Source organism: Ceratotherium simum, chromosome 32 (genome assembly GCF_057802395.1).
Source record: "Ceratotherium simum simum isolate JZ-2026a chromosome 32, ASM5780239v1, whole genome shotgun sequence".
Classification (NCBI taxonomy): domain Eukaryota; kingdom Metazoa; phylum Chordata; class Mammalia; order Perissodactyla; family Rhinocerotidae; genus Ceratotherium; species Ceratotherium simum.
The window spans coordinates 1,745,064-2,876,324 of NC_141931.1; the positions used below are offsets into that span (position 1 = coordinate 1,745,064).

The 1,131,261-nt window shown below is 40.1% G+C and overlaps 2 protein-coding genes and 2 long non-coding RNA genes across 27 annotated transcripts; 3 read left to right on the plus strand and 1 right to left on the minus strand.

Moving 5' to 3' along the window:
* Nucleotides 1-15,202: 15,202 nt before the first annotated feature.
* On the minus strand, nt 15,203-19,267 carry LOC147912938 (uncharacterized). Of its 2 annotated transcripts, none has more exons than XR_015549307.1 (3): nt 18,658-19,267; nt 16,329-16,407; nt 15,203-15,941 (listed from the first exon to the last, which is right to left on the minus strand). It is a non-coding gene; the product is annotated as an uncharacterized LOC147912938 (long non-coding RNA). The 2 variants fall into 2 exon arrangements; XR_015549306.1 differs by having other exon boundaries at nt 16,329-16,471.
* Nucleotides 19,268-23,419: 4,152 nt separating this feature from the next.
* Nucleotides 23,420-119,578, plus strand: CUL2 (cullin 2). 3 transcript variants are annotated; one of them, XM_087420618.1, is made up of 21 exons: nt 23,420-23,574; nt 47,907-48,047; nt 56,525-56,627; nt 60,535-60,629; nt 70,885-70,990; nt 74,647-74,729; nt 88,950-89,046; nt 89,139-89,249; nt 92,444-92,606; nt 95,283-95,407; nt 97,189-97,296; nt 98,024-98,083; nt 99,329-99,457; nt 99,566-99,652; nt 100,625-100,777; nt 101,074-101,151; nt 106,872-106,938; nt 113,078-113,280; nt 115,059-115,160; nt 116,496-116,612; nt 116,706-119,578. In XM_087420618.1, the coding sequence occupies exons 2-21, from the start codon at nt 47,929-47,931 to the stop codon at nt 116,835-116,837; spliced, it is 2,238 nt and encodes a 745-aa protein (XP_087276744.1). In that variant the 5' UTR covers nt 23,420-23,574; nt 47,907-47,928; the 3' UTR covers nt 116,838-119,578. The 3 variants fall into 3 exon arrangements, with proteins under 3 accessions (XP_087276744.1, XP_004425290.1, XP_087276745.1); XM_004425233.2 differs by lacking the exon at nt 23,420-23,574 and adding an exon at nt 23,655-23,808; XM_087420619.1 differs by lacking the exon at nt 23,420-23,574 and adding an exon at nt 23,939-24,090.
* Nucleotides 119,579-206,299: 86,721 nt separating this feature from the next.
* Nucleotides 206,300-268,501, plus strand: LOC147912939 (uncharacterized). 3 transcript variants are annotated; one of them, XR_015549311.1, is made up of 6 exons: nt 206,300-206,499; nt 224,187-224,305; nt 261,873-261,969; nt 262,284-262,433; nt 263,013-263,132; nt 267,646-268,498. It is a non-coding gene; the product is annotated as an uncharacterized LOC147912939 (long non-coding RNA). The 3 variants fall into 3 exon arrangements; XR_015549310.1 differs by lacking the exons at nt 206,300-206,499; nt 224,187-224,305 and adding exons at nt 257,001-257,203; nt 264,816-264,960 and having other exon boundaries at nt 267,646-268,501; XR_015549309.1 differs by lacking the exons at nt 206,300-206,499; nt 224,187-224,305 and adding an exon at nt 257,003-257,203 and having other exon boundaries at nt 267,646-268,497.
* A 13,565-nt stretch (nt 268,502-282,066) lies between these two features.
* Nucleotides 282,067-905,215, plus strand: PARD3 (par-3 family cell polarity regulator). 19 transcript variants are annotated; one of them, XM_087420626.1, is made up of 26 exons: nt 282,459-282,541; nt 354,964-355,166; nt 386,262-386,363; nt 527,437-527,617; nt 567,903-568,081; nt 587,450-587,581; nt 630,070-630,161; nt 632,413-632,496; nt 644,699-644,824; nt 645,935-646,320; nt 650,270-650,409; nt 652,813-652,941; nt 655,234-655,272; nt 668,462-668,650; nt 669,954-670,124; nt 678,778-678,937; nt 685,827-686,016; nt 690,862-691,013; nt 692,069-692,113; nt 697,423-697,650; nt 712,292-712,523; nt 742,270-742,380; nt 757,120-757,362; nt 887,348-887,468; nt 896,934-897,061; nt 903,201-905,215. In XM_087420626.1, exons 2-26 carry the CDS (start codon nt 355,101-355,103, stop codon nt 903,595-903,597), a joined length of 4,023 nt encoding a protein of 1,340 aa, XP_087276752.1. In that variant the 5' UTR covers nt 282,459-282,541; nt 354,964-355,100; the 3' UTR covers nt 903,598-905,215. The 19 variants fall into 19 exon arrangements, with proteins under 19 accessions (XP_087276762.1, XP_087276760.1, XP_087276749.1 ...); XM_087420621.1 differs by lacking the exon at nt 354,964-355,166 and having other exon boundaries at nt 282,070-282,541; nt 690,862-691,010; XM_087420620.1 differs by lacking the exon at nt 354,964-355,166 and having other exon boundaries at nt 282,071-282,541.
* Nucleotides 905,216-1,131,261: the final 226,046 nt, after the last annotated feature.

A 1,131,261-nucleotide genomic window follows, 5' to 3' on the forward strand; every position in this document is an offset into this window, starting at 1 on the left:
AATAAATAAGGGGATTGCTTTAGTAATCAAAATCCTCCCAAAAAAGAAAATCCTAGGACCAGATGACTTCACTGTGAATTCTACCAAGTATTTAAAGAATTAATACCAATTCTTCTCAAACTCTTCCAAAAAATGGAAGGAAAGGAATGTTTCCAAACAATTTTATGAGACTAGCATCACCCTGATACCAAAGCTAGACAAGGACACTATAAGAAAAAATTACAGGACAATTTCCCTAATGAAGATGGATGCAAAAATCCTCAACAATATCAACAAACCAAATTCAACAGCACACTAAAAGGATTATAACCATAACCAAGTGGGATTTATTCTGGGGAGGTAAGGATGGTTCAACATATGAAAATCAATAATAAATGTGATACACCACCTTAGTAAAATGAAAGACAAAAACCATATGACCATCTCAATAGATGCAGAAAAAGCATTTGACAAAATTGAACATCCTTTCATGATTAAAAACTCTTAACAAATTGGGTATAGAAGGAACATACCTCAACATAATAAAGGCCATATGACAAGCCCGCAGCTAACATCATAGTCAACGGTGAAAGGTTGAAAGCTTTTCCTCTAAAACCAGGAACAAAGTGAGGGTGCCTACTCTCACCACTCCTTTTTAACATAGTATTGGAAGTTCCAGCCAGAGCATTTAGGCAAAAAAATGAAATAAAAGTCATCCAAATCATAAAGGAAGAAGTAAAACTGTCTCTATTAGCTGACAATATGATCTTGTATATATATAGAAAATCCTGAAGACTCCACCAAAAAACTGTTAGGACTAATAAATGAATTCAGTAAAGTTTCAGGATACAAAATCAACATACAAAAAACAGTTGCATTTCTATACGCTAACAATGAACTATCTGAAAAAGAAAAAAGAAACCATTTCTTTTACAGTAATATCAAAAATAATAAACTACTTAGGAATAATAAATTTAGCCAAGGAAGGAAAGATCTATATACTGTAAACTAAGACATTGATGAAAGAAATTGAAGACACATAAATGGAAAGATATCCCATGTTTATGGATCAGAAGAGTTAATAGTATTAAAATGTCCATACCACCCAAAGCCATCCATAGATTCAGTGAAATCTCTATCAAAATCCCAATGGTATTTTTAACAAAAATAGAAAAAACAATCCTAAAATACATGTGGAACTATAAAATACCCTGAATAGCCAAAGCATTCTTGAGAAAGAACAAAGCTGGAGGCATCACTCTTCCTGATTTCAAACCACATTACAAAGCTTCAGTAATCAAAACAGTGTGGTACTGGCATGAAAAACAGACACATAGACCAATGGAACAGAGTCAATATTTGATAAGGGAGCTAAGAATACTCAATGAGGAAAGGATAATCTCTTCAATAAGTGGTGTTGGGAAAACTGGATATCTACCTGCAAAAAAATGAAATTGGACCCCTATCTTACACCACTCAAAAATTAGCTTGAAATTGATTGAGGACTGACAAGAAATTTTCACATATTGAGGTATGTGGGGTAGCTATTCCAGTTTAAACTGATTCCACTTGAACTAAAGAAGCCTGACTTGTGGCCTTTCAAACATACATTGTACATCTGCTTTAACCGTTAAAGTAAAGAATGCATTATCTCGGGCCGGCCCCATGGCTTAGCAGTTAAGTGCATGCGCTCTGCTACTGGCGGCCCGGGTTCGGATCCTGGGCGCGCACCAACGCACCGCTTCTCTGGCCATGCTGAGGCAGCCTCCCACATACAGCAACTAGAAGGATGTGCAACTATGACATACAACTATCTACTGGGGCTTTGGGGAAAAAAAAAGGAGGAGGATTGGCAATAGATGTTAGTTCAGAGCCAGTCTTCCTCAGCAAAAACAGGAGGATTAGCACGGATGTTAGCTCAGGGCTGATCTTCCTCACAAAAAAAAAAAAAAAACAAGCATTATCTCAAAGTAAAAGAATGCACTCTTTGAAGTTAAGGATGCATACTTCTTTCTTACGACACCAGTGTTGGTACTTCATTGAAGATAAGTTTCCTTTCCTGGACATCAGGGTCATGTTGACCTGCTAATCTGTGGCTGATTATATCTTTGAAACTTTGATGACTACATATTCTGGGCCTGTATAATGTATGTTGTTTGTTCTAAAAAGGTATAAAACTGTACTGAAAATCATGCTTCTCTAGAAGCCTTTCTTCATTTGTGGAGACTGCCTCCCCAGTTATATTTCTCAGCTTGGCTCAAGGAAAACTCACCTTACCTCTCCTATCTAAAGAATGATTATTGATTATTTGCATCAACAGGACTTAAATGTAAGACTCCAAACCATAAAACTTCTAGAAGAAAACCTAAGTGGTAAGCTCCTGAGATCAGTCTTGGCAATGATTTTTTGGATATCACACCCAAAGGAAAATCAAAAAAAGGAAAAATAAATCAAGTGGGACTACATCAAACTAAAAAGCTTCTGCACAGCAAAAGAATCAACAGAATGAACAGACAACCTGTTGAATGAGAGAAAATATTTGCAAACCATTTATTTGATAAGAGGTTAATATTCAAAATATATAAAGAACTTCTACAACTCAGCAAAACAAACAATCTGATTAAAAAATGGGCAGAGGACTTGAATAGATATTTTTTTCCAAAGAAGACACACACATGGCCAATTAGTACATGAAAAGGTGCTCAACATCACTAATCATCAGGGAAATGCAAATCAAAACCACAATGAGATATCACCTCACACCAGTTAGAATGTCTATTATCAAAAAGAGAAGAGATAGCAAAGGTTAGCAAGGATATGGAGGGAAGGGAACCCTGGTGCACTGTTGATGAGAATGTAAATTGGTGCAGCCACTATAGAAAAGAGTATGGAGGTTCCTCAAAAAAATCAAAAGTAGAACTACCATATGATCCAGCAATCTCAGCTCTGGTTATATACCTGAAGGAAATGAAATCATTATCTCAAAGAGATATCTGTACCCCCGTGTTCTTTGCAGCATTATTCACAATACCCAAGACATGGAAATAACCTAAGTGTCTATCAACGATGAATGGATAAAGAAAATATGGTACAAATATACAATGGAATATTATTCATCCATGAGAAAGAAGGAAATCCTGCCATTTGTGACAACATGGATGGACCCTGAGGGCATTGTGCTAAGTGAAATAAGCTCAGATAGAGAAAGACAAATATTGTATGATCTCACTTATACGTGGAATTTGAAAACACTGAACTCATAGAAACATAGAGTAGATTGGTTCTTGCCAGGGGTAGAAGGGTGAGGGAAATGGGGAGATGTTGGTCAAAGGGTGCAACCTCGGGGCCAGCCCCGTGGCTTAGCTGTTAAGTGTGTGCGCTCCGCTGCTGGCGGCCCGGGTTCAGATCCCGGGTGCGCACCGACACACCGCTCCTCCGGCCATGCTGAGGCCGCATCCCACATACAGCAACTAGAAGGACGTGCAACTATGGCATACAACTATCTACTGGGGCTTTGGGGAAAAAAAAGGAGGAGGATTGGCAATAGATGTTAGCTCAGAGCCAGTCTTCCTCAGCAAAAAGAGGAGGATTAGCGTGGATGTTAGCTCAGGGCTGATCTTCCTCACTAAATAAATAAATAAATAAATAAATAAATAAATAAATAAATAAATAAATAAATAAATAAAAACAAAAGGTGCAAACTTTCTGGTATAAGGTGAATAAATTCTACAGATGTAGTGTGCAACATGGTGACTATACTTAACAATACTACATTGTATGCTTGAAAGTTGCTGTGAGAGTAGAGCTTTAATGTTCTCACCATAATAATAGCAAAAACAACAAAATAGTAATTATGTTAGGGGAAGAATGTGTTAACTAACCTTATTGTGGTAAACATTACACAATATATACGTGTACCAAATCATCACATTGTATACATTAAACTTACACGGTGTTATATATCAATTATATGTCAGTAAGTTTGGAAAAATAAATGAATAAATAAGTAAATAAATAAAATCCTCTCAAAAAAAAAGAACAATATACCAAAAGGATAGTTGTAAATCCCCACTCAAAAAAGTGGTTCTATTAGGATATGTTAACATGAAATCTTGTTTTTCATCTGATTTTATTTTGTTACTATTAGTGTTAGTTTTGCTGCTTTGTGCTTATTATAGATGAACAATATGAATTATTCTGTTAATTTTTGCTTTAAATGTCTAATTTAACATTTGAATAGTAATAGCATAGTTTATCAATAAAATGGCTGTAAAATGGTGGTTGGTGAGACCTCTAGGGAACAGATAAACAAGCCACAATGTCTCTTCAATGTAAATCAGACAATAAAGATATTGGTTGTAATTTACATAAGAAATGCTAATCCAACCTATCCTAATCAGGCCATATGAAACTGTATGGCAAAATGAAGTAAAAAATGGGTACGTTTGAAGGTTAAGGTACACCCAGAGGACACGTAAAACTTACACAAAATCCAAACTTATTCTAATTCCTAACTGAAAGTCAAGGACTTGGGATCCCTTGTTACCAAAGCAGGTGGATTTTGTCAACAAGAAAGGCTCAGTGTGTTACTGCAAAAGAGTCAAATCATCCTGGAAGTAGCGTCCTGGACCAACGTCCTAGTCCAGAGCCTCTGACTGGAACCCAACTCTACACAGTTCTGGATCTTAGATGGGGTGACCTGGGCAAGTCCAAGGTCATTTCTCTTCTCCTGAACTGAGAAAGTGACTTTGCAGCCCTGGGAAGAAGTAGGAATAAATGTAGGAAGGTAGAAAAAGGAAATTAAACCCATGGTATTAATACTTTCTTGTTTGGTTTAGGAATAAGTTTTGTGGTAATTGTATAACTTGTCTATGTTATTCTTGTATTTTAAAATGTTTGAGACTGACAGAATATAGTTTTAATATGAAATATGCAAGAGAATGTGGTTGTAAACAGTCTTGAAAGTTTAAAAGTGTCTGATCTAGTAAACTGGTACGTTTGTAACCTATGTAAGACATAGTTTGTAATACTGTGTGTCCTAAGGAAGATTTGTCGTTATTGCTGTAAGGTTGTCATTGCTTTGTTTAGAATGTGAAATGCTTGAACAATTTTGATATGTTGAATTTGTGATTGTGGTTTAAAAAGTTTAAGGGAAATTACTTAACAAAGCTTGCATATGTTTGGGAAAAATTTAGAGAAATTTAATCTGTCAAAATTATAAACTAATTGAGCATTAATAGCAAGAAGAAGTGAAGATGGGTGTTTTTAAAATTTTCACACAAAATGTACATCCAAACTAAGATTTGTAAATTGAGCTTAAAGGCTTATGACAAACTTGGCTTTTAATTCAAGTTTAATAAATTGAATATGAATTTAAACACAAATAACATGTTGTTCTTCTCCCTTTCCCTGGTTAATGCCTATTTAGTTTTCATGTTTCGGGTTACATACCTTTCCATAAGGAAGGCTTCTGTATCGGTTAGAAATGCATTTGGCTGGGAGTAAAATAAAACCAACAGTGGCTTAAATATGCAATGGGTTTATTGGTCTCACTAAATAACAAATGCAGGGATGGTATAGCGGCTCAAAGATATTTACAAGGACCCAGGACTCTTCTGTCTTTCTGCTATACCACCCTTAGAGTGTGGCTCTTGTCCTCATGGTCACTAGATGGCGGCTGCATCTAAAGGCATTGTACCCAAGTTCAGGCAGGAAGAGAAAGACAAGGGACAAAGGGCAAAGGACAAAGGCCTTCTTGTGAGACTTTGCCTCTTTTACTCAGGAAAGATCGTTTTCCCCTGGGACTTTTGCCTACTTCCTAATTGGCCAGAAACACGTCACACAGCCATTCTAGCTGCAAGGAAGTGTTTGCTCTATGGAGAGGGAGGCAAAGGAGAAGAGACTTGGGATGGTGCAGAATGAGCCAACATGTCTCATCTCTAAGACTGGGTTAGAGGCCCCTTTCATGTGCCCCATAGCACCCTGTAAATGAGGAGACCAACTAGAATACCTTGGAATGCTATAATCAATGTAGGTTTGAAATGTGTTAGTGGATAGGAAAATGCAGAGTGTATTCTGGCTGTTACATTTTACCAACCTATATGCTGACTATATACATTAATAAAAGTGAGTAGATTGTAAACTCCTTGAGAGCAATATACTGCATGCATGATGGTTGCCTGCATCTTTACTTGCTGAGCTTGCTACTCAAAGTGTGGTCCTGGATGAGAATCATCGACATCATGAGGAGCTTGTTAGAAACGCAGAATGTCAGGCCCCTCCCAGATCTATGAATCAAAATCTACAGTGTAATAAGATCTCTAGGTGACATGTGTGGACATTAACATTTGAAAAGTACTGCTTCAGAGCATCTTGCTGTGCCAGCTGGCCCTCTGGGCTTCCCAGTTACGTGAGCCAATAAATTTCTTTTGTGCTTAAACTTGTTTCTGCCATTTGCAGTTGAAAGAGTCCTGACCTATCCAGACAGTGACCATGTGTTATTAGGTGGTGTATTCTCTACAATGGCTCATACATTTTTGTTGAATTGAATTTGTAATGGGATCAATCATCCAATCATATGCATTTGGATCACCAAAACAAACACATCAAGAATAGTAAGTGGATTTCGACTCTCTCGCTAACCCTAGTCAGTTGTGGCTTCCTGGACACTCCCATTGTATTGAGAAGGACCCTAGATTAGCATTAGGTCTCAACAGGAAAGAGTGCACTCAGTGATGACTGCCAGTCACAAGCTGTGAGCATGTGGTGACACTGATGCCACCCTCCTATCTCAGAGGCAGATTCATGTTTCACAGTGTAGTTAGGGGTGGTGGTAATGGTCAAGTCAGCTTCAATATTGCTCCTCATTCACTGATTCAACAATGATTTATTAGGATTTACTATGTCTCAAGTACTGTACCAGGTGCAAGGATAAAGTGGTACAAGATATACATGGTCCCTGCCCAGTTAGAATTTATAGTCAAGAGCAAGAGACAGACATTAAATAAACAATCATGCAAATAATTACTTGACTACCCTTGTGATAAGGGTTATGAGGGAAAGTACAAAAAGTTACAAGGACATGAAACAGGAACCCAATCAAGTCTAAGGGGCAGGTTGGCTTCCCTGAATGAGAAGCTTTTCAGCTGAATCTTGGACAACGGGTAGGAGCTAGCTTGGAGAAGAGGCAGTATAAAATTGTTCTGGACAAAGGACGCTTGTAGAAAAACTCTGCATCATGAAGGAGCTCGGCATTTGAGGAAGTGCAAGAGGACTAATGTGGCTGGAGCATGGAGCATACACAAGATAGCAAGAGTGACCAAGGCTGGAAGAGCAGGCAGGAGCCAGAGCACAGCCTCCTTAGAACTGTTATCTAGGGATTATAAGCTCCTGAGGAAAAACGGGCTCATGCCAACAGGTTCACAGGAGCCCCATTTCCAATCAGGAAATCAATTTAATAATTGATTCCAAAGCTTACTTCCAAAATCAAGAACATTAGATTACTCAGTAAGAAAATGGAACTAGAGAAACAGACATATCTACCACAGAAATATGCATACTCGTGCAGCCCAGTAATTTCCCATCCATTCAGATCATTCATTCATGCAATTAACATTTATCGAGTCTCCAATTAGACATGTTTCAGCCTTCTTATATATTCCCTAGTGTTTTGCATATAGTAGTTGATCCATAGCTTTCAATCAAGTGTTGGCAGATGATTCCCCCACTGGTCTCTCACATTTCCATACATCTTACAGACAGAAGCACTGACTACTTTTGTTCCAGACTATTTTTTCAAGGATATCATATAGCAAACAGTCCATTCTAAAGCAGCTAATTATTAACGAGTTGAGATTCCTGAGTTGGGGGTTCCTCAGCTGTAACAAACCCACTGAGTGCTCAACTACCACCTGGGCTGCTCCATGGCACCCCTGTGACACTTGTGGGGGAGGACAGACAAGGGAAACCAGTGCGAACATGAAGCTCATGTTTTTGCTGTGTTGTAACTAACAAAAACCTTTGTCTCTAACCCAGGAATTTCGTGTCTTCTGCCAGTATCTATGAAACTGACAACTTGTCTGCTTGCAAGTAAAGTAAATTCTCAGTCCCTTCACAGTTCTTGACATATAGTAAGGGAGACCTATATGTGAATAGATAAGTTACAGTATGAGAGGGAAGGTGTTCATATAGAAGTATGAATATCAGTACCAGTTTGGCTTGATGGTAGTGGTAGGAGGTTTGGAGAATCGAGTCACGTAGGATGAATAGGACTTTCACTTGTAGAGAAGAGTAAAGATATTCTTGATAGAGGGACAATGTACACAAAGGCAAAGAGTCATTAAAGGACCCGATTTGTCTAGAAACAGTAAAAAGTTTAGTGTAGTAACAGAATAGACTGGGTGGGTAGCAGGAGATAATATTGGAAAGTATTAGCCCATTAAATAAGGGTATGTCCAAAACTATCAAATATAGCTGTAATTGCACTGTTTTCTGACCTTATTTTTGAAACCAAATTAACATTCTCAGAAGTAAACATGCATCTTTGAGCAGACTTGACTGTACTGGACTAGTTTCAAATTCAGGAAGTTTTCTAATAAAGGGGACTATTTAAATGTATAAATATGCTTTCTTATTTTAACCTTGTAAGACAAATTAAACAAATAAATAATGGACTTCTGGATCACAAATAATGGATTTTTGTTTGTAGGTCTCTTCTTAACACATAAAACTTATTGTTCATAATGTATATATACTTCTAATATATTTCAAAATACTTGAAAAATATTTATTCTAAGATCAAGTGCTGTAGCTTAAGTTGTTTTCTTTTCAAATATCAATTGTCACCTTTATGTTTTATATATTCTTTCCCAGCACAGACAGATAAAGACTATTCACAGAATTGTAAAATGTGGAAGCTGAAAGTAAACTTAGGACACTTCTAGTCTAGTATTCTTCTGCAAGCTGGACTTAAGTGTTCTACCACTAAAGGTGAAAAATAATTTTGTCTTAATTAATAAAAAGCATTAGGCTAGTAGACATAATATTTCAATTTTCCATTTTTCTTCCTCCAAGTTTCTACACAATTTGTGCTTTCTATTTTTTAAAAGAGGATTTATATAAGATAGCATCTGACTTACAATAAAATTATATATTAACTACTAAAATCGTAAAAATAATCATTTTATGGTATTCCTTTAGGAATGTCTTGACTTCCAGGTGCTGTTTCTCTTATGTGAGTTTAAGTTCTCCAACTCCTTACTTTCATAGATGAGGAACCTGAGACTCCCTTGAAGGTTATGAGACTTGTGCAGATGGAAGACTGGAAACTCTGTGTTCTGAATCTGTTTCCTGCTTTCCCAAATACCCCGAAGGCCTCTCCTATTTCCTCTTCCTCTTTCTTCTCAAGGTACCCACCCACAGATACAGGCATTGTCCTGTCTCCAGTTCTTTTCTAGGGTTGATTGGTCAGAAATGACTGGGAAGAGGGGAGAAAAACTTCAATGAGAAAGAACATGGGTGAGAACTCATGATGACGTGGAGTGAAAACAAAGTGATATAAAAGAATGGCACGAGAGCTTGTTGGGGGTGATGGAACTCTTCTGAGTCCTGATTGTGATGGTGGCTACACAGATCTATACATGTGTTAGAATCGATAGAACTGTACACTCTTCCCCCAATGAATTTTACTGTTTCATAATTTAAAATAAGAATAAATAAATACAGAAAACCAAGTGTAAAACAGTGCAAGGAGGTCATGCCTCCAGTCTTTCCTATCTTCCTAAACAGTGGTGAGGGAAATGTGGTGAGGATCTAAGCTACAAATGAGTAACTTGTTACAAATAGCATAGGTTAAAGGACCCACAAAATTGGCACGTATGCTGATTTCTGAGACTACATATTGTGAATGTTTCCCTTTGTTTTCTCTTTCTTTTTTTACTAGCAAGACATCTTTTTGGAAGCAAGAGGTTGGTAACTAATTTTTTTAGGTTAGTGTGATACATGACTGTTTTATAGCATGCTTTATTATATATGAAACAATTGTACAATTCTTAGTATATTATATCTTATTGGCTTTCCCACAGAGATCTGAGTAAACCATAAGGTAAAAGAATCTGTTACCACTAAATGGGGTCTTCTACTTGCCACAAAGACAAGCCAACAGTCAAGAGGCAAGGTAGTAGGAGAGACAGCGTTTTTTATTACAGCTTGCTAGCAAGGGGAAGATGGGGGACTAATGTCCAAAAGAACCATCTCAAAACTACAAACTCTGGGGCTGGCCGGTGGTGTAGTGGTTAAGTTCGCACACTCCACTTCAGTGGCCCGGGGTTTGTGGGTTCGGATCCTGGGTGTGGACCTACATCAAGCCATATTGTGGCAGCATCCCACATACAAATAGAGCAAGATTGGCACAGATGTTAGCTCAGGGACAATCTTCCTCACCAAAACAAACAAATAAGCAAAAACAGAAAAAAAAAAAAAACCCTACAAAATCTTGAAGCAGTTATCTAGGGCAAATGGGCTGAAAAAGTGGGGTCTTGGAATATGGACCATTTGGTATAGTAGATCTTGAGACTCCAGCTCATCTCTTTCTTCTGTCACTGATGACAGATACCAGCCCAGGGATCTTTCCGGAAGGTCGCTACCTTCCTGAGAACAAAGTTATCACCTTATCACAACAGGGAGGTTTATGTCTAAGCCAGGGCTATGAAAATAGCAGAGCATGCATATTCCTCAGAAGCAGGTATTTCCTTATCCAGGCTACGTGCAAACTAAAGTATTACTGAGGAGTAAAGGGGGTCTGTGAATCAGAGTCATTTACGGTTTCAACATGGCTCCCTTCTATAACATGGCTTCCCTTATGCTAACTTATGTTAACCCTTGGCTACAATTATCTCAGCTATTTTAGTTGGTGCTAACAGGTCTTCTTTTTTTGTCTTACTTGACTCAAGTATTCTATTTATTGGAAAAGGCATTGATACTCAGTTAAGCCTCTTAACCTTGCCGTACCTAAACATGTTGTTTTAGAAATCTGGTTGCATAGTCTTTTGTAGTTCCCGTTTCCAACACTGATGGTGAGCATACTTCAGCACTTAGGACTCACTTGGTCCAAGTTAATATTATTATTATTTTTTTCACTGATGACAATTTATTATAATCTGTTGGCAGCAGACAGACGGATGTTAATTAAACCAGAGCTACATCTACATAGAAGTGGGCAATGATATGCAGCCATTCCATGGGGAACTGTGTGCACTTCATCATCATCGTGATCATTGAGTGTCTCGATCCTCTGCTTGTGCCGCTCAATTTCTTTCTGCACTCAATATGCTTTATAGAATGAGTAATCTTATCTTCATGGTGTTTCTTCAAGGCTGCCAGTTGTTCTCTAGTCTGCGTTGGGAAGTGTCGTTTGTCTTCAGCCTGCTCTCTCTTTCCGAAGGCCCCTTCAGCCTCCAAGAACCAGCCTGCGTGGGAGTCGTGATCCTTTGACTGTTTGGAGCTGAAGCCTCAGGCCTGCATGGCCCTTGCGCCACACACGCAGAGCTGCATCTGCCCCAAGTTGATATTATTGATCGACCACCTTCCTGTGCCCAGAGCTGGTGTCTTTTAGCCCATTTACCCTTCCTCTAATTTAGCTTCCTTCTAGACTTGCCACATTTGCTTTTTTCTGTCCTTTTGTCCCTTTATCCTTGAATGGGGTGACCAACATTACTTATTTTTATTGTTACAAGTTCTCTCATTTTCTCTGTCACCACAGGTATCTAAGTGGATCATGATTCATGTTTTACTCTTAGTGACATTTTTAATATGATATAGCAGTTGAAAAAAGTCCTCTCTTCTTCTTTCATATATCACATATTATTTATTGCAATCATTTACTCAGATTCACTCTTTATTCCCAATTCTAAGAAATCACCTTCTAAATACACTATCTCAAATGATGAAAGTTATGGGCATTTCTTTAAAATAAGCCCTCTTTCAATACAGCTTTGATCTTGTTAAATTACCTGTCTGAATGTGACTGCAAAAAAATACAAAGGATTCATAGGTAATTTTCAAAAATTTAAATTAAATTAAATTTAAGTTAAAGAGAATACTTTTTCTTGTCTTTTTAAATAGCTTTCATCCAGAGCTGTTTAGGAGAGGCAAAGATGTAACCTGTTCACCTGGTTCCACCTTCCCATACAGAAAATCTTATGGCCTCCTAGCTTTTCTGATTAGAGACCTTGTACATTTTTTTCATTTAAGTAAGTGTACAGTTGGACGAGTTTTTTTAAATTGATGACTTTATTTTTTTGAATAGTTTTAGATTTACACAGAAATTGAGCAAATAGAGAGTTCCCATATTCCCTCTTCCTCCTGACCCCCAGTCTTCCCTATTAACATCTCACATTAATGTGGTACATTTGTTACAATGAGTGAATCTATTTTGATACATTGTTATTAACTAAAATTCATATGATTTAGATTTCCTTAGTTTTTTTTTTGCTGTTGAGGAAGATTAGCCCTGAGCTAACATCCATTGCCAATCCTCTTCTTCTTTTTTTTTTTTTGCCGAGGAAGACTGGCCATGGGCTAACATCCATGCCCATCTTCCTCTACTTTATATGGGACGCCACCACAGCTATGGCTTGACAATCAGTGCATCAGTCCACACCCGGGATCCAAACCTGGGAACCCAAGGCCACTGGGAACCCAAGGCCACTGAAGCGGAGTGCGCGAATTTAACTGCTATGCTGCTGAGCCGGCCCTGATTTCCTTAGTTTTTACCCAATGTTCTTTCTCTGTTTTAGCATCCTATCTAGGATACCACATTACATTCAGTAGTCATGTCTCCTCTTGGCTGTGACAGTTTCTCCTACTTATCTTGTTTTTTGATAACCTTGATAGTTTTGAGGAGTAGTGGTCGGATTTTTGTAAAATGCCCCTCTATTAGAATTTGATGTTTTTCTCATGATTAGACTGGAGTTATGGGGTTTGGGGAGAATGATCACAGATATAAAGAGCCATTCTCATCACAACACTTAACAGAAACATACTATCAACAATGAATTAGCATTGTTAATGTTGACCTGGATCACCTGGCTGAGGTGGTATTTGTCAGGTGTCTCCACTGTAAAGTTACTCTTTTTAAGTTCCCTTCCATATCGTACTCTTTGGAAGGAAGTTACTCTTGCCAGTTAATGGAGTGGGGAGTTATGCTCCCCTCCTTTAGGGTGAAGTATCTACCTAATTTATTTGGAATTCTCCTGCCTGAGGTTGTTTCTTCCCATTTATTACTTTATTCAATCACTTATTTATTTTAGTATGGACCCATGGATATTTATTTTGTACTTTGGGTTATAATCCATGTCGGGGGAGAGGGAGAATCCCCCTCCACACTTTCCCTTCTGGTTCTTCTGGCTGGCCAAATAATTAACAAGACAGGTCAGCAGGAGAAAATAATACCAAGTTTAATAACATGTATACATGGGAGAAACCAGGGAAACTGAGTTTCTCAACACAATCCAGAGATTCTCGTCTTAAATACCAGCTTCAGCTAAAGACAAAGGAGGATGTTGGGGGTGGGGGGAGTCAGTTAAGGGAGATTACCAGAAAAGCACAGTAAACAAGAGTAAAGGGCCGGCCCCATGGCTTAGTGGTTAAGTGTGGGTGCTCCGCTGCTGGCGGCCTGGGTTCGGATCCCGGGCGCGTACCCACTCACTGCTTCTCCGGCCATGCTGAGGCTATGTCCCACATACAGCAACTAGAAGGACGTGCAGCTATGACATACAACTATCTACTGGGGCTTTGGGGGAAAAAATAAATAAAATTATAATAAAAAAAAAAAAAAACAAGAGTAAGGTTATTATGCAGATTTAAGGCCTCACCTTCCACATTGATAAGTTTATAGAAATGAGGTCATCCCTCCTCTTCCCAATACAGAGAGGGAGATACCTTTACAAATGGAGATTTTCCCTTATAAATGTAAATGATTGTCTGGCAACTCCTTGCAGGGCCACCTAGAGAATGTGGCCAGAGAGACAGAATGTTTGATAAGATGGGCTTGTTGGTGCCTTTCCTATTGTAATATCTATTTTACATTATATTACAGCCATCAGATAGTAACTTCTTCCTGGAACAGATCTTCTATGTCAAATTCTTTAGGCAGTTAGTAGGGGAGGTCAAATGTCTGTTGGAGAAAACAATCAAGGTAAAGAGACATATTTGAGGGTGGCCAAATCTTGATCTCCCACAGTCCCGCCTTTGAAACTAAAAGTTTCACAGTCCTTTTGAAACTTATAGAAGTTTCACAGTCCAGAAGCTGAGTTGGTAGGCTGTTCCATCTTACTGAACACATTTCTTAGTCCTGATAATAGATCAGTCCAGTTTATTTTAGAAGGTGGTGATGCAGGCGGGCTTTTAAAGTTAGGCCTTATATATTGTGGAAGCAAGCAATCAGGTATTTAATAAGAAGCATTTCTATGGAAACAAAAGACAAGCAAGGTTAATTGTTGGAGCAAATTGTAAACCGGTTTCTGAGTTCAGAGGACAGCCAGTTAAGAAGATTTTTAGATCAGTGTCAAAGCATCTTTTGCAGTTTAAAATGTCTTGGATGATGTCATCAGGTAATCTCTCAAGTTTATATCAAGTCCGTTGGCTTCAGTTTGTAAGACTTCAGGACAAAGGGCAGGTTCAGTTCTCAGTGATTCCAAACGAAAATGATGGGAAAAAAATCAAACACATTAGTTTGGAGATCTGTAGCCAGATATTTTAGGAGACTAGAAGAATTCAGGATCCAGTCCAGTCAACAGATATAAAACAAAAACCTCAAAAGACAATTAACAAAACTAGGATCTAATATCTGCAAATGTATACTATAGTTTTTACTGAAATATAACTTTTCTCTCTAAAATCACCCTCATTTTTATTAAAGATAGCCAAATTAAGACTAACTGGTTTGCAAAATAAGTGGTTTCAACAAATTTGGCCCAATTATTTACATAAGTACAGCAAGAATAGCAATTGATCTATATAGGCTCTTTTATTTTTTTTATTTTTTTAAATTTTTTGTTTATTGCAGTAACATTGGTTTATAACATTGTATAAATTTCAGGTGTACATCATTATACTTCTATTTCTGCATAGATTACATCATGTTCACCACCCAAATACTAATTACAACCCATCACCACACACATGTGCCGAATTATCCCTTTCGCCCTCCTCCCTCCCCCCTTCCCCTCTGGTAACCACCAATCCAATCTCTGTCTCTATGTGTTTGTTTATTGTTGTTATTATCTACTACTTAATGAAGGAAATTATATGGTATTTGACCTTCTCCCTCTGACTTATTTCACTTCGCCTAATACCCTCAGTGTCTATCCATGTTGTCACAAATGGCTGGATTTCATCGTTTCCTCAAAAAATCAAGGATAGAACTACCATATGATCCAGCGATTCCACTGCTGGGTATTTATCCAAAGAACTTGAAAACACCAATGCGTAAAGATACATGCACCCCTGTGTTCATTGCAGCGTTATTCACAATAGCCAAGACTTGGAAGCAACCTAAGTGCCCATCAAGGGACGAATGGACATATAGGCTCTTTTAAATCTGCTTTGCTGGAACTTTTTATAAGGAATCTCACATTGAATTTCAAAGGCCTCTCGAGGCCAGGAAAGCCAAGCCAAGGACTTTGTCATCAGACTTCGCCTGCAATACCTACAGATTTGGGTGAATTCCTCTCTTCTTGAGGTTTCCCCAAAATATTTCGAGGTTCCTTGTACCTGCCAGATAAGTGACGTTCTTTACTTATCCTGGTAAGTGCTGCTTGGAACATAAGGTACCAGGCCAATATTTCCACATGGCTTTATTCCATAAAGTCGAATCTTCATTCCTCAAAAGCCATATGGTTATATCGCAAATATGATGTTCCAGTCACAGCCTTGGTAATATAACCAGTGTTTCCAATTGTGTCCTGTTACAAGGAGAACAGATTCTTATTGAACTTATGCAAATAAATATATTGCCATGAAATAAGAATATTTACTTACTAAGAGTTTTCAAATTCTGGAGGGATAAGGTAGAGAGAAAAAGATAAATATTTCAATTTTGCTTACAAAAATATCATTTACCAAATTGCCATAATTCATAGCTAGCTCAGAAGAAAAGAGAAAAAGTTTTCCTTAAATCTGAAAAAATAAAACATTAAAAATTCAGCAATACTTCAAAGGAAAAATCATGAAAATTATAATCATCCTTATCAGTTCATTCAGTCCTGTGTAATCAATTTTTGATCCCAATCTTTTTGTTAGCAGCTTCATGAATTCATCAGTCTCTCTATCAGAGTTGTGTAATTTCTTACCCAGTTCAGTTCTATGATCAGAAAGTTTGTCAGAAGCTGTGTTCTAGAGTAAGCGCCAGAGTCCTGTCCGTGGACTTCTCTGAAGATGAAACATATTTCGTAGAAGCATCAGAGCAAAGAAGTAGGTCTGTAAACAGCAAGACCTCAAAATGGCAATTGACAAAGAAATGTGGTTGATTTTGTGACATACAACACTTTAAATAATAATAACCAGAATTATGACTGATAACCAGGACGGATCAGAATTTTAGTAATGTTAGACAATTTCAAAACACCTCTATCAATAACATTCACCTACATAATACCACCTAAGAAGGTTTATCATAAACACATGATCAAGTGTGAAAACAATGTTCAATATGAAATAATCAAGGGCAGACAGAGTTAAAATAGTCAAAAAAAACCTTAAGAGAGAGAAACCTCAGTCCTTTTGAACATAGGAAATTATTTTAACAAAACATAGATTTTCTGTCTTTTAGGTAGACTTACTCAAAGGTAAAGGAAAACTTTTTATGGCCTCTTTACCAAGTTCAAGAAAATTATTCTTTTAAGAGAAAGAAGACCAAGTTTTAATTTTGCACCAGCTTACTTTTGACATTAAAACTTATTTACTTAATTGGATTTAGTTTTAATCTTAGCCAACTTGACCATGTATAAAACTCCTTTTCCAGAATTTTTCTTCCACAAACCTTCTGTAACTTTCATTTTACCTTCAGAATTTGTTTCATGCGTTTCTTTATTCTCTTCTAGTACTTTGGGACAAATTTATCTTTCTTAATCAACCAAACAAAATATTTTCATTCTTTGTACCTTCTTTATACATTACTTTCCTTGTACACAGACATATTTTTCTTAATTTTTAGTAGCTTTAATCACATATACTAATTAGAAATTTTAACCTTTAGAAACCTTAATTTTTAAGTAAAAACTAAGTAAGCAATTATAAACTTTCTTTTACATTAGTATCTTGTGGCTTGGAAAATTTATAAACGCTTCATAACTTCTAGAAACATGTTACTTTATAGCACAATCTTTTAATAAAACACAAGACATGTTTACTAATAGACCCAAAACACCTTTTAGTTTTTCTGTAATAAGCCAAAAGTAGATAAACCTATATTTAGCAATTAATGTCTAATATCTTATTTTATTTGGAAATGATCTAGATACTCAATGAATTTTTATCATAAAATTTAGCAAAACTCTAAAGTTTTAAGTCACCAAAAAGAGTTTGGAAGCTGTAACCACCATAACACATAATTATTGTTAAAAGTTTACCCAACATTTATCTTTTTCATATCTATTTAGTTACTTGTTCCCAATAATTATTTAGATCGCCTACAAGACTTCATAAGACATTAGATAAAATTAGCCATCATTTAAGTTATTATTTTTGTTAACTAGTTTTGTAATATAAATAACATGAGTTTTTCTACAAAATTTCATGTGAATTTCATCACCTCTTATACCTCTAAACATAGTTTTCATTAAGACTTTTATCAATAGGTCTTGGTCTTATAATTTTGGACAAGGGAAGCATTCCCAGTCAGACATTTTAAAACATACTCAGGCAAAGTTGATGTAACCTTTTTATATAAAATTAGCTCAAACATTCCAACCTTTGTAATCTTATCAACACTTACACTTTTACATGTTCTCAATTCAATTGTAACCTGAGTCAGGGTCTTAAGGCTAGTCAAATTTTTCCCTTCTTTTTCTGGCCTTTTCTTAGGTACCAATTAGACAATTATGTTAGAGCTCTCAAAACATTTCCCCCCCCCCCAATTTAGAAGTTTTTCCAATTTAAATGATCCATCATCTGGCCACATTGACAAGTGGGATCTTAACCTTAACAGCGACTCCTCCCAAGCTTTAACTATGGATGCAAGAGAGGTTCCCAAAAGAGAACCAGAGAATTCAATCCCCAAAATAAGAAAGCACAAGAGATGACAAAGCCCCCTTATAAAGCAAATGGGACCCCTTATGATAAACTTCCCTGAGAGCAGGCACAGCCGGACAAAGAGAGTTTCTCGGAACCCCAGTCTGTATGACTGGCCACCAAGGATGCACGCCGGTAAGTACATTTTCCGGTTGGTGGAGACCAGAAAGGTCACAAAGCCAAGCTCACCAGACATAGAACAAGACAAAAGCCCAGATGACAGGCTTATAGAAAGCACAACAAGAGAGACAGAGACAAAGACTATTTCTGGGAGGAAAAGGATCAATTATCCAGTGGGTACCCAACCAGGTCCAAGAGTTGCTGAGTCTGAGAAGCTAGCTTCACCAATATTTTCTCCTGTCAATCTAAATTTAGAAAGAGAAAACTCACCACTCTCACTTCCATTGGACCCCGCAGGCAGATATCCGGGAGATTGACATGGTAAGGACTCTCACCTCCTGCCAGCTCTTGTCAGGGTCCGAGATCTCCCCGCTGCAGTTGTCCAGGAGTGAGCTGTGTCCAGCCAGTGAAATTTTTGCCCCACGTTGGGTGCCAAAACTGTCGGGGGAGAGGGAGAATCCCCTTCCGCCCTTTCTCTTCTGGTTCTTCTGGCTGGCCAAATAATTAACAAGACAGGTCAGCAGGAGAAAATAATACCAAGTTTAATAACATGTATACATGGGAGAAACCAGGGAAACTGAGTTTCTCAACACAATCAAGAGATTCTCGCCTTAAATACCAGCTTCAGCTAAAGACAAAGGAGGATGTTGGGGGTGGGGGGAGTCAGTTAAGGGAGATTACCAGAAAAGCACAGTAAACAAGAGTAAGGTTATTATGCAGATTTAAGGCCTCACCTTCCACATTGATAAGTTTATAGAAATGAGGTCATCCCTCCTCTTCCCAATACAGAGAGGGAGATACCTTTACAAATGGAGATTTTCCCTTATAAATGTAAATGATTGTCTGGCAACTCCTTGCAGGGCCACCTAGAGAATGTGGCCAGAGACAGAATTTTTGATAAGATGGGCTCGTTGGTGCCTTTCCTATTGTAACATCTATTTTACATTATATTACCAGCATCAGATAGTAACTCCTTCCTGGAACAGGTCTTCTATGTTAAATTCTTTAGGCAGTTAGTGGGGGAGGTCAAATGTCCGTCAGAGAAAACAATCAAGGTAAAGAGACATATTTCAGGGTGGCCAACTCTTGATCTCCCATATCCTACTGCTTCACTTTCTTGCTCACATTTTTCTAGCTTTGGCTAGTGGGAGCTCTTTCAGTTACCTCCTGTAACCTTTGACATACCCTCACCAATGTGGATGTTTTTATTTTTGAGCACTTCTTTACTTTCTTACACTACAAGATTCTCCCGGCTCATCTTGTGTATTTCCTGCCCCAGCCCTACAGTCAGATATTTCTCCAAAGAGGAGTCCTGCATTTTTTTTTATAAGCACAACACAGCTCTTTGGTTAGCTACTCCAAACATGAAACCTGTTCTTCAATATCTCATTTGTTTTAGTTTACTAGAAGCAAAAGGTGGAAAAATATTTAATAAATGATATAACCAGGAAATGCAAATTTCTAGTAAAGATTTAAGAAAAGATGATTCAGATTTAGTATATAGAATATAAAAATGAGACAAATTATTTGAAATCATAAATATCGCAGCAAAATCAGGGCTCTGGATTTTATATCTATAAAGGAAGCTTATAAAGACAGCAAGTAGTTCTGGTTGGACTCCTCAAATAATTAGTACAGGGAGATTATGAAATGAACTTGGAAATTTTTGAAAGAAAAAATTATGTATACTCACAAATAGAGAATGAATAGAAGTGGATATACTTTGTTTACCAATTTATGTAATGACATTTTAAGATTTCTACTTAAAATATTTTTCATTAATTTTCCTCTTTAAAATACTAATTTATAAATTACTCTGCCTGACTAAAAATTATTTATGTTCTCATAAAGATCAAAATCAGGAAGATTTTGAAGTAGCTGGCTACAAAATAGCATATCTATAATATGACCTGATTTGTGTCAAAATATTTAATAATATTCATAGAAAATATCTTGAGGAGTATTTATCAAGCTACACATGGTTATTTATCTCTGTAATATTGGTAGTTTTTTGTTTTTTTTTTACAAAAAAGCATTTATTACTTTTGAAGTCAGAAAAAATATAAAGGAATTCAATAAACTTTACACAAAGCCAAAACACATTTTTAGAAATATATGTAATTTTTTCGAAAAAGTAAAACAAAGAAAAGATTCATGGATAAACTAGAGTTTGAAGTTTGGTTTGGAGGTAAAGACCAACCATTGCTTTAAAGTGGTGGCTTGAAGTGTTGGCCAGAAAGGAAACTTTTTTTTCTTGAAGGAAGTTGCAATCTCAATTTAATGTTAAGGGCTTGGATGCTATAACTTTTTTAGAAATGTCATTTCCCTATTATATAGGTTGAATAAGTTAGGAAGAGGTGAGAAGTCTCTGAATTTAGAAATAGTGGGGTGTTATGGCCATTCATGCTTGGCACCCTTTGTGCTAGTCCACATCTCCAGCTAGAGTTCAAAAGGAAAGTGGTGAGAGCGGATGCAGTTCATGAGTTAGAGCAGGGGTTCTCAAACTTTTGGTCTGTGGACCACTTTACACTCTTAAAAATTACTGAGGAACTCAAAGAACTTATGCTTGTGTGGGTTATATGTATCAATAGGTACCATATTAGAATTAAAAAGAGGATTTAAAAAGCCCTATTTATAAATTAAAAAATAATAAACCCAAACACATTTTAACATAAATTGCAAAGTTTTATGAAAAAAAAACATATCTTCTAAAATAAAAAAAATTTAGTGAGAAGAATGGCATTGCTTTGCATTTTTGCATATCTCTAATGTCTGGCTTAATAGAAGATAGCTAGGTTCTCCATAGTTGAAGTATGTGAAGAAAATAGGAGGCCTTAGTAGGAGAATTTAATGGTCTTTTTGGATAACTGGTGTGTATTCTTCTCTGATACTACAGAAAATTTGACAAGTGGTAGTTTCTTAAAGATTAGTTGCCGTGAGAAATCTGAAACCATATCAAGTCACCTGTGTACTCGGCTTTTTTTTGTGTGTACACACACACACCCCTATCTACCAATTGGTCTCTCTTGTATTTTGAATGGATCTTTTATCCATGTGTGATTTTATAACATCCTGCATTGGTCATTTGGAAAATACTGTTTTATTGTGTCATGTAGATCTTCCATATGTTCACATATCACATCATACAATATCAAAAAGTCATATTCATTAATAGCACTACAGTCTCATCAAAAAAGTCTTTAAGCTATCAAGCTTATGGTGGTGAACACAAGTTACTCAAATTTTCAAATTTCACTTGAAAGCTAAATTTTATCATTGACAACAAATACTCTCAGCTGTCTTGCTTGAAGTATTAAGCTCACTTCATTCATTTTGGAGAAATATTTGTCAATTACCAAGTCAGAGTAACACTAGTTTATCTGTTGTTCTTTCAAGGAAAAATGGTGTTCCATGACAAAAGCAGCTAGGTCAGCTTGCAACTCAGCTACACAAATGTTTTTCTTCAAGACAACCATCCTACTTTGGTATGGAGCCAAAGTGTGTACTTCCCATTTCTTCACACAGAATATTAGAAAGAGGTGTACTCATGGCTGAAATTTATAAAATTAATACTTTTTACTACTTCATCAAGGATATTCCTAAATCGATATTCTAAAAAACTGGTTTGGCAGTGTGGAGTGGAGTGTGTGGCAGCAAACAGTACTGTGATCCATTGACCACTGGGACAGTTTTGTGCAACCCTCTTGGTTCCCGCTAAGGCAACTTCAGGGGTGTTACTACTGCTTATCACCATAAGTGTAAATGTGATAAAAAAGATAAAAAACATGTTGTATCATTATGAAGATTGTTTTTAACCTTGGGACCCCTGAAAAGGTCTTGGAGATTTCCAGACATCTGAGGACCACACTTTGAGAATTAAAAAATGGAAAACATGGGGCTGGCCTGGTGCCATTTAAGTTTCAACGCTCTGCTTAGGTGGCCAGAGAATCTCGAGTTCAAGATCCCAGGCGCGGATCATCACACTGCTCATCCAGCCATACTGTGGCGGGGTCCCATATAAAGTAGAGGAAGATGGGCACGGATGTTAGTCCAGGGCCAATCTTCCTCAAGCAAAAAAAGGAGGATTGGCAACAGATGTTAGTTCAGGGACAAGCTACCTCACACACACACACAAAAGATGGAGAACATGTGAGAAAAAAGGTCATATAATGGAAACAAACCATTGAACTGAATTTAGTATATAATAACTTTATTAAAATAAAGTGTACAGACTTCAAGTGCCATGAGAAGGAGATAAGAGATTGCTTCTTAAATCTTAAAGAGTGGTGGGATTTATCACCTTAGGAGACAGGATTTAAGTGGGCCTTGAAGGATCAGTACAAATAGTCTGAAGAAAGGGTTGGAAGGGAAAGTCTTGCTCAGAACGTACAAATGAAGAACAAGACTTTGACCACTGAGATATGAAAGACAAGTAAGGAATAAAGCCAGGCTTTCGTTCTCTTGTGGTTCTGTGTAAATGAGGAGATGACGAGTAAATCTATATTTTCATCAACATGACCAAACTGTAAGGGAGGAAAACCCTTTCCAGGGATATGATAGTGCTGGTGGTGGGGAATAAGTGGTCAAGACTGTGAAGAGAAGTTCCTTTAACGAAAATACATTTATGTATCATTATTTGTCTATTGATTAAAAACCCACTAGAAAAGGAGTCTGTCAAAGGGAAAAGCAGTTTTGCTGATATATTTTTGATCATTTGAAAAGCCCATGGAAGCGTGTGGCAAGGAGACTGTGGTGTCTCAGAATATTCACGTAGCTCTGAAATAACTCACAGGAAAATACTTTTGTTGAAAACGCCTTTCTGACACTTTTCGTCAGCGAGTAGCCGCCAAACTTCGGGGGCCCTGACTACAGCCTGGCGCTTGCCTCGTTAACAATCAGCACCGCACGCAGCCCCTTTAGAGACTGCTCTCCGAGGCCTTTCGCCATGCTCTAAGCCGGGCTCCCTGCGCTTGCCGTACGCGGACCCTACCACTGCTAGCGGAGGGGGGTTTGGAAGTGGCGGAAGGGAGACCGGAGGGAGGGTGTCAGGGAAAGCCGGCCGCCCGGAGAACGGCCGTTTCACGGACCCCGTAACCAGCCCGTCCTTCTCCCCTCCCCCTCCCCACGCCCCGTCCCGTCCGGGAGCGGCGGCGGCCTTGACTTTGCGGCGTTCGCGCGCGGTGGCAGGTGAGCGTCGGGCGCGCGGGCTCGCGGGCTGGGCTCCCCCCGCGTCTCCGGGCCGGTGGCGGCGGCCGGCGGGGAGGCGGCCTCGGCGCACAGTAATGGCAGCGCTGTGAGCAGGGGACGCGAGCTGACAGCCGCCGCCGCCGCCCACCCTCCTCGCCGGGGCTTCGTCCTTCACGCCTTCGGGCTGCCTCCCCCTCCCCTTGTCCCCTGCCCCTTGTCCCGCTTCTGCAGCAGGTAACCCCGCTGAGGGTCGGGGAGCCGGGCTGCAGGCGCCGGGAAACTTCCCTTCCCGGTTCATGGGTGGCGAGGACGGGGCGGAGGAAAGGAGTTGGGGGCGAGGAGCGGGGAGGGGGAAGGATGCAGGGGGCGGCCAGCGAAGACCGTGTCCTGTGAGTGACCCCGGCTCCTTGGAGCGCTGACCCCTGAGCCCGGCCGCCCCCTGGACTGGATCCCGGGCCTCCCCAGCCCGGCCTTGGCCGCCCCTCCCTCGGCCCCATTTTCCTCCGAAGGAGGGAGGTGAGAGTGCGTGGACTCCTCTGCTTATTTACGGGCTCCCACGGATCCACAACTCTGTGTGTCTGGGGGTGGGGGTGGGGAGGAGGGCATCAATTTCTTACATCCTTACCACGAGTATTTTCACTTTTGTTTCCGCCGACAGGGACGATTGATAGCTTTGGGGAGCAGTATCCTAAGGGCATCCGTCTCAACACTTTAGGGTCTGTGAAATAAGAGCCTCAGACTCTCTTTAGAGCACTTAGTTACACACTGGGGAGTCTGGACCATCCCTACCACCCCACGAATGCGTGCATGTAAATAAAACATCTGTGAATTGCAGGCTGTTGTTATTGTTAAATCCTCTCTTTTCCCCCATGGATTACTATTACCAGTAAAAGGGCAGCACCTTGGAAGTTTAAGTTTTGAAGATAGTAAGATATAAACTACTGACATTCGCTGTAGGCTAACTTTGCAATATAAAAATCTTTGAAAGAGACCTGTGCCAGATCTACATTCATAGTAAAATATGGGAAATAATCACCTTGTTCTGATTGATTACTGACTACTTAATAGACATTTAAAAACACTTAAAAGCCTGTTCCCTTCCCTTTAAAATGTCACATTCTTTTCCAAGATAGACAAATGAGCAAAATTGGTTATACTTGGCCTGTTTTGCCCAAATACAGTGTTTGGAAGACTCTTCCAAAAGAGTCATAAATGAAATAACAGATGGACACAGCGTTTTGAGTTATCCTTTTTTTTTCAGATGCTGTTTATAAGTTGGGGGAACATTTCTACACTGTGGGTGCACATAGTGTGTGAAAAATGCCTTTTCTTTGTATTTGAATGTTCCCGTGCATCTGAAGTACTCTTGGTTCACTCTCCCCCCTCTCTGATGATTTTCGGTGTTTTATAAATGTGAAGATAGTTTATCCATGTCTTTTATCCTTACCCATCTGTCACTAAATTAAATGTTGTGGAGCTTCTTTAAAGTCAGTTTTGCCTTATCTATCAGTTAAGTATTTATCAAGCACCTGGTTTGTATGCCAAGCATTGTTGCAGGCATTTAGGGAGACAGCAGTAAACAAGACACACTGAAATTTCTTCCCCCCTGGAGCTTTGATTCTGGTGGGAGAGGGAGAGACAGACAATAAATAGGAAATAAAAATATTTTCAGAGAATCACAAGTGCTATGAAGGAAATAAAAGAGAGAGTTATGGTAGTGACTGGGAGAAGACTACTTCAGATGCTGTGGTCAGGAAAGACATGTCTGAGGTGACCTTTGACCTGATATCTGCGAAGGGAGAAGGATTTAGCGTTTGGAAGTCTGAGGGAAGAGTGTTCCTGTCTGAGAGAACAGCAAATGGAAATGCCCAGAGGCGATATCGAGCTTGGGTTCAGCAAATCGGAAGAAGTTCATTAAAGGGGCATCCTGGTGAGAGCTAAGTGGGGAGGTCATAGCCAGGGGCCAGGTCATGTGATGTCTTACTGTCCAAAGGAGTTTGGCTTTTATTCTTAAAGTACATTGAAAAGCTATTGGAATTTTTGTAAGGTTGGGAGTGATGTGGTCTGACTTAGAATCTGACTGTTGGGAAGATTGGATAAGAGGAGAAAAGAAAGACCAGTCACTACTCCTCTCAAAGCTGATTGAGTAGAGTAGTGACTGGAGTCAGTAAAAGAGATTTTGAGATATGTCTGGAGTTAAAGGTATTTACTGAACTTGTGGTTTGGCTGGGGGTGCAGTTGGTTGGGACGGGGTGACTCCTGGGGTTTTGGCTTCAACTGGAGGATGGTGATGCCATGTATTGAGATGGGGAAGACGTGAGGGAAGCAGGTTGTTAGGGGGATAGAACTGGATTGGATGTGTTAAGTAGGACCTATTAGATGTTCAGGTAGAGGTGAGAAGTAGGCATTAGATATACAGGTCTGGAGTTTAGTGGAGAGATTAAGGAGTCATTCATTCATTCAACAGTTATTTTTCAAGCACCAGCTATGGACCAGGCAGTGGGGATATAGCAGTGAAAAAATAGACAAAAATCTCTGCCTTCAGGAAACTTAGATTCTAGTGAGGAGAGAAAGATAGAGATGGAGAGTCATCAGCATTTATTTGTTGGTTTATTATAATTATATTTTGAATAAAAATTACATTCACATGATTCAAAATTTAAAGTGTGATGGGGGTATAGAATGAAAATCTCCCCTATTTCTTGTCCCCCGTCTCCCAGTTTTCGTTGGAGCCAAGCAATGTTAGAGGTTTCTTACGTATCCTTCCAAAGATATGTTTTGTGCACATATAAGCAAATATGTATATATTCTCTCCACTCTGCAAAAGTGGTAGCATACTTGACCTGCTTTGACACCTTGTATTTTTTGGAGTATTAAATAGTATTTAAAAGTTATGAAACATGATGAGACCACCTAAAGAAAGAATGTAGAAAGAAGAGGAGAAAGCTCTGGGGCTCCGCAGCCTTTTCTGACTTGGTCCTGCCCGCTTTGAGTTTGGGACCAACTCTACATGGGATGTAGAGTTGTTAGAGTTGTTACTTTTCCTGAGACTTTTTTCAGAAGTTTGCAGTGTTTCTTTTGTGTTCCACCTTTCTTATCTGCCTGTTCTCTTTATATACTGGAGAAATGTTTGACCGTGATTGAAAGCAGTGGTTTCATGTCTGTACTGTCAGTTGAATTCAGGCAAATTGACGACAGAATCAGCCCTTGAATCTTAATATTTTGAAGACTTTTGACTGGCTAGTGTTAAATCTTGGGAAAACAAGCAGAAATTTGGAATGTTATCATGAAATTTATAACAAGTTATTGATATCCGAGATGTATGACTGAATCCTCTCAGTAATCAGTTAATAATCAAAATATCTGTTCAGAGAGATCTGGCTTTTTGCCTGGGTTTGAATCTTAACGGTAGTGTTTCTATTACATTGCAGACATTAGCATAATCCTTGTTACTATCTTTTTTGTGTGTGTGAGGAAGATCAGCCCTGAGCTAACATCCATGCTAATCCTCCTCTTTTTGCTGAGGAAGACCAGCTCTGAGCTAACATCTATTGCCAATCCTCCTCCTGTTTTTCCCCAAATCCCCAGTAGATAGTTGTATGTCATAGTTGCACATCCTTCTAGTTGCTGTATGTGGGACGCTGCCTCAGCATGGCTGGAGAAGCGGTGTGTCGGTGCGCCCCCGGGATTGGAACCCAGGCCACCAGTATCAGAGCGTGCGCACTTAACCACTAAGCCACGGGGCCGGCCCCTCCTTGTTACTATCTTTCAGAATATCTAGATTCATTCTGTGTTATGCTTTGTATTTGGAAAGGCCTATTGGAGATACTAGAACAGTGCAGTTCCTTTGATTCTTAAAAGTTTTGGAACAATGAGCAGTGTTAAGGTCGTGATTTAGCATCTGCAACAACTGTTAGCACGCAGTTGAACCCCGGTGATTGAGTCACCTTGGAGGAGGGGAGATGAAATATTTTCTCTAAGTTGCTTTAAGCTTTATTACTTTGGAGAATTAAAAATCCAGACTCATATTGTGTTCTTTACCGAATTTATAATGGTTTTTATGTTGGTTGACATTTTGATTTTCAGTTTACTGTCTTTAGCCAGATACTTTCTATATGAATTGATCCACCTGTTTTTTTCTGAGATTGTTCTTGATTTAAGAACTGTTTAGTTCAGTTTGATTTTTGTGGTTATTTTTGTTATTGTTACCTCTCTTTTATTCTGTTTTGTCTGAGATTAAAGTAAGCAGCTAGTTTCTAGGTTGGGGAAATATAATCTTTGATAGAAGATATTTAAGGGTACTTTTTGAAGTATTAGACACTAATTTCTGTGTATAAGGCTACCATATGAAATATGTGTAGTGAGTGTGTTAAGCTTACTTAAACTCTGTAAATGTATAGGTGTTAAGGTCCTATTTGAAGATTTTTAGTTATCCAAAGGATTTTCATTTATACACTTGAACATTATAAATGATTTTACTGTTGTTATTTAATCATTGGATTATGACCTGATTGTATGTGTGTGAGAATTTTTCATCAATCAGGTTGACATTTTATTATTTTTATTTCTCTTGCCAGCTGTAAGCTTCTTGAAGGCAACATCTCTAGCACCTAGTAGAAGTCTGGAATATAGTAAATAAGTATCTATTAACTCAATGACTTAGGTCTTGTTCTAACGTAGGTTACTTTTCAAATAATAAAATGTTGGATTTACCCTTTGTAAATATTTCTTGAATTTCTCAACTTTGTTTTAATTCAGTTGAAGGAGAGAAAGTACAGGATACTTAAAAAAATTTTTTTTATTCATTTTGAAGTAATTTTAGACATGCAGAGAAGTTGCAAAAATGGTACAGAGAGCTCAGGTATACCCTTCACCCAGCTCTCCCTAATGTTAACAACTTATGTAACCAGAGCACGGGGATCAAAACCAGGAAATTAACATTGGAAAACTCTATTAACTAAGCTACAGACCTTATTTGAGTCTCACCAGTTTTTTCCACTAATGCCCTTTTTCTGTTTGAGGATTCAGTTCAGGATCAGACATTGCATTCAGTTGTTGTGTTTCCCTAGTCTCTTCTGATCTGTGACAATCTTTTCTAATCTTTCATGATCTTCACACTTGTGATGAGTGTGGTCAGTTATTTTGTAGATTGTCTCTCATTTTGGATTTTTCTGATGTTTTCTCACAATTAGATTGAGGTTATGCATTTTATGCAGAAATACTGCAGAAGTGATGCTGAGTCCTGCTCAGTGAGTATTGAGTCCTACTCAGTGTATCATATCACAGGGTACAGGATGTCAGTATATCCTAATTGAGATGGTGTTAACCCTCTGGTGGTTAAGGCCATGTCTGTCAAATTTCTGTGCTGCAAGTTACTGTTTTTCTCTTTGTAATACTGGATATCTTGGGGAGGTTCTTTGAAACTATGCAGATATCCTGTTCTCCTCAAACTTTTGCCCACTTATTTCAGCATTCTTTGGTAGATCTTGCCGGTAACAATTATTTATAGTGGTGTTTGCATGATGGTGATTTTATATTTTTCTCATATCCTTCTACATTTATTAATTGGAATTCTTCTATAAGGAGGAACTGTCCCTTCTCCTTATTTATTTAGTAATTTGTTTATTTCAACTTTGAGTCATAGATATCTGTCTTATTCTGTGGTTTATAATCTAATACTATCATTATTTATTTTGTTATTCAGATTGTTCCAGCTGTGGCCTTCAGATTGGCTCTTTGTCTTTTCAATGTGCCCCCATCCTCATTTCTTTAGGAAAGCTCTTCCTATTTTCTGGTACCATAAGATGTTCCAGGCTCATCGTGTATTTTCCCTGCTGCAGCCCTGGAATCAATCACTTCTCCAAGGAGCTCTGGTTCCTTCTATTGGAGACTGGTATTTAGAAACCAAGATCGGGATGCTGTGTGTGCTCATTGCTGCTGGGGTGTCATTGTTCCTAGGCCTTGTCAGTGGACAAAGCTAGAAATATATGTATGTATACTAATCCGTGCATACATAAACATCTGTATGTGTGTGCATGTGTATTAAAAACCATGAGTTTATACTGATAACTCCGATTTCAATCAAACACTATAGAGTTTATGCTAGTCATTCATCTTTAGTTATAACTGCTATTTTCTGACAGAAATAGAGCATACTTTTATAATAGTTATAATAATCATGTAAGTAGTATGAAGTTACCAAAATAATGAATAACGTGACAAGAAAAAGATCCCCAAGTAGTCCTGATCCTTAAGAAAAATTCTACGCTGTCTCTCAAAATATTTCTCTTTTGTTTGGTGAAAGTCTGTCTGAACCAAAAATAATGACATTTTGTCTTCATCATTCTAAATATTATTTTGATTAGTAAGCACCCAGTTAAAGTTTTTTAGAGAGCCCTTTGCACTGAGACTCAGATACTTTCCCTTGCATCTTGTCCGCGTAATCTGGGTATTAAGCACTAAGGATAGGGACAGTAGGGACGGTGCCTTTTTTTTTTTGTATTTTTTTAATTGTGGTAAAATATACATAACATAAAGTTTACCATTTTAACCATTTTTAAGTGTAGCATTCACTGGTTTTAATTTCACTCGCAATGTCATCACAACCACCACTACTATCTATTTCCAAAACTTTTTCATTACCACAAATAGAAACTGCAAGCATTAAGCAGTAACTCCTCATTCCCCCTCCTGCTAGCACCTAGTAACCTCTAATCTACTCTCTGTCCTTATGAATTTGCCTGTTGGAGGTACCGCATATAAGTAGGATTGTACAGTATTTGTCCTTTTGTGTCTGACTTATTTGACTTGACATATGTCTTCAAGGTTCATCTGTGTTATAGCATATATCTGAACTTTATTCCTTTTTATGACTGAATAATATTCCATTTATATATATACCACATTTTGCTTATCCATTCTTCTGTGGATGGGCACTTGAGTTGTTTCTACCTTTTGGCTATTTTGAATAATGCTGCAATGTACGTTGGAGACCAAGTATCTTGTCAAATCCCTACTTTCAGTTCCTTTGGGTATATACCTATGAGTGCAATTGTTGGACTCATGATAATTCTATATTTAGCTTTTTGAGGACCTGCTAAACTGTTTTCCATAGTGGCTGTACCATTTTACATTCCTGCCAGCAGTGCACAAGGGTTCCAATTTCTCCACGTCCTTGCCAACATTAGTTATTTTCCATTTTTTCTTTGTTTTTAGAATAGCCATCTTAACTCATTGTGTTTTGGATTTGTATTTCCCTGATGTGTGATGTTGAGCATCTTTTCATGTGCTTGTTGGCCATTTGTATATCTTCTTTGGAGAAATGTCTATTCAGGCCCTTTGCTCATTTTCAAATTTCAAATTGGGTTTTTTGCTGTTGTTGAGGTGTAGTTCTCTATATACTCTGGATATTAATCTTTTTTCAGATATATGATTTGCAAATATTTTTTCCCATGCTGTGGGTTGTCTCTTCACTCTGTTGGTTGTGTCCTTTGTTGCATGAAAGTTTTTAGTTTTGATGAAGACCAGTTTGTGTTTTCTTTTGTGCTTTTGGTGTCATATCCAAGAAATCATTGCTAAATTCAATGTCACAAAGCTTTTCACCTGTGTTTTCTTTTAAGAGTTTTGTAGTTTTAGCTCTTAAATATAGGTCTTTGATCCATTTTGAGTTAATTTTTGTGTATAATGCAAGTAAGGACAGTGTCTTTTCTGTGGATTATCGGTAGATGGCTTTATGTTGGCACTTATGGATAGATTGCTTCAAACTTTGACTAGCTTGGAAGTTAATTTTTAGAGGACTAAAACAAGAGCAGTTATAAAGATAATCGAGGATGAAGGAAATTATATGACATTATGATGAAAGGGATTGCATTTTTTCCTGTCTGAAACGGATAAACATTAAAATGAACTGCTTATGAGAAAAATGGAATGAAAGAAAGCCTTTTTAATAGGTAATATGGTAATAAAGTATGAGAAAGAGTGAAGGCATAAAGATATCAGCAGTAGTACAGTTTTGGTCTTCATTAGATTCAAAAGCATGGATGGAAAAGTAAAATTACAGAAAAGAGTAGAAGATAATATTACTTCATCTTAGCATTGTTCAGCACACTTGAAATATATTTACAAATATTGTCTTGTATACTATTTTTATGTTGTGCAGATGGAGAAAATGAAGAAGCAACTAGCCTAGGATCACATTGTCACTGATAGAGCCAATTTAGAGTATTAGTTTCTTGATTCACAATATTTTCATTTTTGAGACCAGTATTTTTTCTTTTTATTTTGTTTATGTTTTGACATCCAGCAGAACTTCCTCGGCCACCCTAAGACACTCAGGTTTTTGGGTGCAACTGCCTGCTTCTAGAGGGCTGCACTGTCATCCATCCGTTTCCTCTGGGCCAGCTCTAGTTTCTACAGTGGCGAATAACAGAGAGGCAGTAGAGGCAGTGGATGAGAGCTTCGATGAAGCCAGACAGATCCGGGTTCAAGTTCCAGGTTTTCTAGTTAATAGTTATGTGTATTTTACCCTAATTTTCTAAATGTCAGTCTCTTCATCTTTAAAATAGGGAGTATAATAGTAGCTTTCTTAGGATTATTCTGAGGAATTAATGAGGTAATGGATATAATGTGTTTAGCATTGTTTCTGGAATATATGTGGTTAATAAAGGCTTGCTCCTGTTATTGTTACTATTATTCGTCACAGTTCTGTAATTAGATGCTGTTGTGATGATGGTAGTGTCCCTCCCATGGGAAAGTGGGTGTCATTATGTCGCATTTACTTTTATAACTTGCTATGTTGGGTTGCCTTTATTCTTTACCTTACGGGATACTTAAGTGAAAGGATGGCATTGTAAGACATTGCGTTTTTCATACTGAAAGCTGTCTTTGGGATTTTAAACAGGAGGTGCTCAGCCAAGTTGATATGTATCTGCCATAGCTGTTTCATCTTTTTCTATTCTCCCATGTCTGTGTCTTCTGTAGCAGTGCCAGGACGTAGATGGAAATTAATATATTTTATAGAAGTTGGTGAATAGATTAATTTGTCTGGAGCAAAGGACCAGTTGAAAAATAGTGATAAAGTTGATAAGAATTGGAAGGTGAGGCGAGGACTCTGGATTTTACTATAGTCGATTAAAAAAACCACTAGAAGGGGCTGGCCCAATGGTGTAGTGGTTAAGTTTGTGTTGGCAGCTTGGAGTTCGAGGGTTCAGATCCCGGGCGTGGACCTACGCACCACTTATCAAGCCATGCTGTGGCAGGCATCCCACATATAAAGTAGAGGAGGATGGGCATGGATGTTAGTCCAGGGCCGGTCTTCCTCAGCAAAAAGAGGAGGTTTGGCAACAGATGTTAGCTAAGGGCTAATCTTCCTCACAAAAAACAAAACAAAACAAAAAAACCTGCTAGAAACCAGTTACAGTGTGATCTCCCTCCTCCATAAAATCGGTGTAACCCCATAACCAAAAGAAAGAAAAAAACACAGATAAAGCAAAGGAAATTATCACTGATCTTAGCATCTTAGCCTTATATTACTGAGAAGAGATTTAAATCCAAGGTTTTTAGATTATATGACTTAATTTAGCTCTCAAAAGAATAGGATAATAAATATTGCAAGTCATTGGGTAGTGCAAAGAGAGGATGATTAGAGTAACCTTTTTAAATATTTGGATAGAAGACCAAGCCTAGAAAAAAATGTGCTCTTAATGTTTTAATTATTTGTGAAGAGGCTGGTTGGTCACAGCTTTGTCTGGCATGCGTGCCAAAGGGGGCTTCCCCACCCATGAGAGCCTCAGACAAATTTAGGTTTTCTAGCTCATCCGAGGTGCATATATGAGAATAGTTGGTTTTTAAGGCTAGTTGGTGTCTTCAATTCCTTGCTTAGATTATTAAAAAAAGAAGAAAAGGGATTTGGTGGTTACCAGGGGGAAGGGGGTTGGGGGGTGGGTGCAAGGGGTGCAGGGATGCGTTTATATGGTGACTAGCAAGCAATAATGTACAACTAAAAGTTCACAATGTTATAAACTATTATGACATCAATAAAATAAAAAGAAGAAAAGGGAGAAAGCAAGTGAAAAAGACATTAAACTTCAGGCTGATAAGAGTGATGTAAAAACTTGAAGTACAGTCTGTATAGACTTGTGGGAGAATCTCAAGTTCATTGAGGAGAGGACGGTCTTTAACTCTGGTCAAGTGGGTTTATTTTGGAAGCAAATGCCTTCTATAACTTACTTATTGTAGTATAAGTACATTCCCTACTCCCCACTCTCCCCCGTCACTTTTTTTGAGACTTGAAGATTTTCTTCCTGTAGTATACATTTTGCCAACTGGGATTGATGACAGACCACTGTATTTCTCTTTGCTGGTGTTTTTCCCCAGCTTCCTCCTTTTTTTTTAGACATACTAGATGTACTAGAAATTCTTACATAAGAAAGTCATATGATGGAAGTGACATTTGTGGAGTATTTGGAGCTCTGTGGGTCAAATCTTAATGCAACAAAAAGCACTGTACCTCAAGCCTCCAAATAACAATGATATCTCTTGGCTATAGCTAAATGGCTCACCTAGTGATACAGAAGATGAAAGTGTCTAGATGCATTCTTGGAGCTTATTTTCATATAAAATCATGGTAGCATTTTTGTCAGTGTGCACCAGAGGCAGCTTTGGAAATGGAAAATATTGCAAAGTTAATAATGCCGTTTATTGAGTGTTAAGCATTTTCCTTATTTTGTATATTTAGAATATAATATGCTCTAAGCCCACTAAATGTCATTTTAAAAATTACAGTATATTGACTTATCTGAAGTTAATTTAGGCCGAGTATTATATTTTATTGGTAATTTTTGGAATGGCCAAATTTTTACTGCTGGTAATGATCGATACTGAAATAAAAACTTACCATCAGTAGTTTGTTTTGTTTTGTTTTGTTTTTTACTAAAAAGGGAATGACAATTTTAAATGTTTGGCCATTTACATTTTTGATAATTATACTTTTGGAAGGCAACTGAAATGTGGCACACCGAAACATTTATCAGTAGGTAAGCTGTAGTCACACTCATCAGTATGTTAAACATGGTTATACATTTTACTAAAATAGTTTATACTTCAAATAAAATATTTATCTAATTATGTACTAACTTCAGTTCTGTACTTCGTATGGAATGTTTTGAGATTCTGTAACTGCTTTACCTGCTGAAATGTAATTATCCAATCACTTTTTTATATGAAAAATGTCTAAGTGAAGAACAGTCTCACTGCAAATTAAAATCCATCTGATCTTGGCAAAGTTATACCTTTTTTATTTTTGCTATTACTTGTAACTTTGTTTTTTAAGACATTTTTTTGGGGTGAGAATTTTGTCAGGCCGTGTTAACACATCGTACTTTGGGGCAGTACCATGTTGTTTTGGAGCTCTCTCTCAACCTCGGAAACCTGAAACTCACTGGAAAGTTAAGATTCTCAGGAGAAAGGAAAGAAGGTTAGTGACAGGTCAGCTTTTAATTTTCTGAGGAGTGAAGTATGTGTAATAAGGAGAAAAACTTAAAAAGCAAAAGCGATTTTAGAACGTTTCTATTAGAAATCTAGATAGCTTATCAATTTGATTTTTCAAATTTTCCTCATTGCTTCTTTATTCTTATTTTTACCTTAGGTTACCTGGCTATGCTCTTAGAACTGGTAACTGATATATTTTTTTTTTTTAATTTTTTTCCCCCAAAGCCCCAGTAGATATATGTCATAGCTGCACATCCTTCTAGTTGCTGTATGTGGGACGCGGCCTCAGCATGGCCGGAGAAGCGGTGTGTCGGTGCGCGCCCGGGATCTGAACCCGGGCTGCCAGCAGCGGAGCGCGTGCACTTAACCGCTAAGCCACGGGGCCGGCCCTGGTAACTGATTTTAAAGTCTTTGTGGTCAGAATAATAGTCAAACATTTACTGAATTTAATGGGAAAGCTGTCAGAGTGATAAATTAAGAAAGCACAGAGTTTTTTTTCTTAAACAATAAAATATTTGATACTAATGATTGTAAGTTAAAGTCTTTGAGGAATTTTGAGCAGAGGGTATGATATAATCCGATTTTCATTTTGGAAAGCTTACATTGGCCACGGTATGTGGAATATACCCGGGGGCAAAAGAGGATACAGGCAGGTCATTTAGGAAGCTATGGCAGTAGTCAGGTAAAACATGATGGTTTGGATTAGGGTGATGTCAGTGAGAATGGGAAGAAGTGGATGGATTCAAGAAGTGGTTAGAAGCTAGAGTTGACAGGACTTATTGATTGATTGGATTGATTTGTAGAGGAGAGTGAGAGAGAAATCAAGAATGATTAGTAAAATTTCTAGCTTGAAGAGCTAGGTGGATGACAATGTATCATTTACTGAGATGTGGAATACTGGAAAAGGATGGACATGTTGGTTTGAGGGGTCAGGTTTATGGAGGTTTAACTTACACATAGTAAAGTTCACCCTAAAAAAGATTTACAGTTCTTTGAACTTTGACAAATTTATATGGTCATATAACCACCACCACCACCACAATCAAGATGTAGAATATTTTATCACCCAAGAGTTTCCTCTTGCTTCTTTGACAACCAGTGATCTGATGTATGTCCCTATATCTTTGCCTTTTCCAGAGTATCATATAAATTGAATCATACAGTATATAGCCTAATGAGTGTCTCTTCTTTCACTTAGCACAGTACTTTTGAGAATCATCTGTTGTTGGACATGTATCAGTCATTTGTTCCATTTTATTGCTGAATAGTACACCATTGTGTGAATGTACCACATTTTGTTTTTCCATTCACCAGTTGATGGACATTTGGGTTTCCAGTTTTTGGCAGTTATGAATAAAGGTGCTCTAAAAATTTGTGTTCAGGTCATTTCTCGTGTATAAATACCCAGAAATGGAATTGCTGAGTCACGTGGAAAGTGTATGTTTAATAAAAACTGCCTAAGTGGTTATTTCATTTTAAATTTCCACCTGCAGTAAATGAGAGTTTCAGTTGCTCCTTGTCCTCATCAGTACTTGATACTATCATATTTTTGCGCCATTTTAATAAGTATATAGTGGTATCTTGGGATTTTAATATGTATTTCCCTAATGACTAATGATGTGGAGCATATTTTTATGAGCTTATTTGCCATCAGTATTTCTGAACTGTCTGTTTGGGTCTTTAAGCCGTTTGTTAATTGAGTTGTATGTTTTCTTATTACTGAGCTTCGAGAGTTCTTTATATATTTTGGGTACCAATCCTTTATATGTGTGATGTATCTGTCCTATATCAGATATGTATTTTACAAATATTTTCTGCAGCTGCAGGTTGTCTTTACATTATCTTTTCTCTTTTTTTTAATTGAGATGTGGTTGACATATAACATTATATTAGTTTCAGGTGTACAACATAATGATTTGATATTTGTACAGTATATATTGCAAAATGATCACCACGATAAGTCTAGTTAACATCCATCACCATACTTAGAAAATTTTTTTCTCTTATGATGAGAACTTACAAGATTTAGTCTCTCTTAGCAACTTTCAAATACACAATCCAGTGTTATTAACTATAGTCATCATGCTGTACATTACATCCCCATAACTTACTTATTTTATAACTGGAAGTTTGTACCTTTTGACATCCTTCACCCATTTCGCAACCCCCGCCCCCACCTCCGGCAACCACTAATCTGTTCTTTGTATCTATCAGTTAGGTTTTTTGTTCCATACAAATTTTAGCATTGTATTTTCTATTTCTGTGGAAAATGCCATTGGAATTTTGATAGGGATTGCATTGAATCTGTAGATTGCTTTGGGTAGTATGGACATTTTAATGATATTAATTCTTCCAGTCTGTGAGCATGGACTGTCTTTCCTCTTATTTGTGTCTTCTTCAATTTTTTCATTAATGTTGTATAGTTTGCAGTGCTCAGGTTTTTGACCTCCTTGGTTAAATTTATTCCTAGATGTTATATGCTTTTCGATTCCAGTTGTAAATGGACTTGTTTTCTTAATTTCTTTTTCTGATAGTTTGTTATTAGTGTGTAGAAACGCAACAGATTTTTGTATATTGATTTTGTATCCCGCAACTTTATTGAATTCATTTATTAGTTGTAACAGTTTTTTGGTGGGGTCTTTACAGTTTCCTCTATATAATATCATGTCATCTGCAAATAGTGACAGTTTTATTTCTTCCTTTCCGATTTGGATGCCTTTTATTTCTTTTTTTTTTTTTTGGCCTAATTGCTCTGGCCAGGACTTCCAATACTATGTTGAGTAGAAGTGGTGAGAGAGGGTATCCTTGTCTTGTTCCTAATCTCAGAGGGAAAGCTTTTGACATTTCACCATTGAGTATGACATTAGCTGTGGGCTTTTCGTAAGTGGCCTTTATTATGTGAGGTACGTTTCCTCTATACTCACTTTGTTGAGAGTTTGGAAAAATGGATGTTGAATTTTGTCAAATGCTTTTTCTGCATCTGTCGAGATGATCATATGATTTTTATCCTTCATTTTGTTAATGTAGGGTATCCCCTTGATTGATTGGCAGATGTTGAACCCTGCATCCCTGGAATAAATCCCACTTGATCCTGGTGTATGATCCTTTTAATGTATTGTTGAATTCAGTTTGCTAATATTTTGCTGAAGATTGTTTTTGCATCTGTGTTCATCAGGATGTTGGCCATAATTTTCTTTTTTTGTGGCGTCCTTGTTTCATTTTGGTGTCAAGGTAATACTGGCCTTGTAAAATCAGTTTGGAAGTATTCCCTCCTCTTGTGTTCTTTGGAAGAGTTTGAGAAGGATTGGTGTTAATTGTTTTCTGAATGTTTGGCAAAATTCACTAGTGAAGCTGTCTGGTCCTGGACTTTTGTTTGTTGGGAGGTTTTTGATTACTGAATCAATCTCCTTACCAGTAATCGATCTGTTCAGATTTTCTGTTTCTTCATGATTCAGTCTTGATAGAGTGTATGTTTCTAGGAATTTGTCCATTTCTTCTAGGTTGCCAAATCTGTTGGTTCATAGTAGTCTCTGATGTTTTCTATTTCTGTGGTGTCAGTTGTAATGTCTCCTCTTTAATTTCTGATTTTATTTGAGTCCTCTCTCTTTTTTTCTTGGTAAGTCTAGCTAAAGGTTTGTCATTTTGTTTATCTTCCCAAAGAACCAGGTCTTAGTTTCATTGATCTTTTCTATGTTCTTTCTAGTCTTTATTTCTGCTCTGATCTTTGTTATTTCCTTCTTTCTACTAACTTTGGGCTTTGTTCTTTTTGTAGTTCCTTGAAGCATAATGTTAGGGTGTTTGTTTGAGATGCTTTTTTGTTTCTGATGTAGGCATTTATTGCTCTGAGCTTCCCTCTTAGAACTGCTTTTGCTGTATCCCATAACTTTTGATATGTTGCATTTCCATTTTCATTTGTCTCAAGGTATTTTTTTATTTCTCTTTGATTTCTGGTTTGACCATTAGTTGTTCAGTAACTTCTTTAATCTCCATATATTTGTGAATTTTCCAGTTTTCTTCTTGTAATTGATTTCTAGTTTCCTACCAGTGTGGTCGGAAAAGATGCGTGATATGATTTCATTTTTCTTAAATTTATTAAGACTTGTTTTGTGGCCTAACATGTGATCTGTCCTGGAGAATGTTCTTTGTGCACTTGAGAAGAATGTGTATTCTGTTGCTTTTGGATGGAGTGTTCTGTATATATCTGTTAACGTCCATCTGGTCTAATGTGTCATTTAAGGCCCGTGTTTCCTTATTGATTTTCTGTCTGGATGATCTATCCATTGATGTAAGTGGGATATTAAAGTCCCCTACTGGGCCGGCCCTGTGGCTTAACGGTTAAGTGCTCGTGCTCTGCTGCTGGCGGCCCGGGTTCGGATCCCTGGCGCACACTGACGCACTGCTTCTCCGGCCATGCTGAGGCCGCGTCCCACATACAGCAACTAGAAGGATGTGCAGCTATAACCTACAACTATCTACTGGGGCTTTGGGGGAAAAATAAATAAACAAAAAATAAAGTCCCCTAGTATTATTGTATTGCTGTCTATTTCTCCCTTTAGATCTGTTATATTTGCTTTATATATTTAGGTGCTCCTAAGTTGAGTGTCCAAATATTTACAAATGTGATATCCTCTTGTTTGATTGACCCTTTTATCATTATGTAATGCCCTTTTTTGTCTCTTATTACAATCTTTGTTTTAAAGCCTATTTTGTCTGATGCAAGTATTGCTAACCCAGCTTTCTTTTAGTTTCCATTTGCATAGAATATCTTTTTCTATCCTTTCACTTTGAGTCTGTGTGTCCTTACATCTGAAGTGAGTCTTTTATTGGTAGCATATAGATAGCTCTTGTTTTTTTATCCATTCAGCCACTCTGTGTCTTTTGATTGGAGAACTTAGTCCATTTACATTAAAAGTAATTATTGATGGGTATGTACTTATTGACATTTTGTTAGTTGTTTTCTGGCTGTTTGTAGTTCCTCTCTGTTCATTTCTTCTCTTGCTCTCTTCCTTTGTGGTTTGAAGACTTTCTTTAGTGGTATGCTTAGATTCCTTTCTCTTTATCTTTTGTGTATCTACTATAGGTTTTCCCTTTGTGGTTACCATGAAGCGTACATATTTTAAGCTGATAAGAACTTAAGTTTGAACGCATTCTAAAGCTCTACATTTTTACTCACCCCTCCATGTTTTATGTTTTTGATGTCACAATTTACATCTTTTTATCTTGTATATCCCCTAATTATTATATAGTTATTTTTACTACTTTTGTCTTTTAATCTTCACACTAGTGTTATAAGTGATTAATTCACTATTTTTACTGTATTTGTCATTTTCTTATTAATATTATTTGAAGACCAGAAGGTTTTAATTTTGATGAAGTCCAATTTTTTATCAGTTTTTTTCTTTTATGGTTCAGGCTTTTTGTGTGCTAGCTGGGAAATCTTTGCTTAGTTTTTAATGTAATCCTCCTAAATTATTCCCAAATTCTCCACCAGAGCTGCTTCTTCTTTTCACTAACTAAACATACTAAGCAATAGGAGGGTGAGGTAGGAGGGGTTTAGGCAAAATATGGCCCAGGGGCCAAATCCTTCCCTATCCTTGTTTTTTGTAAATAAAGTTTTATTGGAACACAATCATACCCATTCATTTACTTATCATCTGTGGCTGCTTTTGTGGTACAGTGGCAGAATTGAGTAGTTGTAACAGAGACTGAATAACTCTCAAAGCCTGAAATATTTACCATCCTGTCCTTTATAGGTAGTGTTTATTGACCCCTGAGACAACATATTAGTTCCTCCGCCAACCCCTATCCCCTTTTCTTGGAGATAACTCTCCTGGAGCCCTTTCTTCTGTGTATGTCTGCACAGGTTGTTTTTAAAATCTGCATAGATGTGGTTCTGAAAAATTCCTGTTCCTCTCTCCTGTGTTAGATCTGTCTGTTTCTGGGATCCCAAGTCTTTCTTGGTTTGTTCCATTCCCTCCTGATAGAGGACGTCTCCCAGTAGATTCTTGAGTGAAAAGGCTGCATGGGAAGTAAATTATTTGATACCACTCTTCATAGAGAATTCTAGGTGATCAGTCATTTTCCTTGAGAATTTTGAAGGCATTGCTTTATATTACCTTCCAGCTTCCAGCGTTGCTATTGATAAATCTGAAGACTTTCAATTTATAGTCTGTTGTGACCTGTTTTTCTTTTCTGGAAACTTGTTTTCTAGAATGTTTTCTTTATTCCTGGTATTTTGATATGTCAAAAAGAAGTGCCCTTTTGTTTATTTTTAAAATCAAATATTCTGGGTATTGAGTAGGTCCTTTTTATTTGGAAAACTTATGTTCTTCAATTCTGGGATTTTTTTTCTTTGATAATTACCTCTCATTCTAATTTTCTAGAATGCATATTGATTGAATGTTAGACCTCTTACATTAAAACTCTTCTTTTTCTTTTTTAAGCTTTCTGATTTTTTTTATGTGTGTTCCCCCCATATTTATGAAACTATTAATGATGATGATGAGGAGGATATTTTTTTATGCTTTTACTTTGGGAAATTGCAAACATATACCGAAAATGAATAGTACAATAAACCCTCATGTACTTGTCACTCATTCTGAACGGTTGTCAATTCAGAAGCAAGCTGTTTAATTTTATTTTTATTTTATTATTATTATTTTTTAATTAATTTATTTTTTTCCCCCAAAGCCCCAGTAGATAGTTGTATGTCATAGTTGCACAGCGTTCTAGTTGCTGTATGTGGGATGGGTCCTCAGCATGGCCAGCGAAGCCGAGCGTCGGTGCGCGCCCGGGATCTGAACCCGGGCCACCAGCAGCGGAGTGCGCGCACTTAACCGCTGAGCCACGGGGCCAGCCCCAAGCTGTTTAATTTTAAAGCAGATCTCAGCATTTCATTGCATCCATTAATATTTTGGAATGTGTCTCTAACAGGACTCTCATTTTTAAAACTCTCATTTTATAATTATTATTATAGAAATTATAAAAATTAATTCTTTTTTGTTGCTGAGAAAGAGTTGCCCTGAGCTAATGTCTGTTGCCAATATTCCTCTTTTTTTTTTGCTTGAGGAAGATTAGCCCTGAGCTAGCATCTGTGCCAGTCTTCCTCTATTTTGTATGTAGGACACCACCACAGCGTGGCTGACAAGTGGTGTAGGTCCACACCCGGGATCCAATCCCGTGAACCTGGGCCGCCGAAGCTGAGTGCACTGAACTTAACCACTACGCCACTGGGCTGACCCCCAAAATTGGTTCTTTAAGGTCATCACATAGCCCATAAGTGTTCAAATTTCTGAGGGTATCATAAATACTTTTAAAAAGAGCTTATATCTAGATCTAAATAAGCTCAATCACTCCGTGATAGATTAATGTGCCTTTTTAGTCTATTTTAGTTCAATTTCCCCTCCATTTATCTCTCTTCCTCTCTCTTTTTCTCCTCTCTCTCTCTTTCTCTCTTATGTGTGTGCATAGTTTATTGAAGAAATCTGATTATGCAGTAGTTTCCTACAGTCTGGACTTTGCTGGGTTGAAGATTGAGGTTTAGTACTGCTTGTATATATAGCGTGTATAACACAGAAGGCATTTAATAAATGGCGGTTAAAGATAATGATAATATGGCAATTTCCTTTGGTTATCAATAAGTATTTATAGCAATTGTAACTTATATTGTGTTATCAAAATCTTTAGAAGAAAACTTTGTTAATGTCAATGACAAAGACCTTACTAATCCATTTCAAAAAACCATTTAACTTAAAATTATTGATATTAAATTAGGCGATTTAATTTTGGAGAACTCATCACATATCATATCAAACATAGTAGAATGAATCCAGATACAGCCAAACAATGAAAAGCTATTAAGATTGAAGAAATCCTTATGTGTTAATATGGAATGCTTTCCCAAATACACTGTTAAGTGAATATACTGTTAAGTAAATAGTATAATAGCATTTATGTAAAACAGATGAAAAAAGACCATCTCTATAAGTCATTTATGTAAAAAAGGGGAATAACAAACCATATGTATGTGTAGACTACCCCTAGACACACATAATACATATTTCCTTTGGTGATGGGAGCTGGTGACTAGAGCATGGGAGTGAAAGGAAGACTGAGATTTCAGAGTTTGCAACCATGTAGATGCACCTGTTCTCTCCTCCTCTCCACATCAAATTGCTTTAAAAATTTTTTTTTTTTTTGGGTGGGGATGAAGATTAGCCCTGAGCTAACATCTGATGCCAATCCTCCTCTTTTTGCTGAGGAAGATTGGCCCTGGGCTAACATCCGTGCTCATCTTCCTCTACTTTATATGAGACACTGCCACAGCATGGCTTGACAAGTGGTGTATTGGTCTGTGCCCGGGATCTGAACCTGTGAACCCCGGGCCGCCGAAGCGGAGCGCATGAACATAACCGCTATGCCACCGGGCCAGCCTCGCATTAAAATTTTTGATATGATTATTTCACTTTTTAAATGTATAACAGCTTTGTTGACATACACTTCACATACCATTTGATGTGCCCATTTGAAGTGTACAAGTCAATGGTTTTTAGTACGTTCGCAGAATTGTGTAACCATCATGACAGTCAATTTTAGTATATTTTCATCACCTAATTAGCAGTCACTTCCCATTTTTCCCGAAGTCCCTTAGCCTTAGGAACCACTAAAATACTTTGTCTCCTCAGATTTGCCTATTCTGGATATTTCATATAAATGGAATCTTATAATATGTGGTCTTTTGTGACCAGTATCATTCACTTAGTATGTTTTCAAGATTCATTTATGTTGTAGCATCTGTCAGGACTTCATTCCCTTGTATTGTGGAATAATAATCCATTGTATGGATATACTACATTGTATTTATCCGCTTATTAGTTGGTAGACGGTTGAGTTACTTCTGCTTTTTGGCCTTTATGAAAAATGCTGCTGTGAACATTTGTGTACAAGTGTTTGTGTGGATGTGTTTTCTCTTGCATATATACCTGGGAGTGGAACTGCTGGGTCGTGGGGCATCTCTGTGTTTATATAAATCACTTTTGTATTTATTTAATTTACTATTATTGTCAATCATACATATTTCGTAATAGTGCTCTAAGTGAGAAAATCTAATCTACAAATCATTTTCAAATGTAATGAAAATTTTACAAATGTTATATTATTGACGTAATATTATCTGTAAATGTAATTGAATATGAATTTTTATTTTGTAATTTTTTTTTTTTTTTTGTATTTAGAGCCTATGATTTCTTTTTAGGGCCCATAACACTCATGGGCCTTAGGCACGGTACTTTTGTGCCTAAGTGTTAAAAACTCCAACATTGCAGGAATGGAACTCAGAAGAAAGCTAGAGGAGATTGTGGTAATGTGAGACTTGGACTTTGCAGGTACTCAGTGGGACATAATCTGACTGAATGGCAACAGAAGTGGTCCTGGTGGGATGTCAGGTGTCGGCCGCGATATGGTCCCTCGTAAGGCACAGGAATGAAGAACAAGACTCATGTGTTTTTATGAGTTGTCTCACAGCTGGGGAGGTGAAGAATAAGTGCAGTGGTCATGGTCCTGTTTCTTTCTTTGCCCTATTTTTTTCACATCCTTATGTAAATTCTCCATGAATAAATTATCATTTAAACAGTTTAAATAAAATGAAGGAGCTTAAGTTTTTTAGTTATATGAGCTTTCTATTGGGCAAGCAGAACTTAACAGACTATTTCAGCACACTTTGCGCTGTTGGTTTGTTAGTGGTTAGTGTGTTTCACTGGGCTGGTACTTCTCTTGCCTTGGCTTCCGTATTTTCCATCCATCTAAGAATGGATTATCACTGCACATGTACCCATTCTGCCATAAATCTGTTGGTCTCAGCAGAGAAGTCTGCGTCAGTCTGATTCTGTCAATACTTGAAGAAAGCTAAAAGGCAGTCTGTGTGACCATTAAAATAATTTATAAGCAGTGTGTGTAATGTGATCCCGTCTTTCTTTTTTTTTTTTTTCTTTGTTTTTTTTGTGAGGAAGATCAGCCCTGAGCTAACATCCACGCTAATCCTCCTCTTTTTTTGCTGAGGAAGATCGGCTCTGAGCTAACATCTATTGCCAATCCTCCTCCTTTTTTTTTCCCCCCAAAGCCCCAGTGGATAGTTGTATGTCATAGTTGCACATCCTTCTAGTTGCTGTATGTGGGACACGGCCTCAGCATGGCCAGAGAAGCGGTGCGTCGGTGCTCGCCCGGGATCCGAACCCGGGCCACCAGTAGCGGAGCGCGCGCACTTAACCGCTAAGCCACGGGGCCGGCCCCCCGTCTTTATAAGGGGAGGAAACTAATGTGAAGGGAACATTGCCAACTTTCTGGTATACAGTTACAAAATAGTCACTCCCCCCAAGAAACCCTCAGCTAATTCAGGGTGGTTAAATGCTCTGATAGCGGTTAAGTATGGAGTTCTCATGTAATACATAAGATAGGGTACCTTTCCTAGTGTAAGCGGGCCCAGGAAAGTTTCTTAAAAGCAGATGTACTGGATCAAGGCTGTAGTGTCAGTGAGAGTTAGGGGAACGGGAGGAAAGGGGAGGAGGGAAAAGGGAATTGCTGGTGCAGAAAACAGTAAGGGTTAAAGGCAGGTGTATGAGTCAGCCTGCTGTGTTCAGTGACCTCTAAGCAGAGAGAAGTTACTGGATTAAGATGTCAAGGAAGGGTGTCCTATGAGAAGAGGAAGCTGGAGGGTGCTTTAGCCTGAGGTCAAATCGTGGATGCTTGGTGTGCCACGTTGCCGATAAGCTAAACCGAATGCTGTCTGTAGTGGGACACATCATACAGCTTTAAGTACGAGAGTGACATGGTCAACTTTTTGGTTTAGGTGGGTTATTTTTGTCCTCGAGTACCAGATCTGAGATCTTAACCTTCTTGAAGGTCAAGAACTTTGTTTATTGACCACTGTATCCTTAGAGCCTAGAACAGTGCCTGGCAAATATTTATTCACTAACAATGTTAGTGAGGCAGTATAGTTGTATATAGCAATTGAGAACATGGGCTCCAGTACATGTCTGAATCCTCCTGATGCCACCATTAAATAGCTCTGTGATCTTAAGCAAGTTTCTTAATTACTCCATGACTCAGTTTTCTTCTCTACAAGTAGGACCTACCTAATCAGATTGTTGGGAAAATTAAAGGAGTTTATATAAAGCACTGACAGTTGTGCTTGGCTCATAGTGGTACTATGTAAATATTAACAGTTATTGTTATTTCTTTGATGAATGAAAGATTAATACAAACTAGAACTGCTAAGGGCCTAATCACACAGCATTTGTAGGGTCACATAGGAATGGATGGATTTCAGAAATACTCAGGAACACAGTTGGATAGGATGTGGTGAATAAGGGTGGGAAGGAGTTAAGGTTAATTCCTTGATTTGAAGCTAGAGCTTTAGGTTCCCCCCTGCCCCCAGTACACACACACACACACACTCACTCACTCACTCACTCACTCACTCACTCTCTCTGAAATTACTGCAGGTCCATTCTAGTTAGTGCAGGAAGTTTAAGGCCTAGAGGTGGAGTCTCTGGTATGTTGAGGAAAGAGTGTTGATTCAATGTGGCACACCCTCTTGGATTTTTGTTTGGCTTCTCTCTGATTCCTTTTCTTTCTCTTCCTTGAAGTCTGTTCCTTGGACTCCACTTGAATTCTTTTCTTCCAGGGCAGAAACGTAGGAAGGACCTAGGGCCACCTCCAGTTGGGCTGGGGGTGTGCAGCTGCCCTCCTTCCTTTGTCTCCTTTTCTCTTGACACATCTCCCCCTCCTCCCTGTTGTTTCCTCTCCCTTTTTTCCCACAGTGGGAGACAGAGAAAGGGTGTCTCCTCCTTGTTTGGCCTTCGCTACAGACTAGCTTGGTGCTTCACAGTCCCAGTAATGAGCAAAAGCTTTGGGGAGGATGTTAAAACACGTACCAGGAAAGTGTTCCCTTGTGCAATTAAATTTAACTTTAAAAGGTTTCTCTTAATTCTATTCTGGTGTGGTATTGAGAAGGATTTGGAATCTAGCTTGAACCAAGTTTCTGTAACTTTGGGACCCGTCTGTTCCAGAAACCAGCTAACTCCTAGAATACAACTTGTCTGCTAGGCAAAAGGAGTCCTTTGGCTCACTGCTACACTGGTTAGGTTCACCTGAGCCAGGAGTTCCACTTGGCTTCTCATTCGAGGAGTGGGACTGGATACCCTGAGAATCTGAGAAGGAGCCCTAAGCTCTCTGCTGCAACCTGATATTTCTTTGAATCTTTAATTTTCTTAATCTTAAAAGTTTATATGCGTTTTGCATTCTACTCTACAATTCATCTTTGTTTTAATATAAACGTAAATTTCCTCCATAATATTTTACCTAAACTGATGCTCCAGGAAGATAAACCCTTTCATTTTCTTGTGTCTTCTCATATTCCCTTGCATGCTACCTCATTCCCCAGTTTAAGAAGTGCAAACCACAAGGTTTTGGGGCCAAAACCTTTTCACTGAGTGTCTCGCATATTTTTCATGATGGTAATTGGCTTTTGGCCAACTGGGTCTCAGCTTCTTTCCCTCAACACATTAAATGAGGCTTCTAAATCTTTAGAATAACACCCTTGATTATGTATAATTTGTACTAAAAGCTTTCCATTTCCTAGAGTTTGTAATGAATGCAAATATCCTGTGGACGTCTTTGTCTGGGTAGTCATGAGAAGAGAGTAGCCAGTGTTTATTGTGTTCTTAACTATGTGCCAGGTTCTGTTGTCTCCCTTTTTGTCTATCATGCTATTCAATTATGTGGTGCCTTAAAAACAAATAACCGATCTTATAAAATTCACACTAACGTTTATTGTTTTTAATTAACAGATTTCAACACTAAACTTGCACAATGTCTTTGAAACCAAGAGTAGTAGATTTTGATGAAACATGGAACAAACTTTTAACGACAATCAAAGCTGTTGTCATGTTGGAATACGTCGAAAGAGCAACATGGAACGATCGCTTCTCGTATCCTTTTAGTGGCATTGATAAATGTTCTTGTACCTGGCAGTGATATTGTTTTGATAGCTGTATCAATGAACATTGATAAATGTTCTAAAATTGATAAACTTGTTGAAAAGTGAGAACAGGTTTAAGCTTATGTAAATGGACGGAACATCGCAGAGTGAGTATTTTCAAACATGTTATTTATATTTCCAAATTTGTCACCTGATTGTGGCAGTCAACAATCTTGGATTGCCTTTCACTCAACAAATACTTATTGAGCACTTAGTGTGTGTCAGGCCCTACTTTAGGCTTTGGGTATATAGTTGTGAACAAAACAAATGACTTTCCCTTCATTCTACTAAAGGAAACAGACAATAAACAGATATAAAAAAAATCTAATGCCAGTGCTTCTAATCACAGGGAGTGATAAATACCGTGGGTAAGGGCATGGAGAATGAAGAATGGAGTACGGAGGTATGCAGCTCTTGTAGCCAGGTGGTCAGGAAAGCCTCTCTGAGGATGGTGATATTTGAGCAGAGATGGGAACAAAGTGAGAGAGCAAGTCATACATACCTGGGGAAGAGCGTTCTAGGCAGAGAGTGAATGGCAAGTTCACTGACTGTAAACGGAAACATGTTTCTTAATTGGGTTGTCTACATTTGTGAATTAGGAGTTTTATGTGAAAATACACATCTGTGATTTCCCTAGGACAATCTGAAATCTGGTGTCCTGCATTCCTACAAGACAGCCATCTTTAAAAAAAAAAAATTTGTATATATATACACACACCCACACACACACACACACACACACATTATATTGTGTGTGTATATATGTAAAATGTATATGTATAATTATGTATATACTTTGTACATATATATAAAAAACACAGTGCAACCCCAGCGCCCAGGGTGTAAACTCTGGCACCAAGAAAAAAACCAAAGCATTAAAGTACTTTAGCTTTTTAGTATTTGGGAGGTTCTGGGGGTCTCTCGGAACCCTCAGCCACAGGTAGCTGGAGCAAAGTCCCACTGATTCTGCCCAGTGTCTGCCAGGGGCCAAGGCTGGGTGGCCATGGGGATAGCGTATACACACTGGAACGCCTATACTGGCAGACTCCTGAACCCCCTCGGTCTTTTACCATAGGAAACACCACACATATCATTTCCCAGGGTGAAGAAAGAGGATAGGGTTGAGGCCTGGGTCTCTGGGTCTAAATGGCATGCTCATTTAGTGCCTGGTGCCCCAGGGCCCTGAAGGAGGCCTTGAGGACAGGATGGACACTGTAGGAACCAGAGATTCTTTCCTCAAAAAGGGAAAGTGAGATGTGAAGGTATTATCCAGAATGTGTGTGGAGGTTCCGAGTTCTCTTGAACTCTGTGCTACCCTCTCTAGCAGTCTTCTGGGGCTGAAGGATGGCTTCCCTCATTATGTGGGGCATAGGTTCTTTAGAAAAGCTTGGATTTCATAAGACAGTGATTCAGCTTGTTCTTAGTGCCTAACTCAGCTGTTAACATTAAACTGAATGTTGATGCAAGAACAGTGAAGTTCTTTTAGACCAACAGGAGACCATTTAATTCCTTACAATTGCAGTTGTCAGTAAGAAACATTTGTTAGGCTACCTATGTTCTAGGCACTAAAGATACATAAAATGATGGTAACGTGTCTGGAAGGCTTCATGGTTTGCAAAGATCTCTTACATTTTTTATGTTATTTGGTACCTCAAACAAGCCTATCAGATCCAGATGGTAGGGCAAATCTAATTGTCTTTATGTAACAGATGAGGAAACTGATACTCAGAGGTAAAGGGACTTGCCCGGGGTCATGCAGGTAGTAATTGATGGAGCACAGACTTGAATACAAGATTTCTAACATCTCATTCCCTATACTTTCCAGTGTATCTAGAGGATAATTGACATGGATTCTGCCTTTGAAGAGCTTATTATTGAGTTAGTCTCTTAAATTTTTCTGTGGAACGTCATGGATTGTTTTTGGGTAGGAATCTTAACAAAAATTGAAAAAGTGTTCAAGGCTACTTGTGTGTTACTGAGGTTGGGCTAGGCAAGTACTTAGGTAGTTTTAAAGGCTATTTTAACTAAAATAATGAACAGAGAGAGAAGAGAAGGAGTTGGTCATAGAAGATTATAAGAAAAGGGAAAATGAGCATAAAGTAAAGAAAAGGAAAAGAATAATTAAATGTGTTCTTTATTATTGTGCAGAATATACAGTTAAATTGGTTGGTTTGTAAATGGTTTTGAAATAGCTGACCTCGCTAGAAAGTGCCCCTTTAGTCACTATTGTTTCTAAGATGTTTATTGTTTGATCCATCTAAGATGGTCCAGCTATTCTTGACCTGATCGTGAATTTTCTCCTCCTACCCTTAAAATAAAAAATATCTGCAAAAACAGTAAAGAATGGAATCTCTTTCTTTAAATTTTATTTTGGAAAATAAAGGGCTGTTTTACTAATTGTTCCAAAGTAAAATTCTCTCCTTTTCCCTCTTATTTTGCCCCCAAAATGTAAGGTTGACTTCTCACTCTCAGATATCTTAGGTAGAAATTTTAGAGGCCATAAAACTTTAGTATTTTGAAAATGGAAAAAGCCCCCTCCCCCAATTGTATACCACCGTATGTGTTAGTACTTGATCTTTTATAAGGCAGTTTTTGGGGTGTGTGAAATATAATATGTACAGGGAAAAGTCCCGAAGTTGTACACGTAGAGTTGAACAAATGATTACAAAGCAAACACCTGCACAGTCGCCTCACAGGTTAGAACTAGAACGCTGCCAGCGCCCCCCCACCACCACGTGTCCCTCTAGGTCCCTCCCTTGGAGATCACTACTATCCTGACTTTTATACCTGTTGTTTCCTTGTTTTTCTAAAATTAGTGTAACTGCTTATGTGTACAACCCTAAACAATACTGGTTAATTCTGTCTGTGTTTTGAACTTTATATAAATGGAATCATACAGTGAACATTCTTTTGTGTCATAATGTTTTCTTTCAACATATATGTGTGTGTGTGATTAATTTGTTACAAATGACCTAGTAAAATATGTATTATTAGCCCCATTTTATAGTTGAGAATATTGTGGCCCGAGAGGGGTAGGGTGACTTACTGATATTGTAGGATAGAATGCTGGGGTAAAAATGCCAGTCTTCCATGCTCTTGAAGTTGGCCTTAGGAAGCTCGATCTGCCAATTGAAGTGTTCAACATGTGTAAGTACGAACTTATTGAACCCTTGTCCACAAACATTTTTACTAAATATAAGCTCCATGAGGGCAGGGATTCTTGTCCTCTGCTATATTACCAGCACCAGGTACATATAGACACCTAGCAAATATCTGGTGAATGGATAGCTACTGTCAACTGAATGTCATTAAGCATCTGTACAGGTGAAACAAATAACCAAATTCGGCTGGCGGGGCTCTTAACATTCATCCTTCGTAAAGGTACTGGGTCCAGGTATGTATGCAAGGCATTCTGGTTGATAGGAAATGGAAATAGAAAACCTCAATGTTTTCTTTTGCTGCATAACAAGTACAAATTTAGTGGCTTAAAGAAACACCCTTTAATTATCTCAAAGTTCTGTTGGTCAGAAGTCTATGATGTGACTGGGTTTTGTGCTCAGGACCTCACACGGCTGAAATCAAGGGCTTGGCTGGCTACATTCTCTTCTACAGCTCAGGGTCCTCTTCTAAGCTCGTTCCTGTTAATTGGCAGAATTCAGTTCCTTGTAGTTATAGGACTGAGGTCTATTTCCTTGTTGACTGTCACCCAAGAGTTGCTCTCAGTGACTGGTGGTCACTCTCCAGTTTCTGCACGTGACTTCCCTCCATCTTCAAAGCCAGCAGCATGTCAAATCTTTCTGTGCTTTGACTCTCTCAGACTTCCCCTTCTGCAGCTAGCCACAGTGGGGCCGGGGCTAGTGGGGATCTGCTTTTAAAGGGCTCATGCGATTAGATTAGGCCCACCAGGAAAGCCTAGGATAATCTCCCTATTTTAGAGTCAACTGATTAGTAACCATAATTGCGTCTGCAAAGTCCCTTTTGCCATTAAAGTAAGCTGGGTGTGATATCTTAAGTTCACAGTCCCACGTATTAGGGTGGGAACTCTTGGGAGGCCATTTTTAGAATTCTGCCTAACCCTGTAATAATGATGCTTCATAACAAAAGTTTTATGACAGCTTTGTTGCAGTCTGTAGGGTGGTTCAGAATTCACCCTTTATGTATATCAAGTGCTTTCCTATGATAAGATAGAGACGAGGTGTAGATCTACATTTAGTTCGTTTGGAGTTCTTGGGTTGTTTTGATTTAGTTTTATTCATGGTTTTCTGCCTTTTAGTAGCTGTTAGGACAATTGCCAAACCCCAGCAGTGTAATATAGAAGCTCTCCTAATTAAGTACAAGTTAGATTCCAAATGCTTTTATATAAGTCCAAGGTAATTAAGCAAGGGGAGATTTAAGATTGCCTTCCCTGAATGTATTTCTTCCCAGCCTAGGAAAACCAGGCATACTGTTCTTCTCATTTCTAATATATATTCTATCAGGCATCTTTTTCAAACCTAAACCAATTTTTACTACATTGAAAAATGCTGAGGCAGGTCATCTCCGTCCTTGACGATCTTCACAAGCGTTAGAAGGGGAACTTCTTAGTAACTTTGGCATCTACACTTAGCACCCATCGTGCTTTCTTAGATTGTGCAGATTGGGAAAGGTTTTATCTATAGTCATCTCTGGCTAGTGTATCAGCAACAGTTTCACTCTATTCTAAATTAAATCAGGTTAATATTTGATGTTGATGCTGATTTTCTGCTGTACCTTTAAAAGTTTTTCCTTTAATCCTTTTTTATCCTTGCCTGCTAATTGATGATTTCATAGATTCATTTTTTACATGATGCATTTTCCTTCTTTCTCTTCGGAAATGTCAGTAAAAATCTTTATTTTTTATTGTCCATAAATTCTTTTTTGGTCATTGTCTTACCATTTTCAATTTTAAGATAATCTTTACTTTTATTCACATTGCAGAACTCATTGTTTTTGACCCACTACACAATAGAATTAATAGTGTTAAAACTCAAAATTAAGCCCGAGTATAGGAAGTGCCTTTTAATAGAGAAAATGAACTAAAATAAATAATTTTGCTGCTGGCCAACACTGTCTTTTGGTTGCAACAGAGTTCGGAGCTTTTGTTCTGGAACAATTTTGTTTCCAACTGCGAGAATTTTTAAGTGGAAAGTTCATAAGGAAAGGAATTTATATGTTCTGGCTCCCTTTAAAGAGTGACTTAAGGAAAAGATGACTTGGGGAAAGAGAGTATTTAAATGTAAATCTGACCTTCTCTAGTTATGTCCCATTTTTTGTCTTTTGAAGTGTCTTAAAAAATGCTCTTCTTGGGTGCTCTTCCTAAGGCCTGAACACTTCCAGGGTGGTTGGATATTTGGCTGGCTTAGAGAAAAAGAACATATTTAGGAATATCTTGTAGGCAGTTGAATGAAATAATACAGTGGTTAACTGAGACCCCAAACTATGATGAGTTAAAATATTAATTTAAAAAATTCATTAAGATGGACTCCGTTAAAAATAATACAAGTACATTCTCACTGAGGAAGACAATATATAAATGTTGTGTGTGGAATGAAATGGGAAAGCCTCCCTGTATTCCCTCTCTGGCACAGATCCTTGTTCCCTAAGTGAGAAGGTCAGCCCTGTGGTGTGAATCCTTCTAGCCAGTTTAGTTTACATATATGTGAAAGGGATATATTGAGATACTAATTTTGGTGATGTAAAACGTTTGGGCACATAATTAGCATATCATGCTGAATTTATGGTATTGAATCATTTAAATTTTTTGGTATCAACTAAGTTCTGTATTCTGGCTAGTGTATCAGCAGCAGGAATAATTATGTGGCTTAAAGGAAAAATAGGTGGAGCAAATATCATCATGTTGGATGAAAATTCTGGAAGCTGGTATTTGTAACTTAAAGATGTTAAATACATCACACCTTTGCTAAAAGGATTGTTGATCTAGATCCTGGCTCAATTTAGTCTTTTTTAAAAAAATAAAATTTAAATTTAAGTATAATGTACATACTGACTCATGAATGTACGGATGAATTTTCACGAAGTAAACATACCCATGTATCCAATAAATAGAACACTCCTAGCATCCCAGAAGCACCGTTTGTTCCCCCTCTCAGTCACTAAAGTTACCACTATCCTGACATCTAATACATAATACATTTAATTCTGACCTTTTTGATTTTACTAAGGTACGTTTGTGATGAGTAATTGCGATTGAATATAAATTTCTGTGGTAAAACAAAACAAAACTCTTAGAGATTTAAATTATATAGTGAACTAGGACTTTTTTTTTTTAAGGGAATTTATTGCTGAAACCTAGGTGGGCTCCAAGTGGGGTCTAGGAGCTCATATAATGCATTATTTTGAAGCACCGTTTTTCTCTATTGATGCCGTAAGGCTCCCTCTGCCTTCCACCAAACCAGTATCAATTCTCTATAGAATTTGTGTCTGGATAAATTTCTAAATTCTTTTTTCTTAAGTGGTATATATTCAGATATCTACCTTCTTTGTAATATAGGTTAATATTTTAATATATTATTGCTGATAAATAGTTCTTATATACTATTTTACTTAGATAATCTTCTAGTTTATAAAGGTTCTTTATCATACCTAAGTTGATTTAAAATAATTGTAACAGTTTGTTTCTTATTGTGTTTTTTTTCCTACAAAAAACCTGGCACAGTGATATTACACTATATGGATGATATTTTGGCTTCACTATGTTTGTTTTTTAAATATAAAGAAAATTTTTTTGTTTAATACAATAGTATATTGAAGAAATATATATGCATATATACATGAAGATATTTTATTAGTTACTAATTATAATTAAAACTAAATAACAAAAGGATTTAGAATGGACATGGGGAAGTCTGACCAAAGTCTACCAGACAGTGACCTCATGTGGAGAGGACCGCTCACTCTTTCCGGAGTGATGACATGAGGTCAGTAGGCAGAGCACGTGAGATTGAGTCCCTGTTCTCTTCCATCACCAGCTGTTTAATAAGTGCCTGTTAGATGCCAGGAACTGTGCCTGGGGGCTGGGAATATAGAGATGATTAAGAACAGGCTAGAGAGGATGACAAAGGTATAAATGATTTCTGTTGCATAAAAATAAGTTCTGTAGAAGAATATGTGAAATGTTATGGGGATACAGAGGAAGAAGAACCTGCATCCTAGTAGCTGTGATATTTTTTTTTTTTTTTTAAGATTTTATTTATTTATTTATTTTCCCCCCAAAGCCCCAGGAGATAGTCATAGCTGCACATCCTTCTAGTTGCACATCCTTCTAGTTGCTGTATGTGGGACACGGCCTCAGCATGGCCGGAGAAGCGGTGTGTCAGTGTGCGCCCGGGATCCGAACCCGGGCCACCAGCAGCCGAGTGCGCGCACTTAACCGCTAAGCCACGGGGCCGGCCCTGTGATATATTTTTAAGCACAGATTTTTATTTTGTAATATTTCCTGATCCTTATGTTAACTGTAGTTACTTGACTCCATCCCACATCATGAACCTTACTTTCAGTTTTTGCCTGCGTCTCTCATTAGGCTGGTCTCAGATTGCTTCACGTGGGCTTTCTCTTCTGCATTTGGTCACTGATGCATAGATTATGAAGCACTTTACCATACATGAGCTGATTTGGGTCTTACAAGGATTCTGTAGAGGTATCAGGAGAGCGTTTCTTATCCTTATCTTAGAGATGAGGAAATGGCAGTGCAGAGAGGTAAAGAGACTTCATCAACATCAGGGGCTTGTAAATGTCCAGTCTCAATTAGATCCCATTTCCTCCAACTCCTGATTAAGAACTCTCTGCTACGGCTTATCTACCACTTGTGATACCTAGCAAGGTGCAAAACTTATTTGATTAATTGATATTACTCTTCATACTCTAATTCTTCTGATAGAATGAATGCTGAAGGACAGTGGGTAGGTTGTAGAATATTCTGATGAATACTATGATGTGGGAAAATGTGTCAAATGAGTAATTTTTGTAACTTTTGTTTCTCAGAATTGCTTAGACATATCTGCCTCTTGTGATATTCCATAGTCCTTTGTTGATGTTATGCTTATGTCCATTCTTACATAAACCTTATGTTGTAGGTTTCAGGGTAACTTGATTTCCCAGAATCCCCCTCTGCATTGTAACCTCTCTGAGAGGAACCATTTTCCTTACAATGCCATCAAATAATTCTCAGTAAGTATTTGTTGAATGAATAAGTGAACGATTTGTATAGTGCTTTTTAAAGTGAGCATGGTAATATATTTTATCCTTTATTTTATATCTATATCTATATAATCCTAAACTGGTAAAAATGAAATAATGATTTTTCACTTTTTAATGCCCAACTTGAGTTGCATCTCATTTGCTTTAAAGTGATATCTCCAAAGAATATGAAAACCTTAACAGTTTAACTAGAGATATCTATGCTTTATGTGTGGCCTATCCTGAACCTCTTGGAGAAAGACTTTATACAGAAACTAAGATTTTTTTGGAAAATCACGTACGGCATTTGCACAAGGTAAGGAATGATATGTACGTGGTAGAAATGTGTTTGTCACTGCATAGTTATTTGACTAGTTCACTGTTTTCTAGTGCACAGCTTACATCAAGATAAGGTTATTTGTTTTGTTTCCTAATAGCATTTCTCTAAGTATATATATTTAAGAGCTATGAGTCAGGCACTGGTTGTTAGGTTCTTGAAGGGAAATCAGTTCAGCTCCTCAAGATTGTATAACTAATAAGTAAAAGAGCAGGATTTCAAATCAAGGTTGGTTCAACTTTAAAATGTGCTCCTATGTCCTCTGGATGGTGTTTACAGAACCAGGTTTTTTTCTTAACGATCGCTTCCCACTTCTTGGTATATCTTTATCTTCATTATTTTCAACCTTTTAGCTGCTTCTTCATATCCTATAGAAAGTCTTACAAAAACCTGAAATTAGAAAGGGAAATGATAAATTAAAAAGCATGATAGAAACAGTCTCTGTGACCAGTTGTTTTGGTTAGTATGCCATGTGTGTGAGGGCAACATTGCAGACTTGATCTGTGTATGAACAGTGAATGAATTTTGCAGTATTTGGCTATAGACAGCATTTCTACCTTATTTTGGACTGCTGGTCTTATCAGGAACTGGATGAGATCATTCATTGTCTGGGCTAGAAACTTGACTACCTTTTATTAGCTGTATGACCATGGGCAGGTCACTTAACCCACCTTATGGATAGATACTTTTTAAAATGGTAATAACCCGTAAGTAGATTTCAATTGGTCATGTGATGTTACCCCTAAAACATCTGAAGGAAATGCTCTACTTTTTATTGTACGTGGCAGATACATTTTAGTGTTCTAGTATGTGCATTTATCAGCTCATGGAAGCGGTTTGGGTAGCAAGTACTTTGAAGTGGTCTTAAAATGTTTAATTTAAGTTAGTTTTAAGGTTCAAGTTCTGCTCTGGTGAGCTAGTGAGCTTTGGTTATACCAAAATTGATACCTGTGTAAGGCATTTATAAATTTTGCCATTTTATATTTTAGCATAGCTTGTGTGACTGTGTGTGTGTGTGTGTGAGGAAAATCAGCCCTGAGCTAACATCCATGCCAATCCTCCTCTTTTTGCTGAGGAAGACCGGCTCTGAGCTAACGTCTATTGCCAATCCTCCTCCTTTTTTTCCCCAAAGCCCCAGTAGATAGTTGTATGTCGTAGTTGCACATCCTTCTAGTTGCTGTATGTGGGAAGCTGCCTCAGCATGGCCAGAGAAGCGGTGCGTCGGTGCATGCCTGGGATCCGAACCCAGGCTGCCAGTAGCGGAGTGCGTGTACGTAACCGCTAAGCCACGGGGCCGGCCCCTTGTGTGATTGTTTTTTGTAACGTTTTGTTTGGAAATAATTTTAGACCTATAGAAAAGTTGCAAAAATAATTCAGTGAGTTCTCATATACTTTTTACCTAGCTTCCTGCTGTTAACCTCTTGCATAGCAGTGGTACAGTAATTAAAACTAAGAAATTAACTGGTATAGTTGTGTGATTTAGAATGAAATTATGAACTAGTTTTATGAAAGTTTAGAATACTTATATAATTGTACATCATATATTGGCTCAGATCCAGTGACAAAAAAGAAGTTGGCTAATGTGTAGATGACAAAGTAACTTGTTAATCTAGCCAACAGAATTGAAGCAATTTCACTTGTGAGAAGAAAACTTGATTTGATTGGGGGGGATACTTATTAAATTACTGAGTATTGCTTACCATTATAGATAATTTAGAACATAGAGATAAGCAAAAAGAAGAAAATAAACATCACGCATAACATACCTCCGGAACTAACCGGTCTTAATATTTTTTATATATCTATATTTAAATATGTCTATTTTGGTATATATTAAAATATAGTAATTTGTTAGATATCTTATGAATATTTTTGCTTTGTGTAGACTTCTATTTTTTTATTAGAAAACGGAGTCATACCCTTTATAATCTGCTTTTTGCATTTAATAATATGTAAGTCTTTCTTTGTCATTAAATAGACTTTTGTAGTCTTGGCAGTGATTGTAACATTTTTCATTGTATGGAGATACTAGGATTTGTTTAGATATTCCCATATTGCTGGGTGTATAGATTATTTCCATTTTATGTAATTTGTTATTATAAACAATACTTCTGTGAACATCTTGTAGCTAAATTATTTTTGTATAACCGAGTTATTTTATAGGATAAATTCCTAGACATGACATGGAATTACTGAGTCATAGGTCATGAACATTTTTTACTGTTTTTGACGTATAGTAACAAATTGTTCTTGGATTTATATTCTGTCCACCCAGCAGCAGTGGTTCCTAAAGGTGCTCTTTTCCCCAGCATTATTAATACTAGTTGCTATTTTTAATTTATTTACTAATCTGATAGGCCAAAAAGTACTATTTATAGGTTATTTCTACTGTTCTGAGCCTTAATTATTAAAATTCTAAGTTTAAAAGCATAGCATTTCATCAGAGAATTAAGTTGATGACTCTTGAGGTCATGACTTGCTTAAGGTCATATGGACAGTTAATGGAAGAACGGAGATAAGAGAACCTAAGATTTCCTGAATATCAGTCCAGTGTATTTTTATTGTTAGACTAGATTTCCTTTAAAAATAACTTTTAAAAATTAGACCTCAGATTTCAGTTTGATTTTCATTTTATAAAAAATAATAGGTTTCTATTAAGTAGGTATAAAATAACTTATTTGGGGAATGTGGAAAAGGTGTCAATTTTCATAGTTTTACTCACAAAAGTGAATCATTTGGAGTGATGATATGTAACTAGCAGGCTGATCAGAAGTGATGGATTTGAGGAAACACAGATACATGGCAATAGAGTTTCGTTCTGTTTTTTTTTTTTTTTGTTTTTTTTTTAAAGATTTTATTTATTTTATTTTTTCCCCCCAAAGCCCCAGTAGATAGCTGTATGTCATAGCTGCACATCCTTCTAGTTGCTGTATGTGGGACTCGGCCTCAGGATGGATGGAGAAGTGGTGCCTCGATGGGCACCCGGGATCCGAACCCGGGCCACCAGCATTGCAGCGCGCACACTTAACCACCAAGCCACAGGGCCGGCCCTCGTTCTGTTTTTAACTGAGCCTAATATAGTATTCTAGCCCAAAGAGGGCATCAAACCGTTATATTTTGTCCTTTTGTCTTAGAGAATGAAACAATGTACTCTCTAATATGGATGCTTAACTTTAAAATCTAAGACACATTTTTTTCTAGTTGTTTCATTGTTACTACAGGTAGTTTGTAAATGTGATTTATTTATTTATTTTTAATAATTTTATTTATTTAAAGGATGGACACTGAAAATAAGAAAGCAAAATAGGGGCTGGCCTGGTGGCGCAAGCGGTTAAGTGCGCGCGCTCCGCTGCGGCGGCCCGGGGTTTGCTGGTTTGGATCCCGGGCGCGCACCGACGCACTGCCTTGGCAGGCCATGCTGTGGCGGCATCCCGTATAAAGTGGAGGAAGATGGGCACGGATGTTAGCCCAGGGCCGTCTTCCTCGGCAAAAAAAGAGGAGGATTGGCAGATGTTAGCACAGGGCTGATCTCCTCACAAAAAAAAAAAATAATAATAATTTTATTTATTTATTTTTCCCCCAAAGCCCCAGTAGATAGTTGTATGTCACAGTTGCACATCCTTCTAGTTGCTGTATGTGGGACGCGGCCTCAGCATGGCCAGAGAAGCGGTGTGTCGGTGCGCGCCCGGGATCCGAACCCAGGCCACCCGCAGCAGAGTGCGCGCACTTAACTGCTAAGCCACGGGGCCGGCCCTGTAAATGTAATTTATAATACTTGAATTATGTCAGTTATTTTTTTAGAACATTAATCTTTGATAAATTTCACAGGTTACAAATGAAAAAGATTAGTGCTTTCCAAGTAAAAGTGTTTTTCTTCTTCATATAGAGAGTTCTGGAGTCTGAAGAGCAAGTGCTTGTCATGTATCATAGGTACTGGGAGGAGTATAGCAAGGGAGCAGACTATATGGACTGCTTATACAGGTAAGTATGCTTTCACACTCCTGACACTAACAGACTGTATGGACTGCTTGTGCAGGTATGTGTGCTTTCACACTCCTGACACTAACAGACTGCATGGACTGCTTGTACAGGTAAGTGTGCTTTCACACTCCTGACACTAACAGACTGCATAGACTGCTTGTACAGGTGCGTGTGCTTTCACACTCCTGACACTAACAGCATGGACTGCTTGTGCAGGTATGTGTGCTTTCACATTCCTGACACTAACAGGCTACATGGACTGCTTGTGCAGGTGCGTGTGCTTTCACACTCCTGGCACTAACAGACTACATGGACTGCTTGTACAGGTAAGTGTGCTTTCACACTCCTGACACTAACAGACTGCATTCACTGCTTGTACAGGTAAGTGTGCTTTCACACTCCTGACACTAACAGACTGCATACACTGCTTGTGCAGGTACATGTGCTTTCACACTCCTGACAGTCTGACAATACTGCCTGAGTTCATAATTGAAGGAAATTTTTAAAAAATTACCCATTACCCATTGAAATGCACAGAACTAAAGCATTTCCTGCTATATGGACTTTTCTCTGCTATGGGGGAAGGTCTGTAGTCTGGGTCATGTGGGTGTTTGTCTTGTGTGGAAAGTTATTCTGTGAAAACTATATTTAATGGCGTAGCTCTATTTTTTCATATTGTCTTGGACTATAGAGCACATGTTGAATCTCAACAGAGATCCAGAGTGGAACTTCAGTTTGGATGAAACTTAGCAGAGTAAATCTACTCCCATGTCCCCCTCCAGTATACTCGTATTTACTCTAGGATTCAGTATTTTGTGTTTCTTGGAAATAGTATTAGTCAAAGTACTGGACGGTTTTCCTCTGGAAGTTCTCCTACCCTCTCCTCTAGGCACATTGAATTACTTCCAGCATTGTAATGCCCCACAGTCTCTCACAGCTTCCTGCCTTTCCTCATGCTGTTCTATCTGTCTGGATTGCTTTTCTTTCTTTCTCTGAAAAACTAATTCTGACGTGTTTTTCCACATTCACCTCTCTGAACTTCCCTCTTCCCTCCCTACCCAGTCTCCTGCTGAGATCTTTTGTGTTAACTGCCACTCCTGCGTGTTCCCATGGCACTCTGGGCTGATCCTCTCTAACCTATCCATGAACACAATGGAAATAAGTACCTAGGTACATAAGGCAGACACCTGTGTATTGAAGAATAGTGGTTAAAGAAGGAATAGTGACATCAGCACCTGGGCCTTTCACCCTGGGACCTAGGGTGTCTGTTCTTGAAGGGGTTGTGGCCTGTGATGGATAATTTAGCCCTGTGCCTTGTGGCCAGGGCCACACATGGACCCTTGTCTCCTTTTCTCATTGGGGAGAATTGGGAGTGGAGCTGGGTCTCAGAGCATTGTCTGCACGGTTACACCGTGCGTTGCGGGAATACCGTGTTGGGGCCAAGGCTTGATTCTCTTATCGTATTTGTCCTTTGCTTCACTGGTTCATGATCCCTTAGGTTTTTATAACAGCGCTTGAGTTTACTCACTGTAGGTTGCCTATGTTAGAAACTGAAGCTTGCTTCTAAATGGCCAGTAGCTTTTATTTCTTCTTAGAAGAGCAATGTGTAATAAAACCAGAAACCAGCAATTGGTGACAAGCACAAGGTTTACCATAGCCTCGGCTTTTATAAAACAGTGTTTGGTATACACTAAACATCCTGACATTTGATGATTTTTTTCCCTCATCCACCAAAGTGGCATAGTCATAAATAGAACTTTAAGAATTCCCTAGCTAAACTGTGGGGGAGAGTTGGGGGAATTCGAAGGGTAAGAGTGCGAGTGTGTGCATGCCTCTGCATTGCTGAGGAGCTTGGGCCCCTGGGATATAGACGACAAGAGAGTGTTTAGACTATGTGCCATGCAGTGGGAGCCCTCTTAGCAGGAACATTTTACTAAGGTCTAAGTTGTTTTTCTATTCTTTCTTAGTTTTTTAGGACACAATTCTCTTGGTTCTCCTGCATCTGTTTACCAAAATCAATTAATTTGGTACTATTTCAATTAATACTATTAAATTAGAACATTAATGAGCTTTTATTGAATGTTGCAATATATGATATGTAAAACCATATGAGGTACTTGGTATCTCCATTTTTATAGCTGAGGAAACAAGGGTCAGAGAAATTAATTGACTTTGCTCAAGGCCACTCAGTTAAAAAATCACAAGAGCAGAATTTAAACCGAGATCAGTGTGATTAAACCCGTTTAATTTCTTCATTCTACCTTAGTCTCGTCCTAGACACACTGTTTTAGTCACTCACGTAGATTCCATTCTCATCCCTTTTCTTTTTTTTTTTTTTATAATTTTATTTATTTATTTATTTTTCCACCAAAGCCCCAGTAGATAGTTGTATGTCATAGCTGCACATCCTTCTAGTTGCTGTATATGGGACGCGGCCTCAGCATGGCCGGAGAAGCAGTGCGTTGGTGCGCGCCCGGGATCCGAACCCGGGCCACCAGCAGCGGAGCGCGTGCACTTAACCGCTAAGCCACGGGGCCGGCCCTTCATCCCTTTTCTTACACTACATATTCTTTCCAGGATGAGCTCAATTACCACTGGTTTTAGCTACAACCTGTATATTGATAATCACCAAAATATATGTCTATCCCAGGTGGTCTACAGAGTATATTTCAGAGGAGTATTTTTACCTAGCTGCCTATACCTCCAGGATGTTGCATCGGTACATTGTACTACTGTAGATGTTCAGAACTGAGCTCGTTATCTTTTATGCACACACTGTCCCAGGATTACTAATTAATGATAGTACGGTATACCCAGACGTACCTGCCAGAAGTCTCAGTTATCCATCACTTACGGTTATCCTCTCTACCTGACCCCTGATGGTTGAATCCTCCGAATATCTCTAAAATTCATTATTTCCTTTGCATTGCTGTTATAGTTCAAGCTTTTTATCATTTCTCACCTAAACTGTTACGACAAAGGCCCTGTAACCAGTCTCCCAGCCTTTGATTTCTAATTTATTCCATTTAGTAAACTTCTAATGTTATCTTTTCTAAAGTGCAAATTTGATCACTGTCTAAAATCATTTAGTAACTTTCCACTGTTTATAGCAAAAACTGAGAACTGATGGTTCATGGGATTCACTTACAGAGTATTTTGTTTGACCTCGGAGATGTTGGCATCATGTGACTGATCGTTATTTATTTAATTATATTGGTAGAAGAGGCGGTGAGATCCTTTTCAAAGAGGATCTAGTTGGCAGTAATTGGATGAAAACTGCATAATAGTCTTTACTTGTTGGGTAGTCAGGTTATCTAGGCTATCTCTTGTGTTGTTATCATAGTCTACAAAGAAATCTATGTGAAGAAATGTAAAGGAAAAAATCAGTTTGGTTTTAAAGATGTTTTTCAGTATTATTCTTATGAAGTAATTTCTAGCCTCTTCTTTACTCTGATTTATAAGATGGATATGCATTAGCTTAGGTGACGTAAGGATTTTGATTATAAAGAAAAATAATGACACTCCTGCCCTACCTTTCCTAGTACTACATATCTGTTTAGACCCTGCTGGCCCTTGAAGTGGAGTATTTAAGATATTAACTTGAGAACTAACAACTCTTGAAAATCCAGTAGGTATTAGCATGAGAACAAGTCTTTTAATGGAATTTTCCAAGATAGATTGAAATTCCTGATTTCTTATAGGCTTCAAAGTTACCTTAAGCTGAGAGTGACGTCGTCATCATGGAAAAAGAAGAGCAAGTGAAGCCCAAAGTCAGTAGAAGGAAGGAAATAATAAAAATCAGAGTGAAATACATGAAACAGAGACTTAAGATCAGTGAAACTAAGAGCTGATTCTTTGAAAAGATAAACAAAATTGACAAACTTTTACTAGACTCACTAAGAAAAAAGGGAGAAATCTCAAATAAAATCAGAAATGGAAGTGGAGAAATTATAACGAATACCACAGAAATACAAAGAATTATAAGAGACTACTATGCAAAGCTATACACCAACAAATTGGATGCCCTATAAGAAATGAGTAAATTCTTAGAATCATACAACCTTACACAACTGAATCAAGAAGAACTAGAGAATCTAATTAGATCGATCACTAGTAAGGAGATTGAAACAGTAATCAAAAACCTCCACAAAAAAACCAAAGTCTAGGACCAGAGGGGTTCTCTGGTGAATTCTACCAAACATTCAAAGACGATTTAACACCTGTCCTTCTCAAACTATTCCAAAAAACTGAAGAAGACGGAACACTTCCTAAGTCATTCTGTGAGGCCAGTATTACCCTGATACCAAAACCAGACAAGGACAACACAAAAAGAAAATTACAGGCCAGTATTGCTGATGAACATAGATGTAAAAATCCTCAACAAAATATTAACAAACGAAATACAACAATACATTAAAAGGATCATACACCACAGTCAAGTAGGATTTATTCCAGGGATGCAAGGATGGTTCAAAATGAAGAATAAAATTCATGCAGAAAAAGCATTTGACAAGATTCAACATCCATTTATGATAAAAACTCTCAATAAAATGAGTATAGAAGGAAAGTACCTCAATATAATAAAGGCCATATATGACAGATCCACAGTTAACATCATATTCAATGGTGAAAAACTGGAAGCTATCCCTCTGAGAACACAGGAACAAGACAAGGATGCCCAGTCCTGCCACTCTTATTCAACATAGTATTGAAAGTCCTAGCCAGAGCAATTAGGCAAGGAAAAGAAATAAAAGGCACCCAAATTGGAAAGGAAGAAGTAAAACTGTTAGTATTTGTGGATGACGTGATTCTATATATAGGAAACCCTAAAGAATCCACCAAAAAACTATTAGAAATAATAAATGGCTACATTAAAGTTGCAGGGTAGAAAATCAATATATAGAAATCACTTATGTTTCTATATACTAACAGTGAACTAGCAGAAAGAGAAATCAAGAAAACAATCCCATTTACATTCACAACAAAAAGAATAAAATGCCTAGGAATAAATTTAATGAAGCAAATGAAAGACCTGTACTCTGAAAACTATAAAACATTGTGTAGAGAAATTGAAGAAGACACAAAGAAATGGAAAGATATTCCATGCTCATGGATTGGAAGAATTAACACAGTTAGAATGCCTGTATTACCTGAAGCAATCTACAGATTCAGTGCAATCCCTATCAAAATCCCAATGACATTTTTCACAGGTATAGAACAAAGAATCCTAAAATTTGTGTGGAACCACAGAAGACCCCGAATAGGCAAAGCAATCCAGAGAAAAAAGAACAAAACTGGAGGTATCATACTCCTTACTTTCAAAGTTGAACTACAAAGCCATAATAATCAAAACAGCATGGTACTGGCAGAAAAACAGACACACATATCAATGGAACAGAGTTGAGAGCCCAGAAATGAACCCATACATCTGCGGACAGCTAATTTTCGACAAAGGAGCCAAGAACATACAATGGAGAAAGGAAAGTCTGTTCAATAAATTTCCCAGTCTGCTGGGAAAACTGGACAGCCACATGCAAAAGAGTGAAAGTAGACCATTATCTTACACCATACACAAAAATTAACTCAAAATGGATTAAGGACTTGAATGTAAGACCTGAAACCATAAATCTCCTAGAAGAAAACATAGGCAGTATGTTCTTTGACATCAGTGTTAGCTGTATTTTTTTTAATATTTCTCCTCAGGCAAGGGAAACAAAAGCAAAAATAAACAAATGGGACTAGATCAAACTTTTTAGTTTGCACGGCAAAGGAAATCATCAACAAAACAAAAAGACAACCTGCTGATTGGGAGAAGATATTTGCAAATCATACATCCGATAAAGGGTTAATTTCCACCATATATATACAGAACTCATGCAACTCAACAACAAAAAAACAAATGGCCTGATTAAAAAATGGGCAGAGGATCTGAAGAGACATTTTTCAAAGAAGATGCACAGCTGGCGAACAGGCACAGGAAAAGATGTTCAATATCACAAATTATTAGGGAAATGGAAATCAAACCCACAATGAGATATCGCCTCACACCCATCAGAATGGCTATAATTAAAAAGACAGGCAATAACAAGTGTTGGTGAGGATATGGAGAAAAGAGAACCCTTGTATACTGCTGGTGGCAATGTAAATTGGTGCAGCCACTATGGAAAACTATGGAGATTCCTCAAAAAATTAAGAATAGAACTACCATATGATCCAGCTATTCCACTTCTGGGTATTTATCCAAAGAAAACGAAAACACTAATTTGAGAAGATATATACATCCCTATGTTGATTGCAGCATTGTTTACAGTAGTCAAGACGTGGAATAACCTAAGTGCCCATCAACAGATGAATGCATAAAGAGGATGTAGTGTATATATACACAATTGAATGCTACTCAGCCATAAAAAAAGATGAAGTCTTGCCATTTGCGACAACATGGATGGACCTTGAAGGTATTATGCTAAGTGAAATAAGTCAGATGGAGAAAGACAGTACTCTATGATATCACTCATGTGTGGAGGATTAAAAAAAATAACGGCAGGGCCGGCCCCGTGGCTTAGTAGTTAAGTGCGTGCGCTCCGCTACTGGCGGCCCGGGTTCGGATCCCGGGCGCGCACCGACGCACCGCTTCTCCAGCCATGCTGAGGCCGCGTCCCACATACAGCAACTAGAAGGATATGCAACTATGACATACAACTATCTACTGGGGCTTTGGGGGAAAAAATAAATAAATAAAATTATAAAAAAAAAAAAAAAATAACGGCAAACAAACATAGATACAGAGAACAGATTGGTGGTTCCCAGAGGGGGAGGAGGATGGGGAGAGGGCAAAAAGAGTGAAGGGGATCATTTGTGTGGTAACGTATGGCAACTAGATTTTTGGTGGTGAACACGATGTCGTGTATAAGGAAGTCGAATTATAGTGATGTACACCTGAAATCTATATAATATTATAATCCAATGTTACTTCAATAAAAAGAAAAATAAAAGCTACCTGAGGCTGTTATTTCTTGTCAAATACTATTATTAATTGTGTTACTACTAATACTCCGGAAAACCAAAGGATACTTGTTAACCACTTTGTTGACAAAATAAATTATAAGAACATGTACTACTGCATTTTACCTGAGCAGAACAATCAGGTATTGCCTGTGTGGTAGAGAATAAACTATTTTAAGAAGTTATTGGAAGCTATTTTCTTTTATGGTTTCCTAGAACATATGTCTTTATTTTAAAACAAATATGTGATTAATAAATTTGATTGTAAAATCCTACAGTGACTGAGAAATTAAGAATGGTATCCATATCAAAATGAAAAGTTGCACTGTTTACATTTTAATTTATATCTTTAAATTGTTTTAAAAGCTTGTTTATCAAGCTTAAACTATCAAGAGTAGAAATCTGGAAAGAGAAAGATATAGTTAATGTAAGTTCGTTTAAATTTTATTCCCTGAGGGAAAGAGAATTTATACCCTTGTCCTACTGGGTACAAATAAATAAAGCTCCACTAAAACAGTGTAGGGCCCAGGAATACACATACAGATCTTTGGAATGGATTAGTGAATCCAGACCTCTGCAGATTTAGCAGCTGCTTCTTCAGAGTGAACACACCACTATGCTAAGGAGTTTACGCTTACTATGTAGGTGTAAGGGAGCTAGTGTAGGATTCTGAATAGGGAAGTGACATCACGAAAGCAGAATTTTTAGATGAATTGGAGATGCGAGAAACGGGAAATAGAAACCAATCATGAGAGCGTTGCACATGATCCACGCAGAGGGAAAGTAAATTGTACTGGAAGTGAAAAGGGAAGTAATGGGAGGGAATGATGAATAGTTTAAGAAGACGTGAAGACCACCTGATTAAAGGAGGTAAAATGGAAGGATGAGACAAATGATTCTAGTGTTTTAGGTGGGATGACTGGGAGGGCCATAATACCACTGACCAAAAAAGGAACTGATTTGGAACAAAGGATCCATATAGAAAGACCCATAGAAATGGTAGAGATATGACATTTAAGTTCCCTTTACTCAGGGAGCAGATATCGTTGTTGAAATATTACATTTGTTTGTGTTTGTATATTCTACTAGACGTGTAAGCTCTGTGTGGGCAGAGACCACACTTTTGTTTTTCATTCTTCTGTCCCAGTGCTTTGCATGGTACCTGGCATAAAGTACACACTCCGTCAATGCTTGTCAAATGAGAGTGGGAGAACTCGTGAGTTTCTGTACCAGCTCTGCCACTTACTGGCAGATTGATGTTTGGCAAGTTCTTTCAGCTGTCTAAGCTCAATTTTCTTATATATCAAATGAGAATCATAATAGTACCACATCTGTCTACCTCATAGTATTCAGCCATATAAATGCTTAGGGCTGTGTCTGACACGTGATATGAGCTCAATAAATGTTAGTGATTACTAACAAGTGTTAGTTTATTTCCTGGCATTCGTGGCTTTTATGTTCTGCCCGCGGGCTGCTTTCCAAGTTTGTCTTCTAATATTAGCTTTTGCTATCCCTGCTGTCTGGAATGTTACCCATTTATTTATCCTTTATTCATCAAAGAAGTGTTTTTTGAGGATTTCATATTTGCCCACTACTGTTCTGGATGCTGTCTACAAGACAACGTCCTTGCTTTGTAGACCTTATATACCAGAGAGGAGATGACATACAAAACAAGTAAATAAAAGAATAGGATTATTTCACATAGTAGCAACTACTGGGAAGAAAATAAAACAGTTGTGTATTAGACAGTTCCTCACTGGAGGTGGGAAGTTAAGGTTAATTTGGATTGGGGTCAGATCTAGCCTGAGAGAGGTGTGCTTGAGCTGAGACCTTAATGACAGAGGCCAGAGATTAAAATATCTCCACAGTAAAATTTCAGGCGCTGTCCCTGATGTTCTATTTCAGGTGAAATAGATTCTATTCAGAGGCTATTCATTCTCTTTCTGGCTTTCACTTCTGTCTCTCCATTCTATTCCACTTTCTTCAGCTGGAAGGCACAGTTGGAAACCCAGCATGAAATGAGGGTTACAGTGAGAGTGGAAGGGTAGGGTAAATGGCATTTCAAAGGAAGACGATATGACTTTGTAACCTGTGGCCAGAGGAGACTGAATGTCAGATGGAGCACCAAGGGTGTAAGCCTTGGAGTCTGCAGGCTTGAAGTGGAGTGAAACTTGTGTAGATGGCTGTGGCTGTGCCACTTTGGAGCTAATTCCAGGAGTTATACTTTTCATCATCTCCTGGAATTGTTGATGGAGTTATGTGGTTGAAATTTTTGTTATTTTTGCTTTCAGTTTCAGTTGTCTGTAAATGTTAAGTTGACCTTTCATTTGATGCAGTGAACATTAGAAAGTGTGTGTTTTAATATAGAGATTTTGTGGTTGTTGACCAAATACTTGTGTTGTCAATAGCTATTTAACACATTGGCAGAGCCTTTCAAATGAGTAGTTTTAGGTAGTGAGCATTAAAGGCATTTTAGTGAAATCTGGAATGGTGAAAAGTGAGTACTTGAATATTACAGGCCCTTTTCTATACATTTTATTTAATTTTAGGACTCTAAATTTTAGGACATCTCAGTAACTCTTAGAGTTCATCACAGTTGTTAATCTTAGAATATGTTGAAATGTTTTCTTTACAAAGCTAGTTTCTTCTGGTAGACAGAGTGATCTGAAATCTGTCAGTTTTGCCCATACTTGTTACTCTCCGTAACATCTCTTCCCTTTTCTTACCTCCTGATTGTGATCTTTTTTTATTGTTGTTTAAAAATGAAAAGTTAACATCTTTTCCTGGTGGTAAAATATAAATTAGAGAACTGACTTGACTTGGATCTTTTAATCATTTTCTGTTTAATTCTTTGCAAAGTGAACGTATCTTTACTTACCAAGAAGAATCTGGGAATGAGCAAATCGGATTGTAGAAGGTCTGACGTTGGATAGGAGCTGTTAGGCTATGAGAGTATTGGGATTTTTAGAGCAAAATCCTTGAGGTTTTTGTCAAGTGACACTGGGGTAATAGGGGGTTTTCCTATTCTAGAGGTCTTAAATTGTCTCTTAGGGCCTTGCAGAGAGTTGGGCTGATAATTTTTATCTTTTTTTATTATATTTCTAATTTCTACATAATTAGTTTCTTTTGGATATAATACTGAACTATTCTGTAGTTGATTTAGAACCCTAAAATTATTGTTCTAAAGTTGCAAGTCATCTGTCTTCCTACTCATTTTGACATAGTGTCCAGTGATATCATGTTTGTTTTTCAGGTATCTCAATACCCAGTTTATTAAGAAGAATAAACTGACAGAAGCTGACCTTCAGTACGGCTATGGTGGTGTAGATATGAATGAACCACTTATGGAAATAGGAGAGGTAGGGCATTCTTTAAATGACTGGCAAACATAAGAATGTTTCTATGGGTTGAGGTAATTTGATTCACTGGCCTTTTTTTAAGGACACTGAGGTGACCATCTTAAAATTGTCAAGATTTAAAACCTCCTTAATGTTAGGTAAATAAAATACTGTAATAAAAATAAAATACTGTAATATTAATAATAATAATTCAGATAGGTGAGAAGAATAGGAAAGATGTGATGAGTATTATTTTAATAATTAAATTAATGATGGATGAATGAATGATAGAGGTTAATAGTTCTGCTATGTGAAAAAGCTCATAAAAAGTATTTAGAAAATGTTGAGACTCTAGTTAAAAAGTACAAAGGATATGGACTTAAAAGAGAGCCTAAAAGAGAGGAAATAGAAATTGATGGATATAACAAATTTATTTTAACTTTGAAACGTAAAGAAATTCAGAGTAAAACAATGAGGTGTGCAGGTCAAGTAATTCACTCAAATTCTTGAGGTATAGTGCAAATTTAAATGTGGAAAATTATATAATGCGTATAGTAATTGGGAAAGAAGTACTCTAATATAATGTTTGTTTATTCATGTAATACGTATTTACTGAGTAGCCAGACATTGGGGATACAATGGTGAAGAGAAAGAAGGTCCCCGTCCTCTTGGGGAAGCAGATGCCAAATAAGTAGAGAGATTAATGTTAAACTGTGATGAGTGTTAATGAAGGAAATAAACAGCTAAGATGCAGCATTAGTAGAAATTTAAATTGAATAATCCTTTTAGAAAGAAATTTGGTGGCGTCTTTCAGTAGACTTTAAAATGTTCAATGCCTGTTGACCAGCTAGTCCCATTTTTAGTAATCTGTACTGTGAAAATATCAAATATGGAAAAAACAGTTAAAGTGTTTAAAAATATTCCTTGCAATCATTGTTAGTAAAGGTGACTAATGGGCAAACAATCTAAATTTCCAATATCGAACAATAAAGATCATACATAGAAGAATATATACAGTATGATTTTGTTATAAAGTTAGGTAAATGGATAAATTAGTAGTAGGAAATAGTTCATAGAAACTTGAACAAAGGGGAAAATGGTTTATGAAAAAATTTGGGCACAACATTATACGTTTAATAGGAATAAAATGTAGGGGAAAAAGGATATAGAGAAACAGATTAGTGGGAAATACTGAAATCTTAACAGTAGTTACTTTAGTTAGTAGGATTATAAGTGAATATTTTACTTAAAAATCATCCCTTATCACCAACACCATCAAGTCCACTCTTCTTCCCAGAGGAAATCACTATAAACAATTTGGTTTATATCTTTCCTGAATTTTACCTGTGCATTTGCATATAAATATACATACACACATAATGATTTTGATTTTATTTTTTAAAAATTAATGGTATCATACCATACATTAAGTCCTATAGCTTGTATTTCTTGCCTTTTTTTTTTTGTTAACGTGTCTAGGAGACTTTTCACTTAAATTTATTTTTTGTGAGAGCTTTATATTCTGTACTAGGGATATAACTATCAAACTATTCCCCTTAGTTTTCAGTTTTTGTTGTTACAGACAATATTGCAGTGAACATCATTGTTTATTTGTTCATTTATTAAATGTATTTTGAATCCCTCTGTGTGCCAGGCACTGTTCTATATGCTAGGATACAGTAGTGAACAAGGTAGACAAAAATCTTACGCTCAGGGAGTGATATTTAGGTATATATTTCTTTGCACATGAGCAGAAATTTTTGTAAAGTGGGTACCTGGAAGTGGATTTTCTGGGTCAAAGTACATCCTGAATTTAATAGCCTTGCCAACTTGCCTTTCAAAAGGCTTTACCAGTTTGCCTCCACCACAGCTGTAAGGTCCCGTTTTCTTATGTGTTGCCTTTTTAACCCTTTTCATGCTATTTAAAAAGAAAAAAAAGAAGGCAAAACTTGAAGGATGTTCTTTGTGGGAAGGCAGATGCTTTTACTTATTTGAAATGGAGTTAACCAATGGATCAGAATAAAGTTACCCCGGAGAAACAGAATCAAGAGGCTAAAAACAGACTTATGCTTGTGTGGATGCAGTTAAGTTGGAAACAGGAGCAATCAATTTTTGATACTGGAATAATCTGTACTCTGTATAGGAAGAATATATTGGAGTTTCACGGCTTAACTGTGAATCGCAAAACTTGAAAACTTTTGGAAGACAGTATAGAATACACATATTCCTATGACCTTAGGATAGGGAAGGAGTTTTTAAAAGACACAAAAAATACAAATGATAAAGGAAAAGATTGATAAATTTGAGAACATTAAACATAATATATTTTTACTAAAAGATCACTATAAAGAAACTCTTAGTCAAGTCACAAACTATGACAAACTGCAATGTGTAAATCTGTTAAGGGATTAATTTCTACAATATATAAAGAATCCTAGGTTTCATTAAGAACAAGACAAACATTAATGGAAAAATGGACAAAAGAGATGGTCATTTCAAGGAAAAAAAGCTGAGATGCACAATAAACATATAAACAGATGCCAGCCTCATTCAAGAAAATGCCAGTGACAATCACAAGGAGATACCATTTTACGTCCAGTAGATTGGCAATGCTTGACTAAAGCCTGGCGGTACCAGTTGTTGTCAGGGATGTTGACTAATGGTAACTCTTGTCCATTGCTTGTATGAGTATAAATTAACCGTTGGGCTTTATTTAGTAAAGCTGCATGTGTGCCCAACCCTATAGCCCAGCATCTCCACTCATAGGTGTGTATCAGGGAATCTTGCTTATGTTCACCAGAAGATTTATACAAGAGTAGGCAGCATTTATCTTGGCAGCTAAAAACTGGAATCACAAACATGTCATCAGCAGTAGAAAGGAAAAATAAATCATGGTGTATTCATACAATAGGATACTATATAGCAATGTCAATGATTGAACTATAGCCATATCTTTCAGTTTGGATGGATTTCAATAACAAAGTTAAAATTTTAAAAATCATACATAGAGGAGGATGCAATGTGATTTTGTTATCAAGGTCAGAAATGGTCAGCTTCAAAAATATTGTATGGGGAATACTTACACATTTGGTAGAATTATAAGCAAGGGAATGATTTAGCACAAAATTCAGGATATAGAGATAACTTCTGAGGGGAAAGGAGAAGGACATTTGAGGCAATGGTAATGGTAAAGTTGTATTTCTCAGACTGGGTGGTGAATAGAGGGGTGTTTTGTTTTTTTATTCTTTAAGTTGACTTACCCTTTTATATTTGTATGAGAGATTTTGTAATTTAAAAAAGCAGCTGACGGCCAAATCACATTATTTTATTTAACATACCTCCCTTGTTTCTATTATAACCTTGGTGTCTGTAGCCCGTCCATAATACTGGGCATTTAGCAATCGATAAATTAAGGTTTTATAAAAATCAGTTATTTCTGTAAGATTTTTAATTAATGATAAAACCTTAATTCTGTTCTTTGTACAAGTCTGATATGATGGTCATTGTCATTTTAAATTAGAAATTTATTTTCCTTATGTCTATTCAGTTTTCATTTGAATTTTGAAATATTAATTATAAATACTTCTCTTGATGGGTATTTTTTTTTAAGTCTTCAACAAATGTTAAAAACAAATACTTAGTAATTCAGCCTGGACGATTTTTATTTTTCCTGGCAGCTAGCATTGGATATGTGGAGGAAATTGATGGTTGAACCACTTCAGACCATCCTTATCCGAATGCTCCTCCGAGAAATTAAAAAGTGAGTACTGACGTTCATCTTCTTGAGTCAATTCTAATTTGCTGTTTGAAATAGTTTAAAATAGTGTACAGTAGCATGGCTATTGACTGGACATAGGCCTTGTCTTACTGTAACGAGCCGCGTTTTCCATCTTAATGCCAACATTTTAAAATTGTTTTATAATCTTTTTTTTTGGCAGGTCTTTGATCTTTATTTATAGCCTAAATATGCTTAGTGAATAAATAAGTCCCTGAAGGAAGTGACTTGTTTTTCAGTTCTGAAACCTCTCGGTTTCAGGCAGTGTTGAGTTGTTTGAACATATTGTCTCAGTTTAAATCCTGATGAGGATAACCTATTCAAGAAAACAGATTCTTTGAATTAGTTGGTTACCTCTTAGCCCCAGTGTTAAATCCATAACTTGCCTATTATAGTAAGAAAATTTATGGGAAAAATAGCTTCCCACGCTACTCATGGACCACAGTGGTTGACTCTTTGCCTAAGAGCTGTGTAAATCGAGTTTGGGACAAAGAAAGTTTTCCTGTGGCGTCCAGAATAGAACATCCTTGGGTCAGCTCTGGCCTAAAAGATTCTTTTTTTTTTTTTTTTTTTTTTTTGGTGAGGAAGATCAGCCCTGAGCTAACATCCATGCTAATCCTCCTCTTTTTGCTGAGGAAGACCGGCTCTGAGCTGACATCTCTTGCCAATCCTCCTCCTTTTTTTCCCCAAAGCCCCAGTAGATAGTTGTATGTTATCGTTGCACATCCTTCTAGTTGCTGTATGTGGTACGAGGCCTCAGCATGGCCAGAGAAGCGGTGTGTCGGTGCGCACTCGGGATCCGCACCCGGCCTGCCAGCAGCGGAGCATGCGCACTCAACTGCTAAGCCATAGGGCCGGCCCCTAAAAGATTCTTACTAGACTTAAGCTTCGGGAAATCAGAAGTACTAAAAATCAGTCACACAGATGTTTGTGTAATAAATTTCAGGTTACTGAAACTGATATTGTAGGAATTATCTTGACTAGTGAATTGCAATGTGATAATGACCACTCCATCTGAATCTGCTTTCATTAAGATGACCCAAATATGGAGTTTTTTATGTGAGGGAAAAAAGTAAAGCATTGTTCTTACTATGGGACTCCTAGTAGGAAATGAGGGGTTAAAAAAAAAAAAAGCCACAAAAGAGGATAAGAGGATGTTTTAAAATTTAATGTTAATACCAAATAGAAAGTAGATGGTAGCAATTAGTAACTTGGTTTTAACAAATTGTCACTCACCCTTTTAATGATTCCATTGTTTCCAAAGACAGCAAGGTGGAGAGAAAAGGCAATAATGACACAGTAGGGTGGAACGATTCTTTTCCTTCCTCTTTTCTCTGCCAAACTATGATTAACTGAAAGAACACTCCCAACAAGATTTATAGGTTCTAATATAATTTCCTAAGAAATATTAACTTTTTTCTTGACTTGGAATTCGGCTATTTTATATTGTGTAGTGAAAATATTGTCACAACTTTCCAAGTATACTTTTATGAAATGTCTCTTTTAATACAATTTTGTCCCAACCTAGTAAATTTTTCTTGTGTCATTGTTAGCTTGTTAAAAATGAATTTGATGAAAAGTTAAAGAAAATCTAACTGTATAAGAAAAATAATACAACTATAGTACATTAATTCTGGAAAAGACAGACATCTGGTCAGAGATGTTAGGTCAGCTTGTCTTAGTGTTATAATCAGCTTCCATTAACTGTTGTGTGACATGCTTTACTAATATCCATTTATGTTCATGTCTATTCTGTTAGGTAGATATTATCCCAAATTTTACAGCTAAGGAAACTAAGGCTGAATAATAGTGATAAAAATTAAATATGGGAACTATGTGCCAAGCAGAGTTCTAAAAGCTTTACCTGCATTATCCCATTTAATCCACAGCCCGAGGAGGATGGTACTGTTTACCATTTTACAAACAGAGAAGTCATTGGTGGTGCTCTAACAAGGCTGGTATGACTCCAGCCTCCATCTTCTTTTTTTTTTTTTACAGGCTTTTTTTTTTTTTTGCTGGGAAAGATTTGCCCTCAGCTAATATCTGTTGCCAATCTCCCCCGCCCCCTTTTTTTTTTTTGCTTCCCAAAGCCCCAGTACATAGTTGTATATTCTAGTTGTCTTTCTAGTTCTTCTCTGTGAGCCGCTGCCAAAGCATGGCTACTGACAGATGGTGGTGTGGTTCTGCAACTGGGAACCGAACCCAGGCCGCCGAAGTGGTGAGAGCACCAAACTTTAACCGTTAGGCCATCAGGGCTGGCCCCCAGCGTCCATCTTGTTAATTCCAGGGATTCAAATCTGGGTTTTTCTAATTCTTAATCTGTTATGCCTATCTTTTTTATCCACAGAATATTTCTTCCACTCCTAGCTCCAATACTTTAGCTTGATGAATAGCTTGAGTATTCTAGTGTTTTCACATGTATTTCTTTATTTGATCTTAAGGAGGCAGGGCAAGTTTTATTTATAAGTAAGTAAATTAAACTTCAAGAAGGAGAAATGACTTATTGAACTTGATATAGCTGGGGAAAGAGACTCCATACCTTTAAAGCTCCAATTTGGGTCTTTCCACTGTGTTGCTTTAACGTCTATTTACCCATTGTCATTTCAGCTAATATGGCCAGATATAACTTCCATTACATGGATGAGTGACTGTGGTAGATACTCCCCATTTGTAATCTGGTCTGATCCTTAGAACAGCATATGATGGTGAATATTATTATAGGCTCATTTTACAAATGGGGAAAATGAGACTTGAGAGGGTAATGAAATTAATGTCATATAACTAGTACATGGCAGGATGAGAATTAGAACTTAGGTCATTTTGGTCCTTAAGTCTATAGTTTTACCCATATATTATGTGTTCTTAAAAATAGTTTGCTCAAGTTGTATCTCCCTGCCATTGCTGCTAACAGAGAAATGTTTTATTGTGCATACCTACAACTTTTTTGTGGAAAGAGCTCCACCAGACTTACAGAATAAAATCTTTTCAGATCTGGTAAAGTGTATTGCAGATTTCATTTCCTATCTACTTACTCACAATTCCCTTTCCCCATATTCATCCATGAGTTCCTAGATATTCTCTACAAGTGTCTAAAGAGTGTTACTATTTACTAGTGGTTTCTCAGATTTGGCCACTGAAAATCAAGCTGATGTGGGGAATGTTTAAAAGCATAATCTTTCTACAAAAATATTATAAAAGTAATATATGCTGATTTTAGAAAATTAAAAATGTACAGAAGGTTAAAAAGAAAAAAGTAAAAGACCTTTTACTTTTCCCCCAGTACCTTCAGTTTTGTTATTTAAAGGAAATCACTACTGAGGATTTTAAAGTATTTTCTAATAGAAATTCTCTGTGCATTTAAGATTGTATGTATGCACATATAATATGCAGGTACATACATTTATATCTGCATACATACATATATATAATATTACACACACATACATACGTACATACTTTGGGGAGCTTTTTGAAAGCACAGATATCTGAGTCCCCCCCATTGCCACTGAATTACATTCTAGGGAGAGTAGCAACTTAAATTTTTACAAAGCTCCCAGATGATGTTTATGCATCCAGTCCAGACCACCACTTATGAAGTACTGTTCTACACTGAATGATTTTCTCTCCACTTATTCTGTAAAGCTGTTATTGGAGTGTCTCCTTTTATCCTCTGGATTTCTTTATTACATAAGTATTAAGAATACTTAAAAGTATATTCTTCTTACAAGTTAGAACAGATCAGTGGTTGGTGTGAGACTATAAAGTGGTAGTATAAGGGAGTGCCTTTATGGTTATAGAACAGTTCTATGTCTTTAATGTGGTGGCAGTGCCATGAATCTAGACATGTGATAAAATTGCATAGAACTACACACACACAAACATACACAAACGATTATGTGTAAAACCTGGCAAAATCTGAGTGAGGTCTATAGATTGTACCAATGTCGATTTCCTGGTTTTAATATTATACCATAGTTATGTAAGATGTTACCATTGGCGAAAACCTGGTGAAGGGTACAGAGGACCACTCTATATTATTTTTGCAACTTCCTGTGAGTCTATAATTATTTCAAAACTAAAAAATATTTTTTGAAAGTTTAAACAGTGCATAAAATGTGCATATCCCTGTTTTCTTTCTTTTACCTAAGACTTCCTTTCCTCTCCTCATAAGTAACTACTGATAATAGTTTGGTTGTACCTTAATATTTGTTAAGTACAGTGGCTTTCATCATTTTTTGGGTAATGTTTTATATTTCTTTGGGAAGATGATGGAGCTGTGGAGCCTGCCCACATAAAAATACTTGGTAAAGTTTTTATTCATTCTGAAATTATAACTCAACAGCAAGACAGTCATGACTTAAGCATCCTCTTTCTGTTTGCATGTGAACATGATAAACAAAGGCAAGAATTAAGTGACAAATGGAAAAAACATTTGTGACTTCACAGCTCCGTTTTTTGAACTCTTCCTACTTTCCCCGCTGTTCTGACGTCATACAGATATCAAAGTTTCCTATAAATGTGGTTCCATTTCAAGGCTATTTTCTATTCCATTTGTTAGTTTGTCTGTCTTTATGCCACCACTTCACTGTGTTTATTAGTGTAGCTTAATAAGTCTTTATATCTGGTAAGACAAGTTTGCCCTCCATAAGCCAGAAGTGTTCTTGCTGTTCTTTGACCCTTTCCTCTTTCATATACGTGTTATAATCACCCTAGTTACCTTTAAAACATTTTTCTGTGGGATTGAAATTGAATTGAATCTGTAAGTTAGTTTGGAGAGAATCTACACCTTCACTGTATTAAATCTTCCTATGCACAAACATAGTATATCTATCTATTTATTATGCCTTCTTTAATATCTCCTAATAAGTTTTTATAAATTTATCTTTAAAGGTCCTGCATGCTTTTTGTTAGATTTATTTCGAGATAGTTGGTATTCTTTGATACTATTAAAAAAGTTTGTTCTGTATAATTGCCTGTTCTATTTGTTTTGTGCTAGTATATAGAAATACAACTGACTCTTGTATATAAATCTTATATTCAGCCACCTTGTAAAATTCTGTCATTTCTAATAATTTGTACGTATTTTTGTGTTTTCTATGTAAACTATCATAATCTGTAAATAATGATAGTTTTGTTTCCTCCTTTCCTGTGTGTGTGTGCATGCTAGGACCTCCAAAGCGATGTTGAAGAGAAGTGATGGATAGTGAGCATCTTTGTCTCATTCCTGACTTTAAAGGTTACATGTGTAACATTTCCTCGTTTAAGATGATGCTTCCTCTAGTTTTTTAATAGATACTCTTTATCAGAATAATGAAGTTAAGTTGAACTGGTGTTGAATTTTATAAAATGACTTTTCTATTTCTATTGCGTGATCATATGGTTTTTTTCTATTAATCTGTTAATGTGGTGAATTACATTTATGGATTTTCTAATATTAAACTGTCCTTGCATAACTGGGATAAAACCCAGTTGGTTGTTGTCTATTATAATTTTTCTGCATTGTTGCATTTGATTTGCTAATATTTTATTTAGAATTTTGCATCTATATCTGTGACTGGAATGGGCCTGTAGTTATTCTTTCTCATGATGTCTTTATTTGGGTTTGGTATCGGGCTCATCCTTGTAGGATGAATTAGGGTGTATTCCCTCTTTTTCTTTTTTTTTCTTTCCACCAAAGCCCCAGTAGATAGTTGTATGTCATAGTTGCACAGCCTTCTAGTTGCTGTATGTGGGATGCGGCCTCAGCATGGCCGGAGAAGCAGTGCGTCGGTGTGCGCCCGGGATCCGAACCCCGGGCCGCCAGCAGTGGAGCGCGCGCACTTAACCACTAAGCCACGGGGCCGGCCCTCCCTCTTTTTCTTTTAAATAGAAGAGTTTGCATAAAATTTGGATGATCAATTTCTGAGTGTTTAGTAAAACTCCCTTCAAAACCTTCTGGGTCTAGGGTTTCTTTTTAAGAAGACTTTTTTTTTAATCAGATTTTTAACACTGATGCAGTTTTTTCAATAGTCTTAAGACTAGTCAAACTTGTATTTCTTCTTGTCAGTTGTGAATTATCTTTTCTGTTGACAGTATTCTCCTTAAAAAACTTTTTAGTTGGAGTAATTTTAGATTTACAGAAGAGTTGCAAAGCTAATACAGAGAGTTCCTGTACACCCTTCACCCTGCTCCCCAATATTACTGTCTTACAACACAAACCAGTGTTTATGAACATTGGTACAATACTGTTAGCTAAACTACAGACTTTATTTGCATTTCCCCAGTTTTTTCGCTGATGTCCTCATTCTGTCCTAGGCTCCAGTCCAAGTCACCACATTGCATTTAGCTGTCGTGTCTCTGTGGTCTCCTTCACTCTGAGAATTTTTAGTTGTTCCTTGTCTCTCATGACTTTTTTAAAAGAGTAGTGGTCAGGAATTTTGTAGAATATCTCTCAATTTTAGTTTGTCTGGTGTTTTCTCATGATTAGACTGAGATAATGGATTTTGAGGAAGAATACCACGCAGTGATGTGCTCTTCTCCTCCTAGAATGTCAGGAGTAAATGATGTCAACGTGACTTCTTACTCATGATGTTAATGTTGATTACTTGGTTAATGTATTGTTTTCTTTTTAATCCCCATCTGGAATAATGTTTTCATTCATAATATTGCTTATTTGCATCTTTCTTTTCTTGATCACTTTTAGAGGCTTGTGTATTTTGTTGGATTTTTTTCGAAGAACCAACTTTGGTCTTAGTGGATCTTCCGTATCGTGTCTTTCTTTTCTCTTTCATTATTCTGCTCTTATTTATTTATTTATTTTCCTTCTGGGAGATGAATGTGTTTAGATTGCACTGGAATGGGTGCAGAATCCTTGGGTAGGAGGAGGCTTAAAAATCTTGAACCAAATTATTTTTTTGCTGTAATCTGACATATTCATTCATAGAGTTGAGATATGATTACACAGTAGGCGATTGAGACAGGGTTTCTAATGTGAGGCCATACATTTCTTTTACAGTGAATAGAATTTCTATTTAAAAATTGTTTTCTACATGGTAATCTCAATTAAAGGAAATAAATTAATAATTTACTTGACATATTGTAGAGCTGTATTAAAGCTCCATTAATAATTTTTAAAACATTTAAGAAAAACAATAAGAAACAGTAGTTGAATAACTGCCCATATTTCCTACTCCAAGTAGTGAAATTTATTTTTTAAAGAAAACAATTAGGAGTAAGAAGTAAAATACAGTTAAAATTGATTGAAAATTATAAGTTTTTCAAATATCAGAGTGGAGTAATTTGTTCCTCTGGGAATATCTTTACACACTTCTGTGATTTGGCTGCCAACTATTTTTCATTTGGTGCCAAAAGGACTTTGTCCCTATAGTAAATCTAAATGCGAGTGTTAACAGTACCTGTCTCATACTGCTGTGAAGATGAAGTGAGATGCTGTATATGAAGTATTTACTGCAGTGCTCGAAGCCTAAGTCATAGTGAGTGTTCAGTAACATTTGCTGTATCCAGGTGAAAACTTCCCGTGATAGCTCCCTGTAGGCCATCCAGCTTGTGTAGGTTTTCTTCCTTAAACAGATCCTCATGTGAAGCTGGCCAGCTCAACTGAACGCTTGCTAATGGATGCGATTGAGTGTGTCTGTTGTCGGGGGAAGAGGGAGAATCTCCCTCTGCCCTTTCCCTTAAGGTTCTTCTGGCTGGCCAAAATAATCAACAAAACAGGTTAGCAGGAGAAAATAATACCAAGTTTAATAACATGTATACATGGGAGAAAGCAGGGACACTGCGTTTCTCAACACAATAGCAGAAATTCTCATCTTAAATACCATGTTCAGCCAATGACAAAGGAGGATTTTGGGGGTGGGGGGAGTCAGTTACAGGAGATTACCACTAAAGCACAGTAAACAAGAGTAAAGTTATTGTGCAGCCCCAAGGCCTCACCTTCCACATTGATAAGTTACTAGAAATGAGCTCATCCCCCCTTTTCCCAATACAGAGAGGGAGATACCTTTACAAATGGAGATTTCCCTTATAAATGTAAATGATTGGCAACTCTTCGCAGGGTCATCCAGAGAATGTGGCCAGAGAGACAGAACTTCTGATAAGAGGGGCTTGTTGGTGCCTTTCCTATTGTAACATTTACCATACGTTATCTTTACAGCCATCATGATAGATCTGTTCCAGGAAGGAGCCACTATGTCAAATTCTTTAGGCAGTTAGTGGGGGAGGTCAAATGTCCTCAGAGAAAACAACCAAGGTAAAGAGATAGATTTCAGGGTGGCCAAATCTTGATCTCCCACACTGTCATTCTTCAAATCTGCAATATATTTGTCAGGTTGAAACTGCCTTTTTGTAGGATCAAGTTTTTTTTACCCTTGGAGGTTATGCTATTTTACTTTCCCAGGACTGATCGCAAACTCTTGACACAGTATTCATAAAATATTGAAAATATTCAGAAAAATGATCCTTAGCCTTCATGGTCCTTCTCATTCTTTCTTGATTCCTTAGGTCTTGATTCCTGACTTCCACCCCTTCTTAAATTTTAAGCAACCCTCTCTGAATCATTTGTATGAACAACAGATAGATTGGAAATCAGGAGATTCTAGTCCCCTTAACATGTTCTGTTGCCTGAGTAAATTACTTCATTGGATTCCTTCACTGTAAAGTAGGGAGGGTGGGGTCAGCTGACCTTTGGAGGCCCCTTTCAGCTCTACATTTCCATTTTCCAATATATGGTTTTATAGAAATATTCTGTGACAAGAGACTGGTAAATTGCCTAGAGCACTAGGAAAAGTAGATTGAAAAAGATGAAAGGAAGGGGAGAGAAGATTATACAGTGAGAAGACTTCAGAGTAGAGACTGATGACGTGCCAGCAATCCCTAATAGATAGACCCGGTTTTACTTCTGAGTATTTGAGTCTCACTTAGTGCCAGAATTGTTTAATGTACTTTGAGAGGTTATTCTTATCTTAGTGGCCAATAGCTGCTGAAAGAAAAGACAGGTATCTTTCCTAGTTCTTAAATGCATTTGCACTTAGAACACTGTTTGCCCTTAAATAGTCAGCATGTATGAGATACTGCTGCCTGACAGCTGTGCCGGCAGCTGTTTGCGTTTGATTAGCCCTGAGCTTCTTACGCACTTGTCCTTGACTAAAATGCTTGCTTCCCCCGCACAGGTGGTTATCTGGTACTAATAAGATAGCTCTTTTCCTACAATTTGGTTAGATAATCCCTACCTCAGTTAATTTCGTAATTAATCTTTTTTTTTTTACCAAGATAATGTACTTTCTCCCTCTTTCAGCTGTGTAGTCTTAGACTCATCAGAAGATGAATTAATTTGGTGGCTACCTTAGAGAAGACAGTACTTCCTAATATAACTTTGGTTGTGTGAAGGTGTATTTTATGCTATACCATCACCGACATCTCTAGTTGTATATAATCACACATAGAATTGTCCTTCATTTTCTTATTGTAAGAGAAATATGTAGATCATAAAGATTCCCCAATCCCCAGGTAATGTGTTAACCTTCCCCAGGTAATGTGTTAACCTTCTTTGAAGATTTCAGAAAATTGAGGGCCATCTTAACCTTTAAAGAAGTAAAGTTGTCTGTCAGGCTAATGAAGGATCTTTTTTGTGTGAAATCTAAATGTTCCACAAAGTGACGGATGTTGATTGCTGAAATGCTCAGTAAACTGTATTCAGGTTTTCATGGCTTTTAGAAAAAGTTGTAATTGGGTGCACCCGGGATATCTGCAGGAAAGACAAGAAGGTCTGAAAGGACGCAAACAGAAAAACAAGACAGCAGCGTGAGGTGATGTAAAGGGAGAAAGGGAGAGCTCTCGGCTTAAAGACCATGCGTCATCTGCTTTTCAGATACACACTGGGGCCAGGCTCCTTGTGCTGAATTGTGTTCTGTAAGGGTGGCTCTCTTGAGGTATATGTAGGGATCCCCACGTCTGGATTTTGCCAATTACATGCATGAGGCACATTTAAATATTCCTTTCTCGTCGTATTTCCTGCAAATTGGCCCTCCAGGGCCTTACTCAGACTCAGGTTGGTTCCCTCTGGCAAAACTAGCTGTTTTGTTCTTTCATAAGGTCTGATTTTTCACTCTTTTTTTGATGTAAGCAGCCACTGATGCTGAATACTGACATCTTTTAGTTTATTGACTTTTGTAAAGCTGTGTCACTTTAATTCTGTCATTTTGTTTTCATTTTTCATCTGAAATAATTTTACAAAGACATGCTTCCCCTCATCTGCTGTTTGGTTACCCAGTGGTAAAGTTCGTGTAGAAAAGGCAAAATAACTGCTTGTTTCTTTCCTTTTCTTTATCCACTTGTCAAGATAGGGAGTTGGTTTGCTGTCACCCTCAGAAAGTGACCAGTTATCTTTTTTTAATATATCATGATGAATTTATAGACTTAAATATATTTGATTTGTTTCTATTCACTGTCTTATTTTATTAAAATGTAAATTGCCTCTCTTTGGTTAGTTGGCTCCAGAGTCTTTTTGATATGATCCTAGTCATCCTTGATAGCTTTCTTGCTATCTAGGATGTCAGGATGTTCCAGACTTATCTTGTACATTTTCATCCCCAGACCTGGTAATCAGCTACTCAGTGAAAAACTTAGTTCTAAATGATACATAAATGCATTCTTGAAAAAGTTTGAACATTCCACATCTTTTCCTCCATCTTCCTCTTCACAGAGGTAATCCCTGTTATCATTCGGTTGACTCTTTTCCCTCCTATGAATTATGTCTGTGTACAGAAATAAATACAATACAGAATATTGTTTTGTTTTCTTTTTAATGTGATTTTTCAAACTTTTGAAAATCATAATGCTATTTATACTTATTAACTTTTTTTAATTCAGTTGTATATCTTGCTAATTTTTTTGTGTTCGTACATGGAGATCTACTTCATTCTTTTTAAACTGCTACGTAATATTTTGTAAGGCTCTACCTCATTGTGTTAAACTCTCCTCCCTGATGTATATTAGGTTGTTTCCACGGTGTTAGTTTTTCCACTAATACAGCTCTTGCTTCTGTTGTGCACAAGTGCAGATGCTTGTCGAGTCACAGAGCGTGTGCATTTATTGCCCGCTTGCCCTCTAAAGTGCCTGTTCTTCCGCAAGCAGAGTCTAAGAAGACCTGTTTCTCTACCACTCACCAATACTTGATATTATCAAATCTTGCCAATTGGAGGGCGACACGTCTCCTTGATTTCCCAGTGCCTTTCTCAGGTGGGAATGGGGGAGCCTAGGCGGTGCTCTGAGGTGAGTGCTGCTGTAGACTTCTGGGTATGAGGTCCCTCCTCCTGGGGCACCGCCTCCTCTCAGGACACACACTGCTTGTTGCCTGGCTTCAGACGCGCTTTGTTCTGACGACCTAGCTGGCTTTGTCCACTGCAGTGTGCCGTCCAGCTTTCAGTGTATGCCCCTTCTCACCTGTCTTCCTCCACTCTTTTCCCACGGTCTCCTTGTAGCAATTCTTTCTTTTGGGCGTTTTGGTCTGTAGTTTTGTTTTTCTACGCTATCTAGTCTTCTCTCCATCTTCTTTCAATTTCTACAAGACTAAGGGCTATTGCCAACATTGAAGTATTAGAAAGTATCTTTCCTATCATTTCTCAGACTTAGAGTGGGAGCAGGAGACTGTATTTAGTTTGCTGGAATGCTATTCTCATTTTAAACATAGGGGGTAAATGAAGGTTTCACTAGGAGATTAATTTGTACATTGTCACATATCAGTATCAGGATTTTTGAGAGTTCCAGCCTAACTTCTAATGACCATCACAAACGTGGTCTGCTACCTGAGTTAAATAGTTGGTTTTAAAAACCTTGATTTTAAAATCATAATCAGTGCTTTTTTTTTGTCTCTTAGCTTTATTCTCCTATGTAATATATTGAAAATGCTTCCATTTTGCTCCTCTCAGTACTTAAAATACTAGCTAATGTTTACTGGTTGTTTACTCATGTACCAGGCACTGTGCCACGTGCCTTCCTGGATTATGCTTAATCTTTACCACATCCTCATGAAGTGTAGGTACTTTTATTATCCCCACTTTACAGAAGAGGAAATCTCTGAGTACTAAGAAGTTAAGCATCTGCCCAGGGTGACAGCATATTAGTGCAGCCAGAACTGAAGCCCAGGCAGTCTGACGCCAAAATTCTGGTCTTAAGGGCTATGCTAAACTATTCCTATTAGTCCCTGTCATCCCAGCTGAGTGGTTTTATTGTCTTGGTAATTTCATTATGATTGTTGTAGGCATTTTCCACACAGTCCTGTTAAGAGCAAATAGTAAGCCATATTTCTAAAAATTCTACATATTCTTTTCCCAGGGCTCATCTCTTGGGACCACTGTTGTTAGATGAGAGCAGAGTTTAAGATGACCGGTTTAGTCGTTGCTTTTGTATATTACTAACGTAACATCATTTCACAGTTTATTTTCATTATCTGTCAGCCTAATAGAAATGCAGTATATTTATAATGATTTTGTGTAGTACTTTTTGTGCAGTTCTAAAAATATGTGGTGATCTTAAAGATTGAATAATTATGCTTAAGAGTTTTTGAGGTCAGATGTTATAGGGAGAACAACTTAGTTATTAAGCACTAGGAATATCAATATTTTCTCTAGGCAGAGCCTTACCTGATTCCAGCTTATCTGGGCCTTTTGGGATCACAAACAAGTGGCACGAGTGCTGAGAATAGCAGGAGTGGAGGTTTTCCTGGTGCTGAGTGGGGACAGTAGGATTTGGTCATGAAAAGAATTTTAGGTAACCTGATTTCCCAGATATTCAGATATTTCTCATTCTTGATTGATTTTCGTTTGCTCCTCGGAAAAATTAAAAGGAAAAAAAAAAGTGATGTGTTCCAAACAGATAGGTTAGATCATTATTTCGCCAGGTTGAGTGTGGGCTTAAGAGGGAAATAATGGAGGGTGAGCAGAGGAAATGAGCTCGCTGTGTGTGACGCTACATGAACTCATTGTTCTTATTAGTAATATCAAAATGTAGACTTTGTATCTAAGATTCTGTGCCTGAAGAACTGCTGTAGCCATGTTAATTCACGTGCAAAAAACTTTCCCCAGAAAATCCAGATAATTAAAGGAAGAATGAAAGAGGGTTAGAGGGATGCAGAGGCAGGGAGGAACGCTATTAATATAGAAACGTAATGGTCTCAATACTTTTCTTAAAGGTTAGAAAATCTGTATATCCTGCTGTAAAGAACAGGAGCTTTTACTAGGGAATGATGACAATGTATTTTCTGTGCTCTCTTTGTAAAATAATTATTAATTCAAAGAAATAACTATTTTAAAGTGAGGTGGAAATTGCCAGTAGAAAGGTAAACTTTTGACTGCATCCTGGTTTGATTCAAGCATTAGTCCTGGAGGCAGAAACTCCCAGCTTAGGGCCAGACTCTTTCACTGTGGCTTTAGGTGAACTATTTTTCTCTATTTCATTCTTGTATTTCATTAGAAAAGCTAATGTTCACCTACGTTTCTTATTGTGATAAAGACTTGCATCACAATAGTGCCTTTGACTAAGTAGGAACTTATCAAATGTCACATGAATAACTGAGATGATTTTAGATCCCTTTGCAACTGTAAAAGAATATAGAAATACTAAAACATATCTCACTAAATTTATAAATAAATACCTTTGTGCTTGAATGGAAAGCAACTCAGCGGCTCTAGCAATCTCTTAGAGAGAGAACAATAGCAATTAGTTATTTCAGTAAGTGATACATTATATAGAGTGTACCTTTGAGGAATGCATGCCATCAGATTACTATAGGCATACTTGTAATGGTTTGAAGACTGAATTCTCAGACCAAATCCGCTAATAATAGAGTTTGTGGCAAGTGAACTTAAGACATTCTTAACCACCAGTATTAAAGCCATGAATTGATAGCTCATATCTTCTCTAAAATTAAAGAAGTATCATTTTAGTAAGTATCAACATAGTATCTTTAATTTTACAATCAAAGCTTTTATTTATTGAAATGACATCTAATATGTACATTAACTATCATAAATATTAATTAAGCTGTGATATGTAAGAATTATTTTTAAGCATCATGCATGCATTGACCTTTAAAATGCTTTATAATTTGATTAGACCAATAGAATAAGCAGCCATATTTTGGTGTACATTGGTATATTTTCATAGATAATTTGTATTCTCAAGAATATTTTGTGTTATACCTTGTTTTAGTGATCGTGGCGGAGAAGACCCAAACCAGAAAGTAATCCACGGGGTTATTAACTCCTTTGTTCATGTTGAACAGTATAAGAAAAAATTCCCCTTAAAGGTAAAATCTTCCTTTAAAAACATAATCAGACCTTTAATTTCTTAAATTACTTGTTCTAATTTTTAAAATATGATTTTAATTGATTTATTTAGTTTTATCAAGAAATCTTTGAGTCTCCCTTTCTGACTGAAACAGGAGAGTATTACAAACAAGAAGCTTCAAATTTATTACAAGAATCAAACTGCTCACAGTATATGGAAAAGGTAAGAAAGAAAACAAATTATGTTAAATACATCATCTATTATATATCAGGCATGGTTTTATTTAACATTAGTTTTCTTAGTTAATATATGTTTTTGTTAGAGAAAGGTTCTGTTTGTTTGATCATTACTCTGAGTTATAGTTAATGTACACCGCCTGTTGATAAATCATTGTTCTTGCCATAGCATTTTCCGTGAGAAAAAGTGTTATTCCAATTTTCGCCATGGTTGATGCTTTTTGATAATTCCTGATTGTTTGATTTGCTTGTCTTTGAAATTAATATATGCAGTTGGCCCTTCATATCTGTGGATTACACAGCTGCAGATTTAACCAACCACAGGCCTACGATGGTTGCATCTGTATTGAATATGTACAGACTTTTTTTCATCATTATTCCCTAAACAATACAGTAAAACAACTTTTTACGTAGCATTTACATTGTATTAGGTATTATAGGTAATCTAGAGATGATTTAAAGTCTACAGGAGGATGTGTGTAGGTTATATGCAAATACTACGCCATTTATATAAGGGACTTGAGCATCTGTGGATTTTGGTATCCATGGGGGTCCTGGAACTAATCGCCAGCAGATACCGAAGAGTGACTGTATTCACATTCTTGGCAAGATAATAAACTGTATTTTGTGCTTAGTAGATACGTTTAGGGACTAGGATAAGTGTAGAAGCTATGTGTTTGGGTTTTTATCTTTCTTCCTTTACAATGGAAGGAAAAATATAATAATTCTAGTACTTACATCACTTTTCTGGTCTGTTTTTAGAAGGCTGAGAAAAACCTCTACAGGAAATTTTAATTTAATCAGTAAACCAACATACATTAATTGTCATATTTAAAATTCCATGTATATTTTCTCAGTAAAAGAATCATGATATTATAAATTCAGTCATCATACAAGATATACTAGAAATTTTAACCAGCTTTCTTCATCTGCAGTGTTGGATTTCAAGCATTTTATTATAAGATTATTTTTGTTAGTTTGTTTAGCCAAGAAAGATCAAATGTTGTAAGTGGAATAGCTGTAGTGTGAGGTCAAGAAATATCAGTACTTACTGATAGACCGTTATGGATTCCCCGCAGCCCAGGTCTAGAAGTCTGAGTTGTTTAATTTTCTTCCTGCTATAGTCCCTAATTAGCTCTGGGGCCTTGAGTTAGTCATCTAGGACATTTTTCTCTCTCTATTAAGTGCAAGTCACACTAAGTCAGTGATTCTTAGCTCTTAGCCTTTTTTGCATCTTAGATTCTTACTAAAGGTTCCAGATCCAATCCTGAAAAGTGCACAGAGAGTATCAGTGATACATACACTCCTCGTTGTATCTGGCCCTCAACAGAGGCCATTGGCAAAAATATTGTACGGTTCCACTTATGTGAAATATCTAGAATGCAATTCATAGAGACAGAAAGTAGATTAGAAGTTATTGGGAGGGGAGAATGGGGAGTTATTGCAAAATGGTTACAGAGTTTTTTGTTTGGTACGATGAAAATGTTTTGGAAATAGTTGCACAACATTGTGAACGTAATTAATGCCATTGAACTGTACACTTAAAAATGGCAAATTTTATGTTATATATATTTTACCACAATTTAAAAAACACTAATGTAATATATAAAAACCATTAAATTCTATACTTTAAATGGATAAATTATATGATATGTAAATTATATCTCAAATTGTTAAAAGGAGGGCCATTGGAAATTATGTTTGAAAAATAGTGTTTGTAAGAGTAGTTCATTTAATTAACAGACTAATTAATATGGCCTTCCTACTTTCCTTCCTGTACCTTTCCTCTAGTTTTGGCCTTTTCCCCCAGCTACAAGTGGTTTTATAGTTATTTGAAGCTCTGAATTGAGACACTCCAACTTTGTCTGCCTTTCTCTTGATATACACTCCAGCCTCCCATCCCCCCAGTTATCATTGTTTTATTTTGTTTTCCTTTTCTCGTCCTCCCTCACCTCCCTCAGACTCACATTCTAATTCCTGTTGCATTTGGTTAATCCATAAACAATTAAAGTCATTTATAGGATGCTATAAATGACTAATAGGCATAGTCCTTTTAAGGACTGTTTTTATTTTAAAAAACAAACTTATTGACCAAAATGATTCTCTTAGTTGGTGAAATATATGGTGAACACCTTTTAATCTAGATACTTTCTTGCCCACCTTTGGTTTCGATGACTTTGCCCTGAACTCCTGGCTCCACAAGGTAGCACAGTAGGAGAGAGAGGACTGTGAGTCTCTCCTCAGTCCTGAGCCTCATTTTCATCAAAAGATATCTGAGAGGTATCCAGGAATGGTATGTTATTTCCCCTCTCAACATCACCTTCCCTCCCAACATCACCTTCTTATGCCCAGGCAAACTCAGCAGTACTCCTCAAAGGCTTAGAGGTACATGGTTCCCTGGGGCCAGTTAAGTTCAGAAACTAGTTACATAGCTTCATGTTACAGCAAGTTTTCAAAGTCTAAACATTTGTGCGTGTATGTGCTGCGTTAGCATGATTTTCATTGCAAATGTAGTTTTGTTTTGAGGTAGAAATTAGCCAGTTTCTCTGGCCATTATTTTTATTAGCTGGCTTTTGTTAATGTTAACCAGTATATGGTTTGTAGCTCAGTGCTTTTTATATAGGATAAGCCATGATAAAGGTCTTGATAGACGTGTGTGACTCTGACTAAATATATTTTGACTTTCAAAAATTTTAATGAAATGTTTAATGAGGTAGTTAACTATCATGTACATCCTGTTTGCATTTATATTTTATAAGAAGAGGAACCGACATAAAATCATTAATCTGCTTGACCCAGTTGGTGTAAATTATTTTTTAGTTTGATAGTTAAATATTCATAAAGTGACCACCTGTTCTGGTTTTAATAATCTTTACCCACTTTTCCTGTTGCATCTTAGGTTGTCAATATAATAGGATGATCAGGGTCAATAAATGAAGACAAAATGCAGACCACTTAACTTTAGTTCTTGTTTATAATGTAGTGAAATGTAGGTGATAGCAAGTAGCTTAAAGAAAAATTTGAACTGCTTTGTGGAATGTGGGTTTAAATTGGTTATGTAATCCTTATTTGTTACCTGGCTATTTAATCGAGCTGTTAAAATTAGGCTACCTAAGTTACTTGCTGATATTATAGATTTTTTTCATAGTAGTTCATAACTGTAAGAATATATTTCTGAAGGTTCTAGGTAGATTAAAAGATGAAGAAATTCGATGTCGAAAATACTTGCACCCAAGTTCATATACTAAAGTGATTCATGAATGTCAGCAGCGAATGGTAGCAGACCACTTACAGTTCTTACATGCAGAGTGTCACAATATCATCCGACAAGAGAAGAAAAATGGTAAGTGATACAAAACAAAAATGTGAATAGAAACTAGATTATAAACCCACTTTTTAATCATCTTCAAGCTACCTTAATTTCAAGCATATTTTAGTAATAGTCTCTGAAATATTCGATATGCCTTTTTACAGATTATTAATAATCTATTTTGAACGACTTTTGGAAAAGTATATTTTCAAAGTGTATTCTACAGTCAAAAGAAAAACTGGGAAAATGTTTGCACATTTTTATATATCACAAGGGCTAGTTTCCTTAATACATTAAGAGTTTCTAATAAGGAGTAGGAAAAAAGGCAAAGAATATGAAGAGGAAATATAAATAGATTTTAAATATATGGAGATGCTCAATCTCATTCAAAATAGGAGAAATACAAAATAAAAATACAATGAAATGCTAGCAATAAGCAGTGAAAAAATGGAATTTTTTAGAAAAAGAGAAAATAGCATTAAGAATTTTCAAATAGTAGGGAATAAACGTAACAATATGTGCCAGACCTACACAGAAAATTAAACAGTGTTGAAAGCAACATTGATTTATAGATCTAGAGTAATGTACTCAAAACTGAAGTTTTTTTTTTTTTTACCTCTGCAAGTTATACTTTTGGACTAAGAACAGTCAAAACAATCTTGAAAACCATGATGGGAGGACTTTTGCAGGACAGCGTGACTTAAAACCATAGTAATTGAGACAATGGGCATTGGTGCAAGGATAGGCAAATAGACCAATGAAATAAAATAGAGAGCCTAGAAATAACCCATGCATACGTAGATACTTGAATTAAGATCAAGGTGGCACTGCAGAGCAGTGGGTGAAAGACAGTATTTTCAACACATAGTGCTGAGTTCATTGGATATTCATTTGGAAAAAAAGTGAAATTTGATATCTACCTCAGACACCATATACAAAATCTGTCAATTCATTGTAGGCTTTTAATCTAAATGCAAAACGGTAACACTTCTAGAAGGTAATACAGGAGAATAACTTCATGACCTTGAGGTAGGGAAAGATATTTTAAATAAGACAAAAAAGCACTAACCACAAAGGAAAGATTGCTCAAGTGGACTGCGTTAAAACTAAAACTTTGGATCATTAAAAGACCATTAAGACCATTGGATCATCAAAAGAGCATCAAAACATAGTCATAGGGTAATATATTTGCAGTGACTGAAAAAGGTTTATGTCCAAAATATAAAATGGCCAAGAAATCCGAGCAGCACTGCAGAGCAGAGGATGTCCAGGTGGTCAGGAAGCATCTACAAAGGCGCTCAACCTCATTGACATGGGAGAAGGAAAATGAGAGCCGCATCAAGATAATAGTGCTTACATGTTGATATAAAATTAAAAAGACTGAAAATACTAAGTGTTGGGAAGCATGTGGAGTAGTGGGAATCTGTGATACGCTGGGCTGAGAGTGTAAATTGATGCAACCGCTTTGAAAAAGTGACATTGACTGCTAAAGCTGAATATATGCTTATCTTATGATCTAGCCATTTCTCTCCCAGGTATATACCGCCCCCCCAGTGCATGCACATGCAAAAAGATATGTACAGGTTTGTTCATAGCAGCGTTATTTGTTAATAGCCCAAAACTGGAAACAACTCAAATGTCCAATAACTGTAGAATGAATAGAGCACAGTATATTCATACAATGAAATATTATAGAGGAGTGAAAATGAACAAATTAGAGCTACATACAACAACATAGATGAACCTTATAAACATGTTGAACAAAAGGAACCAAACATGAAAGAATTGTATGATTCCGTTTTTATAAACAGTTCAAAACAGGCAAAACTAATCTGTAGTTTAGTAGTCACAAGAGTGATTGCCTTTGCAGAACAAGAGGAGTAGTGATTGAGCAGAGGCATGAAGGGGCCTTCTGGGTGTACGTAACGTCTGTTTCTTAGCCTGGGTGGAGATTACGTGGGGGTGTGTGTGTTCACTTGTGATAATTCATTGTGATGGACACTTTGGGTTTGTACGCTTTTCTGTATGTGTGTTATACTTCAATAAAAAGTTTAAAATAAAAACCACTACTCTGAGACATCATTTTCATCTCTCAGTGGCAAAGATCAAAACGTTTGATAACACATTGTTGGCAAGGGAGCGCCTGCTGCTGAGAGCTCTGTTTAGAAGGATCTGTCTACAAGATTAAGCTTGGACACAGCAATCCCACTTCTAGGGATTTATACCACAATATTCTTGCCCATATACAGGATTATTAATTGTAACATTATAATATCAGAAGATTGGAAACAACCAGCTCCCATCAGTTGCTAAATAACTGTAATATAGCTGTATAATGATGTGCTGTGCAGTTGTAAACTGTGAGGAAACACTTTATGTACCGATATGAAAAGATCTCCACGTTAAAATGCTGTGTTCTGCAGTGGCAAATAATACATAAAGTACGCTGCACTATTTGTAAAAAGGGGGCAGAGGGAAGAATATGTGTATTTGCTTGAATGTGTGTGAAACATCTTTGGAAAGATTAAACAACCACAATGTGGCTTTCCCATGGGGAGGAGGACTGGGTGGTTGGAGATGGGTTTGGGGGACTTTCTTTACATACTCTTGTAATTCTGCCTTTTGAACCATATATTGCCTAGCATATTAAAAATAAATATGTTTTGAACTATTTGGAAATTTAATAATCAGATTTCTTTTTCCCTTCAGACATGGCAAATATGTATGTCTTACTCCGTGCTGTGTCCACTGGTTTACCTCATATGATTCAGGAGCTGCAAAGTCATATCCACGATGAGGGCCTTAGAGCAACCAGTAATCTTACTCAGGAAAATGTGAGTTGTATAAGAAACTGGAAAATTTTCCTCTTAATCAGATTATCATAGAGTTTTTCTTTTGACTTTACTGTTTTAAATGATGAAAGAAAAGTCCTACCATGCCAACAAATGAAATATCTTTTTTAAAATGTTTTAAAGATTTTATTTATTTATTTTTCCCCCAAAGCCCCAGTACATAGTTGTCTGTCATAGCTGCACATCCTTCTAGTTGCTGTATGTGGGACGCGGCCTCAGCATGGCCGGAGGAGCGGTGCCTCGGTGCGCACCCGGGATCCGAACCTGGGCCGCCGGCAGCGGAGAGCACGCACTTAACCGCTAAGCCACGGGGCCGGCCCTAAAATGTTTTAAACCTAGTGTTTATTGGATTCATTTTGGAATTATCAAATTATTAGAAAATCGTTGAATGAGATAGTCTTCTTCTTAGTCACACTGATGAGTTCATTTAGCAATTGTTAATTAACTTCTCACAGAAAAATATGTTCAGTGTTTCCAAATAATTGTGTTTCTATGTAACTGGCGTTAGTACTTAGTTGTAGTGGTAATGGTATCAATCAATGGTAATATAGACAACTTATAATTTGCTTTCTTTTTATGTGCTCTGAATTTGGTAGCCCAGGAAGCAGATTTAGATTAACACAATCTTCCCTAAATACATGCTTGCCACCCAAAATACCCAACCGTGACCCTCGTGTCCCTAGTACCCATCTCAAGAGTTCCCTGCCAATCAAATGACTAGTTACAACAACAGGTGTCTTTCCTGTCAAACTACGTTCTATCATCATGTCTTGTTGGACTGCCTTCTTTGTTATTACTAGTGATGGTTGACAAATAAGATGACAAGTAAGATAGACATGACATGAGGTATTAATTCTCTTTCCTAAGTAGAGCTATTTGCTCTTCATCTATAATGCAGTAATCTGTGTATAGACATCATTGTTCAGGAGCATTTATTAGATGCTAATTGCCTAATTATAGATTTATTTGTCTTTTGCAAATAAATGTTAGATTTTATGTCCTGCCACAGTAATGCATGTTTTCCATTTTCGTAAAACTATTAGTTTATATTATTTAGGTTTATTAGTCTGTATTATTTATTAGGTTTATTAGTTTGTTTTATTAGTTTTATAGATTCAGGGTGTTGAATGATGGGCATAGAGGCATAGAGTTCAGTGTCAAGGACTAGGAGATGGAGATATAAGAGAATGCATTTGTAGTACACTCAAATGATTTTAGCTGACTTATTTAAGTCTTAGGTACTAACTTCATAGTTAGCTCCATTAAGAATGAAAACTGACTTTTGCACTACCGGGTATTTCTTCCCTCTGAGATGTGGGGAATTATACTGCTTAGCTCCAGTAGTCTCTATTATCGTGAATACTGGCTTTTTAACTCCCTTCTCTCTCTCAGCCTTCAGTGGCTTTGAAGGCACTTTTTGTTTATATAATCCTCTGTGAAAGCGATAGGCCTGGTAGTTCCAGGACTGTGTCTCATTACCTTAAGATACGGTATTCCAATACCAGAGAGAGGTGTGTTTATAGTGGGTTCTTCTGGCAGAGGAGCTACAGTCCTACATTTCTGGTGTTGAATGACCAGCTAATTTCAACATCAAAGTTTCAGATTTTTAAGATCATCTTAGCTAAAAACGTTGTTGAGGGTGTGTGTGTGTGTAACATTAATTGCTTGGGGAAAGCTTTTAATTAAACAGCTCTTTAGTAAGCCTAATATTATCCTTGAACTTCTTAAAATGTGATGTTGTACTTTGTATTTCATATTTTTAGATGCCAACACTATTTGTGGAATCAGTTTTGGAAGTACATGGTAAATTTGTTCAGCTTATCAACACTGTTTTGAATGGTGATCAGCACTTTATGAGTGCATTGGATAAGGTAACTTTTTAATACACATATAATATCGATATATATAATTTTCTTTCTTTAATCTTTATCCTTTGGGCAGTTTCAGAATTAGGACTTCTAGTTATGTGATTTCTAATCTAGACGTGGAGATTTAATCTTAACTAATTTAAATGTGAAAGTCAAAAAAGACATAACTTTTAAATTAATAACTGAATGGTTAGATTGATTGCTTGAATTTTGTGGGAATTGAATTCTTCGTGAATATGCTATATAAGGGGAATTGTTAATAAGCTAGTATCTTCTGGAAAATACATGTGTAATTTTAATATTCTTTAGTACTGATTTTTCCTTGGAATATAATACTTAGGTTACTATATTGAATAATATTTGACAGAAAAAGAAATATTTTATTAACTTTGAAATTTTGATATACTGTAAAGGATATTTGCTTACATGCTTGTTGTAAGTTTTTTAAAAATGTATTTTATTTTATCTGTGTTCAAATATCAGTAATAAGTTATAAAGAGTATCTTTCAGTAGGAACAGGATATATAATTGTTATATAATTATCATGAGGGATATAGTTAGAGAAGTTTACCCTGTGTTAGTTATGAAAACAACATTAACAAGCTATCAACAAGATATTGTGTTTTGTGTGGAGTAGTAATATTTTGATGTGCAGATTATAGCATATATTGAACTAGCTGCACTTTTACCCTGTTACTGGTGGCTAATTACTGGCCTGTTTTTTATTTAGGCCCTTACATCAGTTGTAAATTACAGAGAACCCAAGTCAGTTTGCAAAGCACCTGAATTGGTAAGTTTGATGATTGCTTAAAAGTAATCTCATGAAAAATCAGTATTAGGAAATGAAAACTGAGGAGGATGTCAAGTTAATTTGTTTTTGTAGCACTTTTCAGAAAAATAGATGAAATTAAATTATTAAAAATAAAAATGAATGTTATGTGTAATCTAATATTTATTTAAGGAATGCAACAGGCCATATACCATAGCCTTTTCTTAAGAAATAACTGAAGAGAAAATACTCTGTTTTACAAAGTTTGGGTTTTAAAGTATGTCTGCTTTGAAATAATTTGTATTACTTCTCATAGAGATTTTGTTTTGTCTGAAATCTGAAGGACATTTGATGATAAATTTTTTCTTTTTTTTTTTTTTTTTGTGAGGAGATCAGCCCTGTGCTAGCATCTGCCAATCCTCCTCTTTTTTTGCTGAGGAAGACTGGCCCTGGGCTAACATCCGTGCCCATCTTCCTCCACTTTATATGGGACGCTGCCACAGCATGGCTTGCCAAGCGGTGCGTCGGTGCGCGCCCGGGATCTGAACCGGCGAACCCCAGGCTGCCGCAGCGGAGTGCGTGCACTTAACCACTTGCACCACCGGGCCGGCCCAATGATAAATTTTTGATAACCTTTAAAGAAAACTTGCTCACAAGGTTGTTGTACGATTTTAAAAGGTACTTATTGAGCGAGCCCTGATGGCCTAGTGGTTAAAGTTTGGCACTCACTGCTTGGGCGGGCTAGGTTTGCTTCCCGGTTGCGGAACCACACCACCTGTCTGTCAGTTGCCGTGCTATGGTGGCGGCTCAGATAGAAGAACTAGAACAACTTACAACTAGGATATACAACCATGCACTGGGGCTTTGGGGAGGGAAAAAAAAAGAGGAAGACTGGCAACAGAAGTTAGCTCAAAGCAAAGCTTTCCCTGCAAAAAAAACCCACAATACTTGTTTAATGCCAAAAAAATTACAGAACCTCTCAAAACTCACCTAGGTGTTCTTTTGAAGCTTATGTTACTTATATCAATGCTTTATTGGTCACTAAGTATTGATTAGATTTTGACATGTTTATAGTTTTTTTTAATTTATTTTATGACATATATTTTAAGTTCTTTAGTGCATGTTCATGATTTTTAAAACATAAGTTGAGGATGGCAAAGACCCTATCCATTGATCTTATTTTGTATTGTGGCCGCTTTGCCTCCTTTGAGGCATGATATGTACAGAAGGGCCTTTTATAAGATTTACTATCAATTTCTATTTGAGCTTGCTAAATACTGTGACAACTTACTAAAGAAATCAGCGAAGGGGATGACTGAGAATGAAGTAGAAGACAAGCTCACAAGCTTCATTACTGTTTTCAAGTATATCGATGATAAGGATGTTTTTCAAAAGGTAAGTTGTGAATAGAGAAGTTTTATTTATGTTTTCATCAGCTTTGATTTATTTTTGAACTTTAAATCATCAGAAAGGAAGTAATCTTAAAAAATTTTTTTAATATAGTTCTACGCAAGGATGCTGGCAAAACGTTTAATTCACGGGTTATCTATGTCTATGGATTCTGAAGAAGCTATGATCAATAAATTAAAGGTAATGTAAGCCTTTGGTCTGATAATGTCCTAGATGTTAAAAATCTTCGTTGCAGCATGTTAAGTGATAACAGGAAATAATTCATCAAGAGGTGATTGGTTAAATGTATAATGGTATATTCGTATGGTGGGATATGCAAAAGGACAAAATCTCTCTCTTTATGTTGATATAGAATCATCCTCAAGATAAACAGTGTTAACTTTACAAAAGACTTATATTACTTTAATGAATACACCTAAAATATTCCTTTGAGTACAAGTTTTGGAGTGCAGTTGAATTTCAGGTCATTTTTGCATCATTTTAGCTTACACACTGATCACGTAAGTAGCAGCTGATTCATATTTATCCTGAGTTATTCAATACTTGATAATTCTCCTGTATAGTAGACATTGACTGTAATATGTGGGCCTTTTTAAATATACCAAAAAATAACTTCTAGTTTTTAAAAGAAGTGTTAATACAAAGCTTTTTATATCCCACGATTAGAGATCCCAATTTTCTGACCTGGTGATGGCAGAGTTTTGAATAATTTCAAAGAAATAGATTTCTTCATTACTCAGTAGATGGTATTAAAAATATGCCTAAGTACCCTCCTTTTTAAATTGACTACTGACTCAAATGTTCCCAGTTATCTTTTGTGTGTATTTCATACTATCTGTAAACCTTATGAGATATCTTACAGATAGTAATGGAGCATTTTGTAGTGTTGAAGTAAGATATATGGATTTATAGATAAGTTTTTGTTTTAAAGGGATATTTATGGTTTCATAAATATGTGTTTTCATTCCCTTACTTAATCTGCATTTAGAAAAAAAGGAGTTTTTGAAAGATTTTGAATAGCTGCTTTGGGTTATGAATAATACAGGCCTTTGATGTAAGCATACAAATAGGACTTTTGACCATAGACCCAGTGATGGCAACACATCTTATTACTCAATATGGTTTTTAAAACTTTTTTTTTTTTTTTTACAGCAAGCCTGTGGTTATGAGTTTACCAGCAAGCTACATCGGATGTATACAGATATGAGTGTCAGTGCTGATCTCAACAATAAGTTCAACAATTTTATCAAAAATCAAGACACAGTGATAGATTTGGGAATTAGTTTTCAAATATATGTTCTACAGGTATGAATATGTGTTTTATTGTGGGCATTTACCAATCATTTCAAATACTCTGATATGAAGGATTGGTAAATGGATGCCTGATTACGTTTCTTTCAGTTAATGGATTATAAGCTTTCTAAAGTTACATGTTATATTGATTTGGAATGAAATGTGCCATGACAATAATGCTGATGGGTTTTATCAACATTTTGAGGAAGGAAAAAAAGGTGCTTTGGTTGCTTAAATCATTTTATGAATATTTACTTTCATGTTATATGTTTATTTAATTTTTTTTATTTTACTTTTTTCTTTTCTAGGCTGGTGCATGGCCTCTTACTCAGGCTCCTTCATCTACATTTGCGATTCCTCAGGAGTTGGAAAAAAGTGTACAGATGGTAAATTTGCAGGAAATATATTAAAAGACCTAGGGAATTTTAATAATTGTATTTGTTATATCACTTTAAATATTTTTCCAAAGTTTTAAAGTCTCATGTGATACAAAAATATATTCACATTCAACAATTTAAAATTAGAGTTAGTCTGGATGATTGGATAAAGAAGATGTGGTGTATATATACCATGGAATACTACTCAGCCATAAAAAAAGACAAAATCATCCCATTTGCAACAACATGGATGGACCTGGAGGGTATTATGTTAAGTGAAATAAGCCAGAAAGAGAAAGACAGGCAGTGCATGATTCACTCATATGTGGAAGATAAACCAACACACAAACAGATAGAACTGTCTGGTGGTTACCAGGGGCTGGGGGGGTGGGGGCTGGGCACAAGGGGTGGAGGGATGCACTTATATGGTGACTGACAAACAATAATGTACAACAAAAACTTCACAATACAAAAGGAACTCTCGGGGCCAGCCTGGTGGTGCAAGCGGTTGGGTGCACGCGCTCCGCTGCGGTGGCCCGGGGTTCGCCGGTTCGGATCCTGGGCACGCACCGACGCACCACTCGGCAGGCCATGCTGTGGCGTTGTCCCATATAAAATGGAGGAATATGGGCACGGATGTTAGCCCAGGGCCGGTCTTCCTCAGCAAAAAAAGAAGAGGATTGGCAGATGTTGGCACAAGGCTGATCTTCCTCTCAAAAAAAAAAAAAAAAGTCGTTAAAAAAAAAAATTATAGTTAGTCTGCCTTATAGGAAGAATGTAAATTATTGTAGTTCCTAATATTAAAACTAAAATGCCAAGAGTGTCATTCAGTCCTTTGTCAAAGCATGTCTTTTATTCTTAGTAAATCTTATTATCTGCTCTTAAGCATTAAGTTTTAAATTACAAAAATTTTGATATTAGAAGAGAGTTTAGAAGCCAATACTTAAAACAATCATTTTCTAAGTTTTCCTTTGAATTTTGAGCCATTTTTATACTTCGTTATCCTTTGTTGTAATATTTATTTTTATTTCTGGGCTGTAATTTAGGTAAAATGTATGGAATCTGAAATATTCTAGAAATAAATGGATTGAAGTTGGAAAATTCAAGTCAAAATTGCTTTAAAGTGTGACTGAATAGAAACCTTAGAGTGCTGACCAAAAAGCTTTTAAAGAGACTTGAGAGACTGCATCTATAACACCTTTATTAAGATGTAGTTCATAGGTCGTATGTCCTAGTCCGTTCAGGCTGCTATAACAAAATACTACATGGGTGGCTTATAAATGACAGATATTTCTCTCTCACAGTTCTGGAGGCTGGATGTCCGAGATCAGGGTGGTAGGATAGCCGAATGAGGGCCCTCCTCGGGTTATGGACTTCTCATATCCTCACATGGTGGAAGCGGCTAGGGAGCTCTGTAGGGTCTCTTTTATTGTAGTACTAATCCCATTCATGAGAGGGCTCTACTCTCATGATCTAAGCACCTTGCAAAGGTTCCACCTCCTAAACCATCATATTGGGCATTAGGATTTCAACAATAAATTTGGAGGGATACAAACATTCAAACCATGGCACTATACAGTGCACTTATTTAAAGTGTACGGTTTCAGTGATTATTAGTATATTCATAGAGTTGTGGAAACATCAACACAATTAATTTTAGAACATTTTTATTACCCCACAGTTACCCCAGAAGAAACCCCCTACCCATTAGTAGTCACTCATTTTCCCTGATCTCTCCCCACCGTCCCCTAGCCCTGGGCAATCTACTTTCTTTCTCTATAGACTTGCCTTTTCTGGACATCTCATATAGAGTCATAATCATTTGTAACTGACTTCACTCACTTAGCATAATGTCCAAGTTCATCCATGTTGTAGCATAAATCAGTAGTTTATTCATTTTTATTGCCAAATAATATTCCATTGTCTGGATATACCACATTTTATTTATCCATTCATCAGCTGATGGACTTTTGGCTTGTTTCCACTGTTTTGGTATATGAGTGTTGCTGCTGTGAACATTCATGTACAAGTTTTGAGTGGAGATATTTTCATTTCTCTTGAAACGGACCCTTTGATGTTCTAACTCAGCAAAAGAGGCTTACTTCTTAGTTGAATGCAAATTTGGGTAGCATTTTCTTCTAGAGAAACTTTCATTATCTTTTAGTAGTCCCTTATTTGGGCAGTGACTTGAGGTTGTGAACCAGTGAGTTATGCATAGATTTATGAAGTTTAAAATGAAAATGGTATTTCATTACACTGTTTCCTAGAGATGTCCACAGTGGGTAGTTGGAATCATTTTTTAAAGTAAGTATATTATTTTTATTTCCTTCAAAATAAGGATTATAAATAAAATAACAGTATAGGCTCTGGAATCATAATTCCTGGTTTCAGTTATCTGTTCTGCCATTTACTATGGTCTGTGACTTTGGGCAAATAACTTTCTCATTTTCTGTTAACTGATAATATTCTACCTCAAAGTGTTGATATGAGGATGAAATGAGATAATGTAAAGCACTAGTCTGGTATATAGTAAGCACTCAATAAATGGTAGCTAACAGTAGAGAAGTAATAGTTGTAGTAGTAGTGGAAATAGCAGAGTAGAGAAGTGTAAACAGCCAGGTGGATTTCAAGATACCAGGCATAAGGTGGACTTTCAGAATAGCAGTCTCATTTAAGACTTTTTGCATCTCCCTTGAAAAGGCATGGTAGCACAAAATATCTTAGAAACCATATGAAGAAGAACATTCATTTGGATGGGCAGAATATGAGCCCAGGTTATTATGGATTTTGCAAGAAGGATAGATGCAAGTTAGAAGCAGGGGATGGGGTAGCCAGGTAAAGCATTTTGATGTATTTGTGACCAGGCAAGAGAAAGAAAACTGACCTGTCACCTTTGACATTCTTAAAACTTGTTTCTTAAGAGCCTGCTTTTCCAATCGAAATTAAGGCGGAGAGTGAGTGTTGGCAGAAATAAAGTTTCCTTCTAACTTTATGTTGTTTTTCTCTCTCGCCTTAAAATAATTATTTTCCAATGATAGTTGTTTAACTCCTAAAACTTCAGTAATGTATGACCTTCATCAGGTTTCAGATTCCTCATTTACAAACAGGAAGCAGGTTTCTTTCTGACTATAAAAATGTGATTCCAAGAATGTAGTTCTCTCCATTTGAATTTTCTCCAGTTACCAGTAGAGGGAGTTTGTCCTTATATTTTTTCCTAGTAAATCCAAGTTTTCAATTACATAGGAGTGAAAATCCATCTGTGTACTTGATAGTTTACATTTTTCACATGTAAATTAATTCATCTTCCCTTGGTGATCATTTATATATTTTACATCTTAATCTTAAATATAACTTTATCAAAAATTACTTTCACTTTACACTTATGTATCTTAAAACTGGAAATTAAGCTTTAATTGAAAGTATTTTGCACATTAGACCAATAAATCTTAATTGTGTTTCTTTTGTACCTGGTCCACAAACCTGAAATATAAAAAAATATACTAAAGAACTATAAAACTAAAGAAATATAAAGTAAGGTATATTAATGCAGCTGTCTATTAGAAGTGAATAAACTCATTGAATATGAAATGTTAATTTCTAAGGCCCTTTGAGTTCTAATTACTGCCCTCAAATTGTAATTGAAAGATGCTGTCCTTTAGCCTATTATTTACTTTAAAATGAGAAGTTTAGTCAAAATACATTTCTTATAAACTTTGATGACACAATTATTTAATGATATAAATAAGCAAATTTTACAACTTTTGTCTTTTAATAACAGATAAATTTATATTCTTCCCATTTAGAACTGAGTCTTTTTGTTCTGGACTAGCTATAGATATGAGAATCTTTGTAATCAGATTTTAAATTTAAGGATGAAGTAATGTTTTCTTTTGGCATTGATATAATCATCAATAAAACTTTACTGATAGTACTAGTTGCTAGGACTATAAGGAGGTAAAATATGTGCCTTCCGGGCTTTGAATATATTGTCAGTTCTCCATATCTATGGCTTCCCCATCTGTAGATTCAACCAACTGCAGGTCAAAAGGCCTGTGATAATTGGGTCTATATTGAACATGTACAGTTTTTGTTTTCCTTCTCCTGATTTCCTTTAAAATACAGTATAACAGCTATTTACATAGCATTTGCATTGTATTAAGTACTATAAGTGATCTGGAGATGATTTAATGTATACGGGAGGATGTGCATAGGTTATATGTAAATACTATACCATTTTCTGTAAGGGACTTGAGCATGTGCAGATTTTAATATCCACGGGCAGGTCCTGGAACCAATATCCGCAGATACCAAGGGCTGACTGTACGTCCTAAAGCTAGTTTTGCACTTAAATAATTTATAAAGAGCATTTTAAAGTTTGGTTGTCTCAGTTTCAAAAATGTTTTATTTTGCTTTTGTCCACAAATTCATTATAAATGTTTCATAATTAAATTATGAGTGCTATAGTAATTGAATTTTACTGACATCCCTGGAGGTGATTAATTAGTCAAAGCATACTTCTGGGTCCTTTTATGACAAATTTTGATTTTCTCTTTGTCTGGATTAGAACCAGGCAGAAAATATTAAGTATTCCAGGTGCCAGTCATTTCCTGTTTATCGTGCAAAGGGGTTGGTGGATTTGCTCAGAGAGGACATTGCTGCAGCACTGGAGGGAAAACTTGGTCAACAAGTTCAGCTTCCCAGGACTAGGCAGACTTGGAAGAAACTGCTGAAAGAGTTCACTAATTCTCTTGGCTGGCAGCTGTGAACTTTTGTTGTAAGGAGTGGGCATAGTGCAGCTGATAGGTTAAACGTTGCTGATTGCTTTATTTTGAACTTCTTTTTGAAAGTACAGAAGGTGAAGTTTGATATACAAATAAAAGCTTTAGGTATAGTACATATGGCACATCAGGCTAAAAGTGTGTCCACAATTCTGAATTGTGACATGATGCATTTTGTTATTTTTCAGTTTTATAATGAAGTTGAGTTTTTACCTTTTTTATGTATTAGTATCATTTTCTCACTGTATATTATGTACTGACTCAAAAGAGCTCTGCATTTTTTGAACGAATGTCCTACAATTACACATTCAATCCAAGGAAGGAGTTTTTAAAATTTCAAAGCTACATTAATAGAATGTTAAATTTAATTTTTTACAATGTTATCAACAAAAGAAGCTACAAGACAATTACTCTGAAGCTTTGTTTGTATGAGTATTTGACTGCATGTGGAAGGTAAATTGTAGATGGCACTTTATAGGTAACTACAGAAATATTAATCAACCTGTCACTTCAGCAAGGCTATATGTTGGCAAATAGGAGATGAGAAATGAAGGTATGATTTGTATCTTCATATTGAAATCTATGTGTTGGTGTTTTGGGTCAGTAATTAGTGTTTATAAAATCCAAATTGATATCATTCAGAAATGATAATGAATCACTCACTATGTCATTTCTGAATTTATACAAAATGTCAAATTTGCAGGGTTGTGGCTCAGTGGAAAGAACCTTGGACGAGGTTGTAAGTGACAAGAGCTTGGCTACTGCTTTTGTGATCTTGGTCAGGGAGGCACAGGGGTGTATATTCTCATTTGTGAAAGGAGTAGGTACACCAGATGGGCTATAATGTCTTTTCTAACATGAACACTTTTTTACTTTCTAGTGTAGTAATAGCCAAGTAAGTTATGTTACAGTAGCTGAAAATAATTTGATTTTTTTCTTCCTTTTTTACAGTTTGAATTATTTTACAGCCAGCATTTCAGTGGAAGGAAACTTACATGGTTACATTATCTCTGTACAGGTAAAATGCATTCAATTATATCTAGTTTAGTGAAATTTACCTGATATGATTATGTTAATAATTTAGAAAGAGATTTCCTTATAGCCTAATTACAGTTTTTTTCTGGTGATAGTTTTTTAACCTTTTCTCCTCCATCTGCCTTTCTGGTTACCATTAAAGCAACTAATAATGAAGTTCGAGTGCAGCACTTTTTAGCAGTATTTTATAATTATGCTGCTTATATTACTACTGCTTTCAAGAAAATTTCTGAATTTTATAATGGTTTATTATATTTCTGTAACAAACCACTTTTTATAGACATTAGAAATTTTATTTAGAAATCTAGACTTGATGAGTCAGATACTCCTAAAAATTTTATTTTCTCTCAATAGGCCAGATGTCCTCAGAAATTTCATTAACTATTATAGCATCATAGGAGACCTAACCATTTGATTTTTATTTGTGCTACTATAGCGAACTCAATAGTAATTACTTTTTCTAGCATGTCCCAATTAATTTCCAATTTTAGAAGAGTTTAATCAGAATCTAATCATTTCATTTGCTTCTCTCTGCAACAGTGAGGTCCACTCATTTGATAGTAGGATTAATACCCGAACGATTGTAGACTGTGTGCCATTGCTCTGAGTTGCCTGAAGATGTTAGCCAAAGCAAACACTCAGATTTTCTCTACTTTTGCTAAAGCTATGCTTTGAAGAGTGCATTGAATCAACTTTCCCTTTGTATAAGAAAGAAAGGGTGTATGTTTATATCCCTTAGAAATGGTACAAGAAAATCTGATCAGTTGCCATAACCTTTATTAAGAAATTCTTTCTATTCACTCACCTAAGAGAAATTTCATCTAAGTAATTCTCTTAAGTGCCATTTATTTGACTAATTTATATTTGAATATATCTCATTATGTTAGTAATACATATTAGTACATAATAATTAGTATAGTAATATATATTTATACAAGTTTATCTTTATTGAACAAGTTGCACATTTTAATTTTTTCAGTATGTGAAATAAAGAGATGTTTATTGATATTCTTAATAAATGGTCACTTAGTAGTTGGCCTTTAGTTTTACATCTGTTGTGAATTTTTTCTGTTCTCATTTAGTTAATATAATTGATCTTAAGAAGAAAACATTGCTGGACCAGTGTTTTAGATAACAAAAAAACTATTGTATCTTAATGTACTTGAATTTAATTTACTTTTACTTCCCTATCTGTCTTGGCAAGTTTAAGCTCTCTTGCTTATTCTCATTATTTCAGCAATAATCGTCTTGTCTCCTAAAGTAATTTTAATGAAGGGCTCACTTTTTTGGTGTTCAGCAACTAGTTGTGTATAGGAAGAAAGAAAAACTGTGTATATAGTTTTTGCCATTGGAATTTGGCATGAAAACTGTTACCAATAACACCTAAAGAGGAAAGAGAACAACTTTCTTTTTCTGTTTTTGAACTATATTAAATTCCCAAGCTGGTCTATAATAACCAGATTTTTGGAATTTTTTTGTTTTGTCTTATTTTAGTGTTGTGCGTGTGTATCTTAATTAAAGCCAAATAGTTTCTTCCTTTGGAAAAGAGATATTAACCGTGTAAATTCATTTCCTATTTTGAATCACTTGTTTTGAAAATTCCTGTGATCTGTCTATGAAACCTTTGTGTAAAGTTTTATTTTGGTTTTGTTTCTCATTTATTCACTTAACAAAAGGTTCTCAAACACCGTTCATCTTTAAGATACTTGTTCTGGAGTCCCCACATCTGTCATGAGGCTCCAGTACTCCTTTAGAACATTGGCTCTGATCCTGGACTGATCACTTGGAGTTTTGTTTTGTTTTTTTGGTGAGATAGATGAGCACTGAGCTAATATCTGTTGCCAATCCTCCTCTTTTTCCTGAGGAAGGTTGGCCCTGAGCTAACAGCTGTGCCCATCTCCCTTTACTTTATATATGGGACGCCGCCACAGCACAGCTTAATAAGTGGTACATAGGTCTGCACCTGGGATCCGAACTTGTGAACCCTGGGCCACCACAGTGGAGCGTGCGCACTTAACCACTACGCCACTGGGCCAGCCCCTGGAGTTTTGTGTTTTGAGAACACTTAGCACTCGTACTTATACATATAATGAAAATTACTCTTTCCTAGTTCATTTCCACGTTCCCAGGTTTTTTTGGTATTGTAATCCAAGAGCCTTTACAAGTGGTTGGGGATGGGGTATAAAGTGGTATTGGGAGGAATTTAAAATCCGAAGACATAGGGATATTAGCCTACTAGCTGTGTAACCTTGAGCAAGTTACTTAACTTCTCTGAGCCTATTTCCTTATCTTTATCTTTGTAAAATTCATTTAGCAACTCAGAGAACATCTTCCGTGTTCCAAGTACTTTTCTATACCAAGAACAGATAAAATACAGAGCCTCAGCCCTCAAAAGCTCACATCTAGTAGGAGGACAGACAAGTAAATGATTATAGTACAGTGTTTTGAATGTTATAATAGAGAGGCAAGCCCGGGGTATATTAGGGTATCCCATAGATTGGTGGTAGCAAACAGCTACTGGTAAGGAAAGGCTTCTGAGTAAATAACATCTGCTTGTTTTTCAAGGATGAGTAGGACTTAGCCAAGATAGGCAAAGAAGAACGTTGAGAGTGTATTACTAACAGAAGTAAGAATTTTAAGAAGTAAGCAATCTGTAATATCAGATGTGACTGAGATACTGAATGAGAGAAAGATGAAAATTCCATTGGATTTATGATTAGGACATTAGATAGAATTATTCTGAGAAAACAACTTGATGAAAAGATACAAATACAGAACCTGGAAACTGTTACACTGCCTGGATATAGTAAGTTTTATTTGTGGCAGAACGAGAAATTGTAGGAATCCCAGGTCAGTTGCTGAGAGATAAGTTGATAAATGGTAAACTCAAGAGGGATACTTAATTGGATAATACATAGATATTTAGACAATGCACAGACAATACATGTGATTAGATCACGTTAGCAGTTAATGAACTGTAAATCATTATATGTGATTGATATTATTTGCCAGAATGAAATAATATCACACACCTTAAAAGGTAGTGATTCTATCACTGACTGAATTCTTCTCGTTATTGATTTCAAGTACTTCAGCAGCTTAAACTGTGAGGGGTTTTAATATTATCTAGTGTCCAGTCCATATTCAGATTTCCTGATTATCCCCAAAGCGACTTTAATGCCTATTTTTAATGCAATCAAAGGTCACTAATTGCACTTGGTATTATGTCTTCCCACTTCCTTTCTTCACCACTCCTCCCCCCCTTTAAGCCGTTTTGACATACTTTTTTTAAAAGACCAGGGCAGTTGTCTTGTAGAATATCCAGCGTTCTGGATTTGTCATATTTACTTGTGATGTATTTTATTTGTTTTCTATTCCCTGTACTTTCTGTAAAGTAGAAATCAGATCTGAAAGTTTGATTATATTTACATTAAATATTGTTGGCAAGAATACTTCTTCAGTGGTCCTGTGTCTTTCATATTGCATCACGTCAGAAGGCATGTAATGTCAGATTGTCCCACTGTTACAGACACTGCACTTGGTCACTTGGGTAAGGTGGTTCCACCAGATACCTCTATTGGAAAGATACTCTTTCCTTTTTTCAATTTGCAGGTGATCTGAGGGGTGATACTTAGGTCCCATAGGAATATCCTTTTCCAGGAACAACCTTACCTAATGGTTTTAGCATCCACTGATGCTTGTGGCTTGAATCAGTTATTTCATTACTGGTTGCAAATTGGTGATATTCTGTCGTTCATTCAACATTTAGTAGCTGACATTCTTCTGTAAAGAGGAGCTTTCTCTCAGGGAGCCGACAGGTAATGGGAGAGTAACTTGGATGCAACTCTTGTGCGAGTTCTCCCCACTCTTTATTTCCTGTAATGCCACTTGATTTATGGTTGGCTTATTTTTTAAATCATGTATGTATCAGAATGTTTTATTCTAGTGTGGAGTTTCGTAGAGTTTGTCAGCCTATTCTGCAGGTTAAATCACCTCTTTTGTCGTTTTACGTGGCAGTAATTAAATGAATCATGCAATTTGGAATTTCCTTCCCTGCCCCACATGTGCCTCTAACCTTTCTCCATTCATTTCAGCTGTGAGCTGACTGATAAGAGGATGGTGCTGACAAAAGTGGGAAGAGGTCCATGTACCCTTGATCCTGACAGTTTATTGAAAAGTAGCCAAAAAAAAAAAAAAAAGGCCTGATACAAAACTAACTAGTTTTCCTCTTTTTAAAAGGGTTGCAGAATGAATTTGATAATAAGTCAGTGATACTTTAACCCCTTACTTGCATTATCTACTAATGCTCCTTGGGTTCTGGTGGTAGTGAAAGACTGTTTTGTGTGGCAGAAGACTCATTCTGTTTCCAAACCCATGGCAGTATGTTACAGCATCAGTGACATGCTGGCTGATGGTCCTACTTAATCTTCTGGGTGCTTGATGCATTATTTTATAGTTGATTTTGGCATATGAGTAAGCAGTCATTGCATAAATAATATAATGCAATTTATGTGATGTTTTGCCTCACATCACATTTCCCAAACTTAAATGTTGAGATGCAAGTCCTCAAAGTACCCTTCAGACTAATTGTTATGTTAGTAGGACGCCCCTAATGATAATTTTTTACTTTGCATGAATTGGATATTCTAATTAATATATTAAGCCTCCTTTCATGAAAACTCAAAGATAAGGAATTTTTTCTCTAGGCGTTCCTATTAAGACAATTTTGAAAAATATTTCTTTTTTTTATAATTTTATTTATTTAATTTTCCCCCAAAGCCCCAGTAGATAGTTGTATGTCATAGCTGCACATTCTTCTAGTTGCTGTATGTGGGACACGGCCTCAGCATGGCCGGAGAAGCAGTGCGTCTGTGCGCGCCCGGGATCGGAACCCGGGCCGGCTGCATCGGAGCGCACGCACTTAACCGCTAAGCCACGGGGCCGGCCCTGAAAAATATTTCTGAATATCAGTTTTTTCTGAAATAAGTTGAGGCATAATGAAAGTTAGAATAGGCATGTGTGGTGTTGATAGTTGGAGAACTGACTTATATCCTTTAAAATCTTTATTACATAATGAATAAGTAAAAGAAGCACAAAATCTTGATCCGAGTTACTAATTACTACTAACGGGGAGAATGCAGCCTCTGGGGTAAGGTCATGTGAAACACAGCTTCCTTGAATTAAAATGAAGAGCTCTAAAACCAAATCTCATGCTGGTTTAGTTTATAATCCATTAACAGTCAAATAATGCAGACTGTGTGTGTGCGAGAGAGAGGGAGAGAGAAATGCAGTCACTAAACCACAACTCTGTGCTTCAGGAAACAGTTCTTTGACTTGCACTAACTTTTTTTTTTACATGTTACAGAGTGCATACATGTTTGTCATGCTGTTTGTTACAAGCTTTTCAGTGTGCTGTCTCCTGGGATGTTGCAAAACTATAGTATCCATAAACTTGCTGTCTTCTGTAGCTCTCAGGGTAATATAGAGTCTAGAACATTTTTATTCTGTCAGCTATTTCAACAAAATAATAGATCTGCCTGTTTGTCTCTCCTCCTATTTGTTTTTGCTCCTAGAAAATTACTGGGAAGAAGAATATTATTTTTGAGACAAAATAGCATTGTTAAATTTTGGCAGAAATTACAGTTTAGATGGAGCTGCAGGAGAAGCATCTTCTGTATGCTTATAGACCTCCCTGTGTGCTTGAACCTTCCCTGGGATACATCAGATATAGACAGCACATGAGGCAGTTGCTGGTAGCAGGCTGTCATTCTCTACCCTTTGGCTGGCTGTCCATTTCTCCTCCTACCCCCACCTTCTCTTGTTGTTTTTTTCTACCCAAGTCTTAGCCTTCCTATTAATATTTAAAGACATTGTTTATACCTACTGGCAAAGTTACGATAGCTCGACTGCAATTTATACTACATACTCAAAACTGATAACCTTCCCCCAAACCCTCACACAAACAAATGATTACATTGCTAACAGGAATGGCTTTACAACAATTTAATAAGTCCTTGGTTCACTCTTTCAGGAGAAGATATCTGAAATAAACAATTATTACGCAAGTAATTTTGAAATGTTTCTTTGATTACTTTATTATCACAATTTTGTTCTAATTGTAGGTGAAGTTAAGATGAACTATTTGGGCAAACCATATGTAGCCATGGTTACGACATACCAAATGGCAGTTCTTCTTGCCTTTAACAACAGTGAAGCTGTCAGCTATAAAGAGCTTCAGGACAGCACTCAGATGAATGAAAAGGAGCTGACGAAAACAATCAAATCATTACTTGATGTGAAAATGATAAACCATGATTCAGAAAAGGTATGGGGTAATATTTCAAGGAATTTAAGCATTATAAACATATAAAGCTTTTCCCTAGGATGTCTGCAGTTTTAAAAGTAAGGTTATAGTTGTTAATGCCCTTTGTACTCTGGGAAGCCCTTGAGTCTCTGCGTTACTGCAGACTCCTTAAGCTGTGAACTTGAGGAGTCGCAGATGGCTATGTAGGTTGGTGCCCATGTGCCCTTTCTAGTTTGGTTTTCTTTGTCCTGTACTGTGACAGTTTACTGAAAATTATAGATTCTGCCATCGAGAAGATTCTGGTTAACTGAGGTTTGAAAACTGCAGCCTATCATAGATCTTTCTGGTTTTTTGTTCATGTGTTTAGTTAATATTTAATTACATGGTTCTGTAATAGGAAATAGCCTATTGATGTCTCTTTGTACGCATGTTTTACGTGTATAACTCCATCCCAAAAGCTCCCATTCATGTCCCTTAATTTCACCATATATTTTTAATATCTGTCATGAGAGTAGCAAGCCAATACTAGGTTCCTTTTTTCCTTTATAACTTTTTTTTTCTAGTAACAAGGTTTTGTTGTTGTTGTAGTATATTTTGGATATTTAAATGGTTAAAAAAACAACAGATGTGGGTTAAATCTCCTGCTTCAAATTATTGAGCCTGTAAGAAAAAATTATTGTAAATGATATTTCATTTTTACTTTGGTTTATAGCCTACAGTTATTTCTCTCATCAATTCATTTTGCTACATCTCTAAGATTATGATGACATTTTGTAGCCTATAATTGAACAGCTCTAAATAGCATGTTATTCTGAAATTCAAATCAGGCTTTTCTTAATTTTGAGAAATGATTAATTTTTCTGACTTCAGAATCTTAACAAAATATTAAATTCTTAATATTAGTTGAGGTTTAATTAAGGCAATTAATTATGATTGAATTAAGCTTAATTAAATGCTTAAAAGTTACGAGTTTTTCTAAAACACGTTTTTGCTGCTCAGAAATGGACAAAATAAATATAGGTTGCTTGTTTGCACATTAAATTTTAATTATGAATCTGCCAGTTCCTTAGCAGAATTTCTTAGGTTATTACTGAGAATGAGTCCATCTGCCAAATGCTTCTTGTTCTGCTAATGGAGAAATTGCACTATACGATATGAGTGGCTTTCGTAAGCCCGAGAGAGAAGTTGTGATTCTAAAAACTGGCTTAACAACTTTTACTTGAGAAAAGGCCACTTGCTTCTGGCAGAGTGAATAAAATATGAACTGAGGGATAAACTCTGTCAGAATCATACCAGGGTCGCAGAGAAGTGATACTTGTGTGCCACTGGAAACAGCTTGCTTCCATAGTCAGGTTATTTTTAATTGATATTTTATTATTGCAGCATTTTAAGAAACATTTGGTTATTTGATTTTTGAAAATGGGCTGATGGAAAAATAATGAGCATTGGTATTTCATAAAAATTAAAATGTTAAATTCTGTTTAAGCCAATGAGCTTGACTCTTTTTGTCTTATCCAAAGGTAGTATATGTGATAGTTGGGCCAGAAAATAGCTCATTTCTAAATCTAAGCTGATTAAAATTCTAGCAAGTGTAAAATTAGAAAAGAATTGTTTTTACTTTTTTGGGGGGGTTTTGACAGAAGACAATTATTTTTCTCTTAAATAATATTTATAATGTAAAAGATGGTGAGAGTTTAGTCTTTTTTGTTTGGTCATTATTTAATTTCATGGCATATTATTTGCAGCAACTGTTATTTAATAATTTTATATAAATGTAAATGAATTATTTTTAATTGTAGGAAGACATTGATGCAGAATCTTCATTTTCATTAAATATGAACTTCAGCAGTAAAAGAACAAAATTTAAAATTACTACATCAATGCAGAAAGACACACCACAGGTAAGTGCTTTTTAATATCATTTCTTTTGGAAATATTTAAGCATTGGACTTTATAAGTGGTATCATTGAGATAATGCAAAACTTTGCACATCAAAATTATAATATGATATATCTTTTCTGGTTTATTCTTTGCATTTACTAACCTTACAAACAGAGTCTCTGCCAGTATTTTAGATTTTAAAAATAGTAGTGTAATGGATATCTAAGGAATAGGTGTTGTGGTTTAGTCATATTTGCTCTTAAACTGTATTAAAGTGTGTGGCTTTGCATTCTTTACAAAAATTCCTACCTTGAATAGTAATATAATCTCTTATAGTTTTCATTTGTAAAATAAGAGAAAGTTTCTTTCTCTTCAGCACATTTCTTTCAAAGATAAGTTCTTGAAAATGCTTCTCAATCTCTCGTGTGCAGGTGAACCACCTGGGGATCTTGTTAAAACTCAGTTTGTGGTCTAGTAGGTCTGCAGTGGGTCCAGACTACCAGATGAGCCAGTCTGTGTGGTGAACATCTGCTGTTTGTAACTCGGCAGTGATTATTCTGGTGTTCTGGGATAGGCTGTTCATATCACTTAAGTTTCCTGATTGCCTCCTACATGCCACCCTGTACTTGGGCTTGGGGCAGGATGTGAAGGTATATAAGATATCAGGTCCTCCTCAGGAACTTATTCCCCCATGGGGAGACAAACGTTAATTATTGCTGCTAAATTTGAACCCTAAAATTTAGGGATCCAATTTTCCTCTAGGCTAATGAATAACAGTTGTAATGTATGGGTTGTACTTTATCTTTTAAAAGTGGTTATGAGATCCCCGTGAATGTGGTGTTACCTGCTTCTATACCTTGCTGCCTCTGTGTTTCCTTGAGCTCCATGGAGACAGGGTCTTTCTGTCCCATCTTTCCTGGCTTCTCTGCTTGATCTAAATGGAACCCCTCACAGCTCTTACTCTTGAAGCCTGACCCGGTACACACTTGCAGCCAATTACTAAAGCATCTAAAAGTCTTGTGGTGTAGAGTCTGTACTCACTGATAGGACAGCGATCTTGAGTATTATTGCTCTGTGTCATTTAAGTTCTACTTTATTGCCTATTTACATTTGAGTACAGTTTATAATAGTGTTAATTTTTTTTAAAATAACCTTCCAACTTTAACCCAAGAAATTATGTATAACTCACTGTAGTTAACTGTTTTGGTAATGGTTATGTGATATTGGGCACTTTATAAGTGTATAATTTGATGCTCAGTATTGATTGGAAATTTATTTAAACTCACTGAAAAAATGATTTAAAAACAAGTTCAATGACTTAATGTCTCATTTGCTTTGTTTCTCTTGTAAAACAGGAAATGGAGCAGACTAGAAGTGCTGTAGATGAGGACCGGAAAATGTATCTCCAAGCTGCTATAGTTCGTATCATGAAAGCACGAAAAGTACTTCGGCATAATGCCCTCATTCAAGAGGTAAAAGGGGGATGAGTCCTCAGGACTTCCTAGGGTCGTGGGTATGATCAATTTATGAGTTAGGAGTTTGACATCCATGTCTCTCTTACACAGGTGATTAGCCAGTCAAGAGCTAGGTTTAATCCTAGTATCAGCATGATTAAGAAGTGTATTGAAGTTCTCATAGACAAACAGTACATTGAACGCAGCCAGGCGTCAGCAGATGAATACAGTTACGTGGCGTGATGTCGCTCTCCTCCGGTGTGAGTGTGAGAAGATCGTTGCCATCACCATTTGGTGTGCTCCTGTGGGAAAAAGCAGGCCTGTGCCTCCATAATTTGGTCATTTGGCAGCCCCTGTTTCTCTGCTGTTTACAACATCACCAGTGCCACGTCATGAGCGTCAGAGAAAATGCCTAGAGATATTTCAAGCTCATGTCATTATGACATTTCTTAAAACTTTATTAAAAGAATGAGTGAAGTATTGCTGAAATGTGGAAATTTGGTTGGGTACCATGCTTTTTCTCCCCTTCACGTTTGCAGTTGATGTGTTTTTTTTTTTAATATATCTTAAAGGACATAAAAAACTTAAGTATTGTAATATGACAGGTAACCTAATAATTGTATCTACATTAAAATGACAAACATGATATTGCTGCTTGTCAAATAAAAAAAAATAAAGAAATAGAATGCTTTTTTATGTGGATGAAGTGTCACACAGAATAATATGTCTAAATGTTCATGAGTCTTCAAAGCAGCTAATTCAGCTTTAGTTGCATTTTTATCAGAATAGTTTTAATTCACTTGTACTCCTACTTAAATCCTACATGAAAAATGTCTAGATTGTTGTTCTTGAATGCATAAAAAGGCATTCAGCATAAAGAGTGTTTTGTTTTTATGCATTAGAACTACATTGGATATGAGCGTTTTGAATACTGAGGACTTAATTCCATCAAGAGTTTCTGGTGATGTGCTACACCACAGAAACAAAGTATGAGGAGAGTATTTGTGACCTCAAGTCTGGCATAGAAAGAACTTTTCCTTCAAAAGTAAGACATTACTTGTGTTTTCATAATACGTTAATATAGAGTCATATCTCAGCTCTGTTGCATCCATTCTACCTTTCTCTAAGTTGTAGGAGATCTTGTGATTCCGATGTGTTCTTTCCGTACTCCTACCTACCTGTTACCCTTACACCTTCTAATATTGCAACACTAGATTCACTCTCCTGGGTCACAGGTGTGTTTAGCAATGCATAACCGAAATACCTTTTTTATCTGTATAGTGCATTACACCAGGTGCCACTTACATAGAGACATGAAATTCCATTATTTTATTTATTATATCTATCAACAGCAGTATTAGAATACTCTACTACCATTACCGTATTTGTCTGTCTGCCCCGCCCCCACCACCACCACTACCACCACCACAACACACACATGCACACAGTTTTTTTTAAGCTGGAATATTTTAAAACATCCCACATGGATCACTTCAGTTTGTGTCTTTAACAGATAAAACCTTTTAAAAAAAAACAAAAATACAACCACAATGACATTATTACACCTAACAAATAAACTGTAATTAGTATCATCTAATATCTGATTCATATTCAAATTTATCTTATTGCAAAAATGGCTTTCACAGTTGGTTTGTTCAATAGCACTTTTTCTAACTCACGTCTCTTCACTGTTGAAAAAAATCTACTGAGCTTATAATGACTTATATACTGTATTTCTCATTTTAATTTTCTTCCTAGAGAGGAAATAATGGCAAACCATATAATATTATACATTCACTGTCAAAACAAATCTTTGTTTTGACAACTTGTTGATAAAATTTTCCAAATTGATTCCTTTTTTCTTAAGTATTTATAAATGTTAAATTAAGTCTTATCCTGGTATCTAATTGTCAAGAAAATATATTATATTGAAAAATGACAAGTACTTGTGCTGAGGTCTACAGAAATGATTGACAGGAATTTTCTTCACCTCTTTTTCCCATCTTACATGAAAGGACATATATTAAACATACACTTGTGCGTGAGGAAGAGCGACCAGCCACAGTTAAGCCAGTCACCACCCCACCAGGGAGCGATGTTGGGGATGAATGTTAGCTCACACCTTCTGCTGAGGAGGAGGGAGAGAAGAGCTGCTGTCTTGTGAAGTTAGGTCAGGCAGTTGAAACCATTACTGCAGAAAACCCTGGCACACAGCCCCGCGCACTCAGCTGCCAGGCCCTGTTGTACAGCACCTCGTGCTTGTGGGCAGAAAGGGTCAGAGCTACAGAAGGAAAGAAGAGGAAGGAGAGGAGAGGGTTCTCTGTGCTTAGAAAACAAAAGCAATGTGAACAAAACTTTCACAAGTTTAAAAAGATTGTTATTGCTACTGAGATAGTTAACATGTGTGAGTCAGCGATGTATTTTACAGCCAGACAACACACAGCTCTTGTCAACACTCTTGTCAACCCCTTCCCTTTGAAACCAGATATTTTAATTGCTACTGTAGGTGCAGATTTATTCCAGGGTTTAGTCCAATATCTATGGCAGTTTGCTTTAATATAAACAAAAGAATAGACACTCTGGGGTTTGTGTTTTTCTTTATTTATAACTTACTGTCTTTATAAGATTTTATAACCTGTATATGCTACAATGCTATAAAATTTGTGTTCATTTTTTTTTTCACCCTTTATTGAGTGCAGACTGTGACAGGTACTTCCACATGTTATTTTGTTTGATCTTCATATAATCATGTTGAATAGACAATGTCCATCTCTTTTGTAGAGGAGGAAAGTAAATGCAGAGTGTTTTCCAGGGGTCATTGCCAGAAACTGCAGAACCTGAATTTAAATCCCAGTCAAAACTATGGATCTAATAAATACAGTCTATGTATATAGTAGTCTATAAGATAGATGGAAATAACTTCATTTTATACGTAAAGAATAGTTTTTCCTGACTTTTCAAAATAAAAATTTGTTTCTAGTTAACTTGTGATAATAAACACTTCATATTTTAGTTTCTTAAGATACTTATTTAAGATGTAAATATACATGGTTAAGCAACTTGGCTCACAGCTGATTTATGGCAAAGGGTACTTATGAATTTAATATTTTACATTCACATGTACAGCTATAGAATATTTATTTCAAGTGTGTATACTTAATGGAAACCTGTTTTCAGTTAAAATTTTTTGAGCCAAATAGTAGCAATGGATAATTTATTGAGCTCTTAATTTTTGGTTTCTAGGACAAATTCTTGATTGAGCAAGATCAAAGTAAGGATGTGAACTTTTAAAACACTAGTCCTAAGGGCAGTTGTAATGGGCCATGGCTAAATGAGTGGAGATTGACATGGAAAGGCTCGTGGGTTGAAGATTGGTATGTTTATGAAGCATATCTAAGGCTGAAGCAATCACATTAGGCAATCCTTGCCTGAGACATACAACCCCACGGGCTAGAATTCATTAAAGGTAGGATTCACTGATGGGGAGAAATAATTTTCATATGCAGTGACTCTACTACCCCAGGAAATTCTGAAGGTTTTTCTTTCCCCTGCCCTCCACCCATAGCTCAGGCAATTCACCTTATTTTTGTCCTCTAACGAAGATTTACTGCGTGCCAGGGTATGATGTGGGTACAATTGCTGCGATGATAAGCAAAAAAGATATGGTCTGTGCCCACGTGGAGCTTTTAGACTTGTAACAGTCAGTCGTAAGTAAGACATTTCAGATGAAAGAGCTTATGAAGGAAAATCCGGGTACTCAGGAGGCCAGCATAAGAGAAGTTAAAAGGGCAGAAAATGAAGACAGGAGAGCATATTCTAAACAGGAGTAACAGCAAAGGAGTAACAGCAAACTGAAGAAGCAGCAGCCAGAACCTAAGAATTGAAACACCTGCGTGGCTGAATTACATGAATTTTAAGCAGGGTTATATTTGCATGGAAAAAAAATTTGATGATTGTAATATTTTAATGTGGGTACGTGTGTATTTATTTTATGCTTTATACTGTACATGTTTATATGTTTTTTCTGTGGTGTTTGTGAAATATTTCATGATAATATTTGCAAAGTTTAGTGGAAAATGGATAACCTGCATTAGTGCAAAGAGTGGACTCCAGAGGGCTAATGATGGCTAGTGTGGATAGTTAGGAGACCTCGGCAGGAAGTGAGCAGTTCCGGTAGTGGCAGTGGCAATCTCCAGAGGGATGGAATAGATAAAATTGACGTGACTGGATAAGGGACGGGGTGAGTAAAGAAAGGGTTGAGTCAAAGATGACACATAGGTTTCTGGCCTTCACAACTGATGCCGTTCATTGAGTTGGGGACCCTGGAAGAGCACAGGGTGGGGAAGGAGGGTAATAGGCTTGGTCACAGACACCTCGCATTTGGTGCTTTTGAGATAACTCAGTGGAGCAGCCGTTGGTTAGACAGGTCTGCAGCTGCTGCATAGATGCGCCAATCCTGAATCCTGGAAACAAACCTAGAGAGGCTTTTTGATCCGTTCTTATTTCCCTGCCTTTTTAGCCCATGAATTAACAATGTCCAGGTTAGCTGTGACTAGAGAGTAACAAACATTTACTACCACATGAATAGATTACATGTATTTTAAATCTCAGAAACAAGAATGAAAAGGGATGAGAATATTGACTCATTTATACATGTTCTGTGATTTGGCTTCCTGTACTTCGGTGGGTGGTCTTTGTCACCCCACTCTGAGGCAAGGCCACATTTATAGAAGGAGGGTAATTGAGCCAAAAGCAAATCTGCCATATAATTATTTATGTTTGCAAATCTTTGGCAACTACAGGTCAAGCACTGCCCTTGGGGGAGAAGTATCTCGGTATTTTGCATTCTCCTGACAAGTTTAATGATACCATCTTTCAGCAAAAGGAAGGAACCTTTGGGAACCAACTTGTGGAAAAGAACTTGAATAAGGAAGGAAGGGTTTTGTCAATTTTTGTTCTTTATTATTGTTTTCCTTTTCTCCGTTGTTAGTAGCTTACTGTTTATAGCTACAGTAATTGAAGAATTGCAGCCTGTGTTGAAGTTCGCAGTCTGGGGAGGCGGTAAAGTTAGTGGGTTGCTACTTTTATCCTCTGTGGCCAGATGAATATTTTCCTTGGAAGAACTTTAGTGTTGCAGGAAAAGATGTACATTTTCTGTGATTTTTATTACCAGCCCTGGTTAGGTATTTAGCTCATGGAACTGCTCCTAGCATAGCACTCAGTCCTGTGCTGAGAGCTTCACTTCCTCAAAGAGGGTGGGTTTTACTCATCTCCTTGTCTTCTAGGGAAGAAAGGACAGGCGTGATAAGCAAAGACCTACTTTTGGCAGAAGTAAACTGGCTTAGCATAAAATGTACCTAACATTTGGCCCAAGGAGGTCACTGATGCAGCAGAAGTACTCTGACATTAAAGGAAAGTTGAATGCTGAATAGAAAAAACAAAAAAGCTGTTTTCACGTTTTAGTTTATATATTGCTAAAGTGATTAAATTTGAATCAGTGCTGTGCTATGAAGTAAATATCTGAGATGCCTTGTTTAGATTATATATTTTAAAATAACCATCTCTAAATGTTGGTAGCCAAGAAAGATGAGGACCTCCAGCCACTTGGTAAATGGAAAATTGGAAATATGTGAAATATGAGCTGTAAAAAGAAATCGGGAGGGTGCGTGCTCTCTCCACTTGTGAACTGGGTGCTTGACCTGGGCTGGGGCCACCCTCTCTGCTGCTCCATGAAGCAGGGAGGAGAGTACTCAGAGTAGAAGAGGTGTCTCAAGCCTGGCGCCCCACCGTCTCTGTTCTCCTCCACACTGGCATTGGCCCATGTCTAAACAGAGGGAGCCGGCTTGCATCCCTTAGGAAGCTGCACCTTTAGGAGGTCACCCTTAGCTCTAGAAAAGTCAGTTAGGCTCACTGCTGACCCAGTAACTTAAATTCAGTCTGATGATCTGAAGGCTCTTGAGAACAATTGGAAGTCCTTGAAGCAACCAATCTGGGATTCTCTGGGAAGCAGAGATAAAGGAAGGGAAGGACCAAACAGCTAGCTAATTCATTTTTATCCCTGCTAGACCATCAAACCCACCAGGGATGACTTGTTAAAGGGCAAGTATGTGGCCAACTGAGGAATCTCCTGGGACGTAATGCAACACAGTATTAGAGTGCTATGGTTTCTGAAAATCCACCTGAGATACAGTGAAGGGTGGCGTGAACTCAGAATTAGGGTAAGCTCTTTTCTGCCTTAAGTGTTTACTTTGTTAACGCTCTTTGTTTTGTAGTGGGCATGTGTGTTCATTTTTGTGAGAACCATCTAATACCTTGTATTTAGTTACATATTGATTGTAGTTTGCTCTTAGTTACTGCCCTGGGTTGGATAGTGTCCCCCCACAATTCATGTCCACCCAGAATCTGTGAATGTGACCTTATTTGGAAAGAGGAGTTTTGCAGATGTCATCAAGTTAAGATGGAGTCATACTGGGTTAGGGTGGGCCCTAATACAATGACGGGTGTCCTTACAAGAAAAAGGAAATTTGGACACAGACATATGGGAGAGCCGGCCGTGTGAAGACAGAGGCGGAGATGGGAGTGATGCAGCAACAAGCCAAGGAACGCCACGGATTCTGGGAACCAGCAGCCACTGGGAAGAGGCAAGGAAGGATCCTGCTCTAGAGCCTTCGGAGGGAGCGCAGCCCTGCCGACACCTTGGCTTTGGACTTCTGGCCTCCAGAACTGCGAGAGAATAAATTTTCTTGTTTTAAGCCACCAAGTTTATGGTATTTTGTTATGACAGTCCTACATAACTAATACAGTTCCTTTTATAAGTTTTTTAAATGGATGTGCTTAAAATTTTTTGTGAGCTTTTTATATTTTAAATATTTTGTACGTTACTTAGGATATTACACTTTGGTATGAAAAACACAAAATTTTCCAATCTTCCCTTAAAAAGAGATAGAGAATAGTTCCCAAAAAATCACCATTTACCAGATGAAGAATATATACAGGAACGAAAAGCCAAATGTCCACCCACAGGTATGATTGGTTAGCGTATTTGGAGAGGGAAGATTGTTCTTAAGGCTTGTACTAAGTCCAATGTGAAGCTATAAAGTGCACTGCTCCTGGGACAAAGTCTTTGCTTCTGCCTCTGCCTCATCTTACTGCAAATGCACACCACTGAGCCCATACATACCAGGAGAAAATGAGGGAGACTTGGAGCAAACCAAAGTCTGTGGTGAGAGCTATTCAAAAAGACGTTTGCTGACGGTATGCAGCATCTTGTCTGCATGTAAAGTGAGGTGCACACTATAAAGAAATCACAAAGAGGAAAAACTGGTTAGGTCCTAACATGCATCCATGGCCATGTTTACTAATTGCTGAAAAAAGCAGGCAGTTTTCCAGTAAGCAGTCTTATTTCTTGGTTCTTCCTCTTCTTCCCAATCTCTTTATGTAGGAGGGTCTTGGACTTTTTCTTTTTCATATCTACATCAACCATTTGGTGATCTCACTAAATGCAATGGCTTAAATGCCATCTACGTGCCAACAACATCCAAAATGATAACATCCAGTCCAGGCCTCTCTCCTACATTCCAGAGGTATATGTCCAATGGCCAACAGTCTCCACACCTGCATGGCTAATGGACATCTCTAACTTAGTGTGTCCCAACTGAACTCCTAATCTTCCTCCAGCAACCCCACACGTGTTCTACTTACAGTCTTGCCCATCTCAGTTGGCAACTCCTTCCTTCCAGTTTTCCAGGCCAAAAACCTTGGAGTTTTTCTTTGCTCATCTCTTTCTCTCACAGCGCACATGTTGGCTCTACTTTCAGAACATATTCAGAATCTGGCAGATGGGTAGCACTAGAGACAATGACGGTAGTCCAGCAGAACAGCAGATATGTATCAAGGAGTAGGCTGCAGATAAGCCTATCAGGGTGACCAGGCAAGGGATACTTAGCAGTTTGGACAAGTAGATGCTGCCATCAGGAAAAGGAGTCAGCAGATATCAGGGCCTGGCTACTGAGCCCGGAACGTGCAAGCCAAGGCCCAGGGTTTCCATAAAAGATCCAAGTACGAGAAGCAAGGCAAATCCCCCGGTAACCCAAGTGGAGTCTGAAAGTCTCAGAAACAGAAGGAGGTTAACTTTTCAGAAATGGACACCAGAGAACTAGCAGTGCTGGACTAAATGCCTCTTCTCCTGCCAAGGTTGAGTCTGGAGGCTGGAATGGGGCTACTCCCACAAGGGAGGTCAAGAGACCCCAGTTTGGAGAGACGGCGAGATACCGGGGTGGAAGACCAGCTGGCCTGACCACATTCTAACAAGACTGCCAAGGGAACCTGTTTCTGAAACACTCGATTCCAAACTAGAAGGAGGACAGACAGTAGAGTGTGTATAGTGAGGACCTGGAGAGGGTGGTTCCCAGGCCTTGTGTCTTGTGGGCCCCTGTAGGATCAATACATTAGAGTTGGCTTGGGCCTTGGGGTTAAACCTCTCACTGAAAGCTCCCCTTCCCCCCAGCCTAACAGACTGGTCTCTGCATGAGCTTTTCTGATACTTACATCACCCTCATCTCCTCAGGTGGCCTCTCCATCACCCCTGCTTTGTTGTCTCTTCCCCCAGCTTCTCTAGTCTTCCCCAACTCCACATGCTACATTTCGTTCACTCGGCCCCCATGCACTGCCAGACCCTTCCATGGCCAGCACACCATGGTCCTGGTGCATCCTGGGCCTGTGAAGTGACCTCGAACCAGAGCAGTCCTTATACTTCTCCCTACCTACCCAGCCCATTCCACTGGCCTACTCCCTCAGGCTGGGCTTCAACCAAGGATCTGCTCCCTTAGTTTCTGTGCAGTTACCCAGCTTCCCTTATGATTGGGGCCTCCAGAACTTAGGTGGTGATTAGGTACTGGTGCCATGCCTTCATCCTGTTGTGTCCTGCCCCCACACTCCCTGCCATTAGCTGTTATGGTCCTTTGAGGAAGGACCTTTGAAATGCTGCCCAGCATGCCTTGCTGCTGTGCCCTACCCACTGAGTAGGATTCCAGTGACTGCCTGAATCTTCCTAAGTTTACTCATTCTCTGACACTGGGCTTTGGGATACTAAGAAGCCCTTGCTGGAGTCCCACTCTAGCTGCACTAGTTGTTCCATTCCACCACTTCTCCACAAACCTCTTCGCCACCTGGCTTCTCTTATGCCTCATGCCCAAGACCACCTATTGGTTCTAGTTTAGTTCTCGAGCATTAGAGAATACAGGTAATCCCGTGCTGCATGGTAACTCTTCACAACTTCTTTCCTGCAAGTTCAGCATTCCTCAGCTAGGATGGTTTCCAAATCATTTTCCATAATGCTGCACACTAATGTCCTGCTGGAAAGTGCCGTTTGTTAGAACCAGACCAGTTGTTCAAGTGCTCACTGCTAAAGAGGCTCACGACTTGCCTCTACTGACTACAGGCAAAGGAGGAGGTTTTTTGAGTAAGGTTTGCTTTTGAATCCAGTCCCGAGTTATGTTTTTGGCTTAAATGAAATAGCTTTTCCTTTCACGTGAGCAGAAATACCCAAGGAGACACCTCAGTTCTCCAAGTTAGAGATAAATGTTCTAGGTGTTCCCTCTGTGGGCCAAGTAAAAGGGATCTCCAGAATCTCTAGAGGAATTGGATATGTGAGAGATGACAAATGCTACCTGCTTTATTCTAGAAGGAAGAGGACTGAGGGCATCTTCTTCCCTGATACTAGACTGAATTCGCTTGGGAACTGAAAATGTGCTCTCCAGAATGGAAGCAGGATTGCAGGCCTCTGTGTCACTGAATTGAAGCATTTGGAAAAATCTTAGACCAAAACCGCCTTCCAAACAATACCTTTACCTCACTGTCTAAAATTTCTCTATTCAAGACTCCGTTGGGTTTCAGGCATCAAAGCTCCTTGTTATTGTGCAAACTAGTTTTCTGGGAGGGCTCATGTTTGTGAATGCCTCTGCTTTTCCACCAGATGAACCAGCAAGCCAGCTTTCTGTCTGCCTGAAGGAGTCAGGACACAAATCTTGAGCTTTGCTTGGAAGGAGACAGTCTGAAGGGCTCTGGAAAGTGGGAAGATCAGCCCAGGAGACTGTAAAAAGGCAGGGACACTGGGATGAAGCAGGAATTTGGAAAACAATGTGTCCCACTGTGCCCTGCTGGAGATCTTTGTCTCCCTCTGCTGGTTTAAGTTCTGGCAAATAGAAGCATTCTTTGTCAGTAACTTACACATTCAAATATTGGGGTGAGTTTTTACTCTTTCGGGACATGAAGTTTTGTACCCCCAACTAGGGTGGCAGCATTTTGTCATGTTGTCATGGCAACTGGTGTGTGTGTGCGTGTGTGTGTGTGTGTGCGCGCGCGCGCGCATGCAGTCTACTAAAGCTGTGGATCCCAGCTTGTCAGTAAGGCTGCACTTCTGTCCCCAGCCCAGGGGTGAACCTCAGACATTCTGAAGGTGTTGAATAACTCTAGGAGCCTTAATAGCTACCTGAAGTGACCCTGAGTGGGTTACTTCATATCTCTCAATGAACAATAACTATATGGTTGTTGTGAGGGTTAAATGAGATAACTTATCTGAAATACATAGCACTAGGCCTGACAGACTATTTTAAGTGTGTGATAAATAATATTTGCCTGCCATAGATTCAGGCTCCCCAGGCACCAATAATAAATACTGCTCTAAATATTTCTCTCTTCTCTCTGCAGCCAAAGAATAAATCCTTTCATGGAAGCTGTCCTGGTTGCTTGTACCTAGATTACACCGAGGGGATGGTGGCAGGCTCTCTTTCCTAACCCGTTTCAACCAGCTCCCTTCTGGATCAGCAGCAGCTGGGGCTAGCAGGCGGGTGAAGCAGGGAGGCCCCTGCTGTGCCCAGGGGGCAGGCCCGGGACCATGTTCCCTTGGGCAGGATGGGAGTGGGGCCAGCAGTGGGGAGCCCCTAGCTGCCGGTCTGGAGAGAGCTGGGCTGGAGAAGATGCGTGCACTCACCTGTCCCCCAGGCGGTGGCCTCCTCGCCCTGAGTCTACAGAGGGCTAGTTTTGCAGCTGAGGAGAACAAGGACAGCAGAGCTTCCCCGGTTCCCTTTCAACCTGCCAGCTGCCAGAGCACCTGTCACCGCACAGCCAGTGGTGGATCTTTCACTACTCATGAGATTGTAAAAGTATCCCCTTAGTGGGTCTGGACCCCAAGAGTAAATAGAGCCATGAGTGAGCAAAGGAACATAATAGCCCACCTGAAGGGATCTGGCCTGTGGAAAAGCAAGAATCAGTGAAGAATTTGACCACTTGAACCAAAAAGTAATATGAAAGAAAATCGAAGAGACTCAATTACAGCATAAAAATCCTTTGTGGAAACAAGAAACGTGACTTTTGCATTTTAAATTTCAATTGATGCATTGAAACAGAGGATGGTTGAGATCCGAATTAGTGGCCCAAAAGATTCAGCGAAAAAAAAATCTCAAAACGTAGAACAAAATTACAAACAGATGGAAATACTGAGGAACAGGTAAAATACTAGAAAGTTAGATCCAGAAGACATTACATGTGAATAACAAAATTTCCAGAAAGATAAAAGTACTATGGTTTTGTTTTTGTTTTTACATCTAGTGATAGAGAAATAGTTATTGATGTATACTAGGTGTAGGACAGTAACCACTAGTGGAATGGAAAACTGCAGTAGAACTTGCCATCTCTGAGGTCAGCTGAGGAATGACAGAAGGACACACGTGTTCCTTGCCCCATCCTCACTCTCCACCCCCACATCCACACACTGGAAGTTCTCCATTTCCTTGGCCAAGGATACAGAAACTTAACAAATTGAAGAGACTACACACAACCAGAGAAGATGTGTATTTCAGTGCAGCTGGAATCCTGCTTGATCTGAGAGGCTTAATTCTAGGATGCTTCACAGCCTTTTATTTTTAGGACTTGCAATTCTCTTTGGAAGAATATATACAAACAACCCTAATACTTTCATTTCAGGAATGAATACAAACATAAGATCTGTTGGTTCTTGAGCCAAATTTCGAGCCATTAAGGCCTCGTCTTTGGATCCAGAGCAGGACTCAGAGTCACTGCCCAGGCATCCCCAAGTGGCCCCTCAGCATCCATCTTTCCAGCTGGAAAGCAACTTGCCTGCAGATCTCCCAGTTAACAGGAAGGAAAGGGGAGGTGAGACAGGAGAATGTGATCACATCAGCAAACTCGAGGAAAAAAAGAAGAGGAGACAACAATATCAAATACATAGTAAACAAAGTAGTACAAAAGGATTAAAATCAAGTCCTCTGTCACCTTTCTTACACTAAATGGGAATAGCCTGAATTCCCTATTATATTAAAAGACAGAATTCATAACCTGTATGTTGTTTATAAGAAGCACACTCAAAACAGACCAATAAAGATACAATGAAAATAAACAAATAGGCAAAGTGATCCAGGTAAATACAGGGGGGAAAAAAACAGAAGTGGCAATATTCACCTTAGACAAAGTAGTGTTTAAGGTTAAACATACAAAACAAACTAGAGGGGCCAGCCTGGTGGCATAGTGGTTAAGTTTGTGCACTCCACTTTGGCGGCCTGGGGTTCACAGGTTCAGATCCCAGGCCTGGACCTCCGGGCTGCTTGTCAAGCCATGCTGTGGCAGGCATCTCACATATAAAGTAGAGGAAGATGGGCATGGATGTTAGCTCAGGGCCAATCTTCCTCAGCAAAAAGAGGAGGATTGGCAACAGATGTTAGCTCAGGGCTAATCTTCCTCACCAAAAACAAAAAACCACAAAAAACAAACAAAGTAGAAAGAGGCCTTAAAATAAAGGCAAACTTTATGAAAAAGATATTACTGGTATAAATCTCTATCCATCAAACAACACAGCAGCTAAACATATAAAGCAAAAATGATTAGAAATGCAAAGAGAATGTAGTAAAAATGTGATTGTAGTTGGAGATTTAAGAAGTAAACTTCTTTTTGTGGAAATTTACAAACATGCACAGAAGAGGAAAGAATAGTGTAATCATTCCCATGTTTTCATCACCCAGCTTCAAAGATTATCAACATGGTGCCACTTATGATAGCAGTTTTAAAGTATGTCTCTCAGAATGATCACTCTATTAGATAAAAGGCAAGTAAAAAAAGAGATATTGAACAAGATAATCAATGAATATAGTTTAATAGATATGTAGTTTTCTATACAGAGAACTTTGCATTCAACAACTTGTGTGTGTGTGGGGGGGTGGCATTTTGGAGTGAGAGTATGCCTGTGGTTTAAAAATGATCAATTACAAAATGAAATTAAGAAAATTCCATTTATAATAGCATTAAAATAATAAAAACTAGGAATAAATTTAACTAAGGAAGTGAAAGATTTTTACTTTGAAAACTATGATACATTGTTGAAAGAAAGTAAAGAAGACCTAAATAAATGGAAAGGCATCCCACGTTCATGGATTGGAAGACAATATTTTTATGATGGCAATACTCCCCAAAGCAATCTGCAGATTCAATATAATCTCTATCAAACTTTTGACAGCTTTTTTTTTTTTTCAGAAATGGAAAAGCTGATCCTCAAATTCATATTGATCCAGAATAACCAACAGTTTTGAAAAAGAACAAAGTTGGAGGACTCATACTTCCTGATTTTAAACCTTCCTACAAAGCTACAGTAATTAAGACATTGTGGTCCTGGCATAAGACTAGACACATAGATCAATGGAATAGACTTGAGAATCCAGAAATAAACCCTTACATTTTATAGTCAGTTGTTTTGACAAGGGTGTCAAGATGGTTCAATAGGGAAATAATAGTCTTCTTAACAAATGGTGTTAGGACAACTGGATATCCGCATACAAAAGAATGAATTTGGATCCCTACCTCACTCCATTTACAAAATTAACTCAAAATGGATCAAAGACCTAAATGTAAGAACTAAAAGTATAAAAATCTCAGAAGAAAACATAGAGGTAAATCTTTATGACCTTGGATTAGGCAACAGTTTTTTAGATAGGACATCAAAAGCATAAGCAACCAAAGATAAAACAGATAAATTGGATTTCATAAAAATTTAAAACTTTTGTATGTCAAAGGACACAATCAAAAAAGTGAAGTGTTAACCCATAGAATGAGGGAACATATTTGCAAATCGTATATCTGATAAGGATCTACTATCCAGAATATGTAAAGAACTCTTAGAACTCAATAATAAAAGACTATTAGCCCAATTAAAAAATGGGCTATTTGAATAGACATTTCTCCAAGGAAGATATACAAATGGCCAATAAGTGCATGAAAAAGATGCTAAATATCATTAGTCATTAGGGAAATGCAAATCAAAACTACACTGAGATACCACTTCATACCCACTAGGATGGCTATAATAACAAGTGTTAGTGAAGATGTAGAGAAATGGGAACCCTTTGCTGGTGGGAATTTAAAATGGTACAACTGGTCTGAAAATTTGTCAGTTCCTCAAAAAATTTAAACATAGAATTACTATATGATCTAGCAATTCCCTCCTGGGTGTATACTCAAGGGAACTGAAAACTTACGTTCACACAAAAACTTGTATAAAAATATTCATAGCAGCATTATTCATAATAGCAAAAAAAAGAGCGACAACCAAAATATCCATCAACTGAAGAATGGATAAATAAAATGTAGTATAGCCATACAATGGAATATTATTCAGTCAGAAAACAGAATGAAACTCTGACATATGCTACATACAATATGAGATGAACCTTGAAAACATTATGCTAAGTGAAAGAAGCCAGTCACAAAAGATGACATAGGATATGATTATATTTATGTGAAATGTCCAGAATAGGCATTTCTATAGAGACAGAAAGTAGATAAGTGGTGCCCTGGGCTGGGGAGAGGGGAGGAATGTAGAGTGACCACTAATGGGAATGGAGTTTCTTTTTGGAGTAATAAAAATCTTCACTACCTGGGGGTGATAGTTGCACAAGATTGTGAATATACAGATCTTCCTAGACTTACCGTGGGGTTACATCCTGATACACTCATCTTAAGTTGAAAATATCCTAAGTTGAAAATGCATTTAATACACCTAACCTACCAAAAATCATTGCTTAGCCTAGTCTACCTTAAACATGCTCAGAACACTTATATTAGCCTACAGTTGGGCAAAATCATCTAACACAAAACCTATTTTATAATAAAGTGTTGCATATCTCATGGAATTTATTGAATACTGTACTGGAAGTGAAAGACAGAATGGTTATGTGGGGACAGAATGGTTGTCAGTGTATCAGTGGTTCTCCTCGTGATTGCGGGGCTGACTGGAACCTGCCCAGCATCATGAGAGGACCGGACCACACAGCAGTAGCCTGGGAAAAGATCACAAGTCAAAATTCGAAGTACGGTTTCTACTGAATGCAGATCACTTTCAAAAACCGTAAGTTGAACCATCATAAGTCAGGGATCGTCTATATTAAAAGCCACTTAATTATATACCTTAAAATGGTGAATTTTACGGTTTGTAAAATATATCTCAATAAAGAGTTAAATATATTAAGAAAAAGATCAATGACAGAGAAGCCCTTAATTTAACAAAGTAGAGATTTTACTGGCTATATTATCTAATCATAGCAACTCAATTAGATAGATAGATAATAAAAGTAGATAATACAAAGATGACCAAAATAATCTTTAAAACTTGAAAATTAAGAAACACTCTCCACCATGATGATCTAATAATACAAAGTGCCAATGAGGATATGGAGCTACTGGAACTCTCATACATTGCTGGTGGGAATGCAGAATGGTACAGACACTATGGAAAACTGTTTGGCAGTTTCTTATAAAGTTAAAAACACACTTACCATATGACCCAGCAGTTCCACTTCTGGGTGTTTACTTAAGTAAAATGAATACCTGCGTTCACACACAAACCTCTATGGGAATATTTCTAGCAGCTTTATTGATAAATGCCAAAACCTGGAAACAACCCAAATGTCCATCAACCACTGAATGGTTAAACAAACTGGTATATCCGGGGGCTGGCCCTGTGGCTTAGCGGTTAAGTGCACGTGCTCCGCTACTGGCGGCCAGGGTTCGGATCCCGGGCGCACACCGACTCACCGCTTCTCCGGCCATGCTGAGGCCATGTCCCACATACAGCGACTAGAAGAATGTGCAACTATGACATACAACTATCTACTGGGGCTTTGGGGGGAAAAAAAAGGAGGAGGATTGGCAATAGATGTTAGCTCAGAGCTGGTCTTCCTCAGCAAAAAGAGGAGGATTAGCACGGATGTTAGCTCAGGGCTGATCTTCCTCACAAAAATAAATAAATTAATTAATTAATTAAAAAAATAAAAAAATACACTTGTCAAAATTGATGCAAGAATAATAGAAATTAATAATTATTGTAGAAAAATTGGAGAGTTGATTGAAAATCTGCCAGTAACAGATGATTTCACAGTTGATTTCTATCTAATCTTTAAAGAACAGTTCATTCTAATGTTATTTAAACTGTTACAGGCCATAAAAAATAGTGTATTCATTCATTTATGAATCCTGCATAATTTATATCAAAGCCTGATAGACAAATAATAAAATTATAAATCTCCTTTATGAATATAGATGCAAAGACTTCTAAATAAAATCTTAGCAAATGGAATCAAGCAGCCTTTCAAAAAATGATAGGAATGCAAGATTAATTAAATATCAGGAAATCTATTGATATAATTCCATCACAAGCCAAAGAATAAAATCCTTATCTATAATCATGCCAATAGGTGCAGAAGAGTCGTATGATAATAATCAGTGCTTATTTTTTTTTAACTCTAAATAAAATAGGAATAGAGTGAAAGAAAACTATTTGAACATAATTATACCAGATTCATTAGAGCTAAAACAAAATATCTGTGTATATTATTAATAATATCTTACACTTTTATTGTTCTTTATTCTTTTCAAAACACTTCCAGGGCCAGGCCCAGTGGCTTAATGGTTAAGCTTGGCACCCCCTGCTTCGGTGGCCCAGGTTCAGTTCCTGGGCGCAGACCTATACCACTTGTCTGTTGGTGGCCATGCTGTGGTGGCGACCCACATACAAAATAGAGGAAGATTGGCAACAGATGTTGGCTCAGGGTGAATCTTCCTCAGCAAAAAAAAACAAAAAACAAAACAGAAATGTCGTCTCACTTTGTTCTCACAACTGTGTGAAGCCTGTGATAGAGAACAAACTTTAATTATGCTGGTCTTCATTTTTGTAAGAAGAGGACTTGGTCTAAGTGATCCCTCGGACTGGCAGTGATAAAGTCCCTCTTCCCGCTGAAGTTGTCAAACTCACGAGCAGCAGAGACACAGAAGCTTGGTGGCAGGTGCCTGCTCTGTTGTCTTTCCTGTACCCAGTAGAGAGACCAGTGCCTCGAATCCTCCATATTCCAGAGAAGTAAAGACTCGGGGGCTCTAACTGCTGAGCTGTATTGTTGTTACCATCTAGCTCCCTTTTGAGGGAAGAAAGTTAATAAAAACCATAATTTGTTTAGGGCTTATCCTTTTTTTGGATGAATTTTCATTTTTTTGTAATTTTAAACATGCAAAAATGTTGTAAGCGTGGAGCTGGCCTGGTGGTGTAGCTGTTAAGTGCACGTGCTCTGCCGTGGCGGCCCGGGGTTCGCAGGTTCGGATTCCGGGTGCGTATTGACGCACCGCTTGTCAGGCCATGCTGTGGCGGCGTCCCATATAAGGTGGAGACAGATGGGCACGGATGTTAGCCCAGGGCCAGTCTTCCTCAGCAAAAAGAGCAGGATTGGCATCAGATGTTAGCTCAGGGTTGATCTTCCTCACACACACACAAAAATGTTGTAAGCATAGTGCAAAGAGCCCTGTTATACCTCTCTCTCACATGCACCAATTGTTTACATTTTGCCTGGTTTGGTTTATTATTTACTCTATGTAAACATTTTTAGCCTTGAACTGATTAAGAATAAGTTGCTGATATTACAGCCCTATGCCCCTAAATATTTCAGTGTGTGTTTCCTAAAAACAAGGGCATTCTCTTATATAACCGTAGTAGAATAATCAGAAGCAGAAAGTTTAACATTTATACAATACTACTATCTAATAACAATCCATATTCAAATTTCATATCTTTCTCATCCAGAATCAAATCCTGGGTCAGGCAGTAGCATCTCTCTTTAGTCTAGTTTAACATGCAAACGTTCCTCGGTATTTCTGTGTCTCTCGTGACCTTACTGAAGAGTAGGACAGTCTGTAAACTGTCTCTGAGAAGGAGAAAAGGAGCCCTGACAGCCGGGCCCTGGCCGGCTGCTATCGGTTGGGCCCGGCGTTGCTCTGATCTGGCCTGGCCCTCACAGGAAGGTCTTGGTGTTCTCCGTTCACCCTCAACAATCTCGTAGAGCACCAATAGCACACAAGGCCACTCTGTGACCATGCTGGGTCATGACAAAAACAAGACCAATCCATAATCATGTCTGAACACAGACAAAACATGGCCATCGCCAAACCACAAACACCAAACACGCCCCCTGGCTAATACCAGTGACTGCTGCCTTACTGATTGCAGCTTCGGCCCGCCCTCTTCCTAGATAAGATCTATCAAGATGCCCAGTCATAACTTACCCCTGCTTCTTAGCAGTACCCAATCCAGAGCAAAGCCCCGCACCCTTAGACCCACCTCCAAACCACCCTATCAGGGCCCAAATCCTGTAAGTTCTTCCTCACACTCTGACTGAGACGCCCCCGTCTGCACTCTCCCTCCCTGCCACGAGGAATAAAGCCAGCTCATTCAACTACAGGTGTGCTCCTATGGGTCTTTGATGCAGGACGGTGACCCTCTCAACTGGGGCTTGTTGGATGTTTCCTCATGATTAGATTCAGGTGAAGGTGGTTTTGCCAGGCTTTTCCTCTATAGAGTTATTATTTTTCCCTTTGTAATTAAGAAGTAATTTGTGGGGATGTACTTTCAGTCTATGTCAAATACCCCGTTACCCATCAAACACATCCACCAGCGTTAGCATCTGTGGTCAGCCAAATAATGACTCCCCAAGATGTCCTAATCCCTGGAACCTGTGAATATGTTACCTCACATGACAAAAGGGACCTTTGGGATTAAGTTAATGATCTTGACTCAATCTAAGCCCTAGGGTCCTTGGAAGATATGGGCAGGTCAGAGTGAAAGGAGGTGTGACAACGGAAGCGGAGGTTGGAGGGATGTGAGGCCGAGAGCCAAGGAACACAGGGGCCTCTAGAAGCTGGAAAAAGCAAGGAAACATTGTCCCCTAGATCCTCCAGAAGGAATGCGGCCCTGCTGACCTGCTCTGGACCTCTGAACTCCAGAACTGTAAGAAATACATTTTGCGTTGTTTTAAGCCTCTAAATTTGTGGTAATTTATTACAACATCAATAGAAAACTATATAATACCCATTGATGATTCTTGCCCAAATCAGCTATTACTACAGTGATTGCAAATGGTGCTTTTCTAGCCCTATCATTCCTTCTACGTTTGAATTGGCACTCTACTGTGAGCAAAAGTTTCCCCTTCTCACCATTTACTTATTTATTTATTTATATAGGAATGGACTCATGGAGTTTTGTTTTGTTCCATGGATTATAACCATTATTTATTTTGATGCTCAAATTGTCCAGAATCGGGCCAGTGGGGAGATCCAGCTGGCTGCTGTGTCCTCTTGGCATGCCCACGATCAACAAGAAGATCCAGGCTGATCTGTGCTTTGCCGGCTCCAACCCTGAAATCAGCCATTTCTCCAAGCAGCCCTGGTTCCTTTCAGTGGAAATAGTGTTTAGAAATCAAGGCCTGGGAACTACTTAGGTGTCATGGCTTCTAGGCCTTGTTGACAGCTTACTCTTAATCACCACAGCAAAACTGAGAGGGTAGGCATTATTAAACCCACTTTAGACATGAAGAAGTTGAGATTCAGTAGAATTAAGTTAACTTGATCAAGTCACACAGGCAAAACCAAGATCAAAATTGAAGTCTGTTCGACTCTAAAGTTCTTTCCACTACATTTTGTCGCTTCCTTTGAAATAGAGTTAAGATTTCAAGTTCACCCGAAGCTTGGTTCAATAGCTTGTGATACTTTAGCTTTGCCAGCTTGGACCAAAACAATTCTGCCCTTGCTTGCTACAAGCATCTCTGTGTGCTGGCTCTCACCTTTGGAACTGCGTGGAAGTGATCAACTGACAGAGCACACATACGTTCTGGCATCAGCACGAGCAAGTGAACGCCACCAGGCCTTGATTCCTTGCAGGTAATGACGCTGGATGCAGGGTGGGAATTCAGACTCTGGCCTAATGCAGAGCACATCTGCTCAGTTTATTTGTTCCAGCAACAAGCTTTCACCATTGCCTGCAAATGATTAAAGATTTGGATTTAAGTAAAAGTGGAAGGCCTGACTTCTAAAGGGGACCGTGGTCTTAGGGCTGGTAACACCAGACAAGTTTGTGCAGTCAGTTTCCAATGGCAGTGAAACCAACCTTAAGGACAGCATTTGGTGTAGTCTGTGTTTTCAGGGATCCAAGAGTCTGAATAGCTGCCCTGGTGGTCTAGTGGCTAAGATTCAGTGCCACCGCCCAGGTTCACTTCCCAGTCAGGGAACCACACCATCCGTCTGTCGGCTGTCATGCGGTGGTGGCTGCATGTTACTGTGATGCTGAAAACTCTGCCACCAGGATTTCAAACACCAGCAGGGCCACCCATAGTGGACAGGTTTCAGCGGAGCTTCCAGACTAGGAAGAAGGACCTGGCCTTCACTTCTGAAAACACTGGTCATGAAAACCCTGTGAGTAGCAGCGGAGCATTGCTGGTACAGTGCTGGAAGGGGAGAGGACGGCACCAAAGATCAGGCAGGGTTCCGTCTGCTGTACATACGGCGCCAGGAGTGGCAATTGACTCAATGGCACTAACGACAACAAAAGAGCCGGAAAACAGCTCTTCTCACATCTTCTTTCCTTTAGACAGATGAGAAAACAAGGTGTGCCGCCAGGTAAGGTTCCTAGAGAGGCGGGGCACTGAGAACTACCCAGTGCACCCTCTGAGGAAGGGGAGGTTTCAAGGAAACCTTGAGTTCCACCGTGAGTTCCACCACGATGGGATAGTGTATGAGGTGGGCCCGAAGCAGGTGGCCCAGCATCAGTTCTAGCTGGTCGGAGGGTCTATTACTCTCACTCAGCCCTCCAGCCTTTGTTTGGAAATGCAGCTTATTAAAGAGGAGAGATGGTATGGGTCTCTTCTTCCCTGCTAGTCAGTGAACAGTGCACTATAACTACCAGGCTCCTGATAGATGGGAGCTGCTAGAATGTGTGGGGAAGAGCCATTCTTGTGGATGGCTGTGTGTGGGCAGAGCCATCACCACCCCAGACCTTCATCAGTCAAAGCACAATGACCTCTGACCCCTGTCACAGGGAAGACTTGTCACCACACCTCCCAGGTTAGGTCCCAGGAGTCAGGAACATTTCTTCCTCCCTTCTCATCTGTGGATCCTCTGGAGCCTTTACCTCTTTGGTTTTACTCCTTGTGGGAGCTACTGGAAGATAAACAAAGATAAACACAGGGAAAGGACCTTCAATGTTCCCTTCCCTTCAATGTTCACAACTTTGCTCAAAATGTGAGGCAAAATGAGGTGATTACAAATGATGTGTGAAGTATGATTTGTGGACGTTGCTTTCCTTTCATCCCTCCTCCCACATCACAGTGGTGTAGAGAAATAAATCTGGCTTTCTTTCATCCTTTCTTTTCTTTTTTTTTCTTTTATTTGAAGCAATCTCAAATTTACAGGAAAGCTGAATACAGTACAAAAAACTTTTTTGTTGTTGACCTGATGCCCCATTACCTCTAAATACTTTAGCATGTATTTCCTGCAAATGAGGACTTTTCCCTACACAACCACAATAAAACCCTCGAGATCAGGAAACTAACATTGTACTTTACTAGTGCCCAATCCTCAAACCCCATTTAAGAATGACCCATTGCTCCAATAATATCCTTCATAACAAAAGGATCCGGGTCAGGATCACATGGGACATTTAGTTGTCGTGTCTTCTTAGTCTCTTTCAATTTGAAATGGTTTCTTTGTCTTTCCTTGACTTTTAAGACCTCGACACTTTTGAAGATTATTAGGCCAGTTATTTTGTAGAATGATCTTCAGTCTGGGTTGTCTGCTGTTTCCTCATCACTTGATGCATGTTTGGTTGTTATGTATCTTTGGCAGAAGTACTGCACAAGGGATGCTGTGTCCTCCTCACGCATCCCATCAGGGGGCATACGACTGTGATCTGTCTCGTTACAGTGATGTTACCTTTGATCCACTATGTTAAGGTAGTGTTGTGGACTGAATGTTTGTGTTCCCCCAAATTTATGTGTTGAACGCTACCTCCCAATGTGATGGTGTTAGGAGGTGGGGCCTATGGGGGTGATTAGGACTGGTGAGGTCATGACGGTAGAGCCCTCATGAATGGGATTAGTGCCCTTATGAGAGTCATGAGAGAGCTTGCTCCTCGCCACTCTCTGCCCTGTGAAGGTACAATGAGAAGTCGGCAGCCCGCCACCCAGAAGCGGGTCCTCGTCACAATCTGACTGTGCTGGCACCTTGATCTCGGACTTCCAGTCCCTGTGTCCTTTTGACGGGCTCCCATCATTTTTCGGAGCACTTCCTCACTTTCTGGGACAACAAGATGTTCCAGGCTCATCTGTACTTTCTGAGCTCCAGCCCTGGAACCAGCCACTTACACAAGGACAAGATCTGACTTTTTTCCCCATCCTTGCACTGGGACTCAAATTCTCATGTTGACTTAGAGATTTCCAGTTATATTTTGAAAAGAACAAAGAGAAGGCCACAGTAAAGCTGAATGTGACATGCCCCAATAGAGTTACTGCAAGACAAGGGTGTGGAGAACGAGCTAAGTCAATAGATCCATCACTGATGCAGAATCACCCATGCGGGCACTGCCCTAACGTGTGGAATACACAACTGGCGGATCTAGGATGGACACTGATTCAATTTTAGAAAGTTAAGTTGACTTGGCGTGGCTTTTCAACAACCAGTTGAATACGTCTCCCTTAAATGTGGTCCAGGAAGTCTCATGGGCCCAAATCGTGGGTGAAGGGACCCTGCGGTGCGTGTGGTCATCCTTGGACCATCCTCCATTGAGAAATCTGCTGTAATCTGGCCCTGTGGACACAGGCCCTCGAGCGAGCAGTGCACAGCAGTGCTCCCGTGTCAGCGTGCTCTCAGGCATCAGGCCGCAGCATCCAGGCAGCACGCGAAGCTAGACTGGCTGGACTGTCTCCTGGGTCACACGTTGTGTCACAGAGGAGCACAGCCTCTGCTGGCAGGACCACTCCCTTCCCGAAGGCCTGGCCCAGGAAGCTCTCGCTCAAATTTCCCATCTTGAACAGATTTTTGTATTTTAATATTGCTGGGAGATGTTCTCAATTTTAGAAATTGGGGCTAGGGAATTCATTTTGACAAGGAAACCCTCCCCACAAGAGTTCAGAATGCCTCCCCAGGCACACGTGTTAGGAATGCCAGTTCCTCAGTCTTAATGGCTCCCATGTATTTCCTTTTCTCTGAAATGCCTGTTCATGCACTTTGCCTATTTTCTATGGGGTTGTGTTTTCTTACTTATTGGTTTTTAGGAGATCTTGATGTATATTTGGTAGGAATCTTGTGTCAGTCGTATATACTGCAAATACCTTCTTCCAGTTTGTGATTTGTCTTTTTCCTTTCTTTAAGGGTGTCTTTTTTTGTTTTTTAAATTGTGTCTTTTTTATTTTTACTTTTTATTATGGAAAATTTCAAACATGTAAAAGTTGAAAGTATAATGTAATGAACCCCAGGTACCCAGTTTTTAATAATACATTAGTTTTTAACAATTATCATGAGTATAAGGTATTTTTGAAGAAGGAAGTTATTAATTTTAGAGTAGTCAAGCTTATCAATATTTTGTTTTACCATTAGAGATTCTTAGGTCTGATTTATTTTTAAAATAAAGTTTTTATTTTGGAATAATTTTAGATTTACAGAAGAGTTTCAAGGACGGTAAGTACAGACTTCCTGTATACCTCCCACCGGTTTCTATTTTCCCTAATGATATCTTACATCACCACGGTACATTATTAAAACTAAGAAACCAACATCGGTACGTTACTATCAGCTACACTCCAGACTTCACGTGGATTTTGCCAGTTTTCCCATTAATGCCTTCCTGTTCCAGGATCTCAGGCAGGAAACCACAATGCATTTAGTTGTCATGTCTCCTTAGTCTCTGGTCTAAGACAGTTTCTCAGTTTTTTTTGTGTTTTTTTTAGTTTCTCAGTCTTTCTTTGCTTTCCATGCCCTGAAAGTTTTGAGTACTGGCCAAGTATTTTGTAGATTATGTCTTATTTTAAAATTATTCCTTACTCTGAGGTTAAAAGTCACCTATATTTTCTTCTAAAAGTTAACATTTTTTCTTTTGATATTCATGTTCTTAATCTAGTCAGGATTTATTTTTATGGTAGGGATCCATGTTGATTTTTTTCCGTACAGGTAATCAACTTTTATCATTAAACACTTTTTCCCCACAAGGATTTGCTTGTCCCCTTGGTCATATATTGATGTTCCTCATATCTGTAGTTCTGTTTCTGGGCTCTCTATTTCCTTCCCGTGGTCACTTTGTCGCTATGCCAATAACACAATGGTCTTAATTAGCTTTATCCTAGGTCTTCATGTCTGGCAGAACAAGTTTCTGCTCCTTAGTCTTCTTTTTCAGAAGACTCTTGGATATTCTTTGCTCTTCCTTATACGTTTTAGAATATACATTTCCTCTTCCTGATACATCTCTCGTGTTTCACAAAAACAAACACATAAACTCTGCTGTGAATTTTGATTGGAGTTGCATTAAATCTATAGATTATTATGTGAATTTTGAGACTTTTAGGTTAAACCTTCCTTCCCACAAACATACAATATCATTCTCTTTATTTGGGTCTTCTTTAAAGTTTTTCAATAAAGTTATACAATTTTCTATGTATAGGGCTGGCATATCTTTTATTAGATTTATTTCTAGGTTCATTAAAGTTTTTGTTACTATTAAATGTTGTCGTTTTAAAAATGAAATTTTCTAATTGGTTGTTGCTAGTGAATAAAATGCAACTGTCATTTATATGTTTATATCTATCACCTTGCCAAACTCTCTCTCCTTTTCATATCTAGTAATTTGTTTGTAAATTCCTTTCAGTTTTCTATGAAGATAATCATATCATCATAAAATATTATAATTTTATTTCCTCTCTTTCTGCCCTTATGATGTGAATTTCTTTTTCATGTCTTATTTTGCTGGCTGGGACATGTTAAATGGACATGGTGAAAGTGGGCATCTTAGTCTTCTTTCTAACTTTAAAGGTTACTATTCCTACTATTTTTTTAATCAAAGTTATACTTGCCTCATGAAATGAGTTGGGGAGTAATCTTTTTCCCTTATTCTCTAGAAAAGTCCTTATAAAATTAGAATGATCTATTCTTCAAATAGGTAGATTTCTCTGTAAAACTAGCTGGACTTGATGTTTTCTTTGTGAGGAAAGAGTCTATTTCTGACATCCATCTTACTGTTTAGCAAGCCACTAGTTTTAGGAATGAAAACCTATATGACATTCATTTTCCTAGTAAAAAGGTTCTTCTATTGATCAAGATATGTATATAGTGAAGCCTTTGTAGTAACTGACTCTGCTGTGTGACTTTAGGTTAAATGTTAGCTGACCACTCTTGAAGAGCAAGTTTCTGATTAAAGAAATTAACTTCTGGGCCAGCCCTGGTGGCCTAGTGGTTAAGTTTGGCACACTCCACTTCAGTGGTGTGGGTTCAGTTCCCAGGCATGGACCTATACCACTCATCTGTCTGTGGCAGCGGCTCACATACAAAAAGAGGAAGCTTGGCAGTGGATGTTAGCTCAGTGCAGTTATTGAATATCTCCTATGTGCAAGGCACTATGATAGCAAAAAAAAGAAAGAAAGAAATGAACTTTTGCTGAAGTGCATACTAAACAAACATGCACTCACGCACGCACACGCACACACTCTCTCTCACACACATATTATCCTTGCAGAAACACTTTAAAGAAAATTACAGCATTTTAAAGTAAATTAATTCTCTCTGTGTGGGTTTCAAAAAATCTATTTTGTGATCCCAGACCAACTGCTTTTTGACATGTCTAATCATTTGCTCCTGACTTGCTGAAACATGAATACCTGGAAAGAAAAGCTCTCAGTGAAGCGGAGATTAGCACTGTTAGGAAGAGGAAGAAAGACAGGAGTTTATAGCAAGCCTTAGGTCTTTTTTATGATTCAGTCCTTGGAGGATAGATTGAACTCTTGCTTCCAAAGATAAGATCAACTTTTTGGAGGAAATGTCAAAAATTTAAGAAATTAGAATAAAGTCTTTATTAATCATTCCTTCACTCATTTAGCAGTTATTGAATGTCTCCTATGTGCATGGCACTATGATAGACACCAAGAAGAATAAATATGGAACAGTTCTTGCCCTCAAGTAACTCACAGTCTAGAGAGGATTAAATAGATAGCTAAATACGCACAGGGTGTTACAGGTGGTGGAGGTGGGTGTTCAAAGATAGCTTCCTGGGGGAAATGATGCTCCAAACTATGAACTAAGCCTCTAGATGGTCCACAGTATATAATCAAGATTTGTTTTCAGGAAAGAGTAAATGATGACTCTTTTCTACAATGAGGTCTGAGCTGAACTACCTAATACCCCAATCCTCTTGCTGAAGCCAACCAAAAGGCTGGGCAATGTGTTTTTAAAAAGTTAAACTAAAAAGATAGTGAAGAGTTACAAGGATAAGATCTAAGATGAGACAGGAACCCAGAGAATTAAGTCCAGCATTTGGGACTGCTTTTGCCTATAGGATGTTTGCTGACCCAGAAGAGGTGGCTGTGTGGCTGTGCACCACTGTGACAACCTTCCAGGGCTAGGAGGACAAACGTCAGACTCAAGGGTCACCCAATGGGAGGACCTCATGTAACTCCCTGTGCTTAGAACTGGCGCCTTCAAGGCTGCACCTTGGGAGTAAAAGAAAGTCTGAAGTAACCATGACATCAACTACGGCCTGCTTTCAAGTCCTCTGGATTGTCCATAACATCTCAGTTGTTCCTCTGCTGAGGTAATACTGGATTGTTAGTGCACCTAAGACTCTAGCAGAAACTTAAGAAGAACATCTCTGGAGGAAAGTAACACCTTCCTTAGCCACAATTTATTTCTACAAATAATTGTAAAACTGTAGTTAATGATCAACATAAAATCAAATATAACCCACTACGTGAGGATTGAGGTAAATAAATGAGAATCAGCACAAACATCAGACACTAGGAATAGACTCACAGATACTCCAGAAGTTGCAATTACTAGACACAAACTGTAAAATAGCTATGCCTGTTATGTTCACGGAGATAAAAGCCAAACTTAAAAATTTCAGCAAGGAACTGTAACTACAAAAAGTGACATTGCATATTTGAAAAAGAATTTTATCTGTCTGGGTCCAAACAGCAGAGAGAAACCACATAGCAATTTAAACAAGGGACAGATTAATATAAAGAATTATTTATGGTAAAAAAGGGTTTGAGTAATGAGGGATTGGCTAGTAAGAAGTAAAGAGAACTCTAAACAACGTAGAAATAGCAGATAAAGGAGCAACCACTAAGGGCTGAGATATAGCACCCAAGGAAGAGTCCTCTCCCATCCCAGGCTGAGATTCTGACCTTGTTGAGAGGCCACGGCCAGCTGTGGCTCACTGGATGGCAGGAATCTCTGTTGCACTGGTAGAACTTGCTGTAAATACACCTCTGAAACTTGCCAGAGTCTGCCCTTTAGGATGCTGGGGAAGCTGTTCACAGGGAAGGGCCTCAGTTGGGATGCTCTACCACAAAAATGCCAGGACAGGGAGCACCGACTGCACTGTTGGAGCTGGGTGCTGGGGAAGCTGCATGCACTGCAGCAGCCTGGCGCTGGAAAAGCCACGTGCTCTGCAGGAGTCTGCTTAGCGAAGCACACTGGAACCAGGAAGCAAAACCCTTTCCCTGCAGGGTCTCTACATCACTCTCTACTGAGAAAGCTTCCGTGGCATGGGAAAAAATACTTAAAGGGACAAGATGCATTTTCACAGAGCAGTCTAAAAGGGTGAATTTGAAGCTGAGAGGCAATAAATTGATAGCCAGCACATGAAATGAGAGGAAATTTTATAATTGAAAAATAAAATAACCAAAGTTAAGAACTCAACAGATGAGTTTAACAGTAGATTAGACACAACTGAAGAGAGAATTAGGGAGCTGGAAGATAGATCAGAAGGACGAAATACACAGAGGCAAGGGTAAGAGACATTTATGATAGATTTGGAAGGTTCTAAATCTGCACTGTCCAATGTGGTAGCCACTAGCCACATAGACTATTTAAATTTAAGTGAATTACAATGAAATGAAATTTAAAAATTCATTTCCTCTATCACACTAGCCACATTTCAAATGCTCCATAGACATTTGAATACACAACACCAATATACAACACAAATATCCAGTAGTCCCAACACCAATAAATAACATTTCCATCATTGCAGCAGGTTCTATTAGTGCTAGACTAAATATTGGCTTAATTGGAGTCTCATAAATAAAGAGGAAAGTGGAGCAGAAGCAATATTTGAGGATGCTTGGTTGGATTATATCCAAAACGAACAAGAGACATCAAGCTACAGTTTTCAGGAGACCAACAAATTCCAAAGAGGGTAAATAAAAAAGAAATTCATACTCAGACCTAGAAAATCTTCAGGAAAGCCAAAGAATTAATGGTAAAGAGTTGAAAGCTTTTGCTTTGATGTCAGGACCAAGAGGAGGATGCCTGCTCTCATCACTTCTATGTGACACTTCTTGGCCACTGCAGTAAATCAAGAAAAGGGAACTAGAAGCATAAGAATTAGAAGGAAAGGGCAAAGTGTCATTGTTTGAAGACAATATTATATGTACTTAGAAAATTTACAGATAAATTATTAGAATTGATAAGTTGCTGAATACAACATCAGTATACAAAAATTTAGCTACAAATGGTTGCAAAATAAATTTTAAAAGGATACCATTTACAATGACATAAAAATGATAAACTACCTAAAAGCAAATCTTACAAAACATGTGTAAGATTTCTGTACAGAAATGTATAAAATATTGTCATGAGAAACTAAAAAGAGCTAAATAAATGGAGAGATATACTATGTTCATGAATTGGAAGACTCAGTATTATAAAGTTATCAGATCGCCCTAAATTGGTGTGTAGATTCAATGTGATCCCATCTCAACAGATATTTTTTGACAGCCCAATTTTAAAATTTATATGGAAATACAAAGAGCCAACAATGATTGAGACTCTCCCTTGAAGAAAGGCAAGATGGAAAGGTTTGCTGTTCCAAGTATCAAGACTTATTATAAAATTATACAACTTTTGTTTTTGTTTTTGTTGTATAATTGCTGTAAAATGTTCATAATGTTTTGTTGTATAATGTTTTGTTGTCTAATTATACAACATTAAGTCAATACTGTTTTAGAATAGAAAGCCCAGAAACAGACTCTGGAATACATGAACATTGACTTTGATGAAAGTGTCACTGCAAAGCAATGGGGAAAGAGGCACTTTTACGTGAATGGTCCCGCAACAACTGGTCATCCATAAGGAGAAAATGAAACTTGACTCTTACCTCACTCTGTGCATAAGAGTCAACCCCAGATAGGTTGTAGACCTAAATGTGAAAAGCAAAACGATAAAACTTTTAGAAGACAATATTGAAGAGTATCTTCATGACCTTGGCATTAACACTATATTTTTTAAAAGATTGATGCAAATTAAAAAGTTCTGTTCATGAAAAGACACCATGAGGAGAGTAGAAAAGGCCAGCCAGAGACTGGGAAAAGATCCGTGCAACCGGCCTGAGAAAGGGGCTTACATCCAGATGTTGAAAGAAGTGCTGCAAATCAATAGGAAAACGACAGACAACTCAATGGAAAAATTGACCAGAGATTGAGCTTGACAAAAGCAGAAATGCAGATAGTCAATAAGCATATGTAATTGTGCTCAACCTCATTAGCAGTTAGGGAAATGCAAACTAAAATCACAATGATATACCTCTACACACTCACTAGGATGGCTAAGATTTTAGAAACTATTCCAGGATGTGAAGCAACTGAAAATTGCAAGCATTACTGGTGGGAGCAAATCAGAACAATCACTTTGGAAAACTGAGGCCCTGTCTTCTAAAATTGAAAAAACGCATACCCTGCAACCCAGCAATTCTACTCCTAGATATATAACCCCCTCAATATGCTCATAGGAATTCAAAGAGATGTATCCAAACATGCAGAGTGGCATTGTTTGAAATAGCCCAAGACTGGAAAGAACCTAAATGTCCGCCAACAACAGAATGGTTGAGTGGCAGTATATTCATGTAAGAAATGCCATGACAACTGTACTCATTGAAAGCAATGATGATAAATTATAACTGTATGCAGCAACATGGAAACGGGCTCAAGTAACAACTGAAGTTAACAGAAGAGAGAAAAGTCAGACACAGAAGCCCTGAGCTGGAGGTGCCCTCAGTTCCCAGACCCCAAACCTGCAGTCCTATCTGCTTCCACATCCCCCACTCCTCTTTCTTGCAGTAAAGAGGATGTTCCCTTTCCACCTGTCCTGTGCTCTGGATCCCTTCTCACTTCTGAGTCTCCAACTCACCCTCTGGATGGGGGCCCCCTTCTTTCCCAGGGTTTCTTATCTCAGCAGCTATTTGCTTACCATTAGTCTCCCTGCTAACGTGTAAGCTCCTTCAGGGAGGCTACCTCACCTGTCTGGACCATCCCGCATGGCCAGGGCCTCAGAGGGCCCGGTCACATGGAAGAGGCTCAGTGACCACAGCTGTATGACTGATGCCTGGTCCCACCTCTGCGTTGACTAGCAATGTGACACTTAGCAACGATCTTACTCTTTTCTGAGTTCCCATCTCTTCACGTGTGAATGAGCTCTACTCCAGAATTCCATGATTCTCTGATCTCTGCGACTGGCCCCTGTGACATACTACCCAGAGTGCTAGGGAGTGGGTGAAAAGGGAAACATTCTCCCTACCCTCCTTCCTGCACGCTGTCTCTCAGAGGAGGTACTGAGAAGACCTGAAGGAGAAAGGCAAAGGAAAGTAAGCTAAATTTAACTGAGTGTCTACTATGTGCCAGGGTCTGTGATAGGCTTCCTGTATTTTTTCCCTTGTATTCAAAGAATAATTTAATTCTCAAAACAACACTTTGAAATGGTTATCTTTATCCCTTTTTTACAAGTGAGTGAACTGAGGTTTGGAAAATGTGAGTAATTTGCACAAGGTCACCAGAGAGTGTGGCAGACCTGAGAATTGAATGATGCAGGGTTCCTGCCCTTCCTTTCATCTTGTTGCCTCCCCAGGTCTGGTCAGAAGGTGTAGGACAAGTGGAAAGAGCATCAGCTGTGATATCAGCCTCTATCCTGAGTTTGAAACTGACTTCTACTTCCTGCAGGCTGTGAGGCCTTGAGCGGTTTACTTAACATCTCTGAGCGTCAGGTTCCTCACCTGTAAATCAGGCAAATGGGACAATACATCCCCGACCTGGTTGGTATTAACTTGACCTTGGGGAGGCGCGATTCAGGACTGCACTGGGGCAGGATTCACAGGGCTGGGAGTTCAGGGGTGTTTCGGCCTCTGCCCTGTCCTTTCTCCAAGTCTGAGAGGGGCCGGAATATTGGATGCCTCAGAGGTCCTTCCTTTATGAGGAAGGACCCCCCACCTGCACTGAAGCTACGGGGAGGATAAGAGAGTCCGGGGGTCTAAGACGCCACCACTTGACATGTGTGATGTGTTAGTTGCAGGACATTCCTACAGTGGACACTACAAAATCCCCCTCCTCTGACCCTGGGGGCCCATTTCTAGCTCCTCAAGTTCTACCTTAGGTGACACCTGTCTCTTGAGTCTTGTTCGGATGCCTTGGTTCGGAAGAGGCTGAAGATTTTCCAAGGTCTCTGTTACCTTGTCTCTATTCTTACTGCTTTTGAGCTGTAATCTCTTTTACAGACTGTTGCTGTCGCCTCTTACCAGTCTCTTCCCTCTAATCTCTTAATTCTTTCCTCTCAGCCCCTTCAGATCAGAATACTGCTCAGTCTTCAAAGCTCAGCCACAATGCCATCTTCCCTGATCTCTTCGATCCAAGTTAAAAACTCTTCACTGGAAATCCTGCGATGCCCTTTCTCCGCCATTATGACGGCATTTGTATCACAGTTCCGCAGGTTTCTCCATTTCCACGCAGTTGATGGTAAACTCCTCAAGGACATTGTCTGTCTCCTCCAAGGCCTGGCCCTCACTAAGTGCTTGTGTGAGTGAATAAATGAATGACTAAAGAATTGGTACTTCTTTCGATAGTTTCGATTCCTCTTCTCTACTATGGAGCAACTTTGAGCCACATTGAAATATCTCTTCCTGCTCTTCTTTTCTCTCAACTTTCCTACTAACCACTCTGCTCCTTTCCTCTCCTCTGCCTTCTCACAGCCCAATGCACCACACACAGAGTTAGGGGCTCCAGCCAGGGATGCGGTGGAGATGGCCAAGTAACATGCACGGGAGGTTCCCAAGTGCTCCAGCTGGTCTGTAGCTCCTCAGACCCCACACTGTGGAGTACCTGGAACCCATTTAGACTTCTTGTCTGGCCCACGTTTACTCTTTTTTTTTTTTTTTTAAAGATTTTATTTATTTTATTTTTCCCCCCAAAGCCCCAGTGGATAGTTGTGTGTCGTAGCTGCACATCCTTCTAGTTGCTGTATGTGGGACTCGGCCTCAGGATGAACGGAGAAGTGGTGCCTCGATGCGCACCCGGGATCCGAACCCGGGCCACCAGCATCGCAGCGCGCGCACTTAACCACCAAGCCACAGGGCCGGCCCCTGGACCACGTTTACTCTTAAGAAAGGGGCTCCCAATGCCTTCTCCTCCTGTATTTTAGGGAAGATCTTGTAGAACTTTCTTTTCTCCTATTTGGTCCTTTGCTTCTCCAATCAGAAGGTGCAATCTGGGGCGAACCAAGATATACCTTGGTCTCTGAGGCCCTGCACAAGGTGGCACCCAGCATACTGGGCCTCTGCTCAGGCCAGGAACGTCATCACGATGCTTCCTCACTGCAGTTCTCTTCTTCTCCCTCACCCTCCACCCCAATTTTGAAAGAGACCTGCTCAGCTAGAAAGAGTTGCCTTCAGGCTGAGTTATGGGAGCTCCCTGGCAGTGACGGCTCGCCTGTGGTCACTACAGGCTCCTACAAGTTGTAAAAGTTGACAGTAAGGGCTCAGGGACAGTCAGAGAAGGAAGCCTGGTTCTTATTTGCAGAAGGGGCTGGTAGGGGTATCTAATGACCACAGAGCATTTCATAAAACCATCTGGATTCTCCAATTTATGGTGTTGGGATCTGACTCCAAGCACCTCCAAAGACCTCGTCCCCTACTCCTGCTCTATTGAGTCTATCAGAATCTGTGAGTCTCTGCTTCTTGACGGAAGGAGGGAGGGAGCCTAAAACCAGGGCATCAACCTCTGTCCTGGGCCCAAGGTCATGGCCTTAACATTAACTATGCTCTTGCCAATCCTTCCTACCTTCAGGGTCTGCTCACGGGTTAGACTCTACTTACCCAACTGAACCCCGTACGCTTGCCTATTTCTCCTCTATTTCACAAAGCTTCTTGGTTTCCCCAGTGAATGCTCATTTCAATTCAACAAACATTTCTTGTGCTTCCGAGAGAGTTGCAGTCTCTGCCTTCAAGGAGCTTTTAACTTTGCAGTGAAAATAAGACACTTCTACAAAAAGTAAAATGTAGAATGTGTGAGTGTTTCAGCAGATGGAGAAACAAAGTTGCACTGGAACTGAGAGGAGATTAGTTCCAAATGAGTAGAATGAAGAAGGGAAGGGCAGGCAGGAAGGAGGTGGCATTGAGCTGGGCTTGAAGGATGGGACGTGAAGATAGGTGGAGGAGGACATTGGGCAAACGGAGGACATGCTTGGGGAATCACCAGCATTCTGCTATGGCTCAAGCACAAGTTAAGAGAGAAAGAGGGAAAGATAGTAAGATTACAAAGGAAGTTTGAAATGATGTCATTGAGCGTCTTCATGCCAAGCTCAGAAGCTTACACTTTTGTAGAAAAAGGGGAGCCAGAGAAGAATTTTGAGTCAAGAAATGCCCATGTCTCAATGTGGGAGCCATTCTTATCCCCAATCAGTCACCAAATCTACGTCCAAAACTTCTTCAGGATCCCTCCCAGTCTCTCCATCCATAAGATCACCCCCAGCCTTTGTCCACGCAGCCATCTTCTCTCGCTTGGATTTAGGAAGCAGTGCCCTAGCTGTTTTCCAATGTCCAGACTCCTCCCACCATGTGCACTCCTGGTGTGTTTCCTCCTCAGCAGCCAGACTTGGTCTTTGTCAAAGTGCAAATCCAATTGTATCAATTTCCTGCTTTGAGACTTTCAAGAGCTTCATGTTCCCCTCAGGATAAAGCCAAAATTCCTTTCATATTACACACCTGTTGCTTCCTGTCTCTTGCCATTCCTGCCGCCATACTAAGCAATCTCTAATTCTGCAGTCCCTTTCTCAACGGAATGCCCTCTCCACTCGTGGCCTGGCTTGACCCTACAGGGCGGTGGGTCAAGGTTCAGCTCAGGTATCGTTCTGCGGGAGAGCCGGCCCTGACTCCTACCGCATCCTCTGGCTCTTCTGCTCCCTAGGCCTCCTGTGGTTTTAGCACTTATCCCACAGTGTTGAGATGGTCTGTGGATTTATTTTCCCCTGCTTGCGATTTTACTATAGGATCTGTGTTCCGACAGAGCAGGTACTTGGGGCTCAAAAAAAAAGTCCTCAGAGGACGGATAAACGTGCACGTCCTCTCTTGACTACTGACTTCTCCTGGCCCGCACTGCCCCTGTGCCCTCTGGACAAATTATTTGCTCCTGTTTCTTCTTCTCTTCTTCTTTCCACTGCCTTTCTGTCCTTAATTCCATCCAGGACGGTGCCTGCGGTGCAGTAGGAAGAGGACACAAAGTTTACCAACAGCAGCTACGTAAAAAGCCTGGAGTGAAACACCCGACAGGTAACAGCAGTGGCCTCTGGGGAGGAGGACAAGAGTTGATATTTTATTCTTTTCATTTTTCTTTAATTTATTAAATTGACTATATTTTGTAATGAGGAAAATACTGTTTTTTCTTTTTAGAAAGACAGAGTACTAGATCAAGACTGAAAGAGCTTGGTTTCAGTCATAACAGCAGAATAGTGTGTATAGTAAACCATCAGCTGTCTGAGAAAAGAAAAGCAGAAAACCACATATTTATAAGATCTCTCTGGAAGGACATATAATATGTGGACAATGTCAGTCACCTCCCTGGAGGGGAGCTAGGAGACTGGGGCCTGGGGAGGCAGACTTTTCACCTAAGTAAGTTTTGGATTTTGAACTCTGTGATTGTGTTACCTAGCTAAAAAATAAAGTGTAGGGCCGGCCCCGTGGCTTAGCGGTTAAGTGTGCGTGCTCCGCTGCTGGCGGCCCAGGTTCGATCCTGGGTGGGTACTGACGCACTGCTTCTCCAGCCATGCTGAGGCTGCGTCCCACATATAGCAACTAGAAGGATGTGCAGCTATGACATACAACTATCTACTGGGGCTTTGGGGGAAAAAATAAATAAATAAAAATTGAAGAAACGGCACAAGTTAAGAGGTGCCACTGTCTTTATAAAAAAAATAAAAAATAAAAAAATAAAGTGTAATTTAAAAGAGCTGAGCTGGAATTTTAACCCACTGGATAATTTAGGAAACCTCACTTTCCCCGCTTGTAAAATGGAGAGAACAGTAGCGAATTCACAGGGGTGTTCCAAGAAGTGAATGGCATCGGAGTGAGGAGGACATAGGGAAACTGAGGTGCCACCCCAAGGTGAGGACTGAGCCTCTGGCCATCCAATCCCCCAGTCCTCCCTCCTTGTCCTCCAAATGAAGCTCAAGGCCAAGCCCTGTGTCTGCCAGCATGTCCCCCACTGGATTGCCTAACTTGGCTCCCTGCCTGTTGGAACACAGCTAATAGCATGCAGAAAAAGCCGCCCTTCGAGGATCTGGGCATCTCAAAGCAGCCAGACAGCCTTTTTGTCTCTTCAGGCTCTCAGCTTGCCAGCCAGCTCCACGCGCTGGAAATATTTTGGGTCAGCACTCCAGCTTTCAACCATAGCAGATTCACTTTGTTTCGTGACCACTTCCTTACAATGGCTGTGGGAGAAACTGCAGTGGGCCTGGTCCCAAACCCCATTCCTGGCATGGCGAGCCACAGTCAAGATGGTGGCTTTGGGTAGTGATGGTAAAAGAAGGCGAAATCTCCTGCAACTACGAGGATGTGGTCTGGAGAAAAGGACTGTTTGGGTTGAGTTTCTAAAGGGCAGGCATCACCACAATCTTCAAGCTGCTTGAGGCAGCACGAGGAGCTTACTTTAGCAGGTTTCTGCCTATGCCCATATTCCTGCTTCTCTCTGCAGCCCTTCGGATTTTGTCTCCTGTACATGGGCATTTATTGGTTGTTGATGAGGAGAGTGATGCTGAAGGAGGGACCTCCTTTGTTGCCTCGGAAATGGCTGCCAGCTTTGGCAAATAAAAATACAGGACACCCAATTAACTAAAAATCCCAGAGAAACAATGAATACTTTTTTAGTGTAAGGATGTCCTATGCAACACTTGGGTCACACCGACATTAAAAATTATTCACCGTTTTAGTCTAAGTATGTCCCATGTACTATTTGCATACTTATACTAAAAATTCTTCACTGTTGGTCTGAAATTGAGATTTCACTGGGTGGCCTGTATTTTGTCTGGCAACCCTGCCTGGGAAGGACACGGAGACGCCTCATTGACTCCACAGAGGAGACAAGAGGCCTGCTTCTCTTGCTCTCTGGCCTGGTCCTGGCTCTGTAAACCAGCGCTCCACCCCTGGGCCACAAGATCAGAACCCAAAAGGGGCAAGGCCCCAGCAGGCTTGCTTTGTCACGCGCTTTCTTCTGAGTACCATGCCTCACGCTGCCCGGCATCCCCTTCCAGAACAGTCTCCACGCTGCCGCTTCCCACCTCAGCCCCTGTGCTTCTGTAGGCTCTTGCTCTGCCTGGACCTCGTGACCGTCCCATCAGCTCCTCTGGGCTACCTCACTCTCTCTGCAGCAGCAGACCCTCATTTCCCCCCAGGCGTCTTCTGTGTCCACTCTGAGGAATAATTCACCTGATTCAGGGCGGCTGTGAGAGCCCGCTCTGGCTCTGGCCCCCTGGACTCAGGGTGTCACCAGGTTTGTCCTGTCCTTCTAAGACGGGTCTACGGCCGCCCTGGTGTCAGGATCCAGCTCAGAGAGGAATGTGTTAAAAGAGGCCGTCTTTCCATAAAGCCAGTCGCTCCCATTGCGACCCTGGCATCCGAAGGCAATAGTGAATTCTGAAGGCAGGAGTAGATGAGCAGCCACGCAGAGTTCCACCCAACACCATTGCTGGTGGACCCGATCCGTTTGGGGCAGGTGGTTGCTGGGGCACACTTCCTGCCGTTTCATTCTGGCCCAACAGGTGACTCTCCAGTAGGGTCTGGGCCAGAGTCCTCAGAGATAGTCATGTCGTCTGGTAAAATGGGGCTCAAAGTCACTTCTGAGTCACTTCCTGGTGCCGGATGCCCTGCTGGCTCCCTGAGGCCCATGCGCAATCAGCGGCTTTCTGCACAATTGTGAAGTCCACCTCTTGGTCACGTGGTTCTGCACTACCTTTTAATGAGAAGCCATGTGACTAGGGACATCTTACCAGCTGGTGGTCACCAACACGGTGTGGAAAGATGCCCCCTGTGGCTTAGTGACGTCTGACATTACGCTTCATGTCTGGTTTAAGCCAGAGGGCATTAAACACCAAAATCTGTGTTGGTTTGCTGTGGCTGCTGTAACAAAGTACCACAAATTTATCGTCTCACAGTTCTGGAGGCTGGAATCCAAAATCCAGGTGTCAACAGGGCCCTGCTCTCTCTGGAACCTGTGGGGAAGACTCTTTCCTTGCCTCTTCCTAGCTTCTGGTGGTTTGCTGGCCATCTTGGGTGTTCTTTGGCGTGTGGACGTGTCACTCCAGTCCTCCATCTGCACGGGGCCTTCTCCCGGTGACCTGTGGCCAGAGGCTGCCCATTTACACATACTTGAACAAAGGTGATTGGTTGCTAGTAAATAAAAATCAGAAAAGTTTACACAAAAACCTGGACTTCTGTAGGCCTTTGTAATTGTGACCACAGTTTCAGCTTTGCTAGAGAGCAGGTGACAGTCTTGTCACACACACGAGTGTGAATGAGTTTGTCATATCCTTTTCTGAGAATAAGCACAGAAATAGGGGGAGGAAACAGGCTCTGGGCACCTGAGGTGGGAGATGAGAGGGGCAAGGACAAGGGAGGGTGAGGACGGAGGGTGAGGGAAGGCCCTGAGACGGGCACTGAAGGCAGAGTGTGCCTTTGGCAGTTGGGGGCAGGGCAGTTCCACACGCAGAGCCGGACCTCAGAGTCTTCCCTGTGTGGCACCGGGCAGTTATCCCGATACTCACATCAGCGTCCTCACACCTCCCGGACCTCTGCACAACCATGGCTCCAACCTCTCAAAAACCTCCTCCTTCCCGGCAGTCTCCTTCAGTCACCAGAAAAGGATTTTCAAGGGATATTTTTGGAGACTTTCTTAACCCATACAAGTTTTGGCTAAAGAAGTGTTTGTTGCGATTCCTGGCTCTGCATACTTCTGTCTGGTTTCACACGGTTTCTGTGACTATCCTCACCCTGCAAGTTAATTAGAGTTCTAATTTTGAGTCATATTTCTCACATGCACAACTTTGTACCACTTAGAGCCTTTGCTGAGAAGAGTTCCACAAATCGCCGTCTTTGTTTTCCTGTTTCTGGAGCAGAGTGTACAGGACTTTGTTCCCGTCCTTGCTCTAAGGTAACGTCAAAGCTGAAATTCCACTCCGTAGTTTACCCAAAAGTTTGATTTTCCTAGTTAAGAACTATCACTTTTAAAATTTTTTCTTTTTACTTCCACTGCTGACACACAGCATTTTGCATTTTTAGGGGCATTTTCTACAAAGCTACTAGTCTTTTTTAAAAAAATTGAAGTATAGGGGCCGGCCCAGTGGCTTAGTGGTTAAGTGCTCGCGCTCCGCTACTGGCAGCCCGGGTTTGGATCCCGGATCCCGGGCGCGCACCGACGCACCACTTCTCCAGCCATGCTGAGGCCATGCCCCACATACAGCAACTAGCAGGATGTGCAACTATGACATGCAGCTATCTACTGGGGCTTTGGGGAGAAAAAGGGAGAAAAAAAAAAAAAGAGAGGAGGATTGGCAATAGATGTTAGCTCAGGGCCGGTCTTCCTCAGCAAAAAAAGAGGAGGATTGGCGTGGATGTTAGCTCAGGGCTGATCTTCTTCACACACACACACAAAAAATACCTGGCAACAAAAAGAAAAAAAAAATTGAAGTATAATTTATACACAAGCTAAAGGTTATAATCTCTTCGTGAGAGTCAGAATGATAAAAATACACTGTTTCACTTGTTGGGTGGGCAGCAAGGCAGGGTTCCTGGGAGTCCCGAAGTTCTGGGTTTATGATATTCGAGACACACTCGGATGACCCTGTGAGGTAGACATTACAGTCACCCGTGTGCTGGAGGTGGGACGGCCGGAGCTCAGAGCCCAAGGAAACTGCCCAGGGCCACTCAGCTGCTGAATGGCAGAGCAAGACTCGGAACTCAGGCTTCTCTCACAGCAGGGCTCAAGTCCCCACGACCTCGCCACACACCTCACCACTCGGGAGAGTCTGGGAGGAAACACAACTCTTTTGCGGGGAAGGTGGGGAGGGTGGGCGGGAGTTAAGGAGACACACTTTTTACTTTATTTGCTCGTATATTATTTGACTTTGATCCAGTGCTGGTTTATTTCCTTGGTAATTTTTAAGAAGCAATAAAATATTAAAATCAATCAATAAATCAATAAAAATAAATATTTGAAACCTAACAGAAAATAAGAGAAACGGAGACTCAGCAAAACTGCATTATTCCATGTTGTTGACTTCCATAATCTTGAGAGTAGTTGAAGCTGCCACTGTGAATCAACAGACGCTAAGAGTCTGCGGTATTGGCTTAGCCGCCATCATCTTGTTTGAACAAATTCAGTTCTAGATTTGTCTCCTGTGTATCACTGCTTCTTACCTTATGACTCTGTCTGGTGTATTACGTATAAAATACGCGTAGATGAGCGATGCCACGCCCCTTCAGGACTCTGCAACTGTGTCCTCGTTGCCCCTTTTGCCATCGGCTTCTTGGGCAAATTGCGTAAACATTCTCATCCCAGGAAAGCGTTGCTGGATCAGTTAGAACATTTGGAAACAAGAGCAATAAGTCCTTTTTTAGCTTAGAAAACTAAGCAACTGAAAAAACAATTAGAAATAAAAGGTTATATGAAAAGGGAAACATATAGTACATTGCTTAACTCCACAGTAAATATTTGCAGAGTTTAATGTAAAATGGACCATTAATGTATAAATACATTTGGAGAAAGAAAGAGGGAAAATAGGAGTGGATAGTTGTGTTAAGTTCACAAAATCCTGTGAAAACATTGGATCTAAAATTAATATGTAGCGGAAGCATCAGCTCACACGGCTCCCAGTGTTGCCACCGGGAGCCCGGCTTAGGGTGAGGCTGCTGTTGTTCGCTGTACACCCAGAATCCTTTTCTGTCAGGGTTCTTAGTGGAGACAACAGACTCCGCTGGCGTTTTTTCTTAAGAAGACAGGAGTTTATTAAGGAACAGCGATAGCTCCAAGAGTCATGGAGACGTCTGCAGAGGGAGACTCTAGGCTGTGTTTCCACAGTGGCTCCCAGAACTGGACTACAGACACGGCCACCGAGGAAGCCATGGCCTCCACCACGACCGGGGGCCGCCACCCGGACGCCCACCGCCCCGGCCGTCAGCAGCAGGCCCCGCACCTTGCCTCCTTCCCCGCGTGCTCAGTTCCAAGTCAAAGGTGGGGAAGGTCCAGGTGATGGGCCGGACCCTGCTCACACCTCCCTGGGGATCCTGGGAACCGGAAAGTTTAAACGCTCTGTTGGGAGGGCGGGTTTACATGGCGTGGAACTGTTGAAACGAATTTTATTTTTGAAGCGAAGTATACATATTACTGTGATGAAAAGAAAAAAAGAAAAAAGAAAAGTGCTTTGTGATCTTTAAACAGAGCCAACTTCTGGCATTGTCAGGTACTTTTGTTTAATAGGATGAGTTGGCATTTTCATGTGGGGTAGGCGGAAAATTATTTGCAGTTTGGTTTTTGTCTTACTCCCTCATTTTAAGGGGTGCAAAGTGATCATCTTGCTGGCCACAGTTCGTGAAGGGTAGGCGCTGAGCCCTGTCTTGCGCCTTGTTCCCCGGGCTCTTGTTACGAGCTCACACCCCTGATCTCCCCTACCCCAGGCCCCTGAAGATCCAGATCTGTATTGACATCTGAAGCTTGATTATCCTAAAAGCCGCATCTGAAGTCGCACTGTGTCCTCGGTCAGAGGGCTGACTGAGACCCCTGCCGGGGACGGGTGGCCGTGGAGGGAGGAAGGAGTCGCACACGCTAAGGTGCATATTTACAGCAGTTGGAGCTAAACAGAAATGCAGCCAGCCTCATCCTCAAGTTCCTGCCCGCACGGTGGTGTGAGGGCCTGTGATGAGCGAGCCCAGTGCAGGGGGCGGGACGGGTGCGGGAGGAAAGGCCCATCAGCACCGAGGGCTCTGAGACGGCCTCGCCCGGTGGTCTGTGACCTGTGACAACGGCCAGGGCAGCCTGCGGTCTCTGCACACGTCTGGCTTCCCTGCAGGCTGGATCGCAGGCCGTGGGGCACAGACGAGAGGCCAGGAGGACTGCTTCTAATGAAATCCACAGGGCAGGCGAGGGCTTCCAAGGCAACTTCACATTTAATTAAAGGGTTTTCCCCCAGTTTTATTGAGATATAATTGACATGAAACATTGTATTAGTTTTAGGTGTACAACATAATGATTTGATATATGTATTTATGCAAAATGATCACCACAACAAGTTTAGTCAACATCCACCACCTCACATAGTTACTCTTTTATTCACAAATTAAATCATTGGCAAGTTTGTCATTGATGTACATTGTGTTTTATCTGTGGAAAAGCACTTCTGGAAGCAGATGGCGCATTGGGGAAAACTGCTTCCATAGTGATAACATTGTTGCAAATTATAAACAACACTTTCTGAAGAAAGAGAAAGGCTGGGGCAGGAGACCAGGAGAGTGCCTCTTTACCTTGACTCCCGAGGACCCAGCACAGAGCGTGGCCAGCGACCCGGATACCAGATCTCGGGGCTCTGTCAGGCAGGCCTGGACTCACTGAACGCACACCGCCAGAGAGGCGCTGGAGAGACTCAGCTCCTGGCTCCACCATCTAGGGAATGAGGCTGGGGGCGCCTGTGGCCTCCCGCCTCCCACGGCTGCCCTGGAAAGTCAGATGGGATTGAGGAGAGCAAAAGCTCGAAGGAAGGAGGACTAACCAAGGAATGCCCAGGGTGACCCAAACTTGAAATCAAAGATTTTTTTCAAGAGAGAAAGACCTGAAAGCAGCTTACTGACGTGAGACCTGGGTATAATGGACATGCGCCTCGTCCGCGCTCCCGCACGCTGTTGATTACTCCCCGTGGCTGGGCTGTGGGTTCAGGCTTTTCCCTGGGGAGGTGGGCAATCACAGTTCTGAGGGTTAAAAAAATGCAGAAGCGTTGCACCCACAAGTGCCTCTAGGGGCTCAAAGGGAAAGAGAAGGCAGAGTCCTCCTTGTCAAGCTGACAATGGACTGGAAAAAAACACGTTCCCAGAGACCCTGACTAAAGGGGAGAATTATGTGTATCAAGTCTCCTGTGTCCTTCTCCCCTTTATTCCTCCCCACCCCTACCTTGCCCAGGGCCACAAAGCAAAAAACAACACAAGAGTGACAACGGTGGCTAGCTTACAGATTGAGAGTTGTGAAAAAAAATTTAAACTAGATTTTCCAGTCCACCTGGGTACCCAGCCCAGTTTGTGCTCCTTTCCAAGTGATTAAATCAAAGATTCCCAGCCCTGATTTTAGGACATCCCAGGTGTCTTTATCCCCAGGGCGATTGTGAAATTCTAAAATAAAACGATTTTAAGTCCCTGCACTTTAAAATAAGCTCACACCTTGTGCTCTCTAAAAGCACTCACTTTTAGAGGCGAAAGAGATTCTGAAATTCAGCAGACAGAACTCATCGGTCCAACTCCAACAGGCTGGCCACAGCAATCAAAATACCACTTCATATTTGGGTAACTCTTCATGGCTTCGAGAGTACTTTCTGATTACTGGGTTAGTGACTAAACGTGTAAATTAATACAAAAGGTGACTGTTCTGGCCTCGACATTGCTCTAGGGGTAGAAGTAGAGATTGCCCTTCCTTTGGAGTGAAGCTATCGCTGTGTAGTACCTCAGCAGTGAAACTTCAGTTTGTCAACAGCTGGTGGAGGCGATGTTTGGAAAGAGGCTGGTAGCATGGGCCTGGACCGCAGTAGCATTGTTTGGGCGAGGCAGCCAGGGCCCTGAGGGGCATGAGGTCACTGTCACAGAGAAGGAAGCTCCGGGCTGGCTTTCCCATTGGGCCAGCCCATCTGGAAGTTGAAGCCCTGGGGCAGCAGCGTGAGCAGCTGGCGAGGTCCAAAGGAAGAGGCCCCATTCTAGTACTTTCCCTGGCTGACATAAATCTGGACCATTACCATTCTTTGTTTTACAGTGGGCAAGGGAAGTCATCAAGCTTTATATAATTAATGTCTTTGTCAAGGACTGTGACTGCCAATTCTATCTTCTCTGTGGTCATTCGTCCTTAGGAATCTCCCCTCTGCAGTGTTCCCCGGGGTCCCAAGGAGGCCTGGGGGTGAGGACCCCTCTCTGGAGTCCCGGAGGAGACAGTGGGTGGGACTTGAGCTAGTGCATGGGACCAGAGGCTGGCTCAGCGAGGTCAGCTCTTCAGAGAAGCCACTCTAAGTCTTCTCTTCAAGGCGCACAGAGCGCTCCACACTCCTTGGACTCAGCACAGTGACTTCTAATGTTTTTCCAGATCAGGGCCCTGGGCCTCAGGCCATCAGGTGGGAAGGCAAAGGAACCGGCTCCCCTGGCCACCATCCCCAGAGCTGCTGACAACGCTGGTTAACATCCTGCTTTGGGGAGTGGTTTCCTGGAAGTGACAAGGCACTTGGGGATTGAGAGAGCAATTTACCTTTTCTAGGTTCTTCCATTGCAAGTGCTTCCAGCAGTCCAAATAAATTGCTAATCTAAAGTTCCTACAGGACTTTACAGTTTACAAAATGCTTGAGCAAGTATCAATTCATTCACTCCTGCAAACAACCCTGTGAGGCAATAATCTGCCACTGAGGACACCTGTGGTGTGGTGGCAAATACTGCAGTACCCTAGTGACTCCTTGTGGCAGGGAAGGGTGGGTATCCATTTCCCTATTTTGCCTCCCTTCCTATTGATGAGGAAATGTGGGGTCAAGTTAGTGATGGAGCTGACAAGCCACCAGGCCCAGAGTGAAATCTGGGTCTGTTTACCCCAAAGTCCACACCCCCACCAGCCTGGTGAGCTGCCTTTCCACATAGTAATTCCTAGAACTGAGCTGTGTTCAGAGAAACAAGGGTCTGCTCCTATGGGGGTTCCTGCATTCATAATAGGGGGATATTTATTTATTTGTTTATTTTTTTGTTGAGGAAGATTCTCCCTGAGCTAACATCTGTGTCAGTCTTCCTCTATTTGGTATGTGGGTTGCTGCCTCCATGGCCACTGATGAGTGGTGGATGTCCGGACCTGGGAACCGAACCCTGGGCCACCAAAGCAGAGTGCACCGAACTTAACCACTAGGCCATGGGGTTGGCCCCAGGTTGATATTTATTTTAGAGCAATACCATAGAAATTGGAGAATGGAGAGCAAACCTGGTTTTAAAGAAAATAAATACCAGACAAAAATTGAGAGATAATATTTGTAATGGAGACATACCTTGGAGAGGTTCAGGAAGACCTTCTGCTTAACCAAGCAAAGCTCCCTTCCAGCCTCTTGCCTCTGGCTCCGCCCTGCTCCACGCCGGCCCACCTTGCTCACTCCTACCCGAGGAGCTGAGGTGGGTGTTTTGCTTGTGGTTTTCATGCTCTGGGACAGGATGGTTCAGGGGCCTCTGGTGTGAGAGGAACAACTGACTGAGCAAATGGGCAGGGGCAGAGGAACTTCTGCTCTCAGACAACAGTCTGAGAAGACCAGCTAGAAAAGTTAGTGAAGGATATAATTAATGAGGACTTGGGTATTTGTCTCCAGAAATCTAGTCCAAAGGGCATATTGTGTGTTTAAAGAACGAATTCAAGTTGCAAACATAAAAATGCACATTATATCAATAGTTCATGTGACTACTGTCACATGTTCATGTGACATGTATGACGTTCACATGTACTATGTACACTTGTGCTGAATGCAATTTTCCAATCCATAGGTGAAAATAATTAGGCAGATTAATAATTTTGACAACATATCAGCATTGGCAAGCAACACATAAACCCATTTATGCTCCCAGAATTTGGCACAGCTTACTTGTATTTTTGGGAGCCACAGCTAAGGCTGCATAAGTTCATCAAGATTGACTCTAACAACTCATTGTTGTATTGTTGCCCAGGGCACAACATACACTGTAGAAAAATTACTATCATTCTGTGTTCACACTGGCAGACTCCAGGTTCTCCTTTGTTTTCTGCAGTTGTCGTAAAAAGCAAATGTCTACTTTCTTTTGGGAAATGGGATACATTTTAAAATCAGATTAAAAGACGCAGATAGTCATCACTGTTCACATGTGGCTTTAAACACTGGAGAAGTTTCTTAATGTAATGTTTTATTTCCTGCTCATTTGTTAGCTTCCATGACCAGGTTTGAGTGGAAGGGAATTTCTGGAAATCATTTCATCAAGTCATGCACCACATATTCTTAGTATACACTTTCAAGAGTCAGGAATGGTCTTTAGACTTCAATTTTTCTACTTGAGTCCTGGCAGTTTGCTACACGCATATGATGTTGGTTCATGCTGTACAGTCATGCACCGCATAACGACGTTTTGGTCAACGACTGACTGAATACAGGACAGTGGTCCTGTAGATTAGTCCCATATAGCCTAGGTGTGTAGTAGGTTGTACCATCTAGGTTTGTGTAAGTACACTCTGTGATGTTCACACAACAATGAAATCACCTAAGGACACATTTCTCAGAGCACATCCTCATCGTTAAGTGATGCATGACTGTATACTATCTTATGATAATTCAGACAAATTCAGGTTATAAGCATCTTTAGGAGGCTTGCATCCTTTTGTTATTAAAGAATATAGAGAATGCTACATGAATAATTTCTGACACTCTAGTTAACCTAAGTGGATGCCAACTCCGTACTTCCATTTGCTCAGGCCAAAACCCTTGGAATCATTCTTGACTTCTCTCTTTATCTCACAGTCCATGTCCAGATCCACCAGGAAGTGCTTCTGACCCAACCTTCGGAGTAGATCCAGAATCTTACCACCGCTCTCCATTTCCCCTGCCGTTCTGGAGTGAGGCACTGGATTTGTGCATTGTCCTCCTCTCTGGTCCGCCTGCCCCTGCCCTGGTCCTCTTTCAGTTTATTTTCCACACAGCAGCCAGAGTGTCCCTTGTAGAACATGAGTCAGACCACGCCACTGTCCTGTTCTGAGCCCTGCCAGGCCCCTCCTCACTCAGAGTAAGAGCAAGGTCCTGACAGTGTTCAGCCGGCCCCCACACTGGGCCTCCTTGCCTCTCTCCCCAAATGTTCTACACACTCCTCTCCACCACTCTGCCCCGGCCACAGTGACCTCTGCCGTCCTCAACTGTTCCGGGCACACACCTGCATCCAGGCCTTTGTTCTAGTGTTCCCTCAGCGTGGGACGCCCTTTTCCTGGATATCCATTTGGCTAGTTCCTCCAACTCCTTCAAGTGTTTGCCTAAATCTCACCTCTCAGTGAGTTCTGTTCTGAATAATCCCATTTAAGATGGCTCACCGCCCTGTCCACAAACCCTCTTCCCAGAACAGTGCCGGATCTCCCCTATCTGGCTTTCCTCCTTCTCTTTCCATAGCCCTCATCACCTTTAGCATATAGAATAGCAAATAGAATTTGCCTTATAATAGGCAATTATAATATTGCTGTTGTTTTCTCCCCTCGCTGGAACGTACGTTCCTTGAGGGCAGGGGTCTTTGTTCTGTTCACTGGTGCATCCCAAAACTCCAGAGCAGTCTCTGGGCTATAGTCGGTGCTTGGCAAATATTGGTTGCGGGCATCAATGTGATGCTTCAATCTACTTAACGGAGCAATATAACATGGCCGCACTGGTGTGGGCCTGCGGGGCTGTTGGCTCACCCCTCGCTGCACTGTGCTACGGCTCAGTCACACCTCTCCTAGGAAAGGACCAGGGCTCAGTCTCCCCGTAGCTGAGTCTGTTGTCTTTTACGCATTTATGGAGTTCCTCTTAGGTTTTTATTTTTCTTTTCCTTTTCAGAACCTTAAATTATCACCATCCCCAGCTTTTAAATCTTAAAAAACAATTTCAGTGTGATGGTAAATTAAACATTTTTCTAACCTGGGTAATTTATTCTGATGTATGTGCTTTTCCAGGTTTGCAGGCAGGGCCGGTCTCACGAGTAGACAGCCATGTAGTCTTGTGCAGTTCGAAGGGTCTGAGAAGGGCCAACTTACCCCCAAATATCTTCCTTCTGGTGGCATGGTCCACTGTGAGGTGAGCTGGGGGTGGAGGGATAGTTATTGAAGTTTGTGACAACTCCTAACTGGGAGAGGAACATCTCGATTGCTCACTTTGTTAGATAAAACTTAAATGGTGAGAAATAGTATGGAAATACTGTAAAGAATTAAAGTCAGAAGCATAAAAATGACAGTAGTAGCTCACTGACTACATGGCTGACGTTCACACATACTATGTACGATTGTACGTGATGCGGTCTTCCTGTAGATGCCCTTCAGAAGGGAACGTCAGTGTCCCACCAGGTCAGGAAGGCGGAAGAGTATGTCTGCCAAGGACCAAGAGGGCGGGAGGCAGCCAGGGTGGACCCAAAGGCTGGCCCCCCTGCCAAACTTCCCATGTTCCCTGAGCAGGGCTGACTCCGGCTCTCAGGTGATGCTTGGTCCAAGAGAATGAAAGCTTTAGAACAGCAATCACATACGAGAGAAATTGCAAAAGCTCTGTTCACGTTGTAAAAAATCACCTCGTGACAAAGATGAGGACAACAGTTTTTGCACGGAGGATTTTCCCCGGTCTTTCCGAACGATTCACTGGGAGTTAATGAATCATCTGACCACCAGTGTGGGATCAATGCCCGCCTTCAGCCTTCCTTCAGAGCCCTGATGGGGCTCACAGCTTTCCTACAGGGCACACGCAATCGACTCCTATACAAATGGAGAATGAACAGCTTTGGGCCTGGAAGCCTGCAGCTACTCAGACACGGAGCTCAGGAAGCTGTGGGTGAGGAAAGCATTTCCCCGAGCATTTGTGATCGTAGTGCACAGAGCATGACCTCCTGTTCTCCCCTCTGGAGCCAGGAAAGTACAGAGGCTGGGAGTGCACACAATGAAATGAAAGAGGGTAAACTGTTTGCATCTCTGTACATCTGTGGTTTCTACAGTGCAGACTCGGCCACAAGTAATAGAGTAATTCCTTCTCTAATAAAAGGAAAGATCCTCCCATTGCTTCTCCGTGCTTGCATTTAGGGTTCTGGTAGGTATCTCATTACCCACTGTCTCACCGGGGCGCACCCAGGCACAGCGTCTCCTCTGAAGTCACTGACCCGGCCGCCAGGCCATGGACCCAGCCCTCTGCTCGTCACAGGCCTCCTCTCACTTTCCTGCTCCCCATTGCCCTCCAAGTCAAAGGCTGGGTGATCTAGGGGTGCCGGGGTTGCATGTGCCAGAGCTGGGTGAGGGCTAGTGGCGGATGTCATTTGTCATAAGATCTGGAGCCTGGACTCGGAAGAGAGAGCCCTGGGCGGAGCCTGGGTAGGGCGGAGCCTGGACGGGGCAGGGTCACAGGTGGCACCCAGAAGGCTGGTGGCCTCAGGGCCTGCTCAAGTCTTGACCCTGCTAAGTACTGAGGGACAGATCTGGAGGGGCTTCCTTGCAGAGCGATTGCAGAAAGGACCATCTTCTCTAGCCATCTTGTGTCTGTCCTATTCCTTCTCTTGACACACAGGGATAAGCTAACTGGTTCAAACAAAAGAAGAAACGCACCCCATCAGTGGTTCCAAGCTTTTTTCCCTTAGCACGGTTCCTCACCAATAGCTTGGATGAGACAGACACAGACCTGTTAGGAATGAGCTGCTGTACAGGGGAAATAAGTTGCAACCTTCCACTAATCAAAATGCTTTTCATTGTTTAATGGTTTCAACAAATTGCAAAAGTAATACAAGCTTATTGTTAAAAAAAAAAATCAAAATAATGCCAAAGTATATGGAATAAAAAGTGATAACCCCTCTTTGTCTCCCTTGCTCTCCACTTCCACTTTCCACACTGTTTCTGGAGGTTTTCCTGTCCATGAAGTGTGAACACACACAGGACACATTAAACATACAGGTGGTATTTTTTTCTTATGTAGACAGGACTATATCTTACATACTCGAAACAAAAGCACTGTATCAGGAGAGTGTTCCTGGCAGTGTATTCGATCCATTTCATTCTTTTCAACAAGTGCATACAATTCCATAGTATGGATACAGCCATGAGAATATGTTTAGTGGCTGTTTAGTTTCCTGGGGCTGCCATAACAAATTGCCCCAAACTTGGTGGCTTAAAACAACAGAAATTTATTCTCTTTCAGGTCTGTCGGCTAGAAGTCCAAAATCAAGTTGTTGGCAGGGCCACGCTCTCTCTGGAGGCTCTAGGGGAGGATGCTTCTCTGCCTCCAGCTTCTGGTGGCTCCGGGAAATCCTCGGCCTTCCTTGGCTGGTAGCCGCCTCACGCCAGTATCTGCTCCATCTTCATATGGTCCTCTCGGTGTGTCTTCTCCTCTTCTCATAAGAACATCAGTCGTTGGATTTAGGGCCCCTCTTCTTAACTAATTTGATCCGCAAAGGCCATATTTCCAAATAAGTTCACATTCTGAGGTTCTGGGTGGACATGAAGTGTGGGGGACCACTATTGATGACTTCATTTTATCGCACGTTATCTGTGCCCCAGCCCCCATGCAGATGGAAGAGTCGTAACAGCCCACTCCTGAGGAAGCTTCCATTCATGCTGTCAACAAATACGTACGGAGCACCTCTCTGTGCTAGGCACCTAGATTGGTGAACGAGACTGTGTGGCCCCTGCCTCTCACTGTACAGTCACTCTGTGAGACAAGGGCTATGCCTGTCTCAGTCACCAGTGAATCCCCAGTACCTCGCACAGTGCCTGGCACTGTGTAAAGTAAGTGCTCAATAAATGAATGACTGAGTGGATAAATGAGAGATGCAGACAAACAAGCAGGTAGTAATAATACATAGCAATATGATGCTGTGTGGATAAATGAGAGATGCAGACAAACAAGCAGGTAGTAATAATACATAGCAATATGATGCTGTGTGGCGGGAAGTACAGGGCAGAGGGTGCTGTGGGGACAGCCAAAAGAGCAGCTGTAATACAGACTTCTGGAGGTTAAGGATGCTTTCTTGGAGAAAATAACTCCTAAATTGGGACCTTACTGGAGTTACTTAGGCAAAAGCTGTGGGCTGGGAGTGAATGGAATGTTCTAGGCAGAGTAAACAGTGCCACAGCCTCTGGAGGTGAAGCAGGTTGCGGAGAATTGGAAGCCAGAATGTCTCCTGAGCCGTCTCCAGGGGACACAGTGGTAAAGACAAGGCTGCTGGCCATCTAGAACACTGGTGTCTAATAGAACCTTCTTCAGTGACGGAATGTTCTAGATCTGATCTGAGTAGTAGCATGAGCTACTTGTGGCTAGTGAGTGCTTGAAATGAGCCTAACGTAACCAAGGAACTGAACTGCATTAAGTTTTTAATAATTTTAATTTAAATAGCCACACCTGCACGTAGCTAGCATATTAGACAATGCAGCTCTAGATCCCAATATCCTAGCTTAATCCAAAACTACAATTCCGTCCATCAGTTCAGCTTCTTCCTCTACTAAGTCTTTGCCATTTCTACAGTCAGGGAACCAAACGGGTCTGAGCTGCCGTGAGCTGGCCGGGAAAGAGGTGAGGGCTGAGATGAGGGATGAATGAACACTTGTTAAACGTCTGTGGTAATCTGGACACACATCATCACTTTTTGAAACATACATTGCTACTTTTAATTAAAAAAACTAAATACATGGGCCTGGCCCGGTGGCGTAGCGGTTAAGTTTGCGTGCTCCGCTTTGGTGGCCCGGGGTTCACAGGTGCGGATCTGAGCCACCGGCACGTGCACCCCATATCAAGCCATGCTGTGGCGGCATCCCATACAGAGGAAGATGGGGATGGATATTAGCCCAGGGACAGTCTTCCTCAGCAAAAACAGGAGGATTGGCAACAGATGTTAGCTCAGGACTAATCTTCCTCAAAAAAAAAAAAAAACCTAAATGTAAAAATGCACCAACAGTGGAGAGTTGCCTTTGGGAAGAGTCAACTGAGGATCAGAGGTCAGGAGGTCCGGTGGGAGGAGAGCCCCTTTTCACAAAATGCTTTTTATACTGTTTGATTTAATGTAAGCAAGCACTATCATTAAGTGACCAAAAACAATAGCTGTTAGCGGTAAACGGTGGCTACCAGAGACTGAGGGAAATTAGATTTCCCGCTGGCTATGGGAACCAGCCAAGCAAGGCCCAAAGTCACTGAGATTTACTTGCACGCATTTACTGTAAATGAGATTCAAAACGCTCACCATTTCCCAGAGACAGTGCTTCCTAGCTGCTGTCTGGAGATGTACAAGGAGGCTCTCTAGATTCCATTAAGAAGCAGGCAACCTAAAATGTACCCAATGCCAAATAAGCCATGAGTTGTGACATGTTTAAAATGCACCTGGGTGAGGGAAACTGAATCACAACTGTGAAGATGTGGTCACAGAGAAGGAGTCAGGACAAGAGTTTGCCCGGCGACTCCAGCCATGCGTCAGTGCGGTTGCTCCAGCAGGCTGACATGAGTCCTCCAGCCGGCAGGGACGGCCATCTGCACAATGGAGGCTGCTGTTTACCAGGTTGTCGACTGATAAGGGTAGCCTTTAAGAATATCGGATTTCCTCTGTTCTGTCTTTTCTTCAGTAAGTAACTTATCTTAATTTGCATTTCCAAGTGAGTTTTCCCACTGGGGAGAGAGTGTGATGACTGGTTAAAACAAGTATGGTCGTTATGCATATCTCCCACGGAAATGAACACTTGGCAATGCCCTTAGTCTCCAGTGAATTTGGATTTAGGGAGCCAGCGTCACATATGGAACCAACATGGGCTTGGAATGAGAGAAACCCAGCTTCTGTTCTCAGCTTCTTTACACATTAATGTGTGATCTTGACCTTGTTGCTTAGCCTCTGAGCTTCACCTCCCTCCTGTGTGAAATGAAAATGGCAAAACTTTGCAGGGCTTGGGTGAAAATTGGGAAAATATAAGCAAAGCACTTGAGATAATGTAATGTGATAGACATGATAAATGACTCTCTTTCTCTCTCTCTAAATCATATATATACATACAGACATAAAACCATATGTATATAAAACCATATATATATATATAACTATCTAAATTATATGTACATACATACATAAAACCATATATAGAGAACCATATTTATGACACAGAGTCCCCCTCAGTGAGCTGGATGTGCAGGCCCCCTGGCTCTGGCATGACCCCAGCCATATGCAGCCTCTGAGCCCTCAAGAACCAGTCTGCCAGCTCCCTGTCCGTTTTCTTGGGTTTGGGACATCAGATAAGGCTCTGAGGACAAGAGCCTGGACCTACCACTGGCTGGCTCAGGAGTGAGCAGGGGACATAACCAGCCGGGGCCTTGAGCGCTCATCTGTTAAATGGTGGAGAATTGAGCCAGATTAAACGTCCGTGTGGACTTAGACTGTACCCCGTTCCATGCAAGACTTGCGATAACTACTTGGACCAGAAGACTTCTAAACTTTTTATGCTCTAAGAATGAAAATGTGCTCTGTGCTGCACATGACAGAGTGTTTAAGAGTATACATGCTCATGCAGGCTTAGACTGCACCCGCCGCAGATTTGGGGAGGGTGGGGCATGACCGGGAAGAGCCGGGGATCTCCCGGTTTGCTTCTCCTTCTCGCCTCCTGCAACGCCCCCGCTTTCCTTTCCACTGCTTCTGGAGACGGGAGAATCCTGGGAGGGCCAGCCCGTCTCTTCCTTCTCCTTGGGCGTGTCCTCGATTGCCGGTTCTCAGTCTTCCGCGTGTGCCAGAATCACCCAGGGAGCTTTTTAGGGTTGAGATTCCGACCCTTCCCCCTTTCCATTCCGATGCGTCAGCCTGGGCGGGGCGCAGGGAGGGCATCAGGAACGCCCGCGGACTCTGAGCAGGGCCTGTCTGCCCGCCCGGCCCAGACGTCGTCCCTCCCCGCGCTCCGCGCGGCTCCCGCCGCGGTGCTGGTTCACGGCGCGATGGACCAGGATGGTGAACGAAAGCTGCTCCCCGGAGCGGGCGGAACGGCGTGGGAGGCCGCGCCGACGGGCGCTTCATGATTTGCCAGCTGGGACGTCTGAGGGAGGAAGAGAACAGCACTGCAGACCACCGAGAGCGAACGGCGCGCGCGGCGCGGGGACGCGCTCAGGCCCCGGACAGCGCGGCGACGGGGCACCGCCAGCAGGCCCCGTCTCCTCCCGGAATCCTGTTCTCCTGGGCGCCGACTCGACGCCCGCCGCTGTGCCCCGGCCTCGGGGGCGGCGCCGCAGCGGGTGCCCCCGCGGGGAGGACAGGGCTCCGCGAGGACGCACCGCCAGCCTGTGCTCGGGGGGTCGCGCGGCTGTGGGCGCCTCCGGAGGCGGTCGCGCGGTAAGCTCCTTTCCAGCTGTCTGCTGTACTGTTTCAAAATGCTTTTCCCTGAAGGAAAGACTGGCCCTTAAAAGAAAACATTTTCTGGCATTTAGTGAAATGTTTATTACTGGATATTTTGTATCAGAAGCAAGATATAAATGTTACTGGATCCTACGGGAAAAACTAAATTCAGTTTTAGTCATTCACACAACCCAGCCAAGAAAGTTCAATGGAAAGGGCTCCGATGGGTGTGATTTTGGCCTCTTTCCCAAAAAAGGATAGGCCACAAGCACATATCCTAATGGCCCACAGTCACAAAGGCACATTACACAATGTCGAGATAGTGTGGGGAGACGACAAGTGACTCTGACACGGGTGGAGGGGCTGGGAAAGAGCGGTGAGAAGCCAATAGCGCTCGGAGAGAGAAGGGTCTGAAACAAAGGCTGTTTCTTCTCCCTGAGTCAGTAAAGATCCAGACCATGAGCTTCAGAAACTACCTTCTCGGGCTGAGTCCCGGCTCCTTCTGGGCAAACTTAGACGATTACTTAAAGTCTGTGTTCTCAGCTTTTGCATCTGTAATCTAAGGACAATGGTGTCACCATTCTCATAGGGTTGTTCTGACGGTCAAACAGTTAACAGATGCAGAGCCTGGCAGATGGCGCTCCGCGGAGGTTAGCCCTGGTTCAGGAGGAGTGGCAGGGCGTCAGAGAAGAGTCATGGCCAGGACAGGGGCCTTAGTTGCAAAGCCGAGGTGTTGTAGGTGAAAGGATTGAAAAGCTTCTGTCTTTAAATCCAGACGGGAAGGTTTAATCGGTAATCCACTAGTGAGAGAATAAAAAATTTTAAGTTTTCATCATCATTCCTCCATCTCTTCGACATATAAATGCAATGGAAATGTTTTTCCCCAGAAAAGAATCCCTCTTTGGCCCACAAGCACGTTCGGTTACTGCACCATTTCTCTCCTCCATTCACAGCACGGCTCCATGGAAGGGTCACCGTATTCGCGATCTTCTCTGTGCTTCCTACCCTTCTCTCTTGAGCCTGCTCCAGCCAGACTTGACCCCACGAAGACTACCATTGTCCCCAGTGACCTTCATGGAGCTCCATCACACGCTCAGTTCTCAGTCCTCTCTTTCTTGACCTCTCTGTGGCTCTTGGCACGATCCATCACTTCCTCTTCATTACACAACTGTTTTCAGTGGGCTTTGGGGACACCAGACTCCCCAGGCTTTCCTCCTATGTCCTGGCTGCTCCGTTTGAGTCTCCTATGCTGTTCTTCCTCACCCCCAAACTCTGCCCATTGGGGTGCTCAGGGCTACTCTTGGTCTTCTTCACTTCTAGTGATCTCATCTAGTCTCCTGGCCACCAACAGGCAGATGTCTCCCAATTTTATATCTCCAGCCGAGACCTGCCCCCTTAATTCCAAACCTTATGAGCAACTGCCCAGTTGAACAGCATCTCAAGCCTCAAACTGTTGCTCTTTCCCCGAAAACTCACTACTCACACAACTTCTTTCAGTAAATGACAGCTCCATCCTTTCAGTTGCTGCTTTGGACTGAATTGTGCCACCCTCTCAAATTCATACATGAAGCTATGATCCCCCACGTGAGTACACTGGAGATAGGGCTTTAAAAAGGTGGTTGAGGTTACATGAGGTCATAAGGCTGGAGCCTTGATCGGACAGAACTGGTGTCCTCATGAAAGAAGAAGAGACACCAGAGAGCTCTCTCCACCACGTGAGGACACAGCGAGAAGGCAGCTGTCTGCAAGCCAGGAAGAGAGCTCTCACCAGATACCAACCCCACTGGCACCTTGATCTGGGACTTCCCATCCTTCAGAACTGTGAGAAATAAGTTTCTGATATTTACGCCACCCAGTTTATGGTATTTTGTTGTGGCCTAAGCAGACTAATACAGTCTCTCAGGCCCCAAAAACTTAGTATCATCCTTGATCCTTTCTTTCTTTCACGTCCTGCATTCAATCTGGCAGCAAACCCTATCAAGTCTATCTTCAGAATATATCCAGACTTTACCTTCTACTTATCACCAACACGATTCAGGCTGCTGGATGGTTGCAATAACCTCTTAGCTGATCTCCCTCCTTTGGATTGTACCACTCCCACTCCAACCTAGTCTCAAAACAGCAGCCAGAGCAATGCTTTTAACGCTAAAACAGATTGTGTCGCTTCTGTGCCAGAACACCTTCGACTGGCTTCTCATCTTGCTCAGAGAAAAGCCATCATCTTTAAAAATGGCCCACAAGCCCAATACAATGACTACGTTCCCCTCCCCCACCACAGTCCCACCTCCCCATCATCTTTCTGACTTCATTTCCCCTCACTCTTGTGATTCTGGGTTTCCAGGTGTTCCTCCCAAGGATTTGCACATGCCTGTGTCCTTCCAGGCCTGGGCTCAGCAGGGCCGTCCCTGATAACCCTATTTGGAGCTGCAGCCCCACACACACTCCCTATCCCTTTATTTTCTCCATAGCACTGTCACCATCTAACATTGTATATGGTTTGCTTCTTTATTGTCTATTTTCTGCCACTAGAATATGAGAATGCAGGTTCCAGGAGCGTGGGAATTGGGAGTATTAAGGGATATTTTTAAAGACAAATTAGTTGGGGCATTTAGTTCGTTTGGAAAAAACCCAGTCTTTTTAATTCCACCTGGTACCTGGAAAGGCTTCCTCAGGAACATGGGACGTTTCCATTCTTCTGGGGTTTAAATAGCCCTTGGAGAAACAATACGTGGGCTCCTAACAGTCTCAGTGGTCTCCTTGGGACCTACCTGGACGAGAAAAGGAAAATGACCTGGAAAAGCAGTGGTTTCGAAGTGGTCTCCGAGCCCTCGCGGGCCTGCTGAGAGCACTTTCCCAGGATGCCTGTCGCACCAGGCTGCAGGGCTCCTTCATCTTTCCCCCAACCCCTCTGACCCCCAGGAGGAAGCGTGACAGCTCGCGCTGCAGCCAAGAACTGTTACTGAAACACCATGTTCTGAGATCTCCTGCAGAGACCGCTGACCTTTTTTGCTTCAGAATCCCCCCTCCAGGAAAAGCCTTCTACAAAACAGATTTAAAGTTTTATAAAGTCACAAAAAAATATTCTTTCTGACAAAGAGGCAGAAAGAGCCAGGGGCTGCCTGATCTATGGTGAGAGGCTTCTCCACTCCTCCAGCCTGGGCCTGCCTGGACTTACTCGCTTCAGGGCGGGGATTAACCATTGCAGCTCCTTCCTCTGAGGCCAGAAAGTCCAATGTACTGGGGGTCATAAGCCACGCTGCCCCCTGTTCCCCATCGGAGCTGGTTGTGGAGAGGTAGTCTCTGAGCTCGGCTGCTGCCAGCCCTGGACTGAGGATGACCGACTCCAGTTCACCCCTTCAAACATGCTTCCTTCTTGGACGTCTGTGCCTCTTTCTTAAAACTTTCTGAAACAGGCTATTAAGTAACCAGTGACTTTAACCTTAAATGAAAAGGAGTAAGAGAAAAATATAATGGGTGTTTATCTAGCATCTATCTTCAAGAAGCAGGAAGCACTTCACATCCAGAGGAAGTCTTGAAATACAATCGTCAGACTCTGAAGGCCCAGATCACTTTCTATCCCTTGCTGTGGGACTCTGGGTGGATATAAATGATTTATTTCGTGTCTTATAATATATTACTTATATTTGTCACAATAGTACATGCATCTGGTTAAAAAAATTCCAGCAGCACAGAAGGACCTCATGAAAAGCAACAGGGCTTTATTCCACCTCCCTACGCCCTTCTCTCCACCTCGCCTCCCCTCTCAGCTTTTCTTAGGGTCCTGTTAATTCTACATAGTCATGGTTAACATCCACGTTCTCCTCTAGAAACACAATGGAATGTGCTGTGCTCTATCTGTAGATTTATACCAACGTTTAGAACAAATATACAGTGTTTGATATGTAAATGTCCAGGCCTGTTCCAATCCTCAGGTTCTGACTGTCGAGGGCTGTGTCCGTGTGCAATCACCAAACAAAACTCTGGCTCATGGCTTATCCGGTTATCTTCCAATCATCCTCTTTGGTTGGCAGGAGTTGTGTAGGCAGTGGCAGATCCCATCATGTAAAGACTCCTCATCCTGCACGTATCTACACGGCTGGAGACCAGGTCTGCGAGGCACGCACGGACATTGCGCAATTACCTGGAGGGAGTTACTGACTATGTCTTCCTTGCTGCCTTGCAATAAAAACCAGGGAGAAGGACTCCACAGCTCAACCACTTTCAGGTCTCCAGAAGGCCCGCTCTAGACTTCTGAGCGTGAGTTTGAGGACAAGAGAGCTGGTGGAGATGGGAAGGCAGGCTTCTGTGTAGTTGTCAGTGCCTGTTGACCTCATCCTGCATAAGCAGCAAAAATAAAATAAAAAATAAAATAAAATAAAAATGAAAAGATTTCCCAAAGCCTTTGATAGGAAAAATACTTTTTAAAAAGATGCAGAAATCCATCTCATCAAACAGTGGTTCTCGAGCGCCCACACTCAGGCCACAGCCCAGTGAACACCAACAATGCAGGAAGGTCCTTCAGGGTCAGACTGTGGACTCAGACTGGTGCAGATTCGATTCTCAGCTTTGCCCCTTATGAGCTGCTGGCTCTTGTCACCTTACTTAATCTCTGTAAGCCTATTTCCTAAGGTATAAAGGGTAGCTACTAGTATTTCTTGTGGGACATTGACCCTAACGTGCCCAGCATGCTGTGCCATGCAGAGAGATTAAGTAGATAGCTGTTCCTTCTCCTCCCCTACTCCCTCTTCTCCTATTCCAACTAGATTTTCATGTTCTTTACCCCAGTTGATCCTATTTCAGGCAAGACTGGGCCAACAGCTGCAGACTGACCTTGCCTTCAAATGCATTTTCTCAACTAGAGTTTTTGGAAAGAATTCCAGCTGTCTCTCCATTCCGCTTTTGCTGACTGGAATTTTTAAGTTTCAGGATATTTTACCTTTCCCAGGTGGGCTAAAAATAATATCATGCTTTTAAATTTCTTAACATGCAATACCACGAGCATTTAAAGATATGTGTCTTAATCTCCATCAGTGTAAGCCTAGTGAGTTGGAGGGAGATTGAGATGATAAAAATTCTGGTATTTTATGAGGATTTAATAAGATGGAGATCCCAGAATGTGTGTACGGGCTCCACAAGAGGAAGCATAATACCTGCATGTGCCTCATTTTAGTGTTAGGTTTAATTTCTTGGCCAAGTTTTAAAAGGTGTCATAAGTAAGAAAACCTTTTCATGATCCCTCTAGTTTCCCTTGAGTGTGCAGAAACAGAAATGATACCAGAGAAAACATAGCTATCTCAGCCATTAAAATTATTGTGTGTGTACACATGAATTTCCATTTAAAGCCTAGTGACAATAATTGAAATAGAGGAGCATGATGGATAGGTATCAATGTAGACAAAAGAACACTGAAATGTGCCCTCATCGCTAAGTAAGATGTGCACTCGGAATTAATGAGCAATGAAATTACTCTTTCACTTTTTAACTCACTTGATGTTTTAAAGATCCATTTCTACTTTTACAAACTCACTGAAATGCTAATAGAAAATTTTCCAGCATCTCCAAGCCTGTTTTTGTCATAACAATTAAATGAAAAATAATAGCCAGTTGCTCAGAGTTTGGACATCCAGGCACTGTGTTATTCTGGCCTTTTTGGTAAGTTTCTTTATGACAATAGTGTAAATCTCTTTTTTTCCTCAATAAACTTTTTCTTTAGAAAGTTTTAGATTTACAGAATTGTTGCAAGTGTAGTACATAGAGTTCTATATACTCATGCCTAATTTCCTCTATTATTAATATATTTTATTAGTATGGTATATTTTTCACAAATGATGGACTAATATTTAAACATTGTTATTAACTAAAGTCCACATTTCATTCAGATTCCCTTATTGTTATTTTTTTTATTTTTATTTATTTATTTATTTATTTATTTATTTATTTATTTATTTATTTATTTTTTAAACCCCAGCAGATAGTTGTATGTCATAGTTGCATATCCAAGATTCCCTTATTTTTAAACTAACATCTTTTTTCTGTTCCGGGATCCCATCAGATACCGTATTACATTAACTGTCCCATCTCCTTAGGCTCCTCTTGGCCGTGGCGGTTTCTCAGACATTCCTTGTTTTCTCGACCTTGACAGTTTTGAGGAGTATCGGTCTGGTATTCTGTAGAATGCCCCTCTGTTGGGATTTGTCTGATGTTTGTCTCATGATTAAATTGAGGTTGTGGGTTTTGGGGAGGGAAGTAAAATGCCATTCTCATCGCATCACGCCAAGTGCACACACTATCGACGTGAATTGTCACTGTTGATGTTAACTGTGGTCGTCTGGTGTGGGGTAGTGTTTATCAGGTTTCTCCACTATAAGTTATTCCTTTTTTTCCCCTTTCTATCCTTTTTTTATTTTTCTCAGAAGATAAACATCTCTCTCCTCACTAAACTCATCCACAGCACTGCCTTCCTACCCGTGGATATTTATTACCCTGAAGTTTTCTTATGAAGTCAAGAACATTGTCTCTGAAAATCTCTGAGGACGATCTTTTTAAAATACTGATGGCGTGTTTGTTAGCTTCTTCTGTCTAAGGTTTGGTGAGTAGTAGTGGTCATATTTTGGTAGGAACACAGTGGAAAAAAATTTCGCAACATAAATAAGCAGCAAGTATGGAAGGTATTCCTATGGCTCTTTAAAGTTATGATCATCATTATAATTTTCTCCCTATGCTGCAAATAAGTTCTCCCATTTTTAAAAGAAACAATTAATTTTCTGGGGTAATCAAAATAAGTTATTTAAATAGGCTTCTGCGTTCTCCTATGTTAAATATATCTTCTGGCTAATGGCTGCTGAAAACTTAGCATATTTCCTTTCTTATCTATGGTAACCAGACTATCTGGGTGGCCTAGCATTTTCACTCTTTATAGCCCAACAATTCCTGAGAGTGGAGCCAGATCAGACGGAAGAACCAACAGGAAGATGATTGGGAAGTGTCCCATGACTGCACCCTGTGTCCATTATGTTCATTTGTGGTTTAAGCAGAAAGGGATTTATGACAGGTTATTAGATGGCCTAAAGAAGCATTGGGAGGACAGAAGAAGCAGACTCTGCTGAGCTTCCAGCTCCCAAGGCCCCATTCCAGCAGTGGGTGCCAGGGACCCGTTGGTCCTGCCATATCAGGGAGCTCCCTGCAGAACTGGGAAGCCTCCCCTGGAGTGGCTGGCACCAGAATCACTCTGACTTGGCCACCATGCACACCGGCGACTTGGAAGGCTTGTGTCCTGCCTCTACCCTCATGCAATTCCATTCTAAATTCAAGTCTTGCATAAGTGCAGAACCTAAATCTCATCTAGAACCCTCACCGCCAGGGAGCTCATAAAGTGTCCTTTCCTGCTCTAGCTTCCAGTCAAGGAGGCACACTGGAATGAGGCTGGAATGCATGTAGACTCAGCAAATCCCCATTGCCTGTCACACCACACAGCCCTAATAACATGGGTCCTCTGATGGTAGGGCAACACGAGAACAAGATTTCCTAGGCCCAGGGATGGGAGGGAGCTGGCACATTCCAGAAGTCAAGCCCGGAAAACTCCTCTTGAGAAGTGGAAGGTTGAAGCTGGTAGGTAAAGTGAGTTACACAGTTGAGGCCTTGGGTCCAGTCACAAAGCGTAAGGCACTCAGGTGAGGATTGAGTGTCTGGGGCACCATGCAGGGGGAATCTAAATCAAGTGAAGCACAGACAATAAGTTTTCTTTTCCATGTTCCCTGTGATTAATTGGTAATGGCTTCTTGGAGCAATAAATTAAGAATTTCTAGGTTCAATGGAGAGGAAAGTTGCAATTTATTAGTAATATATGCTCTAGGCACAGGTAGGAGTGACTTGAATGTGAAGTATTTACTGTTTTTTTCATGGTGGCCCTAGGACATCAGTGACAGGAAGTGAGCCTCTGATCCTCAAGCTCCCTGCGTACATCCAAGAAGAGAGTGGGGGTGGACGAATGAACTGAGACTAGAGGTAGTTAAAGACGACTCATTCATAGCGAGAGAGCAAGACAGCAACGCAAGGTAGTTCCTGAGAGGAGGAAAGTGGTAGCCCTCAGAGGATGGCTGTACATTTTACCTTTACAAGGAATGCCATAAACGTAATACAAGATAATATGCAACCATTCATCTGACAGTTGGCAATTCAAGGCATTTTCTTTCTGGCAATGGGATAGCTGAACTGTTCATTTATTTAAGCAAATACAAAAAAGGGGAGGGTGGTAATTGACTTAAATAATGGAAATATCCATTCTGAGTTGATTCATAGTCTCAAATGACGTCAGCAAATGATGAAGCCATGTTGGCTTGTTCTCAAACCCCAGATGGCGGCAAGATGGCTCCACAGCTCTAGTCACACATTCTCCTGAACGATTTCAGGCTATGGTTCAATGAGTTCAGGATTCTGCACACACCAATCTTACTTTTCAGTTCAATTAAGCAAAAGAACAATACTGGTTATATATATTTTTAGACGTCTGCACAAAATGACTAAAGTAACCCAGAAGTGATTCTATAGAAATTAACTCTAAATAATTGTTAAGGACAATTAGTAGCTGAATATTCCAAACTGTTTTAGGATGCTTGAAAAGTTGTTCTCTAAAGTTGCTCAAACAACCCACTATCAACTTCATTTTTACTTCATATTTTCTCTTTTTTCTCTCAGTTCTCTTCATGTTTTCTGTCTTCCACTCCTATATTATATGACTGCAATTTACAAGAGAAATATACAATATCATTTTCAAAATACCATTTTCATTTCAAAATATATGATGCCATTTTCAAATCCATGCTTGGGACAAAAAAATTATACTATAGAAGTATATAAAGAAATACATAAGGAAGAACATAAAGAAAAACGTGAAACTTCCTCCTGATACTTATTCTGAGAGGTAACCATTGTTAATAGAAGTGTATTTAAAAAAAAATCTTGTCTACAATGAATAAAGCTTTATGTTCCTTCATATAGATATAGAATTTACATTTTATTTTCAAAGAAAAATTTCCTTAATCTGTTGTGTTAACCAAGAAGAACCCAGTAAGTAAGAGAATACTTTTTGAAAAACCAGATTTACTTTTATCTATCTTTCATCTACCTACCTATCTATCTATCTATCTATCTATCTATCTATCTATCTATCTATCTATCTGTCTGTCTATCCACACATACATGCAGATATATAGATATGTATAATAGAACCTTTAAAAGTGTCTAATTTAAACCTTTTCTATAAGGAGAGAAGCAATTATGAGATCATAGCGTATTATTACAACTGCTACGAACAATTATACCCAGTGCTCTTCATGCACAGGATCGCCATCACTCACGTCCCTAAGTAAGCACACGTCTGCTCAGGCTACTGAAGAAGTCTTTTTATATTTCTTGATGACGTTGTTATTGCTACTTTCTCTAATACCTCTCTCATAATGAAGTGTTTATTACTTAAACAAATGATAATTTAAATTGAACAAAAAATGAACTCTTGAATCACAGTTTAAAGAAGACGCCAGGGCATGGATGATGGTGTAATAAGTCATGATTAATGCATTGTTTAAGACAAGCCCCAAAGCATCGGGGAGGCCATTGGGAATGGATACCTACTATGGCTGTCACTTATAGCCTGGAGTCTGGTCTATTTTCTGTAAAATTCTGAGTGCATTTCCAAAGCCCTGAAAATGAAAAACAGCATCTAGCTAAATCTTTGAAAGTGCCTCTGTAGATCACAAATTTAATTAGAGTCCCCATGCAGCCCTGCCTGTACCTGGATGCTCCGGATGTGGAGTGCGTTCTCGCCCCATTGACAGGGACCTCCCCAGGGACTACCTCCACCCACAGGGCGCCCTGAGCTCCCTGCATTCACTCACATCCTTCCCAGACACATGCAGTTCACGGTCAGGCCTACGTAGGTGGGAGGAAGTAAGTGCTTCAATAGCAGAGCATTTTGGAAGTTTGAGGGCCAGTTTCTTAGTAATAGAAATTGGCCTCTTCAACCAAATATTTCAGTAAAACATTTGTTCCTACTTATATATATTGTTAAGAGAAGACTCCTCTACTCACTTAAATGTTTAATTTGTGGCTAATCCAGATAGTTGGAGTGAGCTGCCAGCCTCAGTAGCTGGTTTGCCTCCTCGCACATCCTAGGCAGCCGTGAAGGACTTTGTCTTCTTTTCCCGACAGTTGTTTACAGTCAGCTGGTCAGTTCTAACAAACAACAAATGGCCATCAGAAGCCTCAATCGTGCAATCACCTCTGTTTGCTCCGGGTCCACTTTTAGTATTGGCGTTAAAGAAAAGGCAGAATAAGAAATGGATATACAGTGCAAAGGGAAGGATCTAGTCATTTAGAAGTTAGTAAGTTGGAAATAAATTTAAATTTTTTCTTAAGGTTTCAAGAATATACTCTAGAATCTCTCGTTCTTTCCTAGAACAGATATTCCAACAGTTTCTTGTAAGATCCCATTTTCCACTTGACATTTATAAAAAATCAGGATTCTTGGGATCTACTTTTCCTAATAGGCTAAGCTGATTTTTTTTTAAACAAAGTAAAATGTTGCCAGCTTCCTTCTCTGTTTGTGGCAAATAATGCCATGTATTTTAGTTGAAAGTTGTGTCTCTAGGACTCAGGATTTCTGTAAAAGTATCTTACCGCTTTTGCAAATAAAGAAATTCAGCCCAATGGGTGTGCTTTCAATCAGAGCTCTGATGCCGAGGTTGGAGCTGAGCTTCAGCGCAGGGGGCACGATTGCCCCGGGAGAGGGGAGAGGCCTGGAGGCCCACCGCGGCGCTGACGTTCTCTGGGCACAGACGGTGACAGGCGCTGGCTGGGGAAACAGGAACGTATTCGAGAGACACACTGAAAATGGAACGACAGAGTTTCGCAGCTGACAGGCGGTGGGTGAGGGGAAGTAAAAGTCAAGTGTGAGGCGAAGGCCTTGGTGACCGGAGCACCTGTCGCAGCACTAAACCCCAGCACCGTGGCGCTTTGATCAGATGCCACTGCCCTCGCCAGGATGTCACACATCACATGATGACAGGGCTGGGGTTAGACCAGGCTCTCACAGATAAGCCAAGCCCTCATCCCAGGCTTGAGCGCATCCTTGAGAAGTCCCCCAGCATTGCGAACACTGTTCTCTCCCACCCTGTAGAGACACTCCCTCCAGCTTCCGCCCTCCTTCTCCTCCCCTTTGCACACAAACGTCTCCGGCGGCCGCTGCCTCTCTGTCCTCCTGCTGTATAGGCTTTTCCACACCAACCACACCCCAGACACGGCCCGGTGAGGTCACCAGGGACCGCCACATGGCTAAACGGAATGGACGATCTCCAGTCTCTTCTTGAATGACTCCTCTTGAAGTGTCCCCTCTTCGCTCCCTTCTCTCTCTCTCACCCTCCCCTCCGTTCCCAAGGCAGCAGTCTCTGTCTCTCTGCCCACTCCTTCTCCCCGTTTGTTGGCAGCTTCTTCTCAGAGCTCAACCCCAGGCTGACCTCTCTTCTCACTGCACCCCATCTCCCAGTTAATTTTACCTGTTTCCTCGGCTTCACCTGCCGTCAGCAGACTGTCAAGGCCCAAATATACGTCCCCAGACCTCTTCTTTGAGCTCCAGGCTCACACAACCAGCTGCCTCCTCCACATCTCTGTCTGGGTGTCTCGTGGACATTTCAAACTTAACATGTCCCGCATTCTGCTCCTCGTCTCTCCCCCTCACCCTGCAATCTGCTGCCTTCTAGTGTTCTCCATTTCTCATGACGTCAATGTACAAGTTGTTCTTAACGTTTCCCTCTCCTTTTACCCAGTTCATTAACAAGTCCTGCTAATTCTACTTCCAAAATCCATATTATACTAGTCTGCCATACTTTTTCCACCACCACCACTGGAGTCCAAGAAACCATTTCTTGCCTGGACTATTGCATTAGCATCTGGGCTCCCATCTGGTCTCTCCTCCCCACTGCACGCTGTCCACACTTTATAAAGCAACCAGAGAAACTACTTAGGAAGCAAATCAAATCATGCCACACTCCTTAAAACCTTGAAATGAAACACCAAACCCTTTGCCAGTGTCTCAAGGACCTAACCTCTTCTCTTCCTGTGTATCATCCTCTCCTTGAGCCACTTTCCCCATGTTAACCGTGCTCGAGCCACATCAGCCTCCTCCGGGTTCCTCAACTCACCAAGCTCTCCCTACTCTGGGGCCTTTGCACGTGCTATTCCCTATGGTCAGGCCTCTCTTCCCCACACTCTTTGCCTGGAGATCTGTCGTTCATCCTTCAAGTCTCATTTTAAATGTCAGAGAACTGTGACTAACAGTGAAACTCCCTTAATGGCTCCCAGACAGGGGACTGCCAGCCTCCGGTGTCCTAGGTAAACAGGCTCCATTCTTGCCCCAATACCTCAGGGCACTCCCCTCTCCGATCCCCATATAATCTCTCAGCATACCTTTTACTTTTCTTGGTAACTCTTATTACATTTTGCAATGATACATTTATTTATGTGATTTTTTGTTTAATGTCTGTTCCCCTCATTACTTTATATGCTTTGTACATGCTTCTGTTCACTGCTATATCCTAGCACATAATAGGGACTCAAAATTTTGCTGAATGAGTAAACGATTACTAACACGACTTCTGCTTCACTCCGAGGCTCTAGGATAAGCCCTTGTGTCTGGATAGGTGACACAGCACTCTAAGTCTGTTTTGTTAGAATAGCTGGACCAACGTGTGATGGGCCTCTATTTCAGAGACACACACCCCTGAAATTACAGTTCAAACTTACCTCCAAATGGTTGGTCTCTTGTCTCAATCGCCCTTTTTACTCCAGATAACTGCAAAATGGAGAGTACCCTCACCGGGTTATTATCAGCCACACGTTCAAACCAAGATTACCTATCTGTAAGACCTTTCTTGTCTTCTTTAGTTTTCTTTTTCTAGCTAAACTATTTCGTATAGTTCTCCAGTTTTCTGTAAAAAAAAAAAGTCCCATAAGAAGTGTTAAAAAAACCCAAAACTCCCGACAACAATAAAAGCTTACTTGTCTCATTATAACTGATTTGTGTGCTTCCTGACGACCAATCTTTTAAGGACGTCCTTGCCTTGTACTCCCCGGCCGTGGCACTGAGTGCTCCTGTGTGTAGGAATGTAACATCACGATTGCTGTACCAGCCTGGCTTTACAAAGTCTTACATCGTTTACTTAAATCAACACTCTCAAGGAAAATTGGACTAAAACTAAAGGGAAGAGATAGCGCCAGCTAAATGGGAAACTCAGAGCTGGAGAGGAAAGGCCAAAATCACTAACAGGGAGGACACCTGCCTTCTTGCAAGTAATGGGCCCATTTCACTGACGGTGAAAACTCTGTGTAAAGTCTGACTCTCTGGGAGAGTTTTTTCTCCCTCATTTTAAGGTGGTTGAGCAAAATGAGGACTTCAGGACCACAAATCAGGAAACCCACAATTTTATCCATTTCTATAGTGATTATTTTCTCCCCAGCAAGTTATCAGGGCCTTGGGCTTTGGCCTGGGCTGGGTCCCAGTAGCTGGTGCTGGCCTGAAGCTTCAGGGCAGGAACTGAAGAACAAAAGCTGTTTCTAGGAACAGGAAGAATAAGACAGCTAATAAGGACCTCAAAAAGGAATAAATGAATAAGGTCTGTGTGTTCAGGAGGTTGGCTGGGAGCAGAGGCCAGAGAAGGCCCTGAGGTGCTGGAGCAGGAGTGGAGCCTGTTCACCTGAGACCCCAAGGCAGGCAGCCCCCACCCTGGGAGCCGGGGAGGGAGCACCACTGTAGATCCTCACTGTCCTCACCTCTGCTGTTCTCTCAGCCTGTCTCAGGCTCCTCACTTCTGAAGAGGAGAGCAGATCTACTCTGATCTGCAGTGGGATGTTCTCACGATGGATGAGTCATTGTGCCCTGTTTCCACACATTTTTGAAAGGTGTATGAAAGTTCTAGTCTGTGTCCCTGGTACTAGAGCTGCAGCATGGGCCAAAGGAAGGAGGAGTCCAGGGACAGAGTTGGCCATGAACTTCACTGGACATTAGAATTCACCTTGCTGCTGCAGGCTGCTCAGAACTTAGATGACCACTGCGTGGGCAGGGTCTGTTTGGGCCAAGGTGGGAAAACGGCCAAACCCACTCTCTGTTCCCTGATGTATATGCAGCTGAAAAATGGCTGCGGTTAGTGGAGGCTGAACCAGCTTCGCACCATGTACATGTTAAAAATCCACATCTCAGAAATCCACAGGCCAGCGGAACTGATCTGTTGTTCAGCCTATTGATCAGAATTGTGAGAAGCAGAGCTACCACAACTTTCCCACAACGCATACATTTAAAAGAGGGAGGCTGCAAACCTACTGAACTTGGAAACTGCTCAAAGGATGTGTTTGGGTGAAATTACCATCCTTGCAGACCAGGCTGTCTAGCTGTCTACTTCCCACACAGTAATGGTTGATCAAGTATTTAGAAGGGGCAGCTTCATCTCTGTCTGGTCTGCTCTGAGGAGCTATTGGAACAGCAAATGCCTTTTTGGCTGGTTAGACTGTTCCAAATGAATCCCAGAAGAAAACTGAAAAGCAAGTACCCTCTCTTCCTTCTCCAGCCCCCTCTACCCCTCTGTCTAGCCTTCCAGCCTTCGTCAGAACAGATCTGCCCTGCTAGTCAACACTACTCAAGGAGGCAGCTGTACAGCTTTGAGAGCAGCCAAAGTCTACCTTCCCCTAATCCCTTACCCACACCCCATCAAGTGTGGGGAATTCTACCATTAAAGATCTTTCTCAGACATCAGCATCATGGCAGAGTAAGCTGTTCCCTTAGTCTCTTCCCTCTAAGATACAACCAAATGGACATTCATTACCCAACAGAGGATTCCCTACAAAGCACAATAGGACATCTGAGAGATCCAGGCAGCCATACATCTGAAGGTGGGGGTACTGGATCCCCGGGAAGCAGTGGGAGGAGGTGAGTGGATCCCCTTACCCTCCTCAGCAGCAGCAATCTAGGTCACGGGTCCTCATGCAGCACCTGGCGTGCAACTATAAGAGGAGGCAGGGGAGCAGGCAGGCCTGCTCATGAATGCTTTCACTTTTGGAGTGCAGCCCGGCCCAGGGGAATGCTCCACACTGAGTGGCATGGCTCAGCCACCCAGTGGGTGCCCCCACCAAGCGCAGCAGCCCAGGTGACCTGCCCGTGAGTGTAGAGTGGGCCCACATGTGCGAAAGAAAGCACTCCTCCCTGCTGCCTAGCACATCAGTTCGGCCATTCCCTGGCCAAGACAGCAGTTCCGCACCAGAGCACTTGCGTGTGTGTGTGATCTCCCAACCAGCTGCAGCCAGCGGGCAATGCAGATGACCCCTATCAGCACAACTTCCAGGAGGCATGGCAGGTTCAGAAAACAGCTCCTGCCCTGGAAGTGGCAGGTAGAATCTGTGACCTGATACTACCACTATGCACCAGCAAATGATCACTTCATCAAACACCATGAAGAACTTCAGTAACACTCCAGATCAGAGGAAAAATGACAAGTCTCCAGAAACCAATCCTGAACTCACAGGATTTTACAATCTAAATGACAGAGAATTCAAAATGGTTGTCATAAAGAAACTCAGTGAGTTACAAGAAAACTCTGAAAGACAGTTCAATGAACTCAGGAATAAAATTAATAAGCAGAAGGAATTCTTTATCAAAGACATTAAAACTCTAAAAAAAAAACCTTAACAGAAATTCTGGAGGTGAAGAACATAACTAGTAAGATAAATAATCTAGAAACTTTAAAAAACAGAGCTGACGTTATGGAGTTCAGAATTAGTAATTTAGATGGCAGGAATATAGAAATGCTCAGGTGGAGCAAGAGTGAGAAGTAAGACTTAAAAAAATGAAGAAACTTTTCAAGAAATATCTGACTCAATTAGGAAATGCAACATAAGGATTATAGATATTCTGAGGGATAAGAGTGGGAGAATGGAGCAGAAAGCTTGTTCAAAGAAATAATAGCTGAGAAGTTCCCAAACCTGGGGAAGGAACTGGACTTACAAGTATATGAAACCAATGGAACTCCTAATTACATCAATGCAAAAAGACCTTCTCTAAGGCAAATAATATTAAGACTGGCAAAAGTCAATGACAAAGAAAAAATATTAAGGGCAGCAAGGCAGAAGAGAATAACCTACAAAGGAACCCCTATCAGGCTTTCAGCTGATTTCTCAGCAGACATCTTACAGGCTAGGAGAGATTGGAATGATATATTAAAAATACTGAAAGACAAAAACTTTCAGCCGAGAATTCTCTATCCAGCAAAACTATCCTTCAGATACAATGGAGAAATAAAAGCTTTCCCTGATAAACAAAATCTGAGGGAGTTTATTGCCACTAGACCTCCCTTACAAGAAATCATCAAGGATGCCCTCATACCTGAAACAAAAAGGCAAAGGTTTACAAAGCCTTGAGCAAGGAGATAAATAGACAAAATCAGAAAATCGCAGTTCTCTATCAGAACAGGTTAGCAAACAATTATAACATAAAAGGTAAAGAGAAGGAAAGCATCAAAAATGACTATAAACACTTCATTTTAATCAAAAACTCACAACACAAAACAGAATAATTTATGACAACAATAACTTAGAAGGGGAAGAGGAAAGGAATGGAACCTGCTTAGGCTAATGGAGATAAGAGACTATCACAAAATGGACTATCTCATCTATGAGATCTTATATACAAACCTCATGGTAACCACTAAACAAAAAGTCAGAGCAGAGACACAAATCATAAATAAAAAGAAAACTGAGAAAACCATCACAGAAAACCACCAAACTGAAATGGTAGTCATAAATCAAAGGGAAGAAAAACAAGGGAAATATAGAACAACCAGAAAACAAGAGGTAAAATTGCAATATTAAGCCCTCATATATAAATAATCATTCTAAATGTAAATGGATTGAATTCTCCAATCAAGACACAGAGTGGCTGGATGGATTAAAAAACAAGACTGAACAATATGCTGCCTCCAGGAAACACATCTCATGTCTAAAGACAAACACAGGCTCAGAGTGAAGGGGTGGAAGATGATACTCCAAGCTAACAGCAAACTAAAGAAAGCAGGTGTTGCCATACTTATATTTGACAAAGCAGACTTCAAGATAAAAAAGGCAATGAGAGACAAAAAGGGGCAGTATATAATGACAAAAGGGTCAGTCTACCAAGAGGACATAACACTTATGAATATATATGCACTCAACACAGGAACACCAAAGTACATAAAGCAACTATTAACAGACTTAAAGGGAGAAATTAACAGCAACACAATAATAGTAGGGGACCTCAATACCCTTACTTACATCAATGGATAGATCATCCAGACAGAAAATCAACAAGAAATAGTGGATTTAAATGAAACACTTGAGCAGATAGACTTAAGAGATATATATAGAACACTCCATCCAAAAGCAGCAGAATACACATCCTTCTCAAGTGCACATGGAAAATTCTCAAAGGTAGACCACCTATTGAGAAACAAGGCAAGCCTCAATAAACTTGAGAAGATTGAAATCATATCAAGCATCTTTTCCAACCATGATGCTATGAAACTAGAAATCAACTACAAGAAATAAGCTGGGAAAGTCACACATATGTGGAGAGTAAACAATGTGCCACTGAACAACCATTGGATCATTGAAGAAATCAAAGGAGAAATAAAAAAATACCTGGAGACAAATGAAAATGAAAATACATCATACCAACTCTCACGGGATGCAGGAAAAGTGGTTCTAAGAGGGTAATTCATGAAATACAGGTCCACATCAACAAACAAGAAAAATCTCAAATAAGTAATCTTAAACTATACCTAACAGAACTAGGAAAAGAAGAACAAACAAAGCCCAAAGTCAGCAGAAGGGGGGAAATAATAAAAATTAGAGCACCAATAAATGAAATAGAGACCAAAAAACAGTAGAAAAGATCAATGAAACTAAGAGCTGGTTGTTTGAGAAGATAAACAAAATTCGCAAACCCTTACCAGACTAACTAAGAAAAAAAGAGAGAAGGCTCAAATAAATAAAATTATAAATGAAAGAGGAGAAATTACAACAGATACCATAGAAATACATAGGATTACAAAAGACTACTATGAAAAACTATATGCCGACAAATTGGATAAACTAGAAGAGACAGATAAATTCTTAGACTCATACAACCTCCCAAAACTGAATCAAGAAGAAATAGAGAATCTGAATAGACCAATCACAAGTAAAGAGATCGAAACAGTAATCAAAAACATCCCCCAAAACAAAAGTCCAAGACCAAATGGCTTCTCTGGAGAATTCTACCAAACATTCAAAGATTTAATACCTATCCTTCTCAAACAATTTCAAAGAATTGAAGAAGACAAAATGTTTCCTAACTCATTCTATGAAGCCAACATCACCCTGATACCAAAACCAGAAAAGGACAACAGAAAGAGGGAAAATTACAAGCCAATATTGCTGATGAACAAAGATGCAAATCCTCAACAAAATATTGGCAAACTGAATACAGCAATACGTTAAAAGGATGATACACCATGACCAAGTGGGATTTATACCAGGGATGCAGGGATGGTTCAACATCCGCAAATCAATCAATGTGATACACCACATTAACAAAATAAAGAATAAAAATCGCATGATCATCTCAAAAGACGTACAGAAAGCATTTGACAAGATGCAACATCCATTTATGATTTTAAAAACCTCTCAATAAAATGGGTATAGAAGGAAAATACCTCAACATAATAAAGGCCATATATGACAAACCCACAGCCAACATCATACTCAACGAAAGTAGACCATTATCTTACACCATACACAAAAATTAACTCAAAATGGATTAAAGACTTGAATGTAAGACCTGAAACCATAAAAATCCTAGAAGAAAATATAGGCAGCACCCTCTTTGACATTGGTCTTAGCAGCGTTTTTTTGAATACCATGTCTACCCAGGCAGGAGAAACAAAAGAAAAAATAAGCAAATGGGACTACATAAGACTAAAGAGCTTCTGCAGGGCAAAGGAAACCAGGAATAAAACAAAAAGACAACCCACCAACTGGGAGAAAATATTTGCAAATCATATATCCAACAAGGGGTTAATTTCCAAAATATGTAAAGAACTCATACAAATCAACAACAAAAAAAAACAAAGAACCCAATAAAAAAATGGGCAAAGGATACGAACATTTTTCCAAAGAAGATATACAGATGGCCAAAAGGCACATGAAAAGGTGTTCAACATCATTAATCATAGGGAAATGCAAACAAAACTACAATGAGATATCACTTTACATCTGTCAGAATCACTATAATTACCAAGACAAAAATAATAAATGTCAGAGAGGATGTGGAGAAAAGGGAACCCTCATATACTGCTGGTGGGAATGCAAACTGGTGCAGCCACTATGGAAAACAGTATGGAGATTTATCAAAAAATTAAAAATAGAAATACCATACAACCCAGATATCCCACTACTGGGTATTTATCCAAAGAACATGAAATCAACAATTCAAAGAGATTTATGCACCCCTATGTTCACTGCAGCATTATTCACTATAGCCAAGACGTGGAAGCAACCCAAGTGCCCCTCAACTCTTGAATTGATAAAGAAGATGTGGTATATATATATATACAATGCAATACTGCCGTAAAAAAAGACAAAATCATCCCATTTGCAACAACATGGATGGACCTTGAGGGTATTATGTTAAGCGAAATAAGCCAGACAGAAAAATATGGACACCATATGATTTCACTCATATGTGGAAGATAAATAAACACATGGATAAAGAGAACAGATTAGTGGTTACCAGGGGGGAAGGGGGTTGGGGGTGGGCGAAAGGGGTAAAGGGGCACATATATATGGTGACAGATAAAAATTAGACTATTGGTGGTGAGCAGGTTGTAGCATTTCTATACAGAAACTGATAAATAATAATGTACACCTGAAATTACACAATGTTATAAACCATTATGACCTCAATAAAATAACTGGGAACAAAAAAAAGATCTTTCTATGGGGTTTTTTAGTGACTTGTGGTTTAAGAGCAGGTGCCTTAAAAATACCCACATGTGGCCACAGGTGGGTAATATTAAACGCACAATTTTTGTTAGTCCAGATTCAGAGATCAATTCGCTAGCTGTCACCTGGAGAAGCAGGACCACCTACTTACCAATGGGGAATCGGGAAAGTGTAGGCATTTATGATCCCATGTGAAGTGCTCAAACAGGGAGACAAATAGAATGTTGGGAGAGAAGACACCCAGAAAGACCTCATGGTGGTGGTGCATCTCCCTAAGGATAATTTTCTTGCTTAATTTTGCCTAGGGCCTCTAAAATCTAAAACACAGGACTGACATATTCCTAGAACAGCCGTTGTTACTGTGTGTAATTCACTGTTTAAAAGATTCTATTGGTTCTATTTCAGTTTGAGTAGGATCCAGCTGCTCATCTGTTTGCTGTTAAAAGTGTCATCTCCATCCTAATATTCTTCAGCTTGAAGCAAATAAATTCTGGGTACTGAAGGCAGATAAACAGGGGTGGCTTATGTACAATTGCCTTGGCTCAAGTTCAAGGGCTTTATGACTCTTTGCCTAATAAAACCCATGGGCTGTTTTCAGCTACTGTAATAAGATGTTGGTTTTCCATTTAATCTCCTATAAAGAAATTTAGAAATTCAACATCTTTATTTCCTTCAGAATTTTTATATATAAAGTTTAACTATATGGTGCCTGCCATATTTTCAAAAACTGCTCATTGTCATTCTGCCTAGCTGTTGGATTCCCCCAAGTGTGGAAATAAATAGGGTCAATATTATTTGGCATTTGCACACCGGCAGGGTATATGCTCCTTGGGGTCAATACCAAGAAAAAAGACATGATTTCTCTTTTGGCCAATGGCACTTTCTTGAATGACAATAATGAACTTGATCTGCTGATCTGAAACCACATATGGAAAACAGACAGGGAAGAGTCTTGGCTTTGATACATGGTGCCCAAAAGACAATGATTGACTTAAAAACATTTTGGTATTCTTTCTTCAAAAATCATTTAAAAAGGAGTTTTGCAATGAAAGCGCCCTCTGCGGTGAGGCTCTTCCTGCGGAGGATCATGCTTCTGAGCCTGCCCAGCTCAGCATCTTTCTCTGGCAGCCCCCACCTGGGCTTGCGAGGTTTAGACAGGCCCTTCTGGGTAGCTCCTAGCAGGCTGGTCCTCACTCTCATCAGCGTGTGTGCTATGTTCAGTATGTTCAGCATCGTGTGCTGTGTCCCGATGGGAAAGGATACAAGCATTCTACACCAGCAGGGTGTATGCTCAGTGGGGGAGGAGGGGGGCACTCAAGTTCATGAACTTGAAGTTCAATTTGTTCATGGGACGATCATGATTGAGTGTCTGTTGACTGAGTGTCTATTTGTTGCGTGCCAGGCACTTTCTAAGCCCATGTTCCTGCCCTGCTGGAGCTTACATTTTAGGGAGAAGATAAACAACGAACAAGGAAAGTAAACAGAAAGAGATAAACACTATGGAAGGAAAAAGAGGCTTAGTGAAGGGGATAGGGAGTGCGGGGCATGTGTTGGGTAGTGTAGCAAGTTGAGTTGTTTAAACAGGCATAACCACTTGTCCAGCCTGGCTTCTGATGAACAGGCAAGCCCTTCCAGCCCTGGGCCACAGCACTATTCTTCCCTGCCTCTGGCCATCATAGGAGTGCCTGGGGATGCCAAGAGCATCATAAGATTAGTTCCATTTGGACTGTAGGGACATTGACATGAAGAGTGCAGGGGAGGGTACAGGGCAGGGTGATTTAGGACACAGGAGCCAGGAAGTCCAACGTCTCTGAACGGCAGAGAACCCAGCAACACCTGTGCCATAATTATGCATATTTTCTGTGGGACAGTCATCTCTGTGACTCTCAGAGAGAGACCCCATTGAAAGGCAAAATGGGTCAGTCTTAGACCTAATCCCCCCTACCACACTGCAGCACATGTGCGACCAGGGTGTGCTCGTGAATGTTTAGCAACCAGCTCTCTGAAAAAAACAATGTTTGTGTAAGTAAAGTAGTTCATTATAAACTTCACTGATATAAAGGATGTGTAGCACACAATTTACAAATAATAATGAAATATATAATTTTACCAATATTTACAATTTTTATGGTAAATTCCACATAGCCAATTAATTCTCACAGAATGGCTTCATTAATTTCTGTCAGACTCTTGTGTCCATAGGCAACCTAAGGTTACAACTAATGAACCCGTGTTTCCATCATGAATGCAGGTTGATATTTTCCTTTAAGTTAGTAAGATGAAAGTGAAAAAATGAAGATGTATGCTGGAACTTCGCTCATTCATTCATCAATGACATGAGCAACTTACTTACTGAAGTGGATAATCGTTTTTGTAAACTCAAAAAATATTTCCTCAGGCCAGCCCTGGGGGTGTAGTGGTTAAGTTCAGCATGCCCTGCTTTGGTGGCCTAGGTTCGGTTCCTGGGCTTGGGCCTACACCACTGAGTCTGTTAGCGGCCAAGGTGGGGCAGTGGCTCACATAAAAGGAAAAAAAGAGAAAGATTGGCAACGGATGTTAGCTCAAGGCGAATCTTCCTCAGGAAAAAAAAATCCTCAATTTTCTGTGCTTTTGACAATGTAACAGTTTTTTTCCTATTACTTTCTTAATTCTAGACAATCAAGAAAACAATATTCAAATGAAGCCCTGATTTGTGATATTTGCCAATTTCTGAGCTATAAATACTCCCACCATGGCTGATTTCAAGCTACCAAGTGACCTCATTGAACATGAAACTTGGAAGAGACGTACAGTAGAATATCATTATATACAATTTCTACCATATGAATACAAGAAATATAAGTAGCCTTGAGAGCATAGACAATAATAAAATGTAGTAAAGTAATTGGGAAGTGATGAATTTTGAGTATCTATTAGCTTTGTTTTTAATATAATTTATTTAATTGAATTTTTAAAATTGTAACATATATAAAATTTATCATCTTAACCATTTTTAAGTGTATAGGTCAGTAGTGTTAAGTATATTTACATTGTTGTGTAATCAATCTCCAGAACTTCTTCATCTTGCAAACTGAAACTCTACATCCATTAAACAGCACTCCCCATTCTCCCTCCTTCCAACTCCTGACAACCACCATTCTACCTTCTATCTCTATGAGTTTGACTACTCTAGATACCTCATATAAGTGGAATCATACAGTATTTGTCTTTTTGTGACTGGTTTATTTCACTTAGCATAGTGTCCTCAAGGTTCATCCATGATGTAGCATATGTCAGAGTTTTCTCTCTTTTTAAGGCTGAATAATATTCCATTGTATGTATATACCACATTTTGTTTATCCATTCACCCATGGATGGGCATTTGAGTTGCTTCCACCTTTTGACTATTGTGAATAATACTGCTGTGAACATGGGTGTAAAATATTTCTTCAAGATTCTGCATTCAATTCTTTTGGATATGTACTCAAAGTGGAATTGCTGGATCATATAGTGATTCTAATTTTTTGAGGAACTGTCGTACTGTTTTCCATAGTGGCCACACCATTTTACATTCCCACCAACATTTGCATAAGGGTTCCCACTTCTCCACATCCTCACCAACACTCATTATTTTCTGGGTTTTGGATAGTAGCCATCCTAATGGATGTGAGGTGAAACATCACTGTGATTTTAATTTACATTTCCCTAATCAGTGATGTTGAGCGTCTTTTCATGTGCTTATTGGCAATTTGTATACCTTCTTTGGTGGAAATGTCTAATCAATTTTTTTGCCCATTTTTGAATTGGGTTATTTAGTTTGTTGTTGTTGTTGCTGACTTGTAGGAGTTCTTTACATATTCTGGATATTAACCTCATGTCAGATATATGATTTTTCAAATACTTTCTCTCATTCCATAGATTGCCTTTTCACTCTCTGTTGATTGTAGTCTTTGATGCACAGAAGTTTTTAATTTTGGTGTAGCCTGATTTGTCTATTTTTACCTTTGTTGCCTATGCTTTTGGGGTCATATAGAAGAAATCATTGACACATCCATTGTCTCGAAGTGTTTCCCCTTATTTTTTCTTCATAGAGTTTTATAGTTTTAGGTCTTGAGTCAAGGTCTTTGATCTATTTTGAGTTAATTTTTGTATATGGTGTAAGGTAAGGGCCCAACTTTATTCTATTTCTTGTGGATGTCTGCTCTTCCCAATAGCATTTGTTGAAAAGACTGTCCTTATAAAAACACATTGGGCCATATGTGCAAGGTTTGTTTCTGGACTCTATTTTATTCCCTTGGTCTACATGTCTGTCTTTATGCTAGAACCACACTGTTTTAATTTCTATAGCTTTGTAAAAAGTTTGAAATCAGGATGTGAGACCTCCAACTTGGTTCTTCTTTTTGAAGATTGTTTTGGCTATTCGGGATTCCTTGAGTTTGAATTCTAGGATGGATTTTTCTATTTCTGCAAAAAATGTCATTGGGATTTTGATAAGGATTGCATTAAATCCATAGATTGCTTTGGGTGGTATTGACATCTTAACAATACTAAACTTTCCAAGCCATGAACAGAGCATGTCTTTCCATTCATTTGTGTCTTTTAAAATTTCTTTAAGCAGGGGCCGGCCCCGTGGCTTGGTGGTTAAGTGAGCGCGTTCCACTGCTGGCGACCCGGGTTCGGATCCCGGGCTCGCACCGACGTGCTGCTTCTCCGGCCATGCTGAGGCCGCGTCCCACATACAGCAACTAGAAGGATGTGCAGCTATGACACACAACTATCTACTGGGGCTTTGGGGGGAAAAAATAAATAAATAAAATCTTTAAAAAAAAAAAAAATAAATAAATAAATAAATAAAATTTCTTTAAGCAAAATTTTGTAGTTTTCCATGCACATGTGTTTCATCTCCTTAGGTAAATTTATTCCTAAGTATTTTATTCTTTTTGATGCTATTGGAAATGGAATTGCTTTCTTAATTTCTTTTTTGGGTTATTCATTGCTAGTGTATAGAAATGCAACTGATTTTTGTATTTTGGTTTTATATACTGCAACTTTGCTGAATTTATTTATTAGTTCTAACTGTGTGTGTATGTGTGTGTGTGGACTCTTTAGGATTTTCTATTTCTGAGATCATACTGTCTGTGAACAGAGATAATTTTACTTCTTCCTTTCCAATTTGGGTGCTTTTATTTCTTTTTCTTGCCTAATGGCTCTGGCTATGACTCCCATCACTGTGTTAAATAGAAGTGGTGAAAGTGGGCATCCATGTCTTGTTCCTGATCTTACTGGAAAAGCTTTCAGTCTTTCACCATTGAGTGTGATGTTTGCCTTGGTCTTTTCATAAATGGCCTTCATTATGTTAACATACTTTCCTTTTATTGAGTGTTTTTATCATAAAAGGGTGTTGAATTTTGTCAAAGCCTTGTTTTGCATCAATTTAGATAACCATATTTTTTTTCCCCTTCCATTCTGTTACTTTGGTGTATCATATAAATTGATTTTTGTATGTTCAAACATCCTTGCATTCCAGGGATAAATTCCACTTTGTTGTAGTGTATAATTCTTTTAATGTGTGGCTGAATTCCATTTGCTAGTTTTTTGTTGAAGATTTTTGCATCTATATTCATCAGGGATATTGGTCTCTAGTGTTTTATTTTTGTAGTGTGTATGACTTTCATATCAGGGTAATGCTGGCCTCAAGGAATTTGGAAATGTTCCTTTCTCTTCAATTTTTGGGAATTAATTGAAATTTATATAAACTAACTTTTAATAATGTCTGTATTTAGCAGTCAGCTTGCAAAATTCCTGAAAACTTAGCAATGGGCTCTCCTGAGCAGGGATGAACCAACTCCAGTGCACCCCTGGGCGTGATCATGCCTGAGGTGTCTTAAAGTGTTTGTTTTTATTTTTAACAAGATCTTGTATAGAAAAAGGAAAAGGGACCAATTTTAACTGAAAGGGCAAGAGAACTCTCTCTTATTTGCTGAGAAGAAATGCTTTTCCTAGTGAGCTCGTGTGCCCAAGAAAAGACGTGTACAGAAATGTTTATCACAACAAATATAAATATATTTATTTTTATAATGGTTAAAAAGTGAAAAGAACACAAATCTCCATCTGGAGTAGAATAGATAAGTAAATTGTGGTATATTTATACAATGGAATACTAATCCAGCCATGAAGATGAATGAACTTCAGCTGCATGCGAAACATGGATGAACCTTATACACATAATCTTGAGTGAAGAGAGTAAAACATACAAAAAAATACATACTTTTTGATTCCATTTGTATGAAGTTCAAGAATAGACAAATCCATGGAGTTAGAGTTAGGAGAGTGGTTACCTTTGGGGAGTTGTTGATTGGGAGAGGGCATGTGGGAATCTTCTGGCTTACCAGAAAAGCTCTATATCTTGATCTGGGTGGTGGTTACATGAGTGTTTATATTTGTAAAAATTTATTGATCTGTACATTTAAGATTTGTGTGCTTCACTGAAACAATGTTATACTTCAATAAAAAGCTAACAAAATGTCTCTTTCTTTTTTAATTATACTTTTATATTCCAAAGACTACAGTCTTATTCAAGAAGCTAAAAACCAGAGATCAAAGAGAAACATAACCATCTTCTAACCCTTCCTTTATCCTCTTTCCAGTGTTTACAATTTACTGTCTTCTTTCCACTCGTTCTTGATGCTCATGAAAACTGGAAACTTGATGCTCATGAAAACATGGTTCCACCTAACTCAACCTTCAGAAAAAGAGCCCAAATCCAGCTTCTTCTCACCATCTCCACTGACTTGACCATGGTGTGAGCATGATCATCTTTTGTTGAGATTATTTCAGTCACTTCCTATTATGACTGAAAAGTATCCTCCCAAAATGTATGTTGAAGCCCTAACCTCCAATGTGCCGGTATTTGGAGGGAGGGCCTTTAAAGAGAAGGTTAAATGAGATCATAAGCATTAGATCCTAATCCAGTATGGCTAGTGTCCTTATAAGAAGAGGAGAGGGACACAGAAGAAAGGCCATGTGAGGACACAGCAAGAAGGCGGCTATCTACAAGCCAATGAGAGAGGCCTCAGGAGAAACCAAACTTGCCAACACCTTGATCTTGGCCTTCTAGCCTATAGAACTGTGAGAAAATAAATTTTTGTTGTTTAAGCCCCCCAGTCTACGGTATTTTGTGATGGCAGCCCTAGCAAACTAATCCACCTCCCGCCTGATCTCCCTGCTTCTGCTGTTGCCCCCAGTAGTCTATTTGTAACACAGCAGCAGGGTGAGCCTGTTAAAACGTGGCCACAGCATGTCTCTCCTCTGCTTACAACCCTCTTGGTTTCTCAGGCAGCTCAAGCACTAGCCCACGTCCTCATGTTGGCTACAATCCGCTGTGATTTGGCCCTGCTCTCTATTTGGCCTCATCTCCTCTCTCTCCCCTTTTCTCACACAACTCTCACCTCCATGGCCTCTTTGTTCTTTCCCAAATGTGCCAAGCACGTTCTTGTCTTTGGAGCCTAGTGATTGTCCTTTTGCCCCAACCACTCTTCCTCCAGGTATCAGCACGACTCACTGCGTGTTTCTCCTTCTCCTTCAGGGCGCTCCTCAATGTAATCCTTTCCGTCAGGCATTCTGACCAAGCAACACAAAATAGCAAACTCTACCCTCAGTCAACCTCCTCTATTGCCTTATCCAAATTTATTTCTTTTCATGATTCTTATTACCTTCAGACATTCTACACATTTGCGTCTTTATTTTTTATTATCTGAATTTGTTCATTGAATGAACAAATGAATGAATGAATTTTCTTGATGTTCTTTCTACCTGTAAGTATCCTGCTGTGGTCTGATTGTATTCCACAGGATTTCTGATGCAATTCTAAGGAGACCATTCATGCAAAGCATTAGAAGTAAAGTCAGAAGATCAGGCCCCATGAGTTTCAGTGGGCTTTTATGAGACTGTGGGGGTCTCAGGACCTGAGAAGTAGCAAAAGATAACAGATCACGAAAACTGAGCCCTTGTTACTGCTTTCCTTATGTATAAGGCAAACAAGCACAAGCCAATTGACTACTGAGCTCCCGTCTTTGAGTAGAAAATAAACACATGTGAATTGCATATCATTAACAAAAAGTTGGTGCTCTGAATTGGGGTGCCAGCTGCCATTGGCCATAATTAAAATGGAGTGTTATGGAGTTATAATTCTGTTAAACACAAAACCATCTTGCAATGAGTGGGAACAAATGAAGAATGAATCTCATTAAATAAAGTACTTAGACTGCTCCATCAAGCTCCCTCAAATGCCACTTAATGTGAGCCTGGGAGACTTGGGTGGAAGTGCACCTCCTTTGATGTGTCACAGAGTGGCAGCTGCACAGAGCAAAACAAAGCTCTTACTCCATCATATTTTCAGTGCTGATGAGGGAGGATGCATGGAAGACACAGCTGTATTTCTGAGCAGTGGGCATTTAGCAACATCTAAGGGGACTTCTTTGCCTCTTAAATTCATTGGTATCTTGATAAGACTGATTATGCAATGATTAGTGGCTGGATCTAACTTCCTGGGAAAATGGAACGAGAAGAAAGGTGGGGCTCTCTCCTGGAGCAGCTGTGAAGTCCCCACAGGAGGTGGTAAAGCCCTAGAACAACTGATTGCACAAGAGGAGAGCAGCTGAGAATGGAGCCTCTGGAGGTCACTTTCCCAGATAGCCACCAAGCTGGCAGGCTCAGAAAGGCAGGGCTCCTCAGGCTGAGTTGCCAGGTGACAGCTGCAGTGCAGCCCCAGCAGACCCCCATGAGGTCATTTTCCAGGGCAGGAAGCTGGAAAAGTGTGGATGGTGGCCCTGATTCAGCTGTTTGGGTAATTCTGAGCATTTGGCATCACATCTGGTGTCAGTGATTCGGTTGCTGTTTTACATATTTTGTTTCACGTTGAGCATTAAGGGATGGAGCCAGTCCCCCACAGAGGCAGGAGAAAGAACTCACGCCTGAGCAAGTCCTTCAGTCACGAGGTTAATATGCTTCTGTGGCTCCCATAAAACCTCTGCTAATTAAAGGCTGGCTCAAGCCGGGGAATGCAGGAAGCATCCCTCCTCCAAGAATCAGTGTGTCCTTATGAACTCAGCTCCCCACTCAGTGGCAGCAGTCAGCTCCTCCTGGAGGTGACCCCACACCCTGACTGCCTTTCCATGAGGGCTACCAAGTACCAGGGCTTCTCAGCAGCGGTTGTCTGTCAGAACATTATGTTTTCAATGTCACTTGCCCATAATTAGTATTGGCTCTGTGAAAAGAGAAATTCTCTGATGCTCACCTCACGTCTACGTCATAGACCTGTGATCATTTCATACAAGTATTCAGCGAGATGAAGAGTCAATACACCTGAGGTTCCGTTATTATTACTGGACTACATCCGGGCAGGGGCACTGGCGGCAACGTCTGTTTGATCTCCAAGCAGTGGGTCTTAGGGCCAAGGGCGTGGGATTGGGACGTGGGTTTGTGTCCAGGCTCCGCCTCTTGCGAGGTGTGCGACTGTGGACGAGTCCCGCAGCTCAGTGTCCTCACCTGCAGATGGGACAACACCGGGCCGCAGATGGGTGTTGTGAGGGCCAGCGAGGTGGGCTACATGAACGCGCTTTGAGAGCTGTCCCCGCGGTACGGACGGCAGGCGTCCCTCTGTCCCGGAGGACTTGGGGCTCTCGGCCACGTGGGTGCCTGTCGGCGTGTCCCTGTCCTCCCTGGCACCCCGCTCCTCCCCGACACGCCCTTCTCTCCTGGCTGGTCTTCCTTCCCCTCCACACCCGCGCTCACGTTATCTTCGTCGCGCTTCTCCAGCCACCTTCCAGATCCTGCTCTCCCTGAGTTCCAGCTGCGATCCGTTCCTGCGGGCGAGGTCTCCTGATCTCCTCTGAATGTACCGTCTGTGCACGCGATTTAACAGCGGGCGTGACAGCGCGCCCCTGTCTAACTGCCCCTGCATGGTACAAGTCTCCCCGAGGAGGGTCTGAAGCCCCCGAGGGCAGAAACTATGCTGCATTTACGTGTCTTGACCCAGTAGCAAGATGAGGGGCTCAACAAAAAGTAGGAGCACCTATTTTTCCGATCACAAGATTGAAATGATGTTGTTGAAATTATATAACGGTTTTGCAGGGCTTCCTGTTATTCTTGCCCAGGTTGGAAATAAATCGACTACCTTTGATAAGGCGGTGGGACTGTCATTCCCCGGAGAAAGAAAGAGGAGAACCCCAGCGGGCCGGCGGCCGGATGCAGGGACTGTCTTCGTGGGGGCGTTTTCAGAGCGCCCCCGGAGCCGGGGCGTGGGCACAGCGAGCCAGCGAGCGCTCTCGTTTCCAGAAACAAGAGACTTCTTATGACTTTTCTTCCAATTCTAAAATACCTGTTACGCTTTCACAATGAGCCAAATACTATTTATAGGAGATCTAATAAGATGGTTCTTGCTCTCAGAGTCAGTTTTGAAAGCACAGTAATCATAGTTTTTTAGATAGTAAAGAAATTTGTTCTCCCCAGTTCCGAAGGGCTGAGCCCCGCCCACGCTGCAGTCCCCCAGCGGCGGCCCGCAGGGGCTGCCTGTGACAGAGCGGGAAGCCAACAGCGTTGGTCTCGCCACCAGCTCTCAGGCGTCCTTCTCGGGAGTTAGTGCCCCGCTGCTCATCACGAGCCCCACCCTGCGTCCTGAACCGGGCTTCTTTCTCTAGGGAGGACTCCACAGCCCTCTCTCTAGACCCCCGCGTGGGTCATAGTCTACATGATGCAGCTTTTCACTACTGGGATGAACCAGAGGAAAGGTGGGAAAAAATGGCCAAATAGCAGCAATCTCATACAGTTCACCCAATGGGTGTCAATTTGAAAGAAACAGAAAATTATTTTCATTAATAGCTTAAGGGAGCTTAGAAGGGATTAGGAACCCAGACTCAGGAGTTAGGCCTGGGTTCAAACCCCAGTGCAGCCTACCTGGCTGTCCACCGTGGGTTCATCATTTCCCCTCAGTTATCCAATGGAGATAATAATACCTATCTCAAAAGTTTGGTGTGATTAAGATTTGCAACATAAAAGGGTGCTCTTAACAACCGATAGGCATTTACTACTGGCCTGTCTTGATGATATGTTGATAATGGAGCAGATCTTAGGCAGTATGTCTTCCTTTGTCTGTTTGGAAGGCGGGCTGAATGCTAACTGAGGGCACACTGTGTGCCCAGCACTACTCTAAGTAGTCGACATGTATTGATGTGCATAACTCTCATAACAACGCTCGAAGGTAGATGCTATTATTATAATTCCCATTTTACAGATAAGGAAAATGGAAGCACAGAGAGGTGAGGTAACTTGCCCAGAGTCACATAGCTGGACATGGGCAGATATGGTAATCAAATCAAGGCAGTCTGCCTCCAGAGTCCACACACATGACCTCCCTGGACCTTGCTTCTCTCTGCTATCTATAATCTACTAGGATAAGCACTGGATTTCGAAAGACTGTCTTATTAAAAATGGGCAAAAGGCCCAAAAACATACCTCACCAAAGAAGATATACAGAAGCCAAATAAGCATATAAAAAGATGTTGATGACGTTCCCTAACAGCATCATGTGTTGTTAGGGAATTACAAATTAAAACAACAATGAAGTACTACTACACATCTATTAGAATGGCTAAAACCCAAAACACTGACAACACCAAATGCTGATGAGGATGTGGGACAGCACGAACTCTCATTGCTGGCAAGAATACAGAAGTGGTGCAGCCACTTTGGAAGACAGTTGGCAGTTTCTTACAAAATTAAACGTATTCTTACCATACAATCCAGCAATTGTGTTCCTTGATATTTATTCAAATGAAGTGAAATCTATATACACACAAAAACCTGTACATGATAGTTTATAGCAACTTTATTCATAATTGCCAAAACTTGGAAACAATCAAGATGTCCTTCAGTAGGTGAATGGATAGACTGTGGTATATCCAGACAATGGAATATTATTCAGCATTAAAAATAAATGTGTTATCAAGGCATGAAAAAACATGGAGGAAGCTTAAATGCACATTACTAAGTGGAAGAAGACGGTCTGAAAAGGCTACAGGCTCTGTGTTTCCAACTATGTGACATTCTGGAAAACGCAAAACTATGAAGACATAAAAAGATCAGTGGTTGCCAGGGGTTGAGGGGAGAGAGAGAGGGATGAATAGGTGGCTCACAGAGGATTTTTAGGGCAGTGAAACTACTCTGTATGATACTGCAATGGTGGATACCTGTCGTTATACATTTGTCAAACCCATAGACTGTAGAACACCAAGAGTGAACCCAAATGTGAACTATGGACTTTGGCTGATAATGAGGTGTTAGTGTAGGTTCATCGGGTGTAGCAAATGTCCCACTCTGCTGTGGGATGTAGATAGTGGGGGAGATGTAAATGGGATATCTCTGTGCTTTCCACTTAGTTTCACTGTGAACTTAAAACGGTTCTAAAAAATAGTCTATTAAAAAAAAAAAAAGGCTGTATTTGCAGGGCAAAGAAGACTTTGGGCTAACCCTCCCTTTCAGTCCCTCTAGGATCTAACTCCAGCACTCAGAAAGAAAATAAATCTATAACTTAGAGTTCACCGTACAAACATAACACCTTGCCAAAGCTATTTGCACATTAATAAGGGAGAGTTCCATGTTAACACCTGATATTGAAACATGGAGAGACGAGGAAGCTTCTAGATACTAGAGTGGCCAGAATAGCTTCCTGGTAATCTAGGCCCAGGTTTTTGGACCAAGGCGCGTGGTGTGTTAGATCCTTAACATATTTGTGAGCAAATGGTGTGTAGGCTCATGTCAGGCAACCACATGTGAGTCAGAGCACTTCAAAACAAGTCCAAGCTGTGAGTGAAATCAAGAAATTAGACAAGTGCAGAGACGTGAACACTGTGCCACTCAGAAGCACTCTTTAGACACATCTGACAGGGAGGTAATCAACTCAGACGCTGCACGCTGAAATATCCATTCTGTCCTTGTTTTCTTTTTTATATTACAGTATTGAAACTCAGAACATGTAAATCTGATCATCAAATTGATTTTGAATAACAGTTTCAGGGCCTAAACGGAACTGGGCCAAGCTTAAAAGAACTGAGATTTGAACAAAAACTGAAAATGCCACTTGTTCTATAGGTTAGGTGGTTTCCAGGTAGTTCCTCTCATGCCTGCAAATGCTACTTCTGTTCCACCTGGACTACACAAGAGAAGAACTGGAGAGAGGTTTATAAGGTGAAGTTTTTCAGTTCTGTCTTTAAGAATCTGAGAGCATGTTACATAATAAGGCTGCTGAGTAAAAGCTCTTTCGTCATCTGTGTAGGAATCCTGGTATTCAATTACAATAGAAGATAACTCACTTTATTATCTTCTGGGTTTCTATTTTCTTTAAAGGGTACTTATTCCAGATCCTTCTCCCCGTGTGAGGTGGTCAAACATTGATGTAGAAATAAACTCACCATCTAGAATCCACCTTTGCTTTTTGCTTAGAGCAGATAAAAAGAGCACCCTAAAAACTCTAAGATATTTTTTCTGGTTTTACAAGTGCTTTAGATCTAAATTACTTGGGGATCATCTTTTGCTTCCATTATTATCCACATTTTACTAGGCAGTTTTCCATGCTGCGTGTTTAGTATTCCCTAAGAACCAGTTATATCCTGTTTCTATGAATAACTAGTTTTTGGAATGGACAAGAATGTGTATAACCATCAACAAAACGAAAAGACAACCTAACAATTGGGAGAAGATATTTGCAAACCATACTTCTGATAAGGGCTTAATCTCCAAAATATATAAAGAACTCATGCATCTTACCAACAAAAAAACTACCAACCCAATTAAAAAATGGGCAAAAGACCTGAACAGACATTTCTCCAAAGAAGATATACAGATGGCCAACAGACACATGAAAAGATGTTCAAAATCATTAACTATCAGGGAAATGCAAATCAAAACTACAATGAGATATCACCTGACGCCCGTCAGAATGGCTATAATTAACAAGACAGGAAACAACATGTGTTGGAGAGGATGTGGAGAGAAGGGAACTCTCATACACTGCTGGTGGGAGTGCAAACTGGTGCAGCCACTATGGAAAACAGTATGGAGATTCCTCAAAAAATCAACGATAGAACTACCATATGATCCAGCCATCCCACTGCTGGGTATTTACCCAAAGAACTTGAAAACACCAATTTGTAAAGGTACATGCACCCCTGTGTTCATTGCAGCGTTATTCACAATAGCCAAGACTTGGAAGCAACCTAAGTGCCCATCAAGGGACGAATGGATAAAGAAGCTGTGGTATATGTACACAATGGAATACTACTCAGCCATAAGAAATGATGAAATCCAGCCATTTGTGACATCGTGGATGGACATTGAGGGTATAATGCAAAGTGAAATAAGTCAGAGGGAGAAGGTCAAATACCGTATGATTTCCTTCATTAAGTAGTAGATAATAACAACAATAAACAAACACATAGGGACAGAGATTGGATTGGTGGTTACCAGAGGGGAAGGGAGGAGGGAGGAGGGTGAAAGGGATAATTTGGTACATGTGTGTGGTGATGGGTTGTAATTAGTATTTTGGTGGTGAACATGATGTAATCTATGCAGAAATAGAAGTACAATGATGTACACCTGAAATTTTTACAATGTTATAAACCAATGTTACTGCAATAAACAAAAAATTAAAAAAAAAAAAAAAGAATGTGTATAAATAACTCATTATCTTTTGACTTCTTCACAAATTACTTACTGTCTGAGATTTGTCTCTTTCTGGATACAAAGAGTCATTTGCTTCTCAAAGAGTTCATGGCAGGCAGGGCAAGAAGACTCTATTAGGAGACTCTTCTTACATGTTCTCTAACAGGAAAAGTAAAACAGTTTCAGTCTGGCATAAAGAGGCAAGTAGACATCATTAGGGTGACTTTCCTGAAAATTTTAGTACTATTTCTCTAGATATTACATTATTTTCCCTATGACTCTACTTAAGAGAGTCTCAAGGAAACAGTTATCATTGAACTACTTGATCATACTCAAAATGATAAATAAAATTGAAGAGGCCAGGTAATATTTTCCATCTGCATTTCTTTATTATGCTAGAGTAACTTGGACCTATGGAAGCTAATTTGAAAATACATTAAGATGAAACTATGAGATAATAGTTTTTAATCAACGTAGAAAATGAGTTGTCCCTTTCACTCTTCCAAATCACCCCACAAGCCATTCCCTCACATATGAGGTCAGGTGGTCAGCCGTTGGGGATGAGGTTTGATTAAAGAGAAGCTGAAGGTCCAGATTTCCAGGCTGTGGTTAGCGATGACAATGCCTAAACCTGTCTCTCTGAGTTCAGTCTGAGGAGTTAACTAAATGTCAGCCAAATGGTCTCAGTTGGAAGTTGGAATGAACCCTTTGAAGTTGACCCATCAAGATAGTCTTCTCAACTGTCGCCTTTCCTAGAAGCTCATCGTGTGATGCCTCTTCGCCAGGGCTCACATACAGATGTTCTGTGGACCCTCCTGCTCTGAGGCACGGGGCAGAGCTCCGGCTGGAGGCAGGCCTGGACTGCGGGGCTCGTGGCTCCAGCGGTGAGAGCAGAGCTGGAGAGGCTGGGCAGCTGCCAGGCTGTCAGGGACAGGAGGGCCTCCCTGTTCTGCCCAGTGCAGAGGGAGAGTTCTCAACCCCCATTCTCCTGATTCCGAGGTACGGCTGTTCTGGATGCACTGTGCCTACTCACTCTCGTTCTCCTCTGAACGTTTTACCTTTCTGAGCACGTCTTCCTCACATTGCACTGTTGTGTGTTATTTTTGAATTAGGCTGTTGGCACTAAGTCAGCAAACACTGTTTTTTGTTTGATGGTGATGCTGTGGACGCCCCTTTCTGCTCAGTCATCTTATATCTCCAGAGATGGTAATTAGAGAGCATGTGTTGGGCACTTGGCAGATGCTTAGTAAACACAGATTGATTGATTGATTGATCCACTGACTAATTGGTTGATTGAGTGTTGGTCCCTGCTCTTTGCTTAGGTCACTGCAATGCATCCCTCTAGGAGGGGGTGGTGTGCAACGTGCATTTGAGGAATGAGCTCTGCTGCAGCTGGCTTAGTCTAGAAAACCTTTTTAACCAAGAGATCCAGCTCTGAGAGACTCACATTTGCACGATTAAATCCAGAGAGGCCTCCGAATGCTCAAAGTCTCGGGATTAAAAAGTCGTGGGGGGAAAGAGTGTATTTGTGGCAGGCCCAGGCTGCTCTGCAGTCTTCTGGGGCTCAGGGCCACGAGCAACCAAACAGAACCAAGTGGCAGAGGCCTGCTGGCCTCTGGCTGAATGAGCGCATATGGTCAATGTGTTTCCTTTGAGCTTCATAGTTTCCTACTACAAAGAAGCTAGCAAATGTTTACATTTGAACAGCACAGAGAAAATATAACTCAGTTGGTATTCTTGAAATTGCAATGTTTATCTTAGTCATTGGGTTTAACGTGAACATTGAGGATCTGAATTTCATTGTAAGTCAGAGATATTTTGAGCTGCCATTCTGCGCTTGGAGCTGACTCAGTCAAGGTATGGTTCTTGATTTTTGCATTTACTGTGCCTGGCAAAAATAATTACACAGAGAAATGTTCGTTATTATAAACTTTTCTTATCTAGTAAAAGACAATTTGATAAACTAATAGCTAAATTAAGCTTGCTCCTAATCAAGGTCGGTGGATTAATTTTAAAAGTTTTTGACAAATGACATTTTAGGAGTGTTCCACCAGGCTAATAAGTACTCTTAAAATAGAAATCATATGATAACCACACTCTAAGCCTGACAAGTAAAAATATGCAATGTGAAGTTCCACCCATTATCGACAAAACAAAAAATTATAACTTATATACATACATGTATATCTCCTTTTAGCTGCAATCCTATAATTTGTTGTATATGATCATAGAATAGGAAGAAATAAGGAAATGATTCAGGCTCTGATGAAATTTCAGCAATTAAAAAAAAGGTTAGAATTGTCTGTGGTATATTTAAATAGAGTTTAAAAGAAAATCCCCCTGCCCTGATATGTAATCAATGTAGATAGACACACTCTATTTTTCTCTGTTTTCAAGTGAATAAAATTTAGATGCACAGGACCTACCTCTTATAGCTGACCCCTTCTTTAGCTATAAAAATATGGTCTTTTTGCCAGGTTTTAAAATCCATGTCCCATATACCTGACAAACATGAATGCTCAATTGGCTGGTTTTCCGCATGTGATAATAAAATGATCTGCTCTCTGACCCCTCATTTTTATGATTGGCAGGAATGTGACTGTACTCTAACCAAAACGTCATCTGTTAGCAATTTGCAGTCTCTGAGTAACCCCGAGTTTTATAGGAGCTTCATCTGAAACTCTGAATCAGTTTTTAAAAAGTTAGCTAATGCACGCAGGGGTGGGGGCAGCCATCTCCCCACTGGGTCTGGGGAGGAGCCTGGTTAGAACTCTGAGCTCTGCCTCGCAGCATCTGTGTGGTGAGCTCAGGGTTTCTGGGCTTCCCCAGAGCGGGTGGTGGTAAGTGGTAGAACTCCCCATGTTGGGCCTGAGATTTGATGCTGAGAATTTGATCTCTTGCCTTGTCATCCTACTTTCCTTACTACTCTCTTACTGTCATAGAGGGCTATATTGCGACCTGACACAAGAGTGTTTCTAAAGTCATCAAACTGGAAAATACACACACGCACGGGCACACTGGAACTAAATGGAAAAGCCCAGCCCTTGGGCTGGCAGACATGGCTTGAAATCCATTCAGTTACTCACAGCTCTGTGACCTTAGGGAAGTTAGTTAACGTTCTCATTTCCTTATTTATAAAATGAACATAATAATGCCTACTTTGATGGAGATGACATGACATATATAATGTTCCTGGAACAGAAAAAAGTATTATTTTATAAGGCCAGGGTTCCCCTCTCACCCCTCATGGTGCTGCTATTTATCAGAAGAGCTATTTTAGGCCCTGGTGTTTGTACAAACCCATTCAGGGGATAGATTTGGAAATTAGGGCTGAGAGTTCTGGTTATTCTCTTTCCTGATGCTAAAAGAAAAACAAACACGCTTGTTTTAAGTTTTGCCAGTCAGGCAGTTTCCTCTCCACCTAAATCTCTGCCCGGGCTCACGGAGGAAAGAATTGCTCAGGGGCCAGCCCGGTGGCTTAGCGGTTAAGCGTGCATGCTCCGCTACTGGCGGCCCAGGTTCGGATCCCAGGCGCGCACCGTCGCACCTCTTGTCCAGCCATGCTGAGGCCGCGTCCCACATACAGCAGCTAGAAGGATGTGCAATATCACATACAACTATCTACTGGGGCTTTGAGGAAAAAAAGGGAGGAAAAAAAGGAGGAAGATTGGCGATAGATGTTAGCTCAGGGGCGGTCTCCCTCAGCAAAAAATAAAGAGAAGGATTGGCATGGATGTTAGCTCAGGGCTGATCTTCCTCACAAAAAAAAAAAAAAAAAAAAGAAGTACTCAGGCTGAGGCCAGGGCTCACCTCAGTGAGTTTGAGACAGTTGCTGGATTTCTCTGAGCTTCAGTTTGTTCATATATGAACTGAAGAGATTAACATCCAACTTGCAGGATCATTTCGACATGACAAATAATATAAGGAACATGAATGGTTGCTGCTATTTTTACCCTCATATGACTTCATGTTTCCAAGGACAGTCAGCAATGTCTCAGAGGATGCTACCCCAAAAAAGAAAGGACAAGCTAATTAATTATGTGAAACAGTGGTGACCTCAACATTGAGGCGAAATACCACTCAGCTGGGCACATCGTAGTTTTTCAGGAACAAGTATTTCCAAATCATTGCATGATCTACTTTTTTTTCGTGTACTCCCTGGAGGAACAGGAAATTTAAATTCTGGTCCACACTCTTCTTCCCCAGTCATCTGCATCCTCAAGAAATATAAACACTTTTTATTAGCAGATCATTATAGCAACAAAAAATATATTCCAAGGCCAAATACATATGGTTTTAGGATTATTTGTCTTTGCTGACTATAGTTTTACCTTTCTCTTTCCTATATGATAGGGAGTGAGCCCCCATCACCCACTCCCCAGGGGTAAACACTTCTGCCTGTCTAGCTCTTTTTTCTAGTATTTACCTTCATATTTCTCAACAGTGTACTTACTCCGCTATTTTTTAATTCATCAAGTTTAGACATTTTCTGTTGACTTCTGATTCTAATAGCTGAATATTTCACTATAATAGAGCACTCCTCCATCCCCTCCTCCAGTAGGTGTATCTTAAGAGAGAGTCATGGTAACAGCTCGTGCTGGCATTAGTAGGACCTTTTAAATGCTGTTCACTGCTGAGCCACATAGTGTGCTATAATTGTGTTTTCTTCCTTACACAACTTTTCCATTTTTCCTGGAATAATCACTTCTTTGCCTTTTTTAAATTCTTTTTTATACAGTTAACCTTAATTTCATCCACAAACTTCACCTAAGATGTTATAAACATTTCAGTATTGTTTTTGAAATCATCAAATAAACCAGTTAATCTATTAATTCCATTCATCCTGCCCTTCCCAGCCCAACCGCATAGGAAATTTCCCACCCAGAGCCCTCCGCTCTCCTATTCCAGTCTGTGCTGGCCCAGACAAAGCTGTCATCATAGAAATCACCCTTGCTGCTTACTGCTCTCTTATGCTGAATCCCATTTCATGGGTTGCATGTTATTTCTTTTTTATTTATTTGGAAGGAAATTGATTTGGAGGGAAAAATCCTTTATTCTTGAGAAAGGATGTATGGCAGGTAAATTTGAGTCCTTGCAAAACTCACGTTGGAGGCTTTTCTCAGATGCTATCCTGCTTCTTGCCTGCCCATTTGTGTTTAAGAGTGATGCGCTCAAAAAGTTCTTTGGAAGTTCTCTGTAGGGTGACGGAGCTTTTCAGCTCAGGACCTTCCCTGTTGGATGACTAGGTGGCTCTTTCATTGGAGATCCCCCCACATGTCAGCATGTTCAGTGTATTAGGAGAAGACTCCAGTATATTAGAAGAATCCGGTGTATCAGGAGAAGAATCGGTGTATTAGGAGAAGAATCTGTTGCTTGCCTTTCTAGAGGCCAGAGGGTGTACTGCTGGTATTCTGAAGCCAATTAGGAAAGACGGGATTCAATTTGAAGAATTTTATTTAATATTCCTGTGTTCAAACCCAAAGCTCACCCCGGCATTCTCTCTAATTATCTATTCCAAAGAATGGACTTCTGGTCTCTTGAGGTTTGGGTGGTGAGGATGGTGCATGGGCAGGAGACGGGGCAGGCATCTGACTTCTGGGGGTGGGAGAGTGAACTCCACTTCCCGCCTCCTTGTCCTCAGGTTCTGAGCCTTTCAGGGGTGCAGTGGAAAGACAATAAAGCTCTCTTTAGTATCCTCTCTGCAAATCAAACTATTAATCAAGTTTGCCTTCTTTCACTCTGCTAAATTAGCTACCACTCCTCCATTAGCTCTCAAAAATGTGCTCAAATCTGTCGTCCTCTAATGTCCCCTCTACCAAAATATATAAATCCTTGTGGTTCTATGTATTTTTTATTCTGAAGAGAAAAGAGATAAATATATGTGGCTGATTCATCCCATTTAACCAGAAGCCTTAGATCTGTTGATCTTGCTGAAGAAATTCCGCTAGCACTGGTGGCAGGAGGGAAAAGGCAGAGGATCCTCCACTTTGCGGTGGTGAGGTGTCTGCTCAGCACCCTGGTGAGCTGCAGAGCTCATCCTCCCAACCAAGGCAGGACAAAAGTTTGTTTCTGGAACTTCCTTTTCTCTCTTAGGCCTTATCCTATTCAATCGGCCATATTCACGGCTTTGGGCAAATATGATACAACAGAAAGGCAGAGAAAAGTCTTTAGCCTCACAGTTTCTTAATCTGGGGTGCATGGACTGCTTGCGGGGGGGGGTCTGTGGATAGAATTCAAAGAGTTCATGAAATTGGGTGGAGAAATATCACATCTTTATTTTCAATAGCCTCTAACTGAAAATTAATATTTTCTTCAATTATGAATGGTGCAACAAACCACAGTGGGAATGGCAATATCTATGACTTCATGGCCAATACAGATCACAGACGTTTTCATATCACATGACAGTGTTGTGGATATCTCTCATTATCATTTACGCTCACTGGAAATTGTACTCAGTAGACCTTTGCTAGATCTTATTATTTAATGGATTAAAAAAGAAGCATTATATAACAATTTAAATATTTTAATAAATATATTTCCATGTATTTGGCTTATTTTGTAATCTTTTTTTTTTATTGTAATATTATTTTATTCAATGATATTTATTTTATTATAATACTGTTATAATGCTATATAGCTAGCACTTGATATTCAAGAGACTTCATTGGTAGGTTTAAGAGTTTATTGCAACCAACTGTATTTTTTTTTTTTTTTAATTTTTTGTTTATTGCAGTAACATTGGTTTATAACATTGTAAAAATTTCAGGTGTACATCATTGTACTTCTATTTCTGCATAGATTACATCATGTTCACCACCAAAATACTAATTACAACCCATCACCACACACATGTACCCAATTATCCCTTTCACCCTCCTCCCTCCCCCCTTCCCCTCTGGTAACCACCAATCCAATCTCTGTCCCTATGTGTTTGTTTATTGTTGTTATTATCTACTACTTAATGAAGGAAATCATACGGTATTTGACCTTCTCCCTCTGACTTATTTCACTTTGCATTATACCCTCAATGTCCATCCACGATGTCACAAATGGCTGGATTTCATCATTTCTTATGGCTGAGTAGTATTCCATTGTGTATATATACCACAGCTTTTTTATCCATTCGTCCCTTGATGGGCACTTAGGTTGCTTCCAAGTCTTGGCTATCGTGAATGAGGCTGCAATGAACACAGGGGTGCATGTACCTTTGCAAATTGGTGTTTTCAAGTTCTTTGGATAAATACCCAACAGTGGAATAGCTGGATCATATGGTAGTTCTATCGTTGATTTTTTGAGGAATCTCCATACTGTTTTCCATAGTGGTTGCACCAGTTTGCACTCCCACCAGCAGTGTATGAGAGTTCCCTTCTCTCCACAACCTCTCCAACACATGTTGTTTCCTGTCTTGTTAATTATAGCCATTCTGACGGGCGTGAGGTGATATCTCATTGTAGTTTTGATTTGCATTTCCCTGATAGTTAGTGATTTTGAACATCTTTTCATGTGTCTGTTGGCCATCTGTATATCTTCTTTGGAGAAATGTCTGTTCAGGTCTTTTGCCCATTTTTTAATTGGGTTGGTAGTTTTTGTTGTTGAGATGCATGAGTTCTTTATATATTTTGGAGATTAAGCCCTTATCAGATGTATGGTTTGCAAATATCTTCTCCCAATTGTTAGGTTGTCTTTTCGTTTTGTTGATGGTTTCCTTTGCTGTGCAGAAGCTTTTTAGTTTGATGTAGTCCCATTTGTTTATTTGTCTATTGTTTCTCTTGCCCGGTCAGATGTGGTGTTTGAAAAGATGTTGCTAAGACTGATGTCGAAGAGCGTACTGCCTATGTTTTCTTCTAGAACTTTCAAAGTTTCAGGTCTTACATTCAAGTCTTTAATCCATTTGGAGTTAATTTTTGTGTATGGTGTAAGGTAAGAGTCTACTTTCATTTTTTTGCATATGTCTATCCAGTTTTCCCAACACCATTTGTTGAAGAGACTTTCTTTTCCCCATTGTATGTTCTTGGCTCCTTTGTCAAAGATTAGCTGTCCATAGATGTGTGGGTTTATTTCTGGGCTTTCGATTCTATTCCATTGATCTGTGTGTCTGTTTTTGTGCCAGTACCATGCTGTTTTGGTTACTATAGCTTTGTAGTATATTTTGAAATCAGGGAGTGTGATACCTCCAGCTTTGTTCTTTTTTCTCAGGATTCCTTTAGCTATTCGGGGTCTTTTGTTGTTCCATATAAATTTTAGGATTCTTTGTTCTATTTCTGTGAAAAATGTTGTTGGAACTTTGATAGGGATTGCATTGAATCTATAGATGGCTTTAGGAAGTATGGACATCTTAACTATGTTAATTCTTCCAATCCAAGAGCACGGAATATCTTTCCATTTCTTTGTGTCTTCTTCAATTTCTTTCAGAAATGTTTTATAGTTTTTGGTGTACAGATCTTTCACCTCTTTGGTTAAGTTTATTCCTAGGTATTTTATTCTTTTTGTTACAATTGTAAATGGGATTGTATTCTTAATTTCTCTTTCTGCTACTTCATTGTTAGTGTACAGAAATGCAACTGATTTTTGTATGTTGATTTTGTATCCTGCAACTTTACCATATTCGTTTATTCCTTCTAAAAGTTTTCTGGTGGATTCTTTAGGGTTTTCTATATATAAAATCATGTCATCTGCAAATAGTGACAGTTTCACTTCTTCCTTTCCAATTTGGATCCCTTTTATTTCTTTCTCTTGCCTGATTGCTCTGGCTAGGACTTCCAGTACTGTGTTAAATAGGAGTGGTGACAGTGGGCATCCTTATGCAATTTATTTTTGCACTTAAAAACATTGTTTGAGAAGAGGTCCATAGGCTTCACCAGACGCCCAAATTGTTTAAGGACCCTGCTTTGCAGTTTCAGATGCTTAGCATTTGAAGCGACTCAGAACATAGAAAGTGCATGATGATGCTAGAGGAATGGGGGCTCCAACCAGGAATTGTTTCGTTATAGAAATATAAAGAGTGTTACATTTTGTAAACATGGGAGTTGCAAACGCAATTCACATCCAATACAAGTGATTAATGACTTTGGTTCAAACTACACAGGCCTGAATCTGTCCAAAAAACAGGCGGGGAGGCCTACAAAGGTGTCTTCTTGATGAAGATTTGATTTGTTTTTTGTTTTGTTTTGTTTTGTTTTTTGCAGTGAACAAAACAAGTAAGAGCCCCAGATTGGCAGGCAGAAGACCTGGGTTCTGGTTCCAGGATAGGTGGCCTTGTGGAATCCTCCAACATCAATGGGAAGTTGGACTAGGTGACTTTCAAGGTCCCTTCTAGTTCTCTGGACCTGTGATATTTTAACAGTTTCCCTGTCTGGGTTTCAGAATCTTCCGAGAAATAGATAGATAATACTTAAATAAGCTACGAAAATACTGTGGACCTTGAAGTTCCTGGATTCTTACCAGGAAATGGGTTGGAGTTTTCTTCATTTTTTTCAGAGGGAATAATTCTTCATCTCCCCTGATATTGCCCCACAGGCTGTGTGCTATTTGGCCAATGAATAGCTATTGATTCATGGAGAAGCAAAATCTTCTGAGAAGATATTGATTTTATGTGTGTTAGTATGCTAGCTCCTGCAGGAGATGTAGCTCTGTGAGAGGAATAGAAGTTTAGCGAGGCGGGCGCCAGATTTCCGCATTACTGAACTGAAACATTTGCCTTCAATAGTCTGGACTGTTACCTATATAGGTACAGCAAGCATTTTTGCTTAGGAACTCACTCTTCCTTCCTCCCTCCCTCCCTCCCTCCCTCCCTTCCTTCGTTCCTTCTTTATGTATCAGTTTAGGATGTTTTGGGATACAAGTAACAGGGAACTTAACCATCTAAAATAGGGAATATATTACTCAACATAACAGGAGGTCTAGAGGAGGGCGGCTTTGGCGTTGGTTAATTCAGAGGCTCAACACTGTCATCAGGAGGTCCCCATTCTTTCCATCTTTCCACTTTTCCAGCCTCAGCGTGAACCCTGGCTACTTCACCTTGTGTTTATAAAACAGCGGCTGTGGGTCCAAGCCTCACATCCAGATATGGCAACACGGGTGGAAGAAAAATGATTGTTCCTTCACTAGTGACTGTTTTTTATAAACAAGAAAATGCTTTTTATAATTCCCTCCCCATCCCCCGAAGACTTCCCCTTATGTCACATGTGCCCAGAAATGGGCACAGGGACATCTCTAGATAAATCACTGCCAAGGGGAATGGAACCATTAGGATTGGCTTAAACCGATGAGGTTTACCCAGGACTCACAGGGGAGATGTGTGGACACTGTGACAAAATTAGGGCTCTCTTGGCAAAGAAGAAAGGGGGAGTGGTGGTGGCTAGCCAGGCAGCAGTGTGTGTTACACTGGGTGATGTTTCTCCAATTTGCTTTGGGAGCCTTTCTCCTCTTGTTAAGGTGGTATCAATGGACTTTAACTGCCCCATTTCCAGAGACAGTGTGAGCACCTCCCCCCTGTTATTTCACAAGTCTCACAAGGGACATGCTAAGGCCTCCAGCTCAATCCCGGGGATGTGAGATCTGCCTTGGAGGGCTCCCTCTGGCCCACCGGCCGTGCTGTGTTGTCTGTCTGACACCAGCTTCTTCCTCTTCAACATTACGCACCCTGACTGGGTTGAGGTCTGGAACTTTCTCTCCACTGCAGTGTCACAGGTCAGGCTCCCATGACCATGAGAGTGTGGAGCCCCAGCACTGGCTAAGGATGTTGAGACCCTTCATCAGCATGTCTCACGGGGCCAAGGTTTATCCTAAACCAAGTGGTCCACTATGTTTGTGAATTGGACTTAGGATGTGCCTGTGGAATGAAATCAATTTTAGTCATATTTGTTCTGATGACTTAAACTCAGGTGAACGCTTCTTTATGTTGGTGAGATGAAGACAAAAGGGCTGATGACACATATCAAAGTATAAAGCATAAATCAACTCTTCTGTTGTTTTAAAAAAGAATTTGCCTCCTACCACAGCCCTAGGTGTTCTGATCGGATTATAACAGCAGTTCATGCCTTGCCCAGGTTTTGAAAATTGATCCTGCATGATGCTCTCCTGTTTTTCTAATCTGCATGTCTTCCTTCTTCTACCCAAAGTGGCAGAGCTGCTATAATCTGCCGGCCTCACCCACGGGCAGGTGTGAGCTTGCCCTCTGCATGCTGGCTTTCCTTCCGTGTCCTTGCTGAAGTGAACGAGAGAGGACCTTCTCTGTGATCCTGGTGTAGCCGAGATCCAAGAAGAGGTTCCAGTCAGTTCTTTATAACACGAGGCTGAAAAATCTCCCAGTTCTTTGCTGTCTACCTTGTTTCTGTCTATAAACCTGAATTTTTTTTCACTGAAAATTCCCCATGAAACCATATCCTTCTCCCCTTCCTCTTCCTGCTCTTAACACAAGTAGCTCTTTGCCTGTGTGCTGCATGATTAGAGCCCACAGCCTGGTGAGAGAGAAGATGAACAGAATAACTCAAAACAAACCAACCAGCAAATCCAAACATCCTTTGGTGGTGAGTATTCGAACACTCACACCTGCCACACCCAAGCCTGGCAGAGGGCTGAGGCTCTAGGTGACGGCACTTCCCTGAAGCTGGATCCGACCCAGTTGGGAGCAAGTCCAGCCTGAAACAGGAGAACTGTTGAGGAGGCCTTTTCCAAAGGGGAGTGACGACGGGGTGTGACTGCTGGGTTCCGTTTCGAGCCCCTGGGATACACTCCATTCAGGTACAGGGCAGGGAGCGGGCTGTGGGGTAACTAGTAATTCTTGGCACCGAGACCTAGGCTCAAAAGCATGTACTAATCAATCAGGTACAGCTGAAAACAGGCAAAATCCCTGAAGTCCTGGGTAGGCAGGAGTGTACTGAGAACCTGGCAGTCATGATTTAGACGAGGTGCTACTGAGAATATGCTGATTTTACAACCACCCCCCACCAACCTGTGGTAGAAATACCAGAGACTACACTGATCCCTGGACCCAGTGCTAACAGGCTACGCCGTCTGCAAAAGCTGTAGAAAATCACTCATGCTGTCCAGAATGAGGACACCAGATGCTTGCCAGCCCCCCAAATGTCCTTCTTCTTAACAGGTCACAGTGCCTCAGATGCGTGAATCATTTATTTGAAATTAAAGTCAAGGAAATCCATGATTAAAACACAAATATGTTACCCCAAAGGACATTACAGGACACCGTAATTACCCATTACAGAAATTTAGTTTGTCTGAGTAGGCAGAGGAGGAGCCTGGTGAATGAGGGTCAGGAATCACCCAGTTTTGACAGAAGGTGCTGGAACTGTCCGGAACTATCTGATACCATCTGAAGAGAAGAGGCAGTGGGAGCAGTGAAGGAAAGGGCCTTGTGCTGCCTGGCAGGGAAAGAGTCTATGAGGAGAATGTGCTTCCTGAGAGTTTCATTAAGGGCCCAGTGTTGGGTCAGGCACTGGGAGAGGAACGTGGCCCTCAGGTGTGTCTAAACCCAATGCCCAGGGTCCACCTAAGGAAATGCTCCAGAATTGGAGTCTTGTGTCAGGTTGCATTTTCTAAACAGTGACCACAAAATCACCCTCAAATATTTTATATATTTAATTTTTTTGAAAAATTCTTATAATTTTTGCATTAAGAAATGAGCTCGATTTGTAATTTTCTTTGTTAGAGCATGTAATCTCAGGTTTCAAAATCAATGTTATATTTCATAAAATAATTCCAGAGTTTTCCTTCTCTTCTAAGCTTTGGAATAATTTAAGCAGAATTAAATACTACTTGCTTCTTAAAGATTTGGTAGAACATCCCTGTGAAACTAGTTGGGTATTTTTGAGGGAACTCTTAGACAACTTTCTCTCTTTCTTGTATGAAAATCAGTCTATTTTGATTTTCTTTCTCTTCTGGGGGTCAATTTTGCCAAATTATATTCTTCAAGAAAATTACATGTTTCATCTAAGTTTTCAAATATACTTTCACGGAGTTAAGTAAAGTAGTTCCTTATGATTATTTTAATTTAATACATTTTTGTGGTTGTTTTCTTACTGTTTCTTGTTTTGTATATTTGCATTTCTGCTTTTCTTCTTTATTAGGTTAGCCAGTATTATTTCAATTTTTTTGTTTTTCTCCCTAAAGATTGAGCTTATTTACTTAACTCTCTTTTTTTCTGTTTTCTGTTTTCTAACTCAATAAGTTATAAAGTTCTGCTTTCCCTTTTATTAATTCTTTCTTTCTATGTTCTTTCAGTTTATTGTGTTGTTCTTTTTCTAAGCTAGATACTTGATTCATTTGTTTTCCTTTTTTCTTTCTTATTTATTTAAACCTATGAATTTTCCTCTGAGTACTGCTTTAGCAGTATCTAATTGATTCTAATACATAGGAATTTTTATTATTTTTATTGTTGTTATTTTATAGGACTTCTACAATTTAGGTTTATATTATTTTTTATCCAAGAGTCGAGGGCTTTTTAAAAAATTAAAATTTGTTTAAGATAAATTTTTTAAATTTTCAGGTGGAAGGGAATTTTTTTTTTTTTTTTTTTGGTGAGAAAGATTAGCCCTGAGCTATCATCTGTTGCCAATCCTCCTTTTCGCTGAGGAAGATTGGCCCTGGACTAACATCTGTGCCCATCCTTCCTCTACTTTATGTGGGACACCGCCAGAGCATGGCTCAATAAGTGGTGCGTAGGTCCGCGCCTGGGATCCGAACCTGCGAACCCCGGGCCACCGAAGCAGAGCGCGCAAACTTAACCATTATGCCACTAGGCCAGCACCTGGAAGGGAATTTTTGTTGTCTGATTTTTAAAATTAATTTGTAGCTTTATTGCATAGTGATCAGAGAATGTTGCCTATGCTATTTCTACTTTTTGGAATTGAGGTTTTCTTTGTGGCCTAATAATGTGGTCAATTTTCCTGAATATTCCATTCTTGAATATTCTTGAAAATAAGAATACTCTCTATGAGAAGAGAGTTTGCTGCATATACTAATTAGAACTATTATATTTAACATATGTTATATGAGAAGAGAATTTGCTACATATGCTAATCAGAACTATCATATTTAACATATGTTATATGAGACTTATACATTATTGATTTATTTTATCCACTTGATTTGTTATAAACCATAGAGAAAGGAATGAAACTAGTGTGTTTCTGTTTATTTCTCCTTTTATCTCCTATAATTTCAAGTTTATGGGCACTATTGCTTTGTTATTTTGTGTGTAGCTATTTATTACTGTTATATCTTCACTGTGAATCACACCCCTCAGCATTATAAGGTGCTTTCATTGGTCTTGCTTAATCACTTTTTTGGCCTGAATTCAACTTACTCAAAAAACCATGACCCTTGCTTTCTTTTGGTGTATTTTTCCCTAATCTATATCTTCTCACCCTTTTATTTTCAATATTCTAATTGTTTTAGTTGTGTCCCATGTGTACAGAATTAGGTTTTGCTTTATAATTTAATCTGAAAATAGTTTTCTCTTACTTAGAGCACTAACCCCATTTGTATTGTTGATGTGACTAAAGTATGTTTAGTCTTAGTTCTGTTATGTTGTTTTATGTTATGATTTACTTCTAGAGTTTCTTTTTAAGTCAACATAATTCTGTTGTTTGTCTATTTGCCTTTGCTTTGTTTCTTACATGTAATCTTTCACATATTTAAGAAATGAGTATATCTTCTAGTAGATACCATTATAATGATAACTTTATGTAATTCCTTTAACCCTCTATTTATTTAGAGAGTATCTATTATTTCCCTACTAAAAGCAGTGGTAAAATTAGTATGTTTTCTCTTCCTCCCCATTCTACTACCACCTGATTTTGGACAATAATGTAATATTTATTACCAGTAATCTGTGTTCTTTTCATAGGTTTATAGTTTTATTACTTGAGTTGCCAGCTCTTATGTCAGTCAGTGTCTAGGAAAACAGAAACCTTGCTAAAAACTTTAAAAGAAAGTGACTTTAACTCAAGGAAATGGTTGGTAGAAATGCTAAGAAGCCCAACAGGACTCTGAAGAAACCCAGAGATTAGCAACAGCAAAGAGCTGCTACTTCCCCTAGGTGGATGGGAGGAGCTGTGTTACTGTGTTTGGGGACCAGAGTCACTTGGAGGTAACTGCCACCTAAGGGGAGGTTGTCTGGTGGGAGGTCGAGCCCCAGAGGAGATGGAGCTGCTGCTGGAGATGTTCCCCAATGCTTCTCTCCTCCCACCTTCCAGCCTTCCACCGTGCCTTCTCCTGGCTGACCCAGCCAAAAGCCGGCATGCACAGGAGCCTGAGAAACACAACTCACTGGGATCAACTCTCTTGTGATATTGACCTGCGTAGCCAAAGGGCGTGGACTGAATCTGAGAGCAAGCAGGCCAAGGGCCAGTGCAGCTTTAAGTGGTGTCCTCTGACTTACCGCTTACTATGGACGAAGTGACGTAGTCAGAGTGCTTATTCTACATACCACCTATTTCTCCACTTCCCTCTCAATTTGTGTTGGTGGTGTCATTTCTACATCATCAAGCTTATAACATTTGCAGTCTGCTCTATCACCTCACCACCCACAATTGTCTTAGTCTTAGTTCCACAGTTGCATATATTCAGTTCTCATGGACAGCCCGTCTGCCCTAGCTTCCCTGGTCATCTCTCACTTGGCTAACATTGCACCCTTCATTAAGGATGGCTCAAGGGAACTATATACCCTGGTGTTTTTCACATTCAAAACTGTGTCTCTAGCCTCACACTTTGAGGACGGGTTAGACTGTGTATAATGTTATTGTCCCTTTCTTTCCTTAAATGTTTTGTTGGTGATATTCTACTGTCTAATAGCTTGAAATATTGCTGTGGAAAAATCCACGGCCAGCCTGATTTGTGTTTCCCCCTTAGAAGTGTCTTGGGTTTTTTTTTTGCCAGGCTACCCATAGGAATCTTTCACTTCATTAAAAGTTCAATAACTTTTCTCTAGGATTCATCTAGCATGACTGTTCTGGATCAGTTCTCTGTGGCCCATTGTATGCCATTTCAATATAGAGATTCAAATCCTTTTTTATTCCAGGAAGGGTTTCTTTTGAGTTTTTCTCTAAATATTTATTCCTTCCTATTGTTTTTATTTTCTTTCTCAGGAATTACACCCTTGTGTCAGAATTCATAAAGAGTGGTGAAAGCAAGTTGCATGTCCAGAGTTTGGCTAAAGTTATATGTTCCTTATGGGCACAAGTAGACACTGCTAAAGGTACCTTGCTGAGAGCCATATCTTAAGGACCTTTTCCAAGAGTGGACCTGCCTGGGGTGGTGACTCCCACAAACAAGTCAATGTGGGGGTTACCACTAAATTTGAGAACTCAAAAGGGGAGGTCACAAGTGGTCAATAAAGGTTGCATTGCCAGCTCTAATCTGCACCAATACCAAGTTACGAGTGCAAGAGTCAAGAAAAGCTTTTGCCTTCTCAACTGACCCCAGTCTTGGAAGAGCCATGGCAGCATAGTGAATGGGAGAAGAAAACACAAAGTAGAGAAATAGGAAAGAAACATTTGCCCTCATCTTCAGGGCAGATTTCATAGATCAAATCAGGCCCAGGCTGTGGAGTAACAAAGAAAGCTTTTAATGGGATGGTATTAAATTTTTTTCTTTATGGATTTTTAAAGTGCTATTTACATACAAAAATACTCATGTTAAGTATACAGTTTTATGAATTTTGGTACTTATATACAATTTTGTAATTGTAACCATGATCAAAATATAGAATAATTCACTCCTCCTCAAAAAATTTCTTCTTCCTTTTCATGATGATCTCCTCTTCCCACCTGGCCCCAAGCAACCACTGATGTGCTGCTGTCACTATAGCTTTGCCTTTTCCATAAGTTCATGTAAATTGATCAGCCCCCACGCATCCATAAACATTTGTATTTGACTTCTTTTACTAAACAACATGTTTTCGAGATTCATCAAAGTTGTTGCATGTATTAAGGTTTCATTCCTTTTTATTACTGAGTAGTATTCTGTAATATAAAGATACACTATTTGTTTATCCATTCACCATTTGATGGACATTTGGTTTATTTCAGTTTGGGGCCATTACACATAACGCTACTCCAAATACTCATGTTCCCATCTTTGTACAGACATATATTTTCACCTCTCTGGGGTAAATACCTAGGAGTAGAATTGCTGGGTCTTACAAAAGTGTGTGCTTAGCTTTAAAAGATATTGCCTTACTGTTTTCCAAAGTGGTTCTACCATTTTGCATTTCTACCAGCAAAGTATGAGAGTTCCAGTTGCTCCACATCCTCACCAACACTTGGCATTGTAAGACTTGGTAACTTTAGTCACTGTAGTGGGTGTGTAGTTGTATTAGTTTCCTAGGGCTGCTATAACAAAGTACCACAATCTGAGTGGCTTTAAACAATAGAAATTTGTTCCCTTACACTTCTGGAGGCTAGAAATATGAAATCAACATGTTGGCAGGACCATGCTCTCTCTGAAACCTCTAGGAAAGGATCTTCCCTTGTCTCTTCCAGATTCTGGTAACCCCAGGACTTCTTTGGCTTGTGGTAGCGTAACTCCAATCTCTGCCTCCGTCTTCACACGGCCAACTTCCCTCTGTGTCTGTGTCTCTATGTCTCTTCTCCTCTTCCTATAAAGACACCAGTCATACTGGATTAAGGGTCCATCCTGCTCCAGTACAACCTTGCCTTAACTAATTACATCTGCAACAACTCTATTTCCAAATAAGGCCACATTCTGAGGTACTGGGGGTTAGGACTGCAATATGTTTTTGGGGGGAACACAGTTCAACCCATAACAGTTGTGATATTCCGTTGAGTTTTTAACTTTCATCTCTGTGATAACGGGTGATGTTCAGCATCTTTTCACGTGCTTATTCACTATTTGTATATCTTCTTTGATCATTTTTTAAAATTGAGTTGAAGAGTACTGTATACATATTATATACAAGCTCTTTGTTGGGTATACATTTTGCAAAAAAAACAATCCCAGTCTGTAGCCTTGTATTTTTATTTTCTTAACTGTGAAAAGCAAGATTTTAACCTTGAAGTCCTTTTTATCATTTTTTTCTTGTGTAGTTTGTACATTTTGTGTCCTGTTTAAGAAATCTGTGCCTACCTCAATGTTACAAAGATTTTCTTCCAGATATTTAATTGCTTATTTAGGATTTTTGTCAAGACTGAGTTAGGATTTAGTTTTAGTCTGAATTTCTCAACCTTGGCACTACTGACATTTTGGGCTGGATAATTCTTTGTTATGGAAACTGTCCTGTGCACTGTAGGATGTTTAGCTGCATCCCTGGCCCCTACGCACTAGACGCCAAGAGCAGCTCACCAGTTGTGACCATCAAAAACGCCTTCAGGCATTAAAACTATCTTTTGGGTGGGGGGGAATTGCCTCTCAGTTTGAAAACTCAGCTTGACTTAGGTCTGCAGTCCATTTCAAGTAAATTTTTGTGTACTGCATGAGATAAGCGTGGAGGACCCCCCCCCCCCAACTCCATGTAGATAGACAATTGTTTCAGAACCTTTTGTTGAAAATATTATCTGTTCCACATTGAATTACCTTGGCATCTCTGTCAAAGATCAAGTTGACCTGATCTGGTATGTAAGCAGTTTGGAAGTTGTCATTCCTGGGTGTCAACAAGAAAAAGGCCTGACAAACTGAAAATCAACAGCTCTTCTTAAATCCATCAGAAAACTGAAGTCACAAAGCGAACTGCTGCCCCCCAAATTGGAGACACAGACAGACAGAGGGATACAGAGAATCACATGCCACTGGAGCAGAAGCCCGGCAGCAGATGTCCAGTGTCCAGGTAGGAAAATTTAAAATGTAATTGAATTGCTGGAGCCCCAGTGAGGACAAGTTTGAGAGCTTCAAAACTCCAAGGCCCAGTCTTGGAGGGGACACTCTTACATGAATTTTATCTCCAGGAGCCCTACCAGGTTCTCACAGTGAAGATCAGAGATAAATCCCCTGGGACTTCCAGCAGAGGCAGAGTGTGTGTGTGTGTGGGGGGGTCCCATTTTGAGATATGCCCCAGAGCATTCTGTTCTTAACAAAGCTTTTCCTCAACGAAAACGATTTTGCCAGAGCCCAGCCAACCTGGGGGAAGGAACATACCCAACGCTAGCATCCCACATGGAGACCTGAGACCCCTCACAAAAATTAAATCAAAATGGTTCATAGACCTAAATGTAAAATGCCAAACTATAAAACTCCTACAAGATAACATAGGAGAAAACCTAGATTATCTTGGGTTTGGTCATGACTTTTTAGATACAACACCAAAAGAACAATATATAAAGAAAAACTGATAAGTTGGACCTCATTAAAATTAAAAATTTCTGCTTTGAGAAAGACTATTAAGAGAATAAAAAGTCAAGCCATACTCTGGGAGAAAATATTTGCAAAACACATATCTGATAAAGGAGCAATATCCAAAACACACAAACTCTTAAAATTCAACTATAAGAAAATACACATCCCAACTTAATAAGGGGCAAAAGATCTGAATAGACTCCTCACCAAAAAAGATATACAGATAGCAAATACGTGCATGAAAAGGTGCTCAACATCATAGGTCATTAGGGTATTGCAAACTAAAACAACAATGAGATGTTGTTCTACACGCCTACTAGAACGGCCAAAATCCAAAACACTGACAACACCAAATGCTGACAAGGATGTGGAACAACAGGAAGTCTCTTCATTGCTGACAAGAATGCAAAATGGTTCAGCCTCTTTGGAAGACAGTTTGGCAATTTCTTAAAGAACTAAGCATATACTTACCATATGATCCAGCAATAGTGTTCCTTGGGATTTACCCAAAGGAGTGAAAAACTTATGTCACACAAAAACCTGAACGTGGATGTTTATAGCTTCTTTATCCATAATTCTCAAAACTTGGAAGCAACCAAGATGTGAATGGATAATTAAACTGTGGTACATCCAGACAGTGGAATAGTATTCAGTGCTAAATAGAAATGAGCTATCAAGCCATGAAAAGCCAGGAAACCTTAAGGCCTATTATTAAGTGAAAGAAACAAATCTAAAAAGGCTACATACTGTGTGATTCCAGCTAAATGACATTCTGGAAAAGGCAAGACTAAGGAGACAGTAAAAAGATTGGTGATTGCCTGGGGGAAAGGAGGGAGGACTGAATAGGTGGAGCACAGGGAATTTTTAGGGCAATAAAACTATTCTGTATTATTATAAAATGTATATGTATCATACATTTGTCAAAACCCATAAAATGTAGAACATAAAAAGTGAACCCTAATATAACTATGGACTTTAGTTAATAATAATGTATCAGGGCCGGCCCCGTGGCTTAGCGGTTAAGTGCGCGCGCCCCACTGCTGGCAGCCCGAGGTTCGGATCCCGGGTGGGCACCGACGCACCGCTTCTCTGGCCACGATGAGGCCGCGTCCCACATACAGCAACTAGAAGGCTGTGTATCTATCTAGAAGATAGATACAACTATCTACTGGGGCTTTGGGGGAAAAAAAATAAAATAAAAATAAAAAAAAAAATAATAATGTATCAATACTAGTTCATCAATTGTAACAAATGTGTCGACTAATACAAGATGTAAATAACAGAGGAAACTGTGGTGGGGGGAGAGGGAGTTTGCAGGAACGCTGTGCTATACAATCAATTTTCTGTAAACCTAAAACTGCTCTAAAAAATGAAGTTTATCAATTATAAAAAACAAAAAATGATAAATTGACTATATATGTATGAGTTCATTTATCTGCATATCTGTCCTAACTGCAATACCACACAAGATATCACAAGATAGTGGTCTTGATTATTTAGCTCTATGGTAAGTCTTCAAATCAGATAGTGTTAGGTCAGAAACTGTGAATCTGAGATCTTACCCTACATTCAAAGTTTTATATTGATAGATAGATATGGTGATATATAGATAGATAAATAGATAACAGCAGAAGCACCAAGACTCTGAGTCAGAAATCACACCTTTGTTTACTCACAGCAGTAACAGGGGCCATTGTAACATTGTGGTGTCAGTCCCCCCATAGATGATGTGATGAGAGCCAGGTGTATCCTGCACACACAGTGGGACTGGACCACAGGAAAGGCCCCCCAAAATTATGAATTTCTGCACTTATATAGAAACGGGAATAGCCACCCCTCTTCTCCCCCTTAGAGGGAGAGAGAGCTTATCTTTTCCTTTTGGGAGGTGGGAAGGGAAGGTCCCTCTCAAGAATGTCAGCATCCAGTTTCAAAGGGGATAAGAAGCTTCATTACCCTTTGAGTAGGAGCAGATGGCTCTATCATGAGGGAGACAAATGGATCAGGTTTAACACCCACAGCATGTGAAGAGCAAATGTTTCTGTGGGATAAGAGCAGACATTCTCTATCTTTATAGCATGTCAATTTCTGTTGCTCAGGAGGCTGAGACAGTACAGGAACACAGAGAAATTGAGGAAGTATTGCCTTTAAACAGTGTAAATTCTCTAACTTTGTTCTTCTTTTTCAAAATTGCTTTGGCTGTTCTTATCCCGCATTTCCATATAAATTTTAAAATAATCTTATCAATTTCTTCAAAAAAGTATATTAAGATTCTAAATTTAATGGCATTTACTCTATAGATCAATTTAGGGAGAACTGATATTTCAACAATATTGAGTTTTCCAGTTTATGAATGTGGCATGTCTCTCCATTTACGTAGGTCTTCAGTAATTCCCCCTATTGTTTTGCAGTTTTCAATGTACGTCTTTCACATATTTCTTTAATTTTATTCTTAAGTAGTTTTTGATGTTATTTTATAGTTTCATTGATGTTATTTTATAGTTATAAATAGTAATATGATTGACTTTTGAAAATTGACTTTGTATCTTGCAACCTTGATAAATTCACTTATTAATCAAGTTGAAATTTTTTATATATTTTTTAGAGTTTTGTCTTTTTAATCTCTATGCCTTTCATTTCTTTTTTGTGCCATATTGCACTGTCTAGGATTTCTATACAATGGAGAAGTGGTGAAAATGAACATCCTTGCCTTGTTCCTGATCTTAGGTAGAAAGCATTAAGCTTTTCACTGTTGACTACAATATTAGCTGTAGGTTTGCCACAGATGCCCTTAATCAGGTTGAGGCAAATTTCTTTCTATTCCTAGTTTGCTAAGAGTTTTGATGTGTTGTTGTTGTTGTTATTATTATTATTATTATTATTTTGGTGAGGAAGGTTAGCTCTGAGCTAACATCCGTTGCCAATCCTCTTTTTGCTGAGGAAGGTTGGCCCTGGAGTAATGTCCATGCCTGTTTTCCTGTACTTTATATGTGGGATGCCTGCCACAGCATGGCTTGATAAGCAGTGTGTAGGTCCACACCTGGAATCTGAACCTGTGAACCCTGGGCTGCCAAAGTAGAGTGTGCGAACTTAACCACTACGCCACCAGGCCGGCCCCCTGATTTATTATTTTTTAAATCATTAGTTGGTGTTCAATTTAGTCAAATGCTTTTTCTGCATCTATTGAAATGATTATATGGTTTTATCCTCTGTTCTATTAAAATGATGGGTTATATTGATTAGTTTTTGGACATTAACCAAACTTGTAATCCCAGGATAAACTCCTCTTGGGCATAATGCATTATCCTTTTTATATATTGGTGGATTCAATTTGTGAATATTTTGTTAAGAAGATTTGTGTCTGTACTCATGAAGGATGTTAGTCTGTATTTTCTTTTCTTGTGATGTTTTTGTCTGATTTTGGAATCATAACTTTTGCATGTACTCCAGTACTTACCAGTATTTAACATTTCCAATGCTCTTCATTCTGTTTTGAGGATCAGAGTTTCATTTCATTTCTCTTCAGTCTAAAAAACTTCTTTTAGCATTACTTATTGTGTATGTCTGATGGTGATGGATTCTCTTGGTTTTATTTTATCTGAAAAGCCTTCATTCTTAAAGGATATTTTCACTGAGTATAGAATTGTGGGTTGACAATTTTGTCTTTCAGCACTTTAAAGATGTTCTTCCATTTTCTCCTGGCCTCCATGGTTTCTGTTGAGAAGTCAGTTGTGAATGGGCTAGTTGCCCTAAACATAATCTGTTGTTTTTCTCTTGCTGCTTTCAAAACACTCTTTATTTTTGGTTTCAACAGTTTGACTTGGATGTGACTCATGGGCATCTTTGTGTTTATTCTGTTTGGTGTTTTTTTTATCATCTTGTATTTGCAAAGTTCCATGTTTAATCAAATTTAGGAAAATTTTGGCCTTTATTTCTTCAAATATTTTTTTCTGCCTATTCTCTCTCTTCTTCTTCTGGTATTCCAATTACACAAATATTGGACTATTTGATATCATTTAATTGGTCCTTGAGTTTCTGTTCAAATTTTTAAAAAACTTGTTTTCTCTGTGTTTTTCATTTTGGATAATTTTTGTTGATCTTTCTTGCATTTCATTTAGTCTTTCCTCTGTTATGTCTATTCAATTTGGTCTTTGCCATGAAATTTTTATTTCATAAATTTTTGTTTTTGTTCGTGAATTTCCATTTAGTTTTTTAAAATTGTGTCTATATCTCTGATGAGCTTCTCTGTTTGTCTGCTGAGATTTTCATTTGTTAAAAGCATGTTTCTTTTACTTCATTGACAATAGCTACGATATTCACTTGAAAGTCCTGTCTGTGAGTTCTAACTTGAGTTTATGTTCGGACATGGCTTAATTGATTTTTTTTTCTCTTGAGAATGAGTTCTGTTTTCTTTATTCTTCATATGACAGGTAATTTTGGATTGATCCTAGACATTATGAATGTTATGTTGTGGACATTCTGGATTCTGTTATTTTTCTCCAATGAGTGTTTTTCCCTCTGTGTTAGCAGGAAAATTTCATGTGAAAACTCTATTTTCAGATGGGAGCTATGGTTTTAGTTTAGATCTTATTTCCTTAGCTGAGCTGTTTTAAGCCTGTTTCACATATGTGTGGTGCAGGGGTGTGTCAGAGATATGGGCAACAGAGTCTGAGCATCCCATCTCTACATTTCTCCCTTCTGGGATCCTCCCACTCTCTTTAGCATTCCTGGTTTCCTAGCTTTGCTTTTTTGGTTCACGGGCTTTATTTTTCTTGTTTCCCAGCCAGAAAACTTATGGGTCTTTCCACATTTGCCGCCACTGCTGCTGTGCATGCTACATGGACTGCACTTAGCCACCAGCAAAAAGCCCCACAGAGGTGGGAATTTACTTGTATGGCTCCCGATCTCTTGGGATCTTTCTCCAGCAGCTGTGCACTCCCCACCAGAGTCTGTAAGCTTCTGTTCACTCTCCAGCACTTTCAGTCATTGCTTTTTTATCATGTTCAGGTTTTATAGTTGGGAGGGAGGGAGTAGGGGATTTGTCTGGTGTGTTCTGGTCCATATACCCAGAAGCAGACTCTAGATTGCAGTTTTGATAACAGAATGGCCATGATTAGACTTTTAATACCCAAAAAAGAGACTTCCTGTTATTATCTGAAAGTGACTATGATATCTGTTTGACATTGTTTCCTTGGATAGGGAAAAATACTTCAAATAGAATGTGTTTGAAAGAAGGGCAGTGGTTTGATAAAAATGAAATGTCTCTGTGCTAATTCATTCAATACACTGGTTGCAAATGGAAGAAAAGGATTTAGTTATCTCCCACTCCACACATATATCACTTCCTACCCACCTTCCTCTTATCAGTAGGGTTAAATCACAATTTTTGGTTAAATTCATATTAATTGTTTATATTTTATGATCATGCATGACATTATTCATAACAGAGCCACTGGTTATGCTATGAATACATTTTCCTTCTTGTATTATTTTCCCCCTATAGATAATAATTAACTTGAATTTTGTTTGTTTGTACATTTGAGTTTTTGTTCACTTCTTTTTGCATTTATCTATCACTAATTCACCTTCTAACTTTCTTGATAGCACAATAAATCTCTCCACCCATTCAGAATCATTTAGTAATCTGTTAGTTTTATGTTTGTTTTTTTCCCCTTTGAGGACGTCTTCTGAAATCCTCCACCTTCAGCTCTTACTCTCTTCCAGCTGCTCTCTGTACAGTATCACCCTGTGACATCCCTTCTGCCTTCTCCTAGGAATTCCTTTCTCCCCGTCCTGTATTAGACTTCCTATTTCCTGAGTCCCATGTCTTCCTCTCTTTTGGTTTATTTCCTCGTTTAGGTGAATTGTATCCTCTAGGATATTCCTGAGAAGGAGTGCATAGGAGGTAAATTTTTTTGAGACTTCACATGTTGAAAAATGTCTTATTTTGCCTCACAAATGATTGACACATTGGCTGGGCAGATCCTTAACCATTTGAGTCTCTACTGTTTTTATTATGGAGTGATATTTACAATTAACAAAAAGAAACAAATGTATAAAGAAACAAAGTTATAGAAATAAGAAAGTTCTAACAGATTTCTCTATTCCACTCAAGCAGTGGACTTTATGTTTGCTTTTGTTGAGGTTGTGGATTGGGTGTGGTGTGACGATGCTGTGTTTGTCTGAAAGCACATTTTCCTTAGGGAAATCCCCTCTCTCACTTGTGGATCTGGTCAATCACTGTCTCCTTCTCCACCCGACACGGAGATAGGCCTGGGGCTCACGCAAGGCTAATCAAGTTTCTGCTCTGTGATTAATAATAGATCTGAGGAAAAAACACCCCTCTGTGCTGGCTGTCTTCTGTTTGCCTCTCCAAACACATTCTTGCCCTATGGTCACCTGGAGTCTCCCTTGTCTTTCAGCTTCCCACTGGACTGAACTAGTGGGGACACTGCCAGAAGATGAGTGAGAGGGAGAGTAGAGGCCAGGCTGCATGGGTTCACCAAGGCTCTCTACCAAATGCCACAGCTCCTGTCAGAAGCCCTCTCTACACAGCTCCCCACTCCAGTTCCCAATAGTTGGATCTTCCCCCTGCCTCCTCAGGCCTAGGCATCATAACAGCTCCTTGTTGTTCATAGCACCAAGGTACTGCACTAGCTCTTGCTCGTTTCCTTAAAACCTACCCTCACCACTGTAAATAGCCCCTGTATTAAATTATCCTCCCATTACCTAATTTTGAATCTGTTATTTGTTTCCTGCTGGGACTCTGGTAGATACATTCTCTTTCTCCTAAGAGGAGGTGAGGGTGGGTTTGTTAGCAGCCACCAGATAGGTGTGCAGAAACAGAGCCAAGAGGTAGAGATGAACCTGATAACATCCTTTGAGCATCTGGACTCAGATTGGTCTCTTGCTAGCTGTATCCCAGTCTTCCAGAAATATGAACTAATAAATTCTCATTTTTGATTAATCTAATTGGTACAGTGTCTATAGAATTTACAGGGAGCCTACTGGCTGCCTGAGAATCATCTAGTTCTCATCTTGACCACAGTATCGTGTGGCCAATAGCAAGTTACTTCATTTCTTGATTTCTTTATCTTTATAACAGCTAAATGTTCACCTGCCCCTACTAGTCTGTCGTGTAGTATATATTTTTTTAATTATTTATTTATTTATTTTTTTCCCCCAAAGCCCAAGTAGATAGTTGTATGTCATAGCTGCACATCCTTCTAGTTGCTGTATGTGGGACGCGGCCTCAGCATGGCCAGAGAAGCGGTGTGCTGGGGCGCGCCCAGGGTTCCGAACCCCGGGCCTCCCGCAGCGGAGCGCGAGCACTTAACCACTAAGCCACGGGGCCGGCCCTCGTGTAGTATATTTAATTAAGGTTTTCAAAGCACAATATAAATTCTTATTTTGTGCCCAAGATATTGGCAATGCAGTTCAAGCTTTAAAAAAATTATTGGAGGGGCCGGCCCCGTGGCTTAGCGGCTAAGTGCGCGCTCCGCTGCTGGCGGCCCGGGTTCAGATCCCGGGCGCTCACCGACGCACCACTTGTCCGGCCATGCTGAGGCTGCGTCCCACATACAGCAACTAGAAGGATGTGCAGCTATGACATACAACTATCTACTGGGGCTTTGGGGGAATAATAAATAAAATTTAAAAAAAAATTATTGGAAAGAGTATTTATCATATTCCCTGAAGAGATCTAAAATATGACATAGAAATTTCATACATGCCTCTCTGTGCTGGCAATTCTGAAGCTAGGAACAGAGGACTTATTTTTTAAAAAAAGGAAAATGCTCTTCATCTCTGTCTCTGGAAACACTGGGAAGCTGGTAGACCTTCTTTGCTGCACACCTGTGGCGGATGCTGCGATTTCCTTACTCAGCATCCATTTCACATTTCTCCCTTGCTAACAGAGCTCTATTTTTCTGGGGAAACCAACACGCTCAGCCCCAGGTTATGGGGCATCACAGATCTAACCTAATCATTACAATCAATGTTTCCTGCCACTCTAGTCTCCTTGGAAACTAGGGATGGCCAGATGCCCAGGTCTGGCCAATGGCACCTAAGTGAAAATCTGCAGGGCTGGTTTAGAGCAGGGTTTCTCAGCACTTTTGACATTTTGAACCAGATAATTCTTTGTTGTAGGGGCCGCCCTGTGCATTGTCGAATGTTTGGCAGCATCCCTGGCCCCTACCCACTAGATGCCAATAGCTCCCTCTTAGTTGTGACAATCGCTAATGTCTCCCAACGTTGTCAAACATCTCCTAGGTCATAAAATCACCTCCGGTTGAGAACTACTGTTTTAGAGGAAAGATGTTGCTTTGCAGATAAAAGGGAACCAACGTGCCTGATATCTCCTTCTCTCTCCTTCTTCTTGCTTTGAACAAGGGTGTGAGGATTGGTGCCATGACAGCCACCCTGTACCCAAGAGGAAAAGGCTAAGATCCCCTTGAAACTATTGCTGCTTAACAGCAATCACCTGTTATATGTTTATGTCACCATAGTGAGATTTTCTGAAATTTTAACAAAATACATTCCTAATTGTGCGTGTAATGACACACACACATGAAGAGAGACATGCTCCCTAAGGTTGCAGTATACAAGATCAAGAGGTAAAAATTCTATTATATTTCTATGTATTAGCGACAAACAATTAGAAACTGGAATGAAAAATACCATTTATAATAGCATGGAAAAATATTTAATACTTGAAAATATATCTGACAAAAGATGTGCCAGATGTGCACACGCAAAACAACGAAACATTGCTGAGAGAAAAGACTTCGACAAATGGAGCCATGGGCTGAGTCCAGAAAACCCAGCTCTGAGGAGATGCCAGTTCTCCTCAGAGTGATCTACAGGCGCAACGGAATCCCACAAAAGTCCCAGCAGCTGCTTTGTAAATATAATTGACAGGCTGGTCCTGAAATTGTATAAAAGTGTAAAAGAGAACATGCAAAACAATGTTAAAAAGAAGAGTAAGCTGGAGGGGTTATACTACCTCATTTCAGACTAACATAAAGCCATCAAAGCACTGTGGTGTGGGCAGAAGGCACATAAATCCACGCAACAAAGTCCAGAAACACAGCAACCCATATATGGTTAATTGATTTTTGACAAAGGTGCCAATCTAATTTAACGTGGAATGGGTTGTTTTTTCAACAAATGGTGCTAGAACAACTGGAAAGAACGAACCTCAACTCTTATCTCACACTGTACACAACAATTAACTTGAAATTCATCATAGACCTATATATAGAAGCTAACACTATCAAACTTCTAAACGAAAATCTCTGCTTAGTTGGGGTAGGCAAATTCCTTAGGCAGGTAAAAAGCACAAACCACAATAGAAAGGCATTGATAAATTGTACTTCATCAACATTAAAAACTTCTGTTCCTTGAAAGACATTATTAGAAAATCAAACAGCAATCCATAGAGAGGAGAAAATATTTCCAACTCACATATCTGACAAAGAACAAGGATCCAGAGTATATAAAGGAATCTTACAACTGAATAATGAGAAGGAATAAATGCCCCTAATTTTAAAATGGGCAAAAGATTTGAACTGACACTTCACAAAAAAGACATAGGAATGGTCAATAAGTATATGAAAAGATGTTCAATGTCATTAGTCATCAGAGAAACATGAATTAAACCACAATGAAATACCTCTCCACACCCACTAGAATGGTTACAATTAAAAGAACTGACCAAATCAAATGTGATGAGGATGTGGAGACACAGGAACTCTCATACCCTGCTGGTGGGGATATAAAATATGGTACAGCCACTTTGGAAAAGAGTTCAGCAATTTTGTATAAAGTTAAGAATATACTCACCATATGACCCAGCTATTCTAGTCCTAGGCATTTACCTGAGAAAAATAAAAACATATGACCATAGCGACTTTACATGAATAGTCCCAGCAGCTTTATCCTAATAGCCAAAAACTGGAAACAACTCCAATATCTACCAACTGGTAAAAGGATGCACAAATTGTAGTATATCCATACAATGGAATACTACTCAGCAACAGAATGTAAAAACTACTGATACACACAAAACATGGATTAATCTCAAATATATGCTATGCAAAAGCAGCAAGACGTAAAGAGTACGTACTATATGATGACATTTACAAGGAATGCTAGAAGAGACAAAACTGATCTGTAGTTGCTGTCTATATGTGGGGTGGGGGGGTGATTTTTGGCAAAGGGGCAGGAGGAAGATTTTTGGAGTAATGGAAATATTCTATATCTTGATTGTCATGGTGATGGACACACAGGTGTATAAATTTGTCCAAACTCATCTATTCGCACACTTTACATGGGTGCATTTCATTATAGTTAAAGTAAGAGAGATGATCAGGTCCGGTCTTCCTTCTGCTGTATGGTAAGCTTTAGGGAAAACTCTAGCCTGGAAGCAGTGGGGGCAGGGAAGGGTTGTGGTTTTCCAGCTCTGTAACTAGATGAGTATGTGTCTCATTAGGGGAAATGGTAGGAGGATGATCTGACTGCTGATCTAAGCCACATTTTCTCATTATCAGTCATAAAAGAGATACTTTCTAAAGCACGACATAACTTACTGATTTAAACATTTATTCATTTCTCTCCCCATGCCTCACCCCCTCCCCCAGGCTAGAATATAAGCTTTCGTCTCTTTTGTTCATTGTGCCCGGCACATAGTAGGTATCAGCGAGATATAATAGATGCCAATCTGTCATCTTCCCTGTCTTATTTCAATTGTTTCCAAAGTCAGAAGGGAAAGATGGGGTTGTTGTTTGTCTTCTAAAACTCCAATAGCCTGTCCTCCTACTGAAAATAATAACAACAATACACAATAATCAACCACGCAAATATTAACAATAGCACAATAATCAACTCCAGGTTGGCCAACATTTATCAGGTGTTTACTATGGACCAGGTTTACTATGCATGAAAATGCGTATAAAACACAGTATCTTTCAATCCTCATAATAACCTAATGAAGTGGGTACCATTTTTATTTGCATTTTGGAGTTGATAAAACCAAGGCATAGAGAAGTTAAGTAACTCACCCACTGCCATACAGTTAGTAGGCGGCAGAACTGGGTTTGAAATCCAAGGAATCTGATCCCAAAATGATGCCTTATCCACTACTGCTCCCATTCTTATCTGGCTCGAGTCCATTCTCCACACAACAGCCTGAGCAATTTTGTTTAGGGTGGATTTTATTAGCCCAGCTCTCTGCTGTAACTCCTTCAACAGATCCTCAAAACCCTTCGGGAAAAAAGAAACAACAAACCTTGATGTAGTTCATAGGGCCCTGCGTAACCTGGCCTCTGCCATCCTTTTCAATCTCATTGGGGCCATTTTCTCCTCATTTACTATTCTAGAGCCATAGTCACCTTATTTTGGCCCTACTCATCAGGTACATCAATGGTCACCTGCCTCAGGATCTTCGCACATGTCAATTTCACTACATGGAAGGCTCTCCCCTGTCTCCTACCCCTACCCCACACCATTAGTTCTTCAGGCTTTATTGAGATACCACATTTTTAGAGAGGCTTCTCTGACCCCCTCTCCTGCAAATCCAACCATGGCTCCCTATTATTGTCTCTCATTTAAATCTGTGTCCTATAGCCATAGCCCTCAGCACAATTGGAAATTATTTTCCTCTTTCTGTGGGAACTGGTGTGACCCGCTTCACCAGTTTGGGGTGAAGATTAAGTCACAATGCTTTATTCTTCAAGTCAGAACTGGCTCTGGTTTCCACTGGCCAAGTTTCCAGAAGCTTACTCCCTTCCTGGGATTGGAGGGCGGTTCTTCTCCCATCAAACTGTCCAGTAACTTCAAGGATTCACTCACCTCGGAGGGGCCAGTCCTGCTCCCAAACACCTCGACATGAATCAGCTGGGGCCTCTGGTTATCCAGGTGTTCCTTCTGGTTTTTATCTAGCTGTTATTGCTTCCTTGTTAAACACTGCCCCCGAGCACTGCGACGGGCTGCTGTCCCCGCACTTGGTCTACCTTTGTTAGCGCAGAGCTCACGCTGGGGGGCTCGCTGCGTCAGGTGGGCATGTCCAGGGCAGCTCCTGTCTTAGCCCAGGCTGGGCCAAGATTAGCTCCTAGACCCCAGCCTCCCGAAGCACTGCACCCTGCTCACCTGCTGGCACCATCCCTTTGTGACACTGAAGACAGGGTCCTGCTCAGATCCATCAGGACCCCTTCCTCCCACTTCAGTGTAGACAGTGTACACAACAGCTCCCCTCTGGGAACTCTGCCTGGGGGCACTCCTCCCCTTCCCTGTCTGTGCTGCTTCTCCGCCCCTTTCTTCTCTCCCCTGGGATGCCGCCTCAAGAAACCACTTACTGATGACTCCTCCCTCGTCTCAGGGTCTGCTTCTGGAGGGGACCTAAGACACCCCTCCCTCATTATGAGCCCCCTTCAGTACCTTGATATTCCCTCTGCCAGCAGATCTCTCAGGCCATCTGGATCTTACAGGTTCTAAAGCACTGCCCACATGGTCAAGGTCTCCCTCTCTCTGTCCCAGCAAGTTCCTTGGCCCCTATCCCAGTTAGCCCACCTCCCAGCTCCCTAGAGGAATTCGGAAGAGCAGCTTGGGTCAGGCACATACAGGCGACTGCCTTTTTATCTCCTGGCCCTAGACCAATGGCCACTTGCCCTCCCGTCACCGAGAAGGGCCACTCAAGTGACTCCAACACAAAGAAAATTTGCTCCTGAATAATTGAGGATTTTCCTAGACAGAAACTGTGAGAGATGTTAAAACAGAAGCTCATTTCAGAAGCTGGTGATACCGCACACGCATTTGGCTAGACTGTAGCGGCTAGAAGGTTCTCAGTGCTGAGTCTAACTCTGTCTTCATACAGTCTCTGCTGCCGTATTCTGCTCTGGTTCTTCTCTTTACAATATGCATTCTTTCCAGTGTTGCAGTTATTCCCTTCTGACCAGGCACGTGCTGTAATTTAGGCCTGGATTAGCTCCCCACTGCCCCCCTCAGAGCAGGCACAGATGGGGTACTTTCCAGGCTCCCGCAACCCCCCTTGGGTTGTGTCTGTGCTAGTCTCTTCCTCGGGAGGAACTTCTGAGAACCCTGTCTCTGCGAGGGAGCCCAAAGGGGCTCCCAGTCCCTGTGACCCGAGTCCTGCGTCTGTTCACCGGACACACCACCGCACCTCTGCTTCCTGTGGGCAGTCGGGAGAGGAGGCCTGAATCCCCACAGAGGTAGTGCAGTGTCGTGAGCGCTCAGCTCCGTACGAGAGACAGCAGATGCTGACGGGAGAGAGAAGGAGGGAGGGCAGGCTGCCGGGGGAGTCAGCCACTTCAGATTAGAGCCCTGTCTGCAAGAGCGTTGCTAAACTCCAGTTTCTACACGAGCAGGCCACGCACATTGGCATCAGCTTCTGGAGAGAACATGAAGAGCGTTTTGGTTTCATCCTCAAGTCAAAGCGCTTAGAGGCCTCTCCTGAACGGCCCTTCCCTCGGGGAGACGCACGACGCTGCCTAGCTTGATGCAGGTCTCTGCTTCCACACCGTCTTCCCTGAGGCCTTCTCAGACCGCCGGATCTGAAACAGCCTCCCGCAGCCTGCCTGCTCTACCCCGGATCACACTCTGGTTTTCTTCTTAGCGTTCAGCATCACCTGTTATCTGTTCTTGATTGTTTGTCTAATCTCCCCCCGCCCCCAAATCAAATACTCCAGGAGAGCAGGAAAGTGACCTGTTTTATTCTCTGCTATATCTACAGTGCCTAGAACAATAGGAGGTGCTCCACAAGTATTTGTGGAAAGAAGGAAGACGGGTGAATTTTACTGGGGGAGAGAATTCTGGTGTCGCCCAGTTAGAGCAAAGCGGGGTCTCTGAGTTCTGCCGCCTACTGGCTGAGTGACTCTGAACTCACTGCCCTCCTGTCAGTGGTGATAATAATAGTACCCGTGGGCCTCCAAAAGTTGTTGGGAGGATGGCATGGAGCTCTATGTAAATAGCTTAGCAAAGTGCCTGGAAGTGGGAGAACGTGCCCAATACATAGGAGCTATAATGATTGTGTTATCAGGGAGGGGGCGAAGTCACACCCAGAGCCCCGGAGCTCAAGGGAAAGGCGTCCTTCTAAGGGGGGTGGGGGTGGGTTCCTGGGGAGAGCACAGAGTGGGGAGGCAGGGGTCCAGGCTGGAGGCACAGGTGGATGGTTATGGTGGTTGCTGACCTGTCAAGTCTTTGCTCTGAAAATCAGTTTTTCACACCTCCAGACCTTGCCAAGTTTCTTTGAGGATCAAAAGAAATACTGCATACAAAGAAGTTCTCTTTAAACCATAAATTGCTGTATAAAGGCTCTTATTACGATTCCCAGTTTTGCCCCGGCTGTCTGTATAAACACTGGCCTGGCCTGGCCTTCCCAGCCGAGGCTGCCCTGTCCTCCAGGGACTGGCCAAGCGGGAACACTGCTGGTTTTCTGCATCTATTTCTGCTCCAAAAACTGTTTCCCCCAAATTTATTTTATATTATTTTAGCCTATTTTAATATGTGCCCCTAGAAGAACAAATTATTTTTATTATTCTACCTTATCATATTTTAATTCCTTTAGGAAATATTATTTGCTTTTGAAAAACGCATAGTTCTAATGTACATGTTATCCTCATCTTTGTTGATGTGATTCCTTTGTTCAGTTTATAAAAATATACATGACTTTGGCTCATTTTTCTCCTGTTGTCCTCTCCCTCTTCTAACCTCCACAGCATGATCACGATATGTTTTAGGAATATTTTTCCTTTACTCACTATTATTCGTGCATTCATTCGTTTATTCATTCAACAAATATTTATGGAGTACCCACTACGTACCAAACACTGTTGTATTGGGGTAATGCAGCAAACCATACAGATTTACAAATAAAGCAGGGGAGGGGGTTAAGGGATTCTGATTGTGGGGGTTTCAACACTAACCAGGGATGGCCTGCAAGGGCTCACTGAGAGGGTGACATTTTTGTAAAGACTTGAAGGAATTAGGGGACAGTTCTAGTATCTTGCAGAGTAATGTTCCAGGAGGGGGTAATGATAAGTACAAAGGTCCTGGGGAATGAGTTGAGTCTGAGAATGGGTGAGGGAGCAGAATGAGGAGGGGGAGTAATAAGAAATGGGGTCATGTGCCACGCGATGCAGGGCCTTGGGGCCACTGCTAAGACTCTGATGGGCATCGATGGATGCTTCTGGTGAGAGGGACAGCATGATTAGACGAACACTGTAACAGGGTTACCCTGGCTACTGTGTTGTGTTTTTCAGCCAGCGGGCACTGGAAGCTGGCTGTGTTCCTGCATATTTTTATATTGCCTTAGTGTGAAGGGGGCAAGCGTGCACTCGGGGAGATCCATCAGGGGCCCTGGCAACCACCCAGGTGAGAGGTACAGGTGCTCGGACCACAGACGTGGCAGCAGAAGTGGTGGGAAGTGGTTGAATTCTGGAAATATGTGAAGAATGGCTCTTTACCAGTGTTTAAAAATTGTTAGTGATCTGTACTGGAAATGTGTCTTCATTCCTATGATGTCAATTAGTTTAAATCATTTCTTTTCATGTCAAAGGACCTAGGAGACTCGTATTCCCTGTGGATCCTTTTCTCTGATGTCTCATCCCTAATTCCACCCCTCTATTTCCACTAAGTCACCTTCTCCTACCCTCATCCTCATTGGCACTCCTCCTGGAGTCCACAGACCCAAACCCTCTGTGATGCCGTCCCTTTCTGAAGGCCTAGCCAGCTCCTGCTTCCCAAGCCACGCTCCTCCTGCTGCCCTGCTCAGTCTCTGGCTCCCCACCTTCCGGATTTCATTAACATTACCCATGCATGTGCTTTGACTTGAAATGCAACAAAAGTACTCTTCATGTTCTCTCCAAAAGTTCAACTTGTCGTAGCCGGTCAAATTTGAAAATGGTATTTTTAAAAGTCATTGACCTAAGTATGTCATCTAAATTGTGCCATCTGGTACATTCAGTGGGGTTTATGTAGCACTGTGATGGAGAGTGGAGCTGGGAGCTGTGTAATGTTTCCCGTCCATGCTGCTGCCTCCCCTAACCACAGCCCTCAGGACCCCACCTGGTCTTTTGTTCTCAGTAGTTGAATATTCTCAGTGATTAGCCCAGCATTCGCTACTCTCGCACCAGGACTATTTCGCTGCTGTCTTTATGGTTCTTAATAACAGAAGTGCTTTCTTTTCCTTCCTAACAACAAACGCACAGCTCCGTCTCGTGTCTCTGTTTCCCATATTGCATGCATTATATGTTGTTGTGTTTTGTGTTCTTATTTTTTTAAATACTTAAAAACAAAATAAAGAGATCTACAGATGTAAATACATGGCTGTAAAACCATCCATTATCCTGCGTGTGGATAACAGTAATTCCACAAATTATTAAATTGATCATATGTCACTGAATTTTCTCAACTTTCTGATACCCCTCACATTTCACCTCAGCATGTTCCTTGAATGGAATCAGGACGTTTTGAAAATAGAGATTTAACACTCGTTTTCTGACCCTAACCAAACTAAGCCCACTTTCCCTTTCCCCAGAGAGTATAAAGTGACGTGGTCCAGCTGCCATAGAACCTCTATGGTTTTTAATAGTTTGGGATAGGAAAAAAACCACAAGAACCCTTTTTCCTTTTCAGTTTTGCTTTATACTCTTCATCTTCTTTTATTGTTATTTTTGCTCATGACAAACAAACAACATTACAGGAAAGACGGTCACCCACAAGCCCCCCATGTGGGATGGACTGTTGGAGGGGCTCCACGCTGACTGCCCCCCTCCAATTCGCTTTATTGCTTGATAACTTTTGTTGTTGTTGTTGAGGAAGATTATCCCTGAGCTAACACCCGTGCCCATCTTCCCCTATTTTGTATGTGGGTCGCCGTCACAGCATGGCTTGATGAGCAGTGTGTAGGTCCGTGCCTGGGATCAGGACCTGTGAACCCCAAACCCCAGGGGGCCAAAGCAGAGTGCTCGAACTTAACCACTACGCCACTGGGCCGGCCCAATAACTTTTGACTTTGGCCAAATCACATCAACTCTCTGAACCTCAATTTCTTCTTTCATAATCAAATATCATTCCTTCCTCTCACAAGGCTCCTGTAAGCCCCGGGGAACCAGCGCCCTGGCAGAGACAGAGAGGCCCCGTGCCCCAGTCCTGGAGCCCTTCTCCTGAATGCTGGGGTCTTTCCTGATGGCTGAGCCTGTGCCTACGCTACCCTCTCCAATAGAGTGTCTTCCTGTGTCGCTTTCAGTTGCCAAAGCCCTATTCAGGCTTCAAGAAATAGCACCATCTCCTTGTGAAGGCTCTGTGCAAACTACATGGAGAAATAGGGATAATTAACACCATGTTCATTCTTTTACTCTTTCCTGAATTATGTTATTTTTTTTACCATTATCAGTTTCAGTTTTCCAAAATTTATAAAAATGTTCAGTATTACTTGGTAAAGAGCTACTACTTGCTAATTATCGTTGAAATTTTTTCTATGAAATACCAAACTAACATCTGCCTTTTTGCTACCATGATCACATTGCAAACAAAATTTAACAGCCTGTGGAATAACTAAAGATATAAATGAAATAGTGTCTGTACATTGTCAAGTGTTGCAGCAAATTAAAAAATGGATCAAATTTAAGTGGCATTATAGGGTTTGGAAACTTGCCGTGTCTTAATTGCACCTTAGTTACTGTCATCCTAGGGAATTTTCTAGACAAAAAATCTCCTACTTTTCAAATTCCTCAATCCATGTCTTGTCATTAACTATCTTTATACACTTTATTGTCTGTAAATAAAAAATATGGTGAAGGAAAGCATTTGGGACAAGACATTTGCTTATACAGAAAATAACCACCTTTAAGCATTTAACTGGAAATGAGGATTAAACACACTTAGATAACAGTCTTAAACAGTAATGAAGATTTTTTTTAATGTCGTTATATCTTACTACAAACTCAGAATCCCCCTGTGGAGGACTTGTATTAAGCAGAAGAGCAAGACTAGACCTGATTTGGTGCTCTGCTCCCAGCACTGCCCTTTCTCTACTCCAGTCTCTTCAAAATTGTAGGTGCTTCTGAAGCACACAGTGTTTAGTTTTTTTTAAGGTCTACAAAATCAATGAATTCTTTGCTGTTCAGAATTTAACCTTTTGAAAGCAAGTGCCTCTATTAGGTTTTCCATAACTGTGGCTTTAACTGCGTGAGACTTTTGTTGTATTTTTGCTGACACGTTTTGAGTCGACTTTTATATATGAGCTGATCCCTGTTCTGTAAATTTTCCCAAGCGCCGTTTATGGAAGTTGAGGTTTTCACGGTGAAAGACTTCACGAGGTACAAGATCCCTACAGGATATTATATGTACTATATGGCTTTTGGACGGTACCTGCCGCTGTTTTATTGATGGTTCTTGACAGGTTAGATTTACTTCCGGATGTAGAGAATAGAGATGCAAAAATATACCACTCATTACATTTACAAGTATTTTTTTTCAAAGAAATTATTCATTTAGGTAACAATACATGAGCGGCCTTCTTATTAATGCCCAAACCACCCAGTTAAAGCAAGTGTTGAGAGAGAAAATGCTAATGAACTATTTACTACAGCATCCTGTCACTCACTTGTATCAAGCTCTTTCTTCCACCTACAGACTATCCCAGGCTATTTTTATGGTTTCTGAACCCATCTGTTCTAACCTGTACTTGCTACTGTTTAGAATACAGATGTTAATTACCTCTTTAACACTTCCCTGCTCCTTGCCATAACCCTCAAATGGCCCCAAGCAGCTATTAGTTTCTCAACACCCAAGCCTTTTCTCTGGTGTTTCACAGCAGCAAAACACAGGACTCTTCGCTCCCAGTCATCTTTGTTTGGAGGGACACCGATTTGCCGTACACCGAAGTACAGAAATGATGCTTCGTCCGTCCACCCTCAATTCCCAGCTAATGCAGAATTTCTCGCTCTGAGATGAATAAAATAATCTGAATTCTAAATACCTTAGACATCTCTTTAACAGGATGAGTTCAAACACGTCAGAGAGGTTCCTTCCCACCCCACATCTCTCTAGTTCATCGTTTGGAAATGACAGTTTACCTCCATGCTGCACAACCATGGCTGGGTCATTCCCATGATAGACGATCCAGCGGTGAAGTGTGACACTTCGTTATGGTTTGTGTTCAACTGTGGGTCCTAGTGTCTTTTTCTCTGATTATAAGTTCCCCACGGGGCCCTAAAATTGACTCCGAAATTGTTATTGGTTTGTCAACTGGTTTTTTCCTTGTGTCTTGTTTACAAGTCAGGAAATCGCTATTATAGTGAATGAAATGCAGCTTCCAAAGGGTCTGTGAGAGCAAATGGAAGTCCCATTTAGAATGAAAATATAACTTTAAGTGGTAGTCGAGAATGACTCAGTCCTACCGCTTGAAAATAACCCATTTTAACAGAAATAAGTGTTTGTAATTTAAGTTCTTGTAGGACTTTTTGCTAATTATAATTCCTTATTTTATTACTGAAAGCTGCAGAGGGAAGAGTGTCTTACAGTTGCAAAGAATGAACTTTTGTTCAACTGATAGGGTTCTTTAACTTTATTATTTTACTCTACTTACTGTCAGTTATTCACTATTAGTTACTATTAGCTGATAATTGAGCTAAAAAAGAAAATAAGTCAGAAAAGAGTGGAAAAAGAAGACAGCACAGAGCCAGGCAAGCCACTTGTAGATTCTCAGCAAATGTTTGCTGAATACATGAATGAAAAGGAGAAAAGGAACCCTGAAATTTAAAAAACAGAGTCACCATGGGCAGGATCTCGGAGCTTCTGGGACCAAATTCAATTAAAAACATTCACACCATCCCATTTTGAGCATGAGTATGGTTTGTCATAGGGAAAACGTGTGTTTCTTCTTTGACTAAAATTCTGGAGAATGAAAAGTTGGCAAAAAGATGAATGTCGAGAGAAGATGGATGAGATGAAGAGAAGGTGAAGGCCAAGAGAGGGAAAAACAGACCAAGGCCTAGGAAAAAGAAAGCTAACATAAAGTGTGCGAATTTGCCCACTTTTCTGTTTTTCTCCCTCCCTTTCCTTCTTTCTAGTATTTATACGCAGAGTTCCAAAGGGAGATTTAAGAGCAATTTGGAAATATGTTAAGTAAGACAACACCAGGTGGTAAATAGCAATTTAATTCCCCTTGCCAATAGAGCTAAAGACTTTGAATGCTTTTCATTTAGAAGAGCCGGTGGGAGGAAGCCTGGGGGGTGGGGGGGAGCCATTAAGTGTGTTGTGATGAAGGCCTCACATCGAGCTGTAGGGCTCTTACAAGAAATCTTTTAATACACGCATTAATTCTCCATTTCATCTCACCGCCTGCTAGAAAATGGTTGTACAGGCATTTAGGATGTTTTCTCCGGAACAAATATTTACACGAGGGTAGTGTGTTGACATTGTGTGGCTTTGGATTTCAGGGCGCAGGCTGATGCCTCTCGGGACATGTGAGTACAGAAGGCAAGGCCTGCCACACCCGGGAGAGGGTAGCTGGTTCAGAGGCAGCTCCAAGAGTCAAATTTACCCCTCAAACCAAGTCAACTGAGGTACTTTTTATTTTGAAAAGATGATCAGGGGTCCGCTTCTGAACTCTTTCATGCATTTATGTCCTATTTGGTTTTTATGCAATGGGAAAATTGGGTTTTCTGGAACCTTAAACACTATTGAGAGAGTGATAAATACATATCATTTAAGATAAACCAGAAGATCTAGATGTTGATATTGCTATGATTTCGGCTTCTGTACCTGTTAGCATCTTCAGCCCCTATCCGACTGCAGAGGCCGCTGAAGTTTCGTGTCTTCATTCTCTCCAGTGCGACCCTGCAGCCATGTTCTCTTAGGAGGACTCCCTCTGCAATGGACAGTGAGATGATGGGGAAGCCCAAATGACAGGTCTACTGGACTGAATCAGAAGGAATGTTTCCCCCTCTTTTTTTTTTTAAGGTTATGTACTCTTCTTTTTTGTGAAGGTTAGTAGGTGTGACTTAAAGAAGCAGGTAGAAAAGCTCCCCCCTCCTCCCCAAGTGAACAGAATAGAAAGAGAATCATGCGGATGCAATGAAGTGAATTTCATAAGATTTGGACACTGGGCACTCTGGTGTCCTGTCTGCCCACACCCTGTGTCATGAGGCAGGAAGTGGTCCGCTCAGAGTGGTCCTCAGACAAATCCAGAAACGCTACCTGGGCTTTCCCTCTCCTACTCCACCCTGTTGACAAATGGGGTTACAGGAGGACACCCCTCAGGTCTTAGGACACCTTGTGCCTGCACTCACTGCCTCCCTGTGTGGGGGGGTCATCCTTCTCAGATTGTAGGCTCCACAGCCTCTAGGTCTGAAGATCTCACACTATTTAGAATTTTCCTTTAAGAAAAAGCAATGCTGTGGTAGACAATATTAAGGCTGATTGTAAATGTAGTTCTCAAAAGGCTTTCCCTTTTGTTTTGGTATACGGTTAAGAGCTGGGGCACTAGGGGTCAGACTGGGATCAAATCCTGTGCCAATGGCTCAGTTTGCTCATCTATAAGTGGGGTTAATAATAGAACTTATGTCATATGTCATGATCATTGTGAGGGTTAAGTGAGTTAATGCATACAAAGCACTTATCACAATGCTTGTGTCCTGGTAAGCGTCAAATGCAATTAACATTAAAATATTATTATTAATAGGGTTCATATGCCATGAGGTTTAAAACCTCTTGCTTTACACCATCTTATTACGCTCTGTTGAGGAAGAACAGCTAGAAATTATTCTACATTTCCCCAGAGATTTGTTTTCAAGGCCTGAGTTTGTTTCGCTAAAACTCTAAAATAGCATGAACATTTGCATTTTATTGAGTTGGCCGAGAGGTCTGGATTCACATCATACAGCGACCTTCCAGGGCTCTGATGTAGCTGGCCCTCCTTGTTAGACCCTCAAGGACTTGGTCCCCACACACAAAGCCAAAGAGAGAATTAAGGAAACGTGCAGATAGTTCAGGTTACTAGTGTGAGATTTATCTAGGAAATTTTTTCAAATCCCTGGGAATTTGCCCTTTGGAAAAGCATTATTTTCTACTTTCCCAGAATACTAGGTCTTGGAACTATAACTTATCCATAAGGAAAAGAAAAACCAAAATTCCAGCTTTCATTCTTTCATCTATTCACCAAATATTTTTTGAGAACTTGCTGTATCATTTGCTAGGAGTTGGATGTCAAAAGATGAACAAGACATAATCAATTTTGAGGAACTTAAAGTTAGCTAGAGGAGAAGCTGTATGAACATCCAAATAAGGTGATGTGAGCTGTGAGCCAGATCTGGGGAGGCTGAAAAGGTTTCACCGAGCAGGTGATATCATTTACTGAAGGATGAATAAGAATCTGCCAAGATGAATAACAGGAGAGAAGGCCATTCCAGAATGTTGGCATAGTATGTGCAAAGCATCAAGAGTCAGCAAAGACCCTGGATTGTTGAGCAGATGGGTGAGGAGTTTGGGGTGACTAGAGCGTGGTATCCCCTCTCTCTCTGCTGGGTAGGTCCACCCCCACAAGCTACACTCCTCAGGGGTGAGTAGTGGGGAGAGCTGTGATCACTGGCAACTCTGGGGCTCAGACCCAGAGGCGGGCCACTAACTCATTTACCAGAGGGACCACCAAGGGTCAGGCCCCAGAAGCTTGTGAAATGACTCAGCTGAGTAAGGGGTGATGGTACAAACTCTGCACAGCCAGAGGGGCTGGGGAGCCAGAGGGGAGACGGAGATTCATTTAAAGGGCCCAGGACAGTGCAGATACCTGTAAACAAGGAGCCTGGGGGCCAAGAGGTTTAAGAATGGTGAAGTGCCTATTGTGTCTTCCCAAAGTGTTGAACTTTGCGTTTCGCTGCAGGCGAGGGCGAACTGGTGGACTGTCTTGACACCTTTGCAGTGAGGAGAATGTTGAGGAAGGAAAGGGGTTGAGACAGGAATTCATGTTTAGTGACGATGCTGTTGCAGTGCTTCCAGGGACCCCATAGAGGTCTGAAGGAAGACGATGGTAGTGGAGATGGAGAGGAGGGATAGACAGACTCTGGAGCAGTTTCAGGACTAGAAATGGCAGGATCTGGTGATGCTGGAAGGAGGTGAGGGAGGAGGAGTTTTGCTGAGGATGGTGCCTGAGGGAAATCTGGCTGGGGTTGTCCTCTTGGTAGCAGCATCTGGGGGTGGATGAGGGAACAGCTATGACAGCCACATTGAGAGCTGACTGCTCCTGGCACCGAGCTCCCCCCTGCACTGGGGTTAGTGCCATCAGTACTCATGTGACCCTGCGAGCAGGCACGATTACGCCACTTCAGAGAGGGACCGAGGCACAGAAGGGTGAAACAGCTGCCCGTGTTTACACAACTGTAAGTGGCTCAGCTGGATCTGAGACCCCGTCCACCTTGCTCTTCACCACTGTGCGTGTTTGCTGCCTTCTCAGAATATCGAGATATAATCCCAGTTTGAAGGTCTGAACCGGGCCAGGATTTGGGGCAGCAGCTTGGGTGGGTCCGCAGGGGCCTGTTTGCGTGAGTTACTGAGGAACCCCAGGCGAGTCACCCATTGGAGGGAAGACACCGCGTGAGAGAAAAGGGCCCAGACACGGGGCTCGTGAGCTCGTGATGTGAAGCCCAAGCTTCCCCAGGACCTTGGCCTGGAGCCCTGACTAGGGCAGGTGGTGCCAATGAGACGCCTGCCTCGCCTGTGTCTCTGTAAGACCCCCGCAGAGCAGGCGAGGGAGGGTTGAACGTGTGGGTGGTCTCAGGAGGACTGGAGGCCCAGGGCCCACAGTGGATTAGCAGGCTGTGTAGCCCTCATCAGCGTGTTTGGAGACTTAGGAGTCATCCAATATGGCTTCAGGAACAGACGGAGGAACATATCTCCTTTGTAGCAGCCAAGTGTGTTCAGTCCTCAAACAGACCTATGACACTCGTGGGCACTCTCTGAACCACAGGGAATAATCTACAAGAAGCTGCTTCTTACAACCCTGCAGGGGGACAGGCTCAGGGGCGTAGAGCTTTGCTCTTATAACCTATTTCCCCCTCAGGCGAGTGCATGTAGCACAGACTATGCAAGAAATAACAACGACAGCCAACACTTGTTGAGCGTTTACTCTGCCCCAGGTGTGGCTCTAAGTGCTTACGTATATTTATTTAACCCCCAAAATAGGACCAAGGGGTCAATGCTATTACTGTCCCCTCCTACACATAAGAGATTGGGACTAGAAGAAGTATCCCTAAATTCTGTCCTGAGTTAAAAGTTTATGAACCAAGGATCCTATAAGCTTGTTGAAATCACCACTCTTTTCTTATTGAATTGAAAAGCCTAATTTGAATACATCCTACGCAAATTCTAAGGCTACCTCGGAGATGGTCAACACGCTCTCCTTTTCTTCTTTAATTGGAAGTTTGTTTTCTCAGCTGACCGGATTTGTCTTGGGCACCCTGGAGGTGTGAAGTGACATCGCCATCTGATCAGCATCTAAAAACATCTTGGCTAATTTAAAAAATAAAGATCTTGATTGTGCTTTCTTAATTATACTTGACCATTTGAGAGTGCTGTGTGAAAACCCTGCGTAGACAGCCTGTTCTGCCATTTGTTTTTAAAACAAGCTTTTCAGTCTCTCAGGCTGAGAGGATTCTGTTTAAAGGGTGTACACTGTGAATCACAGTTTCAAGGGAAGACGACAAATACAAATCTCAGCCAAGCAATTTGTAAAACTGGATTGCTGACAGAAATCCAGGAAGCAGCTGAAAACTACCAAACACAAAAACATAGTCAAGTGCCTGGATTCCAAGCTGAAGTAACGAAGTGGAATGAGCCCCAGGATGAAACAGATGACACAAGGGAGAGAGCGTCGAAGCCGAGAGAGCACGGGTGATCTCAGTCCCGAGAACATTCTGGAGCCCAGGGTGTTGGGCTCTCCTGCATTTAGTACGCAAGCTGCCTTCTGCCACTCCTGTCGTGTGTCCAGTTCACTGTGGGAACAGGGAACTGAATGTTTCTTCAATTAGATTTAGATGCTTTATTATTGTCCTTAACTCAATCAATACAAATCTCTTTACATGACTGCTTTCATGTACTTCACGGTCTTTTTCTTAATAATAATAATAGCTAACACTCATTGAGCTTCCTGCCTTCAAACCGTATCCGAGGCTCTCAGTTCCTGCCAGGAGGGCAGGGATTGGGATCTGCTCTGTTCACAGGTGTGTCTACGGGACCTAGCATAGTGCCCAGCATGTGGTTGATGGCATTAGATGGCTGGTGATTGACTGAGTGGATGATCAAACACACACGTGCTTGGCACCTTTGCAAGCGATATTCTAGTGCTTTACTGATTCATTAATCTTCCTCACAATCCTATGAAGCAGGCGTTTATTATTATTCCTATTTTACAGATGAGCCAACTGAGTCCCAGAGAAGTTAATTAGCTTGTCGGAGGTCACGTGGTTATGAGTGTCGGAGGCAGAATCAAACCCAGGCTGTCTGACTCCAGAACCCACTTCGCCACACTGCTGGTCTTCAGGCTTCATACATTCACTTTCAGTGTTTCCTGCATTTAATTTCCTATAATGCTTTTCTAACAGGTGAAATTATTTTATACCGAAGCCTCTTTTACGCACAAAAGAAAATCTTTATTTTGCTCTTTTTAAAGCATACATTATTTGATATTCTTATTGCTTATGCCAAAGGGCCTTGAATCAGTTTAGAAGTAGAAAAAAATTAAGACTGGAGAATGGAAATATTACCTTAAGGAGAACCTTAAATTTATATTTTCTTTCTGGGCCGGCCCCGTGGCTTAGCGGTTAAGTGCGCGTGCTCCGCTGCTGGCGGCCCAGGTTCGGATCCCAGGCGCGCACCGACGCACCGCTTCTCTGGCCATGCTGAGGCCACATCCCACATACAGCAACTAGAAGGATGTACAGCTATGACATGCAACTATCTACTGGGGCTTTGGGGGAAAAATAAATAAATAAAAAATATAAATAAAATATATTTTCTTTTAAGAGACAATATAAGCTATTATGATTTTTTAAAAATAAAAATGTATTTATACTCAAGTTTTCTCTGTGGCACAGTATAAAAAATCATTTTTAAGTAATATGAGGCAAAATTACCCTGGTCATAAAATTATAAATCTAAGTTTTTTTTGTTTGTTTTTTTTATTGCAGTAACATTGGTTTATAACATTGCAAAAATTTCAGGTGTAAATCATTGTACTTCTATTTCTGCATGGACTACATCATGTTCACCACCAAAATACTAATTACAACCCATCACCACAAACATGTACCGAATTATCCCTTTCACCCTCCACCCTCCCCCCTTCCCCTCTGGTAACCACCAATCCACTCTCTGTCCCTATGTGTTTGTTTATTGTTGTTATTATCTACTACTTAATGAAGGAAATCATACGGTATTTGGCCTTCTCCCTCTGACTTATATCACTTTGCATTATACCCTCAATGTCCATCCATGTTGTCACAAATGGCTGGATTTCGTCGTTTCTTATGGCTGAGTAGTATTCCATTGTGTATATATACCACAGCTTCTTTATCCATTCGTCCCCTGATGGGCACTTAGGTTGCTTCCAAGTCTTGGCTATTGTGAATAAGGCTGCAATGAACACAGGGGTGCATGTACCTTTGCAAATTGGTGTTTTCAAGTTCTTTGGATAAATACCCAACAGTGGAATAGCTGGATCATATGGTAGTTCTATCGTTGATTTTTTGAGGAATCTCCATACTGTTTTCCATAGTGGCTGCACCAGTTTGCACTCCCACCAGCAGTGTATGAGAGTTCCCTTCTCTCCACATCCTCTCCAACACATGTTGTTTCCTGTCTTGTTAATTATAGCCATTCTGACAGGCGTGAGGTGATATCTCATTGTAGTTTTGATTTGCATTTCCCTGATAGTTAGTGATTTTGAACATCTTTTCATGTGTCTGTTGGCCATCTGTATATCTTCTTTGGAGAAATGTCTGTTCAGGTCTTTTGCCCATTTTTAATTGGGTTGGTAGTTTTGTTGTTGAGATGCATGAGTTCTTTATATATTTTGGAGATTAAGCCCTTATCAGATGTATGGTTTGCAAATATCTTCTCCCAATTGTTAGGTTGTCTTTTCGTTTTGTTGATGGTTTCCTTTGCTGTGCAGAAGCTTTTTAGTTTGATGTAGTCCCATTTGTTTATTTTTTCTATTGTTTCTCTTGCCCGGTCAGATGTGGTGTTTGAAAAGATGTTGCTAAGACTGATGTCGAAGAGCGTACTGCCTATGTTTTCTTCTAGAACTTTCACAGTTTCAGGTCTTACATTCAAGTCTTTAATCCATTTGGAGTTAATTTTTGTGTATGGTGTAAGGTAAGGATCTACTTTCATTTTTTTGCATATGGCTATCCAGTTTTCCCAACACCATTTGTTGAAGAGACTTTCTTTTCCCCATTGTATGTTCTTGGCTCCTTTGTCAAAGATTAGCTGTCCATAGATGTGTGGGTTTATTTCTGGGCTTTCGATTCTATTCCATTGATCTGTGTGTCTGTTTTTGTGCCAGTACCATGCTGTTTTGGTTACTATAGCTTTGTAGTATATTTTGATATCAGGGAGTGTGATACCTCCAGCTTTGTTCTTTTTTCTCAGGATTCCTTTAGCTATTCGGGGTCTTTTGTTGTTCCATATGAATTTTAGGATTCTTTGTTCTATTTCTGTGAAAAATGTTGTTGGAACTTTGATAGGGATTGCATTGAATCTATAGATGGCTTTAGGAAGTATGGACATCTTAACTATGTTAATTCTTCCAATCCAAGAGCATGGAATATCTTTCCATTTCTTTGTGTCTTCTTCAATTTCTTTCAGAAATGTTTTATAGTTTTCGGTGTACAGATCTTTCACCTCTTTGGTTAAATTTATTCCTAGGTATTTTATTCTTTTTGTTGCAATTGTAAATGGGATGGTATTCTTAATTTCTCTTTCTGCTACTTCGTTGTTAGTGTACAGAAATGCAACTGATTTTTGTATGTTGATTTTGTATCCTGCAACTTTACCATATTCGTTTATTCCTTCTAAAAGTTTTCTGGTGGATTCTTTAGGGTTTTCTATATATAAAATCATGTCATCTGCAAATAGTGACAGTTTCACTTCTTCCTTTCCAATTTGGATCCCTTTTATTTCTTTCTCTTGCCTGATTGCTCTGGCTAGGACTTCCAGTACTATGTTAAATAGGAGTGGTGACAGTGGGCATCCTTGTCTGGTTCCTGTTCTTAGAGGGATAGCTTTCAGTTTTTCACCATTGAGGATGATATTAGCTGTGGGTTTCTCATATATGGTCTTTATTATGTTGAGGTACTTTCCTTCTATACCCATTTTATTCAGAGTTTTTATCATAAATGGATGCTGGATCTTGTCAAATGCTTTCTCTGCATCTATTGAGATGATCATGTGATTTTTATTCTTCATTTTATTAATGTGGTGTATTACGTTGATTGATTTGCGAATGTTAAACCATCCCTGCATCCCTGGAATAAATCCCACTTGATCATGGTGTATAATCTTTTAATGTATTGTTGTATGCGATTTGCTAGTATTTTGTTGAGGATTTTCGCATCGATGTTCATCAGTGATATTGGCCTGTAATTTTCTTTTTGTGTTGTCCTTGTCTGGTTTTGGTATCAGGGTAATGTCAGCTTCGTAGAATGAGTTAGGAGCTTCCCCCTCCTCAATTTTTGGAAGAGTTTGAGAAGGATAGGTATTAAGTCTTCTTTGAATGTTTGGTAGAATTCACCAGGGAAGCCGTCTGGTCCTGGACTTTTATTTTTGGGGAGGTTTTTGATTACTGTTTCGATCTCCTTACTGGTGATTGGTCTATTCAAATTCTCCACTTCTTCTTGATCCAGTTTTGGAAGGTTGTATGATTCTAAGAATTTATCCATTTCTTCCAGATTGTCGAATTTGTTGGCATATAGTTTTTCATAGTATTCTCTTATAATCTTTTGTATTTCTGAGGTGTCTGTTGTAACCTCTCCTCTTTCATTTCTGATTTTACTTATTTGTGCCTTCTCTCTTTTTTTCTTGGTGAGTCTAGCTAAAGGTTTGTCTATTTTGTTGATCTTTTCAAAGAACCAGCTCTTGGTTTTATTAATTTTTCTATTGTTTTTTTGGTCTCTATTTCATTTATTTCTGCTCTGATTTTTATTATTTCCCTTCTTCTACTGATTTTGGGCTTTGTTTGTTCTTCTTTTTCCAGTTCCTTTAGGTGCATTTTTAGATTGTTTATTTGAGATTTTTCTTGTTTGTTGAGATAGGCCTGTATCGCTATAAACTTCCCTCTTAGAACCGCTTTTGCTGTATCCCATAAATTCTGGCATGTCGTATTTTCATTTTCGTTTGTCTCCAGGTATTTTTTGATTTCTTCTTTGATTTCTTCGTTAACCCAGTCGTTGTTCAGTAGCATTTTGTTTAATCTCCATGTATTTGTGGCTTTTCTGATTTTCTTCCTATAGTTGATTTCTAGTTTCATACCGTTGTGGTCAGAAAAGATGCTTGGTATTATTTCAATCTTCTTAAATTTATGGAGACTTGTTTTGTGGCCTAATATGTGATCAATCTTGGAGAATGTTCCATGTGCATTTGAAAAGAACGTGTATTCTTCGGTTTTTGGATGGAATGCTCTGTATATATCTACTAGGTCCATCTGTTCTAAGGTGTCCTTTAAGGCCAATGTTTCCTTATTGATCTTCTGTTTGGATGATCTATCCGTTGGTGTAAGTGGAGTGTTAAAGTCCCCTACTATTATTGTGTTACTGTCTATTTCTGTTTTTATGTCTGTTAATAATTGCTTTATATATTTAGGTGCACCTACACTGGGTGCGTAGATATTTGCAAGTGTTATATCCTCTTGTTGGATTGTTCCCTTGATCATTATGTAATGCCCTTCTTTGTCTCTTTTTACAGTTTTTGTTTTAAAGTCTATTTTGTCTGATATGAGTACTGCTACCCCAGCTTTCTTTTCATTGCCATTTGCATGGAGTATCTTTTTCCATCCCTTCACTTTCAGTTTGTGAGTGTCTTTAGGTCTGAAGTGTGTCTCTTGGATGCAGCATATATATGGGTCTTGTTTTTTTATCCAGTCAGCCACCCTATGCCTTTTAATTGGGGCATTTAGTCCATTGACGTTTAAAGTAGCTATTGATAAGTATGTACTTACTGCCATTTTTTAACTTTTTTATTTTTTTTCCTCAGTGTTTAAGTAGTCCTTCTCTGTTCCTTACTTCTTCTATACAGAATTGATGGTCACTTTAGTTTGACCTCTGTCTGAAAGCTGTACTCTTTAACTACCCTCCTCCCTCCTTTTATGTTTTTGATATCATATCTAACCTCTTTTTTCTGCATTTGTATCCATTACGTTCTAATTGTGGAAATAGATAATTTTTCCTATTTGTGGTCTTCTCTTTTCCCCTTAAATCAGTCCCTTTAACATTTCTTGTAACACTGGTTTCTTGGTGACAAACTCCTTTAATTTTTGCTTATCTGGGAAAATTTTGATCTCTCCTTCCATTTTGAACGATAACCTTGCCAGGTAGAGTATTCTTGGCTGTAAGTTTTTTCCTTTTAGCACTTTAAATATATCGTGCCATTCTCTTCTAGCCTGTAAGGTTTCTGCTGAGAAGTCAGCTGATAGCCTTATGGGGTTTCCTTTGTATGTAACTTGACATTCTCTTGCGGCTTTTAGGATTCTCTCTTTATCTTTAATTCTGGACATTTTGATTATGATGTGTCTTGGTGTGGGCCTCTTTGGGTTTATCTTGTTTGGGGCTCTCTGTGCCTCCTGTACCTGGATGTCTGTTTCCTTCCTTAGGTTAGGGAAGTTTTCATCTATTATTTCTTGAAATAGATTCTCTGCCCCTTGTCTCGCTCTTCTCCTTCCGGGACACCTATAACACGGATGTTAGTGCGCTTGATGTTGTCCCAGAGGTCCCTTAGACTGTCCTCACTCTTTTTAATTCTTTTCTCTTTTACCTGTTCACCTTGGGTAATTTCTTCTAGTCTTTCTTCCAGCTCACAGATCCGTTCTTCTGTATCCTCTACTCTGCTTTTGAGTCCCTCTAATGAGTTTTTCATTTCCAGTATTGTATTCTTCATTTCTGATTGGTGCTTTGTTATATCTTCCATTTCTTTGTTGACATTCTCACTGAGTTCATCTATTCTTCTCCCCAGATCAGTGAGCATCCTTAACACTCTTAGTTTGAACTCTCTGTCAGGTAGGTTGCTCATTTCTGTTTCACTTAGTTCCTTTTCTGGGGTTTTGTCCTGTTCCCTTACTTGGAATGTATTCTTTTGCCTCCTCATTTTGCCTCTTTCCCTGTGCTTGTGTCTACGTATTAGGTAGGTCAGCTACGTCTCCTGCTCTTGGATAGGTGACCTTATGTAAGTGATGCCTTAGGAGGCTTCCAGTGTGCTTCCCTCAGTTCTCAATGTTCCAGGGGTGGCCCCTATGTGGGCTACGTGTATCCTTCTATTGTGGCCTGTTAGCTCTCCCTATAGGCGCCCAGGGAGGCTGAGTTATGCTCCTGGCCAGGTGTTGTAATGCTCAGCTGCTTGTAGTTGTTGTGGGCCCTTCAGTCTCTTTATCAGGTGTGGGGAGCCCCAGCACAGTTGGCTGTAAGTTCTAATACCACATTTGTGTTGCAGTATTTCTTTTAAGTGAGTAGGCCCCCAGTGTGGCAGGTTGTTAGGCTCAGGGCCTTACAATTGCTGTAAACCTCTAGCCTTTAGGTCTCTTGTCAGCTCTCTGAGGATTGCAGCTGGGTGGGGCTGGCCTCAGGCACAGGAGCACCCAATTGTTTCAGGCTTTGGAAGGTGGGGCAAACCTCCTATGTGGGTCTTTGAGAAGCACAAGTCTTCTGCAGCTGACAAGCCCTGCCGCCCAGAGGTCCACACACACAGTCAACACAGTCCTGCCCCGTGTGAGCGCCCTGACCTCCCCAAGCGGACCCAGTCTCTCCACGGCGGGAGCCCCACACACTCCGCCACCACCCCACACTCTCCACCCGCTCCTTGTGCACACCCTGCCCCGCTCAAGTCAGCTCAGTTGCCAGGCTGCAGAAAATCCAGTCACCAATCTATGCAGGCCCACACGTTGCCTGAGGGCTTGTTGTTAGGTGGGGCCAGTCTCTAGGGTGGGCTGCCTGCCTTGGCTGAGCTGGATTAAATCGGTGCTCTAGCGGGTGGAGCAGACCCTGGGCTAGCAGGCCTCAGGGAGAACTCCAATGGCGTCTGTGTCAGCAAGCTCACACCAGGCCACAACAATGGCCGCCGCCAATGTCCCAGTCCCTGGAGAGGTCTCACCCCTCACCGAGATGCACTCAGGGCCTATTAGGTGAGTCTCTTGTCACCAAAGCAGTGTGCACTTTTCTTTCTGGTGATTTTAGGATGCTTTCTGGAACGGGTGAGTTTGTGCGTGGGCCCTTTAAGAGCCAGTTTTAGTTTCTTTGTGAACCGGGTTTTCTGGGGGTGCTCCCCAATGCTTTAGTAGCAGGCAAGGTCAGATATTATGCCACTGGTGTCAATTGTGCTGGGTCCACAAAATGCCCACAGCGGGGGCGCTCCCCGGCTCAGGGCCCCGCGCCTCCAGGGAGGCTGCGTACCTGTGCGCTGCTCCCGGCGACCGTGACGCTGGCGGCTTGTGAAGGCGGCGTTTTTCCTCTCCGGAAGGGAGTCTCTGCCTCTTCCACCCCAGTTAGGATTGTCCGTTGTTGCAGGAGATCCTCTCATCCAGTTTTCAGTTCTGTCTCAGGGGTAATTTTTCCACGAGTAGTTGTAAATTGGCTGTGTCCACGGGAGGAGGTGAGTTCAGAGTCTGCCTACGCCGCCATCTTGACTCCGCCTCCCTTAATTTTTATATAGTCTTACTAATTTCTCCAGGGCAATTTTATCTCTTTAATACAATCAGATATATGTAAATGATACTGTGTTTAGAGAAGTGCAGGCTTAACGGTAAAGAGAGAGATAAAAACATATTATTTAACTACAAATTGCAGCCTGTGCTGAGCTATGATTTTTTCAAGATACTCCTTATAAATTGGATACATTGAAATTGACTTGCTCAGGCAAAGCAATATCAAGGACAACTTCTGTTTTACCACTGTATTCTGTTGAGTTTGCCTAAGGAATTTTTTCAGTTTGATTTTGAACTCGTGAGTAATTGACAACATTGAAGCTTCCTATGTGATAAAGCTTCATCCTCCACCTTCTCTTCCTGTCATCTCCTAACCCCGGTGCCCTCCCGGTTGATGAGAATCATACTCTAGCTCTCACCATCCCCCCAAACTAGTTGTTCCTTCTGCATTGAGAAGAGGCTGGCAAGAGCAGGTAGTAAGACTTGGCTGAGTAAGTGGCCATCTTCTTTAGGTTTCTTGGGTCTTCTCCTACAATCCAGTGGCACTTGGAAGTGAGAGAGGATAAACTGAGCCCTTGATTAGTAATAATTTCTGTAAGTTACACCAATTCCTCACAAAAATCTCATAATTTTAGAGCTGTAGACTCTTAAGAGACCTTAATAATTATCTTGTACAACCTCTCAGGTAAATATGTACTTGCTAATTCATTACTGAATTATACTAGTAGAAAACCAGTTACAACTGCATTCTTAAGTTCTTTTCAAAATATTATTTTTCCCATTAGAAAATGTTTTATGATTAACATGAAAAAAATGGCTATGTAATTTGAGTTTATCTCAAAGTTAGCTGAGTTAGTGGAAACAATCCTTATGGAATTAGCGAAGCCTCTTTTCCTTTGGACAACCGCTCCATCTGACTAGGCTTCTCAGACCATGCAATTGTGAAATCTGCAATCTTACTTGAATGTGTGGAAAAGAATACCATGAAATTGTCATATCCCAAAGCCCATTACTATCCTACTAATTTAGATGGATCTCTCCCGGGAGAAAACAGTTCCTCTCCTACTTTAATTTTTCAAACAGTGATCATGAACCCTGGTTGAATATTTATGTCTAACTTCAAGAGAAGGCTCTTCAGCAGTTTTCTTTGTGCAGTTGTAGAAGATTCTTCCTTTGTAAATGTAGACACTTCGGGGAAAAAAATAAAAACAAACATATTTTCTTACCAGACAATTTTCATAAGTTTTGATTCTGTCAAGTTTTCTTGTTAAAATATTAGATTTTTATCTTTGATTCATTTACATTCCTTTGATTGGGTCTAAGGATATTTAAGTGCATATAGACCTCAAATTTTCTAATTCAGATCTCTACATCTTTAATTTTTAGGGGGAAAGACCATGTTCCTCTTCTGCATTGCCCCAATTAACTCAACAAATCATAGCCTGCTCTAAGGAACACTTTCAAATGTCTGCTAAGATCTCTTCCCTCCATGTCCCAGGGTCCTCCCAAGGGTGCCCCTTCTCCCAACAGCACACCTTCACTGACCTAAGATTTATCCCCTCCTCTTGGCCCCCATTGATCTTTCAACTTTTCTTGGGAGGGGAGGATTTTTGATCATTGAAAATTAAATACCTCCAAATATGTATAATCTCAATAGTGAAAACATCACAACACCATAATTCACAATTTTTAAGCTGAGTGAAGTGATTTGGTAAAGTTTTAAAAAGACCTGTGGGTAATGTGGTGATGATAATACATTTATTTTCCAAAACTCCAGGGAAAATGAATCTACACGGTTACATTTTATAGATATTGTACCTCGTAGCCACGTAGTATAGAGTGATGATGCCATCAATATCATTTATAAAAGCTAGTGATGGCGAAACTAAGAGCATGATTCCATTTCATACAGATTCATAATTCTATACAGCTTAAAACAAATTTAATTCACCAGGCTGTGTGTATTATTTGTCATGTAATTTAAGGTGTTGCTTCTTTCGTAGTCTTTCAGGTAGGGACAACATCCACAACCTTACATAGAATCTGGGTGGGGAACTATCCATGAGTCTTCCCTTTCTCTCATCCTTTAACCTAACAAAGCTGAAGGCTTTCTGATTATAATTCCAAATCTGTTTCATCTGTGTCCCTCATACGACGATTAGAAAGGAAAAAAAAAAATCTCTTCTTACTTATTGATGATGTGATTGTCTACATAGAAAACCCAAAAGAATTTAGAAATATTATGAAAATCAATAAGAGAGTTTCACTAGGTTGCTGAATACAAAATCAATGCACAAATGCCAATTGCATTTTTATACACCAGCAAAGATAGTTAGAAAATATAATTTTGAAAAAAGATACCATTTGCAGTAGCAGCAAAAGTATAAAGGAACAAGAGAGAAATCTTCCAGAACGAGCAAGCTTTTTATGAAAACATTTAAAAACTTTGTGGATTGGCATTAAAGAAGGGCTAAATAAATGGAAAGATGTACTGTGTTCATAGAAGGAAAGATTCAATATCAATTGTTCCTATATTGAACAATTCCTTTTAAATCAGGGTCCCAAAGTGTTTCCCCCATTCCTCCCTGCCTGGAACTTGACAAACTGATCTTAAAATGTATGAAGAAGAGCAAAGGGCAAAGAATGATCAAGAGACTCCTGAAGAAGTGTCTTGGTTTGTTATATCAAGACTTATTATAAAGCCATAATAAAGACCATTGGTAGTGTCACAGGGTTAGACAGACCAATGGAAAAGAATAGAAAACCCGGGAACAGACTAATACAAACATGGAAACTCTATTTATGACTGGGCAGGCATTGCAGATCAGTGAAAAACGATGGACAATTCAATAAGTGCTATTGAACCAACTGGCTATCCACACAGAAAAAAATCAAGTTGGATTGCTCCCTTGCACATTAAAAATCTATTCTAGATGAATTAAAGACTTGAAATCAAAAGGCAAAATGAAAAATTTAGAAGACAACTAGGAGAACATATTTATGAAATTACTGTAAGTATAGATTTTTTAAATAAGCTGCAAAAAGCACAAACTATAAAGGGAAATAATGATCAATTCAACTGTTGAGAATAAAAATGTTTGCTCATTTAAAGACAACTTAGGAGAGTGAAAAACCAAGCCACAAACTTTGAGAAGACATTTACAATACATATCATTGACAAATGATAAAAATACAAAATATATAAATTACTTAAATCAATAGGAAAAAGACAACCGGATAGAAAATAGAAAATGGGCAAAGGCATGAAAAAGTACTTCACAGAAAAGGAACATAAGTGGCCCATAAATATATGAAAAGGTGCACAATCTCATCTAGTAATCAAGGCAAGGATAATTAAAACCACCAATGAGATACTATTTCACACTCACCAAACAATTAAAATGTCTAACAATACTAAGAGAGAATGTGGGGAGGTGGAAATTTCCACTTTGGAAAATAGTTTGGCAGTGACTAGTGAAGTCAACATGTGTAGAACCTATGAGCTAGCTACTCTACTCGTAAGAAATATATCCTAGAGTATTTCTAGCACATGTGCACCAGGAGGTTTATACAAGAAATCCATAGCAGCCTTGTTCCTAACAGCAGAATACTGAAAACAACACAAATGGTTGTAACTAGTAGGGTGGACAGATGGTACTATAGTCATGCAATGGTCAGACGTATCACACAGCATGAACGTGCATCAACACACCTGAATCTCAATAATAGAATGTTCGTTGCAAAAAGCATGTCATATACTATACACTATGCAATTTCGCTTCTATAAAGTATAAAATAGGCAAAACTAAATATATTGCTTAGAGATGTGTACTTATTGGGTAAAACAAAGGATAAAGGGGGACATTTGATATGAAATTCAGGAAAGGGGAGTGGAAGCCATTGAGAAGGGGCTCACTTGCCAACAGGGAGTTTCTAAGGAACTGGAAGAGTCTGTTTCTTAGGGAGCAGTCACACAGATGGTTGTTGTTATTGTTCTTTAGACTGTGTATACCATTGCAGAACAGAGACAGAAGCACAGAGGGAAGAGTGAGAGAGAGAGAGGGAGACGGGCTTTCCACAGGCTTGGCTGCATTCTTGTGGTGTGACATTCTGGTATCTTTATAATAAAATTTCCTCCTTTGTTTCCTAGTGTTATGTGCTGAATTGTGTTCCCCCAAACGTCGTACGTTGAAGCCCGAATCTCCAGGACCTCAGAATGTGACTGCGGAGACAGCACCTTTAAAGAGGTAATTAAGTTGAATGGGGTCATTAGGGCGGGTCCTAGTCCAGGATGACTGGTGTCTTTACAAGAAGAGGTGGTTAGGACACAGACACACACAGAGAAGACGACGTGAAGACACGGGAAGAAGACGGCAACATGCCAACCAAGGAGAGAGGCCTCAGAAGAACCCAACCCTGCCCACACCTGGATCTCAGACTTCTGGCCCCGAGAAGAGTGAAAAAATAAATATCTATTGTTTAAGGCCCCAGCCTGTGGTACTCTGTTCAGTAGCTCTAGCAACCAATACAGCTAGTGTGCGTTGTTTGCTGTTCCTTGCAGGGTTCTGTTCCCACACTTGCTGTGCACTCTAGTTCTCGGGTGCTGACCGCTGCTCCTGCTGTCCCTCGGCCTGGCCTGGCACACTCCTCGCCCACCTGCCTCCCCAGCTTCTGCCAGCAGAGTAGGCCTCGTCGTTCCACCTCCCTCCAGGTATCCCTCTCTTGACTAGGGCTATGTCGCCCTGCCTGGGGCTTCAAAGTGCCCTGTGCCTGTTTCTAGTGTTACCAGGAGCACTTTTGATTGGAAGCTTCTGTTTTTGTGTCTCTCTGTTGCCCAGACTGTGAGCTCCTCGAGGGCAGGCAGAGGAACCTTCGTCTTTGCCTTCTCCATAGGTAAACACCTGGCACACAGTGGGTGCTCGGTGGCTGCTCGTTGGGTGCAGTGTAGAACAGTAGAGACCGTACACAGAGAAGGCTGTTCCGGGAAACAGCAACAAGGATCAACCAAAGCAGGAAACCCATGTTATTCACTTTTTGTCTGTTTATTTAACTTTGCTTTGAAATGTATAAATTCTGAGGAGAGGAGGGGGAGGGACATCGGATACTAAAATCACTTTGCACTTATTAGTGGATTTTCCCCTTAAAATGAAAAGTGAACATCGCTACCGATACCTGCATTCCACTTCCCAAAGGAAAGTACAGGATTAAAATCCTACAACTGATCATGCGTAAAGAGCATATCCTTACACAGATACTTGACAACTGACTGTTCGATGACATTTTTACTCAGCAAATACTTGTTGAACGTCTGCTTTGTGCTGGGCAGTGCGGAGAGTGAACGAGATGTTCCTGTGAGGCCTTCATTCTTGTGAGAGGAGACAACGAACAGGAAAATATCAGATGGTAAAAGGTGTGTGCAATGCAAATATTTAACACGGGTTATGGGATGGAGAGTGGTGGGGGTCCCTTTAGACTGGGCAGTCGGGGAAGCCCTGTCTGAGAGCCAGCATTTGAGCTGCGACCTGATGACAAGAAGCAGACATGGGAAAATCGTTGGGAAGAGCATTCCAGATGGAGGGAATAGAAAGTGCAGACGCCCAAGCAGGAACAGAGGAACAGAAGGGAGGCCAGTGCTGCTGGGGTGTAGTGGGTACTGGGGAGTAAATGTGGGCAGGCAGTGGACAGGGACCAGATCATATCATAGGATCGAATGACACTTTTATTCTAAGTGTGGTGGAAAGTCATTTAAGGGTTTTAAAAAGAGGAGCGGCATGATCTGATTCATTTTTTTAAAAAGATCATCTGGCTCTTGTGTGGAGAATAGATGGGGGTGGGGTGGGGAAGGCAAGAGTGAAAAGAGGGAGACCAACTAGGAGGCTGCAAGAGTCCACGCACCAGAAGGTAGTGCCCACAGAGGATCTGCTGAGAGCTGGGCAGGTTCAGGGTGAGCTTTGGGAGTGGAGTGTGTAAACAGTGAGGGCGAGGGGAAGGAGGACTCAGGGTGATTTTCAGGTTTATGGCTCGAGCAACTGGGTGGATGCTGGAGCCATTCACTGAGATTTGGAAGCCCGGGAGAGCAATGTTTTTGAGGTGAGGGTGGGGTGGGGTATCCAGAGTTCTTTTTAAGTTTCAGATGCCTTTTCTGCATCCGAGAGGCAGTGTCTTGTAAGCAAACAGAAACAGGAGTCTGGGAATCAGAGAAAAGGTGGGACCTGGGTGACTATGCCCATCCTTCTATCTACCCATCTATCAGTCTCTCTATCATAGTCAAGGTTATGGATGCTATTTAAGCCCATGGAAGTGGATGGGATTATCTAGGTAGACACGAGAGATGGAGAAGATACTGAGGCTGATCCTTGTGGTACTCCAAAATTTAGTGATTCTTCAGATTAGAGATGTCCAGCCAAGGTGACAGAAAAGGAGCAGCCAGAAAGGCAGGAGAAAGATCAAAATATATGATGTCATGGAAGCCAAGAGAAAAGATGCTTCAAGGGGAAGGAACAGTGTGAAGTGTTACTGAAGGGTCAAGTAAGAAAAGACCATTAGCTTTGGAAACAAGGAAGTTATGTGTGACCTTGACTAGGGGGATTTCAGTAGAATTGTGGAGACAGAAACATGATTTGAGAAGGTTTATGAGAAAATGGGAGGTGAGAGTAAGGATGGCAGCACCAAACAATTCCTCACAAAGTCTTGTTCCAAAGAGTAGCAGAGAAATGAGAGCACTTTCTGGAGGGAGGTGCAGGGACAAGGGATGGTGTTTAGGCTTTTGTTTTCTGTTCAAGATATGAGATTCTGGAACTAGTTTATATACTACTGGGAGTGATTTAATAGGGAAATATTGACGAAAAATTTGGGGACCAAAGTTCTTGAGACAAGAGGAGATAAAAAAACATAGAATTTGAGTTATTGTCAACAAGAGTGTTACTAAAAATTATTTTGAAAAAAATCAAAGTTATTCCCTAACTCTAGACTATAAAATAATATTAATAATAAGGATAATGACAATGGTGAGATACAGATATTTTTATTAACCACTTTCTACAAGTCATATACTCTGTTGCTTTATTTACTTTATCACTCTGACAACACCCAGATGAAAAATTTTTTAACTTTTACAAATGAGGAAGTGAAGGCTCATAGTTACATCTGCTGATGATGAACAGGCGGCAGATCTAGGATCCAAATCCAGACTGGTTGATGCCAACGTGCTTCGATTGCCCAGTGATGCTCAGGCTCAGGTTTGGCAAGCCCTCCTCCCCACGCCCCTCCACCCTGTGCTTCCCCCAAACCCCGCAGCCCTGGGCTCCTACCACAGAACACCGTGTATTATGATTGCCACGAAACTGGGAACCTGTCACACTGTTCTGTTTAGAAGTTGCTTCATTTTTTCCCGTCTGAAATTATTGTTTTTCTCTCTCATGACTAAAATGCTTACTGCTCCTAAAGCAAGTGGTCTTTTCACGTACCAGCCATTCCCTGAAAACAAAAAGTCCCATGGGAATAAAAATGATCTGTTCAGGACAAGTTCTAGCAAGCTATGTTTAAGGCTATTTATATTTTCTAAAGGCTCATTATTTGGAGTTCATAAATAAATGTGTATGTTTATATTGCAATCTGCTTGGGAACAAGAATTGTGTTTTTTACTACTTTATATTTCCTTTATAATTCTCTAAGAGCTTCATATGCAGAAAAGATGTTCAGTAGTGTTGCTGCTGCCTGGTTGATGGGAAGTGTTTGTGGAAGGCTCAGACTCTGACTGAGTGTCCTCTCATCTAGGTCATGAAGAGCTGCAGGGAATGAGAACTTTGTTGGGTTGGACCCTTGATTGAAAAAGCCTTCCTTCCATTTTTAACATCAATCTGGGGAATGATCAATTGCTAAATTTTGAAAATATGCTATGCCTTGTGCATGGATGTCATATAAGAGGCCATCATTATCTGAGCATAAAAGGCTACTTAAATGGAATCCACTTCCAATGGGGAACAAAATTTCGTACTAATTAAGTTTTTTAAATGTTTGATTGAGATTTATCTGGAAAAATGAAACTAGATAATGTGAAAAACTTAAAATTTTTCAAATTTATATTAAGAAGATTTAGGTTATATCGTATTATAATATGAATTAAGTCTTAGAATAAACCAAGAATGTATGAATTATATATTTGGGGAGGGAGTGAACTTTTCTGACACAACTGTATAATACAGCATCCTTTGCTTCATGGATGATTTTGTAGTCTGATCATAATTGTTTTTCCAAAAATATCCCCTAGCTTTATCAGTTTTCCCAAGGGCCCTTCTCCATCCTTCGGTGTTCAGGTCATCCTTGGCTGAAGCACCTGTCTTGCATCACCTTTGCAGATTCTCCCTTCAAGTTTTCACAATCTTGACACTGGCAGATCCTCCCTGGCCAACAGCTCTGCCTGTGCCAGGAGTAGTTCTCCAACATTGTTTCCAGGAAAACCCCCTAATTCATGAGATTGCAATTCCACTCTGTGCACATCTGCACCGGATGTTTACAACCTCAGACAATCCTGACTTATGACCCTGATGCGCTGCATGGCGATAGAGACGGGAACATGTAGCAGAAAGGGGTGTTACAACGGTCGTGCCTGGAGCTTCACTAATGGCCTATTACTATTATTATTTTGCTTCCCTGAGCTATGTAGTTTTGGAGCTAAGATAGAAACGTTTGCTCATCCCTATTTGAAGTAGTAGGGTGGAGAGAGAGGAGGAAAGAGAGGAAAGAGTTAGCGTGATTTAAAGTCTTTGCTCTTGCTTCCTTTCGACTTCACCCCATTCAGGTCTCGTGAGGTTCCATATTTCTCCAGAATAACATTTTCCCTCCTGCTTCAAGGCTAACCCCAATTGCTAACATTTCCTAATCACCTCCTCTTTCCCCCAACCGCAAGCATTGAGGAAAGAAAGGGAGACTGGAATAGCCTGGAGGATAAACATGCTTTTCTAAGAGGGATTTGGACCATTAAAAAATGATGGGATGGATTTAGGCTCTGAGAAAAGGTAGGAGGATTGCACCTTTAGGCCCCATCCAGTACTTTAAATTCTCAGAACACCCCATGGACCAGGGCGTAGCTCTGTGGAGCAGCAACTCTAATTACAGCCCTTCAGGGAATGCTGCCATGTTGCCTCCAGTCTCCCTCTCCACTACCTACTATCCACCACTCACCACCCAACGAACATCTGCAGCCCAGCCTGGCCCAGAGCTGCATCTCTATGGCTCTGCCAAGGCCAAAATCTAGGTTAAATGATGGATCTGTTCCAGGAGCATTGTCTCAAACCACAATGGAATTCCTTTACATCTACAGGTTATATGCTGTCTAGACTTTAATAATCTATGTTAATGAGGTGGATCTACTTGTACTGACATGAAACGATGTCCAAGATATGTTAAGTGAAAAAAATTTTGCAAAACTGTATCCATAATATGAAAAAATTTTGTTAAAATATTTATATTTACATATATATTAATTCATAAATGTTAAAATTGAAGTTTCAATGGAATTGTCAAAGTATGCTAGATATCAGATACCACTTGGTGTGTGACACAGACCACCCTGGAGAAATCTTCAAAGTAAATCCTGAAAACTGGTTCTGAGACCCTTGAATCCTCTGACCCATTTTGAGAATATAAGAAAGTAGAAATAGAGGGCTTCATGAGGAAATTTATTTGAAGAGTTCTGTTCCCGAGGGCCAGAAGCTGGGAAGTCCTAGTCCTTCATCTGAAGCCCCGAGAGGATGGGCTTCTACAGACAATTAGAGAGCTTGGTTTGTGTTCCTTGGAGTTGGGGGACCCTGTGGATTGGTGCCTGATTCATGCCTGAGAAAGCAAAAAAGGCATGCGGTAGGGCAGACAGAGCTGAGGGCTGTGTTTGAGAAGTAACTATGCTCTCTTCTATCCACCTGCAGACTGTTCTCGCAGATCCTGGGCCCAGAGGGACAGAGAGCCAGCCTGCAGCCACCTAAAGTCCATTTTAAGTCCAAAAGGAGTGCCAGGGAGGGCCAGCGGCCTCCATCAGTGAGAATGTGAGTGAGGAGTAAGTCCTCAGAGTCCTGAGGGCTGAAATGGGCTTTAGCCAGCTGAAGAAGAAGCATCATCCAGGCCTGAGGGCCTAGCAGGGGACCTCCAAGATGCCTCAGAAACACCTGGAGAGGAGGTGTTGGCTCTCAGCATTTGTCCGCCCAGTGAACAGCAATTCAGCCTTTCCTTTAACGAAGGCTGAATTGAGGAATAAAGTCTTGGACTGGATACCTAATTTCTGATTGAATACAGTATTTTGTGATTGCATGACCATCTAGTATCTAAAAACCGAGCAAGAAAATTGAGGAGGCTTCCAAGTTTTCAGCCAGTGGCAGAGGAAAATTTCCCTACTGAATAAACTTTAAAGGAGTAGAGGGAAACAAAACACAGGGGGGTTTCTATTACATTCCTTTATTGTGCTTTGGAAAGACTAGTTTCATAAATAAGGTAAGATGGCATGGCGGAAAGAGGATACACAAACTCTGGTTATCTCTGAGGGGTGGGAACATGGGAGTTCATTTTTCTCTTATCTATTTCCATTATGTTTGAATTATGTAAACAGAGCATGGTTACTTTTGTAATCAGAAAAGCCATGATGATAAATCTGCCCATCTAAAATATGAGGGGAAAAAATTCATTGCCCCCAATAAAATATTATTGGTGAGAAAGAGAGCAAGCCGAAAGACGAAATAGCAATCATCATCGTGCACATTTGTTGAATGCATTACATTTTACAAAACATTTTCACTTTAATGATCTCACTTGATTGTTCCAGCAACCCTGGAGTTATGCACTTGAATTCTTCACATTGTGCAGATGTAGAAAAAGCGTGTCATGATTGTTGATTACTTTGCTTGGCTGACAACAACGCTAGGGAAGAGAAGGCCCGACGTCTTCTGGCTGTCAAGTCCCATACTCTTCCTGTTTCACAACACCCCGTGCCTACTGAAAGGACACTTCCTTGCCGGGAAACAGTCTCCCACCTACTCCCAATGGACTGCACATACGGCCCTAGTGGACACGGTGTGATAAGGCCACATTAACACAGCCTGCATTGACAGTACTCTTCTGAACCATATTCCACCTTTCTCTCTAAACATTGGAATCTCTATGTGCTTAACACCTCACCTTTCCCCACCTTCAATCTGATGTTCTTGCTGAGTTCCATACCTGTCAATGACCCCATCATTTTTCCAATATCACAGTCTCAACTTCATTTTTCTTTGATTTCTCCTTCTCATTTTATTCCATACTTGGTCACTTTTAAGTCTTTTTGACTGTCTCCTAGAAGAACTCACAGATCTGTCCATAACCCATTTTCATGGGCTGGACCCTCCCCCTCTTGGTTCAGACACGTAATTTCCTAAGTGGCTTGCTGCCAATCATCCATTTTTTAAATTATCCTTTTCTGGAAGCTTCATCTGACCACAGAGGTTTCCATCCTTTGTGTTCGGATAACACACTGTGTTATAATGGCCTGTTTACATCACTCTCCAGCCCCTCCCTCCCAAGAAGAGGACATCCTTGAGGGCAGAGATTACATCTTCCCTTTTTGTCACCATGATTCAGCATAGTGCTTGGCAAAATACTGATTTCCCAATAAAAGTTGAATGAGTGAATGAATAAGTTTTCGCAAAAACCTCAAAGATCTACAAGGACATCTTAGGAGCACATGATCTCCAGTTGTGCAAAAGTGGGAAAAGAGATGCAGGATGTGAGGAGAGGGAGGGAAATCTCCGCGGAGGCTCCGGGACTCTGGGCTACGATCCAGTTATGCTGAGAGAGTGCAGGGAGAGCGAGGGAGCATGAAGATATTCGGGACTGGTGAGGTACAGACACCGTATGTAATGAGGAAAGGGGGAGATGAGCTGGCTTCCGGGCTACAGCCTAGACACCCCCCTCATTTCTGACTCTGGCAGCTTCAGGCCCGTGGGAAAGTTTCTGAAGGACTTGGAGAAAGCCCGGCTGCCCGGGCTCGTGCTGTGGCAAGTGAGGTGGGTGAGCAAGCTCCGGCGCCCCGCCGGGCTTTGGGAGCATCAGGGTGCCCGATACAGAGTGGGAGGGCGAGCTGCGGCAGCGTGGTGGAGACACCTTGGACCCCCCACCCCCAGCAGTGTCCGAGGCTGGGAGGGCAGCAGAGTGAGGCAGCAGATGGGGTGCAGCCCTGCGGGGCGGGGTACGCTCTCCACTCAGGGTGGGGGTGCTATCCTGAGTCCTTGTTGCGCGCAGAGGGGTGGGCGGTGCCTCCCGGAATCACTGCTTGGTACCATTTTGCCCGGATGGAGAGGCAGAGAGGCAATCCCAGCTGATCCGTCTCCTTTCCATACCAGACACTCTCACGACCCCACTCTTGTACTCCAAATCCTTCCAAGACTCCTCACCGACTGCTGAATAAAAGGGAAATTGAAGCATGAAAGGCCCACCATTATCGGGTCCCCCAAATACCTTCCCCCGTTCCCGCCAGCCACTCACTTCCAGGAATCCTCCACCTCCACAAGGCCTGTCTGGTCCTCACTGCCTCGCAGAAAGGCTCGTGTGGTCCTGCCTCCTGCTCTTGCTCAGTGGACGCCCTGCCTGAGTGACCTCAGAACCACCCTCAGCACCGGGGAAGAAAGGCACTGGTCTTGGCTCCACAGGGTTGCTGGGCTGAGCAGAGACCCCCGCAGCAAGGGGAGGTTGCGCACATATTCGTGCACATGCACGCATATACATGCACACGCACGTGCACACTCACACGCATCATAACAGCCTCTGGTGTGTCCAGAGCAAGGAGGTCTGCACTCCCCACTCCCCACAGCCGCTGCTCAGGTACATCCTGTGTTTATCTGGAAGCTTTCGAGACACTTCCCTTTGCAGTGTGTTCTCTTGACATTAATTTTAACTTGATTTCCATTACATGAAACTAGAGGGGGCATGTAATCTATTTTGGGTTAGTTCTCCAGTACTCTGGGTCCCACATCCCCTAGGAAGGACCCCAAGTTCAATCATTCATTACAACACTTACTCAGCACATGAATGAAGAACCTTTTCTGTTCTGGTCTTCAGAGGATGAAGGTGAGTGGGAAATTATAATACCCCGAAAGTCCCAAGTGTAATTGGGAGACAGAGCCTTTAACCAGTGGTTCTCAAACTCTAGTGTGCATCAGGGTCACTAGGAGGGCTTCTTAAAATACAGATGGCTGGATGCTGTTCTCAGGGCGTCTGATTTAGTTGGTCTGCGGCAGGGCCTCAACATCTGCATTTCTAACAAGTTTCTGGGGGATGCTGATCTTGCTGGTCCAGGGACCACACTTTAAGAACCACTGCTATAAACTAACACTCATAAGAGTATAGTTTGAGATACTAGAATATAAGCTGTGTAAGGGGAGGGATTTGTACTCATTTTGTTCATGGCTGTACCCCTAAGGCCTAGAATAGGGCCTGAACATAGTAGACACTCAACAAACATTAGTTGAGTGAATGATAGAATTGTAAACAAAATATAATGGGAGCCCATAAGTGGGAGAAGTGTTCTTGCTGAGGGATATTGACGACAGCTTCACAGAGGAGGTCATGCTAGAGAATGAGCAGGAATTTTTAATCAGAGAAGAGTGTTCTAGTCAGAGAACACAGCATGTGGCCTGGCGAGGGAGTGCAAGAACACTGGAGTATATTTGCCACCCAAATATCTCCCCCCGTTCTCCATTCTTCAAGGCCCCGGTCACTTCAGTTCTGACCCTTCAGCCCATGGTGACTTTTCCTCCTTTCATTTCTATGACAACAAAGTCAGTGCTTTGCAAACTTCACTGATGATAAGAATCACCCAGGATGCTGGTTAAAAACACGGATTTCAGGGCCCCACTGTACACCAACTGAATCAGAATCTCAAAGGGAAAGCCATGGGACTCTGTATATTAATAAGCATCCCAGGTGATTCTTAGCATCAGGCCACACTGCTTTAAGAGGAACATTAGAATTTCAAGGTATTTTGAAATATAATTCAAAGGCTTTATTGCATAACTTTTCTATTGTTACGTGACAAATTGCTGTAAACTTAGTGGCTTAAAAAAACACACACTTATTATCTCACAGTTTCTGTGGGTCAGGAGTCCAGGCACGGTTGAGCTGGGGCCTCTGCTCAGGCTCTCACAGGCTGCTGTCAAGGTGTCAGTAGGGCTGCGTTCTCATCTGCAGGTTTGATTAGGGAAGAAACTTTCCAAGCTCATTCTTCGTTGGCAGAATTCACTTCCTGTTGGCTATACGATGCACGGCCCCAGCTTCTTATCCGCTGTCAGCTAAAGTTGTCCTCAGGCTCTGAGGGCACTTACAGTTCCCTGGCATAGGGCCCTCTCCATAGGCCATTCACAACATGGCAGTTTGCCTCTTCAAGGTCAGCAGGAGAGTCTCTCTCTAGTGTGCTAGGATGGAGTCTTATATGATGTAATGTAATTACAGGAGTGTCATCCCATCATATTTGCCATATTCCATTAATTAAAAGCAAGTCGGAGGTTCTGCCCACAGGCAAGGGGAAGAGATCACACGACAGTGTAATTCACTGGGGGTTGCTCTAGGGCGTATCTGCCACATTAGGTAAGGAAATGGAAGCTCTGTATGATTGGCTTGTCAAGGTCCCAGGAGAATGAGAGGCAAGCAGCGAACAAGAAGTCATATTTCTTGCTGCCAGATAAATGTTCTTTCTACTCTACACTGCCTCTCATCTTCTAATCACCATACATTGCTTTAAACCGTGGTCAGCACACTTTTTCTGAAATAGCCACATCATAGTGAAAATTTCAGATATTGTGGGCCATGTGGTCTCTGCTGCAATTGCTCATCCCTGCTGATGGAGCACAAAAGCAGCCCTAGATAACATGAAATGAGCGAGCACGCCTGAGTTCCAATAAATCTTTATTTATGGACACTGAAATTTGAATTTCATGTAATTTTCACATATTACAAAGTATTCTTGTTTTGATTTTTTTCCCCAATCATTTAAAAATGTAAAAACCATTCTTAGGTCACAGGCCACACAAAAACAGATGGCGGGTCAGATTTGGCCTGTGGGCTTAATGGGCAGCAGGGCTTTCATGAGTACATGCCTTGTCTGTCAGGTGTCTCTGCCATGTATGCAGTTGGCATGTACTCTTTCTAAAATAATAACACCGTAGGGATCATGATGACATCTCCCTCACAAGGCTGCACTCTGAAATGAAGATGATGCCACAGATCCAACAGGTGAAAAACTTTTTCCCCCAAGTGACAAGTGTCTTGCTGGTCATTAACGATTGAGATTTATTTAACAAATCCATATTGAGCACCTGTTGTGGACTAAACACTATTGCAGATGCGAAGACATAGTGGTAAACAAAGTGGAAGAGGTCTCTGCTCCCTTGGAGCTTACACTCTTTTGGAAGAGACAGGCAACTAATTGATAAACAAGTAAGTATATAATGTGTCAGATGGTGATAAGTGCTGTGGAGAAAAATCAAGCAAGGAGGACAGAGAGGGAAAGCTCTGGTGATCGATGTTAGGTGGTCAGGAGATGCAAAAGTAACACTGGGCAGAGGACTGAGGGAGGTATGAGAAGAAGCCAAGCAGATACTGGGGGGAAAAGCATTCTAGCCGAGGGAACAGCAAGTGCAAAGGCCCTGAAGAGGAGCTTTCTCAGCCTGTTGAAGGTTCAGCAGGGACACCAGGGCTCCTGGGGCAGAATGAATAAGGGAGAATAGTAGAAAAGGATAGAGGGTGGAGGGAGGATCACGTAGACCCTTGTAAATTACTGTGAGGACTATGGTTTTGTCTTTGGATAAGATGGAGAGCATTGCACGGCTCTGAGCAGATAAATGATGACCCATTTGAGAGAAGGGCTGGAGAAGGCAGGGAGACCTGTTGTCGTTTTGTCAGCACAAAGATTTCTTGCTTCTGTGGGTTCTGGGTCCAGAGCTGGGAACCCACTGCTTCGTGCTCACCCAAGTAGACCTCCCCGGCTGAAACAAGCTTGTAGCCTCTGCTTAGACATTGAGCAGATGAAATTCTAAAGCACCAGAGCAAGCTTTTGAAACTGAACTCCTAGCTTAGCAGGGTAACTTGACAGAGAAGGGGAGGATGAGTCAGCCATCTGAAATCAGGTAGAGAGGGTCAGCAGGGCTGAACGAGCACCAGCCCAGCACACCTGAACTACGGCATGGAATGACGGGGCCCGGGCTTCAGGGGAACGCAGCCTCACCCACTCACCTCCTTCTGACAGGAGCAGTCTGGCTCTTGGGGAAGAGGACTTCCCTCCTTCAGTGGGGCAGGGGCGGGGGAGGTGGTAGGGCACTGGGAGGGTCTCAGGCAGGTAACCCAAGAAGGCCCACAGACCGGAAGGTGCTCTGAGAAGGTCCTGCATCGTTTGTTTAAATCCAACGCAGTGACTGCAGTTAAAGATTTCCCTTTACTCATCCTCATTGATTCAGAATTTGAGAATTTCAAGCATTTAATCTCGACAGGGTCCAGAAAAAGATCATTGTTCCAATTATCAACCTCAATGCGTTTTTTTCTTTTTCTTTTTACTGAATGAAACTGCTTAGCTACATTTGTTAAATGGTCTTTAAAAGTTGATTCATCCCCCTCTCCAGAAGCCCTTCTGAGCTGAGGTCTCTCTAAGCATTGGTGTGAGGCTCCATATGAATTCATTCCATCCTTTTCCTTCTAATCATCAAATGTTAAGTGTACTCTGTGCGAGGAGACTTTCACTTCTTAGAAATGCCTGAAATCATTCCCTTGATCTGCTATTTTTCCCGTCTCATTTTCATCTTCTCAAAGGTTCTAGGCTAGAAAAAAAAAAAGACTTTCAGTACTTTATGTTCCTGGTAGAACCATGCCCACCTTGGTGAGAAGGCAGAACAATCTTCTACCCGGCAGAGAATCCTCAGTCAGATTCTGCAATTCCACCAACAGCAGTAGTCTTACTACTTACACTTCTGGTTTCCCCAGCACCTTAGAAGGTCAGCACTCTAGGCCTCTCCAGAGAACTTGACCTTGAACTGTGCTCTCAGAGATTCAGCTGAAAGCACTCGAGCTGATAAAGCATCATGGGGGAACCACCTCTCCACACCACTGGATGCTCTGAATCCTGCCTTGAATCAAGCTGGACCACCAGGAAGTAGGAGGCTTAGACTGCTTTGCTTGACCCTCCTGCAGACTTGTCTTCAACAGAGTTGAGTTTTAACATCACCCCCAGCTGTGCCAGCCTCCACCCACTCCGTGCCCTTGGTGGGCTGAGCTTCATCAACAAGCTCACTTGTTCTTTGGCTGTGGAGCCTGGGAAGGAGAGAAGCATTTGATTGGGGACCTGGGCTCTGAGTGGTGGATCACACGAGGGTCAAAAGAATGGCAGGTGATTGTTTTCTGCAAGGAACCTAGGCCTTTTCTGGCCCTCTGAGGTTGAGTGACACTGTGAGTGTCTAGAAGGGGTGATCTCAGCCTGGACTCTAGCTTTTTCGAGACGGGCTCTCTCAGCAGGGCGGGGCTGACACGTCTTCCAGCAGGATCTGGGAACTGGAACAACAGAGCAAGATTGTGGTGAACACTTCAGTGACTGCAGCTGATGGACTGGTTGAGGGTGACCCTGTAATATTTTGAAGATGAAGACTTGGATTCATATGGTTGGGGCAAAAAAAGTAAATACTACCCCATCCTGTAATCCCACGCTGGTGAGTCAGGTGCCATCTGGAGTTCATTAGCCTCTGGGGGAAGACACAGTGTTGGATGCCAGGGGAAAGGGGATGGCCTGGGGAAGTTTGGCAGGGCCTCCTGTCCTGTGCAATTCACTCCTGTTTTGTTTGTTTGTTTTTGTGAGGAAGATCAGCCCTGAGCTAACATCTATTGCCAATCCTCCTCCTTTTTTTTTTATCCCCTTTTTCTCCCCAAAGCCCCAGTAGATAGTTATATGTCATAGTTGCACATCCTTCTAGTTGCTGTATGTGGGACTCCGCCTCAGCATGGCAGGACAAGCGGTGCGTTGTTGTGCGCCCAGGATCCAAACCCGGGCCGCCAGTAGCGGAGCGCGAGCACTTAACCACTAAGCCATGGGGCTGGCCCCCTTGACTCCTGTTTTGAACCACATCCCTCCCTGTACTTTTCCTGTCTGATGACTGCTTTCAGCAGGTTGAGGGATCATGAAGGCACCTCCTCTCTCTCATTCTTTTCCTGTCTTGTTTTTTTCCTTTTCTTTCATTGTCCATTACTCTCACCCACACAATTCATATGAGCTCATGCTTCATCAGAAAACCCACTGTTTCTAGACTTGTGTTTAATATTGCACAACAGGGAAGCTCTACCAGGCCTAAGTGCAGTTATTGCCCTCAACCTTTGCATTTTATCCTAAATGCAGCTACACCATTATACGTTTCATATCTACGTCAAGAAGCTGTCTTGTCTCCCATTCTCCATATTCATTCACTCATGCATTCACTCAGTCATCAAACACCTACTGAGTAACTAGCATGTGTCCGACCTTGTGAGAGCACTTCTGGGGAGATGCTGTGAACAATACAGTCTCTGCCCTTGAAGAGCTCACTCCATGTGGAGCAGGTTCCTCCACAGTGCATGTGGTCTCCAGCTGTCAGAATCCCCTCCTCCAGAGCTGTGCTGTCCAATACAGTAGCCTCTAGCCACACGTAGTCGCTGAGCTCTCACGAGGTTGGACACATGCTAGTTACTCAGTGTTCAATGAATGAGTGAATGAACATGGACAACTGGTTCAAATTGAAATGTGCTCTAAGTAAAATCTACACACAGGATCAGGAAGAATTAGTAGGAAAAATGAATGAAAAATATTCATTAATATTTTTAAAACATTGATTACATGTTGAAATTATAGTATTTAGGATATGTTGGGTTAAATAAAATATATTATTAAAATTAATTTCATCTGTGGCTACTAGAAGATTTAAAATTACAGATGTGGTTTGCTTTATATTTCCTTTGGATAGCTTTATTCCAGATGGACTGCTCCCACCTCTCTCCCAGAAGAGTGAACATTTCCTCTGGATTCCACCACTGTTCTTAATACGCAGCACCCTATCACACTCTTAGTGGCTGCCTGTTCACATCTGAAACCTTTACCAGTCTGGGCACCTCCTGAGAAACTTACACACCCAGCCTGCAGGACAGTGCTTGGTATAAAACAGGTGGACAATAATTCTTTGGTGAATACTGATCCAGTTCTCCTCTTAGACTGAATTTGTGTGAGGCTAGGCACACAAGACTGTTAACATGATCCCAAGTATAATATTTATGAGTAGGCACTCAATACATGTGTGAAATACCCCAAAGATAACTTCAATTTTCAAAGTATGACTGAATTTTAAAACTCCTGTAAATGTCTTCTTTATTCTTCATCATTAACTTGCTAAGGGTAAGAACTGGGTAATACAATACCATTCCTACACACGTGGGGTGTGTATTTATTTCAGGGTGTGCATGAATGCTGCTGGATAGAGTTGAAATTATAGTCCACGTGGTCACAACTGCCCATTTGCAGACAGGCACAAAACCCAGGTGGATCCTAATTGATTCTCAGAACTCTCTGGGGTTTTTCAAAACCAATGGAATCAATCAACTGTAAAACAGAAGCAGAAGTAAAATAAGGGTCATAATTTTTTACCTGAAATATGCAGAATTTAAGAAAGTAAACACATTGGAAAGTGTTTGTGTAACATCTGACTCTTGGCTTGAGTGATTTTGCTTCTCATTGGCACTGGGTTGCTTTATGCTCACCTCAGGCCAGAAGCAATCGGATCAAGCTGAACACTTTACAGACGTGAAGGTAGCCTGGTGTCTAACCATGCGACTTGATGGTTAGACGTTAGGTGATTATATTAGTCAAAGTAGATTCATTATTTGTGATGAAATTTTATGAATTTGACTCAAGTCACCAAAGTGTCTGGCATCTAAAATTTACACAGCATTAGTTTTTCATCAATTATTAATATAAAGGGAATCCCTATATCTAGAGAAACGAGGTAGATTTAAATAAAGCTTCAAGGCTTTACCTAGTTAGTTGAATAGACATTAATTATTGGTTCTATGGATCACATTTTTGAAAAATTGCCTAAACCCTTATTAACTATTGAATATTGGAAGGAGTTGATGTAAATAAAGTGGTACCCATATACCCTGATGCTGCCTCGTTTATGAAGGCAGGCCTCACTCCCCGGTATTGCCACACACACTAGCTGGCACTTAATATTTAATGTCTTGAGTTACAGTTATTGGAGTAGCTGTCTTATTCTAACCTCTATATTGTCTCTTTCTTACTCCCTTTTATAATTCTGTAATATTTAGCCAGTGCTTTCCACATGGAAGGTCTTCTGGAACTGTATGTGGAATCAAATTAAAGTGAATTGAGTACATGAGCCTTGGTCCATCACTGACTAGTTGTATCAACAGTCCCATCATTTCTCTGAGCCTTGGGTTCCTCCTAGCCCTGTTCTCCATGCCCACCCCCCCCACCCCGCCAGTGCCCCAGCATCATCATTCACTATCCTGTCCTGGACTTCCTTACCTCTCACCTGCAATATGGTTACTGGACTCCCATATGGCAGCATGGACTAAGTGGTTTTTTTAAAAAAAATTTTTTATTGATGTTTTAATGGTTTTTAACATTGTGAAATTTTGGGGTTGTGCATTTTTGTTTGTCCATCACCATACATATGACTCCCTTCACCCTTTGTGCCCACCCCCACTGCCCCTGGTAACCACAGTACAGTTTTCTCTGTCCATGTGTTGGTTTATATTCCACATATGAGTGAGATCATACAGTGTTTGTCTTTCTCTCTCTGGCTTATTTCACTTAACATAATATGTTCCAGGCCCATCCATGTTGTTGCAAATGGGACGATTTTATCTTTTTTTATGGCTGAGTAGTATTCCATTGTATATATATATACCACATCTTCTTGATCCAATCGTCAGTCGAGGGACACTTAGGTTGCTTCCACTTCTTGGCTATGGTGAATAATGCTGCAATGAACATAGGGGTTCATAAGCCTCTTTGGATTGTTGATTTCAGGTTCGTTGGATAGATTCCCAGTAATGGGATGGCTGGGTCATAGGGCATCTCTATTTTTAAGTCTTTGAGGAATCTCCATACCGTTTTCCATAGAGGCTGCACCAGTTTGCATTCCCACCAGCTGTGTACGAGGGTTCCTGTTTCTCCACATCCTCTCCAACACTTGTTGTTTTTTGTCTTGGTGATTATAGCCAGTCTAACGGGCATGAGGTGGTATCTTAGTGTTGTTTTGATTTGCATTTCCCTGATGATTAGTGATGTTGAACATCTTTTCATGTGCCTATTAGCCATCTGTATATCTTCTTTGGAGAACTGTCTGTTCATTTCCTCTGCCTATTTTTTGATCGGGTTGTTTGTTTTTTTTGTTGTTCAGTTGTGTGAGTTCTTTATATATTATGGAGATCAACCCCTTGTCAGATGTATGTTTTGCAAATATTCTCTCCCAGCTGGTGGGTTGTCTGTTCATCTTGATTCTGGTTTCATTTGTCTTATAGAAGCTCTTTAATCTGATAAAGTCCCACTTGTTTATTTTTTCTTTAGTTTCCCTAGTCTGGGTAGGCATGTCATCCGAAAAGATTCCTTTATAACCAATGTCAAATAGTGTGTTGCCTATATTTTCTTCTATGAGTTTTATAGTTTCAGGTCTCACCTTCAGGTCTTTGATCCATTTTGAGTTAATTTTTGTGAATGGCGATAGCAGATGGTCCACTTTCATTCTTTTGCATGTGGCTGTCCGGTTTTCCCAACATCATTTATTGAAGAGACTTTCCTTTCTCCATTGTATGTTCTTAGCACCTTTGTCGAAAATTAGCTGTCCGTATATGTGTGGTTTTATTTCTGGGCTTTCAATTCTGTTCCATTGATCTGTGTGTCTGTTTCTGTACCAGTACCATGCTGTTTTGATTACTATTGGTTTGTAGTATGTTTTGAAGTCAGGGATTGTGATGCCTCCTGCTTTGTTCTTTTTTCTTAGGATTTCTTTAGCTATTCGGAGTCTTTTGTTGCCCCATATAAATTTTAGTATTCTTTTTTCTATTTCTGTAAAGAATGTCATTGGGATTCTGATTGGGATTGCATTGAATCTGTAGATTGCTTTAGGTAATATAGACATTTTAACTATGTTTATTCTTCCAATCCACGTGCATGGGATATCTTTTCATTTCTTTATGTCATCATGGATTTCTTTCAATAATGTCTTATAGTTCTCATTGTATAGGTCCTTCACCTCCTTGGTAAGATTTATTCCTAGGTATTTTATTCTTTTTGATGCAATTGTAAATGGTATTATCTTTTTGAGCAGACTAAGTGTTTTAATACATTATTTTATTTAATCCTCATAATTTATGAGATGGAGAGCATCAGGCCCGCTTTTCAGCTGATCAAGCTGAGGCTGGAGAGAGACTGAGTGCCACGTCTAAGGCATGAGTAAATGGTAGGATTGGGATCTGAACTCAGACCTGTGTGATGTCTGACGTACTCCGGCTGTTCCTGAACTTGCCTTTCAATCAGAATTATTTTGAGAAAGGCTCACTCTAAACTAGTATACCCCTCGCTCCCCAATGCATCAAAACAAAAACAACATATGTAATTATCAGTAATTTTTGTGGATCCAAGTATTAATACAAGAGTGAAGAAGACCTCAGCAAGAGTTGTTGTCATAGCTGTCACAGAGTTTATTGGGTAGAAGTGTTGAACGTTGTGGTCAAATAGAAGAAGAGCATGATGAGCCTTTCCCATGAAGGTGTGGAAAGAAACCTGGAGTCTATTTCTGCGTCTGCCTCAAGCTTTCTCCTTGGCCTTGGGCAAGCGGCTTCAACACTGGGTCAGTCTCCGGGTAAGATGGGAATGCTGACACACTGCCTATTTACTGCACTGGTTTGCTAGGACAGGTGATCCAGTGTGTTGGTCAAGGGCTGTAGATGAGAGGAAGTACAATGTTTTATAAGACAAATTGCACTATATCTGGGGCAGTGTGGGGCAGGGGCAAGTGCAGAGATTCTGGAAAGCAGATGAATCTTATTGTCCTGCCTCCTTATTTCAAAATGGGAAGTGGAGTGGGATGGACGAATGGTCACCAGCTCTTCCTGCTCTAAACGCTGACGTTCTACTTGAGCTCCCGGGAGCTAACTGCTTTCAGATTCTAGAAACAACTAGCAAAAGTGAATTTACTGTCGTTTGGGACAGAGGTGGGCCAACGAATCTTTGCCATTCCATAAACACAATAACACACAGTTATTAAGGAATCACAGCTCATAGCTAAGACAGAGATGAGCTTCAGTTACTTTTCTTCACTTGGTGCACGGTCTTGTAAAACTTGTCTCACGTCCCGCATGCACTTAACTCATTATAGAGCTGCTTTCTTGTGCCGGGTTGAAGTGCCTCCGCGAAGCGCCGGCGTGTCGTGGGGATCCCCTTGCTTTCCCCCAAGGCATTCTGAGTATATTGTTCATAAGTTTGCGTTAGGATTGCTTATGTTGCAGAATTTTTAAGAAATAAAATTATCTGAATTGCTGATGTTTAAGTTCTACGTATTAAAGCGGGTGGGTCACCACGGGGTTAGAGGAAACTTCAAGGTAAACAGTGGCCTCAGGAGAAAGACTGGGTCGAGTCAAAGCTTCCCCGACGTCTCCCCAGAGCAGATGATTAATTTTTGCTTTGACCATAACAACCTCTGCCCAGCCTTGCAGCCTAGCGAGCGAGCCAGTGCAAAACCCTGCCAAGCTGCGGGCCGGGGGGAGGCGTCCGCGGCGCGTGGGCCCCAGCGGGAGAAACCTCGGCGGGCACACCCCGGCCCGACCCGTCCCATCCTCCTGGGGGGCCGTGGAGACGGCTCCTCCCCAAACGTCTCGGCGCGTTCAGTCTGCCGCGCCGAGAGTAAACTGCTTGCTCTAGAAGCGATTTCACCCGAACCCCTCCAGCCGGAGGAGGGGGATTAAAAGTGACAAAGAAAGAGGGGGGGCTCCGGAGAGAGCTCTGGGGGCATGGAGCGGGCGTCCCCGAGGAGGGGCGAGCGCAGCCCTGCAGCGCGCGGGGGCGCGTGAGGGGGGCTGGAGGGGGACGCGGTGCCGAGGCTCGGGGGCGGGGGGGCGAGGGGCGGCGCCCGCGGCAGGGCCGGCCGAGGCAGCAGGCGGAGGCGGGCCGTGCGGCGAGGGGTCCGCGCCCCGGGGAGGGAGGCGGCGGGGCCGGGGTGCGCCGCCGTGCGCTCCGCCCCGCGCGGGGAGCGGGCCGCGCCTCCCCCTGCCGCATGTGCGCGGTGTTGTGTGCCCGGCCTGCTCCTCCTCCTCCCTCCCCTCGCCGCCGTCCCCTCCCCCAGCGGCCCCGAGCGAGCGCGAGCGCCACACAGCCCCGGGCCGCCGCCGCCGAGCGCGCCGAGACGCCGAACAGGTGGCCGGAGGCTGCGGGCGCCGCGGCGGGGAGAGGCGAGGCGAGCCCCGGGCGAGGCGAGGGCGGCCGGGCCGGGCATGCGAGCCGAGCCGTCCCCCGGCGCCGCCGCCTGCCCGCGCCCCTAGCCACCCGCGCGCCCGTGCAGCGGCCCCGCCGCGCCCAGCGTCCAGCGCCCCGCGCCCCGGCCCGGGGCCGCTCCGGCCGCGCTCAGCGAGGGGCGCGGGCCGGCCCGCGGCGGCGGCGGCATGAAAGTGACCGTGTGCTTCGGCCGGACCCGGGTGGTCGTGCCGTGCGGGGACGGCCACATGAAAGTTTTCAGCCTCATCCAGCAGGCGGTGACCCGCTACCGGAAGGCCATCGCCAAGGTGAGGGGCCGGGGGCGCGGGGGTGGGGGCGGGAGAGAGGGGGGTGGACGGGGAGGAGGAGAGGAGGGAAGGCGCCGGGATCAATATGGCGCTTCCTGGAACGGGGAGGAGGGAGCCGGAGGGGAGGCGGGGAAAGGGAAAGTGCGGCGGCCCGGCCGGCCTCGCGGGCGCCCCCCGCCCCGGGCTGCGGGCGGTAAAGTTCTCCGCGCGGGCCGGGCCGGCGGGCGAGCGCGGGCGCAGCCCCCGGTGACGGCGCCGGCCCCCGCGGCGCCCTCCGGGCCGATCGCCGCCGCCTCTCCCTCGGGGCCGGGGACGCGGGGGCCGGCGCCGGCCACAGGCGCCCCCGGAGCCGCCTGGGGAGCAGAGCCGAGCCCCGCGCGCCGGGCGCGGGCGCAGCCTGGCCGGACGCCTCTCCCCGGGCTGCCCGCTGCCGGCAGTTGAAATCCAGCCCCAGGCCTCTCCCCGCTCCCAGGCCCCGCGGGCCAAGGCTGGGAGAGGGAACTTTTTTGGTGGAGAAGAGTTTAATTATTGCACACACGATGGAGAGCGGCTGCGTTTCTGCTCCTTGGTCTCCCTGCGTCCGGGCGGGGAGAGAGGCGAAGCGGGAGCCCTTTCTTGCCTGCCGGCCGCGGGCAGGGGCGGCCCTGCGCAGCGTGGGGGTGGTGGTGGGCGACAGTCAGCGGCCTGCGGTCGGGAAGGCGGCTCCGAGGGGTACCCCACTTCCCCTGGCTCGCGAGCCTCGGTTGCGCGCAGAATCGCGGTGATTAGGAGGCTCCGGTGCAGAGCTGCTTTACAAAGCACAGTCCTGCATTCACTCGCTGCGTTAAAAGTTGTCCTGCAGGGACCTTGGCGTTTACCTATCTGGGACTAGTTCCATATGGTGTCGGGGCCGCCGAGCCAGGGCCTGATCTCGGAGTTGAGTCGATTTCTCTTTTTCTCCGTGGAGTGATAACATTGTCTCCACTTAACTGCATTCCTCTACAATGTGTCAGAAGTGAAAAGGCATTTTGTTAAATTGTTTTCTCGGCTGTGTCTGTGTTTGACAACAGCCCACGCCTCCGAAGTTTCTCTCAAGCACCTGAGGATATTTCCTTTGCCGTAGAGTAATGTTTGGTGGAAAGCACATTCACTTGTTAAATTTCCTGTTTGTTCCCGAGAGTGGAGTGACCTGGCCCTGTGGGCTTTGGGGCAGTGGGTGAGGGGGACCTGGGCTTTGTCAGCCTAACTGCGTGTGTACATGGTGCTCAAGTGGCGTCCTCCAATTCTCTCTGAAATTAAGAAGAAAAACTTTTTTACCCTGTTTTCTTTTTAGTATATATTAGAAAAAATAGCATAAATTTGGCCTTTTAAAGATAATCATGGGGACGTTAAGGGACCTGACAAAATGATGGAAGATGTTGACTTTAACAGCTCTAAAATGTTCCTTACAGTTGGTTGAACTCGTATTGAAAAGCAAATAAAATGTGTGGAAATTGGGCACCTGTTTATCTTGCAACGCTGACAAGGGGAGGAAAAACCCCTCTAAACCCCTTAGCATTTTAAAGGATTGTTTATGAATGACAGTTTATGATCTAAGTGTAATCTTATGTTTATGATCTAAGTATAATTAGTAATCAGGTTGCACATGTACTCTGGAAACCAACAAAATAAGTTGTGAAAGGAAAGAGAAATACCATAATATATACTCTGCAGTGTGCCTAGGTTACTGAATAGGGAGAGGTGATGGACATTTTCTTTCATTTTACTAGTTTTATCCACTTAAAATTAGTCATATGTCATTAGGCACACAATGGGCATTGGTTAGATAGCCTGTTTGGGAGACACAAATGTGGTTGTTTGATTGATTGAGTCATTCATTCATTCTACAGAAATTCTTAAGCATTTACTATGTCCAAAGCTTTGTTTTGGGTGCTGGGCATCTGCGGGACCCACTGGCTGCTTTGTGGAAATTGGACTGTGAGAGTCTAGGACAGAAGGTTTCATGGTCTTCCAGTGAAGGAGGCCCGAGGTGTGGACTGGCGTGTTGTGGTGCAGTGAGAAGAGGATGCTTCTGGGATGTGGGGTAGATGGAGTTGAGAGTCCTCAGTGATAGATCTGGACCTTGTTTTTTATTTTTTTTATTTTTATTAAAGATTTATTTATTTTCCCCCCAAAGCCCCAGTAGATAGCTGTATGTCATAGCTGCACATTATTCCAGTTGCTGTATGTGGGACGCGGCCTCAGCATGGCCGGAGAAGCGGTGCGTCGGTGCGCGCCCGGGATCCGAACCCGGGCCGCCAGCAGCGGAGCGCGCGCACCCAACCGCTAAGCCACGGGGCTGGCCCTGGACCTTGTTTTTTAAATGTTAGTGGTGGTTGTTTCATAGTGACCTGGGAGCACAGTAAAGGGAGTACAGTTTTCTTAAGGGAGTCTGAGAAGGCACCTCAAAGAGAAGGGGCATAGGAGCTGAGTTTCGAAGGGTAAGTATGAGATTACCAGGGAGAAGGAAGGAAGGAATGGTGATTCTCAGAGGGTGATGGTAGCATTGGAGGTGGATATAAATGAGAGGGAGAAGTCAGAGATGATTCATGGGGTTCCCAAATTAATTAAATGCTTTTTAAGTTCAGCTCACAGTTCAGTGGGTGAATTTTAAGACAGGTGTTGTAGTATACAAAGTCCAATCATTGGATCACAAGACTATTGACTCTCAAATGATGCAAGAGCCTGAGTATCTTCTAGGTCCATTTGTATTTTTTCCTCTTAAATTGTTGGGTAATGGTTAAGATTAAACTTTAGTCTTTCTCTCCATTTCTCTCGATTTAAAATGATTATGAAGCAAACATATATTAACACTTGTTTTACCTTTTATTTTCTTATATCTTTCTTAACCCCTTATTGTTTAATAGAACAAGATAAATTTTGTATGAAAAATTGGGTAGCTGGGTAGCTGTGGAGTGGTGTTTAGGTTGCTAGGTGACATGTGGCATGACAAGCTCCCATCTGGTGGGGAAAAATGTGGGAAGATCATGTTTATGGCTTTGTATAAAAACCAACTAAGCCAAAAAATAAAGAAAGAAAGGAAAAAAGAAAGAAAAATCCCAGTCACTAAGGCTTTCTCTGCAGTAAGCATTTTGTGGTGTGGTGGGGCTGATTTTTTGACGTGATATTTGAGCTGCTTTCAGGTTAAACAAATCAATTTTTCTGGACAGTGGAGTGGTGTGACTTAATACCAGAAATGTCCTCAATAAGCAGATATTTAAAGGCTTCCACTTAGTCATAGTATTTTTTTTCCTCTAGTGAAAAAATGTTTTCCTGTTTAGCATCAGTGATGAGTGAAAATGTTGTGGCTCTTGGTCCCCATGCGCCCATCCTCATCCAGACCTTCTCTGAAGAGGGTGCTTTGCTGGACATGGATAACCATGTTGCCTGGACTTTTCCTGAGTGCTTAGAATCGGAACACCGACTGCTTGTACGTGTCTCAACTGCTCTTGCCTGCAGCCTGTCTCACCCGTGATTCCTGATGGACGCAGGGTGCAGAGCGCTAACTGCAATGACTTTTTAGTGTGGTGCCCTTGGTTTCTGAGGTTTTCTTGTTTTTTTTTTTTTTGCTGGCCACTCCTTAATTTTGAGTGAATCAAAGCTGGCCCTGAGGCTTCCTGTTTTTCCTGCTGTGCATCCAAACTCTGGTTAGAAGAAAGATAAGAAAATCTCCATGCTTGTTTTAAAAAAATGATTTTTTGAAGGGCTGCTGTGTACAAAATATCATGGTCTGTGGAGAAATATAAGATGAAATTCTTTTTTTTTTTTAAATTTTATTTATTTTTCCCCCATAGCCCCAGTAGATAGTTGTATGTCGTAGCTGCCCATCCTTCTAGTTGCTGTATGTGGGCCGCGGCCTCAGCATGGCCGGAGAGGCGGTGCGTCGGTGTGCGCCCGGGATCCGCGGCCGCCAGCAGCGGAGCGCGCGTACTTAACCGCTAAGCTATGGGGCCAGACCCTAAGACGAAATTCTTGCACTCAAGAAGAATATAACCTAGGAGACAGGACGAATATATAAAACTATAACAGTAGGTGGTAGCATTAATTGGCAACAGGGTGGTGGTAGAGACAGTAATTGCTCCTGGATTTTAGAGATGTGAGTGGTTATTATGGCATGGGGCGGGGGAGGGGGTGGGCGATCCCATTTAGTCACAAGGGTTTGTATTGGGCTTAGTGAGTGGGAAGGCTGGCCTTGATTTAGGGCAGTGCTCCCTAACTGGGTAGTGGAGTGACCTCAGAAAGCTGCTGCCGGGCCGAGGCGTTCCGGTTCTGTATGTGTGCAGTGGGGTCCAGGCGCGCGAATCTGGGCAGCGTCTGCTGCGCTCCTGAGACGTGGGAGGAGGGCGTCGTCGGAAGGGAAACTGTGAACTTGGGTATCCAGGACTAGTTTGGCTCTTGTGGAGCATTCACGTCAGATGGTGGGGCAGGATCAAGCTGAGGAGGACTGTGGATGCCAGGGCAGGACACAGGGACTTCAGCCAGTTTGATGGTACCGGCAGGACTGGGGAATTTGGGCAGGGTGGCAGTACGGACAAGTGATCCTCTGGGAAGATGTCTGGAGCAGCTGTTTGGATGGATCCGCCTTCCATCTAAAGAACTGCTGCTCACTGCTGAGTAATGGAAAGAGGAAGAACGGACTGAAGGAGAAAGTGAGGGAGGGGAGTTGCTGGAACCTCTTACCTCACTGCTTTTCCCGGTGGCTTTGGATTGGAGCTTTGAAGACCTAGGTTTTTTGTTTTTTACCATTTACCTTTCGGCAGACCAACCCTACAGAGCCTCATTTTCCCCGTCTCTGGAATGGGTGACTCCCTTGCAGGGTTAATGTGAGGACTGGACGGGATGACGACTGTGAGCTGCTCAGTGCTGGAATGGAATCACTAATAGATTTTACTCACCAAACAGTTTCACTCGCAGAGAAGCTTTCCCGACTCTCCTATTCCTGTCTGGGCTTTTCCTCGTAGCTGAAGAAGGCAGTGTGTAATTTAGTTAAAGAAGAGGTAAAAATGTTAACATTGGCCTAAGCGGCACCACAATGAGAAGAGCAAACTGCGTGCGTTCGTGTGTGCGGCAGGGAGAGTAAGAGCTGCCAGTATTGGCTTTTTTCTGGGTTGATTCTCTGGTTTTTGGGCCACTGCTTCTATCCCTCCAGCATGGAAACCTGCGAGTTATTTAATAGCACCTTGTTATTTAAAAAAAAAATAACTTGAGTTTATGGACATTAACTTTTGAAAATGTACTTTCGTTTTATGGGGGAGAGGACTGTTGATTACTAAAATCATATAAATCATGGCTTTTATGAAAAATCTTGTGAGTGTGTGAGATTTTTCTGTGAATAAATCTGTAGCTGCATGTTACACATTTAAAAGTTTATTGAAACTTTCAGGAAAATAGTTATATTGTTGCGGAGTTTGACAGTAGAGGCAAGCATAAAAATAGTGAAATGAAATAAATTTTATTTCATTAACATTTTCTATTTTCCCTCTTAAAAATGAAAAAGGGACAAAACGTGTTTGAAAGGCTGATCTTTCTAAAATACAAATCTCATTGTCCTCTCCTGCCGAAGTGCCCCTGCACCCGCATTCTCCAGAGGCGGCCGCCTCAGCCCAGCCTGTCCCTTGCAGGACCCCTCCTGCCTCCAGCTGCTCCCTCCCCAGACTCTCCCACCCCGCACTCCACCCACGTGGACTTGCGTGCGCGCTTAGCTGTCTTTGCTGTGGCATTTTCTGTTTCTTCTGCCTGGAATGCCTGCTCCTCCATGTCTGCTCATCTGTGGAGCCTCAGCCCAGACCAGCCATCCCTGGGAGGCTGGCCCTGCATCCCGTGGCTGTTGAGGTTCCCCCACGTCATGCTGCTCCTGGGGACTTCCTGCCGCTCCTGTACTGACCTGGGTGGCTGTGCTTTACTGTGGGTGCTTCAGTGTGTTTGTCTGCGGAACAGACTGTGCTCCTTCTCCCTCCAGGGGAAATGGTTGGAGGCCGTGGCCCGCCCGCAGTCTTACTTGTGTAGCCAATATCTGCCACATAGTAGTCTTCGAGGTTGAGAAAATTCAAAGTTGAGAATAAATACGTCACATGCATTCTTACACAAAAAGTACACTTTTACTTAGAAGATTATAACCAACACTTGCTTGTTTTGAGGACTTCAAGGTCTCTGTGTTTGGCATCTTGGCACAAAGAGATTGTAATTGAAACTAAGATTTAGTGTGATCTGGAGTCCCTGGAAGTTATTCTTTTGTGTCAGCTGTTTTCAGGAGTTCAGTCTGTTTTTCAGACCAAGCAGAGGATAGTCCTGGGGTATGCACTGGGCCTGGTTCCAGGCAGGTGGCCAGGGCATTGTGGGAATTTGGCCCGAAACACACCTGTGCTTGGTTTGGCGCCTCTAACTCTGTCATTTGGGATCCTTGGGAAAGTGCCAGGAGTAAACAGAAATGTTTAGGCTCTGAGATTCGCAGAGAGAGAGTCTGACTGCTGTGACGCGCTTCTTGGCTCATAGTGAACGTGGATGAACTGGTCATGGAGGTAACACTTGAAGTCCTGCTTGCACCACTAATCTGCAGACAGGTCCTCCCTCTGTCCTGGGGGGTCTTAACTCCCTGCAGAGCTGGATGCAGGTTGGTGATGACAAACACGAGATGGATGATCAGAGCCCTCTGCATGTTTTCACGGATGGAAAGAAATATGTAAAACTGGTTCAGGAAGATGCCTTCTACAGGTCATTTTTCACAGGGCAGGTGGCAGGTGAGGCCCACACGGTGTGCTTTCCTCCTGCACAGCCCCTCACGTAACAGTCCTAGCTGAGACCATGGTCAAGGGCAGTAGAGCAGGGGAAAATTTATACAATTTTACCTATTTTTGGTTTCTTTTCTGTTTTACATGGAAAATAGACAAATCTGTATGAAAAGAAATGCAGAGTTCTGTGAACATAGTAGAAAGGTAATTATTTTTGTCTTTTAGTCATTGTTTTATCCAATTTAAAATTTTTCCAATTGGAAGGATTATGTAAAACTGACTTTCCTTCACAGCTCTGTGTCTTCTTTTGTCTGGATTGCCACCTTTAGGTGGTTGATGCCATTAAATATTACCTTTGCTTGTTCTTTTTTCCTCCATCAATTGATATTGGAACTTAGAAATAAAATTTCAAGCTCCATATCCAAATGACTTGAAATGTCAATTATTTAATTTTTTTCTTAAAAATAGACTATAAAATATATAAACAAGAGAAATGAAAACACAGGTCTACACAAAAAACATGTACATGAGTGTTCATAGCACCATCATTCAATACCCCCAAAATGGAAACAACCCAAATGTCCATCAACTGGACAAAATGTGATATATCCATACATTAGACTGTTATTCAGCCATAAAAAGGGATGAACTATCAGTACATACTACAACCTGGGTGAACTTTGAAAACGTTATGCATTGTGGAGAAAGCCAGTCACAAAGGCCCACATATTGAATGATTCCATATATATGAAATGACCAGAATAGGCAAATCGATAGGTACCGAGAGTAGAGTGGTGGCTGCCTAGGGCTGAGGGTGGGAGGAATGGAGAGTGACTGTTAAGGGCTATGGGGTTTCTTTTTAGGGTGATGAAAATGTTCTAAATTTAGATAGTGGTGATGGTTGTATGACTCTGAATATACTAAAAATTATTGAATTGTATACTTTAACTGGGCGAATTTTATGGTGTATGATTATATCTCAATAAAGATGCTAAAAAAAATAGACTACATAAGCCACAATGAACAAAGCTCCATTTTTAGGTATTTTGTAGTTCTGAGAGTTCCATAAAACATGCATTTCTGTATCAGAGATGCTCAAAAACCTCAAAACTGGCTATTTTTAGGAGTTTTCCATACAACTTGTAAACCCCGCTTTCTTGGGCCTGCCCACTCGAGCCTGTTGCTCTTTGGCGAGCTCTTGACCGCTGAGCCTCCAAGTCCCCTGGTCTCTCCTTGTTATCCCGTCCCCCCTTAAAAGCTTCACCAGCTGTTCACCTGTTCTCCCTCAGCCAGCGACTCCTTCCTGCCCAGCTCACCAGCTGCCTTTGCTGAATGAAGGTTGATTAAGATGCCCCAAAGATGTCTGTAATGGAAGAGCCTTTCCAGCTTTTAGTCTTCAGTATTTTTGAGCTTTGACCAGTCTCACAAGCTCTCTGAGCCTCAGTTTCCCCATTGTCACCTTCCGTATTCAGACGTTCCAGGCTGAGCACCTGTCCCCTAAGCTACAGACACTCCCAGTCTGCGTGGTTGGTTATGGTGCTCATGGGACCATGCGGCAGGAGTGATGTGCAGTGGCTTTTCAGAGGAGCAGACAGAGTTCAGAATCCCTTACTCCACCCACACTCCCTGTGAGAATATTTTGCTTCCCTTACTTTGAAATGATGTGGCTTGCCCCCCAGCTCAAACACATGCTGTTAGAAGTCTGGGTATATTTTGCTTGGAGCGTCCTTCAGAATTCCTTACTGTCTCAAGATAAGTATCTTTTCAGATAAATTACATGCTCTGAAGTGACTTAGTAACACTATTTCCTTTGTGAAGTATAATTAAATCTATGATACTGCATGATACTAAATGTATAATATGTGTATACATGTACATACACATCTCTTCATTTATGGTGGTATAAAATGTAAGAGGTTTTAGAGATGACAGGTCAATATTATTTCTTCCACTTTTGATGTTCTTTAATATTCAGACATGGTAAGACTTAATTTTGGGAACTCAGATCTATTTTTTCTGGTGTCTGGTTTTTTCTTGTTATTTGTATCATATCCCTTTAGATTAGAAAACTAATCTGTATTACAGAGTTTATATTTCTGAAAAGGCCTCTTTGAGATATTCTACAATAACAATGTTTCCTTCTCTAACACTTCAGAAAACAACTCGCTATATATCTCAGAAACCTAAAATTGCTAGATGCTGAAAACATGTTGTGTTAACAGATTACAAACACGAAGAGGAGAGTGCCATTTTTGGGTAGGTGGTTGATATGAGAATGGGTTCTTTGTTCTATTTAAGTATACAATAAAAACTAAAATTTTTTTCATGTCTGTGTTTTAATTTTCTTTTCTAAATCCAATATTAAATGCAGAACTTTTGGGGCCGGCCCGGTGGCTTAGCGGTTAAGTGCGCGCGCTCCGCTACTGGCGGCCCGGGTTCGGATCCCGGGTGCACACCGACGCACCCCTTGTCCGGTCATGCTGAGGCAGCGTCCCACATACAGCAACTAGAAGGATGTGCAACTATGACGTACAACTATCTACTGGGGCTTTGGGGAGAAAAAGGGGAAAAAAGGAGGAGGATTGGCAATAGATGTCAGCTCAGGGCCGGTCTTCCTCAGCAAAAAGAGGAGGATTGGCATGGATGTTAGCTCAGGGCTGATCTTCCTCACAAAAAAAAAAAAAAAAAGTAAGCAGTTTTCCAGGGAATACACTTTCTTATCCCACAAAGGCATTTAAGATGTATAATTTGTAATTCTGAAACCCATGTGCAAAGTCCTCTATGAATAATAGTTAGCCAGGTTCCTGCCCAGCAGGGCTGTACTCTAAACTGAGATTCCTCTGGTTAGAGCCTGCAGCACCTGCAGAAGAGGGAGGTAAAGTGCACAGGATATTGGTTCCTGATGCACCACCGCACAGGATATGACTAATCACTGAATCCATTCAAGTTGAATTTAGGGTTTGGTACCTTTACCACTTTGTTAGAGATCTGGAAAAAACCTTTCAGACAAATCAAGAGGATCTGTAAGTGAAGTGCATCCTTTGGCTTGATAACCATTTAAACAACTACATCTGGAAGATGGTGGTATTTCAGCATTTGTACTGTCTGAAGAATATGAAATGAGTGTATTTTAAATTATGAAGGCACATACTATCAGGAATATTTTTTTCAAGGAAATCTGAAAAGCTAATAAAACATGAACTTTCTGTAGTGGGGTCAGTTTTATCATTCGTATTTTATGACCCACTTTGCAAAAACACAGATGTTTGCAAAAACACAGTTAGTTGAAGGTGGAAAGTTGGGGGTGGATGTTTTTTCTCCTGGGAGGCAGGCACAACGGAGTGACACACTCTGGACCAGGGTTCAGAAGAGCAGATTCCATCATTGGTGTGTCTGAGAGCAAGAAGGGTAACCTCCGCAAGCCCAGCATCCTTGGCTTCTAATACCAACTCCTGGGCTTGTTCTGGTTCGAAGAGAGAATGTAAAGCATTGCAGGAAGTAAAACGGAGTGGATGTTAGCTGTACTGTTCGTTTTTGCTGAGGATGGTTGCCAGTGATTAAGGCTCACTTGAATAAATTCTTCTAAATTGTTTCCTCTCATCCTCATTAGAACTGCACTCGATGTGGGAAATTGAATGTATAGTAAAACTGTTCTCCCTTAAAAAATCATGGGAACATTCTTCAGCAATTTAAGAAATAAAATCCCAGTGACATTGATTTAGATGCTCCAAAGATGTCCGTAATGTTAAGAGCTTTTCCAGTTTTTGGTTTTTGGCCTCCAGTGGTTTTGAACTTTGCAAGTCCCACAAGCTCTGTGAGCCTCAGTTTCCCATCTATAATTTGGGAATGCTATCTTTAGTTGGCAGTAATGAAGATTAGTGATTTAATTGTAGATAATGCCCCTGTCATATAATAGACTCAGTCAATATTAGATCTTTTTCTTTCTCTTCACGTTTTAAACATAGATTAAGCACAATTTTAATGGCTAATTCATGAAGTCAACTTGATTTTTATTTATGATACCAAGTGTCATTTTTCAAGATGATTTATTAAAGGGTCACTTTTTCCTTCTAAAAGTACTGTAGAAATTCCAGTATTAGTATTTACTAAGAAATCTTTTGGAAATAGAGGAAAAAGAATGTTCTGATCACCTGGTAGTTAAAGCTGATTCTTTTACAAATCAAGGAGAATTGTGTTTGTCCAACTATCTTAGCTGTGTGGCTTTTTTTTTTTACACTATTAGTCCTTGTTACTTTCTAAAATAATTGCAGCTGCCATACTGCTAGATCAAAGGAAATTATGTAAAATTTCTTTGCTGTATTTACAATTTTCAAAAAGACATTGGTTACACATTTTCCATTAAAAAAATCTTGGAAAGAATAAAACTAGAAACTGTAAATACTATTGATATTTATGAAATGCACAGATGTTTTAAAGACTGTTAGCATTTAGTAACTTGTAGTAGTTCTGAGAATACCCTGGAGCTCAAAGAGATAATCTGAGTTATAAAATAAAATGAGAAAGTTGACATTTTTGTGACCTCTCTAATCCTTTATTATATAGGCCTCTATATAGGCCTCTCTATAATTCACGTGCCCATAACACTTCTTTACTCTTCTCTGGATCCTAAGATAGTGATTTTGGGCAGCTAAATCTGCAATAAATGAACACAGGACATCTTTTGCTTAGGTAGGTAGTTGTAAGGGTTGACAGATGGATGCAAGTTTTAATACCTGAGTTCAGGTGAAGGCACCCGATGCTAGTCACCTGAAGACTTCACCCAAGAGTTGACCTATTGATCCTACTAAGTAGGGAGTGGTGCCTTGAAGGCCTGCTCAGGTTCTGGGCATGGCAGTGTTATTCCGTCAGACTTGCTGAGTTATCGACAACACACTGGCTTCATATTCAAGGGGATCACATCCTCCTATCTTTTCCACACCACAATATTGAAAGCTATTTTCCTCTCTTTGAGGACCTTAGACATCTTATTAATGACAATAGTGCCGCCTCCCTCTCTCCATATGTGTTTAGGGAAGTTGCTTATCTGGTTGTGCAATGTTCATGCGTTGACTTTGATCTCCTGCAGTATTTGTAAAAATGGTTTCCCATGAGTGCATTTGAAACCCAAAGCTTTTGTTTCATACAGGACATGAGAAAGAGATATAGCAGCACGGGAGACTGGAATTTATATATATCTCTTCCCTTCACAACTTCCTGTGTTTTTGTGCTTTGCTAATGAAAGTGATGAGTGGTGCTTTCAAAAACTTTCCAGAATACCCCAGCATTTTACTAAAGTGTGGAGAAATAACTCTGGGGGAGTTTTTTTTTTTTTTCTTCCCTCTAGCTTTATTGCGGTATAATGGACAAGTAAAATGGTAAGATATTTAAAGTGTACAGTGTGATGATTTGATATACGTATACATTGTGAAGAACTTCCTCCTATCAAGGTAATTAACAGATCCATCACCCCACATAGTTACCTTTTTTTTTTTAGTGAGAACATTTAAGTTCTACTTTCTTATCTGGGGGCATTTTAGACGCATCTTAGTCTGTTTTGATAGGTGGATGGGGTGGGATTTGAGTCTGAAGCATACGAGTTTGGGTCCTGAGTTGTCTTCCCACCTGTGAGGAGGGAAGCTACTTCCTTTACAGATTCAAGGGAGTGGGATTTTCAGCTCAGTCTTTGCTTTTGGCGCCATTGAGCTTTTTGGTCAGGATTGCTGATGGAAAGCTCTTACACAAGACGTGCTGTATCAGGGCCGTTATTTATCTGCCTATCAGGTTGGGGGGTTGTTGGGAAAATACCTTTAACCAGGATACCTCTCACGTTTTCTCAGTCCCAGTTCGTTGAGTCGTCTCAGAGAGGTAGGAGGAGAACCAGGAAGCAGTGGTATCGGAAAACAGTACTAGGAATACCATTGTTACCAAGAGTTAGCACTTATGGGGCATTTGGCGTATCAGGCAGAGTGCCAGGCTCAGAGCTTCGTGTGTTTGCGGTAATCCCACGGAGTGTGGTATTGAGGCAATCCCGAGTTTACAGAGAGGATGCTTGGGCTAAAGAGGTTAAGGAAGTTGCAGAAGGTTGCACATCTGATGCATGGCTTGGCCTCCATAGGCAGACCCGTCTGACTGCAGAGCCTGTGCCGTGAATCACTGCACCATCACAAATGATGTGGCCTTGCATCTTAAGATGTTGCTGTTCCATAAGGAAGAGTAAATAGTGCCTGTAGGAGAAGATGAGTTCTTTGCTGACTTGGGTTTGCTTGAATGGCTCTTGGATTTAGGGAAGAAGTGCACCTTTGGGATTACCAAATTGGTGAGGGTCAAGGAGGCTTGGCTGGCTGTCGAAGACCCTTGCTACTCTGGTGTGGTCTGTGGACCAGCAGCACTGGCATTGCTCCGAAGCTTGTTAGCAGTACAGAGTCATGGACCCCATCCCCGCCTCTGAGTCAGAATCTGCATTTTAACCAGCTCCCCAGATGGTACCAAAGCAACTGCTCTCAACCCTGGATGCAAGTAGGAATACCTGAAAGGTTTTTAACAAACTGATGCCCGGGCTCCACACAAACCTGGGGAATCAGATCTCTGGGTCGGGGTTGGGTACCAGTATTTTTTTGAAGCTCCTCAGGTGGTTCTCTGTGCAGCCTGGGAACTGCTAGAACCGCTGGTCTAGAACAACCTGCAGACCCTTTGGGGTTGTTGTGATATGTGATGTAACACATCATGCTGCTCAGCTTTGTAGCTGTGCATGGAAATTTCCAGAACACGAATTGGGAGGCTCAGCCAGGGTGCTCAAGGGCTGCTCACTTATGTGACAACGGTCCAGTCTGTACATTTTCATTTCTGACTTTCAAGTCGCTCAGTTCTCCTACCTGTTAATTTTGAGTTTTATTTGTGGGAAGAGTTGACAACACCTGTATTAGGTATTCCTTAGGTTTTAGCTGTTAATTCTTAATGATGTCTAGTCTGAGTTAATAATCACTCTACTAACAGAAATGAGTTAAAAGGTCCAGGAGGGGCAGTAAAAAGATGGTACGGAGGGATAAGAATGAGTGGGGGAAGGAGAGGTCAACTTGAGTGAAACAGTGAGTTATGGTGATGTCCTCTGGGTGCTTGTGATATAGAGAAACAGGACAACTAAGAGTTTTGGTTTGAGGTAAAACAAGGAAGAGGGCTTGTGAGCAGTGGACTCAGTGCTCCTCTTGTGCGAGTTTCTTTCCAAGCTTGTTTGTGGATATGCATCCATGTGTTGGGGGAACAGTCATGGAAGAGAACACACTTTCACAAGGCCAGTAGGGGATTCCTTTCACACACTTTAATACTCTCCTTCTTAGAATATTCCCATTGAACAGTTCCCACCCCTACTCCAGAGGGCCAAGGGCCTTGGCTGATGCTGGCAGCTTTGTGCTCTGACCTGAGGCCTCGGGAACCTGAATGTGGGTCAGAGGATTGGCCTGCCCGTGGATTAGTTTTATTGTCTTCGTCATGGCATCGTTATTTTTGTTCTTCCTGCCAACATGGGTCCTTATATCCTATGTTTTTATGCGTTTGTTACTAGATGTAGAGACAGGAGGACAGTTGACCAGCTGCCATTCTTCACACAGAATTTGCCAGCCTTCGTTTGGACAGCTCGCACCGTCAGGCCAGGCTCCCTGGCCACTCCTGGGGAGGCGGTTCTGGGTCCCCCCACGCTCCCGCAGTGCTGTGGCACTTAGCAAGCCCAGACCCCAGCGCGGGGCTCAGTGTTGGTGGTGTGACTGGCAAGCAGTGATTAAAACAGGGGATAATTTCCTCAGGGTGCTTTCAGAGCTGCAAAGTGCAGTTCTTGGTAATAATATTTAAAACTGTCTTCAAGTACGCTACAGCTATAAGAACTTACTAGTACTGGATTTTACAGACCTGTTAGAAATTACTTTAGTTGAAGGCATAATGTGTCTGATAGCAATGCCCATGTAAGAATTTTTTATCTGACTCAGCAGATTCAAATAGCACTTAATCGTAAGTTGATTAGTAAAAACGTTGTTTGAAATTAATATGTATTTCTGTGTTGCTGCATACCAAGCCACTCAAAACTTAACGGCTTAGACAACCACTCTTTATTATATCTCCTGATTTTGCGGGTCAGGAGTTTGGGCAGGGCTCAGCTGGTTGATGCTTCTGCTTCACGTGGGGCTACTTGGGGCTGTTCAGCTGCAGGTGACCTGGTCTTGAGGGCCCCAGATGGCTCCATTCATATATCTGCTGCTTGGTGGGGGTGACTAGAAGCTTGGGGTCACCTGGGGCTGTTGACTAGAGCACCTACACATCACGTCTGCAGCATGGAGGTCGCAGAGGAGCTGGACTTCTCACGCTGTGGCCTAGGGCTCCTAGAGAGAGTGTCCCAAGAGTCAGGAAGAGGAAGCTGTCACTCTCTTAAGAACTAGGCCTGGAAGCCAGCACAGCATCATTATCCCTGTCTTCTATGTGCCAAACCAGTCACTGAGCAGCCTAGATTCTGGGGGAGGAGACATCAACTCCACTTCTCACTGTGACGAGTGTCAAAGAACTGGTGGCCGTCTGTATTCTTCCATCGGGGAGTGTGCGTGTGTGTATTGCTTGTAACATTAAACATTTAGTCTTTATTGTTTTGTGTCATGTTTTAAAATTGTCCTTTTCTTGATCTGGGCACGGGTAACAAAATGTCTATCCTGAACTTTCGAAGCCGTCAAACCTAAGTAGTAGTTTGTGTTCATAATTGCTGAGTCAAAAGGTCTGACAGCTCTCCTAGGTAGACAGAGATGATGCTAATAACACCTTAGGTTTATGTGACATCTTCTTTAAGAGATTCAGAGTGGCTGTGCCACTCATGATTCCTTTATTGGAATGTCCTGTAAGGTAAATAAGCCGTAGTTCTCCCCAAGTTCATATACAGATGAGGAAATGAAGGAATTTCATGAGTCTACTAATGAGCAGTATTCAGAAGGCAGCTAATTTAGTGATCCACAGACTAATTAGAACTTGAGTATGAATTTTCTTTCTTAGATATGATTCTGGAAAAGAGTGGAGATCGACTTTTGTACATCTTGTAATATTTTAAATTATATACCATTTGCCAAAGAAGTGTCATGTTTAAAGAAGAGTAAGTTATTTTTCTAATGTGAATTTTTTGGGGGTGGAAGCTTATGGGTATTGCATCACAGGGATGTTTCACTTTAATGGATTAAATTCTACATGCTCAGCAAAGAGACAGATAGTGGAAAGCATAAAGGTAGTCACACAGCCGCCCCCTTAGTGAGTGTGTGGCATGGACTGAGGGTGACATTTGGAGTGAGAAACCCTTATCCCCTGTGTGGTATCCATTCCTGAATCCCCCCATTCTGGGAGCATCTCCTTGTGCTTATGGGTGATTAAATGGAGTTTTCAATGATAGTTTAACCATATGTTAAGTTTACTTTACCCCTGCTGTTTAGAGCTAGCCTTTGAGTAAGATGCAACTCCACTATAATCCTCCAAATGTGGTATTGCTTACATGTATTCAGTTTTGCTTAAAATGAGATTCTTTACGTATAATTGATAGATATCAAGCTTTGGGAATAAACAGCTCTCCAGCCACACTTCATTATGGGTATCGCCCGTTCATGAATATCTACCCCATGTGAAATGACCCACCCTGTACATTTCCAGCAGAGTTAACTTCCTAAGAACGGCTTTCATCACAACACTCTCTGGGGCGGAGAAGTCTATGGGTTTTGCATGCCTTCCAAGTCAAATTCAAATTGATCCACCTGGAAACAGATCCCAGGCTACCTTTTCTGTTTATCTCCCACCACCTCTCTTCACTCTGCCCCTTTCATGACAGAACTGACGCTCCTGTTTCCCCAAAGTTGTGCCGAGCCTCCCAGTTCCCTTCACTGCACACGTTGACATATTATCCCTGGCCTGGAATGCTCTTTCCCTTGTTTTCCCTCTCATCTCTGTTCTCCCATTCATTCCTCTGCACTGCTGCCAGAGCTATGCTTTTTTGCTCAGAGGCTTAAGAGGCTCCCTGTGCGCCCCCCCGCCCCCCACCCGCCGTGGCATTCAAGGCTCTGTGCCCGGCCCCGGGCTTCTCTCCGCCTTGGCACATGTGCCATTGCCTAGCCCACGACAGGCCTTCTCTGCCACAGCCCCAGGCACAGCCTAGAAGGTGCCTTCCTGACTCCCCACGCACAACCCAGGGAGGTTTAAAAACAGGTGTGTCGAGTTGGAGGGATATAAAGAGTCACTCTGCAAACATGTCCTTTTGAAAGGAAGTTACCCAAATAATTTCAACTGTGTTATTACATGTTTTATTACTTGTAAATAATTGAAAGTGGATGAACTTTTAAGAGACACTAAACTGATCCCATCAAGAAGGATCTCTTAAATGTCCCTTCTTCAGTGTGGTGCTCGTTCTGGCTGCCCATCTCCATGGAAAGCCCACTGCGTCTCCCGCCTTATGCTGCTGACAGCTGCAGCCTGACGCACCAGCTTGACTGTGCTCAGATGTCACCATCAAGATCACAGGTGGACGTGCAAGTTCCAGGTGGTGGATGACTTGTCCCGAAAGTGGATAAAAGAGGGTGAAATGTATCCTTTGTGGAAGAACAGGGTCCTTGGAGACTGCAGGCCAACTGTGACTAATGCTGGAGGTAATTAAGAACTGCTCCTCTGGCCATGTGGAGCCAAGAGTTTTTTTTTAATCTTCTGTGATTAACCCTGAATGAATATTAGGGTGTTTTTTTTGCATTAGCTGTACTATGAGGAGTGGAGTGTGTGGAACATTGATAATGGGAGAACAGGTGCGGCTATATTAATGAAGAAATTTTTGAATTGAGTGAGGACAGTGAACTGGCGGCCTGAACTGGGTATTTGAAATAGTCCTCTTTGCTTCCTTTCCTTCTAAGAGTCGGCAGGACCCCATGGACTCTGTTCGGTCATCACTGGTCTTCTCCCTCCCAGTGTTGGGCAAAGCAAGAGGCCCGGGTGTGTGAGTGCCAATGTGCCTTCCACGCACACTGAGCCAGCATCCCGGGAGTGTCTGGAAAGTTTGGGGAAAGTCAGATGAGGCTGTCAGAGCAGGGAGCCTAGGAAGAAGCACACATGGAGCCCAAGGATGGCATCTTGGAGTTTGCAGGCCCTCGAGTTAGACTAAGTAGCATCACCATTTTGGCTCTCTGAGAAGGTGCTCACTGCCTGGTGTGAGGCTGTGCTGACCGTCTCTTGCTTTCCCACCTCAGCACGTGTCCCTCATTCTTGTCTCTTCCCAACAAGGCTGAGGCCGTTCTGTTGAAGAACTTGGCCTTTAAATCAGAGCACAGCATTGGCGAAGACCACAGCTTCCTGAGGAAAAGTGCTGGCCAGGCATGGGCTGTGCGCCGATGCGCCGGCTGCAGCGAGCAGGGGCAGGGGGAACTGTCACTGCTCTGAGGGCTTCATGCCGGTGCTAGCAGCAGGCTCGGTGTCTCGGGAGCTTTGCAAGCCTTGGTTTGGCACTTTCCAGCAGCACAGTGGAGCATCAAAGGGCGCTCAGGTCGTGGAGACTCAGGCCGGCTGCTTCCGCCTGTGACTGTCAGGGTTACCCAAACCTAGCTTAGGGTGGTCTGAATTGCCTGGTGGCCTCTGGTTTAGCTGCCGCTTTGTGGTGACAGGTACAGATTTCTGGGCCTTTCACTCAGAGTGGCATAGAACATTATAAAATGATAATGTTTGTCTAGCCAGAGAATTTCTTATAATGTTCTTATAGGAAAAACTTGTATTTTGTGTTACCTAAGTGAATAGAGGAAGAAGCGTTTTAGAATGGTTAGCCTCTCACTTGTCTTTATTTCTCCCAGTGGAATTATTTTATATTTTATGATGCTCTCAAATTATCAGCCCAAGTGTGTGCATCTGTGTTGCGCCTGTGTGTGTCATCAGTGTGTGCGTGTCCATGGGTATGTGTCCCTGTGTACCACATCTGCATGTATGTGTGTCCATGGACGTGTGTGCACGTGGGAGGCTGCAATGGAAGGGATTGTTGTTACTGAACTGTTTGAGTTTCCCAGTGAAAGACTTGTGAAAGTCTTACAGTCATAGGCTGTTTTTAAATAATAAATGATCCTCTTTTATAATTCTGTGGGTTAAAGAAATGCAATCAGTTTTTGTATGGCTCAGTAAATCTCTAAAAAAATCCGTTTATATTGGGATACATTGCTGGAATATTTAGAAAAAATTTACCATAAAACTTTTCATTTTTTTCTATTAACTCAGCTATAACTTGGTTTTCCTGCTTCATTTCAAAGAGGATACTCACTCTTTTTCCCCTTTCCTGGTATTCCAGCTTCTCATTTACTTATAGCCACTGCATTGCATGAGTGCTGGTTCCTCAGCAGGGCTGGCTATGGGAGAAGTGAGTGTGGGTACTTAAATCAGGCACCGAAGAGCTTGCTAGCCTTCTCATGGAGAAGGGCAAACCTTCTAAGTTTCCATTCTCGGTCACTTGCAGCTCATCTCACGTGTGCTCTTGCCACTGAAACAATTTTGGCATCTTTTTCCCCTTGTTTGTGCAGCAGTGTCATTGCTGTGCGTGCCTCCTTGGGGATCTGAGTGACTGGCAAATTAGTGCCGGCAGAGGAAGTGGAGGACATGTGCAAGTGTGTTTTATGTAACAAATACACTCTATGATTTATTTTATTGGATTTGGTCCTTTGAAGGAGAATACCATGAGTAATCCTATTACAGCCTAGAAACTGCTTGCTCACACCAGATTACAGGCTGCAGAGTATATTGCTGTTGCTTTTGAAAGCACTTAAGTCTTTAATAAATGAGGCAATTTCCAGATTCATCAATAATTAACCAGAAATATGACAAGTTTTACCCCAACTCAAAGCTGCACAGTGTTTCAGACAGTCTGCTCTGGCAGATGAAATCTCTTTGTAGTTCATGATTCAGCATCTGGGAGCACAGGATTCTTCCATAGAAACTGTTTGAGCACAATGAATGTTTTCTTGAAAAATGTTAAACATTAATCGTTTACAATAAAATAAATACATACTTATTATAGGAAATTTGGAATGTACAGATGATTTTATAGAAGTTACCCATAATCTCGCTACCCAGAATAATCTAAAATTTGAGTATTTCTTTCAGTCTTTCTTTCTGTATTTTTGTATGTAAATACAGATGCTTTTTTAAATAGTTGAAATCATGATGCACATATAGTTATTCCTACTTATTTTACTTAATATATTTGCATTTTCCCATTTCTTTTAAAAATTGTCATAATTTTAAAGGCTGTATAGTATTTCATTGTATGGATATACACGTTTATTTATTTGCCTGTTATTGGAAATGTGTTTCTCTACTTTTCACCATTTAAAAATATTGTAATAATCTTAGTGCATAAAATTTGGTCCACAGTTTGGATTATTTATTTAATTTGGGTATATAATTACTGGGTGGGAAGTCATGAACATTTTTAAGGGTCTCAGTTTATGCATTTTGCTAATTTGCTTTCCAGAAAAGTTGCACCAGTGTACATCTGGCTGGCGTGGGAGGTCGCTTCCTGCCTCTCTGCCTTTTTTTCTGGAGAATATTATGTGGAGTGGAATTCGAAGGTTTTCTAGTGTCTGGATGATCTCCCATCTGTGCACATGGCCCACCATGTCTCACAGACCTTGCATGGGTCTGGCCTGTGGGCCTGTGTCAGGGCATGTGAGGTGCCCCTTGGCTCTGTGCTTTGGGTGCGGGATGCAGTTTTCCCAGCTTTTCCACTAGTCGGACTGGATTATGACTGTGATGTCTATCTTTTCTCCACTTTAAGACTTATCCATTTCATTTGCCTCTTAGGTCTTCAAGGATTCCTTCCATCTTTAATGAGATACAAAAATGCTTAATATCTGCAGCATTGTTCATCCAGCTGCTTAAAGGCTCTCAAACCATATTTAGACCAGTTGTAAAGTTCATCTCCTCTTAGCAGTGTCCTTGACAATTCCTGTTTGGCTACTCAGCCTTCTCACTGAGGTAGATAACTTCATCTGGTTATCTGATCAACACTTCGTCTTGCTAAGATTCTGCCATTTGGGGATCATTATTATTTTGTCTCCCTTTGCTTTTGAGTGTGTCGTGTTTCCCTCATTATATGTGAAGAATGTGTCCTTATTGACTATTGTGTTTGGATTAATCTGTACTTGTTTAGCACTGTTCATGTGAACTTAGTCTTATCTTTGTATTCTTGAGGTGCATAATAGATTTAGAGGGATTTTTGTTAAGTCTCCAAAGATTGAGAAAAGATGTAATGGACCTAGTAGTTTTTCAGTTGCTTGAGTCTGAGCTGGATGGGGTGCTAATTTTTAGACTAATTGTTTTAGGGATGTTTTTAAAAGCTTTGCACCTTGTATACCAGTTTTTGGTGTTTGATCTTCCTAAAATAATGATGCGTATTAGTTGCTTTTTCTTTGAAGTGTGCATGACGTTTTTGGACTTCTAAAAACAAATCTATATGTATATATTGGAAAAGAAATATACATAGGATCCTAAAACTCAGTTTTAAGTTTTTAAAATGTCTGAGGTAAACAGTGTATGTCAGAAATGGAGAGATTTTAAGTGGATCTCGAGAGCGTGTTGTTGAAATAGAAGCGTTAATTGGATCAGTGTGTGGGTCTCCTACGCTGTTCTGTGTCACACCCTGGCAGGCGCCCTCCGTTCCTCTCTAATCCCCAGATGTAACGAGACGCCTCTGGCTGTAGTTACTGCCAGTTGCCATTCATAAAATTGTTGGTCAGTCCCCCCTGGTGGCAGTGGTGTTTACAGTGCCCTTCAGAATGTCAGAGGACTTGTACTGTTCCCTAAGAACCTCCTTGCCATTTCCCTTATAAGGCCCATACTGCTGGAAAACCTATATTTTAACATGCAATGGGATGTTGTTGTTTATTTGGGCTCGTCTGGCATTGGATCTCTGCCATCACTTGGCCTCTTTTAGTCAGTGATTATGGGTCAGAGCTTTGGCCAGAACACAGAATGGTTGACAGAAAGAGTCATTTGGATTATCCTAAGCTTTCACAGGAGTGTGGATTTCAAAGTGCAAAATTACAGAAATAAGGAGAAAACTATTAAAACCATGGATTTAGATTTCTGGGGTTTCAAAAGCATAACTATGTGGTACTTGTGCAAATTTTTGGAGGTTGAGGTCATTTGAGATTTGGAAAACCATTCATTTTTGAAAGGATAAAATCATTCCTCATTTGTGTGTTTAAGTAAGAATGTAACCTAGCATCCTAGATAGCTTCGCTATGTGCACTGAAAGATTAATGGCATTCCTATGAAGCACTAGCAACTATTTTCCCCATAAGAGTCTTTAGAACTCTTTGTCTAGTATGGAACAGTTTAATATGCGTTCCTTTAAATTAATTTAAATAAATTCCAATATCCACTTTAGCCATTTCCAGCAGTTCTTAAGGCAATGAGGAAACTTAGTTGGCAATTAGATCTCTGCCACCAACTTTTCAAAGTTTCAGAGTTTTTTTTCTTTCTTTCTTTATTTATTTATTTTGGCTGAGGAAGACTTGCCCTGAGCTAACATCTGTTGCCGATCTTTGTCTATCTTGTATGTGGGTTGTCACCACAGCATGGCTGATGAGTGGTGTAGGCTTGTGCCCGGGATCCAAACCCACAAACCTGGGCTGCCAAAGCTGAGCATGCCTAACGTAACCACTATGCCCCGGGGCCGGCCCCTTCTTTAATTTTTATATCTTGCTATTTATATTGTATGACTGACACTACTATTAACTTTTTAGAATATTTACTTTAAATATTAGAATGATGGTTATAAAAACTGTAGCAGCTTCAAAAACAACTTAAAAGATGCACGTTTTATATATAGTATGCTTCCAAGTGCATTAAGTGATTTGGAAACATATTAAACCAACAATAGTATTTGTTTTAGAGTGAAGGAATATGGTGGTTTTTCCTTTTTTTCTTTCTAAAGTTTTTATAATGTGATTGGTTATATTTTTGTGATAAATTAAAACTCTGTAATCTCTTGCTTTTATTTTAAATGTGCTAGAGATGGGCCGGCCCCGTGGCTTAGCGGTTAAGTGCGTGCGCTCCGCTGCTGGCGGCCTGGGTTCGGATCCCGGGTGCGCACCGACGCACCGCTTCTCTGGCCATGCTGAGGCTGCGTCCCACATACAGCAACTAGAAGGATGTGCAGCTATGACGTACAACTATCTACTGGGGCTTTGGGGGAAAAAATAAATAAAATAAAATTATAAATGTGCTAGAGGACTTCTTATAGTCTTAAGTAATAACATACACTCTGAGGCAATTATTCCAAATAAAAATTGAAGTCCATCAGAAACATTTAAAAGTTCAGAGCCAGCCCTGATGGCCTAGTGGGTAGAGTTTGGTGCACTCTGCCTTGGCTGCCTGGTTTCTGTTCCTGAGCACGGAACCACGCCACTCATCTGTCAGCTGCCGTGCTGTGGCAGCGGCTCACATAGAAGAACTAGAAGGACCTACAACTAGAATATACAACTATGCACCTGGGGCTTTGGGGAGGAAAAGAAAATAGTTAATTTAAAAAAATAACTTAAAAAAATGAAAGCTCAAATAAATGTACTTTAGAGAGAATATTTAGAAATCAAAATTTCTAGGTGGGAATTAACATCATTCAATATGTTATACTCCCAAATTAATGATTTTACCTATTGTTCCTTGGATTAAAATAAATTCAACTTGATTCAACCAAATCTTAAGTTTTAGCATGCTGATGAAGGTGGTATTCTTACACATGTTTTAAACTAAATAAGATTTAAATGCTCACTTTAAGTCCTTCTTGGAATAAAGCTGGCATATAGGGGAAAAATAAATTAACCTTTGTAAATTGTTGGGTGACAGTAACAGCATTTTATGTCTAGGGGAAATAATTCCTAGTATTGCAAATCTTCTGAGAGCCAGAAGTGGAGTGGTCAGCTCTTAAAATGTGTTGATGTCATTGTGAGAATTGCAGTTATTTAGAAAGAATAGATGTAGAGCTAATCCTAGCATTTCTGGATTATGAAAGATGGAGAGTTCCTCAGTGAAGATTTGTCTATATGCCCCAGGGTTGGCTGAGCATGTCTGGCTCCCTCGGAGGTGTTGTGGTCCTCTCTCAAGGTTCCATAGGTAGCCTTTCTAAAGCTTTACTCCAGCACTCAGTGGAGGAGACTGGGTGCTGCCTCTGCTCTCCTAGAGCTTCTCAGAATCTTGAATGAGAACAGCTCTTCTCACAGTGCTTGATCAAAACGTGTTTGGGTTACACAGTGTCCTTCAATCAGGCCTCCAGAATTGGTTGGTGCCTTCTTTTGCTGGGATGCAGTTGGATTCCAGAAGATAGGGTGGTATTTGAAGGAAAATTACATGGTAACAGTTGAGTCAAGGTGCATTCCCTTACTCTGTTCTCTTTACACATTAAAAATATCTAAAATTTATAGCAACTGTGTCATAAATTCTCAGTAGGTGCCGGATTTAGGTATCACCTTTTAGAGTGCCCAAGCACTGTGAAGAGAAAGTTCCATTAATTATGCAGTTTTGTTTTTCTGAAAAGTTCACAAACATCTCCACTGCTCTCTTGTGATTGCACAGACCACACAGTTCGGTTCTGGATTATCTAGGACGTATAGCTCAGTGTTCTCATTGGCCCCGATGCTGCTTTTTTACCCCACAGAACTGTGAACTCTAGGTCAGGGGTGATCATTTTGTATCTTGTACACCATGTATAGTATCTGTAGTGCTGAGCACTGTACAATTGAAATGGTTAATTTCTGTTTTGCTCCCCTCCCCCAACTTTTCCTCCCAGAAGCCCTTACTTATTCAAGAACAGGTAATTGAAGTTAAATATCTTGTAGGAAAAGGCTTGGTATATTTGGAGATGCAGATCCAACTTGAACATTCTATTACAGCACCATACTAACCTTTTCCTAAAAACACCACCAGACTCTTGGTTTTATGTTTTCACGGGTTCATTTTCCTTCTGAATCCAGCATTAGCTGTGAAGGAATGCTGAAATTTGGTGGGCCTCTTTCTTCTGCTCTTTTTTCCAAATGTCAAAACCACCAGAAACCAATAAAAAAGGATGGGAAGTGACTGAAGAGCAGACAGGAAATACCAGTTCCCGAGCGAAGCGCCACAGCCCATCCGAGGACCACAGTCCCGGGCAGAGGGGCGAGTGAGGCCGCAGCTGCCTCCTGCAGGCTCTCTCCTACCCGACCAGCAGCAGCTGCAGCGTGCCGGCTCTCAGACGCGCTTGGCGTCATGCAGATTCCCTGATTTATGCTCGTGTGAGTCTCTGCACATGGGGTGCCGGCGGGCCGGGTTGGGGAGGGTGCCCCAAGTGCAGCGCTGTATTTGGATCCGGAGCTGGAACTGAGAAGCCTGGCCTGGGAGAGTGCTCTGCCCAGGTTCAAGAAGAGTACAAAGTAAACGGAAATACGTCCCTTCAAATGTAGGAAATCCCAAGTTGCTTTTATGTTTCCCCTCACAGCTGTGGGAAGTAAGACCTTGCAATTTAGCCTTACCATTGAGTTTCAGCTCCTTTTTATGTGTGGCATCGTGAATGTTGGTTTTCAGTATTTCCTTATTACCATGTATTGTATCTCGCATCTGCACCGATTATTGTTCTTTGTTAGTTTACAAGTCATGTTTTACCCACAGAAACAGAACAGAAAAATAACAGCAATTTTGAATTGCAGCTCTCCTCCTTTTTATTTTAAAAAATATAGCTTCTGTAAGAACTGTGGCAGGAGAAAAGAAGGGGCGTACTGTTGTCCCTGGGGATAAAATAGGCATGAGACCAAAGAAGACTGAATTTCTACTTAGCAATGATTTTATTAATGGATCCCAGTAGAGTTTTCACAACAGGGCAGGATTTCCTCCTATTGTGATTCTCGATGACCCCCAAGAAATAACTCCTCAGGACAGCGCTCATGTGACATCTTTCTGATTACAGGCTTGTAATAATTAGATGTTTATCCCCAGAAAAAATTGCCATAAAAATTTATTAATAGTGCAAGGGAAGTGCTTCTGCACCTCATTATGTAAATTGTTATTTTATGGTCTACATCGTTCCAAAAATGTTTTGAGAGGGCCATTGAGCTAAATCCTCAAGAGTTCTACCATGAACTGATATTTGAACTTACAGAGAATACTCGCGAAGCACCTAACAAATTGTACCTGCACCTCCATTGTTGAAAAGCATCCAGGTCTGGGGGAAGAAGTGGAAAACCAGTAAGGTATTTGGTGATTGGTTTTTGAGGTCAGGTTAGGTCAAGGGTAAAATAAATATTTTATAAAGTATGTATCAGCAACTTTAAAACCATTCATGTAAAAGATGGAGAATCAAAATAAACTTCACACTGTTTCCCTGGGTATTTCCAACAGGTGTAAGGCATCTTCTGTGGAAAGAAGATGATGGAGGGAAGAGAAGGAGGAGAGTGTGATGGGGAATGTTGATTTCACGTGTCACTCAATGGCATTAATGTCATTGTTCATTTCTGAGCATCTGGATCCTCAGCTAAAAGGGATCCAAAGAAGACAGGGACCCAAGAAAACCATTGAGGAATTTACCTGTGAAATGGGCACATCTTCCCAAAAATGCCAAGTGAGACAGCCATGTTGGATGTCTTCATGCATGAATCTCATCTGGATGGTATTTGCAGTTTTACATTATACATGATGAAATGTAAAGCAAATGAGTGTCTCCTAATGCTTGCACTGTCTACACCTCCCTTCACAGAAGTAGTGAATCCAGTGGGTTCCTTTTAGAAAATTCAGAAACTGGTGATATCTGCATAGTTGCCTTATGTTATTTGGATGGTGACTGTAACTCTATCCAGATTAATGCTGACTGATTAAATATACTGTGTATCCTTTAGGATGCTAGGTTTTCTAAGTCAGAATCTGACAATTTTATTTGTCAGTTAGCTGTTGTTTGGCTGTCCTTTGTGAACAAAAATGCTGGTTCCTTCACTTTAAGGAAACTTGATAGTTGACATGGAGATGCCTTTTTTTTTTTTTTGTGAGGAAGATCGGCCCTGAGCTAACATCTGCCAATCCTCTTGTTTTTTGCTGAGGAAGACTGGCCCTGAGCTAACATCCCTGCCCATCTTCCTCCACTTAATATGGGACTCCGCGACAGCATGGCTTGACAAGTGGTGTGTCGGTGTGCACCTGGGATCCGAACCGGCGAACCCTGGGTGGCCGCAGCGGAGCACGCGCACTTAACCGCTTGCGCCACCAGGCCAGCCCCTGAAATTTCTTTATGTTCCTGCAAGTACTTACAACTTTTCCTCTTGTAATACATTTTTTGAACAAAGGGTAGCTTTAACGGGCAGGCTTGTGTTCCATCTGCCCGTCCAGTCTTGGTCCTGTGGTCAGTCTTGGTCTAATGGCACATAAGGGTGAGGGTACTGCTGTATTTTGAGCAGCTTCTCTGTCACCTGACCTTGAACTCCTAGGTACTATGCTACTTCTGTGTGTATTGTACAAGTCTCCAGAATAAAGGGATTTTGGAGTTTAAAAAATTCCTTTCTTTTTCCTCAAAATACATTTCCTTTATCTGATTGGCACTTGTCTTCAAAGCAGTGATTTTCAATACATAATTGCTGACAAGTCTTAAACGTCAATGCAGATCCTCTCGGGTTCTTCCATTTCATATACTTTCATTTTTAAAAAACTAAAATTTTAAGGGTTACTGAAATTTGGTATCTGTAAATGAAAAATTAGTGTGAGATTTGAGTTCAGTATTCTAAAGTCTAGATGTCGCTTGGTGCTTGGCAAGGTTGCAAAACAATGACAGGTATGTACATGCATGTAGTTTTATTTCAGGTAGAATTTGAGAAGGACATTTTATCAGCGTAAGATCAGTGTGGTCTTGAGTTGGTCGTGGTTTTCAGTTGCTGCTTTTGTTTTGCTTTTAAATTATAAATCAGTTCATTTGGCTTCACCATTATCAATTTACAGTGGCATTGTTATCATGTGCGTTTGATTTATGCTAATTCAACTATAAATGTTTGCTTCAAAATAATTAGCAAAATATTGTTTTTCATGCAACGTTCCCTTAAATACAAGCCAGACCCATTTCTTCTGGTATTCAACCAAAGAAATAGCAATCTCTTCCAACATTACGGAAAAAATTGGCAGCACTGGGCTTTGTGAGACAAAATGCAGTACTCAAAACACCACATGTGCTGTACTGTGTGGTCTATTTAAGTAATTTTCAAGGATAATTTTGTCTTAACCTTAGCCTTGATTTAGAAGTCAGGCCTTGCATAAATGTTGACTCCATGCAGTTTGTTATGAATTCTTCGGCCAAATCTACAGGGTGTAGTGACGCACTTCATTATCAACAGTATTTTGGAGTTGTTATTTTCTGATAATGAGACTTTAAGCCAGGTATACTTTGCTATTCAAATATGAATCACCCATGATCCTGTTTGGAAATAGATGTATATTTTCACCCTCAATTTGTTTGTACAGTGAAAGTTCATTTTTGTTATTGAATTTGTTCTCTATTGAAAAGTAGTAATGGTTGAGAAATGTGGGCTGTGTTGAATCAGAGCCACTGGTTTAAAGTAAAGCACACTTTATTTCCCAGAGGTTGGAGTCCATGGGAGTAGTGAACTGATGTTTACTTCTGAACGTTCATCCAATTGATCAGTGATAGAATTAAGTTTCTATTCTTCTTCTTCTAATATAAAAGCTTCTAATTGAAAATGCAAGGCAATTATGGGGCACTTTGACTCCATCAAATTAATGAGAAGAACATTAAGAGCCCATGATTGCTTGGCCAGAGGACCCAAATGGGCAGTTCACAAAGGAGGGAATTAACTAGTAAAAAGCCATGGAAAAATGCTGAATAAACCTAGTATTCAAAGACTCACAGATTAAAATATTATCTTTTATCATATTAAATTGGCAAAACAAAAAATTCATAACATATCCAGTGCTGCAAAATCACAGCAACCTGGTGCACTTGGACATTGCTGGCAATGTTGTGCAAATGCATACGTCTCCTTTGGAAAGCAATTTGGCAAGATTATTAAGATCTACAAAAATGCTCTTACCCTTTCATTCAGACCTCTCGAATATTGTCCTCTGGGATATCGTTTATCCCTAAAAAATTGAAATTATGGGTGAGGATATTCAGCCAGCATTATTTAACTCTGAAATCAGAATAACTTCAAAGGTTCAACAGGAAAATCATTATGTAAGCCACAGTTTATCCATTAGAAGAAGTAATATGTAGCCATTAAAGGGATATAAAGATTATATAGCAAAGTGAAAAAAAGGTTACGCTAGGTTAAGTGAAAAAGGTACAAAATTAAACGTGCACTATAATTAGAACAATGCTGTAACTAGGGTAATGCCCAAATGTTATTTATTGAGAGGTGCAGTTTATAGATGTATTTTCTATTTTTCTTAATAATTAAAATCTTCACCAGGGTAAAGAGAAAATTAAAGAATTAGATAAGCTATGGTAGGATGAAAATGAGATGCTGGGATGGCTTTATTTGAATCCAAGAGAATGTGTCAGCGTCTTTTGATGTGTGGCTTGGTCCTGCCAGCAGTTCATTTGCTGTGTAAATGGATCTCGCTTCCCTAGGTGCCTTGGTATGACTGAGAAGTAATTTTGGTAGTTAAAAATTAACATGTTAAGGGCATATTTTAAAGCACAAATTCTATCTGCTGAATGTGCCTGTATTGGCAAAGGTATTTATTACAGCCTTGCTTGCTCTATTGAGAATACCAGCTGTAGAACCATGTAGGAATAGATTTTTTTTCTTAAGTATTTCAGAGTAAGTCTTTGAATCATCAAATATTTTGACTCTTATTCCTCATCTTAAGGCTTTGGATCATTTTTATTTACTTTGTTTGCAAAGGTACTGTCTTATCTTTGATATTGTCAGTTGATATCAACATGTAAAAACAGATTTGTAATTGACTTATTAATGACTCACGCTTTTAGGGAATTGTAAAGTATTTGCTGTGTTTTTCTATAGTACACATCTATCAAAGATATCCAGTCCTCACTAAATGGCTAAGATCATGCATTTTTGGATGAAAGTTGAAATTTGCGTGAATGCTTATTCATGAATTACAGGTGGATTTTAGCCAATAAAGAGGCATATCTACTCTATATATTAGTGACCTGCCAGTTATGTTTTTTATTTGTACATATTTTCCTTATTGTTCTAGAAGAAACTTAAAATTGCTTTAAAGAGAAAATGTTACTTTGATAAAAATATATGGAAACTTTCGATAGTTGTTTTTTTTTTCTTTAGTGAGGAACCAGTGTATGAGCCGTTAGCAGTGCATTTTCTGCATGTGTGTTTGTGTTTGGTGTGTGTATTTTAGAGCAAAGATTACTTGAGTCACTAGGCATAGTGGTCATTCAGTTTAGTGACTTTTTTTCATTTAAATTTACGTTTACTAAAGAACCTCATCATTGAATGAAATTTGCTCTTTGGGACATGAGGAAAAGAAGTGGAGGAGGAGCTCAGTGCTGCTTAGGGCAGATTTTTCCTGAGTCTCTTCAACTCTTCGTCTTTTGTTTAGCTTCCTTGGTTCCATGCTTACTGGAGTCTCTGCATGATAAATGAAAACAAAGGGAACTCCCATCTGTTGATTCAGCGAGTATTTGTCGAGCACTTAGTAGGAACCAGGCACTTTGCGAGGTGCTTAGAGGTGCGTGGTGTCCTGGCACTTGTGCATTTTAGAAAAAAGATTAATCTCTGCTTTTATAATTTTATTTATTTATTTTTTCCCCAAAGCCCCAGTAGATAGTTGTATGTCATAGCTGCACATCCTTCTAGTTGCTGTATGTGGGACGCGGCCTCAGCATGGCCGGAGAAGCCGTGCATCGCTGCGCGCCCGGGATGCGAACCCGGGCCGCCAGCAGCAGAGCGTGCGCACTTAACCGCTAAGCCACGGGGCCGGCCCTAATCTCTGCTTTTAGAATGTAATAATTGGCGTAAGACCTAAGTTTGAAAAGTTAGTGAGGGAGACACTACCTACAGTTGGTTCCTGGACCCACTTCCAACGTGTGTTGTGTGTGGAGGCTTCCCCACACCAACAAGCAATTCTTGACACCAGCAGGGTGTCCAAGAATTCAGCTCAGTTCTGACGCTGTCTACCTGGAGATAGAATCAGATTCCACAGGTGAAGGGCTCAGTCTGTCACAACCGCCCTCCACTTCAGATGCCAGTTGCAAGCCCAGGTGGTTACCTGTACTTCTGACCGACTGTCTATAAATCAGAGGTTCCCATGACCACCTCCTCCAGTTTGATTAATTTTCTAGAATGGCTCACAGAACTCAGGAAAACCCGTTTACTCACTAGATTACTGATTTATTACAAAGGATATTGAAGGATATGAATCAATAGCCAGATGAGGAGATGCATAGGGTGAGGTCCCGAGCAAAGGAGCTTCTGTCCTCATGGAGCTTGGGGCCTGGCATGGTGGCACGTGGATGCGTTCTAGTTCCCCAATGTGGAAGATCTCTGAGAAAAGGGCCTAAGAGTTACCCTTTTGGTTATTTATGGAGGCTTCCTTATGTAGTCATGATTGCCTAAGTCATTGGCTATTGGTGATTGATTCAACCTCAAGCCCCACCCTCCTCCCTCCCTGGAAATCAGGGGGTAGGACTGAAAGTTCTCCTCTAATCACAAGGTTGGTTCTCCTGGCAACCAGACCCCACCCTTGGGTGGGGTCCCAAAGTCACCTAACAAAACACCCATCTCACCTTTATGGCCCTGAAGTGTTTTTGGGAACTAAGGAGAAGAGACCAAATGTTATAACAAAAGATGCTCCCATTGCTCAGGAAATTGCAAGGGTTTTGGGAGCTGTGAGCCAGGAACTATGAATGAAGACCAAATATATCTGAGAAATATATTTTGGTCATCTGAATGACTGAATGTATATATTTCTTATAAATCATAATATGGCACTACCCTTATAAATATAACATTTGATATAACAAAATCTCAACGAGGGATCTTTTTCCCTTTCCTTCTTCCGGAAAAGAAACAGTTTACCAATCTTTACTTGAGTTGGGTGGGTTTTGGTACCAATTCAGAAGACATTCCTTTGTTTCTGGCTTAACCAGTCATTACTTACTCCCCAGTGTATTTGTGGATCCCTTACTGGGTTTGTCATTTTAAAAGGATTCAAAACATACTCGATACCTGATGGAACTTATGGCGGCTTTCCAACAATGCAAGAGAAAAAGGCGAAGTGAATGTCAGTGAACAGGAATTCTCTCAGGGTGTTTGAGATACAGAGAGCCCTGTAGCTTTGGCTCCATGGAAGAAGTGGGACTTGGCCTTGAAGATTAAAGCATTATTTAAGTAACATATTCCAGGTCAGGAGACAAGTCTGAGCAACTTGATGTCTGCAAGGGGTAGTGAACTACAGCAAGTAGACCAGTGGCACCGAGGGTGGTTATTGGCAGTCATGGAAGGTGAGGTAGGAAAGACAGTGTGGCAGATCTCACATGCAGACTTGGGAGTTTCTCCCTTGTTCTCTAAGAAGTGAAGATCCAGTGAAGTTTTGAATGGGTGAGATTCCTGACAATATTTTAGGAAGACTGTGCTGGCAGGGCCCTGCAGGATGGATTTCATTTGGAGAGGGAGTAGGCGGAAGACCTAGGGTGAGTACTGTTGTATTAGGCAGTGAAGCCACGAGCATCTAAACCTGAGTGAAGATGCCAGTGGGAAGCAAAAGGGCTAATGCAAGAGACATGGATGCTGCTTTGGATCCGAGGTGAGAGGAAGAAGGGCAAAGATGCCCTGTAGAGTTTAGGCTGAGAGATAGGGATAAAGAATCATTCAACAATAACTCAATTCCAGATCAGCAATCATTTTTGTAACCTTGTGTATCAGGGTTCTTATCTGTAAACTACAGAATTAACCTGCAAGTTCCCTTAAACTTGAAAGTGTTATGATCATCCACTTTTGTGTAATCGCATGTCTTATTTTCTGACAGCCCTGGCTTGAAGTCCGAGGATAATTTCAGGGCTCATAAATCCTTAATTTTTGGTGTGCACCTTTTCTCAATGGGGTATTATAGTAAGAATGTTGAGATTTTATCCCAGCCACCTGTGGGAGGCCTGGTTTTATGAGTTACTGTTTTTCCATTGATAGTTCATTTAAAGTTTTTTTTTTTTTTTTTTTTTTAAGGCCAGATTCTTCTAGAGCAGTGCTTCTGAAGCTTTAACAAGCTCACCAAGCACCCCGGGGATCTTGTGAAAATGCAGATTCTGATTCTTCAGGTCTGGGGTGGGGTCTGACAGTCTCCATTCAAAGAAGCTCCCAGTGATGCTAAGGGCACAGGACCTTTAATGATCAGGTGTAGTGAGGCTCTGCAGGAAGCACGCTTTTATTTCAGTTCCAGACTTTGAAAATTAATTTAGTTTTTGATGGTAGGAAGGAACTTGATTGCTTCAGGTTTTTACTGTTATTTTCATATTGCTGTGAAGGCAGATTTTGTTTGCGTTGTGCTTTCCATATTGCTGAAAAATCAAAAAGAATGCCGCCATCCCCTTTCTTGAGGTTGCAATGTAGAAATATTAATATTTAGAAAAATTTTTACCTATTAAAATAAACTCGACATTTGAATAGTGATACTTTCTAATGTTGAAGAAATCTACATTGATGAATAATAGCTGCAAAATACAGTGTGTTTCCAAATGACTTTTGGCAAGCTGCAATTCAGAGTCGACCCAAGAAAAATTAGGGTTTATTTTAATAGTTTCAGATAAAATGGCTTCCTTTTATTTTGAATCATGATAGTGCAGTGGAATAAAATATCCTAAACATTAATAAATAAGTAAATGATTTTAAAGTTTATATAAAATTTTAAACATCAGTATGTATCTGTCATATTGTGGTGCCAAAGGATTTGAAGCAAATTTATTTTAGCTGCTTAAGAAGGTAATCATGGTTAGAGAATGAAATTTTTCTCTCTTTGGGAGGTCGGCTCCTGATTATATCTCTTTTAGAGAAATATCTATAAATAGGTATTTTAAATAAAGGGAAATACAGAGAAATCAATTTTAAAAAGAGGTGAAGAAAGCATTAAATTAGTCCAATTTTCGGCATTTGTTTTCATTGAGTTACTCATGCCTTTTGGAAAAATTTACTCTGTTTATTGCTAACCCTTAAGGTACTTTATATTTTATGTGTTGGTAATCTACCTGAAAAATGCTGACCTTATTAAATGAATTGACTTCTGCTTTTTATTGTAGTAAGACTTCTTAAGGATGTGTATGTTGGAACTTGGACTATGTCCTTGATATGTGGCATTGTAGATCCATTTCTGAATATGAAATCAAGCATTCTGAAGTTCTGATAATATAATCACTTGGATTATCTTCCATTCATGTTTTTAATATAATTCAATCTCTCAGGGAACAACTTAATTTTTGCCAACTTGAGTATAATTTCCTTTGTTCAAACATCTATCATAGTTACATTTGTCCTGGCTGTTTTAAAGAGTTACTGGCTCAAGTTGTGTCATCCACCCTTAGCAGCAACAACAAAACTGTATGTGTCATGTGGATATCAGTTGTTGGATGTGGTGAAGGTATTCCTTGCATCCGGCTCTGTTCGCACCCACAGTTGCTGATGGACGAGACTGCCTGCCAGCTGGTTTAGCCACTGCTTCGATAGCAAATGTGGGAAATTTTGCCCCAACACAGCAAGTTGCAGAGATTAGCTGCCTTGAGAGGATGGGCTTCAAACCTGATAATATGCATTGTGCAAAATCTGTTTTTATCTTCTGACCCTGTTTATATCCAACCATAGTCACTCGGTTTATTTATTCAATTCAAATGGGCCTGGGTGTCTGTTTTGTGCAGGCATTATTATCTAAGGTGAGCTGAGGTTGGGCTGTAATATATGTCTTATATGTATTACATATATGTAATATATGTGGTGCTGGCTGAGGCATTATGGAGTTGGTGGAAAAGCAGAGACCCTTAGAGGCTTATGCATCCTTGCACTTTCCTGGTGGGGATGAGTCTAGGCAGTCCTGCCTTCCCGACTGAAGAACTTGGCATTCCCCTTTGAGAAAGGCATCCATGACTTCTTACTACTGCCCCAGGCTGATCTGAGGTTGTTGCCAGGTGTGACCGACCTTGGTTGGCTTATCCTGTGAGCTGTTAGGAAATAGTGACATTCTAATTTGCTGTATTTCTCTGAAGTTCTGTTAAACAACGTCTGAGCTCACCAGGTGGAAAAACTCCTTTGTTTCTACCTAAAAGGACAGGACGTTCATTTCTATCAGATTGGTTCTTTTAGATATACCAGCCTGGACATGTGTATGTCTTTGCCTAAGCACCTATTGCTTCATAAGACACATCACAAAATTGAAAAGAGGTGGTGAAAACTGTTCCTCGGCTGGCATCAAAACCAGACACCAAAGGAAAGCCCGCAAGTGTTTGTAAGTCCTGCATGGGTAGTACTGGCCGATGTTATTTTTCTTTCTCGGTTTTGTGTAAGTATTATTTGTTTTAAAAATTGTTTTGCACTCACAGCATGAGGACAGAAATACATGGTAATGATTGATAATGGTGCTAATAGTAGCAGCAAACATTACTTGCTCATGCCCTGTGTGTCTGACACAGTGTTACACCTGGGATCCCTTTAATCTCACAGGGATCCTGCCGGGTGGGTACGACAATTGCTGTTCTCAGGACGAGGCTGAGCCGTGTTGAGTCAAACAGCAGGGATGAGCCGGGCCGCTCTGTCTATCTGTGCCTGGTGACTGTGTGCTGAAGGGCCTCAGCACCCACGGTTCTTTTCCACACTTGCTTTCAAGGCCAGGACAGTTTAATCAAAGGAGAATAAGCTTTTAAAAGACATTATAAATTTACTTTTGTGTACTTTCCTGATGTGAGTCATGAGCTTGCTTGTTTTAAAATGACAAATTTTAATACCAGGTCTCCTTCCCTTCCTCCCTCCGTCCTGCCCCCTCCTTCCCTCTCTCCCAGAAGCACTTCACCTTCATTTTGGGACAACCTCATAGATTTTTGGGGTTTTGAGTTCCCAGAGGAGTATCTCAAAACCTCCCCAAACCCCAATGCTGTTAGACCTTGAAGATCATAGGGTCCAGGAATGGCAAATCCATGGCGTCAGGTTGCTACCCAGCTTTCCAGGTCTGTGGTGGATACATATTCTCTGCTTGGAGTCTCTATGTAACCTCAGTCATCGCAGGCAGTCACCTGCAGGAGATTGGAACCGAAACTTGAGATGCAGTTTATTCCCCTTCTCTAATTTACTTGCAAAGCAAAAATTCTAGATTAGGTTCCTGTGGTTGAGGTGGGAGGAGGGAGTCATCTGTCCAGAGTTACACACCTAGTAAGTAGCAGGTAAGTCTAGTGCTTTCCACTCTGGTAGGCACCTTGATCCTCTTAGAATGCAGCTCCAGTCGCATGATTCGCCTGCTCAAAAATGTCCGTGGCTCCCTTTGTCCCTACAGACTGTTCCTCCTGACTCTCAGGGCCTCTACAATGAAAAGTGGGATGAGAGAGATTTTATCAAATCAAGATAACCCGTTATATGCAAGGTGTTTAGTAGAGGATGATGGGGGTGAGTCGGATTTCAAAGCTCTGTCTTCAAGGAGTTTACGGGGTCACTAAGGGCTAGAGGTATAATATTAGTTCAGGAATACTTAGAATACCAGGCAAATAGAAGACTTCAAATCAGAGGTAGAAAGTGCTTTTGCAGTTCGAAAGCATGAGAGATGACCTTTGGTTGATGATAACCAGGAAAGACTGGAGGGAGATGGCACTGAGGAGATCTTACTAGAAGAACAGATATGTGGGCTTGTTGGCTGGGACAGCATGGGGAGCCACAGAGATGAGGGATGGCTCGTGTTTGACGTGCAGGAAATGTTTGGTTGGCTAATGTAGCTGCAGGTGGAAGAGAAGACTGGCAAATGACTGGCATCAAGTAATAGACGGTCTTGAATGTAGGAAGCTGATCCTTAATTTAGGAAGTAATTGGGAGCTATTGAAAGTTTTTGAACAGGGGAATTAAGTGATTGGGGCTGTATTTTAATAAGATAAAGCTGGCTTTGGTGGTAAGGGTGGATTAGAGCAGGGCCCCCCCCCGACACACACAGACACACACACACACACACACACACACACACACACACACACACACACACACACACACACACACACACACACACACACACACACACACACACACACACACACACACACACACACACACACACACACACACATATTCTGAGTTAATGTCACTTAGGAAAACAGCCTCAGAGACCCAGCAGCTGGAGGTTTTGGTAGAGAGTCACTTACGGCTCGCAACCAATTTCAGATGCAAATAGATGTCAATCTAGGAAGTGGAGGTGCTGGAGCAAGACAAGTGCTCTTTGAAAATAAATGGTAACAATTTCGACTGCTAAAGCTAGCATCTACCAAGTTAATTAGAAGGCACATTAAAGGAAATTATCGTTCTCATGAGTATGGAATGGTTATAGGGTGTGTGTGTGAGAGAGAACTTGGTAAAAGTGTATAACTGAAGAACACTGGATATGGTTTTATCCAAAGAAAAAATTGACACTAAAGATTTTTGTCTAATGTAATTCTTTAAAATTCTCGGTAATCAGTCTGTCGGGGTTAATGACTGTGCTGATGTTTAACCTATTTTGTAAAAAAAGACCTTTGAGTTATTTGGAGCATTTTGGTTGATTTTTCGTGATATGTAAAGTGCTGAAAGTATTGTTCTATTTTTAAAATGAGAGAACTGAGAAAAATTGAGGCCAGTTCATTTGTGTAATTATTTTAGAGTTGAAGTAATTTAATGGGGAAGAGATCAATTCTGTATTCTGTTATTGCTATTTTCCCCAGTTACTCTCCATAACTGTTTGGTTAAGAAGCCTTTTTTGACCTAACCTGCCCTCCTAGATGCCCCACTTCTTCCCTCTCTCTCTTTAGACACACAGTTACTCTTTTCTTCCTCATCCTCACTCACCCAGCCCTATATTCTTTAGTGATTCCATAGCATTTCCAGGGTGTTTATGCTATAACATGTTGTTATACTTATTTTTACCCATGTGTATCCCTGTCAGACCATGAACTCCTTGAGAGTGAAGCTCCTGTTCATCTTGTACTCCAGTGTGTATGTGCTCAATAGATGTCAAATAAATGGATGAACTACTAATATATATCTAAAGTAGAGTTGAGGTGGGCTTTTGGAAGTAAAATAAAAACTAGTCATGCATCGCATAATGATGTTTGGGTCAGTGACGGACAGCATATATGATAGTGGTCTCATAAGATTAGCACCATAGAGCCTAGGTGTGTAGTAGGCTGTACCATCTAGGTTTGTGTAAGTACACTCTATCATGTTCACACAACAACAAAATTGCCTGATGACGCATTTCTCAGAACATGTCCCTATCCTTAGGGATGCTTGACTGTATTGTAATTGCTGTAATATATGCAGCCAACCACCCTGTGAGGGAGGTAGATACTGTGGTCACACTCCCTCCCCCATTTTATAGAGTAGAAACATGAGGCTTAGAGGGGTGAACTAACTAGCCCACGCCTCTCAGAAAATGGCAGTGGACTATGGAAAGGGCTCTGATGAGCTGTTTGTTTTCATACCTGAATGCTTGTGAAACGCCTTCAGATAGATTATTTCAAAGCACTCATAGAGTATGCAGTGCGGTATGAAGCATTTGAGTGCATAATAAAGGTTGGTCATGTGCTGGACCTCAAGGGCTTTCATTGCAATGGTAGCAGAATATCAAATGCAGAACCCATAATAGTTACAAGAGTGTGTCCATGGTCGAGGCAAAGTCTACTTGAAAAGTAGTTGATGAAATTTTGGAGGGTGGGCAAAGTGGACCCAGTTCTTGTTCACCAGTTAAAGAAGGTTGGCTTGTACAGAATGGAGACTGTGAACGTGAGTATGGTGGGAGGGGGAGCAGATGAAGGCAAGGCTGACTACATGCCTCAGTGATGCTAAATTTGGTGTTCAGTTTTCAGAGACTTTCAGTTAAGCTCATCAGAGACAGTATTTTAAGTGAGAACTTGGTTGTAGGGGTGGTAAGTAAGTGGTGACAGATTTGGTCAGGGTGGTGCTCTGAGAGCTGTGGCTGTGGCTGTGTATGCAGCGTTATTGGAAGTCCACCAGCCTTGAGCATTCAAGCATACGGAAGTCCTGAGATTCGACAGTGCCCTCAGTACTTCTCAGAGAGCTGCAGAACACGACTCAGAGCAGAATGTGGGCCAGCTTGGTTATATGGAGAGTGAAGGTTTGTTGACAGTGATGTCAATTGGAGGTTGAGTTAGGGTGGGATGATGGAATTCATTCAGCTTTGGCAGGAGGCAGAAGTCAAGGGATTTATTGATGGAAGCTTTGGAAGGGGAGGTGGTGAGCACGCGTATTCTCAGGTATGTTGAGCAGTGAAGTGTGTGCACCCAGGTTGACAATGAACTAGAGTTCAGGGCTGGGAACTGGATATTTACCAGTTTATACTTAAGGGAATCACACCCATCAGAGCTCTGTCACCATGCCTGAGGTGGAAACACACCCTGATTATGCTCAGCAGGTGGTGGCTTGTGTGTAGGGCTTCAGCCAGGGCTGGGAGCCAGGGACCAAGCCATTTGCCTGGCTCCACCATCCAGTGTTCAGAGAATACAAGTGGGCTTGGGGCAAGTCAGGTTCCTTTCTCTTTTTCACTCCTTTGTGACGTGCTCAGAGTAACAGTTCTAGGGCTATATATGGAAAAGTTGGCCCTTAAGTCCAGTGGAGTGATGGAGCTGACAACATAGGAGATGAAGTTGATAAAGAGTTCCAAAGAAGAAAAATTTTGCATGTGTGTTTTTAAAAACAAATTCATGCTTGTCATAGAGAGATTGGAATCTCATCACAACATTTTTTATTTTCCCCTTTTTTTCTCTCATAGTCTTGTGAATTTGGGGGTCACACTAAGTGTGATCATTTTCTGCTTTAACAGACATTAGTGTTTTGTATTAATATTATTTCAGACATTCTTAATGGCTTACATATGTCTTTGTATGGATATAATGTTTATATAACTTTTCTTCTTAGATATTTAATTTGTTTTTGTAAATAACCTTTCACTGAACTTGTTTATATGTAAATACTTACCTAAATATTCAGTATTATCTTTAGATTCCAAAAGAGGAACTATCGGGTTGAAGGAACAAACTTCATATATATTGCCATGTTTCTTCTTAGAAAGGCTGTAATTTTATAGTCCCACCAGCATGCCAACATTGTCTGAAAGTACACGCTTCGTTCCACTGCCATCTATTTAATGATATAATTTTTAAAATTGTACTAAATTTGTTTAAAAAGTTGTAATTTAAAAAAAAGCCTCCCGTTGCCCTCTGCTTCCTGGAACTGTACTGAGGGCGGGTGTCCCATGCTGAACTCCTATCCAGCAGTGTTTTGGATTGCAACAGTGACAGGATTGGAACTGTTTGTCAGCCAAAACCCCGAAGAGAACTGATGCCACTTTTCAAGACGCCTCTTGTACTTGTATCAACAAGAAGTCAGTATTGAAGTTGCCTCTCGTTAGCTCAGTTAATGAGGTTGAATTAAAAAGACGTGGAGTTGGTTGAGGTTTCTCAGGCTGCACAGGTATTCTGGATCACTCTGTGAGGGCCTGCCCGTGTTCCTTATGCCTCCAGAGCTGTGTTTGTTCCTCGCTTCCCTGTGCCCTGAACACTCCTTTTCAAGGAACAAGGTGCAGGTGCGGCATCAACCAGCTGCTGTGCTGGCTGAGGTAACACTCCACGTGCCCCTCTCCATCTCATTATCCTCTTATTTTTTTCGGTGCACTTCTTACCAGCTGAAATTATCTTAAATCTTTGATTCTGTTTGTCCCTGTAGAATCCAAGCTCTAACAAGCCCTTGGTTTTTCTAGTTCACGCTAAATCCCCAGGATCTGGCCCATAATAGGTGCTGAATATATGTTCATTACATGAACTCCAGAGACTGTCTCTTGCCTGTGAAAACAGAGCAGACGCTCACTCCATCTTCAGTTTGCCTCAGGCTGCTTTCTCAGACCATCTTCGTGAAGCACTCCCTGGTTCCTGGTGTGCTCTGATGGGGGGCCCTCCTTTCCCTGGAATTCCCCCTTTCATACTGTGTTCCTGTCTGAGGAAATGTTGAGTCTTTAGGACCCAACTCAATTTTTTGCTTGTTTCCTCCACCAAATGTTTCCTAACATCCTAACTGGCCCTAGTGCTCGCTTTCCAAACCTCTGAAAGTCATTTTCATTACCTTAAAAATGCCTTGTAAGCGTGTGTGTAGTTGTCTCCTTGTCCCTTCAGCTCAGGGACCCTTAGCTCACCCACAGTTCCTGGCTCAACATTCTACACTTAGTCAGCTGAAGGGCCGCTGAATCTTTCATTCAAAGGTCTTCGTTTCCCCAACTCCTCTTTTTCCTCTGAAATTTTTCTAAGCATCTCGCATCTCACATCTAAAGTTGTATATTTTTGTCGTCGATTAAATACTTAGAATATTATAGCTGGTGGACTCTTGGCCAATATCGGGTCTCATTAGAACTTGCACCTGGACCTGGACTGTGGTTTTCTTTCCATTACCTTTTGCCCCAGAAGTTTTGAATCAGCTTTGGGGCTAGTAGCAAATGTAGATAATTGTTTCCTGATTAGGAATCAGATTTGACACTTCCTATTGAAATGTTTTGCTGTCTGGGATATGAAGCAGATGGTCGCTTATGGCAGAACAGATGTCTGTGTTGAATCAGAGCATTTTAATCTGCTCTTGTACCTTGAAGTGTTTCCCTTGGCAAATACCCGCTTCTGACCTGCGTGTTTCAGCTGTGGGTGATTTCCCCCTACTATGGAGCTACATAGATCCTTCCAAAGACGTTTGATAAAATAGGACTAATAAAACATAATTCAATATCGGGTACTCTGCATGCTTATTCCAATGCAAGTATGATGTCTTGACTGACTAGGTAAGCAGTGATTCATTAATAAATACACAGTTAACGTGAACTATTGATTATAACACTAAAAAAGAGTAATTTCAATTAAATATAGTTTGCTTGTTCAGGTTGTCTGTTGAGTGGTGGTAGGAGTGGTTAAAGCGTGGCCTGTAGGTGGGCTGCCTGGGTGTGACACTCACTCTTGTCCCTTCAGACCAGTGTCGCCTTTAGGCAGATGACTTACCGCTGCTGTGCTTCCGTGTCTGCATCTGTAAATGGGAGTCGGGGAGGCCGTGTAATCATAGTGCTTCCTTTTAGGACTGAGTGAGAGTTAGATGAGTTTATAGATGATCAGTGCTGAGAATGCTTCCTGGCTCGTAGTCACTGCAGAAGTAATGTCAGCTCTGTTGTTAAGATCATTAATGTCTCATCATCCTCCTCATCCTCTGAGAAACGAGTGCTCTCACTGCCCGCGTACCAAGTACAAAGGCTGGAAGAAGTGCCGGATCTTTACAGGAAGTGCCCTGCTGAGGCTGTGCACCGTCTGCCTGCTTTGGCTTTGTTTCTTCTCGTAAGGAGCTGGTCGGGCCAGCTGTTTCCTGTGGTGCATGTAATGTCTGTGGACTGCTTTAGTTTGAAAGTGTAGGTTTTTGGACATCTTGTTTAGGTCTGAGCCTTCATCCTCAAATGGTATATTCTTCTTTGAGGATAGAGACGTTGAATAAAGGTATTGGACAACCAGTGTGTTGAAGCTGAACTGTACGTTTTTTGGCAGATATGTATCTTTTCTCAATACCACGTACTATTGTTCGTATTATACCAAACACGGGGCCAGATGAGAAAGTCTAAAAATTGGCGAATATGTGTTTTTCACGCTGTGGGTGGTACTAGGAACTACTGGCCTAACTCCACCTTCCCAAACTTTCCAACCTGATTGGAAGGTGACGTGCATTATTGACAGTGCAGTCTATTTATGAAGATAATGTGTTTTAATCTGATAGTGCTTTGATTGAGTGCTATGTGCTGGGCTAATAAAAAACACAAGACAGCAAGGTGCTCATCTAGAAGTGTCCTGTCTCACAACAATGTGGTGCAGAGCCAGCGTCGAGAAGGAGACCCTGCCCCTACTCCCACTTGCCATCACTTTCTTTCCAGCAGCAGTTCCCACCGTTTACCTCTTCACATGCTGCCCTCAGCACACATCGAGCTGTTTTGTATGTGTGCAGTAACTTTTCTTTATGGAAATTTAAAAAGATATGTGAGTAGAGAGTAGAATAATGAACCCTCAGGTCCCCATCAGCCAGCTTCACCAGATGTCAACACGTGGCTGATACTGTTTTATCTAACTCCCCTCCCCACTTCCCCTGCCCCGGCTGGATTATTTCAAGGTAAATCCCAGAAAATATTTCATTTTTTTCTATAAATTCTTCTGTATGTATCACTCAAAGGCAAAGACTCTTACAAAGTTTTAATTTTAAGCTATATTTTCAACCACCATTTTTCGTTCATGGAGATTGCATTCCCTGGCTGAAGTAGATAGGCTGGCTGAAACATGGCAAGTGATTGTGTAATTAGGAGATCTTGTATTTTCAGAGCAACCCGTATTTAGATGATATTCTTTCAGAAGTTTCAAAGGAATTCTAGGTTGCTCATTCTCTTGAAAGTCTGGCAGACAGACCCCTATTGATAAAGAAATTTCTATTGGGTTTCTTGAGAATTATAAACCTGCGATAATATATGACCAATGCCTGGGGTAGCTCAGAGCTTCCCAAATAGATGGTGATGCCCCTCGGTCCTTAGGGAGGTGAGATACGAGTAGCCTCAGGGTGTTGTACAAATTCCATTTTCCTTACATGCAATGGAGTTAAATGGGTTGAGAAGCACAGCCTATTGGTGATGGCCACATGACTGAAAGTGAAAATCCAGCGGGAGTACCTCCTTGACATTTTTTTTAAATTTTTTTATTGATGTTTTAATGGTTTCTAACATTGTGAAATTTTTGGGTTGTACATTTTTGTTTGTCCATCACCATATATATGACTCCCTTCACCCCTTGTGCCCACCCCCCACCCCCACTGCCCCTGGTAACCACAGTCTGGTTTTCTCTGTCCATGTGTTGGTTTATATTCCACATATGAGTGAGATCATACAGTGTTTGTCTTTCTCTTTCTGGCTTATTTCACTTAACATAATACACTCCAGGCCCATCCATGTTGTTGCAAATGGGACGATTTTGTCTTTTTTTATGGCTGAGTAGTATTCCATTGTATATATATACCACATTTTCCTAATCCAATCGTCAGTCGAGGGACACTTAGGTTGCTTCCACTTCTTGGCTATGGTGAATAATGCTGCAATGAACATAGGGGTGCATAAGCCTCTTTGGATTGTTGATTTCAGGTTCGTTGGATAGATTCCCAGTAGTGGGATGGCTGGATCATAGGGCATCTCTATGTTTAATTCTTTGAGGAATCTCCATACCGTTTTCCATAGAGGCTGCACCAATTTGCATTCCCACCAGCTGTGTATGAGGGTTCCTGTTTCTCCACATCCTCTCCAACATTTTTTGTTTTTTGTCTTGGTGATTATAGCCATTCTAACGGGTGTGAGGTGGTATCTTAGTGTTGTTTTGATTTGCATTTCCCTGATGATTAGTGATGTTGAGCATCTTTTCATGTGCCTATTGGCCATCTGTATATCTTCCTTGGAGAAGTCTCCTTGACATTTTTTGATCTTATAAATACGTGGCTAGAAGGGAATGGAGTCAGTGGAATTTATTTAAATTTTGAAAAGAAAGTTCTACCTGAAAACTCCCCTAGAGTTTAGGAGTGGTTCTGCACAGTAAATATGATGGCAGAGAAGCAGACAATCTGGGTTCTGGCAAAAACATTGCATTGGGAGCCAGGTGCTGTGGGTTCTAGTACCCACGCCTCATCTCCTGAGTACCGCGGTGGTCTTGGGCTAGACACAGCTTTAGGTTTCCATTTCCTCATTTGTGGGAGATGGATTAGGAATGGGCTGTAAATGAGATGAAGATTGCTTTGGCGTTGGTGAACTACAGTGGATGGAGTGACAGACTTCCTTATCTTAAGGCTGATGAGTTCAGAGTGGTGGATCTCAACCCTGTGTGACTTAACATCTCTCTTTTTTCTTTTAACTTTGAGATAATTATAGATTCACAGGAAGCTGCACTCACAGTGGTGCCCTTGTATCCTTCATCCAGCCTTCCCCAGTGGTCACAGGAATGCGACGGCTGACTAATGAGGGTGTGTGGCATTGGCGGCTCAGTATCACAAACAGCATTGCTGCAGCCATAGGCTCTTCCAAAGTGGTGACCAGCTCTTAGAAAGTTCCCAGGAGTCGTCCCTCAATTTACATGGTAACTGTATTCCTGAAATATTGAACGCTGTTCAAACTGGGCAAAAATACTTTATGTTTATATGTAAAAGAGATTTAAGCTCAAGGCTTAGAAATTTATGAACAGTCACCTGAGTGTCTGGTGGGACCTTCAGAAATTGAAGACCATTTCTTCCTTCCAGGAGGCTGTCCACACATTGCAGGATGTCTGGCATTCCCTGACCTCTGCCACTGAATGCCAGCAGTGCCCCCCACCATTGTGACAACAAAATTTCCAAAATGCCTTCCAGGGGCAAACATTACTTCTCATGATGGAATCTGTCCTTTACTGTCCATGTAGGAGAGAAAATTCTCAATGTATGGAGTGTTGGTTTGAACCGGTATGATAATATTGATATTCTGATATGCAGTGTTTCTTATTCTTAAAAATATAATATACCCTTGGTGTATGTTGTTTTTTGCAGAGGAACAAATTGAGTGCTTTGAGTGGTAGCTGGCAGGTTTGCTACTTGCTAGAGGTGAGAGATCCAGAAGTCTTCCTTGTGGCTCGTCTTCTCTGTGAGTGCAGAGCCCTGCCAGTTTTGGCATGAACAGCTAGGCTTTCTTCATCATCAACAAAATCAATTTTCCCCTACCCGGTCTCTAATATCTCAAAGCTATTTTGTGGAACATAAGCGTTTTTTCCAACTATTTAACATCATAGAGATAGAAAATTTAAAAAAGTAAAATGTTTAGTAAAATAGGTTGCGAAGTGATCTAGGGTTTTGGGATCTGAATCTGTTATAGGGCTGAACTTGCAGGGTTGAAAGCAGAATTAGAGGTTTCTGTGTTCATGATTTTCTTTTTTAAAGATGAACTTGTTTCAATGTCATGAAAAGTGTGGGTGTAAACTAAGACATCAAAATAGCCATGTTAAGTGAAATTGAGTCCTTTTGTGGGTGTGTGTACACATACATGTATATGTTATGTGAATGAATTTCCTGGGTTCTCAAGCAGTGTGTATAAGCTACCTATATGTGTGGAAGCACTTTTTCACACCCCATCCTTGAGACAGCTTCCTCCTGAATTCTTTTCTCGTGACATACATAATTCTCTTGGTGCCAGCACTTGGTTCCTTTAGGACTCATTTTCTTAATTAGAAAGCAGGAGTCCTTTGTTTTTGGAGAAGAACAATGCTCGACAGCATCAAATACTACAAAGATATCATAGAAGGGAGACATTTGTCTTTGCATAACATTGATTCTCCGGGGAAATCTACTTATTTAAATGTCACTGGAGGAATGCTAGAATCATTTTATGTGAATTAGTAGAAGAAATGTGCCATTATTTGCCATGGGAAATCTCCTAGGGATTTTTCTGTTTTTTTTGTTGAGGTCATTATAGTTTATAACATTGTGAAATTTCAGTTGTACATTATTATTTGTCTCCTAGGGATTTATAATTTGGCTGTATTTCTAAAATGTTTGATAATTTTTTAGACTAGAAAAAGAATAAATCCAAGTTGTTTAGTTTTAAACCATCCTAGATACCAGAATGTGTGTGTAACCTTTTTTTTTATGTTTTAAAAATAATAAATCCAAATTGGGGTTCCTTTTGTTTTCAATAAGACTAGATTCTTGAATACATTTGTGCCTTTTTTTTTCAAGGTTGGTTGAACCTTATGCCCATATAATGTTATATCTTCTGTGACTGGCTCATATATGGAGATAAGTGTATTAATTATCTGTTTATCTAATTTATCTATTACAGTGTAAAATTATCCCCAAACTTAATGGCTTAAAAACCAAACACTTATTAACTTGCAGTTTTTTCAGGCCAGGACTTCAGGTGTGGCTTGGCTGGGTGTCTCTGGCTCATTCTCCTGGGGGCTTGCAGTCATCCAAAGGCTCACGTGGGGCTGGGGGATGTGCGTACAAGCTCACTCACTTGGCTGTTGGCAGGAGGCCTCGGTTCCTCACCACAATCAGAGAGAGAGCCAGTGAGCACCTAAAACAGGAGCCACATGTGTTTATTATAACCTCTTTTGGAAGTGACATCCCATCACTTCTGCTGTATTCTGTTCATTAGAAGTAGATGGGGGTGGGGATTACACAGGGGCGTGAAAACCAAGAGATGGAGATCATTGGGGCATTGTAGAGACTGCCTACCACATTAAGTTTACTTATATAATAGAGTTTGCTCAAGCTAGGGATTACAGGAAACGTGTTGAAACCTGTATACCTCATGGCAGTGTGAACGATTTTGAAGGGTAAAGTTATCTTTGCAAAAATGAATAAAGAATCTCACTCCAAGGAAAGTGAAGTATTTTTTAAATTCATAAACATTCTAAGCTGGTCTTTAACGTAGTGGGAAAGCATAAGGCTCAGTGGTATATGTAGAGCTTCTCACTATGTTACAACATTAAGCCATAAGACTCTTTTTTCTTTTATTTCATATGTGAAATTCAGTGATTTGTGATTGCCATTGTGGGTGAGCCTTTATTCAGTGATCCACTTTAATATTAGTTTTTCCTCAGCTTTGTTATGCTGGCCAAAATCCTTGTGGTTTAACTTGTTGCTTGCTCAGAAGAGTTTTGCCTTGGTGTTGAGTGAGGAGTGTTGAATTGGCCGCCCCTGAATCAACTCTCTGAATACTTTTTTTAAACTGATAATTTTTCTTTGCCCTCTTTTCACTTGCTTTAAATGGAAATGTTTGATTGCTAAGTGTATCATCCTTAAATGAATGTTTGAGGCAGAACATTCTAGTTTACTCTCCCCGTTTGCTGAGGTGCTAAGTAGATGACAATCACTTGTGGAAATAATCTGGATGGTTCTAACTAATGGTGTGATATTCTCCTTAAGCAGGGGCGCTTGTGAAGCAGTTCTGAAGAATACATTGTGTCTGGTAGACACTTAATATTTATTGATTAAATTTATACATAATTTTTCTTTAAAGGTGATGGGACCATTTAGGTCTTAAATTTAGAGATTTAGAAGTGTGACTAAAGTCCTTTGCCAAGCCTATGCTGTAGTACTTTTCTGTGTAGCAGTGTGTTTCTTCTTCTTCTTCTTCTTCTTTTTTTTTATTAAAAAAGATTAGCTAAGTCTTGAATATCCAATGCCCATTGAGTTATATTCTCAGTATAGAGTTTTGATTAGTGGAAGCAGTAGTAAGGCATTTTCTCTTCTTCATTTATTTTTGTTTTCATTTATCTTCAGTGCCTAGGATTCTGTAGTTTTTCTTATCTTTACTTTTTTCCCTTTCTGCTCTTCCTTGGCAGCACTGAGTATCAAAAATCACCCTTAGTTTATCCTTTGTTTGCATAACCTATTCTGTGTGACCCAACCTTCTATCATGACTCGATTTAGCTGTTTCAGTCACACCCATTACAGTTTGTACAATGGGGGATTTCCAGGACTGTTAAGCTTTCCTTGTCACCCATCACCAACTTAACTTAGGGAGCTTTGAGGTGTGCCCCTCCAGGGGGCGGGACTTGGGCTCTAGTTCTTGCATTTTAGGTAGGAGCTGTTTTTCGGGATTCTTTTCTTCTGTGAATGAGTAACAGTGAAATTAATCCCAGTTCAGAGCTCCCAGGATGAGAACATATCTACATATGACACCATCTGTAAGTTGAAGGTCCATAGCACTTGATTGCCCCAACCAGAAAGTGATTCATCATTAGGTGTAGCTCTGTAGTGAGCATGGCATGATAGAGGAAAAGGAAATTGCAGATGAAGCAGGGACTCTCTTACAGTTCCCTGGGGTCCCCAGTGCCCTTGATTGCGAAGCTGCCTCTCTTGTGATTCAGCGTGAGATGCGGTGCAGTGTGGTGGAGGGGGCTTCGGAATGATGCTGTGCACTTTGTAGCTGTATTACTTGGAAAAATCAGTTAATCTCTCTGAACCTGGGTTTCCTGACCTGTAAAGTGAGAATACCACTTTTCTTGAAGAGATCCGTGGAAGGTTCATGTGAATGTGTGAGGTAACATCTAGCACAGCGTCTGGTAATTGATGGGTACTCCGAGACAGTTGGCATGATTTTAAAACTGTTTCTTTATTCACTGACGTTTGCAGCGGAGCTTTTCAATGCTCAGCCCTGATTGCGTGAGGTTTTGTTAAAGTGGCCATGGAGATAATTGTAGCATTTTCTAGCATTTCATAGTTTAGGCAGATATTGGACAACAGAAAAACACTGTGTGCTTACAAGAGGGTCAGGAACGGATGCAGTTTAGGAGTAAAGACCAAAGGTGTGTTTGTAACTGAGTTGCCAGTAAGGAGGTTGGTTTAGGAATAAAATTTCATGCCTAAAAATTTCATGTCTAAAAAGATAGCTTTGTCTTAAAAGAGAGAATTGTAGAACGGCATAGTGAAGTATTGACAGTGAAGCTCTTCCAATGCAAGGGCAAAAAGTGGTATCATTTTTTGGGATTTTACAACAGTTGTCAGAAAAATGTGTCCCTTACAGGGTTAACTGGTGACCAGAATCTTGGGCGTGGTCTGAGTTTGTCCCAGTGGAATCCATGGTGGTTTTCAGGACATCCTGTTTTCTTGGAGATGATTTCAGAGTCTCAGGGAGTGGATAAGGAGGTAGGAAGATGAAGGGCAGGCTGTACCATGTTGGAGCTCACTGCGGTTGTGAATTTCGCTAACCAGATACTGTGTTAGATGAGAGGGCAAACTTTAATTTTTAAGTTATAACTAATAATTAGCTACCAAGTTCAGTCATGATCACTGTATTTGAATCTATCATGCAGATTTCCTGGAAATATATATTTTAGAAGTGAGAAAGTTTTAATGTAAATGGAAGCTCGAAGTAAAGAATTCAAAATGACATCACAGACGTCAAAAAGGGCTTTGAATAAAAAAAGCCCCTGTACATAGCAAAGGAGTCAAAGAGACATTTTCTTTCGCAAATATTCAAGAAATTGTCATTTATCTTGTATAGAAGCCTCCTTTTGGGAGAATGGCGGGACCTTTTTGTGACTTGAGTCTATAACAGGAAACTAAGATTCACACAGAAAGACAAGTAGAAGAATAAAGTTTCAAAAGGAGGAGGTCACAGGTGAGAATCTATTAGAAGTGTTCTTGTCTATCTTTTCAGCCTGACAGTTCTCCAGAAACTAGGAGCTTTGCACTGTGCACATTTTATTGGTTCAAAAGGACAGAAATTGTCTTTAAAAAGGTGAATTGGGTGGGGGAGGGGAATTGAGCAGTGCTGTCTACCTGTACACGGCTGTCCGTCTAGATTAGGACCCTGGTCCCTCAACTGGTTCTGCTAACATCTTACAGTGAGTTTGTTGCTCCCCTTTGAGTCCATGATGAGTGACCTTGATCATCTGTTTGATCCTGGGGGAGCTCTCAATCCCTGGGACTAGAGCAGGAGGAGCCAGTGAATACAGCTCTCACTGTTCTTTTTGAGGCAGCTTAACACAGCCTGTCTTGAGTCCTGAGATTAATGACTATTTGATCCAGCAGGTTTGTCACCATTTTTTCAGTTCTGTAATTGGTTGATCAGGACAGAAAGGGAAAGATCAAAAAAGCATGTTGTACATGTTTAGGGTGGGATGTTTTCTTTTTCCCATCCCCATCTCTGTTCTCACTTTAATGCCAATCCTTTGATTATCCACATCCTTGAGGAGAGACTGTTCTTGGGGATCATTTGATTAGAAAACTGCTAAGGAGCATCACAGAGGCTGACCACAGAGGCCAGTGTTGATTTTCTGTTATCACCAAAGATGCCGGTTGGGATCACAGCAGCGTGGAGCACCGACTCCCCACATACGACCTCCTGGGTTGCCGTTGGAGCCTGCGGCAGGGAGGAGTCCCTGTGGCAGGTGTGTCCTTGCGCCTGGACCTGGTGCTGGGCCCACCAGTTCTGGTTGAAGCTGTCAGTCCCTCCTTTGCCTCTGAAAACTTCTGTCTTTGGCCCACTGCACGTGTTTTAAGGACCTTGGAAAAATGATAACACCAGCTTGATCGAAACCCTTAATTAATTTGTTCATAAGCTTGAGGGATTTTCTGCATGTGGTCCTGTGTCTTTGCAGTCAGAGGTGTAGGTGTCTGCTAATAAGCCCAACCCATTTTCTCATCACTGTTGACATCTTTAGTGAAGTGTCTCTTCCTGCTGTTAGCTGCTCATTAATGCCATTTGTTAAGAGGTTATTTCTATGAGAATTATTTGTGATGAGATGTTTGTATGTGTGTAGTTTCAGTCAGGGGTTTGTTTGTAATCTAATACAGCCTGAAATGGGTTTCAGTTTAATCTGTGTAATTTGTTCAAAGAAGTTTAGAATTTATAGAAGCCTATACATTTATAGAATTTATAGATGGAAAAAGAAAATCTGCCTGATTTTGAAATCAGTGACTTTTAAGAAGTATATATATGATATGAAAAGGATGGATTCATTGCAGCAAAATATTCTTTATTGCTAATGAGGTATTTGTGTATGTCGTGTGTAGCATTATGGGTAGGTAGAAAATAGGTAAATATAAAATGTAGTCCTTGCTTTCAAGGAACTTGGCTTATTTTGGGAGGTAAGGAACAAGGTACAAGTTGTCATCTAAGGCAGGGGTTGTAGAAATAGCTTTTATGACTTGGAAGAGTTTTTTATTGGCACTGTGAACAGATGCTGATATATTTCTCTATAAGTCATTCAGCAAAATAAAAAACAATCCATGTGCTGTCTGACCTACGACAACTTTTTTTCCCCCACAATATCAGAAAAACCACTTACACTGTGTTATTCAGGGGAGCCACTTTTGAATGATTTCATTATAAGCATGATCATTTTTGTTTTGTTAACATGCTGTAAGCCTAACAAGCACTCCTCTTTTCAGATACTTCTAACGTATCCTAGACTAGAAATATCTGCTGCTGTTTCGTCTTGTTTTTCCTCCCTGTATTTCTCCCTGCTCCCATCCCTTCCCCCGCACACTTTGAGGTCCCTTTTGTGGCCCCCCTTTTCCACAGCACGCTCCCCTGTCTGTGGCTTGCCGCTTCTCTCCGGGCTGCATTTGCTGTCTAGAGAGGGTTTGAAGCAAATGTTCTCTTAGATTTTATTCATCAAACACTTGAACTCCCAGAGTTCACGTAACTCTCTGCCATGCCCTGTGGGGCTGGGCTGCTGGAGGATGTTCTCTGTCTCAGGGCCCTCGGGAACTAGACTGAGACACTAGTGTGGAGAACACAGAGGGGCACTGAGGAGGGAGGGGTGAATCATCTTGTTTTTAGTGAAGCTTTCCGCCAGGTAATTCAGCCCAGATCACATCGATTAGTAGAGGATTTTGTAGCCCGTCCGCGGAAATCCACGTATTTTAGAAGAATGCTTTAATCATGTTCAATAGAGCCTGCATTTTATGGTGTGAAATGACTGGTGTATGTACTTCCCTCAAGTGGGTTAGGATTTAAGGGAGAGGGGAGGAGAAGAAAACTACCAAATTAATGAGAATTTAAAAATTTTCTTTTAACCTTTCAATCTTGGTTTAAAACCTTGCTTCCAGTCCTCTGCTAAAAATTCATCGTGCCCTGACTGGTATCCTATTACAGCTCTTGTAAGTAGCTAAATATTTACTTTTTTCCCTGTTGGTATTTTGATAGGCAGCAGTCAAATATAAAATTGTATTACTTAACCAGAGTGTGAGTTACTTTCTGTAAGTGTTACCACCACTCCGTGTGGTAAGGTCTTAGAAATATTGGTCTGTGCCTTTGACATTTTAAATGACTACGTTCTAAGGCTTCATTTGTGATCTGGTCTTACATAGGAGGATTTCAAAGGTAAAATTCACCACTGTGCTCAGTCAGATGTGCACCCCGTGGGTTCATGTTTGGCACCAGTTCACTGTTCTTCGAGGTTTGCCTGGAGCTTGGCTGCCAGCCTTTCCAGGGGTGTCCTAGGTTCTTGGTGTGTTTTTCCGTTTGTCAGTCCAAGTGCCCTTGGGTCATGGCTAGTGTGTCATCCTTTTCCCCTCCTCAGTTCGGCGTGTGTGAAGAGGAGAGGCTTCATTTGTACACACAGCTCTTCCTTTGTACCCACATCCGAGCCAAGTCGGATTCTGTGAGGACTAGTCCTGAGATGTATCCTTGGTGACCAAGTGCGTCATGGGGGAGGTTTACCTGGGCTCTGCCTGTTTTCTTCCATTCTAAAACATTTCACGATGGAACATCTGGAAAAAAAGGTAGTGGTAGAAGAAGGAAGAATTTCCACTCTGACTTTGAGACCAATCGCTGTTGGTGTTTTGGTATAGGAAGGATAGGCTTGCTTGAAACAAAAGCTTTTGGCTGAGGTGTTCTCAGACAGCCCCTGGCTCTGCAAATGGAGAGTCACCACAAATCCAGGGGTGTCTTCTGGCAGTTATTGAATATCAGTCTTTTTAGCTTTAGTTGTGTGGCGGATAATAGCATCCCCATTCTGACTAAGGACAGGTGTCTGTTGTAAGCCATATAGTATGCATGATCTGGCACTTGGATTTTGTTTGAATATTCTGTAAAGAGATTCCATTGAATTGAGAGACAGTAAGTGTTTGCAAGTATGTACACTTGATGGTTACATAAAACACTCTAAGATGCTGTGACTGGTCTTGATGTCAGTCAGTTCTGACTTAGCTTCAGATATATCTATTTTTGCAAGACTTTATTAGCTTTTTCTATGGTTTCAGGAGCATTTAAATGACTTTTCTTAAAAGTTTATCACATAAATAATATAAAGGGCTGACTTACGTTAGTAATGCAGTGATCTGTGCTTGCTGCCAAGTTGAGAATGCTGTCTGCACAACATGCTGACTTGAACAAGTATTTTCAAGTGTCCTGTTAAGGTTGGAACTTGGGATAGAAAGGAGATGGCCCTCAGCATACACTTCTACCTGTGATTAGTGGATGAGTTGTTGTTCTCTCCTGATTCGCTTGTCCCCACTAGCATGTTATAGTTTACAGATACCCTAGAAGCTGGGTCTTTCTTGTCCCACAGAAAAATCTCCTACAAAAATAGTTATTCTCTAAGAAAATGTGACTAAAATTTAGTTTACTGGAAAAAGCATTAGATTAACAAATTAGGACAAGTACCTGTCTCAGATGTATAACCAGCTCTACCTCCCTGTCTTACAGGCATACATACAGTATTACGCAAATTGGAGGTGTTTTTTACATTTAATACTTATAACAACTCGGTGGAGGTATCCTCCTCATTTTGCAGATGAAGTTGCTGGTGGAAGATAAGCAGCTTCCCCAACATCATGTCAACAGTGCATGGAAGTGATGGGTTTTGACCCTTGTTTTGTCTGATGGCAATGCCTGTGCTTCTCCATGTGCCTGCCACCCCCAATTTACAGTACAAAAGAGTATAAATAAGAAAAGAGGGCCGGCCCCGTGGCTTAGTGGTTAAGTGCGTGCGCTCCGATGCTGGCGGCCCGGGTTCGGATCCCGGGCTCGCACCGACGCACCGCTTCTCCGGCCATGCTGAGGCCGCATCCCACATACAGAAACTAGAAGGATGTGCAACTATGACATACAACTATCTACTGGGGCTTTGGGGGGGGGGAGGGAAGAAAAAAAAAAAAGAAAAATGATTCTTATGTCACTACTGAGAATAATCTAAATTGACATAAGAAACTGTGTAAACATTTAGATGACTTAATCAATACATGAAGGCTTCCTGCCCCTCACTCCTCTCCTCCTGTTGTAAACATTTAGTTGTGTCTTCTGCATGCCTTCCAATGTTCCAGGCTTTTAGGTAGGGGGTGTGTGTGTGTGTGTGTTAGAGAGAGAGAGAGAGGATGTAATCATAATTCTGGTAGTACTACAAGTATGTCTGTAGCTTTCTAGAAATAGAATTGCTGGGCCATTTTTCTTTTCATAATCACTCCTTTCTGCTTTTGCTTGAAATGTCGAATCTTCCATAAATTAAGATGTTTGACTCTATTTCTGTATTCTATGTTTTATTCCGTTTATTTTTTTTTTCTCTTTTTCTCTCCTTTCAGTCCCAAACTGTTTTTAATTCTGATAGGGCACCTCCATGTTGCTTTTCGTTTTCATAATTTTTCTGAATTTTCTGTGTTTATTTTTCAAAATTATAACTTTAGACTCATTTTACCAAAGCTGACCCATTCCACAAAAACAAAACAAATGGAAATCCCATTAATCTTTTAAATGGGAATGCATTGTAATTATAAGTTATTGCAGGGGGGAATTGAGATCTTTAAAATAGTTAATTCTAACCAATAAAAAAAATTTATATCCAAGAATATATAGAACTTTTCTTTTAAGTCTTCTTTTTTGTCACTTTTTAGAGTTGTAAAGTTCTGAACATCATGTCAGTTCAGTACATTAAGTGTTTCCTAGGTACTTAACCCTTTTGGTTGCTACTGTCAACTTTTTCTCAGTATATTTTTAAACTGGTGATAGTTTATATATAGGAAAGCAATTATTTTAGTAAATTAATTTTTATAACCTTCATGAATTATCTTAGTTTTATAATAATTCAAGTTACTCTCTTGGGCTTTCCAGGTATGCAATTTTATCATATGGAAATAATGAGAATTTTTCCTCCTTTCTGTATTTATAGCAAATATTTACTTCTCTGTTTAGTTGCACTGGCTAGCAAGTCCAGAATCATGTTAAATAATCATGGTGTTAATAAGCATCCAGCTAACTATCTGCTAGACTATGTGGTAATGTTTTTGGTATAAGAGTATCACCGTAAAAACATGTGACTGTTATATTTATAATTTTGGAAACAGATAAAGAGAAACTAAATTGAAAACAGAAGTACTTGGGTGGAGGTAAGAGAATATGACTGGAGTTTGAGTAGTAAATAATGGGAAAATCCAATGGATGAAAACTAAAGTCAGTCCGGGTTGATGGGCTGCACTCTGCTGTGGTTCTTCAGTGTTCAATAACCAGTGGTACTTCAGGCCCAGTGTTAGATCTGACAGATGCTGTAAAGATAAGGAAGATAAACTCTTTTTATGAAGTGCCTGCGACATAGGGGGTTGTCTGTAAGTGTCTGTGAAAGGATAAACAAAGGGGAAATTCTTAGTGGTTAGTGCAGTAGAAGCCTGATGTTATCAGTGTGTCATAGAGGCACAAATTGTCAAGGATTTTAGAAGAAGGCGCCTTGACCCACCTTCACGGCTGCATTCCCTGCATTAGTGCCTGGCACAGGGCAGGTGCTCAGGTATATGTTAATGGGTGAAAGAAACCACTGCTCATTGTGGTTTTTGGCCAGTGTCATGGAGGAAGTGAGATAGTTTTTGCTGGTAGAGTGGATGGAGAAGGAGAGGCTGCTCCTTGAAGATGGAAGAGTTTGATACAAGTGAACTATCACAAACAGGGTTCAGGCAAGTCTGTTCTGTTTGAGGTGTGGGGTATTTGCAAGGGATCGAGGAGTGGGAGGGAGGGCACAGATGTGGCGGAGAACAGAGCTTCCTAACCTGTGCAGCGTGGAGAGGTGTTGGTGGCTGAGATGTGGATTGCGGCCTTTGTGTGGCTGGCTGGCTTAGGCACCTTGTCCCACAGTTTTTCATGATGTGCAAGACAGGAAAGAGAGATGGGACCCGTACATCTCTTCCTGTGCTCCCTCCCTGCCCTTCGATGGAATTTGGTTTAGGTCTCATTGGTTAGAGAGCTGTATTGCATGGCCACACCCAGCTACAAGGGGTCCTGGAACAGTGAGTATTAGATTTTAGCTTTTCCAGCCACCTTAGGTGAAGACAGCAATGGGCAAAGGGAATTAGGAATAGATGTTGAGGCGGCCAATTACAGTGTCTGCCACAGAACCATCTTATAAGCTGTTTTTGTAACTCGTGTTCTTTTCCCCACTATGTTGAGAACATGTTTCAACATCTTTCACATGTGGTTTTTCAGTCCTTGTTAGTCACGGAACCTTTGATTAAATGAACTCTTGTGAGGGAGCCCAGTGTCATGAACATATGATGAAAATAATTGCTTTGGGTTTAGAGAAGGTATTCAGAGGAGAAGAGCCGAGACCACTTGTTTGAACCCCAAACTCTTGACCATAGTACCACCTCTCTGGGACTCAGTTTGAGGTGGTTGGGCTAGGTATCATGGAGGCCCCTGAAGCTCAGTGAGAATCTTAGCAAAGAGTGGTTGGGACATGAACATTTTTACTTTCAGTTGAGCGGTCCAGAAGATGGCAGTAGAAATTACTACTAGGAAGATTCGACTTTGCATTCATAGCTCCTAATATTTTGCTTTTACTTTTTTAAAGGAGGAGAATAATATGTCTTTGAGCATTTAGAAGTGGCCTGCCTTATAAAAATACAAAACTCTGCAAGGTCTGGACTAGTGGTAGCCGGAAGAAGAATGTCCAGTTGGGAAAGGAGTTGGCATCTTAATCTTCCCAGGGACAGTGCCTCTCTCTGGAGTCTTCTCTGCTTTCTGCAGCCACGGCCACACCCAGTCGCTGGAGCTGCTTTAGAATCATGGCTCGGGGGTATTCTTAATCCCCTTTCTTGATTTTTAAGCTAAGGGGAAGAAAACAGCAAACTAGTCAGAGAATGTAAACAAGAGACAACATTGATTTCCAACTAAAAGATTTCCATTCTTATGGTATTTGCGAATGCAGGAGTGAGAACCACATTCTCTTTAGGTGAAGACGCTTGGGTTCCAGGGTAAGGAAGGTCTCAACAGCACAATTCGTAGGAGCAGAGACCAGGGCTTACCCTCTGCTTCCTGCAGTGGAGGGCTGGGTGATCACAGCGGGGGCCCTGAACTCAGGACTCCAGGTCTTCACAGCAGGAGTCCAAGTGTCCGCCTGGGCACAGCTAAGAGATTATTCTCCTGTCTAGAAGAGGGTGTGGTTCCCTTTAGTAAAAATGTCACAGAAATTTATTAATGTTTTGTAAGTTAACTTCACATTGCCTCATTAATAGAAGTAAATGAATTCCTGTTTCTCAGAGATTCTTGGAAACTTAACATAGAAAGGAAATTGGGTATTTAGATAGCTGTTCTTCTGAGTTTCTTTCATAAAGTTTCATCTTTTTAATAGTTGAATCAGTGAAGTTAGTTTGTATGTATTACACATGTTTGTAATTATTTTTCTCTAGTTTATATGAAGCTGGCTAAAATTATGGGTTACTTAGGGGTGTATTTCAATAGTTCTTAGAAACCGAAATTTGAGACGTTTGACTTCCATGGTTTTAAAAATAAATTTCGCTGTCAGTATTTTGAAAATAGTATTAAGAAATTATTTTAGGTAGTAGAGTGATTCCTAGAGGCTCCTGTGCTGTTTCCTTTGCACAGCACAAGGTCATTAAGTTCACCAGTGGCGGTTACGCATAAGGTTGTTTCATCCGTGCAGGGAGGAAGGAAGCCCACTCCAGTATTCCTTCTGTGTCAGAGGAAACTGTTAACGGAATTTTTTGTTTTACCATGAAGTTTATTAATTGGACACAGTGTGTTTTTAGAATCCTTAATCTTTTAGTGTTTCTAAAATGCTCACATAGCTCTGTGTGTCTCTCATTTCTGTGTGAATTTTTAGCACAGAGCTGCTTAGAGAAGTACCGTTAATGAACAGACTTTGGTAGGTTGTTATGGGGTGGACGCAGATGTTTATTGTCTAGTTATATCACAATCGAGGGGTTTGTATGCATTATTTGATTCAGTCCTCACATGGATTCTATGACGTAGGTGGCGTTATCCCCATTTAAATGGAAGACTAAATTGAAGCCTGGGGAGGTTAAGTAATTTGCACAATCTCTCCGAGCCTGTAGATGAGAGAGGCAGGATTGGAACCCAGAACGTCTGGCTGGAGTTCTTGGTTGGGATGGAGGAAGTCTGGTCTCAGGGCTCTGAGGTGACACTCACTTATTGGAGAGCGTATTTTGTAGAGGGGCCTATAGCAGTGGCGGGGAGAGGGGCCTGGGGTTTCTCCTTAGTCTTCAAATTCAAGATTCTATTACCTATCCCCCCAAATGAGATGCTGTGTGCTAAAGGTAACATTTATGGGAGCTTATTAGCGGAATTATAGACCACACATGATCACTCAGCCTGCACTATAAAAAACAACTTTAGGAAAGACTTTTGTGCTGGAACTTGCCAATCTTTGTGAGATGGAAATATCAATTGCTAACTCAAGTGATCTTTTAAAAAAATGAATAATGCATTTTATAGTTATTTCTTATGATAGTAAACAAAAAGGGAGAAGCTTTGGTACTTGAAGAAGAATGTATTGGTCACCTTATGGTCATATTGGCATAGAGAGAACATTTGTGGGTTTTCTGATAAATACCTAATGTTTGCAAACTGTTGGGCATATTTGCTAACATATTGCAAAACTGTAATCTGCTTTTCAAAACAATGTGAAGCTTTAGTTCTCTAGTTTTTGAACTAAAAGTATAATATGGAATGATCATTAAACATGACTTCTGGTATGTTAAATATTAGATATGTTTGAAAAAACTTAAATTTTAAAAAGTTGCATTATGAATTCCCAAGGCTTTTCCTTCTGGATCAGGACAAATAATTCTGTTGGAAACTCAGTTATATTAGAGTATTATTTTTTGTAGTGCTCTAGTTTTTATTTTTGAAGAGTAATAATCCTGAGAGGACAAATGAGGAGAGCTTTATACATAGAAAAATTTAAAGGTTAATAACCACCACACAATTACGTATTAAAATGTTTTTGAGATGGAGACGTAGAAGGCTCGTCCACAGTGCCGAGGCCCCTTGGCTGCACAGTTCATCTCAGGATTGGCAGGCGCCTGCAGCCCTGGGTGGGACTCAGGGGTCTTTCCGTTAACAGTTGATGGGCCCAGAGTGTGTATTCATTTCTGAAATTGACCTCTTTGAGTCTCGTTTTTCTCGTTTGTGCAGTGACAAGGTTGGTCTCGTGGTTATTGCTGTTAATTTTCTGGGATCAGGACAGAGACTGGGTGACTGGCTGTCCTTCTCACTTCTGCTTCCTCCAGCTGACTCTCCAGTACCTGGTGGTCCCTGGAGGTGGAGGGCTGAGGGAAGAGGTGGCCGTAAGTGAAGAGGCGAGCTCCACGGAGTGGCTGGGCCTCTAACAGGACGCCCCGAACTCCTGGGTCTGCACTGATTTCCTGAAGCCCACTGCCCCTCTGCTGCTCCCTGAGGAAGCAGTGTGGCCTGTGATTATGATGAACGTTTGGAGAGAAGTTTTCTAAACTCTCTTCTTATCAGATGGGACCCTCAAGTGATCCTCTTTTTATTTAAAATTTTGACATTTTGTTTATCATGTATTTTTGGCATTCACTTAGATTTTTCCAAATATTGCACTAAAATATTTATCATGACCGCTGAGATTTTGGCACCCTCTCAGATTTTGTCTCAGAGGCAGGTGTGTCTAGCTCAGCTCGGTCCTGGCTGATCATTGCCGCGTAAAGACTATAATTCTCTCTTTTGTCATAAGAAGTAGTTATCAAAGCCAAGTAATTTGGAGCTCTAAACAAGAGATTCCAATGATATGCTGGTAAACAGGTGCCTGTTTCTGCGACTTAGTCAGTAGCTGGGCGAGAGCAGTTGAGAAAGCTGACATCACACAGAGCTATGGGGCAGGCTGCGGGAGGGCCGCCAACCTCCTCCCTCAGGGGGAAAAGAAGCTGTTTAGTCTTTCAATCCTGGAAGATAAATATAAACAGGTAAATACTGGATTAACTTTAAAAAATTTTTATTACTTTTGAGATGGTAAAGGTAATATCCTGGCCATTGAGTTCCTCTTAATGGTGAATGTGGGATTTTAAACTGGGATTTCTCACGGTAAATATTTCAAGATTCACATGGGTAATGCACATCTTCCCCAACATGGGTAATATTAGGAGAAACAGAGCTGTCTGGCTTGTTGCCTGTTAACTGTAAAATTAAATGGTTGTGCTGTTTATTATTATTTCTGAGTGACACCGTGCAGAGCCCTTGGACCTGAGTGAGATGGATGCAGGAGTGATGCTCGCCTGGACTGTCTGAGCAGCCGAGTGCTGCTGCTGTCAGTCGTCTGGATGGGCCCGGGCCTGGCTGTTTGCTGCTGCTTGCACAGGCTCGGAGCGTCTGGGGATCTCTTCGACTAGCAGAGACATGCTTTTACTCTGAGCACTTGTACAGGCGGCGTGAGCGCAGAGGGTGTCTGTGCCAGGTGCCTGGCGCTGCTATATATGGCAGGGAGCCGGCAGCAGTGGGCTGGCCATGCCCGAGCTGGGGGCAGAGTAATCATGGGCTCGTCATGTGGCTTACGAGCGTGCTCTCAGACTGGCTCTGTTTTTCTCTTCTCTCCTCCCGCCTTGACATTGATTTGTGACAGCTGATATGCAGGTTGAATCTTCACATTAAATGGAACAAGTCACTTCAACTTCAGATTCTCATTTGCCAGTCTGTGGTGTCTGTAAAATCTGTCAAGGCTAGTTAGGGTGTCTGTGTGGCTTGGAGAAAGTAGATTTCAGATAGGGGAGAATTTGGCGACTTGCCTTTGTGGTTCTGCGCTCTGCTTTAATTGGCAGGAGATTTCAAGATCTGAAATTGAGCAGAGATTCCAGTCCATTTTGAAAGGCAGATGTGAGGTTTGGCCGTCTGTGTGGCAGGTGCTGATTAAGCTGGGGTCCTATTAGGGTAGATTTAGTCTACCTTCAGTCGGGTATTCATCAGCTCTGTCGAAGAAGCTGGTCTGCAGTTGTGCCACCACCCTCTCTTCCAGGATGACAAAGCGGCGTTGGGTCATGGGTTGAGCAGTGCAGACAGGAGGACTAAAGCAGTTGACCAGTTGTGTGTGTCGGTTCCTTAGAAACTGCCCCGCGGTGGGGGCAGCAGCAGACAGGCACTATGGTGGTGTGGGGTTCTGCCAGGCCTGTGGGCCTTTCTGTGCACATGTGGTCATGGAACCTGCAAGTTCCCAGAGGTTTTCTGGTTGGGAGAAAGATATAACGGAAAAATAATAATGAGAAAATCATTTGCGCGCGCTCCGCTGCTGGCGGCCCGGGTTCGGATCCCGGGCGCGCACCGACGCACCGCTTCTCTGGCCATGCTGAGGCCGCATCCCACATACAGCAACTAGAAGGATGTGCAGCTATGACTTACAACTATCTACTGGGGCTTCGGGGGAAAAAAATAAGTAAATAAAAAAAGTTAAAAAAAAAAAAAAAGAAAATCATGATAATAGGATTTAACTGCATTATCTGCTAAGTCTGATGCACTCTCTTCAGCCTTCAACATGTTTGAATTTATAACCCAATGAATTAGGTATTATCTTCATCTCATACAAGGAGAAATTTCATCTTGGCGCTGTGAGTAAGTGGCTGAGAGGGACTTGGAGCCCAAGACTGTAGGATGACTCCAGAACCTTTGCTTTCAGTGAAGAAACATATTAGGAACGTGCAGTCCACAGTTTCTGATGGTTGCAGCTTGTTATTCCCTGTTGCTGATGATAGATTCTTCACTAGGGACACGGGGAGGCCTGGCTGTATTGTTTCCTTTCTTCTTTCAAGAAATAGGTTTTTAAAAATAATACATATTTTAAAAAAATTGCAAGCAATACAAAAGTAAGGAAAGAATGCACTCTCTTCTTGCTGGTGTCGCTCCCTAGTGGTAACGCGTATTAGGAGCCAGCACAGTCCCGGTGCTCTGCCCTGCCCACACCGTGGGAGAGGGGTGTGGAGAGACTGTTCTGCATGGGTCTGGGGGAGGCGGTCCAGTGGATCATCTCTGGGCTTCTCTGTGGTTTTAGGTCAAAGTAGTGACCCTTGATCTTATGATACAGTTTTACTCCTAACCTACCAGGACATTATAAGGAGAAGGAGACTGACAAGAAGTAAAGAACTTGGCCTGTAAGATCTGTGAGGTGGAGACCGCCCATGGGGGCGATGCTGGTTAGAGGCAATCAAGCCAAGAACTGGGCATCAGGACTCTGGTGTGGCAGTAGATCCAGTTAAGCCCTTGGTCCCTCAGCCTGTGCCTCAGTGAAATGGGGCTGTCACATGCATTTTCACCCCTCCAAGGGGAAGTTCAGACAACAGAAGTAAAAACACCTTGAAAACTGAAAAGGCATTTCCTGTGCTGGGTGGTGTGACGGACGTGCTTTATTGTTACTAAGTATTGTCACTGAAACTGCTTGTTAGGGATTTGCCTTACTGTCATGCGTTTTAATAAATTTTGTAAACTTTTATATTTCTAAAGCTCTCAAAATCTTAAGCATTGACCTGTGAGTTTACAAACAAAAACCAGTCATTATTTTTGGGATTGAAGTGTTTTAGTCAACTTTCGTTAGCTTCCCTGTGTTGTATGTACTTCACTGACTTCCATGAAACTGTAAGAGATTTCTCAGTGAAATGCATAGCATGCTGATTTCACATATGAGAAGGGATAATCTGATCCTGGAACATTTCACCGCGGGGTAGTGAGGACCACGATGGCACTGACCAGTTTGAGAAGAGCTCCTGTGCTCACAGCTGGATGTTCTGTTTGGTCTCTGGTCCATCTGCAGACGGCTGTGCTCATGTGCACAGGGGCTGTCCCATCTCCTAGATTTGGAGGCACATCTGGGGCCATTCAAAACTATTAGAATTTTTGGTGTCCAAAAACGGACACAAATGGGAATTAGCTGTTCTCCCTTTTGTTCATCAGAGATTTTCTTTTAAAATAAAAATAAATATTTTCCCTATAGAAATACAGCAATAGACTTTTCCATAGGCAATAACCCTGTTTCTAGGTTTGATAACATGCTGTGTTTGGAGATGTAGTATTGAGTAGTTCATTAGCCTATTGGTCTGCCATCTGCAAAGAGGCCAATTTCGTTAAGCCATAATACTCATCTTTGGGAAAAAAAGTTTTGTGTAAATCAATTCTTTGCATGTATACTTCCATGCGTTTTGTTAAAAGTTGAACTCAAGAGTCAGCAATTTGAGACATCTACAATGTTACATGCCCACCAGATTGTCGATGTAGTGACGTTTTTACATAAACAGACTTACCAAGTTGAGTTTCATGTTTTAAAAGTTTTAAACCTCTGTAAATTATACTTGGTAGACTTAATTAATTTTCTTATTCTGTGAAGTCTAGATTTCAAAAGATATATGTCACTTTTTTTGTTGTTATTCAGAATAAAGATTCGGTCTTTGAATCACTAGGAGGAGGGGAGAGGGAACGTAATTTTTTCTTACAATATAAAAGAGGCTGGTGAGGGAGACATTTAGAAGCTTCAAAACAGATTGACATGAAAGTGGAGGAGACCTGGGGAGATGACAGGTAGAAGGAGTGGGAGGTGTGAGATGGGGGTGGGAGCCAAGAGAACAATTCGGCTCTGAACACCCTTTTTACGGTCCTGTCAGGAACTAATGATAAATCTCATATTTTGTTATAACTGGCAGAGGTGATTGACAAAGGAAGTTGTCTAGTGCCACTGCCACTAATTCAAAAGGCTGGTGACTTTGAGATCCTTGGGTCATGAAAGAAGCTGAATCCTAGTGGTATATTTGTTTATGGGGAGACCAGATCCGCTGATACATTTTTTATCCTTTGGCGTGCAGAACATCTGTGTCTCCCTGAATTAACTACAATCTCAGGATCTAGGAGAGCTCATAGAGTCATCTCCTGCCACTCAGCAGCTGAGAGCCTTTTCCAGTAGGATGCATCTGCCTCCAGCCCTGACTTGCATTGGTGGTAATCCTGGAAGAGGCTGTGACAGTGGGAACTCCTTCTCTTTCCTCCTGCAGTGGTTTCATATTTCTGTCCCTTCCCCTCTTGGGGTGGGGGCTTGGCTCTCACCAGCTGCCGTCTTTGTGTTTTCTCTCTCTTTAGCTGAAGTCATCTGACATCTTTCCTCCCTCCCATTGGCTTCTCTGTGAGCCTGTACGCTGTCAGTGTGAACCCCATACTTGTCAGTACCCCCACTGCTTCTATTGCTTACCATTTGTCCCTTCTGAAGTCTTGTTCCACTCTGCTTGTGGCTTATCATTTCCCAATTTCTCTGAAAGAAGATAGAGGCTATTTCCCACTAAGGGTCCTGAAAATAGTCTGTATTATTATACGTGCAGAGACCCTCTGTGTACAATAAGAGAATAATGCCTGGTAGACTTTCTATTCCCTGTTCTCATTTTATTAATCATCATAGTACTAGTAAAATCAGTAGTTTAAGATGCATTCCTAAGTTCAGGAAAAGCAGTCAGGATTCTCTGATCACTCTAGAACTTTCTGGAATACCACTGAGGTTAGCTGTGGAGATTGGTAACAGTGGAAGGTGATGCGTGTAGGGCAGTCTCTAGGGGTCGAGGCACAAGATGAGGGGTTGTCAAGATAGCTTGGGTTCTGGGACAGAACTTCTGAGGCCTTTCCTGGCTCTCCAACACAGTTCCTGTTCTGTCCCTTTGTCCCCTCTCTCCCAGCACCTGTGGGATTTTGGCATCTTGATTAATGTAAGGCCAGTGGACACTTATCTTACTGGATCCCTCAGCAGTACTGGAAATGGTTGATCATTTCCTCTTTTCTTGAACAGCCTTTGGTCGAGTATTCATTAACTGAATTTTTAAAATAAACTTTTTATGGGGCCGGCCTGGTGGCGCAAGTGGTTAAGTGCGCGCGCTCTGCTGCGGTGGCCCGGGGTTCACTGGTTCAGATCCTGGGCGCGCACGGATGCACTGCTTGGCGGGCCATGCTGTGATGGCGTCCCATATAAAGTGGAGGAAGATGGGCACGGATGTTAGCCCAGGGCCAGTCTTCCTCAGCAGAAAAAGAGGAAGATTGGCAGATGTTAGCACAGGGCTGGTCTCCTCACACACACAAAAAATAAACTTTTTATTTTGGAATAATTTTAGATTTCTAGAAAAGTTGCAGAGATAGCACAGAGTTCCCTTATCCCCCTCCTAGTCCCCTTGCTAACATCTTCTGTTACAATGGTGCATTTGTCAAATGAAGAAACCAACGATGGTATGTTACTTAACTAAACTCCAGACTTGATTCAGTTTTCACCAGTTTTTGCATTATTAACGTCCTCTTTCTGTTCCAGGATCCGGTCCAGGGTACCACATTACATTAGCTGTCCACTGTATTTTAGTAAAAACTGAGGTACATTTCAATGATTGGTAGTTTTGTTTGAGGGGATGGTAGGAGGGTAAGTTACCTTCTCTTGGCACTGTGGTTTTTCCTTCCATTTGTAAGTATTTCTGATGCATCAATCATAACCACTCACTGAACACCCACGTTTGTACTTGTTCTGGTTTTATGTTTTGTAGTACATACTGTGTTCTCTAAACACTTTATATTTACAAATAAAATTAGCAATACTTTGTATGAAGTGGCAATAGGCTTCCGTCCATTTTAATGAAGTTTTGAATACAGAGCAGTTTTGATGTGTCATGGAGCTGATTAAAAATGGGATTCTACTGATATGACCAGATGGATCCAGAACCAGCTTTTCTAGGACCAGTGGTACTTGTAAAAGCCTGATCATTCCCTCCAGCTATCTAATAAAAGTATTTTCCTTAAAATTATAGATGCATGTATCATGTGGGATAGTTATTCCAATGTGTCGGAAGGGGAAGGGAGGGGGAAGAGGAGGGTGTGTTTCTTAGTGGGTTAAAACTGGCATTAAAAAGAATAAAAAAGAAAATATTCAAGTACATTGCATGGGGTAGGACCCACAGCCTATAGGGCAAAGTTCAGAGTGTCGGCTTACTCAACAAGACGTGCACATCTGGTCTTGCCCTTCTCCTGGCCTTCGCCTAGGAGCATCCTGTGCTCCAGGTGCTGTGGCACCATCGCTCTTCTGAGAACCGTTCTGCTGTCCGTTCCAGGCCTCCCGGCCGTGGCACACAGCGTTCTTAGGGTCCTGTTTTCCTAGATGTGCATCAGGCTCCCTTGCTGTGGTTCTGCCTCCCCAAGTATAAGTTTGTTGAGGAAGGGGATATGACTTTCCCCCCTGTGGCCTCGGGGTAAGTGCTCCTCAGTGACGTTTGTGGCAGATGTCTTTCTCAGTCCCTGGTGGGACCAAGGTTGACTGCATGACTTTACCTATCCTTGAAGGTAGAATGTAGCCAAGTACCTTGAGGAGAGCTTTCTGCTTTTGACTCTTGTGAGTGCAGAAATTGGAAATCCTTGCCTGACCACATAATCACAGAATAAACTTTGGCTTCTGTTAAAAAGTGAAGAGCAAATTGTATGAGTGAGATACCTTTGACCTCATAACTGTTAGCTCACCCACCTAAATAAATACACTGTAGAATGAATTCTTGGGACCAGATCAACACCATGTACCCTGGCTTCTCTCTCTGTCTCTGGCCATTCATGTTCCTGTGACTGTATCTTGATCTTGATGTTCTCAGTTAGGCTTGTGGAGTCTCAACAGTAAAAGGGGAGGGAGACATGAGACTTACTGATTACCCTTCCGGAATGTCCAAAGTAACCTATTTCCAAAAATTCAAAATAATTCTTAAGCTTTTTTCTCTGTAGTTGTCACTTCTTAATGATTATAGACAATATTGCACAATTACTTATATAAGCAATCTATTTCTCTCTCATTTCTTTTCTTACTTTGCTAATGAGAAAAATCAACTCTAAGTTGAATTTAACCAAACACCTATTATAAATGCATGGGGGTGCATGGAAGGTGAACTTACCTTTCATAGGAAACCGTTTTTCTATTTCTTCTTTTATTCCACAAACATTCATAAAGCACATACTCTGTGCTCAGCCCCATTCTGGGTGTTGGGGCTGTGGCAGTGACTAGGGAACACAGGCCCCTGATCTCATGCTGTTGGCTTACAGTGCCGCTGTGGGGATGGTGGTGTCTGTCCCGAGATAGGGAAGTCCGGGGAGGAGCAGGTTTGGAGGGACCTGCGTTTGGCCACGTTGAGTTTCAGATACCAGCAGTATACTATTTGTTTTTGTAAAGGCCAAAATTCTGTACTCATTTATCATTACACCCTCCTAATTTGCTATTTTGTAAGTTTTACAATTCTGTTATTTTGTTGCAATTACAATGGTCGTCTGTTTTTGTTTCTTCAGTCATCATGTATACATTAATTAAAAGTGAATATTTTGTTTTGATCCTCTCCTCTTCATTCCATTGGTGAGGGAGGGCTTCCTGCCCTAGGGTTGTGGGAGTGACCAAACACACGACGCCTGACACCGGGCAGAGGAGCTCCGCAGCAGTTTATGACGTTATTACATATGCTGCTGGTATATACAGCCCGGCGAGGAGGGCACGCCGTGCCAGTCAGGCGTTCCACTCGGGAACAGAGAGAACAAGCAGGGGCTTGGGGGTGCAGGCTTTGTAGTATCTAGAGGATGGAGTGACCCCTGGTTCCCACAAGAGGACATGGTTGGCTTGTTTGAGTGATTCTTTGGGGTGGCAGGGAGCTGAAGTCTGCTCCTCAGGGGTAAGCAGGAACTGTGCCTGGTCCCCGTGATTAAGGGGGATATTTGTGTGGGGACCTTGTCTGAGGGATCAGAGTTGGGAGGGGACCTTGCAGTTAGGCCATTTGAGACCCTTCTGGTTTTCCAGATGTCGAGTCAGCACATAATATTGGGCCTTAATTTTAGGCCTTATACCACACATTTGAATTAAAACAGTGCTTTATAATTCCTAAATGCTGTAGAGAATGTTTCCTACGTTTTCGAAGGCAGTAAAATATTTGAGAAAATAAGAAATGCATGGATAATTACAATATCAGAAATTATGCACATATCATGGGAGTGATTTAAGCTCACTATGAGCAATGTGTGGTCCATCTAGCTTCTTGATGTGCCATGACTTGGTCAGGGGCCGGGGGGCTGACTGATGGTTTGCCAGCAGCTCTGTGTGACTGGATGGGAGGCCAGGGCCCAGGTGGCCTCTGGGGAGCAGCCCTCAGTGTGTATGGTTGGCTCGAGATCTCTGAGGGCTGCAGCCTATTTTGGTTTTCCCCATGGAGAGTGCATCCCTGCAGTGGAGGGGGCTCCATTACAGGCTCAAGGACTGACTTTCTGCATAAAGTTTTAACTCTTATTATGGTCTTGCTAAAAGGAAGAAAACATGCCTGAATAAAAAAAAATGCATCAAATGTTGAGCTCTGATTAGTGACATGCTTGCTGAAGTGACCGGGGGAAGTGTCCTGATGTCTGTACCTTACTGTGAAATGCATCACAAAGTCGGATGGAATACTGGGTGGCTAGAGGGATGGATGGATAGATAGATTTGTGATAAAGCAAACATGGCCCACTGTTAATTATAGAATCTAAGCAGTGGATACACAGGCGTCTGTGGTATCTTTCTTTCAGCTTTCTGTGTGTTTGAATAGTTTTGTAATATGATAGTGGGAGAAAAATGTTTCAAAGTAAATGAGGTGTGTTTCATTAGTGGATAAAACTAGCATTAAAAAAGAGAGTCAAAAATACTTGAGTGCACATGTAGGAAGACTGTTCAATAGAATTATTTTTTCGTTTGTGTGTCATACAGGGTTTTGATGTAAATTGAAAACACTGGCCTCAGGCATTTTCTTTGTAATAGAGTGTGGTAGTGGGCCGAGGCCCTGGAGAGCTGGAGCACATTCTGCAGCTCAGCCTCCAGGTAGCCAAGGGAAAGCTAGAATAAATAAAATTCAAAGCGTCTCACTTAACAATGAACTTTTGTTCAAGCGTTTAATATTGTTGAAGAATTTAGCATAAGAATTAGATCACACCGTCAGCACCCTCGATTTTTTTTCTTGTTCTCTTTTCAATTTTAGGCAAAAGAAAAGGAAACTTTTCCTGAATGGGTCAAAAATGAAGAATGTATTTATTCAGTTGCAAATATTGCATTTTCCTTTGAAAAAAGTATTTTTTTTAAGGGAAGAAAGGAAAAGAAGATGAAAGCAACTCTTGGATTATTTATTTTTTAGAATTTTCCTCCTCTCAAAATTACTCAATTTTGGGTATGATTTTAAAAGTTCTAATTGCTTGTGCAAAATATTTGGGGGAAAAACACACATGAAGGAAAAAAATCTAATTTTATCATTCCGAAAAGAGTGTATTAGACAAATGAGATGTATACCCTATATAAAATATTTCTTTAAAAAATTGGGATTATATTGCATATATTGCCTTGCTGAAATGATTACAGGCAAAGTGTACTGTGAAATGAATAAAAAAATAAGGTGGATTAATTGTTTCAATTTTTTTCTATTATAAAGGATGTGATGAGAATCATTCTGAATAAAAAATTGCATACATGTACTTTATTTTCTTAGGCAAAATCTTTGAAGCCTATTTGGTAATGTTAGATAGCATTTTGAGAGGCATTGCTGATGAAGTCAGGGATATGGAATGCTTGAAGTAGAAGCCAGATTTGGGGGCTGGCAAGTGCATTGGTTGAGTTGCAACAGATCATTTGAGGAGGAGGAGGAGTGGGAGATAGGGCAGAGCGTTTAGACTGTGGCTGGTTACATTGGGGTTGCAATGCCAGATTGACTCTGGATTTCAGGTCGCACCTCGTGGGAAGTCTTGTAATCATCACTGCATATCCCATATTATCTCATAGTATGGAGGTATCATAACTTATATAACTATTCCTCCATGATGAATATTTTTTCCAATATTCTGTTATAAACAACTACTGCTGCAGCATCTTTACAGATCTCTGTGTGTGGGAGTTTTTTCTATAGAATATAAATGAGTTACTTGGAGCAAAGGAAATGCACATCTTATGTTTTATTAGATATTGACAGATTGCACTAAAAAGATAATTTATGCTTCCCACCTCTTGTAATACTAAGTTATCTATCTATTTTGTCAATCTGGTAGTCAGAAATTGGTGTATCATTCTTTTAATTTCCCTTAGTACTGGTAAAGTCTCACTGTCTTACATGTTTATATCTTTTGTTCAGAATTTCCTGTTTATTCATTTCTCTTTTGGGTCATTTTTCTTATGAGCCCTTTATAATAGTAACTTTGTGATACATATTGAGAATATATTTTCTGTCTTTTCTCTGTCGTTTAACTTGTTTTTATGGTGTATATACCACACTGTAGAAATTTTTAACTTTATGGCTTTTGGGTTTTACGTCTGTAGTCTTGCTTAAGAAGGCCTTACTCCAAATTGCAAAAATATTCTATATTTTTAAATCAAATACTTGAAAAGTAATAAAACACAACATTTAGCATCTAATCTCGAATTAATCTGGAATTGATTTTGATCTCAATTCTTCCTGCATCACCCCTGCCTCCCAAGTGGAGAGCCGATTGTTTTCACACCGTATCTGCAGGTTTTGTTTTGTGTCTGTTTTGTTTTTAAAGTGCCCATATATGTCTTAGTCAGGGCGGACCTTCACTGATGGGAATTCGACTGATCTTTAAGTGCAGAAGCCTCTTAGCCAAGTGCTTTTGTGAAGGGCTTTGTTGACATAATGTCCTGTGTTTACTTTCTTTAGGTTAGATAATACTGATGCATTGCATTATGATAGAAGTTTTTTAAAGGAATTATTTTTTGAACCTGAGAAATAAATTGTAACTTTCTAAATCATAAATTAGAAGATTAGTAAATATTTTATTTTGCGGTTCACTCTTTATGACTTTTAAAAACACATGATTTGCTTACATGCTCTTGATACTTTTTTCCTGAATAACTGATGGTTTTGTAACTTATGGGGTTCATTTTGTCAATGGAAAATAAGTGGAAAACAGCTTTGATTTTACCCTTACAGAAGCACAGTTTACTCTCTTTGTGGACTGTAGTTAGCTTGGTATTAGGGATTTTGAGAAAGACAGTTTATATTACATTTGAATCTGCTTACCAGAACAGGTACCTTATGAAAACTGTTTGTGCCTGTCACTAGTTGTTTTTTTTTTAGCTGGATATTTTTTCTTATTAGCAACAACGTGGAAATATGTTTGCATTAAAATCTTAGACAGATAGTAGTAAAGAAAATGTTTTTTTCCTCCTTAAATTTTGTCTTAAAGAGGGCCGGCCCCGTGGCTTAGCGGTTAACCGGGCGCGCGCTGACGCACCACATCTCCGGCCATGCTGGGGCCGCGTCCCATGTACAGCAGCTGGAAGGATGTACAGCTATGACATACAACTATCTACTGGGGCTTTGGGGGGAAAAAATAAATAATTATTAAAAAAAAAATTTTGTCTTAAAGAGAAGAACCCTTTGAAGGGTGATTGTCATGGGGTTTTCGGTAGTAATAGCTGCTGGCAGTGATGCTGGGCAAGGTCAGCTTCCATATGCAATCCGGAAGTGACTGGCTAGTGATGGCTTGGTTAGTCATGATTTTGTGCGTGATTAATGGTGTTATCTTTGAACTTGGGTATAAAGTCTAAGTACGAGGGAAGCACATGTTTCATTGTAACGGTGAGACTTCTGTGTTTGCAGCTGATAGAGATGTGCTGTCCAGCACCTGTGTTTTTCTTGAGAAACTTCATGTTTTGTTGTTTGATCCCCGGGGACTTCTTTCTTGCAGTGTCACCTCATTTCCTCCAGAGGACGAGAGAGAGGGAGATCCAGTGAATGGGAGAAGTGGGAAGAGGCGCCAGACGATGGTCTTCGTAGAGGAGCTCCTCTTCGGAGTCCCTTGTCTGCCTGGTGCTGAAAGGCAGGATGGGTCTCCCTCGGGCACTTGTGCTGTTTGTGCGCACCCTCACCCTCCGCATGCCTCTTGTTGGTGTGAGTACTGCCTGGAGGAGGTGTGGGTTTGCAAGGGATGGTTGTCGGTTTATCTGAAGGCTCAGCTATTGTTTTGTTAAGGCAAATACAGGTATTATGGAGTAAGATGTAAATTTTATATGCATTTTAAAGACAAAATCAAGATACTCCAAAAGAAAAGACATTTTGTACTGGGAGAAGGGGAGATACAGGCTGTGAAGTTTACTTCAGACCTTCTATCATAGAGTGTCCACCACTTCACTGCTTTTACATATTCTTGAGAAGAAAAAGGTGAATTACATTGCAGGCTTGACTGTACTTTTATTAATGTTATTGCTGACTATTCTGTAGTTTAGTGTTTTCACAGCTTGCATATCTCTATGGTGGTAGGTGATGTAGTTTTCCTCTAATAGCTCTTTGGTGGGGGTCTTGCAGAATTAGGGACAGGGAAAAGACCCTGCTGTCTATTTTTCAAGGAAAGATTAATAGCTGTGATTAATTTTGCAAATAGCTGTTCTTTTTGATATTTAGTCTTGCAAAGTTCTTTCTCTTCCCTTTATTCTTAACCTGTCAATTCTGAGAAGCTGAGAAAAATGAGCCTTGGGATTATTTCCCATTATACTTGTCTTGTTGAATTTAGCAGGCTAACTTCTTTGCTCCTCTCTTGTAAATATTTGCAAATTTATTACAGTATTTACTTTCCCTATGGTTTAACTTAAAAATAAAGATTTTGGCAAAACGTGTCAAGCTGAAAAAAATATTGGACTAGTAGTTAGGAGATGGAAGTTTTTAGATCTGGCTATCCAGTTACTATTTGCTTTTGAGCCTTAACTTTTCTCAAAGGGTTGTTAGTGAGGACCTCCAAAGTCCTTGCATTCCCTTAAAGTTCAGTGATTTTAATGGAAAATAATTGTTTTATATTCCTTTATGGCCTAAAAAGTATTGTTTTGTGAAGAAGTTAATTGTATAGAACATACAGCTGTAAGTTTTTGTGTTGTTTTCAAACAAACTTGGAACCAATAATTCAGGTAATGTGATGCCTGCTTTGCCCCTACCCTAGCCAGCACTAGAGCAGTAACTTTTACAACTGTCAGTGTTGGCAGTTAGGGTACAGGACTAAGGTAGAAGATGAGTGTAGAAGAACAGCTCTCCAGATAAGAGCTGAGTGAAATTTATAGGGTGGCTGAGGATCTCATACCAGAATACATTTTCCTTGCATACAACTTAAAACTCAGACCTGCTCCATAGAAGAGTTCCTAAAAGAAGATGATCGGTCATAATTTTATATTTTGACCTTTTTCCAAATCAGAAGCCCATGATAAAGCAGAGAAAATAGTTTAAAGAAATAGCTCAAAGCATCTTCTCCAGATGTTTATAATGATAACTTGATTATTTACACATTCATGGAGATACAAAAATCTTTATAGTACAGAGACCCTGCCTTTGGAAATTTGTAGCTGTAAAATTCTTAAGTTTGGGGAACGAAGTTGTATAACTTACAGTAATAGAGCTGCGTAAGTGGATCAAATTATGGGCTGCTTCCCCCTCCCCTGTTGCTTTTGGCAGTAGGTCATTTCGCTTTAATGGGGAGATGTTAAAATAAGCATACCAATGAAAGTAAATGCTGCATTCATTATTTTGTTATTTATTTATTGAGCTAACACTGGTTTTTAACATTGTGTGTTTCAGGTGTATGACATTATAATTCAACTTCTGTATACAGTACAGCGTGCTCACCACCAAAATCTAGTTTCCATGTGTCACCATTCAGTTGACCCTCTTTACCCATTCCCCGCAACCCCACTCCCCCTCTGGTAACCACCAGTTTCTTCCCTACACCTGGGTGTGTGTTTTTGTTTTGTTTATTTATTTACTTAAATATTCCACATATGAGTGAAATCATAAGGTATTTGTTTTTCTCTGTCTGACTTATTTCACTTAGCTTAATACCCTCAAGATCCATTGATGTTGTCACAAATGGCAAGATTTCATCTTTTTTTTATGGCTGAGTAGCAAGATTTCATCTTTTTTTTTTATGGCTGAGTAGTTTTTGTTAGTGCCGTCAAGTCAATTTTGACTTCTAGTGCCCTTGTGGACAGCAGAGGGAACCCTGCTTGGTCTTTCTGCACCATCCTCTCACCTTCTGGTGCTGTATCAGACAATGCTCCCTACTATTCACAGGGTTTTCATAGCCAATTTTTCAGGAGTGGGTGGCCAGGTCCTTCTTCCTAGTCTGTCTCAGTCTGGAAGCTCCACTGAAACCTGTCCACATGGGTGACCCTGCTGGTATTAGAAACACTGGTGGCAGAGCTCTCAGCATCATAACAACACGCAGCCACCACAGTACGACACCCCACAGACAGGTGGTTCCCTGACTAGGACACGAGCCTGGACCTAGGTGGTGAGAGCACCAAATCTTAACCACTAGATCACCAGTTGAGTAGGATTCCATTGTATATATTTACAATGCTGCATTTATTAAACAATGATTTTGAGGACATGGTTGACTGTGTCTCATACAGCATTCTCTTTGAGAACCCACCGGAGAGATTTCTTCCTGGTAATGGATACAGTTGTGGTTCTCTTCTTCAGTGTATATGCTCAATGAAAGGGATTCCCTCCTTGCCTAGGCTGCTAGAATCCTCACAGCCAGTCTGCAGAGCTCGTGGAGTGCATTTTGAACATTGCCTTTGGCTTCATCTTATTTTTCTAAATTTAATTTCTCTACTCTTGATTTCGAATTATTATTAAAAAATTATTATTAAAAAATAATCCTACTGTATTATGCAGATCTGTAGTTGTATAGTACAATATAATGTTAGTGAAAAGTTTTCAATCTGCAAACTCATTAATTCTTTTAATTTCCAGACCCAGTTAAGTTAATTTATCTTTTAGAAAACAAAAAAAAGATTTTGGGTTTTGGGGAGGGAGAGGGAGAGGCTCTTGAGAGTCATGGCTGTAGACAGAATGCCATTGTATTCCTGACTGCTGCTTTTTATATATTGCTGGATATAATTTGCTAATATTTTGTTAAGGATTTTTGTGACTGTGTTCATGAAGGAGATTATATGTATATTTTAATGTCTTTGCCTGATTTTGGTATCAGGTTTATGCTGGCCTTTCAAAATGAGTTGAGAAGTGTTCCCTTCTAGTTCTTGAAAGAGTTTATGTAAAGCTGGCATTAATTCTTCCTTAAATGTTTATAGGAGAATTCAATAGTGAAGCCATCTGAGCTTGGAATTTTCTTTGTGGGAAAGTTTTAAATTATGAATCTATATTTAAAAACAGATATAGGGTTATTCAAATTTTTTCTGTCCTCCTGTATCAGTTTTGGTAATTTGTGTCTTTTAGGGGGTGATCATTTCATCCAGGTTGTCAAATTTATCAGCATAAAGTTGCTCATAATGTTGTATTATTATGCTTTTAATATCTGTCTGATTCATAATGATGTCCCGTTGTATTCCTGATATTATAATTTGTGATTCCTCTTTTTCCTTGATTAGTATAGCTAGGAATTTAAGAGTTTTATGAGTTTTCAAAGACCCAACTTTTGGTTTGGTTGATAGTCTATGTTTGTCCATTTTCCATTTCATCGATTTCTCACTTAGCTTTATTATTTCTTTTTTTCTGCCTACTTTGGTTTTATTTGCTTCTCTTTTTTTCCTCAAGCTTCTTAAGGCAGAAACTTAAATTGTTTTTTCTGTTCTAATATAAGCATTTAGAGCTATAAATTCCCCATCAGGCTTTAGCTGCAATCCACAAATTGTGGTATGTTGAGTTTTTATTATCATTCAGGTTAAAATATTTTTAATTTCTTTTGTGAGTTCTTTTACCCATGGGTTATTGAGAAGTATGTTCTTTAGTTCTCAAATATCCAAACATTTGGAGATTTTCCAAATATCTTTATTATTGAATTATAGTTTAATTCTGTGGCTCGGGAACATGCGCTGTATTATTTCAATGCTTTGAAATTTATTGAGACTTGTTTTGTGACTCAGCATATGGTTATCTGGATGAATGTTCCACGTGCATGGGAAATCCTTTTTGCTTCTTATTCTAGGCAGAAAAGGAAAGGCAAGTTGGATTGAGAACAAAATGGCATCTTTCTTCAGGCTGAGGTATGGGAGGGGTGCAGGCTGCTGTGGTCACAGTGACTTTGCCTGGTGTAATTTACGTGAGAGGGGGTGTGGGAGTCCCCTCCCGTGCATGATTGACTGCAAAGCTGTAATAATGAAACAGGAAGCAATTGTAGTCTGTAGAAGAAAGATTACTTAATTGGTTCCTTCCTCAAATTGCAAATTCACTCATATTCTTTTGGTAACTAAAAAAAAAAATGATGGAAATATGATTTGTCGTACTGAAATTCTATTTTTCAGCAATAGGTCTTTTATGTAATATGTAGACGTATTCTAAGGATGATAATTTTGTAGGTGGGTGAGCTCAGACTGTTTTTTTGTCAAATGACTATTTATTCAGTGTACATTTCCCTATTAAAATAAATACTAAAATTTGATGCCTTGAGCCCTTTCTCTCTTAGAATTTTGTAGCTGAAGTGAGGCAGGTAGAATAAAACACCCTGCGAGAATCAAGAGAAAGATTATCATCTCATTCTGTTATGGGACTGAGACCAGCAAGGGATTCTGTCAAATAAATACAAACATTTGGAGCATAAATTAAATTTGTTTTCTCAGATTATTGATCAAGCTGAATTTCACTAATCCCTAGACATTGGATTTTTAAAAAAGCGCTTTCCTTGTTTTGGACTGTGATAGGTTTAAAATCATGACAAATCACAACTGCCACCAAAAATTAACAATTACCTCAATACTAATAATACTAATATATTCTTCAGCACACATTAGGGTGAATAAAGGGCAAAAGAGGCGATTTGGTGAAAATTTGATTTCAACCAGTCATTGGTTTATTAATAAATTGAAAGTTTTGGAATATTTACTATATAACCTTGGTAACTTAAAATTTTTATTGTCTTTTGATGTAGTTCAGTGCATTTTCCAGGCAGAAGTTCTCCTTATCATCAGTCTGGATTCCCACATCTGTACATTTATTTGTCCACAAGGGCATGATTTTAAAAGATGAGCTAATAGATTAGAGCTGAGACAGGTGTCAGAAGTAGCTCATCTGGTGTTTCCGCATGTTACTTTTGATGCTCCATGAGTGATAACACCTACCTTAGGTCAGGATATAGCCCTGGGAAATTATTTTATTGAGCATTTTAAGAAATACACCAAAATTCTGTATGAATTGCTCTTTGGTTCTGATTCAGGCTATACAGCCTATTAAAATTCTCCAAAACACATATTGAAAAGCCCCTGATTTTGACAAAAGAGAGGCACGGGATGTTGGATGTTGTTTTTATTGGAAGGATCTTTCCTTATTTTCCCCATCCTTTTAAATCTAATCTCTCCCTGGGGATGGATCACAGATGAGTCCACAATAGGCAAGAGTGAAGCACAATGTCTACTTGGGCTGCTGTCAGATTACTTTCCGGCTCCTCTAGGAGGTTGTTGATTGCATAATGAAGTTAATTTGTTGTGTGTAACTTCCGTAGTGTATTTTTAAGTGGGAATTTTTTTGTGCACACAGATGTCAGATTGGCTTATTGTAGCCGACCCTTCTATATTAAAAGATGTTTAGCTTCCATTTTACATGTAGAATACTTCAAACTCTCGCAAGAGTTTTTTAATCAGTATTATATCTTCAAAGCAGTTGGCTACTTTCAGCATCTTAAGGATTTACATGAGGATAATTTGATAACGTTGCCTAATGTGAAAACCCAGGATATTACCTTAAATATATAACAAACTATTTTAGACATTAATGTACCTCCTGAAACTTTGGAATCTTTGATTGCTGCTTCTAGGTAATGAGAAAGAGAAGACAAGTATAGAAATGGTTGTGTTCTGTGGACAATAAAAACATTTTACTGTAGCCTGCAGTGATATCATCCGATTTGGGAGCACTTAAAAATAGGTAACAGTGTGACATGTTTGCTGTGAACTGCTTGGTATATTGGAACAAATGGAAGTGCATCATTTTAAAGTGGAGAGGCACCTTTAGGTGCATATTTTCCATTCTTTTATTATTCATCTTTTAGGTTATGTTTCAGGATTGAGGAGAATTTTGCTGCTTTTGTTTCTGAAGTGCCCTGTGTCATTACAGCCTGTGGAAATGTTTAAGATTGGGGACTAGCTGGTTACTAAGGTGACTATTTTTCTAATCTGTGAAAATGTTCATAAACCTTATTCAATGTCAAGGTCTTTTATAAATTTTATTTGCTATGTTTTAATGCACAGGTTTCCTGAAGGGTATTGTATGTATTTGAAGCACTATATAATTTTGTTAAGTGTTTGAGAGCTGAAGTTTGAGAGCTTTTTCTAAAAACTGTGTTTTATTAATTATGGTAAGTTCTTAAGTAGACGGAGGAGAATGGAGAATGAAGGGCTTTTGCTCTGCATGTTTCTCACCTACAGATCCATCATACACACTACTAGGCCTCAGAATGCCTAGAATTTAGTAAAATAGACTGAATAAACTTGGTCTTTGACCAGAATGCATTGCGAGGGTCTTGTGTTGTCTCAGCGCTAACATTGACATGTCAATATCAGATGTCAGGGGCCCACAGGCGGTGATGGTGAAGGAGGCCGGAGGGATTGGATGCAGTGGCATGTGCATGGGGTGGGGGTGAATACTTTTGTCATACGCAGTAGGGAAACCCGCTTTTAATTCTCAAACGAGAGTGTTTAACAACAGGCTGGAAGACTTTTGTTCTGGCAACAGTGTGTAGGATCAGGAATGGAGAAAGGAGAGACCAAGGAAAGAAAGAAAATCTAAAAGGCTTCGCAGTGCCCATAAATCATCATGTTTATAAACTTGGATAGTCTTTGATTAAAAAAACAAACACAGCAATCTCTCTTGTTGCTGTGTTCAGACTTGCTTCAGCCAAATGAATTCCGACCTCTTGACAAGATAGAGGGCGGTAGTTCCTCGTGCTTTCGGGCTCCAGCCGTCTGGAAGGACAGCCTGCTGGGTCCTGGGTGCTCACCCTGCCTGCAAGGGAGAGGGGGTTCCGACGGCAGTGCTTTCATATTGTCTGTCAGAGCCAGCCGAGCAAAGGAGACGACGCCACGGAGAACATCAGAACCTCAGAACCTGCGGCGTCCCGAGCCCGGGCCTCTGGGCGCGGCGAGCGCACACGCTGGCGCGCGCGGGAGCAGCAATGCTCAGATGTGGTTCTTGCTCTCCACTTCGTGGGAACCCACCCGTCTCGCCCGTTTCGTTGACTCCCTCGGTTCCCGTAGGCGTGTGAGCGTGGGAGTCGTGTGTGAAGTATTTAAACTTGACTTGGAATGCTGGGCTAGCCCACACTGTGGGAAGTGGGAATGGGTACTCTGGTTTTTCTGGGCTCAAAGGATAGTGAAGGATAATGTGAAGGGTGGTGGGGCCCTTAGATCTTGTGCTGCCCCTTCATTATTACAGATGGGGTAACGGCCAGAGCTTTTCATTGCCAGAGCTCACACAGCTAGTCATTGGCAGAGCAGGGCCTGGAGTTGGTTCCCAGTCCGCAGAAACTCGAGGAAAGCTGCCAGCCTCCGACGGCTCTGAGCGAGTGTGGTTGGAGAAGCCCCCCTTAGGTCTGTGCTCAGGGAGGAGAGGGTGAAGACGCGATGCTGGCCTTTCCTACACGCAGAAGAGAGAAAAGCTTTTGTTTTAGGAGACCACTAACTCCTAAGTATAAAAATAGTTACAACTGAGAGGTATAGGAAGCTTTAGGAAGTTATACTGCATCTGGCTCAGAGATGGTTGATTGTTGTTGATGGTTCAATTTCAGCAGAAATCCATGAGGCGCTAATTGATTACCTGTACTGACCCTTAAAGCTGGGAAGAACAGTGTAGGGAAATTCATGCTTAGAGACTGCATTTACCTGCTCCATGGCGAAGATCAGGGGATTTTCTTTTCTTTTTTTTTTTTAACACAGTGACTGTACTCACCCAAGATGGTAAAATCAGCCCACATTAAGCAACTAATGTTTTAGGTGTACTGGAGAATGTGCCTATTTACAAAGTAACTTGTTATTCACTATACTCCTGGTGGGAGGTGGTGGAGCTCCCCGTGCTGGTTGCATGTTAGCATCACCTTGGTTTCTAATCAATTGGTCTGGGTTGGGGTGGTGGGTAGCTAGTTAATACAGCACCTCAGGTGTCTCTGATGGAGTTGGGATTGAGAACAACTGATGTAGACTCTCCCTTTCGAGATAGACTGATAGTAGATATGTGCCCCTAAAAGGGTAGATTTTACACTGTGCCATACTAGTCCATATAGTTAAGGAAGGGACTGATTTTGAAAATCCTGGCTAATAATAATAGTAACCAGTACTTACTGAGCAGTGACGAAAATGCTTTGAGCCATTTTAACTGCTTTAAAGGTTTTGACTCATTTAATCCTTTTAACTTCTCTGTGAGTTGGGTACTCTTGTTACTCACGTTTCTCAGATGAGGACACCAAGGCAAAGAGAAGGTGAATAAGTTGCTCCAGCGAGGTCCAGAGCCTTCACTCTGAACTCTGGGCTCTATTGCTTGTGCTCAATGAGCTAATGCTTCCCTCCTATTTATGGCTAACAGAAGCCATGTAGCTTATGAAGCTGATTTTAGAAATGTTGGTGTGTCTACTGCTTGGGCATTTGCTGCACAGCACTTCTTTGTCCCTCGGATTACAGTGGTCAGTAGACTGACGTGCAGGAGTTCTCGTGGACACCTCCACTGCCCTTGGTGGCACGGCAAGGCTGACTTATCCCAGAGCTCTTCCTCAGCCCCACCTCCCACCCTTTGGTACTTTGTTTTAGGGATCGATAATACAGCATAGCAGTGAAGAGAAAAACAAAAATATCTCATGGTCTGGTCGGTTTTCTGATTTGTGGCCAATTTAACTAATATATATATTTTCACTGTAGTATTTCCTGTGATTCTATGTGCTATGTTTACTGTGATGATAAATTGTTTTCAATATTTTATTAAGAACAGAGCAGTTATATATAATTTAATGTTTTACTAACAACTTTAGCAATTTACCAATACATTTAGAAAAATTTTACTAGCAAATATAGAAATGTATGAGCTTGTGAATAAAACTAGTCATGTAAGATAACTGAAGTTAAATAAACAACAGTACTGTCTCCACCATTGCAAGAGAATGGGTGCTCATCCCAGCTTCTAAGAATGGGCAGGATTTGGAAGGCCTTTTTAATTGCATAGGGAAAGCCATCGATCATGATGCAGCTTCCAGCTGCACTGAACTGGGTTTCTTTTCCCTTAGAAAGTGTTTTATATAGAAAAGTATTTTAAGCAATATAGGATTAGTTTTGCAGCATCCTCAAACTGCCTGTTTATTTTCTTATGAACACATAAGTTTATTCTGGTTACTGATTAAACTGGCCCCATGCTGAATATGAAGTTTCAGTTAAGAATGCGTTTTTAGGGCCGGCCCTGTGGCTTGGTGGTTGGGTGCGCGCGCCGCAATGCTGGTGGCCCGGGTTCGGATCCCGGGTGCGCATCGGGGCGCCGCTTCTCCGTCCATCCTGGGGCCGGGTCCCGCATGCAGCAGCTGGAGGGATGTTCAGCTATGACATGCAACTGTCTGCTGGGGCTTTGGGGGGAATAAATAAAAAAATCTTTAAAAAAAAAAAAAAAAGAATGCGTTTTTAAGTTGATGGGGTGAAGAACTGTTTCTCTCTGCTGAGGATAGGAACCTCTGTGCTCGTAGAGTGCTCTCTGCTGGCAGCTTTGGGTTTTAATAGTGATCACAGAGCCATTGCCCCGTGAGTCTAGAAGTAGGAACTAGGAACTCTAGAGCCTGACTCCCGGCTGTGGCACCGCGCTGTCGTGTGGCCTGGAGTGTGAGACAGGCCGGAGGAGGAAGCTAGCGCTGTCCCTGGTCCCACATCCCTGTGGAGCTGCTGAGCCCAGGGGCCTTCAGTGCCCCTGCTGCATCACTGCGATCAGTACTTGAGTATATTTTAAAACACAGTGTGCTGGGATAGTGCAAAATTTATGAGGTGGCTGGGTGTTTTTCCCCAAGCAGGGAACTAGAGGTGAAAAATGGGAAGTTTAAAAGTTTTCTGATATAATAAAGCTGAGATTAATTACTATGATCTGATTGATACCTGGTACATTTTGGTTTTAAAAGAGTGTTTGAAATATACACTAATCTGAGCTGAAAGAAGCTTATCTGTGACAGACACTGACTTCAAAATTTAGGGAGTCAGTAAGGCACCATGCTCCTTTAAGGGGGAAGAGCTCCCCAGAAAGTCATAATAGGCATAATGTCTTTGCTGGAGTGTGTGCGTGCCTGTGTGCATGCGTGTGTGTGTGTGTTTCAGCTGTCGTTGATGACTCTTCCTCTTCAAGTCATTGGATACCTGTGAATCGAGGGCATCCTCTACCCCTTCAAGTCATTATATGTTTGGCAAATGGGAATATTAACACCCTGCTCTCAGCCATGCTCTGTACAGATGATTCTGTGTTTTGGAAGGGGGTTTTAAAAATGCTTTGTGATATCCCAAATGCAGAGGTAAACGATATGAAGGTAACAGTGTTTGAGATTGAGGCCTCACACAGCTTTTAGAGCTTGAGCAGGAAGACTTGTCTGGCAAGTGTGCACAGGAAGTGTGAGGCCCTCTGTGTCCCGTTGGGGGAGGGAGATGGAGTGACCACAGGCAGCACCACGTTGAGTGTGGAGTCTAAGTTAACTGCGTGCGTAACCCCGGGTCTGCGTAACCTTGGGCCTTCACAACCTGAGATTACGTAGCCAGGCTTGTTCTTCAGTCCTTACTAGTCTTAACACCTCCACGGATGTTTCCCGTGGAGTGGTTTACAGTGACCCGGTGCGAAAGCGTAGGGCCAGGTTACTATGAAAACTTAAAGCAGGTAAATTATGATTTGTTTTTTCTGTAGGGGATGTCCAGAGGAGAGTGCAAGAGTGCATGAGAGGATGGTGATGGGTCTTACTTATTACTAATTTAGAAAACAATAAAAACAGTAAACAATAAAGCAATACAATAAGAAATAAAGCAGTGTTTTTCTAGTGTTAGAGTTTATGTATTTGCAATTTAATATATGCTTAATTGAGGGTATTGGTATAACCCAAATATACATTTTTTTCATATAATGCAGATTAGCGGTGATACCTAATGCTTTATATCTTCCATCACATACTGAAGCAACCAACTTATTAGCTCTCTCACTTTCTTCTTTAATTTTGTCCTAATTGGTGAACGCTTGGACTCTGACAACTCTGGTAGACGCCTGCCCAGCAGTGTCTCTTTGTGACTTGAGATGTGGAACAGCGCTGCCTCGCTTCCCTGCTGACCCTGCAAGTAGTTGGGCACCCTGGGCACTTAGCCCTGTGGGCGTCGGGCACTGGCCCGGAGAGCTCCCCTCCTCACGGACTCCTCTTCTCGGTCCAGCTCACGGTGTTGTCGGGGTGCCCACCAGCTGTGATGGGGTTGGAGGAAAATTGACAGGTTCCTTCCCTGTCCTAGAGCTCACTGTCCCGGCAGATCCGGTGTGCTGTTTAAGCATTCCTGCAGGGTTAGCTTCCAGTATTTTTCTTCTTTTCACATGGTTTACTTTACACTCTATTCTTTCCACAGTTGTTTGGCTCTTTTCAAAGACAGCATGGAAATATAGGAAAGAAATTACTTACTTTGAAGATTAGAATTCCATTATTTTTGGAATGCAATCTCCTCAACTCCGGAATTGATTTCTTTTGGTTGCCATTGGTCTTTGCAAAGAGTGTGATGTTGCTTAAGATTTATGTATAACCAAGTTAATTTTGCTTCAGTATCATATTCCTTTAGGTAAGCTCTTTCAAGAGTACTCTGAATATTTGCTGTAGATTTAGAATAAACTAATCACCCTCTCAAGATATTTACATTGCCTTTCTGGTATTATGCAGCACGAGGTTTTATGAAATGCCCTCTAATTAGTCTGAAAAGTGTTTTCTTTTACTTCATAACATCGTGGCTTCTCATTAAATGAAAGTGACAATCTTTAAAGGCAAGTTATTTAAATTATGATGGATTTTGCCTTATTAAATAATTTGGAACATCTTTATGACTTTAGTGGTATATACTCATATATATCTGTTTTATTTTAGGTGAGTTGAGAAGAATTCTTGACAATACAAAATGGCATTATTTCCAAGGCAATTTTTTTCAAAAGTAAGAAAGAAAAACGAGTGTCAGTAATCCACCTTATATTTATTTACTTGAGGGAGAAATTGTTTCCTGACACACCTTGCACCACGAACTGAAATTTTGGTGCCAGTTTGGGTGTTTGTGGGTCCATCCAAAATAGAGACAAGTTTTTGCAGGAATGTCAGGTGACTGTGGGAGAGGCCCGTACGGGAATGAAATCAGAGGCTTTGCCTCACAACAATACTCACCTAAGCCATGTGGGCTTTGCCTCTCATTCAGCATCATCGATTTTCAGTAAGAATGGTCTCTACTATTATACTTCACGTAAGTGGATGTGCTAGTTTTATGCTAATTAAATCATATATGCTATATTCATTAGTCAGCCGTGATGTGAAAGCTGCAAGTCTTGAACTTGAAGTTAAATTCTTTGTCCACATCTCAAGTTGGGTTGAAATGTCTTAGTGGTGAGGAGAAGGCACGGGGCTTGTTGGAGATGCCTGGTTGGTGTGTGATGCTAAGCAGGTCCAACTACAGAGGTGGGTGTGGCTTCTCTCGGGCTCACAGGAACACGTCTGTGGCCTCAGCTGTCAGACGAGTTTTCTGCTTTCCGTGTCTGGTCTTGTGGGCCTGGTGTGGGTTTTAGTCTTTGATAAACAGGAGGAGCTGCTGTGACACTCTGAGGGGACATTGAAGGGGCTGTTAAATAAGTTTGACGAATGAGAGTTTTATCCAGAAAGGATTTAACTTAAAAAAAAGGAGGAATGGGGGAGAATGTAGCCCCAAGATAATCACATAATCCATAAATTTTAGAATTTTAAGAATGATTTGGGGTCTTTGAAATGCCTTTTTCTCTCCAAATCTCCAATTGTGGGTTCACGTTTGCTGCTTCTGCTGGTGACATATTACCTTGTTTTAATAGTTGTGTAGAACAAACGTGACACTTGAGATGACCATAAGGTTAGGGTTGAGCCCAGTGGTTTTCACACAGCTCTGAGTCCCTGCGGTGGCCCTGCCCTAGCGGGGACCTCGTGTGTGGCCAGTGCAGTTCGGCGTACCCCAGTATCACGGTACTGGGGGACCGAGGATGAATACAGTACAAGTGCTGCAGGTGTGTCTCCTGTCCGGGCTTCATTCCTGGTGTTCAAACACGCCATGTATGTTTTGGCCTCCTCACCTCTGTTCTAAGATTTCCCCTGGTGGAAATGAAATAATTCCTTCATGAAGTGTTCTTTGTCCTCAGTGTTTTCTGAATTTTTGTAATTCCTGTACCACTTGGTTGGCATTTAATTTTGATAATTGGGTATTGTTAGTGAACTTTCCACATACCTATGGCTTGACTCCCCAAATTGACTTTAAAATCTTAGAGGACTGGAGTGTTATCCTAGACTTGGCTGTAGCCCCTTTATTCCAAAACACAATTGCTTTCAGACTGAGTGTTAAGTTCTTAATTGACTGGTAGTATGTAACATGCTATCCTGTTATCTCTAGTTGTTTTTTAAAGTGTGTAATAAGTGTGGAAATGTTTTTAGTCTTTAGGAACCTCCATGTGGATGTTCTTCCATATCCTTGACTGTTCCTGCTGGCAGGAATCTTCCAATAATCTGGATGGGGTTGTGGCTTTTCTTCATGCAGCATGCTTGTCAGCTGTGAGTGGCAAAGAGATGGTTCTGACGCCATCACCAGACTCGTTTGGAAAGCTGTTCCAGGTGGATGGTATCTGTAGAGCTTAGAGCTCTGCTACTGCAAGGACACATGTTTATACACAGATGTTTAACAAAGAATGTTTAAGGAAGGTTAGGTAGTTTTAATTTTGTATTATGAGTTTTCAAGCTCAAATTATGGCGGTCGTGGGAATGGTAATCTTATTTCCACTTAGTAAAGGAAAGCTACCTGGAGTAGTGTAACATCATAGGCTGGTTGAGCAGTACATGAACCTCCGAGATCAACTACTCCCTTCATTTTTACACACAAGGCCTCGAGTTCCCACAAAGAGGAAATAACTTGTGCATGTCAGGCCACTTAGCCCGGGGAGTTATTGAATTGCCCTTTTTTGTGGCTACTGATAGACAGGATATGTGCCCACTAGATGGCTTTGCCATTACCGCCCTGGTTTCTCGTTGCGTCTGCTCTATCTGTGCATCTGTTCCAGCTTCACAGACTCACGTGGCTCCTGTTTTGTCCTCTCCCCACCCCGGTCTGATAAGTTTATAGTTACAAGTTTTATTGTTGTTTGAGGTAGTCCATGTCACACTTTAATTACTAGTTGTGTAATTATGTTTTGCATGAGTTCCCATAGAGCTAATTTGTTTCTTTGCTTCCACACATGATTTTTATCAGAAACTTTACTTTTAAGTATGCTACAGATAGAATAGGACAGACTAGTTGTATTTCTGCTTGCTGGGTTTTCTGTTATAGTGCTTAGATTGTGCTCCTTGATGATTTTTTTCTGAGATACCATGTACCATAATTTCTTAGAAGGAATAAATTGAAGGCACAGGTACCTAAATTTCAAATAGCTCATAAGGGAAAGCTTTATAAGAACAGAGAACTAAGCATGTATTTAAGAATTAAGAAATTATATGGCATTAACATATATAACCTCCTTTACGTATATTTCATAAGGTATCTTGGAGCCTCTATTTAAAAATTTCCCTGTTTAGAATGTATTTGAAATTGACCAGATGGACCCAGATAGAGTCTTGAGTCACATTAAGGATTTTCAGGAAAAATCTAAGTGTCAACAAATTTTGAAACAAATAGGTTAGTAAAGGAATACAAATTGATCTTTGGCTTGAGATAACCAGTAACATATATCAATGAATGTTTTGGGGTGTAGGGGCTGGGTTTAAGAGAGAGACCCCATTGTTTCGTATGCTAGACGAGAGATTCTAGGAGGGTAGCGACCATTTACTGCTGTAACCCTTGTACGTAGTGCAATGCCTACCGTATAGTAGATGCTCCATAAATATTTGAATGGATGATTAATGTCCATAGACTCCTTAGGGTAAAACATGTACATCTTCAAGACATTGTTGTAAGTGCTCTGGAGAGAAAGGGCGAAAGATAAAGTGGGATTGAAGACTGACATGGTGAAGAGATAGATGCTAGCCAAGCATTGAGATTTGAGTGAGATTTCCGCAAGTGAAGAGATGAGGATGGGTTTCCAGGAGGTGTGAACAAGCGATAACAAGTTTGAGTGCCAAGGAGATCCCATGGACTGACTAGCTCATATCTTGGCGTATGTGAATGTACGTATATGCCCTTTGTCTGTCTGTATTGCTCTCTTCCCTACTGAAAATCTTTCCTAAAAGCTGATGCATGTTCCTTGCCTGCAGAGATGTCCATACTAATAAGACTCAGGAGCACTGTCTGGTCTTTGGCAAACCTTTTGAAGATACCATCATAGACCCCTCCCTTGACTGATGGTAGGAGTATCCTGGGAGGGGAAGGGAGCCCCACCTCTGGCATCAGCAGTCCGGAGGAGACATTGGGAATTGGCCCCTCCACCCTCCCAAGTGGCTGTGTTCTGAGCCACATTCTAAGCACTGCTGTCTGGTGTCCACTGCCTCGGGGCCACACTTGTGTTGTGATGTTGTGGTGCTGTGGAACTCTCAGCCGGACCCCACGCAGTGCGAGGTGTGCTGGATTTGAGTACAGGGGCCACAGGATAACTGGATAACTGTTTTCCCAGGCTTTCAAGGAGGAAATCAGAGGTAGGTGCAAATTCTCTGTCAAAATCACTGTTTCCTCCTAGTCTCCTCTTCTGTATTAGGTTGAGGATATTTCTTCTGATTCAGTCCTGTTTAGTATTGCCAGGTGTAAAGAATTAGTCCTGTATTTTTTAAGTAATTAGAGATAATTGCTTTAAGAAAAACCGGGAAGTGGTTTTTGGATTAAGTAATATGAGGGGGGTGGGTGAAGAGCAGCTTTGGGGTCAAGGTTTTGTTGGTTTGTTTCAGAATTCTGAGCTATTTAGAGTTTATCATGTTTCAGTGAGGTTTTCTTTCCAGGTCAGGGAAATTCCTTTTGGCCTGAGTCAGCCTCTCTCATTTGCTAGTTGGAGAGTAAATATGCGAGGGTAGGTTCTTTTGTTAGGCTGGGTGAGTAACCTTAAGGATCTCTTAGGTTAGTTATTTCTTTTGTAAATACTAGAAAAACATTCAAAATTTTAGCTTTAAAAGATCTGACACAATATAGTAGTTACTGTCTGAACTGCATGTGCGCTGTGGCCTGCTGAGGCCGCAGGGTGGGCCTCCACACTGCGTTCTCTGAGTCCCTGTTGTAATGTTCATGGATTGTTTTTTCTACCGCTTTGAATCCAGCTCTGCCTGGTGCATGACTGGAATGAAACGCTTCTTAAATCTGTATATCTTTGATGGGTACCATGGGGTAAAGCATTGCTTCCTCATATTGAAGTTAGTTGGGTTAATACCGGTGGAAGTCAATACTGGTGGGTGACATATTTTCCTTATTCTTTTTTTCCATTCTAAGCAAAACAAAAACAAAAATAAAAGCAAAGGACTTTATCTTGATCAATTTTTCCCTCCCAAATTTGTCCCCCTGACAGACGTGTTTGATCCCCCTGCAAGAGACAATGCGTCAAAAAGGGCATAGCATGAGTTTAGAAGTCGAATATCTGAGTTGAAACTCCCTTTCCTCTTCAACGGTAATTACATGTGCGATGATCTCAGACAGCTTAAATTTCCTGTTCCTTAGTCCTCTCATCTACAAATGGAGCTGAAACCATTCACCTCCAATGATTGTTGTGAAAACAGTCACGTGTGAATGTGAGTGGCACACTAGGTGCTTAGTAATTGGTGCCTACCACCGGCCCCTTTGTGGAGTAAGAGTGAAGGAATGGGATGGATTAGGAGGAGGGCACAGCGCCAGGTGCCTACTTTCATGGTGCTCATGGTTGCAAAGCTTGTAAGTAGAGATTTTGAGTTCTGGAGCAGAATGTCCTGTAGGTCCATATTGTTTTTTAGGAACGAGGCTTGGCTATATTGCATTTATGCTCTACCTCTCATTCTCCCTTCCTTTAGTAAAACCTTCTGTTCCCTGACTACCGGCTTATGAGGTCACAGTGCTACCCACCCCCAAGCCCTTGCACGGTCTTACCTTCTCCAGGCCTAGAGTGGGGAGGACTTGGTTGGCCAAATTGAGCTTTTGTCTTGCCCTCCTTTTCCTGGGTTGTAGGCAGGTTTATCCAGGCTTAACCTCTCTTCTGCCTGGCTTATCCAGGCCAGTGATGCTGGGGACTCACCTCTGTGGGTGAGAATGGAGGTGTTTATACTGGAATTTGGGTTCCTTTTCATTGCATGCAGAATTATCTGGATATCTTCATTCCCCACCTCTAAGATGGTGTCTGGAATGTCAGCTAGAATAATCACATAGCGTTTCTTGCACCAGCTCTGGGAGTCAGGATGGAGGGTGGATGAGGGGTGTCGATTCTGACATGGCACGGCATGTCCATGGCGTTTCTTTTGGCAGTTAGGAGAGCCCAAGTCTGTGTTTGTTGATTATATTCTCTGAGAAACTCTTTTTTTTTTTTTTTAAAGATTTTATTTATTTATTTTTTCCCCCCAAAGCCCCAGTAGATAGTTGTATGTCATAGCTGCACATCCTTCTAGTTGCTGTATGTGGGACTCGGCCTCAGGATGGACGGAGAAGTGGTGCCTCAGTGCGCGCCCGGGATCCGAACCCGGGCCACCAGCATCGGAGTGCGCGCAGTTAACCACCAAGCCATGGGGCCGGCCCATGAGAAACTCTTGTTTAATTTTTTTCCTTTTTCCAATAGGTTTATTACTTTTATTTTTTTTACACATTATTTCTACAACATGGTGCTTTGTTCTTTGCTAAAAAAGCAGAAGATGGTCCTTGCCTTTGGGGAACTTATCTAGGGATAAACAGAACAGCACACATGTACAAGGAAATAGGCTATTAAGTGACAAATATGTTGTCTAGATAAATACTTTGTGGTTGAAGTACTTTTCACAGAAGAGGTGGTTTTTGGTCTAGATTTGGAAAGGTATATACAATCTGGGTAGTTGGAGCTATAGGGATGAAAGTCTTCCAGATGTGTGGAAGAGAAGGAACAAAAAACATAAGGATTAATTAATTCATGGAACCAATATTTATTGAGCATTTACTCTGTCTCAGGTCCTATTCTGGGTGCGTGGGGTTTGTCAGTGACTAGAACGATTGATGACCCAGATATGGGAAGGCAGCGTTGAGGCCTGTCTAGAGGACTGAAGGACTGTGATGGGAGCCGTGGAAAGCCAGGAAAGGCAGCTTTGGGAGGAGTGTTGAGTGCTTGGCGGAGGATGTTGGACGTTGACCTTTAGAATGTAGTGAGTCACTGAAAATGACTCATGTCACAGGACAGTGACATGACGAAATGGGTATGTTGTGAAGACAGATACAGTAGCAAGATGCAGGACAGGGCTGAAAAATAGGAGTCTAGAAGCAGTGAGATGAGTTAGAAGGTAATTAGGTTATTGAGAGCAAGAGGTGCAGGAAAGGGAAAGGAAGAAATGTATTCACTAGTTATTTAAGATGAAATTTAAAAATCAAGCATATGTTTATTCTGGAAAATCAGCAAATATGGACAAGGACTGTCATTGTACTCAGCAGCTCTTGCCTTTTGTCTGTGTCTATAGGTAGCGCTGTCTTCAACCAGAGATGAGGTGATGTCTTACGTCGTACTCTGCGCAGCGTTTAAATTGCTGGCTAGTGTTTCATTGATTGGGTGTCTCAGCCAATTGTTATGTTGCATATATAGCTGGTTTCCTGTTCTGTATTATGGTTGATTAAAACGTCTGATTTACTGTATACATCTTGACCTTGTATAAGCACATTTTAAATTTCTGAGTCAGGGGCCGGCCCCGTGGCTTAGCGGTTAAGTGCGAGGGCTCCGCTACTGGCAGCCCGGGGTTCGGATCCCGGGTGCACACAGACGCACCGCTTCTCCGGCCATGCTGAGGCCGCGTCCCACATACAGCAACTAGAAGGATGTGCAGTTATGACATACAGCTATCTGCTGGGGCTTTGGGGAAAAAAAGGAGGAGGATTGGCAATAGATGTTAGCTCAAGGTCGGTCTTCCTCAGCAAAAACAGGAGGATTGGCATGGATGTTAGCTCAGGGCTGATCTTCCTCACACAAAAAAAATAAAAATAAAAAAAATAAATTTCTGAGTCAATGTGTATGTTCAATTTTAAGCATTTTGATTCGTGGGACCAAATTCCACCTCCCTGCAGGTACCCCCTGCCCATCAAAGTGTATGTGACTATTAAGAACTCAGGAGCAGCATGTGAGAATGCTGGCTTCCTGTACTCTCATGAACCCTGGGTCATTAAATTTGTTTAAATTGATCTGTTTTCCCAATTTGCTATGAAAAACTCAAATAGTGCTTGAGAGAATCCTGCGAAGTACAGCCATGTCAGTTGACCTCTGGTTGGACTTGGCGAGTGGGAGGTAGATGGGAGCTGGGAGGCCCATGATGAGATAGCCCTGGAGTAGGTCCCTGCTCCCTCTCTGCTTTGGGCTGTGTCTCTGCCAGCGCTAATTTCCAAATTCCAGCTCCTGCCCTGAAGGCCTCCATGAGTTCAGCTTCTGTCACAGCACTCCTGCCCTGGGCTCTGGGGACACCTCTCTTTATTCCTTTAGCCTTGGGGGCTAAAGGAGTAGCTTCCTGCTATGGCTAATCTGTGGGTTGTCCCCACCCCACCTCTATCCTGGTTTGGATTCTCAACCCTTACGTCTTTGTAACCAATTCTCTGTATTAATTTCCTTAGGTTTAAAATTCTTGGGATGATTTGTATTTTCCTGGTAGCACTCTGAATGATGGATATTCAGTCACACACACACATATATAATATGCTATTCTAAAGTAAGGGGTAGACATCATGACACTTTATCTAAATACTTCACACATTGCCTGAGAATAAGGATATCCTCTTACGTATCCACAAAACTATTATTATACCTAAGAAAACTAAGAATAATTTCCTAATATCATCTAGCATCAAGTCCATATTAAATTTTCCACCACTGTCGCCAAGATATCTTTTACAGTGATTTTTTATTTTATTTTTTTACCTCAACAAGGATTCAATCAAGGCTTACGCCTTGAATTTGGTTATGCCTTCTTAGTCTCTCTGATTTAGAACAGTCTTCCAGTTGTTGGTTTTTTTTAAAAATGACAGACTTTTAACATTTTTCTCTTGAAAAATTTCTAAAATCACAGAGTAGTAAATTGAACCCTTTGTCTAGACTCACCAATTTTTAACACTCTGCTACATTTGCTTTCTTCCTAGTTCTCTATACACATAAATACACATTAGTAAAAATACTAATTTCTTTTTTGTGCTGAAACATTTGAGATTAAACTATAGATATTATGACACTTCTAACCCCTAAATACTTCAGCAAGTATTCAGCAAGTATAAAACAAGAATATTCTTTTATATAATCGCTGTACAGTGATCACATTCAGGAAATTTCTCAATTATACAATCCTGTCACCTAATATGATAGATTTCTTCAGTGTCCTAGTATTATCCTTTTTCACTGTTTTTTCCTGCACATGCAGATCCACTCTAGGATCATACACTGCACTTACACATCAGATGACAGGGACTTTTTTTTTTTAAGAGATCAATGCAGTTGTGTTGTTCAAAGGCTCACCTTCCAGATTTGTCTGATTGCTTCCATGTGGTGTCATTTAATTTGGTTCTCTATTCCTTGTATTTTCTGTAATGAGGAATTTAAGTTTACAACTTGATTAGGTTACGTCAGAGGAGGATGGTACTGCCAGTGGGAGTGAAGATGGGAAGTTTGTCTTGAAACTTCAAACTCAAGAAGTTTGTCTTTGGGGAAGATAAGAAATATAAGCTTAATAAACTTGAATTAAAATAGGACTTGATAGGGGCCGGCCCGGTGGTGGAAGCGGTTAAGTGCATGCGCTCCGCTGTGGCGGCCTGGGGTTTGCCGGTTCGGATCCCAGGCGCGCACTGACGCACCGCTTGTCAAGCCATGCTGTGGCGGCGTCCCATATAAAGTAGAAGAAGATGGGCATGGATGTTAGCTCAGGGCTGATCTTCCTCACAAAAAAAAATAAAGTAAAAAAAAATAGGACTTGATAAAAACATTGTCCAGTCATCAGTTATTCCCACATGGATGTCCTTTTACTCATTGCATTAAAATTTCCTGCAAGCTTCTAAGGCAAGCTCCTTGGGGGATTCAGACAGCTCCCAGTGTGGTGTGAGTGAGAGGGCATGTTTGAGGCTGGAGTGTTGGGAGGGCTCTGGTCTAGAGATGGAGCTTTTGGAATCCTCTGCACAGAGCTTAGAGTTGAAACAACTCTGAGAAAGAGACTGTAATTGACAGTGAACACTGAAATTGACCTGTATGCTGATCTCAGAAGACAAATATATATGTGTGTGTTCGTGGTAACCATTTTTAAGATACAGTAACTAACATCTGTTTGATTTAAGGAGTGTAGGTGAAAGCATTCAACTGGTGAGTTGATGAGCTAAAACATAGTACATAATAATGCGTAGAAGAAATGCCAAGTATTGCAGCACCCCCCTCTCCCCCCTGCCCTGGTTCTGAATCACAGACTCTGCGTTCTCAGACTTAAGTGTGCATCAGGACCACGCAGGGGAGGCCTTGTTTGAACACACGTTGCTGGGCCTGCTCTGAGACGTTTTGATTCAGCAGGACCGGGATGGAGCCCAGGTATTAGAATTTCTGACTAGTTCTCTGGTGATGCTGATGCTGGAATGTAGTCACACTTCGAGAGCCGCTGCTTTAGATCATGGATAAGGTTAGAACATGTAATGTAATATTTGGGTGAGTGGTTTTTCCAACTTGACTTTTTTAACAGTCAAAACCTTTTTATTAAAAAAAATATTTTATTTACCTCCCATTATGCAAACTATCAAAAGATTGGGAGGAGGGGCTGTAGTGAGAAGACGGCAGTCTGTGTGGGGCTGAGAAAGGGCTGAGAATTGACTCAGCTGACCCAGGTTGGAGTCCTGGTTGACAGCATTTATTAATTATGACCACTTGTCAGCAATTTATGCTGAGTCTCAGTTTTCTCATCTGAAAATAGGGATTATAAACCCTCCCCCCACATTAGATATGCACATGAATGCTTTTTTTTTTTTGCTGAGGATTATTGGCCCTGAGCTCACATCTGTTGCCAGTCTTCCTCTTTTTGCTTGAGGAAGATTGGCCCTGAGTTGTCTTCCTCTATTTTGTATGTGAGTTGCCACCTCTGCATGGCTGATGAGTGGTGTAGATCTGCGCCCGGGATCTGAACCTGTGAGCTCCAGGCCACCGAAGTGGACTTAACCACTACACCATCCGGCTGGCCCCATGAATGCATTTTTAAAATTTTAAAACATAATGCAAATATAACTGGTGGTTACTACAGTTGTCATTCTTGCTTTGGTTCTGTTCCAAGCCAGCCCTGTGATCTGGGGCCGTTCCCTCGCTTTATATGGAGTGGTGTGGGGGAGCGTCCATGACTAACGTGATCTCTACGTTGTCACGAAAGTTACGTCAGAGTTAGAGGTCAATGATGGGCTCATAGGCTCATGTGTGACCCTATGAGAGATTATGTGCTAGTTCTAATAAAACAAAATGCCAGAAACTTAGTTCCTTGAGATTGGACTTCACCTCTGTTTTCGTGCTGCCTTTTGCCTTTTTGATTGACATGTTAAATGAAGCCATCCACTCTTCAAGGGAGGCAGCAGGTTTGTGGTTTGCTCTGTGTTATGTTGTGATGGTGAGGTAGTGGTATGGCTGTGGGGTGTGGTTTGGGGTGGAAAAGTAGGGGGCAGAGAAGTGCGCTTACCGTTAAATATTAGTCAGTCCCTCATGGTGATAGAGGTTGTTATTTTACTGTTGAACCTCAGCTGTGATTTCTTTTTTTTTTTTTTTTTTAATTTTTTGTTTATTGCAGTAACATTGGTTTATAACATTGTAAAAATTTCAGGTGTACATCATTGTACTTCTATTTCTGCATAGATTACATCATGTTCACCACCAAAATACTAATTACAACCCATCACCACACACATGTACCCAATTATCCCTTTCACCCTCCTCCCTCCCCGCTTCCCCTCTGGTAACCACCAATCCAATCTCTGTCCCTATGTGTTTGTTTATTGTTGTTATTATCTACTACTTAATGAAGGAAATCATACGGTATTTGACCTTCTCCCTCTGACTTATTTCACTTTGCATCATGCCCTCAATGTCCATCCATGTTGTCACAAATGGCTGGATTTCATCGTTTCTTATGGCTGAATAGTATTCCATTGTGTATATATACCACAGCTTTTTTATCCATTCGTCCCTTGATGGGCACTTAGGTTGCTTCCGTCAGCTGTGATTTCTGACCCTCTATGTTTTCTGCCTTTATTGAGAAGGCAACAAAAAAATCTGTTTAATGTTCAGTAGTGTTACTGTAACAAAGTTGAAAAGGGGTCCTATGGTTTGAATTTAGACTAAAAGATAGGCATTTTTGAAATGGAACTGATTAAAGTAGGTAAAGTCAAAATTGCATATATCACACTTTCTTGAAATACTAGTGATTCATTTTTTTAAAAGAAGAACTTTAGAACATATTTTTAAAATATTCTGCTTTTGGTTTAAGTAAATTGGAGAGATACTTCCCACGATAATCTAGAGTGAGGCATAATTCCTGTTAATTGTGCTCTTCTATTGACTTTAAAAATGAAATGTTTTCCATTTCTTATGTCATTTACAATGACCTCATTTGTCTTGGCAACATAATTATCCTCTGGCTAATAGGATTGATGGATGCTAAACTTTAAGCTGTGTGCCATGCCTATTATTTTCAGGAATTTTTCAGACTGTTTCTCTTGTCATTTTTACTTCTCAACATTATGTATGCGTGTAGTCAGATAATACTACAAGTATGCTATGAAAAAGGGCAACGTGCTCCTGAGAGATTGCCTTGCCAACTCTTGAGCCTGATTCTTTTGATATTTACCTCCATGTTTCTGAGTAAACTGCTTATATTGTTTCTTGTTTAGTTTAGTTTTTTTTTTAGTTTGTCATCATGTTATTGCACTGCCCCATGTGTGCTTTGCCCCCACTCTCTCACAGCCACTTCTTGGATTTGTCCCTCTCTGTCACACACCACTGCTTTTAGACCTCTTTGCCCCAAAAGCAGTTATAATTTTGATTAAATATTTGATGTTGACATTATTTTCATTATTAAAAGCTGCTCGTAGCAGAATCATGTACGATAGATACCTGGGCTACTTTTTCTTTCTTTCACAACTTTTGTGTTTTCCCTGGAATGAACGATATTTTTTCCTCTGGGTGGTCTCCTGTGAGTCTACAACCAGTACCACCCCAGCTCTGCCAGTCATTACAGTAGCATCTTGGTATGTTTAGTCGTGTTGAAGACATAACATAACATTGGAGCTTCATCTTGAAGGCATCTCATTTGGAGCTTCTGGTCTGCTCCAGTCTGGACTGGTCACTTTCCACACCTGAGCACAGCTGAGATCCTGGGATCAACCTCACCATCATCCTGGGAGTTCTCTTCTGTGTAATGTCCCCTGTCTTCATGCCATCCTCATTCATAGTTTATTTCCTTGTTTTGTTGGAACACATCTTCCAGTACTTCCCTGAGAAAGGTGCAGAGAGGGTCATTGTTTGGAGACATTGCAGTTCTAAAAATGTCTTTTTTCTGTCTTCAAACTTGACTGATAGTTGGGCAAGGTATAGAATTCTAGGATGGGAACTATTTCTCTTAGGAATTTTGAAGTCAGTGTTCCATTATCATCTAGATTCCAGTATTGCTCTTAAGAAGTCAGGCTCGTTCTGGTTCCTTATCCCTTCATTGTGGTGAATTGTATTTTACTTTCTGGAAGTTTTTTTTTTTTTTTAAATCTTCTGTTTGTCTTCTGTGGTCTGATGTGCCTTGGTGTATGTCTGTTTTCATAATTGTGTTGGATTCTCTATGGACTTTTTCAATGTGGAGACACATATTGTGCTGGTGAATTAAGTTGAAATAGTTTTCATTGTATTTCTGTGTTCCTGGTTCTCTTTTTCTAGAACTCCTCTTATTCAGCTGCTTTACTTACTCGACTGGTCTTCTATTTTATTACCCTTTCTCTTCTATCTTCTATCTTTGTCTTTTTTCTTTACTTTCTGGGGAGATTTCTTCAACTTCTCTCAACTCTTCTATTGGCTTTTCACTTTTACTGTTTTTAACTTCTAAGAGCCTTTGGTTTTGTTTTTCTCTCTGTTTTTTCCATTCCTCTTTCCCTCCCTTCTCATCTTGCTCTGCCCCCTGGATGTTCCATCATCTCTGAACCATCTTAGGGTGTCAGTGATGGATTTTTAACAGCATCTTCTTTTTATACAGCCTCTGTTTCTCTCAAGTTGTGTTTTCTGTTTGTTTTGATCTCTCTTTCATCCTTGCGTTTTCCTCAGGAGTTTGTACTTCAGTTGTTGGCTCTGATTTGAGGAGTGCTAACAGTAACAGAGAGCACAGGGTGCAGCCAAGGGCTCTAAACTTGAGCTGCACAGAAGGCTCACCTGGCTAACCAGATTCCTCAGGCCTTTTCTCCTCAGATGGTCAGATGCCTGGGAAAAGATCTTCCAGCCTCTTGCATAGGTGGCAGAAGCCCAGCTGCCAGCATTCTAGGAAGAAGTGGAAGTAGAGAGCTGGATTTCTCAGCATTCAATACGTGAATGTTCACTTATCTCCCCACATTTTCAAGAACCTCTGCAGTTGCTCTGCCTTGATTTCCCAGTTCAGACCCCCGTCCTACCCTCTCTGGAGAGGAAGCTGCCAGTGAACTGCTGGGGCACTTGCTGTGCTGTGTGGAGTCGAGAAGGAAGCTGGGCCTGAACTACTGAGTAAACAGACTTTGAGCCAGTCCTGCTGTTTTTCCTCCTATCTTCATCCCTCTGTTCTTAGGTACCGGGTTTCTGCAATTCCAGAGGCTCTTAGAGCTCTACAGAGGAAGTCATATTGCTCCCTGTTTCCCCCACAGTCAGCTTGAGGTTCACTTTCTCCGTTCTGCTGAATGTGTTATCATCAGTCCATCTGCTTCCCAGCTTCAAGAAATTGTGTTGCTCCTGTTTCTCTCTGCTTTTTTTTTTTTTTTTTTTTTTGTCTTTGTGGGAATATACCTTAAAAAAAAATGCATTTAGGGGCCGGCCCCGCGGCTTAGCGGTTAAGTGTGTGCGCTCCGCTGCTGGCGGCCCGGGTTTGGATCCGGGACGCACACTGATGCACCACTTGTCCGGCCATGCTGAGGCCACGTCCCACATACAGCAACTAGAAGGATGTGCAGCTATGACATACAACTATCTACTGGGGCTTTGGGGAAAAAAAAAAGGAGGAGGATTGGCAATAGATGTTAGCTCAGGGCCGGTCTTCCTCAGCAAAAAGAGGAGGATTGGCATGGATGTTAGCTCAGGGCTGATCTTACACACACACACACACACACACACACACACAATGCATTTATTGTAATTTCAGTGGGCTTTCAGGAGAGAGGCAAAATAAATGTGTGTCTGATATGATTTTACCCTTCCATTTTTGTCTTTTGGCCAATTTCGTGTTTGCAGTTTTCTGAATAAACTCTGCCATTCCTCCATGCCTGGTCATACCCTTCCTTCTGCTCAGAATGTTCTCCATGGTCTTCCTTCCTCCAGTCTACTCAGTCTGACCTTTCCTGAATCTTTCCAAGTGAAAGTAATCTTTCTCTCCTCTGAACTCATAAAGCATTTTTATGCATTTGTGTCGCAACTCACAAAAGGTCCTTATCTTGCTGCATAATATGATGATGCTCTTTTCCGGGTATGAGGGATTTCTTGAAGGTGGGATAGGAGTCAGTCTTTCATTAGGACTTTCCTCTACTGTTTTCTCTTATTGTGTCCTGGAATAGAGTGGACATCAGCATTCCTTGCAACTTGCGTCTTATCAAATCACCTGTGCTGTCATTCTCAGCTGGTCTTAGAAATGTTCCCTTCACTTCTTTTCCTACAGCATTAGGCCAGGTCCCAGCCTCTGTTCTTAATCTGGGTGAGAAGCAGTGATTCTTCATGTGGTTTTGTCTCCAGATTTCTTCTCTGGGGTTGGACCCATCTTTGGGGAGCCTTGCCTGGCCAGGACATTTGCTGCTAGTAGCCCTCTCTCTAGCCACTTGATGGATGAACTTTGTTCCCCGTTTCTTGCTCATGTGTGATGGATTTTTGATTGTCATAACATGAAATTATTGTTAGTGTTCAAGTCTGTGATTATTTTAAATGTACACATCCTAAGTGAGAAACATCCTTTTTTTTAATTGAGTGTTGTGTCACGTTTGTTTTTTAACCCAATGACAGAAATGCTCATTGTAAAATTAGTGTTTATTGGCATTTTAGAAAGTGGCTTATCACAACGTTTTGTTTAATTACGTTTTTAAGTTTCTATAGCCAGGACAGCAATGATTTCCACTATTATTATTTCACATTTTTAGTGTAAACTACCACAAAGTGGAGTCAACAAGTGTGCTCTAACTTTTTTAGAACATAGTTTTCCCTGATGGGTTCTTAACTGTTCCCTTGAAAACACAGCAAGTCCCCTGTTTATTGAGAGAGAGTTGTGTTGATGAAAGCTGCCAGTTAAAATCGCCTGAGAGACTGCTGTTCCGAGGAATCGTATTTTCAGTCGCAAAAATATCCTTCCTGGTTTTTACACTGTTGTGCGAGGAGGTCATTTTTGTGTGCCAGGCTCAGATCTGATTTGTTTAGTCTAGTGTGCTCTCTTGGTGTTAGTGATGATTTCCTTCTCTACAAACAGTTGTTTCCATTCAGCACGTATTATGGAGTGGCATTTAATAAGTGCTAGCCTGATAAATACTCCGATGTGGTGTTGTCATGGCTACTTGGCAAAACTTACCATTGAATCAGGAGCCCTCTGAAGCAGGAGTCAACTGAATCTCAAAATTAGACAAGCCTTGATCAGAGGGTTGAAGGATTAAAAGCCAAGTTGATAGAGTAGTTCAAGGAAGAGGGAGTGATCAGTGGTATCAAATTCTGCTAATAGGCCAAGGAAGATGAGTCTTGGGAATGGACCATTGCATTAAGCAACATGGAGGCTGTTGGTGACCTTGATGAACATTTTTGGGAGTGTGGTGGGGAGGAAGCCTGATTGGAACAGGGTTATGGGAGAAGAAGAATCTGAGACAACAAATCTCTAAAAATTTTTGCTGTAAAGAGAATCAGAGAATCGATGTAGTAACTAGAGGGTCACAGAAGTAGGGTCAACAGAAGTATTGTACTATTATTTTAGCATGTGTAAAAATAAAATATTAACAGCTTTGAAAGGCTCAAAGTTGACATCTGAGTACTATCTTCCCTACTACTATGGATTTTAGGAACATTAACATGAGACTGGAGAGAGACTTCTAACCTGTCTTTTCCAGTCAGGAAAAGCTCTTGGAGAGGAGAATGATGGAGGAGTCTTGATGGATGGGAGGGATGAGCCTGGAGGATAAGGTGGGCTCCAGGCACTGAAGGTACTGGGCATGCTGGGGAGGGGGCATAATTACACAGGGCTTAATATAGGCTATGAAAGGGGAAGTGGTGGGAGAAAGGCTGGAACAGAGCAGGTTCTGAAGTATTAAGTTAAGAGGTTGACAAAATCATTAGGGGGAACTTTATTTCAATGGAGTAGCTCCAAATGTTATATAAAGGCTGTAGGTTATGATCTCATATGGGGAGAGTGAGGAGGATTAGGAAGCTTAAAAAACAGTTTATTATAAGCCACATTTTAGAGGTTAGTCTGCTTCTGTGTGTATAAAACTGTTTTGGAAATGAAAATTGATATTTAAGTTGATGAGGTCATTCTACAGCTTGCTGGGGGGAAGAGGAGGGCAGGATGGAGCTGTTCTCTGTGCCTAGGGGATGATAGTTAGGGGATGCCTTTTCTTTATTCACCCCTAGGATATTAATTATTCCTGATTTCCCTTGGCGAGTTAATACCATTTGGTAAGGAAGTGTAGGAGTATGGTTTGTTTGGGAACTTTGTTCTTTGATGGCTCGGCAAATGGAGAACTGACAAATTCTGGAGGACTGCTGGACTCACAGCAGCAGGCTTCCTAAGGACTCTCTGGATGACATTGTAATCAAGGAGTCATGCAGAGTGAGGCCCCATGAATGAAGGGGATGCCAAAGTGTGTGTGTGTGTGTTTTACAAACTTACTCTCCGTGTTCTGGAGGAACAGTTGATTAGAGTGCTGAATCTCCTTTTAAAGAAGTCCAGAGGGATGAGGATGCAGAGTAACTAGAGGTTATTTGCATAGGAATTTTTTTTGGTAATGTTTAATAACTTTGAGAATTAGGGTCTGAGCTGTTTTCTGTGCTGCTTAAAAAGTGACATGGTGGGGCCTGGCCAGTGGCGCAGCGGTTAAGTGCGTGAGCTCTGCTGCAGTGGCCCGGGGTTCACAGGTTCGGATCCCAGGCACGCACCTGTGCATCGCTTGTCAAGCCATGCTGTGGTGGCGTCCCATATAAAGTAGAGGAAGATGGGCACGGATGTTAGCCCAGGGCCAATCTTCCTCAGCAAAAAGGAGGAAGATTAGCATTGGATGTTAGCTCAGGGCTGATCTTCCTCACACACACACACAACAAAAAGTGACATGGATTGGTAATTCTGCAGTTTTTGTAAGTGTTCCATTTTAGTGATTCTTAGGCATGGCTTTGGTGGAGAGTCTCTTGGAGGGCTTCTTAAGGATATGGATTTCCTGGCCCCACACCTGGAAGGTCTGAGTCAGTAGACCTGGGGTAGGGTCCAGGAATCTGTATTTTAACTATCATTGATCTTTGGCCTCCTCCCTTCTAGCCTTTCCTTTAAGAAAGAACTATATCAAACATCACTGTTTAGATTGGAAAAATGGAGTGTTAACTTGAATGGAACTTTTTATTAATAATTCTGTGTTGTGGATAATTCAGTAGCTAACGGCAAAAGATACAGTGTAGCATATTTTTATTTGAGTATACAAATGAGAATGATTGTAGAAGTTTAAAAACAGCTATATTTTCTCTTCAAATAATTTAAAAACATGGTTTTATGTTAGTGTGTATGTATATGTATGCATGTGTGTATGGGTATGTGTATACAAAACATGAGTGTGCATACACACACACCCTGTGTAGAAGTATATAAAATTTAAAATGAAGTCCTTTGTCTTCCTTCTCTCCCAATTCCACTCCCCAGAGATACCACTGCAAATTTTGGTGTGTGTTTTTTGGGATATTTTTATATGCACTTATACAAGTGTATGGAACTTTGTCATCACAAAAGTGACTCAAACCACACACATTGTTCTGAACTTGCTTTGTTTGCTTAACGGTTTGTCAACATTCTTCTGCGTCGGTGTGTTTAGACCTGTTTGTAGGGATTACTTTGAGCCACCAGGGCATGCAACCTCCTTTTTTTCAGATAGGCTGTGACATGAGTTTTTCAGACATACAGTATGTGTTGCTTGCTTTTTAGAATATCTCTATGGATTTGACTGGATCTCTATGGACTACACTGGACAGTAGGAAACCCAGCATACTTTAGAGACATCAATATTTCTTATGCAGTGAGTTTTGCTAGTTTCTGCAGTTCCTGTCATAACAGCAGATCAGCATCTGGGCCAAAGGAAAGAGTGAGCATGAGTGACTCCATCATAAAAGAAAAGGAAAATGGACTCAACAGCAAGACAGGGAGCTGCCTGAATTTTTAATCAATTGCAGTGTTGTTGATGGGGTCGATTCCTTTTTATGGGCAGGAAGTTATCACAGTTTAAATTGTTGCTTTCCCTTTTGGTGATGCTAACTTGCTGTATTTGATGCTTCTGTTCTTTTGTACAGGATCCAAACTACTGGATACAGGTGCATCGACTGGAACATGGAGATGGAGGAATACTAGACCTTGACGACATACTCTGTGATGTAGCAGATGATAAAGACAGAGTGAGTTCAGGTCCAGGGGGAGCTGCTCGGAGTGCCTTTTGTGAAGACTGGGGAGGGTGTGGTGGGGGGACTACTTCCCTTCCTGTTGTAGACACACATGCTTTAAAGAATATTTGGGCCTCTCACTCTGGTATATGTTGTGAGCCTTCACTGCCCTGAACCTCAGGGTATAATGATTTTCTTAATACCTGGGACATAAAGCTAAGTTTTAGAACTTTAAAATTGCAACTTTTTAAATGGAAATATCTTTAAAAGGTTTCCATGCCATTTTTCCCCCCTTATTAAGTTAACCAAACATAACATCTTGCTTGACAACTGAGGTCCATCTGTATGGTCACTGTGTTTCACTATGTGATATACAAGGTCTCCAGGTTCTGATCCCAGTGCTGGCCCATCCCCACAGCTGGCCTGGCCACAAAAGGAGCGAGCGAGCGCCTCCCAGCATCCTCCCGGTGTGTGCTCAGCTCTCGGAAGCCCCCTTTTCAGTGTTCCCCTTGGTGTGCTCTCACACTGCAGCGCTGTCACAGCACACAGAGGCTGTGATTTTGGCACTGTGAGCGTGGCCGCCCACAGCGCAGGCCCTGCAGCGTTAGCTTACACCCACCCTTTGTCTGCGCTCCATGAGGGAAGGAAGAGAGGAGGAGGAGGAGGACTCTCAGCATTTTAAGAATCGTGACAGAATCTGGCTCTGCGTAGAGAAGTCAGCAAATTCTTTACTGTAATGAGGTGCTGAGACTTGAGCAGGCTTTGACCACACCCTGTCTTGTGTCCAACTTGTAATGAAATTACAGAAGGGCTCACAGCCATGTATACAATTGTGTCATCACGGCCGTGTGATAGCACAGTGTCGGTTAAACCCGCCCGGTTACGTCACAGGGCTGGAAGATGGCAAAATCATCCAGGACTCACTCCGGTCCTCCTGAGGAGCTCCCTGATTACTGGCTTTTTGCCTCATCCTCCTGTCCGCTCGACTGTGAGCTGGGTGAGCACAGCTGTTGTGTCTTCTTCACTCCTACGGTTCTGACAATTAGCGTAGTGCCTAGCTCGGAATTGGCGGATGTCTTATATGCTTTCTTGAAATATTAAGGAAAACAAAAAATTGTTAGCTGCCAAATATTGTGTAAATTCAGAGATATTTGATTCAGTAGCATCTGCCATGGTGGGCTTCGTCCCATGTAGCTACTGTGGGCCAGGGACACATTCTGTCAAAAATGTGGAAGTTTGTGGGGGCTGGCCTGGTGGCGCAAGCTGTTAAGTACGTGCGCTCCACTGCGGCGGCCCCGGGTTCGTGGGTTTGGATCCCGGGCGCGCACCAACACACCGCTTGACAAGCCGTGCTGTGGCGGCGTCCCATATAAAGTGGAGGAAGATGGGCACGGATGTTAGCCCAGGGCCAGTCTTCCTCAGCAAAAAAAGAGGAGGATTGGCGGATGTTAGCTCAGGGCTGATCTTCCTCACCAAAAAAAAAAAAAGTGGAACTTGGTGTTCATTTATGATTTGCTGCTATTTCTGTTGGTGCCATTTCTCCTTTTGGGCTTTTCAGTGAGCCAGGAATAGGATGACTCTCAATCCTTTTCCTGTAATCCATGTGAAGAGCACCATCTAGAGACACATAGTCCATTTATTGTGTTCAGCTCCAAAGCTTAAACAATGACAGAGATTATGAAGAATTAGAGCAAGTGCCCTTTCCCAGCCATCATATTGAAAGAGATGACCTAATGCTGTATTGATCTTTCAGTATTTTCCTCTTCTCCCTTCCTCTTCCTTGCTTTCTTGGCTTTTTTAAAAATTTTGGTTGTTTTTTCTTCTGTAAAAATAATATAGCTCCTTGTGAGGAAAAAAACGTATAAGGGAAGAAATAATCCCCTGTGATCCCACTGTGGCCCGAAGCTCATCTCTGTTGGATTTGAGTGGGCTTTGCATCCTGACTTTTCTTCAGCTGTAAAGACACACTTTTTCTTTTAAATAAAAAAGTAGCCTGTGTTTTTTCTTTTAGTTGATTATATTTCCATGTCCTTTAACCATAGCTGTGCCAATGTAGCTTTACAGTATTTTGCTTTACCAGTTTATGTACTCTGTTATTGTACTTGTTTTGGGTACTGAGATTACTATGCAGAAAGCTGAGGTGGCGGCTGTGTACTCTCACCATTGGTCTTCTCTGCACGCTTAGCAGCAGTAATGGGCACGCCTGTTTCTCCACCGGGGTCTCCTTTCCGATTGTGTACAGACTTCCGTTTCCCTCCAGTTGGTACCTTGCGCTTTGCATTTTGACTTTGCGACTTTCAGTAGAGGGAAGAAGAATCAGTTTATGAGGTTGCTGCTGGGATGTGCCTTGCTCTGGCGTATTGTGTGGAAGAGCCTGTTGTGGACTTGGGGTTGTTGTCTGAGCGGGATTGATGGGGCTGTACACAGTGCTCCTGAGAACCTGAGCTAAACCGGCTCATTCACATCCAGCACTGTGCGACAGTGCCCTACGTGTGGTCCGTGGCGTACAGAGGGCTGTTTCTCGTCCTTCCTCCCTGCACCCCCAGTTGACATGTACACTCCACACACAGTCGTGTTTTGAGTAGGTAGAATATTGAGATATAGACATTCAGCACTGTGATTAAAAGAAATCTTTTGAAATGTTTTGAGACTTACTTTGTGGCCCTGTATATGGCATTTTTGGTGGATGTTCCATGTGTACTTGAAAATAAAGTGTATTCTGTAGTTATTGGACTCAGTGTTCTGTAAAGATCAGTTAGGTTAAGGTGGCTGATATTCCTGTTTAGATCTTTGGGGTAATTTGTTACTCAGCAACTGAAAATAATGCACTTTTCTTTCAGCGAAATTAACTATGAGATCATACGCAAAAGCCAAGTGTAAGGCAAATTGTATCATCTAAGATTGTTGCATATTAAAATCATAGGTTACTTAATAAATCATGTTTTAGATTTTGTATTGTGAAAATTTGATAATGATGAATCTACCCTTTCTAGAATCTTTTATTTCCCATGCAAGTTAAAAAATCCTTTAACCTGATAAAATGTTTTGAATATTAATAAGTGAAATAAGTTTTTAGACAGTTTTATATCATGAAGATTAAATTCAGTTTCCAAATAGAAAAATGCTAGAGAATACAATGTACCACAGACTGAGTTTTAAAATCATTGTTTTATTAGTTCTGCAATACCTAAGTACACATATATATGTATGATTAATTAAAATGTTTTGAGTGAGCTTCATAGGTTAAAGAACCGCTTTCCGTTGTAACTGTAAAGATATACTGCTGGATCGTCCAGCATCGCAGCATCCGTGTCCACAGGTGTGGTTGGATGCCTCGTTCACACGGAGGGGCTTGTGTGCAGTCAGCTGTGTGGCTCTTTTCCATGGCTCTGAAGTTTGATTCTGATTTAGTCATCCTGGAATGTTTTCAACTATTTTTGGCAGCTACTCTGAGTAGAGGTCTTGACGCCTGTTTTGCTTTTAGGTTAAAGCAGAAGCATTACAGCTCTCCTAAACAAAACATTCCTCTAAAAATGTCCTGTGTTATGAAAACCTCCTGGGCTCACGTTTAAAGCACAGATACCTAGCCTGGGGAATAGGGTCTTTGTGAGCCAGGCCTGGGCACCTGCATTTTGTAGCCCTCCAGGTGGCATTTAGGCTCACTGAACTCTGGAACTGTGGCCTTAATGGCCCTGGTATCAGTCTCTATGATGGGGAAAATTCTCTCGAAAGTGCAAATTTTATACCTGGTCACTGTGACTTTGTAAAATTATGAAAAACTATGTTTTTTTAAATAGAGGGACATTAGGATTAAAAGGCGATAATTTAAATGATAGCAAAAGAAAATTGAAGTACCTAATTAACCATAATTTTGCTCGTTATTCTTTAATTATTGAGTTCAACACACAGCTCTGAGAAAGCTTTCTTTTAGTGCCTATGCGATTCCAATGACCAGGATTTACCCAAATTTGTTAAAAATGATAGGAGTGTGGGTTGTCTTGGGTTCTTGAAGTAGGTTTGATTTTCTAAGATGCAGAATATTCTAGATCTACTTTGGGCATTAAAATATGCCCTGTTCTGTTTGTCTCTTCTCTACATTGATGCTTTCGAGGAAGCGAAGAGAGTATCAGAGTGCAAATGCTGTCATGGTGTGTTATTAATTCTTAGAGTCTAATTCTCAGTTTTCTCAATTCACATTTTGCCAAATTATGAAAAATTGAAATGGTTTTCAAGTTATCTCAGCACCATTTAGGACCGCTGTAATGTGTTTGTCTATGTGAGCTTTCCTAACTGCTGAGCTGTGTTTTGTCTGAATTTCTTTCTGGTTTGGTCTTTGTTTATTATTTATTATTTCAGTGAACCTTCCCTCAGTTCTCCTCTGTAGGTCTAGGTCACTCCTGTCTTTCCCTCCTTGTCCTACAGTAAATTTAGAAATTTCCAAATAGATCACAGAATAAAAATATTTGGTGTTCCTCTCCCTCTGCATGCCAGTCACCTGAGACTGACTGTAAGGGCGTGAACAAGGATTTCAGGCATAACTGGCCAAGCACTTAGAGTTGGGGGGAAGTGTGCTTTTGTGTGGGTGATCAGCAAGAAGGAAGTCTTTCTTACACGTCATTGTCTGCTTTTTCATATCTTTGGTGCTGAAGGTGATTTCAGATGTGGCATCAAGTATTTCCTTTGACATACTTGGATGTAGTTTTGTTTTGACCAAGAATGATGTCATGTTTGTTCTATTTTGGTGATGACCTTGTGAAATATCTTCCACTATCTGTTTCTTGCTCTCTGTGGAGGAAGGATTGAATGGAATAGCAGTTTAAACTCTTTGAAGAGTTTATACCTTTACGGTGGGATCTAGGCATGGAGAAGGATTGTTGTGCACACTGTTGGCTGCTGCTTGTTGGAAAGAACGCAGGATGCTCTGGGGGACAGTTGGCCGGTGTCCTCAGTTGGAAGAATGTCAAGAAAAAGAAACTTTTAAAATGTATTGGAATTATTGGCAAGCAGTAATTTGCACATGTTGGGTTAAAGCTAGCACGGAGGTATTTACACACATTTTCACCATTCCCTTGTCGGGGGAAGAGGGAGAATCCCCCTCTGCCCTTTCCCTTAAGGTTCTTATGGCTGGCCAAATAATTAACAAGACAGGTTAGCAGGAGAAAATAATACCAAGTTTAATAACATGTATACATGGGAGAAACTCAGAAATGAGCAACTCGCCCCTCTGTCTAAGCTGCTTGCTTAAGTATTGCAGCTAAAGGCGAGGAACGTGTTGGGGGTGGGTAGTGGCCTGGGACTTCAGCGGGCAGGAGGACAATTCTTTTCAGGGTCATCTATAGATAATGTGGTCAGGGAGAGAGAGAGTTTTTTGATAAAAGGGGCTTGGTGCCTTTGCTATTGTAACCTCTATCCTACATTATCTTTATAGCCATCATGATAGAAGATCTGTTCCAGGAAGGAGCCACCATGTCAAATTCTTTAGGCAGTTAGTGGGGGAGGTCAAATGTCCTTCAGAGAAAACAATCAAGGTAAAGAGATATATTTCAGGGTGGCCAAATCTTGATCTCCCACACCCTCATTGATAGCTTCTAACTTATAAACTGATGTAGTTTTTGTGCCTCTTATGTTAATATTACTGCCCTGTCAGGCGTTTTATATTGGTATTTTCTAAATGTGTGGTATATTTTGCTTTTGAAATACATGCATGGCAGAACTTGCAGTTAAGGAACATGCTTTAATTTAAAAAGTTCATGGGCCGGCCCCGAGGCTTAGTGGTTAAGTGCGCAGCGCTCTGCTGCTGGCGGCCCGGGTTCGGATCCCGGGCGCTCACCGACACACCGCTTCTCCGGCCATGCTGAGGCCGCGTCCCACATACAGCAACTAGAAGGATGTGCAACTATGACATACAACTGTCTACTGGGGCTTTGGGGGAAAAAAATAAATAAATAAAATCTTTAAAAAAAAAAAAGAAAGGATTTGTATAAATAGACTTCATTAACTATATGACTTGATTAATTTCCTCCAAAATGGGTTTATTTTAGTTAGACTCTAAAGAAGAAAATATTTAAATTACATGCCAAGTAGAGCACTAAATCACTAATTAAATAGTTCAAAGGGCTTATTTCCCAACACTTCAGTGTTTTATGGATACTGGTTTGCCTACAGCTTGTCAGTTTGGGGGAGGGTTGGGGAGCGCTGGGCCAGGTGTAGCAGGCGTGTGGAGGTGAGGGGTGCTAGTGGGAGGGAGTGGAGAGGGGCCCCGGTCTTCTGCAGGAGCACGAAGTGGAAAGGCTCCTTGTGAGCAAAAGGAGTTTTGAAGTTGGGGACACCCTGCACACCGTCGGTCGGTCGTCAGCCCTCGGAGGGAAGGCAGTCCAGACTTGCCTTGTCTAGGGCCACCAGGTGAGTCAGGAGAGGCGGGGCACAGTCTCTCCCTCTTTCAGTTATCATGTAAATCGTAGGCTGGGGCTTGCTCTCTGGGTTTGCTGCGCTTGGCTCTTACGTGGCTTCATCAGCGATGGGCATCTTGTGTGGTGGGAGCAGAAGCCACACTGCCTGTGTTTGAATCCTGGCACCATGACTTCTTTACCCTATGGGCTTTGGCGAATTACTTAATTTTTCGAACCTCAGTTTTCCCACCTCTAAATGGAGGATAATGATCATACCTACCTGAAAAGGTCTTGATAATTTAAATTTAAACCTGAGAATTTGTGTTCAAGTTTTAGCATTGTGCTTGGCAAAAATAAGGCCCTAGTAAATGGTAATTGCTGTCATCCGTGGTCACCATCACTACCACTGCCACCACTGAATTAGCCTGACATTCATTGTTTTAGTACAGTTTCTAATGATTTAAAAACAAACAGGTCAGGCTATCTTAGGTATTTGTTTCATAAAATGAGTTTCTATAGGTATTTATTTTCATTTGCTTATTTTTATATTTCTGTCCATTTGAAGAGAGCTTGTTACATAATGGGTGCTCAGTAATATTCTTGCCAGAAATACATTATTTGTTTTTTGCATCCTTAGAATTTGAGTATACTATTAATATCTATATTTGGCTGGCCCAGAATAGAAGCAGAGTCCCAGTTTTGATTTTTAGTATTTGGGAGCCAATAGGGACTGTATTTTTAAAAAATAAAACAAAACAATACAGAAAAGCAAAGGCAACAAAAGCAAAAATAAACAAGTGGGACTACATCAAACTAAGAAGCTTCTGCTCAGCAAAGGAAACCCATCAACAAAATGAAAAGACAACCTACAGAATGGGAGAAAATATTTGCAAATCATATCTGATAAGGGGTTAATATTCCTAAATACAGAAGAAACTCTTACAACTCAATAGCCAAAAAACTAACAACCCGGTTAAAAACTAGGCGGTGAAACTGAATAGACATTTTTCCAAAGAAGACATACAAATGGCCAACAGGTACATGAAAAGGTGCTCAGCATCACTAATCATCAGGGAAATGCAAATCAAAGCCACAAGATATCACCTCACACCTGTTAGAATGGCTGTCATCAAAAAGACTAGAGATAACAAATGTTGGTGAGGATGTGGAGAAAAGGGAACCTTGTGCACTGTTGGTGGGAATGTAAATTGGTGCAGCCACTATGGAAAACAGCGTGGAGGTTCCTCAAGGAATTAAAAATAGAATTCCCTTATGATCTAGCTATTCTTCTACTGGGTATATCCAAAGGAAATGAAATCACTGTCTCAAAGAGAGAACTGCACTCCCACGTTCACTGCAGTATTATTTACAGTAGTCAAGATATGGAGGCAACCTAAGTGTCTGTCAATGGATGAATGGATGGATACACACACACACACACACACACACACACACACACACACAATGGAATATTATTCAGCCATAAAAAAGGCATCCTGCTATTTGTGGCAATATAGATGGACTTTGAGGGCATTAAGCTACGTGAAGTAAGTCAGGCAGACAAAGACAAATACAGTGTGATCTCACTTACATGTGGGATCTAAAAAAGCCAGACTCTTTTAGAAACAGAGACCAGAATGGTGGTTACTCAGGGGCTGGGCATGGAGGGAGAGTGGGAGGAAAGGGGAGATGTTGGTCGGAGGGTACAAACTTAAGATGAATAAGTTCTGAAGATCTAATGTACAGCATAATGATTATAGTTAATAATACTGTATTATATGCTTAAAAGTTGCTAAGAGAGTAGATCTTCAATGTTCTTACCAGAAAAAAGAAATGATAATTATGTGATGTGAGGCAGATGTTGGCTAATGCTAGGGTGGTAATCATTTTGGAATGTATCAGTGTATCAAATCAACACATTGTACACCTTAAACTTACGCAATATTATATGTCAATTATATCTTGTATTTGTGGTGAGGAAGATCTGCCCTGAGCTAACATCTGCCAATCCTCCTCTTTGTTCTGAGGAAGACTGGCCCTGGGCTAACATCCATGCCCATCTTCCTCCACTTTATATGAGACGCCGCCACAGCATGGCTTGACAAGCGGTGCGTTGGTGCGTGCCCGGGATCTGAACCCGCGAACCCCGGGCCGCCGCAGCGGAGCGCATGCACTTAATGGCTTGCGCCACCGGGCCGGCCCCCAATTATATCTTAATAAAGCTGTGGGAGGGGAAGGTAGGCTTTGTTTACAGTATTAAAATATTACCTTGTCAACAACAACAGTTCTCCAGAAAAACAGCACATCTCAATACAAGTGCTCCAGAATATATGCCACCAAAAGCTGCTATATAATAACTTGGATCTTTTTACAGTGTGTAGCTTAAGTTTTCCTTTCTCTCATATGTTGAGTGAAACATGTGAAATTCAACTTTTCATGTATATAGTAAAGCATTATCATCACACAAAGAAAAAAAGAGACAAAAAAGGAGGAGGAGGGTAGATGTCTGTTGGTTCCTTCTTCTTCATTAGTATTTTGTGAATAATTTTGGAGAAATAATTTTAAATGATCAGCAAGATCATGCCATTCATTCATTCACACATTTATTCATAAAGGATAGAAATCATGTAGAAAGTAACATATTTTTTTCTTCTGGATTTTATGGGAAAAGAGGAAAATAGGCAGATCCTGTACCCTTTGATCCTGTTATAATTCCAGAATAAGTCAACTAGTATAAGTAATTTTTATTTAGCCTTGTGTGCTACACACTGTAGCAGGACATGGTCTCACCTTTGTATCAACCCTGCAAGACAGATGGTGGTGTCCCTATTTTTAAAAAGAGGGAGAACCAGATATGTTTCTTCAGCTTACAGATTTCTTGTACTTCTTTGGGCTGCTGCCTGGTCCCAAGTAACATTGTAATTATTGGTCGAGGTTGGAGAAAGAAACTAGTTTGGCTAGTAAAATATTACTATGTCTTCCTATCTGACTGTTTATTAAAATGCCAAGAGCTTAGTGTCATGTATAATTTCACCACAATTCATGTGTATTGATGCCCCTTGTTCGTAGATCAGACTAAATTTATAGCATTTGTTTGAGCAAAGGTTAAGCAGATCTTAAAGATTCACCTATTCTTTCGTTCAGTCCGTCCTTCTGATATTCATTCAACAAATACTTTTTATTCCCTAATATATTTGAGATACAGCTGGAGGTGCTGAGGATGTATGGGGGTGGGAGGAATTCTCTGATCTTAGCGCTCTCCTTGTAGTGAGGAAACTAGACTATGAAGGAAGTGAGTCTGGTATATGATAGAGAATAGGTGGGGATGGGGGATGTGAGTGGCACTTTAAGCTGGTTGGGAAGGACATCTCAGAGGAGGAGACAGATGGTCTTCAGAGGATGAGAAGGAGCCAGATCTGGGAACACCTGTGGACAGAGGACTCTAGGCAGGGAGAGCAGCACATACAGCCACCTGAAGCAGGAAAAAGGTTCAGGTGTTCATGGACCCAAAGGGAATTAGTGTTGCTGATATGCTGTGAGCAACTGGGGGAGGGAGAAGGGGTGGATTGGAGAGGAGGGGGGCATTAAAGATGATGTCAGGCAGCTTTGAGATTTGATACTAAATGCAATAGAAAGCCATTGAACTGTGGAGTGACATAATTAGATGTATAGTTTTAGAAGATTGCTTTGGGAAGAATGCATTGTAGATGGTCAAGAGAGGGGAGAAAGACCAGTGAGAAGGCTGCCATCAGGGAAGAGAGGATGGTGGCTAAGCCTAAGATGGAATTGGGGAAATATGAATGGAGTTGAGATATGTTTTGCCCAGGATTTCAGGCTGTGAGGAATGAGGGCAAAGAAGGAATTAAGGGTGACTTTTAGAGTTTTAAATGCAGCAAATCGGGTCGGGGATATGAGGTTCCATTTACCGTAGGAGGTTCATTTAAGCAGAAGACTTAAGGAGTGGGCTAAGGGTGCAGGGTTGAGGACAGTCAAGTCTCCTTCCTTTTGGGACAGTTAACTGATTCGGAAATGCCTTATAGACATCCAATCAGAGGTGTTGAGGTTATTAGACATGTAAGTCTGAAGCTCAAGGGAAAGATCAGAGTTGGAGACATGCATTTGGAAACCACGCTCTGTAGGATAGATGGTATCTAAGGGCACATGACTAATGGCATTTCCACAGGCAAACGTTTGCAATCATTCTAACCTAGTAATTTTTGTTGGTTCCTCCGATGGTACACGCCCTTGACTTGAGACTTGCCTTCACTGTGATGGAAAATACTAATAAATTTTAATTAGGAAATTAGTATAAAATGCGGAAAAGGAACTCCTTAAGTTCTCCTGCATCAAGACATTTGAATAAGAGTAATATAAAATTTAGATTTTGAGAAAAATAACTGAATTTAAAAGACTATAAAGAGACAGTGTAGGAAGGTTACTCTTCAGACATGAGGCAGTGGTAGTATTATTTCTAAAATATGTACAGAAAATCACACTCAGAAAGCCCCTAGAAACTCATGAGTCTCGTCACCGTTTGATGTCAGATGGCAAGCACTTGACTGCCACCCAGGAAGAAGCACATTTAATATAATAAAGGCACATAGTATAAAATCAGAAATTCCCCTGGAATGAGGGAATTATAGAATCTGTACTCTGTACTTCAGAATTCTGATATTCCCTGCATTGGAAGGTCTAGTATATTGCTTGACTTATTCTCTTACAAAGAAGTTGGCAAGTGACACTTCTTTTTTTTTTTTTTTTTTTTGGTGAGGAAGATTAGCCCTGAGCTAACATCCAATGCCAATCCTCCTCTTTTTGCCAAGGAAGATTGGCTCTGGGCTAACATCTGTGCCCATCTTCCTCTACTTTATATGGGACGCCGCCACAACATGGCTTGACAAGCAGTGTGTTGATGCGCGCCTGGGATCTGAACCGAAGTGCGTGCACTTAATCGCTACACTACTGGGCTGGCCCCAACGGCACTTCTTTTTAAGGGGACAGTCAAATGATGACTGCTAGCCGTCAGGCATTTTGTTATTAGCAGTAATGAGTGGTGTCAGCAGAGATTTCTCAGTTCTAGGAACTTGAGACTGAAATGAGCTGCAATTACATTTCTGCAACAGTGTCCTTTTCTTTACTTTAGCCCACACGTGCTTATTGAGCATCTGTTCCATTCCAGGCAGAACTTGAGATGTTGAAGTGAACAGGGAATGCTTACCTTTAGGGATCCGTTGGAAAATAGGAAGATGAAAATGCTAACAAAATATTTTTCAGCTACAACAATTTTGTTCCATGTTCTGTAATTTGGTTATGTCTTTTATCTTTTTTTTCTTAGTATAAATTAAAGTAATTCTAAGTACTTTTAAAGCAAGAAATATTCCGTATGTGGGTGGGCATACTCAAGCTGGATAAGTTGGGAGGTGTGTTCAGGTCAGCCTCCAGACCAGAAATGTTCCCAAATCCCTAGTGTCAGTTCTCACTTCCCTCTCTCCCAGAAAGGCAGTCTGATGTAAAGATGCTCTCCCTTCAGTTAACACAGTAGATCCCTGCTCCTCAAACGACCTTGGTGAAGGATTAGCGTTGTTTTTTATTTCCAATCTGTGGCAGACCAATACTTTAATTTAATGCAGATTAATTACAGGGAAAAATTGGCTTGTGTTTTGCTTGCTTTTATTTCATCTATAATTAGAGTCAACGAACATAAAATTATTCTGTCAAATTGCTCTAAGAGTTTCCAAAAGCATAGTCTATTTCTGTACTTCCCTGGGGACTGGGATAACACTTTGAACAGCACTGCAGCATATAACTCTTTGTTAATATTGTCGCCTTTAAACTTGCTGTGTTTATACTATTTATCAGCTAGATATTCTGGTACAGGCTGATGTTTGGTTATGTAGTTTCTTCACTTATGTAGTTTCTTTAGTGAGGGATATGTGTGTGTTTTTAAAAATAATAATAGTACGCCTCTTGTTAAAAAAAATAGTAAACTCTTAAGATTATTAGCTAAATTAAAAACTATTACCTTGACTGTCCTACCCTTGAATCCTTGGGGCAGGCTTACGTGTGTCCTAAAGCATTGAGTTTGTGGAGCTCCAGTATTAATAGTATTGTGAGAGTTAATTGTGTTGTGAATACTCATGGTATTCAGTACTCACTAGAAACCTAGTTCTTGCTTTCTCCTATATCTTATTTTCATGATCTCTCCTCACATTCAGGCTCAGTTCTGTCGTAACTAAGGTAAAGTGAAGGAAAGATGCTCTTGTTGCCTTTCGAAGAGACGTGAAAACACGCTTCCTCTCCTTGCTGGGACAGAGGAGGCATGTTCCAGACTCCTGATCCATTTTCCGTACGAGTATTTTGTCTTGTATCTTTCTGAGTAGGAGGTATATATTTGATCACTCCATTTCTCATTCACTGGAAGAAGAGAATGTTCACAGAGCTTGAAGAATAGTCCTGGTCAGAGGCTCCTGTTTTGAAGCAGGAGTTGTGATTTGATCCTGGCCTGCAGCCTTCTGTCTGTTTTGGCAAGGAAGGAGTTAAAGGGACTTCTTTGAACCTGATGTGTTCACTCACACCCTGCTGACTCCCAGGTGTGTTGCTACACCCTGTTTAGCTCCTGACCAACTACCCCTGGCCTGTCGAACTGGTGAAGGTTGTTTTACTTGGGTGCTGTGAGCTGGTCCCTGGTCTCCCTGGGGAGCCTGGGATCAGCACTGCCATATGCAAAGTCCGTGTGTCCGTGGAGGGGTACCTACGTGGAATGGGGTCTGTCCTACATTTCCCACCTATTTTCAGTTTGTTATCCTTTCTAGAGGACTGAGCAAAACACAGGTCGTATATCTGGGTTTTGGTGCCTGTTTATTTGGGGATCATTTTATTCTGTCATTGGTTTTATAATCCAGTTACTGTGGGTTTTGCCTTCCTCATGGATTGAGATGGCAGACGTATTGAAGAGGAAGCCTGTGAAGAGGTATTACTCTTTTTCTGGTACCTCTCGGAAGGATTCCGTGAAGGCACTGAGGTTTTCAAGGTCATTGAACCTCAAAAGAACCACTTCAGGAATCAGCAAAAGGCAGGTTGGTACAGAAATTTCTGATCCCTTTAAATTTCCTTTGGAGTTGAAAGTAACATATTATTTGTATTTATTCTTTAATATTCTTTTGCAAATTTTCTTGATTAATTTGAACATTCTTCCATTGCTTCAAAAATGTACTGGTATTTTCTATACCACCACTTGATTTGTGGATGTTTATTATTTATTTGTGTATGTTTATTCATTTATTACATCCATTAAGTTACTCTGTCACAACACAAACAGTTGTAATGTTATCAGAAGATTCTGATTACTAATATGAAATCTTCTACTAAAACATTGTTTTAATGAAGACCCTCCTGTTATCCAAACATCTCACGGAAGGATTAGTTGGCTTTTATGCATAAACAAAATATTGGAATAAAAGCAAATGAGTATTTATATAATTTCATAGGAATATTGTTCCATAGGATTATTTGGAATTAAATTTATTTTTCCTAAAATATACTTTGAGGCTACTGAGTGGAAATATAAATGATAGGAAGAGATTCTGACTGTGTGCTTTCTTGATGTTTTGTTTTACTGTTTATCTGCTGAATCTGTAAGTTTTAGACTGTTCAAATAATATATAGCTTAGATTTTAACAGTATTGTCTGTTAAATATTAAAAGATTCCTTTTTTTAATGTACATATTTTTGGAGCTATTTTTCAATCACCAAACAACAACAATAATAGGTAAAACGTAAAACTAAGATCACACATAAGGGCCGGCCCCGTGGCTTAGCGGTTAAGTGCGCGCGCTCTGATGCTGGCGGCCCGGGTTCGGATCCCGGGAGCGCCCCGAGGCACCACTTCTCCGTCCAACGCGAGGCCGAGTCCCACGTACAGCAACTAGAAGGATGTGAACCTATGACGTACAACTATCTACTGGGGCTTTGGGGGGAAGAACTGAATAAATAAAATCTTTAAAAAAAAAAAAGATCACACATAAAATGTGATTTTTTTTTCCTTTATTGTTTATTTTTGGATGAGTGCCATGGGTTGTGTGAGCCCCCAGTGGTCTTTTGGTAGAATGGTTAGTTTTGAGCTTCATTGTAGTAAGTCATGCTATCCATGCCCCTACTGGGGGCAGAATTGTGTTTTCCACATTGCAAATAAACGCTTCAGAGCTACTTCCTTCTTATAATTCAAATTCAACTCAAAGACGTGATAGTTAGCTGGCTAGCTTAGGAACGATATGTGTTTTTGAACATCTCTCAATGGTTTATAGAAGTGGGCACTGAAGAGTAATATGCATCGTCAATTCTACACTTATTTTGGTCCTCACATGTCTGCTAAATCTTGAGTAGTATTAGTTTCATCTTCTTTCCTTTATTTTCCTTATTATCATGGGGAACGTTGACCTATCAGAAACAAATTGAGTCTGAGCCATTCCAAATCTCTAATATATTTCCTTCAGTAGAAACCATAATAGATATTTATTGGTTAAGATTTCTCAGCAATCTGGAATTATTTCAATGTGACACTGTTTATGTTCAGATCAATGTAATTTGAGTTAAGGACAAGAGTAAAACCTGTTTTTAAGAAGTTAAACCTATGTAGCGTATACAGAAAATAATACCAGAAATGAATGACGAACTTCATTTCTCAAGGGTGTTAATTCAGGTGGCGAGATCTTTTCTCTTTGCCCTTGGAGAAGCAGGGAGATTAAACCTCTGCTTGAACTTGAGGGTGGAGGCCTGTGTGTTGGCATTTGATACTTGCGAGTTTAAATGTGAGTGCCTTAGATTGTCACTAAGGATTCCATGGCATTGTTTACAGAGCAGGGTGTTAACCTAGAGTTCTCTGCCAAAATCCAATTTGTTTAATTAAATTCTGCCGAGTATTTCTAACTTCCTGCCCTAAACTACTTGTGATTGCCTGCAGTTCCAGTGGTAGTAATAACAGCAATGGTGTTCTGCTCTTGTAAACATGCTTTTAAATGATTAAGTTCTGAGTTGTCGGGTAAAATGATTGCCTTTCCATCGTAAAGGTGAGATGTGGTCTTTTGAGGATGCATGGGGCAGTTGGTGGTGTAAGTGAAGAGATCAGCTAGGCCTCCTCCACAGAGTTCCTGGGCCATTTTGTTTGTGGCAGTGTCTAACGTTGATGAAAAAGAAACATTTTTTTCCTGAGGCAAGGCACATCCCCTCTTTAGAGCATTATTTCTCTATTAGAAGCCAGCGTGTGACATTTAAGCAGCCATATGATTTCAGTTTTGTGCATCACTTTGCTTTGAGGAAAGGTTTCCATGGAAAATATAAGTTTCAAAATCGTTGTTTGGTATACTTTTTTGGGGGTAGGGGGATGATAGAACAAGAGTGTAATAATACCTCTGAGAGTTGCCAAGAGAATTGAGATCATGTATTAAATGGAAAAAAAACCTGAGAGAAGCTGAAATATCATATGGGAGAGTGTGCTTGGCTCACAAGGCAAGGGATTTAATTTAAAGTGTGTATGATAGAAAAATCTGCTTCAGCAAAAATACAACATGGTTTTTGAAGTAAATGGTTGAAATTCAAGCATCAGAATGTATGCATGGCCCAATGCATGGATGTCAGTCGTTTACTTGAGCACCAACATTGGGATTATTTATCTCTGTATCTGTATCTATGTGCTGACTTCTACGTCTTGATCATATAGAAGATCACTATCTAGATGTAGAGCCAGCAGAATGGTGCATTGTGACAAGGTTGCTTCATGGTGGAAAACCAATGATGCTAACTAAGAAAGTTAGATGAATTTTTTTTTTTTTCCTGAGGAAGATTTGCCCTGAGCTAACATCTGTGCCAGTCTTCCTCTATTTTGTACGTGGGTCACTGCCACAGCATGGCCACTGATAGGCGAGTGGTGTAGGTCTGCGCCTGGGAACCGAACCCGGCCTGCTGAAGCAGAGCACGGCAAACTTAACCACTAGGCCACGGGGCCGGCCCCATAGATGATTGTTTTTAATTCAACAAAAAGAAACCTTGAGAGCTTTAAGTTAGATATACAGTTTACAGTTTATCTGTTAAAAAGCCTTCCTTTGTAAGTAGAGCACACAAAACCCAAAATAATGCTGCCTTGATCTTGTAGGGCATAAAGGTAATTATTTTGAACTCCTCCAATAATTATCCTCAGGTAACAAGAAAAGGAAATTGGATAGATTTGGTATTTAGACATTCTAGAAATTTCTGATACTAGTACGTTTGTGTGTGTGAAGATAACATATTAAGGTGTATTGTCATATAATTTTTCACCTTCTATTAAGAATGACGTGTAGAAGAATTGTAGTGAATTGGAGTTGAGCTCTGTACACACGAAGCTGTATTTTTGTACCAGCCGTTCTCTCCACTACAGATGGTACCACTTGTTGTCAATGACAGAATGCAGATAGGTTCAGGAAAATTTGAAGTATAACATTGTTTATTGTAAAACACTAAAACATATGTTCTTGTTAAGTGCTGTGTTAGAAAACTACTTAAGATGTAACAAGTTAGGAATATATAACTTTCTCTTATTTTATACAGTGGTTATAATCCAGGCTCTGCTTTTTTTTTTTAAAGAGAGAACAACTTAAATTTCTAAAGAATAATCTGTATGTGTGGATAACTTGAAAGAGTGTTTTTTATTTACTTTATTATGAGAATAGTTTCCTAATCATAGCAGAAAAGATAGTGTTGGCTACTAATGTCACCCACACGTAAAGGAGAAATGTGTTCTTGATAAGTTTTGTGACGTTGTTTTGCTGTGTAGATATTAAAATATTATAGCATTTGATTTATTATTACTTTTATGTTTCAAAAATTATACATTCTTGCTTTTTCTCAACCCAAATTAATGAGAAGTTCCTAAACTTAAATACAATTCATATTTTCAAGAGTAGCTTATGATTTTTTAAATATTAAGTTTAGCTTACCCTATGTAATTAGGTGAAAATGTGCATATAGTAGTACTCAAAATATTAGTTTAAGAAAATACAAACCTTAAGTATTTGCTACCCTCAGATTATCCTAGGGCAAATAAATTTTCTTCCAAAAAACACACTCACCCCAGATTGAGAGATTTCTGATTTGGATTGAAGCAGGCTCTCCGTAGTTATTTTTAGGGAAATGTTGTGCAGAGCATTAGACATTGATTATTCTCCTCGGTTCTCCATTGACATCTCTTTATTCAGATGGTTTGTTCTGAAATGGCAGCCAAGTGTAAAGTAGGCTGAGATAATGTTGGATTTAAGAATAAATTAATCCAGAGCATTTAATACCTAGATATTAAAGAGAAATGAAGTGCATGTGGGTGAAGTACATGTAGGTGATTAATTCCTGTGATGGAATTTATCATCCCAGAAGTGTTCAAAAAAAGACCGTTGAACACGTTTCTTTAGAAAGAATCAAGCGTGGCCCAAGTCTTTAGCATTATTCTTCTTCTACATCCCTTAATCCAGATAGCAATCTCACCATATCATAATACTAACTAAAACAGGCATTGACTACCCAAATTCAGAAGGGCTAGCATGAAACATGCTCGTCTTGAATAAAAAACTTAGGTCATGTGGTTGGAGGATTAATATATATTTTTTGAAAGGCAACAGTTCTTCCACAGAGAGTGTATTAAAACAAAGTGCATACAGTGCAGTTGATCAGGTAGGGAATATAGCGTGTATTTTGAACTGTTGGTTGTACGTGTTCACTGTGAGGAGCTGTCTCTGAGGTTAAACAAGATGACTGTGCCCGCCACATGGGAGCATCGAGTTGCTGGTTAGAGTGCCGGAGGGCTCAGCTGGTGGTAAATTTCTTGTTTACCTTTTTGGGTTGTGAACTAAGTGCACTGTAATTTATGTTAATTTGTGCTTTAAAAGTCTCCAATTTTGTACTTGATCATAAGGGTGAGTAAGAAAGATGAAAAAATATGCATAAATAATAGTGTTAGCGGTGAAAGGGAAAGAGGTTAACCTTTTGAATAAAAGCCATATGTGACCAAACCTAGGATTTTTCCAGTGATATATTGAGTTTAGAGTTGTATCTTTAAAACCATAAAATATGTTGCTTTTGAAATTCATGACCTACTTCTCTTTCCCTTAGGAATGCTACTTCTGAATTCTTATTGTGCAGTTAATGCTGATCTTTATAATAATTGGAACACTTGACATTACCTCTTAAAAGAATATATTCTCGCTGATTTGGCAATACATATAATCATATTTTGGCAAGCATTTTGCCTTTTTCAGTTTCTGCTAACCCTGATGTTTAAATTTATCTTGCAGCATTATATGGTGACATCAACCTCTTAGTATTTTCATGTTTCTTGATTTTAATTTTCATGTGGAGTTTGAAATACATATTTCTATGAAGCATATGGTAAAAAAAAAAATTAGTTTTTTACCACTATATTTTAAATATTAAGCACCATACAACTTTTTAAAAGTTTTCTTTTTTAATTGTTTGAACATCGTGGAAGAGACAAATGTATTACTTGAGGAAGTAGGTTTTAAATTTATTCTCTTTTAATTTAAAGTTTGACTTGCGTGTGTTACTTTATTTTCCCTTACTGACGTTGGCATTGTTATATAATTCAAATATCTGTCTATACCTGTCAGTTCCTTGATTGAAAACTACTTCTTAGAAGCAAAAGCAGTAACTTGTTCTTTGTCACTCGTTTTCTTGTTTCATCGGAGCTATGAGTTTGTAACAGCAATAACATATATAGGCAAAACCCAGTAGCAGCTGTGTTAGGCTATATGTGTTGCAGCCTAAACACTTATTTCTTTCAATCTGAAGACTGTAATTCTCACTATTGGGTATCAGTAGCTTCTGAAAGAGCAGCCTTGACAGACGCCCTCCTTCAGCCCAGCGGGCGCCCCTCACCTGGCTCCGTCCGATGACTCTGCAGTCATCCAGTCTCGGGTTTGTAAACCCTGTTGGCTGCCCACGGATTGTTCAAGTAACCACTTGAAAAACAAGGAGACAGAAATGCATTCTTGTGTTTTTTGTGAGGCCCGGTTACACAAAACTTTAATTACTAATGATCTCCGTTCCTTCACAGCGTTCGGCTATCTCTTCAAAACAAAGTTGAAAGTGTAGACAAAACAAGTAACAAAGTTCCTCTTGGATCAAGTGCTGTTGGATTGGACTCTGAGAATTTTTATAGTTTGATTTGAGTTTAGGTGTCATTTAATCTAAGAATTCTTAGCCATGGGTTGAACCAGATACTTAAAGACACTAAGACATTTACCACCGCCCCTGCCCCCGCCCCCGACTACTCAGGACTTGCTGAATCAGAATTTCCCATGGTGGGGGCCAGTCAGCTCCCTTATTCCCTCCCTCAAGGGTCCCCAAGTAAGTCTGGCCTAAACCCTTGAGCACTGCCAGGTGAAGACACTGAGCTCTGGAAAAGTCAAGGGACTTACAGAAAATAATAGAACTATTTAGTGGCAGATTTGAGAATGGAACTCAATGGCAATTGAGCATATTACCTGTGGTCACCCCAGAAAGAAATTAGAAGCATGATGGCTCAGAGACCCGTGAGTGCCTCGAGGTGTGTGACTGGCCTGCTCGTGTTGGCCAGTGTTTACATGTTAGTCTTCGTGAAGGTTTCCGTTGTGTTCAGAGGCAGGTGAAGGAGCATCTACAGCTGCGTACGTGTGACCATGACTGAGATAGGGGATAACTGCTCCTCCGATTCCTGTGCCAAAGATGATCGTAATCAGCGATAACAATACAGGTAAGCTACCTTCCTTTGGGTCAAGTTTAAAAGTCGAGATCCAAACATCTAACCTGGTTACTAATTAAGAATCTCTTGGTCCATCTAACACAAAGCATGACTTTGTTAATAGGTCATCCTGTGGTTATATAACTTTGGATAGCTTTTCGGTATTAACCTTTGAGTAGGATACATAAGTAGCTTTATCACATAGTAGATATTTTTATTCTTCATAATATAATAGAATTTTACTTTTGTCATAGGATTGAAAACCAAATTTTTAATAAATAACTTTGGAATGTGTTTTTGTACCTATATTGAACATCATTTGAGAAGTCCAGATACCTTAGATAAAATATTTTTTAAAATTCACCTTTTGATGCTGATACTCAGAACATTCAAGTCATCAAAATACGGGAAAACAGGCATTTTATCAAGGATCCTGTTCCATTTCATTAGTTCCAAACTAATTATCACCTCCTTTTCTTTCAATGCGTAGTTTGGTTAGCAGTTACAGGTATTTTCTCCCTTCTCTTTTTCTGTCTCCCCTATTTTCATCTGCTGTATTTACTGCTGTATCTCCACCTCTAGGACAATGCCTGGCACATAGGAAGCACTCAATATTTGTTGAATAATGGAAATGAGTTAATACCCAAAGTGTCTGCCTTGAGAAGGCCCTATTGTTCAAATAACTTGTTGTCTTCTTCTTTTGCTTATCCATGAGAATTAAATATTTACCACTGGATTTAAGTATAACTTGACAACGCTCTGGAGTGTCCTCTTCCACCTGTATCTGAAGACATTTATACTGCGTTACTCACAATAATGATCAAGCCAGGTTTGGAGGGAGAGAATTGTCTGTTTTTCCTGTTTCTCTCTCTCTCGGCTCTTCTAGGATTTTGAACTCTCTTGAAGCTACTCAAATGGGCGTGAACTGTGATAGATACTTTCCAGTTCAGATCTTCCATGGAATGTGGTCGGAGTGTGGTGACAAGTTACTTACGCTGAGCGGGTTATATCAAGAAGAGAGCACCTACAGAATCCCATTGCAGACAGCACTGTAGTGGAAAGAGAAGAGCTCTGCCTGGGAAGGTATTTTTATTCTGGTAGAACAGAACTTTTTTGATGTGGCTGAGAAGTTGACCTCAGATGCAGTTTATGTGGGCCCTGTCCTAGAGCCTTCCTGGTTTTCGTTTGTAGTTGTAGGTGAGGACTTCGATACTTGGTGTTGCTCAGCTGTTTTATTACTTTTGATTTATGAACAAGTAGCAATTACTCTTTCATCATCTTTCCACCGTGATTCCAGGCCGCCTGAGGAGAATCGAGATCCATCATCAATCCGTCCAGGAAATGAAAGGACGAAGGCGAGACGTGGCACCATTAGTGTGCTCTCTCTCCCTCCTTCCTGGTTTTCAGAAAATCCCTCCCCTCACTCCCTGTTATGTGACCTTAGAACATTAAAACAGCAGATATTTTCTCCTTCAGGCCCCACAAATGAGGATAGAGCTCATTATGATGCATTGCTGTTAACAAAATCATCACTATATAATTAGTATTTCTTGTGGAATTTAAGAGTAAACGTTAGCCACAGTAGCTGATATTTACATTCTGCCTAATTTACCAAGAGCAAGTCCACCTAGGCTGGGAATTTTGCTGTCAATCTTTGGACTCATCCAATTGGACTGGACTGGAAAGATGAGTACCCCGAGTTTGTCCCATGCCACCCATATATGAGTCTGTTAATGCTTAAAATCATTTACTGCGAATATTTCTCAAATATGGCTATGTACATAATCATCTTAAATCATTATGCATTTTTCAGCACCAAAGGCTGTCAAATAATAAATTTCTCCTTTTCTGCATAATGTTGTCACGGCTCAGTGATCAATAAGGTAACAACACTGTAGCTTCAAATTGTTGCACTGCTATTGGTGTCACCATAGTGAATGCCATTGCCAAGCAAGGCACAGTTGGTACTCCCACCGCCAGCCTCCGGGCTGCTGTGGGTGTTGATCACTATGTTTTATGAAATACTGTGGAATGACACTTGGAGTGCAGTCCATTCTTTCTTTAGAAATGAAATTCTTGTTTCTGACTATTGGCATTGCTTTAACAGAAAGATTGCTTCTACCAGCTGGTTTGCCCAAGATGATTTGTTCGTTTTAATATTTGGATTTTGTTCTTGGATTTCCAAACCAGTTTCTCAGCCTATGTGTCAGTAATCATGTTATGGACTAGCTATTCATAATTAAGTATAGAATATTTCTGAAAGATCTGGAATAGATATTTTTGTTGGGAGTGGAGCATTTGGTATGCAAATCAAGGTCTGGCTTCAAATTAGGTCCGAACAAAACTTGATTCAAAACTTCTGTCTTTAGTTTTTGGAACCATCAATCCCGTATTATGTGTGCGTGCCCTACTGCCCACTTCCTGCCTTTTAGGGCGAGGGCAAGGTGAGCAAGCGCAGAAGCAGAAGAGCAACGAATGAGGAACCCTTTAGTGGACAGTGGGTTGTTAATAGGACAAACCTAAGTATCTAATAGTGTGTTTAGAGTCTAGTTGAGTCGTTCCTGTAGTGCCACCTAGAGTCTGACAGTAATACTGCATTAACTTTTGAGCTTTGACAAAGAGCTTAGAGCAATTGAGATTCTGAGGTACTTGGTATTGGATGAGGAGTGAGTAGTAACTGGCGTCAGCCGCAGTGTCTTGCTGCTTGACTAGCCACAAAATTAGTCAGTATTTGTTGTATGACTATACATGCTAACGTTTAAAGAATCATTAATGCCTCGGTCATGTACCTTCCGTACTTAAATGGGGGTTTTTTGAGGATTGCCTTTTATTTAGAGACAAAGAAATCAGGTGGTTCATGAGAATTTCTTTTTTAGTACGATTATCCTCCAGCTTATTTGATATTGCTATACCTATTTTGATAAACACATTCTGGAAATCTTTATTATTAATAACTTTCACAGATGATATTAAGTACAGGAAACTTTTCCAGGCAAGTTTTCTTTTTACCTAAAAAAACCTTTTTCCTGGCAATTCTGGTTTTACTTATGTTGTAGGTGGGATGCCTTTCCTGAAAGGTGCTCATTTGCTCTTTTGTGCATATTCATATTCATTCATTCTCATTCTCTCTATCTCTGTCTCTATCTATAGATCTCATACACATAAACGCTTAGGTAATTCATGAAGCAGTTCTCTACTGCCTGTGAATTCTCTATAAACCGTTACAAGAGAGTAGGTTGGAGTATGCTTAAGACTCCAGAAAAAGATACTCAATATTCTGCACGGAAAGACTGGCTTGAGATGCACCTCTTAATAGCCTTGTCTGCAGTGATGGATACAAACAACCACTGATTTGGCTAAGAGAAAGCTTTTGATTGCATTTGGTCTTGATACGGACATCAACATCACTAAATATATGACAAGAACTCTCTTTGGAAAAAGAAAGGAAAGTGAAGAGTTTTGTGGGTAAATAGAAGAATGATACAACTTCTTTAAAACGTTGGACGTGCCCGGAGCCTCTCAGGCCTGGGCGGGTCAGAAATAGTGAGCCTGTCCCCTGCGTTTGGTGTGCCTATTTGTCAGATCAGTATTTGCCTACAGTCAGGTGTCTGGAAGTAGAGAGAGGGAGCATTTTGAAAATGAGGAATACTGATTATGGAGAGAGAAAGGGCCAGCCATTCACTTCAGCCACTTGGAGATGTCAGCTGAGGAGCTGGCTGAGCCCGTTTTAAAGAAAGTGAGCCTAGATGAAGTAGAAACATGGTTCCCCTGACAAGTGTGTCTCCAGTAAGTGACCGAGGTGGCTCTCTGCCTGCAGTAGAGCACATGTTAGGCACTGAGACATGCCTGCTGGTCAGAGGAGCTGATCTGCCCTCTCCCAGGGGCGTGGGGTCTTTCAAGCAGGACTTTCAGGATGCAGATATGCCTCTTTCTTGGCACTGCTCCATGATAAGGAACCTTTATGCAGCGATAATTGCACAAAATACCCCACCTTCCCTAGGAAGGGCTTATCTGAAGATCAAAGCCTTTTGTCTAGGTTGTCTCCTTTCGGTGTCAGGAAAGCCCCACCTTGGATGGAGAGGCTGGGCTGTGTCCAAGCTGTGATGACAACTCTCCTCTCTCTGGTTCTTTCATCCCGTATCACTGAATACTATCACTGAATGGGGTGAAGGCCTGAGGATCGTAATCCAGGCCCAGTTTGGGCTGTAGGTGAGTAAATAGATCATGTCCGTTGTCTTTTCTTTCCCCTTTATTCCGTGCAAAGATCGGCTTCATAGCTGTTACTTCTTGTTCCTAACCCCCACAGAAAACAGGCTTGCCCTTGCTTCTCCACTACGGCTTAACTCCTTCAGGCAGGTCTTCAGGCCCCTGAAACCACGGTTAGCCAGCTCGTTTTCCTTCCATCAGATGCTAGCAGCTTGGGAAAAAAGCAGGATTGGACCTTCATCAGGCCTTTTCAATAAAAAAGTTTACACTTACACTGCATGAATTTCCCAAGTATACATTTGTTTTAGGATATTTGAAAGTAGGTTTTATTTCATAATAAACTGTTCCTTTATTAGTTGTAGATGAATTAGCTTTATCAGCATGTTGAGTACATGAAATGCATCTTTTTGTCCCTTGTTTCTCAGAGAAATTATAGCTTCAATTAAAAAGTAGGTTTTTCACTTGGGATTTCCAGTATGTTCTGAAAGGCTATGTTATATAAAAAGATGAAAACATCTTTGCTACACAAAATTCTCATGTTATATCTAGCAGTCCAATTGGTCATAATCCCAGCCCCTCTACCACATGTAAAAAGCAGCTTTCAGTAGATAATTTACTGTCTGAAAGAAGGTCTCTTGTCAATGCCATGTTTAAAAGTTACATTTGTTCAAGTTAACTAGTTCATTAGATCAGCAGGTTCAGTTCTTCAGTGCCAGCATAGAATATGAGGGGCAAATTGAGATACAACAAAATAAATGGTTTAAAATATTGTAATAGAACACAGTACACTCGTGTCATATTTTAAAATAATTTTCCAGCCTAGAAATAGCTAAGCACGGCTTGTGTTGAGTGACTTAGCTCCCTGCGATCTTGCTGTACAGGAATTGCTATCATATTTGGTACTCACTGGGTCTGGTATTGGCAATTTCAGCCAAGGTATGCCTGCCTAACGGTTGCTGAACATACACCTTATAACCCTGAGGATCATCTGTCCATATGTTCGTAGTGTGTATTTGGGTCAGTGAGCCAATGGCAAATACACTTTATTCTCACATGCATCTTCATTTTGCCCAGTTTAGGTATGCATTTCAGCAGCTGTGCATTCGGGGCTGCCAGCTATGGCCTCTCAGGCTTGCCCTGTGCAGCTCCATGGGAGCCGCCCCCATAAACCACCATGAGTTGTGGCAGCCCGGTGCTTAGTTATTTACCTGTCTAAGATCGTCTGAAAATATCCCATGTTTAAAATGTACTTTGTGTTCTAAAATTTTATTCTAAGTTTTAAATTGTCCCTGTTGAGAGAAGAGTAAACATATAGCATAGGCATTTATGTAGATATTATGTGTGGTTCAACCAAACTTCTGTCCAATGATAAGCCTTAATTAAAATCAAAGATTTTTAGAAATTAGTTTCAAATCTGAAATTAAACTAAAGAGTTTTTATAAATTTTAAATTTAAAGGCCCGGCTGTGATGTGTCAATTGGCTGGTTGGGGCAGAGCCTTCTGTGGGGCTCAGGTTCCTTGCTGTTTAATATCTTTAATGTCTGCTTTTTAGGATCAGATTCCTTAGGGTGTAGACCAAGCCATTGCTTATGTGTAAATTGCATTAAAATTTTCTTTTAAAGTGTATTTTGTAAATTCTAACCAATAAAATTTTAGAAATTAAATAACAAAGACTTTAAAATAATATCATACATAAATTTAGCATTTATTCTGTGCCAGGCATGATTATAAGTGCTTTACACATTTGAACAAACTTGATGATCACCACGCTGTGAATGGGTTCTGACGTTTTCTCCATTTTATTTATTTATTTATGCATGCATGCATGCTGAGGAAGTTTGGCCCTGAGCTAACATCTGTTGCCAGTCTTCCTCCACTTTTTACATATACGTGGGTCGCCACCACAGCATGGCTGACGAGTGCTGTAGGTCTGCACCCCGGGTCTGAACCCGTGAACCTGGGCCGCTGAGGTGGAACGTGCCGAACCTAACCGCTATACCATGGGGCCAGCCCCATGTTTTCTCCATTTTATGGATGAGGAAATCGAGGCGCTGTGATAATGTGCCAGGATTAAGCTGTTACTTCTCAACTCTGACTCTGCCATTTGCGCTCTGCTTTGCAATGCCCTTCCACTTTGTCAGTTGCTCCCTATCCGTGGGCACTAGAGGAAGCTTGGAAGGAAGGAGGGGGAGGTGGCACTTGTCTTTTCTTGTTTGCTTGCTGTTGCTGTCAGCGTTGCCCAGCCATGGCCATCAAGTGGCAGTTGATTCTGTTTTCAGGGTTTTTTTTGGCAGCCCCAGAACCGGCTTCGTCAGCCCTCCTAGGAGGTCTCAACACCATCCCCTTCTCTGATGACCCAGCACCAGCTCTGCATAGCCCCTCCTCCCAGCTCCTAGGGGTCCAGCCCCACATGGCGGCACCCCTCCTCAGCGGGCAGCGTCCCTGCTCCATGAAGCCCTTCACTCAGCTCCTCTCCTCCCAGCCCAGCATGCAGCACCCCTCCTCTGAGGGCTGGTCCAGTGGCCTGGGACCCCTCCTCCCAGCTTCTCGGTTCTGCTCACCCCGGCCACCTCCTCTGTTTCCGCTCACCCTGGCCACCCGCTCCAAGGTGGTGGCTGCTTCCAGCAGTTCACCTCTTTACCCGATTCCTTGTATTCGTTGCTGTGATTTCTGTTTCCTTACTGGATCCTGACTGTACTTGGCATATATTAAATGATATTCAGGATTAAGCAAATTAGGTAATAAAATAATTTTGGTGAATTTATTCTAAGTAATGTTATAATTTAAACTAGGATGTAGTTATTAATTAGTACTAGTACATATTTTCACGTATTTACTGAAGGGTATAAAACCCAAACAATCTTTTTTTTTTTTGGTGAGGGAGACTGGCCGTGAACTAACATCTGTTGCCAGTCTTTCTCTTTTGCTGAGGAAGATTGGCCCTGAGCTAACATCCATGCCCATCTTCCTCTATTTTATACGTGGGACACCACCACAGCATGGCTTGATGAGTGGTGTGTAGGTCTGTGCCCAGGATCTGAACCCACAAACCCCAGGCCGCTGAAGCGGAGCATGTGAACTTAACCGCTACACCACTGGGCCGGCCCCCCAAACAAACTTTTTTTAAAGATGGAGTTATGCCACTTTCTTTATTGATCTCTAAAAAAGTTAAAATGAAGCTGACAGAAAGGAGGAGGTAGCTGTGATATATTAATTAGTAAAAATCTTGTGGTTGTGGGAAAGATGCTGATCCGATTAGGATAGACGAGTATCAGTTGATTTTAATGAAATCCAAGTGCACTTTTTTTTGACAAAATTCTTGTATCACTCAGTGCATTTCAAACTACTGCAAACCTCTTTGTCTTAGTTCTACCTTTCTCTCCCTTTCTCCCCTCCCCCCAAGTTTAGAGAACCGTGAAATGGTGCTTGAAAGCCTGCATGGTCTTGTTCTGGCTTTTCTTGTTTGTGCTACTGCCAAGGATCTAAAAGACCTGGTCATGATTTGCAAAAGTTCAGGGTCAAAGTTTGTATCAGGACATAATTCCTTACAGAGGAAAATGTAGAAATGGGACAGCTTGGCTAGTTCCCGCCTTGGGCACAGTTTTGAATGTTTCATAAAAGACTATTTCCTCACAACATGTTTACCTCGAGCTTCGTGCATGCCTTAGCTTGGTGCTTTTGCAATTTTTATGTAGCATCTGTTCCCCAATCCGAGCGCGCTAACAAGGCCTTCACACAGATAGCAGGCAGGACGGCAGGGAGCTGCTCCTGTCAGTTTCCGACTTCTCCCGTGGTCTTGAGTTATTATTCATAACGTAAATTCTCTCTCAGTTCCCAGCATGTACGTAATTAATGGAAAAGACTATCCAAGGAAGTGCAGCAGCCACAAGTAGGTCACCAATACCAGATGTTTAATTATTGTCATTAGGAAGCATTTGGAAATACCTGGTGAGCTTTCTAAAAGCATAACAATAAGCAAATCCCCTTGGATTTTGATGGATTGGCTCTTTTGTATTGAACGATGATTAAAGTGATTACAGGCCCAGCACTGGTGCCTTCTTCTGAACGACTTTATCAAAAAGAGGTAATAATTATGCTACGCTCAATATGAGATACACGTCATCTCCCTTTTCATTTGTCCCCTGATTTCCTTCAACTGTGCCAAGTTTTAATTAATGTGCTTCAATAGTATGAAGTTGAGCATCGATAATTACATCTTTAGTAGCAATATTTAAATGTTTAATGACAATATATTTATCATATAAGATTTCCTGGAATTAAGGTCAGCTATCTGGAACCTCAAGAAAATATTGGAATGAAATGTGTTCCAGATGGTTTGTTTTATTTTGAAGTTTAAAAGTAAAATACAAAATAGGAGAAGCCTAGAGAAATCTCATGTTAGAGAGTAGAGAATGGATTTACAACCACTCTGTTAACATTGCGATTTCTTGTGGCATATGACAATGGTGGTAGTAAATACATTTTACAAAGGAAGGGAATTTTAAAGGCAATACTCCTGTTTTTAACTTTTTTCTTCAACCTCAAATTTGTATGTCATAACAATTTTTGGCTTTTTCTACTGTGTGAGAGGGCTATTTTCAAGCCATTTTTCTCAAATGTTTGTTTTTTGAGCTCACGTTGAAGTTTACACTAAAAAAAGCCATTTGATGGGGCTGGCCCCGTGGCGTAGTGGTTGAGTTACTGCCTTCTGCTTCGGTGGCCTGAGTTCCTGGGTTCCTGGGCGTGGACATAGACCACTCGTCAGGCATGCTGTGGTGGCGACCCACATATAAAGTAGAGGAAGACTGGCACAGATGTTAGCTCAGGGCTGATCTTCCTCACAAAAAAAAAAAAAAAATCTGCCAATCCTCCTCTTTTTTTGCTGAGGAAGACGGCCCTGGGCTAACATCTGTGTCCATCTTCCTCCACTTTATATGGGACGCTGCCACAGCATGGCTTGCCAAAGCAGTGCGTCGGTGCGCGCCCGGGATCTGAACCAGCAAACCCCGGGCCGCCGCAGCGGAGCGCGCGCACTTAACCGCTTGTGCCACCGGGCCGGCCCCAAAAAAGTTTGGTTTTTGAATTCCGTTCTGAGGAGCATAGGGAATCTCTGTGTCTCTTCTTGACTGCTTTTTCTCACTGCTTCTCCTGTTACTCTTAAGCTTTGTTCATTCCGTTTCTGGTGTCTTAATGGAATTTAAAGTTTCTGTTAAGTTTTCGTTTTTAAACCAAATTTCTTGGTCTCCATTACCCTTAAGATGGACCCTTGGGTCCCCCTTGTGTCCCCTCTCTGCATCGTCGTTCCAAGGCTTTTTGTAAAATGGCACGTGAGGTAGCATCATTACTGCTCTTCAAGAAGTGAGAACGACCATATTCTTCAGGGTTCTCATTCCCCAGTGTGAACTAATATGCTAAAAAGATTTATAAATAAACGCTGTCCAGTGTGAAAAAGTTAAACAGGTGGCCCTAGAAGAGATATTCACATAAAATATTTATGTTATGTACAATTCAAACTCCACTTTTTTGGAGTTTGTAGTGGTTTGATAAGAACCTAGGTTTACTTTTCTTGTGAACAGTACAACACAGGTAAGATTGCAGAGTGAGCGTGTTAAAGCACATAAAAGTCACTTGATTATGTAAGGGATATGGCTGTTTTCTTAAAAACAGGTTTGAATTGCAAATATTGTTCAAGTTGTTGAGCTCAACAAATGTTGGGGAGTGTTGGGGTCAGAAAAAGCACTTGTCATGTGTTCTATTTTCATAATAGAAAAGAATACAGGGTAATTTTTAAGCACTTAATTTTATGGTTCTCATAATTTTATGGTTCTCATTATAAGGTAGTTGGCGTGTAGAACGGGAGACAAATACAGGTGTGAGCAATCAGGGACGGATTGTGGTTTTAGAAAGAAGAGGTGAGGGTCAAAACATGGTTTGGACATCAGCATTCAGGCAAGCATAGAAGTGGGAACGCACCTCGTGTGTCCTCATGACAGCAGAGTGTCTTCATTGGAGAAAAGCTGGGAAGAGCCATAAAATGGAAGATCTCAAAAGCCTGACATCAGAGTTGAGTTTTGCAGTACCATGTGCTAGTAAGGTGAATGGGGGTAAGGGAAATGGAGAAAAAAAACGTAAACAGCTTTTGTGGTTGGATTTGGTGTGCAGTTTGATATAATTTGGCAATATAGGAGTTCTCATGGAACCAGGGAGCTCTATTTTTGTTTTTCGTCAGTGGAACATTTGCTTTTCCATTGAGAGTTGTAGATATTTTTCCATGGAAAGGCAGGCATTACATCTTGGACTCTGGAGCACCGAGTCTAGGTTCAAATTCAGCCCAGCTGTTTACTGGCTGTGTGACCTGGGGCAAGTTACTTAACCTTTCGATGCGTCTGTAAAATGGTGGTAATAAGGGCGCCTATCTCATGGGGTGGTTGTGAGTGTGAAAACAGTCTTGGGTAGATGATATCACCTTACATGTGCTAGCTAGTATTATTGTCATTCTTTTTGTATTTGCTTATCCTTCCCCAGAAGCCAGTAGTAGAGTTATCTTTATGATAACTTCTTTGAACTGTTTTTCACAATTTTACTGGCACCAAATGTGTTTATCTTCACATATTCACTATTAGAGCCCTGTAATCACATTCATATTTTAATAAAGTTGTCAGTTTAATATTAGAGGAATTAATAAAGACAAAGTGTGAATTGTTCTGTTAACTCATGCCTCCGTGTTAATGTGAAGCAATTTATAAGGATTCTGCCATAATTGGGTGTGTATGTCTGTGTACACGAGCACAGATATTTCTCTTCTAGATTTCTCTGCCTTCTGCCCTGTAATCGCATCTCCAAGTACTATGTAACAGAGAGCAGAATCTTCCTTCACAGACCAGGTGCCTCCGTGGACATGCTGAGGGCTATCTCAGTGTTCTCTGGGATTGCCAGGTCAATTCAGTCTCCATGTGCTTTTTTTTTTTTTTCATGGTGAGGAAGATTAGCCCTGAGCTAACATCTGTTGCCAGTCCTCTTCTTTTTGCTGAGGAAGACTGGCCCTGGGCTAACATCCATGCCCATCTCCCTCTACTTTATATGGGACGCCACCACAGCATGGCTTGACAAGCAGTGTGTAGGTCTGCACCTGGGATTGGAACCTGCGAACCCCAGGCCACCGAAGTGGAGAATGAGCACTTAACCACTACACCACTGGGCTGGCCCCTCCATGTGCATTTTTATAGAAGGATGTTCTTCTGTTGGTTTGAGTCTCTCTCTCTTCCAGCTTGTTCATGATCTCATGCTACTCATGCTATTTTTATGTTCCTTTGTGGGAGCATTTTCTTTTCAGAGGAGGGAAAATTTGTAAAAATAGGGAAAGGGGTGAAAACGATATGAGTTTTCAGTCCTTAAACGTGATGAACATATCTCTGGAGGGGACTGAGGATAACATATTGGGGAAAAGTCCAGTGGGATTCATCTGCGCTGAAAAAGAGACCACCAAGTGGGATTCAGGGCTTCAGAAAGACATCAGGTGTTTCCAATGTAAGTATCTGAAACTGAGGCTTTTTTGCTTGAGTGGTTCTACTCCCAAATATTGTCTCCTTTTTAATGTTTGAACACAATCTGTTTCCTCCCAGAGAATGCAGTCCTTGTGACAGCCCAAAATATCGTTTTTCTGATTATTAATCCTTATATAAGATCCTCTAAACCTTTGTCTTCCTTAAAAGTGATCTAGGCTAACACATTTTTTTCCTCTTAAACATGCGATTCATCTTTATTTTTGCACGCTGTGCCGTACTGTCTTTGGAGCTCTCAGGTTTGTCATTTAAACGAGCACTTCTGTTTTAATGCTCCTCCAGCTCTCCCTTCCTTTTCCTTTAGTTCCCAACTTTTTACTTGAAATGCAAATCTGTACATAACAAGCCAGAGTCTAACCCACTGATGCAGTTTGTTACTTTATGTATGAGCTCCTGTTTACAACTAAAGAATTTGCATATTTGCTGATATAAATTTGCTGAATATGTTGCAGTAAGCAACATATTGGACATTATGTCCAACAATATGTTGGACATTAACATGTTTCCGTCTGTGGAATTTTTGTCTGTCTGTCTTTTCCATGTGGAATCTTCTAGTGAACTACAGGCTCACTGAGAGGGGTGAGGCTCTGTGCCGGGTGAGCGGGATGCGATCCATCCCACAAACAGCAGACGCCTCAGTCTGTGCTGGTACCACGTCAGGTTGTCCACTAGATCCTTCCACGTCTGTACTTTTGTCTGTTGCTGGAAGGCTGTTGGTCGTCTTGGAGTCTTAGTATTTCTATCCTGTCCCCACCTCCGTGTGGTTGCTCAGCAGAATGTCTCAAGCTAGGTGCCTTCCCTGTTTTCTGGAATCTAGTGTTCCGCTCTGGAAGAGAGTGAGAAGAAACCTCTTCCTCAAATCCCCTAAGGAAACAGGATTTAAAAAGTGTGAAAGCATCTCAGCCTCAGCCCAGAGCATTCACATACGCTGACACGCTCCTTGACGGCTAGTAGTGGACCAGCAAAGTGGCCTGCATGTCCTGAAATCATGCCCCGAGGGAGGCGCGTGTCTACACCAGTTACAGCCAGCTTGCCTGGGAACTCAGTGAACTGAGCCAGAGGACAAAATGCTGGTGGTGTGGGCCAGGTGCTCTGCGGTGGACGGTGGGAGTTATTTGGTAAGCAAGAAGAGGTGCTGTGTCTGCTTCGTGGAACATGCTTCTGCCTAGGGGCCAGCCATTAATCAAATGACTGCACTTCGAAGTGTAAAATTTGCGAGGAGGATGACTGCCTGTGCTGAAATCTAGAATGTGAGCGGGGGATAAGTGACCAGTTAGTCCGCTTTGTTCTGGGAAAAAAAAAATCCCTGTTATCCAGATGAAAGGGGCCTAAAGCAATTAATATGATACAGACTTTCTAAAAGCCACGTCTCTTACAGGCACCCAATATTAAAATGGCTCATGAAAGTCAGCCTCCTGGCTTTGCCTTTAGTGATCCCTCAGCAGTGTTGATGGTCGTGGTCATGAACGGTCACTTGGCTCTAGAGGATGCAGCCGTTGGCTTCGTGATTTCACACGTCCCTGCCAGGAGGGCAGTCCCAGTGTTGTGCCAGCCCCAGGACCTGGGGAGTTGGTGGCAACTGGTATCGAGGCTCGGTGGAGTGCACACGTGCTGAAGGACTTGCTGTGTCAGCCGTACCAGATGCCTTCTCCAGGGTGCTGTGAAGACCCCCGCACTGGATTTTGGCTGAGCAGAGCTCCAGGCTCAGTCAGGATGCTGCCGCATCCTGAGCTTGGTGGGGACGCTTCTACATGGGACATCTGGCTCCAGGGCAGTGAAGGGACTTCCCTGACTCCTGGTGTGAGCCTTCTTTTATGTTCGTGCAGGCTGCCTCTTACGTGTGGGTGGTGGAGAAGTTTTGTGAGAGGAATTCCTCTGAACGGACAAAGTAGCTGGTGACGTGCCCTTTTAGGAAGGAGGACCAAGGGATTGTTAGTGCTCAGTATACAAGGGAAAGACTCTGATTTTAAGAGAAACTGTGTCATTCTCTTCTCAGACCAACAAAAAATACATGGGAAGTCTTTGACTATATTGATTTTTTGCCATTTGGAGCAAAAAATCTAATTTTTGTGCAAGTGACACCAGGAGCATGTTATTTGTGTTCCATGGTTTCTTACACGTTAATAGACAATTCCTCACACACTCAGTGGGTGTGCCACTGAGGTTACTTAGCCACCGTAAGGTTGAGGACATCCAAGGTGTGATCAAGTGTGCTGATTTTTTCCCTTTTTATTTTTCCTGTGTTTTTCTGTGCTTTCTGGCCCGAGTGCTGGTAACACCTACATTAATGAGTAAATTGGTTGTGAAGACAATTTCTACCAGCATACCCCAAAGACTCTCAGGTTTTGCTAGGCTTTCTCTGATATATAAGCAACTTAAAAAATTCCATTTCAGCTTCAGGGTTCCTTCCCTGCCCAGGCATTGGCTCTCACTGCACTTGAGTTCCTTACCTGCAAGACGCACTTGGTCTTGGGCTTTATGATTCATGTGTGAATACAAATGCTCATGCGATGGCTTTGCACACTGCTTGTGCTGTCTTCTATCAGATAATGACTTGTTGGAGACTGTAAGTCCTGGAAGTTCAGGAGTCTCCTGAACTTGGTCCATTTACTGCTTAGCATGCATAGCTCCACAGCCATATTTAAAACTGGTGGTGATGGCTTCCTATTTTTGGAGGATTCATTTGTGAGTGACTATAGTAAGTTTATCCTAGGGGTTCCACAAAGGGCAGCAGGAATCTCAGCCTGTCTAGGAAGTGTTGAATGAGATAGCTGGGGCTCTCAAAGTATCAACTTATATAGGGACGTGTATTTCTCGGCTTGCGTGGCGTTCTTCAGATCTCACCATATCACAGGTGTTCTTGGGTCTTGTAGAGACTCCTCACAGCGTCACCGACGTGAAGAGGAGTAGTCACAGCAGCTCTTGGCGTTGTTTTCAGATGAAATACATCAATATTAAAAACAAACTATAAACGTTCATGGAAGTTTTTGGAGTTCCTTTTAAGAATTTCTCTGAAGCTGACTTAACATTGTTGCGTTTATTACAAGTCGCTCTGCAGTTCCACTCGGCTTTATAGGGTTTTAATCTTGGGCTCACATATGTATTTTAAGATGATACAGCGTTACATGCAGTTTCAGTCTGTTTATTAGCATCAAATGCAGTCCTCAGACCCATATGTGTGCCACATGGCAATATTAGGATGAAGAAACTGTTTCCCTTTATAAACAAATATATTCCTGAGTATTTCAGGTGTGGTTTGCGTATTGAGTTTCTATCTAGCATTGGTACATCTCTCCATGCACAGAGAAGGACATGAAACATAAGGGGTCTCGGTGCACCCTGCTCTTTGACCCTATTCTTTGAGGTTTTAATTTAGGCCCCTGAAGCAGGGCTTGAATGCTCCCACCCACAACTGTTGGTTTCAAACAGTGCAAAGCTGGGTTTCCAAATATGTTTATCATTTCTTTATTGAATGTTTTCAAAATCTGACACATCCTAGGATTTCTCTCAAATAGGTGTTAGCAGCTGCTAATATTGATTAGAAGACAAAAAGTGAAACTATGTTATGCTTGCCTGCATTTTAGCTGGGAAATAACAAGGAACTACAAGGCTACAAGTCAGTCTGGCACACTGATTGCAAAGAAAAGAGGACTTTTCAGATTAGTTGATTTTTCTGTCAGGTGTGGATCTGTTCCTGTGGGCTTAAAGAGAAGTCTTTAAAATTCCCAGTTTTACTGCCCTGACACTATGTCTTAGAATATAAAACAACTTGAAATTTGTGGAGTTGTATGGTAGGACTGCTGACTTGGCAGAAGCTTTGCCCAACAGCCGCTTTGAAGTCGCCTTCTTTATTTAATTCATGGTGCTTCCACTCGTGCACGTTTGTGAGTGCTCATGACGTGCCCTTCCAGATGCTGGGGCACGACAGTGGATGAGGACAGAGCCCCTGCCCTCGTGGGCCTCACGCTCAGCGTGTGGCTCATGGTGGAAATGGACCGCGTGAGGGTGTTGACAGGAAGGGATGAGTAATGGATTGTTCAAAACATGACTCTGGTTAGGTGCAGACAACCCAGAGTTCCACGTGTGAAAAGCTGTCTTGTTTTATTTGAAACAACTTACCTTCCCCTCCTTCCTCTCAAAGTGTCTGATTAGCAGTCAAGGTGAAGGAGTAATTAATAAAGCTCTTTGCTTAAATAAAAGCAAATACTTTCACATTTCCAAAAAATCGATATCTAAGTGGGAGGCGTATGGCTCCCGTGTCAAAGAGGACCATGAGGGGGTGTATGGAAATTTGGAGAGGGGGACAGTAATTACCTAAAAAATATGCAGTTATTGAATTAGAGATGTGACATAGGAAATGTTCCCATCTGAGTAATGACTGGAGTGTGCTTATGTGAGGAATATTACGTGATAGACAGGGTCCTAGCAGGACTACCCTCTCAGGTCATTAGTGGGTCATAATCATACTTGGTTTTATTGCCAGATTACTATTATGCTCTCTGAGGTATGAATTGATATTAATGGCTATTTTCAATGAGAAATAACACTTTATAGTGTTGCTATCATTTAAACATATTAAAATATGTTGTAATGCAGAAGGACACCCTAGGGGAGAGAGATGAAAATTTAGGAGTTTAATTTGAAATGCAGTTGGGAAATTATTTGGACAGCAGAGAAAGCTTTAGGGCAAAATTTCAATAAAAAAGTACATTATTTTCTAAACTATTCATGAGAGATGAGAGTCTGCTTTTCATGTACCTGGACTTAATTATGGTTACTAAAAAAAAGGAAAATGTTGGCTAATTGTAGTCACTCATCTGTACTAATCCAACACAAAAATGAAAAGTTATTGATGACAGTTCTTTAGGAAAACATAATTTATTTTTTGACTGTAAGCATTTAGATATAATAAGTACATTCTTAGTATTTCTAACTTGCTTCTTCCGTGAAAAATCGTATCTTTGCGTGGTTACGGTGTTCTGGGAGGTTCTGTCCTAGTTACTATAATGTATGCTTTTATCAAGGCTCAGTATTGTCCTAGTGATTCTCCAGAGAGCTAATCAGTTAAAGAGATTTTCTTTTCCATTTCAGATTTTAGCCTAAAGTTTTACTCTTAGTAGTAAATATTATCTAACTATGTAACAGAGAAGAATTAGAGCATGTCAAATATAATAACATTTTTATAGTTGCTCTAAAAATCTGTTAATCAGTTGGTAACCTCTTCTTACCTGTATTTCTGCTTTTTAAAAAAAATTTCTTAGGAGAATTTTTATTCATTCATCGATCCAGTATTTACAGGGGCTAGAGGGGTCAGGCTGTGCTCAGGGCAGACAGGCAGCCGCCACGCCTGCCAGCCGTCCCCTCCCACTGTCCCTGTGTCCTGATGCGGGGCCTGTTTGGATCACCCTCAGAGCCGTCCGGCAGAGACGAGGGGGCTGTGTTTGGGGCCCAAGCTCCAGGGGCAGTGCAGGCCTGTTACCCCTTGGTGTCGGGCCTTCTGGGAACACGGGGGCTGCAACTGCTGGTCTTGGGCCTGCTGTCCCCACCCTGGTGCTTTGCAGAGGCCGAGCCAGCTGGCGGGGCGGGGGGGGCTGAGGGGTGCCAGCTTGCTGCAGGCAGCCCTGCCTCTGCTGTCCCCGAGGGGGGACATGGCAATGCTGGGGCCGGCCAGAGGCTCCTCTGAGCCCCGGGCTCCAGGGACAGAGACCAGGAGCCAAGGCAGGCCCATTGCAAGGGCTCTGTTTCTACTTTTTAAAAACTTGGTTTCTAAATGTCCTAGTGAGAACACACGCCTACAGAAAATTCCTAGCTGCTTAGTGGCATTGTTGAGTCTAGAATCCCGTTACTTTGGTTCTTCATTAACGTCCTTTTCTTTAAGCCATATTGTCTGATCATAACAGATGCCCCTCTTGGAAAATTAGGTGAATGTCCCAGCACCAGGAGGAGCCTTAGTGTCATGTCCAGGCTTTATTTCACTCATTTAAAATATGTATTTTTACCTTATTCAGAAAATAAATTTTTTAAAATTCATAAACTGGGTGAGAAATTGAATTCCAGTTCCTTGTCACGGAGAAGACTGCCACACTCGCAGAGTTCCACACGCTAAATGAGTGTCTGACCTCCTCCGTCGGGGAGAGTTCCTCTGCCACATGCAAAGGCCTTGTAGTTGTGTACCCCCGAATGGTATCCTCGCGAAACCAGAGTTGGACTGTCGAGGGTATGTCTTTTATCCTCAGTCTGTAGATTTGTTCTTGAAATAAGCTGCCTCGGAGAACGCCAAGGTTCTGCGTGCACCAGTGATGTGTGACGCACTCTGTCCCTGGACCCTCGAGACGACTCCCTTCTTCAGCCGCCCTTGGCCGTGTCAGCTGGCTCCAGACAATAAACCCGCAGTCGTGTCACAGCCGTCAGAAGACTGTCGGAGCAGAGCTGGGCCCACCTCGGGACTTCACTGATGCTTGTGTGAAGCAGTTCTAAGATAGTAAGCTGGAAAACTCCCACCGAGCTGGGTGAAGACTGTGTCCTTCGAGTCACTCTCTGTGTTTTATCAGATTCTGGCTGTGGGGCAGGTGGCTTCCCGGGGCTGCAGTCTTAGGCACTAGGATGTGTAGCTGCCAGGTTTGACTCTGGAAGCCCCCAAAAGCACAGAGAAATGGTTTTGAATTTTGTTTATTTGCCTCAGAGTTCAGTATCTAGTCACTGGACGGCTTTGCAATTTGCAGCTTGAAAAAACTGTACAGGCAGTAAATGGAATAAAAATCTGAGAGAGACACACACACACACACACACACACCCCACATCTGTATCTCCCCCCGTGGATGTTTCACTTTTGTATGTTTTATAATTCTCTTTTAGATTTACATGAGAACTGATGTTATTTTAAAATGTGGAGCCCCATATTAAGGAAATTCCAGTGGTACTCTCTTTATAAATGTCAAAGCATAAGGTGACAGAATTAGAGAAAGCCTTTGTGCCTGTTTTACTTATTTTATATTTTTGTCAGGAATGGACACTTTTATATATTTAGACTGTATAGGACTATAATGTACGTAGAGTGTCTCATTCACTCACTGTACAGATGTTCCTTGAGCTCTTTTTCTCCCAGCTTTATTGAGATGTAATTGACATGCGATATTGTGCAAGCTTAAGGTGTACGACGTGATGATTTGAAATATGTATATATTGTGTAATGATTACCACACTGAGGTTAGTCAACATGTCCATCACCTCAGAGAATGACCTTTTTTGTGTGTGTGGTGAGAACATTTAAGATCTAGTCACTTAGCAACTTGCGAGTGCAGTCGGCCCCCTGTATCTGCGGATTCAACCAACGACAGATCGTCTACAATGTTTACGATCTGTGGATACGGAGGGCTGAAAAATTGACTTGAGCATCTGTGGATTTTAGTATCCACGGGAGTCTTGGAACCAGTTCCCCATGGATACCAAGGGACTGTATTTAGTACAGTATTGTTAACTGTGGTCACCATGCTGTACATTAGATCCCCAGAACTTATTCATCTTATACGTGGAATTTTGTAGTCTTTGACCCTCTTCACCCATTTCTCCCACTCCCCAGCCCCTGGCAACCACCAATCAACTCTCCGTTTCTGTGAGTTCTGCTTTTTTAGATTTCATATATAAGTGAGATCATACAGTATTTATCTTTCTTTATCTGACCTATTTCACTTAGCATAATGCCCTCAAAGTTTATCCATGTTTTTGCAAATGGCTTGATTTACTTCTTTCTCATGGCTGAATAATATTCCACAGGATATGTGTACCATATTTTCTTTATCCATTGACAGACACTTAGGTTGTTTCCATACCTTGACTATTGTGAATAATGCTGCAAAGAACATGGGAGTGCAGCTATCTCTTTGAGACAGTGATTTCATTTACTTTGGATTTATACTCAGAAGTGGAATTGCTGGATCGTATGGTATTTCTATTTTTAATTTTTTGAGGAACCACCACTTTTCCATAGTGGCTGCACCAATTTACATTCCCACCAACAGTGCACAAGGGCTCCCTTTTCTCCATATTTTCATCAACACTTATTACCTCTTGTCTTTTTGGCGATGGGCATCCTAACAGGTGGAGGTGATATCTCACGTGGTTTTGATTTGCATTTCCCTGATGATTAGTGATGTTGAGCACATTTTCATGTACCTGTTGGCCATTTGTGTGGCTTCTTTGGAAAAATGCCTGTTCAGGTCCTTTGCCCATTTTTTAATCAGATTTTTTTTTTGTAATTGAGTTGTATAAATTCCTTATATATTTTGGATATTAACCACTTATCAGATATATGGTTTGCAAATATTTTCTCTTATTCTATAGATTGGCTTTTCATTTTGTTGATCGTTTCTTTTGCTGTGAAGATTTTTAGTTTGATGTAGTTCCACTTATTTTGATTTTGTTGCTTGTACTTTAGGTGTCACAGCCAAAGAATCATTGCCAAGACCCATGTCAAGGAGCTTTCTTCCTGTTTTGTTCTAGTTCTTACATTTAAGTGTTTAATCCATTTTTAGTTAGTTTTTGCGAGTGGTGTAGGATAAGGGTCCAGTTTTATTCTTTTGCATGTGAATATCCATTTTTCCCAGCACCATTTATTGAAGAGACTATTCTTTCCCCATTGAGTATTCTTGGCTCCCTTGTCAAATCTTCGTTGACCGTATATGTGAGGGTTTATTTCTGAACCCTAGATTCTGTTCTGTTAGAACTCTCAATTCTGTGTCTGTTTTTATGCCAGTACCCTACTGTTTCGATTACTATAGCTTAATAATATAGTTTGAAATCAAGAAGTATGATACCTCCAGCTTTGTTCTTCTTTGTCAGGATTGCTTTGGCTATTCAAGGTCTCACATAAATTTTAGGATTGTTTTTTCTATTTCTGCTAAAAATGCCATTGGAATTTTGGTAGGGATTGCATTGAATCTATAGATGGCTTTGAGTAGTATGGACATTTTAACGATATTAATTCTTCTAATTTATTTGTGTCTTCTTCACTTTCATTCATCACTGTCTTACAGTTTTCAGTGTACAGGTCTTTCACCTCCTTGGTTAAATTTATTCCTAAGTATTTTATTGTTTTTGATGCTATTGTGAATGAGATTATCTTTATTTCTTTTTCAGATAGTTTGTTGTTAGTGTATAGATAGGCAACTAATTTTTATATGTTGATTATGTATCCCACAACTTTACTGAATTTGTTTCTTCTAAGAGTGTTTTGGTGGAGTCTTGAAAGTTTTCTGTATATAAAATCACGTCGATTGAAAACAGATGATTTTACTTTTTCCTTTCCAATTTGGATGCCTTTTCTTTCTTTTTCTTGCCTAATTGCCTTGAGCTCTTTCTGTATATGAGCTGTGGGGGGACACCAGGCAAACACCAGTGCAAAGGACACGCACAGCCCCGCCGTAAGGGAGCTCACGTGGTGACCACCACACAGCTGAGCCTCACCCTGCGGAGCCCACGTCGGACTCTGAGGGCCTGTCGGTGCACACCTGACTTCGTCCTGGGGGGATGGTCAGGGAAGCTGTCCCTGAGATGGCTACTTTTTTTTTTTATTGATGTCATAATAGTTTATAAAGTTGTGAGATTTCAGTTGTACATTATTTGTCAGTCACCGAGATGGCTACTTTTAAACCAAAGAAATGGGCAGGACTCACCAGGTGAAGGATGAGGGAAGCGAAGCTGGGAGGGAAAGGGGCCGAGTGCAGGTGGGGTCTGCCCCCCTGCTGGAGGTGGGAAGGCCAGCAGAGCTGGGGGCAGAGGAGAGGGCTCAGGCGAGGCGGTGAGGGCAGCGGGCCATCCATGCATTCAGCAGACAGCTGACTGCCTCCTGGGGCCCAGGGTGATTTGAGGCTCCGTGAAAAAGGCCAGTATCTGTGCCCGTGATCTTCATGTTTTAGAGGTGAGTGATGGACAGTTCCAGAAATGGACATGTGGTGTGTCAGGAGGGAAAGTGCTGACAACGTGGGTAAGCAGGGTAGGGACAGAGCAATCAGAGCTGTGCTGTGCTGGTTTGGATAGACTGGTTAAGTTTGTTTTCTTTGATGGGTCACATTTCAGCAAAGGCCCTTCTAGGCATGTTAGGATTTCTGGATCAGTTACAAGAGCAGAGGAAGCCACTGGAGAGTGTACTGGGAAGGGACCAGATGTGTGCTTTAGAAAGGGTAATCTAGGGCCGGCCCGGTGGCGCAAGCGGTTAAGTGCGCGCGCTCCGCTGCGGCGGCCCGGGGTTCGCTGGTTCGGATCCCGGGTGCGCACCGACGCACTGCTTGGCAAGCCATGCTGTGGCGGCGTCCCATATAAAGTGGAGGAAGATGGGCACAGATGTTAGCCCAGGGCTGTCTTCCTCAGCAAAAAAAGAGGAGGATTGGCGGATGTTAGCACAGGGCTGATCTCCTCACAAAAAAAAAAAAAAAAAAAGGCTAATCTGGCTCCATTGCGGATCCTAGAGTCAGTTAAGGGGCTCTGGCAGAATCTGGGAGAGAGAAGAGAGTAGCCCTGACTGACGATGGAAAGAGAGAAGAGCGGGCAGATTGGAGAGGGATGCTGTTTAGGAGGTGGCTTGTTGGCCTCAAGGTTTCTGGCTGGTACAGCAGAGAAGGGGACGAGGTTTGGGTGGGAGGGAGTGATTGCGAAGGGAATCCTGGTCACATTGAGTGGATGTGCTGTGTGGCCTTAAATGGCTCTACTCAGCAGGTAGTTGGATTTGGGGCTCATGGGGAGATCTGGGCTGGAGAAATGAACTCACATGTGACTGAGGAGCAGATGCCATTGTCTCGGGGGAGTGCAGGGAGCGTGAGGGTGAGAGGGTCTTGGGCTGAACCTTGGGGCCTCTGGTGTTGCAGGTCAGCCTGTTAGGATGAGCCCCACTGTGGCGTGGAGCAAGGAGAGCCTGGGCTGGCCTCTGTGGGCTGAGGGCTTGAGGGCCTGTGGAGAGCTGCATCCATGGGCTGGTGGGGGATGTGCCAGGAGGAATTCCAGACTGCGGGAGTGGAATTTGGCTGTGAAGGTAACAGCTGGATAGGCTGTGGCTGAAGAGGCAGAGGATGCAGGGCAGGTTTCTTTTGGGAGAGAGTGGAAAGCAAAGAATACTTGTAGGAAGATTAGTGACAACTGAGCACGCGTACAGGACAGTTGGAAGGATGAGTGGAGAGAGAGAGGTGGAAGATACGGAAGTGGCAGGAGACAGTAGACAGCTGAGGTTCTGATGCGACAGGAGGGCCTGGGACGGCCTACCCGGGGTGATGGGGCCCAGGCACAGGGGAACCGGGGCTGCCCCCAGGTAATGATTTGTGTTTGCCTGGGAGCTTACGCACACAGTATCATCTCACAGCCCTGAAGAAAGGTCCTACATGTGCTTGACAGCCAAGGAAACTTTGGCTGTTGGAAGTACCTGCCCAGCTGTAGGTGGACCTCAGTGCGTCTTCTGTGTCCTTGAAGCACTTCACCAGCACGACGTGCCCTCCTTCCCCTCCTCTCACACCGTGGACATACACTTAATATTACACAGGACAGGATTCGGGGTCAGTCAGCAGTCACCTGTGAGCTGTTCCCATGAGCCACCTACCTCCCAGCACGTGGGTCATTGCCCCATGGTACAGATGAGGGGACAGACTCAGAGGCGAGGACCTGTGCCCAGGCTTGCCCAGTACCATTCATGGCCACGTGCCCCTGGGCTTGGGAGGCCCAGGCCCTTGGAGCCAGGGCCGGAGGGAGAGGGCAGAGGGGGGAGACAGGGACATGTTCTGAATGGCCCTGCTGGTGTCTTCCTCCTGTTTCCTGTGCACACCCTGCATCCCCAGGTTGTGGTGCTCTCCGGGTAGCCCGATGGCCCCGGAACCCTCAGGTAGGGTTGTAATTACTGAACCTACCGGTCAAGGCCACTGTGAAGTGACAGATGGGACCAGAACACAGAACTCAAGTACTCTCAGATTCCACCTTGGCAGGATTTAGTCCAGGTAACCACGCGCCTCCCTGCTGAAGAAGTAGAGATCGGCTCCCCCCCCCCCGCCAGCCTCCCTAGGGTCCCTCTGGTTCTGAGGGCTGGCGGGGGGGGGGGACCCTAGGGTCCCTCTGGTTCTGAGGGCTGGCGGGGGGGGGGACCCTAGGGTCCCTCTGGTTCTGAGGGCTGGCGGGGGGGCCCTAGGGTCCCTCTGGTTCTGAGGGCTGGCGGGGGGGGGGGACCCTAGGGTCCCTCTGGTTCTGAGGGCTGGCGGGGGGGGGGACCCTAGGGTCCCTCTGGTTCTGAGGGCTGGCGGGGGGACCTAGGGTCCCTCTGGTTCTGAGGCTGGTGGGGGGGGACCTAGGGTCCCTCTGGTTCTGAGGGCTGGCGGGGGGACCTAGGGTCCCTCTGGTTCTGAGGGCTGGGGGGGACCCTAGGGTCCCTCTGGTTCTGAGGGCTGGGGGGGCCCTAGGGTCCCTCTGGTTCTGAGGGCTGGGGGGCCCTAGGGTCCCTCTGGTTCTGAGGGCTGGGGGGGGGCCCTAGGGTCCCTCTGGTTCTGAGGGCTGGGGGGGGGCCCTAGGGTCCCTCTGGTTCTGAGGGCTGGGGGGGGGGCCCTGCTTCATTTAATTGCTTTGCAGCTTTGGCCTCTGTGGTGGCCTCCTTGGCTTTGGACGTGTGCTTAACACAAGTAAGAGTTCAGTATTGGAGTCGTCTTAGTTAGAAGATACAGTGTGCTCGTGATAGGGACGTCGTCCATCACAGAGGAATGTAAGGAAGAAACTAGCCCAGCATCTCCACACCCGTTTCACTCCCCAGAATTAATCACGAATAACTTTTGTTTGGTGTGTTGTTCCAGAAATTTAGATGTGCAGACAAGCCTAGCATGTATAGTCTTCTGCAGTTTTCCTTTTTTAATTTAACATGTGATTTGGCTCTCTTTCTTGATGAGCTCGTTAGACCCATTCTATCCTTTTTAATGATCACCAGGTATTCCATGTTTATTAATACATCACAGTTTCTGTCTGCCCCTCCTCCTCTTCCCTCACTCTCTTTCTTTTCCATAAAAAGCAACACTGTAGTGAATGTATCCCACAGAATGTATAACTGACAATGGAATTACTGGATCAAAGGCAGTGTGCATTTAAAATTTGGATAGGTTGTGTCAAATTGTCCTCACTAAAAATTCCTTCTTAAAGGTAAATATGATGCTAAATCTGGCTTCACAGAACTTAAACTCCTCCAAAGGACTCCTGAGGGCATCTGGGATCTCTGCAACCTCCCGGGCCAGGGATGGGGCAGCGGTGCGGCTTAGCTTCTGTGGGACCCTCCCTGCCTCGTGCAGCCTCTGCCCTAATTAAAGTAGTAGCCCTCGTTGCTCTTTCTTAAAGTGCGGGAGAGGAAAGCTGAGAATGCTACATTGTCCAAGAGGGTGGGAGTTACTTCTGCTGTGGAGAACGTTGGGAGGTTTTGTGGAGGGAAGCTCTCTTGTTTGTCTTCTCTCTGCATGTATGTGTTCATATGAAATTTGCTGTTTATCGAGTATAAGATATGTGCTAGTGAGGTGCATACGTGGATTCTCTTAACAGCCCTGCTGGGTGGCTGCTGTTCCTCGTTTCACAGCTGAGGCACTGGGGCCCAGACCGCTCGCCTGCTGTGTGGTGAAGCTGACATCTCGTTCTCTCTCGGTGCTCCCCCCTCGCCGATGGGGAGAGATGCTCCAGGGGCTGCCTGGGTCCTGTTTGTTAAAAACACGTGTTTTATTTTTTCTTGTATTTTCCTATGCACATTAAAAAGAGTGGGGGTCATAATAGATAACTGTATTTTCCTGTGCACACCTTTTCAGGAAGAGGTTTTGTGTTGTCTTTATCTATCCACCTTCATGCCTAATCATATCTTGTTGCATAGATCAGAATGAATTTGAAACCAGAGAAAATTTTAGATGTTATGCTAAGGCATGAGGACCTTAGGCCTAGGAGGAAATATTCTTTGAAATAGCCTGTGTAGCCATATTTCATATTTCTCTTCTAAGAATTGTGAAAGAATTTAATTTTATTTTGTTTTTCCTGGAGGGAGAACTATAAATCATGTAAATACTAACAAAGATGTTTGTGGATGATTGAACTCAGTTTATAACTGGTTTCCAAACCAGACTGAACCTGCTGGAAATCTCAGATTTTCAGGTGCTTTGTGAAACCAAGTTTAGGGGGTTCTTTGAAGACTGAAGAGTTGAAGTGTTTTGTGGTGTTTTTATTTCAAAATACCCAGACATAGAAGACTTTCCTTGTTTTCAGGGTGTGATTCACAGATTTTCCAGCAGAGGTCACTGCCAGTTTGTGGTTGAGCGTCATTGCTGGCAAGCCAGGGAGCCTGTGTCGGCAATGCCTTCCAGAGGAAACGGGTCTGAGTGTGATGGGAAAAGAGTGAGATTTTATTTTAGAATATTGTCATGAAAATTATTATAGGTGTCATAATAGCATTTGTAAGGTATCTCAGAAGATGTAACTCTGCCTGCTACCTAGATGTACTGAATATTTTATGGTAGCTACTTAGCAAGGAAAAAGGTTTGACATAACATGAGGACTGTTCCTAAAATGTGGCTTGATTCTCTACTCCCCCCCCCATGCTGAATTTGATTTGAGTTTTATAAAGGAAATCTGACTAGTTATGGATTTAGGGGACAAATTTAATTTTTGATGTGATTTTAATATATAGCATAAAGGAAAGCATGACAATTCCTTCTTGGTTACTTCATGACTTCGTGTTGATTTTTTTTTTTTTTTTTTGTGAGGAAGATCAGCCCTGACTAACATCCATGCCAATCCTCCTCCTTTTGCTGAGGAAGACCGGCCCTGAGCTAACATCTATTGCCAATCCTCCTCCTTTTTTTCCCTTTTTCTCCCCAGAGCTCCAGTAGATAGTTGTATGTCATAGTTGCACATCCTTCCAGTTGCTGTATGTGGGATGCCGCCTCAGCATGGCCGGACAAGTGGTGCGTTGGTGCGTGCCCGGGATCCGAACCCGGGCGGCCAGCAGCAGAGCGTGAGCACTTAACCGCTAAGCCACGGGGCTGGCCCTCGTGTTGATTTCTAATTGTTCTTCAATTTCAGGTGTTTCTTTACCAGCTCTGAATCCTGGTAAATGCATTTTAAATGGAGAGTCACGCAGCCTCGTGAAGTCCACTCTTCACCTTCCCTCCTCCCCACCATGTCCAAATTACCTTGCTGTATTCTTTGTCTGCTGGACTAACACAGACACTGTATTCTGTGGACTTGGAATTGCCACTGTTTTCTTCAGTATAAGAATGGTGGGGTACAATGTGTGTGTGTGTGTGTGTGTGTGTGTGTGTGTGTGTGTGTGTGTTGTATCTATATGTCCATATATAGATACAGATACATTGTTGTCGAAGTTTTTCAGTATGCAAGAATTTTAAGTAATGTATAGACGTGTCTGTACGTTGTTGAGGTTTGGGTATATTTCATGCCTGCAAACTGGATTATTTGGTGCCCATAAAATACCATTGAACTTTTAGGAGAGGTCACTGTATTTTCTCAGGTTAACTTCTGTTCCTATTTTTTCTCCTTATATTCCTCTGTTTCAGGCTCTTTCTTTCTTGCGTATTTCACATGCTTTTTTCTCCTGCCCGGCTCGCTCTGTCCTTCTTTAGAAATGCTGAGCCGGCAGCATCCCCGAGAGGGCAGCACGACTGCACACTGTCCAGCAGAAATCTCCGTGGCTTTCTTTTCAGTTGGCAGGTGCGAGGGGCACTTGTGAGAACAAAGCACATTATTACTGAACGCAGAAACCCCCAGTGACGAAGCATTGTAGTGAATTCAGATACACGATCCGGGAAATTCTGCGAGTCCCAGAGACTGGTCTCCACGGCAAAGCCTGACACACACGATCGCTTGTAATTAAAACTCACACTTGTGGATGGGGTGAGCTATAATGTTAATGGGTGTCTCGTTGCAGAACTTTCAAAATCTGTGGCAGGCCTTTGATAGTGAGCTCTGTTTTATCCCTTGAATACTTATGAGGCATAAAAATGAGAAGAGTTGAGTTGGGAGAAAGCTTCTCTCTGCCTTCATCTTTGTTTTTGAAAAGAATGGAAAATACTTTCAAATAAAGGCGTATGGATGACTTTATCCATTTTGGGAGAAACTCTGCTCATAGCACCTGACTGAGTCCTTGCTAACAGGTTTATTTTGCTGATTGATTTCTGGAAATAAAGCAGACACAAAACTGGACCATTTAACTATTAAATTCTTGCAAAAGAGTGTAATTATAGTGTTAGATTTGTTTTTATATCATTTGTGTAACTTGTGTCTTAGACTATCATCTTGATTTTAAGTTCCTTTCTTTTAGGTTTCATGCCTTATTTTCAACTTTCTTATTGTGATAAGGCTCGGCAAACATTTGTCTAATAGGTTTTTATAATGTGAGCACCTGCAGCATTCCTCCACCCTCCTTAGTTTTCATGTTTAACATCCTTTTTCCAGACCATGCCCTGATGCTCCTGCCCCATCTTCCTGCCTCCCGCCTGTCCCTCACAGCAGCCACGGTCTTGCCCACCTTTCCCTTCTGTACTAATCCTCCACTCCAGCGTGCAGCACATTAACACAGACGTAGCCTGTTATGAAGTAAATCATTTTATTCTGCTAATTGGTTGACAACACTGGGCTTGATGGGAACTGGCACATCATCTTCAGCATCAGTGTTACTTGACTCTTGGCGAGATTGATTGAGGTGCAGTTTGATTTTTAGTTTTCATTCTCCTGCCTGGCAGAAGCACTTGTGTAGTAACTGTCCCAGTTATCTGTCTTGTGCTTTCAAAGCCTCTCACCAGCGACCTTCACAGACTGGGTGGTGTGATCGGGCAAGGTGCCAGCGGTGAATAACTGTCAGAGGCACTGCCTCAAAGGGTCAACAAGAAAGGAGGTGTTGGCCGCAGGCCCTGATGGAGAAGATGGGGCTCATGTGAACTGGTGTGTGGGCTGACGTGGACTTGGATAACTGAGGCGAGGTGGAGATTAGGGCAGAATAGGGTAAAATGATGTGGAGATGCCACGTCTTGTTGGAGTAGGGGGAGGGGTTGTATATAGATGTCCAGGGAGCTGGGACTGATTGTTGGTTTGGCTCAAACTGAGGAGGGCCTTCAGCACATGTGGAGGCTTAAGTTTGTCCTTCAGGCAAAGAAAAGGAAGGAAAACGATTGAGTGGTGGTGGTGTTTTTGTGTTTTAAAAAGAACAATAAATTAAGAAGAGTAATCCTTATCCTCATTAGAACCAAACACCCACCGACAGAATGTGATGTGTGGTGGGGCACCTACAGGCTCTGTAATCCATCAGGCCTGGGCTTGCGAGTCCAGTTTGCCATATGCCATCACCTTTGTGACCTCAGGTAGTTCCAGAACCTTCCCGGACTTTGTCCACTGCTCTGTATAGTGTTTCCTCACACAGCTTGCGTGAAGATTGTTACATTGTATTTGTAGAAGTCCAGCACATTGTCTGGTACATCACAGTGGTACTCATGTTTGTTTGTCTTTCCACATCATCCTTGATGATTGAATTAATAGAAAGAAATAAGAATTAAAACGAATAGATTGAGTATTTCCTGCATGCCAGTTGACTGACCTCAAGGAATGACCAGTTTAGCAGACTTAATTGATGTGTTCAGAATAGTAGGTAACATAATTTAGAGTCTCGACTCTGTACCAGGTACAGTTCTAAGTGTTTTATTATCTCATTTAGTCCTTTTAACAACCCTGTCAAGTTGGGACTCCTTACTGCTGTTGTCCTCAGTTTACCTCTGAGGTCATTCAGGACAGACGGAAAGGTTAAGAAACTTGCCCATGTTGGGAAAGGAGGAGTTGGGACTCAAATGTCCACTGTCTGGCCCCAGGGCCCAAGCCCTCAACTGTCCTGCTCAGCACCTCTTGCCCACAAAGGTAGCCTGGAGCTGATCTTAGCAAAAATAGACTTACTAATACTTTGCGGCTGCCACAGCTTGAAATACTGTGCCTTTAGCATTTTTCTCCAAATATGATCAGGTGCAGGCAATGTTGTTGAGTGTGCAAGCGCCCCTGAGGGAGAAACTTTTGTTTAGTCCATGACGCTTAAGCTCGAGCAAATCACTTCCCTTCTGTGGCCTTGGTTCTCTTCCTGTTGTGAGCAGTGTTTTGAGTAGGAACGCTGTGGAATATCCAGGTGTGCTCTGGAACTGCACTTAGGAGTTACTCTTGGGAGGCCCATGGAGGAACCCGTTCTTCAAGCTGGGCCTTAGGCACTGAAGCACCTTTGTGTCCAGGCGCGCGTTGCTGTTGCGTTGCTGTTAGTAATGCCATCTTAGCTCTACCCTCACCTCATTCATATTCAGGATGTCATCTCTTTGCTGTCTGATGCCTTTTGTTCCCAGCACTACAGCTTCAATCTTAACTAGAAATCACCCAACAAATTGGAAAGGCTCCCAGTTCTGGAGATGGTATTTAGCGGCTTTCATTCAATCCATAATATATTTGAAAGTACCAACTTTAGGGTCTCTGCAAAAAACAAAGCTGTCTCCGTGTTTCCCTTGGAGCTGTTTTTGTTTTCAGTTATTCGAGGGGCCTGTGAGGGGACTTGTAGCCATGTTTTTGTTTCTTCTTATTAAACAGAAGAGCTCTTAAAAACCTCGCACCTGCCCTGCTCTCAAATCTTTCTGTTCCTTTAAAGCCTGAGTTTTTTTTTTTTTAAGTATAAAAGTAGTGCATGCTCATGGAAAAAGAAAGAGCAGTGTATAAAGTGGAAAATAAATAAAAATGCCCTGAATACCACACCCCTACCCTCCTTTGGAGGGAAAACACAATTATCTTTTTTTTTGGCAGCATCATTCCAGAAATTTCTGCACATATATGAGCATTTTAAACACACCCACACCACAAGTGGTTTCCTGCTATACATACTGTTCTGCCAATATATCTTGGATATGTTTCTGCATCAGCAAATATAGATTGACTTCATCTGTTAACAGCTCCTTAGTAGTTAGGGGGTAATTTCTTACAACTCTCCTACTTTTTTGGTTCCAAAACAAGATGCTTTGGACGCATTCCCAAGGTTGTCCCCGTAGCACTTCCTGTTTCCAGTTCTGCTTCCTTTAGGGAGAGTTTCACCTACTAACGTTACCCACTCGTAAACATTTTGGAGCTTTCCATAGCCTAGATGTGTTACCAGTTACCTTTTTAATGAGGAAGGGACAGGTCACAGGACTGGAGCTGGAATAAGAGATACAGATGCAGTTGAATATGGAGTTGGGGGTCAAGACACACTGTGGTGACCTTTTATTCAAAATCTCGAACCTGGAGCCACCAACTCAGGAGAGCTTCTGGGGAAGAAAGTTGTGCCCAGTTGTTTTGCCAACAACATGGGCTCCCCTCTCAGATCTCACCCTCCTCCTCTGTTCTTCCTTGTGTTGTCTCTGGCCACAGGGCTCTCGTCACCATTTGGATTTAATAGGAAGTAAAAAGGCACTCAAACAATGCATTTGAAAAATCACAATCAAAATTATAATTGACTCCCTATATTTGAACCAATGTAAATATTATAAATGTTTCTATGACATTATAGCTTGCTAGATTTATTCTCTAGAGCTGTATGCTACCAACAATTTGTATTTGTGTATAATCAGTATAATTAACTTTTGACTGCATAATATTCTCATTTTCAAAATATATACTTTTAGCTAACCTATTTCTATAATTTTATTTATTTATTTATTTTTTCCCCCAAAGCCCCAGTACATAGCTGTATGTCATAGCTGCACATCCTTCCGGTTGCTGTATGTGGGACGCGGCCCCAGCATGGCCGGAGAAGTGGTGCGTCGGTGCATGCGGTGCATGCCCGGGATCCGAACCCCAGGCCGCCAGCAGCGGAGCGCACGCACTTAACCGCTAAGCCACGGGGCCGGCCCTAGCTAACCTATTTCTAAGTTCTGTCTAAAAGCAGCATTTCTGAGTTTTCTCTCCCTGGTGTAAATGCCATAGAAGCTAGTGTTGGCAACATTGTCTATGATTATCTGTGTCTAACTTTTCATCTCCCCTCCCCCATTTACTTTTCTATACGTTTTGTGTCTGCCCTTTAAAACCTAAGTTAATTCCTTCATTCTGAGTAACCTGAAGCACTCAGGGGAGGGCAGCCCCCTTAGTCTACTCCCTGTTGTGAGGGCTGTGATGGCACCGTAGACTTGGTTATGGAGCTGGATTCTGGGTGTGGGTGGCTGGGGACAGGAGGAGACCCAGGACATGGAGTAGGTGAAGTCAGCAGAGAGCCAGTTGCTGTGGTCTTAATAGATGAGTTTGTTTTTTTTTTGACTGCATTGTGAATTTTTAGTTCTCGCATACTGATGTTTAAATATAAGTGCCCAGTTATTCCAAACCAAATACCAGCCCTGTGTTCTGTGAAGTCAGAGCAGTAGGATTTGTTCTCTGCGTGTTGACAATTCCTGTGATGCTGTAGGTGTCCAGGCAGCTGGTGGGAAAGTGGGTTCAGTCCTTCACCAGCTCTACAGAAACAGAAAATGAGGCTCTCAGACCACTTCTAACCGCCGTGCCCTCCGGAGGGTGAGGGCTGGCTTTTGGCCTGGAGAAGGTTCTCTTTACACTCGCCCTGTTGCCTCTCACCTTACCTCAATCAATATTCTTGCCTCACTGTCATTTACCTTTTCAGACCACATGTGATTGTGTTTTTGTACCAAATTTAGAAGAAAACACATTGGCGTGATGGTTGGGGAGCAGTAGGGGAGAGGCTGAAGTTGATCACATGGGCGTTTTGCCTCACTGGTCACTTCAGCCAGTTATGATAACTTGTGGATTTGAATCTTGGAAAATAATGATCCTCGTTCACAGAAATCACTCTGGGTGTTGCTTCTCCTAGTGCAGCCTTAAAAGGAGAGGCTGTGTGTGGGCCAAGACGCCCAGGCCTGGGCTTGTGTTTGAGGTGGGGAACCTGGACATACGAGGGAGGTGCTTTCCTGCAAGGGGCCTGGGCATGTCTGCCAGACCGGAGCAGGGTGGTGTGATCGTGGTTTAAGGCTCCACAAAATCAAACAAGGCCTGGTAATGTATGCCGAAGGGAAGCTGTTTGTCCAGTTTGGGCCATCAGGGGACCAGCTCCATGCTGAGCGAGCTCAAGGCCCATAGGGAGTTGAGGCGTTTTTAGTTTCTAAAATCCCGGATGATCATTGCTCTGTCTGTCATTTTAGAGCTGCTGTCCCATCCCCTCCTTGCCCTCCCTCTTCTAGTTTGGTGGGCTCTGTGTTTGGGTGACTTAGCGTAGCAGCTGCTCCTTTCTGTGGGGTACAGGCCAAGCTCAGCTGAGCACGGTGGGGGCGGCATGCACTCACGTGCATTTTATTTTATCTCATACATGAGATGTTTCTCTAAATATCTATATACTAAATATACTCAATATTTAAATATCCTCTATCTGTAGTATTTGCTTAGTGCATTAGTAAGCACTATGGACTATTGACCTCAGGAAAATCACAGATTATTTGAAAAACTGCCTGAAGTCTCCTAATGAAAGCCGGGGGTCTTGAATATTTTGGTGCTTGCTGTTTTAAACAAGTCACTTAACAGAGGGTTACGACAACCGGATGAGGTCTTTTATCTTGAGCACTTGAGCTACTGGGTGTTCTCTTTTTAACGGGTCCCAAATAGCGCAGTGCATTATTAATTCTGATCAATCCATGTACATGCGCATGAGGCGGGGGCGGCCGCCTCTCGGTGAGGCCTTCCTCCAGCAGGTTACAGGTGACGCCCTTTCTGGGGTTGCAGTAAGTGGATGCTCTGGCAGGACGTACTGCCATATCTCTACTCATTGACCTTCACTTGTGTATCTGTGTGTGTGTGTGTAAATTAAGGGGGAAATCCCCCTTAGTGCTCTTGGAATTCTGCTTTTGTACGTGTAGAGTGAAAGACTTCCTCTTTTTTTAGCAAAGGCTATGAAGAGAGATCACATTAGTATAACCTTTGCCTCCTAAGGTGTGGATGAGTGCGTTGTGGTTGGAATTTAATTTTAACAGGTTTTATCAAACTGCTAAAAGATATTGAAAATGTTTAATATGAGAGTCAGGGGCAGTAAATCACACAGAGGCTTGTTAAAATAGGTGTCCACGGTGCACGGACGCTCGGAGCATGTGTTTCTGCCCAGGGACTTTTCATTACTGCGTCAATCGGCTACATTACTCTCACCTCGTAACTCTGTGATATTAGCTGGCTGGTAGGGACCGTGCTGAAGGAGGGGTTTAACACCCCTCTGGCCTCCTTTTGGGAGAAGGCTTAAAGACCTATTCTTTTACCCATTTGTAGGTCATTTGGCTTTTCACAGGGATTTTTAAGAAATCATATTTGAAGTATACAGGCAAATAATATTAGTGTCACCTGTAGCATTGAATGGTGCCTTGTGAACCCCTCCCATCTGTAACACATTTTTTCTTTTTCTTTCTGTTTTTTTTTTCTCCTTTTTGGCGTCCTCTAATTTTTCACTGTCTCTCTTGCCAAAATTGTATGTTTAGGACTCAAGTGTGGTTGCCTCTCTCTCATGTTCAACCCCCATCAGTGCCGGGTAGCATGGCTGTTGAAGCCATTTGCTTGCTGGTCCCTGTCTCTCGGGCTAGATGGAGCCTCCTGAGGGCAGGGCTCCTTGTACCCCCATCATCTAAATCGGGCTGGCAGACTACGGCTCTTGTGCCGAATCCGGCCCTGTTGTTGGGACACCACCATGCCCTCTCCTTCAGGTATTGTCTGTGGCTGCTTCTCAGCACCACAGCAGTGGGCGTCGTTGAGTAGGCACAGTAGGCTGCATGGCCTGCAAAGCCTAAATACCGACTCTCTGGTGCTTTACAAGAAAAGTTTGCCGGCCCCTGACCTAAATCATAGCAGGTATTCAATAAATGTTAAATGAATTAACATTTTAAAAGTTTCCCAATCAGGTTTCCTAAGTATGAAAACAAAACCACTGGTCTTTGGTGCTTGGGCTGCTTGCACACCGTGTAGTCAAGATGCATCAGAGTACGTGCTTGAGTTTAGTCCAGATGGATGTGTTATCCCATCCTATCATTAAGTGCAAACGTTGTGGAAGCTTCCATGCAGTACCTCTCAATAGGAAAGGGGAAGAATAGGGAAATAAGTTGCCAGGCTTTGGAAAATATTCCCAAGTACCATGGATGAACAGCCACATTCACTGAGAATTAGTCCCTTCATCGTGGGTGTGCAAGTTCCGGAAGAGTTGGGCAAGTGAGGCCAGAGCGTGTGAGCTCCTGCCCTCCCCATGCTGTCTGGGCTTCAGATGGAAAGGCAGGCTGCGCCCACAAGCTGGCTCCAGTGTGAGCAAACAGCTTCAGACCTCGCGAAAAACTGGTCAAGCAGCTTGTGTGTGCCCACTCGTGCCCCTCACTTCCTCCTGAAATCAACAATCTTATTTCTCACGTGAAACTGTAAAAACTGTTTCAAAGCGCTTATGGATGATCTGTTAGCTTTGTAGGGATACTGTAACAAGGACCAAGAACCGGATGGCCTAAAACAACAGAAGTTTATTGTTGCACTGTTCTGAAGGCTGGGAGTCTGACATCAAGGTGTCAGCAGGGCCGTGTTCCTTCTGAAGGCTCTAGAGGAGGATTGTTCCATGCCTCTTCCTAGCTTCTGGGAGCCCCAGGAGTTCCTTGGCTTGTAGATACATTACTCCAGTCCTCCATCTTCACATGGTGTTCTCTGTGTCTGTCTGTCTCTGTGTTCAAATTTCTTTTTGTAAGAACACCAGTCATATGGGATTTGGGCCCATCCTGACGACTTCATTTTAACTTAATTACTTCTGTAAAGAGCCTATCTCCAAGTGAGGTCGCGTTCTGAGATACGGGGGCCTAGGACTTCAACATGTCCTTTTGGGGGACGCTATTCAATGCGTAATAGATAGGTATCTCAGATCAATATAATTCAAAAGGATGTTTGGCTTCAAAAGTAGAGTCTTATAAAAATATAGCCAAGAGAAGGCAACATGTCATTCTCTGAGCCTAAAAAGTCTTGGACATGATTGCTTAGGCTTCATAAATGGGCTTAAGTGTTGATTACATTGGTTATGACATCTCTTTTCAGATATGCACTTTTAGTCATTCATATTTTGGGATGTGGTTAGAAAGAAGGGACTGTTTTTGAAAGCTTTCCCCGAAATTACAGTACACACAAGTATGTTAGACATGAGGATCATAACCATGTTTTTCTCATGTGTTTTGTCATTTCCTTGGCTAATTTTCAGATGCTTGTATCCAAATATGAGTTAGGGCCCTCAAACCAGTCTGAATTTTCTTCTTGATTTTACATTTTAGTCATAACGTAAAGAACGCTTGCTCCGTGAGTGGTTTCAGAGACTGTGTACTGCCAAAATGTAGAGTTATGAGTTAATCGCAGAATAATGTCCACTTATATTGTACTCTTTGTTTCTGTTTTGTTCCCCTGTCCTCCCTAGAAAGAAAGACAGACTAAAAAGGACAAGCTTTATTCTCACAGAGAGAGAGAGGATGAGAGTGAGAGAGAGAGACAGACAGACAGACAGAGAGGACACTTCCCCATGCAGGGAGAGGAGGAGGAGAGAGAAAGGACGCACAGTGTCAAAAGGGTTGCCAGTGCACCTGCCATTTCACTCAGTGAACATGTCTGAGAATGAGCACTCAATGGAGGGTTGAGTCTGCTCTTCTCTCCGTTGCAGCTCCTTCTTGGCCACCCAGTGCCAGCATCTTGCTGCACTGAATGTAATTCCAATGTTTACATGTCTGTCTTCTTCCTTTTTTTTCTGAGAGGAAGGAGTGGTTTATTGTGACCCTTCACCACGGGCCAGCTACTTCGTGTTTTAGGCAAACAAACCAAGAGCAATTTGTTCCACTCCTAGGCAGTTTGAAGAGATTTTAAAAAATAATATAGAATAGACAAGATCTTAGTCATCTGTCCTGATTTAGGCTTAAGAATTTATCCCCAAATTAAGATAGGTTTCTGGCAGAGTTGACTTTTAATCTGACTTTGAATCTCCTTAGTTTCATTGTTTTCCAAATTTGAAGTTAAGCCTCCCATTCAGGTCTCGTTAATGGGAAGTAAGTAAGCTTGGATTTCTCCAGCTACATAGTGTCAGCTTGGGTATTAGACCAAAGCCACCAGTGTGTGAATCTACAAGACCACCACGAGCCCAGACCGCTGTATCGGTCTGCACCTGGAAAGAGGCTTGCCCTGACTTGGGTTTCACTAGTAACCAAGGCTTACACCAAGAAGTGTGCTGGGGACATAGTTGGTGCTCCGTAAACGTGTTGTTTAAGCTCCTTTCTGATCTTCAGTTGCCTAATCTTGTGTGAGAAAAGTAATTCCTGCCTGTCCTGTTCTTAAGAGTTACTAGCAGCCTCCACGAGAACTGTAAAATATCCCACGCATATGAATCATGCCCCAGATTCAGAAATACGCAGTCAGGTCTCCGCGGAGCCTTAATGGCTGAGCACAGGCAAGGACTGTGGGCTCGATGAGAGGTCACCCTTCATGGCTCTCATATGTCTTTGCGCCCAGAGCTTAGAGCTGTTGACACATGTTTCTTGAAGGCTGGTGACCACGCCCCTGGCCTGAGCCCGGAAAAGCTGACATCCCCCAGAAGGGTGCGTCGTGCCTCTGCCTGGGTTGTGTTCAGGGTGATGCCGTCCTGGGGCCTTTGTCTCAGCTCGCTGGAGCGTTGCCTTGCTGCAGTGGGACATGGTGCTTGGGGGTCACGGCGCCCTGGTGGCCCTCACCTGGGGTGACGTCAGAGTAGGGGGAGCAGCTGCTGCCGTGGAGGTCTCTTTGGGTGCCTGATTCCCAGGGGCCCTGCACAGGGCGGGGTGTCAGCGTTCCAGCCTCTTGACCGTCATCGTTCTCGCTGCAGAGGCCCGAGGAGCGGGTGGTGGAGACCTGTCCTCCTCCCAGGCCGCTCTGGGCCGGCCCCTCTGGGGGGCTCCCTGCTGGGCACAGCGCCCGTCACCACTGTGGGTCTTGCTGACTGTGGTGGCCTCTGGGCACACCTGTGACATCTCAGCGGTCTCCCCTGACCCTGGGGTGCCAGGCGCACTCTGTCGCCACTTTACCGTGTACAGCCCGGGCCTGCTTATTCCTGTTCGTGCTTCGAGCGGAAATAAATCTGAGAAGGCTGCCCTTCGTCCCACAGGTCCTTTTCTGTGTGGTTTCTTTTCAAAAAGTCCTTCTTTCCTCACAGTTGTGGGACAAGGTCAGAATGTGCTGCTGCTTATGGTAAAGCTGCAGCTTATATTCCAACTGCCACTTTCCCAGCAGAAAGGGCTTTTTAGCTTTTCATGCACATTTTCCCGCCTAAAACAAGAGGGACACAAACGTTACTGTGGGAGATACAACAGTTGTGAAACACAGGTTTTCACAGAAGGACGGTTCATTCTCCTGGGGCAGTGACATAAAACACTGGCAGAAGGTAACGTGCAAATAGTAGCCGTGGGCACAGGATTACGTGCGAGTGCCCGGGGCCAGACAGCGTGTTGGGCAGTGCAAGGGGCAGGAGGCGTTGGGGCTGAGATGACCCAACAGGCCTGTCAGGAGGGGCAGAGCGTGGATTTGGGGGTTGAAGAATGGGTGGGGTTATTACTTTTACCAAGATGTGCCCAGGTAAAATTTTTTCTAGCTCCTTGTGTTTTATTGTGGGAAGTGCAGTCTCTTAGTTTTCCTTTTAGCCACTTGTTTTGTTAAGATGGTAAAACACTCTTGTCCCAGAGGTTTTAAATTCAAACGCCTTGATTTCAAAGTTGAAGATTTAAGTTATTTAAAACTGAACATAATTATTTAGGGGAAAAAGAGTTTGATAGCCTATTAAAAGATGTGTAGAAAATTCCCATTTTGGTTTAGTAGCACCGTTAAATAATGCATATCTAATGTGCATAAATAATCATGTGTCTGGAGCAGTCAGGTCTGCTATAAATAGATGTTGTCAGATGGTGGTGAAATGCAGTTCCTTCACATGTGGGAACAGCCTTCGGTGGTGTTCCGTGGCTTCTACTGTACGTGTTAACAACAGAGCTGCGTGAAGGTATCAATTTTCACTTTCAGGCTGTTGAAGCCTGACTTATATTCCCATATGCTTTTGTGTGTCTTTGTAGAGTACTCTTGGAGTAGATTTTTGCTATTTCATCACTTTTCTTACTCTGCCTTCAGGGGCCAGAAACACTAAAGTTTTACATGTGACCTGCAAACTCTTAAACCTCTCACACATGGCTGAAGGGCCCAAAGAAGGAAAGCACCACAGTCCATTTGTCAGAAAATAAAAGAAATAAATGAGAAACTCAAATCATACTCTTCACCCGTGATCATTTCAGGAGGCTTATAAGAAATAATATAGAATATGCCTTATGCACTAAGGAAAAAAAACAAAACCCTGGGGGCTGGCCCGGTGGCATAGTGGTTAAGTTCGTGCCCTCCACTTTGGCAGCCCAGAGTTCGCAGGTTCAGATCCCACCACTTGTCAAGCCATGTTGTGGTGGCGTCCCATATAAAGTGGAGGAAGATGGGCACGGATGTTAGCTCAGGGCCAACCTTCCTCAGCGAAAAGAGGAGGATTGGCAACAGATGTTAGCTCAGGGCCAATCTTCCCCCCCCCACACACTCAAAAGCAAAACCCAAAACCACAACCCAGGCAGTACTGTCCTGTCATGCATTTTGTCCTAGCAAATTAATCTTGTTTTCCCAAATGCTTCTTGTTTTTGTAAAAGGAACTAACAACTGGCTGACAATTTATCCAATAAATTCCTTCAATCATAATTTATTCAGTGTTTTCATGTAGACTGGTGGGGCTTATTGTAATTGATATCTTCTACAGATATAAACTCATTTTTATCTCTGAATTCTTCCCTCCACCGTAGAAGGGGGAAGAAACCTCTTGTGACAAATATTATCTAACTTATCCTTTTGTAGCAATTGAAATGGCTAGCTTTTTAGGTGAAAGTTATAATGTGGAATTATTTTCAGAAATTTCAAAAAAGGAAACACAATTTCCTTTCAAACATCTAATTTTCTTGTTTAATATCCCTTTACGTGTTAATTTATGATATCTGGAGGCTTTGCATTTTAATTTAAAACAGCTTTGGTCTGCAAATCCAAAATTGATATTTATATAAAATTTATGCAAAATGTATAAATCAGAAAAAATGAAGTTCCTCAGAATAAACAATGATCTTGGATTTCTGTTCCTGGAACGTTTTCCAAATTAAGTTCTATAAATGTATCTTTTCTTCTTATATGTTTTGAGGAGATGTGTAATGTTGCCCTGTTTAGAGGAGTTCTTTTGTTTTTAGCAAGGAATGTGGTCAGATATAATGTGAGCTTGGTTTGGGTTAAGTAAAATTCTCTAATTGAAAACAAGTATAGGAATGGCCGCTTTTAGAAGTACCTGATTTTTCAACTAAATTTTAAGAAATGTATGAAAATTCAATAATGATTAAATAAATGGTTGAGATTCATGTGTTGGTGAGAACTCTTCTGCTTCAACTTGCACGGAATGTTATGTAAACCTGAGCACCGTGGTTTGGAGGCTTATTTTATCAACATGCATTTTATTTAAAAAAAATTTTTCCCCCCTAAAGCCCCGGTAGATAGTTGTATGTCATAGCTGCACATCCTTCTAGTTGCTGTATATGGGACGCGGCCTCAGCACGGCCAGAGAAGCGGTGCGTCGGTGTGTGCCCGGGATCCGAACCCGGGCCGCCAGCAGCGGAGCGTGCGCACTTAACTGCCATGCCACGGGGCCGGCCCTCAACATGCATTTTAAATGAAAATATGTTTAGGAACACAATCTTTTTTCAGTTTTGGTAGCAAGAAGTAGGTTTAATAAGAGAAAAATCTGACATTAAAAAGTTTAAATTTGTGTATAATGTGATTGCATTTATCTTTATTGGAATAGTCTATCGTGAAAACTTCTAGAGGATAAAAACATATTATGCACACCTCTTTAGAAAGTATAGTATTTAAATCAATAATTCATGTAATGATTGTGTGAAGAGGTATGAAGGTAGAGGGGCTGTTGATTTCAGGTCCTGGTGTGAATCGAGGTGTTGGGTTCTGTCTTAGGAGTTTTCAAGGGTCTTCTTGAAATGCTAGGAATGTGCAAATAAGTCAAGCACTAATGTTAAATCTTGGAAACTACTAATTCTTCAGTGTGTTCTGCCAGAGTAAATCTTCTTCTGTGCAAACCTTAGACTAGAGCAAGCTTCTCCTGCCGTGTCTGTGGAGAGGTTTGTCTTCCATGCAGGGTTGCTGAGGAAGGCGCTGAGATCCGCGGCCTCCTCGGGTAAACGTGCACTGCCCCTGTACTGTGAGAGCACTTGCACACGCGCTCAGTTAAGTGCCAGGAAGGTTTAGGTGATTCAGTTTTGTGGTAACAAGGGAACGCGCATGGCGATATGGTGACGTGGACTTGTTCTTTTTTCCTGTTCTAAGATTTGAGTACTTCTCATCTCATTGGGGTCTTCATAAGGAATGAGAACTGGTTCATTGTTAGTGATTCAACTTTGAATCAGAAATTTCCCACTTCTCTTTCAAGCTTTTGAATCAGTTTAATTAAAGAGTGTCCTGAAATTGCAAGGGGAGCTTTTATCTGTTTATCTGTGAGAGTTTTAAGCTGATATCGTGTAAGCAGAACAGAAATGCAGAAACAAGTTGGATTCCGAGGTTGCTATAATGCCCAATCCCAATTTCAACTTACTGTTTTATTCATCAGACAGCCTGTTTTCTTTGATTGTCTTTTAATAAAAAATGATATACATTCCAAATTAAAAGATAAATTTATGCTCATATTGATTTTAGTGTGTTTATGTATGAAGGCTCTATGAAAGGTTTTGTTTGCAAAATGGGTTCTCCTCCTTGTTCAGACTCTGAGCGGAGGAAGAGAGAGAACTTCTGTATCACCAAAGCCTCTTGCTTTCCAGTGGCAGTGAATTTGGAATAAAATGAATTTGGAAAAGAAATATGAAATATGAAAAGAAATATGAAAATATGAGTGGCATCTGAGATCACAAATGGGCTTTGTGCTGTTGCTGAACTAAGAGTCACGTCTTGGTTGTCAGGGGTGCAGGCTGTGTTTTCTTGAATTTTTTTTTGCTAATAAATTGGTGGCATTTGAGAGGAGAAGCTGAGATGACCAGAGTGAGGCAACACCATATCACGTGCCAGTGGTTGATGAACTGGGGATGTATTTTGTGGGTGGTTTTCTGCACAATGTCCATATTTTCTACTTGCTGTTAACTCCATGGGAGCGAGGACCATGGTGGTGGCTGCAGAGGTGGTAGGAGTGTGTGTTCATTATATCCCTGGTGCCTGGCACAGGGGTAGTAGTTCAGAGTAGGTACTCAGTGTTTGTTGAATGAATAAATGAATGGATAAACCTAGAAGTTCCTTCTGCTATCATAAGATAAGCAGAAACAGAGATAAGCTTGTTCTGTACAGTGCCAGAGAGAAGACTGGGATCCTGTGTCAGGAAAAGCTTCCTACCGTCAGAGCTCTCAAAGATTGCTGTGAAGGAAGGGAAAGGAGGGAGCTCACACAGAGGGGGAGTGGTAGGGTATCGGAGAGGGCACTCAAAGATTTTTAATGGGTAAACCAGATGATTCTACAATGCTATCTATGTTCTGAGACGCCATTAAATATTTGAGCGTCTGCTGTTTCTGTAACAATGTGCGGGTCCCTGGGGAGAGATCAGCAATGTGTGAAACGAGATGCCTACTTGTGCTTGGGTGTTCCCAGTCTCATTGTGGTAGTAAAATTAAAATAAAAAAAAATGAAATTTAGTAGATAAATTATAAATGTGTATAGTGAAATTCAGAGTATTTAAACCATTCATTCCATAAATGTTTGAGTGCCAATAAACATTATAGATGCCAGTGTTGTCTTCGTAGCTGGAGAGGACAGCAGAACCTTCTAGGAGGGGATGGAGTTGAGCTGGACTATAAAGCGTGTCTGGAAGTCTAGAGCATTCGGCAAGGGGATGCGGAGTGGTAAAGCTGAGTTACTGGACTGACGAGGCGTGCCCGGCCGCTGAGGAGCTTAGGGAGTGGTCTGAGCAGGTGAAACCAGAAGGGAGGCTGGGGTCCTGTGGTGCTTGACCTACAATGTTACGCTAGTGTAGAGGTGTGAACCCCATGACTAAGTATGGAGGGAGAGGGGTGTGTGGTTCAGGTGGGCAGACATCGAGTGCCTCTGCCAGACAGAATGTTGAGTGGGTGAAAAATGATGTAATCTTAGACCTGTAGAGTTGAGTATTTTGGAGATCCAATTGGCAGTAGTCAATCAGGGAGCTATCCTAGCTAAGAAGAAGTTTGCAGTTTTGAAATGTCATCTATTTCGAAATGGCTCACCTATTTGCTTATTTAAACATATGTTCGGTACATTTTGGGTCTACTTTTTGGGGTCCATATTTGTTTTAAATAGGTGTTTGCCAGAGTGCTAGTCTTGCTTTTCAGAGACGTCACTTTCTCATTTCTACACTAGTTGTGACTTCCTTTGTCACTGTTACGGGATGTTCTCACATGCGAGCTTCACTGGTGCAAGATGTCACCGCGAGTTGAGAAAAGCTGTTTTAAGTGGGGGTGGAAAAGGAATGTGTTTCAGTTTTTAAAGGAGTCACTGAATTTTCAAACAAGGACAAGAATTTCTAAGGAGCTTGGACATTTGTGCATTCTGTGATGTCGGCAGGTCTTAGGTTAAAAGGCTTTGGATTTTATTCTGTTTCTTTGTTTTTAGGTCGTTGTTAGTGGAACGTCATTGAACACTTAATAAACAAATATAATTGCATGTTAAGTTCTCAACAGTTTAAAATGAAGATCAGGAAGCTTGAATTTTAGAGGAAGTGATAGAGGAGTTGTGCTTATTTATTTATTTATTTTTAGCCCCAGGGTTATGGTTTAGAAAGGTCTTAGTTTTAAGGATCCTTTGTTATAATAATATGATTTTTGCACCGGAGAATATAATTGAGTACCAATATTTGTAGAGAGGCCATAGCTAATACTTTAAAATGTTTTCTTTTTTTAAAATTTCAAACTAAATTGCGTTTCTTTTAAATTTTACCTCTCACAGTTTACCTAAACTAAGAAGTTAAAAAGTTTAAAAATAAAAATTTAAAGATGTAATTTTGATCTCTCCAGGGTCTCTGAGTCCCTGGAGGAGAGTCCTTTATTTTTTGAGGGTGGCTGTCCCTTTTGTGGGTTTAAATTTACAAAACCAGTCCTATGAAAACCACCTCCTGGTGTGTGCTCTGCTTTGAGATTGTGAAACAATTAGTTGATTATGGTCTTATGGGCCAAATTACTAGGTTATTTTTAGACAGATTGAAATGTACTTTAAAAAACTTTTTTTTAAAAAGTTAAGTAAAAATAGCAACCAGTATTAAACACGTTTTAAATATATGTTAGGCATTTAGAGTATGACAACGAAAGAAATGACCTGGGTACAATTACATAATTTGTACGCTCTCATTCTTAATTAGTTTTGTTACCCTTGAACAGCACAGTCTTTTTTTTTTTTTTGTCTCACCCTGGTTTTCTGTGAACTGTATAGTTTTTATTCCTTTTTCTCTCAGGCTTCTGACTACTCATTGTCAGAGAACTTCTTGATATTCTCCAATTTGCAATCTCCAGAGCTGAGCTCTTATTAACTCTCCTTCAGAGCAGTTCTGAAATAATTTCCCAGAGGTTCTGGCCCCTTCCTCTGAGAATTAGTCCTTCTGTCCCAGGCAGTAGATACAGGAGAGAGGTCAAAGACTCAAATGACTTATGTTGGTTGACTTAAAACATCAGGAGCACTGTTTCTAAGAAGAAACAATTCCTAAGGAGGAAAAACATTTTTTTCCTTTCTCCAAATTTAGCTTTTTGTTTTTGAAAGCGAGCATCCAGCGTGCAAACACACACGTATGAATGTGTGTGTGCATGTTCTCATGGTTCTGTGTTTATCAGCTTTTCCTATATGGATGGCCTAGCAGTATATTCTTAGTGATTGCTGTAGTTTTAGTAACTTGTGTAAATTGGTTCGTAAAAGGATCTGCTGACCAATGGAACTTGAAATTCTAAATCTGCGGCTTGTGATGCAACATAATTTTAAAAAGATTATTTAAAATGAAAATTAACAAAGCTTTTAGAAAAAGATGCAAAATGATTTTTGCACATTGACCCAAAATGGTTTCATCCGTGAACTCAGAAACTTAGAAGCTGATCCCCAGAGAATATTGGACAGAAAACTATTTTTTAAGCCATTTTTTTTTTCCTACAGGAAATGAATTTGCCCTTTTCCTGCAGTACCATATTGTCTGAATTTTCATTCTATTCTTATAATAGGCAGAAAGAATAAGAAGGCCACACATTTGCTAATCCTCTTGATGCTGTGTGGTGCTATGCTGTGGGGTTGAATAATTATGATGAATTGTAAACTGGACCATGTGCATTTCAGAGAGTGGATTGTAATTAAATAAAACTTAATGATTTTAACATTGTGCTACTGGTATGTACTTATGATATATAGCTCTATTATTCCAACAAGATATACTTTGTACTTGCACAGATGTTGTTGAGCTCAAATTTCAAGCCATAAAAACATTTTGGGACTGCTTTCTAATGAAAATAAGGTTTTAAATATTTTTGTATTTCACAGACTAGACCTAAGAAAGGTGAAAACTAATATCTGAGTCAGAAAGAAAGCAGGTGGTCCATGGCACATGTGCGCACACACACTTGATCTGGGTGCATGTTTGCCTGCTTGTGTGTTGTTCACTTTACCATGCAAAAAAATTTATGTTAGTGATTTAACATACTTGAAGTGATCGAGTGATTGTGGGTTGGTTCTGAGTGAGCCTTTAAATTCAGAAAAAAGGTGATTTTGTGTTAGACTTGAAGTGTACGTATTTATTAATATTTGTACTGTAAGTAGCTTTGGTTCATTGAGTGTCGCCTGTGTGGGTTTAGGTTTTGTATAGCTGCTTGGAGAATTATGTGTATTAACTTAAAAGATTAATTACATGTAATTTTTATTTACGATTACTTAGTGGTGTTTGCTTGGTTGACTGGTTCATTACTTTATTGTCTCTCTTTCAGCTGTTTTCCAGCCCGAAACTGTTCGGTCATTTCATAGGCAGCTAACTGAGTGCCCCACACTCTTACTTCCCCTGATGAGAACGGTGCCTGTCTTTCTTCGTTGCTGTGATGGTTAGCAGTAACAGCTTCTGTTCATTGTGTCCAGTCCTGGACGCCAGAATTAAGAAGCTCGCTGCATTCATTATCTTGTTCCACCTCACCACTGCCCATGGGGGTAGGAATTGTTGCCCCAGTTTTCCAGATAAGGAAGTTAATCATCAGTTCCCCAAGGCTTGCCCAAGGTTGCTAGCAGCTCCTAAGATGCTGACTTAGGCCAGTACGTGTAGAGCACCCAGCACAGTGCCTCTCACACTGCTGTCATTGTGATAGAGCCATAATGATCATTTGGGAAAAGTGCATAAAGAGCTGAAAACTAATTTTTTTTTTAATTTTATTTTTTTTTTGCTGAAGAAGATTCACCCTGAGCTAACTTCTGTTGCCACTCTTCCTCTTTTTGTATGTGGGTCGCTGCCACAGCATGGCCACTGATAGACGAGTGGTGTGGTTCCATGCCCAGGAAGTGAACCTGGGCCACTGAAGTGGAGCATGCTGAACTTAACCACTAGGCCGCGGGGGCTGGCCCTGAAAACTAATTTTTTTTAACATTACGTTGTCTTAGGCTTTTTTTTTTTTTTAAATCATGGTTGTCCTCTTCATAAGGGATAAGCTCTTTCTGACTGATAGGGAGAATGTGTATATATTTAAGGATTTTGGAGTGTATTTGAAAAAGTATTTTAGGAACCAGCCTGGTGGTGTAGTGGTTAAGGTCACACATTCCACTTCGGCAGCCCAGGGTTTGCCAGTTTAGATCCTGGGTGAGGACATACTCACTACTCATCAAGCCATGCTGAGGTGGCATCCCACATAGAAGAACTAGAAGGATCTACAACTAGGATATACAACTATGTACTGGGGCTTTGTGGAGAAAAAAGAAAATGAGGAAGATTGGCAACAGATGTTAGCTCAGGGCCAATGTTCCTCAAAAAGAAAGAAAGAGAAAAAAGACAAAAAGAAACCACTCTTAATTATAAAAAAAGAATTTTATATGTTAAAATTGTTTTTTTTGTATGTGAGAAAGATCAGCCCTGAACTAACATCTGACGCCAATCCTCCTCTTTTTTTGCAGAGGAAGATTGGCCCTGGGCTAACATCTGTGCCTATCTTCCTCTACTTTATATGGGACGCCACCACAGCATGGCTTGACACGCGAGGTGTTGGTCCATGCCCGGGATCCGAGCCCCTGACCCCTGGGCAGCTGAAGCAGAACGCGTGCACTTAACCACTACGCCACTGGGCCGGCCTCTAAAATTGTTTTTTTTTTTTTTTTTTTTTTAAAGATTTTATTTATTCATTTTTTCCCCCCAAAGCCCCAGTAGATAGTTGTATGTCATAGGTTCACATCCTTCTAGTTGCTGTACGCGGGACTCGGCCTCGGGTTGGACGGAGATGTGGTGCCTCGGGGCGCGCCCGGGATCCGAACCTGGGCTGCCAGCATCAGAGCGCGCGCACTTAACCGCTAAGCCACGGAGCCGGCCCTCTAAAATTGTTTTTAATTTTTATATTTTTAATTCATTTTAACCATAGCTTTAGAACACTTGGGTGTATACATACAATTATATACACATATTTCTAGCTGCTACCTGTGTTTATGTATAGCTTACACACTATATTTGAACTACTTCATTCTAAATGTCAGACGTTACATTTATTTTTGATCTTCATGTATATGGATTAAAATAAATTGATCAATTTTTAGCTTTTCCCTCCCCAATAATTCATTTTGCAAAACTGTGTGTGGGACCTCAGGACTGGTGGAATTCTTGTGATTGGTCCAAAATCCAGACTTTTCTCTGGACCCTCTATAATTTTTTTCCGATTTGTCCTCTTTAGAAGTTCATAAGGAAGGAATTCTGAAAATGGTATTAATCTTGTGATTTTCCAAGTTAATTTTCCTGAGCATATTTGAAATTAAATTGGAAAAGGCATTAGGAAACCTAAAATCACTCCCTTATGGGTCTTTTCCTCGCCTCCCTCAGTCCGTGAGCACTCAAGGCTCCTTTGGATGGTGTGGTTTTTCATCTGTTCTGCCTTGCAGTTTTGTTCAGATAATGCCATCATAAGGGTTATGCTTTCTTATAAAATGTCTTGTATTTCCAGAAAAATTTCACATTTTGACTAGCTTATTTCCTTTTCCTTTTTAGTTTGAGGATTACAGTTGTTTCACAGTAAACTAACTTAGCTGTTGGGCAAGGTTATGTTTCTAAAATGTTTACTATAAAGTACAGACTTGTGATGAAAACATTCATATTTGTATTACCTTGTGTTTTATAAGGAACCAGTAAACATAGGATACCTCTGAAAGCTATAATTAATTTTCCCAGCCACCACAGAATTTTACTTATGCGAGCATTGAGTGCAAAAATAAACCAGTCTTTACTCTGCCTAATTCTAGTTTCATGATTTTCTTCCATTTTTAGGACTGAGTTTGGCAAGCATCATGAAAATAGACTGATTTCAGCTCTCCTAAACTGTTCGGGGACTAGAATGTTTTCAGCAACTAGGTCTTTTCAGAAAAGAAAAGAAAACCACCCATTTCTTTCTGTCATTGAGTGAATGTATTTCCCTGGGTGCTGCTTACTTCCTGGAAGAGTTGAAAATTTCCAAGTTTGCTATCAATACACACACGTACAGCTTAGTCAATTGAATTTGGAAATATAAATAAGCCTTGTATATTTTCAGTAATCAAAAGCTATGGGTATTTTCTAATTCTTCTGTTGGGTACCATACTTTATAAGACCTAGAGTTAATCGTACACAGTATTCAGCAGTTTCATTTACTCAGAATCAATAAAGATTATGAACTGAAACAAAAGAAAATGCCACTACCGACATCATCATCAAAAGAAAAAAATCTCCTAACATGTCTAGTGTGTGCTAGGAACTCCATAAATATTCTTTAGTGAGTGAATATAGTTCAACCGTGATCAAACTGGTTCCTTAGAATTTTCCTCATGTTTATTCTTTGTACAGACATGTTTTTTTCCCTTTGATGATTAACACAAGCCAAAAGTAACACTTTTTGGTTTATTTGAGGATATGCCTGGCTATCCTGTAAGACTAGATTTCTGTTCATATTGTCTGCACAATGATTTAGTTATTCGAAGAGCGTCCTGTTCCCACAATGCCCAACCAGTTTTTGTTGAGTACTGCCCTATTCTACTGTTTTTTGAACAGTGACCCAATCTAGCACATACAGCATGTTAGTGGATGGAAGAATTTGAATAGCAGCCAGCCAGACAAGTGAGCACCTAGGAACTAGCCAGACTCTTACTCAGGACTGGCTGCGTGCTTTGTGATGCACAGTACAAATGAATGTGCCAGGCACTTTGTTAAAAAATTATTAAGAATTTCAAGATGTTGACAACAGAACTTAAACAAGTGTGGGCCTCTGTGCTAATGCACGGTGGGTTGCACTCATGAAGCCTGCCCTGCTTCTGCTTGAAGCAAAACCCCTAAATGTTTCTCACCAAGCTTTCTTGGATTCTAATGCTAAAGAGCAGAGCAAGGTGGGGTTGACTTAGCTCTGTCCACTCTAAGTCTTTGAATTGGATTTTTCCCTGCTAGGTAACCCTTGGCCCTCCCATGGACTGCAGACTGAGCTCTGAGGGGTGCCAGAGGACACAAACAGAAATGTCTGATAGGTGCCAAAAGGTGAACTTACCTTGTCCTCTCTTTTCTCAACACATTTGGAACAGAAAAAAGATTATAAAAACAGATATCACCTACAGTAAATGCCATTCCAAATTTGTATAATTATTAGAATTTTTATAAAACACAGAGTATCGCTTTCTTTTAATCTGTTAATATTCCGTTCATACTCTTTTCCCTCTTAAAATCACAAGAAGTTACTTAATTATTCAACTGTTCTTCTGGCTGTTACACATTAGGAATTCCTGTTGTTGGCACAAAACCCATCACTTAAGCCTCATCTTGGAAATGCTCTCATCTTTATTATTTCTGATATGACTATGAAATGTTGTGGTTTTTAGCACATTTGTGTACCGTGGAGGATTGTTTGCAAACGTGGATTGCGTGTGTTGTGAATTTATCTGTAAAATGATGGAATATTTTTATGGTTTTAATGTATCTGGAGTAATGACTTTGTGGGAAGGATGGGGTGAAGCTCTGTCAGTTTTGAAATCTGTAAAATGCAGAAAACTTGGTACTTCCTTTCCAGGAGCTTAGATTGGCCCCCAAAGATTAAGATTTGTGCTGAAGCACGTTTCTCAAATTCGCATTTCACCACAAAAATAATGCGTCTATCTACAAATCTGGACAGCTCCTTCCATGGCCCAGCTGTGTTAGGATGGGCCTATTGATACTGTCAACTTTTATAGAAATGTAGCTTCTTTACCCCCTAAGACCTATGAAAAACCAACCAACCAACCAAAAGAAATACTGGAAAATCGTGCTCCGCAGCATGCTGACTTGATGAAGCGGAATTGGATCAGGCATATTTTTTCCACTTCCAGCCTCATCTTTCTCCTCCTCCTCCTTTCTCTTGGTTATCTGCCTAAGGTTCAGGTGCCCATGCTCCCACGTCTTCCCCCTCCCACCCCGAGCATGTACCTTTAGCCCCATCTGCGTATGTGTACGTATATAATTTCTCCTGTGAAAGCTGGCAAGACTGACAAGCAATGACTTGCATTTGTTGATTGACTGGTTCCAGTTCCATAACTCTCTCAGAGGTACATTTCATTTGGGCATTTGAATTTTGCGTTTGGGGACCTTGTTGTGAAATGAGAAAATCAACCCCTTTGATAAGAAGATTTCAAGGTAGCAGGGTTTTTTTGGGAAAACTACATGGTTTTTTAATTTGTTGTTCTTGAAAGTGTTTGGGGCTAAAGACATCTTTGCCCTCACCACCTTCTCCAGGATTTGGGTATAAAGGGAGTGGTAGCATGTTGGACAGGCTTCTCTGTATAACACGCCCTTATGTTGAGCAATGGCCTCAACCAATTTAGCATCTGCCTACCTTTCTCTTTCCCCCATGACTGCTACGTGTGTATTTTGTGTTTTCTGGTACACTGTTCCTATTTTCATTCCTTCCTGTCTTTCTTTCCCTTTCTGCTCCTTCTGTCTGATATGCTGGGATGGATATTATGGCCTCTCATAATATTACATGCTTCTCATTATGAAGTCTTTGGCAAAGAAGTGAGTTGTCAGCATCCCTCCTCTTTGCTAATTGCTTTGATAATGGAGGTTCTCTTCTGAGTTTTGAACTCTGATTGACTTGGGAGCCCCATTTCCCAAACACAGGGTGAAATGCCCCATCCTGAAAGAGTATCTACTTCTCAATGTGTTCCTTTACTGTGCCTTCATTTTTACATTATTTTGGAGGGAACCAGGCAGAAGGGACAATCTTTGCAGATTAAAGCCAGGCAAGTTAATACTGTCATTGAACAAAGAGTATCAACCCCTGGGGCTCTTGGAATGTGTCAGGTCTTCTCTGCCAAGGGCACGATGCCATCAAGGACAAAGATGAGCTCTTAAGGGAAACAAGGATGCAACTTTATTAACACCAGAGCTGCAAAGCACTAGGCAGGTGGTCCTTTCTCAGTTAAACTTGCAGCCCACCAAGGCACCGTGGCTTCACGCTGGGACACTTTGACAAGCTGCCAGCAATGAGTAATTGTCAAAGCACAACACTTGTTTTTCTCATGTACTCCCTCAGGTCCTGTGTACTGTGCTTAGTTTTGATAGCCATTGGCTGCTCCAGTACTGGACTGTACTTTCTTCTTTCCAGTAATCTCTCTCTACCAAACTGGCACATTAAGGGAGACAACGTTTTGAAATTTAAAAACCATGTCACTACTATGTGTCAACTGCTTTTAACTATATCTAACAATTTTTTAAGTACTAATGATCTTGGATACATATTTTACGGTTCTTGTTAGTCGTAGGCATATATGGCTAGTAGAGAAGGCCTTTAAAAAGTTGAAGTGTATATATAGTGAAGTATTGAGGAATTTTTATGTAGCATATGTATGTTTATGTCAATACCCCTGCCCATTGTTTGAACTCATCATATAGATTAGTTTTTCCTGTTCTTGAACTTCACAGAAATGGACTAATACATACTCTCTCATTTCTGACTTCATTTGCTCATTATCATGTCTGTGAAATATCCGTGTTGTTAGGTGTAGCAGTAGGTCATTTTGTGTAGTGTTCCGTTGTATGATTATGCCACAGCTTTTTTATCCATTCTAGTGCTGATGGGCTCTTGGATTGTTTCCAGTTTGGGGCTACTTCAAATCCGTGGTGTACCTAATATATTTGACACCAGCGTGGATCGTTTGTATACACTCTACAACAAAATTATTTTCATTAATAGTTATGTCATAAAACACATAATAATAACCACCAGAAAAGAAATGCAGTGCAAGTTTTCCTTTAATGGATCTCCAATATTTAATCATGTCAGTTAAAATAAAATAAATAAATATTACAATACAAAAAAGGAAAAAAGAAATGGATGAGTAGTTTTTAGTTACCTTTAACTTTTTTTCCCCCAAAAATGAACAGCATATACCTACCTATATATTGGTCTGTCACAGTAATGAATAACAACATTGCAATTTGTTTTTTGAGCCTTCTCTAATTTGATCAATTACCTTCTCAAAGTTTATCTATGTCATATATTCACGTTTAATAGACAGTATAGCCAAATTTGTCTATATAATTAAGTAGTTAGGAAAAGTCTTAAACATAAAGATAAGTTTGGCAGAGAGTCATAAAAATTCCATTTTGCAATAAATTCCAAGAATTGCAATGCCTTTCCTTCTTTGGGAATCATTCTAGTGAGGTTTCAATGATGTCCCCACAGTTCCGAAAAATTTTAAGCGCAAAGAAAAGTCTCAGGGCCCCGTAGAATGACAGACCTGAAATAGCTCGAGTGTATTTCTTTGTTATTGCAGCCGCTCTGCTACCGTTCTTGAATCGAATCTCCTGTCCGGAATCGTTCCGCACTGTTAGGAACGTACTCAGAACGAATTTAGGTGGCCGGGTACGTGTGGTGGTGGGCCATGAGTGGAGGGGGCAACTCTGTAACGGAGTTCCCTGAGTTAACCTCCATGTGAAAAGCAAAGATTTTGGAAAAAGAGCCTTATTTATGGGTATTCTCTCCTCCCTCACTTAAAAAACATTTATTTTTCGTTCTCATATTATCAAGAAAGTGCTCTGAAAACTTAGAATGTTACATAAGTTGAATGTTGTCTTTATTTTTACCTTTGAATACTTAAATATGTTATTCCAGAGCAGACAGTTCCTTGTCGTAAAGCTGAAAGTTTAGTGTCAAACTGACATCTGGTGCCAATTTGATGTTCCAGTACTTTATTTATATTTAAAATTCCACTTGCCCTACATTTGTACTCTGTTTTTCGTACTTGTATCTTTGTGTTCTCCTTTCATTAGGCATTACTGATGAAGCCTCCCCTTCCTTCTGCAGGAGCTTCAGAGGTTCCTTCTCCCTCTTGAGAACATATTAGAATTTCTTCTCCTTTCCAATGTCTTAAGTAGATGATATGAGTATGTGCATAATTAAATACATTCTACAGTTCTTAGCTAAGGATTTCTTTTCGACTCTTGTAGACAGACATTTACGGGTAACAGTCGTTACCCATAGTTGTTCCTTTAAGTTCATTTTCAAAGTAGGTAAATGCCTTTGAAGTTTCAAGAAAAATGATTTCAGAGTTCATGGGTTATAGTAATAGGTTCTTATGGAGATGGGTGCAAGCTCTGCCAGAAAGTCACTTCTTTGGAATCATAACTAAACAAATAGTCATTGACACCCCAGGACAAAAAGTGGAGTCGTGTTATCTTTGAAGAGCAAGTACTTGACGCATTGCTTACTGAAGGTGCACTCAGCTGTCCTGCTGATGGAGGCGGTGGTTCTGTGGGGCTCGCCACAGTCACCAAGGAGACAGGGCGGCTGGGGAGCCATGGCGCTCTGCCTGGTCGCCACGCCCAGACCTTCTCTCCTCTTCTGCTCTCCACACATGTATCCCACGTCATCCCGCTTAATCTTCCCCATACACAGAAAATCAGCCTGTTTCTTAGACTTGTTTTCCCTCAGGTGTTAAACACCTTACTGCATTTTAAATCACAGTAAGGTGAAAATTGTTTTTCTAAACAAGTTGTTTGTTCCACTAAAACTTGAGGATAATTGTAAACAAAAAATATAAGCTACAAATATATAACATATATTAACATTGTGTTATGTATTATATAAATATAAGTAAAACCGAAAAATTATTAACAAATTGGAAACAGTTGAGGAGGTACAGCTATGCCTCTGTGGATGCGAGTTCTTTGAGCAGCCTTTGCTGCCCCTTCTGCTCTCACCACAAATCTCGTGCTGCTGAGAACACCAAATCCTTCCCAGCTGTTCTTATTCTAGTATAATCTTGAGTGCCTCTCAGCTGCTAACTTATTCCTTGCTCCAGCTTAACCCCCCAGGACTTTTTCCTTGACCATTCTGTTGACCTAGAGACTTTTGGAGTTTTCAATGTTTCTTTGAAAAAGCAGATCCTTGGAATTTCTGTGGCTCTGGGAGTGTAAAATTTGCCCTCTCTATATTTAAACTCTACAGCTGAGAGCAATTTCTTACTTATGTGCCTAAAGCTAGTTAAATCCCTGCTCTCTTTAGCAATCTCTCTCTAGATTTATTTAAGACTGAGATAATATATTAAAAATGGCTAGTGCAAGCCTCTTCTGCTCTTTGAGATGGCTGCATTAAGGAATACACATGCCCTTATGCTCCCCTTTCCTTTGTCATCTTCCCAACTCTAGAATTGGGTTAGGCACCTGTGGTGTGTGTTCACGTGTTCTACAGGGCTTTGAAAATTTGGGTATTTGTAGTAGAAGGATTTGTGTAGATGTCGTAGAAGGCCAGCCCTGGTGGTCTAGTGGTTAAGATTCAGCACTCTCCTCACCACGGCCTGGGTTCATTTCCCCAGTCAGGGAACCACACCACACATCTGTCGTCTGTCAGTTGTCATACCGTGGTGGCTGTGTCTTGCTGTGTTGCTGAAAGCTATGCCACTGGGATTTCAAATACCAGCAGGGTCACCGTGGTGGACAGGTTTCAGTGGAGCTTCCAGACTAGACAGACTAGGAAGAAGGACCTGGCCACCCACTTCTGAAAAAATTGGCCATGAAAACCCAGTGAATAGCAGTGGAGCATTGTCGGATATAGTGACAGAAGGTGAGAGGATGGTGCAAAAAGACTGGGCAGGGTTCCCCTCTGCTGTCCACAGGGTTGCTAGGAGTCGGAATCGAGGGCACTAACAGCAAAATAGAGGGCAAGTCCATGTGCAGTTATGTTCAACTAAGTAAGCACATTTTTCAAAAAAGAGATAAAATGGGTTGGATGAGTATTGGTTGCAAGCTTGAATGCTCCCAAGGTTATCTGTGCAGACATGTCAAATCTCACCTGCTGCATAGTGACTCTAAGGTATTAACTAGAGCTCAGGAACAAAAGCCATAATTGGAACTAATTGGAAGAAAATTTTGTTCTTAAAGGTTAATGTGGCATCTACTTTCACTTATAAATTGTTTTTCATAGAAAAAATTGGTGTACACCATAAGGCTAAAATAAAGTTTTTATCCTCATCATTTACTTGATATTTGAGCAAAAATAAGACAAAGAAAACCAAGATAATTCTAATGCATAAACTGAGACAGCATATTTTTTAACCTAAATAATGAGCTCTTTCTATTTGAAATAACTAAGTGAAAAGTAAAATTTTACTTTGTGTCTGTTTCAATGGAAAACTTATTATACTACAGCATACATATACCTTATTTTTTTGTCCTAAAAAAGTGACCTAGTTATGGTATCAGCACCCTCCTTCCTTGAAATACTTGAGACGGGTAAGATTGAAAAGCATTGCCGTAGTTGGCATTTGCAATACCATTCTGTACACGTGAGGATAAATAGGAAAATGTTGTGAAATCAATTAGAACTTGAAGCAAATTGGAGACGTCATGCCTTGAACGGTGCTTTATGGAGTGTAATCATATTCTGTAGTACTTCGTAGTGGATTTTACAAGTTCAAGCAAAAAATCTTTTGTTCTTAGGTTTCTGAAGGATTCCTTTAAAACTCTGAATGAACACTCAGTAAACACTTATGCCAATATTTTGCAATAGAAATTTCTATTGTAGTATACTATTTACTATTTTCAATTTATTAATCTTTGCCATGCTGAAAGAGAAGTAAATCTCTTACCCTCTCCCCCGTCCCACAAGGATGACTTTTTAAAATCAAATCAGAGGCTGATTTGTTTTCTTTAAAGCTAGAACATAGGAATAAAGACAGACTTTCACTAACTGTAATCTGAACCTGACATCCCGATATTCTGAGGGAATATTTTAAGTTTTAAGCCGTAGGAAGTTCTCATTTATTTCTGAACTGCAGAACTCCAGCCTCAAGTTTAGTGTTTTTGATAAGCAAATTAAGAGTAATAATGATGATAGGAGTCCTTTACTATGTGTCTACACTTTGCTTGGCTCTGTCCGGGTGTTTGCAGCATTGCTGTCTTATTCAACAGGCCAGCAACCCATATGGTGCTGTGATGGACAAATAACGAGTCACCTTGGCAGAGAGTCACCTTGGCAAGACGCCCCACATCTGATGCGCCAATATTAGGATAAAAGCCTAGATCTGACTTGTTTTAAAGCCCATTGTCCTTCCAGTGTCCTCATCTGCCTTCAGAAGGACTTCATGGATAGGATAGTCCTAGCTTTATGACTCCTGGTGTTAACTTGCTCCCCATTCTTGAGTTTTTCTGATCTCCAGCAAAGACACCAGAGGAGAGTTGAAGAGCTTTTTATCCAGGCTACAGTGATATGTATATTTGTGTAAATGGGACACAGTTAAGAAAAAATCTTGGACAACCCATCTAAGTTTACTTTTTTATAATAAAAATGACTGTATACAATTTTATTAAGACTTTCTAGTACTTGGAGATAGAAGTTTAAATGTAATAGTCAATAAACTAAGTGTAAATTGTGGGTCATTTCAAAGACTCAGTTTTTGCAAGTTGATTGCACACATACTAGGTCCTTCACATAGTGTGCTCTGATTGAACAGAAGATCTTTGCTAACAGAATGTGTTCCCTGTGCTCTGTATTGTCTTTAGGGCATATGGTTGACTGTTGAAGTAATAAACCTTTTCTTTGCTCTCTATAAGGTGGAGAAGGAAGCCATAGTCAGAGTGCTTGGGAAGGCGTCAGTAATAATTGGAGGCTGTAATAAATGTAAATCCATGAAAAATGGTTTAGCTTCAAACAGCTGAGTAGCAGAAGCGTGCCCCAGTATTTCTTTCTGGAGCCCAGATCATAAAAGAATTATCCATCCTTTTTAGCTGTGAGATTTCTAAGGCTTCTCAAAATCTCTGGTCCCTTGGCTTTCTAGCAAGAAAACAATATCAAGTCTTAAATGACAGAAATGAACTCCTAAATAAGTTAAACTTTTTAAAGTTTACTAAATTTAAATGATAACGCTCATACCAATGATGGCTCAGGTCTTCACTTCATCAGTGGTACTGAAGTAACATTCTAAATTCGAAATGGCAGGCTCTCTGTTCCCCTGTCTGGGTAATCGCTGATAAAACATTAATCATCTCAAGGTTCTATTCAAGTCCATTGATGGAAATTATGAAATGTAATTTAGCTTGAGAAATTGAATTAATGTTTTCTAATAGCTCTGAGGTAGTCAGTGATTTATAGGTTCCAATGTTGGAAGGGGTGTGTGTGTGCGTGTGTGCATGCACTAGTTAATCTAAGTAGGTGATCACAAATGGTACACATTCTATATCATAAAAATGTGTATTAACTCTGTGGTGACTATTATATGGTTTATTTATTTTGTATACTTGATACAAAGTAGTGCTCAATTAAACTGTGTTTTGGATTTTAAAAAACCTTTAAATGTAAATGCATGTATATATGTAGAATATATATATTCGTGATGTTTTATTTTCAAGCAAGTTCAGAATTTATTCTAATTTGATTGCTTATACTATGAACCTCTACCATGCAAACATTAGTTTTCCCATCCATTGTTTACCTTCTTTACAGCTTTTTTATCGTCTCTCAACCCCGACTTTCTATCCCATAGCATTTTTGCCTCAAACTCATGTTAATAACATACTTTTGTCTTTCTCACTACCCATTTCTTTTAAAAAGTTACAATAGGATGCCTCTTCCATTTGTCTTTCATTTTATTCTCTTTTGCATCTATAGGGGCTGAGCAGTTTCTGGCCCAGATTAGGTACTCAGTAACCATTTATTGAATGAGTATGGAATGGGAAGAAGCAAGAGGCAGTGTCCCAAGATCCTAGGGCCATCTGATTCTGCCGACTCTGCCTCTTCTGTGTCTCTTTGGGCTCGTTTCATCTCTTGAGACTTAGTTCATTATTTGCAAAATAAGGATTATTATACCTGTGTCATTGAAATGAGAGAGTTAAATGAAATTCTCTGAGTCAAATTCATAATGTGTTGCCTAGAATACAGTAGCTTTCGTAGCAGGCTCTGTTTGAAGGTTCTGTACTTAGGTGCTATGGGGAACGTTCTAATAGAAGGCTAATAGGATAGAAGGCATCCTAATATTACATTCTAGTAGAAGGGATATGTCAGTTACTCAGTCTGTGTTCTAACTTGTATGCTTGTGTTAGTTGTCACCCAGAGAGATAAAATTAATGTCCCAGGTGATTCAAAGTAAGGAGGTTTTATCTCCTAATGTCATGAAAATTTGTTGTATCAATTCTGTTATAGGCAAGTAATAGAATACAGGCAAAGTCCTGGTATTATGAACAAATAATGAGCATATAATACTTCATTGAGAGTAGTGCATTATGAATCCAGAAAAGTAAGTTGAGCCTATATTGTGGAGGGCCTTGAATTAAGGATAAGCAATTTCCTCTGAACTTGGTGGATAGTTTGGAGTTCCTAAAGGTTGAGTCTGTGGTAGGACTAAAGGTTAGGGAGAGAACATTTGGAATCTGGGAGTGAAGAACTTCAGATTGATGTTGCTTCCTGGAGTGTAGTGTAAATCTTATCCGCATGAGTCCTGAGTCATCCCTAGTCTTTCCCTCGGCACAGGGACCCTGTGGCTTCTCTGCTGGCTGATACTGTCCACTGCCTCTTACTTAGACCTGCTGTAGCATCGAGTACAATTTCTTGTAATTGTGACTGTATTGTCTTGTCTCTGAAGCAGGCACATTTAGGTTTTAAGCTTGGTAACACCGAGTTCAGAGACTCCTAACCCTGGCCTAAACTCCCTCAGTTTATCTTGCACCAACAGTCAGTACCTTACCCACCTGCACTTTAGCCACACGGGATTTCTTTTTGCTTCTTGAGCCTCATGTTCATTTCTAGGTTAGGGCCTTGCATTTGTTTGTCTTCCTGCTGGGAATTCTATTCCCCTAATTTTAGAACGATGGGCTCTTCCTTGTCTTGGTGCTTATCTTCAGTCTTGACACTCAGATACCTTTCCTGATCAACAAGTCATTCTCCATCACATCCTCCTGTTTTACTTCTTACTTTACTATCTGATACCACCATATTAATGTCACATGAGCTCATGAGAGTAGCATCATTGTCTGGCTCACTGCTGCATCCCTGTGTGTAAAATGGTGTTTGACATATGGTGGGGACTCAAGTGTTGGTTGGATGAGAGAATGAATGAATGAGTAAAGATATTTAAGCCTCATTTTCTGTGTCTCCTTCCCCTACCCCACCCCATTTATGTTTAAGAAAAACCGTATTTATTAATTACAAACACTTGCTGAATGCTAGGTAAAGCAGAACCACTGGGCACACATAGAGATGAAGTAAGATTTATTTATTCTTTGGAAGAAGGTCTAGGCTCAAAAGTGGGTGTTCCATTACTGGAGGTGGATGAAAGTTGTGTAGTGTGGTAGGGAGCATGAGGACAAGCTCATCCTCATGACTGGGGCTGGGGGGTCTCTGGGTTGGGACAAAAGAGTGGTATGTGGGGCTTATTTTCTTCTGCTCCTTCCTGTCTTTGTTTTGCAGCTGTCCTGTCAATGCAGACCAGTCTCTGGGCCAGAAACAGTGGTGTCAGTTAGGGCAGTAGCAGCAGAGAGAAGAGATTTAATAAATGACCACAGTAATGACAGAAAGAGATTTTTCAGGCATCTGGGTACTTTGCCTGATGTGTCTTCTTCCAACCTAGCTACTCCCAGACACAGAGTTTATAAGGTTCACTCTCATACATTTGAAAGAGTCAGGATTTCCAGAGAGAAGCCCTGAAGGGCACATCTAGACCTGTGGACATTCCCATCTGCAGTTGCTGCTTTTAGGAACCATTTTAGCAATGATTCTCTTTGCACACCAGCGACGGTGTCTAAGCTTGATCCTTGTCGGATAGGGGTCCTGGTGCTGTTGATGGCAGCCTCTCCTTTGGCTAACAGAAAAATCAAAGCTAGTGTTTTCCTGGCTCTTCTTGAGCTGGGTTTCCAACTGCCACATCCCCTACCCCCAATTTTAAAATTATAAATAGCAAAACTGTGCTATGAATCAATGAAAACGTGGTCAACTATGGGTTATTCACTATCACAATTTTCAAATAAATGTTTGCATTTTTTTCTTTCTCCTTTGCCCCCAAGGGGAAAATGGGGAACTATGGGACAACAAAGAGAAGTCACCCAGGCAACACCTTGTGTATTCTGAAAGGAAAATAGATACAAAGTCACATTTGATTTGTCACAATTTCTAGGGATCTTTGAGTGGACATTTTGAGCCTTGTTGCTCCTTTAGCACTAATTTTAAATTAGATTTGAAGAGTGGTTGATGAATAGCCCCAACTGCCATGAGCATATTAACCCCTTTGGCTCGTATTACCCACAGCCTATCTGAGTGAATGAGAAGAGACTAATGGAGACTTGAGAAGGATCTTCTGCTGAGATCATTTTTCATATAAGTTATAATTATATCCATGTTAATAAAGCCCAGAGTGAGAATGGCCGTTGGCTTTTCATGAAAAAGTAAGTGTATGAAATTTCGTAAGTATATGCATACATTTTGTAAGTATATGTAATGATTCTGGGTAGGTGATGTTCACATTATTTGAATAAGTGGTGGGAATAGAGGTCAGTATTGGGCCATCATAAGATGACTACCACGCCATTCTCCTGCTTCCTCGTGCTTGCAAATTCTAGTATGTTTAGCCACAGGAATTACGAGGAAATATTGTATGTTACTGATACGTATTACTCCTGTACATAGAATCACTTGGGTGTTCTGACATCAGGCCAATTGGAGAATTTTAAAAAGCAACACTTGGATACTATTTCCCTCTTAATGGAATTGTGAATTGAAGGTTGATGAGAAACAATCAGTTCATGGATGTCAGAAAGAGGAATAAACTATATTTTGATACACTTTAGTTCTTTCTGAAATGTACTTGTGTTAGTTTGCTAAGGTGACCACCACAAAGTACTGCAGAGTGGGTGACCTAAACAACAGAAATGTATCATCTCCCAATTCTGGAGACGGGAAGTCTGAGATCAAGGTGTCGGCAGGGTTGGTTCCTTCTGAGGCCCCTCTCCTTGGCTTGCAGATGGCTGTCTTCTCCCTGTGTCCTCACATGGTCTTCTTTCTGTGCCTGTCTGTGTCCTAATTGCCTCTTCTTAGAAGGACACTAGTTATATTGGATTAAGGCTCACCCTAATGACCTATGTTAACTTAATTACCTCTTTAAGACCCTTTCTTTACATACAGTCACATTCTGAAGTTCTAGAACTCAGGACTTCAACATATGAATTTGGGGGGTGGGCACAGCCTTTAATAGTACTACACGTTTTTTCGTAAGTGATTTGAAGCTCTTGTTAAATGAATTTAAGGGAAAGATAGACCAGTTCTGTTTAGCCAAACTTTCTATATTGATTTCTGTAAACCAAAATACTTCACTTCATCAGTTACCGTCTAACCTCACAGGTTGCTTGATGTTTGAACTGTTTGTCATGTATCCTCCACAGCATAGTAGTTTTGAGGGTACTTTGTATTTTAATGTAGAATTATTTCCAATAGACCAGTACTCTTCAGACTTTAACATGCATATTAATATTGTGGAGATCTTAAGATGCAGATTTCAGTTCAGTAGGTCTTAGATGGACCCTGAGATGCTGCATCTAACATGTTCTCCAGGTGATACTGATGCTGCTGGTCCTCAGACCACACCTTGAGAAACAGGGCCAGGACTGGTTGCATTTGCAGGTCCCAGTGCAGAATGAAAATGTGGGTCTGTTGTTCAAAGATGATTAATAATTTTGAAACTGCAACAGTGGAGCATTAAACCAAGCGCATGGAGTCCTGTTGGAATATACCAGTGGCACACCCACAGAGCTGATGTCAGAGTGCTAATGGAAATAATCTCAGGGCACTTATTCACACTGATTTGTAAATTGATTACTTTTATTGCCCAGTGATAAAATCCTTATGCTTCTAACTAATCATGGTTTTACACAGCGTTTGCACAAAACTCAGAACATGGGGAAGCATTAGTATGCAGCAGGTGTAAATAAAACAAGTTGCTCCTGCCACTCTAGATATCTTTGTGTATAAAACAGAATATTACCACCAACACTACAGTGATTATTATATATAACCTGTCCTTCCTTTGGAAAGTTTCAAAGGAATCTAGGCTGTGACACATGAATTCCTCTGCCAAAATGATGATTCTTCTCCTTTGTCCTTGAGATAACACTGTGCCTGCTTTTTAATGGTAGTATTTAACTCTGGGAGCAAAATTTATTCCATTTTTCCAAGGGGAAGACCATTACAATAATAATGCAAAAATCGATTTTAAAATGCCTGGGTTGCCCTTACACATGGATTTGTCAGTTTTTCTGTACAGAAAACACATTTGCCGATGTGCTGAGTCATGCATCTTCAGACTTGTCTCCTCGTTTCCCTGGTTCCTTCTCCCCTCTCCTCCTTTACATTAAGGGGTCTGTGCAGGTATATAATTCTGGAAGCCAAGGAAGTGTTTTTCATTTAGGATTAGCCCAAGGAGAAACCTGAGGTCTGATGAACATGGTCTGAGGTCTGTTCCTGCTCATCCTGCTAGATTGCCTCTTGGTGCTTTTCCAAGTCCTTGATACTGAGTTCCTTTAATCAAGTAATTATTGCAAAGAAAATGCTCAGGTTTCCATAGGGTCATTATTCTTGTATATTCTCAGCTTTTTCTACCTTATTTCCCATGTCTTTATTTCCAGGTGTCCTATTTCTATATCTTTCAGTTGAGGCTGAAAATAATCTGCATTAAAGTAGTAATTGTTACTTTATATTACTAATCTATTTTCTTTTCATGGATATTTGAATATCATGGGATTTTAGGGAAGATAGTTTTTTTTAAAAAAATTCAGATAAACATCTTGTGGAGGATTCTGATTCTCTAGGTCTGGCAGGATAACTTGCATTTTTTGAATAAGTGATATATTCACATAGCTCAAAATTCAAAAGGTATGAGTAACACCACCATCTCTAAGCCATTCAGTTCCTTCCTTGGAGGCACTCAGTATTGTGTGTGTGTGAGTCTGTCCTAGAGTTAGTTTAGGCTTAAATGAGCAGACACAAGCACCCCTCCCTCATTTTACACAAACAACAAACTATTTTCACTGTTTTGCACCTTTTAAAAAATTACACAGGGGCTGGCCTGGTTGTATAGTGGTTAAGTCTGCAAGCTCCGCTTTGGCAGCCCGGGGTTCACAGGTTTGGATCCTAGGCGCGGACCTACGCACAGCTTATCAAGCCATGCTGTGGCAGGTGTCCCACATATAAAGTAGAGGAAGATGGGCATGGATGTTAGCCCAGGGCTAACATTCTTCCTCAGCAAAAGGAGGAGGATTGGCAGTGGATGTTAGCTCAGGGCTAATCTTCCTCACCAAATAAATAAATAAATAAAAAATTACATAAACTATGATGTAATGGGATTTCACAAAAGGCAAAAACCTTCAGGATTGTGAGCAATGAAGGGAGAACAATTTGAATGATAGGAAGTATGTGGCTCAGTAACCTGAAATCACACCCACAGGCTGTGATCATCTTCTCTTACTTCCCACAGAGTTGGTGCTATCTAGAGGCTTTCAGAGTTTTGCCCAAAAAAGAAATATTAGAGAAAGTGGTGGGCCTTAGTACTAGAAATAATAAAGAATTAGCAGGAGAAATTTAGTAGATTGTTTTTAAAAAGAAAAATTAGCATCATTAGTTTAATTTCAATTCCTGAAATAACATTAACAAGAATGTGTAACCATCTATAAGATAATGGGACCAAAGGCTTTAAAGCAGTAATCATCATACAAAAACCTGATTGCTTTCCTTGATAGCTTTATAGAATTGGTTGATTAAGAAAAGGCTATAGATGTTAAATATCATGATTTTGAGAAAGCAATGCTTTTGAAATCTTACGTACCAAATTAACTGAATTGAATAAAGAAATGGTAAATGTGTAATAAACTGTCCAAGGAGGTAATGATTATCGAAAACATATCAAATTGAAGAGAACCCAGGATAATGTGTATATATTTTGTAATGATCTGAAAGAATTAGCTAAGCAGTGTATTAATGAAATCTACAGATAATAGTGAATGGGGTGCCTTTTGTTTGTTTCTTGTGAGTGTTGGTGGGAATGAAGCAATAGGGTCAAACATTGAAGTTTAATGTAACAGCAAGAGATGAAATAGACTTCTTTGCAAAAAGCTAACTATTGTATCAGGGGAGAAATCATCAAATCCATGAGATAACGGAGGGAAAAACAGATGACTGTTTTAGGAGATTGGTAGTAAAATGACAGTTGATTATTATGTGAATTAGATATGATCTTGAAGTACAATTAACCTAAAGTTTTTTAGTCCATATGATGAAAAAATATTGTGATAATCTAGGAATACTATTATATATTTTGTCAGCTCAGTTACCCACCTACCATTAGATAGTATTATGCTTGGGCAGACGAAGAACAACTTCTGCAATAAAGAGAATTTTCCAAAAAGATGTGTCTTTCAACTGAGAAAATAAACAGTAGACATAATGTCGTGGAGACGCGTGAAAGTTCATTGAGCCGGATGGCATTTGTTTTCGTGTGAGTTGTTAAGATACTCTGCTTTTTCACTGGTTGGGCGCCATGCAGCTTTCTTCCTCAAGGTGCTGCCACAGCTGCTTGAGAAGCGATGAGGTGGGGCCAAGGGGCCACCGTCTGAAGGTGCTGTACCACAGCTGGTGTCCCTATTTGACACGCGTTGAGGCTTAAACCTAGAGAAGCTGCAGTGTCTCACCACCCGTGTTACAGATGGTAAGTGGCTGAAGTGGAATTGAAGCCCCGTGGGACTGTACCCCACGCACACAGCTCTTTCCTCCTTACTCCGCAGGAAGAACCTTTGCATTGGATTGTTCTGAGACGGCCTTGGTGGTTCATTCCTCATTTGAGGAAGCAGTAAGGGATATGATGTCCACGTGGACAAAGAGGAGGGTGAGATTGCAGTCTCTGAGGCAATAATGATGGGTTGCCCTTTTGACTTAAAGAGTCTCACATCAACAAATGCATGTCTACTTCGGGCCAAGAAGAAATAATAGCTTGAAAAATCAGTAGAGCGTGCCAGGCATCTTTGTATCTTTAATATGTGTATGAAGCATAGGTTTTATAACCTGAGTGATACCAAGAATTTGTCATACTCTGAGATTTATGTATACCAAAGGCTCTAATAAATAAAATATCTAGAAATGGTAGCATTATTGATATGAATTAAATAGGTGGAGAGGAAAAAGTTAAAATTAGTCCCAAATTTACATTGATTTTTTAAAAAACATCAATTTTGTAAAAACTTTTGGAGAACTACAGTGATAGAAGGGTGCAAAGCACATTCTCCTCTGGTAGGAAAATGTTGTTTTCCTTTCCTGATTATTTTAACACAGAATCAATACTAATATCATTTGTATTGTACTTTAGTGTTTACAAAGTGGATTCACATATTTTCTCATATTTCATCTATGCGGTGACCTCTGGAAGATAAGATTTCCTAATTATGTGTTTTTATGTCTATTTCTTAACTCTGTCTAAAAGCAGATTGATTGAGCTCCATTTCCTCCATTTAGAAGGCTGGACTGATTGATGGAACATTCAAGAAGGTGGAGGAAAAGAGACAGGGATTCTAAAAAATAAAAACTACTCTTGAAATGATTTGCATAGCAGTCTCATTCAATTTTCCGAAGGCTGGAAAACAAAACCAAACTCAAAGATAATGACAGAAGCAGGGAGCATGTGTGTCTGCTGTCCTGTCACTTAGGGTGGCAGCTTTCTTGAATGTCTAACTTTTGAGAACAGGACACTTGGGATGTCTGTTTTGCAAGGACACCTTGGTTTTTTCCTCTCAGTGTTTTGTTGTTTTACTAGCATATGCTTAAAGTTGATTTAGATTTCATAGCATTAAAACAAAAACTAAGATTTCTGTATCTTTCTTTTCATAATTATATTTATTAAATACTTGGTAAATACTATTTGGTAAATCTTCTACTTTATTAGTTAGGGTTATGTTTGGCACTATATAACCCCAAATCGCCAAAATAATAACAGCAGCTGCTTAAACACGCTAAAAGTTTATTTCTCTCTTATATAAAAGAAGCCAAGCAGTCGGCATTCCAGGGCTGGTATGTATGATGGCCCCAGTGTCAGAGAACCAGATACCTGTCTCACTTTGCCATCATCCTTAGCACATTACCTGATGGTCCAAAGTGGCTGCCTGAGCTCCAACGATCAGATTCACATTCCAGGCAGCAGAAAGGAGGGAAGAAGAAGGGCACCTGGTTTCCCTTTTAGTAGGTTTTGTGAAATTCCAAATTGCATTCCGGCTCTTATCGTTCCGTCATTGTAGGGCTAATGTGAAAACAGCTTGCAGCACCATAAGCACATGACTGCTCAGCTGAAAATCAGGGTTTTCTTGCTAAGGAGGAAGAAGAGGATGGATGCTGATGTAAGCACCTCTCAATCTCTGTCACAAATAGTGTATAACACAACAGATTAGCAGTGAGGTTGCTTCAGTGCAATCAATTCATTTGTTTTGGGCTGCACCAATCCATTTATAGTGGTTAAGATTCTGTGACTGACTACGCTTCGTGGATAGGTGCACGTATATTAGAATAATCACTTTATTCATTTAAACAAGAGGATATTGGAGAGCATATTTGTCCTCACAAGTCATTTTCTAACCAGTAACCCTAACACTAGATTTCTGTACTGCTTCTAATTTCCACATTCTTTCCAAATTTTTCTGGAGGAAATGCAAGCAGCTTGATGCTAGAATAGTTTTCTATGTGATTTTACCTACTTATTCTAATTTAATGGAACTAAAGTTTGCCTAGAGAACAATAGACAAAATGCCAGTTCACTATTTCTTTAAGAGTCTAAGATCTGGCTTTAGAGAATAGAAGAAAATTCCAGAAACATTCTTAAGAAAGTTATTATTTCTTTCAAATGTGATTTGGAACAGCAAGGGACAATATGTTTTCTAGCACAACTTTTAAGACAACTGAATTGGCAATAAATTCATGTAATGAAACTTCCAGCAAGTCTTTATATTTCTATGGGGGAATTCCTTGGTTCTTGGTGTAAATTTTTAAATAGTTAATATCGGCTTTCTCTTCTTTATATTCCTTTAGTTGTGGAGCTAATGTGAAAACAGCTTGCTGTGTTACAAAGAATGCCTTCTAGTTAGCCAATGAATCAACTCATGCATGTTTTGGTTGTCAAGCATGCTAAATAGTAGTTTTTAGGCACTTGAGGGATTGCCCGTGATATCGTTATTGTGAAATTCTATTTCTCATCCATAACCAGTGAAATCCCTCCTTTCCACCTGTTCCTCACAGGTCCCCCCGTGTGTCTGGTTCTTTCCCACAATCTGTTTTCATCAGGTTCACCAGGAGAGAGCAAGTCCTGGTTTCTCAAAGACCTGGATCTTGGTTCTCGATTTCCTATTGAAGCACAATTTGTAAAATCAGGCAAATTGATGTGTCTTTTGAGGCCTCAGTATCCCTACATTTAAAACTAGAGGTTGAGTTAAAATAATATTTCTTCCACTTCTGAAATTCTAAAACTTTGTGCAATGGCTTTTTTTTTTTTTTTTTGGTGAGGAAGATTAGCCCTAAGCTAACATCTCAGTTGCCAGTCCTCTTCTTTTTTTGCTGAGGAAGATTGGCCCTGGGTTAACATCCATGCCCATCTTCCTCTACTTTATATGTGGGATGCCTGCCACAGCATGGCTTGATGAGCGGTGTGTAGGTCTGCGCCCAGGATCCGAATCTGCGAAGCCCAGGCCACCAAAGTAGAGCTCATGAACTTAACCACTAAGCCACCGGGGAGGCCCCTGGCAATTTTTTTTTTTTTTAATAAGCTAAAAAAATTTCTAGAACATATTTTCCAAAGAATCCTAAATAAATGTAAATTTATATTTAAAGATGCTATATTTAAGAAATGTAAAATTATTAGGTTTTTGAAAGGAATTTAAATCAAGAAATGTTTGATATCGAATATTTGTTATGAGCTTACTGGACCCCGTCCTGAACACACTATGTCTGTAAGTGGATCTGGGACTGTAATCGTTGTTTACTCTTTGACTTAAGGTACAAATCTTTGTGGGCCCATGCTTGATCGTGATTTCAAGCTTCAAGAATTTAAAATATGGGAGATTCCAAGTTTTTTGGAATAGATTTTAAGGATAACAGCCAGGATTAGTAAGAAGTATGGGGAACAGATACAACCTTTAAAAAAGAAATCTCATTTTACAATTTTTAGCAAACAGAATGAAGCGCTTTTTGAGATTCTATCAAGAATGTTTAATTAGGAGATTTAAAATTATTTTGTTTTGTGAAAATGGTAGCTATTATTTATTTAGTGCCTACTGTCTGGCAATGAACTGGCCTCTTTCCATATATTTTTTTCATTTAATCTTTACAAAACCTTCCAAGTAGAACACCCGCTTCGTAGGTGAGGAAACCAAGGTCCTCCAGGGTCCGTGGTGGGAAGGCAGCCCGCCTGGCCACGGAGCTGGCGCATTCACCCTCGTTCGAGGTGATGCTTAGAGATACTAGGGTTTCTTGAAAAGGATGTTGCTAAAGTGGTTTAATAATTTGCTTTCATGATTAAGCACATCTCTTGAAATTGAATATGCTTAGCGTATCTTCCCTCTGCCCTCTACCTCAGTACCTCTCCCCATAAATAGTATAAGGTCAGCCTGAACTCATCCAGAAAAATCAGAAAATAAAAATTTTGCCCACATCAGAGTCCGATTCGTTTCTGTAATTCAGTTCATACTAATCCTCTAGAAATGTCTGAAGTGTGTGTTACCTTGGGGACTGAGCACGTTTGAAAAGTCGGAAGCATTGAGTGTGAGTTGGTAAAGGCACGGGCTCTGTAGACAGAACCTGCATGTGAATCCTGGCTCCACCAAGCACTTGATATCTGACCACCTAGGGCCTCAGTTTGTTGTTGTATTCAGTGGGCTGGTGGAACTAACCTCCGAGTTGTCCAGTTAGAATGAGAATGCACGTGAATGGCGAGCACAGTGCTTGCCAAGACGTTAGTTGCTCTTGCCATTTTAAAAGGCATTCTTTGATGATGTTACTGCTCATTGGCATGGGAATACCTTCTCATTTGATTTAAGAAAAATGGCATGTTCTAAGAATTTTTAAAATAAGAAATGAAGATTTGCTCACTTAATACTGGGAGTAATTTTATAGCTTGCTTATAAAAAATTCTGCAGAATTCCCCTAAATAGAATGTTTTCAGTGTGTCTGTCCATAGTATGATTTAGTTAAAAAATTTTTTCTTTTAAAATTTTTTTCAAAATTTTCTGATATTTTTATTGAATAGTATTTGAAGTGTTCTGAGGAGGTGTTCCACTTTTAAAAAGTTTATTCTAGTATCAATTGACACAATAAATGACTTAGATCCCTGAACAGCATAAAGCTCTGATTTAAAAATTAAAAATATATATAAATAATTTTTCTGGTAGTTCTATGGAGTTTTTATTAGGAAAAATTACTTCTCATTTCCATTTTAAAGGCAGGGAAGATGCTCTTTTTTAAATTATGTTAAGGTTGTGACTCAATTTAGAACTTTTTTCTTTTTTTGAGGAAGATTGGCCCTGAGCTAACATCTGTTGCCAATCTTCCTCCTTTTTTCCTTTTTTTTCCTCCCCAAAGCCCCAGTAGATAGTTGTATGTCACAGTTGTACTGTATGATGCTCATTGTAGAAGAGCAATAGCGTGATGGGTTCGGGCAGAGAAGGAAAAGAGGTGAGGAGAAAAGCATCCTTGGTTCTCCTTCGAACTGGGTTCCCTCCGCTGTGCTGTGTGGTGGTCAGCAGCGTGGCCACCGTGCAAAACGTTTTTAATTCTGATTCTGGGTTGTCGTATAGTTCAGTGCATGTGACTGGAAAGGTCTCTTGGGCAAAGATGGTAATTTAAGAATGTTGTCAGTCTAAATGTTCCTAAGAGGATTAAACAAATTCCACAGCAAATAAATGGACACACTTGGAAGGATTTTCCCCCAAGTAATTTCCAGAAAAAACACACGAATCATTTGCTAAACTAAATATCCAGGTATATTAATGAGCCCAGCTCCCGTGAATGGACAGCCACTGAAGGAAGCTCGTCTGTAGGCATGGGTCCAGCAGTATAAGCTGTGCACTAAGTTTTAATTAGAATTTATTTACAGCTAGAAGCCGTTCCTGCGTTTTTCTCCTCCAAGCCAGTAATGAAGCCTTCCTCCTTGCCTTGTCATTAGTATTCAGAGCTCCATCTGCCTGCAGTGCAAACTCTTTCCCTTGTTTTTGTCAGAAAAGATGATGGAGCAAGGTTGCCTAGGAACACTTAGCCACACTCTCCATGGGAATTATCAGTCTGCTCCGTACGTTCACCTCCACACGCAGGGGAGAAAATTGAGTTCTGCTGCTGACAACGTTAATGGATTGCAAGTTGTTTTAGTGGGAGTATGATGTTGAAAACTAGATTTCTTTTCATTTTTATGCACTGGATGCAGACAAACTGTACAGTGACACATTCCGCTGTCACTAGAATTATCGTAGAGGTCTCTAAATTTGGATTTGTACATTTTGGTATTCAGATCTTGACACTGGTCAGCCTACAGGATTATCTTTGGGTTTTGGAGACTGTTTCTGTAGTGATTTGTTTGGTGTCCAATAAATTCACACAGCCGTCTCCTTCAACAGACTTCTGATTAGTGCAACCAGGGAGTGACACATGAAATTGGGGTGGATAGAGGGGTGAAATGAAGACCCGCCGCCATCTGCTTCCCTCTAATTTGATGTGATCCAAAATATGCTTTTATCTCTCCGCCTCCTTCTTCTCGGATAGTCATCTTCAAAAATTCTTGCTCTAAAATGTAAAGTAATGAATGCAATGTGTGTCTGGATGATTTCACTGGACTTGAATTCATTTTTCAAGAGTCTCTGATTTGGTTCTTACGAGCTTTTAAAAGCTTAAAGAAACAAACGGGAACACTGCAGATGAGGGAAAGTTGGAGAAGCAAACCAACAAAACACCTCTCTTGGTAGGGATGGGTTGAACTGGGGTAAGGAAGAGAGGCCCAAGACAAGCAGGCAGTGTTCCTGGGTTTTGGCTCTGTAGCTGTGGCCTTCTGCAGGCTTACTCGTGTGTGTAGAGCATTGCGTCTGTTGTCGTAATATGTTTTATCAAGGGCTTCCGTTGAAACAAATGGACTCAGGTTTGGGGAGGCCTTACCTTTTACTCTCTCGTCAAACGTCTCTAATGCTGGTTCTGATTGATTCCAGACTGCACGTGAAACTCACCTGCAGAACTGGAAGAAGCAGTGCCCCTTCTCTGGCTTGCTCTGTGCGGATTCTGATTTAGTGGAAAGAAAGCTGCCTAAGCCCATCCCAGACGTACGCATTCAGATCCCACTGGGAAAGACCCCAAGACCGGATTTTCTACAAGTCCCCAGTGTGGTTGGAAAGCATTGCTTCTTTAATTGAGGAGGTCTTGAGATATGAGTTCTTGAGTCAGGCCTGGGATTCCAAACTGCAGGGAATTCCACGAGAGTGTGACCTTTGTGTATATGAGTAGCAGATGGGATCCAAAATCATTTCTCTGTCTACCAAAGTTTTCCATAAAAGCCAATTTTCAGGGGAAAAAAAAGCATACTACTTATCCTAGGTGTTTAAGTCTATTGGAGAGCATATATGAGATCTCATAAAAATAAATATTCTGGGATGTTAAATCTGATTTAAGAATTTGTGCATTTTCAGAATTTTGTTTCTTTTAAAATACATTTAAGTAATCTTTTTTGTTTTATGGATATGTTCCTATATAAGGAATCTTGTAGAAACTGTTCTGGATAAAATGATTAGTGTCAGTGGCATCAGAATGGCTGCTGGCTCCGAATGGCTGCCTAGGAGCTTGGCTCTTAGGACATTTGTTACCAACAATCTTTGAAAATGTTTCTTATTCCAAAGTTCATAGAGGTCCTGTAGGCTTATCACCCTCCTTTCTTAAGAGAGCATTTGTCCTGAGGGGAGGGGAGAGGCAGCTTCCAGGTCTTGGGTTTGTGATTCCATGTCTACTGGTAGCGCTGGCATAAAATTCATGGAGTCGTAGTTTAATAAAGCCCGAAAAGCCTTGTAGCTAACTGGGTTTAACTTTCTCACTTTTCATTTGAGGACACTAAGTGGCTTGAATAAAAGTCTCAGTGCTCACTTTCAATGAGCTTTCAGCCATATTACACCATCTTTTCACTGGGGTAGGTCCCTATTTTGGAGTCACATGAGTTTGAATTTTGCATTTGTGTTTGATTCTTGGAAAATGCTGAGGATTTCCAGGCTCCTCCTTACAGTAGAACACTGATTAGTGGATCCTGCCGTTTGAGTGTTCATGGGCCTGGAGGACACGTGGGAATTATGGACAGACGTCTTGATCTGATGATGATCAGGTCAGAATCTTGGAGGAGCAGATGTATCTATTATTGTAACAGTGAATTTGAGGGAGGAATTTAGGAAAGTTTGACACAATTGACATCATTAAGAACATATGATTTTTGGGCCGGCCCTGTGGCTTGGTGGTTAAGTGCGCGCGCTGCGATGCTGGCGGCCCGGGTTCGGATCCCGGGTGCGCATTGAGGCACCACTTCTCTGTCCATCCTGGGGCCGAGTCCCACATGCAGCGGCTAGAAGGGTGTGCAGCTGTGACATGCAACTATCTACTGGGGCTTTGGGGGCAAAAAATAAAATAAATAAAATTTAAAAAAAAAAAATTTAAAAAAAAGGGCCGGCTCTGTGGCTTAGCGGTTAAGTGCGTGCGCTCTGATGCTGGCGGCCTGGGTTCGGATCCCGGGCGCGCCCCAAGGCACCACTTCTCCGTCCAGCGCGAGGCCGAGTCCCACGTACAGCAACTAGAAGGATGTGAACCTATGACATACAACTATCTGCTGGGGCTTTGGGGGGAAAAAAATGAATAAATAAAATCTTTAAAAAAAAAAAAAAAAGAACATATGATTTTTATTGTGTAAAATAGTAGTTTTTAATCCTTAGAACCAATATCCCCTTTTTATAATAAATATTTTGTAACTTTTTTTTTGGTATCCTGAGATGAAATTCATAGAAGATATAACCTAACTATAAATATAATAATTAGAAAAATTAAGTACCTAAATTCTTATATTATGGGATATACTATATTAATCTATAACGTAGCATTTATAGGATGTATTGTATCATAGGCTAATTAGTGACCTATCAAAATAAAAGGTAAATATGAAGGAAGTAACTTATACTAAAAACATTATTCTGAAATATAAATGTTCAAGCATGACCTAACTGGAAAACAGATGCCTTCACAACGTGACAACACCCCCCCAGGAGGTGGCACAGCTCCTCTTGAGGAGCTCTTTGTTTAAAGTTATACTTTCTGATGGCATTTTATGAAAAGTGCAAATAGAATTTAGAAACTGCTGAGGTTCACTTTGTGAATTCTTTCTAAGCCACAGCTATAACATATCGTTGAAATTCCTGACGTTAACCATAGGAGCTGTTTTAAACCTCTAAAATTTGTGATACTGCTGTATGATGTGATATTCCTCCACAAAATATGTTAAATAAGGTAGAAACCTTTAAGTGACTCCTTTAGGATATAAATAGGATATAAAATAAACCATTATTTAAAAAATTCCACCACCAAAATAAATTTTATATTACTTTGCATCATTAGATTAGACAACTTCACTATCACTTACTTTTAATACAACTGGTAGTTAGATTTTATCTTTTTTTTTTAAAGAAGAAAAAAACTGGAGGCTGGCCTGGTGGTGTAGTGGTTAAGTTCACACACTTTGCTTCTTGGCCCAGTGTTCGCAGGTTCGGGTCCCAGGCATGCACCTATGCACTGCTTATCCAGCCACGCTGTGGCAGGCGTCCCACATATAAAGTAGAGGAAGATGGGCACGGATGTTAGCCCAGGGCCAATCTTCCTCAGCAAAAAGAGGAGGATTGGCAACAGATGTTAGCTCAGGACTAATCTTCCTCACCCTCACCCCCCCCCCCCCAAAAAAAAAGAAAAGGAAAAAAACTCATTTCATGAGGTCTTGGATAAGAGATGACAAGCAGAGAGTAACAAAACCACAGTGAGATGTGATACTGCTCAGTCTGAGATTAATTCAGTCACTACTTAATAATTCATCTGAACTCCAACCTTAGTGTGATTTCGTCAGATCACATTCTTGCTTGGAAAAATCCCTCTATCGATTAGTTTTTTTAGTAAGATGAATCTTTTTCTTGCTTAGAGCATCAGTAATATTTTCAAGATATCAAAAACTTTGTAGAAGACATTTAGAGTTGGGTTGCTTGCTCTAGTAATTCGTAGTTCCACATGTTCATATTTATCACAATTTGAGCAACATTTTTTCTTTGTGGGAATTCTCGTTGCTTGGGTAACACATGGACAAATAATTTCTTACTGCATAGAGCATAATGATATTTGTTTTCGTTCTTTCACTAAATCTGGAGTCCTGTATTATTTTTCCTGTTAGCTAACTCAAAAAAATTTATATTGTTGTTTACCTAAATAGCTAACCTTGTTCAAGTGGTGTACGTCCAGTTGGTCCCATTATGAATACCTACATCAAACAAGAGAGTAATTTCACAACCCAGCTTTCCAAAAAGTTGAATCGATGGTTCAATTATACCAGAGATATTAGCATTCTTAATTGAATCAATCATTGCTTTCTTCAACAAAAGTTTCAATTCCATCTGTTCTTTTTGGTTTATTATTATTTGGTGTGTCATTAGCTTTATTTCCCAAATATACAAGATTTTTGATTTTGTTATTTAAAATTATTGCTAGTTTTGCTACCTCATGCTGAAGAGGAAGCCTTGTGACTGTTTATGTTTTATGGTAGCTGATTTATAGCGCTTAATGCTACTTCACAGGGTTGTGAAGACCAAATGAGTTATTTCCGTACAAGACTTAGAACAAAGCTTGGCCTACCCGAAGTGCCGTGTCAATGTTAGCTGCTCATGTCATCACCATCATCATCATCATCATTGATCTGTTAATACCATCATCTATATTAATCTGTATTATCCTTCTAGCCACTCAAGAAGAGGAAATTTAATATTCTAAATAGAAATCTTTGCCAAACTTTTACTCAGTTAAAATGCTTTTTCTAAAACTGCTGTTTCTAGGACTGTAGCTGCTTCCTCTATTGACTTTTGCTCCTGGCTTATTGCTGCAGGAGGGTGAGGTTACGGCTGATGAGCTATAAGACACTCGATTCTTCCGTGCTGTGGTTCTCAGTGTGGTCTGGGGACACTTGGGACCTCAGGAGGCTTTTAGGGGTTCTTGAGGTCACAACTATTTTTGTAATAATGCTAAGATGTTATTTGTTTCCACTCTCATTCTCTCTAGAGTGTGCAGTGCATTTTTCTAGAGGCTACATGATGGGTGGTGGCATCTTTCTCTGTGTGCGTGTCTATTGCTGTGTTTTAAAATTTTCTAAGTTTTAATTTCTCAGACGGGCAATATTAATAGCTATAACCCCCATAAGTCTCTGTACTTTTCAGTAATTTTTAAGAACATAGAGATTCTTGAAGCATCTAAACTGTAGTCTAAATTGGTGAGGAGTGAGCCTCGACTCCTTGGGTCTGCGTGGCAGGCTGGGCTTTCCCATCAGTTTGCTCACTGAGGTGTGAGGATGAAAAATTAAAAATCTTTTTTTGTGTTGTTACTTTTCATGGAATCCCAGATTTGAATATTTTAATATCTAAAAAGGAGTACTAATTTTAATTTGATTTATCTAGTTGTAGGAATAAATTCCTGTGCCTCTCTCACAATTTGGGAATTAATAAGCTGTTGGAGTTTTGACTGGAAACAAAAACAGTCCGTCACATCTTAATTTTTCCAGAATAGTCTTTCATCCCCCACCTTCAATACTGAGAAGAAAAACATTGCTAAGTGCTGTTGTAAACCAGCGTAGCTTATTGTATTGTGTTTATAAAATAACTCAAACCACAGGTAGAAGTTTGAGTATTTTGGCCATAACTTGGAGAGTAAGCAACTTTTGGAATTCAAAACTGAAGATTCTTTACTTATTATAAGATTAGATACGTGTGTTTTGTTTTCCTATTTTTAGAAAATTTCATCTGTGCCTATTAGTCTCTGCTAGAGGGAAGTAAAAAGGTCTGTTGGTGGCATTGAAATCACCTTTTGCTATTTTTATTTTAGCAAGATCTTTAATAATGATATGGAAAATATTTATAATCTTGCCTATTGTTTCTAGTCGTCTGAGTAGGAAGGGAAGGCTTGCTTAACCAGTGGTCAGTTAATCCTCATTCAAATAGCTATGGATGACCTTAGTTTCGTCATTTTTTCTAATATAATTTTTCTAAAAGTTTTGGTAACATTTAGTGTTGTTGACTTGTGTTGACTTTTTAAAAAATTACTATCATAACTATTATATTTAAGCACTGCAAATTTATTTTGTGAGTCATTTTCTTTCTCATTTAAAAATATTTAAAAATCAAAACCAAATTATCTTGTGTAAATTTTCTTGTGGTAAAAAGATCACCTCCTCCCCAAACCTCGATTCTTCTATAGAAGGATTTTGCATTTCTCTACAGTTTCCATATGCTGATGTTTAAAACTTAATGCAGTCAAATTTTTCTTATTTTGCACTTGGCTAATGTTGTGTTACTGTCTTTGCTTACTCAGGAGAGCACTACCAGTGATTTTTTTGAAGGAAAATATAGTTATTCTTTACATTATTATTTATAAAGTATTTATCAGGCATTTACAAATTTTCTATATATTTTTAGGTAGTATGAAGAGTGCTATGAGGAGTGTAGATTTGAATATTAATGCCTATTAATCATTAATCACACTAAGGATTGATTCTTTGTTTTTGGATGGCATTATTAACATTTTTATTTGGCGTTAATAAAACCTACTATAAATGTAATTAAGTCTATGTCAGTTGAAGTATTTCATATTCAATACTATTAGGAAAACCAGATAGGAAAGGGAATTGGGCACTTGACATTCGAGTGCATCCTTCTAGGGCTGAGGGAATTGACGTTCAGAGAGGTTAATTCGCCTGAAGTCAACAGCGAGCCAGTGTGGGGGCAGGAGTTGAGCTCTTATGTGTCTGACTCCAGTGTCTCTGCTCTTTAACTTGCAAATTGCTGCCTCTGAGGAGAATGCAGTGGGCCACGCCCTCGCTCTGCCACTCCTGAGCTGCGTGGCTGTTACATTATTCTTTATTATAGTGTGTTATTCTCAGATCTCAGAGTTTTGTTATTTATGAAAATAATCGCTAAGGTTTTTTAAATTTGATTTTTATTATTTATTTCTTTAAAATCTTTTAAATCTGATTTGAGGTTTTTTGTATAATTATTAGAGAGACTAGGTTTCTTTTTTATTGTATAGACCCCTTTAAAATGAACAAGGTTTTTATTCATAGCAAAAGTTTTAAAGATCCTAGTGAATTAAAGCTTCTTCAAAGGGTCTCTCATTTCCCAATAATGGAAATTATTGGTTGAATATGAAAGTGTGATCATCATGGTGAAGAACACCAGTCACTTTTGTAATACTGACTGCAGTTGGGTGAATTTTGATTTAACTTTGACGTCCAGTGATAGTCCCAGGAGGGTAAAAAGCAATTTTTTGAAGGTGGTTGCAAACACTCCTTCTCTATTCACTAGGAACCATAGATAAGAGACTTGGGGGTTGCTCATGGTGGTTACAGATGGACTCTGGAAGGGAGAGATGAGAGAGCAAGTGTATTTGATTAACCCACAGGAACAGAAACGCCAAGTGAATGGAAGACAGTTGGTTTCCCTCCCTCTTAACCCACCTATCAGTAGTTCTCCAGTAGACAGAACTCGATTCTGTTTTGTAGTGGTAAACTAATCGTGCTTGCTAGCAAGATCCTACAACAATGACACATACCACACAATTCTGTGGACAGATGGCTGGAGCGTAAATCTGGAAATGTTAATGTCAAGGCTATTGTACAAGGCTTCTTGGTAAAATATTGATAGCTTAGTGTCCAGCTGGAACTGCTGGTTTCTGGTCTTCCTGTTTTATCTTATTGTTTAAATGAATAATGCTGTTACTACTCTAAAAGCCACTGAAAAATCTTAAATTAGATTAAATTGTCAAAGTGCATAACTGATGTTTGCCACTCTCTGTACTCGTGTTAATTAATGATTTGTACGAAGTGCTCTGTGGGTGAATTTAACCTCTGAATGTTTGAAATTCTAACTAGACCAGTTCTTTAATGTTATGTCCTATCCGTGTAAAAAGAGAATGCTGCCAAAGGATAGTTTTCTTCACATTTAAAACTATTTCAGAAATGACTTGGTGATTTGAAATTTTATAATATTGATAATACACATTACACCCAAGCAAACATTGATACACACACACACACACACACACACACACACACACACACACACACCTCAGTTAATATTTTAATTTAAAAGTCTCAGTTCTTTACCATTATTTTTGAAATGAGTGCTTGTCTATATTGACATTGTTGAAAAAAATTGTTTTGATTAGTATTTCATTTTCAGAACACATGCTAAATCCATACATAGTGTAGTAGAAACATGTTATAGATGTTGATATGTGCACTTTGTTGAATATCTTTTTTCTCTACTGCACATTAACTAGCAATCCTCCTCTCAGGGAAAGTTGGCTCAACAGGATCTCATTAGCGTCGTGTTTTCTTTGAGTGAGTGGTGCACTATACGAACAGCTGTAAATTACATTTCCTGTGATTAGTTTCTTTCTAACTGGTCAATACTACTCTTTATTTCCAAGTCTTTATAGAGGAAGTGACTATAAATAGAAGTTAAATAGAAGTTAAATTTTATCCTAAAATACATTTTTTTTAAATCCTGGAAGTATCTGGACAGTTGTAGAAATGTACTTTCTATTTTTACTTTTTATTTTGAAAATAATACATTCAAAAAGTTTTAGTAATAACATGTAAAGATATGTTTTTGTCTTAATATTGGCTTTAACAGCAGTTAGATTAGCATCTTCTGCTTTATTTGGTCTGCTGCAGGGATGGATGGTGCCAATTGTAAAAATGCTTGGATTAATTTGTTTAATTACTATCTAGATAGAATACTATAAGTGAACTACTGTGGGACTTTTATGTGATATTTTCCATTGTAAAAGCAAAAATGCATTTAGGAAAGAGAAAACACACAACTCATATTTAAAACCTGCTTTTTCCTTTTTCTTGGTAATACACAAGTAAATTTTGCATATGATCCTTTTTGCACCACTTTCTCTACCATTTTTGCTCAGATGTTCTCACTGCATTTCCTGAGTAATGTGTTTACCATGCATTTTACTCATTACACCCATGAGTCTCCACCTTGGTTTCCCCCTAAGGTATCTTTGCACTTGCCTGTCAGAAAGGACCAAGTCATGACCATGACCTAGTATTTAAGGATTTTAATCTGTGTTTAGAATTAGACAAAATCTGTGTTTTGCTGCAAGATTAAGCCTCTGAAAGGATGCATGTTTTTCCTCTTTGCAGATGCTTTTAACGACCTGTATAGAAATGTCCCACAGAGGTGCTTCATGTTGTTTTCCCATCACTTTCAGGAGTGCACAAGGTCTATCTGTCAGTCTCTGAAAAAAAAAGTTCAAAACTTTTTCCAAAATAGAGAATTTCCTTGTGTGCTGTGGTGTTGATAGGGCTGGGCATTCTCCCTCACCCCCACTGCAGGGGCTTGTTGGCTGAGCCTTGCACCCCACATAGTAGGGAGAGCCCCCTCCCTGCCTTATCCTTAGGGGGAGCCCAGGAGCAATGGAATGTGTTGAGTTGGATTGTCAACAGTCAGTTCATTGGACCCTGTTTAATCACTGAAAAATCTGGATGGTCTTTTTCTTTTGATAAGATGGAGAAACAGTTGAATCATGGCTTTTTGTTCTTGATTTTTTGCCATTTAGAAAATGAGACAAATTATGAAAAGCCAATTATCATGATAATTTGAATCCTACATTTTTTGAAGGTTGTTCCCCCCTCCCCTGCACCCCTCAATACCTGCTGATCCAGTCAGTGTTGTGAGCTTACACTTGATCTTAAAGGAAAGGGCCACGGTCCTTGCACGTTTGAAAAGGGAATGCCGTACATAATCACCTAAGCAGAGGTTCCCAGGTGTGCTCTGCATCAAAATCACTTTTTAAAAACTCCAGATTTTAAGAATTGGGAATAAATGACTAAAACATAAAGTAGTTAAAGGGCAAGTTGTTTATTGAGTTAAGAAAAATGTGATTAAACCTTTTAATATTACGTCTTTTATCTGGCCATATGGTCTTCAATAGTGACCAGATGAAGAACTGTCTTGATGTAATTAAACTAGCTCTCATAATTGGGTATAATTGGACAATAAATTATCTTTCATTTCTGGCCAGCAATTAATATTACTGATCGTCTAAGTTTATTTTAGTGCTATTCATTTGACAGACAGTATTGCTAACATTTTGAGAGTAGGCTGAGAGCCAATTTGCCTGAACTTAATCTTGGCTCCCCAAGTTAATAGTTCTGTGTATTTGGACAAGTTACTTGACTTTTCTGTGCCTCAGTTGACCTGTCTCTGAAATGGGGGTAAGAGATGTACCTGCCTCGTAAATTTGTTGTAAGAAGTAGGTGAATTACAGTGAGCATTTGAGCAGTGTTGGTTATTTTTATTCCACAAATACATGAAAATTATCATATTAATCACTTACAATTTTAGACTGAGATAATAAAATGTGTTTACATATTCTCACAAAACATGAGCATCCCAAATATCTACTCAATCAATCTATATGCGTGTAATAGAAAATTGATGTAAGAGATTCAGACAATAGAGAATTTGTGCTTTGCATAATCACATATCCCAAAATAGAGTGTGAGGTTTCATTAGTTATGTAACTCAATAATGCTATCAAGAACCCAACTTTTTCTTTTCTCTGTCATCCTCAGCATGTAGGCTAGTTCTCAGAATCACAAAAGAATTGTGATTCCAGCTATGTGAATTGGAAACCTATTCCCAGAGCCCTCAGAAGACTTCACCTGATGACTTGTGGGCTAGAAACAAGTCTCTTGCCCTTTCCTAAGTGAATCCTAAAAGTGAAATGAAATCACAATGAGTCACATAGCCAACCTGAGAAAAACAGATTTCTGAAAAAAATTGGGATTCAGTTGGTGAGGAAGGAGGGTGGAAAGGGTATTGAGTTAATTTTCGGTTGTATCGTTTACATTTTTTTAATAGATAAATAACATTTTTTTAGGTATGAGTAAAAAGGCAAACATTTGGCTGTATATAACCTACCTGCCAGAGGATGAGCTAATTGCTATACATAAAATTTCTCCTCATAAACACCCTTTGAAGTAGAAATTATTAACCTCATTTCGTGACTAGAGAAGGTCAGCAGTCCAAGGTGATAGAACCATAAGCGCTGACAGGTATGTGATCCTCCAAAGTTGAAGCTCTTTCCATTATAACATGTAATTTCTTATCCCCATTGGGCATCAGGATATTAAATGATGCTCTGAATCTTACTACAAAGTACCTCTGGTTTTACCTTAGTTATTTTTGAAGACAGATATGAATTTTATGTATGAACAGATTCTATATCCAAGACACAGTGTTCCATATTCTCATATTAGCAAAATTTTTCCTAATGAATTAACTGTTTTATTAAGTATAAATTGGATGTAGAATTTGTGAAATGCTTCATAATATCTTACGCAGTAATATAAGTACTCCTGTTTAATCCTGTGACTCCAACTCATTCTAAAACACGTATTTTAGGGCCGGCCCTGTGGCTTAGCGGTTAAGTGCGCGCCCTCCGATGCTGGCGGCCCAGGTTCGGATCCCGGGCGTGCACCACTTCTCTGGCCATGCTGAGGCCGCGTCCCACATACAGCAACTAGAAGGATGTGCAGCTATGACATAAAACTATCTACTGGGGCTTTGGGGGGGGGGGGAAATAAATAAATAAAACACGTATTTTAAACTCTAATTTTCAAGATGTTAAAAAACCCAGAGGAGTTCATTTTTATCTATACTTAATATCTTATTAAGTTTATAAACTGGGTGACTGAAAGAATGGTGATAACAAAATATGGTTGTATTTAGAAGGATGAGTGATCGGTAGTGTCATGGTTAGTATGGAATAGAATTAATTGGTGTTCGTGAAACTAGAAAGATGGATTAGGTTTTTTTAAATAAATAAAAATTATTACTTTTAGTAGGTTAAGAAGACCATATTCCTGTCTGTGCCTCTCCTTCCTCCAGAAGATGATGATTCATTTGGTTGAAACTATTTATGTTCTGCTTATTTAAAAATAAAATTGTTTTAACATTTATAGATGATAGACTTAAAAATAATTAAAATGGTAATCCTTCCATAAAATTTCTGACAAGAGACTTGGAAGACAGAAAATCAGAATGGACCTATAGAGTGAACACGTGTGCAAGTTTGGTGCTGCTGTCGCCCTGAGGAGGGCATACAAGGCCCTAGATGCCTGTAGTAAGAGAAGACATTCGATAGACTCCAGCTGATGGTCCTAAATGTGCTTCACTGATTACTAGAATGGCTGATGTGGAAAACGACCTTTTAACGTGGCTTCCATGCTGTACTTGGTTTTAATGAGTACGATTTTGGATAAAGATAAATGAAAATTGGAGCAGACAAATCAAATACTGATTTGGAATTTGAGGAAAAATGCAAAGCAATTGGTAAACCTTTTGCAAGATAAGATTGCCATCATTTCACCTTTGTAATTGCCCTGGTGAAGACTGTATAAGGCTGGAGTAATTCAATTCCTACAGCACAATGTTCAAGAGTGTGGTAAAGAGGATTTCTTGTTATCATCCCTCCTCCCACCTCACTGCCCCCGAGACTGGGGATGTATAATTTGCATCAGAAATTTGGTGTAACCAGAACACGTTTCCTGGCCCCTCCTCCTGTCTCAGGAGGGAACCTCAGCTCTTGCTCACTTGACGTTGAGCAGCAAGGCCACCTGTTTTTAACTCATTTTGCTTTAAAACCTTACTCCAAGTAGTGGTTTGAGGGAGCCCTCATCTGAGTACGTGCCCAGAGGGAAAGGACAGAGGCTAATTTGACCTAGAATTCTGTTATTTTTGCATGAAAATGCTGAGTTCCACATACCTCAACTGATCAGAATCGGGTGCTGACACTTTATTCCCCCAGCTGTTTTTGAACTCATGAGAACGTGGTTGTAATTTCGCACCACTGTCTCAACAGAGAAAGGTTTAAAGAGAACTTGGTGGACATGCTGTGCTTTCTGCTGCTCGCTAACTCTCCTCCCCAGCCAGATTACAGGACGCAGACCTCTTTCTTGAAAGCCTGTCTCCCTGGAGTTTTTAAAATAAAGTTCTTACATCTGTTGACACTAACTTTCAAACATAGGATTGTTAAAACTAGAGCCATTTATCAAAATAAAATTTTTATCCCTTGTCTGTGACCAGATCTGGGGTATTTTGTAAGTTTCCGGCACATCCGTTAGAGAATTGCTTATGAACTGTTTCACACATTGCTAAGCACAGGGCTGTGTTGAGACTGACTTCTGTAATTCATGCACATAAGCTGACATACGTTTATATTTTGACAAATTGTACACTCACATGTTCAGTGAGTGTTCTTTTAAAGCATTTTCTTATTAAAATATATCTTGAGTTAATCCTACTTTGCTGTACTGTCTAGTAAAGTGTATTTGTTGTAGTTAATGATGTTATAGACTTACGTGTACCCTTGTATACCTAGGACAGGGCTGTCTTTTGCCCATAAACGGCAAAATATTGTCCTCTGTGATTCAAGAATTAAAAAGATAAAATTTTTAAAAGTGCATAACATGATGGAAACCAAAAAATGAATGTGTTTTCATTTGGTAGATAGTTTTGGTTTTCGGTGACATTGTCTGTATAGGCTGTGTCCTTTTTTCATTATCAAGTCCTAAGCATATAACAACCTCTTAAACTCTTTAAGCCTTAGAATGAGAATTAACATATATAAAAATATCTGCTTTTGACAAGTGTCTGTGGTATCTTTAGCTTTTTCTGAATGGCCTAGTTTTGAACAACAGCCATTCTGGGTTTGAGAAATATCGCTATGTGCCCATACCCCAGTATAGAGCCTACTAGAAAAATATTCCGAGTCTAGTAAAGTCAGCATTCTAAGGTCAAGGAAGAGTCTCCCCAAATGCTGTTTTTGGCCTCTGTTTCCTTCTTCAGGAATCATTGTTAGCTATGGTTTCTCATATTTAAAGTCTTAATAATTAAATAATTTGTTTTTCCTGGGAAGCCAAAAATTTACCAATATTTTGAGTTACTCTGAACTTGCATGCTCAGTAGGGTACACTGGTATTTATGATGCAGATAATTAAGACACTTGACCTATATCAGTTTCTAATTCAAACTTTCAAAATCCTTTATAAAAGATATTTTTTTAAAAAAAAGCTCTCTTCACAGACTCATTTTAAATGCCTGTTTCAATCTAACATGATCAATCTCCATGCAGCTCCCAAGATCATTTTAAATAACATCCATTGTAGTCGTCTTCAGTTTGGCAAGTGGTAGTAGTATAAGCCTCTGAAGTGCTTTTTTGTTGTTATAGTCACTCCTATTCTCATCAAGTAAGTAAGGTCAAATTATATTGCTGTCCTGGGAGTCATCCTTGTCATTGGTTATTGTGTGTCTTTCTGTTGGGTGAGTAACTCTATTAAACTGTGGAATAATGATTTACAGGGGAAATTGTGGCATTGACGAGTGGACATTCACTCAAGGAATCTTGTATTGCTGGGAGGTTAAAAAGGTAGCCTTCTTGTTTTCTCTTTCGTTGGTTTATGTCTATTCTTCTGCCTGGTGACTAGTGCAACTTGTGTAGGATTCACATCTCAGTGTTTCACTTTTCTTTTAGAGAGTATTGTGAGAGCTCTAGAAGATTATAGTTTAAAATAAAATTGGGCTTAAAAAACATCTCTGGCTAATTCTGTAGAGTTTATGACCCTTGCCTAAAAATGTGTGGGTAATTGTACGTACTTAGCAGTTACAAATAAGAGGCCAAGACATTCCACCGAAGTTGTGGGTTATAGAAAATCAACAATTTTGTGTCAGTTAACCTACAAACCTTTTATCTTGGATCAATGATAAATACTTCTTTGCCAATAAGATCAATTCAATCAAATCGAGCTCTTGTAAGATGTGCACAATTAACTGAAATATAAGGCAAAGTATGATAATGATACTAAAAAGACATACAGAAGAAGGACAAGAATTAAAAAGAAGGAGTGCTCAAGATAACTTGGGATAGGGGCATAGGGGCTCAAGAAAACTTAAGACTTTGAAAAAGAAAAAAAAGGCGTTTAATTCTGAGGGAGGAGTTTGTCCTAGGCAGAGGGGAATAGCAAATGTGTGGGTTTGGAAGCAGCGCGCTTTGTGTAATTGATCATTGGTTGAGTGTAATCAGAATAAAAGGTAGGCGTGCACATTTTTGGGGGAGGGGGCATCGTGTGACAGAAGCTGAGGCACAGACACTTTCTTTGCCAGGGGATAGCTTTACCCTCTTACAAACTGAGTATTATAGAGTCAAGGGGACTGTCAGAAAATAGATAGAACTCTTTCCCAAATTATGTGTGACTTAACACTTTGAGAAAATGAGTTAGGAACGATAAGTATTTTATGAGTTGTTCTAAAGATCGAGACAATTATGATAGTTTACTCTGTAATTGTTGCTTATAATTCCATTTGGCTGATACAGTGAAGCAGAATTTCTCTTAAGAACTAAAGCTACCAAACACTTTGTAATGGCATCGCTCAGATTGGTTTTGGAATAGCAAGTCATTAATGAGTCTCTGAAGTGTCAGGCTAGATCATTTGGGGTGTCGCAATGAGTGATATAATGGCTTGCTCAATATTTTTGAGTAAAGAGACGTGCAATCCACATGCAAAAATGAGTAGGAGCTGGGGAATGTTTGCCATCTTCTACAGGGAAGCGTGTTGGAAAGTCTTACTTTATCCATACCTGTTATATACAGCCAGTAACACCACACCTATCTTTATCTTTGAATGAGAAACATCCTGGCAAAATAATAATAATTCTATCATACCATTTGTATTTTCTAGTTATGCTGATTGATAATTATTTTCTATGTGTGTGCTATATCCTATATGATGTGCTGGGCACTGAGGATACAAAATTGAATAGAGCACAGTCCCTCTTTTTCAGGTAGCTTAGTAGATTCTAACCTATTTTTCTCCCCCAGACTATTCAGAGATAAAAAGCTCCTTCTAACAGTAACAGTGACCTCCTTTGAAAAGCATGGGGGAAAGGAGACCAAAGAGTTGGTGGTGTCTCGAGATTGGCATTCCTCTCTCCAGGGTGAACCACTGGATCCACTGAGCATTGCTATGCTTGTGGCTGAGAGAGAAAATTAAACCAATAGTTACACCTTCTGTTGCCACTGTGCTTGGTGGTGAGATGGGGTCAGGTAAATTTATGTGTCCAGAAAGATTTTGGGCAGAATATAGACAATCTGTGAACCAGAAATATCCTCTTATAGATATTTAGGGTGTTGAACTTAGTACAGTAAAGGACAATGGACTAGTGGAAGGGAAAGACTGTGTTGGGGAGAGTTAGTTAATAACCCTTGAAGTTCATGATTGGAACACATGGACAGAAACAAACAAACAATAGGACCTTGTGGCCTAAATTATCCTAAGACAAGGGGTGGAAGACCAGCAGTGCAGTTGTATTGAATCTTTGTTGCACGTGGAATGTCAGAGTACACCCATTTGAGTTTCTTGATGTTCCACATGACAATAGCCAAATCAACTTAGCTTGAGTAAAAAAGGATGAAACTTGAATGGCACTACAGGGGTTCTTCATAACCTTGACTAGCATAGGATGTTAATGGGAACAAGACCTAAAAAGGCGTCAGAACCCCAGAAGTACCTCTGCTGAGTCCCTGATTTCGTGCTTTCTTCTGGAATTCAGCTTTATTCTTCCTTTCCTAGAGCAGCTTCCTTTGCCTCTTTATTTCCATATTATAATACGTCTATCTCTCATTGCTAAATTTTCGTTATGCTAGTTCTAACCTCTTTTGGTCTCTCAGTCCCAGTTGCAAGTTCTCTGGAGAGATAATGCAATTGGTCCAGTTTAGATCAAAGGTCCAGCTGTCGTCTCATCAGTTGTGGCTGGAAAGAGATGGTGGCAAGGATGATGGCAGTGGGTGTGAGTGATGAGCTAGAGTCATGCAGAGCACCTGTGTCTGCCAAGGACCCACCCCCTAGGATGGGTGGTAGGTAGTTAGATGTGCAGATGAGTGGAGGTATTTCTCAGAGAATGGGGGATGGGACCTGAGCTTGGATGAACTGGCCCTATAAGATACATATGTTTACAGAAGACTAAAACATATTGAGGGCATTAGAAAAAATAAGGGTAGTAAAATAATAATGTAAGATAAGCATTTAGGCATGGAAGTTACATGATCCACCTCCTTGGTTCAAGGCTTTCTAATAGTTAAAGCAAAAATTGAAATATTCATTATTCTTTGAGCCTATAAATTTTCTTTTGTTCCTTGGTTATTTCTGGTTTCAATTTTTCCTAGGAGATCATTTTCCTCTACATGCAATATACAAGATTTTGTCTTCTAATTGAATTTTAAAATAGCAATAAAACTTCCCAACATTTTCCTCGAGTAGAATAGTGGCAGCATCATTCTATTTGAATGGATTGAGACCAAATAGTCCGTGTCTTGAAAGCTAACATTTGAATTACTGTTCTTAAAAGACTGTACCTATCTATCCATTTTTAACCAATTAATAGATTCTCAAATAATTTACTCAGTGCCATCTAAATATCTTACTATTAATTTTCTAGATTTCCCCCCACAAATGAATGCTTTTGACTACTTTTCTCGTTGTGAAGAGTTGGTGTGGTTTAAATAAAAAAATATATCAATTCCTGCTATTAATAGCTTTTTGTTCCAGTTTTAAAGCTCAGTAATTAAAAAATGGCCCCAATACTGTGAGACGGTAATTCCTAATGAAAGGCTAGTGAGTTGTCATTGGACTTAATTGTAACTTGGTAACTTGGTATATTAAGTTTCTTTCAGTTTATATTAAAATTCTTTTTTAACTATTAGGATTATTCTGCTTAGAAAATAAGGTCTTTAAATTATGAGAAATTTATGTTCTCCTTTATTGATTACTTCAGAATAAAGCTGGACTTGAAGCCAGGTGCTAGACTCTCTAACTTCTGTTGTTTAAAAAGGGCAAGCATTGAAAAGTTAGTATAAAGAAAGATCCTAAGCTTTATTCAGAATTCTTCACATTCTTAGTTCACGGAAAGCATTTGTCAACACTTCATTACTAACATGGAGTATAAGTTAATGATGCACAAACTTTAAAACCTCTTATAAACAATTAGAGGACCTATTAGCTTTGAAAGCCATAAATAATAATTGGCATTTACTGAATTTTAAATAGGATCTACATGTTGTATTTTTGGTTTAGAGTGCATATAGCATCTTGTGTTATGCTGTGAAACTTGATGTTCTGAGAATGCAGTTACCTTTTAGCATTTAACCTCAAGTCTCTTCCTGATTTTAATGTGGAATATTTCCTCCCTTTAATTGACAACATGTTTTTCAAATATTTACACATGATTTTTAAGGTGCTAATTGGCACTAGAATAGCTGATAGATGGTAAACTGTTGGAATCAACATTAACTTAAAGCACATCCACAATAAATTTTCGTATCCTGGCTTGGAATTGCTGGCATTTCCGCATTAAGTGCATCTCTAGTCTAGCAGTAAAATACATAAAACAGCAGTAGGCAGTTTTAATATTTACCTTCCCAGAGCCCCAGGGTGCCAGCCACTGGTCTGCCTCAGCAGAATTTGATAGAGTCTTTTGTAGTATCGTAAATGTTATGGTTGAGGGTCTTACTCTTCTTTTGAATAAAATATTGCTTATTTGTAGGTTACAGCTCATTTGGTCCAATGGAGTTAAAAAAAAGAACCACCTTTCTTCTAAAACCCAAATATTTAATCAGTGTGTGCTTTTGTATTTCTTGCTTTCTGTTTCATGCTTTTTTTCCTTTCCAAATTTTCTTTCATTGTAATTTGCCATCATTAGCACGTTCCATAAAAAACATGCGTTCTGGTACATTGCGCGTGTTCTGCAGAGCCAGGCGTCTTTTGCTCTCATCCTTTCGTCCTTTCTTACCTCTTTTTAGTTTCCCCGAGAATCTGCCATTTATCCAATACACCGTTTTTGCAATTATTCTGTTGTTGTTCACAAACATTCAAAGGCCTTATTTTCTCTGAATGCAAACCCTGGCTGGGAATCACAGTCCCCAGGCCATTTTTTGTATGGCTTTTTGAGGTCCCGCTCTAGGATCAGTGGACTGGAGAAGCCTTGGGAGTCACTGTTCCACACGCTCCCTCGGTGGTTCTGACCCAGGAACTGTGTGTGTCTGGTGTGCTTAATCATTTCCCAGCTCTGAACCTGGCTGCTGCTAAGGACTGAGAGGTTGATTAGCCGTAATTTGCCGCCATTCTCCTAATTCTCACCAGGATATCACCCTGCATGAGTTTGTGTGTTTTAAAGTACAGTCACATAGTAGAGTTGTTAAGTTGTATTATGTAGCATCTTTTTATGGAGTATTTGAGTATTTGAAGTGCTGCTTTATCTAAGGGCACAGAGTCACTTCAAGTGAGCTTTGACATAAAGCTTCAGTACGTTTTACTGTTGTAGTCTAATGATAGTTATTTTGACATTTAGAATGCTTTCTTAGTCCATTTACTAAAGCTCCCTTAAAGCTTAAAATCAGTTGTATGCAATAGGTAAAATATTTGATTCGTGAAAACTAAGCTTACATTTAAATGATAATTTGCTTGAGTGGTTTTGTTTTGAAATTTTATTTATTTTGTGAAACACTGATCCCAAAATGTCATATCTGTTTTTAGAGACGCGGTTGCCCAAGACACAGTTTTGAACATACATGGTTATATGGTCTTGACCAGTTCTTTAACCTCAGATCTTGACCATTTCTTTTTTGTAGCAAGGCCAAAACAAAAAACTAAACTTTGGGGGTGACGATAAAATTATATTGCTGCTTTGCTGTTCTAAGCGATTTTTGTCTCTCACAAATGCATCGAATAATCCTGGTGGCCTCTCCTGTGAATCACAGTTCTTCTGCCTGTGGGGCTGGATCTTTGACTTGGGAGGGCCCTCTGTAGCAAACTGGTTTGGCCTCTCTCCTCACTCATAGCTAATGTCCCGGATGCCCATTGTCCTTGTCTGACCAAAGCCATAGCTAGAACATTTGCTCATTTTCAGGGAACCTTCTGCCTCTCTTACCTGTTATGGTTCCTCCTGCCTGGATGGATTCCTGCTTGGTGTCGGGTCTCAACCCAGAGCCGGGGTGGATGCGGCCTCCCACTTCATCAGGCCTTCGCTGTCCACGCTCCTCCTTAATGTTTTGCTTTAAAATGTGTGTGCAGATGTAGTGGGGGCAAATTTCTCAGCCCTCTTGATATGCCTCAAGCTGAGGGCTAGAGCTAGGGGCAGAACTCCCAGGCTCTTTGATACTGATGCGACCTGTTAGATTCTGTTACCTGTGTAGACTTCAGTGAGTGGCTGTACTCAGTGGGTTAAAAATGACTGTTTATATATGATGTGTGTAACTTACAAGGTATTTCAATTGTTTGGTTGTTAAGTTATTAGTCAGTTAAAAATAATTGAGTTCCCAGAGTGGGGCTGTTGATGCTGGAGGCTGTGCCTCCTGTCATCCCACCATCCTTCCTGGGAAAAACTAGTCAGCTCTGTGCATCAGAACGTGAACGTTTCTTCTTACCCTATTTGAGGTGTGTATGTGCAAACTTTTGTGACATTGAAATTTCATAACCAAGTATTTATAGCCAAGCAATGTGTGTTACATAATTTATATGGGATTTTCTTTTACAACTTTAATTGATTCAGGGTCTCTCTTCGTTGCAAACATTTTGAAGAAGATATTCAGTTCTAACATATTTTTATAGCTGGGGCTCAGGAGAGCTAGATAAATGTGAGAGCATTTCTCTAGTACTCACAGTATTAAATTGACATGCATAGGTAGAACTCTTGTTCATGTTCTAAAGTGAAGGGCCTGTGTAATACAGTCATTGTCTATGTTGTTTTAGATTGGGGTTGTGCAGACATGTTTTTAAGAATAATGAAAAGGTGAAAAATTAGTAGATTATTTAAATAATGAAAAACATTCTGTTTTTGAAGTGAAACCTTTTAGTATCGTGCTCCTGCTGTTTTATTTTTAAACTTATAATTAAAAGAGAGCACGACAAAGATTTCTTTTTTCTGAAATGGAAGAAAATCCTAATTATCTCCAAATATGGAGTGATTGCAAAATATGTAAGCCCTGAGGAGGGGCAGTTGTTTTTCTTAATCCTCTTTGGACATGGTTTCCTTGAAATTTTTTGTGTTGCACTGTAATATTTTTTTCAAAAAGGAAAGATTCAGTTTTTCTATGAGGAATAAGTTCCAGTACATTAAGGATGGAGAGTGTTCGGCAATGATCTGATCTGCATGTCATACGGTGATATGCAGGAACACTGTCTTCCTCACTGTGCATGTGTGCATCTGGCCATGGCACATACACGTACTCCAACTGTTTGCTTAAGGAACCAACAAATGAACCATGACTTATTTTACAGAACTCATGGGATTTTCTTTCAACTAAGTTGGTTTAGATATAAGAAGAGTCAGTAAAGTTCTTGTCTTATTTATTAGATCATTGGCAACACTGATTGAAAATAATGTGATTCTGGTTGATGGGAGTGTACTTTTGTATGATGGATGATATCTGCTTGTTGACCTGTCTGGGCGTGGACAGCCAGAAGAAGCAGAAGTGTGGACTGGCTCAGATATTTGTGCTGTCCAGTCTCTGTCACTAGAACCTTCTTACAGAGAGGTCAGAGTACCACAGCCTACTTCATCCATAGAAGGATGAGCGGAAGAGCATGACCCCTTGAAAGACAGACACACAGTGATTTCACTTTTTGAAATAAAATTTCTGATTATAGTATTTCAATGAAATTTATTCCTGTGTGTGGATAGTAGGATGATAATTTTAAAAATAACAAAACTCTTCCAAGTACACCTCTAACCAATTTTGTAAGTTCAGTGTATTTTAGGAGATATTATAAATGTTGCTAGAATGACAACCGATGTAATGACAAAGCAAAGCTGTGTCAGTGGGGTGCAAGGATTGGCTAGTTTTAGGCATAATGTGGAAAACCAACTTCAGTAACAACAACAAAACTCATCCCATCACATATCATTATTACTTTATATTGTGGATTGTGAACTTTTATAAGGATTCAAGACAGAAGAGATTCTTGCCTCTGTATAGTGAAGGCAGAAATCTATGCATAAGAGAATGTTTTATTTATTTTGGACTTTAAACATTGGGGTGCATCATAAAATCTAAGACCTTCAAAGGAGAAAATTATGTAAACTTCGTTTATGATTTAAATAAGACTTTATTGTCAAGTTCTCCAAGTCAAAGGCAGCCATCACAGTTCTGTTGAGAGACAAATCCATACATATCCCACCAGGGCTCCCAGTTCAGAGGGTTTCTCATGTGGGCATCGGCATTCTTGCAAGCCATTTGCAAATACTGGATTTTAAGATATCACAGTTAATGTATGGAAAAAACATATCAGATCAAAGTTTCTCTTGTTGTTGGAGGATATTAACTAAAACATTAAAAAATGTAACTGCTGAGATGTGAGTGACCTGATGGTAGCATTTTGGTTTTCCTGCTCCCACCCATCCTGTGAGATGCTTGAGTGCTCTGATTAGGTGGACCCAGGAATGGAGGTGCCAGGATCACTCCTCTCCTAGTAGTTGAGTGTTGACCTAAGTCTTGGGAGGGATGAACAGGACATTGGAATGGGATATGATGGAGACCAAAGAAAGACTTATAGGAAGTGACAGCATTCTGTTCAAAGTATTTAAAAAAGGCTGCCTCTTCCTTGGCTCTTTATTTAGTTCTTGCGGTTGGTCTGGGCATCAGAGAGAAGGATGACACTTCCTATTTAGAAGACTGGAGTGTGGAGGAAGATTGTTCATAAATCTCATTCATTGAGTGACTGCTATGTTTGGGGTAAAATTTAAATGCTATTTGAGTAGTGAATTTCATGCTATTTTAAAGAGAGAAATTTCTTTAGGAAATGAGATATAAAAATGAAAAGAAGAGAGAAAGAGAGTGTTTTGACTCACAGGAAACCGAGTTTCCAGGGTTAATGTTATTGCTTTCAAGTAAGTTTTTTCAGGCTGGTAACCTAAAAAATCAAGTGGAAAGACTGTGTGCTTGATCAGTAGAAATCGAGTTGTCCAAGGGCGCCAGCCCCTTTGTGTAACTTTCTGGTCACTGTCTCGTTAGCTTTTAAAGCCCATGAAAGTACATCCTTTATGAAGTCATGGGAAATTTTTTCTTTAATGTAGGCTAATTTTACTAGTCCTGGTGGTCTAGTGGTTAAGATCCGGTACTCTCACCACCAAAGCCCGGGTTTCTGTGGTTGTCACACTGTGGTGACTGCATGTTGCTGGGATGCTGAAAGCTCTGCCACAGTATTTCCAGTACCAGCAGGGGCACCCATGGTGGACAGGTGTCAGTGGAGCTCCCAGACTGAGACAGATGAGGAAGAAGGACCTGGCCACCCACTTCGGAAAAATTGCCCGTGAAAACTCTATGAATAGCAGCGGAGCATTGTCTGATAGGGCACCAGATGGTGAGAGGATGGCACAGAGTGACCCGGCACGTTCCGCTCTGCAGTCCACAGGGCGCTAGGAGTCAGAACCCATGGCGCTAACAACAGCAAAATTTTTCAGAAGTTACTAGAAATGATGGTCAAAATTTGCTGCTACTTAGCCAGTTTTAAGCATAGTCATTGCCTGCAGTATGATTTTCCTGAATGCACAATGTATTTTTTTTCTGTCATCGTTAGATAGTATTTTATTTTGAGTCACCACTTGAGCAATAGATGTCAGGTTATGCCATGAGAAGAAAGTTCTCAGTTAATAATCCATCTGATTGCAAACTCACCCAAGTACTTACTATCCCCGCCCCCAATCTTGATTATCATTTCTATGTAATATTAAGAGCTAAACGTGATTTCCTTCCAGAGCTTAAAAGCTGTATGTCTCAATGTAGTAAATCTCTAGACGGATTCTTGGCAGTGAGGCATATGTTTTATGTGTGCTGTGATTATCTCCAGTCATAATTATTTAATACACATGGTATATGTAACATTTATAATCTTCCCAAGGGGAAAAATGATGCGGCATAATTCTGACAGATTATTTATGTTGTTTATGCTTAAAATGTATGGTAGAAAATACTGTGTATCTGACTTTGAAACTCCCACTGTTCTATTTTTAAATGGTTGTGTGAAAATAAAGAAATTAAGCAGAGTAAGTAATCTTGTTTCTACATATTTCCTCTTGTAAATTACTGTAAATTGCTAATGTTCATTGAATTGACCTGCTAATGGGAAGTGGCTGGTAATGGGAACATCCCCCTAACTTTTTGATGAACTGTTCAATATTGTCACCCATTCCATAAATTTGCATGAATATTTGAAAGTTTCATTAGCCATTGCAGACTAGTAAAATTTCTGTGTTCTTATTATCAAATATCGAATAACTAAATTTCATAAAAGTAACTTGTTAGAGTAAGTTAAAAATTTTAAAAATGTTTCTTGCTTTTGTGTGTTTGAAAACTAGACAGAAGGCTAATAATTCCTTGCCTTTCCAGGTTATTTCATTTGTGTTCTGACAGTAATAACTGTGTTTTATCTGGCTGTCAGGGGTTCTTCTAGGATGGTCTTAAATTCTAATGTGTTCATTCATTGTGTTGAGCCAAAAGAATACATTAAATATCTAAAACAATATGAAAGAAGAGGAAAGCCAGCTCAGATAATTCCAGTGAAAATAAAAGCTATATTTATTCCCAGTGGAACGCTGAAACTTGTTGATGAGATGGGTATTGGTAATTGCTATGATCTGCAAAGTCCTTATTTTTTTTCTTTGAACAAAAATATATTCATCTAGTATATTCAGTGTTTTGCAATAGTGAGTTTCATTAAAATGTGCCCCATTTTAACTCTTAATATAAAATGTTAACTTCAAAATTTAAAACAATTTTTCATTACTTTAATATAAATATACATTTCGTTAATTTGCTAGCTTCTAAAATATAGAACATGTTTTATCGTATTTACTTTTAATTTCATTTTATTATACATATACCTTTTACATTACAAACATGCTTATAAGGAATTGAAAACCAAAAGAGCACAAAGCAGAAAATATATTCCCTGTAATTCTACAATATTAAATATTTAATACAATATGTTAATATTTTGGTGTATATTGTTTGGTCTTCTTTTCATGCCTATGGATATACAGTTTAATACCCTATAGGTTTTAAATAGTGTGGATGTATAGTGATTTAATATATCTCCTATTGTGTATAGTTAAGAGTGTTTTTACAAATTGTTAATAGAACTATTATAAATATTTATCCTTTCAACACTGATGTCGACAGATTCTCACTGAGATCTTGTCCATATGTTTATCCATGTTGACAAGTGCTTTCGGGCAGTGGTAGTGTTTGGCCTGTAACATAGCTCATTTCTGTGAGTCTAGGGGGCTGCCCCTTTAAAAGCTCTGCTTCCAGAATGCCTGTTAAGCTCTGTCTCTCCCACCTGGTCCCTTTAGATTGGGGAAGTCGGCATTTTGGTTCGAGATGAACCAGTTATGGAAACTTTGTCTTGATTCAGGAACAGGTGATCAAATGGCAAAGATGATGGGGTGGGCTACGTATAAATTACTCTTCAGTCAAGCAATTAAATAAAAATTTGAACTGATAAAAGTGGAATCAAATGGCCATCTAAAATGAACACCCTGCCTATTATTTTGAGGATGGGAATAGCGTCGATGCATGTGGAATGTTGACGCCCATGTGGTAGAAGACTGAGATGACATCTTGACGGAACCTCTTCGCTTCCTGAAATCTGATGGAATTTATTGATGGAGGGACTCAGTGTAAGGAGAGCAGAACGGGGGAGAAGGCTCCTTGCCTGTGGGCAGGTACTAGTGGTGAATAGTAAACTTCCGTTTCACAATGCCTCTCATTTGGCTTAGTTACTTAATATCATTAAGCCAGAGTTGCTCCAATGTAAATGAGAATAATAAATTCCTACATTATAAAATTATTACACGGATTAAATGAGATAAGTCACCGATGTTGCTTAGCATAGTACGTCTTAATAAACGCTCTGGCCAGTGCTCGTTCTTGTCCTTTAGTCTCATGTTGTCATCTCTAGAAGGTTGGGGCACTGTTTCTCCAACCTGAGTTTGTGTTAGAATCACCCGGAGAGTTGATGAAAACACAGATTTCCAGGCCCCAGGCCCAGACCTTCTGATTTAACAGGTCCGGGTGGCGCCTGAGTATCCAGTTCTAACAAGGGCCCAGGTGATGCTGCTGCTGGCCAGGGCCCACGCTCTGGGAACTCGGGGTTAAGGCATTTTAAGGGCAGCTGTTAGTTTGAACCAGTAAATTATATAACCCTTTCTTTTTAACCACCTGCACGGATAACATTTAAATCAGTTTTTGGACAAACTTGTTATCATCATCTCATTTTCTCCAAGTAGTCAAATTTTAATAGTTTGGGATTATTATAGAAATTTAAAGCTAGAGTTACCTAGTTATTTTAAAGCTAGAATGATCTAGATTTTTGAGGATTTTGATAGCATTTAAGTATATGTATATAATATTGGCTTAATTTTAATGAAAGTTGTTTCTAAGAGTTGTTTTCCTGCATGTTTCTGATGGATCTAGTTCATTTGGGCATGGGATTTTTTTTCCTCAGAATTTAAAATAGATATAGAATTTTAAATATTAGATTGTGAGTTTTCATTAATTTCTTTTTTAGCTTGCTTGTGAAAGATCTGCAGGGATTAAGCTCCTTTTAATGGCGTTATTTCTACCAGATGTTTAAAACAACTGGAATTGTCAACCAGCTCTTGTCACAAGCTGCCAGTGATCTGCCATCGTCTGTGAGAATGCAGCTTCACTCATGTAATTTTCTTGATGAGTGCAAGACAGGGGCAGGCACTGAACGTGTGGTGTTGACACACTTAATTTAGTACTCCTTCCACAAAGCTATTAAATTGACTATTAATTGGCCTTCTGATAAAAATTTCTGCTTAATGCAAATGATGAAAAAAATGCATCCTAGGATACTAGCTGCTGCTTCTGAAATAATTCGCATGCCCTGAGATGTCATTAGTGACAGCAAGCATAGCCACTTTTCTTTCCAATGTAATTAGGATTCTTTTAAATATAATGAGTAAAATTTATTAGACTGCTTAAAAAAATGTTTTTAACCAAACCCTTAACTTAGAACTTTACAATTTGTTGTTCTGTTGTGTGGTCTCTCTTTCTCAGCCCTGCAAAAGCAAGTAGGAGCTTGTCCAGGCTCAATCCTGCCCCAGTCTCTGGTTCCCATAGTAATGGCTGTGTCTGTGAACAGGAGGCGGGAGGGAAGTTGAGCAGTTTTAAACCAAAAAACCTCTAAGTTGCACTGTGGTTTGAGCAGTGTGGGTGGTGAGTAAATAGTAGGTTTCTGCCTGTGTTTTCCTCGTTTTCCCTTTTTCTTCTTTATTTTTCTCTTTCTGGTTCACCGTTTCTCACTTACCATCTTAAGTCTTAGGATTTTTTTAGTCAACTGTAACATCTAACTCTGGTATTTTCTGACAACGTTAGTGAGAGTTGTCTTATCAGTAAAGTTCTTGTGTGAAAAATTGGGAAGTTTAAACAAAAAATCTGAAAATCAATGGTTTATTCACAGTGTGTGTATCACAGGAATTTATTACCTTCTGGTAAAAGATTTACAAATTATGAGACTGTCCTGCCTTGCTCTATCTTTTTATAAATTTGTCACAAAATGGTGTATTCTCTTTTAGTTTCACAATTCTCTGCAGTGAGCATCCATCATTTTTATAGTTTTGTCGTATGGGACTGTCATGTGCATTGTAGGATGTTTAGCAGTTTCCCTGACCTGTACCAACTAGATGTCAATAGCGCCCTCCCCCAGTTGTGACAACCAAGGTGTCTCCAGACAGAACCAAAGTCCCCTGGGGCAAAATTGTCCCTCATTGAAAACCATTGCCCTATAGTAAGAAGTGTATTTGACTTGCCGGCCCAGTGAGCAAATGTGTAAATGTACACACATACTCCAAACAGCCTCACTGCTTGAAATGTATGTTGATATTTTCTATTCTATTTTGCTCTATTTTGTTGTTTCCATACCATTTCATTTAAAAATTATTGTAAGGATATTTTCCTGGTTACAGTGGGTCCCTTTGCCACTTAGTATTCACCTAAAGCTATATGTGGGATAAAGATTTTCTGTTTTCATCTGTATGGGTTTTCACACCAAGGTTGAAGAATGTTATTCTGGGCTTCCTGTAGATGCTTTATGTAGTGATGATTCTGGAAAATAGCTGCAGTTGAGGCACTAGAACTGCTTAGTGGCCCTCCTCCCTAACACAAGACAGATTGTCAGTGGTGTGGTTTAAACTTGTGGTTCTTTGTTTAGGAGACAGAGGATTGCTGTCAGCATGAGAGAGTTGTGCTGTCTTGGGCTTCAGGGGGTTTCTACAAGATTCAAATTGAAGGTTGCCTGGGAATTCAGAATTCATCTGTAGAGGATTCATAGAAAGAGAGAATTCTGTTAGCCCTTTAGGAATGCAGATTGGATTTGGGGGCAGAAGGCTTGCTGAGTCTCATACTACAGCTTAGGTTTAAATTTTCCTTTCTCTAAAGGAAGCATTTATAATGTTAGGTGCTTAAGCATTGGAATTCCTTCCCTTCTCTTTGTCTCTCTCTCTCTCTCTTTTTTTTTTTGTGAGGAAGATCAGCCCTGAGCTAACATCCGTGCTAATCCTCCTCTTTTTGCTGAGGAAGACCGGCTCTGAGCTAACGTATATTGCCAATCCACCTCCTTTTTTTCTCCCCAAAGCCCCAGTAGACAGTTGCATGTCGTAGTTGCACATCCTTCTAGTTGCTGTATGTGGGACGCGGCCTCAGCATGGCCGGAGAAGCGGTGCATCGGTGCGCGCCCGGGATCCGAAGCCGGGCCGCCAGCAGCAGAGCGCGTGCACTTAACCGCTAAGCCACGGGGCTGGCCCAGTATTTGTGTTTCTTATGCAAATACTATGTGTGAAATATCAGTCATACTGCAGTTATGTACAGGTTGAAGGTTACTCTTGGGCAATAAATAGAAATATTCCAAGTGCCTTATAAATACAGTCAGGTGTTGCTTAATGATGGGGATGTGTTCTGAGAAATGTGTCGATTTTGTCGTTGTGCGAACATCATAGAGTGTACTTACACAAACCTAGATGGAATAGCCTACTACACACCCAGGCTATATGGTACTAATCTTATGGACCACCGTCGTATATGTGGTCCATCGTTGACCGAAACGTTGTTAAGATTAGAAAAGAAACATTAACTTTATCTTCTAAAATATCTGCTTCTTCATTTTCTATTTTGTTTTGAATATATCTTTGTGGAATGTTTAGATTGTTTAATTTTTTTGATGGGTGGGTTTTTTTGGGGGAGCTTTAAAATTTTACCTATATCTTAAATTAGGTCTATGAGAGCTTGAGTGACTATATATTTAGGCTTGATGTCTCCAATTTAGGAATGGATTTTTGCTCTAAAACTTCATTTTAAAATCAATTATTTGAAACTTTATTTTTTTGTAGAAATAATATTGCAAGTAATAGTTAGATTTCAGACTCAAGCAAAAAAACTTGTTTAAACCAGAAAGTAAAGGAAATATTATATACTTCTATCTGTATGAATATAATACTCCCCCCCCCCCCCCGAATTCTCTTACTAGAAGACTTCTAGCAGATGGTCTGTTTGACCTTTTTTCTTACCTTTTGGAATTTGAAATATAGTGCGTATTGAACCACATGGTGCTTTGGAAGATTCATTCATTCCTTCAGTAAATATTTACTCTGTACCTATTATGTGCAAGGCACTGGTCTAGGCCCTGGGGATGTAGCGTTGAATAAAATGGACAGCAGTCTCTGCCCTAATGCATACTAGTGGTGGTGAGCTTAACCTCTAATTCAGTGGACTGAGAATGGGGTAGAAGGCCGGCATGAAGAAGCCTGCCTACATGGCTTGTCATCTGATGGCAAACCAACCATTGGGAACGGGTCACTGTGGTTCCTGAAGCTTCTGCTTTGTGGACTCAGGCTCCCAAATTCCATCCTCTATACTATCTGTTGAGCACTGGAACACCCCTTCTAAACTCTAAGATCCTGAAGGTGGGTCATGAATTCATCTTTGTCTTCATAGTTTCAAGAGCCTACAGCATTGATGTGCTTGTAGCTGTTTAACAACCCACTGATTTGTAGTGTTTGCCAGTTTCTGTGCTGTAAATACTCCATCATGGCCTATTTCAAGAAGCCAGTGTGACAGCACTGAGTGTGGAGTTGGGAAACACACTGCCATACACTATTATATAGTATTTCCACTATATAGATGCAGCAGACATAAATAACCTCAAGACCACACACAGCAGTGAAATGCCACAAAGGAATTGAAAGTGGTGAGTTTTAAGTGTTTATTACCTTTGGTTTTAATTTAATTTATTTGATTGTAAGTTTGCGTAATTCAATTTTTAATGATGACTGTGTTAACAATGGGATTGCAAACTTCCTGAAAATTTAACAATCAGTTCTCAAGATCCAGTGCTTGTTGGCTGTAGCACACCACTGGGAGCACCACAAGACCTTGCCTGAAATCCCTATGGCCAGATATTAGAATCCAGATTTCTTTCAATTTTAGAAAATATGGAAGATTTATCATAATATGTAACACTTTCTGTGATGTCTGAGACAGAACTGTGTAATCAAAACATTGATATTTCTGCAGCAAAACATGTGAGTATTCACCAATATGTGAGTAAATACATATTATAAATAATTCTGCGTCAGTTCAGGTTAGGTTTTGCCAGCAAATGTGCTTCTTACAAATTTGTGAAAAAAAATGTTCATTTCTGGAACTGTTTGATTTTGGAGTTGTGGATAAGGCGTGTGAAGCTGTGTTATTCATTTGCAAATCAAGGTTTGTTATTCCAGGTCTGGAAGAACCCATGTGTTTGCTTTCTCATTCGGAAAGACTGGAAACTCAGTATGCTCTCCTACTGGGATCATGGCTGCCCTGCAGGAGAGGCAGTGGCCCCTGCATTCGTGGAGCTCGCTCTTCTTCCTAGAAGCCGCTTACCCTGTGTCTCCCTTCACCCTTTAAGACTCATCCTGTGCCTCATTCTTTCTGCCCTCCTTCTTGCCCCACCTCCCCCAGGGCTTCGCCTCAGTAGATCTGATTCTTGCTGCTTCTACACAACCTCTATTCCGCTCTTTTCACCCCGTGTTTGGTGTATCCTGCCAAGCGCTGATGCTACGGAGGCCACAAAGTCTCGAGTCCAGCCCCTGAACTCATTCTCCAGGAAGTGGAGTGAAACTTACAGCTACCTCTGAAGAGCGAATTCCAGCGGTGGAAATGCATTTCCAAAAAGGCTTGGGATATTGACGTTTGCCTCTTTGCAAAGCTGCTTTTCTTTCAAATCCTTTGATTGACAGAGCTTCAGTTAGATTCTAATCAGTCCTTGCCTGTTCCTTTGCCCACCTGTTGTGTCTTGTTTATCAGTGTGTGTGTGTTGGAGGGACTTCAGCTGGTGGTAGCATCCAGAAATGAAGCCACATTAGGGAGCAGCAGACCATGAGCGTGTCTTCCTGAGCACCCACACACGCTGGGTGCCTGGATTTCCTGACTGTGGTTTTTAAGGCTCCACTGGGAATATTTGACACCGGGAACTCTGAATCACTAATTTCAGGGGTTTTCCATTAATATTATCTTTTTATGAGGGGAAACTAATGAGTGAACTTTTATTTTAATCACATTATGTAGAAGTTTAATTCAGCCTTTCTTTCTTGGTGAAAAGTATTATGTATAAAGATTTCACAATCTTGTGCAAGATTCTATTTTATTCATTACACTTAGAAAGAGTTGTCGCAGTTTGTGAAGTGATTTTTTCCCCTCATGATTTACCACTTGCCTAAGTGTGTTTCACTGTCTGGCAGTACTGAATCAGGTCAGTTTTTAGGTGGCAGCAATTTATAAACAATGTTCTTTTTCCAAAGAAAAAGCAACAGCCTATTAATGGTTTGTTTACATGAAGTTTGTTTTTATTTCTGGCAATTTTGATGTTAATTGTCTAATCAGATTCGTGTTTTACAATAAACACTAATTTGGCTCGTTCTTGAGTTTCTATTTTTCTTTTTTTAGGCTAGTAGGTAAAGATGTAAGAACTGTTTTTATTTGTCCCAGCAACGGCCTTTTCTTCTTTTGCTATTATGCCTCTTTAGTAGTGCGGTCAGTGGGGTCTCTTGTGTGTGAGTGATCGTGTTGTCTGGGGCTTCTGGCTTCTGGGCCATTGAGACATTTCCAGCAGATAGAACTGTTGATGAGGAGTGTGGGCCCCCCAGAAGTCACAGTCTGGGCTGGTCTGCTTTTGTATCCGTGAATACCTGAATACCCAGTGTCTCCTGGGCTTGGCAGATGGTTTCCTGCTGTTACCCTTCTGGTACTATTCTTGCTTTCTTCTACATTTTTGTCTCTTTCACCTTTCTTTCAAACCTTTGGTCATTCATACTGTTATGTTATAAATTCATCGTGTCCTATCCAAGGTATTGACTGTGTTGACTTCCTCAGAGGAAAGCAGGGTGGTGGGCTAGGACCACTGTGTCCTCCCAGAGGGACCAGAAGTGTCACTGCAGAGGTTCAACCAAGAACGGTGAAATCTAGAATTCAGGATTCCACAGTGGTGGTTGGTTTTCTGGCGCAGACACTGTCTTCTCAAGGATTGTGAGATATTTTCAGGGCCTTCTACAAGGAAATGTGATGATCAATGGGAAATAATGGTTCTGTACTTTATTTCCTTATAATGTCTTTATATAGTTTTTCTAATGTCTTTATATAGTTTTTCTAATAGTATCTTTAGAAAATTGAATGGTTGAAGATATAAAGAGCTTAGTCCTTGTTCTGCTGAGATCCTTCACATGTTTATGGTATTTGAGACATACTGGTATTGGGAAGAAGTACTGTACCACTCTATACTCCTCCCCTAGATGGTGGGGGTGATTATTAATGTAGCCTTAGCTTTTCTCCAGATTTTCTTATGTTTGGTAAATTTATAAGTCCCTATAGATTTTTAGACATAATAACAATGATTTAAATACCTTCAATATCTATTTATATATTTGAAGAGGGAGTCAAAACTCTTCAAATATTTTAAATATTATGATGCTATACTGAAGTCCTACTCATTGGCTCTGATTTGTGGAAACATAGGTATTAACTAGAGGTTGAGATGAGTGGTCTGTCTGTCATACCACAAAGTGGATGAGTGGTGAAGAACTTGGGATGGGTTATCTTGGCAACATTTCATCATCCTTTTGCCCAGGGAATACCCTACACTTTCATTCTCACTTTTTTTAATAAACACTATTACTAACAACACTGACTTGATTCCTTTGCCAAAAACTGTTTGGGTAATTGTCCAGCAGGTTTGGTATCTTTGAATGGAAACATTTTTATACTAATACCAACAAAATTTTGAGCATTTTGAGTTAATTGTACTCAGATTTAGCTTTTTAAAGCCTAAATATATTTTCAAGGTAATTCCATATTGAATATTAGTTTTTAAAATTGTTTTACTTTAATATTGCTCCTCTTTAATATCTGTTGCTATCCTCAGTCATGTAAGATACTGAAAGAAACTCATTCCTTTGCATAGACTGTCTCATAGCCCTTTTATGTCTGTGTTACGATAAGTGGCTGGTTCCTTTTGTCCCTTAGACTCGGGATTTGGCGCACACTGAGACAGCGTTCTCTGATAAGCCCCTTGATCCTTTTCCCAACCCTTAGCATTTTTTGTTTCTGTGTTAGAAGCTTTTCTTTTTTAGATGTTTTACTTTTATAGCTTTCTTCCTTCCATTCCCACCATCTTCACCTGTCTCTACTCATGCCATTAGACTTCCTCAAGACTTATGGAGAAGAAAGGAAGGTATTCAAGAAAGGTAGGAAGCTATTTATATATAGTTTTTCTAAATTGCTAAATAATATTTTTGCTGAACTTAATATTATTGTAACCCCTGAGTATCTTGCCCAGTAATACAGTTAGTCTTCAAAATGAACAAGCTATGATCCTACTGAGGATGGCAGCATCCACCACCACCACCGCTCTGCTGCCACCCGCTCTTGAGCTCGCTGGCTTTGTGCCTGTTCTTTTGCTTAAAATTTACATATACAGGCTCACATTTGCTCGTAACAACCTCACGAGGTGTATAACAACTTCACAAGGTTGGCGTCATCATCATCTCTCCTTGCTAGAGGAAGAGAAACTGAGGCATGGAGAGGTTAAGTAATTTACCCAATGCCACCTCGCTAGTTAGTGGTAGAGTTTGGGTTTGAACCAATGTCTCCCAGACTCCAAAGGCTCTCAGCTTTCTTCTGCCACTCAGCAGCCTGAAAAATTCACCCATCCTTTAGGGCTGAGCTCAGTTCTCTCGTGTTTCATTCAGTTCTTTACATTGACTTGACTTACACTGAATCTTGTTTCTGCGCTCCCACAGCATTTATATTGCTTCCATATTTTGGTATCTCCTAACACTGACAGTTGTTGACTTCTAAAGTAAGTCATCCTCCAAAAGTTAACTTGTTGGCTATGCGGAAATTGAAGTGCAGTCTCTCATGGAAATTGGGGTGTTTACTATTTCATGGCAGCCTGTTGAGTGCCTTGCAGAGCTGAATATTGGTTCTGAAAGGTAGCATTGCAAATGGCTACTTTGTTATTTCTGTTGGATGTAAATGTTTTGGGAAGGCTGAGTTTATCAGTGGAGTGATACACTTTGGGTAGATTGTGTCTGTCAGCTCTAGTTCTCTCATAGGTCTTGCTTTACATGAAAACTTGTGGCTTTCCTTGTCCTTGACGAGGCCATCTTGAATGGCCCCTCTGCTTGTTGGCCGTGATGGAGATTCTGTCCTGGACAGTGTCAGGCAGTGATTCTGAGCAAAACCATTGGCTGCAAGTGCACTTGGGCAGTTCTGCCACTTAGAAGTGGTGGTACACCATGGCCAATTAACGTCACCCTCTAGGTTTTCAGTTTCCCTGGGTATTAAATGGGTATGATAGTACTCTTTGTATCTTGAGGATTAAATAAAATAATGTATAAAAGGCCTAAACACAGTAGTGGCAGGAAGTGTTAGCTATGACATTGGTATTACTCGATCGTGTTGCTGCTGCTTTTATTGTAATCACATTTTTTAATAGTCAGGATCTTGTGTGATTATTTGCTTACTTTTATTCTAATCCATGTAGAGTGTTTCCTTATTACTAGGCTTTGACTTTGAACATTATGTATTATATAGTAAAATAGGAATATGGAGCAGAAAAACTAGCAGGGATACTTCAAGGTAAAAAATAAGAGAATTGGAGGATATTTAGAAGAGATTTACACTCTGCTAATATGTAAGAGTGATGTGATAGAATTTAAGAAATGTGTATTGATATTTAATTGAGTATTAGAAAATGTTTTTACTTCTTTCTTCTTTCTCTTAGAGTAGGGATCTGTGAATCTGCTGAAACTGTATCCAGAATTCAATGCCTCTTGCATATTTTCTGTGAAGAAGGTTCATTCATAGCTTTATTAAATTAGCAAAGTGGCCTATAGTCAGTTCTTGGCACATAGTAGGTGCATAGTATGAGTAAAAGAATAAACATAAATGAAACAGGTGATGAACCATAGCCTTAAGCTGGTGCAAAGTTGTATAGTCAGAAATGACGGTTGTGATACTATAGAAAGGTGGAAACCACAGACCAGAGGGGTCAGGGATTGCAAGAACATGAGCTGGCTCTTTGTTTTGCATTAATGTACTGTTTTTTGAGATTCTAGGCTCAGCCTATATGAAATGTGCTTCTGGCTTCAGAGAATAATAAGATCTGGATCTGAGAGCATTGGAAAGTAGGAGGCCTATGACATGGATAATTGGTATCATTCCTTGAACTAAGGTTCGTGCCACAATTCATCTCTTTCTCTCTTCCTACAAGCTTTGGAAGGAGCTTGATTTTGTGGGTGCAGGCAAAGGGGTGAGGTTAGGGAATGATGCCCAGAGGACTTGGAGTATAGTAGCTGCTGACATAACTTGCCTACACTTTTCAAAGGGATTGCAAGATAGGTAAGTGATATTAATTCATCATGTATTTGTTGGGGGCACCTTTCAGGCCAGGAGCAAGTGGGACACAAAGACGAATGAAATAGACCTTTCACAAGAAAATCAAGAACAAAGAGTCCTCATCTGTTAAGGCAAGCATATTATGCAGACAAATTGATTTGCTTAGTGTTACTTGAACAAATATTTGTATCTATTTTTTGTGCATCAGTGGACTAAAAATTGTTTATTCATATTCTTTTAATATTCATCCCCTATTACTGAAGTTATTTTACCCCTGGTGAAATAACCTTAGGTCCCACTTGTTGAAAATGTGTATTGATGTAACCTTCCTTGAGAAAGTGCTAATATGCCAGTATTTTAATACTACTGATCATTACTCCATGATACTTTCCCTTTCCCAGTTTCTGTGAAACCATGTTTCCTTGAGTTTACGTACATGCTTTTGTGAGTTCTTGTCAAATTTCTTCAAAAGTGAAATTGGAGGAATTGATACTGGCTCAAGACAAGGTTGGCATAAAGGAAGCCATATTGTAGAAAAGAAAAACCCTCTTGTAACTTTGAATGACCTCTGATGAACTAACCCAGCTGCGTATGCACCCTCCAGGAGATCTGCTTGCTCTGTAGACCCTGCTTGTGCATGTACCTCCCAGCTGTGATAAGATGATAACTTTGCTTTTTTGAGTTCCTTAGGAATGTGATGACCCCCAAACAGAGAATCTATGCTGATAGCCATCATCAGTGAAGACTGAAAGATCTGGTGTGGCACTCCCAGTCTGTAACACCAGTAGGTCAACATTCCTGACCCCCTCCCCAATAACCCGATGGCCTATATAACTGCTGTAAGATTTTGTGCCCCCTTAAGATGGTTCTTTTGGACATTAGTCGCCCATCTTCCCTGTTGCTAGCAGGCTGTAATAAAAAAAGTCCTTTTTCTCCTAGCACCTTGCCTCTTGACTATTGGCATGTCTTGCGGCGAGCAGAAGGACCCTCTGTGGGCAATAACAAAAGGACAGAGAAACCTGCAATTTCAGCTTGATCCAGGTTTTGGTCCTGATTTCAGTTCATGCTCCACATTCAGATTGTGGTCATAAACTAAACTCATAGCTTAACTACCACCTACATGCCAGCATCGCTCGATTACATTTCTTTAGCTTTGAACTCCCCTTGGCACCACAGACTCCCATCTCCGGTTGTCTCCTGGGAATTGGGTGGTGGGTATATGATAGTTTTACCTCAAACTGAATGTGTCATCTTTTGTTCCAAACTGCTTTGTCCTTGTGCTTGTTCTCTGCCCAGCCACACAGGCCACAAACCTAGACATCTCAGATTCATCCCCTCCTTCACAATGCCACCACCCACCATGGACCAAATCCTTTTAAATAAATCTCAATTCTGCATTTAATAATTATACATTTTCATTGTCTTTCCACTCCACTGCCTTTCCATTAGTCTAGGCCCTCATGACTTCTTAATTATTGGGCTAACGAGCTGTAGGTGTTTACTGTTATAGTTCTTTCTCCATATTCCTTGAAACCTTGTGCAGAATAAATGCAAATAAACTGGTGTGCATTCAAGGATGCCCCACGTTTTCAGGATAAAGTTCACATGGCTTAACTTAATCTCAAGACCCTTCATCTTCCTCTGTTGATAACCTCAATCTCTTGAAACTCTCTCAAATAATAATGATAGTAGCTAACATTTGTTGAGTACTTGCTCTTTGCAGGAGCTCTTCTGAACAATTTGTTAGAATTAAATAAGATAACAACAACCCTATGCAGTACTGAGACCCAGAATGTTGAAAAAACTGCCCAGGGTCCCACAGCTGGTGAGTCACCTCTCTGAGCCTTACTCATTTTGGGGAATCATCTCAAGATTAGCAACCTCATGGTTGTGAAATGAGTGGAGAGCTCTGCAAACGACAGGAAAAAGGTGACTCTCCCTCTGCTGTTCCAGGTCACTTGTGGGGAAGTTTTCCATGAGAAGTAAATGGAAGGAAAGCAGAGGCTTCAGGATATGTTTTCCTAAAAATTAAAGTTTCCAAACTCTTTGTGCTTGGCTAAATCCATTAGATGGCACTGGATTTCAAAAGATTTGCATTAAATTTCAGCATTAAAGGTATTTGTGGATTGGGGGAAATTGTTTAACTTGTAAGTTATTTCTTTTAGCTGTCAAATATGCGGGAGAAAGGATTGACATGCAATTAGTATGTATTCTGTGTCCGCTTTTTAAAAAAACATTGCTGAACAGGTTATACTAATGAAGAGTTGTTATAAAGAACTTTATTATTTAGTTACTTTTTGAATAAACCTGCCAGCTGATTAAAATGAGCCTAATTTAATCAGCATTGTGTTGCATACTGAAGATAATTTAGGCTAATGTCAAGGACACCGTTTTCTCTCCTTTGTTGAAGGTATTGAAATAATGAGTGTAGCAAAAAGGAGTCAGAAAATGTTTGAAGTTTTTCGTCTCTGCCTCTGGGTGGATATTTAAAAATCACACTTTTCCTTTTTGCATGCAAATTAAACTGAAAGGCATTTTGTAATGTAACATTAGCGTTATATTTTACAAAACAGATTTATTGAACTTTGATCTTTTGCTAATATTGGCTTGTGGTTGTCAGAATAAATCATGACTTTTTATTATGTATCAGTGTAGACTGAACTTTCATTCAGAAATTTGAGTGAATAGAAGTACTGGGTTTGATGCCTCTTCATTGGAAAATAAATCACTGTTAAGGAGCAACTACCAGATCTTCTAACTTGCTTTTCTTAGGTCACTTTTGTCTCCCAGATCCCCCTTTAATAGAATCATCTGAATTCCTTTCTTCTTCTACAGCAGTTAAACTCTCTTTTTTCTTAGGATGCTTTTAGATGGAAGCTAAAGTATCAGTGGGGGTCGAGTTCAAATTGTGAAGTCAGCAGTTAAAAGGATTACTAACTCCCGAGTGAGTCCCCTCTACAAATGGCAAGTTGCCTTGGAAACAAGGCTAGTTCTTTGAGTTGGAAATATTATCTTTTCTTTAAATGCCAGAGATGAGGATTTGCTTACCTCTGTGGCCTCTTCTCTGGGTCTGACATTGTGTCGAGATGTTTTCTGCTTAACTACTTCTTGGCACTGATTGACTGGAGGCATAGCCAAGTTTTTTTTCTTGTGTTTTAATTTTAAACATAACTTACAATTTAGAACAAAGGAAGTGATCCTTCAAATTTCTATTTTAGGATGGGAAGTTTTCCACTACTGATTGCCACAAAAATAAAGTATTAGAGTTTACCAGATTTGACTGGCAAGAAATCTTAGTGATGAGTCATTTGTTGTATGTTCAACAATGGAATCAGTGAGGGGCTGACTAGGGAAAGTATGTGAATGTCTAAGTTCTGGGAGACGGTGTTACTTGATGAAAGACTTAGGCTGATTTTGATACCTGCTCAAGAGAAGGTTGACATAAGGGAAGCCATATTGTAGAATAGAAGTCCTATTGTAACTTTGAATGACCTCTGACTAACTAACCCAGCTGGATCTGCACCCTCCAGGAGATCTAACTGCTCTGTAGATTTTACCACCCCTGCTTGTGCATGTATCTCCCAGCCGAGATAAGATGATAACTTTGCTCTTTTGAGTTCCTTAGGGATGTATTGACCCCTGAACAGAGAGTCTATGCTGATAGCCATCATCAGTGAAAACTGAAAGATCTGGTGTGGCACTCCCAGTCTGTAACACCCGAGGGTCAACATTCCTAACCCCCTCCCCTATAACCCACCGGCCTATATAACTGCTGTAAGATTTTGTGCTCCCTTAAGATGGTTCTTTGAGACATTAGTCAGCTATCTTCCTCCTTGCTAGCAAGCTGTGATAAACTGCCCTCCCTTTTCTACCATCTTGCCTCTTGACCATTGGCTTTTGTCTCGTGGCCAGCAGATTGTGCCCTTTGTGCGGTAACAATTTCTCCTGTGTGTCTGAAAGCCCTGATACAAACTCCCATACAGAGCTCTGTGGTACAGATTGGTAGGAGAATGAGGTTCTGACTTGAGGCTTCAATCGACTTCTGTTTTCCTCTCACGTGAACATTTGTATCTTGCTAGTTGCATGGTAGGAGGAGGAATTGAGGGTAGTGTTGGCATATGGAGACAAGGTTTTCAGGTCAATGGAACAGGCCCTGGTTTACCTGGCTAGGTTGAGGAGGTAAGAAAACTAAAAGGGGCTTTCCTAACCAAGAGACTCAACTCTGCTTTGGTGGACTCAGGAAATGGAGGCAGAAATCCAGATGTGCAAGAGAGCAGGGCATGAGCTCTTACCTTTTAAGCCCCAGGGATCCTGCCTGGTGGTAATTATGGTGCTGTGTTTCTGGGCTGAGCGGTCACATCAGCAGCATCTCATCCCTTCTTTCTGTGAGTTAGGGATTGGGGAGAGTGGAGGATGGTGGAGTAGACTTGAGAGAGAAGGGGGCAATGGCACGTCTTTCTGGGACAAAGATGGGAAGTATCACTTCACTCATACTTGCTCACTAAAGCTCAAGTAACATGATGGGTGCTGTGGGTTTTGGTGGTATATTTTTTTATTACAGTTTAGAGTAAGACTTTGAAAGGCTGTGTGGGATGTGTGTGTGTGTATAGCTTTGGCTTGTCTTATTATGCCCTCTCGATTTCCTACATGGTGTTAGACTTTTGATTAATAAACCTTATTATTATTTTTTTTAATTTAGATCCCCCTTCTCCAGACTGTGGCATTCATCAAAGGAGTTACTCTTGAGGGAGTCTGTCACTTACCATTCATTAATGCAGCTATTCCTGAATACTGTTCCTGAATCAATATGTAACATGTTGATTGTCAAGCTAAATTGTCTACAAATTAAAACACCTTGTTGTTGAATCCTATTTCCACATCTCACTCACTTTTATTTTATTTATTTATTTTTTTCTGAGGAGATCAGCCCTGATCCTCTTCCTTTTTTGCTGAGGAAGACTGGCCCTGGGCTAACATCCATGCCCATCTTCCTCCACTTTTATATGGGACGCCGCCACAGCATGGCTTGCCAAGCAGTGCGTTGGTGCGTGCCCGGGATCCGAACTGGTGAACCCCGCACACTTAACTGCTTGCACCACTGGGCCAACCCTATCTTACTCACTTTTAGATAGATATATGTTGGAAGGTTGGCAGACTGGCAAGGTGGGGAGGGCACCCATAGATTAAGAACAGCTGCCTCTAAAATCTCAAGCTGTGAAGCTGGAAGTGGAGGTGGATGTGAGGCTGAGTCTCATGGTGCTGTGCAGGGGAGTGACTCCTAGCTCTTTGCCGTTCTTAGCTTAGCCACTAGGAGAAGTGGCTAGTCTTTAGTGTGCTCATGGCATTTTAGAATTCCTTTCTAAGCTTTGGGTCATTTTTTTTTTTTTTTTGCATTAGACAAAATAAACTTAATTTCTAAAATGCTGATGAGGCACAAAATTAATCTTGCATATGTAATTTTTAAAGTTTTTCAGTGGCAAGCTTGAGATGCTCCTGTAGTGAGTTCGTTTTTATTGGTATAGCTTGTGTCACTACTATTATAAAACATTGACTCAAATATATTCTTTTACTATTGTTTTGCTCACTTGTCCAGTAAAACAGTAGCTCTATTTAAATGGGTTTTTAATGAACTATGATAGCAAGTAAGGCTCAGAGAATGACTAAGGATTTAGTATCGTCTCTGTGTCATTAAAGTAAGTTCAGTCATCAGAAAGCTTAGAAATTGATTTAATAGTTTTTCTCCCATGTCTACATAATAATTAGTTATTATGTTGTTACATTTGATTCTGAGGTTCCTATTGGTTCTTTCCCGGTTTTACCACCATCTCTTTGAGGGAAGGCTGCACATGTTCATGATAAAATCACAAGGAGTGCCTCCTCCTCCAGTTTGGAGTCAACCTGTCTATATGTGATGAGCTAATTTAGGATTATTTTGCTCGATCTTACTGTGCAATCTTGCTTCTTATTAACACTTAACCAGTAGGGTAATATAGTTATAACCTCATGGATGGGTACAAATGGAACAGTGGCATTTGACGATGGGAGGGAGAGGGGTTTACCTTATGTCTGACAAGTGGGTCAGCTAGCTTAAGGCTATAGCATTTGCATATTTTCATTGTGGTTTGTGGTTGACATACTCAAGGCTATTAGTTGAACATAACTCTTAAATTGGGAATCTAATTAGTCTGCAGGCTCAGTGGGTGATAGGGTGTGTCACCCTGAGAGACAGCAGAATTAAATCCCAGCTCTGAAATATAAGCTGGTGAGTGTCATAGGTGAATATATTGCACTGTGATTTCCAGGTGAAGCATAATATCTTTATTAGGCATCTGACCAAGATATATTACCTTCTTAAAGGATGCTGTTTGCTCCTGTGAGACAGGTGACCTGTAACCATCGACAGGTAGGAGCTTATAATGGTGTTGGTCTCCCTGGTTGTTCAGGTAGCAATGGGAATGTTTTGCCTTCTCCTACGTGATATATTGTTTGAAATGGCACTATTAAAGATTTATCTCATTAGATTCCTTTCTTATGAGTAGAGAACACTCTATGCTAATCTATATAACCATGCTAGTGTCTGTTTTGTTGTTAGTGCTGTCGAGTGGATTCCAACTCCTGGTGACCCCGTGTACAGCAGAGCAGAACCCTGCCCAGTCTCTCTGTGCCGTCCTCTCACCTTCCAGTGCTGTATCAGACAATGCTCCACTGCTATTCACAGGGTTTTCATGGTCAATGTTTTCGGGAGTGGGTGGCCAGGTCCTTCTTCCTAGTCTCTCTAGTCTGGAAGCTCTGCTGAAAGCTGTCCACCATGGGTGACCCTGCTGCTATTTGAAATAACGGTGGCATAGCTCACAGCATCACAGCCACAAACAGCCACCACAGTATGACAGCTGACAGACAGGTGGTGTAGTTCTCTGACAGGGAAACAAACCCAGGCTGTGGCGGTTAGAGCACTGAATCTTAACCACTAGAACACCAAGTGTCTGTTCATTTTCCTTTTATATATGTGCACAGGTTATCAAGTGTGCTATAGGGGAGGAAACTGTAAATGAATTTTTTTTTAAAAAAGGTGGATAAAGCGTAATTCAGGAACACAAATACTTTTTTTTTTTTTTTTGCTGAGGAAGATTTGCCCTGAGCTAACATCTGTTGCCAATCTTCCTCTTTTTGCTTAAGGAAGATTTGTCCCAAGCTAATAGCTGTGCCAATCTTCCTCTATTTTGGTGGGTCACCGCCACAACATGGGTACCAATGAGTGGTGTAGGTCCCCGCCCAGGAACCGAACCCGGGTCGCCGAAGTGGAGCACACTGAACTTAACTACTAAGCCATGGGGCTGTCCCTGGGGAACCCAAATATTCGATCTACTTTCCTATGTTTTAAAAAGTACATCTTTGAGTAAAAGGGCCCCCCCCCCCAAAAAAAAGGCAAAGGTATTGATATGTGTGATCCTAATTATAGACATTCATAGATTGACCTATGGGAAGGAAAAAGTTAATTTTGGACTAGTGATGGTTTATAATTGTATGTTATGGAACAGCCTCACTTTAGTAATAAAGTACATGTATCTCCAACTACTTGATTTTTATGGTTAATTTTGAGAAAGTTATTGCACTGTGCTATAGCTCTCACATTTGTCCTGCAGTTTCTTTCTGTTGCATTTATTCTTAATAGGCAGATCTGCCCATGAAATCTCCCTGCCGTTGCTCAGGGATGTGTGTTACTTGATGCCATCGTTATTTTGGAGTTCAAAGTATCATCATCATAGTACTGTGTTAGGAAGAATATTGCAAAATATGGCCAACACAGAGAGTTCCCCACCAGAAGCACAGTCAAGTGCACTTTTCTTTTGTGCACGTGCTGATTTTGTTGTGATATTATAGAACAAGTGATTCAGTGGAGTCTGGCTTACTCACGGAGGCCACTTGTGTTCCTTAGGTTTTAAAGGCGTCTTGAAGTTCATGCTGGTCTTTATCATTTTTCCACATGCTTTGGACCTTCTCCAGGGCCAAAAATGTGATGTCTTTCTAAAGAATTAGGTCTTTATTTCAAAGTCAGACAATTCCATATATTAATGTTGAGTGTATGCAAAGGACATTCATGAGACCTGTAATTAACTTCCTCTGTGTGTGTTCAGCCTGCGCAGGAAGAAATCAACAGAAACACAAAGGGAGATTGCTCCAGGCTGTGGCAGTAAACTGGCTTCCGAGGGTGTGTGGGGTCTGAGCCTGCAGGTCTCGAGATCTCACTTAGACACCTACTTGACAAGTCACCTGCTGTTTTCCTGCATGAAGACAGAATCTGCAAGATCTTTTGATTCTTTTAAAAAGCTCTTCTGATTAAGCCTGAGTGACGGTATCAAGAGCATGGAATTGTTTGTAATTCTCTTAGTTACCCTCAAATAGGTTCAGAATTTTAGGTAGTGGTATCACAATTACGTTAATTTGGTAAGTGGGTTATTACCTTTGGTTAATCAAGAAAGAGCAGAGTCCTCTTCACAGCCTGGTAGACGATCCCGGTCTGCAGCTTCTCCGTGGCTCTGCTGTCGATATGTTAGATGTTCCCGGGGCAGGAGAATCGGCAGAAAATAGGATCTTTGAAATCAGATGGATTTGAGTTCCAATCTCAGATTCATTCTGTACTTATTTATATTTAAACTCTGGACAAATAAACCTCTTGGAGTCTCTGTTTTCCTTTCTGTGAAGTGAAGTATAAAAGCGGCTCTGTTTCTGTGAGTTGTCGAGGGGAGGATGTAGAGAACCTGCAGAGGACTTCATTTTGTGGTCATCGTGATGTTGAATTTTTCTAGCAAGCCTTCTCCTTTCCTTTTCCTGTTTTTTCCCTCTTATTATCAGTGTATAGAAGAACTTTGCCTCAGTCTTCAGTTACTCTTGAAACAGATGCTCAAATTTATAAAAGCACGTATTCATCAACCACCACGATATAACTTAGTAATACCTCATAGTAAATGTGTGCTTCAGAAAGTCGATATTCCTTCCCTTTATTTGTCAAGTCTAGGAGGGTAGGCATTGGCACTATATTAGTTTCCTATTGCTGCCGTAAGAAATTACCACAAACTAGTGGCTTACATCACAAATTTGTTAACTTACAGTTCTGTAGGGTAGACGTCTGACATGGGTCTCACGGGGCTAAAATCAAGGTGTTCGTAGAGCTGTGTTCCTTTCTGGAAACTCTAGGAGAGAATCCGTTTCCTTTTCTTCTAGAGGCCCCCATGTTCCTTGGCTCCCTTTCTTCATCTTCAAAGTGAGCAGTATAGCAACTCTCTAACCATTGCCACATCTCTCTCCGACCACAATGGGAGAGGTTCTCCATTTTCTAGACTCATGTGATTAGATAGGACCCACAAGATAATCCAGGATAATCTCCCTATTTTAAGGTCCTTAATCTGAATCACATCTTAAAGTCCCTTTTGCCACAGAAGGTTAACATTCATAGGTCCTGGGGATTTGGGCATGGACAATAATAGGCATTATTCTGCCTACCACAACCACAATCCTCTTTTTCAAAATGAGGAAAGGAAGGCTTAGAGATGGTACAGAGGGCAGTGGATTTACCAACAGCCATCCAAGAAATAAGATCAGAGCTGTTTTTGAATGTAGGTTTCCCTGATTGTGAATTCTATACTTTTAATTACTTTGCTTTCACATAGCTGTGGGCTTTTAGCTCATCAGTTGTGCCCATTAAGGGGACCACTTCAGTCCAAGTGGTTTATAAGCATTTGTGTGTGATGTTTACGGTAACAGGTTTTCTTTTGGAGGGTTCTGATGTTTCAGATAGTTAAAATGACTTGTCCTGAAGTAGGTGGTAAATGTGTAGCCAAGTTTGGAGTTTATTTATATGTGGGTTATTGTGGGTGTTATCCTAAATTCAGCCTGTCTTTTCCCATGGAAACTTGACTGATGAGTGGATCAGAAGAGAAATTAAATAATAACTATTGAAGGTAAAAATGAGCTTTCAAAAATGATCTGCGTCATGGACAGCAGTGAAGATTCCATCTGTTAAAATATGGATTCGAGTCACGTTTCACAAATTTGAAAGCAGACATTTCCTTTATTTTTTGAAGGGCATGATAGAGATTTTTAATATGTGATGTTTTTGTGAAGGTCTCATTTTCTTCTGCTGTGTTACTATATGTATTCTTGTAGAGTAGATTTTCTAAAATTGTATATCCTTCCCAATTTAACACAAAATTACTTCATATTTGCACCTGGCACTTAAATTTTGGTTTAAAAAAAAAGCTGTAGAATTTTATGTTATTGGCATATTGAAAATCACCAACTGTGATTCTGCCACTGAAATTCAAACAGCATTTGTTCGTGACACAGTCCAGATTTCATAATACTTGTATTTTCTAAAAATGCTGGAGATAATTGTTGAAACTAATATACATGTATAAGTTCTTCCATCATGTGTGGTGTTTAAAGACTCGTACTTTGTAATTTTCCATCACCATTTTTCACTTTGCAGAAAGGACTTGATTCTTGAGAGAACGCGTCATTGTGCAAAGTTAATAGTAAAACTTGAATTTCATTTGCTTCCAATTAAGCGCCAAAATGTCAAAACTTAATATCTTCAAAATACATGTTAAGCCACACACCTCGTGAGAAGTCTGATGATATTAAAATCAAGTATAGAAATTCAAAATCCCGATGAAGAGCTTAAAATGGATATGGTTAGCTTATCAAGGTTACAAAAGTACCTTGACTTTAAGTTTTATTTCCCAAATTGAAAATTTTAAATTAGATATTACTAGAGGGGTGAGCAAGGTCATCTTACTAGTGCGGCGTCTTCAAACTATGGCCCAGGGGCCAACTTTGGCCCATCACCGACTTTGTAAAGAAAGTTTTATTTAAACATAGTCATGCTCTGATCTAGTAGAATGTCTGTGTTACTAATACAGGGAGATGCTTGTCAGTCAAAGTCAGATAAATAGGCTGATTTTATTATTGTATATGGAAACTTCAGTGTAGACGTACAAACACCTTTCCATTTTTTATAACTGCTAAGGATTTCTTTTCCCACTTACGTTGCTTGTTCTCAGGTTGAGTGGCCCAGCTATTCATCCTACTTTGATTTCTTCTTCCCGCTTAAGCTCCCTCCAGATTGTTTAATCAGCTAATTATATATGATGCCACAGCAGGGTTCTGAGCTTCCTGTTTGTCTACATGTCTCTATGACCTTATGATGGTTTTCTGTTTTTGTCTTATGAATTGATTGATAATATGTAAATGTTCATGGAAATAACATTTGTTTAAAATGACAAAACCATCTATGAAATGAGGATTGTAGTTAAATACTTCTCATATTCTGCAAGTTTAAATTACTATCCTTTAACTAATAGGAGTATTGGCATTGAAAAAGCTTGATTTGGAGGCAGAAGAGGTGGTTGGTTTTGGGTACAGTCGTGGTTCTTCTTTCCATGGAATGCTAAGGCGTAGGATTGCAGGGTGCGTGACCAAGGGGTGGTGTTCCTTAGAACTTGATTACTCTTTGAGATTTTAAAGAAGTGCTGCCACTGTTTAGTTGTAAAAAGAAATAGATTGAATTTTAAATTTTATGGTACTTTGTAATGCCATATTATGAAATTTTTAAATTTTGAAATAATATTTCAGAAAAGTTGTGAAAATAGTACAGAATGTTTCCATACAGCCTTCATCTACCCATCCGACATAACCATAGTACAGTTATCAAAAGTAGGAAACTAACATTGAGTCAATACTATTAACTAATCTACAGACCTCGTTTGAAGGTTGCCTCTGTTCCACTAATGTCCTCTCTCTAGCCCGGGATCCAGTCAAGGACCTCACATTGCATGTAGTTCTTATTTCTCCTCAGTCTCCTCCAATTTACACAATTTTATCAGTCTTTTTTTTTATTGTCATGACCATGACATTTTAGGGGAGTATTAGTTATTTTGTAGAATGTCCCTCAATTTAAGTTTGTCTGATGTTTCCTCATAAGTAGATGGAAGTTATACATTTTTGGCGGGAGTACTGCAGACGTAATGTTATATATCTACTTCTCAGTGCATTTTATCAGAGGGTACATGACGTTGATGTGTCTTATTACTGGTGATGTTAACCTTGGTAAAGTGGTGTGTCAGCCAAGTTTCTCCACTGCAAAGATACCATTTTTCTCTTTTTAAGTAAAAAGTATCTTATGGGGGAGATACTTGGAGATATGCAGATATCCCATTTCTCATCATATTCTTAGTCATTAATTTTAGTATCCATTGATAGATGTTGCCTGCAACAATGATTACCGTGGAGGTTGCCTAATGATGATTCCTGTTTCCATCATTCCTTCTATATTTATTGATTGGAATGCTACAGTAAGGAAGAGGTGTCCATTGTCTACCATTTATTTATTCTTTTATTTATTTATATCATTATGGACTCACAGATATTGAGTTTATTCTTTGAGTTGAAACCCCATACTATCATTATTTTTTTGCTGGTGGCGCCAGCCTTGGCGTTTGGGAGCTCCTTCAGGTTGGCGTCCGATTCCCTTTGATGTGCCTCCATCACTTTTGAGTGCTTCCTTACTTTTTAGCATTATAAGTTATTCCAGGCTCATCTTGTATTTTCCCTGCCTCCGACCCTGGAATTAACCGTTTTTCCAAGAAGCACTGGTTCATTTATGGAAAATGGTGTTTAGAATCCGAGATCTGTGCGCTTTATGTTCGTTGGTCCTGGGGTGTCATTGCTTCTAGGACCTCTCGGTGGACAGAGCTAGGAAATATATGTTTGTATACCACACATGCATTAACATCCATCCATACATATCCATCTACCTACCCATACCTACCTACTCATAAAAACCATGAGTTCTTTCTTTCTTTTTTTTTTTTTTTTTTGTGAGGAAGATTAGCCTTGAGCTAACACCTATTGCTAATCCTCCTCTTTTTTGCCGAGGAAGATTGGCCCTGGGCTAACATCCTTGCCCATCTTCCTCTACTTTTTGTGGGAGGCCTGCCACAGCATGGCTTGATAAGTGGTGCATATGTCCATGCCCGGGATCTGAACCTGCGAACGCTGTGCTGTCAGAAGCAGAGCGCGAACTTAACTGCTTTGCCACCAGGCCGGCCCCAACCATGAGTTCTTATTGATGCTTCTATTCTAATCTAACACCATAGAGTTTATTCTAGCCTTTCCTTATTTGTAATTTCTGATGTTGAGAATATTGACTCTTATCCAATTACCATATTTTTCTCTTTCATTCATTTCTGATGTGTGTGTGTGTGTGTGTAGTAGTGTGAGAATTGCTAAACCATATACTGTGAGAAACAAATTTACTAACTAGAGTACAGTATTTCTGTGAGAATTCTTTTTGTCTTTAGCCTTACATTAAACAGTGAAAATACTGTTTTCCCAAGTGACTTAGGCTGGTCCTTTTCTTCTCCTCCACCCCCTTCACTGTGGCTGTATTATTCATTTGTAACATAGTTAGGGTTATTTGTCTCTGTTCCATTTTAGATTCTCCATCACACCCCCGCCCTTGCCGTCTTGATTGATTTCAATTATTTATTTCTGTTTTAGGTATTTGAATCATTATTAAGGTTCTAGGAGTCAGAGCTAATGAAAAGTATATTCAGAAAAGTGTCAGTGCCCCGTTATGTCCATTATCTGTTCCCCTTCTCTCACTTTCACCCTTGTTCCTACTAGCTGCTCAGAGGCAACCAATATATATCTTTTCCACTTAATATATCCTTTACAAAAAGATTTAAATCCACCCTCATTTCCTTAGCATTCTGTGATATAAAACCATTTTATTATTTTTCACCCATAGAATTTTGGATATGAAATATACAACTTAGAAATGTAAAAGTAAAACATCAAAATTCAGGGAAAGATCATTTCTCTGAAGTTTTGCTTCCTAAAACATAACATTCCTGGGTGCATAAATATCAATATCTTTCCTCTGCATATGTATGTCAAATGTAGTGTAAGTTTTTGGTAGTAATTTATATGGCTTTGTTTATAAATGCAAATTTACCTTTCATTTCTAGCTGGTAGCAGTGTTTGATGAGCAAGATCCACATCATGGAGGTGATGGCACCAGTGCCAGTTCCACAGGCACCCAGAGTCCAGAGATATTTGGCAGTGAGCTTGGCACCAACAATGTTTCAGCCTTTCAGCCTTATCAAGCAACAAGTGAAATTGAGGTCACACCTTCAGTCCTTCGTGCAAGTAAGCGAAAGTTCTCTCTTCTCTGCACATTTCATCTTAATTTACAGGGATGCCAACTTTTGTAATCTGGCCATGTTCCTGTGAAGGGAATTCATTATCTGTTTTTATCAAAAATTGATTAAGTTTAGAACCTGGGCAAATGTCTTTTGCAAGAGAGATAGGCAAGATTCTTTGCATTTTAGTAGATTGGGCTTACTTTATTTTAGACTGGTAGACTTCTAATTGCTCACTAAAGGTAAATGAGGATAATAGTTAAAGGTAAATTACCTGAATTTTTCTTTTCATGTGTTTCATTTCAAAGCCAGGACAAATAATCAAGAGGTTTGTTAAGACTAAGAAGGTCCATTTCAAGAAATTTATAAGTTAAAAATCATTTATCTTGGGGCCGGCCTGGTGGCTCAAGCGGTTAAGTGGGCGCGCTCCGCTGCGGCGGCCTGGGGTTCGCTGGTTCGGATCCCGGGCGCGCACCGATGCACTGCTTGGCAAGCCGTGCTGTGGTGGCATCCCATATAAAGTGGAGGAAGATGGATGTTAGCATGGATGTTAGCCCAGGGCCAGTCTTCCTCAGCAAAAAAGGAGGAGGATTGGCAGATGTTAGCACAGTGCTGATCTTCCGCACACACACAAAAAAATCATTTATCTTTTAGGCACGTCTATTTAGAAACATGTCAGTTTTTCAAGTGGAAAATTTAGTCTTGTGTGATTTCACCAATATTCTTCAGTAGATCTTCATATATAGATAGGTAATAATATATAATAATATACTTATGATATATAAAAGTAATATATAGAATACAGGTAGATAATTCTTAGAACATAATATTTTATCCTTATAGAATGCATCCTTAGACCCACTTTTTGCGTTGATTGCAATCTACGGCATTTTGACAATTTGTTTTTAGTTGTTCATAAACTACTTCTGCTTCCACTGTCCCTTGAAGATATATATGAGGAGAACAAGGAAAGAGCATCAGTTTAACAGTTAACAAATCTGGTGGTCCATCAGAAACCACAGGGAAAGTATGCCATATAGAGATGTAAAGAGTTGAGAAGGCACATGGGATATGTAAATGATGCCCTAAAGCCTCTGATCACGTGTGGTGTGGATACAGGCCAACGTTAACCACTTCCTAACATTGCTTTCTATCATCTGGACAAGAAACAATCACAAGTGAGAGCTAGGTACAATGAAAAATGTTTCCTAGGAAGATTGCAGTGGAATAGCGACACCATAAGGTGTTTTGGTTGAACTTGTGCTTATATCCAGGAGATTTAGGTTTGTTTGTGCACAAATATACTTTAAACTAATTTTGTGGAAATAACATTTGATCATTACGTGTATATGCTATTTTAAAAATCTTATGTTGGATTTATTTCGGGCAATGTTTTTCAAAAGGTAAAGTGTGTACATGTATGGTATACAAGGTAATATGTAGGTGGTACACAGGTTACTTTATTTTCTTTTATTATATACTAGCTCATTAAGTCCATGCTTTAATGATTATCTGCTTGGAATAAGCTTGTGTATAAAGAATGGATTGCCTAAATTTTGTTTAATTAAATAGTAGTACAGGTATTCAGTTGCCTGATGTTTGGAAAATAGTTTCTTTATGTGAGTAATTATACTCTAATGTATATAATTAAATACAAAGCTTTTTGTTGTAGTTTTTTTATTTGTGTGTTTTATAAAGCAAGATGCACCTTTAATTTAGCTGTACCTTAAAAAAGTGTTGGAGGAAAGGTAAATCCAGTCTTTATGTTAGAAGAATTTGAATGGCATGCTTCCCATCAGTTTTTATCTTTTGACTTCTCTGCATTCAACAACATTTTCTTTTGTGTGTGTGTGTGTGTGTGGAAGATCAGCCCTGAGCTAACATCCATGCCAATCCTCCTCTTTTTTGCTGAGGAAGACTGGCCCTGGGCTAACATCTGTGCCTGTCTTCCTCCACTTTATATGGAACACTGCCACAGCATAGCTTGACAAGTGGTGCATCGGTGCTTGCCGGGGATCCGAACCCGGGTCGCCACCAGTGCAGCATGCGCACTTAACCGCTATGCCACGGGGCAGGCCCCACAACGTTTCTAGAATACCACCATCCACATTTGGCTGGCCCTGTGTGCTAAAATTTAAATTCTGTTTTCAACTCAAAATACCTCTTTTACCTTGTTTTTATTGAGAAAAGCAAGTTATATTTGAAGCATATGTGTTGTTTTGCAATCACCAGTGGGAGAAGAATATGCAAATGTTACTTTCTTACTCTGAATTTTATATGCTAAGGTTATTTAGATTTTTATGGCCTTGGCAGGCATTGAGTAAGTGTGTATTCACCATCTACTAAATACAAGATTTGGTTACTATGTAAAAGTTACCCATTGCTTATGAGTCATCTGTCTATTAAGATGATTTTTCATACTGTATTAATACCACTCATTTGAACATAAAACAAGGGTTGGTCTATGCTGGCCAGCCATTATGCTAGGTGATAAGAGTCAGAGTTGAGTTAGTAAGGCCTAGTCTTTGTCATCAAAGAGTTCGTGTTTAGTGATCTTCCTTATTTACAGATATGAAAATAAAGAAGCCAACAATATATAGAGACTTGCCCAATCAAGGAATAATCAACTCTACTTAGGGACATGGTTAATAGAGGATCTTAGATAAACTCCTGATTTTTATCTTGAAGAAAGAAAGTGATAACTTTCCTATGTTTTCCAAGTTTTCCTATGAATAAATTCACTCATCTCCTTCATTCCATAAAAATTAACGGAAGCTAAGAAAAGTATACAGTCATGTGCCACATAATGACGTTTCAATCAACGAAGGACTACATATACAACAGTGGTCCTGTAAGATTGGTTGGTACCCTAGAGCCTAGGTGTGTAGTAGGCTATTCCACCTAGGTTTGTGTAAGTTTGCACAAGGACGAAATCGCCTGACGTTGTATTTCTCAGAACGTTTCCCCGTTGTTAAGCGACATATGACTGTATAATTTCATTTTTCTCAATAAAACAGTGGATATTAAGTTTGGATATTAAGGTAAAGCCTAGGTGCGTTTAGTGCATAGAATTCTTGTCTTGAGATCTTTATATGCTTTCTTAGAAGTTGCCACTAATTTGTCCTTGAACTTTCTTGTAGTACATACAAAGAGAGAACTCTGATTTAGTTAAATCAGTGGTTCTCAAGTGGGAGTGATATTTTCCCCCAAGGGACCTTTGACAGTGTCTGGAGATATTTTTGGTTGTCACAAGTGGTGAAGGTGGGGGGATGCTGTGAGCATCTGATTAAGGTCAAGGATGCTGCTAAACATCCTGCAAGGCACAGGACAGTCTCCCACATCAAAGTCTCCCACTATCCAGCCCAAAATGTCAATAGTGCCAAGGTGGAGAAACCTTGAATTAATGAATCATTGTCCTTACGGTCAAAATAGCAGTTACCTAAGAGAAGCTAAAAATGAAACTTGGGGCTGACCTGGTGGCATAGTGGTTAAGTTCACATGCTCTGCTTTGGTGGCCTGGGGTTCTCGGGTTTGGATCCCACGCATGGACCCGTGCACCACTTAGCAAGCCATGCTGTGGTGGCATCCCACAGATAAAGCAGGGGAAGATGGGCATGGATGTTAGCCCAGGGCCAGTCTTCCTCAGCAAAAAGAGGAGGATGGGCAACAGATGTTAGCTCAAGGCTAATCTTCCTCACAAAAAATAAATAAATAAAAGAAATAAAAATGAAACTTGAGAAAAATTTTCTGGAGCCTAGTATATTGAGCAATGTCCTGAATAATAAACTAAAGGGCAAAGAAATGATGACTAACTAATAACAATATTGCTCATAGAAGGTAACCGATAGACCATAACAAGGAAAAAGAGGGAATTATGGGCAGTATTACACAAAAATATTAGTATAAATATAATTATTAGAACCAAAATATAAATTTTTCTAAATACCAAAAAACATGCTTTAAAAAGTAAGAAAGTAAATAAAATAGACCACATAGTGAAAGGTTATTTATATAAAAGCTTCTTATGTTAAACAAATAAAATAAAATAGGATAACAGTAAAAAATAGGTACCTATGGGGAAGGGAGAGAATAGGATGGAGGACGTGGGATAGAAGCTAGACTTATATAATCCCTTGCTTTGTATATTTGGTGTTGGCACCATATTATATTTAACATAATTATAAAACAGTCAAATTTTAATTTTTCAGTAAAATTCTTAACAATTAATATTAATAATTAAATAATTCTTAATTCTTAAAAAATATCATGTGACTAAACATAAATATATATCCAGTTGATGTCTCAGTCATCCAAGAGTAACTATTTCAAGTAACTGTAAGACAGTAACTTGTGCAGCCAAAGGGAGATGGAAAAAAAGAACTGCCAAACAAACAAGAACCCTAAAACTGTTGTTGGTAATGTTGGTATTGCTCATCTTAGATTGCTGGATGGAGATCATGAGATGAAGCAAATGAGGAATTATAATAATATTCTAGTTATGTTATTCCTGGTGCCATTGAGGACTCAGGATTCTTTGTATAGAAGAAAAGGGGTACAGATGTAAGTTAGAGGAGAATAAATAAAAATCCCAAAGTCCTCAATTTGAATAGGACTTCTCATAGTGAATCGTGGTATGTTTTATTTTACACACACATGCATACACACACATAGAGGAGGAAGGAAGGGAAGATCTCTTATGTGTTCACTGAACATCTAGAACCAATCACCAACCTAGTAACTGAGGTTCCTGAAATGCAGACTGTGCTCTGGAAATAGTATTTCCCGTTAGAAGGGATCAGATCTCCTTGGAGAAATGGCTGAGTTCAGGTCTGGGCAGGAAATGTGGGAGATGATCTTGGATCGTCCTGTCATATCAGAAGATCAGGAGGCTATGAAAGATTACCAGAGTTGTGTCAACAGGGCCCAGTAGTCAACTTGAGGCTCCCACTGGGCCAAGAGGGACAACTGAAACATCAGTAATGGTAGTGACAATAATACATTCATGAGTTCCTAATGGTGATAAATGAACAAGCGAGTAAGGTAATAGATGTGAGTGAACCAACTTATTATTATTTGGAAAACTGGTAAAAGAATTAAAGAATCAGGTATCTATCCTGCATTTCCTATATGAATAGATGAGAGAGAAGTTTCTTTTTATAGAAGTATTTCAGCTAACAAATAGAGAGGTAATGATAGAATTAGAAATTACTATTTGCAACTCCTGATGAAATAATGGATCCTAGGTATTGATCATCAATCACTGCTAATGTAAAATAATAATAATAATAATAAATTAAGGAGACTCAAGCAAGCATTGTGTGCCTCCTGATGGAAGAATACAACATCTCCTATTAAGTAGTCTTGGAAAAAGAAATTAAACATAAACCTGACCAAACACCTAGATCTGTCTGCCAATTTATAGGCAATACAGAGCGCTGAGAAGCGTGTTAACACTGTGGAGATGTGATCAGCTAAGTCAGGACTGTGGGAAGCTATACAAGACAGATGACCCAGATTCTTCAATGTAAGGCGGGAAAAGAGACAGATTAACAGCAACTTAAGAGGCATAATGTCCAACCGTAACGTGGATCTTGTTAAATTCCCATTTAAATGAAACTTAAAAAAAAAAAGAATAACATTTATATGCTGATTGGTGAGTTGAACACTGATTAGGAACTTGATTTTAAGGAAATTATTATTTCTTCAGGTGTGATAATGTTATTGAAATTATTTTCTAAAGAGTTTATCTTTTAGTAATACATAATGAAATATGTATAGTTGAAATAATTTTATTTGAAAATAATATAGATTGGGGAAGTAGGGGATGGGTAGTTGAGTGGTTACATGGGATGTCAGTATACTATTCTGTCTATTTTTGCGTGTGTTTAAAATTATTGTTAATAAAGGAAACATACCCACATAAGGCACTTCTTTAACACTTTGAAAGTTTACTTAATTCCTTTTTCTCTTTGAACTTCTATTTTTCCATTTCTTATAACTCAAAATTTTAATATATTTTAGGCTTGAATATCTTGGTCATCTTTTCATGTTCTCTGAAACAAAGAAAATACATTAAAATTTTAACTCTTTTAAATTTCCTGTAAAATGTAAATATACTATGTGATCATTATTAGTATATAATTGATCAAAGTAGCTTAAATATACAATATATAACAAATTTTGCTTATTAATACGGAAATAAAAGAAGACCATCCAAATGAGAACAAGCTGTTTATTCAGAGCTTGCCATAGCAAGGGAGCCAGCAACCATTACTTGCATTTGGGAGAAGCTCCAAGGCAGGCAGAGGAGTGGGAAAGCTTTACAGTCCAAAAAAGAGGGGGCTTCAGGTATGTCCTGATTGAAAGTTGTTGGCATGGCGTAGCTGTAGGTGGTCTGTCTAGAAGTGGGGTGCCCTAAGGGATTGGTTAGGGATGCATATTTGGCTTTCTCTGGATGTTCCTAAGTTGGATGCAGGGTCAAAAATTAGGGAAGCTGTCAGTTCTTAATCAAGTCCTGGCTATTTTGCTCTGATTGTTACAGGGGTTATTGTTTGGCTTGCTGAACTGGTTGCTACAGGTAGTAGTCTGACTTCTTGAGCTGGTTACTGTAGGTAGCTGCCTGGCTTATTGGGCTGGTTTCTGCAGACTCTGGGTCACATTTCTATTTTTGTGTATCATCTGGCCATTGTCCATTAATATATTCAATTTCTCATGTTATAAAAATTATTTTTATTATAAATGTCTCTCTCTAAGATGGACTTTTCTGCCCAGTTAGCACACTCATCCATTGAAAAGTACTAAATATTTTTGGAATAAGAAATTATTATCTGAGAAATCTTGTTCACAGAAATAAGTAGAGGGAGTAGATGGAGTTTTGTTCTAGCAGCGTTACCTGATTCTTCTAACCCCCTCCAAGTTAAATGCCAACCATCAATTAGTGATCCCTCAAGTGGACACACAACTGGCTTATGTCTTCCTTCTGTTTTGTTGAAAGGAATGAACTAGAAACTAGTTGAGTAGCAAAAGGATTTGTTACCTGAGTCGTTTACTTTCTCAACATCAAGGCCGCTATATCAAAATGTCCCTTTGTTTGACATCCCGGAAGTTTTGATGTGCAGTTGTACATTCCGTCAATTGTAAGATTCAGGATAGGTGATGCTTATTTTTTTATTTTCTAATTTTTTAATGTATTTTTTTTATTTTGTGAATTAGAAGAAGGGCTATGCAAGATATCATTATGACTTCCCTGGAGTCCAGGTACTTTTGCCTTCATGGACTCTTCCCACCATAATAATATCATTGAAATTGTATTTCATATAACTTTAAGTATTTCAATATTTCATTTTTTCTGTCTTATGCAAAATTTAATAGTTTTTCATGGTGCCTCAAAGTGTCATTATCATATGATGTGAGAAAAAATTAAAACATTTTCTTTAATTCTCAAAGTTCATTTTTTTCCTTCTGATTTTGAAAGAAATTAAAACACTGGGCATCTACAAGTCCTGTGGGCCCTGAGCAGGGGGCCTCCTCTTGTGGATATATTAGCCTTAGGGCTGTTGACAGTGGAGAGAATGGGTGGGAACAACCAGTAATGCGCCACGATCCCTTTATCTTCAGGCCACTAGCACCATTTTAGGGAGTGATACATATGGGACATGAAGATCGTGACATCAAATACTTTAAATTGTCAGTGTTCCTGCAGCTCTTGGAAGGTCTTTGCATCCTCCCAGGCCTATACATACTTGGATTAAAAAACCACCAGATACCAGGTAATCTGCATAAATGTTCTTTTTTTCAACTGGACTTTTGATGTTTGAGTGAGAGTATATTCTATTTTATGCTTTTAGCATAGTGAGCATACTACACAGACTCCTTTCTGGGACAGTAGTATAGGGTACACATGGTTCAGAAAGAGTACAGGCGATGTCACGTCACCTGTGCAAGACGAGGAATCTCTGTCAGCCTCCATTCCTTAATCTCCAAGTACCTGCCTCGGGATCGTTGTGAAGAGTCAATGAGATGTTTAAAGTCCCAGTACAGTGCCTGGCACGTGATAAGCACTAGATTAACAGAAGACTGTAGAATGGTGGTGATGATGATGTCTTCTGAGTACAGACCCACTTCTTACGGATGTTTAAAAGGGTTGAGAAATTATGAAACCTAAGTAAGTAGGATATGTATTCTTGAATAGGACATGCTGCCCCTCTTAGGTAGGTGGGGTAGAGTACTTTATACAGAGAAATGTCAAATTGGAACCATTTTTCCTAACCTCATTTTGTGATATATGTTTTTGTTGTTAGTGCCATTGAGTCACTTACAACTCTTAGCACCCCTGTGGACAGCAGAACGGAACCCTGCCCAGTCTTTTTGCACCATCCTCTCACCTTCCGGTGCTGTATCAGACAACGCTTCACTGGTGTTCACAGGGTTTTCATAGCTGGTGTTTTCGGAAGGGTGGCCGGGTCCTTCTTCCTAGTCTCTTAGTCTGGGAGCTCCACTGAAACCTGTCCCCCATGGGTGCCCCTGCTGCTGTTTGAAATCCTGGTGGCAGAGCTTTCAGCATCCCAGCCACACGCAGCCGCCACAGTGTGACAACCACAGATGGGTGGTGTGGCTCCCTGACCGGGAAGCGAAGCCAGGCCACGGTGGTGAGAGCACGGAATCTTAACCACTGTACCACCAGGGCTGGCTGATAGATGTTTAACGTCTCTGTTTTCAGTGTTCACAGATCCAAGCTTGGATCTAATGTGCTCAGGGGCACACATTTCTTGTGCAAATCATTGAGCCCAAGTCTAGTGATCTTTTTCACTCTCTGATTTTTTTCTTTTTCTTCTTTAATTCTCAAGGCCTCTTTATGGAATTCATACATTCTGGGGTAGTCTGGCCTTAGAATGGTGGCAGGATTCCTTTTCACCCGAGAATTCTGATTTTTTTTAGTGTTTCCTCTGGAAAATCCAGACTGAAGATTTAAGAGTCCTTTGGAAGTGGTATATGCCCTAGTGTTGGTAAAATTTCTGGAAATAATATTGCTACAAAAATTTTGAGAAACAGAGTATCTGATTTATTAGATTTTTTTATCTTTTAAGTCTTTTAGCATTTTTAACCTTTTCTAAGCTGTGTTAATTTTTCCAATTTTTACCCATTGCTGGAAAAATTTTTCTGAAATGGTGCTATTTAATTAATCGTAAGATTTTACTAGCTTCCTACCTTTTAGAACTTAAAGAGATATCAATAATTGTTATAGAAGAATTGTGTCATAATGTTAGCACCCCTTCCCCTTTCTTGATCTCTGTTTTTTTTTTTTTTTACCCGGGAATATAGAGGTTGATTTTGTCTTGCTAGGAGATCCAGGATCTTTGGTTTTAGAGATCAATCCTCTTAATGCTAACTGGTATTAGAATACTATTTTCTGGATTTGATTTAAATATATATTGGAAATAGAAATAATATTCCTATTGTATTTCCTTTTAACTTGTGAAGTGGAGCATGGCATACAGATGGTATTCTCAGTATTTCAAATAATTACCTTCTTACTGTGCAAGTTCCACTCAGCATATAAAACTCATCCAGTTTTGTTGTAGATGCAATCTGATTATTACATGTTGACAAGGTCATATATCTATTAATTGGATTGGAGATGGGATACAAAATTGCTGTAATTATTGTAATTTTCTAGCTAATTGCTGGGTTGGTGGTGAATATTTTACTTCTGCAAGATGAAAAACAGTATTCCATCAGAAGTTGTTTTATGGGGTTTCAGACATTTTGTTTTATATTTTTGGTGCTTTTTGCCCACAAAGTATCTCTTTTGTATCTTTTGTGATGGATCGGCCTCTGAGCGTCAAGAGTGCTGGTTGGCAGGGGTCGGTGGAGGCAGCAAAGGCAGAGAGCCAGCAGTACTCTCAGCTACCTCTTGGTCCTGCTTGCCGTCTTACCTCTGCTGTGTATTTATAAATTGGAGCACTCTCCTTTCAGATCTATGATAAAGGTTGGATGGTCAGATCCCACTGGAAGAGGAATCCTCTTCTCTGCTCTGTCGTCACTGTGCCGCACTTAGAAATACTCCCTGAAATGAGCATTTTTTATTTTTTATAGTTCAGATTGTTGACGTGTTCTTTTTTTGCATTGAAAAATTGTGGATTATTGGTCAGCCCACTTAGTATTGTAATACAGAGCTTATTTTGCATATTCTCTCTCGTATTTTTTGCTTTAATTAAGTTAAGCTAGCTTCCAAAGCTGGAAGCCGAATTGACATTTTAAGAATAATGGTATATACACAAGGTGAGTGTGTTTGGAGGATTGCAGATGGGTGGGGACTGTGCTACTAAGAGGTTGGAAGCTCACTGCAGAAGATGGTAAAAGCAGACTGATGTTTATTCCCTGCTGAAATATAAAGTGGAGGCGCAGGTGAAAATTGCCAAACCTAATGAGCAATTTGGCAGATAAGATGGGCTGTCAGGCGACAGCAGTTCAGCAGCAGGCGCACTTCTGTGAACCAAGTTGTTTGTTCCAGAGGACTAAATTTCAATACCATAAAGAAAATCTCCTTTTTCATTGATATTTGTTATTGCAAAGATGCATATTTTATCCTTCAGTTTTCCAATTAAATAACCAACAATCAACAGCAATCAACATATAGTGATTTTGGTTATAAAATTATTTTTAAATTTGTCTTTTCACATTTCATTTATGAAAAAAATGAACAAAATATATTTTCCCCATATTAGAATACAAGTAATATTAGGTTTTAAAATACACTAATAAAATGTAAGTGATCACTTGCTTCGTTGGGCTGAAACATTTCATCTGTGGTCTTTACGTTGGAACACTCCAAAGTAACGTTATGGTCTTTTCAATGTACTGTGTCATTTATATCTGCTTACTTTACCCAAGAATCCTTCCCTTCCATTGAGCACATGAAAATTTAGACATGTGCATAGCTTCTCCCCATTGAGGCTGTCAGTACATTGTATTGTGTAAAGGACATTTGGAAAAGTTTTCCATATCTTTGTAGAATGTAGCAATCCTTTAGGAAACTTCTGGTTCCATCTCTCCTACTTTTACTATTGGGAAACTGAGGCTCAGGGCAGTAAACTCACATAGTGTGTGCTTAAGGCACGACCATAACTCACATCTGCATATTCAAGACAAGTGGAGTTATTGCCAAAAATGTATGAACACTCACTGAACCTCAAGATCCCTTCGTTGGTTTCTTGTGATGTTTCTAAACACCTGACTTGGGGTTAGAGCATCTTTGCAGTTCCTGTCTGGCATCAGTACTTCTGAGTTATCTGTCAGCAGAATAAACATTTGCTCCTTAAATTATTTAATTACATCTATGTGAAACACTTTTTAAAAATCTTCACACATATGTAGACAATATTTTACACTTAATATTGTTGACTATTGGTCCATTGGGTAGAGGAGTATTTTTAAAAAATTCTCTACCCCGTGTTATGAGACGGACTTTGGCTGTGGTTAGCAGGTGCTCCTTGGACAGTGTATTCCTCTGCAAGGGCTTGCTGTGGGGGCTTCTCAGCACCTCCGTACGAGGGCTCCACATCTTGACATGTGGCATTGTAGGGTGGGGTGAATTACAGGCTCCACCAGAAGTTGCCTTTGAAATTAGACCCAGATCATGTGGAGCTGGATCCCTTGTGCACAAAGCTCTCTGTATCCGTCAAAACCTGCTGAAATCGTGGGGAAGAACAGCTTTACAGAATCGTTTCCCCCCCAGAAGATTCCTTCACTGCCCAGCCACTCCTTCCTCCTCATTTCTTTCATTCTTGGCTGGTATATGTTCCTTGATCCTGAGGTCTTGCCTTGTATTCTCATGTTGTATGGGAGTATACCTTATCTGCCCAATTATATTATCTTCTTATCGATGCAGAAAAAAATTGTCGAGGTAATGTAGCTATGAATTTATTAAGAAAGTACAATTTAAATCAAAGCAAGAAAGCCCATTTCCAAACGGCAATAAGAAGTGTATTATGTAGAGAAAACAATTGTATGAAAATGTTTTAAACAAGATTAGATTGTAAACAGGATTTGTTTGCCATTTTCATCTTCCATTGTAACCAGGTATCTGGGTTCTTTTTTCTATTAGCGCGCGTCACAGAGCCCCACGTTGTGGATGATTTTGTCAGCGAGAAAGCCTGGCGGATGAAATCTTTTCTTCTCTTCTTCCTGAGCTTGACATGGATCTCTTGTTTACTTCTTGAGACTGTTTGCTTGTTTATTTTTTTCATTGCTTTTAATGTCAGAAATGGCTTTGCATTCCCAGTGCAGTTTGCTCCTCTCTGGCTCCTGTGCCCAGCTGGAGACGGCTTTGTATCTCAGAATTATTGCAGCTACACAAAAGGCACAAGGTGCTTGGTAAACGTGTCTGATATTTTAACCCCTTCTGACTTTTCCCTGGAACAGACAACCAGTAGCCTCTGTGAGGGCCACATTTTAAAGGAAAAAAAAAACTTCAAAGGGATAAGGGGGGACATTTGTATGGTGACAGATGGAAACTAGACTTTTGGTGGTGAACACAATGTAGTGTATACAGAAGTCGAAATACCATGATGTACACCTGAAATTTATATAATGTTATAAACCAGTGTTACCTCAATAAAAATAATCTCAAGTCCAAATCAATGTATTAATTTCTTGTTATTTTATATTTACTAAATTCATTTATATTGATTTATAAATTAATTTATTATTATCTATCAATTCATTGCCTACATATCAGCAAATAGTTTTTCTCCTTAATAAGGGATCTGGGAGCTGCATAGTGTGGCTCACCAGTGTGCCCATGCACGTGAGCATATGTGTGCTCGAGAAACAGTTGAGAAAGAATCCATTGTGCCTTCTCGCAAAGAGGTCTTTTTTATGAAACTCTTTCCATGTCTCAGATTTGATGCTTTCTTTACATATTTCCTTCATATTGGTGTTCGACAGCACTTATATAAATCTAGAATTTTCATAACTCCAAAGGGGGATTATGCTTCTATTACCTCACCTACTATTTCTCCCTCTTGGTCTCATAAATCCAAACCATCAGCCTTGTTATTCTTAAGTACTGTCACACGTGTATTCCCAGCATGGAATGCTTCTCTATTTGTGTTCTCTCTAAAAGTTGTAGAAAATTTTCTGCACCCTACATTTTCTATCTGTTCTAGGGATCGAGCAACCACGATCTGTTATTTTTTTCTCTTACAGCGTAAACGGTGAAGACAGCCATCACAACAGCTGGTTGCTAGTGCTGCTCTTGTGTTTCTACCACGTGTTTCCACCGCAGAGTGTCTTCTTGTTTTTGTAGTGGTACCCTAGTAATAATTTTAAAAAATATGTATATGTTTGTATGTATATATGTACATATACACAGCTGACGTTTAGTGAGGTCATGTATGGAAAGAGTATAGAAGTAGCATGTAACTTCAGGAAAAATCATTTTGTAAAGGTGATTCCCATGTTTAAAGACAGAAATTTACAGTTGGATCAATCTAGGAAGCCTCAGACCAACCATAATACGGAAAAAGCAGTAACCAAAGAGCATTTCAGAGTACTGCTGGGTTATTCAACCTATCATCACATTTAATTAAAATGTCAGCTTGTGCCATGGCTGATCCATTGGTTAATTTGTGATTTAAATTAGCTTGAGAAGTATTTATTTTAAATATAGAATTTGTGTTAATGAGTTGGAGAAGAATATTTTATTGCTTGGCAGAGGTGTTACAGCCTAAAGATTTATGACTTAGTCAGAACAACAAAAACCAACTGGTGATCAGTTTACATAAATAGTATACGAGTATCTGCTAGTATTGGATAATAGCCATTCTTTTGTAACCAGAGTAAGGGAGGTCGGAAGGGAGGCAGAAACAAGATCACTGACGAATCAAAAATCATAGAACAAAACGGCGTTGAATTCTGAGTTTGGGTCTGTGATCCGTGGTTAAGGCTTGAGCGGATCTGTGTTCACTCTGAGGAGGTAAGGGAGAGTCAGGTGGGCAGGGATGTGTATTGGCTTGCCATCAGTGTTTCAGCCTGAAAAGTCACCAGTCTACCTTCCTCATTTCTCTCCCTCATCTAGGATTTGCCCCCTCTTCTCTTCAAAACTTGGAAATTTGATTAATCAGAGTTAATACATGGTTTATCTGTCCCTAATTTTGAAGAGCAGGGTGTATATATATATATAATTCTGCATGTATTTGTATATATGTATTAGTTTTCTATTCCTGATGTAACAAATTACCACAAACTTAGTGGCTTAAAACAACACAAGTTTATTACAATTCTGTTAAGTCAGCGTGCTGTGTGGATCTCACTGAGCTGAAATCCAGGGGTTGGCAGGGCTGTGTTTCATCTGGAGGCTCTAAGGGGAGAGTCCATTTGCTTGCCTTTTCCAGCTTCTAGAGGCTGCTTGCGTTCTTTGGCTCGTGGCGCCTTCCTCCATCTCAAACATCAGCAACCTTGCATCTCTTTGACCCTTCCTTTGCAGTAATAAATACCTCCCTCTCTATTCTTCAGCCCTTTTCTTCCATTTTTAAGGACTCATGTGGTTACATTAGGCTCTCTTGGATAATCGAGGATAATCTCCTTATGTCAGTCTTTACCTAAATCACATATGCAAAGTACTTTTTGCCATGCAAAGTAACAGGGCAGGTTCTTGGGATGAGGGCATGGATATCTTTGGGGGCCATTATTCTGCGTGCCACAATATACACATATTTCAATATTGTAGAGTAGTGGGAAAAGAATACCACTTCCATTGCCTTATGTATGAAGGCGTTGTCTTCCCTGGTCTGGTGACTCCGAGTATGACAGTGAGTGTCTGACCCAACAACATGCATGTGATGGTCATTTTGATTTAAGTACGTTGAGAAGGAAAGTAATGAAAAGTGGGGCAGACCACTTCATTAGAAGTATTTCTTTGGGACTGTTTTTTATTTAGGTGAACCAAATGGAGCAATATTTATAAAAATAAAACTCTAGCTATTTGGTTGATATTTATCTCTTTTGCATAATTAAAAGGAATTTTCATAATAATTATTGATGTTTATGCTATAAGTGTGAAATTTTGATTAGAAAAATTATGTACAACTTGTGAATACTGAAAACATTGGGCAGTTTCATTCTCACATGTTCTTTCTTTCTCAAGCTCTCCTTCTTCCCTTCCTCATGATTTATTCTGTTTTTTAAACCTTAAAAGTTATTGTAGATGTTTAGTTATTGTTCTACACTTTGCTGTAGATGATCTGAACAGTGACTTCTAGGATGATTACGTAAATTGATGGAACTTGTGGATATTGGATGTAATTTTCATTCTCGAACCTCCATATCAGTTCTTCCCATTCTTGAGCCATTTTAGAAGTTTCTAATAATTCTGTTTTGAACAGAGGCTTTAAAATGACAGCTAGTTCTAATGAGTCTTCATGAATGCGTTCACCTACAGACCTTTTTTGGTATTACTTCATCTTAGTTTTCCTTTTGATTGTAAAGAAGTGAATTTTGGGGCATTTAACCAATCTTTTAAAGAATTAAAAGTTTGCTTAAACATAGCACCCTTTTCTAATTTTGTGTCCTTATATTCTGCTTTATTTTGTAGCTACTTATTTACCTCTCTAGCATATAAATTTTTGTAAAGCAGGAATCACATCTTCATCATCCCTATGTGCCTGTGGCAGCTGGCTTAATGCTTTGCTTTCAAGAAGTACACTCCCCTTTCCTCTCAGCCCCATGAGACTGGCAGTGGTATCAAGAGGAAGGGCATAAAGCGTGGACTTGGTCCAAGTTGGTTTAGAGTGGTAGACAGTCTATTCAGTTCAGTTCAGGTTCTAGATAACGCAACATGCTAAAAGACTATTCATGTCTATTGAATATTAAATTGCAACAGATCCAAGTTCAAAGGTATACTTGACCTTTTAATTTTGTTTACCACTGTGCTAGCATTCCTTTAATAGGAGTATTTTTTCACACTGAAGAAATGTTTTCTAATATTTTCCACTGAACACAATTTTATATATATTTCAATTTTTGTACATTCTCCAAGATTGTAAATTTATATGGAAACCTCACAAATAACCTTCTACATCTATATCCTCCATTTCATATGCTTGATTAGTTGTCAATGCAATATTCTATTACTGTAGAAAATTGAGATCCTTAATTAGAATATCTACTGAAAGCACATCTAAAATGATCACTCTCTGCCTTATGGTTACGTCATCCATCTTCATTCACTTCCTTTGTTATCAAGACATGCTAAATCATTTTTGTTAAGATCTTAGTACAAGACTTGATTGCTTTAGGAGAGAAGTTTGATTTAGCTATAGATAGTTTTATAGTTGATCCCTTACCAACTTTAAAGACAGAGTATATACTTAGAGGAAAACATACAAAACATTTTTGAACTAGAAAAATTGAGTAACTACGGGGAGCACAGTTTTATTCTCAGGAACTTGGCTGTTGTAGACGTTGACCTCTCTATTCATCTACAGTAAATGATGCATCACTGTCTTGGTAATGAAAATATGTATAATCACTTGCTTATGCAAGAGTCAGGACTGCCATTACGGTGGTGTACTAGAAGTGTCTGGAAAAGGGGTGTGCGTGTGCGTGTGTGTGTGTGTTGTGATTTCTTGTCTGTATTTTTGTGTGTTCACAAGTATTATTTGTATTTATTGACTGAAAACTGAGTTTTGATATAGGCTTTTTTATTTCAAATATCCATAGCAAGATGAAAGAATACTACGTGATATGAAAATAATGTTTTTAAAACTAATGGGACAGTTTTTTTGATTAATATATTATGCTTGTAAATAAATGAAATGTTATATTTTCTAGGTTTTTTAAAAATTTCCTTTCATAAACTCTGCCCTTGAAATAAATACTCATACACCGCACACATGCCACACACAGACAGACTTCTGAGGGAGTTATTAATCAGAAGACGCTAATAAATAGTGAAGTCTCTTATCTACATCTGACTGCTTTTTATAATTTGCCTTCAATTCCTATGGGTTTCAAGCTTCTAGTTTTTTTATGCTACTCACATTTGAAAATTTTATTTTTTTCTGTCTACTTATCTCCTGATCTTATTGGTAAATATCTTTTTGAGCATCTTCTAGTAATATACTTTCAGGATGTCAAAATAATATGACTATTTTTCACATTTCTTCACCGTTACTTACTGTGTATCCTTCCATTGCTCCTTGAATTATTTTTCAAAATGCTCTGCTAGGTGTGTGTGGGTAAAATGCAGCTGCTCTCTATCTGTAACTTGATTATGATCAAATGTGCTTCATCTTTCTGAAAAATGGAAGAAAAGACGCCAGTCATCTTTGTTATTTACCTTCTCAAAGTGAAGGCTCATCTGAGTGATGGGGTTCAGGCCACATCTATACCCACTAGTCATGTAGTTAAATTTCATGGTGCATCTTAAAAGTCATTTAACTTGTGAGAAATAGCATTTTAGGTGGCTTGACTTAGCAAATCTTTTCAGTAAAACTGAACCTCTTCTGAATGAATGTTGTGTAAAGTCAGCACAGCCTGTTCAAAAAAGATTCATTCAACCGTAGTACAGAAGGTACTGTAGAAGTCATTACGATGAATATGCGACTTCAGGCAGCCTTCTCTTTTTTAAAGAAAAATTTAACCCTAATTGGGAAAAAAAGACTATTATTCAGGATCATTACATTGCATATTTTCACTTGTCTTTATAATTTTCTACTTTGCAAGATCCTTTGTCTTTTGTTGAGTTTATTATAGAAAATGTCAAACATACGCAAGATTAAGAAGAGCAGTAAATGAAACTCCATACCCTCCCCTCAGCTCTAACAATGATCAGTTTATGGCCAGTCTTGCTTCGTCTGTACTCCTCCAAACTCCCCCAGACGGGATTATTTTAAAGATTTTATTTATTTAATTTTTTCCCCCCAAAGCCCCAGTAGATAGTTGTATGTCATAGCTGCACATCCTTCTAGCTGCTGCATGTGGGACTCGGCCTCAGGATGGACGGAGAAGTGGTGCCTCGATGCGCACCCGGGATCCGAACCCGGGCCACCAGCATTGCAGCGCGCGCACTTAACCACCAAGCCACAGGGCCGGCCCCAGACGGGATTATTTTAAAGTAAATTTCAGACCTCATATAATTTCTTCGGAAAATATTTCAGTGTGTATTTCTAAAAGATAAAACTTTTTAAAAATATAGTCCCATACTGTTTAAGAAAAGACAGTACTTTGTTAATGCTATGTAATATTATTATTAAAATTCCTCTGTTTTGTAAATGTGGTTTTATATTTGGCTTGTTTAAAGCAGGCTTCAAAGAAAATCCACACATTGCATTTGATTGATATGTCTCTTTCAGTCTGTAAGCTCCTCTTGTGTGTATGTGTGTGTGTATGTGTACACACATGTATTGCAGTTTATTCATTGAAATTGGGTTGTTTTTCCTGTGGTTTCCCCCTGTTTAGATTTTGCTCAACTCATCCCTATGGTATCTACTATGTTCTTATGTCCCTTGTGTTTCTTATAAACTGGTAGTTAGTAAATGTAGAGTCTTGATTTGATTCAGGCTTGAATTTTCAACAACAGTATCTCTAGGTGGTGGTGTGTGGTTCCATCAGCAGAAGCATAAGGTCTGGTTATTTTTGCCTAGATCCATTATTTTTTTATGTTTGCAACATGTTGCTGTTCTATTTCTATCTTTCATTTGTTAGCTAGAGTAGTTCTATAAAGAGAAACTTTTCCTTGTCAACTACTTTGTTACCCCTGAGGTACCGTTCGTACAGGAAAGACAGACCGAATGCTGAATTCCCTCTCTTTCTGTACCAGTTTCCAGAATAATGAGTTGATTTTCTAGGCTAACATCTTCCTGCTTGCTTTTTCCTTTTTCTTTTCAAAAGTGTCATTAAGAGCTCATGAATGTTACCATAGTTAATGTTTCAATCTATTGCGTTATTATTCTTATTGATGCTCAAATTGCCCGTATTTGTCATAGTGAGACCTCTCTGAATTGGCTCCTGAGTGCTTTTGATAATAGCATCCTTGCTTTCTGCCAAGACAGTGTATTCCATGCTCATCTTATTTTCTGCCCCACATCTGGAATCAGTCTTTTCTCTAAGCGGTCTTGTCTTGTTAATGGAGAAGGGTATTCAAAGACTGCTATTTGGTTTCATTGGTTTTATTTTGCTAAGCCCAAAAGTAAGTTAAAATCAAGAGTATCCTGGGCTCTGATTTCAGTTTTCCAAGCGATGTCTGGAAGTGTGGTGAGTCTACTCTGGATTATTTGAGAGGTGAATCTTTCTGAGGGCCCTCATCCACGTGGGTTCTCCATGCCCAATTCCGGTTTTCCTTTAGCTAGACTCTGATGAACTTTTTGGCTAACTATAAGACTAATGTTTCTGTGGGCACTATGGCTGTGCATCTGATGAGCTCTTACGTGGCAGGTGTCAGAAGCATTCATGAAAGTTCTGCTAGGCCTTCAGTAGGATGCCGAAACAGAGCTCCTACTGTACTGGTATTTGTAGGGAGTCTCTCAAAGGAATCTAGAGCATTGCTATAATGACTGGCGGCCAGTGTTTTAAGGTGTTTTTGTTTTTTGGTTCAAGTAGTGAAGAAGAAATGGCATCTCAGTGAATGAGCTTAACATTTTATATTTACCTCTGGTGAAATTGAGTGGCCAGAAAATTGTGCCACATCATTGTGATGTCTTTAGTAGTCACAGCGTGAGGGAATTTGGTTGTAGCCAGGATTGCTGAGTTTTGGGGAGGTTTTTTTTCTAGTGTGGTGTGTCTTAGCACGAGCTCACTCATCCCTGAGAGTGGTATCTGGCTCCAGCTCCCAGCCCTTACCAAGTCCTATTGACTTTACATCCCATGTTTCATCTTCCAAGGCTGGCACCACTGGTGGTCTCTGAAGTGGGATGCAGTGTGTTTTCCACACAAGTGTGGAAACAATATTGGAACTTTGCATATATGTTTAGCGTATCTCATATTTTTAAATTTACCATTTCTTGTATGTGTTTAATAATGGTTGTATTAGTGGAGTTGGGCATGCATTTAAGTGATAAATAAATGAAAATGCAATACTGCTGCATACTCAAAAAGTTTTTGCTAATTGTGCTATATTATCAGGGAAGTTTGGAGCTACTGGACCTGTCTTCTGGCAGGTCTCTCTGCATCCTCTCTTGGGCAACCCTTCTGTCCATTCTGCAGTGTAGCAGGAGTGGTGTTTAAAAATCCATGTCTCTTCCTTCTACCTCAGGGCTTAAAAACATTCAGCAGCTTTCCAATGTTTTTTAATATAGTTAAGAATATTAGTGTGTTTTCTTAAGGTTTGCAAGAACTGTCTTTTGTCTGTTTTTCACCCTCATCTATTTCTGTCCTGTAACTAGCTCCCTGGGCCTCTGAGTTTCTTGGATGGGTCTCAGGCCTGCTTAGCTCTAAGCACCCTGTTTCCCTCGGTAAAGCTTCTTCTCTTTCCTCATTGCCCACCTGGCTACCTCTACGTATCCCTCAGGATGCTGCTCAAGTAACAGTTTCTTTGCTAGGTCTTTCCTGAGTCCATAGACTTGCTATGTGGTCCCGTAGTACCTTGTACTTTTGGTGACTCCAGGAGAATAGGGAATTTGTCTGGGTTCTCTAGATCCACTGGTGTGCTGATAAATGTTTAACAGCTGCCTCTCTGAAAACCAAAAAAGACCAGGTTTGTAGCATTTGCCTATTTCTATAGTGTGAATATTCTCAACATGGCCAATTTCAAGCTACCAATGTCATGTCACTGAATACCGAGTTGGGAAGAAATGGATGGTAGCACACCACTATATGGTATTTCTACCATAAAGGGTGCAGTAGGTGCATCATGAGCATAGATAATAATAAAATGCAGTAAAATAATTGGGAAGTGTTTTGAGTATTTATCATCTTTCTTTTTAATATAATTTATTTAATTGTAAGTTTATATAATTTAATTTATTTTTAATTTTTTGTATGAGGAAGATCAGCCCTGAGCTAACATCTGATGCCAATCCTTCTCTTTTTTCTGAGGAAGATTGGCCTTGGGCTAACATCCGTGTCCATCTTCCTCAACTTTATCTGGGACGCCGCCACAGTGAGTGCCCGAGATCCGAACCTCTGAACCCCGGGCTGCTGCAGCGGAGCATGCGCACTTAATTGCTACGCCACCGGGCCAGCCCCTAATTTAATTTAATTTTTTTTTTTTCGTGAGGAAGATCAGCCCTGAGCTAACATCTGCCAATCCTCCTCTTTTTGCTGAGGAAGACTGGCCCTGGGCTAACATCCATGCCCATCTTCCTCCACTTTATATGGGATGCTGCCACAGCATGGCCTGACAAGTGGTGCGTCGGTGCACGCCCGGGATCCAAACCGGTGAACCCTGGGCCGCCGCAGCGGAGCGAGCACGCTTAACCGCTTGCGCCACTGGGCCGGCCCCCCTAATTTAATTTTTAATGATGACTCGGTTTAACAACAAACTCTCAAAAGTTTCTGAAAACTTAATCTTTTCTCATGAGATGGTATGAGTAGCTCTAGACATCCTGTGTCAAGCATAGACAAATCGCATTTTTTGAATTAATTAAAAGCAGTGGAATAAACCAAGTACGATAGGGAATTACTGCAGATACTTTCAATTGTGAGGTGCCTGGAGCAATTTTAGGACAAGTCAGTAGAGGAAGGAGACAGAATTTTAAAGGTAGATTGATCTATAGGTTATCAATATTTAGACACTGACTGGATTGGGTAAAGGAGATAAGGAAAAGAGAATGTCCAAACAGATTTTGACCATGAGCGTATTAAAAATGCATATCACCTCCCTCCCTCCGTCTTGGCTTTTTATTTTCCTATCCTTGAGATGCTGTGCCTATAGATGTGTGAAATGGTAACAGTAAACATGACTCTGACCTGCCCGTTTGATGATTACTCTTTCCAGGGTGTGTGGCAGCATAGCTGGCTCTGCACTCAACTTCGTGTGGTCCTAGTGGTACACATCAGCCATCTCAAATTTTAACCTGATGAGGAGTAAAAGAAGGGATCTTGTCCTCTTGGCTATTTTCTGGTGACTTTGCTGTCATATAAAATTATTTATTGCTAATTTGTCATATTCTAATCAGTAAATGTGTTTTTGACGTAGAACCAGCCCTTTAATAGCCAATATATTCTTTTTTCTTTTGTGAGGAAGATCAGCCCTGAGCTAACGTCCGTGCTAATCCTCTTCTTTTTGCTGAGGAAGACCGGCTCTGAGCTAACATCTATTGCCAATCCTCCTCCTTTTTTTCTTTCCCAAAGCCCCAGTAGATAGTTGTATGTCATAGTTGCACCTCCTTCTAGTTGCTGTATGTGGGACGCGGCCTCAGCATGGCCGGAGAAGCGGTGCGAGGGTGCGCGCCCGGGATCCGAATCCGGCCGCCAGTAGCGGAGTGCCCGCACTTAACCGCCAAGCCACCAGGCCGGCCCCGCCAGTATATTCTTAATGAATCTTATGACTAGTTTATGAAGATACTGAATACTATTTCTTTCCAATAGGAATTTCTATTTTCTCTTTTGAGAAGTGCATGCAAACACAAAAATGGTGTGGTTTGTCAAATCATTACTTAATCGCTCATAAAGGTCTTGTATTTAGGTCTTGATAACTTTTGCCCATAATTTGCTTTAGAGCATTTGAAATTTTTTGAAATTTGAAGTTTCAAAGGTTTGAAAGATTTCATATTACCTTTTTATTTTCCCTTCATAAAGGAAGACCAGTGTTCAGTTCCGGGCCTATTGTGAAATGTGTGGTGCATAATTGGAAGACTGTTTGCTTGGAATAAGTAAATTCTAATTAATTAATTTCTTTAACTTACACTTTTTGAGTACTATTAAGTTGTGGACATGTTCAAATAAATTAGTTGTGTATATCCTGTTACTTTAAAGCTTTCTACCCTTTGTATAAATATATTATTGATACTGTATAGACCCAATAATGTAATATATATGCTCTTATTATCTAGTAGACATGGATTGATGCTGATCTCTAACATACGGTAAAAACAATAATTAGGAAATAAAAATAGAGAATTGTGAAAAAGGAAAATGTAGTTGGAGTTGAAAGCCTAAGACAAAGGAAAATAAAATTTTACCTGTATTTAATCTATATCTATACCATCTATCACATAGTATTCAGGTCTGCAAAGCTTTGGGTTTGCTTCCTGGCAGCTAAAATGAAGAGGGAAACGAGATCAGTCTTTTAACATTTCCATCCTCATCAGCCTTCCTGACCATATACAAGCTTTGACAGACTCCTGGCAGACATACATATAATTTCAGTCCATCTAGCTGTGAGATTCTTTTAGGATGTACTCTTCTCATTTTTCTTTTAATGGCTATATTGTTAAAATTTTCTTTGAGATGATCTTATGTTGTGTATGAAAGATAAAAAATCTTATTTCTATGGAAGCATATCGATGTCCAATGTTCTAAATAGTAAACAGTAAGAGAATTTAGAGAGTAAGATAAAAAGCAAAAAGGAAAGCAATGATAAGTGAATTGAAATTAACTTATAGGAATGTATTCACCAACCTGTGTGCTGCTGTTTCTCGGAATTCACTTTGCTTTTGAATTCTCAACTTTTTCTGTTATAACTTGTATATCTTGCGTTATAATAGCTTTTATATGGGAACAAGTATGTGAAAAAAGGAAAACATGCAAGTGCAAACAGGCACCCAAGGGGTGGGGCACCTGATCCATGAAGGCATTAACATGGATCTAATGAAGTGCAGTGACGGGTGATTGGCTCTGCGGAATGAATTATAATATATTAATCTCTCTTTGTTGGCTAGACAAGATATAAGAAAAAGTGGTCAACATATTCTTTCTTGGAAGCCCAATTTGCTATTCATTCCTTAATCTATCAATCATTGAGAGGTGAATTATCAGAAAAACACTTTAGTGATATTTGCCTGCAGCTACTAAATTGGTAGTTTTGCCTGAATTACTTGATCAATTCAACCTAAGTTCCTAAATTGACTAAGCGTTTGACTGAAAAGACTGTTTTGGTGAAAATATAGACTATTTCACAAGATTGTAGTGATGCATTGTGTGAAAAGTATAGATTAAAGGCATCTAACACATTTCTGTTAATCCAAGTAAATGTTCCTGACATAGATATAAGAGCAAATGCCCTTAGGGGTACAAAAGCTGATATAAAATTGAGACATTTGAATAGCCATGTAGCGGGATATTTCCAATGTTATTTTCTAAAGGTTGACTGTCAAAGTTTAGGTCCTATAAAGAAAAAGCTTTAAAATGGCTTAGAATTTGGTATTTATTTAGTAAGCAATGTCTAGACAAAACAGTCTTTCTATACTTTATTTCTAAAAATCAGCAGCTATTAGAACCAGGCAGGTTTTTAAGACTGAATTCCTGTTATAGATGAGGAAACTGCAGCCACATGAGAATACGGAGACCGCAGAGCTGTTTTACTCTGTGTTTTGAAATGTGTGGTTTACTGTTTGAATTAAGAACTGTGTGTGTGTGAGCTTGTCTTTGTGACGGAGGATGCCAGGCACACACTTTATCTTCTGCTGCCCTGCCATCCTGGTAACTCTCTTCTTTTGTTTGTTGAATCAATGTATGGTCATATTTGCAGAGAAAACTAAAGAGGAATATTAGAAATCTGTACTAATGTAGATAAATTCTGTAAAATCAAACAAGATTGATTACCGTCCCTACTTAATTCAGAGCAAAGGAAGGGAATCTAATTTTTCTGTTTTTCCACACCTCGTTTGCCTTAATGAAAATGGCATTCTGCTTTGAATCATTTTTGATGAAGTGATTTTCAATATTGTTGTTGTTGTTGTGACATTTTAACAATTAAAGTGTATTTCTCAAGCCCACTGGAGATGCTGCGATGGTTTTTCTTGTTTTCATTTTCTTCTCCTGACCGTATCTGTGCTTGTTGCCTAGGAAACTACTTTTGGGTTGAATTCTGTTTGCTTGGTTGTCAGGCTGTCAGAGTTATGGGTAAAGTTTTGGCTTTATAGTTGTAAAAGTGCTTCTTAGATATTGCACACGTTTTATCTATATTAAAGTGCTCTACCTCCTCACTTAAAAAGCAGTTGTTGTGGTTTCCTTAAAATCATAGGGAATTTTTTCTTCTTGATTATTGCTGGAATTTTCTATTTTGTATACAAATTTGCGGGAGGATTTGAATTGTCGCAGTGGGTTAGCTCCAAATAGAGCAGTTTAATAAAAAATTTTTATGTAAATATTTGTTTGCTTCTTTGGGGAGTCGTGGAAATATACGATGATTCCCAAAATGTGCAAATATAAACATTAAAATATTACATTAAAAATGCAGTGATATCTTAGAAAATGCTGGTTATTTGCCCTGCATCTGACAAGTTGAAACACTATTCTCTCTATATAACATTGTCAAATTGAAATTTTAAAAAAGCAGTAGAACTGCCTCATATCTTGTTTTTTCATGGTGATTAAAAGGTAATAAAACTGAGAGTATAAAATTAATAATTATTTAATTATATTTTTGTTTAGCTAAATTCAGTGTCCTACAAAATTGTTTAATACTTAAAAAATTAAGAGATATGTGTGTTTGCACACTATAATAGCCACTAGCGCCATGTAGCTGTTGAGTCCTTGAAATGAGTCAAGAAAGACAGAGGGACCGAATTTAAATAGCCAGTGTGACCAGGGGCTACTGTATTGGATGGCACAGATAGGGACCTTGCTTCTCCAAGGCATCACCTGGGCACTTGCTAGAAATGCAGAATCTCAGTCCCTCCCCTGAATCTATTGAATTAGAATCTGTATTTTTAACAAGGTCTCTTCAGCTTGACATGCAGTGCTCTTCAGTCTAGAGCGGTGATTTCCAATCTTGGCTGCACATTCAAATTGCGGGGAAAGCTTCTAAAAATAATCCCTGGGTCTCATCCTACACCTAGTTTTCAGTATTTCTGGCCAGGGGCCTGGGAACTAGCATTTTACAAAATATTCCCAGATCATTTTAATAACTAGTGAAGATTTAGAACCACTGATGTAACTCAGCGAGTATATGCACACGTGCGAGGTAGGCATGGGGACATCTTAAGTGCTGACGTTTTGTTAAGGTCAAATATAGGAGGGGTATAGGTGAGAGAGAGTTAGTCCTTACTGAGTGCTCAGTATATGCCAGGCGTTATTGTCCTACACTGACTAAGTATTTGACTAAAAAGACTCTTTTGGTGAAAATAGAGCCTACTTCACAAGGTTATAGTGAAATATTGTGTGAAAGTATAGATTAAACCCTTAATCCAGGACATTTCTGTTAATCCAAATAAGCGTTTTGCTATGTAGATATTAAGTGTGAAGCATTTGCTTTTACCCATACACACACTGGATGAGGCCCCTCGCCCGCTTCAATGTGCTGTTCCCCACTTCTTCCCGCAAATCCCCTAATAATAAAATAAATGATGATGATATTAAGACCTCATTTGTTTGCTGGTCTTAGCTAAAGGGAACGTGTCTCATTCTGCAGTTGTTTTTCGTGGCCTTTCTTTTTACCTGTGGGCAATGATTGCAAAGAGCCAACCATCAGATGAGTTACTGGCTAAGTGACAATGGCTTTCCTTCCAGCTCTGAGGTGTGGTGGGAGTGAGTTCAGCTAATATGCATTTTCTGCTCTCCTACCATGAGATGACCGTGATGGTAGATGTTGGTGAGAAAGTTGCAAGTAAGTCAGAGTCCCTATCTTCAGGTCCTTGGTGTTCTAGGATTCCACGCTTACTGGAGAGGAGCGTGTTCTCTGTGGCCCAACTGTTGAGGCTTGGGTTTTGTCTCCACCTTTTAATTACTAAAAGGTTAATATTAGTCGGGACAGTTTCCCTACTTATAAAATGGGAATAATAACATAACCCATTTTGTAGCCTTGTTCTGAGGATTTGATCAATTAATGCATTAAGGTTCTTAGCACATGCATGACTCATAGTAAATGCTCAATAAATGTTAGTGATTGCAGGCTTAATTGGTTTATTATAAACGATCAGGATGTATTTACTTCTACATTACTCTTCCCTTAAGGAGAAGAAGGAGTGGATTAGATTAGCTCTGAAAGATCTCTGCACTTTGAAGGTAATATAAACAGACACGCAGCCATATGTTTCGGAACCATGAAGTCTTATTGCTGCCTTGGAGCAACCAGTTGGTGCCAAATGGCTTTATTAATAGCCAGTATGTACAAGGCTCTGTGGTAAGGAATTAATTTGAAACTGGAACACTCAAGACAGAAAAGTGGATAATGAGCTATTTGAATGCTTTTGAAGTGCTTCAGCCCTACTCCCCCAGTGTAAAATAGCATTTCTTCAACTTCCAGCAGCCCCTGAGCCTTCCCTCTGCTTCATTTTTCTTCATGGCACTGATCACGTTGTGACATAGTCTCTTCTTATTTGTTTTTCCGTTGTTCTTCTCTCATCACCAGAATGTAACAGAATGCACCTAGAAGAGTGCCTAGCACATAGCAGGTGCTCATAGATGTTTGTCTTGGAACGAATCACTTTGGATACATTCTTACATAGCTTTTAGTACCATGAAGATTCAATTTCAAGATGAAAAGTCTATCTATGAGCAAAATGAAGTGTAGAGACTGTAGTGGAAGTTGAACGCCTAAGAGTTAGGAACAGGCTTGCTGTTGTGGAGGAGTTGATGGTGGTTAATGTGCTCATGAAACAGTTATGAAGTCGGGTGAAGAAGAGGAGCTTCAAGTGTGCCTCCTTAAATAACAGGAAATAGGCTGATGAAATGAGTGAATCTCCAGTCCCCTGTGGCGGGAAAGTATTACACTTTGTATGGTATTGTGGAATAAAGGTTATGATAATAAAGGAATGGGAGAATAATGCTTATCAGAAGTTAACTTGACAGTTACTGAGGCACTTGAATCCTTAATAAAATAATAGAAGACAAATGTCAAAGGAGAAGGTCATTGAGCATTTAGAGAATATCTTCAGTGCAATCCATAACCAACATCAATTTTTGAAAGACAAATTACTTGTCAGATGAAGTTGATAATTTCAAAATTTAATTATATGATTATTAAACTAAATTGGTAAAATGAGAGTGATATGAGGGATTTGATGCAGATATACATATGAAATTATATGTGAAGGATTAATTTAGATTTGCTCCTACTCAGATATTCTCACAGGAGAGTAAACACTGCATGAAAGACAATACTGCAAAGGTAATAGTAAAAAAATAGTAAAATGCTGTTGGGATTTCTGGCCAGAGAGTTTATCACCAATATGTGAAGCAACAATTCTTTGAGCTTTTCCCAGCAAAAACCCCTTTTTTTGTCTCCTCTCTCCATCCAATATCTGTGATTGTTTCTTCTTTGCTAAAAAGATTGCCCTTGTAATACTTGAGACAATCAGTGTGAAAAGGATAGAGATAGACAGATAGTCACATTCATTTATCTCTTTTATTTATACAACAACACGTTAACAAACATTTCCGAAGTGGTCTTTGCTGGGCTGGGAACTAGGGGTGGAATCTCTAAAATTAATGAGGGAGACAGACAAGAAAGTGCCAGTTCTAATCAGTGAAATTAACGTAAGGCGTGATTTCCCTGATGCTCCTCCGGGGCTTCTTAGACAAGGGGTGCCCTCCGGGCTGACCCGAGAGCAGTGAAGAGGGCTGGAATGGGGAGTAACGGAGACAGGCCTGGAGGAGTCTGTTGCCTTCTGGTTACTTCTGAGCGTTCCAGGTGGATCTGAGCATAAGGGTTGAGAGGTGTTGCTCAGATCACAGCGGGTGAGAGCCAGGGCTTCATCTGACATACTGTGACCCCACCACACCAGGAATTCCCCTGGGTGGGTGGATGTTTTCTAGAGGATGAAATGAAGAGGGCCAAGACTGAAGGGAAAGAGTAAATCGAGCTGATGAGAGCCCATGAAGTATGAATTCCAAGTTTTTTTGAACACAGCTAAAGAAATTTTTAGCCTAGCATAGACCTGCTACTCAGTGTGGTGGTCGGAACTGCAGTGTGGATGTCAGCTGGGACATTAGAAATTAGAATTTCAAGTCTTCCAATATGAAATCATCTTAACAGGATCACCTGGTGTCTTGTGTCCCCACTGGAGTTTGAGAATTTCTGCCTTACAAGACCCTCTGTTGGCACAGCCACGGCTGCCTCCCTTGCTCTGTCTTTATCCAGTCACGTCTTTAACTCCTCGCTTTAGCCATACTGAACTTTTTGCCATCTCTTTAATTCTCTAGAATTTAGGTGTCTGGCCTTTGTCCTTGCACTTTTCTCTGCCTGCAAGTTCTCTTCCTTCCTCCCCATCTCACTGGCCAAACACCAACATCACCACCCTAAAACAGAACCCAAAACAGACAAACCCAAAACCTCGACTTTGAAGTCTTATTCATTCACTTCTTTGCTGGTTCAGCAAATGTTTGTTAAGGGCTTCCCCTCTGGGGATATGACAATGAAAAGTGCCATGTTCTTTAGGAGCTGTGTGCTAATGGGGAGGCAGAGCCTGAAACTTACGATGACAGTGTGGCATATACAATGATGGGAACAGGCAGGCCGTAAAAGGAGCACCTTGCTCATGCAGAGCTGATGAGGGGGCTTCTAAGAGAGGGACACAAAAGAGGGCATGAAAGGACGATAGGGAAAATTGAGCTGTCCCTTGTCTCATGAAGTCTTTGCTGATGTCCCTCTTAGGTGTTCTAGTGGTGCTCTGTACTTCTCCTGAAGTGCCACAATCACACTGCAAAGGGTTGGGTAGTTTGTCTGCCTCCTCCATGGCGCTGCAGACTCCAGGAGGGCAGGCCCAGCTCCATGCTGCACGCCTTGAGATTCCTGGGACGCGGTGCTCAAAAGCACCCGTTGATAAAGAGAGGGAGGTTTATAGTGTTCTTTGTCAAATGCCGTGTAGCGGAGTCATAGGGAGGAGGCTCAGTAATCGTGGGTTAAAGAATAAGGGCGAGGGCCGGCCCTGTGGCTTAGCGGTTAAGTGCACGTGCTCAGCTGCTGGTGGCCCGGGTTTGGATCCTGGGCGCACACCGACTCACCGCTTCTCCGGCCATGCTGAGGACACATCCCACATACAGCAACTAGAAGGATGTGCAACTATGACATACAACTATCTACTGGGGCTTTGGGGAAAAAAATGAAATAAAATTATCAAAAAAAAAAGAATAAGGGCGAGACGAAGCAGCCAACTCTTCTTTCGAAAAGAAGCTTATAAGAAAAACAAAGCAGGAGGACAGAATCTGGAGAGAAAATCTGGAGGAGGTGCTGGTGGTTCTGTCGTAAAGATTTGTGAGTCAGTTATTCATTTAACAAATATTTATTGAGGAAGGTACAGTAGAACCTCACTATTTGTGGAGGTTCCCACAAATTATTGAGTCGCCGATCACGTGTTCCCAGTGGAGGCTGAACGAGGGGCACCCTGCCTCTTGTTTCAGTGCCCATATTGTAAACAAGTGTCCTTTTCATGGTCTATTTGGTGCCGTGTTTTTTGGATTTTTGTGCTTTTTGTTGGTGATTTTGCTGTTTAAAAAGACCCCTGAGGGGCCGGCCTGGTGGCATAGTGGTTAAGTTTGTGCACTGTGCTTTGGCAGCCCAGGGTTCATGGGTTTGGATCCCAAGCAAGGACCAATGCCCAGCTCATCAAGCCATGCTGTGGCAGCGTCCCACGTACAAAATAGAGGAAGATGGGCACAGATGTTAGCTCAGGGACAATCTTCCTCAGCAAAAAGAGGAGGATTGGCAATGGATGTTAGCTCAGGGCCAATCTTCCTCACCAAAAAAAAAAACAGAGAGACCCCTGAACATAAAATGCTGTTTTGTGCTCCTCTAGAAGCAGTGGTTCCATAATTGCTAATTCAGGGTTTGCAGAGAGTTTATAGAACACAACTACTGTGGATAATGAGAATCCACTGTATTCACTCTTCCAGGTAGTGGTCTGGGTCTTGAAGATCCGACAATAAGGAAGACAGATACAGTCTCTGCACTCGTGGATCTCACACTAGTTGGGGCTCTTGGCCATATGGAAATAGGCCAATGGCACATATACTCTCAACACGCATCTGTGAGGAGAAACATTATCAATAACAATAATATAGAAGTTCTTCCCCCCTTTGGCTTGTTCTTGCTCTTCTCCAAATATTTTGTTCATTTTTTAAGGAAAATAGCTGAGCTGGCTCTTGCCTGCTCGCATGCTCCTATGTGCACGCTCTCACTTTCTTTCTTTTTCTTTCTCTCTCATTGTTTCTTTCCAGCTCACATTCTCATGTTCTTGACTTCAGTCCCCTCATTGCTCATTATGGTATTTGTCTGAAGGTACAAAAACAAACCGAAAAACATTTTCCCACAATATTCTCCCAGAGAAAGTCTTTAGTGCCAGCCAGCTGTTCACATGGTTTGTTTCACCCACCTGGGCATCCTGTTGTATTTGTTCTTCTTCTTACCTTCGCCGTCTTCCTTGTACTGACATTCTTTTTTCACCTGTCTTGAGCCAGTCACTGGGCAGGTGGTGGTCTGTTAGAGTATTTGTTCCCTTTTGAATGTTTAGAGATTCACTTGAAGGGAGTTTTCCACACTAAATGACTCTCAAAGAACTTGGCCCCGTATTCATTATTTTTAACAGTCTCTAGAATAATAGTGTCTAGTAGATGCCCAACAAATGTTTGTTGATTGAAGTAGCTAGACTTTCTACCTGCCTTAGCAAAACAAAAAAGGGACACCAAAATTAGATAAAAGGGGAAAGATCCCCTGTGGAGCACTGCTTTCCTTGCGCTCTGGGCTGTCCTGAGCTCACCCCATGGGCCCTGCAGGTGCCCAGGATTCTGACGGAACAGACCCTTTCCCCTGAACTGTAGCTGTCTTAGCAAAGGATTTGGGGACGCTAAGTTTTTATGTATAGGATTCAGTCACGAATGCATATTTTTACAAGCAGCTGGTCATTTCCATAAGTGCCCCAGGCCAGGAAGATAAAAGTGAAAGGCTTTTCACCTCTGGAGCCTGTTTCTTATACACCTGAACCACTCTTTTCTTCCCTCAGGGGATGACAAGAAAGGAACTGCTGAATTACATCTTTAACAATTGGGAAGTTTTTTGTTTCTGACTGATATATTTTAACCAACTTTAAAAATTTTTAGTTCCTACTTTGCGTGTGTGTGTGTGTGTGTGTGTGTGTGTGTGTGTGTGTGTGTGTCTGTCTGTCTCGGGGTCGGGGGTGGGGGGAGAGTGTGCGGTCACAGTGAATACTCGTCCTCCAGTCAGATAACTGGCAGATGCTGTTAGAAGTAGAAGCAAAGTGCGGTGGGAGAAAGAAGGAGAGGGTGTCCGAGGGTCCTGAGCTGGATAGCTTCCTTTTGCTCTGCCAGGCCCACTCTCCACTCTGCCCCGTGTGGTAAGGTCGCGTCAACCAGGCTCTGTGCTCTGTGGCTTGCACCTGGGCTAGTCTGGGGGATGCAGCAGTAGGGCACTGATGGAGAGCAGGAAGAGAGCAAAGACAGGCCTCATTCCTGGGCTCCCTCCCTGCCTGGCTGTGGTTTGCTGGAAGCTGTGTCCCTGCAGGGAAAGCCACAGCTCCCCTTGCCCTGGGGTGGGAAAGACCTCACAGGTACTTCATCCTTTCCTGCTTTTCCTTATTCCTGCCATATATTTGTGAATAGTCCTTCCTTTAAACTTTCCTCAGTTACCCTCTTTGAATCAGCGAGTGGCTTGCCGCTGGACCACTAATACTGGATCTGACGGATTTGAGGAGTTGGTGCGCTTTGCGGAGGACCCACAGGGCATAGAAGACCGAACAGTGAAGAGTGTTGGTGGGCTGGAGGGCAGACGCTGGCCAGTTTGCTATTGACGTTGGTGAGGCATGGGTTGTCCAGCTGTGGAGCGTGTTGAGGGAGCCGTCCATGGAGACAGTCTATAGGACGTGCACGAGGTGTGTAGCGGCTGAGCTTCGGGTCATGAGAAGACTCTTATAGGAAACAGTGTTAGAAAGATTCCTTAAGTCCTGCTTGCTACAGGCCTTGACGTTAAGACTTCTCACCTTGGATTTTCTCTAACTCTTTGGAGGGCCTTTTGCCTTTTTTTTTTCAATTGAAGTAATTGTAGAATCACATGCAGTTGTAAGAAAGAATACAGAGTGCTTCCTTGTATATTTCCCTGAATGGTAAGATTTTGAAAAATTGTAGTATTATATCACAGCCACAATATTAGCATTGATAAAACCTACTGATCTTATTCAGAGTTCCTCACTTTTGCTTGTACTCATCATATGGATGTTTGTGGGCAGTTCGAACAGGGTGGTTATATTACCAGTTTCAGAATGAGAATTCTAATGGTACAAATTTAATATGCCCCAGAAAAATTCTTGGTTTTCCTTTGGAAGCATTCATATGACATTAGAAAATTGCCTGTATTTATTTTCCCCTTGATTTTCTTTTCCCTCCTTATAGGTATCTAAGATTTAATGGAACCATCGTGAACATCCTGTTATATATAGAAATGTGTCCTAAACTCAATCTGTTATCTCTAGTGAAGTGTTGGGCGTATTGTGGATTTAACACATCTGAGTTCTTCCCGCACAGTAGTGTGGTCAAATACAAGTTGCACAGGACAGGAAGTCAATTAACAAGCGCCCCAGGTGTGGCTGGGTCACAGAGGAGCAGTGTGACCTTTGACCCAGCCCTTAACTGTCTATTTGGGCCTCAGCGCACTCATCTGTGAATGTGCTATTTCAGTTTCCCTCTAAGGCGCCTTCCAACTATAGTATTCTTTATTTATTGCTTGTATACAAAAGATAGTTAATAACATGGTGATAAACTCATTTTATATCCTTCTCTGTGAGTCATTTGCTGTTTTTTAAAGCTTATTTCCTGCCCTGCCTTCCACACATTTCTTCCAAGGATTTCACCTCAGTAAGTGAAATACTGATAAATACCTTTATAACAAGGGGCAATATAGATTAGAAGGTTGATTTTGCAATCCTGATGACAATTTTTATCCCCACGGCAAGTGTTAATAACTTGGTTCTTCTCGCTGTGAGATGTGTCTTTGGGAAATGTGTAATGGGCCTGAAGATGGGGGAGATGGCCTTCATTCTGCATGAAGCATAATTATGCTGTTTGCATCATAAATTCTAATAGAACACGTGTAACTGCATATTATTTTTAGATTTGATTAAATACCTTGATGGCTTATGTCTGTCTTCTGGAAAAGGTTTATTCATTGCCTTGAGTGGTTAAATAGTTTAGAAATCACTAGAAGAATGAAAGAAGAAGAGAAATGGGAAAGCTGATTAGGAGGAGGGGTGGGATATTTAACAGTTAAAAATGTATATATCCACCCTTGTAGTATTTGCTCTAATTCGTTATTAGATTTGCCATTTTCCACTGATTTAAGGCACCTTACCGAGAGAGGCAAGTCAATATTTACAGTGCATTAGTGCCACAGAGAATTTGGACTCTTGTGATGAGGGCGTATTGCTGTCTCATCCACTCTTCAAAGGAATGCACACATCAAACAGTCTCCACCTTCGTCCGGGGCCGGGTGACATCGCTCTAGTCCCTGTGTGCTTCACCCAGCAGCTTAATTCTTGAAGAGCCTCATCTTTGAATTTTCCTTTTAATATTTCAGAGGCTATACTTTGAAAATCTATATATTAAATAAATCAGACGATTACAGGGAGAGAAAGTTTTATTATCATGTTTTTAAATGTATCAATTTTCCTAAAATTGAGGATGAGGAATTGTAATAATAATGACCAAATTACCTTAAATGAGAAGCTCCTATTATTTCTAATTACAGTAAAGAACACCAATTACATCAGATTATTAGTAATGCTGAAATAGGCCACGGGCCCCAGAAACACGTAGCAAACCATAGAGGAGAAGGCTGCGTTCGTATTTCATTCCTCTGAGGCCAAGACAAAGCTGCATTCTTAATGCAGTACATGTTTTAGCAGGACAGTGAAAGGTGGGAAGCCTGTCAGATGAACCAGGAGGTTGTATTTCATGATTCATTTTGTTGATAAGGCCAGATGTTTATAGTAATCTCTTTCCTTAAAATCAGGTTCAGCTTGTCAAAAGACCTCATGCCATCTGTGGCTACTTCTGCATCATTACCAACAGCTCTTGTATATTTTTGTTTTCTGTGATGCTTGCAGTACTTAAGCTGTTTAGGGGCACCTGGTAATGGCTGCTGATACTGCTTTGAAATGCTTTTATATTTTTGCTAGTACATTTTTCGCAAATTGTTGTAAGTTTTGTTAGCATACGGTTTGGTGGGTGATCACTGGTATAGGAGTATATGAACCTATGTGGAATCACACATCTTTTAGCATTTATATGATCTTCTGACCCCATTAGTGCAGCCTCTGGTTTTATAGATGAGGAGAGCGAGGCTGGGGAGGTGAACCGACAAGCCAGGATTACAAGTCTAGGCCAGTGGTTCTGAATGTGTGGTCTGTGGGTCCCTGGGAGTCACTAAGACCATTTCAGGGAGGCTTTTAGGCAAAACTTTTCTTGTAGTATTACTAAAACGTATTTTGTGTTGTTCACTGGGTTGACATCTGTGCCAGTGGTGTCCAGGCACTGATGGGTAAAATGGAGGCCGTTTGGACAAATCAGGTGGTACCATACGTATTCTTCACCCAATACACTCACAGTTAAAAAAAAAAAAAAGCCATTTTCATCCATTATCCTTGATAAAGCAGCAAAATGATTACTTTTTAAAAATCCTGACCCTTGAATGCACAATTCAACATTTTGTGTGACAAAATGGGAGGCAGGCATAAAGTACTTCTACACATTGAAGGTCAATGGTGTCTTGAGAAAAACTATTATCTGATGGTTTGAGTTGTAAGCTGAGGTAGCCATTTTTTAATGGAGCACCATGTCTATTTGAAAGAAAGACAGAAAAACTAGTTATTTAGACTTTGGTGTCTGGCAGAGTTTCTAGAAAATAGATGAAGTGAGCCTGCCACTAAATGGCAAACAGCTGATAGTATTTGTTGCCAGAGATAACGTTGAAGCTTTCTAGTGAAAATTAGGTTTTGGAAAACTTATATCCCACCATCAGCATGACAACTTCCCAATACTTAATGACTTTTCTGGTGAAATTGGTAGTGATATTCACATATGTGATTTTCTGACATGAAGAAATATATCAACATTTGGATAATTGGCATAACCCAATAACTAATATAGTCCAAATAGCTAGTGTTACAAAATTTTTCATAGGTAAAAGATCCATTCAAAGTGTAGAATTTAATATAATTTAATTTAATGTAACAAAGAATGAAAAGTTTACATTTCGTATTGCAGCTAACCTTTGAGAAACTCTCATTTGTCAAGTTTTGGTGTGGTATCAAAGAAGAATATCCACAATTTTCTGGAAAGATTATTAAAGTACTGTTCCTTCTTCCAGCTAAATATTTGTGGAGTTCTTTTTTCTTCATATACTTGGTCACTTTGCAGTAGATTCAAGGCAGAAGCAGGGGTGAGACTCCAGATGTTTTCTATTAAGCAAAATGTAAAACAGTGCTACTCTCCCACTAAATATGCTTTGTTTTATAAAATAGTTTTCATAAAATTCTGTTGTTTGTGTTAAGATGTAGTAGGTTTAGTATTGTTAACTTAAAAATGAATTAATAAATAAATATTTAGATTTTTTTTCATTTTTACGTCTAACGTAAATATCCCTAGCTATAACCCACATACACAAACTCTTTGGGGCCCTGAGTAATTTTTAGAGTGAAAGAATCCTGAGGTCAAAGTGTGAGAAGCGCTGGTGTAGGCCGCTGTCCTCTGCAGCACGCTTCATTACCTTAGACATGGTACTTGCTCTGCTTACCCAGTAGGGTTGTTTTTCCTTCTTCCACTTGAACATTTCTGAAATTGAGATGCCTGTTGTTTCAGTTTGTAGGTACAGCTAACGTAATGTTTCTTTAACTCCCCCAAATCAAATGATGCTACTAGTTAAAATCATTGAATGATTTCTCAGTGTATAGAATTCTACTTAGAAAACAGCAAAATTCTCCTTTTACAAAATTGAGACTAACATTTATATCTGCAAGCAGCTAGAAATGGAATTTGTTTTCCAATGAATTGTTGAATAATAGAACTAATTTCATGATTTGGGTGGTGATTCAGCACTGACCCGGGAGCCTGAAGGTCTGGCCAAGAAATCGTCCCTGCTCTGGTCATGTTGTCTCTAGACCTCAGCGTAATCTTCTGTGAAGCCAGTCACGTGTTTCTCCACTGTGACTAAAGTAGAGACTTTTTTTTTTTGAAAGAGAGATTCAGATCCCTCCAAGTTAAATTATTGGTTCTAATACAACATTACTTAAACTTGTGTGTATGTGCATAAACTGGATAAAAATGCCTTCCAATTTTTACACAACCATAAAACCAAAGAAGAAATTATAAACCAATAAAAATGCAAATTTACACCATCAGTGTGAGAGACAGCGCTGTGTCGCTGAGTCTGCATTGCAGGCAGCATGAAGGTGGACCGCCGCTGTGGGGTGTAGGGTCTCCGCATTGGACCTAGTGATGCTGCTTCTGTGCGCTGTGATAACTCAGTTCTTACAGCACATCCAACGGCAAGAAAACTTTGATTTCAAGATCGTTATGATGTCATTTGACATTCTTTTGGTGAGAACACATTGTTTGCTTTTTAAATTGAGTTCTGTTCTTTTCCCATTAGCCTGGTAATCAAATCGAGGACACCGTCCTGAATTTGACAGTAGACACAAATGTAAACATGGGGCCTGAAATTGCATGGGGGTACCCGGTTACAAGGTAGTACAATTGAAAGGTCCAGACTACATTTATGTGAATTTCTTTTATAGGTATCACTGAAATGAAAACAAAAAGTTCAGAGCTCACAGGAAGGGCTGCCTGATAGCAGTCTCCTGGGTCATCCTTCACTGTGCCGTTTACATAAATGCGGCCCTGGGGCCTCTACCAGCATTTACCCAGAAGGGACAACCCACTGGGTCTGCAGTCCCCACTGTAACCCACCTGGTCTCTAGTCCCCTCTCTTTCCCCAAGTCTACAATTGTGAGAGTTACAGATACAAAGAGGTAAATGCTAATTATTTTTGTCTATTTCAGACTAACATCTTAACACAATGATCATGTCCCATCAGTAGATGATCCTCCTAATTATTTATCTAATCTGAATCATGTATGCAATTGATTTCTTCTGGGGAAAGTTCAAAACCAAGTAGAGTAAGATGTTTTATTGTGTCCAGGCAAATTCAATGAAATTATATAGTCCCTGAATTTATTCTGGGGTTGAAATATACTTTTATGTGGTTATTTTATTATTGTGGGTGGGACTGTTGGTCATTATCTCTGTACCATTTTTTAAAGGCCTTCTCTTGTGAACTAATAGTGCTTCTTTTAGGCTTAAACACACACACACAGAGAAATTGCGTTCCTTAATAATTAAGTAATTAAGGACCCTGTAATTGGAAAGCAACAGAATCCATATCCAAGAAGCAGTGTTATAATTGCCCAGAAATATTTTATTCTTCTCCCCATTTTGTTGCTTTTCTGCTTACGTCTTTGATTTGAGGAATCTGGGAATAATTTTGTTAATTGAGAAAGAACTTTTTTTTTAGTAAGAGCATTGTAGCATTAACACACACAGATTCTTAGATGCATATTTTTGTGAACTTGTTTTGAGAGTGTCTATACAGTTTTTCTCGGTGTATTTTATTTTTATTTTTTAGTGCATATTATAAGCAGTAAGGGCTGTCACAAGTTTTTACACACACTTAAAAATTGGAAATTATTCTTCTCTATAATTTTCATGTGTGTGTTTCTTCCAGCAAATTAAGATAACCACTAACAAGATTAAATTAAATGTTCAGCATATTTTTTCTCTGGTAATATTACTCAGGCTCTATTATGATCAATTCCTCGTGATGTAGAAGCAAATGTTAAATGCAATATTATTATGATTCATATGCTTCTGTTTTCTCTGATCCTTTCTAATTTGCTTCAACATCTTTGAGCCCATTGGATTGACAATGGTTTAAATATAACCTTCAATGTATGTAAATAATCTGTCTTTAGTTTAGCATCTCCAGGATCTATGTATCCACACCATTGACCAATGCATCAAAGTTCTAAAAATGTATCTCATGGAGCAAATGATGAGTTTACTCCTTCACCATTAAAGTTGTTTTGTTAGAGGCTTTTAATAAATATTTAACTTGCATCCTAGTTTTTGAAAACAGATTACTGGAAACATAATTTAATCTAAATTTTTTGTCTTGTATTTATTATGTTTTTGAGTGATTTTGCTCAGTCGATGAGTGGGGCTTTTGATTCTGCTTCTCGGTGTTACAGATTTATGTGCTTTTATTCTTTCTGGTTTTGTAGTTCTGTTTCTTCTCTGCTGTAACATTGATCGTATCAGCTATGATGTTCTCAGTGCTACTGATGCAAATGTTAGCCTGTTTGTTATTGATTTTGTTATAGCAATCGCAAACAAACTCCTCTTTTATCTCAATGCAGTTGCTAAAACACTGTCCTTCAAGTGATTGGGTATATGAGTATATGCTAGATACTACTGCATTCATATTAGCATATTATTTTCAAAATTTCCATTTTCTTAAGGATAAGAAATATATTTGTGCTCTACACTTTCTGATAGTACTTTATTGAACAAAAGAAATGTTTATTTAACAGAATTCTTTAATAGACTAGCCAAAGACTGTTTAGATTCTGTATTTTTAGTCCAGTAGATATGTCTAAAAGTTAGATGAAATTTGTTCCATGGCTTAGATCTGTTATTTCTATTTTAGAATACATATGCTATTTTCCTTGGAAACGTTGGGATAATAATAGCAGTAATGGCTATTGTTGTTACTCTCTATTGAGCGCACACTATCTGTCCAGCACTGTTTTAAGTCCTTTATCTCACTTAGTTCTCATGGTACCCGATGAAAGAAGTACTATTTTATTGCCCTTTGTTCAGGAAGGGACTAGAGGCAGAGCACAGTTCGGCAGCTTGCCCAGAGCCACACAGATGGCAAGTGGTGAAGTGCAAGTGCCAGCCCAGGCAGTCTTACTCCAGAGCGTGTCGTCCCATACAAGCCACGTTTCTTTCGCCATGAAGTGTTTTAAAGCAACTAATGGAATTTCTGTTTAGAACGCTGACCCGCGGTCACCTTCAAAGTGTTATTCTATTCTTTAATCTTTGGGATTTAACTGCCTTTATCCTAACGTATAGTTTTCAGATGTTAGTTATCTTTTTTAAAAAAACATAATGCTTTTCTGTATTTATAGATATGCCTCTTCATGTTCGGCGAAGTAGTGACCCGGCTTTAATTGGCCTCTCAACTTCTGTCAGTGAGAATAATTTTTCCTCTGAAGAGCCTTCACGGAAAAACCCCACACGCTGGTCAACAACAGCTGGCTTCCTCAAGCCAAACACTGCTGGTAGCCCTAAAACCTGTGACAGGAAGGTAACCACTTCTGTTTTGTGTCTTCTTGGTATCAATGATGAGTGTCCACTGTTGACGAGGCCCTTTGCTTCTAGAGCATCTTCACTGTGGCCCTTTGTGTGTGTGCTTATTGACGTTTACATCCAAGTTCAGCTAACTTCCTATTTTATATTGCCCTTGAATTTTCTGATAAAATTCGCTGCTATATATTGTGTACGTTTTTTATGTATCCACTTTTTGAATAGAATAATAGATTCATATGATTAAAAATGAAAACTTTCTATGTGAAATGTGTCCCTGTAAAGTCTCTCTCCCACCTTGTCTCTTAGTCACCCTATTTCTCTTCATGTCCAACCTCCTTATTAGCTTTTTGCATGTCCTCACAAGAATATTTTTAGGCAGATATTCATATGAACTCTTGAGGTACATTAGAAATTATAGCATTATGGACTTCTAAGGATGAAAGTAGACTCCATGGTCATTTATTCTAACGACCCAATTGATAATTTTATCTCTCTGTGAAATGGAAGTGTACTGTCTAGTCTTAATGACATTTTCTTCTTTGACCTAATTTATTTTAGTCTGTGACCTAATTTATTTAGTCTAAATAAACTTTTAGTCTATTTAGTCTATGTTTTTCCAATTTGGTTGTTAATGCTCTTTGTCATATATTCCTGCAGAGCCCTTATCATTCCATTCTGTGTACCTCTCACCTTTTACCCAAGGAGCTTGAAGTTCTTTGTCATTTTCGCTGCTGATTCTATAGAGTAGACTCTCAGTAAACATCTGTTGAATGAATTAATAAACATTTTTCAGTGCAGCCAGTAATTGAGCACTGTACTGTATGTATTGAGAAATGTGGAAATATACTAATCACATCTTAATATTAAAATGAATGAAGCTTGATATTTGCTTGATGTATCCATTGCATCTATGTTAAAATACTTGTTTTAAATATTTCTTTTAACTTGATTTTGCATTTCAGCAAGCTGTTCTTTGTACTAGTTCAAGTAAGGAAAAAAAATACATGGAATACATAAGTTTAAACTGAGCAGAATCTACCAGGATAAAACAGTGTACTATAGTCTCTGATTTTTAGGGGTTTAACTCTTAGGGTCACTCTTCTGAAATATTTTATTATGTATTTGATGAGGAATCTTATTGGAGAAGCTTCTCATTGAGATTAGCTTGAGACTTGAGAGTGCTTTGCCATGCAGTAGACCATCCCAAGAAGCAGAATCTGGTTCATGAATAGGCCTCATGGCATTTAATTTGTGTTCAGAATAGACCTAATTCCCGTGGATATCCACAAATGTACAAACAAGTCAAGTTGGCAGTGTAAAAAAATTCATTACTTTTTAAAAAGATTTTTGCTTAGCTGAAGGATAGGGAGTCCGAAGTCATCAAGGTAGTCAGGGGTTTCTTTTTATTGTTTTTTTTGTGAGGAAGATCAGCCCTGAGCTAACATCCATGCCAATCCTCCTCTTTTTGCTGAGGAAGACTGGCCCTGGGCTAACACCCGTGCCCATCTTCCTCCACTTTATATGGGATGCCGCCACAGCATGGCCTGACAAGCGGTGCGTCGGTGTGCGCCCGGGATCCGAACCCGGCTGCCAGCAGCGGAACGCACACACTTAACCACTATGCCGACACGGGGTCGGCCCGAGGGGTTTCTTTTTAACTCATTCAACATCTTGGGTGTGTGAGTCAGCTTCAGTTGCAGCAAACAGAACCATAGTGGCTATTTTGAATATAAAAGGACTTAATACTCCGAATTTATTTCTCAGAAAATCCTTGAAAGGGCTTGAGGAGTAGGCTGTATGCTGGGCTGCAGGGACTCTGTGAACAAAGCAGTGCCACACATCCGCTCTGCCCAGGGAAGGAGGCGGGGCTGCAGCGCAGGGACCTGGGATCCCCCACCTGCATCGCCCACTAGACATTAGCACTGTCTCCAGGTGTGCTCACCTTGCTTCTTGTAACCTGTGAAGCTGGGAACTGAACTCAGAAATGCCTTGGAAGACTCCGTCATCTCCACAGCCTTGCTCAGCAGTAGCAGCAGCTGAAGAAAATTTTCTGTTTCACAGCCATCATTAAAATCTCAGGCTGTTGAATCTCAATGGGCAGAATGCAGTTTGCATCCAGATCCTTATGGGCAGGGAAGGCTGGGAAATGGATTTTAGCCTTCCAGCCCCACAAGGAGGCACACTGGATGAAGTTGAGATGCTCGTTGCTGATTAATTACATCTACCTCACTGACTTTTTGTTTTACATAACATTTATCTATCATTGTAAAAAACCTTGGGAAACTAATAGAATAGAACAAAATTAAGTATTCATACTTCCGAAACTCAGTAACAATCAGTATTAAATGTTAGTGCACACACATGCTTGCGCGCGCGCGCGCACACACACACAGTTGGAGTCATGCTTTGTCTACATATTTGCATCCTGATTATTTCTGCATTTTTTCACATCATAGGGATTTCCCCTGGTGTGAATTTTATTAGAAAATATTTTTAATGAATGCAAAATATTCCACTATAGAATATACAGTAATTTATTGTTCTCCTTTTGCTGGACATTAATACTGTTTCCTTTTTTTCCACAGTGTAAATGTCAGTGCCGTGAGACAAACTTGAATATAATTTTATTTGTTTTAAAAATGGTTAATTATTCAATAAGCTTTTTCTCTATCTGGAGTGGTACTTAATGTAGCCAAATGCCCACACTTTGCCGTGGGAAAGGCCTTGATTTACATACATATCTTTAGATGAAATCATACAACACACATACACATACAACATGGGACACACATAAAGGGTAATGTGTAATGAATTTGTCTTTTGAGTTGTCTTTGGCTTTACTTTTCAAATACCAGTTTGCTAAGCTTGCTGTCTAAATTTTAAGCTGTTTGTATTTCAATCTGAGAGATTTTTTGTGTGTGTGTGAGGAAGATTAGCACTGAGCTAACATCTGTTGCCAATCCTCCTCTTTTTGCTGAGGAAGATTGGCCCTGGGCTAACATCTGTGCCCATCTTCCTCTACGTTATATGGGACACCACCACAGCATGGCTTGATAAGCGGTGCGCCAGTTTGTGCCCGGGATCCGAACCTGCGAACCCTGGGCCTCCGAAGTAGAGTGTGTGAACCCAACTGCTACGCCACCAGGCCAGCCCCTGAGGTTTTTAAAAATATGTATATAGCTGATTAAATGCTATCTTATTTTCATTTATTAAAAAACTTCCCATGTTTTCAATATTCAGAAGAGACACTTGGAGGAAAGCATACTTGCTGATCAGTATTAAATTTATTTATTTCTGTTGAGTCCTTGAGAGCTTACCAATGCTGCACAATTTCAAGATGTTATAAATCCTTATCAGTGTGTAGTGGTTTAGGTTTTCTGTATAAAAACAAAAGTAGATTAGTAAGGGTTCAAAGTCTTCTGATTCGTTGATCTCTAATAGTTAAAACAAGTTGACATTCTTGTATAACTAATATAGTTAAGTGGCTTCTATTCTTCCAAACTGAATAAGCAAAACACAATTTTAGAATAATGTCACCAATCAATTAAAAGCTCTTATTTCTGAACAGGGAAGTTCCATTCCGGTGTGTTACAGCACCACCATGTTGAACTCTGCTGTGAGAGGTGGAGTCTTCCCAGTTAAAGCAGTGGTGATATCTCATTCCACTCTTAAGTTTAGGGGGCAAGGTAGACAGATTTTGATGCTACTAAGCCAGAAAAGAGTTTGGAGAGACCAAGGGTTCTGTGGGCTTCTGGATATCTTAAAATTTTTCATACTTTTTTATGGAGGTGAGACGTTGTGGGGAAGAGAGTCTTGGCATTTTTCAAAGTCCTTTGTGATGTCTACTCATTCCTGTTTCCCAGCATTTTGTGGCTGACTGCCTTTTTCAACTCTTTTAGAGAACATTTTGCTCACACTTTGTATGGAAAGTATCTTGCTAGAAGATGTATTTTCATTTGAGATTTTATGTGTGCTTAATAGTTCATCTTGGGAAAGAGTATTTCAATCAGTGTGAATACTTAAACCATTTTGCCATCTCTTTGGTCATCCTTGTTAAGTCAGTGTCCCTGAGAATAAAGAGGCCAATTAGTATGTGGAGAGAGTTCCATTCATTCCATCAAGAACGATGTAATGAGGCACTTAGCAGAGTTAGCCTACCATGAAGTTTCCTGTGCTGTTTCATTGTGCAGTGGTTATAAGCCGTTGTTCCTTTCCCCTAAATAATGAGAGGCATTGCTTTTCTAAGTTATATTAACCTCCCCCCCGCCATTAACATAGGTGAAAACAAAGATAGCATGAAAATCATATCTTGACTCGTTTCCAAGAGAGAATCTTACCTGATTAGGGAAAGGGGAAGAAAGCGACAAGAGAGCATATTGTGTTGGCATCATTAGCTTTTTTTTTTCATTTCTTAAAGAGAGACCTTGGAATGTTTCTGACCTCCTGGGTTTATGATTTCTGTTTGATTTAGTTCCTTGGCATATTTGGTATCTTTCCAATACCCTTGATACATAGAAGCTCTTGGAAGAGATGCTGTCTTAATTATGTCTTTGTCATCTCTCTTCCATTAGAAGGGTTTGTCAACATCATCTTCCATTAGAAGAGTTGTAAGATCTTCTTTCTTCCAACTTTAGAAAATTATTTTTATAAACATTTCTTGTAGTATGTTTTAAGATTTCCAAAACAATTTTTTTGTGATAGTAATACTGCTTGCTTTTTGCATTTATAAAGTAATGAAATATATAAAGAAGCAAGTAAGTAATTTGGAATCTTGAAGATGAGTAATATTGCGAGTTTGATGCATTAACTTCAGGACTTCTGGGGAGCATAGCTCTGTGTAGCTGGTGGCTGTCCTGATTACCAGTGGGGACTCATCCAATAAATATAGTTTAATTTCCTGCATTTTTTTCTAATTTGTGTTATATTGAGAGCATTTTTCTATGTCTCATAAATATTGATAGCTTGCATAACGCTCTTTTATGTACTGATTTTTTTGTAGTTCATGTTTATTAACTTTATTTGGTGATTTTCCTTATTGCTTGACATTTATACTTTTGCCATTTTTCTTTTTGCTCTTATAAGTAACCTTTAGAAGTATCCTTCAGAGAATATCCTTATATATCAATTTATGTTGACATCTCTGATTATTTCCTTAGAATATATTCCTCAAGTAGACTTATTTGACTAAGGAAATGAACAGTTTTAAAACTATTGATAATTCTTTCCCATAAATTCATGAATAATAAAGTGCAAAGTACTTATAATGTATAAAGCCTTGTGAGAAGTCCTAGATGAGGTGAGGTAGGGGATGGGGGTAGGCTGAGGAAAACAAAGAAGCAACTAGTACTGTTCCTGAGTTCCAGAACTTACTGTCTTACTATATAGGTTAATGGTTCCATCTGGCTGTGCATCAGAATTACCTCTGAACTTTTAAAACATGACACACACTCGTACCAATAGATTCACTTACCCATTTCAAGAAATTTGTGTGTGTTTAGTTCCTCTGTTGATTCTAGGGCATAGTCTTTTTTTGAGAAATCAGGTCTAGCTGAAAAGGGATGCTTACCTGTTAAGGGAAGGCGAACAGGAGTATAATTATTATTTTGAGATGTCTTCTTTTTAGGCTAATTTTTCTATCACAGTAGAATAGAATCTGGAACATTTACCATATTTGGTTTTGTGACATTTCACTTCTTTTCACACTTAGATTGCTCAAATTTATCATTTTCAAATGAAAATCAATTAAAATTAATTTTTTTGAGTTTTTAAAAATATTACAACAACCCATTGAGATATTGGATCCTGTCTTATCAATGCAAAAAATATTACAACAACCCATTGAGATATTGGATCCTATCTTATCAATGCAGAACAGGAAATATTTTTTCTAGATAGAGGCTATGATAAAAGCAATGTTTCTGTCTATTGTTCCTTTGTGCATCCCCACCTCTCCTCCTATCTTAGTTCAAAGTGTATTTGAATACATAGGGTCAAGACACCAAATTCCTGGTATTATGTATTAGGTCACCCATGCTAATTCAGACACAAGAAACCTCCATAAAATGCCTACTCCCTGTTTTATTGAGAGTGAGAAAACTTTTACATTGATACCCACACAATACATTAGCAATTAACATTGAATCCTACTCCATGTGACTCTAAAACAGCTGCTTGCTCATGCATTCATTCATTCATTCACTCATGGTCAAGTGATATTCTGCGTTTACCTGTTTCCTCATCTCCTTCTCGACCCTTTCGCTTCTTAGTCTCCACTTTTTCTCATTTACTCTTTCTAATGTATAAGTCAGTCATATTAGTAAATTTGAGAATACGAGAATACTATTCTATTTTTAAACTAGTACATTTGACCAGTTGGCTATTAAAAAAGTTGTCTATCTTTTGGTTATTTATAAGCCAGCCATATCTGCCAGCTAGTTACAGCAACCATCTGAAACCTCAAAGGATGAGCTAAGAACTTCTTTAAAACCACGTTTCCTCTGTGCGAGACCTATAGCTGTATTTAATTTTCTGGGGCATTACCTTCAAGGGAGATCCAGCTGAGACCTAGATCTTAGACTATTCTGCTGCAACATTTGTATTTCCTGTTAGAGGCTTCTCAAACTATAATTTTCTTTCTTCTGTTTTGCATATTAAAACATCTTAATTTGAATGCAGTGCGTTTTTGGGCTTTCAGTAGGTGGTGATTATAATCATTTCTACAGTAGGCCAACCTCAGGTGCCAAGCTCACCTAGGTTGAGTTGTTAATAACCTACTCTCATCTATTTCTGTGCCACATTTAGGAATATAATCTGCCTTCAGATGCTTTAAATATTATAACTTGTGTTTGAACTTATAAAATCCTAAGGTGCTATTGAGAAGATTTTTAAGCCTGGATGTGGTATTTTTAGAACTCACAAACTACTCCAGGAATATAAATCCAAAGTAATGTCAGAATCCTTATTGAGCACCCTCAAAGTTATGTGTAGTACAGAGGGAAATGAATATGTTACACCTGTGTTTCTTGACTTGGGGGAGAAGACTGGGAAATGACATTGATTAAATTATACTGAACAAAAATTCACATGGTCTTCATACACTTAAAAATATTTTGGCCTCACTTCATCTTTTTAAGTTGGTGTCTATTTTTTTTTTTTTTGAGTTTTTTTTTTCTTGAGGAAGATTGGCCCTGAGCTAACTTCTGTTGCCAATATTCTCCTTTTTTTCCTCCCAAAGCCCCAGTAGATAGTTGTCTGTCGTAGTTGTACCTCCTTCTAGTTGCTCTATGTGGGACGCAGCCTCGGCATGGCTTGATGAGCAGTGCGTAGGTCCGCGCCCAGAATCCCAACCAGCGAACCCTGGGCTGCCGAAGCGGAGCACGCAGACTTAACTGCTGCACCACCTGGGCTGGCCCCGGTTGGTGTGTATTTTTAATTTTTGATACTTTAGCTTGTAAACCTGCCTACATTGAGTCGAGTTACACTGAGTCATTTTCTGTCCTGTCATTAAAAAGGAAAGTATGAGGTGGGAGGCTGGGACCTGGGTGCGGAGCTTGCACCCTAGGTGCTCTGGCCACCTGGGGTTAATGGGCATGTACTCCAGGCGCCGTTACGTTCTGGGCTGCCTGTGGAGAAATGGGTTTGCTCAAGATTTTTTACAACGTGGGGGTGGAAGTGATTTCCATCTATCCTGTCTCTAAACTGTATCTCTTTTTTGAGGTTTTGATATTTTCATGTAATGTTACTTAAGTTGCTTTGAGTGCCTGCCAGACACTCTACTTGATGTGTTACATGTTATATCTCATTTAATCACTCTCTGAAGGGTAAATATTGTTGCTATTCCTATTTTATTGATGAGGAGGTAGAGCCTTAGAGAGTTTAAATAATTCACCCAGTAGTTAAACCAACTGCTAAAAGATAAAGTTGTGATATGAACCTAGATTTTCAAGTTTCAAATTCCATGCTCTTAACAAGAATGCTGCCCAATGTTCATTTAGTTGAATATTTTAAACTGTAAAATATTTCATAATAACCCTTATTTTTATTTCCTCTAAAGTTTTGTTAAGCAATTAAAATATGAATATAAGAATAATCAGCATTTATTTATTATTAAGACTGGCATTTTCAAAAACCTCACCATGTCTATAATATATATTAACATCTTAGTCTTAAGTAAAAATATGCTAGGTTCATTAATATCACTGCTAATAATCTGGTTGTGTTAACTGACCTCCATTTCTTTCCCCTTTTTTGGGGAAAGTTTTGCCTTTGTCTATTTTCTCTAATCCTTGTGATTGACATTATTGTTATTGAGAAATTATGTATTTGGCCCTCTTCTTGATGTTTTATGTGCATTGCTCAAAACAGCTTAACAGCAAAGTAAATAATGATATAATTGGATTATAACCCAAAGACCAAAATAATATCTATGAGACTATACTGATATTAGTAAATGATTGAATAAAAAAATAAATGGGGGAAAAGGGACAAATTTCCTTACAGAAGAATTCCAGATAATATCTGTAATACTTCCCCCTCCAGAAGGTGGAACTTGATTCCCCTCCTCTTGAGGATTGGCTGCACTTAGCAATTTGTTTCCCAAGAATAGAGGATGGGATGTGAAAAATGCTGACTTTATAGTGGGGAAATGTGGTAGACACGCCTTGACCAGGTGATCAAGGTTAATATCACCAGTTAGTCATGGTGATGTCATGAACCCCTGAGGTGGTGTAATGACATGGGACCTCAGTGGAATTTTCCCCCAAACTCTTAACTCCAGTTTAATCATGAGGACTCTTCAGACAAACCAAAATTGAGGGACAGCCTACAAAATACCTGACGAGTATTCTTCAAGGATGTCATGGTCATAAAAAACCAGGAGACTGAGAAGCTGCCTCAGATCAGGGGAGACTAAGGAGACATGATGACTAAATGTAATTTGGGATCCTGGCACGAAACAAGGACTTTAGTGGAAAAAAATGGTGAATTGCTGATAAGTCTGTAGTTTGGTTAATAGTATTGTACCAATATTAACTTGTTTTGACAAATATACCAGGGTTATGTAAGATGTTAACATTGGAGGAAGTTGGGTGAGGAGTATGCAGGAGCTCTCTATACTGTTTTGCAACTTTCCTGTAAATCAAAACTTTTTCCAGAACAAGAAGATTTTAAAAACCCAGCTTTACAAGGTAGGTGTATTGTCTACATTTTGTGCTGAGAATCAGAGATGCAGTTAACACACTGCGCGAGCCGGGATTCAGCTACAGGTTTCTGTGAGCCTTCTGACACTGGTCATCCCCGAAATGTATTTTTCTCGTTGGGAATGAGTTACATTAAAAGTTCTTCAACTAGTTTTATTAAATACTGAGTGAAGGTTGGCGCCCTTCCCCACGACAAATCTGAATTTGAGGAATGTTTGCCAGTTTTAACCATGCTGCGTTCTCATGGCTGAGTGCTCCCATGTTTGTCTTGTTGTCGAGACAGCCTGGTGCAGCAGCTGTTTCATTTCCACTTTATTCAGATTGATAACTTTTTTTTGTTTAGGTGGAGGGGTTCAATAGCAATTACTCAAAAATTTCCTGGAATCACGTTTTTTAAAATTGTAATTTTCAGTTATAATTTGGAGACAAAAATAGTTTCCTTGAAAATTAATATCCTGCTCAGAGAACATGCTTCTTCTGCTGATGGGGTTGGAGAAAAGGACTTAATTCTTTAGAAGTTTGAGCCATCAATTTCTTTACTCTAAAATGCTTCCCATGTGGAGGTAGAATTCTCCAAGAAGGTCATTATTATTGTGTGAGAAACAGTAAGTAGGATAGGATTGTGGTAAGTGAAAATAAACATGTTGAAAGTGTATCTGTGGAGATGATTCACCTGAGGAGGCAATTTCGCAATTAAGGGGAAAACTTTAAGAAACCTGACTTGTAGACTCTCCCTAGGGACTTTCACAGACATTACCAATTGTTCTGCTAATCCACCACGTCCACTGAAGTTAATGATTGTGCGCAGAAAAATGAAGAACGAAGTGCAAGTATTTACATTGACAGACTAGTTATATATGGTGCAAGTATCTGATTTTCAAATTTTAGTAATTTATTTGAATATCTATATTGCTTTAAAATTAAGGTGAAAAATATTTAGATAGGTAAATATAAAAGATTTGTATTGCAGATTTAATGTGTAAAACTGTAGATATTGTGGAATTTGGCAACTACTTTGCCCTCTAGAATGAGGGTTGTTCACTGATAATGTTCTGCATCAGATTAAAAAAAATTGAGTGTAAAAAGAAAAATACTTGCATATTTTACTTTGTCTCTCTCATTTCCTAGCATCTGTTCCCTTCCTCCCTTGACGTTATGCAAATTGCTCCTGATGCAAAATGCTATTGTTATTTACAATTTTAGTTTTGAGATATACACATTTCCAGTTATGTGTTTTTGAAAGAAAATGAAATATGGATGGATATTTCTTGCCTTCAAAATAAGAAATGTAGCACTTTCTAAGATGTTTTAAAATTGTTTCAGACTTAAATTTGTTTTTTGGAGTCAAGCAGCATAAGTCAAATGTTGCTCATCTTTATTATAGTTTTAGAAAATGAGCCAGACTTTTCAAAATGTAATCCGACCTGAAATATCTATATCTTGTTTTTTCTCATACATTTGCCCTTGGTTGAAGGAGTAAGGTCAAAAATGGTGGTCCCATTTTCTCTATTCTCGACATTTGCTGATCATGAAATGCTTACGGCTGTAGGACAATTAAGTTGCCATGTTGGTTTTTATGAAATACTGTGCAAGAAATAAAATGGGAGCTGCTGTTATTGCTGCTTCCCTTTTAGCTCTGTTTCTTAGTTCCTCTGAATCCAGGTGGAGATAACATTTTTGTAATTTGAAAAACTATTAAACTTTCCTCCCCGTCTACCGTTTCTTCACCCCCTTATGCATGTTTCTATAGGATAAAGGAGATACTCCCAGTTATAGCTGGCAAGAGATCATTGTAATTTAAAATAATTTTAAAGCAAACATTTTACTCATGGTTATTCCTCAGACTCTGTAGTGTTTATCAGTGAACCAACCATCTCTAATGTAAATAAAATTTTTGATTCAAGATTACATAATTGTTTTGCCCTACTTTATATACAAGAACTCAGGAGACACTTGCTTATGGGAGGAGATCATTGTGTGGGAATGACAGGATATCAGAAATTACTGTCCTTATCCAGGTAAACTACGGTTCCTGGTTAGATCAAGAGTGGGAGGTTGGAAATCTCAGAAATTGGTCATTGAAGTGGGTAGGTGTAACCAGGGGAACTGGTTAGTCTTCCTTATCTTCACAGAGCATTTGTCATAACCTCTGTTTCTTCTTTTAGATAGTAAGAGGTTAAGCTGGGTGTTCTCTAGCTTTTTCCTTCCAGCTTTAAAATTCTAAATCGCAGGTTTTTCATGGAAGTAGCTGGGGAAATTGCTTCAAACAAGTAGCCTGAATGAGGCTGATCTTCCTCTTTTCCTTGGATTTGCTGGTCTGCTCCATGAACAGATATGGCAGCTTCAGAGAGACCTGTGCTCTGATGGTCACCTCTGGAAACATCTGGCATTTATAAGTCGATGTATCTCTAAGAGAAGTTTAGGCAACCCTTTTTCATGTCGGATCCCTGTATGTTCATAGCTCAGCGTCGATTCATGTTCCAGGGGTTATTTTTCTTTTCTGATATTAAATATTGACTGTTAACTAGGTACTGGCTGAAGCAGGTTGTGAGATAAAACTAAAATGTTATGCTTCTGGTTTTATCAACATATCAACCTGAAGGATTTGCTGTGTCATGGGAAATTTATTTGCAAAATTATTTGTAATTCTCAAATGTGTACTTCTATATTAGAGAGTTCCAAAATGAATTTTTGGGCATATTTAGCATTCTTGAGTTTCCGACTGATTTAAACGTAATTTTATGATCTAGAAGCTATTGAGCATGTATCATAAAGACTGAAAAAGACGTGAGTTATAGTGCAGAATTTTCAGGCCAGAATGAGTTTTAAGAATTGTGCATGATACCTTTAACATTTCAAAGGGAAAGTAAAATAAAATTTGATGTACATGCTAGATTTTATTTTGTACGTTAATAAGAAAATTTGCTTGGATGAATTACTTTCGATTTTTTTACTAATTCCTGTTCAAAGCTTAAACTCAATTTAAAGAGAAAATTAAACTAAAGATTTAAAAATAAAATATTTATTAGTTATGAAATTTGAGCTGAAGAGGTTCTGTAGTAAATGTTTTGGCATTCAAAAATCTCTGGATTTAACCCTTTCATTTTTAAATTGATAAACATATACCATTTCCTTTGTTTCCTCCAACTCTCTAATAATGATTAAGAATATGAAAGAAAGCAATAATCAAAAAGGAGAGTAAGACTTATACGTGTACCAGTATTTGTGATCATTTAGGTACAGGAATTACGGATCACATGGTCTAGGAATTACAGCCACCATGAGAACGACTTGCTTGACCTGTGATCGGAACATTAGGCATTACATGTAGGTTGTTGGTCTCCATGGATTTCAAATAATGCTTTTTAGTTCCTTGCACTTCAAAATAGCCAGGTGCCTAGGGTAAGTGAGGTAAATACTGTGTTTGGAGTAAAATCCTGTGCTTCCTTATTTTAAATAGGCATGCAATTGGTTTCAACGGTTAGGGACTGCCAAACTTTCTGACTTGGTTCATAAATTGGTTATTGAACCTGTGTTTTTGTGTGTGCGAGTCGGTTTATTCACACACACAACCCCACCCCCTTCTCATTTATTATCTAGAGGATGATTTGAAGGTCAGAGAAGTACATTGACAGCAGTCCTGTTTACAGACCATTTTGTGGTTGTTATCTTTTCCTAAGCTTTAGCCTTGGCATTGCTTCCAAGGTCATGCTCTGGTGTAGCCGTCAGGAGGCACAAAAGAAACACTCTGGCCCCAGAGACAGGAGTGGGTCTGCTCCATTGAATCAACAATATGGTTACTGATGATTTTAGCAAGCTTCGTGTAACTTTTCTAAAAAAAAAAAAAAAATTACCCTAAGCCATAATTAGTAATTTCACTTCAATCTCATAATTTCAGGTTAGACAGCTTGAAAATAGGTTCTTTTGTTTTTATGTGCATCTTTTCTTGGGGAAATGATAAAGCAGAAAATTGAATTCTCTTTGACCACAATTACAGAGCTGAAAAATACTGTAAATTTAAAACCTTAAAACCACATGGGAATATTTGAAATCATAGGATGCCTGGAGGGTACAAAAGTGAAATTTATATGCATTGAGTGTTTAGTCTTTCAAAATATGGCACAATTCCTGATGATTTTTAAAAAGATGTTTGGAATTTTTGCATTGAAATAAAGTGGAAATGTAGTTGGGTTTCCTGTACTAACATAGAAATATACATTACTTCTATAACGTTCATGAAATATTCCTATATTTCTGTAATGTAGGGATTTAGGCTTGCCGAGAAATCTGACCATCAGCTAAATAGCTGTTTCTGAGCGATAAAGCCGTGGAGTTGCAGCTTAGTATAGCAGGGATAAGCCTCTGTCCCAAGGCGTTGGGGGTTCTGTGTGATTTCTTTTTATTGAATTATAATTGTCTTGGGAGGGGGAGAGAGGACAGTTACTTTCTCTACCCTGGAAGAGATTTACTCCATAACCAGGGTACTGCTACCAGGGAGCAGCAAATTAATATGCATTTCTCAGCCTGGGTGGCTTTTTGACACCTGAGGATGTGGTATTACATTCAGATGATAAGGAAAATCCCAGATCACAGCAGGAACATCTGTTTTTTTCTGGCAAGAGGGAAAGTTTCCCACCCAGTGCAAAGCTTGAGTGGCTGTTTGGGGTAGTCTCATAAGTGGAGGATTGAAGTTATAATTAAAAAAAGAAAGGAGAGTAATTCCTTATGGTACTTTCTTATATAATCTTTTAAACAGAGTAATGGCTTTACTGTAATAAATTATTTTTTAACTTTAGCAAATTTAATAATCATTAGAACTTTGCATATTAGTACCACTGATAGATTTTTATAAGTCTAAAGAAAAAGATTTCTGTTTTTGTTTTGAAGTTTACCAATATACGGATTGGAGGCATTAATATGATCATAGAATGAAATAGGTTTAAAATCACATTTTCCAGTTTATAAATACAACTCTAACTTGTTGCAAAAATATCAATGGCAAAAAAATTTGTTGGTTTGGTTTTCTCTTTTTTTTTTTTGTGAGGAAGATGGGCCCTGAGCTAACATCTGCCAAACCTCTCTTTTTTTTTTTTTTTTTTTGCTGAGGAAGACTGGCCCTGGGCTAACATCCATGCCCATCTTCCTCTATATGGGGTGCCACCACAGCCTGGCTTGGCAAGCCGTGTGTTGGTGTGTGCCCGGGATCCGAACCGGCGAACCCTGGGCCACCGCAGCAGAGCGTGCGCACTTAACTGCTTGCACCATCAGGCTAGCCCCTGGTTTTCTCTTGTTTAGGTTATGAAATAAAGGCTTTCCAATACATTTAACTTAAAATTTTTGATTTTTTTTGTAGTCAACTATAGTTTAATCCATGAAAAATATAGATAGTCTTGCATAGATATAGTTAAGACTACCATATTTTTAAAATCATTTACACTGAAATAAATATCTTCAAAATGAAAATAAAATGCACTCTATACATTTCAGTTGGAAACTGAATATCCAAGTATGTATTGTGAATTAGAAAATACACTGCACATTATGAGGTTTATTGATGCACTCACATCATGGATACAGAATCACGGGTCTGTAGCAGGACCACACCATTTGCATGCACTCGATCCAGACTTCAGGTGGGATTGTGAGAAAGAACATGGCTGAAACGCGGGTAGTACCAGCATGATGCTGTCAACAAAATAATGTATCTGTTGAATAGTGAGTAATAATATATTTAGAAATCCTTCACTTTCCTGATAATGACTAAGGTTACTGTAACTGGACTTTTCATATATCATAAATTAATTATTAATAATTTAATTAATAATCAATAATTCATTATTGACTTTATCATAACCATGTTGAAGTAAGAAAACTGAGGTGTTAATATCAGTTTTGTTTTTCTTGTCAATTAAGTACTCAAAGTTGATTCTACAAATATAAAATTGTAGAATTTTTCAGATGGAGTTCAAAAGGACAGGTCTTTTGATCTTGAATCCTTATCCACCTTAATATGATTCATTTGTAGTGGCCTGCTGCATGTCATAATTGATGTAAGTGGAGAAATGTTACACTGCTTTTGAGATGCAATTGGAAACAATCACATTTTCCACAGACATTGTATACTATAGGTGTGACATTAAATTAAAATAGGCATATAATAATGATACACATCTTTTAGTGTAAATCTAAAAGTACAATCATTATATTTCAGTGAAAATGCATTGTCACTGAAGTTTATTGTGACACTTTTTTTTTTTTTTTTTTTTTTTTTTGCTGAGGAAGATTCACCCTGAACTAACATCTGTGCCAGTCTTCCTCTATTTTGTAGTGGGTTGCCGCTACAGCATGGCAAGTGGTGTAGGTCCACGCCTGGGAACTGAACCTGGGCTGCTGAAGTGGAGTGTGCCAAAATTAACCACTAGGCCCCATGGCTGGCCCTTTTGACATCTTTTTAAAACATTGCTGTATCAATTGTTTTTTCTGTGAGGAAGATCAGCCCTGAGCTAACATCCATGCCAATCCTCCTCTTTTTGCTGAGGAAGACTGGCCCTGGGCTAACATCCGTGCCCATCCTCCTCCACTTTATATGGGACGCCGCCACAGCATGGCTTGACAAGCGGTGTGTCGGTGTGCACCCGAGATCCGAACCCGGGCCTCCAGCAGCGGAGCGCCCACACCCAACCGCTACACCACGGGGCCGGCCCCGCTTTATCAATTTTTAAAACAACTTATGGAAGTGTTCTTTTAAAATTCAGGGATTCTGAAACCACGTGAAAATAGGAAACTTAACAAATATTCAAGAAAAAGCCATCCGTGTTGACGTAGGCCGCAGAACTAAGTGCTTGAGTTTAAAGGTGGATGTTGATCTTCCATGTGGGTTTCACTGTAATAGTGGAAATAGCAGTTTTAAAAATTAACTAAATTATGTTAAAACTATAATTAGAAGTAAAATTAGAATATAGTGGTAACAAAAAGCATGGCCTTATTCTAGTGAGAATCAGGGAACAGAGCATTTGAACTGGGTGATGAAGGATGGTATTTTTACGGAAGAAATGTTATTGGGAGTCTAGGCTCAGAGAGATGGTGAATGAAGGCGATGAGGCATGAGGCACAGCAAGCACGATTGCCCACAAGTTCCTCTGGTCGGCTTGCAGCGTCTGACTGAGGTGTGATGTGATCTCACATACATTTTAAGAAAATCTTCCATGGGAAGCGGTGTAGAACGCCGTTGCAGTGCATAAGGCTTGAGCCAGTGTCGAGGTAGAAGGCTGCTGTAATCCTTTCAAGTTGATCCTGAGCTAGGGTGATGGCTGAAGTGTAAACTCTTGGTCAAGCACATTGGATTAACAAGACCTAGCAACTGTGGGGATTCGAGAGGGAGGAAGGGGTGAAGAGGATTGTGAATATTTTTCAGAAGGGTGCCAGAATTGATAGAGGAGGCGAGTTTCATTTTGGGTCTATTGATTTTGAGGTATCTTTGGGACATCCTGTTGGAAATTTAGATCATGAATTCAGGAACAAGTTTAGTGGTGGGGACCTGTGCCTAGAAGTGTCAGGAAGGGGGTTTTGAAATCGTACACTGTTTGGGCTTGTCCAGGGAGACGCTAGTCAGCAGTCCATAGATAGAGACCATTTAAGGGACAAGGAGTAATGACGGAGATTCAGAAGGAATCACAAGGACGTACCAGTAGCATACTGGAGTCTAGACACCAAGAAAAGTGAACGTTCGGTGGCATCTGGTTTCTTCACGTTCAAGACGTCTTTTTCTTTTGCGAGTGGCATTTTGTCACTATGCAGACATCCTGTTCATCATCAACTTGTCACCTAACAGGTTTAGCATCCATTGATTATCTTTGCCTGAATGAATTATTTCATTAGGAGCTGAAAATGGTGATTTTCCTAATTCTGTTAATTATTCTGCTTCCATTATTTGACATTCTTCTGAAAAGACAAGCTTCCTCTCATCAGCTGACACTGTTGGTTTCTCTGAAATACGGTTCCTACTGAAAAGGCAGGATAGATTTTTAATACTTTTGTTTAGTAATTCATTTTCAAAGTAAAGAGTTGGTGTAATAATTACTCCCAATGGTGGAAAATGAATAGAAAAGCCGGGTGCCCAGCCGGTGGTAGTAGCCCCAAGATCCGTGACATAAGAATTGTCTTTGTGTTTCTCCACACTTCCAATCCTTCTTTTCGTGGACATTTAAGGTTCTGTCGTTATTAAATTTATCTACCCCTTATGACTTATTTGAATTTCTGGTCAGTAAGTTTATGGACTGTCGTGGGAAACAGATAGTTTTGCTTTGTTCTAGAGTTATCACGCTCAAGTTTTTAGGAGGGCTCTTAGTGTTTTGAGACACAGTGGGCTTTAGTTTCTTCATTTGCTTCATTCTTTTCTGTAGACTTTGTCTGTGTCCTCTGCTTATGTTACCATTTCCATGTCTCTGTGAGGTGGTCGTGCCTAATCCCTGGGCGTGGGGCGTCCTCCCAGTCTTACCAGCATTTTCCTTGCACTGCGGTTCTGCTCCTTCGTAGCTTCCTTGAGCTGCAGGAACCAGAAATGTACAGAGTTTTGCTACTGAAAAGTATTTGCTGCAAATTTTTAATTCTACTATTGGGTTTTTAAAGTTTATTTTCTGTAGGTTAATTTTTTAAAAATTTTCTAAAGTTTCATGCTAAAGTTTATACTGGTAAAAAATATTTATAGATTAAAAAAATGTTCATATGTCACAATATTAGCATAGGTCCAAGACTATCAATTCATTTTATTTATTTATTTATTTTTTTGGTGAGGCAGACTAGCCCTGAGCTAACATCCGTTGCCAATCCTCCTTTTTTTGCTGAGGAAGATTGGCCTTGGGCTAACATCTGTGCCCATCTTCCTCTACTTTATATGTGGGACAGCTGCCACAGTATGGCTTGATAAGCAGTGTGTAGGTCCGAGCCCAGGATCCGAACCTATGAACCCCAGGCCACCAAAGCGGAGCACACCAACTTAACCACTATGCCACCGGGCTGGCCTTCAATTAATTTTTAAGTTTTATTCTCTGATGGAACTCACAGAAAAAGAGAAAACAATAGACCTAGTCTGTTGCTAAGGTCTAAACAATGCAAACCTATATACTTTTTTGTTTCTGTGTTTGTATTCACTACTCACATGGCTTAAGTAATGAAGGATAAGTATCAATCATATGTAAAATATTTATAGCCAGACTACTATTCACAGAATTATTAAGGAGAATATTTTGGTACTTCTCTTAAAATGGGGCACTGATATTAGTGGGTCCAAGTGAGGTTAACATTTTTAATTTGTTCTTGTAGGAGATACTTAGATTTTGTTATTTGTTATCCTAGCCTTCTCATTTCTTTTGAGAACACTGAAATTAAGTTGTACAGCCTAAAAGCCAAAGCAAGTTGTTATAAGTTATTATTTGAAAGAACTATCCATCAGCATTTGGTTGCTCTGGTACATATTAAATAGACATTTATCAGCTGACTACATGTTTGTGTGAAGACATCACTTGTCATAAGCACATTGGGGTGAGCAATTATATGTCTATTATGTACCATGTATTGGGGTGGCCTCATTTTTTTTACTTGCTATTTGAATTAATGCTAACAATTAGCCTGTGAAGTAGATCACAGTAGAGCCCAGAGAGTCTCAAGTCTCTTGCCCAAAGTCACAAAACTACAAGGATCTGAATAATGTGCAGATTCGTTAGTCTTCCTTGTTCTAAACGTTTTTGGTGAATAGTAGAAAATTGCTCACAATATTATAAGCTTGGAAAGAAAAAGAAAGGAGAACATGCCATAATTGAGAGACAGTAGAAGTCTTAAATAGACGCATTTTTCATTTTCTGGTGCATATACTTGGCCTGGGGAGATTGATTTGGGAGGGAGTACAGAGTATGTTGTTTCGTCTACTGTACGTGTACGCGTGTGGCTACTTTCGCCGCTGCAGTCATGAGACTCCCTTATCTTGGGGATATGACTACGTTTCTGAGGTCCAGTCTGGGTGGAATGTCCTCAATCAGCTATTTTGTATAGACTTGGAAAAAATATTTTAAATGTGTAGAATCATTTTTCTGCTACTTTTGAAAAACCAGGTGAATCATTAATTTGCAAGGTCTGGTTTTTTACAAGACAATTTTTTGTTTCTTTTTGAATAGAAAGATGAAAACTACAGAAGCCTCCCACGGGATACTAGTAACTGGTCTGAGCAATTTCAGAGAGACAGTGCGCGCTCGTCTCTGAGTGCCAGTCACCCAATGGTGGACAAATGGCTGGAGAAGCAAGAACAGGTAACAAACGCATCCTTCTGCACGCGTCACTGGATAGCGCCCTGGCCCAGGCCCCGAGAGATGCTTCCCTCCGTCACGTTGATGACGACACATACACTGTTCTCACAAACTTGGGTTAAGTACCAGGCTCTGTGTCGGAGTCTGTCTGACATCGATGTAGAGTAGTTCTGAGGCGGTCCCTGATCAAAGATTTCTCATAAGCAGTTAGGAATATTTTCTGTAGGTTCTGAAGCACCATGACCTTAGAGCTTGTTATGTTGCTGAGGCACAGATATTTGGCAGTGAATAATAAAAAGATATTTGGCAGTTTATGAGTAGACTTTCAGGAGCACCCATGGACTCTTCTTATTGATAGTAGTCAGTTAAAGGATCTGAAGAGGCAAATTAAAATATTCTGTTATACCTGACTTCACTTAATGAGAGAAATGTGTGCTATAGTGTTGTTTCAGAGTTTAGATGATTTTATCAGGTTGGGGAATTCTCCTTTCATAAATGTCAAGGACCTATTTTAGGTTTATGTTTTTAGAATTGCTTAGTTCACTCTGCAGGGTAGCCCACCTACAATTCATGAAATCAGAATTGTTTACCGCTCAATGTAAATAATGGCTTCCTGTCTTGGGAAGAAGGACTGTTTGCAAAGTTGTTACATCACTGTTAGAGAAGCCTTCCTTGCATATGAAGACTAAGAATGTATCTGGTAAGTTTGATGTATAAAAACCAAATGCTTCCAGGGCTGTTTTTTAAAAGTCTTCATTGTTTATTGTTAGTCACAAGAGTTTTCTTTGTAGTTTTAATAGTTTTTGATCTTAAAAACCCACTTATTTGGTTACTTCATCACTTAGTTATTTTCTTAAAGTCCACATGGATGGAAAACTAGGTGAGTACTCAGTGAGAGAATGTTTAGCTGTTCATCGGTTTCTAAGATTATTAATAATTCTCTTGCCTGGATACTGAAATAACTATTTTTCAATTTAGATTAATGATATCAGTGGAAAGAAATCCTAACTGTTTTACCTAATTCATCTGGGTCTATGTTTTATAGCATAAACCTCCTAAAATAATTTTGTGTATGTGGGGTATTCGAATATAAAACAGTAAAAAAGGACAGTTTGCCACTGACACCACTGATGATATGGCGCATGGACTGATTTTGATAATATAGTAAATATGAACATGCAAACGTGTGTTGGAAGTAATTTAAAATAATGAAAGAACCATGGTAGTTCTACTTAGGAGAAACACAATTTTCTCAAAATAATACAGATTTCCAACTAATTGATGTTATGATTTCATTATTACTTTGAAATAAATGCTTCTAAGATTTTGAGTTTAGCATGGGCCTGGGGTCAGACTGGCTGGTGACCAGCTATTTACCATATGTGACATTTGGGCGTGTTGCTAGATGTATCCAAACCTCAGTTTACTTGTTCATCAAATGGGGATAATCATAGAACCTGCCTCATCCAGTTGCTGTGTCAATGATGGAGTTCCTGTCGAGGGGTGAGAATCATGCCTGGTACCCAGAAAAACTCAATGTGTCTTAATATATTTGTTAGAAGACAATTGGGGCCGGCCCCGTGGCTTAGCGGTTAAGTGCTCATGCTCCGCTGCTGGTGGCCCGGGTTCGGATCCCAGGTGCGCACCAACACACTGCTTCTCCGGCCATACTGAGGCCGCTTCCCACATACAGCAACTAGAAGGATGTGCAGCTGTGACATACAACTATCCACTGGTGCTTTGGGGGGCAAATAAATAAATAAATAAAATCTTTAAAAAAAAAAAGGGTTTTTAAAAAAAAAAAAGAAGAAAATTGGCTGCTAATAACAGAAAATCTAGATTGCGTAGTAAGGAAATATTCCTTATTCATTTAACAAGAAGTCTGGGAGAAAGGAAGGTCGGGGTTCAGTTTGCAAGCTCAGTGACCTCATTGAGGATCTGGATCTCCCTCTTTTCCGGGAACGCTCTACAGAGGCTCCTTGGCTCGGTGTTCAAGCTTGTCCTTTCCTGCCAGGGCCGCAACCATCACATTCTTGCACAGAAGAAGAGGAAGAGTGCCTTTTTCTTCTTGGTGGCTCTTTTGGAAAGCAAATAAACTTTCCCCACAAGCTCATCCCACCTCTCTCCAAGAGATGCACCTTGGTGTTTTGTTGTCCAGAATTGCATGACTTGCCATTTCTAAGTCGAAGGGAGTAAAGTGCCAGCTCTGGTTTAGACTGATGGAGCTTGACCTGCTGGAGCTGGGGTTGGGGGCGTGGCAGCTTACCTTCCCAGAAACACAATTGCTTGTCACTGAACACAGTCAGGGTTCAGTTAAAGCAAGAAGGAGATACAGTTAGCTAAATATGCTAAAGATGACAATTTTTATTGTAAGATTAGGAGGAAAAAACTGGCAGCCCAGAGTTTCTAAAATGAGATACATTTAGTTCTATTCTAAAAATAAAACTTTTACTATTGCAGTTGTAGATCTGTTTTTAAGGAAGTAGTGTAGTTTTTCTTTGCAATTTTGGCATACAATAGTTTCTTTTTAAGTAAAAGGGATTGCGCTGAGAAGCCACACACTTTTTTCCCCCAAAGACTGAGCCTTGATTTGTTTCTGTGGAAGTTATTGGAAGTATTTGTTCCATGATAAGTAGGTTTTTAAAAAATAAATACTTAGTCTGTGTAGTCTAGTGTAGATAACATTAGCTAATTGATTCCTGAGCCTAAAAACATCTTCTTCCGTGGTTTAAGTTTAAAAAATGATGATCTGTTCACTAAATTTGATGATTTCACATCAGCAGGATAATTAGATAGAATGAAATCTAATTAAGAGAACAAGAACAGCAAAACAAAACCCATATTAAAACTTTGGCTAAAAGTAAGCACAATTGTTTGGACAGAAGAGGACTAATGGATTGTGCTGGATACACTGGAAATCTAGTCCGGCTATTCTCATTAAATTCTGTATTTATTCTTTTAACTATTCCCCGTGAGTCATCCGACTTTTGTGGCCTGATATCTCGTCAGTGGCTTTTTTTGTCCTTAGTTTTTTGCCATTAAAAATTTAATAAAGAGAATAGCATCACCTAGATAAAAGAATGTTTTATATGATTAAAAAAAATCACCCCTGTGCCTTTATGATTTGGGATCATTGGGGTAGAACCGATGGCTGTCTTCCTTTAGTTCTGCTGTCTGGACTGAGGAGGTCAAGAGAGTTCTAGATGTTATATGCCTCCAGTGCTTTTGTTTTTCCTCTATTTCCTACTAGAGTGCTTGTCTCTCGTTACCTCTGTGTTTTGAAGGCAATTAGGACCACATCAGCTTTGCCAGTGGGAATAAACAGCGGGGATGAAAAGGACAGAAGAGGGTGTGCATGTGCCGAGCTAGCAGGCACGCTGGGAGCTGAAGGTGGCTTTCTCTTTCTGTGGGATGGACCCTACCTACGGGGATATCGAATCTTCTTTCCCTCTGTTAGAGTATTGGTAAGTTACACTTCCATAACCCAGGGTAGGTGATGTATCCTGGTGGAACTCTGTACCAGGGTGCACTTGCAGTCAAGCTCAGCGTGATTTCCAGAAAGAGTAGTCTTGCTTTTCAGTGACTAGGTCACCTTGCTCAGCCTAGCTTGTAGCTGAATCCTACGTCACGTTCATCTCAGAAGGAAGAGGACTGTGCATCTTTCAAAGAGCATCCTCTTCTTGTGTCAGTCTTGTGACTTCCTTCTTCTGAGAGATCTCAGAGGAAGCACAAAGGATTTGAAAACTAAATGGGTTGTGGTTGTGTTGCCTAAAAAGTTTTCATGCTTCTGAAATTTTGACTCTGAGACCCAAGAAACAGGAAAAGCAACAAAACCCTTAGTTTCAATATTTGGCAATGTTTTAAGAAATCTGAATTCTTTTAACCATTACCATTTCTCTGGCTCTGCATAGACTGTATTTAATATTGGCAGATAATAGATCATAAGCTGACTTTATTCTTCTATCCCCGCAGTTTATTGCAACTAATAAAGTCCACAAAAGAGGAGGCAGGAACTTTATAACATGTGATTGGAAGAATTTAGGACCAGAAAGTAGAGAGACCTTAAGGGAAATTTAAGCTAATTAGGAGCCTGCCATTTTCACCACCGTGTCTTGGTGAACAGACCTGAGGCCAGTTAACTGAGAGAGCAAGGTGGTGCAAGGCACATTCCAGCCGCCACTTCAGCTCTGTTCTAGGGGAATGACTGCCCTGACCTTTGGAGAAAAAGCCATGTTTTAGAGTTCTTTCCATCAAGCAAAAACTTCATTTAATTGGCAGATTATACTGAAGGAGGCAAAATGTGAGGAAAACTACCTTAAGTGTTTGGTGATGGAACAACTCAAGTGTGACATTGAATGTGCTCTCCCCTCACCTTTGTACCCTTGCTTGCAAGTCTCACCATCCAGTGTCAAGTCTCACAGTCCCCAAACCAGGAGTTTTAGGAGCATGACAGTGCCTTTTTTTCTTATTTTATAAACTTTTGTCACTGTCTCCGGCCAGGATACTTTTTCTTCATACTTTTTCATGCAGAACAGAACATTCTTGACCTCTGATCATTTACTTCTCTTGAGATGAAGATGGCTAATACGAGGATAGTGCGTCTTTTTACATTAGCATGTATTTACTGAGTTCTAGATGTTAGAATTAGAAAATAGTTGAATGTTAATTAGAAAACATATTTAAATAAAATAATGCTAGAGAATAAATGCTTATCATTTGTCTTATTCTCAAAAAAGCATAGTGCAACATTGTTTGCTTATTCTTTTTTTTTTTTTTTTTTTGTGAGGAAGATCAGCCCTGAGCTAACATCTGTCAATCCTCCTCTTTTTGCTGAGGAAGACTGGCCCTGGGCTAACATCCGTGCCCATCTTCCTCCACCTTATATGGGATGTCGCCACAGCATGGCCTGACAAGCAGTGCGTCGGTGCGCACCCCGGATCCGAACCAGCGAACCCCGGGCCGCCGCAGCGAAGCGTGCGCACTTAACCTCTTGTGCCACCGGCCCAGCCCCCCTGTTTGCTTATTCTGATACTCTTTAAACTTTTGAAAATATTTATGCATTATAACTAATATTCACATGATACACAATGAGTATATTTACAAATCATGGAAAAAGTAAGTTTCTATGAAAGTATTTCATTTTTACTTTTCATTATAATTTGATTAAAACCAAATTTTTGAAGATCTAGGGTAAAAGTAAATTTAAAAAATTAGAGCCTATTTTGGATGTGAGTAAACATATAGTGGTGAAGAAACATTTTTGAGCATATCCAGATTTTACATGGAGGTAGTTTAACAAAAAGGAGCAAGCCAGTCAATAAGTAGTTGTGTTACTGGGCTTTGTCTGTTGTACTTTGGTGTGATAAAATGATGGGTGTCTGGGATGATCCGGCTGTAGGTCCTGCTTCCACATGTCTCATCACTGTTGGTTTTTCCTCTGATCTGCCTGCGTAGGGGAAGATCCTCTTCCTTTCCCAAGTGCTTCCTTTCCCAAATGAAAAAAATTTCTCATTTCACTGACACCTAGAACCGTCCAGATAACATAAAGAAGTTGGTTTCCAGAATATTGAAATGATCAGACTTTCTTAATTACAAAATTAGGAGATGGCTTCTTCAGAAATCTGATTACAGCAGCTGCAGACTGGTCAGCGAAGCGCCTGCGGGTTATCCTGTTAAACCCGGAAGAGCTGCAGAGACTCGGACGTGGGGCCAGGCAGGGCTCTGTGGCGTCCGCCGCCATTAATGGACTTAAGGTTGGGTTCTGGGGCTGCCAAATAGTAATTGGAACGTGTTGTGTTTGTTTGTTTGTTTGTTTATTCTTTAATTCTTTAGCCCATAGATACTGAGTAACCAAAGGACTGTTCGGATTATCAGGTTAAAAATAATCAAAGCCTGCCTCCAAATTCTGAAATTCTACAGTTTTCTATTAAAAGGAAGGAGATTTATTAGTTTTATTTCCTAATTGGCAAACTTTCACAGAATTGTGCAGAAGCAAACATATTTGTGTTTACCTCTAACAATGGCAAATGCAGAAACTAAAAACATCAAGATTGTTTTCAAATTAAATTTAGTTTTCATTATAAAATGCCAAAGATTTGCTTTATAGCAGAAACCTGTCATGTTCACAATAACACCAAAAATAAAACCAAAACAACCTTTGAAGAGAGTTGTCGTGTCACTTGGATATATTAATGCCAGGAGCACTTGTGCTTTGATAATAGGATGATTGCTATTATAATACACATATCTTAAAATTATTTGAGTTTTAAAACATAATGATTAAAGCACCCCATACATATGTGACACGTATTATTTTCCATAAGCCCTACACAATTTCTACTTTTATTGTCAAAGAACTGTGGACTAGAGCATCAGGTAGGATAGGGCTGGAGTGTAGGGGTCCAGGGGGACGTTCTTCTGGACACACTAATTTCCTGGGGAACCTTGCCAGCCACATGCAGGGCCACTTTGGATGGTATTTTCTTAGGACAGTGACAAGCAGCATTTTACTCTTACATAAATTCAGCGATAGAAAGACCCAGTGAGCTTGGAAGTGTGTGCCAGGATTGGAAACCTGCCCTTCTAATGAGTGGATCCTCTTGTCTGACCCTCAGTTCACTGGGTGTGTGGCCTTATCTAGGTTTATAAACTCTGCCAACTTCATGTTCACTGTGTACAAAATGGGGAAGATAATACCCAGTTGGCAGACATTGGCTTTGTGTGTGAAGATGAAGTGCCGTAGCACACGGCAAAATGCAGACCCAGTTTCTGGTGTATTGTAGGCGCTCGTTAGTTGCCTCCTTCCTTCCTGTCTTTGTTTTAGGTAAGAACCGGCTTCATGGTGACACTCAAAAACTTCCTTTAGTATTGAGTAACTATTTTTTTTTCTTAAATAATATTTGCTCCTTGCATATTGGAAGTACCATTTGGTATGCTGGGCTGGTTCATTTTCATCCCTGGTTTATTTCTAATGCCCTCATCATCCTTTCAGAATTGGATTCTTGCTTCTATGGCATCTTATCAGAATTAGAATAAAATTTAATCTTTTTAAATCATCTCTGGTTCTTTTCTGAAGAACATAATCTGACTCAAAAATGACATTAGTGTTAATCTCTGTGCCTGTGTCCGTTTTTTATATCCCCTTTGTTTTTGGCAAGCACATGTGGTTTTAATATGATTAAATCTGAGGATACCATTTAAGAATGCTAAGTGTCTGACAAGGGCTTCTGCTTGGCCACTTGCTAAGCATCTGGGTCCCATTGTGATATGGATGGAGTTAGGGTGGCACAGTGCTACTCATGGGCTTTTGGAGCAGTTAGATGCTTGTCAATCCTCCTGTTCCTTTATGACTGGCCATATTTATTGCTTCTTTGGTTTATGGAGCTAAAAGCCTGCAAGCAGCAGGGAAGTGAGTCAGAGATTCTACTGAGTGAACAGTCTTTGGTGGTGTGTGGATTAACCTTCCTGGGGAATCTGTTAGTAGCTGATGATTTTCTTGGCCTGTGAATACAGCTGCCTGGACTAGATGTTTAGAGGTTGCACTGTGGATAAAGATACATTTTCATTTTTAGCTATGACACTCGGGTGCTTTTATGTTTTCATTGCAGGCAGTCTTAAAGTTTTTTGTTGTGAGCTTTGAGATTAAATATGACGATGAAGAGAATACATGCTTTATACTCTAACTCTCTTTATTCCCACCCATCTGTATGTCATTTGCTTTTGAAAATTCGTTCTTTATGTCTATGTTCTGTGAGCAGTGGAACTGCTATTCTTTAAAAAATACTGGTTAAGGATTTGCATTAACATTTTCAGCCTACTGTATGTTGTTTTCACTACCCATTTCTTGAAGCCTGCCTGTAGAAATTGAATCACATAAGCCTTTTTTAATTTTGGAATTTCATGATCTAGGTAGATATACTTTTTTTTTTTTTTTATCAGTCCTACACAGGCTTATTCCAGCTACCTTCAATATGGTTCTGAAGTGGTCCTAAAAATTGCTATTTTAAGTGCTAAAACATTTTGTTCAATGGTTTTATGTTCTTTTGCCCCCACTGAAGCCTGAGTGTATGTGCCTATTGGATTTTCTTTGGGTCTGTGTATCTATGAGTCATTTTTTTTCTTTGACTTTTTAATTTTTTTCCTCTACTCTTGTGGTTGAAAGGAGATTGTAGATCAGCTTTCTTTGATAGTGAACAAATTATAAAGAAATTAGAGTACTTAAAATAAACATATAGTTCCACAACATATACCTGATGGTATGGGGGGGCTGGGTGGGCTTTTGAGTTTCATTTCATGTATTCATATTATTTACACTTATTTATAATAAGTGCCTATTACTTTGAAATGTTTTTATTTTTAATAAATCAAACTTCATAAGAGTGGGAGACAGCAATTTTTTTCCCTCTTTTTCTACAAATACTGTAATTCTCAAATTGTGAGATAAAATTGCAATACTGATATTTATTGGAATTAAGTTAAACCCTTAGAGAAGCCTAGTCCCTTCCTACCTTGGGCAATTCCTTTCATTCTCTGAAGTAAATCATTAACTGGCCCTCCTGTGACTTAACTTCATATTCCCCTGAGAAAATGGAGGCAATTTTATAGCCATGTCCTTTTGTTCCCACCAGCACGTTAACAAACCTACCTGTGTTTGTGCTCAGACCACCCCTCCTCAGACGTGGGAGAAGTTCCCTTGACCTCTCAAGGCCAACCATCGCCGTGTCTATTGTCTGCCATCTCTGTCAGTTTTAGGACTTTGCTCTTGTATTCAACTCTTCTCTACCCAGTCATGAATGTGTATGTTTGTGTCTCTCTCTCTGTACTAGATCTTTCTGGATCAGCAAATATATGCTCAATTAACACTCCTCCCTCCCCTACAAGCCCTTGTCCTGCTGTTGCCTCTGCCTGGCTTGCTGTCCCTCCCAATTCACAGAATTGGTTCCTCCTTATCTTTTGTGTATCATGTCCCACATCTCCCCTTCTAGAGACCTTCCCAAATTCCCATGTTTGAAGAAGGGTGACATCCCTGCTCCATTCCATTCTTAGTTCTTCTCTCACCATCGTTTTCTTCATAACATTTGTGAATTTGAGTTTATCTTTGTTTATATCTGTGTCCATGCACTAAAATGGCACAGGCATTGTCTTGTTTACTGTTGTTTGTGGCTCCTAGTAATCCCTCATGTATTTTTGGGTGAATAAGTGTTTCAGTAAATTGAAAGGAAAAGGTCCATAATGTCCTCATGTTTTCTGATAGCCGTGTATTATGGATGGATTCTTTGTTGGGTGGGCTAGATCGACCACTTTATAATGCCATATGATGTGATATTGTGATTTTTATTAATTATGAACTGAAAACTGCAGATTATAGGTAAATCAAAGAAAACTTGTGAAATATTAAGACATAGCACATGTAACCCTTATAAACACAGTCATACTATGGAGTCATTGACCTTTGGTTGCATTCTTGCTTGTCACTTAGCATCTGCACGTGGCAAAAAGACTGGAAAACGATTTTAGACTAAAGGACCAAGAAATGGAAAAAAAAATTCTTAAATCAGTTAAAGTAAAGCAATGTCCCTACTTTGAAAAACTTGATTTTGTGGAGGAGAGCACAGTCTTCCTTATCCACAAGTTTGTTTAATCCCCGCTGCTCTTTCCCCTGAGAATGTCATATAATTGCACATAGATTCAAGTGTTAAAAGGTGAGCACTATCAGACTACTACCAAGAGTCTCTCTGCATCCTAATGATTTCTGCTGTGCTACAGCTGTTCACAGTAGCCCTGGGAGAGCCACCTGAGTTGAAGGTTTTGTACAGGAGGTAATGGTAGAGGATAGGAGCTGCTGTGACTTACGTGAGGTGTTACTGGGACATGAAGAAAACAGGCCCCCCCAAATCATGTTATTAGACGCCCAGCATAGTCATCAATTCTGTTAGCCCCAAAAATATTTAATTATCAGAAAATATCAAATTACTCTGTGTTTATAACTAAAGTAACAGATAAATTTTCTGTTTAATTGGAAAAACAATATTTGAACAAACCATTTGATTATCTTTGGTATTTTATCAGCAATTGCGTTGAAAGTAATATAGTTCATATTATCTCCTGAATATGTTATATATTTCATTTGTTTTGAGAACTGTTTTTAAATTTCTTTTTCAGAGAGTTCCAAGATTTTTGTTTTCATTAGAATGAATATAAATTATAATATTACTCTGGGACCCCAAGCTGGCAACATTTTTATTTTCTTTTTGAGATGAATTTTTGTTATTCTAGGAACAATGGAATTTTGGTACTCACATGTTCCATGTATAAAATATAGATACTATGAATTCTGATCTACCATTAACATGTTATACCTAGCATGTAGCTTTTTGAGATTATTTTCTTCATTCAATTCTCTGAGTAAAGCTTCTCTTTTTCTACATGGATATTTGATAGAATTGGATATTTGATATATAATTGAGTTTTAGAAATTATTTCAAAGAGAGAAGTAATATCCTTTGTTTCTTATGGAATTGCACAAAAAGTTATTTAGTTAAAGGAATTGATTCTTATGTGACGATAACTGCACACTAGCTGCAGAGAATTTTACTTTTTATAAGTTGATGGTGGTAGATACCCTATTCATTCCTTATTATCCTCAGGGTCCTTAGTCATCTATATGAGATGAAGGATTACAATTAGGGGGTCTTCCCTCTTACCTTGGAAGACGGTAGAATTTTTTGGACTGTGTGGGGATTAATTTGATAACATCGTTTTCTTTGTTTTTTATTTTTAGAAGACATTTGTTTCATTTTTGCAAAAGTAACATATTCATAGGTCCAAAATCAAACATTATACATGGATATACAAAATAATAGTCTCTCTCCCACTACTGCCTTTCAGTCACTCAGCTCTTCTCCCCATGTGCAACCACTGTTACTAGTTCCTTGTGGATCCTTTCAAATAGTACCATTCTTTTATGAGAAAACGTGAAAATATATTCTCTTTTCATATAAATACTTTTTTAGATATAAATACTATCTACTATGTTCTATGCTTTAATTTTTTTTTTTTTTTTGCTTAATATAACTTGGAAATCTTTCCATATTGAAATATAAAAAGTGCCTTTTTGAAACAGTTTAATTTCCTTTGTATAGATGGGCCATTGCCTGCTGATGGGCACGTAGATTATTTATGGTGTTTTGCTGTTGCAAACAGTACTGCAATGAATAACCTTTGTATGTAGTCATTTTGCATTGAGTGTTTCTTGGATAGATACCTAAAAATGAAATTGTACATTTGTGGATTTATACAAGAGTAAATATATGTGTAACTTTGTTGGATATTTCCAAACTGACCTCAGTAGATGCTGGACCAAGTTACACTGCCACCAGCACTGCCCACGAGACCGTGTTCACTCCGTCACTTTACGTTGCAACATGGTGTTCTATGAAATCTATTAAACTCACTTGCTCAGATGTATCTTTAAAATAGTTCCCGTTACACATTCTCTAAAGGAGAAGGCTGTTGACACGGTTGGCAGAACATAGGCTAAAAGTGGGCTTCCTTTCCTGGTGAGGAGAGCAGGCCATTCAACTCCTTTTTCTCTAAGGGAAGAGTTTGGGAGGGGTGGAGTTCTTGTTAGTCTTTTAGAGAGTTGAGTCCCACTTCTTTAGTATTTGCTCAGATGTAAATACTCAGAAATGCCTCAGCTCCTCTTCTTCCCGGTCTTAATGTTTCTTCCCTTACTTAACTTTAATTTCTCTAATTTTTATCTTCCCAAACCCACAAGTTATTTAGGAGCTGAGTGAGCACTATCAGAGCTTAAAACAGGGGAGACTTCAAACCTTGCAAAAAATCCATTTTTAGGTGGTAAATGTTTATTAAAATGATTGTTTTTTACTTGAGCGCGATATATTAGTAAGTTTGCCCCAATAATCTTAGTATATGTGCTGCCCCAGTAATCGTATGGAGAAAAAATTAATAAATACAGGTTTAAGTTTAAGAAATGTTTTCTTTAGTTGCCTCAGTTGGAAACTTTTAAACAACATTTTTATTAATGTTAAATAAAATTCACGTAAATTAAACGAGATTTTCTGAAGGATTTTTTTCACTTTTGACATAACTTGGACATTCTTTTCATATTTTATATCTCAGATATTTGACAAATACTTTTCTATTGTGTATTAGAATGATCATATCCCAGCAAGAGTCCCCCCACGCCTTCTCTCCCCTTTCCTCTCTGTCTCCTATTTGAGGACAACTGATTCAATAGTTCTTATTTGCATAATTTGCTACAATGCAAATGAGTTCAGTGACGAGACAGGAAAAGAACAAGATATTTTTAAGATGGGTGGCTCACTAAATGCTTCTTGAAAGATAGCAGTTTTATGCTTGATTCTCAATAGTAATTTGTGTATATAAATTCTGTTATGAGCAGAATCAATAGTATTGTCCCCTTAACATACCCTGAGATGAGGTGCTATGGTAATTTATTTCTCTGTTAACATTGTTTTTCCTGTTATGCCTTAGACTATACATTATGTAATAGTGTGAAAACAACCTGTTGGAAGGATGTAAACTCTCAGGAGCTAATGCAGTCTTCCTGCCAAACTTAAGCATGCTGCGTTGTCCTTGGTTGCTGGGACTCGTTGAAGAAAGCTCATCTTCTTGAGATGCAAGATTTGTGTTGATGGAATTGCTCTATTTGGGGTTTGAGAATTTTGACCAACAGATGTTAGTGTCTCGTTTATAACCTTTCTCATTCCATGAAGGATTGTTGGCATTTATATTCTCTTATTCTTTTATCACCTATTAGGACCAGGCATTCTTTCTCTGTCTTGCGTTGTTTCATCATTTATTGGCTTAAATAAGTGTCTGAGGAGTCCTGCCTGATCAGAATCCTCTGTCTCTGGATGTACTGACTAGTTTACTCTGTAAAGCCACTGCTTTTAGATAATTCTTGTTGTTTCCACACTTTCACCTCTCTGGTGTTTAGGAAGTTGAGATGCTAAGGTGTTAGCATCTGCAGTTATGAAAGAAAGTATCACAGACAGCTGCAATTGCATGGATTTCCTTCTTAACTTTTCCTCTTATTTGGAGCATCAAATTGTAGACCAGAAATGGTTATGCACACACACACACACCCCACAGAGTATAAATAAGTATTATATTAATTACAGATACCAAAGGTGAAATTTCTAAAATTCCATTTAAGTGTCTAGAAAAATGGAACGTATGTCCCCACTTAAGTGTTTTTTGCCATTCTGTGATCCATGGTTTTGGATCCCTTTGTCAGTTTTTCTATCTCTTACACGTAGATAAAGTTGTTCTAACTTAATAAATGCCATGGTTGATAAAAATTGCTACAGAATTTGAATGGCTCAGAGTAAAGCCCCGTGTAAATATGAGTATGTGTTGCCGTATGAATGTGGAGGTTAATACATTACCTTGAGGCTGTGTTCACTAAAGAAGATATAGCCTAGAGTCCTGATGCTTATGTCTTTTACCAACCATGATCTTTTGAGTGTTATTCTTCACTTTTCCTATTTCTTTTCTCTGTACTTCCAATCCTGGAGATTATCTTTCTAAATGTCTCTTCGGTCCCACTCATTCCTCTCCTTCCTCATTTCTCCTTCCCAAGTTCAGGCTGTCATGAACTCACGAGAGTCATGGTGCAGCCGCCCTCCCTGTCGCCTGTGACTCCACTGGGGCCAGAGCGACGTGTGATGAAGAACCCCGCTGAACACTCTTCAGGGCTTTGCCCGTCCTTAGGAATGGTGAGGGTGAAGTGGTTAACAGGTGCTAGAAGTCAGAGTGACCCGGGTTGGAATCTCACACCATGTGTTAGGCTCAGCAAATTCCTGAAGTTTCTAAGCCTCAGATCAAGTTTCATAACTTTCTAAGACGTGTTTCACAGGATTGTGAGGATTCATGTAAACGCGAATGAGACAGTTCATGTAAAACGTTTTAAACAGTACCTCACACAGTAAATGCTCAGTAAGTGTTCCTTTTGATGCTGGTGTTTTTGTTGTGGTTGGGTCTTCTGGGTGGTCCTTCACTGACAGGACCCCAGCTCCTTCTCTGGGCCCTCCAGGTTGGCTAGCTCTGCTGAACACATTCCGTCTCCAGATTCATCTCGCTCTCACAGCTCTGGGCCCCTGAACGTGCTGGCCGACCCTTCCCTTCTCTAAGTCCTGCTCCGCTGGTCTCAGGTTGGAGGTCTCCACCCTCAGGAGATGTTTCCTGACACCTGCCTCCTGTAGCCCGGGGCCTTATCCACACTCCTACCTGCGCAAAAACCGAAGTAAGGTGCACGTAGTAGTTTCTTACTCCTTTTCCATCATCGCACTTATCGTGTTTCATTTTAATTATGTTTTTCTCTTTGATGAGGGCATGGCCCATAGCTATTTCTCAGGGGTTTTGTTTCTTTATTTTTGAGCGAGGCTTGTCTAAACCTCTGGTGCCTTAGATCTCTTTCACAACATTTGCATCTAGGCATACCCTACTTTTAGTGAATCCATCTGTAATTGTGAAGGGCTATCTGCTTGTAATTTGTGTATCTAAAAATGTTTTTCTCTTAAAACGTTTTTATAGCAAGCATTTTGGTAGAAAATATATTATTCCCTAGATAGTATCTCTTTCCTTACGTTGAGTGTTTAACTTTTCAGGAGTCTCTTCTAGATTAAATTGGAGAAAGTTTAAGGGGAGGGCAAGGAATGTTAGATTATATCAGCAGAAATCTAGGCTTTTGGACTTACTCATATTTTAAGTCCCTGGAGGGACTGATTTTCCTGAGAACTTTGTATTTTAATCATAAACAGACCCAATTCAGTAATACTTTCATAAACCTTTGGCTGAGACTTGGGCATTAATGTCCTGAACTCTTGGAAAGAGAAACATATTTTTGTAGGTTGGCCAAGAAAAATATGTCGCAATTCAAATAAAAATAAAGTGTTTGTTATTTTAAAGAGATTTCCCATTGAGCTGTGTGTTAAACTTTTTGCTAATTTAGTTGTCTAATATTGGACATGACTTAGTGATTTGATGTTTTTTCTTTGGCTCAATATAATAACTATTTGAATTTTAAAATTTTCTTCTTTGACTTGGGGATAAATTGTGTTAGTGTATACATTATTATTTAATGGTTAACGTTTATTATACATTTTGTTGTAGATTTTAATAAAAGGATGAATCCTAGGTCTTATTTTTTTTAATATATTGGAAATGGTAAATAAAATATGCAAAGAATTCTTATTGACAGTGAAAATGTTTTCTTTAAGGTATATGTGCAGTTTTTCTCCTGTGGTTAGCAAGTGGCTGAACCGCCACTTTGAATCTGATGCATCCCTGCAAAACTTCCTCTTGGCTTCTCTGACTTTCTATATCTAAGCTCACTCGTTGTATTATTTACAAAAATGTCTTTCCTCTGCTCTGCCTGCATGCAGGTCATTTCTCTTGATGGGATTTTATATGCTTTTCTTTGGTGGGACCTTTTAGTTTCTGTTCCCATCCCTCCAACCTTGTGCCTGCCCACTAATACTAGCTGGTGCCTCCTGTCTAGATGTCTTTGAACTACCTTCTGCTTTCTCCCAAGCAAAGGCAGCGTGAGTCGAACTCCTTGTTCTGGACCTGACTCTCCATCCACCTGTGGGACACATTGTGGCCTGTGTATGCCTCACCCCCTGGGAAATCGTGCATAGTTAATTTCCAAATGTTTCCTAGACCTAGAAAATTCTATAATTGTCTGTGATTTTCTTATTCCCTGGAATTTTGCTATGAGTCTCCCAGGTTTCAAACTTATTTTCTTTCTTCTTTCTCCTCCTTCATGTTTTGTCTGTTGCCACGTGTGCCGTGTCTTATACCTTTACTCTTGCACGTGTCTGTCTACTTGCACAGCACCTATTCTTATTTCAGCCATACTCCTTTTGACTGGACTGATGTATTTGTCTCCCTCTACCACCTGTTCCTTCTTTAGTCAATTCTGCAAATTCCTATTTGCTTAATCTTTCAAACTACCACTTGCATTGCATCACCCCCAAGTTTAAAAGCAAGAAGAATGTCCTTACTGCACTCTGATTTAAAATTAAACTCATTAGCTTGGTGTTCTATGCACTCTGCAATCCAAATCCCAAGTTAACTTTCTTCGGCCTCATCTCCTGCCGTCATCCCACGTATATCCTATGCTCTATTTGACTACTATTCAGTCCTTTTAAATAAATATTCTATCCATTCTATTCTATGCCTTAGGTGCTCCCCTACCTTTTGAATCAACAGTGTGTCATTAATGACTTAATTCAATCTCTGACCACATGTGTATTGGATGCTTGCTCTAAGACATCACTATGCTTGAAATTAGAGTGGCTGGACCGGGAATGTTGGTCAGGTAGACCAAAACTGGATCCTAGTTCATACTTCTGAACTGGAATCTTGAGAGAGCTCCTTGATCTCTAGTTTCCTGGAGGAGCAGAACCTGGATTGAAATGGTCGCTTAATGAAAACTAATATTCCAAAGTCTCTCTGGAAAAAAGGAGTGTGGTAAAATTTTGAGGAAATCTGAATCATTTATTTCAGTTAATGATCTTTCCACAACATACCAATCAGTTGTTGTCACATAACTCAGGTGTTGTTTTCATTCTATTGAGTAAAAGACATTCTGATGCTCCCGCTGTGTGTAACACCCTATGAGGATGTGGTGTCATAGCCCACAATTAGAAGACTTAGATTTGATTCCCTCTCTGAGAAATTTATTAGCCTGACCTCTCTGAGCCACCATTTTCTCATCTGGACAATTGGGGAAATTACCTCTTTCTTCCTAATAAGTTGTTCAGAAGCTTTAATGGTCATCCATAGTGGTTAACATCTTATGCTCTCAACCCAGAAATGTTAGATTTCTGTTGCCCTTAGCTATGTGACCTTGGTCGCGTTGATTTGACTCTTTCCTGTTTCAATTTTCTTATTTGTAAAATGGTAGATAATAGAACCTATCTCATGGACTGTGGTAAGGATTAGATAAAATAATGTAGCTTAATATTCAATACATGTTAGTTATCTTAATTACATGTGCTAATCAAAACCTAAGATATCATTTATTGTTGCTCTCTGCCACTCACCCTGTCCTAGTGATTGCTATAAATTTTCGATAGTCATGTTCTATCATTGGGAACTCAACTTGCTTCTTATCTTTTAATATAGGGCCTTGTTGGATAGAATAATAAGTAAATTACATACAACCATCTATTCTACTGTCAAAGATTCTAGATTACGATTTTTTGTATTTGAAACAAATATGTGGTATATAATCAGTATTCTCTTGTGTTTTCCACATGCATTAGGTGGTTATACTTTTCATATAATTATATATATTGTTAATATCCCATGATAATAAAAAATATGTAGCCAAGATATACGATCAGCATATTTTCTGATTGTACTAGAACTGTAAACACTTTAAATAAGATGTTTCTTAATATCTTACTAAGAAGTACTAGCATTATGGGTAAGCTTCTCTTCTGTAAGTAGAAGTTTTTTATTTACTTGTAAATATTTTGATTTACTTATGGCTGTAATGCTTCTCCTCTAGGTTGATCTTTTATATAAATTCAAAGAGGTATCCAAATTGAAGTAAATATAACTAGAACCTCAGTTCATGAGTATTTTAACCAGCACACATGGTATATAAAAGTTTGCTCTCCCAGCTTCTGAGATTTGCTGTTTCCTTTTCCCCTCATTCAAACTAATAGTCTTTTTCAGTTCCTGCACTGTAACTACTTTTAGCTTTAAAACTTAAAGAAATTCATTTTTATGATATCTTCTATTCCAAATTCATTTAGAATCTTTACAAATTAGGTTAAATTTATAAGCATTTTACCCTGATTCTAAACACTAAGACTACGTCTTCTAAAATAAAATTTGCCTGTATATCCTTTGATTTCTAAAGAATTAATTTACTGTAAACTCTTCTTTTTACCACTTCCAACCTGGGCTCCCATTCTTTCCTTCTTTGGTACAACATTTTGCATTGCTAAAAAATTTTCATTGACTTTTCCCTAGTTACTTTTAGTGCTCGTGCGTGGGTGTGTGTATGTACAAGATTATATTAAATCATTTAGTTTTAATGTTTCTGCACAGTTTCCTTTAGTTTATAATGTAGAATAAACTAGTTCTTGCCCTCTCTCCCCCACCAGTGGTTTCAATCAACCAAGCCACTGGCTCTGTATTCTTCTCTGGTCCTTTTGTCCCACTGGCTGGGCTCTGACCTCTTGACCGTGGGCACTTCTCTATGGCAGCCACCTTCTTCCATCCCAACAGGGCCACATCACTTTCATCTTTATTTAGAATAATTCGTTTGTGCATTTCTGTCCTTCCCTTCCAAACTTAACTGTTTGAAATAAAAGCAATTTGTAGAGTTTTATGTATTTTTAACAGTCAAGTAGTCATAGGTATTTGAGTAGACAAGGAGATTTTGGTGATCAGGCTCTTTGCACTGTCTCTAATCTTACTAGGCCATTCATAAGAACAATCCTCTAAGTCACACTGATTTAAAAATTTCATAATAGCTTGGGGCAGGGGTAGCTGGGAGAAGTTCTTCCTCAATCAGGCTTCCTGTCTTGAAGGTTGGAGCAGTCATGGACAGCTGAGGTCTGTCTGCCCTTTCTGTCTTGTAGCTTTCTCTGGTTGCCATAGTATATTCCAACTCTCTACCCAGCTCTTCTTTGCTTCCACATGCCAATGTAGGGTGTTTGCCTCTTTCTTCCTTCCTATGCCATACAGTTGCCAATTGCCACCTCCCCCAACCGCACCACCTCTTCCTAACCTCTACATGGCTTAGATCACTCTCATTCTGCTCCCCTTCATGGTTCTGATTAGTCTTTTAATTAGATCTTATTGAGGGCTTCCTAACTTCTTACTACTTTAAGGGAGATACATTTGCAAAGAGGAGCATTCATCTAAACATGAAAATTTACCATTAAATTTTGATTCCAAAGCCAGTTTATTCTATAGCTGAAAATATAATACTAAATTTGCCCTTTTGTTTTTGGTCAGTTAAATATTTCTGTAGTATTGACCAAATAGGCATTGGTGCTGAGTAGTGACCAAAATAATTCCACCCCTGCTCTTAGATACCTTCTAGTCCATTGGGTCAACAGAGGACTGGAATCATTGTCATGCCTGTGTAACAGAGGTGGGTAAAAAGCATGATGTGAACGTTTCAGTCAACGTGACAGTTGGCCAGATATTCAGGGACTCGACCCAAAGCACCAGGACTGCTTTGGATAAATAGATGGTATTCACTTTGGGTCTTGAGAGATTACAGTGGTAACCTGGTAGAGCCAGGTTGCAGAAACACGAAAGTAGGGAGAGTTTTTGTTGGTGAGTAATCTGGTGTATTGAAAGGTTAGTGTTCACATGTGGACAAGATGGATATTAGAATTTAAATTGGGTCCTGATTGTGAAAGTGTCCAAATATATAATATGCAGAAACAATATTCATGATGGAGAAAAGGGGTCAAGTCTGTCACATTGGTTCAAAATACATGTTTCTTTAACTATTACAGTATACTGAAAATGGATTTGAGAAGAGAAAGCCCATAAGAAGTTAAGAAATAATGTCCTGAACCCAGACTGTTGCAGTGGAGATAGAAAGAGTAAATTCAATAGATATTAGGAGGCAGAATCAATTGGTCCTGGTAATAATCAAGATGTGATTTTCCATGATTGAGACCTTAAAAATGGCTCACAACAATTTCATTAGAACGGAGGGACATGCACCAGATTTCTAGGGGGTTGAGGAATAACTGGGAGGTATAAAACATGGAGTGCTAGCAGAAACAGAAGGGAGGCATTTTCTTTTGCATTTTTCAGTGATGAAAGGATTGTTGCCTAGTTCCCTGCAAATGGGAGGAAGCCATTGCTTATTTGATAGGGCTCTTTGCTCAAAATTTAAAGTTGAGACCTTTGATTACCTTGCATTAATAAGCCAAATTTCATCATGCTTCATATTTGATTAGTTCCTTCTGGAGTCTTTCAAAGACCTTTCTGGTTTCCACTGACCTAAATGGTTTTGTGTTACTGGAATATATCTTGTTGTCTATTTCTTCCAACAAATTACTATGACTATATTAAATAACATTGATCTTGATTCTTATCCCAAGGGATTCTGACTATTAAAATCTCTGTTAATGCTAAGGGACTTCTTCTGTTTGTTTGTTAGAAAACATGATATGGCTCACGATTTTATTTTTTACCTTGTGCATGCATTGCTGTATGTAATGAGATGATGGAACTGTTGATCATCAAATTTAGCTTCTTTCTTATATTGTTTTTCCACTAGTAGGTAAAATGTTAATGTATAAATCATTATACCTTATGGTATATAACACTTGCAAATATAGAACTATATATGAACTATATATGAGCTTCAAAATAAAAGGGAATTTAAAGGTTAGTCTTCACTCTGTGGTCAGCTGCTTTTTGCTGGAATAATGTTGCTTAGGGACTGCCTATGAATAAGAAGATAAAAATTGGACCAGAGTTTTATGGTTTCTTTTCAATTTCCCATGTGATTATAAATTTGCCAGGTTGTTAATATTTGAACTGTAATAATGATTCTGTGAATTTAAAAAACATCATTGTGATTTTAAGGTGGTCTGGAAAACTTGGGTAATTGTTACATAATTTAACTTCTCGATACTCCAGGTCTCAATAAAAACAATTTTAATAATAACAAAAACATGGGCTGACTTTTTTTTAACCTCAAGGGTCAGTGTGTATGTGTCAGTGTGCATGTGCATCTCTGTGTTGTATTTAGTTAGGGTAATTTTTGGTTAATAATAGTTACAAGATCTACCATTTCTTGAATTTTACTGTGCTGGCCTTTTTTTTTTTTTTACTAAGGGATCATTTATTTTCTTTATTTTTTATTGAGATATAATTGACATATAACATTGTGTATGTTTAAGATATACAAAGTATTGATTTGATACGTTTATATTTTGCAATATGATTGCCATTGTAGCATTAGCTAACATCTGTATTGGGTCACATAATTATCATTTCTTTTTTTGTGATGACAACAATTAAGACCTAGTTTCTTAGCAACTTTGAATTTTATAATACAGTATTGTTGACTATAATCACTTTGCCGTGCATTGGATCCCCAGTGCTAAGCTCTTTATATGCATTGTCCTTATACAGAACCTAAGAAAGTTTAGTATTATTATCCCCATTTTCTGGAAGAGAAACATGAGTCTTAAAATAAGCCTTGTAACTTGCTAAAGGTGACACAGTAAGTATGATATTTTGCGTTCAAATCTAGGTCTTTCTAGCTCTAAAACCCATGTTGTTATCTAGTTTACCATAACTGCATAGACAAAGATAGCTTCTCTATAAACTGAGACTCCTAGGGGCGAGATGGGCGTCCCTGGATGTGTTTTGGGAAGTCTGCGAGGTCTGTTCCTTGACTGTGCAGGCTCTGTTGGTCTTTGCTCTGGTCCTCTGCCTGGAGTGCTCTTTCCCCAGACATCTTGCTTACCTCTCCCTGGTCCTTCAAATCTTTGCTGGAATCTCACCTTCTCACTGAGACCTTTCCTAACCTCTGTTTACAACTTGAACTAGCTACCCCTGCTACATCCCCACTTTCCCACCTGCTCCATTCCCAGTTCCTCTTACCTCATTCAATAGAATATTTAATTGCCCTTTTTTACATACATATAATTTACTTATTTGTTATATTTATTGTGTATTTTCTGTCCCTACCTATTAAAATGTAAGTTTCAGGAGGGCAGCAATATTGTCTGTTTTGTTGACTCGTGTCCTAAATGCCTAAGACAGTGCCTGGCATGTCATAGGCATTCAGTTGAATAAATCATTAAGTGGATAGATGGATGAGAACTCCCTGAATTCATAAGGAAGATATCTTATTTTATGAGCTTGCTCCTAGGAAAAGGGTTTTTATCAGGTTCTCATTTGTCAAACTCACCCAACATTTACCCCATGGGGTAGTGATTCATATACTCATAAATTGAATTTAAAAAAAAACATGGAAATGAAAACACTAACTCAAAGAGATATCAGCACCCTCGTGTTCATGGCAGCATTATTTACAATAGCCAAGACTTGGAAGCTTGTGTCCATCAGTGGATGAATGGGTAAAGAAAGTGTTGTATATATATACAATAGACTACTACTCAGCTATAAAAAAGATGAAATCTTGCCATTTTTGATAACATGGATAGAACTTGAGGGTATTATGCTAGGTGAAGTAAGTCAGAGAAAGACAAATACCGTGTGATCTCATATGTGGAATTTGAAAACAAATGAACAAACCCCGAAAACCGGAATTCATAGATATAGAGAACAGATTGGTGGTTGCCAGAGGCAGGTAGGTGGGGGTTGGGTGACATGGGTGAGGGTGGTCAAAAGGTACAAACTTCCAGTTATAAAATAAATAAGTCCTGGGGATGTAATGGTCACAGCATGGTGACTGTAGTTAATAAATTTGAATATTACTAAGAAAGTAGATCTTAAAAGTTCTCATCACAAGAAAAAAACATTTTGTCACTATGTGTGATGATGGATGTTAACTAGACTTGTCATGGTGGTCGTTTTGCAATATATACAAATATTGAATCATTATGTTGTACATCTATCTGAAACTAATATGTCAATTATATCTCAATTAAAAAAACATGGATACCAGGTTTTCAGTTGTATATGATTCATAAAAATTGATAATATTAAGAACTAGTATATACTACTTCAGTTTAAACTTTTCCTTGGGATCATTTTGAAAGATAAATCGTGTTTTTCATTTTAAAATTATGACATCGTGAGCATGAGCCATTTGGTCATCTGTTTCATTCTCTTAACGATCATACACCCTTGTTTGGCTATCTGTCTCCCACACATGAACTGGTTGTTAAAAGCTGAATGCTGTTGATCAGAGTACATCGTTTAAAAAAACAAGTAGGAATAAAAATTCCACTTCACTTGAGTATATTGGCTTAATGAAGCCCTTTTTACTAAAAACTTTTTTGACTCATTTTCAAAGAAAATGAAAGAGTATTTGTCTTCTTATAAATAGATGTTACCCTCACTAGGAATGGTGAGAATGCAAATTAAAATATTGATTTTTTTGCTATAGTTTAGCAAAAATTAAAAATACTTGTGATATCAAGTATTTGCAAGCATGTGGCCCTGTAGGCACACTCATATACTATAGATTGGAGTGTAATTGATGAAGCCTTTCTGAAAGTGATTTGGGCAATATCCGTCCTTTGGTTTTAAACTTTACTAAGGGGAGTATTATCTATAGAAATGTTTGCACACAGATAAGTGTGTTGTTGCAGTAGTAAAATACTAGAAACAAGCTACAATGGTCCATTAATGGATGAGTGGCTAGATCCATTATTTTATATTTGTACTAGGGGATACTCTGTAGACATTACAACAACTGAGATAAAAACATCTTTATAGGTATTGAAAGATGTCCAAGACATGTTGTTAAGTGAAAATATAAGTTTCACAGAGTATATATAATATGTTTCATTTCATATAAAAATTATACCTGAGTATATGGACATATCATTGTATATACAATCATAGAAAGGGAATTGGAGGAATGGTTTTCAAATTGCAACCATGATTAATTCTAAAGACGGGACTTGGAACAGAATTGTAGAGGTAAAATGAGACTTCCCTATTTTATTTTATATACTTTGGCACTAGTTTAATCTTTTATGAGATGATAATGGTGGGGACACACTCCCTTTAACATTAAAGAAAATTACTAGCGAGACACATACACTCCAAAACTGAGGGGGGTTGGTTTCCCTTGCTTTAAATAATGCTTCTTTGCATACTTCTCTCCCTTTCGCTCCTCAGTACTCCACATCTTCTTTAAAACTTACTTGATGATCAATTGTAAATTAGTAATTTAATATTTTAAAAATTATTGTATTATTTTTTCATATTCAACTTTATATATGCATAGTGTCTCATTAAAAAGTTTAATGCACTCTCAAGCGGCAAGGTTGGAATCGCTTGCCCTCTGAACGTGGAACACGACCAGGTAAATGTTGTCGTGTCTAGTGCCGTGATTTGAAGGTGGTCAGCGAAACACACACTTCATAAATTAAAGGTTTCTAAAACAGATTCAAGTCATTTTCTGAAAAGTAATCATGGATATTTAAATGGACCTTTAATTTCTTTGCTCCCATTTATGAGACAAAAGATTAAGTCTGGTAGAATAGGAGTTATTTCACATTCCCATTAGGAATGTGGGTAATGTTCAAAATAAAGAACACATAATAAACACCATCCATGGTACTTCACTGTCTTGACGAGTTTCGTGATAAACACCTACAAATTTACATTTTAAGTCTCAAAGTTTATTATTCATCTATCTAGCACATAGAATTATACTTTTTTTTCAGAATTTACTAATCCAAATCTTTGAAAATGTACAATTATGAAATAAATTTATTTTTATAGAGTTAAAAACTTTTATATATATGCTTTTACTAAACAAATGTTATATTTTTTCTTTACAATTTGATTTAAACCTGCTTTGCTGCTTTCCAAATACTCTGAAAGTCAAACCTTACTCTTTCTAGATTGATCACTGCTCATGTCCCTCTGTGGAAACTTTCATAAAATCATGTTGTAATTTTTTAAACCAAGGGTATTTTTATTTGTACTATATTGAAAAGTACCTATGGAGTCTCTGGGCCTGAATTTCTTTTTTTTTTTTTAAAGATTTTATTTATTTATTTTTCCCCCCAAAGCCCCAGTAGATAGTTGTGTGTCACAGCTGCACATCCTTCTAGTTGCTGTATGTGGGATGTGGCCTCAGCATGGCTGGAGAAGTGGTGCGTCGGTGCGCGCCCGGGATCTGAACCCGGGCCGCCAGCAGCGGAGCGCGCGCACTTAACCGCTAAGCCACGGGCCGGCCCCTGGGCCTGAATTTCTAATCTTTAAATTTGATTCCTCTGTCTGCTTTTTTCCTCTTTGGTCAGACATCAGGAAAGCTGCACAGAAGGAAATGCGCTTGGAACTGACAACCATGAAGACGTGTCCTCCCGTCGGTTCCTTACAAAAACTTTTCCAAATTCAAACTGAACCTAGACAATTGGATTCCGTTTTCTGTTTTTGAAAATAATTCATTATCTTCAAGTCACTTTTGAGAATGTCTATGGCAACCTAATCTCAATGGTTCAAAAATAAAACATATATGAGAAAGTAGACAGATGTTAGCAATTAGTGAATTTAAGCAAAGGGTATATTGTGTTGAGTAAATTTATTCAATTTTCTGTAGGTTTGAAATTTTTCAAAATAAAAATTTTAGGAAAAGGAAGTTATCTGTAGTCCAAGTTCTTTTCACTTTCTTTAAAATGGCAAAGCGGGGCCAGCCCCGCGGCTTGGTGGTTGGGTGCGTGTGCTCTGCTACTGGCGGCCCCGGGTTCGGATTCCGGGCGCACACCGACGCACCAATTCTCTGGCCATGCTGAGGTGGCATCCCACATGCAGCGACTAGAAGGATGTGCGACTATGACATACAACTATCTAGTGGGGCTTTGGGGAGAAAAAGGGAAAAAAGGAAGGAGGATTGGCAATAGATGTTAGCTCAGAGCCGGTCTTCCTCAGCAAAAAGAGGAGGATTAGCACAGATGTTAGTTAGCTCAGGGCTGATCTTCCTCACCAAAAAAAAAAAAAAAAAAAAAAGGCAAAGTAAATTCGTTCTTACGTGAATAAGGCCATTGCAGCTCATGAAGTAAAAAGGGTTTCAAGACCCAACTTGTGATCTTTATTTAAGGAATGTAAGGTCACAAAACTCAGGTGCTGTTTCATCTGTAGCTGCTTCTATTTGTTTATAGTTTGACCTTCTCCATTCTGTCTCCAACAAATGGATGTTGATGTTCATATCTGTCAGGGTCTGACCATGTTTTCATTTTCATGTTGCATCAGGTTGTTACCTTAGTAATCAGTGCATTCCAGGAGAGTTGAACTGCATGTTTAGAACGTTGGAGTCAGGAAGCGAGTTAGATGTTGTGAGTGCAAAGCCTGGGGAGAGCCTGGCCCTGGATTCATGCTTAATGAATTGCTGAGTTTGCTCGCTGGAAGAGCTTCTCGTCTCTGCAGGCTGCCTTCTTCTGGCCTCATTTTGACCAGGGAGCTCTTGTTCATTATTGAAGATGGTCTCTGCAATGTCTCCCCCTGCCCTCCTTATAAGCGTGTAAAGTGCCACAGGAGTGAGGCCACGCTCCTGGACCCCTTTCATTGATGCATCCAGTCCAGCTCTGTCTGCTCAGAGCATAGCTGACTGTGAAATGACAAGAGGGGTGATTGTGGGTGCTCTGCTCCTTCCCTGCCTGTGAGACCTTTGCCAGTAAACCCTATTTTGCGTTTACGTCTTGTGTGCTGGGAATGTGTGTGTTTTCACTTTTTACAGGTCACCTGTCCTGCTCTCAAGGATCTCTCCTTTGAGTATTGTGGATTTACATGTGTACAGTCGATTCAGTGATTGATAGCTGTGTGACAAAGGGTGGATTACTTAACCACTCTGAGCTGCAGTTCTCTGTTTGTGGAGCAGGAGCAGCACATTTATAATGCCTGGCACATTCGTGAAGATGTCTAACATTATCACCACTTGTAATAAATGTTTTCTTTCTTCCTACCCATCTTTACCCTCTGAGATAATTGCTCCATATAAAGTTCTTCTCCGTGTTTAACTAAAATGTCCATGAGATAAAATAAAATGCTTTGTCAGAATGTGTGCACCTAACAGGTATAATTATTAAACACTGAAAAGCAATTTTATGCTCAAGGCCACTGCTTTTAGGTGGCTTGCTGAGGGAAGAGTTGGGGTGAAATGCAACCTGTGCTCTGCACCCCAAACCATGAACCCTCCCAGGGGACACTTCTCTAGTCTCACTTGGGTGCCCAGAGGTGACCCGATACACTGCAGTGTCTAATGCCTTTCTAACTGGCCTTTTATGCAGTTCAAGTTCAATTTTATTTTATTTTACTTTATTTTATTTTATTATTTTTTGTGTGTGTGAGGAAGATCAGCCCTGAGCTAACATCCATGCTAATCCTCCTCTTTTTGCTGAGGAAGACCGGCTCTGAGCTAACATCTATTGCCAATCCTCCTCCTTTTTTTTTCCCCCAAAGCCCCAGTAGCTAGTTGTATGTCATAGCTGCACATCCTTCTAGTTGCTGTACGTGGGACGCGGCCTCAGCATGGCTGGAGAAGCGGCGCCTCCATGTGTGCCCAGGATCCGAACTCGGGCCGCCAGTAGCAGAGTGCACGCAGTTAACCGCTAAGCCACGGGGCCGGCCCTCAAGTTCAATTTTAGATAAGGATTGTTCTTTGCTTGTAGGGTGGTGGTGGTTATAAATTTATTGGTTGATAGTTGTTCATTTGGTAGTTGGTTCAAATAAGATTTACGCATCTGATATACGAGTATTGCTGTTAGGATATAAAACAAAACTCAGCAATAATCTAGCCAAGTAAGATTAAGTCTCAGAAGGAGTGCTGATACTTTATATTATTGATTTTCTTTATTTATTACTCTTCTGAGAACTCCTTACTTTCTTTCTAATGGTTCTCAATACCCTTTCAGTAATCATTCACAGAGCTGCCCCTGCTGATGCCACCTGTGTCTGCCCAACTCTGTGTTCAGTGATGTTAGTCAGTGGCTTGAAATCTGCCATGGGGGGAGTATTTGTATCACAGATGTTGGCAAACACTATACATTAGGTCTTTTTATTTTTTTGGAGTGCCAGTTGTTAAGCATTTATCAGTGCTCTCCTGGTTGAATCACATCTTCACATCAATTCCTAGAAGTTGTTGGTATTCCTCCAAGTCACTGCTTTGACAGTCTGTTCGTTGCATCGATTTTTGTCTTTAACCTGAATGATCAAACTTCCAGTTTCCCCAGACGGATATCCGCGTGTCCGCCTCTCTCTGTTCTGCTTGCCCCCCCTCTCTATGAGCCCCCAGAACAGTTGTGATTTGGAGAGGTGCTTGAGTTGGTCTTCTCAGGTTACATTTCCCGGTATTTTCTTTCTTTTTGTTTTGCTGAGGAAGATTGCCCCTGAGCTAACATCGGTGTGAATCTTCCTCTACTTTATATGTGGGTCACTGCCACAGCATGGCTGATGAGTGGTGTAGGTCTGCCCCCAGGATCCGAACCCGCAAACCCGGGCCGCTGAAGTGGAATGCACCGAACTTAACCACTACGCCACTGGGCCAGCCCTCCTGGTGCTTTCCTAGTGACATTGCTTTGATAGAAACCCCAGGATTTTGACCTGAGGATGTGATTTAAAACTGACCCTTTCAAACTTAACAGTTCTATCAGAGAAGCAAGGCAGAATTGAGTGTTCTTGGGGATTTTTATTGTCAACGGTGACATAGACTTTTTTTTTTTTTTTTTTTTTTGGTGAGGAAAGATCAGCCCTGAGCTAACATCCATGCCAATCGTCCTCTTTTTGCTGAGGAAGACCGGCTCTGAGCTAACATCTACTGCCAACCCTCCTCCTTTTTTTCACCAAAGCCCCAGTAGATAGTTGCATGTCATAGTTGCACATCCTTCTAGTTGCTGTATGTGGGTCGCTGCCTCAGCATGGCCGGAGAAGCGGTGCATTGGTGCGCGCCCGGGATCCGAACCCGGGCTGCCAGTAGTGGAGCGCGCACACTTAACCGACAAGCCATGGGTCCGGCCCCGACATAGACTTTTAAGTGCATCGAGAAGAGACCGGCACCATAGCGGGACTCTCCTTAGGCGTGTGGAGTATAATACATGTGCTTCTGTTTTTAAAATACAATCTGTCTCTTGATGGCATTTCTTTAATCTGTCAGAAGAAACACGGTGTGTAATTGCACGTCTCTGACCTAGTCAAATACGTTTGACTCAACTGCTTTGACCCTTGTAACATTATTACTAGTGTCACAAATTTTCATGGTTTAATGATTCTTTTGAGAAGGTGAAATTTTATTAATATCGGATTTGCTAAACTCAAGGATATTTATAGGCACAAAACACCCCCCCACAATTCCATTTTTACAGAGAGTTCTCATATGTAGAGGTGGTTTTCAGAGTGATGGAGAACAGAGACGAAGCAGGATGGCCCAGCGAGGCGTGGGTTTCACATCTACTGTCCAGGGATGGCCAGAGCCCGGAAACACAACCCGCTGACACAGATCCGAGAGTCAGGCAATGAGGGATTACAGAGGGAAAGAAGAATCGGAATGAAAGAGCTATGAGACTCATTTTAGAAATTGCCTAGTGCCAGACGCAGGATTTTGAATAGAAAATAGTATTTGGTATTCAAAAGATTTCTCCAGTAAGGGGAAAAAAGGTAGTTCTGGCCCTTGGAAAGCTCATCTGAATAACAAAGGCTGAGCTGACTTTACAGGAAAGTGTGAAAGGCTCTGAATGTACTTCCCTTTTCTTTGTCTTTGTCTGAAGATTCTGCACATTGTTCATACACATTAAACATGTCCATGCTCTGCAGTCAGGGCATTAATGGATAGGTGTTGTGGCTTTTTAAAAATATACTTACCTTCTAATATTTTAAAAGTTATTTTAGTTTACAAAGTCTATTTTCTACCAAATGGAAGTACTACTGCCTGGTAAACTTTTTTTCGAGAGAGAAAATTCGCACTACTAGTAGTCCAAGTCAATCTGGTCTGTTACTTGGAGAAGAAATAAGCAGACAAGTGGATCCTCTTTTATCTGAACATTTCAGGAGTAAATATTTCAAGAGTTAACCAGTTTCTATCCCTGAATATGACCTAAAGAAATCTTTCAAACCTTTTATTTTTATAACTGAAAGTAACTAGTATCTGTTGTTTTATATTTTTATTTGTCCTATATATCATTTATGCAATTATTTTATACTAAAAATTGTAATGAGTCTTTTAGTCTGAAGGCATCTCTTTTTAGTAAATATTGATAAGACAATCTTTCATGTAAAATGAGCTGAAGTTTTTTAGTACATATGCAGATCATGAATTCCGGATTTAATTATATCCCAAGGGAACAACCTGAGGAAACCAACAAGTACTGACATAATTGGATCAAATTGTGTAATCAGAAGCAAATGATATGGTTATTAAATCTAATGAAGTGATTTCTCAGCATTTAATTCATTTCTCTGATTCAAGAAATTTTGGTAATAAGTGTGTTGAAATGGACATTCTAAGCAATCACCACTGCTAAATAGTTCTTTCCTCCAACTGTTTTCGTTTGGAAATGTTTTTAAAGGTTACACCTTAGAGCAGATAGTTGGTATCTTCTGGGACGTGGACGAGAGGAAAGATGGCAGGAAGTGAAGTGTGGGTCCTTATTAAATCCAGAAGGAAAGCAATGAAAGGGGCAAATTGCTTTTATAAAGTACTGTTCTCTTGTATCATGACCTCCATTTTACATAACATGAAAACTAACCTTAAATTGATAATATCTGTAAGTCATCAAAAGGATTAATATTACCAGTTCATAAAGATTTTGTTAAAATACATAGAAAAGAATAAGCTCTTGATAAATAGGTAAGTGAGATGAGTAGATAAATCTACTGGGAGTCTATGTGACCAGTTCACAAACAGGATATGTTCAATCTGACTAGGAATCTTAAATTCAAATAGAATAAGCAGCAAGACTTCTTGCTGGTCAGATTATCTAAGAGGTGTGTGTCTGTGTCTGTGTACGTAGGTAGGTAGGTATCGGGGCATCCAGTCAAGAACTGAGAAGGGTCTGAGATTTTATCCTATTTGCAAGCTAACAAGTTAGCCTGCTACAGTTTCATGGATGCTCACAGAAGACATGAGACTCCTGGGTCAGAGATGAAAGATTTTATTACTTTCAGCCCAGCAAGCAGCTCGAGCCTCAGCAGATTTGGTTCAGTTCCCCTCAATTCCCAAGACCCATGGAGGTGTCGCCAGTGGGCCCAAATGGAGGCCTGCATGCTCTGTGGGTTATGTTATAGGAGAGGAACCTGGAGCTTAGGAAACTCGAATCTTTTATAATGGGCGGTAAGGATGCCTGCCCTTTGCTTGGGAGGGAGATACTATCTCTATTCTCAAGACAAGCACATATGCAAGAGTCTGATGGAGAATTGTTTTCCAATACAGACAATAAAAGCTATGAAATGGACAGTTTAATCTGAGGCTGGTAGCGATATCGATTGGTTTGGTCCCTCTGGAAAGTAATTTGGCACTAAGTACCTTGAAACAGTCTAAATAGTGCAGTCTCTTCATTTAGAAATCATATTTGCTGGAGTTTTTAAATGTCCTATATTAAGTGAATTGATGAAATAGTAAATCATTAAAAGTGGTTTCTGTAAAATTTGAAATGAAATGATACATTAATTAAAATATATTTTATTTTTTATTTTTTTGTGAGGAGATCAGCTCTGTGCTAACATCTGCCAATCCTCCTCTTTTTTTGCTGAGGAAGACTGGCCCTGGGCTAACATCCATGCCCATCTTCCTCCACTTTATATGGGACACCACCACAGCATGGCTTGCCAAGCAGTGCGTCGGTGCGCGCCCGGGATCCGAACCAGTGAACCCCGGCCGCCGCAGCGGAGGGCTCACACATAACTGCTTGTGCTACCAGGCTGGCCCCAAAATATTTATATTTTATTACTATTACTATGTAAACAAAGAAAACTTAGACGACTTCAAAACCTGGCAGGAAATATCAAAGGTAGGGCGGAAAAGATAGAAATCATCTCATATCAGGACAATGTTGTCTCAGAGAGCATGGCATACTTGAATCACTATAACCAAACTTTTGTTCCAGGTAAGAAAGAAAACAGACTTGTTTTAAAAACCAAATGAGGGGCTGGCCCGGTGGCGTAGCGGTTAAGTTCACCTATTATGCTTTGGCAGCCCAGAGTTCGCTGATTCAGATCCTGGGCGTGGACCTACTCACCGCTCATCAAGTCGTGCTGAGGCGGCGTCCCACACAGAAGAGCTCAACTCTACAACTATGATATACAGCTATGCACTGGGGCTTTGGGGAGAAAAAAGAAAAAAAAAAGAGGCAGATTGGCAACAGATGTTAGTGCAGGGCCAATCTTCCTCAAAAAAAAAAAGGTAAAAAAAATGATATAAATCACGTTTTAGTTTTCTTTACATAGAAGGCGGTGTTGAGCACCTACTTATCACTTAGTAGTTGTGAGGCAAGTTTCCAAGTAGTTCACGTCAATTAGCTCGTTTGATCCTCATAGAAACTCAGTAGGTACTCTTATTCTTCCCAGTCAACAAATGAGTAAACTGAGGCACAGAAGTTATACTATTTGTCAAAATCATTCTGCATGCAGAATCCATATTTTTAACCACCAGGCTAAGGGGCTATACCAAATATAACACGTTTAATATTTTAAATTAGTGTATTTGTATAATATCTGAATTTTTGGCATTTTACTCACATTCTGGGCATTAAGGACAATGCAGCAATATACAGCTAATTAGTTTTATTAATGTTAATCTCTAAATTTATTATAAACTTTTGAACCATGATCTAAAATTGAGCATTCAAGCTAATTGTCATTGCTCTTTACTTTGTGTCAAACATATAATAGGTTTCGTTTTATTTGAGAAAACACAATCTCTTGATCCCCAGGAAATCTACCAACCAGCTTCTTCTTCATTGAATTCAACTAGAAAATTGAGTGAAAGCAAGATATTTTTTTTGGAAAGCTACTTACTTTATCGAAGCCATTTACTGGTTTCAGATAAGTTGATGACTAATGTTGCATTTATGAAATTATGATATTGCACTGGAAAGTAATAAACCAGTGCAAATTCTAATATATGTTTACGTGAGTGGATTTTGATATAGGACCCATGTGTTGCTCTTTACTTGTTTATTAGCAATTTAAAATAATGAGGTGTAGAACTTTTGGGACTGCAAATGTTTTCTTCATAAGCCCTTCAAAATTAATAATGGTGAGATATGTATTTATCATCAAAGGGAAGAGGGTAAAAATAAGCATCTTGATTACTTTTGAAAGCCCGGTTAGGTTTTTGTGGGCCACAGAGCCCAGTGATGACCTTGACAAGTGACTCTTCTTTGTTCTTCATTCCATTCTTACTTTCATTCTGTTTAATTGAAATTTCTTCTAGTTATTTAATTTATTTGATATGGCATCTTACCAGTCTTTTTCTCATCTTAAATTCTTCTGCCATTCAGAATACCACACCGAAACATTGATTTTTTAAAAATATCTGTGCTTGATTTCTGACTGATGAAATATGATATGCATCAATATCTATGAACAGTCTCATCTTTGTACATCCCTGTAATGTCCTATTTTCTTTATAGGCCCTTGATTCTTTGCAAAGTCACTTTTCAGAGGAAGTATAATGTAGTGATATTATGTAATAAAACGTAGTTTATAAAAGTATTGTAAGATTTTTTTAAAAAAAACAATAAAAATAACTTTTATTTCTAAAAGATTTTATGCTCGTTGTAAAAATACTTAATGTTATAAAGACACAGTAAAAATCACTTGTAATCCTGTTGCCCAGATATAACCACTGGTAAGATGTTCTGATGTTCATTATTTATATGTTTCTCCTAAAATGAAAATTCGTACAAAAAATATTTTAATAGTAATTCTCACTCTATATGAAAGTACATTTATTATACGTTCAGAGTTTAATGTTTACAACCTAAATGTTATTATATTTTCTTTTCTCTCAGATCCTGGCCCTGACACTAACCAGTTGGCTGGGGTTACATTCATTACTTACGAGTTCTGGGTCACTCTTTTTTTTTTTTTTTTTTAATGAGTTTCCACCAACCTACAGACCCATGATCTTAAGAAACAATTATTGTTGTTTTAAACCACTGAGCTTTGGGTAGTTTGTCACACAGCATTATTGTCACAACACTGAGTAGTACAGAGGGGAGGTAGGAAATATGCTTCTCTACTTCTCATGCCTTTTTTTTCCTGAGTGAAATAGAGGGAAAAAACATGGTGAAACTGAGGAACCACAGACCTTGATGCAGTTTTCAGAATCCCAGCTGTGCCACTTCAGAGAAACATGAACTCTTTTCTAGGCCTAATTTCCTCATGATAAGAATTCCTACCTTGTTGGGAGGATTAAATGAAAGAGTGTATATACACTTTATGGTGCATTCTAGATGTTTGGTAAAATTGGTTCTTCCTCTTTTCCCTAGAAGTTTTATTTTTGTATATGAGGTGCTTTGCGTGTGAGTGATATCCACGAGTCCATCACAGCAACCTTAGGAGACAGATGAAGGTGAATTTCCTTTGTTCAGATTAAGAGAGCAGGGCCTGGTGAGATGCATGAGGACGTGGCAGAGGTGGGTCTCATCCCCAGGTCAGTTGTTCATTAAACCTCTGAATGTGCTGGGGGATCCAGTATATTTCTAGATATAATTTCATGGAGTGTTCAGAGGTAAACCTAATTAACGAATACTTTGCATGTCAACAACACAGTTTTGTCATCCAAACTACATTGTGCTCAGAGCGTTGCTACTTGTCACGTGGTTATGTTGCTCAGTTATGTTTGGAAAAAAGACTTCGCACATACTTAATTCATTGAAAATTCCATATATTTAGTTTACTGAAATATGTTTAAGAGTTGTGTTGAGGATTAAATTGAGGTTGCATTGAGGACTAAAGAAGTGGATTCTTTAGTAACTGGCACATCGTAAGTCCTCAATATATACTAGCAATTATCATTTTTTATTTTTTGTTATACGTTTTAAAATTTATGTTTTTTGTGCTTAAGTGATTTGTGCTTATCACTAGCGAGAAATATTTGTTTAGATTTTTTATGTCTTGTTGATATGTTTACTTAAAAATTAATTTAGTTCCTACCTTAATAAATCAATTATTAATTTTGAAATCACTTTTAAGCCAAGGAGAAATTGATTTTTTGAATGAAAATAGTTATATATGGTTTTTTAAAAATACGATTTTTTAATATACCACTGAGTAAGATAAGTATTATCTACTTACCCATGTATTACTTATTTCACCCCAATATAAAACATTTCAAAATGTCACCTCAATAAGGATTAGAATGTTTTTGTTAGAAAGGCAAGATTGGTCAGGTTACAAAATCCATACATTTCAACAATCCATAAGTCAGAGTATTTTTTCAGGAATGTTGAAAAGAAAACACATGAGTGTTATTCTGGTAAGCCAGCCACCCCTGAAACCAGATTGACTAGACTGATTAAAATCATGTCACCTAGTGGGTGGCCACTTGGCCATTAGTGTGTGGTGGGGGAACTGTGAATGGTGCAGGGGCACTTCGTGCAAAACAAGCAGCCTCAATATTGCAGAAGTGGTGATGGATACTTGAGTGGTATCTGTTTGGGATAAATATGGATACAAGTGAGGCAGATGATGCCAGGTGGGATGCTAGGGTTAGTTATTGAATTCAGTGATTCTTAGCGTTCATATGTAAGGCTTCTTTTGTGTATCTTGGAGCAAAGGAAAAATGGAAGAAGCAAGTGAAGAAGAAGATTCCAGTATATGGCTGGATATTGGACTAGAGCTCTTCCAACACTATTCCTCCTTGGCAGAAAACTCTAATAATCTATGAAAAGTAGACTTATGTATTGGAACTTAATTTTGAGATGTCACTCTGTATGTAACAGGTGCAAAGATAAGTACTTTTTATTGTTCTCTGTAGTTAGATAGCTTTCATAAATCAGCACCATCTGTTCTTCTTTTAAAGACTTCTCTTGCCTTGGGTTGTGTGGAGTCATGTTGTGTAGGTTTCAAGACAGGAAATGTTTCATTTCTGTGTAAATGGAAATTTCATGGACTGTGTTAAGTACTATGTTTGGTATTCCATATGATCAGTATTCACTTGAGATGAGAATGTTAGGAATCCAGTCGAGGGGATGAAGCTCACATATAATATTCAGCATCATGGGTCCTGAATACTTCTTCATATAATCCAGAATTATTTGGTGTGGAGATCTGGGTTCTGTGGAGCACAGTTTATATTATAATGAACTGCACTGCGTTTAAAAGTATAGCAGCTATTAATTTCTCTCTACAATATGAGAAGATATTTTTATTTTAAAAGGTCTTATTTATTATCTAGTATTGTCTGTCCTTAAAAGTATTTGAATTAGGTTTTTTTCTTGTGTTTTTACTGTACTGGAATATAATGATCATGAAGTAAAATTATATTACACATTTCCTGATTTTGTGTCTTTAGAAGGTTGCTGTAGATTTATCATTTTCAGTTGTGAAGTCATCCTTCCCCAGAAGTTTTCAATTGTTTTCCTAGTGTGATGGGAAATTACTTTTCCCTGGCGATTTGACCAATTAATCAAGTAGTGGCAACATTAACACAAAAGCTTTCTGGAGTTCTGCTTGTGATATTTAGGGGACTTGGAAACAGATTCCCCTGGGAATTATTTTCCACCAAATGTGATCCCCAAAAAAGTGGTTTAATTAATGCTGTCAACATCCAAATAAATATTTTCTCTGGGATACTCTAGCTCATTAATAGTTAACGTCTCTCATTGAATTTGGAAAATCTTGGAGACACTCTAAAAAGTGTGAAGACCATTTAGTTGAGGATTTTTATAGCAATATAATTGAACCAATTAAGTGATTTTACTGTTAAGAATAATGGTAAAACACTTGAGGAAAAGTATTGTAAATTTGTTTATCAGGGTATCATCAGAAATTTCATTTCCTTTAGTGCTTCCTAAACAATAAAATTCAAAGATAGGTATGTGGGAAATTTAAGTAGGCAAGTATAACTTGAGTATTTTATAAAAGGTTTTTAAAATGATAAATTATTTCTTAAAATTGTAGGCTTTTCTTTCAAGTAATAACTATTCAAAATATTTAGTTCCTTGGAGCTCTGAGCTGGAGTGCAGAGATGCAGCTGGTTGGTTTGCAGGTGAAGTGTTATTATGTGCCTGTGAGGCAGACAGTGTGCTTTTGTTTTACTTGTTTTGTAAGCAAACCAGTTACAGAATTTGTCCTCTTATCTTATATGGTGAGTGATGCAGGCAGGATTCAGTTTTTAAGTGTTCTAGTCACAAATCCAGTGCTTCTTTGCAATGACATCCACTTAAGTTTTTGGATGTCTTTTTTTCTTTTTAATCTCAGTATGTTGAGCAGATATTTAGTACTTAAGTAGGAAAAAATACACTAGATAATTTTTGAAATTAAAAAGATAATTTGGAGTTTAACCAAACTTAGTTTTCTTAAACACATAGCTCATGCAAGTGCTTGTGATTTCGGAATGTAGCCTCCATTGGTCCTGTAGGGCTTTTTCAATTGAGGGTTAGTCTTTATAAGTATTTTGGAAGAGAGTAAGATTATTAATTTTTAGGAAGCAGAGAACAAATAGTTCACATAATGCTTTTATCTCCACTTGTCTAATACGAATTTCTAACTTGATCTAAAACTCCTCCTTCTTACCCAAGCTTATCAAATATGCATTTTCTCTCATTTTTTCCTCTCCTTTGACTGCTTTGGCTCCTCTATCTTTTTAAAAAATTTGCTTAGATCAGTATAATAGGGTAGGTAAAGGGTTAACAAAATCTTTTGCCTTTTCTGCTGAGAATTTAAACTTTGGTTATTTTTTGGCTCCCTTTCTCTGGAAACCTGATAAAGGATTCCATGACTGTTGTTGTATGGTAGAAGTGACCTCTGATTGGTAAATTGCACCTGGACTCAAAAAACTAACTATCTGACAAGCAGCTGTGCCTATGGTGTTGTTGTAAGAGATACTGGCTTCTCTGGGGCATGAGACTTGTAAGCCAGAGTAGTGCTTGCTTCCAGCTGATGGGAGTCTCTTTTCCTGCACCTGAGCTGTCAGCCAGGGGGACCCACAAGAAGAGCTCATGGGCAGCTGTGCAGACCACTCCTTCCAAGGACAAAGGCAGGATGCTGCTTGCTGGCAAGTTGGGTTTCCTGCCTTATGTCCTTTGGAGTAAATCTGATGCCAGCTGGCCTCTGGGGGTCTTGAGAGTGGATGTTTAGTGGGACCTAAAGAGCCCTTCTTCCCCTTGGTGGGCATTTCAAATGTGTAGTCAGAATGCACATAAATAAATAACACTTGAAGACTTTTAATGAAAAACTAGCAGTCTCTCTGTCCTACTGCTGCTGCTTCCCCCACCCTCTCTCCCCAGAGGCTACAACTTTCAATTTATGCAGATGTTGGTTCTGATATTTACTTCCCTGTGTCTAAATAAAATATTTATGTTGCTCTTTCCTGGTTACCAGTTATTGACATCTGTTGACTTGCCATTAAGAAAGATGAGACTTTCTCCTTTTATGCCCCTTGCACTTTCCCTGTTCCCATCCTCTCAGTGTTGTTACATCAGAAGTCTGAGTTAAATCAGTGGCCAGTGTCACATTATATGGCAATGTAAGGATGCTCACTGAATAACCAAGCAGGTACTCTGATGAAAATTCCTCTCCTACACATTTTCTTCTGTTGTCCCTGGAGATGATTGCTTTGACTTTTTGGAATTTGTTTTGTTTTCTCTATATGTGTCTTTAATTTTTTCCCCCACATTCTCTATCGAGTCTGTTAAAATATTTCCCAGATGTTCCAGAATATCAGACCAATTGTTAATTACTTTTTTCTCATGGAGATTGACTTCCCAGACCTCTCCATCCTGCTGCTCTAATCTGAACTGGTTTTTGCTTCTCTGGGCTGTCTTTTCACCATATTCTGGGACTTTCCTTGGGTTCTATCTATCGTTTTATTGAATTTCCTGGATTTTGCTGGAGCACATCCCAAAACAGCTTTATATGAAAGGGTCTGTGGGAAGTAAAGACTTTGCATGTGTGAAAAATTTTTTCAACTTTCACTCTTGATTTGTTTGTTTGGTTGAGCATCGAGTTCTATACTGAAAAATAATTTTGTCCTTGATGTAGAAGGTGTGACTCTTTTATCTGTAGAATTTAATGTTATTGTTAAGAACACATTGTTGTCATAGAGTGTTTGTTAATGATATTCCTAGTTTTAGTTTGCTAGTAATTATACAAATGCTATCATTTGGCAATACTTAGGTTAAACTTCTGTTGGGAGATAATTCTCTATGGTTCTCTTGCATTTTTGTACATCTTGGGAACAGAGGCCTTTGTTCTGGACTAGCCTTTCGAGAATGTATGTGTGAACAACCTTGGGACCCAGGCATAGTGTCTCCCTCCATAACAAAGAGCAGGCCTGCTCACTGGCTGTGTAGAAGATTCGGGTTCTCTAAGCTCAGGTTTCTTCTTTGTGTGACAGTGTCCCCTGACCCTCCTCACATCGCCTTGTGAGGACGTTAGCTCGAGGAACCAGTGCATAAAAGGATGATACTCTGGCTAATGCAGTTGCTGTAGTGAACTGTCCTTTGTCTCTGACCCGCGGGTCCCCTTTCCTCTGCCAGCATCCATGAAGCTATGGAAGACTAACTTATGAGCTTTCAAGTAGGGTAAAACCATAGACCCTTCAAGTTCTTGACATCAGTTTCCTCAACCAGTAACCCATGATGTTTCCTCCTCCTGTCATTTCCTTGATTGAATGCAGCATTTAGTTGTTTATTTTTTGATTTCTCATTCCAAAGGCATTTTACAATGAAAGTACTTTGTATACAGCAAAGCACAACAAATAGCAGGTTTTTTGCAGGTTTATAAAATGTAGATGATATATTTAGTATTTAATTGTGTAGGTGATATGTTTTATATTGTATTACAAGGCACAGAGTATGAATGGATGAATATATACTCTTAAAAGTTGTGTAACATCATTGTGTAACATTAGCCTAAAGCATTTAGTGAGGTATGTATTTATTATTAATGTCTCTTTTCAATAACAGCTAACATTTATTGGGCAATTACTGTGTGTCAGGTACCATGCTATGTTTGTGACTTGGGTTATCTTACTTATTCCTCTGAGTAGTCCTAAGAAGAAGATGTTTTTATTGTTCCTTTTTTTTTTTTTCAAAAGAAGGGATGGAAACACAGAAGGGATATATAACTTGCCTAAGGATATAAAATTGGCAAATGGTGGAGTTGGTGTTCACACCCAGGTCTGTTTAACTCTCGAACTCACACTCTTAACCACTATGCTCTGCTATAAAATGGAGAGAAGGGAAAGAGTAAAAAGTATATTGACTCGCCTGGAAATTTTTTAACACTGTGTAGTTTAATACTATAGCCCTTCAGTATTGACTTGACATAATAACCAAGCTTCATTTACTATGGTTATAATGGAATTCAGTGTATAACTCTGGCTAAAAGTAACTATGTTCAGTCACAGCTTAAAAAAAGTACCAAACAACAAAGGAAAGCAATAGAGGAGCTGATAGTCACACATCCAGAAGTTGGGAAATTCTGAGCTGTGGTTCCCACAGCAATGCCGCTCAGCCTTCCGGCAGTGAATGTTACAATCTAAACTGAACGAACGCCATGTGCAGCTGCGTGAAATACTATTCTACATGCTCTTGGGGGCCTGATAATAGCCACTGTGGGAACAATGAATGTGTAAATTATCAGTTACTGTTTTATCCCTGTAGTTTGGGGCATTTCATTTATGTGGCTGTTACATAGTACAGCTTAGGTGTTTCAACTGGTTATGCATCGTGGTGACATTTCAGTGGTGCTTAAATTATTAATGAATCCTGAAACAAAATGTCTTTGACTTGTAAGATTTTTTTAATGTTTTCCATCTGATTTATAAACGATCGCTTTGCTCTCCTCCCTATCCCCACTCCCAATGGGAAAACATAGTTTTGGCAGTTCATGTTTACCTTCAAAGTGTGATTCTTAGGCAGGTTCAAGATGCTAGTTAACCTTTGAAATGTATTATGTGCTGGTGCTTAAAAGAGATAGATGGCTAAGAAGTGTATATTAGAGCCTCTCAAAACACAGGATCATCAGTCTTCAAGTAGCTTGGCTTCATGCAGTGCACTGCCATTGAGGACGCACGGAGCCTGTCTACAGCTCATTGAAAACCTCGGTGCGTTCAGCTTCTTATTTTGGTAGATTCTCAGAGGAAATATCAATTGGGCAGTACCAACTGCTCTGTCTTGCCTTAATATTGCTTCAATAATTTAAAATATTGTTTGACACTGTGTCTTGAACCTATAACTTTTGCTTATCATTTTGTTGATTGATGCCTCTGTTGATGGCATATAAATTTTTACTATGAATCTCTCAAATACATGATTAAAACTATGAAATTTTTCTCTAATAGTCGACTCTGGACTATAGGTGGTTTAATAAGTTCACATATAAAATGACTGTTATCAAATTTATATAGTAGAAGGCATAAGCCTAACAAATTATATATATACATAAGTTATACACATAAACTTCCAAGAAATAGATTAGATAAATTTTATTTTGTTGTATTTAGAAACTTATTACCCCAAAGATTCCTAGGAATGATTTTGTTTTCCTTCGTAAAATATTTACAGAGTACCTACGAAGTGCCAGACAGTGTGGATCTGAGGTGAAGCACGTGTGAGCCTCTTAGCCACTATGCTTGGAGATTCTGAGTCTTTTCTAAGTATTCTAATTTGGTGAATAAGACCATTGATATCAGAGGGGCATGTTTATCATTATTCAAATAATCCTGAAAAGCCAACTTAACTGTTATTGAACTCCTTGATGCAAAGACAATGGCCAAGATTATAAAGTAAGGCATATTCCTGGGTGGCATTTCATTTATTTTTATGAAGCATCACATTTATTGCACATGCATCTTTTGGAGTACCAGCATACTTACTCTTACTCAGTTTCTACAACATGGGGGAACATCATTTTTATAAAATATTGCCTTTGTAAAAGGAAGAATAAAAGGTGGGGGTTGATTGGATTGATGTTCATGCCTTTGCCTGTGCTTGGTCCTTCATAACAGAAGTGGTTCTTTATGGCTAAGACCTTAGTTCCTTTACAGATACCTCTCTATAATCACTCAGTTGGCTTGGGGTAACTTTGTGTGAAATTTCACAGGACGAAGGATTTAAGTCTAGGAATGTACTTATTGCTGGCTCATTTTGACAAGCTGTGTTAGTAGGAACTGAGGAGCTGACAAATACGACTTTGAAGATTGTGGTAGTCGTTAAGGTTTATAATGATCTCAATAGTAAAAATTTTAAACATGAATCCCCAGTGTCGTGTACATTTCTTTATTAATATAGCATTGTAGTAATATATAATTACTTCCTAAAACATACATCAAAAAGTGAAATAAAAATAAGAAAGTTAATGTAAGTAGAAGTTCTAGTGGTTTCTTTCTGTATTGCAGTGGTATCTTGTTCACTTTCTGGGATATGCTAACTCAGGAGACTATTTGCTTTAAAGTGCAGCTTTTCATATACACATACCCGTCTTATCATTAAAGGTCATCCTCCCTAGAGGAAAGACCTAGTTAACATGATCATAGTGCCTATTAGACTCTAGTTTTACCCAGTTTCCTTTCACATTATAGAAATAAACCTAACACAGAGCGTACTTCTCTTTGTGTTGTGCTGTCTCCCTAGGATGAGGATGGTACAGAAGAAGACAACAGCCGTGTTGAACCGGTCGGACATGCTGACACTGGTTTGGAGAACGTACCCAGCTTTTGTCTGGAGTAAGTTACTGATGATTTTAATGAAATTTGTAACATACATGTAGCATCACTGTTAACAGCAAGTATTCCAAAAGCATATGGCATGTGGAATGTTTGTGCTTAGTTAAAAATATGCCTTGCATTGGTTTGTTTTCCAAAAAGCGTCTTTTGTCTATTGAGTTAATTGTCTAATGTAAGAAGTGTAGCATGGAGATTCACATGTACCTGTCCTGAGTTTCATACCTAGGAAAATACTATTTTATATTATAATTTAATAGTATTTGGCTGAAAATGTCTGTCATGTTAACAGCACTGTAACTGTTTTCACATTGCTTTGTATGTCAGTATTTTGGTTTGTTCTTCAACTTTGCTAAATTAAAAAAAATTGTAGACATACTTTACTTGAAAAACCAGTTGGGTCATGTAAACGATAGTCATTTTAGTATATATTTTTTTGAAGAAATAGAATCTCTCAAGATATTTGATGAAAAATTAGAGGTCATAGTTTAGGGACCTTGAATGAGATTTTAAGTATAAAATCTATACTTAAAGAAAAACTTTACCATATTATCACAACTTTACAATTATCTTAAATATTGGCATGTTTAAATGGAAGGTGTTCTCAGGACTTCTTAGAGCAGAAAGGGCAGTCATTCTGAATTTTTTCTTTGATTTTGGGTAAAAGTTGGAGGGTTTAGATATTAACATTTAAACTCTTAATTCTGTCTTCTCTTGGTCTTCTGAGGGAAGGCTCTAAGAACCTTCTCAGTGAGATTAAATAGGCTCTAGAATCAGATTGTTTGGATATACAGTAGCCAGCACTCTCCAAGTATTTACATTTAAGCACTACTTGCCATGTCGTAGTTATTTTTAGAAAGACTGTGGAATAAAAGAAATTTATTAAAGTTACCGTATTATTCTTAGTTGACAATCCAATCATTAAATAGATGTTCAAGTGATACTAACAGTATCTAAAATAGGATGTTACAAAGTTCTATGAAAATATTAAAAAAAGTAAAATCCATTTAAATAGTATTACTTGAGTAAAATATTTTGTCAGTACGGCAAAATTTTTATTTTGTCTTAGTGTATGTAGTTAAACCTATGCACATATTTTCAGTTTTGTTTTTATTTGATATCCTTATCTTTAATTTTCTTTAGCCTTTGCCTTATATAATCAGGACATTCATAGTATCAGGTTTTTATGTAAGAAATACAGTTGAAGAATTGGCGTTTTCCATTATATAAAAACTGTACTGTGATCTTAGACAAATCCATTTGGTAATCATTTATAGTTGTCCAGGTTGCTTAAACTAGATATTTAATTGAAATGCTGTTTCCAAATATTGATTGTTAGATGAATATTTCTTAGATTTCTGTGCAATACGCACATACACAGAAAAATCAACAAAGAAAGTAAAATCTCATTTAAATGGTTTAGAAAATTTACATTCTCCAAATTACTAATTTTCATTAATAAAAAATAAGTAATTACTATTATTATATTAATAGTAAAGTACTTTAGTTATTTAACAGAAGTAACTTCATGTTACTTCATATAAATATCTTCATGACTTTAAAGTTCAATTACAAAGACTTTTATGAAAATTATTTAATTTTTAGCAGATATCTATTGGTTTTGAGAAAGGAGTTTTATAACCTGCACATAAACTGCGCTCACAGCAGTTTAGGAAATGGTGACCTGACTTGTTGTGGAGCAGTGGGAAGTGAGGGTAGCTGGGTCACATCTGGACTGTCCCCTACAGGCGCAAAAACTTTGACCTTATTGGGTTATTGGAAGGGTCAGTGATGTGACATATATGGGAGCACTTTGTAAATTATAAAGTGCTATGCAGCTGCAACACCTTTATTCAGTTAATCTTCATAGTCATTGAAACAGGTATTGGGATGGAAAATTTTGAGTGGACGTCTAGAGATTTGAGTTACAAAATGTGTACTTGAATTACACAGAAGAGAGTGGTCCGAGAGAAATGGTTCTGTGTCATTTTTAATGTAGTTATTTCTGATGATTGCTCTCCCTCCGTGCCATCAGACTAGTGTTCAGGTATGTAGTGTTTGATGTTGCCTCCATCACCATGCTTATATTCCAGAATGTGTATGTATATGCGTGTGTGCTGGTGGGATTTTTGTTTTGTTCTCTTTTTGTTGTTTCTTATGTGTCTCTATTGTTGTGGTTTTGGTTTTGCTTGCTTTTGGTTTTGGTTTGTTTACAGTCCATGTTCATGCTCCCTCATTCATCGTTGTCTCACAGTGATATGGTAAAGCTCGTACAAGTCTCCAACGATGGAGGGCCTCTGGGAATCCATGTAGTGCCTTTCAGTGCTCGAGGCGGCAGGTAACGTATCTCGGAGGTTTTTAATTGAATCGTAATGTGGAGTGTTTTATCTTCGTTTATGCTCAGACTTAGAGTGGTGTGGATTTAGCCTATGCTTAATAGAAACATTTTCATTGGGGGGCAACTGGTACTTCGTTCATTTGTATCCATCATAATCACAGAAAGCACTTAGGCTGATGAAGAAATCAAGCATTTAAACTATCCTAATAATTTTATTGTTCATCACATCCATGTAAACATTGTACTTTGCTGTAAATTGATGATAGACTTGACAGTCAGAACTACAGCTGAATTTGCAAAGTTAAGGCAGAGCTTAAAGCAATTTTCTGGAAATATTTATCCGATAAAAATTGTCTGGATAACTTAGATAATGATTCATTTTAAGTTCATTTTTATGTTTATTTAGTTCTTTAATATTATAAGATTTTTATGATTACATTTGAAATTTTAAAAAATTAGACAAGCTATAGATTTATTTCCTACCATGTGGCTTGTGGCTCCTTGCCTTCAATCTCTGCACACTCAGATTTCAAAATTTTGTATTGTTTGTTAATATGACTTCATTACTTTATAGAACATGTATCCTTAAATACTTTAAATGTTATACGAGCTTCTTTTATTCTGCTGCTTTTTTGTCTGTGAAAGAACTATTGTTTGTTTTATGGTATTCAAATACTATGAATTGATTTTGCAACTAATAGTTGATGGGCTTCTGTCATGGACATCAAGTGAAGAGCATCTCACATCCTCCCCCAGCAGCGTTAACCTGCACACCATTAAGTTGTTGAAGCTTAATCACATCCTCTCATTTACCCGTCTAATGATTACCGAATGAAAAAGATTTGTGAACTATTTGGCTTCTTACTTTGAACTTCTTCTTTTGTTATTGTTATCATTTTTTTTTTTTTTTTTTTTTTTTAGTTTAACATCCTTTACACTGGGGGAAGCTGGAAAGTAGCCTTAGACTAGTGACTGAGAACTTAGAACGTAAACTGTTGCTGAGGATTTGTAAGCATCTAGCATGTGGTAAAAGACAGGTGGAATATCAGTTACAAGCGTGTGATTCAATTATCTGTTTACTTTTTTTAAGTGAGTATCTGAACAGTTGTATTGCCTTCCTGCTGTATGTTCCTAACTGTGGCAAGTCCAAATTTCATCTTCTTGGTAAAGCACATGCTTTTTGGAATGTCTGGAAGCTTTGACTTACCTAGAACTCTGCTGGAGTAGGAGGCTTGACTGTTCGCATTATGTCACAGGATGTGAACGTCACTGTGACTGTTAGGGCAGTGTTACAGTCACCAAGCTGTGGCTGCTTTCGCTTTTCTCCTCCTCCTTCTCTTTTTTTAGTTTTAAACTTTGGAGAAGCATTGAAATTTCTTCAAAGAACTTTCAATTAAACAAGCTTAGTTGTTTTCAAAATGGCCCTAGCCTTTATTTCCTTTAAAAAATATAATTTTAAATGACTTCAAAAGTTAAATCTTTTTTTTCCATTTATTTCATGAATATAAAAAAAAGATAAGATAAAATGCATGTATTATAGCTTCCCAATATTAATGTGCCTTTAACTGCCTGTGGAATATAACTCATCACAAATGAGATTTAACTGTGCCTGTACAAGCTTTGAACCAGTATTTCTATTACAAACACGTTATTTTCTGTCATTTATTACACATTTCTTACCTCAGCGTGAAAGGATGTTAGGATAAAATAAGTAGATGGAAAGTCTAAAGCAAAAGGAGAATAAGATAGAAAAATAAACCTACTAGAGATTAATCAATGAAAGGCATTTCACAAAATCCACCACAGTTACTGGTTACCATGGTAATTAGTTTCAATATACAGAACATATTCAAGTAGATGAGTGTCCCTGTGCAGAACTAGAAGTTGTTTTATAGCTGAGTCATTTTGTGTGTGTGTGTGTGTGTGTGTGTGTGTGTGAGGAAGACTAGCCCTGAGCTAACATTCGTTGCCCATCCTTCTCTTTTTGCTGAGGAAGATTGACCCTGGGCTAACATCCATGCCGATCTTTCTCTATTTTATATGGGACGCCGCCACAGCATGGCCTGACAAGCAGTGTGTCAGTCCGTGCCCAGGATCCGAACCTGCAAACCTTGGGGCCGCCGAAGCAGAGTGCGCGAACTTAACCACTACGCCACCAGGCCAGCCCCATATAGCTGAGTCACTTTTAATCCTTGTTGATCTGGCACTTAGAGAAGAAATTCTTGTGTAGCTTTCCTGTATAAGGGACAAAGAGATTACGAAATTCAGATTCTTTATAAACCCTTTTTAGGCGTCACCAGTTTTCATATTGGGGAACAGAACAGAATTTTTTTTTTTTTTTCCAACACCTGATTTGTATCTTCAAGCTTCTTCGTGGACTTGACAGTAACGGTTCTTCAGTTAGGGAGACAATGAGAGAGAAGACGCAGGCCGGCTGCTTGGAATCATGGATGCCAGAGACACCTATCTCCCTTCTTCTCAGAAATGCTCACAAGTGGATTCTCCTCATTCAGTCAGAACCTTCCCAACACTTACTGTGTGATGATTCCTGTGTTAGGTGCTAGGAAACAAAGATGAACAGGACAGAGTCTTTCTCGAGGGATTTGCAGTAAAGATGGAGTGATAGCCAAGAAATCACACAATTATAATTATGTGATAAATGTTGATATAGTTATATAGTAGGTGCTGTGTGAGCTGTTAGAGGAAGAATTTCTGAATTAGGTAACTGAAGCTGGCTTGTTGTGGAAGAAGATTTTAAATGTGATGACAGCTTATAATGGGAGCTTCATCAACTCCATGGTGGCTGCAAGGGCAAATTAACCAATGCAGTATAGCAGAAAGGAAGAAATTAAGTGGAACTCTTGAAGAAATTGCACATATACCTAGTGGGAATACCAGAATACATATTCATGGGGTGTAAGTTGAAGTTTCTAAGAATAACTTCCCTTGTACAAAATTCCAATCATCCTTGGGCCTTCTCAATTTTGGAGATATAACTAATTGAATAACACTTACTGAATACTTATTTTTATAAAAGTGACACATTTATGTCAGTATTGCTTTCTGATTTAGATTTCAAGTCAAAAAGTCTACGGAACAATGCAGGATAGAAATTATATATTATAAAGAGAAGAAACAGTACAAAGAACATCTCAAATATCAAATATAATTCAGGAAAACAGGAAGAATGTGAAGTCAATGTTAGAGAAATTTTTAAAGCCACTTAGGTATGACTATGGCCTGAGGTATAATGCAGTTTTTTCAATAAGGATCTTGCTGGGCCTATTTAAAGAGGCTGTGTTTCTGGGGTCGGTTGGATGTTGGTCCTGGACTGGGGGCATCAGTGACAGTTGGCATGTGGCTGCTCATCCCCCAACCGCTGCCTCAGATACTAGAAACTGAGATAATTAGATGCATAGAAAAGACAGCATTATCTTCCCCTGATGCTGTTTTTCTTTAGTCGTCATCTTGTATGTTATTCAAAAACAGTTAACTGATCCCCTCCCAGAACTCTTTATTCACAGTTTCATTACCTTGAAATCAATTTTTCACTTCACACATGTAATTTCATTTCCTCTTGATTTAAATGTCAAACATAATCTCCTTATTTAAATCACAAATGCTACTACTTTCAGGAAGGTTATGCCAAATAATTGTCATTTCCTTTGGCAGAAAAACCATATTTTATTTTATGTTTTTTTATGTTTCTAGGATGTAGCCCCTAGGCATTGCTCAGTAAAGCTTACGCAGTAAAGGAATGCATGAACCTGTGACTGTCCATGTCAGCTGTGGCACTACTCTGTTGGAAATAAAACAATAAGGACATATCCTGGCTCAATAGTCATTAATGAATTTTCCTGAGGCTTTCTAATCACATAGGAATATGATTATGATGTAATGTAAAGTGTTTAGTGTTTAAAAAGCCAGATATAAAATCGTGTACTGAAATAGGGGCTGGGTTTCTGAAATTATAAGATTTTATATTTGGTTTTAAGGGACTTAAAGTCTAGTTGAGAAATATGTCTATAAAAAGATCCATGCTGTGTCAAAAGAATCCTGTGCACATGTGCCATATGGAGTTAGAGGGAGCAGAACTATGGAGTGCTGGCCACTGTGGCAAACCCTCAGTGAAGCAATGGAGCTTGATCTGTGCTGTGAATGAAATATAGGATTATGCTAGTGATGTTCTGGAAAGATTTTTTTTCCAGGAAGAGACTATATGAAAGGAAGATGCTGCATGTAAGTGTGCATGATTTGGTGAGAAATAGTGAGCCAATGATTTGAAACAGAAGGTATTGGAAGATGGCACTGGAGCCATTGTGAGCAAGTACTTTGTGAATGGCCTGCGAGACTTCATTCAGTAAATAATGGAGACGTGGAAGGTTTTCAAGAAATATGATTGCATTATTTTTTTTTAAATTTTATTTATTTATTTTTCCCCCGAAGCCCCAGTAGATAGTTGTATGTCATAGCTGCACATCCTTCTGGTTGCTGTATGTGGGACGCGGCCTCAGCATAGCCAGAGAAGTGGTGCGTCTGTGCGCGCCGGGGATCCGAACCCCGGCCGCCAGCAGCGGAGCGCGCGCACTTAACCGCTAAGCCACGGGGCAGGTCCTGATTGCATTATTTTTAAAATAACTGTTCATGGGCCAGCCCCGTGGCTTAGCGGTTAGGTGCGCGCGCTCCGCTGCTGGCGGCCGGGGTTCGGATCCCGGGCGCGCACCGACCACCGCTTGTTGGGCCATGCTGAGGCTGCGTCCCACATACAGCAACTAGAAGGATGTGCAACTACGACGTACAACTATCCACTGGGGCTTTGGGGAAAAAATAAATAAATAAAATTATAAAAAAAAATAAATAAATAAAATAAAATAACTGTTCTTCTATTTGGACTCCACAGTCTGACTTATAGTAGATATTCTAAATCTTTTCCCCTATGGAAACAAGTGTGACTAAAGTATATTATTCTTAATAAAGTGCAGTCTGCTTCTCGGGGACTTTTCTGTAATGGACGTTTCCCATTTGTGCACATTCTTCTTTCTTTTTAAACCTATAGCCCTTGAAATTTTCTTTCACAGTACTTTTTCTTATGCAAATAGTAATTGTATGTTTGTGTTTTTTTATTTTATTAAGCAAGTTTTTAAAATATCTAGTGTTTCCCAGTCTTGGTTCTAGGCATATTCCAGATCAGGGGTTGGCAGACTTTCTGTAAAGAGTCAGATATTCAGTATTTTTGGCATTGTGGGCCACCATGGTGCACTTTCTAGTGCAAGTATTCAGTTCTGTATTTAACCAAATGAGCATGGCTGTGTTCCAATAAAGCTTCATTTACAAAAACAGGTGGCAGGCTGAACTTTGGCTCATGGGCTCTAATTTGCCAGCCCTGCTCCAGAGAACCAAACAAATAAAAGTGCCTGCCATCATGCAGTTTACATTCTAGTATTTTCATATCTAAAGTTTCTTCTCCTCTGTTTCCTATTCATATTATTTGAAGGACAAGAGTCCCAAACTTCATTTCCACTTACTGGTTGATAGAAAGCCTTTTTATTGTAACTATATATTATTTCCCACCAACACACTCCCCTAATTGTAAGGAGTTTTCAGGAGGAGGGGAAATAGAAAAGACAACCTCATTTGACATCCTCCAATTAGTAGTATGTACTCACAGAACTCTTCTTCCTCATATCTGATTGTCAGTCATGAGACTTCAGGAAAAATCTAAAGTCTTTAATTAGGAAAACAGCTCTTGGTAAAAGGATATATGCGTGTGTGTGTTGCTGGGGGACGGAATCTGTGTCTAGCTTTCTGCTACTGGCTCATGCTGGCAAATGCCTTACTTATTAATTACGTCTCACCTTACTTTTTACAGATGTACTATCATTTGATTTGTCTGATTAATTCTGATTGTTATCCCAAATGATTTTTTCAACTGTTTATCTTCAATGTAATATTTAGAGTATCAGGTGAAGGGTCAACACCAAACTTTTTCAGTTGCTCTATTAAAGTTTCTTTTCATAATTTTTTCCCTTGACTCGTTTCTTACTTACATTACTGTCCATAAATTTCACCATCTAAGGTGAAAAAAACCACAAACCTAAAAGAATATTTTATAATGTTTAACGTTTTTGAGTTGAAATAAAAGTGATTCTATTGGAAAATATATATTCCTGTGATCAGATTAACATAGAAAATGATTGAAGTATAAATTTGTTTTCTGCATCGTCAGTGTACATATTGAATAATTTTCCTCTCAAATAAAAACTAAACTATTTATAAAGAGTTTATTCTACCAGCATGAGTAGTTAGCAAACATATTTGGAAGGTCTTGAGAAGTCTTCCCATCTGAGTGATGGGGCACGCATGACTTTGTATGGCTTAAATAAGAAAATACATGTAATTATAAAATACATGTAAGATACGTTTAGTGAGATACTTGGCAATGGCAGCTAAGAAGAATGATTTTTTACTTATCTTCACTTATCTTCCTGTTATGTGCTTTAAAATCCCCTCCGTGTTGCTTGGTGTTCCAGTTGTCTCTGTAGGTGCTGATTAGTCCATATAATAGTGGAACATGATCATTTGTCTCTTCTATCATGAATCTGAGATGAGAAGTTACTGTTATATTGTAAATTTGGGAATCTCGGGACACACTTGTTTAGTTAGTTGGGTGCATATGTTAATGAAAAGTTACAGCCAATTTGAATTTCATGGAACTAGCTCAGGTGTTAAGAACAGCTTTATTGGAGGCTTGTATATTTCAGTTCACTGTAGAGTTTTAAAATTGAATATCACTTTTAAAAGAATAAATATGCTCTTGAACTTAAAGTACTTTTTTTTTGTTTTTTGTGAGAAAGATCAGCCCTGAGCTAACATCCATGCCAATCCTCCTCTTTTTGCTGAGGAAGACCAGCTCCGAGCTAACATCTATTGCTAATCCTCCTCCTTTTTTTCCCCCTTTTTCTCCCCAAAGCCCCAGTAGATAGTTGTATGTCATAGTTGCACATCCTTCTAGTTGCTGTATGTAGGATGCCGCCTCAGCATGGCCGGACAAGCGGTGACTTGGTGTGGCCTGGGATCTGAACCTGGGCCACCAGTAACAGAGCGCGCACACTTAACCGCTAAGCCACGGGGCCAGCCCCTCAAGTACTTTTAATTTAATTGCTTTTGAAAAAAGACAATTTAGCTTTATTTACTGAATCTGTAGCTTTTTGCCTGAAAATTTTCAATTGTGCATTCTTAGCTTCAGACTTGTTTATTATAATAAAGGACCATATAAATGCATTTGTTTTAGAGAGAGAAGTTGTGTTTACATTAAGATAAATCTTGCTTCTTTAAACGTAGTAGTATGATTCCTCTGATTTCTGCCCTAATCTGGAGGAATTCTCTATTTTTACTTACCTTGTTTTGACCTACTTCACCTCATCCATTAAAGATAAAAAAAAAAATTGAGATTGTATTTTAACCTGGAATTCCTTTAACTCTCTCCTGTTCCTGTCCGCAGTAATGTGGCTGTGGTTCTCAGGGATCAGATGTAGGTGATGCTGGCCCTTCGCATTCGTTCCTCAAGAGGGGAAGAGGGTCTTTTTGATGGGACCCCATTCTGCCCATCCCTGCTCTGCCTTCACTACAGTCGGGTGTTGATGCTGTGTCAGCGTCTGTTAAGATGAAGTATGATCATTTCCATACAGCTGGGTGGCGGTTGTGGGAGTTTACATTCTCACAGCAAAGCTCAGACTTGCTCGGCCAATTTAGATGTCAGTAAAGCATTTGTTACTTATTTTCAGTTTTATCATTGGTTGTAATTTATACTTAGAATTGAAAATGTTAACATGTGTGTCTGAGTTTGTTTTAATTAAGTGTATAATTAAGCTAATGAACCTTGTAAAAATGTAGTGGTGTGATCCTTAATATAATCTAAGCAGTTAAATTTCTAATTATGCATCCAAAATCATGTACCAAGATGCAGCGTTTCAATGGCTTGCTTTCTGTGACTATATTCTTCTTCTTTGCCCTTTTTTTTTGGTGAGAAACATTGTTGAAAAGCCATGAGGAAAGACTTAAAAGAAATATATGTATATTTGCATATTTTTTATTTTGGGAAAATTATTTAGAAGTGAGATTTGTACATAGTGGACATAGTATTTTTTCCCCCAAATTTAAAAAAAGGTATAGGAAACAGTGGAAGAGGAGTAGGTTTGGGGATGTTCAGATTTACTAGAAAAAAATCCATTTGCTCAAAAAAGCATGTATGCCAAGTAGAGTTTACATTAGATTCATACGGGAGGTGAACGAGGTTCTGTTTCACATACTCCTAACCCCTTATAGGCATACCTTCATAAATCTGCCCTACCACGTTAATAACTGCACCAAGTGTTTTCCCTATGTCTGTCAGCACAGCCAGTCTGAGGTGCTTCCACTCCTGAACTACCCGCAAGCACAGCTCACCCAAGCTCCTCTCTTCCTGCTCTCCCCTCTTATTTTTTGCAAAGTGGTTTCTTCTTCTAATGGAAAAGGGTTGCCCTTAATAAAGGATTCTGGCACTAACTGCTAAGAAGAACAACCATTCTCTATTCCAGCACATTGACGTGCCGAAATGTTCTGAACTGCATTAGCTTTAGTTATTTTCTCAATAAAAGTGTTACAGGAGCCACCACACCATAGGTAGTCAATTCTTTATTACTTTAGAGCAAATTCTAGTTGCTGGTTGAATTTGCAAAATATATACCTAAAGTTTGTTTTTAATCATACTATTGGAGAGGCCTATAAATTGAAAGTGGGAGGTAAGGAGATGGATCTGCTTGCACACGCGCATTTTTCAGGAAGATAAAAGGATCCCTTATTCCTGCCGGTTGTTTTCCCTTCAGAGGGTGCTTTTCATCCTCAGCCTCACTGTTATGTTATCAGTTCAATTTTCTAGTGAAATTTTTTTGATCGTTCATTCCCATTCCTTTTGTAATCATTTTCACCTAGTGAAGCAAATGAGATAATTTTGCAGAATGTACCACTTTACTTTTAAATTAATCCATTCTTTTTGAGAGAATGATTCTAATAGCGTGGTCAAGTATTTAGAAATCAGCAGGCTACTAACTTCTCCATAATTCAGTCTGTTCCGCTGATTCCCTGATCACTTGCTGTGTCACTCAGGGTGAACTTCTTCCTTTTCTGCACTTCTCGCCTCCACCCCCCATCAGTTCTCCCATCTCTAGTGCTGAGAAAAAGGATTCTGAGATTTTCGTGACTATTTTAACAATGGTTGGATTCTAAAAGCCTCATTTAATAAACTTCTGTTGTATTTAATGTAAATGTGATAGTGTATTTATGGTTTATAACATTTTTACTCTATGTTAGGATTACTGATACATTTGGCCATATATGAGGGCTTATTCAGAAAGACAAGCCATTCAATAAATGAAGCATGTCATGTGTTTTTTACTTTGGATTATTATTCTAGAATAATTCCCAGAAAAAAAAAAGGTAGATTTAAAAAAGAAAAATGATTGTCTAGATGAATATAAATCCATAGACCTATTCATCTGGAAAATATTGATGCCACTTGTAGAATTAAATTATAGATTTCCAAGTTATGTTGTTTTAAACTGTCATAAACACTGAAAGAATCTATCAGGAATAAATTTAAACAAATTATTGATACTAGTTAACTGCTAAGTAATTTCCATTAAATATATATATCTATATTTTATATATCTATATATAGAATATATCTATATATATTACTCAAAATATTCTGTGGGGTATTTTAGAATATATAAAATATTTCAGAATACAAAAAAACATAATTATTAGTTGCTTTAGATTACAGAAATATAACCATATTGAGAAATTGCTCATGATTTCACTGATTAAAAATGAATTAAGTAACTGGAGTGACTCTTGGTAGGACATATTTTTACTAAGGGACTGAATGCATGTGCTTGAAAAAGTCTGTAGACGTGGCTTTTCGCGACAGGTGTGGCACCACATGTATGGCTGTGTTATGACTGCCTGTGGATGGCTGAGTCGTCGTTTCCTTCAGGCTGTTTCTTTATATGGCGGCTCTGATGGTGAAGTGGCCGAGGGTCTTCTAGTTGCAGTATTATCAGTAACTGTGATTTAATTTGATTTCTCAAATTACTTTGTCCTATTCAACAGAGTCGTAGATATATCTTAATAATTTGATTCCTCTGATAGAACACTTTGTTCAGTTGCACATAGAAATGACAAACAGTAGGGAAGCATAGGGAGATAGATGTGGGCATGGTGACCTTGTAACAATAACTTAATTCTTGGTGTGACATATTATGGAATCTCTTCCTTCCAAATGCGGACTCAGACAGTGAAGTTGCTCATGCAGCTCTGTCAGTGTCTTTTAGTCTTACTTTTGAGCTGAGGGAATTTTTATATTTATTTAGTCCCAATATATGGTAGTAAATAACTAAAGGTTCCTATGTAATATTGTTTTCATCAGTCACTAAGGTTTTTAGACTCTTATACTAGTGGGTGCTAATCCTCAAAAAGTAAAGTTACAACAGGCAATTTAAATATTATTTCCCCTTTTTATTCTTGTGAGTTGGTAGAAAAAAGGTCTAGTAAAACACAATGCCTCTTTACTATATTTAATAGTAAAAATTAGAATGAAGTTAAATGGAGACTCTATAAATATTCATGAAAGAAACAAAGTTAAACTGCAAAATAACAAGCGAAAAAGGACCTTTGCTTTAATTTGATTAATTTCAGTTCAATTATATATTTGGTATAAATGATACTGTCATGAAAGAAAGGACCTGAATCTAAATTTCATTTCATTTATATTCTATTTTGCAAAAAGCTTATTAGAAATATGAGACTTGTTTGCCTCAGCTAAGCTTAGTCATGCATTCATTGAGCTCTCAGTGATCAAGACCTTACTACTAGCTGAATGCCTGGGAACGTACTGCTGAGTCCCGTCTTCTCTCCTCCAGGAGCTTACAATGCGGTAATAGAGATGAGGTGTGTGTGTGAGTAACAGGAATGGAGTAAGATAAATGGCCATAGAACAGATAACAATTACTGTAAAAGTTTAAAAGAGGAAGCTTTCTATTTGGGTATCTTTCTACTGGAAAGTATATATAGGATATTGCAAATTGTATTCTGTTGAAAAATTCGTATGTATAGGCTATTGGAAATTATGGTGTCTTCAACTTTAATTTATGCAGGATTCTAAATTCTAGTATGTATATGGGCATTTTTTGTCTCTATTAGGATTATAAAAGAAAATGCAAACTTGGGACAAGCCAAAAATAAGTTCATAAAAATTTTACCATGATCGTAATACAGATTTTATGCTAACCATCAAGTATATCACAGCATCAGAACTAGGTAGAGATTCCCCTTCCTTATACTGTGATCATATGAAGTGTTTGCTCTTTGTCCCAGGGTGTGTAGAATGCCCTTCCTGTCAGTCAAGAAGGTAGTGTTCTAGACCAAGTACACTAGTCATTTTTGGTTTTCCCCCTCCATATTGGTCTCTTTTCTTTCAACCTGAAGTTTGAGTACACATTGGAGAGATGAATGATGACTGGTGTTATTTGAACCTGTCACTGGCATTCTCCTCTTTTTCTTCAAATGGGAATAATGGCAACAAATTACTTACTTTTGAGGGAGACCTAACAAGATTTGAAACTCAGAATATTAGGCACTATCTAATTCAGATGCCAAGAATAGACTCTTCTCTTTTTGAAATCTCTCCTGTGTTCCTTCTTACACGTACAGTGCGCTGAGGTTAGCCTTCCTTCGTTACCTTTGCTTTCACAGAAAGTCAGTTGTTGCCATCAGCAGTGTACCAGCCGGCTTAAAACAGAAAACTGCCAGAGCTGTTCACAAATACATGCTCATCCCCGCTCCATACTGCAATATACACTGAACCATCAGGTGAACTCTGTTGGAAGCATTCTTAAGCATAGGGAGAAGTATACAGTTTGTTTCAGAAGCGTAATACTGACAAGCCAGAAACAAGTTCTTGTATTTATTGAAAGGATCCATTTCTACACATCATTTATAATGTTGTGGTTTTTGTGTTGGTGTTACTTTGAAATGTATTAATAATGATTTAATGCACTCGTTTATTAGGAAGTCTTTGTAAATATAATAGCAGCATTAAAGCAATAGGGCATTGTGCACGGTGGAAATATTACATGTGTAATGATTTGCATTCTTAATGTTCCAGAACCCTGGGGTTATTAGTAAAACGATTGGAGAAAGGTGGTAAAGCTGAACAAGAAAACCTTTTTCATGAAAATGATTGCATTGTGAGGATTAATGATGGTGACCTTCGAAATAGAAGATTTGAACAGTAAGTGTGTGCTGGGTGCCTGGCCGTTCTTTCATGTTTTAGGCATGATAGAGTGCAGTCGATTGAAATGCTTCAAACAACGTGTCATGTCTGTGATCTGTGTCTTTACACTGGAGACGAGTATTTTCTGCCATTATCTAGCTTTTAAAAATTTAATCAAACTCTAGGTAATTACTACCATTAGACTAGATTTCAAAATGCCCTCTGACTGATAGAGCACTTCTTAAAATATTATGGGCCCAATTTAGCTTTACAGTTTTGCTGTTTTCTCACTCTTTGGAAGATTCACCAGGTTGCTAGTTTTAATTATACTCTAACTCACATTTCCAACTTTGTTGCACGTAATGTCTCTCAGTACAAATAAGCAGATAAAAACTCCTTTGAACTATAGTGTTGGGGTTCACTCAGATTTTTTTTATCCTGATTCAAATCCTTATTCAATAAAAATGATGAAAATTGTCCATTTCCTATAAAACAAGGAAAGAGTGAGCAGAAATCATAAGGACTTGGTGTAAGGGAACCACCATGACATGGCTTCTCAACTTGGTCATGGAATGGCATTGGGGCTGACAGTTCTTAATATTTTGAGTCACTGAGGCTGCATTGGGGTTCTTGAGAATTTTGCATACACAGACTTGAATTAATTTTACTAATGGATAGTTGCTTTCTATAGTTTTCTAAGTATATTTATAAATATATTTATTTCTTCAAAAACTCATATGGTCCCCCATAAGGAAATATTTTATAATTTTTAAAAGTTGTATTAGATAATGTAGAGAGATGGTCGTATTTAATTTCTATTAATATTGAAATTATAATACCTCTGTTGTGCTTAAAACTGTTATTTAGGGACTTACAGTTGAGAGCACAATGTTTTTTCTGTAGTTGTCATTTTGATTTAGAGAATGAGACATTTATATTTGGAGAAACAGCTATGCTTATATCAGAGCTTGCAAACTTGATTGATAAATGGGTTACTAGAATTGTGTTTTTCAGTTTCAACAAAGTCTGTCAGTTCTTGTTGCTTAATTAGTATACTTAATTAAGCTCATAATATCTTCTAGTCTGCCAGTCTTAATTTGCTAATTTTCCACTCTTTCTCAAACCCAGAGCACAACATATGTTTCGCCAAGCCATGCGTACACCCATCATTTGGTTCCATGTGGTTCCTGCAGCAAATAAAGAACAGTATGAACAACTATCCCAAAGTGAGAAGAACAATTACTATTCAAGCCGCTTCAGCCCTGACAGCCAGCATCCTGACAACAGGAGTGTGAACAGCGCGGGGCTGCAGGCGATGCAGAGAGCGCCCCGGCCGGCCCACCCGCCCGAGCAGACAGACCCTCACCCCCGACTTCTACCTCAGAGCGCACACCCCCCAGGAAAGCCGCCATCAGCTCCGGCCCCAGCACCACAAAATGTATTTAGTACCAGCATCAGCAGTGGTTATAACACCAAAAAAATAGGCAAGAGGCTTAATATCCAGCTTAAGAAAGGTACGGCCCAGCTTGTGTTTGCCGTGTGGAATTTATTTTAAAAGTCAACCAGCTAACCCAAAGTGCCCTAAGTTTTATGTCTCATGTGAAAGAACTGATATAACGACTTTTAAAAAAAAAAGTATTTAAAATTATATTTTTCATGCTTTTCAGGTTCGTTTTGATACATAAAAGTTAAAATGCAAAGTTCAGAGAACAAGGCTTTAAAAAACAAGTTTATGTGAAGAAGGTTGTAGTTACGACTGCAGTGAGATTTTTGCCAATGAAGGAAGATGGTTTCAGGATGTTATTATCGACCCCAAAACAACAGTGAGGATTTGACTGTCCTGGTCGCTCTACTTAATGTCTACATGCAGCCCTCAAAGAGGGGCTCAGCAGTCCTCCACTCCAGCCTCACCATTTTGGGGATGGGAAGTGACTGATTTGTTTGGAGCTCTCAGTGGTTTCTGGTAGAATGCCAAGAAGCCAGGCCTTGGACTCCTCGTCTCCTGCTTTTCTGGGGTGTTACATTGCTTCCCTTTCTTAAGGTGACAAGGAAATTGTAATGGCCTTGCTAACTCTTTATTACATACGCCTTATATCAATTTATTTATTTAATTATCCCCTTCCCATGTACAGGAGGCATGATTTTCCATTTTGGCCTCTGCCATGACTCAGAGCAGACTGCCAAACTTGACTTTCTGATTTCCAGCCATTGTCCCCTCCAGGCACTGAGACACAACTTTGCTGTTAATCATCTATTTTAACTGAGCATTTTGATATATTTTAAAGCCAGGTCTTTCAAAATGGTGTCATTATAAGGAATACTTCTCTTTTTATGAGCTCCACCAACTCCTACAGTTAGACAGAAATGAGTCCAAGAGAGGTTGAGTGATTTCCTCAAGTCACACGGCTGTTGGCAGCAGATTCTTACTAGAACATTTTCCATATCCTGACATTTAGACCGTTCTTCTTCTTCTTTCCATTTGGGGTAGGGTTTACAAGGTTGTAAACTCTGAGACTGCTATTTCCTTTTTAAATCATATTCTTTCATTGAACTTTATGTGAACCACAAATTCCTTATTTCTGGTTACTGGCTTTTAAGCTCCAAATACTTGGTTGACATGATCAAGAGTTGACAGCTCGTCTCTACTTTTGAAACCCCTTACAAAAACAGAGTTGTATCAGCATAAACCCCTTTTAGCTCTGTTAATTCCTAAATGAGGGAAATATCAGATCTTCTTTCTTCCTTTTTCTCTACTGAAATGACAGGCCCTAGTTTTTAAGCAAAAACATGTCAAGAACCACAAATAGAGTTGTATAAAAAATAAAATTCTTCTGGGGATCTCTTAACAAAGCTAAAATATTTTACTTGGCCATTGTCATAAAGATAATAGTGCATAAATATCTTTGCCCTTTGATACAGGCATATTCTTTTAGGTAATTACAGTTTTTCACACAGTTATTATATTTTAGCAACTTAATGGTACGCTATGAACTTTTTTAATGAAGTAAAATTTTATTTGCCATTAAAAGAATCATTCTTTTGAATACAGTGATTAACAGCTTTATTTTAATAGCATGGAAAGCGATATGATTACATTTTACACAGGCTAATTTAGAAAGACTGTACTTAATCAATATAAGAAAATAGGAACGATGATTTTCTTTTAAACATTTTTCTGACCTTGAATAATCTAAGTGATTTAGAGCCCCATAGATCTATCTTGATTTTAATTTACTAACTGTGAGAAGGTATGACAAAAGGCAGAAACTGCCTGTGCATTCTGCCAATACTTACAGATATTTTATATAAAAAATAATTTTTACTAAAAATAAGGGTGAAAAAGGATGCTGACTGTCTTTGATTAGTACTAAAAACAGATATTTTAATAATAATGATTGTATGAGAATTGAACAACCTTTCATTGGAGCTAATAGATGATATTTTGACCAATTATTATTGTGACATTTAACATTTTTATGAAGTACAAGAAAAACATAGGGTGTATCGGTGTTAAACTTTAAATTCAGTTCAGAGTGAACTGACATGCTTTGAGTGACAGGAGTTCTGCATAAACTGAGGTCAAGTCTAAGTAGTAAACAGAGAAGCCTTCATTATAATGGTTCTCTGGTATAGTTTTGGAACTCTGTCATATAACATGACAAAATAGAATAGCCCCTATGTACTTGCTTCCATAATTATGATTTCTTAATATTTATTGCCATTTTGGCTTCTCAAGTACCCTGCTCTTTTGTAGAAATTAGCTTTTTAATAAAGTCAGAGGAGAAGGTCAGTAATCTGTTTCAGTCAGTGCAAAATGTTTTGTTGGCTTTGCTAAATGAAAATTGATATCTATTTATCTTTCTTTTAAAGGTCATTGCCTGAACTTTTAGCTTACAGATTTAGGGGTTATTGCTGATATTTTAATAGTATTGAGGTTCATATAACCGTTAGTCTTTGTAGTTCATACAAATTACTATCGCAAAAGGAGAATAATTTAGAATTCTTTCTTAATAAATGTTATTGCAAGTCATTGGAGTTTCACGAAAGCACAGAGACATATGGAAACGTCCCAGCAGAATAATTAGGAAGATTTCATATAGACAATATGCCATTCAAATCTTCAGCACAGAAGACTTAAGAAATTAACAGTCCAGGCACATTAAAGTGACTTCAGACCTTAAGTAAATGAATGTTTTGTTTGAACTTGAGAATATTTACAGTAGATTTTCTTACAAGTATAATGATTCTTTTCTTCATTTCTACTTTGTTTCTTCTTTAACCCATATTTGCATATTACCCATACTTGTTTGTTTACTTACAGATATGTACTTTTGATTATGATTTTGTACTGAATGTTGCATCAAATTAATGTATTCTTCTATAGATTTTTTTCACCATTACAGATCTCTTTGCTCTTCTCGTAATAAGCAAGTATTTGTCCTAATATCATTTTAACTGAAATAGAACCTAAGGTAACTTTTTAAAAAACGCTAGTAGAAATTAATCATGATTGGAAGTGTTTTAAAAATTTTGTGATTCATTGAAACTTTGTCATTATCTCTGCATTTTTTCTTGGCACATTTTGGCTTGGCACATTTTGGCTTATTGCTTGTGAGTTCTAGTGACATGTAATCCTTTCTCTACACTGAATTGAGCTCATAAGAGTGCCTATCAAGAAACCTGCCAAAGAACCTAGAATTAAATTATTCCAACCAGCACAGTAATTTATAAATGCCTCATTAATTTCAGTACCTTTAAACATAATATGATGATCCTCAGACTTGGTAGCCATGATCTGAGATGGCTTCTTCATCAGGTAATTTACCCCCCCCCCCTTTCTTTTTAAATTGAGAAATACACATGGTAAGATTGAGGTGAATTAGAAGAGAACTAGGCAAAGATAATATGGTTCATCCTGTCAGTAAATTGCTGTGAGTAATTATAGTTTGGGGAGGTTCTGTTATCTGTATCTAGAAAAATTTCTCCTTTCACTATTTCATCTCCATCTCCTTGAGAATTTTCTCTTCTCTTGCTCTGCTCCTATCCTTCAAATCTAGCTACCTTTATTGCCCAATAATACTTGATATTTGAGGCACTATGAGTTTTAACAGAAATTTTCTTTTTCATGTGGAGAAATTGTTTATTTTCGTAATCAAAGATTTAAACCAATTTAAAAATTTTAGCAGGCATATTTGTATACTAACTTTCATCTGTCTTTGAGTAGATTGCTATTTCTTCTTAAATTAATGAATTTTGATATATAAACCATTTAAACTTCCATAATTTAGTCTGTTTTGAAAAATCTGTTACAACTTTAAAGTATTAAAAGAAATGTCAGCCATTGTGAAATTTGCAAAATGTTGAGTTGAGTTAGAGAATAATAACAAGTCCTTTATGATGGTGCACCTGTAAAATTTAAGGTCTTTCGTTTTACTTCTTTATTTTTTTCTGGTGTGTGTTTAGGTACAGAAGGTTTGGGATTCAGCATCACATCCCGAGATGTGACAATAGGTAGCTCAGCTCCAATTTATGTGAAAAACATCCTCCCAAGAGGGGCGGCAATTCAAGATGGCAGACTTAAGGCAGGAGATAGACTTATAGAGGTGAGTGACTTCTCGAAGTCAGAAGTTCCACATTTCCTGAAAAGTGCCATTTTCAAGGGTCATTTCTTTTTAACATTTTTGTAAAATATGAAATTAAATTGTATATTTTAGCAGAAGTATGCATCACAAAACAATGTATTTCTTCTTTACTTTTACATTTTTCCGTGTTATTTGATGAGAAATATCTTTTCATTTAGTTTGCTCATGAATTTTTAGTTATTCAGACATATGAGATAACATTTTGTCATTATGTAAGTACAATGTCTATTAGGTTATATTTTTACATGGCTTTAAATTTATGTTTGGCAATGTAGAAATGTTATCTCCTTTGTAATCAGAACAGAGATAAATGAAAACAGTGTGTCTTGATGAGAGGAACAAGGAAATTTTGAAACGGCAACGTGGAGAATGAATTGAGACATAAAAGTCAAACGTCAGAAAGAAAGGCAAATAGTTTTTCAGAATTTCCTTTCTGTGCCTCAGGAGTTTCAGTTCATTGGTCTTTGAGGCTCTCTTTGACATACATAAACGTATATAATTTATGTTTGTTTGAATGTTTGTACAAATAGAAATAGAGTGGAGAAAGATTCAGAAAAAGTATACATTATTCGCTGTTGTTCTTAGTATTTTCTTCAGAAAACATAGTCTGTATTCTTATCAGCAGATGCTGTGTTTCCTGCTTGTTGACTGGTATTCAAATACTAATCTTAAAGTAAATTTGTATGACATTGCCCTTTTTTCTTTACTGGTAGTTTCATACGTGGTTTTGAACTCTCCAGATTGCGCTTTCTTAAAGATTTCTTGAAAAGTAGTGAGCGAGGGAATAGCTTCCAGATTTTTTCCATGTGTACATTTTGGGCTTAGATTTCTTAGATCTGACCCCTGTGCTTTGTGTCTTGTTTGTGTGACGCCATTTTAAAGAGGACTAATAGAGGCTAAATCAAAGGGGAGGTCTGAGGACAGATTGTATGTAGGCTGTCGTCCCCGCAAGGGCCCCTGGTCCTCGGGCACGAGCTGAGTCGTGCTAGTCCACATCTGCAGCTGCACCTTGTTCTATTGGTCACAGTCTCAGCTGGGGCTGGAGTCTTGGTCCAAAAAAAAATCCTTTTGTCCCTGCTGGGCTTCTCTCGCTCTCCCTGCATCCCCCTTTCTTTTCTTTTTAAAGATTATCTCTTTATTTTTGAGTCTCTCTTTCATCGCAGAACTGGTTTGTACTTTCACCACGTTACAAAGACTTTTGTTTTTCTTTCTGAGCAATGGGAAGAGGCTGCAACCTGTATTTCTTCAGACTTAGGCTTTATTTTCTATAGCTATCTGCTTTCTCTTAAAACTAAAACTATATTTTTGCATGTTTTAAACCTAACTTTCTAGTATTTGTAGTTTTTTTCTATGTAATATCAATAATTCTGTGAGCAGTTTTTCTGAGTATCTGGACATTTGGTAGCATACATAATAAAAAAAATTAGTCACTTAATACTTTTTTTATCTAGAAATCTTTTGCTTTCTTTGAACCTGTTATTACTTACCTTTTCCTGCAGTTCCTTAATACTAGTATATTGAGCTATCTAAGATGATTTTTAGCAGAGGGGGGACAGTTCCAAAACATTTTAACTACAGGAAAATTTTGATATTTAATTTAAATAATATACTTAATTGCCTTGGGCAAAATGTTATTTTTATCTAAAGAGGATAATATAGAATACTTTTTAAAAGAAATTTCCACTCTCTTAAATATATAGTGCTTTCTGATAATGTTATTATACTTCCTATAAGATAAAAATGATGAGATTCCTCATGAATTGGTTGTTTCAAATCTCTTTTTTTGGAGGGGTAGAGTTCTCTTTTGATATTGAAAAATATCGAGGTGAAATATTGTTACCCCTCCCAAAATACTGTTATTTTGCAGAGATTCTTTTTTAATGTTTGCATTTCAGGGATAAAAAGTTATCTTCATCATTTTTGGTAATATCTCATTGAAAGTTAAAATATTTTTAGTGTGTTTTTACTACCCCCTTTTAAAGCAATGCCTTTTTATTTTGGTATAAGAAAACCTGTGATACACAAGCCTATCAAGATATCTCAGTTCAAAGCCAGTGAATTTTGTGTTAACTTGACATTTTAGATATATTTATTTATGACTCATTACTTGTTAATGCTCTGGTGGCTCTCGCTTTTGGTTTATTGATGAGCACTAAAAGATATACTGCTTTCTGTCTTACTTCTAGATTCCTGGTCTGCGTTTCTTTATTAGCCATAAGAGCCTGGTGGTTACCAGCTCATGGCAGAATTTACCATGAGAAGAGTTATGTTCCATAGCCGACATGATCAGTCCTAGAATGTGTGTCTTTTCTTCTGTTATCTGTTTGCACAGGATTGCAGCTGAAAACTTTTTATTTGTTTTAGGTAAATGGAGTAGATATAGCAGGCAAATCCCAAGAGGAAGTTGTTTCCCTGTTGAGAAGCACCAAGATGGAAGGAACTGTGAGCCTTCTGGTCTTTCGCCAAGAAGATGCCTTCCACCCCAGGGAACTGGTGTGTAAATTTAGAGCAGATGAAAGATTTCTGATGCGTGTGAGCCAGGGATCTGGGCTAGCTACCTGATGGTCAATGTTTATTGAGACATTTTCCAAGCAGTTTCTATATTTTATGTATCTTTCAGCCTTAACTTAATATGAACATTGTTTTCTCATCCTCCCTCAGTTTTAGAAAGAGACATCCACAATGTTGAGGGTAGGGGTATTTAAAAATCAGATTGCAGGGATATTTTCTGGGACAGCAAATGTTTATTACTGAACGCTTTCAGATGGATTGAATACGGCGACGTCGATTATTGCATAACTGTCACTTCAAAGGCTGTTGCTGAAAGCCTGCCGTCTTCTCCACTACATGTGACAAATTTTCATATTTCAGATTTTCATAGTATGTGTAGCTAAGCCAAATAAAATGCTTGCTTACTATTGTATGAAAAGAAGTACCTTAATTAAACATTACTATTGAAAATAGAAAGACCTAAGTGACAATAAGCCCCATGGCTACTAATTACTGATATAGACGTTATTTGGAATGACATATATGAAATGAAAAGGCATTTGTTTGCAAACTCTTTCACTTTTTATACATATGTCTAACTATTAAATAGGGGTATTTATATAGATTGGTGTAAATGAAATATGTATATTAAATTTACATAGTTCTGAATGTTTTTCTGCAAAAAGTGCTGGGTTTCATTTATATGTTAATTGGAGGAATCACCTTATCTTTTGATGTGGTGAGAAAATTGTTTTACTTCAAGTACAATCAGTATTTTAAATATTTCAAAACAGGGTCTAGAAGGGTCATTTTAGAACATTTGACACCTCTTTTAGCTAGCTTTTAGCTTTATCTAAACAGCAATTAATCCATATATACCAGAGTGGCAAGGTTTTAGGGGCACAGTTCCCAAATTAGTCATATAGCTCTAATTCTCTTAGGTTGATACCTCAAGTATGGATGTGTCATGGTTAATAAAATTTTTCTTTTATTGTAAATCAGATAAGCTTTAGTTATAGGAATATCCAATCCTTTGGTTACACATAGGTCCTAAAATTTACTATGATGTCATGGAAATTTCAGATTGTGATAAGGCTGCAAAGTGAACACTTGTGTTTTAAGTAGATTTTAGAAAATTATAAAAACTTCATTTCTATTTTTAAATGTTTAATGCATTATTTCTCAATTTAAATTCAGTTTTCCATTTTCCCCCCACTGTTATCCAATTTTGTGTTTAAAATGCCACCTGATCCTAAATCTGGAGATGTCTCTATTAAATTGTAAATGAGCACTTAAAAAAAAAATACTAAGCTTTAGATGTGATCTGCCGAAGCTTTAATTCTTCCCCGTATATCTCAGCCTAGTAATAGCATTATTAGATTGCCAAAGCTTCAACACTGCTTTTAAGCAGCCTTTCCCAGAGTTAGTGCCAACATATAGCCAGCTTAAGGTTGTTCAGGTTCTTCTTGTCCAATTTTGATCTTCCAGGCTTCTGTTTTTCCCTTCTGCTGCCTACTTTTTTTTTTTCTTGGTTATTTAATTTATTGCTTGTGAGCTTTTCATTAAGGACTGAGCCAGTAGGCCGTCAGTCTATTATTCACGTTGCAGCTGCTTTTCAAGATTTAAAAGAATGAAATTCTGAAAACTTAAAGGACAGCATGTAAAATTATCTTCAAAACCAATTAACAAAACTCCTTTCCTCTGTTTGGGGTGTCTGTGTTTGAATTCTGTGTCTAAAACAAAATACTTTTATCAATATGTGCCTTTTTTAATAAATCAACGTTATAACTGCCTGTGTAATTAAAGCAACTCTATAACATATGAAAAAAAAATCACATTTATAGCCTGTGTAATATTATAAATATAACGCTTGTGGTTCAGACTATGGTTCAGGCTGTTATTATCTGGTCTAGCTATCAAATTATAATATACCTTATAACTTAGTTGGGAAAATTAAAAAACAAAATTGGAAACAGTGCCATGAATAGGAAAGCAGCTTGGTGAGATTTGTTGTCCTCCGAATAATGTATTCTTGATGTACTGTGAATGAGTAAGTACAAATTTACATGTAGAAAAATTTCTTAAAACGCACGCCCCCACACACACAAGACAATGTAACCACGTCAATGAAGGTTTGGAAGACAGAATAATACATCAGCCAGAATATAATCACCCTCTATATATTTTGTGGATTATAACACCCAACAAAATTCCTTTAGAGTAACGCTTTGTGTCCCTGTGTGTTGAAGATGGCTTTGGTCAGTCTGTATTTATGTTTTTCTTCAATTCTTCTAGAATGCAGAGCCAAGCCAGATGCAGATTCCAAAAGACACGGTAAGAGCTTTGTCTTTATAGGATGCAGAGATGTTGGAAAGATAAATGGAACTAACTTCTTACTAATTAAATACGAAGTTACTCGTCCTCCCTTTTCCTGGCTCATAATAGATACTACATAGGTTTACTAAATTCTGAAGAGGTCTTAAGGTGACTTATTGCTACTACCCCAAATGGAGAATATTTCGTAATTATTTTTGGTGAGACAGGGGTAAAAAGAGAGGGGCATTAGAGTAGTTTTCTATACACCTGAATAATAAGAGGGACCAAAAATTGTTGAGCATAGTAGTTTGACATATATATAAAGGACTTCATGAGTTGTGAAATGCTGTATTATAAGTGGCTACAAAGAGGAAAAATAAGTAAAAAAGAAAACTTGATTCAGGCATAGAATAAATAGAGAGGGCTGAAAGAACAGAATAAAAATAGATCATAAACAGGAAACGTAAAATGATGTGTCAGTAATTAGGTTAACCATATTGCCATAATAACTTAGAGTTATTATAAGTATTTTATTTATTATAAGTCATTATAGCACGTTATAAGGGGGTAATTTCTCTTAACGAAAGTGAGTGCTCACAGCTTAGATTAAAATGCAAAAGTAGTTGTATCCTGTTTAGAAGACACATCCTAGTACAGACTGGAAATAAAAGAATAAGCTGAGTTCTAGCAGACAATCGGAACATGAGGAAAGTAAGGGACACCATCTCAGTCTCTGAGAGTATCGTCTTAGTGTGGATGAACTGGACGGAGAAAAAGAGAGCCTGTCTCGACACACAATATCATCCAGTGGAAATCCTAAGAGTCAGGATCTTTTATACATCAGACAACATACTATAAAAACATATCATTGTTTTTCTGTAAGTAGAAAGTTTAACAAAAGCATGTCCACAGTAGGTGACACTAAAACATATTTTTCCAAAAATTATCATATTAAGTAGACAAACAGGTAAGAATATAAAGGATTTGAATAATGTAATTAACAGGGTTGATTTTTTTTTTTTACACACTCATGAACAGACAACTTTGAACCTAATAAATGAAATGTTAGTTTTAAATATTCGATAGTTATAAAAATGGATGACAAATCAGACCTCAGAGGAAAATCAGTAAACAACCTTGAGAATAATACACATTCATAAGTATGGGTTGTAGAAAATTTATAGCCTTAATATTTTATTTATAAAATCAATAGATCAGTGAATGCTAATCAAATCAAATCAATCAAATCAAATCAATCAAGTCAAGATGGTATTTGTGTGTGTGTGTGTGGTGGGGGGTTAGGTTGAGAAATGAGAGGAAATTGGACAAATTGATTCTAAAGAATAAATTGGGGTACAGAATTGATTTATATTTTTTTAAAAGACGGTAATGATGGCAAAATGTACAGTAAGCTAAAATACTTAAGATGATACTGTTATAGGAATAGCCAAATAGATCACTGAAACACGTTAGCGATGATAGAAACGGACATTGTGTGTGTATGTATGTTAAAAGTGGCATTTCAAATTAGTGGTAAAGGATGATTTATTTAGCGTTTATAACAAAATAGGCCATTCATTTAAAAAAGTTAGATTCCTTTTTCTCGTACATCAAAATAAATCCCAATCGATTATGAAATTAAACTTAAAGAAGTATTAAAAAGTGTTAAAGAAAATATGTGAAAATTTCTCTGTCAACTTTGGACAGTGAATGCTTGTCCAAGCATGATGAAGCCAAAATGTAGGGTAGTAGACTGATAGATTTGTTTATACATGTTGAAACCTTTTGTGTAGCAATAACCGTACCGTGAAATAGTTGGAAGACAAATGGCTAAAGGTGGGAAGCATTTTGCAGTGTGATCCTTGGGTGAAGAACCACTCCTCTGTTGTTTGGAATCTTAATGTCATAGAACTTTTTGGAAAAACAAATGACTTCACACACAAACTGCATCTGTTAATGCCTAAGATTATCTGAGATGGAAAATGATGATATAAGCAGTAAAGATAGGCATGTTCTTTCAAAACATTTCATCAGTCCTGGTGAGGAAATTGATGATTAGCCTTGAACTTTTCAATCACTAAAGGGAAGAAGCAGCATTGGCTTTAAATATGGTATTCTGTCGAGAATCGCAAGGTCCATTCCAATCCACTCCTCACCCACAAGCCTGGTGTGTTTATGATAGCCTGCCAGAGCAAATGACAATTCAGGCACCCTAACAAAAGAAGTAATATATATGTGTATGTGGGTCTGACTCTGATTACTAATGGAAATTTTTTCTGATAAGAGTTTTCCAAGCTAAGTCAAAAAGCACAGGTTTTTTTTCCTCAAATGTTTAAATAGGTCCTCTCACTTCTGTGCCTCTCTTTCGGCTCTTGCTGTGCAATAGCATTTTGAGTTGTTAAAGTCTTCATGTTAAAATTATAACTTAAAAATAGAGTTCTTGGGTCTCTTTGTACCTTTTGATGGCAAGTCATTAAATTCATTCAAGTCATGAAGTTCTCTGATATTATTTAAACTTTCATGTGATTGTAAGCACCTTGAGAACAGATACGTCCTAAAGCTCAGTTAATTTGTTGGTTGATTATCACAGTGACCTTTAACCAGTGTAGTCTGAGAAATAAGAAAAGGTCATTAAGGTAAATGAGTAGGTCAATGGCTAGTAGGCTTCTGAATTTCTGAGATGTAAGTTTCCTGTGCGTTCTCTAAATGTTGTATTAATTAATAAGGGTGGGAGATTAGAAACTCTAGTTTTAGGTTACCTATTCAAAATTGGACAAAAAGCTGAATTATTTAGCAGACGCTCAAGGTCACTTGCTCCGTGTCCTGAACAAACTCCTTTGCCTTTGAAAAGTTTATTCAGTTGATATAGGGCACTCTCATGTGGATGTGCAGGTTGGACAAGACAATACATGGGTGTATTCGTCAGGGTTCTCCAGAGAAGCAGAACCAATAGGATATGTGTGTGTGTGCGTACATATAGAGAAAGAGATTTAGCATAGGAATTGGCTTGCTTGATTGTGAAGGCTGGCAGGTACACATCTGCAGTGTGGACCAGCAGGGTCAAGACCAAGGAGAGCTGATGATGCAGTTCTAACCCAAAGGTCAGCAGGTAGCAAGCCAGGAGAGCCCGTGTTCCACGTCCACTCCAAAGGTCAGCAGGCCAGAGGCCCAGGAGAGCTGATGGTGCAGGTGAAGTCCGAAGTCAGTCCGCTGGAGAATTTCCCCTTGTTCGGGGAGGCCTGTCTGGCTGTTCTGATCAGGCCTTTGACTGGATGAGGCACACCCACGTTGTGGAGGGCAATCTGGTTTAGTCAGAGTTCACCAATTTAAATATTAATCTCATCCAAAAACACCCTTTTAAGTTGATACATAAAATTAACATCACAGGGCCGGCCCCGTGGCTTAGTGGTTAAGTGTGTGCACTCCGCTACTGGAGGCCCGGGTTCGGATCCAGGGCATGCACCGACGCACGGCTTCTCTGGCCATGCTGGGGCCGCATCCCACATGCAGCAACTAGAAGGATGTGCAGCTATGACATACAACTATCTAGTGGGGCTTTAGGGGCGGGGGGGAATAAAGAAATAAATTAATTAAATTAAATTAAATTAACATCACAATAAAGTAGGGAATTGACCTACTGGCTCTCAGGCCTTGACTTACCAAAGTGCCAGTTTCTTCCTTGGGCTTCAAATAGGACTAATGCAAACCAGCTTAGTAAGCCCCTCAGGAACTCTTGAGTAAGATCCATGTAAGAATATAAATGTTAACCAAATTTGGGGCTATTAGATAAAACTAGAGCTTTAGAAAATAGTATAGTTTAGAGATGATACTAGACCATAGAGATAAGATATAATACATGCTTAAATGTCACAAATTCAAAATGCATTCCGAAAAGAGTTAGTGGGTTCTTCCTATAGAAATTGTGGGAATACAGTGGGGAGTCTTTGGGAACTTTACTGAAGATCAGGAGGCATCTTGATAGGCAAACTTCAGCAAGTTATAGTTTTGATTTAGAAATTTAATGAGCTAGGCAATAAGCGTGATCAGTAATAGGTTCATTTAACTAATGGTTGTAGTAGATCAGGTAAGTGCTACCATATTGACCCCATTGTAAATTGAAAAGACAGTCAAAGAATTTAATAAAACAATCCCATTTGCAATAGCATCAGAAGAATAAAATACTTAGGAATAAATTTAACCAAGGAGGTGAAAGATATATACACTGAAAACTATAAGACATTGATGAAAGAAGTTGAAGATGACACAAATAAATGCAAAGATATCTTGTGCTCATTGTTTGGAAAAATTAATATTGTTAAAATGTCTGCATTACTCAAAGAGATCTATAGGTTCAGTGCAATCCCTATCAAAATTCCAATGTCATTTTTCATAGAAATAGAAAAAAAATCCTAAAATTCACATGGAACCACAAAAGACCCCTAACAGCCAAAGCAGTCTTAAGAACAACAAGGCTGGAGGCATCACACTTTCTGATTTCTAGCTATATTACAAAGCTGCAGTAATCAAAACAGTATGGTATTGGCATAAAAACACACACACAGATCAATGGAACAGAATAGAGAGCCCAGAAATAAACCCACACATATATGCTCAATTAATTTATGACAAGGAGCCAAGAATATACAATGGGGAAAGGATAGTCTCTTCACTAAATGTTGCTGGGAAAACTGGACAGCCACATGCAAAAGAATGAAAGTAGACCCCTATTTTACACCATGCACAAAAATCAATTAACAATGGATTAAAGAGTTGAATATAAGACCTGAAACCATAAAACTCCTAGAAGAAAACATAGGAGGTAAGCTCCTTGACATCAGTCTTGACGATGATTTTTTTTGGATTTAACACGAAAGCAAGGGCAACAAAAGCAAAAATAAACAAGTGGGACTACATTAAATATAAAAGCTTCTGCACAGTATAAGAAACAGTCTGCAAAATGAAAAGGCAACCTATGGAGTGGGAGAACATATTTGCAAATTAAGAGGTTAATATCCAAAATATATAAAGAACTCATACAACTCGATAGCCAAAAATTTAATAATCTCATTAAAACATGGGCAGAGGATCCGAATAGACATTTTTCCAAAGAAGACATACAGATTTCCAACAGGTATATGAAAAGGTGCTCAACATCACTAATCATCATGCAAATGCAGATCAAAACCACAAGATATCACCTCACACCTGCTAGAATGACCATCATCAAAGAGACAAGTGTTGGTGAGGATGTGGAGAAAAGGAAACCCTTGTGCACTATTGGTGGGAATGTAAATTGGTGCACCACTGTGGACAACAGTATGAAAGTTCCTCATAAAATTAAAAACGGAACTACTAGGTGATCCAGCAATCCCACTTCTGAGTATATTTCCAAAGGAAATGAAATCAGGATCTTGAAGAGAGATCTGCACCCGCGTATTCATTGCAGCAGTATTCTCAATAACCAAGACATGGAAACAACCTAAGTGTCTATCAAGAGATGAATAGATAAGATGGGTGTATGTATATATACAATGTAATGTTATTCAGCTACAAGAAGGAAGGACATCCTGCATGGACCTTAAGGGCATTACGCTAAGTGAAATGAGCTAGAGAAAGACAAATATTGTATGATATCACTTACATGTGGAATCTAAAAGAAGCCAAACTCATAGAAATGAAGAGTAGAATGGTGGTTACTAGGGCCTAGGGATGGGGGAAAGGGAAGGTGTTGGTCAAAGAGTATAAACTTCCCGTTATAAGAGTAATAAGTTCTGGGGATCTAATATACAACATGGTGATTATAATTAATAATACTGTATTATATACTTGAAAGTTGCTAAGAGAGTAGATCTTAAATGTTCTCACCACAAAAAAGAAATTATGGTAATTATGTGACATGATGGAGGTGTTAGCTACTCTACGATGGTAATTATTTTTCAATATATGTGTATCATATCAATACATGTACAGTTAACTGACATATGTCAATTGTATCTCAATAAAGCTGGAAAAAAGAACGGAGTTCCTTCAGACAGAGCAAACAGGGAAGGTGAATGGGGGGTGAATTGTGAGTCGTTACATCTAAAACTTTGTATAAATTCTTTGGGATGAACTCATCATGAAACACGTCTTTAGGCCTATAATGTATGTTAATTTTGATACTTTAGAGAACACAGATGAAAGTGTACAAAACTTTGTAATTTAAGTTTTTGTTGAAGATTTATACTGTCATACACTCATCATATGTTAATCTTAATAGTTTGGTTTTGAGATGTATAATTCAATGAAATAAGTTTGAATTCAAATGATTCAAGCTTATTTTAAAACAATCTTTGTCCAAAATTGGGGTAGAATACTATTTTCATGATCTTACAAAAATAACAATGGTTTTGTATAGTGAACCTCTGTTATCAATTTTGACGGAATTCATTTGAAATTGCTTAATATTACTATGGTAAGGTAAGGATTTCTTAATGTTTGGTGTGTTTTCTTTTGGGAAATATATTTTAGGTTATTCTTTATTGTCCTCTTGTGATATAGTGGTAAAATTATATCTTTCAAATTTATTATATATTTTTATTGCTATTTAACTCTTAGGTTATTTTAAAGCTTGTGTTGGTAGTAATGTCTATTTTTAAAATAAAAACTGTTTTAGATAGAGCAAAACTATTCTGGATTAATTACTATGTTAATTTTTATTCTGAAATGTCAGACTTTCAGAAAAGTTTCAAGAATAGTACAAAGAAGTCCAGTATACACTTTACCCACCTTTCCCAATTGTTAATATTTTACCACATTTGATATGTAATTTTCTTCCATGTTCCCCTCCCTCTCCCTCCTTTTTTTCCTCCTTTCCTTCCCAATATATAATTTTTTTGAATTGAGAATAAATTGTAGACATAATTCCCCTTTATCTGTAAATATTTTAGTGTGTGTAGTCTAAGAACAAGAATATTGTGTAACCACATTATGTTTATCAAAATTATGAAAATTAACATAGATTTAAGTGTTTTATTACCGATTGTCCCAATTAATGTCCTTTGTAGCATGTAGAAATGAGTGAATGAATGAATATGTAAGAATCAAATTCTGGTCCAGTTTCCAATTTAGGATCATACATGGGATTTACTTGCCCTGTCTCATTATTCTCCCTTAATCTGGAACATTTCTTCGGTTTATTTTTGTTTTTCAGTTTTGAAGAGCAAATTACTTTGAGAATGTCCCTCAGTTTGTGTTTTTTCATGTTTCTTTGATTGGATAAGGATTTTTCTTACTGTTTTTTGCTTACTGTTACAGTTTAATAACTGTATGAAACATTTTTTTCTCAGTATTTGTGTTATCAAGCAAAAAATTTTTAAGTTCTTTAAATTTTACTTATTTTACATGTGCTATTTGAATTAGAAAAAAGTACAGTAAAGCCAGATGTGACATTTTAACTTTGCTAATAAAAATAATTAACTTTAAAATAATAGCACAAATAACATACATAAACATTCATCTCACATATGTGATAAATTAAAATATATAACTTAAAGACAATTTGGAGTATGACCGGAGAGTTATTCTTTTATGCAAAATAATAAACCCAGATAACTTTTCTATTTAAAAAATCCTCCTCTTAATTAAAAACATAAATGGTTGTTACTATTTGTGATAACTGCATATTATTTAATCTCTATATGTTGAGTAAGTGTATTCTCCCTTTGACTTCTATATAAGTGTGAGAATACGATGGTCTGCCACCATGGCATAATTGTTTTGTAAGAGCCATCATGAGGTTCTCATTCCATGTCAGTCTTCCCTCTCCCAGCACTAGCCCCTGCCCAGCATTTATAACAGTTCTCCCCTCCCTCCTCCTCCACACTGTGGTTTTGAAGAAGAAGAATTAAAGAAATGGTACGCAGTGAGATTTTTATGTAACAAAAAGTAATGTACTCTATTGATAGTAGAAAATTCAGTCAACCGGAGAAGACAATTAAAATCACCTGCAATTATGTGACTTCAGTGCCACCATTTTGATGCGTTTTTCTTGATTTTCCTCTTTACATATATAGCTAATATATATCGTGTTCCAGACACATAGCATGTAGCTAATAAAGGTCATATCCCAAGCAGAAGGAAAGGTTGATATATCCCTTCCTTATGAAGCTTTCACTGGTAGAGGAGACAGACATTAAACAAATTATAAAAATATGATATCAAGGCTTTTGATGGGTGAAGTACTGCAAGTTATAAAAGCCCGCAGGATAAAACCCCTTTTCTTCGTCATAAATGTTTTTCTGTCTCACTAATATCATACATGTAGGTTGTTTTCAGTTGTTAGCTATGGTAATTAAAGCTGTGAACCTCCTAACAGTTACACCTTTGTTCATGATCACAATTAGTTTTTTATAATATGTTACTAAAAGTAGTATTTCTAGGTTAAGCAATAAGCAAAATGTAGAGGCTTTTGATAAGCATTGTCAAATTGGCTTCCATAAATATTGTACTTTTTAATGTTTTCATCAGGAGTGCAAAAAAGGGCCCACTTCATCACACCTTCTACATCTTGGGTATCATTACTTAACATAATTTTTTTCTTTCTCTTTTTCCAGCAATTTGATAACTTTTGTTGATTGCATGTCTTTGGTTGCAAGTTGGTTGAACCTTTTACTTATTTTTGGGTCCACTCATCTTTCTTGAATGAATTGCTCGTTCACATCCCTTTCCCATTTGTTACTGAGAGTGTTTATCTTTTGGTTATTAATTTATTAGGATTTGTGCAATAAAGATATTGACTCTCTGGAGAAGAGAGAGAGAGAAATCAATTAATTATAGTGGAGCAATGAGCAGGAAAATCCTCTCTGCCGTTATTTCTCTACTCACACCCACGACACTTATGACACCAGGTGTGTGAGTTTTCCACACAAGCAGTTCTGACACTAACTCCCTGGAGTTGATGTAGACCCCACACGTTAAGGATTGACCCTCACTGGAGACGCCAGTTGCAAATAGAGGTCCCCAAGTTACCCAAACTTCTGTCTGACTTGGCTACAAATTAGAGGTTCCCACTACCCTCTTTTTAGGTTCCATAATTTGTTAGAGCAACTCACAGAGCCCAGGAAAACAGTTTACTTACTGTTGTGGATTTATTACAAAGGATGTCTGAAAGGATACAAACTAACAGCCAGATGAAGAAGTAGGTAGGTCTCAGTCTGAAGGTCTTGAGCTCAGGAGCTATTGCTCTTGTGGAGCTGAGATGTGGTAGCCTCCCGGCATGTTGATGCATTCATCAACCTGGAAGTCTCCAAACCCCATACTTTGGGGACTTTTATGGAGGCTTCATCATGTAGGCGTGATCAGTTATCCAGTTCCAGCTTTTTTCCCCTCCCTGGAGGATGGGGAGTGGGGCTGAAAGTTCCAAGCTTTTGATCATGGGGGTGGTCTTCCTGGTGACCAGACCCTATCCAGGAGCTCACCAAGAGTCACCTCATTAGAACAAAAGATGCTCTCATCACCCAGAAAATTCTAAGGGGTTTGGGAACTCTGTGTCAGGAACTGGGGCCAAAGATCAAAATATTAGCAGGAATCAGATGTATATACATCTTATTATTTCACAAGTGATAAAATATGTGCTGTGTCATTTGTTTCTTTGCAGAGCTACAAATCAGCTATTGGACTCACGTCTATAATTTTACGGCCTCGTATGATATGTATACATAGCATATTTTTTTTTTGCCTCTCCACAATATTGTGTGCACTTGTCAAAATTTTTGTATATTAAGACTCAGAGATTACTCTTCTCGTGATTATTTTTCTGCTGCTTGATATAAGCAACTTTTATTTCCCCTCTTATACATCTACCCATTTTGCAGATTAACTGCTGCCTCGGAACGGCCTATGCTGTGTCCTCACGGCTGTTGGGACTGTTGTTGGGGAAGAAGGAAAACTGGGCCTTGGTGCTGGTCACTTGTGGCTGTTTTTCTGTCTCGCAGCAGATATAAGAGTGCATCTTTGCTGCTGCTCTGAGGATAGGGGAAGTAAATGGCTTCCATGCTGCCTATTCAGCAGGTTTCCTGCTTCTAATATGCTAAGCGAAATTGCCCAGTTTTTCTGTGCATTAAAAGGCAGAAATGCCAATGGAGTAATGGGCAAAGAAGAAGTGACAGGTCGCATTGATGGAAAAAGCACTTGGAGTGTACATACACTGCATGTTCACAAGGGGTCTGACATGTTCTTGAGTGACGTGATCACGTGCAAGTGGCTTGAGGAGCAAATTAAAGAAAATTTACTGTGTGTAGAAAGAATTTGACTCAAGAAATGGTTGATAAGGTATAGAATCTGGATGGAATAACAATCAAGATGATAGCAAATTGGCTTCTCTTTTGTATCAGAATGAAGAAAACCCCACACTAGTAGGACTTCGTAAAAGTTCTCTATAATCTAGCGTTTAAAATGGTTTTTGAAGAGCAAAAAATTTTTTTAACGTTTTGCTGCCAGAGAATTAAGTTCTAAAAGCTGGCATTAATTTCAGTCTTATGTCAAGAGCCAAATGGATTAATAATGAAATATCAAAGGAAAAGTACAATCTCTCACTTAAATGTTTTTAATGATAATAATGACTTGAGACTTGATAAGAAAGCTGAAAAAGAACATTATTCTCATCCTGCAGTTTTCATAATAAATGAAACTTTCCCATGGAGAATATAGTCTCCTTTAAGACAAGTTCAGAGTAGGGCATGTCAGGAGATGATTCCAACTTGATTAAAATTTTTCTTCATATATTCAGTCAGCTCCGTATCTTGGTTTTTCAAGTAGAGAAAAATGAGAATTTTAAGCCGTGGTAAAATGTTATGGAAATGTCAGAATCAGTAAACATTAAAAAGCCAAACTGAAGATCTGAATCAGTAAGTGACAATTAAGAACTTTCCAGATTTGAGGCAAATGAATGTACTGAATGTTCAGACATACGTGTGCTCAGCAGAGGACTAATCTTGGGTGCCCATGTCTTTTCAAATGCAGCCTTCTCAGGAATATAAATACTGATTCAGAGAGTAAGTTTCATCTTTCAGTTACTTCTGAATTTAAGGTAGAAGGGGACTGTGGTGTGTTTTGATCCTATTTTGTATTTCAGATACAAACTTTAGCTGTACGTTATGTTTTTATAACAGATTTTATGGAGGTAGCTGTGTTCACGCACACAAAGTCGTTATGTAGTATTCTGTAATGATGTTGAACCATGTGGATAAAAATAAAGGTTTATAGAGCAAAACAGGAATATAAAGTTACTTTTGCATAATGAATATGTGATGTGATATCAATATTTTGATATGAGTATTTGATGTTTATTTCTCCTCAATACATTGGTTTTATATGAGCTATAATTATTCTCTGGGAATATTTTAAATATAAGAAAGTTTTCATAATGAACAGGTTTAGGCTTTATTTTAACTTTGATACTGAAATGTGTTTAGTTTGTATGGTTCACACAGCTATTGCCCTGTATCTTTACAAGTTGTTCTTATTTTGTTTTCTTTATTAGGTAGTTTTCCTGTTTTTAACATGTTAGTGAGTTTATTTTTTTGAAACACGCGTTGTCCTAATAACTATGAGGCTTTCCTTTGCGGTGGCACAAAGAATGTCTTACCCTAAATATTAATATTGAATATTAGTAAATTAGAAAGATCACTTTACAAATCATATTATTATGGATTTGGAGATTTAAAAATAGCATATCTCTTGTATTATAATCTAAAAAAATAATCTCTTACTGATGAATGCTGTACTTCCAAAAATTATTTCACTTAATTGAGTGAGATAGCTGAGATTGCATGTTAAATCCCCACATTCCTTTTAAAATTATTTTATCATTGTTATGTTAATTTTGATGGTTATTAGAAAATTTTAAACGTGTTGAGATACAAAGAAAAGAAATTGAAGTCTACCCACGTTTCCGTTGCTCTGCAGTAGCCTCTGCAGTACACACGTGCATGTGTGTAATGGAAATTCTTACAAAGCACGATCTTTAAAGGATGCGTTGTAATCCAGCCTAATGATATGCCATTATATGTTTAACCATTCTTCCATTATAACTGGGTGATTCCAGCTTGAGTGACTAGGTGGATGCTGGAAAAATATTTCAAACTTGAGAAAAGAGGAGGAGGAAGAGGTTGCAGGACCAGATGAGGCATTTTGTTGTGATCCGTGTGGCTTGTGCCACATGTCCATCGTCTGGTTGGACATACTGAGTTTGAAATAGAATTCTGGCCTTGCCTATTTGGAGCTGACTGGTGTAGAGATAGATCTGGGTGGTGAAGGCTTGGCCGTGGGTGGCACTCCTGAAAAGGAGCTCAGAGGGCAGACTGCTTCCTCTGGCGTACAGTGTTTTTACTGACAGAATATGTCATCCCCCTGCATTTCATCAGGTTTTACTTGAAGCTTTCGTTTCTTCCTCGCTGTTTTAAGGAAGATGGGCAAGAGTTTGTGTATCTTAAATGTGTTGTGTTCTGATGCACTTCTTATGCACTTGATGACTGCAATTATGAAATCAAAGCTTGCCTATGCAACTAATTAATTAAACAATATTGCTTGAGTAATAGTCACCAGCTGTATTCTCTATGGTACAGTGTGGTTGAAAGTTTTTCTCTGTCGTTGATCGTCTCCACTTTTTCTCACAGGCGCTGAAGGTTAAAACTCTCTAGTGGCTCTCTGAAAATGAATACCTTTTTCTGCTGACTGTGTATCATCAAGATATGTTGTTGTTTGTGAATAAAGTGATACAGCATTAGTGAACACTAAGCTATTAATAACAGTGGAAATTCCTAATGAAAAAAAAAGATAAATGAGTTATATTTATTTATTTTGATTCCTGCTGTTACTGTTTTTCTCCTGTGGTTTAGAATGTATAAACAGACCAAAAAAAAGAAAATCTAAAACTCTAGGAGTTTATGTATCTTCAGTCCTTCTGCTGCGGTTTTCTCCTATATTTCTCAGAATCTGGTTTGGTTTTGTTTCAATATTGAAACAAGTGCTGCATAAAAATATTACAGCTGGTTCCAGGAATCATCTGGAGGGGTGCAGATGCCCTGTTATCATGGATCTTTTCATGGAACTTTGGTGGAAATGCTGTGCCTGTTCTGATGAAAGAACTGCTCATTAGCAGTCTTTAAAAATAACTGAGAAAGAAACATTGGAATATAATCTGCTATGCAATTTTGTTTCCTATTAGAAAGCAGAAGACGAGGATATTGTTCTCACGCCTGATGGCACCAGGGAATTTCTGACATTTGAAGTTCCACTTAATGATTCAGGATCAGCCGGTCTCGGTGTCAGTGTCAAAGGTAACCGGTCAAAAGAGAACCACGCGGATCTGGGAATCTTTGTCAAGTCCATTATTAATGGAGGAGCAGCCTCTAAAGTAAGCAGATGTCAGCTTTATCAGTCTTATGCCCAGTAGCAAAAATATTGAATTCCAATCTTATTCCTATTTTGGAAACGTATACACTGTAAGGGAGGAAAAACTTGACCCTCTTAGATTCTGTTTCTGCAGCCTGTGAATTAAACTGACAAAAGACAGATTAACAGGAGAAAAAGTTTACAAATTTTATTGATGTTAATATTTTTAATTTTACGCATAAGGGGGCTCCACAGAAAAGATGTGAAAACCTAAAGACGTGGTTAGACTTGGAAGCTTATATACCGTTTAGCAGAGGGCGAGGAATTGTGCAGGGATTAGACAAGGACAAGGCATCTGGGCTGGGGGAGGTAAAATGTGGGAAGGTAAATATATGGAGGAAACTAATGGCAGATAAAGTTGATTTTGTAAGGTTTGTTTGTGCAGACTAATCTTAGTGCCATCTCTGCCTCTGGTGATGAGGGGCTCCCCTTCCTGGTTTGGGAGAGGAGAGGGGACACTTTCATAAAAGAGAAGTTCATGCCTTGCGTTTAGCCAGGAAGAGGACAGCGAGCTCCTCCGTGTCTGCCATTTCTCAGTTGCCTTCAGCTCAAAATAATCCTGTGCCGGTGTGGCATATTTTGGGGCAGCGTATTCTGGTACCCTATAACATTTAACAAATGTTTTCTCAAACACCTCATCCGTGATCAAACAACTAGCAGAAATCTCTGTCATTTCTCGTTTTGGGGTGGAATCTGTAGCTTCAGCTCCCCATGTTTTGTCTCAGAATTTACAACCCACAGTCATTCTGGCTCAATGAAGATAATCTATGCAAAGACTGAGCTTGGGTTCTGGCACAGAGCTGCCACACAGTAAAGGTTAATCTTCTCCCCTCCCCTCTCCTGCCTGTGGGTCAATTATCCTATTTCCCAGTCTAGAGAACATTTCCTGGCTGTTGGTTAAGGGGGCACTTCTCTGCACTTGTCTAATAGCCTTGAGCTTCTGCATGTCTTGGGTTGTAAATAACCTCTATGGGTGTCTCTGGAAGCAAGAAAGTAATCACTTTGTGTCCTTTGAATTAGTATGCTATTTTGGTAAACAGATTATGATAATGACTTGATTTACAAACGTATAAATGATTGAAATAGACACAGGCTGCAATGACTGCTTAGACATTATTATGCTGGTGCTCAATTGGGCATAATCCATTAGGATTAAAGCTGTTTTTTTTTTTGGTTGCTGTCTTTATTTTTTTAACAAAAGGAAAAGCAATTTCTTTTATAACAGATTATTTAATAGCACTTATTTTTACCTGCTTTCTTCCCAGGATGGAAGGCTTCGGGTGAATGATCAACTGATAGCAGTGAATGGCGAATCCCTGTTGGGCAAGACGAACCAAGACGCCATGGAAACCCTCAGAAGGTCTATGTCCACCGAAGGGAACAAGCGAGGAATGATCCAGCTTATTGTCGCAAGGCGAATCAGCAAGTGCAATGAGGTAAAGAATACAAAATAAAAAGACAAAAGACGCTAGCATTTGAAATTGTAATAAGACTAAGTTTCTGTCCTAACATTGAACAGAGAATGCAGGCCCTGGGACTTTACCTCAAAAGACTATAAATTATCTTTGCTTGCTAGAGTTTTATTGTGTTGTCAGTGGATTGTGATTTATTTTCTTAATTCTGTGGTCAAAATATTCCTGAGCATGCATTAGTATTTCTGTTGCCAACCCAGCAGATAACACTGGCATCTTAAAGGCACCTTTAGCTGGGATCTCTTCTTGAAAACAAGGCCACATTTTCCTGCCCAGAGCCAACAGTTTCTCTTCTATTCAGCTTCAGCGGGGTTGTACGTGGGAGGGAGAAACAATGAAACAATTGCTTGTTCGTTTTCTTTATTTAAAACGGGATCCTCTTACAAAGTCCCTAACGGGAGAGTCTGTTTCTCCTGTGGCATTGTCACAAGTGTAAGCATCCCTCCATCACCCATCTCCCTTTGTCCTTCACTGGGGTAGAGTTTTTCCCTTGAGTGCCTACTTTCTCAGTGGTGTCTATTGTGTGGTGCATAGTGGGTCTACATATACACTGCAATAGGTAATTAGGAGTGAGTAGGCAGGGTGTCCTCTCCTGAGGGTATAATCATCTATTTTCCCAAATAAGTAAAAGCGTATTAAGTGGAAACATACTTTCTTGTATAGCATGGCATTTGAAAATCTAAAGGAAATTATATATATATATATTTTTTTTTTTTTTTTTTCTGAGCTAACATCCGTTGCCAATCTTCCTCTTTTTGCTTGAGGAAGATTTGCCCTGAGCTAACGTCTGTCCCCATCTTCCTCTACTTTTTATGTGAGTTGCCGCCACAGCATGGTTGCTGAGTAGTGGTGTAGGTCCCTGCCTGGGAACTGAACCTGGGCCGCTGAAGAGGAGAGTGCTAAACTTAACCACTAGGCCATGGGGCTGGCCCCCTAAAAGAAATTATATATATATTTGATAATTAATATTGGAACCTGGAGAAAACCAAATTTTATGGATCTGTTATAAATTATGTGCCATCTATAGAAAGTAGGTGGGACTTGATAATTTACAGAGCAAAGCTTCTTGCAAGTGTAAGGTTTGTTGCTTTTGGTTTTATTGATGCTCACATCCCCACATTTTTAGATCAACTGGGAGAAAATTACTAGCAAATCATACAAACTTAAAATTGTATCTAAATTGTGTTTTTCTTAATTTTAAAATCTATATTTAATAAAGATATAAAGCAAGCTTTTCAGATTGTGATGATAATTCATGCAATCCTATAATACAATCAGATTTTGCAACAAAAATGTACTCTTGACCTCAGTGGGTAGTTGATCTAGAGGTGATTAGTTTTTGAAAGGTTATTGACCATTGTTTTTTTTAATATTGTTTTTATTTTCCAAGTGGAGAATGAGTTAACAATAATTAACAAATTAATTTCCACAACAACAAGAGAACAATGTAACTGTAACTAAAAATCTCAGAGTGGAAGAGAGTGGGACACACAAACATTGACTTGTGTAAGAAAACTGTAAATGCTGATCCCTCAGAGCAGGCTGCTAGATTGGTTTTCTTGAATAATAGTTTTTATTGGTTGCCAAATCAGTAACTGATCTTTTAATGCAAGTTCTGCAAAGTCCTACAATAAAAAATTCTCAACAGTAAGTTTACAAGACACATTAGTCTTTATTGGGTCTTTTTCTGAAAGTGAATAATTTCACGTCCCCTGGGACAGTATTCATTCGACAGATTGTTACTGAGCATCCACTATGTTCAGAAAATATGTTAGATCCTGGGGATACGGTGGTGCATAAAACAGATGGGGTTCTTTCCCTCGTAGAACTTACATTCTACTGGACAATATATCATACTCTTAGTCTCTTTAGAAACAAACTAAAATTTGTAACACCTTCAAGTTTTCTTCAGAGGAAAGCATTGAGTGTTACAGGGGGACTTAAAATGTAAGAAATGTGCTGAAGATCAGCATCCTGAATCCAAACGTGCTTTCATCTGATTCAGCTTATTCCCTCTTGTTCCTCAAACAGTAGCGAAGCAAACCTGTACCAGCCGGAAAACGTTTTGATAAAAGCACTGGTCTGTTCCCGGTTGTCCCGTAAAAGACATGAAATTGGAATCCCACTGAAATATCTCTGTGTCTCATTCACTTCTGCATATGAATTTATGTGAATGAAAATGATTTAAGTAGGGGAACAGCTGCAGTAGACAGTAATAGACTTTAATATTCAAGATTCCTTATGGTATCATTTTCATACGTTGCTGGTTATTACTATTTCTTAGGATAGAGGAAGCTTATAAAACGATTACATCAAAACAATCTGATCTCGAGCACTGTGCTTTCTTTGTAATACTAGTGAGAAGCCTTTTGTACTGACAGGGTTTAACTAAAGACTTATATGAAGACGGGAGAGCTCAGTGCAGCTTCCCATAAGGCATGAGACGTGATTGTGCTGCTGTTGTACTTTATTTTATATATTACCTTTGCAAGAACATCTCCCTGAATTACGGGAAGGGTATGTGTAAATTATGTTACAGTAAATATTGACATAAGCAGAGGGATCTTGTCACGAATGAACCTCAAGCCAAAATAATGTGCTTGACTTCTCTCCTTCTGGGTCTGTTAGTCAGCTGTGTAGTCCAGTCTTGGACAGTATCACAAAACTATATTTTAGTAACTCATCTTTAAATCAAGGGTTTGCATACTCAATTTTAAGCTAGAGAAGATGAGAATTTGCAAAACAAAATCTTTGGTACTTTTTCACATCTTTCCTTGCCCTTATTTGTGGTAAGTGCTGTATATTAACATTTTGTTTTAGAAATTACTTATCAACTCTCCATGCTATGTATCCTCTTGCCCTACATTTCACTGGTATTTATTCCTGTACAGCACATTCGAGACATCCTCTGGAAGACATTTCTCAGTCTGTTTTGCTTGACCTTGCAGAAATCTTTGAACACCACCTCATTCTTGAATCATTTCTCACCATTTTTCTCCTACTTCACCCTGGCTCTTCTCTCTCCCCTAAGGTGCCTCTTTTCTGCCTGTTCTTTTATTGTTAGTGTTTCTCAAGGCTCTTCCTGGGCTGTTGCCTCTGACTCTGGCAGCACCCTAGATGACTTCATTCCCTGGTCTTCAGATGCCGCCTATGTAATGATGAATCCCGTAAGTCTGTTTCCAGCTCAGAACTCTGTTCTAGTTCCAGATCCTTCTATGCAACTGCCCGTGGAAATATCCACTGCCATGGCTCTCAGGCATCTAGTTCACAAGATGCCCAAAACTTTATTTATGCTTTTTCCTCCAAAACCAGTTCCTCCTTGAGCCGCTTCACCCACCCTCATTCCCGCTTCTCCCTGTGAGTGGCACCACCATTCCTTTGTTGTAGAAGCAGGAGCTCTGGGATCACTCTTGGCCTCTCAAATGCCTTTACTATCCCTGTAGCTTCTGCTTCCAGAATCTCTCCCTTCTCAACCCACTTTTGTCCATCGCCTCTGTCGTTGTCTGATTTCAGGCCGCGTCATCTCACCAGGCTCACTGCTGCGGCTCCTTGAAGGATTTCTCTGCAATCAGGATTTCTCTCTCAATCCATTCTCTACCCTGCAGTGAGGCAGATATTTCTACAAAACAAATTGATCGTGTCACTCCCTGCTGAAATCCCTTAGGGGCCTTCCATCCTGTCCAGGATAGATGCCAGTCTCCATCACATGGCGCACTAGGACGTGCAAGGACTGGCATCTCTGCCCCTCCAGCCTGTCCCTGTGCAGTCTCTGCTCTAGCTACTCTGCTCTGCCTACGACTTCTCAGATGCATGATGCTCTCTGTCGTCTCCAGGTTTCCCACACGAGTCCGTTCTGCCCCTTGTCCTAGCACAGACAGCCTTTACATTTTAGTTTCTCTCTCTAAAGTGTTTCCATAGTCCCATGCACTTACCTTCGCTCAGCACTCTCTCACTGTCATGCTTTCCTCTTTCGTTTTCTTTCGTGGGAACTGTAAATTCTGAGATGGCTGGGACCTCGTCCACCTGCCGTGTTCCTGTCTCTCACCCTCCCTGGCCTCCAACCTAGGGCCTGTCACTCAAACGTGGACTGAACGACGAGGGAGGTAATCCTGGAGAGTCTGGCATTTTTAGAAGGAAAAAATAATTTAGTTACTATCGGAGACTAAAGTTCTAAGGAAATCATCAGACAAGGTAACAAAATGAATTTTTTTTGGCCATGATTTTGAATTTCCTTAGCTTTCTTTAGCTCTAATGCCCTTAAGTACATTTAAAAACATTTCATAAGCAGTAATTGTTTCTTTAAAAAAAAAAAAGAAAGAAAGAAATGGCATCCCCTTGTGTTGTGCTCCTGAAAGATGGATTAACCATTTTGGAGAAAAATTCCTTAAGTCCTAGCATTCTTTTCCATTGGAAAGAATACATAAAGCAAGAGGCAGAAACGTTGGTATCACTTACCACAAAGGAAGAGTTTGTGGAGGACTTGGAAGTAGAGTGGAGGGAAATGGGGGTAAACAGCTGACATCATTCCTGGAGTATTGAAAATAACCTATATATGAGAATTATGCTGATTTTAAATATTCTAAAAAAATTAATATTTGTAGAAATTACTGTAATTTCACATAGCTTCCAGTCGTTCCGTTGTTCAACACGTCTATGTAGACGTGACTTCCTAGAAAGCCTTGTCTTAGTAGCAATGGAGAATGTGACAAAAGGTGAGCTTTTGGCTTGGGCCCCATAGGAAGGGGTCAAAGATTTAGTCATCAGGACTACTTTAAAATGAATTCTCTCTCTAGGTTTAATCCTTTTAGAATTAGAAGGCTATTTTAGAGTAGGAAGGGGCCTAAGGTATCACTTATGATTCTCTTCATTTCATGTATTAAGAAATAAATGCACAGAGGTCAAATGATTTGCTTAATGGCTGCAAGGCCAAGGTAGTGGCAAAGGAATTTAGAAGCGAGGTGTCCATTCCTCTTTATGCATGCGAGTGGGTCTAATTGACTGTGACTGTGTTGTTTGGGCAGTTTAAATTCTGGTTGTGTTGGGAAGTAGCATACAATAAAAGCATGGGCTTTGGCATCAGACAGAGTAAGTTACATTTCGGGTCTGCCACATGCAGGCAGAATGACTCGGGGAGCTGACGTCACCTCTCTGATCCTTGCTGTCGCTCGCGTGGGGATGTGAAGGAAATTAAATGTGGTGCTGCGTGCAAGCAGAACCTGAAACTGGACCCTGAGGCTCCAGCCACTCTTCTCCAAAGCTAAACTCTGTCTTTTATTTATTGCTTTGTGTTGACCTGTTCTTTGGATTATACAATATGTAATTGTAATCTAGGTCAAATTTCTTTTAATTTCAACATTATGCTGTGCCCTCGGCTTTCAAGGCCTTCTTTCACATGGCCTAGTATGTGTAAGTTCTCGAAACCATTTTAAGGAAAATCTGAGTCATTCACTTAGAAATGAATTTTTTCATCCAATTATTCACCCAATGCCTGCTCTGTGCCAGGCATTGGGGCTAAAATAGACTAATTCCATAAAGACTGAAATATCAAATAATGAGATCATGCCAGTTACTAACTAGGACCCAGTTTTAAGTTTGCTAAAGGGAATTAGGGCCACATCTCTGCCAACTTTTCAATGTTTATAATAGAGATGGTGGGATACATTTTCTTTATGTGAAAGACATCATTTGAGCCACTAGTGCATACTTGTAACAACATGAGATTTTACTAAACCTCACAGAAATTGTATTAACTTTTTAAAAGAAACCAAGATTTTAACTTTTCCTAAGAAAAGAAGAGTAGGCCAAGTTTATAATGAAAAGCATATTCATTGGAAAATACCCAGTTTTTTGTTATTAAATAGTATTTATTATTTTCTGGTTATAAAAGCAATATATGGTCATTTGAATATCTTTTTTAAGAGCATACTATATTGACATTGTTTTTAGATATTGAGGTAATTCCCAATTTTTATACATTTGTAAATAAAGTTGTGACAAATATTGATTCCCATAAATATGTATTATTCACTTAGCTTATTATTTCCTTAGGATAATGACCACAAAGTGAAGTAAATGTCCTGGTCAAAGAGTATGAGAGATTTTTTGACCTGTGATAAACATTTCCACATTACTTTAGAAAAAGACTACATGGCTTTACACTGCCACCAATATGAGTTACTTGCTGCAACCCAGAGCTATTTTTTCTTGAATAAGTGGAAAGGCTTTCCTATTTTCCTAGAGATGGAGCTGAGGAGGTCAGCACAAACCACCTCCCCAGGACTGACTGAATTTGGATTGATGAGCATTTTTGCACTTCAGACAACAAACAACAAAGTGAAAATTACAGTTCTTTTACTTTGGTTTCTTCTTCTGATGAAGCATCATTTTGATAGGGTTTATCTCAGGGGACTGGACCGGCCTGGGAGCAGCCAGTCGCAGAAAGGCTTGGCTGCTCCAGAACCGCCCTGCTCTGCCTCTCTTCCTCTCGGCTGCCGCGGCGCCACTCGGACACATTTCTCTTTCTTAAACTCGTTTTCTTGCAACAAAAAAAATCATCAAAAGATTTAAAACAAAACTGTGTACCCCAATCAGATTTTTTTAAAAGAAATTAAAAAGCATTGTGTCTTCTGTTAAATATTTATGTAGTAGGCTATTGATGTCTTCATTTAAATCTGTCTTTTGAGATGCAAATTAGACGTGGTTAGGAGGTAGGGGAGGTGTAGACTCTTTCCCAGGAAAACGCTCCAGTGCGAGGTTCTTTCTAAACAGGCATCTTATTGTTTTCCTCTAGAAAGCCTGCATGTGCTATTTGTCAAATGGAATTTTTATTTGACTTCATAAAATTCTAAAATAGCCTCTTGGGATATTTAGGGATTTTTTTCTTGAAGGAGTTTTATAAAGATTTTATCATCTAGGAAATTGCAGAGTTATATGGTTCAATTAAATATGTTTGTTAAGCAAACTTGAGGATATGTTGTCTGTCTTATGATAAAATGAATTATTGTATAGGAAGAAGGTCTTGTGTATAGAGACTTGAGTAGCGCGTATTCTATTTCTTTAATGTATGTGCTCATCTAAAAAATTCAGACATATTTGTTCTTAAATGTATAGGGTCTTCATGTTGCTTGTTTCTGTTTTTTTCCTCCCCAGAGTACCTTGGCATTTAGGATAGTATTCTTTCAGAAAATATTCTTTTACTTTTTACATCAGAGACCTTGAATATTTAATTTACTTTTCAGTAAAGCTGTCAGTTGTAATCTACAATGTAAAAAAAACTCATAAAACAAATCCTCATTTCACAATTTAAACCTTAGTGAGTCTAATTCGCCAGCACTGCAAGTTTATTATTCTCCTGCAGTTTGACGGGCCTCCAATTGTAATTGTGTTGACCCTTCAATGCATTAAATCTCTCCAATGCTTATCAAACTGGGAGAGATAAGTCTACAGTTCGGAGCTTCATTAAATATCTCATTTATATTAAACAGATGATAGCTTCTAACAGAAATAATAATTTGTTCAGATGCAGGCACCACCACAGTTGTGGTTTCATCTGTTTGGAATGTGCTGTCTTCTCTCCCACTTTGCTGTGTTGTACTGTGCCCCCACCTCCCCTGACCCCCAACCCCTCAGCCCTCTGTGCCTCTGACTGCAAGCCAGCACCAAGGCGTCACAAGATACTTGTCCATGGGGTTAATCCCAGAGCCCACGTTGGAGGATTGTAGTTAAGTGTGCTTTGTTCCTCCTTGAAGTGGGTTTGTTTCAAGGCCTTACTAACATAGGTTCCTTATTCTTATTATTTTTATTAAGAATATGACTAATAAGGCACAGCTGTTTTAAAGAATGCCACATACTATTTTCATTTATGGTGTTAGAGATTGTCCTGTATTCTTGGCTTATGTAGTAGATTGTATATGTTTATGAAATACGCCTCTTTGCCTGCTGCATTGGAATATTTGGTCCTTACTTCTATGTTGTTTGTATACTATTAAAGTGCTTCTCTCAGTTACTCACTATCTCATACTTAGAATAAGAGAATAGGATGGTTAGTCCTAATTTCTAGCAGAAGAAATTTAAGCTCAGTGTATTTTTCAAGACACATGAGCTGACAAGTGGTCTTTTAGGTCTTGTAGAAGAGGTAGGCATTCTACCAGCACACACACAAATGTGTGCTCATTGTTAGGTGTATTTACATATGATATGTGTAAAAAGTATAGCTAAATTGCAACTTCCATTCTGATAAAGCATGCCCTGTGCAGAGCAACATCTCATAAAGAATTCTGAATTAAACCATAACTTAAATTGACTTCAGCAGATACTAACGGTCAGATTGAAAAAATAAGCAACAAGCTAAGTTTGAAAAAAAAAAAGCTTTTAATATACATATTTTTCCTCCAGTGGTTAAAATCTGACAGAACTTCATGGGAGGCACAGTGTAAAGTGGCACAGAAAGTTGGTCATTAGGCAGAGCTGTCATCACAAATTATTTTGGTACAGGGTGAAAAGTTCTAGTTCATTTGGTACCCAGTTGGATGCAGGCCTTGGGCGAGTTGTTATAATTCCCCCATGCTGCTAGTGGGCCTCCAGTACTGATTTTCCCTTGTTCCTCCTTTCGCTACAGCTAAAGTCACCTGGGAGCCCCTCTGGACCTGAGCTGCCCATTGAAACGGTGTTGGACGATAGAGAACGAAGAATTTCCCATTCTCTCTACAGTGGGATTGAGGGCCTTGACGAATCACCCACCAGAAACGCTGCTCTCAGTAGGATAATGGGTGAGTCAGGTAAAACTCTGTTTATCCCATCTTATTTTTATGCTTTCACTGGTTCTCTGGGAGGTTATTAATGTAATATTAATGTAAAGGAAACCCATGTTTTCAAGAGGAAAAAAGAGCGGGTTCATTATAATCACTCAGGAAGTGTTAATGTGGAGAGAGTAAATCAATACATCGATTTTGTTAAGTGAGTTTTAAATTGTGTAACCCATGGGAAACAAAAAAAAAGGGGAGAAATCACATAGAAATGTTTTCCAGTGATCAAGATATTCTTAACTTGTTTGAGATAGTAAGTGAAGCTGTGTTTTAAAAAAATCAAATTTAGTGGTTTATGGCAAGAAGGATTCAAAAGTTACCGATCATTCACAGTAGCACTGTTTGGAGGGAGAGGAAAAAATACATATGTATGTATATATACCTGTGTATGTCATAGTCACATTCATTTGGTTTGTACTTAATAGGATGTTACCATATTTTAATTGCATCTCTACTTTTTCAAAGCCTTCATTTCAAAATCCTGAAACTAGTTTTTTGCATCCTTTGTCTGGATTCAACACCATCCTGTCTGCATGGCCCCCAGTGGGTAATGAGGTTATTAGCACTTGCTTGGCGGCAGCTCAGCTTCTCCTAACAGATCCCGTTAATAAAGGCTGGCTTTGCCACAGGAGTGGCTGGATTTACTGAGTTGCTCATCTTGGGATTAGCTCATGAGAGTTTTCAAATTTAAAACTTAAGAAGCTGTTTTGATTAAAATAGCACCTGACATAAAACACTTTTATGGCTGGTATGTTTTGCAAGCCTTGAATATAAAGTAAAATCTTAAATTTCACTCCATTTTGAGTACATTTAATGTGGATTTAATACAGTTCAAGTTTCCATTATGAAGCTTCATTGGAAAAAGAATTTCTCTCATTCATCAGTGGGTGTTTATGGGAAGCCTGCTCTTGGCAAGACATGGTGGATATGCCTTTGCCGTAGATACAAAGAGTGAGTGAGAAACAATCTCTGCCGTCAAAGAACTTTCTACTGGGCATGATAGGAAAAATACAGAAGCATGGCTAGTAGAATTTTCTGTTTTTCTAATCCTTCTAGCTTTCTAGTTTGCAAAGATTGCTAAATTCTCCATTTTTCATTTTACGCGTGGACTTAGATGTGCCAGCTCTCTGGTTTTGCTTTGTCAGCATTTTCCTTTCTGCCTGCTTGACACGAGTGCAAGTAGGGGAAGGATGCTTAAGGCGTCATACACCTCTCAGGTGACAGGCATGGTGCATAGTTTATCACATGAGTCTTTGCTTATTAGTGATCCCTGTCTTGACTGCTGTTGGATTTTCCATACTTTCCTGGCTTTGGTGTAGAACTTGACCTTTGTTAAATACTTTTTTATTGATGAAAATTCAGAGCCCTTGAGAGAGAGAGTGCATGTGTCCCTGGATCTTTGTGCATACAAAGTGATACGCTGTAATTTCCCCTTTATTATAGGAACATAGGACTTGCCATACTGAATCAGACCATTGGTCCACCAGTTCCTGTAACCTGCATCCTGCCTCCAATCCCTGATGCTTCAGAGGAAGGCGAAAAACTAAAACTAAAAAACAAACAAAAAAAACCCCAAATTTACTTAGTGACCTTTTGAAATGCTGTTTATGTGGGTTGAGGATTCCTTCATAGTCTATTGCCCTGATTTTGTTAGCTATTGATTCATTAGTCTTAAGTTTGTGTTACAGTTGGCATTGTTTTCCCTTCCCCCTGCTAGAAATGTGATGGACTTTTGAAACTCCAGATGCTCGCCCAGGGCAGTAACTTCCCTCTAGCTATGTGCTTTGAGATGTACTGTGCATGCCCTTTTGGGCTGGGGGGTGACAGACTCTTTACCATTTGATGATAGGCCACATTGATATTGAATGATTTGGGTATTTTTTTAAGACAGTTGTTTACATGTTGTACTGGACACTAGGGATCCTATGTAGTTTTATCCTGAGGAATGTGTATGCTTAATTTGATTCATCTTGAGTTTTACAAATTTGAGACTTTCTCCGTCTTTGTCAGTCCCTATTCCAGCATCATTGGCCCTAAGAAACAAATACTGTTTGTCAGTTCCCACTTAAAGTTAGAAATCCTGCAAAATTTAAAAAAAAAAAAAAAAAAGGGCCGGCCCCGTGGCTTAGCGGTTAAGTGCGCACACTCCACTGCTGGCGGCCCGGGTTCGGATCCCAGGTGCGCACCGATGCACCGCTTCTCCAGCCATGCTGAGGCCGCGTCCTGCATACAGCGGCTAGAAGGATGTACAGCTATGACATGCAACTATCTACTGGGGCTTTGGGGGAAAAAATAAATAAAATTAAAAAAAAAAAAAAGAAATCCTGCAAAAGATATTACCTTGTAACAAAATACCAAAACAGGGTACCAAATATAAGATATTAGAGCATTGAATTTCTATTAACCTAAATCAAGAGCAATAGTATTTATTGATTTGTGCAGTATCTAGGTGCATGGAAATTTCTCAGACAGATCTTGTTTGGTTAATGGTTATCTTCTGTAAGTTTAGAATAACTCCAGTGTAGACACTAGTGGAGGTGGTGGTATTTACTTCTTGATCTGCTGTGATTCAAAAATAATTTTGTATTGAAATTCCATCTGATTGCATTAAGAAATGATTAATTTTATGCAGGCAGGGTGAATTTTCACATAGAATATTCCTCATGTCGGACTCCAGACCGAAAGGAGCTTTGAGGCTTTCTGACTCATTTCTGTGGGAACACATCCCAGGAGAGAAACTTCTAGAAAATAGACCAAAAAAGGAAGAGATGTTGAAATTGGAAGGATGTGAGATGTCATCAGCCACGCTTTCCCACTTAACAGATAAAGGAACAAAGTCCCAAGATCCCACGATGACTTTTGTTTTATGTTGTTCTTGGCTATTTTCTATTTCTAAAAATAGCCCTCTCTGGGAAATGCTCAGATCACACAGTAAGTGTTAGTGACATTCATGACATTCATTCTTTATTAACATCAATTTATAAATATCCACAACTTTAAGCAAAAAGCATTAGACTGTCTCCAGAATCTGTTCCATTCTGGCAACCACTGTGATCTAAAAATCCAAAGAAGTTAATCTTTGAAACAACCTTACAAATACTCCAGCCTACTTATCTTCTGTTCAGGGGAATTAAGGACCCAAGAAATTAAGTGACAAGTCTGAAGCCGCAAAGTTTCTTTGTTTCTGAACCAAAATGACGATGTATATTTTTCTGAGTCATGAGTCCTACACTACTCAAACCTGATGGATCTTGGCTAATGGTGGGGTCAGCCAGAGTTGTGACCAAAGGCAAGATTTCTCCAAATGTCATCTGTATTGGCTGACTTTCCACTATCATGGGTTTTAAAAGAGTAATCCTGGACATTCATCAAACAGAACCTGTAGTGAGCCTACATGGGATTTCTTCCTTTTAAAAGCCTCAAAAATATTTTACAAAATGCTGGACTGTCTTAACTAATAATAACAACAATAACAATAACAATAATAGGCATAGCTAGTTTAATCAACATGTTCCCTATGTAAAATACATCACAGGATGATATTTGAGAGCATGGAAGCTTACATTTTTTCTAGGTTTTTCATCGAAAGAATTTTTCTCTTTAAAGCAAAACCAAAATCTGTTGTATCCATTTTAGAATTTAATCTCAGTAGTTTTTATATTCATGTGTTTTTGGTGAGTTTAAAAAATAATTATGTTCAGAATACTTTCATATTTTTGGAAATTCAACATCGAAAAAGAGAACATTAATGTTGTTTTTATTGTGACTCAAATCACTGGCAAACTTTTCCTAGTTTCATCTGTTTCTAGTGTCACTCCTGGTGTTGCCTTCTTTGTAAATGTACCAATGAATAAATGTTTAGTAAACAATCATTCTGTATCTTATTGTTTCACTTCTCTACAAGATACTGACTGGCTTAAATCTTAGTTTGTAGTTTGTTAACTAGTTGAGGAAAGAGGAAAGTTGATTCATCAAAAAACACCATGGGGCCGGCCCGGTGGCGCAAGCGGTTGGGTGCGCGCGCTCCGCTGCAGCTGCCCGGGGTTCGCTGGTTCGGATCCCGGGCGCGCACCGACGCACTGCTTTGGCAAGCCATGCTGTGGCGGCGTCCCATATAAAGTGGAGGAGGATGGGCACGGATGTTAGCCCAGGGTCATCTTCCTCGGCAAAAAAAGAGGATTGGCGGATGTTAGCACAGGGCTGATCTCCTCACAAAAAAAAAAAAAAAAAAAAACAGACCAAAGGCTTCTCAGGTCACCCTTGGAAGGTTTCACGTATATGGCATACCAAGTACCAGCAAACATAAGTAAGAGGTATTGTCTAGGTAGAGTTTGGTAGAAAATGTATTTTGATAATTTAGTTGTCCATTACCCCCAATATATTCCCGGAGCCAGATCCCAAAACTGTATTCCTGGCAAGCATGTTAAGAAGTGGAAAACTGATGGAAAATATGAACTCTCAAATCTTTTGAAATATTAGCCTCCATGATCATGGGTGAGAGAAAAATGCTAAATTGTTGTCTTACTATTAGGGAAATTTCTTGCCATTTATTTATGTATAAAGTTTTGGATCACTAAAGGTACAATATTTCTACTCAAAACAAAGTATTATAAAAAAGGATTTTCATATGAAGAACCATTCAGTGTTCCATGTTGCTTATTAGGCTGTCTCTCAGAACATATTGTGTAAATCCAAGAGTTTTCATTTTTGCATTTAAAAATGAGTGCACAATAATTACACCATAATGTTTCCTTCCAATAAGTTTTGTCTGTGTGAGGATTTGGCACTTAACACTGTGACATGTGCCTTGTCAGTGGTGAACTGTTAGTCAGGGATAACCCTGGTTTGTCATTCTGTACACTTTTTGGGGAATAGAAGTATGTCTCAAGAAGGAAGTATTTCTTTGGTAATAGTGCTCGGATGTCTGACCTTATTTATCAGTGTTGTTTTATTCAACAGATTTCTATCTTTCCATACTAATATCCTAAAACTCGAGTAGGAATAAACCAGTGATTTGAATTCAGGAAAGGGAAACGATGAAGTATTAAATTTGATTTACATTTTTATCATGAGCATTCGTAAAAAGTTGCTAGTTTTCAGTTTGTCAAAATGGATGCACTTCAAATCAAAATAGTGTTTTTCTTAGTAAAATGCTGAGTAGAGGTTTCAGTGAGCATGTACTATTTCTAAATAGAGTAGTTGATGCTAAATAGTAATTTACTTTTGTGGGTTGTCCTGAAAAGATTTATAACAACCTAATTTTTGGTCCTTTGTTGACGTGTGTAGAATAACATATATGTAAAAAAAATCTTTCAGACCTATGTATGCCATCCCAAAATTTCCACAATAGTGTTAAAACAAAAATTATCATTTACACATTCTGATAATGTTTATTTTTAAAATTAGATCTTAACACTGATGTCATAATGTTAATAAACTCCCTACATATTGCAGTTGTGTTATTTTAACAAATAACATGTAATAAAGGAAAAGTGCACCCCGTGTAAAACGGTGGTGGTGTTGGGAAAGTGCATCAATCCTTTTTATTTGGACCCAGTGTGGCTGACTTAACAGATGTGGATATTGGACTGGAAATGAGAGTTTGTCCACTCTACTGTAAGGTGACAAGAATGATCAGTTCTCCTCGTGTGGCTGGGAGAGGCAGGCTGGCGGGCCTACCTCAGACCGTGTGTGTGTTTCTGTGAGTGGGCCTCTCACAAGGTATCCGCATGGGCCGGAGCCTTGTCCACGAGTTCTTGCTCAGAAGAAGTATGGCAGAAGATTTGGGGGGAAGCCAGAAGAACTGTAGGCGTGCTGGGGAAGAAGATGGCATCCTTTGGCCCCCAGCTTTTTCTTAGAGGATTCAGGGCCTTGAAGCATAATTTTGTCTCAAGAAAGATTGTAAAATATAAACACCTGTCATGCTGGTCCATGAACCTGAGCAGATTTTCCTGAAAGAAACTGATCAGTCTAGACAGCTGTGGGTCTTTCCTTACCAAGAGCACTATGTCCTAATTGAATAAATCAAAATTTACAGGCTTCCCTGTCACGGCCTGAAAACCTCTGGACAGTCAGACACTATCTTTTCTCTTCGTAATCACTCCTGCTATCTCCCCCAGGCCTTGATTCTGGGCGTATTTGTCTTTGAAATGTCACCTGAATGCACCGTGGGCTTTTCTCCATCATGCATGTAATGATGTTGTTGCCAGTGTTTAAAGTCAGTGTCATCATTTCTTCTACCAGAACAGACCATATTCATCATTCAGAACCCAACTCTGCTGTTCCCTTTTGTTAAGATCCCCAGCATCCTCTGCCTCCGCTCCCCAGGCAGTTACCAGCATTCGTGAATGCCTTCACTCACATCACCAACCAATTAGCACTTCTTATACGTCTGTCTCCTTCAGGAGGGTGTGAGCTCTGTAATGGCAGAGATTGTCTTTCTTATAGTACCTGCCACATGATAGGTGCCCCACGTGAATGACTGATGTAAGTCTGCAGGACTTCCCTCTAAATATCCTGGCAAAATTTTTCGAAGGACTTGCACAACTTAGAATCTAGATAGCGTTTTCACATTGGAAGACATTTGGGAGATCATCTCTGGCTTTAGGAAACATAAAACCAGAGAAATTGCATACTGTGCCCATAGCTACATAGTTGCAGTGTGAGAGGAGGGAAGAGACTCGAGGTTTCCATCTGACGCTCATTTATGAAAAATAAATTTGCTTGCTTGTATTTTGTTCCACCAGGTTGAGTAGATGCTTGGAAATTGAGACTTTTTCTAATGTAGCAAAATATGAACATTAATGCATATAACCCTTAGGTCGATGTCTAGAATTTCTCTTTCTCTTTTTTCACTGGACAGGTAAATACCAGCTGTCCCCCACAGTGAATATGCCCCAAGATGACACTGTCATCATAGAAGATGACAGGTTGCCAGTGCTTCCTCCGCATCTCTCTGACCAGTCATCTTCCAGCTCCCATGATGATGTGGGGTTCGTGACGACGGAGACTGGCACGTGGGTTAAGGCTGCAATCAGCGATTCAGCAGAGTGGTAAGATCGCACTCCAGGTTTAGGAAACATCAGTTCATTGCAATCACGCTTTATTTTATGTTTAAGTGGTCTGTCACTGAGCACAGTTACTCAGTTTTTTTTTATAGCAGTGTGTTTTCATGTTTTTTATACTCAATTATCACTCTTTTAATAAAAGATTCTCCCCAACCCCATAAACTTACCCAATTGGTAGCCTTTCCAGTGTGTAGTTAATAATTTAGCCAACACAACAACAAAACTGCCACTAAACAAAAAAACCCTACTCAATTGTTTTATTGTTAATTATTTTACATATGTGTTAACTTGATGAATTGATTTCTATTAAATAATGTGTAAGCTGATCCCCAAGGTGACTGAGAGTTTGTAACAATTAAATGACTTTGGCCACGTTAATAGTTGATATGGTCTGGGAGTGGGAGAAGGCCTTTTAAAGGTTTTCTTTTTAGAGTGCTATAACTATACTATTTGAAATGCTTTATACTTGCTTCCAACATCACGGCTTTGGGAGCAGTCTATTGCTATTTTTTCTACTGTATCTTTCAAAATAGAAGAAAGCATTTGCTATTATTGAGCCAACGTGTAGCACTTGAATGTGATTTGCGTGCCTAGTAATTATGTACATCAATAAGCAGAAGGAAAGTCTTTCCTAGGGATGACCTTGTAAGGTTGTAGCGATAATTAACACAAACCATGTGAGCATTATACCAGAATTTTCTTATTGCCCTTTCTCTGGGGTCTTTTATGCATACATCAGCAAAATTATCTTTAAATGTTATTTGTTACAACAAATGTTATTTGTTAAATGGCATTATTCCTTCACCACTTAACCATGTCTATTTCCTAGTCTTCCCCAGACTTGTATCAACATTAAATATTAGGTAGGAGTCGTCCAGGGTACGGGCGTTTATTTGTGTTCACATGTTAGTGATGATCTTCAAGTAAGCCACTCCCCTGTCCTCTTCCCCCACTCCTCACATGGACACACAAAAACACAACACGTTTATCTGTTAGTTCTGCAGGTGTTCTCTTGGAATAATCTCACCTGTTTTGGGGGCCCTAGAAAAGTCCATCTCTAGCTTTTTTCTTTTCTCTTTAATTGTCTTATTGAAAACACAAGATTTAAAAGCACAGCTACACTTAAGCCTGCTTGATAGTAGCTTATCTTTGAATGAGTTTTATGATTCAACGTAGAGGTTCAACTATAATATAATGTGAAAACCCATTTGAAATTCACAGACGCTGTTACATTCACTGCTGCAGTTTCTCTCTCTTCCTGAAAGTGAAAGCAACACAGAGAAAGTAAGGATTGGATCTTTGCAGTACCCATCTTAGGGATGGAAGCCTGGGAATGTCCACCGTGATGAGAACTGTGCAGGTGGTCAGTCGTAGGAGTGGATCTGTTGGGGCTTTACAGGGCACTGTACTGGTGGAAATAAATAAATAACCAGCAGGCGTAGATTGTGGCGTTAATTTCCCTAAGGGGATTCATAAAATGGTGAAGACTTGTGTGATTTTGCTGTGGGGATTGGGGGGCAAGGAAAAGAATATGAATGAAGGGTTATCTAAACAAGAATAGCAGCTGTTCTGAATCACAGCAGAAAATGTAAGCTTTTCCAGCCTGACAATATCTCCCTAATCCTTGATGAAAATGTTATGAAAACAAAAGGGCAATAAGATGGGATTAATAACTGGAATTTTAATAACACTAGGGTCAGGATATGGTTACATTCTTTAAAGAATCAGCTGTCAGTCCTGCACTCTAACTTGTTAAATATTCTAGTGTACTGTTTACTGTGTCTGAAATTAGTTTAATGGGTATATTGATAGGGAAGAATTAATTATGTCATAGTTTAAGATTATTTCGTTATTTTAGGACTCTTATTAACTCACAAACTCATTTGACATTTTAAATTGTGTATGTTTACAGTTCACTGCACAATTTTAGAAGGCTAAATATGTCAAATGGCTCAACTTTTAATTTGTTAACTAATAGAATATACTTTTTTCAATCTTTAATTGATTTAGGGAATACTAACAATGTTTTTAAGGGGAAAAAATGTAAAACAGTAGATTCTAATCTTAGTGACAACATGATTTCAGCAGATGTAAAATTAGTTTTAAAAATATGCCAATATATGGTTTTCAGGTAACATGAGCAGCAACAATTTTACATTTCTTTGAAAAATCTTTCACCAATAATTTCTATTAAAAATCTATTTCAAATTCATTCTGTCCAGTCATCTGATGCTTTACTAGAGTTCAGGTTTTAAAGTATTCTATGATACAAAGAGTTGATGAGCATGTGCAGAATGCTTGAAGTGGTCAACTTTCAATAGATAAAAGACTTATTGAAAATATATTATTTAGAGCTTGATGCTGCAAAATTGGGTCATGGTTCTCATCATATGGGTTTTAATTTTTCATTTCTAGGACCGTGCTTTTGAATTGAGATGTATGTGCTTTGGAAATTATAAGCATAGTATAGTAAGCATAGTAGTATGTGAATACTACTATGTAAGCATAATATACAAGTGTATATATATTTAAGCAATATATAATTATGTGTTATATATGTTATATATATACACACACACATAGATAGTATATAAGCATAGTAATATGTGAAGGGACACCTAAGGCTTCAAGATAAACATGACCCTGCTTCTTCCTGGAACATCAAATTTCTTTAAGGTTTCACAGAAGAAATATGATATATTAAAAATGAAAAGATTTAGTGTAGATTGCACACAAAATAACATTTATTAGGACATAACATAGTGTTGTACAAAAAAAAAATTTATTCTTGCCTTGGGCTAACCTCCCATCCCTGTGGGGTACATCTTCTTTTTTCTCAGTACTGGGCCAGGACTGGGGTGAGGCAAGCTAGGCAGGGTGCGGAATGGCAGGAGACACTCATTCTCAGGGGTTGACCCTGAGCTTGCATGACTCGGAGAGTGGGAATTTCCTCAAATTCTTAGCTCTAGGCACCTACCTTGCCTCATCCTAGGGCCCCTGCTCTGTGCTTGGTGGAAAAAAATTGAGAAGGATGGTTCAGTTCCTTTGTGTGGCTTTTAAGGACCATATTTCCATGATCATAATTTGCATTGCTTTGATAATTTGAGATAGAAAGTCTTTTTTGGGTCATAACAACTTATTTTGCATAGTGGTTTGTAGTTTACAAGGGGCTTCCCCCTTATGCCCTGTGTTCTCTCACTGGCCTTGTAAGATGGGTGAGGCAACTCTTCTCTTTATTGAGCATATTAAGACATATGGACACAAAACATTTCAGGTCACTTAACTCGATGGCAGAGCATTTTCCTTGATGTCTCCTTTTCACAGTTTTTCGTTCAGCTCTTCTCTATGAGCCAACTATCCTTTCATGTGCAGTAAATTACACTAAATTTCTTTTTTTTTTTTGATTTTATTTATTTTATTTTTTCCCCCCAAAGCCCCAGTGGATAGTTGTATGTCGTAGCTGCACATCCTTCTAGTTGCTGTATGCGGGACTCGGCCTCAGGATGAACGGAGAAGTGGTGCCTCGATGCGCACCCGGGATCCGAACCCGGGCCACCAGCATCGCAGCGCGCGCACTTAACCACCAAGCCACAGGGCCGGCCCTACACTAAATTTCTGATGATTCAAACCAGACCACTATCCTTTTACCAGTGTGGATGGTAATGCTCATCAGGCCATAATGGGTTAGAGAAGCTTGCTTCCATCAGAAGCATAAGGAAGGCTTTCATAAACTCAACTCACGTAGTGGAAGTAGCCCCCTCACATTCCAAGATGTTTCGTTAGCTGTTACCTGGCCAGATAGGTAAGGTAGTTCGGCCCTGATACAAGAGCTGTTTATTTACTCAATGTGCCCAGCACAGAGAAAAACCATTTTCATTGTATAAACTGCTCGGAAAGCCTGGTAGTGCTTTTTAAAGTATTCACAGGTTTTTACAAATAGGAGTGATTCCATGTCTCCACAGCCACTTCTGTTGGGAGAACACTTCCAACTGTATCCTGTTACCGATGATTTGCCAAATGCTTCATCATCTCTGCTTGAGCCACTGTGTTGGTGTCACCCAAACCAAATGTCATCTAGTCTTCGTCATGCTTTTCCTGACTCCCTTGAATACTGTTTATTCTCTCATCCATGCATGCACCGCATCTGCTTTATACTACTGGTTTAGTATTTTTCTTAGGAACTCATAGAGAACGGAGTCTTTTTTTATTTATTATTTTGACATTGGTACCTAGTACAACAGCTTAATCAGAATAGGTTCTAATAAAGATTTGTTGAATTGATTTCTTCTCACTTAAGTATTGCAGAGAAACTACATCCTCATGAAACTACATGCCACGAAGGTGTTCTTTTTTCTTTTCTGAAACACAAGATAAAGGATATATAAGAAGACCAGAACATACCCTTTTTAAACCTTCTATTCGATTGCAATTCATATAGTCACTTGTTTGCTGCCAATATTTGTATTAATATATGAAATGTTTCTGCAAATATTCAATCCTTTCAATGTCTAAAAGCTATCAGGCTTATTTTTGATAATCACTTAGAAATAATGACGCATTGTTGAATAGAGTGAGGGATGTGAGAGAGGGAAACAGAGGAGAGAACTCACGTGGAGAAAGAATTAACTCTAAACGTAAATTAATGTTGTATTTTCTCATCATCTCCTGTACAGTCACAGCTTTTTTTAAATGGACTCTGTGTTATTTAGTTTAAATATTTCTGAGGAATATACATATACACACATTCATACACACAGGTATATATGAACTTTCCTAAATTGGATGTCTTCTATTTTTAATAAATATTTTTTGTCTTTCTCTTCACACCAGCTCTTTGAGTCCGGATGTTGATCCTGTTCTTGCTTTTCAACGAGAAGGATTTGGACGACAGAGTATGTCAGAAAAACGCACAAAGCAATTTTCAGATGCCAGTCAATTGGATTTTGTTAAAACGCGAAAATCAAAAAGCATGGATTTAGGTAGTGAGTACAATCTCCATGAATCTTTATCTAAATAAGGTTTAGATGCTTTCAGATTAAAATTTATGGTCCCAAACACATGTCTGTTTACTTTGAGCAATAGAGAAAATAAATGTGAAATGTGACAATTTGGCAAAAATTAGTTTTTCTCTGAGTTTGAGATAACCATATTTCTCATAAGTGACATGTTTACATAGTGTGCAATATGTTAATATATATGTTTTCTGATGAGAAAAGAAACAAACATGTGCATATCATGCTATATTCATGTATCTTTATTTGAGAAAATGAAATGTTTTAATTCTTTAGGTGTTTAAAACCAATTTCATTGAAAGAGTATTTGGTTGTCTGTGGGATCCTTGAACTAGAAGAAAAAGTTTTGGAGAGAAATCATTATCTCAATCCATGTCTAGAATCTGGTTACTTCATGTTATCTTCCTTTCATTGCTATTCTTTAAGGTTTATTTAATAGAAACTCTTATGTGTTGATAATTAAGGCATTTCATGGAAGGAATAATTTGAGAGAATATTTATTGTAGAAAGTATTTGGAAGCAAATGAGAGGAGGAAAATAACCATAGTTGTTCAATCAAACACCAATCAGGTAGTGTCTCTTTTTAAATCCAAATCCACCAAAACCCCCCAAAAAGTAAAATAATTAATTAAACCTATAAACTGATCAAATGATTTAAAAAACCTTTGTTAATCAACTGTAACTTAATTATGCTATTTTCTGGTGGCTGTTTGTACTTCAAGACTAAAAGATTAATTTATCATATGCATAAAAGAAAAATTTGAAGATGCGTTGCTTTGGCTAATTACGATATGCTAACATATAAATAACACACGTGTCTATGAAATGAAAGGACCGGCATATTGCATGGAGACACTGCTTTTTTTCCCCTTTTTTTGATTATGAATGTTTGCTTGATGTTTCATATTATTTGCATGAAATATTACTTAAGAATTATCACCTAACTGAAAAGATCTGGGAATGGTTGAAGCATGTGGGGCTGTGGGGACTAACTGGGCTAACCATATACATTTACCTTTTAACAGTAGCTGACGAGACTAAACTCAATACAGTGGATGACCAGAAGGCAGGTAAGAACGGACAGTTAGACTGTTGCTATAGAAACTGCGGTCCCAGGAGCTTATCATAATTACAGAGATGCCAATCATATTGCACGTAAACATAAGTATTACAGTCCTGCAGGGGTGTTTTCATTGTAGGAAATCAAATTGTACAAGAAAAGGAAAATTTTCTGTTAGAAGACATTTATCAGTATAGTACGTACTAAATGGAATATAATTTAGTGCTTCAAAATGCTAAAATAACCTAGATTTTCTTAATTGTATTTGTGTGGGAACGTTTTGTCACAACTAAAAGAAAATGAAAATCCTGAAAACATGATCTCTTTTGGTAGACTCTTAAGTTTTTAAGTCATCTATTTGATGCCTGGGTTAACATCCAAAAATGATTCTCCAAGTGATTTTGATTTGAAGGATAATAGCACAAATATAAATATTTTTCACTGAAGAATAATGTCCAGTGTTGCTATCATTAGTCACTCAGAAAAGTTTAGTTCTTTTTTGGATACAAGAATTAGCTCATAGTTACCTGAGATTGGATTAGACTATCTAATGCATATGGCTCCTTATCTTAACTTCGTGAAACTTTTTTAAAGGATTTTTTTTTTCTTTCCTTAGAAACAGTGGATTATATGGAACTAGGTTTTGCATTATAGTAGATTTTATGTTTTATGTTATTTTATGAAAATAATCAAAGGAAAGTCTTTATGTGTAATTAAAGTAATGCGCTTTGTACAATTGAGCATTTATGATTTATTATTATAAGTTTGGAATAGTGTTTTAATTATTCTAGATCCAATATGAGGTAGTTACACCACTTAGCACTAATTAGCTTCAATTCACCTTTTCAACCTGTAGTAGTAATTAGTTTTAGCCTGCTTGAAAAATATGTATCCCACATACATATGTAGAGATTATTGTGGACATGGTTGGAGTTTTCACGTTCTGTAGACTAAAAGATGGATTGTAAAAATTACATCCAATAAATCATAGGATTAACTGTAGTGCAAGGCAATTAACTATAGCCTCAGCCCTTATTAAGTAGTTATTTCTCTTATCAAACATAAAATTCATTGAAATTCTGAAACAGGGCTAAAGAAAAACATTATTTGATAGTTCGCATATGTAAATTAGTAATTAGTTCTTGCAGTTAATAGTATTCAGTACTTTTAAAGAGGTAGTCCCTATCCAAGTTAATGTTCATAAGATCCAAAGTGAACTGCTCAGGTTAAAGAACATGACTTTATATACTATGTCAATTGCGTAAAGTAAGGAAAATATTTAATTTAACCAGCTCACTACTACTAAAAGGAAAACAATTTATTGTGATTTTAAAAAATCATACTGATATCCAGATTTGCACAGAAAACAAATAATTTTCATGATGAGAAAGCACATTTTATAATCTAATTGAATCATGTGTTTTTATACTGTTTTAAAATGTTAGATCCGAGATAAAAAGAGCATTTTTGTTTCAATGTGTACACTCTATCCTACTGAATTAAATTGGAAAAACTTGGGACAAAAAATTATTACAGAGACGCCAAAGTACTTTTTGGTCAATTGGTTTTAAATCTATGTGAATAAAATATCTAAGCTAGATCCTCTCCATCCTCCGATATTAGCAAACAGATATTCAGTTATTTTTCTTTCTTCACTTGAATTGTTAAGATTATCATGATTTTACAGTTTAGTCCAAAGGTTTTTGGTAGAGTCGTAGTGGCATTTTAGCATAGATCATCTGTCTAGCCATAAGCCTTTCATAGTGAAAGTTGAATTCTATTTCCCTTTGTCCTTGCAAAAGATGTCCTCTACTTTTTTTTGGCAAGAGGGATATTAGGAGGTAGGAGTTGAAAAATAGACATAGGGAAAATAGTATGATTATGATTTCCCCCTTTATTCCTGGATTTAGGGATCTTGTGTGATATTTTGGGGGTAAATTTACTTTCCAGAAGAAAAGAGAGAACAGGAATAAGAAGAGGATTGGTTTCTAATAGTTTAATCCTTGAATATAAAAAAATAAGCAAAGTAGCCTAATGGCCTAGAAGATTTCTATAAAGAACTTTAAAATATTATTTTAAAGTTAAATGATATTAATTTTTTGTATAAATAAAAGCTAAATAATCTTTCCCCCATACTTTACATAGAGAAAGACTTTTTCTATACTCGTTACTGGTAAGTGCTGAGTTTATAATGTTAGGGAACTCAGTAACCCTCATTTGGGAATCTTAATATATTTCTTAACCAACCCTTTGTTAGAGTTTCTTTGACAAGTACAAGACTTAAATGTACGATATCCATATTACAGATCAAGGGTCCGCAAGCTCTTTCTGCAAAGGACCAGTTAGTAAATACTGCAGCCCTGGCAGGCCAAGCAGTCCCTGTAGCAATGACTGAATTCTGATGTAGCATGAAGGCAGCCATAGAATATAGATAAACAAGTGGGCATGGCTGGGTTCCAGTAAAATTTTCCAGATTTGGCCTGTGTTTGCTGATCCTTGCTATAGATTCACAAATTATAGATTCTGACTTTTTGTATAACTTTTTATCTTGAAAATTTTCAACTGTACATAAATGTAGAGAGAGTAGTTCATTGACCTCCCATATACCCAGTACTCGCCATTGATAATTATCAACATTTTGCCAAAATGCTACACTACGGTATTCTGAATTTAGAGAAAAGAATAGGTAGGTAAGCTCTGAATTACTCTTACAAAGTATCTATTGCTTATTTACTGATACTTTCATCATTGTTTTTCTTCCCCGATTTGCCTGTTTGTGTACTTTAATAAATACATATATAAATACTTATATACAAGTATATATACACATACATTTATTTTAATAAATACTCATGCCATTTCTGAAATTAAAGTCTTTTGTGCTCTGAGTACATTAAGTCAAATCTTAGCTGACTTTCATAAAGAAAATCTTAATATACATAAATGATGTTTTTATGATAATCTTTACTGGAAGCATGAAATCTTTATTGGAGATAGAGATAGATATACACACATACATACATATATTCATATACAGGTCCTTTATGAACCCAAGAAAGCACCAAATATTTGCCTTAAAAATGTTTAGAGAACCCAAATGCAGCTGGTGAGTTATAAAAATTGATAGGTCTGATTTACTCAGGAAAAGATCTTCCCACTACTAATTCTAAGACATATAAAAATAAATGTCCTTGTCCAGGAATGATCTTTTCACATTTTTTTTAATTCCTCTACTTCTTTTTTTTAATTCTTTTTTTTTTTTAATTTTATTTCTTTATTTATTTTTCCCCCCAAAGCCCCAGTAGATAGTTGTATGTCATAGCTGCACATTCTTCTAGCTGCTGCATGTGGGACGCGGCCTCAGCATGGCCGGAGAAGTGGTGCATCAGTGCACGCCCAGGATCCGAACCCGGGCCGCCAGCTGTGGAGCGCACGCACTTAACCGCTAAGCCACAGGGCCGGCCCAACTTGTTTTTAGTTCTTTAAAACAAAATTCACTTTCCTCCCTGTGACATGACTTTTATGGGTGTCTAGAACATGAACTTGTCAAAAATTATAGTGCTCTCAAGAGAAAAAGTAAGAGTGATCATCTTGGAAAGAAAATTTCATGTGAATTTTTGTTATAAAATAATGAAGTATGTACAAACCTACACTGAGAAAGTTAAATAAATCATCATTCTCACCCAAGCACAATAATTTATGGAATATTATTTCTTCATTAGAATCACCTGTCTGCCTTTTTCCGTATGTTACATTTTTAACATATTTATTCTAACTTAAAACTGCTACCCCATTGTGAAAATTAGGTGAAAGATGTAATGTAAATGAATCTTAAAAAGGAAATTCTTGTTTTGACTCTCAATTTAATTTTTATTCTGCTTTATATTCTGAGCCATGGAAAGCCCATGTCATAGCTATTTGTCTTTTGGGTGATAACAGACAAGGCTCCTCCTTAATTATTGATCAATGTATGGGCTGATGACCCCGTGTAGAGATAAGCTACCTAGGCTCTCCTACCCTCCCATTTTTTGCACCTGTCTTTTTCACAGTAGAAGTGAAGAACTGGTTCTGTAGCCCAGATTGCACAGGTGGTGGTACAGAGCTGGAGTTTCAGTCACCTAGAGGCTGTATTAGTCTGCCTCTGAGTGCCGGGTCAGACCGTGATGGATGAGGCCGTCTTACCTGGTGAAAGAAATCCGTTTTGATTGCCTTCTAAAGCTTGGTACTCTGAGTATATCTCAGGCCTTCCTGCCCTAGATCCTCAAGAAATAGAGCCAATTTTTTAATTCCCTGAATTCTCCCCTGTCATCCTACTGGAATTTTCATGGTAATTGTTAAGTTGTCTTCCTTCTGTTCACACTTGTTTCTCAAGCAGGTATTATTCCCAGGCCTAGAGGCATAAGTACTTATGTCCAGCTCCTTAGTCTCTCCTTTCATTCTCTCTCTCGAGAGCCCTCATGTAATTTACTTCTATTCAAATTTTGTATTGCTCTTTGCATAGAATGTTCATATTCCCCAGAATTAGGTTTCTACCTGGTGCCCTGATTGTGCCGATTGTCCTGATGACACCTAGTCTTCCGTGCTCTTTTCATTACCCATTTGTGGGAACCTGCACTATAATGAGGAAGGGATGATGACGCTCATGGATATTAAAGTTTAACTTCTGTTGTAAAGAATTTTAAATTTTTTCATTTATTTATTTTTTTCCCCCAAAGCCCCGGTAGATAGTCGTATGTCATAGCTGCACATCCTTCTAGTTGCTGTATGTGGGACGCGGCCTCAGCGTGGCCGGAGAAGTGGTGCCTTGGTGCACACCCGGGATCCGAACCCGGGCCACCAGTAGCGGAGCGCACGCACTTAACCGCTAAGCCACGGGGCCGGCCCGTTGTAAAGAACTTTAAACTGCCAAAAAATGATTTCAGTTAAGTTGAAAAGCTTGCTGTTGGTTGCCCACCTTAGCCTTCTTGTCATTCCTGCTTTTCAGATGAACTTCTGGGTTATTCTGTTTCTTTTGGATTATTTACATAACTTGGAGCAAATGATTTGACAAAAATTTCATCTGTTGAGCTAAAAATGGAAACTAGTAACTTGGAGTTTTTCCTAATGAAAATAGAGAAAATAGACCAAATTTAATATAAATTTGGGAAAAATAAAAATTAGTTGCTTTACTTACTTTTTATACCTTTTCTATCTGCATTCCAGAACTCATCATTGAGCAAATAATTTGTCTGTGTCCCTGATGTTTCCCACAATTCGTAGATATCCAGGTAGGTAATTTTCGCCACTAATTCTAACATCTTGTTTTTGTAAACCTCCAAGGTTCGCCCAGCAGAGACGTGGGGCCCTCCCTCGGTCTGAAAAAGTCAAGCTCGTTAGAGAGTCTGCAGACAGCTGTCGCTGAGGTGACTTTGAATGGGGATATTCCTTTCCACCGCCCACGGCCACGGATAATCAGGGGCAGGGGATGCAATGAGAGCTTCAGAGCTGCCATCGACAAGTCTTATGATAAACCTTCAATGGATGACGATGATGAAGGCATGGAGACGTGTAAGTTGATAATGTCTGAAAGAATAGCAGTTACAAACAGCTCTGTAAAGCAGCAGTTTTTAAAGTGTGCTCCGGGGAACCCTGGGGGTTCCCGATACCCTTCACAGGGAGCTGTGAGGTCTAAACTGTTTTCATAATAGTAATAAGATGTTATTTACCTTTTTACTCTCTTTCTTTCACAAGTAGACAGTGGGGTTTTCTAGAGGCAACATGTCATGTGATATTGCACTAGACTGAATGCAGAGAGATAGAAGAATCTGTCTTTTTAGCTGGATATTAAAAAGATTTTCTAAAATATAAAACAGTACCATTGTTCTCACTAATTGTTTTTGGAAAATACAGTTATTTTTAGTGAAAATGTAATTTCTGTTAACATAAAATTTGTTTTTTATAAAGTAATTAATATTTTTAAACTTTCTCCCTTTTAATTCAGTAAATATGATAGATACAATCCATATAAAAATTTATTTCTAGTCCTGAACAATTTTTAGGAGTGTGAAGGTATTCTGAGACTAAAATGTTTGAAAACTACTGCTATGTGGTTGTGTCTATAATGTGATGTCTCCAATGAATATATGTAATAATATATGATTTTGAAAACATATTTTTGATTTGTTTTTATGAATTACTCTTGCTTTCCTTGAGCTAGCAAGACATGTTTGTATATGTGTGTATATTTCCAAATTGCAAAATATGTTAAGCCAAGACTCTTGAAAGTCAAAGGTTATATAAATGAACAATATGTTTTCCATTGTATATTGAAAAAAAGTAACATTTATAAATATGTACAAATGTATGCTTCAGGGAGTTATCTTTATAGTTAAACATGTATGGTACAAAAGTAACCTTTCAATTTGAAAATAAGGAAAAAACTCTACTAGTGTATTTACTTAGACAGAAAGGTCTTAGGAGCCCTTCTAGTAAAAATTGTTGCTAGCTTTCATTGTCTGTAACTACTAATTTACGTTTTAGTGTTTTAACCTCAACTGTGACTCTACCCATCTAACTGGTTTAAGAAAAGTGGGAGACCCCATTGCCCGAAGTTAAAGCAGAGACCAAACGTAATTTAAGTGGATTGTAGATTACTTGCAATTTAACTTTTGGGTAGACTGCTTCTATCACATATACCTAACAAAGATTGTGGTGGGGAAGAAGAGTTTTATTTTGTTTTTTTTTATTTATTTATTTTTCCCCCAAAGCCCCAGTACATAGTTGTCTGTCATAGCTGCACATCCTTCTAGTTGCTGTATGTGGGACGCGGCCTCAGCATGGCTGGAGGAGTGGTGCCTCGGTGCGCACCCGGGATCCGAACCCGGGCCGCCGGCAGCAGAGCGCACGCACTTAACCGCTAAGCCACGGGGCCGGCCCCGGAAGAAGAGTTTTAAATAAAAATCACATTCTGAGGAGATTTAAAGCAAAATTATATAATGTGTTTGGAAAGATGAATATTTCTGCCATAATGTAACATACAAAGCAAAGCTTAGGGAGAAGATTGCTACCCACCCCCCAATTCTCCATCTAAATCTGGGCAGTTTTTTCACCAGCCAGTGATTTCAAATATATGCATCCTATTCTTGCCAGATGAAGAACATATTTCCTATTTTTGCTGCCAAGCCTATTCTCCAGGATCCTGAGTCATATGAGCTTTCAACCTTCTTGAGTATTTTCCATTGTATTTGATGGTTACTTCCGTCCTAACCAGGATTCCTTGTGCAGCCCTGATAGGGTAGGAGCCCTATTACTTACAGATCTTGCCTCTGTCTGTCCTGGGTGCATATTTAATAAGAGATAATAGTACTTTGGCCTCTCAATATTTGTTTCTTTAAGCATCTACAATTTATAATGCTTCTGAACTTTTTTCTTGTTCTGGTTAAAACATAATTTAAATTCCCTTATATAAAATGCAGTTTTTTCACATATGTCACTCATTTCAGACGCAACAGGGGATGGAATGCACATCAACACAAGGCATGTTCTTAACTCGAGAGGGGACAGCCTCCAGAGTTCTCCACCAGTGTGGACTTCTAAATTTACCTCTGTATGAGTATAGTTTCCTTTTTAAATCGAAAATAACAGATTTAAGTATATTATATTAAAACTTATTCATTGTGCTGTCATCAAGGCAAAAAACACAATTAAACAGGCAAATTACAGTTTGTGAACCAAAGGTGAAGTTCTGGACAGGAGCTGGCAGACACTGATGTGTGCACCTACAACCACGAAGTGCCGTGCTTTCCAAAGTCTTCATTTCATTTTATTTTGTTTTCAGACCAGTCTGCTGAACTTTGGATATGGCAAAAGAAAGGCAACTATTGTAAATTCCAAATTTTTGCAATTTGAGTTGTCGAAGTTGTATTAATAGAGTGGAGTGAGCACTGAACTGGAATTCAGATAACTTGCTTCCTAGTCCACATTCTTCTAACCAATTTGAGACTTTGGTCAGAGTAGTTAAAATCCTTGAGCTTTAATTTCTTCATTTGTAAAACTGAAGATTTGGACCTCCAGGTCATTGATTTTCAATTGTGATTGTGGCGTCTGTCAGGAGGGGTTTTGGGGGAGTCAGGAAGCTAATGGGAGGCTGAGCGAGTGGGATTCTGCAAAGGCCACCAGCCTTACCCCGCACCTCGCTGTTGCCACTCCTCTGCCTCAGCAGTTGTGGGTTTTTTAAATCACTTTTACTACATCGTGGTTCTTTGTAAATTTTAATTTTAAAAAAGGGTAGTTTACAGTTTTTCAGAAAAAGTTTGAAAAGTGATGGTTTAGATGATTTCTGAGGTCCTCTCTGGTTTTAACATTCCACAACTCTGTGTACCCCCTTACCACTGATCTGATCCCATCCTTGCCTCTCTCACCTCCTGTAAGGTCCACGGAGGAAGACACCACCACGTCTGTTTTATTCCTGCATAACCAAGCACAGGGCTTGGTATATCAAAGGATTCAATGAATATTTGTTACATCAATAAGTGAGCTCTTGCTTAACTAGCACCGCTGTGAGTGTAGGAGAGCAAGAGAGAGAGAGAGAGTTTCAGTATGCAGTAAGTCAGATGGAGGTGACATTTTGCTATTCCTGTTTGTATTCCATACTGGACCTGCATGTACTAGACCTTCAATGCCTCAGCAAACTTTATTTTTCTTAAAAAGAAAAAATCTGTCAAGACTGCTGTTACTGCTGGTGGTCATTAGACTGTCACCTTTACGTATGACTAGCCTCAAAAAGATGTTTTATGGCTCCACTTGTGAGAAGGAAGGCTGGCTCAGCTAGCTCTTCCTTTAGTTGCCTAAACACCATCCTTTTCAGAGTCTGGCTTGTGGATTCTCGTGGCGTGGTCCACATACTTTCTGTCGCCGTGGCTTCCCAGAATCCACACTTGTGTTTCTGGCTGTGCTCCCGCATCCTTGCCTTTGCAGGCACTGTCCCTCGCTGCGTGTCTAGTGTCCTGCTGTTGTCCATGTGCTGTGGGACTCTGTGACAGAGGGTGCTTTCTCACACTGTGGAATGGCTCAGTTACAGCCACCAGTTGAAATGAAAATGCTGTATCGCTATTGAACATGGCTCTCAAAAGGACCACTGTCCGAGCAGCTGATCTTTATGTTGTGCAGGACTTCTTGTAAGGATGCCGCCAGTGCACCCTGGAAACGTTGGGATGGAGAGTGGCTTGTCATTGAAAAGTTGCGAAGGAGGGAGCCGAGGCTGGGTGGTGAGGACAGAGGGTCACCCGTCCTGCTCCGATCTGCTGCTTTCTGCTCTCACGTGGCCCTTTTCCTCTTTACAAGTGAGATGCTTAGGCACAGGCACGGTTGATCACTCTTGTCAGTTGGGTGGAACACCTCCCCAGTGACTATATTTCATGGCTCCGAGCAGACTTGCCTCTTCTCGCAGTGTTGAAACCATGGCCTGGGCACAGTGATGGGCCCAGGAGGCTGGGCGGGATCCATGTGGTATCTGGTATCTGTCATCTTCTGTAACACTTAGGTTCTTCCTGCGAAGATGGCAGAAGCCAGCGTTTTTGTCTCTCATTTAATCCATCTGGCCTCTCGGTGTTGTGTGTGTGTGTCTGGATCAAGATGGAGCTTTGTATTCGGGGACCCATTATCTCCCAGGCCCTACCTGTGGTTGACAGGTCAGGGCATCTACAATCTGCTCCCTCTTCTATGCAAATTACATACCCCGCCTGGCTCTCAGCAAGCAGCTTCTGCCTCCCCCATAATAAATCAGTTTCTCTTGCTACCAGGAAAATGCATGCAATAACATTGCCTTGTTTTCTTTTTGAAAAATATATTGTCCCATTTTTTTCTAAATTAAAAGTTGTCAAATTGTAAGCCTTACTATCAGTAATAGCTTTTTGTTGGGGTCGAGGAGGTGAAACACAACAAAACCAAATGCTATCTTATTAATTATACCCATTGATTTTAAGATATATCCAGTTTATAATTTTAAATGTGAAAACATGGAGACAAATTGCATTTAGAGTAGCTTGCATACTTTTTTATACTACTCTTATGAGGAGATAAGAAAAAAGCATTGCTCTATTGTATACTTAACTTAGGTTAGCAGTTTGAGATTTGAAGGAACTAAATTTATGTTAGTAAATTAGCTAATATGAGAGCTTCCAGGGGAATTTTTTTGTTTTTTATATTAACTACAAAATAGCATATTGCATATGATACCTTAGGTTTTCTACTCTCAGCATTCTGCATGCTTCTAGCCACGTTTCGTTGCCACCTATTTGAGCAAAAATAACGCAGACTAGGTCTAATTTTATCCTAAGCAAAACCCATTAGATTACAGTAAATCTACTGTGAAAGAATTTAGGATATGGGTTTCAAAATCAAAGTACTTTGTAAAAGATTTCCTGTTTGGTTAATCTATTTTAGTGGATAATTGGATGTTGATCTGTAAAAATATGTGTTCTAAAATACTAGAAATAGGAATAACTATTCCTATCTTTTTATGCCAATGTGTGTACTTAAATATCATGTGCAGTTTAAGATGAGAGCTTCAATTAATTTTAGGAAGTTTCTGAAGGTAGTATGGTTGTAAGCATGTGAAATAGCCAAAGCTATTCCTTACATTTTTTTTCTAAGTGAAAAGTAACTTAAGCTAAAAGTAAAATGACAAGTCTCAGCTGAAGTGTTTGAATTGTAGAATCCTCATTTTAACCATTTTTTTAATAAGGAAAAAGTCTTTAAATAGTTAACTAAGATCGTACTTAGGAACTGAGTGATAGAATGTATACCTTCTGATTCATAGAATATTTTTCTAGATTTTTCTAGAATATTAAACTTCCAAATGTTCCGGAAAGCCCATTACACTACAACTACTTTAACGTATTTAAGTGTGTATTAATGAATTGTGGCACCTAAAATCTGATATTTAGGCTGTAAGTTCCTGAGGGGTCAGGGGGTGATTTAACCCGATGGATAAACTCACACTTGAGAAGCTGTGTGGTTGAGGGCCATTATAGTGCACAGATTACCATGGCACCAAACGGTGGGGTACCCACTCAGCCTGTGTGGAATTAAAGTGGAAAGGGAGGTGTGTGGAGAAGGCAAGTGCCGTTACTTGAGTGGTCTCCAGCTGAGTGAGTAGGGAACACAAAGAGCACATGGAGCGGGGACCATCTCTGGGCTGCCATAGTTCTGTTAAGGTTGTAGTGCAGGTGAGAGCATGGTGGCGGAATGAGATTTAGGATGTAGGCAGAGAACAGATCACAGACAGCCTTGTTTAAATGATTTGTGTTTTGTACTGAGGACCTTAAAGAGCATTTGAAGAATTGCAAGTAAAAGAATATGGTTGTTGCGGCCTTAGGATAGAGGACGAGTTATTGGGAAGGAGACGGTAAGTAGCAGTGTTGGTAGCAAGAAGATAAGATTTTTGACAGTAACGCAATAATCCAGGTGAGTAATGAGGCTTGGCAGTGCCAGAGCAAAGGAAGAAACTGCGTTTACACGCTTAGCGTCCCACACGTAAAGATGGATGATGATGATGTGGTTTTTCTCATTAGCACTTCCAGGCTCAGAAACTTAGAATCATCATCTCACTGTGTAACAACTCCATTACCAAGCTTTCTTAATTTTTCCCCATGAAATCTCCTAATTCCACTCCTTCTGTCCCATCTAGCCCAAATCCTCATTATTTAGTATCTGAAGTTACTCTTAGGATCTCCTAGCTGGTCCTGCTATCTCTAGATTTGCTGAATAAGCTCTGTAATCACATTCCTGTTCTCAAAGTCCTTCAAGCTTCCTCATGCATTCTTGCCCAGACCAGACACTCTCCGTGAGGTGTATCATCTTATTGCCCCCGAACTTTCCTAGTACCCTCTCATGTGTACGTTAGGCTGTCTTCTTCCTTCCTCTTCCTCTTCTTCCTCCTTCAAGAAACTTTTTCCCAAGCAAACTAGTTTTCTCTTGACTTCCTAAAGCCCTAATTGATTATATAGAATGTATCTGAGAATTGTTAGTATAAAATATCTTTTTACCCCACATCAATAAATTTTTGTGAGTCCCCCCCAATATGGGTTGCATGGCATGGGAGTTAAGAACACTGGCTTTTGGGGGACAAGTCATTTTGATTTCTCAAAAAATAGCAAAATAGAGCCTTATAGCCATTCAGTATTTCATAACATTTGCACATTTTTATGTTATTTTTGTTTTTGTTTTTCCATTTAAAAGAGAGCAGTGGCCTGGAATATCTTTTTTTGACACTATTAATAATATTTTCTATATTGTTAAAACATACAGGGCCGGCCCCGTGGCTTAGCAGTTAAGTGCGCGTGCTTCGCTGCTGGCAGCCCGGGTTGGGATCCCGGGCGCGCACTGACGCACCGCTTCTCTGGCCATGCTGAGGCCACGTCCCACATACAGCAACTAGAAGGATGTGCAGCTACGACATACAACTATCTACTTGGGCTTTGGGGGAAAAATAAATAAATAAATAAAATCTTTAAAAAAAAACAAAACATACATTTGACACCAAGCTCACTCCTTGTTTAAAATTTTTAATGGCAATTCCAACAGCGGGGTTTATGAGTTCCATTTCGATTGTGTAACCAGTCTATTTGGTCTGTTGAAAGGAAAACCTTTAGCTTCACTATACATTGTCCCCATGAACAGGAAACACTATCCATTGAGGACCATCATTTGGATGTAAAAATCAACTGGACACTGAAAGCGAATTTGCAAGGGTTCAGAAAATTGAGGGTGGGACCCTCACGGTACTTGTTCTGTAGTGTTCTCTTGGGAAGGGAGGGATGATGGAGGTCACATTCTACCATCATCTTCAGGAGCATTTTACCTGTTTCATTTAGGGGGAATCATTAAAGAGAAGTTTCAAATGTAAAGTAGAAGTGAAGAATGGTGTTTGGTAATAAGTCTTAAACTCCTTACCCCAACATAAACTAGGAGGATTTTTTTTTTTAATGAAATAAATCTACTTTTAGAACAGAGTGTCTGAGGAATCATGTATCTGAACTTTCCTCTAGGTGCTAATACCACTGAAAAACGTCGCCTGCCTTCATCTCTCTTTCTCCTTTCACGGTCATACGCTTGGTTCTTCATCGTGTCAGTTATTATTCCCACTGCACAGTTTAGGATTAAAGCTTCTTAATTCTTCATGTTTCTTGCCAGCTTTGTATGTGTGGGATTTTTCTTTTTTTTCAGCTTTAAGAAATCTAAGTTTTTTCATTGCCAAGAGCTCGTCATTCTGATGTTAAAAGTCAGAGTCCAGAGAAGCAGAACTTGTTATTCGACACCATCTGTATCCCTAGCTGTTCATTTCCTACATCTTAGTTCCTTTTCCAAAGTCAAAAATATTCAACTAAAATAAGAAACAAAAATAATATTTATGTCCCCCAAGTTCTCAAATCCTACAGAGGACTTTGCAGTGCCTGGGAGTCCAGTCCTCATGTATTTTTATTACATTGTTTTTTTACCTAACTTTAATCAATAGAAATTGGGCATGGTCAGTAGATTTCCTAAGTCTACTGAAATTTTCCATTACTGATGTCTCATTTTAACTTTCTAAGTTTTGTTTTAAGAAGATAGATTCTGAAGACTGAGTCATCCTGTGTACAACTATTATGTTTAATCCTTTGTCTCCAAAGTGAATTGTAAATTACTCAAAACTATGTATTTCTTTTTTCTTTTTTTTGCTGAGGAAGATTCGCCCTGAGCTAACATCTGTTGCCAATCTTCCTCTATTTTGAATGTGGGTCGCTGCCACAGCATGGCTGCTGACGGGTGGTGTAGGTCCGCACCTGGGAACCAAACCCATGCCACTGAAGCAAGGCGCACCAAACTTAACCACTAGACCCAAGAATATGTATTTCTATCATTAGATATTTCTAATACTGAGGGTAGTTCTTTATAAATAGGGAGCAATAAAGAATAGTTTTTCTTATGATTGGCTTTTTGTTCAATCATTCTGTCATTCACTCAACAAATATTTAATGGTGCTTCTTTGGGCTGTGCCCTCAGTGGAGAGTACTTGTTTACTGGTGAATAAGAATATTATCATTTTTGTTTTGTGTTTCTCTATTTATACCTATTGAACAATTCATTTAACTGTAGTAACAAGTCTGAAAAAATCTAATTCTAGTAAAATTGTCAGAGCTGCCTAGAATGACCTTAACTGCTAGACCTTACATTTGTGATAAATGGCACTGCAGATGTTCCACAGCACCTCTGAAGTTTGATTTATACAATGTACCTATTAGGATGCTTTCAGCTTCGTTTAATGGAAAATCCAACTCAGACCAGCTCAAACCATAAGGAAACACACCGTTTATATAACTGCGTTCTAGAGTGGGGAAGCTTCGGAGATTATTGATTCCATAGCCTAGTAGTGTTATCAAAGACCCAACATCTTTCTACCCCTCTGCTGTGCTGTCCACAATTTGGCTTATCCGGAGGGTAATGGCAGGGCTCAGAGGCCTTTTACTTTCTTATTCAGATCCAGCAGAAGGGAGTGAGACAGCTCCCCAAGCATGGACTATGTCCATTCAGGCTGATGGGGCCATTCTTTTTTTTTTTTTTTTTTAAAGATTTTATTTATTTTATTTTTTCCCCCCAAAGCCCCAGTGGATAGTTGTATGTCGTAGCTGCACATCCTTCTAGTTGCTGTATGCGGGACTCGGCCTCAGGATGAACGGAGAAGTGGTGCCTCGATGCGCACCCGGGATCCGAACCCGGGCCACCAGCATCGCAGCGTGCGCACTTAACCACCAAGCCACAGGGCCGGTGATGGGGCCATTCTTTAACTAAGAACATTGGACTAATAAGTCAATAGGGGCTTTCTACCCATAGGTTGGTATAAATCTAATAATGAATTCACCCCTTGGAGATAGATTGCATTCCTGACCACGGTCAGAGCTCCATTAGGAAGAAGAAAGGGAGAGATGGATTTTGGATAAGCAACCGACAGAGATCATTGCAGTATCAACAGTAGCACCACTTTTCATTGAAAAGTAAAAGACTCTAATGACCACGTGGGTTACAGTCAACTTTTGACAGTAAAATGTTTGTGGTGACTAGATAGAAATATTTATTTATGGCAGAAGCTGCCTAACTTTGAGTTTGAATTGAAACCTAAGGTCATTTTCTCCATAATCATTAACATATAAGTGCCCAATCTTTTCCAAACTTCTTTGTGACCCAGTCCTAATGTGATACCTTGCAGAGTTGAGTAGCTTAATTTGTAACATGGACCAGAATTTTAATTGAGCTACATTTGCATCTGTTGAAAACATGGTAATTAGGTATGTCTTAATTGCGGAATGACTGTGCTGCATTAAAGAGAAATAGGCAGCTTCGTGTTATACCTTCTTTAAAAAGAGAAACTTGAAAGTATCTGTCTTTTATAGGTAATTATGTGGGAAAGTAGCTGATAGTTCGGTGTATAGAGCATGTTAAAACAGGCAGAAATGTTAGTCAAAAATAGAAATTTCTGTTTGTTTGGAAGGAGATAATCATCTTTCTTTGTGTGGACTATCTGCAAAAGGAAAGCAAATAGTCTGTAAAGATGAGCAAAATTAAAGAGAAATAGATGTCAAATTTATGTAGCATTTAAATAGTAAATTATCTAAATGCAGGTTTATGATTAGTTCTTGCATTATAATTTACTGTATGAACACAATAGATCAAGCCATTTACTGCTAATATAGTACCAGTACTTCTCTTACTTGAAAAACTGTTAATGTGATTTTTAAAAATTTTCTTAGTTTAAGGGAATGAAAATATTTTATGTACCTTATTATAAAGATACATAAAACCCACTGTACAAAGATTGGTTTTAAAACTTAAAAAAAAAAATCTGACTAGTATATCAGTGACCTTGAATATATACATATTTTAAAATTAAACAGGTGTAACCAATTTATTTAAACTTTTTAAAACTACAGTAATTCTGCTTAGGGACAGGGTAAAGTGAGAGATTCTTATTTTTTCTATCAAATAGTTTTAGAGTTTGAAGCATATATAATGTGATACTCTAAAAGAACATCTTATGTTTGTACATATGAAGCCACATATTGCTAAATGTTTTTAATTAGTTGGCATTCAAGGGGATTAGTTAAATCAGTCCACCCCCAGAAGAGTTTCTATGATAATGCATTATCTAAATTAGAATGTTCAGAATAAACATAAAGAATTCTCAAATGTGCAAGTATCCTTTTAAAACAGTCCACTTGCTTGGGGCAGGAAACTAAGCTAGGATTTTTGATTTTATAAAATGAGGTTACAAAACCCAAAATTAATAAATTATTTAATACTAATTTTCTCTGTTTCACCCAATTTAGAAAATAAGTTGTATTACATGCAGTGGAAAATTATTGTGAATATGAAAAGAATTGGCAACAAATACGACTTCAGCGTATAGTTAGTTGTGAAGGCACTGCCTTTATCCTGTTACGGAGCCAAGAGCAGACATATGCCCCTTGTCCTTCTGCCAAAACTATTAGGCAGAAAACTAGCAGAATTGCTATTGATAGTTCCATTCATGATTTATGATAATGGTTGCTGTGGAAGACTAAGTCATTTACATTTATTGAGCTCGTTTTTTTGTTTATAGTTTCAGACATTGTCGAGGGTTATAAAATCCATTAGATGATACATATGGCACTAACAATAATAGCATTAAAATATACCAGAAACTGACTAAAGCTCAACCAAGTACAGTGCACATTCCTGGTGTCACTGTAGTTGGGTGTGGCTGGTTTTGTCAGACTTAATTAGAGGAGAGCAGGCATTGTTCTGAAGCCAGAGGAATGATGATACCCAGAGATTGGATAAAAGTTTAGTTGGTTGGGATCAAGTCATGAGTCAGGTTTACCAGTAGTCTTTCATTTAAATCACCGTTTATAAGCGGCTGCTGTCTGCCCGGCAGTCCTCATTTTAGAGAACCAGAGACAGACATGTAATCACAATGTATGAAAAATGTGATTATAGCAGTTTGTACATAAAGCTATGGAAGTATAGGTAAAAAGAGTCTTGCATGTGGGAACTTTAGGAAATTCACTAGCATCCATTTATCTCGCTTGAGTATACCAACAGATCTAGGTTTCATAGCTCCCGAAAACTCTTTTGAGTTTTTATAATTATTTGGTCGATTATCTCAAAGTTGAGGCCATACTCATTTCCCACAAGGTTGAAGCAGTGGTTTGCAATCAGTTGGAGCTCAGCCGTGTTCAAGGGTGTTAGACAAGGTGCTGCAAACCTGCTTAAGCTATATTTCTCTTGGGGAGCTCTCATTTGAAAAGGCTAGCCATTGGGCCAGTAGGCCAGGATATTCTTTCCCTGCTTTGTGTAGACTGTGAAAAATTACAGCCTTCATTTTAAAGCTATGGATTTTCACTAGCAAGCCTCATCTGAAAGTTGTAACTGGCTTCCTCTAATAAACCTGCACAATTCCTATTTATATATTAATTGACAGAGAGGAAAAGAAGCAATTTTTTTAAAAGCTGGTGTGTCCCTTAGAGGAAGAGAGTGGCTCACAATTAGATAACCCAGTACAGAGGGGGGCCAACCTTTCTGAAGTCATTTGTATGGTTGTGTGGGAGATCAAGATTTGGCCACCCTGAAATCTATCTCTTTACCTTGGTTGTTTTCTCTGAGGACATTTGACCTCCCCCACTAACTGCCTAAAGAATTTCACATAGTAACTCCTTCCTGGAACAGATCTTCTATCTGATGGCTGTAATATAATGTAAAATAGACGTTACAATAGAAAAGGCACCAACAAGCCCATCTTATCAGAAGTTCTGTCTCTGGCCACATTCTCTGGGTGGCCCTGCAAGGAGTTGCCAGACAAACATTTACATTTATAAGGGAAATCTCCATTTGTAAAGGTATCTCCCTCTCTCTATTGGGAAGAGGAGGGATGACCTCATTTCTAGAAACTTAGCAATGTAAAAGGTGAGGCCTTATATCTGCATAATAACCTTACTCTTGTTTACAGTGCTTTAGTGGTAATCTCCTGTAACTGACACCTCCCATCCCCAACATCCTCCTCTGTCTTTAGGTGAAGACGGTATTTAAGATGAAAATTTCTGCTATCGTGTTGAGAAATGCAGTGTCCCTGCTTTCTCCCATGTATACATGTTATTAAACTTTTATTTTCTCCTGCTAACCTGTCTTGTTAATTATTTGGCCAGCCATAAGAACCTTAAGGAAAAGGGCAGAGGGAGATTCTCCCTCTCTCCCGACAGTTGCTAGCCAGTCCTAAAGTCACTGTGCACATTTGACCCAGCTTCTTGAGTGATTTCATCAATATGAGCCACAAGTCACAGCATTAAATGACCACACAGGATTGACAATAGGTTTCTGAAATGCAATGCTGACGGCTGGAATTATCTTCTGGGCAGACTGTGCAGTGACTGGATGATAGATTACCCAAATGCTTGCTGTATGAAGCGTGGAATTGAGCAGTCACAAACAGAGTTGATCAAAGAAATGCATGAAGGTCTTGCTGAAGTACAACTGTACAGAATATAATAGTAGAAGGAGCCCGAGACTGGGAGTGGGCTGGCCCCAAACCTCTCTGTTTCCTCAGCAAGAAACGGAAGAGGTTGGTCTAAATGACCTCCAAAATACCTTGCGGATTACCTTCTGGATTTAGACACGGTGACATTTTTATTCTTTGGCTGTTCCTAAGGCATGACCTGCTGGGTTGGGAAATACGTTGGCTCTTGTTTTTAACTAAATGTGTCAACAAAAAAGAATTCTACACCTTTTTTTGTATTTATGCTAAATAGCTGGCATTTTTTTAAAACTATTACTTGGCCATGGTCACACCATCGTTTGATAGTTTCTTCTCATATTTGTGAGGGTTTAATAGCAGAACACTAAGATACGGAGATTGTTTTAGCTGGTCTTATATACTCTTGATATTGTGTATTGCTAACTCAGGTGCCCCTTGCTGGTAGAGAGGCAAGACTGAATTTCACTTGAAGATATATTAACTTGATTTAGAGGTCAGTTCTTTGTGAAAGATTGGAAGAGGGTTAACTGTTCTGTTTGGTTCTGTGTTAAAAGTGAGCTCCATAACACTGATTCATAGTTTATTTGTTGATGCAGAAAAAAAAAATAATCTTAGAATTCAAGGAGTAACCTGAAGCCCCAATAATTCTTATGATATTTAGAAGAAAACCTTAGGCAACCAATCTCTGAAAAGATTTGTGAGAATGGCTAACATATGCATCTTTTGTTTCTTACTTAATATAGAAATTCTTAAAATTCTTTTGGTAGGTGCAAACTTACTCTAGTTACTTGTCATTCTTTCAAATGTAAGAAGTTGGGGGTGTTGAGGTGCCCTTAGACCGTATGCTCACTAGGTGTTGGTTCAAAGGGCAGAATGTTGTTATTAGTAAGTAGCTCTTTCATCTGCAAAGTTCAGAGGAGTGTGAGGTTATTGATTTACACATTTTCATGGCTCCATCTGCCTCTGTTCACCTGCCGTTGTGTAGATGGATGTGCAAAATTATTTCGGATTAGAACCCATAGTAGCATTTTTATGATGTTCGCCTTATATAATGACAATATAAGGAGAAGTTACAGAGGCTTTGAAGACCCAGTCTTCTGTGTGCAGAAATGACACGTGGACATATTTCGGAGCCTGAGGATAGACATCCTCGTGCTGACATTGGTTTGCTTATTAGTGAATAGCCCAGCTTAACAAATTAATGAGGAGCTAGAGTGGGCCTACACTGTCCTTACCTAAGAGGAAAGCAGGCACTTAGGGAGGTGCTGCTTGTGTTCTTTTCATTTTGCAAATATAGTGCACAGGACCCTGAGGGGTTTGCGCTGTGTGAGGAGGGCCTGCTCATCCCGCCACCAGTGCATGCTCTGTGTCAAGGAGGGTGTTACCACGAGTGAATCAGCGTCTGGCTAGGAAGCTGCTTCTCTCTTACTATTGGCACATCCTCTTCACCTAGGGAGACACATGTGCATAGTAATCACCCACATCATGGATTCCGTTCTAATTCTATTCAAAAGTAAACAGCATTGCAGTCCATGTTGATGGCAGGTGGCAGGGCCTTACGACTGTAGAAAGTGTAGAAAAGTAAAATCCTCACATATATGTTGACCTCCTTCTTTTTGTTCCTTTGGTTCACTGTAGTCCTTATCTTTTTTTTTTTTTCCTCCGAAGTGGAAGAAGACACAGAGGAGAGTTCACGATCAGGGAGAGAGTCTGTATCCACAGCCAGCGACCAGCCTTCACATTCTCTGGAGAGACAAATGAATGGAAACCAAGAGAAAGGTGATAAGACTGAGAGGAGAAAGGATAAAACTGGAAAAGAGAAAAAGAGAGAGAGAGAGAAGGAAAAGGATAAAATGAAAGCCAAGAAGGGAATGCTCAAGGGTTTGGGAGACATGTTCAGGTAAGTGTTCACCAACCCAAACCCAAACCCATACCCAATCATCCGGAAACGTGTGAGTGTCAGGTTAACAAAAAATACTAGAAGCACACATTTGAAAATACTATCTTTGAGGTCAACCAAAATTCTTTTCTAATTTCCAGTCTTAGCTCCTGCATTTTTACTTTCTCAGGGATTTCACCTGAGTTAATTCAGACCATTTTAGCAGCCTTAAAGACGATATCTTGCCAACCATGTAAATAACTGTTGAGAGGAAGGAGAGACCAGTCTCTCTTAGCTGTGTGTAAGGGTTAAAGCCCCATGAAGACAAAGGACTATTAAAGCAGTGTTTGTTCTTTTGTGTGTGTGAACAATGGTTCATTATTTAAATTTAACGTAGAGCTCAAGTTAGTGGTAGCATTTAAAGGTTCATTAATAACAAGTCTAATAAAAAATGGTACAAATAGAGCTTCAATTAAGCTGTGTTGATTAATTTAATACTTATTAATTCAGTCTGTAAAGATTTCATTAAACGTAGTCTCAGGCTGTTTCCTGACAGTTGTTTTTGTGTCCCTAAATTATATTCTAGGATTACTTAGCATATCATTTTTTACAAATCATTGCTAGACAATAAAAGTGACAAGTTCTTCAGAAGTTGCAGTGAAACTCCCCCATAAATGTTCATCTGAGGTGATTTATAATATTCAGGTATTTAATGTTAAATATAAAGAATGCTTGATTGTTCCATAAATTAAACCCCTAAACATATCAAGATGATGGTTTAAAATGGAAAACATACAGCATAGCCACTTGACTCTGCAAAAAGTCATTATCCTGCATTATGAATCCTTTCCTTTCAACTTTCTTTTAATTGCCAAATGTGAACGAGTTTTTATTTTCATAGAATTCCTTGATTTATAGTCCTGAGGTTGCCCTCAATAACTCAGGGAGTTATAGATAAGTCAAGCCTCTAAGTCAAGGACTCATGGCCCAGCCTGCAGGCTACACAACACAACAGATGTGTTCTGTAGATGTCTGATGAAGCCAAGTGCGTGGAGGAGGTCAGCTGTGGACCAGATAACACGAAGCCTGGCCTCTTAGCAGGACCAGCTTTAATTTAAATATGATTGGATTTCCATCTCCAATGATGCAGAACCTTTGGGATTTTCATACCTTTACATTAGAGTTTTCCTTGTTTATATACTGCTCCTTTGAATGCATTTTCGGTCAGATCATCTTTCTTCATTATATTCCATGTCCAAGGACACTTATGGAATGAAATTGCTCTAACTGCCACTTTATTTCAGTTTCTGTGTTAGTCAGGGGGCTTTTAATTCCATATATGCAAACTGACAGCTCATAAACTGGCACCTACATAATGCACAGAAATAAGACTATTGCCCATCAATTAAAATTTAAAAAGTTTGTACAACTGTCTTCTTTAAATTAGAGAACACGAAATAGGAGGAAGCCTCTGCTGAGACTTACCATCCGACTTGTAGCACAGTCTCATTTCCAGGGGCTCTCGTGAAGTCTTATTGAAGCTAATGGCTTGTTAGTTTTCATTCATCAGCTAACATTTATCTGATAGATACAGTGCTCTGTTCTTCTCATGGAATAAAAAATAAACTTCTAGTTCGTTTATAAATTATTTTATAATTTATCAATTATTTTAATTATAAATTGTTTTTTCTGGAACTTGTAACTCCAGAAGAAGAGAGGCCTTATGGTAGTAGAGTTTTCTTTTGGGGGCCAGAAGAGTGGAGAGTGGGGGGGACATGAAGAAATATATATTGTTTCAAAGTGACCCCAAAACGCAACCCAACCCAACCCCCTTTTTGCTAAAAGTCCTATAAAACACTATATGATGTTTTCTCTAGATCAAATTCTATAGATTAATACCTATAACTTGTAGTGAAAGCCAGATTTGTGATAAAGAAGTTGAGCCATTTGTAACTTCCAAGGCCTGCATATTCTTGAAAATCAATTTATGTTTAGGTGCAGTGGCTGAAGGTTTTTCCCTAAAAACTAAGCTCATATTCTCCCAGTGTTTAAGAATGACTATTAGGAAAGTCACAGGTGACCACACTTTTCAGGTACCTGGCATCAACGGTTTGCTAGAGTCAGCCCATGTTGGCTTGTGAGAGCCAATTGTTCGATTTCTGGAAATTTTGCCAACTGGTTGTTAAACACAGCCATTATTAAAAATTAAATAAGTTCTATAAAAATCAAAGGTAATTAATACTCAAAATTCATCACTTCCTGATTATTGTCCTACATCTTACCGTGACGTCTGCATTTGAGGTTGTTTACGCCGGTGCTGTTGGCGTGGTGCTGGCCTGTAGACTGGTCTGCCACTTCAGCTCCTCCAGCTCCGCCCATAGTGATGTCAGCTGTGAGGAGAGCACTTACACCGTGAGAGTGCGTGAATTCCACAAAAGAGAGCTTTTTGTCCCAGGAGAGCAGCACACCACCACATGGAGGATGCAAATATATCTTAAGCAGAGTTGTAGTCTTTTGTCTAGTTCTGTTGAACATCGCTGTTTTCTGTCTGGAAAGGGTTGAAGCTTGCCAAATTCCGCTCCTTGAAAATGAGTTGAGGGTAATTTATTAAACATAAAATAAGGTTTTTGTTTTATTAACTATTGGCTCTTAATCCTTCTTTCACACCATTATTATATGTCCTTAGTATTTGAGAAGACTCTTAAAGCATTGTTAAGTTTTTCAAAACATTTTTTAACTACCTTCCATACCTACCGGATCTAATTATTTGAGACTTAATAGAGTCTCAGGCTGATTCTTTAATGTTTTCTTTTTTCTAGTAACATAGAGGAATATGGTAAGATTTTAAAATTAGTCTCTTCCTTTCACTTTGTTCCTTTAAGAAGAATAAGATGTGATTTCCTTAGCAGTGTTGCTTTTAAATAGCTTAATCAAAACGTGTGTATGCATAGACATTTCTTAGAACAGTTTGTAAGGAGATTCAAGTATGGCTGCCCAATGCAGGCCTGAAGTACAAAGCAGAGGGGAGTGTGTGTGTGTGTGTGTGTGTGTGTGTGTTGTAATTTTGTTTCTGTTTTTCAGTTCAGATAACAGAAAGGCTAAGGGACATTAGATATTGGGAGTCTAGCTTTCTAGGCATATGAGCTTTTTCTCTTTAGTCGCTTGAGGAAGTAAGTAATGTTCTCCTTCAAAAACAGGCTCACAGGCTTACCACCATCTCCCCGCCACACACAGACACACACACACATATACTATTCCTACCGCTATAGGTTGTCTGTGATGTTTGGTTAAATTTCATGAGGGCCAAATAGAGGGACCATATTTTTAAAACCATATCAGAGGAAACCATGGCACATTGAGTAGGTGTTTTTATTCATCGGTCTATACAGGTGACATGGTTTTCTATTTCACACTTTGAATAGAAGTCACAAAAATGATTTAATTATTGATAAACAGCTCTAGGAGAGAGTATTGTGAGTCGTGTGCATCAGTCTTCTGTGTATACGTTATGGAGTGTACGAAGTGTTAAGAGCTGCTGCAGTGCAAGTGTTGAATCACACGTGTAGATCTGTAAGGAGTCAGATAACAAATGTCAGGTGTCTCGTGTTCATGTGCATTTCCCCTGTGCGTACTGCATCTTCTTTGCACGTAGGGAGCTCCTGTTGCCTTAATTAAAATGGCTTTGTGGCTGAGAAGCCCGAGTGTGCTCACTGAGCGGGTAACCATGACTTGTTAGTGTACTCGCTCTGTGTGCGAAGAGCGGAGGGAGGGTCTGAAACGCTGAGTGTTTGTGTATGTTTGATTTTCAGATACTTGGCAATTCAGATTTAATCCCATAAACTATTTCTGAGAATTCTGCAATTATATGAAATTGTCATGAAAGAGGGAACTAAGTCTGTACTTTAGAAGGAAAGAGATCTGTTGTTTAGTGTTTTAAATGTATTCATTTTTTAAAGGAAAGCAACAGCATTATTAAGCAACATGTTTTTGCCTTAGTTTCCATCTCCAAATTGAAATAATCAACAAGATAATAAAATCTTATATTTAAGACAATATTCTCAGATCTTAAGCATTTAAAATTATGTATTCTCTTTTTTTTCAGCCCTGGAATAAGTGCAGTTTGATATTGCTTTGCCTGAAAAATTAGAATTGCTATTGTTTGAATGTCATAGAATTGTACGCACTCTAAAGCGGAGGGTTCCTAGAAGTGACCTTATGGTGCACGTCTCACAGAGTTACTCTGTGCTGCTGTCCATATGTGATAGCCGAGAGACAGCCGCTGTGGACAGCTAGAGCAAAAGTGATGTTGCAATATTACCACAAAATTGAATCCTCCAATTACATTTAAAATGATTACCTGGGTCCCTGCAGCATTGTTTTATTTAGTTCTGTAAGAGGAATAGATAATTTAGTTTGAAACCTTGTTTGGTTGAAATCAGATACACTGCTATCTTTCCCTTTTTAGAATACGATATTTTTCAGAACACAATGAACATGATCAGATTTTAAAACTTAATGTTGTAGTTTGGATTGTGCCATTTAGGCTTTTGAGAGAATGACAAACACAAGTTATTGTTGCGTCCCTTACCTGTCCTTACTAACCGTGTGTCTGTACCGTGTTTCTCATTTAGCCTTGCCAAACTGAAGCCTGAGAAGAGATGAACAACAAACCAGATTCAAAAATGTCTTGAGAAGCACATATTGCACAGTTGTTTTTTTCAAACAAACAATAAATTTACTTTTAACGAATTCTTAGTGGCTGTTGACAAATTTTGTTTACGACATCAGCAGTTTTGATGGTTTAGTAATTTTCATATTAATCAATTTGGAACTTTTTGATCTTGCTTTCACGCTTGGGGGTTTAAATTACTGCTTTGAAAAGGCAGAAAAGTGTTTTTTCCTATCATTTTTTCTTGGTCCCTTTTCGTAGTGGAAAACCCTAGTCCTAGCTGCTGGCGTATTCAGAAATCATCAGCACACACAGGTCAGATGTTAGAATCAGAGTTTTCAAGATTATGCAGAGTACCAACTTGGTTTTGCTGTGTAACACGGTGGCCGGGGACACAGGCAGGTGGCAGATTGACAGTCCCAGGGCGGTGAGGTGTGTGGGCTGGGACGGTCACCCATCAGTTACTGACCAAATGGACCAGTTTGAAAGGGGCTTTGAGGCATAGTTTAGTCCCTTCATGGGTTAGGAAGTTTAGACAGAAAGCGGGGGTTAGGAAAATAAATATCTTGTGCTCAAGGATGGCTGACCCAGCAAATTCTTCTAGTGCACAAAGTAGAGGTACTTGGGCAAATAGTAATCTCAAGGTTTGCTGAGGCCACAGGGAGTGAGAGCACACACCCTTGTATAAAACTGTTTCTGGAAAGAGTCTGCATGGCCAAGAGTCGTAATCCTAGCTCGCAGTGCTAGTGCAGGTGGATTCCAGGCTGTCCTTACTTCACGAGTAAGCCTTCTGCTTGTAAGAAGCCTCAATTCACAATCTCGCCATTCTTCATGGCCCCTCAGGATTTCAGACAAAGATGGTGTATAGTTAGCCCTATTTCCTGAGAATGTTAGAATTGTATCCTACTTAAAAATAAATGTGATGATGACAAAGAAAACCATTTAATAAAGAGTATTGTAGATTTTCATGCCTGTGAGGACTTAACTCTGCGCTGACTTGGTAGCAGTTTGCAGTCCCACCCTTGCCCCCACCCCTGCCAAGCGAAAGCCCTCACCTATGTTAGAGGAAGGAGGCACACGTAACACTGCCTATGTGTTCGTGTCAGAAATCTCAGGCTTTTAGTTTCTTATGAGTCAGGCTGAATTGCCCTGTGGATTAATGTGACAGTTTCACATTGGCAAAATGAAATGGCACCCTGTGAAACCTGCTGGTAATTTAGGGAATGCAGCTAAAATAAACATGTAGAAAACTATGCCTATCTAAATGAAACACAGGAGCAATAGTTGGTAATGGAAAAGAAAGAACTTGGAAAGAGCAATTTTGCGTAGTTTTATTTGTTTTCTTGTTTGTCATCTGGACAGAGAACCGCTCTGTTTTATAAGTACACATCCTGGGAGGTTTCCTTGGAATAAGTTCCGAATTTGTAAATCCCAAGGACTTAATGTATGCTTCTTTTAAGTTGAATGGAGACAGAGGTTCCCTTTTTTAACACAGGAAAATAAGTGTCAGACTGGCCTGTGAGGAAGGCAAGCCCTAGGGTAGCTGATTTGCTCTTCTCTTTCTTGTTAGCAGTCTTAAATGGAGAATCTCTGACATCTACAGCACTGAAGCTGACTGCAGAGGAAGCCAGAGGAGGCACGAGGCATGACAGCTAGGCCTTTCTGAGCCTTTTCTGATGTTCTTTCCCGTAGACCTTCGGCGTGCATGTAGAATGCAAGTGTCAAGGATGACACCTACTTTATAGTCTCTGTAAAGCAAACCTTTTCATAAAAGAAATTTTTGACAGTTCTGAGGTGCTAAGTCAATTTCATTTCTAGACTGTGTAGAAAATGGAATCTTTTTTTCTGCAATTGATGTGAAAATTGAAGGCTAGTGACTATTCACTCTCTAATAACACAGGGTAAATAAATACTATCACACCATTGAAAAACGTTCTAGAAGACAGGCTCGGCTAATGACATTTACCACAACATATAGTGGAAATATTCCTTCTGAATGTTTTTATTTGTTACCATTAGAGGCTGTATATCTTTTAAATTAAATATAATGGATCAAGTACATGTTATTCCCAATGTAGTTTTATCAAGCTGCAAATTATTATATAAAGGTAATTTTTTGATCCTTTCAAACAGTCTTTTAAAGAATTCACTGGGAAAGTTACCTCTTCCATAATTGAATGTTGGATGGCTTTCTTCTGACCTATGTTTAATATTAGCCACTTTAGAAACAAAAGACTAAATTGGATGAAATTTCATATGAGAGTGAAATGACTATGTCTCCTGTTAACCTTTGTGCTTACATTGTTTAGCGTGGATGAGCCACCCATGCTCTAAGCTAGGGCCAAGCCCCCTAAAGCCCTTCTGATCCTCTCTTGCCTATTCTGGGACATTGCTTCCTCAAGTCTTGCCTCTCTCCCGCTCGTCGTGATGCCTTCTCTCCTGGATCACTCACTTGGTCCTATACTAGCTGTGATTTCCTCCGTCTTAGAGAAAAGTCTTCCCTTCCTTTCCAACTACTACCTCATTTCTCTCTTACTCGTCACAGCAAACCCTTCGGTAAGTTTGTATTTACTGTCCCCACGTTCCTGCTCTCTCTTCAGCTGCCTTCAATGAAGCCTTCATCCCCCTTGGCTCCACAGCCTGCTCTCATCCAGCTCAGCAATGGCCTCTTCATTGGTGAGTCTTCCCTGGTGCATTCTCAGCCTCACCTTGGTCGGCCAGGAGCCCGTGTCACGTTGATTACTGCTCTTCTTTGAGATCGCCTCTCTGCCCGCTCCGTTGCCGTCTCTTTTGCCAATGCCAATTCTGTGTCGTGCTCTGACCCCCAGATAGGGGAGTGCCGCAAGCTCAGTCCTTAGGCCTCTTCTCTTTTTCTCTTTTCAGTAACACAGAATTTTTATATTCTTAGGAAGCAGAGCCTCGAGGCTCTAAGTACAGCCTGTGGGCGGATGACTCCCGGGTTCACATCTCCTGCCTGGGCATCTTCTTTGAACTCTAAATTTGTAAGTCCTACCCTCTTCTTCACACGAAGGTCAACCAGGCATCTGACACTTCACTTGCTCACCACTCAGTTCAGGATATTTCGCCCGGACCTGCTCTTCTGTCTTCCCTTCTCAGATAATGGCAGCTCTGTTTTTTCAGTTGGTTAGGTCCAAAACCTTGGAGTAATCCTTGGCTCCTGTTTTCCTTACACTCTACATTCCATTTATTAATGCACAAAAGCAAAAGCCCATTTGGTCTGATTTTAACACACATCTATAACCTAGTACCTTTCAGAGCCCCATCCTCTCTCCTGGATTTTTCCGACTACTCTCCCTGCTTCCACTGTTGCCTTCCTACAGAGTATTCTTAACCCCGCAGCTAGAAGACATGCTATTTCCCTCCTCTGCTCAACCCCCAGTAGCCTTTCAAGTCACTCAGAGTGAAAGCCAAAGTCCTTAGAGTCACCTGCTGGACGCTGCATGATTTACCCCTCCCCCCAACCTCTCTGACCTCGTTCCTTCTACTTTCCTTTGCTGACTTCACTCTGGCTGCCCTGGCCCCTGTTCCCTGAACTGCTGGGTCTACTAGAGCCTTTGTCCTTGCTTGTCCCTCCACCTGGAATAACCTTTTCTCAGATGTCCACTGGTTGGTTCACACGTGCACCTTTATCCTCCTTACTCAAGTGTCAGCCTTTCAGGAGGACTCTCCAGCATTGTACACTGCACTCCTTCCCACCGTGACAGTTCCTATCCCACGTTTTGGCATTATTTTTCTCCTTTGCACGTACCGCCACCTACTATGTGATATATCCCACATGGTTTAATAATAGGTTGACAGCGGCAGCATTGTTAACCCTTTTCTCCCTGCTGTATCCCTAGCAGACTGCCTGGTGCACAGTCAGTGCCCAGTACGTGTAACGGATGACAGGTCGCCCCTATCCCTTCAGTGCACCCCCACCTTCCAGTGGCCAGTCTCTGCGTCTGTGCCTGAGGCCTCTCTGAAGCCTTGGAAGGAAGCCCTGCGTCTCTGTGCAGAACTGCCAGAAGTGTCTCGGAATAATGCCTCCTCAGAGCAGCCTTCAACCAATGACCTGAGAAAGCTGGTGTGCAAGTACTCCAGTCCCTGTGGCCCTTAGGTGTAACACTTCGGCCTAAGTCTATACCCTTCGCCCTGAGATTGTGGTCCCAGACCAGGAGCATGGCAGGCCCTGGGAGCCTGTCAGAAATGCAGAATCGCAGGCCCCACCCAGACCTCCTGATATCAGGATCTGTAGTTGAACAGCCCTGGAGGCACGTCATAGCTCAAGAATCCTTGCAGTCCCTCCTCCCCCGCTCCCAGAGCTGGCCCTCGGGGTTGAGCACTCCTTGCCCACTGTGGTGACAGGCTTGAGAACACTCCTTCTGGGCTGCCTTTCCTTCCCTCTGTCACATCTCCACTTCTCTACCAGTGTTCCTTGCAGCTTCCCTTAAACCACTGTCCTGAATCCTTGTCTCAGGATCTGCTTCTGGCGAAATCCAGACTGAGATAATAAATGTTTGTTGAATGAATGAATAAATAAGTACATAAAATTTCTAGAATCAGTGGTGACCGTGTATGTGAGGAATTTCTACCTGGAGTAATTTTTGCAACTTACGACAAGTATCACACCAGGGCAGTGCTGGTGTTTGTTCCCATTTCTGAAAGATGATGTCACTTCCAGAGTCAGGCCTGTGACTGAGGAGACAGGCCCTGGAGAGCAGGCCTTTTCATGCTCCATAGATTTACGTCTTGTTCTTTGGTTGGTTGTGGAAGTTACCATTTTCTCTGCTCTTAGTAGCCATAAATGATTTAAGTATTTTCTATTACATCAGATTTGCAAAAAAGAAGACATGATTTCCAAATTAAATCCTTCATGTCAGGCAGTCCCTAGCCTTGGGCTGGAGGTTTTATAGTTGAGGGGTCATGGATTCAAGCAAGGAGTTAAAATTGCCCTATTAGTGTCTTCCTAAGCCTGAAAAGGTCAGGCTCCAGGTGGTGTAAGATTCTGTGCCTAAAAGAAGTCAGAACCTTGGGTTTTACTCTCCACGTGCTTTGTGAGCTGCTGCTGCAGAGAATGAGCTGGGGAGTCACCTCCCTCTGAAGGCCACTCCTGCGGCAGTTTACAGACTACCTCACCCACAGGTGGCACTCTGGAGCTTTCTCTTTCTTCCTACCAGCCCCGCGTGGACACTCCGCTGAGCACCTGGGGCCCAGCCTGCTTCTGGGGCCTGGAATCATCCTGATTCTTGAGTCAGGTGGGCTTGACCTCATCTCCGGAGTTTCTCCTTCCATAACATCTATAATACTTATAACTTGCATTTCTTCTGTATTGAAAATACTGTGTCTCTCTCTTTGGCTATGTAACAATTCCAGTCTTAGAAAAGGAAAATAAAGGAACAACTTTACATTCTCTATCCACACAAAGAAACAAAGACTTTGAAATGAACTGAACTAACACAGACTGACTGCAAAATATCCCTGCTTTCTGTATTCAGGCTTCTCCATTTCCGCTCTTACAGTTAATTTAGAGGGTTATCCGTTATGAGTTCTTGGCCCATGTTTCTGATTTTGTTGAGTAATATGCCGGTCATTATGTCTTCCCTAAGGAGAAAAAACATGATCCTCATGTAGCGAACTTCCACCAGAACTACGGCCAGCAGTTAGCAGTCACTGAAATGTTGGTACAGGGGGACAGTCTGCTAAGAACGTTATTTTTAATGACCCATTTGATCCTCATAATAACCCCGTAAGGTAGGTGCTCTTTTTTAGCCCCATTTTATGGATGAAGAAACGAAATACAAAAGTTCAGAGAGGTAAACTAGTTACCAAGGTCAGGCAGTGGTCGAGTGGCGGAGCCACACTGAACCTGCCTCTGGATTCAGAACGCTGGTCCACCTCTGAGGCCGTGTTCCTCCCCGCTCTGCTGGACCGGTCGAGCCTTCTTGGCCTCTCCTGGTGTGTTCAGCTGCTCCAGACCTGTGTGGAAGCCAAGATTGCTGGGAAGTGGCATTGCTGTTGTGTGCTGTGGAAAAGTGTAGCTCCCTTTTGCTAGCTGGGCCATGGGGGGATTAGTATCTTTTGAACCTGACTTTTCCTTTTTGTCCCGGTTTAATTTCTGTAGCTTTCTCTGCCTATGGTGCTTTCTCTCCCCAAAATAATTCTTAAGGACTCAAGAATTTTTTAATTAATTTAATTTTTAATTGAAATATTACCAGCTGCCACATCCCCTCCCCCACAACTGATCCTCAAATCCGTCTGTAATGAATCAGGACCGCTAATGAGTATGATGAAGGCTGCCTTTCTGCTTGCTCTTTGCTTTCATGATGGCCGTGTAGTCCTATAAATGCTGACTCCTTTCCTGTTTTTATACCTCATTTTTCCCCTCCCTTTCTACATACCTTCTGTACCTCAGATCTTGCTCCGCCACTGCTGTTTCTTTATTTTCCCCATGAAAATAACCGTGAGGCCCTTCCTCTTTTCCTCAGAATACGTTGTCTTGACTTCCTCTACTGACTTCTGGTGCTACTCACTTCTTCCCCCCACTGTAATCCCCACCCTTCGGCGCCTCCAGATCAGCGAGCTTGCCTGATCCTTGCATGTGCCATAGAGACCACGGCGCAGCTCTCGGGGCCCTGCCCTTGGGAGACTATTGGGGCTTGGGGTCCCCCACCTCTCGGGCTCCTCTGTCCATTGCATCCGTCTGGGACCCTCCTGCCCAGCCTTGGTCAATTTCCACCACTGCTTCTAGGGAAATAGCTTTTTATCTAATTCCTGCTTTTATAACTGATTTTAGTCATTAGAGAAAGCATCTCAAGTTTGCTTTTCAATTCCTAGAATTCCAGGTGTCTCTCCTTTTAAATTTTATCTCCTTTTAGAATATAGTGCTAAAAACATTTTTTAATTGAGAAAATGATAGCATCTACTTAATTTATGTCAGTATAGGTTGATTCTGGAACAGTTTTAAGAAAGTAAACTTTAGACCAAGTGTAGATAGGGTACTCTGACAGGATGGGACTTTTCCTTTGGTGTTTCTTCTAGAGCATAGCACAGGCAGTTGCCTGATATTACTTAGAGCACAGAGACAATCATTGTTGATGCACAGCGCTCTCTGCTGCACCTGAGTTGTCCTAGACACACAGGGGGAAAGGCAATTGCCCTAAAATAAACCTGGTTTGATGTGTCTCAACATTCGGGTAAGTACACGTGAGCAGTGAGCCTCCTGATGGGCAGTCAGATTTCAGCACTGAATGAGAAGTGTCCTGTTAAAGATGATCTTGACTGCTCCTTTGCAAATTGGCGGGTGAGAGCTGCAGATCTGGAGCCAAAGAAATCTACCGCTTGTGAAGTGTAGCCTGATGAAGTGCGTTCCTAGACGGGCGCTCCCGGCAGGAAAGGCCAGTTCCCTGCTGTGGGCCGGGTATGGGCTTCTGGCCCTGATTCCTTCTCCAGGGAACAGCTCATTCTCCTCCCATATCCAGCCCCGCTTCTGTCTCACCCTGTCAGCGACAGTGTTGTGTGACCCTGAGGCGAGCACAGTAGGTATATGCCTCTACGTGCCTTCCACGAAGACTCACCTGGGTGGTGAAATAAATTCTGGTAAAATACTCACCTGACAAAAATTATTTCTAACGATGAGCAGGTGGATTTTTTTCAAGTCTGCTTATGGAGTGTATATGACTTTTTAGTAACTGTGAGGTAAAACCATTAATTCATACATCCCACAAATATTTACTGGAGCCTACTCTATGCAGAGCACGATGCCAGGTGTGAGGGATTTAGTGGTGGGTGGAACTGAGTGAAGACAGGCCCTAGCCGAGTAGGTCCCGCTTCGTGGCCCTCGTGAAAGGGGCTGTGGGAATGGTCATGGGAGCTTACAGCACGTGGGCCTGGCCCAGGCTAGGAGTCAGAGTAGGTGTCCCTCCAGAAGATGACATTAAAGCTGAGATCCACAAGATGTTGCGAGTCCTCTGTCTGAAGAGGGTTCTGGGAGAAAGGAGTATTTTGCGTCAGTGGGATTCAAGCTCTTTTGCTGTGATCTGCAATGAGAAATATATTCCGCTTTGTAACCTAGTGTACACATACGTACACAAATAACTCAAATACACATTTTGCAAAGTGATACTTGCCCTTCCTCTGTGTGATGCGCTCTGATGTGCGTTGCTGAGAGGCCGCGGGCGGAGTAGAGTGGTTAAGGGCCTGGACTCAGAAGTTAGATTGTCGGTGTCTGAATCCCAGCCGGACACTCACCAGCCTTGTGCTGGGGGAAAGTTAATTAACCTCTTTGTGCTTACTTTTCTCAGTTGTAAAGTACGGATAATAATGGCGTCAGCCTCACAGGGTTGTTTTGAAGTTAATAAATACAAAGCACTTTAGAACCCCTCCTGGTACAAAGAATGCACTACGTAAATGTTAGCTGCTGAGTTGTTTCTATTATTAATCTGTAATTCATTTTTAAAAAAGCTAGGTGAGTCTCACCAAATCAATTTTACATCTTAAATGGGTTGCAACACACAATTAGGAAAAGACTGTTTAGATGATGGAAATTGTCTAGGTTTGCAGAGGGTTGGAGAGAGAGGCCTGGAGGCGGTTAGGGCTCTCATAAAGGGCTCATGATAGAATTTGGACCTTATCCTAAGGACATCGTTTACATTTTTAAGAAAATTAAAAGATTATGTAACCACAGTATGAACTGAAGGGCTGAACCGGAGTGAATGCCGGGAACTCTTATTAGGTAGCTGTTGTAAAAATCATGGCCAGAGGTGGTGGTGGCCATGGGGACAGAAATACAATATATATTTTCAGGAGGAATGTAGGGGACTTGGTTATTTGTTTAGATGCAAAAAATGAAAGAATATAGTAAGAAACAATTCCCATGATTTTGGCCTGATCAACTGGGTGGACAGTCACACACTGATGAGAAAACACTGGAGGATGATCCTATTTGGAGGAAACTTGACATGTTGACTCTGACCTTTCCTTGTCTTTGATGTGTCCAAGCGGAGGTGACTGGTGGGCAGATGAGGGGGAGGGGCTGGCAGTGTAGAGATTTGGAAGTTGGACACATACAAGGTGAACTTGAAATCATGGCAGCATTAGTGGAGGGGTTATCTGGGGAGAGTGTGTGCAGGGAAGGAGGAGGAGGCTGAGGCCAGAGTTCTGAGGACCCTTCGCAAATTGGGGGCAGCTCAGTTTGGGGAGTGGAGTGGTGGAGGAGATGTTGGTGACCAAGGAAAGGCTGCTGCAGAGAGGGGGAAAACCAGAAGATTATGGCCATTAAAGCCAAGGCAAGAGTGTGTTTTTTATTAATTAGAAGGGTGTGGTCAACAGTGTTCCTGCTGAGAGGTCAAAAGTACTCCTGGCCTTAGCTGCATGGGAATTACTAACGTCAGTGCACGTCACTGGACCGACTTTGAATGGTTGCCCGTTGTTACGTGATAGACTTTAGTGTTTCTGTATGATCCAGTACAGATAGAATCTCTTGATGCTAACTAAGGCTTGTTCCAAGTTAGGATATCATATATTAATTCCTTTGTTTTAAGAAGCAAAGCTCTTCTTTGCCAACACTCTATACAAACAGAAAAACTTGTGCCAGATTTCCATATTTTTGAGTAATAGAAATGACATTTTAAGTGACATATTAATCCCAATTGCAGATTTTCACAAAGGATTGTAGAAATTAGAGTATGAGAAATTAACTTTTTATTTATTTATTTATTTATTGTGAGAAAGATTGGCTCTGAGCTAACACCTGCCAATCCTCCTCTTTTTTTTGCTGAAGAAGACTGGCCCTGGGCTAACATCCATGCCCGTCTTCCTCTACTTTATATGGGACGCTGCCACAGCATGACTTGCCAAGTGGTGCGCCGGTGCTCGCCCAGGATCCGAACTGCTGAACCCCAGACTGCCGCAGCGGAGCGCGCGCACTTAACTGCTTGCACCACTGGGCCGGCCCAGGAATTAACTTTTTAAAAAAGTTGATTATTACCAAAATATAACTCGGAGGAAAACTAAATTTACTGATTGATTTGGTTGACTATGGGATCACTTCTTCCCTTCAGGGGTGAGAGAGTTTACCGTCCTGGCTCTCTGTTTCTCTTTTCTCGTATGTGTTGGCAGCTGTGGTTCTGCTGAGCACGTGACCAGAGCGGGTGTGGATCCTGATGACATCAGCTACTCTAAATTAGTACCTTCGTTTCAGTTTTCTCTCATGTTTACACAACAGGGAAAGTACTTAGGTCAGATAAATAGCTTGCTTCATCAAAGTGCCAGCTTTTTTTTGAAAGCCCTTTTTTTTTAATATTGTGACATTTAACCATTATCACACATAATCTGGAGTTCTCACTCTATACTCACATACATTTTCAGACTTTGTTTTCCTAGGATCTATTTTTCCGAGATTCATGAGAGCTTCCCTTCCCATGGCTTCAAAAAAATTGAATAAACTGCCATATGCAGATATCTTTGTTTTTCAAGGCAACACTTTCATCTTTTATGTTCTATCCAAGGGCATATAGAGTTTTGGATATGTTCAAACTATTAATGCTTTCTGTAGACTTGAAATTGGCATGTTGAGCGTGCCATTATTTGAGTTTGTTGGCCTTTTCTGATGGGTTCCTGGCTATGTTCTGCCTATATGCACCATTTTTTAAAACCTGTTTATTATTTTTACATGCATTTTTAATATCATGACTCATTCTGTGTATCATGCACTTTATAGTCATTGTTGCATTCAAAAACATTTCAACTAGATTTCTGTCTGGAAAAATATTTCCCAGGAAAGTGTAGAATTATATGCATTTCTTTCTTTTTTTTTTTTTTAAAGATTTTATTTATTTATTTATTTTCCCCCCAAAGCCCCAGTAGATAGTTGTATGTCATAGTTGCACAGCCTTCCAGCTGCTGTACGTGGGACGCGGCCCCAGCATGGCCGGAGAAGCGGTGCGTCTGTGCGCGCCCGGGATCCAAACCCGGGCCGCCAGCAGCGGAGCGCGCGCACTCAACCGCTAAGCCACGGGGCCGGCCCTATGCATTTCTCGCTGTGACACAATTTTGGTTTCTTTTATATTTTCAATAAGAAAATATTATAAACTAAGTATTTTTAAAAAAGAAAATGTAACTAGTTACCTATTGCTTGGTCCTAGTTAGATACCATTACAGTCTTTAAATAGGTTAGTGCTAAGATTTTAGATCTGCCTTCTCAATTTTAATGAACAAATAGAAAAAATTTATAGAACATTTTTCCTATGAAACTCTTTTGGAAAGGTCCCATATTTGAATATGGTTTTATCCATAGAGGACTTAGTATCTTTACTATCAAAGTCCTATGCTTTTACTCTCAGAGAACACTCCTGTCTATTTAGTCTGGCAAAACTTCTTTGAACACTATTTTTCATGTGGGTTAGAAGTTATATAATTCGCTAAAGCAGAATTTTCATACTATTTCCAGTTAGTCTGGTCAGCAATGGGAAAGGACTTTTTCCTTTAGAAGTGTCCTCCACTGTTCTGTGTACAAGCAGCTGTTGGGTACCATCTAACTAGAGAGAAACACTTATTAACAGCCAAAATAATAGAAAGGGTATGAAGCCGTCTCTGCTCACCAACTAGAGAGTACGCAAACAGCATCAGAAACGATGAAGAGAAGATGAAAATCATTCTGACTTATGGAATGCTGTTTTCACACTGAAAGTCTTTGTCAGCTGGAATGGCGGTGTTGGCCTGAATAGATGGCACTTTGTTTTGGTGATTATTCTCAGTTGTCTCAATTAATTCTGCTCTTAAACTCTTGGAAGGCTGTTGGCTATCATGGATTGACTTTGAGGGTGGCATTGGAGGGGAAAATTGGTTACAGGACTGTAGGACTGAACCAGTGAGGTATTGATGTGAAGATGGGATCATTTACAAAGATGTTGCAAAGAATATATTTTCCTTTTCTCTATTTGGGAAGCCAAATATATGAAAGGGAACACTCCATCTTGCCTTCTTATCTCCTTGATTTTGAAATCTGTGAGAAATTGTTTTGGTTGTAGTGCAGACCCAAGTAACTGTGGTTTAAAGAAGACGGGGCTTATTTTTCTCTAATTTAAAAGAAGTCTGGAGATTGGCAGTCATGGCTTGTATGGTGGCCCCAGAGTGTCAGCAGTGTCACTACGTCCTTTTTATTCAGCCATCCTTAATACATATTTATTTTTTTAAATTTTGGTAAAATATGCATAACATTTACCATCTTAATCATTTTTAAGTGTGCTATTCAGTGGCATTAAGTACATTCACATATGTGTGCAACCATCACCACCATCCATCTCCAGAACTCTTTTCATCTTGCAAAACTGAAACTCTGTACCCATTATACTAAACTCATTTCCCTCTCCTCCATCCCTAGCAACCACCATTCTACTTTCTGTCTCTCTGAATTTCACTACTCTAAGTACTTCATATAAGTGGAATCATACAGTATTTATCTTTTTGTCATTGGCTTATTTCACTTAGCATAATGTCCTGTCAGAATTTCCTTCCTTTTTAAGGCTGAATAATATTCCATTGTATGTATACACCACATTTTGTTTTATCCATTCATCCATCAATGGACATTTAGTTTACTTCACCTTTTGGCTGTGGTGAATAATGCTACTATGAACATGAGTGTCTTAACGTGTATCTCTATCCTCACTGTCACTTCCTGGTTACTACTGTAGCCATCTTGTCAGAATTCTAAGGAGGAAGAGGCAGGAAGGGGAAAAGGCAACTTCTAGTGGAGTCAACCTTCTTTCTAAAGATCTTTTCCAGAAGTCCCATCATCAATTTCTATGAGCTGGAAGTGAAGAATAACAATGATAATAAAATAGTTGATATTTATTGAGTGCTTATCTGTGCCAACATACAATGAATGTATAATTCATTTAATTCTTTTTTTTTTTTTTTTTTAAAGATTTTATTTATTTAATTTTTTCCCCCCAAAGCCCCAGTAGATAGTTGTATGTCATAGCTGCACATCCTTCTAGTTGCTGTATGTGGGACTCGGCCTCAGGATGGACGGAGAAGTGGTGCCTCGATGCGCACCCGGGATCCGAACCCGGGCCACCAGCATTGCAGCGCGCGCACTTAACCACCAAGCCACAGGGCCGGCCCCAAATTCATTTAATTCTCAAAATAAACTTGTGAGGGTGGTTACATTTTATCAAAGAAGAAATTGAGGCTCGAAGTGGTAAAGTGAGTTGTCCAAGCATAGTGGGTCACATGGCTGTGTGTCACATAGCTACTAAGAGACAAAGCTGGGACTTTGACCCAGGAATCTGGCTCCAACGTTTATGCTCTTAACTACAGCCTTCTACTGTCTTCTGTTCCTGTTTTCAAAGGAGGCTGGGGAAAGTGGTTTTATCTCAACTAGGCATGTTTCCTCTCCCTACCAAATCAGGGTTTCACTTCTAAGGAGGAAGAGGAGAATGGGTTTTGGGTAGGCAACCAGCAGCACCTGCCGTGGAGTGCCTGCTCCTGGGAACTACATCTCTGACGCACTGCTTCTGAAGCCAAGTGGCCTCAGGCCTCTGAGATGGCAGCTGCTTCGTAGCACTGGGCTGCTGTCCACCCTTACTCCGTTGTGCTGGCCAACACCAACCACCACTGGCCGGGTCATTTTGGCTTAGCCAAAAAGACAGGGAGTAGACCACAAATACTGGAAAACCTATTGTATCTACCACTTACATGATCATGATCTTCCCAATTTAGGGAGTTGAGAGGAGCTACCTGGAAATGAGGAAGAGGATGAATATATGTAGATATTTTTGTTAGAAAATCATATCTATTATTTATCGAGTGATGGTTTCTGCCAGCAGTGTGCTACATGTTTAGAAACATGATTGCATTTAATCTTTGCTACTACTGTTTTTTATAGGTAGTATTTTTATTATTATTTGATAGTGACAACTGTCTTTCTGGTTTGGGAGTACCGGCTCTTAATCGGTGCTCTAATGTCAGTTGCACCGACACTGGTGCCTTTTTAATCAACTGGTTTTACGGATACGTTCCCCACGTGTATTCTTGGGTTGCAGCACGCTAGATCTTGTCTTCTGGGACTTAGATGGTCATCTGCATTCAACCTGAACCATCTCAGTAGAAAGAGACTCCCTTCTTTAGTGTTTAGGACGTAGTCCTGAAATAAAGGAGCATTTGAGGGTGGAGACCAGTATACCTTCCGCTGTCCTTTCAGCCCCTTCTTCTTCTGTGTAAATAATGAAGATATTGCATTGAACCTAATTGTTTGTCTTAAACCCTAGTCCAGTGGTTCTCAAGCCCCGGGGTTTTGCCCCACGGGGAACCTTTGGCAGTGTCTGGTGACTTATTTGGTTGTCACAAGTGGGGAGGGAGTGCTACTGGCATGTAGTGGCTGGAGGCCAGGGATGCTGCGGAGCAACCCCTGATGCATGAGAGAGCCCCCCACCCCCACTGCACAGGATTATCTGGCCCGGAATTTCAGTAATGCAGGGGTTGAGAAACGCTGCCCTGCCCAGTCTCAACTGCCGTGTGACGTGTGATTGAGTTGTTGACCTTCAGATCAGTTACCTGACTGCTTCAGTGTCTGATTGTGCTCAGGCCCACCTGTCAGCAGCGTGTCTCAGTCGTTATTCTGCATGGAGGAACGCTGCAGCACGTGTTGTGAGGGGTGCTTAAGAGCTAAAATTACACTGACTACTTTCAAGTATTTTACAGTCTAGTTGGTGTTACCCCATTTAAGATGCTTACATAGTGATCTTTCTTAAAGTTTATTTTTAATGTGATTTCAGTGTAATAAATAAAGATTTTACTTTACTTCATGAACTCTTAACATGTAAACTAACACGAAGAACCTAAGAGGCATTCGAAGAGGTTGAGGTCGATCTAAGAGGGAAGTGAGTATTCGGTAGTAGGAGGAATTGAGCATTAAGGGTTGAAGCTGTCTCTTCCCAGCCCAGCTCCACCACCTCTGGTGCTTAACCCATCAGCCTTGGTGTCCTCATTTCCACTTGCTTCACGTTTCACTTTAAGATCTAAGTGAAAGAATGTGTACGGAGAGCTTTTGAAATTTTAAGGTGCTGTACATCTGTCAGTTCATGTTATTTATTTATTTATTTATTTATTTATTTTGTGAGGAAGATCAGCCCTGAGCTAACGTCCGTGCTAATCCTCCTCTTTTTGCTGAGGAAGACCGGCTCTGAGCTAAGTTCATGTTATTTATTAAGTGTTGTTCTCATGGGCTTTTCTCCCCTTAGGTTAATTATTCCTACATCAGATCCTGGATAGATATTCTGAGTGCCTTTGCTAAAAAAGATGTATGGGTTACTTCTATATTTGGGGTAAAAAAATGTATATTATCTCTCTCTACGTATTACTGTCTTCAACGAAGTGAGGTTTGCTAATCCACCATAATTATACACGCTAGTTTAGACCAGACAGTTTCAAACTTCAGCCAAGGAAAAGCAACATGATGATATCCTATAAATGCAATGTAATAGGGAAGACTTGAGAATTTCAACTGATATGAGTGGCATTGGCTCCGGTTCCAGGACAATTTATTGGACAGACACAGCACACTCGTACAAAGGTCCACTTTTGGCTTGTGCTGGCCAGAGAGTCGCTGGAGCCCCAGACCACCCAGCAGGCCATGCGGATGTGACAGTGCTTGGGAGACAGAAATGAGTGGGGGTGAGAGGAATTCCAGGCCAGCGCACAAATCAACAAGTTCTATCTTTGAATGCATACTGAACTGTTTAGTCAAATAAGGAAAAATGTGGTGGTTTGCCATTTGTCGAATTTCTTGTTCCCCTTCACGTGAGGGGCGTGCTGATTGGAGATGAGACACTCAACATGTCTCCTCATTCTAAGCCCTTGTTACTCCATCCCTGAAACTGTCCCAAGATTTCAGATCCTGATGACCTACTGGGATCTTAACCGCGGTGGAGTCATAAATAATATGCAGTGCTGTACATTCTAGTAGAGTGACACCGCAGCACAAAAGAGTAGAGAATCTTTTCTGGAAAAGAGCCATTGCCATTTTTTGATGTCACATGATCATTCTGTATGCGTTAAACTCGCCAGGACCCAGGCATACTGCAAAAATGCTAACTTTAGCCACATATGTGACCTGTCAGTCCCTTGTTCTTTAAGAGGGTGGTGTGACTCAGGTAGACAGTGGGTGTTGGCATGGAGGCCTGGGGAGCCAGCAGCCTCGTGGGAATCTACTCGCTCTTCCCTGTTCTAAGAACTAGGTGTGGCCTCCAGCTCTCAGCAATTTGCCCGCAGAGCCTTCTATTGGGCGTTAAAAGCGTGTCAGCTCCTTAATGTTAAATCTGAATATGCAAATCAACAAAGATAAAAAATGGAAATCTGTGCTCCTTAATTTACTCTGTAGAGAGCATTCTCTAAGAAATATGAATCGACAGAAATTGTTTCCTATCATCGACAGAAAAAAGTGCTGACTGACACCTTAACTTTACAGATAATGAGATCTTTGGGGAAGTTTTAATCTTTCAAAGTTTCCAGGAGCTACACAAAAAGTCTGTTCCCCTCCCTCCCCCAGACTTCAATGACCATGTTATCTGTATTTTTGGTTACTTTCATCTGCTCTGTAAACGTAGAAGAATAATATACTTGAAGGTGTTTCAGCTGTACCTGTAACTAGGGCTCTCCTATCAGTAGTTAAAATGTTGAATTTGGATCTCAATGCGTTTGTAATTGAGGGTGAATATTTCTACCTCAAAAAAGATACCCTGAAGTCCTGCATGTGTTTTGCATTACCTCATTAACATTTACAACTTTGATGCCAATTTGAGTATCAGATAGGCAGATGGTAACAGAAATTATTAGGATTATCCTTGTTACTAAACACTCCTGATTTTTTGTCCTAATAGAAAAAAGGTGTGTAGTAAAATATTGTTCTACCGTTTACTTTTTATTCTTTCATGTGCCCTTTTAAATAGATGTGTTTTGTGACTTAGGTCTCATTAGCATTTCTTATGGGGACTGCCTTTAGGGCAGTACCACTTACTGAATTGTTCTGATGCTTTAGGAAAAGGAAAACCATGGTAACCAGATGGAGGGTATGATTATTTGCCTCTGACCTGGCAAAGTGTTGGGTTTAACAAAAGACGCTTAATAGAAATGTTCAAATTGACCCTCCTCATCACTTGGGCTGCTTGGAGCTCAATCATTCTCATTATTATCAGAGTTATTCCAGCAAAGGCAGCAGTGATTGTATTTTTCATAATCACTCCTTGAGCCAAATGTAATTTGCAATTTGTAGTATTGTATTATGAAACAATAATGCATTAAAGTGAACAGTGCAAAAATTAGGAGTATAGCCGTGGAGAAAGGATCCAGGGAAGTGGTTGTGTGAAAGGCACTCTCAAGATCATTTTAAGTGGACATGGCTGATTTCAATGCCAAATTGAACATTTAGAAAATCAGAATTATGTGTTGTTTTTACTGTGTTTAAGTGTGTGTGTGTTTATATATATATATATATATTTTATTTTATATATAATAATATATGTATTATTTATTATAAAGTCAAAGTAGAGAGGAAACAAAAAAACACTTTGCATATTATTTGCATTTGCACGTTGGCATTATGGGGTTAGTGCGGTTTGATTACCTGTGTGGGTATGTTTTGAAAAAAATAAGGTATATCAAGCCTTATAAAAATCCTGTATGGAACAGTAATTAGTAATTGACCCCTTTTTACAAGGAGGGAATTTATTTGCTACAAAAAATAGATCATGTGGTCTATGAAGTAGCTGATGCCTGAAAAGCTTTTTAACATCATAATTAAGATGTACGTCCACTCATCTTCTGTCGTTTGACTTGGATGGCTCTAACTATAGATTATAAATAATATTTCAGAGTTATTTATGTATTTATCTTGTGTTTTGAAGGATTATTGTTAGCCTGATTTTTTTTCTTAAGTCTTTATAGCTGGATCCCACAGTTTTTTGTTTATTTTTTTGTGTTTTTTTGGGTTGGTTTTGGTTTTTAGATCTTTGGAGTTTACAGCGATTCTTGTAAAGTCAAAATTGATAATGTTGGGGTCAATTTCTTAATTGTTGCTTTTAGTATTTCCTTGTTCCACATCCTCCTAGGACTCCTGAAGGGAGAGTTAGTAGGCATATGGGTGCTTCCTGGATGGGATAACAGACTTTGCTGGGGGAGCACTACACTTACAGGGACATTGGCTGGGAGCCCTGGGAAGGATGTGTTGCCCATTAAGGGTCCGTTACATGTCTAAAGGCTGCTCTAGCTTGGTTAAGTAGAAGCTGTTTTTTTGTTAAAGAAAAAAAAAAGTCACTTCTTTTCCCTGGATGCCAAGCAACACAAATTTAGTTTATTAAATCTAATCACACTAGCCCTGATGAACACTGTACACAATCAAATAATGATTCTCAAGTTTGTGAATTTCCTTTAAAGAGAACCCCGCTAAACTCTGCCAACTTGAAGCCGCCTCCCATTTTGCAGAAGCACTATCTAGTTGTCATGCCCCCTTTTCGAAGCCTCCCTTCTCATCATTGTTGATTACCAAGATGTTTTTTTGCCTAAATAGGAGCTTTCTGCTTTTCATAATCAGCCGTCTCTTCCCTGATTCACCCAGCATCGCCACAATCTACTGCTGAGCAAATCAGCACGCTGTCATGGTGGCGATTGCTTAAAATGTCACTAAAATATGTAAGATCCCGTATGGGAAGAACACACCAGAAGTGACTTATATTTTTTTATTTTTCTCGTTTGTAAAATGGAGGCTGAGGCGCAAAAGGAGAGGGCCAGAAACCATGAGTGCATCGTTATAAAAGAAAACGCACGCTGGGAATTCTTGCTGTTTTCCCTGTGATTGGGTTTGGGCCATTCAACATGCTTCTCTGTTGCCTGGCAGTATTTGCATGTGTCAGTACAGACAATTTGACCTTTGGAGTATCGTTGCACTTAGAAATATTGCCAATGTCCTAGGCATGGGTATGTGGGCAGTTTTTATGATCCTTTCCCACAGTTAGGGTCACTTCTTGACCTTGCGTCCAGACTCCTGGCCCTCATAGACTAGTTCCATTCAGGAACAATGTCCCAGGGAGCTCACTGCTGCAGGCGATGCAAGATTTATTTCATTTATTTCAGCAAAGATGTTTTAAACCCCTGCTCTCAGTATAACAGCGTAGAGTGACTGACTGTCTTTGTTCCTAAAGCTTTTGAGGTGGCTGGGTGTGGTAAAGAGAGTCTTGGGTCTCAATTCTGGTTTTGTGACTTACTTGCCATATGACCTGTTAAATCATTAAATCTCCCTGTGCTTCCAGAGGTTTCCTGACATAGGAGGATGATGACACCAACCTCACAGGCTGGTTGTGGGAATCAAGGAGAGAAAGTACATAATAAGAATTCAATAAATTCTAGTTAAATGTAATTAAATCATCAAAGAGCATTCACCAGATGCTCAATTATATGTCTCACTTAGGATTTACACAAAGTGAGCCTCATAGGTCTGGGAATTTCATTTTCTCTAGATGTATCCAAGTTCAGACCCACTGAGATGTCTTATACTAGCGATGAGGTGACTTGATCTCTATTCCTAGCTTGCGATGTGACTTTGGGCAGCTCTGCATACCTCCTGGGCCTCAATCTCCTCGTCTTTCAAATAAAGACATTGGATGAGGTGACTCATTTCTAGACTTTGATTTTCAGAGATGTGTGCAGGTATACCTTCCGTGCACATGGACAAGAGTGAAATAGAACAATCTACAAAGATATATAGCTAGAGTTTTTTTTTGCTTTAGATAAAATTTCAAGCAGTTGTCTTTTACAGCAAAAATAAGTTCATAATTGTGTTCGAGACCAGAGTGATGGGTTGAGGGAAGTCAATGCTCACACCAAGACTGTGGGAAAGATTGTACCAGAGTCAATTGAAAAAGATTTTCTAGCGAAACTTGAATCAAAACCCATTTAGGAAATGTATGACTCGAAGGACTGTAGAGGAGTGATATTAAAAGCTCATGATACTGCTTTGATGTGAGTGAACTGTGTGTTCTTGAGCCATGCAGAGAACTGGGCGGGGACACAGGTGCAGCACTGTACAGGGTATGCGATTTTGGTGTCCAGGATATTGAACCTGACTCATTGGGCAGCTGGTATCTCTCAAGGATCTTATGGGCAAATGACAGCATTATCACAGCAGGCAGTGGTCAAAGACGGGTTAACACAATGGCTGTACAAACACATGTGTCCACCAGAGGAAACCGGGTGGTTCCAGAAAGGGATAACGGATTCCTGGAAAAAGGAAGTGATTGAATCATGTGATGGTGCAAATATGTAGAAACGAGGGGCAACATGCAGGGCCAAGTATTGAGTTAGATGGCTGTGTTGACCACTGCAATGCAGGAGTCGGCATTGAGGGAGGTGGCTGACACTGAATTCTAATTTGACCCATTTTCAATTCTCTTCCTCAGCCAAGCAGTATCCCTTAACCTACACATTTCTTAGAATAAGTTATAAGACAAGTATTGTAGCAAAGCCCTCCTTAGACATGAAGACCTTGGTAATTAGCAGTGAGAAATACCAGATTTCTGGTGACATTTCAGTGAGGTTGTTTTGAAGAAAGTCTTATTGTAAAAATTATTCCTCAGAGCTTACAAGATAATTGTTCTGGATATTCTGTTCCTCTATTTTTAAATTTGGCAGCAGATTTTTAAGACTTTCTTTTTCATGTATCGTGTTTTTAAATATAATATTAGGAAAAGCCCTTTTATTACAAAACCAATTATATTTTTATTTTACTTATAGCAGGATGCAATGTGTTCAGCATAATTTTTTCTAAAGATCTCTAATTTTAGTAGCAGTATAAAACATGGTAAAATATTTCAATGTTATTTATACTGCAGAGAGAATTACGTTAATTTACTAAAAACCAAAATGATGGTTTAATAGCACGAAACTCTACCAATAATTAATTGTTAACGACACTTCTTTCTATATAAAAACAATAGAGTTTTGTTGTGATTCTTTGTTTTGATTGGTTTGTTTGCCTTTTGCTTTCCCCATTCATTGACAAGTGCACACTTTGCCATCATTCTTTACTGTAATAATATATATGGCTGATCTGGCAGACGGCAGTGAGCTCATTTGTAACGCGTCACAGTAAAACCCATTTAGCAGATTACTTTGAGATTACTTTAGCGGAATGAAAGCATTGCGGTATCCTTTATGAAGAAAGCCATATGTTTAAGAAATGTTACAATCAGTTCTACTCTGATAAGACAGGGCTCATCCACTCTTCTTTCTGGGAAGAGTCTCTAGTGGCAGGTTGGCATTCTTTTTAGCACACCTTCTGTCTCCATGCAGCAGTTCCTCTAAAGCAATTTTTCTCTTCTCTACCAAGTTTTTCTCAAGGTATTTTTCTTTCTATCTCTATTTTTCAAAAAAGGTCGTTCCATTATGTTATGACTGTGATATAACTAGCAAATTCTTCCTGAGGTGGTGGGGTAGGCGACCACTTTCACCCATTGGGTGGTGGAGTTTTCTATTTGAATGTGTGTGGGTTAGTCAGAAGGCAGATCATCAAACTGATTCTCTGCTGAGAATGGATTTCCTTCCTGGATATACTATTAGCACAGTATTTTTTCAGCTATACTGTTCCTTGGAAAGTGACCTATTTGAAATTCATCTGTGGCTTTTAAAAGATAATAAAATAAATGTAATTGATGTCTTCCAAGTTGTTAAGCATCTTGCTGTTAAATGATTATCTTCATAGCTTGGTTACTGATTTCAGCTATGAAACTGACTTTGCATAGCTGAAATTTTTCAGTGACCTCCCCCCTTTTTCAGGAAGAATTAAGCAACTACAAACTAAGAAGAACACTAGAATATATTGTCAATTAGAGCGAATGAAGGTGTAGCTGCTTTCTTTTTCTTTTTACACTCTGGAATGGTTGGTATATTTTTTTTATTTACAGTCTTTATTTCATTCTATCAAAAAATTATAGCAAAGGGATTCATTTTTACCCCAATTATAAATTAAAATGCTGTCATTTTTAGTATGTCTTGAAGTAATCACATGATTTATTAACTAAAGCAGACATTAAGAGAAATGTCCAAATGCTAACCTATGAACATTTTATCTATGATTTCTTTACTTTTTCATACATTAATCTTGAATCTATAATTTAAAAAAGGAAAATGTATTATAACAGTTTGATAATAAATTTACAAATAAAATAGTATATTCTGGTGATTAGGGCACAGTCTAGGAAAATAATATTTTGATTCCAAATACAGTGAGAGAAAATGCAGTTCTTCAATGTGACTCAGGGTTTACTCTTTTTTTTTTTCTTCTTACTCATGTAAAGATAAAAAGCTGAAAGTTCTGGACTGAGACAAAACTAAAACTTTCTTCACAAAGTAAGACTAAGACCTTTTCTTTGTTATTTTATTGAGGTCATAATAGTTTATAACATTGTGAAATTTCAGTTGTACATTATTATGTCTCAGTCACCATATATATATATATATGCCCCTTTATGCCTTAGGCCCACCCCCAAAGCCCCTTCCCCTCTGGTAACCACTAATCTGTTCTCTTTGTCTATGTATTTGTCTTCTACATATGAGTGAAATCTTACAGTGTTTGTCTTTCTCTGTCTAGCTTATTTTGCTTAACTACCCTCAAGTTCCATCCATGTTGTGGAAAAGGGGACAATTTTGTCTTTTTTTACAGCTGAGTGGTATTCCATTCTCTATATATACCATATCTTCTTTATCCATTCATCAGTTAATGGGCACTTGGGTTGCTTCTGCGTCTTAAGACCAAGACCTTTTTAAAAAACATTTTAACATACCTAATTAAACTTAATGTTAGATTCCGGGCTGGAAATATCTAAACTATTTTAAAACATGGAAAAATCAACCACTCTCAGTTTTTCCCCCTGTTATTAACTCAAAGGGCAGATATACATGCTCTTCCTGTAAGATGAAACTGTGCTTTTTGGTTCAGATGGATAACATATCTTGAGTCATTGCATAATGTTTCCCAAATATGATATGGGATTGAATGGACATAATCTAGAATGTGAGCCAGCACGGCAGTCTTTAAAAACAAAACAGATGAGTATGGCAGCATTGTATCATTTGAAGGACATTTATGAACTGAAAAACTAAATGGTTAAAATGATTCACCTTTAAGAGTACCTAATTATAAGTAAATAACATGTATTAGGATTTGAACTTAAACTTTTCTTCAAGTTAGAATTGAATACATTTTATATTTCCAGATGCCTCAATGTTGTAGAATTTTCAGGATGGGAAGTCAAATGGGCTTTGAATACCGTCTTTGTGCTGATAACACTCAAGTTAATCCGTCCAGCTCTGTCCTATCCCCAGAATTCCTTGTAGACGATCAATAAATTTTTGTAGAATGAGTGAACATTATGTTCTAGATGTTGGCTCCTAGTGGGATGAATCAGTTTTTTATGTTTGCTCTTTCATTTATTTGTTCCTTCATTCATTCATTCTATAAAGTCAATCATTATGCTTAACTCTTAGGCATTATTGATATGTTGACAAAAATAAAGGAAAGTCTTTATTTTTAATGCTTTGTTTTTATTAGTTTTAAAAGTATTGTATATATTTTGTCCTTTGTGAGAAGTGGTCGGATTCTGGACTTAAGTTCTTGGGGATTCTTTTTTTTTTTGCAATTGCGATGATCTTCTCATTTCCAAATAAGATTAAATCTTAAGGGTAGATTTGTTTTATAGAAGTCAATTTTACAGCCAGTCTTGATTGCCGCCTAGTATTATACATAATTTTTAAAGGAGTGGTGGTGGTGGTATTTTAATTTTTTTTCTATTTTAACATTTTAAGAATGCTTTCCCTTCCTTATTTATATGTTTTCCGTTTGCAAACACCGTGTCACTTTAGTTAACGTCTGAGATGTTCCCACATACACTTCATGTATAGACCAGTATTTGAAATCAGATTTGTGGTAATAAAAGCACGACTGTGCTACCAACCAAGCCATTAGTTGAAATACTCTTTTCTCTTTTATATCAACTTTGATCCTACACCTCTCTTTTGCAGTATGATTGTCACCATAAGCGAGGTTCCTACTTTGTCCTTTTCAGAAAGAGATACTTAGTATACTTTATAGATTTATGAATGCTGAGTTGAGTAACTGTCTGTAAAACATTTCTTTTTTGAAACCTCTGGGGGCCAAATCACTACAGATGAATATTATTTGAGGGTATGTAGCATGCATTCCAGGCAACATGGTCTTTTGTAGAGAAAAGTAACAGAGCAAGAAAAAGAATTGATACCCAGTCTGAGGTTTCTGAGACATCTTGGATGCCAGAAGAGAATCATGTTAGTGTTTCATTAAAGAGCCTGGAGTTCAGTACGCATCTGTAGAGGTTTATGGGGACTGTTTTTGAATTATGCGTTTTTGTCTCTTGTTTGTTTTTGATCAGATATAGATTTCCAAGTCAGAGATGCCACATTCAGCAACTGCTTTTCATCAGATTTAGGAATAATATTTGATGAGAATGCCTTAAAGCTTTCAATTTAATAAGCTCAAAGTATTATAGCACTGTAAATTATCTTTTGTACGTTAAACCTTGCAAACATGGTCTTGTTTGTCAGTTTTTAAACTATGATGAATGTTTCCAATAAACTTGAGTGTGCAAATAAAGAATAGTTGTTTATGGAGAGATTATTAAATAAACGATTGTGGATTATCATTCTTTAGTCCTAAGAGAAACCCACTTCAATGCAGATTTTTATCTGCTGGCATCTGAAATCTTTAGCACTCAGTCCTGTACATTTATTAATTATTTGTTTAATAAGGGTGAACTGCAAGGTTTTTGTTGTTGTTATTTATTTTTGTTTTGTCAAAAGAAAAATGGATATTGAGGTCATTTTCCAAAAAGTTTTCTCTGGAAAGTTCTAATTAAAAATGAATAAAATAATCTGATTGAAATATTAATACTGGGCAAAACTAGTGAACTGCAGGAGACATTTTGGCCCTCATTTTGAGTACATGTGTCTTTATCACCAAAGAAGGAAAACTCATTTTGTATATATTGACAAGTTAGAATTTTTTGTCATCAACAGGTTTGGCAAACATCGAAAAGATGACAAGATTGAGAAAACGGGTAAAATAAAAATACAGGACTCCCTTACATCAGAAGAGGAGAGAATACGAATGAAGCAGGAACAGGAGAGGTAGACTTCAGTTATTTGATTAAACCTCATTAGATAGATGTTCTTTGTTTTCTGTCTACTCTTTCTTTTTTTTTAATATAAAGAATTTGCATTCAATTGATTATTTTTTCTGTGTCAATCCAAATACTGATGGTTGTGGGGTGAATACAATGTAAAGAAAGATTAAAAGAAGAAAACCTTATATTTATTTGAGGTATTAAAGTGAACTTGAATGGTTTTAGTTAAGACCTTTGCAAAGAAGATAGTAGGACATAGTAGATGAATAAATAAATGTTAATACTGAATTTATGATCACTTTTAAAATCACAAAGAAATATTTAAAATCCGGTCTCATTCTTCTATGAGCATGTAGTATATTATAATAATTTTTAAGAAATGCTCATCTGGAAATAAAACTATTTGAATTTTTATGTCTCATTTAAAATATTTTGATTTATAATAAGAATTGAGGAGGCTGTTAGTTTTTTACTATGTTATTTTTCTTTCAGACCTGACATTTATTTCTTTTTTCTCTTTCTATTTCACTGTCTTCACATTTCATGGCATTTTCCACTTAAATTTTATTCCATCTCTTCCAGAAAGATTATCTATTGTTAATAGAATCTTTCCATGTGGAGAACCCAAAGACCAATGAAATGAATGAGGAATTACTTTAAGCAGACACTTGAAAACCATTTTTATAAATAAGTGATTAGAATTGTTCTCATTGTAATTCCCAGAGGATGAGAAAGCCGTCTCACACTTTCGTTTTTAGAGTTTACAGGCTCATAGTGAGCTCCTCTGTATCACGACATTTCCTTTTCAGAGCTGCCACAGCAAGAGCTACCATGCCTGTTTTACTTTGAATAATCTGGAGTTTGAGTTTCTGGTGCCTTGATCGAAGTTATAAAGCTCAAAATAACCCTAGCTATAGTCCATAGCTAGGATTGTAGCCCAGCGTCTTAAAGACTAAGTCCACTCTTCATACCACAATTCTAGAGTGGGACACTTTCAATCTTATACTTAACAATAAATGAAAGAACTAAAAAGGCTATCTCATGACAGTTTGCTTTAATAGTGATTGTTTGGACATTTTTCTGTTCATCTCTCTAATACCTCTATACCTTTTGCAGTATAGTTACTCTGATTCTCTGTAGCTTTTTAGAGTATAAAATATATAAGTGGGAGGGGCCGGCCTGGTGGCGCAAGCGGTTAAGTGCGCGCGCTCCGCTGCGGCGGTCCGGGGTTCGCTGGTTCGGATCCCGGGCGCGCACCGACGCACTGCTTGGCAAGCCATGCTGTGGCGGCGTCCCATATAAAGTGGAGGAAGATGGGCACAGATGTTAGCCCAGGGCCATCTTCCTCAGCAAAAAAAAAAAGAGGAGGATTGGCGGATGTTAGCACAGGGCTGATCTCCTCACACACACACACAAAAATATATATATATATATGTGGGAAAAATATAGACTTTTAATTTATGATGCAAATCTGAGTTTATTCTTCTGGTTCTTCTCCAATTTTTATTTTTTTTTTTTTATTTTTTTGTGAGGAGATCAACCCTGTGCTAACATCTGCCAATCCTCCCCTTTTTTTTTTTTTTTTTTTTGCTGAGGAAGACTGGCCCTGGGCTAACATCCGTGCCCATCTTCCTCCACTTTATATGGGATGCCACCACAGCATGGCCTGACAAGCGGTGCGTCAGTGAGCGCCCAGGATCTGAACCGGCGGACCCTGGGCCGCCGCAGCGGAGCGTGTGCACTTAACCGCTTGCGCCACCGGGCTGGCCCCTTCAATTTTTATTTTTTAAAAATCATTCCATCTTTCTTGCTTTCTAGGATTCTCTCTAATCTTCACCAACTTTGGGATCCCCAAACTTATTAATAAATCACTGTTTTTAGGCCATGGTGCACAGTGTTCCTTAGTGTGTGTAATATGGTATTTAACTGCTCACTAGTATAAACTTCAATTCTAAAAGACTTTCTTTACTCTCTAAAGGAAGGCTATATACCAAGTAAATATATGAACTCGTTTATCCCCAGGCAAATATGTGATTTAGTGAGAGAGGAATCTGAGCAATAGAAAGAAACATTGTGCTTCTCCCCTATCTTGATGCCAGCCAAAGGGGCTTCATTCATCGTATACCATTTTTAATATTCTAAATATTCTTTCTTTGTAGTTTAAGGTGACTGCTGTGTTTCAATGCAGAATTCTCAACATTTTCCAAAATACTTTTATCAAATATTTACAGCCAAATACTAATTTTTATGTAATGGTTTCACTGTATTATTAATTTGCCTAAGTCACTGTTCACTTCTCAGTTTTGCTTTTAGTCTTCATCTCTGTACCTCTAATGATGCAATACTTCTGGGAACTAGGTTGGTCATAATGAATTTACAACATACAGGAGGCCTAGACTAAAAATCTTTTAGGGTCAAGGAACAAGTGAATGATCCATTAAAAAAATCAATTAGCTTCATAATTTAAGAAAACTATTAGACTTTGACTTTGTATTTCAATAACAGTTTTTACAGGTATGTTTTATTCAAACTTGTGGATCTTGGAATATAGCAAGTGAATGCATGAGACTTACTCAATTACGTAATGGAGCATGTGGTGTGTTTGTTATTTTGATAGAGCAAGCCTTCTTTTGTATGTCTTCCTTTCTGCTCTGTCTGTTGGCAATGGCAATGCTCTTTCTGAGAATGGAAACTGCAGCTTCTCTGGGAAGAATTTGATTGGAGGAATAGATAAAAAGTAAAGAAACCACTGCTTATATTCTCATGACAGCCTTTACTTCCCTGCGGATTAGAGGGGAAGCATCTCCTATAACATTATTTACCACTGTAGCTATTTGAGTTCTAAAAATTATTTTGGCTGATTCCATATAAAAATAGAAAACTTGACATTCCTTAGTTATTAGTTATGACATGACCACATACCAAAATTTTTTTTGTCCATACACATCCATGAAGCCTGAATGTTACTCAAGATATAAATACCAAAAAATTGAAAGAACAGTGAGTATAATTTAAAATGTTTTTCCTACCATGTTAAGATCTATTTAGATAGTGAAAGTAAATTGGATGCTTCTGAGCGTGGGTCTAAGATTAAACTTGGCTTCGTTCTTGCTCACTTTCTCCCCTTTCCTTCCACTTGCGGCCGTCACGGTGGGACAGGGTCTTGAATAAATGCTGTCCACAGAGGAGAAATGGGTGAGGAGGATCACCGTGTGGATCTGTCCTCTGGCTTGGCTAGTCCTGCCCTGCCACCAACCTGAGCCTGCATGCCTAAGGTCTCTTCTTGAGAAGTGGGGAGTTTCGGGATGATGCCAAGGGTGAAATAGGCTGGTCCTGTGATGTGCTATTGTGACTTCTAGTTCTGAGCTCTGAACCTAGGTACCCTAGCCTTTCAGAAATGCTGTTGACCGCATTTGGGTTAGGCGAGGAAACTAGGCAGAGCAATTTGGTGTTTGGAGTTGAGGTGTGAATTCAGTGCTTTCTGCCTCTTACTGGTTTCTCTTTCAGGCATGCCTAGGGTCAGAGCCCCTAGGCTCATTTCTGCCTCATGAAAGGATTGGGTTCCAAACCCTAAAGAGAACATGTTCAATGAAATGATCTGTGTAACCTCAGGTCCACTTAGCTTCCATTATGCAGCACACGGATGGATTTCTTTATTGACCAAGTGTCAGAAGTAATGTTTTGGCTTTCTGTTGTGTTTCTGCTCTAGTGATATCCCTGTTTATGTTTTAATGGTTGGTATATAAACAGTGTGGTGTGGAGTTTCCCAAACAGTATTCAGCAGTAGAAGAAGGGTTCCACATGCAAATATATTTGAGAAACACTCGGTTAAACCAATTTATGCATATTTCCTTCCTCCATTGTTTCTCAAAACCCTAATTATGTTAATGTACATTGTGAGTCACCAAGATAAGTATAGAGAATCATCATTTCCTAACTTGTTTATTCACAGAACATCCCATTCATTTTTTGTTTTTCATAAAATACTAACATCTCTCAGAATTCGGAGTCATTTGAGAAATGCTGATGGCAAGTAAAGACCGTTGGCTCCTGGTTCAACCATATCTGCCCCCTCAACTCATCTAACTGGCTGTAGAAGTCAATTGATTGTTTCCTAGGACCACGTGCAAGTGGTCCTTTAGAGCCAGTTTTGTGAACTGCCTCTACTTTATGGCTTCCGTTTTGTGTACTTAGGAATCTTATTTCTGTTCCATTTTCTCTTTCCTACGTGTTTCTCACCTGTTTAAAACATAAACCTTTTTAAGGTCTAATGCTAAATTTATTCTAATTCTAAATCTATTCTAATTCTAAATCTACAGAAAATTTGAAAAAAAAAACCCCTAAAATTAAAATAGAAAACCAAAAGTTTATCTGTAATATCTGTTAACATAGTGGTCTATGCCATTCTAATTTTTTTCCTATAAAATATATATTTCTACACATACGTACTTTTAGAAAGTTAACATCTATTTTCATTTTGATTTATTTTGCATTTCTATACATTCTTTGAAAATCATGGTAAATGTTTTCTGGAACAAGGTCAAATCTGTATGAGCAGATGGATGGATGGGAAGGAAGGACAGAAAGAAGGAAAGAAGGTTTGAAAGGTAAAATATTAGCTGTGGTATCTCGCCAAATTCCCCAACTCTCAAATAATATTTACCTCATATGGTATTCATTCTATTAAAAGAGATTTATAATATTAACTGGCTTGCATGTTGTAGTTACTCAGCAAGGGATATCGATTGTGATATTATTGTCTATATCTACATAGTAGGTTATGCTTGGAAGTATTTCCAAGGGGACTGAATGCTTGTAGTGGACACATGAGAAAGTTAATGAATTTCTTATGAAATCCTCCCAGGGTATGAAGAATATTTATAAATCTGCTAAGGAAATGTATGGCTTGAAACATTCCATTATTCAAAGTGATAATCACCCTTCAAAGCTTTGTGTTTTCAATAGTAGGCCATTGGACCGTGTGTGTCTGTAAGTGGTACACACCCAGTTCTTGGTGTGTCATTTTGCAAGTTTCTATGGCATTTCTGCATCCGGTTCCCATTCACTAGTATTTCTCTTTTGGGTTTTACCAACTGTCTCCCTTATCTGCTTTGAGTAATTACTTGAAATTTTGATAGACATTTTTGTGGTCTCTATTGTTGGTAAGATTCTTTTCAGCAGATGATATGTTTGTTTGTTGCAGAGATTGACTTTTTTATTATATATCATATAATGTAGGAGTACGTGTTTGAAGTACATGAATAAGGAGTTAGAGAAGTTACAGGAGGAACCATCTATATAGCAATAATAGATGCATTCCCTGAGTATCTGAAAGAAAGAAAAAAAAAGAATTTTCACTCTTTTGGCTTAAAACGTAGGGTTCAGGTTGACAGAATTCTGGCATCAGAACCTGGATAACCCAGATAACCTGGATAACCTTTGCATTTAGGTCACATAGTGTCATTCAAACAAAGCTTGACTTTTAAAGATTAACCTTTTGATGGAAAATATGTATTTTTCTATGCTATAATAGAGTTTTTCATATTTTCTCTGACCTCTTGAATCCTTCAGAAAAGTCACCTCTAATCAATGGGATTAGTTTCATCAAGCATTTTTTAAAAATATATTTATTGTACAGGTAAACAAAAATATTTAAGAATCTGTTAACTTTCTTTATGGAAGTTCACTACTTAGACCAATACTTGAGCAAATTGAGCCTTGGGCATATATGTATTTCTAACTGATTTTACTGACAGACTATAACTGGAGTAGGAAAATGCGGTTTTATTTTTCATGAGAGCTGTGTTAGGCGTATTTGGGATTGTAGCATCTCTTTGAGTTGGAAAAAATTGTAGATGCTCTGATACTTGTAAAAGCCCAAACATCATGTGAGTGAATGAGTATCTATAAGAGTGTGTGTGTGAGTGAATGTGTGTGTGTTTTGGTTAGTGAAATATTATTCTAGTGTTTTATTAGCGTAAAAGAGAAGTTTATGTTGTTTACAATATATTGAGTACACAATATGATAGTATAAAAGTTTTTATTATGGTTATATTGTTCCCTCTGTCAGATATCTTTTACCTTTGTTAAGAGGGAGAAAAGGTTTTAACAAGGTAAAATTAAAAAAATTAATATAAGACAATATAAGCAATTGTGAAAATAGGTGACCACAGATCTTTGGGAATGGGAGAGATTGGTGGGGCTACTTGGTAATGAATGCTTCATAGAGATGGTAATTTGGGGTCTAGGTCTAATTCCCAATAACTTATAAATTTAGCAAAATGGAAAAATGCTACACCCGCACTCAGGCTCCCTAACCCCCAGACAGGGCTTGTGGGGGGTGGGCGTTCTTTTAACTGCTTAGATTCTTTAAAAATTGTGGTTGTATTAGTGGTTAGTAGTATCTCCATGAATGCTTTTCTTTTATGACTTCTACAACTTTTAACCATTTTGTATTTTAAAACTATCATCTCATTTCAGCATTAAGGGATGAAATTTAACTTTTCCTCCCACCTATTAAAGGGACCATTATGGATTTCAGCAACTTGCATTCTTCCTTTGAATTGGAAATGTACCTTCAAAACAGTTGTTCCTGCTTGAGAAATTTTTTTTCAGGACCCGTTTAGAATATGGAAGGCTTTTTGTTTCAATCAACTTTTACCCTACTATTACAAAGATATTAAAATCCCACTTAAAATTATGACTGTTTTCAAAGTAAGAAATCTAGTGGAATGTTTTCCCTCATTTGGGAGTTCAGCATAGACACCAAATTGGCAGCTGACATATGCTTAGGTGGCAGTTGTCAGATTTACCCAGCAGGGTAAGCTAAAGGATTGATGAGTTGAACCATAGTATTTCTGAAATCTGTGATTTGCTCAGGTGTTTTGAGGGGCAAATAAAGCATTCAGTCAGTTGACCACAAACTGCTATTAAATTGAACTGTTCCTTCCAGGTGTCTCATAGCATAAATTTCATTCTGCCATGAATTTAGGTTTTATTTGATGAATTTCTGTAATACTGACTTTTAGAGAGAGGAGAGACTGTTGGGAAAAGATGCAGGAACTTTGTTCCCGGAATTAAGTTTCTGGATGGCAGTGCAATAAGTTGGGGGCAAAATGTTCCTCAGAAGAGTTGATTGCAAGATCTTAAACATTGTTTTGAAGATGGTTAACAACTATCTAATATGTAGCAATCTGAAATTTATTTTAAATTTTTTTTGGTTAAATTAATATTAGTGTATTCCATCTTCTGTAGACATTAACAGCATTTTTTAAAAAATTAAAATGATTGAAGTTCAATTTTTGTTTCTTGGAGTCTTTTGAAAAAACACACCATTGGTAGTTTCATGTATTGAAGCTTTGTAGCTTTGGAGATAGAAGTATTTGGGATATAACTGAGTAATTTAAGTACAACATTGATTTTTCATCCTAAGGATTTGGTCACTCAGTAGTGATTCTCATGCCTTGTGCATTTCCTGGATGTATAAAGACTATACTTCATCATCATAAAAAAGTTATTTTCATCTTACTCTACCGCAATTAGTGTTAAAAGCTATTTGTTGTAAAAGCAAAAATCCTACCAATAGAAATGTTACAAGAACAGGAGTCTTGTGTGTTTCATCTTCATCCTGCATCATCCATTTTAATTAGAGAAGAGAGTGGTGAACACTGTGACGAGAGTCTGGAATTAAAATCATTAATTGATGTCAAGCTGAAGAGAGACTGTTAGCATGAATTTAGTGACAGCAGGAAAGAAATTAACCTTATTACTTTATTTAGTATATTACATTGTTTTGTGTATAATTTTCTGTGCAGGTTCAAGGCAATTTCATTATCATAATGGAAAAGACTTTTTTTTAACAGAGAGGAAAGGTGTGAATATTTATGTTTCAACATAAATTGAAATGATAAATTCTTTACCAACTTTTAAAAAATGTCTTAATAAAAAATTTTAATTGTTTTTTCAATTTTTTTTGTGTGCATTTCGAGGCTAGGGAAATAGTGCTTGATAATGTTGCCCATCAACATCGGTAGGTACAGCTATCTGTGATCATTTAAACCTCAAAATAGTTCTCTTGTTTATAACTAGGAAGGACTTTCTGAAATGCTTAAAGCAATAGACATTTATTTCTTTTGCTAAGTTTTGGGCTAATCATTTACTTCTGTCATTGCTGAGGTTTGGCCCAAGATAAATGGGATGGAAAATGCTAAACAACAACCTGACTGTTCAGACCAACGAATGACTCTTACATCTTAGAGATAATTTGTGACCTCAAGGTCACAATAAAAGAATAGAAGGGGTGTCCTTTTATAGCCTTGACCATCTGGAACCATTAAGGGCTCAACTGAAAGATATTCACTATCTTTTTTTTAAAGTTTCCCTAAGAAACTATGCTATTTTTATTAGGAGAACAGAAATATTTTTTCTCTTGAGCCAAATATTTCTTTTCTGAAATAAGTTTCTCCACATAGAATGAAAATATAGAACATGTAAATATAACCCTTTGGTTGTGTTGCAAAGTCCCTTTTCTCACTTTATATAAACAAGACATTCAAGCATAAAAATTTATAGTAAAGAAAATCATTTGTGTCTTGTTAATTTGACTCTGAATTGTCACTAAAATTCACAAACCACAGAGCATTCCTAGTTTTTAAAATCTAATTTTTATAGCCATTTTCACGGAAAGCTTCATTATCATTACTTTCGAGGATGAACTTTAGAATGGACACTAGTTCAAGCTAGTAACCAGATTCTTTAGCCTTTTGCAGCACTAGACCCACCTTCGTTGGCCACAGGTATGCTGTAGCTTTATTCTAAGGTTTTCATCATAGTGTGAGCCGCCAGGGTGGAAAGCAGGGGTGCAAACAGCTTTCATACCTTTGGAGATACATTTATCCCTGATGACAAGATAAACAATAAAAATGTAATTTCTTATGTTATTGGAGCTTAGAAAAAAATGAGTGTTTTTAGACGGTACTCTAGATGTGACTGTAGTATTGATTGGGTTCAATGATTAGTGGCAATTAGTAATAATATTACAAGTTTGGATAGAATAAAGCAACTGAAAACTGGGCCTTATTTATAGTACCTCATGCTGCTGAGTATTTCTTCTGAGCAATTGACTTGTTAGAAATTGACCCCCAGTGAATATTAGTTTCTGTGTGATTTGGAACAAAAGAACATTCAAATCCAGGACCCATCAGTAATATAATAAAATTGATGTGCAAGACATTTGGGGAGATTATTTAGGTTCATGCTTCCCTTGGGAAAAGAATGTTCGTATTTTCTTTTTCTGATGACTTCCTTTCTTAATGGGTCTGCACTTTCTAACATAAGTAAGCAGGATTATCTTCACCTTTAGTGAATTGAGGTTCAAATACCATAGGATTCACTCTAAGTCACTCCCTTTGGTTTCCAGAAGGCTCTCCAAATTCAGAACTTTTGGCTTTATTTCTACGGTAGCCCTCCAAATTTCTTCAGGTTCCCAAACTTCAAGACTGATGTGACTGCCCAGTCACCCTGGATATTACCCATGATTAGGTCATTGTCTGATGGTGACCAAATATAGTAGCAGAGTGTGTTGTCAGGTAAGTTGTCATAATTGAGCTTCAAATTAATATCCCATTGAGTTGAAGAAGGAAGTAATTTCCCTTTCTCTGGCCAAATACAGTCAAAAAGACAATGTTGTGCAAAGAATATAATTATCTCAGCTTATATGAACTTTTCATTATGGATATCCAGTATTTAGGGGTAATCGGCTTTTATAATAACATCCTTGACTGTGATAATTGCTCCTAAATGAATCAGTAGATTATAATAAAAAATTAGTATAAATTTAGCTAAATTTGACATTAGAATTTGCGTTGCTGTTTCTGTTATGGTTATTCTTTTGTGGGACTTATATTTATTAGAATCTAGGACTCTGCTGATAAAAATTTCTAACTTTCTAATATTCTCTTATGAGCTAAGAAAGTCATTGGTCCTCAAGCCAGGAAATAAGGTCCTCCTTGGGAGGTTATGGGAATATATGAAGCATTTTTGGTTGCCTCAATGGCTGGGGACACTGCTTGATGATATGTGGCTGGAACCCGTTGTGCAAGAAGTCCTGCCGATGCCCACTGCATCACCCAGGCCCAAGAGGAGCTGGGCCCCTGCCTTACCCTTGCCGTCAGGGCCAGGGCCTGGGCACGCCTCAGGAACCCTCCCCCTTCTCTGGCCACCACACCTGCCCCTACCCACGCCTTGCAGACATCCTCCATCCAGGCACTTGAGCCATGCTGTGGCCTCTCCCTCTCCTTATGTATCCCTGTCTCCTTGCCTGGACTTCAGTGAGGGCGTGGCTCAGATCGTGTGGCTTTCATGTTATTAACTATTTTTGTTAAGTGTTGGTTTATATAAGGAATAAAAAAAAAATTTGTCTCAAATGTCACTGGACCTCCGTTGAGAAACGCTGAGCTAGGTGAATTTAAGTATTTCCATTTTACGCCTGGGAAATAAGAGAAACTAGAGAAATGTGACCTGGTAGGTCCAAAATTTGGAAAACAAGACTGGCATGATGGTGATAAGCTAGATGAAAGAAAAAAACAAGGGAAAAAATGCAAATTTTCGTTGCAATGCTATGTGACAGTTTTCCAGCTTTTTTTAAAAAAGCTTTTTATTTTGAAATAATTTTAGATTTACAGGAAGTTGCAAAGATGGTACAGAGAGGTCTTGCGTACCCTTCATCTGATTCCCCCTAACCGTTACAACTTACAGGACTATAATACAATGTGAAAACCAGGAAATTGACATTGGCACCATGTGTGTCTATAGTTCTGTGTCTTGTCACATGTGTAAGTTCCGAGAACCACCTCTGCAGTCAGAGAACAGCACTATTGCATCACAGAGGGCTTCCTCACACTACTCCTTTATAGTTACACCCACCCCTCTGCTCCCACCATAGCTGTTCTCCAGCAACCACTAATGTGTTTGCCACGTCTATCATTTTGTCATTTTGAGAATGTTATATAAATGAAATCTTATAGTGTATGACTTTTTGAGATTGACTTTTTTTCCACATAGCACAGTGCCCTTGAGATCAATTCAAATTGCCGTATGTATCAATAATCTGTTCTTTTGTATTGCTGAATAGTGCTCCGGCATGAGAATGGACCTTAGTTCCTTTAGCCAGCTGCCTATTGTAGGACATTTTGGTTATTTGCAGTTTTTGAATATTAGAAAGGAAGTGTCTATGAACAGTTGTGTACAGGTTTTTGCATGGACTTAAGTTTTCATTTCTTTGAGATAAATGCCTAGGAGTCAGTTGTATGGTGAGTGTATGTTGAGTTTTTTAAGAAATTGCCAGACTGTTTTCCAAGGTGGCTGTACCATTTTATATTTCCAGCAGCAATGTGTGAGAGATCCAGTTTTCCTGCATCCTTGCCAGCATTTGATATTATCACTGTTTTTTATTTTATCTGATCTAATAGGTGTGTAGTGATAGCTCCTTTTGGTCTTAATTTGCATTTCCCTAATGGCTGGTGATGTTGAACATCTTTTCATGTGCTTATTTGTCATCTGTATATTCTTTTCAGAGAAATTTTGCTTCATATCTTTTGCCCTTCTAATTGGATTGTTTTCTCATTGTTGAGTTTTGAGTGTTCTTTATATATTCTGGACATGAGTCGTTTGTCAAATATGTGGTTTGCAAATATTTTCTCCCAGTTTGTACTTGTCTTTTCATTCTCTTAATAGAGTCTTTCACAGAGGAAATGCTTTAATTTTGATGACGTCCAATTTATCTGTTTTTTCTTTTATGGATCATGCTTTTGGTATCATTTCTAAGAATTCTTCACCGAGCACTAGGTCCTAAAGATTTTATTCTAAAGTTTTATAGCTTTACATTTTACATTTAAATCTGTGATCCATTTAGAGTTAATTTTTGTATAAGGTGTGAAATTTAAATTGAGTGTTTTTGTTTTTGCCTATGGATATCTGATTTGTTGAAAAGACTATTTTATTCCATTGAATTGCTTTTGCACAATTGTGAGAAATCAGTTGGCCATACTTGTTGGCTATTTCTGGGTTCTCTATCCTGTTCCATTGATCTGTGTCTGTCCCTTCACAGATTCCACACAGTCTTGATTACTGTAGCTATATTACAATCTTGCAGTCAGGAAGTGTGACTCCCATCACTTTATTGTTCTTTTTCACAATTGTTTAGCTATTCTATCCTTTGCCTTCCATATAAATTTAAAAATAATCTCGTCTATTTCTACAAGAATCTTGCTGCGGTTTTTATAGCAATGACATTAAACCTGTGTATCAACTTGGGGAGAATTGACTTCTTTACTATGTTGAGTCTTCCATCCATGATCACAGTATGTCTCTCCATTTTTTAGATCTTCTTTGATTTCTTTCATCAGCATTGTATAGTTTTCAGCATACAAGTCCTGTACATATTTTATTAGATTTAAATCTGTATATTTTTATACATGTCTATAAACCAACCTTTATTTTATTTATATCATTATCTATATATTTCCTTTTTTTAGTAATTATAAATGGCATTGTATTTTTAATTTCAGCATCCATGTTCATTGCCAGCATATAGAAATAACAGTGGATTTTTGTATATTGATGTATCCTGTTACCTTGCTGAATTTGGTTTGTAGTTCTAGGAGATTTTTGAGAATTGTTGAGAGTTTGCTATGGAGGCTGTCATGTCATCTGCAAATAAGAATGGTTCTATTTCTTCCTTTCCAATCTATATGCCATTTATTTCCTTTTCTAGGCTTATTGCCTTGCCTAGAATTTCTAGCACTATGTTCAATTACAGTGGTGGGAGCAGACATCCTTACCTTTTTCCTAATCTTAGGGGACAGCATGCAGTCTTTCTTCGATATGTGTTATGTTACCAATAGGTTTTTTGTAGATGCTCTTTATCAAATTTAGGAAGTTAGTTCCTCTCTATTAGTAGTTTTTGAGAGCTTCTATCATGATGGGTATTGAATTTTGTGAGATGCTTTTTCTACATCAATTGATATGATCATGTGATTTTTCTTCTTTAGCTTGTTAATATGGTGGATTACACTGATTGATTTTTTTTTTTTGTGAGGAGGATTAGGCCTGAGCTAACGTCTGTTGCCAATCCTCCTCTTTTTGCTGAGGAAGATTTGCCCTGGGCTAACATCCATGCCTATCTTCCTCTACTTTATATGTGGGACACATGCCACAGCATGGCTTAATAAGTGGTGCGTAGGTCCGTGCCTGGGATCCGAACTTGTGAACCCCGGGCCACCGAAGCGGAGGCCGTGAAGTTAACCACTACGCCACTGGGCCAGCCTATGATTGATTTTTGGATATTGAACCAGCCTTGCATTCCTGCAATAAACATCACTTGGTCATGTGTATAATTCTTTTTGCATATTGTTAAATTCTATTTGCTAATTTTTTTTAAGGATTTTTGTTTCTATATTCGTGAGGATATTAGCCTGCAGTTTTCTTTTTTGTACTGTCTTCATATGGTTTGTGTATCTTTTCTTTTGAGTATATATTTATTATTTATGTGTCATTTATGCTAGCAGTGGTCTACTTCAAATATGAGAAAAGTAAATAACTTTGCAATGAAACATTAAACTCAGTCTAAAATATTGCTTTATATAATTAAGACTTCACTTTTAAGTAAACATTTAAATTTGTAAATATGTAATGGAAATATTTTTCTTATCAAAAATCATCAAAATTCTATCAAGTGTTAATTATTTTTAGATAACCATGATCAACTTAGGACATAAATTATATCAATATATTATAGGTTGAAGAGGACTTTGTACCAAGTATCTTAATAAAATCTTAGGGAATATTTAAACATGTCTTCAGCAAAGGTGGTTGTTTAAAATTTTTTCTTTGTTATAAAACAGGCAAGTTTTATTTCAGAATTTGATTGGACACATGCCTTCTCATCCTTAATCTCAGGATCTGCCAGTTCTGTATACATCACGTAAAATCAAAGTTGGTGTCATTAAACTGAGACCTTCTTTTGCCATTAATAAAGAATTATGGTGTGGATTCATGTTTAAGCTTTATAGAATGTTGAATGTGTATGATATATTTATAATGAATAAGATATATATATATTATGCACCCACACATAAATGTATATGTATATTGTGTGTGTGTGTGTGTGTGTGTGTGTGTGTGTGTAACTTTTAAGAGATCACTCCTTGCCTTAAAAAAAATTTATGAGGGGCCAGCCTTGGTGGCCTCGTGGTTAAGTTTGGTGCATTCCGCTTCAGTGGCCTGAGTTCAATTCCTGGCTGTGGACCTACACCACTCGTTTGTCAGTGGCCATGCTGTGGTAGTGGCTCACATACAAAAAGAGGAAGATTGGCAACAGATGTTAGCTCAAGGTGAATCTTCCTCAGGAAAAAAAAAATTCATGAGTAAAACCCAAACAGATGCCTAAAACTATCTGTTCCTGGTGAATTATTAAAGCTAGTGAATAGGTGACAGTTTTAATTAAGATGTAAATTGTGACTATAGCTTATTGACATGAACAGAAGCTATCTCAAGTCATTATTTTTGAGCATCCGTGACATTACCTTGACAATCTAAAATGAATATAACATCATTTATACCATTGTTCCTCTTATAGCTACATGAAATAAAATGCATTTTACAAGATATTTTGATGAATGTTTCTATACGCAGTTCTTAGAAAAGGCATAGTTTCTCTTGTTTCAACTTTGTTCTAATTTTACAGGATTCAAGCCAAAACTCGAGAATTTAGAGAGCGACAAGCTCGAGAGCGTGACTATGCTGAAATCCAAGATTTTCACCGGACATTTGGCTGTGATGATGAGTTGATGTACGGGGGAATGTCTTCCTATGAAGGTCCCATGGCTCTCAACGCCAGACCCCAGAGCCCAAGAGAAGGACATATGATGGATGCTTTGTATGCCCAAGTGAAGAAGCCGCGGAATTCCAAACCTGCACCCGTAGAAAGGTAGGCTCCAGGAGCAATCAGAAGATTGCTTCCAAATCAACTTTTATATAGTTTTTGACAAGGGATTAGATTGTTCGTCAGTTCTCAAACCAGAACTGCCTTTTATTAATGGTCTTTAAATAGCCGTTGTGTCTAAAAGTATTGAGTTTACACAAATCGAAGCCTAATGGAAGGAGCAGCAGAGGTTTTGATAGCTTTTCTAATGATTCCAACATATTTCATCTTGTTCTTAAAATGGATTTAGACTGGAGAATTAACCTTGAGTTTATAACTCCAATAAAAAGCAAACTTGAAATTATGGCTCTTCTACTTAAGCCATATTTCCTTTTATTGCTGGGGGAGCTTCTGGTTGTGGTAATTAAATAGATGAGGAATGACATTTGTTCCAATTATAATTTATTTAGAGGGCCACTTTTTTTTAGTGACATGATTTTATTTTATGAAAGAATTAGTGAATGAGATGTATAGTATAGCTAGTCTTCAAATTGCTTGTTAATAGTGGCAGACCATGGGTCTCATTCTGTATATTAGTATGACACACGGGACTGCAATGTTGCCTCTGTGTTAATGGCTATATATTTATTTCAGATTTTAACTGACTATATGGCTATTTATTTTTTTTGCTATGTATTTTTAATGGCTATATATTTGTTTCAAATTTTAACTGAAGCAATTTAAAAACAGATCTTTTTCCACCCCTCTATTTATATATTCAGATACCATATAAAGTTTAGTTCATGAAGAAAATACAACTCATTTCTTTTTATCTGAAACATATGCATGTTGTTGTCATGAACAATATACCAATCGTATCACATCGTGTAATGCTTTCTTATAATGGTTGCTCTATAAGGGAGCTAAGTTTTGAACATTAAAAATAGCAGGTTTCGCTTAAAACTAGTGGTTCTCAAGCTTTAGCATGTGTCAGAATCCCCTGGAGTGTTTCTTAAAACACAGATTGATTAACCTTTCTCTAGAATTTTGATTCAGTAGGGCTGGAGTGGAGCCTGAGAATTTGCATTTCTAACAAGTTTCAGGTCTGCTGCTGGTGCTATTGGTCGCTGGTACTGCGCTGTAGGAACCCTGCAGGACCAGGAATGTATTGGGATTATTTCATCGATAGCACCCATGTGTTATTTGGCTGCAAATTTGGCAGGCAGTCCACGTTTTAGTTATTTACTTCTCGATATTTTTAATAGAGGTTTGCAAATGCAACAGGTAACCCTCAGGCAAACCCAGAAGGAAGCATTTTAAAGAGTACCAGAAGGACAAGCAGATCTTAAGGTAAAACCCCAGTCGGATTATTGTTCTGTTCTTTCTTGTTTTTTGGTTTTTGTTGGATTTTAGCTTTCCTTTATTGTTTTCTGAAAATCTATTTGGTGTTGACTGCAATGAGAAGTTAACATGGCAGGCTTGCGGTTTATTTAAACTGCTTGGGTGTGATTACCGAGAAGGTTCACAGTGCTTATTAGCCAACACAGATGTGTCAGGATTCAAAGAAAATTATCATCAGTGACTGTGACATTTTCTTAAAAAAAACTTCTTGGTTTTTGCTGTACTTATGAACTGCTTGCGGATGGTCAAATGGCATTTGAAGGCCATGAATGTCCCATTGAAAGTGTTTTCTTGGGAGAAAGGACAGCAGAAACTTTGGTTTTGCCAGTTAGTAACTTTTGGAGGACCTAAAAGAAAATTAGTTATCATGTTACTGATCGTTGATAAAAACAGTCATTTTTGGCATCTTCTGCATCTAGTTTGAAAATCAAACAAATAGTGGATGTGCTTGTAATGGTGGTTCAAGGAGCTCAGGAGTCCCACCTGACGTGCGGGATGGGAGTCCGAGGGCGCTCTCCAGATGCCGAGGGCCGGAAACCGTTGCCTTAAACCCAAGTTCCCTGTAAGAGTCTAAATCTCTCCCAGGATTTCTGCAGATTTTCCAAAGGGTGTACGGGCTCAGAGCCCTGTCTGCTACTGGGCTCCAGCATCCCTGGCTACAGTCTCCACTCTGCACCGTGCTGACCTCACACTGACTCAGCCTCCTAACTAATTTCCGTTAAATATCCACTCAGCAAAACATTCCAGAGGAGACTTTCGTCCTGGGGACGAGTCACCCCAAGCATCACATGGTAGGCATCGCTATATTCAAAAGCCCCTCTCAGCCTTGCCCAAGCACAGCCTGGGCAGCTATCTGTGGGGGATTTTACAGTTCTATGCATTTGTGCCCCAAAATGGTGATTAGACTAGAGAATTTCTAAGAACTTCCAACTCAAGAGAATTATAATTTATTTTTTTTAAAAAGGATCACAGAAACTTAAGTTTAGATTTTTGTAAATATTATTTCTGCAGACAATAAGACATCCATTAAACAATATTACTAATCCAAAAAGTTGGAGATGATTGCACCTGTAAGGTATTTCTTCACCTACCTGTAACTGAGTATGAATTTGGCTTGGAAGTAATGGCGTCACCTCTTTTTCCATCAGAGAGAAAGCTGTAGAAAAGTGTTTCTCAGACTTGGGTAGTGCAGAGACTCTTTTTAAAGGAAAGACAATCTCTTGAAACTGCAGTATATAATTAAATTGTTTTGATTATAATGTTACTTAAATATGTATAAAAGTAAAATAGGACTAAACTCCTTATGTTTACAGCCATTATACAACTATAAAACCAAACATCTTTACAAATTAAATACAAACAAAATAGCAAAACCATTACATTCAAATGAACACCATTAATTTAATGTGGCTAATAATGTTTTTTAAAATCTAAAGTCGTGCACAAATCATGAATATGGTGGTGGCTGCTCCATGGCAGGTTCATTTGAGTTTGTTTGCCTCCCCCACCAGCCAAGGGTTGACTCAATTCTCCCATCACTTTTCTCAGTGAGATTTCTGCAGTTCTTACGCATGTCCTTATCCAGACATTTGACCTGTATGCCACATGTGTGCATGAAGTCCCATTCGCTTCTATTATCATTAACTTGAGACAATAAAAGTAATGTTTCTTGGTGCCTTCATATTTGTAAACTTAAATTGAGACAGTGAAATAACACGTTTATAAGATGATCTAGAATATGCTTCTATTAACTTTTTAAAAAATAATTCAAATGAAAAGATAAAACTTGAAACTCCTCAGAGAGTATTTCCTGTATGAAGAATATACCCAATAAAGAAACTCCCATCAACTGACTAAATTTCACCAAAATTTGCAATTGGTGTCTGACGAACTTTACTATTCAAATTTTTGGATTCCATGGGAGTATAGGCAGTCAGTTGACAATCTGAAGCATAGCCTGCATCTGTTCTGGGATTTTCCTTGTTTGGTAAGAAAGCAGTATCCTGAATTTCATTGTTTAATCATTTTGATTGATCTTATAGTCCGAAATATGGATCTGGTAGCCCCATATGGAAATAGCCAGCAACAATTTATTAAATAGTGTGATTTGATGTCAAAGTGGGACACTTTCTTACTTTCCACATATTATTTATAAAATGCTTTTTATAGGATAGCTTCATACCATGTCTAGAAATATTTCTATGCCTGTTTATTTGATTGACACATGAACTCATCTGACTAGATGCTTTGGTCACAGTGCCGTTGTTACTACTATTTATTAATGTCCTTGGTAACATTTTGATTTTTCAAATTGGATCGATGCTAAAGAGAAGCGGACCCTACACTTCTGTTTTGTATGAATAATACAAAAAAATATTGGTGTACATATTTTACCCTACTTCAAACCGAAGACCTCAAATATTTAGCTATTGTAAATGATTCATAATCCTACATTTCTTTGACAAGAGTGCATTCCCTATTAGATTGTTGTAGCTTCAGTTGCTTAGAATACTTTAGGAGGCTGATACAGTGTTCTCTGAGTTCCGCATCTCTCCCTGAATGTGGAAGACACTGCTAGTTGCCTACCTAATACCCAGTCTCCCCTTTTTCCTTACTTAAGAGAATCCCAATTTTGTTCAGGTTGGCAGTGTGCCAGCTAAAAATTTCAATTTCCCAGGCTCCCTTGCAGTAAGAGGTGACCATGTGACATCACTCTGACTAATGATTTAGAAGTGGACCTAGGATGGGACTTCCTGCAAAGCTAGTTTTTTCCTGATTAAAATGGAGCTGACAACTTCTTCCCTTTGCCATTTTTCCTTCTCTCCGCCTGGAACTTGGATGGGTGCTCCAAGGTAGGGTTCATCTAACAATCCTGAGGAGGAAGAGGGAAGCAGCCTGGTCCCTTGAGCAGCTGTCCTAGGCCTGGTGAGCCCACCTTCTAGCCTTTGTCACCTGTAAAACTGAGCCCCATACTTGTTTGTCACCTTCCATCAGGTTTCTGTTTCATGGAGCCAAATACCATTCTGAGTATGTGCACACAAGAGCCCAAGAGAATCATCATGTTTAGATCAAGATTGTCTACATATTGGAGAACTATCCCCTGGTCAAATCATTTCCACATAGTTTGTAAAATTAGTAATGGGCAGAATTCTCCAATGTTGCTCAATTAGCTCTTCTGTGTTTCATTTTGTTAAGCCTCTACTTAAAGAAATCTTATCAATCAAATGTCTGCTAGCATTCATCCGTGTTAACTCTGACATGCCACTATCTCCTGGCAACTCCTACCTCTACCAACAATCCTGCTATAAGTAGGAGGCAGTTGAGTGAACTGTAAGCATGAACTATAGAGCCACACTGCCTGGGTTTGCTTCTGGGCTCTTCTGCCCTTAGCTGTGGAAACTCTATGCTTCATTTTCCTCATCAGTAAAATGGCCCTAATAATGGTACTTACCTCATTAGGCTTGGGGAGGACTAACTCTGTTAATATATATACAGCACTTAGCACTGTGCCTGGTCCATAGTAAGCACTATTTAAGTGTTTGATGTTGCTATTTTTAGTTAGGAAGTAGGTGTTTACTCTCAGGAAAGCACAGCATCCCCACCTGGATACAGAAACAAGCAGGGAACAAACTTGAAAAGAATAAAGATAGATTTTATTGCTTATACTTAATATAGATTAAAAAAGTATAGGGATGCAACTCTGCTGATACACTTCATTCATTAAATAGCTTGGTCTCTACGTTTTCTCCATAAATCACATCATGTCAGGAACAGTGTCTCTTTAAATTAGGACTTAGTGAGTTCATTAGAAGGCATTCCAGATTGCCTTTACAGTATAAGTATGTGGATTGAAAGTAAGTGCTGGATACCGTACAATGGCTTATTTGAGAGTGAGTAGGGGACAGTGGTATATGAATGTGATCAGTTTCTGTCTGGCGTTTGACAGTTTGAAGCCCTTCATTTTGTACTTTCATGGAAATCTTTGAGGTTCTTCATGTTCTACTTTCATGAAATTCTTGCTGATTCCAAGCTTGCAATGCTCCATGGAGGTACGGAGGCTGGACCTTCGCAAACCTTGTCTAAACATTTGACATTTCTATTTACATCAAGTTATCTCCTGGTGGGGCAGGCGGGCAGGCACCGTGATCTTACGAACTGTTCTAGAGCAGTGATTTTTCACATTGTAGCCTGTGTACAAAGAACCTGAGGTGCTTCTCGCAAGTGCAGTTCTGTTGCGCTCTCCTCACAGATATTCTGATTCAGTAGATCTGGTTGGGGACTAACAGCCCACATTTTCAACAAGTACCTCAGTTGACTGTAATCTAACCAGTTTATCCACCCTTCGAAAACACTATTCTTGGACTAATGAAAAAACAAATTGGAACTCCAATATAATTTAATTTAGTAAGATCTGTTAACAGTGAAGCTGTGAAGTAATTTATAATTTCCATATTGGATACAGCTTTATCTTGGCATTCATAAATGTCCATTGTTACCTATGATTAAATAGTCATTTTATTTAAAAGGTCACCCTGCAGGTGTGATATTCATAAACTTTATCCAGTGTTTCTTGACACTTATCAAAAAGTTTCTTTTCATGTAGGTTATACAATTAATTTCAATTTAAAAGTTTAGTATGTTTGAATTCTAACAACGAAATGATGAAATGCTTGTCAATAATGTTTCTTATTTACTTGAGGACACCATGCAATTCATATTTTTATATCCAGATACCAGAATGTCTAGTTAAAAACTTCACAGAAAGACAGCTCTAATGGACATTTGCTGACTGTCACCACGCAATCATTTGCCACCAAGAGTGCATTGTCCTCAAATGTAATTGAAATAAAATAGGTACTGTGCTGCTATAAATCTAAATAGCAGGAAAATAGTAGGCTAGACTCCCCCAGCTTGTTGAGGACACCTTAATGGAAACATAAATACCATAATCATATGCTTTTTGCATGCATTTTACCACTAGAGAGAAAATGCCGATTTTAAAAGAAAAGACCCTTGTGAACTTGTTTTTTTGCCCATTAAAATGGAATCCAGTTGTGTCAAAAGGAAGTCTGGCAGGCAGAACAAAACTGATTTTCTTAGATGCAGTTATTAAACATGTGCTCTTTTAAGAATCTTGGGTCATATAACAAAGTTGTATTTGCTACTCAAAAAGTCAAATACCATTTTTATGTTTACTTGATATTATTTATCTCTGCTTTTCTTGGAATGTGAGAAAGTAATTCTCAAAGGTGGTAAATGTCATTGTCATATGCGTTTTACATATGGGTGCCATTGCTAATTAACATGCTCTACCCTGGCCGCATCTCAGTGCCCTGAGCTCTTCATTTCTGGCCTTGGCTGGCTCCTTCTCCATTCACCTCAGCAAATGTTCTGAACTTTGTTGTTCTCTTCAACATGCGCCTCATCTCCAAACCTACAACCCAGCTACATCTGTGCCCAGGCTACTTCCCTCGCCCCACTTGCTGAGGATCAGCTCTCCTTCCAGGCGGGCTCTGTGAACACTGCCGGATCCCACCCCAGCCCTGCCCGGAGCCTGCTCCGTCAGCCTCTCCTCTCAGCCCCTTTAGCCTGTGCCTCTCTGCCGGCACTTCCGTGGAGCCAGTAAACGTGCTCAAGTCTTTATCATGCTGTTTAAAAAACAAATCCTTTTTCACCCTCTAGCTATCTTCTGCCCTATTTTTCCTCTTCACTTCTAATCCAGACTTCTTGAAAGATTAATCTAGATTTGATATAGACTGTTGTATCTCCTTGGCCATATCTCGTTGACTCCGTGTGGTAGACAGAATAATGGCCCTCCAAACATGTCCACACCCTAACCCCTGGAAACTGTGATTGTTACCTCACACAGCAAAAAGGACATTGCAGAGCTGATCAAGTTAAGGATCTTAAAATGGGAAGATTTTCCTGGATTATCCAGGTGAGCCCCATGAAATATCAAGAGTGGCTTAGTGGTTAAGTGCACATGCTCCGCTACCGGCGGCCCGGGTTTGGATCCCGGGCGCGCACCGTCGCACCGCTTCTCCGGCCATGCTGAGGCTGCGTCCCACATACAGCAACTGGAAGGATGTGCAGCGATGACACACAACTATCTACTGGGGCTTTAGGGAAAAAAAGGAGGAGGATTGGCAATAGATGTTAGCTCAGAGCCGGTCTTCCTCAGCAAAAAGAGGAGGATTGGCATGGATGTTAGCTCAGGGCTGATCTTCCTCACAAAAAAAAAAGAAAAAGAAAAAAATATCAAGAGTCTTCATAAGTGAAAGAGGGAGGCAGGAGAGTCAAGGTCAGGGAGAGATTGGAAGATGTTACACTGCTGGCTTTGAAGACAGGAAGGGGCTGTGAGCCAAGGAATGCAGGTGGCTTCTAGAAGCTGGAAAAGGCAAGGAAAGAGATTCTCCCCTAGAGCCTCCAGAAGGAACGCAGCCCTGTCGACACCTTGATTGTAGCCCAGTGAAACTCATTTCAGACTTCTGACCTCCAGAACTGTCATAGAATAAATTTGTGCCATCTTGAGGCAACGTTTGTGGTAATTGGTCATAGCAGCCATGTGATTAGCTTCCCAATGGCGTCCTAGATTCCTGATGGGTAAACACTTCAGTTCTTTCCATTCTAGTCACTCTGTGGCATTCCTGAAACCCTGTTCTCTTAGTTTCTGTGGTTCTGCTGTCTCTTGCTTCCTCCTTCGTTTCTGACTATTCCTTAACTGACTTTTTAGAGGTTCTCTTCTGCTTGTCCCCTAATTTTGCATTCCCTAGGGAAATACCTCTGCACCGCTACTCTTTCCTATATATTCTTTTGGTTAAAGTTTTAACCACCCCGCAGGTGATCTGCACTGACCCAACCCTCTGCTCTAAGCCCCAGGCTCTTACGCTGCTTTCTGCGTCTCTGAGGCACCTAGCCCAGCCTATCCAAAACAGAATTCATCGTTTTTCATTCCAAACCCCCTCTAGTTTCCTTGGCCTAATCTCAGAGAATGCTGTCACCACCCACACATCTACTCAAGCTGTTAGCCTTTCTTTTGCAGCCAGCCTACCTCCCCCAATATCAGCCAGTGATGAAGGCCTACCAATTTTACATTCTAAATAATTCCAAATCCTCTCTCCCCTTCTGTCCTGCTACACATGGACACTCGAGTGGTCTCCCAACTCCTCTCTGCCTCTGGTCTTGTTCTCCTCAAATCCCTACTTCACCCAATACCTGGAGTTTTCTTTCTAAAATAAAAATCTGACCATCTCATTCCCTTGCTTAAAATTATTCTGTGGCTGTTTATTGTCTCCAAGATACAGTGTAAGCTCTCAGCATGGTGTCTGTGGGCCCCTGAGACCTCCTGTTTCAGCCTCATCTCTGATTATATCAGATTATGTCATATTGGTTCATATCATACTTTCCTAATACAGGATCCGTCTAAAAGTATAAACCCAACTTCTAATACATGGGTGAATTAAGTGGCTCTTTGGTGTTATATGTTCTGCAAATGTTAAATTTTGGTGAGTAAAAACAAGTAGTCACCATTCATTAAGCTATTCTAATATAGTTAGAGATGCAGCAATTAAATCAAAGGCAGAGGTGACATAAACAGCCCAACAAATGAAATCTGGGAAGTAATGAAGCCATAAATAAGGTCATGGCTAATTTTAGAGACTTCTTTTTTAATTTTTTGTTGATTAACATTGCCTGAAACCACAATTTGTTTGTAGAAGTAATGTGTAATAGGGGTTATTTATTTATATATTTATTTTAGCCTTAGAGGAAGTTTAAATATTCTGCAGAAATACGAGGATAAACAAAAACTATTTTAGACCTTGACAGTTAGCAGGCAAATAGTCCTCTAGCGGAGTGTGTTCGTTTTTGTTTCAATGTCTTTCCCTTTCAGGGCGCTGAACTTTTGGGTCTTTGATGATGAGCTGACCACACTGTGGCCAAAATCTCCTTGAGCTGCTTGGTGTTTCACTTGATGTTAGCTTTCTAACAGAAGCTCCAAGATCCTGGGTGGGGCATTGAGACCTCAGACTGTCGAAATGCAGGTTGGCATGATAAATCATCTTTTTATTTCCACTCAACTGCCTGGTTCTCCTGTCCTTTAAATAGCCCAAACCTGTGCATTCAAGTGCCAATCTTATTGGTATTTAGTGGTCTTAGCTTGGTGTTATTTTTTTTCTTGCTCCTGCACAAGGATGGAATATCAATCAACTGTTAATATAAATTCATGAGGATTTATGTGGAGTCCTGTTGTGAGATGCATTTTCAACTTCTTGGGAGACTTGATCAAAACCTGAATCCCACATCCATTTTTAAATTAACTTCTCACATGTTCTAGAGCTTTTCCTTGGGCACTCTAAGCCCTCAGTGTGGATAACTATTTGATAATTCTCTACTTGTTGCTTCATTCTTTCTCCTTCCATTAGTTCCCCATTGGTTGATTTTCGGTAACTTTAGAAGAAAGAGTAGTTGATTAAAAAAGATACTTGTTGTCTTTTCCAATCAAGGAAGTGATTGGGAAATCCTTAGCTTCTTCCACTAAAATAGGTATGTGTATAGAAATGTGAAAATTCTAAACTTTCTGTATTGTTACGGAACAGAAAATGACTAGGTAATTTATATATTCTATTGATATGTAGTAATTATTTGAAAATGCATTTGAAATTTCATAAAAGGGACTCAGTAAATGTAGAGTGAATGAATGAATGTATATTAGTGCGTATGTACATTTCTGTAAAACTCACAAATACTTTTAAAACTGAATTTTCTATATCAGTGTATGCCTTTCCTTATTAGTTCTACCCAATAGACTATACAGGGACTATATTGTTGAATCCTTAGGAATATAAAGTTTCAAAAATAGTTGTTCTCAAACAAAATACACTGGGGCCAGATAAGTGTCTCCAAGTGGTTCCTTTGGGCAAGGTGGCGGGGGGGTGGGTGGCTCTTCCAGCTTAAATTTTTTACAAATAAATTTACTATAAATTTAAAAATTAAACAGATATTATTGGACAACAAATTAACCTTAGCCTGAACTTGTGCTTCTTTATTTACCCTTGTTTTAACTGAAATTTCTGGTTACTAACCTCCAAGAGTGGCCTGGTTAACCTTCTCAGGGGTAAAACTAGACTGATCCTGGAGCAAATCAAAGAGCAAAGGCCACTGAACCCAACTCATAACAAAAGCTCAGACTATCCAAATGAGACGAAGAATACTGCCATCAGGGTCTGGAGGATTTGCTGAGTGTGCGTGAATTTGGACTAGAACTTTGTGACTTGGAATTGATTGGTAATGTCAATCTGAATAGAAGAAATAGTATAAAGTCTGAATTAGAGAATATTGTTCAAAGATACTATACTTGGAACTTTAAATTACTTCCAGCAACTCAGATGAAGGGCTAAGAGTGTTTTGGTTAGCAAACCTTTATTTTTTAAACTTTACCATAGATTGTTTTTATTTTAATTTAGATGTAAATCAGATTTGCTTAAATGTTGTTCCGATGAGACTCATTTGTTGATTCCAACACCACTGGAATAGAAAATGATTATTCTAAATGCCCTTCAAATAAGTCCTGCTAAGTCTCATTTCTACTATAAATTTGATTGGGAAAAAAAGCAATTTAGCAGTGAAAAGAAAAATTCCTTTATAGATTTTCATAAGTTGTAAATAGTGGTGTTAAAATAGTTATATCACCCACCTAAGAAAAATACTGCTATAGTTTCATGTAATTCTGGAATTTCAAAAATAAAAGTATAACATTGTCTTCTATGAAGGAAAATATGATTTAAAAGAAAAGTTAGCCATTCCAGAACTCACTGATTATCATGACTTGAAAACAATTCCCTCCAAATAAATCTTCATAACAACCAAATAACATATCTTTTGCCTCTCTTTTCTGGTCTCTGCTTTGATACTTTCAGGATCATTTAATGCCAGGTACAAAGTTCAAAAAGCAATATTTGCTTAGTCTTTTGAAAGTTACCTAATAAATTGACCTGCATCAGGCACTTAGGGGGAGAAGTAGTAAAGTAAAATTTTAACTCCACGTTTGTTTTAAATTCTAATGTTACCTAGAATTCTTAAAGAAGGTCGGAGGAGGGGATAAGTAGGATGCAGATGGAAATGGGGAGTGGGGAGGGGGCATGGGTACTAGTTGAACAAGTTATGGACACAACTCCATGGAGTACCGTGAAATTACTGGTTATTGTGAATTTGGACACTTATGGTGATTTTCCTGGCAGATGGCAGTTCCTGTCTTGAGAAATGAGGATTTTCTCTAAAGTTCACAAAGTTAGCATGTGGTCTGTGGGGGAAAGAGGGAGGACCTAGAAAAATGACTTAAATTTTATATAGTCATAATTCTGGTGCAGAAGAGTTTTGTTTTTGTTTTTGCAAACTACGTTTAGCATACCTTAGGGAAAAATCACCTGCTTTGTAACAGAAACTAAAGTCGAGGATAAATACTTATTTCTAATTGTGTTTTTCTTCTGTTTCCTTCTTTCCTTTAGTCTGTATGTTTAAGTTTTGTGAAATATTCAAGGGCTTGAATTCTTTGAACAAGCCCAAAGTTCTTGCACACATTCATCCTCCAGCCTCTATGGCTGTCCATTCACCTCCCCAATGGTTATTTGGTGGCTCTTGTGTGCCAAGAATGATGGAAGGTGGCTGGGATACAGGAATGAGCGAGACCTGATTCACCTCCCCAGTTCCTCTCACTGGATGCCACGTGACAGATCACACACAATATGTTGTACACAGAGTGATAGGAATTAAATAGGATGCTAAGGAGATAGACTCAGGTGGGGAAGGAGGGGCTTCTAAGAGGTAGTGTGCTGGAGCTGCGTCCTAAATGGGTCAGAGCTATACTATATATGTGAGTATGTGTGTGTGTATATATAAGTATATATAAAGTGACCTAGTTTTGACTGACAGTGCAGACTAGTTAAGGTGCTAGGTTTATATACTCCTGATAAATATTAAATATGGTCAACACTTTACTATGTAAATTTCTTAATGCCTCCTGCCCCTGAAAACCACTGGCAGAACTGTTGTCGCTTTTCTCCCTGAGTAGTCTGATGCTTTGAAAAGTTTTATGGGATTTCAGCAAGTAAGGCTTGCTCAGCCTCTAGGGCTCTTGGTGCCTTGAAGCCTCAGGTAGGTGGGGCACTGAGGTCTACAGGATAATGAGGTAGAGCCTGGGCAGGAAGAGATGCTGCAGACCCAGTTAGGCAGCATCCAGGGGTTTCTACATGGACAGGTCCAGAATTCAGGTGCCATGAGGGACAGCTGTGCTTGGCGATATTGACCTTATGGATCATTTCCAAAGTAGGTCTGTGAGAATAGTCATGTCTTTAGTACAGTATCACTTTAAGCCTTTGAGGAACTGGACATTCTTGTTTTGACCATTCATGGCTGTGAATGACTTGTGATTTGCAGTGCTGCTTGGGCCTGCAGGCTTCGCTGGAGCATCAGGGGAGATGGAACTACATTAGTCAGTTTCATATCAGTTGAGCACCTTCTGAGACACAAACTACCTTACTAGCCTAGTTCAGAAACACTGAGAGATCACATAAAGTCATGATTTAGTCAACATCTTCCTTCTAATATTATTTCTAAGGAATTTTATATGCATCTGGGAGAGTCCCATTAATCCCTCTTTGTAATGGATGAATCCAAAATTACCACCCCAGTTTCTTTTAAAGAGGAACACATCTTTGAATCATTTTGGTTTTTCTATAAGATTTCCAGCTTTTTTACTAGATCAAGGTGAACTGGATGGAGTTGTAATGTGACCCTTGCTGACGGAGGGGTTCGCAATGTCCAACAATCTGTCCTCCTTACAACAGAAAGCAGCAGGTGGTTGAGTTTTCAAAGGGCAGGTGGTGCTCTGATTGTCTGCTGGGACTTGCTTTACAGCTATTGCATGAGAGCATCACTGCCCCACTTTTGCATCTAGTACATCCTTGAAAATGTTGAAAAGTCAAATGACTGCCAATGCCACGCGCATGTATGTACCCAGGGGTTGGATGAGATTGTGGTCCTAGAGAGATGGGAAGTCGTGGTAAAATCAGCTATGACATTTCCTGCAGGCACTGGTGATAAACTCCACTGTGTTGGGAGGGCCTAGCACTGAGGCAGACACAGCAACGGCCCCTGCCATCTCTGCATCACTGCAGGGACAGGCGTGTAGAGCCAGGCACCACCCTTTCTCCTAGACTGATGTCTCTCTTGACCGTTTTCTGGGCTCTGCCTCATGCTTTCCCATGGCCACCAGGGTGAGTCTTCCTGCGTGGCTTCCTGCTTGAAACCCTTCACTGCTCACAGTGGGAAGATGGTTAGTCAGGGAGAGGAAGATGGGCCAGCTGAAAACAAGTTGGTTGGCACTCCAGGCAAATTCTGGGGCATCACAGGAGCCTCAGCCCTTGGGCAGGAATGAGTCACAGGGGCTTCTACATGGAATGCCACACTCCCAGGAGCACTCACTTGCAAAGCGGGGGCCCCTGAGGGGGCTGCGGGTGGGGACAGGCAGCACCACCAGCAGTGACTGAAGTTAGTTGATCTGAGGAAATCCAAATAAATTAAAATCACAGCTCTCTCTCCTCCTTCTCTGCACTCCCTAACTACCTTCTCTGCTTTATTTTTCTCACTAGTGCTAATGAAATTATGATATGACATAGTCACAGCTTCAAAATTTTGTTTATCATTCATCTCTAACAACTAGAATGAAATTCCATTTTACGGTAGGAGTCTTATCTGTTTTGTTCATGGCTAATTCCAAGGCCTGGCATATAGGCATTCAAATATGTTCAATAAATGAACGAATGAATAAACCAGCCCCTCCTCAGCGCGGCAAAGGCAGTTTATGGGGCGTAGCATACGATGAGGAAAATTGGAAGCTGTATTTGAGTAGAGAGGGCCTGCTTTAGGAAAAAATATGGACTTTCTATCAGCAAAATGTAGTTAAACATTTTTTTTTTTCTGAGGAAGATTCATCCTGAGCTAACATCTGTGCCTGTCTTCCTCTGTTTTGTATGTGGGTTGTTGCCTCAGCATGGCCAGCCAGTCGTGTAGGTCCGCACCTGGGATCCAAACTGATGAACCCCAGGCCACCAAAGTGGAGCAAGCTGAACCTAACCACTACACCTGGGGGCTGGCCCCTACTTAAACATTTTAATGGTTAAAATCCCTTTTGCTTATTAATGTTAAATCCACAATTCCTTTTTTTCATTCTTCCTCCCCAGTCTTTATTTAAATAAGGTATTTTATTTTTGTTTTTTCAATTGAAGTACAATTGACATATAACATTGTGTAAGTTTAAGGTGTACAGCTTGTTGATTGATACATTTATATACTGCAATATGATTAAACACCATAGCATTAGCAAACACCTCTACAGTTATATAATTATCATTTCTTTTTTTTACACAGTTTTATTGAGATATAATTCACGTATTATACAATGCACCCATTTAAATTGTACAGTTCAGTGGCTTTTAATATATTCACAATTTGCTTATCTGTCACAACAATCAATTGTGGAGCACTTTCATTATCCTCAAAAGAAATCCTGCTCCCCCTTATCTGTCACTGCTCCTCCCCAGTCACCTCTCCAAGTTGTCCCCCACCTCCCAGCCCCACCTACCCCACCCCACCCCCACCCCCCGCAGCCCTAGGCAACAACTAATCTACTTTCTGTTTCTATAGATTTGCCTATTCTGGACGTTTCCTATGAAATGTAAATCCGTAGTTCTTATAGGTTTCCTAGAGCTTATGTAGTTTTGAGAGAGAGATGATGTGGTACGATGCTATACAATATGATATACTAAGAGAAGATATGCTATCGGTATTGTTAGCACAGGCCCTGGGCCAACCTGAGTTCCCATCCTGGCTCTGCTGCTTAACCTTCTGTGCCTCCCTTCTTGTGTCTGTTACGTGGGGATAACAGTACTCACCTGATTGGGGTTTTTGGTGAGGATTGAATGAATGACTACATGTAAGTACTGCCAGGGACGTAGGAAGAGTCTAGTAAGTATTAATTACTATTATTATTATGCCACTACCACCACCACCACCACTACCGTCAGCAGCAGCATCTCGATTCTTGAGTTCTAAGGACATTTAGAAGCTAAAAAGTTTGCTGCATAAATTGTTTTGGCGTGAGTGTGATATATGACGATTCTGTATTTTTTAGCACCTTTTGTCTGTAAAAACTTATTTAGGTTTCTCAACTTTTTATTTTGATGCTGCAATTGCTGTCTGCAGCTTTTTACATTATATGCTGGTGCTAAAATGTGCATTGCTGCGAACATTTGATTAATTTGTGTAATTGGGAAGCAACCTCATCTGCAGTAATTTGGCATGGTATTTAACTTAAATAGCCACAGTTCATTTCCAAAACAGGAAACCAAGGTGACCAAAGGTTATGATATTAGAGGACATGAATGAAGAATGTGCAGGTCTACGGGCTGAGCCAGATTCTCCCACAGCTGAACCAACCTGCGGATGGTTCCCACCTTTAGAGAGACTGGTTACTACTTCCCTCTTGGAAGTGTAGGTGGAATAATGAAGCCATTTTAAATAGCTCTGTGATACAGTTACATAAAAACTGCCATGTAATTGCCTAATATTAGTATTATACATGCCTTGTCTTCATTATATGATAATTAATTAAAATAAGGTTCAGTGTTAATAAATATGTAGTACAGAGAGTTATTGATGCTTTATTTATGGTAAACAGGAAATATCCTGAGTGATTTTTTTTTATTTCCAGCTTAGAAATGATAAATCAATTATGAAAAGAGGCTAGATTTATTTTTTTATGATATGTCTTTTTCTGGTGCATTTTGTCCGCTTACCTGGAATCAGCTATGTATACCTCACAAAATGAAGTCTCCTGATACCCACGGATAGCTAAATGCCCATCAAGGAATAAATGAATGCATGTGAGTTGTTTTAATTAGCTAGGTGTGATTTAAAGGTTGCTGAAATCAAAAAGGCTTATTCATTTTTCATCAATAATCACTTACCTTAATATTTCATTAGAACCCACTGATTTGCAGACCTCCTTCTGGGCTTTGATTCATTATGACTGCAGACATAATTTAACTTCCTCTCTTTTTCTCATTCTGTATTATACTCTTTCATCTCTGAGACACTGTTAAGATGTTTCTAACATTCACAGGCCTGCTAATTGATCCAACTTTTTTTTTTCAACTGTACTTAAAGCTAAGAGTTCTAGGGTGTGGAAAGCTGCATGTGTGCGCGCACACACGATTTTAGGCAGATTTCTTTCATCATCTGAACAGCTGATAATAATGTGCAAATTTTCTGTTTCATATGTTCTGAGAGTAAGAACTGATTTATCGTGTGCACAAGTCAGGAAGTAAATAGTTTGGACACATTCTTAGACTATGCCATCAATCTGAAAGAACAAAGCATCTTGTGTGTGGCATACTCAGCAGATGAGATCACTATCTGTGCGTATACCTTATTTTCAAAACATATCTCCGGTTGCTTTAGATGCAGACTCGCACTTGGCTTCAGAGTGCAGCGTGCTTGTGTGTCCTCAGGTGGTGGCTCTGTGCCAGTCTTCTATGCTGCAACCTAGGGGGCATTGCTCTGACAGCGAAGCTGGGGGCTGGGCCCTCACATTAATAGGATGCACGTGCAGAAAAGAGCCGTTCCTCTTCTTCAATTGTCCATTGACGATGTGACTGATCACAGCCAGACAGAAGCTGTGCGGGGCGTGGGAGTCTGAGTGGAACCTCTTAAGACCCAGATTCCAAACACCTCTCATTCAATGCGTAGAGCGGTCCTAGGTTTTTGGAAGTAACTAATCTAAAACATGGAAACATACCCAGCACAGACTGAGATTCTGACAAGCTGAAGCTGGCAATGAAAAAGTAATAGTAAGTCGATGAATAGATAGATATTTTCATTTTTTCCAGATTAATTATGAAATACTATATGTCTCTCTTTATCCAAACAATTTGGATAAAGTACATGTTATTAACTTTCACTAGCTGTACCAGTTTCAATGCTGACTAAAAATTGCTAAAAGTTAAGAAATAAAAATTTGTGTGCTTAAAAATTTGGTAAATGTATATGTGTTCAGAATTATAAATATTTTCATTGGATAATCTTTATTATCCAATGAAAATAATCTTCTAATAAAGATAATCTTTATTATCTTTTCAGGGTTTCCCAGAAAACTTAATGCTGACTTCCCTCATGTCCCAGATTTCTGTTCCAGAAATATGTCTAAAAAAATGAATGAACCACCAATAGATATATAAATATCTTCTTACGGAGAATTAAAAGAACACATATGTGTTAGGAGATATTAGTCACCATTGAAAATAAGTCCTTGTTTACCCAGAGCTGCTCTTTACATTTTGTTTAGCTTTGGAATGTTTGTTGATAACTCTTTCCGTAAAATAAATACTTTATTCTTGCATATTCGAGTTAGCATGACTTGCTTTGTTTGAGAGTGTGTGTCTCAATAATTCTGTTCTTTGCGAATGATGCTCTTCGGGATCTGAGAGGATGTTCTAAGATAGTGTACCATGTCTCTCGAGTGGACTTTTCCTTTGCCTTGCTGAGTTTCCCAACCTGCCTGTCCTGCTTTACGGCCGCCCTCTTGCGTGTGCGCGCAGGTATGAGCAAGGGCGGCCAGGTGATGTAGTAGACCCTGTGGCTTTAGCGTCAGATCTTGGCTCTGCCAGGTCCTTGGATGTTTGGCAAGGTATTTAGCCTCTGGGAGCCTCATTAAATTCATCTGTATTTTAAGTTTTTGGTCCCATTGTTAGACCATATGTCAGCTGTGTCCTGATTTTGATATTTAGAAAATATGTTCTTTATAACCATGCATCACGATCTGTGTTAGAAACAGTTGGGGCTTAAAGAAAAATACAGATTCAATCTCTGATAGTAATGTTCTTCTAGTCTTTTGGGAGAATAACAGACGGATTTCAATAACATGACCAGTTTTATTGACCATAGTGTTTATTTTAATAGCTAGACCAGAATGGTTTGATTGACTTTTTAAAAATCTGGTATGTTTTTTGCCATATGGACAAGTTCATATCTAGAGTGCCAGGCTAATAAGCCTTCTTTTCTCTGCCAGTGAACCATGAAAGTTGTTAGCAAAATGTTTCATTTCGAATTGATCCATTTTCCAAGCTCTTGGTGATATAAACACCCATCTTAAGAGATGAAGTACAAATTATCATTTATCAGTCACTGGAAATTTGTTGCACCAAAGAACTGTAGGTAACCAGTGTGTGAAATGATCTAGAAAGGAATGTATACAGTGTGGTTAGGGATGCCTAAAAATGTTATAAAACTACCCTCAGTCAGTTGATTGTGGGTCCAAGGTACAGATTATTTTCTTTGAATGGTGGTGTAACACTTAAAGAAGGTAAAACATAGGAGTTTAGTAGTACTTAGCAGTAACATTTTTTTAAATAGTCAAAATTTAAAGTAGGATGACTTTGTGCTTTTCTCATTTTTATAAAGAGATCAATGTACAAATCATTCTGAGTCAAAATACCACTAATTCCTGTGTATAGCAATGAAATAATATAACAGTATTAGGTCATCTTCTAATCTAATCAATTAATTCTTCAGTAGTCATTGTATCCACAGCCTCCTCAGTACCATCAAATATTTGTATCTTTCATTTCATTTCTCTCCCCCTCATGTTTGTGTTTTCCTCTGCCTCCTTTAGCATATACACTGTATTTAACGTAGCTTTTAAAAAGTCCTTTTTCCTCTAATTCCATCATCACTGTTCTTTCTGGATCTGTCTCTATTGACTGATTTTTCTCCTGGTTGTGGGTGACATTTTCCTCCTTCTTCTTATGTCTAATAATTTTTGATTGGATATCAGACGTTTTGAATTTTATGATGTTGAGGCTGGCGTTATTGTATTTTTAAAGAGTATTGGAGCTTTTCTGGCAGGGAGTTAAATTACTTGCTGATTGTTTCTTATTTTTAGATTGCTTTTTAATCTCCTTTAGGCCAGGTCCAGAGTAGCCTTCAAGCTAAGGTCTAATTTAGCCCCATTTCTAAGATGTGTCCCTTCTTGACTGACTACCCAGTGGGTTCAGCCAGTGTATTCCATGAGTTCTCCTCCTCCAGTTGGAGAGAACTTGCCCAATTCCTAGCACTGTAAGAGTGCCTGAAATTGCTCATCTTACTGTGGCCTGGGAATTATTTTTTTCACAGAAGTTGTTCCTATCTTGGCTTGTGGTGTTTTACCTGACTCATGCCCAGTTTGGTGTTCAAAGACTGAAGAGACCCACCCAGATTTCTGGAGCTTTTTCTCTGTGTAGATCCTTCTTCTCAGGTAATCTGTCCCACAAATTCTGATCCCCTTAGCCTCCTCAAATGAAGAATTCTCTCAGTGTGGCTACAGTGCTGTTTTCCTCCCCTTCCCTGCACCATAGTCTGGGAATTACCGCCAGACGGAAAGCCTAAGTGACGGTAGGGCTCATCTCATTTGTTTCCTTTTTTCAGGGGTTACGGTCCTAGTCTTCCTCATCCCTAATTTCTGAAAATAGTTGTTTCCTGTATTTTTCTAGTTTTCAGGTTGCTTATACTAAGAAGGTAATTCTAAAACTTATTCTCTCATTGCCAAAAATGGAGATCTCTTGAAATATATACAGTGTTTATCCTCTGTATTTGCCCTCATCAAAACTCTAGTCACTGGAGGCTATTTCCCATCCCAGAATATGTTGAGCATTTTCCTTTCTCAGTCTTTATTATGTAAGCTTTTTTTTTTTATCAGTGTAGAACTGACGCATATACCCCTGTATATCCCTATTGTTAAAATCCCAGTTCTCCAAATGCCATGTCCTCTGCAAATTTAGTACATCCAGTTGGAATGAATCTTGCCTCTTTCTTGGATTCAAACCAGTTTGTATGCCTACTAACAACTTCCTTAAGTGTCTATACAGGGTAGTTCCAAACTGTCTGTATCCCCTCCACTTTTTGCATGATTTGTGTTTATCCCCATGTTCTTTTGGACATCTTCTTTAGTGATGGAGGGAAATCAGTAAGGCCTTCCCTGAGAGCTATTTTGCACTGCTGCTAGAAAGCAGTCTCATGCATAGGGCCCTTGTGATCCCTCTGTATATGGGTTACTTCTCCTATGAGGAGATAAGGACTTATCTATAAGGAAATAAAGATAAGGGCCGTGCCTTATTCACCCTTCTACCCTCCAGATACTTTTGTGCGGTTTTTGGAGAGTTTAAAGGTACGTATGTAGGATGAATGAATGAAAAAAAATTGGCTTAAAATTGCTTAATGATTTGATTAATTTATTTAAGAAGATTCCTTACATAGCATGTAACTTCAGCATGTAAAGATGATTCAGTTTATAAAAATGTGTCTCATAAGGACGTTTCAGTCAACGATGGACTGCATATACGACAGTGGTCCCATAGATTAGTACCATATAACCCAGGTGTGTAGTAGACTGTAACATCTAAGTTTGTGTAAGTACATTCTGTGATGTTCACACAATGGCAAAATCACCTAGCAATGCATTTCTCAGAACGTGTTCCCGTCGTGAAGTGATGTATGACTGTATATATAACTTTTCAGTAACATATCAGTGACAATGAGCAGGATATATTGCTTTACAAGTCCATTATTATACTGTAATTTTTTTGCTAGGACTTCCCCCCGCCAAATAACTGTATTTCAGTATTGATAAAGTTGCATATATTTTCTTGGTACATTTCTTAAGCCAGTGATAATGGTATATCCTTCTGATGATGCTGGACTCGAGACCAGGTGTCAGAAGGAAACAGAGTGTCGTTATTTTGAGACCCTTCAATATCTCTACTCTTGTCTCTGTTTTCTTCCTGTGCAAATATTCAGGCACTACTGGGCACTGTGCTTAGCGAGACACTACATTTTGCTGATTTCCTTTAAATGTTTCCTGAATAAGAAACATCTTATCCCTTAATCAGCTTCTTTTGAGATGTCTGTTTACACTAAACAAAGTCCTATTCCAGTTAGTTTCAAATTCTAAGCAAAAGCCCTGGTAATTAAACGTTGTCTGAAGGCGCATCTGTTAGTGTACTGCAATGTTCACGTTGAGATGCAATAGAAACAGTATGAAGCTTATTAGCCCGTTTATCAATTTAGTTGATCAACCACATCAAAGGACTATATAGTGACATAAGGAATTTTTTTCTCTCAAACTTAAACACTATGTGAATTTTGGAAACTTAACACCTCTGTTCCCTCATCTGTAAGATGAAATAACTATATACAAATAAATCATAATAATCACTATCTTGTAGGGTTATGCGGGATAAATGAGATAATGTAGGCATGGTGCCGGCTTGCAATATTATAAATATATTTCATTGTGGTGCAGGTCAAATCTCATGACAAAAATATATTATGATAAAAAAATCCTTCCAATAAGTAGATCTTAAAAATTCACTGAGTGGCACATTGAAGAAGCATTCAGTTTTAGCACATTATAAAATTTGGGACAGCCTCTTGGAGTTAATTTTCAATGCAATTTAATCTATATAAACTTCTGGCCAAACTGTGGAGTAAACAGAATGAGATAATCCGTGAACATGACATAGTGGGCAATGTCCTTAATATATGTGGCATATGTATAATAACAGTTTGTATCTATCTAGTGTTTTATGGATATTGTGTTATGATTCTAGGCATCAGCTGGGATGAGAGAATTTCAAACTTGGACTGTCAGTAGATGAACTACTGTAACATTAATTGGCGATAGAATTCATTTCATAATGTGTGTGATCTGTTGCAGTGGTAAAATAGATTATTTTTAGATTCCCATATAAAATTGTTTTCTCACCAGATAATTATAATTGGCTCTGTGTGTAATACAAATTTTAAATATTTTGTTATTAGTAACACCAGCGTAACACGGGAATTAACAAGATAGAAATGCAAATACGTTTTCCTGTTTCTTAAACCGTGGCTGCAAACAGAGAATTGGTTCTGTAAATTATTTTTAATGTGCACACTTTTTAACAAGGTCCTTAAAGTGGTAATCATTTCTCGGTTTCCAATGTTGAGAGTAGTGATGGTTTGACAGCTGTAATGTTGCTTTTGTGGGTGATGAAATATTGATTTTCATTAAATTTTATGTTAAAAAAACTTATTTAGAAGCATAGATTTCTAGCACTTTAGAGCTGGAAGGAGCCTGATTTAACAGCTCCTTGTTTTGCAGAAGTAGGAACAGCAGGGTGGGGGTGCAGACGGAGGGGGTTGCTGCTTATCATCTTCTGTGCTTTTAAGGACGTCCTGGTCCCGTGGCAAGAATACCTGACGTTTCACTTCTTCCTTTCCAATTTGGATCCCTTTTATTTCTTTCTCTTGCCTGATTGCTCTGGCTAGGACTTCCAATACTATGTTAAATAGGAGTGGTGACAGTGGGCATCCTTGTCTGGTTCCTGTTCTTAGAGGGATAGCTTTCAGTTTTTCACCATTGAGGATGATATTAGCTGTGGGTTTCTCATATATGGTCTTTATTATGTTGAGGTACTTTCCTTCTATACCCATTTTATTCAGAGTTTTTATCATAAATGGATGCTGGATCTTGTCAAATGCTGTCTCTGCATCTATTGAGATGATCATGTGATTTTTGTTCTTCATTTTATTAATGTGGTGTATTACGTTGATTGATTTGCGAATGTTAAACCATCCCTGCATACCTGGAATAAATCCCACTTGATCATGGTGTATAATCTTTTTAACGTATTGTTGTATGCGATTTGCTAGTATTTTGTTGAGGATTTTTGCATCGATGTTCATCAGTGATATTGGCCTGTAATTTTCTTTTTGTGTTGTCCTTGTCTGGTTTTGGTATCAGGGTAATGTCAGCCGTAGAATGAGTTAGGAGCTTCCCCCTCCTCAATTTTTGGAAGAGTTTGAGAAGGATAGGTATTAAGTCTTCTTTGAATGTTTGGTAGAATTCACCAGGGAAGCCGTCTGGTCCTGGACTTTTATTTTTGGGGAGGTTTGTGATTACTGTTTCGATCTCCTTACTGGTGATTGGTCTATTCAAATTCTCTACTTCTTCTTGATCCAGTTTTGGAAGGTTGTATGATTCTAAGAATTTATCCATTTCTTCCAGATTGTCGAATTGGTTGGCATATAGTTTTTCATAGTATTCTCTTATAATCTTTTGTATTTCTGAGGTGTCTGTTGTAACCTCTCCTCTTTCATTTCTGATTTTACTTATTTGTGCCTTCTCTCTTTTTTTCTTGGTGAGTCTAGCTAAAGGTTTGTCTATTTTGTTGATCTTTTCAAAGAACCAGCTCTTGGTTTTATTAATTTTTCTATTGTTTTTGGTCTCTATTTCATTTATTTCTGCTCTGATTTTTATTATTTCCCTTCTTCTACTGATTTTGGGCTTTGTTTGTTCTTCTTTTTCCAGTTCCTTTAGGTGCATTGTTAGATTGTTTATTTGAGATTTTTCTTGTTTGTTGAGATAGGCCTGTATTGCTATAAACTTCCCTCTTAGAACCGCTTTTGCTGTATCCCATAAATTCTGGCATGTTGTATTTTCATTTTCATTTGTCTCCAGGTATTTTTTGATTTCTTCTTTGATTTCTTCATTAACCCAGTCGTTGTTCAGTAGCATTTTGTTTAATCTCCATGTATTTGTGGCTTTTCTGATTTTCTTCCTATAGTTGATTTCTAGTTTCATACCTTTGTGGTCAGAAAAGATGCTTGGTATTATTTCAATCTTCTTAAATTTATGGAGACTTGTTTTGTGGCCTAATATGTGATCAATCCTGGAGAACGTTCCATGTGCATTTGAAAAGAACGTGTATTCTTCGGTTTTTGGATGGAATGCTCTGTATATATCTACTAGGTCCATCTGTTCTAGTGTGTCGTTTAAGGCCAATGTTTCCTTATTGATCTTCTGTTTGGATGATCTATCTGTTGGTGTAAGTGGAGTGTTAAAGTCCCCTACTATTATTGTGTTACTGTCTATTTCTGTTTTTATGTCTGTTAATAATTGCTTTATATATTTAGGTGCACCTACATTGGGTGCATAGATATTTACAAGTGTTATATCCTCTTGTTGGATTGTTCCCTTGATCATTATGTAATGCCCTTCTTTGTCTCGTTTTACAGTTTTTACTGTCACTATTTGCAGATGACATGATTTTATATATAGAAAACCCTAAAGAATCCACCAGAAAACTTTTAGAAGTAATAAACGAATATGGTAAAGTTGCAGGATACAAAATCAACATACAAAAATCAGTTGCATTTCTGTACACTAACAACGAAGTAGCAGAAAGAGAAATTAAGAATACCATCCCATTTACAATTGCAACAAAAAGAATAAAATACCTAGGAATAAACTTAACCAAAGAGGTGAAAGATCTGTACACCGAAAACTATAAAACATTTCTGAAAGAAATTGAAGAAGACACAAAGAAATGGAAAGATATTCCGTGCTCTTGGATTGGAAGAATTAACATAGTTAAGATGTCCATACTTCCTAAAGCCATCTATAGATTCAATGCAATCCCTATCAAAGTTCCAACAACATTTTTCACAGAAATAGAACAAAGAATCCTAAAATTTATATGGAACAACAAAAGACCCCGAATAGCTAAAGGAATCCTGAGAAAAAAGAACAAAGCTGGAGGTATCACACTCCCTGATTTCAAAATATACTACAAAGCTATAGTCACCAAAACAGCATGGTACTGGCACAAAAACAGACACACAGATCAATGGAATAGAATCGAAAGCCCAGAAATAAACCCACACATCTATGGACAGCTAATCTTTGACAAAGGAGCCAAGAACATACAATGGGGAAAAGAAAGTCTCTTCAACAAATGGTGTTGGGAAAACTGGATAGCCATATGCAAAAAAATGAAAGTAGACTCTTACCTTACACCATACACAAAAATTAACTCCAAATGGATTAAAGACTTGAATGTAAGACCTGAAACTGTGAAAGTTCTACAAGAAAACATAGGCAGTACGCTCTTCGACATCAGTCTTAGCAACATCTTTTCAAACACCACATCTGACCGGGCAAGAGAAACAATAGAAAAAATAAACAAATGGGACTACATCAAACTAAAAAGCTTCTGCACAGCAAAGGAAACCATCAACAAAACGAAAAGACAACCTAACAATTGGGAGAAGAGATATTTGCAAACCATACATCTGATAAGGGCTTAATCTCCAAAATATATAAAGAACTCATGCATCTCAACAACAAAAAAACTACCAACCCAATTAAAAAATGGGCAAAAGACCTGAACAGACATTTCTCCAAAGAAGATATACAGATGGCCAACAGACACATGAAAAGATGTTCAAAATCACTAACTATCAGGGAAATGCAAATCAAAACTACAATGAGATATCACCTCACGCCTGTCAGAATGGCTATAATTAACAAGACAGGAAACAACATGTGTTGGAGAGGATGTGGAGAGAAGGGAACTCTCATACACTGCTGGTGGGAGTGCAAACTGGTGCAGCCACTATGGAAAACAGTATGGAGATTCCTCAAAAATCAACGATAGAACTACCATATGATCCAGCTATTCCACTGTTGGGTATTTATCCAAAGAACTTGAAAACACCAATTTGCAAAGGTACATGCACCCCTGTGTTCATTGCAGCCTTGTTCACAATAGCCAAGACTTGGAAGCAACCTAAGTGCCCATCAAGGGACGAATGGATAAAAAAGCTGTGGTATATATACACAATGGAATACTACTCAGCCATAAGAAACGATGAAATCCAGCCATTTGTGACAACATGGATGGACATTGAGGGCATGATGCAAAGTGAAATAAGTCAGAGGGAGAAGGTCAAATACCGTATGATTTCCTTCATTAAGTAGTAGATAATAACAACAATAAACAAACACATAGGGACAGAGATTGGATTGGTGGTTACCAGAGGGGAAGGGGGGAGGGAGGAGGGTGAAAGGGATAATTGGGTACATGTGTGTGGTGATGGGTTGTAATTAGTATTTTGGTGGTGAACATGATGTAATCTATGCAGAAATAGAAGTACAATGATGTACACCTGAAATTTTTACAATGTCATAAACCAATGTTACTGCAATAAACAAAAAATAAAAAAATAAAAAAATAAATAAAAGAAACCAGAAAAAAAAAAAAAAAAAAAAGAATACCTGACGTGGAATCAGGAAACCTGCAGGCTAGTGGGGCCACTGTCCTCAAGGAGGAGTGCTCCCTGGGTGAGTCACCTGACTGTCAGTGGCCTTTTTACAAATTTATGAGACAAGGATAATCATCCCTGATTGGCCAGTTACGAAAGGAAGATATGCTATGAAAGAAAGTGTATATGTGAAAGCATACTTAAAAATATGAAGTTCTACCTGTGTGTTGAATCATACTATTATAATTACCCCTGCCTATTATTGACCTCTTCCATGACCTCTAGAGTTATGTTGAGTAAGCGAGTTAATTCAAAGATGTATATGACAGCAACTTTGAAAAGAGGAGTACACCCAGCGTGCCAGCAGGTCATTGGAATACTCCTGCGTTGAGATAGTTCTGTTATGAGCAATACCCAGCTAAGGGTCTAATTGGACTTGAAGTGAGAACAGATTTTTTAAAAAAGAACTTAATATGCACAATAAATAAAATCAGTTATACCAGATTTACTTCAAAGTTAGGTTAAGCAGCTACAGGCGTTAGTCTGTGAGTAAACATGCAGGTGTGATTTAAATGTGTACCGTCCTGTCTTGTTTAGAACCTGGTAGGATGCTCTGGCTGGGGACATCCAGGTCCAGTTCTGAATTCCGCGTCGTCCTTATTCTCTCCCTGGCCCCTGTGGTTGTGGCGCCCTGGGCTGCGTTGCTGCCGTTTTTCAGTTTGTTATAGATTCCTGTCAGACATCTTGATGCCCGTCATCGCGTTGATGACTGAGACACCGGCCCCCGCTCTGCGGTCAGTGCCCACCCGGTTGTCCTGCGTCCTTCCTCCTTCATCTATTTCAGCGCCGCTTTCCACTGGTCTCTGTGTTTCTCCGTTGTTGATCCAGCCTCGCCTTCACTCCTGTGCGCTCTGGATGCTCTGCTCTACCTCTGCCCGGCCTCATGTGCTCTGGCTGCGGCCCTGCTGCCCTCTCCCGGGCTGCTGCTCCCCAGCGCTCTCTTTATCCACCACACTGCCCTCAGAGCTCCTCCACCAGGCCAAGAGGAGTGGTCCCCTGCGAGTGCCTCTGCCCCCGTCATTTCCTCTGCTGGATGCCCTGCCCTGGATCTTGACATCACTGGCTTCTTCCTGTCATCCAGGTTCAGCTCAGAGTTTCTTCTTCCCAGTGGTCTTTCCTGACACCCGGTCTAAAGCAGCAGCCCTAACCCCCAGCCGTCTCTAGGGCCTGGTCCCCTGCTTTAACTCTCTGTTTACATGTATCCCTATCTCACATTGCCTATTCATTCACGTGTTTTATTATTTCTAATTCTGCCCTCTTGAATATAGCTCTGCAAGAGCAGAGGCTCCATCTGTCCTCTCCACCTGTGTATTTGTAAGCTCCTGACAGCGGCTGGCAAGCAGTGGGTGCTAGCTGATATTTGTTTAATATATGTATGCACATTTGTATGTACGTGTGTTTATATGTATGTTTTTATGTGCGTGTGTGTTACATGTGTTTTCATTTGTATGTATGTTTAAATGTATGTAATGATTTTGTGTGTATGTATGTATGTGGGGTGTGGGCCCCCGTCCCTGGCTGCCTTTCCTTGTCCAGTAAGCACTCTCAGGCAGTGCTGTCTGCTCTGGTTCCTCTGTCTACAGTTTTGAACTCTGCCTGATGGGAGGGACTATTTACCGACCCTCACATAATCCTGCTGGGTGGGGGGTGGCCGACTCCAAGAAGCCAGTCCCCACCAGAGCAAAAGAAGCCCTCTATGGTGCTTCCTATTTCCTGTTTTTAAAGTATCTCTTTTTCACTAAATCCAAAAATTCTACCTTGCCTCAATTCTTCTTTGATAGTATATAATGGAGAGCTTCTGGAAACTGTTATCACTGAATTAACATGCACTCATGGTATAATTCCTTTTGCTGAACCTTAAAATTATCTTAAGATTAAAGTAATGCTTGTTTTTTGCATAAAACTTAGAAAATACAGAAGAGGAAAAGATCATCTCATCCCAAAACAACCATTGTTAACATTTTAGAGTATATTCTTAGACACACACACAGACTATCTGCATATGCGCACTTATTCAAAATTAAACACAGAATCTTACTTTACATAACTCTTTAGTAAGCTGCCTTTTTGCTTAATATGTCACAAACATCTTTCCATGTAGTAAGTGTTCTCTTACAAAAGCATTTTTTATATGGCTGCAATTTTTCATTTTATGGATTTATCTTGGTCAAATTGCTTAACCACCTGAGCCCCGGTTTTCTCATCTGTAAAAGGGAATAATAATACTGCCTTACATAGGCTAAAGGAATTAAACAAGATAATACACAAAAAGCACTGAGAATAGTGCCTGTCACGTAGTAAGTACTCAATAATTAGCAGCTGTTTATATTTATCCATTTCCTACTGTCTTGTAACAACTTAAAATGCACTGTGATCTATCCTACTACTATTTCTTGCGAATCCAAATAGGTAATTGTATTTTATCAGTAAAACATTTTTAAACTCTAAAAATACACATTTTCTTCATTTTCAGATAGTATTATTGAAAGATAGTAGGGCATTTCTAGTTAAGGCAAATCCCAAATTAAAAACACTTTGGTTTTATAAAAGAGATTGCCTCAGAGGTTTCCATCTAAAAGTAGAAATGTGTCCCACTCCCTCAGCTGATTTCATCCGTGGCCTCTGCCATCTCTGCCACCTCACCTCCTGCCAAAGGCTGAGGTTCCATTTTTGGTGCTGTTTCCCTCCAGGCTGTTTCAGAGCGTGCCCCTCCATTGTGACTAGACACGCTCGCTCGTCTCTAGATTCTCTTATCTTTTGTCCCTTCTCAGGGCTCCTCGGGCTGCCAGCCACAGGGTGGTGTTAGACTCAAGATGTTGTCTATTAGTGTTGAGTAATTCACCAATAGTCTTTAAGAGTGCACGTGACCTTAAATAAAAAGTTGTTCTACTTAAGGTAAACTTTCTTATTTTGGATCTTTTTTGTCATTAGGTTAAGCATGGAAGTAAACAAATTTAGAAATGTTGAACTGTTTCTGTTATTTTGGATTATTTTGAAAAATACCCATCTCTGTTTCTAATTAAGGTCTACTCTTTTAAAGTAATTCAAAGATAAATTTCTATTCTGAAGTTATGTATATTAAAAAATCTATATTTATTCATTGTTGTATAGTGCACATACTAAGAGCTGGAAAGAAAATGCTACTTAGGCTTTAATTAAGTTGATGCAGTATCTCTATTACTTTTTTCTCCATTTCATGAGTTTCTCAAAATCTTTCTTATAAGGGATGGGGTGGGTTAGAAGAGAATATAGGCTTTCAAAGTAGAGTCAGCTGCAAAGTGAACATCTCTTCCTGTGCCTCCTGTTTCTCAGAGAAGATTTAAAGTGTTCTGTACCTCATAAAACTCATTTTCTCTGATTTTGAAAATATTTTCTTGTTTTCTTTTCAAATGCCATATCGTCTATTTTTCCGTGTTTCTCTTTCTTAGTCTAAGCCAGTTGTCGGCTGCCAGCTTCCTTGTCCTGGGCCCATATCTGTGGGGGATATTTGGGACTGAAGGAGTTGTTGGCCCTTCTGACATTTGTATTGTTGACGTAGAACTGGCTATTGAGAAGTGCTAACACAAAACCTCAGCCATCCCTTTATTAATGAATTAACGATCCTGACCAAATTTAAAAACCAGGGGAGCCTTCTTCAGCCTGAATCTGTCAGCCTATGAAATGCACCCTGGGTTTTGAGGAAGGAGTGAGCACATTTATAGCTTTAATTACTCATTTGGGATACTACAGTCTGTTGCCAAAGCCAGTTATCATCAGCTTTGATTAGAAATCAGGAAAGACAGCTGCTGAAATGCAGAGTAAAAAGAATTGTATTGGACTAGAAAGGCGTTCTTTTGAATCTGAAAGAGAAGGAAAGCATCTTTTGGAAACATCTGAATATGCATTTATTTTAATAATTGAATAGCTAGAGGTACAGTACAGTAGATTGTAGGTTAGAGTGGTTTTCATTATTAAATTAAGTGCCTTTGTTCAATTCATCTAGATTTTCCTATTGGCTGCTAGAGTCTTTTTCCTCTTTTAGCTCCATTTTGATGGAGTGCTACATCCCTGTTTGTGGGTTGAAATGTGTCAGTATTCATAAACTAAATTCGTGAACCATCTTCCCAATCATTGGGGCTGATGAAACACCATTTACTAGTGTGAAGCCAAGCCAGGAGAGGCATATAAAATAATGCATTCAAATGCTAAGCTTAAAAAGGCAGTGTTCTTTATTCCCAATCCTGTGTGCATGGAAAGTACTACTTTGAGCCTTATTATTTTAGCAATGTGATTCTGGATTATAACATATATCAGAATAATGTCATATGCAAGTACTCCTCAGTATATCAAAATTTCAGAGTTAAATTCACATGTGTTCACAGTATGTGAAATCAAAAGATGTGTCAGGAAGATATACTTTCCTCCTTTTGAAAGCTGTTTGAAATATTGTATGGAAACTTAAATCAGGCTATAGGCTTCATTCTTTAAACTTTGTTAAACAGCAGCATTTCTCCTATTTCTACAAAAGATGATGACATTTGCTCAAAGAAATATATAAACAATGTATATAGAACTGTGCCTATCCCTTAAATATCTATATAAGCACTAAGAATAGTTGTATTTATATTCATATTTGCAGGAGAGTAAACATTTATGCAAATATACCAAGAGAAATTTTCAAACACTTTGTCTCCATGTTCTCTAGCTTCAAAGTAAAGCTGAGAATTTTCACCCAATTATTTAACTCCAGGCAGTGTAATGCTTAAACAAAACAAAGATAACATTCTGTACCTACACAATGGATCAAAACAGCTTCCTTCATCCTGACTTTGGACCATCTGTTTAAAAGAAACTAAAAACCCTCAGGAAGCAAGCCTCTAATCTGTGGTTACGAGTTTAAAGACACATGCTCATTCTGACAACCCAGCGCCGTGACCTGAGCGCTGTAATAGGTTTTGTCTTAGCTGTAAAAGGCTGCGTGGCTTGACCTCAGCATCTGTCAGTTACAGCTTCCCTGTTCTTGTAGGAATTTTAAAATTCTGTTTGTAGAGCATCTAATTGTTAACATCAGCTATTATAAATATTGGCAATAATATTTTCCAGGAGCTAAATTATTCCTAAAGTTTCCAAATGCTTTAAGAATCATAATTCTAAGCCCACCCGTGTACCCCTTGATGAAAGGAGCCACAGATATGTGCCAATAACATGTTTGCATAATGGAAGTCATTCAGACTTATTGGAGAATAGACTGGACTGGTGTTAAGAGAATTGTGAGGATCTTTATCGCACATTATTCCTTCTTGAATCCCACTGAAACTTTTGAAAATTTTGACTTGGTTCAGAGATTTTGGCATCACAGCGTGTTCAGTCTCTGAGCACCAGCATGGGTCTAGATCTTTCCTCCCTGTGACTAGTGTTACAAGACGGTCAGAGTGGCAAGACTAATTATGCATAATACTAAACAGGAAAAACAACAATGAAAAGGCTTCTATCTTACTAGAAGTGAAAGAATATTTTTCATAATTAAAGCTCTTAATTGTTTATCATATGCTCATTATAGGAAAATGCTTTTATTTTTAGTCTTGTATTTAGCATAGTTAAATAAATTACCAGTTCTTTATTATGTTTGTGAGAAAACTCTAGTAAAAGTGGCATTAAAGTTGTGTGGATCAGGTAGCCCTGGAAACTGAAGTGGGGTTGGGGTGGGGAGTAACAGTAAATTTCAGGGTCTGAGTCTGAAAATAAATATAGTATCTGTTACTTGATGTAGTTTTCTTTGATTAATATCGTATCATTGGACAATCAACTGTGGAGATGGTAGAATTTAGTCACTAACCTTCCGGTAAGTGCGCTCTCTCCCTGTTTGCCTAGATCATAAACCATAGATTATTCATCTGATAGCCATCACAGACCCTAACACTGGCCTTGTACTTGAGTAAGTGTTTGGACTGAGCATAATCTCCAAGGTCTTTTCTAACTCTGATTCTAGCATTTAGTATTTCACCGACAGATGACATTGTCCTATTGGCACCTTTTAGTTGTGCAAGATTTTCTTGGTATCTTCTGAATATAAACACCTTTAAAGCTGTATGAATGTTCTGATATGGTTGGATACTTTTAGAGGAAAATATTGTGTTTGGAAGCATTTCAGCTGGAAAATGCATTGAAGTGGATATTGTCAGATATTTTCTTAGAACAAATCAAAACCATTTAATACTATATAAAATTTAAAAGACATGCAAATGCAAAAGCAATTATTGTAAACTTCACTCTTGTAAATATGCATCACTGACTCATATTTAGACCAATGAGACCACAAGTGAATATCATTAGTCAGAACGCAGCAAGATCTGATTTCATGCCAGTCACGTTCACACACACACGTTTGTTTGTTTATGTCAGTCATTAGAACTCAGTAACTAAACGGCAGTGGTAGTTAATGTAGCATTTTATAAACACATAGATGAATTGGAAAAAAGCAAATTATCCACAAATAGTGACCAATTGTAAATAATGCCATATCCATCGCAAAAATATCTGTGAGGAGGAGAGAACATGACAAAGGCAAACAGTTTGAATGAGGTTATACAAAAAGTCAAAGTGGTAGACTCTGGAAGAATGCCTAGAATCTTCCCAGCCCTTGAGCTGATTCTGACCCAGGTCATCTTCGTCTTAGCACAGCATTGGGCTGACTTGGCAGATTTCTTGTCTGCGTCTTCCCTGTCTCACCAAACAGCAGATTTTATATTTTCAGGAAAACTTGTTGTGACATTCCAACCTATGGAATTAAAAGAGTTTCTATCATTCTATAACATAATAATCTTATTTTTGAAAAAAAAAATGAATGCAGAAAATACAGCAAAACTTAATACATTCACATTAAGAAGGAGAAAGACCTGACTAAATTAGTGGTTGAATTATAGAATCTTTTTTTTTTTTTTTTTAATTTTTTGTTTATTGCAGTAGCATTGGTTTATAACAAGAATTATAGAATCTTAAAAAAAAATAGTAATTTAAATACTTTCAGATTCATGGAGTTCTTTGGAGAAATTGCTTTGGTAAATAGATAAGAAAAATTTACAGATAGCTCATCAGTACATGAAACAATGTTTCTAAAGAATCTACCATGGACTAATATTTTTAAGTGGTTTTCTCTCTGAAGTATATATATATTGTTAATTTGCCTTGAAAAATCTTTCTTTATAAGAAATAGAAATATTTCTGATTTCTAAATTGTTTGTGCTGTTTGGCAGTCATTCATTTACAGAAACATTGTAGGAATGGTGGTTGTTTACTCGTTCATTCCTGCATTCATTGACTATATATTGAGATTGTGGTGCTGGGTACACAGTGGTGAATTCAACAAAGTCTCTGCTCTTTATGTCCTGGGAGTTGGAGTTAACTAAAATTTTTAAAAAATTAATAAGTATTTGATTACAAATTATGATAAGGATGGGATCAGGGTGCTGAAATAGTTTAAGAGGAAAGAAGTTTCTTTGAGAAGATGCCATTTGGGCAGAATCCTAAAGGATGCAAAGAAGTCAGACATGGAAGTCCAGGCAGAAGGAGCCACATGAACTAGGTTGAAAGGCAGAGAAAAGTTCAGCATGTTCCAGAAACTAGAAGGAAACCAGTGTGGTAGGGGATGAAATTGGAGAGGTATGTGGAAATCGAACCTACCTAGGCAAAACTTATAGGATGAGTTTTATTCAGGATGTCATGGGGGACCCATTATGGTGTTTTTTAAATTGTGAGCATAGTCTGGTCTGTAATTTTAAAACATCCCAATGGCTGCTGTGTGGAAAATAGATGATAAGGTGAGTATGTCAACCAGGAAAACAGAAACTACTAAGTAATTCAAACAGGTGGTGTTTAGTGTAGGGGCTTGATTACACAGGGGTTGGAAGAGGAAAATGATAATGAAGAAGTATCTAGAGGTAATTAGTGCAGGAAGCAGCTCTCACAACACAGAGCAGAGTGTGAAAGGGTAGCTTTGGAGCTGAGACAATAGGTAAATACCCAGCACCGTGGGTAGTAGCAGGCGCAAGATCGTTGTTGCACTGGTCTAGAGAGGAAGCAATGGGAGCTTGGCCCAGGTGGTGGGATGGAGAAGGAATAAATGTGGGAGAGGTTTAGAGCTAGAGGCAGCAGGGCCTGCTGTGGCAGACTGATCTTTTTGAGTAGGAAATCAAGATGAACTCGCAAGCTTCTGACTTAAACGACTGAATGTTTGGTGGCACCGCTTATTGAGGTAGAGAAGGCAAGAGGAGCAGGTGTGGGGAGAAATGTAAGTGTTGAGTTTAGAACATGTAAAGTGTGAGATGTCAAGTAAACCCCTGGGTGTGTGAGTGTGGTGGTCAGAGGAGATGTGTAGGCTGAGACACAAATGTGGAAATCATCAACTTTCAGATGGTGTTTAAAAGTATAGAAAGAGATGATATCATGTAGAGAGAGAATGGAGAGAAAGAAGGGCTAGTCCTGAGCCCTGGGGATCTCCAGTGTTGAGAGATCAGCACAAGAGTGGCAGAGAGCAAAGGAAACTGACACAGGATAGAAAGCACAGTAGAAGGGGCATCAGAGCGTGTCGTTCTGTGGAAACCCAGAAAGGAAGGAGGCAGCGGTCAGTTGTATCTGATGGTGCTGAGAGTGTGGAGTCGGATGTGGACAGAATGATGACCATGGATTTAGCCACATGAAGACATTTGGCTACGTGCCTGATGGGATGGAACGCGAAGGCGTTTACAGAAGGCAGGGGCACTTCATTCTGACACAGAGTCCTGAGCGGGTGTAAAGGCCAGATCGTTTCCTCAGCTCAGGGCCCCAAGCAAAGCTGGGCAAAAAAGGCTATTCATCTTTGACACTAAGGTATTTGAGTTCCGGTAGTGTTCCTCACACTTATTCTTATACCTGCCATGAGACAAGGATCCCATCTACTCTTCCAAGTCGCTTTGTCTGCATTACAACCAAGGGGGCCAAGTGGATGTGTACACTGCACAGCATCCACTACTAAACGATTTTTATGACCAACTTTCTTCAGTCATACTGCTCAATAAGTGAGGAAGACTCCATCGCGTGCCTCAGAAAACATGTTGTTGGAACTTGATTTCTTTTAAGCTCTAATGAAAGGCTTGCCTGTCAAGTGAAGCCACATTGCAGCATCTTTGTGGGCTTCCTAAACTTTGTGGGTCTGCTCTGTGATGCCAAAGATCAGAAGTGTTACTGTAACCTTTTCAAGCTTTCCTTCCTGTCTGTCATATCCAGGTCAAGCCATCTTTACCGAATATGGTAAAAACTGAAATTGATTGGAGTCTTTGGAAGCTAACACTTTGTCAGCTTTATCAGTCCCCAAATATCCCACCTGGACTAAAAGCGTAATTTAGATGTTGCTATTGTACAGGTAGAAGGCGTTTTCTCTAGTGATATTGTCTCAGCAGCTGGAACATCTGCCTGTGCTCTTGGGCCAGGATTGGAAAAGGGATTGTTTGCTAAATGATCAATTAATATTTGGACTTTTATTAGATTTCTGTAAAATGCCTAACATAGCACTGAGGGTTTAAAACTATTATCTCTTCTTACACAAGTTATCTTTCAGTTTGCTTTGCTACCATAATTAGAGGGATAAGAGCAGAAATCCTATTTCTTGGTCAAAGTGCTATTTTTATAGCAGGACAAAACATGCATTGTTTTACTTTACTTATTAACAGGCCACACTGCCGTTCACTAAGGTTGTGTTTAATAAGTATGTTCTCTTGGGCCAAAATGTCAAATATATTCCTAATGAGTTCAGTGACATCACTGGGCATGCTTATATTCCTTGCCAATAGCCGGCATTGTTGGAGCAGATCACATTAGCTGTCGTTTGAGCACAGATGCCAAGGTCAGGGCATTAACAAGCAAGAGAGCTTCAGAAAAAAAGATGAAGATTTAAAGCAAAGTCTGTCCGTGTCAGAGAACAATGGGCGGCTGTTGAGGGAGAGTGGTGGAGATTTTCCAGAGGATGCATTTGCCTCAGACAGGTTTTCTGTGCGTCTCTGCCCTATGAAAATTGTGTAAGTCGGTGATGGACCTAAAAGATGATCATCCTTAAGCCGCGGCTGCCACTTAGAATGTTGAGTTTTGGAATATATCAAAGACAGCCCTGATATTCTAAAATTGATTGAAATTTTATGACCTTCAGTGGTAACTAATATATTTCCAGCTAGTGTGACTTCTGGAAATAATAAAGTTCAGCAACCAAAAGTTGATTCTTCAGAGCAAATAATTCATGAATAAGTTCTTTCTTTGTCTTTTAAGATTGTAACACGAAAGCATGTGTCAAATAAAGGGAAGAAAATCTCATGTAATATATATATATTTTCCTCTAAGAGTGGAGTTTATAATTTCATTTATTTCAAGAAATATTGTTATGCATGTGTGTGTATGGAGATGTCTAAATCTAATCTGACAAGCTTGGCAGATCTTTGTGTCCAGGATGAGCCTCTCCTTTTGGATATAGCTGGAGTAACCTCAGAATGAAAAGCAACTTTGGAGGATATTGGTGGGTTGTCTTTAAGTTGTTGCTTGTACACTTTCCCCTTTGCTTTCTAACCTCGTTGTTATTTTAGGGAGAGTACAAACAGGGGTTTTTGTTTTCCAGGTGGCTGATTTGCATTGAGAAGTAAAAGGCCAAAATAGGGAAACACATCCCCAGTATTAAGTTGACTAAAAGAAACGTAACATGTAGGCGATAGAGCCAGCCCAGGTCCACATTCCAGGGTCCAGAAGGAGTTGCTAGGCATAGAGAGCTTCCAGTCTATTTCTTACCTAAGACACACCTAGATGTTGGCTGTACTGAAGTGTCTTTTTATTATTGCTTTCTGACAAATATAAACAAAATGCTTAACTTTACCAACATGACTTTAGAACGAAATCAGTCATCATACAGCAGTCTGAGGCGGAGACAGAGGGCGAGGATGGAACAGGTGTGCAGCACTTGTGGGACTAGCACTGCTGTGGGCTGGGCTGGGCTGGGCTGCGCCCTGTGTATTTCTCCTCATTCAGGAAATCGACAAGTTGAGGCTTTCCTGGTTTCTGTTGCCGGGTTGGTTTATGTTCTATTACATGTATTTCTTTCTGGGTTACAGTCTTTCATTTGTGGTTGCTCAATATATTAAATAGAGCCAAAAGGCCAAATTGTTTCCTCAGCTCAGGGCCTACCCAGAGCTGGGCAAGGGAAGGTTATTCATATTTGACATTAATGTGTTTGAGTTTTCTGTCTCACCTCAGAGCTGACCAAATGCATGAATATGAACTAAAGCTATGGTGTTTTCAAACCGTCCAAATGCAAATAGGAATTAATATGAGAGCCACGTGGTAAGTAAGGGCGAGGGGTTGAATAGTTCCCACTTACGACTTTTCTTGCGTAACCAAAGGTATTCAAACAGGCAAATTGGCTCAGTCATTTAAAATGAAAGAAAGGTTTCTTTGGTGCATCAGCACTTCATTCATTCATCCCTTGGTCATTTGTTTGTTCCTTTATTGCCCATCAACAAAAATAGCAACAATGGATTAGGTGTGTTGAAAGCATAAGAAATGTGGGGCAGGGCATGGTTGTGATCTTGAGCTTTTAATCTGGTTGCAGACATACACACACACACACACACGCAAGAGAAGAATACACCCCAACTAGAGAAGAATGACAAAGAGACTTATGAATAAGAGCAAAATAATACCATTAAAGAGGCATATTTAGGCTTAATGGTTGTGGGATGTGATTAAAGTGTGTGAAGCCCCATTTGGAGGAACAGACGGAAACTGCTCTGGAGAGAAGGGGAGGCATCCTGTGGAGAGAGGGTCCTGTAGCGGATGCAAGAACCTGGGCCTGGAGCTCGCTTGTAAGTGTGCTTGGGAAATGGGGTGGCTTTTTGGGGGATGAGGCATGAGCCCAAAAGGTCCAGGGGAGCCAGTTGCTGGAGATTTTGAGGCTGAGGAAACACGGCTAGTGGACTCTCTGTCTCATCTTTTCATGAGAAACAGAGACCAGAGCGCTTGGGTGATTGGCTATAAAGAGGAAGAAAGCACCATCACACTGTGGAAATGAAAAGCAGAAAGCAGGGAGAATTCAAAATAATCCCAGTTACCCTCCAGGCACAAAGTCCACGTGGATAGCAAAGGAGAAGGTGAAAAGAGTTTCGCGTGATGAAAGGGATTTATCAGCGTATGTTGGGGGCATGGTGTTCATTCTTTCATTTTTTATTCATTTGTTTAAAAAACTTTATCATGCACCAGACTATTCAACTACTGTGCTGCCTAAAAATCCTTATCTTTCCCTCCTATTTTCATCCTATCCAATAATTTTTTAACAGCTTTATTGAGGTATAATTTACATACCATAAAATTCACCTTTTTTTTTTTTTTTTTGGTGAGGAAGATTAGCCCTGAGCTAGCATCTTTTGCCAATCCTCCTCTTTTTGTTGAGGAAGACTGGCCCTGGGCTAACATCTGTGCCCATTCTCCTCTATTTTATATGTGGGACACCTGCCACAGCATGGCTTGATGAGCGGTATATAGGTCCATGCCTGGGATCCGAACCTATGAACCCCATGCTGCCAAAGCGGAGCACACAAACGTAACCACTACGCCACCGGGCCGGCCCCCAAATTCACCTGTTTTAAGTGTATAATTCAATCATTTTTAGTAAATTTCTAGAGTCGTGCAACCATCACTATAATCCAGTTTTAGACAATTTCCATCATCCCCAGAAGATCCCTCATGCCCATTGGCACTTATTTCCTGTTCTCAACCCCAACCTCAGGCAACCACTTATCTGCTTTCTGTCTTTATAGATTTGCCTTTTCTGGGAATTTCATATTTCATGTAAGTGGAATTATAAAACATATATAATTTTTTACATTGGGTTTCTTTGCCGAATGTTTTTAGGTTAGTCCATATTGTAGCATATATCAATAGTTCCTTTTTATTGCTTCCTAATATTCTGTTGGCAGATATGCTGTATTTTATTTAGTCACTAGTAGATGGATATTTGGATTTTTCTGAGGTGGGCTATTATGAATAATGCTGTTATGAACTTTTGCATACAAATTTTTCTGTGGACACGTTCCATTTCTCTTGGGCAGATATCCTGGACTGGGATCGCTGGTTTGTATGGCAAGCTTATGTTTAACTTTTTAAGAAGCTGCCACACTTTTTACAAAGTGGCTTTACCATTTTACATTCCCACCAGCAACGTATGAGAGTTCTAAGTTATTTGCATCCTCGTCAACGCTTGTTATTGTCTGTTTTTTTATTATTATGGTTATCCTAGTGGGTGTGAAGTGATATGATTTTAATTTGCGTTTTCCTAATGGCTAATGATGAATATCTTTTCATGTGCTTATTAGCCATTTGTATATCTTTTTTGGTAAACTATTCATATCTTTTGCCTCTGTTTTAATAAGGTTGGTTGTCTTCTTATTGAGTTGTAAGAGTAGAATTTGTAGAATATATAAAGGATATATATAAAGTTGTAGACTATATAAAGTCCTTTATATATTCTAGATATAAATACTTTAACAGATATGTGATTTACCAATATTTCTCACAGTCTGAGGCTTGTCAATTTCCTTAATAATGTCTTTTTAAGTGCAAAAGTTCTTAATTTTGATGACTCCACTTTATCAATTTTTCTTTTCTTGATCATGCTTTTGGTATCATACCTAAGAACTCTTTCCCTGACCCAAGGCCATAAAGATTTTCCTTTAGGTTTTCTTCTAGAAGTTTTACAGTTTTAGCTCTTACATTCAGGTCCATGGTCCATTTTGAGATGATTTTTGTGTATGGGTGAAATAAGGAACTAAAGTTATCTCATTTGCATGTGGATATCCTAACCAATAATTAAGTCAAAATAGACAAGAGTCTGCCTGGCAAAACTCCATTCATCCTTATAAACCTTGGATATTTCAGTTCTCTGTAATGTTTTCCATGTCCTCTCTTCTCCACTGTGATAGAACTTGCTCCTTCCCTAACGATTACTTGTCTGTCATTGAGTGTAAAACCCTGTATTGTCACGAAGTGTTTATGTCTGTCACCCCTACTGGAATATGAGCTTCCTCCTCTCCATATCCCCAGTGCCTGAAACATAGTAGGACCTAAAATATTTTTGGTTGAATTCGATTAAACGTCAACCTCTGTGAAGCTTGATAATCTCTTTCTCTCTTTCAAAATTTAAAACACACTAGCATTTGAAACAACAACAATGAAAATAGTCCAGGGAACCAGCTTGCTCAGGCAAAGGAATAAATCATTCTAGCTGACAGTACCCAGATTTCTGCAGGGCTGCTTTGTAGCTTTTTGAGATAGACGTATAAAAAGGGACACTGATTTGATGGGACTTGAACAGGGTGATGTATAACTGCTACAGTCCTAATGAAATAGCATATCTAAGAAAACTTGGAAACCCTGAGATGGCAGCAGACATGCGACCAGCTCTGTCTCTATTATTTACTAGCAGTCACTCTGTGCTCTGTTCTGCTGTGGGCTCCCTTGTCTCTATTGATCGCAGAGCACGCCCTTTCCATCTTCCTGTCCTGCGCACTTCCTGTTGTGGCACCTGAGACACAATTTCCCTGCTTCACAAGGTGAGACAGCAACTAGTGTCTTAGTGATTTATTTTAAATTTGCTCCAATAAAGGTTTGTTTATATTTCCTTATAATCAGGTGAGAGAGACTCTAGCTTTCTTTCTCTAGATATTTATTAAGGATTTAGTGTGTGTTAAGTTCTGTGCCCTGTACCCTGGGGAAGATACACACACACACGCACACACACACGCACACGCGCGAATGACACCTGGCCTTTCCCCCGAGGGGAGTTTTCAGTATGTTTAAAACATTGACGAAAGAGGGAGAAATATTGCCCCAATTCCCCCATGTGACTGTGTAAAATCTTGTAAGATTTTCCCAAATCCGGCTGAGAAATAATCTTTCCATATTGTCAACCTAAGTGGGATTCAGTGAGCAATGTATTTGGATATTGATCTTCTTAACTATGTCTTATGAAAAGCTTTTGAGTCAATCTCTCCAGGTTTGTGTGTTGAGAAGGACTATAAGGGCAGCAATGATTATAGGATTTGGCACAGGCTCTCTGAAGGAGATTTCTCGCTCCTGAGGCTGGCCTGCTCAGGAGTTTGAACCATATCAAACTATAGGGATCAAATACATTCTCAGGGTTTAAGAACATGCTCTTTAATATCCCCCTGTATTTCCTCACCTTTCCTCTCATTTAAAACATGCCGTTTAGAATAATGATCAGGCTGGGATTTGGAGTCACAAAGACCTGGGTTGGAATCGGGGGCTGTGTGTCTGAGTATCTTACATGATCTCTCTGAGCCCAGGTTCTTGTTCTGTAAAGATGGTGTTCACACCTATCTCACAGAGAGGTTATAAAGGTTCACTAAGGAATATATAGGAGGTGTGTAGATCTAAGCCTATGCATAACAAGTTCTTAGTAAATGGCAGTCATTAGTAAGATTTTTTAACTGTTCCTGTGCTGACTTGAACTGGATTGTGTTCAAGCCATATGATCTCTCCATTGCATTCTGTGCCTCATATAGTATCCCTTACTTTGTTTTTTTTCTTACGCTTTAGATTTCTAGTGAAGAAATCACATATTACAGATGTAGTCAAATTTATCTCCCATTCCATTCACCTTCTTCCCTTAAAGAGGTAAGCAGTCTCCTGAAATGGGTGTTTGTCCTCCAGTCCATTGCTAAAAGCTCATCCCCTATAAATTGATGTTGATTCAATGGCATCTAATATATAATCCACATTCAAGTTCCCCCAATTAGTGTAGTTTGTTTTTGATCCAAGATCCAGTTAAGTTTTATGTATTGCATTTGGTTGCGGTATCTTTTTCAGTTTCTTCTCATCTAGAACATTCTCTCTCCCCCATCCCCTTTTTATGTCTTTCTTGACGGTGCCGTTTGTGCAGTGTCCAGGCTGGTTGTCATATAACATCCCATTTCGTGGACAAGCCTGGTTCTTTCCTCATGACCCGGGAGCACTGGGAGATGATGGGAAGATGTGGTCTGCCCTTCCCTCTCTGCCCTTTGCTTCCTCTGTGACGTCACATGTACCACTCAATCTCTCAGAACCTGCTTCTCATCTAAAATAGGGAACTTATAACATACACCACAGAGCGTGGTTATGAGTTCCCAATGAAATGATTTAGGTAAAGGTCCTACTAATTCCGGGCACAGGGTGGACCCTGAAGGGCTTCCAGCAGCCAAACAGCAGAGGGATGTTGGTCAGCTAGGGTAGAGGAGAGGCCGGGGGCCTGGAGAGGATGGGAGTAGAGAGCCTCCTAAATGAGAGCAGTCAAGGGTAACAAGTGCTTAAGAGCGTCGGGTTTTTTGTTTTCCTTTCTTGGATACATCGTGCTGTGACTGGAGTCCAGGAAGAGCAGTGCAGCTGAGGCATTAGAGCAGTAGATTGAGGCAGCAGATTCCAACTGGCTGTGAGGGCAGAAAAGCCCCCTTTAAAGATACAAGGTAGGTAAAGGCATTGCTGGTGGCTTCTCTTCCCAGAGCTAACATGCTGGTCCATCCTGGGCCTCTGGCAAGCCCTTTGTGGACCCAGTAGATGCTCGCAGACCTGGGGGAGCCTCTCTGTCTTCACCACCACCAGATGGATCTGTCCCTCTGTCAGTGTGCTCTTGTCCCGGTTATGCCGGAAAGCTGCTGCTGTTACTGTCGCTTCTGTTATCACATTGACTGCCAGAGCAGTAGGGTATATAGAGGGTTCCTAAATCCTTAAGGTGTCTCCCCATTTGGAGCCTAATGCCGTCGCTTCCCAGTAGGAGGGGCCCTGCGCTCTAAATTTCTGCAGCTTTCTGCAAGAAGGCAGCTCCTAGTCCTCCTTGGGCAAGCCTCGGTTTTTCTTAAGTCACGCCAAGGACAAAGACTTGCCCTCAGATAACGGGCTCATGGTCAGCGCCAGCTACATATTTTGTGGGGCCCAGTGCAAAAGACATGAAAACGCTGGGCCCCTTGTTCAAAATGCAAGAAAAAAATGCCGTTCAAGCTACGAAAATTAAAAGCTTGTTCCTTTCTCCTGCAGTGTCTTTTCCACCTTGTCATGATGTTTTTAATTTGCTATTGAATGTTGTTCTAAGTAGAGAAACATTGAAATTTTAGATTATTAGCATGAATTTTACCGTTCATCTTTACATTGTGCAATGCCAGTCTTTTTACTTGCCATCTTAACTATTTTTAAGTGTACAGCTCAGTAGTGCTAAGTGTATTCACATTGTTGTGATCAGTGCCAGTTTTAAATACAAATACAGGAGCATTTAACTGTGGAATCACTGAAATTACATAATTCATATTTCATAGCTCGTAATGCACATGGATTGTGCTGTCAACCGAGTAGTGAAACGCTGCACAAAACTCACTCAGCTGTTAGTATCTCTCTTCTTGATAAGTGCACTTTCTACCCACACTCTCCACCTTTGACTTACTGATGAGAAAGGAGGGATTGAAAGGAAAAGGAACTACGGGCGCCCTCTTTCCCTTTCTTTCTATGTCATCCTTTACAGTGTGTTTAGTTAATTACGGGAATTAACAGGAGTGAGAAAGGCTCTGATAGGGCTCCTTGGTCATTCCTCCTTCTTGGAACACTATTGCCTTCTTTGAACACTATTCCATTGGAAGCAAGTTCTGGTTTGAATGGAAACAGTGGCCTCTGGGGCGTCAGCAGCTCTGCTGAACTCCCTCGTGGGTCCACGACATCCTGGGCTCGAGGAGCATTGGGAACGGTGAATGCAAACGGGGCAGCGAGGACCCGAGTGGGCGCGCACATGGCTGGCGTCGCCTCCTGCCGCGCATGCTCCGCCCTCCCATCAGACTTACACAGCACAAGCTCAAAGGTAAATTAGTAAGGATTTCAGGACAAGGACAGCAGAGCCCTTCTGCATGGGGCTGGCCCTGTCTGTGGTTGATATTTCACGCGTCACTGAGGGAAGGGAGACGCTGGGACTGCACTACTTCTGGAAGCCCCTCAGAGCAGACCACTTGGAGTCTTGAAGTCTGTCTCCCAGAGTCTGGCCCGGCTCCCACTCTTACTCCTTCCCTGCATTTCTCTCCCTGCCATATTACATCTGGGATAGCTCTCTCCCTCGTATCCCAGATGTAATATGGCAGTGCCAAGAGGCAGGATTGGATATGCTTTATTAATCAGAATGCAGTTAACTAATTCAAACTGTTTTGTGAACCATAATTTTATAAAATGTGTAAAGCATTAGTTACCCAGTGAATTTTTTGTGTGTGTGTGAGGAAGATTGGCCCTGAGCTAACATCTGTTGCCCATCTTCCTCGTTTTTTACTTGAAGAAGATTGTCCCTGAGATATCATCTGTGCCAGTCTTCCTCTTTTTTGTGTTTGAGGAAGATTGTCCCTGAGCTAACATCTATGCCAGTCTTCCTCTATTTTGTGTATGGTACGCCGCCACAGCATGGCTTGATGAGCGGTGCATAGGTCCACACCTGGGATCCTAACCCCACAAACCCCAGGCCACCAAAGCTGAGTGAGCGAACTTAACCACTACGCCACTGGACCGGCCCCACCCAGTGAATATTTTATTGAACATGGAGGTGCAAGTAATATTCATAACTGTGACGTAAGAAGAAAGTATCATCAGCCCATTTTACAGCTGAGGAAATTGAGGCCCCAAGTAGGTAGGGTGGAACTTGTCATTCTTCAGTTAGGTTGCAGGCCCCCGTATTCTGATTTCAGAGCTTTGTCCATCATCCCCTAATCACAGAGCTGGAAGAAAACCCCCTTCCCTGCCAAGAGTCTCCAGCCCCCTTTGCAGTCGTTCATGTTTGAGCAGAAAACTGTACAGGTAAAATGCGCTCGAGGTGTGAGGTACCGGTATGATCCAGGTGGAGAAAACCTTTCATTATCTCGAAATTTGCAAATGGATTTCAAAAGTGGGACTGTCCCCTTTGCTTACTTCTGGAGATGAAAGTGCACACTTTTCACAACATATTTTTTCAAAAGCTATCAGAAGCTTCATATTTTTTTTAAAAAGTATGCAGTGTGTCACTCCCCGTCGTCTCTGTGGTTCCCCTGTGGTTCACATTTTAATCAGCTGTTTTTGTGCTTTAAAGATTTTTCATTTGATTTACAACTTGTAGGAGTGGTGTTGCAGTGAGTAATCGGGGGAATGCCATAAAGAGGACAAAGGAAAGGTAAAGCACGGCGTTAATAATTTAGTTTCAATAACCTTAAAAGGTTTACTGTTCACTTTTAACCTTGTATCCCAAAAAGCAAGCTACTGCAGTGAATCATAAAAATGTTTCTTTTAATTTGCGAGTCATTTATTTAAGTAAGCTTGCAGGGCCTGATGTATTCCTTAAACAGCAGGGTCACGAAGCACAGCCGCTGCTCTATTCGATTCTGGCTATTTGCGGCTGCTTTGCCTTTGATGGGGAAGATCTTAGGGTTTAAACTCTGTAGAGGCTTGTTTCAAAATTTATGGATTATTATAGCGTCAAATTATTAATTTAATAACACTTTAGTTAGTACTGGGCAAATCAAAAGAGACTCATGTGGGCATAGAGGCAAGAAGAGAGGAGAAGTGACTTTTGATAGGGACAAATTGACTAAGAGATTTACTGGTGATATTTAAAACCTAATGTCAAAACTAGGGGGCAGGCTGGGGTCATGCTTGGCCGGGAGCTTTAAAACACCTGCAAACTAGAATTTCAACATCTCAGGAGGACTGCTAAATTAACAGAGAGATTTTTCACCCAGATCTCATTACCAGCCCTATTAAAACAATCCCTGTTGAACATGAGACTACACCATTGCATAAAACATCACCAAGTGCATGAGGTACGCTTTGTTTCATAATTAGGGGGGTGCGTATTCAGCTAAAGTCAAAGAGCTAATGGCATATTTCTTTGGGGTTCTTCCTCGTCTTTAATTAAGAATATGTACCATAATAAATGGAAGCAGTTTTTTCTAGAATTCTTACTTTATTTCTGGTATTAGCGTTTGTCCGTGTATTGTTTCTCGGTTTCTCCAGAGGTATAGTGCAACACTTCCTCCTGCTGTGCCCACCCCGCAGCTGGGAGAGGAGCCTCCTAGGATTGCCTTTGTGATGAGCCTTGAAGAACTCAGGAGAGGCTGAGCTGGTCTGGCAATACTTTCACTCGGTCCTTTCACTTTGATTTGAAGGTTTTAAACAGGCAGACCCAACTGAAAAGGGGAACTAGTAATTCTTAAACCTTCAATGGATTTAGATTTTTAAGGTGAACATTTAAAGTGGGCTCTTTCTCCATCACTAGGCCTGTGACTGCTGTGGCTCCTTTTGGCCCATCCCCGGGGTTTCCTCCATGCGGTGATCTGAACTGCGTATTCAGTGTGAGTGGGTGGACTTCAGTGTGCACGTTCCAGAGAGCTGAGGTGGAATGAGAACTTGGGCAGGTAACCAGGGCGTCCCTGTGTGCTCCCTGCTCCAGTTCTCTTCTTTCCCCCTGCTGATTGATATACCTGTAGACAGGGCCTCTGGTAGCCAGTACAGCACTTTTGTACTGTTAGAAAAGGCACCCCTTCCTCCGGAATCGTTGTTTCCTCTCTCTGTGGCATTTTATTAAAACAGGACAATTCCTATCACCTGCGTAAAATTGTCACTAGAGTTACAGATTAACATTGTCTGTGATGTGAATGCTGTCCACTTAGTCATGGCACACTCCTGCAGTGTGCAACGTGGGCAGCTGTGTGAGGAAAACCTAAAGGAGTTGTGAGAAAGGCTTCCAAATCAAAATCCTGGCTCTGCCACTCACTAGTCATGTGGCCTTGAGCAAACTGTTCAGCTTCCCAGACTGTTTCCTTATCTGTTAGAAATGAAAACAGGGCTTTCTCGCCTGGTAGGTACAAGTGTCTCTCCCCCCCGACACACACACACACAGAGTGACGTTAGTTTCTCTGCTCTGTCGCCAGGCCCCTGGCCTGTTTTGGTGCTCACTTCATGAAAAGAGAATTTTGATACTCAGGTCATGAATTTTCCTACTCGTGTACCCTTGGGTGGATAAAGAATCACCTCAGGGGCTGGCCCAGTGATGTAGTGGTTGAGTTCTCGCACTCTGCTTCAGCAGCCCGAGTTTGCGGGTTTGGATCCTGGTGCAGACCTGCACCACTTGTCAGCCGTGCTTGGCGGCATCCCACATACAAAAGAGAGGAAGATTGGTACAGACGTTAGCTCAGGGCCAATCTTCCTCACCAAAAAAAAAAAAAAAAAAAGGAATCACCTCAGGTGGTGATGGGCTCCAGTGAAAATGACCATTTCTTTTTCACATTTTTGCTGTTGATATCTCTAATGTCTGTTTTTTTGGTGTTACTCTGAGTGCTTACTATCAGAAAAATTTGTCAGCGTTAATGCTAGCTTACCACTATTTTCTTTTAGATTAATAAAAGTGAGGTTAGCCATGAAATTGTGATAAATATCCATCTTAAAATATTGAAATCCGGGCACCCGCCAGTTAAGCAAACCTCTGTAGCATTAGCGTCCATCATTGTTTAATGAGTTTTGTTATCACCCACGGACTAGCTTGTGTTAACCCCAGGCATCGCCTTGTGTGGTAACGTAAGTCGTGGAGTAGGGCCCCTGAGACTGGAATTTGGGACATGGATTGTTCACATGCCCCTTCTCCAGACTGAATTCTCCTTGCAGTTCTGTCTTCCACACTCTGGACCCTCAGTGCATTGTGATCAAATCTCATTAGCATCCCTAATCCTTATTTCTCAGTGCTCTTACTACTGGGTCGGCTCTTTCAACTGGAAATTTCTTGGAGGCTTCAGCACTTCTGTGATCTCCCCTTTCAGCCCATATTTGGCCCGGCTTCCTACTGTCTTGCCTTAGAAAATATTGGGCTAATATAAGTTAAGTAGTGGAGCCCCCAATTAATTTCCAAAAGCAGAACCGATCTTAAGATATCCTTATGGTCTGCCATTTTCAGATACCACTGATTACAGAATGAATCAGTTTTTTGCCTTTCCCCTTCCTCTTTCTCCTTCCGCATCCCTAATCCTCTATGCCCTCCTCCCTCCTCTCTGTCCTCCATGCCCTTTCTCCTCATCCCCATTTTCCATACTCTCCCTTCTCATCCCCATCCTCCAGGTCCTCCCCCCTCTTCCCCATCCTCCTTGCCCTCTCCCCTCATCTGCATCTTTCATGCCCTCCCTCCTTATTCCCATCCTCCATGTCCTCCCCTCTCTTCCCCATACGCCATACCCTCCCTTCTCATCCCCATCCTCCAGGCCTTCTTCCTTTCACTCCCATCCTTCATGCTCTCACCACCCACAAGGTGGGATCGCATCACCTGTTACACCTCTGGTAAAGGTTGTTTTAAGGATGACAGTGATAATGAATTGTCCTTTCCAAAGGCTTACAAAAGTTTTGAGACTTGTACAAATGGAGTGTTTTTACAAGTGTGGAAAATAATCTGTGCCCTTCCGTTTTTGATAGTTAAAGGACAACTTGCACCAGTACTGTGGGCAGTTATCAGGTACTTAGCACCCACTATCTTCCAAGTGATGACAGTAGTATCTAGCTCACCTTCCTGGAGAGAGCGAGCGAGCACTCTGGGGACAGGATGGCAGTGAGGTGGCTTACCCAGCCCCAGTGGGTTGATGTCTCAGGCAGGGCCAGAATTCATGGATTTCAGGCTCTAATCTTGCATGCCAGAAATAGTTCTGTTCCTCCAACCCGTCAATTCTTATCACCCCCCATTCTGAGAAAGAAGAGTGATGCTTTGATGGGTAGTTATTTGAGGTTTCATAACTAAAGAAGTCATTTATCCAAATACAGTTAAAGAAGAAACAAATATTTAGTTAAAATGAAGAGTTTCTTTTTCTCAGAAGAATGCCATTGGATGGGGGTGGGGATAGAGTTTAAAGATGACATTAGCTTAGAACATGTGAACCAAAGCAGTTTCCTCTCAAGTGTAATTGGCTGTAGTGTTAATCTCTGTGTCCATAGTCAAGGAAATCACCATTATAGTTTTCACATGTGAGGGAAGTCAGGCGTGCCTTGTTTACATTACTGCCATTTATAAAACATTTAAAACAGCTATTCTGCTGAATAAACATTCAAGAGCCTGAAGGATAAGCATATCACTTAAACTTCTTAAGACTAAACTTTCCAAACCGTTTCCTGCCAGAGGGACCCAACAGCAAAATTGCAAACTCTGTGCCCCGAGATGAGATAGGCTGAATTAGATTATGCAGCTTACTGTTGACATGTCTATTGATCTGGGTTCAGTGCAGTTTCCTGTCTCTGCCAGCAGTCAGATTGCTGTATACAATAACATAGTGGCCTGGTTTATGTGAAATTGGGGGCTCCAAGCATCAATTACTCCAGGAAGGCAGTGGCACTGGGAGATAAGGTTAAGCTGCTTGCAGTGTTTAAGACCGCTAAAATCCAAGCAACATATTTGCTGTCTAAAATGTTGCTTATAAATTTGACAGTGTTCCATTTATAAAATTTCCAAAGAGATCATCCAGTGTTATTCTCTGCAGGTAGTAGTACAAATAGCATTATGAATGCTTATTGTTAAAGCAGTGTAACCCACTTGCTCAATTTCATGCATGTTTCTTAAATATTTGAATAAAGATACTCAATTGGGTGGCAGGGCATCAAGAATGATGTGGAGCCATCTTGGACCATCAGCTGTGCTCAAATGAGAGAATGCAGTTAATGTAAGAGATAAATGTCAGCCGTTTGATTTGGATATTTTATTTTCTTTTTTCTGAGACCAATTGAATAGATTCAGTCAATTACCTTCTTTGTATTTCTAATACCCACTCATATGTTTTCAGAGAGCATTTATTTTCCTAAATACTAAATACTACATCTTTAATGCAAAAAGCATGGAGAATACAGAAAAGCACAATGAAAAACACAAATGTCACCACCCAATGATAATTATTTTGTGTTTTTGGATACAGGTATTATTTTTAAATACATCTCTCCTTCCCCCCCCGCCCCCCCCCATTTCTTTTCTTGACTAAACACTCATTTAATTGTGAATATGATCTATTTTCATGTTCTTTCTTTGTTTATTCTTTTTGGTAAAAGGAAATAGGGCTTTCCTTAGAAGATTCTTACCTTGCTTCAAACATTATAGAAAGGATAGAAGTTGAGCCTGTGTTTATATACTTCTGGAGAGAGTAACAGAAAGGCATTTTTATAACCCATGGAGTTGGGACTCTTCAAAAATTCTTTAGGTCTGTTCACACAAGTTAAGTTTCATACTTAAAGTATAACTCCTTATTCTAGTACACAGTGCAAATTCTGTGCTTTCTGGTGAGACTTATGTGCTATGAATTGGATAAAAGGATAAATTTTTGAAAGTGACATTTCAGCTTGCCTATCGTGACATTTTATGTATTTCTAATACCCATTTATCTCAGAAATATCTCTCTTACTTTATTAAAGGTAGAAATAGAGTTTCATATAAAACTTAGGAAATCCCTTAAATGTAGTACTGATGAAAACCAGACCTGGAAATTTGACAAGTCTGGGCACATTTTACTAATTTAATTGTATTTTCCAGATTGACCTCCTGAGATTGGTACCGTCCTCAATAAGGCTTTGCAACATTCACACCATTCTTTTCCATTTTACACCTTCCGAGAGTGATACAAAATGAATGTATTTAAAGTATATTTAGCATTTATTGGCATAGTTTTAGGTTTTATCTTTTAATGAGATTTTAGTTGGTTTTATTGCAGGATTTATGCAAGGTACCTGGAAGGCCAGTAGGCAAGAACCTGATAAGTAAAATGGGCCATTATAATTAATGCTAATATGCCATCCGTTAGCAAAGCTAGCGTGTGAACTTCCTGGCTGGGTCTGATCCCTAAAGGAAACCAGGCCTGATCGTTGTAGGTTTTTCAAATAGCCTAGACTCTTTGAAGTGCTGAAAACTTGCCTCAGTCTTCCTTTACTGAAAAGTCCTGACTTTGTAAAGTTTTTAATTACCTTCAAAATGTCTGATATTAGACATTTTGATATTAGACTTGTCCTGAGAAGGAGTTGTTAAAGGCCCCTCCATATATGATACTTGCAGGCATTCCTGATGTGACAAACAGTATGAACAACCCCCTTGTATTCCCATTTATATAGTGGTGGTAGCAGCTGGAAGGAAGGGCCAACCCCAGACTGTGCTTCTCTCCTGTGTGCACGGAACAGAGCCCTCCACCCCACAGTGCTCAAAACCATAAAGGCCTTTGTGGTCACCACCTTTGTGGTCACCTTAACTTGTCATTGAAGATGTGGAAGGGAGAGCTACCAAATTCCTTCACAAGAATCGCATGTGTAGCCAGACCAAAAATGGCACTGACTTCATTATGGCCCTCTGAAACCACAAACACCCACCCAATTTGTGGACCCGAAAGAGCTACAAATTAAGGCACTCTACTTAGTCAAGAGTCCACATATACAAATTAGCATGAAAAGTTACCCTGTAAAAAATTAAAATCAGTTGAAAAATGCGTAACAGAAAAAAGTCAGTGGTTTGTCATCAAACGAAACAGTCGTAAATGGGGAGCAGTGTGGGCTGCTTCACCACCCCCCTCTGAGCTGCCTGGGCTCTTGTTTGTGCTTTGTCCTGTCCCTGTTGTTTATGTAACCACCTTATCTCTACTACAGGGTGGAGAACCCTTTGAGGGTCTCTCTCTTTACATCCCCCACACAACCAAGCTGCACAGGAAGCCATCCACTTAGAATCCCCAGTAAACATTTGTTTAGTCATTGACTTGAATCAAGTTAGGCCAGTAGGATTTCTAGGTCTGAGTGGAACGTAGGGAGTAAGGATGAATAAAGGTTGGCTTCATCTGACAAGACCTGGGGGAGTTTTGTAAAGGCCTAAGGTAGTGTGAGGAACAAAGAGAAGCCCGTGAAGTTTTAGGTAGATTTAAGACAATTTTATGAGTGGACTAGAAGAGGAAAGATGTTGGAGATGAAAGGGCTTTCAAGAAGAATGTCCTGATGATTCTTATGAGCCTGAAGTCTTGATGAAGATAAGATGTCTCTTTCCTGGACTTTTGTGAGAGCTTCGTAACTGGTTTTTTTGGGGGTTTTTTTGTGTGTGTGTGAGGAAGATCAGCCCTGAGCTAACATCCGATGCCAATCCTCCTCTTTTTTTGCTCAGGAAGACTGGCCCTGGGCTAACATTCATGCCCATCTTCCTCTACTTTGTATGGGAGGCCGCCACAGCATGGCTTGATAAGCACTGCGTCGGTGTTCGCCCGGGATCTGAACCTGTGAACCCCTGGGCGGCCAAAGCGGAGCACGTGCACTTAACCACTGCGCTACCAGGCAGCCCCCCTAAGTGGTTTTTAATCATGAGTTTCTCCTCTCTCCAAACCATCCTCAAGCTGAGGGTTTTCTAGCAGATTGCACTCCTGGTTCATTGGTAGCCTTTCTTAGTGCTCTCCGCCCCTGTTAGCTAAAGGGTCGTATCCAGGCATCTCACGATCTCACGGTGAACTGAGGCGCAGCCACGGTACGTGGTGCTTTCATCCACTGCTGCAGGCTCGCCCCCGCAGCCGCCGTGAACTCTCCACTGCCCTTCTTGCATGGCCTACTCCACGAGGGGCTAAAGGACCACAAGGCGTGTCCAGGTCTCGTCTGCCGTATGTTTTTAACATTTTTATGGTTACGCATTGGGAGTTATTTTCCTGTCTAAGTGAGACCCTTTTCTGAATATCTTTGTAGCCCTCACAGCCTACAGAGTATTCTAACTTTTGAATGATGGAAACAAAGCTGGAAGAAAGAAAGCAGACAACAAAATAATGATGCTAATTTGGGCTAGAAGAGATTGCCATCAGGGATCAGGCTGGAACAGTGTGAGAGATGGGAGGCTGCTTAGGGGGATGTTGACAACCACAAGATCCAGGAGAATGGGCCAAGATAACAGGACTTCCAGTTCTGACGTGGGTTTATTAGAGATGTTTTAAAAATACATATTGTGAAGTTGTGGGAATATAGGGAAATAAAAGCATGGAGGGAGAAATAATAATTGTAAGTGTCAGATTCCCCAGTATGGGTCTTCTCATGGCATCATAAATTGAGTGAGGATGATAGTAATTTGAGCATACTTAAATAAGTAGACACAAGAATGGAAAGAATGGGCAGAAGTATACACGGGAGCAAAAAATAGAGCAAAAATATATGGCAGCAAAAAAGAGAGATAGTCTAGGGCACTGAGAGATTCTAAATAAATAACATCTTATTGCATGGTATACCAAAAAGTGGCCTTTTCTGTTGATGGAAAGGAGGAAATGCACCTGTCCTTCCCAACAGCAGGAGCTGGGGAGGAGGGTTGGGGTAAGGAAGAGCAGAGATGCTAATGTGCTGGTAGGGAATGAGGCTCTTGGTAAAAGGCACAAACGTCTCTACTCAGTTTTCCAATTAGAACTTTGCTTCCTGCTCTTTTTTCTTATTTCTCGCTCTATCTTCTTCTGCTTTGCCTTCGTCCTCCCTCTTCTCTGCTTATGCCCTCCCCAGATTCTGAACATTTCTAAGTGTACAGTCACTTCCCGTTATCATGACTCTGATCTTAAAGAGGAAACACACTTTGTAGGCGGTGTCTTGGCAGAGAGGAAAGGGCCTGCCCAGCTTCGGGGTCGGATGGGCCAGGACTGGGCCTAAATCTTTACTCAGCCGCTTCCTGTCTTTAGGATCCTAGACACATTTCCGCACCTGTTGGTTGGGGGTGATTACAATGACCTCACAGAAATGTAAGAATTAAGAGTCAAGAGAAGAGAACAAACATTTCCCAGTGCCTATAATATGCCAGTCACAGGCCAAAGAGCTACGTAGCCATTTTTGGTTCTCATGACAAGCCACTGAAGTAGGCGTGATTACATGAGATGACACACACAACTGCCTTGATACAGCAAGGAGGAGGCAGTACATTGTTACCTTCTCCCAGTGTTGGGAGGAGGGGATTACAGCAGGGTGTGGCGCCTTACCATACCTTACTTGTGTTGAAAAATTAAGTCAAAAAGAAATTGTCTGTTTGTGAATGGCCATTGTGGACTGAATTCTAATTTTCTTAGGAATCAGATGGTTGAGATCATCCCAGACCGCCTCTTGTCCTGGGAAACGAGTCCAGGCTGTGGCTGTGATGGCAGTGAGGTAGGGCACAAAGGTGGGGTCACTCCTGTTTCACAGCTGAGGCATCATCACAGGTAATAAGTTTGTGATAATTAATATCTATTATGTCCATCAAGAGAGAGTGATAAATTATTTCCATTTTGTACCACTGGGTATATCTTTCCTCATTGTATATAGAAGAGCCGTAACAGTTGAGATGTTCCAGATGCTACAGGAGCCATGGGCTTCAGTGCAGAGGTGATGTCCTACAAGAAATCCTTTCCATCTCCACTGGTCTCATCAAATGCGTCATCCAACATTCACGTGCAAAATATGAGGGGCAATCCACCCATGAAAGAGCAGTTCTGAGTTAACTTGTCACCGAGGAATTAAACCACAACCTTACTAAACAGAGGAAAGGAATAAAACTCAACCACTCCTCATATTCTTCCAATTCCTCTTCTCTCCACCACCCACACACACACGTATGCACAACATGCGCACACATGTGCAACACATATGAGTGCACAGACACATGACCCATTTTTAAATTTATTATGGTACAAAGGAGGTATGTGAGATATTTTCTTATGTTAGATGTTAGGAAATCCTCAGTCCTGGCCTTGCATTAAGCACATATCACACAAAGACAATATCATGCAGATGTTCACAATTTGGTATGAATTCTAAAATATCTTTCTATCCTTGCAATATGTGGATAATTTTAGAAAGATATTTGTTAAAATTCAATGACTCTAAATCTCTACTATGTAGGATTTTTAGTAACTGAGGATGAAGGTTACATATGAATGATAAACTGAGTACCTATTTTGGATTTCTGCCCATAAATATCTTGCCTGATATAGTTTTATCATTACCACAACTTCATGATAAAAATAGTAATGTTAATGCTGACTAATAATGCTAACTAACATTTATTAAGTGCTTTCTCTTGCAAGAATTTGCATGTATTTCCTCAGTTTTCACAGTATCCTTGTGAAGTGGGCACTTTTTTTTTAACCATTTTACGGTACACAGAGTTTACAGAGACTTGGAGAAGTGACTTAGGCAAGATCCCAGAGCTAGTAAGTTGTGGAACCAGCATTTGAACCCATGTCTCTCTGACTGCAGTTTCTTTGCTGTTGGTTAAGAAAACTGACTTAAGAAATATTTTCCCTGTCTATAAAAGATGTTAAATTTTGACTCCCATGCTAGTTCCTCCACAGCACATTAATATTTAACATTAATTTTAATATTAGTTATCTCACAAAGAACAGAATCAGCTCTGCTTTGTTTCTCAGGACACTTCTCTCCCTTACCCAAACTCTAATACTGGCACTGAAGACATCTCCATGTGAATGCTACCCTTCTTTCATTTACTAGAATATGTAATAGCATGATATTAAAAGAAGTTAAGTAATATTGAATCCTTTGGGCTCCTGATAACCAAATAATCCTCTGACTAAATATTCTGCTAGACTTTTGATGAGGAGATGTTTCCTGTGAAATGAAGTTTGTTTCTCATTAAAACAAGCAATGCATTATATGTTGTTCCTCTCTTGACCCAAGAAATGGAATTTAAAGGACTCAGGGATTCTTAGGTTACCAACGTAGAAGGAAAATCTGCAGTCGTTTTTTTCCTTCTAGCTAATGTAAATGACAGGATTAAAGTTTGCTTTGTTTTCCTTTTTTTTTTTTTTTTGGTCAAAATATCAAAAAATTTAGTTTGCATTAAAATCATTGTACTCAAATAATACTACTTTCCCCTTTTAGTCAAAATATTCATATATATATGTATCAGACAAGTACATTTCTGAAAATTTAAAGAACTTGAGATATTTAAATTCTTGGGAAGGTTCTAATATGTCTGTTTTTTATAGAGGTTTCAAACATTCAGTATTCATTGAAGAATTGTGGACTTCCTTTATAATTTTTAAGATATCAAAGCCTATGACTGTAAGCATCTGAAAGGACCTCAGAAACTGTGTCCTGAACCCTGCTGACAGCTACAGAGCAGCCTGGGATTCTGCTGGCCGTTGGTCCTTGAGGTTTGTGTATGAAGCTCTAACATGGCAATTGTTGAAGCATCTCGTATCAGTAAAGGACCAACTGTGGGTACACAGCTCCTACTCGCTGCACCAGGGAACCATCGTGTTGTGCATGACACTTTCCTGCTCCTGTCTTTGCTGCCTCTTTTCTGCCTAATCCGTTATCTTTAACCTTGTGCAAAACGAGGCTCAAAAGAAATCGGCTACAGGTGAGCCTATGCCATGAGGGGTGATACATTAGAAAACAGCCTTGTTAAAAATAGATTTCAAGGCCTGGCATCCCCCTGGTGGTGGTGGCAAGGATTTTGAAGACAGAAGACAGAAGGGATATCATTAGTAATGTTACATGAGAGCATACTAATATTGCTGTTCTCATCTTGAACAACTGAATAAAGAGTCATGCAAAACCTCTGTAATTTGGTTCAGCGTCCCACATTCGGGCCACCTGCAGGCAATCTTCACTTAAGCATCATCCGTATTGTCAGTTACTTTTCTTTGCTAAAATACTTTTTTGTTAATGAATGCTATTATTTGCACTTTAGAGAATGGCTCATTATTCCTGATTTGACTTGTGTCCATGACAGAGACTGAATTTTTTTTAAATGATACATATAAGAAAAAAAGTAAATCTTATGTTCATGGCTGTGTGTCTCTAGAAAATGCAGTTCTGCTGATTTATCGCTAAAAGCGGCTCATTAATTAGCAAAAGTACTTACAGTTGTTTTATACCATAGAGCATATTCAAGCTTTGAAAAATTGGAGAAGTATGTTCTTTGCATGAGAATCCTGGGCATGTTTGTCCAGGGAGAGCTCATTATTCTTACAGAAAGTTAGATCACTGCCTCTTTTAACATAAAATTTCTATTTTCTGAAAAAGGACGCTTTTTCTTTTAAATTAGCCATTTGAACTTTCCTAATAAAGCTTCAGCGTCCTCTCTGAAGGAAATTTATATCACCTTAAAAACTAGAATCATACTGGTTATCTTTATTTAAAGTTGAGACTGAGAAATTTAAAATGAAACTCTTTTGATAAATATCAGTTGGGAATTCCCATAAGGTTTACTGTGTCTTTATTAGCGTGTGTTTCTGGGGATTTGTGAAAAGGGGAAAAAATCATCTTTTCTTGGTAAAAGAAAAGGTGGTATTTGCATTTAACCCTTCCGTGTCTCCAGGCCTTATTTATGTGACTTTGTCCTGAGTGAGTGAAACTCACTCCGTGGTGTCCCAGCCTGCAGTGACCTCTGGCACTCAGTCTGCGGATCAGGGGCTAGTGTTCTCCACCCACTTTGGAAATGCTTTTACCGGGAAGCCCACAGCTGGGGGAAGCCCACAGCTGGGCTTTTCCTTTCTCCGCCTGGCTTGTTCACATTGAGTCAGCTCGAGGGAGGTCGGCCACACCTCCCAACAGCTAGTGTAAGGTTGCTTAGTGGGAACACTTGCTGCTGCGCTTATTTTTATTTATTTTATTACTTTTTTTTTTACCCGAGTTGCAAAACAAACAACCATTTGAATGAGAGAGAATCAAAAGACTGAATCTTAAATGAATCATGAGTCCCTCTATAAGATAAAGGGGGAATATATTTAGCAGCAAATTGATGATGTAAGCTTAATAAGTCTTGTTTCTCCAGTTAAATTGTAAACAGGCCCCAACTTACCACATACGCAGACTAGCAGGGCTGCAGGCACGCACGTGGCAGATGGTGGCTTAGAACTGAGCACGGGGTAAGTGACAACTGGATGCCTGTTCGTTGATGAAACTGTGGGGTCCAGTGTTGATCCTTTTGAATTATAGGGTGAGATGACTGTTTTTCTCTGACTATATTCCAGAGAACTTCCTCCAGAAACATACAAGTGGGACGGGGCCTGGATGCAGGAGGAGCTTGACAAATCTCCACAGCAGAAGGAGGGGCGTGGAAGGGGCGTTGGGGGCTCACCCAAGGCAAATGTCACCTGTTTCCTGACAGGGCTGGATTGCTGAACTCTGTCGTGTTAGCTAATGACACCTGAGACCTTTCATCTAGTTTCAGACCCCGGTGTCTAAAGATCTGGAATGAAGAGCGGGGGCGTTAGAGCTCTTGACCAGCCACCACGCTGTTCTTTTTAGTCACTGTCCCTGTGCCATCGTGTCGGGCACAGTTCTTGGTCCTTTTCACCCAGCAGCCACCTCTCACACCTTCTTCTCTCTTCCATGAGACTGAAGTGAGGGTCCAGTGAAACAATGTGTGTGATTGACCATCAAGTTGTTTACCTGTGCAAGGGTTTTCCATCATCCATTCCTCCCTTTCCCCCCTCCCACTACAATGTGGCTGTCCCTCCTTCCACCCTCAGCATGAGTCCTCAGCCATGACCCACTGGGGTTTGGTGACAGCAGCCCTCAGATGGCCAGCCCCAGGGCGTGGGGGGACTCTATGCAGAGCACACGGTGTGCTGCCTACTCCCAGTCGAGATAGCCACGGCAGAAACAAACCAGAGAGTTCTTGGGATCTGTGCATTTACTGGACCCCAGATGAGGTTTAAAAAGTGAGGAGGCCCAAGGAACAGCATCAGGAGGTGAGTCCTTGCATGTCTTCAAGACCCAGTCTCTGCGTCCTTCATCACCCTCAGGCTTTGCCTTCTCCATCACTGTGTTCTCTTCTGCCCTCTCCCCTCCCTGCCTTAGGGCTTGGCATTTTCTCCAAGATCTGAGCCCCTCTGCTGGCCTTTGCCCCTGACACCTCACCAGAGTCATAAGTGATTACAGTTCATGCATTTACTTGTGAAAACCGATCAAGAGAATAGAGTTGGAAGAGTGTTTGCTTTTTTACAAAAAAATTTTTTAAACACCATAAAAGGATTCGAATACTTTATTAGTTTGTTTTCTAATCCATTGAAAAGTTGTTCCTCATTACACCTGGGCTGTGTAGCGTTTTAAGAGAATTTGGGCCAGCACAGGAATATTTTAAAACTGAGTTCAGATATCAATATAACAGACTAAATATAGTCAGAATAGGCAAGTTCAACAAGCAAGTGTTAAAGATCTCAGCTCCTGCTGATTCTCACCTGAAAGTTCCAGTGACTTCAGCATCAGATGTCTCTTAGTTGAGAAATACAAAATCAAAGATTTTTTCCATTGTTAAATATATAACACACCTAATTGATTTCACTAGAGCCCTGAGGCTACTGTTGACAAAATGTGCTTATGATGCAAAGGTTTACAGAGTGTTGTTTTCGAATTTTTTTTGAAGACAATTGTCCCTAGGCTCAAATTATGCTTTACATTTGCTATAATGGTGCCAGTACAGTCGTTTTGCTTAATGATGGCTGACTGTCTAAAACTACCTTTCCCTTGAGTCATTGAAAGTTTTATTGGAGTTCTTTAATATGATTATAAAAATTAATGGGCTTGTAATTGGATATAAAAGAAGCAAATCCAAAGTTGGCCAAACAATTGTTCTGCTTACGAAGTTATGCATTTCTGACTATAAAGCCATAATATAGATGGCATGAGTGGAAAAATCTTATGCTGGCTAATGTCCACATCAAGAAAGATAATTTGAAAATTAGTTCAGATCCTCTTGTAACTTTCATGGAAAAGGTCACATGTTGTCATCATTGAAATCAGTACTATGAATGAATGTGGATATGTTTTACTTTCCATATGCCTTCATTTCCTACATGAGATCTAGGCTTAGTCAATACTTTTACTATTCAGAAACCTCTAATTTGTGAATATTCTAACTCTAATCTAGCTGCCTCTGATTTGTAATCAGAACATGAGAGGCATCTTGGACTCATCCAGAACATTCTTCAAAATAGATCAGACACTTCCCAAACTTCTCTTGCACATGAACAAAACATTTTCACATCATCTGTATTTCAGAACTTGAGGATCTTTTCTACATAGCAAAACCGGTCGTTGATAGACTAGCAGAACTCAAGTGTGTAGATTCCAGGCGGTGATTTCTCTGACTGTATTTGGGAACACATGCTTCAGAAGCTTTGCAGATGATGCAGAAGGTAGGAGTCAGTGGGAGCGTTACCAGCCTCAGAACTGTCATTCATTTGATCTGTGTCTAGAATGAGAATTTCTCTGTAGGAGCTATTGGCGATTAGTCCATTTTGTCTTCATTATTCTGTTGCTTGGCTTATTCATTGAAGTGTTTTGCTGTTCTAGCTCTTGGTGGAGACAGAGAAAAACAGAGCTCTCTTTTACGTTATACCCACCCCAAAAATGACCTGCAAAATTAAACTGTCATGATGCCTTGGCACAGGCAGAGGGAGAAACTGGAGATGTGTACACTGGGGCTGCAGCTGGCAGCAGGGCCTGGGTCATGGGGAAGATGATGTTTGCCAAAGGTCGCCATGCCCACTCGGTTGTAGTCAAATGCAGACCTCAGTGGATTCAAGCTCTGGCCCCTCGGAATGCCAGATATTCTCGGTTACAGCTAGCTCAGGTGGCCATTGTCACTGAGCGGAGTTACTATTTTATTTTTTTCTGGATCTAAGCCACGTATCTTTCATGTGTATCACAGTAAGAGAAATAGATCCGTGTATGGTGCCTTAAATGTTGCCAGGAAAGTAACATATTAAACGTGTTTAGGCCTCTTTCCCTTTTTCCTTCTGTTATTAAATTGGAGATAAACTCACAAAAAGAATGGGTTCTACAATGTAGTTTGATTGTATCAATGCCACCATAAACAATAACATCACTTGAAATAAAAGGAGAGAAAATTTGTTGTATTGAGTTTTCGGATACGTTGGGAAATAGTTTTGGTCACCTGCCGTGGCCCTGGTTCTGGATCCGCTGCGTGAAGTCAGTTAGCTTCTCTGTACCTCTGTTTTGTTCTTCATTTATACAATGTGGTGTTTGGACAAATAATGATGCTTTCTTCTTCCAAAGAGTGGACCTCAGTCATAGTAAGCCCTTTCACACTTCTCATCTGTAAAATGGTAAAGGGATATGTAATGAATGTGCTTGAAAGTCTTTAAAATATCTCAGAGGCTCTCTGATCCTTCTCTCCAATAGCAACGATGCTCTGGGGTGGGATGCTGTCCTTCAGCTTTGTCTGAAGGACGCAGCACACCCATCAGCCTAAGTCAGCACTCAGTAAGCGTTTGCTAATCAGAACCACACTTCGCCCCTTTGGTTTTTTTAGGGTGATGGAAGCCTTGTATCCTGATTGTGGGATACTTACATGAGTCTCTTGATGCATTAAAATTCATTTTTTAATTCATTTTATTTTTAAATTCATTTTTTGATGTATTAAAATTCATTTTATTTTTAAAATTATTTCAGCTGGAATTTCTCTCTCCAAAATCTCCTAGCACTCTTAATATAAGTGGCTTTTCATTTCTTTCTAATTTTAATTATGTTCCTCTTTGGTTTTCTAATAACTTGTTTAAATAAACTTTTATTTATGCTGAGATGAGGAACTTCCTTTGTTATAAAATATTGTTTTTAAATAATGAGGGAAGAACTGTTTTCTTTCAAGAATGTTCTCACAGTGGAAATAAAATATGAGGTATCAGCATTTCCTGAGAAGCAGCTACTAACAATAGTTGTTAGTGAACAGCATTCGCTGAGTGCACCGCGTGCCCCACGCTGCTAGCTGCGTAACACAGGTGACTTTACTTCATCCTCAGAACTCCCTCGAAGTAGGTGAGTGTTTCCTTATTGACGGGTGAAAGACTAGAGCGGCCACATGGTACATGGGGATGGAGACGGCACTGGAACCCAGTTCTGTCTCCAAATCACACGCCTCTCCCATTCCAGGCTGCCTCCGTACGAGCAGATGCAGTTTATAAAGATAATTCGTCAGGTGTGCGAGTGTCTGCATGCACACACAGGCACTCGCACAAATATCGGAGGGAGAAAAGGGGGAGGTTTGCCAAGAAGCTGCCAAAGCGTGTATTTGCTGTCTGCCCTGTTTACGAAATAGCGAAGGCTGCTGCAGGGTCAGCCACGCTCATCTGGATGCCTGTGCTGACCAGCACAGCCAGTTGAAAACCACCTGCTGTTGGAGCCCTGGTGTCTGTGTGTGAGCTTTTGTTCCATATGCAGCAATAGCCCTGGTGTGGAAAGAGCCAGAAGCCTAGTAACTAGTATTTTGACCCCTCTTTCCTCTTGTCACTACTTGGTGTCTGTTGATGCTCAGTCCCCAGCTAGCCCTCGTTCTTTATTGCACATCCAGCCAAGTGGTTGGACCAGCACCGACGAGCTATTGATACCTTATCGGAATTCAGTAAGCCCTAAGCCATGTCATGGATGGGCAGAGGGCTGTTAACAGCTTCCTTTTTCTGATACAGACTAAGACTCCTGCACCAGAGGTGAGCACATAAGCAGATAGACCCCAGGTGCTGCCACACATTCATTCCTAACGCTTTCTTCTCTCTCCTCAGGTTTGCACTCCTTTAGTTTTTGGCAAAAGTCCCAGAGGGCAGCACCATGTTCTTCTAACCTCCTCTCGCAGTCAACAAATATCGCCCATCCCTGAATACGTTAACTGTCTGTGGGAAATCTGTGAGTCACCTTTCTGTTGTTAAGAGGTTTTGGAACTCACACTCTCGGCATCTTGCTCTTCCTGACTCTAACTCGCCGGGAGACGTCAGGCCCATTTCTCAACCTCTCTAAGCTGTACTCTTCTCTGGAAGAAGAGTCCTGGTGCTCCCTGTATCATGGAGTTGTTCTGGGGATTAAGTGAGACAGTGTTATAAACTGCTTAACATACTAGAGATCAGTAAGTTGTCGTTATCATCACTGTTTGTAACAAAGACCCACATGATCCTAGCCTCAAAGATGGTTCATTTATAAAATTCCACTTTTTTTGAGCAGGCCTTTACTTACCAATCCTTTTTCATGGCCATCTTGATGATTTCTTTCCCTCAACGAAATTCAGGGTATACACAAAATGTCCTGGAATCATTAGACCATTTTTCTTTTTTCTTTTTTTGTGAGGAGAGCAGCCCTGTGCTAACATCTGCCAATCCTCCTCTTTTTTTTGCTGAGGAAGACTGGCCCTGGGCTAACATCTGTGCCCATCTTCCTCCACTTAAATGGGACACCGCCACAGCATGGCCTGACAAGCGGTGCATCGGTGCACGCCCGGGAACCGAACCAGCGAACCCTGGGCTGCCACTAGACCATTTTTCTTGAACATAATATTCTGCTTGCTGTTGGGCTATGCAGTCGCTACTCACATCTGAAAATAGTCTTTGTTGTTCAAGAACCTAGGAGAATGCCAGGTAGAGCTAGGATATAAGTAAGAACTCACGCCTTTCTTTTGGCCCGGCTACTGATTCTCCAGTTCTGATTAGTTGCTCAGAAGAGAAAGGTTGCATCCTCTGTTCTCAAAGCTAAGAGGGAGGTGCTGTTACCATACACCTGCTAGGAAGGGGAATTTTTAATACTCTGATTGCCATGTTCTATTCGTGTTGTTATTCGGGTTTCCTCAACACACAGGCTGGCCTTTGCTGACAGCTAACTGGAGTTAAGCGCACCCTCAGTGGTTGTGGAGCAGAGCAAAGCTCCCTGGTCACCAGCTCGAAACCGTGGCCTTGGCCTCATTAACTCTGGACTCTGCCTGTGCTAACCAGCCACAGGGGATTGTCAGCTTCAGCACTTGTTACTCCCTCTTGGTCCTCACACCAGCACCTCTGGGAAGGTCCTCTCTCCACTTCTGTGTGCGGCATGTCTGTGGCTTCTCCAGGCTGAGGCCAGCCCTTCCTTTCAACAGCCCCCTGCACGTGGAGCAGAGTGACACACACAGTAGGATGTGACTCACAGCACAGCTGTCAGGTCACTGCCCAAATAAATTCAAGGTCTGGGGTCTAATCTGGCAATTTGCCTATTTTATGACACCTTTTGAAGGAATTAACTGCTTTTGACAATTTTGTAATCTATAAAGGGATAGCAGGGTGCATTTGTGGTTTGACTGTCGTAAAACGAAATGACAGCCATTGAAAATTTTCCACCAAAATAGAATAATTTTATTTTTTAAGTAATGAAAGGAATAGTGTTTATTATAAAAATTCAACAATGTAGAAAAGCGTAAAGAAAAAAATAAAGATGATCTCATGTTCTACCAACATCCTTCTAGGGTCATCCTTCCATCTCTTTTTGTGTATATACATATGCCACTCAGTGATTTCAGAGGAGCATTCTTCTAGATTTTAAATTAATTTTAGTTCAAATTGGCACCCAGGTGGAACTTATTGAAATATGATAAATCTTACAATGAGTCACTAATTGAATGTTGACTATACGAAAAAAAGACCAAACATTAAAATCATAATTGCCAAGATCATGAATGATTTTTTTCTTCTTTGTATATAACTGTATTATTTGAATTTATTATGTTTCTTTGATAATCAAAAACTAAAGATTTTAAAATTGAAGTTGGCTAGAAATTATGCATGTGCTTGGCTTGCAGAATTTTTTTTCACAATTTTAATTACTGCACCATCTTCTAAAAACTTGCTGCTGTCCTGATTAATGTTAAGACCTGTATTGTGAATGTCAAGGTCCAAGAGCATTTCTCATTCTTTTCATTAAATAATAACAGATTCACATTCTTCTGTAGTAGAAGCTAATGTTACACAGTAAACTACAGTGGAGAATTTAAGCAAATAACTAGTTAATTTATGTTAAAAAATACTTTGATGTGTTAACCTGGAGTCCTGAATTTTTTTTTTTTGGTTTGGTTGGTGGAGGAGGACAGGTGGTCTGTGTTTTTTCTCAGAGGAAAACAATATATCGACCTAAAAGTTCAGTCTGAACCGAGCACCAATGGGACAAAAAACAGGAGGTTGAAGGTTTCATTCCAGTTCTGGTCCCATCAGTCCCTCCGACTCAGTAATTAAAATATTAAGACCATCTGTGAATATTCAGAAGCCAACTGAATCTTAAAGAGAAGCACAGGCACACACTTAAATTCAGAATATAATACATTGTTTCAAGACACTGCAGGATTCAGATTAATTTCACTTAGTTTGGAGCTGAGTATTTTCTCGTCTAGTGAGTGCAGATGGGAAAGCATAAGGTGATAAGGTACAATGTCTTACCTGTTTCTGGACATAACCAGCCATTTCATAAGGCAGACGTACAAAGCTCACGTTGCATAGTAACATCAATAACAAAAGAATTAGTTGAGGGAGGCACCTCATGGGGTGTCACACAAATACTGATTTTAGCTTTGGTCTTCCTCTTAAGTTCATTAGTAATCAGAACAGAAAGGATACAAAGTATTTGTAACTTAAAGATAACAGGTCAAAAGTAACAAGAAATACCACTATCTTGAACATCTATGTGACAGAATGAGTTCTGCACTTCCCCGGGGAGCCTGTTTATTTCACACATTGTTCAATTTAAGATGGGAGGTAGGACCTTCCCTGTATTGTATCAAAAATTGTCATCGACACAAGAACTAGTACATGATATAAGGAGATTCGGAGATGTTAAGAATAAAGATGATAAAAAATGACTCTCAAATTATGGTACTCTTTAATGAGATTTGATAGGGTATAAACTAGTTCAATTCAATGCACTGGATATAAAGCATTATGTCACCAAGCTGAGATGTAGTCATTGTGTGTGGTGTAACCCTGCGGAGCACTGCAGCACTGCACTCTATCTGGGTCACTTATTTCTAGAAAGTGTAGACAAGGGGGCTCCCAGGCCAGCAGCAAGACTGATTAAGGGACAGGAAGAGTCATTCTGAAAACAAATTAAATGACATAAGAATGAATAATTGGGCTTAAAGGGGGTGAGGTAAGTTTAATGTAAATCAGTTCTATTATAGCTAATATTTCTTGAAAGCGTAGTCTGTGCGCTGCACTGCGTATGCACTTTACATGGGTTCAGTCGGTTTTTACGACATTTCACTTTCCCGGCTGCTGTAGTTACTACTGTTGTGTGCATTAATGGATCAGGAGACGAAGGCTTAGAGGGATGGTGAACCAGCTTGCTCCAGGGTTCAGTGCTGGCGAGTGGCAGGCTTTCCTTTTCGTGGGTGATTCAAGTGTGTGTGTGAGTACATGGGGCCTCTTGGTCCTATTTGCTGACATTACACGCCACTTCCTAAAGTTTTATTTGGGATGTTTGTGTCCATCTCCAAGGCTCTAAATACATTTTTAAGTGGTGCTTCTTGTGGTACCTTCTGTGCCTTCTCATTTTTCATGTAACATATGATGCCTTATATTCTTAGTTATATAAATATGACTTGTCTCCTAAACTGGAGCTAATTTCTCAAGGATGGGAAATGTGTCTCCTGTCCTAATACGTAAACACTCTATAAATGTTTGTTTATGATGTGTACTTAGCATTTGTCTGTTTTAAAGGATTTTCTCTGATAGACACCTAGCATGTTGCTGTGTCCTCTCAGTTGATACACGTAATGAGAACTTAATGTGTGTCTGTGTGTATTCATAGCAGGCATTCTATGAATGTGCACATTATATGTTATATTCACAGAAGGCCTGTTCTCAGGGCCGGACATGGCCTGAACAACAAAGAAAAGAGCAGACGCCTGGCTTAGTGTGGTGAAGCAAGTCCAGTGTCAGTGCTGAGGATCCTATTATTTGTCTAAATCTGAAAATGGACACGTAAAAAAATTAAGTTTATTTTAAGGTTGGGATTAGATAAGATGAAAGTTTAAGGAAAAAACAAACATTGGATCAATTGTGTTCAACTTTTTTGCAACTTACTCTGTTTGATTATCGGTATGCCTTTCCTTAAGAGACATTGTTTGGCATATTTATTTGTCAAATGAAATAATTTGGATTCTCCAGTTAATTTAGCATAAAGAAATTGCTGTGACACATCTTAAGATATTTGAAAACAATTTAGGAAGTTATAAAATCAGGATTGAGGATTATTCTGCTATATCAAAAGTAGCAAATCTGTTTTATAAATAAGCATATGTTGATATTTTAACTTAATAGATAAGTTCATCAAATTTTACTTTCTCTAATATGTGTAATCACATCTGCTATAAAATTTAAGTTTACAGAGACGGAAAGTTCTCTTAAGCCCTTTGATAAAAATGGTGTTTCTCTTTCTTCTGCTGCAGTTCCACTGGCACTCTTCTGGGACTGCGAGTGATAACTTTGCGTTTCATCTTTAATCCACAGTCCGTCTCCATCATCCACCTAACAGTGCCCGGAGAGGGGAGGGAGAAGAGTGTTTGTTTAAAAACAAACACGGCTTTGGCATGTTACAAGATATTCATAGTGATTTCTTCAATTATTTTAGGAAACTCAGTTCTCACTGGTTTCCAGAGACCACAGTTGACATATAAATTCCCTAATTTGTTTACTGTAGAGAGCTCATCTCAAGTGCAGCATCTGTTTTTGCTTTTGCTGTAAGATCTTGGTTTTACATCAGGAGGACGGAGGTACAGGCAAGTCGAGTGAGGACCCTGAGCCTGCACAGGAAGTTCCTGGAGCCTGCTGTGTGTGGACCTCCCTCCAAACAGTGGTGCCCGTGCCTCTCTCACTGTCTGCAGAGACACTTCCATGTCTCGCTCTTCAACTGGTTTTCCAGGAGAAACTCCATCTGCCAGATAATATTATTTTACAGCTAGAAGAATGTCAAAACTCTAATTTTGCTTAACTATGGCTTATTGTGGACAGGCAGCTTTCTTCTGTGAAGCTCAGAGCAGTAACCTAAACTTACTTTCAATATGTCGAGGGGAGAGCCTTCTGGAAGTTCAGTGGTTGTTTATGAAGCTTGGGTGGGGGAGCTCCCTGCCATGTTCTAGTGAAATTAGAGAGAGAAAGTGTTAATGTTGAAGGCGCTTATATTTTGATGTTTTCTACCCTTTTGCTCCCTCTGCAGTCCTTGTAGAAATGGCTGCTGCAGGAAATCTCTTCCCATAGCCGTCTGAGCCCATGCTCAAGGTCACAGGGAGAGAAGCACCCCATATTTTGTGATGTTAGTAGAAATACAAGGCATTGAAAACCAGGGAAATATCAACAACTTCCATCTCTGAAAAAATAACCAACTGCATTTTCTGACATAAAGGCCCAAACTGGTCCTCCAGCATCACTTAGTGCTCTTGTAAGGATGGCGGAGTTATCATGAATATAAATTCCAGCTCAAGAGAAGAGAGGGATGCGGAGAAATCCAATTAACTGGAGTGAAAGTCGTACAGAGTAAACTACCCATTGCCAAAAGAAGGAGTTTTTAAGTTGGGTGAATCTTTAGAGTAGAATTGATAAAATATGTCCTTATTGTACAAGAAGATGCACTTCGCAAGTAATATTTTTCAGGAGGCATCATCTGTTTGAGGATGTTTCATGTCGTTATTAAGAAGATGATTAGAAGTTTGGAGGCTCTTTCATGGTTGTTATTAACTTGCAGGGGAAAATCTTCCTATTCCAGTATTCATTAAATGGATCTCTTTGTGTGTACAAATATTAAAAGTAGTCTTGAAAGTACTATAGGTAAGCAAGGAAAAAATGCACTGTTTTTTCCTCATAGAATTGACATTTTTATTTAGGGAAAAATCCATGAATTTACAATCTCTCCCTTTCTAGGTTTTTCAACATTTCTTGCAAATTGTGTGCAAATGAATGCAAATAAGAAATCCTCACTAGCAAGCTGCTTAGAAGTGTAAAATGCGTAAAATTAAGATGCTGAGAGAAACGTGCATCTAATTAAGGTAGCATGTAAAGAAATGTTTAAATTCAAATTAGATACTTCACTGGAAAGAATTACTTGTTTAATTCAAAAGGTGTTTTGTGTAATTCAGGGAAGACTTGTCCTTAGTGGTGTTCTCATTTCCTTCAAAAATCAGTTTTAGGGGTTCATGCTGGCTCAGTTAAACTTTAAAATTGAGTTGAACCTAAGAGTTAGAATGCCATAAAAATACATTCTAGTTTTTATGCCTTTACTTCTAGCACAGACAAGAAAGGCAGAGTGATCATCTGAGAGTGAGAGTGGTGGGGGTAGGGATCACAGTTTCTACCCCATTCACATGAAGCCCCCATGGTACTTTCATGTAGTGCGGACACAGAAAGACTTAAAACACACAGACCACAGCCAGCTCGTTATCCCTGGATCCCAAGAAGGTTTTCTGTGCAAGACAGGAAGGGCGCCAGCCCATGCCATCAACAGCCCCCTGCCGTGCTGGTCCATCCAGGCCTACACCTCTTCTCTCCCGGGCAGTGTCAGGCACCTTCCAGCCCTGCCAGGGACAGAAGAAGAGCAAAGGAATTTATCTCCAGTTAGAAGCACTTAGTTTAAATAAATGGAAGAAATTTTTGCAAAGCATAAAGCAACAAGGAAATTATTGAAAAACTTAAGCTCTGTGTTGAGAAGATATAAACTATCTTATAAGACTGGTACTCTTTCCGTCCCAGATACAACATGCTAAAGGGCAGACAGAAAAACAGACAGGCAAGTGGTTTAGGCTAGTCTTCCAAAGGCTTGATTTTGAAGCGTTCCACTTCACATGGTGAGAGTTCTTGCTATCTACCCATTGTGTATTCACACTGAGTCCTCTGATTTCAATGGAGCCGGTGTTTTAGCCCAGAGTATCCATTTCCTGGCTTCAGAGATAAAAATTGTCATTGTTATGAAACAGTTTTGGTCACGGGTAATGTACCAAACTCTCTCTTGGACTTGGGTTCCCCCGCCTGAAATTCCCTGTCTGTGTCTGATGTGGGGAATTAGAAGGCGATGCTGGTACTGCCTTTCTTCATTTGGAGGGTTGGATCTGTTCTCTCTTTTCAGCAGGGGCAGAAATCCTTCCGAATCTAGGCCAGTCTTCTCTTATCCTTCCCTCCCCTTCTGCCCCAGTCCCCATCCAGGAGCAGAAGCACACACCATACTGAGCCTTTAGGATTGTGAATTGGAAAACATCTGCTGGCTGGTGACATCTGTTTTTGAATATTCAACAAGTCCATTTAGGTTTAATCAGAAAGGTCACAGTTGTTGGTGTTTCCTCCTTGGGCTGGGATGTTTCTTACATGGACCTTGGAGGATGCCTTCCTCTCTGTCAGAGCTTCTCCTTCTTCCTCTCTGACCCCTGGGTACTTTCAGTGACTGCCTCTCAACGGATGATTGGTTCCGTGATTGCTATATCCACAGAAGAGAATACATCTAGCCGCCCACCTGGCATCTTTTTCCTGCAGGTCCCACATTCAACACGGTCAAAATATCCCAATTCAGCTCGATAACTTTCCTCCAAACTGCCTCACTCTCTACTCTCTCTGTCCTGGTTAATGATGCCTTTATCTGCCCTCCTCTCCTTCCAGATTGCCAATGTTATAGCTCAGGTCTTCTTTATTTCTTACCTAAACTTATTGCAGTAGCCTCCCGACTGCTCTCCCTGCCTCTTGTCACATAACTTTTACTTCCTTTTCCACACTGCTGACAAACCAGTTTTTTCTTAAAACACAAATCTTCTGTCATATCCCTGATTGAAGGCTGCCTGATGCCGATCGTCAACTATTTTTGTATGGAATTCTACCTACCATTCAAGTTATCTCACATAATTCTTCCCCACTTGCTGGGCTCCAGCCAAGTTAAACTACAGGACCTGCAATGTGCCATGTCATTCATATTTTTATGCCTTTGCAGATGCTGTTTTCTGGGCCTGAAATGCCCCTTTGCCACCAGCATCTTCCGTGTCTACCTGCGACACTCCTATGCCTGAGGGCTTTCCTGTCTCTTGCCCTCCTGGGCTGAATTTGTCCTGCTCTCTCGTTGCATCCTGGGCCTCTGGTGACAGTGTTCATTGCACAGTATTCTAAATTGCTCTTTCCTGGTCTGTCTCCCTGTTAGGCTGTAAGCTGCTGGGGGCAGGAATTGCATTGGGTGAGAAGGTTCCCAGGGATAAGACTAGAGCAGTGGTTCTCAAGCTTTTTGGTCTGAGGATCTCATTACACTCTTAAAAACTGAGTCTCTCAAAGAGCTTTTTGTTTATTAAATGGGTAAATATCTACTGATATTTACCATATTTGAAATGTAAACTGAGATATTTAAAAAATATTTATTAATTCCTTTAAAATCAACAGTAATAAACTCATTACATGGTACTATAAATGATACATTTTTATATAAAATAACTATTTTTCAAAATTAAAAAAGGTATTGAGAAGATCAGCATTGCTTTACGTTTTTGGAAAGCTCTTTAATGTTGGGCTTATTAAGAGAAGATAGCTGGTTTCTCGTAACTGCTTGTACATTCAATTGGGTTCAATGGATTGTTTTGTTTAAAGTATATAAAAGACAATCCACTGCGATTGTGGATAGTTTTCTACACTAAAACTTGACGAGTGGTAGTTTCTTACACGCTATCGTAATGTGAGCCAGCCCTGGTGGTCTAGTGGTTAAGATTCACTGCTCTCACCGCCACGACTCGGTTCATTTCCCAGTCAGGGAATCACACCACTCATCTGTCAGTGGTTATACTGTGGTGGCTGCATGTTGCTGGGATTCTGAAAGCTCTGCCACCAGTATTTCAAATACCAGCAAGGTCACCCCTGGAGGACAGGTTTCAGCAGAGCTAACAGACTAGACAGACGAGGAACAAGGACCTGGGCACTCAGTTCTGAAACACTGACCGCGGAAACCCTGTGAATAGCAGAGGAGCATAGTTCTTTTTCCCGTGCATGACTTAGTTACATGGTGCGCTGGTCACTTGGAAAATATGGGTCCACTGAGCTATGAAGATCTTCCAAATGATGATACATTTTATTGTACAATAAGAGAACAGAAATCTATAAGTATTAGGAAGCTATCAAACTCATGGTGGTAGATACAAGATTTCCAAAGTTCTAATTTTTACTGGAAAGCTCAAATATTTTCATTGGCCAAAAATACTGTCAGTAGTTTTCCTCAAAAGGAGAGGCCCACTTTATTCATTTTCAAGAAAATGCCTTTTAAATACCTAAGCCTGAAGAACAGATTTTTGCCAGTTGTTCTTTTTACGTAAAGATGGTGTTCTGTGACAAACAATGGCTAATTCAGCTTGCAGCTCAATCATGCAAGTGCTTCTCCTTGAGACAGACATCATCCTTGGGTGTGTAACAGGTGCCTTATGTGAACTTGCTTTCTCATGACAGAGTATTAAAAAAATGTGTACTCAGGGTCCAGATTTACTGAAATTAATATTTACTATTTTGTCAAGGGTAGGCCTAAGTGAAACTGGCATTTATTTTCCTTCAAGTGCTTGGAGGGGAAGAAAACAAGGACCACCAGTATTGTTTGGTGCTGCTGCCTTGAATTGCGCCAAGTCGCCAGCTGTTTTACCTGCTCCCTCGTCCATTGTCTACAGCATCAGTGGAAATGTTAATTCAGTGAAGAAGGCAAATAATGTCTTAGTATTATTATAAAATAGTTCTGACCTTGTGGACCCTTTGAAAGGATCTTGGAGACCCCCAGGAGTCCGCAGACCACACTTTGAGCACCATGGGCCTGGAGAGTTAGGCAGAGGCCCCTTGCCTTGGGTGATAGAGTCACTCACTGGTGTGCCAGAAAGGGCAGAGGGGAGGAGTGGCATGGTCAGACTTGTACCTTAGAGTGACAGTGGTGGCAGCAGAGTGGAGCTTCTTCTGGGGAGCTGGGAAATTGGAAATGGACATCATTGCCAGAAACTAGCCATGTTTTTTTTAGTTGCCAGATGAATGTATAAGATTGAGTAAGCCCCAAATTCTTAAACACTTTTGGAGTGGTGGCTTTATTCAGATCACATTCGATTGCATGAAGATGCTGGGTGGAAGGTATTTCTGGGTGTTCTTATTTCTCCTCTGTGGGTGTCATTCAGGGGATGAATCTTGGGCATATAGACACATGTATCTGTGTACATAAAGCTTGGACGTACATGGACCGTTGGCTCATTGGCCTCCCAGGTCGTTACTTTCTGGCCAGTTTGTCTTTGTGTTTCATCATCAACAGTACATTTCTTGGACCATACACATTCATCCTGTATCGTGTGTGGAAAACATTTGTTTACCGTGGAGACCTCCCCCTCAGTGGAAGCGTGGGAGGCTCGTGACACAGTCAGAAGGCCCAGGTCAATCTGATATTCGGAAGCAATCACAAATCTTTCTAACCAGGCCAGCAGTGCTTGCTTACAACTCCATTCAGGAGCCCTTCCTCTCTGTTGATCTCGTTAAAAATACTAAGCAAAAGACGATGAATCCTCAAACTCAGCTGATTCCATTGTGATTGATCTGAGCCAATTTTTAAGGTAATTGATGATATTGCCTTAGTTGAGTCTGTTAGTGCAAATAATTATTAATCAATATGCTCTCAGCTCTTACTTCAGAAGATAATTCTAACGCATGATTCATTCTGAACATTTCCATTGAGCTACCTTTACAAGAAGAAAATCAATGGGCGAGTGGTCTAAAGCACTTTAATTATCTGCAGCTCCATGTTCCTTTCTCGGCTGTATTTACCCGGTAACTTGCTGTCTCATTCTGGCAAGGGTGACAGGAAGTTTTTCATTGCCATGGTAGAAATAATATATGGCTCATCTTTGATCAACTAAGTTGATTTAAAGTGATTTAGTTAAATGCCTTAAAAACAAAGCATCGTGACTTTACTTTGGAGAGTGTAGTTAGCACTGCCCTGGAAAAAGATGGAGCATATTGCTCATTTCCATTCAGTTGGAAAGCAGTTTACTGTTGATAGTGAATGTTGTGTAAGTTAGTTTACCCTGAAAACAAGGGGAGACCAGAATTACGGAGAGGAGATTAAGCTGTGAAGCATTTTAGGGGCTCGGCTCAAATCACTGCCTACATTGTTGCTGTGGTTGAAGATGCTCTGTGGCTTCCTTAGGCTAAGGCTTTCCAACCTGGGCTTTGTTGTTTTGCCCTTTCAGGCAATGTCTTGAGGAATGTTGTGGTTTCATATTTTTTCTGTGAGAAGAGATGCAGAGGAAAATAATCAGCACCAGGAATGAGCCTTTGTTCCCGAGTGAAGCTTCCAGGCATCTGTTTTTGTTGTACTTGTGGAGGGTACAGGAATGTGTGGGCCTTGGCCTGAGACCTTAAGACATGATTCTAACAGATGGAAATTTTAAACACCAGTTCCCTAAATTGTCATTGTAGAAGCCCTTCAACTAGCGTTGAGATGGTCTGTTACACTCCTTGCCCAGTACTGTGCCTCTTGCTGCTGTTGCAGCGTATCTAAATGGCAAAATGTTAAGGCGCCCAGCAGCCATCAAGGCCAGTGTTTTAACTGCCTCCACTCCCTACCCCCATGCACTCACGGGACACCCAAAGCTTGGGCCCAAGACGTCATATACCAATCAACTGAAACTGCAACTGATTGTTCACAGCTGTGTCATGTCTGCAGAAGGTAATGTTCTTGAGCATTGAGTAGAGTTCATACTATCAAGTAAACAGTGGGGGAGAGGAAAGGTGGGCTCTGAAAGGACTTGGGGTTTTTCAGGAGCTAATTCAGGAGACGTTTTTTGCAATGTCTGGCTTGGAATTAGCACTACAGGGAAGACCAAGGAAAATGAAGGCCTGCTTCTGCCCGCAGGAAGTCACAGTCCTGTTGGGAAGGGTTGGACTGGAGAGGGGAGACTCAGACACTAAGAATGTGGGGGGCGGGGGGTGCCTGACCCCAGAAGGCCTGGGGGGAGAAAGCAGATGGCTAGGCCTTGACGTCCAGTGAAGAAAGAAGCTGATGGTCACGGGACTTGCTGATAACATGGGCCCCTGAGGTGGTTCCTGCTTATCCCCCCACCTTTTCCTCCTCCAGCTGCTCCACTCTGATCTATGGAAACAGGAGCTCACTCTAGGCTGATCAAGGGGAAATTGAAGCATAAAATCTGGGGCCAGCAGTGGTCTCAGTGGATGACTTCTAGAATGACTCTCGGAGTTGCCAAATGGAGTCCAGGGGACCTTACAACAATGAGGTGTCAGAACAGTTTGGGAACAACTCATATTCCAACTCACATATGCAAATCACAGTGTTTGGAAATCTTTCTGACGGGACACTTTGGAAGCTGGTGGGTTTCTAAGAACTTGTGGGTGTCTTGACTTGAACATTCTTCTTGCCCCACTCCTGTATTTCTTCTCTCACATGTTGTCTCATACGTTGCTCATCATTTGAGCTAAAGTGATGAGAGGGCTCACCCTTCTCCAATCCTTGGCAGCTCCTGGACTCAAGTTCAGGATGTGCGCTTGACTGGCTGTGTGATCTTATGCATGCCACTCAGCTCCTTTGCGACAAAGTTTTCCTAGCTGTAAAGTGGGTATAATACTTTACTCCTGGGGTTGTTGTGAGAATTAAATGAGGCAAATTTTAAAGTACTTTTTAAGGTGTAAAACTCTATAATATAATAAATATGTATATACACATGTATATATGTAATATAATACGTAAGGTATTATTTTGCTTTTTCAGTTTTATTCCTCCTCCTCACTGCTGCCTTCTCTGGGGCCTGTCACTGTTCCCCATAACTGTTCTAGTTCAGAGATGAAGCCCTGAGGAGGAATAGTAGTCACTGCCGGCCCTGTCCTCTTCTTACCAAAGTAGCTTCAGTGTCCGCGAGCTGAAATGTAAGAGGTAAAAATATCCTGAAAAAATGCCGTGTCTGTGTTCCATGTCATAGTTCCATAAATATCCAGTAAGTGAAGGAGTTACTTAAAATGATTTCTTCTTTTCTTTTCCGTTTTTATTTTTGTTTCTGTTTTTAATATACAAGAAGACTAATTTAAAGCCTTTTCTTTTTCTTCTAAGTGTGTTTGGAGATCTATATGACAACTTTGCTCCTAACATTGTGTAATACTAATGACATGATATGAAAAACAATGTTCTTCGTTACAAAGAACTGGATTTCTCAAAGACCAATCAAGTTGCCAAGATATTTGTAGATCGGGACCCAGTGCAATGCTTACATAACCTCCCAACCATTTTCCCAGGTTTAAAGTGAAAATCAAGGAGAGGAAGGCAGAAACTACATGTGTAAACATGATATATTAATAGCTCATCCAATCTACATAACAAAATAAACCAGGGGCCTAGGTCCTAAAAGTGAGAGCCCTGGTGTCCAATGTCCTGTTCCCCTTTATTCCTGCGGATGGGGCTGTGACAGGGGAAACACAGCATATAGTTAAACAGAGCAGAGGGAGACTGCAGAGCACTCAGGGCTGGAAGGGGCAATAAATACTGCATGCAGTTGGAGCGGAGGAGACCTGAGGTGAGCAGAATGTAATCACTCAACGCGGGATCCGCCAGCGCCTCCCGAGTCCCACCAAGGGACACAGTGAACTTTCTAAAAAGTCAAGACCTCTGTCTTGTCTCCTCCCAAGATGAGAAAGTGAGATGTGCAACTCCTTACGGGAGGTAGGATTTGTTTTTAATGATAAGTTTTGATCTCTTTTGCAGGCTTTGAGCATAGGAACCAAGGGTCCAAAAATAGCTCCTTGAGGGAAAAAAAAAATTCCGAAGGCCTGGAACACAGGCTGCTGTGCAGGCACTGGTGATCTGGGGTTGTAAATCGACCGTCTTTTAACAGAGGAAGACCTAGTTAAGGAGACTTGGGTTTTCTTATGGCATGAATAAGTGCTCTGGGCAGTCTGCCCCATTGGAAAACAGAATAATGCTAATAATTTGCATTTATATAATACCCCTTGGCTTGTGGATCTACAAGCACTTTGTAAACATTAATTAATTCTCTAAACCCGCTGTGAGCCAGGCGGTGTCATTGGTAACTAATCTTGAAGGAGGGCCAGTGGTTCTTGCCGGAGTGGATATGCAAGTTAGAGAACACTGCAGGCTTGGGAGCCGAGGAGGTTGAGTGGAATTTTTATGAGAAAAAATAACAAAGGTAGAATGTTGATGACCCTGTGTGGGAAATAAACCTGGCTGTTGTGACCATGGAGGAAGGTCTGTCCACTAACAGTTGGGTTTCTCTCCTGTGATTCCAGGCATCTGTCATGAAGTTTGCTCTGTGACTGGTTTGCCTCTTTTCGTTCCCATTTCTTTTCAAAGCTCTGCGTGTACCAGTGTTGAACCCCCTGTGTAAAGATCTGGGCTCAGTTCCCCTATGCCCAGTGCATGAGGACATGCAGCTGCTGGACCCCACTGGACATCAGTACTTCTATAGCTGTTCTAGTAGTCAGTTCAAAGATCATTCATTCATTTACTCACTCATTCACTACTTTATTTGAGAAACATAGGGTTTTGAGTTTTTGCTCCCTGTTAGACATTGGCATTATCCCCAAGGGCTTATATGTGAGAAAAGCTCATGGTCTAGTGGCTCACTGCTATTTTCTCTGTGGTCTACGTGTCATGTGAGTATTTTTGTTTCCCCAGTTTGCTTATCTGACATAGATGTTAGGATCATTGGCATGTTTGTGCGATTTGGATGTAATTTACCAATAAGCATTATGTACTTGAATTTCTTATGAGAAAGACACACGATGCATAGAAGATAGTAATGATGTGGCGTAAAAGAACCCATTTATTTGTATAGTTAAATGTAACTAATTCTGGCCTCTTAGAGGGCCTGTCGGAATTTGTGAAAAGTTCACATCTTAACTTTTTTTTTTTAAAGAAATGTAGTTTTCTTTTTTTTTAAGAAGTGTAGTTTGAAGCTAGACCAACGAAGTGCTACTTATCGTGGAACTTCGGGAGTTCGCTTGTGCAGAAGAGAGATTTGTTCATGATCTGGCCTGTGTCACACGGAGTGGATGAGAATTGGTTATAGCAGTTGTTTCCTATAATAGATTCCCATTGAGTTAGATGTTCAAAAAATTCAAGTAATTTGCACGACAACCTTTATAGGTTAGTACGAAAGCCAGCTTCAATCTAGCTCTTTCCAAGCTATAAGAATTAGTGGTTTACATATTCTTGAGATGTATTCTTGTTCACGCACAGATATGTCTCTAGTGTGGTGTAAGTCAGATGAAAAGGTTAAATCATTTTTGGGGGGATTAAATCATTTTTATGTTACTTTCAAGTTAACTAGTATATATAGAGAGACCTATTTGGGAAGAAAATGTATATTATTTCTTTTAAGTATTTTTGAACTCTAGGAAAAAGAATGAGATTACGCTGTTGCCCCCAAAGTCTTTCCTCCAGCGGGCTGTCAGGACGGCAGCCCACGCGTGGACCTAGGAAGGGGAGAGCTCACTCCGGTGCGTGCAGGAGAGATCAAACACGCCAGGACTGGGGCTCCTCCTCGCAAGACGCACACTTGCTTTCAGGCTGTTGCCAGCTGGTTTTGCTGTGCGGTGGTGTTGAGATTTACAGATTGAAAACATCTGGCTTTTCATCAGCCGTGTGTACTCAGAAGGAGACCAGTGTTAGCCAAAGCAAATTCACCAAATTCTTGTCTGACACATTTAGTTGACCTTCATGTGATAAGTTGAGGCAATTTCTGAGGATGGGTCCCATTTCAAACTGTGCAGCTTTCCTCTTCTGTCCTTACCCCACCTTTGGAGGAATCTTCATTTAACGTTTGGAGCTGCACCTTTCTTTGAGGCTTTCAAATGCAAGGTTAGAGCGATTTCTGAGAGTCGTTTGCGTAGAGGTCACACGCAGTGTTTCCTGCAGGAACTTCCTGAGTTACTGAGTTTCTGAGCAATCCCCTGTCACCAGATGCCAGCAGGTTCCACAAAGGTGACTGTCACCTGTTGCTGTGAAGAGCAGTAAACTTCTGCAGTTAGCTGATTCCTGAGGAAATAGAAAAGAATGCGTAAATAGTACAAAAGTTTGTATTTGTCTACCAGACATACTGTAACAAGTACACGTTGTGGCGATGCGGCTCTTGTGGTTGTGTGTGCCTTTTGCAAGCATCTTTCGTGATTTTGTGGCTCATTTCTCCTGCCGCACTTTATGTGGCTTGGTGGGGAAATGTTGAGATTGAAGCTCTGTCTAAATCCCCCTCTGAGTTTTACCATATGAATGTTTTTTGGCTTGCAAAATGGACATTATAGAGATTCGTATGTTTGAACAGCGATATGCAAACCAAACATTTGTTAATTAGATCCTAGCTTCCCACCGAGTTAAGACTTCAGAGCCGACTGGTCAGTGTTTTTTGTTTTTTTTTTTAATAATTTATTTTTTTCCCCCAAAGCCCCAGTAGATAGCTGTATGTCATAGCTGCACATCCTTCTAGTTGCTGTATGTGGGACGCGGCCTCAGCATGGCCGGACAAGCGGTGCGTCGGTGCGCGCCCAGGATCCGAACCCGGGCCGCCAGCAGCGGAGCGCGAGCACTTAACCGCTAAGCCACGGGGCCTGCCCTGGTCAGTGTTTGTAATTGGTTGGCTGTTGTCACTGAAGTGTCTGAAGAAGTTAAGGACCTGTTAAAACAAAATCCACTAGAGGAAATTCTTAAAAGAGACTCGTAAAAGCCGGGAATATTTGTATTGTGCAGCAGTAATGTTGTGCACCTACAGTGTGCTAGGTATATATCAGCACAATAATCCTATTGAGATAGTAATTATCCCTATTTTACATTGAGGCTCAGAAAGTAGCTGGCTCCAGGTCACACAGCTAGTAAGTCCTACGTTAGTTGCCTCCCCGATAATCAAAAATATATTGGAGCCTAGGTAATAATCTTGGATTACTTAGCCTAGCCCCTCCTCCAATTCTAAAGAGCTCAGAAGATGGACAGGAAGCTAATGTCCTTGAGTATGCAGAGTGGTATACCAAGCACTGAGCAACTCTTATCCTTGCTAAGGAGGCTTCTGTTCTACAAGCACACTCATTATTGCCTCGGGGCCTTTGCACTTGCTGTTTCTTCTGTCTGCAATTCTGTTTCCCCAGATCACCATATAACGTAGAAGTACTTTTCGTCGTTTAGAACTCAACTTCCCCCTCCTTAGAGAGCCCGTCTGACCACACTGCCTCAACAAAATTGCATCTCAAATCACTCAAGAGACTACTCCCTGCAGATACTGAGAACTCGCCCCTCTCATTTCTCTGCCTGCCTGGCGTCCTGTATTAGTCAGGAGTTGTAACCACAGTCTGGCGTGAGTGTGCCTGCTTCCCTGCACATGTGCCCTTCCTCTTGTACATGCTCCTAAAGGAAGCAGTGGAGAAACAGGCTCTATAAAAATGTTATGTTTTTCTGTTGGACGGATATTGTGATTATTTTCATGGCTTTTTACCTTGGACTTAGTCTTCCCCTTTCATAAGCCCGAATACGTGTTTTGTGTAGGTTTTCTGGATTCGAATTAGATTAACAACTAGAAGATAATTTTATTTAGCACAGATGTAGCCAAGCATATGGTAGTTGGTATGAGTTATGGGAAGAACGTCAAGTTACATTATGAACAAATAGAGTTTCTTTTTAGTCTGTGGACATTTATTTATCTTGGATTGTTACTGAGATTTTCTGGACTGTTTTTCTATAGTTACCTTGATTAATATTTAAGTGGTATGTTTACATTTTGCATTGATTTATGTGAAGCTTTGCTTTTCCTCCGCTAAAACACTCAGGTTTCTCATGTTACCGCAGTGATGGAAACCATCCTCTCTGTTCCACGCCTTCCGCACTCAAAGGCTTTCCCCAGTTGAAGAATGGCTGTGTATCCACGCGTATTTTGCGAAGCAGCCGCAGTCACACAGCTGAAATGTTCCACCAGAGGGCTATCCTTCCAGATCCCCATGCTATTTATAGATACCTCTATTTAGGCCCTCTGTGACCTGCAGTAAATTTAAAAATAGTCTCTACACTTTGTGTGTGTGTGTGCCTCATGCTTGCTATGAACGAATTTCCTATGTGTTCTTTCTGTGTTAGAGGGCAGGGAGGTATTGACATCGTTTCTCCCCATCTTGCTTGCTTTCCCTCTCCCTTGGTTCCTGGGGGAGGTGAGGCCTTCTGGGCAGCCTCGGTGAGTTTGCCTGGCTGTCTGGGTGAACTTGCAGAGGCTTCAGGAGCCCAGCCTTGAGTCCTGACTCCAACGCTTGTTTCCTATCACGTCCTAACCAAATCATTTATCTTGTTTTAACCTCAATTCCGTTATAATAATACACAGGGTTCTTGTTAAAATCGCAAAAGTACTGTATTAGCTGACCACTGTGCAAATTATGGGAAGTAAAAATTATTGTATCCATTATCACCAAATTGTTTTCTCCCCTGATTCTACCACAAAATGTTCCTTTTTGGAGTTGGCAATGTTCATCCCTTTGTAGACCCAGCCCCACGCCTAGAGGTCCAGCGTTTCCTGATGAGTTTAGATGGAGGCAGGACCCGTCCAGTCAACACCGTGATTGCAGATAATTCAGTAGAAGCCATTTAGTAAGGAGGATCCGTGGGGCTGACTTTCTCATCCCTGTTTTTCCGTAGGAGAAATTCCCATGATAAAGGTCAGTGTTTGTGAAGCTCGCTATCTTTCATAGGTTCCTTTTTTTCACAGAGACATTAAAAGTCATTGTCTTGTCTGAAAAAGAAAAAAAAATGTTGTCCCCCACATCTTTCTGGTCTGGTGGAGAGTGGGCTGTGGGCTGTTGACGGGGCTGGCTTGTTCCCTGAATGCCTTGACTTAAATTAATCTCCCCTTTTGCTGCTAAAATTTTAGAATTTCCAATTGCCAAAGTTGGACTTATGAATAAAAGAAACCAACTTTGCTGTAGATAATTATGTTAGAGGAAAGTTTATTGGTGTCACTGTTCATTTCATTAGAAAAAGCTCGGCTCATTCACGATGCATCTTTTCTCCCCTTGTCTGTATAAGTGCACAGTGGACAGATTCGCAGCCAAAAATGTATTGTTCTAATTAGATCACTTTTGTCAAACATAAAAATTTCACTTATATGTTATTTTTGTTAGCAAAGTCAGTAGAAAATACTTGTGGGGCCGGCCCTGTGGCTTAGCGGTTAAGTGCGCGCGCTCCGCTACTGGTGGCCCGGGTTCGGATCCCCGGGCGCGCACCGACACACCGCTTCTCCGGCCATGCTGAGGCCGCGTCCCACATACAGCAACTAGAAGGATGTGCAACTATGACATACAACTATCTACTGGGGCTTTGGGGGAAAAAGAGGAGGAGGATTGGCAATAGATGTTAGCGCAGAGCCGGTCTTCCTCAGCAAAAAGAGGAGGATTAGCACAGATGTTAGCTCAGGGCTGATCTTCCTCACAAAAAAAACAAAAAGAAAGAAAATACTTGGGGTGTGTGATATTGATATGTATACTTTAGGTTACATTTTATTATTATGGTACTTCTCAGGACGAGTGATAGTAATTTGTGTAAATAACTTGATAAGGTCGGAAGTACTTGAAGAAATTAGAATGGCTGAAGTCTAGAAATCCCTGGTGGGGAAAGAAACACCGCGTGCAGCACACTAAGGGGTGAGGGCCAAGGAGGCGAGGACTCCCTCTTTCTGGTGGTGCTCTGTTAACTGTGAGGGCGGATGTTGCAGGATCTTGAAAGTGGCTGTGATGTTCCCTAGACTGGTGCAGGCTTCCTGCCCTTTCAAGGGAACTCCTTGATCATGCATTCGACTAAAACGAGGCGGTTGGAAGGCGGTTCATGTGTTCTAATTGCCCAGTGGGTTGAGGTTTCGGGACAATAAGTGGGTATCAAGGAAGGGTCAGGCTTGAAAGCTGGCAACCCAGTGAGCGGACCAAATCGGAGGGAATGAGGGATGACTTGTTATTTTAAATTATTTTGTCTACGATAGAGGTTTTCCTTCTTAAACATTTTGAAATCTGGTTGATGAATACTTGTCAAATTGATTTGGGGGTATTTGTCTCATCTTTTATCTTATTCCCTCAGATCATGAATGAAAATCACAGCTCTAAAAGAGGTTTAGACCAAATATGCTCCCACAAAAAGAATGATAGCACAGGAGCTGCACAGGGAGGAGGGGGTGGTAGAGAAGGGGCCCGGTCAGTGCAGTGCCCATGGCTAGTGTTGTTTCCTGTTACTGCCTTCAACACCTGCTGTGCTAGAGTGCAATTTTAAATATTTGATATACTTTTTAAATATGACAAGTCTTTGTGCTGCCTTCAACATGCCTGTATATAATAGCCTAGATTTTAAATCAACACATTTATAATTAAAGCAAACAGTGGCACCGGTTCCTTCAATGAGAGAGTAAATCGCTCGGTCCAAACCAAAACACACACACACACACACACACACTCCTCCTCAGGAAGAATCTTTAAAGAGAAAAACCACCTTGATTGTGCACAATTGCTAAGCACTTCCCACTGACCATCCTGTAACCAAAGAAAGCCCCGTGAGCTCAGTTGCTTTGTTGTTTAGGGTTTTATGATTGGCTGACTCTCATCCCTACGGCAGGGCTTACCCCTTTGCAAGTGTTTTTTTTTTTTTGATTGTAGTCATTTTCAGATCTGATTGCACCAGCCTCTAGGACACTCCAGGTCCTTTCCCCAGAAGTGTCGTGCTCTTCCAAGGCTTCTGATGGTGCTAGAGAGAGTGACTTCGCAGGCCTGGGGTGGGGTGAGGGTGGAGGTGGGGGTTCAGTGACTGGTGCAGGTGGCAGGAGCTGCCCCAGAGACAAAACGCAACACCACTGGGCCCATTATTTTGGTTGGAAATACGTAAGAAAACCTTTCCTCAAAGTGGAAACAATAAACAAATTATCCGCTTCCACAATCAGCTAATTGAGGCTGTCTCTCAATAAACAAGTGGATTTTCTGCTAACAAGTACGTTTACAAATGTAGTCTCCAGTGTCCTTCTGTCCTTCCCCCATTTTATTGATGCTCGCTAAAGTTTTTCTTAGTAATGTTACAGATTAGTAATACTTAATGTCTCTATTTTTGCATCCTCTTGGTTTAAAAGTTGGTGACTGTCATTTGATTGCCGGGCACATTTTTTTAACTGGAATTAAGATTAAATTTGATTCAACTCTTTTTATTTTCTTGGATCTAATAAATCCAGGAAGAGAAGTGGCAGCCGCAGCAGTCCGTATGCGTATAAGGTCTAGTCGTTTTAGGAGCATGGTAACAGCGACCTTTTTTATAATAACACCTTATTTTAAAATTATTTCAAGTAGATTACATTTAGTCCAAAAATAGGAAATAAAGTTTTAGAGAAACATATTTGTTAAATATTTGAATTGCTTACTATTTATTTGTGGGTTGTTTTCAATCAGTGTATGAAGGATGTTCAGTAACTGAAGTCACTATTTGAAAATTATCTTAATACAATGAGAGGAAGAGAATAGTATAAGTATGAAGAATATAGTATAAGAACTTAAACACCTGTTTTCTGTTTAGCAATATAAGGGGATTTAAATGAATTAATACGTGGGGATTTAACACTTAAAATTGTTAATATAATTTTACTTTAAAATTCTCAATCATCCCATAAAATTGATTGTTTTACATTCCCTTTTTTAATATCTCCTCTGTTACCTTCTAATACAAGGGAAAGTAGTAGCTTTATTAGGCTTCATTATAATTTTATTTATTCATTTATTTTTCCCCCAAAGCCCCAGTAGACAGTTGTATGTCACAGCTGCACATCCCTCCAGTCGCTGTATGTGGGACGTGGCCTCAGCATGGCCGGAGAAGCAGTGCGTCGATGCGCGCCTGGGATCCGAACCCCGGGCCGCCAGCAGCGGAGCGTGCGCACTTAACCGCTAAGCCACGGGGCCGGCCCATATTAGGCTTCTTCAAATCCAGAACATTCATTTATTATAAATTGTCTGATACTTGAATGTCTAAATAAAATATCCCATTGCTCGCCTGAGGAATATTTTTCCCCAAGTGAAAATATATTTTATTTTATGTGATTGTGCTGATGCAATTGCTTAGTACACTTTTTGAATCAAAAATTCATGTAGACAATTTAGATGTGCAGGTTTATGATCAAGTCTCTGGGGCCCCTGTACTGGCATAAGGAAGCGTATTTAAGTTTATTTTTAATTTCCTTTACGACTGGCATGGTTTCTTTTGGTTCAGACATGCACATTCACTCGCATGCATGTGTACACACACACACACACACACACACACGCACGCACTAGCAGAAAGCATAAACAGGGCTTTTCCAAGTTATCAAGGCAATTTTCTGAATGAGCTGCAAAACCGAAATTAATATCTTTCATCAAGGACAGAAGCCCATCATCTGCCAGCCCTGCTTGATACTTAACTCTCCATGAAGCTAATGTGGGTTTTGTATATGTAAGAACACACGATCAGGGGAAGCTAGCCATTCTTAATTCTTTATGACCGTGTGCAGTTAAATCCCGTGATGGGACATGCTCCAATCTAATTAGTTCTCATCATACAATGTGGTGCAGCCGGATCAATATAGTTAATGATGACGCTGTAATAGCTTTGCCGTCATAGACGCTAGGAACTGCAAGTGTCGAATTAAGCATTTGTATTATTTTAAAAATATGATGAATCGTAAATTAATTTTGAAGTGAATTTGTATTATAAATAAAATAAAATACTTAAAATTAACTAAGGCTGTTCTGTCCCATGGTAATGAAAAAAGCAGCCTCCATTATCAATGTCATTCTTTTTGTCTCAATAAAATTGTATATAGAACCTCAATATATGAAACTGATCAAAACAATTTTAATAGTATAAACTTAGTTTTAAGGTCAAAAGTATTACATTTATTTATTCTTGATATCAATCATTGAGAATATTGAGACACCTCTGTAGAGATGAGAAACATATTGAGAAACATTGTTTGAAAACATCCATTGACTGGATGGTATCCAAGCCCTTCAATTTGAAGATTTTCTTACTTTATCCACAACTTAACTTTCTACCTGATGTGGTGTCTTTTGCACCAGCCAGACAGGTTGACTCATGGTGCCCCGAGCATCAGGGTTTCATGACTGCACATCCCCAGTCTGGAATGCTGTTCCCCTTCTCTTTCTTTATACAGTTTCCTGGCCTTCAGGACACAGCTCAAGCTCTTCTTTCTTATAATTAATACCCTTTCATAGCATCTCTTGTGTTAACATCTTTGGTTCTATAAAGCGACTTAACTGCTTAGATGTGTATGTCTTGTCTTCTAGTCTAGATTGCAAATTTCTTTGGCTAAAAAATAAGAAAAAGGGGCCAGCCCCATGGCCTAGTGGTTAAGTTCAGTGCGCTCTGCTTCAGCAGTCCTAAGTTCAGATCCCAGGTGTGGACCTACACCACTTGTTGGCAGCCATGCTGTGGCAGTGACACATACACAAAATAGAGGAAGACTGGCACTGATGTTAGCCCAGGACAAATCTTCCTCAAGCCAAAAGGGGAAGGTTGGCAGAGATGTTAGCTCAGGGTGAATCTTCTTCAGCAAAGAAAGAAAATCCACATGCTCCCCAAACTTAGCCTAGCCTAGTGCTGTGCATGTAGTTGCTATTTGACTAATAACTTGAAGGATGAATTTATGACAGTTCTATCTTTCAAAAATTCCATTTGAGCAATCTTACTCAAATAAATAGCACTTATTTCTATTTGGCCATATGTAAGCCGGGCTGCATTTTCCTAGAGAGCATTATTTTGGTTGGTGACATACGTGATACAGAGATCTGATGGTCAACGCACCCAACTAGCACATACAACATTGCTTCCATGACCAACCGTGTGACATGCTGATGGGAAGAAATGCTTCCTGTCCTTGCCTGAGGGGGTCACCAGAATCTGGGTGGCTGCCTTGATGATGGGGGTTTATGGTCTTGGGGCTTCTGCTGCAGAGGAACTCAAAGTAGGGAAAGGCGCCCATAGCTAGGATTCCTGGGGCCACATCAACCTGTTGACCTTCTACATTTACTGTGAGAAGAGAAACTTCTGTGTCCGTTTGCCCGGTACTGTAATGTGAAAGATGAAGGGCAGTGACTGGGTGGCTCCTTCATGGCATGGTGTATGAGTGGGTTTTCCTGAACCTGGGAATGACCTTGCCCTTAGAGAGGCAGTCAGATATATGTCTTCCTGCTAGAAGGGTGAGAATAATTGTTTGGAAATTGGAGGCTTTGATAAACACTTTTCCTAGCTTTGCCATTATGGTGCTATGTGTGTGGTAGACATAAAAGTAAGTTGCTTCTCTGCTGTAGTTTACCCAAGAGGAAAATGATAGCATTCTTCATCTTAACAATTTTCCTGTAAAGTTGCATATATGAAAAATGAGTCCATTCAACCTCTCAGGGAGGAAAGAAGTTACAGATTTTTCATCAAGCCTTGTGGATAAGTATAGGATATTTTCTCAGAACGTTGCATGTTTCCTTACCCAGCTCCAACGTCCATCCCCTGCCCTCAACCCCTACCTCCAGTTCACAAATAGAACTGGATTGATTACAACTTGAACAGCATGAATTCTAATGTTGTGGCAATGGGTCTTGCTATTTTTATGGCCTTGAAAAATTAGAAGCTGAGGTTTGCCAGTACTCTGTATGGTTATACAGCGTGTGCAGTTTATCTCGTAGTCAATTAAGAAAGCATGTTGAGGGACTCTGGGGTATTCAGGAAGGAAGAAGACACAGTCCACACCCTCACAGAGATTAAAATCTAGTTGTGAAAATAAGGCACCCATATGTGCAAAATTAATGCTTGCAATAGGACCAGACAATTCCTGACTAATTAGTCATGTGGTAGACAAAAAAGTTCTCGAAGTCGAAACAGGCCATGTCTCTGATGTCTGGAGTGATGGGGAGATTTGATGAAAGTGTTCCCAGTTGGGGTAGGATATAAAGCAGTAGCAGAGCCGGTAATGATGCATATTTACTGTTTCTTATTTGTTTTCTCATTGTTCCTGTGTAATAATGAATACATTACTCATTGCTTTTAATCAGTGGATATTGTTATGTAAATTTCACAGCAATTATCTACACCTTTTTAGCAGGATGTTTTAATTCCCACTTATGTAATTTTGCTTACTTTTTTTTTTTTTGGTCACCAAACAAATAGGAATCTTAGGAAGCTCAGAGATATGTGACGTAGTATGAAACGACTTGTGTGGGGAGTGGTGACATGCAGCACGGGTGCTCTAAGGCCCTGCTACTCAAATGTGGTCCATGGACCATTGGACCACAATGATGCATTGGCATCACCTGGGAGCTTGTTATGAACGCAGCATCTCAGGCCCCACCTGAGACCTGCTGAATCAGAATCCACAAGATTCTGCATTTTCATGAGATCTCCAAATAATACATGTGCACATTCAATGTAGGAATCACTTTTCTTAGTTATTCACAGTCCCCATTTAATGTTCCATTCTTATTCAGTTCTGTTGGAGCTCTTTACAAAATTGTGAAGGTGGATGTTTAATCGCTATCTCTGTAATTTTCCCTGAGCATGACTCATTATTTAATAGAACGAAGTTTTGTAGTATTATGGATGAATGACTCTGGCCGTAGTTAAAAGCTAAATGAATACCTAAACTATTTTCCCAGCGCTTGAAGTTTTTCAAAACTCAAACCATGTTTTGGAAAACACTATTTTTCCTTTTATATCTAAGTCCATATGAATTCAATTTTGTGGGAAATTTAAGCCACATGTGTCTGATTCATTTACACTTAACCCTTGAGAAGGTTGTGTTACAACAGCAATGGCCTGTCCAAAAAATCTCAGTCTTCTAGTAAATCCTTCATAAGGGTGGAGAGATGGGGAAAAGAGAGATGGGAAGGACTCATTGGAAAGACCCCAGAGAAGTTGGGGTTTGAGTTCAGGACTCTGAACCTGGAGGCAGGTCTGTGCAGATTCTGTATGTGGACAGCTTCTGTTTTACCCGTCTTTGGCAGGGGTGGGGTGGGACGGCTGTCCAGTCTCATGTGCTGAAAAGAAAGAGAGACATGTGTGGGTCATGCAGCATAGACAAGATCCATGTTTTTACTAACCATGCCTTAACTAACATTTAAGGTATGATGAAACATACCTCTTTCATCAGCTGCCTGACTCTTAACATTTTTCTCCTTTTCTTTTACAAATTGTATTCATATCACTTGGTGAGATTTCTGTGTTTGACCCCTGAAGAGACCTTGTCCATATTTAATATGAGCCAACCTCTCAGCTATGCTGACAAAGGACGAGAGGATGAAGTGCCGCACACAGCTGCTGGGAAAGTCTCCATGGGTGATGAACTTAAAAGAGCAAGCTTGATTACCTTTACTTTGAGTGTTATAGTTTGAGCTGATGTATAACCAGAGAATTTAAAAAATTCATTACGCCTCTTTTTGCCTCTTGGTAAAGCTTGAGTTCTAGCTTGTTGAATCATACATTCGCTGTGACACCTTTTCTATTTTGATTGATGGATAGCATGTATAAACACGTGTGTATACATATAAGAGTATGTGTCATGAATAACGAGTGAGTGTTTGTGGTGGAAGGAAACAATGATCAAATTAATCATGTTTTCTATTTAGACATCTATCCCTACATTTAGTGAGTTTGTTTAGATAAGAGGACTTGGCTTGATTACAGTTCTTAGTAGCCATTGATAAACGAAAAGGCATTTGAATTCCATGTCTAACACATTATTCCAGGGAGCCAGCAAATACATATTCATATGACAGATGCTCTAATCAAGGCTGAAGGTCTTACTTAAATATTTTAAAAAGCAACCTTGGCACTAGAAGACAAGTAGAATGCCAGACTAGATTGTGGTGTTGCCAGTTTTCCCCCTGCTCTAGGCTTTTGCATGATCATCTTTTGTTGTGGCATGTAATGCCTTCAAACATGCCTTGCCCTCTCTCTAGAAAGAAAGCTTTTCTCCTCTTTCATCAGCTGCCTGACTCTTTCCTTCCAGGATCACCCAATGTCAGTCCCTGAGCCTTCCTTCTGCCCTCTGTCTAGGGTCAGTGTCCACCATCTGTGCATCCCTCACATTCTGGGCTCACCTCTCTCCTAACGTTTGTGGCTCGGGTGTATAATTAACTGTTTATGTGCCTGTCTTCCCCAGGGTAATGACTGTCTTGTGTAGCTCTATGCCTACCACCTAACACAAATTAACCACTCAATGAAGTTGTTGAGTGAGTAAACCTGTGACTTAGTATCTTAAACCAGCTCTTAAAAGGTAAACATCTTCTAATGATGCCAAACTTAAAATTCTACCTTACAGACTGAGTTTGTAAAGAATTCTGCAAATGAACCTAGTGTTGTAGGTTCATGTCACGTGGAAGCTGGACCTTGCTTCTCTGAGCGTAGTCTGGGCTCCCCTTGGCTGGCCACCTTGCAGACGCCCCCTGTGGTTGGGAGGAAGCTGTGCAAAAGAATATGGTGGCTCACTAAGACCACCATGACTAGAAAGAGAATCCCAAGCAGATGTATTCAAGGAGCCTTTGTTCAGTCCTTGGAAGTTAATGCTGTGTGGTTCCCATTAGGTTAGTATGCTGCATACCTCACTTGCTCCATTCTTTAGGTCACTGAAAACATGTCACAGTTTTAAAGACTTTCACAGATGACATTTTCACAGTTTCCTTCTGTAACGTATTCCATTATTTGTTTAATAAGTCTCACTGTCAGAAATGTATTCTTTTTCTCTAATCTAAATCCCCAAGTGCCCCTTTTCCTCCATTCAGTCCCCAGTAGAGAGGAGAACAGCTGGCTACCTCAAAGGGTTCTTCTCTATCCATCCCTTGGATCATGTATCATCTCTTTAGGGTTTCCAAAAGTTTCTCATTATACTTGTGAGTGAAAATAAAACTTGAACTTTCAACTCCAAGTTTATCCCCAGAGTATGCAGCTTCCTTGGTCACTTCCTGCTGGCCTATGGGTCTTCTCCCAGGCTATTTTCTGTTTCCTTCTGTTACCATCATGGGGAACCAAACTTTCTCCTGTACTCTGTTCTGCATTTGGTCTTCCCCTGCAATTGTAAGCTTCTTGAAAGCAAAGATTGCATGACTCTTCTTTGTATTTCCTGCAATTCGTAGTACATAGATAGTGAGTTTTCAGCAGCTGCTCCTTTCTTTGTCATACCTAGCCTGAGTCTGTCTGAAATTGATTAAGAAATGTAGCTGGTAAACTTAGTTTCTACTCATAGGGAAAAGTCTGTATATAGAAGAGGCATTTTAGAAAAAGAAGTTCAGCACCAAAATTTAATGTGAAAAGCACAATGTGGAACAGAGATGATTCTGTCATATACATTTCAGAGCTCTTTATTCGTCAACAAGGCAGCAGACATTTCTAGGTAGCATTAAAGCATGTTCCATTAAGTGCATTTCCATGGTGCAATCCAATATTGAAAGTGGATTTGTCAGTATTACAGATAATTAGGATAACAGTACCACCAATAATTACTGTGAAAGGATTTTGTATGGCTTAATTAATGCCATCAAACTATTTAGAAATTCTTGGATGAAAGAAGATACAGAAGTGGGAGTTTTGGTGTTGAAAAGACAAAAGCAAACTGTGTTTGAAATAAGTTACCAAACATCATTTTTTATGAGCATGGATTGGCAAAACATCAGTACACAGCTGTTGATTATAGATGCTCTTTTCAGTAAGAACCTCGGAGCCAACGCACCCTGTGCAGGGAGAGCCTGTCAGGACAATCAGAGGGAAGCGCATCACCCTCGCGATGACTTACCACATCATATGCCTGTCCTGGAGATTTCCCCCCATGTCTTAGGAAGTCCTTGGCTCAATGGAACCCCATAGCTATGTGTGGGCTTGAATATTTAACATCAAAACCAAGCTTTGGCAAGATGTATTGGCATAGCCCACAACCAGGCTCTACTTCTCTGGATTAAAGGAAAAAAAAACAAAAAAAAGTCAGAAACTCATTTTAAAATTAGTGTTTCCTATGACATGTTTTATACTAACATCATTTTGCAGAAAAAACATTATTTTAAATCATAAGTATGCAACAAGCGAATTATCTACTAAGCTTTCATACCAGATACAAAAATATTACTAAATAACTCTTTCTGAAACTTACTGTATAGTCTATCGTGTATTAAATTATTAACATTTCTGTTGGAGGAGGCATTTATCATAAAATATTTAAGCTGCACGTCTCAGAACTCTATTTCAGCAACTGATACCAAAGCTATAAAATGAAGATAGATCATGTTACAGTTCTGTCAAATATTCAGCCTTTTCATTAAGGAAAAAAGAAGAAGAGAAAAACCCCACATCATGCGGTTCCCAGTGTGGCATGACCTTTGCTCAGAAAGATCCATGTTTCAACGTAACGCTCTTGCCCCCCTGGGAGCAGAGAAGGCCAAAGGGCAGCCCTTTCTGTTAGCGGTGGTACATGATTTTAGGACACAGGGTCAGTGGATGTTTCAATTAGTACCAAGAGTCTATTATTGTACCAAAGGACACAAATAAGTAGCTACAAAAATCATTAAATTAGAAAACAAATTAGAAATTAATAAGTCTCATGAAACTACCTTCCATTTCTAGAGTAGAGACATGTTCAAGCAGAAACAAGCTATTCTGTTTGAAGCTGGTAGAATAAGTTTAGAATATATCACAGAAAAATTACCCTTAAGGAAGACATGTTGCTGTTTGACTCAGTTCTGCTTTCTAATTTTTTTTTCATTTCAGAGGATGTTCTTCTTTCCATTTACCTGAATATTACTTTTTTCCATTTTCTACTACTACCTGTGGAAGTAATTTCTTGACTCAAGTTTTCCCTTTTTTTTTTTTAATACATCTTTAGAGAATGAAAAAGTCTTGTCACTTGTGGAGCACCTTTTCATGAAAACCACTTGGTACTGTTCCTAGTGTAGACTGTTCTAATGGAAAGACATTCCTGGGAGCCTAATGATGCACAGCACAGCATGCAGTCAGCGCTGTAACCCATCGCACACCGAGAAGCACGCGCTTGCACAATCAGGCAAGGGCGGTTGGTGCTCACAGTGACCTTGAGGTCGTCAGTATAATTTGGGCTAAGGATACTTGATTAGAGTCAAACTTTTTGGAAGTTAGATCTAGATGAACAATTATTAGTGAACAATACTTCATTGGCCATTGTAGGTAATTGGGAGATTTCTGCAGCCAAGCTCAGCTGCCCCCCTGAAAGGATGTTGTCTCAGATAGACAAGCAGACACAGGCCTGCTAGCTGCAGATTTAAAGACACTAGAAAAACCAAGCTGACACAGCAGCAGGTATAAATCTGAGTGGTACACCAGCTTTATATCGTTACTGCCCAGACTAATTGGTCATGCTTGTTTTATTTGTTCTCACAAATCACTCTCTTAATTAGATTGATAGTTTTGTTTTGCAAATAGTTACCCCAAGAGAGTGTATTGTTTCAGACCAAATATGCAAAATATTGATATTGAATTATACCAGCCACCTTTCCTTAACTAGAAATGGAGGAAAACACAGGTTACAAAGATCCTTAAGGTTTACTTTTAGTTTATGTTTTTAAAAAAGAAGTATTGAAGGGGAATTATAGTTTGGGTATTTTGTGTGTGTGTGTGTGTGTGTGTGTGTGTTGAGGGGGGGGTGTTTGTGTAAGGTTTTGTGAGTGACCTCTCTTCTAGAGGAATGAAGGGGCTCAGGCTGTCCTAGCTGTGGACTTAGAGACTTTCTGAGCTCTTTTTAATGCAAGTGAAATTTCTGATGTTTCCATATGTCAGAGTCAAAATGGAATTTTATCTTGAGACTCTGGGAAAAAATTAATATCCATCAATACTTCTTAAGGAAGAGCATAGCCCATGCTTTGGAACACACCGAGCTTTATTACTAAATTTAATTTTGTTTTCCAATTACTTTTATCCAATAGAACCACTGTTTTTCAATGCTTAATATTTTATCAGCAATAAAGTAAAATCCCTTATTCCTACTTCATATCTTTGAGTCTGGCTCATTGAATTTGAGAGAGGGATTAGGGAAAGAAATAAAAAAGTGGCTGATTTTAAAGACAAAATGGTGATAGCATTAACCAATATAGGAATAATAGAAGGAGGAGGAACTTTGGGGAGAAAGATTTCATTTTTGTATATAACAGGTTCAAAATGTTGTCAGCATATCCAGGTGAGATACCCAGCAGGCAGTTAGAATAATGGATGTGGTTTTTAGAAGAGAGATCAGAGCTGCAGCAGGAGATTCCACTGCGTGAAAATAATTATTGATGTTATGGGAGGGACTGGCCTATGGATGCAACAAACAAAGAGAGAGAAAAGATGGGTAATAATTTGGGGTACTCCTCAACGAATATGGAGAATTCATGTTTTAGCCAAGAGAAGAGAGTCAGCAGGGTCAATTTTTGCAAGAAATATTAAGACCCAAAAGAGGCCACTCACTGCCTTAAGCTATTAGAAAATCATTTGAGAATGCAGTGGGAGCTACTGAGGCCAAATTGTTGGATGTTGAGAAGACTGTGTGAAGTGAAGGAGTGGGGTGTAAATGACTCTCGTGCAGTGTTGGGTATAGAAGAGCAGAGATGGAACTTGGTATTTATAAAGTCAGTTGAGTGGGAAAGTCAAGGAAAGGTTATTAAGCTGAGATAAATCAACCAGCAACGAAGGAAGCATTGATGATATAAAAGGAAAATAACTCAGGCAGTGAAGTTCTAATTACTCATCCAGACTGAGCAGGGATAGAGAGAGATGTGCTGGCAGGTGGGTAGAGGAGGCTATAAAATTAGAGACACAAAAGATAGAGTTATCTTTGTGAAACAAGAACAGTTCTTCCTTTGAGGCTGTGATGACGTTTCTCCCCATACAGCGCCTTGCAAAATGCTGGATCCTCAGTAAGATTTCAGGAAACACATGAGTCTGGCTTTTAAAATTCGAATTTTCCTGATTTTGATAGAAGAATATTCTGGCATGCTGGAGATATAATGGAAGGCCAGAGTAAAATCTGGTATCTGCATATGGAAAGGGAAGTAGAGGAGCTGGTAAGCTTAACGGGCAATACTGAAGGAGTGGAAGAAAGACTCCGTGTAAAAGGTAAAGAATTGAGATTTACTTAGCTTATAAAAGAGAAAACTGGAGGGAGACCTAGTTCTTATTCTCAGAAACGCAAAGGGTTTTATGAGGTTTTAGTAGTTTTTTCCTGCTCCTCTAGAGCCCCAAAGAAGGGGAAGTGAGTTCAAATTAAAGGAAACTTTTTTGTCTGTGTCTTAGAAAGAACTGAAATGGTAGGGTGGGATTCTAGCAGCGGCTATAGAGAATCTTTAGGGGAGAAAAAAGGACTCTTATCTATTTTAAATAACTTATATTCACTTGCCTGAAGTCGAGGGTCAAGGCCAGGTAGATTTCTTGACAACTTTCCAGTTAGTGACTGGATCACTTCTATGGATGAGTTCAGTCAGTGTGCTTCAGAAATGCTATGACTTGCTTTTTTTTAACCCAAACAAAGAACTGTGAAAATAAAGTCCTCTCTGTGTGTGTGTGTATGTGGGTCCATCCAACTAGGAGGGAAACTAAAAGTTGTACTTTCTGAATTTTAAAATAAAAGAACATCTTCCTCACATAGAAGGCAGTTTTAGGTTGCATCCAGGAAAACTATGGGTCATCTTCAGCAGTAGTTGGAAAACATGTCTGCAACAGTTGTCACTGGACTTTGCTGCCTCTATGTGAGCAACTCACTCAAAAGTTGGAGGGATGAGTCTGAATTCTCACAGCTCTGTTAGAAGTGTGTGCCCAGGCTGGTCGCTTTAAATGCCCATCAGAGGGCACCTTCATTGCTTGTGGAGTCCTTCTAGAGTATCAGATAAACTTTTAGTGGAGTTTCTTGATTAATCACGTCAACTTACTTTATGGAGTCAGAATTCAGGTGACTTACAAGCTGAACCCAGCTCAGGTACCCCTCATTCTGCTCCTTCCTAGCACATAACACAACTCTAGTTAAATTGATTAGCAGCACAGTGCTCTGTAGGACAGGAAACATACCTATTCTGGTCATCACTTAATGCCCAGCGCATAGCATAATCGGCACTGTCAAAATAGGCACACACACACGTGTATATCTCATTTCTTTCCTACTCCAGTGACTATGTCCCATTCATCTTTTCATTCCATATGGGCATAACATAGTGCCTTTCACTCACTGTGCACTGTAGGAATGTTTGAATGAATCCATTCCTCACCCTCGTGGCACTGAATTTCAATTGAGTGCTGACCCCAAATTCATGTTAACTCAATTCTCTCTTCTATGATCCTTCTCCCTGGTTTGCACTGGCCTAAAAATGAACCTCACCTGTGATGATTACCTCTTCCTCCATGGGCTCCCTCATTTGGGCCTCTGTACTAGAAACAGGCCCCAGAGGCCTTTTCCCCACTCCTTTTCCGATGATGTTGCAGTAAGTTAATGGCTACAGCTGGTCAATAACTGCACGCTGTGAACGGTCAGAGTTTACATGTTGGCAAGAAGTCTGGGGACACATGCCATTGTTCTCCGGCTTTCTTTTTCCATTGGAAAGCAATTGCTTTGAAAACCGAAAAATGATTACAGAAGATTATACCTTTTAAAGGCAATCTCTGCATCTTGTTCAGTGTGAGAACACAGTCTGTAAAATGTGGTGTGACTTGCACAGCAATTACTCACTTGTTAGATCTAATTTCAGAATGCCTCAATTGCCCATTATTTTAGCACATTTTTTTAATTTTTTTTTTTTGTGAGGAAGAACAGCCCTGAGCTAACATCTGATGCCAATCCTCCTCTTTTTTTTTTTTTTTTTTTTTTTGCTGAGGAAGATTGGCCCTGAGCTAACATCCATGCCCATCTTCCTCCACTTTATATGGGACGCCGCCACAGCATGGCTTGCCAAGTGGTGCGTTGGTGCGCCTCCAGGTCTGAACCCGCAAACCCTGGGCTGCCGCAGCAGAGCACGCGCACTTAACTGCTGCGCCACTGGGCTGGCCCCCATTTTTTAAACAGCAAAACTGCAGTTCTCTTAAAGGCTGTTGTGTTGGTGCCTACTGATTGCACCAAGCTGCACGCTCTACTCTTTTTTGGATAGAAACACTTAGAGGATGCTGAGCTCCATCTGTTTTGTTTATTGGCGTCTTGTTAGTTCTGCATGGCTATGTCTTGTGTTCAATATAGTGAATCTTCCAAATAATCAAAGTTTACTACTTTTAAGAAGCCAAATTTTTCCCTGTATTATCTTTAATATTTGATGGGAATTCTTTGAATGTATACTTAGTGATTCCCTACCTTCTTCAGCAGTGTGTTCAAATGATAACTGAACATTACTTGATGGTTCTACGTCATTTATTTGCATTGATTATTTCACTGGGTTATTGAAATATAAAGAACTGATTGCAGGTATATTAAATAACTTAAGATTGTTAACACATTTTAGTCTGTTTTTATGAAACTTCTTCTGTAGTTATCTATGATTTTTCTTAACTTAACTTAACAGTGCTCTTGGTGCTGTTAAGATGCTGTCTTATTTTAAACACAAGTTCCTGGGTGAAGATGTTAAGATGACTCCTCCATGGAGAGCCTGCTCCTCAGGTAAGGGCAGTGCATATTGTGTAATGATTGAAGTAGGCACCCGAGGTTTTAATCCCAATTCTGCTACCTACTAGCTGTTGATCTTGGGCAAATTACTTAATCTTTCCATTTCTTTCCTCACTTATCTCTTCTATTAAATGGGCATAATAGTACTCACGTTCTAGAACTGTGAGGATTACGTGCATAGCACAGTGCCCAGTGTATGGAAAGAGCTAAACACCTGTGTGAGGTGTTTTTATTGTGGTTACACTAATGGATAACGCAGCTCAGAAACCTCATTTTGGCCAACCATTTTCTAGGTTTAGGAATTTACTAATAGTGTCAACTGTAAATTGGGGCATTTGCTATTCAGCTTATCCTGTCTCTGGCAATTTTTAGATTACCCTACCCTATTCTAGGAGTTACACAAATATAGAATAAATGAAGTCAGCCTTCTTTCTACCTATGTGATTGACTCGGTAGTTATCCTAGAGTAAGAGTTATTTACACCTCTGCCTGTGTGCACACACTATTGAGTTTTGTGAATGACCACCTACTGTAGTTTGTGAATGCACCTACCGTAAACCACAGCACTGAGTGCTTCCCTTACACCAACTCATTTACTACCCATAACTGCCCATCAGTAGCTACGGAGGCCAAAAAGAACATTTGTAACTTGCTCTGCATCTTACAGCCAGTAAGTGACAGAGCAGAATCTACACTTAGGTCTTCCCAAAATCTTGCAATGAACCTCCTGTATTCCTCAAAGCACATACAGCTGTTTGTGCAACACTTTTCACTGCAGGCCTGAGTGGAAGGGATTGCTTATTATTATCAAGGACAAAATCCGACAATTGAAACTCTATGGTTGTGTGGTTTCATAAACTCTGTTTCTCTTTCAAGATTTGAGAATGCCTAACGCCAAAATTCAGTCCACAATCTTGGAAATATCTGATGGAATGATATGGTCAGGATCAGTATCTCCTAATTTTTACCCACCCCTAAGCCTTCTGACCTCACCTCTCTACTCATCTTTAAGAGGTGCAGGGGTTATACTGTCCAGTATGGAAGCCACCAGCCACATTTGGCTCTTTAACTTTCAAATAATTAAGATTAAATGAAATAAAAAATTCAATTCCTCCGTTGAATTAGCCACATGTCAAGCGCTCAATAGACCCATGTAGCTAGTGGGACCATGTTGCACGGCACCAATGGAGAACACTTCCATCGTGGCAGAAAGCTGTATTGGACAGCGTTGTAGAGGAATATTCACAGAGACACATGGCACATACACACTCTTGATTACTAGCTGAGGTTTGAGAGCTGGTTTCCTAGCTGGTCCACTGTGGTGCACAGGACAGGGTCTCAGGTGAGCTCTCGGGCTTCTTCCAGCCTTTCTGACCTGGGCTGACGGAAGTCAGGCCTGAGCAGCGTCTGCTTTTCGATTTCTCCTGGGCCCCCGCTACTTCTTGCTTATCTTAACCACATGAACAACATGAAATGGAAGAGAAAGGAGAATCAGATACACAGAAGCTGTCCAAGAAGAGCACAGGAGTGCAGATGCCAAAGAGAAAAGAAACCTGATTCATGGAGCGCTTACTTGCCTGGCATTGGGATCGGGGCTAAGGAAACAAAGATCAGTATGACAAGGTCCCTCCCCTCAAAAAAGCTTGCTGCCTAATTCCAGACAGAGACAAGTCCAGGAAACAAACACCTATAAGGCAGCCTGAGTGTAAGGCAGCTGAGCACAGAGGGCTGGTGGGCGCTCACACGTTTTACTCTGCCCGGGGAAGAGTATTTTTATCCCTGGGACCTTGCCTTGTTTAAGTAGGATCTGCCCTACATCACCCTCATCGTCCCCATCACGTCTGAAAATCTCTGCCCTTGATAATGCATGTTCTTGTGTAAAGTTCACTGAGATCAATGCACAGCTATTCACAGGGTTTATAAGCAGCTATAAAATGAGATTTTAAAATTCACTTTGAATCTTTTCATATAATAATCATGTTCGTGATTCAGCACTGGTTTTTTCATGTTGCATTCACACTCAAGGGCTGAGGGTTTTTTTCCCCCTTCTTTTATCCACTGAAGGAATGCTAACAGCAAGAAATTGAGTGGGATGAGCCTTCATTGTCGCGTTTTTTTCTTCACTTAGGTATTTATAGTAAGAAGATTAAATGTGCAGAGGCTGCGCTTCCCATTCATGTAAACCAAAGATAGAAGGAATTGAGTGAGTGCCTGGGCGGCGGTTTGGTCTAATGAGAAGCGCGTTGAAACGGCAGCCCAGCCTGGAGAGCCGGAGCCTGTCTGGGCGCCGCCGCAGCTCTGGGAGGCGGCTCCTCGCAGAATCGGAGGCCGCGCGGTGGCCGTGCTCCTGCCAGGGACTTGCGTGCGGACTCAGAACCTTGACTGGGAACTCGCACTTCTGGGTTTTCTTCAGGGAGCACTTGCAACAAAGTCCTTCCCTTTTAACTCCTTACCCCGTGCAGACCATGTAGTTCCAACTTCAAAATCAGGGGATGTAGTTGTCTGTTTATGCGCAGCGAATATGTGAAATTGTGGATGGCCCCCAAATCCAGGACTTGTGGCTGCTCTATAAAAATATAAAATTTAATCACTCAGTTCAATACTGATCTGTTGTTCCTAGATCATGTGCTGTACCCTCTTCCTGCTCAAAGTACTGTCTCCAAGTTATCAGAGTGGGAGGCAGCATCAGAGTCAGGGGTGTAGCCACAGCCCTTTTGGACTGTGCCCCGCAGCTGTGCTGCTTGCCCTGCTGTAGCCGAGCAGCGCGTTGTTCGTGGGAGTGTGGCACCTGCCTCCTCCTCCTGAGTGTGCGGATCAGCACAGGTTGTCCCGGCACACACATGCACGGTTCCCAGAGGGCCTGTGTGTCCACCGGTGGCCACACTTCTCCACTGAGCTCCTGTCGTTGTCCTTGTTGGTGCTGCCGTGAGAGCCAAAACAATTAATATGTATGTACATACATACACACATGTGCATACACGAACAGATGTACACACACACACACATATTTTTAAAGGGTTCTTGGTTTCTGAGGATGGAGAAGGGGAGAAAGTGTGTGAAGCAGAAATGCCCAAAGGATAATCTTCTGCCCTGGCCCAGCAGCCGTCTTCAGAGGTTCCTGGCACTCAATGCCGAGCCTTCCTGGGGTCCTGCAGAACCGACACTGCCTCTCAGTGTCTTCCCCTGTTGTCAGCTTAGGTTTCTGCCTCTTCCAATACGCTGTCTCGTCCCTTAGCCTTCCAGCTTCTAAAATCTTACCTTTCATTTATTGTGGTCTCCTCCATTGTCATTCTCTTTATCCTTGTGGTTTTAAGACTTTTTATTTCTTTGTTGTTATTTTAGTGGGGTTTTAGAAGGGAGCTGAGCTATGGATGTGTGTTCATCAGTCATGTTTGATTGGAAGTCTCAGCAGCCTCCTTTAGGAATAATCGGCATCCAGTCAGGGACCTGTGAACCACTTGCTGCCTCTCCAACCTGCCTCACCTTCACTGGTCTGATCTCTCAGCCTGGCTGATGCCTGTTCTTCACTCCAAGCCCGTCCCAAATTGAGGGAGTCCATGAAAATGCATCTGGCCCTGTCTCCATCCTTCCCTTAAGAATTGGTCACCCAATTCTTGGTCTTAATAATTGGTCTTATTTTCACAGAGAACTATACATTTACTTTATCGCTTATGGCCTTCTTTTTTATGCTGCCAGACTGTTGAGTGTAGGAACCATTTTTCACATTTTTGTATTCTCAACAGTTTGCATGGTACCTGGCATTTAATAGGTGCTTAACAAATAACAATAGTAATTGTTGCTACAGATTACAAATTACAGAAATATGTTATAGCAGTTTTAAGTCTCAATTAATATTCCCATATTAACTGGGAAAAAACATTCTCAACCAAAACCACTGAGGACTGACACCTGAAGGCAGGCACTACACTGGCAGGCGTGGTGGTGTGTGTGTGTTGTGGGGTGGGGGGAGGATGCAGAGAAAAATAACCCACATTTTCCTGCCGCATCTGCCGCTCTTTCTCTTTCACATTAAAAATGAGAGGTGGTGTGTGAAAGATGGGGGCGCTGTCTGGGGAGACATGAACTCTTGCATTTAGTTTCCTACAAGGCAAGTGTGGCACGGGCATTCAGCAATTGGAAATCATTTTAACTGCTTACCTGTCTCCTAGTGTTCCTTATTGATGAGGAAAATCAGGTGATGCCTGTCTGGGATTGTCTGTACCATCTTTTGCTCAGCATCCAAGCAGGCTCAATTCCAGGCATCGTTAAATGAGTCCATTGCCAGGAAAGCTACGGTGTGGGTGCTGAGAGGATTCACCACAGCTATAAAATTTGCAGCATTTCTTTTCATTCAGACTCACTGAGGAGAGAGCTTTGCTCGCATGTGCCCAACACATATTATTATTCTTTTATGTTTCCGCAGAGAGTTTTCCATTGAAGACTCACATTATAGTTTCCCGTCTCACAGACCATCCCACTACGATACACAGTGGCATTTCAGTGGCAACTCTGTTTGTCAGAAAACTCTAATTGCTTTATATGTGAGAACATTAAACTGCAATAAATTTCTGTACGCAGCTGCTCCATTACTGGAGAACAAGTTTTATCTCCTAATAAATTGATGTTTCTTTTTAGTGTCAACTAAAACCAAAATTTACACCCGAGGAAGTGAACCTTAACATTAAATAATTACTTCAATGCCACTGGTGGTAAGAAAGGGTACTCACTACCCAGCTCTAAAAAGGCTGGAGCAAAGGAAATGGGTTTTTCCTCTGTTAATTGTTTCTTGAAAGCATAATTGCACACTGGCTTTAATTGAAATAGGAATAGAAGCTGTGCCCTTTCCAAGCAGATATTGTAAATAGTGTCATCATTTGGTATGAGTTACACCATAAGGGAAAAGACTAAAAGGCTTATTTATGTTGAAGGGTAAAGGGGGAAAAAAGAGATTTGCTTTGGTGGTTTGTCTGGAGTTGCATTTAAGATAATGGAAAAGATGCTTAAAATTCTCTGGACTTTGATTAATATTTAGTTCATCTTTTGAATTAAACTGACTACTAATAAAAGACACAACTTGGACAAAGGAATTACATAAATTTGACTTACTTTTAGAGGATTTGAATTAAAATAGCCAAAGGCTTGTTTTCTTCTTATTTTTGTGTATATTATACCTCAAATATAGTATTCTTTTAGGAATGATAGACATTAAAGACTTCACTTGGCTGATCCCATGTGGAATAAATAAGTGGTAGTATCATGTTTACTTTAAACTCATATTATGAACTGAAAGTTTATTATATACACACGTTTGTGTGAGAGAGAGATCTCCTAATTCAAGTAGGGCACAGATTAGAAAGCTTTTCCTCCAATTTCTATGCATCGGGAAGACTTCAGGCACAAAGTGTTAATTCGTGAGCCACCTGGAGTAGCCCTGGGCCAAGAATCCCCATCTCTGCATTGTCCTAAATCTGCTGTCTCCTAACCTTGCCATGTCACTTCATCTCTCTGAGCCTCAATTTCCTGATCGATTAAGCAAAGGGGTTGGTCTCAGTGATCTCAAAGCTACTTTATAATTTGAATATTCTTTAATTCTGAAAGCAATGATCCTGTGATCGTGAGTGTAGTCTACAACATAAGGTTTTGAGTGGTCAGCCAGTCATTCCATACTGTGTAATTAACACTTAAATTTTCTTTTTCTTTACCTTCAACCTTCCTTCCAGTGCTCACAGCCGGTGTCTGAACTGGAAGACGGGAAGCAAGCAGTTCAAGTACAGATTGGATATTGTTCCGTACCAGTTCTGTCAATTATCTGGGAAATGCTTGAATATTCCTTTTTTTAAAGCCAAGTTTTCTCTTTTAATGGCGTTTGAAATAAATATTAAATGCCGTGATAGAGATCAACACACACTCAAACACTTAATTGAACAATCTGTGATGTCCTGGCTCTAGCATTTAGAATATTTCTGAAGTTGATGGGATGATTTTTTGAAAGTCTCTGCTAGCTACAGGGAAATTTTTTCAAAGTAAAAAAATATCCTGTGAAAACATCACATAAAAAGCATGTTGGATCTCCGGGGTAAAATTAAAGGATTTAGCTAGAAGATGTACCCCTTCCTCTTCAAAAGCCTGGTCTTAGTCCTCCTCAAAGCCATTTTAGGTTAAAAAAAAAAGGAAAAGTACTGTGTTACTTAGTTGGCACATTCATTTCATTCCAAATTTCTAAAAATTTCTTATTACTATGTATATATTCCATAGAATCTTGTGTTCTCTTGTATAAGTAATATACAGACTATGAAGACTATACTTAACTCATTTTATAGTACTTGCGGTCTATTTGTCTATTAAAATTACTATAAAGATTTAGAGTTGCTGTATCTTGGCTTATGTGATCCGTTGTTGCTATATCACGGTGTTATTTGGGGCCAACTCCTTGGTCAGAAACATAACCTCTAATTATAACATTTCTCCTATGGGAAAATGTGATCCACTTTATAATGTGGTTTCTAGAAATACATTGTGGTGAAAAGTAGAGAATGCTTGCATGTTTTTAAATTTCAGCTTTTCAACCTTTTATACCATCAGTTATGACTCGGCGAGATGTGAACAATGTGTCTTCCATTGAAGGTTGTTCATGGATTGGAGTTGATGGGGTCTCACAGCCCCTCCCTCAAGGGCACACATGGGGTGACACATGCATATGTCACACTTAAGCTTCAATTGGAAGATTAGCTGCACATATATACACTCATGTTTTTGGAATGAGAATTTTATTTAAAATGTAATGAAATGAAAGATCTCTCGTCTCTGCAATGCCAAACATCTTGATCTTCCAAACATAGGCTGCAGTCATAGTTCCTGATAAATCCTGGATTTTCTCTTAAAAATTCAAAAGCTCATTGTCCTTTTGTGCTCTTTTCTTGTCATTAATCAGACTTACATTATTGGTGAAACCTTCAACTTAATATTTTAATTATTTCCAGGATTCAGCAGAGAATCATCGTTCTGAGTTACAAGGACAAAAAATAAAACTTTTCAAGTTTATTTTTTTTTGGAAAGTATTTAAATAAATTAAAGATGTACAATCAGCTTTTTTGAAAAAATATCTCTCTCATGATAATATCCATTGGGACTTAGAAACTGCGTAAACTAAATAGTTCCACAGCAAAGAAATACTGAGAGTCTAGTGAACTGTAGACTTGCTCAAGGGAGGGCACAATCTGTCCTCGTTCTTTTATTCTTTTCGTGAAAAGAGTTAGCCGAGCTATAGACGGGACGAGGAACATACCTGATAACAGATATCAGTCTACCATCAAGGAAATGGGAAGGTTAAATCTAGAGACACGGACTTAGAAAGGACAATCATGACAACAGTACATTGTAGCTGTCACAGGTATTTAATTTAAACAAATTTGTAATTTACACTTTCTTTCAGTTAGTGAAACCTTAGTGCTCATGAAAGGAATTAGATCAACAGCCCCTGAGGAGACTCTTCTTTGGCCCCAGCAAAGCAGATGCTACCTGCCAGCAGCCAAGGTATCGCAGCCCTAGGCCCCGCGTGGAGGGAGCAGAGGGGTTTGTGTTCAGGCCTTGCAGGGGTTCCCTGCAATGAACCTTTAGCAGCGGAGCCTGACAAGTCACTTGACGTATTGTCTCAAACAGAGCACATTTCTATCTCCCATGGGATTCCCTCTTCATAGGCAACCCACTCTTCCTTCTTTCTTCTCTATTGCTGTTACATAACCGCTATGAAAAATAAAAACGTCCTAAGAAGAGTGTTGGTTGGATTTTTTTTTTTAATTTTTTGTTTATTGCAGTAACATTGGTTTATGACATTGTAAAAATTTCAGGTGTACATCATTGTACTTCTATTTCTGCATAGATTACATCATGTTCACCACCAAAATACTAATTACAATCCATCACCGCACACATGTGCTGAATTATCCCTTTCACCCTCCTCCCTCCCCGCTTCCCCTCTGGTAACCACCAATCCAATCTCTGTCCCTATGTGTTTGTTTATTGTTGTTATTATCTACTGCTTAATTAAGGAAATCATACGGTATTTGACCTTCTCCCTCTGACTTATTTCACTTTGCATTATACCCTCAATGTCCATCCATGTTGTCACAAATGGCTGGATCTCATCGTTTCTTATGGCTGAGTAGTATTCCATTGTGTATATATACCACATCTTCTTTATCCGTTCGTCCCTTGATGGGCACTTAGGTTGCTTCCAAGTCTTGGCTATTGTGAATAACGCTGCAATGAACACAGGGGTGCATGTACCTTTACAAATTGGTGTTTTCAAGTTCTTTGGATAAATACTCAGCAGTGGAATAGCTGGATCATATGGTAGTTCTATCCTTGATTTTTTGAGGAATCTCCATACTGTTTTCCATAGTGGCTGCACCAGTTTGCACTCCCACCAGCAGTGTATGAGAGTTCCCTTCTCTCCACAGCCTCTCCAACACATGTTGTTTCCTGTCTTGTTAATTATAGCCATTCTGACGGGCGTGAGGTGATATCTCATTGTAGTTTTGATTTGCATTTCCCTGATAGTTAGTGATTTTGAACATCTTTTCATGTGTCTGTTGGCCATCTGTATATCTTCTTTGGAGAAATGTCTGTTCAGGTCTTTTGCCCATTTTTTAATTGGGTTGGTAGTTTTTTTGTTGGTGAGATGCATGAATTCTTTATATATTTTGGAGATTAACCCCTTATCAGATGTATGGTTTGCAAATATCTTCTCCCAATTATTAGGTTGTCTTTTCGTTTTGTTGATGGTTTCCTTTGCTGTGCAGAAGCTTTTTAGTTTGATATAGTCCCATTTGTTTATTTTTTCTATTGTTTCTCTTGCCCGGTCAGACGTGGTGTTTGAAAAGATGTTGCTAAGACCGATGTCGAAGAGCGTACTGCCTATGTTTTCTTCTAGAAGTTTCACAGTTTCAGGTCTTACATTCAAGTCTTTAATCCATTTGGAGTTAATTTTTGTGTATGGTGTAAGGTAAGGATCTACTTTCATTTTTTTGCATATGGCTATCCAGTTTTCCCAACACCATTTGTTGAAGAGACTTTCTTTTCCCCATTGTATGTTCTTGGCTCCTTTGTCAAAGATTAGCTGTCCATAGATGTGTGGGTTTATTTCTGGGCTTTCGATTCTATTCCGTTGATCTGTGTGTCTGTTTTTCTGCCAGTACCATGCTGTTTTGGTGACTATAGCTTTGTAGTATATTTTGAAATCAGGGAGTGTGATACCTCCAGCTTTGTTCTTTTTTCTCAGGATTCCTTTAGCTATTCGGGGTCTTTTGTTGTTCCATATAAATTTTAGGATTCTTTGTTCTATTTCTGTGAAAAATGTTGTTGGAACTTTGATAGGGATTGCATTGAATCTATAGATGGCTTTAGGAAGTATGGACATCTTAACTATGTTAATTCTTCCAATCCAAGAGCACGGAATATCTTTCCATTTCTTTGTGTCTTCTTCAATTTCTTTCAGAAATGTTTTATAGTTTTCAGTGTACAGATCTTTCACCTCTTTGGTTAAGTTTATTCCTAGGTATTTTATTCTTTTTGTTGCAATTGTAAATGGGATGGTATTCTTAATTTCTCTTTCTGCTACTTCGTTGTTAGTGTACAGAAATGCAACTGATTTTTGTATGTTGATTTTGTATCCTGCAACTTTACCATATTCGTTTATTACTTCTAAAAGTTTTCTGGTGGATTCTTTAGGGTTTTCTATATATAAAATCATGTCATCTGCAAATAGTGACAGTTTCACTTCTTCCTTTCCAATTTGGATCCCTTTTATTTCTTTCTCTTGCCTGATTGCTCTGGCTAGGACTTCCAGTACTGTGTTAAATAGGAGTGGTGACAGTGGGCATCCTTGTCTGGTTCCTGTTCTTAGAGGGATGGCTTTCAGTTTTTCACCATTGAGGATGATATTAGCTGTGGGTTTCTCATATATGGTCTTTATTATGTTGAGATACTTTCCTTCTATACCCATTTTATTCAGAGTTTTTATCATAAATGGATGCTGGATCTTGTCAAATGCTTTCTCTGCATCTATTGAGATGATCATGTGATTTTTATTCTTCATTTTATTAATGTGGTGTATTATGTTGATTGATTTGCGAATGTTAAACCATCCCTGCATCCCTGGAATAAATCCCACTTGATCATGGTGTATAATCTTTTTAACGTATTGTTGTATGCGATTTGCTAGTATTTTGTTGAGGATTTTTGCATCGATGTTCATCAGTGATATTGGCCTGTAATTTTCTTTTTTTGTGTTGTCCTTGTCTGGTTTTGGTATCAGGGTAATGTCAGCTTCGTAGAATGATTTAGGGAGCTTCCCCCTCTCCTCAATTTTTTGGAAGAGTTTGAGAAGGATAGGTATTCAGTCTTCTTTGAATGTTTGGTAGAATTCACCAGGGAAGCCGTCTGGTCCTGGACTTTTATTTTTGGGGAGGTTTGTGATTACTGTTTCGATCTCCTTACTGGTGATTGCTCTATTCAAATTCTCTACTTCTTCTTGATCCAGTTTTGGAAGGTTGTATGATTCTAAGAATTTATCCATTTCTTCCAGACTGTCGAATTGGTTGGCATATAGCTTTTCATAGTATTCTCTTATAATCTGTTGTATTTCCGAGGTGTCTGTTGTAATTTCTCCTCTTTCATTTCTGATTTTACTTATTTGTGCCTTCTCTCTTTTTTTCTTGGTGAGTCTAGCTAAAGATTTGTCAATTTTCTTGACCTTTTCAACGAACCAGCTCTTGGTTTTATTAATTTTTTCTATTGTTTTTTTGGTCTCTATTTCATTTATTTCTGCTCTGATTTTTATTATTTCCCTTCTTCTACTGATTTTGGGCTTTGTTTGTTCTTCTTTTTCCAGTTCCTTTAGGTGCATGGTTAGATTGTTTATTTGAGATTTTTCTTGTTTGTTGAGATAGGCCTGTATCGCCATAAACTTCCCTCTTAGAACTGCTTTTGCTGTATCCCATAAATTCTGGCATGTCGTATTTTCATTTTCATTTGTCTCCAGGTATTTTTTGATTTCTTCTTTGATTTCTTCGTTAACCCAGTCGTTGTTCAGTAGCATTTTGTTTGATCTCCACGTATTTGTGGTTTTTCTGATTTTCTTCCTATAGTTGATTTCTAGTTTCATACCGTTGTGGTCAGAAAAGATGCTTGGTATTATTTCAATCTTCTTAAATTTATGGAGACTTGTTTTGTGGCCTAATATGTGATCAATCCTGGAGAATGTTCCATGTGCCTTTGAAAAGAACGTGTATTCTTTGGTTTTTGGATGGAATGCTCTGTATATATCTACTAGGTCCATCTGTTGTAGTGTGTCGTTTAAGGCCAATGTTTCCTTATTGATCTTCTGTTTGGATGATCTATCCGTTGGTGTAAGTTGAGTGTTAAAGTCCCCTACTATTATTGTGTTACTGTCTATTTCTGTTTTTATGTCTGTTAATAATTGCTTTATATATTTAGGTGCACCTACATTGGGTGCGTAGATATTTACAAGTGTTATATCCTCTGTTGGATTGTTCCCTTGATCATTATGTAATGCCCTTCTTTGTCTCTTTTTACAGTTTTTGTTTTAAAGTCTATTTTGTCTGATATGAGTACTGCTACCCCAGCTTTCTTTTCATTGCCATTTGCGTGGAGTATCTTTTTCCATCCCTTCACTTTCAGTTTGTGAGTGTCTTTAGGTCTGAAGTGTGTCTCTTGTATGCAGCATATATATGGGTCTTGTTTTTTTATCCAGTCAGCCACCCTATGCCTTTTAATTGGAGCATTTAGTCCATTGACGTTTAAAGTAGCTATTGATAAGTATGTACTTACTGCCATTTTTAACTTTTTTTTTTCTCAGTGTTTTAGTATTCCTTCTCTGTTCCTTTCTTCTTCTATACAGAATTGATGGTCACTTTAGTTTGACCTCTGTCTGAAAGCTGTACTCTTAACCCCCCTCCTCCCTCCTTTTATGTTTTTGATATCATATCTAACCTCTTTTTTGTGTATTTGTATCCATTACGTTCTAATCATGGAAATAGATAATTTTTCCTATTTGTGGTCTTCTCTTTTCCCCTTAAATCAGTCCCTTTAACATTTCTTGTAGCACTGGTTTCTTGGTGACAAACTCCTTTAATTTTTGCTTATCTGGGAAAATGTTGATCTCTCCTTCCATTTTGAATGATAACCTTGCTGGGTAGAGTATTCTTGGCTGTAAGTTTTTTCCTTTTAGCACTTTAAATATATCGTGCCATTCTCTTCTAGCCTGTAAAGTTTCTGCTGAGAAGTCAGCTGATAGCCTTATGGGGTGGATTTTTCACATATACTCAGCCCTCTTCTCCTTCTACATGTTCTCTCAGTGCGATCTCATCCATTCATGGCTTAAATTACACCTCTATTTATGTTGATGACCACTGAAGTTGTGGCTTCAATTTCACCTCTCTCCTGAGTTGCAGGCCTGGATTTACAGCGCCTACTCTGTGTCCTACCTAGATGTCCTTTTCCTTCATTGTATTTGGGGTTTATGAAGTGCCTGCCTGTGCTCAGCACTGGGTCAGATGCTTTCTCATAACCTCATCTCATGGTAGTCACATACACATAAGCCAAATATTTTTGCTATTAGAAGAGTCAGAAGAAATAACTATTCAAAATAGGAAAAGAAATTCTAGGCTTTATAGTCCATACTCGCTAGAGCAATTGTGCCTTTCTAGGAACTGTGGTTAGTGATATAAAATGTATTCAGGTAGGAGTTATGCCCACCTAATTTCCAAAAATTGTGTGAAGCGGTTTTTAAAAATAGCTATTAAAATGAAGTTTAAAAGGACACAAAAAAGATAAAAGATATATTAGACAGTTGATGTGAGTAATTATAATTGGACATTAAGTTTATCTCAGAGTTTCCTGGTAGCCAAGGCAAAAAGGACAACATAAAATCTTTACTCTGTGACAAAAGGAAATGGATGAGTTCATCTGGAGAAAGGTTTTTACTAGCACTAAATTCCAGGAGTCATCTTTAACATACATACTTGTAAAAGGGAAATTGTGTTAGAAAATGACCATTTTCAAATGAAGCGTTGTGTAAGATTCATGAATGTTCTTATTATGATCAATCATTTGTGTGATAAATGGAAATGTATGAGATCATCTGTAGAAACATCATCTCTTGCATTTTATGTTAGGAGTAATTTTTTATATATATGCTTTCTAATTAAAAATTATATAACAAATTCAATTATGTTTGCAAATATAGGGTTGCAAAAACACCATTTGTCTTATTAACTTTGACCAAAGTTGAAGGTATAAGATTATATCATAAAGATATTTTCCTAAGAACTTAAGCTAATATAACTTAGAAGTGTTTAGTTTTCTAGATCACTATTCTTGGTCTTATTATGCATAGTAAATGTTCATAGAGAATTTGTCAATCCAAAAGAAAAGGGAGACTATCAGGAAAAGGAGAATTCTGTTTCAGATCCCTCTCAGAAAATTCATCAACAATATCTACCTAAAACTGCAAAATCTGTTTCAGATTTACGTTTTTATCCTATGATTTTTAAGGGAAAAAACCTCAAACTATCATCATTATTTTTATCACTTTTTTGGTAATATTGATTTTACCAAATGTCATACCACCACCGTTTTTCCTCAGTTATAAGATTCACATTTTTTCCCAATTTAAAATCTCTGATATCAAGATACTTGTTTTTACAGTCAGTTTAATTGCAGCATTTTCTTTCTTAGAGATACATAAGATGTGTCATGATCACCGGTTTCTTAAATTCAATGAAATACAGTTATAATTATTTATTTCATACATACTTTTTACATTTTAGTTCAGTTTGCAACACAAAAAACCATACTAATTTTTAATTAGTATTAAAAATTTTTAATTTTTAAAAAATTTATTAATTTAAAAAAATATTAATATTAATTTTTAAAATTAATATTAATTTTTAAAAAAAGAAAGAAAACTTGATTCTGGCAACAAAAGGGTAGAGGATTACTTCTCTGAAATTATGACATGTAAAAGAACTTGTAGGGTTTCGTTTTATTGGAAAGATGGAGAATCAAGACCTTAACTGAATCCATGTTGTAATAAACTCTAGTGACTTGATGGAAACAATCTTGCAAAGTTTCTAAGTATCATATAAATTTGTGTTTATCAAAAATACCCTCAAGTTTATTAAATGTTCTTTATTTTACCCATCTATTCCATGCACACCATACCTCTTCATAAATTTCTCTAGATAATGTCATGCCAAGACCATGGAGATGACATTTTGATGTCAAAACAAAAGAATGTAGCAGAAACATATAGAAACAACGTTGCAGTGACAAAATGAAATGTCAGTAGAGGTCTATTTTAACATAATGTCAAAACAAAATGTCAGCCAAAATCGGGGGAGACGTTATTATGATATCAAAATGAAACAATATCAGCGCCAGTCTGTAGAGACACTACAGTGTAAGAAAAGACAAAACAAAATGATGTCTGTAGAGGCCTGTGACTTCTGAGTCTCCATGGAGCTTCATGTCAGATAATTGGCCTGTGACAAACATGAGTAATATTGCAGTATACCTTTTCTAAATCTTTCTTTTGCAACTCAAGAAAATATCCCAAACTGTATAGTATAAATGCCTGTTAGAAAATTCCTGTTATTTATATCTAAATTTATGCCTATGTCTATGTCTATGTCAATGTCTATGTCTATGTATCTGTATTCTTTCTGGGCTTCTGTTGCTACTGCACACATAGTTAGTTCTATTGGGTCTTCACTTAGCTTCCCTGCACACTAGTACTGGGACATCAGCTGAACATAAAGATACAGGAAAGGCAGTGTTATAACCTGCTTATAAAGGATCCTACTGAGTTTTAACAGATGTCTTGCTCTATTTCTTTCTCCTCTGTTCTCAGGTATAAGCTGGTACTACCCTTGCCTTGGTTGGCAGGCATCAAGGCTGGTTTTGAAATGTGCACCTGAATTCCTGTGACCTTTGCCCCTTCTACTCATGTCTCAGTAGCCCCTTGGGTGGGTGATTACTCTACCTGTTCTCTTATAATATCTCTTTGATGTTAATTGAAAGATCAAATATTCTGTTTATTGCAGAAAAACAAATTTTTATTAAAATCTGTAATCACGTTAAATTGAGATTTTTTTATTCAAAAGAAAGATATTTAAGTTAGTAAAGTGTCAAATTAAAGTCTTTGAACAACACTTTAGGCATAGAGAAGTGAAAATTTTACTATATGAATCAACTTATAAAGGTCAAAAGGTTTTTATCCATATTTTAAGTTGTGTCTGGAATTCAGTATTATTGATTTGTTTTTAGAAATTTGAAAATCCTTAAAATTGAGAAAGAAAAAGTCAAACTAGAGAGAAAAAATCTTCTATGAATACTGTGCTCACAGAGAAGGAAAGATTTTTTTCTCATTTTATTCAGCTGCAGTATAATTTTAAAATCATGTTTAAGCAATATGATACAATAAAGTCTCAATTAACTAGAAGCCAACCAAGCATACAAACCCACAGATAGCCAATGTGTTTTTAAATTACTCTTTCAGGAGAAAGAGCTAGATGCCTACAAAAGTGCTGCTATTGGAAGTTTGTCAAAAATAATAATAGTGAGAAAGCAAAAGGGCTTTGGGGTAGTATCCTGTAGTCAATAGAATAACATTGAGCTCAATTTTGTCCTTTTTTCTACTCAAAGTACTCAATAATGAGAACTAAAGGTCATGAGAATCTTAAAACTTTTTTACAAAGTTAAGTGATATCCATTATTCCTTCTTTGCAAGATGGAAGAGATGTTTAGTGCTTTCTAGAAGGATTTTCAAACACAAAGATGGAGAAAAACAAACAAAAAAGGCTTTTGGTAAACTTTTAGTTAATCAGAGTATTAAGTGGTTCTTCTAACACTATGATTATATGGGGTCTTATACTAGGTTCAATTTGCTTATATTAATTCACATGTACTAGCTACAAAACCACGATATCTCTTAGAAAATGACATCAGCTTGGCGTGTGGTGCGGATGTGCGCATGGGAACATTCTTCACCGTGAGCACCAATGGAATCATTTTAAGAGATCCAAATGGAAGCTGGTCACTATTTGGCAGGAGAATTAAGAGTGGAGGCCAGCAAATATTGAAATAGAGGATTAAAACTTGGAAATCATAATCGCCACATTGACCAGTGGAGTAAACCTGTGTAATAAACATCTAAAGCCAAACTGTGCATTTCATCACATGTCAAAGAAAAGAAAACTATTTTGAGTATAATGCCAGAACATGGGTTTGGGGGTACAAAGTTTGGAGGACTTGGCTAAATCATAGAAATAGGATTTACTTATATTTGGAGCTTTGTAGATTATAAATTCAGTGCTTTAAAAATTTAGTCTTGAGGCTGGCCCGGTGGCGTAGTGGTTAAGTTCGTGTGCTCTGCTTTGGTGGCCTGGGGTTCGCAGGTTCGGATCCTGGCTGTGGACCTACACACCACTCGTCAAGCCATGCTGTGGAGGCGTCCCACATACAAAATAGAGGAAGATGGACACAGATGTTAGCTCAGAGCTAATCTTCCTCAGCAAAAAGAGGAGGATTGGCAATGGATGTTAGCTCAGAGCCAGTCTTTCCCACAAAAAAATTAAAATTAAAAATACATAAATAAAATAAAAAAATTAAAATTAAATAAAAATTTAGTCTCCAAGGTAATATATGTATGTTTATGCATTTATATATATACACACATACACATATATTTACATATATAAACATATAACACATATTCTAAAAATGTAATATGTATATTAAACATATAATCTATATATTATGTATAATCTATATATGATCTATATATAATCTAAATATACATATGTAATCTAAAAAAGTAATATTGAAATAGTCCTAAAGTTGGTTGGGGAATGGTGGATATTATCCTGTTATAATAACCCACAACTATTATCATTTTGGAACATTTACGTCCATATCTTTCATATACTTAAAAAAATAATAATGTAAGTATCCATATACCTGTTTTATTCTTGAAATGATATTTGATCTATCTGAAAATAATTGAGAATTAAGAATAATACAAGCTGGAAAGTTCAATCTTAACATAGAGAATAAAGATATTGCTTCCTCTTTTCCTCTTGAAAATCACTCCAAAACAACAAAAAGAATAAGAAACAGAAATATTGTCTCCATTTTTATGAAAATGGGTATATCTTTTTATTACCATAAGTGATGACTAAATAACCCCAGAATCTGAAGAACCAAGGCGATGAACCCCAGACAAAAGATGGGTGGATTCTCCTCTGAAGAAATGGAATGGCCCCAGAGAAGGAACTCTCATACACTGACGTGGGAATCCCCAACCAAAAAGATGGCTCTCTGCCCAGCCTCCCTGGAGTAATGTCCACCATTTCATAAGCCCCACTCGTGCCCATAATGACTAATCTGCTTTTTAGTGCCTCATTCTTAAACATGAAAGGACAGGCAAGCATATCAAACATCTGAAGAAAGCCTGAATTATGGAGGACAGAGACCAAAACAACAACAGACTTAAGAAAAGAAATTGGAAGAAACAGAAAATATAGGGAAGAGAACAGAAAATATTTAAAAACTATAAGTAATACCATGAAATAAAAGAAGACACTGCAACCACCAAACATGAACAGGAGGCTATTGGAAAGGATTATTGAGAAAATATGAAAGAACTCTTGGAAAATAATAAATATGATAGCAGCATTAAGACACACAATAGAAGGCTTGGTAGACAAGGTTGAGGAAATTTCCCAAAAAGTAATAAAACATGAGACATATGACAAAGAGCAATATAGTGGGAAAGAAAGAGAAAGAAAATCAAAAGTTCATTCTGGGAGGTCCAGCATATAACTAATATGCTTTCTATAAAGAGATAATGATAGAGAGATTATTAGAGAAATAACACAAGTAGTTTTCCTAGAACTGGAGAACTTAAGATTCTAGGTTGAAGAATCACCTAGTGACCAGAAAAATCCATTTCAAAAGGAGAACAGCATTGTGAAGTTTCAGAATACCAGAAATAAAGAGAAGATCCTTCAAAAAAGTATAAAATAAGGAGTTGGGAATCAGAATGTAAGCAGATTTCTCAGCAGCAACATTGGGAGCTACAAGACATTGGAGCCACATCTTCAAACATTGCAGGGTAATCTTTTCTAACCTGCAATTTCATACCTAACCAAATTGTCAATGAGTGGTGATGGTAGAATCAGTGTATTTTAAGCTTGGAAAGACAAAATTTTTTACTTCTAATACAATCCTTTTTAGGAAGCTACAGAATGTGTGCTCTAACAAATCCCAGGATGATAGTGCAGGGAGGTGCCAGGACTTCTCCTGTGCAGAGAACTACAGAACCAGGGCCGATTGGAGCATGTGGGAAGAGCTCTTGAGGTTGGAGGGCTCCAAGATAAAAATGGAAATTGAGGAGCATGATAGGTTTGATCTTGTGGAAATTTGTATTAAAAGGCTGTATAAAGGGGAAGAGAATTTTTGCAAAAGACACGCCTGATAAAAGACTGTTATCCAAAATATACAAAGAACCCTTAAAACTCAACAATAGAAAAACCAACAACCCTATTTTAAAAAGGGCCGAAGACCTTAACAGGCACCTCACTAACGAAGATATACAGATAGCAAATAGGCATATGAAAAGATGCCCCACATCATGTGATATCAGGGAAAATCAAATTAAAACAACAATGAGACACCACTACACACCTATTAAAATGGCCAATCCAGAACACTGACAACACCACGTGGTGGTGAGGCTGTGAGCAGTAGGAACTCTCATTCATTGTTGGTGGGAATGCAAAATGGTACAGGTACTTTGGAAGACAGTTTGGCAACTTCTTGCAAAACTAAACATAGTCTTACCATATAACCCAGCAATCGTGTTCCTTGGTATTTACCCAAAAGAGTCAAAAAACCACACAAAAACCTGCACAGGAATGTTTATAGCAGCTTTATTCATAATTGCCAAAACTTGGAAGCAACCAAGATGTCCTTCAGTAGGTGAATGGATAAATAAACTGTGATATATCCAGATAATGGAATATTATTCAGAGCTAAAAAGAAATGAGCTACAGAGCCATGAAAAGACATGGAGGAAACTTAAATGCATATTACTAAGTGAAAGAAGCCAATCTGAAAAGGCTATGTACTGTATGATTCCAACTCTATGACATTCTGGAAAAGGCAAGACTATGGAGACAGCAAAAAGATCATTGGTTGCCAAGGGTGGGGGTAGGGGGGAAGATAAATAGGCAGAGCACAGAGGATTTTTAGGGTAGTGAAAATACTCTGTATGATACTATAATGATAAATACATGTCGTTATATATTTGTCCAGACCTACAGAATAGACAACACCAAGAGTGAACCCTAATGTACACCATGGATTTGGGGTAATAATGATGTATGAGTGTAGGTTCATCAGTTGTAACAAATGTACCACTCTGGTGAATGATAATGGGGGAGGCTATGCATGTGTGGAGGCAGGAGGTGTATAGGAAATCTCTGTACCTTCCACTCAATTTTGCTATGAACTTAAAACTTCTCTGAAGTATAAAGTCTTTTTTAAAAAAATGCTTTTTAAAAAAATTATGGACAGGCTCTAAGACAGCTAAGCGACAGAAAAACCAAGAATTTCATAGAAGAAAGGAAATGTCATCATAGTGCTCCACTTGAATTAGCAGTGAACAATATTTACATAAATAATATAAACGCTAAAAAATCATTTAAAAGTTGTGCTATAACTATATTGGGAGGACGTGGGTGATGAGAATTGGGAGTGGGAGTTGTGATTGCAGTGGGTTGATTGACATTCTACCTTCGTAGGAAGTCAACAGATAATGTTTAAAATTAATGAAACAGGAGATAGTGGTATAAATACATTATTCAGAAATATGTAGTTAAATACCAGAGGAATATATTTGGTTAGATAAGGATTATTGTTAAATCCCTAGCTTTTGTTTTATGTAATGGATCATATTGATAACTTTTAATAATATTGAGTACAGTATTAAAAATTGCTAATTACGGGCCAGCCCAGTGGTGTAGTGCTTAAGTTCGGCACATTCCGCTTCAGTGGCCTGGGTTTGTGGCCTCAGATCCTGGGCGTGGACCTACACCACTCATCAGCCACACTGTGGTGGTGACCCACAGATAAAGTAGAGGAAGATTGGCACAGATGTTAGCTCAGGGCTAATCTTCCTTGGCAAAAAATAAATAAATAAAAATCTCTAACTAAATGAAAGAAAGTGAGCCATGCAAGAATCATGGATGAGAGTGTATCACAAACCAGGAATTATGATTGATCCGTTCTGAGTATCTCAGGTTGAGTTAATAAGAAATATCATAGAAAATAGCTAAATGCCTTAAAAGTGTTTTTCTTGGGATCGAGTAGTCAGAGGGACAAGATGTGATGAAGCAGGAGATTCTTTTATTTTAAACCTTTTAGTTAACATTTTAAAATATAAATTGTACATATGTCAGCATTACTTTGAAAAAATGTAATTTCCAAAAGAATGGTGCAAGCCATTTTCAAAATCTATCAATAATTCCAAACCAGTATGGTCACACTTTTTGTGTTTTCTCATAATAATTCAGCTAAACATGAAATGAGAAGTTGAATTGATTGACGTTGTATCTCATTTATTTTCTCTATCCAGAGAAGTAATTTGTAAGTTGGGTCATGGCCAAATCATGAATAGAAGAAAAGCCTAGAAAATGATTAACTAATAATTTTGAAATTAATTAAGAGTATTTGTTGTTAGTGCCGATTCCTACTCCTACTCCTGTGAACAGCAGAGCGGAACCCTACCCAGTCTTTTTGTGCCATCCTCCACCTTCCGCTGCTATATCAGACAATGCTCTGCTGCTGTTCATAGGGTTTTCACGGCCAGTGTTTTCAGAAGTGGGTATCCAGGTCCTTCTTCCTAAGTTAAGAGCATAAACAGAAGTAAAAAAATTACCAGTCAAGAAAAATATTCTAATGATCTTTAAAATGTTTAAAAATAATACATATAAACTCTTTATTTGGGCACATCCTATGTTCTATTTTTTAAGAAAACTAATAAATGTGTGTTTCTACTTTTATTCTAGTCCTCAAAAACATTTCGGAGTTAGCCACTCATGAAACCTACAGGCGCTATATCTCCTGTTACATTATTTTTCCATTTTAAGTCATTTCAGGGAAGCCATAGAGACTTTAGCCATAACTTAGAATTATGACAAGAGTATTAAGCACTGCATAGAATTAGAATTTTCATCTTCAAAAATAGCTTAGTTTCCTATAGTATTTTGCAATTATGCTGTCATTAAAGACAGAAAATGCAAAAACAAAGGAAACGTTAGCCTTGAATTCTATGTAATCATTCCATGATTAAAGAATTAAAATAATGCTTCTATAATTAGTTTCTATGCTTGTATGATAAAACCTCTCTAATGTGAAAAAGAACATGATAATCATTTTATTTTGTCATCAAAACCCATCAGGTTTTGTAATTTAATTTCCATTGCTTTTCTATTTCAGATTTTCATAATGTATTCCTGATTTTCACTTTTCTTTTAGTTCTTCAAGCTTTTCACCTATAATATTGAAATCCTTGTGCTCTTTATTCGGTCACCCAAATGTACATTTTAGTTTGAAGCACAGACTTTGCGGGTCACAACTGGCTAACCTTCATATCCCCAGTGGTTGTATTGAATGAATAGTATAATCCGTAAACTATCTTCAACTCTCTAACCCATTAGAATACCTTTACACGTCCTTGTTGCTTATTAGACAGTTCAAGAAAATCACACAATCTCTGAAAAGTGAGCGCACTTTGTGCATTAACCCCAAATTATAGCTGCTTCTTGCATTGTGCAAAGAAAAGTGACATATGTGGTTTCTTCCACGCAATAGCATTTTATTTTCAAGAATGCATTTAAATTCATAGGTATATCTGCAAAACATTTTCTCTGCATCATTTATTCGTTTAAAGCTATGTAGAGTTACCTGCTAGGGAGTCAGGAAGATCTGAGAGGCGAAAAACTACTTCTGTCCACTGCTCTTTGCCCATTTCCCTCACAGGGACCTGTTGAGGTTCATTCTGGATTTTTCCACCATCTCTAGGGTTTTAGGCTCTAACATTCATGCTCAAAATATTCAAAGGTTGTTTATTACAAAGTTTTATTAGAATATGATTTCTGAAACAAAAATCTTGACAATTAGTTTTATACTGATAGTTTTTTAAAGCTTGCTAAATAATACTTTTGTGCTGAGTCTTAAGCAAATGCCTCATTGGAGGTGTGACTGCAATAGAGTTAGTAATCCTTTTAGGTAGAAACCAACTTGGATTATTTTTGTGGAATTTACTAGTCAGGGAAAACTACCTCGGGCTCACAATAGAATGTCTTTTTCCGTGTGTTTATTGTTGGGTCCTGAAATTGTGTATGTCTGTGCACGCATGTGTTCTTTGTAGCTGGAGGAATTCCCCTCAAAAAGTAAAGCGAAATTTTTCTCCCTCCTGCCTGAGACCAGTGACAGGCTAATAAGGAAGAGTGATGATAGTAATAAAATGGGGCGAGGGGTACATTCCTGAGATTTGCTGCTTATAAAATCATAACCCTGTTACCAAACAGCCGCAAAGGGGCTTGGAGTGAGATCCAGTCCCGACTCTTTCTGATGGAGGGAGGTACCCCTGCTTGTGACGCGTCACATCAGAAGCAAATGCAGTAGTAACAGCTCTGGGACCACCTTTTTAACCCAGAGAACATAGCTGTATGTTTTTAATTTGTTATGATTTATTACACTGAAATTGGTGTGAAATGGACAACAAATCATGGATGTCAAAATCTGAAAATGAATTTTATCAGCTGAGGAAAGTGAGTGCCTTTGGGATTTGCATAAGTTTCTCATAATTCTTTTCAGATTACAAATGATGAGTAAAATGGAAAATAAACCGAAAATGACATGATATTTCCTAAGTAGCTAATTTCACATGGACACGTGGACACATATAAATATAGCCATTTAGCTTCACTTTAGATTTTCTCTATAATTCAAGGTGACTTTTACATATCCATGAAAATATTTGTCTAAAAACCTTAGAGTAAATATTAAGACCATTTTTTACATCTCACAAATGTCTGGGATTATCTATTATCTATATCAAACACTGTAACAAGACATATACCAAGCTTATTTTTCCACTGTTCAAACTTGGAAGAGAGAATTTATACCTATATACCAATATAAAAATGCTAAGATTGAAGAAAGATCTATCCCCAAATTTCAGATATTATAAATACCTTCAGGATCTCAAAAAGGCTGCCCTTGTTAGAAACTAACTTTGCATGCATAATTAATTTGAGCACCACATTCCTACTTCACAACCAGAAGAGAAATTGAATTCAGGTGTTTGGTGAACATATGGGGGATTTACTGTGAATTTATGACCTGTGGTTTGAGTGTAAAACCCCAAGATACTTGCTGATAAAACTTACTGAAGCTTGTGCTGAGGAGCTATTTTTATTTCTAGTTTGGTAATTGATACATTTCTTGGTTTAACCCTCCCACCCTTTCCCCCATTCCTCATAAATCTCCCAGCCTGCGAGAGGGAGCCACAGTAGAAAGCCCCAGCCTTCTTAGCTAGGTTGCTCTAATGCTTACCTAACCTGAAAGTTCAGGGTTCGCTTTTCCATGGCATTTTATTCTGTTCCCTCCTTTTCCCTTTAATTTAGCAATTTATGCTTCTTCAGGTGACAGGAGGCAAACCCATGCACAGTGGGAGGACGTGCTCTAGGCTCCTCTAAGAGAAGCAAAAGCTTTCACAGAGGGGTGACACCACTTATTCTGTTTTAAGAAAGCAAAAGTGGAGGCACAGTGTAGCCATCATTAAAATTTAGGCAACAAATTCATTGCCATTTAGAGGATTTCTCCCCGAGAATAAGCACACTTTACGGGAGAGGAACCTGCCACACACACCCCCGCTAGGAGTATCTTTCTGCTTCTCTGTCTGTACCTAGGATTTTACAAAGAATGCTCCTGATTTGAGTGTCAAGAAAGAAATCACATGGCGAGTGCTCCATTTTAACATACAGGGTGTAATGGGTTTAATGAGAAACCTGTATTTGCTCACTCATTTACAGCAATTAAGAACTCAGTGCTGACATCTGTAGATTATAACTATTTGTCTGGCGATTACAAGATCAGGTATATTTTATGGAATTGCTAATCAGTATAGAAAAGTACCTCAGTGAGAAGAACGCTGTTCACCTGTAGTCTCTGCATGCACTCAGTTCCTGGTAGCTGTCCTATCATCCCTTTTTAGTTCAGTGACATTTCTTCCCCCAACGCTTTAGCCGTCCCTGTTCAAGAACTTGTTTATATCCACTTTATCATGCTGACAATCTGTCTGTTTTGAAAGGATTACAACTCTGTACCTCCGTGCATGACATCACAGTCAGACATTGCTTAATGATCTGAGACGCCTGTGGTCATTGCTGGCTGCCTGTCTCTGAAGCTATGTGACAGGTCTGCCCTACATATGTTTTTTCCTGTGTCACTTTTTGCCGACTCCAGTCCTGGTGTCTGTTTTAGGTGACATCTATGAAGTAGCTGAATTTTAGAAGTGTCACTGGTACAAATAAAGGGACCAAAAGTTCTTCCTTTCTTAAGACTCGAGAAGAATTAGGGAATTGGGCAATGAAGGGGAAGCTGCTCTGCTTTTCCTTCAATGGAAATGTTTCGAACAATAATAGTACTCGTGAAGTGTAGGTTGTTTACATATTGGACTGGATCTTTAGTCTTTCCATTTGTGTAACTACCAAAGAAGTCAATCAAGACATCATTTCCCTTAAAGAAGAGAACTAAAACCCAGGAACCTCCTGTGAAGGTTGAGTTGTTACCCAAAGACATCATCCAGGCTTAGAAAAGTCCAAGTTCAGGAACGCAGGATCTGGGAGTGGAAATGAATGAAGTCCTGGAAGCTTTAACTTGCTGTCTTCTCCTTTCTAAGTGTGCTGGGATGCAGGCCATAATGCTGTTCAGAAGTCTTGCCGTGGAATCCCAGCATCAGGGAGATGATAGCACTTGGAAGCCCTGGCAGGTGGAGGAGAAAGAGTTCCTGAAGTGGGCAGTTAGCAGACTCGCGTGTTTTTCTTCCCTGGTGTGTGCGTGGAATACCCCAGGGGAGTGGTGGAAATACATGAACAGGGGAAAGCTTCGAGGGTGGAGTAGCATTATTTCCAAGATCTCAGATATAATTTGGAAATTGACTTTTGTATTTTTTTGATTGGGAAAAGAATAATGCCCTTTTGCATCCCCAATAATTGGATGCCAAGTGCAGGTGTGAAATTCACTAGCATTTGGAATAGAATTTTGTACTTAGGCCAAAAAATAAATTGTTAGGGCTGAGAAGTAGATCGCAGAAATGAAAAGGCCGAAGATATAAGCTGATATGTTTAAAAAAATCTTCACTGTGTACCTATCCTTTTGTAAATTGGTGATGAGAAGGACATCTGTTAAGTCCTGGACCCTTGGCAAACTAAGTAAAACCAGTTTTAATCAGGAATATCTCCTTGTGAGTTGTGCGCAGACCCCAGCAAGTCACCAGTCTCTGCCAGAAAGAAACTAGGAGTGAGCCCTTGAGTACACTTTACTGAATGACCTGGTTGGTAGGTCTATTTTCACCATGCTCCGGGAAAACACCCACATTGCTGCTTTGGTCTCATGAGGGCTGATTTTCAGAGATAACAGAACCAGAGTGGGGTGTTTTGGGTGAAGTGATGGAGAGGTTGACAAGGGAGTCACCCTAAGCAATTGGATAGATTTCCATGGGGCATTCCTGGCTATCTACTGTTGTTGAGTGGAAAACACGTTGGATTGGTTTCATGTGTTAAGATCTGGCACTTACCATTTTTCAGTGACATCTTCTTCGATAGTATTTACTTTGTGCACTTTTTCTCAGAGACCAGAACTTTGGAGTGACTAACATATAAATGATAGTGGTAAAGCTCATTCATAAAATATGATTCCTCTCTTTTATTCTGCTCTTCTAACCAACACACTTTTGCAACGGGCAATATTTGTTTGGTTGCAACTATAGGCAGGGCATACTAGGCCACTTTATTTCCTTTAATAAGTATGTACAATGCCCCGTAACATTGTTTAAGGTGATGTGGTGGGGGGGATGTGTTAAGAGAGGAAGGTTTAGGGAGCTTGTTATCTTTTGTTGCCAGTGGAACACAAAAGAGCAGACCCACCATGCAGTCACATTTCAAACCCCTATTTGCATCACATCTACTATCATCCTATTGGCCAAATCAAGTCACATGGTCAAGGCCAATGTCAATGGGTATTAGTTTTCTATTGCTGCATAACAAATTAACACAGACTTAGCAGCTTGAAACAACACACATTTATTATGTCATTTTTTGTAGGTCTGGAGTCTGGCAACGGCTTAGCTGAATCCTCTGCTCAGGGTCTCATCTAGGTGCAGTGAAGGTGTCAGCCAGGCTGGGTTCTCACTTGGAGGCTCCACTAGAGAAGGGCCCACTTCCCTGCTCCTGGAGTTGTTGGCAGCATTCTGCTCTTTGCAGTTGTAGGATTCGTGGCAGTCTTTTTCAAAGCCAGAAAAGAGAGAGATGAACTAGCAAGATGGACTAGCAAGATGGACACTGCATTCTTATATAATCACGTAAATGTAATCCTATACATTCCTTGACCTTTGCTGCCGTTCATTGGATAGACGCAGGTCACAGGCCCTGCCCTGTGGGAGACCACACAAAGGTGTGAATACCAGGAGGCAGGGATCGGGGGGCCACCTTAAAGTCTGTCTGTCACAAATCTTTGCTGAAGAATTTACCCTGCCACAGGACATGACATACAAACTATATACATGTTAAGTGGTTGTGATGAAGGCATAAACTTAAGAAAGAGAAACACACATGTAAGTTCTGTAAATACTGTAAAACAGTATTTGGGTCGGAGGACAATTATTATTGAAGAATTGAAAGGAAAAAATGAACATGGGCTGGAGTAGTTAGGAAAGGCTTCAAGAAGTAGAATTTGGTTTCCTTGACTTACTGGTGGAATTGGAAAGATGGAAAGAAAAGGAGAGGGTATTCCAGAAAGAAAGATATGAGCAAATTTACCTTCCTCTCTTCTTTAGTAGCTTCTCTTCTCTTGTACTAGCCATTATAATCCTCTCCCCTTCTGAGCACCAGGGAAAGCCTGCCTTGACACAGTCCCTCCCTGCTGTCTACCTTCTCTCTTCCCTTCTGTTTTACTCTTTCTTCTATGGGAAGGATCGTGTATAGCAAGATGATACCTTCTTGTTAAAAAAAAATGAGTGTGGTTCTCCCTTCCACTGAATTCTGGATCTTAAAGCTATGCCCTCTATTCTAGTTTTCCAGATTTCCTTCGCATAATTAAAAATGCAAATGTTAAAGTATTTTTAGTCCATAAAGAATTAATCAGTCACATCACAAATTCCTCTCTCTCAGCGCATGCTGGCCTGAAAGACAGGTCAGAACTCAAGCCTGAGGGCAACGTAGATCGGAAGGAGCAGACCATTTAGGAGAGACAAGACCATATGAACAATATACGATTGTCAGTTTTTTAATATTTGGGACTGTAACTAGGGGACCACTGGCCTTATCTTGGTGCAGTGAAAGTAAATAGCCTAGAAAAGCAACATATAAAATAGACAGCATTTGCAGAATATAAAGTAGAGGTTGTAAGCTAGCAGGCAACAGACCTGTTTTGTTTTTGTTTTTGTTTTTTTTGGCTCACCTAGGATGAAAAAATAAAATAAGCCAACATTTAAAATTTGGAGAGAAAAACTATTTCTGACTTCTCTTAAAAAAAAAAATTAGAAGGCAACACAGACCCACATCCCTTCAGGGCAACAATCCACTGGAACCAAGTAAGGGCCCCCACTTTCTAGATCACACATATTACTCCCATTTGTCACAGAACGTACATGGGTGCTTGCAGTGCAGTGGGGCCTTTTCACTCTTTAGTTAATTGCTCTGCAGGCAGTAGAATTTGTCCCAACTATGAAGCCTGCAGGCATTGTTTTCAAAGTATTGTCATAGAGCACCTGCAGTGCTTTTGAATAGATGCAGATTCCTGGGCCCTGCACTGGACTGACTGAATCGGAAGATCATATCAAGGTGAGTATCAGCATTTTTTAACCAGCATGGATCATGATTCTCGTGTACGCGATGTGTATTCATGAGAACCACTGTTATAAAGTTTCTTTTCTCCCTCACTGTTCCTGAGGGGTGGTTGGCTTGGCATGCCTGTGGAGTGCAGGTGCAGGACAGCCTCCAGTGCTCACCTGCCTATAAGATCGTTGCTAGTCAGCATGAATTGGCATTTTCAGCTACTTTTGCTGGTGAAGCACAATACAGTCATCCATTCTGAAAGTTCTAAAGTTTAGTACATTGTGTGATCTACCTTTGACAGGAGAGGGTACAATCTCCATTGTAATCATGGATGGGAAAGATTTGAGTTGCATATAATTCAGGGTTACATTATGCATGCCAGGTTAGGAATCTCCATAGTGTGTGATCCAAAGCACTCTTTCTTAATCTGGTCAGAAAAAATCCCAGATCATTACTGAATGGAAACCAACCCTCTTCAAGTAGTTTTAAAAAAAAATACACACACATAGACACATGCACACACATACATATATACCTGTATGTGTTTAAAAGCAAGTTCCAGTTGGGCTACAAATACCCATGTGAAGGGGAGGCTAAGTATTTGTGTTGGATTTAAACTGTCCTATGTCTATCTGTGGATTTTTTACACAAAAAGCATCTCTATAATTCCCCTCCTCATCTCTCCTTTCTGTGGACTATCAGTAAATTATGATTTACTGACTCCTCATTAAGAGTTTTATTGTCTCACCCATCTGATTAACTTAGGTGATATCTTCATTATATTCCTCACAAAAAATAATGAGCAACTCTAAGTTGTCAATGAACCTAAATATAAGTTGATTGGGGTGTGTAAGGATTAGCCACAATGCTGATGACTATTTAAAATTTCCTTTAGCTTTCTTGGCAGAAGAGCTAACCAAGAACTTTAGAAGAGCAAATATGAGTTGTTGGCCCATTATAGACTGGCCTAAGAAGCAGAACTGAGCAGTTGCAATGGTTTCATCTCTTGAAGCCAGGATTTCACCTTCAGACTGCCAACTGTTGTTCCCCAAGGATGCTTGATGGTCTTCCAGTCTTTGGAAGTCATCATTCATCATGAAAACCATCATGAAGTTTTCCAACTTCAGCCTTGGAGTGGCGTTGCTCGCCTTAGGCATGTCGGGCAGCTTTCTCTAGAACGTAGAAGAAAGGAGCGAGGAAAAGAAGGTGAAACAGTGGTCTCACCAGCTGCTCAGATTTGGAAATAAGGGCAACAGTGACTTCCAGAACTTGTCTTATACTATGAGAAACATTCAGGTCACCAGAATTTAAAATTAAGGACACAGGGTCAACATCCCTTGTTGGGAGATTGCACTTCCAATTAATCACAAATAGTAAGAGGTCAGTTTTCATCAGTGGTTTGGGCTTCATGAACCTAATCATTATGGGATTAAAACTGTCTATGCTACATGAAAATAATAGAGAAATATTTCTAGTTAGACTTGTAAAATACTTTGTCGGTCAAGCCTCCCACAATCCTCCTGTTAAAAGCTATGAAGTATGTCACAGCTGGAAAGATAGCAGTGAGATAAATGAATGTTCACTTTCCTATCTCTTTGTCTTAGGAATCTGACTATCCTCATGCCTACACCATCACACAGAGAGTAAGGAGTTCTATAGATTGGGCGTTACATGGGGAAACTATTATTGAAAATTTCTGTGTTCAAAAATATAAGATGCTGTCTCTATAATATTTTTAAAAGCCTGTGGGAATAACAACCTGCCTGGCTTAAAAGTATGGAGGGGAAGTTTTGAAGCTGTACCCATACGTGGACTGAAGGCTCATGCTGTCAAGTAGCACATTTTACAGACCCATTAACATTTAATGTTCTCAGGCAGATCAGTTCAAAAGATTTGTCAGAAGAAGAATGAAGGGAAGACAAGCTTTTATTGACTGGAAAAATAATCAAATTGAATGTATTGACAACATATTTCAGAAGCTCTAATGAAATTGATAGAAACATAAAGGTGACAGGGACCCACCCACTAGATTAAATGATGAAAGACTATCCCATATTCTTGGAAGATATTAATATTGTGGTCCTATACATGAACATTTTCAATTTGAGATTTTTAAGCCTTTGGAATTCTTCAGAATATGTGGAATTATATGAAGACATATGTTAGTCTGAGAATTTTATATACTCTACTATGACAGACTTTCTCTTTCCACGCTGCCTCTCACAAATCACATTACCCAGGGGAGTGTGCAGCCAAAGAACCCACATACACACAGAGTAACCAGGGCAACGTGTTTTCAATGAAGAGCCCTGCTCTTCCTAATAGCTTACAGCTTCCCATTCTGCTAGCAGCTTGGAGGGTATATATGGTAAATATAAGACTTGGTTCTTGTCCTCAAGAAGTCTGAGGTTGTGTTGGGGAGACGGTATATGCTAATGTGCTTGAACAGCTTTCCTGAGAAGATGCAACTTAGTGCTCAGGGAATGGAGCAGATCAGAAGTGCGTGAGATTTAAGATCGATTTAACTTTGGTCATCGCTATTACTCTTGCAGAATACTGTTTTTAGAATTTGTATGATTTTGTAAAGGAGGGGCTTTGGAATCTGATATGCATTTTACTAAGTGATACAATATGGCATAGTGAAATGAGGGCTGGACTAGAGGCCAGAAAAATCTGGATTCTAGTCTCACTTTCTCCCCTGGGTGGCTGGGAGACTTGATTCAAACAAATCACTTATCTTCTTTGAATGTCAGTTTCTACATCTGTGTGTGTGTGTGTGTGTGTGTGTGTGTGTGTGTGTGTAATCCTGCTTTCTGCACCTAACTTATAAGCTTTTTGTGAAGATAAAGCAAAATTCAATGCTATAAAATAGAAGTCAGCATTATTATTAACCTACTGGTTAAATCAAACTATCACCTGAAGTTATTTTAAAAATGCTTTTCATTTCTATAGTTAATACTGTATGGTGTACTTAAAAATTTGCTGAGAGGGTAGGTGTTAAATGTTCTTACCACAAAAAATAATAAATAAAGAGGGTAGGTGGAAACTTTTGGAGGTGAGGGATATGTTTATGGCACAGATTATGGTGATGGTTTCACGGGTGTATATTTATCTCCATACTCATCAAGTTGCATACATTAAATATGTACAGCTTTTTGTATGTCAATCATACCTTAATAAAGTGGTTTTAAAAGTGCAAAAAAAATGCTTTTCATTTATGCTGTGACTGTTGCATTTTTTGTATAGACCTCTGATAACTCATAAATAGGAACTTCATATGATGGCATTATGAAAATGATACTGTACATTCGTGAGGCTATATTGTATGGTGTTATCTCATTTGATTGTTACAAGTATGATATTTAGACCAAAAGTGATTATTATGTCCACTTCATATATATAAAGAAACCGCAGCTCACAGGCAGTAAGTGCCTTAGTCTCAGAAGGCGGAGGAGCTGGGACTGGACCCTGGTTTTCTGACTTTTAATGCAATGTCCTCTCCAAAAAATTTTGCTGCCAACACCTTGCCAGATTACAGAAAGTAAATGAGGCTTTTAAACAACTGTGTAAAAAAGAAATGTCTGAAAATACTGCTCACCCTCTTAAATATCTGTCTGAAATAACTTCAGTAAGTCTTAATCATAAGAACAAAATTAAAACATATTTTAAATGCCCAGATATTGTTTGAAAAAATTCACTTCCTCTTAAACAGTGTCATTTCACAGCAAGCTGCCATTTTTTCCTAGCAACTGCAATTCACAGATTGTATTTCTGAAGGATGTTCATTGTTGCCCCTTCCCTCTTTTAGCAACAGATCAACTCCTAGCAACCACGATCGGATACAGCGTCTACGGCAAGAATTTCAGCAAGCAAAGCAGGATGAAGATGGAGAAGACCGAAGACGTACCTATAGCTTTGAACAACCCTGGGTGAGTGTTTGGTTCTTTGGCACAATGAATACTCCCACAATTTCCCTGCGGTAAAAGCCACTAAGCAATGATCTCAGTCGTTTATGAAACGAGACAAGATGGAGCCAAATTCCTTTGACCTTTAACATACTGACCTTTCCCTCATTTCCATCTGGGTTTCATCATTGCTAATTTCATTTTATATCTTGTTGCACCATCTGTCCATTGCATAATAGGTTTCATTTGCCTTATGACAAGACATAGCAAAAGTATTCTTGCTCTCAACCATACATTTTTTTAAGGTTAGTAAATATTTTTGTATATACATTTTTCTCAGAATCAGAGCCAAAATAAATTAGTTCAGCACATGTCTATTCAGTATCTACTATACACAAAATGCAGAATTTAGTAATTCTGGATTCTTTGTTCTTCCTTATCCCCTTTGTGTGTTTGTTGAATCCCTTTGTTGATCTCCCTATATCCCTGTTTGAGTCCATCCTCCACATAGCCACCTCAGTGATCTTTCTGAAGTGAAACTTTGAGTGGCCTCTCAGTGCCCACAGATGAAGCCCAGATTCCGCAGGGTGGTGTGCCAAACCTCCCCAGTCTGGCCCCAGACTTCTGCTCTGATGTCGTGTTTTGCCCAGGAGATGATGGCACTTCTGGGAACAGGAGGTGTTGGAATGGATTTGGGGATCTGAGATGATGGGAATTTTGAAGAATCTCTTTGGAAACTTGAGAGAGAGTCAATTAGGGATGAATAAGTAAGCTACTTGAGGTAGGAAAATCTAGCTGAGGGTATTAGTAGGTCCAATCAACATGTGACCACAGCCAACAATGCTTAGAGGACTGGGAACAGAAAAAACAATTTTTAGACTAATTCTGTGATAGAGATTGGCAAGGCAGACATGGCAGAAAGTCAAAGAAGGCACTCAAGAGTCCTGGGAGGATACTGGTGACGCATCACCCCGTCTGGGAAGGGTAGTAAGTACAGCTCGAGAAATGATTTCTCTGGTTGCCTGGGAGCACACAAGAGGGGTCAGTAGTCTAGGGGTTGTAAAGCCTAGGAAGTTGTGGTCATGAGAACACATTTTTTGGAGTCCAGGATCTTGGAGGTGGCACAGTGTTGGATGACATTGAGGTCTAAGGCGTGCCATCCATGCATGTGAGTTACTGAAGTAGAGGAGCTTAGGGTCCAAAAAGTCAATGGGTTCAGTTCAAAGTGTTGGGAATATAATTACACTACATATTTGGGAGAGTAGTGGCAGAAGGAAGAATGGTGTTAGGAAAGGCTTGACATGAAAAAATGATCCTGTTTTATTTGGGGAAGGGTAAACTTCCCAACTGACGTTGACCTGAGAGGTTGGTTATGTTGTAGGGAAGGAGAGAGAAGGGTGGAAATGAAGTAGGAGCCTTCAATGCTAGATTGAAAGTTTGAGGAAGGATGGTATCAGGACAGAACACTGGCCCACTAGCCAGCTGACCTGGCTCTCCAGGCCTCAGTTTTCTTAAAGAAAACTGTAACCAGAACCTTTTGGTCGTAAACCAAAAGGGTCAGAATAGATGTAGTAAAGTCAGTTGTTAAACCCTTTGTTAAAACGAAAATTTAAGAGGAAACTGAGTGTGTAAAGTAAAGCAAGTGTGAGCAGAGCTCCCCGGGTTGAACACAGAGGCCTCTGTGGATGCAGGTAACTGCTGCCCTAGATTAGAGCTTCTCCAGGTGTGGCCACAGACCAGCAGCGTCGCATCACCTGGGAGCTTGTTATAGGTGCACATGCTTGGGCCCTGCCTCAGACCTACTAGATCTGAACCTCTATGCCTGGGCCCAGGAATCTGTATTTTAACAAGCCTTCCAAGTGGTTCTGAAACATGTTCAACTTCGAGAAGTGCTGCTCTAGAGTTTAGATCATCTCTGAAGTCCTTTTTGTTCCTAAAATCCAACACTCTTAATATACTCTACACAAAGCCAGAAACCTATAAGGTTTTTGATCTTAGGATTTAGTGACCAAATTGGAGTTGGTGGAAGGTTAATTTTGTGAATGAAAGGAGAACAAGGAGAAATGGGAGAAGCAGTACTAATTTGAAGGGCTTTATCTTAGTTCAGGTGGGGAAGATGGGGCCTCAGAACAGGCAATTGGCAATGGACCAGCATCCAGGAGTAAAAACTCCTCATGAAATCAATCCTAGCCTGACTCTTGAGAGGTTATAACACAAGTTCAGCAGATTTAATATCTAAGAAAATCTCTAATTGTCTTCTGCAACAATATTACTATTAATGATATTTTTAATAATGTAGTTTATTTTTCTAGATGATCAAGTAAATTGAGTCATTCCCATGTAGCAATATGATAGAATTATGTTAATGTACTTAATATGGTTTGCCATAATTGACTCTATCTATTCCTATTAGGTTTCTTAAGGCAGGATTCTTTTGTGATAAAGAATCGTGTAGTAAACATCCTTAACATATTTATATTATATTTGCACAAAAGGATTGAAAAGAGACATGAGTACAGTGACAGCCTGAAGGAGAAAACAGCAGCCACACATGGAAATAGTTCTCACACACAGTTCAGCCTGCAAAACCCCGTGTCCCTCACTCCGCAGGCTATACCATGGGGAGCAGCGTCATGCCATTTGACTTTACCGGGAATGTGGATTTCAAACCAGCATATTCCCAACATGTATTCTTTAATTAGTTATTTAAGGCATCAGATTTATTGAGTGCTTACTATGTTCTAGTCACTGTGTTTGGTGCTGGAGAACTAAGATCAGAAAGAGAGAAAGCCCTGAGAACTCTGCAATGGAGCTGATACAAAGGAAAGGAGGGCTTTGTAGTTTCTCATAGGGGTACGCATGGAGTATTAAGCATGGAGGGGCCATGCCAAGATCAGCTGTGGGTGGTCAGGAAAGGCTTGAAAGAACACCTCTTTGAAGTTGGAATATATTTTAAATACATAACTTTGAGAAACAGAGAAACATATCTTTGGGCACTAAGATTGATTGGATTTATTTCTGGTTGGTGACATTGTATCTACATGCAAGATTTCCAAGTTTATTTGAGGCTAAACGAGCATTTCCTACTTCTTAGCTCTAGATGTTTTTTACTGGGAGATGTGGAAATGATTTGATATCCAGTTGGGTTTCTTTATAAGATTTTTTTTTTGAATGGGGGGGTGAATAGGTTGGCATATGTTTCTATGTCCATGTTAGGAAAAATGTTCGAGAAAATCTTATACATTTAGAAACTCAGCTACTGAAGGTCGTAAGGCAAATTATTGTATATCAAAATGCCATAGCAACTTTAGACAGACAAGTTGGCTTGTATTATCATTTCCTGTAATGAGTGAGCAGGGAATTATTTGGATGACAGGCTGATTACCTCAGGAGTGGAATAATTGCCTAAATTGTGGGTCAGAAGTTGACCTTTTCTTTTCTTTTTATTTATTTTTTTCATTTTCAAACAATCGGGATCTTGCTGTGTACTCCCCATTCTACTGATCATGTAAATGAACTTAAAGTGACTGTGATTCTACTTAGTGTATTAATTTTCTTACCAATTGTCATTGTTGCCTTACTAAGAGCTGCTCAGTTGTTCAGAATGAAGCGTGGTCTATGGTTTTTATTATCTGTTTTACAAAACGAGCTATGAGTATCTTGGAATCTTTTTTTCTTTTCCCGTATGTGTTCTGACCTTGAAAGGTCACTGTGTTTGGAACAGATGAGACCATGATCTCCCCACTGGGATGGATTGTAATCATTTTAGTTTTAAGGAACCACAAACTTATCCTCAAGCTGTGTATACAACTTTGACCATATTAGTTGAAATTGTCATGCTTGTTAGAAATGCCCACACACCAAGTGCAACCAGATGTATCATATAGAAAAATATCCAAGCCAATTACTTTCCATACAGAGAGAGATGCTGCAGAAAATCCATCCAAGTAGCCCTTTTCAAGTCATCCATTTCTAAAATGTTCTCTCTAAACTCTAGCAGTACGGAATGCACCTGTTCCTGGGCTTTTGTTCAAAATAATGTTTGGGGCTGAGGGAGCTGATTTGTGGCACAAAAGGTCTTTGGATGAGCAGAGGCCCAGAAAATTTCCTTAGCTCCATAATTGAAGTGAGTTCTGTCCCAAGTTGAGTGAGAGTCAAAGAAGAAGAAAAAACAAATTCTCCCCTACGTAGTGCCAGGTGCAACATAAATAAAGCAGCAAGTTGCTTTAAATCTTTCTTAAGATAATGGAACAATAGCTGAGGTGAGGGTTATTATCACAGAGCTCAGATATGGACAGGACTTAGTGTTGCTTTTAAAAGAATTAAATTGCAGGCCGCAGACGTAAGTACAGTATGCTGTTAAAACTTTGCAGATACCTGAGTGTTGCCCACAAGGAGACTTGCTGGCTGAGACGACTGATAGATGGGATAATGGAGCCTTTAATAGCTATATTGCTAAATCCTTTCCATCCCGGGTTATGTAGTGACTAAAAGTAGTTTAGTCCTTCAGATAGAAAATTGATCCTCTGCGATGTGAATATCCTCTTCTCCCCCAAGCTTTCTTCCTAGCTGTCTGTCTTTGAACAAATAAAAAAAATCTGTCCTTTTCTCCATTTTCCTGTCTTGGACTTTTAATGTCTCCTCTTACCCTTTTAGGGTTTTGCCTGCGTTAGTTGGAGAGCCAATCTGCACAGCCACCCTGCACCTCTAGATTGCCTTCCCTGTACCTGGGGAATTTGAGAAAATGATGATTTTTTGTTTTTGTCTTTCTTAAGACTTCAAAGGTATCTGCTGTCATTTGCTCATAGTGGGCCTCCATGCCTTGACTCAAAAAATGCCTTCTTAGTTGACAGCCTTGTGGTAGTGTCACTCCAGTTCAGATTGGATGGAAATCACTTCCCTTGGAAAGCTGCCTGGAGAAAGCCATCCTTGCAGCAAAGGGATACTTTTTATTCATGGCAGAGGCCTCTGTGCTGCTGCAAAGTAGACCCCTTTCTTGCAGCCCTGTGACGCGTCCTCCCCACCAAAGCCTCCGTGACCCATGGACCATTCCACCCCAGAGGCCTCAGGTGGTGGAAATTCCTGAGGCTGCCTTTGGATGCCGTTAGTACACGACACTGGAGGGCTGGCTTCTTTTGTAGAGCCACCCCTTTATTTTCAATATCCCTGCTGCTTAAGATGGGGAAAAAATAGATCCAAACACAGGTTGGGAAAGATGAGATAAAGACAATAGTGTGTTAGGACTAAAACATGTATTTATAAAATCTTTATGAGAGAAATTGGTATGCTCTGCAGATTTTTCAACCATTACTCACATCATTAGTGGCAATTAAGCTTTTCAACATTCAGAACCCACAAGAGTTCAATCGATAGTTGTATAAATATAGTGTGTGATGGGGCAGAAGGGAAGGCTGGGAAAGCAGAATAGATAGACAAAAGTTAACTTTGTTTTGAGTAAAGGTTGTAAATAAGTCTACTGTATAAAATAATTACCAATGTTAGCAATGGCCACTTTTAAACAGAGTAAACAATTTACATTCTTTACATGATTTAGTGGCATAAAAATTATTTTTACCCTTTACCAAATCTTTAAATAAACATTTTTATCAGAGTATGGAATTCATACTAGGATTGTGGCACATTTGAATTGCTGAAATAGGGATTTTAAATCTCAAAGGGATGTCATTGTTCTTTCTGTTTTTATCATAGTCTTCATCATCATTCTCATCATCATCTTCTTCATTTCATCCAAAGCACACAAACTTTTTGTATTTTATTTTTGTTTTCTATACATGCCCTTGGAGTTATGTGAAATTTTCAAAATATTTTTATTATTCATGATTTAAATAGAAAACCTGCCTGAAATGATCATTTATAAGAATATTACATATATGTGTGTATATGTGATTATATACAAGTGCACACACACATATGCTTACATGCTGTTTTTCTTATCTATATGAATAAAAATTACGAGTATTTAAAAATTATTGAATATTTCATGTAAATACTAGTTATATTTTATGTAAATATTTTGTAAATATTAGTTAATAAGAGTAATGAATTTTGTTTCATAAGTGACACATAGACCTTTATATTAAACTCTGAATATCTTAAAATTTTACCTAATTCTAATTAGTACTGAAACTTTGTACGGTGTATATTTATTTTTGTTCTTTCTTTAGTCTGTTAACTATTAACAGTTTTGGTTTTGTATTTTTATTTTTTGTATTATCTATTTTTATTTTGAAAAACAAGTGATTTTATTTAATTGAGAGAAATGCTTAGTTAATGTCTTAATTTAGTGAAACACTATATGGAAGATATTTTTAATATTTTGTTTTACACTAGTAAGTGATACCAAAATTGTGTAGCTTTCCTAAGCTTTATATAATTTTTTATATAGTATAAATAGTGTCTCATTATAATCATGATAAAGACCAGGACTCTGAGCTCATTTACAAAACATAGTTTTCACTTGTGGTTTTAAACATAAGCCATGAAGAGATTCACATACCGTGGCCTCCAGTGTATTGTGTAATAGATAATCATGTATTTATTTCTCTCTTACAACCTCTCTCATTATTATGGCCTTGGCAGCCTTGGCTATTTTTTTACTTAAAAGGTCATTGCTTGTCACCAGTTTCATCACAAACAAGGCCAGGGTGATTTGTAATTTGCACTCTTAAAACAGAGCTATTGCCTGGTATCTGGTGAATCTCCAGAATTATTACAATTATGTTTTACCTGTGTGTTTCCCTGTCTAGATGTTACTCTGTGCTTGTAGTTGTTGATGGTGTTTTATTTGAAAACATGCACTTCTTTCTATGGTTACAAATGATCTCTTTCTTCATTTCTTTCTTTATTTTTGTGATTTAAGACTTTAGATACACTATTCTATTTCTGCCAGAGGGGTGGAAACCACACTATTTAAAAGTCAAGATTGTTGATTGTAATACTGTTCCCACAATTTACATTTTTATGAGATCTTCACTGAAATCAGGAATCAGGTTATTTTTGATTCAGGCCAAGTATAAAACTTGCCAGGATGAACTTATTTAGTTGTTGCTCCGGGCTGGTCAGGTATACAATCTTCCTTGAAATCCATGGCCCAGTAAAGTTTCATCTTAAAGATAAGTGTGATTCTTTTTAATAACCCCCCCTTTTTTTAGCTCTAAAGAAGAGAAATGGAGTAAAATATTAACGGTAAGGCTGACCTTTATATTTCATCATGGTGAGCATAATAATATAAAATAGGTCAGTTCGCTGATACCAAACTCATTCACTCATTTTAAGTTTTCAGACCCCATCTAATGATAATTTCATTATTGGAATTCATTGAGATCCAATCAGATGCTTGCTGCTGATAAGGTTTGAGGTGAAGTGTCAGAAAACACACTGTGGAGGAAACAAAAGCCCTTCAACTTCGTTTTTCCTCTGTCAGAATCAAATTTTCAGGCCTCTGGGAGAAACAACTTAAAAATACACCTGAAATTTCTACAAGAACTTGCATTTTCTTTTCACATCTCTACAAGCAGTGTGTCATAGAACAGCATGAGCTTAAAAAGCTGGTTACTAAATCCTGCTGCAGAATGCCAGGTCTTTCAAGACTGCTTGACACATGTGTACAGCTGGGGCCGAGAGAAAAGGAAAGGAAAATGTGGTTCCTTTTGAGGGCGTAAAGGAAATTGTGCGGTATTTTCTTGCTTGCTTTCCCTGTCCAGTGGCTTCTCGCAAGCTTCCCAGGGCTCACCATGAACAATAGAACAGCCTGGTTTTCTTTTTGGCCAGCCTCATCAAGTGTAATGGAGAAAATGTCTGTCTCCTTTAATGTAGTTGATGAACAATTGGTTGATGCTTTGTTTGCATAAGCAGAACTCACCCAGTGAAGTGTTTTCCTTGCTGTAGGCACCACTGGTGTGTTATGTGAACGGTGTTATGGGCGGGTCTCTGAACACACATTTGTTCCAATGAGTGTGGTTATAAACATCCAATAGTAGAGACTGGGGTATTGTAAAGCTTAATCTCCTCACGCATTATTTTTGTATCGGGATATTTTTAATATGCTCACTGACTATGCCCATATGCTTTGAAATTTTTGTCCTGTCTATTGCCTTGTTATTGCTTACCAACAAATAAGATAACGCTAGCCAGGCAGAAAGAGAACAGTAGGCAATGCTTTCTTTCTGTTCAGACAAAAGCCAACCGCAGGAGCCACTCTTCAAGTAACAAGCCCACATGTTATCTCACAACTCTCCAAATGAATGCTAAGACTCTGTTATTTTAGAAAATTATTATCAAGTCAAAGTCTGCCATTGGCTTTCAACTCTAAAAGAAAATCAATAACTTGTTTTTAACAGACCTTCTTAACTCAGAATATGCCTATTGCACAATGTTGCATAGCACAAAGGGGCCTAGAGGTTAGCGAGTACCAGAAAGGCTTACTTAGTGCATGCCACTGACGCTGTGAGAAACCCTTGTTGGGTGTTCTGTCAAGTGAGAGGCATTGTTGTCTGTTTTGAGCAGAGCTACTTTCAGTTCAGAAGGCCAGGTCTAGAAGGTAAGCTGGAAACTGTCAGTGAGCAGCTGAATGTCCACATTCCTGGATGTCCCTGAATGTCCACAGGGGTTTGATCTACCCAGCGCAGTGTACACATCAAATATCTGATTTTGGTGAGAGGCAGCCATGAGCAGATGACCTGCTGACCAAAGTATTTAGCCAGAAGGATTGAAAATTTCTCTGTAGGATATAATTAACCTAGGTAAAAAATGCCATTTCCTCGTAACTAAGGCAAAATGTATTATAACCAATTCAAGTAGCTATTAGCTTTCAGGTTTATTCTTTTGGTAAGCGTCTCTATTCCCATTTGGCTGCCATTGTGGATTGGAGGAGACCTGTACATGGCTAATAGTGCCTGGTTTCAACTAATCTTGGTCAAAATTTAACTGTCATCCTTTAGTAAAGGAGGAATCAGCTATATTGTAACCTACTGCTTGACTAAAATATGTATCTACCAAACAGATTCACCAGCATGACCAGCGTTCAAGTGTGCACCCATGGACTTTCCCACTTTTGTAAATTATTGTAGCAAAATTTTCATTTTTATTTATTTATTTCTTTGGCATTGACGTCTTCTAGTTTTCTGAGCAGCCTTACTCGCCTATATTTGCTGTATACACAAGGGATGTAAACCGGTATCGAATGTCAGTATTTACCAAACCTCAGTAAGAAGACTAGAAAAGTTGACATCTCAATTTTAAACCATTCTAAAGCCATAATCAAAATTTAAGATGATTATTTGGGGCTCACAAGAGCAATTAGGTGCCTTTTTTCTTAAAGAAACTTGAGAATATTGCACTTGATTTTTTTAAAAATTCACAGAGTTGGCGGAATGTTTCCAGTCCACCTGTAAGAGTCGAACTTTCGTCCGCCAGTCATGTGCCGTCCGTAAGTCCTCCCTCGTTCACCGTGTTCGTTTCCTCCTGCAGCCCGGCTCCCGACCGGCGGCGCAGAGCGGCAGGCACTCGGTGTCCGTGGAGGTGCAGATGCAGCGCCAGCGGCAGGAGGAGCGCGAGAGCTTCCGGCAGGCGCAGCGCCAGTACAGCTCGCTGCCCCGGTACGCCGCGCGCCCTGCGGGGGCCCTGCCTCCGGAGCGCGCCGGCTTCCCCGGCTGATGCGCGGCAGCCGTGGGGGAGCGGCGGGTGGATGGTGGCAATCGTGGCCTAGCTTGGAGGGCCCTTACTGCATGGCGAGAAGACGGGGAGGAAAGGTGTTCAGGAGACGCCAACATTTTCACCCCCAAGCTCCCTAACCGAAAGCGAAGAAACGGGACATATGAGTACTGGGCTTGGGGTCAGACCTGGGTCGTAACTCGAGTATTGGTTCTGTTGCTTCCCGTGTGACCACAGACAAGACAGTTTCCTCACCTGAACGATGGAGAGAGAGCTCTGCTTTTGCTTGGCTCAAGGGTAACCAGAATAAGTGATACTTTGCAAATCCAGAGCTCTGTAGGAGGACAGGGGGTGAACGGTGCATGCCCGGGACTCAGGTGGGAGGACGGGGGGTGAGCCGTCCATGCCCGGGACTCGGGTGGGATCCGTGGTCCCAAACCTGCCTCTCTTGCTGTCCTGCTGTCTCTGCTTGTGCTCAGTGTTGAAGCTCAGAGTGTCCCAGGGATCCCACCTCACTAGCTGACAGCCAACCCAGAGGCTTCGTCTGCAGGGCTCCCTGCCTGGAGGCACCTCTGCTCCGGGGGTTATCTGCCCAAGGCCTAGAAAGCAATCGGGTGACTGAGCCCTAATACGCTGAAATAATAGCCCTTTTCCCATCTAAGTATTTCCTCCATGCACAATCAGGAATAAAAGTATTTTAAAACATTCAGCTTTCCAAACTTCCCTAAACAAGTCACTCCTATAATCACAATTCTTACAGACATTTGTTGACAGAAACCAGGTGACAAAAACATTTTGGGTGGGAAATAGTCCACTTACCATGTTTAAATCAAGTTGACTGTTTTCAATTAAAGCAGAAAATTTCGGGGGTGGGGGCAAATCCTTATCTGTGTAAACTTAACTGACCAATATAAAAGTGATCTTGATTCAGTTCTTAATAAGGATGAGTCCCTTTAAACGCTAAATAGTCACTGTAATAACCATGAGGGACTTGACCACGTAGACACAGGTCAGCCAAGGGAATGTGGATGTGAGTGAAACTCTGTACCAGGATAAGTACTATCTATTGTGGTAACTTGTTCATTCAGTTGGTCTTTCAATCCATAAAGCTATATTGCCTTTGAGGACTAAATTATTTTTTCTTTTAAATAGAAAAATAAGAGTTATTTAGCCCACTGTAGGTAAGAGTCATTGAAGTTTAGGTCTGGACAGGCCCTTGGAGATCATCTTGTCGTACAAGGAAACAACTCAGAGAAGTTAAGTAACTTCCCCCAAGGTCACACAAGCTAGTGCAAAGTTCTGCCAGAATTCAAGCCCAAACCTGCCTGTGCCCTACACCATTGTTTTATAAGGCTCATTGCTACTGGGGGCTTTTGTTCCCAAGTCTGGAATGTTAACAAATGTAGGTGTAAAGTTCCCTCTGTGCTCTACTGCCCTTAGCTTTTGGAAGAAGGTCGCTGTGGATTCAACCCAATGCATCAAATGCTAACCACCTTAAGGATTTTACATAAAGGTTCTTCTGTGTAAAATCCCTTCCTCCAGCCTGTTTGGCTTACTTTCCTTTGGAAAGACGAGTGTGATAATGTGGGTGAATTGACATACCTGGTGTGGGACTGTGATCTTGTTTTATTGACAAATTGTTTGGCTTCATATATTTTAGTCGTATTTGAGAGTACTTAGAAGAAGTGAGGAGAGACATCATAAAGGGTATATGAGAAGAGGAGTGAGTTGGGAAATGCACATGGCGAAGGAAGGGAGGTAGAGAGACGGTGGTGGGAGGGCCTGGAAGGGCAGATGGCCTGGTGGGAGAAGAGACTCTAGGGTCCCAGTCCTCAGGGAGAGGACAAGGATAGATGTGGGTGTTTCCGCTGAACTTCTCCTGGTCACATTCCAGAGTCACTCAATATTCCAGACTGATCGTTTTATCCTCGCATTCCTCTCCCGTCTTCACTCTTTACCCCTCCTTCCCACATGTCCTCCGTGCTTCGCTTCCTTTCTCTCCCTCTCCCTTCCCAGGCACGTGGTGGAAGAATCTGTATTTACATGGAGAAGGGGGTTGCTGTTGCTGGGGCTACGGCTGTCAGTTAGCATTTCCCTAAATAACTAAAACTCTCCCTCTGGGTTAGTTGTAGCTCCGTTATTATTAGTCATTTTATTCTGTGTAGACATGAGAAAAGCAAAAATCCCAAAATGAAAGCATTGTGTAAGTTCAGGCAAGAGGGGCTGGTAGGCGTCTCCATCACGTTCTGTAACTTGAGAGAATAATTCCTCAGTGTGAATCTTCATGTTTGTGAGGAAGATTAAGGAATGTGCCACCTTGCACCCGGCTTGATTTCTTGCAGAGCAGCACTGCTCAACATCAGGCTGTATGTGGAAACCTGGAGGAAAGTAAAGGGCGGAGGGAGCCCACAGCAACCTACACGGGATTGAGTCAGAGCCACGTTTCTGACATGTGATATTCTTCAAAGACACTTGACCTTTGCTTTTTGGATGTTGACAATTAGCGGAGTTTTGTCTAAACAAGTTGGTATGGCATTTGATACCAGAAAGATTTCACACACAGAAGGAGTTTGCTTGCAAAGTGGAGCAGGAAAAAAACAAATGGTCGGGACTCTGTATCAGTCGCACGAGATAAGGTGGTTTGAATTAGAGGAATGTATGTGAGCCAGGGTGGTTTGTAAATTCTAACTGTCATTAAGGAAAGCTATAGAATTCAAGTTACATTTTGAAATGTCAATAAGAAGCACTAGCCAGGTGGTAACATGAGTTTGGAAGGAAAGGGGACCTGACTGGCCCCACTCAATTCTCAATCAGACTAGGGTTTCTTTTTCTATTCCTAACTTAGTTTTCTTTTTTAAATACTTTTTTAATTCCTAAATTAGTTCCTTAGTATCCAAAAGGCAACTCTAAAACTGAGTAGAAGTATGTTCGGTCATAGTCACTGATAGAAAAGACTTATTTAAGATCCTTTATTAAATATTTTTCTTTTTCTTCTTTTCCTGCCATCTCTCTATTTCCTCTTTTTCTTTCCCGCTCCATTGGTTTCACGTCTGTTGGCGTCTGTCTCCCTTTCTTGGTACATCTCATTTCTCGCTGTGTCTCTACACCCTGACATTGTCTCCCCACCAGGCCCATTATTATGTCTCTAAGCTGCTTGTCAGCTTGTCAGCCTTGGTCTTTATATCTTTTTTCATCCTCCTATGTCCTCCTCACCACGTGACTAAATGGCTTTCCTTAGGCGTACGTTTCTTTGGTGTACGTTCTTTACATGGTGATGGTCTTCCAGCCATGTTGGAGGCAGTTGTAATTGTTGAGATAACTATTGCCAAACCAGGATATGTGCTTTGAGTGGATTCAGAAATCTCTAGTGGGCTCATTCCAGGACCAAACACACCTGTGTGTTGGTTATAAAGAAATTCAGCAGAAGGGGGTTGATGTTTTGTTGTTGCTGTGGTTATATGTGGCCTTGGAGCAATCATGGGACAGTTGAAAGCTTCCTTCTTATCTCTGAGGAAGTGTTTGTGGAGTTGCCTTCACGTAGGGAGGGTTCTTTAGTTAGTCTTTGGTGCCTTTCTCCATTCCTTGATGTCTACCCAATCCTTCTGATGAAAGATGGAAAGCTAATATTTTTATTTATTTTTTTCCTTAGTCAGAAAGATGCTCCCCAAAACCCAGAGCTCAATCTTTGAAGACAAAGTGACTATGCCTTCAAACTACTCCTCCAACACGCATTGGTCAGCCATTTACTCCATGCCACACTTTTCCAAGCATTTTACATGTGTTATTTCATGTATTTCTCCCCATGACCCTATGAGGTTAGTTATTATGCTTATTTCACAGATTTGGCAACGTGGACCCAGAGAGCATAACCCTCCCAGGGTCACACAGCTGGAAAACAGCAGACTCAGAATTTGAATGTGTCTGTTTGACCCTAAGCCACTCTCCCACTGTGCCCGGTGCCGAGGTGACTAGTTTTCCAGTGCAGGAAGCTCCTGTTGTCTGCTTCTCGTGTTTATCTACAATCTGCTCATTTCTTATCCTATCCTTAATTAAGAGCTTATTGATACCACTAGCTTCCTTACCAAGAAAGCGTGTGTGTATGTGTGTGTGTGTGTGTGTATGTATGTGTGTACATGTGTACATATGTGTATGTACTTTCCCCACATATCTTACTTCAAACCTCGGGGAGGTCTGCTTCCTTCTCTCTAGACTGCTTAATTTAAAGAAAATTTTAGCTACAAGAAGTTCTTTCTCCCACATTGTCGTAATTTCCATCCCTCACAAATCTTTAGTGAATTCTCAATGTGTTTAAGTATAAAAAGACTCTGTCTTCCTGGAATGATTCAAAACTCAGCTTATGGTGCATATCTGCTGCAGAGTGAAGCCTCAGGCTTTGCAGTGCTGGGGAGTGGAGGATGGAGAGGGTCAGTGCATCTCGGAGGCCAAGGAGGGAAGAGGCGCCATTTCTGCAGCGTAGTCCTGGTTATCTTTAAATGGGTAACTGACCCATGAAAGAACCCTGTTCTTGTTGCTGTAACATCAGTAACAAGTTCGTTGTTTTAGTTCAAGTTTCATGATTAGCGTCAAATCCCTGGTTTCATGCTGGCACTTTCCATCATTCATGTCTCTGGGCAGATTAATTTATGACTTTTTAAGTGAAGATAATCAGTGCTTTAGGCAAATAAACTATTCCATCAAATCTAAGGATTCTTGCCTGGGCTGATTGTACCAATGGCTTGATTCCCATTAAAAGAGAACCAGATAGATACACTGTAGACTGCTCAATTAATCATAGTCAGATCCAGAGATGATGCTGGACATTAGCTCATTTTCCTTATTGAAAACTTCCCTGACTTCATTTTAGACCATATGGAAAATGGGCAGATTTCATCCCAGACCACATTGATGGCACTTCTGAATGTTCAAAAGTGCAAATTGCTTCGTTCCTATGAGAGATCCAATGGCTGCATAGACCTTATTCTCCCTCAATAGGAGTCTTTTTGAACATTCCATCATGTTGTGTGTGTTGATGTGAAAGGCTGGGCAATACATACTGTCGCCAAATGATTTTCTTATTGATAAATGGAGCAATATATTTTGTTTTATTACTCAATTCTCTCTTCCATTTTCAAGGCAAAAAATTAGGGCATGTCTTCCTTTCTGGTGCAAAATTGTTTTACTTTATCATAGCCAATCTTATTGTAAATTCATAAAAGCATCTAGAGACTTGATAGTAAGTTAAAGATGTTTCAGAACAATAATGTTTCCTGAAAATGATGTGCAACTTTACTGCAGAAGTGATAAGAACTTGAAATTTCTCTATGCCTCTGATTTATGACAGAAAGTGCGTTAAGTAGGTTATCCTGGGCTTTGGTGAGGGGAGAGTGTGCAGGAGAATAGTGCTTACTCTACAGACCTCCAGGTTCCACAGCCTTGATGAGCATGTCTTCTGAGGATGTCAGTTACTTACTGACTTATACAACTCAGAAGCCGGGGCTTTAGGGACTGCCTGTTGCATTTTTAATCATAAAGGAGTCTAGACTTAAATCTTTCATAACTGAACTCATATTGTAATCCATTACATGTACTTCATGTTAGCTAGTGTCTCTGGCATTATGGTGGCAGCTGTGTAAAATATTTGTTTTGCTTGTTTAGAATTGAATTGTAACATTGTAAAGCGAGCAATTATTGCCGGGATAGAAGCTGCCAAATCTCTAATACTCCTATACAGCATCTTGCCAGTGTGTCTAAATTGCAGGAGATATTGTTACCCTAAGCAGAACAGACGGTACCTACCAGACACAGAGGAGGACCCTATTTCTGAATAGCCACTGAATCTATTAGTTCTGTCTCCTGTTTAGCGATTGTTTACTTGTCTGAGATTGTGAGCTTGGTGAGGACAGTCATGTTTTAATCCCCCAGCCCCTATCACAGTGTCGGGCATGTACCTGGAACACAGTCATACTTGTTAAAATATTGAAATGCATTTTCCACCTCACCCCTTCCTCCCTCACGCCTCCCCTCTTCCCTCCCTCTCTCCCCTTCTCCCAACCCTCACACTAACCTTTGGGCTTTGCTTTCTAGGCAAAGCAGGAAGAATGCCAGCTCTGTCTCCCAGGATTCTTGGGAGCAGAACTACTCCCCGGGGGAAGGCTTCCAGAGTGCCAAGGAGAACCCCAGGTACTCCAGCTACCAAGGCTCCAGGAATGGCTACCTGGGCGGGCACGGCTTCAACGCCAGGGTGATGCTGGAGACCCAGGAGCTCCTTCGCCAGGAACAGAGGCGGAAAGAGCAACAGATGAAGAAACAGCCTCCTCCTCCTGAGGGGCTCAACAACTATGACTCGTATAAGAAAGTCCAGGACCCCAGTTACGCCCCTGCCAAGGGGCCCTTCCGGCAGGATGTGCCCCCCTCCCCTTCTCAGGTCGCTAGGCTGAATAGACTCCAGACTCCTGAGAAAGGGAGGCCTTTCTACTCCTGAGTAGGAGAAGAGCGGATGCTTCATGTTAGGCAATAAAGGACATTTTCCTATGAAGACTTGTATTTTGGGAGTTTTTTTAAAACCTCGATGGTACTATGGAATATTTGTGTTGTTGGTATCAGTGCCTTTAAGCAGTATGGACAAAGAAATGGAAGGCCTTAATGTCTTTGCCACCATGTCTCAAGTGTCCATTTCATGGAAGAATTTCCCACCATCTGACAATCATCTTTTTGAGGCATTCGTATCCTCTGCATCTCTCTGGAGAACCAGGAATCTTGGCCCAAATCATGAGATGTCATGGCTTTGTGTTATAGCCCCTACAACTGTGGTGACAAATTACCTTGAAGTTGAGGGGGATGTTGATCCCTCTTTTGTCTCTTTAAGTTTTCTTAGATGTGAGGCGACATTGCAGTCTCCTCCTGGATGCAAGTGGTGACATACACCAGAAATTGAGGCTTGACGGTACATCACAGCAGTCATTTATAATACTTTGTAATTAGTATGGTTTCCCTTTTCCGTCTCAGCTTCTTGTAACAGGAAGGTTCCTTCATCCTATTAAAGATGCTAAGCCATATTCCAACACTGTCTGGTTATCATGGGGTCCTTTTATAATTGCCTTATGACTCAACATCACCAGTAAAGTGATCATTCTAGTCTGTGTTCATATGTACGCCTGTTCAGTCACGTTCCTAACACATGTCTTGAGTCACCACAGCTCTGTGTGGGGAACGTGGGAGATGGGAGTGACCCTGGAGGGGACGGACCGGGCCTGCTGACAGCCCTTGTGTATCATGATGTGGGAGGTGGTAGCTGAGAAAAGAATTCTCCCAGGGTGAGCTTCTGGCCCAGTACATCCAAGTAATTATTTTAATTAGTTTTTGTTTGACAGGTTGGCAGGAAGGGCATAGATAAATCAGACAGTTGTTTGGGATTCTAAAAACTCATCTGCTTTCCACAGTTTTTAAAGTTGGTTACAATTGACATTTGTCTAGTGCATCCACGTGCTGTCTCTGCCTGGTGATGCCGTCCATGCTACTAAATAATTCTGCCATGAAATGGAAAAGACAAATAAAGGAAAAGCCATTACACATCACACAGAGAACATCTTGGGTCCCAAAACAGTGTGACAAAAGATTGCTCTCGTGTCAGTATTTTAACGTACATGTGGGTCACGAGAGCCTTGGTTGCTCCTGGGTTGTCATCTGTTGGCTGAACGTCATGTATCGTAAACCACGGCTGCATTACTAAAGTGCCTGCAAATCTCGATGTGCAAAAAGCTTGAGACGAAAGCTCAGCGTACCATGTATTAACAAAAAAGAAAAGGAAAAAAATACATATACTGATATGCCTATTTTTTTTTATTGGCACATTGTATTTTTGTGTCCACTTGTTTCTAGAAAATATGTGAAGTGTCCTTACACGTACCTGTGTCTCTTTTGCATTTCTGTGTAACAATTCTGTTTGTTCATAATGTGAGGCGATGTTTAAATGGTGTCACCAGTGTAAGCGTGGTGACCTTCGATGACAGTGGCTCTTTCTCACAGCCTTCCCTGAGCTGTGAGAAACAGCTTTCCCTGTATATATGAGACTTCTAATAAAGGCATATTTCTTCCTGGGTGTTTTTTGTGGTGTCTGTAGTATTCCTTTGGAAACTCTCCTAGCTGGGGTTTTTTGAAATTATATTAGCAGATGTGATTTTTTTTTCATACTTAGAGAAAGTTGAAAGTTTCCTCATATCTGTGTGCAGACATGGAATGGGTGATTGATTGCTTTTTTGAACACCTGAGGAGAGAGGGAACAGGAAAGAGAAGGACCTTCTTAATGAGTCCACTGGAAGGTCCAGGCCACAAAAAGAAGCCTGGGGAATTCTGAATTGAAGGAGCCAATACACTAGAACTAAATAAAAGAAAAATTATACCGAAAGCTACATAACGTTTCCATCATTGCCCTTTGCTCCCTTTGGATCATTTCAGCAAGCCAGATGTTTTGACTGAGTCCTAGCCTTGCATGCTGTGAGCCCAGGGTAAAGTCCAAATTCTAGTCTGCTTCCAATACTAACCCGGTTCTTATTTCCCAAATTATAAAATAAGGCTTTGCTGTTTCTTTTAGACAGACACTCATTAATATTTGTACAGTGCTTTGAAGGAATGAAGGCAATACATCCCTAGGTATGTCTTGAGCGCAGATATAGATGTGGTCCCCACCCAAAGGGCACGCTTTGCAGAGACCTGTTGAAGATGCCCTCCTTGTGCAGTGCCTGGCCTGAGTTGGTTGTATAGCAGCCCTCATCCTGTCACTCAGTCCAAATTCTATCACCTCAGTATTAGTAACGAGAGGTGTATAACAAGCCAAGGAACTAACACGTCTTTGGTTCTTATATGCATGCGTGTGTAGGAAAGTAGAAAAGGGAAGATGGACAGATTTGTTAATTTTCTCGCTGACCAGGAGGCCCACTGCAAATGCCAAAATTCGCAGGTTATTCATCTCAACTGACAGAAGTAGAGCAGGAGAGGTAATACTGAATGTTATGGGGACCCAGATCACAAAGGGATTTATGGATTAAAACTGACAACTTGAGCCACACTGAGAAGAGGAGGAGGACTAGATATAGGTCAGTGTGGAAGTGAGAATGTGCTCTATGTAGCAGTCTTGTCTAAATGAACTGGCCTCTGGCTCCAGAATGCTTCGCAAGGACTTGCAAAGATGGCAGGAGGAGCGTGTGAGCAGGAAGAGCCAGGCTGGGCACGGCAGCACGAGCGCTGCGCTCGGGCCCACACTTGCAGGGAGAAACCCCAAGTCACGGGAGGGGGCAGGCTGCAACCCGAAGGCTCACGCTCAGATGAGGATGGAAGGGGAGGAGCTCACCTGTCCCTCAGAAAAGACGGTCCCACTATTACGTTATCACCACTCAGTCCAGTAAGGCTATACGTACTTTTATGTTATTTATATATAAATTATAAAAATAATATTATACAGTGTATCTATATTATCTGTAATTTAAGCACCACCACCCGTCTCCTCTCCCTGTGGTTGGTGAGACCAAAGACAGCTGAGAGGTAAAGCATCCCACGACTGACAGGACTGTCCCACTAACAGGAAGGAGAGTGGGACCTGGGCTTCTCAGGTTTTCTGTGAGGGAAGTCAGATACTGAATATCAAATCAGAGACAGGAAACCGAATGAGTTTTCTGTTTCTTTGAGTAGGGGCAATTGGTTTTATTGCGAACCCTTTTTGAAAAAGGGCGCAAGACAAGCAAACAGCTGGCTGCGTTGTCAGTGGTGTGCTTTTCATCGCCCAACACCGTGAGTCTGAAAATGAGCTAGAGGTGAGAAGAGACCAGGGGCCGCCAGGGCTCCTCTGTCCACATCGTTGCTCGTGGCTTACCCAGAAATGGCAGCCATCTTCCGGACAGCTCCCCTTCCTCCAATAGGGTTCTTTTGTTTGTTTTGCAGGTGGAGATTAGCCCTAAGCTAACATCTATTGCCAGTTTTCCTCCTTTTTTTTCTTTCCCTTTCTCCCCGCCAAAGCTCCAGTACATAGTTGTGTATAGTTGTGAGTTCTTCTGGTTCTTCTACGTGAGCCCCCACCACAGCATGGCTACTGACAGATGAGTGGTGTGGTTCCATGCCCGGGAACTGAACCCGGGCCACTGAAGTGGAGCGCACTGAACTGAACCACTAAGCCGTCAGGGCTGGCTCTCAACAGTTTTTGTTGGAAAGTACACATATTTACATATACATATAGCAGGTATATGTAGCACCTGCAAAATGCATATGTAATTCTATGTTTGGTTATTTTAATGTGTTCCTTATTTCATCCTATGAGTCCTTAAAACCCAGGTGTTGCCCCCAGTGGAAACCAACCTAAGATGAAGCAGATAGTAATTTGTTTCTAGCTTTGTTTGCTAGTCATGGAAGTGTAAGTCACTAAGGTTCGACAACTCCCTCTCAGTGTATTTCATTCTGGATGCCCTCCTTGGGTAGCATAGTGCACCATAAATTTAAATGTCTATTTAAGTCAGTTCTTTTTTTTTTTTAACAAAGATTCCTCCGATGATGACATGTCAAGTAAGGAGATAATCTTCTTTTCCTACTTTGGAGACAGGCTATCATCTTAATAAGGCAGCTAATAAGAACACTCACAGGTCAGCGAGTGAGGGTGATGGAGGCGCTGTAATGGAAACTGCCTCCAGCGCTGAGCAATGACGAGATCACCAACCTGGTGGAATTCAATTGACTTGTTTTTAAATGTGTGAAGGATGAGCGTTGTAATTTTGAGCATAAGCCTTTTTTTTTCTAACAAGAAATGGATATTTTACTTTAGATCTCATGGGAACGGGGGACACTGTCATTGCAATCCACATAGAAGGAGCTTATTTTCCCATTAGATGGCTTTTTCCCCCCCAAATCTAGCATCTTCCTGGCCAGCATTCCCCTCCCCTTCTCTTCCTTTACTTCAGCTTTCAGATCCCATTCAGCAAAGTAAAAATCTATGGGTGTCTCTTTGTCCATAAATTTAGTTTATTTAAGTTAAACCCTACAGGAGAGAATTTTTTTTTTTTTGGTGAAGGAGGTTGTCCCTGAGCTAACATCTGTGCCAATCTTCCTCTACTTTTTGTATATGGGATGCCACCACAGCATGGCTTGATGAGCTGTGGGTAGGTCCACGCCCAAGATCTGAACCTGGGCCACCGACGCAGAGCACGTGAACTTTACTATGCCACCGGGCTGGCCTGGAGAATTTTGTTTTTAAAGGATTTCATTATGGGTCCTATGAGATCAAATATTCTTGGCTAAAAAGGATAATTCCCTTTCCTCACAAGTTTTTTTCTTTTTCCTTTCTGAGTTCAGATTTAAATGATCAGTTTTTACTTTCTCATTTTTATTTTTTGTTTTTTTTGCTAAGGGAGATTTGCCCTGAGCTAACATCTGTTGCCAATCTTCCTCTTTTTGTATGTGAGCTGCTGCCACAGCAAGGCCACTGACAGATGAGTAGTGTAGGTCTGTGCCCAGGAACCGAACCTGGGCCCCTGAAGCAGAGCACACTGAACTTAACCATTAGGCCACTGGAGCTGGCCCTCATTTTTAATTTTTTAAAGCAAATTATATGAACATTAGCCTGTCACTCCCCAGGTGGGTTTATTTCATGCTGGACACAGGAGAAAAAATGCAAGAAACAAGGACTAAGGCCTCCCATGCGGAGGCTGAACAATTACTCGTTTTTTCATCCCTAGCACTTACAGGATCAATTAAATGTGTGAAAAACACACTTTTCTGAATTGCTCAACTAACTGCTGAGTCACCTCACACTGTTGTTGGGTTAGAAAAGTCATTTGAAGTTTGTTCTCAGACACTGTGATGTCTCATGCTGGTCTGATTCTCCTCCTAGGGTGTCCTCAGCCTCGGCAGATCGACGGCTGGAAGATGGCGCTGGTGGCAGAGCCCTTCTCCTCTCTCTGAAGTCAAGTTTGCTCCTTGCTAGAAGGATCCTTCTGAAACTGAAGTTTGGCTTCCATGTGGGATTTTATGATGCAAATATTTTAAGTACAGCTTTGAAGATTTTGCCATTAAAAACAGTCTCACATGGCTCAGGGCCCAGCCGACTGCAAACGACAGGGGAAGAGTGCCATATATTGCTGGCAAGTGACAGGAAGGAAAACAACACAAATTTTTAAACCCATCGTGACCTCGGCTAATGATCTGGTTTCAGGGTTCAGTTCATATCTGAGATTCTTTTATTCAGCTCTGATTGTCAGCAGCCACATACTGATCACAGTTGTTTATGTAGGGATGAAATGGTTGAAAACTTTAGCCTGACAACCCAGAGATGGGTCACAATAAGGCCTGCCAATGAATGTGGGGCATTCTGGAATAATGCAAACCTTTGAACTTGTCTTGTGCAGCCTCAAAGTGAATTTGTCGTGCACATGCCCTGACTTTTAACTCCATTTCCAAACTTTCTTTAATTTGATCTGCTCGGCTTGACTGCCATCTGAGCCCAAGGAACTCCTCCTCTGATCCAAGCAACCAAAGCATTTCCACCAAATCTGTGCCTGCTGTCAGAGTGCGCAGGGAGCCCAGCTCCCACTGCACTTGATTTGTTATGTAGCACTTTACAATTTGCACAGCATTCTCGTCGTTTCTTTTTCAGTCCCTAAACCCTGTGAAGCAGGTTAGAGAAATGATGGTCCAATTTTACATGTGAGGAAACTGAGACCCCCAAAGTTTGTGACTCGACCAGTTGGTGAGCTGCCCAATCGAACACAAAACCCATTGTCCTAACGACACCCATCTTTGTGGTGTAAAGGTACTATGAAAAGAAAAGTTTTTTATGTTTAACAATTTTAAGTTCCTTACTTGATGTTAACTCATTGGGAAGAGAAACACAGTATAAGGTATAGTTATGAAATTCTTGAAAATAAATGTTATTAATCACCACACTATGTACACTTGAAAATTACATATGTATATTACATATTGTGTATATATTTATATATTATATATATTATATAAATATAATGGTTTATTCACACTTTGGGCCCAATGTGTTGTAAATTTAAATGCCCATTGGAAGAGACAAAGCCAGGCTTCCACATGGATTTGCAGACCCCACCAGGTCCCTTGTTAGTAACCACTATGCCATACTTTGGATCTTTTGCTTCACTATTTAACCCTCTTAGACCAGAAGACATTCATTTCTAAGTCAGGTTTCAATGTTGAGAAAAGAGAGTCATATGAGACTGAAGACAGTGAAATTAAAAAAAAATAAAATGAGTAAGATCTGCAACATGAGGGAAGTCAGATGCTGTATAACACAGAGTGGCCACAACCAAAAGCCAATCCTAGCAGTCGGATTTCTGAAGCAGATGCAAAAGAGCCCCCAAATGCTAATACAAAATAGAAAAGATCTCTGGGAGATGGCAAAACAATAACAATTTGCATTAAATCATCAGCTGTTTTCAGCACAGATGGGAAAAGCCTGTTATAAAATGTTGTTAAGACATTTGCAGCGGGTTTCAAGCTGGACATGCATTAAAAACATTCTTAATCTTTTCACGTTGGGAATAAAAATGTAAATCATTTTTAGGGAGGATTTTTTTTACATATCATTTTTCTTTTCCTTCTATTTTATTTTTGGTAAGGAGACGACATAGTATTAACCAAGGAGAAATGATCCATTCACAGAGTTGGGGAGATGAAATTGATCTTCAAAGAGGTGGAATAGGAATTATGCATAGAAAGAAACTTTTAGCTCTGAGACATTCCCAATGAAAGGAGTGGCTCATTTCACTCAAGATCCTAATCAAACCCAGTTACACCATCTCAGAGAGAAACGCTGGCAGTTACTCAGCACGTTTCAGAGCAGTGGGCAGTGTGGGCAGCTCACTAGGACCCGCCTCCGCTGAGAAGCTCTCTGGGGTTCACTCGCGGCTGTGCGGTGAGGGCTGTGTCCCTCCTCTGCTAGCAGAGACGTGACTCCTCCTTGCTGCTTTAGATGGACTGCAGACCTGTGAGGCAGGAGCCAGTAGCTGATGCTCCATCCCTCTCCTCTGATTCTGTGCCCCTAGAGAAGACAGCAGACAGCCGCAGACTCAGCGTCTGGAGGAACTGGCCGGCCCAAGGAAGCGAGTTTCCAATAACTGATCCAGCTGAACGAGGCACTTCCTTTGGCTCCAACTCTCCTTCCCGTAAGCCAGGAAATATTCTCTCCATTCATTAGGGGGTGGCTCATCAGGGACTTCTAATCTCTGATTGGTTACTTCATATACTATGCTAGTATCTTCTGCTGCCTGTCTTAAGTCCTTTTAGGTGTTCCCTCTGGATTAATTGAAAATTGTGGACATCCTGTTTGTGTGATTTGTTCAAGGTAATTGTAAAGCCATAAAGAGGCCAATATTGATTTTTTAAAGACGATGCCACTTTATATGGCCTGAGATGTACAATGTAGAATGTGGAGTCAGTTTAGGAAAAATTATTATCATATTCCTTCATTCCTTTATTCATTTGTAGCTCCCACTGTATGCCAAGTGCTGTACTAGATGCTGAGAATACACCAGTGACTAATGCAGTCTTGTTCTAACAGGGACTCGCTATGTAAGTCAGAGGGTGAACTTGGCATGAAGAAAGTACAGCAGGATCAGGGGAGAGAAAATGACAAACAGCAGGGGCTGCTATTTCAAGCAGAGTAGAGAGAGATCATGGTTGAGCAGAGATCTGAAGGAGGTGAGGGAGCCATGTGGCTATTTGAAGGAAGAGCATGCCTGGAAGAAGGAACAGCAAGTGCCAATGCCTCAGGCAGCAATGTGCCTGGTATATTCACAAACAGTAAGAAGGCCGGCTTAGTGTTCTGTCAGGTGAGCGTGGCTGAGGAAGAGAGGAGCAAGAGTTTATTATGAGAATGATCGAAGCTGGATAAGGAGAAAAGCAAGAGCAAGAGTCAGGGAAGGACACAAAGCAATGCTGGTCAATGGGGTGCGGTCAAAGAGTGATTGGAGTTGGGGATTAGAGTTGTCAGTGAGTAGCTGCTTTCAGCAGAGCCATGGAGGGCACAGTGATAGGAGTGACCGTGGGAGATGGTGGTTGACGTGAGAAGAGACAAGATCAGTGGAGGTGAGACAGACGAGGAACAGAGACCAGTATGTTAGAAGGATCTCCTTCTTGTGGGTGTTGAAATCAACAACAACAACTACAGTTGCAAGATAGTGATTCGGGTGCTAAAATCTTCACAGAATAAAGATCTATAGAAGACAGCACCAAAGAATGAAATAATACGTATTATAGCTAATTAACAGATTCAAAGGAGTGGAGGTGGGGGGGTAGGGAGAAGGAAGGAATAATGACCTGGAAGTGTCAATAAGAAGCGGGCAACACAGCTCACCCCTGTCCAGGCCCAGAGTACACATTGTGTGAGTAAAAAACAGGCCCCCGGGAAGGCTGTGAGTATCAATTAGAGCAAGAAGCAGTAGGGGGTGGACAGAGCCCTTTAGGGGTGTCAGAGCACACAACGAGGGGGGCCTAGAGGACTTGGGCTTCTTCTGAGGTCTGAAGTAAAAGTGATGCAGAGCAAGATAAGTGCTGTGGTCTCTGACGGCGAGGTAGAAACTCCATTCTAACCATTGCCTACTTCTCCGAGCTGAGGGACAGGGGTCTTGCAAGGAGCATCCTGGGTCCTTTGCCTAGGGACCGGCTGCTGTGACTTCCTGCATCACTGCAGCCAAAATTCCCAACCCCTCTTCGTGCCATGTGTGTCTGTGTCTTCACAATAGACATGTTCATTCATTCATTCATTCATTCATTCATGGGCTAATGTATACCAGACAATGTGCTATCACTGCACATTCAGTGGTGAACTAAAGAGACATTGATATTCTCGCAAAAATTACAGTCCAAAGGCAGAAGCAAACGTTAATTAAATACACACACGCATAGATGTAGTCTGTTAGATGGTGACAAGGGCTCTCAAAACAAATTGCTGTGAGAGAATAAAAGGAGGAGGGGACATAATTAAGACGAGGGACAGTGAAAGGTTGTGAGGAGTGACATATAAGCTGAGACTTGACAGATTCTGAAAACCTAACAAGAATTTGACAATATATCAAGAACCTAGAGACTTCATGCCCTATGACATTGAGGTTTTGTTTTCTAGAATCTAGAATGAGACAACCCAAAAGATGGGCAGAGATTTATACTCAAAACTGTTTTTAAAAAACTTTGTTTATTAAAAAAATTGGACCTACATATGCAAAAATAGGGGAAAGGCTAAGAAATTATGGTATAAAATGTAGTAGTATGTTTTTAGTTATTAAAATTAGTGTTTATGAATAAATTTCACCAACAGGGAAATTTAATGATAATATAATGTTCAATGAGAGAAAGTGGGTTATCAGATTGTGCCCACATCATGACTGACTGTATACATATATATATGTATGTGTTTATGTGTACATATGCATATATACATGCATACACATGAAGAAAGGGAAGAAATAACCCAATATTGAGTTATCATTGAGTGTTTGGACTATCCTGGTATAGGATATTTACTGTACTTCCTTATCCATATCTCCATTAAAATAAAGACAGTCACTTTGTTTAAAAAAATTTTTTTAACTCTTTAGTGACCCTTCATCCCTGCACTCACTGCGTGGTGTTTGAGCGGCATCACTTGTGATGACAGCGCTCAGTCGGCATGTGTTTACTGAAGGCCCCGGGCACCCGGGACAGCTGGGTGCTGTGGAGAATGTCGAAGGTCAGAGCAGGCGAAGGTCACCTGGGTTGAGGTGATCTAGGATGACTGGGAGGATGTGGGACTTTGGCTTGTGCCTTCATAAAAGGGTGGTGTTGGGTGGGTGAGGGAGGGGAGGAGCCCTCCCTGTGGAGAAAACCACATCATGAAATGTGCAGAAGGGGGGTTTCACTTTCCGTGTGAGCGGCTTGTGGAGACAGACGTGGGGGCCTGGGCTGGACGAGGCAGGGTGGAGCCAGCGGCAGAGACATTTAGACACGGGGGGCCCATGGTGGGGAGATGGCAGGTTCTTGAGCATTCATTTACTCATCAGTCACCACAGCTTTGTTGAGTGGGTCAGGCACTGTTTGAGGAGCTCAGGATACATTAGTGAACAAACCAGATAAAAGTCCCTGCCCGCATCAAGCTTCCATTTGAGTGTGTGTTGTGGGAGTGGAGGAGACAGACAACAAGCAACCAAGCTCCATCAGTAAATGTTATAGTGTGTTAAGAGTGATGCGTAGTTGGGAGGAAGCGAACAGCGTAAGGACAAGCAGGAGTTTGTGTGGAGGAGGGGCCAGTTGTAGTATTAAATAGGGTGGACACGGCAGCCTCGTGGAGGCCTCATTCATGCAATGACTGGAAAGCAGGGGTGGTTAGCCATGTGGAAACTGAGATTATGGATGGGCTGGAGTTATGGGTAATGACACGTCCTAGAGTGAGCGGTTAAGGTACGTGGAAGATAATTGGAAGATAGGTGTTTAAGGAGCAGAAAAGCAAGGAAGTTACCATCATGAATGTTGAGATTACCACAAATGATGACGCGAGTGGTACTGGTGGAAGTGATAGTGAACTGGGGCAGACATCCCTAAGAAATGAGGAGGAGTGATGCCATGGGATCGGTAAGGTGATTATGGTGGGTGACAGAGTCTGACGGCCTGAGATTCAAAGATGAGGAGAGTTTTGATGAGAGAAGAAAGGTCTGGAGCTGTAACGAGGATAAAGGCAGATGCCAGCCCCAGCGCCAGGCCCAGCACTATGACAGCTGGGAGGCAAACAGCTACCATGGCTGTCAGCTGTAGGGAAGCCATGTCCTCAGAGAGCTGGGGTTCAGAGATGAGGTTGAAAATGCAGAGGCTTTGCTGTTGTAAATCTGGACAGTGAGTTCCTGAAGCATGGCAGGATTTCTGAAACTGGGGAATGGCGGGAATAGAGAACAAAATAGGGGATGCACAGAGCCTTATAGGGATTAGACTGTGAGGGATGAGGGGTGCTCTGGGAATCTGGGGCTTCTTGTGGTGACTGCCATAAGCAGGGAAAATGAGCATAATGGTGGTAAAACTATGAGTATAAGGGAGTGGGGAGGGGAGGGTGTCTGTGGCCTCCTCTTAACCCCTATTAATGGAGGCGAAGAGATCTGGGAAGCTACATCATACTCTAAGCCTAGACCCTGTCTTGACTCTCATGGAAGGGAGGAAGGCCCAGGAGGCATAGTCTTCACACCAGGACATCCGGCTCACTTTTGACTCATGTTGTAAGGTGTGCTCAGGTCTCCCTCAAGCCCCCAGGGGATTGATCTGAGGATGTCTGGGGAAGCCATCCTGAGGAGCAAGCAAGGGAGACATAGGATAAGAGCAACATTTCAGGAAAATTAGCTGTACAATATATGCAGGTAGAACGGACAGGAAGATGAGCTGAAAGATGGGAGGCCATGCAGTATCAGTAACTGCAGAAACCCAAAGAAATGCAACTGAATTTCTTGGAGGGCAACTTGGTTTATCTTGAGATTTAATGAGTTACCTACTCAAGATACTTGGTGTCGGTGATGATATTTGTGCACTTGATCTTGGGTACATCAACATGATCCTCTCTCAGTGGAATGGCATGTGTATTACTCTTGGTCTCTGAGAGGCAGACACCGAGATAAAATTGGATGTGTGATAGATTAATAGGGAGGAGTGCTGGGAGAGCCATCAGACCATGATGCAATTCCAAGTGCTGTGAAGAGGAGAGGGAAGGAAGAAAGGCCATAGACCACAGTGAGGTTCTAAGAAAGTTTGATAAGGCCCGTAGGGAGTTCTTGAGTGAAGGCATCCCTCAGAGGAGCCCCAGAACAAGTCTGCCTTAGTATCCCTGCTGCACTGCTGGCATGGAGAAGCTCATGGAAAGCATGGCCTCGATACAGGGACAGGGATGGATTTCAGAGAGCAGCAGCCAGGACCCTCAGCCAACGACACTCACAATAGTAGAAGATCCTAGAGGCTCACCTTCATGGTCTCCAGGTCTTGGGTTAACTCTCCATTCCTTATGATGCCCTGAACCATCTGCATTCCATCTACCACCTAATAGACTTTGTGTTGATGGAGCCACTCCCTCTGGCTGGGGTGCCTTCCCACCCAGTTCACATATCCTAGCACATAGTTGGGACTGGGTGGCAAGACATAGGGATACTGTCTTACCACGTGTGACTTCAGTTTTATCTTTTTTTTCTTGAAATACCTATATTTTATTTTAAATTTTACCCTATAACAATACCTCAACAATCCAATAAATGAACTTTAAATGTAATGATTATAGGAGATTAATTTTTTCTCAATTAATCACACCATATAGATCATGAAAGTTCTAACAAACAAGTGAAGATCTTTTCTCAGATACACTTTAACATGTCACTTAAGAATAATAAACAGAATTGGAACTACTGTTGATGTAGAATGATCAAAAGTGCTACATTTTAATCAGTCCCTTTTCATAAGGATCTTACTGTGCCATGTTACAAGAAGCCCAAGAGAAAGAAGATGGGTTCTAATACTGTCTCCAACTGGGTGACCTTTGACAAAACTTTGAGTTTTCTTACTTATAGACCGGAAGGAGTAGATAGAGTTATCTACTCTGTACCTGAAATACCTGCTGTCACTGCTCCTCCCCACCCCCAAGTTATTGCCAATTTAGAATCCTTAAATGTTTAGATTGGCTCCTGTCTAGGAATAACTTTACCTCCTCCTAACTAGTAACCATTCCCTGTTCTATCGGTAAGTATAAGGGATCAAAATTATTTTGACTGCTCTCCAAATCTACTTGCTCAGTGGAATTTGTTAGTATTGGCCAGTGACTTACACTAGAGAAGGTAATAAAGAAACTACCTGCCATCAAGCACGTGTAACAGGTTTGGGAGAGTTTTATTTTTTTCTTTTTTTTTAAAAAAAAAAGCTAGGTGCAATAAAGAGGAGCCCAGGAAGTTTTCAACCTCAGGTTGGTTCAGAGACGAAAGCCTTACATCCTGTTCGCTCCTCTTCTTAATCTTTGATTCAGTAGCTAGAGCAAGTGCAAGTTCTCTTACAGTGATGAACTCTTGGCCTGATCTTTTCTGACTGGCCTTTATCGAAAGATTTTAAAGTTTAATCAGAAAAAGTATTGTTTAAAAGCTCAGCTTTTACAAATACCAGAAACAAGAGCTCTCATTTAGCTGCTGACTGATCTCCAAGATGGAGAGTTGGACTTTAGTGGAGGAAGAGCATTGGCGCTTTCTGTGAAATACAGGTGTTCTCTACAAAGTAGAGACACCCTAGGATCTCTCTCCTCCCCTTGATGGCCGAAATTACGACTTTTCCAGAACGTGTCCACAAGACGACTGTTTCTCACTAGAGCTCAAATTGAAGGTAAGCCAGAGACATACAGAACTCATGTAACTGGGAATTTGGGATACACATCTTCCAGCTCATGCTTGGGAGGATAAGAGAGATGCGACAAGGAACAGGTGTCTGGCACTTATGCAATCCTTTGACTCCTGAGATGACAAGAAGCTGAGGAGTCTAGAGCAGTATGATTACTATTTAATAATGTTGGCCGTTAGGAGACCATCAAGGATTCATGTCCTGCTCAGAAGTGCCAACTCTCCTTTCGGGTCTTGGAGAGACTGGCAAAATGCTGGCTTTGGCAGATGGCCCCTTGGCACAGGTGGGAGTATTGATCACCCTTGAAGGGTAGGAAATGCTACTCCCTCTCTGATTAGAAGTTTCTTACAAAGGAGAACAAAGGCCTAAGGTGGTCAGCATGGTTAATAGCCTACATTAAAGAAATCTCTACATTAAGGAATATCCATTGCGAGAATGTATATTCCGATCGTCACCACAGTGTACCTTTAGTGGATCTGTTCTTGTTCTTTTTTCCTTTCAGATGCTCTATCCTTCTTTAGGCTGGCTCAGTCATCATGCATCTTCTCTCTGCCCATTTTCTTTGTAAACTTTTCTTAGCTAAGATCTATGGTTTTCCTTTGAAAATGGATCATCAGCTGGGAAAAAACTCACAAATACGAAGATTTTGGGGGACACACTTGTTAAATCCTATTTTGGTGAATCTGCAGGTGAGATTCTCAGAGAGATACTGCAACACCTTACAAAGTGAAGCATTCATATGCTGCAGGACTCGGGTCCATTTAGATCCAGATGAGACTTTGGGCCGCTGTCGTAAAAATAGTTGGAGCCCTTCAGTACCCCATTAGTGCACCCTGTATTCTTGATTGTGGGCTAGCTCTAAGGCATGATTCTGATGCTTAAATCTCCATGTTGATCTTTTCACTCAGTTAACTTCAGGGTTTGTTTAATCCCAGTGTGTGTTCCAGGTTTATTTCTGGTGTTAGTTACCTCCCCCCTAAGCAAATCCATCCTTGGTGACCCATGTTCCAGTCTCCTTTGGTGGGACCAAACAGCTCAGCTGCATCTCTCCAAATGTACTCCAGGCTTTCTGCTGTCCCCAGACGGTGCCCAGGGACACTACATTCATCACTTCTGATAGGTTAACTTTGTGAAATTAATTGACCATGAAATTGACCTGGCTCGTCCTTGCTTTTTTCTCATAGTAGGCACTCAAAAAATGTTTCTTGAGTGAATGCTTTGCATGAAACTTTAATTAAAGGAATTTAAATTTCTTTTTGCTGTAGTGTCTGTCCAATTTTCCTTTTTGCTCTTAAAGCAAACACATAGCGTTTCTATAAACAATGAGAGAGAGAGAGCAAGTTATTAGAAAAAGGATGTTAGTGTGAGTCTGAAGCAAAAAAAAAGACAAGTACTCCTAGCCTCTTAAGTGACTTTATTTGGAAATAATCCCTAATGAAATTTAACATATCTTAATAAAATTGGGTTGATGGAATATTGATCCCCTCCTTCTCAGTTTTGATTTTGAGATCCCTTTGTTCATCCCTGAAGTTTGGCGTTCCTCCAGGATCTGTCCTGAGCCCCCTTCTCTTGTCTCCATCTGTCCCCTTCCTGCACAGTCTCTTCCATTGCCATCTGCGTGTTGAAGACTCCTAGCCCCAGTGTCTCTGGGACCCTGCTTTCTCTCTTGGTCTTCACTCTGACCTGCCTTGCTCCTGTCTGCGGCCTGAGGAACCACTGCTTCTGCCGCTGGTGCCCTCTGTGAATTCTGGGGCCCTGGTTTCCTGGAGTCTTCAAGGCCCCACTGTTTTCCTCCCCTTTCCCGCTGTTCTAGGTAACATTGATCTCAGCCTTGCTTGTGACACCATTTAGTGCAGTGTCACGGAGCATGGGCTTGAGTCAGCTGACCTGGGTTTGAATCCCAGCTTTGCCACTTACTCATTGGCCTAAGTATCCTGGTCCGTGAAATGGGGACAGTAATAGTACCTGCCTCATAGGGTTGTTAAAAGGATTAACTGATAATGCAACTGCTTAGGTCCATGCTTAGAACATAGTAAGCACCCCCCAAATGTTAGCTGTTACTCTTCACACGTTCCTTTGTGAAAGTATTTCCCTAAGTTTTTCCTGGCTGTCCCCTTCTGTCTATGGGGCTCAGAAGAGAGTTCCCAGGGATGTTCAGAAAAACTGTGTCCTACACAGACAGCCACTGTGCTCTTCATCCCCATGCACTGGTCCCTCTTTCCCGCCCCGCCTCTCCTCCAGCAGAAGCCTTGCATGTAAACTAACTGTGGGGAGCTTTGTTCTCCAATTTGTCTCATGCTCAGAGCTCCTGCATCCTGGCTGGGACCCCGTACCCAATAATCTTTCTAGTATTATGGGTTTGACTCTCACCCCATGAGCAGAGACCACCACTCCTGTTCCCAAAATAGCCCGCCCACCTTGCCAGGCCTACCGATGACTGATGGCACCATTGCTTCCTGAGAATTAGGTGAATGCATTCAGGATGTTTACTTTGACTCCTTTTTAGGTTTGTTATGCTTCTGAGGGAATTTCCCAATGTGTTTATATGGCAGTTGCTTAAATAACTTCAAAATCATAAGTTGTTTTTGAAGCTTATTATTCTCCTTACGTTCCTTAAATTATTAAGATTATCTGGTTTCTTGGGAAGTAGTTGTGTTTTAGATTAATTTAATTCTATACTGTGGGGAACACTTGGGTACTGTCTGGGGGGATGCACTAAAAAAACCTATTAAGTCTATTCATTCTTTAATTTTCCTGATTCTGCAGCTCAGTGAGGAGACGGTCCCAGGTAAGAGAATATTTGTCCATTACCCAGCTTACACAGATGTTGCAAGAATTCTCAAATGACTCCTTCTTGCTTTTATTTTTGTGTTGTTTCTTTTGCAACAAAAAAAGCCCCCTCCATGAAAACAGGCCAGCATGTAGAAGTAATGTCCAACTCTGAGTGAGGAGAGTCTAGTGCAGGTGGATGCATGGGGACTGAGGGACACAGCAACTCTAGCCCCCAAGTAATCCCTGGTCGTCAGGACTAGGCTGTCCTGTGGCCAACTGCTGACTTTCTAGATCATTCAGTGCCAGCTGCACTTGCAGTTTCTAGTTCGCACTGTACTCCGAAGCTAGACCCGCCTTCTCCGGAGCCAACCTTATCAAGTCATTCTGCAGCTCAAGGGTCTCACAGATCTTCATGTTTAATGGCAAAATGTTCAACTTCCTTAGCTTGGCTTTGAAACTCTGTATAATCCAGACTTACCTTTCCAGCCTTTTCTTCCATTATGTCTCATCTCTAAACTTCCCCTCCCATCAAATCACATCCTGCATTCCTGTCTGATTCTTGGGTCCATGACATGACTCTGGACTGAAAGGTCTCCCTCTCTTCTCCCCTCATGGTCAGGCTTTCTGCCTGCCTGAATCTTACTCACCCCTCAAAGCCCAGCTCAATTTCTATCTATCTCCTTCCTATACAACTCTCCCTGGCCGCTCCCACCTCATGATTTCTCTCCACACAGAGCTCCTCGATTACATATTCTGCCCAGTGAGCACCTCTCACGTTTGGTTTTCCATTATGGGTAACGCTTTTGTGTGCTCACGTCTTATTGATCTCACTGGGCTGTCAGCTTCCTGGGGGAAAAGACCACACTGTGTGTTTCTTTGTATCTCCCATGGTGCTTTCCTCATGGTGGCTTCCCTGAAGTGTTCTTGACTCATTGATTAATTTAAAGCAAGTCCAGACTCTTCAGGAACCTGTCAGCTTGTCAATCCTGTAATTCCTTGCCTAGCAGCAGTGCAGAAAGGCAACACGATAGAATCAATTTCATTCTGACTGAGGGATAAGAACTAGTTCAAACCAACTCAGCAAGTCTTGAGCAGGTACTATGCTGAATACTATGCCAGATATTAAAAAATATATATATCTTGGCCATAGCTCCTACCTTCAAACAGCCAACTGTTTAGGAGGAAATGTCGTTTCCAACACGAAAGAATTAGGAAATAATTAGGCAAAAATAAAAGACCGTATCCGTTAAAGTGCTAAATTGATAGAACTCCAAAGTAGAAGTGTGTGGAGTAGGTGGGATGTGGTGTGGGTTCCAGGATGAGGGGAGGTCAGAAAGGGGAGCCACAGAGGAAAGCCTCAGGGGGTTACGGGTGCCCAGAGAAGCTTTAGGAAAGACAGCAGATGGCAATGCTTTCTGTCAGAAAGACAAGAAATACCTCAAAACTTGGGGTAAGGGAAGTAAAATGGGGGGTTGCATGCTAGTTATTGATCAGGCGTTGTGTAGGTGCTAGCTCATTTACTCCTCACAGTCCTTGCAGGGAAGCAGGGACTTCCTACCAAGAGGAAGACTCACTAAGAGCTTACCTTGCTCAACACACAGCAGCACCTGGCAACTTGGTTCCAAGCCCGGCCCACGCTCTGTCCATCACCAGACCAGCAGGCCAGCTGAGTGTGCGGGCCGAGCTGCCGGAGAGAAGGCCGCGCTAGAGCTGCCCCCAGGCATCCAGGACTCACTCTTCTCCTAAGAGGCAGTTTAGAGGGAAGAAGTGTTCAACTTGGGAAAGAGGCCTGTTCTAGGCTGCTGCTACAATGGCCCCCCATGATCCCACCGCCTGGTATTCCCCCTTGTGGGACCCCCCTCCTCTTGTCAGCAGGCTGCACCCACTGACCTCTTTCTAGTGAATAAATTACAGATTAGTGATGAGAGGTCTCTTTCACAGTCAGGTTAGAATAGACGGTGACTTCCATCTTGCTGGCATTCTTCTCCGGCCTTCCTTACACCTTCCCTCTGATACAACAAGCTGCCATACGGAGAAGCCCACATGGCAAGGAACCGAGGGCCCCCTCAGTCCAGCACATGAGGAACAGATTGCTGCCAGAAACCACGTGAGGGAGCAGGTCTACCCCGGTTGAGCTCTCGGATGACACCACAGCCTCAGCTGACCTCATGTTTGCAGCTGGTGCGAGACCCTCAAACAGACAACCCAGCTAAGTCACACCTGGGCTCCTGGCCCACAGAAACCTGAGATAACAAATATTGTTTGGGAGTAATTTGTTATGGAGCAACATTATTACGTTAAATAAGGCCCATTTCAAATGTGGTCTCTCCTATGGCTGAAATCTGACCTGTTATTGACCTCAAGCATCATTCCCTTCAATTGAATTAAACAATTAAACAAATACTCTCTGAGTTATATGCCAATCCATGTGTTTGTGGTGCCTCTCTCATCCACACCTGGGCCCCAGAGGCTGGGAATTCTAAGACTATTCTCCATTATCAGAAATTCTGGAAAGGGGCTAGAGAATCTGCATTTATAAAAGCACATTGTGTGCAGCAATATTCTATTTTGGTCTGGATGGTAGCTACTTCGTGAAAATATATTAAGCGGTACGTTACAGTTTGTTGGCTTTTCTATATGCACATTATATTTCAATAAAAAGTTTACTTAAAAAAAGTTTTGTCAGTCGATGGTAAGGTATACCATGTTTGAGATCCATCAGTGTGCATAATTGTTGTATAAAGGGAACAGATAATAATAATACCTTATATTTAATATCACACTGTTCTAAGTGCTTTATGTACATCAATGCACAATAACCCTATGAGGTAGATGCTATTACAGTACCCATTTTACAGATGTGAAAACTGAGCACAGAGAGGTTTATTATTTGTCCAAGATCACACAGCTAGTGAGTGGTAGAGCCAGGATTCAGACCCAGGTAGTGTGGTTCTACGTGGAGTCAATGCTCTCAACCACAACAAAGTTAGACACTGAACCAGGACAGTCTGAAAACTGGCGAAGTGAAGTGGCTCTCATGATCTAATCACCCACTCTGGTTGCTGAAATTCCCTCTCATGTGAGCTGTCCCACTGGGCACTTCTCCCTCTCTCTCAGCCATTTCAGCCTTGGACACAGGGCAGAACAACCCCTAAAGAGTGGCACAGTTGAAGCAGGAGGGGACAGAGACCGCTTTCTCAGACTCCTTTGGCCTAGTTTCTCCTTAGTCCTCTCTTGTCCGCTGCCTTGGTGCAGCTCTCTGAACGGCCATTGTGGAGGGGGCGTCGCAGCTTTCTGCAGGCATCCGTTCCCTGCTTCCGGTGGAGGAGGGCTGCACAGGCCACCTCCAGCAGTTCAGTTCCTTGTCCGGGACCAGCCCCAGACACCGGGGCTCTGCCCACTCCCTCCGCGTCACCCACCCTTGGTGAAGAAAACAGCCCTCTCTTGGTGTCGTTTTCTCCCCAGCCGTGGGTCACAGGCTCGTAAACAGTTCCCCCACTTTTGCGGGAGTGTCTGTGGGCAAAGGCGGATTCACAGGGCAGCTCAGGAAGTCTTTGTGCGCAGTGGGGTATTCATAATTTTCTATTCTTTTCATAAAGAGAGTTCCCCTCACGCTGTGAGTTTCATCCTCCACAAAACCTAGCTTTGCCCCTGCTCAACAGATCCTTCAAGGCATTGTCTCCAAAAATGAAACCTCCAGTCCGCCTCCTCCTCAGCATGGCACCTGGGGCCTCTGTGATTGGCCCTTAAGAACTATCCTCTCTGCCCTGGCTCTGTCCTCTCCACTAGACCTGCGTGCTCTGTACTGGATGCCCAGGCCCACTTTTCCTGGGATGAGAGAAACCCAGGCATCAAATTGCCTTTACTTCTGGCATAGAACAACAGGTAAGGCCTGCCTAGCCCTGGTTCCTAGAACCCAGCCAGGTCTATTTTCTGGAGCAAGGAGGTTAGACCCCAGATTCCACCTCCCTCCCCTGCCCCCCTCCCCACCCCATGTCCCCACCCCCAGCCTTCCAGGGACCATGTGCTCATATTCTTAGGATCCGTCCCTGCCCACATCCATGTATTAGGATATATAATCACCCTGCTGCAGATTTAAACTTCCAGATTACACATAAACTGTAGGGAGCTGTGGAGGAAAGGACTGTACTATCATTATCTAGAACACTCATTGTGGTGGAGTCTTGTGATAAAGGTATGAAGAAAAACATTTTTGCTGCCCTGGACTCTGGCCAGGTGAAGTGTAGAGAAATTCTTTGGTGAATAACCATTCACAAATTTCAACAATTGTTCACTCTTGATTCTCAAAGTCTCTTTGCATGAATGATTTTCTCATCTTTATGCAGAATTTTTCCACATTTTTGTTGACTAAAATATTACTAATCTAATTTCCTATTAAAAAACTCATTTCCAGCATTGCAGAGCTGAAAGGTGCTACCAACCATTTAGTCTTCAATTTACATACAACAAATCCTGTAATCTGATGGGGGCTTTTACACAAGGGTGGCTGCAAGCAATTACATGGGCAAAGAAATATTTCAGTCCAGAGCTGTGTGCTGTGTTAATTTCATCTGTTGAACTCCCATTGAGATTTCTCCTATTGTTAGATTGCCTATTGATGTGGATTTAGAGAGGAAACTCCACCAAATGCAGCAATTCAATGTTATAATGCTGTTTGTGCTCTAATATTTTCCTTTTAATTATAATTTGGGAAATTGGAGTTTATTAGAAAGAAAAGAGTGCATCAGACTGGAATAATTTATTCCATTTTTCCCCACTCAGCACCATGACAAAGTAGAACATTCTCCAGGTGAAGTATTGATTTGGAAAGGCCTGGAACAAGTCATGATGTTACAACAGGGATTGAACCAGGGCTCTGGGGTGAACTGGACCTAGTGATGCCTGATATGGAGGAAGCAGGGGGTCTGCGCTACTGGCCTGGGGGCACTGTGGCTATTGGGAAGGGATCAAGGGGAGATTTCTGAAGCTAACTCTAGGTCATGGGCAAATACAGCCTCAAATGCTGCAGCGTCAGGTGTGGTCAGGCCCATGAATCGCCATCCAACCATCCATCCATCCATCCATCCATCCGTTCATCCATCCATCCACCCACCCATCCATCCACCCACCCATCCATCTATCTATTAATTCTTTATTGAATGTTAAGCATATATTATGTCCCTACTTTGCTATCTAGTGTTTTAGAAGATGCAAACTAAATATTTTAAATTCTTTTATTTATTCAACTCTCACTCACTGAGCATCTATTTGCCTGGTACCACAGTAGGTGCCAAGGGCACAAAGAGGAAAGATGGAACCCTGCCCTTCAGTACCACACAAGCCAATCAATCCTTACAAAACACCCTAATGAGTGTTATTATAGAGAGACAGTGAGCACAGGGTAGGCCTAACAGAGTGTATGTGTGGGAGAGAGAAGGGGCAGCGGCTGAGAAGCCTTCCCAGAGAAGGAGCTAGATGCTTAAGTTGAATCTTCAAGGATAAACAGGAGGTGGTTTCAGGAAAAGACATATATATTTTTAAAACAGCGTTTTTGAGGCATAATTGACATATGATAAACTGCACATATTGAAAGGATATAATTGGTAACTTTTGCCAGGTGTACACACCTATGAAATCACCATCACAATAAAGATAACAAACATACATACACATCACCCCCAAAAGTCTCCTCATGCCCCTTTGTAACCCCTTACTACCATCCACTCCATCCCTAGGCAACAATAGATATGCCTTCTGTCAATATAGATTAGTCTGAATTTTCTAGAATTTTATATAAGTGAAATTATATAGTATGTACTCTTTTTTTATCTGGCTTCTTTCACTCAGCATAATTATTTGAGATGCATCCACATGATTGTGTGTGTGAATGGTTTATTCCTCTTTTTGACTGAGTACTATTCCATTGTATGGATGTACCATCATTTCTTTATTAACCTGTTGATGGACATTTGGGAGGTTTCCAGGTTTGCACTATTATAAATAAAGCTGCTATGAACAATCATGTCCAAGTGTTTGCATGGAAGTACCTTTCTTTTCTCTTGGGTAAATACCTAGGAGCAGTATGGCTGGACTTATGGTAGGTATGTGTTTAACTTTTTAAGAAATTGCCAAGCTGTTTCCAAAGTGGTTGTGACCAGCAGTGTCGGGGAGTCCCAGTTCTTCTACATCCTCATAAAAGCCGTATATTTTTTGTCTGCCACCGAGCATGAAGGGACTCGAGGTTCCGATAGCTGAGTGAGTCACAGAAGCCCCGGCCGTCCTCCTCTGCCCGGCCACAGGTCACCAGGCTCTCCTCTCAGCTCGGCTTGGGCATGCTTGGAACAAGAGCAGCCTTGACGGTTGGTGCTGGGAAGCCTCGCTGAGACACTGGCGGTGATGCAGTCGCCTAATGTGGAGCCCAGACTGGTGCTTTTGTAAACGGCTCTTCCTAGAAAAGCTGGTGAACTATAGGCACTGCTCCTGTATCGTTTTTCCTCATGAGAGGTTTCAGTTCTATCTGCCTCGCAGGACCTAAATCCTTCCCAAATGCACGCGCCTGTCAGTAAGGAGGATTACGGCACACAGCTCACATGACATCCCAAAGCCTGCCTTGCATACATTTTCCCTTTAAGCTGGCCAGCCACCCACCTTACTTTGTCCTGAATCCTCCTGCATAATCGCACTCCGGTGGCCTGGCAGAGCAGACAGGCGAATAAAAGACTCTTGCTATTTTCCCTTGCCCAGCCTTCTCTTCAGAAACCTTTTTACCCTAATTTTCCTGACATTTTCTATAGGCGTTTGAGAATGTGGTGACTGAGAGAGCAGATGTGTGCTCCACAACAGGTCTCCAAAACAGGGCAGATAGTCTGTCTAATCCCCACCCTCAGCCTAACCTGAACGGCAGGAGCAGCCAACACAGAAGAAGATTAAGCAGAAAACCCCAGAATGCCGGACGCATCTGTCCAGAAAATGTGGTGGTCTGATTTGCCAGCTAACTGGGCACGAGTTTCCAAGCACTGAACCAGGAGCCGTATTCTGCTTCCTCTTTGCACAACCGCCCAGAGCAACTGTATCACTTTCTTTGGCATTCTCTCCACAGTTCCCTGGCTTCCTTTTTCTGGGGAATTTTGGTTCAATTTGTGTTTTTGTATTTGTACCCGTGGGTCTCCGGGAATTAGGTTTATGGGAAATACGCTCATAGAGTAAATCAGAAAATTGAAAGTCTCTGTTTGCAATTACACATTCCTGTGGGGGGGGGTCTCCTTTTGAAATTTGGTGTTGTTACTGGACACAAGGGTGGCATCAGTATATTGGTTCCCCAGGCCACAGTGGAGACATTGGGGAAGGTAACTCTATCCATCCCTTGCCCAGAAGGGAGCCAGGACACCAGAGAAGGGCGGCCTGCCATCCCATATCAAGACCAGAAGCTCAGGGCTGAAGCAGGGAAACCAAGAGACAAAACAGTCCGCTGATATTGCCAGGAGTAGCTGTGATTTCTAAATTTTATGTTATTCATCAAGTTTCCCAAGGGCCTTTTAAAGAGTCACATCCTCGTGGGAGGTTTTCCTGTATTTCTTCATGCTGCAGCGAGGAAGAGAAAGTGTTGGTGAAAATCATGGTGACAGAACGTTAGCACTTGAACAGACCTCAGTGACCCTTGTCCAAACCCCTGATCAACAGATCTGAAAACTGAAGCCCAGTGACAGGCTCAGTCAGTTTCTTTAACTGGTTGATTGACAAACTGTGTGATAAGACTTGGCCATAAACAACTCCAGAAGAAAAACAAATCCACCATCAGAGAAAAACATGACACATGGCCCTAAAGAGAGGCCCTGAAGATTTCCCCAAAAGTCTGAGCACTGGCAGCAGCATTTTCGTAAGAGTCTGGCATTTGAGCTGACTTTGGAATGGGGCTGCCATGTTGTCACCTGCTCTGTACCTTTTAGTTCCTGCTTCTTCAGAACTTAGCTTGCCATGATCAACACTACCTCCCAACTCCTTTCATCCTTTCAATACATATATAGAGCTCCCACTGGTCTGGGAGCATTCTCCGTGCATCCTTTCAGATACTATTCTTGCTGCTAACTTGATTCCGTTTCACTGCTCAGGTTTCTCACACAAAGAATCTGATTAGCACGTCCCATGTTTTTTGTGGCAGACGTCAGTGACCAACAGAGACATGGGCTTGCCTGTGGATTGGTCATCTAGTGATAATCCAGTACGATGTGACTGTGGAGGGAGGCTGTGCTACTTAGGATGTGGTTGCTTAAGGACTTCCCTTCAGCAGGTGCTGTAGGCGGGGAAGGCTCTGGGACAGATAAAACTCCAGCACTCGTGTAAGTGGGGATAGCAGAACAGTATATCTAACGCCTTTCCCCAAATTTACAAAATGTCCAACTTGTTTGCAAAGAAAGTGTATAGTCACTTCTGGGCAGAGAGACCAATCAAGGCCTGGATGTAATCATTGCTGAGGGATAAAAATCTAATGTTTCAATCTGTTGGTTAGCTTTGGTTGGTTCTATTTGGTTCCCAAACATTGCCCAGATTTTCATTCAGTTCTTCCTTTTTCTCATAAAAAAAGTTTCTTAAAGTAACCAGGCATCTTCATTCAACTACTGAGTATCAACTATGCGTGAGGCACTGTGCACTTCCCAGACAATCCTTACAGATGACAAAGAACATTTTGCCATGTGACCTCAAGGGACAAATATTGGGTGATGCTTTTTTTGTAGAAACTGCATCTTTCTTTACAAATAAGATTTGACATCAAAAGGTAAATTGTTGTTGGTTGCTACACAAATCAAATAGACCTACATACTTTAAGAACTTAAAAGGGAAATACAATCAGCCATAATAAATAGTTCTATGGTCCGTCTTCCACATTTGGGGTCTTCCTTTCCTGCTGTCTCCTGAATATGAATGGCAAATGACAGAGAAGCAAAGAGAGAGTTGTCAGTCCTGGGGCTGTGCAGTGACCATGGGGATTTTCTTCCCCATGTCTATTTCCTCTCAGATGAGGAGTTTAATTGGATCATGGCAATCCATTCATCTTGCCAGGTTGACCAGGAAGGGGTCTGAGATCTGATTCTGGCCAGTGAGACACAAAGCAAAGTCCACTGGGGGCAGAAGCACAAGAAAGAGAGAGTGTGCCCTTCGTGTTTGTGGACATAGCCATGTGTAGGTTTGCTTGGGCTGCTGTGACAAAGTACCAGGCTGAGTGGCTTAAACAATAGAAATTTATTGTCTCACAGTTCTGGAGGCCAGTAGTCCAAGATCAAGGTGTCAGCAGGGTTGGTTTCTTCTGAGGCCTCTCTCTTTGGCTTGTAGATGGTTGTCTTCTCTCTGTATCATCACATGGTCTTCCTTCTGTGTCTGTGTCCCACTCTCTTCTTACACGGACACGAGACTGACTAAGGCCAACTCTAATGACCTTGTTTTGCCTTAATTACCTCTTTAAAGACCGTATCTCCAAATGTAGTCACATTCTGAGGTACTAGGTGTTAGGACTTCAACATATGAATTTTGAGGGACACAATTCAGCCCATACACCATGTCTGACATGATGCCCGGAGCCACTCCAGCCATCTTGCAGCAGCCCAGGGACAAGTCCACACAATACATGAGGGGAGTCAAGCAGGAGAGGAGCAGAGTCAGAGAGCCAGAGGCCTGAGTTGCCTGCACTGTTCTACCCTCTGCTGAGTGGAATGACAAATGTCCTCGTTTGTTGATCCAGTTTGAGTTGGGGTTTTCAAAGGCATTGTAGGGAGACAGATGTAAAATGTCAGAAGTGAACATTTAAGCAACCAGCATTATAAGGCCCTCTGGAGGGAAGAGAGGGCACACTTAGTTTCTCCCTCTTCTGGAAGCTTGGGTTCCTTTCCCCAGCTTGTGATCACATGACAACAACCACTGAATGTCCCTGCCAGCCCCTCTCCTCCCTGGCCACAGCATCACTGGCACCCCACTGCCTCCGTCCCTACCTCCATACTCAGCCACAACCCATTTTCTCCTAGACCGCAAGCTGTAGGACAGTCAGGACCCTATTGTGTGCCCTGCAACACAGCTTTACTGTGCTGTCTGTGAGTGAGTTGAATTTCTTTTACCTCCCTTTTTTTTTCCTGCCAAGCATTGTGTTACACAGAGAGGACAGGTGGTGACTAAGACAAGTTCTCATCCCCACAAGCAGAGATTCTGGGCATTTTCAATACACAGAGACGCGGTCGGTGCTACCACAGACAGAAATAGCAAAAATAAGAACAAGTTTTTCCGGGAACATACGGGAAGGATATCTTATCAAACTCGGGGTTCAGGGAAGGATCCTAGAGCAAGTGTCTCTGTCCTGTTCCGCCTCCTGGAGTCCAGAGTAGCAGATGTAGGGAGGGAAATGAGGACTCCTTTCCATCCTTTCCTACACGCAGAGCCTCCACAGGCTGTTGTGTGGAAGAATCCCAGTCTGCTATGTCCCTCCTCCCAGACAGAGTCATTCCCAAATTCAGTCCCAGCAAATTTCCCTCAAGATAAGGGTGGCTGCCAGCCCCTGGGGGAGGGATTCAAGCTGTGGAAAGAGCGGAGCTCTGAGGACGTCGTGTTACACCCACTAAAATGGTGTCAAGAAGCACAAGAGGGAGGTGGATCCAGTAACAGAGAAAGTACAAGGAGGCCAGGGATTGTGCTGGGACAATCTGGGCCCTGCAGATTGATGTGTGACAGTGAGTGTCGCAGCTCCTTCTGGGACAGTGCCTTCTGCCCGCCTACACCACCCCCCGCCACCTGGTCACTTACGGGCCTTGCTTTCTTTTCCAGCATTCGTGCTGGTGCTCCGCCTGGCACCCACCCGCTGTGGGGTGCTGGCCATGCCGTGGCCAGGGAGGAAAGCCCCGTGTGGAGTTTGGCCTTAGAGACCCCTTCACGTCAAGGACAGAGCACGTGTTTGGTGGGAAGTTCTGATTCAGAACTTGGAATGTGGATTTTCTGCTCATCTGATGCTTTTCCTCCGGCTGCACAATAATATTGTTTTGGTTGCTAAGAGACCCTCTTTTAATTGAACATCGGGTTGAGTGGCTACAGTATGATAATATACCATGCAGATGTCAGGAGAAAAACACAGTGCCCAAGTGACAATGAGGCCATTTCTCACAACAAGCATGTCATAATACACCAATGCCTCTCCAGATTGTCTTCACAGGGTGCTGAGGCACTGATCTGTGATTGCAAACGCAAGACTCCCTCCCCAGGTCTGTGACATGACCCCTCAGTGTGCTCTCTGCGCCTACAACTGAACTCAGCTTTGTTTTATAGGCGGATATTTTGTGGGCTATTAGTCTGAATGAACCACTCTTCTCATGATCAGATCATTATAATGGCACGTTAGGTTGATGCAGGGTAATGAAATATTGTCACCTCAATAGGACTGGCTGTCTATTACGGACCTTATCTCATAATCCCTGCTTAACAGAGGCATCCTTGGTTTCTTTTATAGTGAAGAGTGAGGAACTGATTGAAGAGCTCTTTGGAAAAAGGACTTTAGTGTCGTTTAAAAAGCTAAGATTAAAGTTTAATATTCCTAATAGTAATTGCTTTCTATTTTGTTTTTCACAACTGAGAGACATTGTTTGGCTGAATCTCTAGGGGGAGGGGAGAGAAGTGAGGGAACCCTCCCAGCTCTGAATGCCCTGATAAAATTAATGTGTTCTTTTACTTTAGAGAAAGGAGGAGGTTCATGTATTGTTTACCAGGCAATTTTCTAGCACATGAATTGAGTGGGCTGCAAGGTTAGGTTCATATCTATTTGCTAAGAAATCAGATATAAGCATAGGTTGAGTTGAGGGTGTCGATTAGTACAAGACCTCAGGTAGATGTTTTGTTTCTCACCTTGATTTTAGTGTTAAAGATGTGGCCTGAATAACATGAAAGTAGTTCAAATTTGGCTTTTAAAAATCTTTCAGTGGCTAGACTTCGAGTTGTTTTTAAAAAGTGGGAGTTAAGTTCCTTCTCGGTTCTTTTGCGAGCAGGTGGTGTTCCATCTGAGGCAGCCAAGGTTATTTGATTGCAGGCAACAGCAACTCTGCTGACCTTGATCTGAAAAGGAGTTTATTAAAATGACATCAAGTGGCTCACATATCTCAGAAAAGATTTGAACAACCAGGGATCAGCAGAACATGTACTAGGTAGGGTACTAAATCTGAATACAATAGCTTCACCCATTGCCAGTATTTTTATTACTTTGTTTGAGATTCAGATATCAGGAGAGAGTAATTTGTTCATTTGTTCTAAGCGATAGCTCCAGAATTTCCACGTAGGAGAAACCGATGGGGGTGAATTGATCAGAACGTCCTACGGCGAGCACATGGCTTGTGGGGATTTTGTGGAGGAGATGCGAGGGGGCCGATGAAAGATTTTTGAGTGACTTGTAACACCTGAGGTCACTTCTTACTGCCAAGGCTACACGTCCACCCCTTGGCCAATGATAGCGGAGCGCCCCTTGACTGACAATTCCTTCAAGATTGGGAACAGGAAAACGAATTCTTTCAATCCTGCCTTGTTTAAGCATGTTGCTCAGTTCTCATGATTTAGGTCTCTAGACAGTTTCTAGGGCCTCCAATCACAGCTGCTCCTTCTTTCTAGAGCAATGTCTGCTGTCCCCATGACAATACCATTTGTTATCCATTTCTAATCCCCTTCTTTGCTGGCAGAAGCCACTTCTCACAAAAGACTCAAAAAAATGCTAAATATTTAATTTGGCATTCTCTCCTGCAGCCAGGTCATGTGACCTAATTCTGGCCAGTTAAATGCAAGGGAAGTCTGAGAAAGACTTGAATACACATATGATCCTGCAAACAGTGGCAGCCATTTTGGGACCATGGGGACAAGTGGAGAGTCTATGAGCTGAGAATGGCAGATTTAAGTCCTTAGTGACTTACTGCCCTGCTGAATTAACCAAATCTGAAACAAACTATCTAGGCCTCTTGCTAAGTGCGATCATAAACGCCCTTCACATTTAAGCCATTTTAATAAGGTATAGTATTATGTGCAACTGAGGTATCCTAATTCACAAGCTGGGAAAATGCTCAGCTGCCCTTGAGGGTCTGGTCCTCAGGGGAGTCAAGTACAGCAGGAGGACCACACAGATGCCCCGATGGAGACTCCTCCATGATCTCCCAAGAGCAGGGCCAGCCCTAGTCAGCTTCCTCTCCTTCTCCCAGGGCCCTCCCTCTGACTCTTCCTCCCTGAGCAGTTGGCAGCTCCTCCCTGCCTCTCTCCTCTGTCCCAGCCCTCTCTGAGGTGAGGGATCAGCTGGGGAAGGAGGTTGAGAGACCTTCTCGTGGGAGGAGATGTGAGTTGACCCCTTTGTGTGGACCTGGCTCCTCACTGTCCCAGGGATGGGAGGAAGGGCACGCTTTGGGCTTGCCTGTTCCTCAGCCTCAGGTCCTGCCTCACCTCTCACTACGGCTGAAGCTGCTTGTCATCTGCCCTCACGCTGATCCTCACCCTGGTCTCTGGACCAGTCCCGACTCCAGCCCACGGGGATTTAAGAACTTGGCATCGAATTCCTTTTGCTCCTCACATACTTTGACCTTGGACCACTTCTGGTCCTGATAACTGTGCTTTTATTGGTTCCTGGAACTCGGTTCTGGTTTTGTATACAAATTCTGGAAATCGGATGTTGTCTAGCTCCCTAGACTAAGTTCCATCTGGGCAACATGACCGGCAGGCCAGCTCCCTGGGAGCCTCGGGGGAGAGCCCTGCTTGCGCGCAGAGTGGTGGCTGACGCCCTGCTTCTTATTGTCTTCTTCTCTGACCTTTGCAACTGCTGCACTGCTTGGGCTTCTGAATTTTTCTTATCCCTCTGCTGCTTTTTTGTCTATAGTATGAATGAGGATCGTTGGGCTAAGAGAGACCCAAATACAGGGCATAAAAAAATTGAGGGTTCATTCACTTACATAAAAACTTGGAGGTAAGCAGTCCAGGGCTGCTATGGTGGTTTCACAGAGTCGTTGAGGACTCAACCTCCTTCTGTCCTTCTGTTTGGCTTTCATTAACGTGATTCTAGATCTCTGGCTTTGTAAGATGGCTGCAGGAATGCCAGCATCATGTGCATATTCTAAACAAGAAAGGCGAGGGCAAGCAGCTACAGAGGGGCTGTCCCAGAAATCCCGTTCAACGGTTTCCACTTACATCTCCTTTGCCCACTCCTAGCTGCAAGAGTGGTGGGACAGTATAGACTCTCACCTGGGCACATCACCACACTGACTAGGGTTGGCGTGCTGTCACAAAGGAAGAGAGGAGATTGGATGCTGGTTAAACACCCAGCACTCTGTGGCATCTTATTCTTCTCACCTGTTGAGACTGATGCCGACCACTGGCTGGAGGGCTACCTGTGCTCTCTGGCTGTACCCTGTGGACCCTGTGCCAGCCAGCCTTCCTTCCTCCTCCACCATTGCAGCTGATCATGTGGCCCCGAGCCTGCCGCTTTGCAGCGGGAAGACCTAGTTCCAGGGTCCAGTCCTCTCCTGAATGACCTCTCCAATAACAGCTCCTTGGGCTTCCCCCCGAGCTGTTTGACAAAGACAGAGACCTAGCATCTCTGGCCTTACCGACACCTGACTGGGAACAGCAGCAGGAGTACTCTTTCTGGGTGTACTCTCGAGAGTGACATTTAACTCTGCTCAGGATGGCCTTGAGACTTCACCTCACTAGAAACGGCAAGTGGATCTGAACTACCCAGGCTCCCGGGGAGGATCTGAGGTCTGAAATGACAACAGGTCTTCACATGGGTCAAGCTGGAGAAGTAAACTTGACGAAAGGAACCATCTTTGCAAGGAAGGCTTCTGTGTTATCGACACCCTCCACGTGCTCCACTCTGGTCTGGCATCGATACATAGAGAAGACAAGCCACAGTCCCTATTCTCACACAGCTGCTAATACTTCTTGTTTATTAATCACCAAATATTAATAATATTTTAAGTTCCTTTTGAGGGAATTAAGATGTTTTTGGGAAGCTTCAGATCTTTAACTTTCCCTCTATGACCAAGAATCTTGATTGAAATTGTTTTCACAAGTTTTCCAAGATGTGTATTACATCACTGGGATGAGAGATATGGACCTATTTCAAAAAGAAGAGTTATGTTTCTAACTACCTGCAGTGATCGTTTGTTTCTGGCTATCTAGAGGCCCAGTTGTGTGAGGTTCAGTGGGGGGTAGGCCTCACTTCTAACTAAGAAAGTTTCAGGGGCCATTTATTCCCTCTCCCCACTTCCTGACATATGGGATGTTGGTACAGGACCAAGCGCTGGGAATCTTGGTCCTTGCTCTTGCCTGGACTCTAAACTTTGAGGAAGTGAGTTAAAGATGAAGAAAGTTGAAAAAGTATCTATGGAGACAGGAGTCCAGGGGCACCAGCCTCACTTGGGAGCCAGCAATGGTGGTGAGTGTCTACGGATTTGGGTGACGGTGGCTTCACGAGATGATTTTGTGGTACACATTGGCTCTGTTCCCCACTCTTGAACTTCCAGTTCATTTGCCAAACCTTGTTCTCTAGTTTTGATAGTAGATTTTATGAGCTACTTGATAGCCTTATGTTAAATTCCTTTATAGCTTAAGTTAACCAAAGTCGTAATCTGTGCCTTGCGATGAAGAATAGCCATGGGCATACCTTACATTAGGCTTCTTATATAGGGACTATTTTTCCTCAGTTGCTTTTCTCCATAGACTTTTTTCCTCCCTCAGTGTGTGTCCCTGACACTTCTCAGAGGAAGTGGACGTTGCCCTGGGCCTGGAAGGAGAGAGAGGAAAAGATGTCAGGAGAGAAAAGCAGTGAGAACAAAGCTGCCACGGCAGGACAAGCCAAGTGCCCACGTGAGACAGTGGAGAGAGTGCGGATCCTGGCAGCAGGTATGCATGGGGAAGGCGAGTGAAAGAGGGATGGGTATGTAAGAGGCAGGGGTAGAAATTGGCACTACAGTGCAGCAGAGACTGAGAAGCCACAGACTTCCGAATAGGGGAACGACCTGAGGGAAGTAAAGATAATAAAGGTAAGTCAGGCAGTAGGTCTGTAAAAACCCAGTTCCTAAGTCTGGGCCTGGAAAACCAGATGGCAGAATGATACCTGGCAAGACAGCCACTGTGTCACAACACTGCTGTGGGTCGTGGTGCAGGGTTAAGATTGGGGACATTTAGGGTGGCATGGTAGCCCAAGAGAAGGAAGAGGGCTCTCATGAATTTGACTGTCCTGTGCAAATGGCCCCCTTAGAAGGCTGAGAGTTCCATTACTTGGAGTGTTTAAGCCAGCCTGGACATCCAGCCTGTCTGCCATATGGATGACGGAAGGGCAGAGCCATCCTGAGAGGAAGGAGGAATTTGACTTCAAAGGCCAATTTGACTTCTGAGATTCTGTTAGTTCATGAAATAGGGAGCCATCCAGATTTTTAAAACCTATAGCGCAACACTGTTTGCATGTAATAAAAATACTTGTGCACAAAACAATGTGCATTTTGTAAGAGTACATATTTTGTAAGATTATATACACATTAAACATAATTGAATGGCTTTCAGTGGTGAGTAGGGAACTAGGAGTGGAGTATGAGGATAAAAAAGCATAAATAAACTAATTAGTTGAGACGGGAAAGAAAAAGATGAGACCCAAATACACAATTTTTGGTATTCTCATATAAAAGACATGAAATAGTGGAATGCCGATTTCTGATTTAGTTGATAGAATAAACTCCTCAGTTGTCAACAGTAGGAATCTTATTTTTAAGCTCTTGTTATTTTGAAGAATACTAGACCTGGATTGTAAATGTTTCTTTTATACTATGACATTATTATTCATTAAAGCAATCAAAGTAGAAGCATCACTCCTGATTGGGCCATGTGCCAACTGGATCTCTACCTGAGAACTCCACAGTTTATATCCATAGTTTGTTTCAGCTTGCTACTTGTGATAATGTGAGAGAGAAAATATAGTTGGTTTTTAAATTTGTTTCAGTAATTTTTTTCTGGGGCAATTTTCTCAAGTGGTTTTTCACAATTACCTATATCATTAGGAAAATGTAATAATCCTTAAAAGACTGTGCTTCATTATACAAAGTATTCGATTTTAAAAAGAGGAAGAAAATTCTCTTGCTCTCTCTTTTTGCCTCTGATTCTCTGCAATGAGATTTGCTCTTTCCTGCCATGTAGGAAAAGCTGAGTTGCAAAACTGCTTTAATGAGCCACCTCAGCTAACTCAGCTTCACTTAACTTAAAAGGAGATATAAAATTGTTCCTATGCAAAACTCGACCTTCAGATTCCTTCCTCGTGTGTCCTTAACAAGATAGTCACTTTCTTGGCTCTTTATTCTTTCTTGTATCTTAGACAACCCATATGGGATCACTTTCCTTCTGCCTAAAGTGCATTCTTTAAAATTGTGCTGCTGGAGGTGTCCACAGAATGGTTGTCAGTCTGCAAACTGCTAGTTACCAGTCCACCATGAGATATGTACAGAAAGTGGGAATCTAAAGCTTGTACAGCAATTTGACATTGCTGCAATGTCCGAGTGCATGATCAGTGTACTCGACTTGATGAGCAAGGTATAAACCAAAGGTCCAGGTCCAGGACAGGTTGAAAATTTTTAAAAATACAAAATCAGAAACCTGGTCCTTCAATACAGACAATTTGAGAAGTACTGATTTACAATTTCCTTTAATGAAGATATGCTGGTGACAGGCTCTTCATTTTTATTTTACCTGCATATTTGAAAGAATGTTGCTATAGAATTATACATTGATGGTAATTTTCTTCAACACATGAGAGATATTTTCCATTAGCTTTCAGCTTTTAGTGTTACTTTTGGGAAGTCAGCTGTCAGTCTAACTGTACCCTTTTTATTTTCTTATTGTTTTTAGATGTTCTCTTTGTGTTTAGTTTTCTGCAATTTCACTGTGATGTATGCAGGTGTGAGTCTTTTTATTTAGTCTTCTTGGGATATACTGTACTCTTTAAACCTGTAATGTGGCATCTTTCATTATTCTGGAAACATTTTAGTTATTATTTCTTCTAATATTGGTTCTTCCCCCTTCTCTTTCTTCTCCCATTTTGAAAGAGCAAATAAAATATATATTAGATATTATCAGTCTGTTCTCTGTGCCTCTTAACCTTACTTCTGTATTTTCCATCTTTTTGTTTCCCTGTGCTGCATGCTGGATAATGTTTTCTGGTTTTTAATATAATGGACACTATGTTGATAATTATTGTCTGGTAATTCCAATATCTGAAGTCTCCTTCTGATGCGTCTTGCTTCTGTTGGTCCTTGCTCATAGTGTCTTGCTTCCTTGTTTGCCTGATTATTTTTGACTGAGTGCCAGTCATTGCACTTGAAAATAATTTTTGGGAATCATTTGAGGTCTAGCATGCAGGTCCCTGATAAGAATGAAAATTCACGTTTGCCCAGATTGGCAAATGCTCTCAGGGCAAAAGTGTTTCTGTTCTTGGTTACCTCTCAGGGCTACAGATTCCTTTCTATCCTATCATGTGTTTAAGAAGGCATTTCCTTATTTTAGTCTGCAACTTTTCTTTTGTTTTTTCAGCAGGATAATTAGTCAAAATAACCCACCTTACCATTCCTCTAAATAAGAATAAGCTTCTATTTGTAATTTGGAGCAGAGAAATAATTAATGTAAGAAGTGTTTCAGGAATGGTCAGCAGGAGAGAGAGACTGCCAGAGTATGAGACCAGAGGCAGTTGTGTGGAAGAGGAATTTTACTTAACCTTTGTTGCTCCACAACACAGAACAAAGGGCATGCTTTGAATCTTTGACTTGGGCGTAATGCCACAAACGTGACAAAGGGTGGCATACAGTCCAGTCCCTCAGCTGGGCTACATCTAGTAGAGCTTGTGGACATTGTTCAGTCTGTCTCAGACAACACTTTTAAAGACAGTTTAGAATTCCCACGCCCATTAAATCAAAACCCTCATTTTCTGCAGAAGGATCTGTCTGAAAGAGGGGCACCCAGGTCTTATTTCCTGCACTAGAGATTGTGGGCTGGAATCACAAGGTATGTGGCCAGTTCCCTTGTAATTCCAGAATTGGCTCCTTGAGCAAACCAATTTGCCTCAAATGAGAGTTGCCGAAATGTTATATTACATAAACACTAGAATTGTACAGTGGTGTTTCTCAAAGATGAAGGTGCTGACAGATCCCATGGGGATCTTGTGAAAATGCAGATTCTGATTCAGCAGGGCTGGGGTGGGGCCTGAGAGTCTGCTTTTTGAACAAGCTCCCAGGCAATCCTAGTGGTGCTGGTCCCCAAAACACACTTTGAGTAACAAAGTCCATAGCCCAGAACATTTCACAGTGAACCTGGATCTGTGTTCTTTCCCCATACCAGGCTTTCCCACACATGGAAAAATTTTTGTAATTTAATAAGAACTGGAATGTCAAGAGAGGAGCCATCTCCACCAGCAATGCAATTAAGTGTTTACCGTTGCTCAGCAGGCCTATCTCCTCACAACTGGGATTATCTCCTTGGGGCCCAGACACAAGGGAAAAGCAGAATGCATCATGATCCTCCATGGAAGCAGAACCCCAAACCAAAATCAGTCAGCACTTTCACCTTTTATTTTCATTGAACATACCAATGAGTGGTTGTTTTTATTTATTCTTCTCTTTTTTTTTCCAAATCAATCGTTTTGTTTTTATTTTAATCAACCATCCCCATCTTAATCCTTGCTTCCCTTATGAAAATATGTTTATTTGAAAAGCTTCATCTTTTAGTTAGGTCAATAGTTAGACAGGAAGGAGAATGAGGGTGGGGTTGAAGAGCAGTTCCTTCAGGTATAAAGTCAGATCTGCCGTTTGCAGGGCTGCCCAAGCAGCAACCTGCAAGCCAGCGATATGTGAGGACCAGAAAAGATACTGGAAATCTCAGAACTGGTCCCAAGTCTTAGGTGGGGATTCTTCATGACAGGCCCTGCTGAACTGGGGACAGGCAGGGTCCTTCCTCAAACATCAGCTCCTATGGGGAGTAAGGCAGGCCAGCCAGTTTGTGCTGGTGAGCAAAGTCCCCAAAGTAAGACCCTAAATAGCAAAACTATGCCACACATGGGATTCTCTACCCTTCAGCAGCATAAGACTTGAGCATCCCTGCATGGACATGGGGAAAAGACACTGGAAGTGGTGCTTCTGGGGATTAGGAGGCATGTTGTTGAGGGACAGCTCTCAGGAGAGGCTGCAAGAGGCTACGCACAAGATAAGTCCTCCAGGAACCAGAGTACGTTCTTTCTCCAGGCTGCTCAGTCTAATCGGTCTGCTCTCCAGCACAGCACCCTCCATCTAACTTGTTTGGGGGCCACTTCTGAGTGAGGTGGTGCCAAGTTTTCACACTCAGTCATCACCTAGAACCTTGATACTCAAAACACAGTCTGCAGACCAGCAGCATCAGCATCACCTGGGGGCTTCTTAGGAATGTGGGTTTTCAGACCCCACCCGGGACTTCCTGAATCAAAATCTGAATTTTAACAAGATCCTCTGCTGATTCATATGCACATTAATGTTTGAGAAATGCTGACCTAGAAAGCTGATAAGTTGTTTTAACTGAAGATGATCTTCCCTGGCCAAGTTTGGAGAAATGACTCTGTGGCCTGGCCAGGAAAGCAGACAAGGGATCTTGGTGCACTCATTCTGAAGACAGAGGACCTCTCACGGAAACCCAACGCTCTGGATCGACTGTTTATATGGATCTCGTTCTCATGCTCCAACTTGTGTGTTTGGAGTTGCCTGAGTTTTTTACTTTGATATAATGAGATAAATATATAGTGTTGGATTCTCTTACTCCCGCTTCACTAGACTGTTCCAAAAATAGTCATCCATAAGCCTAAGGGGAGTCGAGATGAAAACTTTTGGAACATGAAATTTTGGTCCAAATGGGATTTTTGCTGGTGTGACTAATTAAGATTCTCTTCAAAAACTAGGCCAGCCCCGTGCTATCCAGTTGGCAGTCTGTTTAGAATCCCTCTGTAAACACGCAGCGGCTTGTACAAATAGGGAAGCTTTACTTTCCCATCATAAAGAGGGCCTGAAATAAATCCCAGACAACTCTAGAAGTTTGTCTTTGCCATAAAAATAGTGGAATTCATTGAGAGCTGCCTCACTGCCCCCAGACAGGATACGGGCTGGCCAGTTAATTGGTCCTGGGAACCAGCTGGTGGTGGGTTTCACTGTATTCAAACTGCAGAAGGGTGGCCAATCTTAGCTTGGCTTTCCAGAGCATTTAAAGCTTTCCATTTAGGTGATGCTCATATTCATACAGAGTAAGGGAGACTGCCTGATTTTCATTAATGATCCTGTACAACTCCTCTGTAGCTGCTCTTCATGAAAATATTCTCCACAGCTTTCCATGCCTGGGGCTTGGTATCACTGCGCCCCTGTCTGAGGTAGAAATCCTGATTGTCAACTCCTGACTTCAGTCTTATTGCTTGAGAGGAAGGAAGATAGGAGTTTCACACTTTTTTCTTTTAATACATTGGAGGAAGACATCGAGGGTGGCCAACACAGCCTAAAAAGCTAAGTAGCTGGATGGAAGAGCCATCTTCCATGGGGCTGGAAGAGCCAGGAGCGAGCAGACTACACCAGCCCAGTGCTTCAAATATTGTATGATCAAAGACCCATTTGTTGAGTGAGTGACTGAGGAATTGATTCTCCACAAGGACAGAGATTCTGTTTGTTATGTTCATCTCTGTAGACTCAGAGGCAAGACCAGTGCTTGATATGTAGCAGATTCTCAACAAATATTTGTTGAATGTATGAATGGATTGGACCATTCACTCCTGGGAGCTAACTGATGAAACTGAGCCCCTTTTGCCTGACTTAATCTTTTGGATTTCTGCCCACATTACACTGTCTACAACGTCCCTATACTTCTTTCTCCTGCTTACTCGATGGGGCCTTCCAGTACCTGAGTGGATCCAAGAACTATTGCTTGTGTTAAGGGTAATCGCTTGTCTATCAAATCAGGACATGAAGATAGGGGCTGAAATCTAGTTGTATCCAGTTTACAGACTTCTTTTAAACAACCGCTATAGGGATTTTTCCTTTGGAAATTTGCTAAGAGCTAATGGAAGTATAAGTACTATCTCACAAAATTGCAAACAATTTAACCTAGCTATTCAGCACTGCTCAAGTGCTATATAAAGGCCCAATGTGTTGAGGCCTTAAAATGACTCGGATAAAGAAGCCATACGAGGGTGAGGTCCTCAGAATCTGCCCAATCACGTTTACTCTGAAGCTGAGGCAGTGGCTGCGGCTTGCTCTCTAACTCCCTCTAACTGTGGGAGTTAGAGAGAAGGTAGAGCGTAGCCAGCACAGGCAGTGGGGACAAGTGTGTCTCCCCCCACCTCGCATAGGCTGGGCAGCAGGGAGGACTCGGGTCCCCACCCAGTGCTGCGGAGTGATTCCATTAGCAGGGAAGGGAAGAGCTGCACCCTCAGTCTCCTTCCCGTGTTGGGATAGTGATGATGTGAATTGACACTGAATTGACTTTGCTCAATTCAGAGGTGCTCTGATGGGAGAAGAGATTTCTTTTTGACCCTTGAGACACTGAAAATCCCTCCATATTTTTCCTCTATATCTTTTCTACCAAGGGAGTGGGGCTTGTCCAACTCAGTGAAGGGTATCTGGGAGACAGGGCGATCTGGCCTCCATCTGGGGTCAGGAAGAGAAAATACTAACAACATTCCTAGCTGTGCAAACTTGAGCAAGAACCTCAGCCTCTCTGAGCCTCAGGTGCACAGGCTATTATCATTTAGTGGGTAATCATATTTCCCTTGATATATGCCTTGCTGGGTTGTCATGAAGATTTGGGACAACAGCTTCTGGCTGTTTTGAAAGAATCTCAAACTTAGCGAAAAGTCGCTAATACATTTTTTTTTCCTGAAACTATTTGAGATTAAGTTGCCAACCTAATGCTCCATCATTTCTGAATACTTTAGTGTGTATTTCCTACAAACGAGGACGTTCTCCTGTATAACCACAATGCAACCATCAAAATTAGGATATTAACAATGATACATTTCTACAAGCTAATCCTCTGACCTCATTCCGGTTTCACCAGCTGTCCCGGTAATGGCCTGTACAGCAAAAAGATCCAATCCAAAATCATGCATTGCATTTATTATCATGCCACATTTGCCTCTCAGTCTGGAATAGTTTCTCAGTCTTTGCTTGATGTTCAGGATCTTGCCATTTTTGAAGATTACAGCCTAGTAGAATGTAGAATGTCCCTCAGTTTGGATTTGTCTGATGTGTCCTCATGATTAGATTTTGGTCATGTATTTTTGTCAAAAATATCAGAGGTTCTTCTCAATGCATCCTCCCAGGAGGTGCACAATTTCAATTTGTCCCGTTAATGATGAGAATCACTTAGATACTTGATTATGGTGTCTGCCGGTCTTCTCCATGCTGTATTTATTCCTTTACCCTTTGGAATTAATAAGCATTTTGAGGGGAGTAATTTGAAACTGTGCAAATATCCTGTTACTCTATAAACTTCCAATTTGTGCATATTTGTATCAATATGGACTCATGGTTTTTTGTTATTTATTGAGTTATGATCCATTACTCACATTATTTACTTTGATGCTTTAAGTGTCCCAGATTTGGTCAGCAGAAGTTCCTTCAAACTGGTTTCTATGACACTTGGACATGTCCCCAGTCATTATTTCAACACTTCCTTCTTTTCTGGTGTAATTAGGTGTTCCTGACTCATTTTTACTTTTCCTGCTCTAGCCATGGAATCATCCATTTCTTCAAGGAGCCTTGGTTCCTTTTAGTGGAGAGGGGTATTTAGAGGCCAATATCTGGGTTCTAGGTGTACTTATGCTACTGGAATGTTGCCTTCTCAGTGGACAGAGATAGGGTAAATATGTGTGTAGGGAACATATATATGTATATACAAATGCTCACACATATATGTAAACACACATTTACCTCTATGTTTCTATATCTACGTCTATGTCTTTAAGTCTATTTATCTATCCATCTGTTTTGAAAACTCCAAGGAATCATATCAATACCTCTGATTCCAATCCAATACCATGGGGTTCATTCTACTTTCCTCTCTTTCCCTATTTGTAACTCCCTTTTCAGGCGGTGAAAAACCTGAATCCCATTACCCTTAGCACATTTGCTGTTTGACCAGTCCCTCTGTATGTATCCAGTCCGCACTGAAGCCATTCCTACATTGAGACTCCTTTACCCCACTCAGGCTCCAATCCCCTGGGCTGGACCACTGCTGCTGCTGCCAAGTGTGGATGACCGCCTTGCCCTCCAAGAACTCTGACATCCCTTGCTGGCAGCCCTTCTATGCAGATGTCCCTCTTATTCTCTTTGGCTTCTTCACCCCACTTTGGGCCACTGTGGCCCCCTCCCTCCATCCCTTGCTCTGCCTCACCTAATAGCTCTAAAACTGCGTAGTTTAGGAAAGAGAAAGAATAGGAAGTACCATAGCAGGTTTTTATGATTTGGAATACAAGCCTTTTCTTAGGTTGAAAGATTGTACCAGTTACTTTGAATCAGCTCCAAACTTGAGCTGGCTTCACCCCCATCCCTAGGACGAGAAGAAACCCCAGCGCTGTGCTAGGATGCTTTTGCTATGTGCTAGCAGATGAGCACCCTCTGCGTTTTCTCCGAGGTGACCGTCGAGAGCAAAGGTTTCCTTCCCCAGCTTCACACTGTTCGTCAGTTGCATTTCTACTGCTCTTGTTACTGTTCTCTTCTTTGCTTGTGCCTCCCAAATCCAACAAACAAAGAGATTTTACAACCTTCAATGCCTTCTGCTAACGCAGTGGGAAAGGATTATAATACTTTGGTTTTAAGTGAGAAAAAAACAAAAATCCTTTTCAATCTGTTACTCGAAAGACTCCCATTTCAGACACCCTCAGTTTCATCTCTGATTGTTTTCACCTTACCACAGCCATCTCGTCTCTAAGGGAAACTTCAGCCCCTGTTGCTACTTCGGAGTTCTACGCTTCCTTTGGGGGGGTTGTACAGGCATCCGGGCTTGGCCCACATCACGTGTCATATTAGAGTGAGCACGGCCTCTGGCAGAGGTCACTGTCCCAGGTCACCCTGCTGGGTTGCTCGCCAGCATCTTGTTTCATGGCAACACTGCTCATCCGTTTCAGAACAGGGCTTCCACTTAAAAGTATGGTCATGGCTACTTGTGTTCGGAAGTGTGAAATCAAAGTAGATGTTTGGTAAAAGCTTCCTGAAATAATGGGAACTTTTGACTGTCATTTTCACATAATTTCTTTGAAAAGCATTACTGATGTACAGGTAAGTGTTGATGTAGGCAATGCCGCTCGAAGTGGGAGGAATTCTATTTACAAAATCCTCCTAGTTGTTGACGTTAGCTTCCTGCATTTTTTCTCTTTTAAACAAATCTTAATGGAACAAATGACATGATGGAATACTCTGAAAGCATCTGAAACACAAGATCCACCTCCACACGCCTCCAGATATCATCTTGACAAGTCTGAGTGCGTGTTTTCAATGCCTGTCTCCAGGGCTGACTCACACTCCACGCTCCGAGCCCAGGGTCCCGGTGCCCACTCCCCACACACTCTCCTCTCTTTCCTTGATGTAATCGGGCAAGGCAAAGCAAGTGCCCTCTCAACTGTTTCAAACCCCTGGAACTTCTCTCAAATGAGTTTGGCTTTTGACTGGTGCCTGGAGGGAAGAATTTCCCAGCACTAGATTTACATTATTTTCCTGCTGTGCTTTAGATATCGTTTTTAAAATTCCATTCACACTATGAGAGGAAATAGTTTCAAGAAAATAAAGGGTTGAAAATCTATCTCCTCTGCACACCCGTAATTCCCACTCTGCCCCACTGTCAAGGAATCAAAGAATCAGGCCAGTAGACCCTAGCTAGAATGACATTCTCTGGAGATGTCAAAGACGATTTTTAAAAAACATGGTAGAAAGAGGATGTGGCTCCTTCAAATTGCCACATTCCTCTCTGTACGTAGACAGGAAAGCTACTTCTCAGAGTTGGGTGGAATGCGTTAGTGTTGGGTGTGTGGTCTTAGGCATCACTCTGTAAGACGTTGTTTGTCAGGGAGAGAAATCTGGGGGGCACGACAGCACGGCTGACAGTGAGGAAGGCGCTGGTAATGCAGGGGTCTCCTGGGGGAGGGGCAGACTTGCCCCAGCCCTTCCTCAAGTTGGGGAAATGCAGGACATCGAGGACATCAGTGCTCAGAGCTCCTGAGGGAAGCTGGCTCCTTAATGTCATAATTTTCACAAAGCTAAACTGATAGAATCTGTAGATAGCAAAGTGCTTAAATTAAATCCAGCTCAGTCAAGTGTGTCTGGAGAATCCCTTGAAGACATGCTTGGAGAAGTGATCAATAAGGTCTGATCATGATTCTTGACAGGGCCGATTTTTAGACTAGTGTGGAGAGCAAACTCCTACGATTCTGAAATTGGACAGCTCACGACAAAGTGTGCATTCTTTGTGTGTAAACCCGCTCCCTGCTGGTGGGCAGGGTCAGGGGGCCAAACTGCCCCAGTAGTCTCTCCAGCAGGAAGGACTTGTCCTTGGCGTGTGACACACTCATGTTGCTAGACTGTGAGACTGAAAGTCTGGGGATGTCTTTTTGTCCCTATTGTCTACCAATTCGATGCACATCCCAGAGCCTTATCATTCCCATCTGTGATGGGTAAATAATGCAATAGGAAAACTTGTAGAAAATCAATTTAATACTGCCGATTCTGTTGCTTAAGAATAAACACGAGGACCCACCAAGCAGTTGATGGTCATCTACCATCACTATTTTGGGTTCTTAAATATTTCTTGCACTAGCTATCTCTCAGTACCCTACATTTCTATCATTAGGCAACACTTTAAGTGTTAGGGTATTGAAGGTGTTGAAATGCAATGTGGGTCACATAACCAAATCTTGAGACTTTACTAATACTATTTTATAGGCCATTTTATCACTTTAGCCAGCCAAGACAGACTCTCAAAGGATGGTACGGGGGGCAGTTTTTGGTCTGGGGGAAGGAAAGGAAATCCTATAACTGGGTCAAAGGCAGAGGCTCTGAAGTATTGTCATCTCCTGAAGAGTTGGCCTTCTGCTGCCTTGCCATGGGCCTGGGCACTGCAGCTAGAGCCCGCTCCCAAGACCACACTGTGGCACAGACAGGACAGAGCTGCATGGAGTTGCCTGCTTCTCTGTCTTCTGCCCCATCCATCTCTCTGAGAGCTTCTTGGCTTGAGGTGTGCACTGCATATTAGTGATAGAGAGAGTATATCATGAGAGTGTTTAGCAATATACATGAACCTGAGGTGTCTAATCCTGAGCAGGAAATGAGAGCTGAGCAGAGGGATGAAAGCTCTTTTGGAAGGAGCAAACGTTGCTGCAGCCGTCCTATACATACTGCCAAGTCCAATGCCTTTCTCCGATGGGTATGACAATCGTGTGTGCCTCTCCGTGCTCAGCCCAACTCCCAGCAGGAAAGTCTGTTGTGGATCTAAGAGGAGAAGTTTGGTAACATTTTGCCCTTGGGGGTTTGTGTGAAGGGAATAATCATGCAGTCTTTTTAGCATTGACTTCTTTGATTCTATGGCAACAAGGCAGCAGTGCTGAGAATCCAATGAAAGATAGAACAGCTCAGACAGCAAAGCTTTGAGGTTGGGAGGGACAGAGAGCAGGGGGATGAATCATAGGATTTATTTGGGACTATACTTGGCTCTTCCCTTTTGTCTCTGGGATCTGAAGTAGGAAATTTTCAATGGGCTGGATTGATTGGATCTGAGAGGGAGACTTATTGGTTGTGTTAAGAGAACAGCTTTGGACAAGAGAGGGAAAGAGCATGTGGATGTCCTATTGTCTGGGCATTTTCAACCTTGTCTTGTTAATAACACTTTGGTGTTTCCCTGCCCCGTTTAGAACAATGGAACAAGACAAGATTTCATTTGAATTGTGTTATTTAATAACGTGATGGGAAAACCTCAAAGGCTCAGAAATTCAGCTCTGGGATTGTCCGCATGCTTGGGTCTAAGACTAGGGTGGAGATGCCTGGTGCTTACCCCGTCTCCATCTGCGACGCTGACTGTACGGTTGAGACACACACTGAATTTGTGGCAGATGGCCAGGCTACTCTGAGTTTGGAGTGAGTATATGGATATTTACATATACACAAACATGCCCGGAGCAGCTGTCTCTCCTTGTGTCTCCCCGGCAAAATGGGAGACAGGGCCCCTAGGTCAGCAGCCCTGGGCCATTGTCACCATTCCCCCCGCAGTTCCTTCTGACAGTGATGTTCAAGGGAGAAGTCCCACAAGAACCTTACTCTAAGGGTCCGGGAAGCCATCCTTCACTCTGATCACACTAAGTGGTGCAGTTGGGGAGACAGATTGGAGATAAGAAGGGCTAGTGAGAAAGTGTTGTTATTGATCTCAGTAAATTTGAGACTCAAGAGAATGTAACCAGATGCTCCATCCAGCACCCTGATTTGAACTTCAGAAGACCAACTGAAATTAGCCTGGCTCCCTTACATTCACTGCTTTCTTCCACACCAGTGTAGTTCGATGTTAAATTATCTGATTAAAAAATAATATGTGACAGGAAGCCGTGGAGAAAGGGGACATTTATCTGGGATTGAATATAAATGAGACAGATTGACAAGGGTTTTACTTGTGAATTTAGTATAATCTACATAGAACCTGTTATAGGAAAGATTTTTAAGATGTTTAACAGGTACTTGCTCATCAATGTCCTCATCAAAAAGCATTCCAGAGTCTAGGTGGCTGCCACCCTCCGTGCTGAAAATTCATGCTTAACAGCCAGAGACCTTGCTGGGAATTCACCGTGTGAAAGTGATGATGCTGATCCAGGTGTGCATGTAAATATTGGCGTACTGAAATCTGTAATGGGACAATGAATACCTGTGGAAATGTCAGGGCCTTGTTGACCAGCTGGTGCTGATGTGATAAACACTCTTGTCTTTCTCCAGGTTGCTCAACACAGCTGCTTCTATGCTCAGACTGAAGTAGTTGTCAGGGTCCTGCACTGTGTGGTGGATGCCTCTCCTCTGGCGGGGGCGGGCGGTGGCCTCCCCTGCCTGGACCCCTGATTATGCCTCAGGGGTATATCCTATGTGGGTTTGGCTCCAAGATTACCACCCCTTTCATTCATGCTCACACTCCCAGGCGTTTGTTTCCAAAATGCTGCACCATGCTAGCCTGGTGGGTCTGGAGGGGCCTTGAGCATTAAGCCTCTGCTTTGTTGGGACCAGTCCTCTCCCATGACCCTCAGGCCCCTGGCTGAGCTCAGGTCACCAGCACAGACTCCCCTGCCTCTTGTCAACTTCCTGTTGGCGTCCTTGGCTTCTTTTCTGGTCACAGACCACAGTCAGTCCCCTAGCCCATGTCAGTTGGCTTCTCTGATTTTCAGAATTGAACGTAGGGCCCGGTCTTCCCCTGGAAATTGGCAAGCTCCCTCCGCACCAAGAGGTTTCCACAGGTCCCTTCCTCCAGCCGCAGAAGTGTCTCTTCTGGATTTTCCTCATGCCAGTGGGCACCTGCTGGCTCTACAATTGTTGAACTAAGAGAAGCAGCCAAGTTATTACTTTCATCAGAGTGAAAGTCAGCTCCAAGTTTACTTGTTGGCTACACCTGGGGAAAGAGAAGAGGCAGAGTGTTGGTTTAAACTCTCTGCCCTCCTCAGCGCCCTGTTTTGACCACAAAGAATAAAGCGGAACTCTCCCGACTGAGGAATGCCGTTTGCATTTGGAGTCAAGTGGATGTAAGCGTGCCCACTGTGGCCCTAAACTCCACCCGCGGCAGACTGCTTGCGCTTGTCTAAGCAGGCCCCAGATGTTTCCACTCTTCCTCACCCCTCTGCCATCTGTCACAGGCCTGCCTGTCTCCGGGGCCCACGTAAACCACAGCCTCCTTTGGGGAGCCATTCTGAAGCCATTCTTTCATTTGCCCGTGAACTGGCCAGGATACCTCGCTTTGCCCCTCTTAGGGCTCTTCACTCACGCTACACCATAAACATAATTTCTGTTCTTGTCTAGATGCATGAAAATATAATGTCCTCGAGGAAGGGGCATTGTTTGGCTCAGCCAGGTGCCCCCCTTGCCTGGCCCTGCCCGAATCATCCCCCACGTGTCATGCAGCTGCTGTCGTGTAAATGTTGACTCAATGAACTGAGGGCCATGCAGTCAGCAGTCGTGGGTAGCCAGAAAAACTGACAGAAAGTGATGTGCAGAGGAGCTCCACGGGAGCCCAAGACAGCCTGGGAATCCTGACGTGGTGTTGCGTTTGGAGTGGCATCATTGAGGGACATGGGAGACAGTCCTCTTCCTGACAGTAACTCTCTGTATGGGCTTGGGAAAGTCATTCCTGTCGTTAATAACAACAATCATAATAGCTACCATGCTAAGGCCTTTGCTTCCATAACCTGATTTCATCCACATAAGAAAGCTAGTAGTGTTATTGCTGATTTTCAAACGAAGTAGAAGCTCGGAATTTTATAGCTGGTCATTGTGGAGCAAGGTTTCAAATGCGTGTGTGTCTGTTATGTTGCTGTTACATCAAACTGCCTCCCACTGGCCTCTTTGGGCCCCTGCTGTTAAACAACCTCTAAGATCCCCCAGTTCTGGTGTCCTGTGATGTCCTGAGTGCTGTGGTCAGCTGGAAAATGGACCGGGCTCTGCTGTCGTGATGGTGACCCCTCCAGAAGAGAGCCCTGACGGAGTTCTTCCCTCCTTTTGCCACCAGTCTGCCTCGATTGCTGTAGTGGGTAGGGTTTACACCCTCCCGATATCTCTCTATAGTCTATACCAATTCTTGATAGAATTGTTAATGCAAAATTTTATGAAGATACAAAAAGTGGGAGTTAATACTGAACCCTACACTGTGAAATGAGAGCTGCAGTTTGCTATTTAGCTAACTTAAGCGTAACCATATACAATAAACATTTATGTGATTGATGCATTAGTTCCCTGTTGCCACTGTAACAAATTACCACAAATTTAATGCCTCAAAACAGCACAACATATTCTCTCACAGCTCTGGAGGTCAGAAGTCTAAAATCAAGGTGTGAGGAGGGCTGGTTCCTTCTGGAGGCTCCAGGGGAGAATCTGTTCCTTGTCACTTCCAGCTTCTAGAGGCTGCCAACATTCCTTAGCCTTGGCCTGTGGCTGCAACACTCCAATCTCTGCTTCCATTGTCACATGGCCTTCTCTCTCTTTTGACCTTTCACTTCTCTCTTACAAGGACCCTTGTGATTACATTTAGAGTCCACCTAGATAATCTAGGGTAATCTTCCCATCTCAAGATCCTTAATTTATCATGTCTTCAAAGTCTTTTTTGCCAAATAAAGTAATATTCACAAATTCTGGGGATTAGAACTTGCATATCATTTTGGAAAGACCACTGTAAGAGGCAAATCAAGCATACTAACAATAGCAAGAAATATGGCATTCTTTAGTTTCAGTTAATGAAAGAAGCCCAAGTCAAGAGCATCTTTTATGGACCACTCTCTTCTTATCACCAGAAAAAGGCCCCGATTGGATGACCAGGCAGAAGGATAACTTTCCAAAAATATATGCATTACGTCTAGAGAATTAAAGCCAGGGCAAGAATCTTCAGTGGACTACTTCACTGGCTCCTGTGGACTCCTGGAAAAGTTTCTTCTGGACCTAGTGAGGATCCCAGGTCTAGCTCAAAATGATCTATCTACAGATGAAAAAACCCTGTTCAAACATTTTGGACCATGTCGTACAGCAGAACAGAGATAAAACCTTCTGGCACTTTTTTAGCAGGTGAAATATGGAGCGAGAACCGTATTATGGCATCCCAGAGACGCTACCAACAGATTTGGCTCCTCGGGGATGTGGTTTCCAGTGGTGGGGCCTCCAGAGTTGGCAGGAGTCCAGGGCAGGATGCACGGGACCAGGTATTCTGCCAGGAGAGACATTTTTCAGAACTGAGCAATTTTTTGAAAGAAGAGATTAGAAAGCTTAAGGAGCCTAAAGAGACTATTTAAAAGAGATATGAATATACGCAGACTGGATTAGGATTTACAGATGAGGGATGAAGTGAATTATCTCTGTATCTTGAGTTCCTTTTTTTAAAAAAATGATTTGTTAAAATATTTTCTATGCATAATTACTCAGAGTAGTGATGTCATTGGGGAGGAACCAGCCAGCTGGTTGAATGATTATAATAAGCACTCTGAAGTTTTGTCTTTATAGAAATATAACTGCATTAATTAAGATTCAGATGGATTTACTGGTACCTACTGGTCTATAAATACCTGTGCTCTGGTGACTTGGAGAAATTTAAAAGCCTATGGGAAGGTATTTGATAAATTTCAAGAATTTTGCATTTCACGCATATAATAAATATATTAATAAAACCCAATAACATTAAAAGAATCCCTTTGCTGTAGGATAATATTTTTAGGATATGAAACAATGAAACAACTTTCCCCTAGTCTTTTCTTTTTCCATTTTGTCCTGTCCCCCATTCAAACTGTTGGACTATTCAGTGACCATTAGCTCTTGAAGGGGAAATGAGAGTAGAAAGCTGAGAAAAAGAAGTCTCTTTATGGATTTTTTTTCTTCTAGTGGGAAAGGCAAGGATTCAGCCTAGGCAAGATTGTGAGAGAACCTCATGAGGAAGCGCAAGGCTCCCCGCCTCATCCTCCCTCTCCCTCCACTTCTGCACAGGACAGATGTCCAGGCTCAGAGAGAAGGGTGGATGGAGTGAGAGGCTGGAGGGTCCACGAGGAGAAGAGACCAGGCGAGCAGGAGCGCAGCTAGTGCACACGTTGCCCAGCCTCCCCTGGGGCGAGCCACAGCCAGCACACATCCTACAGCTGATCAGCTGATGGGGACTATCTGTGCCCCTATCAATGCCTTCCAGTCTGATTAACTTCAGGTGGAGCTTAAAATGTCCCTGAAAATGTTTAAGGCTCATGGGGCTCTGGACATCTAGCTGGGCAATGAAAGAGAAAAGGACACCTCTCACCCCTGTACTTGGCTGGGCTCAGTTACAAGCTGAAGGCCCCCCTGAGCCAGGACAATGTAAAACACACCCCTTGACATAGGCACATCGATGGTGCCTTAATTTTCCTGTCATGGTGCCATTTTTTATATCACTATATTGGTATCAGAGCTGAGAGAGTGGGTACTCAATCTCTTGTAGTTCATTAACAGGTGAAATAAATCCCTCTGCTAGGGTTAGCTTTTCTAGACTACAGATGTAATCAGGAGATTTCCAATGTAAAGGCAGGGGCCTCCAGGACGTCTCCCCAGCACCGAGTGCAACGCTCTTTCCAGTCAGGCCCACTGTATCGTTCCAGCCCTTTTGGCCTCTCTTCGCCGTCTACACACCCTCCACTGAAGGCACATTAGATTAGCCTCTGCTCCCCAAGAGCTCATGTGACTTCACCCTTCCATGCCTTTGCTCATGACCTTCCTCTGCCAGGAATGCTGATTCTTCCTCACCCTCATTCACCCTAGTCAGCCCCTCCAACAGCCCTCAAACCCCAACCACACCACAAACACACCTGGTAGTTAGGAAAATCTTAGCCCTCACACAAAGCCCAGGAAAACATCCGTTTCTAAATCAACCCTGCCCTGCCTCCATCCACCAATCTCATCTCCAGGGAGAATCATGCTAGTTGGTGTCACAGTCCTTGGGTCTCATCACAAGTCTGTGAATTGTAAACCCATCCTTCTCACAAGAGAGCTGTTCTTCCTGAGAGAAGACACTGTGTCCTTCTCATCTGGTCTTGCACCTGGCACAGAGGTTTGCACATGGTAGTCATTCCACTGATGTTTGTTGAAATGATAGGAAAATAATTCTTTGATGGTTACTGACCTATATAGACATATGTCACATATCAGATACTTATCATATTGTTTCACATGGTTCAAGAGTAACCTAATTAAAAGATTCCAGGAGGTATTCTGTAGGGAAGGTAGTCTCTCAGTGATGCTTGAAAATCCATCAAAGTTTGTGGTTTGTGCCAAATATTTCAATAGCCACTTATAGAGCTTCTTTGTGATCGATACCGCCCATGATTACCCTCTGTTCTACCTCCACTGAGCCAAAGAAAGATTAGGTGATACCAATGAAGTGGAGAAGGGAGCGTAGGAAGCTCGGCTACTTTGAGTCTTTCTTTTTGCCATTCCTATCCAGTTCCCAGTGCCCAAACTATTCCAAGGTGAGAGGAAGTTTGGGATGTTCTCCAGGGAAAGAGAGGAGACACCATGGCGCACAAATCTGTGACTTTTGGCAAAGCTGAGCCCAAAGTGAGCTAATGCCTTTGTGCGTCTGCAAGGAAGGTCATCTGAGCATGGAGAGATTTATATTCTACAGAATAAGAAGTGGGCAGCAAGAGTAAGAAGTGAGCTTTTACATTCTGTGCTTGGCATGAGGCCTCTAGAAGTGACAGACATTCCAGGTCTTGCTTAAGACCCAATTGAGTCATTTTTGGCCAGAGAGAAGCTCTGCAGCAGGGAACATTTTGGCAAACTTTCATGCTCCTTTGCCACAGATGGAAGTCATATTTCGATAGACAGGAGATGGTTAGGATGGTGAATTAGCCTGAAAAATAAAATCTAGAAGTCTGTATGTCTACCTTCAAACTCTCTATATTCAAATACATAGCTGGCGGTCTGCTCGACACTGTGCAAAAAGTCACCATATCTAGGACGTGGTCCTTATTCTTCAGGAGTCTACATAACTGATGCAGAAAAAAAGGCTAATATGCACCAGCAATTAATCAACTACTACAATGCATAAAGTTAAGTGCCAGAATAAATCGCTGCCCCTTCTTTTATCCTATCGCTCACTTGGCTTGTGGAATATCCTGAAATGCAGGCCTAGGCCTAAGGTGAACAAAGCCCAAGGGAGGCCTTGATTCCTTAGCCACCACTAATCTCCTATCTGCCTACCAGCCATGCCTGCCCTCTAGGCCAGAGCGCCAGGGCCGTGTTTCTGGACACAGTCCTGCGGGAACATCTGTTCTACCTGGAGCAACGCCCAGTGGATGGAGGTTGTGAGAGAGGGAAGAGGAGAGAGGGTGCTCGTGGAGAAAGTCTGAAGCCCAGCAGCCACATGTCTGATGGGTTGGAAGCTCTCCATGGACACTGCTTGTGCTTGTAGCCACTGATGTGACAGGAAGGACAATAAGAGGGAAGTCCCTGTGAAATATTTGGATAACATTTCTGACTCTGCCATGAGTACTCAGACCCCAAGTTCAGTCATCTGTGTCTCTTGCAGGTCTACAGGGGGATGGGTTCTTGCAACTGTCAGCCCAGCAGGGTGTCCTCGGCTGGTGGGTTCCTGGTTATGTAAACCACCAACTGGTTCTTTCAGGATTAATTCTTCCCTTTCTTCCATCTACCTTGATCATCACTCTTCTGTCATCAAATTTCTTCCTTCTTCTCCTTTGTTACTCCAGCCCTTCCTAACATCATTTTTGTTCCCACCCCTTTCCAAAATGATAGAAATATTTTTTGGAACTTGATACTTACACTTGAAAATGGAGAACAACAAAGAGAATAGAGGTGGTTTTTAGCTATATACAGGTCCCAAGGCAAGGTTGAAGCAATCATTGGAGCAAAGCCACATAAACATATTTCTTTGTCACTGCTAGGTCCGTGCTGAGGGGTGAGGTTCTGAGGTGATGGAGTGGGGACCTGTCCCAGCTCATGGAACAGGTGGCATACTTGTGAGTCTAATAGATAGGGAAGTTCCCCCTTCTGACATCTTTTCAGTTTTATTGCTATCAGAGGCCAGCACTGTTCCCAGGGCAGGAGCAGCTGCTCCTGGGTTCTGTGCCAGGGACTGGAAATTCCCTCCTAGCAGGGGACACATGGAGGCACTCACGTCCTTGTGACCTCCTTTCTCTCCTGTCAATGGGCTGGTGGCGGGGCAGCCTCCAAGGGCGTATGCAGTGAAGCAGCCCCCCAGCAGCAGAGGGAGCACAGATTGCTTCGACTGACTCATGTCTACCGCCGAGGCCGCCAAAGCGTGAGAGCTGGGTTAGTCCCAGGAACTCAGAAGCAAATATGAACTTCCCTCATGGTAATTCTCTTCCTATAAGCTGGTTCTAGGACATTATTGAGAGTGTGGAGATGAAGAGGCCATGTGTCAACTGACTCATAGTGTCCTTGTCATTTCTGACAGTGACACTGAGGGACAGAGGATGGTGAACCCTTGGGGAAGGCCACCACGCTTATCAACTTGGTGCACTGTCCACAGCAACTGGAACAGGTCTTTGCTTAGAGGAGATATTTGGTGGGTATTTAGAAAACAATGGATAGCAGCAGCATATTTAATTCATGTGCTCCAGTTCATTGATTCTATAAACATGTGCTGAGGGCCTACTGTGAACAAGGTCATCATGTTTGGGTGGGATTGGGCACCCTCATCTAGGCGGTGCGCTAGTGTCCCTAGTGTCGGGGACATCAGGGGCAGAAGCCAGGACCAGATGGATGGAGGAGAATACCTCACCTGTGGAGGCTGGCTGCTGAGATGCGGCTTGATGGCTCAAGAAAAACGGCCAGGGGCGTGAGCTCAGCTGTAACGGCACAGATCAGCTACAATTTCTTGACTACTTACCCTGTAAGTAAGTAGTTCTAACTCAATTTTCTTAACAAGACTATGAGGTAAGCATTATTCTCTTCATTTTGAAGGTAAGCTACTGAAGCTTAGGAAGGTTAATATTCCCAAGGCCACATTCTTTACTTTAAGTGGTGAAACCAGGATCTGAACCCAGGTCTTCTGAATCCAAAGCTTTAAACTACAATCCACACCACACAACACCCCCAAGTGTGGTTGGGTAGGTGTCATTGAGGGGTCTCTCATGATGGGTGTGCATGGCGAGGGAGTCAAGACCCAGGGAAGGGTCTCTCATTCATGGCAGGACTCAGCTAGACCCAAAGAGGAAGAGAATTTTCAAGAACATGGTAGGGTATCAGGACACAGGGTTGAAGACAGGGCTCCAGTTCCAATGGGAATAGGAATAACAGGCAGGGGAACTAAGTGGACACCAGTGGAAACTCATCTGAATGCAGATGGATGGAAAAATATAGCCTGGTTCCTATAGGCAAGGATCATTCAAAGAATGGACATTAGATTTAGTCTTGAAGCAAGATCCTGGTGAGCCTTGCTAACCAGGTGAGCTGGATGCTAACCCTTTAGTTGCTGGACAATGGGGCTATGGGGTAAGATTGGGGGTACTGAGGCACAAAGGTAGGTCTTGCTCCTAGGCCTGCCCCAGTCTCCCTCCCGCCACAGTGGCCCTATCATTTTGCTATGTCCCAGCAGCCATGCCTGTGTCCTAAATAATACCAGCTCTGTGGGAGAAAGCTCACTTCAAATTCCTCCCAGCCTCAGTGAGACCAAGACAGCCAGTGCCTTTCGTCTCCTGGCAAGACTGAGGTGGACCCTGGGCGGGGTGTGCTTCCAGGAGGAAGGCAAGCACACGGCTGCCCCAAGGACCTGGGGAAGGAGGGCTGGACGAAGGCATTGTCACCCATCTTAATTGCCTTAAACTCTTGTCTCCAGCATCTATTACAGTGTCACATTCAAACAGGAAATTGAGTGGTCCTGGCCCTTGACTTCTAGGAGCTTCACTTCTGAAACGAGCACCTATTTGGATATGCGTTTACACAGTGCTTGTCACAGTAGGAAACAATATCCAGCTGCCCTAAGAGGGACCAACATCAGATGGCTTAAACGAGATAGAAGTTTATTTCCCTCTCTCTCGCAGTCCAGGGCTGGTACGGTAGCTTCACCGTGTTGGGGACCCAGGACCTTCGTGTCTGGTTGCTCTGCCATCCCTAAGGTTTTGTTCTCCTCTACACTGTCCAAGATGGTTTACCACTCAGTCTGCATATCAGCTATCAGGAGCAGGGAACGGGGGAGAGGAGAGCATGCCTCTCCCTTCTAGGACATGATTCATAGATGAACCTGTCACTTTTGCTATATCTCATTAACCAGAACTTAGTCACTTGGCCACTCCTAGCTGCAAGGAGGCTGGGATATGTACTCTCTATTCTACAATGGTCCATCCAGCTCTACACTGGGCATTCTATTAAGAAGGAGAAATTTGGGAACAGTTAGCAGTCTCTGGCACAGTACCCATTTTGGCCACTCATATACCCGTATGTATTCTTCTTCCCTCATGGACCACACCCAGCCCTTCCCAAAAGAGTCTATCCTCAAGTCCCATTGACTCACTGTGCCTAGCTCAAAGTCTAGGGTCTCTGGGTGATGGACAGTCATCTCAGTCACATCTAGATGAGGTTCCCCTACATAGTAAAAACAAGTCATTTATTCCCTCCTTATACTTTACGTACAATGATCATGCAGGATTATATTAATGACAGTAAAAACTCCCATTCAGAAAAGGGAAGAATGGGAAACACACAATGATCATTGCTCCCTGGCAATGATTGAATCCCACCAGGCAGAAATAGCAACAAATCCCACCCAGGCTGTGTAGTAATTTCCTTGGTAAGCACCCCTGGTATTTCCTGGTGAGGAGGAGCCTGAGCCCCTGACAAATTCACAGAGCAGAGTGGCAAACTAGCTTTGAAATTTTACCTGTGAGTAAAAAACTGTTATTTCAGGTCCCTTTGACAGCAGAGAAACCTATATCCCAAGTAACACAGTGCTTTTAAGTTTTTTCCAAGACACTGAGGCCCAGAGAGATTCATTCATAGCATTCTTGTCCATCAGGACATTTTTATTTCAAGTTAGAGAAACCCACGTCAAGTAAGCTCAGGTATGAGGGGAACGTAGTGGCTCACGACCCAAACTATGGGAAGGGCAAAGTTAGACCTAGGCCTCAGAATGATGGAATTGGAGCTGGACAGTCACTGGATTTTCTGATTCTCTTGTCTGCTGCTCTTGGTGTGTCAGCATCCTAATTTTCCTTCTATAAACCTGCTACTTCTATGTGGCAGGAAACACAGCCACTAGTGGCTCCCAGATTCCACTTCAGAGCACAGTGGCCCGTCTTCTCTTAGTTCCAAGTCAGAAATTCCTAGGGCAGGGCTCTGGTTGGCTGGCTTGGGTCACGTGCTGTGAGTGCTGTGATTGACAGCTCCACTAGAAGCTCTTGGTGGAGTGGGAAGGAAGAGCATTGCCCAGCAGGAACAGGGAGAAGGCAAGGCCAACACAGCCTAGGTGCTTCCTACAGATCTGGGGGTGGCCGCGGACGACTGTCTTCTAGTCTTCTGATTCCTGATCCAGGACACTTCTCAAGTCCCATCTTCTCTTCTGTTGTTTGGCTTAGCCGATTTTTATTTCCACATCAGTGATGTCTGACGTAGTTAATTTGGTTGGATCTGAGCTGTCGCATTCCAAGTTCAGCAAGGATACACAAGCGTCAGGTAATAATCCTTCTCAGTCTTGTGAACCCGTTAACACTGCTAACAGGCGGAACCGTTAACATGCTGACTCACTTTCCTAACATAATAATCCTCTGGCAGCCTGAGCTTTGCTGGTTGATATTCAACCTAATAAAGCGGATCTGGATAAGCTTCCCTGGTCTCCAAGACATTATTTTAACTGTGGGGATTAAAAAAAAATTTTTTTTTGTTAAAGTAAAGTTTAATATCTTTACAGAAATATACTTTCCAACCATCTTGCTGGGCCTGACTGATAGGAGCATCTTCTGCTACAGACTGTGTGTGTGTAAATATAATCCGAAGCCTGAGGCTCCTCTCAGTCAGCTGGAGACCCTCGTGGCAAAGGGCTGTGGGCCGTGTCTGGTGGTGTGGAAAGATTCAGTGGGTTAATTCAAGCATCCAAGAGGCTAACAAGGAAAGCAAGGAATAAAACTCCAGACAGAAGAAAGGAAGTGAGCAAACAATAAAAAATGGCAGGAAGGCTCCCAACCCATCTGTAACCCATTAGCATCCTGGGAACCATTCTCAGAATATTTTCCGGTGTCGTTTTCAGCCTCTGCTCTTGTCAGGAAGAGCCCATCTGGGAACAAGGACAGTGCAGTTGAGTAAACGAACCTCCTTTAGGCACGACAGCCTCTGGGAATTTCTTTGAAGAGTCTTGCTGGTGTTGGTAGTAAAATTACAGATAAGGACAACAGGCTGCTAATGTGCACGTGCCCTTAAACCAACGTCCATAAAACTGATTTTCTAAAGATGTGGTGTGTTTAAAACTAAAACTAGAGCTTTCAGATGAACTAGGGAAATACGTTTATTTTTTCACGTGAAGCTCTCTACTTCTTGTCTTGTTGATGGTCCAAAAGTGCTAAATAGTCTATATTTCAGTTAATGATATGGGAAAATGTTTTTAAAAATTTTTCCTTGTATAGAGGTAACATATTTTGACTGGTAGATCCCATAATCTGTGGTCTAAAAGTGGGGGATTAAATATACTTGCTGGGAATATTTCTGTGAAGTTCACTCAAGTCCCTTAACTATTATAGAATTCAACTAGAATTATTAAAAAATATCGGAGCAAGGAAATTTAAATGATATTGTCTAAAATTTTTAAAAATGGACATATAATTCTTTTGAATTAAAAATAAAATGATTTCCACTTTGGAAAAAGTTAAATTCTGAGAGAAGATCATCAAGCAAATTGATGATCCATCAAGCATTAGAAGGATGTGAAGAAACCACTTTATATTCCTGTTTAAAAATAGTGTTTCCATTTAAACGTGTTTTAAGATATATCTTCTGGGAGAAAAATGAATGTGTATGGTCATTTTAAAAATAGACAGAAGATTTGGGAATACCTTTGAAATCCACAAAGTTTGATATAGGCAGTATGTGTGCGTGTGTGTCCCTTCCCAGTGAATAGACAGATGACACACCGAGTCCATTCCCCTCTCGTCCTGCCCCCAGGTTCTGATGTTTTGGTTGGGGAAGAATACCCTCACAGGCTGCAGGAAAGGGGGCACAGTCTTTGGAATCTGACATTCTGTTCAGACTTCGGGACCTTCTTCTACAGGAGTGTGTCCTCCTGCTTACAGTGGGTGAGTCAGGGAACCGCTGGGGACCACAGGCCCTCACCTGTGAAATGGGAAAACCCCAGGATCGCTGGAGTGATAAAACAAGGAAATGTGTGCCAAGTGTTCAGCCACGAGGAGTTTCCCATCCGTGCTGCTGTTGTTATTATCCCGACTGTTACTATGAGTCAGGATTTCATCTGGATCTAGGACTCTGCTGCCTGCAGGGAGCTGGCCATGGGCCTTTACGTGTCAGTTCCCAGCTGAGAAGGCTTCCTTCTCCCCACCAAGGTCCAGCTCAGCAGCCGCTTCCCACGGCATGTGGAGCTTTGAAGGGATGGCATAGAGTTTGGTTTTTGTCTTCACTGTTTCCATCCAGCTCGGTTTGACTGGGAACAGGCTCTCCTCTTGCCACCTCTCAGGGGAATGCCTTTGCCAGAGAAGAGGGTCTGCTCCCTGCTCCCACATGAGCTAGCTCGTCAGCTGTTTCCCATTTTCCTCACCTGTAGGGCTTTAGGCCAGGCTTACTGAGGATTGGTGCAACCAAGTTGAGAAGAGAAAAAAAGCTTCTGGTCTTGGGGGCAGTCCATTCTCTCCACCTCAGGGTTATGTCTCTCTCTTGTGCTGCGTGTCCAGTCTTCAGCTAATCTTGCCCCTGCTCTCCCTTGTAGGGACGTGGGCTGCTGATATGTTGTCTGCTTCTCCATGACCTGTTCTGCCCTATGGCTGTAGTCCCTGACAATCTTTGTCTGGACTCTTTGGATTTCTTGTCTTGACTTGAATTTCCTAACTGCCATCTTGAACGTTTTTTGCTTGTTCAGTCTCTGAACACAGTGCTGCCTGATTCTCCTTCCCCGTCTCCGTTCTCTTTTCCCAGCCCTTTCCACCTTCAGAGAAAGCAAGTTACAGTCAACCAGTTGAAGGCAGTGAGTATTGTGTGGAAAGAGCGTGAGCTTTGCAACCGTGCAGACCTGAATTTGAATCCTAGCTCAGCAACTTACTTGCCCTGCAGCGCTAGAAAAATTACTTAACCCATCTGAGCCCCAGTTCTTTCATAGGTCAAGTCACAAAAACCACAGCTCTGTTGTTGTGCTCATAAATGCCCTTTGCACACATGACCATGCCTTTCTATCAGGGGATTGGATCAGTAATTGATAAAATGCCATAACAGGCCTGAATCTGTGAACCAACAGTGAAAAGATAACTGTGAGGTTATCCAAATTAAATCAAGATTCATATAATAGCCATTTGCTGTTTGGCTGGAAAATGCCATCATTTCCTAAATATCTCACTCAGGGAAAGGATCTGTCTCTGTTTCTACAAAACCAGGCTTGGACTATGATCCAGGAATTCAGACTGAGCAGCATGGTGACCGTCAGTGGTGACAGATGTGAGTGGCTAGGCCTGCAAGCTCATCCACGAGCCACAGAGCACAGGGGAAGCAGATGCCCATGCCAAGCATCAGGAAAGTATCAGAAGGGCTTGGCTTTTCTTTTTCTTTGTAGTTCCTTTTTCGCAATTGTATCTTGTTTCCTGTAACTTCCTTATAGCTTGTAAGTGGGCCAATGAATCTCAATTGAACATTTTATTCAATAAGATCACTTATATAAGAGAAGTTGAATTGTAGTGTACCAAAATCTCCATTACTTTAGAAGACATTCAGAAAGAAAATCAAGATTTCCAACTTTCAAAACTGAGTTCCCTATCACCTAGTAGCAGTTCCCCAGATTATGACAGAGCTTCATTAGAGCTGTAGGGCTCTAGGGTCATGCCGAGCTGATCCAGCCACATTATTAACAGCAGACCTCACGGTCCTTCCTTACACGGTATGGATTGTTTGGGACCTGTTCATTTCTTCTGCCTGTGTATCCTAGAAGGGGATTTAGATTATATACTACAGCTGATTAGAAAGAACCCCATTCAGTCAAGCATTTAATGTTGAGTTATTACCCAAGCCTGACTCTTAGAATTAGACATTGATCCTGCCCCGGAACGTGGCCCTGGAAGAAACAGTGGCGTTTTCTGTTCAGAGAAAAACAGGCAGGATTTTCCAGTCCTCGGTGCCTTTGTGGCGCAGACGTGGCACCCTCATCAAGACAGCCCACCACCTAGTCCTGAAAATGAAAGGTGACGTCTTGAAACGCACTTCTCGTGATCATCTCTTTCCAAATTAACACAGATAAAGGTCTCCAAAAGCTGTCAAGGCAACTTATGACAGAGATGAATGTAAGCAATACCTGGTTAAGTATTTCCATTAATCATTATTTTTAGAATTTTTTACAAGCAAAATTTTTTCTTTTATTTTTTAGTCATAGTTTGCCTTTGAACAAAGCTCTCTGGTTAACTGTTTCAGTAAAAGTGGATTCCATTAGCTCTTTCTTTCCCTTGGATTTAGTCTAGAGTACTAAAGGAATTCAGCGTATCTCAGCACACACCCTAGAAAACCTGCTATCTCCACATTGATTGAATGATTCTTGGTATCTCACCAGACTCATTAGAAGGCATTTAATAGCAGCCACCTGCATATGGTTCTTTGTATGACATGGCCACATAGGAGGCAGAGAAGTGTTCGCTTTCTGGGAATGGATGCTTTGTTTACCACTTTTGAAAATCTAGCAGAAGGTGGGGCTTATACTCCACTCAGGAGGTAGAGAGGAGGAACATCAGTACGGCCAGATTGTGATGTACAGGAATATTCTGTTTCTATTTTTCCCCATTTGTGTTCTGTCCAACTACGTAGACGAGCCATATTTTGGCTCAGAATGCCAGGAAGTAAAAGTGTGTGGAAGTGTGTGTGTGTGTGCACGAGCGCACATGCATGGGGACCCCCATGAACATGTACATGTACACTAGCCATAAGGTACTTGCTACTTCTCAGCTCTGGAAAGGCGGAAGTAATAGTCATTCTTGTAGTTTACTTCTGGAGATTTTAGGCAGTACATTGTATGACTAGGAATCTGCAAAGAAGTTCCCTGAATCTGAGAGATGGTTTCCATTACGATGAGTCAGAAATGTCCTTGAGCCGTCGCATTTCTTTTTCCTTGATAGACGTATTCTCTTACTGCCCCTTTTAAATTTCAATTTTAAACTTCAATTCATACAATTGCTGTGGGCTTGGCTCCTGACCTCATAGGAAGCACACCTGAAGCTCCTGGCTGACTCAGAAGTTTGCCTCTGTATGCAGATCACCTTGGGGTCCTCTGGGTGTTGGATCCTTAGGATGATGGTCAAATCTGCCTGCTGTCCAGGCTCACTGCCATGTCTTAACCTTAGAAAACTCTGCACTATCGACTATCCCCTCACCACACCCCCAATGTTAATAGAAGGGGCCGTAATATGTGGTGAGTGTTTCCTTCTTTGCTGACAGCCTTGCTTCATGGAGGCTTCCTTTCTCCAATGCCCTGGTTGTGTCCATTTTTGGACTACAATTATTATGTTCTTGTGGAGTATCTTTTGCTACAGGGCCTTCCTGAGTGGCATGTCCATTATTTAGTATCTGATGACTTGGAGTGTTGTGCCAGGCTGCAGGTGCAAACTGAGTGATAGTCCATTTCTAAGGCCCTTCTGAGCCTTCCAAGGCCCCTGTTCATCAAGTACATACCATCATATACCGTGGCTGTGAGGAAGGATCAAGCAACACAGGGGTGGTGTAGGACTGCCAGGGGTAACTCAAATGACATATTTTTAAGAGAATAATTCTCTTCCTCTGAGATGTCAAAATGACTTCAGGACCATGGTTTCTAAAACTGGGCTGTGAGTTCCGGTCCAAGATGGCAACATAGGAGGCTCCTGAGCTCCCCTCCTCCCGTGAACACACTGAATCTACAGCCATACATGGAACAATTTCCTGTGAAGGAAATCCAGAAGCTAGCTGAGTGACTCCTACACATTGAGTAAGTGAGAAAAAACCCACATCAAAATGGGTAGGAAAGACTGACACACAGTCTCACCATAAACCCCACCCCTGGCACAGTGACATACAATTGGGAGGGAACTCACAACTCCCAGCTTTCCCTGAGGAGTGAAGGGTTTGGACCCAATATCTAGTATATCTAGTGCCCCAACTTTTAAGACTTCCACCTGAAGAATGGTCCCCCAGCATATCTACCTCTAAAAGCCAGCAGGGCTTGTATCCAAGAGACCCACTAGACTATAGCAAACAAAGAAATAGTTCTTAACGGGCTTGCAAGATCTTTCTGTGGCTGTTCTCCAGAACTCAGTGCAGAGGGAGCAGAAAGAAGTGCCCATCTCCCAGTCTTTCCCTGAGAAAGATCTATTTGAAGATCTTAAAAACTGCAGCCTGAGTGGCAGTCTTCTATTTTAGCACACATCTAGAGGCCAACTGCAGTCCTCCTGGGAGAACAGGGAGGACAGCAGGAGCCATCTCCATGTTCTCTCTCTGCCTGCCCCAGCTGGCTGATATCTCCCTGAAAGGAGCTGCACACACATCTAGTGCCCTGGCTGTTGTGGCTGCCATCCAGGGGATACACCCCTTGATTGTCTGGCTTTGGTGGTCTGTTCATGGGTTTCACAGGACTGTAGCAAATGAAAAAACAGTTCTTAACCGGCTAGTACCTGCTCTTTCCAGGGATCAGTGCAGAGGGAGCAGACAGAATGCCCACCTCCCAGTCTTCCCCTGAAAGATATATGTTTTTATACTTCAAATGTTGCTGCCTGGGGGTCTGCTTTCTAATTAGCCTGCATCTAGGTGCTGACTGAGATCCTCCCCTTTGGGACACTGACAGGTCTTGGCATACCCTCAACTACTGGGAGCCATGAAGAATGCAGCTTGGATAATCACAAAGATGTGAGAAAAATCCAAAAGCTAGGGCCACGCTGAGCAATAAGATTCATTTCTTACAGGAGACCACCCTGTCAAGACTGGAAGAGGTGACTGTTTTGTCTAATGCACAGAAACCAACACAGAGAGTCAAGGAAAGTGAAGAAACAAAGGAATATGTTCCAAACAAAAGAATAAGATAAAACTCCAGACCTTAATGAAATAGAGATAGGAGATTTACCTAATAAAGTGTTCAAAATAATAGTCATAAAGATGTTCACCAAGGTCAGGAGAACAATGCATGAGCAAAGTGAGAATTTCAACAAAAAGATAGAAAATATAAGACAGGATCAAACAGAAATCACAGAGCTGAAAAATGCAAAAACTGAATTGAAAAATTCAATGGAGGGTTCAATAACAGATGAGATCAAACAGAAGAAAGGATCAGTGAACTCGAAGACAGGGCAGTGGATTCATCCAATCAGAGGAGCAAAAAGAAAAAAGAATGAAAAAGAGTGAAGTCGGCTTAAGGGACTTACACCATCAAGTGGACAAATATTTGCATTACAGGGATCCCAGAAGGAGAAGAGAGAGAGAAAGGGGAAGAAAGCTTACTCTAAGAAATAATGGCTGAAAATTTTCCTAACCTTGGGAAAGAAGCAGACATCCAGATCCAGGAATCCCAGAGAGTTCCAAATAAGATGAATCCTGAGACCCAAACTAATACACATTATAATTAAATTGTCAAAAGTTAAAGACAAAGAGAGACCTTAATAGCAGCAAGAGAAAAACAACTTATTATGTATAAAGGAACCTCCATAACTATCAGCAGAAACTTTGTAGGCCAGAAGAGAGTGGCATAATATATTCAAAGTGCTGAAAGAAAGAAACACCAACCACGAATACTCTGCCCAGCAAAGCTATTCTTCATAATTAAAGAAAAGATAAATAGTTTTTTAGACAATGAAGAGCTGAAAGAGTTCATCACCACGAGACCAACCTTATAAGAAATGTTGAAGTGACTTCTTCAAGCTTTAACTAAGGACACAAATTAGTAACAGGAAAACATATGAAAGTATAAATCTCACTGGTAAAGGTAAGTACATAGTTAAATTCAGAATACTCTAAAGTTGTAATGGTGGTGGGTAAATCATTTATAAATCTAGTGTGAAGGTTAAAAGATAAAAGTAGTAAAAATAAGTATAACTACAATACTTTATTAATCGATACACAAGATAAAAATATGTACATTGTGACATCAAAGATATAAAACACGAGAGGGGGAGAGTAAAAATGTAGACGTTTAGTATATGTACAAACTTAAGTTGTGATCAGCTTAAAATAGACTGTTATAAATATAAGATGTTATGTATAACCCTCATGGTAACCACAAAGCAAAAACCTACAATAGATACACAAAAGATAAGGAAAACGGAATCTAAGCATATCACTACAGAAAATCTTCAAATCACAAAAGAAGAGACAAAGTGAAGAAGAAAGGAACATAGGAATTGCAAAACAGCCAGTAAACAATTAACAACATTGGTAATGTCACTTTAAATATAAATGGACTAAATTCTCCAATCAAAAGACATAGAGTGGCTGAATGAATTAAAAAAACAATACCCAACTATATCTGCTTACAAGAGACTCACTTCAGATGTAAGGACACACACAAACTGAAAGTGAAGGGGTGGAAAAAGATATTTCATGCAAAGAGAAACCAAAAGAAAGCAGGGGTAGCTATACTTATATCAGATATAAAGGACTTTAAGACAAAGACTGTAATAAGAGACAAAAAAAGATAATTAAGTAAAGATAAAAGTGTTGATCCAGCAAGAGGATATAGCATTTGCTTTTTTGTTTTCTAAATTTTTTGTTTATTGCAGTAACATTGGTTTATAACATTGTATAAATTTCAGGTGTACATCATTATACCTCTATTTCTGCATAGATTACATCATGCTCACCACCCAAATACTAACTACAACCCATCACCACACACTTGTGCCGAATTATCCCTTTCGCCTTCCTCCCTCCCCCCTTCCTGCCTGGTAACCACCAATCCAATCTCGGTCTCTATGTGTTTGTTTGTTGTTGTTATTATCTACTACTTAATGAGGGAAATCATACGGTATTTGACCTTCTCCCTCTGACTTATTTCACTTTGCATGATACCCTCAATGTCCATCCATGTTGTCACAAATGGCTGGATTTCATCGTTTCTTATGGCTGAGTAGTATTCCATTGTGTATATATACCACATCTTCCTTATCCATTCATCCCTTGATGGGCACTTAGGTTGCTTCCAAGTCTTGGCTATTGTGAATAAAGCTGCCATGAACACAGGGGTGCATGTATCTTTACGCATTGGTGTTTTCAAGTTCTTTGGATAAATACCCAGCAGTGGAATAGCTGGGAGGATATAACATTTGTAAATACTTATGTACCCAACACAGGAACACCTAAATATATGAAGCAAATGTTAACAAACCTGAGGAAGCAATAGACCGCAATATAATAATAGTAAGGGACTTTAATACGCCACTTTCAACAATGGATAGATCATCCAGACAGAAAATCAATAAAGAAACATTGGACTTAAATGACACATTAGACCAGATAGAATTAACAGACATTTACAGACATTCTATCTGACAGCATCAGAATACACATTCTTCTCAAGCACACATGGAACATTCTCCTGAATAGATCATTTGTTAGGCCACAAAAATAGACTTAATAAATTTAAGAAGATTGAAATCATATGAAGCATCTTTTCTGACCATAATGGCATAAAACTGGAGATCAATTATAATAAGAAAACTGGAAAATTCACAAATATGTGGAGATTAAGTGACATGCTACTGAATAACCAATGAGTCAAATGAGAAATTGAAAAATATCGTGAGACAAGTGAAGATAGAAATACAACATATCAAAACTTATGGGATGCAGCAAAAGCAGTTCTGAGAGGGAAGTTCATAGCAATAAATGCCTACATTAGAAAAAAGAAAGAGCTCAAATAAACAACTTAACTTTACCCCTCAAGGAACCAGAAAAAGAAGAACAAATGAAGCCCAAAGTTAGCAAAAGGAAGGAAATAACAAAGATCACAACAGAAATAAATGAAATAGAGACTAAAAAGATGACAGAAAAGGTTGATGAAACTAAGAGCTGATATTTTGAAAAGATAAACAAAGTATACAAACCTTTAGCAAGATTTACCAAGCAAATAGAGAGATGACTCAAAGAGATAAAATTAGAAATGAAAGAGGAGACATTGCAACTAATACCACACAAATACAAAAGATCATAAGGGATCATATGAACAATTATATGCCCCCAATTGGACAATCTAGAAGAAATGGATAAATTCCTAGAAACATACACCCTATCAAAACAGAACTGTGAAGACAGAAAATCTGAACAGACCAATTACTAGTAAGGAGGTTGAATCAGTAATCAAAAATCTCCCAACAAAGAAAAGTCCAGAACCAGATACCAAATATTTAAAGAATTAATACCAATCCTTCTCAAACTTTTCCAAAAAATAGAAGAGGAGGGAACACTTTCAAACTCATTTTAAGAGTCCAGCATTACTCTGATACCAAAACCAGACAAGGAAACTACAAGAAAAGAAAATTACTGGCCGATATCCCTGACGAACATAAATGCAAAAATCTTCAACAAAATAGTGGCAAACCAAATTCAACAATCCATTAAAAGGATCATACACCATGAGCAAGTGGGATTTATTTGAGAGATGCAAGAATGGTTGAACATTCACAAATCGATCAACGTGATATACTATGTTAACAAAATGAAGCATAAAATCAAATGATCATCTTAATATATGCAGAAAAAGCATCTGACAAAATTCAACAGCCTTTCATGATAATAACTCTCAGCAAAGAGGGTATAGAGGGAACGTACCTCAACATAATAAAGGCCATATATGTCAAGCCCCGCTGATATCATACTCAATGGGGAAAAACTGAAAGCTTTTCTTCTATGATCAGGAACAAGACAAGGATGCCCGCTCTCACCACTTTTATTCGAAATAGTACTGAAAGTTCTAGCCAGAACAATTAGACAATAAAAGAAATAAAAGGCATTCAAACCTCAAAGGAAGAAGTAAAACTTCTCTATTTGCAGATGACATGCTATTATATATGGAAAACTAAAGGTTCCAACAAAAAACTGTTAGAATTAATAAATAAATTCAGTGAAGTGGAAGGATACAAAATCAACATACAAAAATCATTACATTTCTATACACTAAAAATGAACTATCAGAAAGAAATTAAGAAAACAATCCCATTCATGACAGTGTCAAAGAGAATAAAATACCTGGGAATAAATTTAACCCAGGAGGTTATTTAACAATAGAGAGCCCAGAAATAAACCCACATATCTATGGTCAATTAATTTACAACAAAGGAGCCAAGAATATGCAATGGAGGAAGGATAGTCTCTTCAGTAAATGGTGCTGAGAAAACAGGACAGTCACATGCAAAAGAATGAATCTGGACCCCTATCTTACACCATATACAAAAATCAATTCAAAATGGATTAAAGACATGAACATAAGAACTGAAACCATAAAACTTCTAGAAGAAAACATAGGGGGTGAGCTCCTTGACATTGGTCTTGGCAATAATTTTTTGGATTTAACACCAAAAGCAAAGTCAACAAAAGCAAAAATAAACAACTGGGACTACATCAACCTAAAAAGCTTCTGCACAGCAAAAGAAACCATCAACAAAACCAAAAGGCAATCTACAGAATGAGAGGAAATATTTACAAATCGTATATCTGATAGGAGAATAATATCCAAAATATATAAAGAACTGATAAAACCAATTATCAAAAAAAATCCAATTAAAAACTGGGCAGAGAAATTGAATAGGCATTTTTCCAAAGAAGACATACAAATGTATACAACAGGTAGATGAAAATGTGCTCAACATCACTAATCATCAGGGAAATGCAAATCAAAATCACAATGAGATATCACCTCACACCGGTTAGAATGGCTGTCATCAAAAAGACAATAGACAGTAAGTGTTGGTGAGGATGTGGAGAAAAGGGAACCCTTACAACTGTTGATGGGAATGTAAACTGATGCAGCCACTATGGAAAACAGTATGGAGGTTCCTCAAAAAATAAATAGAACTGCCATATGATCCAGCAATTCCACTTCTGGATATATATCTGAAGGAAATGAAATTATTATCTTGAAGAGATACCTGCACCCCCAAGTTCATTGCAGCATTATTTACTATAGCCACGACTTGGAAACAACCTAAGTGTCCATTGACAGATGAATGGATAAAGACGATGTGGTGCGCACACACACACACATACACACACACACACACAGGATTATTAATCAGTCATAAAAAGAAGGAAATCTTGCCATTTGTGACAGTATGGATGGACCTTGAAGGTATCATGCTAAATGAAATGTCAGACAGAGAAAGACAAATACTGCACGATCTCACTGATATGTGAAATCTAAAAAAACTGAACTCACAGAAACAGAACAGATTGGTGGTTGCCAGAGGTAGGCAGTGGGAGTAGGGGAAATGGGTGAAGGTGGTTAAAAGGTACAAACTTCTAATTATAAGATAAATAAGTCCCGGGGATGTAATGTACAGCATGGTGACAGTAGTTAACAATACTGTATTGTATATTTGCAAGTTGCTAAGAGAGTAAATCTTAAAAATTCTTGTCATGGGGCCGGCCTGGTGGTGTAGGAGTTAAGTTTGCACATTTCACTTCAGTGGCCTGAGGTTCACCAGTTTGGATCCTGGGCGCGAACATACTCACGGCTCATCAAGCCACGCTGAGGAGGCATCCCACATAGAAGAACTAGAACAACCTACAACTGTATACTGGGGATTTGGGGAGAAAAAAGAAAAAGAGGAAGATTGGCAACAGATGTTAGCTCAGGGCCAATCTTCCTCCAAAAAAAAAAAATTTTTTTCACAAGAAAAATACTTTGTAACAATGTGAGATGAAAGATGTTAATTAAACTTATTGTGGTGATCTTTTTGTAAAATATACGTGTATCAAATCGTTATGTTGTATATATCTTAAACTAGTTATATGTCAATTACTTCTCAATAAAATGGTCAACTGGATGAATTATAGTAAAACAAACAAACGAAACCTCTGCACCTGCATCGGTACTTCTGGTGACCTGCTCTTTTGCTTGCCCTCTGGCTCAGTGATTTTCAGATCCAGGCCTATCCATCAGGGAAGAGGCCTTGCCTTCCCTCACTGTCCGCCAGCCCCATTCCCTGTAATTACCGTCTGTTATCGACTTGCCCTTGCCCCTGCACAGCTAGTCTAGTTCCTGGATTCCACTCCTCCAAATCCCAGGCACCACAAAGGTGGAGCCGAGCTCCCAAGCTGGGTTATTTATTGACGCAAAGCTCAGGACTAAGCACCCAAATTTGCAGGCAGTTCATGCAGGTTATCAGCTAGGGTTGCCCTGACACTTTGTGATTCTTTTGGAAGGCAAACATCCCTGGCCATTTTCCAGAGTTTTGTTGGAGGATTGAGCTTGTGAATAGGTTAAGAAGGCAATACTATGAGGTGTGATATGACGACCAGCAGTAACTGACCTTATACAGCAAACAAACAGAACCGGTATGGCTCTGGCACACCCTGTTGTTCCAATTCACCACATCATATATTCCTTTGCTCTAAGGCATTGATGTTAAAATGCAAACCTCTTATCTGAGAAGGCTTATACTCTGGAGGAAAGTGTGCCAGACCGGGTATCAGTAAATTGGCTTCAGCCCTCCCTAGCTAAGTGACCTTTATGTGGAAGCACAGAATACTGGCAAAGAAAGGAATCTCAGTGGCATCTAGCGATTCTCTCTACCCCGTGTAGGAAATTCTCTTAAAACCTCCTTGAAGGTTTCCAGGGATCACAAAGTGAGCGACATTCTTTATTTAAATGTCCTTCCTTTCTTCAGTCCACGCCAGCCTTCTGGTATCTTTCATGTGATTGCTGCCTCTTCTCTCTTCCAGCTGAGACACCTTCAATCCCTTCAGCCTTTTTCCTCATGCCCTGCTGTCTGTCCCCGACGTGTTTATTTCTCTTAACTGGAAGCCACCATGATGTTCACAGCGCGCATCCCAGGTGCCCTAAGTAGCACAGAGAGAGCAGAGACAACGCTGCTCTTGATATATGAGAGCCCAATTCTTCATTAACTTTTGCGTAGCCCATCATAGTTTCATTCCTTTTTAGTTAAAATCAACAAAAGCCTCTAAGTCTTTTCTTGGTGAGCTGTGAATTCACTCCTCTCCCTTCCAACAGGGGAGCAGATTTTGACACCCAGGGCAGGATTTTAAATTTATCTCAAATATTTTTATCTTACTTAATGTTGAGCAAGTGACAGATTTTTCAGAATCAATTTTCTCATCTCCAAAATGATAATGATGGTACCTCTTCTGTCCACCACTCCTTCCTGCCGTGCAGGTAAGGAGACAATATGTGTGAAGGAGGCCGGGTACCTGCTGTGGTGGCAGCTCCACGCCATCGGTGGAGCTTCCTGAAGTGCTGTATTGAGATGACTTCTGAGGACCTCTCCGGATGTAGCTGGAAAGAGAGCTGTGACAGATCTGTGACCTCTGCCACGGTGTGTGTGCGTGTGCATACGTGCACGTGCACTACATTGTTCTTCACACAGATTTGTCATACTTATACGCATGCAGGAAATATTATCATTATTAATTCATTAATATTTGAACACATATTAATCATCCATCTTCCATTAGAAGGCAGGGACATTTTGATGAGAAAGGAGCACAGCATATTACACAGAAGGATTTTCCAGCTGGAGAGCTGAGGGCATTGTGGGGTAGAGGTGAGGGTGAAGGCAGTCACTGAGAGGAGGGAAAGGAATGCCGGGATCCATGATCCAATACATGCACCCGTCAAATTTGATTCTAGGAGCAGTCCTAGGCTAGAAACATGGGTCAACATAAGTTCTACAGACTGCCCTTACAAGGACTTTAGACCAGGGGTGCAAACTCTAATGCCTACAGGAGACATATTGGTAACATCATCAAGGAGGTGGACTAGGGAGGCTGAACAGAGGCTGAAGAGTGGGGCAAACTGAGGAGCACACACTCCATTGAAAGGGAGCAGGCAGGCCCCAGCGTCAGTCATTTACTGTCAGAAGTGAATATGGGCTCACTGTTGCCAGAACACTCTATTTTTAGAGAAGCTGAAAATCTGGCATTTTACATAAAACATTCCATTTAAAAATGTTGACTCAATTAAAAAAATAACTGTGGATTCAACAAAATACATCTGTGGGCCAGATTCAGCCTCCAGCTGCCAATCTGGGACCTCTGTTCTAGATGCCACTAGAAAAGGAAAAATTAACTCTTATTAACCAATGCTTACACATGTGCAATGGAATCTCATCGATTTGTGCCAACAGACAATTACTGCTCACCAAAAGCTCCAGATTAGCCGACGTGGATTTGACTTAAGGAATCTTGGATTTCAGTAGAGGGTGGTAATTCCAAGACACAAATGATTGTAATTTAGATAGAAACAATGAGTGCAATGAGAGACACAAAATAAGAATTCTATGAGGAATTCTTTTGGGGTGGCAAGTGTGTTATGGAGAGGAGCTGGTAGTGGGCGAGGACAGCATTGGAATTGGGCCTCATGGAATGGAAGGACTTCAGAGAGGAAACATGGTGGACAGAAGCCAGGTGAGAAATGTGGCTTTAATTTGTTCAAGGGTGAGCAGTCTAGTTTTCTTGGGACTTAGAGATCATATAGAGGAACAGTCTATGTCAAGTTATGGAGGGCTCCAAAGGCACATCACAGAAGTGTGTACTTAAATCAGTCAATGAGGAGGCTTTAAAGCTTCTAAGCAGGAGAAACGTGATGGGAGCTGGACCTCAGGACAAAATGTACAGCATGTTCAAGAGGCAGAATGTGAAAAAAATGATTAGAAATCTGTTTTAGTGTTGAGAAAGAGTAAGAACAGCCTAAGCTAGCATGGCAGGTGTGTAATGGAAGGCAGGGAAAGATGTGAGCAAAACTGGGGAGATAAGGTAGATGTAATTTTTCAACAGATTGGATGCAGGGACCAGAAGAGAAGTAAAAAATTATCCCCCTGTTTTGAAATGGGGAAATGGAAGAATAGAAGATTGGAAAGTGGGGAAGGGGGAGATCAGTGAAGAGCTCAGTTGGGTTATCGCGACTTTAAGGTGTTTTCAGTCGATGAAGTTACAGAAGCAAAGTACACAAGTAACAGTGTGGTTCTGGCATGAGGCACAGAAGTTACTGTGAGAGACAGAGAGGGAGGGAGGAGGAGGGGAGAGACAGAAAGAGAGAGACAGAGAGGCAGAGGGAGTCAGAGGCTTGGGGAAGCAGCGGTAGGCGATAAGTTTTGGCCCTGGAAGTGATGAAGGTGTGAGGGTGGAGCTCCAGACAGGGGTGCGGCAGCAGAGGGGGAGAGTGGGGAGAGGAGCAGAGCAGTCTGGGGGCTGGACCTTGGAGGCTGCTCATGCTCAGTGGATCTGAGCAGGAGGAAAATGATCCAGGAATGATCCATCTAGGATGGAAGAAGGAATCTAGCAGAATACCAGAACCCAGATGCCAGTGGAAACTAGTAGGAGAGACAGTGGTTGGCTGTTTCTAGTACTGCAGAGAGGTCTGGAAGGTGAGCTCTACAATTTGGTTTTTAATCATCACTCTACTAAATTGTTCTCAACTGGGCCTCCAATGATCTCTTTGTTGTTAATTAAACCCAATGGCTGTATTTCAATCTTCATCTGTCAGTAGCACTCAGCACGATCAATCTCTTTTTCCTTCTTGAAACATTCACTTCTTTCACTTTTATGAGATCACACTCAGTTTTTCTTCTACTTCTTGCACTCTTGCCACTCAGTCCCTGTTTTGACTTCCTGTTCCCCCAACCATTGTTAAATATTACTGTTAATTAGGCTTTTGTCCCTGTTCTCTTCTCCTCTTAATTTCCTGTTTCTGTCCTCCAATGACTTCAATCACCATTTATATGTTAATGACCCCCAGATCCCATCTCCAAGTCAGAGCTCTTGTCTGATCTGCAGACTGGCAGAGCCAGTTGCCAACCAAACATCTCCAATTGTTATGCTTCACTAATAAATCAAACTCAACACTATCAAAACTCAATTTATTATCTCTTGCGTTCCCGGCTCCTCCTCTTCACACCCCCGCAATATTACCACCTCCTTTGTTCTCAATCGCAGTGAATGATGCTATTTACCCAGTTACCCAAGGCAGGATCCTGGGCATCATCCTTGACTTTTCCACCTGCTCACCCCATATTCAGCCAATCACTGACTTCTATAGATGTTTCCTCAATGTCTGAGAAGCCTGATCACTTCTCTCTATCTCCATAGCAACTGCCCTGGCCCAGGTCATCAACTTCTCATGCTCTAACTGCTCTCCCTATGCCAAGTCTTGATCATCTTCCACTTATTCTCTACATTATAGCTTCATACCATTTGATCATTTCATTCCTGTAGCTTAGGACGCTTCAATGGGTTTTCCCATCACACGGATGATAAAGTCCAAAGTTCTTAATATGGCTCACAACATCTTGGCATGATCTTGTCACCGCTCATTTCTCTTCCTTCCTTCCCTCCTTCCTTCCTTCCTTCCCTCCTTTCTACCTTCCCTCCCTCCTTCCTTCCTTCCCTCCTTCCTTCCTTTCTTCCTTCCCTCCTTCCTTCCTTCTTTCCCTCCTTCCTTCCTTCCTTTCTTCCTTCCCTCCTTCCTTCCTTCTTTCCCTCCTTTCTTCCTTCCTTTCTTCCTTCCCTCCTTCCTTCCTTCTTTCCCTCCTTCCTTCCTTCCTTTCTTCCTTCCCTCCTTCCTTCCTTCCTTTCTTCCTTCCCTCCTTCTTCCTTCCTTCCCTCCTTCCTTCCTTCCTTTTCCCTCCCTCCCTCTCTCTCTCTTTCTCTTTCTTTTTCTTCTTTTTCCTCCCTCCCTCCCTCACTTCTCCCTTCCTTCCATCTCTCTGCACTCTACACCCTTGTTCTATGGTTCCGCTTAAAATTATTCCTCTAACCGCATGCTCTTTCTTCCCTCCTCACTTTTATATGACCAGTTCCTTCTGCCTGGAAAGTATCATTTGACGAAACTATCAATTCTTGCTAGATGCTACTACTCCTTCAGATTTCAACTGGGATGGCTCTTCTTTTTGGAAATTTTCCTGAGGCCAGGAGAGCATTTTGCTCTTCTCTGTTGTGTGATCATTGAGTAACAATTTCTTGTATAATTCTGCCAACCTCTCCTGAATTGTAACCTACTATATAATTTTTCTTGAGTCTAGTGTGTAGTATATTGCCTGCAATATAATAGCTTCTTAGTAAATATTTATTGCATTGGCTATGAATAAGCTATTAGGTTTGGCAGATAAAAGATAGATTGAGACTTGAACAGCCAATTCAGAAGGATGGCTTGGTTATTTTCCACCTTGTAAGATTTTTAAAAGGTTATGGGTCTTGGGAAATGAGTCAGTGACTGAACCCTGACTTTGCCACTAATTAGGTGGGGTGAAATCCATTTCCGTAATCAAGACACAGAATCACAAATTATATTTTAAAGAAATATAATTTTATTGTTTTAAAGCAACTAAGGGAACAGTTATCAAAATGAATAAGAAAGATTTATAATTAACTTATCAGTTTGAATCAAATAGATGCACCTGAAGTAGGAAAAAAAAGCTTTCACCCAATCATTTTCCCTGAGTCTGTCAGACTCTATTCGTTTGTCCGCACTTTTTTTAATAGGGTCTACAAAGATAAATCTTAGTACAAATTAATAACTAAGAATCATAGGCTGTTAAAGCTCAAAATGAATTTAAAGATCATCTAATTTAAATCCCTGACTTTGTAGTTGAGTAAGCAAGTTTTGGCTATTTAACAAAATACCTTACATACAAATATTTAATCCACAGATATTTGTTGATTACTTACTATACAAGATACTGTGCTAGGTGGCATTGGGAGAGTTACAGAAATACATGACATGAATCACTTATGTTATCTCATTTTAATGGCTCCCATGTCAGTTAGTTTACCGTCTAGCCTGAAAGCATGATAAGTTTACATAAACAGACAACTAACTCCACCAGTTAGGGTAAGTACCAAGTGAATGTTAGAGATAAGAGCTTGCGGGAAGGAAGGAAGGGAGCAGTGACTTTGGGCTGGGCTGGTCAGGAAAGGCTTGAAAATTATTAGGAGACTTCATTGTCTAGAACGTCAGCCCAGAATCAGCCCTTCTGCTCCTTATCTGTTTTCTGTGAGCATCAAGAAAACAATCTCGTATTCCCAGGAGGGACTGGAGTGATGCTGAGGTAGAATTCAGATGTGACACAAGTGAGAAGAAGGGCTTGAGGGGCAGTATGGTTTAGTGTGCACAGAGTGAGGTGTCCCAGGTTGAATCCTCTGCGGAGAGCTCACTCCGTCAAGGTCTGTAGCAGGCAGTCACTAAGATGCTGAGAGAGAAAATCATTTTTCTGTTTATAATAGAACAGAAAAAGCCTAATTACATTTCTCATTGTCCTCATTAAACCCAGGCTTTTTTTTAAATTTACGTTGATTATTTGGATCCTCTGACATGTCAGCACTATCTTTTCAGCTGTTGGCCTTTTCTCTCCTACTTTCTCCTCCAGCTAGAAATATATTCTCAAGGAAAACAATTGGAAGAACATTCATCAAATCATAGTTTCAATTTATAAGGGTATGTGTCTGGACTTTTCTGTTGGTTTTGCTTTCTGGGACGTCGTCCTAAAGTTCTATGTAATTTGGAAGTAGTGTTCCCCTAGTCTTTCTCTCATAGTGATACCACTAAGTGGCCCAGGTTTGAGAGAGCCATTGTGTTGTTTCCTATAGTCATATATCTTGATCATAAAAGCTATGAAAAGTATCGGAGAGTTTATTTGTAGGTCTGAAGGTAGGGGTAATACTTTAGGGAAATTGAGGTTTGAATAATCGACTTTTCATAGACATAATTAACAGATTTCTCATGCTCAGCTATCAAATTTCAGTCCTGTGTCCTTATATCCACTGCTTGTTTTCTAACATCCCCACCAGTTGTATCTTACATTTTTGATAATGGACTTCTGCTGGCTAAGGGTTGTGTTGGAGAAATGCTAACATTCAGGATCTGACCTAATTTTTTTTAAGGATTGACCAGCCAACTTGTCCCTTTCCACCTTCTCATTTTTTAAATGGAATTGAGGATTGTTTTTGGCACATACAGCAGCCTGGCAGGAAGACAAGATCTAAACATATTTATAGAAAAGGGTTGAAGTCTGAACTGGTGGTGATTCTTATCTGTCAGCTCTTTGATGCTGCTGCTGTCGAAATAATTTGTTTTCCAGGAGCTGACTCACCAAACTCCTATTTAGAAGTGGTAGTTAATCTTTAATTAGTAGTGATGCAAAAACAACACTATGAAAAACATGACAAATAAGTTACTTTAGAATTCAGTGTTAGTTCTTAAGTGTCCATGTTGAACAGAAAATGTGCTTTATACTTAGAATGCATCATATCAAAAAGGAAACAGCCTCTCTTAAAACTGTTTTACCCTGCAAAGTGGCAGTGCAGTTCGGCGGTGGAACGGGGAGACTGTGTAGGTTTTGGGGTTGGGGGAAGGCCCCTTAGGGTGAGTGTTGAACTGGGTGTTGAGAACAGCTGTGAGAGATTCTCCTTTTTCTGGAGCTTCTTGTGCTGTCACATTGGCCCTTCTAGATTGTTCTTCTTGTTCTCCCCTTTGGGATCATTTGTGATTGTTCTATCAGATCTTTATTTTTGAGACCACTCTCTCTTCCTAAAGCAATCATGCTTCTGGCCCTGATAGCCCAACTTTCTTTTTTCCCATCTCTTTGACAATATAAGGTAAATCAGATCATTGCTCTGTCCTTTTGTATTCTTGGCTGACAAGATTCTATCATAACCTGTGTCTTCCTTTCAGGGATCCTACTTACTCGGCATAATTAAGTAGAGAGAAGTTGTCCTTTAACTGCTTTTCCAGAAGTACTGTTGGATTTTGGTGAAGTCTTGGTGCCAGGTCCCCATTCAACCAGAGACTTTTGCTCCTGAAGCCACCCTGGCCATGTTCACCATTTCTCCCTCTCCAAAGACAATGAGCCCATATGGGGTTTGACCCTGCAACCCTGACATCATTAGCATTGTTTTTGAAACAACTCATCTAACCCAGGCACAGCATTCGTGATTTTGTTATGCTAGTTCAACTGCCCCAGAGAGGAAATAATTTCCGCTCAATTGCTTGTGAATTGCGATTCCTCTGTCCAGCCAAAGGGATCATGCTGTCTACTGGGGTCATTGACCTGCCTACCAGGTCATCTGTGACATTACAACTTTTTGGCTGATTTTGCACCTGGTCTTCAGGCACTCGACTGATAAGATTAGGAAGTTTTCTGAACGATATCACTTCATCTGCTTTTGGATCAATTAATATATTTATTAATAGGATCGAATTCCTATTACTTTTTACAGATTGAGTTTATGCCTTATTAATTGGAGGATGCTGTTTGAGTGTTAACAATGGAAACGAGAATGTTCGGGTCTTGTTATGTTTGGAGGAATTTAATTCCTTTGTATAACAATCTTTCTTAACCAAATCATTTGTATAATTTTGTTTAAAAATTGTATCTTACAGTACTCTTGGAAATTAGTAAAGCAGTTGAATATTTGAATGCTTGTTTGAGAAAGCAAGCTGCATGCGTACCGCTCTTATCCTGTGGAAAGCTTTCTACACAAGGCACAAATGATCCACTTCAGAATGGAAACCAAAGAGACAGGGCAGGGAAAAGGGAGCGATTGAGACATCAAGGACACTGGAGGGGAAGCCTTCCTTTCAGGATTTTCTATGTGATTTACAAACTGTTAAGGAGCAGACACAATCTCTGTTTCAATGTCATGGCGGGAAGAGCCCGTGTGATCCTTAAGAGGCCCGCGCACGTATTTCAGCTCTATTAAAATGCTCTGGCTCTGGCACCCATAAAATATGGCTTTAGAAGAGAAGAGTGTAATGCAGAGCCTTCGTCGCCTCTCAAGGACAATGGGTGGCACCACTTGTCGGCAGTTAGAAGCCACTTCCGCAGGGAACTTGGGCCATTCCAACCTGGCGCTGCTTGGTCCCCTGCATCTTTAGCAGAGTCCCTGGGCTCAGCATGCATCATTCCCTGCCATATTACAAATGATCCTGACACGTCAGCCAAGCCCAGCTGATTTTTCCGGCTGGCCACATTCTCTTTATCTCCCCGAAGATCAGAGCGGCAGCAATGTTCCCGTTTATCATATACTGTTCTGTGCTGTCATTTAGAAATACTCACACGCTCGCCCAGTGAATATTGATAAGATACCTTTGGAATGAGACAAAATGCGGCAAAGGAAGCATATCTTTCCAATGTGATAAAGAACTTTTGAATATGTGATAAAATGTGATAAAAACATGCTACAAGGCTGTTGTTGAGAAGAGCGGGCTGTGATGCACCCTGCCCCTGGGGTGGGGGATGAGAGAGGGTGCTCATTGTTTGGATCTGCTCTTTCAAAGGTTTGGGGCCTTTCCTTGTGCTTCTAAGGGAAAAGCTCTGTGAAGGTCATGTTCGATTTAAAAGCTGTATTTATTATCTGTTTTTCCGTGTTATCTACATGACAATTGCATATCGAATTTGGAAGCCCGGTATCTCCTGAAGGTAGTTATTGTTTAATTCCACTTTTATCCTACCCTCTGGTGTAGTATTTGTCAGTACATGTTTGCATCTGCTGGGGCTGATAAGGTAGAGGCCGCTACCTGACTAACATTATTATAGTTCTCTCGTTCTCCCTCTCCCAGCTAGTTTGAAATGATGATCGCCTCTGGACTATAGTCATCTGCTAACAGATAACACGGCTTCTGGCCGCAGCATCCCCTCATCGTGTGAAGTAATGGGGGCTCTGCATATTACCAGCCGGTGGGCCATGCTAGTCACTGTGGGAACAAGAAAGGGAAAGGGTCTGAGGGAGGGGTTGGAGTGGGATTGGAATGAAAAGGGAGAGTGCTGTTTTTATAACCAAAAGCCAGAAGCTCGCTCCTTGTTCAGATTTCAGAGCAGGCAATTAATCTCTCTCATTTGAAAGCCGTGTGCATGTGGCCACTCTGCTGTAGAGCATCTGCTATGGTGGGTACAGGAATGGGGAGGCAGGGGCCAAGAGCAGCGTCCTGGAACTGACCTCACTATGGAAATATTTTCTGAGTATATCTAACTTTTTAACTTAGGAGAGAAGCAATAATATTAATAAATAACAGCTAATATTTGTTTTAAGCCCACCATGTGCCAAGCACTAGAGTTTACATTACTCTTTGAAACAACCAAAGAAGTAGACCCTGCTAAAAGGACCATTTTACAGAGGCTATCTTAAAAAGATTAAGTGACATGCCCAAGGTGGCATAGATGTGTGAGAGAGATGAGTTGAATACGTGCGTCCTTATGCTTTTCTCTTATGATATCGTCCCTCGCTGTCTGGAAGAGATAATGGTGCTTCTAAATACAGCCTCCCATAGGCATTGGAGGAATCTGAGAGGTTGACTCATAGGTTTTTCCCCCAGCTTTATTGAGATATAATTGATATGTAACATTGTATAACTTTAAGGTGTACAACATGTTGATTTGATACGTTTATATATTGTAAAATGATTACCACCATTGTGTTAGCTAACACCACCATCACATCATACAATTGCCATGTCTTTTTTGTGGTGAGATTTAAGATCTATTCTCTTAGCAACTTTAAAATATATAATACAGTTTATTAACTATAAGCACCACGCTGTACATTAGATCCCCAGAACTCATTAATCTTATAACGGGAAATGTGTAACCTTTTACCAGTATCTCCTCTTTTCTCCCTCTCCTCTCCCCTCCCAGTCCATGGTAACTACCAGTCTACTCTCTGTTTCTGTGAGTATGGCTCTTTTAGATTCCACATATAAGTGAGATCATACAGTATTTGTCTTTCTCTGCCTGACTTATTTCATTTAGCATAATGCCCTCAAGGTCCATCCATGTCGTTGCAAATGATAGGATTTCCTTCTTCTTTATGGCTGAGTAACATTCCATTGTACACACCACATCTTCTTTATCCATTCATCCGCTGATGGACATTTAGGTTGTTTTCATATCTTGGTTATTGTGAATAATGCTGTAATGAACAAGGGAGTGCAGACATCTCTTTTTTTTTTTTGAGGAAGACTGGCTCTGAGCTAACATCCGTTGCCAACTTTCCTCCTTTTTTCCTCTTTTCTCCCCAAAGCCCCAGTAATAGTTGTATGTCATAGTTGTACATCCTTCTAGTTGCTGTATGTGGGACGCCGCCTCAGCATAGCTTGATGAGTGGTGCGTAGATCCCTGTCCAGGATCCGAACCAGCAAACCCCAAGCAGCTGAAGCGGATCACATGAACTTAACAGCCACCGGGCTGGCCCCTGCAGCTATCTCTTTGAGATCTTGTTTTAATTTTCTTTGGATATATTCTCAGAAGTGAAATTGCTGGATCATACAGTAGGCAGTTCTATTTTTAATTCTCTGAGGAACCTCCATAGTGTTTTCCACAGTGGCTGCCCCAATGTACATTCCCACCAGCAGTGCACAAGAGTGCCCTTTCCCCCACATCCTCACCAACACTTGTTATTGTGGGTCTTTCTGCTGATAGACACTCTAACAGGTGTGCGGTGACATCTCCTTGTGGCTTTGATTTGCATTTCCCTCATGATTAGTGATGTTGAGCATCTTTTCATGTACCTATTGGCCATTTGTATGTCTTCTTTGGAAAAATGTTTATTCAGTCCCTCTGCCCATTTTTAAAATCAGATTGTTTGTTTTTTGCTATTGAGTTGTATGAGTTCTTTACATATTTTGGATATTAACCTCTTATCAGATTTGTGATTTGCAAATATTTTTTCCCATTCCATAGCTTCCCTCTTCATTTTGTTGATTGTTTCTTTTGCTGTGTAGAATACACATAGGTTTTTGAGAATCTGGGTTAAATTCACAGTGAGGCCAAGAAAGCCAGGTCAAGTTCTAACCTATCCTTATCCTCATATCCTCTTCTACCTGATACTGCAGTAGAATGGTCACATTTAGTTCTCTTTTGAGCTGAAGGATATCAATTGCTCACTATAAAATTTAAATGTGTTGTCAACTAAAAAATATTTCTAAAATAGACTTGTCTCTTTATTGCTAATATATCCCCTTTTCCCTCCATTTTTCTTAATGATCCCTGGCTAGAATTAGTAGTTAATATAGAACGGTTGCTGGGCACTGATATGGGCCAGGCCACATTATCTATTTTAATTTCCATTATACAGTTGAGGAAATTGAAATCTAGAGAAGGTAAGTGACTTTCCCAGCCTGTATATGAGAAATCTAACTCTTAGGTGTGACACAGTGCCTGACATGGGGCCTCTCAGCACCAGCTGTTGTGCCGGGCTGCGGAAGCAGAGAGAGCCTGTGTGTGTGCTTGTGATGGAGACTGTGTGTGCAGTCTGTGGTCGGAATACTCAAAACAGCATTGGCTTTTGTTCTGAGATCTGTGTTCTTTACAATAGTTTCATTTGCCTGGAAGGAGTATATACCCAGAAGAATAGATAAAATTTCTATAATCTTGACAATGATTTTGATATTTTTTTAAAACCAGATTCCTGTTTTTTAAATTAAACTGGGATTAAGATTTTTCCGGAATTCCTAGTTTGTGGGAAAAAGTACAGCCACCGTTTATTCTGGTAATAAAGGTATGTCTCAGTGTATGCAGAGAAAATGCCACACAAAAACTACATTATTATAGAGCTACCACTTGGCACAACCAAAAAGTGCTATAGTTTCCAGATCTCCTGTCCATTTTCAGATGAGCTTGGCAAGCGTTTAAGTCACTCAAGGGAGGTTTCCAGAAGACTTGTAGCTGGATTGGAGGAATTTTAGTTCCCATCTTCCCCTTCTGTCCTTTCCCTCCACTTGGAAACAACATAGCTGGAGAAAAAATGAAGCAGAGCAAAAAAGGAGTGTATTCCCTCCAAAATACACACCCATTACCATCTTGGCCTCAACACACTGAGCCTGTCTTATTCTACTATCCAAGGGAGCTCATGGAGTACAGAAAACCCACTGAGAGAAAAATATCTATCTTCACAGACAACTCATTTCTCAGAAGAATGTTAAAAGGTGAAGAGCGAGGCAGAAAAAAATTCCTTGAATTTTTGTTTTCTTTTTGGATTCTATTCCCTTTGCTAAAGGATAAAGAAAATGCTATCTTCTTTTGCCTTTTTTCCTATGCATTTTAATTATTTGCTCATTTGCCTTCAATTCTTAGGTTTCTAGGTATAAAGTATTTTGGAAATGCAAAGTATTTGTTGTTAATGTTTATCATTACTTGTTTTATAATTTTCAAAATTATTCATATTCATATTATTTATGTATTTTCTTCCATTAGCTCATTTCTGCTTTAATGGCAATTTTATTTCATAATTTAAATTTTCTCTGATCCTTATTACTGAATGGTTTACTTTAATGAAAAATGGAAATAATTACTGTTTCTACTCAAGAAAATGTCTTTATTTCACTCCAAGCTGTCATTTTTACTTGTAAGATAAGATTATTTTAAATGGAATGAAATTCTGTAAAGCTGACTGCACTAAGAAATAGACATGTAGTGATGAAAGGAAATTTCTATTTCTGATTGAAATCAAAACATTGAGCATATATTTTACTAGCCTTGTAAATAATTAAAAAAAATAACACCACAAAAATGCCCATAATATTCTCATTCTCTCCTTTCCTCACAGGAACTTATTTAGTCATTTAAACTCATAACATCTTCAATACTGAAATAGTTAATTGAGAATATTAATAGAATACTATCTTGTACTCCCAATAATATAAAGAATAAAAAATATCATTTCAGAGATCTAGAGGACCTCTTGTGGTAACCTAACGGAGGTTGTTAACTGAAATGGTAACTTTTCTAGATGTTGATTTGTCTATTTATTGCTCACATTGTTTATAGTTAGCTCCCAGGCTAGAAAATGTAGGGAAGAATCTGGAAAATACAGCGTACAGAGTTTTCAGTTGTGGAGAAAAGTCTTTCAAAATGTTTGTAATGAAACTTAGGAAATGTGTTAGAGGGTGTTAATGGTCAAATGACTCAATTTAAACACACTTTTAGAGTGATATTACTCTGCTCAAATCATTGTAAGACAAGATGGAGTGGCAAACACACCCTCGTGATTAAATGTTTACCTCAAGAGCTAAAACCAGCCATTTAAAAGATCCTGTTGATGACTACAGTAATGATGATTACTTTAAAGGGGAAAATAAAGATTCATTGGCTATGGCAGCATTGGATGGGGAGATGGACCAATGATTTCCTAGATCTTTTAGACATTTTGTAGTTTAACTTGGCATGTTTTATACCTTTAATTATAATGATAATTAAGGAAGATAACCTTCAGTCATGCAAACTTATTTCCTTTGGTCTTCTCTCCTCCACACATCCTGCGCTCTCCCATTGTGGTTCTCACTGTCCCAACCATTGGGGACATATTGTCTGTTCATGATGGAAGGAGGAATAGTAGCAAATTTGAGAGACGGCACATGTAGGCTCAGCTCGTTGATGCTCCCTTAGTCTTCTCCTCCATCCATCTTTGGCAGCTTCTCTCCTTGGTCTGCCCTACTAGCAGTAGACTTGGAGTATGGGAGAGATTTTGTTCCCGGGAAGGAATTTTGTCTACTAGAAGTATTATACAGGTAATTTCTTTTTAATGTTCTGCTGCTTTTCAGTTCCACTAAGATCAGAAGATGACCTGGAGAATTTTTAAGAGTTTGTTTGTAGTTGCTGTTATTTGTAAACCTATAGCAACATTCCTTTCCTTAGTAATATGTACATTAATATTACTCCATTTTCCTTTGGAGAATACAAGGAGAAACAGAAAAAGAAAACTCCTACCTTGATATACACCCGTAGGTGAGAGTATTATAAATCTCACCTGCACTTTAACCATTTATGCTTTTGCAAGTGATTATTTAAAGTTATTATTTCCCCAGAGAGAATGATTGATAGAAAACCTGAATAACTAGTAAAAATGATAGGAAACAAAATGAATAAACAGTTCTTATAATGAAAATTATTATTGATATTAATGCTTTCCTGAGGGAGTTTATTAATTTATTTCTTCAATAAACATTTATAAAACACTGTTTACAATGGGTCATTGAGTAACAAATACAAAGAAGAGTGTAATGTGGTCTCTGCCCTTGGAGTTTGCAGAAATGTCACTCTACAAGGCACAATGCAATCAAACATTATGAGAAAGGTAGGTACAAAATGTAATGGGAGTTTAGAGGAGAGAGAAATTATTTTCGATGGAGATGAGTTGAATTACACATTAAAGAAGGGAAATTTGAGCTGGATCTTTTTTTTATTGAGGTATAATTGACATACAACATTATGTTAGTTTCAGGTGTACAATGTAATTATTTGATATTTGTATATATTGCAAAATGATCACCACAGTCTAGGTAATATTTGTTACAATACATAGTCACAATTTTTTTTTCTTGTGTGAACTGGGTCTGGACAGAGAATCTGGTGAACATTTATCATTTTCCTTCCCGGCATCCGTTTCCCTTTCTTCCTGTAACATTCCTAGATTCTTGGGGGAACCCAGCCTTCTCCCCCTCTTGGTCATTGTAGTCTAGGTGGCCTTCTGCCACTTGCTCCATAGATGGATCATGGAACCCAAGCCTCAGCTGTTCAGTACTTTGCATCCTCTTAGCTATTATTGGCTCCAGGGTAACATGTCATCTAGGATGACCAAATCAGAGTGAATACAGGAGTTTTTTCAGGAGATGCGGGAAAAGAATCTCCACCATTCTACTGGTTGTGGTATTGTGAAGATACAGGGCTGGAATTGTTCCAGAACTTAGAGTTGGAGAGAGAGAAATTGGGTACTGATGATGTTGCATGAGCCTCACCTGAAGTTTGAACTACTCCTGCGTTTTCAAATGATGTGAGCCAATAAATTCTCTTTCACTATTTTGCCAGTCTGGGAGGGATTTTATGTCTCTTACAACCAAAAAAAATCCTAGGTAATCCATTCAGGTAGCATTTGGACAGGAAGCAATGAGATGAGGCCAATTTAAGGGAACAGACTGAAAGCAAAAGAGCCAACTAAAGAAAATTCAGACCTTGTTGATGGAAGGTAGATGGCACAATTTAGTGGAATTTTAGGATATATGAAGAGGAATATAAAAGAAATATAGAAATTTTGGTTGGGATTTAGTCATGGAACGTTTTGAATGCTTGATAACAAATTTTATTTCGGAGGCAATATAGAAAAGTGGAATATTCTAAGAGAGAAGTAAATGTATCTGAGCCTCACGGAGAATGTTGGATGGATTTAATGAGGCAATACTTGGGGGGTGAGCAGAATAGTTAGACATTTGTAATAAGACATAGAAAGTTAATAAGGTAAACCCTGTGATCGCTCTACAGAACCAAGATGGACCTTTATCCAAGATTTGGTTTTGATATTGAGACTGATGATGCCACACAGATATACACACCAAGAGGGTACGAGAAAGTTCATTACTCACATAATGAGACTTTCTGGGGGAGACCAAGGCGCCTCCTAAGCACATCAAAACTAGCTTGAGAGAGCAGGCAAAGGAGACCGGCTTGGAGTTTTTATGGTGGTTAGCGGGTGAGACAATGATAAGCGTTCTTGCATGTGGTTTGACCTTCTTATCGGCACCAAAGGAAGAGCACCTGGGCTTTCTCAAATAAATAAATATATGGATACAGCTGTTTGACAAGTGAATAAGGAGGTTTGGGGACACCCATGTGGAATGCCTTATGGTCAGGGTTTGAGCTCGAGGCATATATTTAGTAATTATCCTCAAAGATGTGCTAGAAGTAGTTAAAATGCTCAAAGGAGAGAAATAAGAGAGATAGGAGAAGTAAGAACAAAATTTTGAGAGACTGTCAAAAATTGGAAATCACCTAAGTGTGGACAGAGAAGAACATGGAGAAAAAAGAAGCACTGTGGGAGATAGGAGCAGAGAATGTTTCATGGAGGAGGGATAAATATTTTCAAATCCTGCAGAGAAATCAAGGGGATGGGAATTAGAAATTGGAGAACTCGTGGGTCACTGATTATCTTTGAGACGGGTGTTGATTTTGGAGTGACAGGTGTAGAGAGCTTTTGAAAGAGTGGAAGAATGAATGGTTGATGGATGTAGACTACTCTTTCAAGAATTTTGTTGGAAATGAAGGTAGAGATGGTGGTACATAAATAAAGTAGTCAAATGAAGAAATAAAAACTTTTTTAAACTTTAAAAAAATTATGTAATTGGCAGATTTGAACATATTTTGCAGAGAGTAAGGAAATAGATTCTGATAAGAGAAGAAATTATAGAAAAGGGAAAGAAAACAATGAATTTAGATAGAACCAAAAGCAAGCAGAAAGAATTGGTTAGGGTCATGAGAGACGGGTTGGTTTTTTTTTTTTTTTGTTAATTTTTTGTTTATTGCAGTAACATTGGTTTACAACATTGTAAAAATTTCAGGTGTACATCACTACACCTCCACTTCTGCACAGATTACATCATGTTCACCACCAAAACACCAACTAAAACCCATCACCACACACATGTACTGAACCATCTCCTTCACCACCCTCCCCCAACCCCGGCAACCACCAATCCAATCTCTGTCCCTATGTGTTTGTTTATTGTTGTTATTATCTACTACTTAACGAAGGAATTCATACGGTATTTGACCTTCTCCCTCTGACTTATTTCACTTTGCATTATACCCTCAATGTCCATCCATGTTGTCACAAATGGCTGGATCTCATCGTTTCTTATGGCTGAGTAGTATTCCATTGTGTATATATACCACATCTTCTTTATCCATTCGTCCCTTGATGGGCACTTAGGTTGCTTCCAAGTCTTGGCTATTGTGAATAACGCTGCAATGAACACAGGGGTGCATGTACTTTTACAAATTGATGTTTTCAAGTTCTTTGGATAAATACCCAGCAGTGGAATAGCTGGATCATATGGTAGTTCTAACCTTGATTTTTTGAGGAATCTCCATACAGTTTTCCATAGTGGCTGCACCAGTTTGCACTCCCACCACCAGTGTATGAGAGTACCCTTCTCTCCACAGCCTCTCCAACACATGTTGTTTCCTGTCTTGTTAATTATAGCCATTCTGACGGGCGTGAGGTGATATCTCATTGTAGTTTTGATTTGCATTTCCCTGATAGTGATTTTGAACAACTTTTCATGTGTCTGTTGACCATCTGTATATCTTCTTTGGAGAAATGTCTGTTCAGGTCTTTTGCCCATTTTTTAATTGGGTTGGTAGTTTTTTTGTTGTTGAGATGCATGAGTTCTTTATATATTTTGGAGATTAAGCCCTTATCAGATGTATGGTTTGCAAATATCTTCTCCCAATTGTTAGGTTGTCTTTTCGTTTTGTTGATGGTTTCCTTTGCTGTGCAGAAGCTTTTAGTTTGATGTAGTCCTATTTGTTTATTTTTTCTATTGTTTCTCTTGCCCAGTCAGACATGGTGTTTGAAAAGATGTTGCTAAGACCGATGTCGAAAAGCATACTGCCTATGTTTTCTTCTAGAAGTTTCACAGTTTCAGGTCTTACATTCAAGTCTTTAATCCATTTGGAGTTAATTTTTGTGTATGGTGTAAGGTAAGGATCTACTTTCATTTTTTTGCATGTGGCTGTCCAGTTTTCCCAACACCATTTGTTGAAGAGACTTTCTTTTCCCCATTGTATGTTCTTGGTTCCTTTGTCAAAGATTAGCTGTCCATAGATGTGTGGGTTTATTTCTGGGCTTTCGATTCTGTTCCATTGATCTGTGTGTCTGTTTTTGTGCCAGTACCATGCTGTTTTGGTTACTATAGCTTTGTAGTATATTTTGAAATCAGGGAGTGTGATACATCCAGCTTTGTTCTTTTTTCTCAGGATTCCTTTAGCTATTCGGGGTCTTTTGTTGTTCCACATAAATTTTAGGATTCTTTGTTCTATTTCTGTGAAAAATGTTGTTGGAACTTTGATAGGGATTGCATTGAATCTATAGATGGCTTTAGGAAGTATGGACATCTTAACTATGTTAATTCTTCCAATCCAAGCGCACGGAATATCTTTCCATTTCTTTGTGTCTTCTTCAATTTCTTTCAGCAATGTTTTATAGTTTTCGGTGTACAGATCTTTCACCTCTTTGGTTAAGTTTATTCCTAGGTATTTTATTCTTTTTGTTGCAATTGTAAATGGGATTGTATTCTTAATTTCTCTTTCTGCTACTTCGTTGTTAGTGTACAGAAATGCAACTGATTTTTGTATGTTGATTTTGTATCCTGCAACTTTACCACATTCGTTTATTACTTCTAAAAGTTTTCTGGTGGATTCTTTAGGGTTTTCTATATATAAAATCATGTCATCTGCAAATAGTGACAGTTTCACTTCTTCCTTTCCAATTTGGATCCCTTTTATTTCTTTCTCTTGCCTGATTGCTCTGGCTAGGACTTCCAGTACTACGTTAAATAGGAGTGGTGACAGTGGGCATCCTTGTCTGGTTCCTGTTCTTAGAGGGATAGCTTTCAGTTTTTCACCATTGAGGATGATATTAGCTGTGGGTTTCTCATATATGGTCTTTATTATGTTGAGGTACTTTCCTTCTATACCCATTTTATTCAGAGTTTTTATCATAAATGGATGCTGTATCTTGTCAAATGCTTTCTCTGCATCTATTGAGATGATCATGTGATTTTTATTCTTCATTTTATTAATGTGGTGTATTACGTTGATTGATTTGCGAATGTTAAACCATCCCTGCATCCCTGGAATAAATCCCACTTGATCATGGTGTATAATCTTTTTAACGTATTGTTGTATGCGATTTGCTAGTATTTTGTTGAGGATTTTTGCATCAATGTTCATCAGTGATATTGGCCTGTAATTTTCTTTTTTTGTGTTGTCCTTGTCTGGTTTTGGTATCAGGGGAATGTCGGCTTCGTAGAATGAGTTAGGAGCTTCCCCCTCCTCAATTTTTGGAAGAGCTTGAGAAGGATAGGTATTAAGTCTTCTTTGAATGTTTGGTAGAATTCACCAGGGAAGCCATCTGGTCCTGGACTTTTATTTTTGGGGAGGTTTGTGATTACTGTTTCGATCTCCTTACTGGTGATTGGTCTATTCAAATTCTCTACTTCTTCTTGTTCCAGTTTTGGAAGGTTGTATGATTCTAAGAATTTATCCATTTCTTCCAGATTGTCGAATTGGTTGGCATATAGCTTTTCATAGTATTCTCTTATAATCTTTTGTATTTCTGAGGTGTCTGTTGTAACCTCTCCTCTTTCATTTCTGATTTTACTTATTTGTGCCTTCTCTCTTTTTTTCTTGGTGAGTCTAGCTAAAGATTTGTCAATTTTGTTGATCTTTTCAAAGAACCAGCTCTTGGTTTTGTTAATTTTTTCTATTGTTTTTTTGGTCTCTATTTCATTTATTTCTGCTCTGATTTTTATTATTTCCCTTCTTCTACTGATTTTGGGCTGTGTTTGTTCTTCTTTTTCCAGTTCCTTTAGGTGCATTGTTAGATTGTTTATTTGAGATTTTTCTTGTTTGTTGAGATAGGCCTGTATCGCTATAAACTTCCCTCTTAGAACTGCTTTTGCTGTATCCCATAAATTCTGGCATGTCGTATTTTCATTTTCATTTGTCTCCAGGTATTTGTGGATTTCTTCTTTGATTTTTTCGTTAACCTAGTCATTGTTCAATAGCATTTTGTTTAATCTCCACGTATTTGTGGTTTTTCTGATTTTCTTCCTATAGTTGATTTCTAGTTTCATACCGTTGTGGTCAGAAAAGATGCTTGGTATTATTTCAATCTTCTTAAATTTATGGAGACTTGTTTTGTGGCCTAATATGTGATCAGTCCTGGAGAATGTTCTATGTGCATTTGAAAAGAACGTGTATTCTTCGGTTTTTGGATGGAATGCTCTGTATATATCTACTAGGTCCATCTGTTGTAGTGTGTCGTTTAAGGCCAATGTTTCCTTATTGATCTTCTGTTTGGATGATCTATCCATTGGTGTAAGTGGAGTGTTAAAGTCCCCTACTATTATTGTGTTACTGTCTATTTCTGTTTTTATGTCTGTTAATAATTGCTTAATATATTTAGGTGCACCTACATTGGGTGCGTAGATATTTACAAGTGTTAGATCCTCTTGTTGGACTGGTCCCCTGATCATTATGTAATGCCCTTCTCTGTCTCTTTTTACAGTTTTTGTTTTAAAGTCTATTTTGTCTGATATGAGTACTGCTACCCCAGCTTTCTTTTCATTGCCATTTGCGTGGAGTATCTTTTTCCATCCCTTCACTTTCAGTTTGTGAGTGTCTTTAGGTCTGAAGTGTGTTTCTTGTATGCAGCATATATATGGGTCTTATTTTTTTATCCAGTCAGCCACCCTATGCCTTTTAATTGGAGCATTTAGTCCATTGACATTTAAAGTCGCTATTGATAAGTATGTACTTACTGCCATTTTTTAACCTTTTTTTTTTCTCAGTGTTTTAGTAGTCCTTCTCTGTTCCTTTGTTCTTCTATACAGAATTGATGGTCACTTTAGTTTGACCTCTCTCTGAAAGCTGTACTCTTTAACTCCCCTCCTCCCTCCTTTTATGTTTTTGATATCATATCTAACCTCTTTTTTGTGCATTTGTATCCATTACCCTCTTATCATGGAAATAGATAATTTTTCCTATTTGTGGTCTTCTCTTTTCCCCTTAAATCAGTCCCTTTAACATTTCTTGTAGCACTGGTTTCTTGGTGACAAACTCCTTTAATTTTTGCTTGTCTGGGTAATTTTTGATCTCTCCTTCCATTTTGAATGATAACCTTGCTGGGTAGAGTATTCTTGGCTGTAAGTTTTTTCCTTTTAGCACTTTAAATATATCGTGCCATTCTCTTCTAGCCTGTAAGGTTTCTGCTGAGAAGTCAGCTGATAGCCTTATGGGGTTTCCTTTGTAAGTAACTTGACATTCTCTTGCGGCTTTTAGGATTCTCTCTTTATCTTTAATTCTGGACATTTTGATTATGATGTGTCTTGGTGTGGGCCTCTTTGGGTTTATCTTGTTTGGGGCTCTCTGTGCTTCCTGTACCTGGATGTCTGTTTCCTTCCTTAGGTTAGGGAAGTTTTCATCTATTATTTCTTGAAACAGATTCTCTGCCCCCTTGTCTCGCTCTACTCCTTCCAGGACACCTATAACACGGATGTTAGTGTGCTTGATGTTGTCCCAGAGGTCCCTTAGACTGTCCTCACTCTTTTTAATTCTTTTCTCTTTTACCTGTTCACCTTGGGTAATTTCTTCTAGTCTTTCATCCAGCTCACAGATCCGTTCCTCTGTATCCTCTACTCTGTTTTTGAGTCCCTCTAATGAATTTTTCATTTCCAGTATTGTATTCTTCATTTCTGATTGGTTCTTTTTTATATCATCCATTTCTTTGTTGACATTCTCACTGAGTTCATCTATTCTTCTCCCCAGATCAGTGAGCATCCTTAACACTCTTAGTTTGAACTCTCTGTCAGGTAGGTTGCTCATTTCTGTTTCACTTAGTTCCTTTTCTGGGGTTTTGTCCTGTTCCCTTACTTGGAATGTATTCTTTTGCCTCCTCATTTTGCCTCTTTCCCTATGCTTGTGTCTACGTATTAGGTAGGTCTGCTACGTCTCCTGCTCTTGGATAGGTGACCTTATGTCAGTGATGCCTTAGGAGTCCTGCAGTGTGCTTCCCTCAGTTCTTAATGTTCCAGGGGTGACCCCTATGTGGGCTACGTGTGTCCTTCTGTTGTGGCCTGTTTGCTCTCCCTGTAGGCACCCAGGGAGGCCGAGTTATGCTCCTGGCCAGCTGTTGTAATGCTCAGCTGCTTGTAGTTGTTGTGGGCCCTTCAGTCTCTTTATGAGATGTGGGGAGCCCCAGCACAGTTGGCTGCAAGTTCTAATAACCACATTTGTGTTGCAGTATTTCTTTTAAGTGAGTAGGCCCCCAGCATGGCAGGTTGTTAGGCTCAGGGCCTTACAATTGCTGTAAGCCTCTAGCCTGTTAGGTCTCTTGTCAGCTCTCTGAGGATTGCAGCTGGGTGGGGCTGGCCTCAGGCATAGGAGCACCCAATTGCTTCAGGCTTTGGAAGGTGGGGCAAACCCCCTATGTGGGTCTTTGAGAAGCACAAGTCTTCTACAGCTGACAAGCTCTGCTGCCCACAGGTCCACACACACAGTCAACACAGTCCTGCCCCGTGTGCGCACCCCGACCTCCCCAAGCGGACCCAGTCTCTCCAGGGCGGGAGCCCCACACACTCCACCACCTCCCCACACTCTCCACCCGCTCCTTGTGCACACCCTGCCCCACTAAATTTGGCTCAGTTGCCAGGCTGCAGAGAATCCAGTCACCAATCTATGCAGGCCCTCAAGTTGCCTGAGGGCTTGTTGTTGGGTGGGGCCAGTCGCTAGGGTGGGCTGCCCGCCCTGGCTGAGCTGGATTAAATCGGTGCTCTAGCGGGTGGAGCAGACCCTGGGCTAGCAAGCCCCAGGGAGAACTCCAATGGTGTCTGTGTCAGCACGCCCACACCAGGCCACAACAATGGCCGCCGCCAATGTCCCAGTCCCTGGAGAGGTCTCACCCCTCACCGAGATGCACTCAGGGCCTATTAGGTGAGTCTCTTTTCACCACAGCACTGTGCACCTTTCTTTCTGGTGATTTTAGGATGCTTTCTGAAATGGGCAAGTTCTCGCATGGGCCCTTTAAGAGCCGGTTTTAGTTTCTTTGTGAACCGGGTTTTCTGGGGCTGCTCCCCAGTGTTTTAGCAGCAGGCACAGTCAGATATTATGCTGCTGGTCCCGATTGTGCTGGGTCCACAAAATGCCCACAGCGGGGGCGCTCCCCGGCTCAGGACCCCGCGCCTCCAGGGAGGCTGCGTACCTGTGCGCTGCTCCCGGCGGCCGCGAAGCTGGCGGCTTGTGAAGGCAGCGTTTTTCCTCTCCAGAAGGGAGTCTCTGCCTCTTCCACCTCAGAGAGGATTGTCTGTTGTTGCAGGAGTTCCCCTTATCCAGTTTTCAGTTCTGTCTCAGGGGTAATTTTTCCACGAGTAGTTGTAAATTGGCTGTGTCCACGGGAGGAGGTGAGTTCCGAGTCTGCCTACGCCGCCATCTTGACTTCTCTCTCCGGGTTGGTTTTGTAAAGAAGAGATACTTCTTTTGAAATAAGAAGCACTGAAGAAATCAGGGGTGGAAGATGGAGGATATTGCGTGTAGCGAGCACAATTGTGTGTGTGTGTGTGTTAAGTGGAGGCCTAAGTATTTCTAAGAAAGTCAGGACCAGGGTAGGGTTCGAGGCCAATAGAAGGGCTTTGAACAGCAACACTGGGGAAGGTGATAAGAAGTAAAATAAAGATGAACAGAAACATTGCCAAGCGAAGCAGAGTACCAAATAAAGGGTAATCTTATGCATTTTCAAAGAATCCCACAGTAATATCCTCTGATCTGAATTATTAGTCAGCAGTTAAGGAAAAGCAGGGTTATAGGGCTCTGTTTAGGGTTAGGAATTCACAACATGAGAAGACAGAAGGACGAGTGAACAAGGGAGTTGAAGATTCTGCAAAGGAATTCATTGAAGTGCTGGGGTTGGGAAAAGGAGAGTGAGGTGAGAGAAGATAAAAGGGGCAGATGGTCTGGAAGAAAAGGGAGGAATATGCCAGTCCATGAGTAGAGAGTAGGTTTAGTGTTACTAAAGGAAGAGGTATATGGGAGGACAGGAAGGCATAGGAATTTCATAATTTGAGACTCGTAGAAACTGGAGGAGTGCAGAGCATTGGTGTGGTCCTAATCTGGGTAAGGGAGTGTGAACAAGTATTGCGAGGGTTAAGAAAGTTGAAAAACTGTGAGGAGTTGTTGCGGGCTATGTTTGAGGAACAGAAGGGAAGCCTGTGAGCCAGAAGGTCAAATGTAGAAGAGAATTCCAGGGCTTAGCCAATACAGACAGAATGAGCCTGCAGAGGATTAAAGCTGAGCACGATTAGGATTGAAGCACAAAAGGAGTTCACGTCAAAGTAGGGTTTATATCTAGGGGGTCGATGGCTATGGACTACAGGAATGAGGCCAGCTGGGAAGTGTTAGTTTTATGGCATGTGTATGGAGAAGTGCTCAGTAAGGTGCATCTGGATGGAAGGTTGCGTATGGTTAACTCACACCAAAGGTCCAAATGGGAGAGATGGTGTCTTGGTTTGAACCACCAAGTTTTAAGTGGTTGAAGCTGAAGTAGTGCGGGTGCGGGCAGGACGTGGGAGAGACAGCAGGGGCAGGCCAGGGAGCCGCAGACTTCTGAAAACTTGCTTCCAAAGTTCACTCCATCAACATTTTTTGAGTATCTGCTGACTAGGTAGTAGTAATAATAATAATAATAATAATAGCAATGTGATAGCCACCATTTATGATGTTGCTTTCAGACATAAGCAGCTGACATCATGTTATATGTTACCTTATTTAATCCTCCTTACAATCCTAGGAGGAAGAACTGCTATTGTTCCATTTTATAGAAAAAGGAACTAAGATTTAAATAAACTAAGCCACCTGCTCAAGGCCACACAGCCAGGACTAAACCGGTTCCATGGGACTCCAAGCCCACGCTCTTCTGCAGCAAATGACTTTGCTTCGCACATGTTAAGTTGCAAGGGAATAATGATGAATACGACAACTTCTGTTTTAAAGAAAGCCGTATCTAGCAGTTGAGGGTTGACTCTGTTCCCATTAATCACTCATTTCAGAACATTTAGGAATATTCTGAGCAACATTTGCCTTGATATGATTAGCCCTTTTAAAATTTTATCCCTTAACTAATGGCATTCTGAAATATCCTTTTGTCTCTGGTCTTTGAAAATCCAATTCACTCTGTAGACTGACTATAAACGCAAATAAGAGCATTGATTTCCTCATTTCATCACCTCTAGAGAACAATTCATAAAGCACGGAAGTTCTAACTAGTCAATCAATAATCACTACTTAAATCAGAGACTCAAAGAGTAGTCTATTATTAAAAAGTGTTCATCTGAAGATGATGTTAAATGAAAATAAAGGAACAAATCTGGTCTATGATCCGTGTTCAGCTTCAGGAAATAGTCTGGAGGAAAGGGTTCTGTTAATCGTATTTAGAGCTTTTTCCTGTTTCTGGTTCCTGCCCGAGGAGAAGTGGGGAAAATCCAATTTCTCAAAAGCCACTTAAGTGTTATTAAGCAATTCATGGAAACAAGGCTAAGCAGTGCTATTGGCAGGGCTTTCCCCCCACCATGATGTACAGACAAAAATTGGTGTTCAGCTATCTGTCTCATTTTGGTCTATATTTGACTACAGAATAAATGCAGATCTGTAGGAAATGTTCACTGCATAGACCAAGACAACCAGACTCATTAATTATTGGAAATGCTATTATCTTACTCGTTCTGTAATCCTATTTCTGGAGTTCGTTACATAATTTCACCCGGCACAGAAGGAAACTTTGACCTGAATTACATTTAAAATGAGCTTTTCACTAAATCAGGAAGAAAGATTTTTTTCCTTCTTAATGAATCATAATTGGAAGCCTGTAATAGGTGCAAGTGTGAATATGTGGAAGAGGAAATAAGAATGCCATTCATTCTTACAAGTAATTCAAATATTTAAAGCCATACTTCATCACTCCAAGTTGGGGTATCAGTTGGACTATTATTCATGTTTGTCTATTATTGTGTTCTTAAATTCAAGAGCCTTTTAGTGCTGGCAGGGATTGTTGAAATCTAGTTCTCCATCTAGATGAGAATCTAAAGCCCAGAGAATGTGATTTGCTCAAGATCTCACAGTGGCAGGTCCCTGACTTGAACTTGGAACTTTGGTTCTTAGTCCAAAATTCATTCCATTCTACTCTCTTCTTTCTCCAGGAATGATTCTGAAAATGGAGAGTTGACTTGGCAATCAGGTCCATGGAAATTTGACTGTTCTTTCTCATCAATAAGACACCTGTAGATAAGGTAGATAAGGAAACTGGTGAGATTGTCTGTAGTCTACACACTGTCTTCTCTTCCTCAGTTCACAGAAATCTCCTTTAGATAAACAAAGAACAAAATGTGTCAAGTGTCTTGCTTTCTGTATTTGACAAAGCATAGACAGGAGGAGTACTACATTCATGATGAGATTCATGATGAGTACTACATTTTGAAAGTGTTATGCTAAAATCTTGAATTGAAATACTTAATATATACTTATAAATAATAGGTAGATTTATGCTTAAAATTGAGTGCTTTGATGTTTTTACAAGAGTCAGCCTCTCCACTGATGGAGAAGTGTGGTTGACGATGAAGGTGTTGCACGGAGCTCTTCTCTGCCTCCTTCTTTGGCTGGCTATTAGGACCTGAAATCCTAAATTTAGAGTCACTCTTTTTATGGAATGTTAAAAATCCCTTATTAGTGTGCAAATATTCCTAGAAGAGGTAATACTGAATATTTTGCTGCATTAGCTATAAACACCTTAGTAAGTATGGGTCTAGCTTTCCCCACCAGGGGAAATTTCTACGGAAGGGGAAGGCACCAAAGATAAGTTTTGCCTATTTAACAATTTTGCCTAGAGCTGAACTGAGTATTACTATGAATAATAAGTGAAAATAGCTTAAATTCCATTAGTAACATGATTGTAGCTAATAGATTCTACACCAGGAGGGGATGCTATTATAAATCATTATTATTTTATGTTCAGAAAATGAATACACCAATGTTTACAGCAAGGGACAATGCAAGCCGGCTTTCACCTCTCCTCCTGAGGAAAATGATGAATTGGGATACATTTAGAAAATGCTGAATATCTTCTGAGGCCAGCCTACTCCATCCCCCTCTAAAAGGCCCATATGTGGATTAGGCACTTTGCAGATTTTTTTTTAACTCATCATTTACTGATCTTCAAAAGAATTGCTGGTGTAAAAATATACCTTACCTTTGAAAGAAACCTGTTATAAGAAAAGGTATGAACAAAATGCATTATGTTTGTCTGACATATTGGAAGTGGCTTATTTCATTCAAAAGTGTTTCTTTCTTTCTTTTTTTTTTTTTAGTTCAGGTGCAATGCAATTTAATAGGAGAATGCCAAATATTCTCCCTGGCAGTGCCCATTTTCTATGACTTCTTTCTCAACGTTTCCTTTCCTAACAGGACCCAGCATTAGCTAACTAGGTCATGGAAAAGGGAAGGGGTGGTCTTTTTGTAGCCATTTGTAGTATGGGAACTCTGTGAAGGAAAAACCATAGGTTTTCTTTGTTTCTCCTTACTTCTTGGCAGCTAGTAGGTGGTAGGTCCTTAATATTTATGAAATGAATAATTAGTCTGATAATCTAGTTCTCAAAAATCCAATATATGATAAGTTCTCACGCATTTTTTCAAAATGTGGATCTATTAAAATCAAAAAGGAAAAATTTAGTATTATTTTGCTATTTAATACATGTTATAAAACAATAAATCAATCTCCATTGGATATAGAAAACCTATTAGATATCTATGAAATAGTGTAAATAAGGTTTTTCTGTGATCTATTTACCAAAATGTTCAAAACTTGAAAACCACAAATGAATTGTCTCCAGGCTTGTGAACCCATTGTAAGGGAGGAAAGTGGTGAGCTTCTCTGTCCTTTACTCAATAAATCAACTTTACTCGGTAAAATTAGGATAGAAATCAGGATACAAAGGAACATTTTGTGAAGTATTTTTATGTCCTAAGTATTTCTAAAAAACGCTACAAATTTGTCCTTGTGTCACTTTAGACCCATCCCGAGTTGCGTGCAATAGATCAGCAATGTATGTTCTTAGGTCCCGGTGATTCACATAGCTAAACTCAAGTAAATATTTGATGCAAACATTTGATTTTTTTGTTTTTTAACATAAGAGAGTCTAAGTGAAGATTCATTAGATGGGTGTTTTGGAAGACATTTTTAGTCAAGACACAAGAACATGGATTTCCTTAGAGCAGTGAGAATTAGAGGACACCAACTTGTTTCATCTTAGATGTCGAAGGCAAGATGTTAACATGGGAATGTTAATGCTGAGAGTGTTTGTAAATTAATATGCCAGATCACCAGACTGGGGAGGGAGGGCCATCTGGGAGAGCTGTTGATTCTAGATGCAAATGGCTGATAAAGTCAACTAATTGTGTATATACTACCTCTACCCAGGGGCCAGATTCTGTTCTCCTTATAAATCATCATTATGATGTATCAGATATCAGAACGTTTCATACTTAAGAGACCCAAAAACATGAGAGAAGAAAGATAACCTACCCTTATTAACATTTTCTATTATGTCAGGGTAAACGGAGCCAAGAATAGATAAGATATTCCTTAAAAGAGGTTACATTCTAAAGTGAAAACCACTCACGGTATAGAATGGGAAAGCAAAAGTTTCCTGTGAGAGAAATATTTATTTAACTGATATTAGCTGCGATGGTCTGAAACTGCCTGTCCTTTTAAGCCAGTGTAGGAAATGGGCATGCTTGTTTTTCCACCAAAGCCCACACTAAAGTAGAGATGAGTAAAACTGTTATGGCCTGAGGGTACCTTTGAAAACAAAGACCCAAACTGACCCAACTGAAATTTGGCTGCTCCTCTTCCCTGGAGTAGCTTCTCCGGGTCACAGATTGGGTGCTGTATCTTTCCCTACCTCTACGAGGTCCTGGCTGTCTGTTGGAGGCAGCATTGGGCTGTAGCCTCCAGGCTACAGTGTAATCTGTCACTCTCCAGGATAACTCTATTTCTGAGGGATGGTAGAGCGGCCTGGGAGGCAGCAGGGCCGCCCGCTGTGGCCTGATATCTGAGCTGGACAAGACCCCTCCCTCTTGGCCAGGCATTGACCCTAAAGTCTGTGCTCACGGCAATCTTGAAAGAGAGCCATAATGATCTGCATCTTGTTTGGCTCTCTTTCATACTGAAGCCGTACTCTACTGAGCATGAGGTGATTGTGTGAGAAGTGGAGAAAGAAGAGAACCGGGTATTAGTGGCTAGACTGGCACTATGTTTAATAAACACAAAATTTTGTGCACATTGCCTAGTCCAGTGATTTCCATTTTTTTTTAAGTTCCTAATATTCTTTGACTTCATAATGCTTTTCATGCCACTGTTTTTCCTGCAGGTGGTTTGTGAAACCCATTGATGTACACACAAACGCAAATTAAAATTAATTTTGTCCTGAGAAATTTAAGATAATTACAAAATTAGAATAGAGCTAATAATGTTTTCCTTTAGTTCATGTGTCATCAAGAAGTTTCTCTTGTTGTTGATTGATTGATTTTAAGGAATATTTTCTATCACAAAGTAAATATCAATAGATAAGTGTTTCTCCTTTATGGGGATTTTATTGCCAAACCTACTTTGATTGGTTTCCTTCAATTCAAATACTTGCCTTCTATAGTGAATGCAATTTTAATCTGTGGGATCTTCCTGGTAGCCATGAATTTTGCTAACAATGAGTTGTTTGGAAGGAATTGGCAATGGGTTATATTGTAACTGGGAAAGAGATGAAGAGATTCCTCATAACCACTGTAAGTGGACTGTATCGCTTGCTGGGACGTAGGCTACAAAGACTTGGGTTGAGAAATAAAAGTGCCTACATCAGTTTTTAAATAAAAATACCATCTTCCAATGAGAAGAAGGAAATGGGATAATTTTTCAGAGTTGAAACAAATTAAAAGGTTTTTTGGGAAAGAGTCTCTTTGGCTTTAAAAGAAAAAGCCATTTATTTTGCTATAGAAACTCAAATTTCACTCCTTTTTTGAGGTCGTTATAGGCTCTATCCTTTACCAAAATGGATTAAACTGCAATGTTATAGCAAATCAAGCTGGTAAAAATGGCCCAGATAATAAATTGCAGACTAGCATTGTCCTAACCACTACCTAGCACGATTTAAGATTGGTTGATTTCATTGCTCTTAATCAGATATCAGGAAGAAGGAATAAACATAAAAATAAAATTTCCAGGAAAAAAAGACGTGCCAATTAAACTCAGCGTGGTGAAAATTGTCATCGTTTAAAGCCATCTTCACTCACGCACGGATCACATTTCCCAAATGGCACTTGGATTTTCATTTCCGTTTACCACAGGCCTCCAAAGACTACTTTGAACCATATTTTTTTTTTTTTTTTGGTGAGGAAGATCAGCCCTGAGCTAACATCCATGCCAATCCTCCTCTTTTTGCTGAGTGAGACCAGACCAGAGCTAACATCTATGGCCATTCCTCCTCCTTTTTTCCCCTTTTTCTCCCCAAAGCCCCAGTAGATAGTTCTATGTCATAGTTGCACATCCTTCTAGTTGCTGTATGTGGGACGCCACCTCAGCATGGCTGGAAAAGCGGTGCGTAGGTGCGTGCCGGGGATCCGAACCCAGGCTGCCAGTAGTGGAGTGTGCGCGCTTAACTGCTAAGCCATGGGGCCAGCCCCTGAACCATGTTTTAATCATTGGTTCTTACCCCATCTTTTTCATTTGCTTAAACTGCCTTCTGAAATTGGTTAAGCTAATACATGTTGACTTGTTCTGATCCCCACTGCATTCCTAGACACAGTCTCCAAAAACTGCTTCCTCTGTATATTTCATAAGCATCTTTCCCAATTGCTCTCCCATATGTTCAGCTAGCCAATGCTTCTTAACTAAAGTGTCTTTAGAATATTTTTTATGCATTCAACAGAGAGAAGAGGACTGTTGCCTTTAGCTATCTCTAATAATCTTCACGGTTGGTGAAGGGGGATATATTAATGAAGGAGCAGAGGTAGAGGGAGGGGAGAAGTTTCTAGAATCATCAGCAACAGTGTTGGGATTCCTGGATGTGGGGGAAAGAGAGAAGGAGGTAAAATGTGGAGAGAAAATTGGATGGGTTAGTGCATGTTTAATTAGGCATTTTCTATTTTAAGCAACAGACTCACTCAGGATAGATGTCCACTAGTATTGAAGCCATTGACATAGAGATAGATCAGATGCTCTCTCAAGACCTACACCATTTCTTGTCATGATGTGTCTCCTTCCCTTTGTTCCATTCTACTATGGATACCAATTGACCATTCCCTGTACATCCAGCCCAAATCCTAAAAACCCAGTTTGGTTAGCTATTTACCATTGACCCTGTGGGTTAGGGCTATTCATGACACACAGCTGGGCCCTGGATGCACTGCCTGTGGAACACTCCTGTTTGCCCCATCACTGGTCATCTCCACACAAAGAGCAGCCCAAGCACTGTGCTACTGAGCAGCAGCAGAGAGCAGGGCAGTGAGCCATAGGTGCAATACGGCTGTGATTGGCTCCATCAACACCTCAACACCGTGCAGTTTAGTGTGTATGCACGATGTATTACGAAAAACAAAGAATGGAGAGAACATAGGCATTATGGTATTTTTGTCGAAGAAGGAAAAGCTGGAAATTTTGGCAGTGAAAGCGGTGAGGAGTTCTGTTGAGGCGTATTTTGGAAGGGGTAAACGTAGTTGGATGGAATGGTTGAATCACATTCTAGATTAGGGAAAGGGGAGTTTAGACTGTGCTGGGGGAGGGTATTTGAGACACTTAGAGCAAGAAAGATGCTTGTAGATCAGATGCAAAGAAGGGTGCCCGATTTTTCCACCTCCTCTTTGAAGTGCACGTGGAGGTTTGGTCTATACTGAATTCCCCGCCGTGGGTTCCTACAAAGGCAAGGTTCCTTTCTTGTTCTATAACAGTCTTCCACAGAGATGTGGGAGAGAGGATATTTCCCTTCTAAGGATCTCCAGGGCTTGGAGCTGCATTCTATCAAGGAGATGGGGAGAGAGGCAGGAGAGCTTTACGGGGGCAGACCTTTTTTACCATTTTCCTTTGTGTTGAGGATTGAGTCGTTCCCACGGCCTGTCATCTCTTGGGCCCTCCTCTAGATTGCGGCTGTGATTCACACTAACTACCTGGCTTGCTCTCAAATGAGGAAAAATCTTTGATAATGAGGAACCAACCCATCATAGGTAATTAGAGGCATTACTGCACACATAGTCATTTTGTTAATATAAAACTCTAAGATCTTAATATAAAAGTGCAACTTGAACTGAAAAAAAAAATGGATAAGTCTGAATATTATATGCCTTTTTGCCGCTTACGAATATTCTGGAAATGATATTTTTGCAGAGAAAAGTAAAATATTTAATTAAAAATTTAGCCTGCACATGCAAACTGAATTCCATGTGAACAAATGTGATCTTTGCAGGGAGTATTATTTGCAGGCTCTGACATTTCAGTTTCCTCAGACAGAGGTGAGCTCTCTTCAGCACTTCATACAGCCATATGTGCAGGTGGATTCTTAGTAGATGCTGTTGAGTGAGATGCTCTTCGTGTGTGACTGTAGGCACTGGCTTTCCTTCTATTAAAATGGAGAGTTGTAATGTAGGTAATCTTACTCCCTCTAAACCAAATGATAAGTTGCTTAATATGGTCACATGAGTAACAATTTTCTGGGCACCTTAAAATGATAGGTGTGTGATTGGGATGGAACCACATACATGTGGATAGAATGTTGGATAGAACTGGCACCTTTGAATAAATGTGCTCGCATTATTTTATTTTTCTATTTCCCATTTTTAAAATTTAGTACAACTGTTATAGACCTATTTTTGTCTTATATGAAGCCAATTAAATTTTAAGCTGGACCAATTCAATAAAAATGAATTGGAAAATATAATCAACACAGAAAAAGGAAGCTAAATGTGCATTCAGTCAAAAAAAATTACACGTTTTCTTGCTCTGCTGAGAGAGGCTATTGGGGTGGGATATTCTTGGCATTTGTTCATTTAAAGATAAGGATAACTCCCTTCACGCAGCCCTGCAAGGAGGATGTAATGAGAATTTCATCAAAGGCAGTGTAATTCTGTAAACATGTTCCTGCAGTTATAGAAATTCTTACCCATCCTCACGTAATTTCGCATGCAACCTCCATGGGCGAGTCTCCTAATTTGTGTTGGATGAATGATGTCTTTTTCTAATTAGGCAGATGCTTCCGTTTTAGCTAAGGACCAGAAGACAATGTCTAATTGAGCTTTTTTTGGTTTTGTTTTGGACAGGGCTAGAATTAGCCTTGGAATTTAGTCTCCTGATTGACTCATGTCCTAATTAAAGCCCAATTTGGCTGATTCTGCTGTGCCTTTCCATAGGAAACACAGAACAACTTACCACATTCGCAACATATTGGATTTGCTGACTTTGCTTGAATCCCTGGATATGTTCTGACATTCACAACCCTCCCCACAGAAGCCCAGTCTGCAACAAAGCGTGTGCTCTCTTTAGTTCCAGCACTGACAGATCATCACACCTTACCATTTATTATTCTTTTGTTGTAATATGTGTTCAAATACAATTACAAAACAGGATCTTATGGAGTAAATACAGTGATATTGATAGTTTCCATTATCTAAATAGTTTACATAAGAGAGAAAAATCACTTCCAGAATCCAAGCTAGCCTTAGATGGTCTTTTTTCCCTTCCTTGCCTTTAGCTTTGAAGGCTTGGAAAGTCCTATTATCCTAAAAATTAAATTGGCTTAGTTTAATGCATACAGATGGCAATGCCTTGTGCTTGGTACAGCTGTCATTTTCATCCTCAAAAGAGAAGAGGGGAAAGTGTCATCAGCTCACCTGCAGCACATCACTTCCATTAGCAAGGTGAGCACTAAGCAGAGAGTAAGAACGTCTGTCTGATGTAATGCATCTGCATAAAATAAGATCTCCTTTCTTTTTTGGAAAAAAACATTTTCAGTGTAACTCATCACCCGGGTTATTCTAAACATACTTTCAAGTTTAGGAAAAAAAGAAAAAACAGATTTGTATCTCTGCTAAAGCTACCACCATTTGAAAGCTTTCATATTTGAATAAGGAAAACATGATGTTTGTAGAGTTGCCCGGTTAGATTCTCTCCCCAAGTTTTTACATTAAATATACTGTGAGTCCATCCATTCTCTGGCCCAAGATGGAGTCAACCTCTCTCCTGAGGGCCCATCTATTTCTCTTAGAGCCTGTCTGCTCCTCCAGTCTACGTCCAGTTCATCTCTTTCTACCAAAGTGTGAGGGCCTTACTCTGTCTTCTTAGCGTTTGTTAAGTGTTTATTGAATAAATGCATGAACATTTTTAAATAAATAAAGCATTTCATCAACATCTTCAAATAATGTATATGCTATGCTGTTTCATTTAACGCATATACAGGGAAGACATCCATACTAGGTCTGCTCCTTATTGTAAAGGTCTAATAAACTCAGAGCCTCAAATATAGTCCAAGGTTGTGCATTTTTCATTAGGTGATGCAAATGAGGTGAACAGAGAAATGATCACACTTCAGCTTACGAAGGGGAAAGATGCTCGCTTAGCAAGCACCTCCACCAGCAGATTGCTGAACATTCTCTGAGTTTATTTTATAGTGTGCGTAGGCCCACTTTGCTGGAAGAATGCAACTGAGACAAGCTTTGCCAGAAATCTGGAATAAGGCTTATATTGGTGCCATAGAGAAAAATTTTCTTTTAGGGCATCATGTAGCTCTGTTTTGGCTATTTTTCAAACCTGCGTTTATGCCTGGGTCAATATCAGGAAAAAAAATCTGTTATTAATTACTATAATTTGAAAGGAAGTTAAAATTGACCTCCAACAATCTGGCTTGGCAGTGTAAAGACTTTTACCACTCAAATTTTTGGAACTTGTCTTAGCACGAACATTATCTGCTGACCATAGTGGGGAGTTTTTTTGTAGAGACATATCCAGCTCCATGCAATTACTATATTCCAGGAAAGGTGGCGGTGTAAAATGATTTTTATTATTTTTGTAAATGGAATCCTATTTTAGCATGTTTAAGAAATGTTCCTCTATAAAGGAATCAGTTTTATGGTATAGTAACAATTTACTTGAACGTAAACTTGGATCTCCAAATATCAATTTTACCTGAAATGACATGCTTCTGTACTTGAAAATAAATAACCGTTTGGTTACAGACAGCAGAATCAAGTCATTTCAGGAAATGAGTTACCATATTGACCTTGTGTAGACCTAGGATGACAGCTTGCCAAGACGGGGCGGGTGCCAAGTTTCTGTCTCGTTTGTGTAATCTAGACTGCACCTGTTCTCCTGCTTTATGATCAACCTGCTTTGATAAAACACATTGTTTGAGTCATATTTAATTGAATGTTCATTTCTTCTACTTTTCCTTTAAGTGTGGGTAACTTCAAAAATCCAAAGGTCTGCTGGAGAGGGGAGGGGAAAGGATACTTTCCTTCAGCGTGGACAGAGGCTCGGGGATGGAAAAACCAAACAAATCATGATGCACTGAGTGGGAGGTTGGAAGAGATGGTCCCCAGCTTCCCTTCCTCCCTGTGGTGCTGATCTCACATATTCCAGAAGAAATGGAAAACCCATCCATACCCAGGACTTGCACTGCATGTTCATAGGAGCCCAGCATTCAATGATCGTTCCTGGAGCCGCCGTCTCCCCATCAGTGTGGGCAGGGAGGCAGAAATGCTTTGTGGGTGCACAGATATTCGAACCTGTTTGTAAAGCTGTCCCAGCCTAAGTCGCCACACAGGCAGGCATGAGCAGAAATCTCCCTAAAATAACATAATGTTCTCCTTGTAATCCTGCCCTCCTCTGAACTGTCTCAGCATTTTGTTCCAACCTCCGTTACAGCATTTCTCGTAGCCTGCCTTGGATGAAAGCTATCTGTGGTTGTGTCTGTCTATTCTTCTCTCAACTTGCCTTTGTACTTTCACAGGGCAGGAGCCAGGACTCGCTAGTCTCTTTATTCCTCACAGATTCTAGGGCAATTCACCAGGAGTAGGTACTCTATAAATGTCTAACAGGTTTTAGCTTTGCTAAATTTCCTTAGTTTTTCTCCAATTTCCCTGAAAATTGTTTGAAATACATTATATAATTATTATTGAATTTTTTTAAAAGACAACATGTCAAGAACACAAGCAGATTTAATTTTGCTCGATATACATCTATTCCCTATTTCAACTGTACAGTAGGCCAGAACTTATGCTTTGCTTGTTTCTGTATTCTCTAGCACAATGCACAGTTTCTGCACATGGTAGCTACTCAAGATGTATTCGTTGAATAAACAGCAGAATTTAGATGTGCTATATGCCAGGCATTGTGCTAGGTGCTGGAGATATGGTCCTATGCTAAAGAGATTCAGAGTTCACCTAGATAATGACAAGGCATCAATGTCTGAGGTTTGTTCAGAGCTTTACCTTATATTTGTATAGTGCTTTTAGTAAAAATGACTTTCAATTACATGGTTTCATTTGATCTCACAATCTAGTGAGGTTGTCAATGCAGTCATTTATTTTTCTTATTTGTCAAGAATTTTAGTTCCTTTCTCTCTTTTCCTTAAATACAGATGTTGTCCTATTATTTCCAGGTATCTTTATTATAGAAAACACAAGGAATAGAAAGAAAGGCAAGATCTATATCTATATCTTATCTATATCACATTCTACGTTTTACTTTCAGGCCTTCCTCCTGATGCCATCTTTGTTTTGTGCACAAACATGGATTACTACCCACAGAGTTCCAGGCTTTGTCAGAGGTTTTGGTGAATATAAAGTCAAGTAAGGAAGTTTCTGTTCTCAAACTTACAATCAAGTAAGAGAGTCAAAATTGAATCAGTAATTACAATGGCAAAGAAAGAAACACTTTTTATAGAAACAAAAAGAATTGGAAGTGAGAAAGGGTGAAAATGGGGGAAAGCTGATGTTGAAGCCAAGAGATGGGAGAATTTCAAGCATTGAGAGTATGGAGATCACCCCCTACCACTCACCATATGCAAAAATGAACTCAAAATTGATCAAAGCCCCAATGTAAGAACTAAAACCATAAACTCTAAGAAAACACAGGGGAAAACCTTCATGATCTTAGATTAGGTAGTAGTTTCATAGACAGGATGCCAAAGCACAACCAATAAAACCAAAAAATTGACTTTCATTCAATAAATGAATTTTGCACTTCATCAAAATTAAACACTTTTATTCTTAAAAGGACATCATGAAAAGGGTGAAAATAGATCCCGTAGAATAGAAGAAAAAATTTACAAATGGTATATTTGATAGGAGATTTGGATGTAGAATACATAAAGAATCTTACGACTCAATAATAAAAAGATATCCAAAAAAAAGGTGCTCAGCATCATTAGTCATCAGGGAAACGCACATCAAACACCACAACGAGATACCACTTCACACCCACTAGGAGGGTTGTAATAAAAAAGATAATAGTGAGTGTTGGTGAGGATGTGGAGAAATTGGAATCCTATACACGGATAGTTGGAATGTAAAACGGTGCAGCCACTGTGGAAAACAGTCTGGCTCTTCCTCAAAAGGTTGAACGTAGAGTTATCATACAACTCAGCAATTCCACTCCTAGGCATACACCCAAGATAAAAGAAAACACATGTCCATACAAAAACTTGTACACACATATTCACAGCAGTGTTATTCATAATAACCAAAAAGTGGAAACAACCCAAATGTCCATCGACTGATGAATGGATAAATCAAATGTGGTATACCCATACAATGGAATATTACTTGGCCATAGAAAGGAAAGAAATGCTGATCCATACTACAACATGGATGAACCTTGAAAACAATGGGCTAAGTGAAAAGTAGCCAGTCACAAAAAAAATGCACATTGTATGATTTATTGTTCCATATATGTGAAATGTCCATAAAAGGTAAATCTATAGAGACAGAAAGTGGATTAATGGTTGCCCTGGGCTGAGGACGGGGATGAAGGGAACAGGGGTGACTGTTAGTAGAGCTTTCTTTTGGGGGTGGTGAAAGAGTTCTAAAATTGATTGTGCTGGTGGGTGGCACAACTCTGAGTACATGAAAAACCATTGAAATGTACACTTCAAATGAGTGAATTGTATGGTTTGTGAATTCTATCTCAACAAAACTGTTTCTAAAGGAAACCAAAACCAAAAAAAACAACCAACCAAAAAAAGAATATCAATGTCTACATAAGTCAATAAAATGAAGATTTAAATTTTCCCACTGACCTCAACAACAAGGTGGTCACTTAGCAATCTTGGAAAGAATAGTTTTAGGGAAAAAAAGCCAGGCTTGAGATGTTGATAAGCAAAAAAAGGTAAGAACCGGGGCCAAGTGTTGATCATTCTTTTAAGTACCTTGGCTCTGAAAGGAAAAGTAATGGATGGCAGCTGGAATGAACGTGAGGTAAAAAACATCCGTTTTGAGATGAAAGAGACTGAGTTGTCTGGCTGCCGACAAAAATGTCTGAAGCTACAAAGGTCGGTAGTAATTAATTGACAGAGCAGCATTCTAAGGAGTGGGACAAGATGTGCTCGAAAGCACAGAGGGAGGATGAGCCTGAGATAGAGGAAGGACCCTGCTTCCAATGAGCCAGCACGGCAGGGGAAAAGGAGAGCACTGAGGACGGCAGGAGGCTTTTGCTGAGGGAAGGAGAAGGAGCATTGTAGAATGCACAGGGTGCACTGGGCCCAGGGGAGGCTGGAGACCAGGACTCAGTACAAATCTGGGTGACTGGACAGATCTCCCCAGTGGTGCTTTTCAGCCAGGAGTAGAATCTAAGAACTCTGATGTTTGGGTTAGGACAGGGGAAGAGTCTCAAAGGCGTGAGGGATGGCAGACAAGGGGCCAGAAAACAGAAGGATCGCTGGGGAATGAAGGGTATACTGACTGCCTGGAGAGGGAAAAGGGAGGATGGAACGAGTTGATCAGGGCATAAATGGAGTGGTTAGGTGACTGGAGTAGAAATAAGTTTAAAGAACAGATGTGTGAGGAGTAAGAATATAAGAGAACTAAAATAATAGGAGATTTGGGGCAATAAATGGGATACCGTACTTAATTTATGTAAGACAAAAGAATTCTGGTTAATAAGATCCAGAGTGATTGTGGAAGTAGATTGACCTTCCAGCAGAGGGGCACTGGGATTTTGGAAATCCAGGAACTGTCGACCAGGTTCGTAGACGTATGTTATGCCAGGACGATGGCGCCATCCAGGAAGATGGAGAGGAACTGGGTGGAGAGGAATGTGGTGACGCACGTGCCAGGGATGGGTGAGAGTGACAGAAAAATCAGCAGTAACAGGGACCAGGATGAACGCAATGACCACGATGCTTATGCCATCTGTATACTTCATTTTCTCCTAATGTTACAACGTTTTCCTTGTTATTTTCTACTTCATAAACATAACTTTTAAAATTGATGGTTATGTCCATGGTTATAACATAACTGATGTATTTCTTACTGCATTTAAATTGTTTCCAATTTTTCACTTTTGAAACTAATGCTATGGTAAATATAACTTAGTCCCTTTTCTAATTGCATATACATTTGCATAGAAATTTGAAGACAGTTTCTGAATTCAAACAATTGTTTTGCTTTTTATTTAACAACTGGTCAAATTTTGTCAAATCACTTTGTTGACTGGTGAAATTAATTTAATTCCAACTTCAAGAACAAGGCCCTGCCCTGGTTATATTTTCAGATTTGCAGTCCACTAAGAGAAAGTGGTAGACAGACAGGTAGATGCGTCCTCAGTACTTCCGAAGGGGCAGTTAGGTATTTTTCTGGTTTCCAAATGGAGAAGAAAGTTTTCTGACTTTCTTCTGACCGGGAAATCTGCCAGATCTGATCTACGAGGTAATTCAAACTGTAAATTAGAACTTCAGGCACAAATACGTCTGAGTATGTGATAGCTGTTTGGAGCAACATACGATTAATGATTATGTCTTGATGAGAAATATTGAGTAAATTTTGGGGTTAATTGTTGGGAAATCAGAATTGTTGGTATCCCTAAGAGAGGCATGTGAGTCCAGAAATCCCAGTAAATCAATGGAAACCTAGACTTTAAGGAGGGAAACAGAAAGCAGTGAGGGAAGGAGAAATTTATGTCAGAAAATAGACTGCTGAGATTGCCAGGAGAAATAGTCCACTGGAAATCAGAGGAGAAGGTCTTTTTGTGGTTTTATATTGGGAGGTAAAAGGAAAAAAGGAGGGACGGTCAGCAGAAGGTTAGCATGTTCTGGGAATAAAAACTGGATACAACTTTATAAAAAAAGATCTAACTTTAACTGACAGCCTGCTATATGCTAGGCATATTAATAAATTATTTTATCCTCACAATGACTGTGTAATAGAGGCATTCTCATCAATGAGAATTAGGTTTGGCTGCCTATAAGAGAAAACTCAAAACAATGCTGGCTTAAGCAAACAGGGTTTATTCTCCCAGTGAGAGCAGTGTGAAGGAGTCAGTCCAGGGCAGAGGTGGCAGCTCCATGGTATCACAGGGGACTCAGACAGCAGCTTTGCTTTGCCAATATTCTTAGAGTGTGGCTTCACTTTTAAGATCCCGAGATGACAGACAGAGCTCCAGCTATCACATCTGAGTTCCAAGCATCAGGAAGGAGGGAATGTAAAAGGGTTTTTCTCCAACTCTGTCTGCTTTTAAAAAGTCTTCCTAGAATGTAAATTGGTACAGCCACTATAGAAAACAGTATGGAGTTTCCTCAAAAAACTAGAAGTGCAACTACCATATGATCCAATAATCCCACTTCTGGATACATATCTGAAGAAAACGAAATCATTATCTCAAAGAGATATTGGGGGAATGGGGGTGGTGGGTGAAATGGGTGAAGGAAGTCAAAAGGTACAAACTTACATAAATAAGTCAAACAAACATTTATATAAATAAGTCATGGGGATGTAATATACAGCATGGCAACTACGGTTAATATATATATAAAACATATATAACATATGCCACATTTATACAAATGTGTGTGTATACACACACATATACACACAGGTGCTGGAATATTATTCAGCCATAAAAAAGAAGGAAATCCTGCCACTTGCAACAACATGAATGGGCCTTGAGAGCGTGATGCTAAGTAAAAGAAGAAAGAAAATGACAAATATCATATAATCCCACTTATATGTGGAATCTAAAAATGCCAAACTCATAGCAACAGAGAACAGACTGGTAATTGCCAGGGCAGAGAGCAGAGGGTGGAGGAAAAGGGATATTGATGGAAAGGTACAAACTTTCAGGTATAAGACGAATAAATTCTGGGGTTTGAATGTGCAGCATGGTGACTATAGTTAACAATATTATATCATATATTTGAAAGTTGCTAAGAGAGTAGATCTTAAATATTCTCACCACTCATACAAAAAATGTGATGAACATATTAAATAATCTTATTTTGGTAATCATTTTGCAATATATTCATATCAAATTATCACATTGTACATATTAAACTTACACAACGTTATATGACAATTATATATCAATAAAGCTGGGAACAAAAGAAGTCTTCCCAGAAGTCCCGCAACAATTTTCCCGTACATCTTATGACTCAGTTCTAACACACGAGGCCATATGTAGCTGCAAGGGAAACTGACTTTCTCATAAATTCACTAGGTACAATGCCTCCCCAAATGAAAGACAGGGTTCTGATAGCAATGACAAAGGGGGAACAAGTATTAGGTAGTTAACTCGCATTCGTTGACACTTCATTCTCTGATCTTCATTTCGTATTCGTAGAAAGTAGAGCTCAGTGCATTAGCCAAGGTCACAGGGCTGATACATGGAAGCATCAGGATTATAACACAGGCCTGTCTGGCTTCTGAGCCAAGTCTCCTTTCGTTACGTGGCACCAACTCTCAACAAAAGACAGTCTTCTCATAGAGTGGAAAACAGTAGGTGCATGAACCAAAAAAGTCAGGGTTCAGGGGGTTGTGCCTTGAGGCCAAGAGGTTACCTGGTCCTCATCTCTCTGAATGGAAAAAGTTGGATTCTGGCCTGCATATCATTTTTCATCTTTAAAATATTCTTGCTTTTTAGACTTTGACTGAGCAATTCCACTTGTAGGAATTTCACGTATGGGAATAATTAAAATGGGTGCAAAGATTTATGTACTAGGATGTTCACTGAAGCTTTATTTATAATAGTGGAAAATTAAGAACAACCAAAATACCCAACAAAGGAAATTGGTTAAATTACGGAATACTGGAGCATCCATATGGTAGAACACATTGCAACCATTAGAAATTATGTTCTTCAAAAATGTTTAAGGACATGCATGATAAAGCCCATAAGTTATGTTAAAAAGATTAAAAATAGTAATCACGATGACTCCAGTTTTGTAATATACGTGTTAGAGGCATAGGCAGAAACCTGGAAGAGTAAGCATGAAAACGTTAACCATGATTCTTTTGTAGATGATGGGAATTATTAATTATTTTACTTTTTATTTATGCTTTTCTGAATTTTCCAAATTTCTATAATGAATATGTATTACTTTTGTAATCAGAAAAAGCTCACAAGTGTCATTTGGAAATATGCTTCCTTCTTAGGAAAACAGTTTTGTTATTCTCAAGATGGCTGGCTTAGATGTCAAAGTGCTAGCATGAAGAAGGTTATAGCAGATTGACTTCAATAAATATTTATTGAGTGCCGGTCGTGTGTAAGACACTGTTCTGGGAACTGGGGGAGGGGCTGGGGGGGGAGGGTATGAGCTACAAAGATAAAGAAGCCATGGTCCCTGCCCCAGAGAGGTCTCTCTGTGAGAAGGGCTGTGCTTGGGAGGTGGTGGTTGTAGGAGAGGCTGTAGGCCCTTGTGGGGTGACTGCCAAGGCAGAAAGGCCATGTCTAAGACTGTGTTTAGAGATGCAGTAAACGTGTAATCCAGTTATTAAAAATGCATATTCCCCATTTGTCCAAATGCCAGGTGTAGTGCCTACATGAAGGCAGCTGGGGCTACTTATCAGCAGAGCTACCTGCCTGGTCTCCTCGATGAGGCCATAGAATCTTGATTGTGCAAGTCAACTCTCCCGAGTAAGGCAGCCATAGTGACTGTAGATGACAAAGACAACAACAACAGTTAACAAACGACTTAACCCATTAATGGAGTGGGGATTCTACACAGTGTCTATAGAGTTAATAAAGTGTCACTATGCAACAACTGAATTGGCCTGTGTTCTAATCCTGCTAACACCATTTATCAGAATTTTGGCAAAAAAATCCAATTTCTTCTTAGTTGGAATGGGTGAGAATGCTGAGCTAGTTTGGATATGAGAACAGGTGCTGTTAGAAGCCAGGCCATACTTCTGTTTTGAGTCCCCTGGGTTTGTTTTCCTGTGGACCTCTCACTGTTCTTCCCTTGGACCTGGGATATGTGCTTCACACAGCAGCGTCTTGAGAACCAACTGGAGGAATCCTCATCCTCTGCCTCTAATTGTGCTCCAAGTTCACCTTAAGGACTAAACCTTTACAAACACTCTCGAGAGCTGTTGCTTTTCCCCTACACTCCCCGTATCCCAGGCCATCAGTTGTTGTGGTCTGGGAATGACTTCTTTCTCTACTTGCTTGGTCCTGCAGCTTTCTCTTTCTCTCTGAGCATTCTCGAGGTTTTCACCTGCAGCTCTGGTGTTTTATGTTGTGCTTTGGTAATGGGAGGGGCCAAAGCTCATTCCTCTGTGTGGATGATTAAATTCCTGATTAGATCAGAGTGAACAGGGTTCTACCAATGGGGAGAGGCATTATTCGTCTTGTAGACCTCTGTCCTTTGTCTTGTCCAGATGTAGGAGAGGGGGGATGGAGGCAGATGGAGGAGATGATGGGGAGAATGGTGAACCTTATCAATGTCAAGGGAATGACACATTAACATGCATTTCATTTTTAAGACTTTTTTTAAAAATGTGATCTAGTTTCAGGAAACATCACACCTAGTCCAGCGCACCTGTCTTTTAAAATTATTCTTTAAAACAATTTAGCCAACTCACTACCCTCTTCAATACCTTTTTCCTCTAAAAATAAATTGAGCACCCTTTGGACTCTTTTCCAGGAAATGAGACCATATGTTTTCTTGGCTCGGAGTAGCTATCCTTGAGTTCTCTTTCACAACAGATGAGCAGCTCCTAACTTCCCTTGTAGTGCAGAAAAGGTCCAGGCATGTACACGAGGCCCCAGGGCAGGGAGGCAATATGGTGAGAATTGAGGTGCAAATGTAATGCGTGCTCCTGTGACAGGGCTCAGTGTATGGTGCTTGGTTATCACATCTTGGGGCTTCGTGAGCTACACTCATGAGCTGTAGGAGGACACCATCTTTATGGGATGCTCATTTGCAGCAAATATTGCCAAGCCACAGGGCATTCAAATGGGTGTCCTGGTTATCCTCAGATAGATTTTCCATCTCTTACGTGGGGAAAATACCTTACAGGGCTGTCGTGATGGTCCACACAGGGGCACTTAGGGGGCACACTGTCATGAAACAAACACTGATGCTTTGTTCAAGTAAAATGCAGAGGTATTTTTTTTAAAGTAAAACTCTGCTTTTAAATAGTACTAAATATTGCAAATTTGACATTCAGTGCAATAAATGTCTCATTGTTTTGTGACTGAAATACCCTGTTTTCCTCTGCTGCAGTGAAACCTTGCTGCGAGCGGTCCTCAGGGTCCCGAATGGTGGAGCGGGCAGTGGGCTCCAGCTTCTCTTAGACCTCAATCTTACTCTTTCTTCCACCTCTCAGGAGCTATGGGGTCTTGGACAAGCTAAATAAACTTCACATCTCAGTTTCTTCCTTTGTGAAATGTGTTTTCATCATTTCATCCTTTTTTCCCCATGGGCTAGGGCTGCATTATACCAGACTGTGTGCAGGTGAGAAATATCCCAGGCTCGCATCTCGGCAGCCTCATGCCACAGAAGCATTCACGCTGTGGGCTACGACCCCAAGCCCAGGGCTTCAGGTGGCCACTAGGCTATAGTCCTCCTGCAAATTAACTTTATACTGGTCATGGCTGGTAGTTGGGTGTGTCTTTATTTGACAGGTAAAAGGTAGTCTTGGTAGCCCAGAGATTAAAAATATACTAGCTCTCTCTATTGGATCATCATCATTCTGTGTTGTCCTCTATCGTTGGGTAAAGGATAAAGAGCATTCAAGTTTCTTGTAATGAGTTCTAAATCAGATGGTGGGAGGAAATGGGAGAGGGGGCCCTCAGGAGGAACTGTTCCAAGTTAATTTGGATGGAAAAGGCAGCACATGGCATCCCAGAGTGCCATGTGGCTCCAATCAGACCATGGTGGCTGTTAGCACGTTGTTTTTTTAAGCTGAGTTGCCTTTCTGTTTGTGTGGGTACGTTTGGCATGATGCTGATCCAAAGCATTTGTTTGAGACATTTCAAACATAGCAATTTAATGAGTGGCAATAAAAATATCTTTATTCAAGCAACATCTTTGGTTATTCATATAGTATATATATGTATTCATATTGTGTGGCTTTCTGGATGTGAAACAATTTGTGTAATTGCAGGAACATGCACCGTGGGAAGTTGCTAGGAAAAAAAGACCAGGGCTGCTATTATAACATTGCTACAGATGGTTAATGGCTGAAAAACCACACCCCTTCGTATATAAACATTGCATTTTTGAGGCACTGTGGTGTCGGTCCAGACAACTTACCTGTAGGTTTCCTCATCGGGCAGCAGTGGAGGTATGTATTTTTCGCCTAACACATCCATTCAACTTGTGTTATACTTCTACTGTAAACAGATTGCTTTAATGTGAGTTGTTTTTTTTAAATACAATGTTAGGTGAAAGATGATAATGCGTTTTTATTTAATTCCACAAGAGTAGGTTAAATTTTTAGAAAACTGTCACATATAGACAAAGACTACACTGGAATTGTGCCATTGCTAAAAAGACTAATATTTATTATTCCCACTTATACAGTCCTCACTCAGCCCTAAACATGCACCAAGTGGTTGAATAATGCTGGAGGCGTAGATCACTGGGGAAGATGAATGGTAAATTTCTCAATCTTTAGTTTTTAAGTGAGTCTAATGGTTTGGAGCTATCCAGGGACAAATCAGGCAATCCATTGGGGACTTTTCTAGGCACCTCTTGAGTAACCATCATATATCAACAGTGGGAGGATGGAGATGATTTGCCTGGTGGCCTGACATCACAGAATTTGGAGAACTGAGAACTGTCTCTTCTCAATCTTGGGGTAGGCCCAAGGGACGTGAGTGCAGGACTTGTCCCAGACCTGGGGGTGAAGTAAATCCCTGGCCTTAGCTGGGCCAATAGATTCCCATCCCAGGAATTGGGGACTGAGACTGGGAAACAAGTTACTTTGGAGTAGTCCTTGCTTACAACCAAAGCGGTCTAAAGAAAAACAACAGTGAGATAGTTGGGCAGCATTTTCCAAATTTGTGTTTCACAAAATATGAAGCGTACAAGATACTAAGGAGGAAAGAAAGGGAGTAGGGGTATATATGTTCAAATAAATTTGGGAAATACTGTATACTAGGTTCTTTTTTGGATATTCAAAATGAACATTAACATACGAAAGCATCTGAGAAAGCAAATGCAGTAAAGAAATCAGTTTCACTTTGCTCAGAATGGTGTTTTCCAGGCTTATTTGACCCTGGAATCTTTTTTTTTTTTTTAATAATTTTATTTATTTATTTATTTTTCCCCCAAAGCCCCAGTAGATAGTTGTATGTCATAGCTGCACATCCTTCTAGTTGCTGTATGTGGGACGTGGCCTCAGCATGGCCGGAGAAGCAGTGCGTCAGTGTGCGCCCGAGATCCGAACCCGGGCCGCCAGCAGCGGAGCGTACTCACTTAACCGCTAAGCCGTGGGGCCGGCCCTGGAATCTTTTATTTGTGTAATCATATATAAGAATCCTATAGAATGTTCTTTGGAAAGTATTGCAATTGTATTTCACTTAAAGCCAGGAATAAGACAAGAATATTTGCTATCATCTCTGGAACTTCTTGCCAATGCAGTAAGTTGGAGAAGGAGTTTGGCAGAGGGTGATATAACCATGGGAAAGGAGAAATTAAGTAATTGTTATCTGCGGAAACTCCAAGATAATCAATTGGAAAAAATTAGATGTAATGGTGAATACTATTACTAGGTAGTCAGTTACAAAATAATGACCAAAGCCAGAAGGTTTCTTGTTTATGAGATAAAGTGACAATCTGGTAAAAAACCCATTTGGAAAAAAGCTTCTAATTTATAAAAGCAACAAAAAAACATAACTCCTAAAAGTTAGCCTTGCAAGAATTATATGTGATTTACACGAAGAAGACAAGCAAATATTGCTGAGGGGGCATAAAGACAGGTGTGAATAAATGGAGAAGCAAACCATGTTCCTGGCTAGAGAGAATAACTATTGTACAGAATAGCAAGTGTCCACAATCTATTTATAGATTGAACTCGATCCTAACCAAATCCCAATGGGTTTTGGATTCTGAGCTGATCCATAAATTATCAAATCCAATTGATTTTCCCTCCTAAATATTTTCCGTGTCACTCCACATCACATCATCTCTTCTGCCATCCAGGCAACTATCATTTCTTGAATGGCCTCCTAGCTGGTCTCCCTTTTCAACTACTGCCAACTGTAGCCTCCTTTATTTTTCTTAAACAGTAATGATAAGGGAAATATCTGATCTTGTAACTCCATTGCTTAAAATCCTCCCATAGCTTCTCATTGCTGTTAAAATAAAAGCTCCCTCCTCCTTACAATCTGCAGGGTCCCAGGTCACATAGCTCCCCCAACCTCATGGGTCACTTCGTGGCTCCTTTCCCTGACACATTCCACGTTCCAGGCACGGTGGCTTTAGTTTCCTCAATGCTAGCAAGTTTTCACCTCACGGTCTTTACTATTCCTTCTGCTGGACTCTCCCTTTCTCTTCTTCTTCCCCTGGTTAGCTCTTCCTTGTCCTTTAAGAACCACTTCAACATTTTATATTTCAAGGAAGACTTCAGTACGTCCTCTTTTGTTTAATTTTATGGCCCCGCACTTCTTCATAGGATGTATCAAAATTCTGATTAATAATTTGTGTAATTAGCTATTTAATGAATGTATATCCTGCTAGAATAAGCCCCATGTACGCAGACACTCTTTAGTATATTATTCACCTGTACATTCGTTTGCCTATCCAATTCCTTGTGTTAGTAGCTACTCTAGTTTTATGGAATACTGAATGAAAATAAGGAAAAAAGATTATTAAAGAGTAGCAGAGGACCTGTAGCAGCAGATTAAAAAAGCCCATAAAGCTGTAATGATTAAAAAAATGTATTGCTTGTATCAGAACTGAAAGAAAAATCATTGAAACAGAATATAAACCTCAGAAAGAGCCCTAGTCTGGGTAAATTTGGTGCTGATAAAGATAATATACTACTAGGTAAAGGAAAATTTATTTAATATATGGTGCTAGAACAATTCGTTACCTCTTTGGATTACAAATGTAGAACTCTACCTCCTGGATAACAACATAAATCCCAAATAAGAGAAAACAGCATTTCCTAAATACGTTCAAAGGAACCCACTAACCTGTGGGTAGTTAATAAAGTTAACATGAAAAAATAGTTCTATGGATGCATAAGTTTGGGAAGTGCTAAATTAAACTAAATTAAACTGGTTTCTTTACTGCAAAAAAATTCTAAAAATGGTGTTAATGTGCATGTGAATTCACAAGCTGCATTATAATGCAGCATTTGGCATAATTATGTAGAACTATTTTTATTTTCAAAGTATAAAATAAAATTGGGGGCCGGCCCCGTGGCTTGGTGGTTAAGTGAGCGCGCTCCACTGCTGGCGACCCGAGTTCGGATCCCGGGCTCCCACCGGCGCGCTGCTTCTCCGGCCATGCTGAGGCCGCATCCCACATACAGCAACTAGAAGGATGTGCAGCTATGACACACAACTATCTACTGGGGCTTTGGGGGGAAAAAATAAATAAATAAAATCTTTAAAATAAAATTGGGAAATTTGGGGAAAAAATCCAAATTTGGGAAATTTGGATTAAAAACTCCAAAAAAACTAGAGGACAATTCCAAGAAATATTTTTATAATTTTGGTGTTAGGAAGGCCTTTCTAAACATAATATCAAAGGTAGAACTCCTAATGGAAAATTGTATCATTAAGGGTTCTTTGGTTAGGAGCAACAGGAAACCTCTCTGATGATCTGAGTATAGTCGACTCGAATATTGTTTCCAAACACTCCCTATCTCTTCTTGGGGAAGGGTTATACTTCTCTGCCTTTGTAGCATCTGGCTTGGCATGTGACTTGCTTTGACCAATGAAAAGTAAGCAGAAGGAATGGTGTGCCACTTCTGGGCAAAAAATTTCAGAGAGGTTTCACTTACTATTTTCCCTGCCCCCATAATCGTGGAAGTATGTATTAATATTACAGTTCTGTCAGCTGGGGTCCTATGTGGCTTTGAGGAGCAGAACTTCTTGCCAGCACAGAACTCCGCTGAGAAATGAACTTTGGTGAGGTTTGTCGGATTCTTTCTTAACTTGGCAAAACATTGCTGATACTGGCTGCTTCATGAGGGAAAAAGATACTCATTGGATTAATATCAGGAGCTCACAAAGTGGATGCTTGCAAATAAGCAGACTTAGGAAACGGTAGTTACCATAGAGCTTTGGAGACTAGGAAATCAAATTATAGGAATGATTTTCTGGCAGGAAACAGTGTGGTCAGGGCACTTCCACTGGAGTTGGATGAACTCTAACCTTTTTCAGTTTCTTTGTTCCTCAGCTAAAAATTTAAATTTCAAAGAGGGCATGTCCTATGGGCCTAATTTTTATCGTAATATCCCCTCTCTGGTTTGAGGGAGGTGGGGCTTCTAATTACAGTCCAGCTAGACTATATCCAACGGGAGTGGAGAAAGGAAATTGGAGTGAGTGCTCTTAAAAAGAGAAAAATGGATGCTGGGAAGCCAAGATACAAATATTTACTACCTAAAAACCAATAGATTTGACCATTAAAAAACGTTCAGTACATCAAAAAACACCTTTTAATACAATTAAAGAGAAAACGAAGAAAAAAAATTTATAATGTGTGAGAGCAAAAGGCTGATATCCTAAATATATAAATATACAAATGAAAAGTAAAAGAAGACTACATCATTAGAAAGAGGACCATATGAAGGCAAAAAACATAAACAAGAATTTCTATAATATGATGAACTATAAACAGCCAGAAAATTTGAAAAATTTCAACTCACCAGAATTAAAAAAAATGCAGATTAAAACAATGAGATATTTTTCATCTGTCAAATTTTTCAAAATTGATACTACTGTTTTTTAAAGGAAGAGGAAACTTCCCCAGATTAAAATCAGATTATAGAGAAAACAGTATTTTTCTCATACTCTGTGATGAGTATAAATTACTCAGTTTCACTACAGAACCATTTGACAGTATGTATTCAAAATCTTAGTAATACTTAAACTCTTTGACTAAATAATTCCACTTTGATGAATTTAACTTAGGGAAATAGCCTTAGATTTGGACAATTTATTCATTTTAATGTTTATTTCAGCATCATATATAATAAAGAAAAATTAGAAATAACATTAATGACCAGTGACAGATAATTTGTAAAATAAATTATGGTATATCTGTACACTGATGTAGCCACTAGAAATGATGTTTTAGAACATGATTTAATGACATGGAAGACCATTCAAGTTATACTATTTTGTCGAAAAACTATGTTATAAAACAGGTACTACAAAATGCCAACTAGATGGAAAAATACTTATTGTGATAGTATAATAAAATGTTAACAAATTTATTTGGGACATGGACTTTGGATGATGATACAAAATTTCCTCTTTGTGTTATTTTGTATTTCTCAACTGTTCTATAATGAATTGTACTTTTGCAAACAAAATAAATCCTAATAAATGTTAATAAAATGTATCACTTTTAGTACATTTTAAGAAGCTGTTGCTTAACATAGTAATTTGCACTTTATAGTTTGTTAACACAAATAAGATTGGCCACGATTTTGCTTTAACATGCATTCTCCAGTAATTAGGAATTGCAATCCACAAAAATATTTGTTATCACTGGAAATTCCTTTGTGAAAATTAAATTTAACCAGGGTATTTGAAGTGCTTTTATGTGTGTGACACCATGGTATAAGATAGTACAGAGGCGGAGTCAAGATGGCGGCGTAGGCAGACTCTGAACTCACCTCCTCCCGTGGACACAGCCAATTTACAACTACTCGTGGAAAAATTACCCCTGAGACAGAACTGAAAACTGGATGAGAGGAACTCCTGCAACAACGGACAATCCTAACTGGGGTGGAAGAGGCAGAGACTCCCTTCCGGAGAGGAAAAACGCCACCTTCACAAGCCGCCAGCGTCACGGCCGGCCGCCGGGAGCTGCTCACAGGTACGCAGCCTCCCTGGAGGCGCGGGGCCCTGAGCCGGGGAGCGCCCCCGCTGTGGGCATTTTGTGGACCCAGCACAATCGACACCAGTGGCATAATATCTGACCTTGCCTGCTACTAAAGCATTGGGGAGCACCCCCAGAAAACCCGGTTCACAAAGAAACTAAAACTGGCTCTTAAAGGGCCCGCGCACAAACTCACCCGTTCCAGAAAGCATCCTAAAATCACCAGAAAGAAAGGTGCACACTGCTTTGGTGACAAGAGACTCACCTAATAGGCCCTGAGTGCATCTCGGTGAGGGGTGAGACCTCTCCAGGGACTGGGACATTGGCGGCGGCCATTGTTGTGGCCTGGTGTGAGCGTGCTGACACAGACGCCATTGGAGTTTTCCCTGAGACCTGCTAGCCCAGGGTCTGCTCCACCCGCTAGAGCACCGATTTAATCCAGCTCAGCCATGGCAGGCAGCCCACCCTAGAGACTGGCCCCACCTAACAACAAGCCCTCAGGCAACGTGTGGGCCTGCATAGATTGGTGACTGGATTTTCTGCAGCCTGGCAACTGAGCTGACTTGAGCGGGGCAGGGTGTGCACAAGGAGCGGGTGGAGAGTGTGGGGTGGTGGCGGAGTGTGTGGGGCTCCCGCCGTGGAGAGACTGGGTCCACTTGGGGAGGTCGGGGCGCTCACACGGGGCAGGACTGTGTTGACTGTGTGTGTGGACCTCTGGGCGGCAGGGCTTGTCAGCTGCAGAAGACTTGTGCTTCTCAAAGACCCACATAGGAGGTTTGCCCCACCTTCCAAAGCCTGAAACAATGGGGTGCTCCTGTGCCTGAGGCCAGCCCCACCCAGCTGCAATCCTCAGAGAGCTAACAAGAGACCTAATAGGCTAGAGGTTTACAGCAATTCTAAGGCCCTGAGCCTAACAACCTGCCACACTGGGGGCCTACTCACTTAAAAGAAATACTGCAACACAAATGTGGTATTAGAACTTACAGCCAACTGTGCTGGGGCTCCCCACACCTGATAAAGAGACTGAAGGGCCCACAACAACTACAAGCAGCTGAGCATTACAACAGCTGGCCAGGAGCATAACTCAGCCTCCCTGGGCGCCTATAGGGAGAGCTAACAGGCCACAATAGAAGGACACACGTAGCCCACATAGGGGCCACCCCTGGAACATTGAGAACTGAGGGAAGCACACTGGAAGCCTCCTAAGCCATCACTTACATAAGGTCACCTATCCAAGAGCAGGAGACGTAGCTGACCTACCTAATACGTAGACACAAGCACAGGGAAAGAGGCAAAATGAGGAGGCAAAAGAATACATTCCAAGTAAGGGAACAGGACAAAACCCCAGAAAAGGAACTAAGTGAAACAGAAATGAGCAACCTACCTGACAGAGAGTTCAAACTAAGAGGGTTAAGGATGCTCACTGATCTGGGGAGAAGAATAGATGAACTCAGTGAGAATGTCAACAAAGAAATGGAAGATATAAAAAAGAACCAATCAGAAATGAAGAATACAATACTGGAAATGAAAAACTCATTAGAGGGACTCAAAAGCAGAGTAGAGGATACAGAAGAACGGATCAGTGAGCTGAAAGAAAGACTAGAAGAAATTACCCAAGGTGAACAGGTAAAAGAGAAAAGAATTAAAAAGAGTGAGGACAGTCTAAGGGACCTCTGGGACAACATCAAGCGCACTAACATCCGTGTTATAGGTGTCCCGGAAGGAGAAGAGCGAGACAAGGGGGCAGAGAATCTATTTCAAGAAATAATAGATGAAAACTTCCCTAACCTAAGGAAGGAAACAGACATCCAGGTACAGGAGGCACAGAGAGCCCCAAACAAGATAAACCCAAAGAGGCCCACACCAAGACACATCATAATCAAAATGTCCAGAATTAAAGATAAAGAGAGAATCCTAAAAGCCGCAAGAGAATGTCAAGTTACGTACAAAGGAAACCCCATAAGGCTATCAGCTGACTTCTCAGCAGAAACCTTACAGGCTAGAAGAGAATGGCAAGATATATTTAAAGTGCTAAAAGGAAAAAACTTACAGCCAAGAATACTCTATCCAGCAAGGTTATCGTTCAAAATGGAAGGAGAGATCAAAATTTTCCCAGATAAGCAAAAATTAAAGGAGTTTGTCACCAAGAAACCAGTGTTACAAGAAATGTTAAAGGGACTGATTTAAGGGGAAAAGAGAAGACCACAAATAGGAAAAATTATCTATTTCCACGATTAGAACGTAATGGATACAAATGCACAAAAAAGAGGTTAGATATGATATCAAAAACATAAAAGGAGGGAGGAGGGTAGTTAAAGAGTACAGCTTTCAGACAGAGGTCAAACTAAAGTGACCATCAATTCTGTATAGAAGAAGTAAGACACAGAGAAGGACTACTTAAACACTGAGGAAAAAAAAATAAAAAAGTTAAAAAATGGCAGTAAGTACATACTTATCAATAGCTACTTTAAACGTCAATGGACTAAATGCTCCAATTAAAAGGCATAGGGTGGCTGACTGGATAAAAAAACAAGACCCATATATATGCTGCATACAAGAGACACACTTCAGACCTAAAGACACTCACAAACTGAAAGTGAAGGGATGGAAAAAGATACTCCACGCAAATGGCAATGAAAAGAAAGCTGGGGTAGCAGTACTCATATCAGACAAAATAGACTTTAAAACAAAAACTGTAAAAAGAGACAAAGAAGGGCATTACATAATGATCAAGGGAACAATCCAACAAGAGGATATAACACTTGTAAATATCTACGCACCCAATGTAGGTGCACCTAAATATATAAAGCAATTATTAACAGACATAAAAACAGAAATAGACAGTAACACAATAATAGTAGGGGACTTTAACACTCCACTTACACCAACAGATAGATCATCCAAACAGAAGATCAATAAGGAAACATTGGCCTTAAACGACACCTTAGAACAGATGGACCTAGTAGATATATACAGAGCATTCCATCCAAAAACCGAAGAATACACGTTCTTTTCAAATGCACATGGAACATTCTCCAAGATTGATCACATATTAGGCCACAAAACAAGTCTCCATAAATTTAAGAAGATTGAAATAATACCAAGCATCTTTTCTGACCACAACGGTTTGAAACTAGAAATCAACTATAGGAAGAAAATCAGAAAAGCCACAAATACATGGAGATTAAACAAAATGCTACTGAACAACGACTGGGTTAACGAAGAAATCAAAGAAGAAATCAAAAATACCTGGAGACAAATGAAAATGAAAATACGACATGCCAGAATTTATGGGATACAGCAAAAGCGGTTCTAAGAGGGAAGTTTATAGCGATACAGGCCTATCTCAACAAACAAGAAAAATCTCAAATAAACAATCTAACAATGCACCTAAAGGAACTGGAGAAAGAAGAACAAACAAAGCCCAAAATCAGTAGAAGAAGGGAAATAATAAAAATCAGAGCAGAAATAAATGAAATAGAGACCAAAAAAACAATAGAAAAAATTAATAAAACCAAGAGCTGGTTCTTTGAAAAGATCAACAAAAAAGACAAACCATTAGCTAGACCCACCAAGAAAAAAGAGAGAAGGCACAAATAAGTAAAATCAGAAATGAAAGAGGAGAGGTTACAACAGACACCTCAGAAATACAAAAGATTATAAGAGAATACTATGAAAAACTATATGCCAACCAATTCGACAATCTGGAAGAAATGGATAAATTCTTAGAATCATACAACCTTCCAAAACTGGATCAAGAAGAAGTGGAGAATTTGAATAGACCAATCACCAGTAAGGAGATCGAAACAGTAATCAAAAACCTCCCCAAAAATAAAAGTCCAGGACCAGACGGCTTCCCTGGTGAATTCTACCAAACATTCAAAGAAGACTTAATACCTATCCTTCTCAAACTCTTCCAAAAAATTGAGGAGGGGGGGAAGCTCCCTAACTCATTCTATGAAGCTGACATTACCCTGATACCAAAACCAGACAAGGACAACACAAAAAAAAGAAAATTACAGGCCAATATCACTGATGAACATCGATGCGAAAATCCTCAACAAAATACTAGCAAATCGCATACAACAATACGTTAAAAAGATTATACACCATGATCAAGTGGGATTTATTCCAGGGATGCAGGGATGGTTTAACATTCGCAAATCAATCAACGTAATACACCACATTAATAAAATGAAGAACAAAAATCACATGATCATCTCAATAGATGCAGAGAAAGCATTTGACAAGATCCAGCATCCATTTATGATAAAAACTCTGAATAAAATGGGTATAGAAGGAAAGTACCTCAACATAATAAAGACCATATATGAGAAACCCACAGCTAATATCATCCTCAATGGTGAAAAACTGAAAGCTATCCCTCTAAGAACAGGAACCAGACAAGGATGCCCACTGTCACCACTCCTATTTAACATAGTATTGGAAGTCCTAGCCAGAGCAATCAAGCAAGAGAAAGAAATAAAAGGGATCCAAATTGGAAAGGAAGAAGTGAAACTGTCACTATTTGCAGATGACATGATTTTATATATAGAAAACCCTAAAGAATCCACCAGAAAACTTTTAGAAGTAATAAACGAATATGGTAAAGTTGCAGGATACAAAATCAACATACAAAAATCAGTTGCATTTCTGTACACTAACAACGAGGTAGCAGAAAGAGAAATTAAGAATACCATCCCATTTACAATTGCAACAAAAAGAATAAAATACCTAGGAATAAATTTAACCAAAGAGGTGAAAGATCTGTACACCGAAAACTATAAAACATTTCTGAAAGAAATTGAAGAAGACACAAAGAAATGGAAAGATATTCCGTGCTCTTGGATTGGAAGAATTAACATAGTTAAGATGTCCATACTTCCTAAAGCCATCTATAGATTCAATGCAATCCCTATCAAAGTTCCAACAACATTTTTCACAGAAATAGAACAAAGAATCCTAAAATTCATATGGAACAACAAAAGACCCCGAATAGCTAAAGGAATCCTGAGAAAAAGAACAAAGCTGGAGGTATCACACTCCCTGATATCAAAATATACTACAAAGCTATAGTAACCAAAACAGCATGGTACTGGCACAAAAACAGACACACAGATCAATGGAATAGAATCGAAAGCCCAGAAATAAACCCACACATCTATGGACAGCTAATCTTTGACAAAGGAGCCAAGAACATACAATGGGGAAAAGAAAGTCTCTTCAACAAATGGTGTTGGGAAAACTGGATAGCCATATGCAAAAAAATGAAAGTAGATCCTTACCTTACACCATACACAAAAATTAACTCCAAATGGATTAAAGACTTGAATGTAAGACCTGAAACTGTGAAAGTTCTAGAAGAAAACATAGGCAGTACCCTCTTCGACATCGGTCTTAGCAACATTTTTTCTAACACCACATCTGACCGGGCAAGAGAAACAATAGAAAAAATAAACAAATGGGACTACATCAAACTAAAAAGCTTCTGCACAGCAAAGGAAACCATCAACAAAACGAAAAGACAACCTAACAATTGGGAGAAGATATTTGCAAACCATACATCTGATAAGGGCTTAATCTCCAAAATATATAAAGAACTCATGCATCTCAACAACAAAAAAACTACCAACCCAATTAAAAAATGGGCAAAAGACCTGAACAGACATTTCTCCAAAGAAGATATACGGATGGCCAACAGACACATGAAAAGATGTTCAAAATCACTAACTATCAGGGAAATGCAAATCAAAACTACAATGAGATATCACCTCACGCCTGTCAGAATGGCTATAATTAACAAGACAGGAAACAACATGTGTTGGAGAGGATGTGGAGAGAAGGGAACTCTCATACACTGCTGGTGGGAGTGCAAACTGGTGCAGCCACTATGGAAAACAGTATGGAGATTCCTCAAAAAATCAAGGATAGAACTACCATATGATCCAGCTATTCCACTGTTGGGTATTTATCCAAAGAACTTGAAAACACCAATTTGCAAAGGTACATGCACCCCTGTGTTCATTGCAGCGTTATTCACAATAGCCAAGACTTGGAAGCAACCTAAGTGCCCATCAAGGGACGAATGGATAAAGAAGCTGTGGTATATATACACAATGGAATACTACTCAGCCATAAGAAACGACGAAATCCAGCCATTTGTGACAACATGGATGGACACTGAGGGTATAATGCAAAGTGAAATAAGTCAGAGGGAGAAGGCCAAATACCGTATGATTTCCTTCATTAAGTAGTAGATAATAACAACAATAAACAAACACATAGGGACAGAGATTGGATTGGTGGTTACCAGAGGGGAAGGGGGGAGGGTGGAGGGTGAAAGGGATAATTCGGTACATGTGTGTGGTGATGGGTTGTAATTAGTATTTTTGTGGTGAACATGATGTAGTCCATGCAGAAATAGAAGTACAATGATGTACACCTGAAATTTTTGCAATGTTATAAACCAATGTTACTGCAATAAAAAAAAAAAAAAAAAAAAAAAAGTACAACACTTCCCCTTGAGAAACCTACAGCAGGGAGATAAGACCTACTGTGCAGAGGATGATCAACCTCATGGAAAAGAAGAGTTGGTACAAGTTGCACCTGCTGTGGTATACCAACAGAAACCTGAGGATGCGAACTCCCAATGTGGGATTACATTTACCCTTTCATTGTCTGTACACAAGGGCAGCCAACATCTCCATGTGAGGTTTATAATGAAAGCTCTGTAGTTCTAGCAATTTTATTTTCAGGTACTCACCTCCTCAGGAAACTTTTTTTGCCCAATTTTTAAAAGAAAGATACTATTTAAAAAAATGATCTGATGTTAGTTTTGGGAAGATGCTTTCTGCTTTGAAGAAGGCATATAGGCTCTCCATTTGTTTCTAGTAGTCCAGGAGACTTATTTCTCCATGGACACATGCTTATATTCATTTTATGCTTCTGTTTTTATGACTACATGCAATGGATGTTTCTCCAGAAATTTCCTGGTTTTGTTTGTTTTTAGGTCACTGCTTTAGTCATCATTAGTGATGCAGAAATATAAGCAAATGTGGCCCATATTCTACAACTAGTTATGGTAATATGTTCATTGACATGTGTGCCCACACTCATGTATATCACACATGTGTGAAATAAACAATACAAGGTTCCAGTTGATAAAGTGTCATATAAATGACACATATGATTGGGAATTTTAGCATTCTGAGAAGATGGAATGTAATCCAAAGGGCCTTTAAAGACTATTGCTTCATAATATAGAAAGATAATTCAGATATGAAATGTTATTACAGACTGCTGTTATAAAGGGAGCATAAGCTCTGTAGTTAATCTGTATTTAAAAGTCTATTCTCAAAAATCACTGTTCCATGGCTGGTTCCAGACGAGAGCTATATTGTCCAGGAGTAATTTACTTCAGGCAATAGATGCATTCCTGAAAAGTCAGGTGAAAGTGTTATTTGCTGAATTAAAATTATTTCCATAACATCTGCAATTTAGAATAATAACTCCAGGGTTGTTCTGGTAATCATATGTGAATTTAAGAAAGAAGCCAATCTATTTTCATCATTAGAAAAGAACGAAAATGAAGAACCACATGATTAAACTTGCCCATTTCTCCTTCATCTTCACTGCTGAAGACTTTGGAGGAACTGTCCCTGATCTTTAGCCAAAGCCCACTGCTCCCCTTGTTCACTAGAGCTTACGCTCTGGAACTCGGGAATTGTTCTGACGATTTTCCTCTCTCCTCTACGTCTTCATTCCTTTCCTTTCCAGTGAATTATTCCCATCAGCTCACAAATATATGATGATTTCTCTCATCTTAGAAGAAACAAACCAAAAAACTCTCCTCTAGAGACTACTTCCCCTATTGCTACCACTCTGTTTCTCTCCTTTTCCTTTTAATTAAAACTGACAGTTTCCCATACACTCTCTCCAATTTCTTCCACTCATTCTCTCTTGTATCCTCTTCATCAGGCTTTTGCCCACACCGCTTCAACAAAACTTCCGTTATCATGGTCATCGATGACCTCCGCGGTGCTAATCCCAGTGGTCCATTCTTGGCCATGTTTTACCTGACCTACAAGCTGCATTTGACACAGTTGTCTACATTCTCTTCCTGGATGTATTTTGTGACTTGACTTCCATGCTCCACACTTCCTTGGTTTCTCTCCTTCCTTTCTAGCCAATCTGAGACTCTTCTGCTGGTTTCTGTTTAGGTACACACCTCTAAACATTCAAGTATGCCCAGGCCCAGTCCTTGGACCATTCTCTTCTCTATCTCTACACATTGCCTTTATAATCTCTTTCCATTCCACAGCTTGAAATATCATCTATTCACTAATCATTCCCAATTGATACCTTTGGCTTTAACCTCTTCCCTGAACTCCGGACTCTGTATCTAACTCTCTATTTAGCACTCTTCTTAGATGTCTACTATGTACCTCAAACCAAACAAGCGAAAAACCGAGTTCTTAATATTTCTCTTCTAACATGTTTTCCCCACAGTCTTAACATCCCAGCCAATGGAAACCGCTTCAAACTGGTTGCTCATCTTTGATTCTTCTCCTCTCTCTTATTCCAAATTTTATCTGTAAGAAAACCCTACAGCTCTACTTTCACCATTTACCCTGGATATGACTAGTTTTCATCAGTTCTGCTGTGATGGTCCAAGCTACCATTATCTCTTTTCTATCTAAGAAGCAATGGCATCCTACCTGATATCCTTTATTCCTCCCCTACCTCCCCACCCGCAACTACCCGCAACACAGCAGCCAAAGTAATCAACAAATTCACTCATGTCACCTCTCTGCTCAAAGTCCAAAATCTTTTCTGTTCACTCAAAGTAAAAGCCAAAGCCTTTGAAATGCCTTGTAGGGCCCCACAGGGTCTGGACCTCCCCATTGCCTCTTTGACTGCAGCTCCAGCTGCTTCCTCCATTTCAGCCACACCAGTTTCCTCCTGCTCCTTTAACACACTAATCAGACTCCCAGATCAGAGGCTTTGCACCTGCTTTCCCTCGGCCTGGAACGTTCTTCCCCCAGATATCAAAGTGGCTCACTCCCTCACATTCTTCTGTTTACTTGTATGTCACATCATCAGTGAGGCTGTCTTTGGCCATCCTAACTAAAATTACAAACGTGAGCCCAAGGTGTCTTTTACCCTTTCCATATATTTTTTTAAGTGTCCATCACTTGACTATATTCTCCACAAAGGCAGAGATTTTAGGCTGCTTGTTCCCATCATAAGTCACTCATTCATTTATATATATTTGTTTTAAATCACTCAATGAGCTGAACATTGGGATTCCAAAGACAAAAAGACATAATCCCTGCCTCCAAAAACTTTACAATCTTCTGGGAAAGAATAACAAATAAATACAGAGAAACATGATCTTAATTCCCACACACCATCCCTAGTATCAGATCTTTACCTCACATAAGATTTCAAAAATAGAGGTTAATATTTTTTTGAATGAATTGAAATGTTATTTTTGTCCTTTGAATCTTTTTGTGAGGAATTCTCTTGTAAAGTATAATCATTCTCTAGTTCAATCATAAACAATTATACCTGGATGGCCTCAAATGTGGTCTCATACAGTTATCTAATAGTGCTGAAGAAATTTCCACCCAGAAATAATGTCTTCATAGTAATAATGGTACATATTATTTATTGGATGTTATTACCTACTAGATACAGTGCTAAATGCTTTGCATGCATTATTGCATGTAATATTTACAACAACCTCATGAGCTGGGTACTATTAGTGTCTTACTTTTATAGATGAAGAAAACTGAGGCTCAGGGAGTAATTCGCTGAAGGTCACACAGATGCAAGTGGTGAAGCTTCCAGTTAAGGAAGGTCTGTCTTATGTATTAAGCCCAGGCTCCTGACAAACGAACATGCTACCCTCGCCCATAGAGTTTCATAAGTAAGTGACAGATTGGGATCTGAATCTCTTTTTCTGATTCCCAGGCCAATGCTCTTTCCACAGAAAATTACTATCTTTGTTTCCAAAGTGTTTTCTATGGTGGCTTTATTTTTTTGTATATTGACATGTACAGATACACCAAATCCTACATGAAAACAACAATGCTCGTAGTTGTACTATGGCCATCCTTTCTCATCCATTTTTCAATGATTTAGGAATAAGAGAAAATTGAGATGGAGTCACATCTTTATAACAATGTCAGTAGTCTCTTTGGTTTATGTGCCATTCAACCAACATTCTGCAAGAGAGCAAGATGTCTTAAACAGCTCAAGAGTACAAGAGCCATGAAGCAGCTCTACCCCATGGATGTATATCACACACGACTGTTTACATAGAAACACGTAACTGTAATCGTAGAACAGTTTGCTATAGCCAGAGAAAATGATCATAAGAGTTTTCCTTCCTTTGCATCACTCAAAAAATCATTTCTCTTCTTAATGACAGAACCACCTGTGTATTTTGCAGTCGCAGTAAGCAGCTGTAGAAAGCATTGTGATAGCATTAGTAGAAGCACAGTATGGTAATGTGAAATTAACAAGTGAGATGGCAATCTCCTTTTTAGGCAAATTGTAGTCTACAACACAGCACACCCTCTCAATTAATCTGTTCTCAGGAGCCAGAGAACATGGGGATTGTGGTGAAGTGTGCATCTGAAGATGTGGGAGCAACTGAGGAAGATGCTTGGGGCTGATAGACAGTGTACAACTGCTGCATATAAGATTTAAAGAACTATACACTAACAGAATATACATGGACTCTTTCTGCGTGTATGTGTTGATGCTCTCATAATGCTCAGCAACATGATTGAAACCTAACTTACTTGTATTTAGTAAGATAAATAATTAAATAAAGTAAACAAGTATGTAAGTGTCACCCCAAGTTTTTCTGCTTTCCAAAAGTGGTGGTAGTCAATGCCTACCAAGACCAGCAAAATGCGTGAAGATCCAGCCTTGCTTACATAGTAATGATCACTTTCATCACCAAGGCTGAGATTCTGATTTCCCTGCCTCATGTCAGGATATAAATCTCCTAATAAATACTAACCTGGAATTTTAACGAGCAGGACTGTCATGTGCTTTCAGACTCCGTGCTCCAGAGGAGTTGAATCGCAGGAAGTCGAAGGAGATTGGGGAAATCTTTAGAAGGCAAACTTTTGATAAACTGTGTACAAATTGTGTGTTGCCTCAGAATAGTTCAGGAGGTATGATCTGATTAAAGCACATAGGGAAGTGATGTGATATTCCATTCAGATTTGGTGTGCTTTCAAAGAAAACATCACTCTGTAGGGCTTGTTTTATTTGCCACTTAATTTTCTTCCCTAAATTATAGTTTCTTTTAATATGCTTGTGGACTGAGAAAGAAAGATGTTGAAGGTTTTCTGTGAATGTAGTCAACCAGCTTTAAAATATTTATTGTTTTAAAAATTCTATATGCCACTTGTAGAAAATGGAAAAAAGATGTGTGCATAAATACAGTAGAAAATTATTTGTGATGTTACTGCCCAGAGAAAAGCACTCTTGCTATTTTAGTATATAAATCTCCTAGCCATTTCACACAGTATTTGCATTCATAACAATAAAGGCTTTTCTTTCTTCTTTCACATACTCAATCCTCCGTAGCACTGGCCCATATAAGTTATAAGTTACACAACAAAAACGTATCTTTAGTCAGGCTGAGAAAAATAAGACAGTGACTCTTTTAGCATATTGGAGTTATGCTAAAAGACGGTTCACTTCATAATAGAGGGATTCTCCCCGCCTGTAAATATTTCACTCTAAGGCTTTATTGGGATGGGAAAACCCAGCTGGATGGCTGAAGCTGGGGAATGGTGAAGGGTTTAATAACTAGTGGAGTCACGGCGGGTGTGGTGGGGGAAGAGAGGGAGGACTGGCTTGTGCTCAAATTTTCTCCGCTAGGAAATCTTTGTAGGGACTTGTAGGTGGTGAGGGAAAGAAATAAACTTGTTTGTATCATTCTCTGAACTCTACTATGTGCTGGAGAAGCTAATAATCAGGCTCATCTGAGGGGCTGTTCCATTAATTCATCCAAATGTTAAATGCTTACTAAGGGAAAACGTATGTATTGCTTACAGAGTTAATTTATTCGCTGAAAAGTACTCACCCAGTACTTACTCCATGTGAGTTACCTGTCATCGACGCATAGACAAGATCCTGCAAGCAGGAGGTACTGTCAAGAGCTGGGCGTGGAGCGAGAGAAGGGAGAGAGAGCAAAGCCAGCAGCAGGCATCACCGGCCCAATGAGATCACGTTTTACACACAATCACGGACTTGCTTTTTTTTAATTCAGCATGATAGCAAGAACAGTTTCTCTTATCTTATGCTCTTCATAAGCACCACTTTTAATGGTCGCATAATGCTTTATTTTATGGATGTTTCATACCTTACACAATCATAACCTAACTGTTGGACCATAAGGTTGCTTCTAATTATTTTTATATTGTTTTGTTATAATAAATAGGTCCTCACTAATAATCTCTTTGTTGACTTCTTAGTCCACATTTTGAATCGTTTTGAGTGTAGAAGTTGGATTATTGGGTCAAAGGAAATGAACCACTCTTTTAAGTTTACTGATATGCCTTGCCAAATTTCTTTCCTGAAAGGCTGTCCCAAGGTGTGTTCTTTGCAGCAGTATTCAGAGTGACTAATGCCACAGTGGTTGCCTCGCCCAGGGTCAAGCGCAGGCAGGGTTCTCCGTACAGACATATGATCCCAGCACCTCTACTGACAGAGCTCTTTCAGTTAACTCGCACACCATGTCTCTTCTCTGGGGTATGTGGACATCTGTTCACCTCTTCTCCAGCCATCTTGGGACTGCGCTAGAGATACACAGGTAAACGTCATTCTAGTGACTGGCCAGATCAAAGCGGGTATACTTCAGTAGTGAATTTACGTCTTCATAGAAAACTGCTAGAGCTTTCTGGTTCACAAAATAAAACAAATGAAAGAACAATCCCTTTATCTGGGAATACTACCAGTTATGATATTTTAAAATTCTAAATAATTAAAATGCAATTCATTCAACGTTATAAGTACAGTCATTTGCTGCTTAATGATGGGGATAAATTATGAGAACTGCATCCTTAGGCAATTTCGTTGTTGTGCGAATATCACAGAGTGTACTTACACAAACCTAGATGGTATAGCCTACTACGCACCTAGGCTATATGGTACTAATCTTATGGGACCCCCGTCATATACGCGGTCTGTTATTGACCGAAATGTCATTATGCAGCATATGACTATATACTAAATAATTTAATTTTGGATGATTTATAAGGTACATATTAAAACATTCTCTTGTTCTCCGTGCTTTAGACATGTTAGTCACTCTGCCTGTAGCAGCCTTCCTTTCATTTGACAAAATCATACTCATTTTTCAAGATCCAACCCTATGCTCCCTCCTAGGTGAAGCAACCCCTAACCTCTTCCCCCACTTCACCTCTCTCTCTCCCTGCTTCCCTGGCAGAGTTTGGGGCTACCTCCTTTGCATCTTTCCATCACACCTTGAGCATGCCTCTGTTAAACACTTACCTCGTGTTAAATGCTAGTTTACATGGCTGTTTCTCGACCTGGGGTAAGAGTTTCTTTAGGGCTCTGTCTTGCTCATCTGTTTGTTCATAAAACAACACAATGCCTGGAAGTTTCAATTGCTTGGACAAGTAACTGGTATCGTATCATAGACACTAGAAGTGTACAGGCTTGGCTGAATTGCTGCTGGAATGGCATTACCCACACTGTTGTTCTAAAAACTCAGGTAACATCATTGGCCTTTATGTCATTTGGGTGTATAGAACCATATAGAAACATTTTGGCATTTTGAACATACCAGCCTTGATGCCAGATAGATGTTTCTTTACTCATAGAGCACAAGTAGCATCTAATACAACCTCCTTTCAAATTGATATAATCGCAGCAGATAAACTTCCATTTTTTGAGACAGGAGACAAGAAATTTCTCAGCTAGAAACTACCTCTCTTTATCTGTATGCTAGAACAAAAAGAGTAAATCTTTTGAGAATGGTGTAAATCTTACATGAGCATTAGAGTCAGTGTTAGAGTTGATGGTGGAGGTCTGGTCTCATTTATATTTCATGTGTTTTCGTGTGTCTTGTTTTGCCTGGACTTAAGTTAACATTTTAAACTTAGTGGTCATATAATAATTTTCTCCCAGGGAAGCTTGCTAATTGCATCTAGAAATGATAGGAAAGGAGTATACACATTTAGCTACCTGGTAACTCTAGATAATGGAAAATTAATTTATCTGAGGAAAACCTTGCTTTCACCCACCCTACCTAATTACTGTGCTTAAAAAACCAAAAAACTGTGTACTCACCATTGATAGTAACTAATATTAATTATAATTATAATTAATTATCAAATCTCAACTCTATTTTTTTGTGTATAGAAATCTTTTGAAACCAAAATACTTGCCTCCCTTAAGGAATATCAAGAGAGCAAAATTTATAACTGTTTAAGAAAGAATAGTCTATTATTAGCAAGAGTTGCTGCTAGGGAAGATTTACTCATTCATTTAGTTAGCCAATGAAAACTTTTCAAATGCCTACTGCATGTGAGACACTATATTTAATACTGTGATGGTCACAAAAAAATATTAGTCAGAGCTCCAGGAAGTGAACTAGTGGAAAAGCTAAGATATGTACAAAAATTACAACACAAATATGGTAATTATAATACTTTGGACATGAGACATCATCATATACTTAATATCAAATCTTAAAAGATAAACAAAGAGGAAGAGGCTATTTCTGATTGAAACTGGGGGAGAAACTTAGACAACAAAGACATATTTGGTTGGGTCTTTAAGAATGCATAGAATCTTGGTAACTGAAGATAGCAGGAGGTCTTCAGAAAAATGGATGGTGAGCAAGTTAGAGTGAGTGAAATATCATGGCTGTCAGGGACCACAGGAGAAATTTGGCTGGGCAGAGCATTTGTTGGAGAATAGTTAAAGATATTTTGGAGGGCATTAACTACAAAGCTTAACATATGGGACTCTATTCAGTGAGAGAATGGAGATCATTCACTGAGCATCTCTGAGTAGGAAATTAACATAAACAAATAAATATTTTTTGGAGATTAATCTCATATCAGTGTACACAATGGGTGAGGATTTCAAGAGACTGGAGGGCAGTGCAGTATCCTAAGAATGAGATAAACAGTTGAGGAGATAAGGAGTGAAAATGGAACATGATGTAGTGTCTACTGTAAAGCTTTCACGTACAATGAAAACTTGTCTTTTTTCTTGTGAGAAGGGAAATTGGGTCTGGTTAAGTATGTGAGAAGTTTTAGGGAAACTTTTAGTGAGGGAAAGACGGAGAGTGAAGGTTCTTTCGAGGGAATGGAAAGTGGGAGTGAATTTATGAAAGCAGACTCTCTGCAGACCTGGGAGGGGACTCCATAGACCCAGAGGCAGTGGAGAGTCCAGCAGCCTTCCATGAAGACAGAACAGCCAACTGGGGACCAAGGAGAGGTGTGGGCCCACCTTCCTCTTTGCTTTCCTTCCTCATTCTTTTTCCTCCTTCTCTTTGCTTGTTTTATTCAAGCTCTCTCCTCTGAGAGTTTTTACCTGCTGATAGAAAGATGGCTACAGAGGTTCTGGCTCTAGAGTCATCCTAGATTCAGCTTGAAGGATCAGCTGCATCAGCTTAAGTCACTGCTGTATGGGTCTGGGGGTGATGGGACGGAGAGTGGGGAGATCCAACAAAGTTGCATAGGGGAATCAATAGAACTTGGTGACTAACTAGATGTGGATGGAAAAGGAAAATAAAGAACAACGCTGACCCCATGATTTTGAGTATGGGTGACCAGGAAAATTTCAAAAGGAGAAACTAGTTTGGGAGAAAAGGAATGAATTATAGAATCTCACTGTTGATGGGACCTTAAGCAAAGCTCCAGTGTTCTCCTCCAGTGTTCAGATCCCCTCTACATCATCTTGCCAAGGGAAGGTTCAGCATAAGATAGACATCTCCAAAAATAGGGAGCATTCTATCTCCTCAAACAGTGAATTCTACCTGTGGAGTTTTATTTTAGATTTCTTGAGTTCATGGTAGCGAGAGGCTTTTTAAGATTATTGGAAACGCAGGATTTTAAGTCAATAGAGAGACCGGAATTGGAGATAAAGATTTGGAGTCAAGGAGATGAGTTGACATTGTCACAAGTAGCTAGGAGAAACAGCCTATGGTAGATAGACAGAAGGGATGAGGAGAGAACCATGGTTGGCCTTTGGAGGACAGGGGAGAGGAAAAGGAACTGCAAAGGAGAAAGAGACTAAGGTACAAAAAAATTAATTACATATAGTACAGTGTCATGGAAGTCAGGAAAAGAGAGTTTCAAAAGAGGGCAAGTAATGGCAAATGCTGCAGAAGATGAGCAGGAAGAAGAAGGTCAGGAAACTCCTCCCAGATTCTTCTGGATCAGATCTTCATAGTGTGGCTCCATCATCTTGTTAGAAGTCATTTCCTTCAATATCAGACATGACCATGTCTAAATTTAAGGATAAAATCACATTCCAGATCCAAATATAAATGGCTATTCTTTTCAAATTTGAAAACTTATGCATGTACCAGGTTCATTACACAGCATAGCTTCTTTCTTGTCAAAGATGAACATTTAAATATTGAAAACAGGGAACTCTGAGATGATACATTGTATCCATCAGGACGGAATGGAGGTTTTGAGTATACTGTGTGTGTTTTTATATGTATGCTCCCTCAGGTATTCTTCTACTGTTTCAGTGGACTCCCTGGTGAAGTCGTTGGAGTCATGAATGTTCTTTTTTGGAGAGATGGTTCAAGTCTGTCATAGGTCGTCAGTGTGAGGTGATGATGATTTCATTTTAATCCATAGTGGACATTTCTCCATATCACAGAATCACTGACTATGAAATTTGGCAGAAGTGGCAATTTTGTTCACTGCAGGGCTAGCACTGACAGGATACAGGATATTACAGATCAGATGTAAAGTGTTTTATTGCTGCTCCCAGGGAAAGTTCTGTGGTACCTGACGTTATTTTCTAAAACCTGTTACCTAACCTATAAGCCTGATAATCATGGCTAAGTCTTGTATTTTGTTTTATATGGATAAAAATGCTGTTGAACTACAGGCCTAATATGCCTAGGAGATATAATTTGAGGAGTTCAGAAAAGCATCATCCCTCAGGAAAAACAAGTTCACCTCAACGACCTCACTTATTCTAAAGCCTTGAAATTCACACATTATTCACATTTTTGGGGTTGAGTTAAGGTATTGACTCATGAATATGTTGATCTGGTTAGTTAACTTGGCAGACAACACTCCCTCCATGAGTGGGATATGGGATAGGGACATTTTGATGGAAAGAAAGTTTGGGAAAGGTCCAGGGCTTGGGATGTTGTCTGGAAGGGAAAGCTGGGAGCACCAAGGTGAGGGTGTATGAGAATGGAGGAAAGCGAGGACACCGCGCTCCTGGAGAGAGGGCAAATGCCAAAGACGGGAGGGAACAGGCATGGGGTCAGGGAAGCACAAGGTCTACTGTTTCAGTCAACATAGGTATCGACTCATTAGTTTTCCTCTTTCATTCTGTTGAATTGGCTTGTCTCTTCTGCTAAGAAAGAGCACTAAGAATAGGCTTTCCTGAGCCTACAAAAGACAACAGTGGGGGCAATCTTTGGGAGAAGCCAGACCAGAATTCAAACATAATCTCTATCACCTGTAAAGTTGTAAAATTTAGTAACATTGCTGACATTCTTTGAGTTTCTTTCATGTGTTAATTGACATATCTTCCTCAGAATATTGTTCTAGGAGTTAAATGCAATAGTAGGTATTAGATGCAACCATGCTCTATAATGCCTGATGCTGGTCAATGTTCTTTTCCTTTCCTACTCACAGAGAGGAGGACGTGAGGAGGCTGAGGGAGAGCAGCAGCGTCACTTTCCCCTCTCCTGTTCCCACTGAAGATCCTCTCCTTGGCTGCCTTGCCTTTGTGTTTCTTGAGGTTCCAGCCCCATAGGCTTCCTCTGCCAGAGGCAAGGTGGGGTTCGTAGTACGTGCCCTGAGAAGAGCCTTGGGCTTGGTTTCATGCTTTACTGTTGCCACCTAGAAATTCTTAATAATTTTTGAAATAGGGGTCTGGTGTTTCATTTAGGTTTGGGCCCCACGAATTATGTCCTGGCCAGAGGACGTTCACTCAGTGGCATAGTTCTGTCCTCTATGCATGTGTGGGCACTTTTTTCCGCCACTTTTCAAAGAGATGAACCACTCAGAGGTGATGACTAGACCAACTGCCTGCCATGGGGAAAAAGAGGGAGGAAGATGAGAAAAACCCTTGGGAAATCCTTTTTCTGAAAGATTTATGAAAGAATTAAAAAAAGGAATGAAAGAAGCGTACTTTCTCCTAAGGTGTACTCGGTCACTGAAGCGTGTGTGGAGTCAGGATGACTAGTTAAGAGTACTCCTTCTCTACTTCTTTACATTCCACATTTGTAGCCTTAAAATATGCATATACACATATCCTCAAACACAAACCAAAAAGCACAGCTGCCAAAGGATTTAGATATTTTAGGACACGTTTGTTTCTCTTACATTTTGTTGATGTCTAAACAGAGTCCTTCCAAGTGAAAATTCTCTCATCTAATTTAATTTTTTCACATCTTTACATTGACTATCTGAGTGGTCCTTATGATGGGTTATGCTGAAGCTTTGTTTCCAACCTCTAAAATCAAAGACCAAGACCCTGTACAGTATTGTTACTGAAAAGATGAGACATGGGTGATTTCAATAAACTCAGCCATTTATTTTGCCTAACCTGGGCCAGCCTCATAGGAAATTGCTCCCTGACTGAATTAACAAAGACTAGAAATCACTGTGCTTTTGAAGTCTGCAACCCTAACACTAGCCCATGATTTGGGAATCAACATGGAAGCCAGTGTGAAGTGAGAGTTGCCCAAACAGGCCAGAGTTAAAACCAAGGCTCATGAACCATCAAGCACAGCCAATGTGGTTCACAGCGACAGTGAAAGGAATCATGCTATGAAATATGAGGAGATGCTTTGACAAAGTCTCCTTACTTTCAGTCTGGAGAAAATTTCAAAGACCTTGAACAGCCAGAAAAAGGCTTCAAGATAAGTGTGGGCACAGGAGCCTCCTCTGTGACATTGCGTCCTGTCAAAGACCCAGAGGGGCTGGGGCTGGAAGAAGAGAGACCCCCTCTCAGGATTAACCACCCCGACCAAGGCTCAGCGCCTATAAAATGGAGCTCAGTCTTGGAGGGAAAAAAAAGAGCAGATGAAATATTTTATTTTGATTTTCATCTAGATTTCGAACCAGACTGAGGATTGAAATGCCAAAATTACCATATGAAAGCATAGTACCCAGATCAACAAAAGATATCACCACAAACCTCTTAACCATAGTTCACAAAATTTTGAGCATGGTGTTCTAAGCCAAAGAAGTTTGGATAAACATCTCAAATTTTAATTAAATGAATTAGAGAACATGAAAGGACTTTGCAAAGTATAAAGTGCTATTTAATTGCCTGGTGTTATTATTATTAATTAAAACCAATTAAACTTCTATTTGAGGCTTGTGTCCTTTACGAGAAATATGCAAATTGTTCTTACATTTAGTACTTAATTGGAAGATAAAAGTAGTTTTTATCAGGAAAGGAAAACAAATCGGAACCTACCGAGAACCAGGGAACCAGGATGACTGTGAAATTCAGAAAAAAGTGATGATGGTTAAAGTCAATTTCTTGAAAGCTGAAAAACGAAAGATTCAATCCTAATTTTAAAAAAAGGGGGAAAAAGTTTTACATTGGAATGCTGACAAACCAACAGGAGGCTATCAACTGGTTTGGAAAATGGCTAGCAAAGTTAGTACCATGTTTCTAGGCAACAGATTTCTGAGCTGAGTTCTCCTCATCTCTTAAAGGACTGGTGCAATGTTTTGGTTTTGCACATACTAGCTATTTATTTATTTATTCATTGTGAATTAGAATGACTGTTCTCAGAATAAGGCTGGCTAAGCCAGAAAGAACTCAAATGCAGGCAACAAGAATAGGATGAGGAAGCCAAACAGTGGGTGTCTAATTATGGCATTTGCTGTGTTGGGTGAAATAATGGCTACCCAGTGCTCCTCAGACACAAAAAGTTTTATATGACCAAGATGATTCCTAATTAGAGCTTCAAATCTAGAGAATTACAGATGACCAATAAAAATTTATTGCCAAAGATAAAATGACTCACTGAAGACAAATGGCTGAGAGGCTGACAGCAAAGAAAGTAAGAGCTGTCCTTTGGAAAAGGATCCCGGACATGTGTTCCAGGGTCACGTCCCACAGGAGGCTGTCCCTTGCAGGTCATCGCTTCACAAACATGCAAGATTGGTCACTGGCAATTCTCAGGTGTTGGTTCCAACCCCACAACAGAGGGGTTCAAAGGGGATAGATAGGACGCAGCCTCACAGTTGAGTGAACGAGGCTGCCTGAGGAAGATGGACTCTCTGGTCTTTGAGATGAAAGCCCCTCTGGGTCTCCCTCACAGCAGAGCCACTTCGTCAACCTTCCTAATGTAGAATCAGACTTCAAGCTGGAGGGAGGGATGGAAAACACTTTTGGCGCTTGAGAAAAGGGGAGGATTTGATTAATGTACAGCGAGGGAGTGAACCAGTTCTCAGAGAGAAGAATCTTTGATCAACGGTATGAAGAAGCATCTTTCAGATCCCCCAGATTCCAGCCACTTTACAAGGAACAAAAAGAAGCTCATTCAGAGCACAGCTGTTGTTGTTCAAACCAAAACCAAAGAAGAAAAGAAAAAGAAAAACTCGGAGAAATATCATCTCAAATAGATTACCTGGAACAGCAACAAATGAATAATGTTTCTCATCAGAATTCACCTCAAAACCGGAAGGGCAATGTTTGGGCCACTGTGTTGGAATAGATACAGCTCTTCTGGAAGAGCTAAGGGAGATTTTGTTGTTGGTCATCTTTTTCCTCTACAACAGTGTCTGTGCTTGTGCCAGGTGGACATCCCCTGAGAAGCGCAAGTTGACTTATCAAATATCAGGAGGGAAACTAACTTTGATCAGTTGCCTACTGTGTGCAGGACACTCTCCCATGGGTTATCTGATTTAAACAATGTGAAGTTGCTGAGAGAAAACATGGCTTCTCTGTGATTCCATTAACAACTGACGGGCAGACGCACTAGAGAGGAGTCATCATTCCAGCTCACGTGCTCCACCTGCACCTTTGTCCAAACGGATCCTTCTTCTTTTTTGTGAGGAAGATCAGCCCTGAGCTAACATCTGATGCCAATCCTCCTCTTTTTGCTGAGGAAGATTGGCCCTGGGCTAACATCTGTGCCCATCTTCCTCTACTTTATATGGGATGCCGCCACCTGCATCACTCGGCGCCCGGGATCTGAACCTGCGAAGCCCAGGCCGCCGAAGCGGAGCGTGAGCACTTAACTGCTGCATCACCCGGCCCGCCCCTCCAAATGGAGCCTTTTTAACTCAGATGTCAGTTTTTCATGTCAGCTTTTTCTTGAAACATGTTTTGCCCCTTAATTATTTTCTTTCTGTTTGACAGCCAAGCATTAATTTAAAGATTTTGGTTGTTTGACTTACCCGTTCCAATCCCCTCTCTGAAGTATTGCACACGCAGGCAGATTCTTTTTTTTTTTTTTTTTTTAACTATTTGTGGTCTCTCTTCAGCGGATATAAAAGTGTAAATCCAGGCACTCAGATCCCTTCACTCTGGGGCCAGTGTGGTCATCCATGACGAGCAGCGAAAACGTCACTGACCGCTACTTTTCTCTTACCCTTTTTTCTTTACTGTTGCTTGCTGTGTATCAGCTTCGTCTAGTACTGTTACTCTCAAAGCTTCTAACGAGCTTTAAAGTTCTCCAGCAAAATTGCACAATATTTGTAAAGCCTGTTCTCTTTGCCATTCAGAAGAAGGAACAGCTTCCATATAATTACATACCTATCTAGGGAAATAACTCTGAGTTTTAACGAGCAGAATTGTCACATTGGAGGGCGCCTGTGATAAGGACTCTGCCGTAGATAGTTCCTATTGCCGCTCGTTGCGCTAGGTGCTTGATGGGCAGGGTCCCCTAGGCTGCCTTGGGAGAAAGTAGCCGCAGTAACCCTTCCCCTCACAGCGCTGGTCAAAGCCAGCTGTCGGGGGTAACTAAAGAGACACAAGGACGGCAGCCTACTTGATTAGCACCGTGGGCCCCTCAGGAGCAGGTTCCTCAGCCTGAGCCCAGGCGGTCCCCCGTGGTTCCCAGAACAGCTTTGACTGGAGGCAGACAGAGTCCAGATTTCACACGAAGCCCCATGCGCTACTTCGGGGCTTAGTTGAGTTGACTTTTCGGTGTGATTCTTGGTCCGTGCTGGTCAACATTTCCCCAAGGACCTGTTGGTGCCTCCATATGGTTTTCCTCTCTGCTGCTGGGGCATCGCTTGTCAGTGTCGTGCTGAGAGAGCATCAATCAGTGCCAGCTCTCTGTCCTTTATCTCTGGTGAGGATCTCGGGCTGTGGGAAGGGCCCTGGGTTCATAACCAAATGTATTGATGAGGGCCTGCTGGAGTCTGGGCTAATGCGCGTGCTGAAATGGAGTTTGCCAGTAAGTGTGGAGCTAAATAGTTCATTTTCTTCTGCGGGATAGAATAAAATCACTCCAAGGAGCATTTGAGATTGAAGATTACAATAGCTGAAAAGTGATGGAAGAAGAAAATTAAGTTTTACAGAATTGATTGCAATATTTCTAAAGATATTCTTTATCTTTTCACAAAATCAAACTTTCCATTTGGACTTGTCAGTGTTAGCTTTTAGCAAAACCTATTTTTACGGTTCTTTTTGATTAATGGAAAGGGGTCGTTTTATTTTTCTTCGCTGTAATAAAAATCAAGCTGTCTTATGATGCCCTTCAAAATACAAATCAAGAGATGATTTGAACAGAATATTAATATTGCTCTTTTCAACTCCTGGTTTTTCACCCTGTTTTAATAAACTAAATTTTAAGCTGATCTCCTCTCTGGAATGCAATCTACATTTTGTGAAAATATGAGCATTTACAACAGAACTTGATCACAATATTTCATACGTTCTTTCCTATTTACAGATAGCAGAGAGAAGAAAGGCTGCACCTCATTCTTTTGTGTCGTGTGGGTGCTTGAATAGGCCAGACAGAATGTGTGATTAGATGAATTTAGGCACCTCAATCATTTTATTGTAACTATTGTTATAGTTTAGAATTCATGGGGCATAATTTTTAATTCAAGAATACAGAGTGAATTTCTCTCTTTTAAAAAACGATTTCTCAGTTTCCAAGAATAAGGCTTTTGAGAATCAGGCCGTGCTCTAACTGATAACACAATGGCGTATACTTGCTATGCTTTGATTTAATTTAACCCCATCCTGCAGCTAATCTTAAAGCTCACCAATAATGATGTCTTCCAGAAGCTCTGAGGCCCTCCCAGAATCTTTAGCAGGCATCAATATTATATTAATGGCTCTGCCTTAAAATCTCTTTTATCTGAGCATCCTAATCTTTTTCTGCCACCAAGTTTGCTTCAGCTTAGTCCACTACAACGCTCTCTCTCAACCTTTTTTTCATTAATATCCTCCCCACCCAGAAGCCTTTTTAGACATTTTTTCCTAATTGCTCCCTTCCCCATAAAATTTTAATACCTCAGATATACTGTATATCTGTTTACGTACTATGGCCCTCCATATGACCAAAAAGCATTGTATTAGCTAAGATTTTTTTGCCTTCCAAAAACCAATTTTCATCACCTTAAGGCAATATCGTGCCCCCCCATACATGTACTAAAATATATACACAATACTGCCATGTAAATATTACATTTTGTTTCCTTAATGCACTATGTGTGACTAAAGCCTTTTGAAACGATTGGCTATTGATTGAAATGTACTTATCACACTTAATGCACATTTTCATTAAAAGTTGATACACATTGTGTGTGCAACCTCATGCTGGTCGTGTTGGCACTGTGCCTGCTGGGCTGTTGGGGCAGTGAGGATATGGCTGGACTTAAGCTGGACATCAGAAAATTGCTCTGGGCCTAAGGTGTATCATCAGAATTTAGCCCAATACCCTCTGGAAGTGAAAGTGCCTTCAGCTAAGACTAGTCTGTACACGGCACTCGATTTTGTGGGGTTTCCACCATGGCTTCAAGGTAACAAATATTTTCTCCCTCTCAACCCTCCTCCTAATCCTTTCCACTTGATCCTGACCCCTTCAACCATAAGGATGCAGTTTCTCTTCTCCACTTCAGTTCTATGATGTTGAATTTTGATCTCAAAGAGGGCAAAACAGAAGAATAGGGATGAAAGAGGAAAGGAGGAGAGAAGGGGAAATAGCAGGAGACATGAGGAAAGGCATAAGACAAGAGGTGGATGGAAATCAGGGATAGAATTGGGAATTGTTCTAAAAACTTTACAGACACTCACAAAATCTCCTCAACAAATCTTTGCTTAACAAACTCCCCATTTCACAATGGGGGATATAGATAGGGAAGATATAGATTAGGAAGAAGGTACTTATAGGCAGATTAAGTGACTTGCCCAAGGTTACGCAGCTAGTAACCTGAACAGCCAAGATTTGAACCCAGACAAACTGGTCCTGGAGACCATGCTCATCATCATGTACCCTCTGCCTTTACACCAAGAACTCCCCAGCTTTCCCAGGTAGCTCCCTTTCCCTAGCCCCATCCACTCCAAATTCTCCACTAGTTGGTCTTATTGCCTGGAACAGTGTTTTTCAAATTGTCCTTAACAGAGCTCTTGGGTGATGTGTTTCAACTTTTAGTGTTTCAAAGAATTCCCCAAGGATCTCATTTAAAATGCAGATCCTCAAACAACAACGACAACAAGAAACAAACGCATAGATACAGAGGTTAGATTGGTGGTTACCAGAGGGGAAGGAGGAGGGAGGAGGGTGAAAGGAGTAGAAGGGCACACTTGTACTATGACGTGATGGATGGTAATTAGTCTTTGAGTGATGAACATGATGTGGTCTACACAGAAATCAAAATATAATGATTTACCCCTGAAATTTATGTAATGTTATAAGCCAAAGTTACCTCAGTAAAAAATAAACTGAAAAAAAAATGCAGATTTTTCATGCTCCACACCCGAGAGAGGAAGATCCCAGAGGTTCTAAGTGGAGCCCAGAAATTTGTCATTCTAATAGACACTCCCAGTGACTGTCGTTCCAGTGGCTTCTGTACCACTTGCTCTGGGCACTTAGTCTCATTTCACTCAGAGAAACTCCACATTGTGTCTGTTGCATTATTGGGCTTCTGACTAAGACTTCCTTTGAGGAGAGGATTCTTCAGGTACAAGTCAGAAAACCACTAGCCTCTCTGGTTACGTACCTGGAGGTCATGGTGCTCTTTTTGGGAATATTATGACAAATCATTTTTTATTGACAAGTTATCGACAATTTTTAAGTACAGAAATATGAGTATAATGTATATATTTTATTTGTATTGTTTTATTTTCATCCTGCCTTATTGGTTTAATTACGAAAATGCATACAATACAATAATATTTTAAAAGTGAGGAATGCATTATAAAGGGAAAATTGTTTGGAAAACTAAGATAAAGGTGGCATGTATTTACACAAAATATATGCTGTGTGATCCAACATGCTTGCTAGATCTGAGCAAATTGGTCTGCGAACTTTCTAGCAGCTCAAATAAAGACGGAAAGTTATGAGTGTTACGATTCTTCGTGATAAGCCACTTGCCCGGAAGGAGTACAACCGTTCCTACGATCAGGACCCCAGAGAAATCTCTGACGGTAACAGTGTGTGATGCTCTGGGTGGCAACTTCACAGTAAACCCCGTTGTGAGGTTCATCTGCTGTTTCTTACTCTTCCCTTTGTATAGTTTGATGGAACTGTGCCAAAGCCAATCCAGTAACTGTAACTCAAGGGCCAAAATGAGGAGGTTAGGTTCTCCACTCTCCAATGGTCAAGGATGCATTTCAAAGTACTAAACAGGGCTGGCAAACTATGGCCTGTGAGTCAAATGTGAATTTTTTTTGTATTTATAAGGGGTTGAAAAAAGAGAAGAATAATATTTCGTGACATGTGAAAATTATATAAAATTCAAATTTTAAAGTCCATTAATAAAATTTTATTGGAACACCATGCCCATTTATTCACATATTTTCTATGCCTGCTTTTGTGCTACGACAGCAGAGTTACATAGTTACGACAGAGACCACATGGCCCACAAAGCCTACAATGTTTACTAGCCGGTCTTGACACATAAAGTTTGCCCCTGCTTTAGATTCTTGAGAAAAGGATGGACTACATATCCAGTCTTGTTTTTCTCTAGTCTGTGGAGCTGGGGTTAGAGATATCCTCCCTCTTGTGAAATTTGAAAAGCTTAGTGGGAGCATGTTATATGTTTGTGATAGAAAACCACAACCATGAGCACACACATACCTGGGAACAGAAACAAGCTGTTGAACCAGCAGGATCAGCTGTTACTGTTTCCCTCTGCCTATTTGCTATTTATTCATCCATTTTGTCGTCTGCCAACATATTCTAATGGACATGCGGGGAGCAAGCACCGAGGGTTTAAGAAAAATATACGTGAGAAAACCTAACTTGACAGTTTTTAACTCCAACTTTTTCCTAGGAGTTGTTTGTGTCTAACATTATTGGATTTTACTTGTGGAATATTTTGGGCCAGCTTATGGAGCACTAGTATTTTATGGAAATAGTTTGAGAATGACTAGCTTAAAGCAGAAACAGACTCTAACTCCTTTATTGTAAGGCTGGTGTCTGAAATGCTACAGGGAAAGGAGAGTCTGGAAGTGACTCCATTATCAACAAACAACTATGTAATTTTATCACAATAATGAATTTTACACAGTCTAGGTGCCTGGATATGTATGTTCCTTAAAGCGCAAAATGTAGACATCACTAACAAGCCTGTTCGGGTTCATTAGAGTAAGCCTATACCAGCCTCCTGAGCATGTGAGTCAATGTGGCAACAAAATTCTTGGGAATCTCTTTTTTATATAGTAGATTAGAGAAGTTGGGTAGGGTATTTGCTTCCCAGTAATGTTCCTAAGGTGTAGGGAAGGCTGTCCTGGCTTCGGCTGTCAATCTGTGTTTAGAAATGTCGCCAATAATTTGTAGCCTGGAAGTGCTTGACTTGTGGAGCCCTGGAGCTCATTGGATCCACTGATTTCTGGAAAATCCCCACCTGTCATCAGCTCAGCAGTAGGTATGATATTGAAGCTCTAATGAACCCAGGGATAAATTTAAATAGCCAGGCTGATTTCTTTTGATTTCATTGCTGGGCAAAAAGTTGGGATTTTTAGGGGGAAACTTTGTTCTTTAACAGTCTCTTATAACCTTTCACTAGGATCCACGCTGTTTAAGAAGGAGGTCCAGTTTTATCCAGGTGGACACCCTCTTCTTGTAGATAAGGTTGATAGAATTTAAGAACCCCATCAGGTGGAGCTTGGTCAGAACTTGAGGAAAAATGAATCTGGAATTCTTGTTAACTAGGAACCGCCTTGTCTTACAACAGCAGCAGGAAAATCCATTCCAGGGAGTGGGCAGCGGGTGACCTGAGGCTCTGGGTGGCTGCCTCCGTTGTTTTGCTTCGGTAACTATTTTCTTTGGTCTTCACTTTCAGAGCAGAATTCACTTGCAAACCTGTTTTATATCACCCTGGGAGTTCCCTGTCTGTAAAAGCAGAGCCTGTCCTGTCGCAGGGCACTGTCCTCTGGGAGAGCGAGGAAAACATTTGGATGAGTTCCAGCATGCATCACTGTTCTTTGATAGAGAATGAAGCTACCAGTGTCCTTTTCTCAGCAGAAACTCACAGGAGCTATTTCAATGGACTTGAGCTGCTCTCTCCGCAGACCGTCACCACCTCCAGTGGAACTGAGGCGCTGTGGTCTTTGTCGGAATATTCTCCTTATGTCAGAGAAATTTTGTTACATTCTTACGTTTAGCTAGATGGAGATCTCGAATGCAAAATGCCTCTCTTCCTCAAACATACCCCCTCACCCGCCTGAAAATCCCACAGGGATCCATATATTCTTATGAAATTTGTGTTTCTTGTTAGGGAGCAATTTGCTTTCACAGCAATGAACAGCTTCAATGCCAGCAGGGAAAACACACTCCCATCCCACTATACGGTTTCCCCACACTAGCAATCTATTACCCTATTCCCGTGAACCAAGGCCCAATTGCTATCAATTCAAACAACTTCACCAGTGTTATTCTTGTTCTTGGAGCCCTAGGGCCCTTGCTGCGGCTTCCCTCCATGCCCCAAAATAGACAAGCAGGGGAAGAAAGGCTTGTTAACTCAAGCAGCCTGGTCATCTGATCCCCATGGATATTGTCTCTGGTATGTCTTTCTGATGCCCGGACTCGCCTGGATTTGAATAATCCAGTAACAGGACTTTAGCTTCTGCCCTTGGGATTTGATAATATATTCTCTTCTTGATTTTGGCGTTTTTTTCATTTCTTGATTTATTCGATCATTCCTGGGAATGCCTGGGCCGGCTCTCTGCTTAGAGCACCCTCACTCATTCTCCTCTCAGTATTTTCTGAGATTTACTGGTCAGGTAGATGTGGGGCATCTTATACCTCTGCTTCATAGTCGTAGTTTTGCTGAACCCTGTTTGCTTTGGATTCCTGTGTTACGCGAGCTCTCCTTCACCTTCGCTGTTTTGCAGCTGCATATCTGTAAAGTCTTTTCATTTTTTATCAGCGCCTTCACCCTTCATGCCATTGACAAGTCAGTATGAGAGAGAAGGAAGAGGGGAAGAAAGACGGAATGTGGACTCAGAGAGCCCTCACTAATGGCACAATGAGTGAATGGTTGGTCTCAGGCTGATTTGGAGTCAGAGATGCCAAAATGGAGAAAAGACTGGAGTTGCTGGCTTTCCAAGATCTGAGACAGCAACTGTGAAACTGAAAAACAGGCTCTGGCAATCCTGCCACCCGCCATTTTTTTGGATCAAATTGCTGGCCTGAATTTTCAGCTTCAACTAGTTTCCTTTCAGGCCACTGTTTCTTATCTTTGTTCTCTAGTCTCAGTATGGCTGCGTTTGTTTCCTATAACCATATCAGGGCTGTGGGGTGGGAGGGACCCTTAAGATCTTCCCGTGTAACCCCCTTCAATTAGATTTGAAGAATCAGCCTCCAGAGAAGCAATGACTTCTTCAAGGTCACACAGCAATCTGATAGAGGAACCCAGCCTAGAAGCCCACCTCCTGAATCACAGGCTAAGGCTGTCTTCTCTAATGGATAGGTGGTGAAGTCTGTGGAATTCAGCAAGAGCTAACCTGTGCTGAAGCAGCTGCCTCCAAGGGTGCTCAGAAAGTAACGGTGTGCGTCAATTCGCCAGAGAGAAATGGCGAGGGAAAGAGCTCACAGCACCAGGAGAAGAAATGTCAGATAAACCTTCAATTAGCCTTCCTTTTCTGTAGGAAAAGGGAAATTAACATAGCACAGAACACGAAATTAAGTGATTCGACTTGGAAGCTACAGTCATTAACATCTTCTGGGTTTTCTCTCTTCATAATTTAAGGTGTTTTTCTCTTTTTAAAAATGATATAGAGTAAAATTTTGAGACAGGTGATCCAGCATTATTTCATCATCTAGAGTTTGTTTACCCATAATTCCTGAACCAGGTGATAAATAATTGGCCAATTATAATTTGGAATAAAGTATTTTAAGTGGATCCTATGGTAGGCAACAACGTGTATGATTAATAATAAGGTGACAGGCCCTGGTTGTAAATCCCTGCGCATCTGTTACTGTTTATAATTTGCCCTTGAGCTGGCCTGTGGTATGTTACCCAGTCATTGTTTTTATCATTGACATGTGCATGTAAGAATAGACTGTTCAAAAATGTGGAATTCCACACATTAGGACTCGTCTCAACCACTAAGGAGCTTTTCTAGGGTGTTAATTATATAATTTACTGATTCTTAACCCTAAAGTATTATCCACTAATGGCAGTGAGTCAAAATAAAGGTGAGGAAAGGTACATATATTCTATTTCTGTCCTGAATACTTGAAATGAAGAACCTAATCTATTTCTCACATTATAAAATGTAAAATGAAAGAAAAGAAAGTGACTAAAAATTTCCCCAAAGGTCTATGTGGCTTCTTACTCTAGCTTGGTTTCCTGAATATTAAAATTACTTCTAAAGTGATTGGATATTGTCAATGTCTTCTGCCTAAGAAATCAGAGAACTATAAAGCAGATTGAATCAAGCATCCAGACAAGAAATGTTCTACAGTTATGGTGGGGTGGTGAAGAAGTGATAGGACAGCATGGTGACTCGACCTGAGATGAGAGTGTTCTTTCCAGCACCTTTACGTGATTGGATATCAGTAGATACAGGTATGTGTGTCATTTTTGACCTTCACGTGTCTCAATGCCTAAACAACTACATGTGTACTCCTGCAAACTTGGTTTTAGTTACACTCTTCCTTGAGAAAAATGTTGAGTTGGGATCATATCCTTGTCACTGAGCATAACCTCTTTAAGTACTTGTGTATGTCGACAGCGCCCATCATCCCTCTCAGGACACACACCTCATACATCCTCCTAAATGCAGTGGTCCAGTTTTATTAAACAAAGATGTGTGTAATGATAAATCTGTGGATTGGGTATGGAAACTAAGAATCTTGGCAAGTAGTCTCAGTCTTTTAAAATTCTGTCTCCCTTAGACTCTCTGTTGGGTGTTTCCCTGTTTTGGGTCTTCCTATTTTGCCAAGTGTGGTGCTTCTGGGTTTTAGGTACTCACACTGGGAGTAGAGCAGCTCAGCCCTTGCAAGACTGCCCTTGGATAGACATCCTGACACAGGGATTCTGAACCCCTCCAAGGTACATTTTACACCATCTCACTCTGCTGCTCCCCAAGCTCCTTATATCACACCCCTACTTGACCCATGCAGACTAGAGCACCAAGCTGCTGCTTTCCTGTCTTAATGCCAATCCCATCGACTGATAGCTAATCTGATTCCCATCCTGGGTGATTCCACAGACAGTTGCTTGAGGAATGCCTCCTGTCTACAGTGGTCAAATCACCCTTATCTGGGAACTTCTCAGAGACTCAGACCAGACCGCACTCACAGGTAGGCCTAGACAACCGAGTCATGCCTCTAGTCCAGGCATCTTATTGTGAGATATACTCAATTGATTCCTTGAATTTAGCCTCTAACAACTTTCATTCTTACACTGAGAGGATGACAAGGAAAAAGCCTCCTGTCCCTTTCTTATCTGCCCTTGGCTCTCACCTCTCCATTCTGAGAATCTCTATCCAACTGACCTTCCCCAAGCTCTCGAACATGACAACTTGACTCGCAATTCCTGTGGCAGACCCACGAATATCCTCAGGACTATCCTGGTTACCTAAAAAGAAGGAGTATTTTAGAGCATTAAATGTATTTAAATTAACCACAAACATGTGCTTACAAGTCCTGAAATAACAACTTGGTATCTTAGAACATTTTTTCAACAATGAATGGGCTCCAAAGTCAGTCAGATCTGCATTAAAAATCCAGCTTTGCCATGTAAGTGACTTCAGACAAGTACTTAAGTTTTCTGTACCTCCCTTAACTCATCTGTAAAAGGAGAATGATAATCAGTACAACTTACCACATGGGGTTGTGAAGATTACCTGAGATGATTCATGTAAAGCGCTAGCACAGTGCTCCCTAAATATGTCATTATACCATTACCATCACTAAGGTAAGAAGTACAAATACAGCAGCAGACTGTGCCACTCCCTCAAAGTTAGTCTGGGACTCTAATTTAGTCTGTCGTTGGAGAGGAGCATACTGGAATGGCATATACAGAAATGCATAGCAAAAATCAAAAATATTAATATTAGTTAAATTGTTTTAGTTTTCCCCCCAGGTATGAAATGTATGCCTTCTGTTGAGAAAGACTGCCCTTCTTGGGTCTCTTGTGCTCCTACACATCCTGCTGGGCATGAGGCTCCGGAGGGGTCTTCACTTGGGCCGGTCTCAGCCTTGTGCTTGAGGCTGGCGGCCTTTAGACATAAGGTCACATCTCTCCCCAGACAAAGAGCAGGCTTGCTTACTGTTTAAAAGCAGTGGATTCTCCAAGTTCAATGTTCCTCAGCTGTGATACAAGTCTGCTGTATGCACAGTATCCATCAGGGTTCACATAGCTTTACTCCCATGGGACTTAGGAGGCAAGAGAACTGATGAAAACATGCAGTGCTAATGCCGCTTGCTGTGCTGTGAGTAATGAAGTCTATTGTCTCTGACCCAGGAATCTTGTGAACATCCATGTGAACATCCACAACACAGTAATAAGCTAATTTATTCATTTGCAAGTAGGATAAAATCCCAGATCCAATGTCTCCCCTTTCCCAAGGTGTTAGGATTATATCAAGAATAGGTCCATACTCAGTACCAACCCACATGATCTGATCGTCATTCTTTTGAACTTCCTTCTGGAAAAGTTCCATCAAAGAAGCATGTGCCAACCCAGTTGTGCTCAAGGGCTATAACCGGGTGCTCTCACACGCCCTCTTGGGGACCGATGCAGGAGCAGTCGCTGATGCATACGGCATTTAACATTCGGGCAAAAATGATGATGAACGTTTTTGTGTCCTTTTCTACAGATAATTCTTCATAACTTCTTGTTACCAGTAGAATAAACTACAAACTCCTTTCCAAGAGACACTTACGTCTCTTTATGACCTTCCTGCTACTAAAACCTCATCCTTTGACATTCCCCTCTCCCTCACTCTATGTTACAGATGTATAGAACGATTACATTACTCATCATACATTTATTCGTTCAGCAAGTATCCACTGATGGTGCATGATGTGGTAGGGTTTGTGTTAGAACTAGGAAAAAGCAGTATACAAACAGGTCTCATCGTTCTGTTCTTTCTAGAGAGGCACACTCTTTTGAATGCTGTATCTGCTTTCCCTTCTCTAATAAAGACTCACATATGTCCTATATGATTTTTTTTTAGATCAGCCTGCTCCCAGAAATCATCTCTGACACTTAGTCTTAGGTTTTCTTCTTGTGTGCTATTCCACCAGGGAAGGCATATATCTGCCATAGCGACGGTCACATTTATTTTAGTCACTTGTTTACTTATGTGCCCTGCTTTCTCTACCCCTTACTTCCATTGAACACATCACTCGTGTGCAATGTTCTTTGCAATTTTAGTGCAGGATGTATGTCTTGTTCACATTTTTATCTGTAGGGCCTTGTAGAACATCTGACATGAAGTAGACATTCAATAAATATTCTGTAGAATCAACAAATGATCGGGCTGGCCCCATGGCTTAGCGGTTGAGTGAGCGCGCTCCGCTGCTGGCAGCCCGTGTTCGGATCCCGGGCACGCACTGACGCACCGCTTCTCCGGCCATGCTGAGGCCACGTCCCACATACAGCAACTAGAAGGATGTGCAGCTATGACATACAACTATCTACTGGGGCTTTGGGGGAAAAAATAAATAAATAAAACTTTAAAAAAAAAAAAAAAGAATCAACGAATGATTAATTTACCAAGGCTCCACTCTGATTTTTGGTCACCCAATATACAGAGTCACAAGTTTATACAACCATAGGGCTGAGAAAATTTTGCAAGACCATTTCTAACTCTGTGTGTCACAGATAAGGCATTTCCTAGATGAATCACAGGAAGCAATACAAATACCAGATACCCAGTGTTTGGAGCTGCAGAAGATCTGTGAACAGAAATAATAATAACTGAAGTAGGAGGAGATACTTCAGTTCAACAGTTAGTCTAAGTGTTAGTAGAACAGGTAGGACCTTTGTGTAGAGAGAGATTATGCTGAAGTCTGTTCTGCTTTGTTGGGATCAAGCTTCAGAGTCAAGAGCTACAAAACATTTACTCAACTGTGAGCTTGGTGACGAATCATGAGTTACTCCCTGACTTACAGCCCATGTGTGTGGAGATGTTCAATAAATGACGACAAGGTGGGGTGAGAAGAACTGCTTAAGATTAGGGTAGAATGTCTGAGACATATTGAAGTGAAGGGGGAAGTGGGAGAAAACGGTTTTTATTAGGTAAGTGGTAGTGGGACTTGAGTCTGGGGTACAGAGAGGAGCTGTCCTAGTTGTAGTTGTGAGGCAGAAAGGAAGGAAAAGAGTTTGTTCCTCTAGGGAAAATTAACTTTTTTTATTCTCTGATATATCCTCTTTTTTCATTATCTCTTGTGTTTCCTTTTCTTCTCTCCTTGTATTTCTTCCATTGAAATTGCTGTTTGTCTTTGGCACCAGTTCATTTCTTTAAAATGCAGCCACTCGTGAGTGTTAGGGAACATATGCTTTTAATCTTCTCATAAGTTGTGTTCAGAGTCAGTTAAGTTCTACCAGAGTGAAATCTGCCCGAGAAAACATCCAACAACTTGTGGAATAGGATTAAACTTTGATGAAGGCAATTGTTAAGCTAAGAAGTGACTTTTCTCACTCACAATTCCTGACGAGGCCAATCGGATGTTTGAAGTAAGTCCTCAACCTGGTGATTTGCTTCTTTAACTGATGGCTACTGTCCTTATTAGGCCCTTAGCCCATCAGCTTGTCGTTGTTAAAACTAGCCAGAAAGGGAAAAGGAAACACCAGTTTTTTATGTCTAATTAAAAAAAAAATACTCTCTTGATGAGTTAAGGTCTTGAATGAGGACCATTAAAAAAATACTTTTTAAGATAGAAAGTGAGATATGAACAAAGCTTCTGATATTTATAAATGTAAAACAATGGCTGTAAGTTTAGAGTTGATATCTTAAAACAAGTTTATGAAGAAGTATTAACTGTGGCCCAGCTGTTCCTCCTCTGGGCTACAAAGCTTTGTAGGGCTGCTCAGGGGGTAACGACACCCATAACCTGTCTTATTGCATACACTTGTTTATAGTCTATATTCTTCCACAAACTTATAAGAAATGCAAATGAAGGTCATTTTTGATAGATAAATATTTACAGTTCATTACATAGAAATTTGACAAATAAAATATTTTTGTTCTAGTATTTTTATTCTGGTAAAATATTTTATTCCAGTAAAGATGCTTCTTTGTTCATGTACAATTTCATTTGAAATGGTTTCTTTTCTCATTTTCCTGATTCACTCTCCCCCATTGGTCAGACCAACCTGTTTACTGAGAGAAGCCTAATCAATGCTGGGTCACCTCTGGGCCTGAGCTGCCCAGAAGGAAGAGGGACAGAGGGGAAGTCAGGGACTTCCAGGCTTGTCTTCTGCTCAGGAAAGCTGTCACAATGTTTCTCGCAGAATTTGAAGCCAATGTGCCCAGAGAGGAAAGTGTTCTAACTCCTTTGTTTCTAGATTTTCACCTTCTTTTAATGATCATTAGTTTTATCAGAAACTTCTAATTTCCTTTAAATATTTTATTTGAACAGGATTTGGTACATTCTTAAGTACCTTTACTCCATCTTCTAGCAAGTACTTTTTCCTGAAGCCATGCCAAAATTTATAATGGAGTTTGATATAATTTTAAATATCTGATGGATTTTTAATTTTTCAAGAGTTTATATATTACATAGTAAAATATTCAAAGCATATAAAGGATATATATGAAAAGTATATCTTTCCCCAGCCCGTGCCCCTTGGTCTCCCGTTTCCGGTTCTCCTTTCCAGAGACAACCGTGATTATTCATTTCTTATGTACCCTTTCAGACAAACATACACATATATGCAGAGCATTTATGCTCACTCCTGCCTCTTTACACAAATAGCAGTATATTACACACTGTTCTGTATTTCGTTTTCCTCACATATCTACATATCTCAGAAAATGTTCCTCACAGTCTATACAGAAGTACTGTCTCATTATTTTTATAGCTGCCCTTTATTTCATTGAATGGAAATACCATAATTTATCCAATCAATTCCCTATTGATGAACATTTAGGCTGTTTCCAATGTTTGGCTATTTCCCTTCCTTCTGCAAGGACTATCTGTCAATATGTCTTTGTGCCACATGTGAAACTATCTGTAGGAGAAAGCATTAGATTCAGATTGCTTGGTCAAAAGGGATATAAGCACATTTCAATTTTGATAGGTATTGCCAAATTGCCCTCCAAAGATGTTCCCCCAATTTGCACTCATAATAACATGGTTCAAGAATATGGATTTCTTTTTTAAAATGTGCACCATCTATAAAGAGTGGTAACCTGTTCAATATTTGCCACTATGTCTTGCAATCAGCAACTAAATGAATGTACCAGACACTAAATATAATTAAGAGCCCATTATAGTTCCTACCGAAATTAGTCAGTGTAATGCTCTTTCTCACCTTCCCCAGTTGATTAAATGTATACTTAATATCCATGCCTCAACTTGCAATCTCAAGAGTGTTTAGTGGCTGCACACAGAGCATTTGACAGCTATGCTCCTTGACAGGCGACAGAGTGTGCTGTGTGTTTTAGACAAATAAAGGTTAATGTTCTAAGCCTGATGGTGTTTTGTTAGACAAGTATTTAAACTGTGATCTTATATCTCAAAATTTAGCGCAATATTAAACATGATGGTGAGTTCAGCAGGTGTTTGCCATTGCAGCCTAAAACTGTCTACACTTTTGATGTGGCTCATAATCAGATCGTTTAGACTCAGCCTGAAACAATTCGGACTGCTTTTAACATATCAATAAAAAATAAAAATGGTTTCAACTTCTGACTTTAGAATTAGGAATGGTAGTTTTATTATGATTATTAATGAAGTAAATATTTTATAATGAATTCCTTAAAAGTAATTACTTTTACATATTTGGAAATTCTCAATTTACACCACAAGGCTTCTTTTTTCTCTTAGATGTGTTACAACCAAGCCCACTATCTTCTCTGAATGCTGAGGTGAATTCTTGTGCCTTTCTTTGTCAAGCTGGCTCATATTTTGACCTCTCTGGACATCGATCTGCATCTATATGTGGGTTCAGTGTTTTCTTGAGAGGATGTAACAGTTTATAACACAAAAGCCTGATGGTACAAATCAAAAATTTTCAATTATGTAAAAATAACAACTTGTAAGGAACTTATTATGAAATATCTACTCCATTAACAAAAATCTTTAACATTCCTAATTCTAAAATCAGAAGTTGAAACAATTTTTATTTTTTACTGACATGTTAAAAGCTATCAGTATTGGTCAGTGAAAATTCTATGTTTTTAAACATCAAATAAACGCCCTTTACAAATGAGAGTAGTGATGATCCATAAAATACTGTAGAAATGCATGATCACAATTCTTTTCTTATTCTATTTCTACTCTTTAAAACATATTTTCTTTCTTACTATTTCTTCTCCTAGCCTTACCTTATAATAAGTTTAATAAGTTGGGTAGATCCCAAATTGAACTTATCTTACCCCAAACCAGCTCCTCCTCCAGAATTCCCCACATCAGTGAGTAGTGTCACCAGGCATCAGGTGGCACATGTTAACATCCTCTTCTCCCTCCTCTGCCCTTCCTGCATGGTCCACCAGTCACCAGATACTGTTGATTCTACCTCCTAAATATCTCTCAAACCTATCCACTTCTCTCCATCTTTACTGAACCCTCTTAGCCTTACCTGGACAAGGCCTCCTAAATGATATTGTCACTTTTACTCTAGTTAATTCCCAGTCACTTTTCTACATAAAGAATATAAGAGTAAAATTTCTATTTCAGGCCAAGATAAGTTAACATGGACCAGATTTACCCTTTCACCTGAAAAACTAAAAAACTAGAAAAAATATATGAAATAAAAGTTCTCAAGACATTGGACATCAGGCCACTAGGCAATGAAAGACAGAGACAACTGGGATAAAGGAAACAAATAAGGTGAGTCCCATGAATGACCTAGCTTATTACGTGGAGAAAGTTTCCAGGCCACGATGCAGGCTTCTGCAAAGGAGGGAAGCCACATGGAGCCAAGTAGTCTCTCTGAGTTAAGGAGAGGGGAGCTGGGAGCACAGGGAGATCAAGGAGGTTAGATTTCACAGGACAGAGTACCAGAGAGGAGAGAGCTGCAAAGGCAGAGAACTCTGGAGATCTGCTGGCTGTCTTCCTCAAGTATTCAGCTGAACAGTGATCAGAGCATGTCTGTGAGGAAACTACCCATGATTGAGGAAGAACTAGTCAACGGGATGAGAATCAAAAACACCCAAAGCTCAATTAGACCCTACAATAATGCCCATTCCCAGCAATCAGAGTGGAAAACCTCATAACATATGGTTCATCGAGTACTCTATGAACCTTGTACTCTATTATCATAGAGTACTCTATGACAATACTCAGAGAGTATTGTCTAAGTAGTGAGGAAAATTTCCCATAGACATAATGCTCCACTGACTCTGATTAAAAATGGTTAAAAGCCAAACCTAAGAGAATCAAAATGTTTCCAAGTAATTTGACCACATCCCAGAAAAAAAATGCAAGAAAATTTATAGGAATACAGAGACATTCAGCAGCCAATAAGGTAAGAATCATAATGTCTGACATCCAAGAAAAAATTACCAGGTATATAAAAAAGTAGAGAAGTGCAACACATAATGAGGGTGAAAATAAAACTGACTCATAATGAACATAGATGATAGAATTAGTAGATAAGAATATTAATATGATCAAATATTTATTTATGGTCAAATATTTAATATGATCAAAAAGCTAGAGAAAAGACTGAATGTGTTAAGTAGAGACATAGAAAACATTAAAAAAGAACCAAATCGAACTTCTAGAGATAAAGACTACAATGTCTGAGATGAAAGATACATGGGATGTGGTGAACGTCAGATTATACATTGCATAACAAAAGATTAGTGAGCTTGAAAACATAGCAGTCGAAACGACCCAAAATGAAACAAAGAGAAAATAGAGTGAAAAATAGAAAACGGAGAGCACCAGTGAGCTCTGGGACAACTTTAAGAGGTCTAATGTTGTGTAATTGGGGTAGGACAGAAAAATTATTTGAAGAAACAATGACCAATATACTTCTAAATTTGAAGAAAAGTATTAAAAAAAAAAGATCCAAGAAGTTGTAAAAACAAGAAACATGAAGAAAACTGCACCAAGTACGTCATAATAAAATTGTTTAAAACCAGTGATGAAGAGAATATGTTAAAAACAGCCAGAGAAAAAGGACACATTGAATGAAGAAGAACAAAGAGAAGCAGTGTCTCCCCAGAAACAGTGGAGGCGAGCAGACAATGGGACAACATCTTTAAAGTTCTCAGAGACAAAAACTGTCAACTTAGAGTCTTCGCCAGAGAAAGCATCATCTTTGAAAGATAAAGGAACATAAAGACTTATTCAGACAGACAATCCTAAAAAAATTTATCAGCAACACACCTACACTACAAGAAATGTTAAAGGAAGTCCTTTAAGCAGAAAATGATTCCACACTGAGATCTATGTCTACACAAAGGAATGAAGAACCCAGGAAATGATAATGTGGATAATATAAAGAGTTTTTTTTTATTATTTAAATCTCTTGAAAAGATAATCAACTGCTTAAAGCAATAACAATGCGCTGTGGAGTATATATCATACGTAGAAATAAAATGTATGACAATAACAGCGTGAAGGCTGGGAGGGAGACATGGAAGTATACTGCTACAAGGTCTTTATCCTATATGTGAAGTGTTACAATATGAGTTGAGGGTAGATTCTGATAAGGTAAAGATGTATACCGTACTATAAACCCTAAAACCACTACTAAAATAATGCCACAGAGAGTTGTAGCTAATAACAAAACACAGGAGGTAAATGGAATCATTAAAAAAAAATACTCAATCCAGGGACTTCTGGTCTAGGTAAAACAATGTAGACTCATTTCTCCCTGTTAGGTACAACCATAAACCCTGGAAATAATGTAAGAGGCAACCAAAGGAGAGTGCTGAATGGTGAAAAGAGGAAGGGTGACTGATTAGGGACCTCAGGACTAGAGGAGAAAGAGTATCAGGGTGTCTTACCAGCCCCTTGCCCAACAGAAGAAGGTGATTCAGGCTTGGCATTTTCTGGTCCCCAACCTCAAGAGAAGGCAGCTTCAGGTAGGCTCATTTGTCCCCTGGATTGCATGCGAGTCCTGCCAGCAGCAACAGGCAAGCTCAGAAGCCCCAGCAAGGGGACTGACTGAGAGCCCTGCCAGTGAGAAGTGGCCAGGGGAAGTGTTCTCCTTCCTTACTGGGTTGAGGCTCCCCTCCCCAACCAAAGACACTGGGAGGCACTGGGAAGGGGATCCCATTGCCACAAGAGACTTGCCCAGGAAGTGCTCTAATTCCCCTCCAGACCTGAGACACTCATCCTCCCCCCAAAGACACTGAGTGGCTGGGTGGCACTAACAAAGGGGACCCACCACAATGAGGACCTGGTACAGGAAGTCTCCTTGTCCTCCTGGACAGACAATCCCTCTCCCCAACTAGAGGCACTAGATACCCTGGCTTGGGGAACTATACCCCATCAACCTCAGCAGTACCGGTAGGGACTAGTGGAGCCACAGTGGCACCAAAGAAAACAAGCAGACAAAATAGACAAAATAGCCCATGACTCTGAAAGTTAAGTTGTCATTGGAACCAGAGCCTGCAAAATTAGGCCAGGACCTATGTGCCTAACCTGCCATCATAAAAGATCTCAATAGGGCCCAGAGTCTGCTAACATAAAAGCCAAAATGTCCAGAATATAATAAAAATCACCTGCACACCAGGGGGATTTTAAAGCAGTCATCATAAAAATAGTTCACCAAGGTATTACAAATTCTCTTGAAACAAAAGAAAAAAACAGAAAATCTCAGCAAAGAAATTAAAGTGATTAAAAAAAGAACCAAATGGAAATTATAGAACTAAATAATGCAATAAGAGAAACAAAAAACTAGCTGATGGGCTCAATAGTAGAGTGGATATGACAGAGAATATAATCAGTGAAGTTGAGGACAGGTCAATAGAATTTATCCAATCTGAACAACAGAGGGAAAATAGACTGGAAAAAATGAATAGAACCTCAGGGACCTGTGGAAAAATAACAGAAGATCTAACATTTGTATCTGTGGAGTTTCAGAAAGAAGAAAAAGAGAGTGGGCTGAAAGGGTATTGAAGGAAATAATGGCTAAAAATTTTGGCAAAAGACGTACACCTACAGATTCAAGAAGCTGAATAAAGTACAAATAGGATAAACTCAAAGAAACCCGCATTAAGATACACCATAATTAAATTTCTAAAAACTAAAGATGAAGAAAAAAATCTTGAAAACAATCGGAGAGAAACAACACGTTACTTACAGAGAAGCTCCAATTTGGATGACAGTGGACTTCTAACCTGAGACCATGGAGGCCAGAAAGAAGCGGCACAGCATTTTTCAAGTGTTGAAAGAACTGTCAACCATGAATGCTATGTGTGGTGAAACTATCCTTCAGGAACGAAGGGGAAATAAAGACATTCTCCGATGAAGAAAAACTAGAAGAATTGGTAGAAACAGACCTACTCTTAAAGAATAACTACAGGTGGTTCTTCAAACAGAAAGAAAATGACAAAAGAAGGAATTTGGGGAATCAGGAAGTAAGAACAATGAGAAGAGTGGAAACAAATGTACATACAATAGATCGATTGTCCTTCTCTTCATCGGTTTTATAAACCAAATCTGATACTAAAACAAAAATTCTAACCCTATCTGATACTTAAGATAATGATATTTAAAAGTGGGGAAGGTCAAGAGACCTAAATGGAAGTAAGGTTTCTAAACTTCACTTGAAGGGGTAAAATGTTGACATGAATAGATGAGTGTAAGATACATGTGCTGTATGTATATATATGTACATAGTAATACTCAGAGCAACTAATAGGAAGCTGTACATAAAGCACTCAAAAATACTATAATCATGGAATACTAAAGTTAATTTGGGTAAAGATCCAGAAGAACCTTCCACGATGCAGCTGCTCTATGAAAACATCTGCCCAATTCAGACGATCAGAGAATTTTATGGCTGGAAGATCATTTAGTCCAGTGTTTCTCAATCATTAACATTCATTTTAATCACTCAGTGATCTTGTTATATTGCAAATTCAAATTGGTTAGATCTGGGGTGGGACCTAAGATTCTGCATTCCAAAAGCTGCTGATCCAAGGACCACAGTTTGAATAGCAAGGATTTATGTTAATTTCTTTCTCTAACAGTTAAGGAATAGATGGCCCTTCTGGCTTTGTAGGGCTTTGCAATGACTTCGGAGGACCTAAAGCCATTGGACCTGAGTTTTACTAATAGCAATTTCTCAAACTCTTATCATGGAAATCTCTGGTCTGGGCTTGGTTGCTTCCCTTCCTGGGTCATGGTTTTCAATATTTCCTCAATTCTGTGACTATTGAAACATTCCTTTCAATTAATTTCTCCCTTTTTTGCTTAGGCTATCCAGAGTCAGTTTCTTTTGCATGTGATCAAAAGAACTTTCACTAATACAGGCTGTGTTTTGGATTTGCAGTGCAAAGAAACATACCGTATTTGCATCACAAGAAAATTAATTCTTCTTCCCCTGGGATATAGCAATTAAGATATTTTCTTAAAAGTTTACGCAAACCCACTCTTCACTCCAAAATATTCCTCTCCAGCATGACCTCTCCCCTTATCTTCTAGGCTTCTATCCAGATTCCTAATTAGTCTCTCTATTTGAATATCTAATAAACATCTCCAACTTAATATGTCCAAAACAAAACCTAATATTCTGCAGCCAATGGCACCAGCTTTCATGTAGTTGCTCAGACAAAAACCTAGAAATCATCCCTGATTTCTCTTTTTCCTTTCCCAAATCCAATTGATTAGTAGGTTCTGTCAGTTCTACCTCAAAAATATAGCCAGAATCCAGCCATTTACCAACTGAACTGCTTCATCCTTCTCTAAACCACCATTCTCTCTCCCTCAGAAAACTGCACTAGCCACCTAATTGTACTTTCTGCTTCTACTCCAGCTTGGCCACATGGCAGCCAGAGTGATTCTTTTAAAACGTAGACCAGATGATGTTACTTTTATGCTCAAAACCTGTCAGTAGCTTCTCATCACACCAAGAATAAAATCTAAACACCCCACCTTGATCAGCAAGGCTTCATGTGATCTGACCCCTGACTGAGGCTCTTACTTCAGTTTCTTCCACTTTCCCACTTGTACATCCTGCTCCTGCCATGCTGGTTGCCTTGTTATCTCAGCTAGAGGATAAGCCTCAAAAGGCAGGGATTTTGTCTGTTTTACTCACTGTTATATTTCCAATGCCTAGAATAATGCGTGACACAGAGTAGGTATCAATTAATAGTTCTTAACCAAATAAGTGCATTTTTAAAATACTGGACCCAAAAGAAAGCAGAGAAAAGGGAAAAAGGGAGCAAGAAATAGACAGAACAAACAAATAGTGAAATGATAGACATAATTCAACCATTTAACAAGAAATGGATGGGACAAATGAAACAAATAGCGAGATGGTAGATATAACTCAACCATTCCTGTAATTACATTAAATCACAATGGTTTAACACTCCAATTAAAAGGCAGAAATTGTCAGATGGAAAAAAAAGCAAGAATCACTACATGCTGCCTTCAAGAGATGCAGTTTTAACTATAAACACAATTAGGTTAAAAGTAAAAGGGTGGAAAAAGATATATCATGCTAACACTAATCGTAAGAAAGCTTCAGTGACTGTATTAACATCAGACAAAGCAGTTTTCAGAGCAAAGGACATTAGCAGTGATAAAGAAGGTCATTTCATAATGATAACAGGGTCAACTCGTTATAGAACAAAACCATTATAAGTGTTAATGCATCTAATAACAGAACTTCAAAATAGAGGAAGCAAAAACTGATAGAACTGCAAGGATACACAGGCAAATCTCAATAAGTGTCCATAAACAGACCCACACATATACAGTCAATGAATTTTTGATGAAGTTGCAAAGGCAATTCAGTGGGAAAAGGATGGTCTTCCCAACTAATTTTACTGGAACAGTTGGATAACCATATGTGCAAAAATGAACATCAGTTCATATCTTGTACCATACACAAAAATTAACTCTAAATGGATCATAGATGGAAATATAAAACATAAAACTGTAAAACTTCTAGAAGAAAACTCCTATTTTCATGGGAGAAAATCTTTATGATATGTGATTAGGCAAAGATTTATTACATATAACATCAAAAGCACAATCCATAAAAGAAAGAAGTTTGATAAATTAGATTTCATTAAAGAAGTCTGCTCTTTGAAAGTCTGCTCACTGAAAGGAGAATGAAAAGAAAGCCACTGACAGTGAGAAAATATTTGCAAATCACGTATCAGCTAAGATATGTTATAAAGAATATACAGAAAAGTTTCCAGACTCAGTCATAAGAAGATAAACAACCAAAAACAAAATGAGCAAAAGATATGAGTAGACATTTTACCAACGAAAATATATGGATGGCAGATAAGTTCATGGAAGTATGCTGAACATAGAGAAATGCAAATTAAAGCCACAATTACATATCACCACATACGGACTAGAGAGTCTAAAATTAAAAAGGCAGATGATACCAATGTTGGCAAGGATATGGAGCAACTGGAACTCTCCTATTACACTGGTGGGAATGTACACGCATACAACCCCTACGGAAACAATCTGTCAATTTCTTAAGAAGTTAAAGATACACCTACTATATGATCCAGCCACTCTACTCCTAGAAATGAAAATATAGGTCCGGATAAAGATTTATACACAAATGTTCCTAGCAGCTTTGCTTGTAATAATCTCAAACTGGAATCAACTGCAATGGCCATCAAGAGGTGAATGAATAAACAAACTCTGGTATCTCCATACAATCGAATACTGCTCAGTAATAAAAAAGAATTGATAATCAATATTCGTAAGAACATGAATGAATGTCAAAATAATTATACTGAGTGAAGGAAGCCAGACCGAAAAAGAATTCATAGTGTATAATTGTGTTTGTATAAAAGTCTAGAAAATACAAACTAATCTAAAGTGAAATACAGCAGATCAGTGGTTGCCTGGGAATTGGAATGGGGTTGGGTGGGGAGGGGCAGGAAGGAGGATTTACAACGGAACACGAGGAATTTATCTGGGTGATGGATATGTTCATTTTCTTGATTGTGGTGATGATGGGTATACACATAACTCAAAACTTACCAAATTGTACACTTTAATTATGTGCATTTTAGCATATGTCACTTATAACTCAATATATGTTTTTCAAAAAAGAAAATAGGAGTTGACCCATTTGTATGTCTCATATACTGCCATCTGACCTACAAAATACTAACATTTTTTTTTAAGGCTGTGTCTCTTTGACTATAATGCAATTATACCTTCCTGAAACTATCAGTGGATCATATTCATAATCTTATATACAATCAAAGAGACCTCAGGGATTCTATAATAATTTTTTTTAGGTGAAGAAACTGGGCTGGATGGGGTATATTGATGTGCCTCAAATGATATAAGAATGCAGTGTTTCTAAACTATCTCACAAAAATGCAAGTTTTGGTTTCCTGCCCCCATAAAACTAAGTCACGGTGACATTTTAATTAATGATCAAAATGTTGCTTTCATGTGGTCTCAAACTTGACTGTCTGATAGTAAATCCACTTGTTGAAAAATTTAAACAATCTTTTTAGTTGTTGAGTATAGCACAAAATAACCAATAGTTTCATCTGACCATAAATCCCAATCAAAATATTTTGGTATATTCTATAGCCTTTATTGGTGGCTTTGAATGGAATCTATTTAATGTATTTAGTATTTGCTTCCTTGCAAATTAGAAAAAGGCTTACTTTCCTCAGGATACTTTACTTTCCACTCTCAGAAAATTGTCATAATATGCTGCTTTTGGTTTGTTTAAGATCAAAAGACGTTAATCTCATCTGCTGGAGCACGGTCATCATAAATACACAAAGTTATGCCTTTTCAATGTGAATGGCGCCCTGCAGAGTTTTGCAACAATGGACATGTCTCAGAAAAGAGAATGTACCACTAAGTTATCAGAAGTATAACTGCTATAATTTCAAACAAGTCATTTAAGTATTATTTACTCTGAAACTATAATCTTTCTTGACTGGTAAGCAGATGTGTATTCTTATACCCATGTACCTAAGAATCTTTAAACTAATTTTGTTTACATTGAAGTCTTTTGGACATTTGGGAATTAGAGATAAGACTTTCTCCATCTACAGGGAGACGTGCTTTAAATCTTGTCTTTTATGGGGTGAATGTGTGTAAATAAACAAGCTCAATTATATTTAGAAAAAAATTTTAGCAGTAATATTCTTTCTAGCTTAAGATGACTAAGGATGAGGTAATGGTGGCTCCACAACATGTTTTAGTTAAGACTGCACTCAGGAGAATTTGGTTTGCTTCCCAGCTCCACAGTTGGGCCAGGAAAAGTAATCACAGTGATTAGTAATTATATTTGATTTTCTAGTCCCCGAGCCCGCTCCTCAGAGCTGGTATTATCTGGGGGCAGAGAAACAAATCGCAGGAAGGAAATGAGAAGTATGTCCCACCATTTGAATTCTCAAGCATTCCACAGTCCCAAAGCTGCCATTGCAATCCCCGCCTGTGACACCCCATGAATTTTTACACGGGATTTTCAGTATCTTGCTTTTTGGTCACTCTGGAACTGAGGGCAGAGCAGAAGTGACGTTTTCACTCTTTAGGGACAAATTTTAATTAATACCCCCTTCAGGAGCACCTCCTCATGCTTATAAGTGCTGTTAAGGAATTTGTAAGTGGTGATGGGGAGTGCAGATTTAAATAAATCAGGGCCTCTGCTTTGAAAACCAAAAATGAAACAAAACAAAAATAACACATCTTTTGTCCTTAAAAGGATCTCATGTTCTCATCTCTGGCAGGATTCTGATGGCCAATGCAAAGAGAGTTCTAAGATGCCCAAGATTTAATATAAACAAATAAAATGAAAAGAGAGAGAGAGAGAGGAAAAAAGAAAAAAACCTGCCCAGGGCAGGGCTGGGTTTCAAGACTTCAGTAGCCTTCAGCCCTGCCACTACCAAGAGTTGCTATGGGAACCATTGGGAAAGATTAAACATATCAAGAGTACATGATTGTGAGAAATGGGTAGGAAAGGGAATTATATTAATGTTGAAATGATGGGTCTTCTATTTGTGGGCTTTTCACATTTTTTTCTAAATCACATACAAAAACTCCTTCACAAACACAGAACTCATTAACAAATAAGTCTTTGCTGTATGTTAAACACAGAGAAAAGGAAATGTTCCTGTTTCACAGCAAAAATTAAAGGGTTATGAGTTTTTGTGTGCTTGCTTGTTTTCTGACCCCAGCATCACTTTTGGAGTAAACTCTGCCGTCTCCCCTTGACTGGTAAAATATCCTTTTAGGGGTGTGCTGGCAGAGGGGTCTGGAGCAGGTCAATGTGGGGTTCCTTGCTTTTCCTCTCATCCTGCCATACATCACGTACACCATATTTATTTTGTCTCTAGGATCTGGAAAAATATTTGTTTTAACTCGATTGCTGCTTGCAATTCTCCTTAGAAAAAATTTACCAGAAGAGTCAAAGATAGAAAGATGAGTCCCTTAAGAAAGTTCCTTACAATAGTGTAAATGTTGTGATTTGAATTATGTATTCACAAAAAGTTCAGAGTTTTTCAACGAAATCTTTCTTCTTATTCTTATTATTGTGAATTTTCCTCAACCTCTCAGAAATCAGTTGTTGAATCTCACCTTGCAAGTGGAGAAAGCCGGATCGGAAAGTTTCAGTAACTGCCTCGTGGAGTCCTGGTCACTCAGAAACAGAACTGGAAGTCTGCATTGCCAGTTCATTGCTCTCTCCTCAGCCACATCACCCCTTTGCCTTATTGGAAAAATGTATTTATGTTAAGAAGTAAGATTAAAAATTGAAAAGTCCGTTGTTTCTTAATTTTAAATCAACTGTTCAGATGAGGCAAGTTTCTAAAGAATTATGGGAAAGTATTTCCCTCCTTTGCAATTATTATGGGTCGTGTTTCAAAGCAAATCTCTGTAAGGAACAAATTGCACTTTTGTGTTGACTCTGCCTTTTCCCACAGCACAGAACTGCACCCTTTATTATTGCTGTCACAGTTGGCTGAAGAAGAGCTGAATGTCCAATAAGATGATGCTTTCCAAAGATTTCTTCTAAACAACAAACATTCTGTGCTAGAGAAATAGTCTAACAACAAGGAATTTATTTTTAAAACTGTAATGTCTACCACATATAGATGTATTTAACTTGAGGTTTCTAAAATTAAGAAGTAGACTATGTGTTCATGCTTTTTAAAATATGGCTTCACATTATTTCAAGTCTATAAGTTTCTCACTTTAAAAATAATTAACTGGGGGGGCCAGCCCGGTGGTACAAGCGGTTAAGTGCACGTGCTCCGCTGTGGCTGCCTGGGGTTCACTGGTTTGGATCCCGGGCACGCACTGCTTGGCAAGCCATGCTGTGGCGGTGTCCCACATAAAATGGAGGAAGATGGGCATGGATGTTAGCCCAGGGCCAGTCTTCCTCAGCAAAAAACATTTAAAAAAAAGGGGAGGATTGGCAGATGTTAGCACAGGGCTGATCTTATTCACCAAAAAAAATAAAAATAAAAATAATTAACCACAAGGAGAAGGAAGAAGGGGCAATGTAGCCAGGAGAGAGCAGTGGAACCCTCCTCTTCCTTGCGCCAGCCCCTCAAGGTTGGGTCTCCAGAACAGATCTGACCCCTGGGGCACCCCAAGGAGCCCAAAGGCTCCTTCCTCAGCCCAGTGCTACTCTTTGGCTGTTTTAGGAATGTGGTGATGGTGGGGAGGGACGTCAAAGACTGGGAGATAGAAGCTTGGAGATGGCCCCCTTGGTGGGAGACGAGGGGTAGTATCTTTGGAGGATTTGTATGGAAAACATGAATAAAAGTTATTTTTGTTGGAAAAAAATGATCACCAAGTTTTCTTCTGTTTGTAAGTAAGACTAAACAACAACAAGCAACACCAAACCTGCCAGGGAGTGAAAGGCCACTAGTTGTCATTTGCTTCTCACACAAAGGGGTGTTGACCCTCTTCCTTTGAAGCAACTCTAGAATGTAGACTTGCATCTAAAAGAAAGCTATTCAGGGCCGGCCCCGTGGCTTGGTGGTTAAGTGCACACGCTCCGATGCTGGCGGCCCGGGTTCGGATCCCGGGTGCGCACCGAGGCACCACTTCTCCGTTCATCCTGGGGTCGAGTCCCACATACAGCAACTGGAAGGATGTGCAGCTATGACGTACAACTATCTACTGGGGCTTTGGGGGGAAAAAATAAATAAATAAAATCTTTAAAAAAAAAAAAAAAAGAAAGCTATTCATAGTTACAGACTACGTGGCTTGCTAGCTAAGGGGCGTGTAAACAAATGCCTCCATCTTACCTACAGTTTGGGGAGGTGGCAGAAAGCAAAGTAATATTGGATAACTGGCATCCCCTTTATTTAATAGTTAAGTATCTTTGAGGGCTGTGGCCAGTGACAGTAATATCCTCCAAGTCAAGAGTCACCACTGTTCCCCCTTCATCTCCTTTCGTGAAGCATTTTTCGTCTTTTCAGCACTAGAAACATGCCCATACTTATTTCAAGAGGATGCGAGTTGGGTAATTAAACTAATCCTGCCACCACCTTTGCTATAGGGCTTTGACGAGAGCATATTAAATGTATACACCCTGTTCCTTTTATCGATTTGTTCCGAATGATCTCATTGTGGAAGGGAATCAAATGCAAAGTCTTATTTTAATGCATTTAGGCCTAGAGGTTTGCATTCAACATGCTTCTGTTGCATTTGTGTGTCTTTTCCTCCTGATGTGCTGTCAATTGCCACTTCCTTTGCTTCTTTTCAAATGCAGCTTGGCAGTAATGCTGACCACATCAATTTCCTATTCTCTTTTGTCTGACTCAAGGATCTCAGACACTGTTTCATCTTAATGAGGTCTAGTTCTGCTCCTATTACCAGGCTATTTTCCTCTGATAAATCACGGTGTCCTATGGTGTCATTGCACCTGTAATAGCAGGCAGGTGGAGAGCGGATGATGCTCCCAGACCCCCACACTTCTTTCCTAACTGAGCTATTGTTCTTGTGTCAAGCTGCCTGGTCTCAGGATCTGGAGCAGATTTCTGTCCTGTGGATTTCCCTGTGTCACGACTAGACTTGCCCCTCACAGATGCGCTGATTCATGGTGTGAAACCAGGTCTCCTTAGGAGGGTACAACATCGGCTCATTTGAAAGGTTTTCTGCTTCCTGTGAAGGGTCACCTATGAAAGCTTTCCTCTGGTTTTTAAGGAGTGCTAAAGCAGGCCCAAAAGACTGCTTTCCCCCAAAAGGATTGAGTTAAATATGTGGAAAATAATGAAAAAAAAAATTGTTTTCTACATAATGTAGCCAAGAGAAAATTCTGAGGTGCACATTTATTTATTCGTTTACTCACTCATTCATTCAATGTTAATTGAACTCCAACTTTGGAAAAGACATTGTTCTAGTTGGTGTGCGGGGTACAGTTGACTGGCCTTGAACACTAGGTGGGATTAGGGGCTCATCTGAGGTGGGATCTGAGAGATATGTCTACTAGAGAAAACACTGTGAGCATTGGCAAAGAGATTGAAAATGCAGACTCTGTATGGGATGAGGATGTTTGGAAAGGCAGGGTGAGATCCCAAGATGTCACAACTTATTCTCGTAAGTAAAGGAAAACAAGACTTTTAAAGGCAGAGGTGCTTTAGGAATCTAAAACTTAGTTTTATCCAAACTATTACAACTCTTCCCAAAGTGTCTAGACTGAAGGAGATTTGAGTTCAATAACTCCAAGTGAGATGCAGTGATGACCTGACCTAGGGCAATAGCAGAGAGAAGACAGAGACCGAGATTTCAGAAACACCATTAAGAGGACTGCATTTTTTTTTTAATGTTTTTGTTTATTGCAGTAACATTGGTTTATAACATTGTAAAAATTTCAGGTGTACATCATTGTACTTCCATTTCTGCATAGATTACATCATGTTCACCACCAAAATGCTAATTACAACCCATCACCACACACATGTACCGAATTATCCCTTTCACCCTCCTCCCTCCCCCCTTCCCCTCTGGTAACCACCAATCCAATCTCTGTCCCTATGTGTTTGTTTATTGTTGTTATTATCTACTACTTAATGAAGGAAATCATACGGTATTTGACCTTCTCCCTCTGACTTATTTCACTTTGCATTATACCCTCAATGTCCATCCATGTTGTCACAAATGGCTGGATTTCATCGTTTCTTATGGCTGAGTAGTATTCCATCGTGTATATATACCACATCTTCTTTATCCATTCGTCCCTTGATGGGCACTTAGGTTGCTTCCAAGTCTTGGCTATTGTGAATAACGCTGCAATGAACACAGGGGTGCATGTACCTTTACAAATTGGTGTTTTCAAGTTCTTTGTTTTTATTTTTTTTTAAAGATTTTATTTATTCAGTTTTTTCCCCCCAAAGCCCCAGTAGATAGTTGTATGTCATAGGTTCACATCCTTCTAGTTGCTGTACGTGGGACTCGGCCTCGCGTTGGACGGAGAAGCGGTGCCTCGGGGCGCCCCCGGGATCCGAACCCGGGTCGCCAGCATCAGAGCGCACGCACTCAACTGCCAAGCCACAGAGCCGGCCCTCAAGTTCTTTGGATAAATACCCAGCAGTGGAATAGCTGGATCATATGGTAGTTCTATCCTTGATTTTTTGAGGAATCTCCATACTGTTTTCCATAGTGGCTGCACCAGTTTGCACTCCCACCACCAGTGTATGAGAGTTCCCTTTTCTCCTCATCCTCTCCAACACATGTTGTTTCCTGTCTTGTTAACTATAGCCATCTGATGGGCGTGAGGTGATATCTCATTGTAGTTTTGATTTGCATTTCCCTGATAGTTAGTGATGTTGAACATCTTTTCATGTGTCTGTTGGCCATCTGTATATCTTCTTCGGAGAAATGTCTGTTCAGGTCTTTTGCCCATTTTTTAATTGGGTTGGTAGTTTTTTTGTTGTTGAGATGCATGAATTCTTTATATATTTTGGAGATTAAGCCCTTATCAGAAGTATGGTTTGCAAATATCTTCTCCCAATTGTTAGGTTGTCTTTTCGTTTTGTTGATGGTTTCCTTTGCTGTGCAGAAGCTTTTAGTTTGATGTAGTCCCATTTGTTTATTTTTTCTATTGTTTCTCTTGCCCGGTCAGACGTGGTGTTTGAAAAGATGTTGCTAAGACCGATGTCGAAGAGCATACTGCCTATGTTTTCTTCTAGAAGTTTCACAGTTTCAGGTCTTACATTCAAGTCTTTAATCCATTTGGAGTTAATTTTTGTGTATGGTGTAAGGTAAGGGTCTACTTTCATTTTTTTGCATGTGGCTATCCAGTTTTCCCAACACCATTTGTTGAAGAGACTTTCTTTTCCCCATTGTATGTTCTTGGCTCCTTTGTCAAAGATTAGCTGTCCATAGATGCGTGGGTTTATTTCTGGGCTTTCGATTCTGTTCCACTGATCTGTGTGTCTGTTTTTGTGCCAGTACCATGCTGTTTTGGTTACTATAGCTTTGTAGTATATTTTGAAATCAGGGAGTGTGATACATCCAGCTTTGTTCTTTTTTCTCAGGATTCCTTTAGCTATTCGGGGTCTTTTGTTGTTTCACATAAATTTTAGGATTCTTTGTTCTATTTCTGTGAGAAATGTTGTTGGAACTTTGATAGGGATTGCACTGAATCTATAGATGGCTTTAGGAAGTATGGACATCTTAACTATGTTAATTCTTCCAATCCAAGCGCACGGAATATCTTTCCATTTCTTTGTGTCTTCTTCAATTTCTTTCAGCAATGTTTTATAGTTTTCGGTGTACAGATCTTTCACCTCTTTGGTTAAGTTTATTCCTAGGTATTTTATTCTTTTTGTTGCAATTGTAAATGGGATTGTATTCTTAATTTCTCTTTCTGCTACTTCGTTGTTAGTGTACAGAAATGCAACTGATTTTTGTATGTTGATTTTGTATCCTGGAACTTTACCATATTCGTTTATTACTTCTAAAAGTTTTCTGGTGGATTCTTTAGGGTTTTCTGTATATAAAATCATGTCATCTGCAAATAGTGACAGTTTCACTTCTTCCTTTCCAATCTGGATCCCTTTTATTTCTTTCTCTTGCCTGATTGCTCTGGCTAAGACTTCCAGTACTATGTTAAATAGGAGTGGTGACAGTGGGCATCCTTGTCTGGTTCCTGTTCTTAGAGGGATGGCTTTCAGTTTTTCACCATTGAGGATGATATTAGCTGTGGGTTTCTCATATATGGTCTTTATTATGTTGAGGTACTTTCCTTCTATACCCATTTTATTCAGAGTTTTTATCATAAATGCATGCTGTATCTTGTCAAATGCTTTCTCTGCATCTACTGAGATGATCATGTGATTTTTATTCTTCATTTTATTAATGTGGTGTATTACGTTGATTGATTTGTGAATGTTAAACCATCCCTGCATCCCTGGAATAAATCCCACTTGATCATGGTGTATAATCTTTTTAACGTATTGTTGTATGCGATTTGCTAGTATTTTGTTGAGGATTTTTGCATCGATGTTCATCAGTGATATTGGCCTGTAATTTTCTTTTTTTGTGTTGTCCTTGTCTGGTTTTGGTATCAGGGTAATGTCAGCTTCGTAGAATGAGTTAGGGAGCTCCCCCCGCTCCTCAATTTTTTGGAAGAGTTTGAGAAGGATAGGTATTAAGTCTTCTTTGAATGTTTGGTAGAATTCACCAGGGAAGCCGTCTGGTCCTGGACTTTTATTTTTGGGGAGGTTTGTGATTACTGTTTCGATCTCCTTACTGGTGATTGGTCTATTCAAATTCTCTACTTCTTCTTGTTCCAGTTTTGGAAGGTTATATGATTCTAAGAATTTATCCATTTCTTCCAGATTGTCGAATTGGTTGGCATATAGCTTTTCATAGTATTCTCTTATAATCTTTTGTATTTCTGAGGTGTCTGTTGTAACCTCTCCTCTTTCATTTCTGATTTTACTTATTTGTGCCTTCTCTCTTTTTTTCTTGGTGAGTCTAGCTAAAGATTTGTCAATTTTGTTGATCTTTTCAAAGAACCAGCTCTTGGTTTTGTTAATTTTTCTATTGTTTTTTGGTCTCTATTTCATTTATTTCTGCTCTGATTTTTATTATTTCCTTTCTTCTACTGATTTTGGGCTGTGTTTGTTCTTCTTTTTCCAGTTCCTTTAGGTGCATTGTTAGATTGTTTATTTGAGATTTTTCTTGTTTGTTGAGATAGGCTTGTATCGCTATAAACTTCCCTCTTAGAAAGGAGGACTGCATTTTTAAAGGGCTCCCCAAATCATATGCAGGAGGAAGATTGTGGGACATTGTTCAATCTTTTTCAAAGGCTTGTTTTCAGGATATTACTATCTAGGGAAGGTTGCATGAAGGATATGCAGTCTATCCATTTTGCTAGATATACAAAATTTTCTGCTTGGATTAAGCCAGATGAGGGTATGGCCGATTTTCTGGAACGCATCATTCGGTGGTCTCACGGCATGCCCTCACTGAGCTCTGCTCTATGGTTGGGCCATTGGCCTATACTGAGGGATGTCTAGAACTTAAGTCTTTTAAAAGTCATTATTATACCATGTAAGAAAGCTGTTGAGAATATTGTAGAAGGTTCTCTCTAAACTGACTCATGTAAAAATTTTCACACAGGTCTTAGTACCAGTACCAGGGCCAATTATACTTCTCATGAGCAATTGAATTTTTTTTTTTTTCCCTAATAGTTTAAAAAAAAATGTTTCCTTCTCTGGGTTGACTGCTAGAAAATGCAGATTCTAATATACAGCAGACTTCTAGTGAAGTGTACTTATGGCAATTTTTTTTCTTTTTCCTCATTTTCTTGGCTTGCTTTTAAAAGTATTGTATGTACTTATGTGAGTCACATCAAATCATTTTAGTAGTCAGAAGTGACATAAATAATAACTAAAATGTAAATTACAGAAAACACTTAATCTTTCAAAATATTTTAGGTTAAGACTTGAACTTTCTCCCTTTTTTTCCCCACGGGTTGAAGCTCTGAGTCACAGTATCATTCCTTTACTGGAATCTACAGCACAAAAACAACATGAGAGAAAACTTCTAGACTTGTAGAGGGCCAGATATGTTCCCAGTTCATATTGTATTTTGGCATTGTCTTACGTGACCAGTTTCCAGATAGTTATTTAAAGAAAGTTCCCGAACATAAATATGAACCAGGAAAGAAAGAACTTGGCGACTTTGGAACTCAGGAATTCCAAACAAAAATAAGGATAGAACATTAAGTTCTCAAATTTTCTGATGCAGAATTTCTGATATCAAGAGCTGTAAAACAATACATATTTGAAAAAAGATGTTTCTCTTTTTTCATATACACAAAGAGAGACACATACTACATACATTAGAATAGTTCCACACATATATTTAAACTAATTTTCCTCTTTCAGGCAAAATTGGTTAAAACTTTGCATACACAATTTGTCCTGGAAAATACATGCATTAATCCCAGAGTCAGATACATCTGTAAATAGTTGAAAATCAAACACTTCATGCCACTTACACTGCCAAAGTGACACCACATTTAAATTTTTCATAAATGTTTTCCAGATTTGCAAATCCTCTTTGATGTTTTAAACTTAATGAACAAGTGATGAAATGCTTTTACAGTGGAAGTGAGGCTTTTCCACCAATAGCTAAAGTGGCTGTTTCACTCAGATCACCTGGGGACACTATGTAGCTGGTCAAACCTAACACGCCTGTCTGGGAGTCATTGACTTTTTCAGTTAAACGTCTTGTGTATGTCCTTGCATTTTCCCTTTGAGAGTGCCTGATTCCATCACCACCAAATCAAGTTCAACACCAAACAAAGCCAACGTGCTGAACAATTTCAGTTCTCTTTCCGGAGCTAATGTGATTCTCGGTTCTCCTGACAGGTGGTCAGAAGTCTCCGAGGGCTTTTAATAGGCCTAGATATAAACCATTGCTGGTGAAGAAGGGGAGAAAAAAATCCTGGTATAATATCCCGGGATGTCTCGAGTTGTGTCTTAATGACTGACAACATGAAGTGGAAAAGCAGAATAACAAGGCTTTCCATTAATTTAGAGGAGGCTTCAAAAAGCTGTGTATATATGTGAACCGAACTTTTCCCAATATGACCCTCGTGACAGACAAGATTCTGCTGCAAAGAGCCAACACTTAGCAGTGAGTCCTCTCCCCTGGTTCCTGGGAACATGGGCCCCACTGGACAGACTGATGCTTCTCACTTGCAAGCAAGTCAACATCTTCTTCTACTAAGAGGCCTAACAGAAAATGCCATTGGACTGCCTATTAAAGGAACATGGAGACTGAGCTTCCTGTGGGGGAAGAGGGAGAATCCCCCTCTGCCCTTTCCCTTAAGGTTCTTCTGGCTGGCCAATAATTAACAAGACAGGTTAGCAGGAGAAAATAATACCAAGTTTAATAACATGTATACATGGGAGAAACCAGGGACACTGCTTTTCTCAACACAATAGCAGAAATTCTGGTCTTAAATACCATGTTCACCTAGAGACAAAGGAGGTTGTTGGGGGTGGGGGGAGTCAGTTACAGGAGATTACCACTAAAGCACAGTAAACAAGAGTAAGGTTATTATGCAGATTTAAGGCCTCACTTTCCACATTGATAAGTTTCTAGAAATGAGGTCATCCCTCTGCTTCCCAATACAGAGAGGGAGATACGTTTACAAATGGAGATTTTCCCTTATAAATGTAAATGTCTGTCTGGCAACTCCTCGCAGGGCCATCCAGAGAATGTGGCCAGAGAGACAGAACTTCCGATAAGGTGGGCTTGTTGGTGCCTTTCCTATTGTAACATCTATTTTATGTTATATTACAGCCATCAGGTGGAAGATCTGTTCCAGGAAGGAGCCACCATGTCAAATTCTTTAGGCAGTTAGTGGGGGAGGTCAAATGTCCGTCAGAGAAAACAATCAAGGTAAAGAGATAGATTTCAGAGTGGCCAAATCTTTATCTCCCACATTCCCATAATATTCCCATCTTGATTACTAACCAAGCTCTCCTGCGGAAATGAGTCTAGTTACAGTACCAGCAGTGTTGGCACCACCTGGGAGTTCGTTAGACATACAAATTCATTGGCCCCACTCCAGACCTACTGATTCTGATTTATCAGAACCTCTGGGGCTTGAGGCCCTCCCCCACCCCACTGCCCCTTGCGTGTGTGATAACAGATGACTTTGAAGGATGCTGAGCACTGCCTGGAGGCAGCCTTCTGCTCCCTGGGCTCTTCATGCTTTTGGTGCTGGCCTCTGCCAGTGCCTTGTTCTGTCCTCGACGTGGAACCCTCATTCACAGACTGTCTCTGGCGATACCATTCAGCTGTTTCCCAGCTGGCGCATTTTCCCCACCCCACCAACAGTGAAATGCATCCCCATTGTTTCTTCCTGACATTGGGGCCACTTCATGCTTCCCTTCATCCTACAGAGGGGAGAGAAGAACCCTCGACTTTCCTGGAAGCAGAGAGTAAAATCTTCCTTCAAAAAAAACCACTTTTCATTTCTCAACTGCCAATACCATGTACTTCAATGACTTTTTCTCACTTATTTTGTTCTTAGTCACAAAACCTGAATAATTCACCTCCCTGGAGGTGAGGGTGGGGCCACTATCCAGTTTTACAACTGCATGAAACAATTAAATAATCTTCAACATTCAGCATGATTGTGCTAATACCTCTTTTGACAGAGACCAGTCATTCTTCCTCCGCTTGCTCAAGGGTCTCCCCAGATGAGGACTGGTGAGGGAGAGCTGCTTGAATGTGTGTGTGTTTTCCATTCTGAGATGCAAACAACTGGCCCGTCTTTCACCTCTGCTCGCTATAGTGGAACTAGTTGTCCTGTTCCTGCCAAAATTCCTGGTGGCATTAGTGTGCGTATGCATGTGCCTGCAGGTATAAATGCTGGGTGACAAAATGGAGAAAGAAACAGAAACACCGGCAGGATGGTCAGTAGGACTCCCTGAAGCACATGCTGAGGCTAGCAGTCAGATCTCCAGAAGCAAACGCTGGGGGTCGTGTAGGATGTGGCTGAACATTTGGAAACAAAGGCTGTTTCCTGGTGCTTTCATTAGGGCCTCAGACTCGTCATGCTTATGTAGAATGCTTCCAAACATTTTCTTGAGGATCTTAAAGAATTTACTCCCCAAAAGAAAGTTTGGAGTAAGGTCAAAGGGTTAACTGTATTCCCCCTTTTGAATATACAAATTAAAGAATTTATTTCCCAAGAGCTGGCTTTAATTATTAGTCATATGGAGGATTTGGGATCCTAACTCGGGAGTCAGGATATTACGTCGTCTTTCTATCAGACTGTTTTGAGCCTTAACAGACTGATCCAATTAATTGCTTCTTCCCACTTATTGCAGCCTTGTGTGAGCCATTAGTCTGTGTCTTTTGAACTCCACTTCCTGCTCACCACTCAACCTTCACAGTTGCACACAGATACTCTTTTTTTCCTGCCCCGCTTTATCTGAGCTCTTTTGGTTTAAATATCTTTCCAAACCCTTGAAGAAACACTTGAATTGTATAAGGATGTCACCTGAGTGCTGTGTTTCTCAGAAAAAAACGTGTTGTTCATTGCAACTCCAGTGCTAACTTTCTCTGACCATAATTAGCTCATCCCACAAATGCAATTAAAACTGTCATCTTGGTAGAGTCACAGAGCAGCTCAGTGGCTGATCCTACCTACCTTTCCTTGCAAGCTTTGAAACATGCTCAGCCCTGTTTATCTTTTTCAATACAGTGTTCCCATCCAGCCTAGAAGACGAGAAAGTGCTTGTAGGTAACTCCCAACCAACTGGCTTTGTCCTGATACCTTTCCTGTGAACAGGAGAAGGATCTTAAAGCTGGTACCACAGATCATGTGCTACATATATTCATGAATAGAGTATGATGAAGAGAAAGGTTTATTGTTTTAGAGTTACTGTCTTAGTCTGTTTTGGCTGTTATAACAAAATACCATAGACTGGGTAGCTTAAAACAACAGAAATTTATTTCTCATAGTTCTGGACGCTGGAAGTCCAAGATCAAGGGGCCAGTGGATTCAGTGTCTGGTGACAGCCTGCTTCCTGGTTCACAGATGTTTGTCTTTTCTTGGTGTCTTCACATGATGCAAGGGGGCCAGGGAGTGCCCTGAGGCCTCTTTTATAAGGGTACTCATCCCATCCGTGAGGACTTTACCCTCTGGCCCTAATCCACCTCCCAGAGGCCCCACTTCCTAATGCCATCACATTGCGGGGTAGATTTTAACATATGAATTTTGGAGGGACACAAATATTTTGTCTATAGCAGTTGTGTATTAATATGTGAATTTTAGAGAATTAATAGATGTTCTAAGTGTCACTCTTTCAGTAAAAACATGTCTAAGTATTTGGGATAACAATAAACAAAACTAAGGAGAAGACAAAGGATGGAAAAATCCTGGTAACTAACCCCCAGAAGCTTCTTGATGGTGAAATGGAGGAGGTCCAAACTGTGCCCTTAATCATGGCTGTGCCAAAAGGACCTTCCTGGTCTTTCTCCCTCTCCTTTCAGTGTCATTCTAACAACTGACACCACTGACATTCCACTCAAGTATGGCCTCCTGTACCCCTTTCACTGTTCACATGCTTCAGATAGTTTGTCATCAATGGCTAGGGCCTCCGTGACTGTATGTCACTCTCCTTTCTCAGATTTTTGCGTTTTCACAGAGGAGAGTGCTTCCACATGGAAGCTTCACGAAGGCAAAGAGCTTGGATCCATAGTGGGTACCAGTAAGTATGTGTTGATTGATTGCTACAATTATAAATGATTGCTCTTCAGGTCTCATGATAGGCCACCAGGAGAGTTAGTGCAATGTTGGGCTGTAGGTGAGGCAGAGCAAGGATCTTTGGAACGTATTTTACTCGTACTTAAAATGGAGACTTTGATTCTGTGTGTCTATGAGTAGTAAGCTGCCCTCAGGGTAAGCCATCCTGGGGAAGAGGAGTTAGCTTTGGGAATCAGGTGAAGGTGGAATGTGTGTGGCAGGAAAGAGGCAGAGAAGTCCTCTAGAATTCATGCTTTGCTTCCTCCTTTATGCCCTTCTATATTTTGCCATTCTATTAAGTGACGAGTTGGAAATAAAGAGGGATCCAGACTGGGGTTGGGATGAGAGGTCACAGGAATGGAAATATGTTTCTTCCATAAGGTTTCGCCACCAAGCTGACCATTCTCAAAATCTCATTGGCTTGTAATTCACGTCTCTATCCTGCTTTGTCACTTCACAGCTTTACTGGCACAGTAAAGGCCCACACTGGCAAGGCCGCTGACAGCTGTAGAAAAGCCCAGAAAGCAATGCACCAAGAAAGTCTGGGGCTGGGAAAAGCCGCTACTCTGTTGCCCACCAGAAAGAGCACCAACCAGGGCTTTAAGAGGCAAGCCAAGTTTCCCCAGCTCTTGGAGGCCCAGGAGGGTCTTTATGAATGCTGTCACATGACCTTTCTTTATATCGAATGCTACTCTCTTGACTTCTGGTTTCTGTAATTCACAGCCCTGTATCTGATTGGCCTTGTGCTTTGTGTACGCTATACTGAATTTTAACATTGCAGGCTTTCCATGTGTGTTTTTATTATACACTAAAGGAACAATATAAAGATTAAAATATTTATGTGAATTTTAGAGTATGTGTGAGGATTATTACATTACAAAGTGCCTTTTTACACAGATCTCCAAAGACTAATCCTGTTTAAAAGGTAAGCTGGGTTTTTTTTCTAACTCATTTCAGTTCAGTCTTTACTGTATCTAGGAAGTCTTTGTTAACGTTCTTTCTTTGGTATATAATGAAAAATGTTGTCTCTGGTCCTTTTATGTGTAGGAGAACAAATTGTCCTTCATAATTATAGTTTAAATTTTTTATCGTGGCTGATTTTTTTATAGAAACAATTAAATTGCTGTCACGTGAACTTCACATCTGAAAGTAATCCTCAGCCTTGGTTTGAATATTGGTTCAGAGCAGTGCTTCCCAATAGAAATTTCTGTGAAGATGAAAATGCTCCTTGTTCAGTATGGTGGCTCAGGCTAGCTTTAGTTCAAAGTGGTCACTAACTGCTTATGGCTACTGAACCCTTGAAATATGGCTAAAGTGATTGAGACTCTGACTTTTTAATTTTGTTTAATTTTAATTAATTCAAATTTAAACAGCCACTTGTGGCTACTGGTTACCATAAGGGATAGTGCAGTTGCAGAGGCTGACCAACGGCATGTGGGCCTGTGAAATGAGTGACGTCAGAGGTAGGGGAAAGGGCTCTGTCTCCAAAATCACTGCCCACCCACCAGCTCCCATGCTTGAAATAGCTTTAACAGCGACAAAACTGTTACGGCCTGAACATTTGTGTCCCGTTCAAATTCACATGTTGAAATGCTAACCCCCCAACGTGAGGGTATCAGGAAGGGGGGCCTTTGGGAGGTTCTTAAGTCATGAGGGTGGAACCCTCCTGAATGGGGTTGGGGTCCTTATAAGAGGAGACTTGAGACCACTCACTGCCCCTCTCTGCTCTCTGCCATGTGAGGACACACAGGAAGACAACTGTCTGCAAACCTGGAAGAGGGTCCCCACCAGAGCCCCACCATGCTGACACCTCAATCTTGGACTTCCCAACTGCCAGAACTGTGAGCAACGAATGTTTGTTGTTGAAGCAACCCAGTCTTTGGTAATTTGTATAGCAGCCTGAGCTGATTAAGACGAAAGTCTTAAGTGTAAGTATCATTGGGACTTAAATTCTTGCTAAGCTTGGGAGGGAGGGTGGCTCTAAAGTGAAGGAGAACCCAGCTTTCCATCAGCCATGCAAGACAATCAGCCTCCTTTAGAGTAACTCTCCTTCGTTAAAGATGCCTTGCTGTGTTCTGATCATAAGAGAAATACATGACAGTTCTTGTTGAATGACTGACATCAGACCTTTTCCTGAGAGAAGGGAGGAAGGTGTGAGGCAGATGACAATGTTTCTGAAATGGCCAGAGAGGGGGCACGAGAAGCAGCATCATGAAGGAGAGAAAAGAGTGTGGCCAAGAGCACCTGAATAATTCATGCTTTTGCCTGTCGCTTCCCCTGGGCTGAGAAGAGGATGTGGTAGGAGGATGGCAAATAGCCCAAGGGGGCCCAGAGCAAAGCTTCCTGGGCCCAGCCATCCCCAACAGTGGCAACAAGTGGGGAGTTTCTCCCTTGATACGTTCTCTTGAGGGCAGGAGTTGCGTTTTATTTATTGCCAAATCCCTCATAAGACTAGCTCTCCATGAATATTTAAGGACTAAATGGAAGGGTGTCTGAGCTGTGTTTTCCCACCTTTGCTAGCTCCCTTTACATAACCGGAACAGATCCTGTCTCTGCTCCCATCTGCCTGTGGAGAAATCATTTGGTGGCCCCGAAGGCAGAATTGTCAGTCCCCCATCTCCTCCCTCCTTTGAGGGTTTGTGACAGTGAGGAAAGGACAGTGGCTGAGAGGGATTTTAAATGCCTTAGCTGCCAACTTGTCTGAGAACCACACAAAAGATGCTAAAGTTGAAAGATGCCCAGGCTTTTACGAATGATTTATGAATTCCATTAGCTGAAACTCATTTTACCTTATCCTTGGCAGCTGACTTGAGAAAAGGTGAGGAGTAACTCAGAAATTTCTGGACTCCACTGACAGAGTTGGAATGTCCTTTTTCTCATTTATGTATGTGTGTTTATAGCTAAAAGCTAAATTTTGCGTATGGAGGTTTCTCTATACTGCTCCCATCTCTCCTTGCCCAGCTCACTCCCTCCTTTCTACCTCCAATCCCCGCCACTACTCCTGGGGCAAAGTGATTTTGTTTGAAAATGAAAGGCCATGATTCTTCAAATTATTAATCCTGCTTAGCTCTGCAGCCACGGGAACTTTAGTGAAAATCATTTCAGATGATATATTCACTATGGAGGTTTAGAAAGAACTGACCATTCATGAAAAGAGGACTCAGATTTAAGAGTTGACATCTTAATAATACTCTTTATTGGTAGAGTACAGAAAGTTTTATTGACCAAGCTAAAAAATCTGAAACATGAATACCATAATGTTTTCCATGTATACTGGAGTAATGAAATAGTTCTAAAACCATTCTCAGCTCTTTTGAGGAAGGATGCTATATAAATACAAATTGTTAATATTATTACAGTTCCTCATTTCTTTTCTGCATCTGACAATTTCTTGGACAAGTACAAACACTTATCTTCCACCAGCACCCAACCTCTCAAGAAATGAGAGAGAAAAAATATCAAGGGCTTGGAGCAATAACCATTGCATATAGCTTAGCTGGTATAACATGCTGGTAGTTTCAGGAGGAAAAAAAAAAAACAAACAAAACTATTCACAACAGTTGATGAACTGAAGTATTGTTCTCACTGAGAGATTCAAACTATTGGCCATCCTGTGTAATGAGCTACTTCTGACAGCAGGGTGCCTGGATTATCGCTTTCAGAAACTCCACTACTTTAGAAGAATGCTGTAGGTTCATTGTGGTTACATAATTTATTGAGCAGGGCAGTACTCTTGGTACTTTAAAAAATATTCTTGGATTTTGTGAGTGATTGCTATAGTTTATTAATGCAAGTTACGCTCTATGATATAATTACATCACGTTACGCCTATTTTATTTAGTAAATTCTAGATGGCAGGAATGGTTTCATTTTAACTAAGATTTTTAGAGCACTTACTTCCTCGGGTCTTTTATACTTTTCAACCTTTACTTGTATCTGAATTTCGCTGAGTTCAATTTTTGCTGTAGATGGGACTAACGAATATATATTCTTCTTATATGTATGCCTTCTTATCCCTTTCTCCACTCTCATTCATTTAATTGATACTTATTAATTGATACTTATTAAGTGAGCAGCACTGTGTCAGTTGCCTTGGAGTCCTACCTTATGCAAGACCCCTCCCTTCCACCCCCAATCACTATTTTTGGCTCTTAGCTCTTTCTTCTCCTGCAGTCCTCTGTCTTCAAGGCTAGATTGGATGCCTTATTGTTCTCTCAAATGAAGCATATCTAAGACAGGTTCCCTGTGTCCATCCTTGGTGACACAGCCATCCTCCACCCCAGTTACTTGGGCTCAGAACCTCAGAGTGACCTCGTATTTCCCTCCTGCCTCACTCTTCAGGTCCAACTCATATCCAAGTCTTTGACCTATCCTTTGTTTTGTTTCTTCCATCTGTCCCTGAACTCCAGCCCCGCTGTCACCCATGACTCAGACCTTCACTTCCCTTGGGGATCCCTGCACCAGCCTCCAAGCTGCCATCTGCTTTGTGTCCTTTCTATCTCCAGTCCAATCCACCACATGGTCGGATTCATCTTTCTAAGAATACAGGTCTGATTACGACAATCTCCCGCCTGGAAACTATCGTGGGCCCCCCATGTCTCCAGAAGAGTCTCCATACCATGGCATGGAAGTCAGACCCACCAAGGAGGACCCTGGAGCTGCTCCTCCAGCTTCTCTCCTCCCCTCCTCCTTTCTGGCCCCACTGCCTGGGCCGCTACTGTGCCTTCTGTCCCACATCATTCTCTCCCCACACCCCTATGTGAGGAGCCCATATTCTGCCTCCTCTTCAAAATCTTGCCCAAGTGCTGCCTTCTTCATGCAGCTCTTCCTAGCTTTCTAGTCAGAAGTGATCTTCCTTCCTTCCCCTGGGTTCCTGTAACACATACTATTGAATAAGTTGAATTTATTCAAATTGAAATATTATTATTTGGTGGAGACCTAAAGACACTGTACTGTTTCTCAAATCAGCACTCCCTACCTTTGTCTAAAACCCAAACTCACTCTTCATTTACCTCCAAGGCAGGTTTGGAGGATATGTGTCATTCCTTGGTTCCCCCATTGTGCCACTGAGATGATTTTCACTTTGTTGTGATTAACCACTATGTAATGGTAATGCACTCTCACTGCCGTTATAAGTAGTTAGAGGCAACCGTTCTCTGGCACGTTGCCAGGGGAGCCTCAGCCATGTGCAGAGCAGACTGTGGGGCTGAGAGATCAGATGTAGCCAGAGGAGATGGAGTCAGGAGGAAGTCGTGCTGGCAAGCCTTTAAGCAGAAGTTGAAAGCGATAGCCAGGCAAGGACAATGCAAGGCGGGTGCCACAGAAAAGTTTTCTTCTAGGCAGAGGAGCCTTGTTGCTGAGTTGACCGAAACAAGTTCCTCTCTTAATGGGATGACTCAGATCTTCCCTTTTAGTTCCATCTAGGGGCTTCAGGACCATGTCTAGAAAAAGGAGACCCTCAGCTCTTTAGCGAGGAATATATTTGACGTGTGCATGTTTTCGTCTATCAGTTAACAATATGTAATGATGTAAAATACATCTCGAAGTGGCTATGACTCCAGTGCGCAGAACGATGCCCTAGCGATTGGGGAAAATGATTGCCTCCTGCAAGTGATCTGCATGAAGAATCATCCAGAGTATCTGCGTCCACCTAGTAATTCATACATTCGGATAAACAGAAAAAAAAACCCCAAATATGGATTTAATCTTACCAACAATAGGTACAAATAAAATGGTTAAGGTATTCTTTTGTTTATGAAGAGTACCTTGAACTAAGTTAATTTACCAAAGAAAGTCACAGATGCTGTGCTTCTGAAAGGGCCGCCATGCATTACTTATGAATCGTTTATTTCTATAAACCTATTCCTTCAATTTCTACCAGCACTCCTCAAATTAAAGACTTTTGTGACTTCTGCAGATATTAGGATTGTGTTCTTCAGCTGGTTGCCAACTTGAAACATTCTCCTCCTTGGCCTCCTAGCATCCCATGTGCAACTAATTTTGCCGCAGAAATTTCTTGCCACTACTATATTTTGGCTGTAAAGAAAGCTTTTTAAAAAATGGAAGATTTTTGGTGAGGAAACCACGTACTTAATGGTCTACTTTTAGGAGTGTACTAGGGGTAAGTTCTCATTAAAAAAAAAAAGAAAGGAGTAAGCATTTGGGCTCTTCAAACCTCATCAACTACATCTGATCCCAGACATTATCTAGGGTTATCTTGAATAGGAAAATGCCACAGGCTCAAGTGCTGTAAGACTCGGAGAACATGGTCACTCATCAGGAGGCTGATTAAGCTTATTATTTGCTGTCCAAAAAGCTTCAGGTGCTTATTGACCTGGACTAAACTTGAAAACAGTAAAGGGAGAGAAGGAATGTGCTCTTAATTGAAAGCCCCAAAGAAACCCGGTCGAAAAGTAGAGATCAACACTTTTTAGTGTAAGCTGAGGAGTTGAGTTTTTCTGCCAAGGGTCTGAGGCCTGGGAAGCCTCATTTCCCATCATCTCTTGAGACCAGTGATACCCAACACCACATTTACAGAAGCTCAGCCATGTTTTCACACCTGGTTAGGTGTCCATATTTCTTTGCATCCAAACAGAAGTAAGTTTTATATGTATCTTTTCACTCAAATATTTGAACTCTCCAGAGAACCATCCAGCAGTCTGGTTCTAGAGTTGCTCAGCTTCGAAGCTCAGGTTTATTCAGCACCCACAAAGGATCCCGATGCTTGCCAAGAAAAACAGCACAGCAGCTGCATCTTTGCTGGTGTAGTGCAAGCTTTAAAATAGTACTTTAAAATCACCACTTATGGAAAGATATAGAACCTTCGGCCATATTGGTATTTTTAATGAGGTCTAGTTAGTTAAATACCTCCCCCCAAATTGATACTTTTTTTGTTCCATTGGCTATGGTTTCCCCCAATTTATTAAACCACTCAAAATTTCTTGCACATAAATCACTTCAATTTTCCTACAGAAATTACAAAGATCCTGTATTTACCAGGAAAAAAATGTGGACGAAAGAATTATTTGAAAGTCACTTCTGTGATAAACTACTCTGTTATTTTTATTACTTTATTCACAATTGGGTATTGATGGTGGAAATTATAATTAACTCAGTGTTGTCATTGGACAAGAGAGGCTGTTTTATTTTAAAAAAATGGGTCATATCCTGAATGGTCTGAAGCTGGTATAAATTCCCAATGTTTAGTCTTGCTCATACCTGTTTTGGGGGAGGTAAAGTTGGGGAAAGGAACAGAACATGGGGAGACATTTAAAGAGCTCTTCACTCTTTCTATGCAGCATCTGATAAATCAAAGTGTATTTTCTTTGTTTTATTCCAAAGGGCAAGTTTTCTTATCTCTTCTGTGAATTCAGTATTTTTAAACCCAAGAGAAGGTAGGGGATGACATGTGGAATTTTAGCAGCCAAGATAAACAGTCTTCTATTAAACCAAAATATTTTGTGGCACTGGCAAAGCCTCCTCAACGTACTGGGAGGTTTGCTAAGGGATGACGGGAATGGAGAGTTAAATCAACCAGGGATTTCTAACTTGAGATTTTGCCAGTGTTTCTTTTGTATTAAACAATTATAATTCAGGGGTTTTCAGCCAACAGTATCTTCTCCTGAATTATTCCATTATTTAACCTTACTCACATACGACATGATTCCCTGTATATTTTTCCTAGCTTCGTCTTACAGTATTGCTTCTTGGTAGACAGGAAGTTACCAAACAATTACCTTTGTGCACATGGCACCTCAAGGCTGTTCACTTTTGCTGCTGTGGGGGTGTTGTCTCCTTGTTATTTCCTTAGATTTTTTTCTCTGCCCTTTCGCTCTCGAGCTGAAAGCTCCTGTGTAAAACTAGAAGTTTCAGAGCACGGCAGTCTTTTTTTGGGCACTTACATCTCTGTAGTCTATACATAAATAAATAAGTTGGAGAATCCCAAAGTCAAGGGAAACATTCAGAAGAGCAGTGATCTCCCTCGCAATCAGAATTCCAATTCGTTCTGCAGGATGACTATGCAGTACTTAAGAGGAAAGACGGAAAGAAACAGGAATGGAAGTTGAAGATTTCTTTAGAAATTTGAGTCCGCTTTTTCAAAAGTCTATGGGGGAATTGCCAATAATTCATATTCCAGGCAACGAAAGGATTTTGGTTTGTCCCATTGAACAACTCCAAGTTAAGAAGGGGAGAGGTCATCCTTTCTTCTCTCCATTGGATAATCCAAGACAGACGTGAGGTCTCTGCTGATCTCCATCCAGCTCTGCCGCCACACTTTTTCTACAACCTCAGGTCATAGAACACACCGGGTTCCCATCCCTCTGGTTTTGATACACCAATTTTTCCTTCACTGCTTGTTTGTGGAATGGTTGGAAACGTTCTGAGAAGCAATTGTTTGTTCTTATTTCCTTTGTGATTTCACCCACACACAGCCTTTTCTCTGAGGAGCTCAGGACCACATGCCCCAATTAAAGGACTTAATTTGAGGTTCAGTTGTGCCTTGCTGGGTCAGTGATCTGTAAGCCAAATTACTGAGACCTGCTCATGACCTGACAAAGAGAAAGCCAATCAGGGCAATTGGAAACAGTAAGAAGTGAAGGAAATGTGGAAATACTAAGATGGGTTTCTGAGAGGAGGACTTGCTCCCAGAGGGTCAATGCGAGGTCAAAATGTAGTCAGGGGGCCTATTAAAAAGTTACTGGAGGAAAGGAGCCCAGAAAGTTTTGGGAAAGCCACTAAGGAAGCACAATTTAGCTAAGAGGGAGGAGAAAGAATTTTCCACTGCTGCATTATTCAGAGCCAGGCTGAGATACACAAAACGCCCACGTTCTGACTTTTCACCAGTAACACTTCCTTATTTTAACTTCTTTTTTTTTTTTTTTAAAGATTTTTATTTATTCAGTTTTTCCCCCCAAAGCCCCAGTAGATAGTTGTACGTCATAGGTTCACATCCTTCTAGTTGCTGTACGTGGGACTCGGCCCCGCGTTGGACGGAGAGGTGGTGCCTCGGGGCGCTCCCGGGATCCGAACCCGGGCCGCCAGCATCAGAGCGCGCGCACTTAACCGCTAAGCCACGGGGCCAGCCCTATTTTAACTTCTTTATATTCATAGTGACTAGAGGGCATGAACAATGGTTATTATAATAGTAATATTAGCTAATGTTATTATTGTCTATTAATAATATGATAGGAAAATATTTAACATTATCAAACGCCAGGGTGGACTGAACACACATGGTTGCCCATATTCATTCCCACGTGCTTCAAAGCTGACAGTAAATAACTTTAAAAGGTTTAAGACCAAAGGACAAAGAGACTGAGAGAGGGCAGAGAGTGGACTAGAAGTATCAATGAAGTTTCAGAAGAAGGAAAGAGGAGAGGAATTGGAAGGACACCGATCTGAAATCTACGTGCCTTCAGAGAGAAATGACAACAAGGAATCCTTTTATTATTTTTCTTGGAATCTGGGACAGGCTCAAAAATTGGCGGAAAAGGCACTTCAGCAGGCTGGAATTCTGTTTATGGAGTAGTTAGAACCGGATCTCCCCTTTCTCCCACCCAGCAGAGTGGGTATTCCTTGCAACGTTAGCAGGAGGCAGGCATAGTCTCTATAGAAATTGGAGCAGGGAACGTGGATTCTGGCTCATGAAGGGCAGCTAAAGGCAGGATGTGTTGCAACAGTGAGAGCAGGGAGGTTCAGTAAATACGTCTTACTGAGAGATGCAGCTCCCTACCCCCTGCTCCCTCTCCCTGCTGAGGTCCCCAGCACCCTGGTAGTAACTGGAGATTGGAGAATTTCCTTCTGAAGAAATCGATTGGCCCAAGAAAAAAGACCTGTTGATATTGATATTTGGGATCATCCAGTGAAAAGGCTGGTCTCTGTTTGGCACTCTAATGTAAAGCTCATAAACCCCACTGAGGTACACTGAGCTTAGAATTAGCTTTCTAGTTCCTCTGCCTTAAATATGAGTGACAGCTAAGAATCACCAGTTCCTTAGGAGAGACTCCCACATGAAAGGTAAAACAAACCAGAGGAAAGAAAAAAAAAAAAGAGAAAAATTGGAAAAAATAAATGTGTAGAGGAAAAGAAAACTAAAATAAAACAAAACAAATGCCCCAATAATTATGATTGTCAGAGAGAGAAGGAAGACATTGCATTTATGAAACAAGAACAGTAGGCAATGGGAAAACTAGAAAGAGCTGTTGAAAATTAAGACTAGAATAATTACAAAAAGATATTTAATAGAGAGGCAAAAAGATAAAGTTGAAAATTGTTCAAAAAGTAGAAGAAAAAAACAAAGAATTTTTATCCTTATAAAAGGAGAAAAAATAAGAAAAGTAGAGGCTCAATCCAGTAAGTAAAATATGTAATTAATGAGAATTCCAGAAAAAGAAACAGAGAGAAAGGAAGGGAGAAAAATATCAAAGACATAATTCAAGAAAATTTTTCAAAACTGAAGGATATGAGTTTCTACATTGAGATTCCAAAGTAATAACTTAAAAACAACAAACAAACAGCCCAGCCTCATTATTATGAAATTCCGTAGCAATAAGAATAAAGAGAAAACCCCAGAATCTTCTACAGATGAAAAAAAACAAAACAAAACCAAAAAAACATACACTCACATACCCACAAGAACTGAGTTGGGCCAGACTTCTTAGTAACAACAACGGAAGCTAGAAAAATAATATAACTATGTCTTTAAAATTCTGAAGGAAACATTTTCCAACCTGGAATTCTCTATCTAGTCAAACCAGCAAATAAAAGTAGAGATTTTTAATGATACATTAAGGTCTCAAAACAGTGACCTCCCATGCGTCTTTTCTATGGAAGCTACTGGAAGATTGCTCTAGTAAGACAAAGGAAGAAAAAAAGATAAAGATAGGAGATCAGGAAACTGTGCATTTGGTACAAAGGAAAGAAGAAAGAAGTTCCCAGGTTGGTGGTGAAGTGAAGGCACAAAACCACTGCTGTGTATGCAGTCAGACGGGAACAGATTAGGCAGGAGACGGAGACCAGGAGAGCTGCATCAAGAAGATGTTAGTGTTCTTGGGGCCGGCCCAGTGGCGTAGTGCTTAAGTTTGTGTGCTCTGCTTTGGCGGCCCGGGGTTCGTGGGTTCGGATCCCTGGCTTGGACCTATGTACCGCTCATCAAGTGATGCTTACACAAAAAATAGAGGAAGATTGGCACAGATGTTGGCTCAGGGACAATCTTCCTCACCAAAAAAGAAAAATATATATTAGTGTTCTTGATGTGTGGGGCCATGTTGGAGGCCCCTCCACCCCATTTCTGTCAGGGAATGACTTGTGATGGGGCATAGAAAACTAATCAAACAAACCAAACTGAAGCAATTATTAACTAAAAAGAATTATATGAAGAAGGAAATGTAGTTCAGCTGGGAACAATAATTGCATCTAACTCAAAGTTGCTATATAACATTAAGGGAGGATGGTGGGGAACAGAAAGATAGAGATGTGTGTGTGTGTATCGGTATAAGAGAGTTAAATTCTCACCTCTTTTAATAGGGAATTGATATGTCAGGTCTGAATTTAATTCTAGTATTTAGAAAAATGGAAGCAAGTGCAAAAGAGAAAAAAAGCGAAAAAGCTAAAAACTGAAAAGCTGAAAAGCTGAAAGCTGTTGCCGCTTGGCAGCAGGACTCAGAGGGTGGGAAGACGAGAGGAGAAGCCTCCTTTTATTCATGATGAACTTTGTAGTACCATTTTACTTTTTAAATTATGTACAGATATTGATTTCATAAAAACAGACCATCTAACACTATCCTATGCATTAGGCACTCTTTTTAATAACTTGATAGGAATGGTTGCTTTTAATTCTCACATAATTATTGTATGAGGTAGGTACCTTATTTTCCTCTTTGAAAGCCACAAGGTAGATAATATAAAACTTCAGACAGAGAGAGGTTAAGAAGCTTTCTCAAGGTTACATAGCCAGTAGATGTCATAAATGGGCTATGAACTCGGTAGTGGATTCCAGAAGCCATGCTGACAGTCACTACAGCATTCTGCCTCTCGGGCCATATCTATGCAATGGTTAGGTAGCTTAAAATTGTATTCTTTAGCATTTCAGTGTTTCATAAGAGCATGATTCTAGTGAATGCAATAAAAATGTCGAATGGCAGAAGTTAAAGAACTTAAGAACAGACTGATGGGAATATGGTTTTAAAGGGGATAGGATAAGACAAGTCGAAAGTATGGCTCGCTGTAGATTAGTCTCCTGTCATTGGGCCAGGGTGGTAGAGCTGGGGCCCCAGACCGGTCTCATTATTCAAAATGAAGTGCTTGTTCTATGTCACACAATCACCCATCTGGAGACTGGGCATGACCTGCCATGCAGACAACCGGAAATAAGCAGTTCTGTGACTTTGTCATCCATGCTGCTGGGTGAGTCTAGGAAAATAACGTATCTTCTTTGAAGTCAGGACCAGGAAATTGCCGTAGAAATCATTCCATGCCTCTCTGGATGATTTTGAATAATTATGAATAAAAGAAATGTGAAGCATGGTGCTAAGTGTGTCTTAAGCGCAGAGTCAGAATACCTCGCTATTTGCTTACATAACATGTACATTACTTTGGGGGGTGTCATTAGTGAAGCTGAAATTTTTTATTTCAGCCACATTTACTTAATTTGCTTTTATAGCTAAAAAATGAAGATGATTGCCTCAATGTGGCAGAATCTTTGCTCTAAGGAGAGCATAGAGGGACAGGCCATACGTGTCCGTCCTCCCTATGATTTGTACAGGACAACTCAGCAAGGTCACACAGCACTGAAGCGTTGAAGACCTGGCAAGTGCCACACACCTTCCTCCCTGTCCGGCCCTCCCAGTGCCCTGGGTTATCTCTACAGGACCAGCCCTGATTTCGATGTTGAATTTTTCAGGCTTAAAGCCTACGTAATTACTCATATAAACTTTTTCACCCCTGGGCCCTGAGCAGGTCTAGACTTGACCCTGCCTTCAGTGTTTTCCATTCTGCATTCTCAGCATGATGGAAATTTGAACAACAAGGATTCTGTTGTAGATATCAGATTATAAAACTTGATGTACTGCAGTTCCTTTGACTCTATAACAATGTGTTTTCATGCCCCGATGGGATTTGGCACCAAACTAGGAAGGGCTGAACTCTCACTCCTGATGAGCCCTCTTGACTTCTCCACCACAAACTCATGTCAACTGAAATCTTAGAAGTGGCCACAAGCAGTCTGGTTTCGATACCTGCCAACATTTACCTCAAGCAAACCCTTAACCACTTTCATAATTCACTTTTAAAACTACCCAGTTCTTGTAAGTCAAAGAGACTAAACAGTGTCAGCTGCTGGCTTAGAGTCTTTTCTCTGATGGCTATATTAACATTTCTGTGTTCTCACCTCCTTACCCTGGAGGCATCAGCTTGCATGACGGGAGCTATTAGTTCCACCCAAGATTTTAGTCTAAGGCAAGCCATAGACACGTGTTGGGGTAGGCACGTTTCTGAATCCATATTCGCAAGTGTTTGACTATATCAAACACCCAAGGAAAGAGTTATTATTCTGTCTCACTTATACATTCAGAATTTGGGTTCAGCTGAAGTGTGAGACACAGACAAGCTACCTGGCCATGGGTAACAGAGTATTCTGGCTTCCCACTCTCTTCTGTGTTTCTGTTTCTTGCTCCATTTTTCTTTCCCTTTCCTGGGAAGACTAGCTCAAAACTGTGATGCTTTTGTTGTGTGAGGTTTTCTCTTTATTAGAGAGCTGAGTTATGAGTTCATCTTTTAGATTTGTATTTAAAATTACTTGACTTTTAATCCGGACCTTGGCTTCATTCAGCAAATTAAATTACAGTATTAGAATAGTAACTCAATTCACATTTAAGCATTTTTTTTCCAAAACAAGAATCTAATGCAAAGACACTTCTACACACTCCTTAGTATCATTTGTTGTATTAAAACTTTCTTTCACCAAAATGAATTTCTAGATCTTATAATGACCTTTCAACCTACGAATACTCTTCCCAACATGTTGACACGGCTTTAAGAGAAAATTCTTCTGAGTAGGGGAGACTGAGGCTCCTGGACTGCCTGTCTTTTGATTTGGGGTTCAAATAGTTTGTTTGGGTTAGGCTCAGAGTAGAAAACAAAGTTTTGGTTCAGTCATTCTTTGATTGCTCTCCTCTTCATCTGGGTTCCCCAACTCTCCCTGCAGAAACGTGTGGAAGCTTATTCAAATCGGGAAGCCCAGACACAGAGCTGCAAGAGGCTGCGTGGAGAATGGAGTGGCCTGTTGACCAATGTCTATAGTTACGTTTAAATTGAGATTCTCCACACTGGGTGATCCTTTCAGTAACAGTCCTGTTTAAAAACCCGTTGGATGAAGGGGGATGCCTTTAAGTCATCTCCCACTACAGTTTATTCTATATGCGGTTACAGGTGAAGATAACAACCTTTGTTATGGAGGGGGTGGTTTTCTCTCACTTATCTACTTCCTCTGCTCAGGGAAACCTCACTTCTTCTTAGTGCAAGTGTATTCACTTAAACAGAGTCTTGGGGAGAAATTTGTGGTTTTCAAAGATCCATCTCTTGACCTGTTACCACTAAATGTTTTTACTAAATCTATGGAGGACAGTATGTATATCATCATATGGCATGTTTTAGGCATATGGGCCTAGCACCATCATCAGAGATAGAGGGCTCAAACAAACCATCATATCCATTTACAAGTGAGATCAGTTAAAACAAGCATCTAATGTAGCCTTAGGTAGAGAAAGAAGTCATCCTGGGCAGCCTGAGAGAGGTATGGTAGAGAGTTTAGACCTGCCTCACTTTCTCCCTTGGTGAAGTTGTGTACATTTCTGTTGTGCACATGAAAAAGTTGGGGTGTACCAGCTGCTCATAAACAATATATCTATTTCCACCTCTTCTCTTTTCCTCGATGGTGACTTGGGCGGCAGAAAGCTAAAAGGAAAGGAGGGTGGAGGAAGATAGAAAATGCAACAAGGCAACAGAAATGGTTTTTGGCTGTTTAAAACCCCTTGAGAAGGGCATGGTTCTAGTATGGCTCCCCAATACCCTCTTATCTTTAGTCTCACAGCCCTCAGGACCCCCTCTGCTCCTTTCTGGCGGCCACCTCCCACTCGTCCAGCTGTACCGTCCTTGGGACGAGGTCCAACCTCCTTAACGTTATGCACAAGGCCCTTCATGATTTGGCTGCTTCTTACCTCCAGCTTTCTCAGCACTGGCCTCTGACTAACCCCGCACTGCCCTCTAAGTGCAGTCACCCCAACTGCTTTTCAGCTCTTCCTCCAGTGTGCTCTCTCACCTCCAGTCTCCTCCACATTCTTCATTTTTCTTCTCTTCCCAGAGCCCAGGGTCAGACTGCTCCTTCAGCTTCACTTGGGGCAACCTGTAAACAGCACAGTCCTCTCTTAGAGATTCTGATTCAAAAGATCTGGAGATAGATCCTGGAGTATGTAGTTTCAAAGGCTCTCCTGAAAATTCTGAGGAGTAGCCAAGTGTGGGACCCATGTGTAGACATCACTTCTCTGGAAAGCTTTCCTGATCCGTCCCCCTAACTCTGTGTTATTCCACTCCAAACTGGACTACAGTGTGTCCAATTGTATGCCTCCCCAGTAAATGTCCACTTCGTGAGGGCGGAGATTCTGTCTGGCTTCAAAGTGGTTCACGAAGTTTTCCTTTGATTGAATCGAATTAAACTTCTTTTCCTCTCTCGCTCTTGCTAAAACAAAAGTAAACCTCTTTTTGGCTAGTTTTTGTTTTTAGAGAAACAAGACTTAAAACAAATAAGACACTAGAAAACTTACAAATCTACAAAAAATTCTTATAAAGGCTGGTAATATTGGTCCTCGATTGTTGTTTAAGTGTGAGTGAGGCTGAGCCCACACTTGCTTAAACTTTTCTTTTTTTTTTTGGTAAAGATTTACTTCAGCGAAATCCCTGCTTCTCATTTTATCAGTCTTTTATAACAGGATGTGGAGGGCATCATTAGTTTTCTTAGGAAGAGGACTCATGTGTGTGGTTTGCCCCCTTGTCTCCTCCAGTTTATCTCGTCCCTCTCTCTCTCTCTCTCTCTTTCTCTCTCTCTCTCTCTCTCTCTCACACACACACACACAATTTTCTGATAGATTCTGCTAGGACTGAAAAACACAAGCTGATCACTGTGGGGTCCTCAAGTCTGCAAGATTCCATCATCTTTCTTTGCTTTCCCACTGTCCCATCTTTAGCATACCTTTGCTTCTAGAAGGCTCCTGAGGTAAATTCATTTCATGGATGCTGAGAGAACCAAAGCCTGCTACTGATACTTCTCAGCAAGTATAGAAGACACGATTTTATGCTATTAGCTGTTATTTTTGTTGATGCAGATGCTATTATCTGATTTAAACATCGAAGGGATGATTTTATTTTGTTTGTGTTCTGGAGGCTAAAAAAAAAAAAAAGAAAGCCAGCACCATTTTGAAAAGGAAAGCGTCCAGTAATGAAATATACTTTCCCAGAGAGCAGAGGAGCAGATGTTCTGTCTCTTTCATGGAGTGGGAGGGTGTGGATACTTAGGGGAGCTGAACCCAGAGCACGTTTCATAATCTTAAAAAGTCAAGGGTTTGAGGAAAGTCCCTAAACATGGGAGGTCTGGTTGGGATAAATTCATTCTTGTGAAGCAACACAAAAGGGAATTTACCACACTTTTTGGCAATCATATATTTTTGAATTTTTTTCTCCAAACTCTCAAGATGTGAAAGATTGTTATCACTACAAATTAATAGTTTTTGAAATTGAGAAAAAAAGACCTTTGTACTTGGCGAAGACAGTTTTACTGAGTAAATTGTTACAGTGATTTCCGTAACAGCCTACCATGCATGAGAAAAGTCAGGCCGTATGAAAAATGAAGCCAACTGAAGGAAAAATGATTAACAATAGTAGATGGAAAAGAAGGAAAATTCTTTTTATTCTAGTTCATGCAAAGTGATGCTGAAACGGGTAAGACTCGTAAAGTTATCTGAGGAGCCTTTTCAAACACACTCCTGCCTGATCCCCTCTCCCCCCTTCATCTTCCTCCCTTCATCCTCTTCCAAAGGATGGGTGCATGCAATTTGAGAAGCCTCCTGAGTTAACTCCACTGTGCCCTCTCCCCCTGACTCAGGCATCCTCTTTCTCCATTTTAGAAGCAGTGCTATAAAATATAAACTCTTGAACAAAGCACAGCTTGTTATGGCTTCATTTCTCCAATACGTGATCCTATGGCCACCTTCTAAAACTGCTCCATGACCCTGGTCCTGTTTGCACAGATCAGCCTCTGACAGTGAAGACAACCACTTCTTATTTCTTCAGACATTTGCTTTGGAGTATCATTTGCTCATTTATGTGCTGTATCCATGATTAAATTCTCTCTATATCATTTATAATGTTATTCTTTTCTGATATCTCTTTCTATGAACTGGAAATATCTGTATGTATGAAATCTTCTGGGACTGAAATAAATCTTTGAAGTTACACAATTTTTAGAAGGAGCATGAGAGATTGTCTCCTACAATTTTGCAGGGATTCATTTTATAGTATCGTAGTCAGTTGCTGCTTGTATATTTTCAAAACTTAGACACCCATTACCTCAATGTGGAAGGGCATTTTATTTTTGGAGAGTGCACTATTGAGCCAAATGAAATGCATTTCTCTTCTTAAGGTCTTCCGATCACGTGAATCTTAGAGATAGATGGCATGTCCTCCATCGGTAACTTCTCATGAGCCCCAGATCAAGCTGTCAGCTTGCTTAGGAGAGGAATGCATTCACATTTAGGAATCACGGACTTAATGCCCTCTGCTGAATTTGAATTTCAGCAGATCCACTATTCTCCTGGTAATTAAGCAATCCTCTTGGTGATGTTCACATGACCCTCCTGTGGCAGTGAGGGCAGGGCAGGGAAACAGCCTTCTGCAATCCACAGCCGGGTCAAGGTAGAACCGCAAAGACCAGCTGCACTGGCAGAGATGATCCTGGTCACTCTATGGGAGAGCCCAGAGGGCATGGCTATGCCCCAAATTTCTCAGACGCTCTTCGTGACACCAGGTCAAACTCTTAGTTCTGCAGAAAAATGACAAAAACATGACAGGTGGACATTTGGTATGATCTAGAACCAATATGTGTTCACTGAATTTTTACACTATCATCTGGTGGTTTGGGCGTTACTACAGATTTAGTTTTTTCATGTAGAGAGTAGTCATTTGCTGTCTGGGCTTCTGGGGCCATTTCTCACATTTGTGCTCCAGAAATTGGTGCACTCAGTAAAGAGATTTTTACTGCTAACATGAAACTTGCTTGCTTCTCTGTTAAAAATTTGGATCCATCATTTTTCTAAAATCCTAGCCTTCTTAAGCACATGAGTGTGATTCCCTGTCCTTGCTAATGTGTAAAATTTTCTGTCATCTAAATACTTTGTGTTCTGTTTATCTCCTTTTGTGACACTCAATAAAGATTTCAGAGACACTCTCTACTGCAGTTGCTTCCAAAATTCTATGTGTTTGAGGTTGATGAGCTTCTTGATAAAAAGATGCTGGACAGAGGCTCCTTTGTGTGTGTCCCGGGAGACACTGTGTGGCCTGAATTCAAGACCAAGTCAGAAGGACTGGTTATTCTTAAAGTGGCTCCTATGTGCTCCATGTGAATAACCTAATCAACACTTGTGGGTTGAATTGTCTTCCTCAAAAAGTCCTAACCTCAGTACCTGTGAATGTGACCTATTTGGAAATAGGTACATTTATAGACTTAATCAAGATGGGGTCATACTTGTCATATTGGATTATGACATGGGCCTTAATCTAATGATTGGTGTCCTTATAAGAAGAGAAGAGACACATAGACACACACAGAGGAGAAGGCCATGTGAAGATAGAGGCAGAGATTGGAGTGATGCAGATACAAGCCAAGGAACTCCGAGGATGCTGGCAGCAGCTTTCAGAGGGAGCATGGTTCTGCTGACACCTTGATTTTGGACTTCTAGCCTCCAGAACTATGAGAGAATAGCTTCTGTTGTTTTAAGCCACCAAGTTGTGGTACTTTGTCATGGCAGTCCTAGCAAACTAGTAACAACGTTCAGAAAGGATTTTCAGTTTCCTTGGACTAAAGAGGACGAGGACGTAGCTTGGAACTCCTGCTTGCTTTCCTCCTGGTATTAGAGGCAGGACTGGAAGAAAGAGCACAGTATCCAGGTCTCATGGCTCTGAGCAATCAGTTACCCTGCGAGTCTCAGGCTTATTAACTCACTCACTCGCTCCCTCACCCAACAAGTGTCTGTTGAGTATGTCTGTGTCCTGGGATTGAGTCCTAGCCTTTAATGAACTTTCATTCCAGTAAGGGAAGACAGATAAGAAACAGGGAAACAGGCAAAAAAGAAAGAATGGTGTCATTGCTGATAGTGTCAGGGAGAAAATAGTGGCGCTGGTTCCTAGTGTAGCTTCTAAGACCTTCGGAATCTCCCAGAGTAAGGGTGTCTTTTGTATCTAATGATATGACCACTGCCCAGGCGCCCTGGACAGCTTCAGGATGGAGGCTGATTGCCAGGAAGACCAAGGCAGGATTAGAGGGCTGGGCCTTTCAGCCCCGATCCCCACCAGGGAGGGGAGAGGCGCGGGTGACTGAGTTAGCCACCAGTGGCCACTGATTTGATCAATCATGCCTACATAATAAGAGCCCCATGGAGACCCTACAGGTTGGTGAGCACGTTGAGGTGGTAGGAGGGTGATGTGCCTGGGAAGGGTGTGGGAGCTCCACACTCCCCTCAACCCCGCACACCTTGCTCTGTGCATCTCTTCAGTTCGGCTGTTCCTGACTTGTATTCTTCATAATAAACTGATAATAGTAAGTGACGTGCCTTCCTGAGTTCTGTGAGTCATTCTAGCAAATTATCAAACCTGAAAAGACGAGGGTTGTGGGAAGCCCCCCAACTTTGTAGACAAGTCAGACAGAAGTGTGGGTAACCTGGGGACCCAGCACTTGCAACTGGCATCTGAAGTGAGGGCAGTGTTGTGGGACTGAGCCCTAAAACCTGTGGAGCCTGACGATAACCCTGGGTCATTAATGTCAGAATTGAATTGAATTGTAGGACAACCAGTAGGTGTCCGGAGAGTTGGAGAATTGATTGGTATGAGGAAAAAAACCTACATATTTGGTGTCAGGAGTATTGTGAGCGAAAACAAACCAGAACAGGGATCAGGAGTAAAAGAATGAGAGATCGGTGATTTGGAGAAGCCTCTCTGAGGAAGCAACAAGAATATGGGGAAGGAGAGAGCCATGCAAAGTTCTAGTGGGAGAGCGTGCCTGGCAAAGGGAACATCATGTTGCAAGTCCCTGGACTGGGAATGTGCTTGGTGTGAGCCCAGAATAGAAAGAAGGCTGGGCAGCGGGAATGGAAGGAGATGGGATGGAATGAACCAACAGTGGGGAGGGAGGCTAGAGGATGAATTCAGAGAGCTAGGCCCTACGACTCAGATCACATGAGCCTTATTGGAGTTCTAATACAGAGTTCGGATTTTTAAAAGTCTCCTGGGAAGCCTTTGAGAAGTAGTGTGCGTGTGTGTGTGTGTGTGTGTGTGTGTGTGTATTTAAGATTCTAATCTGCCAAATGCAGAATCAAGTGTTTGCATAATTTTTTTAATAGAGGTCAAGCTTTAAGATAAAGGAATGAAGCTCCTCAATATCATTATAGAGCTTTAAGATGATTAGCAGATGGGCCATTCTCCTGACTTTCCCCTAAATTGTGAGAAGCCTGAACCACAAGGAAGGCTCCGTCCCCATTCCTGATGTGTTCTTTCCTGTGAGGGGAATCCAGGCCTCCCTTGACTCCTGTCCTGGCTTGGAGTAGAGTCTGGTATGCTCAAAAGTGGCATCATTAAAAAGCCCTAAATGTTCAGTATTTATTGAGTATCTGCTCTGTGCCAGGCGTGATGCTCGCTGCCAAAGATACAACAATGAAGTCAGACATGGTCCCTCCCTTCAGGAATGCACAGTCTGATAAGGGTGTCAGCCTGTCCCATGCAGCGTGAATAGCACACAAGAGACGGGGTGGAGGGAGTCGGGGAAGCACGAAGAAGGGGCACTAATCAGAAGGGAGGTGTCACTTTTCCTACCCAGAAATGTCTTCAGAACACATGACATAATCTAATTCACTCTACAGATTGTTTCAGCAGAGAGGGCTTTGACGTGAGATGAAAAACCCAGTTATTTAGGTCAGAAAAACAGACAAGTTATCAAGGGTGTATTCTGGTGTCTTTTACTGCCTTTGTTTGGGAAATGGGCAAAAGATTTCCCTCAATCTTTTGAACTTATAGGTTTAATCTAAATATGATTTGCCTTCGCTGTGCTCTATAATCATTTGCAGGTAGAATGGTGAAAAATGTAAACTATTCCCCCATTATCATGCAAATCCTATATTTGAATATTTCAGTGTCACTATATTTTTTCCTCAAGTTTCTTTTCTTTCAGGCCTGTGGGAAAGAGTAGATTCTGGTATCATCAATTAAATTTTTTTTTTAACTTTAAGTTAATAAATCTGAAGTTTGCAGAAAGCTGTATTTGGAGATTCAATCCTTATTAGGTGTATACTGATGAGAGGCAAGAATCCTGAGCCAACAGCTGAGCTGCTGACAGGGCAGCCCAGCTGAGGGGCTGGAGGAAGAAACCAAAGGCACAACACACGTGCTCGGAGACGGTCCACTCCTCGTCAGTTAGTGTTTCAAAGTGCCCTATTATGAGCTGAGAGATGGCTCAGCCAAGGAAGACGGGGGATGGAGAGTGAATAACTGCTGTTCTCAACAGAAATAATTCCTGGAAGTGGGGCGGATGAATAGTTAGGTGGAGAAATGGATGACTAAGTGTGTATTTCCCAAAATGGCTAGCCCGGCCTTATGTCTTTATTAATGTCTGATGGGCTAGTTATCTTGTTTGAATTTCTGAGAGAGTGAGTTCAGGTAGGAAAGGGATCAAGAGCAAGAGCTGGTATCAGAAACAAAAGGCATGGACTTTTAAAGTGACCTGTTCCCTTTGCAGAGGTGCACAGCCCAGATCTGAGGGCAAGAGCATTGGGCAGCTTTTGCAAAGCCTTCTGCTGGTATGGAAACCAGCAGGAGTCCGTGCTGGCTCTAGCATGACAGATACTTCCAGCAACGTTGTTCAAAGAAAGGACATAGATAAAGTGTTGGTCTCTGGGACTCTGTTCCTAGACAGGCTGTGTAAATGTGACAATGTCTTAGAAGTCCATGAGATTCTCGAGGTTAGCCTATCAGCCATAGAGGCTAGGGTGAACTATAGCGGCAAGCACCCAAAAAACAAGGCATATTTCCTGTCTGTGTACTTGTCCATTTTCTTTTCTGCATCACCCTATTTCTAGGATTCAGTCTGAGAGAACAACCACCAGCTAAAAAAAATGCCGGTCAACATGGACCAGGGAAATAAGAGAGAATGGCAAGTTGCACACTGGTCTTAGAGCTTCCTTCAGGAAGGGAGACATGTTGCTCTGATTCCCTTTGTGGCCAGAGCAAATCGCAGGGCCACACCTGACCAGGAGGGCAAGGAATTGCAATCCTACCATGGGCTCAGAAGGAAACCCAGAAAGACATGCTAGATAGCACTAACAACTTTCACAGCTATAAGCAATGCATGTAGGTGAACTGTGCACAGCCAGTGGAGCTGATGGCAAAACTCCAGATGGCCTTTTCTGATTTCTTGCGAGTGTGTGTTGTGTGTGTGTATTGTGTGCATATGAAAGTAAAGAGCTGCGGTTGAGTATAAACAACTCTAAAGAAAGATAAAAAATCTATACCCTCCCCACTCCCATCACCCCAATAACCTCTTACATATCTAGTTGCTTAACTATAATAAAACCATTTAATTTATGTTGTAAGAACCCCTGTCTGTTGGGGCTGAAAAGAAGCTGAGACGCTTCTGGATATGACTGAAGAGCTTCTCTGAGCCAGGGAGGAGAGAGGAATTGATCTGTCTCACTGGGGAGGTGGGAAGGCAGCTGTCCGCTCAGGACACCAGCAGGAAGCATGGAGCTTAGAGAGGAATGGAAAGGCTTTTCTGGTAGGGAACCAATTGCCACCCTCTGGGTTTCTAATCTTGTGTAATGATTTTATCTGGCACAGAAGGAATTGGGGGAAATGAGCATATTTTCTTCACTCTTCATCCAGAGGGTAATCCTTCAGAAGAGAGTGATCATTTTTGATACATCTTCTCAGATTTACCAATTTTTTGCATGATTATTGCTTTATTGAGACTGCAAACTGTTCTTGAAGTGGGGCTGACACACCAGCCGCTGCCTCCCGTGCAGCCAGGAAGAAATTGACAGTTTGCACATCCTTGGGTAGCTTCACATTAATTAAAGCTTCACACTGTAATGTCCGCGTCCTTTTGTTATTCGCATGGGTTTATGTGAACCATGCTGTTTACAAATATGGCTAAATCCAAATGCCACACTTGCATCTGAATGTCCAGATCCAGGCCCTTTCTTAATTGCTGGATGCAGTGAAAGAGAGAATTGGTGGGCAGAGATGGTGAGTGCAACCAGATAGACAATTCAGTTTCGTGTAAAATAACTTCGAAAGCCACATAAACTTCCCTCTGCTAACTGAAGTTTCTGGAAGCCAAATGTCTGAAATGTATTAACTATGAGTTTGCCTATGTTCATAGCCATTTCCTCAAATTTAAGATTTCACTTCCAGAATGTCAACAGAAGCAGCTTATCTCGTGTAAAACCTGAGATTCGTTACTTGGGTGTATGAACAAGGGGAAAAATAAAGAAACAACCTAAAACTAAAAAAATATTTCTAAACATTAGGCTGATAGAATCTTAAATCTGTCAATCAGACATGGTTATATCCAAAGAACAAAGAACTCTATGGTGTTTCATTTCACCCACACAATTGCTTTGTTAAAAATGGAGCAGATTTGTGAAGTCTACTTACATCAAATTTTAATGGTTGTTCATTAAACATGTTTGAATGAGATTAATGTGAATTTCAAATATACATGAATCAACCCCACATGATCCCCACTAATTAGAAAAATGTTTCAGAGTTACTGGCTGTAACTTACCCACATTGTTCAGACTGCTGAAAACTCTAAGACAATTTTGTATGGTTGCATTCACAAATCTGTCAGCAAACTTGTACTTTTTCCTGCTAGCTGGACGTGACGTACTGGGTGAAAGGCAGTGCCAGAGGTGGGCTCTAGTGATGCAGTGGTGAGGTCTGCGGGGAGGGGCGCGCCCTGTGGCCCCTGGATTAGGTCTCAGTCTCCAGGTGAGCCTGCGACTCTAGACTGTGACTGTGACACCTGCTTCTCAGACACCTCCTCTCCCCGCTCAGATGGGCTAGGGTGGTGGGCCCGAGATTTCCCTTCCCCCAGGTCGGTTAGGCTCTGATAAAACCCCAGCAGGTTAGGCTCAGGTTAACCAGTTTCTCCTGAGGGCAGGCCTTGTTAATAGAACAGAGTGCTCCGCTATATTTCAAAACGGTTCCTTTTTCCCCTCCCCATGCTGGAAGCACCCAGGAACTTTTCTCTGATATTCGCTGTGAGAACCTGGTAGAACTCCAGGAGATAACACTCACAAAAGCGTGGGATCCTCCCCATGACGGGGCCTCCCTGGAGGTTTTTTGTTGTTGTTGTTTTTTGTGAACAAGATCAGCCCTGTGCTAACATCTGCCAATCCTCCTCTTTTTTTGCTGAGGAAGACTGGCCCTGGGCTAACATCTGTGCCCATCTTCCTCCACGTTATATGGGACGCCGCCACAGCATGGCTTGCCAAGCAGTGCATCAGTGTGCGCCCGGGATCCGAACCCGGGATCCCCGGGCCGCCGCAGGTGAACGCACGCACTTAACTGCTTATGCCACTGGGCCGGCCCCTCCCTGGAGTTTTCAACTCTCAGACTTGTCCATACTGAGCCTCCAGCTATTCAAGTCTAGTCAATTACAGCTCAGGTTTTCCTACCTCGGCTCTGGTTCCTGCAGAGGTTACTGCTTGTGGGTCTCGGCTCGGTACGTGGTGATTCTCTGTATTCATCTGTCGGCGTCTCCAATTTTGGGAGCAGTGGTTTGTCCTGTGACCTCACATCTCTTGTGGATCTACAAAGAGTGTTGATTTTTCAGTTTGTTCAGCTTTTTACTTGTTAGTAGGATGGAATGACAACTTCCAGACTTCTTACATGCCAGCCTGGGCACCGGAAGTTTGTCAGCAAATTTGAAGTCACATTTATATGGTACCAGTCCTACATGGCGAACTCATGTGAAAATCCGGATCTATAAATGATCACAGCTCTTGATGACTTTTTCACCATCATATCCCTAATACTTAGCTCTCTGCCTGGCACAAAACAGTCGGTCAGTAAACATTTGTTGACTGACTAGCTGGCGGATCAGAAAGGATGACTTTCCAAAAATCAGGAAGAGATTCTGGACGCTCTTGCGTAGGCCAGCAAAGCAGACGACTTAAGGAATAACCACCAGCAACTAGTGACTCTAGGATGCAAGGAAAACCAGAATGGGGAAAAGAGAAAGCAAGAGACAATGAAAAAAAGAAAAGGAAAGGCGAGAAAAGAATGAAAAGAACCCAAGATCATGGAGCACGGTGGAGTGCCCATCTCTACTGTCTCAGCTGGCTTTGGGTGTCACACTGCCAAGCACTTTCCTACCCAGGCTAACCTTGGACTGAGAACCCAGACCCCAAGGCTCTGGACCCCAGACCAGCACATCCACGTCCCCCGCGTCCCCTTTTCCATTCTCATTCATTGACTTGCCACAACAAAGGGAGATTTTGACATAAGCATTACTAACAATGTGGCCATGACATTCATCAGCTAAATGGGGTCACTTTTGAGAGTGTGAGGGGGGTGCTCTTCATAATTACTAGGGGACATCAGGTAGAAACTGGGATTTCCCAGGAATACTGGTATATTTACTCTATTAGTAGCCCATTCAGCCTGCAGGTGATTTCCCACTTTTGGCTTGAAATATACGTAATACCAATAGAACCAATAAATGTGTGGTATCACATATTATCAGCAAATTTGGATGGTTAAATTTTTAAATTTTCACTTCCATTACTTGAGATTCCTTATACCTACTATACATACATATTGCTTAACGTCCAGAATTTGAAACACTGCCTCCCTTTTCTGTTCTCTCTCTTTGTTTCTCCCACTTTGTGCTGAGTTATATGTGCACCCATATTTCCTCTCCACTAGATATTACATGGTTTGAGGGCAAAACCCCATTTCTAAAAACAAAATCTTTAAATCTATTAGAAGTACTAATGAGAATGTGATTTTGATAAACATGAAAAGCAAAAGGACAAATCTAAGGAAATAATGATTTGGCAATGAGAAATCTTATTTACATTGACCTGAAGTGGGGGGAGAGCATTTTTGAGATGCTTTCTTTTCTGATGAACCTTTGAAAGCCAATTCTTGTTAAATGAGTTTACATCTAAATTTTAGCTCTGTTGACAGTTAACTCAAGGGTCTTTTATCTATGCTTAATGTCACTAGCTATATCCTGCCATCGATCTAAGGAAAAAACTCCCTATTGAAATCAATGGGGAGTTCTATGTAAAAATCAATGGCAGGATATGGCCTGTAAGAATAGTGGTTACTATAAGCTTTCAGCTGTGAGGCCACCATGAGTGTTACTGCAGGGTAACCATGTGCAAAAATAACAGGGAAGAAAGTCGCTCTTCTTTAGAAGGGGAGACAATGGTAGGAAGGAAGTGGCACATGCGCAGGATAATCTCGACGTTCCCACGGTGTAGCAGCAGGCTTGCATTGTCGTTTCAAGATTCCCAAAGAAAAATCCATAGAAAAAGACAAATGCTTAAAAAAAAGTCTATATTCCCTGAATGAAAAATAAATGCCTATTATCATCCATAATTAACACAAATCAGCTCATTTGAGTGAACCACCTGCCCCCACCTCATTCATACAGTAGCCCCTGGCTCACATTTATACACTCTGCTTGCAAAGGCAAAATTGGCACATCAAGGATGGAGGAAGAAGGGATAAATCTGTGAGGGTGCTCACTCTCGATGTTGAAGAACTTTTGTTTTCCAGGCAGTGAAAATATCTGAAAAATAAATTCTAGAATAGTTTGAGAAAAAATGTGGATCATGTAGAGCGAAATATTGCAAACTTTCCACTTCTGTTTGGTTATTTTGGTAAAAATGCCTCCCTGAGTGCAAGTGGAATATTTCTTGTACAAACTGAATATAATAATTAGTACCTGTCCACAGTTAGACATTTTAGCTTCACCAATAGAGGATCTACCTTTATCATCCTCTCATAGTACTTTTGGAGATAAGGAAGATGTGAGGGTAATTGGGCCATGGTTGCATGCCATCCTGTCACACTCAGAGGGGGACAGTCAGATGGGGATACCCATCATATCACCAACCTTGTATATACCAGAAGAACAGGATCTGATAGTACCAGGCTTTCAGAGACTTTGGGAGACTGAGCCCCTGTCTTCACACACTTGGATTCAATTCTTCAGGCCAGACATTCTGCCCCCCATTCATTATGAACAATGGTCTCAATTCTCTTTTCCCACTTTATATATAATTACATTCTATCAGATATATGGAAAAAGAGAACTTCCTCTTCTCTTTAGGTAACATGTCCATTCTTGTGGTATAAGGCCTAAAATTAAGGCCCAACATTATGTGTGCCTTGCTATCTGGGAAAACCAGGAGGGCTCCAAATGGCCTAATGGCAAGTTTCCCGCTCTACTCTGCTCCTATGGGTAAGGCACCATAATCAAACAAATCTCCTTATCATGGGGTCATGCACAGCTCTTGCTTATCTCTGAGTAGCGATTTTCAGTTCCCCGACAGCCTGAGGAAATATTCAACAAGCCAATGACACCCTCATGCAGGAGCCCGGGGTCACCTCACCCTCTTGACACTACCAAGCCTGTCTCCCAGGGCCCCCTGGTTGTTCACTGTGTTCCCAAGTGCAACCCCCATGTGCTCTCCTGGGTGGCGTGCTGTGTCCTCCTCTCCAGCTGTGAGTATGTGAGACTAATACACTGCTGTGGAGCTCATCAGCCCAGGGTCAGGTGTCCTGTGTTTGGTCACCCCCGTATCCCTAGGGTGGGAGTCCCTCCCTCACCAATGGAGTGAAGAGGGAATGATCAAAACAATTCCCTGAAAGGTTGGTTGAATTCAGAAGTGGTCCACTATACCCTTAACATAATTATCTTAATTAAAATGTTAGTAGTAGAGCATGAACATTTTAAAAGTAATAGCCAATATCACTGTGAGTTATATTTAAAAAGGAGGCATGTATTTTGAAGATCTAAAAGGGATAATGCAATAGAATATGATTTGATATAGGGGGCCTGATATTTAGGGAAAATGGTAGAAAGGCATTGGAATTAAAAGAATTACAAAGTGAAAGCAAGGTAAAGATGTAATATGAGGCGACAGATCTGACAAAGAGAGCGGGGTCAAAGAAGAGAATTTGAGTAACCGTGCTTGCAGGGTGGAGGAGGCAGAGGTTCAAGAGTTCTGCCCGAATGGAGAGATTTTTGTCAGCAGCCAGGAAAATCTCCAGGACTTAGGGAAAATAAAGGCAAGTAGCATCAGGGGGTAAATGGCTTAGTTATTTTAAACCTGAAGTGATCATACTGAATACATGAAATCATGTTAATTTCTTTCTACCATATACAGTTTGTCTCCTTCCCTCGATTCATGTCATTGAATTAAGCAGTGTTTCAGTGGTCAGCGTGGGGCACAGAACTGCTACTGGAGCCAGGAAGAGAGCGGCTGAGGCCCAAGGTGGATGTGGGCCTTTTCTGCTTCTTAGGTGAGAATGGAAGCTGAGAAGCCAAAAGTTCCTCAGGAGTGGACAGAAAGTAAGAAAAACCAAATCGCCCCCATTCCATTCCGTTCTTCCTCCTAATTCTACCTCACTCGTCCACGCTGCAACAATTTAGATGTTCTGATGCTCCAGACGCCATAGTAGGTGCTGAGATTGCAGATAAAGGTCGCCACTTCCTCCCAGGGGCCCATTACCTGACATGTAAGCAAAAAACCCGGCCAAGGATATCCCTTGTGAAATAAGGACCAACCAGAGCCACTGAAGGCAGCCTGTGTGAGTTCCCCGAGCAGTGGGTGCTTCAAGGGAAATTTGGGGGGCACGCAGGACTTAGCCTGATATGGAAGTGCCATATTAAAGAGCCATTTGAGAGATGGAATTGGCAGGACTTGGTGACCAGGGGGACGTGAGAGTGGAGAGGAAGGAGTCTAGGATAATTCAGACAAAAAACTTTAATAAAGCCTCGAGGATATGAAAAAGCACGATGTGTCTAAAGAATTATAAGTAGTTTTGGGCTTTCTAGAACTTACCTCTGGAAAGGGAAGTGGTGAGAAAGAAGGCTGGGGCAACTGATGAAAAGTCTTGAACGAAAGTAAGCAGCCTTGAATGCCGTGAAGTCTTGAAGCCTGGATAGCAGGCAGGAGTCAAATGATGAAAAGCCTTGAAAGCCAGTCAAAAAACAACAGGGAGTCACTGAAATGCATAAGGAGAGAAGTCACATGATCTGAATTCCATACTCATGTTGCTATTCCTGTGGCGATGGAGGGGCAGTTTTGAGAGGTATTCAAGAGAAATCTCTTGAAAAAGATTAATAGCGTAGCCAAACATTGTAATTGAATCAATGGGAGGTTGTGAAAGCAAGGATCTTGAAGGACTGGTTTCTGGCTTGAGTAACTGGGATGGAGTATCATGAAGGCAGCCAGCGCCCTGAGGAGGCAGGAGAGAGTGCTAGCCCAAAGTCCCAGGGAGGTACCCAAGAGTAGATGAGTGCACACCGTGACAAGTATATTTGCAGGACATAAGAAGTTAGGGATTTGTGTCTGATTTAGGCCCTCTTTTCTGTCACTGAGGGGGCTGAGCCAAGTGGTAAGGAGGAGGGGACGGATGGGGATGGAGATGCTCTAAATGTGGAGGGCAACAGTCTCTTTGGATTTCCTAACAGCACACAATGTGGAGGGGAGGGGAGACAGATGTTTGGATTGACTCAGATTGGGGGTGGAGTGGGGAGGGGCCACACTGACTTTCTCAGGAAGGCACCCCCTCACTGTGGACCCATGGCACCTCGTTCATTCCTCATTGGATTACCATTGGTGTTTTTCTCAACTTTTTCCCCACTAGATGGTGTGATCCTTGAAGGTGGGCAGTGACTTTTCATCTCTGTATCCTCCCTCCCTACCACCTTGTCCAGCATTAGTACATCCTTAAAGTTTTGCTAAATGATTGACCACACTAATATGGAGGAATTTAGAGAAATAACAGGAAGATTAGGAAGTGGTTTAGCATGGAAGCAATTCTGTGTGATTATTCAAAAGACTGGGTTTGGTGATGATGGGGGACTTCTGAAGTATAGTGGAGGTTAAATTCAAGTAACTATGAGGTTTATATCTCATCATTCACGAGATACTGACCTGGCTTAGGGTGGAGAGGTAGGTTGTGACCAGATTCCCACAGTCTTGATGTAATCAGGTTACAGTCAGTTCAGCTTATATTTGTTAAATACTTATTACATAATAATATACACTTATTATATCAAGCACAGGGCTGTGCTGTACGTTTTAACATCTGTGGGGAGAATTACAGTGTGAAGTACCCTCATTGTTCTCAATTAACTTATAATCTCTCTGGGAAGTAAAATGGGGCCTAGGCTGTGAATGAAGGGGAGGCTTACATTCTGGTCACCAGAAGCCAGCATGGCGGTCGTCAGATGACTTTCCTGAGTTGTTGGGGTACTGACTGGATAGGCCTCCTCCAGGTGTGGTCATACCTCAGGAAGGAATGTACACCAGAGAATTGAACAACAGGCCCTTGATTTTACTGTTTTTATTTTATTCACAAGAAAAATAACGAAAATAATAAAATCTGACAATGAGTTTACCTAGTCATGTACTTTTGGAGTTGGGGATAAGAAGCCACGTGAAGAAATAACAACAATGGAATATGAGGTAGGAGTGTTAGGACAGGGAGGGCGAGTGTTGCGATCGTGAGCGAGGTCTTTGGGGCCAAGTGGGTGGGACTCGGGCTCCCCTGCTTGTGGGCTGAGCTCTGAGCCGCAGTTTCTCCCACGGAGAGGCAAGCACACTGACTGATTCCTTCCTCACAGGCTGTGCTGTAGACCAAAAGAGGTCATCCTGTGCCGAGCGTGCAGAGAAAAGTGTTCAGTCAAGGCGGCCACAGGCACGTGAGCCTGGTAGAGGCTGATGGATTGGCGGTCAGGTCCCGGAGCAATGTTTATGTAGATCAGCCTGAGCAAATGCATTCTTGGCAAAGTGCTGCTTAGACTACAGACTGGAATTTAATGCTTGGTAATTTGTAAACTAACTCACCCACTTATTTCAAATTTATTATTAATAAAATCTAATGATAACGATGAAGATCTAATGATGCTAAGTACCCCACCCAAACTAGGGGGAGGCCTCATTTTGTGCCATTATATTTCGTGTATTTAAAGTACCTGGCATATAGTAATTGCACAGGAGGTGGGAGCTGTCGCTGTCGCGGTTGCTATTTATTATTTGGTAATTTCCTTTTATGACTATATTATATATATGAATGACGTAAAGAAATGAAACCTTAGTCCTGGTATGGCATAAAATGTGTTCTTTCTTTTCTCACTTAAAAACCAACTGAATTTTTGTTCTGGTCAAATTGAACCAGAGTGGTGTGGTCATAGCCTCAGTTTAGAGACTTGCTTCTGAAATTGTGTTGATGTCAAACATGTAGAATAATGCAAATGGATTTTGCAGATTAATTTTATTATAATGAAGAATAGTGTCATCTGGTTAAAATGATTGTTTTCATGCTGGCACTTTAAGATACAATTGTGGATTTGATTTTATGCCTAATACATTGTTTATTATTTTAGTTTGCTACTTCAATTAGGGGTGTTATGTTTACATAAGCCTGTAACTCCGCCTCTTCAAGCACTCTTTTTGTAAGGCATTGTGCTAGAGGTTTTTAGAGAAAATTGTAACCTAAGTCTGTCTTTATGATGTTGCCATCTTGAACCCTTTGGGGAAGTAGGTAGGGCATGCATAAATAAATAAATACATGCTGTCAAACAGCCAAATAAAAATGTGAAATACTCAATTTAAAAATGAGTATTTTATCTATAGGGTGCCAAAACACCCAGATTTTTGGCTGCCTCTGAATACGGGTGGGCGTTGAAAGTCAAATAGACAGAGCCTGAGCTGGCTTAGCATCTCTTCCCTTCATCTGGATTTGGAAAACGATCCAGAGCCTTGTCCTGCAAGCTGCAGCCTTGAACGTGGACCTAACTGCCCCTCAGTGGCTTTTCCGCCCGTGATTTTTCTCTCCTCCAGGGCTCCCAGTTACTTCTCTCTCCGGGAAACTTGCTTTCCTGTCTACAAAGACCGTGAGGGCTTCCTGGAGACACAGAGACTCTTCCTTGTCTCTTGCAGTGGCAGGCTAAGCCACTGGCGATTTTTCTCTCACAATGGGTATAGGCAAATGTCACTTGCGTTTCAAACTAAAATGCTTAAACACATACAGACAGATTTAGCAATCTCTGATTGCTTTAAGAATGGGAACAGTTTAGGTAACTGTTATGAAATCAAAAGATGGTTTAAAATGTTCAGGATAATAATATAGATAATAGCTACCTGTGGGTGCTCTGTGGGATTAGCTTTCTACGTGCATTATTTTTTCATAGCATATTTCTTATGAGGTAATGACTACTAATTAATCCCAGGTTACGATGATAAAACTGAGGCTCAGAGAGCTTAAATAATTTGTCCAAGATCACACAGCTGAGGAATGGTAGAGTCAAGAGTCTGTCTGATTGCAAGTCTGCTGTCTTTACCATCTCTTATTACTGTGTTCTGTTCGAGTTGTGACACGTCTGCAAATATGAGCTCTAACCCTACTGGAGCTCCGTTTACATGTCGTAGTTTATGGAGTGTGTCTCTTGCAACCCGTCCTCCATTTTGCTAAAAGAAAAGAAAAAATATTGCCCTCTTCCCCTGTGGGGGTTTCCAGTATGTTCCCTGAAGGACTATATCCCACCTGCCTGAGAATCACCTCTGTCTATCACCCTGAGGGGAGATTTCATCAATCTTTGCTTTCTTCAGATTATGTTACCAAAAATAATTTCTCCCAAATATAAGATTATTTGAAAAATTGCCTCTGAAATGACACATATTGCCATCCTACGTAGAATCCTGATACGCCTCTCCTGAGCTAGGAGGGCGTGTCCCTACATACTCACAGTTCATATTGCTTGAGACATATTGGTTTTGAAGTGACATATGAAGTATATTATTGATAATATAAGACAGAAAGTTTCTTTTCTCTCACATGAGAATTGCATACAGAAGGTTTTGATTCTTAACGCTAAAAGCCAGCCAGCTAAATTTCAAAGAGACGAAGGCGTGGAGACCAGTGAGTTTGCATTTAGCATCACTACTAGAAAAGCAAACCTGTATTCTTTTTATGGTGAATCCAAGGCTACGTGGAGGCCTCTATACCATGTTATTTAAGGAACCACCAAAAGGCTGCTTGGGACAGAGTCTCGGCACAACTCCAGGGGGCACCACGCTATTCATGTTGTGCAGTGCACAGTGTACACATTTGTATAGAGCAGTCCACTGCGCTAACATTAGCTGCAGCTCAGGTCTCAGAGTATCTGAGCTTTTGTCCTTTCTGATGAAGACATTGAGGGTGTTTGTTTTTATACGTGTGAGATAATAGAATATATATATATATGTTTCTGCCCCTGGTTCCTGGCACAGAGCTCCTAAAACCGTTGTAATTTCTTAAGTGATAAGAGCAGTAGGAGCGTTTTCTGTTCTAATCCGTCTTTGACCCTGGTTTCCGACACCGAGCTCCTGAATCTCTTGGAATTTCCTTGTGATAGGAGTGTCTTTTGATCTAAGGAGGTGACTCTGGGTGGGCTCCTGGATGAGGACTGGTCACCAGAAAGTTCCAAGCCATGATTAGAAGCTTGGAATTTTCAGTCCCACCCCCATTCTCTGGAGCACGGAGACAGGCTAGAAACAGTTAACTGACTGTGCGTGTGATGAAGCCTCCATAAAATCCCAGTGGCATGGGGTTCAAGGAGTTTCCAGGTTGGTGAACACATCCACATACCAGGAGGGTGATGCACCCCAACTCCACAGGACTTTGAGCTCCTAAGCTCAGGACCCTCCCAGACTTTGCCCTATGTATCTCCTCATCTGGCTGTGGATCTGTATCCTTTATCATATCCTTTAATAAACTGCTAAGTGTAAGTAAGTGTTTCCTTAAATTCTGTGAGCTACCCTAGTAAATTAATAGAACCTGAGGAGGAGACTGTGGGTACCTCCAATTTGTGGCGAGGTTGGACAGAAGTTGTGGGTAACCTGCGGACTTAATACTTGCAATTGGCATCTGAAGTGGGACAGAGCACTTTACCTGGGGGATCTGACGCTCTCTCCAGGTACATAGTGTCAGAACTGAGTTAAATTGTAGGACACCACACTGGTGTTGCAGAGTTGCTGGGTGCGGGAAAACCCCACACATGGGTCAGAATGTGAGTGTGGTGGTAGTGTGAGAGAAAGGGGGGAAACGCAGGAGGGAAAATGGGGTTTTTCCCAACACAATGTCAATGTGTTTTCTTGGAGGAATAACCTGTTAACTTATAAAGAACTGTCATCCTAGAACAAATCCCTGAGTAACAGACCTTGGGAACATATTAGTTTTGCTTTTGAAGAAGGTAAAATCAGGCTGAGAAGTGCAGACTAGACTGGCTCCATGTTGAAAGATCTTGAGGAGACGAGGGATAGCATGGATCAGGCTAGAATCTGGGAAAGGAAAGGGAGGGAGAGGAACCTATTGTAGGTTGACAGAACCAAACTTCCTTCTTTTATAATTTGGCCTGGGTCCTGTGAGTCAGCCATGTCCAGCCTGTTCTTCTTTATTCTTTCCAATGGACTGTATCTCATTAGCGTTCTTTCGATGGAATGTTGATATGGCTAGAAGTTTCATAAACTGGAAAGGGAAAAGCTCTTGGGCTTTAGAAGTATATAAAGTGGAAATTATTAAAATATTTCTGGGGTACCTAACATGTGACAGGCCTGGAAGGTACAACCAAAAATGGCAGAATCCTCATATCAGTGAGAGACTGCACACATTAAGATGTTTTGTATTTTATGTGTTGGATTTCAATAAAATCATTAATGTTTGGTGGAAAAAGTAGCTGAAGTGATCTGGATGTCAGAAAATTTCAAAACTAGAATAAAAGAATGACAGGTCAATCTTTTCAAAATATAAATGAAATTATTATCAAAAGCAATTAATGCTGATTGAAAGGTTCTTGCCGAAGGCAGACAGATATAAGGGATATATTAGCTGGTAGGTGAGCCAAAGAAAAGCAGAAGTCCAGTGGGCTGCCTGGAGAACGAAGCCACCTCCCCCCAGGCAGCCTATGGTCCACATTAACTGGAGTTTAATATTCCATTGCATTTGTTAGCATAAATTTACTATTCCAGGAGACTCTTTCCCAGACAAATAAATTAATTGTTCACTATGGGAAAATTTATAGAACCTATCAGCTCTTCTATAGCAAGCATAGTTTTCATACCAAGTTTGAACCCTTTGCCTAAAATTCTTTTCCTTGTCTTTCCCACCAATCCTAAACTATTACATCATGATCTTTACTCAATCCTAATCAAGCATCCCCCTCTGCTGCCCCCTCATAGAAAGACTTACCTTAAACCTGAAGGGATCCAGAATATACCACTGTAAACAGGTTTTTTTGTTTTTGTTTTCCCTGAACTCTCCTTATCTGTCTAAAAGCAGAGCTTTCCTAAATAATTCAACTGTCTTAAATCCCCCTGCCTGGGAGTTTTGCAACCAACCAGGGAAGATTGACTCCTCTCACTGGACAGGAGAAATCGGAAATCAGCACTGGTATAAGAACTCACCTAAACAGACAGTCACAAATCTATCATAGCTCCCATCTATTCTCCTAAGGTCCCATTTGTCTTTCCTAAAAGTTATTCATTTTCCCATAAGTGCCCTTTCTCCCCTTTGTCTTCCCCTATTGAGATGGTATATAAACCCCAAATTCTATCTGCTTTTTTGAGTGACAATTTTCTGTGAACTCTCACATACTTACATGAATAAAAATATGTCTTTTCTCTTGCTAATCTATCTTTTGTCAGTTTAATTTGCAGACTTCCAACACAGAACGTAAGAGCATAGAGGAAAAGTTTTTCCTCCTCAACAAACAAACTGAAAAAATCTCAATAAAATCCAACCTTGTCCCTCCCACTCCAAGACGCTACCAAAGCTCCGTGGAGGTTGTGTTCTCCTCCACAGCAGGAAATTCAGCTCTGTCTTATCAACAGGGTGGTGGTGATGTTTAGAGAGTCAGCACTTGACTCTGTATTTCAAAAAGGGTAAGAAACATCTTCTTACATAATAGAAAGACTTCCACTCAGTTGGAATATTACTATTCCTCTGGAAATCACAGACAAATTTCTTTTTGTCAGGAGACAAGTCTTAAAAATATTTGAAACAGATTTGTTCCACAAATAAAAAAGGTTAATTTGTAATATATGAAAACTGTTGGAAGTTGAGTGTATTGGCAGAAAGGAATAGAATCTTGCAGTAGATCCCAAATAGAGGTGGCGTGCTGGGCTTTGATTTGCAAGGCATTAAATGCCCTGTAAAATATTAATTCTGCTGTTAGATGGTTAGTTCGGAGATTGAATACAGCTCATCCCTCACAAACTCAGATCACAACCTATTGCCTGAATTGAATTTACAAAACAGTCGTGGCTATAACTGACTTCATTCAATAATTTGCCGTAGCTTGCCCCGTCCCTTCCTGGGCTCCCCTGAACGGCTCCCCTGAAGGCTAACACAGCGGCAGGTAACAGAGGTGGCTTGTGTATAATGAGGGGGCCCTGCCCCGTCCTGTTCCGCGGGGCTCCGAGCACTCAGCTCACGCTGAAGAGGAAGAAACAGATGTGCATCTTGGTTTCCTGAAAACTAGTCACAAGGCAGTACAATCTTCTGCAATTCTGTGACAATAATTTGTAGAACATTTTTCTGCCTTTTAGATTGAGTTAAAATGATAGCCCAGATTCTGTTCTTCCCTGTAATAATAAGTCTGTTATTTCAATGTGCAGCCAAGAGGGTCAGACTCATTCCAGAGCTGCTGATGGGTGTTTCCATCAGAGGAATAGTACAATTAAAATAATTATTATTTTTCCATTATAATGAAAATTGCTTACCTAGAAGAAAATAGACACTGATTTTTCACTTCTGAGGGTTATCACAGAGGGTTAGTACTATAGAAAACATGCAAAGGACACAGCGGTTGGCAGTCTTAGATTCAGCAGGAATATATAGAGCAAATAACAAAATTGACTGCAAGACTAATTAATAAGAAAAATGTGAAGAATTAATATTATGCTCTGGGATGGCATGGCTACAGTAACATTTGGAAGAGTCAAGTTAACTCCACTAGCATGCTAAAATTATTTTACAAAAATGATTTTAAAATCTTCCAAGTATTTTAAATGGCATAAGTTTTACTAACTTTATTCACAGATATAATAAAGACAATACAAACAATGTTAAGAGCAGTTATGTGGCAAGAAATGATATAATACAGATAAGGAAAATGAAATTATGGCCTTGTAAGATTCGATCTCAGGTACCTTAGAGAATTGGCACTAGGACTGGTTATCAGGCCTAAGAAATGATGAAATTGCTCTTAAGGGGTTGTGCTGCATGGAAACCAAAATGACATCAAGCTTCAATAATTCAATTATAGGGAAGGCTGAGTATGATGGGTTTGTTTCCAATAGAGCATGAGAGAGTTCTGGTTGGTGTCTTAATTGCTGTTTTAAAATAATGAGGAGAACTAAAAAAATTTCAAACAGCCTCTTCATATTTGTCCAAAAAGTGAAGTCGAATGTAAGTATTTGACAGTTGACACAAAGGATGCTTTGTTTGGGAAAACATCAGAAGGTAGGCTATTAAGAGCTGGAATAATACCAAGGGACCTCAAAAAAAGAAAAAGAAAGCATGAGAAATAAATAGAACAGAGACCAGATAGTGCCAAGGTGTGCTGGACACAATGGTTCTTTTCTTCTCCCAGGACGTTTGAGATTCTAGTGAAGAGAACAACTCCATCCCACTCATACCACAGCCCAGTCAAGAATGTGACTTTCAGGGAGAATGCTCAGTGACAGGAAATCTTTTGCAAGAAGTCTAACGGGCAGTCAGTTGGACTCCTGCTGAAATTCCGAGATCCATAGTAAGGTGTGTTTCTGAGCAGGAAGACCTGAGCCTTCTGTGTGCAGTGTTGACTTTAATGCCACACCCCCACCCTCCCCACCCCTGCTACCTCCCAACTATTTTAGTAGAAGGAAAGCAAGTCTTGAAGGCTTGTTTCTCAAAGCCATATTGCTAGAAGGCTTAGGCATTGTCTTTCCAATTAAAGACATCTGGACTGATTCGATTTTAGATCAAATTTGACTCAGTTGTTTAAATGTCGAGCAGATACAGCTCCACAGTGTCCCCGGAAACAAGGTGCCTTCTCAGCTGCGGCTCCACCTCTGTCTGTGAATAAGGGGGGTGGGGCGGATGGGGGGAGCCCCCTCCAACCGACAGCTACTCCTGAGCTCATACCCCGTGTTTGGTTCTGCGGCATGAACCATTAGAGAGGCGTGAGGCCTATTTTCAAGAAGTTTATAACAGTATAGAATTAGCATTACTTTACTTTTCCAGAGAGTCTCTTGGATTGTTCATTTTGGGAATTTACAAGACTCGTCACCTCTTCAATGGAAAGTATCAACAGTTTGTGCCCTAAAATTCTTTGAATCCTTGGTCTTAAAACCCTCGCCCCCACTCTTTTCAGAAGTCCTGGACTGTCATATGGTGATCTTTATCCAATTCTAATCAAGCCCATGCTTTGAAAAACCCACCCATAAACCAAACTTTCAAGTTCTCAGTAAGATCCAATCTTGACCTTTTCCTTCCAAGACCCTACCAGAGCTCTCGGAAATGGTGTTCTCTTCCCTGCAGTAAGCTTTGTCTCATCAAGAAGTCGTGTTGGCAACCGGGGTATATCCACAAATAAATGACAGGTCGGTGTTGGAGTTGGAATTCAACCCCAGCTTCATCTGACTCTAATGCCTGCTCTCTTCACTGTTACACATGTTGCTACTCCTGAGTGCTGTCGAGACCAAGACTTCTGGGAGAGATTTGGACAAAAATAAGACTTTGTGACCAAAAACCAAACACGAAACCCCTAGAGTCAAACCAACACCTGAAAGTTATTCCACCCAGGCAATTTTCTGTTGCATTAGACACAAGTCTGTGTGATTATGTAACAGAAAATTGACACTGCAAAATCACTGTAATCGTGCCATCTGACAAGTAAACTACATGAGGGAACAGCGAATTCCTTTTAAATGAATACCTTGTAAAGGAATATAGGGGAGAGCTAGATACATACAGGTCCCACTTCTATTTTTTGCTGACAAATACCCTTTGTCAATATTCTCTTACTAGCTATTCATTTTAAAAGGCGTCACTGTTCTTTTTGTTTGTGTCCTGTTTGGTACAATTACAGAGTAGATGAAGTTGAGGACCACAATGTACATTATGTTATCCACTCTAGGGTAAGCTGTAGTTAGGTCTGTAAGAAATTTCTATTGTAACCCCCAGTTTCAATCCATTGAAACTTTCCAAAACATTATCCTTCGGGGTCAAAATTTTCCTTCTTTTGAGGCCAATTATTTTTTCTTTTTAGAACATAAGAAAAAGATTGCCTGCAGCTGCTTCTGAGTTATTGGTGAATTAAGTCAAAAGCCTACTCCATTGCAAAATACTTTATTTTATAATCTCTGCAAAACTCAACATATAAAAGTTATCCCAACAGAAACCCTCATAACACTTAGAGTTACGTAAAAGGCAGATTGATTACTATTTGCTGACTCTGGTTTTCAGGCGAAAAAAAACAAAACAGCCCTACCTCATTAAGATAATAAAACAAACGACTAATTCAGGAGATTCAAACACTTAGCTTATGTGAAAAAGGCAACATTCTCCACAAACTGACAAATATTAATCAAGTGCCCACTTTGTGCCAAAGGCTAGGCATTGCTCACATTTAATCTCTCCAATACCTCCATGGACTAGATACATACTATTTTGCAGATGAAAATACTGGAGCATAAAGTGACACAAATTAGAAAAACAACTAGATAAATTTAATATGTTTAATAAATTAATGTAAACTAATCAATTTTATTCATTCAGTGATACTTATTGAGCACCTACTGTGTGCCATTGGGACTCATCTCAAAGATGAAAAAGACAAAGATGGTTCCTGCCCTCATAGACCTTACAAGTATTTCAACTGTAGGGTGCCAAGTATCTGTAAACTGAAAAATGTATACTGTATCTAACTCTAGGCTTAGTTCTGTGAAAAATAGAATCTTATTGGGGCAAGTCAGAGGACAGGATATAGTGAAGGAACAACTAACATTATGAAGGGAATGGTAATTATAATCTGCACAAAAATTCAGATTCCAAACATCTTGAAATAGCAGTATTGGAAAGACATGGTTGTAATAGGCTGTGGCCGACCCAGGAATCATGATGTTAATTTTAGAGCTAGAAGTGATTATAGAGGTAGATAGTCTAGTTTCATCATTTTCAAACTCTTCTTCTAGATGTCTACACATCCCCTTCTAGGTGTCCTGCACAATGGGGGAAGAATGTAGGCAGGGGAAAAGAAAGTAGGGACAAAATGGGAGAAGGCTCTGTTCTCCATTTCAATAAGAACAATTCTGTTATCTGTTTTATATATTAATTTCTAATAATATTGGAAGAAAGAAATCTACTGCAAAAAAAAAAGCATGCCGTTTCAAAATTATTTATCTGGTCTAAATACCTCCTATGCAAACTCTTCTATCTACTATATCATTTCCTTCTGTTTTGGGTTGAATACAAAAATGGGAATAATTAGATTAGTGGATGGTCAGGACAAGAATTTCAGATGTGATCATAATTAATGCAAATTGTCATCCTACAGATCTTACTCAAGAATTAACTTCAATATTGAAGAAGCCAAGAGGATCATACAGTTCAAGAGCCATGGTTTTATTCACTTCATTAAAAAGGAATTTCAAATTGGAGATGGAACTGTAAGATAAAATATCATTTAGGGAAGAACTTGGAAGAAAGAAACTCCTTACTACAAAGGAGGTCCTCCCACACATGCGAATCACTGGACCCAGGATAATCATCTATCTTGTTCAAAAGCATCAAAGGAAACCAGCCAGATCACCTTTCTTCATTTTCCAGAGAAAATCATCCACCTCATGAATTGAAGCCATTCTGAATCAGAAGCCCCTCTACTGTCAGATAAAAGATGTTATCAAACCCAGGTATAGAATATCTAGGACCAAGGGGCAAGTTATCAAGATTAAGAAACTTCTTTAATCATTTAAGTGCAGATGTTTAGAAGAAACCACACTCTTTAGAGACAGTGGCCCTTCTTGCAACGGGGAGACTGTTACTTCCTATCGCACTCTGCAGCTTTGGAAATAACCACTAACACTTTATCAACTTATACAACATCTAAACTCACACCCATGCCTATGTCTGGTGGGGACCCATCATGCTGGTTATGGGTAATGTGCTCTATGTCAGATCTGGACTATCCAAGATGGACAGAATAAGAGATAAGGACCCCTCAGGGCAGGACCAGGTCTTCATCACTGTCTGTGCCCCTGGTGCCAAATACTTAGTGAAAAATAAATATTCATTGAATGAATTAATGAATGCACAGGAGTATTACAGACCCAGCAGGTACTATATGGAAGATGAAAGTTGTGGTGGGACAGAGGGACAGAATAGACAATCAAGGGAACAGAAGCTCATACATTGCACTAAATGCAAGGAACTAGAAAATGAGACAAAGCTCATCTCCCATGGGAAGTCTCTCATACACTATACTGTGTGGGGAAAAGTCGTGAGAGGCTTCCCTGGTCACAGCCAATCAGGCCAGAGGAATGAAAGGCTGCTGGAGTGCAGCAGGTCCCTGCACTGCCAAATTGATCCCAAACATGAAATAAATCCCCTGCACCACCCAAGTAACACGAACTCCCACCCTAATCTAGTAGTGATTTATAAAGTTGTTTTTATCCAAGGATATGAGCTAAGTCACATGTGGTTTAATAGACTCCACTTGGAGTTGGTAAAGCAATGTGAAAACAGGCTTAGCAAAGCTTTTGAGAAATTTGGCCTTACAGTCAGCCGTGTGGGTAGGTTCTCATTTATGTGATGGGAATACAGAGGTATATTAAGAGGACCCCTTTATAACAAAATGTCCCTCCTCTCCTGTCACACATTCTGAAAGGTGACCCCTAAGCAGCATGGTGAAGTGGAATGAGCACTGGATTTGGCATCAAATTTACCTAATTCCAAATCCCAGATTTGCCACTTACGAGCTGTGTGATCTTGGACAAATTCCTCACTCTCTAAACCTTACTGTGGAACATTTGAGAATAATTCCTATTTAGTAGGGTTATTATGACGTTTAAGTGAGAAAGCGTATGAAGCCCCTGACACACGGTGGCTGTTCAACACACGTTGTTATTGTTGTCACTAATTCGTTGCCTTGAGCTATGATGACAATTTGGTCTGCAAAGACCACTATTAAAAGGTTTGAGAGAGGTCAGTGCTTGAGCCTTGGTCAGCACAGCAGCCAGGATTACTCATTAGTGACTAGAAGAAGATGCATCATCGAACCAGGAGTGGGACTAGGAGCCAAATAAGACATCTCTGTTTGCTAATTATGGATTTCCCCTGTCGTTTTCTTCTACTTTGGAGGAGCCAGCCCCTTCTCTAGGCAAATTTGCTTCCTTCCGGGCAGCAAGGAATTGCACAGATCACGTGAGAAGCCCCTGCCTGTGGCTCTCAAGCTGCCTCTCCTTCTGCTTAGTGTCTTTCCATGAAAATGTGGCCACTAGGTCAGCACAAGTCTCCGGGGCTGCCATTCTGGTTCATGGGAATCCTTTAAATGGGGGTGGACCCCCTACGCCAGGCACTCCACTTCCATTTCAGTATTTATAAAACCTGATAGAAATTCTTATCAATCTCATAGTTTTTCTAAGGGAATTAGAGCACACAAAGGCTTTTAAAGTCTTTGTTAATAAAATAGAATAAGTAAAAATCAAGTTGTCATATCTTTCCATTGTACTAACCACAGGAAAAGCCTGATTTGCTTTTTATTCCTCTAATGTCAAAATTTTATCAAGACTTCCTCTTCTGTAAGATTGGGATATGAACTCTTAAACCACCTCGGGAGTCGTGCCAGCTCTTCAAGACTGGAAACACGTTCCAAGAGCACATTTCCCGGTAACCTTACTCTGCAGAAGTCCTAGTAGATAGGGGTCCTGAAAGTGTTAGCCAAAATGCTTCCATAGTTTCTATGGAATTAGATGCCAACTCTGATGCCATCTCAGATGCCAACTCAGGAATCTTCTAATAATTAAAAACAGAATAAAGTGCCACAAAACAGTGATTTTGCTTACATGTTCTACAGCAGAAAATATTTCTATAATGAAATAAATACCAATTTTCATGCATGGACTCTGCCTAAAGAATTTTGATTCTATTTTGAGTAATGTTTGAAGTATGGTCTGATCGTTATACTTAAGAAGAAGGTGAAATCTTATCTCAGTGTCTTAAACTTTATACCCTTATGTTGGGCAAAAATAACATAAAATAGGGTAATCTGAAAGCAAAAATGTTTTGAATAGCTATTAGAGAATGGGATTAGAGGAATTATGTCTAAATAATATCCCAAAAAAGACATATCTTTTCTGAATTTTTGGACATATAAAAGTAAATGATACTTACAAAATTCCATAGGAATGATATACAAAAAAAAAATAGTCTACTGTTTAATTGAACTTTGGAAATGTTGTAAATAAAGATTATTCTAATAAGGAAAATCTCTAAAAAATTTTCAGTTGCTGGTTTGATTTTTGCATGTACACTTTTATTATGTATTGTGTACCACATGAGAATATGAATAAATTTATGACCATCTTCATTTTAATGGCTTTTATTTCTGTTTATATTTTTATCTGAAAATTGCTTTACTAAGAATGATTGTGATTAATTGAGACTGGAAGTAAAAATGACCACGTGGTTATCTATACTGTTTCATCACTGTATTGTGTAAATATTCATTAGTTCATTATAGGCATACCAAGAGTAGTTATGCATTATTTTGTCATGTTGTTTTTAACTCCCATTTGTTTGATTTCAGATATGATCTTTTCTACAAGGCTGTTCTTTAGCAGGTGTTCATTTAAGTGGGCTTCATTGTTTTTTTTTTTACATAAAATTAACCTGCCAAAGCAATAGACTCTAAAAATATTTGGCCACAACGTCTAAACTATTTTGATTATACATTTTAAATAGGTTTAAATGCAGTTAACTCACATTTAACCAAAACAAATCTTTCAAGAGTAAACATAAACCAAAACTCCAAAAGTCCTCACACCAATTGCTACTGGAAATTAAAATCCTCCCAAAGCGCAAATAGAATAGATGCACGTGAATCAAGAAACAGTGCTTCCCATTGTTTTCGAGGGAAAAACACTATGTCTTTTCAGTAATGCCCAACCATAGTCTCCTGTCCTGGATAGTTTATTGATGTTGATGTTTTCCTAAATTTATTTTAAAAAGAATTTCTTGTTTTGGTCTTTGAGTCAAAATTACATATTCACACAGCTTAACTACAGTGTACCTGGAACCATGTCACAATGATATCTTCATAATATTCATGATAAAGTAAGAAGTTCAGAATGTTTGATTAATCCTAGTGGACTGGCATAATCCATTTTCTCTCCTGTGTGTGCTCCGGGAGTCTGCAAATCCTTTGACTAATCCATTCATTAAACTTGCCTGTAAATATGAAACTTGGGGCTCAGGGAGGTCTGATTATCCTAGATGGTAATTGGGTCTTTGCCTCTTGACCTGAGAAATAAACTTGCTTTACGCAGGGGTGACCTGTAGGTCCTTAATCTCTGGCCAGAGGCCTCTGAGGAATTTGCTTACTCTGTTTCTGAGACATGATCCAACTTAAGAGTTGATCTCTATCTCAAACTGGTAAGAGAATCAGAGGGTCTATCTCAACACCACTTGTCACATTATGAGAATTTTCCTGAATCTCTACAATGAACTTGAAGAGCAAGCAGGCAGCTGCTCGTCATTCGAAGCTCAATGCCAGGCCCTGCAAGTCTGCTCTGAAGGAGTGTCCTGCAATCGGCACAGAAGTGAGAGAATTGGAACCGGGCTCCTGATAAATCGCAATGTCACAAAAGTTGCAAAAACGGATACATCTCCTTTGCGCTGAGAAAAAAATTACAAGTACACACTGTATACGAACGTGTTCAGTCTAGGAGTACGTAGTTCGTGTGAAAAAAGAATATGGAAGGACTTATTGTTATCTTTTAGGAAGGAAGTTTCAGGAATATCTAGGTTGTTGCTGCTTATTTTGTATTCTCATTGTTTTCAGGCAGGTGTGTGGCCTCTTCTTGCCAGGCAGCCTGGCATTTTGTCTTATTTTTTATTGAGAAACATATTTTAACATCTGCAAGTCGTTTGTAACCAAGCAATCAGCATCAGGTTTTCATGTCTCTTCTGCCATTCTTCAACCCATGACAGATACATTGATTTACCATGACAAACTTCCAAAAAGTTTCTCCCTTTGGCAGTGACTTACAATAAGTTCTACTAACAAAATGCATTCTTGCTGCTCTGAATTTGAACGGGGAAAAAGTTCTCCTCCCTTTGCTGTCCCATATAACCCCATTAAAGTTGCAACCCAAAGAGTTATTTAACGGGAATAGGCACTATCAATTTGCCTAGTTAGAGAAATCATTTTTTAACATCTTCTGTTTAAGGTTTATCAGATTTCATGTATATTTTTCACCATTGTGTAAAAAACACAAAACTAGTTTTTTTTTCTTTCTAATAACTTATAAAATTTCTCTCCGGTGTACGTCTACCAACTCTGTGGTATTGGACTGAGAATAAATGAATAAAGTCAGGTAAAATGGTAGAAATGAGATACCCCCTTCATGCCAGCCCACTGGGAAGAACAAGCATGGAGGCTCTCGTTATGCACAGCAGAATTTTCTTTCATGCATCAATCTCCCTCCGTACAACCTGTATCTAAATGCGTCATGGTCTTCAACATAGTTATAGAGTTAAAGGCCCTAGCAGATGAGAAAAAGGAAAATGCAAACTCTCAGAGAAGGACAACACTGGCATGTGAATAATGACACCTGAAGCAAAACAAAAAAGGCAAGAAAAGAAATTTGAGGCTTTCAAGAGAGTAGACTAAGAAGGTTCAAGTGTCAGAAGTGATAGGACTTTTTGTACAGGGTCTCAAAAAGGTCAAGCATTAAGAGGTGAGAAAAACAGAAAGAGGAGTAGAGAGAAGATTTAAATCAGAGATGAAAGATGGTCAGCATACGTCAATGGCTCATGTCTGGAATCGTGAGAAAGACTCATCAAGCCATCAGTGCGAGGAAGCAGGGTGCCCGGCGCTGGGGTGTGGTGGCGAGGTGGCTGCTGCGACATAGGAGCTTCAGGGCCAGAGGCAGCAGGAAGCTGATGGTGGATGTGGGTGTTCCTAGTGAAGCTGTGAGCCCAGAAGCACAAGTTCCTGGTTAGATCCATTTATACATTTACGTAGCACCTCTGGTATGCCCCCAAAACTTTATTTTTTGCTGAATGATTTCTTTCACTGCTTGTGAGACCTCTAAATTGGATTAGTGTGCTTAACTTCCTTC

What these genes read in the sequence shown, in the direction of transcription:
- CUL2 (XM_087420618.1), top strand. Translation starts at nt 47,929, where the DNA reads ATGTCTTTGAAACCAAGAGTAGTAGATTTTGATGAAACATGGAACAAA. An exon ending in TGCAGAAAGACACACCACAG is followed by an intron (nt 115,161 to 116,495) that starts GTAAGTGCTTTT and finishes CTTGTAAAACAG; the next exon opens with GAAATGGAGCAGACTAGAAG. An exon ending in ATAATGCCCTCATTCAAGAG is followed by an intron (nt 116,613 to 116,705) that starts GTAAAAGGGGGA and finishes TCTCTTACACAG; the next exon opens with GTGATTAGCCAGTCAAGAGC.
- PARD3 (XM_087420620.1), top strand. Translation starts at nt 282,422, where the DNA reads ATGAAAGTGACCGTGTGCTTCGGCCGGACCCGGGTGGTCGTGCCGTGC. An exon ending in TAGGATAATGGGTGAGTCAG is followed by an intron (nt 678,938 to 685,826) that starts GTAAAACTCTGT and finishes TTCACTGGACAG; the next exon opens with GTAAATACCAGCTGTCCCCC. An exon ending in AAACCTGCACCCGTAGAAAG is followed by an intron (nt 757,363 to 887,347) that starts GTAGGCTCCAGG and finishes TCCCTCTTTTAG; the next exon opens with CAACAGATCAACTCCTAGCA.